The 1,091,083-nt window shown below is 46.2% G+C and overlaps 1 protein-coding gene and 1 long non-coding RNA gene across 2 annotated transcripts; one reads left to right on the top strand and one right to left on the bottom strand.

The window, feature by feature from the left end:
* The first annotated feature begins 272,863 nt into the window (after positions 1–272,863).
* Positions 272,864–273,554, top strand: LOC132581395 (uncharacterized). The gene is made up of 2 exons (XR_009556122.1): positions 272,864–273,176; positions 273,466–273,554. It is a non-coding gene; the product is annotated as an uncharacterized LOC132581395 (long non-coding RNA).
* Positions 273,555–284,496: 10,942 nt separating this feature from the next.
* On the bottom strand, positions 284,497–908,087 carry NTN1 (netrin 1). The gene is made up of 7 exons (XM_060252655.1): positions 907,079–908,087; positions 503,962–504,150; positions 425,170–425,319; positions 421,733–421,786; positions 362,191–362,265; positions 286,207–286,808; positions 284,497–284,605 (listed from the first exon to the last, which is right to left on the bottom strand). Exons 1-6 carry the CDS (start codon positions 908,085–908,087, stop codon positions 286,480–286,482), a joined length of 1,806 nt encoding a protein of 601 aa, XP_060108638.1. The 3' UTR covers positions 284,497–284,605; positions 286,207–286,479.
* Positions 908,088–1,091,083: the final 182,996 nt, after the last annotated feature.

The following is a 1,091,083-nucleotide window of genomic DNA, read 5'->3' as shown; positions in this document are numbered from 1 at the left end:
GCTCAGTTGATGAATGATTCTATGAAGAAATGTTTCATGTTTTCATGTTATAGTACACTTGAAGGCATTTGCTCAGTGTGCAAGTGGGAAGTGAACATTTGAGTTCAGTGCAAACAGGCTTCTAACAATGACAATATTTATTGTCATAACAACTGATGTTATGGGCTGATGTTAAAGCAGATCAGTGATGTTGTCTGAGGGTAGAAAGCATTTTAATGGAGAGAAATGTCCTTCCTCGATAGGGGCCAAGTAGGGAAAATGTGAACAATGTCTTGTTTTTGTGGTATTTATGCCACTGTGCACTTAGGTATTTGTGTGATGAGAAAAGTGGCTGATTTTCTTTCCTCTGGGATTTGGGACTGAGGGATTGAGTGTAATATGTTGAGCTCATTTTTTTTTTTAAATCCAATGTAGACATCTGTCTCATTTGTACTGTTGAGCAACAGGATACAGAATGGACACTGAGACAATTGGTTCAATAGGAATCATAGCCAGGGAAAGGTTTTACCCAGAGACTCTCAACTGAGCTGCCATGCTCCGATTCATGTATTTTCTCACAAGTATATACCTCCTTCACATATACTGCTACGCCTCTACCATTTCTCATTTGCCTGACCCTTTTAAATAAGTTGTACCCCTGAATCCTTGGTGTAATCCCACCAAGTTTCAGTAAGGCCTATTATGTCATAGTCTCCTTCCTTTATTAGAACTTCCAGTTCCTCCTGTTTGTTTCCCATACTCTGTGCATTAGTGTAGAGACATCGGAATCCACGTTTTATTCATCCCGAGGGTTTGGTTTCTGTACAAGCCTGCAAGTTAACATTACCTAGCATATGCACCACTCTTTGCAAATCTTTAATGTCCTTATCCTCAGTTTCTGGCATCATAGGAGGCTTTGAATTGTTTCGCTTCCCCATACAATTTAGTTTAAAGACCTCCTTATTAGGTTAGCAAAGCTGTTACCAAACACCCTTTTCCCTACCGCCGTAAGGTGCAAGCCATCTCCCAATAGAAGACCACCATCTCGAAAACGTAAACCATGATCCAGAAATCTGAATTTTTCCTGACGACACCATTGACATAGCCAGTCGTTTATTTGAAGTATTCTTCTTTCTCGTCCTAAGCCACGGCCTTAAATAGGAAGCACTGATGAGAACACAATCTGTGCTCCCAGCTCCTTCACCTTCTGACCAAGAGCCACATAGTCCTTTCTGATACGTTCAGGGCTGTGATGGGCAGTATCGTTCATTCCCACGTTGATCAGCACGAAAGGATAGTAATCCATGGGCTTGATAAATCTTCCAATCCTTTCTGTCACGTGCTGGCTGCACCCAGCAGACAGCAGACCTCTCGGGATGACAAGTCCGGTTGGCACACTTTGGGCTCCACCCCTCTGAGCAAGGAGTCTCCAATCACCACCACCTTCCTCTTCCTATATTGGGGAGCAGAAGCTCCAGGCTTCTTATCCAGAGGATCCTGAGAAACTTTCTTCAAGCTTCATGGAGGCTGAGGAAGTAGCCCTTGTTCCAGTGGCTCAGAATCAGTTACTGTGGGGAGATCCTGGAACCTATCGCTGAGTAGCAGGGGCTCAGAACATCTTCTGATTTTCTTTCTCCTTTGGGTTACATTTTTCCAGGAACCCTCCTCCGGTGTTGGATCCTCTTCTAATTGCTGAGATACCATTTCCTCTCCCTCCTCTTTGTCAGACGATGGAACCTCAAATCAACCAGACTTCATTGGATACAAAGTTTGAGGCTTTATTTGATAGTTCATAGTTTCTGAGCGTAGAAAGATTGGAACTGATACATTCTCCCCGGTGAGGAGTCACTTTAAGGAATTGCACATCAAAGGTTTTCTAAACAAAACTACATTCCCAAGCATTCTTAATATGAAGTGTTACTTTTCACACAGCGACTTTCTCTTATCTCTATGCGGTCCTTGATCTCACAGGAATGGCTAAGCTGAGGCATTTTATCTTCAAAGGGGAATTGCCTTTGTTAGTTCCCAGGACAGGAATTCACACCAGTGTTAGTAAATACTATGCTCCTACTTTGATATGCAAGGTCTCTTCCCAGGGTTAGTAACATAGGTTAGAAAATGGAGTCGGTTGAGCTAAGCATTTCATCACATTCATTTAAGCTAAGCATTTCAGTACAGTAATTTTCCAGTGTCTGACACTCTTGTCCTTTCAAGAGTGCCTCAAATGTTTTGTCAAGGAAATCCTCATCTTCCTTTATACACTGCAGTGTGGACAATCATGCCTCCAGTCCCTGTATCTTTTCCTTTAGCAGGGCCACTAACTTACACTTGCTGCAAGTGTAATTTGTGCTACTCTCAGGTAGAAATACAAACATCCCACAGTCTTTACACGTCACTGCCTCTGCTCCCTCACCAGCCATACTGCTGCAATCCATTTCAAAAATTTCTTTATCTTCACTTTTCTTTAAATCTCGCTACCAACTGCCACTTGAAACTACTTTTGAGTAACTACCCATCTTTTTACAGAACCCCTAGGCTAGACCCCCAGGCTAAGAGCCACAGGCCAAGAGCCCTTTGCCTCTTGCCCTTCAGCTCGTGCCTCTGGCAAAGATGAGCCTTGCAAATTAAAGGCTCAAGTCCTCACCCACCTCTGACTCAACAGCCAGAACAACAGCAGAGGGTGGGGCGAGCAATTACCACCAGGCAAACAAGCTCTCCTCACTAAGCAACAGGTACACAAATGAAACACAAAAGCAATCAGAAACCCCTCTCCAGCAGGCACCAAGCACTCCACAGCTACCTTCCACAGCAACCCTAGGTAATGCTCCCCAGCAGTTTTAGAAAAGCAAATCAGGTCTCACTCACCTTACCAGCAGCTCTGTTCTAGATCCAAACAGCTTCTTCTACTGCAGCTGAGCCACTTCTCAGAATCTGGACTCTGTTCAGACTGATACCAGACTGGCATCTATGCCAGGTCAGCCATGAGCACTTAGACCCCATGGACTGTCATAGCACTGAGCCAGGCCAGGCTTAAAACACCCCTTGCTTGGACTATTATGCTGTGGGTTGCCTCTGCCCACAACATCACAAAGACTTCAGATCAGACTTCACCCCTTAGCTGCCTAGCCCAGGGGTGTCAAACTCATTTGGTACAAGGGCCAGATCTAACATAAATGGGACCTTGTTGGGCTGGGCCATGTGGATCATAAAATGTAATGCCAGGTAGTGGAGGTACAATTCGTTATAAAGGACACAGACAAACACAACTAAGAATATTTTTTCTTAAAACACAAACATGCTTAAAACATGAACATTCCTGCAATATTAGTTTGATAACTGACACCTCTTGCTCTGAATTTCTGTATTAAAATTTGAAAACAATTTATGTGCTATAGCAATCTTGAGTGTGCTGTTTATATGTGTATCTATAAGCTGTGAATGTACTTTTGAATTATTAACATTCATTACAGAGACAAGCTGTTCATGAATATAACTTTTGAAGGCCTACAAAATGTAGCAGCAAATAAACCCAAATGTGCCTATTTAAAGAAAATGATAGGTAAATCTACAATTAGCTAAGAACACAAGAAAAGTCATGTTGGATCAGGCCAATGGCCCATTCTGCTGGGCAGTGAGCTCCCACTAAAATTCCCAAATTGCAATCAGGCAACATTCCAGGGAAAGTACCATCAAGGGTCACAGAAAGATACCACAAGCAAGCCTGGACTTAAATGGATCAATTGTAACACAAATGCTGTTTCCTAAGATAATTAAAAAGAAGAAGATATTGGATTTATATCCCGCCCTCCACTCTGAAGAGTCTCAGAGCGGCTCACAATCTCCTTTACCTTCCTCCCCCACAACAGACACCCTGTGAGGTGGGTGGGGCTGGAGAGGGCTCTCACAGCAGCTGCCCTTTCAAGGACAACCTCTGCCAGAGCTATGGCTGACCCAAGGCCATGCCAGCAGGTGCAAGTGGAGGAGTGGGGAATCAAACCCGGTTCTCCCAGATAAGAGTCCACACACTTAACCACTACACCAAACTTGCAATGTTAAATGCAGCTTCACATTATAAACAGAGTGTTTCTTTAGGGTTTGTAGAATCTTTCGGGGTCAATTGCCGTGTTCTACTGGAGAAAGTTTTTCTTCCCGATGTTTTGTTCTCAGCTGCAGAGAACATCCTCAGTGGCGTTGCAGCCGGAGCAGGCGCTCTGACCTTCTTGGCTGCTGTGCATTGAGTGAGGCCAGGGCTGCTGGAGAGCTGCTATTTCTAGGCTGGAGGGGGTGTGGTGAAAGGGCAATTGGTTTGTGGATGTGCCCATTGTTTGGTGGGGCTTCTTGGAAGGGTAGTGATAAGGAAACTGGCTGTTGAATGTCTAGGGTGGCCAGAACGTCCCGCCCTCCCGGGAAAGTCCCGCCCCTGCCTCCTGAATCCTGCGTCCCGATTGGCCAAGCTCAGAACTCATTCAGAGTCCCGGATTAGCCAGTGCCCCTGTCTGTCATTTTTTTTAAAAAAAATCGTCATTTTAAAATCATTTTTCTCCATTATTTTTTTTAATGAAGCCAATTACAAGGCAGCCTGCCTCCCCCAGCCAATCACAGGGGCACCTGGAAGGCGAGGGGGGGCATGCCAGGCACCAGGGCTCTCACCAGATTGGGCCCTGCTGCCTGCCCTGGAGGCTCCGCCTCCAGGCTTCCCGCCCGACTGCAGTTAACCAGAGAAAGAGAGGAGAGAGAAGAAGGTACAATGGGGAGGGGAGGGGGAGGGAAAACTGGGGTGTTTGGGGGCTCCTTTTTGGGGCAGAACCAGGAAAAGGTGCCAGGAGAAGGGGAGAAGGAGGGAAAACCGGGAGATGTGAATGAGGCTGGGGTGTTTGGGGGCTCCGTTTTGGGGCAGAACCAGGAAAAGGGCCCTTGTTCTGCCGCACTTTGGAGAGCAGAGGAGAAAGGGTGGGAGAGCAACAGGCCATTGGGCGAGCAAGGTGAGTTTGCGGGGGCTCTTGGTGTGTGTGGGAGAAAAGCCAGTCTGCCCCTCGGAGCCCTGTTCTGCCGCACTTTTGCTGTTGGTGGCCGGAGGAGAAAGGGCGGGAGAATGGGTGGCTTGTGGGGGTTCTGGATGTGTGGGGGAGAAGAGCCAGTCTCCCTCAGTGCCTGTTCTGCTGCACTTTTGCTGTTGGTGGCCAGAGCAGAAAGGGAGGGAGACTAGCACGCTGTTGGGCTGTGCATGGAATTGGCAGCTGCTAGGGAGAAGCAAAGCCTGCTACGGCTCTCTCACCCCAGCCCAACTACCTTTTCATTTGGCGCCTGACAGCCTCTGCTTGCCTCCTCTGCGAGCTGCTTGCTCTCCTCGCCTGTTTAGCAGCTGGACAACTTTTGCTTTTGTTGCGAAGTTCTCCTGTGGTGGTCCCTGAAGCAGCCACTGCTGCTGGAGGAGAAGGCTAAGGCAAGCAGAATCCCCCCCTTCCAAGGGTGGGGAAGGGGCATAGGAGCAAGGCATTTCTCCTCCCCCCATGCCCTCTCCTTTCTCAGCAGCTGCTAATGGGCAGGTAGGCACGCCCCTGTGGCTGCGGAGAAGAAGGGGCAGGTTCAGGTTTTGCAATCCAGCCTGGCAGCTTGCGTCGGAATTGGGGGTGAGTTGGGCCAAACTGGGGAGAAAGCGGCCACGGGTGTCTCCTTTACTTCCACCACCTTCCATGGCTGCGCTCGGAGGAGAGCCGCTTCTCTGGAGGCCAGCTGGTGGAAAGAGACGCTAATCTTCTGGGGAAGGGGGGGGGAAGGCATACTCCTGCAGGGTGCTTTTGCAACAGACCTCAGCACGCCCAGCTCCTCAAGAGTAAAAGTGGTTTGGTAGGCTTAGGTTCTACCCAGAGTCGCCAGAAACGGGGAGGGGGGCGGGGGGGGAGAGAACGTCTGCTGAGCACTTCATTATTCCCTATGTGAAGATCGATTCTCATAGGGTATAATGGGGAATTGATCTGGAGGTTTCGGGGGCTCCGGGGGAGCTGATTTTTGAGCTAGCAACACCAAATTTTCAGTATAGTATCTAGTGCCTCTCCTCAAAGTACCCCCCAAGTTTCAAAACGATTGGACCAGGGGGTCCAATTCTATAAGCCCCAAAAGGTGCCCCTATCATTCATTATTTCATATGGAAGGAAGACATTTAAAAAGGTGTTCTGTCCCTTTAAATGTGATGGCCAGAACTCCCTCGGAGTTCAGTTATGCTTGTTACACCCTTGTTCTTGGCTCCACCCCAATGTATCCTGGCTCCACCCCCAAAGTCTCCTGGCTCCACTCCCAAAGTCCCCAGATATTTCTTGAATTGGACTTGGCAACCCTAGGAGGGAAGGAGGAAGCTTGGAGATGGAGCGAGCCAGAGATGCAATGCTCCAAGCAACGGGGGAGGAGAGTCTCAGTTCTGTCAGGGCTGGAGCTCTTCAGGAACCTCCAGGGGAGGGAGGAAGAAGCGTGCCCACACACACTCACAAAACCAACAGCCTAGTTTGGCCACAATATCTCTGCTAGCCTTTCAGGGGTGTGTGTTTGTTGCTGGATCCTTTAGTCCATCTTCTTTGCCATAGTGCCTGAGATTGTTTGCCATCACTTCCTGTTTCCGGCGGTGGCATGACGTTGGGTAGAAGTTACGAATCGGGTTGGGGGGGGCAGGGTGGAAGCCACACGCTCTTGCTTCTGCCAAGTTCGGGGTTAAAATTTGCCTCCAAACCACCACCACCTTTTTTTAAAGAGCAAAACTAGAATTATATATATATATTTAAAAAAAATCCAGATTTCTTTCATGGTTCAGAGGATTCCTATGTGGGATGTAGACACAGCCTTGGAATCTTCTGATCCATGAATTCTTCTCCAGGGAAGAATCAGCCTATGTTTTGGCCAGCTGTGACTATTCAAATAATATTGGAAGAGAAAAATAACACTATTCCAGGAGTGTAGATTTCCTTACCATCTTGTGGTGACGCTGTTTTTAAATAATAGAGAACGTGTGATCATTGCTTAAAAGAGAAACACCTGCAGAGTTAAATAAAAAATCTAGCTATAGAGAAGTTGAAAACCTACAAAGGAGCAAGCCTAAAACCATTTTCCTGGGAGTAGGATTCTGAGTAGACCTCAGCTATGTTCCCTCTAAGCTGCAGAGTCTTGTGAGCAAAAATTCTATTTTGTGAGCTACTGACATTAAAGTTGTGAGCTACTGCATAAATCAGCGTGCTCTGGGGTCATTCTTCCTGAGCTGAGATAAAAATCTGTGAGCTGGAGGCTAAAAATATGTGAGCTAGTTTACGCTAACTCAGCTTAGAGGGAACACTGGACCTCAGTAGGGTTGTTCTTTTTTTTTTTTTTTTTTTAAACACCTTTAGATCAGATTGGATTCTCCCAGGGTACTTCAGTCCAAGATTTAATTTGAGCAACTTCACAGTCTTGATTTGCATGTCCAGACAATGAGTTACAAACCCTGGCCACCTCTGTATCTGGATCGGGGCGGCGCTGCGGTACTGATGTTATTAGACCTGTCGGCGGCATTTGATACAGTCGACCACCAGTTGCTAAAGCGCCGCCTCGCCGACATAGGGGTTGGGGGGTTGGCCCTACAATGGCTTTCCTCCTTCCTCTCTGATCGGGGACAAAGGGTGGCCATTGGGGGTGAGCGATCCCAGAGGTGCACACTTGATTGTGGGGTGCCTCAGGGAGCAGTTCTCTCCCCAATGTTGTTCAACATCTACATGCGCCCCCTTGCCCAGATTGTCCGGAGGTTTGGGCTGGGTTGCCATCAATATGCGGATGACACCCAGCTCTATCTGCTAATGGATGGCCGGCCTGGCTCCGCCCCGGGGAACCTGGATCGGGCCTTACAGGCTGTGGCGACGTGGCTCAGATTGAGTGGGTTGAAGTTGAATCCAGCGAAGACAGAGGTCCTTTGTGTGGGTCGTGGCGCTCGGGGAGGGGAAATAGCTCTCCCAACTTTCGATGGCGCATCATTGGAACCAGCGCGCCAGGTAAAAAGTCTGGGTGTTTTACTGGAGCCTTCATTATCAATGGAGGCCCAGATAGCAGCCACTGCCAAGTCAGCATTTTTCCATCTGAAGCGGGCAAGGCAGTTGGCCCCCTTCCTGGAGCGCCGGGACCTCGCAACAGTGATCCATGCAACGGTCACCTCAAGATTGGACTACTGTAATGCCCTCTACTTGGGGCTACCTCTGTGCCGGACTCGGAAGTTACAGCTGGTGCAGAACGCATCGGCCAGGCTATTGTTAGGGCTCTCGAAATGGGAGCACATACGGCCGGGGCTGCGCGGACTGCACTGGCTACCAATTATCTACCGAGTCCAGTACAAAGTGTTGGTTATCACCTTTAAAGCCCTATATGGCCGAGGACCAGCCTACCTAAGGGACCGTCTCTCCCCATATGAACCCCAGAGGGCACTGAGGTCAGTGGGTAAAAACAAAATGACCATCCCTGGGCCGAGAGAGGTCAAACTCCAACATATTAGAGTACGGGCCTTTTCAGCGGCTGCACCGGCATTGTGGAACCAGCTTCCGGAGGAGGTGCGGGCCCTGCGGGACCTCGGCCAGTTCCGCAGGGCCTGCAAGACCGCCCTTTTTAGACAAGCCTATAATGACACTGACTGCTGAGTTGCCTGGTGCAAGAACCGCCATCCATAAGACTACCTAAACTGGCAGAACCAGCGCCATAACAGCTCTATCGCTGCCAGATATACTCATATATATTTAGTCTAACGAAAATCATGTATTTTAACTTAACTGACTGGTTTTTATGTTTAATTTTAACTGTTAAATTTAAAGTTTTATTAATTATGTTAATGTGTAAGTTGTTGTTAGCCGCCCTGAGCCGCCTAGGCGGGGAGGGCGGGATAGAAATAAAAGTTATTATTATTATTATTATTATTATTATTATTATTATTATTGTAATGGTGCCATCAGTTCCTTTGGAAATTTAGCAGCTCTGTGCCTACAGCCAGTCTAGATCACTGCTAGCTGCAGCTCAGACAGGCAAGCCACGGATGAATCTTCGAAGTGGTGGCACAATTCTGAACAGAAAATAGCCAGAGGAGAAAGGGTTAATCACTCACACACACCCCCCCACACACACACCTTACACTGCACCTCTGCTCAAAACTGCAGTGCCCTAGAACTGGTTTTCTGGTTTTCAAAACAAAAAGTTGTGGTTTTGTTAAATCAGTTTGTATGTGATACATCCTTGTACCCTACTATTTTGAACCCCAGAGAAGTTTAGCCCTTTGTATACACGTTTTAGAGTCACAGGCAAAGAAAGTTTTTAAGCACTTCAGAGTCACACCTGTTGTTATGCTTGACAGGTCTCTTCCCCCCCCCCCCCCTTTCTAAATCTAAATGTATAGTCTGTAGGGTGTTTTGCAGAGCTGGATACCAAGATTGGTGGATGGAAATGCCTTCTTCCTTTCTGTTAAAATTGTGCTGGTGTTTGTAAATCTCAATAGCTTCTCTGTTCAGGCGGGTATGATAATGTGAGACCGTAGAAAGGACTTCAGTTCTTTCAAAGTGGATGACATGATCTCCTTCTTGAAGTGCATGTTCAGCTACAGCTGATTTTTCTGGCTGAAACAAGTGACAGTGTCTCTTGTGTTTGGTGAGGCGGGTGTTGATACTGCGTTGGGTAGTTCCAATGTAGACTGCACCACAGGAGCAGGGTATTTTGTAGACTCCAGGGGTTGCAAGTGGATCTCTCATATCTTTGGCCAAGCGCAGCATGTGGCCGATCTGTTGTGTGGGCTTGAAGACTGTGTCAACATTGTGGCATTTGAGAATTTTGCCAATGTGGTCAGTGACAGATTTTATGTAGGGCAGGAAGGCTGTACCTACATTTGTGTGTGGCTCAGGATTTGGTGTGGATGGAGGGCTCTTCTAATTTCTTGTTGGGAGTATCCATTGGCCTGCAGTGACTGGTTGAGGTGGTGTAGATCCTGCTGGAGTTGGCTTGGTTCACAGATGCGTGATGCTCGGTGGATGAGGGTTTTTACAACTGTACGTTTTTGGCGAGGATGATGATTGGAATTCTTATTTAGATAGCGGTCGGTGTGTATGGGTTTCCTGAATACAGTGTGGCCGAGTTTTCTGTCATCTTTCCTGGTAATGAGGACATCAAGAAAGGCAAGTTGACCATTGTTTTCTTTCTCCACGGTGAACTGGATACGAGGATGGACTGAATTCAGATGAAGGAGAAAGTTATTCAAAGCAGCCTCTCCATGACTCCAGATGGCAAAAACATCATCCACATATCGGAGCCAGCAACGTGGTTTTAGGAGGGCAGATCTTCGTGCTGTATCTTCGAAGGTTTCCATGTAAAAAGTTAGCGATGACAGGGCTAAGGGGGCTTCCCATGGCAACTGCATCGATCTGTTCATAAAAGTTATTGTTCCATTGGAAGTAGGTAGTGGTGAGCACGTGGTGGAATAGGGCAGTGATGTCATCAGGAAAGATGTGTTATAGTTGAACAAGGGTTTCTTTGACGGGAACCATGGTGAACAACGAGATGACATCGAAGCTTACTAAAAGATCGCTGGGTTGGAGTTTTAGGGGTTTGATTTTTTCCCAAAAATGTGATGAGTCCCTGATGTAAGAGGTAGTGTTGCCCACAAGGGGTTGAAGAAGGCCGGTCAAGTGTTTGGCTATGGCGTAGATAAGATAAGATAAGATAAGAAGATAAATTTATTTTTATATCCCGCCCTCCCCCGCCAATGGCAGGCTCAGGGCAGCTCACAGACACAGAACACTGTGATATAAATAAAATACAAAATAAAACAAACAATTTTAAAATACAATTCAGTTACAAATTCAATCACATAGTTAATTAGATGGATAAAACGGTGCTATAAAGTGCAATAGATCGCGATCATGTACAGGATGGCGGGATGGCTACAGATCCGTTTAACCAGGTTCTGTCCCAAAGGCAAGCTGAAACAGAGAGGTTTTGCAAGCCCTGCGGAACTGGTTCAGGTCCTGCAGGGCTCGCACCATCTCTGGAAGTTGATTCCACCATCGAGGGGCCATTGCTGAAAAGGCTTGCTCCCTGGTTGTCTTCAGTCTAGCCTCTCTTGGCCCAGGGATTTTTAAGAGGTTTTAGGAGCTAGATCTCAGTGCTCTCTGGGGAACATATGGGGAGAGGCGGTCCCTGAGGTAGGCAGGTCCTCGGCCATATAGGGCTTTAAAGGTGATAACCAGCACCTTATAGCGAACACGGTACACAACCGGCAGCCAGTGCAGATCCCGCAGCCCAGGCTGCACGTGTTCCCACCGAGGTAGTCCCAGCAGCAGCCTGGCCGCCGTGTTCTGCACTACCTGAAGTTTCCGTGTTCGGCATAAGGGCAGCCCCATGTAGAGGGCATTGCAGTAGTCTAGTCTCGAGGTGACCGTTGCGTGGATCACAGTTGCTAGGTCGCTGCGTTCCAAGAAGGGAGCCAACTGCCTCGCCCTCTTGAGATGGAAGAAGGCGGATCTGGCCGTGGCAGCTATCTGGGCCTCCATTGATAAAGAGGATTCCAGTAGCACTCCCAGGCTCTTGACCCTGCGCACTGGTATCAGTGGCGCACCGTCAAAAGCCGGTAGGGTGATCTCCCCTCCTGGTCCGCCCCGGCCCACGCAAAGGACCTCAGTCTTCGCCGGATTCAACTTCAGCCCACTCAGCCTGAGCCAGTAGGTAGGTGAGCCGATGGCGTTGACTATCGGGCGAAGAGGAACATTGGGTTTGTGGATCTTAGGGAGGCCATACAGTCTGGGGGGCAGAGCTTCAGACTTTCTGAGCAGGCGTTGATCCTCAATCGGTATTGAAGAGCCTTTGATGAACAGATTTCTTTTCTGGAGTATTCTTGTGGTGGGATCGCAGCGGAGTCTCCTGTATGTTTCTGGCTTGAGAAGGTCCTGAATTTTGTTATGGTAGTCTTCCGTATTGAGAATAACTGTGGCATTCCCCTTATCCGCTGCAAGAACCAGTATGTCCTTGTCAGTGTTGAGGGTTTTCAGAGCTGATCTTTCTGCATGAGGTTGCTTTTTGGAGGTTTAGCGTGTTTTAAGATTCTTGATGATTCTCTTCTTATTTCTTCTGCAATGTGTCGTGGGAGGTTGCAGATACTGGCTTCAATGTTGGCGACAATGTCTTCTGTAGGAATTCTGGAAGGGGTGATGGCGAAGTTCCCTCCTTTGGAGAGCACAGAGATTTCAGCTGTTGTCAGTTGTCATTTGGACAGGTTGACAACTGTGCTTTGTGCGTCCAGTGTAGGAGAGGGTTGCTTGTTATATGTTGTTATACTTTCGTTTTTGTTGCTCAGTAGCCAGACCCATGGTGGATATATGAGAGATCCACTTGCAACCCCTGGAGTCTACAAAATACCCTGCTCCTGTGGTGCAGTCTACATTGGAACTACCCAACGCAGTATCAACACCCGCCTCACCAAACACAAGAGACACTGTCGCTTGTTTCAGCCAGAAAAATCAGCTGTAGCTGAACATGCACTTCAAGAAGGAGATCACATCATCCACTTTGAAAGAACTGAAGTCCTTTCTACGGTCTCACATTATCATACTCGCCTGAACAGAGAAGCTATTGAGATTTACAAACACCAGCACAATTTTAACAGAAAGGAAGAAGGCATTTCCATCCACCAATTTTGGTATCCAGCTCTGCAAAACACCCTACAGACTATAAATTGCAGAAAGTCACAGAATAATCAGCACATTCCACAGAACCATCAGAACAGTCAACAACCATCTTCCTTATCTTCACACCCTTTCCAACCCTCCCAGCAATTAACACAGAACAATGGTCATATTCAACAGCCAGTTTCCTTATCACTACCCTTCCAGGAAGCCCCACCAAACAATGGGCACATCCACAAACCAATTGCCCTTTCACCACACCCTCGCCAGCCTAGAAATAGCAGCTCTCCAGCAGCCCTGGCCTCACTCAATGCACAGCAGCCAAGAAGGTCAGAGCGCCTGCTCCGGCTGCAACACCACTGAGGATGTTCTCCGCAGTTGAGAACGAAACGTCTGGAAGAAAAACTTTCTCCAGTAGAACACGGCATTTGAGCCCGAAAGATTCTACAAACCTTAATGATGTTACCAGCCGTGAAAACCTGAAATCTTTGAGAGTGTTACTTATTCAAACAGATCTTTTTTTGACTTGTTTTTCATAACCTCAAGTAAATAACCACACTTTCCATGCAACATACTTAAATGTAATTTAATGGCAAAAAAAAAAATACGATTCACTCCAACCTGCATGTCAGTGTATGTGCGGGCGACAGACCACTGCTGACAGCAAAGGATCTAATTGACATTAGATGATCTGGCTGACAGGGGCATCTGGAAGACAGCCATATTGCATCAGCCAGAGTGATGTGACCATGACTCAGCACAAAACCTGGGTCACTTACCTAGAGGATATCTATAAATGTACAGTAGTACTCTGCTACTTGTTGGAGGCTAGATGGTGAATTGTGTGCGGAGCATTTTGCTAGTCTGTATTATAGTTGGGGAGGTACGGTGGCTCAGTGGTAGAGCATCTGCTTGGGAAGCAGAAGGTCCCAGGTTCAATCCCTGGCATCTCCAAAAAAGGGTCCAGGCAAATAGTTGTGAAAAACCTCAGCTTGAGACCCTGGAGAGCCGCTGCCAGTCTGAGAAGACAATACTGACTTTGATGGACCAAAGGTCTGATTCAGTATAAGGCAGCTTTATATGTTCATATGTTGTAAATAAATGTATATAGCTAGTCTAATCGCAGCTGTGTACAAGACTGAATTCCTTTGCATCTTCAGGAACCTCTCTCACTAAACGCGGAAGACCAACAGGGTTATGGGCCCAGCATGCTTCCGCTGCGCCTGAGTGCCATGTGTAGAGGAGGTGTGTGTTGGAGAAAGACACAGAAGAGTTTCAGAAGTGAGGAGAAAGCTGCCTCAGTGGAGGAGAAAAGCAGTAGCTGAGAAGCAGGTGCTGAGCAGGATGGCTACAGCGAAGGCTATGGTGCTGATAGATAAGCTGACTCCTACTAACCACAACGTGTGGGCGTTGCGTATAAAACATTTTCTTAAGCGAGAGGGGTTGTGGAATTGTGTATCAGCTCCTCCTGCGGACCCCACACCTGAAGATGCCATCCAGGACCAGAAGGCTCTTGCAACCATAATACTAAGTATATCGGATGATCAGTTGGTGCACTTCGGAGGAAAACAGCAGGCGAAAGAAGCCTGGGATGCACTCAAGGCCGTCTACATGCAGACGACAGCTGGCTCGCAGATAGCACTGACGAGGAAGCTGTATTGGAAGAGAATGCTGGCCGGGGAGATGGTGAGAGACCATCTCAACAGCTTATCTGCATGCTTCCAAGAGCTAGAACAGCGAGGTAAAACAATCCCGGAAGAAGATAATGTCAAGTCTGTACCTAACATTGGCTCAGGGGGAAAGGCCTCCTGGGTAAAGCCAAACTGTATTCCATTGCTGCTTGCTTGAATTCTCCTTACCCCCCCTCCTTTTCTTTGTTATGTAGTAATGCTTTGAAATGGGACTATGTAAACGTTTTATCTGAGCCTTCTCAGGCCTAGCTCAGGGGGAGTCTGGAGCCGGCGACACTCAAGGCCAAAGCAGGCCTGAGAACGAAATGGTAACATCAATGTGTGAATGTGCCCTGCATAGTCCCCCTCCCTAAAGAATCCCTTTGAAGTGTACCTTATATGATTGCACTCTACTGTATGATCTTTAGTCTTTCAATACTAACCTAGCCAAGAACAACAGTATCAATAACCTAGTCATTTTGTATCAACAACGACTCGTTATTGAATCTGCCGGCTTGACAGATAAGGTGTATATAATCCTGAGCTCTCTGCACGAGAGATTTGATATGTTGTTGATGGCGTTCGAGGGCCAGGATGCTGATAAACTTACTTTAAGTTACATAACTGGGAAGCTCCTGGCAGAAGACCAAAGGCAGCAAGAGTGCAGAGAGCAGGCAGCCCACACTCGTCAAAGCCAGAAGAAGCCAGAGCCTGAGAGTGTGGGAGGTGTCTGCAGCTGGCAGCAGTCACCGAAGGAGAGAGTGTTGCAACTAAAGAAAAAATGTTTCTTTTGCAGCAGTGAAAAAGATCTGAGAAGGAGTTGTCCTGAGCTACGGAGAGGCAGGCAGAAGTCTTCGCAGAACCAGCAAGCAACACTGACTCGGGTCTGCAGAGACCACCGTGGATTATCGACTCCAGGGCCACCCAGATGTTCTGCAGCAAGGAGAGACTGCTAGAAGACACTGAGCCTGCAAGTCTTCGGTTCATGAGTCTAGCTGATGGCAGAAAGACTGAGGTCCTCTGACAAGGAACTGTGTACTTTCCTGAACTAAATCACAAATTTGTGAACGTGCTTTGTGTGCCTAGTCTAGAGACAAGCCTACTAAGTGTCTCAGCATTGGCAAAGGCAGACTTTACTGTATCCTTTGATGTAAGTAACTGTAAAAGATTTAAGGCATGTGAACTATTGGCCAGAGGTGTATTGAGAGACAATGTGTACATGCTGGATCAGAAAGGAGTGAAAGCACAAGCTGTATGTAACAAGCAGCCTCATCACAAATGTATTCATAGGTTGCATAGAAGGCTGGGGCATGCAAGTTACAACACTATTAATAAGACCCTGGCCATTCTACAAGGTGAAAAGGTCGAGTCCTGCAGTGCCTATCTTGATTGTAATGTGTGTAAACAGGCAAAATCTAAGGCCTACTCGGTGGCCAAAGTAAGCAACAGAGTCTCTAAGAGGCCCCTACAGCTAATTCATGCCGACGTGATTGGCCCTTATGCCCCCCAGTGTATCTAAAAACAAATATGCTTTAATCTTGTTTGACGACCACAGTCGTTTTCCTTGGGTGTATGCCATGAAACAAAAGTCAGAAGTGTGTTCAACATTCAGATACTGGGCTAATCGTGTGCAAAGGCAGTTAAATTTCAAGATAAGTTCTTTGCAGACGGATATGGGGGGAGAGTTTGTAGGAAAACAATTTGCCTCCTGGCTCAGAGACCAGGGAATACAACACAGGATTGCTAATGTTTCTGCCCAAGCAGAAAATTGGGTGGCAGGGAGAAAAGGGGGAGTACTTCAGACAATGCTTCATGCTATGTTGAAGGATAGCGAGCTAAAAATAACTTACTGGGGAGAAGCCCTGAAGACAGTGTGCTTTATAATAAACAGGTTATGGACTCAAGCAATAAATGACATTCCATATAGGGTGCTGTATGGGAAGAAACCATGCTTAGATTTCCTTAGAATCTTTGGCCCCAAGGCTTGGGTCAATGAACCATTAGATAAAAGACGAAAAGGGGGTGCCAGAGCAAGGAAATTGCTATTTTTGGGATACCAAAATGGAATGAAGGCGTACAGATTTGCAGATGAGTATAATATGCAGTGATTTAGCAGGTCTGCCTCATTCTGTGAAGACGAAAGTTGGAGCAGGGTACATGCAAATGAATTACCCAGTGGTGTAGAGTTACCGGTGTCTCAGCAGAGTGAGGAGGGGAATGTGAATATTAAACAAGAGACTTCCTCAACAGAGGAGCGGCAGAGAACTCAAAGCTCTGACAGTTCAGAGGATGTAAAACATGAAAGCTCTGATGATTCACAGAGCACTCAGCCTGAAATCAGTGTCAACCAGAATAAATAAGAAGAGGTATGGGTTTGACATAGCTATAAATTATGTGCCTGCCACGGAGCCTTGATGCTATCAGAGTGTACTTGATTTAGACTATGGGGGAAGCATAATGGCTGGTGGGCAGAACATTAAGCAAAAGAGATGTGACTCTCAAATAAACAATAAAGTGTTCATGCCTTTAGAGCTGCCAGCAAGAATGAATGTAATGGGCTATGAGAAGACAAATAAACTAAGTTGCCTAGTAGAAGATGGTGTTTAAAGAAAGGCAATGCTGGCTGCTACAGAACTAAACTGCTACACTACGCATTTGGGCTACCACAATGACAATGAGAACAGAAATGTAAAGGAATGACGTAGACGCATTGTAAATCTGAATGTAATACTAAAAATGTCACTGTGGAAAAGTTTGTAACACTAAGGAATATGCTGAAACTAGTGATCTGAACCTGAGGAGGGGTGTCAGTGTATGTGCAGGTGACAGACCACTGCTGACTGCCGCGGGATCCAGCCCACACACCGGTGATAAGAGTAAGATTTACACCAAAAAGGAAAACACACACACACTCAAGGATACACAGGGAGGCGCCTCGATCAGTTTCAAAGTTCATTGGAGTTGCTAGCAGCTTGTCATAATTCATGAATCTCTTTAACTCTCTCTCACTCCTGCGCAACTACCGATGGCTGTTTTTATTCATTTCATGACCTCATAACATTCCACTTGCTCCAGCCAATTAATTACCGTGTGTATTCTGCCCAGAGACAGCAGGCACATGCGTACAGTAAAAAAACAACAAGTTTCTTTGAGACCATAAATCAAGTTAGTCTGCAAAACATCCCGTCCACATTTTTATCTCACTTTGCTCCCAAGTTACTCCAACACATCTTCTCTGTACTTAAACTGAATCCCCACATCTCCTCTCTTTTTATTTATTTTTTCAACTATTAGGGCTAAAGGAAAACATTAACTACATAATCTAAATACATTGATTAATGAAGAAATACATTGAATATAAAATTAAGTTATTAATAATATGAATATCATAATCACTACTATTACAAAATTTCCCAACTACTTCAATTTTGAAACCAGGATCATATTTTAACCATGGCTTCCTCTATAACCTTTGATTCACTTATATAAAAACAACAAGATTGATTTAAGAAAGATATAAAACCTCATTCTATAAAAATAGAAAATCTAAACCAAGACAATTCTAAAAAACAGTATTCATTACAAAATTCATTTCAATTAGCAAAGCAGCAATAGCTATTTTTAAAGCATTAGTAAATAATTCTATATCTTTAGAAATGGTTAACAATATCAAATCATTACTATCAAAAATCATAATAAGAATAAAAACTTATAATATCCAATAATACTATCTGTAACTTATTCAGTGCTTGCTTATATATATATATGTGTGTGTGAGTGAGGATTATATGTACCATCATATCAGAATGTTTAACAGTATACATGTTTAACAGTATACATGTCATAAGGACCAAGAGCAATTAAAGTACATTTGCTTCTCTAATAAGCAAACAAAACCTTATAAGCAAAACCTTATAAGCACTATATTTACAAATAAAATACACCATCTTTCAAACCATAACTATAATTTTCAGTTGTTTCCACGTTTGTCTTTCATTTCAGAATTATATTTCCCACCCCAACTGTCACTCCTAGCATCAAGATTACAAAGTTGATTCAGATTCTCTATGCCATGGTCTGACACATTGAGCAGGAATCCATAGAGGTCCTTTCTCTAATGCTACTGCAACATATTCTCTTCCTCAGGTGATCAGGAGGACAGGACCTTTCCATTCAGGATAAGGAAGCTTCTGATAGGTGACAAGTGGTCTAGGCAGTTGTTCTTCTGACCTAAAATGAAGCTCAACAGGGCTATGAGACCTGTTATAGGGAGTAAACAAGAAATTTAAGGTATAAAGCACTTTAGCCACGACTGTGGGGACATCTGCTGTTGGAATCCCTTCCCCCTCCGTCTGACAATACAATAGCGATATAAAGGTCAAATAAGTTACTCCAACACATCTTCTCTGTACTTAAACTGAATCCCCACAGCTGACAGCAAAGGATGTAATTGACATTAGATGATCTGGCTGACAGGGGTATCTGGAAGACAGCCAGATTGCATCAGCCAGAGTGATGTGACCATGGCTCAGCACTAAACCTGATTGGTCACTTACCTAGAGGACATGTATAAATGTACAGTAGTACTCTGCTACTTGTTGGAGGTTGGATAGTGAATTGTGTGCGGAGCATTTTGCTAGTCTGTATTATAGTTGTAAATAAACGTATATACCTAGTCTAATTGCAGCTGTGTACAAGACTGGATTCCTTTGCGTCTTCAGGAACCTCTCTCACGAAATGCGGAAGACCAACACTGCAATGCTCAGAGAAACAACCACACATCTATAGCAGGCAATTGTGCTTCTTTGGGCTCTGCTGCTTTTGCAAACACAGCACATGAGGCAGCTTCCAGCCAGCTTGGTCTACTGACCTCCTGTCTTTGCAAACCTGTTTGATGGGGAGGGGAAGAGAGCAGCTGCTTCACCTGAACAGGCAGGTGATTCAAAAAGGCACCAGAACGATGCAAGACCAGCTGATGCCATGGATTGAGCTCCTGTCTTTGTCAAGCATTGGTATTTCAATCAAACTATTCAAAGTTGAAACTGGTTGTTCCGCAGTATCTCTTTCTTTCTCGTCATCGTGTTGGGGTTCTTCTCGCTCCTCTCCCCCCATGGCCCGGGCGCTTTCCCGAGCTTCGTCCTGCCCACTCTTTCCCATCAGAACTCTCACCCTCCAGGAATGACGAGTCAGGATAGCTTCCCTACGGGCTGGTGCTTCCTCCATCAGGGTAGTGGAGGTTCGTGGTTCCCAGCTCCACGGGGTGATGAGGAGTTGTTGGATGTGTAGAAGGGACCCTCTCCCCATTTGTATGGACCTAGGAATTTGTATGCTAGTTTCTTGCAAGTCTGTGGCAGAGGAACACACTCTCCCCTTCTTTGAAGTCCCATTCGGGGGAGCGCTTTTTGTCAAAATAGGCTTTATAGTCCCTTTTGGCCATTTCTAAATTTTCCTGAATGCTCGCCCAGCCTTTCTGTATTTTTACCCACCATTGTTGGCAAGTGCTAGGTGGCACTGTTCCCTCGAGACTGGGCAACAGCGGGAACGGCTTTCCATCATAGCTGTTTACCATCTGGAATGGCGAGGCTTTAGTTGAACTATGCAGGCTGTTGTTGTAGCCATATTCTGCGAATGGGAGTAGCTCTACCCAGTTGGACTGTTGGTACTGTTGGTAGTTTATATAGCATCTCAGGTACTGCTCTAAAAGACTGTTTACATGCTCCGTCTGTCCGTCCGTCTGGGGGTGCTAGGCGGAGCTCAGCCCCTGTTCTATACCGGCCATTTTGCAAAACTCTTGCCAGAAGTTGCAACGAACTGTGGCCCGCGGTCGCCAATGACCTTGTCGGGGAATGAGTGGAGCCTAACCACGTGGTTGAAAAACAAGTAGGCAAGTTTCTTAGCTGTTGGTAGTTGTTTACAGGGAATGAAATGCGCCTGCTTGGAGAAGGTGTCCACTACTACTAGCACTACCGTTTTTCCCTGGGAGGCTGGGAGTTCCACGATAAAATCCATCGATACTACGGACCAGGGCCAGTTTGCGGTGGGGATTGGATGTAGCAGCCCCAGGGTTGCCCCCCCTCTGCTTAGCCATCACACAGATGGGGCATGAACTCACAAACTTGGAAATGTCTTTCTTCATTTGGGGCCACCAGAATTGGCGGTTCACTAAATGCAGGGTTTTTACATAGCCAAAGTAACCGGCCAATTTGCTGCAGTGGCAATGCTGTAGGACCTCTGCTCGGAGGAGCAATGACTAATACCTGGGCAGTCACTACCTAAAGCTAAGCTGTACTCTATGGGGTGGGCCGAAAAAGTGGAACTATGCAAATTCCTAGATCGGAACTTGAAACGGGGTTTCATCAGACCGGCGACAGCCCCCCACGCCGCCCCAGTGTTGTTTAGGAAAAAGAAGGACGGCTCGCTTAGGCTTTGTACAGACTTTCCTGGGATTAATGGGATTTCAGCCTCCAATGCCTACCCCATCCCCCTCATCAAAGACTTGTTAAGCACAGTGTCCGAAGAAAAGATTTTCACCAAACTGGACTTAAGGGATGTGTACTTTAGAGTACGCATAAAGGAGGGGAATGAATGGAAGTCGGCTTTTAATACCTTCATGGGACAATTTGAGTATTTAGTGATGCCTTTTGGACTACAGGGAGCACCGGGGGTGTTCATGAGTTTTATCAATAATGTATTGTGGAATTTTTTATTCAAGGGGGTGGTGGTGTACCTGAATGACATCATTATTTATTCACAGGATGAAAAGTCTCATAAAATTGGTGAGGGAGGTGTTGAGCACCTTATTGGAGCATAAGTTATATGCAAAACTGTCCAAGTGTGAGTTCCACAAGACCGAGTTAGATTACCTAGGGTTTCAGGTGTCTGCACAGGGGTTGGCTATGGATCCAGCAAAGGTACAAGCCAAATTGGATTGGGCTCCCCCAAGGACACGTAGACAGCTACAATCTTTCCTCGGGTTCGCAAATTTCTACAGAAACTTCATTGCGGGGTTCACCCAAATTATGCTCCCTGTCACAGAGTTGTTTAAAATGAGGGGGAAGGGACCCGAGGCAAAGCAGCCGGGGGCGCATATATGTCAGAACTTGTAACTTTCGTGTATGTGGTTAGCCTAACTGACTCCATGTTTGAACCAAATACTAACCCAGCGTGCCTTATGCCAGGCCACTAACCAAAATAGTGTACATTCCAAGCACCCTGTGATCACTGGAGGATGGCAGATAGCCTCTGGTCAACATCTGCAGGTGGCCTTTGAAGCCAGCCGCTCAGGACAGCTCAGCAGGGCTCCATCCTCCCTAGCTGATAACAGACCCTGAGAAACAGACAGTTGTCTCTGACCGTGTGAAAGATCGTTTTATTGTTGCTGCTACAACCCCATAAAATGTAACCAATGCTAACTTCGTTATCAGTGTTATCCTGTACCTTCAGCACCGTAGTTCTCAATAAACGCCTATGCTTTTGCAACAAAGACTTGGGCCTCGCTTGAAGTTCTTCCAGTTCTGACATTATAACAATGATCCCTCTTTATTGGGACTTATCCGAACTGGCAACCTGGCTGGATGGCAGCAAAGGCTCCAGATAACGGAGAGCCCAGCACCCCGCCGGAGGAGAGACCGTTAGAGCCTGAGGTGACGGCCGTGAGGCGGAAAGTCAAAGACCCAGCTCACTTTTCCACGGCTGTCTTCCCTGCACGGAGCTGGAGCCCACGGAAGTCCACCACGCTCATGGACGCGGCGGACGAGAGGTACCAGACGCTGGCCGTGGGGACAGGTGGCGACGACTGGGACCTCAAGAGAGAAGGGGTTCAGGTCCCCGGGAGTGGGGATCCGGCCCAGACGCTGCACAACGAGCTGTTCCAGTGGGTGAGAGAAATACACGAGCAGGTTCACGAGACCCGCGTCCAGCTGGCCGAAGAGATGCAGCTGCAACTGGGCGCGATACAAGACCAGATCCGGGCTCTCCAGGGAGCTGGGCCCGGGGCGCCGGCTGGACCCCCTGGGGGGGGACCTGCTCTGCCGGCCGCACCAGTTGACGAGGCACCGGGCCAGCCCGCGGCCCCTCCCGCCGATGGGGGTGGGCCCGGCCGGGCCACCGATACCTGGCCCTGCCGCCCCCCAGGTCCCGCCGCCTATACCCGCCACCCCGTTGGGGGCGCCACCGGTACCAGGACCCACAGCCCTGGCCCCCCTCCTCCGGCTGGACCGCCGGCGGCGGCGCCCGCGGGGCCAGTCGCCCCGGGAGCAGGCGACGGAGGAAGGGTCCGCGAACTGCAGATCTCGTTTGATGGGGATGGAGACGAAGTGGAGTACTTCACCATCCAGTGCAACAGCTTCTTCACCCACTGGGGCGCGAGCTACCCGACAGAGGCGAGCCGAGTAGACCATATCACGTCTAAACTAAAGGGGGGCCGCGAGAAAATGGTACATGGGGCTGTACACTGGGCGGAAGCCAGAACTAGTGATGGTGGCAGATTTTCTCCAGGTGATGCTGCGACAGTATGGGGACCCCCTGAGGGAGGAAAAAGCAATCGAGGCCCTCCAGAGAATCGAACAGGGGAACTGCACCACCCGAGAGTACGCCACCGAGTTCATGACCCACTGTGCGGCGGTGCGAGGCTGGAGCGAGCTAATGAAGTACACGGCGTTCAAGAATGGCCTGAACGCGAACATCCTCGACAGATGCTACCACCAAGGAAGGCCCAACACTCTGGTGGGCTGGATCCAACTAGCCGGGGAAGTGGAGACGAACCTGCAGCATGTGGGGATGCGCCGCCAGCAACAACTGGGGAAAAGAGGAGGGAGGCCGAGCACCCCAGCGCCCAAGCCGGAGGGAAAGAAACCCCCCTCAACTTCCACCCCGGTGGGAACCAGCAGGAAATGCTTCAGATGTGGAGACCCGGGGCACCTGGCCGCCAACTGCCCAGCGAAACCGTCACTCACCTCCCCGGCCCCGAAGCCTATGGTGGCCACTCCAAAGAAAGGGGGGGTGAGCCAAGGAGCCCAGTCGGGGCGCCGTAGCCACATCCATGGCGATTGACGAGGAAATTATAACCATCGCCGGATCAAGCGAGGAATCCTGGGACCCAGAGTCGACGGGAAACGACAGCGACCTGCTTTAATCGGTGCCGCAAAGCAGGTCTGAGAAACGCCGTCACCAATGACGGTGAGAGTAACCGGGGAGCTGTTGTTTATGGCCGTGACTTTACTGAACCCCAGTTTAAAGCGCTTTATGCACACCCGGGCCCTAATAGACTCAGGGTCCACTAGGGACATCATCACCCCCGCCTGGTAGAGGCGCTCGGGCTAACCCGGTCCCTGCTGCCCCACCCCATCCAGTTCGAACAAATGGATGGGTCAGTAATGAGAGGGGAGCCCTGCACGCAAGAGACCCAAGCCGTGCCCGTAGGGACCGAGGACCACTGGGGGATCGAGACGTTTGTAATAGCCCCCTCGTCCTCGTTTGATGTAGTGGTGGGGGCAGGCTGGCTAGCGAGACACCAGCCAGATATACAATGGGAGGCGCAGATTGTGCGGTTCCCGGACTGGAGGTGTGAGCACCACCATTGGCGGAAAGAATGGGGCCCCAAAGCGCCGCCGCAGAATGAGCGGCTATGCTTAACCATAGAGGAAGTGAAATCGATCCCCAGGGAGTATTGGGACTTGAAAAGGGCGTTTAGCGAACAGGAGGCGGACGAACTACCCCCCCATCGCCCCACTAACTGGGCCATCGAGTTAATACCAGGGCAGGAGCTACCCAAAGCCAAGCTCTACTCGATGGGCTGGGCGGAAAAAGCGGAGCTGAAAAAATTCATAGACAAAAACCTGAGAAGGGGGTTCATCCGCCCTGCCACAGCCCCTCACGCCGCCCCCGTCCTGTTCCGCAAGAAAAAGGACGGTAGTTTGAGACTTTGCACAGATTTTCGCGGGATAAACGGGATTTCCATGTCCAATGCTTACCCGATCCCGTTGATAAAAGACTTGCTAAGCATAGTGGCAGAAGGCAAAATATTTACCAAGCTGGACCTCCGCGATGCGTACTTTAGAGTTCGGATCAAGGAGGGGGATGAATGGAAAACGGCGTTTAACACGCCGATGGGACAGTTCGAATATTTGGTGATGCCTTTTGGACTGCAGGGGGCGCCGGGAGTGTTCATGAACTTTATCAATGATGTGTTACGAGAATATTTGTATAAGGGGGTGGTGGTGTACCTGGATGACATCATTATTTACTCTAAAGACCTTGACTCACATGTGCCACTAGTCAGAAAAGTTTTAACCACCTTGTACCAGGACAAACTGTACGCCAAACTAACAAAGTGTGAGTTCCACAAGACGGAACTAGACTACCTGGGCTTCAGGGTCTCGGGGGAGGGACTAGCGATGGACCCCGCGAAAATCCAAGCAGTGCTAGATTGGGAGCCACCCCGAACCCGACGGCAGCTACAATCTTTACTCGGGTTCGCAAATTTTTACCGCGGGTTCATCAAAAGGTTTGCCCAAGTCATGCTACCCCTCACTGAGCTCCTCAAAACCAAGGGAAAGGGGGAGGAAGCAAAAAAGCCGGGGGCACGCCTCACTTGGTCGACGGAGCGCCAAAATGCATTTGACGAGCTGAAACGACTATTTACAAGCGAGCCAGTGTTAACCCACCCGAACGAACTAAAGCCGTTCGTGGTCCAATGTGACGCCTCCGACGTCGTGGTGGGGGCAATATTGATGCAGCGGGACGATGAGGGGGGGCTCAGGCCGTGCGCCTATATCTCCCACAAATTTTCAAATGAACAACGGAATTGGTCAGTGTGGGACAAGGAAGCCTTCGCAGTCACGTTTGCCCTAAAAACCTGGCGGTCGTGGCTAGAGGGAGCCCGGGTCCCCTTTGAAATTTGGACGGATCACAAAAATCTCGAGGCGCTAACCAGCCATCGTAAACTGGCCACCAAACAAATACGGTGGGCGGGGTTCTTTGCCAAATTCGATTTTGTGCTGAAGCACATCCCTGGGACGAAAAACTTCTTAGCCGACGCGCTCTCGCGCATGCCCCAACACGACAGCCAGAGGGAGGAAGTAATAGATTCCCTCATTCCCCCCACCCAAGTGGCGGGTGGGGTCACCACCCGATCGGGGAAAAAAACTGGGAGCCCAGAGCTCAAGGAAAAGGAACGCTTCGTGGCCGAAACGGAGGCGGAGGGAGGGGAGAGGCCTGAAGGCGTAGAAAAGGGAGAAGGAGGACTCTGGTATTACCACGGAAAAATATATGTGCCAAAAAGCCTACGTGGCGAAGTCTTAACCCAATGCAACTCCAGACGCCTCACGGGGCACTTTGGTTATGTAAAAACACTCAACCTAGTCACCCAGCAATTCTGGTGGCCCCACCTGAAAAGGGATGTGTCAGAATTCGTAAGCTCCTGCCCGACCTGCATCATGACAAAGAGGAGGGGGGGGGGAAACCACCCGGCCACTTGATCCCACTTCCAACAGCGGCCAGACCCTGGTCGGTGGTATCGATGGACTTCATAGTAGAACTTCCCCCTTCCCAAGGGAAGACAGTAATCCTGGTGGTGATAGACACGTTCTCGAAACAGGCCCACTTCATCCCGTGCAAGCAATTGCCCACGGCTAAGAAGTTGGCCTACCTATTCTTCACCCACGTGGTCCGCCTCCACTCGCTCCCAGATAAGGTAATTAGTGACCGCGGGCCACAGTTCGTTGCCAACTTCTGGCGGGAGTTCTGCAAATTGGCGGGGATAGAGCAGGGGCTCAGCTCCGCCTACCACCCACAAACAGACGGACAGACGGAGAGGGTGAACGGGCTTCTAGAGCAGTACCTCAGGTGCTACGTCAACTACCAACAATCAAACTGGGTGGAACTTCTAGCCTTCGCCGAGTATGGGTACAATAACAGCTTGCACAGTTCCACCCCTTTCCAAATCGTTAATGGGTATGAGGGCAAGCCATTCCCTCACCTCCCATTGCCAGCGGGAACTCTCGTGCAGACCTCATGTCAACAATGGTGGGAGGGGGTCCGCCAAGGGTGGGAGGTGATCCAGGAAAACCTGGAGAGGGCCAAAGAAGAGTACAAACGGCACTTTGACCGGAAACACGCCCCCCAGTGGGAGTTTAAGGAAGGGGAAAAGGTATTTCTGTCAACAAAAAACCTCCCCTTGCCACAGATCTGCCGAAAATTGGCCTACAAATACTTGGGTCCCTTTAAGATAAAACGAGTGATCAACAAAGTGACCGTGGAACTAGAATTACCCAAGCTATTGAGTAAGATCCACCCTGTTTTTCATTGTAGCCTTCTTCACAAAGATCCTGGAGCCACATCCTGGCACCCTCGCCCTCCAGAGCCACCTCCCACTTGAGTGAAGGGCCAGAGCCACCATGAACTGCAGGAGATTTTGGACTCCAGGGTCAAGCGGGGGGTATTGTACTATCTGATCCGATGGAAGTACTTTCCCCCGAGCTGTGACTAGTGGGTCAAAGCCAGTGATGTATCCGCCCCGCAGTTGCTTAAGAAATTCCTACCTACTGTACCCACACAAGCCCAAGGTGAAGAGCTTAGGGGGGGGCAGTATGTCAGAACTTGTAACTTTCGTGCATGTGGTTAGCCTAACTGACTCCATGTTTGAACCAAATACTAACCCAGCGTGCCTTATGCCAGGCCACTAACCAAAATAGTGTACATTCCAAGCACCCTGTGATCACTGGAGGATGGCAGATAGCCTCTGGTCAACATCTGCAGGTGGCCTTTGAAGCCAGCCGCTCAGGACAGCTCAGCAGGGCTCCATCCTCCCTAGCTGATAACAGACCCTGAGAAACAGACAGTTGTCTCTGACCGTGTGAAAGATCGTTTTATTGTTGCTGCTACAACCCCATAAAATGTAACCAATGCTAACTTCGTTATCAGTGTTATCCTGTACCTTCAGCACTGTAGTTCTCAATAAACGCCTATGCTTTTGCAACAAAGACTTGGGCCTCGCTTGAAGTTCTTCCAGTTCTGACAGTCTAAACTGGACACCGAAATGCCAAGAGGCGTTCGACAAACTCAAATGGTTATTTACTAGTGAACCGGTCTTGAGTCACCCTAACGAGTTGCAGCCCTTCATTGTGCAATGTGATGCCTCCGATGTGGCTGTAGGAGCCATTCTCATGCGGAAAGACAAGGAGGGGAGGCTGAGACCCTGCGCATATATTTCCAAAAAGTTCTCGGCAGAACAGAGGAACTGGTCAATGTGGGATAAAGAGGCGTTTGCTGTAACTTATGCTTTGAAAACTTGGCGATCATGGTTAGAGGGGGCCAAAATTCCTTTTGAGATCTGGATGGACCACAAGAACCTCGAGGCCCTCACGGGTTGGAGGAAACTGAGCGAAAAACAGATCAGGTGGGCAGGGTTTTTCTCCAAGTTTGACTTTGTGCTGAAGCATATTCCCGGCACCAGTTATCAGTTCGATAGCGCAGTCGGTGCTCCTGTGTGTGGGGGGGAGTTTGTCCGCTCCCTGCTCACTAAACTTCCCCATCAAGTCCCAATATGCCTTAGGAACTGCTGGGACTTCCTCCATTGTCAAACAGACCTTTTCCTTCGTAGGAGGGGCTGTGGGCCCCAGTCCAGATGCCAAAGATGGGACTTACACAATGGGTCAACAAACTTTATAGTTTGATCCCCCCACCAGATGCTTGGTTCGTGTTTAGCCAACCACCCCACTCCCAGGACCACATCATAGGAGCAAGAAGGGGCGATTACAAACGTTTCTTGGTCCCAATGCCCTTCGATCCCCATGGGCACCAACTGAGTCTCTAGCACACAGGGCTCTCCCCACATCACTGTCCCGTCCATTTGTTCGATTGTATGGGAGAGGGCAGGGCTGTGGTGGCCAACCCCAAGGCGTCCACCAACTTGGGGGTGATTAAGTCCCGATTGCACTCTGAATCAATCAGGGCTCTCACCTGCACAAATCTTTTGAGTTTACTGTTCAACAGTTTCACTGGTACAAAATACAGCGATCCCGTTACTCTCACCCTGAGTGGTGCCGGTTCCTCCACGACCTGCTGGTTGGCACCCTTTAGAGCAGGTCATCCTCATTTCCTGATGGCTCGTCCATCCACACCAGCTCACTCAGCTTGTCAGCGATGAGGGCGTCATCCTCCGGCTCCCCGGTGGTTGCCGTGCTGCCTTTCGCCACTTCCTTAGGGCGGCTTGGGGTTTTCTTCGGCACTGGGGTGCCTGGCTTGGGCACACTTGGAGGTGCCCGAGGCGGGTTAGGGCAATTGCTGGCCAGATGGTTGGGGTCCCCACATCAAAAACACTTGCTAGACCCCGCAGCCTTCCCGCTGCCGCCTCCTCCTTGGACTTTTTTCACCTCCGGTTTGGCCCCCGTCTTTGCATCTGGGCTCCCCTTGCCGCTCTGCTGCAGGCGCTGCACGGCCACCTGCTTCATATTGGTTTCGACCTCACCAGCCAACTGGATCCATCCCACCAGCATGGTAGGTCTTGGGTAAGGGCTCAATCCAGTATGCCAGCATTCAGCCCCCTGGTGAAATGCTCGATCTTCATCAGCTCACTCCACCCTCTCACTTTCGCAGTGTTGGCCTGGAACTCCGCAGCGTACTCTCGAATTGATTTCGATCCTTGCTGCTAACGCCCGGGTCTCTTGGAGGGGGTCTTCGTACTGGGCCATCAAAGCCTGGAGGAATGTATCAACATAGTCCAGTTCCGGGATCATGGCTTCGTACAGGCTCATGTACCATCTTTTGGCGGCCCCCTTCAGTTTCGATACCAGGTAATCCACTCGATTAAATTCATCGGGGAACATGTTTCCCCAGTAGTGCATATAGCTGTTGGCCTGGATCGTAAAGTGTCCCACCTCCTCTGGGTCCCCATTGAATGTGGCATCCAACTCCCGCCCACGGCCCCCTTCTCTGGGTGCTGGAGGTGCTGTCGGTCTAGGTGCCGGTTCCGCAGGTGGTGGAGCGGCCGGTGCCCCCGCGGCTGCCTGCCCGGAGAAGGTGGGTGAACCCTCTGGGGTCTGGGCAGTCCCAAGGATTGGTTGATCTGCCTGGTGATCTCCCCCGCCATCCGAGTGGTCATCGCCTGCATCTCGTCCCGCAGTTCCTTGGCCACGTCCTCCACCTTCTTGTGCACCTTAGCTCGGAACTCGTGGGCCACCTCATCTTCCTCCTCCTTCGGGGCCGGAGCCTCCGAATCCCTCTCCCCCGGATTGGGATCACCGTCTGGCAGGGGAACGACCACGATGGTATCAATCCCCTCCAGCTCCACCATTCCCGGATTATGACCCCCTTCGTTGGCTATCTTCACCCGGCGCATGTATCTGGTCAGGATGGCCTCTCTCCGCACCGGAAGGATAGGGAGGGAAGGGTTGGAGGTGGGGTGGCTCTGTATGTCAGAGTGGGCATACGGTCCAGTAAGACTGAGGTCAGAGAATTAGACTCCCTTATAGAAATGCTTTGGGTTGAAATAGAGGGCCCAAAAGGCAATTTAACTATGGGAGTTTGTTATCGCCCACCAAATCAAAAGACAGAGGATGACTATAATATGATGGAAGGCTTAAAGATGGTGGCTAGACGAAAAAACTGTGTTGTCATAGGTGATTTTAACTACCCGCAGATTGATTGGGTCAATATGTGTTCTGGTTGAGAGAAGGAGACTGAGTTTCTAGATGCTCTCAAAGCTGTGCTATGGAGCAGATGGTCACAGAACCTACCAGGGGTGGGGCGATCCTGGATTTGGTCCTAAGTAATGCCCAAGACCTGGTGAGAGATGTAAAAGTGATAACGTTATTGATTTCACTATTTGTATAAATAGGGAGTTGCCCCAAAAGACCAGCACAACCACATTTGCAGATCCCATTGTTTCCTTCTTCACTTTCTGGAAAAGGAAGTTGTCAGCAAGACAAGTCAGGAATCTATTTGACTTTTCATTTTTAGCAGAGTTGGACTTCCAACAGATGTCCAGGTAATTGAAATCTCCCATGATCACTGTATCCCTTCTCTTGGAAAACTTTGCAATCTGCTGTAGAAGTATCTCATCCAAGTCCTCTGCCTGACATGGTCTATAGCAGACCCCCACAATAATATCACTGTTATTTCTTACTCCTTCTGTTTTTACCAAGAGACTCTCAACTGAGCTGCCATGCTCAGATTCACATATTTCCTCACAAGTATATACCTCCTTCACATGTACTGCTATGCCTCCACCCTTTCTCATTTGCCTGTCCTTTTTAAATAAGTTGTACCCCTGAATCCTAATATTCCAGTTGTGAGTGTCATCCCACCAAGTTTCATTAAGGCTTATTATGTCATAGTCTTTCTGTATTAGGACTTCCAGTTCCTCCTGTTTGTTTCCCATACTCTGTGCATTAGTGTAGAGACATCAGAATCCACGTTTTATGTATCCCGAGGGTTTATTTTTCATACAAACCTGCAAGTTAACATTACCTAGCGTATGCACCACTCATTGCAAATCTTTAATGTTCTTATCCCCAGTTTCTGGCATCATATGAGGCTTTGAATTATTGTCTTGCTCCCCCCATACAATTTAGTTTAAACCCCTCCTTATTAGGTTAGCAAGGCTGTTACCAAACACCCTTTTTCCTACCGCCATAAGGTGTAAACCATCTCCCGATAGAAGAGCACCATCTCAAAAGCGTAAGCTATGGTCCAGAAATCCAAATCTTTCCTGATGACACCATCGACATAGCCAATCGTTTATTCTTTCTTCTTTTTCATCTTAAGCCACGGTCTTCAACAGGAAGCACTGATGAGAACACAACCTGTGCACCCAGCTACTTCACGCTCTGACCCAGAACCACATAGCCTTTTCTAATACGTTCAGGGCTATGACAGGCAGTATCGTTCGTTCCCACATGGATCAGCAAGAAAGGATAAATAATCCGTGGGCTTGATAAATCTTCTAATCTTTTCTGTCACATGCTGGATGCGTGCACCCGGCAGAAAGCAGACCTCTTGGAATGACAAGTCCAGTTGGCACGCTTTGGGCTCCACCCCTCTGAGCAAGGAGACTCCAATCACCACCATCTGCCTTTTCCTATATTGGGGAGCAGAAGCTCCAGGCTTCTTATCTACAGGATCCTGAAAAACTTTGTTCAAGCTTCATGGAGGCTGGGGAAGTAGCCCTCATTCCAGTGGTTCAGAATCAGTTACTGTGGGGAGATCCTGGAGCCTATTGCTGAGCAGCAGAGGCTCAGAATATCTCCTGATTTTCTTTCTCTTTCAGGTTACATTTTCCCAGGAACCCTCCCTCTGAGTGCTGCAACCACCAGTGTCGGGGGGGGGCAGCCAAAACGGCCCCCATAACCCCAACCTCAGCAACCATAGCAACCCCTGCCACCACTGCTGCAACAATGCAGCAACCACGTCCGCGGCCAATAGACTACAGCAGGGGCCAAGAGTTGGATGCCACCTTCAATGGGGACCCCGAAGAGGTGGAATACTTTTTGATACAGGCTAACAGCTTCATGTACTACTGGAGGCACACTTTCCCCAATGAGTTCAGCCAAGTGGATTACTTAGGATCCAAACTGAAAGGGGCCACCAATAGATGGTATGTGAGCCTCTATGGGACCCCAAGCTAGATAAGGTAGTGGTGTTCCTGCGGGCACTACTGACGCAGTATGAAGACCTGAGCACTAACGACTCTGCAATACCTACAACGGGGGGCCAAAGCAGTAAGAGAGTATATGGCTGAGTTTTGGGCCAACGCTGCCAATGTAAGGGGCTGGAATGAACAGATGAGCAATTCCAGAGAGGTCTGAATGCCAGCGTGCTGGATTCAACAAGCTCGCCCTACCTCGTTGGTAGGGTGGCTGCAACTTGCAGGGGAAATAGAAAGCAACATGAAGAGAGTGGTTCTCCAGCGCCAACAGCAGCAAGGGAGTAAGAGGGAAGTGAGTCTCGGCTGGGGGCAAAGACGAAAGGGCGGAAGACAGGCTAGTCCCAGGGGGCATCCAAACCACCCACTCCCTGGCACTGCTTTTGATGTGGAGACCCTAATCACATGGCTGCAAACTGCCCCGAGAGGCCTCGAGGCCCCCCTCACTCAGAAAGCCAGCGCACCCAAAGCAAAGGAGGCAGAGGGACGAGCGAAGGAGCCAGTGAAGGGCAGCTTGGCAGCTGCAACCCCCTGGGAAGAAGAGATCATCTTCATCATCTTCGATGAGTTGGGGGAAGAATCCTGGGAAGAAGAGCTGGCAGGAAACCGGAGCAACCTGCACTGAACGGTGCTGAGCAGCAGGTCATGGAACTAATGGTGCCATTGAGGGCAAGAATTATGGGGACTTTGTTTTTCATCCCACTGACTTTACTGAACCCTAAACTTAAACATTTTATACTTGTTCGAGCATTACTAGATTCTGGGTGCACCTGAGATGTAATCACCCCAAACTAGTTGAGGCTCTTGGACTCCCTACGAGTCCCTTGCAGCACCCCATCCAATTTGAGCAGATGGATGGAACAGTGAAGAAGGAGGAGCCCTGCACGGAACAAACACAAGGGGTGCCGGTAGGGATAGAAGACCACTGGGACACGGAGATTTTTTTGTGGCCCCCTCATCATCTTTTGGGGGTGGGGTGGCTGGCTAAACATGAGCCTACATCAGATGGGGAGACCAAATCTTAGACTTTACAGACTCGGTGTGCGAGCCCCACGCGTAGAATGAGGGGTGGGGCCCCAAACCTCCTCCCCTGAACAAGAAACTATGCCTCACCACAGAGGAAGTGAAATCGGTCCCGAAGGGATATCGTGACTTAAAACAAGTCTTTAGTGAAGAAGAAGCTAAAGAGCTCCCCCCCACCAGGACACTGACTGTGCCATAGAATTAATACCAAGGCAGAGCCTCCCCAGAGCAAAAATATATTCCATGGGGTGGGCTGAAAAGGCAGAGCTCCGCAAGTTTTTAGATAAGAACATAAAACGTGGTTTCATCCAGTCGGCCACTGCCCCTCATGCTGCCCCAGTGCTCTATACAAAGAAAAAAGATGGGGGCTGAGGCTATTTATGGGGATTATCATAATATCGGCGTCTAATGCATACCCCATGCCCCTCATAAAAGACCTATTAAGCACTGTTTCAGAGGGAAAGATTTTTACCAAGCTGGATCTGCTGGATGCCTACTTCCGGGTGTGCATAAAAGAGGGGGATGAATGAAAAACGGTGTTTAACATGCCGATGGGACAGTTTGAATACTTAGTCATGCCATTTGGCTCACTGGGGGCTCCTGGGGTCTTCATAAATTTCATAAATGAGGTGCTGCAGAAGTATTTGTACCATGGGGTAGTGGTGTACCTGGATGATATAATTATTTATTCAAAAGACCTCCCTTCGCACATGAGATTATTGAGGGAAGTATTGGCAACCCTCTACAAGTATTAGCTGTATGCAAAACTATCTAAGTGTGAGTTCCATAAGACAGAACTGGATTACCTGGGCTACAGAGTGTCGCGGAAGGGATTGGCAATGGACCCAGCGAAAATACAAGCTGTGCTGGATTGCGAACCCCCGAGGACATGTAGACAGTTCCAATCTTTCATCGGATTTGCAAATTTTTATCGTAATTTTATACAGGGGTTCGCCCACACAATGCTCCCCCTAACGGACCTCCTTACAATGAAAGGAAAAGGTCCCAAGGCCAAACGGCCGGGAGCCAAACTGAAATGGACAGTAAGTTGCCAAGAGGCGTTCACTAAATTAAAGAGATTGTTCACCAGTGAACGAATTCTGTTCCACCCCAATGAATTAAAACTCTTTGTGGGTCAATGCAATGCCAGCAATGTCGCTGTGGGAGCAATTCTAATGCAACCAGATGAGGGGGGTCCCTAAAACCCTGTGCTTACATCTCCAAAAAATTTTCCCAAGACCAAAGGAACTGGTCGGTGTGGGACAAGGAGGAATTTGCCATAACGTTCCTGTTAAAGACATGGAGATACTGGCTTGAAGGAGTGAGGGTCCTCTTTGAGATATGGACAAACCATAAAAATTTGGAGGCCCTAACAGGGTGTTGGAAACTAACTGAGAAACAAATCTGGTGGGCAGGGTTCTTTGCCAAATTCAATTTCAAGCTAAAACACATACCGAGGTCTAAGAACTTTTCAGCGGATGCTCTATCATGCCTTCCCCAGCACAACAGCCAAAGAGAGGAGGTGATTGGTTCATTAATCTCCCCCAGCCACTTGGGGGGAGCTGTGACCACCCGCTCACAATCAAAGCACGAAGCGACCAAAGAGCAGTGGGGGAGAAGCTGAGCAAAGAGGTAGAAAAGGAAGGAGATGCAAAACCGGAGGGGTGAAAAGAGGGGAGGGAGGCTTTTGGTACAAAGACAATAAACTATACGTACCAGAGAGCCTCAGAAAAGTACTGCAATCCTGCCATGACAACAAGATAGCTGGTCATTTCGGGTATGTCAAAACCCTGCACCTAGTAAATAGACAATTTTGGTGGCCATTTATGAATGGGACATATCTGAGTATGTGGCCTCCTGCCCAATTTGTCTAATGGCAAAACGGCAAGGAGGAAAACTGCTGGGATTATTACAACCACTAGAGAGAGCAGCCCAACCCTGGTCGGTGGTGTCACTGGACTTTATCGTGGAGCTCCCTCCTTCCCAGGGAAAAAATGTAATTCTTGTAGTAGTGAACATTTTTTCTAAACAAGCGCACTTTATCCCATGCTCTCAAATACCGATGGCTAAGAAACTAGCCCAATTATTCTTTCAACACATGGTGAAATTACACTCCTTCCCAGATAAATTGATTAGTGACAGAGGAGTACAGTTTGTTGCCAACGTCTGGTGGGAGTTCTGTAAATTAACCAGTATTGAGCAGGGACTGAGCGCCGCATATCACCTTCAGACAGACAGACAGACTGAGTGAACGCATTGCTGGAACAATATTTAAGGTGCTTTGTGAACTACCAGCAGTCGAATTGAGCAGAGTTGCTCCCCTTTGCAGAATTTGGTTATAATAACAGCATGCATAGCTCCACCAAATCTTCCCCCTTCCTAGTGGTGAATGGTTATGAAGGGAAGTCCTTCCCACAGTTACCGGGAGGACTGACAGCAGAAAGCCCATCCACCTTCGAGCATTGGGAGGGAAATTGGGGAAGGCCTGGAGCAACATCCAGGAAAACTTGGAACTAGCAAAAGAGACATACAAAAAGCATTATGATAAACATCACTCATCGCTTGGGACTTCAAAGTGGGAGATACAGTGTTTCTATCCACCAATTACTTGCTGTTACCACAAACGTCTAAAAAACTGGACTACAAATTCTTGGGACCATTTCGTATAAAACGTGTGATCATCGAAGTGACTATAGAACTAGAACTGCCAAAGTTGTTTAGTAAGATACACCCAATTTTTCATCGCAGCTTACTTCGAAAAGACCCTGGAGCGACACCCTGGCACCCTAGACCAAAAGTGCCGGATCCTATCCCGGTGGGAGATCAGAATCACCATGAAGTAAAAGAAATCTTAGATGCTAAGCTGAAGCGGGGTGTGTTATTCTTTCTGATTAGGTGGAAACATTTTTCAATGGCCCATGACGAATGGGTAATAAGTTCAAATGTGAAGGCCCCAGCATTAATTAACAATGCTATGCTAAATATCCATCAAAGCCCAAAGCAGGGGCTTAGGGGGGGCATTATGTCAAGCACGCTCATTTCTGGACCACATTTTACTATGTAGAGAGCACGTCACCAGCTCTCCAGTTCTCCCCCCATTATTTACAATCCAGAGGACATGTAGCAAAAACATCTGACCCTGGGATGTTTATGTTATAGGCTGGCAGTTGGTACCTCAAAGCGCCCTTCCCTGGTTTCACACAGACAACCCTTATCTGTTCACAAAGAAGTGTGAGAAGGTTTCTGCTGTTTTCAATAGCCTAAGACGTCTTAGTAATAAAATAGATAGTTGCTTAGTAACCTTTGAACCCATGACTCAAGTATGCATCTGTAATGTAACCTTTGATGATATCCTATATAGCAACTGTGTAACTGTTGGTACTCCATTACTCCCAAGGCTTATGTCCTTGGTAAAGCTCCTGAGTTTCTTGCAATAAACATATCTTTGATTCAAAACAAAAGGACTCTGTTATTGGGAAATATCGGCGCTTGACAGTGCCTCTGCAAACAGCGATGAGTTGAGGCCTCTTTTGTACTGTTTGACTCTCATCCCCTTGTCCTTGAACCTTACTGTTCTGGACTCAGAACTCGGATGTATAGTCCTGAACAGACCTCAGTCCCCGTTGGAGGTTCTGGAGCACTGATATGGTGCTAGTTTCTTGGAGAGGGTCTTCGAATTGAGCTCAGAGGGCAAGCAATAGACTTCTGGCTGAGGCTAGTGCAAGGGATCATGTCTCGTAGAGGGTTATGTACCAGTCTGCTGCAGCCCCCTCCAAACACCCCCCAAGGTAAATCACTTTGGCCTTTTCTGTCAGGAAGTTATCAGCCCATACCCGGAGGTGGCCTAGCACCTTTACCAGGAAATTCCAACTTGGAAAGGTTCCCCTTCGTGCACTTTTAGCCCCCCTCTGGGATGAATCGTGGCTCGGCCAGTGGCATGTGCCACTAACACCCCACCACCATCAGGAAGGGGTGGGGGTACTCCTCCATCTGGTGCCAGAGGGGGGGCTACTGGTTGTTGTACAGGAGGTGTCCCAGTAACCTGAACAGCTATGTCTTGCAGCTGATGGGTGAGTGTTATCACCTCCTCCATAAAGAAGTGGTTCATGGCCAGCATCTCATCCCTCAGATGTTGGCTATGTGTCTTCAGACCTTCCTGCAGCCAGTCCGGTGGCCCTTCTATGGAGCGGGTGGCTGTAGCCTCTGTAGAGCTTTCCGTTTCATCATTGAACCCCCATGTCTGGTACACTCCATGAAGCACTGAAGAACAGGAGCATCGTGTTGTGGCTTCCTGTTCACCCCATTCAACAAAGCCTCTTAAGTCCCTCTCATCTCATCTGGTTGTCACGAACCTGGGCACAAGCTTTGACCCCTCTGGGAGGGGGGTTTCCAGTTCGACCGGGTCAGTTTGAATGTCTTTGGTTTTGGTCTTCTCTTTGTCCAACATAGCCGGTGATGGTAAGATGTACCAAGGTGAAGAAGAGAGCTTTCACAATAAGTCAAGCCCCCTGCCGTTCAATGATCACAAACAGTCCACTTCATGAATGGCAGTTTATTGGTACATGATAGTCCAAGGCAGGACGGACTTTGCGAAAGCTGGCTTGGCAAGCTATTTGCCCCACTCTTATAACTTTAATCAAAACCGTTACATTTTGAAGGAACATCCCCCCAAGTTCTTCCCATGTCATTTGCAGGTGCACATAATCTACAGGAGTGGCCTTGGGAACTCTTGAGACCAGGCTGAAGAATTTAGTAATTAGTACCTAAAGGTAAGTGTGCTGTGAAGCAAGCAGTGAGAAGCAGGATGCTACAAACAGCAATTTAAAAAATGGCAAGACAACTTGACAGGGAATTCCAAAACAGACTTAAGTAAGAACTCCTGGTCATTTCCCCTCCCTCTCTTTCAGGGACTAATACCTGTAAATATTTCTTCCAGGAAATATTTACAGGAAAGAAATAAGCTCTGCTTTCATAAACTTCTTAACAGACACTTAGTAAGTGCAAGTCTGACTCTGGTGTTCCACAAGGTGGCAGCAGAGGACAGCTATCTTTCTGCCTGAACATCAGAAAGCCTGTCCTTACTTTCCCCCTCCCTCCTTCAGGAGTAAGGAGACTCCAGCAACTTCTCTTCCCCCTCCCACCTTGACTTGCTGTTGTTTTTTTTTAACCCTTTCCATTTTTCTTCCCCTAACTTTTCTCATTATGGGACTGATATCTCAGTGCCTTCCCCTTAGGGTTGTCTCAAGCCAAAATTTAACGTGAACTTAACTGTTTTGGATCAGCTTGGTGACATCCAATATGATCCCAAATGCTCCTAAAATTCTAGGAATAATAAAAACTTATGGGATTTTTGGAGGGTTTGGTGGAGGTACAGGAGTAGGGAGGGAGAGAGAGGAACGTGGCCTGCCAAACAGGATTTCTAAATGGTCTCTTAACAACTGATGCTGACTAACTGCTGATAGGTAATTGGGAGGCTAGGTTGAGTGCTATTACAAACAGTGGGGCTATGAGAGGTTAACTCAGAGCATAATGGTCCCAATAGTCTAATGGCATGTAGACTTGGTCTCTATCCACCTGACTATCATCCATTAGATGAGGCTTTTCTTGTTCTGTGTGTAAGTATCGTCAATCTGCTTCCAATTTATGATGACCCTATGAATTGTTAGAATCATAGAGTTGGAAGGGACCTCCAGGGTCATTTAGTCCAACCCCCTGTACAATGCAGGAAACTCACAAACACCTCCCCCTAAATTCACAGGATCTTCATTGCTGTCAGATGGCCATCTAGCCTCTGTTTAAAAACCTCCAAGGAAGGAGAGCCCACCACCTCCCAAGGAAGCCTGTTCACTGAGGAATCGCTCTGTCAGGAAGTTCTTCCAAATGTTGAGCCAGAAACTCTTGTGATTTAATTTCAACTCATTGGTTCTGGTCCTACCTTCCGGGGCCACAGAAAACAATTCCACACCATCCTCTATATGACAGCCCTTCAAGTACTTGAAACAGACTAAACATCCACAGTTCCTTCGAACTCTCCTCATAGGACTTGGTCTCCAGACCCCTCACCATCTTCATCACCCTCCTCTAGACCTGTTCCAGCTTGTCCATATCCTTCTTAAAATGTGGTGTCCAAAACTGAACACAATACTCCAGGTGAGGTTTTACCAGAGCAGAGTAAAGTGATACCATCACATCACGTGATCTGGACACTATACTTCTGTTGATATAGCTCAAAATTACATATGCCTTCTCTTGGAGAACTTTGCAATCTGTTGTAGGAGTATCTCATCCAAGTCCTCTGCCTGGCTTGGTGGTCTATAGCAGACCCCCACAATAATATCGTTGTTATTTCTTACTCCTTTTATTTTTACCCAAAGACTCTTAACTGAGCTGCCATACTCAGATTCACATATTTCCTCAAAAGTATATACCTCCTTCACATATACTGCTATGCATCCACCTTTTCTCATGTGCCTGTCCTTTTTAAGTAAGTTGTACCCCTGAATCCTAATATTCCAGTTGTGAGTGTCATCCCACCAAGTTTCATTAAGGCTTATTATGTCATATTCTTTCTGTATTAGGACTTCCAGTTCCTCCTGTTTGTTTCCCATACTCTGTGCATTAGTGTAGAGACATCAGAATCCACGTTTTATGTATCCCGAGGGTTTATTTTTCATACAAACCTGCAAGTTAACATTACCTAGCGTATGCACCACTCATTGCAAATCTTTAATGTTCTTATCCCCAGTTTCTGGCATCATATGAGGCTTTGAATTATTGTCTTGCTCCCCCCATACAATTTAGTTTAAACCCCTCCTTATTAGGTTAGCAAGGCTGTTACCAAACACCCTTTTTCCTACCGCCATAAGGTGTAAACCATCTCCCGATAGAAGAGCACCATCTCAAAAGCGTAAGCTATGGTCCAGAAATCCAAATCTTTCCTGATGACACCATCGACATAGCCAATCGTTTATTCTTTCTTCTTTTTCATCTTAAGCCACGGTCTTCAACAGGAAGCACTGATGAGAACACAACCTGTGCACACCATCGACATAGCCAGTCGTTTATTTTAAGTATTCTTCTTTCTCATCTTAAGCCATGGCCTTCAACAGGAAGAACTCAACCTGTCACCCAGCTCCTTCACCTTCTGACCCAGAACCACATAGTCTTTTCTAGTATGTTCAGGGCTATGACAGGCAGTATCGTTTGTTCCCACATGAATCAGCAAGAAAGGATAAGTAATCTGTGGGCTTGATAAGTCTTCCAATTCTTTCTGTCACATGCTGGATGTGTGCACCCGGCAGAAAGCAGACCTCTTGGAATGACAAGTCCGGTCAGCACACTTTGTGCTCCACCCCTCTGAGCAAGGAGACTCCAATCACCACCATCTGCCTCTTTCTATATTGGGGAGCAGAAGCTCCAGGCTTTTTATCCACAGTATCCTGAGAAACTTTGTTCAAGCTTCATGGAGGCTGGGGAAGTGGCCCTTGTTCCAATGGTTCAGAATCAGTTACTGTGGGGAGATCCTGGAGCCTATTGCTGAGCAGCAGAGGCTCAGAACATCTCCTGATTTTCTTCTCCTTTGGGTTACATTTTTCCAGGAACCCTCCTCCTGTGTTGGGTTCTCTTCTAATTGCTGAGATATCATTTCCTCTCCCTCTTCTTGTCCTTTCAAGAGTGCCTCATGCGTTTTGTCAAGAAAATCCTCACCTTCCTTTATACACTGCAGTGTGGACAATCATGCCTCCAGTCCTTGTATCTTCTCCTCCTGCAGGGCCACTAACTTACACTTGCTGCAAGTGTAATTCGTGTTACTCTCAGGTAGAAATACAAACATTCCACACTCTTTACATGTCACTGCTTTTGCTCCTTCACCAGCCATACTGCTGCAATTCATTTCAAAATTTTCTGTATCTTGACTTCTCTTTAAATCCCACTACAAACTGCCACTTGAAACTACTTGTAATTACCCACCTTTCTACAGAACCCCCAGGCTTAGAGCCACAGGCCAAAAGCCCTTTTGCAAGGATGAGCCTTGCAAATTAAAGGCTCAAGTCCCCACGCACCTCAGAGCAACAGCAGAGGGTGGTACTAGCAACTACTGCCAGTCAAACAAGCTCTCCTCACTCAGCAACAGCTACACAAAAGATACACAAAAGCAATCAGAAACCCCTGTCCAGCAGGCACCAAGCACTCACACAGTTCCCTCCCACAGCAACCCTAGGTAATGCTCCCCAGAAGTTTTAGAAAAGCAAATCAACTCTCACTCACCTTACCATTAGCTCTGTTCTAGCTCCAAGCACCTTCCTCTACTGCAGCTGAGCCACTTGTTGATCTCCAAAACATCCTATTGTTAACACTCTGGCTCAGGGCTCACAAACTGAGGGTGATGGGTTCCTTGATTGAGTCAATTCATCTCATGTTGGATTTCCCTCTTTTCCTAGTGCCTTCAACTTCTCCTGGAATTATAGTGTTTCCTGATGAGTCTTGTCTTCTCATAATGTGACCAAAGTATGAATAGTCTCAGGTTGGTCATTTTAGCTTCTAGGGGAGAGTTCAGGCATGATTTGATCTAATGCCCTACCCACATACTTGTCTTTCTGTTGGTCCATAGTATCTGTAATACTCTCCTCCAATACCACATTTCAATTCAATCAACTTTCTTCCTGTCAGCTTTCTTTATTGTCCAACTTTCATACCTGGGAGATAGTCATGGGGAATACTATAGTATGAATTATTTTAATCTTGATTGCCAGCAACAGGATCTTTTCTAGTTCCTTCTGGGCTGCCCTTCCTAGTTTTAATCTCCTTTTTATTTCTTGCACTCTCCCTTTTGGTTGGTGATGGAGCCAAGGAATAGAATATCTTGAACAATTTTCAATTTCTTTGTCATCAATCTTAAACTTGTCTAATTCCCTGGTAGTCATTACTTTTGTCTTCTTGATGTTCAGCTGTAATCCTGCTTTGGCACTTTGTGCTTTAACCTTCATCAGTAGTTGTGAGTTTTCTGGTCCCTTTAATGTCAAGAGTCTTGCCATGAGATTTTTTTATGCTTTGTGCTTTGTTTCTCTCGCACTTTCGCTTGCGTGCTATGATATTTGTGCAACAGTGTTATCTGAAGAAGATTCCACCGGGCAAGCAGTTGCCCCGGAAACTAAGAACAAGTGGCCATGCCAGAAACACCTTCAAGAGGCAGGGCCAAAAGAGCCATGCTAGTTAATGGTCTTTTCCTTATTTTTAACTTACTATAATTATAAGGGGTTTTTTTTAATGAAGATTCTTAAAATGTCAAATTACCTTTTATTTTTTTTTAATACTTTAAGTAGAATGCACTGGAGGAGGTCACGAAAAGGGGGGGGGAGGGAGGTAGAAAATATAATGCAATGTATTGGTATTAAACATTTAATAACAGTTGAATATTATAAAATGTTGCAGAATAATAAAAATTGTTTTAAAAAAAACTAGCTACATTTTACCAACTTGTCAACAAGAATAGTATATGAAACCTTATCAAAAGCCTTACTGAAATCAAGATAAACGACGTCTACAGCATTCCCCTGATCCAGCAAGGTAGTCACTTTCTCAAAAAAAAGAGATCAGGTTACTTTGACGTGACTTGTTCTTGAGAAACCCATGCTGGCTCTTAGTAATCATATTCATTCCTTCTAAATGTTCCAGGACCGACTGTTTGATGCTTTCCAGGTATAGCTTTCCAGGTATACCTTTCCAGGTATAGATACCTTTCCAGGTATAGATGTCAAGCTGACGGGTTGGTAGTTACCCGGATCATCTTTTATCCCCTTCTTGAAGATGGGGACAACATTCGCCCTCCTCCAATCTTCCAGCACCTCTCCTGTTCTCCAAGAATTCTCAAGAATAATAGCCAGAGGCTCAGAAATTACATCCGCAAGCTCTTTTAGAACCTTTGGATGCAATTCATCTGGCCCTGAGGACTTAGTTTCCTGCTTTGCTTTCCCGCTACCCTTTGAAAAGTTACTGAGTGTATATTTATCCAAATGGCAAACTAGAATGATGTATGTATTTATGTTACATGTTAAAGGGTAAATTAGTTGGACAGGAAGAACTTCTGGGAAAGATATGCCTTCTTTTTGACCAAGGTTTATTAGTGATAGAATAATTAACAGGCATTCTCACATTCTGACATGTTACTGTTTTATGGTTTCCCACGCTAATGCAACCCAGATCAAAGGTTTTCTGAATTTGTTAATTTTACTATTCTGCTGTTGGTTTTTAACTTTGTACCACTTGGCATTCCAAACCCCACCAGCTATATGTGTCTCTGCTTACTGTACCTCATTCCTCTTCTGAATGCACATGAAAGCTTACATGCATGCACATGAAAGCTTACGTTCTGAATAAAACTAAGTTGGTCTTAAAAGTGAAATTGACTCCTATTTTGTTCTACTACTTCAGACCAACATGGCTGCCTATTTGGATCTATCTACATGGAATGCACCATATTAACCTGCATCGAATGGAACTCCAGCAACCTTACAAAGAAACTTGCACAGGTACAGACTGATATTTCCTTTCTTACAAAATGCAAATACCTGGACATTATACCTAAGGACTGAGAATTAAGAATCCTCTTCAAACCACTTATCCTACAAACTATGCTGAAAAGTTATGCCTCACATTTTCTAGGAAACTACTGAAACATCTAATTAGTGTTCTGTGACAGAGTAGTAGTGGAAGCGTCCTTCAGGGCCACTCTGGTCAGACCAGTCTCAGTTGTTGCTCTAATGAAGACACTCACAAAGACAGCTGGTTCAACAAAGTTGTATTGGGGTTAGGCATATATCATAGTCAAGTCACAGTCCAAGAATTATTCACTTACAGTCAGTCCAGCCAGGCAAAGGTACAAATACACAGTCCAAATAGAATAGTCAAGTCACAGTCCTTTATCATCAATCCTTTATCAATCCAACAGCACGCCACGCTCTATCCGTCCGATCAACTCCACACCAGATAGACATTGGGCTACTGCTTTTATATCCCCCTTAACCAATCACATTGTTCGTTGGTTAATGGCATTCACATGATACTCACATGCTTACACTTAAACACCTATATGCAAGAGTTACATAATCCCTTTAGCAGTTCCAATAGGCCTTAAAGCTATAGGATACTGTCATCCTCCCCCATTGGGAAAATTCTTGCAACGTGCAGTTTATTTCATTCCCAGTAGTAGACAGTTTTCCCTGTGCTTGTTTGGAGTTTGCACTTTAGTAAGAATATCTGCCAGGTTAGTATTAGTTTCACAGTACTCAAGTTGTATCAGCCCTTCAGCTATACACTGCTTCACATTGTAGAAGCGCACATCTGTATGCTTAGATCGCCCCTTCACACCCATTGAAGAAGCCAGCTGAATAGCTGCCTGGTTATCCTCCCTCACTGTTATAGGTTGGATACTATGTACTCCTAGATCTCCCAAGAGTTGTTTATACCAGGTTAACTCCGTGCATACATTGCTGAGTGCTGCGAATTCTGCCTCACATGTTGACGGTGCTACATGCTTCTGCTTTACCGACCTCCAACCCACTAGGGTCCCACCCAGAAATATTGCAATGCCTGAAGTGGATTGCCTAGTGGCTGGATCATTTGCAAAGCTAGCATCAGCATAGGCTGTAAGATTGAGACTTCCCTTTGGAGTAATAAACAAACTCATATCAATGGTTTGCTTCAGGTATCTCAATATATGCTTTGCAGCTAGCCAATGCTTCTGCTGCGGTTGCACTGTAGCCCTGGCTAACAAGTTACTGGCCATGGCAATGTCAGGCCTGGACCAATTAGCCAAGTATATGAGGCTTCCCATGAGAGATTGGTATATCTCTGTGTCAAACATAGGACTTTCTGAACTGTCTTTCTCAAATTCTGGGGACATAGGGCTACGCACTCCCTTGCACTGTTACATATTGTATTGATTGAGAAGCTGGGTAATCTTAGCCCTCTGAGATACCTTGTAACCTTCGGGTACTTTTTGGATCTCCAGACCAACATACTGTCTTATATCCCCAAGATCACTCACAGTAAACTTACTGTTCAGTGTCTCTACAACATTATTCATAACATTTTCCGATTTACAAATCAAAGCTAAATCGTCAACAAAAATGAGAATAATACATTGTTGCTCCCCTTCCCTTTAATGAATATGCATGGATCAGCAATCCCTTGCTTATATCCAAGCTGTTTCAGGGTCGTTGTTAAATGCTTGCACCACTCGAAACCTGATTGTCTCAAACCGTACAAAGATTTTTTAAATAGCCAACATTTCCCATTATCACCAGAAACACCTGGTGGCTTCTTAAGGTAAATGTTATGCCTTAGGGGTGCTTGTAAGTAAGCAGTTTTTATGTCCAAGTGTCTTACACAGGGGTCCTCAACCTACGGCCCGCGGACCAGATGCGGCCCGCTGAGGACGTTTATGCGGCCCGCCGGGTTATGGCAAAATCAGACCGGAAGTGACGTTCGACCTAAACTTGCGGAGACAGAGTGTGAGGTGATACTGAGGTGAGGTGAGTTTCCAGGCCAGGGTGTGTGGTGTGGGGAAGGGAGAGAGATGCAGAAGACGGAGAACTGACGGCCCGCGGCCTTGTACAGTAACGGCAGTCCGGCCCTCCAACAGTCTGAGGGACAGTGAACTGGTCCCCTATTTAAAAAGGTTGAGGACCCCTGGTCTTACATGACAATCTTGCTTAGCTGCTATAGCCAAAGCACACAAGAGTGACCTTGCTTTTAAAGTAGGGGCAAATATTTCGTCATAATCACAGCTACATTGAGCAAAGCCCTGAGCTACCAGGCGGGCCTTGTACTGTATCTTCCCATCAGTACTGTTCTTTATTTTATAGACCAGCGGGATCCGATCAGTCTTTGCCCAGGTGGTAAAGTTGCCTCTTCAAAGACTTGTAGCTGTGCTAAAGAGTCTAACTCAGATTTCATCGCTACTTGCCACTCGGTTTGTTCCTCCTCAGACAGCTGCTGTATTCCCTCATAGCTCGAGGGCTCAACCAATACAGCACATGCAGTCCCTGGAATGAACCAGTCTGGCTGTCCCCGCTCACACGTTGATCTGCAGACAGTTGGCTCAGCGGTCTCCCCTGTTGCAGGCTGCTGTGGTGCATCATCTTGCTGCAGACGTGCAGCCGGAGACTCTGGGATTAACATTGTCTCCTGTTTCTCCTCCGTTACTCCCCCGTCACTAGGCAACGCACTCCCCCTTCCGACCTTGGGGGTTTGCTGCTCTGGACTGTCAGAAGTTGGTAAAAACAAAGACGTGGGGCTAGAAATCCGTTCCCATCCCACGGACTTTTCCAGGAAGCTTGCAGAACAGCTGGAAGTGATTTGCTTCTCTCCAGTCAGACCAAAACGATAGGCTTTGTGGTTACTTTGATAACCTAGAAATATCATTCTTTTAGCCTTGTCTCGCCTTTTTCTCCTCATCTGACCAGGTATATGTACGTAGGCAGGGATTCCAAAAATTTTGACATGGTTAAGTGATGGTTTTCTGCCATACCATACACTTGCTGGAATCTGTCCTGTAGCTGAGGACCAAATTAAGTTTAGATTGTGCGATGCACACATAAAACTCTCACCCCAGTAGTGCATGGGTAGATTACTGTCTTTTAACATGCAAAATGCCGTGTTTTCCAACGTTTGATTATGGCGTTCACAAAACGCGTTGTGCTGAGGACGATAAGGAGCTGTCAGCCTCTGTTCTATTCCATGCCTCCGGAATAAGGCTTACATTCTCGTGTTTACAAACTCCCCTCCTTTGTCAGATATCATGCACTTAGGCAATTTTCCTGTTTTCCTTTTCACAAACCGGAGCCAATAGGATACAGCCTGGTAGGTATCTGCCTTTGATCTGAGAAGAAAACAGAAACCGACCTGCTATGATGGTCCTCTATACATAAACAGTATTTAGCCCCTCCGAGGCTTTTGGGAAATGGCCCGATCAGATCCAGAAACACCACATCCGGTATTTCCTTGGTTTGGAAATTGCTAGGAGTTTTCACCGCGGTAGACTTAGACTTTACAGCCTTACAGACCTCACAGTCAATGTAGCATTTGCATGGCTTCAGCTTTATACCTGCTGACAGCAAAGTTTTCTTTACAGCCTGAAAATTTGCATGTCCAAGCTGTCTATGCCACATGTGGATGCATTCGTCATGGGGTGGTTTATTTGCACTCACTGTCTGTACACTTTTCTCCATTCCCAGGAGATACAGATCTCCTTGCCGTTTCGCCTTTACAGACAATCCTTTTGCACATATGCTGCATTCGGTCGCTGTAAAAGAAAACCTTGTTTAGTCAAAGATGATACAGAGAGTAGGTTGTAATTAAGGTTTGGTACATATAGCATGTTCAGTGCCTTTCCAAGGCTTGCCATATTTACAGTTCCTTTCCCGGCTACTTCTGCACAGACACCATCAGCCAGTGACACACACTGGTCCTTCTCAGGAGTAAATGTCTTAAACATTTTTCTGTCCTTGGCAATGTGAACAGTCACTCCACTATCTATCAGGAGCTGGTGAGCACTGTGGGAAGAATGTTCATTTATGATTACATTCGTATACCCACCTCCTGGGTTAGTGGTAGACTTCTTGCCTTTATTCATAGTGCACTGTCTCTTTAAGTGCTTAGTGCTGCCACACGAGTAGCACTTTCTCTCTGCATACGCCCTTGCAGCATTATGCTCATGCTTGGCCCTTTTAAGGCTCTCCAGGGTATTATTACTTGCAGAATGGGCGGGAGTCTCCCAGATTTGGGCATTTTCCCTCCTTCTCATGGCCTCATTAAGCAAACGGTGGATCACGTTAGGCACAGTTAATTCAGCCTTGGGCACAACATCCAAATTGGCAACAAACTGATCATAACTGGCATCTAACGAACACAAAATGATGTAGGCTTGCTGTAAGGGAGAAAATATTACCTCCTTCTCCTGGAGCTCAGCCATAGTTCATTTCATAAATTCCAAGTGAGTTTGGATATCTCCACTTGGTTCCAGATGGGCTCCTAAGAGCTTTTTCATCAGGTATATCTGGGAACCAACACTTTCCCGCACATAAATTGCTTTTAAAGCGTCCTAGCAACCTTTGGCACTGTTTGCACCTTTAATGTGGACAAGTTGGGAATCTTCCAAGGTAAGCCCTATTAGGGAAAAAGCTTTATCATCGTCTCTGCGGAGTTTGATAATCAGCTCAGCGTCATCCACAGCATGCAGAGCTGTTATATCGGGCGAGTTAGCCACCAACTCCCACAGGCCTTGGAATTTTAATAACATGGTGACTTTCTCAGACCACGTACCATAATTGCCTCCATTTAGCCTGGTTATAAGAAAACCAGAGGCTTGAACACTGGACTCCATCATATGGACCTAGACAAAGATAAACTGCCACACCCACAGCTGCTGCTGTCTTACTCACGATTAAGCTTCCTTCACAGAACACTGAAACACTGGAATAGCCAGATATTACACCCAGGTAGGACACTCTGGGCCCATAACCGATGACAGAGAAGTAGTGGAAGTGTCCTTCAGGGCCACTCTGGTCAGACCAGTCTCAGTTGTTGCTCTAATGAAGACACTCACAAAGACAGCCGGTTCAACAAAGTTGTATTGGGGTTAGGCATATATCATAGTCAAGTCACAATCCAAGAACCATTCACTTACAATCAGTCCAGCCAGGCAAAGGTACAAATACACAGTCCAAATAGAATAGTCAAGTCACAGTCCTTTATCATCAATCCTTTATCAATCCAACAGCACGCCACGCTCTATCCGTCTGATCAATTCCACACCAGATAGACATTGGGCTACTGCTTTTATATTCCCCTTAACCAATCACATTGTTCGTTGGTTAATGGCATTCACATGATACTCACATGCTTACACTTAAACATCTGTATGCAAGAGTTACACAATCCCTTTAGCAGTTCCAATATGCCTTAAAGCTATAGGATACTGTCATTCTGTACCACAAACAGAAGCTAATCAAGGACAAACTCTCTGAACTAGACATTTCAACAAGGAATCAACCTACCTGGCAAAATTTCCACAAAAAAAAGATAAGCCATCTACCACTCACAACTGGAACTACTGAAACAACGGAAAAATAGAAAACTCTCTATTCTGCAGACTGCTAAATGCAACTACAAGGACTCCTCCAAAAATATTGTTAACCTGTCACAACACAGACTCAGCCCTTCGGAAGAGTCAGTTCTTTCACGTGGACTTTCATTCTGTCCCACTAAATCCACACAGAAGATTCAGCTCTGTGGGGACCTGGAAATCTTTTCCCACCATCTTCGCCTAAAGGAATATTTCCAACATACACATGAACAGAACAAGGAAGAACATACCACATCTTCATAACATATCATCACACACTCCAGTGGGGAACATTCATCATCCCTACTGTCAGAACTTGTACTTTTCATGTATACTGAGCTGGTAATGTTAGCCTAACCGACTCCATATTGTAACCCTGTACTAACCCTTTGTCCTTGTAGCTAGATACACTAACTCAATGCTTTGCATTTCAAACAAACTGTAACCACTGAAGGGTGACAGATAGCCTCTGGGAAACATCTGCAGGTGTCCTTTGAAGCCAGCCTGCTAGGGCATCACAGCAGGACTCCTTCCTCCCTTTGCTGATAAGGGACCCTGGGAACAGACAATTGTCTCATAGAGTGTGAGAAATGGCTTTATTGTTTCTGTAACAACCGCATAAAGTTGTAACAATCGCTGAGCCTATTGTCAGAGTCAATCTGTACCTCCATGAACATAGTTCCCAATAAACGCCTCATACTTTTGCAACAAAGTAGTGGTTCTCGTTTGAAGTTCTTCAAGTTCTGACACCTACAACCCAACAATGAACAGAATACATGCCACAGCATACCAACAAAGCAACATTTCATGAAAAAAAAACTCCACATGGACTCCACCCAAAGGTCACAATGCCACACTGGATCACTACATTGAGTGCTTTTGCCAGAGGGTTCTAACTGATGTGATCAACAAACAACACCACACACAGCAGTATCTCAACCATGCTGAAAGGAAGGCCATAGACAGTCTCAGGAACAATATGGATATTGCAATTAAAAAGACAGAAAAAGGAGGAGCTGTTGTCATCATGAACACATCAGACTACATCAAGGAGGCTCAAAGACAACTCTCAAATACTTCATTTTACAAACCACTGGACTCAGACCCCACACAGGAATATAAAAAAGAACTAAACAAGATTACAAAGGAATTACCACTGAGTATTCAGGAACAGATCCTGTCAGACACATCACAGGAACCTCAACCAGGTATTTTTTATCTTCTACCCAAAATACACAAACCAGGCAACCTGGGATGTCCCATTGTGTCAGGGATAGGCACCATCACTGAGGGGGTATCTGGATATATGGACTCTATTCTAAGACCCTATGTCACCAGTACTCCCAGTTATGTTCGTGATATTACAGATATTTTGAGGAAAATACAATCTTTGAACAACCTTCCAGAGAACACTATCTTAGCCACCATGGATGTGGAATCTTTATATACCAACATCCCACACCAAGATGGATTACAAGCTGTAAGTAATATAATCTCTGATAAAACCCCCAAAGAGACAATAACAGAACACCAGTAGCGGTCACACACAACTCTCAACTCAAAAGTTCAACGTATCATCAACAACTTACAACCTCTATTGGACAGTGACAGCTCTCTTTCAAACGTACGGGGGGGTTAACCTTTTCTTGCACACAGACAGCCCCCCAATCTCAAACAACTCCTCACCCACAACAATACAACATCGCATCTGAGCATGAACAGATTACAATAAACCCAAGTACCACAGTTTGCAATAAACCCAAGCGCTAGCTTTGCTGCCACATACACCCAGACAACACAGTCACTGGACCCAACAACATTAACTACACCATTTCAGGCTCATTCACTTGTTCATCTTCCAACATTATATATGCCATTAAATGCCAACTATGCCCTGCAGTTCTCTACATAGGGCAATCGGGACAAACCCTACGGCAAAGGATAAATGGACACAAATCTGACATCAGGAATTACAGAACTGAGAAACCAGTCAGAGAACAATTTAACCTTCCTGAGCATTCAATGGGTGACCTCAAAGTAGCTGTTTTACTGCAAAGGAACTTCAAGAACAGAATGGGGAGAGAAATTGCTGAATTACAAATTATTATGGAACTTGGGATAAACACCTCCCCAGGACTTGTCATGTCGGTAGATTCAATAACGAGTCTTCGTTTAAACAAAGTATCTAGTTTATTGTTATCATTGTTCTCGACTACAGTAAGATTGAAAGACTAAAGATCATACAGTAGAATGCAATCATATAAGGTATACTTCAAAGGAATTCTTGAGGGAGGGGGCACTATGCAGGATATAGTGATTTCCTTGTTCTCCAAATAAGGTAAGTTCCCAATAAGGTAAGTTGAGGTAAGGTAAGTTGACCCTCCAGAAGGGGAGCCACTTAAACAAACAGCATTTAAAGAGGACTGTATATTTTAATATATATATATATCATGAAGATAGAATGCCAGCAGGGGGTTGGAGTAAAAGGACAGGTCCTCTTGTGGATCAAAAACTGGCTTAGTAATAGGAAGCAGAGAGTCAGTATAAATGGGCAGTCTTCGCAGTGGAGGATGGTAAACAGTGGGGTGCCGCAGGGCTCGGTACTGGGTCCCATGCTCTTTAACTTGTTCATAAATGATTTAGAGTTGGGAGTGAGCAGTGAAGTGGCCAAGTTTGCGGATGACACTAAATTGTTCAGGGTGGTGAGAACCAGAGAGGATTGTGAGGAACTCCAAAGGGATCTGTTGAGGCTGGGTGAGTGGGCGTCAACGTGGCAGATGCGGTTCAATGTGGCCAAGTGCAAAGTAATGCACATTGGGGCCAAGAATCCCAGCTACAAATACAAGTTGATGGGGTGTGAACTGGCAGAGACTGACCAAGAGAGAGATCTTGGGGTCGTGGTAGATAACTCACTGAAAATGTCAAGACAGTGTGCGTCTGCTATAAAAAAGGCCAACGCCATGCTGGGAATTATTAGGAAGGGAATTGAAAACAAATCAGCCAGTATCATAATGCCCCTGTATAAATCGATGGTGCGGTCTCATTTGGAGTACTGTGTGCAGTTCTGGTCGCCGCACCTCAAAAAGGATATTATAGCATTGGAGAAAGTCCAGAGAAGGGCAACTAGAATGATTAAAGGGCTGGAGCACTTTCCCTATGAAGAAAGGTTGAAACGCTTGGGACTCTTTAGCTTGGAGAAACGTCGACTGCGGGGTGACATGATAGAGGTTTACAAGATAATGCATGGGATGGAGAAAGTAGAGAAAGAAGTACTTTTCTCCCTTTCTCACAATACAAGAACTCATGGGCATTCAATGAAATTGCTGAGCAGAAAGGTTAAAACAGATAAAAGGAAGTACTTCTTCACCCAAAGGGTGATTAACATGTGGAATTCACTGCCACAGGAGGTGGTGGTGGCCACAAGTATAGCCACCTTCAAGAAGGGTTTAGATAAATATATGGAGCACAGGTCCATCAGTGGCTATTAGCCACAGTGTATGTGTGTATATAAAATTTTTTGCCACTGTGTGACACAGAGTGTTGGACTTGATGGGCCGTTGGCCTGATCCAACATGGCTTCTCTTATGTTCTTATGTTCTTATGACACATTCACACATTGATGTTACAATTTCTTTCTCAGGCCTGGTTTGGCCTTGAGCGTCTCTTGGCTCCAACCTCCCCCGATGCCCAGCCTGAGAAGGCACGATAAACTCTTTCACATATTCCCATTTCAAAGCAATGCTAAATAACAAAGGAAGGGAGGGGGTGAGGAGAGTTTAAGCTAGCAGCATTGGAATACAGTATGGCTTTACCCAGGATGCTTTTCTCCTGAACCAAAGATTGGGTGCAGGCCTGACCAAAGTTAAGAGCAGACTTGACAGGACTGAACAGGGATATTGTTGTTGTTTTTTAATCTCATTACATATGCTAAACCCACTCTCAGTGAGTATGGCTATACATCCACAGTATTCCAATGTATTTCTCTTTTAGAACAGTGTATTAGAATAATTTTTTTTCTTGTATTAATATACTCAAATAAGGAATATGGGGTTTTTTATCTCATTACATATACGAACCCACCTCCCACTATATTTTAAGGTAACTTTTTTTTAATGGCAAACTAGAATGTATTTCTCTTTTAGAACAGTGTATCAGAATATTTTGGTTTTTTGTATTGTTATACTCAAATAAGGGATATGGGCTGTTTATCTCATTACATATACTAACCCATGTCCCACTACATTTTAATGTACCCTTTTCTTCTAATGGCAAACTATAATGATGTTATAATCTCTTGAGATACTAATGCCCTCCATTTAAATCCGCAACTAAGAAGTCAGAATGACACCCAGATTTATGGTAATTCACACCCATGACATGTCTGCTTTTTATCACCCTCCACTTCTGTTACAGCCCAGTTAACAATACCAAACAAACACAGACTCCAATTTGTGATTCTTCTAATCTGCTAAAAACATTCCCAACTCCCAACTACATACCAACTCACTGCCCACTTTCTCTGTATTTAAAGATGGCTTCCCATTCCAGTTTTGTCTGATGAAGTCTCCTTAAGAGCATATGAAAGCTTACATTCTGAATAAAACTTAGTTGGTTTTAAAGGTGCAACTTGTCTACTGCTTTGTTCTACCAAAAACATATTCATTAAGGGGAACATAATTATTCCTCAACTGTTTATCTTGTAAAATACTCTATATAGCAACGATGGTCAATGACATTATCAAGAGATTTGTTTTTGGAAATGAAGGAAGGCTTTTGAATGGTTCATGTTTATAGTAATTAACAGCGGGAAAGGAAAGTTTGCTTGCAACAGGTACAGTCAGTCTGCTGCCCTGATGTTTCGTGGAATACATTTGCCAGAGCTAAAAGCTTAAGTTAGCATTGTTTAATTGACGTTTTTTAAATAAAGTTGTTTGTTTAGATTTTAATCAATAGTAAAAACATTTAGCATGGATTGTGTTGTGGTGAATAATCTCATCTGATTTTTGGCCATAAAGTTAAGCTGCCTTCTAGTAGTGAATGCATTTACTAAGGCAGGGAAATAACATTTGGTTTTAAAGTTCTTACTAATATCTTATAATCTATGTTGTAATAGTCTAATATTTTTTTTTAAATTACTATGCTTCTAGTAAATCAATTGGTGTGCCAAACACAAGTTTATGTGTTTGAGCAAGTGTGGCATAATTAATAGAGTTGGGAAATTTTATTTATTTATTTATTTGTACGGGCTCAGGGTGACTAACAATTAAAACAACATAGTGCTAGAATAAAATTGCAATAAAATCATTTAAAACGTTTCATACGAGGAGGGCGGGGCGACGCGGCAAATGGCGGACGCCTGAAGGAGCCGCTCTCTCTTAACTGTCCCTTCGCGCTCCCCTCGCTCCTTCCTAACACTCCGTTTTCGCCTGGGCATGGGCAAAAGAAACGCCGGAACTCACAGGGCAGCCAGGAAGACCTCCAAAACGAGACAACAGGTACTAACCTTTCCCCCTGCGACTCCTGAAGCTCCCGCCCCCTCGCCTGGGCCTCCTCTCTTGCCAGAGAAAATGGCGTCCGATGCTTCTCCCGTTACTGAGGAAGGCGCTTTGCTTACCTCCCAGACATTCCATTCAGCAATGGCCCGGTTGGAGGAGACCATTGGGGAAGCAATTTCTAAAGCAACTGCACCCATCTACTCCGAACTTAAAAAAATAAATGAAACTCTGGCAGCTGTTACTCAAACTGCTGATGCAGCCTTCGAAATAGCTACCAAGGCCCAAGAAGCAGTAGAGAGCCTTCAACACTCCGATCTGTGGGTGCAGGAAAAAGTTTTATATTTGGATAACAAACTAAGGGCGGCAAATTTGAAATTTCGAGGCCTGCCTGAACAGGCCGAAGAAAACCAAGAGATTAAAACCTTTATAGCGACTTGGCTAGCTTCTGCCCTCCACCTTCACGATGGCGTTGCCCCCCTTATTGATTCTGCCTACCGCCTTGGCGCCCTTCGATCTAATTCAAAGGATTTCCCACGAGACATTTTAGTCACTATCCCGGACTCCAGGACCAGGATTGCAATTTTCCAAAAAGCCCGATCCGATGAAGGCCTACTCTACGAAGAGAAGAAAATTCTTGTTTTGGCTGATCTTTCCCCTGAGACCCTGCAGCACAGAAAGGACATGAAACCTATTCTCAACCTGCTTGCTTCACACAAGGTCCGTTTTCGCTGGTCTTCTCCTACCCAAATCTCGGTGGTTCACCAGGGTCTCCGTTTAACTGCCTCTGACTTTGCCTCTGGATGTAATCTTCTCAATCACCTCCACATCGATCCGCCTCCAGCCCTGATCCAAACTTGGCCAATGATCTTCAATCATCCAACAAGCCATTCTTCTCCAGATCAAGAAGACGACGTTGAATATGCTTTATGTCACAAACCAGCCTGCTAGTGTGTTTCTATGCTTATGCTATGTTAGCTGCAAGTGCCATGCCCTGGCTCTACTTTTACGTCTTGGAAGGGAGCGGGGGGGGGGGGGTGGAATTTTCCCACTCTTAATTTTACCTAGAAGGGACAGTCGAGAGTTCTCTCCTTCTAGCCCTCCTATCCTGGTTAGTGCTCTACTATTATAAGCAAAATTTTTCATTGTTCTCTTTCAGAGCCAATGAATAGTCTAGATAGATTTGTGTTTTATATATTGTTTTTTGTTTATCTGTTTAGAAGGGAAAGCCTTTTGGTGGCATTGTCCACGAAACTGATTGTTCACTTTGTTAACTCTAACCACTTTTGGTCAACCTTGTTTGTTCGTAACCGTGACCCATATGCTAAATGGTCCTCTCCTATTGTGCAATGGTATCTGAATCTTTTGCTTGCTTTTCAGGAAAGTAATACGAAGTTTGGTTCGTTATATGCTGTACATTTTTATGACCTAGCCTTCTGGTTCATGTCTTTATTTCTAATAGTCGTTGACATAAGCATCCGTTTGTTCTCACCTAATCCTATCCTGAACTTAGTTAGTCCCATTTCTATGGACACTGTTTCCATTTTACTGAAGATATATGTTATTGTAATACAATGTTGGTTGTTTGTTACTGGTTTAAATTTCTCATACTTGATTTTGGAGGAATTTGCTCTTTGGCCATTAGGCCCTTTAGTGTTGGTTAAGCTTGAAAACTTTTCACTTTTTGACCGGTTTTTGTTATGTCAGATCTAAAATTAATCTCCCTTAACTGTAGAGGCCTTAATAATGTTATTAAGGCCAAAAGACTCTCTTCCGCACTTACAAAACTACAACCCGACCTTCTTTTTTTACAGGAAACCCACATCAAAAAGTCAAATTTTAATATTCTTCACTCAAAATGGTTTCAAACACAATTTCTAGCTCCCGGGTCTTCGAAGTCACGTGGAGTCGCTATCGTATTATCTAAGAGAACAAGATTTGCTCTTATGGCCCAGGAAGTAGATCCTCAGGGAAGATATATTTTCGTTAAAGGTATGCTTAACGACTCTTTATTCACTTTGGTCTCCCTATACGCTCCCAATGCTGCACAAATTACCTTTATAAAATCTACCCTGCAGAAGCTTGCTCTCTTCCAAGAGGGAGAGGTGGTTATAGGCGGTGATTTCAATCAGATAATTGACCCTATTTGGGACAGATCCTTTAAAACTCATACCCCCACAGTTGCCCCTTCCGCACCTCTTCAAACTATTTTCCAAAACCATAATTTATGTGACATTTGGAGGATTCGCAACCCAGGTGTTAAAGACTAGTCATACTTTTCTGCAGTTCATAATACTTTCACAAGAATAGACTATTTCCTTATTTCCCCTTCCCTACTGAACCAAATTTCTCACACTAATATAGGTCTCAGAACTCTTTCCGACCACGCTTGGTTGGAATGCACTCTATGTGTTGCCCCCCAGGATAAACCTTGCTATAACTGGTTGCTGAATAGATCACTTCTTCTAAATAAAGAATTCTGTACACAGATTGAAAAAGAGATTAATATTTATTTTGATAATAACTCCGACTGTGGGGTTTCTTCCAATATCGTCTGGGACGCAATGAAGGCAGTCTTACGGGGCAAATGCATCTCCCTGAACTCGGCCTACAAAAAAGGGAAATTAGGCTCAGTCAACATTTACTAGACAACATCAAACTGTTAGAACAGAAGCACAAACAGACTTGTTCAAAAAAGATTTATCATAAACTCTTACTCAAACGGAAAAAACTTGAGTTACTAGATACTATTACTATCAAGAAGAATCTTCTTTTTTTAAAGCAGAGATACTGGTACAACCACCCCCGTTCATTGAAACTTTTATCTTGGAAACTTAGAAAGGAACTAGGGGAGCGACAAATAAATGTCATTTCAGACTCCACAGGCAAAAGGCACTCCTCTAATAAGAAAATCATAGAAGTTTTTCACAACTATTTCCAAAAATTATATACCTCAACCAATCCTTCTCCTCTCTCAATAGATCGTCTTTTACAGGATCAACCCATTCTTAATCGCTTATCACAAGACCACCAACACTTTTTAGAGTCGCCCATTTCTCCTACAGAGGTGCTTGATGCCATCAAATCTTCTAAACCCAACAAAACACCTGGTAGAGATGGTTTGCCTTCAGAATTTTATAAGAAATTTGGTCCGTCCTTAACTCCTCATATTACCTCAATTTGTAATCTTGTGCTGGACACTGGCCTTATGCCCCCCTCTTGGTCCCAAGCGAAAATAATTCTTATACTCAAAAAAGAGAAAGACCCCTTAACTACCAAGTCTTATCACCCCATTTCTTTACTCAATAACGATTATAAATTATTTACGTCTATTTTAACAGCCAGACTGAACAAAATCATCGGTTCCTATATTCATATGAACCAATCGGGATTTATCCCAAATCGGGATATTACCGACAACACGAGACAAACTATTAACCTGATCCAGTACTGCAACTTTCAGAAATTTGAGTCCTGCATTTTGGCCCTGGACATTGAAAAAGCCTTCGATAGCGTGGAACCGCTTTTTCTTCATAAGGTTCTTCACCATATGGGTTTCGGTCCGAAATTCAGGAAGGTCATCAATTCTCTTTATTTAGATCCATCCGCTTTTTTGCAAATTAATGGCCAACAATCTCCTGTGTTTCGACTTGAGAGGGGGACACGTCAAGGTTGTCCCCTCTCCCCAATCTTATTTGCACTGGCTATTGAACCCCTTGCTAATCTAATTCGTCTCTCTCCTGAGTTCCCTGGAATCTCAGTTCAAGGCTCTTCATTCAAAATCAGTTTATTTGCTGATGATATAGTCCTATATATTTCCAATCCATTGCAATCCCTAAATGCTATTTCTACTATCCTGGACAGTTTTGGGACGCTTTCCGGACTCCGTGTTAACCACTCAAAATCTATTCTTTACCCAATCAAAGTTTCTTCTAATTCAAGGAATGAAATAACCACCAATTACCCCTTCCATTGGGTTACTGATAACTGGTCATATTTAGGACTTAAAATTCCTTTAAACCTTTCCAATTTATTAAAGACCAATTATACTGCCACTTTCTCAGATATTTCCACCAATTTGAAACAGTGGGACAAATTGCAACTGTCTTGGATAGAAAGAATTCATACCATTAAATCTTTTATTTTTCCACGTTTACTATACTTATTCCGGGCTCTTCCCATTGAGATACCTCAAGGAATGCTAAACTCCTGGCAACAGACTTTGTCCGCCTTTATTTGGAAATACAAAAAAGCCAGAATCAAACATTCAACTATCTGCCGCTCTAGAGCTAAAGGCGGCCTGGCGGTCCCTGATATTACTCGTTATTACAAAGCCGCCATCCTCTCTCAAATGATCAGGATTTTATACCAACATCCCCCCCCCCCACCTTGGTCTCTTCTTGAAGAGGCCCATTTTACTCCTCTCAAATATTATGAGCTTCTATGGCTCAAAAAGCCAGACCGCCCTCTATGGCATTTTGTGAACCCATTTCTTAGAGCACTTCTTTCGGTATGGGACTCAGAACGTTCCTTTCTTGCTCCAGGTTTTTCCATCATCTCCTCATTTATGGGCCAAAAATGGTTTCCCCCGGCCCAACTCCCTTCTTCCTTCAGAACTTGGCGCGACTCCTCGAAGGTTTTCCTTTTTAACCTTCTTTCTTCCTCCAAATTTTACCTAAAGACAAGCTTGATCAAAAACTATCAAATCCATCACCTTGGTTTCAATACTTCCAAATTAGACATTTATTTCAAGACTCCCAATTGAAATCGTCACTTTCCCACCCAACAACTGACTTTGAATACCTGATTCTCCACCTACAGGATTCTGAAAGATCAAAGGGTCTCATTTCACAAATATATCGTGTTCTCTTATCCAAACTAGAATCCTCACTTCCCTCATACACAAATTCATGGCATAAAGACTGTGGGTCCACGCTCTCTCCAGACCAATGGGAGGCCATATGGGAAAGTGAAATTCTGCACTCTAACATTATAAATATATCACAACTGAACTTCAAATTAATCGCCCGCTGGTATCTTACTCCCATCCAACTCTCACATATGATCATTTCGACTTCCCCAGATTGCTGGAGAGACTGTGGTCTTAAAGCTTCCTATATCCATTGTTGGTGGGAGTGCCCTAAGCTAAGACCCTTTTGGTCTTCAATTTGTTCTCATCTTTCAACCCTACTGGGAATTATAATTCCTGAAGACCCTAAGATAATATTTCTCAATCACTGGCCTGGTTCCAAACTGTCATCTTCCAAAAGATCCCTAATGGCTAAACTCCTAACGGCTGCAAAAGCAACGGTAGCACAATCCTGGAAAACCCCCAACAGCCCATCTCTCGACACCTGGCTCCTAAAAGTCTGGGACCACATTGCTATGGACAAGATCCAGGCATCGCTTGACACTACTGACCCTTATCAAGCCTATTCCAAATATATAGCGATATGGCTCCCTATCCTGGAAAAAATTGATAGCGACCCATTCTATATCAGTTCCCATAACAAAAGTAAACTTTACAAAGACTTCTTGTGGTTATAACTCATCCTATTATACCGTACTTTGCAATCCTAACACTGGTTTATCCCTCCTCTTCCTTCTTTTTATTTATTCTTAGGTATATGGTTTCTGTTGGTTAAGATGTATTGTTTATTGTCAGATGTTTTTCTCGCCCCCCCTTTTTTTTCTTTTTTTTCTTTTTGTATTTGATTGGTCAAATTCATTAAGTTACATGCATTCTTTGTATTACCTTATGTTATGGTTGTATAAAAATCTTTTCTAATAAACCATTTATTAATCTGAAAAAAAAAATAAAACGTTTCATACAATTATGTACAATATAAAAATAATCCTTTCCGTTTCAGTCTCATTCCCCAGAGTCCAAGATGGTGTGGTTAGTTCTTATTGAGCACTCTATGTAATTATGATGTTAGGTGTTTAGCACTCTGCATTTATATTGGGATGGGTTCAAATACCAATGCTGTGGAATGGTGGAATAGTGGTTGCCTCCCCATTAGACGTTAAATTCCAGCCTAAACAATTCTGTCTTGCAGGCCCTGTGGAATTGTGGCAAGCTCCGCAGGGCCCTGATGTTTTCGGGGAGGGCTTTTCACAAGGCAAGGGCAGCCACTGAAAAGGCTCCCACTGTAGTGGTGGTCAGCTGAGCTTCTTTTGGCCCAGGGATCATGAGGAGATTTTGTGAACTTGATTGGAGTACTCTCTGAGGCTCATATGGGGAAAGGTGGTCCCAGAGGTAGGCAGGTCCCAGGCCATATAGGGCTTTAAAGGTCATAACCAGCACCTTGAAGTGGACCCAGAAATCCCTGCTTCAGTTTTCATTTCATCCAGAATCTTACTAGGCGGCCTTGGATGAGCTGCTCTATTTTTCATCTTTAATGGGGATGATAATATTGGTCTGCCTTGCAAAACTGTTGTAGGGATTACTGAGCTAACATTTACATGCTTTGAGTGCTTAAGAAAAGTATGAAGTATTATTTATTATTTCTAAAAGTGCTGATGATCCACTCATTTTTTCTTTCAACTTGCTCTCTTGGAAGAATGGGAGAAAATCAAACTGTGGAAGTTTTGTTGTATCTTTGCCATCTTTTTAAGGCATAGGCAATGACTTTTATTGGGCTCTTGGTGGGTTTACCCTTCAGCATTTAGGTAAATGTTAAAATAGCTGCTGACATAGCCAGACTGAGGCTTCCCCAAACTGGGGAAGTGCCTATTGGAGAAGATCCATACTTTGCATTTTGAACCCACTCCCCTGTCTTTGTATTACTTTGATTTTTATACCAGTCTGCCATACAGTGGCAGACAGTGTACTTCGGCCATGGAGTTGAAATGAGCTGTCAGGTGCCATGCAGGGTCAAGCATTATATTTATACCTTACTATGACCATTGACATAGCGTTACTGATGTAACTAACATGGATTTGAGCAGACTGCAGAGGATGGTGGAAGACAAGAGGGCCTGGCATGACTTTGTCCATGGGGTCGCAAAGAGTTGGACTGGACTGTGTGACTGAACAACAACAAATGACCATTAACCACTTAAGCAATTGGGCACAATGGAGAAGGTGTGAAGCAGTTAGGTGCAAATATAATTCAAGAAATTTTCCCAGACATGTACTCCCCCCAGTTCAAACCCACTTTCTAAAGAATCGAAAGTTAAATTCTCTGGCTAACAGATAACAGATGACCTTTGCAGCTGCTCTGAGGAATCTCTCCACCTCAGAGAGGCCTTTCTTTAGCCAGGGCAGAAAAAAGTACTTTAAACATTGTTTCAAAGACATAACAGTGCAAAAGCAAAATAATACAGAAGCATTGGGTATAATGATGCATATAACATTGGCAAGAACCAGTTCTTGACATTTTGCTCCCCTGAAAAGAAGGGGAAGATGGATTACTCCACTGGTGTGTGTTTGTATCAAAAAAGTTTGATAGTACATGTCTTTGAAACAATGTTATAAGTATTCTTTCTGTAGAATACTTATAACATTGTTTCAAAGACATAACTGTGCAAAAGTAAAACAATACAGAAGCATTGAGTATAATGATGCATATAACCAGGGCCAGCACGAAACTGTCTGGTACTCTAGGCAAGGCTAACTTCTGGCATGCCCTCTCCCCCCACAAAACGCTGATAACCAATTTTCAAAAACTTGGAATTCCTCTGGCAAGTATTTGGATGGGAGGCCTCCTTGGAATAACAAAGATGGAAGGGCAGGGGGGAGGGGGGGGATGAAAATTAAGGCAAACTACCTTTTTACAGGAAGGTCACCCAAAGCAATGGAATGCAGAACTGCCTTTAGTCCTCTTATTCAATGGGTTTATTCCCAGGATTTAAGGATACCAACCTCCTGGTGGGTCCTGGGGATCACCCACAATCACAGCTGTTCTCTGGACTACAGGGATAATTTCCCCTGTACAGAATGGCTTCTTTGGGAAGTGGACTTCACATGCCACTGAGCTCCCTTCCCTTCCTGGGCTGTACCCAAAATATCCAGGAATTTACCAGTCAGAGTTGTCAACTCTATGAATTGAAGCCCATATATCACAGTTCTGCTACCCAAATACAAAGATAACTGTATTGAAAGCATATTGCCAGCCTTTCCCTCCCAACACACACACGTGCACACAAGTCCTGTACACAAGCTAGTGAACACACATACAGGGTGTCTTTATTTAAATATGCATTGGTAGGAAGTCGTGGAACCAGCATTGTGGAACTGCAGCTGAATAAACAGCTTGCTAGAGAGATCGAGGAAGGAATGGGGGGGGGGGGGCTTAAAAGAGGAAAGACTCTTTTCCTGTGTATATGTGGCGGGGGGGGGGGAGTGGGTTTTAGCTTGTGAATTACAAAAGAGAACAGGAAGAGATTCAGATACACAGCAGAAGGGGAAAGTTTTGCAGCTGGATGGAACATTTACTTACCAGTATGTATGTGTGCGTTGCGGGAAAGCTTTTAGATACTGAAATGCTGCTAAAATTTATAAAGGCTCCCAGTGGCCTCAAGAGAGTTACAGCTGGCCGATAACAGGCAACTGGCAAGGTCTGCTCCACAGGGTCCTAGTGCACCCCTGCTCTTAGTGCACCCAAGCCAGGAGTACCATGGTCAGCCAGACTTGCGGGAGCATGGTAGGCTGACAGGCCCCCAACCCTTTTTTTTTCTGTGCCAGGTACAAGTGGCCTGCCTGGAAGCTGGCCAGCTGATGGGGTGTGTCTGTGGCTGGCCAAGGCTTGACAGCATCTCCCTCCCTCTCCCAATAGCTACCAAGCAATAGAATCCGGTGCAGGCTCATGCACATTTTTAAAAATTGGTGAGGGCTGTGTCCCATTTGTGGTGCCACAGGGCAGCATGTAAGACTGGTGCCACAGGGCAGCATGTAAGTCCATGCCAACCATCGATTGCTCCATGACTCTTCTCAATGTGCGGCTACCTGAGTGCAGGGGTGCAGCAGTGCAAGTGAAGGCGGAAGCCTAGCTGGGAGTGAAGCATGCAGCCAGTGGTAACAAATGATGTTGCGGTCACACACATGCTCCTCCCATGATGCCCCACTAGTTATGTGGGGGTTGCCCAAATCAGTGACCCCTAGAAGCCAGCGCCCTAGACAGCTGCCTAAAATGCCAAGTGAAAGGCATTTTATTGCATATAACATTGGCAAGAACCAGTCCTTGACACTAACTAAGCAAGTACTACATATCTTTATTTGACAGCCTAGTGCAATACACATTTTTTCTGAATTAACCCATTTGGGGGCAAGTCAACCATGTCTTCAGATCAAACATATTGTGTTGTGCATATCACATGGTTATGTCAGTGTTGGAGGGTGTGATGAGCACATTTGCATCACTGAAGATATGATCAGTTTTGTACAAAGAATGAACTAGGCAAAAAAGTCTTAGTGTGTCAATAATAAGATGATAGATTCCTTATGTTTCTGAGATCCTGCTTCCACCCCACTGAGGTTATACAAAACATACTAGAGATGCTGTTCATATGTGTCTTGCTGTGTATGTGTCAAGGATTGTGAATTCTCTCTTTGTTATAATTGTCAGATCATAGAATTGTTACTAACCTTGAATTAAACCCAGGCACATCAAAGTAGCAAACCCCCTCCATTGCTTCCTTTGCTTTTACTAACAAATGCAGGAAGATAAGACCTCCTGGGACTAGTTCCCAGGCCCAGTGAGGCCTGGACCCAGGATGCGCCAACCGCAATAGAGATAAGGAATGTAGTGTGTGAATTTCACACGTGAATGTAGAATTGTTTATAGAACCTTTGAGGTGCCATTTTAAAGCATGTACTCTGTTGTTACTAAGTATGAGTTCCAATACCTAGCTCGGCTGAGCCACATGGATTATCAATAAACCACACTTTGTTTCAAAATCCAAGGACTGGTTATTTTGAAATCTCATGCTTGACATTATGATCCTTTCCCAACAACGAATTATACACAAGGTGTGTATCTGTCAGAAATGGTAATGGTGTGAATGAGACACAGGAGATGTAAAGAACCTCAGCAAGCACCATTAGGTTATTTATTGTCCACAGCATGTTCAGTGTAAATGTTGTTACTGACAATCAGTTAGTGACTAGATTGGTAAAATGATTTTTTTTAAAATTCCAGCTTTTATTAGGCCAGACTTCAGGGCTGATACTAGGGAACTAAACCCAATGAAGATTTGGTATGAAACCCTATTTAGGATCTTGCTGAATTTGTCTTTATCAAAAAAAAAAAAAATCAGTAAGCAGAAAAGCAATCCAGCCAAGAATTCTCTGTGACTTATACATTCAAGAGCCTTCAATTGTTAATAGAAATAGTTGGTTGAGTGAACAGCTGTTTCATTCAAACTTAATGTGTCACCTACCCCCCCCCCCCTTATAATCCTTCATCTTTTCCTTTAATTAGTGGAGGTTATTTGATATAAAATGCTTTGAGGAGAATGGCAAATATTTCAAAAACCTTTTATATTATTCTTGGGCTTTTTTATACTCTTAATAAAATATTTATCTTGTTTTATAGGCTCACTTTAGAACAGACGGTCATATTGACTAGAGCTGTGATTTGTCAAATCTATTATATGGTCATTTTCAGCTGTACAAAACTCCCTTAAAAGCCTATTGGTCAACTGTGCTTTAGAGATGATGGAGGAAGGGAATGTTACTTTTGAAAAATGTTTTAAAAGTCAGCCTTATTATATATGGGATGCACAGTTACCAGCTCATTTTGATGGTTGTTGCCATAAGTAGTAGCTTTGGCCACCAAGCGTTCCTTGAAAATAGTTGCCAGTAGAGATGGGCACAAACTGGGAACATGATGGTTCATTTGATTGCTCGAACTGCTTTGTGGTTCATTTTGTTCATTTGGTTTGGACAGTGTACAACAGCCCTCTTGTGAGTTAGAGACACCAAACTCACCAGAAATCTTAAACAGGCTCTCCTTCACCCACCCTCCAAGTTTGGCAAAGATTGGATTTGGAAGTTATTGCCCCCCAAAGCAGGTGCCCCCAGGAAAGCCCAGCTTCACCTTTTAGAATAACTAACTCTTCTCTCTTTGTGCTGCAAAGTGAAAGCAACTGAGTCAGGGTGCCTGCTCCCATAGAGAGCTCTCTGATTGGCTCTAGAGCTGCCAATCAAGCTATAGATAACTGCTACGGGTGTTTCTGGGACTCTCAGAAGTCCACCCCCAGCATTGCCTAGGAATTGATTGAATCTGAGCCAGGCTGTTTGGAAAAATGAACTGCAAACCAAACCAAATGAACCACCAAAGACTGAACCATTTTGAAGTGAACTACAAATCATGATTCATGCATCAGTTCATACCTATCCCTAGTTACCAGACTTCTTACCTACTAGTAGTAGTAGTACTTTATTCATGGTCATCCGACCAGCTTAATACAAACAAAAACAAAATCATAAAAACAAACCCATCACCTCTTACACAAAATTCCTGACGCCAACTATTGCACATATTGTTAAAACTCATAACCAAGATTTACACTCTCAATTTCCCTCCTTTCCAACTGAGCAACATAACAGAAACAGGCAACCTTAGATGAAACATCAGAATGAGCGTCAGACAGGAGGAAGGCAATCTGCTCATCCTCCGGCCTGCCCGCCAAGGACCCGAGAATTGGAGAGATTAATCTTGCCCTCAAGTCATTGTAATTAGGGCACCGCAAAACGATGTGGAGAGTTGTTTCGACCTCATTGCAATTACAGGGGCACAATCTTTCCAGATATGGGTACCCAGCGTAATGTCCCAAAAGCACCGAAGAGAAAAGTGCGTTGAGTCGTGCTTTTGAGAAAGCTATCCGATATTTTGGGATAGTGATGTTGAAAAGATACCTGGCTGGGGACAGCACTTCGGCTTGCTTCCCTAAGAAAATGTGCGCAGAAAGACTAGCTCTAGCAGATCTCAGTTCAAGCTCAACCAACCTCAGGCGCAAAAGTTCTTTCGCATCCCTCAGTTCCATCATTGCTAGGGACTCAGGGGAGAGATCACAGAGTCTAAAATGATCTAAACACCTTTTCTCCCAAGTTCCCACAAAAGAGTCGAAAAAAATCAGATGGGGAAGGCCACCTGGCTTTGAGAGAACCCTCAAAAAGTAACAAAGGGTGTTTAACCACATAGACGTCTCGATGCTTGGGACGCCAGATTCCAACCTGATGGCAGTGTTTGGCACACAACTGGGAACAGACAGAAGCTTGCACAAGAGTTTAGTTTGTACTATCTCCAACGGCTTGGTGGTTGAATAAGGGGCAATTTCAGCGCCATAGAGCAACTGGACCCTGGTCTTTGCAGTATGCAGCCTTAGTGCTGCAGGCAAGAATTTGGCCCCTTTGGAGATGTAAAAACGGTAGATGGCATCAGCTGTTCTTTGCGCAGATTGTGCAACATAGTTCTTATGTGCCAAACGCTTTCCCTGATAATGAAAAATCACCCCCAGGTATTTAATAATTTTTACTTGCTCAGTGGGTTTGCCATTTAGAAACCAGCAATGAGCCTTGAAACGTTGGTGAAAACTTAAACCTTGGTTTTATCTAGATTAATTTCCAGCTTTTCCTGCAGACTGGTCTGGGGGAGATGGCGAAGGGCCCTTTGCATACCAATCTGCGTCCTGGATAGTATAAGCACGTCGTCAGCATACGCTAGAACTGGAATATGCTGATCGGCGAGCTTGGGAGGATGTAAAGCCAAATCGTTAAAGGAGGTTAGAAGTGAATTTATGTAGAAATTGAAAAGCAAGGGAGCGAGCACACAACCCTGTCTGACACCCTTGTTCACTAAAATTGGTTGGGTTAGATGGCCTTGAGATGAGCATCTTATCCTGATGCCCGAGTTACTATAAAGGCTAACCATTAGCAACAACAGCCGTCTGTCAATAGACGAAGCTGCAAGCTTGTCCCATAACCTGGATCTGGGTATCAGATCAAAGGCAGCCTTAAAGTCGACAAAGGCTGCAAAGAGTCTGGAGCCCTTTGTGGCCAAATATTTATCAACCAGAAATTGCAGCACCAAAGTCTGATCAAGGTGGGATCTTCCAGGGCAGAAGGCAGCCTGAACATCGGCAATAATGCCTTGAGAATCCATCCAGGCCGTAAGTTTGTCCCTCAGATGTAAGGCATACAGTTTGCTAATAGCACTTAGCAAACTAATTGGCCTATAGTTCGAGGGGAGTTCATGACCCCCTCTTTTGTAAATGGGCACAATAATCGCCCAGCCCCAATTGGCTGGCATGTTTGCTGTCTCATCTATATATGAGAAAAGGGAAGCCAACGTTGGAGCCCACCAATCCCGATGCTCTTTAAGTAGGTCAGACCTAATGTAATCCCCCCCAGGGGCTTTCCCGCTTTTCACCCTCCCTAAAAGGGAGTTCACCTCCTCACAGGTGACAGGATCCCAGGACGGAATGTCCTCTGTTAGCAACTTCGCTCGTACCCATCCCTCATATACAGTGTGCAGAACAGAGCAATCAAATATAATGTATTCTCTAGAACCAGAGAAGTTGCATATATACAGTCTACTATTTACCTACTAGTAAATAGTAGACTGTATAGTCTACTGTATAGTCTACTGTATAGTCTACTATATAGTTTAATAGTAGACTATATATATGCAACTTCCTCTGGTTCTAGAGAATACATTATATTTGATTGCTCTGTTCTGCACACTGTATATGAGGGATGGGTAGAGAATGCAAAAATGGTGGTTTGGTTCAGGGTTCATTGGGTTGCCTGAATTGGTGGTTCAGTTCATTTTGTGTTTTTTTCAAATTTCCTGAACAATTCATGGTTGAAAAGGCATAGAATGGCCACTGAGTGGACTAGAGATGCCAAACTTGTGACAAACTCTCCAGTGGACTCTCCTCTAACAGTTCTCCAAGTTTGGTACAAATTGGATTTTGGGAGGCTGAGCCACAGCTCCCCAAAGCAGGTGCCACCAGTAAACTGCTCTATTAGGAGCTGGGGAAAGACACCGCAGCTCCACTCTTCTGGCCCCTGCACTTCTGTTCAGTTTCCAGTGAAACTGACTAGAAGCCACAGGGGGTTGGGGAGAGTGGCACTGTGATGTCTAGTCAGTTTCCAAGCTTCCTGGGAGTGAAACCAACTGGAAACTGACCAGAAGCTCAGGAGCTGGGGAATCATACTGGCACCAGGCTGTCTGGAAAAACAAAGCAAACACAAACCAAACAACATGGCAAGAAAAAAGGCCGGTTTGTTTTGTGTTCAGGTGCAGTGAAAACAATCAAACCAGTTTGGAATGAACCATGCATTTGGCTATTTTTACCACGAATCATGATTCGTGGTTCAGTTCATACCCATCCCCACTGCATACTTTCTCTCTTTTTAATTCTCCAGAATGTGCTGTACTGATGCTGAGAGCTTCTTGGGTTTTAGGAGCTGATATTGTCTAAGATGGAATGAAATTTGGGATGTTGGGATGAAATTTCAGAAAATGACTTTCTCATATTCTTGAACATTGGTATCTGTTTGCAAAGTTTTAATTTCCTAGTTTAGATGCCTTAGAGCAAGTGGACCTGTAGCTTCTTAGACCAGCATATTTCTAATCCAGTGCCTCATGGCGCACAGTGCCCAGTACTGCCATTGGAGCCCTCTGCTCACGACCCGAGTTCAATCCCAGCGGAAGCTGGTTCAGGTAGCCGGCTCCAGGTCGACTCAGCCTTCCATCCTTCCAAGGTTGGTAAAATGAGTCCCCAGCTTGCTGGGCGAAAAGTGTAGATGACTGGGGAAGGAAATGGCAAATCACCCCATAAAAAGTCTGCCGTGAAAACGTTGTGAAAGCAATGTCACCCCAGAATCGAAAACGACTGGTGCTTGCACAGGGACTACCTTTATCTTTTTAATCTTAAATTACTTTTGTGATTTATCTCTCTTTTATTTTACTACATTTTTGTGGGTTAGAGAAATTACTATCTCTGAGGGGCATATTTTGTCAAACTTCAGTTAGGCATTCTGGAAGAAGTACCAATTCTTTGACATGGACAATGTAATAAATGCAAATGGAAGAACAAATGGATGAAAATGGCCCCTAAGTAAATTCTTTCTCTAGTATACTCCATATGTGCAGGAAAGGGAGTCTCTTTGTGCATAGCAAAGAATAGCAAGGAAATGAGGCCAACACATTGCAAAGTGCTGCATTTTTCAGTTACTCCCAGTGGATGTTCCACAAGATGATTAATATTTTAATGTCTTTGTTCTCTCTGTTTTACTTTTAGCACTAGAGAACTTTAAATCATTTGGGGGAGGGAAAGGCCTCTCTCTTTCCCAGTTACATAAACAATTTGTGTTATTAGGGCTGAAATTAATTTGGAGTGTGGGTAGAAGGTGTTGGAGACTTCAAAAGTTCAAGTGTTGAGGGGTGAGTTAGACCTATTTCTGGGACAGGAATTAGAATTGAGAAGGTTTGGTGTGAAGATGGGAGGAATGTGCCATACCTTCAAACAGATGTTTCAGTTCTGTTTATCCATCCATGCTATGTGCATGGGGCTCATTTATTAGAAGATGAAAAACAAAGACAGACTTCATATTGTCCCCTTTTCTGAGTTTATATGTTCAAATTTAAGTCACACTGGAGTAAGAGATGCAAACTTTCTTGAAATGTTAGCAGAAAAAATATATGTGAACAATTGAAATTTACCTTAAATGCCCACTGTCTAGTAGATAATGTTTGTATTACCATTCAAGAAACATGGCTGCATGTGCAGGAAAAGCAGTAGAGAAGAATGAACTAATGTTATGTTTGTTCTTATCCAGCATTTCTAAACCATTTCATATTAATACTGTGTGCAGTACAAGCTTAAAGCTTGAGGAAGTGCTATGCTGAACTCCTTTGTAAATTTAGTGTCATCAGTTCTCCTTGACATCTTCACTGAAACTACCTTACAGCACCAAGATCACAGGGATCCTGTTTGTACTTGTAACCTGGGAAATGGAGCCATAAACAGCCTATTTTCCTTACCTCAACAAGGAGAGAATATAGAACTCTCTCTTTTTGGATTTGTATTAATGAAATACAGTGCCATTTCTACCAGACTGTAGCAATGTACAGTTAGGGTTGCACACAACTCAAACAAGTAAACAGGTCCAACACTCCCACTACACCATATCTCTTCCACAGAAATAAGTGCCTTCCAAAAAAGGTTAGCTAAAGTTATACAGCTTGTGTTCTACCTGAAGTAGCAATGTTCATACTGTAAAGCTATATAACAAGTGTTTATACTTATGGTTCAGAAAAGACAAGTGCAAATCAGCTTGAAGATTTACATTTAGACAAGGTAATTGAGAGGGTGGCGGCAGAACAACTCTAAACATTCCTGGATGACTCCTCTATCCTGGATCCATTTCAGTCCAGCTTCCATCCTGGCTATGAGACGGAGATGGCACTGGTTGCCTTTACAGATAACCTCCGAAGACACTTGGAATGAGGCAGGTCAACACTGCTGTTGTTACTAGACTTAACAGCATCAAATGACATGGCCAATTACAATCTTATGACCCACCACCTCACCAACTCAGGGATATGGGGGACTGCCTTGCAGTGGCTGACCTCCTTTCTTCATGGTCAGGGACAAAGGGTGGAATTTGAGGAGACTGTCTGCTTGAAAGAAACCTTCCCCCTTTTTCCTTCTATCAGTTCCAAACAGAAGCCTGGAAGTATGACATGTTGAAGGTCTGTTTTAGAGCTTAGCTATACCTGATTAACAGAACTTTTCCTGTCTGTCCTCATTTTCACGGTAACATCCATAGAGGCATGGGTTAACATAGCATTGCAATTCTCTGTGCCTCTTTGCGAATGGTATTATGTGTGAGAAGGATGTTGTGCTCTTTAGTTGGGGTTGTTTGGACCTCTTCAGCTACTGTAGTTTTGAAGAGTGGCTGAAGTGAGTGGAGTTTTCTCTTCTTGTTAGCCATGTTTTGTTTGCTAGCCAAGATTAGGATTTCGAGATGGTGGTCTTCTGTCAAGAGATGGTTTGTACCTTACGGCGGTAGGGAAAAGGGTGTTTGCTAGCCTAATAAGGAGGGCTTTAAACTAAGTTGTATGGGGGAGTGAGACAATAATTCAAAGCCTCATATGATGCCAGAAACTGGGGATAAGAACATTAAAGATTTGCAGGGAGTGGCGAATATGCTAGGTAATGTGAACTTGCAGGTTTGTATGGAAACTAAACCCTCAGGATGCATAAAACGTGGATTCTGATGTCTCTACACTAATGCACAGAGTATGGGAAACAAACAGGAGGAACTGGAAGTCCTAATACAGAAAGAAGACTATGACATAATAGGTCTTACTGAAACTTGGTGGGATGTCACTCACAACTGGAATATTAGGATTCAGGGGTACAACTTATTTAAAAGGGACAGGCAAATGAGAAAGGGTGGAGACATAGCAGTATATGTGAAGGAGGTATATACCTGTGAGGAAATATGTGAATTTGAGCATGGCAGCTCAGTTAAGAGTCTCTGGGTAAAAATAAAAGGAGTAAGAAATAACAGTGATATTATTGTGGGGGACTGCTTTAGACCACCAAGCCAGGCAGAGGACTTGGATGAGATACTCCTACAACAGATTGCAAAGTTTTCCAAGAGAAGAGATACGGTGATAATGGGAGATTTCAATTACCCGGACATCTGTTGGAAGTCCAACTCTGCTAAAAATGAAAAGTCAAATAGATTCCTGACTTGTCTTGCTGACAACTTCCTTTTCCAGAAAGTGAAGAAGGAAACAAGGGGATCTGCTAACTTGGGTTTGATTCTCACCAATAAGGAAGAATTTATTGAAGAAGTGGAAATAGTGGGCACCCTGGGCAGTAGTGACCATGTGATTTTGGAATTTACAGTCTTAGGGAAGGGAAAAGCTATACATAGTCAGAATTTTGAAAGAGAGCTGTCACTGTCCAATAGAGGTTGTAAGTTGTTGATGATATGTTGAATTGTTTTCAGTTGAGAGTTGTGTGTGACCACTAGTGGTGTTTTGTTATTGTCTCTTCCACTCCAGTGTTTTTTCAACAAACACAGATCCCTATTTGTGATTCTTTTAATCTGCTAAAAACATTCCCATGATTCCACACTGCCCACTTATATTAAGAATTTCTGCTTCCATTCCCACTTGTCTGATGAAGTCTGCTTAAGAGCATATGAAAGCTTACATTCTGAATAAAACTTAGTTGGTCTTAAAGGTGCACTTGTCTTCTACTGCTTTGTTCAACCAAAAACATGATTGTGACCAGGCACCTCCAGATGTTTATAGATTTAGCAAGAGGCAAAAATATTTACAGTAATCTGGATGAAGGGAGAGGAAATGTTAGAGAGTGTTTGTTGCAGAAGCAGTAGGGTTGAAACCCTGTTACTAAAAAATAAATTTAAAATTTAAAAAACCTCAAATTAAGCACCAGGAAAATGCAAAAATAAGACAAGATTTATAGCTCAACATGACCTCAGAAATAACTTGCTTAATTACAGGATTGCAAAGGGGAAAGAGCTTGTTTTGCAACCTGTATCACACTGTTTCCTTTTGGTATGTTAATCGGTAATTAATCTTGTTTTTTGTGAGGCTTCATAGTTTTACTCTTGGCACCTATGCAGACCCAGTTATATCGTAAATCACTTGCATTTCAGCAGAAGTCATTTGGATTGTTCCCCACTGCATGAGGCACTACTAGTAAAATAACTGGGGTCAGGAACTTGGATTCCTGAACTATTGTATTCAAGGAAACCTGTTTATTGTTCTGTTCTTGAAAGAAAATGTTCACTTCTCTTAGACTTATATTATGTTGGCAGCCCATCAAGGACTGTACAATAATTTGTGCAATTGGGAAGATGGGGTTGTTGGTGCATTTATCTGTTTTAATGAATTAAGACCACTTCCCTCTTTTCACACATACCCCCATATGAACATTGTGAATTTCTAAGCATACAGTATTTTACATTCATTTTCAAGTAAGAGTTATACCTTGGACACTGAAGTATTTGAAGTATGCCTTTTGCACTGTAAAATTGCTAAATGCATTCTTTGTACTTGCATCTGTTAAAGGATTTAATGAAATTTGCCATAGATCACATAAAACAATGTTCGTCTCAAATTATCCTGAGTTTTCTATGGGAAATTTTTGGTGCCTTTTCTGAGGGTGATTTGTGCTGTGAAATATGGATGATGATTAGAAATAAGATCATTTAATAGACTCCTTCATCCCAACCATCAGATTAGGTCTATATGGACTGGAATGAGAAACAATTGTAGCATGTTTTGTTCTGGAAACAAGTATTGGCAGTTTTCTTATTGTCATCCCTCCAGTTACTTCTGGAATGCATTGTGCAGACTTTATCTCCAGGTTGGTAAGAAAGCATGCCAATTAGACTGAATATGCAGAAGTACTTAAAACATCATCCAGCATTTGGGGAAATTGCTTTTACACTTGCCAGAATGAAAGGTTTGGGCTCTTTAATCTTGTCTGCTCATTTAGTTTATTGAAACCACACTGATGCATCTGTTGCCCCCACAGATGGAAGAAAGAGACAGACACAAGGGTTTGGGTAATTTAAGGGCCACTATCTTTATTAATACAACAAGGGCTATAAACATAACAAGGAGCAAGGCAAAGCCAGGGGACAAAAACACCCCTCCCCTGCTACATGATGGGCAAGCCACCCTGCCCCTAAGTATAGCCAAATGAATGGCTTGTACCCGGCAGGCATAGCAAAAGTCATGCCAACTGCACGGCTAAAGGGCAGATCAATCCAGGCAAACTCAAGGCAGTCCACTTCATCACTCAACCAGTCTGCACGGCCCAGGAATGATTTAGCTAGACCTCACGCCCCAAACTGGGGTGCTAATGGTGCTCACCAAGCTGCATAATGGAAGTTAGGCAAAAACCCAGCCATCGCGAGGCCAAGCCTCTGCTTAGGCCGTTGCGCCCATCTAAACACCCAGTACTTCCTTAAGCCCTTGTCTCAAATCATTCAAAAAGGTGTCATTCCCCTTATTGGAAAGATGGACGCCATCAATCCTGTATAAATCTGCAATCAGCACGGATCCCAGAGTGAGGGAAAAAATGGCCCAACCCACCCTCATGGGCTTTTTTAATCTCTAAATTCGCTTTGCAGCAAGCTCTCTCAATAGCCTGTGAGTCCCTCACCATACCTGGTGCGAGATCATGGCAGACCACACAATCAAAGCGTGTGGCTAATGGCTTTTAATGACTCTAAAGTCATTCTTGACCTTCAACACAAGGGCTTAGCAATCCTAAATCATTCCCCCCTAAGTGTATCACAACAACATTTGGTGGCTGAACATAATCATTTTCAAACAATAAGGGCAACAGGCCCAGTCAATGGAGTCTGCGCCGTCCACACCACTCTATGGTAGCCCACTTGCTGAGCCCCAGTTGTGAACTGTCTGAAGTCCTCCAGGCCCGAAGGACAGCCCAAAATACGAAACTGTGTTCACATATGAGGATGTGTCGTCTCTCTACACGGACCACAGCACCTAGAAGAAGGAAAAATAATGAATAACAAACCGCCCCATAACCAGATGCCAGCTAGCGAAGTGTAGGAGGGCACACATAGTCTTTGTGTTTTAACAATTTATTAATAACATATGGTTACAATACTGAATTGTCTCTTTTCTATACTAACCCATATGATATTTCAGCCCCCCCTCCAATATTTGACTTCCCAGAAGTTATAAATTTAAATTCAATTATAAAGGTACCGCTAACCAAAGTTCAATATTTTTCTTTTCTCATTAATACTAAAAAATTGTCCAATGTCTTTTAACATTCCACGCTTTCTCCATATATCCTTTAAATTTCTTCCACTCCTTTTTGAATATATCTAAATCATAGTCTCTTAAAGTTTTCGTTAATTTGTCCATCTCACTTCACGATAAAACTTTCACAATCCAATCCCATTTCTCTGGTATTTTTCCCTGTTTCCACAGCTGCTTATACAATGTCCTAGCAGCTGAGAGCAAATACCAAATTAAAGTCCTGTCTTCCTTTGGAAATTTTTCTAATTGTAATCCAAGCAAAAAAGTCTCTGCAGTTTTCTTAAAGTCATAACCCAACATTTTGGAGATTTCTTGTTGTATCATCTTCCAAAATTCTTTCGCTTTTGGTGTAGTGGTTAAGTGTGCGGACTCTTATCTGGGAGAACCGGGTTTGATTCCCTACTCCTCCACTTGCAGCTGCTGGAATGGCCTTGGGTCAGTCATAGCTCTGGCAGAGGTTGTCCTTGAAAGGGCAGGTGCTGTGAGAGCCCTCTCCAGCCCCACCCACCTCACAGGGTGTCTGTTGTGGGGGAGGAAGGTAAAGGAGATTGTGAGCCGCTCTGAGACTCTTCGGAGTGGAGGGCGGGATATAAATCCAATATCTTCTTCTTCTTCAAAATTCTTTCGCTTTTTCACAAGTCCACCACATGTGAAAGAAAGAACCTTCGTGTTTTCTACATTTCCAACATCTATCCGACATCTTCTTACTCATCCTAGTCAGCTTTTTCGGAGTCATATACCACCTATACATCATCTTAAAACAGTTCTCTTTAATACTCTGACAAGTTGAGATCTTCATCGAGTTCTTCCAAAGGTGCTCCCACGTATCCATTTGTATTTCTCTATTCACATTGATGGATTTGACCATTTGGGACTTTACTACTTCTTCTTCTGTAGACCATTTCAATAATAATTTATATACTTTCGATATTAATTTTTCATTATCTCCAAGCAGGACCCTTTCCAGTTCTGTTTGCTCACGTCTAATACCATCCGATTTAATATCATTTTCCATCAAGCTTTTAATTTGTTGCATTTGAAACCAGTCGTACCTATTATTTAACTCTTCTGCAGATTTTAATTCAATTTTGTCTCCTTGAATCTTGAGCAGTTGATTATATGACATTGCTCTTTCTTCATCACATTCAGCTGTTATTTTTATTACTTCTGCTGATACTATCCAGAGCGGTTTTCTCTCGTCACCATATTTCTTATATTTTATCCAAGTGTTTAATAGCCGCCCTGAGACACCTAGGTGAGAAGGGCGGGGTATAAATCTTAATATAAATAAATAAATAAATAAACTATTTCTGATATAATGGTGAGAGAAAAAACCGTCCATCTTATTCTTCCCATAACACAAATACGCGTGCCAGCTGAATTTATTCCCATGAGCTTCTAACCATAGAGGTTTTTTATCTAACAGCATTATCCAATCTTTGATCCATGTCAAACAAACCGCATCATGATACAATCTTAAATCCGGGAGCTGAAAACCACCTCTCTCTTTGGCATCTATTAAAATCTTCATCTTAATCCTTGGTTTCTTTCCGGCCCATACAAAATCAGACATCTTCCTTTGCCATTTATTAAATTGTTTGGTATCCTTCACAATCGGGATAGTTTGGAACAAATACATTATTCTTGGCAAAATATTCATCTTAATTGCAGCTATCCTGCCCAATAAGGACAAGTTAAGTCTATTCCATTTCATCAAATCTTTGTCCATCTTACACCATAATTTTTCATAATTATTTTTGAACAAATCAATATTCTTCATCGTTATCTCTAGTCCAAGATATTTAACTTTAGTAGTGACTTCACAGCCCGTGACAGTTTGCAATTCTTTAATTCTATTTGGTTGCATATTTTTGCATAAAAATTTCAATTTCTCTTTATTTATATATAGTCCTGCTAACTCTCCATATTCTTTTATCTTAGTTAACACTTGGATCGGATTCTCTATTATAAACACAATATCATCTGCAAAAGCTTTATATTTATAAGAGAATCCTCTGATTCTTAATCCTTCTATTTCTTTATCATTTTGTATTTGTTGTAATAAAATTTCAAGAGTCATTATAAATAACAATGGTGATAACGGACATCCTTTGCTTACCTTCAATTCTTTTGTAAGATCTGCATTTATACACAATTTTGCTTGTTGTTCCATATATATTGCCTTTGTCATTTTTATAAAATGTTCCCCTAAGTTTATTTTTTCCATTACTGCAAACATAAAGTCCCAACTCAAATTATCAAAGGCTTTTTCTGCGTCTACAAAAATAAGGCCACTTCCTTTTCTGGATGCTTCTCATAGTATTCCACAACATTAATAACAGCTCTTACATTGTCTCTTATTTGTCTTTTAGGAAGAAATCCGGCTTGGTCTTTTTTTTATAAAGTTAATCAAATATTGCTTCAATCGTTCTGCCATAGTCATTATTCAGCAGTGAAATTGGTCTATAATTCTTTACATTTGTGGCATCTTTGTCTTCTTTAGGAATCAAAGAAATTACAGCTTCCTTCCAAGTATTTGGAATTTTTCCTTTTTCTCTTATCGTGTTTAGCAATTTTATCAGTTTGGGTGTTATCTCATCTCTGAGGGTTTTGTAAAATTTAGGTGTAAATCCATCTGGCCCAGGAGCCTTACCTTCTTTCATTGCTTTTATTGCTGCTTCAATTTCAATTTTTTCTATTGGGTCATTTAAAATCTTTTTTCATATACTCAGTCAAAGGTGCCACTTGGATATTCCGTAGATACTCTTCCATTTTTTCTTTCCTAATTTTCACACCTTTAAATAAATTTGCATAATATTTTAAAAATTCTCTTTTGATTCCTTCTTGATCTACTATTGCTTTTCCATTTGCCATAATTTTATTAATGGTTTTATTTTCTTTCTTTTTCTTCAGTTGCCAGGCCAGATATTTTCCAGGTTTATTCGCACTTTCGAACGATTTCTGTTTCAGACTTTTTAAATTCCATTCTAGTTCTTTGTTCAGCAAATGTTTGACTTGAGATTGTAATATTGTAATTTCTTTTATTAACTTCTTTTTTCTGGCCTTTTTTTCCCAAATCCCTTTCTTTTTTATTTATTTAATTTTGTAATGCTAACAACCATTCTTCTTTGGCCCTCTTATCTTTATTGTTCAATGTGATTAATAGTCCTCTCATTACTGCTTTGAAATTCCATATCATCAGTTTCATTTATTTGGAAAAAAGCTGCCGTCTCCTTTTCTAAAAATGTCACAATGTCTTTATCTTGTAGCAAGTCTTCATTAATTCTCCATCTTCTTGTTTTCTTTTGCAATTTTGTATACCAGCATATTGGATTATGGTCTGCACAAACCTTTGTTAGAATCTCTATTTTTTTAGTTATGAGGCCCAAACTCTTGGAACCCCATAACATATCTATTCTAGAGAAAGAATTATGTCTCGCTGAGAAGTAGGTATAGTCTCTTACTTCAGGGTTGAATTTTCTCCAAATATCTTCCAAATTTTCTTGTTTGACCAACTCAAAGAAAGAATTTGGTAGTTTTCCTTCTTTGCCATTCATCTTTTGGCTTGATCTGTCAATATTATTTTGTACTGTCCCATTGAAATCGCCCATCATCAAAATCTGATCATAAGTCTTTTCATCTAATTGCCAATTAATATCTTTGAAAAACTTATCTTTCACTCCATTGGGCGCATATAATCCTAGTAACAACATTTTTTTCACCTCAATTGTCACTTCTACTGCAATATATCTTCTTTCTTTATCTTTAAATATTAGATTAGGTTCTAGTTGTTCTTTAATATAAAAGACTACCCCTCTTTTCTTTTGTTCTGCTAGTGAAAAAAATTCTAGCCCCAAATTTCTATTCCACAAAAATTTACGATCTTTTTGCTGTATATGAACTTCCTGTAGACAAATTATGTTACATTTTTGTTTTTTAATCCAATGAAATGTTGTTCTTCTTTTTTGTGGTGAATTTAGTCCATTTATATTCCAAGATAGTAGCTTATACTCCATTATGATGCAGACTCTTTATTCTCTTCAAAAAAGCTATGCATCTCTTGTTCACTCTTTATTGTAATCCTTTTTCCATGCTGTTCAAAGCCAAGACCTTCAGGTAATATCCATCTATATCTTGTGCCCTCTGCATGCAGCTTGTCTGATAACTTCTTGTATTTCTTCCTGTCATTGATCACTTGTCTTGGTAACTCTTTCATTTTTTTGACTTTGCTCCCTTCTATGATCCAGGCTTTTTGAAAACTTTTGTTTAAGATTTTTCCTGCCAGATCTTTAGATCTTAGTCTTATGACAATGTCTCTAGGCAGGCCTTTGTCCTTTGCATATGCTGAATTGACTATAAGCACCATCCAACATACTTCTAAATTTTTCAGGATCTTCTTCTAAGTATTCAGTGATAATATTCACCATGTAGTCCATTAAATCCACCTCCTCCCTTTCAGGTATTCCTCTCAAATGAACTTGTGTTTCCGTCAACTTGCAATCATGTATTGTAACCTTCTCTTGGAGTTTTAACAAAATAGAAGCATGTGTATCCACTTTTTCCTCTACCTCTTTAACTCTATTTTTGACTTCATTTTTAAAGCCCTCAATATCTTTTCTAAGATCTCCAACTTCCTTTTTAAATTCTTTTTTCATTGCCAATTGCATTTTGTCCATTGCTTTTAACATTTTCGATTCTAGAGCATCAAATTGGGATTGCATTTTGTCAAATGAGTGGGCGCTTGCACGGGTTACCCTCCCTTCTGACATAAAAAAGTCACCAAAACTTAAAATGTTTTCCAATTAAAATTCAACACCAAGTCCAATAGCTTAGAACATGCTGTTTCAAACAAGACTAATTTCATTTTTCTCCTAGCTTCCTAGGCTGAGATATTGATTTTTAACAAGTTTGACAGTTTTTCTTCCTTTTAAAATGGCAATCGTTCTTTCTCTATGGTTAAACACAGTTCCTAGAGAGATCCTTCTTGCTCTTGGTCTTAATTCCTTCCTAGTTCAGATGTCACAGCTTTTGTAATCCTTATAGACTTTGTTTGATTGGTCAGTCACTTTTACTTCCTGGTTCAGGTTGCTCCGTTCCCGTGTCTAGTATCACAGCCTTTGAAACTTGTGGGAATGTATAACTTCAACAGAAATAGCCTGTGTCACCAGCCACAAGCCACAAACATTCAAAACATCTTTCTCTTTTCTCTGAGTTTTTTTTGAAGCTATTAAATTAACAAAGTTCAGTTTTGGGAGGCTATATCTTCATTCAATTATGCTTCAGTTCAGTCTATTTATAAATTTCAGTCGCTTTTAAAACTTGTAGGAGAGTAGAACATCAACAAAGAGAAGCCTGTGTCACAAACCGCAAACAGTCAAAACATCTCTCTCATTTTCCAAATTCTGCTAAAGCCTTTAAATTTACAAAGTTCAAACCTGGCAGGCAATTATCTTCATTCAATTGTGCTTCAGCTCAGTCTGTTTATAAATCCCCACAGCGTTTAGATAAGCTTCAAGAGTCTCGGAGTAGAAATAAATCAAAGTACCTTAAACAGATATTCTTTAGCACGTCGGCTTTCCGTTATCTTGCAATTATAAATCAGTCCTTAAGTGTTCGGTTTCCGACAGGCTTAAGTCAAATTAATGACTTTTAATCCTCTGCAGATGAATATTTAGATGTTCCCTCTCTAGCATCGCCGGATCTCAAGGTTTGAAAAAGGCAGCTACCCACCTTTCTAAAACTGAAATCAACAACTCAAGGTGCTTGACGTCATCTTGGATTAATCTTTTACTAAGATTGATAGGTATAGACCCCCCCAGAAGGGTCTTTCATACCCTGAACAGAGGGAAAAAAATCCCCCTTATTAGAGGGCAGCAGCTCTGTCTTCCAGCCAAACAGGAAGTCCCAGGGCGCACATAGTCTTTGTAAGCTGAGGAATGCCACCTCCCCAGCTTCTGAATAGCCAATGGTGAGTACCCTAGAGCCGCAGTTGTAGAAGCTGCACCTGTGTGGAAGGAGTGAGTGCCAAATTTAACCACCACTAGGCCGAGCCTAGCCAGGGCTTTAACAGTCACTGACCAAAACTGATGCTTCATCAAGGGACTACCATCCTCATGGTGAAACAATAAACCTGCATCAGAACCATGGGCAGTTAGATAGTGAGCCAAGGCTGCTACAGGACAAAACTCCACCTTGGAACAGGAACCTAATCTAATAGTGTTCCCCCACTGTGATTGGTCATTTTTGGAGCGACAAACTGTAATATAAGCTGATCTGTTGACCATGCAAATGTCCTGGGCCAACAAGGCCCTTCCTGAAACATCCCCTTTGGATGGAGCCACCAGCTCACTCACCGAGAGAGCCCCAAAAAACACTACAAGGGAGGCAGTGTGGAAAAGCAGTGTTTCAAACTCAGACAAACACACCTGCCCCCAAACTGACCATAAGCCCTTGAGGATCACAGGGGAAATTGGTTGCCTAGAATCCGACCAAGGGCCAGCATCTCTAGCCCACCCCTCCAGCATCTTCTGCATGCAGAAGTCACTGGTATGCTCTTGGTACCCCATAGCCTTGCTGGCAAAGGCCAAAGCAGACAGCCGGCCCCTAATAGAGTGAACAGCCAAGCCCCTGCCTTTCAATGATATACTATAGTGGAGTAAATGCTCCACCGGAAGAGGCCATACACCACTGTAACCAACTCTGCTCATAAACTCTTACTTACTGACCTTTTGTATGTACTGCCCTTTGGTATGATTTTTTGGTGGTAGGAGTAATGGCAAGACCTATCGCTCTGCTGGCTTCGACCCGTCAATCAGCTATATCTCCGGGGGCATCCTTGCTGGAAGAAGATTTGCATCCGGGGCAAGTTGGCAAAATCTCTGCATCTGTTTGCAAGAGAGAGCGTCAGCCACCCCATTATCAACCCCAGGCACGTGCCGGGCAAAAAATAAAATAAGCCGCAGGCAGCAAAGAGTGAAAGCCCACACCAGCCTCATGACCCTGATGGATTTGGAAGTGAGGGAATTGATGACGTGCACCACAGCCAAGTTGTCACACCAAAAGTGGACCGTGTGATCAGCCAACTCATCCCCTCACAACCAAGTGGCCACCAGAACTAGAAAGAACTCCAAAAAAGTCAAGTCCCTGTTCCACTTGGCGTCTATCCATTCTGCAGGCCACTCCTCTGTGCAACAATGTCCGCGGAAGTAGACACCAAATCCTAGGGACCCAGCTGCATCAGATGTGATTTGAAGCTCAGCTTCAAGCTTCAAATCATCTCTCCAAAAAGAGACACCATTAAATGAGTTCAAAAACTCCTGCCATAGTAAGAGGTCCTCCTGCAGGCTTCTGGAAATCCTAATTCTGTGATGAGGCTGGTGTAGTCCAGCCATTGCATCACGCTGCTTCCTCATGAAAGGACGACCAGGAGCGACCACCTTACAAGCGAAGTTTAGGTGTCCCACTAACTGCTGCAGGTCTTTCAAGGTTGCCTTTCACCGAAACAAAAACTTGGCAACCATCTCCTGGAGACGCAATTTTTTTTCCCTTGGGAGGTGAGAGGTTTGCTGAAACGAAACTAGTTCAACGCCTAAGAATGTCAATTGATGGGTACGGCCCTCTGTCTTCTCATGGGCTAGGGGAACGCCCAGCTCCTCAGACTGCTCTGCAAAGGCTGCAAGCAAGGCTGTAAGCAAGCGGCCAAAGCCTAAGGAGCCAGCAAACAAAAAGTCCCCCCGCATGGGGGGCACTCGTGCTTGTATGGGCAATTTTTCTTGCCACACACCACCCAGGATCCAAATTCCCAGCAGAGCAAGCAGGGTTGAACTGCCTGCCCCGCATTGCTGCGGGAACCGGAAGTAGTGGCTGTGCGCTGCACCACATGACCACTGTCGGACCTATCTCTCAGGTCAGGTCTCACTGGAGACCTAACCTTCAGTCACAGCTGTGACTGAATTTGATCCCATTGGAGAGAAGGGTTCAAGGCGGCCCTCATCCTGAACTCTTCATCATACTGGAGCCAGGCAGGGTTGCTAAAGCTGGTGTAGCTCTTGTATATAATATCAAAATACTGGAAAAGGGAAGTAGCCCTCCATGGTTATGACCTGGAAATTAGTCCAGCGTAAATAATGAACCCGGGCACCCAATTGGCCCAGGTGCTATCAACTTTATGCCGTTTGATTTTCTCCTTTTCCCTATCATCTAGATCCTCTTTATCCGTTTTTCCAGCTCCCTGCAAAGCAGAGAAAACAGGTCCACAAATTTCCCTTTTAATATTTTATCCTTGGTGGCTGTCAGCAAAGCCCATAAAGGTAAAGCTTTAGCAGGCACTGGGGAGTATGACGGGCTCCATGGATAAGAGAAACCCCAGCCCCACAAGGGGCCGAGGACATTCCAGGAAACTGACTAGCAGGCCATCCCAAGCCGCCAGCGGGTTGGCCAGATTGAAACCTCAAGCTCAAGGCTGATGTTTGTTGAAAGCTGATGATGCTGCACAAGACTGGCTATTTGCTGGCGCCCCAAAGGTAACTGATTGCCCTCAAGGCCCCCAGGGCCAGGCTGCACTAGGGTGTTGTGTAAACTTGCCCTTGCAGGGCATTCACATAACGAACCTCCATTGGAAGAGGTGACACTCCATCCGTCTCGTCAGGGCAAGACCTGCTTTCAAGGGAAGACAAGCGATTAAGGATCTCTTCTTGAAAATGCTTCCTAGCAGTACGCTTGTCTGCCTTAGATGAAGCACCTGCCTTACCCACAACAGATATAACAGGGGGTCTGCCACTAGAACCCCCCAAAGCAGCCAACCTGCCCTTTGAATTACCTTGCCCCTTAGGCATGGATAACTATGTACAGTTGAAGCACTTTATAATGGCCGTCTAATAGCACTCCTAAAATGGTTGTCCCTCTGCCCTAGCAACAGTGGGCAGAAAAGCACTCCTAAAATGGCTGCCCCTCTGTCCTAGCAACAGTGGGCAGAAAAAGAACGAGCCCAACCAAATTAACTATGCAGCCACAATAACCAAAAGTAAAGATATAGCTAATCCGACAAGAATTGCCCCCACCACTGGCCAAGTAACAAATGAGCAGGGGTGGGGGGAGAGAGGGGGTCAAGACTTGCAGGACTTGGCCAGCTAATGGTGATCCTTAAAACCCCTAAAAACCCTGACTAAACGGAACAGGAACTGCAAGGTGTTTGGGAAAGCAAAAATAAGGAGGGGGCACCAGGCTAATGCCTAACAGAAAGAAAATGTCCCAGCCCGCCACAAAGCACAGCACTGCACCAAGATCCCCAACCCCGCAAAGCCACTGAGGCATCCAACAAGGGAGGAGGGAGGGAAGCAAAGAGAGGCAGCCTAAAGAATGCTGGCCGCCTTAAATGTCGCGGCCGGAAGCAAACTGCCATGACACTGCAGTCCCATGACATCCCGAACTGCCTGGCTTCTCCCTACCATCCCCCAATGGGCCTCCAAGCTGCAGCTTTGTAAGCCACCAACAGACAGCCACCAAGGCTTGCTTTAAGGCATCCGAGGCGAACGCGAAATTGACACGCCAAAAGGCCCCATGCTGGGAAGAATGAGAAGAGCCTGTTTAAGCTCTCCACTCCCTGAGCACAAGGCAAAGACTGGGGAGTAGGAGCAGAGCCAGCCGTTAGGGCAAATAACCTTCGCCCCATCTCCCATAATGCCCTGCCTGCTCTTCCTCCTCATGAGGAGGCAAAAACGGTCCCCTGTTCAGCCTGCTTTTGTTTGGGAGCCACATTCCAGTGCTGGATGAAACATGAAGGTAGAACCATCTGATATAGTGGCCTGAATCTTAGTTTAATTTAGTTGATTTGATATATATCCCGCCCTCCCCGCCAAAGCAGGCTGTCAGAACTTGTATCTTTGCTGCTGGTCCCCTATAATGTGACCAATGCTGTATGGTAGTTTTACTGTGCCTTAAAGCTGTATTGTAACTGAACCAAACTGACTCCATGTTGTAACCTCTGCTTAACCCAGAGTGCCTGAATAGTAATTAACCTTGCCCCACTGGTATCCAAAATATTTGGGGCTGTAGAGTGAATTATGTCTTGTCTCTGCACATTCTCACACTGGGACCCTTTGAAGCCGAACAGCATGGCCTTCGAAGTAGGGAGGCATCCTCTCTACTGATAGTGATGGTGAGAAGACAGCTGCGCCCTGAGATGTGAATTGTGGCTTTGTGAGATGTTTGCTTTACGTGTATAAAATCAAGCTGATGCTGGCTCTCGCCATTACTGTTATCTTGCCTTTTCCAGCACCTAGTTCTCTTCAATAAAATCCTAGCTTTGTAACTAAGTATGGGATCCGTTTGACGTTCTTGAGTTCTGACATTATAACAGTAATCCCATTGTTCGTGGCTTATCTGTACTGGAGGCTTGGCCCGATGGCGGCAAAAGTACCAGACGACGGAGAGCCCACCACCCCATCGGAGGACCCGCCGCTCGACCCAAACGTGACGGGGGTCCGACGCAAAATTAAGGTTCCAGCGCCCTTCTCGGTCGACGCCGCTTTCCCGGCTCCGCGAACCTGGAGCCCACGGAAGTCCACGGCAGCCATCGACGCCGCGGAGCAGCGGTACCGAAGCATGTTGGGCGAAGGAGGGGCAGGAGACGACGACGAGGGCCAGGCGGAGAGCGCGGAGCCCCGAGGGGGGGAGGACCCGATCCGGACCCTCCGCAACGAATTATTCGATTGGGTGCGGGAGATCCACGGCGACGTGCACCGCTCCCGCGTGACGATGGCCGAGGAGATGCAGCAGAACCTGGGCGCTATCCACGACCAGCTCCGCACCTTGCAAACCGCGGTCCTGGGGATACCGTATGGAGTGTTGCCACTGGGGCAGCCGCCCGTCGCCCCACCGGCCCCCGCCCCGCAAGCTCCGGCCGCCCCGGCGCCGCCGGCCCCGGTGGGCCCAGCAGCCCCGGCACCTCCGGCCCCGCCGGCTCCGGCACCGCCAGCGCCACCTGCACCAGGGGCCCCGGCCGCCCCGGCGCCGCCTGCGCCACCCGTCCCGATCCCGCCGGCCATACCGGGCCCAGCGCCGCCGCCTGGGGCGCCGCGAGCGCCAGGTGGGGCCGAGGGACGGGGAAGGGAGTTGAAGATTACGTTCGATGGGAATCCGGAGGACGTGGAATACTTTACTATCCAGTGCGACACGTTCTTCACCCACTGGGGTGCCGATTACCCGACCGAAGCCAGCCGAGTGTACCACATTGCGTCTCGACTGAGAGGGGCGGCCCGCAAGTGGTACGTGGGGCTCTTCATGGGAAGAAAGCCCGAATTAGCTACCGTGGCAGGGTTCCTGCACGCGATGCTCCGCCAGTATGGAGATCCCTTACGGGAGGAGAAGGCGGTCGCTGCCCTCCAACGCATCGAACAGGGCAACCGCTCCACCCGCGAGTACGCCACCGAATTCCTGGGGTACTGCGCGGCAGCAAGGGGATGGAACGAGGTCATGAAATACACCGCGTTCATCAACGGGTTGAATCCGAGCATCCTCGACCGCTGTTACAGTCAGGGAAGGCCCGATACGCTGGTCGGCTGGATCCAACTGGCCGGGGAGGTGGAGACCAACCTCCAACACGTGGGGATGAGGAGACAGCAACTAGCGAGAAAGGGAGCCAAACACACCCCAACTAAATCTGAAGGGAAGAAGGCCCCGACGACCTCCACCCCGTCTCCCGCCCGCAAATGCTTCCAATGCGGGGACCCAAATCATCTTGCTGCTAACTGCCCTGGGAAAGCGGGATCCACGCCACCCACGGCGCGGCCAACCACCCCGGGCCCGAAGAAGAAGAAGAGCAGCCGGTCGAAGGAGCCCAGTCGGGGCTCCGTCGCCACTTCCTTGGCGACTGACGAGGATTTTACCACCAGCCTGGCGGCAGTCGAGGAGTCGACCGAGGAGTCGGACGACACCGAGTCGGCGGGAAACGACAGCGACCTGCTTTAATGGGTGCCGCAAAGCAGGTCCAGCAACAGCCGGCACTCCTCACGGTGAGAGCAACTGGGGGTTTACTTTTTATGGCCGTTACCCTCCTAAACCCGAACCTAAAGAGATTCATGCACGCCCGAGCCCTAATCGACTCAGGGTGTAACAGGGACTTGATCACCCCCCGCCTAGTTGAGGCGCTGGGATTAGCCACTTCGCCCCTGCCACAACCGATGCAGTTTCAGCAAATGGACGGGGGGCCCATGAGGGGGGAACCATGTGTTTTAGAAACTCAGGCGGTCCCGGTAGGGACCGAGGAGCATTGGGGAATTGAAACTTTCGTAATTGCCCCCTCCTGCTCCTTCGACGTGGTAGTTGGCTCAGCCTGGCTCGCCCGCCACCAACCCGACATAAGGTGGGAGGAACAGATCGTCCGGTTCCCAGATTGGAGGTGCGAGCATCACCACTGGCGCCCCGAGTGGGGGCCGCACGCCCCCCCCAAAACATGCGGGCGTGCCTCACACTTGAGGAAGTCGCCTCCATCCCCAAGGAGTACCGAGACCTAAAACTGGCATTTAGCGAGAAGGAAGCGGATGAACTACCGCCCCACCGCCCTACAGACTGCGCCATTGAGCTAATCCCCGGGCAGCAGCTTCCCAAAGCGAAACTGTACTCCATGGGTTGGGCGGAGAAGGCGGAACTCCGAAAGTTTTTGGACAAAAATCTAAAGCGTGGTTTTATTCGACCGGCCACAGCCCCCCATGCCGCCCCCGTCCTATTCCGAAAGAAAAAGGACGGGTCGCTTAGACTTTGCACAGATTTTCGTGCGATAAACGGGATTTCCATGTCCAACGCCTACCCGATCCCGTTGATAAAGGACTTGTTAAACACTGTAGCAAAGGGGAAAATATTTACCAAACTCGACCTCCGGGACGCGTACTTCCGCGTCCGCATCAAAGAGGGGGACGAATGGAAAACAGCTTTCAACACCCCACTGGGACAATTTGAGTACCTTGTCATGCCGTTTGGGCTACAGGGAGCCCCGGGCGTTTTTATGAACTTTATCAATGAAGTGCTGCGGGACTTCCTGTTCAAGGGGGTGGTGGTGTACCTTGATGACATCATTATCTATTCACAAGATCTAAAGTCTCATGTGCCTTTGGTCAGAAAAGTGTTAAGCACCCTTTGTAAACACAAACTGTATGCCAAACTGTCGAAATGTGAATTCCACAAGACCGAACTTGATTATTTGGGCTTCCGGGTGTCGGGGGAGGGATTGTCCATGGACCCCGCAAAGGTCCAAGCGGTGTTAGACTGGGAACCCCCTCGAACCCGCAAGCAGTTACAAAGTTTTATCGGGTTCGCTAACTTTTACCGCGACTTCATAAAGGGGTTCGCCACGGTCATGCTCCCCCTTACAGAACTCCTCAAAACCAAAGGGAAAGGTGACGAGGCTAAAAAACCCAGCGCACGCCTAACGTGGACGCCGGACTGTCAAAAAGCTTTCACTGAACTAAAACGCCTCTTCACCTCCGAACCCGTGCTAGCGCACCCTGACGAACTAAAGCCCTTCGTGGTCCAATGCGACGCCTCCGACGCCGCTGTAGGAGCCATATTAATGCAGAGGGGGGAGGATGGGGCGCTCCGACCATGTGCCTATATTTCCAGGAAATTTTCCAATGAACAAAGAAACTGGTCAGTCTGGGACAAAGAAGCGTTTGCAGTCATGTTTGCCTTAAAGACCTGGCGCTCCTGGCTTGAAGGAGCAAGAGTCCCCTTCGAAATTTGGACCGATCACAAAAACCTGGAAGCCCTCACTGGGCGTCGCAAAATGACTGCAAAACAGATCCGGTGGGCAGGCTTCTTTGCAAAGTTTGACTTTGTGCTGAAACACATCCCAGGCTCAAAGAACTTTTTAGCGGACGCCCTTTCCCGCCTGCCCCAACATGACAGTCTTAGGGAGGAGGTGGTGGACTCGCTAATTTCCCCCTCAGCCATCGCGGGGGGGGTCACCACCCGCTCCGGCAAACAGACCGACCCTCCGGACTTAGAATTACTTTCTCGATTCCTCTCGGAGTACAAACAAGAGGCTGACCGCCCCCCCAACTTGGTCAAAGCCGAGAACGGGCTCTGGTTACATAATGAAAAAATCTATGTGCCCGATCCGCTCAGGAAAGAGGTTTTGGACCGCTGCCACTCAAGTCGCTTGGCCGGCCACTTTGGCTATGTTAAAACGCTCAACTTGCTCACCCGCCAATTTTGGTGGCCAAAAATGAAAAAAGATGTTTCAGAGTTTGTACTCTCATGTCCCACATGCCTCATGGCAAAACGGAGGGGGGGCAAACCTCCGGGCCACCTAGTCCCCCTCCCTACGGCCACCCGACCTTGGTCGGTAGTCTCCATGGACTTCATTGTGGAGCTCCCGCCTTCGCAGGGCAAAACAGTCATCTTGGTCGTAGTCGATACCTTTTCAAAGCAGGCTCACTTCATTCCTTGCAAACAATTACCTACCGCTAAAAAACTCGCCCAGCTCTTTTTCACTCACATTGTACGCCTACACTCATTCCCAGACAAGGTCATTAGTGACCGCGGAACACAGTTCGTTGCCAACTTCTGGCGGGAGTTCTGCAAACTGGCTGGTATTGAGCAGGGATTGAGTTCTGCCTACCACCCCCAGTCGGACGGACAGACGGAGAGGGTTAATGGCCTTCTTGAGCAATACCTCCGCTGCTTCATCAATTTCCAACAGTCCAACTGGGTAGACCTCCTCCCCTTTGCAGAATACGGCTACAACAATAGCCTCCATAGCTCAACCAAAACCTCCCCTTTTCAAATCATCAATGGTTACGAGGGCAAGCCGTGACACTCCATCCGTCTCGTCAGGGCAAGACCTGCTTTCAAGGGAAGACAAGCGATTAAGGATCTCTTCTTGAAAATGCTTCCTAGCAGTACGCTTGTCTGCCTTAGATGAAGCACCTGCCTTACCCACAACAGATATAACAGGGGGTCTGCCACTAGAACCCCCCAAAGCAGCCAACCTGCCCTTTGAATTACCTTGCCCCTTAGGCATGGATAACTATGTACAGTTGAAGCACTTTATAATGGCCGTCTAATAGCACTCCTAAAATGGTTGTCCCTCTGCCCTAGCAACAGTGGGCAGAAAAGCACTCCTAAAATGGCTGCCCCTCTGTCCTAGCAACAGTGGGCAGAAAAAGAACGAGCCCAACCAAATTAACTATGCAGCCACAATAACCAAAAGTAAAGATATAGCTAATCCGACAAGAATTGCCCCCACCACTGGCCAAGTAACAAATGAGCAGGGGTGGGGGGAGAGAGGGGGTCAAGACTTGCAGGACTTGGCCAGCTAATGGTGATCCTTAAAACCCCTAAAAACCCTGACTAAACGGAACAGGAACTGCAAGGTGTTTGGGAAAGCAAAAATAAGGAGGGGGCACCAGGCTAATGCCTAACAGAAAGAAAATGTCCCAGCCCGCCACAAAGCACAGCACTGCACCAAGATCCCCAACCCCGCAAAGCCACTGAGGCATCCAACAAGGGAGGAGGGAGGGAAGCAAAGAGAGGCAGCCTAAAGAATGCTGGCCGCCTTAAATGTCGCGGCCGGAAGCAAACTGCCATGACACTGCAGTCCCATGACATCCCGAACTGCCTGGCTTCTCCCTACCATCCCCCAATGGGCCTCCAAGCTGCAGCTTTGTAAGCCACCAACAGACAGCCACCAAGGCTTGCTTTAAGGCATCCGAGGCGAACGCGAAATTGACACGCCAAAAGGCCCCATGCTGGGAAGAATGAGAAGAGCCTGTTTAAGCTCTCCACTCCCTGAGCACAAGGCAAAGACTGGGGAGTAGGAGCAGAGCCAGCCGTTAGGGCAAATAACCTTCGCCCCATCTCCCATAATGCCCTGCCTGCTCTTCCTCCTCATGAGGAGGCAAAAACGGTCCCCTGTTCAGCCTGCTTTTGTTTGGGAGCCACATTCCAGTGCTGGATGAAACATGAAGGTAGAACCATCTGATATAGTGGCCTGAATCTTAGTTTAATTTAGTTGATTTGATATATATCCCGCCCTCCCCGCCAAAGCAGGCTGTCAGAACTTGTATCTTTGCTGCTGGTCCCCTATAATGTGACCAATGCTGTATGGTAGTTTTACTGTGCCTTAAAGCTGTATTGTAACTGAACCAAACTGACTCCATGTTGTAACCTCTGCTTAACCCAGAGTGCCTGAATAGTAATTAACCTTGCCCCACTGGTATCCAAAATATTTGGGGCTGTAGAGTGAATTATGTCTTGTCTCTGCACATTCTCACACTGGGACCCTTTGAAGCCGAACAGCATGGCCTTCGAAGTAGGGAGGCATCCTCTCTACTGATAGTGATGGTGAGAAGACAGCTGCGCCCTGAGATGTGAATTGTGGCTTTGTGAGATGTTTGCTTTACGTGTATAAAATCAAGCTGATGCTGGCTCTCGCCATTACTGTTATCTTGCCTTTTCCAGCACCTAGTTCTCTTCAATAAAATCCTAGCTTTGTAACTAAGTATGGGATCCGTTTGACGTTCTTGAGTTCTGACATTATAACAGTAATCCCATTGTTCGTGGCTTATCTGTACTGGAGGCTTGGCCCGATGGCGGCAAAAGTACCAGACGACGGAGAGCCCACCACCCCATCGGAGGACCCGCCGCTCGACCCAAACGTGACGGGGGTCCGACGCAAAATTAAGGTTCCAGCGCCCTTCTCGGTCGACGCCGCTTTCCCGGCTCCGCGAACCTGGAGCCCACGGAAGTCCACGGCAGCCATCGACGCCGCGGAGCAGCGGTACCGAAGCATGTTGGGCGAAGGAGGGGCAGGAGACGACGACGAGGGCCAGGCGGAGAGCGCGGAGCCCCGAGGGGGGGAGGACCCGATCCGGACCCTCCGCAACGAATTATTCGATTGGGTGCGGGAGATCCACGGCGACGTGCACCGCTCCCGCGTGACGATGGCCGAGGAGATGCAGCAGAACCTGGGCGCTATCCACGACCAGCTCCGCACCTTGCAAACCGCGGTCCTGGGGATACCGTATGGAGTGTTGCCACTGGGGCAGCCGCCCGTCGCCCCACCGGCCCCCGCCCCGCAAGCTCCGGCCGCCCCGGCGCCGCCGGCCCCGGTGGGCCCAGCAGCCCCGGCACCTCCGGCCCCGCCGGCTCCGGCACCGCCAGCGCCACCTGCACCAGGGGCCCCGGCCGCCCCGGCGCCGCCTGCGCCACCCGTCCCGATCCCGCCGGCCATACCGGGCCCAGCGCCGCCGCCTGGGGCGCCGCGAGCGCCAGGTGGGGCCGAGGGACGGGGAAGGGAGTTGAAGATTACGTTCGATGGGAATCCGGAGGACGTGGAATACTTTACTATCCAGTGCGACACGTTCTTCACCCACTGGGGTGCCGATTACCCGACCGAAGCCAGCCGAGTGTACCACATTGCGTCTCGACTGAGAGGGGCGGCCCGCAAGTGGTACGTGGGGCTCTTCATGGGAAGAAAGCCCGAATTAGCTACCGTGGCAGGGTTCCTGCACGCGATGCTCCGCCAGTATGGAGATCCCTTACGGGAGGAGAAGGCGGTCGCTGCCCTCCAACGCATCGAACAGGGCAACCGCTCCACCCGCGAGTACGCCACCGAATTCCTGGGGTACTGCGCGGCAGCAAGGGGATGGAACGAGGTCATGAAATACACCGCGTTCATCAACGGGTTGAATCCGAGCATCCTCGACCGCTGTTACAGTCAGGGAAGGCCCGATACGCTGGTCGGCTGGATCCAACTGGCCGGGGAGGTGGAGACCAACCTCCAACACGTGGGGATGAGGAGACAGCAACTAGCGAGAAAGGGAGCCAAACACACCCCAACTAAATCTGAAGGGAAGAAGGCCCCGACGACCTCCACCCCGTCTCCCGCCCGCAAATGCTTCCAATGCGGGGACCCAAATCATCTTGCTGCTAACTGCCCTGGGAAAGCGGGATCCACGCCACCCACGGCGCGGCCAACCACCCCGGGCCCGAAGAAGAAGAAGAGCAGCCGGTCGAAGGAGCCCAGTCGGGGCTCCGTCGCCACTTCCTTGGCGACTGACGAGGATTTTACCACCAGCCTGGCGGCAGTCGAGGAGTCGACCGAGGCATTTAGCGAGAAGGAAGCGGATGAACTACCGCCCCACCGCCCTACAGACTGCGCCATTGAGCTAATCCCCGGGCAGCAGCTTCCCAAAGCGAAACTGTACTCCATGGGTTGGGCGGAGAAGGCGGAACTCCGAAAGTTTTTGGACAAAAATCTAAAGCGTGGTTTTATTCGACCGGCCACAGCCCCCCATGCCGCCCCCGTCCTATTCCGAAAGAAAAAGGACGGGTCGCTTAGACTTTGCACAGATTTTCGTGCGATAAACGGGATTTCCATGTCCAACGCCTACCCGATCCCGTTGATAAAGGACTTGTTAAACACTGTAGCAAAGGGGAAAATATTTACCAAACTCGACCTCCGGGACGCGTACTTCCGCGTCCGCATCAAAGAGGGGGACGAATGGAAAACAGCTTTCAACACCCCACTGGGACAATTTGAGTACCTTGTCATGCCGTTTGGGCTACAGGGAGCCCCGGGCGTTTTTATGAACTTTATCAATGAAGTGCTGCGGGACTTCCTGTTCAAGGGGGTGGTGGTGTACCTTGATGACATCATTATCTATTCACAAGATCTAAAGTCTCATGTGCCTTTGGTCAGAAAAGTGTTAAGCACCCTTTGTAAACACAAACTGTATGCCAAACTGTCGAAATGTGAATTCCACAAGACCGAACTTGATTATTTGGGCTTCCGGGTGTCGGGGGAGGGATTGTCCATGGACCCCGCAAAGGTCCAAGCGGTGTTAGACTGGGAACCCCCTCGAACCCGCAAGCAGTTACAAAGTTTTATCGGGTTCGCTAACTTTTACCGCGACTTCATAAAGGGGTTCGCCACGGTCATGCTCCCCCTTACAGAACTCCTCAAAACCAAAGGGAAAGGTGACGAGGCTAAAAAACCCGGCGCACGCCTAACGTGGACGCCGGACTGTCAAAAAGCTTTCACTGAACTAAAACGCCTCTTCACCTCCGAACCCGTGCTAGCGCACCCTGACGAACTAAAGCCCTTCGTGGTCCAATGCGACGCCTCCGACGCCGCTGTAGGAGCCATATTAATGCAGAGGGGGGAGGATGGGGCGCTCCGACCATGTGCCTATATTTCCAGGAAATTTTCCAATGAACAAAGAAACTGGTCAGTCTGGGACAAAGAAGCGTTTGCAGTCATGTTTGCCTTAAAGACCTGGCGCTCCTGGCTTGAAGGAGCAAGAGTCCCCTTCGAAATTTGGACCGATCACAAAAACCTGGAAGCCCTCACTGGGCGTCGCAAAATGACTGCAAAACAGATCCGGTGGGCAGGCTTCTTTGCAAAGTTTGACTTTGTGCTGAAACACATCCCAGGCTCAAAGAACTTTTTAGCGGACGCCCTTTCCCGCCTGCCCCAACATGACAGTCTTAGGGAGGAGGTGGTGGACTCGCTAATTTCCCCCTCAGCCATCGCGGGGGGGGTCACCACCCGCTCCGGCAAACAGACCGACCCTCCGGACTTAGAATTACTTTCTCGATTCCTCTCGGAGTACAAACAAGAGGCTGACCGCCCCCCCAACTTGGTCAAAGCCGAGAACGGGCTCTGGTTACATAATGAAAAAATCTATGTGCCCGATCCGCTCAGGAAAGAGGTTTTGGACCGCTGCCACTCAAGTCGCTTGGCCGGCCACTTTGGCTATGTTAAAACGCTCAACTTGCTCACCCGCCAATTTTGGTGGCCAAAAATGAAAAAAGATGTTTCAGAGTTTGTACTCTCATGTCCCACATGCCTCATGGCAAAACGGAGGGGGGGCAAACCTCCGGGCCACCTAGTCCCCCTCCCTACGGCCACCCGACCTTGGTCGGTAGTCTCCATGGACTTCATTGTGGAGCTCCCGCCTTCGCAGGGCAAAACAGTCATCTTGGTCGTAGTCGATACCTTTTCAAAGCAGGCTCACTTCATTCCTTGCAAACAATTACCTACCGCTAAAAAACTCGCCCAGCTCTTTTTCACTCACATTGTACGCCTACACTCATTCCCAGACAAGGTCATTAGTGACCGCGGAACACAGTTCGTTGCCAACTTCTGGCGGGAGTTCTGCAAACTGGCTGGTATTGAGCAGGGATTGAGTTCTGCCTACCACCCCCAGTCGGACGGACAGACGGAGAGGGTTAATGGCCTTCTTGAGCAATACCTCCGCTGCTTCATCAATTTCCAACAGTCCAACTGGGTAGACCTCCTCCCCTTTGCAGAATACGGCTACAACAATAGCCTCCATAGCTCAACCAAAACCTCCCCTTTTCAAATCATCAATGGTTACGAGGGCAAGCCGTTCCCCACGCTCGCCCTCCCAGCTAGCCCATCCCAACCCACATCGTGCCAACAGTGGTGGGAGGGACTTCGTGAAGGCTGGAAGGGAATTCAGGAAAACCTGGAAGAAGCGAAAAAAGCATACAAAAAACAATTCGACAAAAAACACTCTCCGGAGTGGGACCTAAAGGTGGGGGATACAGTTTTCCTGTCAACAAAAAACCTCCCCCTTCCTCAGTCCTGTCGCAAACTGGCCCTGAAGTTCCTCGGACCTTTCAAAATCAAAAGGGTAATAAATAAAGTAACGGTAGAACTCGAACTACCCAAGTCTCTAAGTAAGATCCATCCTGTTTTTCATTGCAGCTTGCTTCGGAAAGACCCTGGTGCTACGTCCTTCCATCCCAGGGCCCCACCGCCCCCTCCGACGACAGTGAGGGGTCAGAGTCACCATGAAGTCCAGGAGATCCTGGACTCCAGAGTCAAACGGGGGAAACTGTATTACTTGATCAGGTGGAAACACTTCCCCCCGAGCTGTGACGAGTGGGTCGAATCTCAGAATGTAGTGGCTCCGCAACTGCTGAAAAAGTTTCACCTACTGTACCCGCACAAGCCCAAAGTCGGTCCCGCGGGAGGGGGCGCTTAGGGGGGGCAGTATGTCAGAACTTGTATCTTTGCTGCTGGTCCCCTATAATGTGACCAATGCTGTATGGTAGTTTTACTGTGCCTTAAAGCTGTATTGTAACTGAACCAAACTGACTCCATGTTGTAACCTCTGCTTAACCCAGAGTGCCTGAATAGTAATTAACCTTGCCCCACTGGTATCCAAAATATTTGGGGCTGTAGAGTGAATTATGTCTTGTCTCTGCACATTCTCACACTGGGACCCTTTGAAGCCGAACAGCATGGCCTTCGAAGTAGGGAGGCATCCTCTCTACTGATAGTGATGGTGAGAAGACAGCTGCGCCCTGAGATGTGAATTGTGGCTTTGTGAGATGTTTGCTTTACGTGTATAAAATCAAGCTGATGCTGGCTCTCGCCATTACTGTTATCTTGCCTTTTCCAGCACCTAGTTCTCTTCAATAAAATCCTAGCTTTGTAACTAAGTATGGGATCCGTTTGACGTTCTTGAGTTCTGACACAGGCTCAGGGTGGCTCACAAATACAATAGAATAACAATAAAAACAGTTAAACTAAACATTAAAATAAACAATTTAAAACTGTTTAAACAATTTGGTGCTAATTCCGTATGACTTAGGATGGCATTCAGTGTTCTTAGACATCCACATGGATCTGATATTATGGCGGTGGTCATCATTCAGTTAAAAGCTCATTGAAATAATATTGTCTTGCAAGCCTTGTGGAACTGGGCAAGGTCCCGCAAGGCTCTGATCTTCTCAGGCAGTTGGTTCCACCAGTGGGGAGCAGCGATGGAAAAGGCTCTTTCTCTAATTGTTTTCAGTCTTGCCTCTCTCGGCCTGGGGATCGATAATAGATTTTGTGTACCTGATCTAAGTACCCTCTGGAGAACATGTGGGGAGAGATGGTCCCTAAGGTAGGCAGGTCCTCAGCCATATAAGGCTTTAAATGTAATTAGCAGCACCTTGTAGCAAATCTGGTATACCACTGGCAGTTAATGCAGTGTCTGCAGTCCAGGACAAAAGGAGATTGAGGAAGAATCGCACTGCTACAGCACCAACCCTAAATCAGACTTTTCCCTGCAGCCACTGTGGCCGGACCTGCCTGTCCTGCGTTGGTCTTGTCAGCCACCAGCGAGCCTGCAGCAGACGTGGACTATTGCACCCTTCCTAAATCTTCGTTCGCGAAGCCAAGCCGAGAGAGAGAGAGCAGTCCAGGTTGTATGTGCTTCCGCATGAAGATCCCCAGTAGCAGCCTGGTTGCAGCATTCTGTACTAGCTGCAGTTTCTGGATTCAGGACAGGGGCAGCCCCATGAAGAGGGTATTACAGTAGTCCAATCTCGAGGTGGCCATAGTATGGATTGCAGTTGTCAGGTCACTGTGCTCAAGGAAGGGAACCAACTGCCGTACGGGCCTAAGATGGTAAAAGGTGGATTTGGCAGTAGCTGCTATCTGGGCCTCCATTGTCAGGGAAGACTCCAGTAGCACCCCCAAACTTCTGACCCTGGATGCCATTGTAAGTGGCTCACCATCAAAATTCAGTAGGGGGATTTCCCTGCCAGGACAACTGCGACTCAGGCAAAGCTTCAGATGACTCAGCCTGAGCCATCCTGCCATGGTGTCACGACTCAGAGGGGTCTTACCAAATTACTGCCACCACTCTGGGTTAGGGTTCCCCTTGAGAAGACCCATAGTACCCTCCCAAGCCCTTCAAGCCTCCCTTACCTAGGCCAAATAATGTCCGTGAGGACCAGGCAGAGTAAAAAACAACAAAAAGGTTTATTCCAGTGCAATATAAATTAACAAGGTGCATTAATCAGTAAAAGGGAGAAGGGAAAACAAACAAATGCCCGAACGTGTCTATCTCTACAGTCCCTATTCTAATACTACATTTACCCCCCCCCCCCCTTTGGGTAAGGGCCTTTTCCTTGCTTCCAGCTCTCCAGGCGACAGCCTGCCTCCAGCTAAGCCTTCCAGGGAAAGAACACCCACTTGGCCTTTATATATTCTCTTCCCAGGCGCCACCCCTCTCTGATAATAATTTCACTTTTACTCCCTTTCCCTTCCCATTCTGTAATCTGTTACCCCTCCATTTTTCAAAGTGGGAGCACATACAGCCGGGGCTGCGTGAACTGCACTGGCTGCCAGTTATATACCGGATTCGTTACAAAGTGCTGGTTATTACCTTTAAAGCCCTATATGGCCGAGGACCTGCCTACCTTAGGGACCGTCTTTCCCCATACGAACCCCAGAGAGCGCTGAGGTCAGCTGGGAAGAACGCTAACTATCCCCGGGCTGAGAGAGGTAAAGCTCCAGAGTGCCCATGATCGGGCTTTCTCTGTTATGGCTCCACGCCTATGGAACCAGCTTCCGGAGGATCTGCGGGCCCTGTGGGAATTTGAACAGTTCCGCAGGGCCTGCAAGACCACCCTTTTTCAATTGGCCTTCACCAATTAAGAGAAACTGCTAGTGAAATCTATATTATAGCACCAGTGTATTAATTTTAATGATTTTATTGATTTTAGAGTTTTAGTAGAATTTTAATTAATGTGTTAATTAGTTATGTTTAAATACCTTGTAAACGAATGTATTGATTATGTTGTTAGCCGCCTTGAGCCTGCTTTGGCTGGGAGGGCGGGATACAAATAAAAATTGATTGATTGATTGATTGATTGAATTTGTATCTACCTGCCCTATTTGCATAATGGTGAAAAGAAGGGGAGGGAAACCCCCTGGACTACTCAAACCACTGGAGACCGCCTCTAGACCCTGGTCGATAGTCTCCATGGACTTTATTGTAGAGCTACCGCCCTCTCATCGCAAAACCGTAATATTGGTGGTAGTAGATACTTTTTCCAAGGAAGCCCACTTTATTCCTTGCGCCCAACTCCCCACCGCAAAGAAGCTGGGTTATTTATTCTTCAACCATATAGCCAAGCTACACTCAATCCTCGACAAGGGCCTGAAGACGGAGATGCAGGCCATGACCAACTGCATGGCGGGAGAGATCACGAGAGAGATCGCTCGCTCTCTAGGGCTGCCTGGGCCCAGAAGGATTACTCCCCCCATCCGGCAGCCACCAGCACCATCGATTCCCGTGCCGACGGTACCGACCGTGGCCCCAGTGCCACCCGCAGCACCCCGGCCGGTGGGCCCCCCTCCTGCTCCTCGCAACAGAGGAAGGGAGCTCGACGCTACCTTCGACGGGGACCCGGACGAGGCTGAATACTTTACAATCCAGGCAAACAGCTTGTGATGGAACCGGCCCGATTCTGCCTTCAGACTCGGTCCCGTCAGCTCCCTATTGAGTCGCCAACTCCTGGAGGGAGCTATTTCTCCTCCTGCCCCTTGGGCTCACTGCCACCACCTGCTCAGTCTAGGGGTTCAGACTGAGAGGAACAGGACTCCCAATCCCCCTCTCCTTCTATGAGGCCGGGCCTCAAGGTCCTCTGCCACCCTGTACTTGGGTTTCACAGAGACCTCAGCACTTCTTTGGGGCACCCCTGGAGGACTGGCACCTTATCCAACTGCATGCCTTCCCCCTTCCCCAGGGCCCCCTTCTTAAAACAGCGTGGTCTAAGCGGTTTGGGGATCTATGTGGTACAGAGATGGACTGCCAGCATTTAAAACAGTAAAAATATTTAATTAAAAGAGAAAAAGAAAAGAACAGAAGAACAAAAAAAACCAGTTGCTTGTAAAAGGTTACACAGCACAGCACCCGCACAGCAAACAGCATGACAAAGGAAATGTGGTTATAAACGCATCCTACTGTCCCTGATCTAAACACGCCCTGCCTTTTGGATGACTTACTTTGTCTGGCTGCCTGGGGCCTCATTTTGCGTAAATAGACCTCTTCCCCAGGCAGGAGCTCCCAGGCTCACATCCTTCTCCGTTGAGTGCTAGCTGAGAACTGGTTTCTCTTCCTGCCTCTCTAGGAGGCTTTCCCCCTAGAGTTGTTGGTTTGGCTCTGGAAGGGAGGGGGGAGTGAGGGGAAGGCTAGGCCCAAGCCTGCTTAGGAGTTTCATGTTTTCCCTCCCAATGAAGCACCAACATGGACTAAAATGGCGTTTCTCCACACGTCCCCCTCCTTAAATTCTGAGCCGGAGGGGTTGCCTCCTACAGAGGTGACCCCGTAGCAGAATCCAACCAAACAAGGAGAAACCCATTAACCCAAACAGAACATTCACCAAGATTAGGAATTTTCCCAACAATACACAAAGTCCAACGCTCTAGGTGTCCATGTCCTTTCTGGACAAACAGTCGCATTGCTGCATTCGGAAGGAATGTCCAGCCTTTAAGATGTACTCCTCCATCTCCCAGGACCACCTCTGGAGTTTGGTGCTCTCCCTCCGTTGCTGCTGTTGCTGGGATGAGTGGTCCATCAAAGGAGGAAATTCCTGGCCTCACATATGAGGTTGGAAACTGCCCAGTTCCCATACAGTTGCTTCTTCTTTATCCCTCATTGGTGGAATGTTCCCTCTGTCCACTCTGACCTCCCAGAAAACCACCTCTGGGGCTCCAAACAATTGCTGTCCCAGCTTCTTTTTGTCTCCTTCCTTCCTACCTATATGCAACACCATGGACCTCGCAGAGAATGGCTGTGGTATATTCACCTGTACCACTTTAACTGCCTTTCCTGTCTTCTCCCTAGCCACCACATAAGTAGCATCGTCCAGGTCATCCACAATCATATGGGGTCCCTCCCATTCCACTTTCCGTTCACCAGTATGAAGTGGCAGGAAATCCATCACCCTATCCCCTGTCTCAGCTTCTGAGAACTCCACTTTCTGGTCCCTTGCCACCTCACACAGTGGATCCAGCCTAGGGTCACTTTGAACCTCAGACAGGAACATTTCAGGCTCCCCCAGACTTTCCATCGTCTGTTCCTTCAAGCCACCCCTAGTCCCACTGTTTCCAGGACACTCAGCCAAAGTTTGATCTGGGTGCTCCACCCCCTCAGTTGGTTTTTCAGTGTCAACTAACTGAGCTCCTTCCTGCCTGGAAGGCTCCACAGCATCCTGCTGCCCTTGCGGAAATTGGCACCCCTCTTCCCATTGGGCACACCCTCCTGCAGGGCTTGAGACAGGCTGGTCCTCCCCCTCCCTGGTTGGTGGTGAGGTGGCTTCCCTAAAGTTGCCTTCCTCTCCCCACCTTCCCCTGAGGGTTTGGCTTGGGTTCTCAGTCCCCTCGGTTGGTTTTTCAGCACTACCAAACTGACCCCCCTCTTGCCTGGAAGGTCCCACAGCTTCCCAGGACTCCTGTCTGCCCTGCTTCAAGACAACCTGCTCCGAGAGAGTCTCGGACGATCCCACTTCCTGATCCACAGCTACTTGGTGAACCGGTTCCAACCTAAGGCCGCTCAGGACCCCCTTCTGGAACCGCTCCCGTTCCCCCAAGCCTTCAGCTATGTGCTCCTCTGAGCCCACATTAGCCTTGCTGCTCTCAGAACCTCCTGTGAAATCTCCACTCCCCACCTCTGTCTCTTCATGATGCACATCCTTTATGCTAGACAGGTTCCTTTCCTCGCTAGGAACATCTACAGCCTCTTGCTGCACTTGGGGAAAGCTACACCCCTCTTCCCCTTGGGAACACCCTCCTCCAGGGCTTGAGACAGGCTGGTCCTCCCCCTCCTGGGTGACTGCCCTCTCTTCATCCTCAGTAACCTGGGCTATTTCCCCCTCCCTGGCTGGTGGTGAGGTGGCTTCCCTAAAGTTGCCTTCCTCCTCCCACTTTCCTCTGAGGGTTTGGCTGCGGGTTACAGCATTGATAGAGTACTGGCCAACCAACAAATCCCGGCCCAATAACACTGGAACTGTCTGTTCCTTCATTACCCCAACCTCCATAAGACCTGCTGATCCTTGCCATTCCACTGGCATCCGGGCCACAGGAATCGTGGCGGGTGGTCCCAGAACCCCCTTGATTCTGAATGCCCTATCAGGGACAATGTCAGCTTCTGACACCAGATCTGCCCTCACAAGGGTGACTGAAGAGCCAGTGTCAGCATATCCCAAAACCAACCGGTCCTTAAGCCTTATTGGTTCAACAAAATCACTCCAGGCCTCTGCAGGCTCCATTCTGGTGAAAAGACATTCATGGCTTACCACGGCCACTTCACCTTTGGAGTGACTAGTGCTTTTGTTGTGGGTTTGGGGGTTTCAGCTTGCAGCTCTGGGCAGGCCGACCTTAGGTGCCCAGGCCGGCCACAGCTGTAGCACGTTCGAATCTGGGGCCGATCCTGATTAGTCAAATCGGGGGATTTTCTACCCTTTTCCTGGGCAGGTTTCCCTTCCCTTTTTGGTGACGTCCCACCCCTTAGGGACCCCTTTTGTCCCCTTCCCAACTGGGAAGGGATCCAGGTCAACCCCTCTCTGTTCTGCACCAGCTCGTCCGCCAGCTCTGAGGCCTCTGTAATGGTTTTAGGTTTCCTATCCTTTACCAGGCATTTCAACTCTTTGGGAAGTTTGAAGTAAAACTGGTCTAAAATCAACAACTGAAACAAAGCCTTAAAATCCTGGGCTTTTTCTTCCTCTACCCATCTCTTCCCAAGATCACCTAGCTTTACCCCAAATTCAGAATAGGATTTACATTCTTGTGGTGCTAAACCCCTGAACTGCTTTCGGAAGTGGTCTGGCCCCAGTTTAAACCTTTTAAATACAGTGGCTTTATAGGCTGCAAAAGTTATCCCCCCATCTTCCATAGGCATGCTGTGATAGATGGCTGAAAGTTCTCCAGTCAGGATGCTACAGAGGTAAGACATATACTCTTCCTCTGCAATCCCCCACTGTTTGGCTGCCTTCTCAAAGTTGGAGAGGTATATGGAGGGATCTTCTCCCTCTTTGTACACTGCAAAGTCTTTGGGGGTGACTTTGACCTTTTTGCTTTGTTCAGCTTTCAGACGTAGCACCTCAAGCTCATGGCGACGTTGCTCTTCCTGCTCCCGTCTGCGGATCTCAACTTGTATTTCATCCCTCTCTCTTTCCTCCTGTCTGCGGATCTCAGCTCTCTCTCTTTCCTCCTGTCTGCGGATCTCAGCTTGTCTTTCATCCCTCTCTCTTTCCTCCTGTCTGCGGAGCTCAGCTTCCTCCCATCTGCGGTCTCGGTCCGCCTCGATATGCATTCTCTCCAGCTCCAACTGTAGCCGCAAAATTGTTTCTGACTGGGTAGGGGGCACTTTTGCAGGTGCCCCTGCATGCTTAAGATGCTCCAACAGGAGGTCTTTCATATCTACTTCAGTCATGTTGTCACACTCCAGCTTTTGCTTTGCGCACTCTTCCTGGAGCTGTGGCTTTGTCATCTTCAGGATGTCCCGTCTCTGGGCATGCTCCATCCTAACTAAACTGAACTTTCCCTACTCCAGTTGACCCGAAAAGAAAACAAAACCTCTGTTGCTTCCTCTGGGTGCTTGCACGTATCAAAACCCAAAAATGCCTGGCCAATCAAGTTCTCTGTTTCTTCACATCCCACCGCTGCCGCCAAATGTGACGGAACCGGCCCGATTCTGCCTTCAGACCCGGTCCCGTCAGCTCCCTATTGAGTCGCCAACTCCTGGAGGGAGCTATTTCTCCTCCTGCCCCTTGGGCTTGCTGCCACCACCTGCTCAGTCTAGGGGTTCAGATCGAGAGGAACAGGACTCCCAATCCCCCTCTCCTTCTATGAGGCCGGGCCTCAAGGTCCTCTGCCACCCTGTACTTGGGTATCACAGAGACCTCAGCACTTCTTTGGGGCACCCCTGGAGGATTGGCACCTTATCCAACTGCATGCCTTCCCCCTTCCCCGGGGCCCCCTTTATAACGCAGCCGTGGTCTAGAGCGGTTGGGGATCTATGTGGTACAAAGTTTGACTGCCAGCATTTCAAACAGTAAAAATATATTTATTTAAAAGAGAAAAAGAAAAGAAAAGAAGAACAAAACAAAAACAGTTGCATTTAAAAAGTTAGCACAGCATAGCACCTGTACAGCAAACAGCATGACAAACAAAATGTGGTTTTAAACGCGTCCTCCTGTCCCTGGTCTAAACACGCCCTGCCTTTTTGGATGACTTACTTGGTCTGACTGCCTGGGGGCCTTTTCTCTTGAATAGGCCGCATGCACAGGCAGGAGCCCCCACACTGGCAACCTCTTCCTTCGAGCTGCAGCTGAGAACTGCCAACTCTTCCTCCTAACTCACATGCAGAGAACAAAAGAACTTCCTGTCTCTCTAGGAGACTTTTCCCTAGAGTTGTTGGTTTGGCTCTGGAAGGGAGGAGGGAGTGAGGGGAAGGCTAGGCCCAAGCCTGCTTAGGAGTTTCATGTTTTCCCTCCCAATGAAGCACCAACATGGACTAAAATGGCATTTCTCCACACAGCTATATGCATTATTGGGGAAATACCTTCCTGGATGAGTTCAGCCAAGTGGATTACCTGGGGTCGAAACTGAAAGGGGCGGCCCAAAGGTGGTACGTAAGCCTGTACAAAGACATGAGCCCAGAACTGGACTATGTAGCAATGTTCCTACAGGCTTTGTTGGCCCAGTACGAAGACCCCCTCCAGGAGACCCGGGCGCTGGCGGCCCTGCGCGACATGCAACAAAGGCAGAAGTCGATCTGGGAGTATGCTGCGGACGTCCGAGCCAACGCAGCCAAGGTGCGGGGGTGGAGCGAGCTGATGAAGATCGAGCATTTCACCCGGAGGCTGAACACAGGTATATTGGATCAAGCCCTCACCCAAGCCTGACCTACCACGTTGTTCGGTTGGATCCAGCTAGCGGGTGAGGTTGAGACCAATATGAAACGTGTCGCCCTGCAATGCCAGCAACAGATCGGAAAAGGGGGATGGGACCCGAAAGCAACCCCAAAAGCAGAGGTGAAGAAGCCAGCTGGTGGGGGTAAACCAAATGTGACCCGGAAGTGCTTTCGGTGTGGAGACCCAGGGCACCTGGCAAGCAGCTGCATGAACCCGTCGCGAGCACCACCAAGTGCCCCGAAGCAGAGCACTCCCGTCCCAAAGAAGGCTCGCGGCCGCCCTAAGGAAGCGGCGAAAAGCAACGTGGTGGCCATTGAAGAGGGGGAAGAGGAACCGTTCCTGAGTGACGAGCTGAGCGAGTTGGTCTGGATGGAGGAGCCATTGGGAAACGAGAATGACCTGCTCTGAAGGGTTCCCACCAGCAGGTCACAGAGGAGCCGGCACCAGTGAGGGTGAGAGTGACTGGATCACTATGTTTGTACCTGTGAGACTGTTGAACCCCAAACTCAAGAGTTTCTTGCAAGTGAGGGTGTTAATTGACTCGGGGTGCAACAGGGAATTAATAACGCCTAAGATAGAAGAGGCCTTAGGCCTGCCTACCAACCCCCTCCCCTGCCCCATACAGTTCGAGCAGATGGATGGGTCAGTGATGCGGGGGGAGCCCTGTGCTTCAGAGACTCAATTTCTGCCTATGGGGATTGAGGAGCATTGGGAGCAGGAGTCTTTTGTAATCACCCTCTCCTGCTCTTACCCGGTAGTATTGGGGGTGGGGTGGCTGGCCAGGCACAAACCGGACATTCGGGGAGGCAAAACATAAGGTTCATAGACCTGCTGTGCCCCCCACACAGCCCTGGTCCTGTTCTGGAAAAAGAAGGACGGCTTGCTTAGACTTTGCACAGATTTTCGCGGGGTAAACGCGATTTCAACTTCCAACACCTACCCCATCCCCCTCATTAAAGACTTATGGAGTACCGTGTCGGAGGGGAAAATTTTTACAAAGTTGGACTGGAGAGATGCGTATTTCAGAGTGCGCATTAAGGAGGGGGATGAGTGGAAAACGGCGTTCAACACACCACTGGGGCAGTTCGAATACCTGGTGATGCTGTTTGGACTGCAAGGGGCCCCCGGGGTGTTCATGAGTTTTATAAACAATGTATTAAGAAAGTTTTTGTTTAAGGGGGTGGTGGTGTATCTGGATGACATCATTATTTACTCAAAAGACGAACGGTCTCATGTGAAATTGGTGCGGGAGGTGTTAAGCATCCTATTGAGTCACAAATTGTATGCTAAGCTGTCCAAATGTGAATTTCACAAAACAGAGCTGGACTACTTAGGGTTCGGAGTGTCCGCTAGGGGGCTGGCAATGGACCCAGTGAAAGTGCAAGCCGTACTAGATTGGGCTCCCCCGAGGATGCATAGACAACTGCAATCGTTCCTTGGATTCGCAGATTTCTATAGGACGTTCATACTGGGGTTTGCACAAATCATGCTCCGCTTAACTGAGTTGTTAAAGACGAAGGGGAAGGGCCCAGAAGCCAAGCGACCAGGAGCCCGGTTAAATTGGACATCAAACTGCCAGTCGACATTCGATAAATTGAAACGGCTGTTCACAAGTGAGCCGGTCTTGAGCCACCCCAACGAACTCAAACCCTTCATTGTACAATGCAACGCCTCCGATGTAGCCGTCGGGGCATTCTCATGCAGAAGGATGAGGAAGGGAAACTGAGGCCGTGTGCTTACATCTCAAAAAAGTTGGCGGCAGAGCAAAGGAATTGGTCAGTGTGGGATAAGGAGGCGTTTGCGGTAATGTTTGCCCTAAAACATGGCAGTCTTGGTTAGAAGGGGCAAAAGTGCCGTTCGAAATATGGACCGACCACAAAAACCTCGAGGCCCTCACAGGGAAGAGGAAATTGAGTGAAAAACAAATCAGGTGTGCCAGTTTCTTCTCGAAATTCGATTTTGTGCTGAAACACATCCCCGGCACGAAGAATTTTCTAGCAGACGCTTTGTCTCGCTTGCCCCAGCACAACAGTCAAAGGGAGGAGATAGTGGACTCTTTAGTTCCGCCCACCCAAGTGGCCGCCGTCGTAACTACACGGTTACAAAAGAAACGCCAACTGCAGGGGTGGGGAATGGAAAGAATGGCAGAAGAGATCAAAAAGGAGGGGGACGAATGGCCAGGGGAAATCCAGAAAAGAGAGGATGGGCTATGGTACAAGTTAGAAAAACTATACGTTCCTAAGGCCATGAGATTAGAAGTATTGCAGTTCTGTCACTCCAACAAACTGGCTGGGCATTTGGGGTACATCAAGACCTTGAATCTGGTCAACAGGCAGTTTTGGTGGCCCTCCATGAAAAGGGATATATCTGAATTTGTAACTACCTACCCTATTTGCATAATGGCGAAAAGAAGGGGAGGGAAACCCCCTGGACTACTCAAACCGCTGGAGACCGCCTCTAGAACCTCGTCGATAGTCTCCATGGACTTTATTGTCGATCTACCGCCCTCTCATGGCAAAACCGTAATATTGGTGCTAGTAGATACTTTTTCCAAGCAAGCCCATTTTATTCCTTGCGCCCAGCTCCCCACTGCAAAGAAGCTGGCTTATTTATTCTTCAACCATGTAGCCAAGCTACACTCAATCCCCGACAAGGTAATTAGTGACTGCGGCCCGCAATTCTTTGCAACTTCTGGCGGGCGTTCTGTAAACTGATGGGCATGGAGCAGGGGTTGAGTTCCGCCTACCACCCACAGACGGACGGACAGACTGAGCGTGTGAATGGGCTTCTAGAGCAGTACTTAAGGTGCTATATAAACCATCAACAATCCAACTGGGTGGATCTATTGCCCAGTCAGAAAGTTTTACAAGGGAGATATCAGCGAGTCCCTTTAGCCGACAGACTTTGCTCCTGTGGAGCGAATACCCCTGACTCAATCCAGCATATATTGCTTGATTGTTCTTTTTACCATAACCTCCGTAAAGATTTATTTGGCAAGCTTTCTTTTTCTCCAGATTTGTCTATTCTGCCACCCTGTTATTATTTATTGAGTGATACTGAGGGGGTGGTTAGTGAGGCTGTGGCAAAATTTCTGGCTGACATCCTTAAATTTAATTCTGACCATGTTTGAATGTATCTGTAAGCTCGGTTTTATTTTGATTTTATCTCCAATGTTTAAATTTTTATATTCTGTGTATTTTTATCTGAATCTATTATGCCATTAAAGGTTTGGTATGGTATTGCCCTTTGCAGAGTACTGCTATAACAACAGTGTCCACAGATCCATCAAAGCCTCCCCCTTTCAGACCGTGAGTGGGTATGAGGGAAAGCCCCTCCCGCTGCTACCAGGGGTTGAAGTGAAGAAAGTGGCGAGCCCTTTTGATCAGTGGTGGGGCATGCTGACTAAGAGTTGGAAGGAAATACAGGAGAACTTGGAAGTAGCCAAAGAAGCTTACAAAAAGCAATATGACAAAAGCCATGTCCCTGCCTGGGATTTCAAAGTAGGAGACTCAGTATTTGTGTCTACAAAAAACCTTCCACTCACTCAACCATCCAAAAAGTTGGCTTACAAATACCTGGGTCCTTTTAAAATCAAGAGGGTGATAAATAAAGTTACAGTAGAGCTGGAGTTGCCAAAGATGTTCAGTAAAGTGCACCCTGTCTTTTATTGCAGTCTTCTTCGGAAAGACCCTGGTTGTTCCCCTTGGCATCCTCGGCCAGAAGCACCCCAACCTATCCAGGTGGGGAGCCAGAGTCACCATGAGATCCAGGAAATCTTGGACTCAAAGCTTAAACATGGGAAGCTGTATTATCTAATTAGAGGAAATATTTCTCTCCTAGTGAAAACGAGTGGGTAGCAGAGAAAGATGTGTCAGCCCCTGACCTTATCAAGAAATTTCTATCTAAACACCCTCCGAGGCCAAGAGGGTCAGCTTGAGGGGGGCAGTATGTCAAGATCGACTAATAACGACTTAAGACTGGGGGATCATGGCCTAAGCAATAGGCCCTGTTAAAATCATAATGGATCCACTGCTGCTAATGTTCTACCTTAGTTGCTCCCCTTCCCCCCTTTTCTTATTTTGATTTGTAACTGGTGTAAAGGAACTAGCCGGCGCCTTCTCAGGGCCTGAGGTGGGAGGAGGCCTTGCATAACAATTCAAGAGCATTTGCTAGCTATCGTCTGAGAAAGTATCTAGTAGTTGTATGTGAATGTTTCCTCCTGTAAACCCCCCCCCCCCCCGTAGGAATGTTTTTGAAGTGTACCTTAAAACCCATGTATTGGTTTCATTCTTAGCAAGCTAGAGGCTTGCGCCAGAGTACCGGTAATCAATAAATGAAGATGTAGTATCAACTTTGACTCATTCTTGAATCCGTCGACTTGACAGTCAGAGGAATGGCACAAAGCAGAGCATTCTCTTAGATTACCTATTTTGTGCTATGTGTTCATACTGTTCAATTATTCAATGCCAATTAAGCAATATAAATATACAAGGGAAATTAAGTCTTTTTCCTTTGACCAGCAACAGGTTAGATGACTTGGAAATTAAATAGTGCCATATAAATGAAAAGAATCACGCAGCTATGTTGTGATTGTCATTTCATGTTTCAGAGCTAGACTTTCAGAAGTATACGTGCTAAATTTCATCCGGCTTTTGTATTTTAAAAAATCCTTATCCACAATCATTTATCAGTTTGTTTTGCACAGAATGTTGAAAACATTTATCAAACAATCTTGAATCTCTGTTTCTGTTCTAGAAAAAAACTTACAAGGATGGCTTTTCAATCTTAAAAGAGGGCATGGGAGAAAGGAAACAGTTATAATAGAAAATGTGTGTAATGATTTTATGCTAACATAAGTATGATCATCCTTCTGAGGAAAAATGTACAAGCATATTCCTTCTGACACTGTTATTAATGTCAAAAGTGAGGTCTACATTTTTGGTGGATTTCTGTCTATTTAAACTTTCGATCTGGAAGCAAATGTTTTCACTAATATATAGTAAATGGACTGAATGATACTGTAGGCAAGTTCCCTTTTCTCTCTCACCAAAAATTATAAACCAGGAAAAGTTGCTGTAGGATAGACTAATTTCACTATTATCCTGATTTTTCTTATCTGGTTGCAAGTGATACAAAATTAACCTTCATCCAGTATCTCCAAATATGATTTGAAGGCAACATTGCCTAGTCTACATGCTTATTTCCCCCTATATTCCACTATCATATTAATGTTATGGCACAGCTGTGGTTCATTACACCTCTATAAATTTTCCCATTTTTTCCTATTCCACATGGTGGTGCTACAATTCAGGAGGCTTCTCTTTAGAAAAACATTAATGTGAGGAATGAACCTGCTTTCTCTAATTTAGGGAGAGCCAAACTCATAGCTTTAACTTTTTTTCAGTTCAATATATGCTTTGCTCTGTCACATTAATTTTCATGTTTAAGGTACTCCCCAAATTTTCGGAGTCCTTTTTATGTTTGCTGGAGATTTATTAAATCCAGATGGTATCCCTTCAAAGTAATGCTGTATGCATGCTCCTTCTCTATTTATCATACCTGTGGGTTCCCCCCATCTTTTGTGGCTATTTTTGCCAGAAAGTTTCTTGGCTTTAAGAATCACAAGCCCTCAGGTTTCATCATTCCTTACAGATGTATGTGCTTTTTAAATAAGCAAATCTGAATTCACTTTATTTTTAATGCAGTGAAAAGCTTGGTCTACTGTGATATGAAGTCAATCTTTACTGTGATCTTTTAACCAGAAGACTCTGCCAGCGTTTCTTCCAAAAGCTGCATGGACAATTGCATTGACTCCAAAACAAAATATGATTCTCAAAATATGAGTCTCTCTGACTTTCAGATCAAGTTAGAGAAGGCTGCAGAGGTATAGTAAGTTTCCCTCTGAGGGATGAGATACTGTGTTTTTGTCACCTGAATGCAAGAGAAATTGGGGCAGGTCTTCTGGCTGAGCTGAGGCACTATATCTGCTGAGGAGCTTTCTACCAGCCTCCAGGAGTGCTGTACTGAGAGAACCAATATATAATCCCCTCATGCCTGTCATGTTGTTTGTGCTTTTTGAGGTCTTCAACTTCTTGGAAAAAAGCAAGTCATTTGTGGGGTTTGGCAGTCTGGGGCGAAGAGGCCCAGCAGTGGCTTATGTCACATTCATAGTTTAGGTAACTTAAATACTGGGTTTGATACAAAAGGTGATCAGCCTTCTTTTTTAGTGATTACAGCATAATAAGCATGCGATTAGACTGGAAAATTGGGCCGACCGGGCACTCTGATGGCTGCCTGGGAGGAGGTCGAGGAGACAGGAACTACCTCCAGCCATTTTGAGTAGGAGTCCACTATTATGAAGAACAGTTGACCCTGAAAGGGGCTGGCAAAGCCAAGGTGGAATCTCGACCATGGTGGGCGTGTGGACTCCCAAGGTTGCACTGGAGCATGGAATGGTGCCAGTTTGGTTTCCTGGCAGGGTTGGCACCTGCTGACCATGCTCTAATCTCATCGATCCCCGACAACCACACATAGCTGTAGGCAAGGGCCTTCATTCACACGATCCCTGGGTGGGTCTCGTGCAATGCAGTCAGAACTCATTGACACAAGGGCAGCGGAACAACCACCTGGCTTCCCCACAGCAAGCAGCCCTTGTGGGCCGAGAGTGCGTCTTGATGGGAAGCATAAACTGTAACATCTGGGCCCACCCAGCTGGTGGACCATCTCCTCTACACTCAGTTCAAAAAGCGGGAGAGGATACGGTCCTTTGCAGACAGGTGGACAATGTTCTTTGCATGAACGGGTTGGTCTGGGAGGTCCTCCACAAGGAGAATCTGGTGAGCAGGAGCTGGAGCTGGATCTCTCAACAGGAACAGTAGGCAGCTCAAGACATCAACATGGCCCATCACCTTCCCAGGCCGGTATTGTAAGGAGTGTTCATAACCTGCCAGGAATATGGACCAGCAAAGAACCTGGAATGAAAGCATTCGTGAGGTTTGGCAGACTGGGGCAAAGAGGCCCAGCAGCGGCTTATGGTCCATTAAGATAGTGAAGGGATGCCCATACAAGTAATCATGATTTTTTAAAAACCCTGCAACAATGGCCAGGCCCTCCTTATCAATTTGTGCATAGTTGCACTCAGAGGTTGCAAGGTCTGGGATTAATATGCTATCAGGACCTCACAGTCATCCAGTAACACATGGCCCAGGATGGCACTGACCCAGTACGGGAAGGCATCACAAGCCAGGATGACTGGTAAGTGCTCATCAAAATGGGCCAACAAACTGTTGGAAAAAAGCGAGTCTTTAACAGCCTTAAAGGTGGCCACCTGCTTGTGGCCCCAGACCCAGGGTGCCTTTTTGTCTAGTCGTCAGTGTAGGGGCTTGGCTACTGCCACCTTGTGGGGCAAAAAGGAATGATGGAAGTTAATGAGCCCCAAGAAGGCTTGTAGCTCCAACTTCAAGATGGCTGCCAGGGCATCACAGATGGCCCGGACCTTGTTTTGCGTGGGGTGAATTCCATTAGCACCCACGGTGTATCCCAGGAAGTTGAAGTGGAGAACTCCCAGGAGACATTTTTCTCACTTGACCTTGAGGCCAGCAGACTGGAATCATTGCAGCATGGTGTGGAGGTGGGTGGCAATCAGCACATTGTCAAATAAAGGCTGTATCCCAGGGGTCCCTTTTAGCAAAGAGTCTATTAGTGTCAGAACTTGTAATTATTGAACTCTATGATTGTAATGCCTGCTTAGCTTAGCTGAATCTATATGGTAACTGTTAGGAAATAGCTAGCCTTGTATCTAGTGGTGTGCACAAATGCTTCGCATTCCAAGCCAACTGGAGGGTGACGGGGAGTCCTTGGGAAACATCTGCCAGTAACCTTTGAAGCTGCCTCCCCCTCTCCTCTCTCATCGATAAGAAGCCTTGGAAACCAAGCAGGGCCTCTTGAGGGGTGGGAACCAGTTTGTTATTGCAACTAGAATAACTTAAAGAATGTAACTGCTGCTGAGCTCGTCATCAGAATCAACTTGCCTTCTACCTGTACTGTTCTCAATAAATGCTTAGACTTTAACCAGAGTCATGGGCCTCGTTTGAAGTTCTTCAAGTTCTGACATTTTGATTCTGATCCTATTTTTGAGCTTATCCGAACTGGGAACCTTGGCTAGATGGCTAAAAGGGCACCAGATAACGGAGAGCCCACCAACAAACCCATGGAGGCGGATCTCTGGGCCCTGATGGAAGAGATCCAGGCCAGCCATGTCCAGATCACCCGAGAAATCCGGGAACAGCTGGACACGATCCGGAGGCAGACCGGAGCCCGAGAGGGACCACGGGGCGCGCCGGCCCCGCTACCCCCGCCGGCGCCGCCACCACCCGCCGGCCCCACAGCACCGGGGCCCCCCGCGGTGCCGGTCGCCCCAGCAGCCCCAGCCCCTGCGGGACTGCCACCAGTAGTGCCGGTCGCCCCAGCTGGAGGGGACGGGGGAGGACACCGGGAGCTGAAGATTACCTTCAACGGAGACGGGGAAGCGGTGGAATACTTTACGATCCAGTGCAACACGTTTTTCACACACTGGGGAGCGGGCTACCCCACGGAAGCAAGCCGCGTAGCCCACATCGCCTCCCGACTGAGGGGACCGGCTCAGAAATGGTACGTGGGGCTTTACACGGGACGGAAGCCCGAACTGGCCACCGTGGCAGAGTTCCTGCAGGCGATGCTCCGACAGTACGGAGATCCCCTGCGGGAGGAGAAGGCCATCGCGGCTCTACAAAGAATAGAGCAAGGGAACCGTACAACGCGTGAGTACGCTACCGAGTTCATGGACCACTGTGCGGCGGCCAGGGGTTGGAATGAAGTGATGAAGTATACCGCGTTCAAGAACGGCCTGAACGCGGACATTCTAGATCGGTGCTACCACCAAGGGAGGCCCGATACCTTGGTGGGTTGGATTCAGCTGGCGGGGGAGGTGGAAACCGACCTCCAACATGTGGAGATGTGGCGTCGGCAGCAAGGCAAGAAGGGGGGGAAGCAGAGTCCCGCATCCGGCAAGCCCGAAGGGAAGCGGGCCCCCGCGACCTCGACCCCCACCACCGCGGCTCGCAAGTGCTTCAAGTGTGGGGACCCGAATCACCTAGCCGCCAACTGCCCGGCGAGGCAAACGCCGACCCCTACTCAGCCCAAGCCGGCACCCACCGTGCAGAAGAAGAATGGCAGCCGCTCCAAGGAGCCCAGCCGGGGCGCCGTCGCCACATCCTTGGCGATTGACGAGGATGTTACCACCATAGATGAGTCCTGGGACCAGGAGCCGGCGGGAAACGACAGCGACCTGCTTTAATCGGTGCCGCAAAGCAGGTCCAGAAAACGCCGGCACTACTGACGGTGAGAGTTACCGGGGGGTTATTGTTCATGGCGGTCACCCTCCTGAACCCCAACCTCAAGCGGTTTATGCACGCCCGTGCCCTAATCGATTCCGGGTGCACCCGAGACATTATCACCCCGCGCCTAGTGGAAGCGCTGGGACTAGCCACGTCCCCCCTCCCCCATCCCATCCAATTCGAACAGATGGACGGGTCAACCATGAGAGGGGAACCTTGCACCCTAGAAACCCAAGCTACCCCCGTGGGGACGGAGGAGCACTGGGGAATAGAGACTTTCGTCATAGCCCCGTCCTCCTCTTTTGATGTAGTGGTGGGAGCAGGGTGGCTGGCTAGACACCAACCGGACATTCGGTGGGCCGAACAAATCGTACGATTCCCAAACTGGCGGTGTGAGCACCACCATTGGAACACCGAGTGGGGTCCGAAGGCCCCTCCTCAGAACGAGAGACTCTGCCTCACCCTTGAGGAAATAGGGTCGATCCCCAAAGAATACAGGGACTTAAGGAAAGCCTTCAGTGAGCGGGAGGCTGACGAGCTCCCTCCCCACCGCCCTACGGACTGTGCTATCGAACTAATCCCAGGGCAGACATTACCGAAGGCGAAACTGTATTCCATGGGGTGGGCAGAAAAAGCGGAACTGAGAAAATTCATTGACAAAAATTTGAAGCGGGGTTTCATTCGGCCGGCCACGGCCCCCCATGCAGCCCCTGTTCTATTCTGCAAGAAAAAGGACGGGGGGCTTAGACTTTGCACAGATTTTCGCGGGATAAACGGGATCTCCATGTCCAATGCTTATCCGATCCCGCTGATAAGAGACTTATTGAACACTGTGGCCGAGGGAAAAATCTTCACCAAGCTCGATCTCCGAGACGCGTACTTCCGCGTGCGGATTAAAGAAGGAGACGAGTGGAAAACAGCGTTCAATACACCCATGGGACAATTTGAATATTTGGTGATGCCCTTCGGGCTTCAAGGGGCGCCAGGGGTTTTCATGAACTTTATAAATGAAGTGCTGAGGGAATTCTTGTATAAGGGGGTGGTGGTGTACCTTGATGACATCATTATCTATTCGAAAGATCTTGAATCGCATGTACCCCTGGTGAGAAAAGTGTTGTCTACCTTGTGCAAGAACAAACTGTATGCTAAACTGTCTAAATGTGAGTTCCACAAGACGGAACTAGACTACCTGGGATTCCGAGTGTCGGGGGAGGGACTAGCAATGGACCCCGCCAAAATTCAAGCGGTTCTAGATTGGGAACCACCCCGAACCCGACGGCAGCTACAATCATTTCTCGGGTTCGCAAATTTTTACCGCGGGTTCATTAAGGGGTTCGCCCGGGTAATGCTCCCCCTCACTGAACTCCTCAAAACTAAGGGAAAAGGGGATGAGGCAAAAAAACCCGGCGCGCGCCTAACGTGGACGCCCGAGTGCCACAGAGCTTTCAAAGAGCTCAAACAACTCTTCACCTCTGAACCAATATTGGCTCACCCCAATGAATTAAAGCCCTTCGTGGTGCAATGCGACGCCTCCGATGTCGCCGTAGGAGCCATATTGATGCAGAGGAACGAGGAAGGGGAACTTCGTCCCTGCGCCTACATCTCTCACAAATTTTCAAACGAACAAAGGAACTGGTCGGTCTGGGACAAGGAGGCTTTTGCAGTGATGTTTGCTCTGAAAACATGGAGATCCTGGTTGGAGGGAGCCCGAGTCCCTTTCGAAATTTGGACCGATCACAAAAACCTAGAGGCCCTCACCGGCCGTCGCAAGCTGACTGCAAAACAAATCCGGTGGGCGGGATTCTTTGCTAAATTCGACTTCGTGCTAAAGCATATCCCCGGCACCAAAAACTTTTTGGCCGACGCGCTCTCGCGTATGCCCCAGCACGACAGTCAAAGAGAGGAGGTGATAGATTCCCTGATCCCCCCAGACCAAGTAGCGGGAGGAGTCACCACTCGATCAGGGAAAACAACCGGAGTCCCGGAACTGAAGGGGAAAGACCGGTTCGTGGCCGAGACGGAAGCAGAGGGAGGGGATCGGCCCGAACGGGTAGAAAAGGGAGAAGGGGGGCTTTGGTATTACAATGGGAAGATCTATGTGCCAGAACCCTGCGAAAAGAAGTACTGGAAAACTGCCACTCAGGCAGGCTAGCAGGGCACTTTGGTTACGTGAAAACCCTGAACCTAGTCACGAGACAGTTCTGGTGGCCCAAATTGAAAAGAGATGTGTCCGAATTCGTGAGTTCATGCCCCACATGCATCATGGCGAAACGGAGGGGGGGGAAACCACCGGGCCACCTTATTCCCCTACCGACCGCCACGCGACCATGGGCGGTGGTCTCGATGGATTTCATAGTCGAGCTACCCCCCTCTCAAGGGAAAACGGTGATACTGGTGGTGGTAGATACTTTTTCCAAACAAGCCCATTTCATCCCATGCAAGCAGCTCCCCACTGCTAAGAAATTGGCGCACCTTTTCTTTAATCACGTGGTCCGCCTCCACTCATTTCCAGATAAGGTAATTAGCGACCGCGGGCCGCAGTTCGTTGCCAACTTCTGGCGGGAGTTTTGCAAACTCACAGGCATAGAGCAGGGGCTAAGCTCTGCCTACCACCCCCAGACAGACGGACAGACGGAGAGGGTGAACGGCCTGCTGGAACAGTACCTTAGGTGCTACATCAACTACCAGCAGACCAATTGGGTGGAGCTATTGCCTTTTGCAGAATACGGGTACAACAACAGCTTACACAGTTCCACCAAAACTTCCCCCTTCCAGGTCGTCAATGGCTACGAAGGAAAGCCCGTCCCTCTCCTTTCCCCGACCGAAAACGCCACTGAGCCCACCTCTTGTCAACAATGGTGGGAGGGGATCCAGAAGGGCTGGAAGGTGATACAGGAGAACCTGGAGAGAGCTAAAGAAGATTATAAAAAGCATTTTGACCGGAAGCACTCCCCCCAGTGGGAATTCAAGGAAGGGGACTCAGTATTTCTCTCCACCAAGAACCTTCCCCTTTCCCAAAAGTGTCGGAAACTGACTTACAAATACCTTGGTCCCTTCAAAATAAAACGCGTGATCAATAAGGTCACCGTGGAACTAGAGTTGCCCAAAATGTTTAGTAAGATCCACCCGGTGTTTCACTGTAGCCTTCTTCGTAAAGACCCGGGGGCCACGCCCTGGCACCCGCGCCCCCCCGAACCGCCCCCTACTCGCGTGAGGGGCCAGAGCCACCATGAGGTGCAGGAAATCCTAGACTCCAGGGTCCAACGTGGAGTGTTGCACTATCTGATACGGTGGAAACACTTCCCCCCGAGCTGCGATGAGTGGGTCAAAGCCGGTGACGTGTCTGCCCCACAACTGCTTAAGAGATTCCACCAACTGTACCCGCACAAGCCCCGGGCGGGGAGCCTAGGGGGGGCAGTATGTCAGAACTTGTAATTATTGAACTCTATGATTGTAATGCCTGCTTAGCTTAGCTGAATCTATATGGTAACTGTTAGGAAATAGCTAGCCTTGTATCTAGTGGTGTGCACAAATGCTTCGCATTCCAAGCCAACTGGAGGGTGACGGGGAGTCCTTGGGAAACATCTGCCAGTAACCTTTGAAGCTGCCTCCCCCTCTCCTCTCTCATCGATAAGAAGCCTTGGAAACCAAGCAGGGCCTCTTGAGGGGTGGGAACCAGTTTGTTATTGCAACTAGAATAACTTAAAGAATGTAACTGCTGCTGAGCTCGTCATCAGAATCAACTTGCCTTCTACCTGAACTGTTCTCAATAAATGCTTAGACTTTAACCAGAGTCATGGGCCTCGTTTGAAGTTCTTCAAGTTCTGACAATTAGATTCTGAAAATTCATGGTGCTATGCTAACCACAAACTGCATCCGTTTCACTCTATGGGTGATGATGGTCTGGGCTTTCACTGTGGCCTCATCAACGGGAAGCTGTTGGTAGGCCTGCACTAAGTCCAGCTTTCCAAAAAAATTTGCCCCCACCAGAGAAACCAGGACATGTCTGACTACAGGAGCAGGGTATGCATGGTCCTGCAATGCCTTATTAATTGTACATTTGTAGTCCGCATAGATGCGGACACTCCCATTCAGTTTCAAGGAGGTTACTATGGAGTCACCCACCGTGCATTAGACCCCTTGTCCAATGAGACCCCTTGTGTGACGAGATGGTCTAGCTCTTCATCAATCTTAGGCAGTGCAAACAGAATGTGGCATGCCTTTAGCCTTAAGGGCTACACAATGGGGTTGTGCTGTAGGGACACTAGGGGACCAATGTACGGGCCAAGATTCCCATCAGATACTGAGAGGAACTCATCAAAAATACTTTTGAAGTTTGGGCTGAGGGTGGCCCGATGAATGCTTGTGACATGGAACCCTAGTGGTTCGAACCATGCCTGCTCCAACAAACTAGCAAAAGGTCCCTCTACCAGTAATAAGTCCAGGGAGCCGTCAAAATGCCTGTACTTAACTTGGAAGGATCTAGTTCCCTTAACTGCCACTGTCTGTTTTTGGAAGTTCTGTCAACTAGGAAAGTTGATCTGAAATAAAAGCATGGGGCTAAAATTCCAGAGATAACAGGATTAATGATAGCTCTGCCTTGGGACTTCCGGTTTGAGTCACAGACAGAACTGCAGCCCTCTGAATAAGGGGGATTTTTAATCCTTTGTTCAGGGTAGTAAAGACCCCTCCGAGGGTCTCTGCCCACTAATCTCAGTTAGAGATTAGACCAGGATGGCATCAGAATACCTTTGTCGTTGACCTCGGCTGAAAATTGGCAACTGAAGCTGCATTTTGGAAGCCTGGAAGATCCGGCGGGAAGAGGGCACGTCTTCTATTCATCTACAAAGGATTAAAAGCCATAAATTTGGCTTAAGTCTGTCGGACCTCATTCTCTTGAAGGACTGATTTACGTTTTAAAGATCCGAAAGACCGAAAGTGCAAGAACGTAGCTGCCAAGGTACTTTGATTTATATCTCCGCTCTGGGACATTTCTAAGCTAATTTAAAAAAACAGTGGGATCTAAAAATAGTCTGAACTGAGGCGAAATAAGGGGAAGATAAGAGTCTGCTTAATTTGGATTCTGTTAATCTAAAGGCTTCAATAGAATTTGAAAAAGAAGGAAATTGTTTTGAATACCTGTGGTTAATGATGCAGGCTCCTCTGTCTGTCACTCTACACTGGTAATCAACATAACAAGCTCCAAATACTGCGATATCTGGTGGATGAGAACTAAGCAATATGACCCAGGAAGCAAAAGCTTGCTGGCCAATGAATTAAGACTACAAAGACTACAAATATTGTGACAGTTGAACCAGGAAGGAGAAAAGACCAAGACCAAGAAGGTCCTCACTAGGAACTCTTTTTAACCGTAGAGAAACAACGATCGCCATTTTGAAAGGTGGGAAAACTGCCAAATTTGTTAAAAATCAATATCTCAGCCTAGGAAGGTAAGAGAAAAACGAAACTGGTTTTGTTTTAAACAGCAGGTTCTAAACTACTGGACTAAGTGTTGAATTTGGACTTGGAGACTTTTTAAGTTTTGGTGAAGTTTTTATGTCAGAAGGAAGAGTAACTCGTGCAAGGGCTCACTCCTTTGACAAGATGCAAAGCCAATTTGATGCTTTGGAAGCCAGGATCTTGAAAGGTGTGGACAAAATGTTAATAGCCCTCAAAAAAGAACTTTAAAAGATATTGGAGATCTTAGAAAGGATCTTGAGGACTTTAAAGATGAATTGGGTATGGTCAAAGACAGAGTTAAAGGGGTTGAAGAGAAAGTGGATATACATGCTTCTACCCTGCTAAAACTCCAAGAGAAAGTTACAATTCATGACTGTAGATCAGGGGTCCTCAAACTTTTTAAATAGGGGGCCAGTTCACTGTCCCTCAGACTGTTGGAGGGCCGGACTGCCGTTACTGTACAAGGCCGCGGGCCGTCAGTTCTCCGTCTTCTGCATCTCTCTCCCTTCCCCACACCACACACCCCGGCCTGGGAACTCACCTCGGTATCACCTCACACTCTGTCTCCGCCGCCTCAGCCCAGTGCTGGAAGTGTGCGTTGCTAACGCGAGTTTAGGTCGAACGTCACTTTCGGTCTGATTTTGCCATAACCCGGCGGGCCGCATAAACGTCCTCAGCGGGCCGCATCTGGCCCGCGGGCCGTAGTTTGAGGACCCCTGCTGTAGATTAATGGAAACAAAAGTGCGTCTGAGAGGACTACCTGAAGGGGAGGAGACGGATTTAACGGAATATATGGTGAAAACCATCGCTGAATACATAGAAGAAGATCCTGAAAAATTCAGAAATATGTTGGATAGTGCCTACAGAGTTAACTCAGTGTATGCAAAAGATAAAGGCCTACCAAGAGACATTGTTATAAGACTAAGGTCCAAAGATATAGCAGGAAAAATTCTTAACAAAGGTTTCCAAAAAGCTTGGATAGTAGAAGGGAGCAAAGTCAAAATAATGAAAGAGTTACCAAGACAAGTGATCAATGACAGGAAGAAGTACAAGAGGTTAACAGAGAAGCTGCATGCGGAAGGTACAAGATACAGATGGATATTACCTGAAGGTCTTGGCTTTGAACAACGTGGAAGAAGGATTACAATAAAGAATGAACAAGAGATGTATAGTTTTTTTGAAGAGAATAAAGACGCTGCACCATAATGGAGTACAAATTACTATCTTGGAACATAAATGGACTAAATTCACCACAAAAAAGAAAAGCATCATTTCATTGGATTAAAAAGCCAAAATGTAATATAATTTGTCTACAGGAAGTTAATATACAACAAAAGGATTACAAATTTTTGTGGAATAAAAATTTGGGATTGGAATTTTTTTCATTGGCAGAACAGAAGAAAAGAGGGGTAGTCTTTTATATTAAAGAACATTTAGAACCAAAATTGATATTTAAAGACAAAGAAGGAAGATATATTGCAGTGGAAGTGATGATGGAAGCAAAAAAAAAGTTGTTATTAGGATTATATGTACCCAATGGAGCGAAAGACAAGTTCTTTAAATATATTAATCGGCAATTAGATGAAATGTCATATGATCAGATTTTGATGATGGGTGACTTCAATGGGACAATACAAAATAATAATCAAGCCAAAAGAAAAATGACAAAGAAGGAAAACTACTGTCAGAACTTGTGCCTTTTATACCTGCTAAGCTTAGTGATGTTAGCCTAACTGACTCCTTATTGTAAATTGATACTAACCCAGTGTGTTTGTAGCTAGGCCACTAATCAAAGCGCTTTGCATTTCAAACAAACTGTAACCACTGAAGGGTAGCCGATAGCCTCTGGGAAACATCTGCAGGTGTCCTTTTAAACTAGCCGGCCAGGACATCACAGCAGGATTCCTTCCTCCCTTCTACTGATAACGAACCCTGGGAACGGACAACTGTCTCAGGGAGTGTGAGAAATGGTTTTATTGTTTCTGTAACAATCACATAAAGTTGTAACCAATGCTGAGTCCGTTATCAGAGTTATTCTGTGCCTCCATGAACGTAGTTCTCAATAAACGCCTATACTTTGTAACAAAGTCTTGGGTCGCGTTTGAAGTTCTGCAAGTTCTGACATTATAACTCTGATCCTAATTTTGGAGCTTATCCGAACTGGCAACTTAGCTGGATGGCAGCAAAGGCTCCAGATAACGGAGAGCCCAGCACCCCACCGAAAGAGCGACCAGTGGAGCCGGGGGTGACGGTGGTGAGGCGCAAGGCAAAAGACCCAGCGCACTTCTCCACGATTGTCTTCACCCCGAGGAGCTGGAGCCCGCGGAAGTCGACCACGCTTATGGACGCCACGGACGAGAGATACAAGGCGCTGGTGACAGGCACCGGGGCAGAGGGCCTGGAGCTCGAGAGGGAAGAGGGCCCGATTCCCCGGGGGGACGACCAAGCCAAGACGCTGCGCAACGAACTGTTCCAGTGGGTGAGAGAAATCCACGATGAGGTCCACGAGACCCGCATACAACTTGCCGGAGAGATGCACCGGCAGATGGATGCGATCCAGGACCAGATCTGAGCATTGCAGGGCGCCGGACCGGGAGCGCCAGCCGGGCCACCTGCGGGCGTGCCGGTCCAACCGGCGGCACCAGGCGATGGAGGCGGGCCGGCGGCACCCGACGGCGAAGTGCCGGGTCAACTGGCGGCTCCCCCCGGGGACGGGGGCCCCCGCTGGACCACCGGTGCCAGTCCCCGCTGGACCACCAGTGGGACCCCCAGCGGGGCCACCGCCAGTACCACTGGTGGGGCTGCCGCCAGGCCCGGCGCCAGCGCGCCCCGCGGCGCTGGCCGCCCCGGGGGCCAGAGAGGGAGCGCGGAGTCGAGAACTCACTGCCACAGGAGGTGGTGAATTCACCGAGAATTCACTGCCACAGGAGGTGGTGGTGGCGGCCACAAGTATAGCCACCTTCAAGAGGAGTTTAGATAAAAATATGGAGCACAGGTCCATCAGTGGCTATTAGCCACAGTGTATGTGTGTATATAAAATTTTTTGCCACTGTGTGACACAGAGTGTTGGACTTGATGGGTCGTTGGCCTGATCCAACATGGCTTCTCTTATGTTCTTATGTTCTTATGAACTCCAGATCACGTTCGACGGGGATGCAGAGGAAGTGGAATACTTCACCATCCAATGCAACAATTTCATGACCCATTGGGGAGCAAGCTTCCTGTTGGAGGCCAGCCGAGTAGATCACATCGCGTCCAAGCTAAAAGGGGCTGCGAGAAAATGGTACGTGGGGCTGTACGCTGGAAGGAAACCCGAGTTGGCGACGGTGGCAGAGTTCCTCCAGGCGATGCTACGGCAGTACGGCGACCCCCTGAGAGAGGAGAAGGCCATAGAAGCACTCCAGCGGATCGTGCAGGGGAAGCGCTCCATCCGGGAGTACGCCACCGAGTTTATGGCGCACTGCGTGGTGGTTAGAGGCTGGAGCAAGCTGATGCGGTACTCGGCGTTCAAGAACGGCCTAAACGCCAACATCCTGGATCGGTGCTATCACCAGGGGAGGCCCGACACCCTAGTGGGCTGGATTCAGCTGGCCGGAGAAGTAGAGACGAACCTCCAGCATGTGGGGATTCGCCGCCAGCAACAGATGGGGAGAAAAGGGGGGAAACCCGCCCCCCCTTCACCAAGCCCGAGGGGAAGAAGCCGTCAACGGCCCCAACCCCTCCCGGGCCCCCGGGCGGGAGGAGATGTTTCAGGTGCGGGGACCCGGGGCACCTGGCCACCAACTGCCCCGAGAGACCTCGACTCGCAATGCCACCGCCCAAGCCGTTCGTGCCGACCCTGAAGAAAGGTGGGGGGGGTGAGCCAAAGAGCCCAGCCAGGGCGCCGTCGCCACGTCCATGGCGATTGATGAGGATGTTATAACTATAGAGGAGTCGAGTGAGGAGTCCTGGGACCCCGAGCCGGCGGGAAACGACAGCGACCTGCTTTAATGGGTGCTGCAAAGCAGGTCCACGAAGCGACGGCACCGATGACGGTGAGAATAACCGGGGAACTCTTGTTTATGGCAGTGACTCTATTGAACCCTAGCTTGAAGAGTTTTATGCATGCCCGGGCCCTAATAGACTCAGGGTGCACCCGGGACATCATTACCCCTCGCCTGGTAGAGGCGCTCGGGCTAGCCAGGTCCCCCCTGCCCCACCCAATCCAATTCGAGCAGATGGACGGGACAGTTATGAAAGGGGAACCCTGCACCGAGGAAACGCAGGCAGTGCCGGTGAGGACGGAAGAGCACTGGGGGATAGAAACTTTTGTGATAGCCCCCTCCTCTTCGTTTGATGTGGTGGTGGGTGCAGGGTGGTTAGCGAGGCACCAACCAGACATACAGTGGGAAGCGCAAATCATCAACTTCCCAGACTGGCGGTGCGAGCACCATCACTGGCGGAGGGAGTGGGGACCCAAACCTCCGCCGCAAAATGAGAGGCTGTGCCTAACCATAGAGGAGGTGAGGTCGATCCCCAGGGAATATCGGGACTTGAAGCGAGCATTCAGTGAGGAGGAGGCTAACGAGCTCCCCCCGCACCGCCCAACCGACTGTGCTATCAAACTGATCCCAGGGCAAGAGCTACCGAAAGCCGAACTCTACTTGATGGGGTGGGCGGAAAAGGCAGAATTGAAGAAATTTATAGAAATTTTTTTAAAAAGGGGGTCCATCCGCCCCGCCACGGCCCCCCACGCAGCCCCCGTCCTATTTCGGAAGAAGAAGGATGGAAGTTTGAGACTTTGCACTGATTTTCTCGGGATAAACGGGATCTCTATGTCCAACGCTTACCCGATCCCGCTGATAAAGTATTTGCTTAGCACAGTGGCGGAGGGCAGGGTGTTCACGAAACTCGACCTCCGGGACGCTTACTTTAGAGTGCGAATCAAAGAGGGGGATGAATGGAAAACGGCATTTAACATGCCGATAGGACAATTTGAGTACCTAGTGATGCCATTTGGACTCCAAGGGGCGCCGGGAGTGTTTATGAATTTTATAAATGAAGTGCTGAGGGAATACCTGTATAAGGGGGTGGTGGTGTACCTGGATGACATCATCATTTATTCTAAAGATCTAGAGTCACATGTGCCATTGGTCAGAAAAGTGTTGAATACCTTGTACCAAAATAAGCTGTATGCTAAATTGACCAAGTGTGAGTTCCACCAGACGGAACTAGATTACCTGGGTTTCTGCGTGTCGGGGGAAGGGCTAGTGATGAACCCAGCCAAAATCCAAGCAGTACTAGACTGGGAACCGCCCAGAACCCGACGGCAGCTACAATCTTTCCTGGGGTTCGCAAATTTTTACCGCGGGTTCATAAAGGGGTTCGCCCGGGTCATGCTACCCCTCACGGAGCTCCTCAAAACCAAGGGGAGGGGGGAGGAGGCCAAGAAGCCCGGGGCACGCCTGGATTGGTCGCCCGAGTGCCAAAAAGCGTTCGATGAGCTAAAGAGGCTGTTCACGAGCGAACCCATGCTAGCCTACCCCAACGAGCTTAAACAGTTCGTGGTACAACGCGACGCTTCCGACGTTGCCGTGGGAGCAATATTGATGCAAAGAGACGATGAGGGGGGATTGAGACCGTGCGTGTATATCTCTTGCAAATTCTCGAATGAGCAGCGGAACTGGTCGGTGTGGAACAAGGAGGCATTTGCGGTCACTTTCGCTCTAAAAACCTGGCGATCGTGGCTGGAGGGCGCACGAGTCCCCTTTGAAATCTGGACAGACCACAAAAACCTAGAGGCACTGACGGGTCGGCGCAAACTCACCGCCAAACAAATTCGGTGGGCGGGGTTTTTTGCCAAATTTGACTTTGTGCTGAGGCACATCCCCGGCACCAAGAATTTTTTGGCCGACGCACTCTCCCGCATGCCCCAGCATGACAGCCAGAGGGAAGAGGTAGTAGATTCCCTCATTCCCCCCTCCCAGGTAGCGGGCGGGGTCACCACCCGATCCGGAAAAAAAAACAGGGACCCCGGAACCGAGGGAGAAGGAGCGTTTCGTGGTGGAATCAGAAGCAGAGGGGGGGGAGAGACCCGAGGGCCTAGAAAAGGGGGAGGGCGGTCTCTGGTATCATAACGGGAAAATCTACGTACCGAAAAGCCTGAGGGGGGAAGTCCTGACGCAGTGCCACTCCAGCCGTCTGGCGGGGCATTTCGGCTACGTGAAAACACTGCACCTACTGACTAGGCAATTCTGGTGGCCACAGATGAAAAGAGATGTATTAGAATTTGTGAACTCATGCCCAACTTGTATCATGGCCAAGCGGAGGGGGGGGGGGGAAACCGCCCGGGCTCTTACTCCCGTTACCAACTGCAGCGAGACCTTGGGCGGTAGTGTCAATGGACTTTATTGTAGAACTACCACCCTCTCAAGGGAAAACAGTAATTCTAGTGGTGGTGGATACCTTTTCTAAGCAGGCCCACTTCATCCCGTGCAAAAAACTACCCACGGCTAAAAAATTAGCCCACTTATTTTTCCACCATGTGGTCCGCCTCCACTTGTTCCCCGATAAGGTAATTAGCGACCGCGGGCCACAGTTTGTTGCCAACTTCTGGCGGGAGTTCTGTAAAATTACTGGCATGGAGCAAGGGCTCAGCTCTGCCTACCACCTGCAGACGGACGGACAGACGGAGAGGGTGAACGGGCTTCTAGAGCAATACCTCAGGTGCTATGTCAACTACCAGCAATCGAACTGGGTGGAGCTCCTACCCTTTGCCGAGTATGGGTACAATAATAGTCTGCACAGCTCCACCAAATCCTCCCCTTTCCAGATAGTCAATGGGTATGAGGGCAAGCCCTTCCCACTCTTGTCAGTGCCGGCCGGGTCCCCCGAGCCAACTTCGTGCCAGCAATGGTGGGAGGGGATCCGCAAAGGGTGGAAGGTGATACAAGAAAATTTGGAGAGTGCAAAAGAGGAGTACAAAAAACATTTCGATCGGAAGCACTCTCCCCAATGGGAGTTCAAAGAAGGGGAGAAGGTGTTCCTCTCGACTAAAAACCTTCTCCTACCACAAGCTTGTCGGAAGCTGGCATACAAGTACGTAGGCCCTTTTAAGATAAAGCGAGTGATCAAAAAGGTAACAGTGGAACTGGAACTACCCAAACTGTTTAGTAAGATCCACCCTGTTTTTCATTGCAGCCTTCTTCGCAAAGATCCTGGAGCTACGTCCTGGCACCCTCGCCCTCCAGAGCCACCTCCTACTCAAGTGAAGGGCCAGAGCCACCATGAGGTGCAGGAAATCTTGGACTCCAGGGTCTAGCGAGGGGTATTGTACTGATAAGGTGGAAGTACTTTCCCCCAAGCTGTGATGAGTGGGTCAGGGCCAGTGATGTGTCAGCCTCGCAATTGCTCAAGAAATTCCACCTACTGTACCCACACAAGCCCCGAGCGAGAGCTTAGGGGGGGCAGTATGTCAGAACTTGTGCCTTTTTACCTGCTAAGCTTAGTGATGTTAGCCTAACTGACTCCATATTGTAAATTGATACTAACCCAGTGTGCTTGTAGCTAGGCCACTAATCAAAGCGCTTTGCATTTCAAACAAACCATAACCACTGAAGGGTAGCCGATAGCCTCTGGGAAACATCTACAGGTGTCCTTTTAAACTAGCCGGCCAGGGCATCACAGCAGGATTCCTTCCTCCCTTCTACTGATAACGAACCCTGGGAACGGACAACTGTCTCAGGGAGTGTGAGAAATGGTTTTATTGTTTCTGTAACAATCACATAAAGTTGTAACCAATGCTGAGTCCGTTATCAGAGTTATTCTGTGCCTCCATGAACGTAGTTCTCAATAAACGCCTATACTTTGTAACAAAGTCTTGGGTCTCGTTTGAAGTTCTGCAAGTTCTGACAACTACCAAACTCTTTCTTTGAGTTGGTTAAACAAGAAAATTTGGAAGATATTTGGAGAAAATTTAACCCTGAAGTAAAAGACTATACCTTCTTTTCAGCAAGACATAATTCTTTTTCCAGAATAGATATGTTATGGGGTTCCAAAAGCCTGGGCCTCATAACTTAAAAAGTGGGGATTCTACCAACGGTTTGTGCAGATCATAATCCAATATGTTGGACTACAAAATTGCAAAAGAAAACAAGAAGATGTAGAATTAATGAGGACCTACTACAAGACAAAGACACTGTGACATTTCTAGAAAAGGAAACTGCAGCATTTTTTCAAATAAATGAGACTGATGACGTGGAATTTCAGACAGTTTGGGACACTTATAAAGCAGTAATGAGAGGATTATTAATTACATAGAGTAACAAAGATAAGAGGGCCAAAGAAGAGCCGTTATTAGGCCTACAAAAAGAAATAAAGGAAAAGTGGAATTTAAAAAAAGGCCAGGAAAGAAGTTAATAAAGGAAATCACAATATTACAACCCCAAGTAAGACATTTGTTGAATAAAGAATTAGAATGGAATTTAAAAAGTTTGCAACAAAAATCGTTTGAAGGAGCAAATAAACCCGGGAAGTACCTAGCCTGGCAACTGAAGAAAAAAAAAGAAAATAAAATTATCAACAAAATTATGGTAAATCAAAAAGAGATAGTCTATCAAGAAGGAACTAAAAGAGAATTTTTAAATATTATGCAAATCTATTCAAATCTATTCAAAGGTGTGAAAATTAGAAAAGAAAAAATGGAAGAGTATCTACGAAACATCCAAATAGCACCCTTGACTGAGTATATGAAAAAGATTTTGAATGATCCAATAGAAAAAATTGAAATCGAAGCAGCAATAAAAGCAATGAAAGAAAATAAGGCTCCTGGGCCAGATGGGTTTACAACTAAATTTTATAAAAATTTTAAAGATGAGATAATACCAAAACTGCAGAAATTGTTGAATATGATAAGAGAAAAAAGTGAAAATTCCAAATACTTGGAAAGAAGCTGTAATTTCATTGATCCCTAAAGAAGATAAAGATGTCACAAATGTAAAGAACTATAGACCAATTTCACGCTAAATAATGACTATAAGATTTATACAAGAATCTTGGCAGAGCGACAAGCAATATCTGATTATAAAAGAAGATCAAGCTGGATTCCTCCCTAAAAGGCAAATAAGAGACAATGTAAGAGCCGTTGTTAATACTGTGGAATATTATGAGAAGCATCCAGAAAAAGAAGCGGCTTTATTTTTTGTGGATGCAGAAAAAGCCTTTGATAATTTGAACTGGGACTTCATGTTTGCAGTAATGGAAAAAATAAATTTGGGGGAACACTTTATAAGAATGACGAAAGCAATATATACGGAACAACATGCAAAATTGTGTGTAAATGCAGATCTTACAAAAGAGATGAAGGTGAGCAAAGGTACAAGACGAGGATGCCCGCTATCACCATTGTTGTTTATAATGACTCTTGAAATTCTATTGCAACAAGTACAAAAGGATAAAGAAATAGAAGGATTAAAAATTAGAGGATTTTCTTATAAATATAAAGCATTTGCAGATGATATTGTGTTTATAATTGAGAATCCGATTCAAGTGGCACTTTTGTTGTTAGCCAAGATAAAAGAATATGCAGAAATAGCAGGATTGTATATAAACAAAGAGAAGTCGAAATTTTTATGTAAAAATATGCAACCAAATAAACAGAAAGAACTGCAGATTTTGACGGGATGTGAAGTTACCTCTAAAGTTAAATATCTGGGCTTAGAAATAACTATGAAGAACATTGACTTGTTTAAAAATAACTATGAAAAGCTATGGTGCAAGATGGACAAAGATTTGATGAAATGGAACAGACTTAACTTGTCCTTGCTGGGCAGGATTGCTGCAATTAAGATGAATATTTTGCCAAGAATAATGTATTTGTTTCAAACTATTCCAATTGTGAAAGATAACAAACAATTTAATAAATGGCAAAAGAAGATTTCTGACTTTGTATGGGCCGGGAAGAAACCTAGGATTAAGATGAAAATCTTAACAGATGCTAAGGAGAAAGGAGGTTTTCAGCTTCCGGATTTAAGATTGTATCATGATGCAGTTTGCCTGACATGGATTAAAGATTGGATAATGCTGTTAGATAAAAAGCTTTTATGGTTAGTGTCAGGCTATGCTTCATTGAAGTTACTGATGCTTTATGATCATGTTTATTCCATGCTTACTAATACCATTGCTGAATAAAATACTATGCCACTAATACCTGTGCCCTGCAAAAGAAAGAGGAGGGGTGGGAATAGAAGCTGCCAAAACTCCAAAGGCCAGTAAAGCCTTTGAAGTGTAGAGCGCCAAGCTAGCCTCTCTGGCGCAAAGCAAGGACATCACCAGGGGGGAGAATGCAACCATCACCGGTAAAAGATAAGCAGGCATGTGAAAGTGTTACTTGCAGGGACTACTGTAGTTTTATTATGAGAAGTAGTTTAAAGCCCAAGCCTTTGAAGTGTATTCATAAATGCCAATGGTTCAAGCTATCTGTTATCAGTTTCAATGAATCCATGTAGAGAGTAACATTGTTGTAATCAATAAATGAAACTTAGTTTTTAACAAAGACAAGTCTGATCATTTTGAAACTTCAATGAACGCTTTGCTGACAGTTAGAAGCTCATGGGAATAAATTCGGCTGGCACGCTTATCTGTACTATGGGAAAAATAAGATGGACGGTCTTTTTTCTCACCACTATATTAGAAATAGTTTCCTAAACACTTGGATAAAATATAAGAAATATGGTGATGAGAGAAAGCCGCTCTGGATAGTGCCAGCAGAAGTAATAAAAATGACAGCTGAATCTGATGAATAAAGAGCGATGTCATATAATCAACTGCTAAAGATTCAAGGTGATAAAGTTGAATTAAAGTCTGCAGAAGAACTAAATAACAAGTATGACTGGTTTCAAATGCAACAAATAAAAAGCTTGATGGAAAATGATATTAAATCTGATAGAATTAGACGGGAGCAAACAGAACTGGAAAGGGTTCTGCTTGGAGACAACGAAAAATTAATATCGAAAGTATACAAACTACTATTGAAATGGTCTACAGAAGAAGAAGTAGTAAAATCTCAAATGATTAAATGGGCAATTAATGTGAATAGAGAAATACAAATGGATACATGGGAGTATCTTTGGAAGAACTCGATGAAAATATCAACATGTCAGAATATTAAAGAGAACTGTTTTAAGATGATGTATAGGTGGTATATGACGCCGAAAAAACTGGCTAAGATGACTAATAAGATGTCAAATAGATGCTGGAAATATAAGAAACACGAAGGTTCTTTTTACCGTATGTGGTAGACTTGTGAAAAAGCGAAAAAGTTTTGGCAGATGATACAACAAGAAATCTCTAAAATTTTGGGATATGATTTTAAGAAAGTTGCAGAGACTTTTCTGCTTGGATTACAAATGGAAAAATTTCCAAAAGAAGATAGGACGTTAATTTGGTATTTGCTTTCAGCTGCTAGGACATTGTATGCGCAGCTGTGGAAACAAGAAAAAATACCAGAGAAATGGGACTGGATTGTGAAAGTTTTATCGTGGAGTGAGATGGACAAACTAACAAGAACTTTAAGAGACTATGATTTGGACATTTTTAAAAAAGAGTGGAAGAAATTTAGAGGATATATAGAGCAAGAGAGGAATGTAAAAAGACATTGGACAATTTTTTAAAATGAATGTGAGAAAAGAAATACATTGAACTTTGATTGGTTAAAGGTACCTTTATAATTGAATTTAAGTATATAATCTTGGCGGGAGTCAAGTTATGGAGGGAGGGGGGATTGAAAATATCATATGGGTTAGAGATAGCAAGGATGTAATTAGATACTGTAACCATATGTTATTAATAAATTGTTTTAAAACACAATGATAGCTCTGCCTTGCTCTGTTTTGGTGACCTTAGCAAATCAAATAACTTTGCCCTTACTCTTTTCAGAGAGAAGAATTTGAGAAGGAGAGAACGCAACACATGATGTTTATAACTAGTGTTTGCAATGACCTTGACAGCGTATGCAAGAAAAAAAGAAATCGGGGTCATGCAAGTTTTCATTGCTTCTTAGGATCCTATGCGCCATGGATCATAATATCCCAACACAGAGTTATGTTACTGTTATGTCTGGGAAGTGGAGTTGTGTGTGAGATTATGCTAATTCCAGCTGGGCTCAATGGAGACTAGAGGACCAAGCTTAGAACACAGAGACAATGGGAAGCAGGGTCCAAATCCTTGTTTCTTGGATCAATCACAAGTCCCCTGCTGGTTCAAATGGTCCAATGGGACCAATAAGCATGAGAGACTGGAGATCTAGACCAACCGGGCCAACTATATACAGTTCACTTTCCCAAGCTAACACACCATTGGACCATTTGAACCAGCAGGGGACTTGTGATTGATCCAAGAAACAAGGATTTGGACCCTGCTTCCCATTGTCTCTGTGTCCTAAACTTGGTCCTCTAGTCTCCATTGAGGCCAGCTGGAATTAGCATAATCTCACACACAACTCCACTTCCCAGACATAACAGTAACATAACTCTGTGTTGGGATATTATGATCCATGGCGCATAGGATCCTAAGAAGCAATGAAAACTTGCATGACCCTGATTTCTTTCTTTCTTGCATACACTGTCAAGGTCATTGCAAACACTAGTTATAAACATCATGTGTTGCGTTCTCTCCTCAAATTCTTCTCTCTGAAAAGAGTAAGGGCAAAGTTATTTGATTTGCTAAGGTCACCAAAACAGAGCAAGGCAGAGCTATCATTTATCTTGTTATCTCTGGAATTTTAGCCCCTCTCCATGCTTTTATTTCAGATCAACTTTCTTAGTTGACACAGTCTCATGGTAAGAACATTCAAAACAAAATAACTCTGTCACTCCCCCCCCCTCCTCAGTACTATAAAACTTCTGTTTCAAATTGCTGAAAGTCAGCATGTGATAACCCCAGAATCTGGCTGTGTTGTAAGGGAGTCTGGGATTTGGTGGTTGCTATAGATCATGCCCTTTCTTTCTTTATGATCTAAGGATGCTTTGGCACATTGAGCAGGAGAGGAAAAAACCCTGCTTTTTCCTACTTAAGTGAGCGTCTAGGAGGGCTAGATGAGTGAAAAGGCCAGCAACATCTAGTTAATTACATTTCCATACACAGCTGTTCAAATAGATCCTCACGAATGCCTGATCTCACTTCATGGGGGGATTTGGAGCAGCTGTTGTCGGCCCCTGCAGTCTGGCTTTGCCACTGGAGGGCATGTTCAGTCCCAAAACACCCACTCCACCATCTATCATTTCAAAGGCTAAGTAATTAGTTACATTTGAATACAGAGAGGAAAAACCTAGCATTGTGCGAAACATCCAGAGGCAACCACTTATAGTGTGGTTTCCATGGATACATTTCACAGAGTTAATTCAACGCTTGATATTTCTGGGAACAATGCTGAAATGCAATAATTAGAATTTGATGCCTGCCTTTACTTCCTAGCATAGTCTATGTGTTGGTGGGAATTTCATTGTAGTTTTGGGTGATTGTTCAGATTTTTTCTTGAATGACATTTTCTTGAAGTTTTATTGAAATTGTAACTTAAATTAGGTTGAATTCGTGGCTGCTGCTCCAGAATGTCCTTCTCTATTGCCTTCTGCCTTCTCTACTGTATTATGAAATATGCATGAATTTCATAATACAGTAGAGGGGGCAGAAGGCAAGAACTCTTATAAGCCACTTAAATGTACACACAAGCTCAAAGCCTGTATGAAAGACTGCATAGCATTTCATTCCTACAGATGAGGATCAGGACAATTCTTTAGGATTTTTGAGCCATATATGTAAGAATTGGAGATATCCTATTCCACATGAAAGGCTCAACCTACTAATCTGTGCATTGAAACAACTATAATTTCAGATTCTCCCTCTCAGGCAGAAGACATCTCCATGGGTCCACCAGGGAGGCAGGAAAAACTTTTCCACTTCCTGTTGGCACCTCTTGAGTAGCCTGTCCCTTCGATTCTGGGACTCCAAAAGCAGTACTTTAGTTAACTTCAACTGATCTACTCTGAAAGTATCTAAACAAAAATTCACAGTAGAAAAAATTGCAACTGCAAAACAGTAAGAAGAAAGGGAGAATTCAAACAGCACAGCAGACAGAGATAAGATACTGATGATATAATGATGGGAGGTCTGAGATGTCTTCCTGACCTCAGAGGAGAAGGACCTCTCACGGTAAGTGTCAAGCAATGTGAATCTTTCTTTCAATAATATAATGCTAATAGTATGATGCTAACTGAATGTATCTGTAAAGCTCCATGAATGTTACTAACCATGAACCAAGCCAGGAAATATCTAGAGTGTAGTTCATGCCTCTTTTGCCTCTCTGGCTTTCACTAACAAATGCAGGAATTTGCTCTTTGAAGATAAGCGCCTCCAGGGACAGGTTCTCAGGCCTGATCCCAGGGAAGGAAACCACAGGGGAGATAAGGGGTTGCCATGTTTAGAAAACCTTTGATGTGCCACCTTTAAGTATGCCTTCCACTGTTACTATATATCAGTTCCAATACCTAGCTCAATAGAAGCATCTTGGATTATCAATAAATCATACTTTGTTTCAAATCAAGGACTCATTTCTTTGAGATCTAATTGCTTGACATTTTGGAACTGATCCATATTTGGAGTTTATCTGATCCGGCCACTTTTAAGCCGGATGGCTGAAAAAGTTCCGAATAACAGAGAACCCACTGAACCCTTTGGACTAGTAGTAATAGTAGACCTTTATTGGCATTGATATAAGAGTACAGTATACTTTAAAACTGACAGTAACACTATAAAATATAGTAAAACCTTAGAAAAACCAGCAAAAGTTAAATGACATAAAAATAGCTGAGGGCTATGCATGAGTAAAAGCCTCTCTGATTTGGATTGCAACCTGTAAAAAGCAAGCCACGTGGGTGGTGACAAAGTTGTGTTTCCCGTGGAGTAAAAAGCTAACTTTAGCATTGACAGAGAGACCTTGATGGTCAAAGAGCAGAGCATCTAAGTATCTTGCTCGTGGACTGCTATAGAAAGGGCAGTCCAAAAGAACATGAGAGACCGTTTCGATGACTCCTTGGCTACAAGAGCATCGTCTAAGATTGCGGGGGATTCTGTGGTATCTTCCGGAGAGGATGGCCGATGGTAGTGCATTAAATCTGGCCAGCATGAAAGCTCTTCTTTGGTGAGGGTCAGTTAAACAGAGGAAATAGGGAGCTAAAAACCCAGGAGTCAGGGATAAACCCAAATAGCTTGGGGAGCAGGTTTTCTGAGCTGCCTCAGTTAGGCGTTGCAACTGGATATCTAGTAATCTGTGTTTGATGGATTGGAATACCACAGGAGCAGAGGATAGATAAAATGCATCCAAGGAAATTCCTATGGATGTAATTTTCTTTTGGATCAGGGTCAACCATTTGGATGCATGATGGTCCATCAGCATCAAAAAGGTGAAAGAGTTCTGATCAGAGTTAAATAAAAGGCGCAGCCAAAACTTAAAGGTCAAAAGCCAGGCCTGAGTTTCCAGCAGCAACAGTCCAGTTTCCATGCACATTGCAGCATAAGGAACACAGTTGGGTAATCCCAGTATTTTCCTTAAAAAAAGGGATTGTAGGCCTTCGGTGGTGTGATCGAAGGCGCTGATCCATATGGGAGCACCATATAAGAGTTGGGGGCTAGATTTCGCATTGAAAGCTCTTAGGGCCATGGGGACATATCGGTTCCCTTTCAGATAAAAAAAAGGGCAATAGCCAAGGCACTAGTTCTTGCCACTGTTAGAGTGCACTTGCGATGGGTTGCCCAGCTCCCATTGTAGGAAAAATTAATCCCCAGATATTTGGTAGTTTTAACCTGTTCAATAGGGTTTCCCTGGACTGACCATAAATGTTGCTTCGAAGATCTAGAGAAGACCAAAATCTTTGTTTTCCCATAATTGAGGGACAACTCATTGTTATTGAGATAGGTCATAACTTGGCATAATTGATGCCTCAATCCAATTTGGGAACATGACAGTAAGACGGCATCATCCGCATATAAAAGGATGGGAACATGACGGTGAGCAATTTTAGGGGCATGCCCATTGATTGCATATAAAACAGGGGCAAGATCATTTAGAAAAAGATTAAAAAGTGCTGGGGCAAGGATACAGCCCTGTTTCACACCCTTGCAAGTTGGAATTTCGGAAGTTAGATTTCCCTGAAGGTTATACTTAACTTGACAGGTGGTACATGTATACAATTTTTTGATCAAGGTAAGCAATCTGGGACTAACTGGAGTAAAAACTCCCCCCTGGCACATTGTCGGGGCATGGAAAGTAGGGGGTCGTGGATCCCCGCTGCACATCCAGGAGCTGTTCATCACCCTGCGGAAGTGGGAGCCGTGATGGATGAGGCCCCGGCACGCCACGAAAACCTCCTGACGAGGCCGAGCCAGGGGGGAAGGAGCAGTAACCCTGGCGAGAGGGGGGATGACTGCCCAATTCGGGAAGATGATGAATGGGAAGAAATGAGGTCAGACGATGACCGCGGGCACGGATCAGAATCGGAGGAGGAGAACGGGAGCCCCCCCCCCCGAGAAAAAGGACATCCTAAAGAAAGTGAGGGGAGAAATGGCGACCATGGCTCGGGAGCTATGAGATGAGATCCAAGCGAATGCCGTGTTCGTAGCCCGGGAGGTGCAGAGGCAGATCGACTGAGTGCTGCTATGGGACTTCGGGAGAGGCCCACCGGCTCCTCCCGTGCCAGCAACACCTGCACCAGCCCCAGCCGCCCCACCAGCCCTGGCCGGCCCATCAGCTCCAGCCGGCCCGCCAGCAGTGCCAGCTCCCCTGGTGGCACCAGCAGCCCCAGTACCACTCGGAATTCCGGCGCCAGGGCCAGGGCAACCGGGGCCATGATACTTTGGGCGAAGTCGGGAGCTGGACACCACCTTCGATGGCGATCCAGAGGAGGTGGAATACTTCAGCATACAAGAAAATAGCTACATGCAGTACTGGGGGAACACTTTCCTCGACGACCCGAGCAGAGTGGACTACCTCGGTCCAAGCTAAAAGGGGCGGCCAGGCGCTGGTACGTGAGTCTGTATGAAACCAGGGGCCCCGAACTGGACAGTGTGGCTGGGTTCCTACAAGCCCTACTGCTCCAGTATGAAGACCCTCTCCAGGAGACCCGAGCCATCACAGCCCTACGAGACATGCAACAGGGTTCGAAATCGGTGAGGGAGTACACCACCGACTTCAGGGCACATTGCGCCAAAGTCCGGGGCTGGAGCGAGATGATGAAGATTGAGGCGTACCAACGCGGCCTCAATGCTAGCCTCCTGGATCGGGCCCTCCAGCAAGCCTGCCCCACAACGCTCATGGGATGGGTGCAACTGGCAGGAGAAGTAGAAACCAACATGAAACGCGTGGCCCTCCAATGCCAACTGCAGCAAGGGGGGACGTGAGGCTCGACCAGGGGGCAAAGCCGAAGGGAAAAAGGGAGCAACCCAAGGGGCGGCCCCCAAGCCCACCACGAGCCGCAAGTGCTTCCGCTGCGGCAACCCCGGCCATCTGGCCGCCAACTGCCCGGAGAAGCCTCGAGCCCCCCCCCAACCTGAAACCGACCGTGGCAGGAACAAAGAAGACACCAGCCAAGCCGAAGGAATCAAGTCGCAGCAGCACCGCAACCTCAATGGTGCTTGACGAGGATACTATAATTCTAGACAATCTGAGTAAGGAGTTGTGGGGAACCGAGCCAGCAGAAAATGAGAGCGACCTGCACTGAGAGGTGCCGGGAGGCAGGTCGTGGATCTAACGGCACCGTTATGGGTGAGAATAACTGGATCCTTATTCTTTGTCCCATTGACATTACTAAACCCGAAGCTTAAACGCTTTATGCACGCCCGGGCTTTGATTGACTCAGGGTACACGAGGGAAATTATCACACCAAAACTAGTGGACGCTCTCGGACTCTCCCGATCGCCCCTACCCCACCCGATCCAGTTTGAGCAAATGGACGGGTCGATAATGCAAGGGAAGCCTTGCATAGAGGAGACTCAGGGGCTACCAGTGGGGATAGACGAGCACTGGGACGTGGAGGTTTTCATGATCACCCCCTCCTCATCTTTTGATGTGGTGCTAGGGGTTGGTTGGCTGGCCAGGCACCAGCCGGACATACAGTGGGGGTGCAGACCATAGACTTCACCGACAACCGGTGCAAACACCACCACTGGTCGGGGAAGTGGGGACCCAATCCGTTCCCCAGAAATGAAAAGATGTGCATATCGGTGGAAGAGATCCAATTGATTCCCCAAGAATACAGAGATTTGTGCAGGGTGTTTAGCGAGGAGGCAGCGAACGAGTTGCCCCCGCATCGGAGCACTGACTGCACCATCGAATTCATCCCCGGTCAGGAGCTACCCAAAGCTAAGCTGTACTCCATGGGGTGGGCAGAGAAGGCTGAACTACGAAAGTTCATAGAAAAAATCTTAAAGAGGGGCTTCATTAGGCAGGCCACCGCACTGCATGCCGCGCCTGTCTTATTCTGGAAAAAGAAGGATGGTAGCCTTAGACTTTGTACAGATTTTCGCGGGATAAATGGGATTTCAATGTCCAACACCTACCCCATCCCCCTAATCAAGGACCTACTAAGCACCGTGTTGCAAGGGTCCATCTTCACCAAATTGGACCTGAGAGACGCTTACTTTAGGGTGCGGATCAAGGAGGGGGATGAGTGGAAGACTGCCTTTAACACTCCAATAGGGCAATTCGAGTACTTGGTGATGCCTTTCGGACTACAAGGGGCCCCGGGGGTGTTCATGAACTTTATCAACGAGGTCCTAATGGAGTACCTGTAAAGGGGGTGGTGGTGTATCTGGATGACATCATTATTTATTCAAAGGATCTGCCCTTCCACATCCAATTGGTGAGAAAAGTGCTCACCACCCTGTACGAGCACAAGCTGTACGCTAAATTGTCAAAGTGCGAGTTTCACCAAACGGAACTCGACTACCTTGGGTTTCGTGTCTCAGGGAAGGGATTGGCAATGGACCCTGTGAAAATACAAGCAGTGCTGGATTGGGAACCCCTGAGGACACGTAGACAACTACAAATTTCTCAGGTTCGCAAATTTCTACAGGGGGTTCATTCAGGGGGTTGCCCAGGTGATGCTGCCACTAACAGACTTATTAAAAACCAAAGGGAAGGTCCCCGAAGCAAAAAAAGCCGGGGGCCAAGCTGAAATGGCCAACTTGCCAAGAAGCATTTGACAAACTCAAGTGTTTGTTTACGAGTGAACCGGTCTTAGCCCACCCTGACGAGCTTAAGCCCTTTGTGGTTCAATGTGACACTTTCGACGTGGCCGTAGGAGCAATATTAATGCAGAAAGACTCAGAAGGGAGGTTGAGGCCATGCGCCTACATTTCCAAAAAGTTCTCGCACAAGCAACGCAACTGGTCGGTGTGGGACAAGGAAGTGTTTGCAGTAACCTTCGCATTGAAAACATGGCGGTCTTTGTCAAGTCTGCAGATTCAATGATGAGTCGGTGTGGATACAAAGACTCTATTTTATTGATACTGGTTACTGGTGGCCTAAGCCAGGTCTTGAAATGACTAAAGACCATACAGTAGATACATTGCATATAAGGTATATTTCAAAAGATTTCCTATGGGGTGGGGGGGAATGGTGCAGAGGACATTTACACATAGATGTTACAAATACATTCTCATGTTGATTAGAGGCCCGTATGGCCTTGATGCTCTCAGGCTCCTTCCTCTCCCACAAGCCTGGGCTGAGAAGGCACAGATAAGACTTTCACCCATTACCATTTCAAAGCAGGATGAGCTCTACAAAGGAGGGGGGAAGGAAGAGAGAGTAAACTAGCAGTATTTGGTTATACTTTGGTTCTACCCAGCATGCTCTGTGCTTGAGCCAGAGTTATAGACAGACTTGACGTACTGCCCCCCTAAGCCGCCTCCACCGCCCTGTGAGAACATTTTTGATTGAATTTTCGTATTAGATCGGGGGCTGCGATATCTTTCTCAGCCACCCACTCATTCTCAGAAGAGGGGAAATGTTTCCACTTGATTAAGGGGGTTGGACTAGATGACCCTAGAGGTCCCTTCCAACTCTATGATTCTATGATTCTAATATTACACGTTTTATACGAAATGGTCCCAAAAACTTGTAGACCAGTTTTTTAGATGTTTGTGGCAATGGCAAGTTCTTGGTGGACAGAAACACTGTATCTCCCACTTTGAAGTTCCAAGCAGGTGAGTTATGCTTATCGTAATGTTTTTTGTATGTCTCTTTGGCCAGTTCCAAGTTTTCCTGGATGTTGCTCCAGGCTTTCCCCAATTTCCCCCACCATTGCTCAAAGGTGGATGGGCTTTCTGCTGTCAGTCCTCCCGGCAATTGGGGAAAGTGCTTCCCTTCGTAGCCATTCACCACCAGGAAGGGGGAAGATTTGGTGGAGCTATGCATGCTGTTATTATAACTATATTCTGCAAAAGGGAGCAATTCTGCCCAATTCGACTGCTGATAGTTCACAAAGCACAAAGCACTGCAGATAATTCACAAAGCACCTAGCAATGCATTCACCCTCTCAGTCCCTGCTCAATACCGGTTAATTTACAGAACTCCCGCCAGAAGTTGGCAACAAATTCTACTCCTCTGTCACTAATCAATTTATCTGGGAAGGAATGTAATTTCACCACATGTTGAAAGAATAATTGGGCTAGTTTCTTAGCTGTCGGTATTTGAGAGCATGGGATAAAGTGCGCTTGTTTAGAAAAGGTGTCCACTACTACAAGAATTATGGTTTTTCCCTGGGAAGGAGGGAGCTCCACGATAAAGTCCAGCAACACCACCGACCAGAGTAGGGCTGCTGTTTCTAGTGGTTGTAATAATCCCGGCGGTTTTCCCCCTTGCCGTTTAGCCATTAGACAAATTGGGCAGGAGGCCACATACTCAGATATGTCCCTTTTCATAAAAGGCCACCAAAATTGTCTATTCACTAGGTGCAGGGTTTTGACATACCCAAAATGCCCAGCTATCTTGTTGTCATGGCAGGATTGCAGTACTTCTTTTCTGAGGCGTTCTGGTATGTAAAGTTTATTGTCCTTTTACCAAAAGCCTCCCTCCCCTCTTTTCGCCCCCTCTGGTTTTGCAGCTTCTTCCTTTTCTATCTCTTTAGTCCGCTTTTCCCTCCATTGCTCTTCGGTCTCTTTGCGCTTGGACTGTGAGCGAACAGTCTGTTAGGGGGAGCATTGTGTGGGCAATCTCCTGTATAAAATTACGATAAAAATTTGCAAATCTGATGAAGGATTGGAGCTGTATACATGTCCTCAGGGGTTCCCAGTCCAGCACAGCTTGTATTTTGGCTGGGTCCATTGCCAATCCCTTCCCCGACACTCTGTAGCCCAGGTAATCCAGTTCTGTCTTACGGAACTCACACTTGGATAGTTTCGCATACGGTGGGTTCTCATAGAGAGTTGCCAAAACTTCCCTCACTAATCTCATGTGCGAGGAGAGGTCTTTTGAATAAATAATTATATCATCCAGGTACACTACTACCCTGTGGTACAAATACCTCCGCTGCACTTTGTTTATGAAGTTCATTAAGACCCCGGGGGCCCCCTGTAAGCCAAATGGCATGATTAAGTATTCAAACTGTCCCATTGGTGTGTTAAACGCCGTTTTCCATTTGTCCCCCTTTTATGCGCACCTGGAAGTAGGCATCCCACAGATCCAGCTTGGTAAAATCTTTCCCTCTGAAACAGTGCTTAATAGATCTTTTATGAGGGATATGGGGTACGCATTGGACGCCACAATAGCATTAATCCGCCTAAAATCCATGCATAGCCTCAGCCCCCCGCCTTTTTTTCTTCCTAAAGAGCACCAGGGTGGATTGGGGGACAGTGGCCGAACAGTGGACAGATGAAACCATGTTTTAGGTTTTTATCTAAGAACTTGCAGAGCTCTGCCTTTTCAACCCACCCCATGGAGTATATTTTTGCTCTGGGAAGGCTTTGCCCTGGTATTAATTCTATGGCACAGTCAGTGTGCCGGTGGTGGTGGTGGGAACTCATTAGCTTCTTCTTCACTAAACACTTGTTTTAAGTCACGATACTCATTTGGGATCGATCTCACTTCCTTTATGGTGAGGCATAGTTTCTTGTTCAGGGGGGGAGCTTCGGGGCCCCACCCCTTGTTCCATTTGTGGGGCTCGCACACCGCATCTCTAAAGTCTATAATTTGGTTCCCCTATCTGATGTCAGGCTCTTTTTTAGCCAGCCACCCCACCCCCAAGACGATGTCAAAAGTTGATGACAGGGCCACAACAAAAATCTCCATGTCCCAGTGGTCTTCTATCCCTACTGGCACCCCTTGGGTTTGTTCCGTGGAGGGTTCCCCCTTCATCACCGTTCCATCCATCCGCTCAGATTAGATGGGATGCTGCAAAGAACTCGTAGGGAGTCTGAGAGCCTCTACTAGTTTGGGTGTGATTATGTCTCTGGTGTACCCCGAATCTTGTAACACTTGAGCATGTATAAAGCATTTAAGGTTAGGGTTCAGTAAAGTCAGTGGGATGAAAAACAAAGTCCCTGAAATTCTCACACTCAGTGGTGCCGTTAGTTCCACGACCTGCTGTTCAGCACCGCTAAGTGCAGGTTGCTCCTGTTTCCTGCTGGCTCTTCTTCCCAGGATTCTTCTTCCAGTTTGTCGATGATGAGGTGGCTTTGAGGTACCAGCGGCCATCCTATAGTATAAACATCCCAGGGCCAGATGTTTTTTTTATGTGCCCTCTGGGTTGTAAATAATGGGGGAGAGCTGATGACGTGCTCTCTACATAGTAAAATGCGATCCAGAAATGAGCGCGCTTGACACCGTCTCCTCCCATATATACACGGGAGGTTGTTACGTTCGGCCTCCCATCATCTGTTGGCCATTCCTGGCCCAAGAGATGCCCACCTTGCCTGAACTAGGGCGAGGGCTTTTTCAGTCCTGGCCCCAACCTGGCGAAATCAGCTCCCTACAGAGATCCAGGCCTTACCTGGCTTATTAGCCTTCCATAGGGCTTGTAAAATGGAGCTGTTCTGCCAGGCTTTTAGTTGAGGCTGTAGGCATCTATTCTTGATCTGGTTGGCCTCCCCTGTCAGCACTGTCACCTGTGCTATAAAATGGAATAGTATCTGCCACCCCTATGGGATAACATCGTATCATGATGTGACACAGCCAGGCTGGGCAATATGTGATGATATGGAAAATTTTCTGAGTGCTGTTGTCTGTTTATAAAATGTTTTTATTGTATTTTATTGTTTTATCATGTTGTACTCTGCCCTGAGCCTTATAGGGAATGGGCGAAATAGAAGTATACTAAAATAAATAAATAAATAAATTGATTGACAGACTCTGTTCTTTGGTGGACCAGCAGCCCTGTGCTGGTACCTGATTCACTATCGCTCCCCACCCCTAAAGACTGGTATGACTGGGGAAGCTGGGGAACAGCCTTGCAATGATTGGCTGGGATGCAGCCATGGAAATGAAATGTAGTGAATTGGAAGAAGCTTGCAGGGAATGCCTCAGGGTTTTCAGTTTCATTTGAGGTCTTCAGTGAAAGTCTGGAGTGCGATGACGGGGACTTAGGCTGGTCAGTTGTGGTGTGGAGCAACTGAACAAGGAGCTGAGAACAGCCAGGGGGGCTGAGTTCCCTGTGGAGACAGAGCTGGACTGAGCTTCTCTCTGAGAGTGAGTTTGAGCAAAACCAGGGGCCTGCTGTGAGGGAAACTCTCGGTGGGAGTTCTGCCAGCCCATCTAGGCAGACTCCTTGTATAAACTCAAACACTCTGGAGGGAGGATTGGATTCTGGTGACTAGAAGGGAATCACAAGACTCAGACAAGGAATCTAGCTGGGGCTGAGACACACAGGAGTGAGGGGCTGGTATTAGCACTCAGAGGTGTGAGTCCTGGAAGCTAGTGTGTATGTCTGTGTGGAAGAATTAATCAGGCACCAGTCAGGAGTTCTCAGTGTGTGTGAAAAAGAGTGACTGTCAGTTTATTACTTTTATGATTTGAGAAGCCAGAGCAGAGAGCTATATCATCTGAACTGTAAAACATTCCTAGTGCTCAGTAGGCACTGCCTGCCTGTCCTAGAATATTGTATAATTCTAAAACCTGCCAGTGTTATATTTATTTTTTATGTTATCTCAGCATCATAAACTTCTAGTAAATAGTAATTGATTATTCCAGTAACCATCTGCCTGCCAACTGATTTGTTGTATTTGGTCAGATCTAATCAATATTATTTTTATCCCTCTCCCTTGCCTTTTGTAATCCAATAAATATTTCTTTGGTTTCTGACTTTAAACTGTCTGGTGCCTAGTTTACTTTAGTCCTGACAGGATTTCTGTGTATGTGCCTGAGGGACGGAGGGAAGGTGACTGGGGAAAATTTATAGTGGTCATCCTTCCAAGCTGACCCTGACCGGTTCCTCACAACTGGCATCCGTGAAGGACCCCTCATGATAAGAACCAGGCCTCATTTTTGGCAGGAGCTCACAGGAGCGGAGCTCTGGAACCTCTAAATGTTATTGTGCTGTTTCTTTCAAAAACACCCCCCACTCAAAAAAAAAAACTTACTTCTGGGCTCCATTGTTCATATCCCCTGTGAGAATTTTGCTGAACTCTAAGATTCGACAAACTTTCTAATATTTCCCCCCACAAAAATGGGGGGGGGGGGAAACAAAATATATAAAGCAGACAGATGGAAATTCTCATCATGTCACTGTGGCCATATAGGAGAAACTAATTTATAAAATATGATGAAAATAAGGTTTTATTATGACAATTATATTTCAAGAATCATTTTAAGGTACATGCTGAGTTGATATAATTTAGTACATCTTCTGGTGATGTCATGGGTGTGTGGCATATGCAAATGAGTTGTACCAATGAGCTCTGGCACCTCTTTTTCTACAAAATGACCACTGGTGAAAACAAATGGTTGTTTTCAGTAGCTGAATATGCAGGATTTCTGAACCTTATAATAGCAATGTTTGAATCTAAGAAGAACTAAGAATCTAAGAAGAATCTAAGAAGAACTAAGGCAACTAAGAAGAACCAAAGAATATTGCTGAAAATGTTTTATCATGATTCAGCTTACTATGATTATGAAGCTGTCACATACCTAAGAAGGTGCAGTGGAGTTCTCTTCCAGTGTCTTCCTATGGTCCATCCCAATCTTGTTTCCTCTCTGTTACATATCTTGGTACCCCATCTTGGAAGATGACCTTGCACTTTATTGTTGTTCAGTCGCACAGTCGAGTCCGACTCTTTGCAACCCCATGGACAAAGTCACACCAGGAACTCCTGTCTTTTACCATCCTCTGAAGTCTGCTCAAATTTGTGTTTGTTACATCAGTAATGCTGTCCAGCCATCTCATATTTTGCCATCTCCTTCGTCTTTTGCCTTCTGTCTTTCCCAGCATCAGGATCTTCTCCAGGGAGTGCTCCCTTCTCATTTGGTGGCCAAAATATTTGAGCTTCAGCTTCAGCATCTGACCTTCCATGGAACAGTCTGGGTTGATTTCCCTTAGGACTGACTGATTTGATCTTCTTGCAGTCCAAGGGACTCTCAAGATTCTTCTCCAGCACCACAGCTCAAAAGCATCTGTTCTTCTGCGCTCTGCCTTCCTTATAATCCAGCTCTCACAGCCATACATTACTATTGGGAATACCATTGCTTTGACTATACGAACTTTTGTTGGTAGGCTGATGTCTCTACTTTTTATTATACTGCCCAGGTTTGCCATAGCTGTTCTCCCAGGGAGCAAACGTCTTTCAACTTCATGGCTACAGTCACCATCTGCAGTGATCTTGGATCCCAGAAATGTGAAGTCTGTCACTACTTCCATATCTTTGCCTTCTATTTGCCAAGGTGTGATGGGGCCGGTGTCAAGCATTGTATACCCATTTTATATTACAGAAGCCAGATCTTAGAATTATTAGTTTTATATTAGAGAATTCAGATTATAGTATTGTTACTAACCCAAAGTTAAAATGTGAGCACATCAAAGTAGCAACCCCCACCTTTCTGCTTTCGCTTTTACTAACAGATGCAGGAATGTCATCTTTGAAGATAAGACCTCCTGGGACTTGTTCCCAGGCCCAGCCAGGCCTGAATCCAGGATGTGCTAGCCGCAATATAGATAAGGAACCCAGCGTGTGAATTTTACATGTGGAGGGACGGTGGCTTTGGGGAGGGATGGTGGCTCAGTGGTAGAGCATCTGCTTGGGAAGCAGAAGGTCCCAGGTTCAATCCCTGGTATCTCCAAAAAAGGGTCCAGGCAAATAGTTGTGAAAAACCTCAGCTTGAGACCCTGGAGAGCCGCTGCCAGTCTGAGAAGACAATACTGACTTTGATGGATCAAAGGTCTGATTCAGTCTAAGGCAGCTTCATATGTTCATGTTCAATGTAGAATTGTTTATAGAACCTTTGATGCGCCATTTTAAAGCTTGTATTCTAGTACTACAAAGTATCAGTCCCAATCTTCAGCTCGAATGAGCCACATGGATTATCAATAAACCTAACTTTGTTTCAAAATCCAAGGACTGGTTATTTTGAAATCTCATGCTTGACAGCCAGATCCCATGATCTTAGTTTATTTGATGTTGAGTTTCAACCTACTTTTATGCTCTCCTCTTTCACCCTCAACAAGAGGTTCTTTAGGTCCTCCTCACTTTCTGCCATTAGAGAGGTGTCATCTGCATATCTGAGGTTGTTGATGTTTTAAATTAAATAAGCAGGGTGACAATATGCATCCTTGTCGAACTTCTTTTCCTATTCTAAACCAATTAATTATTCCATATCCTGTTCTGACAGTTGCTTCTTGACCCTTAGAGAGGTTTCTCAGGAGACATGTGAAGTGGTCTGGTACTCCAATCTCTTTAAGGACTTGCCACAGTTTGTTGTGATCCACACAATCAAAGGCTTTAGTGTAGTCAATGAAACAGAAATTGATGGTGCGATAGTTTGAACATTCCTTGGCATTACCCTTCTTTGGGATTAGGATATAAATTGATCTTTTCCAATCCCATGGCCACTGTTGTGTTTTCCAGATTTGTTGACATAATGTGTGCATCACTTTAACAGCATCGTCTTTTAGGACTTTGAAAAGCTCAATTGGGATACCGTTATCTTCGCTTGCTTTGTTGTTAGTAATGCTTTCTAAGGCCCATTTGACTTCACACTCCAGAATGTTTGGTTCAAGGTCAGAAATTTCACTATCATGGTTGTCAAGTACATTGAGATCCTTCTTGTATAAATCTTTTGTGTATTCTTGCCACATCTTCCTGATCTCTTCTGCTTCTGTTAAGTCCCTACCATTTTTGTCCTTTATCATGGCCATCTTTGCACAAAACGTTCCCTTGATTTCTCCAATTTTCTTGAATAGATCTCTTGTCCTTCCAATTCTATTATTTTCCTCTGTTGCTTTGCATTGTTCCTTCAGGAAGGCCTCCTTATCTCTCCTTGCTGTTCCCTGAAAATCTGAATTCAGTTGGGTGACCTTGCACTAGTGCAGTATAAATTCCTTAGCATCAGCATGGAAATGGTCATCAGTACTTTTCTTGTGAAAAGTACTTGTGAAGTCCAATGGGCCTTAGAAAGCATTACTAACAACAAAGCGAGCAGAGATGATGGTATCCTAGTTGAACTATTCAAAGTCCTAAAAGATGCTGCTGCTAAAGTGATGCACACATTATGGCAACAAATTTGGAAAATGCAACAGTGGCCACAGGATTGGAAAAGGTCAGTTTATATTCCAATCCCAAAGAAGGGTAATGTCAAAGAATGTACAAACTATCACACCATTGCACTCATTTCACATGCCAGCAAGGTCTTGTAAAAGATCTTACAAGCTAGGCTTCAGCAGTATGTTGATCAGGAACTACCAGAAGTTCAAGCTGGATTTTGGAGATGTAGTATAACATTGCCATCATTCACTGAATTATGGAGAAAGCACAGGAGTATCAGAAAAAATGCCTATTTCTGTTTCATTGACTACGCTAAAGCCTTTGATTGTGTGGATCACAGCAAACTGTGGCAAGTACTTAAAGAGATGGGAGTACCAGACCACCTCACATGTCTCCTGAGAAACCTCTATAAGGGTCAAGAAGCAATGGTCAGAACGGGATATGGAACAACTGATTGGTTTAGAATAGGAAAAGGAGTTTGACAAGGATGTATATTGTCACCCTGCTTATTTAATTTATATGCAGAGTACATCATGCGGAATGCTGGCTTGGATGAAGCACAAGCCGGAATTAGATTGCCGGGGAAAACATCAACAACCTCAGATATGCAGATGATACCAGTCTAATGGCAGAAAGCGAGGAGGACCTCTTGTTGAGGGTGAAAGAGGAGAGTACAAAAGTAGGCTTGAAACTGGACATCAAAAAAACAAAGACCATGGCATCCGACCCAATTACACCTTGGCAAATAGAAGGGGAAGACATGGAAGTGACAGACTTCACATTTCTGGGATCCAAGATCACTTAAAATGGTGACCGTAGCCATGAAATTAAAAGACGTTTGCTCCTTGGGAGGACAGCTATGGTGAACCTGGGTATTATGATAAAAAGTAGAGACATCACCCTGCCAACAAAAGTCCATATAGTCAAAGCAATGGTATTCCTAGTAGTAATGTATGACTGTGAGAGCTGGACCATAAGGAAGGCCGAGCGCAGAAGAACAGATGCTTTCAAGCTGTGGTGCAGGAGAAGAATCTTGAGAGTCAGATGCTGAAGATGGAAGGTCAGATGCTGAAGCTGAAGCTCAAATACTTTGGCCACCAAATGAGAAGGGAGTACTCACTGGAGAAGATCCTGATGCTGGGAAAGACAGAAGGCAAAAGAAGACGGGAATGGCAAAAGATGAGATGGCTGGACAGCGTTACTGAGGTAACTAACATGAATTTGAGCAGACTTCAGGGGATGGTGGAAGACAGGAGGGTCTGGTGTGACTTTGTCCATGGGATTGCAAAGCGTCGGACTTGACTGTGCGACTGAACAACAACAAAAACGTTTCTTCAAAAAAGTCATGTATAGCTGAAAAGAGCATTAATCTTTAACTTTTCTTGCAAAAAGAAATGAATTTTTATTTTCCCCCCTTCCTTTAAGACAATTTGAAAAAATCTAATATTTCCCAGAAGTTAGTTTTAAAACAAACTTTATATTATGCTTTAAAATTCTATGATTCCTCTGTTTTTTGTTCCACCCATGCATTATTTTTCTTTCATATCAAACAAAATTGGGATATATGAACTGTTTCTTTTCAAGCAAAAACCAGTGCTAAGATAGCATCTGGGGATGACCAGCACACAGTCTTCTCCACTACCTTGCAGATATACCCATGAAGGATCCACTTTCTGCATGTTTGTATCTGATGAAGGGAGCTTTGACTCTCACACTCATGCCCCCAAAATCTTGTATGCTTCTTAGGTACTACTGGACTTGAATCTAATTATTCTATTGCAGTCCAACATGGCTACCTCCTGAATCTGCTTTCTGTGTGAGTTCCACCAAGACTTGGATTGCACAGTTCCTGTCAATTAAAAAAAAACAAAACACCTGTGGAAAAATCTGTGCTGTAGTGGATTGCTCTGTTTTGTTACTCCTCTTGTTTTGTGTTATTCTTGTAACACTACTTGGGTCCTGAAAAGAAAAAGAAAATACATGGAAGAAAGAAAATGAAATAAATGTCACTCAGCCTCTACCAGACAAAGGTAACTACAAGTAAATTAATATTACAAACTCTGAATTTCAGATGTGGCAATTTCAATCTCTGTTCTGTAGACTTCCATGAGACAGCAGAGCATCCTTTTACATTTTTTTTTTTAAAATACACAATATATGGAAAGCTCAAATATGAGTCCTCATAATCAGTATTTCATTATGAACTCCATTCCACAATTGTTTCTGGATTACATGAAAATAACTCAAGAAAGAATTGAGTTACTGAAGATCCCTGTTGCAGTTTTCATGGTAGCTGTCTGATAACTATTACTTGGTATTTATCTTCTTGCTGACATCTTTAAAATATGCCTAAACACTGCTAACGTTTTCATTTTTGGGACTTTAAGGGTGAGATTTGCTTCTTGTCATAAAGGATTCTTGCCACAAAGCAGAAGAATCAGTTTTAGGATGAGTTTATTTACCTAATAAAATGGTTCTTGTACTGTCTAGAGAATGCTGACATTTTTGAAAGAGGAACTCTTAGTAACAGGAAACAAAAGTCTAGCAGTTAGGTCTGGTGAGACAACAAAATTAAGGTCAGCTAATATTGCCCTTGGTCTCTTTCCCGGTGGCCATGACAGCAGGGGAGGGTTTATTTGAAGATCCCAGACTTAAGAGTCATTTCTTGCATTGTCACCCATCTGAGCATTCGAGTCTGTGCCAACAGTTTAGGATATTAATGTATTCCACAAATCAGTGCAAAAGGAATTCCTCTGCATGTCTGCCTTTTTTTCTTGCTCTCCCTAATCCCCCCCCCCTCTCTTTTTCCATACACTTTGTTTGCAGTGGCTTTGTCTAGTGGATGTTGCTGGGCATTTCTAATGAGAAAGCAAAGAATTGCTGAGAGGAAAGGAAGGGGGAGGGTGTGTGTTAGAACTTTTTAAATATAAGGTGAATTTTTTTTTACAAGCTAGTCAGGTGCATAAAAATTTGTATTCTGGCTGGGGGTTGTGAATGCAAATCTACAGTAAAAAGCTCCCATTCTGACATGCAAATCTCATTGATTTGCTTCCTGGAGCAAGAAAGTACTCCAGTTTTTCTTAAACACTGCTGTTCCACAGGATGCCATGCCTCAGTGCTTCTTTAGTATTCATCCTTGCTTCATTACCACAGCCACCTCTTAGCCCACCCTGAGCAGCTGCTAAAAGGGGCAAAATTACAGCAATTCATACAAATGACTTACTGCTAGGGAATAATTGGTTTCTGTTTGCAAGGGTTGTTATCACAGCAAAGCTTGGAAAACAGAAATTATTTGCTGGTTTTGGAGAAGAGTGTGTGCATTGGAATGTATTATCAAGATTTTCACAGGACTTATAGGAAGGCAGTTCAATTGAAGTAAAAGCTGTTTTTTTTTTAAATGAAGAGACAATTATCTAATAAAGAAATGAGTCAGGGAAAGGAATTTGGTCAGGTTTAAATGTATCAATGTAGTCTGCATCCTGAGCAGGGCTTGTACTTAGATATTTTTAAAATATATTCTTTGATTCTTCATGGAAATGTTAATAAGATGAAATGGGTTAAAGAGCTCTCCAGACACTGCTTGGAGAGGGAGGAATGAAATGCAGACCCTCTGGAGGACTCTTAATATACAAGGAGACTCTTTGTTTCCTGTTTTACAAACCATAGACAAGTCTAAAATTGGCAACAAAATGAGAGCAGGCTGAAGAGGCTAGGTTTTCTATATTTTAAAAGAGGGGTTGTTTGTTCCTGGCTGTGAATACCGCAGTATGTTCGATGGGCAACGTTCTGTTTGTAGTCTAGAAAGAAGGTATGCTGAAGATGTAAGTGGGATGCAGTTAGTCTGTCTGTCACTTAGACTTAAAAAAGAACCTTGCAGACTTTGTCTCTTGGGGAACCTATTATGCAAATAGGGGCCTCAGCCCTAAAAGTGTATATATGTGTTCATTGCCTTTGTGTTGGGTTGCAAAGCTGAAGACAGTAGCAAGTTGCTGAAGGTCATTCCCTTGTTTAGAGAGGTGAGCCCAGATCCCTAAGAGAAAATCTTTCTTAAGAATGGGGAAATAGCCAACCTTTCTGTTCATGTGTATATATGTGTAAACAAAAAGCCAGTGGGAGGTAGAAGAGGTTTTGTTACACTTTACAGAGACTGACTACTGAGCCTTAATGAAGGGTCATAGGGTAAACCACAAAGGGCAAACAGTTTTCCACAATGAGGGAATACTTTGTGTCCATTTCTATGTCAGGAAATGAATGAAAATTCATACCCAGACTCATGGTATTGTTCTGTATAGGGAAAAGATCAATCTAAATTTTCTTGCTAGTTATATATTATTTACAGTGCGCAATTACTTTGGTAATTGCTTTGGTTTTTCAGATGAGGAACCATGGCTGAGGGAGAGCTGCCCAAATGAGTTGGAATTTGAATACCACATGGCAGGGCAGTATTCTTTAATTTGAAACAGAGGCTTAGATCCCCATCCATTTAATTGAGTTTGTGGCCACAAAAGTGGTCATGAAACAATTGTCTTGGCTAAACAGGACTCTGAAAAGTGAACCTAATTATATGAATTAATAGTAGGAGATTTGTAAAAGTAGTTTAAGAATGTGAACATGGCCAAAAGAGGTGGAGTTGAGGCCTATATTATAAAAAAAGAAAAACTTCTCTGAAAGATTTTAGGAATAGGGAACCGGAAAAATGTAGGTTCCTCCCGATTCATGGAGTGTTGTGAACCTTCCCATTTACCAATGAGGTTTGTGGCAAGGTAGAACAGCTCCCCCCCCCCCCATGGGCTAGAGATGCCAAACTCACAGTGAGTCTCCAGCTGACTCTCCTTTACCTGCATACCATGTTTGATTAAGACTGGATGTAGAAGAAGCACCCCAAAGCAGGTGCCCCCAGGAAAGTGCTCTCTGGGGAAATCACAGCTGGAGGTTCAGGAATGTAAGCTAGAGGCATCACACTCACATCACACCTCCCCAGGATGCCCTCCTACTTTCCCTCCAAATTTAGTGAGGATTGGCTGTGTGTGTGGGGGGGGGGAAGCTGAGTATTGCTCTTCTCATTGTAGTCATTGTTGCTACAGATGGGTAATCCTCCTCAGGCCCAGGGGGCAGTCACCTGCCTGTCTTTCCTTGGTGATAGAGTTTTGGGAGGTGGACTACCACACTCACACTTGTACCTGGAAGGTGGTCATTTGGTTGTGGACATTATCAAGCATGGCTAATTCTGATCAATAACTGATGAGTTTATGGTCTGACACCAGCAGGCCTGTGGAAGATTCCAGAGAACCAAATGCTGCTAGTTTGTTATTCTTTCTTTCCTGGCTCCCCTTTGCTTTATGACTGTTAATTAGAGGGAACAAAGCAATCAGCACCTTCCCATGAATCCTTCCAAGGGAGGATGGGCCATCTGGGCTATGCAAGGCCGAATGCCTGATAATGCCCTGGGAATGTATGTAGTTTTGATATTCTATGTGTGAACGCTCCCCTGCTTCCCCTCCCCGTAGGAATCTCTTTGAAGTGTATCTTAAAAGTTGTGTATCAATCTATTGGTTTCATTCTTCTCAAGTAGCGGCTTGAGCCCAAGTATTTGTCTGTCAATAAATGTAGTCTTTGTATCAATGCTGACTCGTCATTGAACCTGCCTGCTTGACAGACATGGATTCTGGGAGTGGTCAACCCTTCTCCTCAGGCCCAGGAGTGGTCACCTGCCTGCCTCCCCTTCATTACATGGCTAGGGGGGTGGCCCACCACACTCACCCTTGTGCCTGGGTCATGAAGATGGATTCTGGGGGTGGATAACCGTTCCCCTCTGGCCTGGGAGGTGGTACCTGCCTGCATCCCCCCTGATGACAGGATTTGGCGGGGGGGGGGTGGCCCACCACAATCCCCCTTGTGTCTGGGAGGCAGTCACCCAGTCATGAAGTTGGATTTTGGGGGTGACCAGCCCTTTCCCTTTAGCCCAGAAGGTGGTCACCTGTTTGACTCATCATATCAAGATTGTTGTTGTAGATGGGGAACCTTGTTTGCAGTCAAACAAGCTAACTTGTATGGGTGGATGTTTGACAAGGTAGAGGTTTACGGAGGTGGATGTTGGTCCGTGAAGTAGTTGTTGTGCTATGAGGTAGATCTTAGTTACTGAGGTAGTGATGTGTTATGCGGTAGATATTCGTTTTTGAGGTGGGTGTTGTGCTGTGAGGTAGATGTTGGTCCATTGGGGGAGCCTGGAAGCATCAATTATTGGGGGACAGAAATAATGAGGTGGTAGATGTGGGCATGGGGAGGGTGGAGGCACTGATGGGGGGGCAAAAATAGTGAAGAGGTGGATGTGCAGAAGGGGAGAAGACAGAGGCGCTTGATCTTTACTCCCTAAGGTCCAAAGAGGGGTAGGCCAGCAGGGGGAGGTCTTACGCTAAAGAGAAGATGGCGACGGCGGTAGAAGCCTAGGTGCTAGGGCTCCCACCAACTGATATCTGTAACAACTTTAGCTACAACAACAAGCTATCAACAGCAGACTAAACACTGGACACTAACTGGAGACTCAACTTACAAGACGATAGAGGTAGCGGCTACCCTTGGTGCCCGCTGTAGGAGCAGCACTGCTGCCGTCCAGCCAACGCCGAGGTGAAGCTGGGGCGCAGCCACGGGCTGGCGTGCGGGAGGGACCGAGCTAACGCTGGAGAGAGGAGTGCAGTGCGGGCCGGTGCGACGAAAGGTGCAAGCGGTGAGCGGAGTGTGCGTGCAGCCAGTGGCCACCGCAGATGGAGGTAGACGAAGGCAGATGGAGGCTGGGAGCCCTTCGGGGGGGCTGTGAGTGGGCGGAGTGGTGGATTGGTCCTGGGGCGTTGGCCTCGGTGAACATCCCAATCTCCGTCCCTCGCTCTCCCCCCCCATCCCCATCCTCATCTTTTCGTCCCTCACCCCCATGGATGCCAGCGAGGAGCGGCTCGGCCGGCAGCTGGGAGTTTTCCTGGTTGCAAAGCTTTGTACGGGGCTCGGATGTCAAGAAGCCCAGACTGTGCACAGGCGTTGTGGAACAGTCGGAGGTGGTGTCGACGGGGCTGTAGCCTCCTAACTGAGGTTGCAGGGATCCATCTAGGCAGCTGGGAGAAAATGGGGAAGGTTCTACCCCCCCTGCACCCTCCCTCCCCCCTGGGCCACCTAGGCTGTGAGTGCCATCCGCACTTTAAGAACTGCACCCGCACTTTAAGAACACCACGGACACCTGCAAGCACTGGCACTTTAATTTTAATTTTAATGATAGCACCTTAAGAACAACATCCTAATCTACCTCTCTAATTCAGTATCCTGTACTCTTATCTGTTGACCTTACTGACCACTAATCGGAAATATTATTAATTTAATTAGAGATTATGTAACGTGATTAGCAATCAGAGTTTACTATGTATTTATATATTTAAGTGCATATTGATTTATTGATTTATTTATATTAGCACATTAAGTTGGGACATAGGAATGGGGGGATTTTATTAATGTGCTAAGAAAGAAAGAATTAATTTGACTAATCAATTAGAGGGAGAAGGGTGGGTTTTGATATTAATTAAATTTGACTAAATTACAGTGAGTCAGATAACCAGGGGACTGAAGGTGGAGGGTGAGCTAGGGATTTAGGCTGTAGATTGAGACAACTCAGTTAAGTGGGTGTGGCCATCCCATTATTCTCAATAAGATCATACCAGGGCATAGGTGTGGATGCCCGGCCAGGGGATTCCAGTGCTCCTGGGGAGGGGAAGGTATGACGGTGGGAATAGACAGAAGTGCAAGGGAAGGAGGTGGAGACAAAACAGAGCTCGGCCCCCTTCCAGTCTACTTCCCATCCCAACGGTGACAGGTAGTGGGGCCAAGAGGAATTGCCCGCCTCTGTCATTGATGTTATGCAACGCCAGGTCCGTAAACAATAAGACCGAGATCCTTAGGGAATTCCTGCTTCGGCAGGATGTGGACCTAGCTTGCATGATCAAGACCTGGGTGCGAGAGGGGGAGATGGTGGCTCTCTCCCAGATGACCCCCCCTGAGTTACTCGGTATAGCAGCACCTGCCTCATGGCCTCACTGGATCTCTTTATTTCAGTCTCTTCGGGGTATTTTACTTGTTTATTTGATGGGACCACAGCAGCTTTGTTTGTTCTTCCCACAAAATATAGGCTCTTGAGAACTTTAACTTAAACCACAGATTTATTGTAACACAAAGTTCTTAACTTGGGGATATGGGAGATATTTACACAGGCTAATACGTTGTTCAGTTGTTTCAGGCTTTACATTCACTTTATCTTTTCTGTTGGGTTACTCAGTCACACAGTTCACAGTTTCCCTTTAACTTGCTCTCTCCACCTCTAGCAAAGGTCTGGCCTCTTGGGATTGATGTGTCTAGTCTCACCCCTCAACTGGAGTCTCTCTCTCAGCCCTTCTTGGTGTCTCAGACCCACATCCACTCCCTCAACCACCTCACTAGATCTTCAGAGTTGTCACTAGGTGTCTGTGACCGTTCAGGTCTTAACTGACTCACACACACAGCCCTCTTGGCCGGTTTTGTCGAGCTTGTAGTCTCTGGAAGACTTCCCCGTCTCCGCCTCAAGCTCCTTCACAGGATCAGCTGTCCTCTCAGCCTCTCTGGCAGGCACGAACTGACCCTCTCAGTCTCTGTCAGGCTTCACCACTGACAGACTTCTCTGACAGGCCTCCACTCTGTCAGACATCAACTGACTGACTGCCTCAGCAGTTTCTCTTTCTCAACTTCTTTTCCCTCCCTGAGAGCTCTGAGCACTTTGCCCCCACCCTCAGGTCACCTGAAGCAGCCCTGTGCATCTTCAGCTTATGGTTATCCCATTGCTTTCCGTCACATGTCCCTCCCCCTTCTGAGACATTGCGCAAGGCGAAAGGTCTCAGCCTTTTGCTGAGCAATGGGACATGGGCACACTTGCTTGGGTTACACTACGTTATAACTTTACAATTTTGTTATAACCCCAACTTCAAAATTATATACATTCTACATCAGTTATACAGTCTAATTTCTTCTATAACATTATACCATACATACAGACTATTACCATACATTATTACCATACATACAGACTTTTAAAATTTACATTCTTCTTGATAGTGCATCTGCTATCACATTTTGCTTCCCAGGGATATGCTGGATGTCAAAGTTGTAATCTTGGAGCTGTAAACTCCACCTTATGAGTTTGCTGTTCGTATCTTTAACCTGGGGAGAATGATCCGTACACAGTGTAAACTTCCTTCCCCATAGGTATGGTTTCAATTTACCTATTGCCCACACAATCGCTAAACACTCTTTTTCAATTACTGAGAGGTGTTCCTCTCGGTCCAATAACTTTCTACTCAAATACAGAACTGGATGATACAGTCCTTCCTCTCCTTGCTGACTTAGTGTTGCACCTACCCCAACATTAGATGCATCAGTAAAGAGGGTAAACTCCTTTGAAAACTCTGGAGTTTTCAACACTGGTTCAGTGGTCAGAACCACTTTCAGATGTTCATAAGCTTTTTGACACTCTGCATTCCAGTTTACTGGATCAGGGTTCTTCTTTTTGGTGCACTCACATAGCGGTGCTGCTATTGTGCTAAACTCAGGTATAAACCTCCTGTAGTATCCTACTACGCCCAAAAATGCTCGAATTTGTTTCTTGGTTTTGGGTCTGGGCCACTCATGTATGGCTTGCACCTTTCCCCAATCTGCTTTGATCTTACCTCCTCCTAGCACATGCCCTAAATACTTAACCTCGGCCATGGCTAGTTGACACTTAGATGCTTTGATGGTGAGACCCGCATCTTTCACTCGTTGTAACACAATGGCCACATGCTGCAAATGTTCCTTCCATGTAGCACTGTAAATAGCAATATCGTCAATATATGCAAGAGCAAATTCTTTCAGTCCCACTAACATCTTATCAATTACTCTTTGGAACGTGGAGGGAGCGTTCCTTAACCCAAATGGTAATACAGTAAACTCAAAGAGTCCCTCTTTGGTTACAAAAGCTGTTTTCTGCTGATCTTTAGGCTCCATAGCCACCTGCCAATAACCTTTTGTCAAATCTAAGGTGGTAATAAAATTGGCAGCTCCAATTGTCTCGACCAACTCATCTATGCGAGGCATTGGATACACATCCGGTACAGTGATCTTATTCAGTCTTCTGTAGTCCACACAAAACCTCATGGTTTTGTCCGGTTTGGGTACTAGGACTACAGGTGAGGCCCACGAACTTTCTGATGGTACAATCAAACCCAATTTCAACATTTCTTCTACCTCCTGCTGTACATACTTGGCATTCGGGCCAATCACTCTATACGGTTGGAGTGCTACAGGCCTCGAATCCCCTGTGTCAATCTTGTGACACGCTAGGTTTGTCTTACCTGGTACATCTGAAAAAATTGTTTTGTACCTTCCCAACATTGTTTGTAACTGGCCTCTTTGTTCTCCATTAAGAGAAGGGGCGAACTGAACCTCATTAATGGTATCTTCCTGGGATATTTTCCCCCAACCCGACAATTCAGTTCCCGCACTCACTCCCTTTTTAGCAATTAAAACCAAATTACCCCTATCAAAATAAGGTTTTAACATGTTTACATGGAACACTTTACATTGTTCCCCATCTTCACTTAAGTTCACTACATAGTTTACGTTGGAGACCTTATGGGCGATGGTATAAGGTCCCTCCCAGGCCACATCTAACTTGTTCTTCTTCCTGGGCTTCAAAATTAGTACTCTGTCTCCTGGCTTGAACTCTCTGTCTCTGGACTTGGAGTCATACCACTGCTTCTGCCGTCGTTGCGATCTTCTCATGTTGTCTGCAGCAGCCGTCCTCACCTCCTGCAGATGCTGTTGTAGTTCATGTAGGTGGGGGTGGGGGGTGGGCTCCCTCTGGGTATCCTACCCCCCCAGGGAAAGTGTATGCGCAATACATAGCCTCTCCTCTCCCGGTGTAGTGAATGCCGCGTGGTCACTGTCTGGCTATGCCTGGCAGATGGTCACTGCAATGGCCTCTCCTGCATTACTGCATCCGTAGCAACACCTTCTCGCTGGTCCCCCCCGTTTTTCACAGAGTTTGCTACGTCATGGTGCGACCGAATTGTCCGGCGGTATAACCGGATGGGCAGGCTGGGCCCACCAACCTTGCCAGCCTAAGAGAAGGAAAACTCTAACATCAAACCCGGGCAGATAGAGCTCGTTAATGTAACACCTACCACCTGGAGGACTCGCTGCCGGCGTCCCGGCTTACTGGGCCATGGCAGATGACCCCCAGGTGAAAGGGTGGAGCCAGTACCGCGCACACTGGGCTTCACCTAAAAAATTCCTCTGCGCAGGCCTGAAGGGCATATCCACATGCACAACCCACAACGCATCAAGTCCTGCAGAGATGGGCAAGGGGCGAAACGGCAGGTGGAAGGTGCCACTGGAAGCCGCAGTCCCGATCCTGCATGTAGGCGGTTCAGGGTATTGGTCGCCTGATGCTAACCCGGAGACTAAAGCATTTTTCGGCAGCACCCTGAACGACCAAGCAGCCTTATCTAGGAACAGCACTGCTTGCTCTACACGGAGAGGGGCCTAGAAAAGGTGGCCTAAACAAAGCTCGTCTCCTCCACCCCAGTTGGCTAGCCGCGGTCAACGGGCATCCTTACTTGTGGTCAAAAAATAACAACAAAGAAAAGGCATGCACCTGCCTCACAAAGTGTGCAAAGACTAAAGCTTGCGTGTTGGAACATCAGAACCATGCTTGACACAGTAGACAGTGGTCGCCCTGAACGACGCTCTGCTCTAGTTGCCCACGAACTTCTCAGGTTGAATATCGACATAGCAGCTCTCAGTGAGGTCCGTTTCCCTGAGGAAGGTAGTCTTCAAGAACACGGTGCTGGCTGTACCCTCTACTGGTCAGGTAAGTCAAAGGCTGAAAGCCGCCTTTCTGGTGTTGGCTTCATGGTCAGGAACTCCATTGCCTCCAAACTCGAAAACCTGCCAACAGGTCACTCAGATCGCATCATGTCCATGCGCCTCCCACTTCAAAACAAGCAGCATGCAACACTCTTCAGTGTGTATGCCCCAACCCTTCAAGCAGATCCTGCAGAAAAGAACAAGTTCTATGCTGATCTACACAACCTCGTATGGAAGACCCCTACAGAGGACAAGGTGATCATCCTTGGCGACTTCAATGCCAGAGTAGGTAAAGACTCGGAAGCCTGGAAAGGAGTACTTGGCAAACATGGCATTGGCAACTGCAATGACAACGGGCGCCTCCTGCTAGAATTCTGCATGGAGCACCAGCTCACCATCACCAACACTATCTTCCAGCAGAAGAACAGTCTGAAGACAACCTGGATGCACCCACGGTCCAAGCACTGGCACCTTATCGACTACATTCTGGTGCGCCAGAGAGACCTTCCAGATGTCTTACACACCTGAGTAATGCCCAGTGCAGAATGTCATACGGATCATCGTCTTGTACGCTGCAATCTCCGTCTTCACTTTAAACCCACACCCAGGAGAGGAGGTATCCCTCGGAGGAAGTTTCAGGTTGGCAGTCTCCAGTCAGCCGAAGTTAAAGCTGCCTTCCAGGCAAAACTCCAGTCAAGAATTGAGGACCCCAGTTGCCCCACAGACCCTTCTCCAGAAGCACTCTGGGAACACCTAAAAACTACCGTCCTGCAGATCTCTGAAGAAGTCCTCGGGTTCTCCACAAGGAAGAACAAGGACTGGTTTGATGAGAACAATCAAGAGATCCAAGATTTACTGGCGAAAAAGAGATCTGCCTACCAAGCACATCTTGCTCAGCCCTCCTGTCCTGGGAAAAAAGCAACCTTTCGCGCTGTATGTAGCAACCTCCAGTGCAAGCTTCGAGACATTCAGAACGAGTGGTGGACCAAGCTTGCTGAGAGAACCCAGCTGTGTGCAGACACTGGTGATTTAAGAGGGTTCTACGAAGCCCTGAAGGCAGTATATGGTCCATCATATCAGACTCAGAGTCCCTTGCGTAGTGCAGACGGCCAAGTGCTCCTCACAGACAAGGCATCCATATTGAACCGGTGGTCGGAGTATTTTCAGGTTCTCTTCAGTGCCAACCGCGTAGTTCAAGATTCAGCAATTCACCTCACCCCACTTCAACCAGTGAAAACAGAGTTGGATGAGATCCCCACTCTAGAAGAGACTGTTAAAGCCATCAAGCAACTGAAAAGTGGCAAGGCAGCAGGAGTTGATGGAATTCCACCAGAGATCTGGAAGCATGGGGGCACAGTACTACATAGCTCACTTCACAAAGTACTTGTCACCTGCTGGGAACAAGGCAAATTACCACAGGACTTTCGCGATGCAATCATCATCACTCTATACAAGAACAAAGGGGAAAAGTCAGACTGCTCCAACTACCGGGGGATAACCCTGCTCTCCATCGCAGGCAAAATCCTTGCCAGAATACTCCTGAACAGAACTGGTGCCCGCCATTGCAGAAGAACTCCTCCCAGAGAGCCAGTGCGGCTTCAGAGGTAACAGGAGCACCACCGACATGGTATTTGTTCTCAGGCAGCTCCAAGAGAAATGCAGGGAACAGAACAAGGCTCTGTATGTGACTTTTGTCGACCTTACCAAAGCTTTCGATACCGTTAGCAGGAAAGGCCTGTGGCAAATCTTGGAACGTTTAGGATGTCCCCCAAGGTTCCTCAGCATGATCATCCAGCTACACGAAGACAAGCGAGGCCAAGTCAGACACTGCAACAACCTCTCGGAGACCTTCCCAATAGGCACAGGTATAAAGCAAGGCTGCGTTCTCGCGCCAACTCTCTTTACGATCTTCTTTAGCATGATGCTTCAAAGAGCCGCAGTAGATCTAGATGATGACGATGGTGTCTACATCCGCTATCGCACCGATGGCAGCCTGTTCAACCTGAGGCGACTAAAGGCCCACTCCAAGACAATGGAAAAACTCATCCGAGAGCTACTGTTTGCTGATGATGCTGCACTCGTCTCCCACTCGGTATCAGCTCTGCAGCATATGACGTCCTGCTTTGCAGAGGCTGCCAAGCTATTCGGCCTAGAAGTTAGTCTGAAGAAGACAGAAGTTCTCCACCAGCCTGCACCCCAGGAAGATTATCACCCTCCCTGCATCACTGTGGGTGAATCAATTCTGAAGACAGTCCAGCAGTTCAGCTACCTGGGGTGCATCATCTCCTCAGATGCTAAGATCGACAAGGAGATTGACAACAGGCTGGCAAAGGCAAACCATGCCTTTGGCCGACTGCACAAAAGAGTGTGGAGCAACAAGCATCTGAAAAAAGGCACAAAGATCAATGTTTACAAAGCGGTTGTGATGACAGCCCTCATCTACGGCTCCGAATCGTGGGTTTTATACCATCATCACCTGCGACTCCTTGAGCGCTTTCATCAGCGCTGCCTTCGCACCATCCTCAACATCCACTGGAGTGACTTTGTGACCAACACTGAAGTTCTCAAGCGGGCGGAGGTTACCAGCATCGAGGCACTGCTGTTGAAGACGCAGCTGCGCTGGGCAGGGCATATTTCTAGGATGGAAAACCACCGCCTTCCCAAGATTGCCCTGTATGGCAAACTCTCCACCGGCCATCGAAATAGAGGGGCACCAAAGAAGAGGTACAAGGACTCCTTGAAGAAATCCCGTGGCACCTGTCACATCAACCATCACCAGTGGTCTGACCTAGCCTCAGATCGCAAAGCATGGAGGCACACCATCCACCAGGCTGTTTCTTCTTTTGAGAACGCATGCATAGCTGGTCTTGAGGACAAAAGGAGATTGAGGAAGAATCGCACTGCTACAGCACCAACCCTAAATCAGACTTTTCCCTGCAGCCACTGTGGCTGGACCTGCCTGTCCCGCATTGGTCTTGTCAGCCACCAGCGAGCCTGCAGCAGACGTGGACTATTGCACCCTTCTTAAATCTTCGTTCGCGAAGCCAAGCCGAGAGAGAGGTAAGAGATGACATCTGTCTCCAGGATGTCCTCGTTCCCGGACCACGCCTCTTTCAGAACATCAAGGGGTCCTCTGGCTTGCCTTCCATATAAAAGTTCAAATGGGCTGAACCCGTAACTTTCTTGGGGTACCTCCCTGTACCCGAAGAGCACGTGTTGGGATGCTTGTATGCGTAAGTCTTTAGCATATGGTTCAGGGTGCCATTAAACCTTCCATTGAGTCCATTTGCTTGTGGGTGGTATGCCGTTGTGGTCACATGCTGGATTCCACAAGCTCTTAATAATTCTTGCATCACATTTGACATAAATGTGGTGCCTAAATCAGTCACCATCTCTTTTGGAAAACCCAATCTTGAAAACACATTCAATAGGGCTTCCGCCACTGTCTTTGCCTCAATGTCCTTAAGTGGAACCGCTTCTGGAAACTTGGTGGCATAATCTACGATGGTAAGGATGTACTTGTTTCCCCTTCTGGTCACTCTGGAGATAGGACCAACAATATCTACTCCTTTCTTCCCAAAGGCTTCTGTGACTATAGGGACTGGCTGTAATAGACCCTTAGTTTTGTCTAGAGCTTTCCCCACCATTTGGCAGGCCTGACACAATTTACAAAAGGCCCTTATGTCCTTGCCCATATTTGGCCAAAAGAACCGTTCTTGCACTCGGTCCCTTGTCTTATTGATGCCAAGGTGAGAGGCCATGGGTGATGCATGAGCCAAATCCAACACTTGCATCCTATACTTTCTTGGCAGGACTAATCGCTTCTTTCTTTCCCATACTATGTTATGTTTTCTTTTTAAGGCCACCCGGTATAGTTTCTGGTCTATCACTTTAAATTGGCATGGGTGTTCAATTGTGATCTCAGTATCACTCCCCCCAGTTCTCTGCCATAGTTCCTTCAGGCTGTCATCTTGTTGCTGTTCTCTCAGGAATTCTGCAGCAGGGATGGTCTGCAACATTGTTTCCTCTTCTTCTGCTGGTTGCTGTACCAACACCTCAGGCACCGGCTGGGGTCTGCTTCTTGTAACAATGTTTACAGGATTAGCTTGCTGTCTCTTTAATTCAGAAGCTAAATCATTGCCCAATAAAAGCGATGTTCCTATGTCACTCAGGACTCCCACAATCCAATCACCTTGGAACTCTCTATACTTGATAGGAACTTCTGCTAGGGCCACTTCAAATGCAGGTCCTTTAATGCCTTTTATGGTGTAAGATTTCCCAGGCAAATACTGATGACTTTTTACTAATCCTGGCTGTATCAGGGAAACCTGCTCCCCTGTGTCCCTATAAGCCTTGACTTCCTTGTCATTTACTGTCACAGTCTCAGTATACTCCTCACTCAAGCTTTCCTGTACCTTCCACACTTTCAGAACACTAGTGGGTCTTTCTGGTGGTTTGTTCTCTGGAAGTGAGGGGTTTGTTTCTACTTCTTTCTGTTGACCTTGCACCATTTTAACTGTCTTGGCTGGTGGGGTCTTTTTTTCCTTTTTCTGGGCAAAATCTGGCATAGTGCCCTATTCCCCCACATTGGAAGCAAGCAGTCTGAGTCTTTCTGTATGGAGGTGGACTGTACCGCTTTGCAGGGTTGTTGTCACCCGCCCCAGACTTCTCTGGAGAGTTCCAGACTCGGGGGTTTTTAGTTGGAGCAGTCCACATTGATCTCCCTAGATCTGATTCAATCTCATCTAGAATCATAGCTGCTTCTTCTACTGTCTTCAATTTCTTGTCTCTCAGAACCCACCTATACTGAGAGGGGACTTGGTTATAAAACTGTTCCAAGCCCACTAAGTTTTTCAGGTCTTCTAATGTGGAAACTTTACTCCCTTCAACCCATCTGTTAAGGGCTCTGTCTAGCCGACAACCTAGTTGAGAGTATGTTTCTCCAGGCTTTCTTCTGATTTCTCTAAATTTTTTTCTGCTTTGCTCTGCTGTTAAGCCAAAACGGATCCTGACTCTTTCCTTGTACAATTGATAGTCAGAAGTTTCCTCATCCCTCAGTTCAGAGTATATTTCACTCAACTCTCCACAGATCTGAGGTCTCAAATAAATCATTCTGTCCTCATCAGCAACTCTTAAATCCTTACAGGTTCTTTCAAAATTAAACAAAAAAGCTTCTACATCATCCCCTTTTTGGTACTTGGGGAATTTCTTTTGTTCTACTGTGAGGCGCCTTTCATTTCTAGTATCACGTTGAAATTCTGGCTTTCCCTGAATCTCCTGGAGTTTCAAACTGTACATTTTTTCCTCATGTTCTCTCTCTCTATTTTCTGATTCCAGCCTAGCCATTTGCAATTCTTTCTCTCTTTCTGCTTCCCTTTCTCTGTGTTCTCTGTCCTCTCTTTCTCTTTCTCTTTCTACTTGAATCTTGGCCATCTGAATTTCTTTTTCTGCTTCTATTCTGGCCAATTCCAACTGTATTTTCATAGCCTCTATGCTCTGACTAGGATTCTCCTCAGGAATCTCTTCTTGTGTCTGCCCATCCCCCGTGGCTGTGGTAGTTCTCTTAGGAGGAGCCATTTCTGACAGGAATTTTCCACAAAACTGTCTTAATTCCCTTACTGCAGTGTCCCTCTACTTTCTGTGTGTCTTAATGACACTTATTTTGGGGGTTTTCTTTGAAATCCCGACGCTGGCAACCAATTATAGCAGCGCCTGCCTCACGGCCTCACCGGATCTCTTTATTTCAGTCTCTTCAGGGTATTTTACTTGTTTATTTGATGGGACCACAGCAGCTTTGTTTGTTCTTCCCACAAAATATAGGCTCTTGAGAACTTTAACTTAAACCACAGATTTATTGTAACACAAAGTTCTTAACTTGGGGATATGGGAGATATTTACACAGGCTAATACGTTGTTCAGTTGTTTCAGGCTTTACATTCACTTTATCTTTTCTGTTGGGTTACTCAGTCACACAGTTCACAGTTTCCCTTTAACTTGCTCTCTCCACCTCTAGCAAAGGTCTGGCCTCTTGGGATTGATGTGTCTAGTCTCACCCCTCAACTGGAGTCTCTCTCTCAGCCCTTCTTGGTGTCTCAGACCCACATCCACTCCCTCAACCACCTCACTAGATCTTCAGAGTTGTCACTAGGTGTCTGTGACCGTTCAGGTCTTAACTGACTCACACACACAGCCCTCTTGGCCGGTTTTGTCGAGCTTGTAGTCTCTGGAAGACTTCCCCGTCTCCGCCTCAAGCTCCTTCACAGGATCAGCTGTCCTCTCAGCCTCTCTGGCAGGCACGAACTGACCCTCTCAGTCTCTGTCAGGCTTCACCACTGACAGACTTCTCTGACAGGCCTCCACTCTGTCAGACATCAACTGACTGACTGCCTCAGCAGTTTCTCTTTCTCAACTTCTTTTCCCTCCCTGAGAGCTCTGAGCACTTTGCCCCCACCCTCAGGTCACCTGAAGCAGCCCTGTGCGTCTTCAGCTTATGGTTAACCCATTGCTTTCCGTCACACTCGGTCTTTCACCAATCACAGATTAGCGGGCGGGGGGAGGGGTGGTGTTATTCATATGGGAGGGTTACTCCTTCCGGGCTCTCCCAGCCCCAATGATCAATGGTATTGAATGTGCCGGTCTGGTGTGGGATGTCGGAGAGGGGTTGGCGATCTGGCTGGTGTACCGTCTGCCTAACGCATTAGCCAGTGCCTTACCATCCCTGATGGAGGCGGTGGCAGGCTGGGTGTTGGAGTACCCAGGGCTTATGGTCCTGGGTGACTTCAATGTCCATGCTGACGACGCTGCCTCCAATCGGGCAATGGATCTAGTGTCTTCCATGGTGACACTAGTACTCTCTCAATTTGTTACGACTCCTGCGCACCAGGCAGGGCACACAATAGGCTTGATCTTTGCGTCTGGGATTCAGGTGAATGATATCGTGATGGAGGCGGTGCCATGGTCAGATCACCTAGCCCTCAAGGCCCGTATGGAGACGCTGCCCCAACCCTGTAAGGGTGGAGAGCCTATTTTGGCTCGCCCATGGAGCCTGATGGACGTGGAACGGTTCCAAATGGCTCTACAGGATCCCTGGCCCCCTGGCGATTCCCTTGATGTCCTGGTTGATGCCTGGCCAGATCGGCTATCCAGGGCGATCAACGAGATCGCTCCCTGATGCCCTCTGCACCCTCGTGTTAGGCTGGCTCCTTGGTATACCTTGGAGTTATGCCAGCTGAAACAAGGGCTCAGATGACTATAGAGGCAGTGGCGGTGCACTCGTGACGAAGCGATGAGAACATCCTAAAGAACGTTTATGAGGTCTTATGAGATGGTAGTCAAGGCCGTGAAGAAAGATTACTTCGTGGCCAGGATTGCATCTGCAAATTCACGCCCGGCACAATTGTTTAGAATAATCGGATACTTAACTACACTGCATCAAGGCAGACCAAATGTTAGAGAATTAGAAATAGGCTGCGAGGCTTTTGTGAAATTTTTTGCAGATAAAAACACGTCGCTCCGCCAGGACTTGCCCATCACATTGGATATAGTACATGAACTGGAAGCTTCGTGCCTGTCTTCCGGTTTAGTTCTGGACCACTTTGACCCACTCAGCCTGGAGGAGGTTGATGGAATTCTCTCCTCTGAATGCCCAACAACCTGCGATCTAGACCCGTGCCCCTCTTGGCTAATTAAATCTTGCCAGAGGGAGCTTAGATGTCCTCTGCAGTGTCAGAACTGGAAGAACTTCAAGCGAGGCCCACGACTTCGTTACAAAAGTATAGGTGTTTATTGAGAACTACAGTACTGAAGGCACAGAATAACACTGATAACGGAGTTAGCATTGGTTACATTTTTATGTGCTTGTGGCAGCAACAATAAAACGATCTTTCACACGGCCAGAGACAACTGTCTGTTTCCCAGGGTCTGTTATCAGCAAGGGAGGATGGAGTCTTGCTGAGATGTCCTGGCCGGCCGGCTTCAAAGGGCACCTGCAGATGTTGGCCAGAGGCTATCTGCCACCCTTCAGTGATCACAGTTTGTTTGAAATGCATAGCGGTTTGGTTAGTGGCCTGGCTGAGAGCACATCGAGTTAGTATCTGGTTACAATATGGAGTCAGTTAGGCTAACAGCATATAGGAAAGTTACAAGTTCTGACATACAGGACATCATAAATAGATCCCTCCTGGAGGGGCATTTTCCAACACCCTTGAAAGAGGCTATTGTCCGCCCCCTCCTGAAAAAAAGTACAGCAGATCTGGCCAAATTGGCAAACTACCGACCGGTTTCTAACTTACCGTTTTTAGGTAAAATTATTGAGAGGGCAGTGGCGTTGTAGTTACAGGGTTTTCTGGATGACGCTTCCGTCCTAGACCCTTGCCAGTCCGGCTTTCGTCCAGGTCATGGGACGGAGACAGTGCTAGTCGCCTTGGCGGATGACCTCCAGCGGCATCTGGATCGAGGTGGTGTGGTGGTGCTGATGCTGTTAGATCTGTCGGCCGCGTTCGACACGGTCGACCATTGGCTACTGACCCGCCGCCTCACTGACCTAGGGGTTAGGGGGTTGGCTTTACAATGGCTCTCCTCCTTCCTCGAGGATCGGGGACAAAGGGTGGCAATCGGGGGTGAGCTGTCCCAGAGGCTCACACTAGATTGTGGGGTGCCTCAGGGAGCAGTTCTCTCACCGATGCTATTTAATATCTATATGCACCCCCTTGCCCAGATTGCCCGGAGGTATGGGCTTGGGTGTCACCAATATGCAGATGACACCCAGCTCTATCTGCTAATGGATGGCCGGCCTGGCTGCGTCCCAGGGAATTTAGACCTGGCATTGCCATGGCAACTTGGCTAAGGCTGAGTGGGTTGAAGTTGAATCCAGCGAAGACAGTCCCTTGCGTGGGTCGGGGCGCTCTGGGGAGGGAAATACCTCTCCCGGTTTTTGACGGGTCAGGAGCTTGGGAGTTCTATTGGAGCCTTCACTTTCAATGGAGGCCCAGATAGCAGCCACTGCTAAGTCAGCCTTCTTCCATCTAAAACGGGCAAGGCAGTTGGCCCCCTTCCTAGAGCGCCAGGACCTAGCAACAGTGATTCATGCAATGGTCACCTCGAGACTGGATTACTGTAATGCCCTCTACATGGGGCTGCCTCTGTGCCGAACCCGGAAGCTGCAGCTGGTGCAGAACGCGGCGGCTAGGTTGTTACTAGGGCTCCCAAAATGAACATAAGAGAAGCCATGTTGGATCAGGCCAACGGCCCATCCAGTCTGTGACGGAACCGGCCCGATTCTGCCTTCAGGCCCGGTCCCGTCAGCTCCCTATCGAGTCGCCAACTCCTGGAGGGAGCTATTTCTCCTCCTGCCCCTTGGGCTCGCTGCCACCACCTGCTCAGTCCCGGGGTTCAGATTGAGAGGAACAGGACTCCCAATCCCCCTCTCCAGCTGTGAGGCCAGGCCTCCAGGTCCTCTGCCACCCTGCACTTGGGTTTCACAGAGACCTCAGCGCTTCTTTGGGGCACCCCTGGAGGATTGGCACCTTATCCAACTGCATGCCTTCCCCCTTCCCCGGGGCCCCCTTCTTAACACAGCATGGTCTAAAGCGGTCTGGGGATCTAGGTGGTACAGAGATTGATTGCCAGCATTTAAACAGTAAAAATATATTTATTTAAAAAGAGGAAAAGATAGGAAAAGAAAAACAAACCAAAAACAGTTGCCTTTAAAAAGTTAGCACCGCACAGCAAAGCACAGCAAACAGCATAACAAAATAAAGGTGGTTTTTAAACGCATCGTATTGTCCCTGGTCTATACTTGATCTGCCTAAGAAAATGACTTACTTTGTCTGCCTGCCTGGGGGCCCCCAGGCAGGAGCCTCCATTGCTCACCACATGCTTGCTCGAGCGCTGGCTCAAATCTGAGACTCTCTTCCTGCCTAGCACATGGCCAGAACAACAGCACTTCCTGCTTCTCTAGGGGACTTTCCCCCTAGCGTTGTTGGTTTGGCTCTGGAAGGGAGGGGGGGGGAGTGAGGGGAAGGCTACACAGCCTGCTGAATGGATTTACTGATCCCTGCCTTTTTGGATGAAGCACCAACACTCTCAGATGGCGTTTCTCCACACAGTCCAACACTCTGTGTCACACAGTGGCAGAAAAAATTATATACACACATACACTGTGGCTAATAGCCACTGATGGACCTGTACAGCCAGGGCTGCGCGGACTGCACTGGTTGCCAGTTACATACCGGATTCGCTACAAAGTGCTGGTTATTACCTTTAAAGCCCTATATGGCCGAGGAACTGCCTACCTGAGGGACCGTCTTTCCCCATATGAACCCCAAAGAGCACTGAGGTCAGCAGGGAAGAACCTGCTGACTATCCCTGGGCCGAAGGAAACAAAACTACAGAGTACCTGCATGTGGGCTTTCTCCGTTGTAGCCCCACACCTATGGAACCAGCTCCCGGAAGAAGTGCGGGCCCTGCGGGACTTTGAACAGTTCGGCAGGGCCTGCAAGACCATCCTCTTCGGGATGGCCTTCACCGATTAAAAGATAGAGAGACTGCTTAAGTGATTTTTACCAACTGCTGAAATAGCACCACGATGTTAATTTTATCAATTTTAGAATTTTAATTAAATTGTTAATTAGTTATTGTTTTAAATATTATTGTATAACCTATTGTACTGATTTAATGCTGTTAGCCGCCCTGAGCCTGCTTCGGCGGGGAGGACGGGATATAAATAAAACGATTGATTGATTGATTGATTGATTGATTGATTGGAGGTTGACCTTGAGGAAGGCCAGCTCATCCACCAGGGCTGGGTCCAAGTGTGAGTAGTGGGAGAACACTTGCTCACTCTGGACACTGATGGGGTGGCAGGAGAAGGAGATTCATGGCTATGCTGTACAGGCTGGGCCAGATGGCAGCCTTGTGTGATGCTGCGAGAGAAATGGGTGCTGGTGTCTCCAGTGTAGCCACATCTCAGGTGGGCTTGACACTGTTTCCCAGCATTGTTAACAGATAAAGTATGCAGGGTTCTAACCCTATATAATAAAAGGGGATCTTTATTCAGATACTCTGGGAAGAACACTCCTCAGGGAGAAAAACACCAGACTTCAGGTTCTGAAATATATTGGAAATTTATTTAAATCTTAGTTACTGCAGCATCTTTGACAGAAATACATGATTACATGACTACATGAACTCATGGGTGTGAGGTCTTACATGACCCATGATTAAACAGCTTCTTAGTTACATGGCTATAGTCTTCCCTATGCTCAAACTTAGCCTATTACATTTAGTAAAAGCAAAGCCATTGTAAAGACAGCAAAGAGCATCCCATCCCCACCTCTCCTTTGGCTTCAGGTCTATGCAGAAGTATGTAGAGGGGTCTTGCTTCTCAGGAGGCTTCTCCTAAACTCACTGTTAACTAGCTAACTAACTAAGCCAACCACGCCCTCCTTAATGGGTCCAATTATACCTTTTCCACTATCCACCTTTTCCCTTTCTGTCCAACCAAAATTCAGGAAACCTCCCCCCTTCCTTGACCTATCCAATCAGAACCCAGAAGGTACCCCTTTCCTTCTATCCAATTAGAACCCAACAAGTCAAACTCGTCATCGTTTGACTAGAAGCCAAAAGCTTTGTTACATAAGAAAACCACTTGTTTTTGCCAACTAACAAGGGCAAAAGGTAAGACCCATTTGGAATAATTGTATTGTTCCCAAAGATAATTTGGGATAAATCCAAAAGAGCAAAAACCCACTTGGGACAAACTCTTCCCATGAAAACCTGAAAACCCTATCTCACCCATTCTTAATCAATACCTTGATACACCTATATCACAATAGAGCATAATGTCATACTATATTATAATAAAATCACACACATGTGAGACCAGGAATAGTACCCATATGTGAACAAATCACATGTGTAAGATCAGGAATACATATGAAATCAGGAATATATATATATGTGTGTGTGTGTGTGTGTGTGTGTGTGTGTGTAAGGAGGGGAGTCTAACAAATCCATTCACTAAAAATCTCCTTCTCTGTGTCCAGTCTGAATTTCTGACAGGCTTTGGCAATCTCTCTCTCTCACTCCCTCCTTCTCCAGTTCATTACAATTGGAATGATTATTATAGAAACCCCTGTACCTTACCCCTCTCATCTCCCTTCCAACAGGTATAGATAAACATCCATATACATTTTATAAGACCCAGGCCATTTTGACAATTCTTCACATTATAATGTATTAAAGCTCCATATAAGGACATTGTCAAAAACTCCCTTCTGACGAGGTCAATAGGTTTGTTGTCCACCAAACTCCAAATGCTCCAGAGCATCTTAGTTTCCTCAACAACTTACTTGTAAAATATTCCATTCCTGATGACCTTCTCGCTGTCTCAGTAGACAAGCGACATCTTAGAGATTGGGTATTTAAGTGCGATGCCTTGTTAGACAGACAAATAATTTTAAAATGTCAGTCAGCACTTTGGTTTAAACTATTTAAGAATTATCATTCTAGGTCTCCCTACTGGCTAGTATAGCTAACCATAATAACAAAGTTGCCTTCACATCCTTGCGCTTTGAAACAATGCTTACAGCAGTGCTTGCTGGCTGCTATAGTAAAATCCCTAAGGAACAGCGACTTTGCATCTGTGGCATTTCTGTGAGTGAGGATTTACCTCATTACATTCTTAACTGTCCACTGTATGCTCAACCCAGGGTAAAAATTCTCTCTGGGACATTAATTAATCTACATGCCTATTCAGATCCTGAGAAGATTGTGTTTCTGTTAGCTGACGTTGATGCCAATATATCTCACAGAATGGCATTGTATGCCCTAGCAGCGAAGAAACTATAGGCCAAAGCTGTTTGTACAGGTGCTAATTAACTACTGATCCTGTGGCTACATTTGATTGTAATTTCTGTTCTTATTTTGTAGTAATAATAATAATAATATTTTATTTATATCCCGCCCTCCCCGCCGAAGCAGGCTCAGGGCGGCTAACAACATCGATTCATACAATAAATTATACAACGGTTTTAAAATCACATTCACTTAAAAACATTCCAATTAAAATTAACATTACTAGTGCTACTCTGTAAGATGTAAATGTTATGGTGGAATCACTTAAGGCGAGTCATCAGTTGTTCAATCAGGTAAAGGCCATCCCAAAAAGGAAGGTCTTGCAGGCCCTGTGGAATTGTTCGAAGCTCCGCAGGGCCCGCACTTCTTCCAGGAGCTGGTTCCATAGGTGCGGAGCTGCAATGGAGAAGGCTCGTGTACGGGTGTTCTTTAATTTTGCCTCCTTCGGCCCGGGGATAGTCAGCTGGTTCTTCCCAGCTGACCTCAGTGCTCTTTGGGGTTCATATGGGGAGAGATGGTACTTCAGGTAGGCAGGTCCTCGGCCATATAGGGTTTTAAAGGTGATAACCAGCACTTTGTAACGAACCCGGTATATAACTGGCAGCCAGTGGTGTATTTTGTTCAGTTTGTTTTATCAGTGGTCTTCAGTACAATTTGTTCCATGGTTATATGATATTTCATTTATATTGTAGCCCATTTGCATATTTTATCTTTATGGATTTTTTGATATTTTTGTTTGTGATAGCCTATGGCTTAATACAAATAAATTTGAAGTATAATATACATTCTATAAGACCCAGGCCATTTTGACAATTCTTCACATTGTAATGTATTAAAGCTCCATATAAGGACATTGTCAAAAGCTCCCTTTCGACGAGGTCAATAGGTTTGTTGTCCACCAAACTCCAAATGCTCTGGGTCAAGATGCTCTTGAGAGAATGTTCTGAAATGTCCCTTTGGGAACATTAACTCTGTTTACTACGTATTTGTGCCACCACACGGCATTCTCGTACCGCCACAAGCCATCTTTGTACACCCACAGGCATTCCAGCTAGCTATTAATCAGTACCAGATGTATTCTTCCCCAGAAAGGTCATTCGGCCATCGGGCCTTCATGTATAGCAACACCATATATAAAAATCCAACAGCATCCCTCACTACCAAATGGAAGTGTGCCAGGCACATAATGGCCTTGAAGCACACAGCCTTCACTGCATATTGGCACTGGCATCTGTGACCATGTAGCCACAGATGATGTCACCCATGCCCACCAACTCCCACAGGCTAGAGTGGATCACAGCGGCGATGTTCTTCATCATGCAGTCTGCATCTATCTTTTGTGCATGGAGCAGAACCACTTTGTAGCATGGTGTCAGGACTGTCCCCTCTCCCGCTGCCCTGGTCTTGCCCTGGCAGTCCAGAGGACCTCCGTTTGTCACCAGTGGGCAATGAGGAAGAGATGGCCATGCTGCTGGCTGCTCCACAGGTCTGCTGTAAAGTGCATAGTCCACTTTCAGACTCTGGACAGCATGTTCTGGGTGTTTGCTCAAGAACCAAGAATTTGAAATCCTCTGGAGCATGCCCTTTAAACAGAAGGTGTTGCACAGGAAAGGCTTCTCTATCCTTAATCCTTTTATGTACTCTATTACACAGCTTCTCATCAACTATGTAGATGAACCCACGGAGATCTTGCTGTTAGGGATGTGCATTCGGTTCGGCCGAAGCGTATTTATAGCCGAATCACCACTGATTTGGCTGTATACGGAATAGGCTGCAGCCGATCCCCATAGGCGCCCATTATACGGCAGCCGAATACGGCTCGCCGTATACTTACGAATAACTATTCGTAAGTTGTCCCGCCCAGCCCGGAGGAGGAGGAGAGCCGCCTGACCCGTGGTCGCGAGAGACGCCACACCCCAGCACGCTGCAGAAGTCCGAGACGCCCGAGGCATGCCCAGGCAGCCCAGCCTCGGCCCGCCTCTCCCGGGCATCTGGGGCTTTGAAGGGGGGGAGGAGCCAGAGAGGGGCAGAACCCAGGAGGGGGGAGGACTGAGACGGGGGGATAAAGGGAGGGAAGGAGGAGGTCGGGGAGGAAGCTGGCCAGTGCTTATGGAGGCTGCCTCCCGAGAGAGAGCGACAGGAGCCGCAGCACAGCCAGAAGGGGAACGGGGGCCTGCGGTGAAGTAACCTGGCTCCCACCCCTGTTTCTGAGACCTCCGGGGAACGCCCCAGAGTGCCCGGGAGGGGCGACGGCGGTGCCGGGAGACCGGGGGAGATACCCAGAGCGCGACATAAGTATATGGCTGTCAATTCAAAAGGTGGGAAAGTAGCTTCTGCAGCCTCAAAGGAGCTGCTTGCCTACTTTCCCACCTTTAGTTGCCTTTTCCATAGCCTCCCTGGGATCAGGGAGGGGGGGAGGGGGAAAAGGAGCCCCAGCAGCCAATCCAAAGCATGCATTTGCAAAATGCATTGCAAATGCATGCTTTGCAGGGCTTTTTAAGGAGTCTTCCTGGCTGGATTCCTCCATTGCTGCTTTGTTGGTTGGTGTGAGAGATTGTGCTGCTGGCTGGCTGGCCCTTGGCTTCAGCTGCTGCCTGCTGCTCTCTCACTCAGCCTTACCAGACTTCCCTGGACTAGAGAAGACAAGGCAAGACAGTATTGGGGTTCTTGTTTTTATTTATTGTTGGTAAAAGGACTTTTTAAGACTCAGAGTCCCTTTACTTATCCAGATTTGGGTGGTGGTGGTTGTGGGGTAGCTTATTTGGGGTTAGGGTTGGCTTCCGGTCACTAGGGATGCTGTGAGCAGACTCGTGTAACTCGAGCTCCAAGCGACAGTTGCAACTTCTGGCTATATGAGCAGATAAGAGTGCTTTTTAAAATTTAATTTAATTTTTTTTTTCATCAGTGAAACAGTGCAGCTGCCTTCGGGGAAGCCTGTGAGGTCCTGCTTTACCCTGCCAGACTTTGCCGCTCTCACGTAGAGTTAAAGAAGGTGGAAGGTTTCTATCTTGCTTCCCTCCCCCCCTTAATTGCTTAGCTGAAGATTTATGTCTCCTAAACCTCAGCAGAAAAGAAAGAAAGATACGCGGGGGAGAAAGGGGGCGGAGGAGGAAGATTCCTTGAGTGGGGACGAGCCTTCGTCGGCAGAGGGGTCATCAGGAAGACCCCCCATGGAGAAACTAGAGGGAAAGATTGATGCCCTCGTGGGCAATTTGCATCAGCTGTCGACTCGCATGGACAAGCTGCAAGTTTTAGAGAGTCTCCCTACTCAACTCACTCGACAATTACAGCAATTGACTTTGCGGTTAGAACAAATGCAAAAGACCACAAAGGAAGCTTTAAATAAAATTCAGCTTTGTGAAGGCAAAATTGTCTCAGTTGAACTATCAGTGGCCCAGCAAGATGCTGTTCTTAAAGAGACAGTGGGAGAGGTGCAGGCATTGCGAGAGAAATTAGACACCTTAGAGGCTGAAACGCGTCGTCGTAATTTACGGCTGGTGGGCTTGACAGACTTGCCGGCTCAGTCCCCCTCTGAGCTGATTTCCTTTGTGGCTGGCCTTTTTCGGCAGACACTCCAACTCCCTGAGGATTTTGCTCTAGACATTGCTGATGTTCTTCGCATGGCCAGACCAGGACAGCAGGGGTTAACAAGAATCACTCTCTTGATTTCCTTTGCCCGTGCTACTACTCGAGACTTTGTTTTGAAACAGTTTCGGGACATTTCAATGAGGAGCGGAATAACTTGGCAAGGGAGTACAGTGCGTCTCGCCTTATATCCTGATTACCCTCTATCTTTAATTCAGAGGAGAAGGGCATATAAAACGCAAAAGACCTAGCTAAGCAGCTGAATTTAGAAGCTTTTGTCTTGTTCCCTGCAACTTTGGTCGTGATTCAGGAAGGGAAACGTAAAGCATTCTACTCCCCTCAGAGTGCGGAAGAATTCCTGAGAACTTTACATCTACCAACTGCTGTGAACTCATCAAGGCCACAGGGAGGGAATGCAAGGTCTATGGAGACTTAATCATGTTCGGGCCGTAGATGTTTGCTGCTGCAAAAGAAAGGAAAGGGAGGAAGAAAGAGAATACACTGGATGGTCGCTTTAATCTATTACTATTCGCTCAATCTTTTTTTTTTTTTCCTTTTTTGGTTGCAAGGGGGGTTCTGACGATCTGGTTCTCTCCTCTTAGACTGTTCCACCCCAATGCAATCTACTTTTTCTATGAAGCTGGGTTTGTTTGCCCTCTAATTCATTACTTATAGATAAATGCCTTCTTTTTTGGGAGACCTCCCCCCCGTGCCACCTTGACTCAATACCCAGATTCCCCCCCCCTTTGGAGAGAGTCTTTTTGTTTCTCTTTTATACCCCCTTGCCCAATAAACTTTGACTGCATTAAGACAACTGGCACGTAATGGATCACTGCAGCTACTCTGGAGAAGTTATTATTAGTGCATGTATTATTGTTTATACTGACCTACACAGTACTCACTCACCAATGCACTGTATATTGGTTATACTGAGGCTGAGCTGTATTCAGTGTGGTGTCAGATTTTCATTATTTTAACAAGCAGGCTGGGGGTGTGTGTGTGTGCTTTTGCTGGGTGGGCTGGGGAATAGGGTCTCGATTGATTGATTGTTTGATTAGGCATGTGCATGTAAGGGTGCGACATATGCGACATAGTGGTTTTGGTCATGGCCATAATTTATGCGTGTAGCTATATAGACTCCAGTGTGTTTTCCTTTATTTATTTATTTATTTTTTCTTTCCTCTGTGTTTGGAGTTAGCACCCAATGTAGCAATGTAGCAAGTGCAGGCTTATGCCGCTCGGGCTCTGCTAAGTACTCTGTGACCAATTGGAAGCCAGGAAGTTTGCGTGGGGGTTATATGCTCCTTGGGGTTTGGAGCGTATTTTGTGGTGGGTCTCACTGTAGGGTGTAACATGTCTGTTCTTATTTACTATTTGATGCCTGGCTGTCAACCCCCGGGCGGATCCCCCCGGATCAAGGTGCAGGATGCCATTTAAGGTTTTGACATTCAACGCCCGTGGCCTCCGTGACCCCAAAAAAAGAGCCATGATCCTTGGCGCACGCGAGATACGAGTCGCTGATATTGTCATGCTGCAAGAGACCCACATCCTCGAAGACGAAGCCGGTCGGTTGACAAAGTACCGTGGTGACCAGGTGTTTTTGGCAGGCTTTGAACGAAATGCTCGTGGCGTAGCCATAATTATCCGGGCCAAGTTGAGGTGGGCAAAGATCTCGGAGTTCCCCGACCCCCAAGGTCGCTACATTGTGCTGTTAGGGGAAGCCCAGGGGGTGAGGACGGCCCTGGTTAATATCTATGGCTCGAATAATGACAATCCTCATACCTTTAATAAAGTGGCTGCTATACTTGAGAACCTGAACTATGACAATATTATTTTAGGCAGTGATTTCAATACTACTCTGGAGGGCAAGATGGATTGCATGGGTGCGACTGAACGATCCTTGAGATCACGGTTGGCCGTATTAGCCCTGATGAAGGAATTTGGGATGGTGGATGTATGGAGGGAGCAACACAAAGACTTGAAAACCTATACCTTCTGCTCTCACATCCACCAGACCCTTGCAAGATTGGATTACTTATTGGTGTCTAAATCCATATTTCGATGTGTGCGTTCATCGGCAATCTGCCCCTCCACTCTTTCTGACCATCACATGGTGCTCATGGAAGTGGACAACTTGCTACACATAGATAAGTCCCCATTGTGGTATTTTAATAACTCTTTAGTAAACGATGAGGCTTTTTGTGTACAAATGGAAACAGAAATACAACACTTTTTCGCCACTAATGAGGGTTCTGTTCAACATTATTTAACTATATGGGAGGCTTTTAAAACAACAATAAGGGGAATAATTATCGCCTATTCTGCTGCAAAACAAAAGGAAAAACACCACACTGAGGCGAATCTTGAGTCCAGACTCCGGGCCCTATGGGATGTACAGTTCCAAAGTCCTTCAGAGGCGCAATTTAGGCAGATTCAACAAATAATTTTTCAACTCAACATGCTCAGATCAAACAAGGTTGAACTTGCTTATGCACGTGTCAAACAACAGCAATGGGAATCCGGAGAGAGACAAGGTAGGGTTTTGACATCCAAGCTTAAAGCCCTGCAAGAGCAGAGATGGATTGCTCAAATTGTGGATCAATATGATAAGCCTCACGTCTCTTCTGCCGGGGTTGCTGAATGCTTCCGTCAATTTTACCAGACCTTATATCAAGGACATACTCCAGTGGACCCGTCAGTTCAGGATTCTTTTTTGTGTTCCCTGGGTCTTCCGCAGTTGTGTGAGGAAGCAAAAGAACTATTGGGGGCTCCGTTGAGACTTGAGGAAGTGAATGAGGCGATCCACGGACTTAAAACGATTTCTTCGCCAGGCCTCGACAGGTTCTCTCCGATGTGGTATATCCGGTTTGCAGATAAACTTGCTCCGAAGTTGTTGGCTACATACCAAGCGATTTTTGATCAGGGTATGTCAACACGTTATTTTAATGAAGCCTGGATTACTTTAATTCCTAAGCCTGGGAAAGATCCACATCTCTGTGCCAGTTACCGCCCTATATCACTTTTAAATATTGACAACAAGATCTTGACGGCAATATTAGCTAAGCGTCTTCAAAAGGTCATTGCCTCGGGGGTGGACCCCTCCCAAACCGGTTTTATCCAAGGACATTCTGGTGCGGATAATATTCGGCTCATCACGGATTTGGCCGCGATCCACGCTCAGAAAGATGATGTCGCCCTCCTTATTTCCTTAGACGCAGAGAAGGCCTTCGATTGGGTTGACAGATCTTTCTTGCAGATGGTATTGAAACATATGGGTTTTCCAAAAGACTTCCTTTATTGGACGTGCCTGATCTACAAGTCTGCTACGTCAAGTGTGCGGGTGAATGGTCATCTTTCGGCATCAATTAATCTGCGGTGCGGCACCAGACAGGGGTGCCCGCTATCCCCTCTTCTCTTTGATCTTTGTTTGGAGCCATTTGCTAGGGCGGTTCGATTGAATGATAATATCCATGACATGTGTTACCAATCACAGACATTTAAGATTTTGCCATGCTCACCATTACGCAGCCAGAAATATCGATACCGGCGATTATTCAACTGGCAAATTACTTCTGCAGGTTGTCCAGTTATAAAATTAATTGGCAAAAGTCAGAAATTTTACAGATTGGGGGCGAAGTGGCACTGATGGGAGACATTGGGCAGTTCTCAGTTCAGGAGGCGTTTATCATGTATTTGGGCATTCTCATTCCTAAACAGCCTGAGACGCTAATATCGTTAAACTTAAATAAAGTAATAGGGAAAATACGGCCGGAGCTAGAGCGATGGTCCGCTATCCCCTTGTTGCTTTGGGGTAAAATAAATGCTTTGAAGATGATAATCTACCCCCGTTTTTTTACGTGTTGCATGGTATCCATCAATACATACCGCAGAAGTGGTTTCGAAAAATCAACTCAATATTAGCGAGTTTCCTGTGGGAGAGGAAACCCCCTCGGTTGTCATGGGCACGTTTACAGTTACCATTTTACCGAGGTGGATTTGGCTTGCCAAACTTATGCCTATACCATCGGGCATACTTGCTGGCTGGTATTCAGCGGTGGGCTCCACTTAATCATCTTGTTGAGTCTCCCGGGATGAATTTGGAAACTGCTGTTCTCACTCCTTTGTCGCTTGGGTCAATATATCATCAGGGAGAGTCGGTTCTTCCATCAATTCGGGCGACAAGACAAACATGGCAATATTTGGGTGATACTTATGGATTTGACAACTACATCCATAGTCGGATGACCCTTTGGGGCAACCCTGAAGTGAAGATAGGGGGACGGCCGGTGATTTGGAAGCCGTGGGCACAGAGGGGTCTCTTAACTCTCAATCAGCTTAAAGATAGCAACGAGGACGCGTTTCTCTCTTTTGAGGATCTACGAAGTGTCTTCGGGTTACCAGCTAACCAATGGCTGCAATTCCAGCAACTGAAGCATTCATTGTCTACTTCTTTCGGCATAGACGCCTTGGCAGTGCCGGATGCTCCACCTCTCCTGCAGACCCTAGAACATGCAATTGAACAAAGTAAGCCAGTCCGTGTTTTATATTTATGTCTGAAAAAAGACGCGCAATACTCTATGGAAGACTTGCGATGTCAATGGAGCGAGGAAATTAATTGCCCCATCTTCGTTTGATTTTAATTCAACAAAAGCTTTTGTTCAGGATTTATTGGACTCCTCTTCGCCTTTATAAGCACAATTGGGCTGAATCCTCAGCTTGTTGGCGGTGTCTACGTTCAGAGGCGGGTCTGGCTCACATGCTGTGGAAATGCCCGATGTTAAAAAATTTCTGGGATGGGATTGTTCGATGGATGCAACAGGTACTTAACTTTGACCAGTCTATTTCTGCCATGCAGATATTACTGAACTATTTCCCGAAGACCTGGTCACTGACTCGTTGGCAGCGAAGATGGGCGGCACGTGCGATAATGATTGCGAAGCGGCTTATCCTGCTGCAGTGGCGTGTAGACTTCACTGGCACGATTACTACTTGGCTTGAGGGAATGTTTGCTTTGGCTGTGCAAGAAAGGATAGCATATCGCCGGCAATGTCAACAACAACAATTTGAAGAGATTTGGTCGGCTTTTTTTAGAAGCATCTAATGCTTAAAGTTCCGCATCTTGAAGTCTGGGATTTGTTTGCCTGGGGGTGCTTGGGCTGGGGAATTGGCATGCCGGCATCTAATTAACTCGATTAAGTTCAGGCAGTTCAGATTAGGAGAATATATGGTGGCGGTGCACAAGGTGTAGGATGAGTGCCTCTGTTTGTTCGACGGAATGAATGTCTGTGATATGCTTTATGAAAAACTTAATAAAGTATAAATAACAAAAAAAGCTTATTTGGGGTTAGGGGGTTCTGCTTGGGGAGGGGGCCTGGGGTGTGTGGGGGGTTTTTTGCCAATTTGCCCATATCTTAATTTAGTGAGAGGACTTTTAAAAGTGCAGTGTCCTTTTACTTCTCCTGATTTGGGTGGCTTGGATTTCTTGGGGTTAGGGTGAAGGGGTTTTTTTTGGGGGGGAGGGGTTGGCAAAGTTCCTGTATTGTTAAAAGTTAATTTTTTTTTTACTGTTTTAAAAGTATTCAGTGTTTGATTTGTTGCTGCTGTGTTGTGCTGCTGCTGTTGTTACTAATTTCCATTGTTTAAAAGGCCACTTTTGTCCCCCTTTTCCTGGTTCTGGTTTTAGGGGGGGGGGTGTTGTTGACTGATTTGGCCTGAGCTTTCTTATTGGTGAAAAGGCCACTTTTTTAACACTTGGCCTTTTGTGATTCTGCTGGTTTTGTTTTGGTTTTTTTTTAATTACCTCAGGTTGGTGTGGGGGTTGGCGAGGGTGTGTGTGGGCTGGGTCACTTTCTTGTTTTTATAGAGTAGATTGTGTGTTCTGTGGCAGGGAAGCTGGCACCTGGGTGAGAACCAGCAGGCTTGTTGTGGTTGGCCAGCTCTCCCTGTGTTGTTTGGGGCAGGGCTGGAGAGCTGGCATCTGTAGATTGTGTGTTCTGTGGCAGGGAAGCTGGCACCTGGGTGAGAGACCCAGAACCAGCAGGCTTGTTGTGGTTGGCCAGCTCTCCCCGTGTTATTTGGGGCAGGGCTGGAGAGCTGGCATCTGGGTTTGCTGCAGACCTTGAGCAGATTGTGTTTTGTGTGGCAGTGACGTTGGCAACTGTGTTTATATTGGTTCCAGGCCTGCACTGCAGGGTTCATAGAGTAGATAGAGGGATGGCCCATAGGGTATAATGATGGAATAGGGGCACCCTCTTTGGGTGCCCCTGGAATGGGATCCCCTGGCCCAATCTTTTTGGGACTTGGGGGGGGTTGGAGGGGAGAGTCCCCTGCAGGTCCCCTGCAAATTTGGGGGGTCTCCCTCAAACCCCCTCCCCTCCAGGTGGCTTCAAATATACCCTATTTGCCATTGATTTCAATGGCCCATAGGGTATAATGATGGAATAGGGGCACCCTCTTTGGGTGCCCCTGCAATGGGATCCCCTGGCCCAATCTTTTTGGGACTTGGGGGGGTTGGAGGGGAGAATCCCCTGCAGGTCCCCTGCAAATTTGGGGGCTCTCCCTCAAACCCCCTCCAATCCAGGTGGCTTCAAATATACCCTATTTGCCATTGATTTCAATGGCCCATAGGGTATAATAGGGCCGTATATTCGGAAATAGCCGCACATCTACCGTATATGCGGCTATTCCGAATGCGGTATTCAGGAGTATACGGGGATTCTGAATCCCCCCCCGTATACTTCTGAATCCGTGTAAATCCGATTTTTTTTTTTTTTTTGCACATCCCTACTTGCTGTTCCATGTGGAAACAAATGATACTGCCCAGCACAGCCTGGAACATATTAAAAGAGATTATGTGGCTCTGGGTCAGAAGGTGAAACAGCTGGGAGCACAAGTTGTGTTTTCATCAATTCATTCTGTCTAAGGCTGAGGCTTAAGACAGGAAAGAATACTGCAAATAAATGACTGGCTATGTTGATGGTGTCATCAGGAAAGGTATGGATTTTTGGACCATAGCTAGCTTCCTTCCTTCCTTCCTTCCTTCCTTCCTTCCTTCCTTCCTTCCTTCCTTCCTTCCTTCCTTCCTTCCTTCCTTCCTTCCTTCCTTCCTTCCTTCCTTCCTTCCTTCCTTCCTTCCTTCCTTCCTTCTCATATTTACTGCAAACTTTTTTTACTATTACCAGTTTTATTGAAGAACTGAAATACAAATATGACATTTTACAATTTAGACAGCTCAAATTTCATTGTTATATATAATGAATATCCCAAATAGACTAATTACAGTTAAAATTAGTTTAATATAATACTAACATAACTGGGATCTTCTTGTTCTTCTCTTCAGTTCTTCTTAGTAAATATTAAAGTATATGCTTACAACTAAATACAACAAAATTTTCAAGTTTATTAGTTTATCTCAATAGGTTTTCAAATGGTAATGGTTAAACTTGAGTTTAGTCCAAGGGAGGCTTCAAAAGCCGAAAGGACTGTGCCTTTCCCCCAGAGGCTAATGCATAAGGGGGGGGCACTTATCTGAACTCAAGCTGCTACCTGGCTGCTCTCTACAAATATTTCAAAGGCAGATTAAAGAACTAAAAAGAAGCCTTATACCAGCTATGTAAAATGAGTCCATATTTTTTTCAAGATCTTTTTTCAGTCCTCGAACAAACAGATTCTAGATGTCTTAGCAGGAGTAGGACGTGATCTTTATTTTATTTTGTTGTTTGTCTTCTCGGATTGCTCTGGTGGCAATGATTTTAAAGCTAAAAGCAGCAGTTCACCAGATGAGCTATCAAATGCAGTATAAATCTCCTGTCTGTGCTCCACACAGAGTTCTCTCGAGTTGAGCGACTGATACTTAATACCTAGTTCACAAAGTTTGGCTGTAGTTGGTTTCAAGTCCCTTTTAATATTCAAAAATTCCAGGGGAAGGTTCGAGAAAATTCACTCACCTCGCCAACAGTTCTGTCCCAGCTTCAAGCACCTTCCTCTAACCCACTTCTGGGGTTACTAATATTACTGGAACATAGAACAAAGTTCCTTTAGTTTTCACCTGGACTGGTACACCAATTCCTGAGACCTGCTGTTTAGCGCCATTCACAGCAGGTCTTTCTTGTTTCCTTGTTTAAACCAATTTATTATACTGTAATATATTGTAATGACACATTATCATTTGTTATTAAAAATTAATACATATACATTGCATTTTCTCCATCCCTCCCCCCTTTTGGTGACCCCCGGCAGTGTATTTTATTTAATTTGTTAAAAAGGTAAAATTTTATCTACTAAAGAATCTTACTTCATGGAAGGAACATCAAAAAGAAAAAAAAACAGGTTATAATTATAATCCATCTTCATAGTAGTCCTTAAATCATTAACAAAGGAACGAAAAAGATATATTCCAATAATCTCACTTTTTAACTATAATCCATATAAAGTTTCTTTTTCCCTGGTCTTTTTCTCAGTTCCCCTTCTATTTTCTTTATCTCATTTTGAATGTCCACTCTCTGTTTTTCTTTCGCTCTTTTATCCTTATTGTTTAATGTAATCAATATTCCTCTCATTACAGCTTTGTAAGCGTCCCATACCATCTGGAACTCTATATCATCTTTGTCATTTATTTGGAAAAAAGCTTTAGTTTAATTTTCTAAAAATGTTACAATTTCTTTATCTTGTAGCAAATCTTCATTTATTCTCCATCTTCTTGTTTTTCTTTGCAATTTTGTAGCCCATAATATTGGATTATGGAAGAATCTCTACTTTTTTAGTTATGAGGCCCAAATCCTTAGTACCCCATAACACGTCAACTCTGGAAGAAGTATTATGTCTTGCTGAAAAAAAAGTGTAGTCTCAAAATATCTTCCAAATTTTCTTGTTTAACCAGTTCAAAAAACGATTTTGGCAATTTTCCTTCCTTATTATTACTTTTTTGGCCAGATCTATCTATTTTATTCTGTATTGTTCCATTAAAATCTCCCATCAAGATCTGGTCATAAGCCACTTCATCCAACTGTCTGATAATGTCTTTTAAAAAAGCATCTTTTGCACAATTTGGTGCATACAGTCCCAATAACAACTTTTTCCCCATTAATCATTATCTCTACTGCTATATATCTTCCATCTTTATCTTTAAATACCAATTTTGGCTCTAATTGCTGATTAATATAAAAAACCATGCCCCTTTTCTTTTGTTCAGCCAATGAAAAAAATTCCAGTCCTAATTGTTTATTCCATAAAAATTTGTAATCCTTTTATTGTATATGAACTTCCTGTAAACAAATTATGTTACAATTTTGTTTTTTAATCCAATGAAATGTTGCTTTTTGTGTGTGTGGTGAATTTAGTCCATTTACATTCCAAGATAATAATTTGTAATCCATCATGGTGCAAAGTCTTTATTTTGTTCGTAAAAACTAGACAACTCATGTGCGTTTGTGATTGTAATCCTCCTTCCATGTAGCTCAAAACTCAAGCCTTCAGGTATTATCCATCTATATCTTATTTCATTAGCACGCAATTTCTCTGTCAGTTTCTTGTACGTTTTCCTATCATTTATCACTTGTCTTGGCAACTCTTTCATTATTCTGACTCTGCTCCCTCCTACTATCAGAGTCTTTTGGAATTTTTTATTTAAATTTTTCCCTGCCATGTCTTTTGACATAAATTTTATAACTATATCTCTTGGCAAATTTTTGCTCTTGGCATATGATGAGTTAACTCTGTACATGTTATCATACATATTTCTAGTCCCTTCAGGATTTTCCTCCAAAAAGTCAGCAATTATTTTCACGATATATTCCTTTAAGTCAGTTCCCTCCCCTTCAGGTACTCCTCTCAGACGAACTTGAGTTTCCATCATTCTGCAGTCATGTATTGTCACCTTCTCTTGCAGCTTTAGCAAGGTGCAATCATGTACTTTAACCTTCTCCTCTACATCCTGGACTTTTTTTGTGACCACCATCACATCATTGTTAAAATCTTCCACTTCCTTTTTAAGATCTCCAGTATCTTTTTAAAGTTATTTTTTACAGGCTGTTAACATCTTGTCAACTCCTTTTATTATTCTAGCTTCCATCACTTCTAATTGGACTTGCATTTTTTCCAGAGAGCTCTTGCACGTGTTGTTTTTGACTCTGACATCAAAGAAAGCCTACGAAAATTTTAACATCTCAAAATCATAATCCAAAAAAGCAGATTCAATAATTTAGAACTTGCCCTTTTAAATAAACCTAATTTCGCCGTTCTACGACCTTCCTGGGCTTAGATATTAATTTTTAAAAGTTTTATTTTTTTCAAAATGGCGATCACAATTTCTCTATAGTAAAAATCCTAGAGTAGGCCTTCTTGTTCGTCTCTCTTATCTTGTTACTTCCTGCTTTGCTAGGCAGCAAATCCCATTCTCAATGGTATCTAAATCTCACAGTCTTTGTTAGTCTCAATTCCCTTGTTACTTCCCGCTTTGCTAGGTACCAAGTCTCATCCTCAATGTTATCCAAGTCTCACGATCTTTGATGTGCTTCCTGTGCTGATTGTAGAGAATGCAGAGCTGTGACGCTGATGCTTTCGTCGATGACCACAGGTATTTCAAACAAATACTTCTTTCCCAATTTTTAGCATTGTCCTTATTTTAAAAGTCCAAAGTTCAATCTTTCTTCTCTTTGTCTTCCCCTCTTTCTAGATCACTCCTTCCCACCTTCCAAAATTATTTAGTTTGCCTTAAAAAAGTCCCAGAGCGAAAGATTACAATCAGTTACCTCTGCACTGATATCCAGCTTAGCTTCGGTCTTTTCAAATATCAGATGTTCATCAGTCCCAAAAGAGCTTAGGACCTTGTCAAGCTTATGCCAATTGAATGGCTCTATAAGCCTCTGTAGATGATGAAAAACGCCACTCTTCTCCGGCGGTCCCTCAAAGCCTCTAAAGAGCCCCCAACGGAGCTCCCTATCAGCCAAGGTTAACCTCCTCTGAGTTTCTGTGCATATCCTGGACAAATCTCTAACTGAGAAATGTAGGCAGAAGGCCAAAGAAAGCCTTTTCCTACCCTGAACAGAGGCTTAAGGACCGGTCAGCTCAGCACAATTCCCAAGCCGGAAGCCGGGGTATATATACATTCTGTCCCCATAGAACAGAATGGGAGCTCTCTTGTTGGCAGTCAGAGTTGCCTATCAAGTTTTGGAGGGTGTTTCCAGGGCTGCAAAAGGCCATCCACCAGTTTCTTTGACAGTTAGTTGATTGGTACCAGCATGTCTGCCTCACAAACCACTGACATGAACCATACTAACCTCTGTTAAAAAAGTGGTGGTTCTTGAGAGACATGATTGCACAAACTGTGGCTCATGAACTATGAACTGGGCATTCATCATTGATTTTCTGCAAAGTCCTGCTGATTGGTAGGTATACAGCTCTAAGCCTCCAGAGGCCACTGAGCACTGGAGTCATAAGCTTGTCTCCGTGTACAGCTACATGCTTCCATGCACCAGTACCACTTCCCCTTGGTTGCCATTCTGCCACTGATGAAGTAGGTCGTGTCTTCACAGCCTCCTGCAATCATGTAGCTAGATTCAGAGCTACTGGCTGTCTTTTGTTTCTGAAATGCCACAGAAGGCTTTATTAAAGAACTGCACCTGCTGCAGTGTAAAGTGTAAAGATGTAAAGATGATACAAACAGATGATTATGATTTGTGTTTCTTCTGCCTTGGAGAGGGTCATTCGACTTTGTTGTGTAGGGAAGGAAAGGTCCCCTGTGCAAGCACCAGTCATTTCCAACTCTGGGGTGAAGCTGCTTTCACAACAGTTTCATGGCAGACCTTTTTACGAGGTAGTTTGCATTGCCTTCCCCGGTCATTACACTTTCCCCCCAGCAAGCTGGGTACTCATTTTACCAACCTTGGAAGGATGGAAGGCTGAGTCAACCTCGAGTCGGCTACCTGAACCAGCTTCCACTGGAATCGAACTCAGGCCTGTTTAAAATTCACCTCCAAGGCTCACAGAGAAAGAGCCCTTAAGCTATGGCGCCACATATAGGATTTTTAATGCTGCCATCCCGTTACTTTAATTACTTTAATTAATTATGTGATGTTTTAACTTGTAATTGACTGTATTTTGGACTGTAGGTTTTATATGTTGTCACCCACACTCAGCCCATTCATGGGAAGGATGGGTTATAGATAGAAAATAATAACTACTCTGTGGGAAAGGCTCTCAAATTTCCTGCTGCAAAGACCAAGAACAAATATTCTGAACAACCAGGTTTGGTCTTCTTGGCTCTGCAACCCAGTGGGCCTGGACTAGCTAAACTCCACAATCTTATAAAAGGGCTTCATCTGAGCCTCTGGCCAAGAAGGGGACGGACAAAGGCAAGCAAGCAGACTGGTGCTCTGAGAACTCATACTCCAGAATCAGGTCCTTCAAAACAGGCTCTGACTCGAACTATAACTCTCCCCACCAGCTTTATTTTCTGAAGGTGAGCTCTATCAGGAGCTACCTCCTGGCCAACTTGTGGCATCTACCGAGTTGGAATTATTTGTGTCCTAGCCTCCCTGTCCATGGGCACAATGACCTAAGGACCCCTACCCAATGTCCCCTCATCTAGTGGAGTTGGGACCATCATGTACACTCTGGAAATCAACCCTGATTGTTCCCTGGTAGGTCAGATGCTGACGCTGAAGCTCAAATACTCTGGCCATCAAATGAGAAGGGAGCACTCACTGGAGAAGATCCTGATGCTGGAAAAAACAGAAGGCAAAAGAAGGGGAAGGCAAAAGATGAGATGGCTGGACAGCATTACTGATGTAACTAACACGAATTTGAGCAGACTTCGGAGGATGGTGGAAGACAGGAGGGCCTGGTGTGACTTTGTCCATGGGATTGCAAAGAGTCAGACTCAACTGTGCAACTGAACAACAAAAATATTCCCTGAAACTTACATACAATTGGAAAGGGCTGCTGATTCTGATGCATTGGACCCAAACCCTGACAAACAAGTAGATGATATCTCAGCTCCTTTGCCATTTGAGAACTTTAAAATGTATAGGGAACAGATGGCACAATCCCTTGAGACAGAGATATCAACCACTGCACATAAACCCAATGATAAGATCCTCAGCAAACTATACCCAGACTCACCCAGAACCATCATTTACCCAGCTTTAGAGGGTCTAGACATCACCTAACAAGTTTGGTAATACCCAGCTTCAATACAACCCAGTGACTAATGTGTAGAGCAGCTTTATAGTGTTAAAAAAACAACCCTTTAATTTACCACACATCCCCCAGCATCCTCATTGGTCATGGAAGAGATGCAACCCAAGGGTAGGCACTCATTTCATGCCTCTCCTACAGACAAAATAAGGTAGTCTGCTGTGCAAGCACCAAGTCATTGCTGTTGCATATACTATCTGTGCCCAAAAGTTGAGTCCCCCCAGCCCAATTGAAGAGACTCAACAGCCAAAGTTCCAAGTAAGTTGACCCAGAGATTCCTTTATTACCACCGGTGGCAGGAGGAAAAACCATATCGTTCTATACCACCATCCTTCCTGCGTTTTTTCTCAAACCCATCTTTACAAACATGGCATATTTATACAATTTCTGATAACAAAGCAGGTCTTGATTGGTTACAAATCTTCACTCTTAGCCTTTTGTGGTATCTCATTGGCTTAAAGAAACCCGTCTCTACCAGGTGAGATTATTCCTTGGGGATTTCTTTGTTCTCTACTCCCAATCTCCCATCTTCCTGGCATCTAGCATCTGCCCAGTTTCTGGTTTTGTTCCAGAGAATGTGTCTGTAAATACAATCTCTACTGTGTGCGCATGAGGGCTCCTTCAGACTAGAAGGTCCTTCCTTGAGTCAGGGAGAAAAACTTTCCTTATCAAAGGATGCTAACAGAACTTTGATAACGTTCTCTTGCCAGAGAAATGTGCTTTGTGATATGCAATATGCTTCTTTTCATATATATTATGCTTAGCAAGGACTCTTAATAGAGGCCTATTGTCAGCGCAGGGTTCATCGAATCTTCAAATAATAGAACTCTTTCTTTTGAAATAAGTTTCTTTTTATTGAGTATACAATGTTACTACTGCAGAAGGTCTTTGAGAGTGATAACATACATTGAAAAGGCACAAGCATATATGGGGGCACATCAAAGACAGGGGCCTCTAAATCATTCTCAAAACAAAGTTATTTTCACTTTCTAAGGTGTTTGATTCACACGCTGGCTATCTCCCTTCCTGGGCCATCCATCCTCCCCCCTTCGGCCGACGTCCTTGCAGCGGCTGGGAAGCGTCGGCGCCTCCCTCTGGTCTTCCCGCCGTTTATGGCCTCTGGCGCCCTGCTCTTCCTCCCCCCCCCTTGGCATACCTAGCATTCTATCAAAGGGCCCTAGGGTTAGTTCTAAGCAAATAAACAGTATAGGCAATGTGGTTAGGATCAATAGGATGCAATTGAACACAAGCTGACATACTGCCCCCCCTAAGCTCTTGCTCAGGGTTTGTCTGGGTGTAGTAGGTAAAATTGCTTAAGCAGTTGAGGGGCATTGAGATCCGAAGCTTTCACCCACTCATCGCAGCTGGGCGGAAAGTAGCGCCAGCGCACCAAGTACTGCAAACCCCCCCGGTGCTCTCTAGAGTCGAGGATCTCCTTCACTTCGTGGTGTTTCTGGCCCGGCACCAGGATAGGCTCTGGCTCGGGGCCCCGGGGATGCCACCTCGACCCACCCGGATCTCAACGGATAAGACTGCAATGGAAAACAGGGTGTATTTTACTGAACAGTTTAGGCAGGTCCAACTCCACCGTCACCTTATTGATCACCCGCTTGATTTTGAACGGTCCCAAGAACCGATAGGCGAGCTTCCGGGAGGTCTGTGGGAGCGGGAGATTTTTGGTTGATAGAAATACAGTCTCTCCGACCTTGAAGTCCCAACCCCAGGCTGTGCTTTTTGTCGAATTGGGCTTTGTAGTCCCTTTTTGCCTCTTCCAAGTTCTCCTGGATGACTTTCCAGGAGCTCTCTAACGATTTCCACCACTGTTGGCACTCGGGTGAAATCGTAGGGCTGTCGCCCCCAGGGAGAGTTGGGAAGGGCTTCCCTTCATAACCATGCACAGCTTGGAAAGGGGAGACTTTGATGGACCCGTGCAGGCTGTTGTTGTAACTGTATTCCGCAAAAGGCAATAGTTCTACCCAGTTAGACTGTTGAAAATTCACATAGCACCTCAAATACTGCTCCAGGAGCCCGTTTACCCTCTCGCTTTGGCCATCCATTTGCATGTGGTAGGCGGAGCTCAGTCCCTGCTCCATACCGATCAACCGGCAGAACTCCCGCCAAAAGTAGGCAATGAACTGAGGCCCGCGGTCACTAATGACCTTATCTGGGAATGAGTGGATCCGGGCCACGTGAATGAAAAACAGACGAGCCAGCTCCTTGGCGTTGGGGAGTTTTCTGCAGGGGATGAAGTGGGCTTGTTTGGAGAACATATCTACCACTACCAGGATTACAGTTCTCCCCTGGGAGGGGGGTAGCTCCACTATAAAGTCCATGGACACCACCGACCAGGGTCGCTCGGCTGAGGGGAGGGGTTGGAGTAGTCCGGGTACCTTCCCCCCCTTCTCTTGGCCATTAGGCACGTGGGGCAGGTTTGCACAAACTCCGATATATCCTTCTTCATTTGGGGCCACCAAAATTGTCTATGCACCATGTGGAGGGTTTTCACGTAACCAAAATGCCCCGCCAGTTTGTTAGTGTGGCAATGCTGGAGCACCTTTACTCGAAGTGATTTTGGGACGTAAAGTTTCCCCTCGTGGAACCAGAAACCCCCCTCCCCTTTCTCCACTCCCTCCGGCCGGTCCTTCCCTTCTGCCTCCGCCTTGGAGATGAGTTTGCTTCCCCCCCAGGGGCTCTTAGGGGGGCCCCTCGCTTGCGAGCGTGTCTGCACGGCTCCCGCCACAGCTTCTGGGGGGATGAGGGAGTCTATGACCTCCTCTCGTTCGCTTTCGTGCTGCGGGAGCCTAGATAGGGCGTCTGCTAAAAAGTTCTTAGAGCCGGGAATGTGGCGGAGGGTGAAGTCGAATTTTGCAAAGAACCCCGCCCATCGGATCTGCTTGCCGGTCAGCTTCCTGCGTCCTGTAAGGGCCTCTAGGTTCTTATGGTCGGTCCAAATCTTGAAGGGGACCCTAGCCCCTTCTAGCCACGATCGCCATGTTTTTAAAGTGAAGGTGACAGCATAGGCTTCCTTGTCCCACACCGACCAATTTCTCTGCTCGCTCGAAATTTTTTTAGATATGTAAGCACACGGTCTTAAACAGCCCCCTTCATCTTTCTGCATGAGTATTGTTCCTACGGCCATGTCGGAGGCGTCACACTGGACCACGAAGTGCTTGAGCTCGTTTGGGTGCACTAGCACTGGCTCGCTTGTGAAGAGGCCCTTTAGAGTGTCGAACGCCTCTTGGCACTGGCTAGTCCAACTTAGCTTAGCCCCCGGTTTTTTCGCCTTACGCCCCCTCCCCTTTGTCTGTAACAAGTTGGTTAGGGGTAGGGCCACCTTGGCGAACCCCTGGATGAACGTTCAATAAAAGTTCGCGAACCCGAGGAAAGATTGGAGCTGTCTACGTGTCCTCGGGGGTTCCCACTCCAACACCGCTTGGATTTTTGCGGGGTCCATGGCTAAACCCTTCCCCGAGACCCGGAAGCCCAAGTAGTCTAGTTCCTCTTTGTGGAACTCGCATTTGGATAGCTTGGCATACAGTTTATTGTCATGTAGGGTGGTCAGTACCTCCCGGACCAATTTCATGTGAGATGGCATGTCTTTTGAATAAATAATGATGTCATCCAGGTACACCCCCCCCCCCCGTACAGGTACTTCCGGAGGACCTCGTTGATAAAGTTCATAAAAACCCTGAAGGCTCCTTGTAGCCTGAAAGGCATCACGAGGTACTCAAACTGCCCCATCGGCGTGTTGAACGCCATCTTCCATTCGTCCCCCTCTTTGATTCTGACCCTAAAGTAAGCGTCTCGTAAATCCAGTTTGGTGAAAATTGACCCCTCCGAGACGGTGCTCAGGACGTCCTTGATGAGGGGGGTGGGGTAGGCGTTGGACATCGAAATCCCGTTTATCCCATGAAAATCAGTGCAAAGTCTAAGACTTCCATCCTTTTTCTTTCGGAACAGGACGGGGGCGGCGTGAGGCGCCGTTGCCGGCTGGATGAATCCCCTGCGGAGGTTCTTGTCGAGGAACTTCCGCAGTTCCTCCTTCTCTGCCCACCCCATCGAGTACAATTTGGCTTTCGGGAGCGGTTGACCAGGGATGAGCTCTATGGCGCAGTCAGTGGCCCGGTGGGGCAGCAATTCATCCGCCTCTTTTTCACTGAAGGCTCCCTTCAAGTCTCTGTATTCCCTCGGAATAGACCTTATTTCCTCTATGGTCACACACATTTTCTCATTTTTGGGTGGGGGTTGGGGCCCCCAGGACTCCCGCCACAAGTGGGACGTGCACCTTCGATCCAAAAAGTTGATTGTGTGCTCCCCCCACTGAATGTCCGGTTGGTGCCGCGCCAGCCACCCCACCCCTAGCACAATGTCAAAAGAGCAGGAGGGTGCAATCACAAACACTTCTAGGTCCCAGTGATCTTCCACTCCCATGAGTATCTCTTGTGGCTGTTCGACGCAGGGCTCCCCTTTCATTCGAGTCCCATCCATCTGTTCAAATTCGAGGGGCCGGGATAAGCGCACGCGTCCTGTCCCCAACATGTCCACAAACCGCGGGGTTATTAGCTCCCGCGTGCACCCCGAGTCTATCAGCGCCCGAGCATGTACAAAGCGCTTGAGTTTCATGTTTAATAAAGTCAGTGGGATGAACATCAGTTCCCCCGAAATTCTCACCCGTAGTGGTGCCGCTTTCTCCAGGACCTGCCGCTGGGCACCCTCTAGTGCAGGTCGGTCTCGTTTCCCGCCGGCTCGGTGTCCCACACGTCGTCCCCCAGTTCTTCCAGCATTATAGAATCCTCGTCAAGCACCATCGATAGAGCGGTGCTGCTGCGGCCCGACTCCTTCGGCTTAGCTGGCCTTTTCACGTTGCTTGGGGGCCCCTTCACCGCGGGGGTGCTGGCCTGGGTTTTGTCAGGGCAGTTGGCGGGCAGGTGGTTCGGGTCCCCGCACTGGTAGCACTTGCGGGTCCCCGAGAACACTTTAGGGGTGGTTCCCCCCCTGTCTTCTTCGTCTCCGTCTTGGCCGCTGGCCAGGCGTCTCGGCTGGGACGTGGCTGCAGTCCCTGACGCTGGATCGCCACTTCTTTCATGTTGGTTTCGATTTCCCCCGCTAGCTGGATCCACCCGACCAAGGTGTCTGGGCGCATCTGCCCCAGTGCCCGATCCAGAATGCCGGGATTCAGCCCTTTCTTGTAGGCCCGGATCTTCATGTTCTCGCTCCACCCCCGGATCTTGCGGCTATGGTTCCGGAACTCCAGGGAGTACTCTCGGATCGACTTTCCCCCTTGGCGAAGCCCCTCGATGGCGGCGATTGCCAGGGTCTCCCTCAGCGGGTCTTCAAACTGGGACAGGAGGGCCTGCAGGAACCCCGCAACCGTGGCCAACTCCGGTCCGTTGGCTTCGAAGAGGGTCACGTACCATAGCTGGGCTTCTCCCTCCAGCTTCGACCCCAGGTAGGCCACGCGGCTGCGTTCATTGTGGAAGGACGACCCCCAATAGTGCATGTAGCTGTTGGCTTGGATTATGAAGTACTCCACCTTGTCCGCACTGCCGTCGAAGGTGACGAGTAGCTCCCTAGTCTTTACTTTGGCTTCCGGCGCCGGCGGGTTAGGGGGCACCGCCGGCGCCGCAGGAGCCGTGGGTTGCGTCGGGATCGGGGCCACCGCTCCGGTAGTCTTCCCCACTACGCCTGTGACCGCTCGATCCACCTGTCGCTGTATCTCATTTATCATTAGCTTCATGGTGATATTCATCTCCCGGCGGAGGTCGCACCCCAGGATTTCCATTTCCCTCCGGAGCTCGTCCATAGTGGCGGTTTTCGGGGGTGTGGAGGCTTGCGAGTACCCGTCGTCTTCATCTCCGGAGCCTCCTCCCCCGCCGCATTTGTGGTCGGACCCCGGGCTCCCGCCCGGTCCCACCAGGCCGGCTGGTTCGTCTAAGATGTCGGGCGAGCCGGTGGGCCCCTCCGGGTCCCCCAGGTTGCGAAGGAGGTTAGCGTGGCGCTGCACGGCTTCTTCCATCAGGGTGGTGGAGGTGCGGTGCTTCCACGCTTTTGGGGTGATGAAGAGCACCTGGCTGCTCACTTTCCGCGGTTTGCGTTTCTCAGTCATGTACCACGCCGGGGACCCCGGTAGTTCAGGAATGCAAGGCTCTCGGTCGTCCGGTGCCTCTGTAGCCATTCGCTAGAAGTAACTGGCGCCGATAAGCCCCTTTTTAGGCATCACTCTCAAAATGTCAGCGCAGGGTTCATCGAATCTTCAAATAATAGAACTCTTTCTTTTGAAATAAGTTTATTTTTATTGAGTATACAATGTTACTACTGCAGAAGGTCTTTGAGAGTGATAACATACATTGAAAAGGCACTAGCATATATGGGGGCACATCAAAGACAGGGGCCTCTAAATCATTCTCAAAACAAAGTTATTTTCACTTTCTAAGGTGTTTGATTCACACGCTGGCTATCTCCCTTCCTGGGCCATCCATCCTCCCCCCTTCGGCTGACGTCCTTGCAGCGGCTGGGAAGCGGCGGCGCCTCCCTCTGGTCTTCCCGTCGTTTATGGCCTCTGGCGCCCTGCTCTTCCTCCCCCCCGTTTGGCATACATAGCAAAGGGCCCTAGGGTTAGTTCTAAGCAAATAAACAGTATAGGCAATGTGGTTAGGATCAATAGGATGCAATTGAACACAAGCTGACACCTATTGTCCATTGTTCCCCAGACCACTTCAGGCCTGGGACAGAGAGAGAAAAGGCACTATATACTTTAAGGCAAGCCATGCAAATATAATACTTTAAATGTAATGGTTTTGTTACAACTGTTAAGGCAGATTAGTGCAAATGAGTTCTATGACCAGGATTAGTGCAATTCTATTTGGCACTCTGTCCATGCTCTAATGCAAATCTGAATCTGCGTCCTACATTATTGACTCATGGGATGATGTCACATCACAACGTTTTCTTCACAGACTTTTTGTTATGGGGTGGTTTGCCGTTGCCTTCTCCAGTCATCTACACTTTGCCTCCAGCTAGCTGGATACTCATTTTACTGACCTCGGAAGAATGGTAGGTTGAGTCAATCTTGAGCCTACAGACAAAGAATACCACAAATGGGATGCAGTGGGTCAAAAAGTTTATGCTTCTGCTTTGCTGGGATTTAAAGTACCCAATTATGAAGTGATCATAGCTGGGTACCAACTCTTTTTGTAGGAGCATATGTTACTTTTTAGTGAACCCGTACCTGAGGAGACACATACCTTAGCCAAGACCCTAAAGACCAAGGCTGTGTATCTTTCAAAACAGCAAATCCATGCTGGTCAATATTCTACAGATGCAACAGCTAGACCCATGAGGACTGCAATTGCTCTCCATTGCCATGCTCTACAACCCTCCCTAATGATTCAAGACTTAAAATAGGGGACTTACCATTCAATGGAGCCACACTGTTTTCAGCCAAGACCCATGAGATACTTTGTTGTTGTTCAGTTGCACAGTCAAGTTTGACTCTTTGCAATCCCATGGACAAAGTCACACCAGGCCCTCCTGTCTTTCACCATCCTCCGAAGTCTGCTCAAATTCATGTTAGTTACATCAGTAATGCTGTCCAGCCATCTCATCTTTTTCCCGTCTTCTTTTGCCTTCTGTCTTTCCCAGCATCAGAATCTTCTCCAGTGAGTGCTCCCTTCTCATTTGGTGGCCAAAGTATTTGAGCTTCAGCTTCATCATCTGACCTTCCAGGGAACAGTCTGGGTTGATTTTCCTTAGGACTGACTGATTGGATCTTCTTGCAGTCCAAGGGACTCTCAAGATTCTTCTCCAGCACCACATCTCAAAAGCATCTATTCTTCTGCGCTCGGCCTTCCTTATGGTCCAGCTCTCACACCATACATTACTACTGGGAATACTATCACTTTGACTATACAGACTTTTGTTGGCAGGGTAATGTCTCTACTTTTTTATACTGCCCAGGCTCGCCATAGCTGTCCTCCCAAGGAGCAAACGTCTTTTAATTTCATGGCTACAGTCACCATCTTCAGGGATCTTAGGTCCCAGAAAAGTGAAGTCTGTCACTACTTCCATGTCTTCCCCTTCTATTTGCCAAGGTGTGATGGGGCTGGATGCCATGTTCTTAGTTTTTTTGATGTTGAGTTTCAAGCCTACTTTTGCGGTCTCCTCATTCACCATCAACAAGAGATTCTTTAGGTCCTCCTCACTTTCTGCCATTAGAGTGGTATCATCTGCATATCTGAGGTTGTTGATGTTTTCCCCGGCCATCTCAATTCTGGCTTGTGCTTCATCCAGGCCAGCATTCCGCATGATGTACTCTGCATATAAATTAAATAAGCAGGGTGACAATATACATCCTTGTCAAACTCCTTTTCCTATTCTAAACCAATCAGTTGTTCCATATCCCATTCTGACAGTTGCTTCTTGACCCTTATACAGGTTTCTCAGGAGACATGTGAGGTGGTCTGGAACTCCCACCTCTTTAAGGACTTGCCACAGTTTGTTGTGATCCACACAATCAAAGGCTTTAGCGTAGTCAATGAAAAAAAATAGATGTTTTTCTGATACTCCCGTGCTTTCTCCATAATCTAGCGGATGTTGGCAATTTTATCTCTAGTTCCTCTACCTCTCTGAAACCCAGCTTGAAACTCTGTAGTTCCCGATCAACATACTGCTGAAGCCTAGCTTGTAGGATCTTTAACATGACCTTGCTGGCATGTGAAATGAGTGCAATGGTGCGATAGTTTGTACATTCTTTGGCATTACTCTTGTTTGGGATTGGAATATAAACTGACCTTTTCCAATCCTGTGGCCACTGTTGTGCTTTCCAAATCTGTTGACATAATGTGTGCATCACTTTAACAGCATCATCTTTTAGGACATTGAATAGCTCAACTGGGATACCGTCATCTCCGCTTACTTTGTTGTTAGTAATGCTTTCTAAAGCCCATTTGACTTCACATTCCAGGATGTCTGGCTCAAGGTCAGTGATTTCACTGTCATAGTTGTCAAGGACATTGAGATCCTTCTTGTATAATTCTTCTGTGTATTCTTGCTACCCCTTTCTGATCTCCTCTGCTTCTGTTAGGTCCCTACTATTTTTGTCCTTTATCGTGGCCATCTTTGCACAAAACGTTCCCTTGATTTCTCCAGTTTTCTTGAAGAGATCTCTTGTCCTTCCCATTCTATTATTTTCCTCTATTGCTTTACATTGTTCCTTCAGGAAGGCCTCCTTATCTCTCCTTGCTGTTCTCTGAAAATCTGCATTCAGTTGGGTGAATTTTTCCTTATCATATTAGCCACTATAAAAACGAACAAACAATCCACCAGGTCACTGGGGGATCCTCAGCAGTGTTCTTCCACATACTGCAGTGTCCTTAGAGGGTAGGCACTACTAGCACCCTTATCAGAGGGATTACAGATATTCTCCTTCAGAGACTCAGTATCCTCATTACAAACTACAGAATCTCCATCAGGGGTATAGCAAGTGCAAGTGGCCAAACTGGCCCCAGCCTCCAGGGCAATTAGTGCCTGCGAGGGAATCCATGAAGGAACCCACAAAGTACAATTACAGTCACTTTGGACGATAGATTGGTTTCCTTTGCAGAAGCCTGAACCAGGCTGACCTCTGATGCTTGGGTCCTGAGTATCACTCAGTTTGGTTACAGGTTGGAGTTCTCATTCCCTCTCCCTTGTTCTGTCCCCACTGGTGAAGCAAACCTATCTCCAGGTCTTAGACATCATCTTAGAGAAGGGAGCAATTGAATTGGTTACTGATTCCTTAGAACAGGGGTGGCCAAACTGTGGCTTGGGAGCCACACGTGGCTCTTTTACACATATTGTATGGCTCTCAAAGCCCCTCAACCACTCCATCAGCCACTTTGGAGAAGGCATTTGTCTCTTTAAATCACTTCTCCAAGCCAAGTCAGCCAGCAGCTTGGACAATGCATTTAAAGTTAAAATTGCTTTCTTTCTACCTTTATCTCTCTCCTCCCTCCCCCTCTTCCTTCCTTCCTTCCTTCCTTCCTTCCTTCCTTCCTTCCTTCCTTCCTTCCTTCCTTCCTTCCTTCCTTCCTTCCTTCCTTCCTTCCTTCCTTCCTTCCTTCCTTCCTCCCTCCCTCCCTCCCTCCCTCCCTCCCTCCCTCTGATGTTCATGTCTTGTGGCTCTCAAACATATGATGTTTATTCTGTGTGGCTCTTACAGTAAACAACTTTGGCCACCCCCATCTTAGAAGGTTTCCTATCGAGGATGTTTGTGGTCCAGAAAAGTGATGGGGGTATTCTACCTATTCAGGACTTAAGAATCTTAAACAAGTGTTGACGTTCCATATGGTTTCTATAGTTATTTTATTACAGTTATTAAAGTTGAATTCTTGTTTAATAGTTTTGGATCTTAAGAATGCATATTTCCATACACCCTGAAAGTCACAAGTTCCTCTGCTTTTACTGCAAAGGACAACTTCTCCAGTACACTGTTCTCTCCTTTGGGCTAGCCACATTGCTCAGGATGTTTTCCAAGTGTATGACCCCAGTTGTGGCAAATCCTCACCTTAAAAGCTGCAATATTCCCCCCTATTTAGTTTACTGGCTCCTGATAATGCAGAATGCGGCAGCACAGCTGATAACTGCATTGTCTTTACAGGCAAGCATTCAGCCAGTGCTGCGCTAGCTGCACTGGCTACATATTGAGTACTTGATCCGCTTCAAGGTTTTGGTACTGACATTTAAAGCCTTATGCGGTCTGGGACCAACATACCTGAGGGACTGCCTTTCCCCATATACGCCCCAGAGGTCACTGCGATCGGCTATGCAACACCTCTTGACCATCCATGTCCCTAAGGATGTTTGTCTTTCCTCAACCAGGGCAAGGGCCTTTTCGGCCCTGGCCTCTGCCTGGTGGAATCAGCTCCCTGTGGAGATCCGGGCTCTACCCGAATTACAGCCATTTTGTAGGGCCTGCAAGATGGAGCTGTTCTGCCAGGCCTATGGTTGAGGCAGCAGGTGTCCCATTATTCCATCATTTGACCTCCCTTGTGGTGACATTGTGCTATCCTATTGCTAATACCATTGTTTAATGTGAACCTAAAACTGGTTACTTGATATGCTGTGCCCTTTCCACCAGTGGTGCGTTTTATTTATTGCTTTTACTGTTTAATTTTAATATGGTGTTTTAATTTTGATCTGTAGGCTTTTTATTGTTATTTTATATGTTGTGATCTGTCTTGAGCCCGTCTATGGGATGGGGTAGAATATAAGTCCACAAAATAAATAAATAGCTGACTGTAGAGAAGCCGCAGTCTGCCAGAGGAACATGGTCCTGGAAACTTGGCCCCCTAGTTAACTGGGGAAAGTACAAGTTAGAGCACTTGAAAAAAAGTTCAGTTTACTGGGTCTGTTTTGGATTCTACCCTCGTTAAAGGCTTTCTTCCCCCCAGAAAGGTTCCATAATATTGTAAACTTGATTCAGGAATTTAAACATAAGCATTTTCAGTCCACCCATAATATCTTATGTTTGTTGGCTACATGGCAGCAACTACTGTAGTCCTACTGAATGCCTGCCTCCACATGAGGCCTCTGCAACTTTGTTTTTTGGGAGTTTACAGGCCATACCATCACTCCCTCTTACATAGGTATTTGGTCCCTCAGTCAGTGATCTGTGAGCTTACCTTGTGAACTTCCCAGATTGCCTAGTTCGAGGGATCCCATTTGGTTTACCACAGGTTTTTTAAATTTTATATTATTTTATTGAATCTAATCCAATACAAGGGGAATATGGGAAAAATAAATAACAGAAATATAAATCTAACATACAAGAATTCAATTTAGAGCATTGGATGCATATAGCAAACAATTTACAAAAACAATGCAAAACATGCTAGGTATTAAGAATTAAGAAAAAGCCTACAATTGATTCTATTAGGCAAAAAGGAAATATTCCCAATTCCAAAACCAGGGCCCACAGCAAATCATAATCTATAGCCAAATCAGTATCATTTTCAAAGAAAGAGTTATCAATTGTCTTACCCATTACATGCTTGTCCCATAACTTATCATACCACATTCCAACTGTGTGAGTATGTGGGGTTTCCAATTTATAGGAATCGTCATACAAGCTATTGCCAACATTTGGTTTACCACAAATTGATGTTATACTTACCAGAGATGCTGCCTTACAGGACTGGGAAGCCCATTGTGGGGATTCTTCAGTCTCAGGTACTTGGTCACCTGTGGAAAGAGAACATCACATAAATTGGTTAGAGTTGAGAGCTGTTAGAACTGTGCTTGCCATTTTCTCAGATCAGTTACACAATCGATTGATCCTTTGCATGTGGACAATACTATGGCTATGTTTGTCTCAACAAAGATGATGGCATGGGATTGCACAACCTTTGCCTACAGGCTAGACATGAACTCTACCATAAGGGCCATTCATATATCTGCTCTATTAAACATACATGAGAACAGTCTAAGTAGGATGAGGAGCTCATCTACAAATGGCCCCTCACTTTGAGCTATCTTGACACCAAAATTAAACTCCTCCTATAGATATTAAAAAGGATGAAAGTAGTTTACTGGCTAAGTATCTGCACAACAGGTTGCTTTTAAAGGTATGGGAAGCACAGCCAGTAAAAAGCTGCAAGCCCCTCATAAATATCCTTTTTGGGATAACTGCAGAAAAGCTTGTATGAACTTCATATAACTTGAAATTAATCCATTAATTGCAGTACAATTCTCTGCTACCTTCCACAGCAATTTCCCCATGTTTCAACCAATGAAAAGTATGAAAAATAGCTGTTGAAAGATTTTCTTGAACCCAAGCAAGCTTGGTTGTAGCTTGAGGCAGGGTTCCAGTAGTAGCAGCTGAAAGAAGGGCCTACTAAATGTGTCAGCATATTTTGAGGTAGAGCAGCTGCCAGGGCCCAGTGTGGCATTCCTGAGGGCAATGGAAACAGCACTCCCAACTGCATACACTGGCCAGTGCTGTTGACGAAGGGATGTGTAGGTGGTGCAGGCAATTGAAAATGGGCATTAGGAGTGCTTGCAAGCTGGAGAAGGATACACAAAAAGATAAGTGCATGCAGGTGTGGGGGTGAAAAGAGGACCGCCCACTTTCCACCCCCATTTTGACTCAGCATGAGTTTCAGAGAGATTTTTCTGAAAATGAATTTACTTCAGAAGAAGAGGCAGGTTTGGGGGAGTGCCCTGAAAGTAACATCACAGGAAAAGGTGGAGTTTTGGTTCAGTGTGCCCCAGAAGTGATATCACTTGGTCCTTGACACCACAGGAAATGACAAAATTCCTGTCTTCCGGCTCCACCCCCAAAGTCTCCTGGCTCCATTCCCAAATTTTAGTGGGCCACAAAGGAGAAGTAAGAGACTATACCTTCTTTTCAGCGAGACATAATTCTTTTTCCAGAATAGATATGTTATGGGGCTCCAAAAGTTTGGGCCTCATAACTAAAAAAGTAGGGATTCTACCAAAGGTGTTTGCAGATCATAATCCAATATGTTGGACTACAAGATGGATTTCTTCCTAAAAGGCAAATAAGAGACAATGTAAGAGCTGTTATTAATATTGTGGAATATTATGAGAAGCATCCAGAAAAAGAAGCGGCCTTATTTTTTGTAGATGCAGAAAAAGCCTTTGATAACTTGAACTGGGACTTTATGTTTGCAGTAATGGAAAAAATTAATTTAGGGGAACATTTTGTAAGAATGACGAAAGCAATATACACAGAACAACAAGCAAAATTGTGTGTAAATGCAGATCTCACAAAAGAATTGAAGGTAAGCAAAGGTACAAGACAAGGATGCCCGCTATCACCATTGTTGTTTATAATGACTCTTGAAATTTATTACAACAAGTACAAAACGACAAAGAAATAGAAGGATTAAAAATCAGAGGATTCTCTTATAAATATAAAGCATTTGCGGATGATATTGTGTTCATAATAGAGAATCTGATTCAAGTAACACCATTGCTATTAGCCAAGATAAAAGAATATGGAGAGATAGCAGGACTATATATAAACAAAGAGAAGTCGAAATTTTTGTGTAAAAATATGCAACCAAATAGACAGAAAGAATTGCAGACTTTGACGGGATGTGAAGTTACTTCTAAAGTTAAGTATCTTGGCTTAGAAATAACTATGAAGAATATCGACTTGTTTAAAAATAATTATGAAAAGCTATGGTGCAAGATGGACAAAGATTTGATGAAATGGAACAGACTTAATTTGGCTTTGCTGGGCAGGATTGCTGCAATTAAGATGAATATTTTGCCAAAAATAATGTATTCGTTCCAAACTATCCCGATTGTGAAAGATAGCAAACAATTCAATAAATGGCAAAGGAAGATCTCTGATTTTGCATGGGCCGGAAAGAAACCAAGGATCAAGATGAAGATTTTAACAGATGCTAAAGAGAGAGGAGGTTTTCAGCTCCCAGACTTAAGACTGTATCATGATGCAGTTTGCTTGACATGGATTAAAGATTGGATAATGCTGTTAGATAAAAAAACCTTTACGGTTAGAAGCTCATGGGAATAAATTCGGCTGGCACACGTATTTGTACTATGGGAAAAATAAGATGGATGGTCTTTTTTCTCACCACTATATTAGAAACAGTTTACTAAATACTTGGATAAAATATAAGAAATATGGTGATGAGAGGAAGCCGCTCTGGATAGTGCCAGCAGAAGTAATAAAAATAACAGCTGAATCTGAGGAAGAAAGAGCGATGCCATACAATCAATTGCTAAAGATTCAAGGTGAGAAAGTTGAATTAAAGTCTGCAGAAGAGCTAAGTAATAAATATGACTGGTTTCAAATGCAACAAATAAAAAGTCTGATGGAAAAAGATATTAAGTCTGATGGAATTAGATGTGAGCAAACAGAACTGGAAAGAGTTCTGCTTGGAGACAATGAAAAATTAATATCGAAAGTATATAAATTATTATTGAAGTGGTCTACAGAAGAGGAAGTAGTAAAATCTCAAATGGGCAATCAATGTGAACAGAGAAATTCAAATGGACACTTGGGAGTACCTTTGGAAGAACTCGATAAAGATATCAACATGTCAGAATATCAAGGAGAACTGTTTTAAAATGATGTATAAGTGGTATATGACTCCGAAGAAATTGGCAAAGATGAGTAAAAAGATGTCAGATGGATGTTGGAAATGTAAACATCATGAGGGTTCTTTTTTCATATGTGGTGGACTTGTGAAAAAGTGAAAATTTTTGGCAGATGATACAACAAGAAATCTCTAAAATTTTGGGCTATGACTTTAAGAAAGTTGCAGAGACTTTTCTGCTAGGATTACAAATAGAAAAATTTCCAAAAGAAGACAGGACTTTAATTTGGTATTTGCTCTCAGCTGCTTGGACATTGTATGTTCAGTTGTGGAAGCAAGAAGAAATACCAGAGAAATGGGATTGGATTGTGAAAGTTTTATCATGGAGTGAGATGGATAAACTAACAAGAACTTTAAGAGACTGTGATTTGGATGTGTTTAAAAATGAGTGGAAGAAATTTAAAAGATATATAGAGCAAGAGTGGAACGTTAAAAGACATTGGACAATTTTTTAACATGAATAATAAGAAAAAGACACTGAACTTTGATTGGTTAGGGGTACCTTTATAATTGAATTTAAATATATAACTTCGGGGGAAGTCTAGCAACGGAGGGAGGGGGGATAGAAAATATCATATGCGTTAGAGATAGTAAGGATATAATTAAACATTGTAACCATATGTTATCAATAAATTGTTAAAACACAAGAATATCTGTGTGAGCACCAAACATGTTTTAACAAGGAGGGCGAGTTTTACAGCCTGTTCTGGGTGAAGAGCTGAGGAAGATATTTCGCTGACATGTGATTGTTTTGCTGGGCTGCTGTTTGAGGCCTAATGGCATTTCTGAGCCAGCTAGCCACATTGTTGTAAGGTCAGCCCTGGGGCTGGGGGCAGTGCGAGGTAGGGTCATGATGAGGGTGCCATTTTGGGTCCACCTTGCATCTATTTAAAACTGCCTCTGCTGGGTGCCTTGGCCAATATCAGGATGGGCTTCTGACAGTGGTTGTGGTTTCCAAACTGTTTTGTGGTAAAGCTGTAACATTCTTTCTGATTATTCCAATGGTATTCTCATTGCTTAGGAATTACTCACTTGATAATTTTGTATTCTTTTATAATGATATATTCTTCATGTATCTTACGTGTAATCATTAACATATATATAACCTGTATTTAACCAAGTACCATATTTTGCATGTAATCAATCTCTCTCTCTCTCTCTTTCTCTCTCACACACATGTGCAGTTAACCAAATATATTTTATATATAGCACTTCAATAGTTAGTTTAGAACAGGGGTGGCCAAGCTGTGGCTCAGGGGCCACATGTAGCCCTTTCACACATAATGTGTGGCTCTCGAAGCTCCCACCATCCAATCAACAGGCTTGGAGAAGGCATTTGTCTCTTCAAATCACTTCTCTAGGCCAAGCCAGCCAGAGGCGTGGAGAATGCATTTAAAGTTAAAGTTGCTTTCTTTCCACCTTGCCCTTTCTCCTCCTTCCCCCCACATATCTGCCTGCCTTCCTGTCTTGTGGCTCTCAAACATCTGACGTTTATTCTATGCGGCTCTTACTTTAAGCAAGTTTGGCCACCACTGGTTTAGAAGTTACCAGGTATAGTAATGTATAGAGACCGTAAGGGGGATATGACCCTGAAAATAATTGCTAGCTCAAAAGTTATTTCATTTCCTAGGAAATATAAGATGATGGAAGGAGTGTTTAGTCTTGAATTAAGCAAAACATCAAAGGCCTGGGGAATCTTTTGAATCAATTAACACACATAGAGTGCCAAAAATTCTATCTAATTATTCTACCTGTCTATAAATAACTGTTAAGTTTCACTTTTATCAGTTCTGGCAAGAAGGCATTTTTGCCACAAGTGTTTGCAATGCTGATCTCTCAATAAAGCTTCTTCTGCATTTATATGAGAAGTCTATCTGATTAATAGCAAGCAAAACCTTACAACCAGTTAGTTGTTTTTTTGGCTGTCCCACCTTCCCATTCTTGCTGCTGTTTTATGGGATGTTTCTGTTGCTCTTCTGTGTTCCTGTATTTTGTCACAGCTTTGGTGGTTTGGGCATTGGGATGGATCCATTTTAGGGCATCTGTCCCTGCATGGCCACCTCCACCATTTGGAGACTCCCTTAAGAGGTCATAGAGATGAAGCCATTAAGTAGAATACCCAGCTTGGGGGCTATTGTCTGGCTCTCACCATCAGATGGCAAGGCAACTGGTGTCAAGCATGGCTAATTCTGATCAATAACTGATGGTTTTAGGGCCTTGCCAGAGACAGGTCTGGGAAAGATCCCCGAAGACCAAATGTTGTTCGTTTATTATTCCTTCCTGGCTTTCCTCCCGCTTTATGACTGTTTAATTAGTTGTAGTGTGAAGGGAACAAAGTTATCAGCACCTTCCCATGAAATTCTCCTCCGGGAGGATGAGCCATCTGGGCATAGCAAAGCCAAATGGTTGATAATGCCCTGGGAATGTATGTAGTTTTGATATTCTATGTGTGAATGCTCCCTTGCATCCCCCCACCTTTGGAATCCCTTTGAAGTATGCCTTAAAAGTTGTGTATCAATGTATCGGTTTCATTCTTCTCAGGCAATGGCTTTGGCCAAAGTATCGGTTTATCAATAAATGTAGTCTTTGTATCAACTTCGACTCGTCATTGAACCCGCATGCTTGACATTTTGAGAAGAATCCCTTCTTGAGGTTTAATCGCCCTGACAACTTTATAACCGAATAGCTGAAAAGATTCCAGGAGCTGGTGAACTTCATGAACCTGAAGACGGGGTGCCCGTACCATGACATGTACTGGACGCCCGGAGAGGGTCAGGCTCGCTGCTCCAGATCCAGCAACTCCTGGTCACACCCCAGCAGTGGCAACCACGGACCTCCACCACCACAATAGACGAGGCTCTGGTATAGGGAGAGGCCATCCTAACCAGAAACATGCATCAGGTGAAGATGGCCAACAAAGGGGGTGACAACCTGGGACTGGTGGAGCCGGAGGAGATTGACACCATCGTGGTCGTTCCCCTACCAGACTCTGATTTGGCCCTGGGAGACAGGGACCCAGATGCTCCGGCCCCAAAGAAGGAAGAAGATGAGATGGCCCGTGAGTTCCATGTGATGGTCTGAAAAGAGGAGGATGTCGCCAAGGGGCTGTGGGATGAAATGCAGGCGATGACCACCAGGATGGCCGGGGAGTTCAACAGGCAAATCAACCGAGTCCTGGGAATACCCGGGCCCCAGAGGACTCAACAACCCCCTCCAGTCAGATGGATGGGTTTTTTTTTCATCACTATATTAGAAACACTTTATTAAATACTTGGATAAAATATAAGAAATATGGTGATGAGAGGAAGCCGCTTTGGATAGTGCCAGCAGAAGTAATAAAAATAACAGCTGAATCTGAGGAAGAAAGAGCGATGTCATACAATCAATTGTTAAAGATTCAAGGTGGGAAAGTTGAATTAAAGTCAGCAGAAGAGCTAAATAATATATATGACTGGTTCCAAATGCAACAAATAAAAAGTCTGATGGAAAATGATATGAAATCTGATGGAATTAGACGTGAGCAAACAGAATTGGAAAAGGTTTTGCTTGGAGACAATGAAAAATTAATATCAAAAGTATATAAATTATTATTGAAATGGTCTACAGAAGAGGAAGTAGTAAAATCTCAAATGGTTAAATGGGCAATCAATATAAACAGAGAAATCCAAATGGATACTTGGGAGTACCTTTGGAAGAACTCGATGAAGATATCAACATGTCAGAATATCAAGGAGAACTGTTTTAAAATGATGTATAGGTGGTATATGACTCCGAAGAAACTGGCAAAGATGAGTAAAAAGATGTCAGACAGATGTTGGAAATGTAAGCACCATGAAGGTTCTTTTTTCATATGTGGTGGACCTGTGAAAAAGCAAAAAACTTTTGGCGGATGATACAACAAGAAATTTCTAAAATTTTGGGTTATGACTTCAAGAAAGTGGCAGAGACTTTTCTGCTAGGATTACAAATAGAAAAATTTCCAAAAGAAGATAGGACTTTAATTTGGTATCTGCTCTCAGCTGCTAGGACATTGTATGCGCAGCTGTGGAAACAAGAAAAAATACCAGAGAAATGGGACTGGATTGTGAAAGTTTTATCGTGGAGCAAGATGGATAAATTAACAAGAACTTTGAGAGACTATGATCTGGAAGTGTTTAAAAAGGAGTGGAAGAAATTTAAAAAATATATAGAGTTAGAATGGAACGTAAAAGACATTGGACAATTTTTTAATATGAATGAGAAGAAAAAGACAGTGTGTTTTGATGGGTTTGGGATACCTTTATATTTAGATTTAAATATATAACTTCGGGGTAAGTCTAATAACGGAGGGAGGGGGGATTGAAAATATCATATGGGTTAGGGATAGAAAAGATATAACTGAACATTGTAACCGTATGTTATTAATAATTTGTTAAAATACAACATTGGAGGGAGGGAGGATTGAAATGTCATACGGATTAATATTGAGATAATTAAGAAATAACTAAGTTGTGTAACCATATGATATCAATAAATTGTTAAAACTCAACAACCCCCTCCAGTCAGGCAACCAGCAGCGCCGGCGGCGCCCCTGATGCCATGAGAGGGAGGCTAAAGGCGAGAGCTGGACGCCACTTTCGACGGGGACCCGGAGGAGGTGGAGTACTTCACGATCCAGGCTAACAGCTACATGCATTACTGCGGGAACACTTTCCCTGACGAGTTTAGCAGGGTGGACTACCTGGGGTCGAAATTGAAGGGGGCCGCCAAAAGATAGTACGTGAGCCTGTATGAAGCCATGAGCCTAGAACTGGACTATGTCGCTACGTTCCTCCAGGCTTTGATGGCTGAGTACGAAGATCCCCTTCACGAGACCAGGGCACTGGCCACCTTATGTGACATGCAGCAAGGGTCCACATTGATTCAGGAGTATGCTGTGGAGTTCTGGGCCAATACCACAAAGGTGAGAGGGTGGAGTGAGCTGATAAAAACCAAGCATTTCACCAGAGGGTTGAATTCTGGCATTCTGGATCAGGCCCTCACCCAAGCCAGACCCACTACATTGGTGGGCTGGATCCAACTGGCGGGTGAGGTCGAGACCAACATGAAGCGGGTGGCCCTACAATGCTAGCATCAAAGCTGTGACCCGAAGTCGGGGTGTTAAGCCGGAGGCTAAGAAAACCCAATGGGGAGGTAGCAGTGGAAAGCCTGCAGGGTCCCGCAAGTGTTTCCAGTGCGGGAACCCCAACCACCTGGCAAGCAATTGACCAAACCCACCCCGGGCACCTCCGAGTGCATCCAAGCCGAGCACCCCTGGGCCGAAGAAGACACCCAGCCACCCTAAGGAAGCGGCAAAAGGCAGCACTGTGGCTGCAGCAGGGGAGGACGATGACACTATCATCACTGACGAGCTGAGTGAGCTGTCGTGGCTGGATGAGCCATCGGGAAACGAGGACGACCTGCTTTAAAGGGTGCCAACCAGCAGGTCGCAGAGGAACTGGCACCGCTCAGGGTGAGAGTAATGGGGTCACTGTATTTTGTGCCAGTGAAACTATTGAACAGTAGACTCAAAAGGTTCGTGCAGGTGAAAGCCCTAATCGATTCTGGGTGCAATCGGGACATAATCACCCCTAAGCTAGTGAACACCTTGGGGTTGGCTACCATGGCTCTACCCTCCCCCATCCAATTCGAGCAAATGGACGGGTCTGTTATGTGGGGGGAGCCCTGTGTACTAGAGACTCAGTTGTTACCCGTGGGGATCGAAGAGCATTGGGACCAAGAGATCTTTGTAATTGCCCCCTCGTGTTCCTATGATGTGGTCCTAGGGGTGGGGTGGCTGGCCAAGCACAAACCAAGTATTCGGTGGGGGGATCAAACAATAAAGTTTGTTGACCTGCTGTGCAAAACGCACCTATGGAACATGGACTGGGGCCCGCAACATCCTCCTATGAAGGAGAGAGTTTGTTTAACTGTGGAGGAGGTCCCGGCCATCCCAAAGGCCTACCAGGATTTAATGGGGGTGTTTAGTGAGCAGGGGGCAGACGAATTGCCTCCCCACCGGAGCACCGACTGCGCCATCGAACTGATACCGGGACAGTCGCTACCTAAGGCTAAACTATACTCCATGGGGTGGGCAGAGAAAATGGAACTGCGGAAGTTCCTAGATAGGAACCTAAAGCGGGGATTCATTAGACCGGCGACAGCCCCCCCCCCCACGCCGCTCCCGTCTGTCAGGCGGGGGTTCATTGAAGCTCACAAATAAGCAGACTTAGTATTTGAAACAAAGTTGCGTTTATTGGATACTTCAGAGTTACTCCAGCTATATAGGCATTGGAACTGATGGAGATCAGTTCAAATCTTTGGCTTTTAACATTCTACATCAAAGCAATTGTTTCTAACCCCATTCCCAAAACAAAAGATTGTTTTGCATGAGAGATTTTTCTCAACGTCTCCCCCCCCTTACAGTTGGTGGTTACATTTTCCCGGAGGCAAAGTCCTTGCCGCCTCTAGGGAGGAGGTGAGAATCTGGCACAAACTTCCTACTTCAAAGAGGACTTGGCAACCTTTGATATTCCTGGGAAGCTACGCTCTACTTTCCCCCCCTCCCCTCTCTATTACTCTTGCCCCTTGGTTAGTGAGCACATCTAGGCATTAATTGATATGGTTAGTAATCAGCATTTGGCAATAGTATTAATGAACAGAGCCTGACATCATCTTATTTAGGAAGAAGAAGGACGGCTCGCTCCGGCTTTGCACGGACTTTCAAGGGATTAATGGGATTTCTACCTCAAATGCCTTTCCTATCTCCCTCATTAAGGACTTACTGAGCACAGTGTCCGAAGGAAAGATTTTTACCAAACTGGACTTGAGGGATGCATACCTTATAGTGCGCATCAAAGAGGGGGATGAATGGAAGACAGCTTTCAATACCCCTTTGGGACAGTTTGAGTATTTGGTGATGCTGTTTGGGTTGCAGGGAGCGCCGGGGGTGTTCATGAATTTTATCAACGATGTATTACGGAAGTTTTTGTTTAAAGGGGTTGTGGTGTATCCGGATGACATCATTATCTATTCTCAGGATGAAAAGTCGCATATAAAACTGGTGAGGGAGGTGTTGAGTAACTTATTGAAGCATAAGTTATACACCAAACTGTCCAAGTGTGAGTTCCACAAGACTGAGTTAGACTATTTCAGGTTTTGGGTGTCCGCTCAGGGGTTGGCTATGGACCCGGTAAAGGTACAAGCAGTATTGGATTGGGCTCCCCCGAGGACACGTAGACGGCTACAATCTTTCCTCGGGTTCGCAAATTTCTACAGGAATTTCATAGCGGGGTTCGCCCAAATCATGCTCCCCCTCACGGAACTATTAAAAACAAGGGGGAAGGGCCTTGAGGTGAAAAGACCTGGGCCCGCCTAAATTGGACACCGAAATGCCAAGAGGCGTTCGATAGGCTCAAGCGGTTATTTACCAGCGAGCCGGTCCTAAGCCACCCAAATGAGTTACGATCCTTCATTGCGCAATGTGATGCCTCCGATGTGGCCATGGGGGCCATTCTCATGCAGAAAGACGAAGAGGGGAGGCTGAAACCTTGCGCATATATTTCCCAAAAATTCTCACCGGAGCAAAGGAACTGGTCAGTGTGGGATAAGGAGGCGTCTGTAACTTATGCTCTGAAAACCTGGCAGTCATGGTTGGAGGGGGCCAAAGTCCCATTCGAGATCTGGACAGATCGCAAGAATCTCGAAGCGCTCATGGGAAGGAGGAAGTTGAGCGAAAAGCAGATTAGGTGGGCGGGATTTTTCTCCAAATTTGACTTTGTGCTGAAGCACATCCCAGGAACCAAGAATTTCTTGGCTGACACCCTTTCTCGCTTGCCACAGCATAACAGCCAAAAGGAGGAAGTCATAGACTCCCTGGTTTCCCCCTCCCAGGTGGCCACCGTAGTGACAACATGGTCCAAATTCAAACGCAGCCAGGACGGGTGGGGGAAAGTCCGCATGGCTTTAGAAACAGAAAAAGAGGGAGACGACCATCCGGGGGAAATTCAGAAAAAGGAGGACGGACTGTGGTATTGGGGAGAGAAGTTGTACGTCCCCAAAACTATGAGGGCGGAGGTCCTACAATTTTGCCATTCAAACAAATTGGCTGGACATTTTAGGTACGTGAAAACACTCCATCTAATCAGTAGGCAGTTCTGGTGGCCATCCTTGAAAAAAGATGTGTCTGAATTTGTTGCCTCCTGCCCCATCTGCTTGATGGCGAAAAGGAAGGGGGGAAAGCCACCTTGACTGCTAAAACCCCTGGAAATGGCCACACGGCCCTGGTCAGTAGTGTCAATGGACTTTATTGCCGAACTACCGCTGTCACAAGGCAAGATAGTAATTCTAGTAGTGGTGGACACTTTTTCCAAACAAGCCCACTTCATCCCCTATGCACAATTACCAACAGCAAAAAAGCTGGCCATTATATTTTTCCATCATATTGTGAAAATTCTCTCATTTCCTGACAAGGTGATTAGTGACAAGGGGCCACAATTTGTTGCCAACATCTGGCGGGAGTTTTGAAAGTTGTTGGGGATAGAACAAGGGTTGAGTTCTGCTTACCACCCTCAGACAGACAGGCAGACGGAACGCGTGAACGCCTTGTTGGAACAATACTTACGATGTTATGTAAATCACTAGCAATCAAATTGGGTGGGCTTACTCCCCTTCGCCGAGTATGGTTACAACAATAGTGTGCATAGTTCCACCAAAGCTTCCTCATTTCAAATCGTCAATGCATATGAAGGGAAACCCGTCCCATTATTGCCAGGGGGGGGGGGGACCTATAAAGGAACCAAGCTCCTTCGAGCAATGGTGGGGAAAATTGAGTGAGGGTTGGAAGGATATCCAAGAAAACTTGGAGTCCACAAAGGAAACGTACAAAAAGCAGTACGATAAGTCCCATGTGCCCGTGTGGGACTTCAAGGTAGGAGACTCAGTATTTGTATCAACAAAAAATCTCCCCTTGAATCAACCTTCCAAAAAATTGGCCTATCGGTTCCTCGGCCTTTTCAAAATCATACGGGTAATAAACAAGGTGACTGTAGAATTGGAACTACCAAAGATGTTTAGTAAAGTGCATCCTGTCTTTCATTGCAGTCTGCTGCGAAGAGACCCCGGTGCCTTTCTTTGGCACCCTCGATCAACAGCTCTGCATCCTATCCAGATTGTGAATCAGAGTCACCATGAAGTACAGGAGATTCTAGACTGCAAAATGAAACATGGGACATTATATTATTTGATCAAATGGAAACACTTCCCTCCTAGCGAAAATTAATGGGTAGCTCAAAAAGATGTATTGGCTCCAGATCTGGTTAATAAATGTCATAGAAAATTTCCTCTGAGACCACGGGGTTGAGTTTGGGGGGGGCAGTATGTCAAGCATGGCTAATTCTGATCAATAACTGATGGTTTTAGGGCCTTGCCAGAGACAGGTCTGGGAAAGATCCCCGAAGACCAAATGTTGTTTGTTTATTATTCCTTCCTGGCTTTCCTCCCGCTTTATGACTGCTTAATTAGTGGTAGTGTGAAGGGAACAAAGTTATCAGCACCTTCCCATGAAATTCTCCTCCGGGAGGATGAGTCATCTGGGCATAGCAAGGCCAAATGGTTGATAATGCCCTGGGAATGTATGTAGTTTTGATATTCTATGTGTGAATGCTCCCTTGCATCCCCCCACCTTTGGAATCCCTTTGAAGTATGCCTTAAAAGTTGTGTATCAATGTATCGGTTTCATTCTTCTCAATCAACGGCTTCGGCCAAAGGATCAGTCTATCAATAAATGTAGTCTTTGTATCAACTTCGACTCGTCATTGAACCCGCATGCTTGACAACTGGTGCCTATATGATCCCCACTGGATCCCTACTCCATGGGCAGGCTGGGGGAGGATGTGTTTCATCAAGCAACAAGGAGGTTGCTGGAACCAGCCCAATGCTGCACCCAAATTGTACCCAAATTAACACCTGAACCAACAGTGTTTTACAGATTTAATGTAAATGAGAAAAGTTGTCTCCTTTAACAAAAGCCATTTAGCTGTGGGCTGTGGCCATTTTGTTTCATAAAATGCCTTGTATTTTTTTCCACATGGTCTCTCTTCAATAGGTCATGTCACTGCAATATTTTGCTTAGTCTTCTTCTATTAGCTATGTCTGTGAATTTTTGTTTATGTTGGTAAAAGTTGCAGGGAGTTTGTGTATGGTAATTCATGCACATGTGTGCTGTGCTACGCAAAGATTGCACCAGAATATTTACAAAGATAAAAATGAGACTTGAAAGTCTGTTTTTAAAAAAGAGAGACAAAGTACAAAAGGAATGTCTTTTATTGGCTCAGAGCATAGATGGAAATATTTCAAAATGTGCTCAAAACAAGCAGACTGGTAAGCCTTGCTCAGAAGTGGACTCTGCTGTAACATCTTTGCTTTCTGGAAAAAAGTGTGAAATGTCTTTGAAATTCCACTTGGAAATAACCAAGAAAATTATCTGGCATTTTTTAAGGGAAGATAGTGGACTGAACAAAGAGGGGAGGAAAAGAGCAGTAATTATTCATGAGAGCAATAAAGAAGATACATGCACTCAGGAACAGCTGTTTTTGTGCATCTTAGTCTTCACAATGTAACCTGAGAACTTTTGTGCCAGCTAATGGTATTACTCTGCAAAGAGCCTCCAGAATCCATCTCAAGATGGCTACATTTTGCAAGGGGGGGTTTTCCATGCCCTTTATAGGCATCACATGTTTGTCTCCTTTCTTGGTTCAGCATCAGAGAAACGTCGACTGTGGGGTGACACACTTCCTGTTTCCGGAATGGTGTGAGAAGACGCGGCTGGTGGAAGCTCCGGGCGTTTTTTTGCTAATTAGAGTGATTTATGGACAGATAAGTGAATTAAATCTTCTTGTTTGTTATTGCAAGACCTGATGAGCAGTGGGGTCAAGTCTCCTTCTGAACTTTGTGTGGGCTAAGCTGCCAGAAGCGAAGAATTTCCTACGCTTATACGGCAGGTTTCCTCCCCCTCCCTTCATCACAGCCGAAGCCTCCAAAACTACAGCAAAAGAGCTCGGGACGTTTTTGGCAATTAGAGTGGTTTTGGACAGATAAGTGAATTAAATTTTCCTGTTTGTTTTCGTAAGACCTGGTGAACAGTGGGGTTAAGTCTCCTCCTGAATTCTGTTTGGGCTAAGCTGCCAGGACTGGAGATTTCCCCACGCTTGCACGGCACGTTTCCTCCCTCCTCCCCCCTTCTTTACAGCTGATGCCTCCAAGACTACGGCCAAAAAGAAAGAAGGCTACACGGGGTAGAAGGGGGGTAGAAGACGACCCCGAGGGTGAAGAGGAGACTCTAATGGCTGAGGTAGCTTCTATATCAGAGGGCTCCTCATTGGAGAAGCTAGAGAGGAAAATAGATGCATTATCAGCACGAATGGAGTCTCTCCCGTTACAAATAACTCAGCAGCTGCAGCAGATACAGCAAATTACTGCCGAGGCTTTAAACAGAGTGCAGCAGTGCGAGGGGAAAGTAGTGGCTATAGAAAATACAGTGGCCGAACAAGCTATAGCAGCGGATGAAACAAGGAAGGAGGTCCTTGCCCTACGTGAGAAGGTAGACGTTCTAGAGGGGCAGACTCGACGCCGTAACTTGCGTTTAGTCGGACTCAAAGATTTGACAGCTCGGGCCCCAGCAGAGCTGGTTGAATTTGCAAACAATTTCTTCCACCATATCCTTAAGCTCCCAGTGGAGTTTCCTTTAGAAATTGCTGACGTGGTGCGACTTATCAGACCAGGTCCAGAAGGGTTAATAAGATCCACGCTGTTAATCTCCTTTGTGCGTGTGTCTACGCGTGATTTCGTCCTACGCAAGTTCCGGGAATTATCTATGGAGGAGGGCATTTCCTGGCAGGGCTATCCAGCCTCTTTTTCACTTTACCCAGATTTCCCAATCGCAATAATTCAAAAGCGTCGTGCATACAAGACAGCCAAGGAATTAGCTCGGAAATTAAAGGTGGAGAACTTTATCCTTTTCCCGTCTACACTGGTGCTGATTCGTAATGGCAGAAGAGTCCTATTTTACTCCCCACAAACTGCAGAAGACTATCTACGTGATATTGAAGGAGAGACTGTATCAGGAACAATGGACACTTGAGGCTTGTGCCGTGAAGCATGGACAGTCTTTGGATTCTTGCAATTAAAGCCGGGTGGTGGTTGTTCCTTTTTTTCTTCTCTTCTTTCTTTCCTTCTTGCTTACTATCCCCACTACTCAAAACCCTTTGGTCTTCTCTCAGCTTCCTCCATGTCCTTTTTCCTGTTGGACACCCTATACTGAATGCAGATAATAGTCCCCCTCCCCCCCCCTTCGCATGTGTCCTTATAATGGTTTTCCTTCACGCTGTTTCCAAGTTCCCTTTAAGTGCTAAGGTGGAGGACACTAAAATAAAGTTTTTCTTATTCTTTTTTTTTTTTTCCCCCTTGCATTAAGTTGACTTGATGATCTGGCTTTTTCTATATACAAGACCTGCTAGGACCCTGGACATATTCCGCCTGGGGTTCTCATGTTGGATCTGTATTAATACCAGGGGGACAATAATTAATGACGTAGTGACCTAAAACCCTATTTGCTTGGACTGGTTAAAGGAATGTAATTTATAGTTTCCTGGGCACCTGACTACCCTACCGTCTATGAAGTCCTGATTAACGGAATTGGGTGGCTGCATAATTTTAAAGGCTTATAGAGGATCTGTGTTTATGAACCCCACCATGGCAATTGTTTGCAATTATGCTTTTGAAGGTAATTCTGAATGCACTCTCCAGCTGGGTTGTTAATGCTGCGAAGTGTTTAACCCAGTAACTTACCAACACTGATTAATTAATGGATGGCATGTGGGGAATAATTTAGTTTGTGCTTATTGCTTATTAGGTCTGCGCTACAGATGAATTATTCCTATGAATTACTTATTTAGATTTGGTTATCAACCATGTGCTGGAGACTAGGCGGAAGAGACCCTCAATGATATATGCCTAATGGTTATTCTAGTAATACTAGTTAATTAATGATAATTAATTAATGATAATACAAGGTTATACACGTCTTGAAGAGAATGTAAAGGGAAAAGCAGGCTATTTAGGGTTGGTTAACTCATGTAAACGGAATACAAACCTTATATTAGCTTAATGCAAGAGCCAGGAGGGGTTGAGGGCAAGATGCGTGAAACAAGGGAATTTGCAGGATGTTAATTTTAGGGTAAACTTTGTATAGGCATGGCTGGACGTTGAAAGGAATGAGAAGATTCAATTTGTTTGTGTACTAGCCCGGGGTGATTGCCTTTCTTTCTTTCTTTTGTTTGTTTGTTTGTTTGTTTTCTGCTTTGTTCTGGATTTTAACATGGAAGTTCGAAGAACAGGTGGGGGAAACTACCCTCCAGGGCGTAGGTTCGCCATGGAGGGGATTTATACACGGGGTGCAGTAGCATTGCCAAGATGGATTGGGAGGAGGAGGATTGCTCTCTGGCCCCTGGCCGAACGACCAGAGGTTGAACTAAGATGTCAGTTAAAGTAGCATCGCTTAATGCACGCGGCCTTAGAGACCCTAAGAAGAGAGCGATGGTTTTAAGGACTCAGGTCCTTCGGAATGCGGACATAGTATTAATCCAAGAGTCTCATATTTTGGACAATGAAAGCTCCTTGCTGGCTAAATTCCAAGGTGACCAGGTCTATACTTCAGGATATGAGAGGAATGCCCGCGGTGTCGCAATAATTATTCGAGGACGCTTGGGCTGGAGTAACTTAATGAAGATTTCTGATCCTCAGGGACGCTACATTGTCCTAAGCGGCTTAATGTATGGACAAAAGGTTGCCTTGGTAAACTTTTATGGATCAAATAAGGATGATCCTGTCATTATTAAGGATGTGGTCTCTATTCTAATGAAAGTGGATTTCGATTGGATAATTATGGGTGGAGATTTTAACTTAGTCCTAGATAATGAAAAAGATCGAAGTATTAAGTCAGATCTAAGGTCCCCAAGGGCTTGGGCAGCGCTAACGGCAGCAATGAAGGAGCTAGGCTTGGTGGACGTGTGGAGAGAACAACATAAAGACCAAAAAGGGTTTACTCACTACTCGCACGTCCACCAGAGTATGGCAAGGATTGATTACTTTTTGATTTCGAGGTCAAGGTTTCACCTGGTCACGAATTCCCAAATCTGCCCATTTTCCCTCTCGGATCACCATGCTGTTACCATGGAACTGGATATGAGAAATCGGATTGAGAAGAAGTCTACATGGTACTTTAATAACTCACTAGTTAATGATCCAGTTTTTTGTGCGCAGATGGAAAAGGAGATTCCACAGTTTTTTCAGAGTAATGAAGGATCGGTGGATCACTACTTAACCGTTTGGGAAGCATTTAAAGCAGTAATGAGAGGTCGTATAATTGCGTATGCCACAGCAAAGAAACGAGAACGAGCCCAACGGGAGGAAGAGCTAGAGACGGTAATTAAAGACTTATGGGAAAAGTACTTTCAGAATCCGTCTCCAGCCCTCTACACGGAAATTCAACAGTCAACTTTTCAACTGAATTTGCTCAAGTCACGCAAGTCTGAACTTATATATGCCCAGATAAAACACCAGTATTGGGAGTTCGGCGAAAGGCAGGGGAAAATATTAGCCTCAAGGTTAAAGGGCCAACAGGAAGAGAGATGGGTAACTCAGATTACTGATGACAGGGGCAGTCTTCATGCTACACCTTCTGGAATAGCAGACCAGTTTCGCCTTTTCTACCAAGAGCTGTACAAGGGTCATGTTAAAGAGGTAGATGACAAACAGGACGCCTTTATACGTCAGCTTGACTTACCACAACTGTCAGAAGAGGCTCAAAGGATCCTCTCAGCGCCCCTAAGATTGGATGAGGTAACGGCTGCAATAGAATCACTTCGACATGGTTCAGCCCCGGGGCCAGATGGGTATTCTCCGGTCTGGTATTTCCGATTCAGGGATATCTTAGCTCCTAAGTTGCTGAAGACATATCAAGCAATTTTTGACAAAGGTATGCCTTCAAAAGAATTCAATGCGGCTTGGATTACACTGATTCTTAAACCGGGGAAGCCCGCATATCTCTGTTCAAGCTATCGCCCAATATCCTTGTTAAATGTTGACAACAAGATACTGACGGCTATATTAGCACAACGCCTTCAATCAGTAATAGCTTCGGTGGTGAACAGAGCTCAAGCAGGCTTTATCCGAGGTCGCTCGGGAGCTAATAATGTTCGGTTAATTACTGACTTAATAGCCACTTATAATGAGAAGCCGGAATCTGCGTTTCTAATCTCTATTGACGCTGAGAAGGCATTTGACCGTGTGGACAGAGGGTTCCTGAGGAAGACGATGACATACCTGGGCTTTCCGGTAGAATTCCTTCGGTGGACCCAGTTGATATATCAGAATGCGACCTCGAGAATTAGAGTCAATGGAGAGCAGTCCGGAGTAGTCGATCTGGCATGCGGCACAAGACAGGGGTGTCCGCTTTCCCCACTCCTGTTTAACATCTGCATTGAGCCTCTCGCCCAGGCGGTGCGCCAAAGGACGAACATATATGGTATGAAGCACGGTCTCAGCGAATTTAAAATTCTGTTATATGCAGACGATGCCCTTTTGATGGTGACTGAGCCAGAGTCCTCTTTTCCAGCAATTATTAAGCTTACTGAAGAATTTGGCCAACTTGCAGGCTACAAAGTGAATTGGGGGAAAACAGAGGTACTCCAAGTGGGCGGCAAGAAGACTCCTGAGGCAGTGGGAAGGCGGTTTAGACTTCAGGAGGACTCGATTCAATACTTAGGAATACAAATTCCCAATCGAAGTCAAAATTTAGTGGGGAAGAATTTTAGAAAGCTCCTGGAGAAAACACAAGCTGACTTTAACCGATGGAAACCCATCCCATTGTCATTGTGGGGTAAAGTGAATGCCCTCAAGATGGTTACTTTCCCCCGCTTCTTTTATGTTCTCCGAGGTCTCCATCAGTATATTCCACAGAAGTGGTTTAAAAGAGTCAATACTCTAATAACAAACTTCTTATGGGAAGGGAAAAGGCCGCGACTTTCCTTGGCTAGGCTCCAGCTCCCAATTGATCAAGGTGGCTTTGGTATGCCAGACTTAAGTGCATACCATAGGGCCTATATGTTGGCAAGTGTTAGTAAGTGGAGGCAAGATGTAGGGAAGGAATCTCCAGACTGGGTGGCCCTCAAGGCTTCAACAGTGGCCCCTCTTTCTACGCTAGAGGTTTTGGGTTCGAAGCACCACCAAGGGGAAGTATTGCTTCCAGCAGTTCAGACCACCAGGCGATTATGGCAGCTAATAGGTACCAAGCAAGGCTTTAACGCCTTCTTACATGGATCAATGACTCTTTGGGGAAACCCAGAATTGAGGATTGGAGGGTGCCAAGTGGTCTGGAAGGGTTGGATTGGAAAAGGGATAACATCTCTTGATCATCTACGAGACCCAAACAGAGAAGAATTCTGGACATTTAAGGAGCTTCAAGACAAGTATAATCTTGAATCTAACCAATGGCTACATTATTACCAAATAAAGACGGCGCTGACGCAGTTGCTGGGTCCGGATGCCTTGGCTGCCCCTGATCCACCATCCCTTTTAGCTGTATTAAGGCGGACATGGCAACAAGATAATCCAGTGCAAGCCCTGTACACGCACTTTCGATATGGGACGCAACAACAACAGCTAATTGAAGAATTACGGGTAAAATGGGCAGATGAACTGAACCTTAATATTTTACCATTCCAATGGTTCACAATTAACAGGGCGATCCGAAAAGTTTCTAAAGATCAACGCTTGATATTAATTCAGCAAAAAATTCATTTCCGTATTTACTGGACACCTGTTCGACTACATAAATTTAACCTCTTGACTTCACCAGCATGTTGGCGATGCCAGGGAAGTGAAGCGGGGCTAAGCCACATGATCTGGGCATGTCCGGTGCTGCTTGATTTCTGGGGCGATATACTCAGGTGGATAAACCGCGTATTGGGAGGTCAGCACAGATTTACAGCCATGCAAGTTCTTTTAAACCACTTCCCGTCAACATGGGTGTTGTCTCGCCCACAGCGATATTGGGGATTTCGGGCACTAATGACGGCAAAGAGGATAATCATGCAGACGTGGAGAACAGATTTTTCAGGAACCGTAGCGCAATGGTTAGAGGACATGCTGCGATTGGCGGTGGATGAAAGGCTGGTCTACCGACGAATGATGCAACAACAACAATTCGAGGACATTTGGGCACCATTTTTGGCGGCTGTCAATAATTTACAGGGTCCGGGATGTGATCTTGAACATAGTTCCCTCTAGGCTGTGGGGGCCAAGGTGGTCCAGAGAGCTATATCAAGTATTAGGCATACAATAGGCAGTGATAGATAAGTATGGGCAACAAGGGTGATGGGTCACAGGGTGTTGGATGAGTGGATAATTATGAACGATGCAATTTTTGTTTGTTTAATTGTTAAATACTTATTATTACTATGGATCTGTTATATATACTAATCTCAATAAATGATGAATATTGAAAAAAAAAAAAAAAGACTGTGGGGTGACATGATAGAGGTTTACAAGAATATGCATGGGATGGAGAAAGTAGAGAAAGAAGTACTTTTCTCCCTTTCTCACAATACAAGAACTTGTGGGCATTCAAGGAAATTGCTGAGCAGTAGGTTTAGAAAGGATAAAAGGAAGTACTTCTTCACCCAAAGGGTGATTATCATGTGGAATTCACTGCCACAGGAGGTGGTGGCGGCTACAAGCATAACCAGCTTCAAGAGCGGTTTGGATAAAAATATGGAGCAGAGGTCCATAACTGGCTATTAGCCACAGCATATTATTGGAACTGTCTGGGGCAGTGATGCTCTGTTTTCTTGGTGCTGGGGGGGGGAAGTGGAAGGGCTTCTAGCCCCACTTGTGAACCTCCTTTCTTTTTTGGCCACTGTGTGACACAGAGTGTTGGACTGGATGGGGCCATTGGCCTGATCCAACATGGCTTCTCTTATGTTCTTATGTTCTCTTTTAGAAAAAAAATAGGTTTTTTAAAAAGAAAATACAGAACCAGAAATTGAGGTCTAACCATGATAGATATATATTGTTATCGCTGTCAATTGACTGTAATAAAATTGGAAATTGGATAGATGAAGGGAAACACTTATCTCATTTCCTCTCATGCAGTCAGATTGAGTATGTGCTTTAGGACTGTAAACCCTAGGGATTATTTCATCGCAGATACAACAAACATTTTGGACTGAAACTTTCTGCATATTTCCCCCCTGACAATTTAACATACAGGAATTATTGTGGATTGTTTTGGTGTTGTTGGTCCCCACTGTCAGAACTTGTAAGTTTCCTGTATGCTGTTAGCTCAAGTGACTCCATATTGAAACCGAATACTAACACATGCAACTTTGCCAAGGTAACTAACAAGCATTTACTCTGTGTATTTCTGTGCATTTCAAACAAACTGTGATCACTGGAGGGTGACAGATAGCCCAGGGTCAACATCTGCAGATGGCCTTTGAAGCCAGGCCGGCCTGCGCTTTCTCAGTGGGATTCCATCCTCCCTGCCTGATAACAAACCCTGAGAAACAGACTGTTGTCTCTGCCCGTGTGAAAGATCGTTTTATTGTTGTCAACAGAACCACATAAAGTGTATCCAATGCTAGCTTTCGTTATCAGTGTTATCCTGTACCTTCAGCTCTGTAGTTCTCAATAAACGCCTATACTTTTGCAACTAAGTTTTGGGCCTTATTTGAAGTTCTGCCAGTTCTGACACCCACCCCTCCACATTTTTCATGCTTTACCAACCAGTCTTAGTGAATATGAAGTATCATAGAAACATAGTGTTGGAAGGGACCCCAGGGTCATCTAGTCCAACCCCCTGCACAATATAGGAAATTCACAAATACCTCTCCCTAAATTCATAGCATCAGCATTGCTGTCAGATGGTCATCTAGCCTCTTTTTAAAAACCTCCAAGGAAGCAGAGCCCATCACCTCCTGCGGAAGCCTGTTCCACTGAAGAACAGATTTGTCAGGAAGTTCTTCCTAATGTTGAGCCGGAAACTCTTTTGATTTAATTTCAACCCATTGGTTCTGGTCCTACCTTCTGGGGCCACAGAAAACAATTCCACACCATCCTCTATATGACAGCCCATCAAGTACTTGAAGATGGTGATCATATCACCTCTTCTCCTCTCCAGGCTAAACATCGCCAGCTCCTTCAACCTTTCCTCATAGGACTCAGTCTTGGTCTTTTGTTAAAGACGACAACTTTTCTCATTTACATTAAATCTGTAAAAGACTGTTGGTTCAGGTGTTGCTTAGTATCGTGGCACAGGCATTATGTGCAGGCTTGATGAGGACTGCAAATCCCTGTCATAGTTTCCCAAATGGGAAGCAGTTATTTTGCATATTTGTCATGACAGTAACACTTGATTAAGATGGAAAGTAAGAGCCCCCTGGCGCAGAGTGGTAAAGCTGCAGTGCTGCAATTGGAGCCCTCTGCTCATGACCTGAGTTCAATCCCAGCAGAAGTTGGCTCAGGTAGCTGGCTCCAGGTTGACTCAGCCTTCCATTCTTCCAAGGTCGGTAAAATGAGTACTCAGCTTGCTGGGGGGAAAGTGTAGATGACTGGGGAAGGCAATGGCAAACCACCCCGTAAAAAGTCTGCCATGAAAATGTAAAAGCAACATCACCCCAGAGTCAAAAACAACTGGTGCTTGCACAGGAGTTCCCTGAACCACCTCCCCACTCCCTGTAGGGAAGCCAGCCTAAGGTCTTATTGCCAGGGCACGTATGTTTAATTGCCTCCACCAGACCAGGTTGTTTATAGGGCCCAGTTTGTCCTAGTCTCCCCCACCCAAGGGCTCAACAGTTTCCAGCTACCCCAAAACTGGCTGTGGTTTTTGCCTACTCTAAAGTAGGGCCAGTAGGCACTCATGCCTTACAAGCCAGTTTAAACAAGTTTTGAAGAAAGTTATATTTAACAGGGCAGGTAATCCCCAACAGAGTGTAAAAAAGAAAATAATAAAATTTAGCTAGTTATTACCTCAACCCTTGGGTTGATGGCAAAAGACCCTACAAGCCAGAGTCCTTCAGGAACTCCCTCCTGGGATGGTCCAGCCACACTCCAGGGTTGCAACGTCATCAAACCGACCCTCAGGTCACTTCCACTCCTTGCCTCAGCAAGGAGATAATAGCACAGCTAAGAGAAAAAGTCTCCTTTTTCTAATCATCAGCCTCTAATTGGCCATCAGGGACTAATCCCCTGCAGCTGTGGCTCCACCTGTGGCTGCAGCAGAAGGGAGATATCCTGGAAGACTTCAAGTCCATTTTAAATCTCCCCCCCCCCAGCACTACAACAGGGGACGACCTTGGCCTTTAATGACGAGAAACAGCTGAGTAGCTGGGAGCTCCCTGCCAGTTAGTGTTTGGTTCCAATGTCTTAGAGTCACGAGGTCCTGCCATAACTCAGCTGTGATTTGATGGCATTTTTACCACCATAGTAGGGTTTTGAAGGCATCTCAAAGCCTTGTCATTTAAAGGAACTTTGATGTTTTGGGGAAATGTATATTGGGCAGATTGCATGTGATAGAATTTTTATTATTTTGTTTTGATTATTTTATACAGTGATTGGTTGGCAGTTTTGTAAGCTGCCATGAGCTTCCACAGATGGTGAGAAAGGTGGGAGTCTAAATATTATAATAATTATTTTCTCCCTCACATACTAATTCTTGATTTTCAGGAACTTTTAATATGCTGGAGTATACAAAAATATACCACACAAGCAATCTGAAGTGGTCCAATCTATTCTACCGCCTCACTGTGCTGCATGTTTAGGCCAAACTAGAGGCATTTTGGGTTTGATTCCCCACTCCTCCAATTGCACCTGCTGGAATGCCCTTGGGTTAGCCATTAGCTCTGGCAGAGGCTGTCCTTGATAGGGCAGCTGCTGTGAGAGCCCTCTCAGCTCCACCCACCTCACAGGGTGTCTGTTGTGGGGGGGGAGAAGATATAGGAGATTGTAAGCTGCTCTGAGTCTCTGATTCAGGGAGAAGAGCGGGGTATAAAACTGCAGTTCTTCTTCTTCTTCTTCTTCTTCTTCTTCTTCTTCTTCTTCTTCTTCTTCTTCTTCTTCTTCTTCTTCTTCTTCTTCTTCTTCTTCTTCTTCTTCTTCTTCTTCTTCTTCCAGAAGATCCTGGCAAGTGCTTCTGCTTTCTGTCTCTTTAACCTCTTTCTCTGGTACTCACACCTACCAATATTCTATTGTCCACCCATCCTTCCTGTATTTCCTGCTTCCTCAACTCCTGTGTTAGGCCCCCTACTGCCTCACTGGCCATACTACCCCCTCTTCTAACCTCTTTCTCCAAAATCTGGTCTTAAGAAAGAATACACCCCCCTACACACTCACCCACCCACACCATGGGACTGAAAAATACCTGCTTCAAAACAGTTCTCAGAACTGCTGGGGGTTTTTCCATAGCTTACGTGCTCTAAGTGTGTGATATATATTTATAGACTGCCTTTCTTAGTGAGTCTCAAGACAGATTACATGGGTTTGTAACTAGAATATTTTGATAAAAGAAAAATGGAACAGATTCTGAACCGAAAACATGATATTGGTTATGGGTAATGTCTAATATTCTTTTCCAGAATAAAAAGGACATATAGGTGGTTATTTAAATCCTTATTAAATTGCTGTGCAGTGCACTTGTAGGTGTTTATGAATAGCTCTGGCTGAGAAACACTCATCATCAGCCAGCCAAATTGAAGTCGTTCCTGTGCAACATGTGCACGATACATTCTGAGCAATCTCATGCTGTTCCTTCAGCTCTAAGCAAGGGGGTAGGTATAATTATTTAACATGATCTCCCACATCCCCAGTGGTTTCAATGGGGGGGGAGGGGGAATCTGAAACAGATCAGTGAAAAGTGCAGGAGATTGATTTGTGAGGCTCCAGCAGGTGTTCTATTCTGAATGGTTCAGGAAGGTTTATTGCCCAAGTTCCTGTGATGTGTTCTGTCTGCAAGATGCAAGTTTTTATTTCAGTGAAGCTGAGCCTGCTTTCTCCCTGAAGCTTTGATGGCCATAAGGCAGTTTTTATATTCATTCTGCAAGGGACAGCAAAATCTTTTGGTGAGTGCACTCTGCCTTTTCTTCATGTGTTTCTAATCATTCAGTGGCATGAGTTTGCTTGTTCCAGGCTCTTGTAGACTTCTATACAGCAACTTGCTGAAAGTAATTTTCTATGTTGAGGTTTCCTGCTCCTCCAATTTCAAACAAACACTTAAGTTACTTCCCATTTTGTCTGTGTTGTATGGAAAGGGCGGAGAAAAATTAATATTGGCACAGGTACTTGGTCTATTTGAGAACAGAGTTACGTTCTTCTATTCATTTTTGTAATTGCTGAGAATTGCATTTTTCATGTGCGAAGTCAGCTATAGCATCCTTGTTACAGGTGCACCCTTGTTTCCATTTCATGGATCAGGAAATACAGTTTCTGAGTGAGTGTTGCTTGGCAAGGTCCTTGGCTGAAAACAGTTGAATGCACATAGCTCCCTGTCTTATGTTACCGCAGAAACATGGGGAGGAGCCATGCTCCAGCATCTCCTATACCACTAGCACAGGGGTGGCCAAACTTGCTTAACTGAAGTGCCACATGGAATAAACATCAAATGTTTGAGAGCTGCAAGACATGAATGTCAAATGTTTGAGAGCCACAAAACAGGGAAGGAAGGAAGGAAGGAAGATGGATGGATAGATGGATGAGGAAAGGCAGAAAGAAAGCAACTTTAAATGCATTCTCTAAGTTGACCAATTGGGTAGTAGGGGCTTTGAGAGCCACATAATACGTGTGAAAGAGCCACATCCCTTTGGTCCTAGCAGTGGCATAGAGTCTTTGAAGGAAGTTATATCCATACATCCCCATTTATATTTAACTTGAACCAAAGAAGAAATCAAAGGTGATTTGATAATGTTCATTCATCTCCCCTCTCTTGCTCCTTAAAACAACTATGCTTGGGGGGTGGGGAGGGCGTTGCAACATTCAGTGGTGGATGCCTAGGGACTGTGCTCCCTTAACCCTGCAGGGATTTTTTACTCACCAGCCTCTTAAAATGACCATTTACCAATTTTAAAACAATGGGCAAATTGTCAACTATCAAAAACAAATTCAGTTGACTCCACAGGCACTCATGGGCTATTTCTCAAGGCATGATCTGAAAAATGGGAGACGGGGGACAACATGGCGGGGTGCAGTAGGCTACAGCGTTGGCTCTGACAAATTTGGCTTTTAAAGACATTTTAAGATATTCTTAGCAGACGTTGTGGCTTTTATCTGTAAGTTTTAAGACCTTAGTTGTCTGGTATTTGTTTTATTTGTATATTTTTTTTCAGAACAGTGCCAATTGCCATCCAACAGAACCCTCTTAATGGCATCGGGCAAGCGGCCAAGAGAAGTGGAGGAGGAATCCACTTCTTTGTCAGGACTTTTTTACCTTAAACAAGAAGCCCAAATCTGCTCTGCCATCATTTGCTATTAAAACATTGCTTTCCCCCTCTAGAAGACGAGTTAGAGCCAGCAGAAAAGGAGGAACTGACTAATGAGTCTGACCACGAAGATGTCGTAGACTCTCAACTCCAATCTGCAGTGGGGGCTTTAAAGGTGCAGCAGAGACAGCAAATATGCTGTGATAATGAAGAAAGATCCATGTCTTCTGACGAGCTCGCCCCAATTACCCTGATTGCAAGCACAGTGGAATGTATCTTTAAAAAGTTAAAGGGATCAGAAGATCAAATTCTTGACCTTTTTTTGGAAATAAAGAGACTATCCGTGTCAATGGATAACGTTCACTTAGCCCAGCTGGATAAGAACATAAGAACATAAGAGAAGCCATGTTAGATCAGGCCAATGGCCCATCCAGTCCAACATTCTGTGTCACACAGCGGCCAAATATATATATATATATATATATATATATATATATATATATATATATATATATATATATATATATATATATATATATATATATATATATATATATATACACACACACACACACACACACACACACACACACACACATACACACTGTGGCTAATAGCCACTGATGGACCTCTGCTCCATATTTTTATCTAACCCCCTCTTGAAGGTGGCCGTGGCCGCCACCACCTCCTGTGGCAGTGAATTCCACATGTTAATCCGTTTTAACCTGTCTGCTCAGCAATTTCATCGAATGCCCACGAGTTCTCGTATTGTGAGAAAGGGAGAAAAGTACTTCTTTCTCTACTTTCTCCATCCCATGCATTATCTTGTAAACCTCTATCATGTCACCCCTCAGTCGACGTTTCTCCAAGCTAAAGAGCCCTAAGCGTTTCAACCTTTCTTCATAAGGAAGGTGTTCCAGCCCTTTAATCATTCTAGTTGCCCTTTTCTGAACTTTCTCCAATGCTATTGGAGCTTTAGCCCCTTTAAAGCGGTGTCCGTCTGCAACACAGGATGTGGACCCCCGGAGCTCCTTTATGGAGTCTAAGGTCAGTGTGGGCCATGAAAGGAACGTGCAACAATTGGTTCTACAGCCCAGTAAGGTATGCATCACAGTTTGTTCTTATGGCAGGAAGACCCCATGCTGGAGAAGTAAACTTTTAGTTAAATCTCATCTCTGTGAACTTCTTCATCTGTTTATGCATTTTTCTTTTCTTTTCTTTTCTTTTTCATCTGAACTATCACAAAATTGACTTGATTACTATCGAATCTCTTAATGATAGGTCTCAAATGCAAAGGATTCTGCTTACCTTTCAATCCGCCAACATTCCTTCACTAATTTTGAGGCGAAAGAATTACTTGTGGTCAAAGGGGTTTTCCCTTATGTGGTCCTTTATTAACTCCCAAACTAACGCTCTGTTGCCTAACCTGTCCTCAAGGGACAGTACGTGAAGTAATCCTCATCTTTTGAAGAAGGCATCAACCAGCGGCAAAACATCAGGTTTCGATGTGTTTTAAGGAATCCAAAGCATGCTCTGGTCAGTCCCAATCAAACCTCGAGTTGGATAATGAGTCATCAGTGCAGTCCTCTATGGATGTGATGCATAGTCCCCTTAATGTTTCAATAGAAGATGACCTTCTGCAGTCATTTGGGAGCCTTCCCGCAAAAGAACAACAGGCGATCCTCGTAAAACTTGAATGTATTAAGCGGCAGCTGCAAAGGTCTTTAGAGCCGGGGAAATCAGTTCCTTCAATCAACCTGGATCCTGCAGGCAACCCCCTGTCCCCTTGTCCCCCATCGGCTGACTTAATTGATCTGACTATGGAACCCTCTCTAACTGGCTCAAGATCACCCCAACATAATGGCTGTATTTTCACTGATGATGCCAGGGTGCTAGAAGGATATCCATTATTGATTGACTACCAGCTAGGGAAGCCACAAGGAATATCCACATTGTCTCCTGGAACATAGCTGGGTGGAAGAGTAAAGTGAATGACTCAGATTTTTTGGACTTTTTGAAATCATTTGATTGTGTCTTCCTTCAGGAAACTTGGTGGAAGACAGTTTTAGACTGACGGATTTTAAAGTTTTTAATCTCCCTGCTTATAGAACTCATTCTAAAGGTTGCAGTAAAGCAGGCCTGACTGCTTTGGTGAAATCCAACTTACCATTTAAGGTGGTCCTCTTGGATCTTTGCCCGCCATTTGCCCAGGCTTTATTGCTGTCCTCTCCAGCACTGACTCTTATCATGATTAATGTTTTTTTAATGGAGAGCTGGAGTCTGATGCTGTCTGGAAGAAATTTTCTGATTATGTGATGTCTCTGACTAGAAAATTCCATACTGCTCAGTTCATGATTTTTGGTGATTTTAATGCTCGGATAGGCAGTAATAATCAGAAATGGATCTCTCATTTTGGCTTTGAAGCGGCTGAATCCCTTCCACTACAATTATGTTTGCCCCGTTGTTCTAAAGATACTTTAACCAATAAGGCGGGTCTTAGATTAATTGAATTCTGCATAGCACACAATGCTATAATATTTAATGGTCTCTCCAAATTTCCAGCTGCAACTGATTTTACTTTTTTTCCCACATGGGGTTGCAGTGTGATAGATTTTTGTTTGGGTTCACCCAACCTGCTATCATCTATCGATAAATTTTACATTGATTCGCGCATGGAAAGTGACCACTTGCCCCTAATTCTATCTTTAAGATTGGATCTGGAGGTTAATATGGTATCATCTTCCCAATCTGTGAAGGCCTCTGAGAATGTTCTAAAAAAAAAATCAAGTAGTCCCCAGCCCTAGAAAGGGAGTTTTTTCCCGCTCTTTGACTCTGAAGCACTATGCAGATTAAGGGATTCAATCATAAATTCCAATTCAGATGATACAGTCCTTTCAGAATTTTCATTATTAACTGATTACTGTAGTACTAAAGCTAAACCTGTGATTTTGTCTAGGTCCAGTTTCTCTAGCTGGTTCTATACAGACTGTTTAGCTCGGAAACAATAACTGAGAGCACTATTTAAAGAGTCCTGTCACTCCAAAGACCCAACAAAAATTAAGGCCTATATTGCTTGTAAGACAGCCTACCAGGAGCTTATTACATCCAAAAAGAAAGTTTTCTTTCAGAATAAATGGGATCAACTTTACCACTCGATAAAATCTAATGATAATAAGGCTTTCTGGAGAATCATTTCGAGTAATCTAAAAAACAATTCTGTTACTGACCCAAATATTTCTGCACAAACATGAGTTGATTACTTATATAACATTTTGCTGCTCCATGTGTATCCCCTCCTATCTTAGTAAATCCCACAGTTACTGATATGCCGGTCTGACTATAATATCTCTAGCTGCAATTTTTGGTAAAGGGACTGAGTTGGTATGCTAAGTCATTTAGAGAAGCAATATTCTCCTTCAAGTCTAAAGATTTTACCAGCCAAGTTGCAAAATAATAATAATAATAATAATTCAAGCTCACCTTCCACATTTTTTGGCAGCCCTCTATTTTTTTGCCATCCTTCAATTTGTTATTTGTACTTCTTCTATGTACTCATGCTAGCTTGCATCTTATCAAAATATGGACGATTGTGTTTTGGACTAATAGATCCATCATTATTGGTATTAGGGATGGGCACAGACCAGAAAATTCCGGTTCAGTTCATGAACCGAACCAGACTGGTCTCCGGACCAGTTTGCAAACTGAATCACAGCCTGGTTCACAAACCAGTCCAGTTCATTAAAAAGCCCCCCACTGAGCCTCAAGGCTCCAAAATGGCAGGGTGTCTCCAGATCACTCTCCTCAGTGTACCCACAAAGTTTGGTCCACATTGGACTTTGGAGGGGGGCTGAGTCACAGACTCCTAAAAGAGTCACTCAATGTAATGCTTTTCACCTCTTAATTAATTAAGGTGACATTAATTAATGTCACCTCTGCTGGTTCAGGAGTGACAAAAACTGACCAGGGTGAGCTAGAGGCCATCAACTCACATAGTTCCTCCCTGGGGTGACTCTCCACATGCCCCACATGTTACATGCATGTCAGATTTGGGGTGGGGGTCCAAGTAGCAGACCACCAAGCAAGGTGCTCCCAGGAAACTTGTTTTTTGATATTTCGCTATTTCGAAATAATCAAGCTTTTGTTGTAAATCAAAGAATTGCTTTATTGAAACTCTATGTCTTGATACAAGGACAGATTCCCAGTCAATTTACAAAACTCCCGCCAGAAGTTGGCAACGAACTGCCGGCCCTGGTCACTAACTACCTTGTCCGGGAATGAGTGTACTTTGACCACATGTTGGAAAAACAATTGAGCTAATTTCTTAGCTGTGGGGATTTGAGTATAAGGGATGAGATGAAATGAGCTTGTTTAGAGAATGTATCCACTATTACCAGAATTAGGGGTTTCCCTTGCAACGTGGGTAATTCTACAATAAAGTCCATTGAGATTACTGACCACAGTCAGGTAGCTATCTCTAAAGGTTGAAATAGTCCGGGGGGCTTCCCCCCTCTTTTCTTGGCCATTATACACACTGGGCACTATGCTACATAGTTGAAAATGTCTTTTTCATAAAGGGCTACCAAAACTGTCTGTTCACCAAGTGCAGCATTTTCACATACCCAAAGTGTCCTAAAAGTTTGTTATGGCGACAGAATTGCAGGACTTCCTTTCAGAAGCTTTCAGGCACATACAGTTTACCCTCTTTGTACCAGAAACCTCCTTCTTTGATGATCCCCTCTGGTTTGCGGTCTCCCTCTTTTTCAACTTTATTGATTATTCTTTCTCCATCCCATTTTTCTCCCAGAGCTTCACATTTGGCTTTGAAGCGGGTAGTCACCGCCCCTCCCAGCTGGCTCAGGGGAATGAGAGCGTCAACCACTTCTTCTCTTTGACTGTTGTGTTGAGGGAGTCTAAATAATGCATCAGCTAGAAAATTTCAGGAGCCCAGAATATGTTTTAAAGTAAAATCAAATTTGGCGAAAAATCCTGCCCACCAGATTTGTTTCTCCGTTAGCTTCCTCCGCCCTGTGAGAGCTTCTAAGTTTTTATGATCAGTCCAGATCTCAAACGGAACCCTCGCTCCCTCCAACCATGACCTCCATGTCTTTAGGGCGAATGTTACTGCAAATGCTTCTTTATCCCAAACTGACCAATTCCTCTGTTTGTGACTGAATTTTTTGGCTATGTAGGCACAAGGTTTTAATGCTCCCTCTTCATTGGGTTGCATCAGTATTGCCCCCATGGTGACGTTGCTAGCGTCACATTGCACCACGAAGGGTTTTAATTCATTTGGGTGAATCAAAATAGGTTCACTAGTGAACAGTCTTTTTAACTTATTGAATGCCTCTTGGCATTTGGCTGTCCATTCTAGTTTGGCTCCCGGCCGTTTGGCATCTGGGCCCTTCCCCTTTGCTTTCAAGAGATCTGTCAAGGGCAACATTGTTTGCGCTAATCCTTGTATAAAATTACGATAAAAATTCGCGAATCCGAGGAAAGATTGGAGCTGTCTACGTGTCCTCGGGGGTTCCCAGTCTTATACTGCTTGGATTTTAGCTGGGTCCATGGCCAGCCCTGTCCCTGGCACTCTATACCCTAAATAGTCAAGTTCCGTCTTATGGAATTTGCACTTAGATAGTTTTGCGTACAGTTGATTCTCATAAAGGGTACTTAGTACTTCTTGGACCAGTTTCACATGTGATTGAAAATCCTTGGAATACATAATGTTATCATCTAGGTACACTACGACCCCTTTGTACAAGTACTTGCGTATTACTTCATTTATAAAGTTCATAAAGACTCCTGGGGCTCCTTGTCATCCAAACAGCAGGACCAAGTATTCAAATTGTCCCATGGGTGTATTGAATGCGGTCTTCCACTCATCTCCCTCTTTTATGCGCACCCGAAAGTAAGTGTCTTGCAAGTCTAACTTGGTGAAAATCTTTCCCTCTGACACCGTGCTGAGTAAATCTTTTATTAGAGGTATGGGGGTACGCGTTCGAGGTGGAAATCCCATTAATCCCCCTAAAATCTGTGCAAAGCCGAAGCCCCCCGTCCTTCTTCCAGAAAAGCACCGGAGCAGCATGAGGAGCGGTCACAGGTCTTATGAAACCCCTCTTTAAATTCTTGTCTAAAAATTTCCGTAATTTGGCTTTTTATGCCCACCCCATGGAGTACATTTTAGCTTTCGGGAGCTCTTGCCCAGGGATTAGTTCTATGGTACAATCAGTATTTCTGTGGGGGGGGGGGGAGTTCGTTGGCTTCCTCTTCACTAAACACTCATTTTAAGTGTCTGTACTCCTTAGGAATTGACATTACTTTCTCAATGGTTAAGCACAGTTTCTCATTCCTAGGGGGTGGTTCTGGGCCCCATTCTTTGTTCCAGTGATGGTGCTCACACCTTTTATCGGTAAAGTCTATGGTTTGCTCTTCCCACTTTATATCGGGCTCGTGTTTGGCAAGCCACCCTACCCCTAGTACAATGTCAAAAGAGGAAGAAGGGGCTATCACAAACAATTCCGTGTCGCAATGGTTCTCTATTCCCACTGTAACTTCTTGGGTTTGCTTGGTGCATGGTTCCCCTTTCATTATAGTTCCATCCATCTGCTCAAATTGTATTGGGTGAGGTAAGGGGCTCTTATTGGATACAGTACATGAACTGGAGGCCGCGTGCCTGTCTTCTGGTTTAGTTCTGGATCATTTCGACCCACTCAGCCTGGAGGCAGTTGACGGAATTCTCTCCTCTGTGCGCCCAACAACTTGTGATTTGGACCCATGCCCCTCCTGGCTAATTAAATCTTGCCTGAGGGAGCTCAGATGTCCTTTATGGGACATCATAAATAGATCCCTCCTGGAGGGGCGCTTTCCAACGTCTTTAAAAGAAGCTTTGGTCCGTCCCCTCCTGAAAAAAAGTACAGCAGACCCGGCCGAATTGGCAAACTACCGGCCGGTCTCTAATTTACCGTTTTTAGGTAAAATCATAGAGAGGGCAGTGGCGTTGCAGTTGCAGGATTTTCTGGATGACACTTCCATCCTAGACCCTTGCCAGTCTGGCTTTCACCCAGGCCATGGAACGGAGACAGTACTGGTCGCCCTGGTAGATGATCTCCAGCGGCATCTGGATCGGGGTGGCGTGGCGGTGCTGATGCTGTTAGACCTGTCGGCCACGTTCGACATGGTTGACCATCGGCTACTGACCCGCCTCCTCGCCGATGTAGGAGTTAGGGGGTCAGCCCTACAATGTCTCTCCTCCTTCTTCAAGGATCGGGGACAAAGGGTGGCAATCGGGGGCGAGCTGTCCCAGAGGCGCACACTAAATTGTGGGGTGCCTCAGGGAGCAGTTCTCTCACTGATGCTATTTAATATCTATATGCGCCCCCTTGCCCAGATTGCCAGGAGATATGAGCTTGGGTGCCACCAGTATGCGGATGATACCCAGCTCTATCTGCTAATGGACAGCTGGCCTGACTGCATCCCAGAAAACTTAGACCTGGCTCTGCAGGCTATGGCAACCTGGTTAAGGCTGAGTGGGTTGAAACTGAATCCAGCGAAGACAGAAGTCCTTTGCCTAGGTCGGGGTGCTCGGGGAGGGGAAATACCTCTCCCGGTCTTCAACAGGGCGCCGCTGAAAGCGGCTTGCCGGGTCAGGAGCCTGGGAGTTTTACTGGAGCCTTCATTATCAATGGAGGCCCAGATAGCAGCCACTGCCAAGTCAGCCTTTTTCCATCTGAGGCGGACAAGGCAGCTGGCTCTTTTCCTAGAGCGTCAGGATCTAGCAACGGTGATTCATGCAACGGTCACCTTGAGATTGGACTACTGTAATGCCCTCTACATGGGGCTGCCTTTGTACCAAACCCGGAAACTGCAGCTGGTGCAGAACGCGGTGGCTAGATTGCTGTTGGGGCTCCCAAAGTGGGAGCACATACAGCCGGGGCTGTGTGAACTGCACTGGCTGCCAGTTGTATACCGGATTTGTTACAAAGTGCTGGTTATTACCTTTAAAGCCGTATATGCCCGAGGACCTGCCTACCTTAGGGACCGTCTCTCCCCATATGAACCCCAGAGAGCACTGAGGTCAGCTGGGAAAAACCTGCTGACTATTCCTGGGCCGAAAGAGGTGAAACTACAAAACACCCGTGACTGGGCTTTCTCTACTATGGCTCCACGCCTATGGAACCAATTTCCAGAGGAAATGTGGGCCCTGCGGGATCTTGAACAGTTCCGCAGGGCCTGCAAGACAATCCTCTTTCGATTGGCCTTCACTAACCAAGAGGGAAACTGCTAAGGAATTCGCCTTTGTAAAATAGCACCAGTATATTTTTATCAATTTTAAAATTTTAATAGAATTTTAATTAAACTGTTAATGTAGTTTTGTTAATCTTGTATAACTAATGTGTGGAATTGTGTTGTTAGCCGCCCTGAGCCTACTTTGGTGAGGAGGTCAGCAGGGCTTGGAGGAAAGTGGCCACTATGTCCTCCAAGCCCTGCTGACCCAATATGAAGACCCTTTGCAAGAGACCAGGGCCCTCACTACCCTGAGGGACCTGCAACAGGGATCCAAATTGGTGAGAGAATATGCGGCCGAGTTCCAAGCTAACACGGCCAAAGTTCATGGTTGGAATGAACTGATGAAGACTGGTCTTGTATAGGCTTATGTACCATCTTTTCGCAGCCCCCTTGAGTTTCAACCCCAAGTAATCAACTCTGCTGAACTCATTGGGGAAGGTGTTTTCCCAGTAGTGCATGAAGCTGTGGGCTTAAATGGAGAAGTATTCCACCTCTTCTGGATCCCCATCAAAAGTGGCGTCCAGGTCTCTCCCTCTACCACAGTCTCAAGGGATGAGGGGCAGGGGAGGTGGCAGTGCTGCCAGCTGTCTCACTGGAGGGGGTGTTTGCCCTCCTCTGGAATCCGCTGGCTGTAGCACCCTCTCTAATTGCTTTCTCATCTCTGGCACCATGAAGGTAGAATTGGCTTGCATCTCCTCTCTCAGGCATTTAGCCATCTCAGCCATCTTGTTTCTCACCATTTGGAAGAGCCCCTTGTCATCAGGATCGGGTTCCTCTTCCTCATTGTACGGACATGGTGGGTCTCGGTCACCCCCATCCTCCTCTTCCTCCTCTGGTCTCGGTTCATCTCAACCACCTCCTCCTCTGGCTCGTGTGCCATCCTGGCCACTTTCTTTTTCCGCTCTCACCCATTGGGATGGCTGTGCTAGGATCGCTTCCCGCCGAGCCGGTGCCTCATCCATCAGTGTAGTGCAGGTTTGATCTACCCACACTTTCAGAGTGATTAATAGTTGTTGGATATGTAGGGGGGACTCTCGCCCCGTGACTTGACGAGTGTCAATGATGTGCCATGGCGGTGTCCGCACCCCGGCACCTTCTCCTCTAGGCTCACCTTGCAGTTTATCCAGAGTTGTAGGGAGTCTGCTGTTATCTGGTGTTCTTTCTGCCATACGGTTAGAAAGTTGCCAGTTCGGTTAAATTCCCAAGGAATATTACTTCCAAAATGTCAAGCTTCGATATTTTGAAATAATCAAGCTTTTGTTGTAAATCAAAGACTTGTTTTATTGAAACTCTATGTCTTGATACAAGGACAGATTCATTGGATGTAATACTGAGTACAGAGTTGCATAGAGTCTTATAGATTAGCTCAAAGGGCAGGGTTACAGATAACTTCAAAAGAATAACATAAAGATGAAAATGGGGATGAAGGTTCAAAAGCTACTCATCACTATCTTTTAGGACTAAGGAATGTTCACATCTCCATTTCTCACACATTCCCTGCTAGCTGATAAGGCAGGCCTGTGTGAATCTGTGGGAGAGGCATTTTCACTGTTGTATACAAGGTTACGTTACACATCTTGAGAGGAGAAGGTTTTATTATGCACCCAGAGGGTGAAGGGGAGAGGAAGAAAGGTCTGAATAAACCAGCACTTAGAAATAGCATGCTTGACAGAGTTGTCCAGGGCCAGTTTGAGACACTACAGTGTGGACCTGGTTAAGCTACAGGCATCAAACTCCCAGAGTAGCTTCCCAGGGACAGATGGCTGTGTCTTCCTGGGACTAGCCACCCAGGCCTGGTGACATGATGACTGATTGGGGCCAAACCTCCCATCCCACCTGGGAAGATGACAGGGACAACCAATCCGGACAACCTGCACAGCTGTGGGAGGGGGCACTGGTGGACTAGCTGAGGGAGTGCGTAAGTTCCTCCACTGAGGGGACCCACATCAAATCAACCAGACTGCCTGTGTGGTGGAAAACTCCCAAGTCCTATGGTTGAAATGGAATACTGATCTACATTAACAGGGCCCTCAATGAGGCCAGACGTTCATGGATGTTGTCAGGCTGGAAGCCGGCAGTCTTTCAAGAAAAAACTGTGAGGTAACGGGAGGCATCTGTGGTTCAGACTCAGACTGGAAGAGGGGAAGGGTGAGCAGATGATAGCCTTGAGGTGCACAGGTGTCATGGCTTCCAGAAGGTTCTTTGACCCAGGGCCCACCGACCCAGTAGCATAGTCTGACATCCTGGTTGTGGTGGCCTTGCAGCTGAGGTGGAGGGTGTGTACTGCTTGAAGGGGGACCTGGGGTGACTGACTCATGCTGATTACAGTGCCTGGGATCATCAGAAGTCTTGTATATGGCCAGAACATGAATGATGTGAAGCAAAATGGTTCCCTGGTGTTTCCGTTTCATTTACCCTGGGGAGGGGTCAGAGATGGCATCCATCAACATTCATTTTTAGTTTTGGGGGTTTCCCATGGTGGAGAATGTGCAAAGACATAGAGGACAAGGGTTGCTTCCAACAAGGATGGCCACTGCATGAGGCATCCAGAGATGGAAAGGGCATCACTCACATCCTTCAATGTTTACTTTTCAGTTTTTTGGGGGTTTCCTGGGGTGGAAAATGTCTCTGTCAAGAATAAGCACTTCATGGAGCATCCAAAGATGGGGAGGGCATCACTCACATCCGTCAGTGTTTATTTTAAAGTTTTTTTTTGGGGGGGGGGTTCCTGGAATGTAGGGAGCATGCAGAGAAGTTGAGGACAGTGGTCACAGCAGACAAACATATGTTTTTGGGTTGCCTGGTTGAGGGAGCATGCCAAGAGGGGGAGGACAGTGGTCACATACAGCAGTCTGCTTTGAGGGATCCTGGGTGGGAAAAGCACTAAGAGGGAGAGGACAGTTGTTATGCATGACAGGTTACCTTTCAGGTTCCTTGTGGGAATTCAAAAGGAAGATTGTGGTTCCAGTGGTTCTTTTGGGCAATGTTGACATCATGGGTATTGGCTGTGGGGCAAGCCCAACACCTCCCAGCAGAGGTGGCTCTCCTCCCACCCAAGCGCCAAAGATGCACCCTGCAGGCAGCATGCTGGGATCACCCAGAGAGGAAGAGAAGGAAAGAGCGGGGGGACACAAGGAAGGAAGAATGAAGAACACAGGCTTATTCCACCCCATCTGGGGCAGGGTAGCCCAGCACTGAGAAGTTGACCTTCAACAAGAACAGCTCATCCACCCTGGCCGGGTCAAGGCGGACTTGATGTGGGCAGAGGATATCTCCCAGATGCGAAAATACCCGCTCGCTCTGGACACTAGTTGGAAGGCAGGAGAGCAGACTGATGGTCACACTGGCAAGATCAGACCATAGGGTGGCCTTGTGCACCCAGGACTCAAGTGGGTCCGAGTTGGAAGCTCAGGAGGCTTAGCCAGGAACCCACAGACCATCACATCAGCAGAATCCTCTGCCATTGCATCTCTGGCACCCACACCAGTGCTCTGTACCTCCCACCTCACAGTGGACAACCAGAACTCCTGATTATCGTTCCCACATCTCCTCACCGCCCCTGCCTCCCCTGCTGTGTCCCCCTCTTTGTCCTCCTCACCCTCCTCCTCCAGCTGCCTCCCTTCCTCCTCATCCTCTGGACCCTCCTCCCGCTCAGCATCTCCCACCTCCCTCTGTTGTCTCTGGCCCATGCAACAACTTTGGAACTGTCGCACCTGGTTGCACAGTTCACACTTCCACTGATGAAGCTGCATATTTTGGAGGGCAATGCTTCCTTTGATATGGGGTCACACATGGATACCAGCTTGAACTCTTGCACTTCAGATAGTGGATGCAAGCGCTCCTTAATGCCTTTCCATAACCTGTCGACCAGGGCCCTGACTCGGTGAAGAAACTCGGTTCCTTCAGGGTCTGGCTGCAGCACAGATTTCATTGCCTGATCTAACCCACAAATGAGGGGGATGACTTGCCCCAGGCTGGCTGTGTGAGCACAGAGCACATTGGTGGTATCCAGAAATGGTTTCAGGACACACACCATCTGAGAGAGGGTGAGTCAGTCATTGGAGCTGAAACTCAGCTCGCCCTCCCCCTGCTGGATGGACATGGAGGACAGGACATCCTGCACCACACTCTTTTGCTCCACCAAACGGGCAATCATGGCATAGGTGGAGTTCCACTGGGTCCCAATGTCCTGGAGGAGGACATGTTCTGTCTCATCCACATCATCCTGCCTTTCTCTCAGCAGCTGTGAAGCCCTGAGGCTTCTCGAGAAATGCCCTGCCAAGCACCAACAGTTTTCTAGTAGGGACTTGTTCTCAGAGGCTCCCACCCCAGCCCCAACATTTCTTCCCAGCCCCAGGGCATCCCTCACCGCTAGGTGAAGCTCGTGTGCCACTCAGAAAATGCTTTTGAGTTTGGCTTCTTTGGCGGCCTTACTCATGTTTGGGCCACCATCTGTGACCAGAAAACCATGGCTGATCCCTTTCCCTCCAAACCACTTCCTCAGGCTACTTCGAAGGGTTGCTGCGATATTCACTACTGTGTGCTCCACATCCATACCCTGAGCATGGTGGAGCACCACCTTGTAGACAGATGGAAGCATCGCTGCCCCTAGGGGCCAAATTCTTGCCTGCAGCACTAAGGCTGCATACTGCAAAGACCAGGGTCCAGTTGCTCTATGGCGCTGAAATTGGCCCTTATTCAACCACCAAGCCGTTGGAGATAGTACAAACCAAACTCTTGCGCAAGCTTCTGTCTGTTCCCAGTTGTGTGCCAAACACTGCTATCAGGTTGGAATCTGGCGTCCCAAGCATCGAGACGTCTATGTGGTTAAACACCCTTTGTTACTTTTTGAGGGTTCTCTCAAAGCCAGGTGGCCTTCCCCATCTGATTTTTTCCGACTCTTTTGTGGGAACTTGGGAGAAAAGGTGTTTAGATCATTTTAGACTCTGTGATCTCTCCCCTGAGTCCCTAGCAATGATGGAACTGAGGGATGCGAAAGAACTTTTGCGCCTGAGGTTGGTTGAGCTGGAACTGAGATCTGCTAGAGCTAGTCTTTCTGCGCACATTTTCTTAGGGAAGCAAGCTGAAGTACTGTCCCCAGCCAGGTATCTTTTCAACATCACTATCCCAAAATATCAGATAGCTTTCTCAAAAGCTCGACTCAACGCACTTTTCTCTTCGGTGCTTTTGGGACGTTACGCTGGGTACCCATATCTGGAAAGATTGTGCCCCTGTAATTGCAATGAGGTCGAAACAACTCTCCACATCGTTTTGCGGTGCCCAATTTACAATGACTTGAGGGCAAGATTAATCTCTCCAATTCTCGGGTCCTTGGCGGGCAGGCCGGAGGATGAGCAGATTGCCTTCCTCCTGTCTGACACTCACTCTGATGTTTCAACTAAGATTGCCCGTTTCTGTTATGTTGCTCAGTTGGAAAGGAGGGAAATTGAGAATGTAAATTTTGGCTATGAGTTTTAACAATATGTGTAATAGTTGGCGTGAGGAACTCTGTGTAAGAGGTGATGGGTTTGTTTTTATGATTTTGTTTCTGTTTGTATTAAGCTGGTCGGATGACCGTGAATAAAAGTACTACTATCGCTGCCCCTGCTTGGGGTGTGGCCCCCTGGCCATGCTGAAACTCCTCCGGTTGCCACCAGTGTGAGGTAAGGGATAGGTAGCCATGGTGCTGTTGCTCCAAAGGTCCGTTGTCAGGTGGACGGCTCACCCTTGTGCCTTGGCTAGCTCTGCTTTGACCAGATGCACTGTGGAGTGATACATGGAAGGCACCACCCGCAGGCTCATGGTCCTCCTGGAGGGTATGGTGTACCAAGGGGCCACGCACTGTAGAAGCCCCCAGAATCCCATATCCTCCACCAGAAAGACAGGCTGACCATCCGGCACAATCATCTGTCCAATGTGCTGAGTGATTGCTTCATGAGCCCTAGACCTCATCCTCCGCCCCAGTGATGGAGAGGATCCACGGAGCATGACCTCTTGAAGGGTGACTTGCCTGAGGGAACTCATGGCAGAGATTGGAGACCCTGTTGTACTGCCCCGCCCCTCCTGGCTGCCGTCTCCTCATTGACTGGGAGTGTGCAGCCCATGCCCAGTGTCAAGTCTGCTGTAATTTCTATAAAATGCATCTTTGGTTCAGGAAAAGGATCCTGGGTAAAAATCACACTGTATACTGATGCTGCTAGCTTGATCGCTCCTTTCCCCCCTCCCTTCCTTTGTTATGTAGTACTGCTTTGAAATGGGAATATGGGAACAAGATAGTGGTGCCTTCTCAGGAGAGCGTGGGGGGAACTGGTGCCAAGAAGGCGCCCAAGGCCAGCCAGGCCTGAGAACTAAGTTGTAACATCAATGTGTGAATGTGCCCTGCATAGAGTGCCCCTCCCTCAAGAATCCCTTTGATGTGTACCTTAAATGCTTGCCTTGATTGTATACTCGCCAATCTTTCAATTTTAACTCTATAGTCTAACAACATGTTACAATAAACTAGAAACTTTTATCAAAAAGGTCTCGTTATTGAAACATCAGACTTGACACTCAGCAGCAGACTCTGGAAGTCCACTCTCCAGTGGTGTCAAACTGGAGTGTGACCTATGCAAGTGCCTCTGTAGAATGCTAGTGGTTAAGTGATGCGGATCTCATCCCCTACGAATACATTCCTTGCATACCTGGCACTCTACCACTCAGGGATCATTTGGTGGGATGTGGAAGTACTTCCATGCAGGAGACTGGAACCATGTCTGAACTACCATCACTGGGGCATTTTGCAGGCACAAGTGCTTCCCAGACCCTTGAATGATTGGGCGGGGGGGTGTCCCAACAGAAGAGGAACAGGCAGGGGATCTTGGCCACGAATCTCTGGGCACAGAACAGGAAGACATTTTGTGGCCAGCATTACAACATTCAGCACTAGTGATGATAGCTTCCCCACTCCCACTCATACTTTGCCTCTGTAGCCCATCCAGAACTGGTGGGAGCTCTTGAGTGGCAACCTGGACCCATCCTGTGGATGCTGCAATGGATGCTGATGTGGAGGCTACTGACAAGGTATTAGGGGAGGAGGCCACTGTTGTGTGAGACAGTGGTCTTATCCCTATATCTGTGTTCACTTTTGCCAGTCTCCCCATCTGCCTGCATCCATGAGCATGACCCATTCTGCTCCCCTTCGTGACCCTGCACATCAGACACTGGTAGTAGGGACAGAGCAATTATATCACAATATGCAGGGGGAGACAACTATGGTGGATTGGTGCTTATATGGCAGAGGAGAAAGGATGTTTTTTTGGAGGAGCACAAAAGGAACCCACAGGCCGAGGAAGAGGCAGTTAGCCAAGTCCCCCAAAAGTCTGTAGGTAGCTTGTGAGTCTGAGTGGGAGAGGGTAGAGGGAACCCCCCAGGCAGAGACTGAAGCAATCCAGGAAGAAAAGGGGGTGGTTTTTGAAGGAGCAGAAAGCAGATCACACAGTAGAGGAAGAGGCAGTTAGCCAAGCCCCCCAGAAGCCTGTAGGTAGCTTGGGTGTCTGAGTGGGAGAGGAGAAAGGAAACCCCCCAGGCAGAGACTGAAGCAACCTAGGAAGAAAAGGGGGTGCTTGTTGGAGGAGCAGAAAGCAGAAATCTTTCCACATTTCCCACTCCTCACAGCAAAGAAAAAGAGGAGGGGGAGGGAAATGCAGAGAAAAGGGCAGTTTTCAGAACCCACAAAGTGAACAGTCCACCCCCAAATCAAATAAAAAACATGTTTTAAAAGAAAAAAAATCTATCCACATTTTCCACTCCTCATGGCAAAGAAAAAAAGGGGGATAAATGCAGAGAAAAGGGCAGTTTTCAGAACCCAAATCAAATCAAAAACATGTTTTAAAAGTTAAGAAATCTATCCACATTTCCCACTCCTCACAGCAAAGGGGAAAAAAAGGGGGGGGGTGTAGCTCTGAATGCAAGGAAAGGAGAAAAAAGAGAGAATTGATGCTTTTACTCTGGCAGTTTGTATAGAGACCAGGAGATTCAATAAGTTTCTCCACCCACCCCAGTAATTCTCTCCCTCTCGATCCACCAAAAGATATTCTTTCAATGTGCAAGGAAAACAAGACTTGCAAAATTCCAACACAAACAGAGGACAGGAACGCACCTTCAGTGGTTATAAACATCCCCCCCTCTCATCTGAGGAAGTCAGATCGATGCCTGTCATTGGAAATCAGACTTGCCTGTCAGCTTCAGACTGTCACTATTGGTCCCGACGGCTGGAAAAGTGGATAGTTTTCGGCATGAAACTCCAGGGGTGGAGTTGCTTTGCCGAGAGTGTATGAAAGCTTCCAAGCCGGGCAGAAAGCTCAGAGACTTCCTGGTTTGAACATGTGATTTCGAATCAAGGTGTCTGAGCCTAGAGCAAGGTAAAATCTGGACCGGATTTTATTTCGGTGTTCGGGTCTGTGCCCATCCCTAATTGGTATGTTTTTTCTTATAGCAATGTTCATCATGCATAGTTTAAAACTTCAAAATTTAACTTGAGAACAATTTGTAGTGCCTATAGTCCCCTTTCTGTGTACCCAGACTAGCTTGCATCTCATCAGAATATGGAAAATGGTGTTCTGACCTTAGCAGTTACATTTCTGTTGGTACACTACACCTTCAACATTTCACATTCTGTAACTTGGGGTTTTTTTGCACAATGTTATGTTCTAACTATAAAAATGACTACTTTGTTGGAAACCCTACACTTCATATGCAATAATGGGGGATAAAACTAAAGTTATTTCTCTAAATTGCAGAGGTTTACATAATCAGATAAAGGTTAAAAAACTTGCTACCTTTTAATCTAGATTAGAACCAAGATATGTTATTCTTACAAGAAACTCAAGTCAGAAAATAAAACCATTTAATTTTTAAATCAAAATGGTTTTCTGATCAATATCAGGCTATTGGTACGTCAAAATCCCAAGGTGTAGTGATCATTTTTTCGAAAAATGTCTGTTTCTAATGTCACGACTTGACCCTAGTGGTTGCTTTCTCCTCTTGAAAGGTTCACTAAATGGTACTAAATATATTTGGTCTCATTATATGCTTTGGTCTCATTATATGCAAATCAGGGACAGGAATAATTTCTGAAAGATACCTTTTAAAACTAGATACCTTCCGGGAGGGTAATGTCATAATCAAAGATTTTAATTGCATTATTGACCCTCTTAGAGACAGAACTTTCCCAATTCACAAATGTGGAACAAAATGTAAAACAAAGGCCTCCATTCTTCAAAACCTTTTTTCTCAACATAGCTTGATTGACATCTGGAGATTACACAACCTTGGAGTAACAGACTTCACATAATTTTACTCCCAAACACAATATTTTCTATTAATATACAATTACAAACTATAAAGTAATGACCAGATGGTACCTTACCCCAAGTAAACTTCACTTTATGACTAAAGAGAACTCATATTTATGCTGGAAGAAATGTGGTAACATTGGAACGTTCATACATGTTGGTGGGAATGTGAATCTATGCAAAGTTTTTGGAATGAAATTGTAACTTGAATACTTAACAGGATACCGAATTCCTTTTCAACCTGAGACAATATTACTGAACTATTGGCATGATATCCCAATTCCACAAATCAGAAAAGACCTTATGATTATTCTCCTTTCAGAGGCTAAGACAACTGTAGCATCTTGCTGGAGGACTTCAAAGTTTCCTACTGTCAATGACTGGTACCTTAAAATCTGGGGTCACTTGCTAATGGATAAAGTATCAGATTTTCTATTTAACAATGATCCCGCTTCTACTCATTTAGTTTATTTCGAACAGTGGTTCCCAATTTTAGAGAGACTAGATGACATATTTGACAATAGAACCTGTCCCAGGAATAACAAATATATTTTCTTAAAAACTAGCTGGTTACTTTAACTCTTGTAATAACTTGAATGTAAGACTATGTAATTATAATGCCTTTTTACTGTTATCTTGAGCACTTCTCATAATGTATGCTATAACATTCCAAAGTTTGAAGTTTTTTTGTGTTGTTATTTTGATTAGTTTTTATAGTTTGTAAATACAACAAAACGTTTGGAAAAAAATGAAAACAATTATGCTTGTTGAACTATGTCTGCAGTTGCTATGCAGAAGGGCAAAACTGAGTTGCCATTCCTGAGAAATGGAGACCACTCTCTTAGAAATGAAATTGTTCTTTTGCAACAGATGCTTCTGAAAACAAATTGTAGAAGATAATTAGATTTTGTTTTGGTTTCTTTGAGGGATGATGGTGGTGCTTGTGTTGCTGCTGATTGCGATTGTTGTTGTTGCTGTGTGACCTACCAAGTAGCCAGTGGAGATATCCCATGGCGGCAGCATATTAACAGCACTCCAAGACAAAGACTGCTCCATTTTGTTGTAGCTAATTTCTGTGAATTTGACTGCATCTGCTCCATTGTGGGTACTCTGACAGATGCACATGTCAGGTGGAAGATTTCCTTTTACACAAGTCTGTCTAGTTGAACTTTGTATTTTAACAAAAGTGACTGGAAGGAAATTGTGATTATGAAGATCAAAACATAAAGGCAATTAATTCAAAATAAGTTGTTTCTGAAATGCTTTTTGTCTAGCAATCCCTACTCTTGGAGCACAGACAGGACCCTGTTACTGTTGTCTACAGAGCCTAGTTAATTTTTTTCCCTGCATAACATGGTTCCTGGGAGTTAAGAATTAAATATTTTCATGCTAGATATCATGCCTGTAGATCTGGGAGTGACCGAGGGCAATTAGAAGCTCTCTAAACTAAGGAAAAGAGAATTTGCAGGCTCCTTTCAAATGCCCAGAAATCATCTTTGGCTAGAAATTAGGAGTAATTATTGCTGCTGCTCTACATAGATAGTAGCAGATGATATAGCTTGGGAAGCAAGGTAACATTCCTGTCAAAAAATTGAGTAACTTATATTATGTTATATGCTCTGGTCTTTCTCCTAATGTACTAAATGCAGTTCATGTGACATGGTTAATATTGTAGCTATAATAAAAGCTGAATGTGTTGGCTTGAGCCTCAATTTTTATTGTAAGTTGTGGCTACCACAGGAGTAGCCTTGCGCTCTGTCTGTCACCACTCCCCCTTGTCATTGGGTAGCATCGCTGTGACCCACCTACTGCCGGCTCTGTCAGGCCAGAAGGCCATCAGAAGGCCACTGACCTTTGATTGAGACAGTTCTCTGCTGAGAGGTTCTCTTGGAGCCTTACTGATTACTACTGCCTCTTCTTAGGGTCTGTTGTAAGAAGTCTGGGATAGTCTGTCTTCTCCCCACACCCACAAACAATGCTGCTGCAAAGCAAACAGTGAAGCAAACAGTAAACTGTGAGAGACATGTTTCTTGGCTCCCACCTACTCAGGCCCAGGAATGTTAACAGTCTTACCTCAGAGATAACCAACTCTTCTCTGTGTCCTCTCTGTTAACCAGTCTTAGAAAGGGTTGCAGAGCTGCTGTGGCCTCACAAAAGGCCCACTAGCACATGCAGAATCCAAAGGCCACACAAATAGCCAAGGAGGCAAGGTCCTGCTTATTTCCCCCTGGGAAGTGCTAGCCAGAGGCTGTCGCTAGGCAACTCCGGCTGCTTTTCTCAGTAAAGGGGGAAGCCTCAAGCGAATAGGATAGCATACAGTCCACAGTTATTTTCTCCAGGATGTGGAGAGAAATTTTTGTCTGGAATTCAGTTCTGATCCCAGGAGATCTTCAGGCACCACCTGGAGGTTCGTTACCCTAGCAATCAGCAATCCCTCTCCAGTAGGCGCCAAGCCTTCCCACAGTTTCCTCCCATAGCAACCCTAGGTAATGCTGAGGACTTGGATGAGATACTTCTACAACAGATTGCAAAGTTCTCCAAGAGAAGGGATACAGTGATCATGGGAAATTTCAATTACCGGGAAATCTGTAGGAAGTCCAAATCTGCTAAAAATGAAAGGTCAAATAGATTCCTGACTTGTCTTGCTGAAAGTGAGGAAGGAAACAAGGGAATCTGCTATTTTGGATTTGATTCTCGCCAACAAGGAAGAATTGATTGAAGAAGTGGAAATAGTGGGCACGCTGGGCACTAGTGACCATGTGATTTTGGAATTTACAGTCTTAGGGAAGGGAAAAGCTATACATAGTCAGAAATATAGGTTGGACTTCAGAAAGGCAAACTTCGATAAACTTAGAACTATGCTGGGTAAAATCCCATGGTCAAAATACTTAGGAAGAAGGGGGTTCAGGAGGGGTAGGAGTTTCTTAAAAGTGAAATACTGAAAGCACGATCACAATTGTTCCTATGAGAAGAAAAAATGGAAAAAGCCGAAAAAAGCCGAGTTGGCTCCATAAAGAGCTCTCTAAAGACTTGAGAAATAAAAAAGACTCCTTTAGGAATTGGAAGGAGGGCATTATAACCAAGGATGAATATAAACAAATCACCAGTGCTTGTAGAGAAAAAGTTAGGAAAGCTAAAGTTCAGTATGAGCTTAGGCTGGCCAAAGATGCTATAACAACATAAAAGGGTTTTTTTTTTCTTATATTCAGGGTAAGAACAAGAGCTAGGACATTGTAGGCCCATTGTGAGGGCAGGAAAGTGAAATTGTAACGGGTAATGAAGAGAGGGTGAAACTGCTCAATTCCTACTTTTCCTCAGTCTTCTCTTCTGAGGGAAATGGTGCTCAATATGACAAAAACAGAACATATAAGGAGTGTATGAAGTTCCAACCTAGGATCAGCATAGGGATAGTACATAAACACCTAGTTTCTTTAAATGAAACTAAGTCCTCAGGGCCAGATGAATTGCATCCAAGGGTTCTCAATGAGCCTCTGGCTATTATATTGAGAATTCTTGGAGAACAGGAGAGGTCCTGGAAGATTGGAGGCGGGTGAATGTTGTCCCCATCTTCAAGAAGGGGAAAAAAGAGGATCCGGGTAACTACTGACCCATCAGCTTGATGTCTATACCTGGAAAAGTTTTCGAACAAATAATCAAACAGTTGGTTTTGGAACATTTAGAAAGAATGGATGTGATTACTAAGAGCCAGCATGGGTTTCTCAATAACAAGTCATGTCAGACTAACCTGATCTCTTTTTTTGAGAAAGTGACTACCTTGCTGGATCGGGGGAATGTTGTAGACATCGTTTATCTTGATTTCAGTAAGGCTTTTGATAAGGTTCCCCATACTATCCTTGTTGACAAGTTGGTAAAATGTGGTTTGGATTCTGTTACCGTTAGGTGTATCTGTAACTGGTTGACAGATCACACCCAAAGAGTGCTTGTGAATGGTTCCTCATCCTCTTGGTGAGGAGTGACAAGTGGACTGCCTCAGGAATCTGTCCTGGGACCTGTTTTGTTCAACATCTTTATCAATTATTTGAACCCACTCATCACAGCTTGGGGGAAAGTATTTCCAGCGCACCAAATAATGTAACCCTCCCCTTTTTATTTTGGCATCTAGCACCTCCTGCACCTCATGGTGACTCTGACCCTTCACTTGAATAGGCTGAGGCTCTGGAGAGCGGGGGTGCCAGGATGTAACTCCAGGGTCTCATCGGAGCAGACTGCAATGAAAAACAGGGTGAATTTTACTGAACATTTTAGGTAGCTCCAATTCTGCAGTCACTTTGTTGATCACTCGTTTGATCTTGAATGGCCCCAAGTACTTATACACTAGTTTCCGGCAGGTTTGTGGTAAAGGTAAGTTCTTGGTGGATAGAAATACAGTCTCCCCCGCTTTAAAGTCCCATTCGAGGTCAAAGTGGGCTCTCTCTTTGCCACTTCTAGATTTTCTTGAATGGTTGCCCACCCTTTTCTTATTTCTTCCCACCATTGCCGGCAGGAGGTAGGTGGCACTGTTTCATTGTGGCTGGGCAGCAGTGGGAATGGCTTTCCTTCGCAGCCATGCACTATTTGAAATGGCGTCGCTTTGGTGGAACTGTACAAACTATTATTGTACCCATACTCGGCAAAAGGCAATAACTCAACCCAATTAGTTTGTTGATAGTTCACATAACACCTTAGGTATTGTTCCAGAAGAGCGTTCACGCGTTCCGTCTGTCCGTCCGTCTGCGGGTGGTACGCGGAACTCAGACCCTGCTCTATGCCTGCCAGCTTGCAAAACTCCTGCCAGAAGTTGGCAACGAACTGCGGCCCGCGGTCGCTAATGACCTTGTCTGGGAATGATGTAGTTTAACAACATGTTGAAAAAATAAGTAGGCTAGTTTTTCGGACGTAGGGAGCTGTTTGCAAGGAATAAAATGCGCTTGCTTAGAGAAAGTGTCCACCACTACTAATATCACAGTCTTGCCTTGCGACATTGGGAGCTCTACTATAAAGTCCATCGACACTACTGACCAAGGCCATGTAGCGGTTGGTGTTGGCTGAAGGAGGCCGGGTGTTTTGCCTCCTCTCTTCTTTGCCATGATACAAACTGGGCAGGAGCCCACAAACTCGGAAATGTCTTTTTTCATTTTAGGCCACTAAAACTGCCGGTTCACCAAGTGCAGCGTTTTTACGTACCCAAAATGCCCTGCTAGCTTGCTGCTGTGGCAGTGCTGCAGGACTTCTTGGCGGAGGGTTTTGGGCACATAATGCTTCCCCTCATAGTACCAACCCCCCCCCCTCTCCATAATGATACCATCTGGTCTTTGCTCACCCTCCCTCTCAGTCTCTTCGATTAGTTTGCTGCCCCCCCAGGGCTCTAGCAGTTTTGGATTTTTCCCCGAGCGAGTAGTCACCGCCCCGGCCACCGCTGACGGGGGGATCAGAGGGTCTATGACTTCGTCTCTCTGGCTTTCGTGCTGAGGGAGTCGGGACAGAGCATCGGCTAAAAAGTTCTTTGCCCCTGGGATGTGTCTCAGGGTAAAGTCAAATTTGGCAAAGAAGCCGGCCCATCGAATTTGTTTGGCGGTTAATTTTCACTGACCGGTGAGGGCCTCTAGGTTCTTATGGTCAGTCCATATATTGAACGGAACCCTCGCCCCCTCCAGCCACGACCGCCAGGTTTTTAGAGCAAACGTAACCGTGAATGCCTCTTTGTTCCAGACCGACCAGTTACGCTGCTCTTGGGAGAACTTCCGGGAGATGTAGGCGCATGGTCTGAACCTCCCCTCCTCATCTTTCTGCATTAATATTGCCCTGACGGCCATATCGGAGGCATCGCACTGGACCACGAAGGGCTTGAGCTCGTCTGGGTGGGCTAAGACAGGCTCACTCGTGAACAGTCTCTTAAGCTCATCAAACGCCCTTTGGCACTTCGGTGACCATTGTAATTTGGCACCAGGCTTTTTAGCTTCTGGCCCTCTTCCCTTAGTTTTAAGTAGGTCGGTCAGGGGCAACATCACCTGGGCAAACCCCTTGATGAACCCCCTGTAGAAATTTGCAAATCCGAGAAACTATTGTAACTGTCTACGTGTTCTCAGGGGTTCCCAGTCCAGCACCGCCTGTATCTTGGCCGGGTCCATGGCTAAACCCTTCCCCGACACACAGAACCCCAGATAATCCAGTTCCGTCTGGTGGAACTCGCATTTGGACAACTTTGCATACAGTTTGTGCTCATACAGGGTGGATAGCACTTTCCTGACCAGTTGCACGTGGGAGGGGAGATCTTGGGAGCAGATAATGATGTCATCCAGGTACACCATCCCCCTCCTTGTACAGGTATTCTCTGAGCACTTCGTTGATAAAGTTCATAAACACCCCAGGGGCCCCTTGAAGTCCAAACGGCATCACTAAGTATTCGAACTGCTCCATTGGCGTGTTAAATGCTGTTTTACATTCATCCCCATCTTTGATCCTCACTCTGAAGTAGGCATCTCTTAGGTCCAGCTTGGTGAAGATGGACCCCTTTGACACCGTGCTTAGTAAGTCCTTGTTCAGGGGGATGGGGTAGGCATTTGACATTGAAATCCCATTTATCCCACGAAAATCCATGCAAAGTCTAAGGCTCCCGTCCTTCTTCTTCCGGAAGATGACCGGGGCAGCATGAGGGGCCATGGCCAGTCTAATAAAGCCCCTTTTTAGGTTCTTGTCAATAAATGTTCGCAATTCCGCTTTCTCTGCCCACCCCATGGAGTACAGTTTTGCTTTTGGAAGCTCTTGCTCTGGAATCAGTTCAATCGCGCAGTCGGTGCTGTGGTGGGGTGGCAGCTCATTGGCTTCCTCCTCGCTAAACACCCTCCGCAAGTCCCGGTACTCTTTAGGTATGGAGCGGACCTCATCTACTGATACACACATAGTCTCGTTTTTAGGGGGTGGAGTTGGCCTCCACTTTCCTAGCCAGTGGTGGTCTATGTTAGGTTAGGTTAGATCCGTGCCCGTCTTGGCTTATAAAGGCTAGCCAAACGTGGCTACGTAAACCACTACAGGACATCATCAATAGGTCCCTGATTGAAGGGATCTTTCCCACACCTCTTAAAGAGGCAGTGGTCCGTCCCCTCTTAAAAAAACCATCAGCAGACCCGGCCACATTGGCGAACTATCGGCCGGTGTCAAACCTTCCCTTCCTGGGTAAGGTCATAGAGCGGGCGGTGGCGACTCAGCTGCAGGGATTCCTGGAGGACACTTCCGCACTGGATCCATTCCAGTCCGGCTTTCGGCCAGGTCACGGAACGGAGACAGTTCTGGTCGCCCTCATGGATGATCTTATGCGACATCTGGATCAGGGCGGTTCTGCAGTGCTGCTGTTATTAGATCTGTCAGCCGCTTTTGACACGGTTGACCACCAGCTACTGACTGACCGCCTCACCGATGTGGGGATACAGGGATCTGCCTTGCAGTGGCTGACTTCCTTTCTCCAAGATCGGGGACAAAGGGTGGTGATAGGGGAGGAAGCATCCCAGAGGCACTCCCTTAGTTGCGGGGTGCCGCAGGGAGCGGTCCTATCCCCGATGTTATTTAATATCTATATGCGCCCCCTTGCCCAGATTGTCAGGAGGTATGGACTGGGTTGCCATCAATATGCGGATGACACCCAGCTCTACCTAATGATGGGTGGCCAGTCTGACTGTACCCTGGAAAATCTAGACCTGGCATTACAAGCCGTGGCCTCTTGGCTCAGACTGAGTCGGCTGAAATTGAATCCGACAAAGACGGAGGTTCTCTACCTGGGTCGGGGCGGTCCGGGGAGAGAGATCCAGCTGCCGGCCCTTGATGGGGTGCCACTAATACCGGCCCCCAAGGTCAAGAGCTTAGGCGTGCTCCTTGAGTCCTCCCTTACAATGGAGGCTCAGGTGGCAGCCACTGTTAGATCTGCCTTTTTCCATCTTTGGCAAGCACGGCAGCTGGACCGCAGCGACCTAGCGACGGTAATCCATGCTACGGTCACCTCAAGAATAGATCACTGTAATGCTCTCTACATGGGGCTACCCCTGACGCTAACCCGGAGACTACAACTAGTGCAGAACGCTGCGGCACGGCTGTTAATGGGGCTACCACGACGGAGGCACATTCAGCCAGTGCTGAGAGAGCTGCACTGGTTGCCTGTTGTGTTCCGAGTTCGCTTCAAGGTGTTGGTATTAACCTTTAAAGCCCTTTATGGTCAGGGACCTGCCTATCTACGGGACCGCCTTTCCCCATATATCCCCCAGAGAGCACTGCGATCAGGGACAAAAAATCTGCTGTCTGCCCCTGGCCCAAAAGAAGCCAGGCTATGTGCAACAAGAGCTAGGGCCTTCTCGGTGGCAGCACCAGAACTCTGGAACACCCTCCCAGAAGCTATAAGGGCCCTGCGGGATCTGTCGGCGTTCCGCAGGGCCTGTAAGACCGAACTGTTTAGACAGGCATTTCTGGTTGACTGAAAATGAGCTGCCACCGGACATCCTACAGAAGCTGGTGGTCATAGTCAGAACCCAATACCGCCAGACTGGATCGAGATAGCGTAATAGTTTTAAACTGATAAATGTATTATGGTTTTATATGTTTTATGGAATGATTGTTTTTATGATACTGTAAGCCGCCCTGAGTCCGCTTGCGGAGAGGGCGGGATATAAATGCAAAGTAATAAATAAATAAATAAATAAATAAATAAAATAAATATGGTTTGCGCCCCCCCACTGTAGGTCCGGCTGGTGCCTAGCAAGCCAGCCCACCCCCAATACCACATCGAAGGAGGAGGATGGAGCAATGACGAATACTTCAACCTCCCAATGTTCTTCGATCCCCACCAACGGCCCCTGGGTTTCCTCCGTGCATGGCTCTCCCCTCATTGTGGACCCGTCCATTTGCTCAAATTGGATCGGGTGGGGGAGAGTCGTCCGTGCCAGCCCTAGGGCGTCCACCAGTCATGAGGTTATGATCTCTCGAGTGCACCCCAAATCGATCAAGGCCCGGGCGTGCATGAACCTCTTAAGTCTCGAGTTTAATAGAGTGAGGGGAACGAAAAGCAGGGACCCAGTTATTCTCACCTATAATGGTGCCATTATTTCCGTGACCTGCCATCCGGCACCTTTCAGTGCAGGTTGTCCTCGTTTTCCGCCGGCTTGGGCTCCCAAGCCTCATCGCTCAGGTCGTCAGCAATTATGGCATCCTTGTCAATTGCCACCGACATGGCAGTGTTGCCCTGATTGGGCTCCTTGGGCTTCCCTGGTGCCTTCTTTGGGCCTGCCGCCATCGGCTTCAGGTTCGGGGGGGGGTCGAGGTTTCTCCGGGCAATTCACCGCCAAGTGCCCTGGGTCGTCGCAGCGGTAGCACTTTCAGGCCCCTGATGGTTTAGGGGTTCCCCCCTGGGCATGTGCCTTTTTCACCTTGGGTTTTGCCCCTGACCGAGCCTCTTGTCCCCCCTTCGCCCCTTGCTGCTTTTGGCGTTGCAGGGCTATGCGCTTCATGCTAGTTTTGATCTCCCCGGCCAGCTGCACCCACCCCACCAGTGTGGTCGGGCGGGCCTGATAGAAGGCCCGGTCTAGGAGACTTGCGTTGAGGCCTCGTTGGTAGGCTTCAATTTTCAACACCTCGCTCCACCCTCAAATTTTCACGCAGTCTGCCCTGAAATTTGTGGTGTACTCTCTCACCGATCTTGACCCTTGCTGCATGTCACGTAGCGCGGTGAGGGCTCGTGCCTCCTGGAGGGGGTCCTCATACTGCCGTAGCATCGCTTACAGGAACCCCCTTCCCCCGTGAAGTGGCAATAATAATGAGATAAGAAGAAATGAACATGTGAAACCTTGCACCTCGAACCAGCTATGTTTAGAAATGTGGGTTTAGCATAGTAACTTTTGATGTAGAATTCTTTAAGACATGCTCTAGTATGCAACACTGGATCAGTACCAAAATGTCAGACTGTGGAACTTCAAATCAACCAGACCTTGAGTTGATACAAAGTTTAGGCTTTATTCGAGAGTCCATAGCATCTGAACAAGGAAAGATTGGAACTGATACAGTGTTGCATACTAGAGCATGTCTTAAGGAATTCTACATCAAAGGTTACTATGCAAAACCCACATTTCTAAACATTGCTGGTTCGAGGTGCAAGGTTTCACATGGTCATTTCTTCTTATCTCATTGTTATTGCCGCTTCACAGGGACAGCTGAACTGCCATCTCTGGAGGCGCTTATCTTTTGTTAGGTAGGTAGCTTTTGTTAGTTTTGTTAGGTAGGTAGCTTTTGTTAGTTTCAGGGAAAGGAATGTTCACACTAACTGTTAGTAATATTTCGGGCCTCTACTTTGATATGCAAGGTTGTTCCCATGGTTAGTAGCATAGGTTAGAAAATGGAGTCAGTCAGGCTAAGCATTTCATCACAGTCATATCATTTCTTCACAGTTATATTCCATTGTCTGACAGTGGGTAGCTTATTTGGGGTTAGGGTTAGGGGGTTCTGCTGGGGGAGGGGGCCTGGGGTGGGTTTTTTTTTTTTTTTTGCTAATTTGCCCATATCTTATTTTAGTTAGAGGACTTTTAAAGTGCAGTGTCCTTTTACTTTTCCTGATTTGGGTGGCTTGGATTTCTTGGGGTTAGGGTGAAGGGGGGGGGGGTTGGGGGGGAGGGGTTGGTAAAGTTCCTGTATTGTTAAAAGTTATGTTTTTTACTGTTTTAAAAGGATTTAAAAGTCAGTCATGTGGACAAAGGAGACCCGATAGATGTTGTTTATCTTGACTTCCAGAAAGCTTTTGATAAAGTTTCTCATCAAAGCTTGAAAGTCGTGGAGTAAAAGGACAGGTCCTCTTGTGGATCAAAAACTGGCTGAGTAATAGGAAGCAGAGAGTGAGTATAAACGGGCAGTCTTCGCAGTGGAGGACGGTAAGCAGTGGGGTGCTGCAGGGCTTGGTACTGGGTCCCATGCTCTTTAACTTGTTCATAAATGATGTAGAGTCCTGTCCTGTTGTCCCCCTTTTCTTGGTTCTGGTTTTAGGGGGGGGTGTTGTTGACTGAAGTAGGAAACCAGCCAGGGAGGCAGTGGGGCCCTTGGATGACCATGGGGTAAAAGGATTACTGAAGAAGGATAGGGAAATGGCTGAGAAGCTGAATGAATTTTTTGCCTCCGTATTCACTGTGGAAGACGAGAACTTTTTGCCCGCCCCAGAACCACTAATTTTGGAAGGGGTGTTGAAAGACCTGAGTCAGATTGAGGTGACAAAAGAGGAGGTCCTACAACTGATAGACAAATTAAAAACTAACAAGTCACCGGGTCCAGATGGCATACATCCAAGAGTTCTGAAAGAACTCAAAGTTGAACTTGTGGATCTTCTAACAAAAATCTGTAATCTTTCATTGAAATCTGCCTCCATTCCTGAGGACTGGATGGTAGCAAATGTCACCCCCATCTTTAAAAAGGGTTCCAGAGGAGATCCGGGAAATTACAGGCCAGTCAGTCTGACTTCAACACCGGGAAAGTTGGTAGAAAGCATTATCAAGGACAGAATGACTAGGCACATTGATGGACACAGATTATTGAGGAAGACTCAGCATGGGTTCTGTAAGGGAAGATCTTGCCTCACTAACCTGTTACATTTCTTTGAGGGGGTGAACAAACATGTGGACAAAGGAGACCCGATAGGTGTTGTTTACCTTGACTTCCAGAAAGCTTTTGATAAAGTTCCTCATCAAAGGCTCCTTAGGAAGCTTGAGAGTCATGGAGTAAAAGGACAGGTCCTGTTGTGGATCAAAAACTGGCTGAGTAATAGGAAGCAGAGAGTGAGTATAAATGGGCAGTCTTCGCAGTGGAGGACGGTAAGCAGTGGGGTGCCGCAGGGCTCGGTACTGGGTCCCATGCTCTTTAACTTGTTCATAAATGATTTAGAGTTGGGAGTGAGCAGTGAAGTGGCCAAGTTTGCGGATGACACTAAATTGTTCAGGGTGGTGAGAACCAGAGAGGATTGTGAGGAACTCCAAAGGGATCTGTTGAGGCTGGGTGAGTGGGCGTCAACGTGGCAGATGCGGTTCAATGTGGCCAAGTGCAAAGCAATGCACATTGGGGCCAAGAACCCCAGCTACAAATACAAGTTGATGGAGTGTGAACTGGCAGAGACTGACCAAGAGAAAGATCTTGGGGTCATGGTAGATAACTCACTGAAAATGTCAAGACAGTGTGCGTCTTGACAACACCATGCTGGGAATTATTAGGAAGGGAATTGAAAACAAATCAGCCAGTATCATAATTCTCCTGTATAAATCTATGGTGCGGTCTCATTTGGAGTACTGTGTGCAGTTCTGGTCACCACACCTCAAAAAAGATATTAAAGCATTGGAAAAAGTCCAGAAAAGGGCAACTAGAATGATTAAAGGGCTGGAACACTTTCCCTATGAAGAAAGGTTGAAACGCTTCGGACTCTTTAGCTTGGAGAAACGTCGACTGTGGGGTGACATGATAGAGGTTTACAAGATAATGCATGGGATGGAGAAAGTAGACAAAGAAGTACTTTTCTCCCTTTCTCACAATACAAGAACTCGTGGACATTCGATGAAATTGCTGAGCAGACAGGTTAAAATGGATAAAAGGAAGTATCTCTTCACCCAAAGGGTGATTAACATGTGGAATTCACTGCCACAGGAGGTAGTGGCGGCCACAAGCATTGTCAGCTTGTATACATTGAAGTCTTACTTTATGACCTAAACTGTTTATTTACTGTGAACTAACCCCATGCCTTTTGCTACACTAACCCTAGTATTGTAGAGAGATGGCCAGGAGGGGGGGGGGGAAGCCAGAATACCAGCAGGCCTTTGAAATGTAAAACATCTAGCCGTTCCCAGGCGCCTGGAAGAGACAAGCAAGGCCATTGCAGAGGAGGCGAGACTGCTATGTAGGTGGGAGATAACAGATAGGCGCCCTGGCTTTTCTCAGCCGAGAAGCCCCAGTTTTATGATGGGAAATGATTTAAACCCCCTGGCCTTTGATGTGTATTCTTATATGCTCATGCTTGCACCCCTTTCGTTATTAGTATCAATGAACCTGCGTTGTGGAATGCATTGCTGTAATCGATAAACAGAAACTTTGTTTTCAACAAAGCTAAGCCTGTTCCTTGTTGAAACTTCAATGTTCCTGCACTGACATTTTGATACTAATCCTGAGAGGGCTTATTGGAGGAGAGTTACTTTGAAGCGAATGGCTGAAGAAGCACTCGACGGCCAAGAGTCCTCCCCACTAAAAGAAAAAACGTGGCACGTTATCGAACCCCGGAAGATGAAGAAGGTGAGCAGCCAAGCGCTGTTCATCACCCTGAAAGCCTCCTGGAACCCCAGGACCTCTACCACGCTGATGGACGAGGTGGCGCAGAGACACGGAAACCTACTGCGCATCCCTGGGGAACCGGAGGTCCGTGGGAGCCCCGATCGGCGGAATGGCCTGGCTGGGGAAGGAGGGAGCCGAGAGCAGACCCCATGGGATGAGGGATGCCCCGACTCGGAGGCAGAGGATGGATGCAATTCCCGGGCTTCCTCCCTGAGACGAGACCCAACCGAGGACCTCCGGAGGGAGATGGAGATCCTGGGGTGCGACCTGCGGCAGGAAATGAAAGCCAACATGTCCCTGATGCTGTGGGAGGTGCAGAAGCAAGTCGACCGAGCGTTGGCCCAAGCATCAGGGGGTTCCGGCGGCCAGGCACCCCTGGTCCTCGCTCCACCAGCCCCGCTGGGGTGGGGGGAGCCGCAGCGGTGGTGGCCCCGGCTGGAGCCGCCGTGCCAATGGTGAAGATGCGGGAGCTGGATGTCACTTTCGACGGCACCCCCGACAAGGTGGAATATTTCATCCTCCAGGCCAACAGCTACATGCACTACTGGGGGAACACCTTCCCAGACGAGCACAGCCGAGTCGCCTACCTTGAGTCGAAAATGATGGGGGAGGCCCAGCTGTGGTACGTGAGCTTCCACGACGTCCGTGGCCCCGAGGTGGCCACCATGACTGGTTTCCTACAGGCCCTCCTATCCCAGTTCGAAGACCTGCTCCAAGAGACCCGGGCCATTGCAGCTATAGATGGGATCCGGCAGGGGAGCAAATCAATCAGGGAATATGCCCTCGAGTTCCACAACCACTGCCGGATGATCCGGGGCTGGAGTGAAGCCATGAAGGTCAGGGCCTTCAAGAAGGGGCTCCACGCCAGTATCCTGGATCGGGCCCTCCAGCAAGCGCGGCCCGCCACCCTCGTCGGCTGGATCCAACTGGCAGGCGAGGTAGAAATCAACATGAAAGAGGAGGCCCTCCAGCGCCAGGACCACCAAGTCAAGCCTGGCCGGGAAACCCGTGCGGGCCCCAAGGCAGAACCCAAGAAGACCCAAGTGCTATCAGTGCTATCAGTGCGGAGTGCTATCAGTGCGGAGATCCGAATCACCTGGCGGCCAACTGCCCCGAGCGCAGTCGGGCCACCACCCCGGCAGTCAAAGGCCCCCCGAGCGGGGCGAAGAAGTCGAACAAGCCAAAGGAGTCGGGCTGGGCCAGCACCGCCCTGTTGATGGTGCTTGACGAGGATTCTATAATGCTGGAGGAGCTGGGGGAAGACCCCTGGGAAATTGAGCCAGCGGGAAACGGGGCTGACCTGCACTAGAGGGTGCCCAGCGGCAGGTTTCGGAGAAAGCGGCACCACTACAGGTGAGCATATCGGGGGGACTCATGTTCATCCCGTTGACATTGTTAAATGTGAGACTGAAAAGATTCATCCATGCCCAAGCACTGATAGACTCGGGGTGCACACGGGAGATTATAACGCCCCGTTTAGTGGAGATGTTGGAACTGAGCAAAGAGCTATTGCCCAGACCCCTTGAATTCGAGCAGATGGATGGGACTAGAATGAGGGGGGAGCCCTGTACTGAACAAACTCAGGAAATCCCGATGGGGGTAATTGACCACTGGGACTTGGAAGTATTTGTGATCGCCCCGTCATGCTCTTTCGACATTGTCCTGGGGTTGGGGTGGCTGGCCAAGCACCAACCCAAAATCGAGTGGGGAGACCGCACCATCGACTTTATCGATAAACGGTGCACCCACCATTTGTGGAACGGACTGTGGGGGCCAACCCCCCCCCCAAAACGAGAGACTTTGTGTAACCATAGAGGAGATAAGAACCATCCCACCAGAATATAGGGACCTGAAAGGGGCGTTCAGTGAAACTGAAGCTGATGAGCTGCCGTCCCACAGGAGCATGGATTGTGCAATAGAACTCATCCCGGGCCAGTCATTGCCCAAGGCAAAGCTATACTCCATGGGGTGGGCAGAGAAGGAAGAGCTACGTAAATTCCTAGACAAAAACCTCCGGCAGGGATTCATCCACCCGGCCACGGCCCCACATGCGGCCCTGGTGCTCTTCCGGAAAAAGAAGGATGGGAGTTTGAGACTGCACAGATTTTCGCGGGATTAATGGGATTTCAATGACTAACGCCTATCCCCTCCCCCTGATCAAGGACTTATTAAGTGAGGTTCGAAAGGGTCGATATTCACCAAGCCCGACCTCAGAGACGCTTACTTTAGAGTAAGAATCAAAGAGGGGGACGAATGGAAAACTGCGTTCAACACCCCGCTGGGCCAGTTCGAGTACCTAGTCATGCCATTCGGGTTACAAGGGGCACCGGGGGTGTTCATGAACTTTATCAATGATGTGCTACGGAAATACCTGTACCAGGGGGCGATGGATAAGACTGCAATGGAAAACAGGGTGCATTTTACTGAATAGTTTAGGCAACTCCAGTTCCACAGTTACTTTGTTAATCACCTAACTTATTTTAAAAGGACCCAAGAACCGGTAGGCTAGTTTCCGGGAGGTTTCGGGGAAAGGGCAGATTCTTTGTAGACAGGAACATTTATTTATTTATTTATTTGTTATTTATATTTTGATTTATATCCCGCCCTTCCCACCAAAGTGGCTCAGTCTCTCCTACTCGGAAATCCCACCCCGGGCTATGTTTTTTGTCAAATTGGGCCTTGTAGTCTTTCTTTGCTTCCTCCAGGTTCTCCTGAATAATTTTCCAGGATTTCTGGAGGTTCCCCCACCACAGGTGGCATTCCGGTGATAGAGGTGGAGAGTCTCCTTCCTGGTTCTTGGGGGGGAGGGTGCTGTTTGGTCTAATTTTCATTGTTTAAAAGGCCACTTTTTTAACAGTTGAGTTTGCGTTGGCCTTCTGTTTGGATCTATTCTCTATTGCTGCAGGTTTTGCATCCTCCCGTCCTGTTGTCCCCCTTTTCTTGGTTCTGGTTTAGGAGGGGGGTGTTGTTGACTGATTTGGCCTGAGGTTTCTTATTGGTGAAAAGGCCACTTTTTTAAGCAGTTGAGTTTCTTGGCCTTCTCCTGTTGTCCCTTTTCCTGGTTCTGGGTTTTTTTTTTTGGGGGGGGGGAAGCTGGCACCTGGGTGAGAGACCCAGAACCAGCAGGCTTGTTGTGCTTGGCCAGCTCTCCCCGTGTTGTTTGGGGCAGGGCTGGAGAGCTGGCATCTGTAGATTGTGTGTTCTGTGGCAGGGAAGCTGGCACCTGGGTGAGAGACCCAGAGCCAGCATGCTTGTTGTGCTTGGCCAGCTCTCCCCGCATTGTTTGGGGCAGAGCTGGAGAGCTGGCATCTGGATTTGCTGCAGCCAGGTCTGCAGAGCAGACCTTGAGCAGATTGTGTTTTATGTGGCAGGGTTAATAGAGTAGATAGATGTATATGGTGCATTTGGGTCCTATAGAGATTCTCTGTTGTGAAGTTAGGTTTGGCTTTGGGTGCCCCAGGAATTGGACCCCCTGGCCCAATCTTTTTGGGACTTGGGGGGTTTGTAGGGGAGAGTCCCCTGCAAATTTGGGGGCTCTCCCTCAAACCCCCTCCCCTCCAGACAGCTTCAAATATACCCTATTTGCCATTGATTTCAATGGCCTATAGGGAATAATGGGGCCTTATATTTGGAAATAGCCGCGCATCTACCGTATATGCGGCTATTCCGACTACGGAATTCAGAAATATACGGGATTCCGTTTCCCCCTCCCCCCCCGGTATATTTCCAAATCCGTGTACTACTGATTTTTTTTTTTTTTACACATCCCTAGTTACAAACACAGAAGAAAACAGAAACAGGATGCAGGATGACCTTGACAGGCTGGAAAACTGGGCTAAAATCAATACAATGAATTTTAACAGGGATAAATGTAAAGTTCTGCATTTAGGTAGGAAAAATCCAATTCATGGTTATAGGATGGAGAAGATTTGTCTTAGCAGTAGTATGTGCAAAAAGGATCTGGGGGTCTTAGTGGATCATATGCAGAACATGAGTCAACAATATGATGTGGTGGCTAAAAAGGCAAATGCAATTTTGGGCTGTATCAACAGAAGTATAGTGTCCAGATCATGTGACGTGATGGTATCGCTTTACTCTGCTCTGGTAAGACCTCACCTGGAGTATTATGTTCAGTTTTGGGCACCACATTTTAAGAAGGATATAGACAAGCTGGAATGGGTCCAGAGGAGGGTGATGAAGATGGTGAGGGGTCTGGAGACCAAGTCCTATGAGGAAAGGTTGAAGGAGCTGGGCGTGTTTAGCCTGGAGAGGAGGCGGTTGAGAGGTGATATGATCACCATCTTCAAGTACTTGAAGGGCTGTCATCTAGAGGATGGTGTGGAATTGTTTTCTGTGGCCCCAGAAGGCAGGACCAGAAGCAGTGGGTTGAAATTAAATCGAAAGAGTTTCTGGCTCAACATTAGGAAGAACTTCCTGACCATTAGAGCAATTCTTCAGTGGAACAGGCTTCCTTGGAAGGTGGTGGGCTCTCCTTCCTTTTAGGTTTTTAAACAGAGGCTAGATGGCCATCTGACAGCGATGAAGATCCTGTGAATTTGGGGAAGGTATTTGTGGGTTTCCTGCACTGTGGACTTGACGACCCTGGAGGTCCCTTCCAATTCTGTTTTAAAAAACTGTTTTCCCTAGTGCCAATGATGACTTCTTTGTTTTGGCTATTCTGAGGGCTGCATAGTTGCCTCATCACATAACCAGTCAATAACTTCACAGACTTACTTGATGAACTCAGATATGTCAATATTGGGATGGGGGGCTATCTGCTCCAGTTGTCTAACAGCCAGCTAAGATGATTGATAGCTTCCTTTCCTCTGGGAAATTCCTCCGAAGATTATCACCCTCCTCAGATTTACACCCACTTGCTGGAGGACATGCTGAAACTATTTGAACCTGTGGATAATTAGCCTTTTTCCTTCAAGAGAAGTTGAGGAAACAGTATTTCCCTAGTATGTACTAGTGGTTGATAAAAATGTGCTCAGTCTTGGAAACCTTATGGTTTGTGATTGTTGATTATTGAGAAGACAGCTGGGGCAACCACTGGACTTGTTAATGAGATTCTGAATTTTCATCAGTTAAACAGGAATCTGAAAATATTCAATAGCTCCTAATTAAAACTTAGTATTAAACAGAGGTTTTGTTGGCTTTCCCATATAATTCCCATATATCTAAGAAATGCAGGTATGCTCACTGAAAAGATTTTCAGAGCCTCCAGTCTTGGCTGTGTTTTCATGGTACACTGAAAAGAATGAGTGAACTTTACTACTGAAGCATTTTGCAATTGGATGGCTAGATTAATCCTTTACAAATAAACCTTAGTATAGCACAATTCAAATTTTACTTTCATGATCTCAATATCCTTACGTTTGGTCAGTGGCTCTTACATACAAACTAGCTTGATACCTGTGCTTTGCTACAGTATGTAAGTACTATTTGTGAATTTCTTTGCTGCATCTCTTAAGCTGCTTCCTCCTTGTAGTGTTGGTGTATCTTACATGACGTCTGCCAGGAGTTTTCTTGAGGGCAGTAAGAGGTGATGACTGTGAGAGGTGTGTGGGGGAGTTGGCCTGAGGTAGCAGTGGTGTGGTGGACATGTTGGCATGTTCATGTGAGAGGTTCACTTCCAAACGGGCCCTCGAAAGGTCATTCACCATTTCCTCCTGATCATTTGAAAACTTAGTTTTTATACTGGCTTTTATGTAAAACCCTTAGTGAATTTTTAGAGGAAGCCTGGGAGGTGCATTTTACCTCAGGGCACATTCGATGACTCTCAGTAGGAAATGCATATTGTTTAGAATGCTGTGGATGAGGACCCATCAGGTCGCATCTGCAAATGACCTCTGTGTTCCAACTGTTTTGGGGGTGGGGGGATGAGGTTCTGGAATGTTGTCAGCAGTTTCCTGTAACTGTAACTCAGACCAACCAGGCTCCACAGGAAGATTGGCAAGCCTAGTGAGCTTGGGGGTGATGTCCAATTAGGCAGGTTATGCAAATGACCTTTTGCTCTAATTGTTTCTGTGAGCAGGGGAAGAGGCAGCAGCCTCCAAGCCACAGTGTATCCTTATGGGGAACACACATTTTCCTTCTTTTTACCCCTTTAGGGGCAAATTTCTTAAAATCCTTTCTTAGTGGCTGTCTACTACATCATGAAAGGAATGTTCTCCCCAAATTTCAAGTTTCTAGGTCCAGGGGTTTTGGATGGGGCTTGATTTGTGGATGAGGAGACTTGTCATTATACATATAGATTGCAAGTCTCTACCTGAAAGAATAGTGACTTGCCTAAGGCTGCCAAGGCACAATTTGAACTGGGGAGTTCCTTATTCTTGGCTTGTATTCTTGGCTATGATGCCACAGCTGTTCTCAAGTAACACAAAATAATGCACACTGATGAGCTGCAAGAGATGGACACAAAAGGGTTTTGATGTCATGGATGGAATTTTTATCTTCCTAAATTGAGTGGGGAGGAGGAGACAAGAGATTGAAGGAATGGAAAGGAAAAGGAAAAGTTAATTTTCTCAGGTTTTCTAAATGGGTGAAATGCATTCAGCCAGACTTCTGTATAAGCCCAAAAAGTTTAAACTGCAGCAGTGGTTAGGATTTAAACTTGCATAGGCACTGTACTTGGTTGTAAGAATCATGTGCAGGAGGGAGCAGTACCAGTGCAGAGATGGGATGTATTGACCCTGTACATAGACAAGCCATTTTTAGGAGACTAGTATTTATTATTGATTGGGAATAAATTGAGAACAGTTGAATCCCAGTGGAACTAGACACCTAAATGCTTCATATAGGGTTCCCAACTTCCAGGTAGTGGCTGTAGATCTCTGGGATTACAATTTATCTCCAGGTGATAGAGATCAGTACACCTGGAAAAAATGGTCACTTCCTCCTGAAACCCCACCCTCTTCAGGCTTTATCCCCCCAAATATCCAACTATTTCCCAATCCAGAAGTGTATTGCAATACAGAACTATATTAATACTGGAACTGTCAGTCATTGGAGCTCAAAGTAAACAGACCATCATTTGTTGCAAAAGTATGGCATTTATTTGATAACTCAAAGTTCTGGATAGGCAGTTATTGGAACTGATAGCAAGTATTGAAACATACATGGGTTTTAAGGCCTTACATCAAAGCATTTCTAAACAATCCTACATTCTCACACTTTAGCGCTTCTCTTCTTCTTATCGCTTGCGGCTCCCTTTCTCACGTAGGAGCCCTGCTGGCTCTCCTTGAGGCTTACTATCTTCAAAGAGCTGTTGCTTTGTTAGTGTTATGCAGAGGAATTCTCAGCATGGGTTAGTAACATTTCTAAGACTGTTTGATATGCAAGGTCTTTTGCTTCACAGTTAGTAACAAGAGTCCAATATGGAGTTAGTCATGTCAAGGTACAAGTTATAGGATACATTCAGCATAATAACACAGTAATGCTCTCCAATGTCTGACATACTGCCCCCCCTAAACTCTTGCTTGGGACTTGTCTGGGTGCAGTAGGTAAAATTTCTTTAACAGAGAGGGAGCTCTCAGATCAGTTGATTTAACCCATTCATCACAACTAGTAGGAAAGTACTTCCAATGAACCAGATAGTACAACACTCCCCTTTGGACCTTTGAGTCCAGCACCTCCTGCACCTCATGATGACTTGAATAGGTGGGGGCTCTGGAGGGCGGGGGTGCCAAGACGTAACTCCAGGATCCTTGAAAAGAAGACTGCAATGAAAAACAGGGTGAATCTTACTAAACATCTTAGGAAGGTCCAGTTCCACAGTTACCCTGTTTATCACCCTTTTGATTTTAAATGGACCTAGGAATTTATACGCTAATTTTTTGCAAGTCTGCAGTAATGGAAGGTTCTTAGTGGACAAGAACACACTCTCCCCTTCCTTGAAGTCCCATTCGGGGGAGCGCTTCTTGTCAAAATAGGTTTTATACTCTCTTTTTGTCATTTCTAAATTTTCTTGGATGATTGTCCAACCCTTCTTTACTCTTTCCCACCATTGCTGGCAAGAGCTAGGTGGCGCTGTTCCCTCGGGACTGGGTAGCAACGGGAATGGTTTGCCTTCATAGCCGTTTACTATCTGGAATGGCAAAGCTTTGGTGGAACTGTGCAAGCTATTGTTGTAGCCATACTCTGCAAATGGGAGCAGTTCCACCCAGTTGGACCGCTGGTAGCTTATATAACACCTTAGGTACTGCTCTAGAAGACTGTTTACGCGTTCCGTCTGTCCGTCCGTCAGGGGGTGGTAGGCGGAACTCAGTCCTTGTTCTATTCCTGCCATTTTGCAAAACTCGCGCCAGAAGTTGGCAACGAACTGCGGCCCGCGGTCGCTAATGACCTTGTCAGGGAATGAGTGGAGCCTAACCACGTGATGGAAAAACAAGTAGGCTAGTTTCTTAGCTGTTGGTAATTGTTTACAGGGAATAAAATGCGCCTGCTTGGAGAAGGTGTCCACCACTACTAGCACTACCGTTTTTCCCTGGGAGACGGGGAGTTCTACTACAAAGTCCATCGATACCACGGACCAGGGTCGGTTTGCGGTGGGGATAGGATGCAGCAGTCCCGGGGGTTTCCCCCCCTCCGCTTAGCCATGACACAGATGGGGCATGAACCCACAAACTCAGAAATGTCCTTTTTCATCTGAGGCCACCAGAATTGGCAATTTACTAAATGCAGTGTTTTTACATAGCCAAAGTGGCCGGCCAGCTTGCTGCAGTGGCAATGCTGCAGGACCTCTGAACGGAGGGACGTTGGCACGTAGAATTTTCCCTCGTAGTACCAAAATCCTCCCTCCCCCTTCAGAATACCTTCCAGCCTCCCCTCTCCCTCCTTTTCTGTCTCTTCAATGAGTCTGTTCCCCCCCCCCCATGGCTCTGGTGGCCCAGTCTTCTTTCCGGAGCAGGTGGTTACCCCCCCCCCCCCAGCCACTGTGGAAGGGGGAATGATCGAGTCTATGATTTCCTCCCTCTGGCTTTCGTGCTGGGGCAAGCATGAAAGAGCATCGGCCAAAAAGTTTTTGGAACCCGGGATGTGTTTGAGTACAAAGTCAAATTTAGCAAAGAACCCTGCCCACCGGATTTGTTTGGCGGTCAGTTTCCTCTGGCCCGTTAGGGCTTCCAGGTTCTTGTGGTCTGTCCAGATTTCAAACGGCACCCTGGCCCCCTCTAACCAGGATCTCCAGGTTTTCAGGGCATATGTTACAGCGAACACCTCTTTGTCCCAGACCGACCAGTTGCGTTGCTCATGAGAGAATTTGTGCGATATATAGGCACAGGGTCGGAGCCTCCCTTCCTCATCTCTCTGCATTAATATGGCTCCTATGGCCATGTCGGAGGCATTGCATTGAACCATGAAGGGCTTTAGCTTGTTCGGATGGGCTAACATGGGTTCACTGGTGAACAGTCTCTTAAGTTCATTAAACGCGGCTTGGCAACTGGGGTCCATGGTAGTTTTGCCCCCGGTTTTTTGGCTTCCAGCCCCTTCCCCTTGGTTTTCAGGAGATCAGTCAAGGGCAGCATCACCTGGGCGAACCCCTGTATGAACCCCCTATAAAAATTTGCGAACCCGAGGAAAGATTGGAGCTGTTTGCGTGTCATCAGGGGTTCCCAGTCTAAAACTGCTTGAATTTTGGCTGGGTCCATCGCTAATCCCTTTCTGGACACTTGAGACCCTAGGTAGTCAAGTTCCGTCTGGTGGAATTCACATTTCGATAATTTTGCGTACAGTTTGTGCTGATATAAGGTCGTTAGCACCTTTCGTACCAGGGGCACATGGGACTCTAGATCTTTCAAGTAGATAATGATGTCATCCAGGTACACCCCCCCCCCTTGTACAGATATTCCTGCAACACTTCATTTATAAAATTCATGAATACCCCGGGGGCTCCCTACAAGCTGAATGGCATTACTAGATATTCAAACTGTCCAATGGGTATATTGAACGCCGTTTTCCATTCGTTCCCCCTCCTTGATCCTGACACGAAAGTAAGCGTCCCTCAGGTCTAGTTCGGTAAATATAGACCCCTCCGACACTGTGTTTAACAAGTCTTTGATTAGGGGGATGGGGTAGGCGTTGGACATAGAGATCCCGTTTATTCTGCGAAAGTCTGTGCAAAGTCTCAGACTCCCATCCTTCTTCTTCCAGAAGAGGACTGGGGCGGCATGGGGCGCAGTCGCTGGCCTAATGAACCCCCGCTTCAGGTTTTTATCGATGAATTTCCGCAATTCGTCTTTCTCGGCCCATCCCATCGAGTACAGTTTGGCTTTGGGTAGTTCTTGCCCTGATGTCAGTTCAATCTCACAGTCTGTGTCTTGGTGGGGTGGGAGCTCATTGGCCTCTTCCTCGCTAAACACCTTGCGGGGGTCCCGGTACTCCTTTGGGATGGAGCGGACCTCCTCCACCGACACACATGTCTTTTCATTCACTGGGGGTGGTGTTGGCTCCCATTTCCCTTGCCAGTGGTGGTGGGTGCACTGCCGGTCGGTAAAGTCTATCGTCTGCGCTTCCCATTGTATGTCCGGCTGGTGACGAGCCAGCCATCCCACCCCCACCACCACATCAAACGACGAGGAGGGGGCAATGACGAAGACCTCCACTTCCCAGTGTTCCTGGATCCCTACTGGCAGCCCCTGAGTTTCCTCCATGCAAGGCTCCCCCCTCATGGCTGTCCCATCCATTTGCTCGAATTGGATCAAGTGGGGAAGTGGGACCTTGGTCAGTCCTAGGGCATCCACTAACCTCGGGGTGATGATTTCGCGGGTGCAGCCTGAGCCTACTAAGGCTCGGGCATGCATGAACCGCTTCAGTTTCGGGTTTAATAAAGTCACTGGTACAAAGAGTAGGGCCCCCGTTATTCTCACCCATAGCAGTGCCGTCAAATCCACGACCTGCCGTCCAGCACCTCTCAGTGCAGGTCGCTCTCATTTTCCGCCGGCTCTGGCTCCCATGACTCCTCTCCCAAGTCCTCGGTTATTATAGAATCCTCATCCAGTGCCATGGATGTGGCGACGCTGCCCCGACTGGTCTCTTTGGCCTTGTTCCCCGATTTCTTCTGCCCGGCCGCCGTCGGCTTTGGGGTCATGGGGGGTGCGCGGGGCTTATCTGGGCAGTTGGCTGCCAAGCGCCCGGGGTCATTGCAGCGGAAGCATCGGCACCCCGGGGTTGACTTGGGGGTACCCCCTTGGGGCGTGGCCTTTTTTGGTTTGGGTTTAGTCCCGGCTTTGGGCTCGCGTCCCCCTCTCACCCCTTGCTGTTGCTGCCATTGCAGAGCTACGTGTTTTAGGTTGGTCTCCACCTCTCCGGCCAGTTGTATCCAGCCCACCAGGGTGGTGGGGTGGGCCTGCTGGAAACATAGGTCGAGGATGCTTGCATTAAGGCCATGGTAGAAAGCCTCATACTTCATTCTCTCGTTCCAGCCGCGGACTTTGGAACAGTGTGCCCGGAAGTCGGCAGCTTACTCCCTTTCGGTTCTCGACCCTTGCTGTAACTCTCGCAAGGCGGTGAGGGCCCGCACCTCCTGCAGTGGGTCGCCATACTGCTGTAGCATGGCTTTCAGGAACCCCGCCACGGTGGTCAATTCAGGGCCTCGGGTTTCGTACAGGCTAACGAACCATCGCCTTGCTGCCCCTTTTAGCGTCAATCCCAAGTAATCCACTTGGCTGAGCTCTGTGGGGAAGATGCTCCCCCAATGGGTCATGAAGCTGTTGCACTGGATTGTGAAGTACTCTACTTCCTCCGGGTCACCGTCAAAGGTGATCTGCAACTCCTGACCCCTGCCCAGGGCATCATGGGCTGCGGGGCCGCGGGTCCCATCGGCCACCCGGGAGGGAGGATTGGCCCTGGAGGGACCAGTGGCGGACCTGCCGGGGCTGGCGGCATGGCTGGTGGCTCGGGAGGGCTCCTCGGCTGGTCTGGTTGTGGGGCAGGCCAGTCTGGAGGAGGCTCGGCCAGCTCCCCTGGTTGGTCAGCCGGCGGGTCTGCCGGCTGCTCCTCTGGCTCTGGGCACGGTGCTGGTTCTCCTGGCGGGGCCCGTATTTGCTTTCGCATTTGGTCCAGTTGCCTCTGCACTTTGTGGGCAATGTGCATATTGCTCATCTGGAGTTCGTTCCGGATCTCTCTCATCCAGATCCGCATCTCGTTCCTCAGTAGCTGGATATCCTCCGTCCCCTTCGGGATCCGGCCTTTGTCTTCCCCCGGGCTGCCGCCTCGGTCCTCCACGGCCAGTGCTTTCTCTCCTTCCGTCCCCATTCCGGTGAACAGGTTGCTGAAGCGTCTGGCTGCCTCATCCATGAGTGCGGTCGAGGTGTGGGGCTGCCACTTCTTCAGAGTGAAGAGCAGCGTCGAGAAGTGCAGCAGAGATCCCCCTTTTCTCCGGTCGACGGTAACACCCAGTGGCATCCCCTGCCCCTCTGTGAGTTCGGTGGGTTCTCCGTTATCCGTAACCTTGGCAGCCATCCAGCTAACAAGTTGCCGGTTCGGATAAAGCCGTATTGGATCAGTTCCAAAATGTCAGACGTTGGAGCTCAAAGTAAACGGACCATCATTTGTTGCAAAAGTATGGCGTTTATTTGATAACTCAAAGTTCTGAATAGGCAGTTATTGGAACTGATAGCAAGTATTGAAACATACATGCTTTTAAGGCCTTACATCAAAGCATTTCTAAACAATCCTACATTCTCACACTTTAACACTACAAGTAACACTTTCTCTTCTTCTTATCGCTTGCGGCTCCCTTTCTCACGTAGGAGCCCTGCTGGCTCACCTTGAGGCTTACTATCTTCAAAGAGCTGTTGCTTTGTTAGTTTTATGCAGAGGAATTCTCAGCATGGGTTAGTAACATTTCTAAGACTGTTTGATATGCAAGGTCTTTTGCTTCACAGTTAGTAACAAGAGTCCAATATGGAGTTAGTCATGTCAAGGTACAAGTTACAGGATACATTCAGCATAATAACATCGTAATGCTCTCCAATGTCTGACAGGAACTAGAACATCAGTACAAACTGGTTGATATTATATTTAATAGATGTCCTGTTTCTCATCTACTTATTCTTTTTATTTTGTTTTCAAACCACAGAGTTGCAAAAGAATGGTTGCACAATCCTTTTTTTCATCTTTATGTAACAAAAAAGGTTCCTTCCAAGATGGTGACGGAGTAGCAACACACTGGAGAGGCTGTGCTTTATTTTCTATTTTACACCTGCTCTGATATATGTCATCTGTCTTACAGACAGAAATAAATTTTGGATAAGGCTGTAAACAAAAAAGGCTGGTATGAGAAGAGTATGTATTTATAAGAGTTTATTCGATGGTTGGATTTAGTCCTATCAAGCAGATTCTGCAGTTACATACTCCAGGTTCAGTTATCAACCCATCTAACAAACAAAAGCAACCAGAGGGAAGGGGAATAAGAAAATCCACAACTTTTTTCACATAATTAAATATATTCATATGTATACCCATAATATATTAGTATGCATTGTAAAGAAACATTACCCCAAATCTATATGCTATGGTTATAACTAAACAACATTTACACTTCATGATATTAACAAGAAAAATCAAAAGCCTGGTATCTCCAACAGGTTTTTGTAACAGGAAAAAGCAAAGATCATTAGGGGACTGAACATAAAATGAACAAGCCAAAACAAATGAGGAAAGTGGAGGAGCTCTTATTCATTGTTGCTCATTAGTTGCAATTTTTTGGCCATTTCCGGTGTTTTCAAGAATTTCGGTATAGTCCTCTTACCTCATTACAAGTTTTGTGTTAGTTTTGCTTTAGAAGAGAACTTTAGCTTTTTGCTTTAATACTCCCAGTCTTGATTATCAATTGCTATGTGGCACACAGTTGCAAGGAACAGTTTTGATGTGACATTGATAAATATGGACTTTGGTAACTTTGCTTTCTATAGATTCCAAGTGTGTGATGTTCTTACTGAAAGGTTGGAAAACAGACAGTCATCCTGCTTCCTAACCCAACATCTTTGCTAGACATCTCATATCCCAGTTTGGATATGAGACCAACATGAAAGGCTTTATTGACCTTTCCTCTCTACCAAGTTGACTTACTACTCCAGGTCTTCAAATAATTAAAGAAACACAACCTAAATGTATGACATGGTCACTCACCCAATTCTAAGTACACTTCCTAATACACTAGATAAGGCTTTTCTAAGAAGTGACCCAAAATGAATAAGTCATGTTTTTGAACATTTCTCTTATTGAGAAAGAAAGAAGAGTTGTCAGATATAAGATAGCCTTGGAATGATGTGATTTTATTTTGTGTGATTCTGCTTTGCTGATAAAAGCTGAATTTTTTGTTTATGTATACCCACTGGAGAGCCAGTTTGGTGTAGTGGTTAAGTGTGCGGACTCTTATCTGGGAGAACCGGGTTTGATTCCCCACTCCTCCATTTGCACCTGCTAGCATGGCCTTGGGTCAGCCATAGCTCTGGCAGAGGTTGTCCTTGAAAGGGCAGCTGCTGTGAGAGCCCTCTCCAGCCCCACCCACCTCACAGGGTGTCTGTTGTGGGGGAGGAAGGTAAAGGAGATTGTGAGCAGCTCTGAGACTCTTCGGAGTGGAGGGCAGGATATAAATCCAATTTCTTCATCTTCTTCATCTTCTGCAGTGTACCTAAGGAGTTACATTTGTTAGATGTGGGAAGTGCAAAACAAGCCATTAAACCTGCTAAAATGGATGATACACAAATAAAAGGTATGTTTCTTTTGACTCTCCTATTTTTTCATTTTTGTATAATTTATTTTCCATTTCTTCTCTAGTGTCCTGCCCCTATACACAGATATTTAGAATATTAGTCCATTATGGAAGGATTGGGCAATTTCCAGCTGTCATAAAGGGAATCAGGCATTATGAAAATATCTTTTCTGTGAACTTTTTCAGCGGTTAAATAGTGGTTATTGATACTAATTCCAAAAACTAAGCATAGAAAATGCCTTCTAAATGTTCATACAGAACTGCAACTGTTTGTGGTACTCACAGGTAGGAAGTTGGATTTGAGAACAAAAGCACTGTCAACGGAAAGCAATATACGGTTTTAGATTGAGAAAAGGCTTTTTGTAACTAAAGCAATCCAGTTACTGGGAAACCCAAACAAAGGTTTATATCAAGGAGGGCTGAAATTCATGTATTTTAATTTTTGGATTAAATTTTCAGTTCAATAGTTGGAAAACCTTTAGTTCAGCAAATTACACAAAAGCCTGAAGTGTTTCTATTTGACATATAAGGCTTGGGGACCAGTGACAGTTCAGGCATTAATTCAACAAAAGTTTCCAAAGAATGATTTCCAAATCCAAAAAATGGTACAGCCTCTGAGCATAGACCATGATGCTAATTTTCGGCCTCCCAAGCATTTCCTCTCTGATCTAATCAATGTGCATTGTATTTCTGCATCCTGAGTTCCTTCTTTGCAACACCCCTGCCACCTTCTGATTCTCAGAAGGCCTCAGAGATGTTCATTCCAACTTGTATCTGGCAAAGGGAGAGTTGAGTCTCAAAAGTTTATACCCCCAAAATCTTGTTGGTCTCTGAAGTGCTAGTGGACTTGAAACTAACAGTTAAAGGAAGCTCCCAAGCCCTAGAAGCAAGCCAGCTGTCCAATCCTTGATCTTGTGAACATATGAACATACGAGGCTGCCTTAAACTGAATCAGACCCTCAGTCTATCAAAGTCAGTATTTACTCAGACTGGAAGTGGCTCTCCAGAGTCTCAAGCTGAGGTTTTTCACGCTTACTTGCCTGGACCCTTTTTAGTTGGAGATACCGGGGATTGAACCTGGAACCGTCTGCTTACTAAGCAGATGCTCTGCCACTGAGCCACCATCCCTCCCAATGCTTGTTTAAGAGTGCCACAGGTTAAGATTCTTTTGTACTCTTTATAGGCCCTTCCTGCAGCACATTTGACTGGTTAACAGTCTTGTGCCTTTTGGGCTTACTCAAGGGCTACAGAGCTAAGAAATTAGCCTTTAACAGCTTTTGTGTTGCTCTACTTTAAATCATCAGTATTTGAGACTTGAACAAATAAATGACATTTTGAACAGATACTTGACAAGACCCAACAAGAGTGTAAATGAAATTGAAGCATTGGTTATGGCTCAACTTTACAGCCGAGTAATTCAATGTGCAGCAATGTTCCATAGAGGTGTAGCTGCCTCACAACAGTTATTTATGTCAATGATCAGTCTAAATTCAGAATCAGGGTGGATGTTCCAATTCCATAGAAACATTCTACACATATATATTAACCCTGAATAAATTTCCTTTTCTACAGAAGGCTTTTACAAACTCTTAACACTAGAGTTTGCTAAGAATTTCCCAAGAGTGCTCAAAGAACTTTCTAGAGAGCTTGCAGAGTCTTTGTTCATAATCTTCCAGATGTCTTGGAGGACAGGAGACATACCACAAGACTGGAGGGGGACAGATGTTATCCCAATTTTCAAAAAAGGGAGGAGGGATGACCCAGGAAACTACAGACCAGTCAGTCTGCCTCTGTCCCAGGGAAGAGACTGGAGCAGATTTTAAAGGGATCAATCTGTGAGCATCTAAAGGACAACATGATGATACCGGGAAGTCAAAACGGATTTGTCCTCAATAGGTCCTGCCAGACAACCTCATTTCCTTCTTTAACTGAGTGGTGAGCTTACTGGATTGAGGGAATGCTGTTGATGTTGTTTACCTGGATTTCAGTAAAGCTTTTGGTTCCCCATGATGTTCTGATGGGTAAACTGGAGCAGCGGTCCCCAACCCTTTTGGCACACTTTTTGTGGAAGACAATTTTCCATGGACGGGGTGTGTGTGTGTGTGATGGTTTTGGGATGATACAATTGTGCACTATATTTCTATTAGTTTGGTGTGGTGGTTAAGTGTGCAGACTCTTATCTGGGAGAACTGGGGTTGATTTCCCATTCCTCCACTTGAAGCTGCTGGAATGGCCTTGGGTCAGCCGTACTTCTCACAGAGTTGTCCTCTCCAGACCAAGCTCAGAGAGCCCCACCCACCTCACAGGGTGTCTGCTATGGGGGAGAAAAGTAAAGTAGAATGTGACTGCTCTGAGACTCTGAAATGGAGTGGAGTGCAGGATATAAATCCAATGTTGTCGTCTTATTATTATTTCTCTCTCTCTCTCTCTCTCTCAGCTTGACTTCGTGAACGAAGATTTAAGAAGGGTGCAGTAGTCCACGTCTGCTGCAGGCTCGCTGGTGGCTGACAAGACCAATGCAGGACAGGCAGATCTGGCCACAGTGGCTGCAGGGAAAAGTCTGATTTGGGGTTGGTGCTATAGCAGTGTGATTCTTCCTCAATCTCCTTTTGTCCTCAAGACCAGCTATGCGTGCGTTCTCAAAGGAAGAGACAGCCTGGTGGATGGTGTGTCTCCATGCTTTGCGATCTGAGGCTAGGTCAGACCTAGGTCAGGTTGATGCGACAGGTGCCAAGGGATTTCTTCAAGGAGTCCTTGTACCTCTTCTTTGGTGCCCCTCTATTTCGATGGTCGGTGGAAAGTTCGCCATACAGAGCAATCTTGGGAAGGCGGTGGTTTTCCATCCTAGAAATATGCCCTGCCCAGTGCAGCTGCGTCTTCAACAGCAGTGCTTGTAACCTCCGTCCTCTTGAGGACTTCAGTGTTGGTCACAAAGTCACTCCAGTGGATGTTGAGGATGGTGTGAAGGCAGCGCTGAAGAAAGCGCTCAAGGAGTCGCAGGTGATGACGGTATAAAACCCACGATTCGGAGCCGTAGATGAGGGTTGTCATCACAACCGCTTTGTAAACATTGATCTTTGTGCCTTTTTTCAGATGCTTGTTGCTCCACACTCTTTTGTGCAATCGGCCAAATGCACGGTTTGCCTTTGCCAGCCTGTTGTCAATCTCCTTGTCGATCTTGGCATCTGAGGAGATGATGCACCCCAGGTAGCTGAACTGCTGGACTGTCTTCAGAACTGATTCACCCACAGTGATGCAGGGGGGGTGATAATCTTCCTGGGGTGCAGGCTGGTGGAGAACTTCTGTCTTCTTCAGACTAACTTCTAGGCCGAATAGCTTGGCAGCCTCTGCAAAGCAGGACATCATATGCTGCAGAGCTGATACCGAGTGGGAGACGAGTGCAGCATCATCAGCAAACAGTAGCTCTCGGATGAGTTTTTCCATTGTCTTGGAGTGAGCCTTTAGTCGCCTCAGGTTGAACAGGCTGCCATCGGTGCGATAGTGGATGTAGACACCTTCGTCATCATCTAGATCTACTGCGGCTCTTTGAAGCATCATGCTAAAGAAGATCGTAAAGAGAGTTGGCGCGAGAACGCAGCCTTGCTTTACACCTGTGCCTATTGGGAAGGGCTCCGAGAGGTCGTTGCAGTGTCTGACTTGGCCTCGCTGGTCTTCATGTAGCTGGATGATCATGCTGAGGAACCTTGGGGGACATCCTAAAAATTCCAAGATTTGCCACAGGCCTTTCCTGCTAACGGTATCGAAAGCTTTGGTAAGGTTGACAAAAGTCACATATAGACCCTTGTTTTGTTCCCTGCATTTCTCTTGGAGCTGCTTGAGAACAAATACCATGTCGGTGGTGCTCCTGTTAGCTCTGAAGCCCCACTGGCTCTCTGGGAGGAGTTCTTCTGCAATGGTGGGCACCAGTCTGTTCAGGAGTATTCTGGCAAGGATTTTGCCTGCGATGGAGAGCAGGGTTATCCCCCGGTAGTTGGAGCAGTCTGACTTTTCCCCTTTGTTCTTGTGTAGAGTGATGATGATTGCATCGCGAAAGTCCTGTGGTAGTTTGCCTTGTTCCCAGCAGGTGACAAGTACTTTGTGAAGTGTGCTATGTAGTACTGTGCCCCCATGCTTCCAGATCTCTGGTGGGATTCCATCAACTCCCGCTGCCTTGCCACTTTTCAGTTGCTTGATGGCTTTAACAGTCTCTTCTAGGGTGGGAATCTCATCCAACTCTGTTTTCACTGATTGAAGTGGGGTGAGGTGGATTGCTGAATCTTGAACTACGCGGTTGGCACTGAAGAGAACCTGAAAATACTCCGACCACCGGTTCAGTATGGATGCCTTGTCTGTGAGGAGCACTTGGCCGTCTGCATTACGCAAGGGACTCTGAGCCTGATATGATGGACCATATACTGCCTTCAGGGCTTCGTAGAACCCTCTTAAATCACCAGTGTCTGCACACAGCTGGGTTCTCTCTGCAAGCTTGGTCCACCACTTGTTCTGAATGCCTCGAAGCTTGCGCTGGAGGTTGCTACATGCAGCGCAAAAGATTGCTTTTTTCCTGGGACAGGAGGGCTGAGCAAGATGTGCTTGGTAGGCAGATCTCTTTTTCGCTAGTAATTCTTGGATCTCTTGATTGTTCTCGTCAAACCAGTCCTTGTTCTTCCTTGTGGAGAACCCGAGGACTTCTTCAGAGATCAACAGGATGGTAGTTTTTAGGTGTTCCCAGAGTGCTTCTGGAGAAGGGTCTGTGGGGCAACCGGGGTCCTCAATTCTTGACTGGAGTTTTGCCTGGAAGGCAGCTTTAACTTCGGCTGACTGAAGGCTGCCAACCTGAAGCTTCCTCCGAGGGATACCTCCTCTCCTGGTTGTGGGTTTAAAGTGAAGACAGAGATTGCAGCGTACAAGACGATGATCCGTATGACATTCTGCACTGGGCATTACTCAGGTGTGTAAGACATCTCGAAGGTCTCTCTGGCGCACCAGAATGTAGTCAATAAGGTGCCAGTGCTTGGATCGTGGGTGCATCCAGGTTGTCTTCTGCTGAAAGATAGTGTTGGTGGTGGTGAGCTGGTGCTCCGTGCAGAATTCTTGCAGGAGGCGCCCGTTATCATTGCAGTTGCCAATGCCGTGTTTGCCAAGTACTCCTTTCCAGGCTTCTGAGTCTTTACCTACTCTGGCATTGAACTCGCCAAGGACGATCACCTTGTCCTCTGTAGGGGTCTTCCGTACGAGGTTGCGTAGATCAGCATAGAACTTGTTCTTTTCTGCGGGATCTGCTTGAAGGGTTGGGGCATACACACTGAAGAGTGTTGCATGCTGCTTGTTTTGAAGTGGGAGGCGCATGGACATGATGCGATCTGAGTGACCTGTTGGCAGGTTTTCGAGTTTGGAGGCAATGGAGTTCCTGACCATGAAGCCAATGTCAGAAAGGCGGCTCTCAACCTTTGACTTACCCGACCAGTAGAGGGTATAGCCAGCACCATGTTCTTGAAGACTACCTTCCTCAGGGAAACGGACCTCACTGAGAGCTGCTATGTCAATATTCAACCTGAGAAGTTCGTGGGCAACTAGAGCAGAGCGTCGTTCAGGGCGACCACTGTCTACTGTGTCAAGCATGGTTCTGATGTTCCAACACGCAAGCTTTAGTCTTTGCACACTTTGTGAGGCAGGTGCATGCCTTTTCTTTGTTGTTATTTTTTGACCGCAAGTAAAGATGCCTATTATTATTACTACATTGTAATATATAATGAAATAACTATACAACTCATGGCCTGGTTGCTAACAGGTCATGGACCGGTCCCGGTCCACAGCCCAGGGACCCCTGAACTAGAAGACTGTGGACTGGAATCTAGGATAGTTAGGTGGATAGGGAACTGGTTGGAAAACCACACTCAAAGAGTTTTTGTTGAGTTCACTCTTTGAACTCAACAAAAAGCATGCTGCCCCAAAACCCTGGCTGCACTGCTTAAATTACCTTGGGCAGGCTCAACGTCATCAGGACACAGAGCCCGCCAGAATCCAAATGGACCAGTCCTGCTGCCCCCAGCTCTGCTGACGTGGAGCCAGCAAACGTGCTCACCTGAGGCTTTCACTTCTGCTGGCTGCCCAGACCACCGGGGAGGGGGAATGCCTCCTCCTTCAGACCTCTCCCACCCATGCAGCAATCCAGCCCTTTCAGGTTAGTCTCGGCTGTGTTTGTCAGTGGCATTATATCTGAATGGAGGGAGGTGTCCAGTGGGGTGCCACATGGCTTGGTTCTGGGCCTGCTACCTTTCAATATGTTTTATCAGTGATGCATTGCCCTCATCTAAAGGCACTGTTGCAAGAAAATATGGTACTAGCCAAGAAATTTTACCAGTTATCTGAAGAGTTCTTTTTAGACACATCTGTACAAGTCTTGTACAATTTTATGTTATTGATTTTAAATCAGTTGATTTGTTATTGTTTCACATACTCACATGCCTGCAGTTCTAAAACTTAGCCTATATGATGGCTGCCATTTTTATGTTTGTATAATTTTGGAGGGATGGAACATGTCAATGTATAATCCTTTGCTATAGATGCTACTTGATCTTCGTTTCCATATCTACTATAATAGTCCTGCTGTACACTGCATTGGTCAGGCCACACCTGGAGTATTGTGTGCAGTTCTGGAGGCCTCACTTCAAGAAGGATGTGGACAGAATGGAGTGGGCACTGAGGAGAGCAAAGAGGATGATCAGGAGCCTGAAGACCAAGCCCTATGAAGAAAGGTTGAGGGACTTTGGAATGTTCAGCCTGGATAAGAGGATGTGGGGGGGACGACATGATTTGAAGGGGGGCACTTTGGGGAGGACAGGGAGCTATTCCTGTTGGCAGCAGAGGAGAGGACTTAAAGTCATGCGTTTAAATTAAGGGTGGGAAAGATACTGACTGGATATTAGGAAAAGCGTTTTTACAATAAGAGTTGTTCCACAGTAGAATCAAGTACCAAGGGAGATGGTAAGCTCCCCCTCACTGGCAGTCTTTAAGGAGCAGCTGGATGAACACTTGTCAAGGACATGGTGAACCCATTGTGAGGGCAAGGAAGTGAAATTGTAATGGGTAATGAAGAGAGGGCGGAACTGCTCAGTTCCTACTTTTCCTCAGTCTTCTCTTCTGAGGGAACTGTGCTCAACAAGGCAAAAACAGAGCATATAAGGAGGGTATGAAGTTCCAACCTAGGATCAGCATAGGGATAGTACATAAACACCTCGTTTCTTTAAATGAAACTAAGTCCTCAGGGCCAGATGAATTGCATCCAAAGGTTCTATAAGAGCTTGTGGATGTAATTTCTGAGCCTCTGGCTATTATTTTTGAGAATTCTTGGAGAACAGGAGAGGTGCTGGAAGATTGGAGGCGGGCGAATGTTGTCCCCATCTTCAAGAAGGGGAAAAAAGAGGATCCGGGTAACTACCAACCCGTCAGCTTGATGTCTATACCTGGAAAAGTTTTCAAACAAATCATCAAACAGTCGGTCCTGGAACATTTAGAAAGAATGGATGTGATTACTAAGAGCCAGCATGGGTTTCTCAATAACAAGTCATGTCAGACTAACATGATCTCTTTTTTTGACAAAATGACTACCTTGCTGGATCGGGGGAATGCTGTAGACATCGTTTATCTTGATTTCAGTAAGGCTTTTGATAAGGTTCCCGATACTATCCTTGTTGACAAGTTGGTAAAATGTGGTTTGGATTCTGTTATCTGTGTATCTGTAACTGGTTGACAGATCACACCCAAAGAGTGCTTGTGAATGGTTCCTCATCCTCTTGGAGAGGAATGACAAGTGCAATGCCTCAAGGATCTGTCCTGGGACCTGTTTTGTTCAACATCTTTATCAATGATTTGGATGGAATAGAGGGAATGCTTATTAAATTTGCAGATGATACTAAATTGGGAGGGGTTGCAAACACAGAAGAAGACAGAAACAGGATGCAGGATGATATTGACAGGCTGGAAAACTCGGCTAAAACCAATAAAATGAATTTTAACAGGGATAAGTGTAAAGTTCTGCATTTAGGTAGGAAAAATCTAATGCATGGTTATAGTATGGGGAAGATTTGTCTTAGCAGTATTATGTTTGAAAAGGATCTAGGGGTCTTAGTGGATCATACGCTGAACATGAGTCAACAGTGTGATGTGGTGGCTAAAAAGGCAAATGCAATTTTGGGCTGTATCAACAGAGGTATAGTGTCCAGATCACGTGATGTGATGGTATTGCTTTACTCTGCTCTGGTAAGTCCTCTCCTGGAGTATTGTGTTCAGTTTTGGGCACCACATTTTAAGAAGGATATAGACAAGCTGGAATGGGTCCAGAGGAGGGTGTCAAAGATGGTGAGGGGTCTGGAGACCAAGTCCTATAAGGAAAGGTTGAAGGAGTTGGGGATGTTTAGGCTGGAGAGGAGGCGACTGAGAGGTGATATGATTACCATCTTCAAGTACTTGAAGGGCTGTCATCTAGAGGATGGTGTAGAATTATTTTCTGCGGCCCTGGATGGTAGGACCAGAACCAATGGGTTGAAATTATATCAAAAGAGTTTCCGACTCAATATCAGGAAGAACATCCTGACCGTTAGAGCGATTCCTCAGTGGAACAGGCTTCCTCGGGAGGTGGCGGGTTCTCCTTCCTTGGAGATTTTAAAACAGAGGTTAGATGGCCATCTGACAGCACTGAAGAGCCTATGAATTTAGGGGGAGGTGTTTGTGAGTTCCCTGCATTGTGCAGGGGGTTGGACTAGATGAGCCTAGAGGTCCCTTTCGACTCTATGATTCTATGATTCTATGTTCTAGGCTGATCCTGCATTGGGCAGGGGGTTGGATTCGATTGCCTGTATGGCCTCCTAACTCTATGATTCTATGTGAAAATTGTTCTACTGATTCTGATTAACACAATATCAGAATGATTATAATGAGGAAAGGAAAGTTCCCCTGTGCAAGCACCAGCCATTTCCGACTCTGGGGTGACGTTGCTATCACAACGTTTTCATGGCAGACTTTTTACGGGGTGGTTTGCCATTGCCTTCCCCAGTCATCTAGACTTTCCCCCCCAGCAAGCTGGGTACTCATTTTACCGACCTCGGAAGGATGGAAGGCTGAGTCAGCCTTGAGCCGGCTACCTAAAAACTCAGCTACTGCCAGGGATCGAACTCAGGTCATGAGCAGAGCTTAGGACTGCAGTACTGCAGATTTACACTCTGCGCCACGGGTTACACTCTTCGGATTATAATGAACTGGATGTCTATGTCTTAGCAAAACCTTAAAGAGAATGAGTTTTTCAGATCTTCTCACTCTCTTCACTTGTTTCTTTTTTGATCAAGATGTTGTGTTGAATGGTTCCCAGGTCAACCTGTGGATAGCCAACAGCTGTGGTGCACCTGAACAGATGTTTGACACAGCAAACATCTTCTGTCTCCATATTGGTTCTTACTGGCTTGGCTGCAGGGGCCACTGTTAGTGTGAGCAGTTTATGAACAAGTAATAAACTCTAGATGGCTAAATGGCCATCTGACAGCAATGAGGACATGTGAATTTACGGGGAGGTATTTGTGAGTTTCCTGCATTGTGCAAGGGGTTTGACTAGATGACCCTAGAGGTTCCTTTCTACTCTATGATTCTACTAGCTTCCCCCCTTAAGGTGCTCAAAAGTTACAGGATTAATTTCTTGACTAATTTCTCTGGGCAATGCCACTGAAGTGGAGGTGTTAGGTACTAGACTGGCCCTCTCACATTGGAAACAGTGTCTGAAATGCTGATAATGCTTCTTGCAAGCCAATTTTTTGGGGAGGGTTTGTAGAACGCTTAATATGTCACAAAACGCAGGGAGAAAACAGCTTTTAACTGGACCCCAGATTCCACCAAGGAACAACCACCAATGTTTGAAGTCAATATTGCTTTTGAAGAACTCAGTTCTGGTCTCTTTCTGCAAAAAAGTGGGCAACTTAGAGCATTTTGTCATCTCTTGTGGTGACTATAATGGTCTGGATCTGCATGGTTTAAATTGATCCTATTGAGTAACTTTTTAAGGTTTTGTTTGTTTTGTTTTTGCAAACATTGAATGTAGTGACATTGAAGCTCCTTTCATACATTGTTTCTCCTGTTGCTGGAGTAACAAGATTGTAGGACTATGAAGAAAAAACTTTCATTCATGTATAGTAATGGTTTTCAGATTCTCTTCCATAGTCCTTGATAGTCTCCTTGATAGTCTTCCCATATAGTACAATGAAGAATGTGGGTTATGTTCTAGTGGATCCAACATTCTTGGCTGATGTTAAGTCTATATACCTTGGGCTGTGCTCCAGAATGCCTTATTCTCACAGGGATTACTTAGTAGAAAAATCAATATAGAACTGATATTCTACACGTAAGATATGGATATGGAGAGAGACAACCCCTCAAAGTAAAGAATCTTCCCTGGACTATTCTGCTGTATGTGTAGTCCAGGGAAGATTATTTATTTTGAGCGGTTGTCTTTCTCCATATTCATATCTTCCATATATAGTCTGAAACAGTATGCAAGATATTTGCTACCTCACTTTGCTTCATTCTGTAGCACATGTGGATCAGCATGTTGTGTGGCTGATGCAGGAGGCCTCCAAAATAAAACAACTGTTGAGTGAAGGTCATATTTGCCATTTTGCTCCTTACCACTAGGCAAACTAGTTTCTTCTGGGCCACTAGGTCTCAAATGACCCCTCATATTGACTATGTAAATGCATCTCAGTCAGGACAATGCTGTCTATCTATCTAATCAGCAACTAAGCATGTAAAAAGAATTGAAAGCCTTGAAACTCTCTGCAGTATGCAGAGCTGTTGAATCAGAGCGTTTCCTGACCCTAGTCAGGATCCTGACTCCTCCCCGCCCTGCACTTTCCCAGCAATTGGCCACTTTACACCTATTTGTGCTGCAGTTTGTTTTATGATAGTTTATGCTGGACTTTGGAACTAGTCAATGTTAGCAAAATTAAGACAGTTGGTCACTCCTTTGATGGGGGGAGGGAGAAGGAAAATAAAAGGGGATGATGCAAACTAGTAACTGACCTATCACTTTCAATTGGTATAAAACCACTGGAAAATGGCATTAAAGAGATGTTTCCAAGTTTCCTAATAGGAAACATCTTTGGGAAGTTTGGATTTTAAAGGGCAGACATATCTGAGCTCATGCATGAACTGCCTGCCCAGTCAATCTTCCTGGTTTGCTAGTTTACAGGCAATTGGTTCAGGGGGAGATCTGCATGAACCTAAAATGGAAATAAGAGTCCACCCTTCAGCTTCAAGAAGATCAGATATTTACAAGAACTGCTACAAGGAAGGGGGGGGGGGGGCTGATTCCTTAGTGGAAGTAACCAATCAATTTCCATATTTATTAGCATGAAATCCAAAGCCACAGCCGGCTTTTGAGTTGAAAGTCTATCTGACTGGATCTAAATCTGTGTTCTGTGTAAGAACTGTTAAATTTTTGTTCTACTCCTCCCCCCCCCCCACACACCCCTGTCCTGCAGCAGGTAAGATATACATTGTAATCAATTCAATTTCTCCAGACAGAACCAACATGTAAACCGGTCTTCTTCCTGACATCTTCCCAGTGCAGGAGGAAGCACTGTGTGGTTCGTGCACTGAGATAATAATAGCAATTGTTATAGTATACAAAAATGCAGAAGGTGTAGCAAACCATTTCTCTGCTGTGAACTTTCCTTGCACTGTTTAGATTTTTTTCCCTAAAGTTCTTGCATGGCATCTTGGATGAAAAGTTTATATGGGATCTCATCAATGTCACATTTGCTTTCTATAGGTGGAAATTACTGGAGAATGACCACTCTGGTTGGGGTTCGAAAGGCAGCTATTAACATTACTTTTTTCAGGGCTTTTTTTGAGTAGAAACACACAGGAACGCAGTTCTGGCTGGCTTTGTGTCAGGGAGTGTGGTCTAATATGCAAATGAGTTTCTGCTGGGCTTTTTCTACCAAAAAAGCCCTGCCTTTTTTCATGTATTGGTCTTGGGGAGAGGTCATATTCACAAATCTAGGATTGATAGTGGGTTTCCCACAAAATGAGTAGTGGTGTTTCCAGACACTGGAAGTAAGTGAATATGCTGCACATATCCCATCTCCATGTCCTCCTTTTTTCAGATCTCATGTGTACTCAGCTGTCTTTCCTTAGCAGACTGCTGTGCTTGAAACAGGCAACAAGGCTAGAGCTAAGGGCTACATTTTAAGGAAAGGGCATTCTTCAGTTGCCTCTCAGCAACTGCCCTGCATTTTGGTAAGTGGAATAACTTTGCTTATGGTTGAGCAGTTATTCACAAGCATCTTTTTAAAAACCTGATCCAGTCCATAAGATGTGTGAGATGGGTAACGGAAAACTCAGACTGCCTTGATCAGCCAAGCTCCAGTGAACTGTTTCAAGTCAACCTCCTTATCCTCCATGCTTTCTAGCAATAACAATCAGATTTAATCTCTAGAAAAAAATGTATTTCCAACAAAATTGTTGTTTATAATTTTTGTTTATCGTAAACAATTTCAGTTGTTCTTGTGTCTGGACTTTGGAACTAGTCAATGTTAGCAAAATTAAGGCAGTGGCCCTCCTTTGATGGGGGGAGGGAGGAGGAAAATAAAAGGGGATGATGCAAACTAGTAACTGACCTAATGCTTTCTATTATGGTAAGGTCTCACATAGCCCTCCTTCTCTAAACTTGTTTTCTCTCTCCAGTATTTGGGGGGAGGGGACATTCTGTAGTATGAGGTACAAATCTGGCATGTCTCACAAAAGTTGTTAATCCCTCCTTCACCCTCCCACCCCAATCACTCATATACTGCAAAGTGAGTTTCTTGCCAATGTCCCTAACCCCATCCCACCCACTCCAAGTTCTACCCAAGTAGCATATGTAGTCTCACTTCATATCTCGATCTCACTTTTTAGGCTTTCTTGCACTTCCCCTTCTTTTCCCGTTGTTGGAACTTCCTCAACCGCCTAGCCCATGTGTCCCTCCACTGTATCACAAGGCTGCTTTTGTCTGCCACAATGCCATTCTGGTCAGGAGAGTCCTCATCATGTCCCAGCAGCAAGTATTTCTTCATGGGTTTGATTTTGGGACACTTGCAGGTAACATCCTTGGAGCGTATCCAGAGGATCTGGTCACCACGCCGTATCCGGTTTGTCCCTTGCTTGTACACAGAGATGATATTGACTGTGAACTTCCACCATTCTCCTGCCTTGTCTGCTTTCAAGGTGTGGATCTGGACAGCTGGGAATAGAAAGTCAAGATGGGAACAATCATTTTAATCCTTTTTCTTCTCAAGGTGGCATAGTACAAGTTGCACTCTTCCCGAATCAATAGCTGTAGTTAACTAAAGGCAGTTTAGCCAGCCCTGTTGTGAAGTTTTTAGGTTCCAATGTGTCAGGTCATGACAAAAGTCCATAGACTTGTGACAAAAATTACCTGTTTGTTATCATTAAGAAAAGATTTTTCTGAATGGGAAAATTGTTGATATACTATTCCAGTGGTTTACTTACTGAAACATCTCAAGGGGAGAGGGTCTAATTTTCAATACAGTGGTAAAATTGGGATAAAAGGGAATCTAATATGCAGATGTTAGATCTTGCTAATATATAGGAATGAGTTCCCAAACTGCAAGGTATTTTGGGTGGGGAAGCAGAATAGAAAGCAACTGCAATTGTCAAGCATTCAGGCTATTATTTTGCTCTTCATATATAAAGTCACATAAAGCTAATCTTTAAGAGAAAGGAGTAGGTCTGGATTCAGATTCAGAGTTCATTTTAACCAGGGCTGTTAGGAATAGTTCCTTGTCATATAAAAGGGAGTTTAAAAGGTGTGGTAGTATACAATGTTCCCTCTAAGCTGTAAAGTCTTGTGAGCAAAAATTCTACTTTGTGAGCAACTGGCATTAAAGTTGTGAGCTACTGCATAAATTAGATTGCTCCGGGGCCATTTTTCCTGAGCTAAGACAAAAATGTGTGAGCTGGAAGCTAAAAAACTGAGCTAGCTCACATTAACTCAGCTTAGAGAGAACACTGGTAGTGTCCATATCCCCTCATTAGGAGGTTTTGATCTACTCCCACTCACTTGCAGCCTAATTTACCTCACAGCATTGGTGTAAGAATAAAATGGGTGAAAGGAAACTATGTATGCTTTCTTGAGCTCCTTGAAGAGAGGGTAGGAAAATATTGTATTAGGAAAACTGTTTTGTTAAGGGCAGAAATCCAAATTGGGGCACCATATAATAGTTTAGCACATATTTTATAATGGAACACTTTAAGAACAGCAGGTATGTGCTGTATGTGAGAAAAGGATCTAGGGGTTTTAGTGGATCATCTGCTGAACATGCGTCAACAGTGTGATGCGGTGGCTAAAAAGGCAAATGCAATTTTGGGCTGTATCAACAGAAGTATAGTGTCCAGATCATGTGATGTGATGGTATCGCTTTACTCTGCTCTGGTAAGACCTCACCTGGAGTATTGTGTTCAGTTTTGAGCACCACATTTTAAGAAGGATATAGACAAGCTGGAACGGGTCCAGAGGAGGGTGACGAAGATGGTGAGGGGTCTGGAGACCAAGTTCTTTGAGAAAAGGTTGAAGGAGCTGGGGATGTTTAGGCTGGAGAGGAGGCGGCTGAGAGGTAATATGATCACCATCTTCAAGTACTTGAAGGGCTGTCATCTAGAGGATGGTGTGGAATTTTTTCTGTGGCCCCAGAAGCAATGGGTTGAAATTATATCAAAAGAGTTTTCGGCTCAACATTAGGAAGAATTTCCTGACAGAGCGATTTCTCAGTGGAACAGGCTTCCTTGGGAGGTGGTGGGCTCTCCCTCCTTGGAGGTTTTTAAACAGAGGCTAGATGGCCATCTGACAGCACTGAAGATCCTATGAATTTAGGGGGAAGTGTTTGTGAGTTTCCTGCATTGTGCAGGGGGTTGGACTAGATTACCCTGGAGGTCCCTTCCAACTCTATGATTCTATTATTCTAGGTATAAATTGGTTTCCCTTAGTATAGAAAAATCGGGGGATTGCAAGTTCACTGCTATTTACAGATCTTACAACTTTCTTAACATGAGTGGCCCATTTAGCATTATAGTGGAAGTGAATATCAAGATATCTGAAACTTTTCAACTTTTCAATGGGGTTTCTTTGTATAGTCCATTTGGAAGGCTTCCAACTCTGTCCAAACACAATAATTTTGGACATATCAAAATTCAGGGACAGCTTGTTCTTATCACAATAAACTAAAAAGCGCATTAGCATCTTTTTCATCCCAACTTTTGAAAGTGAAAAGAGAACAGTATCATTGGCATATAGCAACAGTGGGATGTGTCTCTTTTCTAATTTGGGGTAATGTCCATTAACACAGTCCAATCTAAATTTCTTAGGAAAATTTTAGGGCTTCCAGCTTGTGTACCTTATGCAGCAATATGCCTTGAGACAAACCAGAGACATTTAGCCACAAAGGCGTGGATCTCAACTTTCAAATTTTGGCTGCGCCTCCATTTCAGAAGTGGGCCTAATAGTCTCGTTGCACATATGCTGCATGAATCTTATTTATCTGACTGGCTGACCCACATTGAAAGGAAAATCACATCAATGGGGTTTAGCATCAATGATCTGACCCCTTTTTCAGAGAAGCCTGCTTTTGTCATGATTAAACAGAGAATACTTGATAAGGCGATTCAAGACCCTAGAAGTCTTGTTTCTGGGCATTGCTCTCCCATGCAGTGAGGGATTCCATTTTGTGGTTCATTTGCAGAGTATTTTTCTTGTTTGATTGAGCCCCATATTCGAAGGGTGTTTATGCTGGTCCATTTTAATGTGCTTCCTTCTGCCATATTATATTGGAGATTTTAAAAATACCACTCTCTGATAGACTATGTCCCTGTGGGCTGTAGGAAATTGAAGGAATGGACTATGTACTTTTATCCTGTAGATTATACTGTGATTTACATGCATCCTATCTGGATCCTATATTGCAACCCCTTGGGGGGGGGGTAAATCTGATGAAAACAAGATAGTGAGTTTACTAGCCTCAAATAAGGCTGAAATAATCAAAGAGGTGGCAAACTTCCTTTACTGTGCTTACAGGAGAAGAAATCTGTTTAGCATGTTCAATTAACTAACTTTTCTTTTCCTGCTTCCTTGATTTGATACTGTTGTTGTTATGCCAATAAAGGTTCTGTGATTGTGTGATTGTATTAGGAAAACATTGTACCATACTAAAATGTTATTAGATTGGTCAGGATCAATAACAAATTTCAGAACTGTAGACTCAGCCTTGCCAGGCCAAGTCGGACCTAGGCAATATTCTCTATAGGAAAAACAACCTGATCAAAGACTAACATCCCACATAACCAGTGCAAAATTGAAACTATTATGTTTCTGGTTACACAAAGAGCATTTGTGGAGATGCTGAAGAGACTGAGCTCAAAGCTGTATAGTTCTCATGTGGTTCCCTAGGCAAGCTTTATGTCCTCTATTGAAAAAGCTGATCTTGAGCCCTTGATGTGCTGGATACTCTGAACAACCATGCTCTGCTTCTACATCTTTGTTTCTCCTGGACTCTTTCCTGAGTCTCTGCCTTGGACTGTTACTTGGATTTGCTAGCTTAGATCTCCATGTGATCTTTCCTAGCACCCCTGGAACCCCAGCTAGAACCTGGTTTTGAAGGGGCAGCCCCTGAATAATTAATTAATACCCCCAATAATAATAATATTTGTCATATTGAGTAAAAATATGCTTTGTCTTCAAACTAAGGGTCTGTTGTAAAACTGCCGTTAGAAACTGACTACCACCCAGCGGATGTGAGCTCCAGCTGTAAGATCAGATAAGAGAGCAGCCTCCTACACAAAACTTGCTGTAAACAGATAGTGTAGAGGCATCGTGTCATGGAATTTTACCAGGGGGAACTTTGAGATCAGATAAGCTGTGTGCCTGCCTGCTTGTTTTCTGTGTGAATAAAACTGTCTTCTGTGTGAATAAAACTGTCTGTCTGTAGAATGATTGGAACTCAGTCATTTTGGGGCCCGTGCCCGACTGGGTCTTACCTTCTGGTACCAGAAAGTAAACCTTGCTTCATACCAGTAAGTCTGTGCGGACCTCATTATTTCTCTGTTTCATTTTGGTGCGATTGGCCGGGAAAATAACGGGGTAGGACATTTCCTCCCCCTTGGGGTGGCTGCATAACTGTCCGCCTTCCACCCTCGTGGCGGGAAGATCGGACTAGGCGCCACGGTCACATTTTTGATTGAGTCCAGCTCTCTCTGCCCCAGTGGGGGAAGGTGTCTGGTTCGCCAACGAAGATCCCACACCTGGTTGAACTGACGTATCCAGGGAATCAGAAGATCTTCAGGATTGTGAATATGAACTGTCTGGGAATTCTGACTACCTCTCCTTAGGAGAGATGAAGGGTCTGATCATCCCTTAAGCTCTGTCTATTAGGCTCCGCTTTGGAGCTGAAGCACAGAAGCTAGGAGGATTTCTGTGGTGTGTGTGTGTGTGTGAATGAGAGGAGGCGAAGCCTCTAAACGAGAGGGACTTTCTCTTGTGCAGTTCCCAGCAGGGCAACCTCATTGGGTTATGAGAGAGAGGAAGTGAAAACCCCCAGGGCTCCCTGGCTGCCATATCCCTTACTGGCAGCTGCTGTTTTCTGTTTTCCCTAGAAGTGTCTTGTCTAAGCGCCTGGTGCCATGGGTGGAAATCAGTCAAAACCCCCGCTAGAGTAGATGTGTAAAAAACTTCAAGGAACATTTCTGTGAAATCAAACAGCTTGCTAAGAAAAATCAGGAACTCCAGCAGAAGTTAGAAGCTAGTATTAAAGAAAAGGAAACTGCCAAATGTCCTAGAATCTTACAAATCCACAGAGAAGAGGCTAGAAATTCTAGAAGTACTGGGTAAGAGGAAATATAACAGAACAAATGTAGGAGTTCAGCCTCAGCCTTCCTCTCCTCTTCATGAAAATGAGAACACAGTCCCTGATTCAGTTTTCTCATCTCAAAATCATGGAGGAAATGTGGTCTCTGAGCCTACACAGAGTCCCACACTCATACCACAAGGTATTCCTTTTAGCAAAAACTTGCTCCAGGCACTTCTACACGACTAAATCTCACTCATTCTTGCAATAAGCTTCCTGCCCTTAATTCATCCCACTTGGGAAACTTAAAAGCAAGAATTCTGGGGAATGTCAGAGAATGGTAGTTCCACAAGGGCAGGCAAGGCTCCTTTGTCTCTAAACCTCCCCTGCAAGAAAAATCTAACTTTTAAATTTGAATGTCTCTTAGAATAGAGAAACCTGGCTTTGTAAGGTAACAAAGACTTCTCTCCTCTTAACAAAATAAAGAAACAAAAAAGCAATGATTTGGACTAAAATTAGATGAGGCCAGTTCTCAAGGGTGAGGCCTGGAGATCTCCTGGAATCACAGCACAAAGTTCCAAGCTGCAGACTCAGTTTTCTCTGCAGGGTAATAGAAGCTTGGTGTGAGTGAGAGCTCAGAGCCTGGTTCCCTTTGGATTTCATCTTTCTTTAGACTTCCATTCCAGATCTCTAGCAATCTGTCCTGCCTGGATATGGCAACCCCATTCAGGAAATAAAACTAACTGCAGAGAATGTGGCCTTGCCCAAAGGATCAGGCCTCTGTTAACCCAAAAGTACTTAGGTTCAGCCCTTTTAAAATACAGCTAGGATGCAAACTAAACAAATACAATTTATTGCCATGATTGATAGAGAGATCCAGAGAGTTGTACCATGATTTTCACTTTTAAAATGCCAGAACCAAATATCTCTGAAAAAGAGAGATTAAACTAGTTTTGTTAAATATTTACTGCTTCAGTTCTATAAATTTCAGGCTCAAGGAAAGGCCTCTGAGCATGTACAGAGATTGCCTAAGATCAGCCCAAATTGGAGCCTGGTCTACAAAAGATAAAGATTGCAAATTTGCAGTCCTCCTGCCCTTCACCCATTAGGAATGCTAATCCTCTCCTTCTTACTCAATCTGAAATCTTTAACAGAACCAGAAAAGGCAAAAGGAATATATATATATATTTTTGCGAATGCAATGCCCTGAGAACATAAGAACATAAGTGTCAAGCATTGTATACTCATTTTATACTATAGAAGCTGGATTTCAGAATTGTTATTTTTATATTATAGAATCCAGACTTCAGAGTTGTTACTAATCCAGAATTAAATATGGGCACATAAAAGTAGCAGCCCCCAACTTTCTTCTTTCGCTTTTACTAACAGATACAGGAATGTCCTCTTTGAAGATAAGACCTCCTGGGAATTGTTCTCAGGCTCAGCCAGGCCTGAACCCAGGATGTGCTAGATAAGGAACCCAGCGTGTGAATTTTACACGTGAATGTAGAATTGTTTATAGAACCTTTGATGTGCCATTTTAAAGCATGTATTCTAGTGTTACAAAGTATCAGTTCCAATCCTCAGCTCGAATGACCCACATGGATTATCAATAAACCTAACTTTGTTTCAAAATCCAAGGACTGGTTATTTTGAAATCTCATGCTTGACAATAAGAACATAAGAGAAGCCATGTTGGATCAGGCCATTGGCCCATCCAGTCCAACACTCTGTGTCACACAGTGGCCAAAATTTATACACACACACACACTGTGGCTAATAACCACTGATGGACCTCTGCTCCATATTTTTATCTAACCCCCTCTTGAAGCTGACTATGCTTGTAGCTGCTACCACCTTTTGTGGCAGTGAATTCCACATGTTAATCACCCTTTGGGTGAAGAAGCACACAGTATTTCAAAGACATTAAGAAGGAAAGAAAATTTTCACCTCAAGTCTCTCCTCTTAAAGCACAAGCAACCAGGTGTCTTTAGAGAAAGAGACCCGTCTTCTTTTATAAATCAGATCCATAACTAGCCAGGGGAGGAGAAATCTGGTCATTTGAAAATCTTAACTATGTGACTAAGTTGATGGAAAACTCCAGGTATCAACTTTTTCACATGCAAATAAGGAAACACCCAGAGCTTGAATTTTCTCCTCTCATAATGAGAAAGAAAACCTTGTCTCTGATACAAAGTTAATCCAGTCTCTTTAAGAGAAGTAAATTGCCAACATCTTTGCAAAGAGTGAAAGTTTTCTCTTTTGTGAAGAATGTTTGTCCTAGCATCTTTCACTGGATTTTGGCTAGGAAAACTTTTGCAGACCCTCTTTAGCTGTTTTAAGAAAGAAAAGACACTTAACCAAATTTAGTCTTAACTGTGGAAATAAGAAGTGTAAAATCTGAGCCCCCACCAGGCAGATATCTCATCACCTTCCCCATCTTGTGTTTAAAAGTTTCTTAACCTGTAAAACAACAACTGTATCCTGGAAAATTTATCAAGATCAGATAAGAGAATACTGGGATTAATTGCCCAGCAAGGTTTATCATCTTCTCTTTCTATCTTTTGTTAAACCAATTTTCTCTCTCCCAGCCTTATTGAGAAAAGGAGCTTTTATATATATGCTCCAAGGTATCTAAGGGGGGAGGCACAACTGAGATATTTTTTTCTGAATTCTCATCTTCTCCTGATTTTGGGTCTAAAGATGCAAATTCAAACTTTTGAAATTCTGCAAGAATGTCTCCACAAACAAAATGAGTAGTTCTAGAAGACCACTTCCAGCCAGAAAGATGCCTGGAGGAAAGATGTGCATATGTTGAAAGAAGCAAGCCAGTTTGAAAGCTCCTTGGCTTGCTCAAAACACTACTTTGTTTTGCAAGCATGCCAGTCTCCAGGTGGTGTCAGAACTTGAAGAACTTCAGACGATTCCCAAACTCGTTACAAAGCATAGGATCTTTATTGAGAACTATAGTGCTGGAGGTACGAGATAATAGTAATGCCAGTACTGGCATTTGGTTACATTTTATGCAGTCAGAAGAGATACCATAAAGTCATCTTTCACACAGATTGCAGACAAGTGTCTCCTTCCCAGGCCCTGTTATCAGAAGGGAGGATGTTCTCCTGCAGTCAGAAGAGATACCATAAAGTCATCTTTCACACGGATTGCAGACAAGTGTCTCCTTCCCAGGCCCTGTTATCAGAAGGGAGGATGTTCTCCTGCTGTGAAGGCCAAGCGGCCTGGCTTCAAAAGGCCACCTGCAGATGTGGACCCTAGGCTATCGGTTACCCTTCAGTGATCACAGAATATTGCCAGGCCCTGGGATCTGGTGTTAGTTGTGTATACAGCATAGCATGGGTTAGTATCAGGTTACAGCATGGAGTTGGTCTGGCTAACAGCACATAGGAAAGTTACAAGTTCTGACAGGTGGAACCTGGAGATCACTCCCAAAAATATAATGTAGTGCCCAGAACATTAAGGCCAGTGCCTCTGGGAAATAAAGTGTCCAAGAAAATGAACTGCACACCTTGCAATCTTTAAATTTAATCCAAATATTCAGAAATCTCCAGCCTGGAGCTGGCATCCCAAAGTTCCACTTATAGCTAATCCTTTTCTGTTAGAGAAAAGGCCCTGACTGTAAACTGCCCTGGGGCTAAGAGTTCTCCTAGATTAGAAGCTTTTCCTCTGATAATTTATTTATTTTTTGCTTTACCTTTTGAGTCTGAAAATATTTTTCTAGTGGCTGTTACCAGTTTCCCCTGTACTTAGATTTTGTAGCTTTAATTTTAAGGGGAATATTTTTAAGATATTCAGCTTGTGATCTCCTTTGTTTTAAAGAAATGGTGCCCCTAATAGAAGATCTTTTCTTAAGTTTTTTTTTTTTTAAACTGAGACAATGGGTTAAAATTTATATTTGCAATTTTGGAACATCTTTTTCTGCTAAAGCAGAACATGGAACATCTTTTTCTGCTAAAGCAATACAGTATCAAACCTTTTGGAAATTTTATTTCTCTTGTGATTTTTGTTAAGTACATCTCATACCAGGAGCATGTGGTCTTCAAGTGTTACATCTAACACAGTTTTCTATCTTACTTTGAACTGCTTCCCAATTTTTCATTCATTTAAATCTGAAAATTCCTTTTGTTGTTGGTACTGAATTTTTATTTTCTGAAAAGAACAGTGTTTTAAAATTCTACCTCACAATTTTTGGTTCCTACAAGACCTCTTTTCATTTGAAGTTATAGTATGTGTTATAGAAGAAAATCTGTACCCTTCCATGGCTAAAACTACCCTCTCACTGTGCAGCTTCTATCTTAAGTTTTGAGAAACTAATGCTTTGTTTTACCAATGACCCAGTTATTCTCAGTGTCATGTTTCCCATAGAAATACCTTTTCTAGATTTGTTGGTAATTCACTAGGCAGAATCCCTGAAAACTTTTGGTCTTCATTAGAAATCAGGACTTTAATAATGTTCTGCATTCCTCAAATGTATATCTTCATTTGCTCTCTTAATGTCATTTATAGTTATGTTCCATCTATGAACTGTGCATATCAATCTTCCTATTTAGCTATTTCGTGAACCTCTTACCTGTGGAAAGAGGCATCTACATCTTATTTTATGCCTCCATCTATAGTAGCTTGTTAGAGCTTGACCTTTTCTGAGTGTTTTGTTTAGAAAATCCTTTCTATGTTTCATGTTCTTACCATGGTAAGACCCCAATTCTGCTTGATTTTGTGTTTCAATCCAGTCCCCAGTCCTGGCCAAGCTTGCTACTGGATAACACATTTCCATTTGCTTGTTTTAAATTTCTGCCTCTCCATTATTTCAGCCTTCTTCGTCAAGGTGCATGTTTTAGCACTCTGCTTTATGCATCAGTTTTGAATTATATCTTTGCACTGCCCCACACATCTCCTTGGCTGTGCAAGCTCCTTACTAGGTTTTCTCCTCATATATATTGCATGCTTATTATAAGTAGATTTAAGAATTGTTTTGTGTGTTTGTCAAGGTGTATTAACCAGAATTTGCTTTCCAGGATTGTTTTGTTATATATGCAGGAAACCCGGACCTGCAAGTCAGGTTTAGTGCATGCTCATCATTATATAGTAGTTTTAAGAATTACTGGTATGTCTGCTAAGAATTATTTGTTTAAACATTAACTATTATTTACTTTTAGGATTTTGTTGTTAAAGTTCATTGAAACTCACTCTCACACCTATGTGAGACCCACAGAACAAATTTTGGGTGAGCTGGCACAGAGAAAAAATGGGGTTAAGTGGGACTTGATCGCCTCACTGATTTCCAATGGTGTAAATTCTCTGATCCAGTTCTCTAATCATTTTGAGTTTGATTCCTCGCATACGTGTATGTTAAAGCTGGCATTTTTCTATTGAGGCCTCAGTTTTGTTTTGTTTGTTTGTTTTTAAAGTTTTTCTTATTTTTGACAATTTCATATATTCCAAAGCTATAGCAAAAGTTTTCTTCTCTTTTTGTGACCATTTTCATAATCCAGGGGTAACCCCAACTCTGTAATATCTTCTTGGAGCTTCAATCTTGTGCACAATTTCATGTTTTTTTTTTTAAAATCCATATCTGTTGCAACAAAGCCTCTCATGAACCTCTAGGTGCACGCTTTCTATATGGATGTGCACTAGCCTGAATCATGAGAAGCGATGCATAGGTTTATATTGTGGATTTGTATTCTGCATAATGTATGATGTATGAAATCTGCCCTTTAACATTAAAATGGGAGAGACCTTGTCAAACAAACTCCATGTGAGTAGGAGGAAGTCTCCAGCCCAAAGCAAGTGTGATAATTTAGCTGATGTGTGCAACCATATCTCAACAGAGTTGGACTCAAGTTATGACAATCTGTGGACAGCCAAGGAAAGCTTTAAAGGGGAAAAGCGCCTACTATTGTTGTTTTGTTTGTTTGTTTCTCCAAGTATGTTTTCCAGGCTCTTCCATATCTACCCAGTTTGGTGTAGTGGTTAAATTTGCGGACTCTTATCTGGGAGAACCAGGTTTGATTCCCCACTCCTCCACTTGCACCTTGGAATCCTCGGCCGGAAGCACCTCAACCTATCCAGATTGGAAGCCAGAGTCACCATGAGATCCAGGAAATCTTGGACTCAAAGCTCAAACATGGGAAGCTGTATTATTTAATTAGATGGAAACATTTCCCTCCTAGTGAAAATGAGTGGGTAGCAGAAAAAGATGTGTCAGCCCCTGACCTTATCAAGAAATTTCTATCCAAACACCCTCAGAGGCTGAGAGGGTCAGCTTAAGGGAGGCAGTATGTCAAGATTGACTAATAACGACTTAAGACTGGGGGATCATGGTCTAAGCAATAGGCCCTGTTAAAATCATAATGGATCCACTGCTGCTAATGTTTTACCTTAGTTACTTCCCTTCCCTCTTTTCTTATTTTGATTTGCAACTGGTGTGAAGGAACTAGTCGGCACCTTCTCAGGGCCTGAGGTGAGAGGAAGCCTTGCATAACAATTCAAGGGCATTTGCTGGATATCGCCTGAGAAAGTATCTAGTAGGTCTGTGTGAATGTTCCTTCCTGTAACCCCCCCCCTGTAGGAATGTTTTTGAAGTGTATCTTAAAACCCATGTATCAATCTATTGGTTTCATTCTTAGCAAGCTAGAGGCTCGCGCCAGAGTACCGGTTATCAATAAATGGGAACTTAGTATCAACTTTGACTCATTCTTGAATCCGTCGACTTGACACTCCTGGGTCCCCAATGAGGCAGTAGGGGATGGTGGAGGAGGTGACGCTGCCCAGCACTCCCAACCAGCACAGCAAAGCCGGCGGTGCTCAGCAGCAATCAGGTGTGGCAGCACCAAGGGAGGGTCAGGCAGCCTGGACAACCCCAGTAGCAGCAGAGAGGAAGGAGGACATCCAGGCCTGGTTTCGTGAGGTGACCACGGCCCTTTGCATATTTGGCCACACACCCATAATGTAGCCAATCCTCCAAGAGCTTAGGGCTCTTAGTGCAGGGCCTACAGAGGACTGGCTGCATCAGAGGTGTGTGGCCTAATATACAAAGGAGTTCCTGCTACAAAAAAAGGCCTGGCTACAGGGCCTACATTTCCCAGGGTCCCTGTCATTGGGTGGGCAGCAGTTTTGGAGGGATAAGTTGTCCAGTGGAACCCACTTTCCTATTTCAGGCAAATCCTCCCTGGTACCCTGATCCAGGCTCAGGAACCCAACAGAACCCTCCTAGTGGTGCCTCTAACCCCAGTGGAACAGTCTTGAGTTTTGTCAGCCCCTCCCCTTTGTTAATAAACCTCCTTCCAGGTTAGGGTTGCCAAGTCCAATTCAAGAAATATCTGGGGACTTTGGGGGTGGAGCCAGGAGACTTTGGGGGTGGAGCCAGGAGACATTAGGGGTGGAACCAAGATCAAGTCTGTGACAAGTGTAATTGAACTCCAAAGGGAGTTCTGGCCATCACATTTAAAGGGACAGCACACCTTTTCAATTCCTTCCTTCCATAGGAAATAATGAAGGATAGGGGCACCTTCTTTTGGGGCTCATAGAATTGGACTCCCTGGTCCAATATTTTTGAAACTTGGGGGGTATTTTGGGGAGAGGCACTAGATGCTATACTGAAAATGTGGTGCCTCTATCCCAAACAACACCCCCCCCCAGAGCCCCAGATACCCGTGGATCAATTCTCCATGATTTTCTATGGGAATAAATCTCCCTAGGGAATAAAAGAGTTCCCAGCAGACATTTCCCTCCCCTCCTCCTGCTTTCTGATGACCCTGAATGAGTCAAATGAGACTGAGGTATAGAGTGACTTGAGCAGCAGGCAACAGGGCTCCCAGGTGATGCCAATCTCCCTGGGGCCACAATCTGAGATGAAGCATCCTGAAACTGAAATGCATCCTGGAGCTTCTGACATCTCTTTCCGCTAACCTGAACCCTCAGGACCTGACAAATTGGTGGCCTGTACAGGGAGGATGAAACCTCACCCACAACTCCTGATTCCACCAGGGTGGATGCTACGACACTTTGTGCTTGCTCCAGCTTGTTTTCTGATTCCTGAGGTTTGAAGTGTGATCCCTGCCATGACCAAGCACAAGCCCCCATTGTTGTCTCCCCAAGTGGACCTGGCCCAGTTCACTCAAGGAATGCCCAAGCAGCAAGACCAGTTGATGAGGGATTGGATGCAACAACAACAGGGATCACAGAAAGCCCTTGTGAGACACATGTGCCAGGCGTGGCAAGCGCTGCATACTGCTACCACCCCAGCTGCAATGCGGAGGCCACCTGCCCCACTACTCATGAAACTAACCCCCAAAGACAACATCGAGATGTATCTGGAGTGCCTCAAGGATCTGTCCTGGAGCCTGTTTTTTTCGACATCTTTATAAATGACTTGGATGAAGGAATAGAGGGGCTTATTAAATTTGCAGATGATACTAAATTGGGAGAGGTTGCAAACACAGTAGAAGACAGAAACAAGATGCAGGATGACCTTGACAGGCTGGAAAACTGGGCTTAAACCAATAAAAAGAATTTGGCTGGCCGTATAAATCCTCGTTGTAGGTTTATGTCTAGGAACTTCTTCAACTCCTCTCTCTCGGCCCTGGTCATTGAATACAGCTTTGATTTAGAGAAGGGTTCCCCCTCCACCAATTCTATAGCACAGTATGTGGGCCTTTGAGGGGGGAGTTCATCTGCTTCCTGCGTGTCAACCCCCCCTTGCAAGTCTCAGTACTCGGGGGGGATGGAGGAGACTTCAAGTACAGTCAAGCACAGTTTTTCAACCTGAAGGGGTGACTGGGGACCCCAATCCGCATTCCAGCGGTGTTTCTCGCACCCTTTCTCCTGGAAGTAAATAGCATTCCTGCTGCATTGCACAAAGGGGTCGTGGTCTGCTAGCCACTCCAGACTGAGGACGGCCTGGAATTTGGTGGAGGGTGCTATCACAAAAGTCCAGAGCTCCCAGTGTTCCCCCACTCCCCGGGCACATATCTCTGTCCCCTGCATACACAGCTCCCCCCTCATCAGTTCCCCGTCCATCTGTTCAAACAGCAAGGGGTTGGGGAGTGGTTTTTTCTTAAGCCCCAATGCTTCCACTAAACTCAGGGACAGTAGGTCCCTGGAACATCCTGAGCCCAGAAGGGCCTGAATGCATGAAAATGTCTTAGTCACTGGGTTCATTAGGGTGATGGGCACAAAATACAAAGGTCCTGAGATTCTCTCCCGTAGTGATGCAGCTGTCACATTGACCTTCTGCTGCTGCGCGCTTTTCACAGCAGGTTGTTGTCATTTCCCGACGTCTGCTCCACACTTCTCAGGGGTCAGATCCCGGCTTCTCAGGAAGTCTCAGGGGTTGGATCCCAGCAATGCAGTATGGCGGATTTCCCTAGCCAGATGGGATCCCAACAGGGCCCGATCTTTTCTTGGTCTCCCCCTTTGCTGGCATGGCCGACTTGTGTTCCTTCGGTTTGCTGGGACATTCACTTGCTATGTGGTTCTCTCCACCACACTTAAAACACAGCTTAGCCCTCACTTGGCGCTCCCGCTCCGCAGGGGTAAGTGCAAGCTCCTGGGGCCATCTGGCCAGGGCGGACTTCTGGACCTTCTCCCTTGAGTCTCAGGCCCCTCCTCCCCCCTGCTGCTTGCGGTGGAGGGCTATGATCTTGTAGCAGTCTTCAACCTCGCAAGCTAACTGGATCCAGTCCACTAGCGACTGGGGGTCCCCCATTTTTAGGACTTCCCCAAAGACGCTGGAGTTGAGGCCTCTCTTGAACTCCTCAATTCTGGCTCCATCGTCCCAGTGGTGCACCTTTGCATTTAAGAGGCAGAACTCACTAGTATTTTCCCTCACTGACTTCGAGCCCTGTTATAGGTCATGCAGAGCTGATATCACATTAGTTTCTTGCAGGGGATCTTCGAAATGGCATCGTAGGGCTCTGAGCAGCTCTTTAGCAGAATTCAGAGCGGGGGAGCGGGCTTCGAATAAACTCACAAACCAGTCCACCGCCACTCCCTCCAAACAGTCCCCAATGTAGATCACTTTCAACGCCTCCATCAGAAAGTTGCGTGCCCACATGCTAGGTGGCCCCTCGCCAATACCATGAAATATACCAGTTTCGCTGGATCCCCATCAAATTTCACTTCGTGGACTCGCGACCCTCCGGGCACTTGAACTAGTTCCTCCAGCACCTAGCTCTCCACCTGCTGGCACCTCTCCCTGTGGCACTCCTCCACCTGGGACGACCAGTGGTTCTTGTGCAGGATCCCCAGTGACCTGAACAGCTACTTCTTGTAGTTGATGGATGAGGCCTTTCATCTCCTGCATCATGAACTCATTCATCGCCAACATCTCATCTCACAGTTGCTGGTTTTGTGATGCTAGTGCTTTGTGAACCCAGTCACCAGAGCTTTCACTCACCCTGCTCCTATGGGGCAACCCTGTGAGCTCGTCATCGAACCCCAAGGAGTGGAAAGCTCTGTGGAGATCCGAGGGTCTTGAACTAGAGGGGAGGCTTCCCTCTATTTCTCCAATAATACTCTCTCAGAGACCCCTGGAGCCCCACTTCTTTTTCCGAACCGAAACGGAGGTGGGAACTAACTTTGGCCCCTCTGCCCTCAGTTCTTCGTTCACTGGTTTAGTAAGTTCTTCCTTAGCGTTGTCCTTCATTTCTCCCAACATCTTTGGGGAAGGATAGGTAGCTAAGGTTATAGGTAAGTCTTAGCAATATGTCAAGACCTCGAGTCAATATTTCAGACCTCGAGTTCAATATTTCAGCAGTTTATTCCAGGTATCATAAGGCAGTATACTATCTTTGCTAAGACTAACGTCTTAGCTCAGTGACTCTCTATTTAACCCCTTGCCCTAACCATTATAATTCAAATGCAAAGCGCGGCAAAAAAATTGCAACCTTTGGCGGGACCCCTCATGTCTTGGAATCCAGGTGGTTATCTGTGCTTCGTTAGCGACTGACCTCGGTCAGTGGAAACAGCTTCAATAATAAGTTCCTCAGATAAGCATGCAGAGAGCAAGACGAGCTAAGCAGGAATTTATTCAAGCAAAATGATAAAGTCACAGTAAAGAAACTATGCCTAAGCGCACCAGGTCTGCGGCACGCAGGCAGGAGCTGCAAGCCCTTTGTGCCAGGTTGGCACAGCTGGAAGATTCAGAAGATGAGAAAGACACAGAAGCTGCATCTAATAACCAGACACAGAGAGGTGAGTCAGCTGGCATGCAGGGAGGCAGTGGACCATCACCAGCTATGACTCTTGCCACACCCGTTCCTGTGGGCCACCACGGGGATGGGGTTATGGTTAGTCTGCCACAGAGCTAGCAGGAGCCTGGTCAAGGGCAGGGGGAGGTCGACTCAGAGGGACAAGTGTGGAGAGGCCCAGGAACTTCAAATGAGACAATGGAACACAGTGGGCCAGCCCACAATATGGCAGCAGACCGTCCATATGCCTATATTGAACAGTCGCTTCCCCTGGGGGGACATCTGCTGCCTGTCACAAAGGCTAAGATTTGGAAAGGGGAGTATGTAGAGATTTTTATGCTCCTATTCAGGGATGTGGAGCTTAAAGCAAGCATGAGGGATGACCCCAGGGAATTGGAAAAAATTAAACACATGCAGATAGACAAAAACTTTGACAATTGGCTGCCAGCCTATACCATTTACATGGGGGTGCTCTTGGAGATCCATCCCCACCTGGGGTCTGTGTTGGTGAAATACCGGGACCTCATCCACAGAGCATACAAAGAATATTCTGGGGCAGCCTGGCTGCGTTATGATGAACTGTTCTGCTCACATGCAGCATTGAATCCAGCCCTGCCTTGGGACAGGGAGCACCAACAGCTCTGGTCCCAATGCCTGGGCCCTGCAGCAGCGATGCAGGGCAGGTATGTGGATAGTGGGCACCTGGTTGCACAGTCACATACTGAGGTAGGGCGAGGAGCTGGCAACAAGTTGTGGGTTCAACCCCGCCTCATCTGTTGGGACTTCAATGCGGGGAAGTGCTCCAGGAAGCAGTGCAAATTTAAGCACAGTTGTAGCACATGCGGGGGCTATCACCTGGCAACTTCCTGCAGGAGAGGTGAAGAAGATATTGGATTTATATCCCGCCCTCCACTCTGAAGAGTCTCAGAGCGGCTCACAATCTCCTTTACCTTCCTCCCCCACAACAGACACCCTATGAGGCAGGTGGGGCTGGAGAGGGCTCTCACAGCAGCTGCCCTTTCAAGGACAACATCTGCCAGAGCTATGGCTGACCCAAGGCCATGCTAGCAGGTGCAAGTGGAGGAGTGGGGAATCAAACCTGGTTCTCCCAGATAACAGTCCACACATTTAACCACTACACCAAACTGGCTCTCCGGTGAGGGCCGGCAGACAGTGGGAGGGGACTAAGGGGGCCCCAAGAAGCCCAAGTGAGGTGCTCCCAGGAAGGGTGCACAGTCCAATCAAGCTTGACAGTTTTCAGGCATGGTTACAGGGTTATCCCTGTGGGAGGGATGCGGTTTACCTGGAAGAGGGGTTCTGGGTGGGGTTCCTAATCTCTTTTGAAGGGGAAAGGAAGCACTATATAGCTAATAATTTAAGGTCTGTTAAAGGGTTTCTGTTGCACATTGTGCAATAGAAAATTGATAAGGAACTGCAGGAAGGGAGGGTGGCCGGCCCCTTCAGGGAATTACCCATAGCCATGCTACGCATATCGCCCCTGGGGTTGGTGCTGAAGAAGTCCCCTGGGGAGTATCGGCTGATTCATCACTTATCCCACCCACACAGAAGTTCAGTGAATGATGGGATCCCAGATGCCCTGGCTACCATGCACTATGCTTCATTTGATAGTGCAGTGAAGATTGTGGCTCACTGTCGGAAGGGAGCGCTAAAGGGAAAGTGCGATATTAAATTAGCTTTCCGCTTATTGCCGATACACCCAAATGACTTTGAGCTGCTGGGTTTTGCATTTGGGGGACAGTTCTGTTATGACATGGCTCTACCCATGGGATGTGCTATTTCATGTTCAGCCTTTGAGAAGTTTAGCTCCTTCCTAGAATGGGCCTTCAAGAGCAGGGCAGGCACCGAGCGAGTCACTCACTACTTGAATGATTTTTTGTTTGCAGGGAGGGCGGGGTCTAATGAATGTCACATTTCTAATTTCTAATGTCTAATGAATGCCGACGCGGGGATTCAGGGGCTGGCCTTACAATGGCTTTCCTCTTTCCTTGACGGTCGGGGACTGTCAGAACTTGTAACTTTCCTGTGGGCTATTAGCTTAAGCGACTCCATATTGAAACCAAACACTAACCCAGGCAGCTTTGCCCAAGTAACTAACCAGCCTACATTTGGTGTATGCCTATGCATTTCAAACAAACTGTGATCACTGGAGGGTGACAGATAGCCCAGGGTCAACATCTGCAGATGGCCTTTGAAGCCAGGCCAGCCTGAGCTTTCTCAGCGGGATTCCATCCTCCCTGCCTGATAACAAACCCTGAGAAACAGACTGTTGTCTCCACCCGTGTGAAAGATCGTTTTATTGTTGTCAACAGAATCGCATAAAGTGTATCCAATGCTAGCTTTCATTATCAGTGTTATTCTGTACCTTCAGCTCTGTAGTTCTCAATAAACGCCTATACTTTTGCAACTAAGTCTTGGGCCTTATTTGAAGTTCTGCCAGTTCCGACATTATAACACTGATCCCTTTATTTGGGACTTATCCAAACTGGCAACCTGGCTGGATGGCAGAAAAGGCTCCAGACGATGGAGAGCCCACTACCCCAATAGAGGACAGACCCTTGGAGCCCGGGGTGACAGCGGTGAGGCGCAAGATCCGAGACCCGGCTCCTTTCTCCACGGACGTCTTCCCCTCGCGGAGCTGGAGCCCACAAAAGTCCACCAAGTTAATGGATGAGGCGGAAGAGAGGTACAAGGTGCTCGCCGGCGGAGCAGGGGGAGACAACTGGGACGGCGACGAAGACGAGTATCGAGACCCTGGGACAGGGGACTCTGCGCAAGCACTCCGCAACGAGCTGTCCCAGTGGGTGAGAGAGATCCACGATCAGGTCCACGAGACCCGCATCATGATGACCGCAGAGATGCAGCTGCAACTAGGCGCGCTCCGCGACCAGATCCGCGCCCTGCAGGCGGCTGTACCGGCAGGACCAGCCAGGCCTCCGGGTGGGGGCCCCGCACCCCCTGGGCTGCCCGCCCCGGGGGTCCCTGCAGCGCCAGTTGATGGGAGGCAACCGGGGGAACCCCCCGGCAGAGGAGGAGGGGGCCCCTTCGGACCGCCCGTTCCCGGGCCTCAGGCCCCAGCCGCCCCGGTACCCCCAGCAGCACCGGTGGCCCCGCTCGCCCCAGCGGCCCCGGCCTCACCGGCGGCACCGGTCGCACCCGCGGCCCCGCCCGCGCCAGTGGTCCCAGCCGCTCCAGCCGCGCCCGCAGTACCGGTCCCACCACAACCGCAACCAGTACCGCAGCCGGCGCTACCCCCGGCCGCCCCAGGGGGGGGGACGGCGGGAGACCGCACGAGCTCCAGATCACGTTCGATGGAGACGGGGACGAAGTAGAGTACTTCACCATCCAGTGCAACAGTTTTTTCACGCACTGGGGAGGCGGCTACCCAACGGAGGCCAGCCGGGTAGACCACATAGCATCCCGACTGAAAGGGGCTGCGAGGAAATGGTACATGGGGTTGTACACCGGGCGGAAGCCCGAGCTGGCCACGGTGGCGGAATTCCTCCAAGCGATGCTGCGGCAGTACGGGGACCCCCTGCGAGAAGAAAAAGCCACTGAGGCCCTGCAACGGATCGAACAAGGGAACCGTACAACCCGCGAATACGCCACCGAGTTCATGGCCCACTGCACCGCGGTGAGGGGCTGGAGCGAGCTAATGAAGTGCTCGGCGTTCAAAAATGGGCTGAACGCGAATATACTTGACCGGTGCTACCATCAAGGGAGACCCGACACCCTAGTGGGGTGGATCCAGCTGGCGGGCGAGGTGGAAACAAACCTGCAACATGTTGGAATGCGCCGGCAACAGCAGTTGGGGAAGAGAGGAGGAAAGGAGACCCCAACCGCGCCCAAAACTGAGGCAAAGAAGCCACTGCCGACCTCCACACCAACCGGGGGCGGCCGGAGATGCTTCAGGTGCGGGGACCCGGGGCACCTCGCCGCCAACTGCCCCGTGAGAGCGCCGGTGGCCACTCTGACACCCAAGCCGTCCACGGGCACACCGAAGAAGGGGGGGGGCCGCGCCAAGGAGCCCAGTCAGGGCGCCGTCGCCACATCCATGGCGATTGACGAGGAAACTATAACTATTGGCGAGTCGAGCGAGGAGTCATGGGAACCCGAGTCGACGGGAAACAACAGCGACCTGCTTTAATAGGTGCCGCAAAGCAGGTCCGAGAAACGCCGGCACCGATGACGGTGAGAATTACCAGGGAACTTTTATTTATGGCAGTAACCCTATTAAACCCCCACCTAAAACGCTTTATGCACACCCGTGCCCTAATCGACTCAGGGTGCACTAGAGACATCATGTCCCCCTGCCTGGTGGAAGCCCTTGGGTTAACCAAGTCCCCCCTGCCCCGCCCCATCCAATTTGAACAAATGGACGGGTCAGTGATGAAAGGCGAGCCTTGCACCGAGGAGACCCAAGCGGTGCCAATGGGGACCGAAGACCATTGGGGAATAGAGGTGTTTGTAGTCACCCCCTCGTCCTCATTCGACCTGGTAGTGGGAGCGGGTTGGCTAGCGAGACACCAACCAGACATACAATGGGAAGCCCAGATTGTACGCTTCCCGGACTGGCAGTGTGAGCACCACCACTGGCGGGGGGAGTGGGGGCCCAAAGCCCCACCACAAAATGAGCGGCTGTGCTTGACCATAGAAGAAGTGAGGTTGATCCCCAGAGAGTACCGGGACCTAAAAGGGGCTTTTAGTGAGCGGGAGGCGGACGAGCTCCCCCCCCCCCCCACCGATTGTGCCATCGAACTAATACCGGGGCAAAAACTGCCTAAGGCTAAGCTGTACTCGATGGGCTGGGCGGAGAAGGCAGAACTAAAAAAGTTCATAGACAAAAACTTAAAGCGGGGTTTCATCCGGCCCGCCACAGCCCCCCACGCAGCCCCCTATTGTTTCGCAAGAAGAAGGATGGAAGTTTGAGACTTTGCACAGATTTTCGCGGGATAAACGGGATTTCAATGTCCAATGCCTACCCGATCCCGCTGATAAAAGACCTGTTAAGCACTGTGGCAGAGGGCAGGGTGTTTACAAAGCTCGATCTGCGCGATGTGTACTTCCGTGTCCGAATAAAAGAGGGGGACGAGTGGAAAACGGCATTTAACACGCCGATGGGACAGTTCGAGTATTTGGTCATGCCGTTTGGGCTTCAAGGAGCACCGGGGGTGTTCATGAACTTTATCAATGAAGTCCTCCGAGAATATTTGTACAAGGGGGTGGTGGTGTACCTGGATGACATCTTTATTTACTCGAAGGACCTAGAGTCACATGTGCCACTAGTTAGGAGAGTGTTATCTACCTTGTATCAGAACAAATTGTATGCTAAACTGTCAAAATGTGAATTCCATAAAACAGAACTAGACTACCTGGGATTTAGAGTGTCGGGGGAGGGACTAGCGATGGACCCCGCGAAAATACAAGCGGTACTAGATTGGGAACCGCCCCGAACCCGACGGCAGCTACAATCATTCCTCGGGTTCGCAAATGTTTATCGCGGGTTCATCAAGGGGTTTGCACAGGTCATGTTACCCCTCACTGAACTCCTCAAAACCAAGGGGAAAGGGGAGGAAGCAAAAAAGCCCGGGGCGCGCCTTGCCTGGTCGCCTGAGTGTCAGCGCGCCTTTGACAAACTGAAAAGGTTATTCACGAGCGAACCAGTGCTGGCCCACCCCAACGAGTTAAAACCGTTCGTGGTGCAATGCGACGCCTCCGACGTCGCGGTGGGGGCAATATTAATGCAAAGGGTCGAGAGGGGGGCGCTCCGGCCATGCGCCTACATCTCCCACAAATTCTCGAACGAACAGAGGAACTGGTCGGTTTGGGACAAAGAGGCTTTTGCAGTCACGTTCGCCCTCAAAACCTGGCGGTCGTGGCTAGAGGGGGCCCGAGTCCCGTTCGAAATCTGGACGGATCACAAAAACTTGGAGGCGCTAACCGGCCGCCGCAAACTAACGGCCAAGCAAATCAGGTGGGCCGGGTTCTTTGCAAAATTTGACTTTGTGCTAAAGCACATTCCCAGCACCAAGAATTTTCTCGCCGACGCGCTCTCGCGCATGCCCCAACACAACAGCCAGAGAGAAGAGGTGATAGACTCCCTGATTCCACCCACCCAAGTAGCGGGGGGGGGGGGTCACCACCAGGTCTGGGAAAACTACCGGGGCCCCAGAACTGAAAGGAAAGGAACGCTTCATGGCCGAGACGGAAGCGGAGGGAGGGAATCGGCCCGAAGGGGTGGAAAAGGGGGAAGGGGGGCTCTGGTACCACAACGGAAAGATCTATGTGCCCAAAACCCTATGCAAAGAAGTGCTGGAAAACTGCCACTCGGGCCGTCTAGCGGGGCACTTTGGCTACATAAAGACACTGAACTTAATCACCAGACAATTCTGGTGGCCCCAAATGAAAAGGGATGAGTCGGAGTTTGTAAGCTCCTGCCCGACATGCATCGTGGCCAAACGGAGGGGGGGGAAGCCACCGGGTCACCTGGTCCCCTTGCCAACAGCGACCCGGCCATGGGCAGTAGTTTCGATGGATTTTATAGTCGAGCTACCTCCCTCGCAGGGGAAAACGGTGATACTGGTGGTGGTCGACACCTTTTCCAAGCAAGCCCACTTCATCCCATGCAAACAACTCCCCTCCACTAAAAAACTGGCCCACCTCTTCTTCAATCATGTGGTACGCCTGCACTCGTTCTCAGATAAGGTCATTAGTGACCGCAGGCCACAGTTCATTGCCAACTTCTGGCAGGAGTTTTGCAAAATCGCAGGGATAGAGCAGGGACTCAGCTCCGCCTACCACCCGCAGACGGACGGACAGACGGAGAGGGTGAACGGGCTTCTCGAACAATACCTTAGATGCTACATCAACTTCCAGCAATCAAACTGGGTGGAACTGTTAGCATTTGCCGAGTATGGCTATAACAACAGCCTGCACGGTTCCACAAAAACCTCCCCCTTCCAGATAGTAAACGGCTATGAAGGCAAGCCATTCCCCCACCTCCCTCTGCCGGCAGGGGTGCCAAAGCCGACCTCCTGTCAACAATGGTGGGAGGGAGTCCGACGGGGATGGGAAGTGATCCAGGAAAACCTGGAGAAGGCCAAGGAGGAATACAAACGACAGTTTGACAAAAAGCACTCCCCCCAGTGGGAATTTAAGGTGGGTGAGAGGGTCTTTCTATCAACCAAGAACCTCCCCCTACCGCAAGCTTGTCGCAAATTGGCCTACAAGTACTTGGGTCCCTTCGCAATAAAGAGAGTAATCAACAGCGTGACGGTGGAACTGGAACTGCCAAAACTGTTAAGTAAGATCCACCCTGTTTTTCATTGCAGCCTTCTTCGCAAAGATCCTGTATCCAATGCTAGCTTTCATTATCAGTGTTATTCTGTACCTTCAGCTCTGTAGTTCTCAATAAACGCCTATACTTTTGCAACTAAATCTTGGGCCTTATTTGAAGTTCTGCCAGTTCTGACAGGGACAAAGGGTGGCGGTTGGGGACGAACTGTCCCGGAGACACACGCTTGATTGTGGAGTGCCTCAAGGGGCGGTGCTTTCCGCGATGTTGTTTAACATCTATATGCGCCCCCTTGCCCAGATTGCCCGAAGGTATGGGTTGGGTTGTCATCAGTATGCTGATGACACCCAGCCCTATCTACTTATGGACGGCCGGCCTGCCTGCGCCCCAGAAAACTTGGACCGGGCGTTACAGGCGGTGGCTAGGTGGCTTAGGCTGAGTGGGCTGAAGCTGAATCCGGCGAAGACAGAGGTCCTTTGCTTGGGTCGTCGTGGTCTGGGAGGGGAGATCCCCCTGCCAGTCTTTGATGGGGCACCGTTGACAGCGGCGCACAGGGTCAAGAGTCTGGGGGTACTATTGGAGCCTTCACTGACAATGGAGGCTCAGATAGCAGCCACTGCCAAGTCTGCATTTTTTCATCTTAGGCGGGCGAGGCAGCTGGCTCCCTTCCTGGAGCACGACGACCTAGCAACAGTGATCCATGCTACAGTCACCTCGAGGTTGGACTACTGTAATGCCCTCTACATGGGGCTGCCCTTGTGCCGAACCCAGAAATTGCAGTTAGTGCAGAATGCCGCTGCCTGGTTGTTATTACGGCTCCCAAGATGGGAGCACATTCGGCCGAGGCTTCGGGATCTGCACTGGCTGCCAATAATATTCCGAGTCCGGTACAAGGTGCTAGTCATTACTTTTAAAGCCCTATATGGCCTAGGACCTGCCTACCTTAGGGACCGTCTCTCCCCACACGTTCCCCAGAGAGTACTGAGATCGGATTCGCAAAACCTGCTAGTAATCCCCGGGCCAAAGGAGGCCCGTCTCAAATCCACCAGGGATTGGGCCTTTTCAGTAATGGTGCCTTACTGGTGGAACCAGCTGCCGGAAGAGGTGAGGGCCCTGCGGGACCTAGGGCAGTTCCGCAGGGCCTGCAAGACAGTCCTCTTCCGGCTGGCCTATAACTAATTGACACTGAGAATTTTTGGATGGAGCTAGAGTGCATTCTGATAGACTGCTGGTTTTTATGTCCTATGTTTTACTAATTTATTGTTTTAACTGTTGTCATGTAATTGTTTTTAAGCCAAACCTATGTAAGTTTTATATGTTGTAAGCTGCCCTGAGCCACCTCGGTGGGAAGGGTGGGATATAAATCAAAATATAAATAAATAAATAAATTTGCATGGATATCTTTCAGACCATGGCCGCAGAGCTGGGGGTCCCCCTGGCACAGGAGAAGACGGAGGGACCTGACACTAGATTGTCCTACCTAGGCATTTTAATTGACTCCAAAAGGGAGCTTTGTGCCTTGCCAGCAGATAAGGTAGCAGGGCTGGTAAAGCTGCTCGAACGGGTTTGTTCACGGAGAAGCATGACCCTAAGGGAATGTCAGGTGCTCCTGGGCCATTTGAATTTTGCCTGCAGGGTGGTGGCTCCAGGGTGGGCGTTTATATGTAGGCTGTGTGAATCCCTAATCTAACCCTCAGCACCGGTTGCGAACCTCAGGAGGGATCAAGGCTGACCTGTACATGTGGCTTGAATTTCTTAGAGGGTACCATGGGGTGTCTTTTTGGCGCAGCACCACATTGCTGGAGGCTTCCTTACAGATATCCTCAGATGCTGCAGGTAGCCTGGGGTTCGGGGTCTTTTTCCAAGGAAGCTGGTGTGCACAGCATTGGCCACAGGAATGGGCAGTATCTGGCCTTACGAGGGATTTGACTTTCCTTGATTTTTTCCCCATGGTGGTTGCAGTACACTTGTGGCACAACCAGCTCCGGGACAAAGTGGTTAAGTTCTGGTGTGACAACCAGGCAGTAATGCAAGTGGTTAATAAGCTCACCTTAAAGTCACTTCTAGTTATGAGACTGGTAAGAGTATTTGTTTTATGCTGTCTGCAGTTTAATATTATGTTTGTGGCTGAGCATGTTGTCGTACCAGGTGTTCACCACAACATTGCAGATGCCTTTTCTCAATTTCAGGGGAAACGGTTCAGGCAATTGGCCCCAAACGCAAACCAGAACTCAGAGCAAATGCCAGAGGAATTGTGGAGGCTCGGGTGGGTGAAGTTGAAAAGGTAGTAGCGGCATCGCTTGCCCCAGGTACGAGGGTGACATAAAAGGGGTACCTGAAGGTCTTCTGTGGATTCAGGGATGGTCAGGGGCTTGGTCAGCGGTGGCTGGTGCCGGTTGAACATATGCTGCAGTTTGCAGTAGCCCTACGGACCAGGGGCCTGGCCATCCAAATCATTAAGGGACACATGGCAGCGATAGCCTTTCAATCAAAAGCCAGGGGCCTGGGAAAACACACAGGGGACTTCAGGTTGAGAAGGATGCTGGAGGGGTGGGCCAGGGAAGCACCTCCAGAACCCAACTCTAGGCAACTCTTTACCCCAGGGATTATACAGACACTCCTTGGTCTTTTTAAGGATGTCTGTAAATCTTGGTGGAAGGTGGAATTGTTTGGAGGCAGCAACGCTGGTGGCATTTTTGGGGGCACTTAAAATAAGTGAGCTGGTAGTTAGGTCACGCTGGGATGTCAGGGACAGGGCCTTACAGAAAGTAGATGTGAAGCTGGGGGCAGACACCATTATACTAAGGGTGCAGCAATCAAAAACAGACCAGAAGGGCATGGGGCAGACAGTAACCCTTCACAGAAACACAGAGGAGATGTTGTGCCCGGTGTGTGGGTTGGAGCACTGGTTACAGATGATGGGCCAGAGGTCAGGCTTACTGTTTCAGCATGAGAGTGGCCTGCTAAGTCTCTAGGTAGCCCTATTGCGGACCCCCCCCCATTGTGCTGTCTCGGGGTGCTTGCCAGTTCAAAACGCCCTTAAACCCATGCTTTTCCGCCACAGAGGGTGTTAGCCTCAGCTTAACTCCCCTCCCGCCAACCAGGGACTACCAGGTCAAGCAGACCACCCTGCAGATCAGCTAAAAAAATGTCCGTCCCAGCCTCTGAGAGATGCACTCCATCAGATCTGAAGAGATGTGGCAACAAGAACTGGATCCCGGGTGTGGAATGATGCTTCCACCCCCCGCGACCACTGATCCACCTATGACATTGGTCAGCCACCGTCATGCTTTGTCCACTCAAGCCGGGTGAGACACCCCCCTCCAAACCCTTCAGGGCAACATGTTGGACCACACTGTGTCAGGGAACCATTGTCACAGGGTCTCAAAATCCCTAAAGACCTCTGCCAACAAGGAGACTGCCATCCTAATGCCCAGATCTGATGGCTTCCCCAGTTTTCTTCAGTTTAAGCCTGAATTTTGCAATGAGTAGCTCATGATCTGAGCCGCAGTCAGCTCCGGGTCTTGTTTTTGCTGACTGCAGAGTATATAATCAATCTGATTTCTGTGTTGCCCGTCAGGTGATGTCCATGTGTAGAGTTGCCTTTTCGGTTGTTGGAAGAGGGTGTTCGCTATGACCAGTTTGTTCTCTTGACAAAACTCTACTAGCCTTTGCTCGGCTCACAATACCTCCCCCTAAATTTACAGGATTCTCATTGCTGTCAGATGGCCATCTAGCCTTTGTTTTAAAACCTCCAAGGAAGGAGAGCCTGTAAGGAGAGACGGTTATATGTAAAGGAAGTATATACTAGTGAGGAAATATGTTAACCTGAGTGTGGAAGTTCAGTTGAGAGTCCGGGTAAAAATAAAAAGAGTAAGAAATAATAGTGGTATTATGGTGGGGAACTATTATAGACTACAGAGGTCTTGGATGAGGCACTCCTAGAACAGATTGCAAAGTTCTCAAAAAGATGGGACATGGTGGTCATGAGTTCAATTACCCAGATATCTGTTGGAAGTCCAATTCTGCTAAAAATAAAGGTCAAATAAATTCCTGACTTGTTTTGCTGAAAACTTCATTTTCCAGAAAGTGAAGAGGGAAACAAGGGGATCTGCTGTCTTAGACTTGATTCTCACCAACAGGGAATAAGTGGTTGACAAGGTTAAGGTAGTGGGCACTCTGGGTAATAGATGTGACCATGTAATTTTGGAATTTACAGTCTTGGCAAAGGGAAAAACTCTACATAGACATATAGACTGGACTTCAGGAAAGCACATTTGACAAATTTAGAATTATGCTGGGTAGAATCTCAGGGCCATAAATACTTAAAGAGAAGAGAGTTGAAGAGGGGTGGGAGTTTCTTAAAAGTGAAATATTGAAGACACAATCACAAATGATTCCTATGAGAAGGGAAAATGGGAAGAGCCTAACGAACAACCTGACACTAGGCAATTATGAATAAAGATGCCTGGAAAAAATTTAGAACAAATAATCAGTCTGTCCAGTCTTGAGCTTTTAGAAAAGATGATGGTGATTACTATGAATAGAAAGCAGCAAGGCTCACAGTAACAAAAGCTATACTGGAAATAACCAATGCCAGGATTTGCATTAAGACGCTAGAAATGTGTCCTGAGAGCATGCATGTCTGAAGAAGCCTCCAGAAAATGGCATGGTAATGCTAGCAAATCCATCACATTAATTGTGTGTGGGGGACCATCAAGTGCATCTTCAGCTTACTGAAAGGAACAGCAGTTCCCTGGAAATGGACTAATTCTGTACATGCATCCTTTTCGAGTCTGCAGTGGATACAATGTATTAAGTTTGATTGCATACCTACTGATATTCTTGAAGAACCTGTGTTAAATATAGTATATATTGTTTTTTAATATTGTTCTCATTATTTAGTTCTAGTACAGCTTTTGTTTCCGTGAGCCTTGCTACTTTCTATTCGTGATTACACGATTTCCCTGTCTTGTTGGTTTGTGATTATTATGAACCCATCATATAGAGCAAGTCACTAATCTCTTTTTTTGAGAAAGTTACTACATTGCTGGATCAGGAGAATGCTGTAGACATAGTTTATCTTGATTTCAGTAAGACTTTTTATATGGTTCCACATAATATTCTTGTTCACAAATTGGTAAAATGTGGTTTGGATCTTTAACTGTTAGATGGATCTTTAACTGGCTGACATATTGGCCCCAAAGAGTGCTTGTGAATGGTTTCTCATCCTCTCGGAGAGGAGTGACAAGAGGAGTGCCTCAAGGATCTGTCCTGGGACCTGTTTTGTTCAACTTCTTTATAAATGATTTGGATGAAGGAATAGAGGGAATGCTTATTAAATTTGCAGATGATTCTAAATTGAAAGGAGTAACAAATACAGTAGAAGACAGAGTCAGGATACTGGGTGATCTTGACAGGCTAGAAAACTGGGCTAAAACAAATAAAATGAATTTTAACTGGGATAAATTTGAAAAATCCAATGTGTAATTATAGGATGAGGGAGTCTTGTCTTGGCAGCAGTTTGTGCAAAAAGGATCGAGGGGTCTTAGTCGATCATGCACTCAACATGAGTCAGCAGTGTAATGCAGCAGCTAAAAGTGCAAATGTGACTATCAGCAGAAGTATAGTGAACAGATCACATGGAATGATGGTATCGCTTTACTCTGTTCCATTTAGACCTCACCTAGAGTATAGTGTTCAGTTTGGGGCACCACAGTTTAAGAAGGATATAGACAAGCTGGAACATGTCCAGCAGAGGGCAATAAAGATGGTGAGAGTTCTGGAGACCAAGTCCTGTGAGGAAAGATTAAAGGAGCTTGGTATGATTAATTTGGAGATGAAACAACTGAGAGGTGATATGATCACCGTCTTCAAGTACATGAAAGGCTTCATATAGAGGATGGTGCAGAATTGTTTTCTGTTGCCCCAGAAGGTTGGACCAGAACCAATGGGTTGAAATTAGATGAAAATAGTGTTTGGCTAAATATTAGGAACAATTTCCTGACAGAGTGGTTCCTTAGTGGAATAAGCTTCCTCAGGAGGTGGTGAGTTCTTCTTTGGAGATTCTCAAACAGAGGCTAGATGGACATCTGATAGCAATGCTGATTCTATGAATTTAGGGGAAGGCATTTGTGAATTCCCTGCATTGTGCAGGGGGGTGGACTAGATGACCCTGGAGATCCCTTCCAACTCTATGTTTCTAAGATGCAAGAGGACTTTTATTTTATTTAGAAGCAGCTGTTGGGGCTTCCAGTTTGTATCACGATTCTGGTATTTTTAGGGCTTTTTTTGTAGCAGGAACTCCTTTGGGTATTAGGCCACACACCCCTGATGTAGCCAATCCTCCTGGAGCTTACAGTAGGGCCTGTACTAAGAGTCCTGCAAGTTCTTATAGGATTGGATACATCGGGGGTGTATGCAAAGGAGTTCCTGCTACAAAAAAAGTCCTGGATGTTTTAATCTTTTGCCCCCATGTATTTTGTTTCCCAAGTAGAAACTGCATTCCCCGCCCCCCCAAAACCCTCCTCTCATTAACACTGGTTGGCAAAAAGATGAGTTAACTGTACTTTACCCCCTTATTGGGACAAATAGGAAACTGGCGAGATAGGATTTTTATCTGATTAACATATTCTCCTGCCCCAAAGTTTTGGCTCCAGTTCTGTGGGGTGGGGTAGTTAGCTTCTGCTTTTAATAAAATTAAAGGCAACTGAGATCTGATCCTGATTATTCCATATAATGGACTGGAGCCAGTGTAGCATTTCCACATGTGGAATGATTTCTGCCCATAGAAGCTATGCACAGGATCCAACCACTTTTCTAGTACTGCTCTTAAGTAACTGAGAAGGCAAAAAGAAAACCATTAGGAAAGACCATCAAAGCATAAACAATATCAGTAAACCAAAATTAATTCAAAAAGACTCCTAAAGGGTTTTTGTCAGAACTTGTAACTTTCCTATATGCTGTTAGCTTATGTGACTCCATATTGTAACCAGACACTAACCCATGCAACCTTGCTTCGGCCACTAACCAGCATTCTTGTGAATTTCAAACAAACTGTGATCACTGAAGGGTGACAGATAGCCTCTGGTCAACATCTGCAGGTGCCCCTTTGAAGCCGGGCCGGTCAGGCTTTCTCAGCAGGACTCCATCCTCCCTTAATGATAACAGACCCTGAGAAACAGACAGTTGTCTCTAGCCGTGTGAAAGATCGTTTTATTGTTGTCACCATAACCGCATAAAATGTAACCAATGCTAACTTTCGGTATCAGTGTTATCCTGTACCTTCAGCTCTGTAGTTCTCAATAAACGCCTATACTTTTGTAACAAAGTCTTGGGCCTCGTTTGGAGTTCTGACAGTTCTGACAGTTTTTTTCAGCTAATTCCAAAATATAGTCCCTTTGCTCCTATCAGAAACTTTGTTCATATGTATTGAGAGCAACAGACAGCAATTCTGTAAAATTAGGGACTTTATTCTTCCACACAGAACATTGGATATTAGATATTGGACTTTGTCATGTATTACCCTATGATTGTTCCTCTTTGTAATCTGTAATATCTGCTGTGAATATATACTTTACATGGGGGCATCAGTACGGGTAAGGTAGTGCTCCCTGAACCCTGTTTTCACCCTTATTAATGCACATATGAAATATCGATCCTATATGTGTCTGAAAAGAAGACTCAGTTTCTCCTTTCCTGGGGCCTTACCAGTTAAGGGGGGAATTAACCACTTCTAATATTGGGGTTAAGGTTTAACATTAAAAATGCTTAACACTTTTAATACCTGAAGTCTATAGATGACATTTTTTCCAGAGATCTGCAGAGCTATTATTGTCATTATTGGTACATATGGTCATCTTTTCTGCCCTTCATTCAAATCAGCTTGCAGGTTTCTATGGTGCTCTCAAACATTTTGTAGAAAAGGATGGAACTGCTTCCAAGCAACACCACCAGCAGATACAACAGATGCATATGCACTGTCCCGAGATTCTATAGCACAATGACTGTGACATCCCTGTTGATTAATAACACGTTCCTCACTATGACTCCATAGCTGGAATAGTTTAATGCTTTTCTTATTCTCCTTGTATCCACTCCCTCACACACACATCCCATTGAATGTTTTACTGTTTGCTCCATTTTTCTTTTTAAAAGTGTGTGCTCCCCTTGCATCTAGTTAGAGAGAAAACACTACTTAAATGGGATAGTTTTTTCTCTGGAGTTAGGAATCCTGACTTTTAGGAAAGAAAGCAACTATTGTTTGTGGCTCAAACTTAATGGTAACCTTAGGCTTGCTGCCGAAATTTTTAATGGGATCACTGGTCAGAAGAGAAGAGGAAGGGAAGACTCTGGCATAAGGCAAACTAAGTATTAGAGAATGCTCAGGGACACAGCATTTACTGACCTCCACTTGATCCATTCCATTCACACAAATGGTTGGTTTCAAATTTTGGCTACATCAGGGGGTGTGGCCTAATATGCAAAGAAGTTCCTGCTCCAAAAAAAAGCGCCCTGGAGCCATGTAAGAGTCTTGTAAATGCTCTTACATGCTAGATCAACTTGCAAGTCTTTGGGCTGAAATTGTGCTATAGTCCGTATCAAGATGGATATGAATGGAAAAAAATGGGGTTTAAAGCAAGAGTCAAGCTGCACCTTTAAGACTTACAAAGTTTTATTCAGAATGTCAGATTTCATGTGCTCTAAGCACAGACAATAGAATGGAATGGTAAGCTGTCCTAAATATAGAGAAAGTAGGCAGTGAGTTAATATGCAGAGTCATGGAAATGTTTTTAGCAGATTAAAAGAATCACAAGTTGGGGTCTGCTCCTGTAGCTCAGCTGTTTAAAGGGGCTTTCTTGCACAGCTAGCCCTAGAGGTTGGTTGCCCAAGAAAGCCGGAACAGGTTCAGCTGCTTTGAGCCTGAAACAGCTGGGCCAGGCTGCCCCCTGCAGCTCAGCTGTTTCCAATCTTTTGGCAGTTTAAACCCCTGCTTTTTGCTCTCCACAAACCTCTATGAACTGCCTTTAAAGTTCATGGAGTTTCATAGTTGGGCTGTAGTTTGCATACTACAGCTCACAAACCAGGAACAAGCCAAAATTTGTCACAAAGAAGGATTCATGATCCAGTTCATTTCCCTCCACAGTCAGTAATTAATTGTCCCAGCCTGGTACAGTAGTATAGTAGTAAATTATATTCATATAGACTATATCTCAGTGTACTGCTAGGTACATGAAAAGTCTCTGTGCTGTATTGTATTGTGTAGTGTTGCAGCAATTACCTGGAACTCAACGTTTATGCTACTGTGACTCAGAACTATTCAGTCTTCCAACAAGGTCTTACAGCTGCTTGCTTAACAGCTTAGAAGTCTGCTTCTTCCCTCTTCCTGCACACACAAACCAATCAGACCCCAGCAAATATTTTGTACAAAATACAATAGGCCACACCCAACATGGATAGCAGCTCGATATTATCAAATCTCAGAAGCTAAGCAGGGTTGACTGGCAAGTACTTGGATGGGAGACCTCCTTGTAATACCAGCAGTTGGGGAGGACAGGGCAGGTTTTGTTCAGCCACTTCTCTGAATATCCTTCAGGCCCCCAGTAGAGGTCAGTCACAAGAGGTAGTCATGACTCTCAGGTGCACACACACACACAAATACAAAAAACCCAAACCAACCAAACCAACCAAACAACAACAACAAAAACCAGCAGACCAGTACAGCCATACTCAGGAGCACAGACTTTTTTGCTGCATTTTATCACACTGTGAGAGGGACAATTTGTCTCCTGCTAGAATTAATACAGCATCCTCTAAGCAAAGCTGTATTTTTTTGTTCCTGCCTTACTATTCTTCTGCTTGGGGAAGTAACAAAGACAACCCCACAATTGCTCCCACATCTTTCCATTGCTTTCCAAAGTAATAAGAGATCAAATCAGCATTTGGCTAGCAGAAAGAACTGACAAGCCAGCTGGTTAACAGAGTTGTTAACCTCTCACAGCAGGAAAGAAGGGAAAATTCCACCAGAGGCAGTATCTCTAGTCCATTCATGGCAAAGCTTGTGCTGTGCACCACAAAGCCCCCCTCCCAGTCAACTGAAAAAACATGATGGGCAATGTAGTTCAGATTGGTAACTGGGGCAAATAAACGAAGTAAGCAGCAGGTGCCCCATAAGCAGCAATACAAGCTTGCTGTGTTCTAGCAATGTACCCCCTGAGGGGGAGAACAAAGTAAAATGAGTCACAGCTTTCACATTAAGAATGTTACTGCCTGGGCCCCAGATGACACCAGTTTCTGACATAGTGAGGCACGTGTCCAGCTCCTGGCTAAAAATATCTTAACTATTCACAGCTTAGAGTCTGTTAACCAAAGTAGTGCAGAGGTCCCCACAGTGCCATCAGATTGTTGTTCTTACTGTGCAATTAAAATAATCAGCAGCCCTAAAGTTTGTTAACTTTTTCTCTTATAACCTTGTTAGAGAAGAGAAGGCTAAGTCAACTAGGATTCATCCTTCTTGGTAATGGGGGAGTTGTTTGTTTGTGGCCTCCCTAATTTCCTCATTGGCTCATTGACTTTAAGGAAATGGGTCACTGATTAGTTCAAGAAAGAACCAAGATAGAATAAAGTCCACTTTACAAAAGAATGTTTGTTATGCTAGAGGCAGGTCTCCACAAAAAGGTCTGTATCAACTGAAGACAGACAAAGCAAAACCTTGCAAAGTTTAGTTATGATCTCTGCTGTGGTTTTCTTTATAAAAACTGCTGAGTAAGGTTAACTACCTGTTCTTTGAAAACAAAATGGGAGCTGAGAGGCAATTCCAGGTACAAAGTGTTTGCACTATGTCTACTTGAATGAATATAGACTGGAGCTTCCTTACCCAACAGATATTCATGATTGTAATGGCTGCAGGTGAAGCCTAAAAGTTGAAGAAGGTGTCTTTACTGAAACCGGTCCTGAGCTTCAAGATTTGGCTGCAGCAACCATTCCTTTGTTATTCTTCAATGATCCACTTCAGGATAATTTTGGAATAGTACTTGGACTGTGCACTGATATTGTTTATGGACATTATTTGTTCAATCTTATGGACAGTGCCTATTTGTTAGCTACATTTATTTTCTTTAGTTCAAGAGCACGCCAAGATAGAATAAAGCTTATTTTACACAAGAATGTTTGTTATGCTAGAGGCAGGTCTCCACAAAATGTTCTATATCAATTAAAGACAGACAAAGCAAAACTTTGCAAAGTTTAGTTATCATGATCTCTGCTGTGGTTCTCTTTATAAAAACTGTTGAATAAAGTTAGCTACCTGTCCTTTGAAAACAAAATGGGAGCTGATGCCTGTGCTATTAACCAGCCACTGGATGGCAACATGGTACTTTAAGCAGCTGAGAAATTGTAGAAAGGCTCACCCTCTGAGGAGAGAAAATTTGTATTTAGAATAATTAAGAGATCTTAATTATACCCCATTTTTACATATACGTGAAAATTTCACCCATTATTATTTTTAACTTTTTTAGGGAAACAAGAGGATTACTAAGATAAAAAAAAGTTAGATTATCAGTTCTGAATTGATTAATAGAAATTTGGGCATTTGGCGCGTTGTATATGGCATCTATAGAATGCACAAAGTTGGGACCAAATTGCATAGAATTTAATACTTATTTCAAAAAAGGGGATTTCCAATTTGTCAAACCTTTTTCAGCGTCTAGTGAAAGAATTAGCGAGGGAATCTTAGATGTTCTGCAGTAGTTAATCAAATTAAGAGTTCTACAAACATTATCATTAATAGATCGACCCGGGATGAAGCCAGATAGATCATTATTAATGTAATGTGATATGATCTTATTTAATCTTTCAGCTAGAATGGTAGGAAAAACTTTAAAGTCGTGATTCAAAATAGACATTGGGCAGAATGAGGACGAACTCAGTTTATCTTTTCCTGCCTTATGAATTACAATAACCTTCAATTCAGACAAAGAAATTGTCTAAAAAAGAAGAGTGCTCCTGCATTAAAACTGAATTGAAATTAGTAGATTTTAAATAATCAGAAATTAAGTTCACATTTGGGTTAGATATGATATATAAGTTTTTATAGAAGTGAAAAAAGGAAGCAGCAATATCTTTTGAGTTTGTCACCACCTGACTAGCAGTTGATTTAATAGCGTGGATTAAAGAACTAGCTTTTTGGCGAGAGACTCTATGTTTCAGTAACTTAAGTGACTTTGATGACCTAGTAATGTATTTCTGATGCAAGTACATCATATCCTTTTGAACCTTGGAGACTTTCAAGAGCTCTAATTTTTTCCTCTCTTGGGTTAGTTTCCTGAGAGTTTTTTTCCCACCATTTTTCATATGTTGTTTCTCCAAAATGGATATATTTGTTTGTATGTCAAGTATGTTCTTCTGCCTTTCTTTTTTACATTTGGCAGCTATAGAAATTAGCTTACCTCTTATCACTGCTTTGAATGCATCCCAGACATAGTCTTGGGAAACTCCACAAGTGGCATTATGAGAAAAATAATCTTTAATGTGCTGCTCTATTTCTTCTGAAATGACAGAATTTGTTAGTAGCAATTTGTTTAATGTCCATCTAGGACATTTTTCATCAGAGTTATGCAAAAATAAATTGCAGGAGACCACAGCATGGTCAGAGATCTTTATAGAGCCAATAGAAAATTTGCCTACAAATTTTTTTGAAGTAATTAAAAAATCAATTCTGGAGTATTCTTCGTGTATAGGAGAAGAATAGGTGTACTCTCTGGAACCAGGGTTTAAGGTATGTCAAATATCTATCAAGTTGTAAGTGTCTAGAACATTTTGTAGCTGTTGGTTTCAAGATAGAACAATTTGTCTTCCCCTGTTTGTGTGTTTTGTCATAAACAGGGTCTAAAATGATATCAAAATCACCTCTGATAATGACTTCCCCTTTTTGAAAAGAGTTTAATTCTTCTAGAGTGGCTTTGATAAAATCAATTTGGGACTTGTTAGGCACATAAATTGATACAAGGGTAACTGGGGTTCCATTTAGCATACCTTGAACGAATATATAGCGTCCCAAAGGATCTACCTTTGCTGATTGGCATTGGAATGGTGTATTCTTTGAGATGAGAATGGCAACTCCCTTTGATTTAGAAGTGCCTAAGGCCTGGAATGTTTGGGTGAACCATGAGGTTTTCAAAAGTTGTTTGGCTCTGGACTTTTGGTGGGTTTCCTGCAGAAAAACAATGTTAGCTCTTTCTTGTGTTTTAACAATTTATTGATAGCATATGGTTACACAACTTAATTATTTCTTCACTATTTCAGTATTAACCCATATGACATTTCTATCCCCCCTCCCTCCAATGATGACTTCCCCGAGGTTATAAATTCAAGTTCAATACTAAAGGTACTACTAACTGATCAAAATTCAATATATATATTCTTACAACTAAACAATTGTCCAATATCTTTTTACTTTCCACTCTTCCTCCATATATCCTTTAAATTTCCTCCACTCCCTTTTGAATATCTCTAAATCATAGTCTCTTAGTGTTCTAGTTAGTTTGTCCATTTCACACCACGATAAAACTTTCATGGTCCAGTCCCATTTCTCCGGTATCTTTTCTTGCTTCCAAAGCTGCGCGTATAGTGTCCTAGCAGCTGATAGCAGGTACCAAATTAGAGTCCTATCTTCCTTTGGAAATTTTTCTAATTGTAATCCAAGCAAAAACGCCTCTGCAATTCTCTTAAAATCATAACCCAAAATTTTGGAGATTTCTTGTTGTATAATCTTCCAGTATTCTTTCACTTTTTCACATGTCCACCACATATGGAAGAAAGAACCTTCATGTTTTTTACATTTCCAACATCTATCCGACATTTTCTTGCTCATCTTAGCCAGTTTTTTCGGAGTCATATACCATCTATACATCATCTTAAAACAGTTCTCTTTTATACTCTGACAAGTTGATATCTTCATTGAGTTCTTCCAAAGATATTCCCATGCATTTATTTATTTATTTATTTATTTATTTATTCATTCATTCCGTAACTTATATCCCGCCCTTCCCACAAGTGGCTCAGGGCGGCTTACAACAAATAATAAAACAATAAAATCGGAACAAATTAATACATTTAAATTCAAACATTTAAAACCTAAAAACCTTAAAATTTTACATTTTACATTAAAACTGTGCAGTATAATCACAAAAATCTAAGATCTAGAAAGCTACATTTGTCTAGTCAGGCATAGGCTAACCGGAAGAGGGTCGTCTTACAGGCCCTGCGGAACTCAGTAAGATCCCGCAGGGCCCTCACCTCTTCCGGTAGCTGGTTCCACCACATAGGGGCCATTGTGGAAAAGGCCCTGTCTCTAGTTGTTTTGAGGCGCACTTCCTTGGGCCTGGGGATGGTGAGAAGATTTTGAGTCCCAGACCTCAGTACTCTCTGGGGAACGTGTGGGGAGAGACGGTCCCTCAGGTAGGCAGGTCCCAGGCCATATAGGGCTTTAAAGGTAATGACCAGCACCTTGTACCGGACTCGGTATATTATTGGAAGCCAGTGCAGAGCCCGAAGACCCGGCCGAATGTGCCCCCATCTTGGGAGGCCCAATAACAGCCGGGCCGCGGCATTCTGCACCAGCTGCAATTTCCGGCTCTGGCACAGGGGCAGCCCCATGTAGAGGGCATTGCAGTAATCCAACCTCGAGGTGACCGTAGCATGGATCACTGTTGCTAGGTCGTCGGGGTCCAGGAAGGGGGCCAACTGCCTTGCCCGTCTAAGATGAAAAAACGCGAACTTGGCAGTGGTCGCTATCTGGGCCTCCATATTTAGGGACGGCTCCAGCAGCACCCCCAAGCTTTTGACCCTGTCTGCCGGCCTCAGCGGGACACCGCCAAAAGCTGGCAGGGGGATTCCCCCCCCGGCCCCCGACGGCCCAAACAAAGGACCTCTGTCTTTGTAGGATTCAATGTCAGTCCACTCAGTCTGAGCCACTCGGCCACGGCCTGTAATACCCGATCTAAGTTATCTGGAGCGCAGACCGGTCGGCCGTCCATAAGCAGATAGAGCTGGGTGTCATCAGCATACTGGTGGCACCCCAGCCCATACCTTCGGGCAATCTGGGCAAGAGGTCGCATATAGATGTTAAATAACATCGGGGAGAGAACCGCTCCCTGGGGCACCCCACAGTCGAGTGAGCGCCACCAAGATAGTTCCCCCCCAATTGCGACCCTTTGTCCCCGACCTTCAAGGAAAGAGGAAAGCCACTACAAGGCCAACCCCTGAATCCCTGCGTCGGCGAGGCGGCAAGTCAGCAACCGATGGTCGACCGTATCGAACGCCGCCGATAGGTCCAACAGCATCAGCACTGCCGAGCCACCCCGATCCAGATGCCGTTGAAGGTCATCTACTAGGGCGACCAACACCGTCTCCGTCCCATGACCTGGGCGGAAGCCGGACTGAAGTGGGTCAAGGATGGAAGCGTCCTCCAGGAAAGTCTGTAGCTGCCTCGCCACTGCCCTCTCAATGAGTTTGCCCAAAAAGGGCAGGTTTGAGACCGGCCTATAGTGTGCCAATTGGGCCGGGTCTAGAGATGGTTTTTTTAGGAGGGGACGGACCACAGCCTCTTTGAGTGCCGCTGGAAAAAGCCCTTCCGTTAGGGATCTGTTTATGATATCCCGTATAGGATATCTGAGATCCCCCTGGCAAGATTTAATAAGCCAGGAAGGGCATGGGTCCAGTTTACAAGTTGTTGGGCGGGCAGATGAGAGGATCCTGTCGACTTCCTCCAGGCTGAGGGGGCTGAAACCGTCCAGGATATAATCCGAAGACATGCTCGGGGCCTCGGTTGCGTTAACTGCCTCAAAGTTGATGGGGAGGTCGAGGCGGAGTGATGCGATCTTGTCCGCAAAATAGTTTGCAAAAGCCTCACAGCCTATCTCCAATTCACTAGAATTTGGTCTGCCCTGGGGCAGAGTAGTCAGATCTCGAATTATCTCAAACAATTGTGCATCCATTTGTATTTCTCTGTTCACATTAATTGCCCATTTGACCATTTGGGACTTTACTACTTCTTCTTCTGTAGACCATTTCAATAATAACTTATATACTTTTGTTATCAGTTTTTCATTATCACCAAGCAGAACCCTTTCCAATTCTGTTTGTTCTCGTCTAATTCCCTCCGATTTAATATCATTTTCCATCAAGCTTTTAATTTGTTGCATTTGAAACCAGTCATACTTATTATTTAGCTCTTCCGAGGATTTTAATTCAATTTTGTCTCCTTGAATCTTGAGCAGTTGATTATATGACATTTTCCTTTCTTCATCGGATTCAGCTATTATTTTTATTACTTCTGCTGGCACTATCCACAGCGGTTTTCTCTTGTCTCCATATTTCTTGTATTTAATCCAAGTACTTAGTAAGATATTTCTAACATAATGGTGAGAGAAAAAACCGTCCATTTTATTCTTCCCATAGTACAAGTACGCATGCCAGCCGAATTTATTTCCGTGAGCTTCTAGCCATAAAGGTTTTTCGTCTAACAGCATTATCCAATCTTTTATCCATGTCAAACAAACTGCATCATGATACAATCTTAGATCAGGAAGTTGAAAACCTCCTCTCTCTTTGGCATCCGTTAAGATCTTCATCTTTATCCTTGGTTTCTTTCCGGCCCAAATAAAGTCAGAAATTTTCCTTTGCCATTTGTTAAATTGTTTTGCATCTTTTACAATCGGGATGGTTTGAAACAAATACATTATTCTTGGCAAAATATTCATTTTAATTGCAGCTATCCTGCCCAGTAAGGACAAATTAAGCCTATTCCATTTCATCAAATCTCTGTCCATCTTACACCACAGTTTTTCATAATTGTTTTTAAATAAATCAATATTCTTCATTGTTATCTCTATTCCAAGATACTTAACTTTAGTTGTGATTTCACAACCCGTCACCTTTTGTAGTTTTTTTATTTGGTTGCATATTTTTACATAAGAATTTCGATTTCTCCTTGTTTATAAATACTTCTGCTAATTCTCCGTACTCTTTTATCTTAGCTAGCAGCAATGGTGACACTTTAATCGGATTCTCCAATATGAACACTATATCATCTGCAAAAGCTTTGTATTTATAAGAGAATCTTCTAATTTTTAAGCCTTCTATTTCTTCATCTTTTTGAATTTGTTGTAGCAGAATTTCAAGGGTCATTATAAACAACAATGGTGATAGCGGACATCCTTGCCTTGTTCCTTTACTCACTTTCAGTTCTTTAGTAAGATCTGCATTTATACACAGTTTTGCATACTGATCCATATATATTGCTCTTGTCATTTTTATAAATTGTTCCCCTAGATTAATTTTTTCCATTACCGCAAACATAAAGTCCCAATTCAAGTTGTCAAAGGCTTTCTCTCCATCGACAAAAAATAAGGCCGCTTCCTTTTCTGGATGCTTCTCATAGTATTCCACGACGTTAACAACAGCTCTTACATTGTCTCTTATTTGTCTTTTTGGAAGAAATCCGGCTTGGTCTTTGTTTATAAAATTGATCAGATATTGTTTCAATTGCTCTGCTAAGATTCTCGTATAGATCTTATAGTAATTATTCAACAAAGAGATTGGTCTATAATTCTTTACGCTCGTGGTATCTTTATCTTCCTTAGGAATCAAAGAAATTACAGCTTCCCTCCAAGTCTTTGGAATTTTCCCTTCTTCTCTTATCGTATTTAACAACTTCAACAATTTGGGTATTAATTCATCCTTAAGAGATTTGTAAAATTTTGATGTGAATCCATCTGGCCCTGGGGCCCTACCCTCTTTCATTGCTTTAATTGCTGCTTCTACCTCGATTTTCTCTATTGGGTCATTTAATGTCTTTTTCATATACTCCGTCAAAGGTGCCACCTGTATGTTTCGCAGATGCTCTTCCACTTTTTCTTTGCTTATGTTCACACCCTTGAATAAATTTGCATAATATTTAAAGAATTCTCTTTCAATTCCTTCTTGATCTACTATTATTTTCCCATTTGCCATAATTTTATTTATAGTTTTATTTTCTTTCTTTTTTTTAATTGCCAAGCCAAATATTTACCAGGTTTATTCACACTTTCAAACGATTTCTGTTTCAAATTTTTAAAATTCCATTCTAGTTCTTTGTTCAGCAAATGCTTAATTTGGGATTGTAATATCGTAATTTCTTTTATTAATTTCTTTTTCCCTGGTCTTTTTTTCAAATCCCTTTCTTTTTTATTTATTTCATTTTGTAATGCTGACAATCTTTCTTTTTTTGCTCTTTTGTCTTTATTATTCAATGTAATTAATAGTCCCCTCATTACTGCTTTGTAGGTGTCCCATACTGTCTGAAATTCCATATCCTCCGTTTCGTTTATTTGGAAGAATGCTGCAGTCTCCTTTTCTAAGAATGACACAGTGTCTTTATTTTGTAGTAAATCCTCATTAATTCTCCATCTTCGTGTTTTCCTTTGCAATTTTGTCGACCAGCATATTGGGTTATGGTCCGCCCAAACCTTTGGTAGAATCTCAATTTTTTTCATTATGAGGCCCAAACTTTGGGAACCCCATAACATGTCTATTCTAGAGAAATAATTATGTCTTGCTGAGAAAAATGTATAGTCTCTTACTTCAGGGTTGAACTTTCTCCAAATATCTTCTAAATTTTCCTGTTTAATCAACTCAAAGAAAGAATTGGGTAGCTTCCCTTCTTTATCATTCTTCTTTTGACTTGATCTGTCAAGATTATTTTGTATTGTCCCATTAAAATCGCCCATCATCAATACCTGATCATATGTCTTTTCATCCATTTGTTGATTTATATCTTTAAAAAAATTGTCTTTCGCTCCATTGGGCGCATAAAGTCCTAATAGTAACGTTTTTTCCTCCTCCATCATTACCTCGACAGCAATATATCTTCCTTCTTTATCTTTAAAAATTAATTTTGGCTCGAGTTGTTCTTTGATGTAAAAAACCACCCCTCTTTTCTTTTGCTCTGCTAATGAAAAAAATTCCAACCCCAAATTTCTATTCCACAAAAATTTACTTTCTTTGCGTTGTATATGAACTTCCTGTAGACAAATTATATTACATTTTTGTTTTTTAATCCAATGAAATGTTCTTCTTTTCTGTGGTGAATTTAGTCCATTTATATTCCAAGATAGTAATTTGTACTCCATTATGATGTTGATTCTTTGTTTTTTTCAAAAAAGCTATGCATCTCTTGTTCACTCCTTATTGTAATCCTCTTGCCGTTTTGTTCAAATCCAAGACCCTCCGGTATTATCCATCTATATCTTGTGCCCTCGGCACGCAGCTGGTCAGTTAGCCTCTTGTATTTCTTTCTATCACTGATCACTTGTCTTGGTAGCTCTTTCATTATTTTAACTCTGCTCCCTTCTATAGCCCAGGCTTTTTGATAGCCTTTACTCAGAATCCTCTCTGCCTCCTCTTTTGACCTCAGTCTTATGACAATGTCTCTTGGCAGGCCTTTATTTTTCGCGTATACTGAGTTGACTCTATAGGCACCCTCCAGCATACTCTTAAAGATAATTAACTTTATCAGGGTCTTCTTCTAGGTATTCAGTGATGATGTTTGCCATATAGCCCTTTAAATCTGCCTCTTCCTTTTCAGGTACCCCTCTCAGACGAACTTGTGTTTCCATCAACTTACAGTCATGTATTGTGACCTTCTCTTGAAGTTTTAACAAAGCAGAGGCCTGTATATCCACTTTCACCTCTACCTCCTTCACTCTGTTTTGAGTCTCTACTTTAAAACCCTCTATCTCTTTCCTAAGATCTCCAACTTTTTTTTAAAGTCTTTTTTCATTGCCATTTGAGATTTGTCCATTGCTTTTAACATTTTTGCCTCCAGAGCATCAAATTGGGATTGCATCTTGTCAAATGAGTGGGCTCTTGCACGAGTTATTCTTTCTACTGACATATAAAAAATCACCAAACCTCAAAAAAGTCACCAAGCAAAATTTAGCACCCAGTCCAATAGCTTAGAACAAGTTCTTTCAAATGAGACTAATTTCGTTTTCCTCCCATCTTCCTAAGCAAAGATATTGAATTTTAACAATTTTAACAGTTTTTCTCCCTTTTAAAATGGCAATCGTTCTTTCTCTATGGTAAAGTTCAAGTCCAGAGAGGTCTTTCTTGGTCTTGATCTTGGTCTCAATTCCTTCCTGGTTCAAAGGTCAGATGTCACAGCATTTGTAATCCTTATAGGCTCTGTATTGTTAGCCCGTCCCTTTTATTTTCACTTCCTGGTACAGCTTACTCTGATCTCGTGTTTAAGTCTCGCAGTCTTTGAGCTTCATGAAGAAACCGCAACCACAGAAATCCAAAACAATGTGTCTTACTTCGAATATCTTTCAAGGCTATTATTTTACAGCGTCCAATTTTCACAGGCTGAACTCTCCTGCTACTATGCCCCCCCACAACTCAGTCCGTTCAACAGTTCAGCAGTTTGTGGGCATGTATACACAACAAGTCTCTATTCTTCCTTATGCGTCACTAATCACGAACTGCCAGCTCCTTTTCTTATCTTCAAATTCTTTTACTGCTGTTCACATCCAAAACCACAGAGCTCAGCTTAACAAGGTAATTTTTTTTCAATTATGCTTTGCCTTCATCTGTTTATAATCCACTCAATGTTTGAACTGTATTCAAAGTCTCTCAGAATCTCTCAGAGTGAAGATAAGAATAGATTAATGTACCTTTTAGATATTCAGAACTCCCCGGCTGTCGTTCTCTTGCAGTTAAAATTAGTCCACTTTAGAGTGCTTGGATTCCGACAGACTTGAGTCAAATTAATGACTTTAGAATCACTGCAGATAATGGTTGACAGGTTCCACGCCGGACATCAAGAAATGAAGGAGACAGCTCCCTGCCTCCCTCAGATCGATATCAACAGCTAAAGGAAGACAAACGTCGTCTTGGATTAACCCTTATCTAGGGTTAATGGGCATAGACCCCTCTTACAGAGGTCTTTTATACCCTGAACAGTGAAACGAAAATCCCCCTTTGTTAGGGAGCTGCAGCCTGTCTTCCAGCCAAACCGGAAGCCTATGTTAGCTCTTTCTTTATATAATAAGTTTGTTATACGCCTACGCTTAATTTGGTTACTAAGACCTCTGTAGTTCCAAGTTATAAACTTGTACTGCTGAGACATTGGCTTAGAATTCCTGAGAACAGGTTTTGACCAAAACAAATCAAATAAAACCAATAAATAAAATAAGTACAAAATACACTAAAAAGTGAACACAGAAGAAAGAGTAGAGACCAAACTCTACCACTCAAGCCCCAATGAGGGCTAAGGTTCCAAAAACTTTCCAACCTGCTAACTTAAAGGGAGATGCCAAGCTATTCTCCCTAATTTGAAACCTTCCTATACCTCAAGGGAGGCTCAATCCACCTATGTGACAACAATCTTAAATAAACACCCCTTTTCCCCCTCCCTTTCTGTAATATACAGCAGACCATGAAGATATAACCTCTTTTTCTACAAATGTAGAATGCTTGTCGTGAGGTAACAATTGAGATGACCATAGTAAAACTTACCTTGACATACATATAGAAGGTATAAATATATAAGGTATAAATTCGTATAAAAATTAAACACCTAATATTATGCAACTGTGTATATAAAAAAAACTTTCTGTAACTAGATTTATCTTATATGTAATATAAAAATTTAAATGTCCAATATTATTTCAGTGGTTATAAAAATTATCCAGTTTAACCTCATATACCAGTTCAGTGCTATAACAATTATAAAGTATCCTAAGAACTGCCCCCCCTTTAACAAGCATTAAAAATAAGCATATATTCCAGCACTAAATAACCAGATATTCCCAGCATTATGTAAAGAGTTTACAATTAAGATTGTAACAACCATATATTAATTGAGCCTATCTTAACAAGTCCTATAATAAATAACATTTGATTAAAGGTATTAAAATTTCATCCAAAACAACTTAATTAATTCAGTTAATATTGTTAGTATGAGATATCAAATGTAGCATAAATGCCTCAATGTAAAATTTTAGTAAAGTTAGTTAGAACTCTGTGCCTAAGAATTCATTAGATTTTATATAACCCTAATAAGTGCTATAACAAAATTCATAATAACAGTTTTAACCCTATTCCTAAACAACTATAAGTGCTATGTTCCATACTGACCTTAAGAAAAAAATTAATTAATAACCAACCAATTTTCAAGTAATAGGTATTGGTGCAAAAATATTAAACTACTAACTAGAATTCATTAAAAATATATAATCACTGTATTAACATAGTGTCAGAACTTGTAACTTTCTTGTATGCTGTTAGCCTAACTAACTCCATGTTGGAACCAGCTACTAACCCAGCGTGCTCTATGCCAGGCCACTAACTAAAATAGTCTGCATTCCAAGCAGCCTGTGATCACTGGAGGATGGTAGATAGCCTCTGGTCAACATCTGCAGGTGGCCTTTGAAGCCAGCCGCTCAGGACAGCTCAGCAGGGCTCCATCCTCCCTAGCTGATAACAGACCCTGAGAAACAGACAGTTGTCTCTGACCATGTGAAAGATCGTTTTATTGTTGCTGCTACAACCACATAAAATGTAACCAATGCTAGCTTCGTTATCAGTGTTATCCTGTACCTTCAGCACTATAGTTCTCAATAAACACCTATACTTTTGCAACAAAGTCTTGGGCCTCGCTTGAAGTTCTTCCAATTCTGACATTATAACACTGATTTAGGGTTCGGATCAAGGAGGGGGACGAATGGAAAATGGCGTTCAACATGCCCATGGGACAGTTCGAATACTTGGTGATGCCTTTCGGGTTGCAAGGGGCGCCGGGGGTGTTCATGAACTTTATCAATGATGTGTTACGAGAATATTTGTATAAGGGGGTGGTGGTGTACCTGGATGACATCATTATTTACTATAATGACCTTGACTCACATGTGCCACTAGTCAGAAAAGTGTTAACCACCTTGTACCAGAACAAACTGTATGCCAAACTAACAAAGTGTGAGTTCCACAAGACGGAACTAGACTACCTGGGCTTCAGGGTCTCGGGGGAGGGACTAGCGATGGACCCCGCGAAAATCCAGGCTGTGCTAGATTGGGAACCACCCCGAACCCAACGACAGCTACAATCTTTCCTCGGGTTCGCAAATTTTTACCGCGGGTTCATCAAAGGGTTCGCCCGAGTCATGCTACCCCTCACTGAGCTCCTCAAAACCAAGGGAAAGGGGGAGGAGGCAAAAAACCCGGGGCACGCCTCACTTGGTCGACGGAGTGCCAAAATGCATTCAATGAGCTGAAACGACTGCTTACGAGCGAGCTAGTGTTAACCCAACCAAACGAGCTAAAGCCATTCGTGGTCCAATGTGACGCTTCCGATGTCGCTGTGGGGGCAATATTGATGCAGCGAGACGATGAGGGGGGGCTCAGACAGTGCACCTATATCTCCCACAAATTTTCAAATGAACAACGGAATTGGTCAGTGTGGGACAAAGAGGCCTTCGCAGTCACATTCGCCCTAAAAACCTGGCGGTCGTGGCTAGAGGGAGCCTGGGTCCCCTTTGAAATTTGGACGGATCACAAAAATCTCGAGGCGCTAACCGGCCGTCGTAAACTGACCGCCAAACAAATATGGTGGGCGGGGTTTTTTGCCAAATTCGATTTTGTGCTGAAGCACATCCCGGGGACGAAAAACTTCTTAGCAGACGCGCTCTCGCGCATGCCCCAACATGACAGCCAGAAGGAGGAAGTAATAAATTCCCTCATTCCCCCCACCCAAGTGGCGGGCAGAGTCACCACCCAATCGTGGAAAAAAACTGGGAGCCCAGAGCTCAAGGAAAAGGAACGCTTTGTGACCGAAACGGAGGCGGAGGGAGGGGAAAGGCCCGAAGGCGTAGAAAAGGGGGAAGGAGGGCTCTGGTATTACCACGGGAAAATCTATGTACCAAAAAGCCTACGTGGTGAATGCCACTCCATCCACCTCGCAGGGCACTTTGGTTATGTAAAAACACTCAACCTGGTCACCCGGCAATTCTGGTGGCCCCACCTGAAAAGGGATGTGTCAGAATTCGTAAGCTCCTGCCCGACCTGTATCATGACAAAGCGGAGGGGGGGGGAAACCACCCGGCCACTTGATCCCACTTCCAACCGTGACCAGACCCTGGGCAGTGGTATCAATGGACTTCATAGTAGAACTCCCCCCTTCCCAAGGGAAGACAGTAATCCTGGTGGTGGTAGACACGTTCTTGAAACAGGCCCACTTCATCCCGTGCAAGCAATTGCCCACGGCTAAGAAATTGGCCTACCTATTCTTCACCCACGTGGTCCGCCTCCACTCGTTCCCAGATAAGGTAATTAGTGACCGCGGGCCACAGTTCGTTGCCAACTTCTGGCGGGAGTTCTGCAAATTGGCGGGAATAGAGCAGGGGCTCAGTTCCGCCTACCACCCACAAATGGACGACCAGACGGAGAGGGTGAATGGGCTTCTAGAACAGTACCTCAGGTGCTACGTCAACTACCAACAATCAAACTGGGTGGAACTTCTATCCTTTGCCGAGTATGGGTACAATAACAGCTTGCACAGTTCCACCAAGACCTCCCCCTTCCAAATCGTTAATGGGTATGAGGACAAGCCATTCCCTCATCTTCCATTGCCAACGGGAGCCCCCGTGCAGACCTCCTGTCAACAATGGTGGGAGGGAGTCCGCCAGGGGTGGGAGGTGATCCAGGAGAACCTGGAGAGGGCCAAAGAAGAATACAAACGGCACTTTGACCAGAAACACGCCCCTCAGTGGGAGTTTAAGGAAGGGGAAAAGGTATCTCTGTCAACAAGGAACCTCCCCTTGCCACAGGTCTGCCGGAAACTGGCCTACAAATACTTGGGTCCCTTTAAAATAAAACGAGTGATCAACAAAGTGACCGTGGAACTAGAACTACCCAAGCTATTGAGTAAGATCCACCCTGTTTTTCATTGTAGCCTTCTTCGCAAAGATCCTGGAGCCACATCCTGGCACCCTCGCCCTCCAGAGCCACCTCCTACTCGAGTGAAGGGCCAGAGCCACCATGCGGTGCAGGAGATCTTAGACTCCAAGGTCAAGCGGGGGGTATTGTACTATTTGATTCAATGGAAGTACTTTCCCCCGAGCTATGACGAGTGGGTCAAAGCCAGTGATGTATCCGCCCCGCAGTTGCTTAAGAAATTCCACCTACTGTACCCACACAAGCCCAAGGTGAAGAGCTTAGGGGGGGCAGTATGTCAGAACTTGTAACTTTCTTGTATGCTGTTAGCCTAACTAACTCCATGTTGGAACCAGCTACTAACCCAGCGTGCTCTATGCCAGGCCACTAACTAAAACAGTCTGCATTCCAAGCAGCCTGTGATCACTGGAGGATGGTAGATAGCCTCTGGTCAACATCTGCAGGTGGCCTTTGAAGCCAGCCGCTCAGGACAGCTCAGCAGGGCTCCATCCTCCCTAGCTGATAACAGACCCTGAGAAACAGACAGTTGTCTCTGACCGTGTGAAAGATCGTTTTATTGTTGCTGTTACAACCACATAAAATGTAACCAATGCTAGCTTCGTTATCAGTGTTATCCTGTACCTTCAGCACTATAGTTCTCAATAAACGCCTATACTTTTGCAACAAAGTCTTGGGCCTCGCTTGAAGTTCTTCCAGTTCTGACACATAGCTTAGTATAATAATTCGTATAACAACTAGTATCTGCATATAAGTATTAAAACCATAATAAAAAATCATTAATTAAGTATATTAATAGTATTAGTATTAACAAGGTAAACCATTTAGTTAAAATGATAAGAGTTAGCAAGGTTAGATATAACTCTGAGTAAGAAAATTCATAAATGTTTATAAATCCAGGATACGTGCTGCATCAGTCTTTAAGTATTATCACTTTATAATTTCTACTATTTTCCTTGTCTTATAAAAGTTCTTAAACAATGAATGCATAAACTCAGTTGTCAATGCTGTGGTAACTCAGCAGTCTCATATACAAGAGTTCAAACAGTAATACTGTCAGCCGATGTAGCTTTCCTGAAAAAAAAGTCTTAACTGAACTGTCGCCATCTTGAAATGCTGTTACTAACCATGAGAAAAGACCTTGCATATCAAAGTAGAAAGCTGTAGATTGTTGCCAATGCTTGGTGTGAACATTTTTTCCCCTTGATACTAACAAAGGCAAAAATTCCCCTTTGAAGATAAAGCACCTCCAGGGACAGCCTCCTGGCCATCCCCGGAGGACTAACAGTAACAATAAGATAAGAGAGGGAGACCGTGTGAATCTTTGCACCTCAACTCAGCAATGTTTAGAATTGTGGCTTTGTACCCCAATATAGCATGCCTTCTACTGCTACAATGTATCAGTCTCAATCTTCCTTCGTTTCGATGCTTATGGATTATCAAATAAAGCCTAACTTTGCAGCAATTCAAGGTCTGGTTAATTTGAGATCCCATTGTCTGACAAATACTAGACTATAGAATTATAAAGCTGAGAGTTCAAGTAGCTTCAGGCATGGGTGGTTCCTCTGAGATGGGGGTATAAGCACTCAGCTCTTCCTCTTCACTTCTTGACACTTACATTCAAATTTTTAAGAAGCAACTTCCCCGTAGTAATGTCCAAAGCTTTAAACAGTGTGCCTCCTTTGTACACCAAGATATCAGAGATGGAGCTCCAACAAAATTTTATGTTAGCATGGTATAGTTTTGAAGCAAAGAACTTTAGGCTTTTTCATTTTTCTACCGCCTCTGCTGGCAGGTCCAGCAGCACAATTACTTTCTGACCTTCAAACATAAAAGAACCTTGCAGGCGTGCAAGAACCTTGCAGGCGTGCTTCCCTCAGTATACTTTCTCTCATCTTGAGGTAGACAAACTGCGCCCGTGGTTTCCTTTGCGCGCCATCGCCAACAGTCCCAGTCTCATTGCTTTAGCAATGGCAGGAGACGCACCACCTTCATGCTTAAAGACCCGGGCTAGCCATTGTGATAGGAAAGTAGTAACATCCATATTCTCCTCCGCGATCCTCTTTGTTTTAAATAATGTTAATTTTAATATCTGTATACCTATTATATTGTATTGTATACCTATGTATGTTGTTAGCCGCCCTGAGCCTGCTTCGGCGGGGAGGGCGGGATATAAATAAAATTTTATTATTATTATTATTATTATTATTATTACTCTAAATTTTAAATTCAGGGCTCTCCAGCGATTTTCCAGGGTTATTACTCGAGTGATGAGCAGAGATTCTTTTGCCTTTAAATGTTTTAATTCTGCTTACAAAGATAAAGATATTTCAACAGAGCATCCCTCCATTTTAGATGTGATTTCTAGATCACTAGCCACTTCATCAATACATTTATTAACGGGCGCCAAAAGCCCTCCACAGTTTTTGTAAAATAAGCATGTATATCCTCACACAACATATTTAGATCTGTTCTACAAACTGGGGCATCCTCACCATCATCTTGTGAGCTATCGGTAACATTTTGCCCAGACGCCATTTTAGGATCTGCAGAGGGAGAATGGCCAGTTTGTATAGGGGAGATCCCGGCAAGAAAAAACCTCTTACCGACTGAGATGCTTCTGTGGCAGCTTTCCCTTTAGTTTTGGTTTTGGTTCTAGACTCGCTTTAAACTTAAGAGGTTTTCCCATCTGATGTTCCATTTTAAGTCCGCGATGTAGCCGAAGCATCCAGACTTAGAAGGGGAGCTTCACTGAAACGTGTCCGCCATTGTCCAGTGATCCCCCCCCCCTTTTACAGGGTTTAATTTATTCTTCCCTAATCAATTTTATGGCCACCCTGGCAGGGCGCCTTTCTTCAAAACTTCCTTTTGTCACATAACATACCCACCCATGACATATGGATCCAATCACAGCCAGGATCATGCAACAATTTACTGCCATCCCCTCAGTGTTCAGAAATATTTTGCCTTACTAATATGTTCAGAAGAATAGCTTTTAGAGAAAGAAACCTTTTCTATCCCTTGTCATATCTATCTTTAGACATTTTAGGCTTTTATAAGAAATACTTCTTAAAAAGTCTTTTAAAACATTTTAAAACAAAAAAGGATAACTACCCATAGTCTCTATAAAAGAATGATTTTTCCAATGAAGGCTGTAAGGTCCGGCCCTTACCCAGCCGAACCTGCTTGCAGGAATAGAGGCTGGGGGCCGTCTTTGCCCCTCCCGGAAGGAGGGAGGAGCAGCATCACCCGACATACGGGTGTTTGCTGGGGCGGGGAGTTGGGGCTTTATAAGCCCTGGCTCCCGCCCTCCTGCCACGCAGTTTGTTTTGGCTCTCTGCCCACCCACCCTCCCTCTGGCAGTACAGGCATTTGCCGGTCACCTTATTGGGGGCCAGGTAGGAATTTTTTCGCTTCCACACAATTGGCTTATGTGGGGGTGTTTTTCGCCTACCTTGCACTGCCTTGTAGGTTAGGAATTGTTAGCGGTACTTGTCTTGGTCGCAGGCTAGAGGAGGTTGGCCACAGGGTTTTCCAGGGGAGCACCTATGGCCTAGCACCGTTGGTGCGGTGGTCTGTATGAACCGTAGATGGGCTACACGGCTCAGTGCGGAGATTGCAGATCACAGGGAGCCTCACCTGGGCGGATCTTTCCACGGGGATTGATGCCGGCCCGGATGGTGGTGGCTCGAGGCCTGGCCGCTCAGCTACAACCCGAATGTAGTATTGTTTAGAAACCCTTTGAAGTAAATGGCTTAAAGCTTTGCCCTTCCCGCCAACTGGTATCAGTTCCAATGCTCCTTTGTCCAGAACCTTGAGATATCAAATAAACGCCTTAACATTTGCAACAAATGGAAGTCCGTTTACTTTGAACCTCCATTGTCTGACACTTGCTTCCAAAGTGGGGGGTAACCACAACCCTGCTACCCCAGAGAACGCACCCCTTGTGTATGGACAGTTCACCCCGGCAGGATGCAAATGGCCTGAAATCAGCGTCCAGTTTACCCCCTCCCCACCCAGTCCAAAACGCGTGTGAGGATGCAGTCTCTGCCCATGGCATGGGTTACCTCAGCAGCGTGGAGGTGCCTCTCTGGTAGAGTCTCCAGTCGCATCACATGGTGGGGAAGGGCCAGGTCGGGATCCATCAAGGGCAGTGGAAGGTGGCTGAGGGCATCTGCATGTCCCATTGCTTTGCCGGGGCGGTGGACTAGCTTATACATGTACCAATTGAGGAACTGGTTCCACTGCAGGATACGCTATGACAGTATTTGCGGCATCTGGTGGTCTGGGGCGAGGAGGTCCAGCAGCAGCTTATGGTTGTGGCAATCATGAAATGCCTGCCGTACAGGTAGGTGTTGAATTTGTACACGCCCACCACGATTGCCAATGCCTCTTTGTCCATTTGGGAATAGTTACACTCCATGGAGGTCAGGGTTCTAGAGTAATAGGCCATGGGGACTTCCCTCCTATCTGAAAGTTGGTGACCCAGGACAGAGCCCACTCCATACAGGGAAGCATTGCAGGCTAGAATCACTGAAAGGGACTCATCAAAATGGTGGAGCACAGCATTGGATACCAGGATGTCCTTGACGGCCTGAAAAGCGGCAGCCTGCTTTTTTCCCAAACCCACGGGGTGTGTTTATCGAGGAGTCTATGTAGGGATTCTGCGAGGGTGGCTTTGTGGGGCAAGAAGTAATGATAAAAGTTCAAGAATTCCAAAAAATTTTGCAACTCTGCCTTGAATGTGGTGGCTTGGCTGTGGAATATCGCCCTGGTCTTGTTGGCTGTTGGGTGGATTCCCACAGCGTCACTGCAAACCCCAAGAACTCCACCCTTGGCACCCCAAGAGAGCACTTCTCCCGCTTCACCTTAAGTCCCGCAGTCTGGAAGTGATGAGGTATCTCTCGCAGACGGCAGCTGAACTCCGTGGCATCCGGGGCGACGATCATAATGTCATTGAAAAAGGGTTGTACTCCAGGAATCCCTTTGAGGAGAGAGTCCATTATGCTCTGATAGATTCCTGGAGCCACACTAACCCCAAATTGTAACCACCGCACTTTGAAAGCTCTCCTGTGCGTCACTATTGTTTGGGCCTCAGCAGTCTCAACATCCACTGGGAGCTGCTGGTATGCTTGGGCCAGGTCCAGCTTCCCAAAAACCTTAGAGCCAGTCAAGGATGCGAGGACGTGGCTGACCACTGGGACAGGGTATGGGTTGTCCTGGAGCACTTAATTTACTGTGCATTTATAATCTGCACATATGCGCACATCCCCATTTGGCTTCAGTGGAGTGACTATGGAGGTCTCCCACGCAATGTAGGATACCGGCTCTAGTATTCCCTGGGCCTTGAGGTGGTCCAACTCCACTTCGATTTTTGGTTTTAAAGCGAATCAAACTCGCCTGGCCTTCAGCCTTATTGGTCTCATGTGGGGGTTGAGCTGTAAGGTGATGGGAGGCCCCTTGTAGCACCCCAGGGTCCTATCAAATATCTCCGGGAATTCCCGGCACACATTTTCAAAATTGTCCATTTGTATCTGCTGCACCCTGACCATTTGTATGCCCAGAGGTCTGAACCAGGACAGACCCAGTAATGTGGTGAGCTGGTGCTTGACCATGAGTATATCCAGTGCACCCTTAAAGTTTTTGAATTCTACCCTCACAGTGGCCCATCTCAAAATCCGTACGGGGTTTTTCTGGAAGTCCTGCAGTATGAAATCAGCAGGCCGCAACACGTGCCGGCCGTGGGGGCAGAGTTTTCTTCGGGACTCCTCTGAGATTATGAAGATGGAGGATCCCAAGTCCAGCTCCATTATGCAGAGAGCACCATCGATTTGGACTGACACCTTGACCTCAGGAGCATGTCTCACTTCCGGCTGTCATCCGTAATCACGTTTGCTCATAGGTAGATCGCCTTGTGGCTCGGGGGAACTGGAGCTGGTAGCAAATGCTAAACGGGAGACCCTGATAGTCATCCCCATTAAGCCAAATGGCAGCATCCGCATTTGTGAAGACTACAAATGCACAATTAACAAGGCGCTGCAAGGCCACGCATATCCAGTCCTCATGTTTAGTCATGTGCTTGCCTCACTCGTGGGGGCTAAAATTTTTGGTAAACTGGATTTGGCCCAGGCCTATCAGCAGCTCCCAGTCGACACCACCACTGCAGAGGCCCAAACATTATAATGCACAGGGGGGGTTTCCGGGTCATGCGCCTGCAGTTCAGCGTCAGTGTGGCCCCAGGGATCTTCCAGAACTTAATGGATTCTCTCCTTAAAGGTAACCCCGAGGTCCAGCCATTCTTCAATGATGTGCTGATAGCTGCAGCCATCAAAGAAGAATTTGCCTCCCGCTCCAAGCTGTCCTGCACGTTTTGATGGGGCTGGGTTAAAGGTGAAACATTAGAAATGAGAGCTGGGGTTTTCCACCATTGACTTTCTGGGTTACATGGTGGATGCGAGTGGAATCCACCCAGCTCAGGACAAAATTAGGGTTATATATAATGCGCTGGCCCCCACCAACAAGGTGGAGTTACAGTCGTTCCTCAGCCTCCTAAATTTCTACCACACATTCCTCCCCCACAAGGCAGTGGTAGTTGAGCCCTTACCTAGACTCTTGGACAAAAGGGCGCTCTGGGTTTGGGGTTGCCGGCAAGCCGCTACTTTCCAGGCAGTAAAAGACATTTTCACTTCTAAAAGCTTGCTGGCGCACTTCAATGAGCGGCTGCCAGTCATTTTGGCCTGCAATGCTTCCCCCTACGGCAGGGGTGGGGAACCTCTGTCCCGACGGCCATATGCGGCCCTCGAGGTCACTTGGTGTGGCCCTCGGGGATTGCTGGACTGAACCGAGTCATGTGGCAGCCTCTCTGGGGCCTGGCTGGCCAGAGAGGATCGTGGGGCCCAGCCGCACTGTGCAGCAGCCTCCCCAGGGCCCGGCAAGGATCACAGGGCCCAGATGTACTATGCAACAGCCTCCCTGGGGCCTGGCTGGCCGGCCAGAATTTCTGCAGAGCCCAGAAAAGTTACTGTCACAGTTCAGTTTGCACTTGATTATCCCGGATGGTGTGGCCTAATATGCTAATATTAGGGGATGTGGTCTAATATGCTATTGAGTTCCTATGCATTTGCCTAGGGCAGCCAGCTGTATGTATGTGTGCCAGATCAGGCTCTCCCCACATGACTTCCTAGAGAGCTTGCAGAGCATTTGCCAATCATCATCCAGACCTCTTGGAGGATAGGAGATGTGCCACAAGATTGGAGGAGAGCAAATGTCATCCCAATCTTCAAAAAAGGGAAGCCATATGATCCAGAAACTACAAACCAATCAGTCTAACTTCAGTCGTAGGGAAGATACTGGAGCAGATTTTAAGGGATCAGTCTGCAAACACCTAAAGGACAACTTGATGATATAGAGAAGTCAGCATGGATTTGTCTCCAACAGGTCCTGCCAGACCAACCTAATTTCCTTCTTTGATTGAGTGACAAGCTTACTGGATCAAGGGAATGCAGTTGATGATGTTTACCTAGATTTCAGTAAATCTTTTGACAGAGTTTCTCATGATGTTCTGATGAGTTAACTAGAGGACTGGGGACTGGACTCTAGGATAGTTAGGTGGTTAGGGAACTGATTGGAGAAACACTCTCAAAGAGTAGTTGTCAATGGTATTACACCTGAATGCAGGGAGTTGTCAAGTGGGGTGCCATAGTTTTGGGCACTGTACTTTTCAATATTTGTATCAATTATCTGGATGAGGGTGTGGAGGGGCTACTCATTAAATTTGCAGATGACACCAAATTGGGAGGAGCGGTGAATACACTAGAAGATAGAGTTAGAATTTAATGAATTAGAATTCAATGAATTCAATGGGGGGGAGTTTTTAAAAATTGTATTATATTGTTTTTTAATTGTAACTGTAGATGTCTGAATTGATTGTTAGCCACCCTGAGTCTCCTTGTGAAGAGGGTGGGATAAAAGTCTGAAGTAATAAATAATGAGATCTGAACATGTTGGAAAAGTGGGCAGAAGTGAATAATATGTAATTTAACAAGGATAAGTGCTGAGTTTTATATCTCGGTAACAAAAATGAGAAAAACCCATACTGGATGGGGGATATACTTCTGGGTAGCAGTGTGTGTGAACAAGATCTTGTGGTGCTGATGGACCATAAGTTAAATATGAGTAACCAGTGCAGCAACAAAAAAGTCAAATGCTATCTTGAGGTGTATCAACAGAGGCATAACTTCCAGATCGCAAGATGTCATAGTTCCACTGTACCCTGCATTGGTGAGGCCACACCTGGAGTATTGTGTGCAGTTCTGGAGGCCTCACTTCAAGAAAGATGTGGACAGAATGGAGAATGATGAGGATGATCAGGGGCCTGGAGACCAAGGTCTATGAGGAAAGGCTGAGGGACTTGGTGTCAAGCATGCTATTTCTAATTGTTGTTACATCTATACTCCTTCCTTCACCCTTCACCCCTCTCTTCCTCTTTTCTCTCTTTCAGTAGATGCATAATAAATCTACATGCCTCAGTAGATGTAAGTAACCTTGTATTAACAATGTAAAATGCCTCTCCCCAAGATTCTCACCAACATGTCTTATCAGCCAGTAGAGAATGTGTGAGAAACGGAGATGTCCACATTCCTTAGTAACCAAAGAGATAGTTGTTAGTAGCCTTTGAAACTTCAATGCAATTGGCATCTTTATGTTATTCTTTTGAAGTTATCTGTAACCCTGCCTTTGAAGTAACCTTTAAGATACTCTGCCCTGTGACGATCTGTATTACTTCCAAGGTTTCAGGCTTGGAACAAATCATTGAGTTTCAATAAAACAAGTCTTTGATTTAAAACAAAAGCTTGATTATTTCAAAATATCAATACTTGACATTTTGGAAGTAATCCTTCTTGGGAATTTAACCAGACTTGCAACTTTCTAACCGTATGGCGGAGAGAACTTCAGATAATGGCAGATTCCCTACAACTCCAGATAGGATACGAGGCGAACCCAGAGGGGAAGACACTGGGGTGCAGACACTGCTGTGGCACAGTATCGATGCCCGTCAAGTCACAGGGAGATGATTCCCCCTACATATCCAATGACTCTTCATCACTCCTAAAGTGTGGGTACCCAGAACCTCCACCACCCTGATGGACGAGGCACTGGCTCGGAGAGAAGCAATCCCGGCACAGCCATCCCGACAGGTGAGAGCGGGGGAAGAGAGCGGCCAGGATGGTGTGAGAACTGGAGGAGGAGGTGGTCGAGATGAACCGAGATCAGATGAGGAGGAGGAGGATGGAGGTGACCCAGACCATCTGTGCCCGGACGATGAGGAAGAGGAACCCGATCCTGACTAGAGAGAGCTCTTCCAAATGGTGAGGTATGAGATGGCGGTGATGGCCAAATGCCTGAGAGACGAGATGCAAGTCAATGCTATGTTCATGGTGCAAGAGATGAGAAGGCAACTGGAGAGAGTACTACAACCGACAGACCCAAGAGGAGGGCTGATACCCCCTCCGGTGAGGCAGCTGGCCACACCACCACCTCCGCTACCCCTCCTCCCTCGAAACTATGGGAGAGGGAGAGAACTGGATGCCACCTTCGATGGGGATCCTGAAACTTCAATGTAATTGGCATCTTTATGTTATTCTTTTGAAGTTATCTGTAACCCTGCCTTTGAAATAACCTTTAAGATACTCTGCCCTGTGACAATCTGTATTACTTCCAAGGTTTCAGGCTTGTAACAAGTCATTGAGTTTCAATAAAACAAGTCTTTGATTTAAAACAAAACCTTTATTATTTCAAAATATTGATGCTTGACACTTGAACATATGAAGCTGCCTTATACTGAATCAGAGCTTTGGTCCATCAAAGTCCGTTTTGTCTTCTCAGACTGGCAGCAGCTCTCCAGGGTCTCAAGCTGAGGTTTTTTCACACCTATTTGCCTGGACCCTTTTTTGGAGATGCCAGGGATTGAACCTGGGACCTTCTGCTTCCCAAGCAGATGCTCTACCACTGAGCCACTGTCCCTCCTCAGGCTCCACTTGGGAATGTTCAGTCTGGAGAAGAGGAGGTTGAGGGGGGACATGATTGTTCTTTATACAGTACAGTAAAAATGTATTGCATAAAACCATTGGCCATTGCAATTACAGCAACTTACAAGTTAAAAGCAGTCAAGGACTATAAGATTAACATATTAGACTATTCAAAATCTTAGTTACATACAGCAACCCCATGATTCCATAATCAAGCTCTAATAGTCCAGTTAATTTTACCGTGTACTGGATACTGCCTTTGTCCTGATTATACTAGCAGCCTAAGCAAAAAGTGCTACCTTATAGTATTCTACCTAACCATAGAATCAATTTGATAATAGAAATATTACCTTATCCATATCAGAGGCCAAATACAATTGATTTGTTATTTCAGTCAGAAACTTGTGTCTAGGTTCTGAGTACAGTGGGCAAACCATGGCATACTGGAAGAGGACTTCCACAGAAGTTTTGCATTTACAAATATGCTGTTCCTGAGGTGTTTTAGAGTATTGCCCCAGGAGATAGTCTGTTGGCATAGTCTGAAACTGCAGAACTGTAAATGCTGCTATAAGTTTATACACATTAATATTTGCCAGATACATGGATCTTAGGCGGTCCTTCTTTATATTTTTATACTATGGGGCAGATCTTGTCTGAACAATTAGCGAATACCCTATCATGGTGTCCCAGTTAAACACCCATTGATGCAAATACTTATTATTTCCTGAAGCTCGCTATAGATCGTTTGGAATTGTATAGCAAGAAATAATGTAGTTAACGAAATCAGAGCAGATTTTATCCTTATTTAATACTAGGTAACTAAGTTTGCCAAGTGATTCCATTTGTGCCAATTGATATTACTTCTGAGATTTTAATACAGCTAAATGTACATGTGCCCTGATTGATGGAAGGCCGAGTTTTGGAAGTGCCAAAATATGCCTTAAAAAGGAGTTCTGTATTACCTCCAGACTAGATAGTGTTTGATCTTTCCACCCCCAAAGTTCAGCACTATATAACATGTGTGAAATCACTTTGCTAACAGACAGACAGACATAACCTTTATTGACATCACAGAGAGAAAAACAAGGTCAAAAGGAATTTCAAAATGGGACATATAAACCACAGTAATTTACAAGCCCAACCAGCATGGGAATACAAGGTTACATGCAAAACTTAGCTAAGAAAAGTGGGTATTTCCCTACTTGACTCCATTTTTACTTTCTTTCTCATTCACTGCTAGGGCCAGAAATTCTGCAACCTGCTCAGTAATTGAGGCACATTTGTCAGCCAACAAAAACTCTATATTTTTGCTTGTGTCAAGATCAACTAATAATGACTTAAGACTGGGGGATCATGGCCTAAGCAATAGGCACTGTTAAAATCATAATGGACCCACTGCTTCTGATGCGTTACCTTAGTTACTTCCCTTCCCCCCTTTTCTTATTTTGATTTGCCACTGGTGTGAAGGAACTAGTCGGCGCCTTCTCATGGCCTGAGGTGGGAGGAAGCCTTGCATAACAATTCAAGGGCATTTGCTGGATATCGCCTGAGAAAGTATCTAGTAGTTATGTGTGAATGCTCCCTCCTGTAACCCCCCCCCCCATAGGAATGTTTTGAAGTGTATCTTAAAACCCATGTATCAATCTATTGGTTTCATTCTTAGCAAGCTAGAGGCTTGTGTCAGAGTACCGGTTATCAATAAATGAAGACTTAGTATCAACTTTGACTCATTCTTGAATCCGTCGACTGGACATTTTGCTAAGAATCAACTTTGAAGCTTAACCACCCTGGCCACTTTGTAGCAAATGGCTGAAAAGATACCAGAAGGCGGTGAGCTTCTCGATACTGAAGAAGGGCCATCCATTTCCCTGGCATGTCTTGGATGCCAGGAGAGTAGCAGCATCTCCTTCCCAGTTCCAGCAGCTGCTCATCACCCCGAGGCAGTGGCAGCCCCGGACCTCCACCAGTACAATGGATGAGGCCCCGGCGAGACGCGAAGCCATCCTAACCCGACACACGCGGAGGATGCAGATGGCAACCACCAAAGGCCCCAATCTGGGACCCATGGAGCAGGAGGAGATTGATTCCATTGTGGTAATCCCGCTACACGAAGAGGGCCCGAAGCCAGACGAGGGAGAGCTAGGCGCAGCGGCTCCCAAGGATAAGGAGGACAAAACAGCCAGGGAGTTTCGAGCCATGGTCCACAACGAAGTGGAGAGCGTGGTCAAGGGCCTGAAGGCGGAGATGCAGGCTATGACCAACCGCATGGCGGGAGAGATCACCCGGGAGATCTCTCGCTCTCTAGGGCTGCCCAGACCCAGACTCAACCCCCCTTGATCCAGCAGCAACCAGCACCAGCGATCCCTGTGCCAGCGGCCCCGGCCGTGGCATCAGTGCCGCCCGCAGCGCCCTCGCAGGTGGCTCCCCCTCCCGCACCTCGAGATGGAGGGAAGCGAACGGAGCTTGATGCTACCTTTGATGGGGACCCCGACAAAGTAGAATACCTCACCATCCAGGCAAACAGCTACATGCATTATTGGGGGAACACCTTTCTGGACGAGTTCAGCCGAGTGGATTACCTGGGGTCAAAACTGAAAGGGGCGGCTAAAAGATGGTACGTGAGTCTGTACGATGCTATGAGCCCGGAACTGGACTATGTGGCAACGTTCCTACAGGCTCTGTTGGCCCAGTACGAAGACCCCCTCCAGGAGCCCTGAGCTTTGGCGGCCCTGCGCGACATGCAATGGGGCAGAGGTCAGTCCGGGAGTACGCTGTGGACTTTCAAGCCAACGCAGCGAAGGTGCAAGGGTGGAGTGAGCTAATGAAGATCGAGCACTTCACCCAGGGGCTGAATGCGGGCATATTGGATTGGGCCCTCACCCAAGCCCGACCTACCACAATGGTAGATTGGATCCAGTTAGTGGGTGAGGTTGAAACCAATATGAAGCGCGTCACCATGCAATGCCAGCAACAGAGCGGGAAAGGAGGACGAGACCCGAAGGCAGCACCGAAAGCAGAGGCGAAGAAACCGGCAGGGAGTTTCATTGGGGGCAAGCCCGCAGGGGCCCGAAAGTGCTTTCGGTGCGGAGACCCTGGGCACTTAGCAAGTGGCTGCCCGAACCCGCCGCGAGCATCACCAATTGCCCCGAAGCAGAGCACCCCTGTGCCAAAGAAGGCCCCCAGACGCCCCAAGGATGTGGCAAAAGGCAGCGTGGCGACCATCGAGGAGGCAGAAGAAGACCCGTTCCTGAGCGATGATCTGAGCGAGTTGGGCTGGATGGAAGAGCCGTCGGGAAACGAGAACGACCTGCTCTGAAGGGTGCCCACCAGCAGGTCGCAGAGGAGCCGGCACCAGTGAGAGTGACTGGGTCACTATACTTTGTACCAGTGAGACTGTTGAACCCCAGACTCAAGAAATTCATGCAATGATTGACTCGGGGTGCAACCGGGAATTAATAATGCCCAAAATAGCAGAGGCCCTAGGCCTGGCTGCCACCCCCCTCCCCTGCCATATACAATTCGAGCAGATGGATGGGTCAGTGATGAGGGGGGAGCCTTGTGCTGCAGAGACTCAATTTCTGCTGATGGGAATTGAGGAACATTGGGAGGAGGAGTCTTTTGTAATCACCCCCTCCTGCTCTTACCCAGTAGTGTTGGGGGTGGGGTGGCTGGCCAGGCACGAACCGGACATTCGGTGGGGGAGGCAAACAATAAGGTTCATAGACTCGCTGTGCAAAGATCACCTACGGAACTCAGAGTGGGGGTCTAGCCCTCCGTCCTCCGCCGAGAGGGTGTGCCTGACACTGGAAGAAGTCCCGGAAATTCCCTGGGCATACCGGGACTTGATGGGGGTGTTCAGTGAGCAGGGCACCAGCGAGCTGCCACCCCATAGGGACTTGGACTGTGCTATCGAATTAATACCGGGGGAATCGCTCCCCAAAGCCAAACTGTACCCAATGAGATGGGCGGAGAAGGCGGAGCTGCGCAAATTTCTGGACAAGAACTTAAAATGGGGATTTATTAGGCCGGACACGGACCCCCATGCAGCCCCGGTCCTGTTCCGGAAAAAAAAAGACAGCTCGCTTAGACTTTGCACAGATTTTCGCGGGATAAATGCGATTTCAACCTCCAACGCCTACCCCATCCCCCTCATTAAAGACTTGTTGAGTACTGTATCGGAGGGGGAAATTTTCACAAAGTTGGATTTGAGAGATGCGTATTTCCGGGTGCGCATCAAGGAGGGGGATGAGTGGAAAATGGCGTTCAACACACCACTAGGGCAGTTCGAATACCTGGTGATGCCGTTTGGACTGCAAGTGGCCCCTGGGGTGTTCATGAGTTTCATAAACAATGTATTGAGAAAGTTTTTGTTTAAGGGGGTGGTGGTGTACCTGGATGACATCATTATTTACTCGCAAGACGAGCGGTCTCATGTGAAACTGGTGCGGGAGGTGTTGAGCACCCTGTTGAGTTATAAACTGTATGCTAAGCTGTCCAAATGTGAATTTCACAAAACAAAGCTGGACTATTTGGGCTTCCAAGTGTCCGCTAGGGGGCTGGCATTGGACCTGGCAAAAGTGCAGGCCGTGCTAGATTGGGCTCCCCCGAGGACACGTAGACAACTCCAATCATTCTTCGGGATCACAAATTTCTATAGGACGTTTATACCGGGGTTCGCACAAATCATGCTCCCCTTGACTGAGTTGTTAAAAACAAAGGGGAAGGGCCCGGAAGCCAAGCAACCGGGAGCCTGGTTAAATTGGACTTCAAACTGCCAGTCAGTATTTGATAAATTGAAATGGCTATTCACAAGTGAGCTGGTCCTGAGCCACCCCAACGAGCTCAAACCCTTCGTTGTGCAATGCGACGCCTCCGATGTAGCCGTCAGGGCCATTCTCATACGGAAGGATGAGGAAGGGAAACTGAGGCCGTGTGCCTACATATCAAAAAAGTTCGCGGCAGAGCAAAGAATTTGGTCAGTGTGGGACAAGGAGGCATTTGCAGTAATGTTTGCATTAAAAACATGGCGGTCCTGGTTGGAAGGGGCGAAAGTGCCATTTGAAATATGAACCAACCACAAAAACTTCGAGGCCCTCACAGGGAAAAGGAAGCTGAGTGAGAAACAAATCAGGTTGGCTGGGTTTTTCTCTAAATTCAACTTTGTGCTAAAGCACATTCCAGGCACAAAGAACTTTCTAGCAGACGCTTTGTCTCGCTTGCCCCAGCACAACAGCCAAAGGAAGGAGATAGTGGACTCGTTAGTTCCACCCACCCAAGTGGCCACCATTGTAACTACGCAGTTACAAAAGAAACGCCAACTACAGGGGTGGGGAATGGAAAGAATGGCCACAGAGACTGAAAAGGAGGGGGACGAGCGGCCAGGAGAAATACAGAAAAGAGAGGATGGGCTATGATACAGGGGAGAAAAACTATACATCCCGAAAACCATGAGATTAGAGGTATTACTGTTCTGACACCCCAACAAATTGGCTGGGCATTTTGGGTACATCAAGACCCTGCATCTGGTCAACAGGCAGTTTTGGTGGCCCTCCATGAAAAAGGACATATCTGAGTTCGTGTCTACATGCCTTATTTGCATAATAGCTAAAAGAAGGGGAGGGAAACCCCCTGGGCTACTCAAACCGCTGGAGACCGCCTCTAGACCTTGGTCTATAGTCTCCATGGACTTTATTGTGGAACTACCGCCCTCTCATGGTAAAACAGTAATATTGGTGGTAGTAGATACTTTTTCCAAGCAAGCCCACTTTATTCCTTGTGCCCAACTCCCCACCGCAAAGAAGCTGGCATATTTATTTTTCAACCATGTAGCCAAGCTAAACTCAATCCCCGATAAGGTGATCAGCGACCGTGGCCTGCAGTTCGTTGCCAACTTCTGGCTGGAGTTCTGTAAACTGATGGGCATGGAGCAGGGGTTGAGTTCTGCCTACCACCCACAGACGGACGGACAGACTGAGCGTGTGAACGGGCTTCTAGAACAGTACCTAAGGTGCTATATAAACCACCAACAATCCAACTGGGTGGACCTATTGCCCTTTGCAGAGTTCTGCTATAATAACAGTGTCCACAGCTCCACCAAAGCCTCCCCATTCCAAACCGTGAGTGGGTATGAGGGAAAACCCCTCCCCTTACTACCAGGAGGGGACGTAAAGAAAGAGGCGAGCCCCTTTGATCAGTGGTGCGGCACACTGACTAAGAGTTGGAAGGAGATACAGGAAAACCTAGAAATAGCTAAAGAAGCTTACAAAAAGCAATATGACAAAAGCCATGTCCCTGCCTGGGATTTCAAGGTGGGAGATTCAGTGTTTGTGTCTACAAAGAATCTTCCACTCACTCAACCATCCAAAAAGCTGGCTTACAAATACCTGGGTCCTTTTAAGATCAAGAGGGTGATAAATAAAGTGACAGTAGAGCTGGAGTTGCCAAAGATGTTTAGTAAAATACACCCTGTCTTTCATTGCAGTCTTCTTCGGAAAGACCCTGGCTGTTCCCCTTGGCATTCTCGGCCGGAAACACCTCAACCTATCCATGTGGAGAGCCAGAGTCACCATGAGATCCAGGAAATCTTGGGCTCAAAGCTCAAACATGGAAAGCTGTATTATTTAATTAGATGGAAACATTTCCCTCCTAGTGAAAATGAGTGGGTAGCAGGAAAAGATGTGTCAGCCCCTGACCTTATCAAGAAATTTCTATCTAAACACCCCCAGAGGCCGAGAGGGTCAGTTTAAGGGAGACAGTATGTTAAGATCGACTAATAATGACTTAAGACTGGGGGATCATGGCCTAAGCAATAGGCACTGTTAAAATCATAATGGACCCACTGCTTCTGATGCTTTACCTTAGTTACTTCCCTTCCCCCCTTTTCTTATTTTGATTTGCCACTGGTGTGAAGGAACTAGTTAGCGCCTTCTCAGGGCCTGAGGTGGGAGGAAGCCTTGCATAACAATTCAAGGGCATTTGCTGGATATCGGCTGAGAAAGTATCTAGTAGTTATGTGTGAATGCTCCCTCCTGTAACCCCTAAAATGTTTTGAAGTGTATCTTAAAACCCATGTATCAATCTATTGGTTTCATTCTTAGCAAGCTAGAGGTTTGCCCCAGAGTACCGGTTATCAATAAATGGGAACTTAGTATCAACTTTGACTCAATTTTGAATCCGTCGACTTGACACTTGTCACTGTCAAGTCTGTATAAAACTACGGTCAAGTCTGTGTCTAACTTTGGCTCAGGGGAAAAGCACCCTGGGTAAAGCTAAACTGTATTCCATTGCTGCTAGCTTGAACTCTCCTTACCCCCCTCCTTTTCTTTGTTATGTAGTCTTGCTTTGAAATGGGAATATGTGAACGTTTTATCTGAGCCTTCTCAGGCCTAGCTCAGGGGGAGTCTGGAGCCGGTGACATTCAAGGCCAGAGAAGGCCTGAGAACGAAATGGTAACATCAATGTGTGAATGTGCCCTGCATTTCCCCCCTCCCTAAAGAATCCCCTTGAAGTGTACCTTATATGCTTGCATTCTACTGTATGATCTTTAGTCTTTCAATACTAATCTAGCCGAGACCAACAGTATCAATAAACTAATCATTTTGTTTCAACAATGACTCGTTATTGAATCTGCCGACTTGACAGCCACCAAGTTCGAGGTTAAGAGGAGAGGTTTGATCAGGTGCCGTTGGTGCTGGGAAAGTAACGGGCAGTCTAGTAGAATGCGCCATATAGAGTCAGGTTCTCTACCACATCTGCGCTTTCTCTGTTCGTAAGGGATATCCTTATATCTACCAGAGATTACGGACAATGGAAATATGTTGAGTCTGGTCAATATAAAAGCTTGGTGTTGATGTGGGCTTATTAGATTTGAGAAGTACTGAGCCATGCAAATTTGGGAAGGGGGGAGGTCCAAGAAGCGGGTTGAGCATGTACTCCTTGCTTCAGCAATTGTTAATTGGGAGTCAATATCCAGTATTTTCCTGCAGATCAAGTGAAATATGTAAATTTCACTGCAGTTTGTCAATGAATCTAGATCAATGCCAATTGATTCAATTTTCCCAAGTACTGAACAGAAGCATTTAGGGGTAAAAGGGTCTGCAAGTAAAAGAGAAATTAGACTGTTGGGTAAGGGGTGGAAATGAAGGTGGAGTCATTATTTGATTGTGGTAATCCAGATTCTAGACCTACTGTGTGGGGACCCAATTCAGCACACAGGGTGGGATAACGCACAAAGTTGGGAATGCCCAGGATGTGGCAAAAAAAAGAAGCTGTGTTTTTTCTGTGTTTTTGCTGAAACATTGAAACCACACAGGGATCCCATAGAGTAGCTGACGGAGTAGTGTGGTGCAAAAAATTCGCAAAGCGGCTGGGACAAATTGATTGCCTTTTTGATAATGGAAACGAGTTAACGCCGATAGCTTGTTCTTGGCCATAAGAAGGGCTTGATCATGATGCATGCACCATTTCCAATTATAATGGAAAAGAACTCCCAAGTACCTAAAAGATTTAACTTGGTCAATGCATCTGCCATTAATTTTCCAGGTATGCTGTTTACATGATTTGGAAAACAGCAGGATTTTGGTCTTATCATAGTTGATGCATAAGGAGTTCTGGGTGAAGTATGAAATAAAAGATGACAAAGAACGCATTAATCCCACTTTGGTGAGAGATAAGACAGCAGCAGCAGCATGTAAGAGAATAGGGACAGGTTCGGAATTTAATTTAGGGGCATGTCCATCTAATTTAGCTAAATAAAGGGGGAGGTCTGCGAGAAACAAACTGAACAAAGAGGGGGCCAGGATGCAGCCCTGTTTTACCCCCTTGGAAACAGGATTTTTGTGTGTCAATGCACCCTTGTTAGTGACCTGGCAAGAATTAGAGATGGAGTTTGCGTATAAAAACAAAAGACGTTGATCGATGCCTAATTTAAATAGTTTGTCCCACAAAAGCTGTCTATCAATTGAGTTGAAAGCTTTGCAGCGATTGATAAATGCCACATATAGCTTACCTCTGGAGTGTTGAAGATATTTTTCAGGTAAAAAGGATAGTGTGATGCAATGATCCAACGTGGAGTGGTTAGCTGTGAAACCTATTTGTTCCTTCCCTGGCAAACTATGGTCCACCATCCAAGCATATAGCTTCGTTAATAAGTGTTTAGCGTAGAGTTTCCCTATGATAGATAAAAGGCTAATAGGTCTATAATTCTCAGTATTGTTGGAATCACCTTTTTTAAAGATTGGGGTTATTATTATAGAGCTTAGCCATGTTTCTGGAAGGGAAAGACAGGTTGCTTACCTGTAACTGTAGATCTTTGAGTGGTCATCTGTGCATTCACACTCATGGGGCTAGAACACCTGCGCCGATCCCCGAATCAGTATCTGAAAAGCCTGGGATTTTTCCATGCTCGGCGCCAATGGGCATGTGCAGGCGTCCTAGTATGCATGCTCACCTGCGCCAGCGCGGGGATCCTGCCAGTTCCTTCCTGACCGCTGGAAGCTCCTACTGGTGGGGAAGGAGGGCGGGTAGTGTGAATGCACAAATGACCACTCGAAGATCTACAGTTACAGGTAAGCAAACTGTCTATCTTCTTCGTGGTCTCTGTGCTTCACACTCATGGGAGATTAGCAAGCAAGACATACCTGGAGGCGGGAAGACGGTCAACCGGAAGAAACAGCTTGCAACACCGCAGTTCCCAATTGAGTCCTCTGCTGAGCATGCACGTCCAGCGCATAGTGCTTCATGAAGGCATGCGGAGAAGACCAGGTGGCAGCCTTGCAGACATCAGTCAGGGACACGCCTCTCAGGAATGCCACTGACGTAGCCATCGCTCTTGTGGAGTGTCCACAAACAGGCCCAGGTAACAGCTTCTTTGCCAACAAATAACAGAGTTTAATAGTCTCAGTGAGCCATTTTGAGAGCCTCTGAGATGAAATCCTGGAGCCTAACTTAGGGGCAGCATATGAAACAAAAAGCTGCTTGTCCTTACGAAAACTCTTTGAACGGATCAAATAAAACAACAAAGCACGTTTTACGTCCAAAGCATGCAACCTACGTTCTTCCTCCGAGGAGGGGTTAGGGTAAAAAGTGGGCAACCAAACTTCTAAATTGAGGTGGAACTGAGAGACCACCTTCGGAAGAAAAGTAATGTCAGGAGCCAAGGAAACTCCAGCCTCCCAAAAAACAAGATAGGGATAATCACAACGCATCGCCATGAGCTCCCCTACACAACGTGCTGATGTGATAGCAATCAAAAATGCAGTTTTCCATGACAGGAGCTGCAAAGAGCACATGGCCAACGGCTCAAAAGGGCGACGAGTTAGTTTGTCCAGCACTAAAGTCAAGTCCCACAACTGCGGGGGCGATCTTGGTGGTGGATGCAGCCTAAACAAACCCCTCAAAAACTTCTTGGAATGAGGGTCTGCAAAAACAGAATATCTCTCCACAGGATCATGAAAAGCAGAAACTGTCCCTCCCTGCCTGTTGATGTAGCAAAGGGCAGTAGTATTGTTGGTAAATAACGCTACAATCTTCCCTGCCACCAAGGGGCGGAAAGAGCATAGGGCAAAATGAACCGCCAGCAGTTCTAGGTAATTTATGTGTCATTGAGTCAGTTTTGGCGGCCACGGGCCCCGCCACACACAGACCTTCCATGTGGGCCCCCCAACCCCACAAGAAAGCATGTGTTGTGATAGTCACAGTGGGAGTCGGGAGATGAAAGGGAGCTCCCTGACATATGTTGTTCTCTGATTCCCACCACTGTAGCGTCTGAAGAGTCACGGATGGGATGACGAACCTCTTTCGAGGTGAGTCTCTGAGTGGGTAAAACCGGCGAAGAAACCACAACTGTAGGCCTCTCATCCTCAGTTTCGCGAAAAGTAGCACGCTTGTTGTCGCCACCATCAGCCCCAGCATCTGCTGCAGCTGCTGTGCTGTGCCCCACTTTCGTCTCTGTAGAAGTCGTACCAGACAGATAATGTCCCTCGCTCTCTGCGGAGGCAGGTATGCGCTTTGCAGGTTCGTATCCAGCAAAGCCCCTATGAACTGCACTGTCCTTGACGGAGTAAGGTGAGATTTCTCCAAATTGACCTGCAACCCCAAAGTGTTGAGAGGACATAGAGTGATGGCAATGTGCGTTGACAAACTTTCCCTCGACTTCGCCACAAGGAGCTAGTCGTCGATGTATGGAAAAACGACAACTCCCTGGAGATGGAGATGGGCAGCCACAATGCTCATCATCTTCGTAAACACCCGAGGTGCAATGGACAGGCCGAACGGAAGAGCTTTGAACTGGAAGTGTTGAGAACCAACTGCAAACCAAAGGAAACGCCTGAACGCTGGATGGATGCTGACGTGGAAGTAGGCATCCTTGAGGTCCAGGGTCGCCATCCAGTCCCCTTGATTGATGAGGGGCAGGATTGTTTGCAGAGTGGACATTCTGAACTTCTGGTACAGAATAAATTTGTTCAGATTCCGAAGATCCATAATTGGTCTTAAACCCCCGTCCCGCTTGGGGACCAGAAAGTAATGAGAGTAAAAACCTCCTGTCCTGGCCTCCATCGGAACCCTCTCTATGGCTTGTTTCTGTAGGAGGTTGTTCACCTCCGCCAGCAGAGGTGGGGAAGGGGGAGTGGTGATTACCACGGATTGGTTCGGAATCTGAACAAACTCTATTTTGTAGCCCTCTTCTATGATGGACAGCGCCCACCTGTCTGTAGAGATCAACTCCCAGGCAGGGAGGAAAGGGCAGAGGCGGATAGATGTAAAACCAGTGGGGACGATGACGCGTGCCACGAGAAAGTCAAAGGCCCTGCTTTTGAGGACGAGTGCCCTTGGATTTGCCAGTGGCCTGGGAGCCATAACAGTTTCTGTTGTTACCTGAATATGGTGGCCTGCTGTCAGGTTGGGCCGAATGGGGTCGCCATTGTTGTTCGGGCGAGAACTTTTGATATGTCTTCTTGGCCCAGGGTTTGTGCCACTGCTTCGCCTTGGGACCTCTGGAGGTGGCCTGCACACCCAAGTTCCTGGAGGTCTTCTTGTCTATCTCCTGCAGCTCACTGTCCGTGGTGGTGCTGAAAAGGCCGTCTTCCTCAAAGGGCAAGTCCTCAACAAAGGCCCTAGTGTCTTACTGCAGGGCTGTTGACCTTAGCCATAAGTGTCGACGAAGGCACACAGCGGACGTGATGGTCTTTGCGGACACAACCACCATGTGCTTTGCTGCACCCAATTGTTCCTTGGCCACAGCAAAGCCTTCTTTCTGCAACTTCCTTTTTGTCTTCACTCAGGGAAGAGAGGAGCGGGGTGAGTTGTTCCCATACGGAGTATTGGTATCTAGCCATGCAAGCAGCATAGTTAGATACCTTTACTCCTAGGGCCCCTGCGGAGTAGACCTTTCTTCCCATATTGTCCAGCTTCTTCCTTTCCTTGTCAGGTGGGGATGAGAGGACCTTACGCGCCTTGGAGAAGGAAGAGACGACCACTGAGTTCGGTTTCGGGTGGGCGAAAAGGAACTCGGCACCCGCCTTCTGGAACCTATACATGTGGTCCAGCCTTCTAAATGACACCGGCGTAGAAGATGGTTTCTTCCAGGGCTCCTTGACTGCCTGCAGAATCACTTTGGTGACCGGAAAAGCGATTGCTGTGGATGTGTCCCTTTGCATAATGTCAAAGACATTATCATCCACAACAGGTTGTGGTTGTGTCACAGGCAGGGAGAGAGAGGTTGCCATCCTCTTCACCAGTTCACCATATGACTTCAGATCTTCTGATGGCAAGATAGGAAGATCCTCGGCCATATGGGACACTGGCGAAGGTTCCAAGGCTCTTTCCTGGTTGTCGGTACCGCTCTCAGAGTCCGACGAGGAAGACTCCCTCTGCATGGGGTGCTTGGAGAGGATCGGTGTCGATTCCCAAATGGGTGAACGGGTCGATGCCGATGGACGCCAATGAGTCTTAGCTGTTGGGGCGGTATGCCTCTCCAGAGGGATTGATGCCGATGCCGAGGGCCTTCTGGAATGGTGCAAAAGCCTCGACATGTAGGATGCCTCTGATTGCTGATCCCACTCCGCAAACTCCTTCGGTGGAAACCACTGATATGGTGGATAAGGGTACGGATAGGTGGGTGGCCACTGACGCTGCTCCCATGGTGGTAGCGGTGGAAAACGGCGTGGTGCCATGGAAGGCTCCAGATCTCGTCTGCCTCTAGGTTCCATCGGGGTCGATGGGTCCATCGGCACTGATGCCTCTACTTCAGAGATCAAACCACTCCTACTGCGTCGCCTCAACCCAGAAGAAGAAGATCGCTGAGTGAGGTCGATCTCATGTTCGGACATCGAGAGACGGGATTGATGAGCGCTGCCTCTCGATGCCAATGGGCTGTGGCACGGGGACACCAGGATCTTCCTCGGCGGAGCAGAAGTTATCGGTGTCGAAACGTCGCGAGAAGGCGATGGAGTGCAGGACCTCTTCCACTTCTCTTTAGACTTTGCCTTCTTTGGTATGGATGCTCGGGTCCCCGAGTCATCCCGACGCTTCTTGGTGGGCGTATCCACTGATCCTTCTTGGGTTCGTTTTGTGGAGGGGCCTTGCTCGATCGGCTTTTCGGTCAAGACTGGTGCCACATCAGCCGATGTGACCATTGGGGCCGCAGTGTCTGCCATTGTCGATGCCAACAGGCCCGATGCCGATTTCGGAGGACAAAGTGCCGACTCAGTTAAAGCAGCCGAAAGCCGCACCGCCCGGTTCTTCCTCGTTTGCTTGGAGAAGAGGAGGCAGTGCGGGCAGGACTCCATGTGGTGCGCTTCACCCAAGCAGAGAAGACACAGGGAATGGCCGTCTGCGGGGGCAATCTTCTTCCCACAAGAGCGGCAGCATTTGAAAACCCCCCAACAAAGGATGCATCATGATAAATGAAACTATGATAAAAGGAAATCAAAATCACAAGGTGTTATAGTCCCGCTGTACACTGCATTGGTCAGGCCACACCTGGAGTATTGTGTGCAGTTCTGGAGGCCTCACTTCAAGAAGGATATGGACAAAATGGAGCAGGTGCAGAGGAGTGCAATAAGGATGTTCAGGGGCCTGGAGACCAAGCCCTGTGAGGAAAGGCTGAGGAACTTGGGAATGTTCAGTCTGGAGAAGAGGAGTTTAAGAGGGGACATAGTTGTTCTCTTCATGTATTTGAAGGACTGTCACTAAGAGGAGGGCAGGGAGCTGTTCCTGTTGGCAGCAGAGGATAAAACCCATAACAGTGGGTCTTAATCAAGAGTGGGAAGGTATTGATTGGATATTAGGAAAACCTTTTTTACAATGAGAGTTGTTTGACAATGGAAGGGAAATGTGAGCTTCCCCTCACTGGTGGTCTCTAAGCAGTGCCTGAAAAAACACTTATCAGGGATGCTCTAAGCTGATCCTGCTTTGAGCAGGAGGATGGACTAGGTGGCCTGTATGGCTCCTTCCAACTCTGTGATTCTATTATTCTATGTTAACAGCAGCTGTGTTCCTAGGGGAAGGATTCTAAGGGAGCAGCCCTCTGCCTCTTTCAGGGTGTGCTCAGATGTACTATTAGTGGTGACACAGCTCCGTCTCGCTGATGAATTAAATATGTTCATCCAGACATCCACATCTGGCAATCGAGCATCATCCAGGGTCATCCTGGCTTGCCCTGGATCAATGCCGCACTAATTTGATAGCGCAGAAAGTCCGGCCCTTTTAAGAACATAAGAGAAGCCATGTTGGATCAGGCCAACGGCCCATCAAGTCCAACACTCTGTGTCACACAGTGGCAAAAAAATTTATATACACACATACACTGTGGCTAATAGCCACTGATGGACCTGTGCTCCATATTTTTATCTAACCCCCTCTTGAAGGTGGCTATACTTGTGGCCGCCACCACCTCCTGTGGCAGTGAATTCCACATGTTAATCACCCTTTGGGTGAAGAAGTACTTCCTTTTATCCGTTTTAACCTGTCTGCTCAGCAATTTCATCGAATGCCCACGAGTTCTTGTATTGTGAGAAAGGGAGAAAAGTACTTCTTTCTCTACTTTCTCCATCCCATGCATTATCTTGTAAACCTCTATCATGTCACCCCGCAGTCGACGTTTCTCCAAGCTAAAGAGTCCCAAGCGTTTCAACCTTTCTTCATAGGGAAAGTGCTCCAGCCCTTTAATCATTCTAGTTGCCCTTCTCTGGACTTTCTCCAATGCTATAATATCCTTTTTGAGGTGCGGCGACCAGAACTGCACACAGTACTCCAAATGAGACCGCACCATCGATTTATACAGGGCATTATGATACTGGCTGATTTGTTTTCAATTCCCTTCCTAATAATTCCCAGCATGGCGTTGGCCTTTTTTATTGCAAACGCACACTGTCTTGACATTTTCAGTGAGTTATCTACCACGACTCCAAGATCTCTCTCTTGGTCAGTCTCTGCCAGTTCACACCCCATCAACTTGTATTTGTAGCTGGGATTCTTGGCCCCAATGTGCATTACTTTGCACTTGGCCACAGTGAACCGCATCTGCCACGTTGACGCCCACTCACCCAGCCTCAACAGATCCCTTTGGAGTTCCTCACAATCCTCTCTGGTTCTCACCACCCTGAACAATTTAGTGTCATCTGCAAACTTGGCCACTTCACTGCTCACTCCCAACTCTAAATCATTTATGAACAAGTTAAAGAGCATGGGACCCAGTACCGAGCCCTGCGGCACCCCACTGCTTACCGTCCTCCACTGCGAAGACTGCCCATTTATACTCACTCTCTGCTTCCTATTACTCAGCCAGTTTTTGATCCACAAGAGGACCTGTCCTTTTACTCCATGACTCTCAAGCTTTCTAAGGAGCCTTTGATGAGGAACTTTATCCAAAGCTTTCTGGAAGTCAAGGTAAACAACATCTATTGTGTCTCCTTTGTCCACATGTTTGTTCACCCCCTCAAAGAAATGTAACAGGTTAGTGAGGCAAGATCTTCCCTTGCAGAACCCATGCTGAGTCTTCCTCAATAGAATCAGCATACATTCGGGTTTTTCCTGTTTGGACAGCTCATATGAGATACTGCCCCTTGGAATGTTTAGCGCCTGCCATCCGCCCCTCCCACTTTTTTTTTTTTTAAAGCCCCAGCAGACATGTGCATGGCCAGATCATCCAGGAATCTGAGGTGACGCTTCTGCTTCTCTGATCAACACAGGATCATGGAAGGGGGGGGGGGGGAATTTATCCCACTATTCAGAACAGGAAAAAAATATTTTTTTTTCATTGTGGAGGATTTCCAAATATCATTGTCACTGCCAATTTCCAGGAAAGTAGTTCCTGGCAGTCTCCTGGTTTGAATCGGCAACATTAATCCCTGGAACTCCCCCCCCCCCCCGCCTCTGAAGCAACGTTAGATTTCCCACCTCCAAACGGTTGGGCGCATGTTCAATGAAACACACCTCCCCCCCAGAATGACCATCTGATCACACATGCTTCAAGAAAACTGTGTGATAGCATTGGACGTCTGATCACTCAACAACAGGATGAGTCTCATTCTTGGATGCTTGTCTGATTGGCCCCACATTGAATCAATATTCAGCTGTTCAAATATGAGCGCTACATGCCTGCTTTTAATGTGACATGTGACTGCACTCTCAGTCTACTCTTGACAATTCAGTAAAGCCTTTGTTATAAGCACAGCTGCTTGTAGATGTCCTTTCAGTATCATAACACATAAAACCTATGTACATACACAAAATAACTCCCAAATTATCTTCTTCATGGCTCTTGAGCTCTCTCTGGCATACCTGTTCTTCTCTAGTTAGTCTTTTCATGAATACTGAATTCTCTTTCACTCCCTTATCAAAAGGAGATCACTGGCATTCTCTGTTAGTCTCCCATACACACACACACACACACACACACACAGCTACACGCATATCCTACTCAAGCAAGACTGACGCTTGGAAAAATACCAAAGACTATCTAATATATTTCATCACTGAACAGACGTGTGAAACTGTTTCACAGAACAAAGCCTCACTTGCCAGTCTGACTCTCCTTGCCTACACTAGCTGTACAGCCTCTATGGCAGGTGCCTTCTCCCAGTCCAGACAACACAAGCATATCCTTTGGAAGTGGGGGCCCCCCTCAACACTTGAATATCATGTATAAACGAAACAAAATTGATTGTATTTCAGAAAACAAATGGGACATAACTTGTACCATACATGCATACTCTTTTGGGGGAAGGAGGGGATTGCTCACCGTAGTCTTTCTTGCAATACTTCTTCATGTTGATCTTCAGCTTCCCTTTGGATGCCTTGCAATACAAATCACAGTCTTCAGGGGGAGATGAGGAGGAGGTAGAAAAAGAAGAAAACATTAAAAAAACAAATTAGTCTTAAAATGAATGAAGGGTTGAGGGAACAGGGAGGGGTGAAGTAGGGTAGAGGTTGTGGGAGGGAGAGCAGTAAAAGCTGCATCTTGCTATGAATAAGCTGCATGCCTGTGATATTCATCTGCCAGGACCTGATTGGGTCATCTAATGGGGGTATTCAGCGAAAAACCTTCATTTCTAAAGAAACTTATTTTCACAAAAGAAGCCATCCTCCTCTCCTTTTCCCTCCTTTCTCCTCCTCCCTCTCCTCTCCCCGCCTGAGGAATTCCTTAAGCTGTCTTCAGCAGGCGGTGGGCTGCCTACATGGGAGACCCTGGGGCCTCCCTTATTGTGCCACCCAGATCTTTAGAGTGTCACAGCCTCCCATCTGTGTTCTTAGTGCAAACTGAAGCCTGATTAAAAGCCCACAGAGGCTTCTTTGTCACCCCTAACCCAGACCTGTGTCAGGCTTTGGCATTCATTGCAGAGGGATTCTGGCTGGGGTCACTCTTCAACAAAAAGGGTCAGAGAGGAAATTAGCAGCCCATGAAGCATTAGCAAAGCCTTTGCCATGCACTCTACTGAAGTGTGCAAATAAAATGCCCCAGTGGGACCTCTTCATTTCTAATGGGCCCTACTGCTGTGATATGATGGTTTTACTCCTTCTGAACATCATCCTGAGTTCTAGTATTACTGATGTGATGCAGCTAGCAATGTTGGCTTTGGCATTTTTTCTCACTTTGGCTGTGCTACAGCTATTTGATGTCACTTGGAAAAACACTGTTGGGCTTTCTTCATTAAAGGCTATTCTTTGCTGTCATTTTTACTCTCTCTCCAGTATTTGGGAGGTCTGGGATGAGTAGACCTGCACAAGCATGTTCCTTTGACATTTGTCACCTCAGGATATGGCAGAAGGGAATGTCTTATTGGTTAAACCAGCACAGCTGAGCAAGATGTTCTATTTTACCATATGGAAAACATTCTATGTTTTACCATATGGAAAACATTCTATGTTTTTCTAACACTATTAAGCACCAGCAGAAACGTTAAGAATCACAATGTTTCTCTAGAAAGCTCAGAGCAGTTTACATGGGGCTTCAAGTAGTTTTCTAGTAAGGCAATGATCCTATCTATGCCTAATGTATCTCCCTTCTCAAAGATTAATATGCTCCAGAGTGAGAGACATTGTGATCTAGTGTACAAAATGTGGGACTCTAAAACAGAAGTATAAGAGATACAAAGTAAAAGCTCATCAAGTTTGGTTGGCAGTAAAGAATGAAGAGAGATCCAGCCTTTCCCCCAATTTCATCTTCCTTCTACAACCCCCATTCCAAAACTTCCTAGGTCCTATTCCCCATCCTCCCAATTATTACACAGGCTATCCTTATGTCCTGAGCAAGGGATGGAACCACAGCTATTAGACACTGGCTTTGATAATTTGTGCAGAAGCTCATATTGTGTATCATGCATTCACACAGTATGTCTTCAAGATCAGATGTTAGTACCCCATGGATGTCCAGTGATTGCCCTGATGGAGAACATTTGACCACCAAGGACATTTTCCCCACTCATCCAGACTTAACTGTGATCTTTCCCAAAATTTTGCAACAAAGGAGGTTTGAGAAAGATCAGAGAAAAGCCAGCAAAACCCCAGAAGATGCACAAATGCACCATTGTGCTATGAGGAATCAGGGGGGAAATCTTTTCCAGCAGCACAGAAGTTGAGGCAGATGACCCATGTTGAAGTCATCAGAGGATGAATGGAGTAAGGCTGAGACAAAAACTTGCCTATCATGAGATGTTGCTAAGCCCATCAAACCAAGCCAGCAGTGGCACCAGCAGTCTCTTTCCACCCTTATTTTCAAGTTTGGTCTCATTTCTTTTGTCCTTTCCCTGGCTAGGAAGTTAAAACATACAAAACTCTGTTAAAATTGTGAACAGTCAAGTTCATAACATTCTACCAGAGTATTCTTTACATATATTTAATTTAATTTATTTTATTAGATCACATGTACAATAATCTGTATTAGTGGTTCTAAATGTGGAATAGTGAGTGTATTTATGGATTAAACAGCACAAACAAGCAATAATGTAGCTTAAGTAGCTTTAATTAGCATTTTTGTTTTTTAATAGATCTTGTTCTATTAAACAAGTTAAAGCGTATATGAAGCTGAGACTAGCCGTTAGAACTACTCACCCTATAATTGAAAGTGATTTATTTATTCATTGGATTTCTACTCATCCCAACCATCAAGGCAGGATCAGGCATTTTACTGACAGAATCAGCTTTGCTGGCTAGCAACAGCCACTCAGGTGGGAGAGAAGAGCAGACTCAACCAATGGCATGCAAGATTGATAGTTTGATGGGCCAAAGGCTGATACCCCCTGGTCCCACCAAGCCCCAACCAATCCGGATGGTCAGATTTGCCACAACAGGAGAATTTTTACTAAAAGATAACACCACTATCTGGGGATTCAGCTTACAGGCCTCCTTTCCCTGAAGGATATTACTGACTTTTCACATCTTCCCCAATTTTCCTACACCATTAGACACCTCTATGTTGTTGAGTGCTTACCTTTTTGTTTTGTTTTAGGTGAGCAGAAATATTTTAAAACTTTTTTTCAGTTGAGTACTTTTAAAAAGAGACTGATGAATCACTTCTTCAATTGGGATTTTCCCCTCATAATTTGTGTGTCATCAGGTTTTCCTGATGGTTTATGTCTTGTCTGTATTTAACTTATAGTGCACATCAGTATTTGGGCTAGGTCCCATGGTTGGGGTGTCTTTAGTTTAGTTTATTTGATTTATATCCTGCCCTCCCAACCGAAGCAGGCTCAGGGCAGCTCACAAAATATAATGGAATAATCAAAATCAAACATTAAAATAAACAATTTAAAACAGTTTAAACAATTTGGTGCTAATTCCGTATGATTTAGGATAGCATTCAGTGTGGAACTGGGCAAGGTCCCGCAAGGCTCTGTCCTCCTCAGGAAGCTGGTTCCACCAGTGGGGAGCAGCGATGGAAAAAGCTCTTTCTGTAGTTGTTTTCAGTCTTGCCTCCCTCGGCCTGGGATAGATAATTCGGCACCACCCAGCCGAGCGGCCGCCTTAGGCTGGGGGCCGCCCATTGCCTCCCCTGTAGGATGGGAGACTTTGGTCTGCCCTGGGCTGCTTGGGGGCGGGCAGCCTTAAAATAGGCTGGCCCGTCCCCCTGTGGTGCAGTTCGTCCAGGGCTTGTCGGCGAAGAAGGACTGCAGCATTGCCACGATCAGGCATGGCAGGGCAGGGCCTTTGGGCTTACCGTCGGGTGTGTCGGCGGCGAGTGGCAGACAGAGCAGTCTAGCGCTGTCAGGGCGGTCGACGGCACCAGGAGGGTGTTTCGGAGGCTTTTGTCCCCGGGCAGAGCGGCTGGGCTTCACAGGGAGTATTTTGCTGTGTGCTTCTGGGCCTCCTCCCTTTCTCCCGTTGCTAGTGGGGCCCAAGTGGGAGGGAAGGAGCGCAGCGTCCGGCTTCTTGAGGTCCCTGTCAGAGCGGCCGCGGCTGCGGTTGCACCGGCCCGCTCTTTTAATCCCCCCCCCACCGTTTTCGTTTGGCGGGCGGTTGTGTCGGGGTCTCTTTATTCATTCCTTGGGGTGGGCTTTTAGTGGGAGCAGGGGAGCCACAGAGTTAGGACCTCCGGGGGTCCTTGACCGAGCGGCCGCGGCTGCGGTTGCTTCTGCCCGCTCTTGTCAATTTCCCCTCTCCCAGCCGTTGGTTTTGGCGAGCTGGGTTACTTCGCCGGTTGGCCTATAGGGGGACGAAAGGAGACGTAGCGTGCGGACTGGTTAGAGGTCCTTGGTTTGCGCTGCGTTGGCGATAGCTCCGTCCCAATCATTCCTGGCTCTTATCAACCCCCCCCCCTGTCTTCCTCGAGCCGCTTTGATTTTGCGGCTGTGGGCCTTACGAGCTGGGCGGGAAGCCTTTGGCTGTGGGCCAGAGTTACCATCCTCCCCCCGCTTCTAAGTTTGACTGTGCAGTGTAGGGTGGTTTGGGCGGTGAGCACTGGCTTGTAGGTCCCGAGCGGTACAGGCTGCACACTGGTGGGACAGTGAAGCGACTTGACTGGCAGCCCAGTGTCTTGAGGCAGGCTTTGATAGCCTTCCCTCCCCCCCCACAAATTTTCCACTGGTTTTCCTCATTAGTACATTGGCGTTGCCCATTAGGTCAGGGGGTATAGGTAAAGTCAGGACACCTGCCGGGCTTGAGGTGAAACGCGGGCTTCCCTTCAGGCCACGAGGTTTGGATGGCGTTATTTGGAGGGGCGTTGGTAGTATTGGTTGCTATGGTGCCAAAAAAGGGGCAAGGCCCTTCAATGCGAAAGCAGCCTGCAAAAAAGCCGGCTAAGAGACCCCGTCCAGTGGAGCCCCCGGTTGAGGAGTGGGACGATGCCAGTACGCGGCAAGCGATTCTAGACAGCTTGGCGGCTTTGGAGGGGGAAAGAGGCGGCGCCGGTCCTTCACGGCGCATGTCAGGTCTTACGGGTAGCAGTAGGGCGGCAACCATCACCTTTCAGAGGGAGGTTCTCGCTCGTTTATCTGCCTTACAGGGTGGCAATGATGGTGATGCGCCGGACCAGGTCGCCCCGGAGGAGGATCACGGACGGGAGCCCGAGGAGGTGGCAGTGGTTCCGCTTGAGCAAGAAGGTACATGGCCGGCTCAGTTTCGGGGGATGGGTTGGCCATGGGGTCCTTGGGGACCGGTCATAGGACCCGGGGCTGGCACATCGGTGCCTTCGCACGGGTTGGGATTTCCGTATATAGCCGGAGGGCCCTCACCGAGTCAGCAGTCACTGTTGGGGTGGTCTCCTTTCTTGTCTCCCTCACCTGGACAAGTAAGCACGGGGTCTTCCTGGTTGTCTTCGCCGCTTGCGGCGGGACAGCCTGGCGGAGCTGGCGGTGTATCGAGCCCCATAGCTGGGGGCATCCTTCCTTGGGGAGGCCAGTTAGCTGCTCCGTCTACTTCATCTTGGGGGCTCAGGTTTCCACCACACCCTGCTGTTTCGTATGCTGCGGTTCCTTTTCACGCTATCCCTTTTGGCGACTCAGCTATGCCATTGGCCGACCACCTTACAGTGGCAACTAGAGAAAAGATATTGAGGGGCGAATACGTCGACTTATTCAGCTTGCTGTACCGGGAGCTAGAGAAGAAGCCAAAAGAGGAGATGGACGAGAAGGACAAAGAAAAGCTGAAGAGGAGGAAAGTCGACAGGTCTTGGTCGAACTGGTTGCCAGGGTTTTTAATTTACACGGGTGTGATTGCTAGGGCCCAGCCTTGGAGGGCCGCCCCGCTTTTTCAATATTGCGATATCATTTATTGCGCCTATAGTGATTTCGTGGGCAGAGCGTGGCTTCAATATGATGAGGCGTTCCGCATGAGGGCGGCGGTTAATCCTGGGTTGCCGTGGGATCAAATCAGCCAACAGCTCTGGTTGCAACTAATGGCTCCCACGAAGCCTAATATGGGCGACAGATCGGACAGTGGTCACATTGTCCAGAAAACTACTCATCCTGCCGGTACTCGTGCACCCGCGGGGCAGCCGGTTCAACCTCGGCTGCTTTGCTGGGAGTTTACCTCCCAAGGGGCGTGTGCCAGGAAGGCCTGTAGATACCGGCACGAATGTCCAGCGTGCGGGGGACCCCATGCTTTTACAGCATGTAACAGGTCAAAGCCAAAAGGGGGCTTCAAGAGGCTGGGAGGTCCCAATCAGCCACCTGGAAAAGAGCCCCAGCCCCATCAGAACGGCGGTTCTCAGTAGTCTGTTGCTAAATTATCCGCGTTTGGATGATAGGCGTTATTTGTTACATGGTTTTACGTTTGGGTTCCAGATTCCTTATCAGGGTCCGCGAACACCCTTTTTGTGTTCTAACTTGAAGTCGGTTAAAGTGGGGTGGTACCAAAAAAGGCTAAGGGTGAGTATCGGCTGATACATCATTTGTCATACCCAAGGGGCCAGTCAGTTAATGATGCCATTCCAGATGAGTTGTGTTCGGTTAGGTACACCTCTTTTGACCGGGCAGTGTGAATAGTTCGCCACTGTGGGGTAGGCGCGGAGCTCGCTAAATGTGACTTTAAGTCGGCCTTTAGGTTGCTGCCCGTGCATCCGGATGATTTTGAGTTGTTGGGTTTTTGTTTTGAAGGCAGTTTTTATATGGACCGGGCCCTCCCTATGGGGTGTTCGGTGTCCTGTTCGGCCTTTGAGCGGTTTAGTACGTTTTTGGAGTGGGCTTTGCAGTTCAGGACAGGGATGCAGGACACGGCGCATTACCTTGATGACTTTCTGTTCGCTGACCCCGTGGGTTCTGGCCAATGCGCCTATCTGCTCAGGTCTTTTGAGCGGTTGGCGGCTGAGCTGGGTGTGCCATTGGCAGTGGAGAAAACAGAGGGCCCCTCGACTGTTTTGACTTTTTTAGGTATAGAGCTTGATACCTTACAGCAGTCCTCACGGTTGCCACAGGATAAGCTGCGTAGCTTGCGCGGAAAGGTGGCGGTAATGAAGGGAAGAAAGAAAGTTTCACTGCTTGAGCTCCAACAGCTCATTGGCCACCTGAATTTTGCATGTAAGGTGGTGGCGCCCGGCAGGGCGTTTTTGAGGCAATTTTGCGACGGCATGACTGCGTTGCATTTTCCTCACCACGTTACTCGGGTAACTAGGCGCATGCGGGATGACTTAGAGGTTTGGGAGAACTTTTTTCAGCATTTCAATGGGACATCTTTTTGGCGGGAGATTATGCTGTTGGAAGCTGAATTGCAGATTGTCTCTGATGCTGCGGGCACCACCAGGTTTGGTGTGTATTTCCGGGGACAGTGGTGTGCCGAACCTTGGCCAGCCGAGTGGCGGAGCTCTGATTTGATTCGTAACTTAGCATTTTTGGAGTTCTTCCCTATTGTGGTTGCAGTTTTTATTTGGGGGAGCTCTTTGGCCAACCATACGGTGCACTTTTGGTGTGACAATATGGCAGTTGTCCATGTTGTCAATAATCTTACTTCCAGGTCCCCTGCAGTTATGAGTTTGGTTAGGCGTTTTACGTTACGCTGCTTAGAACTGAATTTGCTGTTTGCCACCCGGCATGTACCGGGCTCTAGTAACGGTGCGGCGGACGCTCTGTCTCGCCAACAGATGGAGCGGTTCCAGCAGCTCGCCCCAGAGGCCGACAGTTGTCCAGTGCCCATGCTGGCAGAGCTGTGGCGAATTGGAAGGAGGAAGTGAGCCGGGCCATCCAATTTGCAATTGCACCCAGTATGAGGAGGTCGTATGACCGGGCGGCAAGGCAATTTTCATTGTTTAGAGCAGGCACCGGGCTGGAGGAGACCTGGCCTGTCCTGGTCGAGCAGTTGCTCCATTTTTGCTCACTCCCAGGGCCCGTGGTTTGTCTGTGAAGTCCATCAAGGGTCAGCGCGCTGGGTTGGCTTTTACCAGCAGGTCGCGCAGGTACTCAGAGGGCACCAAGGACTTCCGGATTTCCAAAATGTTGGAAGGGTGGTGCCGGGAGGCAGGCCACCTGGTCGATAACAGGCTCCCAATTTCACCCTCTATTCTGTGGGGACTCCACTCCACCTGGGCTTCAGTTTGTGTATCGAGTTCTGAGCAGGTTCTTTTTCACGCCGCGGCTTTGATGGCGTTTTTGGGGGCGTTGCGGGTATCGGAGCTGGTTGTGGGTTCTCGCACCGATGTTTCAGATAGGGCCCTGCGGGTGGGTGATGTTATGCTTGAGAAGGGGCAGGCGGACATTTGAATCCGCCGTTCTAAAACCAACCAAAAACTGAGGGGTTGCGTGATTACGCTGGGTCCCTGTGTTGAGGAGGAGTTGTGCCCGGTGTGGGCCTTGGCGCTATATCTGGAAATGCGGGGAATGGCTCAGGGCCTGCTATTCCACCATGAGGACTCCTCCCCTCTTTCCAAGTTTTAGTTTGGGGCAGTTACCACCCGGGCCCTAGAAAAGTTGGGACTCGGGGGTGCGAAGTTTGGCACTCACTCTTTTCGAATAGGCGCAGTGTCTACAGCCCTATCAATTCAGGCCCGGGATGACATCACGCTGATTAAGCGAAGATGGCCAGGCGTCCTCGTCTTGTGGTCGGCCATGTTGCCGCGCCGGGTGTGGCGGGCAGCTTGGGACCCAGAGGGCTTGGAGCGGGCCAGAAGGAAGGCCAATAGGGCCTTATGTATTGTCATGGAGGCGGGGCTCAGAGTTTACATGCCCCACCCAGCCATCAGGGCCAAGTGTACGGATTTGTACAGGCCTGATGACATTCACTTGTCGATAAAGGGCAACGAGGCCTTTTTGGCTGATTTGAGGCATGGGCTGGAACATGTTCTGTTTAGTGGGGGGTCAGTGGCCTAAGCAGAGGCTTGGCACTGTCCTTGGCGGTTTTACCGTTGGGAACATGTTCTTTTGGGGGCATTTGGTGAGCTCGCATGGCAACGCACCTTTGGGGGTGTAAGGCGTACCTGGGGGACCTAAGCTGCACGGCTCAAGGTTGGCTCCAGGGAGCCTGGTGATCCAGTCACTAGGGAGTGGTCCACAGCCCAGGCTGCATGGCTCGGGTGAGGGTGGAGCTCTGTAAGCTGGATCTAGTGCCTGGTCAGCCGGGTTTGAGCCATTGGGTCAGCTCACTCCCAGGGCCCGCGGCTCGCCCTGTTTCAGGTTCGGGAGGTGGTTTGTGCTTTGCCCCTGGCTCAACCTGGCCCCAGGTTTTCCCATTGCCATTAATTTAAATAAAGTGGCCCTTTATCCCATAACGTTGTCTGTCTCTTTATTCCGAATTGGGGGGGGGGGGCAATAGATTTTGTGTTCTTGATCTAAGTCTCTCTCTCTCTCGGCTTGGCTTCGCGAACGAAGATTTAAGAAGGGTGCAATAGTCCACGTCTGCTGCAGGCTCGCTGGTGGCTGACAAGACCAATGCGGGACAGGCAGGTCCGGCCACAGTGGCTGCAGGAAAAAGTCTGATTTAGGGTTGGTGCTATAGCAGTGCGATTCTTCCTCAATCTCCTTTTGTCCTCAAGACCAGCTATGCGTGCGTTCTCAAAAGAAGAGACAGCATGGTGGATGGTGTGCCTCCATGCTTTGCGATCTGAGGCTAGGTCAGACCACTGGTGATGGTTGATGCGACAGGTGCCAAGGGATTTCTTCAAGGAGTCTTCTTTGGTGCCCCTCTATTTCGATGGCCGGTGGAGAGTTCGCCATACAGGGCAATCTTGGGAAGGCGGTGGTTTTCCATCCTAGAAATATGCCCTGCCCAGCGCAGCTGCGCCTTCAACAGCAGTGCCTCGATGCTGGTAACCTCCGCCCGCTTGAGAACTTCAGTGTTGGTCACAAAGTCACTCCAGTGGATGTTGAGGATGGTGCGAAGGCAGCGCTGATGAAAGCGCTCAAGGAGTCGCAGGTGATGACGGTATAAAACCCACGATTCGGAGCCGTAGATGAGGGTTGTCATCACAACCGCTTTGTAAACATTGATCTTTGTGCCTTTTTTCAGATGCTTGTTGCTCCACACTCTTTTGTGCAGTCGGCCAAAGGCACGGTTTGCCTTTGCCAGCCTGTTGTCAATCTCCTTGTTGATCTTAGCATCTGAGGAGATGATGCACCCCAGGTAGCTGAACTGCTGGACTATCTTCAGAATTGATTCACCCACAGTGATGCAGGGAGGGTGATAATCTTCCTGGGGTGCAGGCTGGTGGAGAACTTCTGTCTTCTTCAGACTAACTTCTAGGCCGAATAGCTTGGCAGCCTCTGCAAAGCAGGACGTCATATGCTGCAGAGCTGATACCGAGTGGGAGACGAGTGCAGCATCATCAGCAAACAGTAGCTCTCGGATGAGTTTTTCCATTGTCTTGGAGTGGGCCTTTAGTCGCCTCAGGTTGAACAGGCTGCCATCGGTGCGATAGCGGATGTAGACACCATCGTCATCATCTAGATCTACTGCGGCTCTTTGAAGCATCATGCTAAAGAAGATCGTAAAGAGAGTTGGCGCGAGAACGCAGCCTTGCTTTATACCTGTGCCTATTGGGAAGGTCTCCGAGAGGTTGTTGCAGTGTCTGACTTGGCCTCGCTTGTCTTCGTGTAGCTGGATGATCATGCTGAGGTACCTTGGGGGACATCCTAAACGTTCCAAGATTTGCCACAGGCCTTTCCTGCTAACGGTATCGAAAGCTTTGGTAAGGTCGACAAAAGTCACATACAGAGCCTTGTTCTGTTCCCTGCATTTCTCTTGGAGCTGCCTGAGAACAAATACCATGTCGGTGGTGCTCCTGTTACCTCTGAAGCCGCACTGGCTCTCTGGGAGGAGTTCTTCTGCAATGGCGGGCACCAGTTCTGTTCAGGAGTATTCTGGCAAGGATTTTGCCTGCGATGGAGAGCAGGGTTATCCCCCGGTAGTTGGAGCAGTCTGACTTTTCCCCTTTGTTCTTGTATAGAGTGATGATGATTGCATCGCGAAAGTCCTGTGGTAATTTGCCTTGTTCCCAGCAGGTGACAAGTACTTTGTGAAGTGAGCTATGTAGTACTGTGCCCCCATGCTTCCAGATCTCTGGTGGAATTCCATCAACTCCTGCTGCCTTGCCACTTTTCAGTTGCTTGATGGCTTTAACAGTCTCTTCTAGAGTGGGGATCTCATCCAACTCTGTTTTCACTGGTTGAAGTGGGGTGAGGTGAATTGCTGAATCTTGAACTACGCGGTTGGCACTGAAGAGAACCTGAAAATACTCCGACCACCGGTTCAATATGGATGCCTTATCTGTGAGGAGCACTTGGCCGTCTGCACTACGCAAGGGACTCTGAGTCTGATATGATGGACCATATACTGCCTTCAGGGCTTCGTAGAACCCTCTTAAATCACCAGTGTCTGCACACAGCTGGGTTCTCTCAGCAAGCTTGGTCCACCACTCGTTCTGAATGTCTCGAAGCTTGCACTGGAGGTTGCTACATACAGCGCGAAAGGTTGCTTTTTTCCCAGGACAGGAGGGCTGAGCAAGATGTGCTTGGTAGGCAGATCTCTTTTTCGCCAGTAAATCTTGGATCTCTTGATTGTTCTCATCAAACCAGTCCTTGTTCTTCCTTGTGGAGAACCCGAGGACTTCTTCAGAGATCTGCAGGACGGTAGTTTTTAGGTGTTCCCAGAGTGCTTCTGGAGAAGGGTCTGTGGGGCAACTGGGGTCCTCAATTCTTGACTGGAGTTTTGCCTGGAAGGCAGCTTTAACTTCGGCTGACTGGAGACTGCCAACCTGAAACTTCCTCCGAGGGATACCTCCTCTCCTGGGTGTGGGTTTAAAGTGAAGACGGAGATTGCAGCGTACAAGACGATGATCCGTATGACATTCTGCACTTGGCATTACTCGGGTGTGTAAGACATCTCGAAGGTCTCTCTGGCGCACCAGAATGTAGTCGATAAGGTGCCAGTGCTTGGACCGTGGGTGCATCCAGGTTGTCTTCAGACTGTTCTTCTGCTGGAAGATAGTGTTGGTGATGGTGAGCTGGTGCTCCATGCAGAATTCTAGCAGGAGGCGCCCGTTGTCATTGCAGTTGCCAATGCCGTGTTTGCCAAGTACTCCTTTCCAGGCGTCCGAGTCTTTACCTACTCTGGCATTGAAGTCGCCAAGGATGATCACCTTGTCCTCTGTAGGGGTCTTCCGTACGAGGTTGTGTAGATCAGCATAGAACTTGTTCTTTTCTGCAGGATCTGCTTGAAGGGTTGGGGCATACACACTGAAGAGTGTTGCATGCTGCTTGTTTTGAAGTGGGAGGCACATGGACATGATGCGATCTGAGTGACCTGTTGGCAGGTTTTCGAGTTTGGAGGCAATGGAGTTCCTGACCATGAAGCCAACGCCAGAAAGGCGGCTCTCAGCCTTTGACTTACCTGACCAGTAGAGGGTATAGCCAGCACTGTGTTCTTGAAGACTACCTTCCTCAGGGAAACGGACCTCACTGAGAGATGCTATGTCGATATTCAACCTGAGAAGTTCGTGGGCAACTAGAGCAGAGCGTCGTTCAGGGTGACCACTGTCTACTGTGTGAAGCATGGTTCTGATGTTCCAACATGCAAGCTTTAGTCTTTGCACACTTTGTGAGGCAGGTGCATGCCTTTTCTTTGTTGTTATTTTTTGACCGCAAGTAAGGATGCCCGTTGACCGCGGCTAGCCAAGTGGGGTGGAGGAGACGAGCTTTGTTTAGGCCACCTTTTCTAGGGCCCTCTCTGTGTGGAGCAAGCAGTGCTGTCCCTAGATAAGGCTGCTTGGTCGTTCAGGGTGCTGCCGAAAAATGCTTTCGTCTCCGTGTTAGCATCAGGCGACCAATACCCTGAACCGCCTACATGCAGGATCGGGACTGCGGCTTCCAGTGGCACCTTCCACCTGCCGTTTCGCCCCTTGCCCATCTCTGCAGGACTTGATGCGTTGTGGGTTGTGCATGTGGATATGCCCTTCAGGCCTGCGCAGAGGAATTTTTTAGGTGAAGCCCAGTGTGCGCGGTACTGGCTCCACCCTTTCACCTGGGGGTCATCTGCCATGGCCCAGTAAGCCGGGACGCCGGCAGCGAGTCCTCCAGGTGGTAGGTGTTACATTAACGAGCTCTATCTGCCTGGGTTTGATGTTAGAGTTTTCCTTCTCTTAGGCTGGCAAGGTTGGTGGGCCCAGCCTGCCCATCGGTTATACCGCCGGACAATTCGGTCGCACCATGACGTAGCAAACTCTGTGAAAAACGGGGGGGACCAGCGAGAAGGTGTTGCTACGGATGCAGTAATGCAGGAGAGGCCATTGCAGTGACCATCTGCCAGGCATAGCCGGACAGTGACCACGCGGCATTCACTACACCGGGAGAGGAGAGGCTATGTATTGCGCATACACTTTCCCTGGGGGGGTAGAATACCCAGAGGGAGCCCACCCCCCACCCCCCCTGATCTAAGTACCCTCTAGGGAACATGTGGGGAGAGACGGTCCCTAAGGTAGGCAGGTCCTTGGCCATACAGGGCTTTAAAGGTAATAATCAGCACCTTGCAGCTAATCTAGTATACCACCAGCAGCAGTGCAGTGTCCGCAGTCCAGGCTGTATGTGCTCCCGCATGGAGAGCCCCAATAGCAGCCTGGCTGCTGTGTTCTGCACCAGCTGCAATTTCCAGATTTGGGACAGGGGCAGCCCCATGTAGAGGGCATTATGGTAGTCCAGCCTTGGGGTGACTGTAGCATAGATCACAATTGCCAGGTTGCCATGCTCGAGGAAGGGAACCAGCTGCCATACCTGCCTAAAATGGTAAAAGGCGGATTTGACAGTGGCTGCTATCTGGGCCTCCTTTGTTAGGGCAGGCTCCAGTAGCACCCCCAAACTTCTGACCCTTGGCGCCGTTGTAAGTTGCACACCGTCAAAAGCCTGTAGGGGGATTTCCTTGCCAGGACAACCGCGACTCAAGCAAAGGATCTCTGTCTTCATTGGATTCTGCTTCAGACGACTCAGCTTCAGCCATCCTGCCATGGCTTGCAACGCCAAATTTTCTGGGATACAGTCAGACCGGCCATCCATCAGTAAATATACCTGGGTGATTCTGGTTTTTTATTTTGCACTGTACCTATTGCAATCTGCATAATGTAAATAATAAATTAAATAATAGTCCTGTCCTTTAATAGTCCTGTCTATTTTCCTTCACTTTTAAAAAGCATAATAAATAATTATTATTCTATTCATGGTATCAGAAAGCCAAGTGATTTGTTTTCTAAGGATTTTTGGTTTGGACCAGGGTCATGGGGGCAGATGGAATCTTTGGGGACTCATGGGGGCTCTTGGCAGCTGTATTAATAGGTATTTTAAATTTTTGTTACAACATTCTTGAAAACACAGAATACAATAGGTTAGGGTTTGTAATAGCATATATAACTATAATGAATGATTATTTACATGTGAATTCTTTTCCCTGTCATATGTTTCCAAGTGGGCAGCCATGTTGGTCTGAAGCAACAGAACAAAGTAGGAGTCCAGTGGCACCTTTATTCAGAATGTCAGCTTTCATATGCATGCAGACTTCATCATGCCACTATTTGAATCCTAATCTGTTAACTGAGACCCATTTCGCACTCACCCTAAAAACCAGTTTGTTTGCTGTGCTTAAACGCCAATCTTTGCTGCAGCCCCGGGCAGGTAGTGGGAAATCAGAAGGACATCGTGCTGAGAAGAGGAACGTGAGAGCTGCGTAGGGTGAGTGTGAAATCGGCCTGAGTGTTTTGTCACTGATTTCTATATACAGGACTGCACAGAGTACGGGAGTTTGTAATAAGGAACAGCACATCATATAGCAGTCATTAACCCAGATAGATCATAACAGCAGCAATTTAGAATAAAGCTATCTTATATAAGCTATCATAAAACCATGTGGTGTAGTGATTAGATTTCTATATAGCCAAGGAGCCATGTTCAGTCTAAGTTGAGTTGTTGTTGTTCAGTTGCACAGTCTATTCCAACTCTTTGCGACCCCATGGACCAAATCACACCAGGCCCTCCTGTCTTCCACCATCCTCTGAAGTCTGCTCTAATTTGGGCTAGTTACATCAGTAATGCTGTCCAGCCATCTCATCTGTTTCCGTCCCTTTCTTCTTTTGCTTTCTGTCTTTCCCAGCATCAGGATCTTCTCCAGTGAGTGCTCCCTTTTCATTTGGTGGCCAAAGTATTTGAGCTTCAGCTTCATCATCTGACTTTCCAAGGAACAGTCTGAGTTGATTTCCCTTAGGACTGACTGATTTGATCTTCTTGCAGTCCAAAAGACTCTCAAGATTCTTCTCCTACTTCCTACTTTCACTTTACTTCTTTCCTCCAGCAACACAGTTCAAAAGCATCTATTCTTCTGCACTCGGCCTTCCTTATGGTCCAGCTCTCACAAAGCCATTCATTACTACTGGGAATACCATCGCTTTGACTATACAGATTTTTGTTGGCAGGGTGATGTCTCTACCTTTTATTATACTGCCTAGGTTCACCATAGATGTCCTCCCAAGGAGCAAACATATTTTAATTTCATGGCTACAGTCACCATCTGCAGTGAAGTCTGTCACTACTTCCACATCTTCCCCTTCTATTTGCCAAGGAGTGATGGGGCCGGATGCCATGATCTCAGTTTTTTTGATGTTGCGTTTCAAGCCTACTTTTGTGCTCTCCTTTTTCACCCTCAACAAGAGATTCTTTAGGTCCTCCTCACTTTCTGCCATTAGAGTGGTGTCATCTGCATATCTGAGGCTGTTGATGTCTTAATTCTGGCTTGTACTTCATCCAGGCCAGCATTCTGCATGATGTTCTCTGCATATAAATTAAATAAGCAGGGTGACAATATACATCCTTGTCAAACTCTTTTTCGTTTTCTAAACTAATCAGTTGTTCCATATCCTGTTCTGACAGTTGCTTCTTGACCCTTATACAGGTTTCACAGGAGACATGTGAGGTGGTCTGGCACTCCCATCTCTTTAAGGACTTGCGACCGTTTGTTGTGATCCAAACAATCAAAGGCTTTAGCGTAGTCAATGAAGCAGAAATAAACATTTTTCTGGTATTCCCATGCTTTCTCCATAATCCAGCAAACGTTAGCTATTTGATCTCTAGTTCCTCTACCTCTTTCAAACCCAGCTTGAACTTCCAGTAGTTCCTGATCTACATATTGCTGAAGCCTAGCTTGTAGGATCTTTAACATGACCTTGCTGACATGTGAAATGAGTGCAATGGTGCGATAGTTTGAACATTCTTTGGCATTACCCTTCTTTGAGATTGGGATATAAACTGACCTTTTCTAATCCTGTGGCCCCTGTTGCGTTTTCCAAATTTGTTGACATAATGTGTGCATCACTTTAACAGCATCATCTTTTAGGACTTTGAATAGCTCAACTGGGATACCGTCATCTCCTCTTGCTTTGTTGTTAGTAATGCTTTCTAAGGCCCATTTGACTTCACATTCCAGGATGTCTGGCTCAAGATCAGCTATTTCACTGTCATGGTTCTCAAGTACATTGAGATCCTTCTTATATAATTCTGTGTATTCTTGCCACCTCTTCCTGATCTCTTCGGCTTCTGTTAGGTCCCTACCGTTTTTGTCCTTTATCATGGCCATCTTTGCACAAAACGTTCCCTTAATTTCTCCAATTTTCTTGAAGAGATCTCTTGTGCTTCCCATTCTGTTATTTTCCTCTATTGCTTTGCATTGTTCCTTCAGGAAGGCCTCCTTATCTCTCCTTGCTGTTCTCTGGAAATCTGCATTCAGTTGAGTGAATCTTTGCCTTTTACTTTACTTCTTTCCTCATGTATTCCTAAAGCCTCATCAGACAGCCACTTTGCTTTCTTGCATTGCTTTTTCTTTGGGATGGTGCTCATTGCTGCCTTCTGTACAATGTCATGAACCTCCATCCATAGTTCTTCATGCACTCTGTCTATCAGCTCTATTTCCTTAAGCTTATTTTTCACCTCCACTGTATATTCATAAGGGATGTGATCAAGGTTAAACCTAAATGGCCTGATGGCTTCCCCAGTTTTCTTCAGTTTAAGGCTGAATTTTGCAATGAGTAGCTCATGATGTGAGCTGCAGTCAGCTCCAGGTCTTGTTTTTGCTGACTGTAAGGAGCTTCTCCATCTTTGACTGCAGAGTATATAATCAATCTGATTTCTGTGTTGCCCATCAGGTAATGTCCATGTGTAGAATCGCCTTTTAGGTTGTTGGAAGAGGGTGTTCGCTATGACCAGCTTGTTCTCTTGACAAAACTCTATTAGCCTTTGCCCGGCTTCATTTTGTTCTCCAAGGCCAAAATTGTCAGTTGTTCTGGTTACCTTTTGACTTCCTACTTTGGCATTCCAGTCCCTATGATGAGGAGGACATCTTTTTTTGGTATTAGTTCTAGACGGTGTTTTCAAGCTTCATAGAATTGGACCACTTCAGCTTCTTCTGTGTCAGTGGTTGGGGCATAGATTTGGATATTGAATGGTTTGCCTTGGATATGGACTGAGATCATTCTGTCATTTAGTTGAGTTAGTATTAAATAACTCACAGGGTTTTAGCCTCCAGCTCACACATTTTCATCTTAGCTCAAGAAGGATGGCCCCAAAGCAAACTAATGTATTCAGTAGCTCACAACTTTAATGCCAGTAGCTCACAAAATAGAATTTTTGCTCACAAGACTCCACAGCTTAGAGGGAGTATTGCCAGGGAGTTCAGGATTCAGTTCCCCACTTTGCCATGAAGTTCACTGGGTAAGCCTGGGTCAAACATTCCCTCTCAGCTTACTTTACAGGGCTGCTAAGGGGATCAAAGAGGAGTAGATACTATTTATAGATATCTGAGCTCCTTGGAAAAAGCATGGATTAAACCACTTAACCATTAAGTAATATTTAGCATGTGCATGATTTCACTGTTCAAAATACATCATGCATTATCACAATTATTACACTATCGGGGGGGGAAGGGTGGGCTCCCTCTTGGGTATCCTGCCCCCCCAGGGAAAGTGTATGCGCAATACATAGCCTCTCCTTCCCGGTGTAGTGAACGCCGCGTGGTCACTGTCCGGCTATGCCTGGCAGATGGTCACTGCAATGGCCTCTCCTGCATTACTGCATCCGTGGCAACACCTTCTCGCTGGTCCCCCCCGTTTCTCACAGAGTTTGCCACGTCATGGTGCAACCGAATGTCCGGCGGTATAACCGGATGGGCAGGCTGGGCTCACCAACCTCGTCAGCCAAGAGAAGGAAAACTCTAACATCAAACCCGGGCAGATAGAGCTCGTTAATGTAACACCTACCACCTGGAGGACTCGCTGCCGGCGTCCCAGCTTACTGGGCCATGGCAGATGACCCCAAGGTGAAAGGGTGGAGCCAGTACTGTGCACACTGTGCCTCACCTAAAAATTCCTCTGCGCAGGCCTGAAGGGCATATCCACATCCACAACCCACAACACACCAAGTCCTGCAGCGATGGGCAAGGGGCGAAGATGCCACTGGAAGCCGCAGTCCCGATCCTGCATGTAGGCGGTTCAGGGTATTGGTCGCCTGATGCTGACCCGGAGACGAAAGAATCTTTCGGCAGCACCCTGAATGACCAAGCAGCCTTATCTAGGGACAGCACTGCTTGCTCCACACGGAGAGGGGTCTAGAAACGGTGGCCTAAACAAAGCTCGTCTCCTCCACCCCAGTTGGCTAGCCATGGTCAACGGGCATCCCTACTTGCGGTCAAAAAATAACAACAAAGAAAAGGCATACACCTGCCTCACAAAGTGTGCAAAGACTTAAGCTTGCGTGTTGGAACATCAGAACCATGCTTGACGCAGTAGACAGTGGTCGCCCTGAACGACGCTCTGCTCTAGTTGCCCACGAACTTCTCAGGTTGAATATTGACATAGCAGCTCTCAGTGAGGTCCGTTTCCCTGAGGAAGGTAGCCTTCAAGAACACGGTGCTGGCTATACCCTCTACTGGTCGGGTAAGTCAAAGGCTGAGAGCCGCCTTTCTGGCGTTGGCTTCATGGTCAGGAACTCCATTGCCTGCAAACTCAAAAACCTGCCAACAGGTCACTCAGATCGCATCATGTCCATGTGCCTCCCACTTCAAAACAAGCAGCATGCAACACTCTTCAGTGTGTATGCCCCAACTCTTCAAGCAGATCCTGCAGAAAAGAACAAGTTCTATGCTGATCTACGCAACCTCGTACGGAAGACCCCTACAGAGGACAAGGTGATCATCCTTGGCGACTTCAATGCCAGAGTAGGTAAAGACTCGGAAGCCTGGAAAGGAGTACTTGGCAAACACGGCATTGGCAACTGCAATGATAACGGGCGCCTCCTGCTGGAATTCTGCACGGAGCACCAGCTTACCATCACCAACACTATCTTTCAGCAGAAGAACAGCCTGAAGACAACCTGGATGCACCCACGGTCCAAGCACTGGCACCTTATCGACTACATTCTGGTGCGCCAGAGAGACCTTCGAGATGTCTTACACACCCGAGTAATGCCAAGTGCGGAATGTCATACGGATCATCGTCTTGTACGCTGCAATCTCCGTCTTCACTTTAAACCCACACCCAGGAGAGGAGGTATCCCTCGGAGGAAGCTTCAGGTTGGCAGCCTTCAGTCAGCTGAAGTTAAAGCTGCCTTCCAGGCAAAACTCCAGTCAAGAATTGAGGACCCCAGTTGCCCCAAAGACCCTTCTCCAGAAGCACTCTGGGAACACTTAAAAACTACCATCCTGTTGACCTCTGAAGAAGTCCTCGGGTTCTCCACAAGGAAAAACAAGGACTGGTTTGACGAGAACAATCAAGAGATCCAAGAATTACTAGCGAAAAAAAGATCTGCCTACCAAGCACATCTTGCTCAGCCCTCCTGTCCCGGGAAAAAAGCAATCTTTCACGCTGCATGTAGCAACCTCCAGCGCAAGCTTCGAGACATTCAGAACGAGTGGTGGACCAAGCTTGCAGAGAGAACCCAGCTGTGTGCAGACACTGGTGATTTAAGAGGGTTCTACGAAGCCCTGAAGGCAGTATATGGCCCATCATATCAGGCTCTGAGTCCTTTGCGTAGTGCAGACGGCCAAGTGCTCCTCACAGACAAGGCATCCATACTGAACCGGTGGTCGGAGTATTTTCAGGCTCTCTTCAGTGCCAACCGCGTAGTTCAAGATTCAGCAATCCACCTCACCCCACTTCAACCAGTGAAAACAGAGTTGGATGAGATCCCCACCCTAGAAGAGACTGTTAAAGCCATCAAGCAACTGAAAAGTGGCAAGGCAGCGGGAGTTGATGGAATCCCACCAGAGATCTGGAAGCATGGGGGCACAGTACTACATAGCACACTTCACAAAGTACTTGTCACCTGCTGGGAACAAGGCAAACTACCACAGGACTTTCGCGATGCAATCATCATCACTCTATACAAGAACAAAGGAGAAAAGTCAGACTGCTCCAACTACCGGGGGATAACCCTGCTCTCCATCGCAGGCAAAATCCTTGCCAGAATACTTCTGAACAGACTGGTGCCCACCATTGCAGAAGAACTCCTCCCAGAGAGTCAGTGCGGCTTCAGAGCTAACAGGAGCACCACCGACATGGTATTTGTTCTCAGGCAGCTCCAAGAGAAATGCAGGGAACAGAACAAGGGTCTATATGTGACTTTTGTCGACCTTACCAAAGCTTTCGATACCGTTAGCAGGAAAGGCCTGTGGCAAATCTTGGAACGTTTAGGATGTCCCCCGAGATTCCTCAGCATGATCATCCAGCTACATGAAGACCAGCGAGGCCAAGTCAGACACTGCAACGACCTCTCGGAGCCCTTCCCAATAGGCACAGGTGTAAAGCAAGGCTGCGTTCTCGCGCCAACTCTCTTTACGATCTTCTTTAGCATGATGCTTCAAAGAGCCGCAGTAGATCTAGATGATGACGATGGTGTCTACATCCGCTATCGCACTGATGGCAGCCTGTTCAACCTGAGGCGACTAAAGGCTCACTCCAAGACAATGGAAAAACTCATCCGAGAGCTACTGTTTGCTGATGATGCTGCACTCGTCTCCCACTCGGTATCAGCTCTGCAGCATATGACGTCCTGCTTTGCAGAGGCTGCCAAGCTATTCGGCCTAGAAGTTAGTCTGAAGAAGACAGAAGTTCTCCACCAGCCTGCACCCCAGGAAGATTATCACCCTCCCTGCATCACTGTGGGTGAATCAGTACTGAAGACAGTCCAGCAGTTCAGCTACCTGGGGTGCATCATCTCCTCAGATGCCAAGATTGACAAGGAGATCGACAACAGGCTGGCAAAGGCAAACCATGCCTTTGGCCGACTGCACAAAAGAGTGTGGAGCAACAAGCATCTGAAAAAAGGCACAAAGATCAATGTTTACAAAGCGGTTGTGTTGACAACCCTCATCTACGGCTCCGAATCGTGGGTTTTATACCGTCATCACCTGTGACTCCTTGAGCACTTTCATCAGCGCTGCCTTCGCACCATCCTCAACATCCACTGGAGTGACTTTGTGACCAACACTGAAGTCCTCAAGAGGGCGGAGGTTACAAGCATCGAAGCACTGCTGTTGAAGGCGCAGCTGCGCTGGGCAGGGCATATTTCTAGGATGGAAAACCACCGCCTTCCCAAGATTGCTCTGTATGGCGAACTTTCCACCGGCCATCGAAATAGAGGGGCACCAAAGAAGAGGTACAAGGACTCCCTGAAGAAATCCCTTGGCACCTGTCGCATCAACCATCACCAGTGGTCTGACCTAGCCTCAGATCGCAAAGCATGGAGGCACACCATCCACCAGGCTGTCTCTTCCTTTGAGAACGCACGCATAGCTGGTCTTGAGGACAAAAGGAGGTTGAGGAAGAATCGCACTGCTACAGCACCAACCCCAAATCAGAGTTTTCCCTGCAGCCACTGTGGCCGGATCTGCCTGTCCCGCATTGGTCTTGTCAGCCACCAGCGAGCCTGCAGCAGACGTGGACTACTGCACCCTTCTTAAATCTTCGTTCGTGAAGTCAAGCCGAGAGAGCGAGAGAGAGACACTATCAGAGCTGCAGATAACTTGCATTTAAGTAGGGGTGAGCATGAACCAGGAAAATGTGGTTTATGTAATGTCATGATTCATAACCAAACCATAAACTGACCAAAAAGTTTATTTATTAACCACAGTGGTTTCTAGCTCTGCAAACCCTGTTGAAAGGGACCATAGTCCTTTTAAATGGGGTTTGCAGAAAACAAAAAAATGGCTAAGTATAGAAATGAGAGAGACAAAATATGGATTCTGATGCCTCTATGCAATGGGAAACAAGCAAGAGGAATTTGAAGCCCTAATACAGGAAGGGGACTGTGACCAACAGGGATTACTGAAACTTGGTGGGATGACACTTACAATTGGAATATTAGGATTGAAGAATGCAACTTATTTAAAAGGGACAGACAAAAAAGGAAGGGTGGAGGAATCACATTATATGTAAAGGAGATGTACACTTGTGAGGAAATACGTGAATCTCAGCATGGAAGTTCAGTTGAGAGTCTCTCGGTAAAAATAAAAGGAGTAAGAAAGAATAGTGATATTTCTAAGGTTCTGCCAGTTATCGACTCAACAAACCCGTGCTCATGAAAACACGCTTAGAATTTATTGAAAGTCAGATAATGGCAGTGACTCTTCACTCAGAGAGCCATTGCAGGAATAATGCAATTAGCATAATTGATTACAGTTATAGGAAACAAAAGTGTAGGCAAATTCATGTCTCCACCCCTCTGTCAGATCTTTCCCAAAGAGATCATTTCCCAGAGGTGCAAGACACTACATCCCCATGGGCCTCAAACCTTCAAGGCCATTAGCTGCATTCCCAGGCAAGAATGTGCCCATTGCTATGGAAGCAAGATAAGCAATTTAACGGTAACATCAAAAAGGCGCAAAGTAAAAGGCATCTGTCACCCCCCACACACACACACACCTCCCGCACACTATTAGGCATTAGAATACATGGTTCACAGGTCAGCAATGAAGAAACAAACATAGTTAGCAGGAAAGGAAACATGGCAGGTCTAACCTGACAATATTATGGTGAGGGTCTAATATAGACCACCAGGCGAGGCAGAGGACTTGGATGAGGCACTCCTAGAAAAGATTACAAAGTTCTCAAAGAGATGGGACACAGTGATCATGGGAGATTTCAGTTATCCAGACATCTGTTGAAAGTCCAACTGTGCTAAAAATGAAAGGTCAAATAAAATCCTGGCTTGGCTTGCTGACAATTTTGTTTTCCAGAAAGTGGAGAAGGAAACAAGGGGATCTGCTATTTTGGACTTGTTTCTCATAAACAAGGAAGAATTGGTTGATGAGGTGGAAATTGTGGGCTCCCTGGGAGGTAGTGACCTTGTGATTTTGGAATTTTGGAAGGGAAAAGCTATACATAGTCAGACATAGAGGTTGGACTTCAGGAAAGCAAATTTTGACAAACATAAAGTTATACTGGGTAAAATCAGATGCTCAGAAATACTTAAGGAAAAGGGAGTTCCAGAGGAGTGAAATATTGAAGGCACAATCACAAATGATTCCTATGAGTCAGTCAAAAGCAAGCTGAGAGTCCAGGGTCCAGTCTAGTTTGCTCTCCCCATCCCTCGCTGAGCCTCAGGGCCTTTCCCCTTCAAGTTCAATAAATCAGTGAGGGACAGGGCCACGTAAGTGAAGTTCTTGATGAACGACCTGTAAAAGTTCGAAAAGCCTAAGAAGGCCTGGATTTGGTCACTGTCACATATATTTTTCTATGCAATCTCTGTAGATATTTGTTTTCTCTGCTAATTAACTTCCCTCAGCTATCAGAAGAAATGCTTGCATGGGTTTTATAGACAAAGTGGATTTTACTAGGATAAATAGATCACAGATTTAGATGCCTTAATCTTTTATTCTTTGCTTTCTGTGCCTTTAAACCCTTCTTGTTGTTGTTGTTGTAGGCATCCTTTGTGCTTTAGGTGGATAGCTGATTTATTTCATTTCAGATCTCATAACTCATCTATGCCATATCCATAAGCTGTGTACGAGTTAAAATTTTCACCCAGCACTCTGTTGCATTATGTATAACTCACCCCCTGCAATAGACAACATGCACCACTAGTTTAACCCTTAAGTCTTCTCCGTGGTACATCATGAACAGCCACCCATATTTTGCAAATGAAAACAGGGACATTCTTGTCCCTTCATAAGTTACCATGTATGTTTTCATGTGGAGACAAAACTGATGACCTCCAGGAACACCTTGTCCAACTCAACTGCTCAATTGGGTTGCTTGAAGGACCATCTTTACCAGCTATGAGCTGAGATCAAATCAACCCTACTGTGCATACCTTCAATGGGAGAGTTTATAGCCAGAAAAAAAATTAAAGCAGTTGTGTCCATGCAAATTATAAAGAAGGTGAACATTATGTGCACTGGAGTGTGCTAGGTATGCTCATGAGCAGGATACACTGGCAGTCACTTCAACAGGTGATATCTCAGACCCCAACACATCAAATAAACAAAGGCGTGCCTTGATTATATCTCAGAATCTATATATCCCATATCATGTTTTGTATTTGTGTGCACCTGTGTGTGTGCACCTGGAAGCCATGGCAACCTGTTTTACTTGGACCTGGAGAATATTCAGAGAGGTGGAGGATATTCAGAGAAATGGCTTTTGTTTTCCTGTTTTTACCATCTGGGAACGTTGGGGGTGACACTTTGGGATGTCATGTCCTGTGATGTCACTTCCAGGTCAAAAGTCTCCTGATGTCACCTCCTAGCCTCCACCCCTTCTGATGATGGTATATCCTGCACCAAACCCCAACCCTCCGAGTGATGTCACTTTCTGGACATTCCCCTGGACTTACCTCCAGAGTCACTTTGTGGCTCTCAAGCATCTGACAGTCTGTGTGGCTCTTACATGAAATGAGTTTGACCACCCCTGCCTTAGAGCTTCCAGAGTTGTGGAGTGTCGTTCTTATTCCATGTGGATGTGTTGCTCGCTCTGCTACACTCTCTCCCACCCTTTGCTATCTGTACAGAACGGGAACTTCCTGGGAAATCTCATGGCACTTGTGGTTGTCTTGTGGCATTTGAGATCGTGGCATTCTGATATTGCAAAAGGGGTAAAATACATTGGGACTTTGGAGAGGGATGTAAACAGACTTTCAAAAGGGGAATCTTGCTTGGACTGGGATCCTTTTCTGCCTGATTCCTTTGGCATGTCCACTTAGTGACAGAATGGCAGCCTGACTGATAAATGAGTTGCAATGGATATTTGAGAGAGCTTGGATCATTCAGGCAGTGATCAAGTCTTGCTAAAGCCTCAAAGAGTCAGAAAGGGGGTATTGTATGTGTGAACCAGCCCAATGTTGTATGTACACAAAGAAATTCCATTGAGCAGTGTGGAGAAACACCATTTTAGGCTATGGTTATCTGGGAATTGGCAGGAAGAGGCCATCAAACTGGAGTCAGGCTTTGGCCTAGTCTCTTCCTCCTCCCCCCCCCCCCCCGCTTCCAATTTGGAAGCAGCAATTCTGAGGAGGCCTCCTAGAGAGATAGGGAGTCTTTTAGGGTGGTCTCCCAGAAGGCTGCAGGAGGAAAAACCAGTTCTTGCGTGGGAACTGGGTTTTATATTGAAGATTTTGGTCAGGAAGCCAGGAGTTTTGATTTGAGTCTTGCTTGCAACAATCCAAGCGAAGTGTCTGCCCTGCAGGTCATCTAGTGAGGGAAAGTAGTGTAATAGGGAGAGAAGGAGCATTTTTCCTTCCTACTATGATTTGTTGCTTCTGTTAATTTTTTTTTTAAAAAGTCTGTAAATAGTCGTATGTTTTAAATAAATGTTTTGTCTGTTTAAAAGGTAGTCCCTCTGTACCACAGAGTTTCCCCAACTGCCTTAGACCAGGGGTGGCCAACGGTAACTCTCCAGATGTTTTTTGCATGCAACTCCCATCAGCCCCAGCCAGCATCGCCAATGGCTGGGGCTGATGGGAGTTGTAGGCAAAAAGCATCTGGAGAGCTATCGTTGGCCACCCCTGTCTTAGACCATGCTACTGTAAGACGGGAGTCCAGGGAAGGGGGAAGGCATGTAGTTGGCAAGGATGCCAATCCTTCGGGGTATCCCAAAGAACGACTTTGGTTTCTGTGATAACCAGGTGCTGGATTGGCAGAGGACCTTGAGGCCAGACCTCAGAATTGGCAAGTAAGGGGATTGGGAATCCTGTTCTTTTCAGTCAGGAACCTCTAAATTGAGCAGGTGGTGGCAGCGCACCCAAGTGGCAGAAGGAAGATTAGCTCCCTCCAGGAGTTGGTCACCCAAAAGGGAGTTGATGGGACTGGGTCTGAAGGCTGAATCGGATTGGTTCCGTCACAGGCAACAACACCCACTGTGGTTTGAAAACAATGGTCAGCTAGTGTGTATGGATTTTAAAAAGTTTAAGCCCTAGAGACAGGTTAATACAGCTGATAAGCCCTAACTCACTGGCACCAGCATTCTCTGAGCCATTATGGATATTCTAAAGAAGTGGAGAGAGAAATGCATTTCACTTCCAAAGTGAATTAGGGAAGCAAATATCCAGCCTTGTGTTCCCCATTGTGAGAAAACACATCTTTTCCACAGAGAGGGAATGTGTGTAGGAAGAGAAAGAGGAGCTTGTGCTTTCTGACATTTCACTTTTAGAGAATATCTAAAGTGGTTCTTCGTCTGTATAATAATAACAATAATACTTTTTATTTATATCCCGCCCTCCCCGCCAAAGCAGGCTCAGGGCGGCTATAGAGATGCCCCTGTCTGGTACCAGCTTTAGCAGCTGCATAGTGCTTCCTGCTATAGCGAATTCAGTGTCTTACTACAAAGGTGCTGTGGAGTCCAGGAACCTGCTGCTCAGACAAATTATTGGAATGTAAAGTTAGGGGAGAGAAAGATGTGCTGAAGCAAAGAGGAAGCTGAAGGGAACAAGTAAAGCCCTGCAAACTCCCTGCAGCAATAGCTGCTATTAACCTCACCCTTGGAACAAGACTGAACAAATGAGCCTCCAGCAATATCCTTTCTTCTTGCTGAGCAAGATTGATTGAAAAACAAATTGGTGCAAATAAAGCATGTAATTAGATTAAAGCTTCTCACTTGAGGCTGCCAGGATGGAAATCAACACTTGGGCAAGCTTCTGTGGCAGCTGAGGCAGTATTAATAAACCTGTCCATGGCCCTTCTTTGTCCATGCAATCTTACATCCCAAGAGAATGCACCCTCGGCCAGCACATCATTATAAACATTCATGTTTCCTTCCTGCTCACATACTGTCAAATCATACTTCATGAGGCTGTACTCATGAACAGCAGACTGCTGGGCATTCTGCTCAATTATTGGTTACAGCTGTCCTAAAAGATACAGACTTGTAAACAACTCCAGTCTGCTGATTAACTACATGAATAGGAAACCATCTGTCCTCAACAACTGCAACATAACTCACTATTAATTACCAGGATTTCTTTATCTGAACAAATAGAGAAGATTATCTATTATGTCTAATGTTCATGCTTTATCTGTCAGTGGGGGGGATTCTAGGAGCAAAATGAAAATGTCTAGTTGAATTTAAAACAAAAAGCTGTAGAACTGTAAAAGATCCATAAACCATGAAACCCTGCAGTCTGGATTCCCAGAATCATACCAAGATAACGACTGGCCAGGGGTTCAGATCACCCTAAGTGGGACTAGAATAAATGTGTAGCTTCCCCAAGAGAGGTGTTTCCCTGACAGCCTTACTTGTGCAAGAAGTTAACCTGTGAGAAGGAATAACAAAGCCCCTGTCTTGTCCAAGGATGGACACAAAGGTAACACATGGCCTGAGAGGTAAACTAGGTGATTTGGCTGAACACTCACACAGAACTAAAATTTCAATCCACTTCAGCAACCATTTGCAGGTGGATTTTGCCATTCTATACAGTAAAATCTAGTTGTAAAGTGCATTGGCACTGGATTGAAAGTGGTTTTTTTTTAATTGTATGTGGAAGTGTTGAGTCGGGGGAAGCAAACCAATCTTGGACTGTTCTAAGATTACTAGGGATCTCCAGGATCTATACAAATAGGCCAAAAAGTAACTGGCTGCATTTTAGAATGGCAATGGTCAAAATTTAATGAACAAAAACACACAGGAAAGTTTTTGTAGTCTGTCTATGAGCTGTATCCCCTTGCAATTACCTCTTCTCTATTGGCTGGATGTCAGGATGGTCTCTTGCCATGTGCTCCCAGTTTCCAGTATTATTGTTTTTGCTCATTAATCACATGTTATGTATTTTGGTATTATTATTATCTATATTATATTCATATATGATGATTGTTCACTATACTTATATAATATTCTAAAGACCACATTTTACCAACTTGTCAACAAGTTTCCTATGAGAAGAAAAAAATGGAAGAAGCCTAAAGAAGCCAAGGTGGCTCAATAAACAGCTCTCTAAAGACTTGAGAAATTTTTTTTAAAAGACTTCTTTAGGAATTGGAAGGAGAACCTTATAACCAAGGATGAATATAAATAAATCATCAGTGCTTGTAGAGAAAATTTTAGGAAAGCTAGAGCTCAGTATGAGCTTAGCCTAGCCAAAGATGCTAAAAGCAACAAAAAAGGGATTTTTTCTTATGTTTAGAGTAAGAAAAAGAGCAAGGACATGGTAGGCCCACTGTGAGGGCAGGAAAGTTAAATTTTATTTATTTATTTATTTATTTGATTTATATCCCGCCCTCCCCACCAAGGCAGGCTCAGGGTGGCTCACAGATTAGAGTTCACACAGTCACATTTGTATGATCAAATAAAATGAAACAACAATAAAAACATAAAAACAATTTCTAAAAACATCTACTTGTGCTGGTGCCATGGTTTCAGAGAGTGATCTGAATGGTGGTTAACCATTCTAAGAGGTCCTAGGATCACGATAGCATGGAGAGGTAGACTGTTGGTGATGTTTTTTTGAGCCAATTCTGCTGCTGCAGATGTCATTAGGAAAATACATGACAGAAGAGTGCCATTTTGCAGGCTCTGTGGAACTGTGGAAGCTCTCGCAGGGCCCTGATGTCTTCCAGCAGCTCATTCTACCAGCTAGGGGCAGCAACGGAAAAGGCCCTGGCTCTCATTGATTTGAGCCTCACTTCTCCGATGCTGGTTTTTGAGACCCAGACCAAAGTGCTTGCTGGGGCATATGCAGGGAAAGGTGGTCGCTAAGGTATGCAGGACCCTGGCCATGTAGGGCTTTAAAGGTAATAACCAGCACCTTGAAATGACTCCGGTACACTATAGGTAACCAGTGCAGCGCTTTCAGCACAGGCTGAATGTGCTCCTGTAAAGGAACTCCCATTAACAGCCTGGCTGCAGCATTCTGCACTAGCTGGAGTCACTGGATTTTGGACTAGGGCAGCCCCATGTAGAGGGTATTACAGTAATCCAGTCTTGAGGGGATCGTAGCATTGATCACTGTTGCCAAGTCATCGCGTTCGAGGAAGGGGACCAACTGGCTTGCCATCTGCAGATGGTAAAAAGCTGACTTGGCAGTGGCAGCTACTTGAGCTTCCATTGTTAAAGAGGAATCAAAAAGCATCCCTAAGCTTTTAACCTTGGGCGCCAGCATGAGCTGCGCTCCACTGAAGGTCAGTAAGTGGACCTCTGGTCCCGAACCATGACAGCTCAGGTACAGTACCTCTGTCTTCATCAGATTTAATTTCAGTCTACTCGGCCTGAGCCACCCCGCCACAGCTTGCAATGCTATGAACAGATCTTCCAGGGTAGAGTCAGACTGGCCACCCATCAGCAGATAGAGCTGGGTGTCATCAGCATACTGGTGACAACCCAGTCCATACCTCTGGGCAATCTGGACAAGGGGGTGCATGTAGATGTTGAATAACATCGGACAAAGAACTGCTCCTGTGGCACACCACAGATAAGTGGGTGTTGTCTGGACAGTTCATATCCTAGCGCTACCCTCTGTCCTCAACTCTGGAGAAAGGAGGAAAGCCACTTCAAGGCCAACCCCTGAATCCCAGCATCGGCGAGGAAACAGGTCAGTAGCTGATGGTCGACCACATTGAACGCCGCTGACAGGTCTAGCAACATCAGCACTGCTGAGTCACCTCTATTCAGTTGCCTCTGGAGGTCATCTGTGACCTCCAGAAATTGTAATGAAGAGAGGGCAAAACTGCTCAATCCCTACTTTTCCTCAGTCTTCTAGAGGGAAATAGGGCTCAACATGGCAAAAACAGAACATATAATGGCAAAAACAGAACATATGTATGAAGTTCCAACCTAGGATCAGCATAGGGATAGTACATAAACACCTAGTTTCTTTAAATAAAACTAAGTCCTCAGGGTCAGATGAACTGCATCCAAGGGTACTAAAAGAGCTTGCAGATGTAATTTCAGAGCCTCTGGCTATTATTTTTGGAGAACAGGAGAGGTGCCGGAAGATTGGAGGAGGGCGAATGTTGTCCCCATCTTTAAGAAGGGGGGAAAGGAGGATCCGGGTAACTACCGACCTGTAAACTTGATGTCTATACCTGGAAAAGTTTTAGAAGAAATCATCAGTCAGTGGGTTTCTCAAGAGCAAGTCATGTCAGACTAACCTGATCTCTCTTTTTTTTTTTTTAGAAAGTGACTACCTTGCTGAACATAAGAACATAAAAGAAGCCATTTTGGATCAGACCAATGCAACACTGTGTCACACAGTGGCCAATATATGTGTGTGTGTGTGTGTATATACTGTGGCTAATAGCCACTGATGGACCTCTGCTCCATATTTTTATCCAATCCCCTCTTAAAGTTAGCTATGCTTATAGCCCCCATGAGTTCTTCTATTGTTGGATCAGGGGTGTAACGGTCCGTCGCCTTGTGACCGAGATTTAGGCGGGCCGTTAAGATGGTGGCCAAAACAATAACAAAAAACCAGGCCCAAAACAGGGTCCTGGGGGTAGAACTGCCACCAGACTGAGTACTTTCACACACTGAGGCCCCCAGTCAAACCTCAGGATTTTTAAATCCTAAACCAGGGAAAGCCAAACCACAGCTATGTGGCCAGGAGTTCCCCAGAACAAAATACTTTTTTTTCTGGTAGTTTAGGCAAGTTCCGAGGCGGTTAGGTAAGCTTTTGGCATAGAGTTGTTACAACCCTCCAAACAAGGAAACAAAAATCTCTTTTTTTAAAATAAAAAGAGTTTATTTAAACATAAGCATAAGAATTTACATTAGGAGCTGTGAACCAAAATAAGAACATCATAAAATATACTTATCTAAACATACTAATTGGTTCCAAGGTAGTCAAAGCAACAAAGTCCATCAATAATCCATAAGTGAAGACCCCAGCGTGGAGTGGGTCTCAGAGTTTAGTCAAGTTGTCCCAAAATGAGGGCCAAGAGAATAAAGAAAGGGAATCCTTTATCTCTAGGAAACCCTCGTGGGTTAATTCGAATAACCCAATCAAAACCCAAACTCAGCAGAATAGCACTAATGAGATACTGATAAGGGAGGCAGCAACAGGTGACTCCCCTTTGTTTCCTAGGCAACAATCCACAGGTGCACTGAGCTCAAGGCCCACACTAATAGGCCTGACCTTTATGTTTCTATGGGCCTTGCAGAAAAAAAAAAAGTTTAAAAATTTACAAGCAGGCCTCAAGCCTGCCCAAATTAAAACTAAGAGGAACCATTTTAATTTGGTCTACAGCATTACAAGGGGAATGCTGTCAATATCATTTATCTTGATTTCAGGAAGGCTTTTGATAAGATTCCACATATTATCCTTGTTGACAAGCTGGTAAAATGTGTTTTGGATCCCATAACTGTTTGACAGATTGCACCCAAAGAGTGCTTGTGAATGGTTCTTCATCCTCTTGGAGAGGAATGACAAGTGGAGTGCCTCAAGGATCTGTCCTGGGACCTGTTTTGTTCAACATCTTTATAAATGATTTGGATGAAGGAATAGAGGGAATGCTTATTAAATTTGCCGATGATACTGAATTGAGAGGGGTTGCAAATAGAGTAGAAGACAGAAACAGGATATAGGATGATCTTGACAGGCTGGAAAACCGGGCTGAAACTAATAAAATGAATTTTAACAGGGATAAATGTAAAGTCCTGCATTTAGGTAGGAAAAATTCAATGCATGGCTATAGGATGGGGGAGACTTGTCTAAGCAGTAGTATGCGCGAAAAGGGGCTTAGTGGACCATACACTGAACATGAGTCAACAGTGTAATGTGGTTAAAAAGGCAAATGCAATTTTGGGTTGTATCAACAGAGGTATAGTGTCCGGATCATGTGAAAGTGATGGTATCACTTTACTCTGCTCTGGTGAGACCTCACCTGGAGTATTGTGTTCAGTTTTGGGCACCCCATTTTAGGAAGGAACAGGTAAAGAGGAGGGTGTTAAGGATAATGAGGGGTCTGAAGACCAAGTTCTATGAAAGTTAAAGGAGCTGGGCATGTTTAACCTGGAGAGGAGGCGGCTGAGAGGTGATATGATCACCAACTTCAAGTAGTCAAAGGGCTGTCATATAGAAGATGGTGTGGAATTGTTTTCTGTCGCCCCAGAAGGTAGGACCAGAACCAATGGGTTGAAATTAAACCAAAAGAATTTCTGGCTCAACATTAGGAAGAACTTCCTGACCGTTAAAGCAGTTCCTCAGTGGAACAGGCTTCCTCAAGAGATGGTGGGCTCTCCTTCCTTGGAGGTTTTTAAACAGAGGCTAGATGGCCATCTGACAACAATGATAATCCCGTGAATTTAGGGGGAGGTATTTGTGAGTTTCCTGCATTGTGCAGGGAGTTGGACTAATGACCCTGGAGGTTCCTTCCAACTCTATGATTCTATTTGTCTATGATTCTGTGATTCTAAAATGTAATCTTACTTCTAGTTCATGTAACCTGCTAATAATTAAAAATTAACTTTTATTTTATATTATAGTTTTAACAACTGCTATAAAAGGAGGAGCTTGGTGGGATGTTACTTCAATTGAGTGCTGTAATCTAGTCTCTTAGGAGGTGGAGTAAGGCAGTACCACCAGATGCTACTACCCACTCATAATTAACTTTGGAGTTGTTGTAAATAATGTAAGGCTTGGGAATTTTTTAAAAAGTGTTAAGCATGCAAAATACTGGGTGCACAAATGTAACTGTTCTAGGCATCTATAAATATTCATTTAGTTTTATTTGTGTCAGTTCTTGCAAGGAAGACCTTACAGAGTGTTTGCTACTGTTCTTTCAATAAAAGCTTTTTCTACATTGATCAGAGATGCATCCCCAACAGAAACTGAGCAAAACCTCACATATTTCCAGAACTCCCCAAAGGCTAATTGCAAGCAATCCTGATCCCTACAATCACCAAGTACTATAAGTGAACCTGGAGATACTGGGAGAGGGGCAGCTAGCACCCAAGAAGCCCAAATTGAAGAGTGTGAGATACCAAAGAACCCTGTTGGAGATGCTTTAGGCTGATCCTGCATGGAGCAGGGGGTTGGACTAGATGGCCCCTTCCAATTTGATTGTTCTATGATCCAAGTAAGCTGGAAGAAAGGGAGGTGGGGGCACAACTCCACTACTCTGGTACATAATGGAACAGAGGAAAGGGTCCCAAAATATTGACTGGGAATGAGACCCAGTGGGATGGCTGGGAAAAACCCAAAGAACACCAAAGCAATGGCAGCCCTGATTCTCCCTAGCCAGGTGAGAAGCTAAGGAGAGAGAAGGGGCTACGAGCTGTTTTGACCAGGGTGAGCTTTGCTTAGATGAGTACGACACTGACAAGTTTGACAAGTGAGGAGAAACTAGCATCCAAGACCCCTGGGGTCTGTGACAGTGAACCTCTCAGATTCAAGATGAATGCCATGGGGGCTGAACTCCAGCAAGAAATATGAGAACACCCTCCAAGCTATCCTAGCAGCGCAGCTGAGGGACCAACTGTTGCCAGTGGAGCAAGCCTCAGTACAGGCACCAACTGGGGGCAAACAACCTGATGGCCAGCAGGTGCCTGAGCAGGTTCCCCTGGGAGGAGGGGAAAAACCAGGCAGGCCATGAAGGCCCCTACCTCAATGGGCCCCAGGACCAGATGCCCCAATTCCAGCAGACAAAGGGCTGAGAGGCATGTACAAGCTGGAGGCAAAGTTTGACGGAGACCCCGAGAAGTTAGGCTATTTTTTGTTGCAAGCATGGGAGTTCTTGCGACAGTGGGGAAAGCTTTCCCTACAGAAGCTAGCCATGTTAGCCATCTGGGTTCAAGACTAGAAGTGACGGTGGCTAAATGGTACGTGACACTGTGGAGAGCCAGTTTGGTGTAGTGGTTAAGTGTGCGGACTCTTATCTGGGAGAAATGGATTTGATTCCCCACTTCTCCACTTGCAGATACTTGGGTCAGCCATAGCTGTCATAGGAGTTGTCCTTGAAAGGGCAGCTGCTGTAAGAGCTCTCTCAGCCTCACCTACCTCACAGGGTGTCTGATGTGTGTGGGGGGGTGGGGTGGGGAGGTAAAGGAGATTGTGACCACTCTGACACTCTCAGAGTATAGGGTGGGATATAAATCCAATATCTTCTTCTTCTACGAGGTCTGATCCCCAGAACTCCACACCATGGAGTTCACACACTACAAACACAGTTTGAGGATCTTCTCGAGGAAGAGCAGGCCTGGACCATGCATAACTCCTAAAAAATTGGCAAAGATGAATAATGAGATGCCAGGCAGATGTTGGAAATGTAAAAAGCATGAAGGTTCTTTCTACCATATGTTGTGGACTTGTGAAAGAGCTAAAATGTTTTGGCAGATGATTCAGCAAGAGATTTCTAAGATTTTGGGATATGAGTTTAACAAAGTTGCAGAGACTTTTCTGTTGGGACTACAAATGGAAAAATTTCCAAAAGAAGATAGAACTTTAATCTGGTACTTGCTCTCAGCCGCTAGGACATTGTATGCACAGTTGCGGAAGCAAGAAAATATACCAGAGAAATGGGATTGGATTATAAAAGTTATGACATGGAGTGAAATGGACAAATTAACAAGAATATTAAGAGACTATGATTTAGAAGTTTTTAAGACGGAATAGAAAAAGTTTAGAAGATTTGTAGAAAAAGAGTGGAAAATAAAAGGACATTGGACAATCTTTGATAATGATTAAGTTTTTAAAAGAAGAATATAAATTTTTGTTTTAATAGTTAAGGGTACCTTTAAATATTTGCATTTTAAGTAAATAACACCGGCGGGGGTCAAGTAACAGGGGGAGAGGTGGGTAGAAAGTAATATATGGGGTAGATAAAAGAACATCTTTTTTAAAGATGTAAGATATAGATTTATTACCATATGTTACCAATAAAATTGTTTTAAACAGACTTTAAGCAGATTTAAATCAGATTCTTACTCCAGAAGAAAAGACCTTAGTGATTGACAAGGCAAGAGCACTCTGTCAGATAGAAGAGAACTGAAGGATGTGGGGTGGGGGGAACTCGGAGAACTAGTCCCCCTGGCTAACCCTGCCTGGGACCATAAGACTACAGAAGGGCAAGAAAGGTATGCTCAATACTGCACCTGGATTAGGCAACGATTGTGGCAAAAACTAGCGGCTTCCAATATTGATAAAAGGCTCCTATTTCTTATTCGTGGCCTCCATGAAGAATCATTTCTTAGGGTGAGATGCAATACGCAAGGATTACTCACAAAACCAATAAAAATTAAGAAGGGTGTAAGACAGGGTTGTCTTTTGGCCCCCATCTTATTTCATTATTACATCAGTGATATGGTGGAACATATGACTGATATTAAATTACACCCCCCAAAGCTGGCTCTTCGCCACCTTTCAGTACTGCTATATGCAGATGATGTGGTACTGTTATCTAGAACAGCTATTGGGTTGCGGAGGGCATTAGACAGCTTTGTTAAGTATTGTGAAAACGAACGTTTGGTAATAAATTTTGAAAAAACAAAAGTGATGGCATTTGGTAAAAAAGCCAAGAAGAGGTATTGGACTATGAAAGGGGAGAAAATAGAACAAGTAACAAAATTTACTTATTTGGGAATGGTAATTCAGGATACAGGCGCCTATACTGAACATTGTAATATGAGGGTGGAGAAAGCTGAGAAAACAATGTACGCTATCCTGAGATTTTTTCGTTCCAAGGGGGGCTTTTATGTTCCTGCAGCACTGAAACTGTTCCAATATAAAGTTTTAACACAACTGCTCTATGGTATTAACCTGGGCATCTCGGCTAAAAAATTACAGGCTCTTGAGAAAGTGCAATCTAAATTTCTCCGTAACATCTTGCAGCTCTCGCCAGGTGTGCCAAATGCCCTTTTGCGACTAGAAACTGGGCAAATGAGAATTGAGGCCAGAATTATGTTGTCTTCGGCATACCAATGGCTAAGAATCTATACAAACAAAAAAGGCCTCTTTCCTCTAATAATTCAAGACCTCTATAGGCCAAGGTGGCTGCAATTGGTTGAAAGCAATTTGGAAAGTATAGGATTCTTACTTGAAAACCTCTTGACGCAGAGTAATGCCAAAGCAAAAAGTATTATCAAACAAAGAATCTGTGATATAGAGAGACAAAGGGATCTAGAACAGGCCCCTTCTTTCTTGGCATCTACCGAGACCAAATATGTTATGAGGATGGCCAAGTACTTTTCTTATTTGGAGGTACCAGCTCACAGAAGAGCCTTTACATTGGCTCGATGCGCAGCCATGCCCTCAAAAGTGTTAGAAGGGAAATATAGAAAAGTTCCGTATGAAGATCAACGCTGTTCTTGTGCTATGGGAGAGGTGGAGTCGATGATTCATATGTTTTTTCGATGCCTATTCCACCAAGCATATAAGGACAGGTTTGTTTCCCCGTTTGTAGTCAAACCAATAGCAGATGCTGACGGGGCGTGTTTGGAGAAACTTTTGGTGGATGCAAGTCCATCTATCTCTAGACAGATAGCTAAATTCTGCCATTACCTGGTGAAGTTCCATACTAAGAAACAAGAAATGGTAGGTTTTGTATGATGTTTGAATTTTAGGTTATAAACGATTTTATATATTCGGATTTAAAGGATTTTATATTAATGTGAACTGATTCTGGATTTTAAAATTGGTTAAATTATATTTTAGTTATCCCTGTATAGGTGCGGAAAAGTTTTAAGTATTGTAATGTATTTTATGTATTTTATGAGGGGTTTTATATGATGTGTTATAATTTTTATATTGGTCTATGACCGTAATAAAACGTTCATTCATTCACCTGGATTAGGGTTTTAAATTTGAACAGTTTGAGGAATCAAGCAAAAGAAAGATGAGAATCCCTCTGAATTTTGAGGCAGGCTAATGGATGGTTTTTGCAAATGGTGAAACATGGACCCAGAGGCTGAGGAGAACAGAAAGACACTAGTAGCCATGTATGTAGAAAACTCTTACAAGGATATTAGAAGGAAGTCGCAAAAATTAGAGGACTGGAATACTAAGACCACCACCCAATTGGTGGAAATAGCGTACAAGGTATATGTCAACTGGGAACAGGAAAGAGTTAAAACTAAAACCATTATGTAACCCCAAGCCATTCACAGAGATAGGAGACTTTGGGGGCAATAGAGACTTTGTGTGAAACCCGGGGAAGCAGAAGGGAAGCAGTCAACCAGCTTCTGGGCAGAAAGCACCTGACCAGAAGCCAAGGCCCCCATTATAGAATCATAGAGTTGGAAGGAACCTCCAGGGTCATCTGCACAATGCAGGAAACACATAATACCGCCCCCTAAATTCACAGGATCTTCACTACTGTCAGATGGCCATCTAGCCTCTGTTTAAAAACCTCCAACGAAGGAGAGCCCACCACCTCTTGAGGAAACCTGTTCCACTGAGGAACCACTCTAACTGTCAGGAGGTTCTTCCTAATGTTGAGCCGGAAACTCTTTTGAGTTAATTTCATTGGTTCTGGTCCTACCTTCTGGGGCCACAGAAAACAATTCCACACCATCCTCTAGATGACAGCCCTTCAAAGGTATAATGAGATCCAGGGCCTTTTCGGTGGCAGCACGAGAACTTTGGAACACCCTCCCAGAAGCTATAAGGGCCCTGCGGGATGTGTCTGCGTTCCGCAGGGCCTGTAAGACCGAATTGTTCAAACAGGCTTTTGCGGTTTGATTGAAAAAAGGCTGCCATCCTACAGAATGCTGGCGATCTTGGTCGAGAAGTCAATACCGCCTATACTGGACTGAAATAGCGCTATAGAATGGTTTTAAAGTTAATATATGTAAATTATGGTTTTATATGTTTTATTGGATTGATTGTTTTTATAATGTTGTAAGCTGCCCTGAGTCCGCTTGCGAAGAGGGCGGGATATAAATGGGAAGTAATAAATAAATAAATAAATAAAAGTACTTGATGGTGATCATATCACCTCTCAGCTGCCTTCTCTCCAGGCTAAACAGGCCCAGCTCCTTCAACCTTTCTTCTTCTTCTTTTTTTAAATCAAACGTTTTACTAAGTTTCAAATTAAGGAAAAGACAGGGGGATATAGGGAAATTAGAGTTGGAGGGGGAGAGCAAATATCTCTTTTGTTTACATTTTCTTTCTTATTACAAACTCTCTAATTCTATTAATTTATAATCTGAATATCATTTACAATTTATATCTTCCGTTTTGCCTCTTATATTCTTCTATTGCTTTATAACTCTTTCTTTTGGCTTGCAAATACACATTTCTTACAGTTGCACCTTATTTAGTACAGTATGTGGTACTAACTCCTTATCCTATATTCTTATATACAAATATGCTGCCACTTAATTTCCTCAAATTCCAAACTCATACTACATCCAACCAATCATACAGAGGCTGCCAGGTCTTCTTACTATCTTGTATATCTCCGTTTAATTTTACAGAAAGTAAGTTCAGTTCTGCCATCTCTAAGAGCTTCTGAACAAAGTGCTCTTGCTTAGGTATTTTTTTAATTTTCCACCACTTTGCATATAGTGGTGAATCAGAAATTTAATTATTGTCTTAGGGAGTGAATCTTGGTATATATTCAGTAAATACATCTCAGGTTTATGTTGTAGATTAATTTTTAAAATTTTCTGAAGACAATTGTGAATTTGTTTCCAATAAGCTTTCACTAAATCACAGTGCCACCACATATCATAAAATGATCTTTTCGATTTCTGACACTTCCCACATTTATTTGCGACATTTGAATGCATCTTCACCAGTTTGTCTGGTGTAATGTAACACCTATAAAACATCTTATAGAAATTTTCTTTAGATGTGTCTGATCTTGTGATCTTAATATTTTCTTTCCATAACCTTTCCCAGGTAGCTAAGTCAATATTTAGCCAATATTTTACACCCATTTCATCATATTGTCTTTTACTGTTTCATCTTGCATTTTCATAATCAGTAAATAGTTATGGATTTTTAATCCGTTTTTCTTCAGGTCCTGTTATAATTTGGTCGAATTCATTTTTCTGTTTTGCAAAACTGGTTTCTTTATCTTTCGTATATCTAGATTTTAATTGCATTTTCATCCACCAATCTAGCATTTTATTTTCATCCATCTTTAAAGTCAGTCTCATCCAATAAGTTCTCATAAGAATTTCTGCAAAATTTAATAGCTTTGGTTGACTCAATGCCTCTAAAGGTGATATCCATTTTGGGATATGCCTATACAGGGGACTTTGTAGAAAAATAGGTGGTGGAGCTCATCCAGGGATTGTTATTCAGCTGCACATACTATTCAATGGACAAGGAGGTGGAACTCTCAGAAGGAGGAGGTGGAACTTTCAAAAAGGTTCAGGAGCTGTGCTCCTGTGAGCTCCATTGAATCTGAAGCCTGTGCCTATATACTTGAGATTTTATCCTCTTCCATGTTAAATATATTGATCATGTATATTAAATACTTTCTTCATCAATACATTTTGATACCAAATATATGAGTGCCAACCACTCGTTAAATCAAAGCCTTCCAAAATTAGCAATCTTTTCTTCATTAAAGTGATCCATTCTCCTGCCCACAACAATGTACATGCTTTGTTATAAGTCTGCCAATCCAGCAAAGCAAAACCACCTCGTTGCTTGGTGTCCTGCAGTGCATTTAGTTTAATTCTAGGTTTCTTGTTCTGCCATATAAATAAAGAAATGCACATTGGGGCCAAAAATCCTAGCTATAAATATAAGTTGATGGGGTGTGAACTGGCAGAGACTGACCAAGAGAGAGATCTTGGGGTCGTGGTAGATAACTCACTGAAAATGTCAAGACAGTGGGCGATTGCAATAAAAAAGGCCAACGCCATGCTGGGTATTATTAGGAAGGGAACTGAAAACAAATCAGCCAGTATCATAATGCCCTTGTATAAATCGATGATGCGGTCTCATTTGGAGTACTGTGTACAATTCTGGTCACCGCACCTCAAAAAGGATATTATAGCATTGGAAAAAGTGCAGAAAAGGGCAACTAGAATGATTAAAGGTTAAAAGTGGGAGCACAACTGAACAACCATCGACGATGGCCTTGGCCCATAAGCTGATACGGTCAAATTCAGACCATTCTTTGGAGGATGATATACTAGAAAAAGAGGTGCTGGACTTATTTAGGGATTTAACATATGTTGAACAAATGAGGATTACAGATAATCTGGAAGCTGTCAGAGTAAACTTACTCAAAAACATCGCACACCCTCCTCAGTCAAATCCCTCTGTGCAAGTGGAGGAACTTACTCCTACATTTGATACTTCAGAAGAACTGGGATCACCAACGGAAATGAGGTCAATACAAGCTGTTCTCCATCAGCCCCTTCTATTAATGGATGAGTCTATTACAGCTCATGGTGAAAACCAAGAACTTCAAGATACTCTACCAGAACCTGGATTGCCAAAGGAGATGAGGACAACACAAGCTGTTATTCATCAGTCCCTTCTACTGACGGATGAGTTTACCTCCGCTTGGGGTGAAAACCAAGATTGGTCAATTCCATCACAAGAACTTAAGAATGACATGAGGGGTGCGGACAACTGCTGTGTCCATTATGATGTCAATAACTCTCTAGAACAATTTACTGTAGTTGATTGACTCCTAGACTCACCCACCCCAGCTGTAATCAAAATCATGTCTTGGAATATTGCAGGGTGGAGGAGTAGGTCTAGGGACGATGATTTTATAGAATACATCAAAGGTTTTGACATTGTACTTTTCCAGGAGACATGGCCCCAAACACAAATACATGTGGAGGGATTTAAATCCTATTCCCTCCCAGCTAGTAAAGCCAACCTTAGGGGCCGTTCCCAAGGTGGCCTATCCACTCTTGTTGCTGCCCATTTAAAATCAAAGCTGATTACTTCACTGGCTTGCAGCCCTATGTTGCAAGCTGTTAAGCTAGTATTGGATAAATTTACTTTAGTTATAATCAGTGTATATGTACCTTCTGGTTTAAGTGGCTTAGCCCTATCCTACCACTGGAACTGGTTAACAGCTCTTATGGAAGACATGGAAAAGAAATTCCCACTTGCTGAAATAATTTTAGTAGGTAATTTTAATGCAAGGGTGGGCAGTGATGATTCAGTTTTTTACAAAGCACTAGATTTCGATCCAAATGACTCCCTCCCTCCTCTTTTTTCTTCCTTGAGATACTCCAAGGATAATTATTTGAATTCTGCAGGAATTTGCCTTGCCAAATTTTGTATTCAATTTAACAGGATCTGGTTAAATGGCCTAAAAGAATTCTGCAATTCAGGAGAGTTTACATTTGCATCAGTTAGAGGATGCAGTGTAATCGATTATGTTTTAGTGCCTTCCTCCTTCCGAGACTTTGTGGCAGACTTCTCTGTAGGGGATTATATTAGTAGTGATCATTTTCCTTTAATCTTGACTATTAAAGTCGACTCCCCTTTAAACCTTTTGCCTTCTGTGCCAGTCCAGAGTGAGGAGTCAGCCTTTTTACTAAGAATTCATAGGGGTTCCGCATTAAATGAAAAAATCCAACTACTGTTTAACTCTAGTCCATCTCTAGAGTACAGGTCCCTAATACTTTGTGCTGATGATCCACTACAAACTCTTAAATCCTACAGTTTATTAATATCACATATGATTGATTCATTGAACCAAAATTCAGAACCTTGGAGGAATTCACAGAATAAATTAGGGAAAAGCCTCTCAAATCCCTGGTTTGATAGGGATTGTAGGAACCTGAAAAAACTATTACGTGTCACCTACAGCCATTATAGAGAATCTAAGGCTGTTGCCCTTCCTACTAGTTTTTTCAATCTTAAACTTCAGCTTCTGCAACTCATAAAAAAAGAGAGAAATTATTATATTAATGGCCAGTGGGAGCAACTGATACAAGCGGCAACTTTGAATAATTCAAAACAATTTTGGACCATAGTTTCTGGTGCATTCCATAGGGAAGCTCCCCTCACGTCCCTTATTCCCCCTCATGTTTGGTTTCAACATTTCCTAACAGTGTTCTATGAGGAGGGTAGAAGTGTTTTAGAACCATCTGATTTTTGTTTGAGTGATTTACCTGATTGGCCCCCTGTAGATTCTGATGAGATAAGGGAATTAATTGTCCAACTAAAGGCTGAGAAAGCCCCTGGTCCAGATGTGATAACCCCTGAAATCCTAAAATCAGACCCGGATTGGTGGGCTCCCTTACTTGCAGCCCTTTTTACAATGGTCGATAAAACTGGTTTAATGCCCGAGGCCTGGACAAATGCAGTAATAGTGCCAATCTACAAGAAGGGTGACTGTTCATCCCCCTCAAATTTTAGACCTATTAGCCTCCTCTCTATAATTGGCAAGTTGTACGCCAAGCACCTGTTAGCCAAACTTACTGCATGGATGTTACAACAACAAATCCTAGGGCCAGAACAAGCGGGTTTTCGCCATGGGAAATCCACACTGGATCACTGTATTATCTTCTCCCATCTAGTAAATAAATATACTAGGAAGGCCAAGCTTAAGTTATATACTGCCTTCCTCGATCTTAAAGGAGCGTTTGATTCCATAGATAGACACTTACTTTGGGACAAATTGAATAAAATGAATATTGACAAGCGATTACTTTTTCTTATCAGAAAATTGCATACCTCAACTACTTGCCAGGTTAAATGCTCTCTAGCCGGAAAGTTAACAGCAAAAATTCCATCTAATAAGGGTGTTAAGCAGGGCTGCATTCTAGCCCCCTCCTTATTTAACCTTTTCCTTAATGATCTAGCACTGACATTGTCTGGCACCGACGGTCATAGCCCTAAACTTGGTTCCACTCACGTGCCACTGTTACTGTATGCAGATGACGCTTTACTAATGTCCTGCACGCGAGTGGGTTTGAAGCATCTTTTTAGCCGCTGTCTTGAGTATTTTGAATCTAATAAGCTCCAACTTAACTCTGAAAAAACCAAAATTCTTGTCTTCTCAAGAACTTGGAAATTATTCAAATGGGAGTTTAATGGAAATAGAATAGAGCAGGTTAGACACTTTAAGTATCTAGGTATTCATTTCCAATACAATGCATCTTGGACTGTTCAGCGAAGGTCTGCAACTAATATGGCTAAGGCCAGTGCCCAGGCTCTCTGTCGTTTCTTCTACAATAAGGAAAATCAATTTGTGCCGGCTGCTCTGAAAGTTTTTAAGGCCAAAACATGTGCGCAACTACTATATGGTATGCCATTATGGATTGGTGCGTTTGATTATTCCTTGGAACGCATCCAAGCCAAATTTCTTCGTAAAATTTTGAGAATGCCATGTTGTGTGCCTTATGCAGCCCTATGCCTAGAATTGGGGCAGGTCCCACTTGAAACTAGGGCATGGCTCTTAACTGTTAAATATTGGTTGCGACTACACTATAACTTCGATCCTTCCAGTCTTATCTTTCAAATGCTCTCAGAATCTAGTTACTCTAATTGGCTAGACTCCATCGAGAAAAAGATTAGCACTGTTGGTTTATCTTTAGAGTCATTATCCATGCTCTCACAAACAGAGGCATTTCGTATGATTAAAGTCAGAATTCTGGATATTGAATTACAAAATCTCCACAGCACCGCTAATAAAACTTGTTCTCCCGTGAGTCTAGGGCTCTCGTTTGATGTTGGCCATATGGCTTCCTATCTCTATTCTTTGCAAAGTCCTCAACAGCGTAGGGCCTTTTCATTGGCAAGATTTGATGTTATGCCATCAGCAGTTTTATTTGGTAGATATCACAACATACCCTACCCGGCCAGACTATGTCCATGTAAGTCTGGATCTATTGAAACCATTTCACATATTCTCCTGTATTGTCCTTTTTATCTAAGTATTCGTGGTCGATTTTTGGATCCTATTCTTTTAAATAAGATGGGTCTGGCTGATCCAGATAAGGTCCAGTTTCTTTTGAAGGATGTTACTCCTGACATAACTGTAAACACTGCCTTATTTCTGTACTGGGCCAAAATGATTCATCAAGACAAGGAACAGTTTTGTTGTCCCATTTAACTGTGATCTTATGTAAATGTACTTTAATCCTGATGTCCAGTATTTTAACCTATTTTCTGTTTTTCAACCCATTGTTCTTTTAACCTGTTTTTACATGCCATTAAAGGTTGATTGATTGATTGATTAAAGGTTTGGAACACTTTCCCTATGAAGAAAGGTTAAAACACTTCGGGCTCTTTAGCTTGGAGAAACATCGACCGCAGGGTGACATGATATAGGTTTACAAGATTATGCATGGAATGGAGAAGGTGGAGAAAGAAGTCCTTTTCTCCCTTTCTCACAATACAAGAACTTGCGGGCATTCAATGAAATTGCTGAGCAGTTGGGTTAGAACAGATAAAAGGAGGTACTTCTTCACCCAAAGGGTGATTAACATGTGAAATTCACTGCCACAGGGGGTGGTGGTGGCTACAAGCATAGCCAGCTTCAAGAGGGGACTGGATAAACTTATGGAGCAGAGGTCCATCCGTGGCTATTAGCCACAGCGTATTGTTGGTACTCTCTGTCTGGGGCAGTGATGCTCTGTATTCTTGGTGCTTGAAGGGGGCACAGTGGAAGGGCTTCTAGCCCCACTTGTGGACCTCCTGATGACACTTGGGGGTTTTTTTTGTGGCCACTGTGTGACACAGACGGTTGGACTGGATGGGCCATTGACCTGATCCAACATGTCTTCTCTTATGTTCTTGTGTCTGGTATTTCCCCCCTCCCCCAGCCCACACCAGCCAGATGCCCATGGTAGGCCAAGAGGATGCCCTATAGTTGGGTCAGGGGCAATGACTGTCATATACCCCCATTCGCTGAGCCCTTGATAAAACTGAAAGTGAGAGACAAGACTTATACTGCATTAATTGATTCTGGAGCCACATATTCTTCCCTCCCAGTGGCCCCACCTGAGCTGCCCACCTCATCAAAAACAACATCAGTAACTGGATTCACTGGAAGCCCAGTGACTCAGAGGTCCCTCCAAGAATGCAATATGTCTGTTGAAGGGCACCATCTCTAACATTCCTTTTTATAAACACCTGACTGCCCAATCACCTTGCTTGGCCAGGACTTGCATAAACTTGGGGCTAGTCTGAACTTTAGCAAGTCAGGAGTCACATTACGCCTTCTGATGCAGGAGGCCCCAGATTATTTAGCAGCATTATGCACAGCTGATGGGCCTCAACAGGAACCGAAGAGAGAGACATTAAAAGAACTTTTGCCTGAACTGGACCCTAGCATCTTGGCTGAAGGAGGAATTCTGACCCTAGCCCTGGGGGGTCACTCCAATGAAAATAACAATAAAACCTGGAAAGTCCTCAGTCCACATCATGCAGTAGCCTCTTTACTGCATCAGAGAGGGGTCAAATGGCTCACCCATTCCTGTATGGCCAAATACAAAATTGATCAACAAAGACCAGATGGCATCACCTTCAAAGCCTGCAACCAACTAAACCCATCTCAGATGCTACCTATCCCAGATGCTGACTTGGAACATGCTGGCCTGGAAGTAACTGATGTGGCTACCATGAGTCAGGTGGACCTCCTGGATGTTCCTATCCCAAATGCAGAGCTTGAACTGTTCATCAACAGCAGCAGTTTCAGGATGGATGGAAAGAGACACCACGGAACACGAGACTTTAGAAGTGGGGCCTCTTCCTTCTTCCTACTCTGCTCAGGCTGCTGAACTTCACGCTCCTGATAGAGCTCTCTAATGAGCTGACAGAAAATGTGCCAACATTTTTATGGACTCTAAGTATGCTTTTGGAGTAGTACTTGCCTTCAGACCACTGTGGAAGGAAAGGGGCTTTCTCACCGCTGTCTGAAAATCAATCTCATATGAAGACCAGGTCATGGCCATCCTCAACAGTATCCTGTTATACAAGGAAGAAGCTGTTTTCCATGTGAAAGGACACCAGAGACTCACGACTCCCAAGACCCACGGAAACCACTGAGTGGATATAGCTAAAAGTCAACTGGGTAAGACGAGGCTGAAGGGCTCCTTCCATCCCAGCATATGAGTTGCCAGACAAGCTTGCATATACCTCCAAGAAATAAGAAAGTGTCAAAAAGGAAGGAGCGAAAGAAGATGACAAGGGCTGCCTCATTAACCTGCATGGAAGAATCTGGCTACAACAGTCTCTGCTGAGAAAAGTAATCTGCCACTATCATCTGTCTACTCATCATGGGGGGACTGTTATGGGAAAGGCCTTAACACAATTCTTTATAGTTTCAGGACTGTATCAGGAAGCTGAGCATGAGGCTAGGGCCTGCCTCACCTGCCAACAGGTTAATGTGAAAGGAGGGGGAACTGTTCCCCCTGGGGCCAGGCCTTGGACTAAAAGACCTTTTAAAGTTTTTCAGGTTGACTTTACTGAACTTCCCCAAGTGGGAAAGTACTGATACTTGATTGTCTTTGTTAATCAACTCACAGGTTGACCTGAGGCTTTTCCCTGCACTGCTCCAACAGCAAGGAACATTGCCAAATCTCCTAAACAAAATTCTGCCCAGGTTCAGTTTGCCAGTGGCCTTGAACTCCAACAGTGGAAATCACTTCACTAGCAAAATTATCCAGAAGGTGGAGCAAGCCCTGGGCATCCAATGGCATGTTCATTGGGCATGTTCACCCCAACTGAGTGATCAGATCAAATACTTAAATAGAACCTTAAAGACCATCCTAACTAAGCTTTCCATGTAAACATCCCTAAGATGGACCAATCTTCTCCCCATAGCACTCACACACATAAGGGTAGCAGCCTGGGGCAGGTTGGGATTGTCACTATTTGATGTCTTATACATACGCCTGTCAAGAGTCTTGCCATGAAATCCCTCTATGCTTTATGCTTTGTCTCTCTCACATTTTCGCTTGCCTGCTATAATATCTGTGTAACAGTGTTATCTGAAGAAGACTGCGCCAGCTAGGTGGTAGCCCCGGAAACCAAGGACAACTGGCCAGGCAAGAAACACCTGCAAGAGGCTGGGCCAAAAAAGCTGCGCTTATTCCCCACTTTGCTTTCCTGCTGCCCTTTGAAAAGTTAATGCTTTTAATGAAAGTATATATGTGAGGCAAAGAATGACTCTGTCAGCTGCCATGCCTGCATCATCTTAAGTTCCAATAAAACTAACATTACACCTATGGCCTGTTTATTGCGTCTGAGAGACTGAGGACTTGATAGCACCCATATCCCATAAAACAGCCAGGGTCAGGCATGGTGAATACTGTAATTGGGGATAAAATGTTTTCTGATTATGTGTTTGCCTTGCAGTTCTGTCCCTCTTCCCTCTACAGAGCTACTGCTTGAGTTCAGTCACTCCCATACAACAACCCTGTACATTTGTTTCAACTAGGTGACTGGGTACTGATAAAGGCTTGAAAGAAAGAACCATTGAAGCCACACTGGAAGGGGTTGTTCCAAATCATCCTGATATCTCACAGCACTGTAAAGACTACAGCTCCAAACAGCTGAGTTCACCACACCACGGTGAATTGGGTCCATGATACAAATGGCAACAGAGGCATCAACAGGATTGAGGTGATAAGGCTGTTACCACCAGACGAATCATAGAAAAATAGAATCATAGAGTTGGAAGGGACCTCTAGGGTCATCTAGTCCAACCCCCTGCACAATGCAGGAAACTCACAAATACCTCCCCCTAAATTCACAAGATCTTCATTGCTGTCAGATGGCCATCTAGCCTCTGTTTAAAAACCTCCAAGGAAGGAGAGTCCACCACCTCCTGAGGAAGCCTGTTCCACTGAGGAACTGCTTTAACGGTCAGGAATTTCATCCTAATGTTGAGCCGGAAACTCTTTTGATTTAATTTCAACCCATTGGTTCTGGTCCTACCTTCTGGGGCCAAAGAAAACAATTCCACAACATCCTCTATATGACAGTCCTTCAAGTACGTGAAGATGGTGATCCTATCACCTCTCAGCTGCCTCCTCTCCAGGCTAAACATGCCCAGCTCCATCAACCTTTCCTCATAGGACTTGGTCTCCAGACCCCTCACCATCTTCCTTGCCCTCCTCTGGATCTGTTCCAGCTTGTGTATCACTTCATCACTTCACTTGATCTGGACACTATACTTCTGTTAACACAGTCCAAAATTGTGAACTTCCGGAGTTGGAACATGGCGAGTTGAGACACTTCTCACAAAGAGGAGCAGACCGGAACCTCTGTTCTGGGTAGAGAAGGTGACCTCAATGCCTGCTGCCTACTTTTCTTAGTGAGGAAAAAGGCCAAGACATGCTCAGGAAATTTCTGAGGGGATTTACTTTGGCTTATGAGGAGTCCCAATGGGCTTCCTTATGGGCTTTGAAGGGTCCCTGGCGAAGAATTGCATTCCAGCCTCTACAGAGGACATCCGTGGTCATTAATTTGACTTATATTCATCATGTTTCAAGCTTTCTTTGGACTATTCTAACATCTAAACATTTATCACTGATAAGAACGGTTTTAACAAGAATATATTGGGCTGCAAGGTAAGAAGATCTTTATCTATCATTCCGGGACTAAAATCAATTTTATCTGAGATAAAGATAAAGATTTGGACTTACTAAGCTGTTAAGAAGAGAAGCAAAGTTAAAAGACGAAAAACAACTATTGTTTGGAATACTTGCAGTTTCTGAAAAAAAACCTCATCGTTACTGAGTTGCTGAACTGGAAGACGTTACAGGAAGTGGCGTCATACAAGTATCGCAAGATCTCTCAACCATCGAAATGTGACTTCATGGCAAGAAAAGCAGGAAGGAGCAATTAGAAGAAGGGAACTTTTAAACCTCCTGGCCATCACTAGGACTTGAAAACCATAGAAAAATTGCGGCGGCCATTAAAGGAAGGTAAAAAAATTTAAATATTCAAGAAAAGAGAATAAGACTTTGAAAATTAGTGGAGCCAGCAGATATCAAGATTACAAAGTGAAACATATTGGATTATAATATTGGAACTGATTTTGGTGAAAAAGAAAAAAAACTTCCAAAAGGGTCTGAAAAATTGCGACTCCATTTTGAGCATTTTTAAAACTTTAAAAAATTATGTCTTGAGTTAGGAAGCCCTGAGAACGGCGATTTTGGGCTTATTGAAAAAGGGCATCTCCTAATCTATAAGATCCTATGGTTTAATTTGATTTTGGTGGGATCAGTTTAAGAGCCTATTTTGGTAGTGGAGAAATAGTAATGCCTGACCACAAGCCAGCATCAAAACAGACATGCGCAAGGACTGGTTCACCTGAGGAAGGTATAATGCCTAAAATACATGATCAATTGGATGCTATGGAGGCAAGATTGGTCAAAGTGATGAAAGATCTAATAATGGACAATAAGAAGCAATTAATTAAAGAACTAAAAAAAGATACTGAAACAAATGCAGAGGTGGTGAAGACAGAAATTAAAAAAGAAATTGAAGATTTCAGAAAAGACTCACAAGCAACATTAAATAAAGTACATGTGGTTGAAAATAAGGTGAAGGATCACGATTCCATGATTAATAAATTGCAGTAGTTCTGCAAGATTGTAAGTTAATGGAAAACCAGATACGTCTGAGAGGAGTACCTGAGAATTTTTATTTTATGATTTGTATCCCGCCCTTCCCACAAAGATGGCTCAGGGCGGCTTACAACAGATAATAAAACAAAATTTAGATTAGCATTTACATGTATAAACAATTAAAATAGTCAAAACATTTAAAACCTTAAAACATCAAGTCTTATAACAGTATAAATAGCAAGAGTCTAGTAAGCTACAGTTGTTTCCCATCTCAGTTAGGTGTAAGCTAGCCAGAAGAGGGTTGTCTTACAGGCCCTGCGGAACTGAATAAGGTCCCGCAGGGCCCTCACCTCCTCCAGCAGCTGGTTCTACCATGAAGGGGCCATAACAGAAAAGGCCCTGTCTCTAGTTGATTTAAGGCGGACTTCTTTTGGCCCAGGGATAGCAAGAAGGTTTTGAGTTCCCGACCTCAGTACTCTCTGGGGAACATGTGGGGAGAGACGGTCCTTCAGGTAGGCAGGTCCCAGGCCATATAGGGCTTTAAAGGTAATAACCAGCACCTTGTACCGGACTCGGTATGTTATTGGGAGCCAGTGCAGAGCCCGAAGACCCGGCCGAATGTGCCCCCATCTTGGGAGGCCCAATAACAGCCGTGCCGCGTTCTGCACCAGCTGCAATTTCTGAGTTCGGCACAGGGGCAGCCCCATGTAGAGGGCATTGCAGTAGTCCAACCTCAAGGTGACTGTAGCATGGATCATCCAGGAAGGGAGCCAACTGCCTTGCCCGCCTAAGATGAAAAAACGCGGACTTGGCAGTGGCTGCTATCTGAGCCTCCATCTTTAGGGAAGGCTCCAATAGTACCCCCAAGCTCTTGACCCTATCTGCCGCCATCAGCGGCGCGCCGTCAAAAGCTGGCAAGGGGATTCCCCCTCCCCGGTCCCCGACGACCCAAACAAAGGACCTCTGTCTTCGCAGGGTTTAATCTCAGTCCACTCAGTCTGAGCCACTCAGCCACGGCCTGTAGTGCCCGATCCAGATTTTCTGGGGCGCAGACCGGTCGGCCGTCCATAAGCAGATAAAGCTGGGTGTCATCAGCATACTGGTGACACCCCAGCCCATACCTTCGGGCAATCTGGGCAAGGGGTCGCATATAGATATTAAATAACATCGAGGAGAGAACCGCTCCCTGGGGCACCCCACAGTCGAGTGTGCGCCTCTGGGATAGCTCCCCCCCAATCGCGACCCTTTGTCCCCGACCTTCAAGGAAAGAGGAAAGCCACTGCAAGGCCAACCCCTGAATCCCCGCGTCGGCGAGGCAGCAAGTCAGTAGCCTATGGTCGACTGTATCAAATGCCACTGATAGGTCCAACAACATCAGCACTGCCGAGCCACCCCGATCCAGATGCCATTGAAGGTCATCTACCAGGGCAACCAACACCGTCTCTGTCCCATGGCCTGGGCGAAAGCTGGACTGAAGTGGTTCAAGGAAGGAAGCGTCCTCCAGGAAAGTCTGTAGCTGCCTCGCCACTGCCCTCTCAATAAGTTTGCCCAAAAAGGGCAAATTTGAAACCGGCCGATAGTGTGCCAATTGGGCCGGATCTAAAGATGTTTTTTTTAAGAAGGGGGGCAGACCACTGCCTCTTTAAGCGGCGTTGGAAAATGCCCTTCTGTCAGGGATCTATTTATGATGTCCCGTACAGGATATCTAAGATCCCTCTGGCAAGATTTAATAAGCCAGGAAGGGCATGGGTCCAGTTTACAAGTTGTTGGGCGAGCAGATAAGAGAATCCTGTCAACTTCCTCCAGGCTGAGGGGGCTAAAACCATCCAGAATGTGATCCGAAGACATGCTCGGGGCCTCGGTTACGCTAACTGTCTCAAAACTGGCAGGGAGGTTGACGCGAAGTGACGCGATCTTATCCGCAAAATATTTCGCAAAAGCCTCACAGCCTATTTCCAATTCAATAGAATTTGGCCTGCCTTGTGGCAGTGTTGTAAGTTCTCAAATTATATCAAACAATTGTGCCGGGCGCGAAGTTGCGGACGCAAACTTGGCCGCAAAGTGTGCTTTCTTTGCGGATTTGATTGCCATCTCACAGGCCTTCAAACTCTCTCTATAAGATGTTCGGGTCACTTCGTCTTGAGTATGCCGCCATTGCTCTCCAGTCGTCTGAGTCCCCGCTTTAATTGCCGCAGCTCCTGGTTAAACCAGTGGGCCAGGTATCCTGCAGGGCCGTTAGGAACCGTTCTCAGTCCATCAAGCTCCGCGGGCGAGCTAAAATACGCTCTCCGCCTAAACAGGTTTGGGGTGACACATCCATACGAGCCTTGAGGGCAAAGTGATCCGACCATGGCACTGCTTCCATTGCAATGAAGGAGATGACTTAAAGACATATATAATAAGCACTATTGCTGAGTTTTTGGAAATTGAACCCGATTAATCTAGTTATCTTTAAGATTACATATATAGGGTCAATTCATTGTTTGCCAAGAAAAACAAACTACCAAGAGATGTGGTAATAAAATTTATTTCAAGAGACATGGTGGGAAAGATCTTAAGAAAACTATTTGAAAAAACATTGGAAATTGATGGAAGCAGAGTAAGAATCATGAAAGAGCTGCCAAGAAAGGTTATAAATGACAGAAGATTGTACAAAAAATTAACTGACAAGCTGCGGGAGAATGAAGTGCGATACAGATGGATACTGCCTGAAGGTCTAAGTTTTGAATATGGAGGAAAGAGGATTACAATTACAAATATACAGGAAATGAAATTTTCTGAAGTAAATGAGGGATTTGGGGATACAGAATAAAAGAAGAATTGATATGGATTAAAAATTAATATCTTGGTGTCAGGCTCTGTAACTCTATCATACTGAAATTATAAAATACTAACCAAATGGACTTTTCTATACTAACCCCTAGCCTTTGTGATATTGTAGTCACCATGCATATCAAAGGGGATGTTTGAAGTGTTAACTTTGTTTAGGTTGTAAAGGGAGCAAAGGAACATGACCGTTAATAGATACCGCCACTGGCCAGCATCTTCCCAGAGGCTAGGAGATAAGCAGGAGCTCTCGTGTGAAAGTTTGCACCTTCACTCCCTGTTGTTTTGAGAATAATGTCTTTGTTCAGATATTGCTTTGATGTAGATTCCATAAGACCCAGAAACACCCCTGCCAAGGTATTAGTCTCAACTTCTGTTTCAAGCTATGAGTTTCCAATAAAGTATTACATTGTCTCAAATGAATACAGTCTTGAGTCTCCATCGCCTGACACTTGAAACGTAAATGGACTAAAATTACCACAAAAAAGAAAGGTTACATTTCATTGGATCAAGAAACAAAAATGTAATATAATTTGCTTACAAGAAGTACATATTAAACAATTGGATTATAAAATTTTATGGAATAAACAATTGCGTATGGAATTTTTTTCCTTGGCTAAGGAGAAAAAAAGGGGAGTGATTTTTTATGTTAAACAGGAATTGGATCCAAAATTGATTTTTAAGGACAATAAAGGAAGATATTTAGCTGTGGAAGTGACAATGAATGATAAAAAGACATTGCTGTTGGGATTGTATGCCCCAAATGGGGCGAAAGACTCCTTTAAAGATATTGTGCAACATTTAGACCAAGTGACTTATGAACAAATAATGGTAATGGGAGATTTTAACGGAACAATCATTAATGAGCTGGACAGATCAGGGGGAAAAATAAGGAGGGGAAGTTACCAAAGCCATTTTTTGATTTAGTGAAACAAGAAAGTTTGGAAGATATATGGAAGAAATTTAATCCTAAAGTGTGGGATTATACCTTCTTTTCAGCTAGGCATAACTCTTTCTCAAGAATTGATATGTTATGGATGACAAAAGATCTTGTACTTATGATGAAAAAAATAGAGATTCTTCCTAAAGTTGGGACTGATCACAATCCATTGATGTGGTCAGCAAAGTGTGTGAAAAAGATTAGGAGATGGAGAATAAATGAAGATTTGCTTCAGAAAACTGAGACAGTGGTGTCTCTAGAAAAAGAAACTAAAGCCTTCTTCCAAATAAATGAAAAGGAGGACATTCAATTTCAAACTGTGTGGGATGCATACAAAGCAGTAATGAGAGGTATTTTAATTACAATGAATAATAAAGATAAAAGGGCTAAAGAGAAACAAATGTTGGACATTCAAAAAGAGATTGGGAAAAAAGAAAAGGAACTTAAAAAAAGACTGAAGAAAAAGAAAATAAGAAGGGAAATTACAATATTGCAGAACCAATTGAGACATCTGTTAAATAAAGAGGTAGAATGGAACCTTAAGAGACTTCAACACAAATCTTTTGAAGGAGCAAATAAGCTTGAAAAATACCTGGAAATGAAAAAAAAAAAGGGAAATAAATTTGTGAACAAAATTGTATTGGGAGGTAAAGAAATTGTTGACCAAGCAGGAATTAAAAGGGAATTTTATAAATATTATGCTAAGATTTCAAGCTCAAAAGGTGGAGAAAAGAAAAATAGATGCATATTTACAGAAAATTCAAGTAAATCCCTTAACAGAAAATATGGAAAAGGTATTAAATGAACCAATTGAAAAAATTGAAGTTGAAGCAGCTATAAATTCAATGAAAATGGGAAAGGCACCAGGTCCAGATGGTTTTACAGCAAAATTTTATAAAGTCCTTGCAGAGACAGTAGTACCAAAACTTCAGAAGTTGATGAATATTATAAGGATTGATGGGATAATACCAAATACATGGAAGGAAGCTATAATTTTGTTGATACCAAAAGAAGATAAGAGATACAACAAATGTAAAAAATTATAGACCAATTTCATTACTTAACAATGACTACAAAATATATGCTAGGATATTAGCAAAATGACTCAAACAGTATTTGAATAATTTTTATCAAAGAAGAACAAGCAGGATTTCTTCCCAGGAGACAAATTAGAGACAATATCAGAACTGTTATAGATATTGTTGAATATTATGAGAAGCATCCTGAAAAAGAAGTGGCACTATTTTTTGCAGATGCAGAGAAGGCCTTTAACAATCTGAATTGGGATTTTATGTTTGCGATGATGAAGAAATTGGGATTAGGAGAAGATTTTATAAGAATGGTTAAGGCGATATATACTGAACAACAAGCAAGACTCTGTATAAATGCAGATTTGATGGAGAAAATGATGGTTAGTAAAGGAACAAGGCAAGGTTGCCCTTTATCTCCATTGATATTTATAATGACATTAGAGGTTTTGCTTAGGCAAATACAAGACGACAAAGAGATAGAGGGGTTGAAATTGAAAGGTTTTTCCTATAAATACAGAGCGTTTGCTGATGATGTAATGTTTATCAATGAAAATCCCTTATCTGTGACACCATTGCTGCTTCGTAAAATACAGGAGTATGGAGAATTGGCAGGCTTTTATATAAATAAAGTAAAATCAAAACTTTTGTGCAAAAATATGACAAAGAGTCAACAGGAGGAACTGCAAAGTGCAACAGAGTGTGAGGTCACTTCAAAAGTAAAATATTTAGGTGTGGAAGTTACCATGAAAAATATAGATTTGTATAAAAATAATTATGAAAAGCTTTGGCGGAAAATTGATGAAGATTTGATAAAATGCAACAAATTGAACCTGTCTGTGCTGGGCAGAATCGCTACAATTAAAATGAATGTTCTACCAAGAATTATATTTTTATTTCAAACAATTCCAATTGTGAAGGACAATAAACAATTTACCAAATGGCAAAGAAAAGTTTCAGAATTTGTATGGCCTGGAAGAAAACCAAGGATCAAAATGAAAATTTTAACCAACGCAAAAGAAAGGGGAGGTTTTCAGTTACCAGATCTGAAATTGTATCATGATGCAGTGTGTTTGGTATGGATTAAAGAATGGATGACATAATTAAATAAGAAATTGTTGGTTTTAGAAGGCCATGGAAATATTTTTGGTTGGCATGCTTATATGTTGTATGGGAAAAATAAGGTGGATGGTTTTTTTTCACACCATTATATAAGAAGAAATTTGCTAAGTACTTGGTCAAAATATAAAAAAATATGGTGATGAGAGAAAGCTGCTATGGATAGTGCCAACTGAAGTAATAAAATTATCAGAAACAAGTGAAGGGATGTGGTTAAAGTATAATCAACTATTAAAAATACATGGTGGAAAGGTGGAACTAAAATCAGCTGAAGAATTACAATATAAATATAATTGGTTTCAATTACAACAAATTAAGAGCTTGGTGGAGCAGGACATTAGAAATGAAGGTATAACACAGGAGCAAACAGAATTGGAAAAAATGATGTTGGGTGATAATGAAAAGTTGATTTCAAGGATTTATAAATTACTATTGAAGTAGTCTACAGAAGATGAAGTAGTTAAATTTCAAATGATAAAATGGGCAATCAATTTCAACAAAGAAATACAAATGGAATCTTGGGAGTATTTATGGAAGACCTCTATGAAGATATCGACATGTTATAATATTAAAGAAAACTGTTTTAAAATGCTGTATAGATGGTACATGACACCTAAGAAACTGGCAAAAATGAATAATCAGGTGTCAGATAGATTTCGAAATGTAAAAAACATGAAGGATCTTTCTAGCATATGTGGTGGACTTGTGAAAAAGCAAAACAATTTTGGCAAATGATTCAGAAAGAAATGTCAAAAATTTTAGGTTATGACATCAAGAGGTCTCCAGACTCTTTTTTGTTGGGATTACAAATGGAAAGTTTTCCTAAACCAGATAGAATGATGGTGTGGTATCTGCTTTCAGCTGCAAGGACATTGTATGCGCCGTTATGGAAGCAAGATAAAATACCAGAAAAATGGGATTGGATTTTAAAAGTTATGTCATGGAGTGAAATGGACAAACTTACAAAAATCTTAAAAGACTATGATTTGGAGAAGTTCAGGAAGGAATGGGAGAAATTTCAAAATTATGTTGAAAAACAATGGAAAGTAAGGGGACATTTAGTGATTTTTGACAAAAGCTGAATGGTGTGGAATAATGGACTAAAGTTTATAAAGGGAAAATTTTTCTTTTGAAAAATGAAGATGAACTTATAGAGTTAACTTTTCTTATTTTTTGTTTTTACTTCTTCCATATTGTTATAAAGTTCTAAAATGGAGATTCTTGATTTGTTACCTTGTTTTCTTTTAATTTTAAGTAAACACCAGCGGGGGTCAAGAAAAGGGGATGTGAGGAGAAGGGGGGGGGAAAGCGATGTTTTTATTCTGTATTATTTTTTAATTTTTCTCAAAGATTACTATAATAATATATTGCAAAGTAATAAAATAGTTTTAACTGAACACAGTCCAAAATTGCATTTGCCTTTTTAGCCACCACATCACACTGTTGACTCATGTTCAGCATACGGTCCGCCAAGACCCCTAGATCCTTTTGCACATACTGCTGCCCAGACAAGTCTCCCCCATCCTATAGCCATGCATTCCTATAGCCATGCATTTTTCCTATCTTTATCCCTGTTAAAATTCATTTGATTGGTTTCAGCCAAGTTTTCCAGTCTGTCGAGGTCATCCTGTATCTTGTTTCTGTCTGATTTAGTATCATCAGCAAATTTAATAAGTGTTCCCTCTATTCTTTCATCCAAATCATTGATAAAGATGTTGAACAAAACTGGTCCCAGGACAGATCCTTGAGGCACTCCAAGAGGATGAGGAACCATTCACAAGCAATCTTTGGGTGCAATCTGTCAATCAGTTACAGATCCACCTAACAGGATCCAAACCACATTTTTACCAACTTGTCAACAAGGATAGTATGTGGAACCTTATCAAAAGCCTTACTATAATCAAGATAATGATGTCTACAGCATTCCCCTGATCCAGCAAGGTAGTCACTTTAAAAAAAAAAAAAGAGATCAGATTAGTCTGACATTACTTGTTCTTGAGAAACCCATGCTGGCTCTTAGTAATCACAGCCATCCTTTCTAAATGTTCCAGAAATGAGTGTTCATTGGTTTGTTCTAAAACTTTTCCAGGTATAAACATCAAGCTGATAGGTCGGTAGTTTCCCGGATCCTCCTTTTCTCCCTTCTTGAAGATGGGGACAACATTCACCCACCTCCAATCTTCTGGCACCTCATCTGTTCTCCTAGAATTCTCAAACATAATGGCCAGAGGCTCAGAAATTACATCTGCAAGCTCTTTTAGTACTCTTGGATGCAGTTCATCTGGCCCTGAGGACTTGGTTTCATTGAAAGAAACTAGGTGTTTATGTACTGCCCCTATGCTGATCCTAGATTGGAACTCCATACCCTCTTTATATGTTCTGTTTTTGCCATGTTGAGCCCTGTTTCCCTCAGAAGACTGAGGAAAAGTGTCAAGTCTGTCTGTAAACTCTGGCTCAGTCAGAGAGCATTCTGGGTAGAACCAAAGTATAACCAAATGCTGCTAGCTGAAACCTTTCCCATCCCCTCCTTCCTGTAGTGGATAGTTTTGCTTTTAAATGGAAAGATGTGAAAGCCTTATCTGTGCCTTCTCAGGCTTGGCTCTCAGGAGGGAGTCGAGAGCTCGGAATGATCAAGGCCATCAGCCTGGGAACAAATTGGTAACAACAATGTGTGAATGTGCCCTGCATAATCCCCCCCCCTTAGGAATTCCTCAGAAGTACCCCTTTAAATGCAATGTATCAAGGTATATTCTTTAGTCTTTCAATGCTGGCTTTGCCTCAAGTAACTGTAGCAATAAACTAGCTCTTTGTATCAACAAACGACTGGTTATTGACTCTGCCGACGTGACAAAAAGTAGGTATTGAGCAATTCTGCCCTCTCTTCAACAGCAGTTACAATTTCACTTTCCTGCCCTTGCAATGGGCATACCATGTCCTTGTCCTTTTTTTTACTCTTAGCATCTTTGGCTAAGCTAAGCTCATACTGAGTGTTAGCTTTCCTAACTCTTTATCTACAAGCACTGGTGATTTGTTTATATTCATCCTTAGTTATAAGGCCATCCTTCCATTTCCTAAATGGGTCTTTTTAATTTCTCAAGTCTTTAGAGAACTGTTTATGGAGCCACCTCGGCTTCCTTAGGCTTCTTCCATTTCTTCTTCTCATAGGAATCATCTGTGATTGTGCTTTCAATATTTTCCTTTTAAGAAACTCCCACCCCTCTTGAACCCCTGTCTACTTAAGTATTTTTGATCATGGGATTTTACCCAGCATAGTTCTAAGTTTGTTGAAGTTTACCTTTCTGAAATTCAAGCTATATATCCAGCTACATTTTCCCTTCCCTAAGACTGTAAATTCCAAAATCACATGGTTACGACTGCCCAGGGTGCCCACTATTTCTATCTCATCAACCAATTCTTCCTTGTTTGTGAGAATCAAGTCCAAAATAGCAGATCCCCTTGTTTCCTTCTCCACTTTCTGGAAAAGGAAATTGTCAGCAAGTGAAGTCAGAAACTTTGACCTTTTGTTTTTAGCAGAGTTGGACTCTCAACAGATGTCCGGGTAACTGAAAACTCCCATGATCACCGTATCCCTTCTCTTGGAGAACTTTGTAATCTGTTCTAGGAGTGCCTTATCCAAGTCTTCTGCCTGGCCTGGTGGTCTATATTAGACCCTCACCATAATATCGCTCTTATTTCTTACTCCTTTTATTTTTACCCAGAGACTCTCAACTGAGCTACCATGCTCAGATTTATGTATTTCCTCACAAGTATATACCTCCTTCACATATAATCCTATGCCTCCACCCTTTCTCATTTGTCAATCCTTTTTAAATAAGTTGTACCTCTGGATCCTAATATTGCAATACTATGGAAGTACCCAATTCTTTTGCTACGAAACTATAAACTCTTAACCTGTAATGCTGCTTATATTATTCTAAAATGAATTATACTATCAAGGATGTGTCAGTGCCCCCACTCATGATAAAAAGCTCTGAATGATTTTAAGCCTCATTTACTTCCACTTTATATTGGGTATAATTTTGGCTGTAAATCTTTCCTGCCACAGAAAAAATATTTTATGAAGAAAACTGAATAGGTTAAAACAAAAGAAACAACATACCTTCAGGTTCTTCTGTGCTGCTGGCCACAGTAGTCAGAGGAGCAACAGGAATTTCTGTGGGGAAGAAGAAAAAGCAAAAGAGAAAGAGAAAAATAACAGTGGCATAAAGGAAGTTATTTTCTCCAGTTAAGGAAACCTTACTGGGAACTCTCGTAGGACAAGGTAGATGATAGTAACTGAACTTTGAGACTGCGATCTGGATAGTATTGCAAACAGCAATGACTCCATTGATTTTGATGTATCAGAGTAGCATTAAAACAAGAGCCATGTATTTCTGGAACAATATCTGGTTCCAACAGTGATTACTTTTCATTTTCTGGTGGGGAATTCTAGAAACAGGTGCAATTATCTTAAAATATGTCAATGAAAACTCAGAAAATAAAATTCAATAGCTTTGTGGACAAAGTGTTCCTGAACAGGCATTAAAATTGTCAAAAATATCCAATGAATCACTGAATATGAGAGCTATATTTAGCATCCCCCCCAAAAAAATCCACCACTATTACTATCAGAATATACTATTATCAATTTAGCATAATTAATAAGCACAGGCTCCAGTCTATAGACTTTCTTTAAAAGGGTGGTTAAGCTGGTTAGTGGAGACCTATTTAGACATTCTAAAAACTGGGTACAATCATTATATGCCATCATAACTGTACACATTGGCTTTGCTCCAAATAGCCATGTGTTGATCATTTCATATGACAGAACCTATATGCATACAAATTAAATGAAAATCTATACCCAGCAGTTTATGGAGTGGAGTTTGCAGAAATCAGTCTTTACATATACATGCATGCATGGAAATAGGAGAAGGGGTAGGATTTGCCACTTCAGTTCTGATCCCACTCCATAATTGTACTGAGTTTTTGAACATGTGAATGAAGTCATTTACTGTTTACACAATCAAAATACTGAATTTGATGAAAAGTGGATTCTGTTTAAATCTGTGTATACAGAACATAAAATGATAATGAAACTAAATAACTAAATAACTCAATTGTGTCTGTCCTCCAGTTCTTGTGAACAAATTTATTTATTTATTTACCTTAAATTTCTATCCCACCCTCTCCACGAGCGGACTCAGGGCGGCTAACAACATTTACATTTGCAATTTAAAAACCAATAAAATACAGTTATAATTTAAAACTATTATGTGGTGCTGTACCACTTCAATATAAGCGAGTTCTTCTTTTCTGATGGTGATCACGTAGTATCATAGCTCTATAATGATGATGAAGAAAACACATTATGTATTAATTGACCCTCATATGTGATCCTAAAGGTTCAAAATAATAGATGTGGTGACTTATAGTTATATTATTTTTGTCTCTCACTTGTTCTATGTGGAACTCTCATCCAAGCACTAATGAGACTGTGGTTGCCAACTCTGGGGGGGGGGGGAGATTCCGGAACATTTTGGGGGTGGAACTTGGGGAGGACAACATTCAAGGAGGGGAGAAACCTCAGCAGTGTATAATGCTACATAGCCCACTCTTTAAAGCAGCAATTTTCCCAAAGGGGACTAATTTCTGTTATCATGGAGATCAGTTGTAATCCCAGAGGATAGGATCTTCAGGCTCCTTGTGGAGGATGGCAACCCAAGATAACAGCAACATAGCTTGAATAAGCTTGCTGCATTATGTGCCTTTAGACCACAAGTACTTTGTAAGTACTTCAGAATGTACTGATGTTTATTCAAGATTATCTGAAATGCATATTGGGAGCAGAATCTTGATATCCCATAAAGACTTTGTTATGTCAAGCATGATTTTTGACTTCTGCATTAAGCACCAAGAGAACTCAATGATGGGCATGATGTGGCTGTTCTTTGTTTCCAGGTGCAGCCCTCTGGCTTTCCAAGGTTAATAGGGATTTTGATTTGATATTTTTAAAGGCAAATGGAGATAGGGTCTTCTTCAACAAATGTAAAGATCTCCAGTAGCATAAAATAACCAGAAACAGCAGTGACAACAGGCAACAATAAAGGCAGGAAAAGTGAACAGGAAATTGCTTATGTTTTATGATCCTATAGCAATCAACAGCCATTTAACAAATTTAACAAACCCCTTAACAACATGCAACATGATTATTAAAAATATTTTTTCTACACCTCAAGGTTGGCCTTTGGAACTACCAAACATCATTGGCAATAACAACCAATATGTACCTATAAACATATGAAATCCATTCCCAGGGTTCCAGTGTGACCAAAACTGAACACAAGATGGATGTTTGCTGATGAATGGGTGTCCTATACCAGGGGTGGCCAACGGTAGCTCTCCAGATGTTTTTTGCCTACAACTCCCATCAGCCCCAGCCAGCATGGCCAGTGGCTGGGGCTGATGGGAGTTGTAGGCAAAAAACATCTGGAGAGATACCATTCGCCACCCCTGTCCTATACTATACAAGAGGGGGGGATCTTAGTGTTATCTTACCACTCCACTGAGCAAAGGTTGAAGCCATCTTCCAGCTTAAGGAGACTTCGATCAATTTTGCACTCACCCTTACTCCACCCTGAAGTCCATCTTCTCCGTGTGGCGTCCTCCGATTTCCCACTATTTGTGCCAGGGCTGCAGCAAATATTGCAGCTTTCGTGCAGCAAACAGAAACCGCTAAAAACCAGTTTCTGTTTGCTGCACAAAAAGTGATTGCTGCAGCCCTGACGCAAATAGTGGGAAATTGGGAGGATGCCGTGCGGAGAAGATGGACATGAGGGCAGAGTAAGGTGAGTGTGAAATCGGTCTTCCTCTAACTTAAGTGGTTTTTCTGTTTTCAGAAGAGTTTAATAAACTGAGCCCACTTGTTGGGAGGGAGGGTTAGAAATCGAAGATATAAATAAAAAATAAAAATAAACTGGAGGAAGGCTTCAAACTTTGCTCAGTAGATGGTAGGATATGGTAGGATCCTCACTAACAGACTTGATTCTCAGTGGATCATTCCAGATCTGCTCATGATATCAAGTAACTTCAAAGGTCAGACATGAATCAGACTGGAAAATCAGGTTGCCATTTGATTGTATTCATATAATCTGAGCAGAGGGCAATGAGATGTACAAAATTCATCCATAAACTCATGTACATAAATGCATCCAAAAATGCAATACAGACACAACATGCAGGCCCACTGCACAAATTATACTTTGAATGGTTATACATTACAGACTCACAGCATATATACCCACTCAAACTGTACTTTGCTATTAGACCCAGCCCGGCACTTTGTAAATGAGTTAGGGATTTAAAAGTGCATATGTTGAAAAAGAAATGCACCTATAGTGGTTAATAATATAGGATCATAACATGTATCCATTTAAACAGTAATGTGAGAAATAGCCAACAGTCTATCTAGATAAATGAGTTTATCCAATCAGTTGTTAGTAAACAAGCTAAACTCAGAATTAGTTCTGTTATGGTGTAGAAGGAAAATCCACCTACTTATGCAGGGGGCAATTGGAGATCTGCTTTGCTGGTAACCTTTGGCACATCGATTGCAAGTGATGCCCGTCACGCCATCTTTGCAGGGACATTGCCCTGTGGTTTGATTACAGGTTTTCCCAGCTGCACCCACGGGATGGCAATCACATGCTGTGGGGGGAACATACAACAAGAGGATCAGAGGTGAGAGGCAGGGAGGAGGAAGGGCTTTTTTCCCTTTAAAAAGATTTATTAACTGGCAACAGTATCTGAAGAAAGATGGAAGTTGGTTACTGGCTGGATATTAGGAAAAACTATTTTACAGTAAGAATTGTTCAACAGTGGGATCAGCTACCAAGGGATGTGGTGAGCTTCCCCTCACTGGCAGTTTTTAAACTGCAGCTGGATGAACACTTGTCAGGGATGCTCCAGGCTGATCCTGCATTGATCAGGGAGTTGAACAAGATGGCCTCTTCCAGCGCGTGATTCTAAGCAGGGATTGTTCCATCAGAGATTCAGGGAAGAAGAAGAGGAGGAGGAGATTGGATTTATACCCTGTCATTCACTTAGAGTCTTAGAGCAGTTTACAATCTTCTTCCTTTCCTTTTCCCACAACAGGCACTCTGTGAGGTGGGTGGGGCTGAGAGAGCTCTTTGAGAACTGCTCTTGAGAGAACAGCTCTGAGAGAACTTTGGACTGACCCAAGGTCACCCACAAGATGCATGTGGAGGAGTGGGGAATCAAAATTGGTCCTCCAGATTACAGTCCGCTGCTCTTAACCAACTACACCAAACTGGTTCTCTCTGGATGTGATAAGAACAGCCAGTGCAGGGGTGACAGGGTCTTCACCCTTGAGGGCAACTGATAGATCTTAATATCACTGCATAAGAAACACAATAACCTGTCCCAGAATACCTGAAAGGGAAATGATGGCTTATCTTAGTATGTTTGTCATTCCAATCACCATCTTAGCACCCTTGCCAAGTATTATCAACCATAAACTTCTGGCCAAAGATAAATTTTAAAACATTCAAGTCATCTTTATCATCTAACCTCTGGTTGATGATGTTCCTAAAAGGACAATCTATGTATCTGATGCACTGACTTGGATAGCCCCAGGCGAGTCAGATCTGGCTAGTATTTGGATGGAAGACTACCAAGAAATACCAGGGTTGTGACATAGAGGCAGGCAAGATATATATACCAACTTAAGTTATTTCTGAGTAAATCCAGTTGAAGACTGGAGTTAAATAAGTTGTAGTTCAGTTCAGTTCAGTAGCTAACTTGTTCCATAGATTTCAGTGGCATTTAGTCACAGCTAATCTTAATGCAATTGAGATCTATAGCTACAATATATATAAATTGTAGAATGTAGATTCAGATTTGCACTAGAACATGCACAGAGTGCCAGATACATTTACAGTTCTGATCATAGAATATATTGTACTAACTCTAATCATAGAAGCTGCCTTAATATGTATGAAGTTGCACTTCTCTATGGGACACAGGCCAATAGTAGTCTTAGCATTAAGCCTTTGAGAACAAAGAAAGATAATTTCTTATTCAACTCTCTACTAAGCACATTACATATTACAAAGCCCTTTTTCTCTAGCCGAAGATCATCACATTCTATCATGTTTTGTAAACACCCTTTGAAAAGGACTCTTTTCTCCCTCAGGAGACTCCCCAGCCTGAAAGAGTCATCATACCCCCACACAGTAGAGATTCTGCCTATTGACACATTTTCTGGAACTGAGCCAAATATCTAAAACAACGAACCTGAACTACACCCCTTGGTCATACTAGAGAACCACCATAAACACAGAGTTCCATCCAGATGCTAAATGCCAGGAAGGCAGGGATTGAGGGTACAGATCAAATAAATCCCAAAGCAATTACCTCATCCTGAAGTGATCCTCTATCTCCCAGAATAGAGATGGGCTTCTTTGATCCAATAAGGGAAGCCAAAGGTAAGAACTTTGTGACCAGTCAACTAGACCTGCTTTGTTATCAAAATTGTATAAATATGTTTTGTGAAGGAGAGCTGAGGAAAAACGCAGGATATTGGTACAGAGAGAGAGAGTTAGAGTTGTTTTCCCTCCTGTCATTGATGGCAATAAAAGAAACTCTGGATCAACTCACTTAGACCTCTGGCTGTTGAGTCTCTTAAACTGGGCTGGGGACTCAACTCTTGGCACTGATGGTATGTGCAACAAACCTTTAAAAGCTCTTAATAAAAACCCTTGTTCAGAATTTGGGACTAAAAATCTCTAAAAACAGCAATGCAAAAATCTCTAAAAAGAACAATGATTCTGCTTTCACTGTAGAATCATAGAGTTGGAAGGGACGTTCAGGGTCATCTAGTCCAACCCCCTGCACAATGCAGAATATTCACAAATACCCCCCCCCCCACCCGACACACAGTGATCTCTGTTCTATGCCCAGAAGATGGCAAAAAACAAAACAAAACACAACCCTCCAGGATGGCCAAACTGGAGACAAATTTCTGCCTGACCCCAAAGTGGTGATCAGCATTTCCCTGGCCATGTAAGAAAGGGCCATGAGAAATAAGCACTGATGCAACCCATCCTGCCATCCCTCTCATGATCTGCCTAAATTCATAGAATCAGCATTCTAAATTCATAGAATCAGCATGGCTATCTAGCCTTTGTTTAAAACTCCCCAAGGAAGGAGAGTCCACCACTTCCCAAGGAAGCTTGTTCCACTGAGGAACTGCTCTGTCACAAAATTCTTCCTAATGTTCAGTCAAAAACTCTTCTGGTTTAATTTCAACCCATTGGTTCTTATCCACCCTTCTGAGGCAACAGTGAACATGAACATATGAAGCTGCCTTATACTGAATCAGACCCTTGGTCCATCAAAGTCAGTATTGTCTTCTCAGACTGGCAGCAGCTCTCCAGGGTCTCAAGCTGAGGTTTTTCACATCTATTTGCCTGAACCCTTTTTTGGAGATGCCAGGGATTGAACCTGGGACCTTCTGCTTCCCAAGCAGATGCTCTACCACTGAGCCACCGTCCCTCCCCTATTATTTGTTTATAATAATAAACAAATCTGCACCATCCTCTATATGACAGCCCTTCAAATACTTGAAGATGGTAATCATATCACCTCTCAGCCGCCTCCTCTCCAGGCTAAACATCCACAGCTCCTTCAACCTTTCTTCATAGGACTTGGTCTCCAGACCCCTCACCATCTTCATCCTCCTCCTCTGGACACATTCCAGCTTGTCTATATCCTTCTTGTGGTGCTATGTTTCACTTTGTACTTGAAAAGAGGCTAGACATATTCAAGACGGATGGGTTCATCAATTACTATAAGATCCAACTGTCCTCAGCTAGGGCTTTTTTGGCCCTGACATCCACCTGGTAGAATTCTCTGTCAGAGAACATCTGTGCCCTGGGGAATCTATTATGTTTCTACAGGGCATGCAAAGCAAAGATTTTCTCCCAGGCATTTGGTTGAGGACAGTGATGGGCATTATAAAATCTGGCACTCTCATACCCCTCACTCTCTGCAACCCGTCCCCCAGGAGGCTTGTGGAAGCTGAATTTTCTACCACCATCTTGGAAATTGTACTATCTGCTGATATATGTTTTATGTAATTTAACACTGGAAGATGGCCTAATAAATGGTGACTAAGGGGAACCTCTTCAACCAGAGGCAGTAACCTCTTAATACCAGCGGCCACAGCACACCCTCTATCCCCTTTTTTTGGTTGATCCTTCAATGCAACTGATTGGCTACTCTTTGAAACAGAATGATGGACTAGATGGACCACAGGTTTGATCCAGCCAGGCTGTTCTTATATTTTTAGAAGGGCATCAATGAAATTCACTGACATCACTCACTGCAGAGAGAGTTCACCTACCCATTTTGCTCCAAACAACATTAGCCTACAGACCATTTGCAAAAATGACTTGAACTTTGTGCTATGTGAAATGAACTAGTTTCTTAATTTTCAATCTGTCGGTTATCCACATAAAAGGATCCACAGGCATAGTCACACCTCAGTTTTTAAAAATTCAATTTGTGTTCATTATCTCTGTGTGTGACATGTAAAAAACGTGAAGAGTGGTATCAATGCCATGCTTGGAAAATTCCAGAATTATTTCCCTACAATTGAATATCTGCACTACTCTCTTTGATCACTGGCAATAGAATCCCAGCCTCATTATTCACTTACAGTCATATTATAACTGGTAAGGGCACAAATGCTTCCTACACCACAAGTCTACAGAGGTTTCTGAAACACCAACCATTTTTTAGCATGCAGGTAAAACAAATACTCAGTGGTGTGAGTTTGCAGACTGTAATTAATTCAGTTGACTAAAAATTTCCTGTTGGGAAATTTATTTTCTATTTTATGAGAAGTCCTTATTACCAACCTAGCTACATGAATTTTGATGTACTTCTTGAGATGCCTTTCATTTCACTTTTTGTACCTGTCAAGTTCTATGCAGCATTCATCAATTTCACCTTGTTGATGTAAATCAAATTAGGCTTCATATGGTGATAAGCATGTTCACAGCAAAGACTGGCTTTGCTCAAACTGACCCCCACTGGTCAGTTTGAGCACTATATTTTATACTTTACTGTGACTGTTAATAATACAGGCATTTAGGAGCACAAATTCTGGTGGGCAATTACAAAAATTCAAAGAAAGACACTCTCCCTCTTCCCCCCACAGTTCTGAAAGTTTTCTTCAAAATTGAAACAAAATTAACAGACTCTAGCCATATAGATAACAGGTGACCTTCACTGTAAAGGAAAGGAATGTGTGTTGCTGGCTAGGGCAGAGAGATTATGAATACATTACAAAGAATGTGGGCATACAGGCAGCATCAAAGCAAAAGTATGAGAATAAAAAATACATTAAAATGCAGGTTATAGGATAACATGGCAAGAGCTAAATCTTGATAGTACCAAGCAGGTCTGTAGGGCCTGTGGGGGAAGGTAACTTTGTGCTATGACTTGGGGCCCCCAAGCAGCCCCCGGGGCTTCTGCTGTATCCTTCTGCATCCCCCCACCATTACAATCACACTGGAGAGGCGGCAGGAAGAGCCACCAGCCTCCATGCACTATTTAAAAGGCCCACTGATCAACAGGTTGGGGGCTGCACCTGCCACAACTCCAGCAGGACCGGCCAGGGCATAAGTTAGAAAAGCCCACCACAAGGCATGCCAGGCTCTCCCTTTGCCACTCTGCCTCCGCCACATGCTATCCGGGAGCTGAGCAGGACCTGCTGAGGTCACTCCCACTGGAGATCAGTTGTAAATGGGGAAGATCTCCAGGCCCCAGCTGGAGGCTGGCAATTCTACTTCCACCCTCCCAGTGGCGACTTCCTGATCCCACTGCTGCTCTGCCCTGCTCATGGTGGCCCCAATCAAGTCTTTCTCCAGCTTTCTGGCTTGGGAAAGCCAGCACCCTCCCCCATCCAAGGTGCCAGGAAGGAAGAGAGGAGTGGGCCCAGCTGCAGAGTGGAGAAGGCAGGAGGAGGAGGCTGCAGGACACATGAGAGTTCAGGCCCCAGATTTCCTTGCCTGGGGTTGGGGCAGTGTGGCCCTGTCTCTCTGCACATGCCCAGTGTGGCTCATCCTCTTCCTCAGCTCCCACTCAGTGGCCACAGCAGCAGCACTCGCACCAGAGCCAGGGATCAGCCAGACCAGCATGGGTGGTGAAGAGGGTATGGAAGGGAAGGGGGCAGGAGGAGGCTGTGAGTTGGCTGGCAGCAGTCATCAATTTGGGGCTTCTTGGAGAGGGGTGGGGTATGGCAGGGAGCTGGCAGCTTTTTCCCTCAACAGTGGCGGGAGGGAAGGCCACAGGGGTTTAGCCATTATGTGCCCTCTGAAAAAATAAATAAAAAACAAATTTAATGCCAGTAGTTCACAAAGTAGAATCTTTGCTCACAAGACTCTACAGCTTTGAGGGAACATTGGATGCAGAATTTGTTTTTACCTTTTCTCTTTCTTGGGTTTCCCCCCCATCCTTGGTATGCTCTTTCATCTATTTTCTTATAATTTTACAATTGAAATATTCAAAACAGATTTTGAGTATTCCAAACATACTCATTTTTAACATATGAGTTAAAAATTCAAATTACAATTATAGATGTCACAAATCTAATTTATTTTAAGTGAAAGCTCTTTATATACGGTCAGTAAGAATTCTTTTTTAAAATCCTGGGTGGAGTGGCCCTGTAGTGGTCCAGGTAAAGGTTTCTTGTCCAAAAGGTAACACTTAATAGTCTGTCATTCAGCAGGGGCCTAGGAGGGCCTGCTACTGGCTGCCCCACTCTGCTAAGGATCTACATGGGAGGGCCCAGAGCACCCAGCCATTCCTGTCTTCATTATTAGTAAATACCTCTTAAAATTAACCAAGGATATGTGATAACTCAGACAGTATAACAACAGTTTATTTACAGTGCTCAAATAATGTGAGTAAAAACAGTGAAATATATATACAGTAAAGGTGGGTGCAAATAAACAGAAGCCCTGATGTGTTTAGCTAGACATTCCCTTCCTTTAATACCAAAATTCACCACCTTGGTTAAGGGATCTTTCCTTCAGCCTTGTCTCGTGCAGCCCTTTCCAGAGAGAACACATCGTCTGTGCTTGGCCCTTTTATGCTTTCCTCCCTGGTCCCACCTCTCTCTGGGCCAGTTTCCCTCCAAAACCTTGCCGCCCAATCAGAGGGACAGAGGGGATCCTGGGAGATGTAGGCTTTCTGTAGTAACTCCTAGATAGGCTTCTCTGGAGCCTGAAGGCCTCACTAGGCCCAGGATCATGACAGTCTAGGTGAGTCATTTAGATAATCTCTGCACAGAGATCTTAGTGCCTAGCTTTGTGTGGGGGGCGGGGATAGGAAATAAAGAGGTTAGGGTCCTTTCTATAAGACTTGGTTCTTTTCAGGAAGAAAAGAAGAACCCTCTTTACATTCAAAGAGACGAGATGTTTCTCCTCATCAGACTGAGAACTGTTAACCTCTGTGGTTAAGAGTTTAGCCCAAATTTGCATTAACCAAGCCTCTGGGAACATCCCATAGAGACAAAGAAACAATAGACTCAGGAGTCCTTAAATACATGGCCATTTATTCAGTAGTACTTGCGTTACTGATGTAACAAACATGAATTTGAGCAGACTTCGGAGGATGGTGGAAGACAGGACGGCCTGGCATGACTTTGTCATGGGGTCGCAAAGAGTTGGACTTGACTGTGCGACTGAACAACAAACTTGCTAATTCATAGTTCTAAGATCAAAATCCAATTACAATTCAGGAAGTTCATGAAACAGTTACAAGGAATACATGACTATAAGTCAAAACTAGATGATAAATGTCATCCTGACTTTTGGGGCATTTTCCACAATCTTTCCCCATTCTCACTCTGGCATTTCTTCATATTGTCAGAGAACTCCTTTTCGTATCAAAGAATCCATCTTGAACATGACCACTCTGGTCCTTTTCTAAGCCTAGAACACATTGATCTACCAGGAATACAACTTTACATGAATGAGTGAGCTGCTCTTATACTACTGGAAGCTTAAGATGCCTTTTCTGACTTAAACAGACAAGGTGAGATAGAAAACATGATTAAGTACCAGAAAATAGTGAGCCAATGTTATATTTATACATGGATGTGTATACACTCTTCTTAAACTCAAGAATCTAGCATTGAAATGTATTAAATCTAAGAGTTACTCCTTAAAAATCCCATTCTTAATACTTGGCCTTATTCCCAGTCATTTTTAATTACTTCTGATCAATCCCCAGCTTCCTAGACCACTCAACCATGATCTTCCTTCAATAATGAACAATCTTGTATGATTAAAATAACTTTCATATTAATGTTATATACTTTTTTTACTTCTGTATTTAAACCCTAGATGCTATGTGTGTTTCAGCAGGAATCACGCTGTGAACTTTATAACCCAGATAGCTTCTGGCAAACAGGCTCTCTTCTCTCCTTCCATCCAGAAATGGAATTTTCAGCCCAAGCTAATGTGGCCTACTACCCTTCCTCTTGTTTCTTCTCAATATGTATATTCAGGTTAAAAGGTTTAAATGTCACTCATTGTCAAGTCTGCTATGAGTTACTCAATATCTGTATTAAGTTTGGTTCTGAAGTAAAGGAGTCTGGGTACTTTACAGTGTACACCGGGGGCTGCTAGCCCACTTTCCTGCCCCCTCACTAGAAAGGCCTTTGTTGTGTAACCTGCTTTGAAATGCTAACATGTGAACAAGATAGTGGCGCCTTCCCAGCCTTGTTCTCTGTGGGGAGTATGGGGTGTCAAGGCTTCGGCCTGGGAACGAAAGAAGTAGCATCCTAGTGTGAAGATGTGTTGCATAGATTGCCCCCCCCCCCCGTAGGAATCCTTTAGATTCATACCTTAAATACTGGATTAGTGCATATGTATTTCAGTCCTTCAATCTCTGCCATGGTCTCTAGTTCTGATTACAATAAACTTGTTACTCTATCAAGAGACTCGTTATTGAATTCAGCCGACTTGACATTTTGAAGGACTCCTCTATCTTGGAGTTCAACCTTTCCGGCAACTGAAAAGGCGATGTCCGAACAGTCTCCGGAGAATGGAGGATTCCCAACCAGAGTGGAGGGGGCCGAGACACCCTGGCACATCCATACTGCCAGAAGGACCGCGGCCTCCCCTCCACAGTTTCAGCTGGTGGTGACCCCACGGCAATACCAGCCAAGGACCTCCACTACGCTGATGGATCAAGCCCCGGTCCGACGGGAGACGATCATGACCCGCCACACCAAGCGGGTCCAACTGGATGAGGCCGCCGCCGCCCACCCGGGCGAGGCGAGCGAAGGCGCCGGAGCCGCGGGGGCGCAAGCCCCCGGGAGTGGAAGCGAAGGGGCCGAGTGCGGAGCGGATGACGGAGGGGCGAGCCCCAAGGACCAGACCGATGAGGAGTACGAGGCGTTTCGCGCGATGGTCCACAGGGAGATCGACGGGGCGGTGAGAGACCTCAAGGACCAGATGCAGACCCTGACCGCGCAGCTGGGCAGAGCGCTGGGGGTGACCGGGGCTCGCCAGCAACAGCCAGCCCCGACGGGTCCGCGGGGACCCCCGGTTCAACAGGGCCCCGCCGCCCCTCCACCCGGAGCGGCCCCGCAAGCCCCAGCGGCGCCCCCTCCTGCCCCGGTCAGACAAAGAGACCTGGGGGGAGGCCGGGAGCTGGACGCCACGTTCGACGGGGACCCGGAGGAAGTGAACTACTTCGCGATCCAGGCGAACAGCTACATGCACTACTGGGGGGACTCATTCCCCGATGAGATGAGCCGCGTGGACTACCTCGGGTCGAAGCTACGGGGCGCAGCGAAGAAGTGGTATGTGAGCCTATGCGAAACCAACAGCCCGGCCCTCCACTTCGTAAACACTTTCGTGCAAGCCCTGCTGACCCAGTACGAGGACCCCCTGCAAGAAACCCGAGTGCTGGCGGCGCTGCGGAACATGAAGCAAGGGACCCGATCCATCCGAGAGTACGCGGCCGACTTCCAGGCCAACGCCGCCCGGGCTCGGAACTGGAACGAGGTGATGAAGATTGAGCACTTCACCAATGGGCTGAACCCGAGCATCCTGGATAGAGCGCTCACACAAGCCCGCCCCGATACCCTGGTGGGGTGGATTCAGCTGACGGGGGAGGTGGAGACCAACCTGAAACGAGTGGCGATGCTGCGCCAAGCACTGGCCGCCGGCAGGGGAACGCCGAAAGCAAGCCCCGGGAAGGCTGAGCCACCTAAAGTCAAGAAGCAGGCGGTGGCTGCCCCGGGGGGGCCCCGACGTTGTTTCCGGTGTGGGGACCCCAACCATCTGGCCTCCGGCTGCCCCCAATCAGCCACCGGGGCCGCCCCACCGCAGGGAGCCACCCGCCCGGGCACCCCCGGCCCCAAGAAAACCACCGGCCGCCCTAAGGACACGGCGAAGAGCAGCGCGCTCCTGGTGCAAGACGACCTACAAGAGGAGGAGGTGCGTCTGTCAGAGGAGCTGGCCGAGCTGGCGTGGGAAGAGGAGCCGGCGGGAAACGACGCCGACCTGCTTTGAACGGTGCCAACCAGCAGGTCGACCGAGAGGAGGCACCGCTAACGGTGAGACCCACGGGAAGGTTGTACTTTATAGTGGTCAAATTGTTGAACCCAAAGCTAAAAAGGTTCCTACAGATCCGGGCCCTCATAGACTCGGGCTGTAATAGAGAGCTGATTTCCCCCAAGGTGGTGGAGGCTCTGGGGTTGAAACGCTTACAACTGCCCCACCCCATGCACTTTGAACAGATGGATGAGTCAGTAATGGGGGGGGGGGGAACCCTGCACGCAAGAGACTGAGCCGTGCCCCCTGGGGATTGAGGACCACTGGGACTCAGAGACGTTTGTGATCGCGCCCGCCTGTGGCTACCCCGTGGTCCTGGGAGTGGGGTGGTTGGAGAAGCATGAGCCCCTCATCCGCTGGAGAGCCCAGACCATCAGATTTCCCGACCCAAGTTGCAACCAGCACCTTTGGCAGGCAGCATGGGGGCCACGAGCGCCAGCCGCTCGGGAGAGGGCGTGCGTCCTGGTGGAAGAGGTGCACCATGTCCCGGACGCCTACCGCGACCTGATGGAAGTATTTAGTGAGCGGGAGGCCAACCAGCTACCCCCCCACAGGAGCACAGACTGCGCGATAGAACTAATCCCCGGGGAAAGCCTTCCCAGGGCCAAGCTCTACCAAATGGGGTGGGCTGAGAAGAAGGAGCTGCGAAAATTCCTAGACTTGAACTTGAAAAGGGGGTTCATCAGACCCGCGACGGCCCCCCACGCGGCCCCCGTGTTGTTTAGAAAGAAAAAGGACCACAGTCTTAGGCTTTGCACTGATTTTCGTGGGATTAACGCGATTTCCATGTCAAACGCCTACCCCATCCCCCTCATCAAAGATTTGCTAAGCACTGTGGCGGGGGGGGGGGAGATTTTCACAAAGCTTGACCTGCGGGACGCGTACTTCCGAGTGCGCATCAAGGAGGGGGATGAGTGGAAAACGGCGTTCAACACCCCGATGGGGCAAATTGAATATTTAGTCATGCCGTTTGGATTGCAAGGGGCACCTGGGGTGTTCATGAATTTCATAAATGATGTATTGCGGAAATTTCTGTACAAGGGGGTGGTGGTGTACCTTGATGACATCATTATTTATTCGCAAGACGAACAATCCCATGTGAAACTAGTGAGGGAAGTGTTGGCCACCCTGCTGAAGCACCAGCTCTACGCCAAGCTGTCTAAATGCGAGTTCCACCGCACGGAACTAGACTATTTGGGCTTCCGTGTGTCTGGGGACGGGCTGGCCATGGATCCAGCTAAAGTTCAGGCAGTTCTAGAGTGGGCCCCCCCGAGGACACGTAGACAGCTCCAAAGTTTCATCGGATTCTCCAATTTCTATAGGACATTCATTGAAGGGTTCGCCCAGATCGCTCTGCCCCTAACAGACCTCCTGAAGACGAAGGGGAGGGGGGAGGAGGCAAAGCGACCAGGGGCCAGGCTGAATTGGACACCGACTTGTCAGGCGGCTTTCGACCGGCTTAAACAACTGTTCACAAGCGAGCCGGTCTTAAGCCACCCAGATGAGCGGAAGGGGTTTGTGGTCCAATGCGACGCCTCCGATGTCGCCGTAGGAGCCATTCTCATGCAGAGGGATGAGGAGGGGAAGCTGAGACCCTGCGCTTACATTTCGCGAAAGTTCTCAGAGGAGCAGAGGAACTGGTCAGTGTGGGACAAAGAGGCTTTCGCTGTCATGTTTGCACTGAAAACTTGGAGGTCCTGGTTGGAGGGAGCCAGGGTGCCCTTTGAGATATGGACGGACCACAAAAATCTAGAGGCACTAACAGGGAAAAGAAAATTGAGTGAAAAGCAAATCAGGTGGGCGGGCTTCTTCTCCAGATTCGACTTCACCCTGAAGCACATCCCGGGGACCCGCAATTTTCTAGCAGACGCCCTGTCCAGGCTCCCACAGCATGAGAGCCAGAGAGAGGAAGTGGTAGATTCCCTGATCCCCCCCACACAAGTGGCGGCTATGGTCACTACCCGCTCGCAGAGGAAAAAGGAATTGAGTGGGCTAAGCAAAGAACGAATCACCCTAAAGGCCGAACGGGAGGGAGGTGGGCGGCCGGAGGGGTTGCAGAAAAGAAAAGACGCTCTTTGGTACAAGGGGGAGAAACTGTACATCCCGGAAACATTAAGGAAAGAAATTCTCCAACTATGTCACTGCTCCAAATTAGCTGGGCACTTCGGCTATGTAAAAACCTTGCACTTAGTGCACCGGCAGTTCTGGTGGCCGTCCCTAAAGAAGGATGTGTCGGACTTTGTAGCTGGTTGCCCGGTGTGTGTGATGGCAAAAAAGAGGGGGGGGAAACCCCCGGGACTCCTACAGCCTCTGGAAACAGCAAAACGGCCATGGGCCATAGTGTCCATGGACTTCATAGTCGAGCTACCATCCTCCCGGGGGAAAACAGTCATACTGGTGGTAGTGGACATGTTTTCAAAACAAGCCCACTTCATCCCCTGCAGCCAATTACCCACGGCCAAGAAGCTAGCGACTTTATTTTTCGACCACGTGGCCAAGCATCACTCCATCCCTGACAAGGTCATAAGTGACAGGGGGCCTCAGTTCGTTGCCACCTTCTGGCGGGAGTTTTGTAAATTATTAGGGATGGAACAGGGGCTAAGCTCTGCCTATCACCCCCAGACGGACGGACAGACTGAGAGAGTGAACGGGGTGCTAGAGCAGTACCTACGGTGCTTTGTGAGCCTACGCCAGTCAGACTGGGTGGACCTCCTCCCCTTCGCTGAATACGCTTACAACAACAGAGCTCACAGTTCCACAAAAGCATCTCCCTTTGCAACAGTGTTTGGGTATGAGGGAAAGCCGATCCCCATGCTGCCAGGGGGGGAGGGATTGACGGGCTCAAGTTTCGAGCAATGGTGGCAAGGTCCCAGCCAATGTTGGCCAGCCATTCAAGAAAACCTGAAGCTGGCTAAGGAGGCGTATAAAAAACAGTACGATAAAAGCCATGTGCCAGTCTGGGACTTGAAGGTGGGGGATTCCGTATTTCTGTCAACAAAAAACCTGCCTCTGGCACAACCGTCTAGGAAATTGGCTTTTAAGTTCTTAGGGCCATTCAAAATCAAGCGGGTGATCAACCCGGTGACAGTAGAGTTAGACCTCCCCCCTGCCCTTGGTAAAGTCCACCCTGTTTTTCATTGCAGCCTACTGCGCAGATCTCCGGGGCCGTCCAAATGGCATTTGCAAGATTCACCAACCCTCCCCTCGAAGGGGGAGTGCCGGAGCCTCTCGGGGCCCGAGTTCCGGAGCCATAAATGTGAATCGCCCTCCTTGCAAGGCCGCCCGGCAGGGGGGGGGGCCCTAGGGGGGGCAGTATGTCAAGTCTGCTATGAGTTACTCAATATCTGTATTAAGTTTGGTTCTGAAGTAAAGGAGTCTGGGTACTTTACAGTGTACACCGGGGGCTGCTAGCCCACTTTCCTGCCCCCTCACTAGAAAGGCCTTTGTTGTGTAACCTGCTTTGAAATGCTAACATGTGAACAAGATAGTGGCGCCTTCCCAGCCTTGTTCTCTGTGGGGAGTATGGGGTGTCAAGGCTTCGGCCTGGGAACGAAAGAAGTAGCATCCTAGTGTGAAGATGTGTTGCATAGATTGCCCCCCCCCCGTAGGAATCCTTTAGATTCATACCTTAAATACTGGATTAGTGCATATGTATTTCAGTCCTTCAATCTCTGCCATGGTCTCTAGTTCTGATTACAATAAACTTGTTACTCTATCAAGAGACTCGTTATTGAATTCAGCCGACTTGACACTCATTCCTTTTCCCAATCTTTCTCAATCAGCAGCACTCTCCGGGCATCTAATTAAGAGTCTTAAGACCCTTAAAAGAGATGTTAATTCCTTTTAACCTGCTAATTCCCATCATAAAAGCCATTCCCCCCCTTTCTCTCTTCACATAACGAGGTTAAAAAGGGTTTTGGCATCAAGTCCCATGACGATCAATACTTTTGCATATTTACTTTAGCCTCTGTGTACTGAAAGTCCAGGTTATATTATAACAGGGTTCATGATGACCCAATGGAAATTTCTGTCTCTTGTTGAAATTAGGTCTGAACTGAGACAAGCATGAAGACACACACATAGGCCCACCAGAATGAAGAATCAGAAATCCATATGTTTTTCACAGCCATATAGGCATGGCTAACAGATTGTCCCCCCTTCATACCTGGCGGTACTCCTCTCACCAGGTATGAAAAGGTTGAGGGGCTTGAGCCTTTAATTTGCAAGGCTCATCCTTGCCAGAGGTAGAAGTGACAGCTGCAGTAGGAGAAGGTGCTTGGATCTAGAACAGAGCTGCTGGTAAGGAGAGTGAGACTGGATTTAAACTGCTGGGGAGCATTACCTAGGGTTGCTGTGAGAGGTAACTGTGTGTGTGCTTGGTGCCTGCTGGAGAGGGGTTTCTGATTGCTTTTGTGTGTCTTTTGTATAGCTGTTGCTGAGTGAGGAGAGCTTGTTTGTCTAGGGGTAATTGCTGGCCCCACCCTCTGCTGTTGCTCTGGCTGTTGAGTCAGAGGTGGGTGGGGGCTTGAGCTTTTAATTTGCAAGGCTCATCCTTGCCAGAGGCACGAGCCGAAGGGCTCTTAGCCTGTGGCTCTTAGCCTGGGGGTCCAGCTTGGGGGTTCTGTAGATAGATGCATAGTTACCCACAAGTAGTTTCAAGTGGCAGTTGGTAGTGGGATTTTATATATAAGTGAAGATAAAAAATTTTTTTGAAATGGATTGTAGCAGTATGGCTGGTAAAGGAACAGAGGCAGTGATGTGTAAAGACTGTGGGATGTTTGTATTTCTACCTGAGAGTAGCACGAATTACACTTGCAGCAAGTGTAAGTTAGTGGCCTTGCTGGAGGAGAAGATACAGGGACTGGAGGCACGATTGTCCACACTGCAGTGTATAAAGGAAGGTGAGGATTTTCTTGACAAAACGCATGAGGCACTCTTGAAAGGACAAGAGGAGGGAGAGGAAGTGGTATCTCAGCAATCAAAAGAGAACCCAACACAAGAGGAGGGTTCCTCAAATCAGGAGATGTTCTGAGTCCCTGCTGCTCAGCAATAGGTTCCCGGATCTCCCCACAGTAAATGATTATGAACCATTGGAACAAAGCCTACTTCCCCAGTCTCCACAAAGCTTAAACAAAGTTTCTCAGGATCCGGTGGATAAGAAGCCTGGAGCTTCTGCCCCTTAATATAGGAAGAGGAAGGTGGTGGTGATTGGAGACTCCTTGCTCAGAGGGGTGGAGCCCAAAGTGTGCCCATCGAACTTGTCATCCCGAGAGGTCTGCTGTCTGCCGGGTACACATATCCAACATGTGACAGAAAGGATTGAAACATTATCAAGTTTACGGATTACTATCCTTTCTTACTGAGCCATGTGGGAATGAATGATACTGCCCATCATAGCCCTGAACGTATTAGAAAAGACTATGTGGCTCTGGGTCAGAAGGTGAAGGAGCTGGGCATACAGATTGTGTTCTCATCAGTGCTTCCTGTTGAAGGTCGTGGTTTAGGACAAGAAAGACAAATACTTGGCTTCCGGTTTTGGATTCATGGAAGATTGACGTGCTTCTCAGTGAGGAGCAGACCAGACCCTCTGTTCTGGGCAGAGAAGGTATTTTAATGCCTGCTGTCCACATCTTCTGGACAAGAAGGTGGCCAAGACATGCTTATAAAATTCTGAGGAGATTTACTTTGGCTGATGAGGAATCCCACTGGGGTTTCTTTTTGGCTTTGAAGAGTCTCCAAAGAAGAATTGTATTCCAATGTCTACAGAGGATATCTGGAGTTGTTAAATTGACTTAAATTCATCATGAGCCAAAGCTTCTTTGAGACTAATTAATATCTAATGGAATTTGACCAGTGTTTTTTGAAGGATCACGTCTTAAAAAGGTAAAGATCTTTATATATTGCTCCAGGACTAAATTAAGATTTATTTGGAAGAAAAATAAAGGTCTGGATACTAATATAAGACACTAAAACAAAAAAGGAGGAGGTGGGGGAAAATTGGAACTGAGAAAATTAAATCAACGGCTAAAAAAGGGGGAAATTGGAATTGTTGTACATACCTGTGGTCAGCTACCCCCTCTAATACTAGAAGAGAACTGCAGAACAACAAGACGTCACAGGAAGTGACATCATAGAAATATCACGAGACTTCTATATCATAGAGAACGAGACTTCGTGGCAAGAAAAGAAAGTGGTGGCCATTAAAAGAAGGGGGAAAAATAAGCCTCCTAAACCTCTCTAGGATTCTAACCATAGAAAAACATCGGTGGCCATTATAAGAAGGTAATTTTTTGTAAAAATTTTTTTAAAAGAACGGGACAGCTAAAAAGAGTGGAACCAAATATCAACATTTGAAGGTTAAATATACTGGACTGTGTGATTAAAAGCCATCTGGGACCAATTTACAAGAAAAAGATTTTTTTTTGAAAAATAAAGGAAAAATCGTGTGGCCGCCATCTTGGAAATTTTAAATCTTTAAAAAAATAATATCTTGGTTTCGGAGGACAGCAATTCTGGGCTTATCTGAAAGGGCATGCCCTAATCTATAAGACTGTATAGTTTCAAAAGTTTTGGTGACATCAACTTTAGTGCCTATATTTACAATGGGAAGGCAGTAATGTCAGCCCAAAAGCCAGGGAAACCAATACAGACAAGAGCCAAGACACTAGAAGAAGTTAAAAAATCTGAAAAAAAGAACAAATGGATGCCATGGAAGCAAGACTGGTGATAGATTGAAGAATCTATAAGTGAAAGCAAGAAGGAATTTTAAAAAGATGTAGAGGCACTCACTAAAGAAGTTAAAGCAATATCAAAAAGAATTCAAGATGTTGAAGATAAAGTGACATACCATGATGTAAAAATTAACACAGTGGATTCCACTATTTAAAAAAAAATGCAGGAAAAAGCAGTACTGCAAGATTGCAAATTAATGGAGAACCAGATACGTTTGAGAGGGGTGCCGGAATGGAATGGATTTAAGAACATACATAATAAGGATTATTGCTGAATTTGTTGGTGATGACCCTGAAGAGACTAACTATTTTTATGACTATATTTACAAGGTCAATTCAGAATATGCAAGGAAAAATAAACTACCAAGGGATGTGGTAGTAAGATGTGTAACAAGAGACTTGGCGGGTAGAATTTTAAGTAAACAATATGATGGTAATTTGGTGGTGGAGGGCAGTGAAGTCAAAATCATGAAAGAATTACTAAAAAAAGTTCTAAGTGACAGAAAACTATATAAAAAATTGACAGATCAGTTGAGAAAGAGTGAACTGAGATATAGGTGGATTCTTCCAGAAGGTGTGGGTGTCAGACGCTGTAACTTTTCCTGAAATAAAATGCTTAGCTGCACTACTGCCATATTGAAACGCTGTTACTAAACATGAGAAAGACCTTGCATATCAAAGTAGAGAGTTGTAGATTGTTGCTAGTGCTTGGTGTGAACATTTCTTTCCCTTGATACTAACAAAGGCAAAAATTCCCCTTTGAAGATAAAGCGCCTCCAGGGACAGCCGCTTGGCCATCCCCAGAAGATTAACTGTAACAATAAGATAAGAGAAAGAGACTGTGTGAATCTTAGCACCTCAGTTCAGCATTGTTTAGAATTGTGGCTTTGTGTAATACCCTTTGATGTATACCCCTTAACGTGTGCTCTATACTGCTACACAGTATCAGTCTCAATTTTCTTCGTTCTGATGCCTATGGATTATCAAATAAAGCCTAACTTTGCAACAATTCAAGGCCTGGTTAATTTGAGATCCCATCGTCTGACAGTGGGTTTTGAATACAAAGGGAAGAGATGGAGCATTACAAGTGTGCAAGATATGGAGAAATTAATGATGGAAAATAAAGAATTTGGGGTACAGATTAAAACCAGAAAATCATGATGGATTACAAATTACTATCTTGGAATGTAAATGGATTTAACTCACCACAAAAAAGAAGGGCAACTTTTCATTGGATTGGGAAGCAAAAGTGTAACATTATTTGTTTGCAAGAAGTACATATTAAACAATTGGATTACAAATTTTTATGGAATAAGCAATTAGGTTTGGAATTTTTTTCACTGGCCAAGGAGAAAAAAAGGGAAATGTGAAGCAGGACTTAGAACCAAAACTGATTTTTAAAGATGATGATGGTAGGTTTATTGCAGTGGAAGTGATGTTAAACCACAAAAGAACTTTGTTATTGGGATTGTATGCTCCTAATGGAGCTAAAGACTCTTTCTTTAAGGACATTATGTAATAACTTGACCAAGTTACATATGAGCAAATTATGATAATGGAAGACTTTCATTGAACGGTTATGAATATTTTGGACAGATCTGGAGCAAAAAATAAAGGGAAATTGCCAAAATCTTTTTTTGAATTAGTTAAACAAGAAAACTGTGTGGATATTTGAAGAGAAATGAACCTTACAGTGCGAGATTATACATTCTTTTCAGCAAGACATAACTCTTTCTCAAGGATTGATATGTTATGGATTACAAAAAAATTGGGGTTGATAACAAAAAAAATTAGAAATTCTTCCTAAAATAAGTGCAGATCACAATCCAATAATGTGGTTTGTGAAAGACACTAAAAAGACTTTGAGATGGCAGATAAATGATGACTTACTGCAGAAAAAAGAGGTAGTAGAGGCTCTGGAGAAAGAGACCAAAGCTTTCTTCCAAGTAAATGAAAATAATGATGTCCAATACCAAATGGTGTGGGATGCACACCAAGCACTAATGAGAGGTATTTTAATCACACTGAATAATAAGGACAAAAAAGCTAAAGAAAAACAAATGATGGATTTACAAAAAGAAATTGGAAAGAGAGAGAGAGAACTCAAAAAAAGGCCAGGAAAAAAGAAAATCTCAAAGGAAATTACAATTCTACAAGAACAACTAAGACATTTACTAAATAAAGAGGTGGAATGGAATTTTAAAAGGCTTCAACAAAAATCTTTTGAAAGTACTAACAAACTGGGAAAATACTTGGCCTGGCAAATGAAATGAAAAAGGGAAAATAAAACTATCAATAAAATAATTTCGGGAGATAAAGAAATTGTGGAACAGGAAGGAATTAAAAGAGAATTTTATAAATATTATGTGAAATTGTTTAAAAGCCACGTGGTGGATAAAGGAAAAAGAGAGACATTTTTACATAAAATAAATGTAAAACCTTTAACTGAAAATATGAAGAAAATGTTAAATGACCCGATTGAAAAAGAAGAAATAGAGGCAGCAATTAATTCAATTAAATTGGGGAAAGCTCCTGGTCCAGATGGATTTACAGCAAAGTATTATAAAGTTATGAAGGAGACTCTACTTCCTAAGTTTCCAAAATTGATGAATATTATAAGAGTTGAAGGGAAGCTACCTAATACCTGGAAAGAAGCAGTAATCTCATTAATTCCAAAAGAAGACAGAGATGCCACAAATGTAAAAAATTATAGACCAATTTCATTACTTAATAATGATTATAAAATATATGCTAATATATTAGCAGAATGCCTGAAGCAGCATTTGAATAACTTTATTAAAGAAGAGCAAGCAGGGTTTCTTCCCAGAAGGCAGATCAGTGACAATATCAGAACTGTAATTGATATAATTGAATACTATGATAAACATCCAGAAAAAGAAGTGGCTTTGTTCTTTGCAGATGCGGAGAAAGCTTTTGACAATGTACATTGGGAATTTTTGCAGTAATGGAGAAATTGAGATTCGGTGAAGACTTTGAGTGAATGGTAAAAGCGATATATACTGACCAACAAGCAGGACTTTGTATTAATGCAGATTTGACAGAGAAAATGGTAATTAGTAAAGGAACAAGACAAGGATGCCCTCTATCTCCATTGATATTTATAATGGCTTTAGAGATATTCCTTATGCAAGTCCAAGAAGATAAGGAGATAGAAGGTTTGAAATTGAAAGGTTGTTCTTACAAATACAGAGCTTTTGCAGATGATGTTATATTTATAAACGAAAATCCGACTCAAGTTACACCGTTACTGCTTCAAAAAATTAAAGAATATGGTGAATTGGCAGGCTTTTATGTGAACAAAGAAAAGTCAAAAATTCTGTGTAAAAATATGTCAAAGAGTAAACAGGCAGAATTACAAAACTTAACGAATTGTGAAGTGGTTTCTAAAGTAAAATATCTAGGAGTAGAAATTACAACAAAAATATTGATTTATACAAAAATAACTATGAAAAGCTCTGGCGGAAAATTGATGGAGATTTATTAAAATGGAATAGGTTGAACCTGTCCATACTGGGTAGAATATCGGCAATTAAGATGAATGGATTACCAAGGATCATGTTACCAAGGATCATGTTTCACAATTCCAATAGTGAAAAAAGATAAGCAATTTAATAAATGGCAGAGGAAACTTTCAGAATTCATATAGTCTGGCAAGAAACCAAGAATTAAAATGAAGATCTTGATGGATGCAAAAGAAAGGGGAGGTTTCCAAATGCTGGATTTAAAATTATATAATGGCGCAGTTTGTTTGGTGTGGGTAAATGGATAATGTTGTTAAATAAAAAAAAATTATTAACATTAGAAGGCCATGGAAATATTTTTGGTTGGCATGCATACTTATGCTATGGGAAAAGTAAGATGGATGGTTTTTTTCTCACATCATTATATCAGAAGTAATTTGTTAAAGACATGGTTGAAATACAAGAAGTATGGCGATGAGAGGAAACCGCTTTAGATTGCACCGACAGAAGTAATAAAGTTATATTCTGATACTGAGGAAGGAAAACAGATAACATGCAAACAATTGCTAAAAATACAAGGCGGCCAGGTGGAATTAAAATCAGTGGAAGAACTAGATTATAAATATAATTGGTTTCAACTGCAACAAATTAAAAGTCTGTTTGAACAGGATATTAGGAATGAAGGAATAAGACAAGATCAAACTGAACTGGAAAGAATGCTGTTTGGCGATAATGAAAAAATAATTTCAAAGTTATATAAATTATTATTGAAATGGTCTAGATGAAGTGATTCAAATGATAAAATGGGCAATTAACATAAATAAAGATATTCAGATGGAACAATGGGAATATTTATGGGAGAACTCTATGAAAATATACAGATGGTATATGACTCCTAAGAAACTTTCAAAAATAAATAACCAGATGTCTGATCGATGTTGGAAATGTAAAAACCATGAAGGATCTTTCTATCACATGTGGTGGACTTGTGAAAAGGCTATACAATTTTTGCAAATGATTCAGCAAGAAATTTCAAAGACTTTGTGTTAAGTCTGCTGTATTGTTATTAACATGTTGTCTAACTCTGGTTCAGAAGCAAGGGATTCTGGGCTCTTACTGAACACCGATGCTGCTAGCTACCTCTCCTCCCCCCCCCCTCTTCTTAGCTATGCCTTTGTTGTGTAGTCTGCTTTGAAAAGCTGATATGTGAACAAGATTGTGGAGCCTTCTCAAGCTGGGTGTCTGTGGGAGTGTTAAGCGCCAAGGCCTTGGCTTGGGAACGAGGGAGTAACATCCTTGTGCGAAAATATACTGCATAGAGTGCCCCGCCTGTAGGAATCCTTTGATCTATACCTTAAATGCTTGGTTACTGTCCATGTACCCCAGTCCTTCAATCTCTATCATGGTCTTCATTTCTGCTTTCAATAAACTAGTTACTTGGTTTCAACCAAAGACTCGTTATTGAATTCAGCTGACTTGACATTTTGAAGGACTCCTGTTTTGGAGTTCAACCTTTCCGGCAACTGAAAAAGCAATGTCCGATCAGCCTCCGGACAACGGAGAACTCCCAACAAGAGCGGAGGGGGCCGAGACACCCTGGCACATTCACACTGCCAGAAGCACCGCGGCTTCCCCTCCCCAGTTTCAGCTGGTAGTTACTCCCCGGCAGTACCAGCTGAGGACCTCGACCACGCTAATGGACCAGGCCCCGATCCGCCGGGAGGTGATCATGACCCGCCACACCAAGCGGGTGCAGCTGGCCGAAGCCGCGGCTACCAACCCGGGTGAGCCGGAGGAAGGAGCCAAGGCGACCGTGACACAAGCCCCGGGCAGCGGGAGCGAAGGTGCGGAGTGTGAAGAGGAGGACGGGGGGCCGAAACCCAAGGACCCGCCCGACGAGGACTACCAGATGTTCTGGTCAATGGTCCGCCGCGAGGTCGACGGGGCAGTGAAGGACCTCAAGGAACAACTGCAGACCCTAACCGCCCAGCTGGGGGTAACCGGGACCCGCCAGCAACAACCGGTGCCAGTGGGGCCGCGAGGACGGCTGAGCCAACCTCCACCCGTCGCTCCAGCGGGCCCCCAAGTGCCGGCGGCGCCCCCGCGCCGGTGGCGCCCCAAGCGCCGGCGGCCCCCGCCCCAGCCAGGCAGCGAGACCTAGGGGGGGGGGTCGAGAGCTGGATGCAACTTTCGACGGGGATCCGGAGGAAGTGAACTATTTTGCAATCCAAGCGAATAGCTACATGTACTACTGGGGAGATCTGTTCCCTGATGAGGTGAGCCGAGTGGACTATTTGGGGTCGAAGCTGCGGGGTCCTGCTAAGAAGTGGTATGTGAGCCTGTGTGAAACCAACAGCCCGCTCCTGCACTTCATGAACACGTTCGTGCAAGCTCTACTGACCCAGTACGAGGACCCCCTGCAAGAGGCCAGAGCGCTTTCAGCGCTGCGGAACATGAAGCAGGGGGCCCGATCCATCCGAGAATATGCGGCAGATTTCCAGGTGAACGCCGCCCGAGCCCAGAACTGGAACGAAGTGATGAAGATCGAGCACTTCACTAACGGGCTGAACCCCAGCATCCTGGATCGGGCTCTCACCCAAGCCCAACCAGACACGCTAGTGGGGTGGATCCAGCTCGCGGGAGAGGTGGAAACCAACCTGAAAAGAGTGGCCATGCTGCGCCAGGCGCTGGCGGCGGGCAAGGGGGGACCCAAGACCACCCCGGGGAAGGTCGACCCCCTAAAGCCAAGAAACCGCCGGCGGTCGTGCCGGCGGGGCCCCGCCGTTGCTTCCGGTGCGGCGACCCAAGTCACCTTGCCTCCAACTGCTCTCAGCCTCCCTCTGGGACCACCCCGGTGCCGGGGTCAATCAGGCAGAGCACCCCGGCCCCCAAGAAGGCCCCTGGCCGCCCTAAGGATGTGGCGAAAAGCAGCGCATTGATGGTGCAGGAGGAGCTGCAGGAAGAAGAGGTCCGCCTGTCCGCGGAACTGGCCGACCTCGCGTGGGAAGAGGAGCCGGCGGGAAACGACGCTGACCTGCTTTGAGCGGTGCCAACCAGCAGGTCGATCGGGAAAAGGCACCACTAACGGTAAAAACCACGGGAAGACTGTACTTTGTGATGGTAAAACTATTGAACCCAAAATTGAAAAGATTCCTGCAGATTCGAGCCCTCATAGACTCAGGGTGCAACTGGGAACTAATCTCCCCCAAGGTGGTGGAGACCCTGGGACTGGAGCACGCACAACTGCCCCACCCCATGTTGTTTGAGCAGATGGACGAGTCGGTGATGGGGGGGGAACCATGTACGCAGGAAACAGAGCCATGCCCCTTGGGGATTGAGGGCCATTGGGACCTGGAGACTTTTGTCATTGCCCAAGCGTGCGGCTATCCCGTGGTGTTGGGAGTGGGGTGGCTGGAAAAACATGAGCCCCTTATCCGCTGAAAGGCACAGACCATCAGGTTCCCCAACCCAGACTGTAGCGGGCACCTATGGAACCCGGCATGGGGGCCGCGAGCGCCTGCCGCCCGAGAGAGGGCGTGCGTCCTGGTAGAGGAGGTGCACCAGGTCCCGAGCGCCTATCGCGACCAATTGCCCTTTCACCACACCCCCTCCAGCCTAGAAATAGCAGCTCTCCAGCAGCCCGGGCCTCACTCAATGCACGGCAGCCAAGAAGGTCAGAGCGCCTGCTCCGGCTGCAACGCCACTGAGGATGTTCTCCGCAGCCGAGAACGAAACATCTGGTAGAAAAACTTTCTCCAGTAGAACACGGCACTTGAGCTTGAAAGATTCTATAAACCCTAATGAAGTTAACTTTTTTCTTTCTTTTTTTAGTGTAAAATGTCAACTATAGATAAAGTAAAATTATAGAAATATACAGTGTTTTTTGCATATGAGGATTGGGATTAATATATAATAATTAAGATAGATAACAAAATTAAGTATAGTAATATTATAAGACTATTAATTAAGATAGAAAATAATAGTAATAAGTAATTCTGTTCTTATTGCATTTTATTTTATTATAGTTATAAGTTTTTAGAAGGTTCTTAATAGGTTAATATTACCTTTTATTATTTTTGTATTTTAACTTGAATGCACCGGGGAAGTCATAAAAAGGGGTGAGGGAGATGGGAAATGTGATTCAATATGTTTGATGTTTATTTTTGGAGGATTATTGATTAATGTTGCTGAATAATAAAAAACTATTTTACTCAAAAAATAAAGACGAATACTTCAAATAAACAACTGGCTACATCGATGGTGTTGTCAGGAATGATTCAGATTTCTGGACGATGGCTTAAGCTTTCAAGATGGTAGTCTAATATCAGGAGATGGTTTGCACCTTATGGAGGTAGGGAAAAGGGTGTTTGGTAACAGCCTTGCTAACCGAATAAGGAGGGCTTTAAACTAAGTTGTATGGGGGAGCGAGACAATAATTCAAAGCTTTGTATGATGCCAGAAACTGGGGATAAGAACATTAAAGATTTGCAGAGAGTGGCACATACCCTAGGTAATGTTAAGTTGCAGGCTTGCAAGGAAACCAAAACCTCGGGGTGCATAAAATGTGGATTTCGATGTCTCTACGCTAATGCACAGAGTATGGGAAATGAACAGGAGGAACTGGAAGTCCTAATAAAGGAAGGAGACTATGACATAATAGACCTTACTGAAATGTGGTGGGTTGACACAACTGGAATATTATGATTCAGGGGTACAACTTATTTAAAAGGGACAGGCAAATGAGAAACGGCGGAGGCATAGCAGTATATGTGGAGGTATATGCTTGTGAGGAAATATCTGAATCTGAGCATGGCAGCTCAGTTGAGAGTCTCTGGGTAAAAACAGAAGGAGTAAAAAATAACAGTGATATCATTGTGGGGGTCTGCTATAGACCACCAAATCAGGCAGAAGACTTGGATGAGATACTTCTACAGCAGATTGCAAAGTTCTCCAAGAGAAGGGATACAGTGATCATGGGAGATTTCAATTACCTGGACATCTGTTGGAAGTCCAACTCTGCTAAAAATGAAAAATCAAACAGATTCCTGACTTGTCTTGCTGACAACTTCCTTTTCCAGAAAGTGAAGAAGGAAACAAGGGGATCTGCTATCTTGGATTTGATTCTCACCAACAAGGAAGAACTGATTGAAGAAGTGGAAATAGTGGGCACCCTGGGCAGTAGTGACCATGCGATTTTGGAATTTACAGTCTTAGGGAAAGGAAAAGCTATACGTACTCAGACTTATAGGTTGGACTTCAGAAAGGCAAACTTTGATAAACTTAGAACTATGCTGGGTAAAATCCCATGGTCAGAAATACTTAGGAAGAAGGGGGTTCAGGAGGGGTGGGAGTTTCTTAAAAGCAAAATACTGAAAGCGCAATCACAGATGATTCCTATGAGAAGAGAAAATGGAAAAAGCCTAAAGAAGCCAAAGTAGCTCCATAAACAGCTCTCTAAAGACTTGTGAAATAAAAAAAGACTCCTTTAGGAATTGGAAGGAGGGCCTTATAACCAAGGATGAATATAAACAAATCACCAGTGCTTGTAGAAAAAAAGTTAGGAAAGCTAAAGCTCCGTATGAGCTTAGGCTGGCCAAAGATGCTAAAAACAACAAAAGGGTTCTTTTCTTATGTTCAGAGTAAGAAAAAGTGCAAGGATATGGTAGGCCCATTGCGAGGGCAGGAAAGTGAAATTGTAACAGTCTCCCCTCCTCATCTTTCTGCATGAGGATGGCTCCGACGGCGACGGCGGAAGCGTCACATTGCACAATGAAGGGCTTCAGTTCATTAGGGTGGCTTAAGACCGGTTCACTGGTGAACAACCGTTTGAGCTTATTGAACGCCTCCTGGCACTTCTGTGTCCAATTTAGCTTTGCCCCCAGTTTTTTGGAATCTGGACCCTTCCCTTTGGTCTTCAGTAACTCCATAAGAGGTAACATGATTTGGGCAAACCCCGGTATGAAGGTTCGGTAAAAATTGGCAAAGCCGAGGTACGATTGGAGCTGTCTACGTGTCCTCGGGGGAGCCCAATCTAGTACCGCTTGAACCTTAGTCAGGCCCATGACTAGTCCCTGCGCTGATACCCTGAAGCCCAAATAGTCGATGGAACTCACATTTTGACAATTTAGCATACAGCTTATGCTTCAATAATGTGCTGAGAACCTCCCTCACCAACTTCACATGCGATTGGAGATCTTGCGAATAGATAATTATGTCATCCAGGTACACCACCACCCCCTTAAACAAATATTCTCTCAACACTTCATTGTTAAAGTTCATGAACACTCCCGGGGCTCCCTGTAACCCAAATGGCATTACTAGATACTCAAATCGACCCATGGGTGTATTGAACGCCGTTTTCCACTCATCCCCCTCTTTAGTGTGCACCCTAAAATACGCATCCCTCAAGTCCAACTTAGTGAAGACACCCTCCGACACCGTACTGAGTAAGTCCTTGATGAGGGGGATTGGATAGGCATTGGAGGTGGAAATCCCATTAATCCCCCGAAAATCAGTACAAAGTCTGAGTGAGCCATCCTTCTTCTTCCTAAAAAGGACGGTGGTTGCAGCGGGTCGGATGAAACCTCTTTTCAAGTTCTTATCTAAGAATTTCTGCAGTTCCACCTTTTCTGCCCACCCCATCAAATACAGCTTGGCCTTAGGTAAAGTCTGCCCCGGGATCAGTTCAATGGCGCAGTCCATGTCCCTGTGGGGCGGAAGTTCATTGGCCCCCTGCTCACTGAACACCCCTCTCAAGTCCCTATAAGCATTGGGGATCATCTGGACCTCCTCCATTGTCAAGCAGACCTTCTCATTTCGGGGCAGCGGACTGGGACCCCACTCCTTAGTCCAGTGATGGGCTTTACATCTCGGGTCATTAAATTCTATTGTCTGGTCACCCCACCGAATGTCCGGCTCATGCTTAGCCAGCACCCTACTCCCAAAACTACATCATAAGAGGAGAAGGGGGCGATCACAAATGCCTCCTGATCCCAGTGGTCTTTAATGCCCACCAGAACTAACTGAGTCTCTAGCACACATGGCTCTCCCCTCATCACTGACCCATCCATCTGTTCAAATTGGATGGGGTGCGGTAAAGCCATCGTGGGAAGCCCCAACGTGTCCACCAGTTTGGGGGTGATTATGTCCCTTGTGCAGCCTGAATCAATCAAGGCTTTCACCTGCACGAACCTCTTGAGTCAGCTGTTTAGTAAAATTACTGGCACAAAATATAGCGACCCCGTTACTCTCACCCTGAGTGGTACCGGTTTATCAGCGACCTGCTGGCTGGCACCGTTTAGAGCAGGTCATCCTCGTTTCCTGATGGCTCGTCTGCCCAGGACATCTCATTCAGCTCATTGGTGACGGTGGTGTCGTCGTCAAGCATCGAACTCGCGGCTGCGCTGCTCTTCGCCACTTCCTTAGGGCGGCCGGCATGCTTCTTTGGAGTCGGAGTGCTCATCTTGGAGGCGCTCGATTGTGGTCCAGGGGGGTTTGGACAGCTGCTGGCCAGATGGTTCGGGTCCCTGGACTGAAAGCATTTATGGGTACCCGCCGGTTCCCTCCTCCTTGAGATTTTTTCGCCTCCGTCTTCCCTCCAGTTTTCGAGGCACGACCCGACTTATTGCTTTGCTGTTGGCATTGCATGGCCACTCTCTTCATGTAGGTTTCCACTTCTCCCGCCAGCTGGTTCCATCCCACCAGGGTGGTTGGTCTGGCTTGCTGCAGGGCTCGATCCAGGCTGCTCGCTTTGGTATGGAATTCGGCAGCATACTCCCAGATCGTCTTGGAGCCTTGTTGCATATCTCTCAGGGTAGCCAGCACTCGGGTCTCCTGCAGAGGGTCCTCGTACTGGGCCCGTAAAGCTTGTAATAAAGTGGCCACAAAGTCCACCTCTGGGCTCATGGCCTCGTACAGGCTCACATACCACCTTTTGGTGGCTCCCTTCAATTTCAATCCCAGATAGTCCACACAACTGAATTCATCAGGGAAGGTGTTCCCCCAATAGTGCATGTAGCTATTAGCCTGGATAGTGAAATACTCCACTTCCTTGGGATCCCCGTCAAAGGTTGCTTCCAACTCCCTCCCGTGGCCCCCCTCTCGAGGGCCAGGGGGCACCATCGGTTGTGGTTGCAGCGGTGCTGCTGAAGGTCTGGCCACAGGCGGTTGTGGGGCTCTTCTCGGGTTGGTCTTTCCCAGGATTTGGTCGATTTGCCTGTTGAACTCCCTGGCCATCATGGTGGTCATCGCCTGCATCTCATCCTGCAACCCCTTGGTGACCTCTTCAACCTCCTTTCGGACCATCGTTCGAAATTCTTGAGCCATCTTGTCTTCCTTCTCTCTCGGGCCTGGTACCTCAGGGTTCCCAGCCCCTGCGCCCGGGAGGGGTCGGCTTCTGTGCTGGGTACTACTGCGGCCGCTGTGCCCTCTTCCTCTCCATGTCCAGGGCCCTCACCCCCTTCGTTGGCCATTTTCACGCAGCACATGTGCCTGGTTAAGATGGCCCCTCAACGCGCCAGGGCCTCATCCATCCTGGTGGTGGATGTACAAGGCTGCCACTGCCACGGGGTGACCAAGAGTTGTTGAATGTGGAGAGGGGAGCTCGGTCCAGCAACTCTCCGGGTGTCCAGCATGTGCCACGGTGGGGTTGGTGCTCTCGCCCCTTCTTCAGGTTCTGGAAGTTCACTGCTTACTGGAATCTTTTCAGCCATTCAGTTATAAAAGCCAGGGTGGTTAAACTTCTTGCAGGATTACTCTCAAAATGTCAAGCATGTGGGTTCAATGATGAGTCAAAGTTGATACAAAGACTATGTTTATTGAGATACTGATACTTTCTGTGTAACAGGTTCTTGAGAGTAATGCTGCCAATACATTGATACAATACTTTTAAGGCTTACTGTCAGACATTGGAGAGCATTACTGTGTTATTACGCTGAATGTATTCTATAACTTGTACCTTGACATGACTAACTCATTTTTGAACTCTTGTTACTAACTATGAAGCAAAAGACCTTGCATATCAAACAGTCTTAGAAATGTTACTAACGCATGCTGTGAATTCCTCTGCATAACACTAACAAAGCAACAGCTCTTTGAAGATAGCAAGCCTCAAGGAGAGCCAGCAGGGCTCCTCCGTGAGAAAGGGAGCCGCAAGCGATAAGAAGTAGGGAGAGTGTTACTTGTAGCACTAGAGTGTGAGAATGTAGGATTGTTTAGAAATGCTTTGATGTAAGGCCTTAAAACCCATGTATGTTTCAATACTTGCTATCAGTTCCAATAACTGCCTATTCAGAACTTTGAGATATCAAATAAACGCCACTACTTTTGCAAAAAATGATGGTCCGTTTACTTTGAGCTCCAACGTCTGACATTTTGGAACTGATCCAATACGGGTTTATCCGAACCGGCAACCTGTTAGCTGGATGGCCACCAAGGTTCCGGATAATGGAGAATCCACCGAACTCACAGAGGGGCAGGGGATCCGCCAGGTGTTACAGTGGACCGGAGAAAAGGGGGATCACCGCTGCACTTCTCGACACTACTCTTCACTCTGAAGAAGTGGCAGCCCCGCACCTTGACCACACGCATGGATGAGGCAGCCGGACGCTTCAACAACCTGTTCACTGGAATGGGGGCGGAAGGAGAAGAAGCACTGGCCGGGGAGAACCAAGGCGGTGGCCCGGGGGAAGACGAAGGCCGGGGCCCGAGGGGGACGGAGGACATCCAGCTACTGAGGAACGAGATGCGGATCTGGATGAGAAAGATCCGGAACAAACTCCAAATGAGCAATATGCACATTGCGCACGAAGTGCAGAAGCAACTGGACCAGATGCAAGAGCAAATAAGGGCCCCGCCGGGAGAACCAGCACAGCGCCCAGAGCCGGGAGAGCCGCCAGCGGACCCGCCAGTTGACCAGCCAGGGGAGCTGGCTGAGCCTCCTCCAGACTGACCACCCCCACAGCCAGACCAGCCGAGGGGCCCTCCCAGCGGACCAGCCATGCCACCAGCCCCGGCAGGTCCACCACTGATCCCTGGTCCCATGGTCAGACTCTGTTCATTGATACTCTCTTTAAATGCTGATCACTAACCATGCTGATTAATAAAAGATATATGCTTACTAACTTGCATTAGTATAGTAGTAGAAGAGGAGCCAAGTAGAGGCTAGCCCAAGAGTAGCTTCGCAGGAATATCAAAGGTTGTCAATTGGGCTTTGAAGTAAAAAGTGTCTGGGCCGATTCTCACCTCCTCCTAGAGACGGCAAGGACATTGCCGCCGGGAAATGTAACCACCAACTGTAGGAGATAAGGGGGAGCCATGTGAAATGTATTACATGCAAAGAAAGCCTTTGTTTTCGGAATTAGGAGTAGATGTGAACACTTTGATGTATAATGTTAAATACCAATGACTCGAACTACTAGCCATCAGTTCCAATGTCTTTCATGCTGAAGTAACTTTGGAGAATACAATAAATGCAACGTTGTTTCAAATAACTAAGTCTGCTTATTTTGGGAACTTCAATGAACCTTTGCTGACACCCATAGCGCCTCCAGGGCCTATCCTCCCTCCCGGGTGGCCGATGGGACCTGCGGGCCTGCAGCCCATGATACCCTGGGCAGGGGGCCGGGGTCGGGAATTGCAGATCACCTTCAACGGTGATCCGGAAGAAGAAGAGTACTTCACCATCCAGTGCAACAGCTTCATGACCCACTGGGGGAACACCTTCCCTACCGAGCTCAGCCGAGTGGATTACTTAGGATCGAAGCTAAAGGGGGCAGCGAGGCAGTGGTTCGTCAGCCTGTACGAAACCCGAGGCCCTGAATTGACCACTGTGGCGGGGTTCCTGCAAGCCATGCTACAGCAGTACAGCGACCTGCTGCAGGAGGTACGGGCCCTTACTGCCTTGCAAGAGCTACAGCAGGGGTCGAGAACCGTGAGGGAGTACGCGGCCGACTTCTGGGCACACTGCTCCAAGTCCACAGCTGGAATGAGAGAATGAAGTACGAGGCTTTCCACTGCGGCCTTAACGCAAGCATCCTTGACTGATGTTTCCAGCAGGCTCGCCCCACCACCCTAGTGGGCTGGATACAACTGGCTGGAGAAGCACGTAGCCCTGCAACAGCAGCAACAGCAAGGGGTGAAAGGGGGACATGAGCCCAAAGCCAGGACTAAACCTGAGCTGAAAAAGGCCGCGCCCCAAGGGGGTACCCCCAAATTGATTCCGGGGCGCCAGTGCTTCCACTGCAGCGACCCCGGGCACTTAGCAGCCAACTGCCCGGATAAGCCACACGCACGCCCCATGATCCCAAAGCCAGCGGCAGCCGGGCAGAAGAAATCGGGGAACAAGACCAAAGAGCCCAGTCGGGGCAGCGTCGCCACATCCATGGCGCTTGACGAGGATTCTATAATGACTGAGGACTCGGGAGAGGAGTCGTGGGAGCCAGAGCCAGCGGAAAATGAGAGCGACCTGCATTGAGAGGTGCCGGACGGCAGGTCGTGGATTTGATGGCACCACTACGGGTGAGAATAACGGGGGCCCTACTCTTTGTACCAGTGATTTTATTAGACCCGAAATTGAAGCGGTCCATGCATGCCCGAGCCTTAGTAAACTCAGGCTGCACCCGCGAAATCATCACCCCGAGGTTAGTGGACGCCCTAGGACTGACCTGCTAAGTTTCCAAATTAGCAGACTTGTTATTTGAAACAAAGTTGCATTTATTGTATTCTCCAAAGTTACTTCAGCATGAAAGACATTGGAACTGATGGCAAGCAGTTCGAGTCATTGGTATTTAACATTATACATCAAAGCAATGGTAACTAACCCCCCAATTCCCAAAACAAAGGCTGCTTTTACATGTGAGACTTTTCACACGACTCCTTTTATCTTCTAAAGTTGGTGGTTACATTTCCCGGCGGCAATGTCCTTGCTGCCTCTAGGGAGGAGGTGAGAATCTGCCAGGCATTATCTACTTCAAAATCTGCCTAACAACCTTTGATATTCTTGGGAAGCTACTCCTTGGCTATTCCCTACTTGGTCCCCCCTCCAGTATTTTACTATCACCGGTTAGAGAGCATCTATATTTATTAATCAATTTGGTTAGTAACCAGCATACAGAAATCAGCATTCAGAAATAGTATCAATGAACAGAATCTGACACCGGTCCCAGCTTGGGGGTCGAAGGGGGGCCCCGGGGATGTTCTGGGCAGTTGGCAGCCAGATTCGGGTCCCCACACCGGTAGCACTTGATTCTGCGGGTGGTAGGCGGAACTCAGCCCCTGTTCCATCCCAGCCAATTTGCAAAACTCCCGCCAGAAGTTGGCAATGAACTGCGGCCCGCGGTCGCTAATGACCTTGTCGGGGAAGGAGTGGACCCGGACCACGTGCAGGAAAAATAAATAAGATAGTTCTTTAGCTGTGGGCAGTATTTTGCACAGAACAAAGTGGGCTTGCTTGGAAAAGGTGTCCACTAGGACCAAAATTACTGTCCGCCCCAGGGATGGTGGCAGCTCTATGATAAAGTCCATTGATACTACCAACCATAGCCGTTCGGCCATAGGGAGGGGCTGCAACTGTCCCGGCACTTTGCCCCCTCTCCTTTTTGCCATGAGGCAAGTAGGGCATGTCTGCACGTAATCGGAAATGTCCTTTTTCATTTGGGGCCACCAAAATTGCCTGTTTACTAGGTGGAAAGTTTTTACATAGCCGAAGTGGCCCGATAGTTTATTAGTATGACAGTGCTGCAGTACTTCCAGCTGCAAAGTTTTTGGAATGTACAGTTTCCCCTCATGGTACCAGAACCCCCCCTCCTTTCAGCAATCCTTCTGGTCATTCCTCCCCCTCTTTTTCACCCTCAGTTATCAGTCTATTCCCCCCCCCCCAGGTGTCAGGCCGCTGGAGGGTTGCCTTCGACCGGGTTTGCACTGCCCCAGCCACTGCCCCGGGGGGGGGGGATTAGAGAGTATTATTTCCTCCCATTGGCTCTCGTGCTGAGGGAGCCTCGAGAGGGCATCCGCCAGAAAGTTCTTAGAGCCGGGGATGTGCCACAGGGTGAAGTCGAATTTGGCGAAGAAGCCCGCCCACCAGATTTGCTTCCCCATCAGCTTGCGGTGCCCCGTGAGTGCCTCCAAGTTTTTATGATCCGTCCAGATTTTGAACGGTACTCGGGCCCCCTCCAGCCAAGATCGCCAAGTCCTCAAGGCAAACGTAACAGCATACACCTCTTTGTCGCACACTGACCAGTTGCACTGTTCGTGTGAGAACTTTTTGGAGATGTAGGCGCACGGGCGTAATTGGCCCCCATCGTCTTTTTGTAATAATATGGCTCCTACGGCCACGTCGAAGGTGTTGCATTGAACCACGAAGGGTTTAAGCTCGTTTGGGTGCACTAGCACCGGTTCACTAGTGAACAGCTGTTTGAGAGTGTCAAACACTGTTTGGCGCTCTCGAGTCCATTTTAGTCTGGCAGCCAGTTTCTTTGCTTCCGGTCCCCTCCCCTTAGTCTTGAGGAGGTCCATGAGGGGCAAGGCCACCTTGGCGAACCCCTGTATGAATGACCTGTAGAAATTTGCGAACCCGAGAAATGATTGTAGCTGTCTACGTGTCCTTGGGGGTTCCCAGTCTGGTACTGCCTGAATTTTCGCAGGGTCCATGGCTAGACCTTTCCCCGACACTCTGAACCCTAGGTAGTCCAGTTCCTCTTTGTGGAACTCGCATTTGGATAATTTGGCATACAATTTATTCTGCTATAGGGTGGTCAAGACCTCCCGCACGAGCTTCACATGTGAGGGGAGGTCTTTGGAATAAATAATGATGCCACCCAGGTACACCATCACCCCTTTGTACAGGTACTCTCTCAGTACCTCGTTGATAAAGTTCATAAACACCCCTGGGGCTCCCTGTAGTCCAAAGGGCATCACTGGATACTCAAATTGGCCCATGGGGGTGTTGAACGCCGTCTTCCATTCATCCCCTCCTTGATTCTAACTCGGAAGTCAGCGTCTTGCAGGTCCAGCTTAGTGAAAATGGACCCTTCCAATACTGTACTTAGCAAGTCTTTAATCAGGGGGATCGGGTAGGCGTTAGACATAGAAATCCCATTTATCCCACGAAAGTCAGTACAAAGCCTAAGGCTCCCATCCTTCTTCTTACGAAAAAGCACCGGGGCGGCGTGAGGCAATGTGGCAGGGCGGATGAACCCTTGCTTGAGGTTTTTGTCTAGGAACTTTCTTAGTTCCGCCTTTTCCGCCCACCCCATGGAGTAGAGTTTCACTTTAGGGAGAGACTGCCCGGGGATTAGTTCGATGGCGCAGTTGGTGTCCCTGTGAGGGGGTAGCTCATCGGCCTCGGTATCACTGAACGCCCCCCGTAGGTCTCGGTACTCGCGGGGGATAATTTGGACCTCTTCGACCGACACACACAGTCTCTCATTCTTTGGCGGGGCTTTGGGGCCCCACTGCTCTCGCCAGAAGTGGGAGGTGCAGCGCCCATCGGTGAAATCTATGGTTTGGTCCCCCCACTGAATGTCTGGCTGGTGTTTGGCCAGCCACCCCACCCCCAGCACCAGGTTGAAGGAGGAGGAGGGGGTGATCACAAAAGTCTCCAAGTCCCAGTGATCGTTGATCCCCATGGGGATCCTCTGAGTCTCCTCTACACAGGGCTCGCCCTTCATCACCGTCCCATCCATTTGCTCGAACTGAGTCGAGCATGGGAGGGGCTCCCGGGACAGTTCTAACATGTCTACCAGTCTAGGGGTGATGATCTCTCTAGTGCACCCCAAGTCTATCAGTGCTCTGGCATGCACGAACCTTTTCAGTCTTACATTCAATAAAGTCAATGGAACAAACAAAAGCGATCCAGATATCCTCACCCTCAGTGGTGCCAATACATCCACGACCTGCCGCCCGGCACCAATCAGTGCAGGTCACTCCCGTTTCCCGCCAGCTCGGTCTCCCAAGGGTCTTCGCCCAGATCTTCCAGCATTATAGAATCCTCGTCAAGCACCATCGACAGGGCAGTGCTACCCCAGCTCGACTCCTTTGGCTTGGTTGGCTTCTCGGCCCTCACTGGTCCCAGCTTGGGGGTCGAAGGGGGGCCCCGGGGATGTTCTGGGCAGTTGGCAGCCAGGTGATTCGGGTCCCTGCACCGATAGCACTTGAGGGTTGGTGGGGGGGTTTCACGGCTCCCCCTCCTCCTGCCGGGGCCTTCTTGGCTTCGGGCTTCAGGCTCGGCTTGGTTTCTTGGCCGGCCCTACCCCGCTGTTGCTGCTGGCGTTGGAGGGCCACCATCTTCATGTTGGTCTCGACTTTGCCGGCCAGCTGTATCCACCCGATCAAGGTGGTGGGCCTCACCTGCCCCAGGACCCGATCTAGCAGGATGGTGTTTAGCCCCCGCCAGTACACTGTTATTTTCATCATCTCGCTCCAGCCTCAAATCTTGGCACAGTGGGTCCGGAATTCTGCAGTGTACTCCCGGATCGTCATCATCCCTTGCTGCAGGTTCTGGAGCGTGGTGATGGCCCTCATCTCTTGCAGAGAGTCTTCGTACTGGGAAAGTAGGGCTTGGAGGAAGCCCCCCACGGTGCCTAGTTTGGGCCCCCTGGTCTCGTACAGGCTTACGTACCATCTCTGGGCGGCCCCCTTCATCTTCGACCCCAAGTAGTCAACACGGCTGAACTCATCTGGGAAAGTGTCCCCCCAGTAGTGCATGTAGCTGTTCACCTGAATTATGAAATATTCTACTCCTTCGGGATCCCCGTCAAATGTGGCGTCCAGCTCCCGGGTCTTCACCCGCCTCCCCAGCTCTGCCAGGGCCACTGGTGCGGCCGGGGCAGCTGGGGCCGCCGGGATGGCGAGTGGTGCTGCCGGAACAACAGGTGGTGCTGGGGGGCAGTGGCTGAGGCCGTCATAATATCCCACCCCCCCCCGTCAGGGCACGGTCGATCTGTTTCTGGATTTCTTGCAGCATCAGCATCATGTTTTCTTTCATTTCGCGTCTCAGGTCCTGGGCTAGGGTGGATATCTCCCCCCGTAGTGCCTCGATGGGCTCCGGTCTTTCGAGGAGGGTCCTTTTTCCTCATCCTCCGACTCCAACCCTTGCTGCATGTCGTCGAGTTTGGGGGACCCTTTTCCCTTTCACTCGCTTGGTGACAAGTCGCTGCTGCTGCCCAAGTTCCCCTTCTGTCCCGGCCTGTTGAGGATGGCCTCGTGGCAGAGCGTGGCCTCGTCCATTAGGGTGGTTCAAGGTGCGGGAGTACCACACTCTCGAGGTGATGAAGAGCTCCTGTATGTGCGTCATTCCCCCTAGCCTGGCCAGTCTCCGCTGCTCGGTAACGTGCCACGCCAGGGACGTCGGGATGTCAATTGGGTCTGAAGGCTCTCGGTCGCTGGGTGCCTTTTCAGCCATCCGCTACAAAGTTACCAGCACTCATAAACCTTTGTGAGGATCAGTTCCAAAATGTCAGCGAAGGTTCATTGAAGTTTCCAAATGAGCAGACTTGTTATTTGAAACAAAGTTGCATTTATTGTATTCTCCAAAGTTACTTCAGCATGAAAGACATTGGAACTGATGGCAAGCAGTTCAAGTCATTGGTATTTAACATTATACATCAAAGCAATGGTAACTAACCCCCCAATTCCCAAAACAAAGGCTGTTTTTGCATGTGAGACTTTTCACACAGCTCCCCTTATCTTCTACTGTTGGTGGTTACATTTCCCGGCGGCAATGTCCTTGCTGCCTCTAGGGAGGAGGTGAGAATCTGCCAGGCATTCTCTACTTCAAAGACTGCCTAACAACGTTTGATATTTGGTTAGAGAAGGCCAGGGTGCCGTTTGAAATCTGGACCGACCACAAGAACTTAGAAGCCCTAATGGGCCAGAGGAAACTGACCGCCAAACAAATCCGGTGGGCGGGGTTCTTTGCTAAATTTGACTTTGTGCTCAAACACATCCCGGGCTCCAAAAACTTCTTGGCTGATGCTCTTTCACGCTTGCCCCAGCACGAGAGCCAGAGGGAGGAAATCATAGACTCGATCATCCCCCCTTCCGCAGTGGCTGGGGGAGGTAACTACCCGCGCCGGGAAGAAAACGGGGCAACCAGAGCCGGGGGGGGCGGGGAAACAAGCTCATTGAAGAGACAGAAAAGGAGGGAGAGGGGAGGCTGAAAGGTATTCTGAAGGGAGAGGGGAGATTTTGGTACTACGAGGGGAAATTCTATGTGCCAAAGTCCCTCCGATCAGAGGTCCTGCAGCATTGCCACTGCAGCAAATTGGCCGGCCACTTTGGCTATGTAAAAACACTGCATTTAGTAAACAGCCAATTCTGGTGGTCTCAGATGAAAAAGGACATTTCTGAATTTGTGAGTTCATGCCCCATCTGTGTCATGGATAAGTGGAGGGGGGGAAACCCCTGGGACTGCTGCATCTGATCCCCACCGCAAACCAGCCCTGGTCCGTGGTATCGATGGACTTTATAGTGGAACTCCCGGTCTCCCAGGGAAAAACAGTAGTGCTAGTAGTAGTGGACACCTTCTCCAAGCAGGCGCATTTTATTCCTTGTAAACAATTACCGACAGCTAAGAAACTAGCCTACTTATTTTTCCATCACGTGGTTAGGCTCCACTCATTCCCCAACAAGGTCATTAGCGACCACGGGCCGCAGTTCGTTGCCAACTTCTGGCGGGAGTTTTGCAAAATGGCAGGAATAGAACAAGGACTGAGTTCTGCCTACCAACCCCAGACGGACGAACAGATGGAACGCGTAAACAGTCTTCTAGAGCAGTACCTAAGGTGTTATATAAACTACCAGCAGTCCAACTGGGTGGAGCTGCTCCCATTCGCAGAGTACGGCTACAACAATAGCTTGCACAGTTCAACCAAAGCATCGCCATTCCAGATAGTAAATGGCTATGAAGGAAAACCGTTCCCGTTGCTACCCAGTTCCGAGGGAACAGCGCCACCTAGCTCTTGCCAACAATGGTGGGAAAAAGTAAAGAAGGGTTGGACAATCATCCAAGAAAATTTTGAAATGGCAAAAAGGGACTATAAAGCCTATTTTGACAAGAAGTGCTCCCACGAATGGGACTTCAAGGAAGGGGAGAGTGTGTTCTTGTCCACTAAAAACCTTCCGTTACCACAGACTTGCAAAAAAATAGCATATAAATTCCTAGGTCCATTTAAAATCAAAAGGGTGATAAACAGAGTGACAGTAGAACTGGACCTTCCTAAGATGTTTAGTAAGATTCACCCTGTTTTTAATTTCAGTCCTCTTCGCAAGGATCCTGGAGTTACGTCTTGGCACCCCCCCTCCAGAGCCCCACCTATTCAAGTGAAGGGTCAGAGTCATCATGAGGTGCAGGAGGTGCTGGCCTCTAGGGTCCAAAGGGGGGTGTTGTACTATTTGGTTCGTTGGAAGTACTTCCCTACCAGTTGTGATGAATGGGTTAAATCAACTGATCTGAGAGCTCCCTCTCTGTTAAAGAAATTTTACCTACTACACCCAGACAAATCCTGAGCAAGAGCTTAGGGGGGGCAGTATGTCAGACATTGGAGAGCATTACTGTGTTATTATGCTGAATGTATTCTGTAACTTGTACCTTGACATGACTAACTCCATTTTTGAACTCTTATTACTAACTATGAAGCAGAAGACTTTGCATATCAAACAGTCTTAGAAATGTTACTAACCCATGCTGTGAATTCCTCTGCATAACACTAACAAAGCAACAGCTCTTTGAAGATAGTAAGCCTCAAGGAGAGCTAGCAGGGCTCCTACGTGAGAAAGGGAGCCGCAAGCAATAAGAAGAAGAGAAAGTGTGACTTGTAGCGCTAAAGTGTGAGAATGTAGGATTGTTTAGAAATGCTTTGATGTAAGGCCTTAAAACCCATGTATGTTTCAATACTTGCTATCAGTTCCAATAACTGCCTATCCAGAACTTTGAGTTATCAAATAAATGCCATACTTTTGCAACAAATGATGGTCCATTTACTTTGAGCTCCAACGTCTGACACTTACTTCAAAAGGATTCCAAGGAAGGGGGTTGCGGGGTAGCACTCACACATAAACTATCATAAATGTCTACGTTCCCATAGTGTTATCAGGACTCCATCCTTGCTTTCCCCAGATGTCCTGTACTCCCTTACAGGAATGTATGGGAAGGTGCTGATTACTTCTTCTCATGTTAGTTTCAGTTCTCACTAATTCTACTTGTGAGCAATAAAGCAGGACGGGGGGGGGGGGGGGAGGGAAAGAATAACAAAGCTGACAAAGTAGGATCCTCCATGATACTTCACAGACCAGGTTTAGGCAGGACCCTATAACAATCAATTACCAATGGAATTTCACCATGCTTGACAGGAAGAACAGGAGGACTTCTAGCGTCCTGGCCCCACTTGTGGACCTCCTGATGGCACTTGGGTTTTTTGGCCACTGTGTGACACAGAGTATTGGACTGGATGGGCCGTTGGCCTGATCCAACATGGCTTCTCTTATGTTCTTATCTTGGGGTTCAAATTCCTCTTCATCTGTCTGATCTTATAAACTGCATTTTTTTGGATCTTATAGAAACTATTATAAGTACTCTCAAAAAATTGGCAGACGTGAAATTTTTCTGATGTGAAAAAATTCTTTTAATGAAATCATTTTTTCTTTCTAGATTCATCTATCTTTTTAGGATGTTACCAGTGCTCATCCCCCTTCCGTTGATTAAAAAGTGGCAAGGAATGCTTAATAGTTTCATCTGAAATTCTAATATATCAAGGATATGTTTTTCTACTATGAGGCATCCTGTTGACTCTGATGGGTTTTGCTACCCTGATCTCCTCCTTTAGTATAAGGCCGCATAACTGGCTAGTCTTTTCAAATTATTACATCAGGATTTTAAAATAGATTGAATGCTCTTCTATTCTTCCCCTTCAGTTTCCTGAAATTTTATGGAATGAATCATCCAGAATATCTTCTATGGATTCTGCAAGCAGATTTTTATACTTGACTCTTAGTTTCTGGGATCATAGGCATGCTAAACTAGCTCCTTCTATATCACCTTTGTCTACTTATTTTGACCAGTCCTGGTTCCCTCCTGGTTTTCTCCAGATTCCTTAGGCATTCATACCAGCGAAAAGCTTCTTTATCACCTGGTAAGGAGAGGGAGCTATGTCCAACTGTGTCATGGTGCCTGACCAAGGAGCATCATGAGTTAAGACTCAGGGAAAGATACAGGAAAGAACATCAAGATGGCTGCGGTCGAGGAGTCCTAGTGCTAGTGCTCCTCGAGTTTAACAACTTTTTATCGCCACACAAGCTACGCTACCTGTTTAGAGTTTTTCAGACTGAATGATTGGTGGCTGAGGGAGGTGAGGGTGAGTTTTCGAACGCTTCCACCCCGCCTTTTTCCCCGAAAACATCTTAAACGATAACTGCGGTGCCGGGCCAGAGCGGAGTAAAGAGCGGTGGCAGGCGGCGGCAGACGGCATGACTTGTAGTGGGCTACGCTTGAGCAGCGGGAGCTGCGAGTCGAGCCGGACGAGAATCGTGTGTTGCCGAGCCGGCCGAGAACCGTGTGTTGGGCATGGCCGAGGAGTGAGTCATGGGTCGGAGGATACCAGCAAGGGGTTGGGGTGAGCTGACACCAGTAACAACAACATCGGACGAGCTGTGTGGGCGACAACGGAGCTTAGGAGGAGAACGGGACGACTGTCTCGGATCTTCTACCCAGCCCCCCCCCCCGTGTGTGTGAGTGTCTGGAACAGCGAACCGGGGCTTGTCGGACTGGCCTGAAGGGACTGGTAGAACACCAGAAGGGGGCTGAACCGTTGTGCCGTTGATAGGCTGGTAAGGCGTCGGGGATCCTTAGGGTCCCTGAAGGCGACGGCTGTGTGACTAAAGGGGGGCAGGGATGCTCACCCCCCCCGGGCCCCCGAGGTTGTGCAGTGAGTCACCGAAGCCTGCCGGCTGGTTGGATAGTCCAGCATAAGAACACCTTCAATTACCCCCTGCCTATCTACCTACCTCTCTACTACCTCTTAACAACTACTTTCCAACTACTGCCCTGAAAGAGTGGGTACCATATGGATACCGGTACGCCCAAGGATAAAGACAAGGAGAGAGATAAGGACAAAACAAGAATAAGAACACTGTATTGTACTGGCACCAGCACTTTAAAACTAACGCACTTTATTCAGCCTGTTTACATTTACTTTCCCTGTTTACATCCCCTGTTCTAACCCTTACCCCAGCGGATCTAAAACTGCCAACTTAATAATAATGTGGATTGTGATTTGTTAGTTATTTAAATTAGATTGTTGATTGTTAGCTAAACTGAGGAAATTGAATTGTGGCTAATTAATTGGGGAAGAAGAATTATTGGGAGGGCTTTTCATAATTAAGGAGCTTTTAGAACTAAATTAATTAATTTTAGCTAATGATTTTATGGGAAGATTTTGGGTGGGGCTTTTACTTAAATAGCTATTAGAGTGATTGGCAGATTAGTTTTTATAGACAGATCAGCTGGGTGGAGGAGGGTGGAGGAGAGGGCAGTTTCAACCACTCCATCGGTTTAGGTGGACATTAACAGGAGATGACTGGCCTGGGGATTCCAGTATTCCTGGGGAGGGGAAGATATGACGGTGGGACTAGGCAGAATTTTAAGGGAAGGAGACCGAGACATGACAGTGCTCGGCCCCCTTCCAGCCTACGTCCCATCCCGACGATGGCAGGTAGTGGGACCAGATTAAATCACCCGCCTCCAACACTGGTGTTATGCAATGCCAGGTCCATTAATAATAAGACCTCTACCCTTCGGGAGTTCCTGTCCGAACAGGATATGGACCTGGCCTGCGTGACTGAGACCTGGGTGCACGAGGGGGAGACTGTAGCTCTCTCCCAGATGACCCCCCCAGGATACTCGGTCTTTCACCAGTCCCAGACTAGCGGGCGGGGGGCAGGAGTGGCACTATTTATACGGGAGGCTTACTCCTTTAGGGCTCTCCTGGCCCCAGAGATCCCGGGCATTGAATGTGCTGGCCTGATGTGGGATGTTGGGGAGGGGTTGGCGATCTGGCTGGTGTACCGACCGCCTAACGCACCGGCCGGCGCCTTACCATCCCTGGTGGAGGCCGCGGCGGGCTGGGCACTGGAGTGCCCAAGGCTATTGGTCTTGGGTGACTTCAACGTTCATGCTAATGACGCGGCCTCCACCCAGGCAATGGACCTGGTGTCATCCATGGTGACACTAGGACTCTCCCATGTTGTTACAACGCCCACTCATCAGGCGGGACACATGTTAGACCTGGTCTTTGCGGTGGGAATATCAGTGAATGATATTGCAATGGAAGCAGTGCCATGGTCGGATCACTTTGCTCTCAAGGCTCGTATGGATGTGTCACCCCAAACCTGTTTAGGCGGAGAGCGTATTTTAGCTCGCCAGCGGAGCTTGATGGACCCAGAACGGTTCCTAACGGCCCTGCGGGATACCTGGCCCATTGGCGATTCCCTCGATAATCTGGTAGAGTCATGGAATGACGGACTCTCCAGAGCCATCGAGGTGATCGCACCTAGGCACCCTCTGCGCCCCCGCCTGAAACCGTCACCCTGGTTTACCCGGGAGTTGCGACAATTAAAGTGGGGACTCAGACGACTGGAGAGGCAATGGCGGCGTACTTGAGATGAAGTGATACGAACATCTTATAGAGAGAGTTTGAAAGCCTACGAGACAGCAATCAAATCTGCAAAGAAAGTATACTTTGCGGCCAAGATTGCGTCCGCAACTTCGTGCCCAGCACAATCGTTTGATATAATTCGAGAACTTACAATGCTGCCACAAGGCAGACCAAATTCTATCAAATTGGAAATAGGCTGTGAGGCTTTTGCGAAATTTTTTGCGGATAAGATCGCATCACTCCGCCTCGACCTCCCCGCCAATTTTGAGACAGTTAGTAAAACCGAGGCTCCGAGTCTGTCTTCAGATTATATTCTGGATGGCTTCAGCCCCCTCAGCCTAGAGGAAGTTGACAGGATTCTCTTATCTGCTCGCCCAACAACTTGTAAATTGGACCCATGCCCTTCCTGGCTTATTAAATCTTGCCAGAGGGATCTTAGATATCCTGTACGGGATATCATAAATAGATCCCTGACAGAAAGGCATTTTCCAATGCCGCTTAAAGAGGCAGTGGTCCATCCCCTTCTTAAAAAAACATCTTTAGACCCAGCCCAATTGGCACACTATCGGCCGGTTTCAAATTTGCCCTTCTTGGGCAAACTTATTGAGAGGGCTGTGGCGATGCAGTTACAGACTTTCCTGGAGGACGCTTCCATCCTAGACCCACTTCAGTCTGGCTTTCGCCCAGGCCTCGAGATGGAGACGGTGTTGGTTGCCCTAGTAGATGACCTTCAACGGCATCTGGATTGGGGTGGCTCGGCAGTGCTGATGTTGTTGGACCTATCGGCTGTGTTCGATACGGTCGACCATCAGTTACTGACTTGCCGCCTTGCCAACGCGGGGATTCAGGGGTTGGCCTTACAGTGGCTTTCCTCTTTCCTTGAAAGTCGGGGACAAGGGGTCGCGATTGGGGGGGAGCTATCCCGGAGGTGCACACTTGAATGTGGTGTGCCCCAGGGGGCGGTTCTCTCCCCGATGTTATTTAACATCTACATGCGACCTCTTGCCCAGATTGCTCGAAGGTATGGGCTGGGGTGTCACCAGTATGCTGATGACACCCAGCTCTATCTGCTTATGGACAATCGACCGGTTTGCGCCCCGGAAAACCTGGATCGGGCACTACAAGCCGTGGCTGAGTGGCTCAGACTGAGTGGGCTGAGGCTAAATCCTGCGAAGACAGAGGTCCTTTGCTTGGGTCGTCGGGGACCGGGGAGGGAAATCCCCCTGCCAGCTTTTGACGGTGCATCGCTGATGGCGACGGACAGGGTCAAGAGCCTGGGGGTACTATTGGAGCCTTCCTTAAAGATGGAGGCTCAGATAGCAGCCACTGCCAAGTCCGCGTTTTTTCACCTTAGGCGGGCAAGGCAGTTGGCTCCCTTCCTGGATCGCGTTGACCTAGCAACAGTGATCCATGCTACGGTCACCTCGAGGTTGGACTACTGCAATGCCCTCTACATAGGGCTGCCCTTGTGTCGAACTCGGAAGTTGCAGCTGGTGCAGAACGCCGCGGCCCGGCTGTTATTGGGCCTCCCAAAGTGGGGGCACATTTGGTCGGGTCTTTGGGCTCTGCACTGGTTTCCAATAATATACTAAGTTCGGTACAAGGTACTGGTTATTACCTTTAAAGCCCTATATGGCCTGGGACCTGCCTATCTGAAGTACCGTCTCTCCCCACATGTTCCCCAGAGAGTACTGAGGTCGGGAACCCAAAATCTTCTCGCCATCCCCGGGCCAAAAGAAGCCCGCCTAAAATCAACTAGGGACAGGGCCTTCTCTGTTATGGCCCCTACATGGTGGAATCAGCTGCCGGAGGAGGTGAGGGCCCTGCGGGACCTTATTCAGTTCCGCAGGGCCTGTAAGACAACCCTCTTCCGGCTAGCTTTCACCTAGTCTACATCTAATCTGATACGGGAAATGTTTGGTAGCTTACCACGTAGCTCTGTTATACATATTGTTATACTGTTTAAAGTTTTAGGTTTTAATTTTTTGAATATTTTAAATCTTAATATTTTATATGCTTGTTTAAATTATGTCTAATTATTTGTTGTGAGCCACCCTGAGCCACTTGTGGGAAGGGCAGGATATAAATCATTAAATAAATAAATAAATAAATAATTCATCTAAGTTGACTAGATTTGTAGCTATCTCAAAAAATGGTAGGCTCTTAGATAAACTGTCATTGGAGTGCAAGATAAATGAGGCACTGCCTTGGTTTCAATATTTACAAATTAAGCATCTGCTTGAAACTCTCACAAAGGCTAACAAAATTAAGAAATCTTTTACTGACTTCAAACAGCTTTTACTGCAGGAACAAGTGGAATATTAGGATTCAGGGGTACAACGTTTTAAAAGGAACAGACAAATGAGAAAGTGTGGAGGTATAGCAGTATGTGAGGAAGGTTTATATTTGTAAAGAAATATGTGAATCTCAGCATCACAGCTCAGTTGAGAGTCTCTGGGTAAAAATAAAAGGAGTAAGAAATAACAGTGATATTATGGTGGGGGTCTGCTATAGACCACCAAGCCCCTTGAATAGGTTTGGGCTATGGAGGGCAGGGGTGCCAAGACGTAATTCCAGGATCTTTTCAAAGACGGCTGCAATAGAAAACAGGGTGAATTTTACTAAACAGTTTAGGCAGTTTGAGTTCCACTGTCACTTTGTTTGGATCTCACTTGGATGAGATACTCCTACAACAGATTACAAAGTTCTCCAAGAGAAGGGACACAGTGATCATGGGAGATTTTAATTACCCGGACACAGCACCGTATGGCTCAAGGGGCTGGAGAGGGCGGTGCCTCCTTGCATTTTTTACAGGCTCCCTCCCACAGCCTTGGCTTCCCTCCCCCTTGTCAGGCAATAAAGTTTCAAAGCAACCAGACCTTGAATTGATACAATGTTAGGCTTTATTTGATACTCCATATGCACTAGAATGAAGAAATTGGGACTGATACAGTGTAACAGTGCAAGGCATACTTAAGAAGGCTACATCAAAGATTTCTAAACAAAACCCACAATTCTAAACATTGCTGAGCTGAGGTGTGAAGGTTCACATGGTCCCTCTCTCTTATCTTATTCCTATGGTTTGTCTTCTGGAGATGGCCAAGAGGCTCGTCCCTGGAGGCACTTTATCTTCAAAGGGGAATTCTTGCTTTTGTTAGTATTAGGGGGGAGAGAGAGGTTCACATCAAGCACTGGCAACAATCTACAACATTCTACTTTGATATGCAAGGTCTTTCTCATGGTTAGTAACAGTGGTTCAATATGGCAGCGCTTAAGCTAAGCATTTTATTTGAGGAAGAGTTAGATTGCCTGACATACTGCCCCCCTAAGCTCCTGTTAGGGGTTTTTCTGGGTGCAGTAAGTAAAATCTTTTGAGAAGAAGGGGGGCTCATAGATCTGATGATTTCACCCATTCGTCACAGCTAGGTGGGAAGTATTTCCACCGCACTAAATAGTACAGAACCCCCCTCTTCAATTTGGCATCCAGCACCTCCTGCACCTCAAGATGACTCTGACCCTTCACTTGAATAGGTTTGGGCTATGGAGGGCAGGTGTGCCAAGATGTACTTCCAGGATCTTTTCAAAGACGGCTGCAATGGAAAACAGGGTGAATTTTACTAAACAGTTTAGGCAGTTCGAGTTCCACTGTCACTTTGTTTACTACTTGTTTTATTTTGAACGGCCCCAGATATTTGTAGGCCAGCTTCCTGCAAATTTGTGGCAGTGATAAGTTCTTAGTTGATAGAAAAAACTGTCTCTCCCACTTTGAAATCCCATTCGGGCGAGTGCTTTTTATCGAAATGGGCTTTATAGTCTCTTTTGGCCATTTCTAAGTTCTCCTGAATAACGACCCATCCCTTTTTTAGTGTCTCCCACCATTGCTGGCAAGAGGTGGGAGAAGAGGCTTCTTTGGTGCTGGGCAGCATAGGAAAAGGTTTCCCTTCATAAGCATTCACAATCTGAAAGGGGGTCGCTTTGGTGGAACTATGCAAGCTGTTATTGTATCCATACTCGGCAAACGGGAGTAGCTCCACCCAGTTCGATTGTTGGTAATTTACATAGCACCTAAGGTACTGCTCCAGAAGGGCGTTCATGCGTTCCGTCTGTCCGTCCGTCTGTGGGTGGTAGGCGAAACTCAGCCCCTGCTCTATGCCTGTCAGGCTGCAAAACTCCTGCCAGAAGTTGGCAACGAACTGTGGTCCGCGGTCACTAATGACCTTGTCAGGGAATGAGTGTAATTTAACAATATGCTGGAAAAATAAATACGCCAACTTCTTGGCTGTAGGGAGTTGTTTGCATGGAATGAAGTGGGCTTGCTTTGAAAAGGTGTCCACTAAAATCACTGTTATTCCCTGGAACACCGGTAATTCTATGATAAAGTCCATCGACACCACTGACCAGGACAGATCCGCCGTGGGGGTGGGCTGGAGGAGCCCCGGTGTCTCCCCCACCCCGTTTTTTTGCCATGATGCAAATAAGGCAGGTGGCCACAAACTCAGAGATGTCCTTTTTCATTTGGGGCCACCAAAACTGTCTATTGATCAGATGCAATGTTTTTACATAGCCAAAGTGGCCCACCAGTTTGTTGCAAAGGCAGTGCTGTAAAACTTCCTGGCGGAGGGTTTTGGGAACATATAGCCTCCCCTCATAGTACCAAAAAACCCCTTCTCCTTTCACAATCCCTTCCGGTCTCTCTGCTCCTTCTCCCTCGGTTTCCGCGATCAGCCTACTGCCCCCCTACCCATGGTTCTGGAGCTTTCTGTCAGAACTTGTAACTTTCCTATGTGCCTTTAGCCAAACTGACTCCATGCTGTAACCCGATACTAACACACTGTGCCCAGCTTCAGGCCACTAACACAAATTCCTCAGCATTTCAAACAAACTGTGATCAGTGAAGGATGGCAAATAACCCCTAGTCAACATCTGCAGGTGTCCTTTGAAGCTAGGTCGACCAGGCCTTCTTAGCAGGGTTCCATCCTCCCTACTGATAACAGACTCTGGAAAACGGACAGTTGTCTTCAGCCGTGTGAAAGATCGTTTTATTACGGTTGCTACAACCGCATAAAATGTAACTAATGGTAGTCCTTGGCATCAGTGTTATCCTGTACCTTCAGCTCTGTAGTTCTCAATAAACGCCTATACTTTTGAATCAAAGTCTTGGGCCTCGTTTGGAGTTCTTCCAGTTCTGACATTATAACACTGATCCCTTTATTCTGGGACTTATCCGAACTGGCAACCTGGCTGGATGGCAGCAAAGGCTCCAGACAATGGAAAGCCCAGCGCACCGCCGGAGGAGAGGCCGCTAGAGCCCGGGGTGACCGCGACGCAAAGTCAAAGACCCGGCACACTTCTCCACGGATGCTTTTCCCTCGCGAAGTTGGAGCCCGCAGAAATCCACCGCCCTCATGGACGCGGCGGACGAGAGATACCGGGTGCTTGCAACCGGCGCAGGAGGAGATGAGTGGGACCTCGACAGGGACGAGGGAGCGATCCCCGGGAGCAGGGACCCAACCAGAGTGCTCCACAACGAGCTGTTCGACTGGGTGAGAGATATCCATGACCAGGTCCACCAGTCGCGAGTGCAGATGGCAGAGGAAATGCAGCAGCAACTGGGCGCGATCCGAGACCAGATTCGCGCCCTACAGGGCGTCCTACCGGCAGCCCCGGTCGGACCCCCTGGGGGGGGCCCGTCCCGCCGGCGCCGCCGGCCCCGGCAGCCCTAGTTGACGGCAGAGGGGGCGGCCCTGTCGGACCCCCGGCGCCCGCCCCACCGGGCCCCGCAGCGCCAGCAGCCCCGGTGGCACTGGCGGCCCCGGCGGCCCCAGTCACCCTGGCAGTCCCGGCCGCCCCTGCACCAGGCCCTGCCGCTCCTCCACAGCCGGTCCCAGCAGGGCCACCACCCGCGCCTCCCGCGGCACCCGGAGGGGGCGATGGGGGGGGGCCGCGAGCTAAAGATCACGTTCAACGGGGATGGGGACGAGGTGGAGTACTTCACCATCCAGTGCAACAACTTTTTTACGTACTGGGGAGCGAGCTACCCCACGGAAGGGAGCCGAGTGGACCACATAGCCTCAAAGCTCAAAGGGGCCGCGAGGAAGTGGTATGTGGGGTTGTACACCGGGCGGAAGCCCGAACTAGCCACGGTGGCCAATTTCCTCCAGGCAATGCTCCGGCAGTACAGGAACCCCCTGAGGGAGGAAAAGGCGATCGAAGCCCTACAGAGAATCGAGCAGGGGAACCGCACCACGCGCGAATACGCCACCGAATTCATGACCCACTGTGCGGCGGTGAGGGGCTGGAGCGAGCTAATGAAATACTCGGCGTTCAAAAATGGCCTGAACGCGAACATCCTCGACAGGTGTTACCACCAGGGGAGACCCGACACCCTCGTGGGATGGATCCAGCTGGCGGGAGAGGTAGAGACGAACCTGCAACATGTTGGAATGCGCCGCCAGCAGCAACTGGGGAAGAAAGGGGGGAAGCCAGCCCCCTCCACCACCAAGGCTGAGGGGAAGAAGCCGCCAGCAACCTCCACGCCGGTCGGGGCCAGCAGGAAGTGTTTCAGGTGCGGAGACCCGGGGCACATCGCCGCCAACTGCCCGGTGAAGCCGGCGCCGGCCACCCCGCCGCCCAAGCCCTTCCCAGGCACCCCGAAGAAGGGAGGAGGACGCACCAAGGAGCCCAGTCGGGGCGCCGTCGCCGTATCCATGGCGATTGACGAGGATATTACCACCATTGTAGAGTCAAACGAGAAGTCATGGGACCCCGAGTCGGCGGAAAACAACAACGACCTGCTTTAATCGGTGCCGCAAAGCAGGTCTGGGAAACGCCAGCACCAATGACGGTGAGAGTTACCGGGGAACTTTTATTCATGGCCGTGACTTTATTAAACCTGAGCTTAAAGCGTTTCATGTACGCCTGAGCCTTAATAGACTCCGGGTGCACTAGGGACATCATCACCCCACGCCTAGTAGAGGCCCTGGGTCTAACCCGGCCCCCCCTACCTCACCCCATCCAATTCGAGCAGATGGACGGGTCTGTAATGAAAGGGGAGCCGTGCACTCAAGAGACCCAAGCCGTGCCGGTAGGAATGGAGGACCACTGGGGGATAGAGACATTTGTGATAGCCCCGTCCTCCTCTTTCGATATAGTGGTGGGGTCGGGATAGCTGGCGAGGCACCAACCCAATATACGGTGGGAGGAGCAGATTGTGCGATTCCCGGACTGGCGGTGCGAGCATCACCACTGGTGGTCCGAGTGGGGGCCCAAAGCGCCACCTCAAAACGAGAGACTGTGCTTAACGATAGAAGAGGTGAAGTCAATCCCGAAGGAATACCGGGATTTGCAAAGGGGCCTTTAGTGAACAGGAGGCAGACGAACTGCCCCTGCACCGCCCCACTGACTGCGCCATCAAGCTAATACCGGGACAGGAGCTGCCGAAAGCTAAACTCTACTCGATGGGCTGGGCGGAGAAAGCGGAACTGAAAAAATTCTTAGACAAAAACTTAAAGCAAGGGTTCATTCGACCAGCCACGGCCCCCCACGCGGCCCCTGTGCTGTTCCGCAAGAAAAAAGATGGCAGTTTGAGACTTTGCACAGATTTTCGCGGGATAAACGGGATTTCTATGTCCAACGCCTACCCGATTCCATTGATAAAAGACCTGTTGAGCACGGTGGCAGAAGGCAAGGTGTTCACAAAGCTCGACCTCCGCGATGCGTACTTCCGTGTGCGGATCAAAGAGGGAGACGAGTGGAAAACGGCGTTCAACACGCCGATGGGACAATTCAAATACTTAGTGATGCCTTTTGGGTTGCAGGGGGCGCCGGGGGTATTCATGAACTTTATCAATGAAGTGCTAAGAGAATACTTGTATAAGGGGGTGGTGGTGTACCTTGATGACATCATTATTTATTCAAATGACCTCGAATCGCATGTACCGTTGGTGAGAAAAGTATTAACCACCCTATACCAAAACAAGCCGTATGCCAAATTGACCAAATGCGAGTTCCACAAGTCGGAACTAGACTATCTGGGGTTTAGAGTGTCGGGGGAAGGGCTAGCGATGGACCTCGCCAAAATCCAAGCCGTCTTGGATTGGGAACCACCTCAAACCCGACGGCAGTTACAATCTTTCCTCGGGTTCGCAAATTTTTACCGCGGGTTCATCAAAGGGTTCGCCCAGGTCATGCTACCCCTCACCGAACTCCTCAAGACAAAAGGAAAGGGGGAGGAAGCGAAGAGACCCGGAGCATGCCTGGTTTGGTTGCCCGAATGCCAGCGTGCCTTTGACGAATTGAAAAGACTATTCACGAGCGAGCCGGTCCTAGCCCACCCCAATGAATTAAAACCCTTTGTGGTGCAATGCGACGCTTCCGATGTCGCGGTGGGGGCCATACTCATGCAAAAAGACGATGAGGGGGGGCTCAGACCATGTGCGTATATCTCCCATAAATTTTCAAACGAGCAGAGAAATTGGTCCGTGTGGGACAAGGAGGCGTTCGCGGTCACTTTCGCCCTAAAAACATGGCGGTCGTGGCTCGAGGGGCCCTGGGTCCCATTCAAAATCTGGACAGACCACAAGAATCTAGAAGCCCTGACCGGCCGGCGCAAACTGACCGCGAAACAAATACGGTGGGCAGGGTTTTTCGCCAAATTTGACTTTGTGCTGAAGCACATCCCGGGTACTAAGAACTTTCTAGCTGACGCGCTCTCACGCATGCTCCAACACGACAGCCAAAGGGAGGAGGTAGTAGACTCTCTCATACCCCCCTCGGCAGTAGTGGGGGGAGTCACCACCCGTTCTGGAAAGCAGACGGGGACCCCGGAACCGAAAGAGAGGAAACGCTTCGTGGCCGAGACAGAAGCAGAGGGAGGGGAACGGCCCGAAGGCATTGAGAAAGGAGAGGGAGGGCTCTGGTACTACAATGGTAAAATCTACGTGCCAAAGAGCCTACGGGGGGGCGTCCTAACGCAGTGCCACTCCAGCCGCCTGGCGGGGCACTTCAGATACGTAAAAACCCTGAACCTATTAACCAGGCAATTCTGGTGGCCACACCTGAAAAGGGAAGTGTCAGAGTTTGTAAGCTCTTGCCCAACATGCATCATGGCAAAACGAAGGGGGGGAAACCACCCGGCCACCTAATCCCCCTCCCTACGGCAAACAGACCCTGGGCGGTAGTTTCAATGGACTTTATAGTAGAACTACCTCCTTCCCAGGGGAAAACGGTGATCCTGGTAGTAGTAGACACCTTCTCTAAACAAGCCCACTTCATCCCCTGTAAGAAATTACCCACTGCGGGTAGGCTGCAAGATCGAGGGATAATTTACAGATGGATGATTCCGGAGGGGGTGCTGTTTACATACGGTGGTGTAAGATACAAGATTGACTCCCCAGAGAAGGCAGAGGATTTTATACTTAATCAAGCTAGAACGTGGGAGAAGAAAGTGGATAGAAGGATTTCTAAAGGAAATTGGAGCCCAGGAAGGCAATTAGACCCAGTTGAGGCTGTAGATGACCGTTCACAAGAAGAAAAGACCGAAACTGAAATTGAACAAGCGCAAGAGCGTGGGCAGAGAGAGACAAGAGCTCAAAAGAAAAAGAAGAATTTTTTTTAAGGAAGATTAAGATATTGTTTAGATTCCTAAATGGCGAATAGTTTAAAGATTTTGTCGCAGAATGTAAATGGCCTGAACTCGCCCCAAAAAAGGAAACGTGTTTTTCAGCAATTAAAGAAATTAAATTTGGACATTATATGCTTGCAGGAGACTCATTTAAGAAAACGGGATGAGGCATATTTGTTTAATAAGAAGCTAGGTAATATGTTTGTGACCTCACAACTGGAAAAAAAAAAAGGGGGTTTGGTGACCTATGTTAATGAGCGATTGCAAGCCAAACTGATTTTTCAAACAGAGGATGCAAGGATGCAAGGTATAGAAATAATTACGGAAACAGTAAAGTTTTTGTTAGTTAATATTTATGCACCTAATGTTGAACAGACCCAATTTTATAGAGATTTATATGCAAAGATCAGTGTATACAATTATGATGAGATTTGTCTATTAGGAGATTTTAATGCGGTTACTTGTCCCATTCAAGATAGAAATTCCATAAATCATAAAAAAGGAAGGAAAAAATTAGGTAGTAATACACTACCGGATATTTTTTTCAGAATGGTAGATGAGTTTATCCTGGTAGATCCCTGGCGAGTCATATATCCAAACAAAAGTGATTTTACATTTTTTTCTGGGAGACATAATTCCTGGTCGCGCATCGACATGTTCTGGGTGACAGCTGGACTAATTAAAATATTGGAAGATGCAGAAATATTACCGTGCACAATAGCGGACCATAATCCGATTATGATATCTATAAAAGATGTTAAGAAAAGACCAGGATGGAGGTTTAATATGAGGCTTTTAGATGATAAACAATTTGTGAAATTTATTAAGGAGGAGATGAAGGTATTCTTTCAGATTAATTCCCAGAGAGAGACTTCCCACAGATTACTGTGGGAGACTAGTAAAGCGTATATGAGAGGGTTAGCAATAAGTTTTAATAATTTCAAAAAACGAGAAGAGAATAAAATTTTAACAAATTTAACTGAATTGCTTAGGCAGAAAGAGAGTTACTTAAAAGAGAAACCTTCGGTTCAACAAATTAAAGCTGAAATGAAGTTAGTACAACACAAGATACATTTAATATTCTTAGATGAGATGAAAAAGAAGATTCAATATACCAGATCTCAATTTTTTGAAAATGCAAATAAGCCAGGTAAATGGTTGTCATACAAGATAAGAAAAGAGAAAGAAAAGAAAATAATAAGGGTCTTGAAAGATAAAGATGGTAGTCAGAAAGCAGCAACAGAAGAAAAGAAAAAAATAATATGGGATTTTTACTCTCAATTATATAGTAAAGATGAGGTAAATTCTGATAAGATAGAAGCTTATTTTAAAGACAAAAAAATGATACAGAACTTAACCGAAGAGCAAAGGATTAGTCTAGCAAGTCCAATTACAATTGATGAAATTGAAGAAGTATGGGCCAGACTAAAAAAGAACAAGGCAGCAGGACCAGATGGGCTGCCAGCCGAATATTACATATGCTTTAAAGAGGATATTATAATCCAATATAAAAACCTGATTGAGGAGATTTGGGAAACTCAGCTAATTCCGGAGTCTTGGAAAAGGGCAAATGTATCACTTATTCCCAAAACATCAAAAGACCTAGAGGATATTAAGAACTACCGCCCGATTTCTCTATTAAACATAGATTACAAGATTTATACCTCTATTTTAGCGAATAGACTTAAAAAAATTCTGGCAAATATAATCCATTCTGATCAGGCTGGATTCCTCCCGAAAAGATATATGCGAACAAACATCAGGATTATATCTAATATATTAGAATATTACGATTTACATAGAGAAAAACAGTTGATTCTTTTGTTTATTGATGCCGAGAAGGCTTTCGATAATGTTAATTGGGATTTTATGATCAGAGCATTAAGGGAGATGAGTTTTGGCGAGATTTTTATTAAGAACATACAAGCTCTGTATACAGAACAAGTTGCTAGATTTATTATTAATGGAGACTTAACAGAAGAGGTAAAGATACATAAAGGCACAAGACAAGGATGCCCACTCTCTCTGCTGCTCTTTATTTTATTACTGGAAATCTTAAATAACCTAATCAGGGCTAATAGCAAAATCAAAGGATTAGAAATTAAGAAAGAGTCGTATAAGATTTTAGCATATGCCGATGATTTGGTATTGATATCACAGAATAACAGAGAATCCGTGGAGGAGATTTTAAAAGAATTAGAAGACTATGGTCAGGTCGCGGGTCTAAGAATAAATAAGCAAAAATCTAAGATGCTCAATAAAAATATCTCCCCACAAGAGGTGAGAGAGCTTGAAAGATTAACCGGATTTAGTAATGAAACAAAAATAAAATATTTGGGGATAACTTTCTCCAATAAGTGTAGCAATCTATACGATAATAATTATGTACCTCTGTTAAAGGAAATTGACTCCTCTTTAAAAAAATGGGCGAATATGAAACTGTCTTTTATGGGAAGGATAGCGTTAATTAAGATGATGGTCCTTCCTAAAGTCATGTTCCTGTTTCAAATGATTAGTTTTGGGATAAGGAAACCCTTCTTTACTAAAATAGACCAACTAGTAAGAGCCTTTATTTGGCAAGGTAACCGATCTCGGATAAAATGGAAAACTTTAAAAGACAAAAAAGATATGGGCGGATTGGGACTCCCAGATTGGGAAACATATTATGTTGCGTGTGTCACACTTTGGCTAAAAGAATGGATCCGGCTGGAGAATACGCGTATATTAGCCTTAGAAGGCTCAGATCTACAATCAGGTTGGCATGCTAATCTATGGTATGTGCAGAAAGGGCAGAAATATTTTAAAAATCATTTGATCCGCAAAACCATTTATGAGGTCTGGTTAAAAATTAGAAGATTGATTTATGTTAAGACACCAAGATGGATATCTCCTGAAGAGGCGTCAATTTTGCCTCAACTGGTTAACTTTAAAAAGATAATTAGATATCAGGATATTTTGGATGATAAAGATAACTTAAGAGGAAAAGAAGATCTAGACTCTAGAGGGATAAGTATGGATTGGTGGACCAGAAATCAAGTAATAACCAAATATAACTCAGACAAGGCGAAAGGATTTACAAAAGTAAACTTCGATTTTGACAAATTGCTATTAAGGGAAGAGGAGAAAATAATTAAGAAAGTTTATAATTATATGTTGCAAATTAAATTAGAAGATGAAGTGGTTAAAAACTCTATGGTGAAATGGGCGCAGAATTTACAACGTAATATTAGTTTAGAACAATGGTCCAATTTCTGGAAAAAGAATTACAAAGTGATAAAGCCAATTAATTACAGGGAAAATTTTTTTAAACTATTTCACAGATGGTATCTTACCCCGGTACAGATAGCTAAATTTAACCGTGCAATGTCACCTGTATGTTGGAAGTGCAAAGTAGATATTGGTTCATTTTATCATATGTGGTGGAACTGTAAAGTGGCCAAAACTTTCTGGAAAAAGATACACTGTATGATAAAGGAAATATTAGCTAGAGATTTTGTCTTTGAACCAGAAGTGATGCTATTATCATTTATTAAGAATACAGTTCCACAAGCAGAAGAATACATGGTGATTTATATTATAACTGCGGCAAGGATAGTGTACGCTAAGTACTGGCGTCAGGAGAGGGGTCCGAACCTGAGTGAAGTTATCGAAAAAGTCTTGGATGCCGCCGAAATGGATGTACTTTCAAATATGTTAAGAGGAGAATCTAAAGATGACGCTGTTAGAAACTGGGGCAAGTTTTATGAATGGTACGAGAAAAAAGAAAATATTTTTATCACTGATAAAACCGAAAAAACTTAAAAATAATTATTATCTAAAAATTATCTAAAAATGATTTGTTGTATTTATAATTTGTTCTGAATTCTATAAAGCAGATAAAAAGTCGTGTAATTGTAATGTAACGATCTAAAGTTAAACACTGTTTGTATTTAAGTTAAGATAGATGCCGCGGACATTCTCCTCAAGGAAGTTTATTCAACTCTACTTATGTAAATAACGTGTATATATTATGTGACAGTAAGTTGATGAAGTGGGTGTATTAATGCCATTGACATTGATACAAAGAAAATAAAAATTATTATGGCAAAAAAAAAAAAAGAAAAAAAAAAGAAATTACCCACTGCAAAAAAGCTAGCCCAGCTATTTTTCAATCACATGGTCCACCTCCATTCATTCCCAGATAAGGTCATTAGCGACCGCGGGCCACAGTTCGTTGCCAACTTCTGGCTGGAGTTCTGCAAAATCGCTGGCATAGAGCAGGGGCTTAGCTCTGCCTACCACCCCCAAACAGACGGTCAGACGGAGAGGGTGAACGGGCTTTTAGAGCAATACCTCCGGTGCTATATCAATTACCAACAGTCAAACTGGGTGGAGTTGTTAGCCTTCGCCGAATACGGATACAATAACAGCCTCCACAGCTCCACCAAAACCTCCCCATTCCAAATCGTGAATGGGTATGAGGGGAAGCCTTTCCCACACCTCCCACTGCCCGCGGGAGCCCCCGAGCCAACCTCCTGTCAACAATGGTGGGAGGGGGTACGCCAGGGGTGGAAGGTGATCCAGGAAAACCTGGAAGAGGCCAAAGAGGAATACAAGCGGCACTTTGACAAAAAGCACTCCCCCCAGTGGGAGTTCAAGGAGGGGGAAAAGGTATTCCTGTCAACAAAGAACCTCCCCCTCCCCCAATCCTGCCGCAAACTGGCCTACAAGTACCCCCTCTCCCCCAATCCTGCCGCAAACTGGCCCCTTCAAGATAAAGAGGGTGATCAACAGGGTAACCGTGGAACTGGAACTGCCCAAATTGTTAAGTAAGATCCACCCTGTTTTTCATTGCAGCCTTCTTCGCAAAGATCCTGGGGCTACATCCTGGCACCCTCGACCTCCAGAGCCACCTCCTACTCGAGTGAAGGGCCAGAGCCACCATGAGGTGGAGAAAATCCTAGACTCCAGGATCCAGCGGGGGGGTGTTGCAGTATCTGATTCGATGGAAGTACTTTCCCCCGAGCTGTGACGAGTGGGTCAAGGCTAGTGATGTGTCAGCCCCTCAATTGCTTAAGAAATTCCACCTACTGTACCCACACAAGCCCAAGGCGAAGAGCTTAGGGGTGGCAGTATGTCAGAACTTGTAACTTTCCTATGTGCCTTTAGCCAAACTGACTCCATGCTGTAACCCGATACTAACACACTGTGCCCAGCTTCAGGCCACTAACACAAATTCCTCAGCATTTCAAACAAACTGTGATCAGTGAAGGATGGCAGATAACCCCTAGTCAACATCTGCAGGTGTCCTTTGAAGCTAGGTCGACCAGGCCTTCTTAGCAGGGTTCCATCCTCCCTACTGATAACAGACTCTGGAAAACGGACAGTTGTCTTCAGCCGTGTGAAAGATCGTTTTATTACGGTTGCTACAACCGCATAAAATGTAACTAATGGTAGTCCTTGGCATCAGTGTTATCCTGTACCTTCAGCTCTGTAGTTCTCAATAAACGCCTATACTTTTGAAACAAAGTCTTGGGCCTCGTTTGGAGTTCTTCCAGTTCTGACACTTTCGTTCTTTTCCCTAATCATGTTGTCACTGCTCCTGCCACTGCTGAGGGGGGAATAATGGAGTCTATCACCTCCTCCCTCTGGCTCTCATGCTGGGGCAATCGGGAGATAGCATCGGCTAAAAAGTCCTTCAACCCTGGGATGTGTTTAAGGGTGAAGTAGAATTTGGCAAAGAACCCGGCCCACCGGATTTGTTTTGCGGTTAGCTTTCGGCGGCCTGTGAGCGCTTCTATGTTTTTATGGTTGGTCCAGATCTTGAATGGGACTCTTGCTCCTTCTAACCAAGACCGCCATGTTTTGAGAGCGAAAGTTACTGCAAATGCCTCTTTGTCCCAGACCGACCAGTTACGCTGCTCTTGAGAAAATTTTTTAGAGATATAAGCACAGGGTCTCAACCTCCCCTGCTCATCCCTCCGCATTAATATGGCTCCTACGGCCATGTCGGAGGCGTCGCATTGGACTACAAAGGGCTTTAGTTCGTCTGGGTGGGCGAGGACCGGCTCGCTTGTGAACAAGCGCTTAAGTTTGTCGAAAGCCTCTTGGCACCTGGGCGACCAGGGTAATTTGGCCCCAGGTCTTTTAGCTTCCAGCCCCTTGCCCTTAGTATTAAGAAAGTCTGTTAGGGGCAGCATCACCTGGGCAAACCCCTGAATGAACCCCCTGTAAAAATTCGCGAATCTGAGGAAGGACTGTAACTGTCTACGTGTCCTCGGGGGTTCCCAGTCTAGCACTGCTTGTATTTTGGCTGGGTCCATCGCCAACCCTTTCCCGGAGACCTGGAATCCCAGGTAGTCAAGTTCCGTTTGGTGGAATTCGCATTTGGACATCTTCGTGTATAACTTGTGCTCATACAGGTTGGAGAGCACCTTCCTCACCAGTTGTACATGGGATGGTAGAATTTTCGAATAGATAATGATGTCATCCAGGTATACCACCACCCTCTTGTACAAGTACTCTCTTAGCACTTCATTGATAAAGTTCATGAACACCCCTGGGGCCCCCTGGAGTCCGAAGGGCATTACTAGATATTTGAACTGGCCCATCGGCGTGTTAAACGCCGTCTTCCACTCATCCCCCTCTTTGATTCTAACTTGAAAGTAGGCATCCCTTAGGTCCAGCTTGGTGAAGATGGACCCTTCCGACACCGTGCTTAGTAAGTCTCTGATTAGGGGGATGGGGTAGGCGTTGGACATGGAAATCCCATTTATCCCGCGAAAGTCAGTGCAAAGCCTAAGGCTTCCGTCCTTCTTTTTCCGAAAGAGGATGGGCCCGGAATGGGGTGCGGTTGCCGGCCTAATGAAACCCCTTTTTAAGTTCTTGTCAATGAACTTTCGCAATTCCGCCTTTTCCGCCCACCCCATGGAGTACAGTTTGGCCTTTGGTAGTTCTTGGCCTGGGATCAGTTCGATGGCACAGTTGGTACTGCGGTGGCGGGGGGCAGCTCATTGGCTTCCTCCTCGCTAAACACTTTGCGTAAGTCCCGGTACTCCCTTGGGATCGATCGGATCTCTTCTACTGACACACACATCTTTTCATTCTTTGGGGGTGGGTTTGGCCCCCATTTTCCTAGCCAGTGGTGGTGCTCGCACCGTTTGTCGGTGAAGTCTATGGTTTGTGCTCCCCACTGTATGTTCCGGCTGGTGTCTGGCTAGCCAGCCCACCCTTAGCACCACATCGAAGGAGGAGGAAGGGGCAATGACAAAAACTTCTACCTCCCAGTGTTCTTCTATCCCTACTGGCAGGCCCTGGGTCTCTTCCACGCATGGCTCCCCCCGCATTACAGACCTGTCCATCTGTTCGAATTGGATTGGGTGGGGTAGGGGGGTTTGAGATAGTCCAAGGGCATCCACCAGCCATGGGGTGATAATCTCCCATGTGCACCCGGAGTCAATTAGGCCTCGGGCGTGCATGAATTGCTTGAGTTTTGGGTTCAATAAAGTCAAGGGGACAAAGAACAGGGCCCCAGTTATTCTCACCCATAGTGGTGCCGTTAGATCCACAACCTGCCTCCCGGCACCGTTCAGGGCAGGTCACTCTCGTTTCCCGCCAGCTCTGGCTCCCACGATTCCTCGCTTAGGTCGTCTACAATTATAGTATCCTCGTCCAGCACCATCAAGGTTGCGGTGCTGCCCCAACTGGGCTCCTTGGACTTCCCCGGCATCTTTTTTGGTCCCACCGCTGTCGGCTTTGGGTTAAGGGGGGGGACTCGAGGTTTCTCAGGGCAGTTTGCCGCCAGGTGCCCCGGGTCGCCGCAATGGAAGCATTTTCGGCCCGTGGTGGGTTTTGGGGTCCCCCCTTGGGCTGGCACCTTCTTGGCTTCGGTCTTTGTGCCTGACCAAGCCTCACGTCCCCCCCTTTCCCTCTTGCTGCTGTTGCCATTGCAGGGGTATGTGCTTCATGTTCGTTTCAACTTCCCCTGCCAGCTGCATCCATCCCACTAGTGTGGTGGGGCGGGCCTGGTGGAAAGCCCGATCCAGGAGGCTAGCGTTGGGGCCTCGTTGGTACGCCTCGACTTTCATCATCTCGCTCCAACCCCGGATCTTCACGAAGTGAGCCCTGAAGTCCGCTGTGTACTCCCTTTCCGATTTCGACCCTTGTTGCATATCGTGTAGTGCGGTAAGGGCCCGAGTCTCTTGGAGGGGGTCTTCGTACTAGAGAAGCATGGCCTGTAGGAAACCCTTGATGCTGGTTAGCTTGGGGCCACGGCTATCATACAGGCTCACTTACCATCTCCTGGCTGACCCCTTCAGCTTCGAGCCCAGATAGTTCACCCGACTGGGCTCGTCAGGGAAAGTGTTCCCCCAATAGTGCATGTAGCTATTGGCTTGTATGGTGAAGTATTCCACTTCTTCTGGATCGTCATCGAAGGTAACATCCAATTCTCGGTTCTGCCCAAACTCCCGGGGCCCGGGGTATGGTAGTCCCGGCGGTCTCAGAACTGCAGGGGCCCCGGGCTGGTCGGGCACCACGGGCGGCGCCGGTGGGTCCTGAGGCACCGGTGGGGCATCCACTGTGGCCGGTCCCAGTGGGGCCGGTGGTGCAGGTGTTGTTGGCGGCCCTCATCCAAAGTCGCAAAGCAGCAGCCGGTCGATCTGCCTCTGCACCTCCCTGGCCATGAGAGCAGTGTTGGCCATGAGAGCGTGGATCTCGTCCCTGAGGTCTTTGGCCATGGTTCTCATTTCCTTCCTCATCTTTTCCATAATGTCTGTTTCTTTCGGGGGGCTTGCATTCTCTGCCTCTGTCGGTCCCTCGGCTGCGCTCCTCGTCCAACCCAACTCGATCTCATTCATCATCGTCCCGGCCCGGGTTGCCCTCGTCCAGAATTTTTTCCATTTCTGTTTGTTCTCATCTTATTCCTTCAGTTTTAACATCGCTTTCCACCAAACTTTTTATTTGTTGCATTTGAAACCAATCATACTTATTATTCAACTCTTCAGCAGTTTTCAATTCCATTTTACCACTTTGTATTTTTAATAATTGATTATATGACATCCCTTTTTCCTCTCCTGTCTCAGCTGTTATTCTTATTACTTTTGCTGGCACTATCCATAGTGGTTTTCTCACATCGCCATATTTCTTATACTTCATCCAGACATTTAGTAGATTATTTCTTATATAATGGTGAGAAAAAAAACCATCCGACTTTTTCTTTCCATAGTATATATAAGCGTGCCAGCCGAATTTATTTCCATGACCTTCCAAAGTTAAAAGTTTTTTATTCAACAGCATCACCAATCTTTTATCCACACTAGACAAACTGCTTCATGATATAATCTTAAATCTGGTAATTGAAATCCTCCTCTTTCTTTAGCATCCATTAAAACGTCTGCAGATGATGAATATGCAACAGCTATTCGGAGATCCCTCAAAGCCTCAAAGGAGCCCCCCACACCGGGACTCCCTTTCAGCCAAGGTAAATCTCCTCAAAGTATCTGTGCATATCTTGGACAATTCTCTAGCTGAGAAATGTAGGCAGAAGGCATTGATTTGCCTTTTAATACCCTGAACAGAAATGCCAGCCTGCCCCCGTTAGGGAAAGCAACGCAGCTCACCATTTTCCAACCCCGGAAGTCCACCACACCTTCATGGATATTAAATGACCATTTGCCAGATCAATTGCTTGTTTTGTTTTCAGGTCTCTCCTTGGCCTACATTCCTTCTATTGTAAATACTGCCTGGCGGTGGGGAAATGTAAATCTTGTCTCTTTTCTTTTTCAAGCCTCCTTGTGTAGGCCACACTGAAAAAGAAAAAAAGTCTTTTTAAAATGAGAAAATGGTATTAAAATGAGTTCTTATTGCCTACAGTACATCTTGTCAAGCATTGTAAACCCATTCTATATTGCTGAAGTCAAACCTTAGAATTTAGATGGTAGAAATGTTACTAACCCAAAGTTAAAATGTGAGCACATCAAAGTAGCAACCCCCACCTTTCTTCTTTCACTTTTACTAACAGATGCAGGAATGCCCTCTTTGAAGATGAGACCTCCTGGGACGTGTTCCCAGGCCTAGCAAGGCCTGAACCCAGGATGCGATAGCCGCAATAGAGATAAGGAATCCAGAGTGTGAATTTCACATGTGAATGTAGAATTGTTTATAGAACCTTTGATGTGCCATTTTAAAGCTTGTATTCTAGTGTTACAAAGTATCAGTCCCAATCTTCAGCTCGAATGAGCCACATGGATTATCAATAAACCTAACTTTGTTTCAAAATCCAAGGACTGGTTATTTTGAAATCTCATGCTTGACACATCTACAATCCCTAAATTCTGTTCAGACAGAAGTTGGATGGAAATTTTTGTTATATCCATATAAAAGCATACAAGGACTATTTAAAATAAAGAAGTCAAGATGCAAAGTTGCAGTGTGTTTTCAATAGGACTTGAGGATATTTTATTTGATTGTTTGTACCTGAGGAAGTGTGCTTGCACACAAAAGTTTCTACTTTGAATAGTGCTTTGTTGGTCTTAAAGGTGCCAGAGCGGAGTGATGTTCTGTTTCTGTCTGTGTAATTGCCCTGGGGGGAACTTGGTTTTTGAGCAACAGGCACAAGAACTGCTCTTTGAACCAGGACCCAGCACATGTCCCCTAGGAGAGAATCCCTTGAATGTAGGGGCATATGATATATTAGGGATGACCAAGAGACACATGCAATAAATGTCACATGTTTGAGAGCCATAAGACATGAATGTCAGATATTTGAGAGCCACAGGGAGGGAGGGCAAGAAGGGAGGAAGAAAGACAAATAGATTGGGGGGAGGTGGAGGTGGAAAGAAAGCAACTTTAAATACATCTGTCCAACTCTGCTAAAAACGAAAGGTCAAATAAATTCCTGACTTATCTTGGTGACAACTTCTTTTTCCAGAAAGTGATGAAGGGAGCAAGGGGGTCTGCTATCTTGGACTTGGTTCTCACCAAGAAGGAAGAATTGATTGAAGAAGTAGAAATAGTGGGCACCCTGGGCAGTAGTGACCATGTGATTTTGCAATTTACAGTCTTAAGGAAGGGAAATACTGTATGTAGTCAGATGTATAGGTTGGACTTCAGAAAGGCAAACTTCAACAAACTTAGAACTATGCTGAGTAAAATCCCATGGTCAGAAATACTTAGGAAGAAGGGGGTTCAAAAGTGGTGGGAGTTTCTTAAAAGTGAAATATTGAAAGTGCAATCATAGACTATTCCTATGAGAATCTCTCCACCTTTTCCACTATCAGGTGCTGATAAGTGTTGGTCCCTTTAAGGTGGAGGGGGGTGTTCCTGAAAATGAGGGGAACTCCTGTGGCCCACCTCTCTTTACCCCCTGCCTGAGATGGATGCTGGACTTCACCCCCTTGCCTCATGGCCCCTGATTACTTTTGGCAGTCCTGTTCATTGCTGTGATACAATGCCTCCACTGACTGCTGTGTTGCAATTGCTATAGATGCTAGCACACCAACTTTGCAAACATTGCAAACCCACCACTTCTGGCCACTGCACAACATATGCCCTTAGGGAATAGACTAGCACAGCCACTGTCATGTGGTGGCCAGATGCTGCGGCACAGGCGTCAGGATTGCTCTACTCATCACTCAAAACTCTTTATCAGGTGATTTGCACAGAGATAGCACATTCTCAGTGACATGTGGAACAGAACATTGAAAATATGCACCACTTCAAGTAGATTAAGTTAGGATAATGCTTCTTAGGTGATCCATTTTTCACACAAATGTCACAGGGCACCCATTCAATTCTTGTACCACCATATAACTACTGCATTACTTGAAAGGCATTTAAATCATTCTGTAAAAATGACTAGCCAGTAAATCTGTGGTTTTTAAGAAGACAAATTATGAGACAGAGCTGTAAAATCACTTTTCCTTGGCTCTCTAGTGTATATCTGATTCCAGGGGAGAGCTTTCTGCTACCGCCGTTACTTTGATCAGAATGCATTTATATGTGGATTACATATATTTTACTCTGTGTGTATGTGTTTGTATGTGTACACAGCAAATCTGTGTCTGACTGTATTTATGAAAGAAATGCCCTTTGTCCTCCCAAATACCAGCCCTATTTAATGAAGCCCACTGTTTAATGGTATGCACACCTGTGAGAAAGGGAGAGAAGGCAAGCTTTTGATGTCAGAGGCCCATTTGCTGATCTGAATAACCTCAACAATCCATTCACACCTTTGTCTTTCTTCTCTTGTGTCTGAGTTCGCTTTTCCATGTCTTTGTTTTTACTTGTCTAGTCACATGTGTCCTGAATAGCTGCTCAAAGCCATTCAACATTTTTGTATGTGTGCCTATGCTTATGCGTTTGAAGAGGGGGGACTGGAAAGAAGGCTGATAAGCTGTGACAAGTTGGACAAAACAGACTTCTGATCTTTTTCTTTTAAAAAAAAACCCAGAAAGCATTATAGTTTCCTGAACACAGCACATAGTCAAGACAAGAAGGGCTTTCAGAACTAAGAGGGCCAGGACTCTTTCCCCCCAGTGGCAGTTGCAAGACAACTTCCCCCAGCTTTACATACCTTCCAAAATTAGCTTCAAAAGGGGGAAATTGCTACAGGAGTCCCAGAAGCTCAAAAATAATTTCCATGGGCTTCTTCAGCTCTCCCACAGCTGAGTATGTTGTAGAAGAAAACTGGAGAAAACCAGGTATAATATATTTTCCTCAGGAGCAGAGTTCCAACACCAACCCCTGACAGCATTCTCACAGCAATAACTTTCCCCTCAAATCTGGGCTCCCAACTGTATCCTCCACTCTTCACTCATTTACTACAAATCCACCAACTACAAAACAGAAATTGGGGGAAACAGGGTGGAGGGAGATCACTGAAGGAAGAATGGAATAAAAGGGATTTTTCTGCTGCTCAAATAAATTAAGGATGGGATAATTTTCAAAAGATATGTATCAGTGGACAGCTCCCATGAGGAAAAAATAATACTATGGCCAGAGTTTCTGGCACGGAATCACTCAGTACCCAGGACAGTAACCATTTAACCCCCAAAGACTTTGAAGTTACTTGATAAGCAGCATAGCACTTCAGGTCTTTAAAGGGTGCTACACTACTCTTTCCTTTCCTCTTAAAAGAACACCACTTTGAAGGATAAAAAGCTTGTATACTGGGATAACAAGATCCAGGGTCAGATGTTAATAAAAAAAAGGTCTCTGCCTTTATATCCATCATTTTATTCTACCAGTCTCTATAACACTCTCTTAAATAGGCAAGTAGACCAAAAACGAAAAAAAAAAACAAGTTGGGAATCACTTAAAATTATGATTCTAAAAATGACTTCTTTCTTATGAACTTCTTCTCCATGGGAAATCTTTAGCATTGCTTTACACGCTGCTCCTGGAGAAAATGTTTGCACCTATATACAATACTGGTTTTTGTCTAGGAAAACTCCCAAATGGATAGTTGCTACTTGAGAGTTTTTACTGCATAGGTTGCAAGATTAACAACACAACCCTATGCAGATTTACTCCAGTCTAAAGTTCATTGAAACTCTGCACATTATTGCAGTGTAAATCATACAGATTTTGTCACATGTCCTGACAAATCCACATGCTATATTGTCTTTGACAGGGGGGAGAGTAAACATTCTATGTGCCTTCCTTCCTTTCATTTTTCTATTCTTCACTCCTCTCTCCAACCTCTCCCTCATTCTTTCTCTGTCTCTCTGTCTTTCTATCTTTTTCTTTCATTCTATCTTCTTTCTTTTTATTTTTCTTTCTTTCACTCCTTTCTCCCCTTTTTCTACCCCTCCCTTCCTTCCTTTCTCCCTTTGAGCTGGAGAACATCTTGGGTGTTTCCCACTATCATGTCAGGGAGGCAGAAAATAGAATCTTTATTCTTCCTGTGATACTGGAACACCCATCTCCTCAGTTTCTTTCCTGCCTCGAGAAGGAGAGCTGCTATTTCGTTTAGTTCTAAACCTTTTCCCTTCTAGGAGTGTATTTTTTCTGCTATTCTTTCCTCTTCCAACCTTACTCGCTTCCTTTCTATTTTATTTAATTTTCTTCTTGTGCCTTTAGCTCTTTGTAGACTCTTACTTTAAACTCCTTCCTCCTCTAGCCCCCCCTTTCGATCGGTGAGGGATTAGAGTTAGACCGGCTTGCCTAGAGACAATTTTGCCACGTAGCCACTTAGGTGCTAATGGAAGGCTTCCGGGACAACCTTTTAGAAGACACACCAGTCCCCAACACTTCAGACGGAGCTACAGGGAAGGAATCCAGTGCCTGCATGTCCTCTCAACTTGTTTCAGCTCCCGGCAACGTTTCCTGCTTGAGTGAAGTGCGTCAGTACAGTCAGAAGTGCCCAGGCTCCTCCTTATCCATGGCTGAATCCCCACATCCCCGGCAAGTTGCCAGAGACAGCAGCCATCTTGATGGGGGTGTGGTGGTGTGAAATGATGGCAATTGGCTCCAGGACTCTCAAGCTGCAGCTACAACCCCTGTTCCCAATCTCCAGTCGTAAGACTTCATTATCATCATCAGGGCAAGCCTCTTCTGTGAGCCTGGTCCAGGACATACAGTCTGGTAATGTACATCCCCTGCAGGGGCCTTTTCCTAGAGAGTTCATGAGTATGTTGCAGCAGACCATTAGAGCAGAGATTTTTAATGCCTGCTGCTCAGGGGCCATGGAAAATAGTTCAGTGGGATCGAGATCCCCCTCTTCTCCTCCCCCTAGTCCGCGACGCCCCAAGCAGCATAACCCTACGGAGGGAACTGGCTTACCAAAGCAGCCAGGATGCAGGTCCAAGATTATAGAGATTCAGGGGATGAATCAGAGGGAAACCCTTCTGATTCTGAATTGCAGGCTAGAGATGTGAAAGACTTTATCCCTAATGAAGAGGTGGAGGACATTAGCATCCCTGAACAGTCAGTTCATTTCTTTAAGTCGGATGATTACCAATTCTTGTTATCCAGAGTTATCGTGGCCCTAGCACTTCAGGATTCTTCCTCTGAAGAAGATGCTTCTACTTCTTCTACTAACCCTAGGAATAAAGCCACTGGAGATAGGGAGTATTTTCCCGGCTCACATACGTCAGCAAATGTTTTTCCTTTTCCACAATTCTTTGAAAGGCAACTAAAAGCTGAGCGGGCGAAACCTAATTCAAATAGACAGTTTCCCAGTTTTGTTAAAAAGCTGTATGATTTACCTGCTTTTGCAAATGAGATATTACAGGTCCTGGTAGTGGATGCACCTGTGGCAGCACTCCAGTCTTCTGGATTTGTTTCGGAAGATGGCCATGGTTCTCTCAGGAATAACTGGGACAGAAAAATAGACTCAAGAGATCTCATGAAGCAGTTGCCATGGCAATCAAAGCTTGTGCTGCATCTTCTATTGTTTCAGAGCTGCCATAGCTTGGGCTAGGAGATTAACTCAACTACTACCTGAGAATGATAAAAGACTACTTGATGGTACCAACAGGCTACTCAAAGCTACAGAATTCTCTGCTGATGCGTCACTTGATGCTCTCACATTCTGTTCCAGAGGCCTTTCTTCAGGAACCATGGCCAGAAGAGGGATTTGGCTCAGGGTATGGCAAGCAGACAGTCGCTCTAAACACATAGTGATTTCTTATTCTTACCTGGCAGGGGAGACACCTTGATCATTGTATTGTTTTCTATTATCCTGATTTTTAATTGTATATTTTAAATTTTCATTTTATTATAATGTTATCCACCCTGAGCCCATTCCTGGGAAAGGGCGGAATACAAATCGACTAAATAAATAAATAAATAAAGTGCAAATCATTCAGACACCATTGGCAACTATTTATTTTTATTTTTATTTATTTGTGATTTATATCCCGCCCTTCCTACTAGGTGGCTCAGTGCTGTGATCTATGCTGTGATCACCCCCTTTTCTACTAGCTCTCTGTAGCAGCTTCTAGGCACAGCTTACTACTCGATCTGTTGTTCCTACTCCTGCTACCTGTCTCCATAAGTGTTCCTGTTGCTGTGAATTATGCAGTGTTTGGGATCTATGTGTAAGAGAGGATTGATTGGAGCTTGGATACAAAAGGGGAGAGGGGAGGCTTTGACTTAAAGTGCCCCCTTTCTGAAGATTGGACTTTCTAGTGAGGTCTGTCAAGCATGATATTTCTGATATTGAATTAATATACATTTGGTGTTCATACTTCCCCCTCCACTCTCTCTCTTCACTATTCCCCGTTTCTGAATAAAGGATTCTCTTCAAAGCTTTCCCTACCTGTAGACTCTAAAGGATGCGGGATATGCAAGTAATCTCCATACTGTAAATTAGCAGTACCTCCCCCGAGTTCCCATACATATCTGCAAGCCAGGAATGTGTGGGAACCGAGAGATGTTGTAGTATCCAAATGGCTAGTTGATAGTATGCTTTGAACCTTCTGTCCAATTCACATCTGTATGTTATGTCTTGAAGCTATCTGAACTTTGTCTTTGAAGTAGCCTTTAAGATGCCATGCTATGTAGCTATGTAGCACTTCCAAGGTATCGTTCCTTGGGCAAGTATTGGATTATCAATAAAGCAAGTCTTTGATTTAAATGATAGCTTGATTATTCGAAATACCGGTGCTTGACAGGTCTGTGTTTTACTTACATAGACAAAGTACTAAGCTTTACTATGAAGAAGAAATCCGAGGTTATGTTTTAAGCTTTTTGGAAGATTTTAAAAGTTTCTGTGAATTCCAGAAGAGATTGAAACAAGGTTCCTGCTTTTCTAGCGCTCTCTATAATTGGTTGGATTTATTTTCTTTGGCTGACTGGTCGGAATTTGGAAATTTTGGTGGGATTATAAAATGCTTTAGAACCTTGTTGTTGTGGATTATTTGCTGTGACTCTTGAGAGCCTTTGAGGATTTAATGGATTTATAATAACTTTTTGGCACGCTTGGGTCAGAATATATTGAAAGGAGTTGGATGCAATTTGTGGACTGGCCTTTTTGGATTCTGGACTCTCTGCTGGGAAGTAACTCTGAGCATTGTGAACTGTGTTTGTTCTGTTTGGTCTACAAGCCGGGAAGAAGAAGATAAAGATTAAATATAGACACTAGCAGTAAGCTTTGTACACTGTAATTTTTATTGAATTGAATTATGCAGTGAACATTAACACTAATTATTAATGCTGCTGACTTCCGGGTTCCAGCATCTCAAGCTCGGTGGGGTGCATGCAGCTCGCTCTCTGCGACCCTCCCAACCAGGCGGTGGGGGGGTGCCACAGCTGTGGTATCTTGAGGAAGATCCTGGAGGGGTCTTCCAATGGCAAGGGGCTCTACAGAAGCCAGGGAAATGGCAGCAGTTGTCCCTGTTTCTCCTGTCTGCCCCAATACCCCATCGTCGCAGTTGCCATGATGGCAGTAAGAGATGAACACCTGACTGCTTTTCTTCCTTAACAAGCTTCTACTATACCATATTTCTACCTTAATCACCAAAATGCTATCGTGCAAGTAAGTTTTTCTTTTTACTACTACCAATTAATGGATCTTCTGTCAGAACACCAATTTGGACTGTTCAAAAAAAGGGAAAGAGGAGAATATCTCCCCCCCCCCTTTTCCCCCAAGGAAGGCTTTAAAAAGACAAAGAACAAACTTAAGAACTTCTTATAACTTAAATTGGACTGAACATGGACATTTGAATGGATTTGGCTTACAACTAACCAAACTATAATGAGAGCATTATTTTATTTTAATACAGTCCAAACAAAAATCTGCTATATTTTTTAAGAGAAATGCTTTTGACATCTGATTGGAATTGAAATAATTATAACCAAATTGTAAGAGGAAAGTTTATGGCTGGAGGAGATTGAGAAATATAGACTATCTGGGACTTTGAGTTGGTTCTTTAACTTTGATAATCAGACTGAGTTACATTGTGGAGAAAATGGCGATTCAACCTGAAGTGCTTTATTAAAAAGATATTATGATTGCCATATCATCCTTAAAGCAGGAAATCGGTCTGCTAGCAGAATTAATACAGGACAAGATGGAAATCTTTATTTTAAAATACAGCGAAACTGAAAATCTACACGAGCGGAATGATGAAGGGACCCCAGTGATGCCTACGGAGTAAAGAGAGGCTGAGAAAGATCCAGTGGGAAAGGAGTTGGAAGAAATTAAAATGGAGACATTGTGCGCAGTTACAAAAAGGAGGCGGAAATCAAGCTTGATTAAAATTTGTGCAGGAGGAAATGATGGTGTGGAGATCCTATTGCATTTAACAAAATGGATATATATGCTAAAGCAGGGTTTCCCAAAGTTTTCTTTCCGTGGCCCAGTTATTTTTACACTTCTCCTTCAGGAGAGACAGGAATTATGTCATTTCCTGTGGTGTCAAAGACCAAGTGATATCACTTCCGGGGCACACTGAACCAAAACTCCACCTTTTCCTGTGATGTCACTTCCAGGGCACTCCCTCAAACCTGCCTCTTCTTCTAAAGTAAATTCATTTTCAGAAAAATCTCTCTGAAACTCATGCTGAGCCAAAATGGGGGTGGAAAGTGGGTGATCCTCTTTTCACCCTCACACCTGCATGCACCTATCTGTTTGTGTATTCTTCTCCAGCTTGCAAGCACTCCTAATGCCCATCTTCAATTGCCTGCACCACCTACACTTCCCTTTCTCAACAGCACTGGCCAGTGTATGCAGTTGGGAGTTCTGTTGCCATTGCCATCAGGAATGCCAGCACTGTGTTCCACCCACACTGGGCCCTGGCAGTTGCTGATACATTTAGTAGGCCCTTCCTTTAGTTGCTACTACTGGAACCCTGCCTCAAGCTACAACCAGGCTTGTTTGGTTTCAAGAAAATCTTTCAACAGCTATTTTTCATACTTTTCTTTGGTTGAAATACTGGGAAATTGCTGTGAAAGGTAGCAGAGAATTGTACTGCAATTAATGAATTAATTTCAAGTTATATGAAGTTCATACAAGCTTTTCTGCAGTTATCCCCAAAAGGATATTTATGAAGGGCTTGCAGCTTTTTACTGGCTGTTTTACATGCCTTTAAAAGCAACCTGTTGTGCAGATACTTAGCCAATGAACTACTTTCATCCTTTTTAATATCTACAGAAGGAGTTTAATTTTGGTGTCAGACAGCTGTTAAAAGCAGGACCAGTAAAATGGTGCCAAGTTCATAGTACCATCTCTTTCAGTGCTGTTGAGATATACCACAGTAATCTCCAATAATCTCTTTCAGCCCCACACCTCTTACTCTCACTCACTCACACAGAAATCTCATAGAAAACCACCTGACTACAACTGGGGGTGCCAATTTTTCATTGGCAGAGCTCCTATGTCTGCAATAACAGTATGATGAACAGAAAAGTGTCATCCAGCAAAAATGGAAGGAAAGAAAGAAAGTGAAAGAATGAAATGGAAGGAAAGGAAAAGGAAGACATGGAAAGAAGGAACATAAACATAAGAGGAGCCATGCTGAATCAGGCCAGTGGACTATCCAGTCCAAAACTTCCTCATACAATGCCCAAAAAGCACCAGAATGTCGACCAGTGGGGCCAGGGCACTGGAAGCCCTCCCACTGTTGCTCCCCCCCCCCAGCTGGTGGCTGACAAGACCAATGCGGGACAGGCAGATCCGGCCACAGTGGCTGCAGGGAAAAGTATGATTTGGGGTTGGTGCTGTAGCAGTGCGATTCTTCCTCAATCTCCTTTTGTCCTCAAGACCAGCTATGCGTGCGTTCTCAAAGGAAGAGACAGCCTGGTGGATGGTGTGCCTCCATGCTTTGCGATCTGAGGCTAGGTCAGACCACTGGTGATGGTTGATGCGACAGGTGCCAAGGGATTTCTTCAGGGAGTCCTTGTACCTCTTCTTTGGTGCCCCTCTATTTCGATGACTGGTGGAAAGTTTGCCATACAGAGCAATCTTGGGAAGGCGGTGGTTTTCCATCCTAGAAATATGCCCTGCCCAGCGCAGCTGCATCTTCAACAGCAGTGCCTTGATGCTTGTAACCTCCACCCTCTTGAGGACTTCAGTGTTGGTCACAAAGTCACTCCAGTGGATGTTGAGGATGGTGCGAAGGCAGCGGTGATGAAAGCGCTCAAGGAGTTGCAGGTGATGACGGTATAAAACCCACGATTCGAAGCCATAGATGAGGGTTGTCATCACAACCGCTTTGTAAACATTGATCTTTGTGCCTTTTTTCAGATGCTTGTTGCTCCACACTCTTTTGTGCAGTCAGCCAAATGCACGGTTTGCCTTTGCCAGCCTATTGTCAATCTCCTTGTCGATCTTGGCATCTGAGGAGATGATGCACCCCAGGTAGCTGAACTTCTGGACTGTCTTCAGAACTGATTCACCCACAGTGATGCAGGGAGGGTGATAATCTACCTGGGGTGCAGGCTGGTGGAGAACTTCTGTCTTCTTCAGACTAACTTCTAGGCCGAATAGCTTGGCAGCCTCTGCAAAGCAGGACGTCATATGCTGCAGAACTGATACCGAGTGGGAGACGAGTGCAGTGTCATCAGCAAACTGTAGCTCTCAGATAAGTTTTTCCATTGTCTTGGAGTGAGCTGTCAAGTCTGATGTTTCAATAATGAGACCTTTTTGATAAAAGTTTCTAGTTTATTGTAACATGTTGTTGGACTATAGAATGAAGTTGAAAGACTGGCGAGTATACAAACAAAGCAATCATATAAGGTATACATCAAAGGGATTCTTAAGGGAGGGGCACTCTATGCAGGGCACATTCACACATTGATGTTACTATTTCGTTCTCAGGCCTGTGTCGGCCTTGAGCATCTTCTTGGCACCAGCTTCCCCCCACGCTCCTCTGAGAAGGCTCTACAATCTTGTTCCCATATTCCCATTTCAAAGCATTGCTACATAACAAAGGGTGGGAGGGAGGAGAGGAGAGTTCGAGCTAGCAGCATTGGCATACAGTGTGGTTTTACCCAGGATCCTTTTCCTGAACCAAAGAAGTAACTTAGCTACACATAGAAATCATAGCAGACTTGACATACTGCCCCCCCTAAGCCCCCTCCATGGCGCGTGGCTGCGGAGGAGGCTGCGTTGTTTTACAATCCCTGGCTTCTTGACTGATGAGGCAGCGGTCGACCGGCAGGGCAGTGAGGGCTCCTGATGGGGGAGGATGCCAACTCAACGGCCCGGGGTCCCGGCAGAGCAGGCTGCAATGAAACACAGGGTGGATTTTACCTAAAGCAGGAGGGAAGTCTAGTTCCACAGTTACTGGATTGATCACTCTTTTAATTCGGAAGGGCCCCAGGAATTTCTAAGTCAGTTTCCTGGATGGCTGGTTGAGAGGCAGATTTTTGATCGACAGGAACACAGAATCCCCTACTTTGAACTCCCCAGCTGGGGCGTGTGATTTGTCATACTGCTTTTTGTAAGATTCTTTTGCTGCCTCTAAGTTTTCCTTGATGGTTGGCCAACTGCTACTCGGCCCCTGCCACCATTGTTCAAAAGCCAAGGGGGTCCCCTGGCTGTTCCCCCCAGGCAGCAGAGGGATCGGCTTCCCCTCATAGCTGAACACTGTGGAGAAGGGGGAGGCTTTGGTGGAACTCTGCATACTGTTGTTATAGCAATACTCGGCAAAGGGGAGCACATCTACCCAGTCGGACTGGCGTTGGTTCACAAAACATCTTAGGTATTGCTCCAGCACCCCGTTCACCCTCTTTGTCTGTCCGTCCGTCTGGGGATGGTACGCTGAACTCAACCCTTGCTCCATTCCTACTAATTTGCAGAACTCCCGCCAGAAGGTGGCAACAAACTGCGGCCCGCGGTCGCTAATGACCTTGTCGGGAAATGAGTGTAATTTTATCACGTGATCGAAAAACAGGGCCGCTAGTTTCTTCGCCGTGGGCAGTTGGGGGCAGGGGATGAAATGCGCTTGCTTAGAAAAGGTGTCCACTACTACTAGGATGACTGTCTTCCCCCGGGAGGGGGGAAGTTCCACTATGAAATCCATGCCCCCCCTTTGCCCCGAAGATGGCGGCACCCAAGCCAAAGAAAGCATCGGGAAAATCGAGGGAGCCCAGTTGGGGCAACACACTATCGGCGGTGCTTGACGAGGATTTTACCAGAGGGAACAAGTCAGAGGAAGAGGCGGAGCCGGCAGGAAACGGGGACGACCTGCCCTGAGTGGTGCTGGAAGGCAGGTCAACGCCGCACCGGCACCACTGCGGGTGAGAATATCTGGAGAACTGTTTCTGGTCCCTTTGACTTTGTTAAACCCCAACTCCAAGAGGTTTATGCACACCCGGGCCCTAATTGACTCAGGGTGCACCCGGGAAATTATCACTCCAAGATTAGTTGAAGCATTAGGATTAGCATGCACCCCCCTGCCCCACCCACTCCAATTCGAGCAAATGGACAGGTCAGTAATGAAAGGGGAGCCATGTGTGGAAGAAACCCAATTTTTTTCCAGTGGAGATTAAGGAACACTGGGACATGGAAGTGCTGGTAATTGCCCCCTCCTCTTCGTTTGACATGGTGGTGGGGGTGGGTTAGCTGGCAAAACACCAACCAAACATCCAGTGGGCAGAGCAAACCATAGACTTTGATAGCAAAAAATGCACCCACCACCACTGGTCATTAAAATGGGGGCCCTCACCTCCACCTAAGAACGAGAGACTGTGTTTAATGATAGAAGTGCAGTTCATCCCTAAAGAGTACCGGGACTTACACAAAGCGTTTAGTGAGGAAGAAGCAAATGAACTTCCACCCCATAGAAGCACAGACTGTGCCATAGAACTCATACCAGGCCAGGAATTACCCAAAGCAAAACTCTACTCAATGGGATGGGCGGAGAAGGAGGAACTGAGAAAGTTCCTGGATAAAAACTTAAAGCAGGGATTCATTAGACCAGCAACCGCACCCCACGTGGCCCCGGTACTGTTCAGAAAGAAGAAGGACGGGGGGTGGGGCTTAGACTTTGTATGGCTTTTCGTGGGATAAACGCCATCTCCATGTCAAACGCCTACCCAATCCCCCTGATCAAAGACTTATTAAGCACGGTGTCAGAGGGATCCATTTTTACCAAACTAGATTTGAGAGATGCCTACTTCCGGGTCAGGATTAAGGAGGGAGATGAATGGAAAACGGCATTCAATACGCCCATGGGACAATTCGAGTATTTAGTAATGTCGTTTGGGCTGCAAGGCGCACCGGGAGTATTTATGAACTTCATCAATGAAGTACTGAGGGAATACCTGTACAAAGGGGTGGTGGTGTACCTGGTTGACATCATTATCTATTTGAAAGATGTACCCTCCCACATAAATTTGGTAAGGAAAGTACTCAACACGTTGCTGGAGCACAAACTATATGCCAAATTGTCAAAGTGCAAATTTCACCAAGAGGAACTCGATTATTTGGGATTTAGAGTCTCGGGGAAGGGACTAGCTATGGACCCGGTCAGAATACAAGCCGTGCTAGACTGAGAACCCCCGAGAACACGTAAACAACTCCAATCATTTCTCGGGTTTGCAAATTTCTACACGGGGTTCATAGAGAGCTATGCTAAAGTCATGCTACCCTTGACCGACCTATTGAAAACCAAGGGGAAGGGTCCGGAAGTGAGTAAACCAGGAGCCAAACTAGCATGGTCCCCCAAATGCCAACAAGCGTTTGACAAACTAAAACAACTGTTCATGAGCGAGCCCATTTTGGCGCACCCAAACGAACTCAAACCCTTTGTGGTGCAATGTGACGACTCCGATGTAGCCATCGGAGCAATATTGATGCAAAAAAGATAACGAAGGCAGATTAAAACCATGCGCGTACATTTCCAAAAAATTCTCTAACGAGCAGCGCAATTGGTCAGTTTGGTACAAGGAAGCATTTGCGGTGATGTTCGCATTGAAGACTTGGCGCTCATGGCTATAGGGGGCGCGAGTGCCGTTTGAAATTTGGATGGATCACAAAAACCTAGAGGCACTAACCGGGCACCGAAAATAAACTGCCAAACAGATCTGGTGGGCGGGGTTTTCTGCCAAGTTTGATTTCACACTAAAACACATACTGGGCTCCAAGAATTTTCTGGCAGATGAACTCTCCCGGCTACCGCAGCACGAGAGTCAGAGAGAAGAAACTATAGACTCCCTCATCCCCCCCTCGGCAATAGCAGGGGAAGTAACCACATGATCAGGAAAGAAAACAAGGTCCCCAGAACCATGGGGGGGGGCAGTAAACTGATCGCCGAAACAGAACAAGAGGGAGAGGATCACCCGGAAGGGCTCTCCAAAGGAGAAGGGGGGGTTGGTATCATGAGGGGAAACTGCACGTCCCGAAAACCCTCTGCCAAGAAGTACTGCAGCACTGCCACAACAGTAAACCAGAAGGGCATTTCAGCTACGTAAAGACGCTGCACTTAGTAAATAGACAATTCTGGTGGCCCCATATGAAAAAGGATGTTTCTGAATTTGTAACTTCATGCCCCATGTGCATTATGGCCAAAAAAGAGGGGAGGGAAAACACCGGGTTTACTCCGTCCCACTCCGACTGCAGAGAGACCATGGTCAGTAGTATCGATGGACTTTATAGTCGAATTACCGGTCTCTCAGGGGCACACAGTGATTTTGGTGGTGGTGGACACTTTCTCCAAAGAGGCTCACTTTATTCCGTGGAAACAAATACCCACCGCCAAGAAACTGGCCTGCTTATTTTTCCACCACGTGGTTAGACTACACTCATTCCCCGATAAGGTCATTAGTGACCGTGGCTCGCAGTTCGTTGCCAACTTCTGGCGGGAGTTCTGTAAGGTGGCGGGCATAGAACAAGGACTAAGTTCCGCCTACCATCCCCAAATGGACAGACAGACAGAGCGTGTGAACAGGCTTCTCGAACAATACTTACGGTGTTATGTAAATTATCAACAGACAAATTGGGTGGAGCTACTCCCCTTTGCAGAATACGGGTACAATAACAGCGTACATAGCTCTACCAAGACGTCGGCATTTCAAATTGTGAGTGGCTATGAAGGAAAGCCATTCCCATTGCTACCAGCTCCGGAAGGAACAGCGTCACCTGGCTCGAGCCAGCAATGGTGGGAAACTTTAGCCGAGGGGTGGAAAGTGATCCAGGAAAACAAGAAACTGCTAAACAAGACTATAAAAAACACTTTGATTAAAAACACTCGCCTGAATGGGATTTCAAAGTGGGGGACACCGTGTTTCTGTCAACCAAGAACTTACCATTGCCACAACCCTCCCGGAAATTAGCGTATAAATACTTGGGTCCCTTTAAGATCAAACGAGTTATAAATTCAGTAACTGTGGAATTAGAACTACCAAAGATGTTTAGTAAAATTCACCCTGTTTTCCATTGCAGCCTTCTGAAAAAAGACCCTGGATCTACATATTGGCATCCACGCCCCACGACGCCCACTCCTATTCAAGTGTAGGGTCAGAGTCATCATGAGGTGCAAGAGATATTAGATGCCAAAACAAAACGAGGAGTACTACACTATCTAGTCCATTGGAAATACTTTCCCCCTAGCTGTGATGAATGGGTCAAATCATCAGACCTCCGAGCACCCTCACTACTGAAAAAGTTTTACCTACTGCACCCAGACAAACCCCGAGCAGGAGCAGGATGTCAGGCTCTGTAATGCTTATAACTAATAAATGTAACATACTAACCATATGGACTCTTAGTACTCTAACCCAAGCTCTTTCCTGTAATGTAGTTACTGTGCATATCAAAAGAAACAGCAATTGATGTGTAAACATTGTTGATGCTCCCAGGGAACAAAAGAATGCAACCGTTAGTAGATAGCTCGGCTGCAAGGCAACTTCTCAGGGAAAGGAGATAAGCTGAAGCCCGTGTGAAAGTTTGTATCTCCAAACCCTTGATGTTGTGGGAATGGGAGCTTTGTTTAGAAAGTCTTTGATGTAGAATCTTTAAGAATAGTTACCGCCTAGTTCCAGGCATCAGTCTCAATCTCTGTATCCAGCTATGAGTTTCCAATAAAGTATCATTTTGTTTCAAATGAATATTGCCTTGAGATTCCATCACCTGACACCATCCCATAACAAAAAGTTAGCTCACTTCATGGGTCAGTGCTTGCCTTTTAAATCCCCATTCAAATCGGGTGAACTTACTTCTCAATAATTGTGCATATAGGATCTGGCTATTAGAAGAAAATAAATGCCAAGTACACACAGAGGACAAAACAAATGAGTACACTGGTGATTTCCTTGTAGTTGCTCCCTTAACACACATACCTTTGCATGCCTTCCTATGAGTGATTGGTTTGGTCACGTCCCGATAGTAGCCTTCCTTGCAGTAGTGACAGTGACGTCCTGCTGTGTTGTGCCTGCAATTAAGGCAAACACCTCCACTCTTGCGACCAGATAATTTGTAAAGTTCCATGTTAAAACGACACCTCCTGGCATGCAGGTTGCAGTTGCATGCTGAAATGAAAGAAGACAAAAGCAGAAATATCACTATTAGTGATGGCTTTTACAGAACAAGGGATAAGGCCCGTTGTGAAAGAAAATACAATGAGCTCTAGAAAGAGGCTCTGGGTGAGTGCCCCTCCAACCCTTAATATCTTCCTGCCCACTCAAGTGAAGGCAGAGGGAGCTGACCGCTGCCATCTGGAGAGCAGTTATAATTCTGAGTGATCTCCAGCTCTGGTCTAAACTGGGAAGTACTAACATTGACAAACACCTTTTACATCTAATAATGTAACTCCATAGTAATATACCATACAAAATCAGAGTAGGCATCTCAGGTTCCCTGACAGAAAGCATCTCAGTAGTCAGAGGTGTGGAACAGGTTGTGTTCTCGCCCCCCTCCTTTTCATCCTCTACATCACATCACTAAGGGCGTTTTCGCACTGACCTTCAAGTGGCGCGACCACCCTCTTCACACCGGAGGATCTGCCCGGATTTCGCACAAGAAGCGCCGGCGCACCCAAAAGAGCCGGCTACTTCCGTCGCGAAACCCGCTCAAACGTTTTCCTGCTTCTTGGTGGTTTCCGTTTGAGCGGGTTTCGCGACGGAAGTAGCCGGCTCTTTTGCGTGCGCCGGCGCTTCTTGTGCGAAATCCTGGCAGATCCTCCGGTGTGAAGAGGGTGGTCGCGCTACTTGAAGGTCAGTGCGAAAACGCCCTAAGAGGTTTTCAGGCTCTGATCTCTTCCCTCCTCATCTCAGCTCATGGAAGATTCCAGTCCTTCTTTATGCTGGCATGGTTCTGTTGTCTGTCTACATTTAATGTATGTACAACTGAACATGCAATTGATGCCTCATATCAATCCAGGTATTGGTTCCCAGTTTCATTTGTAAAGTGAATGTGAATTGGCTCTTACATACATGGAGGTGTTCATGTGTTTACTGTAATGTGAATAGGGCTTCTATCTCATGCAGATAACAAAGGCATGATAGTTATCAACTTCTAAGTTGTTATAACTCTAATGTGAATGGCCAGTCTCTACTATGCACTGCCTTGCCATTCTAAAGCAGCAAATCAGTCAATTGAAATAAAGGATAGTTTCCTTAGCAAAGGAAATGCTACATGAATCTGAGTGGCAGAGTTTTGACAAGAAAGGTAGCTCTTAATATTTCGGGGCGGGGGGGGGACACTTTCAAACTGAAAATATCTCTGTGACTTCTTGGTCCCAGATGTCAAGACCCCGGCAGTTCAGCAACTCACACCAATCATAGAAAGGTTAAGTTTATTACTGACAGTCCTTAGGGCACAACAGGCTTTTGTTTCCTTGCTCGCAAATACCCATGGCTAAAAGACTAGCTCAACTATTCTTCCAACATGTGGTGAAACTACACTCATTCCCAAATAAGCTAATTAGTGACCGAGGCATCCAGTTCGTTGCCAACTTCTGGTGGGAGTTTTGTAAATTAACCAAGATTGAGCAGGGCTTGAGTTCTGCGTACCATCCCCAAACGGATAGCCAGATGGAACGGATAAATGTGCTGCTGGAGCAATACTTAAGATGCTTTGTAAACTATCAGCAATCGAACTGGGCAGAATTGCTCCTATTTGACAAATATGAGTATAATAACAGTATACACAGGTCCACTAAGTCTTCCCCCTTTTTGGTAGTGAATGGGTATGAAGGGAAACCTTTTCCGCTACTCCTGGGGGGGACGATGCCTGCAATACCTTCAACTTTTCAGCAATGGTGGTGAAAGTTGGGGAAGGCTTGGAACAATCATCATCATCATCATCATCATCAACATCATCATTTTATTTACATCCCGCCCTCCCCGCTGAAGCAGGCTCAGGGCGGCTATCCAGGAATATCTGGAATTGGCTAAAGAGAACTATAAAAAACATTACAATAAGCACCATTCTCCCGCTTGGAATTTTAAAGTGGGAGATACAGTGTTCCTCTCTACCAAGAACTTGCCTTTACCACAAACTTCTAAAAAACTGGCATACAAGTTTTTGGGACCGTTCCATATTAAATGAGTAATTAATAAAGTGACTGTAGAACTTGAATTACCCAAACTGTTTAGTAAGATACATTCAATCTTTCATCCCAGTTTACTTTGGAGGGTCTTGGCACCCCAGCCCCAAGCTCCCAAAACTATACCAGTGGGGGATCAGAATCACCATGAAGTAAAAGAGATCTTAGAAGCTAAACTGAAGCGGGGTGTATTGTATTTTCTAATTAGACAGAAACATTTCTCAACAGCACACGGTGAGTGGGTAATTAGCTCCAATGTGAGAACGCCAACACAGATTAAACAATTCTATGCTAAATATCCTTCAAATCCCTGGAGAGGGGCTTAGGGGGGGCAGTATGTCAAGCGTGCTTATTTCTGTGACATAATGGGTTCTTATACACAGAGCAGATCTCCTGCTCTTTACTGCTCCCCCCTTTCTTTACAACCATGGGCAAGTAATAAATCCATCTAGCCTAAGGATGTTTATGCTACAGGCTGGCTGGTACCACTTTCAAGTTGCCTTTCCCACAGGTTCACACAGACAGTCCTCATCTTCTGCTAGAGAAATGTGAGAATGGGAGATGTTTTTAGTAGCCTAAATTCCTTAGTAAGAAAAGAGATAGTGTTTAGCAACCTTTGAACCCATGACTCAAGTATGCATCTGTAATGTAACCTTTGAAGATATCCTATATAGCAACTGTGTAACTCTGTATACGTCATTACTCTCAAGGCTTGTGTCCTTGGTACAGCTTCTGAGTTTCTTAAATAAAACAGCCTTGATTTAAAACAAAAGACTGCTTATTGAGAAATATCAACGCTTGACACTGGCCTCTGTGCCCTTGTTTGTTAGTCCTCCAGGACAACTCATTGTCTGCTGCATGAAACAGTATGTTGAACTATATGGACCCTAGATGAACCACTGGTCTAATCCAGCAGGCTCTACTTTTATTCTAGGTATTTTTTAAAAAATAAGCTCCCATGGGCATGCTATTATGCAAGGGACTTCCATGGTATGAATGTGGCTGCCTATTAAAGGACATTTGTTTATGAAACTAAATCTAAAGTACTGCCAGTGGAATCCTAAAACTGTTTCCCTGGGAGTAAGACACACTTACTAGACCTTTCTGGATTGTTCTCTATATCAGGATTTTGTTGCAAACTCAAAATTTGGGCATAATGTTCTTCTGGTTAGAATCCAGACCTTCTGGTTAGAATCACAGACTTTCCAGAAAACCTATTTAATATCTTCAACCTGACAACCACATGAAACATAGCTGTAATAGCACAGCTGTAATATGACAGTAGAAAAAGAACAAAAATGAAAGAGCTCAATATTAGGGATGTGCATTCGGTTCGGCCGAACCGTATTTACAGCCGAATCAGTGCTGATTCGGCTGCATACAGAATAGGCTGCAGCCAATTTCCACAGGTGCCCATTATACGGCAGCCGAATAGGCTCACCGTATACTTACGAATAGCTATTCGTAAGTATGCGGCTGTCAATTCAAAAGGCGGCAGATTAGCTTCTGCAGCTTCAAAGGAGCTGTTTGCCTCCTTTGGCGCCTTTAGTGGCCTCTTCCCGCCTCTCCCTGGGATCAGAGAGGGGGGGAGGGGGAAGAGGAGCCCCAGCAGCCAATCCAAAGTATGCATTTGCAAAATGCATTGCAAATGCATGCTTTGCACTTGCAGGGCTTTTGTGCAGCTGATGGCCCAGCCATCAGCTACATTGTTGTTATTTTGATCTCTTGCTTAAGGAGTCTTCCTGCTGGACTCCTCCATTGCTGTGTTGGTGTGTGGCTTGGTGTGTGTGAGAGAAATTGTGCTGCTGCTGGTGGCTGGCCCTTGGCTTCAGCCTGCTGCTGCCTGCTGCTCTCTCACTCAGCCTTACTTCCCTGGACTCAGAGATGACAAGGTAAGACAGTTTTGGGGTTCTTGTTTTAGTTTTTGTTGGTAGAGTCCCTTTACTTGTCCAGATTTGGGTGGGTGAGTACTGGGTGGGGTAGGGTAGCCTATTTGGGGTTGGGGTTAGGTTCTGCTGGGGGTGGGGGGGCTGGGGTGGGTGGGGGGGTTTGCTAATTTGCCCATATTTTAATTTAGTGAGAGGACTTTTAAAAGTGCAGTGTCCTTTTACTTCTCCTGATTTGGGTGGCTTGGATTTCTTGGGGTTAGGGTGAAGGGGTTTTTTTTTGGGGGGGGGGGAAGTTCCTGTATTGTTAAAAGTTGAGTTTTTTTACTGTTTCAGTGTTTGATTTGTTGCTGCTGTGTTATGTTGCTGCTGTGTTACTTTTCTCTTCAGGTTATTGGGGGGGGGGGGGTGTTGTTGACTGATTTGGCCTGAGCTTTCTTGTTGGTGAAAAGGCCACTTTTTAACACTTGGCCTTTTGTGATTCTGCTGGTTTTGTTTTGGTTTTTTTAAATTACCTCTGGTTGGTGTGGGGGTTGGCGAGGGTGTGTGTGGGCTGGGTCACTTTCTTGTTTTTATAGAGTACATTGTGTGTTCTGTGGCAGGGAAGCTGGCACCTGGGTGAGAGACCCAGAACCAGCAGGTTTGTTGTGGTTGGCCATCTCTCCCTGTGTTGTTTGGGGCAGGGCTGGAGAGCTGGCATCTGGGTTTGCTGCAGCCAGGTCTGCAGAGCAGACCTTGAGCAGATTGTGTTTTGTGTGGCAGTGACGTTGGCAACTGGGTTTATATTGCTTCCAGGCCTGCAGGGTTCATAGAGTAGATAGAGGGATATAGTGCATTTGGGTCCTATAGAGATTCTCTGATGTGGTTAGGTTTGGCTTTGGGTGCCCCAGGAATTGGACCCCTTGGTCCAATTTTTTTTGGCCTTGTGGGTTTTGTGTGGGACAGTGCCTTGAAGCTGCACAGCAGTTTGGGGGGCTCTCCTCAAAACCCCCTGCTCCCCAGAGCCACTTTCCCACGACAATTACAGTGAGGAAGTGGCTAATTGGGCTTTCCCCATCATTGTTAGCAATGGGCCTTTTGGGGAGCCCAAAGGCAGGGACCCCCTGGCCCAATCTTTTTGGGACTTGGGGGGGTTGGAGGGGAGAATCTCCTGCAGGTCCCCTGAAAATTTGGGGGCTCTCCCTCAAACCCCCTGCCCCCCAGTAGCCTCTAATTATGCCCTATGTTGCCATTGATTTCAATGGCCCATAGGGTATAATGATGGAATAGGGGCACCCTCTTTGGGTGCCACTGGAATGGGATCCCCTGGCCCAATCTTTTTGGGACTTGGGGGGGTTGGAGGGGAGAGTCCCCTGCAGGTCCCCTGCAAATTTGGGGGCTCTGCCTCAAACCCCCTCCCCTCCAGGTGGCTTCAATTATACCCTATTTGCCATTGATTTCAATGGCCCATAGGGTATAATAGGGCCGTATATTCGGAAATAGCCGCGCATTACCGTATATGCGGCTATTTCGAATACGGTATTCAGTAGTATATGGGGAATCCGAATTTTTTTCCCCGTATACTTCCGAATCCGTGTAATTCCGAATTTTTTTTTTTTGCACATCCCTACTCAATATTATTAAACTATTGTCATTGAGTGGCTATTGGTTTATCCCATGAATCACTTATATCCAAATTGACTTTGTAACATCTCACAGGAAAAGCTGTTAAAAAGATTGTCAAGAACTAAGGTCATTCAACACTTTGCAGAAATGAGAAGTCATTCAAGCTGGATGTTGCTGCTATTGAATAGTTGCAACAATGATGGTGGAAAGTACTATCAAAGCATTACCATCTTATGGTGACCCTGTAGGATGTTCAAGGCAAGAGACAAACAAAAGTGGTTTGCCATTGCTTTGTTCTGCATTCACAACAGTAGAAGAAAAGACAGTTTGCTTACCTGTAACTGTAGATCTTCGAGTGGTCATCTGTGCATTTACACTCATGGGATAGAGCGCCTGCACCGATCCCTGAATCAGTATCTGAAAAGTCCGGGATTTTTCTGCTCTTGGCACCAATGGGCATGCGCAGGCATCCCAGTACGCATGCTCACCAGCGCCAGTGCGGGGATCCCGCCAGTTCCTTTCTGACCGCTAAAAGCCCCTACTGGAGGGAGACCGTCAGCAGTGGGGAAGGAGGGCGGGTAGTGTGAATGCACAGATGACCACTCTAAGATCTACAGTTACAGGTAAGCAACCTGTTGTCAGGCTCTGTTCATTTACAATATTAATGAAAGCTGTTACTAACCTTGTTGATCAATGCATAGAAATGCCCACTAACATAGAAGCCGGGGTAGAAAGGAAGGAGGGGGGAAAAGTAGAGAGCAATTTCCCATGAATATCAAAGTTTGCCAAGGTCTCTTTGAAGTAGACAGTATGTGCCAGATTCTCACCTCCTCTTCGGCGGCACCAAGGACATTGCCTCTGAGAAATGTAACCACCAACTGAAGAGATAAGGGGGGGAGCGTTGAGAAAAATCTCACATGCAAAAGCAACCTTTTGTTTTGGGAATTAAGGGGTAGAAATGAATGCTTTGATGTAGGGGGTTAAATGTCAATGATTCGAACTGATCTCCATCAGTTCCAATGCCTGCCATGCTGGAGTAACTCTGAAGTATCCAATAAATGCAACTTTGTTTCAAAATACCAAGTCTGCTTACTTGTGAGCTTCAATGAACCCATGCCTGACATTTTGGAACTGATCCCTACGAAGGCTTATCAGCGCAGGTAACTTTGTAGTGGATGGCAGAAAAAGCACCCGGCGACCAAGAGCCTTCAGAACCGATTGACATCCCGAAGTCCCCGGTGAGGCACGTTACCGAGAAGAGACTGCACAAGCTAGGGGGGACAACACACATACAAGAACTCTTCATAACCCCGAAAGCGTGGTACCCCCGCACCTCGACTACCCTAATGGATGAGGCCACGATCCGGCACGAGGCCATCCTCAACTGACCGGGCCTGAAGGGGAACCCAGGAGGCGGCGGGGATTCGCCACCGAGCACGTATGGAGGGGAGCGGTCCCCCAACCCTGACGACCACTGACAGGGGTCGGAATCGGAAGATGAGGATGACGAGACCTCGCCGAAGGGCCCGGAACCAGTCGAGGCACTGAGGGGGGAAGTGTCCACTCTAGCCCGGGACCTGAGGCGCGAAATGAAGGAGAACATGGCCCTGATGCTGCAAGAGGTCCAAAAGCAGATCGACCGAGCCCTGATGGGGGGAGTCAGGAGACTGACTCGCCTACCACCCGCGGCACCCCCGACCGCTCCGGCAGCGCCAGCGGCCCCAGCCGGACCAGGGAGGCGAGTGAAGTCCCGAGAAGTAGATGCTACATTCGACGGGAACCTGGAGGGAGTGGAGTACTTCATAATCCAAGCAAACAGCTACATGCACTACTGGGGGGACACCGTCCCAGATGAGTTCAGCCGAGTGGACTACTTGGGGTCGAAGATGAAGGGGGCCACCCAAAGATGGTACGTGAGCCTGTATGAGACCAGGGGGCCCAAGCTAGACACCGTGGGGGGTTTCTCCAAAGCCCTGCTGTCTCAGTACGAAGACCCGCTGCAAAAGACGAGGGCCATCGCGACGCTCCAGAACCTACAGCAGGCGACGATGACCATCCGGGAATATACCGCCGAGTTCCGCACCCACTGCGCCAAGATCCGGGGCTGGAGCGAGATGATGAAAATAACGGCCTATTGACTGGGCCTGAACGCTAGTTTGCTGGATCGGGCCCTGGGGCAAGCGAGACCCACCACGTTGCTTGGGTGGATACAACTAGCAGGTGAGGTCGAAACCAACATGAAGATGGTGACTCTCCAACACCAGCAGCAGCAAGGGGGCAAGTCCGGGTGGGAAGCCAAGCCCGGCACGAAAGCGGAGGCCAAGAAGGGCCAGGGGGGAGGGTGAGCGGCAAACACCCCCCTTGACCCGCAAATGCTATCGGTACGGAGACCCGAACCACCTGGCGGCCAACTACCCGGAGCCCCCTCCCCGGGGGCCCCCGACCCCTAAACAGGGACCGGTGGGGGCCAAGAAGCCAACCAGACCTAAGGAACTGAGTCGAGGCAGCACCGCTCTATCGATGGTGCTAGGATACTATAATGCTGGAGGACCTAGGGGAGGACCCCTGGGGAACCGAGCCGGCGGGAAACGGGAGCGACCTGCACTGATGGGTGCCGGACGGCAGATCGTTGAAGTCACGGCACCGCTAAGGGTGAGCATATCTGGCTCCCTTTTGTTTGTCCAATTGACTTTATTGAGTGTGAAACTGAAAAGGTTCATGCATGCCAGAGCCCTCATAGACTCAGGGTGTATGAGAGAAATCATCACCCCCTGGCTAGTGGAAATTCTAGAACTGTCCCGAGAGCCCCTTCCCCGCCCGATCCAGTTTGAGAAAATGGACGGGACAGTGATGAAGGGTGAACCCTTTGTGGAAGAGACCCAAAGGATTCCGGTGGGGATCGCCGATCACTGGGACTTGGAAATTTTCGTGATCGCCCCCTCCTCTTCCTTTGACCTAGTGCTTGGAGTGGGGTAGCTAGCCAGGCACCAACCGGACATCCAGTGGGAGGAACAGACCATAGACTTCACCGACAGGCGCTGCAAGTCTCACCTCTGGTGGGAGCAATGGGGCCCCAAAGCCCCACCGAAGAACGAGAGGCTGTGCGTGTCGGTTGAAGAAGTACAAAGCATCCCTCATGAGTACCGGGACTTACGGGGGGCATTTAGCGAGATTGAGGCTGATGAGCTACCCCCCCCCCCCCACCGGGACACGGATTGCGCCATCAAACTAATCCCGGGCCAATCCCTCCCCAAAGCGAAGTTGTATTCCATGGGGTGGGCGGAGAAAGCGGAACTAAGGAAGTTCTTGGAGAAGAACCTCAAGCGGGGTTTCATCTGCCCCGCCATGGTGCCTCACGCTGCCCCAGTCCTCTTCAGAAAGAAGAAGGACGGGAGCCTTAGACTTTGTACTGACTTTCGTGGGATAAACAGGATTTCCATGTCTAACGCCTACCCGATCTCCCTAATTAAGGACTTGTTAAGCACCATCTCGGAGGGGTCCATCTTTACCAAGCTGGACCTACGGGACGCCTACTTCCGAGTAAGAATAAAGGAGGGGGGCGAGTGGAAGACAGCTTTCAATACCCCTATGGGCTAGTTCAAGTACCTAGTGATGCCTTTCGGATTGCAAGGAGCCCTGGGGATGTTTATGAACTTCATCAACGAAGTGCAGAGGGAATACCTGTACAAGGGGGTGGTGGTGTACCTGGATGACATCATTATTTATTCCAAGGACCTCCCCTCACATGTAAAACTGGTGCGGAAGGTCCTGACCACCCTGTATCAGAACAAACTGTACGCTAAGCTGTCTAAGTGCAAGTTACATAAAGAGGAACTGGATTACCTAGAGTTCAGGGTGTCCGGAAAGGGTTTAGCCATGGACCCGGCTAAAATACAAGCAGTGCTAGACTGGGACACGTAGACAGCTTCAATCATTTCTCGGGTTTGCAAATTTCTATAGGTCATTCATTTAGGGGTTCGCCAAGGTGGCCCTGCCCCTCACCAACCTCCTAAAGACGAAGGGGAAGGGACTGGACGCTAAAAAACCGGACGCCAAACTAACCTGGACCTGGGAATACCAGAAGGCGTTCGACACCCTTAAGAGACTGTTCATGAGCGAACCGGTGCTAGTGCACCCTGACGAACTTAAGCCTTTCGTGGTTCAATGTGACACTTCTGACGTGGCCATAGGAGCCATACTAATGCAGAAAGCCAAGGGGGGCCAACTACGGCCGTGCGCCTACATCTATAAAAAAATTTCCCAAGAGCAACGCAATTGGTCGGTGTGGGACAAGGAAGTGTTCGCAGTGACTTTCGCATTAAAGACTTGGAGGTCCTGGTTGGAGGGGGCACGAGTGCCTTTTGAAATTTGGACAGACCACAAAAATTTGGAGGCACTCACGGGGCGCTGGAAAGCAGATCTGGTGGGCGGGCTTCTTTGCCAAGTTCGACTTCACCCTGCAACACGTCCCCGAGGCAAAGAATTTTCTAGCTGACGCCCTCTTGAGGCTTCCGCAGCACGAAAGCCAGCGAGAGGAAGTAGTAGACTCTCTAATACCCCCAGAAGCGGTGGCTGGGGTGGTGCAAACCTGGTCAAAAGCGAAACCCAAAGAACCAGATCCTTGGGGGGGGGGGAATAGACTGATAGTGAAAAGTGAGAAGGAGGGGGAGAAATGACCAGACAGACTGCTGAAGGGCGAGAGGGGGTTCTGGTACTACGAAGGGAAACTGTACGTCCCCAAGACCTTATGGCTGGAGGTTTTACAACACTGCCACACTAACAAGCTCTCCAGTCACTTCAGTTACGTAAAAACCCTCCACCTAGTGAACTGGCAGTTCTGGTGGCCCCAGATGAAAAAGGACATTTCTGATTTTGTGCAGACCTGCCCAACCTGCCTCATGGCTAAAAGAAGGGGGGGCAAGGTACCGGGGCAACTGCAACCCCTCCCCACGGTGGAGAGGCCCTGGTCAATAATATCAATGGACTTTATTGTAGAGCCGCCCCCCTCCCAAGGGCGGGTGGTGATCCTTGCTCTGGTGGACACGTTCTCTAAGCAGGCTCACTTCGTCCCGTGCCGTAAACTACCCACGGCTAAGGAATTAGCGTACCTATTCTTCCTGCACATGGTCCAGGTCCACTCATTCCACGATAAGGTCATTAGTGACCGCGGGCCGCAGTTCGTTGCCAACTTCTGGCGGGAGTTTTGCAAATTGGCGAGAATGGAGCAAGGACTGAGCTCAGCCTACCACCCACAGACTGACAGACAAAGTGAGCAGGTGAATGGGCTTTTAGAGCAGTACCTAAGGTGCTACATAAACTTCCAACAGTCCAATTGGGTAGAGCTGCTACTGTTTGCCGAGTACGGATATAACAACAGCCTTCACAATTCCACTAAAATGACTCCATTTCAGGCGGTTAATGGCTATGAGGGAAAGCTGTTCCCTTTGCTGCCAGGAGGGGCAGACGACTCCAAGCCCACAGACTGTCAGCAGTGGTGGGGGCGCCTGGAAAAGACTTGGAAAGTAATCCAGGAAAACCTGGAAATGGCAAAGAGGGATTATAAAGCTCAGTTTGACATAAAGCACAGCCCAAACTGGGATTTCAAAGTGGGGGAGACCGTGTTTCTTTCAACTAAGAACTTGCCGTTGCCACAGACTTCCAGGAAACTGGCCTACAAGTTCCTGGGGCCTTTTAAAATAAAGAGGGTGATCAACTGGACTTGCCCAAACTGTTTAGTAAAGTGCACCCTGTTTTCCATTGCAGCCTTTTGCGTTGAGATCCGGGTGCGTCGAGGTGGCACCCTCGTGGTCCGGAGCCCAAGCCCATCACGGTGAAGGGGCAGAAGCACCACGAAGTCAAGGAGATCCTGGACTCTAAGATCCAAAGGGGGGTGCTTTACTACTTGGTGCGCTGGCGCTACTTTCCGCTCAGCTGCGATGAGTGGGTTAAAGCCACTGATCTAAACGCTCTGCAACTGCTTAAGCTATTTTACTTATTGCACCCAGACAAACCCCGAGCAAGAACTTAGGGGGCACAGTATGTCAGGCTCTGTTCATTTACAGTATTAATGAAAGCTGTTACTAACCATGTTGATCAATGCATAGTAATGCCCACTAACATAGAAGCCGGGGTAGCAAGGAGGGAGGGGGGAAAAGTAGAGAGCAATTTCCCAGGATTATCAAAGGTTGCCAAGGTTTCTTTGAAGTAGACAGTATGTGCCAGATTCTCACCTCCTCTAGGGCAGCTGAAGGAACCACATGCAGCAGCGATGGCTGAAGGGTGATGAGCATGGCTATGTTTTCATGGCAGACTTTTTTGTACAGGGTGGTTTGCCATTGCCTTCCCCAATCATCTACACTCCCCCCCCCCCAGCAAGCTGGGTACTCATTTTATCGACTTCAGAAGGATGGAAGGCTGAGTCAACCTCGAGCTGGCTGCCTGAACCAACTTCTGCTGGGATCGAACTCAGGTTGTGAACAGAGGATTCCAACTGCAGTACTGCAGCTTTACTACTCTGCACCACAGGGCTGTTAGTATAGAGCATCACAAATACGTACCAGTTTATACCAGTTTATCTTTATAGCACCAGTTGATACCAGTTCACCTTTATAGTGCGGTGGCAGCAGCAGCAGCATCTGTTTAAAATTGGTCACATCATGTTTCCACTCCTTCTGCATTGAAGCACAGATAATTGTGGGCTCCCATTCTAGCTGAAGCTGGCTGCCAGTCATGAGTAAAGCTCACTGTTGCAGGGAAGGCTCTCATTTTTACTGCTGTCTGTGAAACTGCTCAACTTATGCATTAGCAGGAACTCAGAAATTATTCAGGACAGTTTGCAGTCTCTCTGAAGCATAGAAGCAGCTCTTATTAATATCACACTGCCTTATTCCTGTCCTAAAGAAAACATCTTGACCCGGAGGGTAAATTCCATTACAAGAAATCATGCTCATTTAAAACCCACACTTCATTTGGAGTCACAGTGCAGTTTACAAAGACAACCTGTGAGTTAGGTGGGGCTGAGAGAGCTCTTTTGAAAACTGCTCTTGAGAAAACAGCTCTGAGAAAACTTGTGAAAGGAGTGAGCAAGTGAAAGAGTCAGCGAAGGAAAAGGTTGCCTCCACTTCTTCCTCAGCAACTCTAGGGCAGCTGAAGGAACCACATGCAGCAGTGATGGCTGCAGGGTGATGACCATGGCTTCATGCCCCCCAGGCCGGGGTGGGGAAAAGGTTTCATCAGCTGGTGCAATTGAGGGAAGGACTGCTATTTTAATATTATGCTTCTTCTGTACCTGGAAGAAGAAGATGATATTGGATATTCCGCCCTCCACTCAGTGTCTCAGAGCGGCGTTTCCTCCCCCACAACAAACACCCTGTGAGGTAGGTGGGGCTGAGAGGCTATCTCAGAAGCTGCCCTTTCAAGGACAAAAATGAGAAGGATGATGTCACTGTGATTTCTGCCCTCTCTTGTTTACAAGATCATTCTGCTGAGTTCAGCACTAGGAGCTTCTATTGCTCCTGCGCCCACGTGTAAGGGATCTCTACACTGTTTCCAAGACTAATGATGGCAAGGAGCAGTTCTTGCAAGCATATCCTTTACTGATCCCTTTACTTTCTCAGCTGAATGTGCGAATCAAGTACATTGAAGAGGTGGAGTGATGGAGGTATTCTCTGGTGATTATATAATATTATCTGATTTTTGTTTTATGTTGTTCTTATTGAGCAATGAAAGTGTGTTTGGACAGGCCCTTGTTCCACAGCAGCAAAATGTGAGCTCTCAATTGGTAGGTTGAGCCCTTCTCTCCATACAATGGGGGAAAACATTCAAACATGTAACTACCACCCCATCAGAACTGGTATAGTTGAGGTAAGATTCTCCCTCTTTTAATTCAGCAGATTGAGCCTAAGGATCTCTCTCTGGTGTCTTTTTTTTTAGGAGCTCAGTTCAATTTAGGGCTCAGTTTGTCTTAGTTGGCATTTCTCAGCTTTAGATGACTTACCTCATAAGTGTCAGACAATGGAACTTCAAATCAACCAGACTTTGATTTGATACAAAGTATAGGTTTTATTAGAGAACCCATGACATCTGAATGAAGAGAGGTTGGAACAGATACATTGTTGCACATGAGCACATAACTTAAAGAATTCTACATCAAAGCTTGCTATGCAAAAACCCACACATCTAAACATTGCTAGGTCGGGGTGCTAACTTTCACACAGGTACTTCCTCTTATCTCTTTGTCTAGCTGTTTCACAGGGATGGCTGAATTGCCAGCCCTGAGGCCCTTATCTTCAAAGGAAAGTATCTTTTGTTAGTTTGCAGGGAAAGGAATGTTCACAACAACTGTTAGTAACATTCTGTGACCTCTACTTTGATATGCAGCAAGCTTTCTCATGGTTAGTAGCAATGCTTAGAAAATGGAGTCAGTTATGCTAAACAGTACTGTAGTTGTATACCAGTGTCTGACATACTGCCCCCCCCCCCAAGCTCTTGCTCAGGGTTTGTCTGGGTGCAGTAGGTAAAATTTCTTAAGAAGCATAGGAGCCTGGAGGTCGGATGACTTGACCCACTCATCGCTGCTGGGAGGAAAATATTTCCAGCGCACCAAGTAGTGCAATACCCTCCTTTTTATTTTGGCGTCTAACAGCTCTTGCACCTCATGGTGACTCTGGCCCTTAACTGGAATAGGTGGAGGCTCTGAAGGGCGGGGGTGCCAAGACGAGCCGCCAGGGTCTCGGCGAAGAAGGCTACAATGAAACACAGGGTGAACTTTACTAAATATTAGGGAGTTCCAATTCAACAGTCACTTTATTGATCACCCGTTTGATCTTAAAGGGCCCCAGATACTTGTAGGCCAGTTTCCGACAGCTCTGCGGCAACGGCAGGTTCTTAGTCGATAGGAACACTGTTTCCCCTACTTTAAAGTCCCATTCTGGGGAGTGCTTCTTATCGAAATGAGTTTTATAGTCCCTTTTGGCTGTCTCTAGATTTTCTTGGATGACTGCCCACCCCTTTTTTATTTCTTCCCACCATTGTTGACAAGAGGTAGGTGGCCCTGTTGCTTTTTGGCTGGGCAGCAGCGGGAACAGTTTCCCTTCATGGCCATGAACTATCTGGAATGGTGTTGCTTTGGTTGACCTATGCAAGCTATAATTGTATCCATACTCGGCAAATGGTAGCAGCTCAACCCAGTTAGTTTGTTGATAGTTCACATAGCACCTTAGGTATTGTTCCAGAAGGGCGTTCATGCGTTCCGTCTGTCCGTCCGTCTGCAGGTGGTATGCGGAACTCAAACCTTGTTCTATGCCCACCAGCTTGCAAAACTCCCGCCAGAAGTTGGCAACGAACTGTGGCCCGCGGTCGCTAATGACCTTGTCTGGGAATGAGTGTAATCTAACAACATGTTGGAAAACAGGTAGGCCAGTTTTTTGGAAGTGAGGAGTTGTTTGCAGGGAATAAAATGCACCTGTTTAGAAAAAGTGTCCACCACTACCAGGATTACAGTTTTGCCCTGAGATGCTGGGAGCTCTACTATAAAGTCCATAGACCACAGTTTCGTTGCTGTGGGGGTCGGCTGGAGGAAGCCGGGTGTTTTGCCCCCTCTCTTTTTGGCCATAATACATGTCGGGCAGGAGTTCACGAACTCAGAGATGTCCTTTTTCATTTTTGGCCACCAGAACTGCCGATTTACCAAATGCAGCGACTTCACATACCCAAAATGCCCTGCTATTTTGTTGCAGTGGCAGTTTTGCAAGACCTCAGAGCAGAGGGCTTTGGGCACGTACAGTTTTTCTTTCTGGTACCACAACCCCCCTTCCCCATTTACAAGTCCCTCTGGTCTTTGCTCGCCCTCCTTCTCTGTCTCCTTGATTAGTCTACTGCCCCCCCTCGGCTCCAGAGACTTCGAGTTCTTCCTGGAGCGAGTAGTCACCGCCCCGACTACCACCGAAGGAGGAATTAGAGAGTCTACGACCTCCTCCTTCTGACTTTCGTGCTGGGGAAGCCGAGATAGTGCGCCGGCTAGAAAGTTCTTTGCCCACGGGATGTGTTTTAAGGTAAAGTCAAATTTGGCAAAGAAGCCGGCCCAACAGATCTGCTTAGCGGTTAACTTCCGTCGGCCAGTCAAGGCTTCCAGGTTTTATGGTCAGTCCATATCTCAAACGGGACTCTCGCCCCCTCCAACCACGACTGCCAAGTCTTTAAGGCAAATGTTAAGGTGAATGCCTCTTTGTCCCAGACCGACCAGTTCCTTTGCTCTGGGGAGAATTTCCGGGAGATGTAGGCGCATGGTCTTAACCGCCCCTCCTCGTCTTTCTGCATTAATATTGCTCCAACGGCTACATCGGAAGCATCGCACTGGACCACGAAGGGCTTGAGTTTGTTCAGGTGGGCCAGGATAGGCTCACTTGTGAATAATCGCTTAAGCTGCTCAAACGCCCCCTGGCACTCTGGCGACCATCGGAGTTTTGCCCTGGTTTCTTTGCCTCTGGCCCCCTCCCTTTAGTCTTACGTAGGGCGGTCAGGGGCAGCATCACTTGGGCGAACCCCTGGATGAACCCCCTATAGAAATTCGCGAATCTGAGGAAGGATTGTAGCTGTCTATGTGTTCTTGGGGGCTCCCTGTCAGAACTTGTAACTATTATGCCTGCCAAGCTTGGCAGAGGGAGTGGGGACCCAAACCCCCGCCACAAAACGAGAGGCTCTGCCTGACTATAGAGGAAGTTAAATCGATTCCCAGGGAGTACCGAGACTTAAAGCAGGCATTTAGTGAGGAGGAGGCCAACGAGCTGCCCCTTCACCGCCCTACGGACTGTGCTATCGAGCTAATCCCCGGGCAGGAGCTACCAAAAGCCAAGCTCTATTCAATGGGGTGGGCAGAGAAGGCAGAACTAAAGAAGTTCATAGACAAGAACTTGAAACGGGGTTTCATCCGCCCCGCCATCGCACCCCACGTGGCGCCGGTCCTATTCCGGAAGAAAAAGGATGGGAGCCTGAGACTTTGTACCGATTTTCGCGGGATAAACGGGATTTCTATGTCCAACGCTTACCCGATCCCGCTCATAAAAGACTTGCTTAGTACGGTGGCGGAGGGCAAGGTGTTTACAAAACTCAACCTCCGAGATGCATACTTCAGAGTGCGGATCAAGGAGGGGGACGAATGGAAAACGGCGTTTAACACCCCAATGGGACAATTCGAGTACCTGGTGATGCCGTTCGGTCTACAAGGGGCGCCGGGGGTGTTCATGACTTTATAAATGAAGTGTTAAGAGAGTACCTGTTCAAGGGGGTGGTGGTGTACCTGGATGACATCATTATTTATTCGAAAGACCTAGAGTCACATGTGCCCCTGGTTAGAAAAGTACTAACTACACTGTACCAGAATAAACTGTATACGAAGTTGACCAAATGCGAGTTCCATCGAACGGAACTAGATTACCTAGGGTTTCGAGTGTCGGGGGAAGGGCTAGCGATGGACCCAGCCAAAGTTCAAGCGGTACTAGACTGGGAAGCACCCCGAACTCGACGGCAGCTACAATCTTTCTTGGGGTTCGCAAATTTCTACCGCAGGTTCATAAAGGGGTTCGCCCGGGTCATGCTGCCCCTCACCGAACTCCTCAAAACCAAGGGGGAGGGGGAGGCTGCCGAAAAACCCGGGGCCCGCTTGGACTGGTTGCCCAAGTGCCAGGAAGCGTTCGATGAGCTAAAGAGGTTGTTTACGAGCGAACCCGTACTGGCCCACCCCAACGAACTGAAGCCGTTCATAGTTCAATGCGACGCCTCCGATGTCGCCATTGGGGCAATACTGATGCAAAGGGACGAAGGGGGGGAGTTGAGACCCTGTGCATACATCTCCCAAAATTCTCTCAGGAGCAACGGAACTGGTCGGTGTGGGACAAGGAAGCCTTTGCGGTCACTTTCGCCCCAAAAACATGGCGATCGTGGCTGGAAGGCGCGTGAGTCCCCTTCGAAATCTGGACCGATCACAAAAACCTTGAAGCGCTAACCGGCCGGCGCAAGCTCACAGCCAAACAAATTCGGTGGGCGGGGTTTTTCGCCAAATTCGACTTTGTGCTGAGACACATACCTGGAACCAGAAACTTTTTAGCTGACGCCCTCTCCCGCATGCCCCAGCACGACAGTCAGAGGGAGGAGGTGATAGACTCGCTCATTCCCCCATCACAAGTAGCGGGGGGGGGTCACCACCCGGTCCGGGAAGAAAACGGGGGTCCCGGAGCCGAAAGAGAGGGAGCGCCTCGCAGCCGAGTCAGAAGCCGAGGGAGGAGAGAGGCCCGAGAGGGTGGAAAAGGGAGAGGGCGGACTTTGGTATTACAACGGGAAAATATACGTGCCGAAATGCCTAAGGGGGGACGTCTTTCCACAATGCCACTCCAGCCGCTTGGCGGGGCATTTCGGCTACGTGAAGACATTGTACCTAGTAACGAGACAATTCTGGGGGCCGCAAATGAAAAGGGATGTCTCAGAATTCGTGAGCTCCTGCCCCACTTGTATCATGGCCAAACGAAGGGGAGGAAAACCACCCGGGCTCCTCCAGCCGCTACCAACAGCCACCAGGCCCTGGGCAGTGGTATCTATGGACTTTATAGTAGAACTGCCACCCTCCCAGGGAAAGACCGTGATCCTAGTGGTGGTAGACACCCTCTCGAAACAAGCCCACTTCATCCCATGTAAAAAGTTGCCCACTGCAAGGAAACTGGCCCACTTATTCTTCCACCACGTGGTCTGCCTCCACTCGTTCCCCGATAAGGTAATTAGTGACCATGGGCCTCAGTTCGTTGCCAATTTCTGGTGGGAGTTCTGTAAGATTGCAGGCATAGAGCAGGGGCTCAGCTCTGCCTACCACCCCCAGACCGACGGACAGACAGAGAGGGTGAACGGGCTGCTAGAACAGTACCTCAGGTGTTATATCAACTACCAACAAGCTAACTGGGTGGAGCTCCTGCCCTTTGCGGAGTATGGGTACAACAATAGCCTGCACAGCTCCACCAAAACTTCCCCTTTTCAAATAGTCAATGGCTATGAGGGGAAACCCTTCCCGCTCCTGCCGACGCCCTCGGGGGCCCCAGGGCCAACTTCATGCCAACAGTGGTGGGAAGGTATCCGGGAGGGATGGAAAGTGATACAGGACAATTTAGAGAGTGCGAAAGAAGACTACAAAAAGCATTTCGATCGGAAGCACTCCACCCAGTGGACCTTCAAGGAAGGGGAGAGCGTGTTCCTATCAACTAAGAACCTCCCCCTTCCCCAGACCTGTCGGAAATTGGCGTACAAGTACCTAGGCCCTTTCAAAATAAAACGGGTGATCAATAAAGTGACTGTAGAACTGGAACTACCCAAAATGTTTAATAAGATCCACCCTGTTTTTCATTGCAGCCTTCTTCGCAAAGATCCTGGAGCTACGTCCTGGTACCCTCGCCCTCCAGAGCCAGCAGCTACTCAAGTGAAGGGCCAGAGCCACCATGAGGTGCAGGAGATCTTAGACTCCAGGGTCCAAAGGGGGGTGTTGTACTATCTAATAAGGTGGAAGTACTTTCTCCCTAGTTGCGACGAGTGGGTCAAAGCCAGTGATGTGTCTGCCCCACAATTACTCAAGAAATTCCACCTACTGCACCCACACAAGCCCCGAGCAAAAGCTTAGGGGGGCAGTATGTCAGAATTTGTAACTATTATGCCTGCCAAGCTTGGTAATGTTAGCCTAACCAACTCCATATGGTAATTGTATACTAACCCTGTGTCTTTGTAACTAGAGCCACTAACTAAATGCTTTGCATTTCAAACAAACTGTAACCACTGAAGGGTGACAGATAGTCTCTGGAAAACATCTGCAGGTGTCCTTTGAAGCTGGCCTGCTAGAATCTCACAGCAGGACTCCTTCCTCCCTTTGGAGATAAGGGCCCCTGGGAACGGACAACTGTCTCCCAGAGTGTGAGAAATGGTTTTATTGTTTCTGTAACAACTGCATAAAGAAAGTATCAATCGCTGAGTCCGTTATCAGTATCAACTTGTGCCTTCTCTGAACACAGTTCTCAATAAACGTCCTATACTTTTGCAACAAAGTAATGGGTCTTGTTTGAAGTTCTTCAAGTTCTGACACTCCCAGTCCAGCACGGCTTGTATTTTGGCTGGTCCATTGCCAATCCCTTCCCTGACACCCGGAACCCCAGGTAATCTAGTTCCGCTTGATGAAATTCACATTTTGACAATTTTGCATACAGTTTGTGCTCATACAGTGTGGAGAGCACTTTTCTCACCAGTTGTTCGTGGGAGGGTAGATCTTTGGAATAGATAATGATGTCATCCAGGTACACCACCACCCCGTTGTACAGATATTCCCTGAGCACTTCGTTAATAAAGTTCATAAACACCCCGGGGGCTCCTTGAAAGCCAAATGGCATCACTAAGTATTCGAACTGCCCCATCGGTATGTTGAACGCCGTTTTCCACTCATCCCCCTTCTTAATCCTTACTCTGAAGTAGGCATCCCTTAGGTCCAGTTTAGTGAAAATGGCCCCCTCCGATACTGTACTTAGTAAGCCTTTAATTAACGGGATGGGGTAGGCATTTGACATCGAGATCCCGTTTATCCCGTGAAAGTCTGTGCAAAGTCTAAGGCTCCCATCCTTCTTCTTCCGGAAGAGGACTGGGGCCGTGTGAGGGGCCGTGGGGGTCTGATGAACCCTCTTTTGAGGTTTTTGTCAATGAACTTTCTCAGTTCTGCCTTTTCTGTCCACCCCATAGAGTACAGTTTTGCCTTTGGGAGTTCCTGCCCCGGGATCAGTTTGATTGTGCAGTCAGTGCTGCGGTGGGGTGGCAGCTCGTTGGCTTCCTCCTCGCTAAACACCCTCTGCAGGTCTCGATACTCTTTAGGTATCAACCTGATTTCTTCCACTGACACACACACAGTCTCGTTCTTAGGGGGTGGTGCTGGCCCCCATTTCCCCAGCCAGTGATGGTGCGCATACCGTTGATCCATAAAGTCTATAGTTTGTGCTCCCCACTGTATGTCAGGCTGGTGCCTCGCAAGCCAGCCCACCCCTAACACCATGTCAAAAGAGGACGACGGGGCGATAACGAACACTTCCACCTCCTAATGTTCCTCAATCCCCACTGGTAGCCCCTGGGTCTCCTCTGTGCATGGTTCCCCCCTCATGGCCGACCCATCCATCTGTTCAAATTGGATCGGGTGGGGACGGTGTTCCACGCCAGTCCCAGGGCATCCGCAAGCTGTGGGGTTATGATCTCTTGGGTGCACACCGAATCAACCAAGGCCTGGGCGTGCATGAATCTCTTAAGTCTCGGGTTTAGTAAAGTCAGGGGAACAAAAAGTAGGGACCCGGTTATTCTCACCCGTAATGCAGCCGATATTTCCACGACCTGCCGCCCGGCACCCTTTAGTGCAGGTCACTCTCGTTTTCCGCCGGCTTGGGTTCCCATGCTTCGTTGCTCAGCTCCTCAGTAATTATACTATCCTCGTCAATCGCCATCGACATGGCGGTGCTGCCCTGACTGGGCTCCTTGGGCTTTCCCGGGGTCTTCTTTGGGCCAGCCGCCGTCGGCTTTGGGTTCAGGGGGGACGCTCAAGGCTTTTCTGGGCAATTTACGGCAGGTGCCCCGGGTCTCCACAGCGGTAACATTTTTGGCCCCCTGTTGGTCTGGGGGTCCCTCCCGGGGTTTGGGCCTTCTTTATCTATGGCTTTGCCCCCAGCTGAGCTTCTCTTCCCCTCTTCGCACCTTGCTGCTGTTGGTGTTGAAGGGCGATATGCTTCATATTGTTCTCCACCTCCCCGGCTAGCTGCATCCACCCACCAGCGTGGTTGGGCGGGCTTGGTGGAAGGCTCGATCCAGCAGGCTCACATTGAGGCCTCTCTGGTAGGCTTCGATCTTCATTGATTTGCTCAAGCCCTTGACCCTTGCACAGTGGGCTCTGAAGTCTGCGGTGTACTCTCTCACCATTTTCGACCCCTGTTGCATCTCGCGCAGTACGGTCAGTGCTCGGGTTTCCTGGAGAGGGTCTTCGTACATCGCTTGCAGGAACCCTCCTACACTGGTCAGCTCTGGGGCCTGACTCTCGTACAGGCTCACATACCATCTCCGGGCTGCTCCTTTCTGCTTCGATGTGAGGTAGTCCACACGGCTGGGCTCATCAGGGAAAGTGTTCCCTCAGTAGTGCATGTAGCTATTGCCCTGAATTGTAAAGAATTCAACTTCTTCGGGGTCTCCGTCAAAAGTGATGTCCAGCCCTCTGCCTCTCCCCCCGTCCCAGGGCCCGGGCCCCACAGGTCGCGGAGCAGCTGGCCCCACTGGTTGCCCCACTGGTGGTGTGGACGGGGCTGGTGGTGTGGGGGGTGCTGCCAGTTCCCCAGGCGGTGCGTCCGGCGGTGGGCGAACACGTAGCTGGTCGAGCTGCCGTTGTACCTCTCTCGCAATGTGCACTGTGTTGGCCTGGATCTCGTTCCGGAGGTCTTTGGCCAACTTCTTCATCTCCTCTCGCATTCGCTTGAAGATTTCCTCTGCTTTTGGGGGGTTCCCATCCTCACCGTCTGAGTCAGCCCCCCGGCCTTGACCCTCCTCTGTTGTCCCCTGTTTTGGGTTACCGTCACCTCCCAGGTTCTCACCCTGGTCTGGTCTCGCGAGTAGCTTCTCATTTCGACCTGGTGCGTCCATCAAAGTGGTGGAGGTGAGGGGCTTCCACTGCTTTGGAGTGAGGAAGATCGTCTGGAAATGCAGCGGGGATCCTCCTGCGCCTCTCATTCCCGTAACGTGTTGGGGGGTCTTCGGCTCCGTTCTCTGGAAATTTTGCAGCCATCTGGCTTAAAAGTAGCCGGCACAGATAAACTCTTAAAACATGGATCAGTTCCAAAATTTCAGACAATGGAACTTCAAATCAACCAGACTTTGATTTGATACAAAGTATAGGTTTTATTAGAGAACCCATGACATCTGAACAAAGAGAGATTGGAACTGATACATTGTTGCACATGAGCACATAAAGAATTCTACATCAAAGCTTGCTATGCAAAAACCCACACATCTAAACATTGCTAGGTTGGGGTTCTAACTTTCACACGGGTACTTCCTCTTATCTCTTTGTTTAGCTGTTTCACAGGGATGGCTGAATTGCCAGCCCTGAGGCCCTTATCTTCAAAGGAAAGTATCTTTTGTTAGTTTGCAGGGAAAGGAATGTTCACAACTGTTAGTAACATTCTGTGACCTCTACTTTGATATGCAGCAAGCTTTCTCATGGTTAGTAGCAATGCTTAGAAAATGGAGTCAGTTATGCTAAGCAGTACTGTAGTTGTAGTCCAGTGTCTGACAATAAGATTGTTGTGGGATAACCAAAAGTCATCCAGTGAGCTTTATGGCTGAAAAGAAATTTGAACCTGAGTTTCCTCCATCCTATCTGACACTACATGGATGCTGTAAAGCAGCGGTGTCAAACTCATTTGTTATGAGGGCCGGATCTGACATAAATGAGACCTTGGAGGGCCGGGCCATGTTGGGCCAGGCTGTGCGTGCTCCCATTTAAGATTAGGCAGCAGAGATAGAAAATTTATAAAAGATGCAGACAATTAAAGATTTTTTTTAAAAAAAAAACCCTTAAAACATGCTTAAAACATTAGCACTTGTAGGTCTTAACGGTGTTTTCTTTGTATTTCTCCCATAGGATCCAAGGAACTGGGCAAAGGAAGCTCTGGCTCTTTCCTTCCTTTCCCTGGAGACCAGAAAGGGGAGGAGCCTCAGTCAATAGAAGGAAGAGAGGCTTGGCACAGTAGCTCCAGTGTGCAATTGAAAGAACCTGCCAAAGCAAGCTCTACCTCCCCCTCCTTCCTCCCCAAAGACGGAGCCTCAGCCAATGGAGAAAACAAAGGCTTTACTCTATAGCTCCTGTGTGATTGAAAAAGCCTGGCAAAGCAAACTGTGATGCAGAAAGAAACAAGAGAGAGGAAGAAGGAAGCAGATGACAGCCAATTGCTCGGGGGCCTGATAGGAACCCTCTGAGGGCCTGATTTGGCCCCCAGACCAGATGTTTGACACCCCTGCTGTAAAGCATATCACAAACAAAAGGCATTGTACATAAAGAAGAGCCATAGCATGGGAGCTTCCAGTTTGCAGCAGCAAGGTCGGATGCATCCCAGAGGACTTCCTTCAGGGATGCACCGAACTGGCCCATTGGGGGGAGGTCTAGAATTCTCTAGACCCAAGGAGGCTCCCAGAGGCAGTCTCTGAAGACTGTGGGGTATTGCTTTTGGATCACTCCTCCTGGTAAGTCCAGGAGCTGAGAGGTCTGAAAGCTGCTCCATCTGCCAGCAGGCACAAGAGGCATTTTGGCCATAAACTGCATGCTGTGGAATGACTGAAGCTGATAATAATGAAAGAGAATCTGCCTGCAATCTGCTCCTAAAGAAATTGTGAGTTATAATCAAAGGTTTCCTTCCTCTCTACCTGACTGAAGTATTGTTAAGCTGAAGAAAAGACTGAGAGCTGCACATTAAGTACTGTCTATCATAAGGGAAAATTCGGTGTGGGGGAGCAGAGTGGGATACTGTGTTTAAAGTCCATCCACATTCACTTTGTTTTTAGAATGGAATTTCCTGGAGTGGAACTTTATTTGGAAACCAATATAAATCTACTATCTGCTTCTCCTTACTTTTTTTTGAATTTAACAGAGGATTTTGTTGTGTGGATTTGCAGGATTTGTGGATTAGAATTTGACTGCAACACAGAATGGAATATCCTGGGTGGATTGTAAAACTTTTCTTTTGTTCTTTTCTATTTTTTTAAGAGAATATTAACTTGGTGGATTATAACTTTAAAGAAGATTGGCTTTTTCGCTTTTATTTGAAAGTCTTTTTCTCCTTGGCTGGAACTGTCTAACCAACAGATTAAACTGGAACTTTCTACTGGTTGTGATAACTGTAGTGAGCTGTTTTTGTTTATTAAGAAGAAGTTGGCCCTGTTCGGGTTACTGAGAAGAACAGAAGAAGAGAAGGAGAGGCTTGTAATAATATACACTAGAAGTTTTTGTTTATTGGCTAAATGAACAGATTTATTTAATTTTATGTACTTGAAGGGCTGTCATCTAGAGGATGGTGTGGAATTGTTTTCTGTGGCCCCGGAAGATAGGACCAGAAGCAATGGGTTCAAATTAAATCAAAAGAGTTTCTGGCTCAACATTAGGAAGAACTTCCTGACCGTTAGAGCGATTCCTCAGTGGAACAGGCTTCCTCTGGTGGTGGTGGGCTCTTCTTCCTTGGAGGTTTTTAAACAGAGGCTAGATAGCCATCTGACAGCGATGAAGATCCTGTGAATTTGGGGCAGGTATTTGTGGATTTCCTGCATTGTGCAGGGGGTTGGATTAGATGACCCTGGAGGTCCCTTCCAACTCTATGATTCTATGTTCTTGTTGATACTTTTTTGATGTAAAATAATAATTTAAGTGGTACTGTTTGGATTAATTGGGTTGGAGTGGGGAAGATAGATTGCGATTTGACATTTGCTGTTCATTACTATGCAATAGTAGTGTAACGAGTATAAAGGAAATGAGTTAAAAGTGTTAGGTGGTAAAACCTATACTAGAATAAAAATTAAAATTTTAAGGTTTTTGAAGATGAGCAAACACTTAAGATTACTACTAAAATCACTCTCCCATCATTTGCTGTATATTCACCTACAACACATGCTAAGCCACTGAGAACTATGCTGACACAAGATTCCTTGAGAGAGCTTAAAAATGACATACAAGTTATATTCCAAAGAAGTCTGAGTCATATGCAAAGTGATATGCAAAATAAAATTGACTCAAGCTTAAGTCAGGTGTAGAGGGAATTATAAAATAGACTTGATTCAGGACTAAACCAGGTACAGATGGTTCTAACACAAGCCACTGATCAGATGAAGAATCTGAATATAGAAATTGGGAATATAAAAGGCAATTTTTGGAAGCCGCCCTGAGCCACTTTTGGGAAGGGCGGGATATAAATCCTAAATAAATAAATAAATAAATAAATAAATAAATAAAATGACTGATTCCCATAAACAATTGGCAGAAAATAAAAGGGAAATTATGGTAGTGGCACAGCAAGTCATGAAGACTGATGAGAAAGCTGAAGCAATAGCACTGAGGGTGGACAGGTAAGATACACAACAGAACAAAACAGGAGTCAATTGCACCTTTAAGACCAACTTAGTTTTATTCAGAATGTAAGCTTTCATGTGCATGCACACTTCTTCAGACAAGGAATGAGGTACAGTAAGCAGAGCCACATATAGCTGGTGGGGTTTGGAATGCCAAGTGGTACAAAGTTAAAAACCAATAGCAGAATAGTAAAATTAACAAATTCCGAAAACTTGGGTTGAATTAACATGGGAAATCATAAAACAGTAACATGTCAGAATGTGAGAATGCCTGTTAATTATTCTATTGCTAATAAACTTTGTACCACTTGGCATTCCAAACCCCACCAGCTATATGTGGCTCTGCTTACTGTACCTCACTCCTTGTCTGAAGAAGTGTGCATGCACACGAAAGCTTACATTCTGAATAAAACTAAGTTGGTCTTAAAGGTGCAATTAACTCCTATTTTGTTCTACTACTTCAGACCAACACGGCTACCTATTTGGATCTATACACAACAGAAGACAGCCTTTGATTCTTTAATTGAGCTGGAGATGGAAAGAGCTGCTTATATGTTGAGATTTCAGAACATTCTGGAGGAAAAGGGAGAAGAGTTGATTAAAAGTGACAGAAGAAGCATGGACAAATGAGGGAAGGAGGGAAGATGGCAGCAGTTTGAATTTTACTCCCTCTCCCTGAACATAAGCAAATATACTATTGAGAATATGACTTTGGGTTCCAAGAACAGCTTAAAAGCAAAAAAGAAGAAACAGATAAGAAAATTTCAGGTCAGTGTGCTTTTATTTTCAACCAGGAGTGGAGTTGAAAGATAAGGGAGAGACAACGGAGGCAGCAGGGAGTAAAGGGAGTGAGACTCATTACACCAAGGACTGCTTGGAACAACGCCCAGTGTCTTAAAAAACTTTTCATGAAGCAATTAAGTGTCTCACTGACATTCTTGCTTCTGTTTGCCCCTGTAAGCAACCAACTACAATAAATTAAATCAAGAATGGAAACAATAGCCTCTAATGCTGAGATAGCAAAGGAGAGTGCAAAGTACAACTCAGAGGAAATTATTACTTTAAAAGAGAAAATCCAGCAGCATCAGGATAGATTAATTCAGGTTGAGTCCCAATCATGTTCTGAAAAACTGAAATTTTGTGAGGTGCCAGAAGAGGTTAGTATTCCTGAAAGTTTACTCACTTTTTTAAACAAATGGTTAACATCCCTACCTCAGCAGGAAAGTGAATGTTCTCAGCTAATTGATTCAGCCTTCCATGTTGGGATCAGCAGCAACCCCAAATGGAGGAGTCCAATGGATATAATTGCTCAGTTTAAAAACAAGAATATTAAATATAAAATTTTGCACTTGGCAAGAAAAAAGCAACATCTGAAACTGCAGAAATTGTAGATATTAGTCTTCCCAGATATTCCAGTTGAAGCATTACAAAGGAGAAGATCTCTTAAAGATATAGTGTCATCTCTTCATAGTTTGGACATTTACTGGAAGACTTACACTTTACCATCAATTCACCTTGCTCTCAGCATGGGATGAAGCATCAGGAGCAAAACTATTCCAGCTTATCGCTCTGGAGGCAGCTGAAGAGGCAAAGAAAGGAAGAGGCCGTTGGGGACTACAATAGGAAAAATGGTGAAAAGATGCTCTGAACTTTTTAATTAATAAGAAGTTTTTAATTAGTTTCAATAAAATTTTACCTTGGAGCCTATATGTTAAACAGTTCAAGTAATGATTAGGATTGCTACTATAGTTTTTATACTGGACTGATTAGTTGGTGGGAAGTATGTTAACATATTAATAGTGAAATAGATATCAGTGTTTGGGGGGTGAATGATGCAATCCTTGTTGTACTCCATTTTTAGCTCTTTCTGGCAGTGCAGCCAAGAGTCTGTGTTTGTCCCCCAAGGTACTCTGCTGGGGGGTCCATCTGGGGACGAGCACCCACTCATATATTTCTAGTTTTCTTCAGTTGAGAAAAAGGAATTTTTTTTGGGGGGGGGGGGTTGTCTTTTTTGTATATGATATACTCTCACTGAGATTGGAATTAGTCGGGGGAGGGGGAAAGGGGTGGAGGGCAAGTATAGAGGGAGGGGGAAGGGGGATGTAGTGCTAGGGCTTATGTTTTAGTTATTTGCCTAAGTCCATGCAGGAGCTCTGCTTACAAATCAAGGAGTGATAACAGCTGAACAGCATCAGACCTTGGTTGCTAATTAGTGGTTCTTCTGGATGGTAAAAGGAGAAGATTTTTCTTCCTTGTTGAGCTTGCTTGCTTAGGCAAGGGGCTGCTGTGACCTTAAGGACAATGAAGTGAATCTTTTGGAACCCTGAAAGACTCTGCCAGATAGTCCCTGAGAGAAGCTGCCCTGTGAAGCTCTGGACTTTTAAATTTCTACAGATGGCTTGTTGCCAAGGTAATCTAGTTAGCTTTAAAAGCTTTTTTAAAAAAAATTCCCTTTGCACTATGTGTTTTGGGATGCCTGTGTACCCAGAATACATTTTGTTTGAACTTTTGTTCTGGTGTTTGTGTCAATGGCTTTCAGAAGGGACCAGTTGACTTTCAACCTTATCCAAGAGTGCTTTTGAGGGAGTGCAAGAATGCCATAAGTATCTCCTTGTTCATTTGGGGATAACTGACCCTTCTAAAGGGAACATGTGGATTGGGCCCTGGAAGAATATCCAGTCTGGTGACAGTTTATGTGGGGGAAGGTAGCAGAGCTCTGCCTCCCTCTTTGGAATAAATTTTAATGGGTCCTGTTAGTAGGTTCCCAAGACTGGTCTCCTTGCAGGGAGCTGGGCTAGAGGGGCCCATTGGGCTCTACAGGGGGTTACAACTAAAGTTTAGAATCATAGAGTTGGAAGAAACATCCAGGGTAATCTAACGTTAGTAAATATACTATTAAGAATATGACTTTGCGTTCCAAGGATAGCTTGAAAGCAAACGAGAAGAAACAGATAAGCAAAAAGGGAAATTTCAGGTCATCTAACATCAGGAAGTTCTTCCTTCCTAATGTTGAGACAGAAACTCTTTTGATTTAATTTCAACCCATTGGTTCTGGAGGTAAATGGGCTAAAATCCTCCCAACAGATTTGTCCTTAGATGACTGGGATGAGATAACTCCAATCTTTAGTATCAAAACTCATTTTTTAAAAAATTAGAGCAAATTAGTATATGACCCCCAGCTGGCTTCATCGGATTGACACAAACCATTCTCCATATTGTTGGGGAAAATGTGGTCAGTTGGGAACATATTTTCATCTATGGTGGGAACGTCAGGAGGTGGTGTCTTTTTGGTCAAAAGTCAGGATTTGAATTGTAGAGTGGACAGGAGTGAATATCCATTTTACTCCTGAATTTCTGTTTTTAGATATCTTGATGCTGCCAGACATACCACTGCCTTCTGCTGGAAAGATTCATATATGCTTACACTAGAAACATGGCATTTTCCAGGACTAAAGCATATCTTTGCTGATGTGCTGTGTGTGCCAGCTTTGGAGACAAGCTTGTTAAGTGTCTCTGCATTAGCAGCAGCTGGTTTCACAGTATCCTTTGATGTTAATGGCTGTAAGATACTAAAAGAAGGTAAACTGTTGGCAAAGGGGGTATTGAAAGATAATGTTTATGTATTAGACCAGATGGTGGGGAGAGCACAGACAGTGTATAATAAGCAACCCCACAGTAGGTGCATTCATAGACTGCACAGACGTCTGGGTCATGCAAGCTATAATACTATCAATAAGACACTGGCCATATTGCAAGGGGAAAAGGCTGATGCATGTAATGTTTTCCTAGACTGTAATATATGTAAAGAGGCAAAGTCCAAGGCATTCCCAGTAGCTAAAAAGAGTGACCGGATGTGGGAGAGACCCCTCCAATTAGTTCATGCAGATGTGGTGGGGCCATATGCACCCAGTGTATCAAAGGATAGATACGGATTAATCATAGTAGATGACTATAGTCGTTTTGCGTGGGTGTATGTGTCAGAACTGGTAACTTTCCTATGTGCTGTTAGCCTATGTGACTCCATATTGTAACCAAACACTAACCCATGCAACCTTGCTCCAGCAACTAACAAACATTTCTGTGCATTTCAAACAAACTGTGATCACTGAAGGGTGACAGATAGCCTCTGGTCAACATCTGCAGGTGGCTCTTTGAAGCCGAGCCGGTCAGGCTCTCTCAGCAGGACTCCATCCTCCCTTACTGATAACAGACCCTGGGAAACAGACAGTTGTCTCCAGCAGTGTGAAAGATTGTTTTATTGTTGTCACCAGAACCGCATAAAGTGTATCCAATGCTAACTTTCGATATCAGTGTTATCCTGTACCTTCAGCTCTGTAGTTCCCAATAAACGCCTATACTTTGCAACAAGTCCTGGGCCTCGTTTGGAGTTCTTCCAGTTCTGACATTATAACACTGATCTCTTTGTTTTGGGACTTATCCGAACTGGCAACCTGGCTGGATGGCAGCAAAGGCTCCAGACAACGGAGAGCCCACTACCCCAATAGAAGACAGACCGTTGGAGCCCGGAGTGAATGCGGTGAGACGCAAGATCCGCGACCCGGCTCATTTCTCGACGGACGTCTTCCCCTCGCGGAGTTGGAGCCCGAGAAAGTCCACCAAGCTAATGGACGTGGCGGACGAGAGATACCGGGTGCTCACCGCCGGAGCGGGGGGAGACGACTGGGACGTCGACGGAGACGAGGGCCGAGACCCCGGGACCGGGGACCCCGCGCAAGCGCTCCGCAACGAACTATTCCAGTGGGTGAGAGAAATACACGACCAGGTCCACGAGACCCGCATCATGATGGCCGAAGAGATGCAGCTGCAGCTGGGTGCACTCCGAGACCAGATCTGCACCCTACAGGGAGCCGTGCCGGTAGGGCCAGCTGGGCCACCCGGCAGGGGTCCCGTACCGCCGGGGCTGCCCGTTGCGGGGGCCCCTGCAGTGCCAGTTGATGGGGCGCCAGGGCAACCCGCGGCACCCCCCGACGGAGGAGGGGGGGCCCGGTCAGGCCACCCGCACCCGTGCCCCAGGCCCCAGTCGCGCCGGTGGTTCCAGCCGCGCCGGTGGCTGCAGTCGTGCCCACGGCCTCGATCCCGCCCCAACTGCCACCGCCAGGGCTGCCACCAGCCCCTCCTGCCGCCCCAGGAGGAGGGGACGGCGGGAGACCGCACGAGTTGCAGATCACGTTCGACGGGGACGAAGTGGAATACTTCACCATCCAGTGCAACAGCTTCTTTACGCACTGGGGGGCCGGTTACCCGACAGAAGCCAGCCAGGTGGACCACATCGCGTCCCGACTAAAAGGGGCCGTGAGAAAATGGTACGTGGGGCTGTATACCGGGCGAAATCCCGAACTAGCCACGGTGGCGGAATTCCTCCAGGCGATGCTGCAGCAGTACGGGGATCCCCTACGGGAGGAGAAGGCCACCGAGGCCCTCCAGCGAATCGAGCAGGGGAACCACACAACCCGAGAGTACGCCATCGAGTTCATGGCCCACTGCACGGCAGTGAGGGGCTGGAGCGAGCTGATGAAGTGTTCGGCGTTCAAGAACGGGTTGAACGCGAACATACTAGACCGGTGCTACCACCAGGGGAGACCTGACACCCTAGTGGGGTGGATCCAGCTAGCGGGCGAGGTGGAGACGAACCTGCAACATGTTGGGATGCGTCGGCAGCAGCAACTGGGGAAGAGGGGTGGAAAAGCAACCCCCGCTGCACCCAAGTCTGAAGCAAAGAAGCCGCTGGTGACCTCCACACCAACCGGGGGCGGCCAGCGATGCTTCAGGTGTGGAGACCCGGGGCACCTCGCTGCCAATTGCCCCGCGAAGGCGCCGCCAGCCACCCCACCGCCAAAGCCATTCACGGGCACCCCGAAGAAAGGAGGGGCCCGCGCCAAAGAGCCCAGTCGAGGCGCCGTCGCCGCATCCATGGCGATTGACGAGGAAACTATAACCATCGGCGAGTCAAGTGAGGAGTCGTGGGACCCCGAGTCAACGGGAAACGACAGCGACCTGCTTTAATAGGTGCCGCAAAGCAGGTCCAGGAAGCGCCGGCACCGATGACAGTGAGAATTACCGAAGAACTTTTGTTTATGGCTGTGACTTTATTGAACCCCCGCCTAAAGCGCTTTATGCACACCCGGGCCGTAATTGACTCGGGGTGTACCAGAGACATCATGTCCCCCCGCCTAGAAGAAGCCCTCGGGCTGACCAAGTCCCCCCTGCCCCGCCCGATCCAGTTTGAGCAAATGGACGGGTCAGTAATGAAGGGGGAGCCGTGCACCGAGGAGACCCAGGTGGTGCCGGTTGGGACTGAGGACCACTGGGGGATAGAAGTGTTCGTAGTTGCCCCCTCCTCCTCATTCAACCTGGTAGTAGGGGCGGGCTGGTTAGCAAGGCACCAACCAGACATACAGTGGGAAGCACAGATCGTGCGCTTCCCGGACTGGCGGTGCGAACACCATCATTGGCGGGGGGAGTGGGGGCCCAAAGCCCCGCCGCAAAACGAGCGGCTGTGCCTAACCATAGAGGAAGTGAGATCGATCCCCAAGGAATACCGGGACCTAAAAAAGGCTTTTAGTGAGCAGGAAGCGGATGAACTACCCCCCCACCGCCCCACCGATTGCGCCATCGAGCTAATACCCGGGCAGGAACTACCAAAGGCCAAACTTTACTCGATGGGCTGGGCGGAGAAGGCGGAGCTAAAAAAGTTCATAGACAAAAACTTGAAGCGGGGTTTTATCTGGCTGTCCACGGCCCCCCATGCCGCCCCCGTGTTATTCCGCAAGAAGAAGGATGGAAGTTTGAGACTTTGCACAGATTTTCGTGGGATAAACGGGATTTCAATGTCAAATGCCTACCCGATCCCGCTGATAAAAGACTTACTAAGTACAGTAGCGGAGGGCAAGGTGTTCACAAAACTCGACCTCCGTGATGTGTATTTCCGCGTCCGGATTAAGGAGGGGGACAAGTGGAAAACGGTGTTTAATACGCCGATGGGACAATTCGAATACTTGGTGATGCCGTTCGGGCTGCAAGGTGCGCCGGGGGTGTTCATGAACTTTATCAATGAAGTGCTCCGAGAATACTTGTACAAGGGGGTGGTGGTTTACCTGGATGACATCATTATTTACTTGAAAGACATTGAATCACATGTACCACTGGTCAGAAAAGTGTTAACTACTCTGTATCAGAACAAATTGTATGCTAAGCTAACGAAATGTGAATTTCACAAGTCGGAACTAGACTACCTGGGGTTCAGAGTGTCGGGGGAGGGGTTAGCGATGGACCCCGTGAAAATACAAGCCGTTCTAGATTGGGAACCACCCCGAACCCGACGGCAGCTACAAGGAACGCTTCGTGGCTGAGACGGAGGCGGAGGGAGGGGAACGGCCCGAAGGAGTGGAGAAGGGAGAAGGGGGGCTCTGGTACCACAACGGGAAGATCTATGTGCCCAAGAGCCTACGAAAGGAGGTGCTAGAGCAATGCCACTCAGGCCGCCTAGCGGGGCACTTTGGCTACATAAAGACGCTAAACCTGATCACCAGACAATTTTGGTGGCCCCAGATGAAAAAAGATGTGTCAGAGTTTGTAAGCTCCTGCCCGACATGTGTCATGGCCAAACGACGGGGGGGGGGGGGGGAACCGCCGGGCCACTTAGTCCCCTTGCCAACTGCGACCCGACCATGGGCGGTGGTTTCAATGGACTTCATAGTCGAACTCCCCCCCTCTCAAGGGAAAACGGTGATACTAGTGGTGGTAGATACTTTTTCCAAACAAGCGCACCTCATTCCATGCAAACAACTCCCCACCGCCAAGAAATTAGCCCACCTATTCTTCAATCACGTGGTATGCCTCCACTCGTTCCCTGATAAGGTCATTAGCGACCGTGGGCCACAATTCGTTGCCAACTTCTGGCGGGAGTTTTGCAAGATCACGGGGATAGAGCAGGGACTCAGCTCAGCCTACCACCCACAGACGGACGGACAGACGGAGAGGGTGAACGGGCTTCTTGAACAATATCTCAGGTGCTACATCAACTTCCAGCAGTCGAACTGGGTGGAGCTACTAGCTTTCACTGAGTATGGGTATAACAACAGTCTACATAGTTCCACAAAAACTTCCCCATTTCAGATAGTAAATGGCTATGAAGGCAAGCCGTTCCCCCACCTTCCCCTACCTGCAGGGGAGCCCAAACAAACATCCTGTCAACAATGGTGGGAAGGGGTTCGGCAGGGGTGGGAAGTGATCCAAGAAAACCTGGAAAGGGCCAAAGAAGAATACAAACGGCAGTTTGACAAAAAGCACTCCCTCCAGTGGGAGTTTAAAGAGGGAGAGAAGGTCTTTCTGTCAACCAAGAACCTCCCCCTGCCGCAGGCTTGCCGCAAGCTGGCCTACAAATACTTGGGTCCCTTTACAATAAAACGAGTGATTAACAGCGTGACGGTGGAGCTAGAACTACCGAAATTGTTGAGTAAGATCCACCCTGTTTTTCATTGCAGCCTTCTTCGCAAAGATCCTGGGGTTACATCCTGGCACCCTCGCCCTCCCGAGCCACCTCCTACGCGAGTGAAGGGTCAGAGCCACCATGAGGTCCAGGAGATTCTGGACTCAAAGGTCCAACGGGGGGTCCTGTACTACTTAATCCGCTGGAAGTACTTCCCTCCGAGCTGTGACGAATGGGTCAAAGCTAGCAATGTGTCTGCACCACAATTGCTTAAGAAATTCTACCTGCTGTACCCACACAAACCCAGGGCGAGAGCTTAGGGGGGGCAGTATGTCAGAAATGGTAACTTTCCTATGTGCTGTTAGCCTATGTGACTCCATATTGTAACCAAACACTAACCCATGCAACCTTGCTCCAGCAACTAACAAACATTTCTGTGCATTTCAAACAAACTGTGATCACTGAAGGGTGACAGATAGCCTCTGGTCAACATCTGCAGGTGGCTCTTTGAAGCCGAGCCGGTCAGGCTCTCTCAGCAGGACTCCATCCTCCCTTACTGATAACAGACCCTGGGAAACAGACAGTTGTCTCCAGCTGTGTGAAAGATTGTTTTATTGTTGTCACCAGAACCGCATAAAGTGTATCCAATGCTAACTTTCGATATCAGTGTTATCCTGTACCTTCAGCTCTGTAGTTCCCAATAAACACCTATACTTTGCAACAAGTCCTGGGCCTCGTTTGGAGTTCTTCCGGTTCTGACAGTATGCAATTAAGCAAAAATGTGATGTGTTTCCAACTTTCCAGTACTGGGCAAAGAGAGTACAAAGGCAGTTAAACTGCAAAATAGCAGCTCCCCAAAGTGATATGGGAGGTGAATTTATTGGCAAGCAATTTGAGGCTTGGCTAAGAGAAGAAGGCATTAATCACCGAGTTGCCGTCTCCTCTCCAGCTGAGAATGGCATCGTGGAGCAAAAAGGAGGCACTCTACAGACCATGTGTCACGCCTTACTGGCAGACAGTGCACTCAAAATTGGCATATTGGGGAGAGGCATTGAAAACAGCATGTTCTAATACTAATAGATTATGGACTAAGGCTCTGGATGATATACCATACAGAGTTCTGTATGGAAAAAAGCCAAACCTTGACTACCTTAGAATCTTTGGGTCTAAGGCATGGGTGAATATTCCTCTAGACAAGAGGCGGAAAGCGGGAGCCAGAGCCAGAAAGCTATTAGGATATCAGATTGGCATGAAAACATATCGGTTTGTGGACTCAAATGATATGGTAAGACCGAGTAGAGCAGCTTCATTTTGTGAGGATGAAGGCTGGAATAGAATTCATGCCAATGAAATGCCTAAGAGTGTTGAGTTACAGCTATCTCTGCATAGTGAGGAGGGGCAGGGAGATGCAAACAGAGAAGCTCCCTCACTGAGACAGAGAGAGGAAATAGCTGGCAGTTCAGACAGTATAAAGCAGGAAAGCTCTGAAGATGTAAGGTGCAAAATGCTTGAGGTCAGAGTGTCTGCCAGAGAAAACAAAGGAATACCACCTAAACCACCTCTTAATCATGTGCTCAGTATAGAGTCCAGATGCTATAATAGTGTGTTAGATTTGGACTATGGAGAAGAGTAATGTCTTACTGAAAACTAAGGGAATGTAACTGCAATAAATAAACTCAGAGTGTCAAACTAATGTATAGGCACCAAAGAATGATGTGAGTGCTGGTAAGCTCAAAGCTGGAAAAAAGAGTGTGCTTCTATACTATAAACTATACGGTATGTGCTCCCATGGAGCGGCCAGAGGAGAAAAAAGGATGAGCCAGGGGAGGCTACATAAGTAAACTGCCAAACTGATAAGACTGCAACTACTGGAACAAAAATAAAGTGCAGAACTAAACGTGTGTGCTAACACAGAGTCACTGAGGCAGTATAATAAAAGGAAGTAATAATATGAATGGTAATGATTGTACATCTGAAAGCAATAAAAAATGTGAAAGCAATATGTAAATGTAAACTGTGTATTAATGTTACTGTGGAACATGTGTAATGTGCAATGATAAGATATGTTACAACTGTGTGCTATACGAACCTGAGGAGGGGTGTCAGTATTATGGAAAGACAATGCAGTTTCTAAGCACATGCTGGAAAAGTGAAAGTAACTGATCTGTCAGGTGGATCATCTAGGTGACAGGAGGTGGCTGCTTGCCAGATTGCATCAGCCTGGACAATGTCAGCATGACTCAGCAGCAAGCTGATTGGTCACCTGGGGAGATGAACTGTATAAATGTACAGAGACACTTTACTATGTGTGGGTTATGTATGGTGGTGTTGCAGCGGAGCATTCTGTCAGTTTGGAGAGTGGAGGTGTAAATAAATTGTATATAGTAGTTTTACCACTGCTGTGTGCAAGCCTTCATACTTTGCGTCACTAAAGACCACCCTCACTAAACACTGGCGCATCAACAAAGAGTTGGGAAAAGAAATCAATTTTCTTTACAGACTTAATTCTGCCTTTGCAAGGAAGAATAATTTACCAAGGGAATTGCATGTTAAATATATGAAAAAGGCAGTTAGAGACCATATTTGGAGAGAAACACAGAATAGTACATTTAGTACTATTCTAAATAGTACATTGTCTAAATGTACAATAGTACATTGTCTAAATAAAATCTTTCATTTTTCCCAGGGAATTGAGAGCAGATCGGAGTTATATAAGTGGCTCTAATGTTTTGGTACAGTTTACATTCAAACATCACATGTTCCCTGGTTTCTACCTTCCCATCTCCACGGACACACAGTCTTTCATTGTAAGGTCGCCTTTTATACTTACCTTCAATTACTGCAGATGGTAACATATCAACTCTAAGCAGTGTAAATGCTCTCCTGTAGTCTGATTTATCTAAATTTTGTAAATATGACATTGATGTTACCTTATTTAAACCTACACTTCCTGGCATATATCACCTTATCTGGTTCAAATCATGTTGCCTTTCAACATCCATGACTCTTAATTTAACAAAAGGTTTAACTTTATTTTATTCCATATTCAACAAAAAATGTTTGAAGAGCCCATAATAACCCAATTTGAGTTCTGTTTCTTTAATCCAGTGAGATACCATGGAATCTCTTATTATTAAACCTGTTATTCTGGTGAGATATGTAAATAATTTAAAGCAATATAAAATAGCAGCAACCCAAAGGCGTGCTTTAACAGTGACCATACCTGTTTCTATTCATATAACTGAATTGGGAACACTTGGAGGAACTTGCAGTATTCGTCTTAAGAATTTAGATTGTATTTTTTCTATAGACTGCAAGTGGAAATGTGATGCAGTAATACTTACAGGGGGGGGCATATAATAATTGGACAAGCTATTTGGCCTTAAAAATCTTAATTGCTGCTGTTACATTTCAGCCTCCCAAGGTCCAAAAAAACCTTCTCTATAGCCCCAGAAGATTTGGAAGTATTTGTTGTGACATGTTCCACATGTGCTTTCCTACTATCCCAAGGTATTTAAAACATCATACTTTCTCAATAGCTACTGTGTTGATCCTCCAGTGATGTAATCTGGGTCTGTTTGCAAAAAAACCCTTTTGATTTTTGGTAGTTAATCTTGATATAATTAACCTGGCAATACTGGGCGAGAATATTCAAGGCTCTCTTGAGGCCAATAGAGATTATCACCGCATCATCTGCGAATAAGAGTGGTATGTGTCTATTTGCAATCTTTGGCTCATGCACCTCAGGGCACGATAAATACTCCCCTAGATCATTTCTATAAAGATTGAATAAGGATGGTGCCTAAAAACAATTCTGCTTGACTCCTTTCTCTGCCTTTATGGCTTCTGTCAGGTGGCCTTGTGGGCTTGTTCTTATCTGGAGCTTAGTATCCCTGTGTAAGGCCTTCGTCAGAGTTAGCAGTCTTCTTTCAATTCCCAGCCCCATTAATTTTTCCCATAGAAGGTCTCGATGGACCATATCAAAAGCTGTTTTGAAATCTATAAAGACTGTATACAAGGAGGAGGTGTTATTAGAGATGCATTTAGCAATTAAAAAATCAATTACACAGTGGTCCAGAGTGGAGCATCCTGACCAAAATCCAGCCTGTTTTTCTTTCAGGATCTTACTCTACTCAATCCACTCACTCAATTTTCCTTTCAGATGACTGGCGTATAATTTACTTATCATGCTTAGAAGACTAATTGATCTATAGTTGTTTGGATCCTTCCTATTGCCTTTTTAATAAATAGGTACTATAATTCCACTCTCCCACCCTTTAGGAATTCTTGCTGTTCTGTCTGGTTGTTTAGGGGGAAGTGTTCATGAGTTTCCCGCATTGTGCAGGGGGTTGGACTAGATGATCCTAGAGGTTCCTTCCAACTCTATGATTCTATGATCTATTGCTGTAAATAGTTTGGCTAGTAGGGGGGCCCACCAATCTATATTTTCCAAAGACTTCACTTCAGAGGGTGGCCAATCTGGAACATCTCTCAGATCATCCAATGAGACCATTGTCTCCTGTGACTCCATATAATTCTTTATAATGTTTTACTCAGAGTCCTGATAAAACAGCATTAGAGAACTGTGATGAGGCTGTGTTAGGACTGTGTCACTAACTTCCAAAAAAGTGAGCGATTTTTTAAATCTTACTGCCTGACTAAATTGCAACCAAGGTCAGTTCTATATATCAAGAACATTTTTATTTATTTATTTATTTATTTTAGCCAGTTCACATTCCTTGTCAAACCATTCACTGTATTTTTTCCCTAGGTTTACCTTTAGAGGTGTCAGGGAGCTGATTTCCTAATGAGAACTGTAGTTGTTGAAATAAGCTCCTCATATGTTTTAACAATTTCATTTCCATCATCTAAATGCATGATATCTCTTTCTCTGTTAATGATATTCCTCTGACGTCTTTCATAAATTTTCCCGTTTTATCATCCCATCTTATTCTAATGTGTTTTTTTCCATATTCAATTCCTCCTTTGTATTTATCTTTGGTTCACGGATTAAAATTGGGGATTGAGATAACCATTGTAAGGGGGATATGATCACTACCATAATATGTAGCAACTCCAAATGATTTAATGAATTGTACTAAATTTTCTGAGATCAGTAAATAGTAAATACTTAATCTAGCTCCCAGCAAATAAGTAAACTCCCCAGGATGGTCATTTGCATAGGAACCATTTAAGGTGTTCAAGTTTAAAACACTGGCCATACATGCCATCCTAAACTCTGCATAGCTACTTTTCAAATCTTTGGATAATCTCGTATAAGGCGAGGATTTTGTGTCAGGTGGACAGAAATCATAGCCTTTGTACAAAGAGTCATCATCACGACCCAATCTAGCATTGAAGTCTCCTCCCACTATCACATACATAGTTGGGATTACTCTAGCCAGTTGGCGAATATAAGTTTTCAACCTTTGCCAGACCTGATCTATTTGATCTTTGGTTTTAAGAGGGGGAACGTACACATTCATTAATAAACAGTCTAATGATTTAAATTTTAAAATCATCATAGCTATGTGTTTGTATGAAGGGAGTTTGATAATTTTAACCTTCAAGGCTGTTGATATTAGCACTACTAATCGTCCCTTGGCCCTACCCCACAGGGATGGTTCAGCTTGTAAATCATATACATCATATCCCTCTAATACCGGGGGTTCTCACACGATGATTCCTGTATCATTATAACATCAAACTTCCTCAAGACATTTTTAACATCTTTGGATCTAGCCACCCAACCCATGGATCTAGCCACCTAACCCATGACATTCCATGATGTTATAGTAACCCGTTGAGGCAAAGATCCTTTCTCAGATTGGCTGCTTTTTAGTCAATCTTTGCCTATTACATCCGTATTTTGTCAGCATCATGAAAAATGCAACCATTATACTTCTGATTAATAAAATCCTTCTGGCTGACATTCTGACAAAAATCTAGGTTGGTATCAGGATTCTTGATGTAGGGGTTCTTTGGCATGGAATAATTGGATCCCATATCTCCCTCTAATTCTTTTGATTCTGTCCTTATAAAATCATACAATCATAGAGTTGGAAGGGAGCTTCAGGGTCATCTAGTCCAACCCCCTGCACAATGCAGGAAACTCACAAATACCTCCCCTAAATTCACAGAATCGTCATTGCTGTCAGGTGACCATCTAGCCTTTGTTTTAAAACCTCCAAGAAAGCAGAGCCCACCACCTCACAAGGAAGCCTGTTCCATTGAGGAATTGCTCTAACAATCAGGAAGTTCTTCCTAATGTTGAGCTGGAAAATCTTTTGATTTAATTGCAATCCATTGGTTTTGGTCCTACCTTCTGGGGCCACAGAAAACAATTCATAAGAACATAAGAGAAGCCATGTTGGATCAGGCCAATGGCCTATCCAGTCCGTGTCACACAGTGGCCAAAAAAAAAATTATATACACACACATATATATACACACACACTGTGGCTAATACCACTGATGGACGTCTGCTCCATATTTTTATCTAACCCCCTCTTGAAGCTGTCTATGCTTGTAGCCGCCACCACCTCCTGTGGCAGTGAATTCCACATGTTAATCACCCTTTGGGTGAAGAAGTACTTTCTTTTATCTGTTTTAACCTGACCGCTCAGCAATTTAATCGAATGCCCACGAGTTCTTGTATTGTGAGAAAGGGAGAAAAGTACTTCTTTCTCTACTTTCTCCATCCCATGCATGATCTTGTAAACCTCTATCATGTCACCCCACAGTCGACGTTTCTCCAAGCTAAAGAGCCCCAAGCGTTCCAACCCTTTAATCATTCTAGTTGCCCTTTTCTGGACTTTTTCCAAAGCTAGAATATCCTTTTTCCACACCATCCTCTAGATGACGGCCCTTTAACTACTTGAAGATGGTGATCGTATCACCTCTCAGCGGCCTCCTCTCCAAGCTAAGCATCCCAGGCTCCTTCAACCTTTCCTCATAGGACTTAGTCTCCAGACCTCTCACCATCTTTGTTGTCCTCCTCTGGACCCTTTCCAGCATGTCCTTCTTAAAATGTGGTGCCAAAACTGAACACAATACTCCAGGTAAGGTCTTACCAGAGCAGAGTAAAGCGAAACCATCACATTAAGTGATCTGGACACTATACTTCTGTTGATGCAACCCAAAATTGCATTTGTTTGTTTGTTTGTTTGTTTATTTATTTATTACTTTCAATTTATATCCCGCCCTCTCCGCAAGCGGACTCAGGGCGGCTTACAACATCATAAAATACAATCAATCCAATAAAACATATAAAACCATAATTTACTTATATCAATTTTAAAACCATTCTATAGCGCTGTTTCAGTACAGTATAGGCGGTATTGAATTCTCGACTGTGATCGCCAGCATTCTATAGGATGTCTGGTGGCAGCCCTTTTTCAGTCAAACAGCAAAGGCCTGTTTAAACAGTTTGGTCTTACAAGCCCTGCAGAACGCAGACAAATCCCGCAGGGCCCTTATGGCTTCTGGAAGGGTGTTCCAAAGTTCTGGTGCTGCCAACGAAAAAGCCCTGGATCTCGTCACACACAGCCTGGCTTCTTTTGGGCCAGGGGCAGACAACAGATTTTTTGTCCCTGATCGCAGTGCTCTCTGGGGAATATATGGGGAAAGGCGGTCCCGTAGATAGGCAGGTCCCTGACCATAAAGGGTTTTGAAGCTTAATACCAACACCTTGAAGCGAACTCAGAACACAACAGGCAACCAGTGCAGCTCCCTCAGCACTGGCTGAATGTGCTCCCATCGCGGCAGCCACATTAACAGCCGTGCCACAGCATTCTGCACTAGTTGTAGTCTCCGGGTTAGCATTGAGGGTAGCCCCATGTAGAGAGCATTACAGTGATCTATTCTTGAGGTAAGCGTAGCATGGATTACAGTTGCTAAGTCGTTGCGCTCCAGGTAAGGGGCCAGCTGCCGCGCCTGCCGAAGATGAAAAAAGGCAGATCTAACAGTGGCTGCTACCTGGGCCTCCATTGTAAGGGAGGACTCAAAAAGCACGCCTAAGCTCTTGACCTTAGGGGCTGGTATTAGTGGTACCCCGTCAAGGGCCGGCAGCTGGATCTCTCCCCCTGGACTGCCTCGACCCAGGTAGAGAACCTCCATCTTCGTCGGATTCAATTTCAGCCGACTCAATCTGAGCCAAGAATCCACGGCTTGTAGCGCCAGGTCTAGATTTTCCAGGGTACAGTCAGACTGGCCACCTATCAATAGATAGAGCTGGGTGTCATCCGCATATTGATGGCAACCCAGTCCGTACCTCCTGACAATCTGGGCAAGGGGGCGCATATAGATATTAAATAGCATCGGGGATAGGACCGCTCCCTGCAGCACCCCACAACTAAGTGAGTGCCTCTGGGATGCTTCCTCCCCTATCGCCACCCTTTGTCCCCGATCTTGGAGAAAGGAGGTCAGCCACTGTTGTCAAGTCTGCTTCAGCTCTGGTCAAGCCTGTGTGACATCTTTGGTTCAGGGGAAAGCATTCTGGGTAAAAGCCATACTGTATGCCAATGCTGCTAGCTCTCCTCTTCCTCCTCCCCCCTTCCTGTCTTTTGTTATGTAGTTTTGCTCTGCAATGGAAGCATGTGAAAGAGATAATAGTGCCTTCTCAGACTGGGCAATGGGGGGGAGGCGCCTTGCCCAAGGCCAGCCGGCCTGAGAACGATTTGTAACATCAATGTGTGAATGTGCCCTGCATAGTACCCCCTCCCTAAAGAATTCCTTTGAAGAATACCTTATATGATTATCTTTACTGTATGTTCCTCAGTCTCTCAATCTCTTAGCTGTTGGATACAATGATTTCAATAAACTAGAAACTTTTTATCGAAAGGTCTCGTTATTGAATCAGCTGACTTGACATTTTGAGAGACTCCCCTTCGAAGTTCAACCTTTCTGGCAACTTTAGAGCCTTATGGCTGAGCAAATTCCGGACAACGGAGAACTTCCCATCAACGTGGATCTGGAAGGGGCAAAGGCACCGTGGCACGTCCTAGACTCCAGGAGAGCCGCGGACTCACCCCCCCAGTTCCAGCTAGTGATCACGCCCCAGCAGTATCAACCGAGGACCTCTACCACCATCATGGAGCAGGCCCCGATCCGCTGGGAGGCTATTCTGACTTGCCACACCAAGCAAGTCCAGATTGCCACAGCCGAGGCCGCCGAACCGGGTCTCATCAAGTTGGGAGAGGCGGACAGCATCATTGTCGTCCAGGTCCCGGAGGACGACAATGTGGGTGCTGAGTGCAGAGGGGCTGAGAGCAGGGAACCGAGGCCCAAGGACATGCACGACGAGGACTACCAGATGTTCCGTTCGATGGTCCGGCGGGAGGTCGACAGAGCGATCCGGGGCCTGAAGGACGAGATGCACACCCTGACGGTGCCACTGGGAAGAGCCCTGGGGGTGACCGGGTCCCGACGCCAGCAACCAGCCCAACCGGTGACCCGAGGCCACCTGAGCCCCCCGGCCCAGGCGGCAGCCCCTGTGAGAGGCGCTTCTCCCCAGATACCGGCGGCTCCACCGGCACCCATGGCCCCCCGCGATGCGGGCCGGGGGCGCGAGTTGGACGCGACCTTCGATGGGGACCCAGAGGAGGTGAATTACTTTGCCATTCAAGCTAACACCTTTATGTATTACTGGGGGAACTCCTTCCCTGATGAGTTCAGCAGGGTAGACTACCTGGGCTCGAAGCTGAGAGGAGCGGCCAAGCGCTGGTATGTGAGCCTGTGCGAGACCATGAGCCCTGACCTGGACTATGTGCATACCTTCCTCCAAGCCCTGCTGACCCAGTATGAGGACCCCCTGCAGGAGACCCGCACGTTGGCAGCTCTCCGCAGCATGCAACAAGGGTCCTGCTCCATCCGCGAGTACGCTGCGGACTTCCAGGCGAACGCAGCCAGGGTGCGAGGGTGGAGTGAGCTGATGAAAATTGAGCACTTCTCCAACGGGCTGAACGCCAGTATTCTGGATCGGGCCTTTACCCAGGCGAGCCCGGACACCCTGGTGCGATGGATCCAACTGGCGGGCGAAGTGGAGACCAACTTGAAGTGGGTGGCGATGCTGCGCCAACACCAGTCCGGGAAGAGCCAGGCGAAGGGGACCCCGGGGAGACCCGAACCTCCGAAAGCCAGAAGACCACCTGCTGCGGTGCCTGCGGGGCCCCGCCGATGCTACAGGTGCGGGGACCTGAACCACCTCGCTGCCAGCTGCCCGCTGCCGGCCCCCACCTGGGCAACCCCGACCGCCGTGAAGCCCAGCACCCCAGGGCCGAAGAAGACGACCAGCCGCCCTAAGGACGCGGCGAAAAGCAGCGTGGTGGTGCCAGAGGAGCCGCTGGACGAGGAGGTGCTGCTCTCCGCGGAGCTGGCTGACCTGGCCTGGGTCGAAGAGCCGGCGGGAAATGAGGCCGGCCTGCTCTGAACGGTGCCAACCAGCAGGTCGAGCGGGAAGAGGCACCACTGACGGTGAGAGTAACGGGACGGTTGTACTTTGTCAACGTGAAACTCTTAAACCCCAAGCTAAGAAGGTTCTTGCAGATCCGGGCCTTAATAGACTCGGGGTGTAACCGAGAACTGATTTCCCCAAAGTAGTGGAGGCCCTGGGTTTGGAAAGCTCGCAGCTGCCCCATCCTATGCTGTTTGAGCAGATGGACGGGTCCGTGATGTGCGGAGAACCGTGCACGAAGGAAACGCAAGCCTGCCCCATGGGGATCGAGGAGCACTGGGACCATGAGATTTTTGTCATTGCCCCCTCGTGCTCCTACCCGCTAGTCCTGGGGGTGGGCTGGCTAGAAAAGCACGAACCCCTAATCCGATGGAGGGCCCAGACTATCAGGTTCCCGGACCCCTTGTGTAAAACGCACTTGTGGAACACAGCGTGGGGCCCCCGGGCTCCTGTAGCCAAAGAGTGGGCGTGTGTGTCAGTAGAGGAGGCACGCCCAGTCCCCAGCACTTACCACGACTTAATGGAGGTGTTTAGCGAACGGGAGGCCAATCAATTACCCCCCCACCGGAGCACAGACTGCGCCATAGAACTGATCCCAGGGGAGAGCTTGCCTAAAGCCAAACTGTACCAGATGGGGTGGGCGGAAAAGAAAGAACTGCACAAGTTCTTAGATCAGAACTTGGAGCGTGGGTTCATTAGGCCCGCCACGCCCCCCCCCACGCCGCCCCCGTGCTATTCCACAAGAAGAAGGATGGCTCGCTTAGACTCTGCACAGATTTTTGCGGAATAAACGCGATTTCGATGGCTAATGCCTACCCCATCCCCCTCATCCAGGCCCTGTTGAACACAGTGTCGGGGGGGGGGGGGGAATTTTCACTAAGTTGGACTTGAGGGACGCGTACTTCCGAGTGTGCATCAAGGAGGGGGATGAATGGAAGACGGCGTTTAATACCCCGATGGGACAGTTTGAATACCTGGTTATGCCGTTTGGGTTACAGGGGGCGCCGGGAGTGTTTATGAACTTTATAAATGATGTGCTCCGCAAGTTTTTGTACAAGGGGGTGGTAGTGTACCTTGATGACATCATTATTTACTCACAAGATGAGCAGTCCCATGTGAAATTAGTGAGAGAGGTGCTGAGCACATTGCTCGATCACCAACTGTATGCCAAACTATCCAAGTGCGAGTTTCACCGGACCGAGCTAGACTATCTAGGCTTCCGGGTGTCAGGGCAGGGGTTGGCCATGGACCCCGCTAAAGTGCAGGCGGTGCTGGAGTGGGCTCCCCCGAGGACACGTAGACAGCTCCAATCATTTCTCAGGATCGCAAATTTTTATAGGGCGTTCATAGAGGGGTTCGGGCGAATCGCTCTGCCCCTGACGGAGCTCCTAAAGACAAAGGGGAAGGGGCCGGAAGCCAAGCGGCCGGGAGCCAGGTTAAACTAGACTCCCGCGTGTCAGGCGGCATTCGACCAGCTAAAGCGCCTGTTCACCAGCGAGCCGGTCCTGAGCTACCCCGATGAGCAAAGGGCCTTTGTCGTTCAATGCGATGCCTCCGACGTGGCCGTAGGAGCCATTCTCATGCAGAGGGATGGGGAAGGGAAACTGCGGCCATGCGCTTACATCCCCCCGAAAATTTTCGGACGAGCAGAGAAATTGGTCAGTTTGGGATAAGGAGGCGTTCGCAGTCATGTTTGCCCTTAAAACCTGTAGATCTTGGCTGGAGGGGGCCAAAGTGCCATTTGAGGTCTGGACCGACCACAAAAACCTAGAGGCCCTCACTGGGAAGAGGAAACTCAGTGAAAAACAAATCCGGTGGGCGGGTTTCTTCTCCAAGTTTGCCTTTACCCTGAGGCACATCCCGGGAATGAAGAATTTCTTAGCGGACGCCCTCTTCCGCCTCCCGCAGCACGAGAGTCAACAGGAGGAGGTGGTAGACTCGCAAATCTCACCGTCCCAAGTGGCGGCCATGGTGACTACTCAGTCCCAAAAAAGGAGGGAGCTGGAGGGGATTAGCTGCGAGCGCATTGCCGCAGAGACCAAGCGGGAGGGAAAGGACCGCCCCGAAGGGGTGCTGAAAGGGAAAGATGGGCTATGGTACAGGGGGGAGAAATTGTACATCCCAGAGGGGCTCCGGAGGGAAATTCTACAACTCTCCTCCAAGTTAGCTGGGCATTTTGGCTATGTAAAAACCCTTCACTTGGTGAACTGGCAGTTCTGGTGGCCGTCCCTACGGCGGGACATGTCGGAATTTGTAACTAACTGCCCGGTGTGCATAATGGCCAAAAAGAGGGGGGGGGGAGCCGCCAGAACTTCTGCAACCGATCGAGACCGCTAAACGCCCGTGGTCAATAGTCTCAATGGATTTCATAGTGGAGCTTCCCCCCTCCCGAGGGAAAATGGTGATTCTAGTGGTGGTGGATACTTTCTCGAAGCAAGCCCATTTTATTCCCTGCACCCAATTGCCCACCACCAAGAAGCTTGCGGCCCTCTTTTTCGCTCACATGGTAAAACTACAGTCATTCCCAGACAAGGTCATTAGCGACTGTGGGCCGCAGTTCGTTGCCACCTTCTGGTGGGAGTTTTGCAAATTGGTGGGCATGGAGCAGGGACTGAGCTCTGCCTATCACCCACAGACAGACGGAGTGGGTGAACGGGGTTCTGGAACAATACCTAAGGTGTTTCATTGATCAGCGCCAGAATGACTGGGTGGACCTCCTCCCCTTTGCAGAGTATTGTTACAACAACAGTGCTCACAGTTCCACTAAAGCCTCCCCCTTTGCAATGGTCTTTGGGTATGAGGGTAAACCAATCCCTCTCCTCCCGGGGGGGGGGGGAAGCCCCGGAGACCCTCACTACTTTTCAACAGTGGTGGCAAGGGCCGAGCCAAAGCTGGCCAACCATTAGGGAAAACTTAGAGGTGGCCAAAGAGACTTACAAGAAACAATATGACAAGTCCCATGTCCCGGCATGGGACTTCAAAGTAGGGGACTCAGTGTACCTATCAACCAAGAACCTACCTCTCCCCCAACCTTCCCGAAAACTGGTGTACAAGTATATTGGACCTTTTAAAATCAAAAGAGTAATTAACCCAGTGACTGTGGAACTAGAGCTGCCTCCTGCCCTTGGTAAAATACACCCTGTATTTCATTGCAGCTTGCTGCATCGAGACCCTGGTTCTTCGGACTGGCACCCTTCATCTCCAACAGCCCCTCTCTCTCTGAAGGGGGGGCAGGGCCATTCAGGCCCCAAGATCCAGGACTTTAAAACCCAACCGCCTCTCCCGCAGCCACAAGCAGTGGCAGGGGCTTGGGGGGGGGCAGCATGTCAAGTCTGCTTCAGCTCTGGTCAAGCCTGTGTGACATCTTTGGTTCAGGGGAAAGCATTCTGGGTAAAAGCCATACTGTATGCCAATGCTGCTAGCTCTCCTCTTCCTCCTCCCCCCTTCCTGTCTTTTGTTATGTAGTTTTGCTCTGCAATGGAAGCATGTGAAAGAGATAATAGTGCCTTCTCAGACTGGGCAATGGGGGGGAGGCACCTTGCCCAAGGCCAGCCGGCCTGAGAACGATTTGTAACATCAATGTGTGAATGTGCCCTGCATAGTACCCCCTCCCTAAAGAATTCCTTTGAAGAATACCTTATATGATTATCCTTACTGTATGTTCCTCAGTCTCTCAATCTCTTAGCTGTTGGATACAATGATTTCAATAAACTAGAAGCTTTTTATCGAAAGGTCTCGTTATTGAATCAGCCGACTTGACAACTGTAAGGCAGATCCCTGAATCCCCACATCGGCAAGGCGGCTAGTCAGTAGCTGATGGTCAACCGTGTCAAAAGCGGCTGACAGATCTAATAACAACAGCACCGCAGAGCCGCCCTGATCCAGATGTCGCATGAGGTCATCTATGAGAGCGACCAGAACTGTCTCCATCCCGTGACCTGGCCGGAAGCCAGACTGGAATGGATCCAGTGCGGAAGTGTCCTCCAGGAATCCCTGCAGCTGAGTTGCCACCGCCCGCTCTATGACCTTACCTAAAAAGGGAAGGTTTGACACCGGCCGATAGTTCGCCAATATGGCCGGGTCTGCTGATGGTTTTTTTAAGAGGGGGCGGACCACTGCCTCTTTAAGAGGTGTGGAAAGATCCCTTCACTCAGGGACCTGTTGTTAATGCCCTGTAGTGGTACACGCAGCCACGTTTGGCTAGCCTTTATAAGCCAAGATGGGCACGGGTCCAACCTACAGGTCGTAGGGCGCACAGCTGCAAGGATCCTGTCAACTTCCTCCAGACATTTGCCTTTTTAGCCACCGCATCACCCTGTTGACTCATGTTCAGCGTATGATCCACTAAGACCCCTGGATCCTTTTCGCACATACTACTGCTGAGACAAGTCTCCCCCATTCTATAACCATGCATGGGATTTTTCCTACCGAAATGCAGAACTTTACATTAATCCTTGTTAAAATTAATTTTATTGGCTTTAGCCCAATTTTCCAGCCTGTCAAGGTTATTCTATATCCTGTTTCTGTCTTCTACTGTATATGTAACCCCACCCAATTTAGTGTCATTGGCAACTTCCTTAGATTCCTTGATCCAAAATATTTATAAAGATGTTGAACAAAACAGGTCCCAGGACAGATCCTTGAGGCACTCCACTTGTCACTTCTCTCCAAGAGGATGAGGAACCATTCACAAGCACTCTTTGGGTGAGATCTGTCAACCAGTTATAGATCCACCTAATGGTAATGGGATCCAAACCACATTTTACCAACTTGTCAACAAGGATAGTATGTGGAACCATATAAAAAGCCTTACTGAAATCAAGATAAACGATGTCTACAGCATTCCCTCGATCCAGCAAGGTAGTCACTTTCTTAGAAAAAGAGATAAGGTCAGTCTGACATGACTTGTTCTTGAGAAAACCAGGCTGGCTCTTAGTAATCACAGCCATTCTTTCTAAATGTTCCAGGACCGACTGTGTGATTATTTGTTCTAAAACATTTTGAGGTATAGATGTCAAGCTGACGGGTCGGTAGTTACCCAAATTGTCTTTTTTCCCCTTGAAGATGTGAACAACATTTGCCTGCCTCCAATCTTCCGGCACCTCTCCTGTTCTCCAAGAATTCTCAAAAATAATAGCCAGAGGCTCAGAAATTACATCTGCAAGCTCTTTTAGAACCCTTGGATGCAGTTCATCTAGCCCTGAGAACTTAGTTTCATTTAAAGAAACGAGGTGTTTATGTACTACCCCTATGCTGATCCTAGGTTGGAACTTCTGAATAAACAATTTTATTAGTAACATATGGTAGTAGAACTATAACTACAACTTATAAAAAGCTTAATATATATTAAGAAAAAGACCATCATTCTACCCCACATCTTACTTTCTCCCACCCCTCCCCCAATTACTTGACCCCCGCCAGTGTTATTTTCTTTAAAAAAACAGATATTAAAGGTACCCTTAACTATCAAGAAAAAAAAAACGAAACAAAAAAGAAACATAGGGAAGAAGAACCCCCTTCAAGAATTGTATTGTTATCTTAAAAATCTTAATCCTCAAAAATTGTCCAATGTCCTTTTATTTTCCACTCTTTCTCTACATATCTTCTGAATTTCTTCCACTCTTGGTTAAAAAGTTCTAAATCACAGTCTCTTAATTTTCTTGTTAATTTGTCCATTTCACTCCATGACATAACTTTCATAATCCAGTCCCATTTTTCTGGTATTTTTTCTTGCTTCCACAACTGCGCATACAATGTCCTAGCAGCTGAGAGCAAGTACCATATTAATGTTCTATCTTCTTTTGGAAATTTTTCCATTTGTAATCCCAGCAGAAAAGTCTCTGCCTCTTTATTGAATTCATATCCCAGGATCTTAGATATCTCTTGTTGAATCATTTGCCAAAACATTTTAGCTCTTTCACAAGTCCACCACATATGGTAGAAAGAACCTTCATGCTTTTTACATTTCCAGCACCTATCTGGCATCTTATTGTTCATCTTTGCTAATTTTTTTGGAGTCATATACCATCTATACATCATCTTAAAACAGTTCTCTTTAATACTATGACATGTTGCGAGTTTCATGGAATTTTTCCACAGATATTCCCAAGATTCCATCTTTATTTCTTTATTTACATTAATTGCCCATTTTATCATTTGAGATTTCACTACTTCATCTTCTGTAGCCCATTGTAAAAGTAATTTGTACACTTTTGAAATTAATTTCTCATTATCTCCAAGCAGAACTCTTTCCATTTCTGTTTGTTCTTTCCTTATTCCTTCAGCTTTGATATCATTCTCCATCAAACTTTTTATTTGTTGCATTTGAAACCAATCATATTTATAGTTTAGTTCTTCTGCAGTTTTCAATTCTATTTTCCCGCTTTGTATTTTTAGTAACTGGTTGTATGATAGTTGTTTTTCCTTGACTGTTTTGGCCGTTAACTTTATCACTTCAGCCGGCACTATCCATAAAGGTCTCCTCTCATCACCATATTTCTTGTACTTTATCCACACATTTAATAAGCTACTCCTTATATAATGGTGAGAGTGTCGGAGCGGGAGTAGCAGAGTGAGGGAGATGACTTGCCCGACACAGGGCTTCAGGAAAGAAAATCAGGCCGACACGTGCAACTAGTGCCAAAAGGTGTATTAACATATATACACGACAAGTGCTCTCTTGTGCAGTCTATACAATATCACCTCCACGGACAAAGTGCTTCGCCTAACCACCATCTCACAGGGAGAGACCTGTGTGATGCACACACAGATCATATATAGTCCAAGCAGCCAATCCTGGCCGTGCTGACTCAGCAGATTGCATCACTTGGCTTCTGCCGGCTCAAGCCGGTCTGCTGATCAGGTCACTGTGACCTAGCCTGGCAGCTAGATCACCAGCTGTCATACTGTGGCTGTCAGACTGGGTTTATGTAGATTCTTGCTCCAACACACCTCCTAATCTATTTAAACCCAGTGCACCAAAACACTTTACACAGTTTACATACATGTCCACCAGCAACATTACAGTTCATATTTACGTAGCTCGGAACCCTTTCCGGAATTGGTTCAGGAACTCATCATGATTGTAAAACACATCATCGTGTTCCTGTTCAGCCAGCTCTTTCAGACGCTTGGCTTCAGCCTCCTTCTCCCTTGCCTCGCACTCTGCCACCCAGGCTTTCCATTTCTTAGCCTTTTCTTTTAACATTTCCTCAAATCCGGGTGGGTCTGGATTGACAGTCAGAGTGACATAGGGACACTTGTACCTAGCGGGACGTTGGCCTTTGGTGGACCTGGCAGACACCCGTGGCCCTGTGCTTGGACCAGCTTTGTCTTCTTCGGGTTGCTCTGTTCCCACCTCCTGGTTGCTCTGCCCCTGTAATTGGGTGTTGAACCTCCTGACTCTCACACTTTACCTCCAGTTCCTGCATTTGAGGCTCTGCCTCCTGACTCTGCTCGTCAGGCTCTGTGCCAGCATTCGGCTCACCTTCTCCAGCCCCACTGGGTGCCACCTCCTGGGCTGGAGTTCTGGGCTGCGCTCCAACATCGTTATCGCTACTTGGCAGCAGGACAAATTGTTTCTGCAAGGAGTGCAACCTTGGCCAGCTGCTTTCTTCATTGAACTGGGCACTCTGACTAAGTGTTATCTTGCTTTTGCTATTGCAGAAACGATAACACCTGGCCCTTGGCTTGTAGCCCAGAAAAATTAGGCTCTCTGCCCGGACATCCCCCTCCCCGCTACTCGTGGAGTGGATGCCAACCCGAGCCCGTGACCCAAAGACTTTTAAAGAACTCAAATCTGGGGTCTTGTTCAGCAGTAACCTGTAAGGCACATTTTTCACAGTATTACACCAAACCCTGTTTTGCAAAAAAACAGCTGCATGTATGGTTTCTGCCCAATAGGTCATTGGCAGTTGTGCATCCTCTAACATGCAATACATCACATTCTGCAATACAGCCCCATGCCCATTTTCTCGGGGCGTTGCCGGGTTCGTCAGACGGTGGGCAATGCCCTTGTTCTCCAGCCAACGTTTCATCTGGTTAGATAAGAATTCCCCCCCTCTGTCGGTTTGTACAGCTAGGAGATTAACCCCTAATTGTCTCTCCGCTGCTTTGACCCACTTGGTGAATGTCTTATACACCTCAGACTTATGCACCATGGTGAAAACCCACGCGTACCTCGTGTGGTCGTCGGTGGCCACCAAGCAGTATCTCCTCCCCGACAGACTCTTTGGCAATGGGCCAATAACGTCTAAATGGACTAGTTCCAGGGCTCGTGTGCTTTCCCTTGAGCTTTCTTTAGCAACAGCACACGCCTTGCTTTTGGTCTTCTTGCAGACCTGGCAATCCAAGTAACATTTGCAAGGATTTACTTTCAAACTAGGCACAAGCTCCAGGGTTTTCTTTAACGCCCTAAATCCGCAGTGCCCAAGTCTCCTATGGAGCAAATGTATACAATTATTGTGCACAGGCTCATTCGACACCTGAGCCACCTGGGCACAATCACTCTGGACCACATACAGTTTACCTTCCCTCTTTCCTGTCACAAGCAACTTTCCCCCACCTCCCAGGATTTTGCAGCAGGTTTTCTCAAATCTCACCTGGTATCCCTGGTCAAACAGTGTGCTAACACTCAACAGGTTAGACTGCAGTGAGGGTACATACAACACATTTTGCAACATACATTTCAGTGCAGGAAATTCCACATTGCCTGAGCAAACAGAATTGGCAGTGGTCCCATCAGCCAATCTCACATACTTATGCTCAGGACTGTCAATGTTTTTCAACAACTCCTTCTCGCAGCAGAGATGGCTCGTTGCCCCGGAGTCTAAAATCCAAGCAGACCCTGTGCTCTCTACTGCAGACGTGACCAGCCGGGTTGCTTCCTCACACGGGCTGGCGGTCCTCCGCTCTCGCCGCACACGCCCCCGCCTCTTCTCCCTCTCAGGGCAAGCTCGGAGCAGGTGCTGCGACGACCCGCATCCATAGCAGCGACGGACTGCAAACGCAGTCGGCTCCACTTCCTCCACCTTCGGACGCCTGCCAGCAGCAAAAGCTGGCTCATTCTTGGCTGTCTTCCCGGACACACCGATAACAGCACGCTGCCCGGCCGACACCCCCGGACAGCTCACGGCCGCAATTCTCTCTTGGAAGTCAAGCAGGTGGGCACAGACGTATTCCATGGTCAGGGTCGCTACGTCCACCGTCTCCAGAGAAGTTATCAGGGGAGTGTACTCAGGTGGCAACGACGACAGCAAAATGTACACTCTGTCGTCTGGAGCTACAGTCTTGCCTCTTGCCTCCAGCTCAACGAAACAGTCCGTTAGCCGTTTGATGTGATCTTTCACACACCCTCCAGCCGGCATAACGGTGCGGAACATCCTCCTTGTCAAGGCCATGAGGGAACCAGCAGTGGTGCTAACATGCACCGCACTCAACGCGTCCCAGGCAGCCTTGGGAGTGTCCTTCCCTCGCACATAAACCAGCTGGTCATCTCCTATAGATAGCACTATGTTGGCCAGTGCCTTATCCGATAACACAGTCTCGGCAGGAGATAAGTCAGCAGGGGGGTTACTCACGAACAGCCATTGCCCTTCACGCTTGAGGTAGTGTTGCATTCTCAGGCTCCACACCGCGTAGTTGGCTGAGGTGAGCTTCTCAACGGCTACTCCAAGCTGTTGCTGAGCCATCGTGCCGACTCCTCCTCACAGCTGGCTGCCGACGTCCCTCTGGCTCTCAAACAGAGAACGGTGGTGCTTCTGTGTCCTTCACCGGCGTTCCTCGCCTCCGGCTCTTTCCAAACTCACAGTCAGCTCAACTCTCAACTCTCTCCTCCGCGCAGCGGAAGCGTGCTGGGCCCATAACCCTGTCGGAGCGGGAGTAGCAGAGTGAGGGAGATGACTTGCCCGACACAGGGCTTCAGGAAAGAAAATCAGGCCGACACGTGCAACTAGTGCCAAAAGGTGTATTAACATATATACACGACAAGTGCTCTCTTGTGCAGTCTATACAATATCACCTCCACGGACAAAGTGCTTCGCCTAACCACCATCTCACAGGGAGAGACCTGTGTGATGCACACACAGATCATATATAGTCCAAGCAGCCAATCCTGGCCGTGCTGACTCAGCAGATTGCATCACTTGGCTTCTGCCGGCTCAAGCCGGTCTGCTGATCAGGTCACTGTGACCTAGCCTGGCAGCTAGATCACCAGCTGTCATACTGTGGCTGTCAGACTGGGTTTATGTAGATTCTTGCTCCAACAGAGAGAAAAGACCGTCCATCTTCTTTTTTCCATAGTACAAATATGCATGCCAGCCGAATTTTTTTCCATGGCCTTCTAACATTAGAAGTTTTTTATTTAATAACGTTATCCATTCTTTTAACCATACTAAACAAATTGCTTCATGATACAGTTTCAAATCTGGTAATTGGAATCCACCTCTCTCTTTCGCATCTATCAGGACTTTCATTTTAATTCTAGGTTTCCTCCCGGCCCACACGAATTCCGAAATTTTTCTTCGCCATTTATCAAATTGCTTAGCATCTTTCACAATGGGGATGGTTTGAAACAGATACATAATCCTTGGTAAAATATTCATTTTTACTGCAGCTATTCTACCCAACAGTGACAAATTGAGCTTGTTCCACTTTAGCATATCTTCTTCTATTTTACGCCATAGCTTTTCATAATTGTTCTTAAACAAATCAATATTTTTCATTGTTATCTCTACCCCTAGGTATTTTACCTTAGAGGTAACTTCACAACCCGTTAGTCTTTGTAGTTCTTGTTGTCTATTTTTCTGCATATTCTTACATAAGATTTTTGATTTTTCTTTGTTTATATAAAGTCCCGCCAACTCCCCAAACTCTTGTATTCTCATTAACAACAAAGGTGTAACTTGTAAAGGATTTTCATTTATAAACATTATATCATCTGCAAATGCTCTGTATTTATAGGTAAATCCTTTTATTTGTAGTCCTTCTAAATCTTTTTCTTCTTGAATCTGCATTAGTAAAATTTCAAGAGTCATTATAAACAGCAATGGCGAAAGCGGGCAGCCTTGTCTGGTACCTTTACTAATTTTCATTTCATCTGTAAGATCTGCGTTGATGCACAGCCTTGCACTTTGTTCAGAATATATTGCCTTTATCATTCTTATAAAACTTTCTCCAAGCTCCATTTTTTCCATCACTGCAAACATAAAGTCCCAATTTAAATTGTCAAATGCTTTTTCTGCATCCGCAAAGAATAGCGCTACTTCCTTTTCTGGATGTCTTTCATAATATTCTACAATATTTACAACAGTTCTAATATTGTCTCTTATTTGTCTTTTGGGAAGAAAACCGGCTTGGTCCTCTTTTATAAAATTTATCAAATATTGCTTAAGACGTTCTGCCAGAATTCTTGTAAATATTTTATAATCATTGTTCAAAAGTGAAATTGGTCTGTAATTTTTCACATTTGTAACATCTCTTTCTTCTTTAGGTATCAAAGAAATAACAGCTTCTTTCCATGTATTTGGTACCTTCCCTTTGACTCTTATTGCATTCATCAGCTTCTGTAATTTTGGTATTAATTCATCTTTAAACATTTTAAAATACTTGGCTGTATAACCGTCTGGCCCGGGAGCTTTATCATTTTTCATCACGTTGATTGCTGCCTCAATTTCTATTTTTTCAATTGGGTCATTCAAAATTTTTCTCATATTCTCAGTTAATGGCTCAATTTTTATTTTCTGTAGATATTCATCTATCTTTTTTCTCTTTACTTCAGCACCTTTAAACAGCTTGGCATAATACTTAAAAAATTCTCTTTTTATTCCCTCTTGAGTAACTACGTCTCTTTCATCTATCACAATTCTATTAATTATTTTATTTTCCCTCTTTTTTTTCAGCTGCCACGCCAAGTATTTCCCCGTCTTATTTGCTCCTTCAAACGATTTTTGCTGGAGCCTTTTCAAGTTCCATTCTACTTCTTTGTTTAATAAATGTCTTAGTTGAGTTTGCAATATTGAAATTTCCCTTAGAATTTTCTTTTTCCCTGGTCTTTTCCTCAGCTCTCCTTCTTTTTTCTTTATTTCAGTTTGAATATCCAGTAGTTGTTTTTCTTTTTCCCTTTTATCTTTATTGTTCAAAGTAATCAGCAACCCTCTCATTACTGCTTTATAAGCATCCCAGACCGTCTGAAAATCGATATCTTCTTTATCATTCACTTGGAAAAATTCTTTAGTTTCTTTTCCTAGGAAAGTCACTGTTTCTTTGTTCTGTAGCAAGTCTTCATTCAATCTCCATCTTCTCAATCTTTTGGACAGTTTTGTAATCCACATTATTGGGTTATGGTCAGTGCCAATTTTAGGCAAAATCTCTATCTTTCTTGTTATGAGGCCTAAATCTCTGGTTCCCCATAGCATGTCAATTCTAGAAAATGTCTTATGTCTTGCAGAAAAAAAAGTATAGTCCCGCACTTCAGGGTTAAACTTTCTCCATATGTCCTCCAAATTTTCCTGTTTTACTAATTCAAAAAAAGACTTTGGCAATTTTCCTTCTTTTCCACTATTTTTTTTCCCTCCGGATCTATCCAATGAGTTCTCAACTGTTCCATTAAAATCTCCCATTAAGAGTATTTGATCGTAGGTCAACTCATCTAGTTGTTGTGTAATGTCTTTAAAAAAAACATCTTTTGCACCATTAGGTGCATATAGTCCCAATAACAGCGTTTTTTTCCCATTTGATGTTATTTCCACTGCTACAAATCTTCCATCCTTATCTTTAAATACCAATTTTGGCTCCAGGTCTTGTTTAATATAAAAAACTACTCCCCTTTTTTTCTGGTCAGCTAACGAAAAAAATTCCCTTCCCAATTGTTTGTTCCATAAAAATTTATAATCCTTTTGTTTAATGTGGACTTCTTGCAAACAAATTATATTACAATTTTGCTTTTTAATCCAATGAAAGGTTGCCCTTCTTTTTTGTGGTGAATTTAGTCCATTAACATTCCAAGACAATAGTTTGTAATCCATCATGGTGCAAATTCTTTATTTTCTTCAAAAAATCTCCTCAGTTCTCGGGCATTTGTGATCGTGACTCTCTTCCCCTGAAGTTCAAAGCTCACACCCTCGGGGATTATCCATCTATACCTTGTGCCATTGTCTTTCAATTTTTCTGTCAACTTTTTATATGTTCTCCTGTCATTTATCACTTCTTTCGGTAGCTCCTTCATAATTCTCACTCTGCTACCTCTTACTATCAATGATTGTTCAAAGTTTCTCTTCATAATCCTTCCCACCATTTCCTTTGTCATGAATCTTACAACCACATCTCTTGGTAAGTTATTTTTTTGGGCATATAGCGAGTTGACTCTATACATGTGATCATACATGCTTTTAGTCTTATCAGGGTCTTCTTCTAAGAATTCTGCGATTATGTTTGTTATATATCCTTTCAAATCATCATTCTCTTCCTCAGGTACTCCTCTCAAACGTAGCTGATTTTCCATTAATTTGCAGTCGTGAATCGCCACTTTTTCTTGTACTTTCAGCAAGGTGGTATCATGTATTTTAACTTTCTCCTCCACCTCCTGTACTTTCTTGTCTATTTTCCCAATTTGGTTTTTGAGGTCATCCACTTCTTTTTTAATCACTGTAGTAAGTTCTTCCTTCAACTCTTCCATCATTTTCTTAACTCCTTTCATAATCCTGGCTTCCATAGCCTCCATTTGGTCTTGCATTTTATCTAATGAAAGGGCTCTTGTTCGGGGCTGCCTGGGCTCTGACATTTAAGCAAAGAGCAAGGGGGATGCAATTAAAATACCAAAAATTTCCGTCGCACAATTTGCAAGTTTGACTACCAAGTTCAGAAGGTCTAAATTTTCTCTCTCAATTAAACTTTGTTCTGTTTTCTTCTGAGCTTCCCAGGCCCAGATATAAATTTTTGAAGAATTTTTCCCCTTTAAAAAAATGACGAAATTTTTGACCTCACCAATTTAAAATCTGACAGTCAGGTTCAATAGAGCAGGGCTTGCCCTTTCCAGCAAGCCCAATTTCGCTGGTTTCTGAGCCCCCAAAGCAAAGATATTTAACAAAAAAGTCTTTAAAAAATCCAAAATGGCGGCCGCGATTTTTTCTCCTTTTAAAGATTTTTTTCCCCTTTTAAAATCACCCCAGGAGCCCACCAATAATGTAGTCAATAGTTCTTATCTTCTTACCCTTTTCCCTGTCGTTTCTGTCACTTTTTAAAGTCCCAAATCTTTTTAAAATGATGTTTTAAATTGGACCTCCCAGCAATGGCTGCCGATGTTTCTCTATGATGTAGAGTAGGCTTTTTTCTTTACTGCTTCCTGTCTCTGTCACCTTCAACCTTATAGATTGCTTGACGCACTTCCTGTCTTGCTCAGTAGAGTTAAAGGACTGTTCCAGTATATTCCTGCGCAGTATGGTTGTTTACATTCCACAAATCGTAAGTAGACACAACAATGATTTCTCTTCAATTTTTAGCAGTTTTTAACACTGTCTTTTATGTCAAAATAGTCCAAACTTCACCCTTCCCTTCTTCTACTTGCAAGTTTTATATTTTCCCCTTATTTCCACCTTTAAAACGTCTCTTTAGTCTGTAAATAGCTCCGGAGTGAAAGAAGAGTTTCTGTACCTTTTTTCCTCTGTTTATCCAAGTTCCACTGGTCTTCCAAGACTTTAGTTGTTTAAAAATGTCCCAGAAGGTTAGGATCGTGACGAGCTTATGCCAAATCCATGGCTCTGAGAGATCTTGCAGACGATAATTTTGCAAACTTCTGAGACTCCTCAAAGCCTCAAAGGACCCTTCTCCAAAGCTCCTTTTCAGCCAAGGTAAATCTCTTCTAAAGTTTTTAGTGCAAGTCTTGGACCTTTCTCTCACTGAGAAAGGTAGGCAGTGGGCTTTGGTTTGCCCTCCACTACCCCGAACAAGACCTTCAGCTTGCTCCCGTTACGAGAGACAACTCAGCTCGCCATTTTCCTCCCCGGAAGATCCTAGGTTGGAACTTCATGCCCTCCTTATATTTTCTGTTTTTGCCATATTGAGCACCATTTCCCTCAGAACAGAAGACTGAGGGAAAGTAGGAATTGAGCAGTTCCACCATCTCTTCATTACCTGTTACAATATCACTTTCTTGTCCTCGCAATGGGCGTACCATGATTCTGCTCTTTTTCTTAATCTGAACATAAGAAAGGAACTCTTTTCTGTTGTTTTTATCATCTTTGGCCAGCCTAAGGTCATACTGAGCTTTAGCTTTCCTAACTTTTTCTCTACAAGCACTGGTGATTTGTTTATATTCATCCTTGGTTATAACACCCTCCTTCCAATTCCTAAAGGAGTCTTTTTTATTTTTCAAGTCTTTAGAGAGCTGTTATGGAGCCACCTCGGCTTCTTTAGACTTTTTCCATTTTTTCTTCTCACAGGAATCGTCTGTGATTGCGCTTTCAGTATTTCCCTTTTAAGAAACTCCCACCCTTCCTGAACCTCCTTCTTCCTGAGTATTTCTGACCGTGGGATTTTACCCAGCATAGTTCTAAGTTTATCGAAGTTTGCCTTTCTGAAGTCCAGCCTATAAGTCTGACTACAGATAGCTTTTCCCTTCTGTAAATTCCAAAATCACATGGTCACTAATGCCCAGGGTGCCCACTATTTCCACTTCTTCAATCAATTCTTCCTTGTTGGTGAGAATCAAATCCAAGATAGCAGGTCCCCTTGTTTCCTTCTTCACTTTCTGGAAAAGGAAGTTGTCAACAAGACAAGTCAGGAATCTATCTCTTCATTTTTAGCAGATTTGGACTTCCAACAGATGTCCGGGTAATTGAAATCTTCCATGATCACTGTATCCCTTCTCTTGGAGAAGTTTGCAATCTGTTGTAAGAGTATCTCATCCAAGTCCTCTGCCTGGCTTGGTGGTCTATAGCAACCCCCACCATAGTATCACTGTTATTTTTTACTCCTTTTATTTTTACCCAGAGACTCACAACTGAGCTGTGATGCTCAGATTCACATATTTCCTCACAAGTATTTACCTCCTTCACAAAAAGCTTCCCCTCTTGAAACACACAAGCACTTAGACAGAATGGTGCAAATGGAGAATTCTTCTTTGAAGACACGCCCAATGCCGGCTCACAATAAAGGGCCATGGGGGAGGAATCAAGTGCTGATATGCTACGCCTCTGCCCTTTCTCATTTGTGTGACCCTTTTAAATAAGTTGTACCCCTGAATCCTAATATTCCAGTTGTGAGTGTCATCCCAGCAAGTTTCAGTCAGGACTATTATGTTATAGTCTCCTTCCTGTATTAGGACTTCTTCCTGTTTGTTTCCCATACTCTGTGCATTACTGATAGAGGACCACCATCTTGAAAGTGTAAGCCATGGTCCAGAAATCCAAATCTTTCCTTATGACACCATTGCCGTAACCAGTTGTTTAAGTATTCTTCTTTCTTATCCTAAGCCACGGCCTTCAACAGGAAGAACTGACAAGAACACAACCTGTGCACCCAGCTCCTTCACCTTCTGACTCAGAGCCACATAGTCTTTTCTAAGACATTCAGGGCTATGACAGGCAGTATCATTCATTTCCACATGGATCAGCAAGAAAGGATAGTAATTTGTGGGCTTGATAAGTCTTCCAATCCTTTCTGTCACATGCTGGATGCGTGCATCCGGCAGGCAGCCAACCTCTCGGGATGACAAGTCTGATTGGCACACTTTGGGCTCCACCCCTCTGAGCAAGGAGTCTCCAATCACCACCACCTTCGTCTTCCTACATTGGGAAGCAGAAGCTCCAGATTTCTTATCCACAAGATCCTGAGAAACTTTGTTCAAGAATCGCGGAGGCTGGGGAAGTAGCCCTTGCTTACTTTTCATTATATTTCTTTTTTTTCTCCTTTTAAACAATTTTATTAATGACATATGGTAACAATGTCTGTTTATATCATTACTATCCCTAACCCATATGATATTTTCTAATCCCCCCTCCCTCCATTACTAGACTCCCGCCGAAGTTATATACTTGACCCTAACCCATATGATATTTTCTAATCCCCCCTCCCTCCATTACTAGACTCCCGCCGAAGTTATATACTTGAGTTCACTTATAAAAGTACCCTTAACCAATCAAACTTCAATTTCTCCCTTTTCTCATACTCATTATTAAAAAATTGTGCAATGTCTTTTTACATTCCACTCCTCCTCTATGTATCCTCTAAATTTCTTCCACTCCCTTTTAAACACTTCCAAATCATAGTCTCTTAAAGTTCTTGTTAGTTTGTCCATCTCACTCCACGATAAAACTTTCACGATCCAGTCCCATTTCTCTGGTATTTTTTCTTGCTTCCACAACTGCGCATACAGTGTCCTAGCAGCTGAGAACAAGTACCAAATTAGAGTTCTATCTTCTTTTGGAAATTTTTCCATTTGTAATCCCAAAAGAAAAGTCTTTGCAACTTTCTTAAAGTCATATCCAAAATTTTAGATATTTCTTGTTGTATCATCTGCCAAAACTTTCTCGCTTTTCCACAAGTCCACCACATATGATAAAAAGAACCTTCATGTTTCTTACATTTCCAGCATCTATCCAACATCTTTTTACTCATCTTTGCCAGTTTTTTTGGAGTCATATACCACCTATACATCATCTTGAAACAGTTCTCTTTAATGCTCTGACATGTTGATATTCTCACAGAGTTCTTCCAAAGATATTCCCATGTATCCATCTGCATTTCCTTATTTACATTAATTGCCCATTTAATCATTTGAGATTTTACTACTTCTTCTTCTGTAGACCATTTCAACAGTAATTTATATATTTTCGATATTAATTTTTCATTATCTCCAAACAGAACCTTTTCCAATTCCGTTTGCTCGCATCTAATTCCATCAGATTTAATATCATTCTCCATCAAACTTTTTATTTGTTGCATTTGAAACCAGTCACACTTGTTGTTTAGCTCTTTAAGCCTTTCCCCTTTCCCTCCCCCCTTTCACGAGTGACGAGGGAACAGCCTGCAAAAGGCTTTGCCACTCCAAACACACAGGTGCTTAGACAGAATGGAGTAAATGGAGAATTTCAGGGATGACTTCCTTGAAGATGCTCCCAATGCCAGCTCACAATATAGGGCCATAGGGGAGGAATCAAGTGCTGATATGTCCACTCAGCTTGTCTCACCTTTCGGCAACATTTCTCTCACGAATGACGGGCAGCAACACAGTCAGAAGCGCTCGAGCTCTTTGTTAGGTGTGGATAAATCTCCTCACCCCCAATGACTGGCTAGAAGCAGTGGCCATTTTGAAAGTGGCATTTTGGGCAAACCAACTCCAATCAGTGTCATGAATTCCAAGCCACAGCTACAGATTCAGTTTCTAATCTTCAGTTGGGAGAAATGATGATAGAGCAGCCTTCATTGGGGTAAGCCTCTACCTCGAGCCTGTTGTAGGAAAGTGGTCCAGTAATGTACATAATCTGCAGGGGTCCTTTTGTCAGAACTGGAGAAACTTCAATCGAGGCCCAAACTCGTTACAAAAGTATAGGCTTTATTGAGAACTACAGAGGTAGAGGTACAAGATAACACTGATGCCAAGCCTGGCATTTGTTACAGTTTTATGCGGTTGTTGTAGCAAGACTAGAAGCAATAATAAAACCATCTTTCACATGGTTTGGAGACAACTGTCTCCTTCCCAGGGAATGTTATCAGGGGGGAGGATAGCGTCCCGCTGTGAAGGCCTGTTCGGCTTGGCTTCAAAGGCCACCTGCAGATGTTGACCAGGGGTTATCTGCCACTCTTCAGTGATCACAGTTTGTTTGAAATGCACATGAGTCTGTGTTAGTGGCCTAGCGCAAAGCACATTGGGTTAGTCTCTGGTTACAGCATGGAGTCAGTTATGCTAACAGTGCTTAGTAAAGTTACAAGTTCTGACACCTTTCCCAGAGAGTTTATGGACATGCTACATCAAACCATAAGGACTGAAATCTTTAATGCCTGTCACACTGAAGCCATAGGGGCTAGTTCAATGGGGTCCAGATCTCCTTTCCCTCCCCTTGACGTCCACAACAGCAGCATACCAGAGGGGGCAGTTGGCTAACCAAAGCTGCCAGGAAACAAATCCCAGATGATAGGGATCCAGGGGATGACCTAGATGAGGCTCCCTCTAATTCTGAGTCTCAGGCCAAGGATAGAGAGGGCTTCCTCCTTTATGAGGAGGTGGAAGATATTAGCATTCCTGAAAAGTCAGTTTGCTTTTTTATGTCTGAAGATTTCCAATACTTTCTGACTAGAGATATGGTAGCATTAGCACTCCAAGACCTCGCTTCAGAAGAGGATGCTTCCAATCCTGGTAGTAACCCCAGGAACAAGACCACTGGGGATAGAGAGTTCTTCCCAGGGTCACAGGCCTCAGGAAAGGTTTTTTCCTTTCAGTGTTCCCTCTAAACTGCATTAGTGTGAGCTAGCTCACAGAGTTTTAGCCTCCAGCCCACACATTTTTGTCTTAGCTCAGGAAGGATGTCCCCAGAGTATACTAATTTATGCAGTAGCTCACAACTTTAATGCCAGCAGCTCACAAAGTAGAATTTTTGCTCACAAGACTCTGCAGCTTAGAGGGAACATTGTTCCCTGTCCTCAATTTTTTGAAAGGCAACTCAAGGCTGAGTGGGTGAAGCCTATTTCTAACCACCAGTTCCCTAGTTTTGTTTTAAAAACTGTATGATTTACCTACCTTTGTGAATGAGATGTTGCAGATTCCTGGGGTGGATGCATCAGTGACATTTCTACAATCTTCAGGGTTTCTGTCCAAAGATGCCCACGGTTCTCTCAGAGACTATTGGGACAGAAAAATTGACCTGGCACTCAAGAGATCACATGAGGCTATGGCCATAGCAATCAAAGCCTGTGCAGCATCCTCCATTTTTTCCAGAGCAGCCATTGTCTGGGCTAGAAGACTCACTCAACTATTGCCAGAGAACAATAAGAAGCTGCTTGGTGGAACTACTAGATTGCTTAAGGCTGCAGAATTCTCAGCAGATGCATCATTAGATGCACTCACCTTTTGTGCCAGAGACGTCTCTTCTGAGACTGTAGCTAGAAGAGGCGTTTGGCTTCAGACATGGCAAGCAGACAATCACTCTAAACACATAGTAGTATCTTATCCTTTCCAAGGAGAGAAACTCTTGGACAACTCTCTAGAAAAAAATTCTAGTCAAATCAAAGGATAAGAAGAAAGCCATGCCCAAGAACATCCGTAGACCTGATAACAGAGGCTTCCCGCCTCAGTCCTTTTGGTCCTCCCATTCTCTGGCCAGATCCAGACGGAACAACAGAAAAACTTCCTAGAATCAACCTTGGCAGTCTTTCAGAAAGGGCTTTACCAGCTCCAGATTTTCCAAACAACACACCAATTAGTCAGACAAACTGGACCAAAACCCCAAGTCCAACAAAGCCTAACTGGCATGCAATTCCAATGGCGGGGGTTGACTATTCCACTTTCAGAATGCGTGGCTAGATTCCAAGGCAGAATATTGGACATTAGAGATATTGGACATCACACAATTATTGGACATCACAGTTATGCCATTCAGTTCAAAAAGAAACCCCTGGAATTTTTTGTAATGTCTCCTAGTGAGGAGAGGTTGTTTGCCTGGAGGCAATTGCTGGCAACACCCTCTGTTGTTGCTCTGGCTGTTGAGTCAGAGGTGGGTGGGGGCTTGAGCCTTTAATTTGCAAGGCTCCTCCTTGACAGAGGTGTGAGCCTTTGGCGCGAGCCAAAGGGCTCTTGGACTGTGGCTCTTAGCCTGCGGGTCTCACTGGGGGTTCTGTAGAAAGGTGCGTACTTACAAGTAGTTTCAAGTGGCAGCTGGTAGTGGGATTTAAAGAGAAGTCAAGATACAGAAAATTTTGAAATGGATTGCAGCAGCATGGGAGCAGGGACGGTGATGTGTAATGACTGTGGGATGTTTGTATTTCTTCCTGAGAGTAGCAGCAATTACACTTGCAGCAAGTGTAAGTTAGTGTCCCTGCTGGAAGAGAAGATACGGGGACTGGAGGCACGATTGTCCACACTGCAGTGTATAAAAGAAGGTGAAGATTTTCTTGACAGAAAGCATGTGGCGCTCTTGAAAGGAGAAGGAAGAGAGAGAGGAAGTGGTATCTCAGCTATTAGAAGAGAACCCAACACAGGAGGAGGGTTGATGGAAAATGTAACCTGAAGGAGAAAGAAAACCAGGAGATATTCTGAGCCTCTGATGCTCAGCAATAGGTACCAGGATCTCCCCACAGTAACTGATTCTGAACCATTGGAAGAAGGACTACTTCCCCAGCCTCCAAAAAACTTGAAGAAAGTTTCTCAGGATCCTGTGGATAAGAAGCCTGGAGCTTCTGCTCCAATATAGGAAGAGGAAGGTGATGGTGATTGGAGATTCCTTGCTCAGAGGGGTGGAGCCCAAAGTGTGCTGACCGGACTTGTCATCCCGAGAGGTCTGCTGTCTTCCAGGTGCACACATCCAGCATGTGACAGAAAGGATTGAAACATTATCAAGTCTATGGATTACTATCCTTTCTTACTGAGCCATGTGGAAATGAATGATACTGCCCGTCATAGACCTGAATATATTAGAAAAGACTATGTGGCTCTGGGTCAGAAGGTGAAGGAGCTGGGCGCACAGGTTGCGTTTTTGTCAGTTCTTCCTGTTGCAGGCCGTGGCTTAGGATGAGAAAGAAGAATACTTCAAATAAACAACTGGCTACGTCAATGGTGTCGTCAGGAAAGATTCAGATTTCTGGACCATGGCTTACACTTTCGAGATTGTGGTCTTCTATCGAGTGATGGTTTGCACCTTATGGCGATAGGGGAAAGGGCGTTTGGTAAGAGCCTTGCTAACCTAATGAGGAGGACTTTAAACTAAATTGTATGGGGGAGCGAGACAATAATTCAAAGCCTCATATAATGCCAGAAACTGTGGACAAGAACATTAAAGATTTGCAAAGAGTGGTGCATACGCTAAGTAAAGTGGACTTGCAGACCATGTTGGTAGGTTGGATCCAGTTAGCGGGTGAGGTTGAGACCAATATGAAGCGCGTCACCATGCAACGCCAGCAACAGAGTGGGAAAGGGGGACGAGACCCAAAGGCAGCCCCAAAAGCAGAGGCGAAGAAACCGCCAGGGAGTTCCAGTGGGGGAAAGCCTGCCGGGCCCCAAAAGTGCTTTTGGTTTGGAGACCCTGGGCACATGGCAAGCGGCTGCCTGAACCCACCGCGAGCACCACCAAGTGCCCCGAAGCAGAGCACCCCTGTGCTGAAGAAGGCCCCCAGCCGCCCTAAGGATGCGATGAAAGGCAGCGTGACGACCATCAAGGAGGCAGAAGAGGACCCGTTCCTGAGCGATGAGCTGAGCGAGCTGGGCTGGATGGAAGAGTTGTCGGGAAACGAGAACGTTCTGCTCTGAAGGGTGCCCACCAGCAGGTCGCAGAGGAGCCAGCATCAGTGAGGGTGAGAGTGACTGGATCACTATACTTTGTACCAGTGAGACTGTTGAACCCCAAACTCAAGAGATTCATGCAAGTGAGGGCTTTGATTGACTCGGGGTGCAACTGGGAATTAATAACGCCCAAAACAGTAGAGGCCTTAGGCCTGGCTACCACCCCCCTCCCCTGCCCCATACAATTCGAGCAGATGGATGGGTCAGTGATGAGGGGGGAGCCTTGTGCTTCAGAGACTCAATTTCTGTCGATGGGGATCAAGGAACATTGGGAGCAGGAGTCTTTCGTAATCTCCCCCTCCTGCTCTTACCCAGTAGTGTTGGGGGTGGGGCGGCTGGCCAGGCATGAGCCAGACATTCGGTGGGGGAGGCAAACCATGAGGTTCATAGACGCGCTGTGAAAAGATCACCTATGAAACTCGGCCTAGCCCTCCGCCCTCCACTGAGAGGGTGTGCCTGACACTGGAAGAAGTCCTGGAAATCCCCTGGGCATACCGGGACTTGATGGGGGTGTTCAGCGAGCAGGGCACCAGCGAGCTGCCGCCCCATAGGGACACAGACTGTGCTATCGAATTAATACCGGGGGAATCGCTCCCCAAAGCCAAACTGTACCCAATGAGATGGGTGGAGAAAGCGGAGCTGCGCAAATTTCTGGACAAGAACTTAAAACGGGGGTTTAATAGGCCGGCCACAGCCCTCCACGCAGCCCTGGTTCTGTTCCGAAAAAAGAAAGACGGCTCGCTTAGACTTTGCACAGATTTTCGCGGGATAAATGCGATTTCAACCTCCAACGCCTACCCCATCCCCCTCATTAAAGACTTGTTGAGTACTGTATCGGAGGGTGAAATTTTCACAAAGTTGGATTTGAGAGATGCGTATTTCCGGGTGCGCATTAAGGAGGGGGATGAGTGGAAAACGGCGTTCAACACACCACTAGGGCAGTTCGAATACATGGTGATGCCGTTTGGACTGCAAGGGGCCCCCGGGGTGTTCATGAGTTTCATAAACAATGTATTGAGAAAGTTTTTGTTTAAGGGGGTGGTGGTGTACCTGGATGACATCATTATTTACTTGCAAGGCGAGTGGTCTCATGTGAAACTGGTGCAGGAGGTGTTGAGCATAAACTGTATGCTAAGCTGTCCAAATGTGAATTTCACAAAACAGAGCTGGACTACTTGGGCTTCCGAGTGTCTGCTAGGGGGCTGGCAATGGACCCGGCAAAAGTGCAGGCCGTGCTAGATTGGGCTTCCCTGAGGACACGTAGACAACTCCAATCGTTCTTCGGGTTCGCAAATTTCTATAGGACGTTTATACCGGGGTTCGCACAAATCATGCTCCCCTTGATTGAGTTGTTAAAAACGAAGGGGAAGGGTCTGGAAGCCAAGCAACCGGGAGCCCGGTTAAATTGGACTTCAAACTGCCAGTCAGCGTTTGATAAATTGAAACGGCTATTCACAAGTGAGCTGGTCCTGATCCACGCCAATGAGCTCAAACCCTTCATTTTGCAATGCGACGCCTCCGATGTAGCCGTCAGGGCCATTCTCATACAGAAGGAGGAGGAAGGGAAACTGAGGCTGTGTGCTTACATATCAAAAAAGTTCGCAGCAGAGCAAAGAAATTGGCCAGTGTGGGACAAGGAGGCGTTTGCAGTAATGTTTGCATTAAAAACATGGCGGTCCTGTTTAGAAGGGGCGAAAGTGCCGTTTGAAATATGGACCGACCACAAAAACCTCGAGGCCCTCACAGGGAAAAGGAAGCTGAGTGAGAAACAAATCAGGTGCGCCGGTTTTTTCTCTAAATTCGAGTATGTGCTAAAGCACATTCCCGGCACGAAGAACTTTCTAGCAGACACTTTGTCTCGCTTGCCCCTGCACAACAGCCAAAGGGAGGAGATAGTGGACTCGTTAGTTCCGCCCACCCAAGTGGCCGCGGTTGTAACTACACAGTCACAAAAGAAACGCCAACTACAGGGGTGGGGAATGGAAAGAATGGCCGCAGAGACTGAAAAGGAGGGGGACGAGCGGCCAGGAGAAATCCAGAATAGAGAGGATGGGCTATGGTACAGGGGAGAAAAACTATACATCCCAAAAACCATGACATTAGAGGTATTACAGTTCTGACACCCCAACAAATTGGCTGGGCATTTTGGGTACATCAAGACCCTACATCTGGTCAACAGGCAGTTTTGGTGGCCCTCCATGAAAAAGGACATATCTGAGTTCGTATCTACATGCCCTATTTGCATAATGGCTAAAAGAAGGGGAGGGAAACCCCCTGGGCTACTCAAACCGCTGGAGACCGCCTCTAAACCTTGGTCGATAGTCTCCATGGACTTTATTGTGGAACTACTGCCCTCTCATGGCAAAACAGTAATATTGGTGGTAGTAGATACTTTTCCCAAGCAAGCCCACTTTATTCCTTGTGCCCAACTCCACACCGCAAAGAAGCTGGCGTATTTATTTTTCAACGATGTAGCCAAGCTACACTCAATCCCCGATAAGGTGATCAGCAACCGCGGCCCGCAGTTCATTGCCAAGTTCTGGCGGAAGTTCTGTAAACTGATGGGCATGGAGCAGGGGTTGAGTTCTGCCTACCACCCACAGACGGACGGACAGACTGAGCGTGTGAACAGGCTTCCAGAGCAGTACCTAAGGTGCTATATAAACCACCAACAATCCAACTGGGTGGACCTATTGCCCTTTGCAGAGTACTGCTATAATAACAGTGTCCACAGCTCCACCAAAGCCTCCCCATTCCAAACCGTGAGTGGGTATGAGGGAAAACCCCTCCCCTTACTACCCGGGGGGGACGTAAAGAAAGAGGCGAGCCCCTATGATCAGTGGTGGGGCACACTGACTAAGAGTTGGAAGGAGATACAGGAAAACCTAGAAATAGCCAAAGAAGCTTACAAAAAGCAGTATGACAAAAGCCATGTCCCTGCCTGGGATTTCAAGGTGGGAGATTCAGTGTTTGTGTCTACAAAGAATCTTCCACTCACTCAACCATCCAAAAAGCTGGCTTACAAATACCTGGGTCCTTTTAAGATCAAGAGGGTGATAAATAAAGTGACAGTAGAGCTGGAGTTGCCAAAGATGTGTAGTAAAGTACACCCTGTCTTTCATTGCAGTCTTCTTTGGAAAGACCCTGGCTGTTCACCTTGGCATCCTCGGCCGGGAGCACCTCAACCTATCCCTCCTGTAACCCCCCCCCCCCCGTAGGAATGCTTTTGAAGTGTATCTTAAAACCCATGTATCAATCTATTGGTTTCTTTCTTAGGAAGCTAGAGGCTTGCGCCAGAGTACCGGTTATCAATAAATGGGAACTTAGTATCAACTTTGACTCATTCTTGAATCCGCCGACTTGACAGTTACATTTTTCCAGGAACCCTCCTCCTGTGTTGGGTCCTCTTCTAATTGCTGAGATACCGTTTCCTCTCCCTCCTTTTGTCCTTTCAAGAGAGCCTCATACATTTTGTCAAGAAAATCCTCATCTTCCTTTATACACTGCAGCGTCGACAATCATGCCTCCAGTCCTTGTATCTTTTCCTCCAGCAGGGTCACTAACTTACACTTGCTGAAAGTGTAATTCATGCTACTCTCAAGTAGAAATACAAACATCCCACAGGCTTTACATGTCACTGCCTCTTCTCCCTCTTCTCCCTCACCAGCCATACTGCTGCAATCCATTTCAAAATTTTCTTTATCTTCACTTCTCTTTAAATCTCACTACCAACTGCCACTTGAAACTACTTTTGAGTAACTACCCACCTTTCTACATAACCCCTTGGCTAGACCCCCAGGCTAAGAGCCACAGGCCAAGAGCTCTTTGGCTCACGCCTCTGGCAAGGATGGGCCTTGCAAATTAAAGGCTCAAGCCCCCATCCACCTCTGACTCAACAGCCAGAGCAACAGCAGAGGGTGGGACCAGCAATTACCCCCAGGCAAACAAGCTCTCCTCACTCAGCAACAGCTACATCCTGGATGTCTGCACCTGGCAGACCACAGACCTCTCAGGATGACAAGTCCGGTCGGCACACTTTGGGCTCCACACCTCTAAGCAAGGAGTTTCCAATTACTACCACCTTCCTCTTCCTATATTTGGGAGCAGAAGCTCCAGGTTCTTATCCACAGGATTTTGAGAAACTTTCTTCAAGCTTCATGGAGGCTGGGGAAATAGTCCTTGTTCCAATAGTTCAGTTACTGTGGGGAGATCCTGGAACCTATTGCTGAGCAGCAGAGCTCAGAACATCTCCTGATTTTCCTGCTCCTTTGGGTTACATTTTTCCACAAACCCTCCTGTGTTGGGTTCTCTTCCAATTGCTAAGATACCACTTCCTCTTCCTCCTGTTGTCCTTTCAAGAGCACCTCGTAGGTTCTGTCAAGAAAATCCTGACCTTCCTTTATACACTGCAGTGTGGACAACCATGCCTCCAGTACCTGTATCTTTTCCTGCAGCAGGGCTATTAACTTACAGTTGCTGCATGTGTAATTGCTGCTACTCTCAGGTAGAAATACAAACATCCCACAGTCTTTACACGTCACTGCCTCAGCTCCCTCACCAGCCGTACTGCTGCAATTGATTTCAAAATTCTCTTTATCTTGACTTCCCTGTAAATTCCACTACCAACTGCCCTTTGAGATTACTCATGAGGAACTACCCACTTTCCTACAGAACCCTCAGGCTAGAACCCCAGTCTAAGAGCCATAGGCCAAGAGTCCTTTAGTTCTCAACCTTTGGCTCACACCTCTGGCAAGGATGAACCTTGCATTTTAAAGGCTCAAGCCCCCACCCACCTCTGGCTCAACAGCCACAGCAACAGTAAAGGGTGGAGCCAGCAACCACTCCCAGGCAAACAAGCTCTTCTCTCTCAGCAACAACTACACAAAAGACACACAAAAGCAATCAGAAACCCCTCTCCAGCAGGCACCCATCACTCACACAGTTCCCTCCCACAGCAATCCTAAGTGATGCTCCCCAGCAGTTTTAGAAAAACAAATCAACACTCACCTTACCAGCAGTTCTGTCCCAGCTCCAAGCACCTTCCTATAATGCAGTTGAGCCACTTCAGCCTCTGGTAAGGATGAGCCTTGCAATTTAAAGGCTCAAGCCCCCACCCACCTCTGTCTCAACAGCCAGAGCAACAGTAGAGGGTGTGGCCAGTAACCACCCCCAGGCAAACAAGCTCTCTTCTCTCAGCTAAAGCTTACCAGCAGTTCTGTCTCTCCTCCAAGCACCTTCCTCTAATGCAGCTGAGCCACTTTGGGGTGTTTATTCAATATTCTTCACTGTCCCAAAAAAGAACAGAGATAGGAGAGCGATACTTGATCTCAAGTTCATGAACAGGTTCATATACTTTGTCATTTTCATATGGAAACTCTCAAGACAATAACAGAAGAACTTCAGCCAGGAGTTCCTTACGTCTCTGGACCTCATGGAAGCATACCTCCATATCCCGATTCTACCTGGTCATCCATGTTTTCTTCATTTCTGTTTTGGTCATGCTCATTACCAGTTCAGCGCTCTTCCCTTCGGCTTGGCTACAGCTCCAAGAGTATTTACGAAGGTGGTGATGAACCTCATCGCTCACCTCAGGCAACAGGGAGTCCATGTGCACACATATTTGGATGACCTGTTAATCAGATACCCATCCAAGGAGAGGTTTCTCTTAGATGTTCAGAAGGTGATTCTATGTCTCCAGAAGCACGGCTTTCTCATCAATACAAACAAAAGCTCGCTGGTGCCAACCCAGCACCTGGAACATCTGCAGATGATAATAGACACCAGGAAGAATTTGTTTTTCCTCACCAACAAAAGGATTCAGAAGACAAAACACCTTGCTGAGATGGTCATTCGAGACAGGTTCACTCCACAATAGACAAGTTGACGGGATTGCTCATTTCGAACATCGACACAATCCAATGGGACAGACTCTATACCAGACCCCTACAAACTCTGCTTTGTCCCTATCAATTGCAGATCACACAGAAACAGAACTTGTCAATCAAGGTCCTTCTATCGGTCAAACTAAGTTTGAAGTGGTGGACCAAAAGGAGCAATCTCGACAAGGGGAAGATTTATTACCTACTCAGGGAAATACAATTGTACACATAAGCCAGCTTGCCAGGGTGGGGAGCCACTCTCGACAATATGCCAACCCAGGGCTGGTGGTCCCAGGCAGAGACACAACTCCCAATCAGTGTCCTGGAACTGAGAGCCATATGGCTAGCCCTATGTCACTTTAGCAGCCAGGTGAGCGATCAGCACATCCTCGTCCGAATAGACAATGTAGCTGCCAAGCCCTACCTGAATTATCAGGGGGGCTCACTTTCTATCCAAGGAGGTGAAGATTTTGTTCAACTGGGTGGAGCATCACCTGCTATCCATAAGGGCAGAACATGTCAAAAGTGCGAACAATGTGCAAGCAGACTGGCTCAGGCAATCAGTCGTTCAACCCAGGGAATGGAGACTGAAGACATCTCTATTTCAGCAGATAGTCAGCCACTTTGGACAGCCGATCACGGACCTGTTCACCTCACATACCAACTATCATCTTCCCAGATTCTGCACCAGGTTCTTCCATCCCAAAGCCTCAGTTGTGGATGCGTTATCAGTTGCCTTGCCACAGTGACTATTCTATGCCTTCCCTCTGATAAGACTGGTCTTATCAAGAGTCCTCCATCATGTACAGTAACAAGGTGCCCAGATCCTTCTAGTAGCTCCATGGTGGCCTTGGTACCCATGGTTCTTCACCATTCAGAGACTGGCAACAGACTCACTTCTTCAACTAGAGGTGACATCTGACATGCTAACACAAGGCCTCTTCATCCAGAATGGCTGCAATTGATCACGTGGAGATTGAATGGTCTGCTTTCCTGAAGCTCAGCTACTCCTCAGAGGTGACAGACACACTACTGGCATTCAGGAAAAAATCAACAACCAGAATTTACAATACTACCTGGAAGGTCTTTCATAGGTGGTGTCGCAGAAAATCCAAGGATCCACTAAATCCATCAATTCACTCCATTCTAGAATTCTTACAAGACTGATTGAAGTCAGGTTTGAAGCCTGCAATGCTGTGAAGACAGGTATCAGCATTAACCTCAGTTTTTCACCTGGTGGACAGAGTTAATGCTTCTAACCATCCACACAAAGATTCCTGAGGAAGGCTATGCTGAAGTGCTGTCCACAAATTCACAGATTCCTCACATGGCAACTTCACATGGTTCTAGTAGTGCTTGCTAAACCTGCTTTTGAGCCAATTCAGGACATTTCATTGAAATGGTTATGCTTAACGACTATTTTCCTAATAGCCATTACCTTAGCAAGGTATGTTTCAGAAATTAATGCATTCTCAATTAAGAAGGACTTACGCATCTTTTATAAAGACAAAGTGGTCCTATGTACAGACCCTACCTTTCAACCAAAGGTCAATTCTAGATTTCACAGATCTCAGGAACTTTATCTGCCTCATTATGTCCAAATCCCAGACAACCTAGGGAAAGAACATGGCATATTTTGGATCAGGGCTTTTTTTGTAGCAGGAACTCCTTTGCATTTTTGACTACACTCTCCTGATGTAACCAATCCTCCAGGAGCTTACAAGGCTCTTTTTACAGGGTCTATTGCAAGCTCTTGGAGGATTGGCTACACCCCCCTGGTATGCAAAGGAGTTCCTACTACAAAAAAAGCCCTGCTTTGGATATTTAACGTTGTCTCCAGGTATACCTGATCAAAACTGATCCAATCTGGAAGACAGATGCCATGTTTATAAATATCTCGCCTCCGAAGGTGGGGCTGAAAATGTCAGTTTCAGCTGTCAGCTATGCTATTAGAGCCTTGAAGCTAGAGGTAGCCAGCTTCAAGAGGGGATTGGATAAACATATGGAGCAGAAGTCCATCAGTGGCTATTAGCCATAGCATATTGTTGGAACTCTCTGTCTGGGGCAAGTGATGCTCTGTATTCTTGGTGCTTGGGAGGGACAACAGTGAGAGGGCTTCTAGTGTCCTGGCCCCGCTGATGGACCTCCTGATGGCACCTGGAGGGGGTTTTTTGGCCACTGTGTGATACAGAGTTTTGGACTTCTTGAGCCACTGGCCTGATCCAACATGGCTTCTCTTATGTTCTTATGTTCCTATAGGTGTTACCACACATTCAGTCAGGAGTGCAGCAGCCAACACTGCATTTGATAGTCAGGCTTCAATAGAAGAAGTATGCAGAGCAGCGACTTGGTCCTTGATTTCAACCTTCTTGCATCACTACAAACTGGACACTTATAGTTCAGCAGACGCAGTGTTTGGCAGAAAAGTATTGCAGCACATGTTGGCAGAAGAGAGCGGTATCCCACCCAGCCACTGATCTATTGCTCTAGGAGTACCCAGGATTTCCTCTGACTCAGAGGGAGAACAACCATTGGTACTTACCAGGAGGGGTCATTCTCCTCTGAGTATAGGAGGACATCTTGCCCACCACTCTATATTGCTCTGACCTGCTTCCATCCTTTCCTGATCTGCCTCTTTCCTACGCTGCCTATAGAGTTCTCTGTTTACTCTTATCACAGCTCTTTTTCTTGTTGATGTTACTGTTTTCTTGTTTTTGAGTAAGGTTACTAGTTTAACTTCTTCTTGGAGTTACCTGAACTGAAGAGATGGGTGTTCCAGTATTACAGGAAGAGGAGGAAGAAAAAAACTTCTATTTCCTGCCTCCCTGACATGATGGTGGGAAACACCCAAGATGTCCTCCTATACTCCTCATGGTAAGTACCAATGGTTGTTTTCTAGACCCAGGAAAATCCTGGTAAACTTTCCAGTTCCTTTATTTGATCTGAAGGCATGTTCTTTGTCATAATTTTTGTCTTCTGATAATTAATTTTCATACCTACCACTTCACCAAAATCTTTCAATCTAGTTTCTAGGTCCTTAATAGAATTCAGAGGCTGTTCCAAAATAAATGCCAGGTCTTCTGCATAAGCCTGCAATTTGAATTCTTCTCCTTTGACTTTCACCCCTTTTATGTCTAATCAAATTGTTCAATAATTCAAGTGTTAGAATAAATAACAATGGAGATGGGGGCATCCTTGCCTTGTACCTTTATTAATATAAAGTCTGTTACCTCTCCGTTCATAATCACCCTAGCTTTCTGACTTGAATATATTGCCTGAATTATCCAGTAAAAATTCTCTCCACATTTCATTTCTTGCAATTGTTCTAAGGTGAAATGCCAATTGACATTGTCAAAAGTTTTTTCAGCATCTAAAAATATCAGGGCCATCTGTTTCTTTGGATGTTCTTCATAATATTCCAAAACATTTAATATAATCCTCACATTATTTCATAGATGTCTCCTTGGTAAAAAGCTCATCTGGTCCAGATGAATTACTTCCATTAGGACCTTTTTTACTATTGATGCTATTAAAGAGGCAAAGATTTTACAATTCACATTTAATAATAAATTGGCCTATAATTTTTAATCTCTTTTCCATCTGCATCTTCTTTTGGAATTAAGGAAATAGTTGCTTCCTTCCAGGACTCTGGAACCTTGCCTCCTCGGTCAATCAGTTGCTTATAATAGCAAGGTATCTTCATATTTCTTGTAGAATTCTGCTGGCAATCCATCTGGGCCTGATGCTTTCCCATTACATCGAACCTTGAGTGCATCTGTTATCTCTTGTATCGATATTGGGTCATCTAGCATTTTCCTGTGTTTGTCTGTGAAATGTGTTTCATTCCATGTTCTTATATACTGTTTTTGCTTCACTGGATCTACTTCAACGTTGTTATAATGTTTTATAAAATGATTCCACAATTCTTTTCAGGTCATCTTTGTGGTATTTTTCTATCTCTTTCTCATTTTGCAATGATTGAATAAGTTTTTTTCCCCTTTCTCTTATCAGTCTGTAAACCAACAATCTTCCCAGTTTATTGGCATTTTCAAAAAAAGTTCTGGCTTGCAAATTTAATTTTCTTTTCCATTTCTGCCATCATCAGTAAATTAATGGTGTTGTATATATTTTACCTTTTCTTTCAAATCTGTATCCTCCAGCTTTCTTTTAAACTCCGTTTTCTAAGATTTTAATGTTTCTATTAATTCTTTGTATTTCTGGAGTCTCCGTTTCTTTTATTGGACAGAGGATCTTATCACCAGGTCTCTAGAAAAAGGCTTTTCTTGCATTCCACATTGTTCTTGTTGGGACTTCAGAATTTAAGTTTTGTCTAAAGAACATATCCATTTCCTTCTTTATATAATCAAGGAACTTCTTGTCATTCAATATCTGTAAATTTAATCTCCAGTTAAAGGTCTTTTTAGATTCCTTCATCAGTAGTAAAGGCCTATGGTCAGCAAATGACATAGGATAAATCTCAATATCCTCTAAGTTGTTTAAAAGTGTTGTAGACATTCAGCACATGTCAGTTCTCGACCATGACTGATGCCTCTATGAAAAAAGGTATAATCGCTTGTAATTGGGTTTCTGACACACCAAACATCAATCAAGTTTAATCCCTCTACCAGTTTCAGATATTTTTGGGTAATTGAAGTCCTGTTTTTCTCCCTTTCCTTAGAAGATTTCCTATCAAGGTCTTTGTCAAACTGCATTGAAATCCCATCAAACAATTTGAATAATCATATTCTCGAATCTTTTGATACAATCTCTCAAAAAAATCTCTTGTTGATGGTTTGGAGCATATAAATTTGCCAATAAAATCTTCTTTCCCTTCTTCTGTATTTCCTCAAATAACTCTCCCATTTTCAGCCACATAAATTAATTTAGGATTAAGGTGATCTTTTACATATGTAGCCAAGCCTCTTTTTTATGTTTACTGTCTGATGTGAAGAAAGCCTGGTCAGACTTTTTATTGCCTATTAGATGCTGATCCTTCAGTTTAATATGGGTTTCTTGCTGTCAGGCGATGGAGACTCAAGGCTGTGTTCATTGATAAAATGGACACTTTATTGGAAACTCATTGCAAGATACAGAAGTTGAGACTAATGCCAGAGACTAGGGGTCCCTGGGTCTTATGGAATTCTACATCAAAGTATTGTCTAAACAAAGCGATTCTCATAACAAAAGAAACTGAAGGTGCAAACTTTCACATGAGAGCTCTCCCTTATCTCTTTGCCTAAGGGAGGATGCTGGCCGGACATGGTATCTATTAACGGCCACATTCTTCTACTCCTTTCACACTCTACACAAGGTTAACACTTCAAACAGCCTCTCTTTGATATGCATGCTAGCTACAATACAACAAAGGCTTTTGGTGTTAGTATGAAGAGTCCATTTGCTTAGTATTATATGGCTTTTACTATAGGAAAATTACAGAGCCTGACACTTGCAAACAAAGTACTTCCAATTTAATCTTTTTGAGCTGTGTAAATATCTTTTTTTCTCTTAAAGGAAGAATTTAAACCGTTGACATTGGCTGAGAAAACCTTTCTCTTATCACCAACAACTACATTCATTCCTTATTACTATCTTGATTATGCCTCTCGTAGCAACCCATGTAGGTGCTGTTTGTTCTGCAGCTAAGTCTCTCTCTTTTGTTCTCCCTTTCTGTTCTTGCCCTACATGTTCAGATGAATCAGCACTTTGATGCTGACTCCCCTCTCCCTTAGCCAGTCTGTCTCCATATCTTTCTACAAAAGCCTGTGCCTTAAAAATTGTATTGATATTGAATCTCTTACTATCAGAGTTGAAGAGAAGACCCTCAGATGCCAGCCATCAAAAAGAAATATCATTAGCATTCAGTAGGGTAGACAAAAAATTGTATTCCTTCCTCTTTTGCCTCATTGACTAAGGAATTTATCTAAGAATTCCTACTCATTCACCTTTAATCACCAAATCTTATGTTCTGGTTTGTTTCAGAATTGCATCTCTCACACCTCTTTTGGTAAATTTCACATGGACCTCCCTAGACAGTTTGTGCTTGCAGGCATAACTTGATGATACTTTGTAAACCAAATCTAAGTCTCTATGCATCTCTTTCACCTCTATATCCCTATATTCTGCCAATGCTTTGCTTAAAAACACCATTATATCCCCATTTTGCTCCTCTGGTATATTTTGAAATCTTAGCATATAAGCAGCCCTCTCCATCTCCATTTTAATTAACCATTCATCAGAACTTCTTTGCTTTTAGTCACATCATCCATTTTAGAAACTGTATCTTTCAGTTTATTTTCTAAAGTAGTCACCATTTGCATTACTTTCTGAGTTTGTTGAGTTTTATCTTGCAATTGTATTTGGAAATTATCCACTTAAACCAGCAACTTGATTGGTTAATTTTGTCAAGACCGATTGCATCTGAGTGAGAGTTACTGTCAAAGATGTTTCCAAACTTTCCAACCATGGCCCCAATAGGTTTGGTCTGCCCTGGAGAAGGAAGTGGCGATGTAGTTGAGGTCAGTCTCTTCTCCACTTTTTTACTCATTTAAAAAGGAAAATTACCAAAACTCCTATCTAGGGAAAGGTATAACTCAATAGTAAAAACTCAAAACATGAACTATATAACTTAGTCTCAGTTTTTAAATTGTCCCCTTAGTAGAAAAATAAACAAATGTGCAAAAACAGTATAAACAGTATGAGGAAAACCAGTACTGCTCAAAGTGAAACCAATATATCTTCACACACTCCCAAATACAGTACACTTTTTCTCTTTGAATAAAGTAAATAAAACAGCAAAGCAGCTAAACCACAAGGAAGCTTACTGTTAATGTCTATATTTAGTCTTTATTTTCTTCTTCCTGACACGCAGACTGAACAAGAAAAGACAAAAACAGTTCACAGTATAGGAAGTCAGTTTCCAAGCTTAGAATTCAGTCCATGAAATCCAACCTTTCAGGAAATATTCATTCAAAAGTGCATTTAGTCCATTAATCCCTTTAAAGTTCTCAAAAGTCACTACAAGTAATCCACAACTGAGTTTTGTAAAATTTTGTAATCCCACCATGATTTCAAAGTTTCATTCAGTCACCTGAGGGATTTAAATCCAGCCAGTTACCAGGTAAGTTACAAAACCAGAAACCTTCCAGCAAATCCTTCCAGAGCTCACAGAATCCTTTCGAATCTCCCACAAACATTTAAGCACATCATCTCGGGTTTCTTAAAGCTTAATGTTGCATCTGTGTAAAACACAGACTTTGCTAGAAAGCCAATCTTTAGAAGAGGGGGCCGTAAGAAGCCAAAACCACCACCTCCCCTTTATGTAAAGAAGCAACAATGTCCCTCCTCACACATAAATCCCAGACATGGCAGGTTTTTGCTGGAAAGAACAGCTTGAAGTTTTATTTTCAAAGAAAGATACTTAGTGACTGGGAGAGGGGAACTGAGTACACAATAATTCAAATGCTTTGTTGCTACTTTTGCGCACTTTAGGTTGCTGAAGTCATTAATTGCCATATCTAGAGTATGTTTCTGGTCCTACCCTATGAGGTCAGCTCTAACAAGAAATGTCTTGCTGTGAACATGTATCTTTTCAATAAAGTCCTTACTTGATTCAAATCAAAGAGCTGCACAGAAACTGACAACTGTGATACCAATGCTGTTGACTGTGGTGTGATGAAAAATGACTGTGAAACATGTCTGAAATCAAACAGAACAACTCCCAGCTACAAAGGTCAGTCTCCTGAACAAAATTCAAAATGTCTGGAGATTGTTTATTCAGACCTTGTGGGGCCAATACAAATTTCAGCTGATGGAAACAAGTATTTTGTGACCTTTTTGGAAGCAAAAAGAAAATATGTTTATGTATACCTACTCAAAAGCAAAAATCAAGTATTTGACAAGTTTAAGTGTTACATTGCTGTGGTTAAAAACAAATTTGGTAAAGCCCCTGAAGTATTGTTCACTGACAGTGGTACTGAATATAGCAGCAGGGAGTTCCAAAGGGTCATGGAACAAGAGGGAATTGAACATAAGACTACAGTCCCTCATTTACTCCAACAAAATGGCAGCACTGAATGCTTGAATAGGATCATTCAAGGAATGGCACATTCTATGTTTATGCAATCTGGACTTTCAGAACTCTTCTGGGCTGATGTGGTCAACACTGCTGTATGTCTCCACACTATAGCCTCATCTAAGGTGTCAGGAAAATGTCCTTTCCAATTATGGTTTAATAAAATGCCTAGATTAAAGTACATAAAGGCCATTGGATCTAAAGCTCTGCTTCAAATGTGGGGGGGGGGAGAATCACCTCGCCAATGAATGCCCCAGTAGACCCCGAGACCAGATGGCCCCAACAACCCCCAAGGGAAAGAAGGGGCAAACTTGAGCCAAGGGCAGAACTTGGTATCCTCATGGGATATGCTCCTGGAGGTAAAGGGTATAGAATCTTTAACCCTGAAGCTTGTTAAGTCAAAGAATCCAATGTGGTACACATTGATGAGATCAGCATGCTGCAAACATCTGAACAAGTCAAATCCACAGTGAAACCCACTCAGAAAACTACAGAGGCCTCCTTCAATGACCTGTTCACTTGGCAACCTGCAGAGACCACCTGTGACCAAGCAGGTCCATCTTAAAAAAAGAGTTCTTACTCAGAAGGGGAACCAGCATCAAGAGTCTTGCCATGAATTATATTATATATCTTTCTTGCCATGAACCGTATCATGCATTTGTCTGTTACTCATCCCTGCTGATTCTCCTCCCTGCGCTAGGCTTGCTTATCTGTGAAACTTGTTATTCAAGCTATTCCGCTGGTCAGAGCAAGGTCTCAAGGCCAGTTGCTAAATTAGAATGTGATTAGAAAGCACCTGTGCTCCCATGATTATGGGGCAGAGGGCCCGCCAAAAGTTCTCGCTTAATGTTCCCACTTTTGCTTGAAAGTATAATAGCCATGGTAACCTATATAAGGGGGGCTCTGATGTAAGATGCTAGTCTTAGAAAAACCACGTTTTGCCTCCAAGTTGCTTATGGAATAAAGCTGCCTTTATGAATGGACTGTGTGATTCCTTGAACTACCAGGGGGTCTTGACATATTGCTAAGACTCCCACTATCCTTAGCACCTCACCCATCTCCAAAGATGTCGGAAGAGGAGAAGGTTAAAACCAAGGACAGTCAAACTGACCCAATTGAAGAGGTGTCAAAGCCAGATGGGCCTCCAGTAGCACCAACATTCTGTCAGAACTTGTAACTATTGCTGATGCTTCACTGCAATGTAACCAGTACTTGTATTGTGATCTCAGTCTTGCTCAGGCAGGGATTGTAACTGAACCAAACTGACTCCATGTTGTAACCTCCCAATAACCCCAAGTTCCTATGTAGTAATTAACCTTGCCCTACTGGTATCCAAAATATTTAGGGCTGTAGACTGAGTTATGATGTGTCTCTGCACATTCTCACACTGGTGCCCTTTGAAGCCGAGCCGTGTGGCCTTCGGAGCGAGGAGGTAACCTCCTCGCTGATAGTGGATGGTGGGAAGACAGATGTGCTTGTAAATGTGTGAATTGTGGCTTTGTAATGTGTTTGCTTTAGTGTATAAAACTGCGCTGGTGCTGGCCCTCGCCATCACTGTTATCTCGTCTCTTCCAGTGCTTAGTTCTCTCTAATAAAATCCTAGCTTTGTAACCAAGTATGGGATCCGTTTGAAGTTCTTAAGTTCTGACACATTCATGATGGTCCGGAGAAAAGAGCGAGGGTCCAGAAGCCTCAGGGGGAGTGATATCGGAGAGTTCAGCTGGCACCAACCCCAAATCAGACTTTTCCCTGCAGCCACTGTGGCCGGATCTGCCTATCCCACATTGGTCTTGTCAGCCACCAGCGAGCCTGCAGCAGACGTGGACTACTGCACCCTTCTTAAATCTTCGTTCGCCAAGTCAAGCCGAGAGAGAGAGAGAGAATTTAGTGCAGGGGATGAAGTGGGCTTGCTTGGAAAAAGTGTCCACCACTACTAAGATTACGGTTTTCCCCTGTGACGGCGGTAGTTTGACAATGAAATCCATGGACACTACCGACCATGGTCTCCCAGTTGTCTCAATAGGTTGCAACAGCCCGGGGGGGGGGGGTCCCCCCTCTCTCTTTAGCCATGATACACACTGGGCAGGACACGTACTCAGATATGTCTTTTTTCATTTGGGGCCACCAAAATTGTCTATTGACTAAATGTAAAGTTTTCACATACCCAAAGTGGCCAGAAAGTTTACTGTTGTGACAGAATTGCAAAACCTCTTTCCGTAGGCTTTCCAGTATGTAGAGTTTCCCCTCCCAGTACCAAAAGCCCCCTTCTCCCCTTTTTACACCTTCTGATTTAGTTTCACCTTCTGCCTCCACTGCGTCTATCAAGCGTTGCCCTCCCCACCTTTAGTTTTCAAAAGGTCCATGAGGGGTAACATGATTTGGGCAAACCCCTGAATGAAGCTACGATAAAAGTTTGCGAATCCGATAAATGATTGGAGCTGTCTACGTGTCCTCGGGGTCCCCAATCTAGTACTGCCTGGATTTTGGCTGGGTCCATCACCAATCCTCTTCTGGACACCCGGAATCCTAAATAATCCAGTTCACTTTTGTGGAACTCACACTTAGATAATTTAGCGTACAGCTTATATTCATATAAAAGAGACATCACCTTCCTCACCAATTTCACATGGGAGTTCATGTCCTTTGAATAAATAATTATGTCATCAAGGTACTGTCGGTGCGGTAGTTAGCAGAGTGAGCTTCGTGATGTGCCCGACACTGAGCTCCAGGAAATAAATCAGCCAGACACCTGCAGCTAGTGCCAAATTAGTGTATTTACAGAGTATACGGTAAGTGCTCACTAGTGCAGTCCAATATGTTGATTACACAGACAAAATGCTCCGCCAGACAGCTAACTCTCGAAGAGAGACCCGTGTGTTGCACACACAGCTTACTTATAGTTCAGTCAGCCAATCCAGGCTGTGCAGTGTCATGCTGACTCAGCATGTTCCTTCACCTATTCTCAGCCGGCTCAAACCAGCCTGCTGATAAGGTCACTGTGACCTAGCATGCCTGCTAGATCACCATCTGTCAAAGCAGAGCTGTCATACTGGGTTAAGATAGATTCATACCTCAACACACCTCCTAATCTATCGAACCCAGTGCACCCAACCACAGTGAATTCCGACATTGGATACAGTTTACATTTACATCTGGTAACTGTACATCCCTCTCAATGTCCTGCATTGTTACACACACATGTCTTCACATTTGGTACACAGACAGCAATGTTACATGCTTTTCATATATACACATTTACAGTTTCCAATCCAGGAACTCGTTATCACTGTCCTGGTCAGCCAGTTCCTTCTGGCGTTTGGCTTCAGCCTCCCTGTTCCGTGCCTCACACTCTGCCACCCAGACCTTCCACGCCTCAGCCTTCTTCCTGAGCGTTTCCTGGAACCCTGGTGGGTCTGGTTTAACTGTCAGTGTGACATAAGGCACCTTGTACCTGGCAGGAGGGATGCCCTTTGTCGCTCTAGTAGATACTCTCGGCCCCGTGCTCGGGCCGGCCTTGTCACCTTCAGGCTGGTCTGTTGCCACCTTCTGGCCTGCCACCTCCTGACTTTCAGGTTCCACCTCCTGACTTTCAGGTTCCACCTCCTGACTCTCAAGTTCTACCTCTTGACTTTGCATCTGAGGCTCTGTGCCAGCTTGGAGCTCACGTTTCTCTGCCCCTCTGCTTGCCAGCCCCCGGTCGGGAGATTGTTGTTCCTGCTTAATTACCCTTGGCAGGACTCCAGCATCATTATCAGTAATTGGCAGCAGTACAAGGTCTTTGTTATTAGAGTGTAACTGCGGCCAGCTGGACTGCTCGTTAAACTCTGTCATCAGGAGCTACAGTCTTGCCTCTGGCTTCAAGCTCAACGAAACAGTCCGTTAGCTTCTTGATGTGGTATTTCACACACCCTCCAGCTGGCATTACAGTGCGAAACATCTTCCTAGTCAAGGCCATGAGGGAGCCAGCAGTGGTACTAACATGAACCCCACTGAGCGCGTCCCAGGCAGCCTTGGGAGTGTCCTTCCCTCGCACATATACCAACTGGTCATCTCCTACTGCTAGCACGATGTTTGCCAGTGCCTTATCGGCTAACACAGTCTCGGCACGAGTTAACACTGCAGGGGGATTACTTACAAACAGCCATTGCCCTTCACGCTTAAGGTAGTGTTCCATTCTCAGGCTCCACACCGCGTAGTTGGCTGAGTTAAGCTTCTCAACGGCCACTGCAAGCTGCTGCTGAGCCATGATGCCGACTCCTCCACACAGCTGGCTGCCGTCGTCCCTCTGGCTCTCAAAACGAGATAGCTGGTGCTTCTTTGTCCTTCAACCGGCGTTCCTCACCTCCGGCTCCTTCCGAACTCTCGGACAGCTCAACTCTCTCGGTGCTTCTCCGCGCAGCGGAACCGCCCTGGGCCCATAACCCTGTCGGTGCGGTAGTTAGCAGAGTGAGCTTCATGACGTGCCCGACACTGAGCTCCAGGAAATAAATCAGCCAGACACCTGCAGCTAGTGCCAAATTAGTGTATTTACAGAGTATACGGTAAGTGCTCACTAGTGCAGTCCAATATGTTGATTACACAGACAAAATGCTCCGCCAGACAGCTAACTCTCGAAGAGAGACCCGTGTGTTGCACACACAGCTTACTTATAGTTCAGTCAGCCAATCCAGGCTGTGCAGTGTCATGCTGACTCAGCATGTTCCTTCACTTATTCTCAGCCGGCTCAAACCAGCCTGCTGATAAGGTCACTGTGACCTAGCATGCCTGCTAGATCACCATCTGTCAAAGCAGAGCTGTCATACTGGGTTAAGATAGATTCATACCTCAACAGGTACACCACCGTCCCTTGGTACAGGTATTCCCTCAGCACTCCATTGATGAAATTCATGAATACCCCCGGGGCCCCTTGTAATCCAAAAGGCATGACCAGATACTCAAACTGGCCCTTGGGTGTATTGAAAGCGGTCTTCCATTCATCTCCCTCTTTTATCCGCACCCTAAAGTATGCGTCTCTCAAGTCCAGTTTGGTGAAGATTTTTCCCTCTGAGACGGTGCTCAGAAGGTCTCTGATTAGCAGGATGGGATAAGCATTGGAAGTCAAAATCCCGTTAATCCCCCGAAAGTCTGTCCTTCTTTTTCCTGAAAAGCACAGGCGTGGCGTGCGGGGCAGTTGCTGGTCTAATGAAGCCCCTTTTTAGATTTTTGTCTAGGAATTTTCTCAGCTCTGCTTTCTCAGCCCACCCCATGGAATACAATTTTGCCTTGGGAAGTTCCTGGCCGGGGATGAACTCAATCGCACAATCCGTGCTTCGGTGAGGGGGGGAGTTCATTTGCTTCCTCCTCACTGAACACCCTTTTCAAGTCCCGGTACTCTTTGGGGATGGACTGGACCTCCTCCACCGATAGGCATATCCTTTCATTTCGGGGAGGGGGTTCTGCTCCCCACGCCTTGATCCACATGTGGCGTTTACATTTACTGTCCGTAAAGTCTATGCTTTGGTCCCCCCACCTAATGTCCGGTTCATGCTTGGCTAACCAACCAACCCCTAGGACCACATCGAAGGATGCAGAAGGGGCGATCACAAAAAACTCTATGTCCCAATGGTCCTCTGTGCCCACAGGCACTGCCTGTGTTTGTTCTACGCATGGCTCCCCCCTCATTATTGAGCCGTCCATCTGTTCAAATTGAATGGGATGGGGCAAGGTGGTTCGTGAGAGGCCGAGAGCTTCTACCAATTTGGGAGTTGTTATCTCCTTCATACACCCAGAGTCAACTAGGGCTCTCATGTGCACGAACCTCTTATGCTTTGGGTTTAATAAAGTAAACGGGACAAAGAACAAAGATCCAGTTATCCTCACCCTCAGTGGTGCTGTTAGATCCACGACCTGCTGCTCGGCACCACTCAGTGCAGGCCGTTCTCGTTTTCCGCCGGTCCTTCTTCCCAGGACATCTTGCTCATCTCTTCCAAGATGATGGTTTCCACCTCCGTGATGGTCAGAGTGGCGGCACTCCCTCTCGCCGACTCTTTAGTGTGTGACGGAGCCTTCTTTGGTGCAGCAGTGATGGGTTTCAGGGCTGGGGGGGGGGGCCTTGAGGTTTCTCTGGGCAGTTGCGGCTAGGTGATTCGGATCCCTGCAGTGGTAGCACTTACAGGCCAGGGGGAGTTTAACAGCTCCCCCCCCGCCTGCGGGGCCTTCTTCACTTGGGGTTTTGCCCCAAACCGAGACTCATGTCCCCCCTTTCCCCCTTGCTGCTGTTGTCGCTGTAGGGCCACTCTCTTCATGTTGTTTTCTACTTCCCCTGCCAGCTGCACCCACCCCACCAGCGTGGTGGGGTGGGCTTGCTAGAGGGCCCGGTCCAACACACTCGCATTCAGGCCCCTCTGGAATTGCTCTATCTTTATTAGATCATTCCAACCCCAGACCTTGGTCGCGTTGGATCTAAATTCAGCTGCATACTCACACACCGATTTCAATCCTTGCTGCATGTCCCGCAAGGCGGTCAGGGCCCGAGTCTCTTGCAGCGGGTCCTCGTATTGGATGAGTAGGGCTTGCAGGAATGCCACAACTGTGTCCAGCTCCGGACTCCTGGTCTCGTACAGGCTCACGTACCATCTCTTTGCAGCTCCTTTAAGTTTGGAGTCTGCTGAACTCGTCTGGGAATGTGTTCCCCCAATAGTGCATGTAACTATTGGCTTGGATGGAGAAATACTCCACTTCCTCAGGATCTCTGTCAAATGTCGCATCAAGCTCTCTCCCCCTGCCGTAGTCTCGGGGGCCTGGGAGTGCCGGCGGTTGCACCAGTACTATGGGTGGTGCGGGAAGCTGTGGGGCCGGGACCAGTGGTATCACTGGTTGTGCTGGCAGCTGAGAGGATGGGGTGGTCTTCCCCCTGGGATCCCCGGTAATCCTCTTGGGTCCCCCGGTCTCAACAAGCGTTCGATCTGCCTCCGCATCTCTTGGGCCATGAAAGCAGTGTTGGCTTGGATCGCATCCCTCAAGCCCCTCACCATGGTGGCCATCTCCTCCCTCATCATCTCAAGGACGTCCGGCTTGCCTGGCCCCTTGCCTCCATCTTTGTCCTCGGAATCAGATCCTCTCTGTGCCTCACCAGCGTCATCCGGTCGGGGCTCCCTTTGGTCCTTGTCCTCCCCGGGTGGGTTGCTCTCTCACTCGCCTCTCAGGGCTCTGCCACCCCTACCTCTATGGGTATGCCTTGTTAGGATGGCTTCTTGTCGGGCTGGGGCTTCTTCCATCAGGGTGGTTGAAGTCCGCGGCTCCCACTTCCGTGGGGTGATGAAAAGTTGCTGTACGTGTAGAGGGGACCCGCACCCCGCGACTCTCCTCGCGTCCAAGACCTGCCACGGGGGGTCTGCACCTCGATTCTATCTTCCAGCCCTCTTTCCAACGGATTAAAAGGTTCTCTGTTATCTGGAACTCCCTCAGCCATTCGGTTCGAAAGTTGCCAAGTCAGTTGAACTTTAACGTAGATCACTTTCAAATTGTCAAGCATACAGACTTCAAGATAACCAAACGATAATTTTGAAACAAAGTATTGGTTTATTGTAAGTCCATTGTGCTCATGGTATGACCATATTGAAAGTGATACAGTTCTACACACAATAGTTGACTTTAAAGGATACATCAAAGAGATACTAACAGAACACAAGGAATTCTCACATATGCATGTGAAAAGCTACAATCACAGGTTCGGCTATCTTTTGTGGTTACAAACATCCTGGATCCCAGGCTCATGCCTGGGAAACTATCCCAGGGAGGCACTATCTTCAAAGCTGGCATTTCTACATTTGTTACATTAGATGAGAATTATAGAGTAGCTTACATAGCTTTGATATGCAATAGAACAGTAAGATAATAAACAATACTGCTTTCTACTGAGAATAGAATGTATGCATGACAGGTGGTCTGTTACCTAGATGATGTTTTAATATATTCGCCCGACCACCCCTCCCATGTGAAACTTGTGAGACAAGTTTTACAAACGCTATAAGAACACAAGTTATTTACCAAGCTCTCTAAATGTGAGTTCCAACAAGACCGAACTGGATTTCTTAGGGTACCGAGTGTCTGTGTGTGTGTGTGTGTGTGGGAGGGGGGTTGGGGATGGACCCAGCCAAAGTACAGGCAGTACTGGACTGGTCAGCCCCAAAGACCCGGAAACAGTTACAAAGCTTCCAAGGGTTTGCAAACTTTTATAGAGGATTTATAAACAACTTTGCTATGGTAGTCATGCCCCTCATCAACCTCCTGAAAACCAAGGGAAAGGAAGTAGACACCCACAAACCTGGGGCCCAACTCTAGTGGTCCCCGGAATGCCAAAAAGCATTCGAGGAACTAAAGCAATGATTCACCTCTGAGCCCTGTCTGATACACCCCGATGAAAATAAAAAATTTGTGATGCAGTGTGACGCAAGCAATGTGGCTCGATTCGCCATGTTGCTCCAAGAAGTGGGAGATGGGATGCTACATCCATGTGCATATTTGTCTCAGAAATTCTCTACCTTAGAGGATAATTGGTCGGTTTGGGACAAAGAGGCATCAGCCATCAAATTAGCTCTCGAAAAGTGGAGGCATTACTTAGAGGGGGTGAGGGAACCATTTGAACTCTGGACCGACCACAAAAAACTCACCTCCCTGATTGCCACTCGCAAATTTACAAACAAGCAAGTCTACTGGGCAGGGTTTTTCCACAAGTTTCGTTTCACCCTGGGGCACATCCTCTGGAAGTTGAACTTCCTAGCTGATGCGTTGTCTGGCCTACCGCAACATGAGAGCAGCAGGGAGGTAGTAATAGACTCGCTGTTCTTCCCGCTCAACTGAGTGCCCTCATCACCACCCATAACCAGATACATAACGCCGTAAGGGAAGGGCTGGGCGAATCCTTCCTTTCCTCTCTCCACGAGGCGCTGGCCACTCACCTGCCTGAATTGGAATTACAACTCTCTCCTTCCAATGATGGCTTTTGGTATAAAAATGATAGACTTTTTGTCCCAGAACTGCTATGAGCAGTGGTGTTACAGTGATCCCATGACTCCAAGCTGGGGGGGGCACTTTGGATTTGTAAAAACACTCCATTTAGTCCAGTGACAATTCTGGTGGCCAGGACTCAGATGAGATATTTCCCAATATGTCATGGGTTGCCCCACCTGCATCATGGCCAAGAAACGGAGGTAAACCTTCGAGATAACTGCAGCCACTAGGTATGGCTTCAAGACTCTGGGAATGCATTTCCATGGATTTTATAACAGACCTCCCTCCCTCGCAAGGGAAGATAGTTATTTGGGTAGTGGTGGACACCTTCTCCAAACAAGTTCACTTAATCCCCTGTAAACAATTGCCCACAGCCAAGAAATTGGCTCAGCTTTTCCTGAAGCACATCTTTAGAATACATAGCTTCCCTAATAAGGTCATTTCCAACCACGGACCTCAGTTCATTGCCAACTTTTGGGCTCAGCCATGTAAACTGGTGAGCATTGAGCAAGGACTTAGCTCGGCATACTACCCTCAGATTGACGGACAGATGGAACGCACCAACACGATGCTCAAGCAATTTCTCTATTGTTACAATTTGTTTCAACAGGACAATTGGGTTCCCCTCCTCCCTTTTGCAGACTATGCTTATAACAACAGTGTGCATAGTGCTACAAACTCCAGCCTATTCCTCCTAGTTAATGAATATGAAGGGAAGCCATTTCTGGAGCTTCTGTCCACCCAGGACACTTCCCCGGACTTTGCTTCTTGGTGGAACCACATTGCCTAGGGTTAGGGATTAATACAAACTGAGCTCATACAAGCTAAAGACTTATACAAAACCCAGTATGACAAAAAGAACTCTAAACTCTGAAATCTGAAAGTAGGGGAAACAGTATATATTACAACTAAGCACCTCCCCAACACACAAAGCTCCAAGAAACTGGGATTAAAGTATATGGGATTTTTTCCTATTAAGCACATAATAAACAAAGTTATAGTTGAACCGGAATTGCCAAAAAAATCTGAAACATATTCATCCTTGTTTTCATGCTAGCTTCTTGAAGAGTGACCCTGGTCCATTGCCGTGGCACCTGCAACAACCTCCTCCAGCTCTGATTATGGTTTGGGGTCAAATTCATCATGAAGTGCAATCTATCCTGGACTCTAAAATAAAACGTGGGGAACTGTACTATCTTGTCCAGTGGTTCCATTTCCCCATTGGACACGCAGAATGGGTATGTGCCACCGAGACTCGCTGCAGCAAACTGATCAAAGTCTTCCACTCCAAATATCCTGACAAACCAGAGGGAGGGGGCGCTTGGGGGGGGCAGAATGTAAAGAGCCTTGCCATTAATTATATTATGTATCTTTCTTGCCATGAATTGTATCATGCATTTGTCTGTTACTCATCCCTGCCATTTCTGCACCCTGCGCTAGGCTTCCTTATCTATGAAACTTGTTATTCAAGCTATTCCGCTGGTCAGAGAAAGGTCTCAAGGCCAGTTGCTACATTAGAATGTGATTAGAAAGCACCTGTGTCCCCAGGATTATGGGGCAGTGTCAGAACTTGTATCTTTACTGCTGCTTTCTTATAATGCAACCAATGCTGTATTGTACTCTCACTGTGATTCAGAACGGTTTTGTTACTGAACCAAACCGACTCCATGTTGTAACCCTTGTTTAACCCAAAGTGCTTGAATAGTAATTAACCTTGCCCCACTGGTATCCAAAATATTTGGGGCTGTAGAATGAGTTATGTTATGTCTCTGCACATTCTCACACTGGGACCCTTTGAAGCCGAACAGCATGGCCTTCGGAGTAGGGAGGCATCCTCTCTACTGATAGTGATGGTGAGAAGACAGATGTGCCTGTAACGGTGTGAATTGTGGCTTTGTGAGATGTTTGCTTTACGTGTATAAAATTGAGTTGGTGCTGGCTCTCGCCATCACTGTTATCTTGCCTCTTCCAGTGCTTAGTTCTTTCTAATAAAATCCTAGCTTTGTAACCAAGTATGGGATCCGTTTGAAGTTCTTAAGTTCTGACATTATAACAGTGATCCCATTGTTTCGTGGCTTATCTGTACTGGAGGCTTGGCCCGATGGCGGCAAAAGTTCCAGACGACGGAGAGCCCACCACCCCAACGGAGGACCCGCCGCTCGACCCAAAAGTGACGGGGGTTCGACGCAAAATTAAGGTCCCAGCACCTTTCTCGGTCGACGCGTTCCCCGCCCCGCGAACCTGGAGCCCGCGGAAGTCTACGGCAGCGATCGACGCCGCGGAGCAACGGTACAGAAGCATGTTGGGCGAAGGGGGAGCCGAAGGCGGTGACGACGACCAGGCAGAGGGCCCGGAGCCCCGAAGGGGAGACGACCAGCTCCGGACCCTCCGCAACGACTTATTCGACTGGGTGCGGGAGATCCACGACGACGTACATCGGTCCCGCGTGTCGATGGCCGAAGAGATGCAGCAGAACCTGGGCGCAATTTACGACCAGCTCCGCACCTTGCAAACTGCGGTCCTGGGGGTCCCGGTTGGAGGGCTGCCGCTGGGGCAACCGCTCGCGGCCCCGCTGGCTCCACCGGCCCCAGCCCCGCCGGCTCCGGCCGCCCCGGCGCCACCGGCACCGCCTGCCCCAGCCCCACCAGCTCCGCCGGCCCCGGCCCCGCCGGCTCTGGCCGCTCCGGCGCCACCCGCCCCGGTCCTGCCGGCCCTACCGGGCCCAGCGCCACCGCCGGCGGCACCTCGGGCCCCGGGGGGGGCCGAGGGTCGAGGAAGAGAGTTGAAGATTACTTTCGACGGGAATCCCGAGGACGTGGAGTACTTTACAATACAGTGCGACACGTTCTTCACCCACTGGGGTGCCGATTACCCGACTGAGGCCAGCCGAGTGTACCACATCACGTCCCGACTGAGAGGCCCGGCCCGCAAGTGGTACGTGGGGCTCTTCATGGGAAGAAAGCCCGAACTAGCCACCGTGGCGGGGTTCCTGCACGCGATGCTCCGCCAGTATGGCGACCCTCTGCGGGAGGAGAAGGCTGTCGCTGCCCTTCAGCGCATAGAACAGGGCAACCGCTCCACTCGCGAGTACGCCACCGAGTTCCTGGGCTACTGCGCCGCAGCGAGGGGATGGAACGAGGTCATGAAATACACTGCGTTTATCAATGGCTTGAACCCGAACATCCTCGACCGCTGCTACAGCCAAGGGAGACCCGACACGCTGGTCGGATGGATCCAACTGGCCGGAGAAGTGGAGACCAACCTCCAACACATAGGGATGCGGCGGCAGCAGCTGGCAAAGAAGGGGGCCAAACACACCCCGACTAAAACCGAAGGGCGGAAGACCCCAGCGACCTCGACTCCGTCCCCTGCCCGCAAATGCTTCAAATGCGGAGACCCAGATCACCTCGCCGCCAACTGCCCAGTGAAAGCGGGGACCACCCCACCCACGGCGAAGCCGACCACCCCGGGCCCGAAAAAGAAGAAGAGTAGCCGCTCGAAGGAGCCCAGTCGGGGCTCCGTCGCCACTTCCTTGGCGACTGACGAGGATTTTACCACCGACCTGGCGACCGTGGAAGAATCGACCGAGGAGTCGGACGACACCGAGTCGGCGGGAAACGACAGCGACCTGCTTTAATGGGTGCCGCAAAGCAGGTCCAACAACAGCCGGCACTCCTAACGGTGAGAGCCTCGGGGGGTTTGCTATTTATGGCCGTTACCCTCCTTAACCCCAACCTAAAGAGATTCATGCACGCCCGAGCGCTAATCGACTCAGGGTGCAACAGAGACCTGATCACCCCCCGCCTAGTCGAGGCGTTGGGATTAGCCACCTCGCCCCTGCCACAACCGATGCAATTCCAGCAGATGGACGGGGGACCCATGAGGGGGGAGCCCTGTACACTTGAGACTCAGGCGGTCCCGGTAGGAACCGAGGAACATTGGGGGATTGAGACTTTCGTAATTGCCCCCTCTTGCTCTTTCGACGTGGTGGTAGGCTCGGCTTGGCTCGCCCGCCACCAACCAGACATAAGGTGGGAGGAACAAATCGTCCGGTTCCCCGATTGGAGGTGCGAGCACCACCACTGGCGCCCCGAATGGGGGCCGCACGCTCCCCCCCAAAACATGCGGGCTTGCCTCACACTCGAGGAAGTCGCCACAATCCCCAAGGAGTATCGGGACCTAAGATTAGCATTTAGTGAGAAGGAAGCGGACGAGCTACCGCCCCACCGCCCTACGGACTGTGCCATTGAGCTGATCCCAGGGCACCAGCTTCCCAAAGCAAAACTATACTCCATGGGTTGGGCGGAGAAAGCAGAACTCCGAAAGTTCTTGGACAAAAATCTTAAACGCGGCTTTATACGACCGGCCACAGCCCCCCATGCCGCCCCCGTCCTATTCCGAAAGAAAAAGGACGGGTCTCTTAGACTTTGCACAGATTTTCGTGCGATAAACGGGATTTCCATGTCCAACGCCTACCCGATCCCGTTGATAAAAGACTTGTTGAACACCGTAGCAAAGGGAAAAGTATTTACCAAGCTTGACCTCCGAGACGCGTACTTCCGCGTCCGCATCAAGGAGGGAGACGAGTGGAAGACAGCCTTCAACACCCCTCTGGGACAGTTTGAGTACTTAGTTATGCCCTTTGGGCTGCAAGGGGCCCCTGGTGTATTCATGAACTTTATCAATGAAGTGCTACGGGACTTCCTCTTTAAGGGGGTGGTGGTGTACCTTGATGACATCATTATCTATTCACAAGATCTAAAATCTCATGTGCCACTGGTTAGAAAAGTGTTAAGCACCCTTTGTAAACACAAACTGTATGCCAAATTGTCGAAATGCGAGTTTCATAAAACAGAACTGGACTACTTGGGTTTCCGAGTGTCGGGGGAGGGATTGTCAATGGACCCCGCGAAGGTCCAAGCGGTGCTGGACTGGGAACCCCCTCGAACCCGCAAGCAATTACAAAGTTTTATCGGGTTCGCCAACTTTTACCGCGACTTCATTAAGGGGTTCGCTACAGTCATGCTCCCCCTCACGGAACTCCTCAAAACCAAAGGGAAGGGTGACGAGGCGAAAAAGCCAGGCGCGCGCCTAACGTGGACGCCTGAGTGCCAAAAAGCTTTCACTGAACTGAAGCGTCTCTTCACCTCCGAACCCGTGTTGGCTCATCCCGACGAACTAAAACCCTTCGTGGTCCAATGCGACGCCTCTGACGCCGCAGTGGGAGCCATATTAATGCAAAGAGGGGAGAATGGGGTGCTCCGGCCGTGTGCCTATATCTCAAGGAAATTTTCCAATGAACAAAGAAATTGGTCAGTCTGGGACAAGGAGGCGTTTGCAGTCATGTTTGCCCTTAAAACCTGGCGTTCCTGGCTGGAGGGAGCAAGGGTCCCCTTCGAGATCTGGACCGATCATAAAAACCTCGAAGCCCTCACTGGGCGCCGCAAAATGACTGCAAAACAAATCCGGTGGGCAGGCTTCTTTGCTAAATTCGACTTTGTGCTGAAACACATCCCTGGCTCTAAGAACTTTTTGGCGGATGCCCTCTCTCGCATGCCGCAACACGACAGTCTCCGGGAGGAGGTGGTAGACTCACTAATTTCCCCCTCAGCCATTTCGGGGGGAGTCACCACCCGCTCCGGCAGGCAGACCGGCTCTCCGGATTCAGACCTGCTGCCTAGATTCCTCTCAGAGTATGGCCAGGAGACTGACCGCCCACCCAATTTAGTAAAAGCCGAAAACGGTCTCTGGCTGCACAATGAAAAGATCTATGTGCCCACTCCCCTCAGAAAGGAAGTCTTGGACCGCTGCCATTCTAGTCGCCTGGCCGGCCACTTTGGCTATGTCAAAACTCTCAACTTGCTCACCCGCCAGTTTTGGTGGCCAAAAATTAAAAAAGATGTGTCGGAATTTGTTCTCTCATGTCCGACCTGCCTCATGGCAAAGCGGAGGGGCGGCAAACCCCCGGGCCACCTAGTCCCCCTCCCTACAGCCGCCCGGCCTTGGTCGGTAGTCTCCATGGACTTCATTGTCGAACTCCCACCTTCACAGGGCAAGACAGTCATCTTGGTCGTGGTGGACACATTTTCAAAGCAAGCCCACTTCATCCCATGCAAACAACTACCCACGGCAAAAAAACTCGCCCAGCTCTTTTTCACCCACATTGTACGCCTACACTCATTCCCAGACAAGGTCATTAGCGACCGCGGAACGCAGTTCGTTGCCAACTTCTGGCGGGAGTTCTGCAAACTAGCCGGCATTGAGCAAGGACTAAGCTCTGCCTACCACCCCCAGTCGGACGGACAGACGGAGAGGGTTAATAGTCTTCTAGAACAATACCTCCGCTGTTTCATTAATTTCCAACAGTCCAACTGGGTGGACCTCCTCCCTTTTGCGGAATATGGCTACAACAATAGCCTCCATAGCTCTACCAAAGCCTCTCCTTTTCAGATCATCAATGGTTACGAAGGCAAGCCGTTTCCCACACTTACCCTCCCTGCCAGCCCGTCCGAACCAACATCATGTCAACAATGGTGGGAGGGCCTTCGTGAAGGCTGGAAGGGTATTCAGGAAAACCTGGAGGAAGCGAAAAAAGCCTACAAAAAGCAGTTTGACAAAAAACACTCCCCAGAGTGGGATCTAAGGGTGGGGGATACAGTCTTCTTGTCAACAAAAAACCTTCCCCTTCCCCAATCCTGCCGTAAGCTTGCACTGAAGTTCTTGGGGCCTTTTAAAATCAAAAGGGTCATAAACAAAGTAACGGTGGAACTCGATCTACCCAAAGCTCTAAGTAAGATCCATCCTGTTTTTCATTGCAGCTTGCTTCGGAAAGACCCTGGTGCTACGTCCTTCCATCCCAGGGCCCCACCGCCCCCTCCGACGACAGTGAGGGGTCAGAGTCACCATGAAGTCCAGGAGATCCTGGACTCCAAAGTCAAAAGGGGGAAACTGTATTATTTGATCAGGTGGAAACACTTCCCCCCGAGCTGTGATGAGTGGGTCGAATCTCAGAACATAGCTGCTCCGCAACTGCTGAAAAAATTTCACCTACTGTACCCGCACAAGCCCAAGGCGGGCCCCGCGGGAGGGGGCGCTTAGGGGGGGCAGTATGTCAGAACTTGTATCTTTACTGCTGCTTTCTTATAATGCAACCAATGCTGTATTGTACTCTCACTGTGATTCAGAACGGTTTTGTTACTGAACCAAACCGACTCCATGTTGTAACCCTTGTTTAACCCAAAGTGCTTGAATAGTAATTAACCTTGCCCCACTGGTATCCAAAATATTTGGGGCTGTAGAATGAGTTATGTTATGTCTCTGCACATTCTCACACTGGGACCCTTTGAAGCCGAACAGCATGGCCTTCGGAGTAGGGAGGCATCCTCTCTACTGATAGTGATGGTGAGAAGACAGATGTGCCTGTAACGGTGTGAATTGTGGCTTTGTGAGATGTTTGCTTTACGTGTATAAAATTGAGTTGGTGCTGGCTCTCGCCATCACTGTTATCTTGCCTCTTCCAGTGCTTAGTTCTTTCTAATAAAATCCTAGCTTTGTAACCAAGTATGGGATCCGTTTGAAGTTCTTAAGTTCTGACAGGCAGGGGGCTCGCCAAAAGTTCTTGCTTAATGTTCCCGCTGTTGCTTGAAAGTATAATAGCCATGGTAACCTATGTAAGGGGGCCTCTGATGTATGACACTAGTCTTAGCAAAACCACATTTTGCCTCCAAGTTGCTTATGGAATAAACCTGCCTTTATGAATGGACTGTGTGATGCCTTGAGCTACCAGGGGGACTTGACAACCAGGAGAGCCTAGGACAAGTGAGGCAGAGACTACCACTGTAAGCAGGGCCGGCTCACCCACTAGGCAAACTAGGCAGTTGCCTAGGGTGTTGGGAGAGAGGGGGCGCCAAATTGGGCTTCCCCCTCTCCTGGTATCCAAGACAACTGCCTAATTTGCCTCCCTCCCCACTGCTGCCGCCGCTGCAGCCAGTGCCCACCCGCCCAAGCTCGTCCTGCCACAGCTGCTAGCTCCTACCTGCCCCCTGCTCCCACTTGCCCCCTCTGCTGCCACCAGATCCTGCTTGCCCTCCACCCCACTTGCCCTGCCACCGCAATCAGCTCCCACCTCCTGCTCGCCTTCCCCCTCCACTCGCCTTGCCGCCGCCATATCCTGCTTGCCCTACTGCCGCTGCTAGTTCCGGCCTACTGCTTGCCCTCCCCCCCATCCTGCTGCCACCAGCTCCCGCTCGCCCTGCCACCACTGCCAGATCCCACTTGCCCTTTCCCCCCCGCTCGCCCTGCTGCCACCACCACCAGATCCTGCTTGTCCTCCCTTTGGGCTGGCAGACACAGGCTTCTCAAGATAAATCCTTTCAGAGTCCTGGCCACCAAAATTGTCTTTGAATGAGATGGGTTTTTTTTACAAATCCAAAGTAACCCCCCCCCCCCCTAAATTGGCATTGTACGATTGTTCCAGTACTGCCTTGCGGAGGGGCTTGGGCACATAAAGTTTAGAGTCTTTGTACCATAGTCCATCATCTCCCCATTTCACTCCCCCCACTGACCCTTCATCTGGGGGGTTGTGGGTTAATTCTTCTCTGAGGGTGCAGTAAAACGAATCCATTGGGGCGGGCCGTCGGGCTAAGTCCCATGCTTGCTGAGACATCGCTCTCAATTGGTGAACAAGGAATCTATTACAACTTCCCTCTTGCTTTCATGTTGAGGGAGGCGGTACAATGGGAGGGACGGTGGCTCAGTGGTAGAGCATCTGCTTGGGAAGCAGAAGGTCCCAGGTTCAATCCCTGGCATCTCCAAAAAAGGGTCCAGGCAAATAGGTATGAAAAACCTCAGCTTGAGACCCTGGAGAGCCGCTGCCAGTCTGAGAAGACAATACTGACTTTGATGGACCAAGGGTCTGATTCAGTATAAGGCAGCTTCATATGTTCATATGTTCAATGCATCCACCAGGAAGTTTTGTTTCCTCTGGATGTGCCTGAGAGTAAACCAGAATTTAGAATACAACCCTACCCATCTGATTTGTTTAGTGCTCATTTTTTGAGTGGCTACCAAGGACTCAAGATTGTTATGGTCTGTCCATAGTTCAAAAGGCACTTTAGCCTCCTTGAGGAAACGGCGCCATGTTTCTAGCGCCAGTTTAGTGGTGGAAGCCTCCTTGTCCCATACCAACCAATTGCGCTCTGTAGTATTAAATTTTTTGGAGAGATAGGCACACGGGTGCACTTTCCCATCTTCTCCCCTCCTGTAGGAGGACCCCTGGTTGGGCAACATCGCTTGCATCACATTGGACCACAGATTTTTTATTTTTGTCCGGGTGCTCAAGGATAGGTTCCGAAGTGAACAGGCATTTTAACTCCTCAAATGCCTGTTGGCATTTGGTCGACCAGTCTATGTATGCTTCGGGCCTTTTGGCTTCAGGCCCTTTCCCTTTTGTTTTTAGTAAGTCTGTGAGGGGAACTGCCACCTCTGCAAAGTTATTGATGAAATTTCTGTAGAAATTTGTGAACTGAAGGAAGCTTTGTAGTTGTTTCCGGTTTGTGGGAAGGGGCAGTCCACTACCACTTGGACCTTGGCTGGGTCCATGCACAAACTCACCCCCCCATGAGTACTTGGTACCGCAGGAAGTCTAACTCAGATTTGTGGAACTTGCACTTTGACAATTTGGCAGTTTGTTTTCATAGAGAGTCTTTAACACTTCTCTCAGCAGTTCCACATGGGAGGGGTGGTTTTCTGAATAGAGTAACATGTCATCCAGGTAACAAACCACACCCTTAAACAAGTGTTTCTGTAATACCTCATTGATCAGGTTCATGAACACCCCCGGGGTGCCCAGCAGTCCAAAAGGCATTACTAAATGCTCGAATTGTCCAAGGGGGGATGTTGAAAGCTGTTTTCCACTCATCCCCCTCTTTAATGCATACTCTAAAGTAAGTGTCTCTCAAGTCTAGTTTTGTAAAGACTTTCCTCTTGGACACTTCACTAAGAAGGTCTTTTATAAATGGGAGGGGGTATGCCTTACTCATCGAAATTGCATTAAGCCCCTGGTAGTTAGTACATAGCCTTAGGCTCCCATCTTTCTTCTGGCAGAAAAGGACAGGGGCTGCATGTGGTGATTGCGCTGGCCTTATGAAACCCCTTCATAGATTGATTTCAATACATTTCTTCAACTCCTCCCATTTTTGGTGGCTCATGGAATACAATTTGCCCTTTGGGAGGACATCCCCCTCAATTAATTCAATGGCACAGTCTGTGGTCCAGTGAGGGGGAAGCTCATCTGCTTCTGAGGCCTCAAAACCTCTTTTTAAGTCTCTGTACTCGACTGGAATGGTGGCCACCTCTTCCCTCATCAGACACAATTTTTCCATCTGAGGCGAAGGTTCAGGGTCCCATTCCTCCCTCCATTTGTGGTTATTGCACTTCTCATCCTTAAAGAAAATAGCATGGTCGCTCCAGCAGACTATAGGGTCATGATCGGCCAGCCACTGGATCCCTAGAACTGCTTGGAAGCAGGCTGAAGGGGCAATGATGAATTGTCTCTCTTCCCAATGTGCTCCCACCCTCATTATGCAGATAACAGTCACATGTGTGCACCGGTCCCCTTTTATGGGTTCCCCATCCATTTGCTGAAATAGTAATGGGGTGGGCAACACTTCTGGATTTAATCCCAAGGCATCCACTAGGCCTGGGGAAAGTAAATCTCAGGAGCACCCAGAATCCAGCAACACCCTTACTTGTATGAATCTTTTAGCTAGGGGGTTTACTAGGGTGATCAGTATAAAATACAGAGTTCCAGAGACTCTCACCCTTTGTGGTGTGGTGGCATTTGCGACCTGCTGGGTTGCGGCCTTCACAGCAGGTCATTGGCGTTTCCTGCCGGCTGGTCTTTGGTGCTTTCATTCTTCAAGATGTCCCTTGTTGTCCCAGGAACCACAAGAATGTGGTGCTCCCCTTCTCTGGTTTGGGAGTGGGGCCCTTTTCCTTCACTTCCCCCTTCTTTTTAGCTGAGGGGGTCCCACTTTGAGGGGTGCTTGGGCTGTCACTCACCATGTGATCCTCCCCTCCACACTTGAAACAGAGGTGATTCTTGATCCGGCATTCCTTCTCTCCTTGTGTGATTACCTTCTTGGGGCCTCCCTTGCTCTCACTCTTCATCCCCTTGGTGCGGGGGGGGGGGGGGTTCCACCATCCTGCTGCCTCTGGTGCAGGATCACCATGCGTTGTTGGTTTTCAATCTCACAGGCCAGGTGGATCCACCTCACCAGAGTCAGGGGGTTGTCAGTGGCCACCGCTTGTGTGAACAAGGATGAGCTGAGTCCCTTTCTATATTGCTCAATCTTCATCCGTTTGTCCCAACCGTGTTCCTTGCTTGTACGCATTAGGAACTCAGTGGTGTATTCACACACTTATTTCTGCCCCTGTTTGAGCTCCTAGAGCACAGTAATGGCTTCTGTCTCTCGGAGGGGATCTTCAAACTGCTCTTGAAGGTCTGCAGAAGATCTCTTGCAGTTCTGAGCTCAGAGGCCCATGTTTCATAGAGAGTCACTTACCAAGTGGCTGTGGCCCCATCCAAGCACAAACTGATGTGGACCATTTTAGCATCTTCCATGGGGAAGTAGTCATCCCAGACCCATAGTGTCAGGCTCTGTTCATTTATGACATTAATAAAAGCTGTAACTAACCATATTCAGTAATGCATAGAAATGCCTACTAACATAGAAGCCGGGGTAGCAAGGAGGGAGGGGGGGAAGAGTAGAGAACAACTTCCCAGGAATATAAAAGGTTGCCAAGATCTCTTTGAAGTAAACAGTATGTGCCAGATTCTCACCTCCACTCTGGAGACACCAAGGACATTGCCTCCGGGAAATGTAACCACCAACTGAAGAGATAAGGGGGGGAGTGCTGGGAAAAATCTCACATGCAAAAGCAACCTTTTGTTTTGGGAGTTAAGGGGTAGAAATGATTGCTTTGATGTAGAAGGTTAAATGCCAATGGTTCGAGCTGATCTCCATCAGTTCCAATGCCTGCCATGCTGGAGTAACTCTGAAGTATCCAATAAATGCAATTTTGTTTCAAAATACCAAGTCTGCTTACTTGTGAGCTTCAATGAACCCACGCCTGACACATAGGTGGGTCAGAAGTACCCGAGCTGAGTGGGATCCTCATCAAACCGTGCTTCTCATACCTCGGGTCCCCTAGGGGTGGGACTGGGCTGCAGCTCACCTGCTGGTGCAGGCAGTTGGGATGATAAGCCACCGGGCCCCACACCGACCCTGGCTCCTGCACCTGCACCTCCATCAGGTGGTGCGGCAGGGGGGTCTGGCTGTGCAGGAAGTGCCCCAGCTATCCCCTGTAGCTGATTGGCAAAGTTTCTCTCCTCCTACATAAAGAAATCCTCCATATTCAGCATCTCATCTAGGAGCTGTTGGCTCTGGTTTCTCAGCTCCTCCTGCATCCGGAAGGTTACATCTTCTCCTGACCTGCTTGTGGTAGTTCCCATAGAACTTACATTTTCCTCGTCTGATCCCCATGGAGCCCCAACAGCCAGGAACGTCTGGTGGTGGAGGTTGCACATCGTTCCTCCCATTCAACAAAACCCCTCGAGCTGCTACCATCACGCCATGTGGTGATGAAGCATGGCACTAGTTTTGGGACCTCCTTGGGCCCTTCTGGCCTGATCGGGTCAGTTTGAGAGTCCTTGCTTTTAGCCTTCTCTTCATCCAACATGTTGGTGGTGATGAGAGACAGCAAGGTAATGGGGAGTTTTTGCAATATGTCAAGACCCAGTCAGTTCAATGATCAATGACAGTCCATTGCAAGAATAGCTGTTTATTGATACATGACAGGTCAGAGCAAGATGGTCCTTGTAAAAACTGGCTTTGGCCCTCTACTTATACCTTATGTTAAAACAGTTATACATTCAAACCAAAGGTGGAAAGCATGCAGCCCCTCCCCCTTAATTCTTTCCCAGTCCCTCTGCAGGTGCGGACATATCAGGCAGAGATCAGACAGAAGGAATGCTTCAATTGTTACACAAGAGATAGGATAGCTGGCTAAGCGAGAAGTGAAAGTAGCATTCTGGCTAAATGGCAAGAGGCACTCTTGACAGTATGAGAAACTGACTGGATTGTTGAAAAGGCAGGGCTTTCAACAAGGAATAGCAGAACCTTGCTTGTTTTCCACTCAAAAATGAACAATATCAGTATATATTCATTTACATTGATGATCTGACCTTTTGCTGCCAAGATTTAGAAGATGCACAAAGGATAGAAGATGAGCTAAACAAAGGAGTGGAAGTGAAACAATTAGGTCCTCTAAAATACTACCTTGGAATACAAATTGAAAGAACAGATGGAAGTTTTTTTCTAAGCCAGAAACAAAAAATCCTGGACTTTATTTAATCTGTTGGAATGAAAGATTCCAAACCAATTGAACCAGAGTACCTAAAGAGAACAGGTGGAGAACTACTTCCAAATAATCATGACTGCAAGTCAGCAACTGGAAAACTGTTATACCTGAGCAAGATTTGCAGACCTGATATAACTTCAGCAGTTGGACTCTTATGCAGAAAGACCAATTCACCAAATGTTTATGATTGGAAAGTTGTAAAGAGACTGGCTAGATATCTGAGAGGAATTTTGGATTACAAACTTGTAATCTCTACCTGAGATGAACGAAAATTGATCGAATTTATGGATTCTAGCTTGGATAAAAATGCACCTGATGGCAAATCTACAAGTGGATACTTGTTCTTCTATGGAAACAGCTTAATTGAATGGACTAGTCAGAAACAATCTGTTGTAGCTTTCTTTACAGCAGAAGCAGAATGTCTATCAGTAGCATTCAGGTGCCTCTCAGGAACACGAATGGACTATTCATCTACTGGAGGACTTTGGGCTAGGTGAACCTAAACATACAATACTGTATGAGAACAATCAAGCTAGCATCACTATCTACAAAGGTGAGAACACCAAGAATAAAGCTAAGAACACCACTTTCAAATGTCATTTCATAAGACATATGTTAGAAGAAAGACTGGTTGAAATTGAATTCTGTCCTACTGAGAAGATGATCACTGAGATACCCACCAAACCACTCGGCAAGGAGAAATTTGAGACTCTGTGTGAAAGACTGAACTTGCATTACTTTAGTGTTTTAACTTGAGAACGGGTGTTGGGTCTCAGCAAGTTAGCAACACGTCAGTAATTATAGAGTTAAGCATTAGTCAACAGGAAGTGGCATGCGTTGATTGTAACCAGTCTTTAGGGTTTGTAGAGTCTTTCGGGATCAAGTGCCGTGTTCTACTGGAGAAAGGTTTCCTTCCAGACGTTTCGTTCTCAGCTGCGGAGAACATCCTCAGTGGCGTTGCAGCCGGAGCAGGCGCTCAGACCTTCTTGGCTGCTGTGCATTGAGTGGGGCCAGGGCTGCTGGAGAGCTGCTATTTCTAGGCTGGAGGGGGTGTGATGAAAGGGCAATTGGTTTGTGGAAGTGCCCATTGTTTGGTGGGGCTTCCTGGAAGGGTAGTGATAAGGAAACTGGCTGTTGAATGTGACCATTTTGTCTGGAGTCTATTTTGTAGACTCCAGACAAAATACCCTGCTCCTGTGGTGCAGTCTACATTGGCACTACCCAACGCAGTATCAACACCCATCTCACCAAACACAAGAGACACTGTCGCTTGTTTCAGCCAGAAAAATCAGCTGTAGCTGAACATGCACTTCAAGAAGGAGACCACGTTATCCACTTTGAAAGAACTGAAGTCCTTTCTACTGTCTCACATTATCATACCCGCCTGAACAGAGAAGCTATTGAGATTTACAAACACCAGCACAATTTTAACAGAAAGGAAGAAGGCATTTTCATCCACCAATCTTGGTACCCAGCTCTGCAAAACACCCTACAGACTAAAAATTGCAGAAAGTCTCAGAACAACCAGCAAATTCCACAGAACAATCAGCACAGTCAACAACCATCTTCCTTATCTTCAAACCCCTTCCAACCCTCCCAGCAATTAACACAGAACAATGGTCACATTCAACAGCCAGTTTCCTTATCACTACCCTTCCAGGAAGCCCCACCAAACAATGGGCACATCCACAAACCAATTGCCCTTTCATCACACCCCCTCCAGCCTAGAAATAGCAGCTCTCCAGCAGCCCTGGCCCCACTCAATGCACAGCAGCCAAGAAGGTCTGAGCGCCTGCTCCGGCTGCAACGCCACTGAGGATGTTCTCCGCAGCTGAGAACGAAACGTCTGGAAGGAAAACCTTCTCCAGTAGAACACGACACTTGATCCCGAAAGACTCTACAAACCCTAATGATGTTACCAGCCATGAAAACCTGAAATCTTTTGTAACCAGTCTGTTCGCTAGAAAGAAAGCCCACAAATGTTTGTAGGAGATCTTAGTTAAATCAACTGGAATTGAGTGTTGATTGGAAATCAATGTATTGGCTATTCTGAATTTTATGGCTCTTTTTCCTTCTTTTGTCTAAGTTTGGAGAAGAGGCACCGTTCCTAGTACTGCTTTCTAACAGTAAAGATGTAGAAGTTAGTCTCTGTTATTTTCATCCCAGTTTTACCCTTCCCTTGTAATTTAAATAAAACAATCATATTCTTTTGAAACACACAAATGTTCTCTGTGTATTCTTTGCTGCACTGCTAATTTTAAACTCTGCTAAATAACATTTTTCTCTAAGAACATCTAACAGCCTGTCTCTCTGTCTTTGTTTAGGCAAGGGAACCAAACCTCCTTCAGGTTGTATTTCAAACCCCTACAGCAGTCCTGTGAAGAAGGTCAGTATTGCACCCCCCCCAGTGGGAAGAATGAGACAAACAAATATGTATGGGTGAAAAACAGGGCAACTTTATTGCATGAAACAAGGCACGGGGCAACCTAAACTGCCGGACAAGCCAAGGGAAACCCCTGACCCTTCCAAGTCCGGCGGGCGAGCCACCCAGCCCTCGGCATTAGCCAATCAGAACGGCTAATGCCGGGCCGGCAAAGGCCAGGTTTTCCCTCGACCAGCCAGGTGCCGATTCCAGATAACCTGCCAGAGGAGGGGACCCTATAGCGGGCATACCAGCAGAGAAACATGCAGCCCTTCTGCCGTACCATCCCGCCACATTCCCAGAAACAGGGAATAAACTGAGGGTGCTCACCGGTTACCTAACTAGCCAACAAAATCTTCAGCCACAAAGTTACCAAAACTTAAAAATGCAAACAGTACAAGGTATGCAAAACACATCCCAACCAGGCCAATTGGTTGAGATGAAAAAATTCCTACCTGTCCCCGTACAAACTGGCGGCCGGAGAAGCCTGTACTATTGCAGGGAGGGAGGGTGGGCCAACAAAAGCCCGGACGAAACTGCGCCACAGAAGGCATGTCCGGGCTTAAAAGCCCTTGGCCACGCCCCCCACGATCCCCGGATGGGTGAAGCATTTGCTTCGCTCCGTCCGGGGAGGCAAAGAACAGCCCCCGCCCTAATGCCGCTGAAGCAGCTCGGGCAGGAGGGGCCGCATTGCCCCCCCAGTAGGAAGAACGAGACAAACAAATATGTATGGGTGAAAAACAGGGCAACTTTATTGCACGAAACAAGGCATGGAGCAACCTAAACTGCCGGACAAGCCAAGGAAAACCCCTGACCTTTCCAAGTCCGGCGGGCAAGCCACCCAGCCCCCGGCATTAGGCAATCAGAAGGCTAATGCCAGGCCGGCAAAGGCCAGGTATGCCCTCGACCGGCCAGGCGCCGACTCCAGCTAACCTGCCAGAGGAGGGGACCCTATAATGGGCATACCAGCAGAGAACCTTGCAGCCCTTCTGCCGTACCATCCCGCCACATTCCCAGAAACAGGGAATAAACCGAGGGTGCTCACCGGTTACCTAACTAGCCAACAAAAACTTCAGCCATCACAATGCCAAGCCTCAGCTTAGGCAATTGGGCCCACCGGTTGGCCTAAAGCCAACCGCAGCCCCAGCCGTAGATCATGCAAAAATGCCACGTTACCCTTCACAGACAGGTGGACGCTGTCCTGCCGATACAGGTCCGTCATTCCAACTTTTATCGCAGGGTGCGGCAAGTAAATACCCAAGCCACCACAAAGCGCTTTCTTAATTGCCTTGTTGGCCTTATGCCTGGCTCTGTCAATCCCCATGGGATCCCAAGCTGCCCTCCAGACTCATCATGGCAAGATGGCGGACCACATTATCAGCACCTCGGGCCACCTGCTCCGTATCACCCGTAGGTCCTCCACAGCCTGCAGTGAAAGGGCCTTCCCTTTCAACAAACCAAGGTCGTTTCCACCAAGGTGGATCACCAAGATGTGAGGTGGAGGACCATTCCTCCCCTGAAACAAGAGGGGCAGGAGCCCAGCCCATCAAAGGCCCCACCGGCCCTGCCACTCGACTACGGCCCACTCGCTGAGCCCCAATTGCGACCCAATTGGTGAACGTTGAGCCTGGTGGGCCGCCCAGAACACCATGCTGTGGCCAGCGATCAGGATCCTCCGCCTCTCACGCCGCACCACAGCACCTAAAATTAGAAAAAAGATAACCAATTGAACCTCAAGTTGCAAACAAAAACCCATGCACACCCCAACTCACGCGTGCAATGGGCACACGTAACTCTTGTAAGCAGCAGACCGCCAACGGCTGACCCGCTGGATGACAGGGACAGGGTACCCCATGGCAGCAGCAGTAGAGGCGGCTCCGATATGAAAGGAGTGGGTACCAAACTTGACCTCTCCCAACCCAAGTTTCTCCAGGGCCCTGGAAGTGACCACCCAGAACTGAAACCTGGTAAACGGAGACCCATCCTCATGACAAAAAAGGGGGGGCTGTCTCGATCGCACCGCTTTGCCAAGTACCGCTTCAGAGCCCAAATTGGGCAAATGTCCTGCTCCCGGCACGCTCCCAGGGTAATGAGGACACCCTTCTGCTTCTGATCAATCTTGAACCTGCCCTTATGGATACCCGGTTGCCCTCAATTTTAACATCCCCAGACTGAAGGGCCCGACCAGAAAGATCATGACGTGAGCCAACTACGAGCTCGCTAACTCTGAACGCCCCAAAGAAGGTGGTCAAGGCGGCAGCATGGAACAATAAAACTTCAAACATAGAATTACAGACTGCCTTCCAAACCTTATAAATGCCCCTTAAAACAGAAGGAGAAACAGGTTGCCTGGATCCGGCCGGGGACCCTGCTCCCGGGCCCATCCCTCCAACATCTTGCGAAACCGAAAATTGCCCATGTTATCGGCGAAGCCCTTTGACTTGCTGTCGAATGCCAATGCGGCCAACTTTGCCCGTATGGATTTGACCACAAGCCGCTTACCTTTTAAATGCACGCAGTGTCAGCTTGTGTTCAATTGCATCCTATTGATCCTAACCACATTGCTTATATTGTTTATTTGCTTAGAACTAACCCTAGGGCCCTTTGATAGAATGCTAGGTATGCCAAATGGGGGGGGGAGGGAGTGCAGGGCGCCAGAGGCCATAAATGGCGGGAGGACCAGAGGAAGGCGCCGCCGCTTCCCAGCCGCCGCAAGGACATCGGCCGAAAGGGGGAGGATGGATGGCCCAGGAAGGGAGATAGCCAGCGTGTGAATCAAACACCTTAGAAAGTGAAAATAACTTTGTTTTGAGAATGATTTAGAGGCCCCTGTCTTTGATGTGCCCCCATATATGCTAGTGCCTTTTCAATGTATGTTATCACTCTCAAAGACCTTCTGCAGTAGTAACATTGTATACTCAATAAAAGAAACTTATTTCAAAAGAAAGAGTTCTATTGTTTTGAGGATCCGATGAACCCTGCGCTGACATTTTGAGAGTGATCCCTAAAAAGGGGCTTATCAGTGCCGGTTACTTCTAGCGAATGGCTACAGAGGCACCGGAGGACCGAGAGCCTTGCATTCCTTAACTACCGGGGTCCCCGGCGTGGTACGTGATTGAGAAACCGCGGAAAGTGAGCAGCCAGGTGCTCTTCATCACCCCGAAAGCGTGGAAGCACCACACCTCCACCACCCTGATGGGTGCAGCGCCACGCTAACCTCCTTTGCAACCCTGGGGACCCGGAGGGGCCCACAGGCTCTCCTGACATCTTAGACGAGCCAACCGGCCTGGCGGGACCAGGCGGGAGCCCGGGGTCCGACCACAAGTGCGGCGGGGGGAGAGACTCTGGAGACGAAGACAACGGAGACTCGCGAGCCTCCACACCCCAGAAAACCACCACCATGGACGAGCTCCGGAGAGAAATGGAAATCCTGGGGTGCGACCTACGCCAGGAGATGAATATCACTATGAAGCTAATGATGAATGAGATGCAGCGACAGGTGGATCGAGCGGTCGCAGGCGTAGTGGGGAAGGCTACCAGAGCGGCGGCCCCGATCTCGACGCAGCTCACGGCTCCCGTGGCGCCGGCAGCGCCCCCTGCCCCGCCGGCGCCAGGGGCCAAAGTAAAGACTAGGGAGCTACTCGTCACATTCGACGGCAGTGCGGACAAGGTGGAGTACTTCATAATCCAAGCCAACAGCTACATGCACTATTGGGGGTCGTCCTTCCACGATGAACGCAGCCGCGTGGCCTACCTGGGGTCGAAGCTGGAGGGAAAAGCCCAGCTATGGTACGTGACCCTCTTCGAAGCCAACGGACGAGAGGTGGCCACGGTTGCGGGGTTCCTGCAGGCCCTCCTGTCCCAGTTCGAAGACACGCTAAGGGAGGCCCTGGCAATCGCTGCAATCGAGGGGCTTCACCAAGGGGGAAAGTCGATCCGGGAGTACTCCCTGGAGTTCCGGAACCATAGCCACAAGATCCAGGGGTGGAGTGAGAACATGAAGATCTGGGCCTACAAGAAAGGGCTGAACCCCGACATTCTGGATCGGGCCCTGGGGCAAATCCGCCCAGACACCTTGGTCGGGTGGATCCAGCTGGCGGGGGAAATCGAAACCAACATGAAAGAAGTGGCGATCCAGCGCCAGAGACTGCAGCCGCGTCCCAGCCGAAACGCCCGGCCAGCAGCCAAGACGGAGGCGAAGAAGGCAGGGCGGGAACCACCCCTAAAATGTTCTCGGGGATCCACAAGTGCTACCAGTGTGGGGACCCGAACCACCTGGCCGCCAACTGCCCCGACAAAACCCGGGCCAGAACCCCCGCGGCGAAGGGGCCCCCAAGCAACATGAAGAGGCCAATTAAGCCAAAGGAGTCGGGCCGCAGCAGCACCGCTCTATCGATGGTGCTTGACGAGGATTCTATAATGCTGGAAGAACTGGGGGACGACGCGTGGGACACCGAGCCGGCGGGAAACGAGACCGACCTGCGCTAGAGGGTGCCCAGCGGCAGGTCCTGGAGAAAGCGGCACCACTACGGGTGAGAATTTCGGGGGAACTGATGTTCATCCCACTGACTTTATTAAACGTGAAACTCAAGCGCTTTGTACATGCTCGGGCGCTGATAGACTCGGGGTGCACGCGGGAGCTAATAACCCCGCGGTTTGTGGACATGTTGGGAACAGGGCACAAGTGCTTACCTCGGCCCCTCGAATTTCAGCAGATAGATGGGACTTGAATGAAAGGGGAACCCTGCGTCGAACAGACGCAAGAGATACTCATGGGGGTGGAAGATCACTGGGATCTAGAAGTGTTTGTGATCGCACCCTCCTGCTCTTTTGACATTGTGCTAGGGGTGGGGTGGTTGGCGCGGCACCAACCGGACATTCAGTGGGGGGAGCACACGATCAACTTTTTGGATCAAAGGTGCACGTCCCACTTGTGGCGGGAGTCCTGGGGGCCCCAACCCCCACCTAAAAATGAGAAATTGTGTGTGACCATAGAGGAAATAAGGACTATCCCGAGGGAATACAGAGACTTTAAGGGAGCCTTCAGTGAAACGGAGGTGGACAAAAATCCGCCCCACCAAGCCACTGACTGCGCCATAGAGCTCATCCCCGGTCAACCGCTCCCAAAAGCCAAACTGTACTTGATGGGGTGGGCAGAGAAGGAGGAACTGCGGAAGTTCCTCGACAAGATCCTCCGCAGGGGATTCATCCGGCCGGCAATGGCACCTCACGCCGCCCCCGTCCTGTTCCGAAAGAAAAAGGATGGAAGTCTTAGACTTTGCACAGATTTTCGCGGGATAAATGAGATTTCGATGTCCAACGCCTACCCTATCCCCCTCATCAAGGACCTCCTGAGCACTGTCTCGGAGGGGTCGATTTTTACCAAAATGGACTTGCGAGATGCTTACTTTAGGGTCAGAATCAAAGAGGGGGACGAATGGAAGACGGCGTTCAACATGCCGATGGGGCAGTTTGAGTACCTTCTGATGCCTTTTGGGCTACAGGGAGCCCCCGGGGTTTTTATGAACTTTATCAACGAGGTCCTTCGGAAGTACCTGTACGGGGGGGGCGGTGTACCTGGATGATATTATTATTTATTCAAAGGACATGCCATCTCACGTGAAGTTGGTCCGGGAGGTGCTGATCACCCTACATGAGAATAAACTGTATGCCAAGCTATCCAAATGCGAGTTCCACAAAGAGGAACTAGACTACTTGGGTTTTCGGGTCTCGGGGAAGGGTTTAGCCATGGACCCCGCAAAAATCCAAGCGGTGTTGGAGTGGGAACCCCCGAGGACATGTAGACAGCTCCAATCTTTCCTCGGATTCGCGAACTTTTATAGAACGTTCATCCAGGGGTTCGCCAAGGTGGCCCTGCCCCTGACCAACCTGTTACAGACAAAGGGGAGGGGGTCCGAGGTGAAAAAAACCGGGGGCTAAGCTAAATTGGACTAGCCAGTGCCAAGAGGCGTTCGACACTCTAAAGCGCCTCTTCACAAGCGAGCCAGTGCTAGTGCACCCAAACGAGCTCAAGCCCTTCGTGGTCCAGTGTGACGCCTCCGACACGGCCGTAGGAACAATACTCATGCAGAAAGATGAAGGGGGCTGCTTAAGACCATGTGCTTACATATCCAAAAAAATTTCGAGCGAGCAGAGAAATTGGTCGGTGTGGGACAAGGAAGCCTACGCTGTCACCTTCGCTTTAAAAACGTGGCGATCGTGGCTAGAAGGGGCTAGGGTCCCCTTCGAGATTTGGACCGACCATAAGAACCTAGAGGCCCTTACGGGACGCAGGAAGCTAACCGGCAAGCAGATTTGATGGGCGGGGTTCTTTGCAAAATTCGACTTCACCCTCCGCCACATTCCCGGCTCTAAGAACGTTTTAGCAGATGCCCTATCTAGGCTCCCGCAGCACGAAAGCGAATGGGAGGAGGTAATAGACTCCCTCATCCCCCCAGAAGCCGTGCCGGGAGCCGTGCAGACACGCTCGCAAGTGAAGGGCCCCCCTAAGAGCCCCTGGGGGGGGGAGCAAACTCATCTCCGAGGGGGAGGCAGAAGGGAAGGACCGGCCTGAGGGAGTGGAGAAAGGGGAGGGGGGTTTCTGGTTCCACGAGGGGAAACTTTACGTCCCAAAATCACTCCGAGTGGAGGTGCTCCAGCATTGCCACACTGGCAGGGCATTTTGGTTACGTGAAAACCCTCCACATAGTGCATAGACAATTTTGGTGGCCCCAAATGAAGAAGGATATATCGGAGTTTGTGCAAACCTGCCCCACTTGCCTAATGGCCAAGAGGAGGGGGGGGAAGGTGCCCGGACTACTCCAACCCCTCCCCTCAGCTGAACGACCCTGGTCGGTGGTGTCCATGGACTTTATAGTGGAGCTACCACCCTCCCAAGGGAGAACTGTGATCCTGGTAGTGGTAGATACATTCTCCAAACAAGCCCACTTCATCCCCTGAAGAAAACTCCCCAACGCCAAGGAGCTGGCTCGTTTATTTTTCATTCACGTGGCCCGGATCCACTCATTTCCAGATAAGGTCATTAGTGACCGCGGGCCTCAATTCGTTGCCAACTTTTGGCGGGAGTTCTGCCGGTTGATCGGTATGGAGCAGGGACTGAGCTCCGCCTACCACCCACAAACGGACGGTCAAAGCGAGAGGGTGAACGGGCTGCTAGAGCAGTATTTGAGATGCTATGTGAACTTTCAACAGTCTAACTGGGTAGAACTACTACCTTTTGCGGAATACAGTTACAACAACAGCCTTCACGGGTCCATCAAAGTCTCCCCTTTCCAAGCCGTGCATGGTTATGAAGGGTAGCCCTTCCCAACTCTCCCCAGGGGCAACAACCCTACGATTTCACCCGAGTGCCAACAGTGGTGGAAATCATTAGAGAGCTCCTGGAAAGTCATCCAGGAGAATTTGGAAGAGGCAAAGAGAGACTACAAAGCTCAATTCGACAAAAAGCACAGCCCAGGGTAGGACTTCAAAGTCGGAGAGACTGTATTTCTATCAACCAAAAATCTCCCGCTCCCACAGACCTCCCGGAAGCTCGCCTATCGGTTCTTGGGACCGTTTAAAATCAAGTAGGTGATCAATAAAGTGACAGTGGAGTTGGACCTGCCTAAACTGTTCAGTAAAATACACCCTGTTTTCCATTGCAGTCTTATCCGTCGAGATCCGGGTGGGTCGAGGTGGCATCCCCGGGGTCCCGAGCCGGAGCCTATTCTGGTGTGGGGCCAGAAACACCACGAAGTGAAGGAGATCCTCGACTCTAGAGTGCACCGGGGGGGGGGGGTTGCAGTACTTGGTGTGCTGGCGCTACTTTCCGCCCAGCTGCGATGAGTGGGTGAAAGCCTCGGATCTCAATGCCCCTCAACTGCTTAAGCAATTTTACCTACTGCACCCAGACAAACCCCGAGCAAGAGCTTAGGGGGGGCAGTATGTCAGCTTGTGTTCAGTTGCATCCTATTGATCCTAACCACATTGCCTATATTGTTTATTTGCTTAGAATTAACCCTAGGGCCCTTTGATAGAATGCTAGGTATGCCAAATGGGGGGGGGGGAGGGAGAGCAGGGCGCCAGAGGCCATAAACAGTGGGAAGACCAGAGGGAGGCGCCGCCGCTTCCCAGCCGCCGCAAGGACATCGGCCGAAAGGGGGAGGATGGATGGCCCAGGAAGGGAGATAGCCAGCGTGTGAATCAAACACCTTAGAAAGTGAAAATAACTTTGTTTTGAGAATGATTTAGAGGCCCCTGTCTTTGATGTGCCCCCATATATGCTAGTGCCTTTTCAATGTATGTTATCACTCTCAAAGACCTTCTGCAGTAGTAACACTGTATACTCAACAAAAGAAACTTATTTCAAAAGAAAGAGTTCTATTGTTTTGAGGATCCGATGAACCCTGCGCTGACAATAAGGAGGGCTTTAATCTAAATTGTATGGGGGAGCGAGACAATAATTTAAAGCCTTGTATGATGCCAGAAACTGGGGATAAGAACATTAAAGATTTGCAGAGAGTGGTGCATATGCTAGGTAATGTGAACTTGCAGGTTTGTACAGAAACGTAACCCTTGGGATGCATAAAACGTGGATTCGGATGTCTCTACACTAATGCACAGAGTATGGGAAACAAACAAGAGGAACTGGAAGTCCTAATACGGGAAGGAGACTATGACATAATAGACCTTACTGAAACTTGGTGGGATGACACTCACAACTGGAATATTAGGGTTCAGGGGTACAACTTATTTAAAAGGGACAGGCAAATGAAAAAGGGCGGAGGCGTAGCAGTATATGTGAACGAGGTATATACTTGTGAGGAAATATGTGAATCTGAACATGGCAGCTCAGTTGAGAGTCTCTGGGTAAAAATAAAAGGAGTAAGAAAAAACAGTGATATTATTGTGGGGGTCTGCTATAGACCACAAAGCCAGGCAGAGACTTGGATGAGATATTCCTACAACAGATTGCAAAGTTTTCCCAGAGAAGGGATACAGTGATCATTGGAGATTTCAATTATCCAGACATCTGTTAGAAGTCCAACTCTGCTAAAAATGAAAAGTCAAATAAATTCCTGACTTGTCTTGCTGACAACTTCCTTTTCCAGAAAGTGAAGAAGGGTGGCTTCAAGGGTTGGAAAATGCCGAGCTGAATTGCTTCTCATAAGGGGAGCAGGCTGGGGCTTCTGTTCAGGGTAGTGGAGGGCAATTTAATGCCTACTGCCTACTTTTCTCAGTCAGAGATCAGTCCAAGATATGCACAGGAAACTCTGAGGAGATTTACCTTGGCTAAAAGGGAGTCCGGGGGGGGGGTGTGGCTCCTTTGAGGCTTTGAGGGGTCTCTGGAGATGAGTTACATATTCATCATCTGCAGAAGTTTCCAGAGTCATTTATTTGACATAAGCTAGACAGGATCCTATCCTTCTTTGAGACGGCTAAACATCTAAAGCTATACAAGACTGGTGTTGGATCTGGATAACTGCAGAAAAAGGTACTGATGACTATCTTTATTCCGGAACTATTTAAAGTTAAACAAAATAAAATCAGAAGGTGGGAAATAGAGATTCAGAAAGCTTGGAAGAAGGGGAGAAGGGGCAAAATTTGAACTTTGTAAATTTAAAGGACAGTGCTAAAAAGTGGAAAGGAATGTTTTGTCTACTTGTGGTTTTGGTGAAAAAGCCCCATCGTCACAGATTTGCAGCTCTAACAGACAACACAGGAAATACGTCAAACATTGCGAGATCTTTTTACCAGTGAAAATGGGATTTGGTGGCAAGAAGAGCAGGAAGTGTTGGATATAAAAGGGAAATCATTGAAACAGCTAGCCTTTCTAGGACTATAATATCATAGAAAAACATCGGTGGCCATTGCTAGGAAGTCAAAATTTAAACAAAGTTTCTAAAGTGTTCAGGACATTAAAAATTGGTGAAGCTGACAGAGGTGACAATCTGAGGACGGTGAAATTAGGTTTATTGAAAAGGGCAAGTCTTACTCTATCAAACCTGATAGTTTAAATTTAATTTGGAGAGGTCAAAATTTTCGGTGTTTTTTTTAAATGTCAGAGCATAAGTTAACCCATGCAAGGACTGCCTCAGTGGAGAAAATGCAAGAGCAATAAGAAGCAATGGAAGCCAGGATGATGAAAGGAGTGAGAGACATGATAACTGCTTCTAAAAAAGAAATTAGAAAAGACATTGAAGAGCTAAGGAAAGATATAGAAGATCTCAGAAATGAAACTGTGGTAACATCAAAGAAAGTGCAAGAGGTGGAAGAGAGAGTGAAAGTAAAATGCTAAAAATGCAAGAAAAGGTGGCAATTCATGATTGCAAATTGATGGAAACCCAGATACATCTGAGAGGAGTTCCTGAGGATGAAGAGACTGATTTGAAAGGATATATAATAAGAATAATTGCAGAATTTTTCGAGGAAGATCCTGAAGGAACTAGAAGCATGTATGGCTATATGTATAGAGGGAACTCATTAAATGCCAAGAAAAATAATCTACCAAGAGATGTGGTTATACAATATATGACAAAAGAAATGGTGGGAAAAATCTTGAATAAAATTTTTGAAAAGACATTGATAGTGGGAGGCAGCAGAGTAAGAATTATGAAAGAATTGCCAAGACAAGTGATAAATGACAGAAAAGCATACAAAAAATTGACAGAAAATCTATGTGACAATGAAATGAGGTATAGATGGATAATACCTGAAGGTAAAAGGATTACAATTACAAGCACATAGGAACTGCGTAGGTTTTATGAAGAGAATAAAGAATTTGCACCATGATGGATTACAAATTATTATCTTGGAATGTAAATGGACTAAATTCACCACAAAAAAGAAAGGCAATGTTTCATTGGATTAAAAAGCAAAATTATAATATAATTTGTTCACAAGAAGTGCATATCAAACAAAAAGATTACAAATTGTTATGGAATAAACAACTGGGACTAGAATTTTATTCACTGGCTGAACAGAAGAAAAGGGGAATGATTTTCTATATTAAACAAGAATTGGAGGCAAAATCAGTGTTTAAAGATAAAGATGGAAGATTTGTAGCGGTAGAAATAATATTAAATGCAAAAAACCCCGTTGTTATTGGTGCAAAGGATGCTTTTTTAAAAGACATTATACAACAATTTGATGAACTGACTTATGACCAAGTTTTGATAATGGAGGACTTTAATGGAACAATTAAAAACACACTGGATAGGTCCGGGGGTAAAAGAAATAAGGAAGGAAAACTGCCAAAGTCTTTTTTTGAATTGGTCAAACAAGAAAATTTGGAGGATATATGGAGGAAATTTTAATCCTGAAGTGCGGGACTATACTTTTTTTAGCAAGACATAAAACGTTTTCCAGAATTGACATGTTGTGGGGCACTAAAGACTTAGGCCTTATAACAAAAAAAATAGAGATTTTACCTAAAATTGGGGCTGACCATAACCCAATAATGTGGATTACAAAATTCTCTAAGAAGTTGAGAAGATGGAGATTGAATGAAGAAGATGAAGAAGAAGATATTGGATTTATATCCCAAGCTCCACTCCAAAGAGTCTCAGAGCGGCTCACAATCTCCTTTACCTTCCTCCCCCACAACAGTCACCTTGTGAGGTGGGTGGGGCTGGAGAGGGCTCTCACAGCAGCTGCCCTTTCAAGGACAACCTCTGCCAGAGCTATGGCTGACCCAAGGCCATGCTAGCAGGTGCAAGTGGAGGAGTGGGGAATCAAACCCAGTTCTCCCAGATTAGAGTCCACACACTTAACCACTACACTACACCAAAGATTTACTACAGAATAAAGAAATAGTGACATACCTAGAAAATGAAACTTAAGCTTTCTTCCAAATAAACGATAAAGAGGATATAGAATTTTAGATGGTCTGGGATGCTTATAAAGCAGTAATGAGAGGAATATTTACATTGAATAACAAAGATAAGAGGGCAAAAGAAAAACAGATGTTGGACATTCAAAATGAAATAAAGAAAAAAGGGGAACTGAGAAAAAGGCCAGGGGAAAAAGAAAATGATAAGGGAGATTACAATATTACAAACACAAATGAGACATTTGTTAAATAAAGAACTGGAATGGGATTTGAAAAGATTGCAGCAGAAATCTTTCGAGGGAGCAAACAAAGCCGGAAAATATTTGACCTGGCAACTGAAGAAAAAGAAGAAAGTAAAATTATTAATAAAATTGTGGTGGATGGAAGAGAGGTGGTAGATCAAGAAGGAATAAAAAGAGAATTCTTTAAGTATTATGCCAAGTTATTTAAAGGTGTTAAAATAAGGAAAGGAAAGATGGATGAGTACTTACAAAAGATAAAAATAGCACCCTTAGCAGAAAATATGCGAAAAGTTTTGAACGATCCAATTGAAAAGAGAGAAATTGAAGCAGCAATTAATGCAATGAAAAATGGAAAAGCACCTGGGCCAGATGGATTTACAGCTAAATTTTTTAAAACCCTCAAAGAGGAGTTAATCCCGAAATTTCAGAAATTGATGAATATGATAAGAACAAAAGGGAAAATACCAAATATGTGGAAGGAAGCTGTTATTTCGTTGATTACAAAGGAAGATAGAGATGTTACGAACGTAAAAAATTATAGATCAATTTCATTATTAAATAATGACTATAAAATATATACAAGAATCTTGGCAGAATGGTTTAAACAATATTTGATAAATTTTATAAAGGAAGATCAAGCGGGATTTCTTCCCAAAAGACAAATAATATCAGAACTGTTATAAATATTGTAGAATATTATGGAAGACATCCAGAAAAGAAAGTAGCATTATTCTTTGCGGATGCAGATAAAGCATTTGACAATTTAAATTGGGATTTTATGTTTGCAGTAATGGAGAAAATGGAGCTGGGAGAAAGCTTTATAAGAATGATAAAAGCAATATATACTGAACAACGTGCAAGGCTATGTATAAATGCTGATCTTACAGAAGACATGATCATTAGTAAAGGTACAAGACAAGGCTGTCCACTTTCCTCACTGTTGTTTATAATGACCCTTGAAATATTACTGATGCAAATTCAAGAAGATAAAGAAATAGAAGGATTAAAAGTAAAAGGATTTACTTACAAATACAGAGCATTTGCAGATGATATAATGTTTATAAATGAAAACCCCATACAAGTCACACCTTTGTTGTTAGCCAAAATACAAGAATATGGGGAGTTGGCGGGACTTAGTATTAATAAAGAAAAATCAAAACTTCTGTGTAAAAATATGCAAATAATTAAGCAACAAGAATTGCAGAGACTAACAGGCTGTGAAGTTACCTCCAAGGCAAAATATTTGGGTGTGGAGATAACAATGAAGAATATTGATTTGTTCAAAAATAATTATGAGAAGCTATGGCGTAAAATGGATGAAGATATGTTAAAATGGAATAAACTTAATTTGTCACTGTTGGGTAGAATAGCCGCAATTAAAATGAATATTCTACCAAGAATAATGTATTTGTTTCAAACTATTCCGATTGTGAAAGACAGTAAACAATTTAATAGATGGCAAAGAATAATTTCAGAGTTTGTGTGGGCGGGGAAGAAACCAAGAATTAAAATGAAAATTTTAACAGATGCAAAAGAGAGAGGCAGATTTCAATTACCAGATTTAAAATTATATCATGAAGCAGTTTGCTTAGTATGGATAAAAGAATGGATAGTGTTGTTAAACAAAAAACTCTTAGCGTTGGAAAGTCATGGAAATAAATTTGGCTGGCACGCTTATATGTATTATGGGGGAAAAAAGATAGACGGCTTTTTCTCTCACCATTATATAAGAAACAGCTTGCTAAATACATGGATGAAATATAAGAAATATGGAGATGAGAGAAAACCGTTATGGATAGTGCCAGCCGAAGTGATAAAAATAACAGCTGAGACGGGTGAAGAAAAGTGGTTGTCATATAATCAACTATTAAAAATACAAAGTGGTAAAATAGAATTGAAAACTGCTGAAGAGCTGAATAATAAATATGATTGGTTTCAAATGCAACAAATAAAGAGTTTGGTGAAGAATGACATTAAAACTGAAGGAATAAGAAAAGAGCAAACAGTAATGGAAAAAGTTCTGCTTGGAGACAATGAAAAATTAATTTCAAAATTATATAAATTACTTTTAAAATGGTCTACGGAAGATGAAGTAGTGAAATCTCAAATGATTAAGTGGGCAATTAATGTAAATAAAGAAATATAGATGGAAACTTGGGAATATTTGTGGAAGAACTCTATTAAGCTTTCGACGTGTCATAGTATTAAAGAGAACTGTTTTAAAATGATGTATAGATGGTATATGACTCCTAAAAATTGGCAAAGATGAATAACAAGATGCCAGACAGATGCTGGAAATGTAAGAGGAGGATTCCAATTACCAGATTTAAGATTATATCATGAAGCATTTTGTTTAGTGTGGATAAAAGATTGGGTGACACTGTTGAATAAAAAACTTAGTGTTGGAAGGTCATGGAAATAAATTCGGCTGGCACGCTTATATGTATTATGGGAAGAAAAAGATGGATAGTTTTTTCTCTCACCATTATATAAGAAATAATTTGTTGAATACCTGGATGAAATATAAGAAATATGGTGATGAAAGAAAACTATTATGGATAGTGCCAGCAGAAGTGGTAAAAATAACAGCTGAGACAGGTGAGGAAAAATGGATGTCATACAATCAACTATTAAAAATACAAAGTGGCAAAATAGAATTGAAAACTGCTGTAGAGTTGAATAACAAATACGATTGGTTTCAAATGCAACAAATAAAGAGTTTGGTGGAAAATGATATTAAAACTGAAGGAATACGACGAGGGCAAACAGAAATGGAAAAAGTTCTGCTTGGAGATAATGAAAAATTAATTTCAAAAACTTATAAGTTACTTTTAAAATGGTCTACAGAAGATGAAGTAGTGAAATCTCAAATGATTAAATGGGCAATAAATGTAAATAAAGAAATACAGATGGAAACTTGGGGAATATTTGTGGAAGAACTCTATGAAACTTTCAACATGTCAGAGTATTAAAGAGAACTGTTTTAAAATGATGTATAGATGGTATATGACTCCTAAAAATTGGCAAAGATGAATAACAAGATGCCAGACAGATGTTGGAAATGCAAAAAACATGAAGGTTCTTTCTACCATATGTGGTGGACTTGTGAAAGAGCAAAAAAGTATTGGCAGATGATTCAACAAGAAATTTCTAGGATCTTGGGATATGAATTTAAGAAAGTTTGCAGAGATTTTTCTGTTGGGATTCCAAATGGAAACATTTCCAAAAGAAGATAGAACTATAATTTGGTACTTGCTTTCAGCTGCTAGGACATTATATGCGCAGTTATGGAAGCAAGAAAAAATACCAGAGAAATGGGATTGGATTGTAAAAGTTATGACATGGAGTGAAATGGACAAATTAACAAGAATTTTAAGAGACTATGATTTAGAAGTTTTTAAGATGGAGTGGAAAAAGTTCTGAAGATATGTAGAAAAAGAGTGGAAAATAAAAGGACATTGGACAATTTTTGATAATGATTAAGTCTTAGAAAAAAGAAGAATATTAATTTTTGTTTTTATTAGTTAAGGGTACCTTTAAACTTTAGTACTTTAGTACCGGTGGGGGTCAAGTAACGGGGGGAGGGGCGGGTAAAAAGTAATATATGGGATAGATAAAAGAACTTATTAATGATGCAAGAAATATAATTTGTTACCATATGTTACCAAATAAAATTGTTTTAACTCAGAAAGTGAAGAAGGGAACAAGAGGATCTGCTATCTTGGATTTGATTCTCACCAACAAGGAAGAATTGATTGAAGAAATGGAAATAGTGAGCAGCCTGGGCAGTAGTGACCATGTGATTTTGGAATTTACAGACTTAGGGAAGGGAAAAGCTATATGTAGTCAGACTTATAGATAGGACTTCAGAAAGGCAAACTTCGATAAACTTAGAACTATGCTGGGTAAAATCCCATGGTCAGAAATACTTAGAAAGAAGGGGGTTCAGGAGGGGTGTGAGTTTCTTAAAAGGGAAATACTGAAAGCGCAATCACAGACAATTCCTATAAGAAGGAAAAATGGAAAAAGCCTAAAGAAGTCGAGGTGGCTCCATAAAGAGCTCTCTAAAGACTTGAGAAATAAAAGACTCCTTTAGGAATTGGAAGGAGGGACTTATAACCAAGGATGAATCACCAGTGTTTGTAGAGACAAAGTTAGGAAAGCTAAAGCTCAGTATGAGCTTAGGCTGCCCAAAGATGCTAAAAACAACAAAAAAGGGTTCTGTTATTATGTTCAGAGTAAGAAAAAGAGCAAAGACATGGTAGGCCCATTGCGAGGGCAGGAAAGTGAAATTATAACAGGTAATGAAGAGAGGGCGGAACTTCTCAATTCCTACTTTTCCTCAGTCTTCTCTTCTGAGGAAAACGGTGCTCAATATGGCAAAAACCGAACCTATAAGGAGGGTATGAAGTTCCAACCTAGGATCAGCATAGGGTTAGTACATAAACATCTAGTTTCTTTAAATGAAACTAAGTCGTCACGGCCAGATGAACTGAATCCAAGGATTCTAAAAGAGCTTGCAGATATAATTTCTGAGCTTCTCTCTGTTATTTTTGAGAATTCTTGGAGAACAAAAGAGGTGCCGGAAGATTGGAGGTGGGCGAATGTTGTCCCCATCTTCAAGAAGGGGAAAAAAGAGTATCCGGGTAACTACTGACCCGTCAGCTTGACGTTTATACCTGGGAAAGTTTTAGAACAAATAATCAAACAGTCATCGAACACTCATTCCTGGAACATTTAGAAATAATGGATTTGATTACTAAGAGCCAGCATGGGTTTCTCAAGAACATGTAATGTCAGACTAACCTGATCTCTTTTTTTTTTGAGAAAGTGACTACCTTGCTGGATCAGGGGAATACTGTAGACATCGTTTATCTTGATTTCAGTAAGGCTTTTGGTAAGGTTCCACATACTTTCCTTGTTGACAAGTTGGTAAAATGTGGTTTGGATCCTGTTACCATTAGGTGAATCTGTCACTGGTTGACAGATCATGCCCAAAGAGTGCTTGTGAATGATTCCTCATCCTCTTGGAGAGAAGTGACAAGTGGAGTGCCTCAAGGATCTGTCCTGGGTCCTGTTTTGTTCATCATTATAAATGATTTGGATGGAGGAATAGAGGGAATGCTTATTCAATTTGCCGATGATACTAAATTTGGAGGGGCTGCAAATACAGTAGAAGACAGAAACAGGATCCTGGATGATGTGGACAGGCTGGAAAACTGGGCTAAAACCAATAAAATTAATTTTAACAAAGACAAATGTAAAGTTCTGCATTTTGGTAGGAAAAATCCAATGCATGGTTATAGGATGGGGGAGACTTAGCAGTAGTGTGTGTGAAAAGGATCTAGGGGCCTTAGTGGATCATACGCTGAACATGAGTCAACAGTGTGATGCGGTGGCTAAAAAGGCAAATGCAATTTTGGGCTGTATCAACAGAAGTATAGTGTCCAGATCACGTGAAGTGATAGACTGGTAAGACTTCACCTGGAGTGTTGTGTTCAGTTTTGGGCACCACATTTTAGTATCATATTCTAATTTAATAAGCATTCCCTCTATTCCTTCATCCAAATCCTTTCTGCAGCATTAGCAGATGAGATCGCATTTGCTTTGAAATTGGCATTGTAAGTGAACAAGACACCTAAATATTGAAATACTTTACTTGCTCCAAAATGTTACCATTTATTTCCCATTTGTTTTTCTTAAAACAACTACTAAAATGCATGATTTTGAATAATTTATTGTTAAAAGTTCAATGTCGCATTGATCACTGAATTTTTTGATACTTCATTTCAAGCCAATTTTGGTCTGAGACAAGAGAACTGCATCATCTGCACACATCAGAATTGGAACCTTCCTTCCTGCAAGGCTAGGAGCATGGAAGTCTGCTGTATGTAGGCATTGAATCATTGTATTTACATAAAAGTTTAATTAAAAAGGTGCTAAAAGGCAGCCTTGTCTGACGCCCTTCTGTACTGATTTTCTTTTTGCATAAATTACCCTTGTGCATATATCTTATCTGAAGTTCTTTATTTCATGGAGGCTGCATATCAAATGCAGCCGTCTCTTAACTATAGAGGAATCCCTCAATTTAGCCCATAATCTACCTCACAAAATGGTATCAAAGGTAGCCCTCAGATCTATGAATGCTGCGTATAAATTGTTCCTAGGGGTCAGTGCATACTTATGAATTAGATAATCCAGTTCCATGGTGGAACGACCTTGAGAAAAACCTGCTTGTTCTTTTGTTGGTACATTCTCTTGAACTAGCCACTTGCATAGTTTCAAGCATAGATGTCTAGTGTGTAATTTACAGATGGTGTTTAGGAGGTTATCCATCTATAATTCTTAGGATCATTTCTATTCCCTTTTTTATATATTGGGACTATAATAGCTAAGCCTCAGTCTTTTGGTATCTGGGCCATTTGATCATTATATGTAAACAGGTTGGCTAATATTAGGGCCCACCAGTCTATATTTGATTTGAGAAGTTCTGCAACAATAACATAAATAACAACATATATTGATGGGCACCACATTTTAAGAAGGATATAGATAAGCTGGATAGGGTCCAGAGGAGGGCAACAAAGATGGTGATGGGTCTGGAGACCAAGTCCTATAAGGAAAGGTTGAAGGAGCTGAGGAAGTTTAGCCTGGGAAGGAGACAGCTGAGAGGTGATATGATCACCATCTTCCAAGATTTGAAGGGCTGTCATATAGAGGATGATGTGGAATTGTTTTCTGTGGCCCCATAAGGTAGGACCAGAACCAATGGGTTGAAATTAAATCAGAAGAGTTTCCGGCTCAACATTAGGAAGAACTTCCTGACAGCTAGACAGGGAACAGGCTTCTTTGGGATGTGGTGGGCTCTCCTTTTTTGGAGGTTTTTAAACAGAGGCTAGAAGGCCATCTGACAGTGATGAAGATCCAGTGAATTTACAGGGAGGTGTTTGTGAGTTTCCTGCATTGTGCAGGGGGTTGGACTACATGACCCTGGAGGTCCCTTCCAACTCTATGATTCTATGAAAATCACTTCCTGAAGCGTTACCTTTTCTCAGTTGTAAAACTAATGAGGAACTGAGAGCAATGTGGTTCTGTCTGACCCCGCTCCCCTGCAGCTTTCCTGCTGAGATTTAAAGGCTCACAGACATTCAGAAACACAAACAATTGCAAGTTTCTTCCAAACCTGCTGAGGTTTGAAGGCACATGGTGGCTATTGAAGTGAGCTGGCTGGTGGCAAGGAGAAGCCTGAAAAACTAGGGGATCCCCCACCGAGACCTGGGACTGGTCAATAAAATATCTAAGGGGGCTTGTTTTCAGGTACAGAGAAATAGGGGTTAAAAACCTGATTCCCCAAAGACAGTTCACTTGTGCCAACTTTCTTGAAGCCCCACCAACTTTGTTTTACAGAAACCAAGACTTAGAAGGCTCAACATTGTTGTGGTTGCCTGGTGATGGTGGTGGTGGAGGAGGAGGAAACTACTGTCAAGACACAAGTCACTTATGGCAACCCCATGGGGGTTTCAAGACAAGAGAAATTCAGAAGTGATGTGTCATTGCCTGCCTGGTATTCTTCGGAGATCTCCAATCCAAATAGTAGCCAAAGCTGACCCTGCTTAGCTTTCAAGATCTGAAGAGATCCAAAATGGCAACTGAGAGTCGGGGGCATTATTTTCTTAAAGCTACAGGCATTGTTTTTATTATTGGAGGAATTTTAATCCTACAATTCATTGTTGTTATTGTTATTTAGATTTCAGATCCTTCTGCAAACTTTAGACTTTCAGCTTTGTAAAGATGTCCCCTATCTGTCTTTAGCTCCATTTGCAAATGTATTGATACATACTCTATGGCCCAGTTCAGAACTAGATGTATTATTTGATTACATTTTTTAGAAAAGTGATGCACTTATCTTACTATGACTTTACTCTCCCTTTGCCTCTACTTCCTCCCTCTTTTTTCCTTTTCTTTCTAAACTCACCTTTCTTTTCCGTTTTTCTCTGAGTTGTGGGATCAAGACTAGGACCACTAGGATGCAAGCTTGAACCTTATTACTTTTGTTACATTTATTTTTAAAACCATTTCCACCTTTAATGTAAAGAGACAGATTTCGTGGCATTTTACTTTTTAGCTTTTTTAGTTTTTTGTTTTGAGATTTGGTTGAGTTTAAATATGTCATCCAGTACTTATAAATCACTTTGCTTTCACTAAGGCCCTTAAACTGGCTCTGGTATCTGCTGCTTTCTTTGGACTTCAGCAAACTCTGTTTTTTTTTCCTTAGCTGTTGCTTTCTCAGACTAAACACTGCTTGATCAAGAGCAGCTCTATCTATTGAGAGCTGAGTATTTTGCAAATTGTCCAATTTATTTTGTTTTTGTTTTTGAAATCTCACTGCATGCCTGTCCATATTGAACTTGTGACTGCTAGATCGGACCAACAAATTTTGAGTTAAACTGTGCTCAACCAGGTTATCACAGAATAAATGTAGTATGAGCATTAGCATTTCCTTTGTATTGATTCTGATAAGGACTCTGGGACTGCCACTTCTCCCCAAAGGCAAATCATGGCAATTGCTGATTATTGTCTGCTGGTTTATTAACAAACACTAAAATGTGAAAATTACACATAGGCTATAACCGAGTCTTGCATTTTACAAACATGAAGGCAATCAAATCAAATTTCCAGTACTATACTGATTCAGCACAGGCCAGGTGTTTGTCTCTTTTGCTAACACATTGCTGGCTTAGGTGGCTGGAGTACCTGCCCTGACACCTCCTTGCAATGCTTTTAATGCTCTATGCAAGGTGATAACTCTGACTAAGGTGTTAGTCAAACAAGCTCTTGAGTCTCCTTCTCTCTCAGATCTCTCCTGAAAAAGCCCATGGACATAAACAGACTGTGTTTGCTGAAGGGTCATCCAGTCTCCTGTTCACAAAGAAATGCTCTGTCAACAGTCCTCAAGAGGCACTAGTGCAAAAGGTCCAAACAAGCTCTTCACACCTGTTTAATGTTTTGAAAATAAAGCTTCAGCTTGATAAGCTAGATCCAAGACTGATATTGTTTTTAAAGAAAACAAACAAAAGGAAAGGAAGGGAAGGGAAGGGGGGATACTGTATGTACACCCATATTCTACAATGGAATCTGGTGACACTAACTTTCTCCTTGCATCCATCCATCTTCACTTTTTGTGGTGCTATTCAGGGGTGTGACACTGTCCTGTGTCTTGTGGATCATTTGATGATTGATCTCTGGGTATGTTTTTCATTCCAAATTTTATCTGAAGAAAGGGGGCCACACCAAGGCAAATGAAGAAGAAAAAGATGAAATGGTGAAAAAGAAAAATCATCTTTAATAATTATAGAACCCCTACACATTTCATGTGCAGCTTTGGTAAGGGGAATCTATTGTGAGAATTCAAAATATAAAAGTAAGTTTAATACATCATTATTTAAAAATTAATAAGATACAGGACAATATTACAGAGCATGTACAGAGTATAATTGTTGGGAAATACATGTTAATTTGAGGCTTTGGAATGGTAATGATTGGAGTCGAGGCTTGAGCTTATCAAAAGAAATTGAGTTTACTAGAAAACATCAGGAGAGGGTACTTGGGATAAAACAGAAAAGCAATCTAGTTTACCAGCTAGTCTAACTATGTCTGACTACATGGCTACGTTCTTTGTTCTCCACTGTTCTTCTCCCCAAAAAGCATTTCTCCAGGAAGAAGAGCAATTCAGCTTGCATACAAGATCAAAGCGTTTCACACCTAACATCCTCTCTGACCAATGTTGTGATCACATCTTTCACAGGTAAAAGAAGAATCAGCCCACTATGGGGTTTGGGTCACAATACATCACTTCCTCTATCAGGTAAACAAACAGTTAACCCTATAATGCCTGGAATGTACATAGCTTGTATTCCAACAATAATTCATAAATAGATACTGCTACTTATATCAGGGTGTTGAACTCATTTATTATGAGGACCAGGTTTGACATAAATGAGACCTTGTCAGGCTGGGCCATGTGTGTCATAAAATATAATGCCAGGTAGCACAGATATAAACTTTACAAAGGGCACAGACAAACACAATTAAAGATTTTTTAAAACTTAAAAATAAGACATGCTTAAAACATTAGCATGCTTGCAATATTTTGTTTAACTTTTGTACAAAAACTGCTTCATGTGCTGGTCAAGAACATGTGAAGGCACCATGGCACAGACTGAAGGCTATGTGTTAATCTACAAAACTGGCTTGCTGTTATTCCTCTTTGCATGCTTTCCTATTGTGAAAGAGTAGTGCATGAATACAGAGGGAGGCAAACTCAGTTAAACCCATAACAAGCCCAACACACACACACTGTCTCACTGTAGCAAGACAAAAAGCTCATACCTTCAACAAAACATGGCTAGTCTTAAAAGTGCTTTCTTTGCAACTCTCCTGAAGGAGGGAACTGGGCAAAGGAAGCTCTGGCTCTTTCCTTCCTTTCCCAGGGGACTAGGAGGGGGAGGAACCTCAGCCACTAGAAGGAAGAGAGGCTTGACTCAGTAACTCTGCAGTGTGATTGATTGAGTCTGGCAAACTTGCAGAGCTACAGAGCCAAACTCCTCTATTGGCTGAGGTTCCTCCTCCCTCCTCCTCTCTTTGGGAAAGAAGAGGGGGGAGAGGAAAAGAGCAGGAGAGGCTGCTTTACTCTGAAGAAAGCAGGCAAGGGAGAAGGAAGCAGACTATATCCAGTTGCTGGCGGGACTGATTGAAGCCCTCGAGGGGCTGGATCTGACCCGTGGGCTATACGTTTGACACCCCTGACTTATACAATCAAACCAGCATTGACCTGTACTACATATTACAAAGGAATCTCTGTTTAAATTGTCTGTTAATTAGACATGAAAAAACTATACTGACCTTTCAGATTCTTTTTAGTATCATTCCCATACACTTGAACAGAATGAACTGTCTTGCCCTGGCTCTTATCTACATGAGTGACTGCCAGGAGATACTCTCATTTATCCCATAGTTTTTTCACAGGGCTTTTTTTGTAGCAGGAACTCCTTTGTATATTAGGCCACAACCCTCTGATGTAGCCAATCTTCTAAGAGCTTACAGGGCTCTTCTTACAGGGCCTGCTGTAAGCTCTTGGAGGACTGGCTACATTAGGGATGTGTGGCCCAATATGCAAAGGAGTTCCTGCTACAAACAAAGCCCTGTTTTTTTTCAGTTTCAAAATGCATGCAGCCTCTTTCCTCAGTAGAATTCTGTCATCCTGTCTGTTAGATTACATTCAAAATTCTGCTTTCTTGAATAATTTTGTTGCGTTGAGTGGGAAACCCTGGTAGGTGTTTCATTAACCTTGTTGCCTTTGATTCTGAACACAATTTCTCTGGATCCAGTGACCCCTCCCAGTGATCCTACCTCCTATATACAATGAAAGGGGAGGAGAAAGCTCTTAAAAATATATCATAAATAAACCAATATGTGCTTGACGTTTGAGTTTGGCCCCTGTGGAGATGGGCCCCAAAGTGTCCCCATGTTCTTCTCCCTAAAAAACGTAGTAATCAGTGTCCACTTCCCCAAATGGATTGATCTTTATATGAGTTGGCAGCCCACAATACAAAGTTGATGAGGTGCGTTTGATTTTACGGGTTATAAATTACACAGAAGTGGTCTATGCTGAATACTTCACATGGGAATTATGCCCAATACAGCCAGGGCCGGACCTAGACTGTTTGGCACCCTAGGCAAGGGTAACAATTTGCATTCCCCTCTCCCTGCACTGATAGCCAGTTTTTTTTAAAAAGATGAATTGTGGGGAAAATGAAAAACACAAAACTTGAAATTGCTCCCTGACTGGATAGCTCAGGCAAGCCTGATCTTGTCAGATCTCAGAAGCTGAGCAAGGTGAACTTTGACAATTTTTTTAAAAATTTCAGTTTACGAATATGCCAAACATAATTTCAGTTTACGAATATGCCAAACATACAAACATGAAATATAAACATAACCGTAATAAACATAATCTCAGAATGAGCATAGGGCAAGAGTAAAAGCAGCCTTCAGCTGCTGACACAACCTCTTTTTTATTTCCTGAAATTTTTCTTGAAAGTTGAATACCATATTTTTCGCTCCATAAGATGCACCTGAGCATAAGACGCACCTAGTTTTTAGAACTGTTTGTGTGAATTTAGAGGCATTTGTGTGATTTTTTTGCAGTATTCACTCCTTAAGACGCACACACTTTTCCCTCCACTTTTTTTTGGGGGGGGGAAGTGAGTCTTATGGTGCAAAAAATACATATTTTGGCAAGCAATATTCGCTAGCTCCCACACTAGATACCACTTGCAACGGGGAGAGCATATTAAAACCTATCTAGGGTACACACACCCTCTCCCAGGGATTCTTTTGTAGCAAGGGACTAGTTTGCATATTTGGCCACACACCCCTGATATAGCCAATCCTCCAAGAGCTTACAGTGCTCTTTGTACAGGACCTACTGTAAGCTCCAGGAGGATTGGCTATATCAGCGGCTATGGCCTAATATGCAAGAGTTCCTGCTACAAAAAAAGTCCTGCCTTCTCCCATCACAGGCATAAGTCAAACCACAAATCCACTGCCTGCTTTAAAATCTGGGGAGCTGAGAATGAGAAAGGGTTTTTTTAACCATTGGATTCTTAGACCCCAATAATCCTGTGAGTCTCTGAGGTGCTACTGGATTTGAATCTAGTTCTTTTATTTCAGACCAACACACAGACATACCCTCTGAAAGTTAGTAAAGTCACTTTTGTTGGCCTTAATGGTGCCACTGGACTCAAACTTTGTTCTTTTGGTTAATGCTGATATTGCAAATTAAAATTTAGTCTTCATACAGCTCATAAAGTCAATTTGTTTGTCTTAAAGGTGCTACTGGACTTAAACTATGTTCTTTTGTTAGGACTGATATTATAAATTAAAACTTAGCTTTTATACAGCTCATTTAAATCTTTCAAGCCCAGGTGCCATCAGAGCTCCACCAGTAGAACTACAAAAGCCACACACCCCTTTTGTTTTCCCCCTGGTTTAAAGACCAACAAGATTTTTAGGCTATGAGCTTTTGTGACACTTGTAAGTTTATACCCTGGAAATCTCGTCCAGGTATTAATGGATTTGTCCAGGTATTAATTACTGCAGAATAGCATGGCTACTCTCTGGAAATATTTTTTAAAAGTCAATCAGGCAATCCACACTGTGGAACAAAAATAATGCAGCCCCTTCCCGCCCGAGCCACTTCAGTGGCATTAGGGCGGGGGCCGCTCTTTGCCTCCCTGGACGGAGTGAGGCAAACGCTTCTCGCCCATCCGGGGATCGCGGGGGGCATGACCAAGGGCTTTTAAGCCTGGACGTGCCCTCTGTGGCGCAGTTTCGTCCGGGCTTTCGTCAGGAAGGGAGCGTCTTTTGGAGCTCCCTCCTGCACCATGCAGTAGCAGCCTGCCTGAGCCTCGTCGGCTGGATCCCTGGGCTGCCAGCTAGCATCTTGGCGCTCTCCACCCTCCCCTGCCTTTTCAGACGGGAGGGTTAGAGCCCTGTGGGATGGTCGTTTAGGGCTCATTTCTCTACTGGTCCTTGCATCTTCCGGAGGATCCCTGAGCTACCAGCTTGTATTTTAGGTGATTTTCTCTGTCCTTGGGGGGTGGTGAGTCGCTCTTTTCCTCCCCCCCACCTTTTCAGGCAGGAGGTTGGAGCCCCGTTGGATGGCCACTCTGGGCTTGGGGTGTGAGTTGATTCAGTGTAGGGCAGCTTCACATTTTCTTCTGCTCTTCGCTCCCCTCCTCCCCCTCCTCCTTGGGCCTTTGAATTTTAATTCAACAGCCTCTCCCCCCCTCTCCTTCCTGGGGAGCATGTTGTCTGGACTCAGAGGAGTTAAAGGAGGGACGTTATGGCTCCTAGAAAGGGCAAAGGGGGAGCTAAAGGTAAGCAGCCCCTCAAAAAGGGGGTTGACAAGAGGCGCCCACCAAATCCACGCCCGGGGGAGGAAGATTTATTTATTTATTTATTTATTTATTTATTTATTTATTTATTTATTTATTTATTTATTTATTTATTTATTTATATTAAGATTTATACCCCGCCCTTCTCACCTAAGTGTTTCAGGGCGGCTTACAACATAATAATTAAAACAACTTCAGTTTAAAACATTTAAAAATACAATTAAACCATAAATTAGTAAAAAACAAGATAGAATAAAACCGGCGGCCTATAGATACATTTTGTTCCATCCAAGATGTTTTACATTGTCAGCTAATGTCATAGGCCTGCCGGAAGAGGACTGTCTTGCAGGCCCTGCGGAATTGCCCTAGATCCCGCAGGGCCCGCACCTCTTCCGGCAGCTGGTTCCACCAATAAGGTGCCGTTATTGAGTAGGCCCGATCCCTGGTGGATTTTAGACGGGCCTCCTTTGGCCCGGGGACTACCAACAGGTTTTGTGAACCTGAGCGTAGTACTCTCTGGGGAACGTGTGGGGAGAGACGGTCCCTAAGGTAGGCAGGTCCTAGGCCATATAGGGCTTTAAAGGTAATAACCAACACCTTGTACCGGACTCGGAATATTACTGGCAGCCAGTGCAGACCCTGGAGCTGTCAAGTCTGCTATGAATTACTCAATACCTGTATTAAGTTTGGTTCTGAAGTGAAGGAGTCTGGGTACTTTACAGTGTACACCGATTGCTGCTAGCTCACTTTCCTGCCCCCTCACTAGAGAGGCCTTTGTTGTGTAGTCTGCTTTGAAATGCTAACATGTGAATAAGATAAGGGCGCCTTCCCAGCCTTGTTCTCTGTGGGAGAGGCTTCAGCCTGGGAATGAAGGGAGTAGCATCCTAGTGCGAAAATGTGTTGCATAGATTACCCCCACCGTAGGAATTCCTTTCATCTATACCTTAAATGCTGGTTTAGTGCCTATGTATTTTAGTCCTTCAATCTCTGCCATGGTCTCTAGTTCTGTTTACAATAAACTTGTTCCTCTGTTTCACCAAGAGACTCGTTATTGAATTCAGCCGACTTGACATTTTGAAGGACTACCCTATCTTGGAGTTCAACCCTTCCGGCAACTGAAAAGGCGATGTCCGAACAGTCTCCGGAGAACGGAGAACTCCCAACCAGAGTGGAGGGGGCCGAGACACCCTGGCACATCCATACTGCCAGAAGGACCGCGGCCTCCCCTCCCCAGTTTCAGCTGGTGGTGACCCCACGGCAATACCAGCCAAGGACCTCAACCACGCTGATGGATCAAGCCCCGATCCGACGGGAGACGATCATGACCCGCCACACCAAACGGGTCCAACTGGCCGAGGCCGCCGCCGCCAACCCGGGCGAGACGAGCGAAGGCGCCGGAGCTGTGGGGACTCAAGACCCCGGGAGTGGAGGCGAAGGGGCCGAGTGCGGAGCGGATGACGGAGGGGCAAGACCCAAGGACCAGGCCGATGAGGATTACGAAACGTTTCGGGCGATGGTCCGCAGGGAGATTGACGGGGCGGTGAGAGACCTCAAGACCCAGATGCAGACCCTAACCGCGCAGCTGGGCAGAGCGCTGGGGGTGACCGGGGCTCGCCAGCAGCAGCCAGCCCCGGCGGGTCCGCGGGGACCCCCGGCTCAACCGGGCCCTGCCGCCCCTCCACCCGGAGCGGCCCCGCAAGCCCCAGTGGCTCCCCCTTCTGCCCCGGCCAGACAAAGAGACCTGGGGGGAGGCCGGGAGCTGGACGCCACGTTTGACGGAGACCCGGAGGAAGTGAACTACTTCGTGATCCAGGCGAACAGCTACATGTACTACTGGGGGGACCTATTCCCCGATGAGATGAGCCGCGTGGACTACCTCGGGTCGAAGCTGCGGGGCGCAGCGAAGAAGTGGTATGTGAGCCTATGCGAAACTAACAGCCCGGTCCTCCACTTCGTAAACACCTTCGTGCAAGCTCTACTGACCCAGTACGAGGACCCCCTGCAAGAAGCCCGAGCGCTGGCGGCGCTGCGGAACATGAAGCAAGGGGCCCGATCCATCCGAGAGTACGCGGCCGACTTCCAGGCCAACGCCGCCCAGGCTCGGAATTGGAACGAGGTGATGAAAATCGAGCACTTCACCAATGGGCTGAACCCGAGCATCCTGGATAGGGCGCTCACGCAAGCCAGCCCCGATACCCTGGTGGGGTGGATTCAGCTGGCGGGGGAGGTGGAGACCAACCTGAAACGAGTGGCAATGCTGCACCAAGCACTAGCCGCCGGCAGGGGAACGCCGAAAGCAGCCCCCGGGAAGGCTGAGCCACCTAAAGTCAAGAAGCCGGCGGTGGCTGCTCCGGGGGGGCCCCGACGTTGTTTCCGGTGTGGGGACCCCAACCATCTGGCCTCCGGCTGCCCCCAACCAGCCACCGGGGCTGCCCCACCGCAGGGAGCCACCCGCCCGGGCACCCCCGGCCCCAAGAAGACCACCGGCCGCCCTAAGGATGCGGCGAAGGACAGCGTGCTCCTGGTGCAAGAGAACCTGCAAGAGGAGGAGGTGCGTCTGTCCGAGGAGCTGGCCGAGCTGGCGTGGGAAGAGGAGCCGGCGGGAAACGACGCCGACCTGCTTTGAACGGTGCCAACCAGCAGGTCGACCGGGAGGAGGCACCGCTAATGGTGAGACCCACGGGAAGGTTGTACTTTATAGTGGTCAAATTGTTGAACCCAAAGCTAAAAAGGTTCCTACAGATCCGGGCCCTCATAGACTCGGGCTGTAATAGAGAGCTGATTTCCCCCAAGGTGGTGGAGGCTCTGGGGTTGGAACGCTTTCAACTGCCCCACCCCATGCACTTTGAACAGATGGATGAGTCAGTAATGGGGGGGGGGGGAACCCTGCACGCAAGAGACTGAGCCGTGCCCCCTGGGGATTGAGGACCACTGGGACTCAGAGACGTTTGTGATCGCGCCCGCCTGCGGCTACCCCGTGGTCCTGGGAGTGGGGTGGTTGGAGAAGCACGAGCCCCTCATCCGCTGGAGAGCCCAGACCATCAGATTTCCCGACCCAAGTTGCAGCCAGCACCTTTGGCAAGCGGCATGGGGGCCACGAGCGCCAGCCGCTCGGGAGAGGGCGTGCGTCCTGGTGGAAGAGGTGCACCATGTCCCGGACGCCTACCGCGACCTAATGGAAGTGTTTAGTGAACGGGAGGCCAACCAGCTACCCCCCCACAGGAGCACAGACTGTGCGATAGAACTGATCCCCGGGGAAAGCCTTCCCAGGGCCAAACTCTACCAAATGGGGTGGGCTGAGAAGAAGGAGTTGCGTAAATTTCTAGACTTGAACTTGAAAAGGGGGTTCATCAGACCCGCGATGGCCCCCCACGCGGCCCCCGTGTTGTTTAGAAAGAAAAAGGACAACAGCCTTAGGCTTTGCACTGACTTTCGCGGGATTAACGCGATTTCCATGTCAAACGCCTACCCCATCCCCCTCATCAAAGACCTGCTAAGCACGGTGGCGGGGGGGGGGGGAAATTTTCACAAAGCTTGACCTGCGGGACGCGTACTTCCGAGTGCGCATCAAAGAGGGGGATGAGTGGAAGACGGCGTTCAACACACTGATGGGACAATTTGAATACTTGGTCATGCCGTTTGGATTGCAAGGGGCACCTGGGGTGTTCATGAATTTCATAAATGATGTATTGCGGAAATTTCTGTACAAGGGGGTGGTGGTGTACCTTGATGACATCATTATTTATTCTCAAGATGAACAGTCCCATGTGAAACTAGTGAGGGAAGTGTTGGCCACCCTGCTGAAGCACCAGCTCTACGCCAAGTTGTCCAAATGCGAGTTTCACCGCACGGAACTAGATTATTTGGGCTTCCGGGTGTCTGGGGACGGGCTGGCCATGGATCCAGCCAAAGTTCAGGCAGTTTTAGAGTGGGGCCCCCCGAGGACACGTAGACAGCTCCAAAGTTTCCTCGGATTCTCCAATTTCTATAGGGGATTCATTGAGGGGTTCGCCCAAATTGCTCTGCCCCTAACAGACCTCCTGAAGACGAAGGGGAGGGGGGAAGAGGCAAAGCGACCAGGGGCCAGGCTGAATTGGACACCGACTTGTCAGGCGGCTTTCGACCGGCTTAAACAACTGTTCACAAGCGAGCCGGTCTTAAGCCACCCAGATGAGCGGAAGGGGTTCGTGGTCCAATGCGACGCCTCCGATGTCGCCGTAGGAGCCATTCTCATGCAGAGGGATGAGGAGGGGAAGCTGAGACCCTGCGCTTACATTTCGCGAAAGTTCTCGGAGGAGCAGAGGAACTGGTCGGTGTGGGACAAAGAGGCTTTCGCTGTCATGTTTGCACTAAAAATGTGGAGGTCCTGGTTGGAGGGAGCCAGGGTGCCCTTTGAGATATGGACGGACCACAAAAATTTAGAGGCCCTAACAGGGAAAAGAAAATTGAGTGAAAAACAAATCAGGTGGGCGGGCTTCTTCTCCAAATTCGATTTCACCCTGAAGCACATCCCGGGGACCCGCAATTTTCTAGCGGACGCCCTGTCCAGGCTCCCACAGCATGAGAGCCAGAGGGAGGAGGTGGTAGACTCCCTGATCCCCCCCACGCAAGTGGCGGCTATGGTTACCACCCGCTCACAGAGAAAAAAGGAGTTGAGTGGGCTAAGCAAAGAACGAATCGCCCTAGAGGCCGAACGGGAGGGAGGTGGGCGGCCAGAGGGGTTGCAGAAAAGAAAAGACGGTCTTTGGTACAAGGGAGAGAAACTGTACATCCCGGAAACCTTAAGGAAAGAAATTCTCCAACTGTGTCACTGCTCCAAGCTAGCTGGGCACTTCGGCTATGTCAAAACCTTGCACTTAATGCACCGGCAGTTCTGGTGGCCGTCTCTAAAGAAAGATGTGTCGGACTTTGTGGCTGGTTGCCCGGTGTGTGTGATGGCAAAAAAAGGGGGGGGGAACCCCGGGGCTCCTACAGCCGTTAGAAACAGCGAAACGGCCATGGGCCGTAGTGTCCATGGACTTCATAGTCGAGCTGCCACCCTCCCGGGGGAAAACAGTCATACTGGTGGTAGTGGACACATTTTCAAAACAAGCCCACTTCATCCCCTGCAGCCAGTTACCCACAGCCAAGAAACTAGCAGCTTTATTTTTCGACCACGTGGCCAAACATCACTCCATCCCTGACAAGGTCATAAGTGACAGGGGCCCTCAGTTCGTTGCCACCTTCTGGCGGGAGTTTTGTAAATTATTAGGGATGGAACAGGGGCTAAGCTCTGCCTATCACCCCCAGACAGACGGACAGACGGAGAGAGTGAACGGGGTGCTAGAGCAGTACCTACGGTGCTTTGTAAGCCTACGCCAATCAGACTGGGTGGACCTCCTCCCCTTCGCAGAATACGCTTACAACAACAGCGCTCACAGTTCCACCAAAGCATCTCCCTTTGCAACAGTGTTTGGGTATGAGGGGAAGCCGATCCCCATGTTGCCAGGGGGGGAGGGATTGACGGGCTCAAGTTTCGAGCAATGGTGGCAAGGTCCCAGCCAATGTTGGCCAGCCATACAAGAAAACCTGAAGCTGGCCAAAGAGGCGTATAAAAGACAGTACGATAAAAGCCATGTGACAGTCTGGGACTTGAAGGTGGGGGACTCTGTATTTCTGTCAACAAAAAACCTGCCTCTGGCACAACCATCTAGGAAGTTGGCTTTTAAGTTCCTAGGGCCATTTAAGATCAAGCGGGTAATCAACCCGGTGACAGTAGAGCTAGACCTCCCCCCTGCTCTTGGTAAAGTCCACCCTGTTTTTCATTGCAGCCTACTGCGCCGATCTCCGGAGCCGTCCAAGTGGCACTCACAAGATTCACCAACCCTCCCCTCGAAGGGGGAGTGCCGGAGCCTCTCGGGGCCCGAGTTGCTGAGCCATAAATGTGAACCGCCCTCCTCGCAAGGCCGCCCGGCAGGGGAGGGAGCCTAGGGGGGGCAGTATGTCAAGTCTGCTATGAATTACTCAATACCTGTATTAAGTTTGGTTCTGAAGTGAAGGAGTCTGGGTACTTTACAGTGTACACCGATTGCTGCTAGCTCACTTTCCTGCCCCCTCACTAGAGAGGCCTTTGTTGTGTAGTCTGCTTTGAAATGCTAACATGTGAATAAGATAAGGGCGCCTTCCCAGCCTTGTTCTCTGTGGGAGAGGCTTCAGCCTGGGAATGAAGGGAGTAGCATCCTAGTGCGAAAATGTGTTGCATAGATTACCCCCACCGTAGGAATTCCTTTCATCTATACCTTAAATGCTGGTTTAGTGCCTATGTATTTTAGTCCTTCAATCTCTGCCATGGTCTCTAGTTCTGTTTACAATAAACTTGTTACTCTGTTTCACCAAGAGACTCGTTATTGAATTCAGCCGACTTGACAGGAGCCCCGGCCGAATGTGCTCCCATCTTGGGAGCCCTAATAACAGCCGGGCAGCAGCGTTCTGCACTAACTGCAGTTTCCGGGTCCGGCACAAGGGTAGCCCCATGTAGAGGGCATTACAGTAGTCCAGCCGCGAGGTGACCGTAGCATGAATCACTGTTGCCAGGTCGTCACGCTCCAGGAAGGGGGCCAACTGCCTCGCCCGCCTAAGATGAAAAAAAGCGGACTTGGCAGTGGCTGCTATCTGAGCCTCCATCGTCAATGAAGGCTCCAACAGCACCCCCAGGCTCTTAACCCTGCCCGACGCTGTTAATGGAGCGCCGTCAAAAACTGGCAGGGGGAGTTCCCTTCCCGGGCCGCAGCGACCCAAGCAAAGGACCTCTGTCTTCGCCGGGTTCAGCTTCAGCCCACTCAGTTTAAGCCACCTAGCCACTGCCTGTAACGCCCGGTCCAGATTTTCTGGGGCGCAGGCGGGCCGGCCGTCCATAAGCAGATAGAGCTGGGTGTCATCAGCATATTGATGGCAACCCAGCCCATACCCTTGGGCCATCTGGGCAAGGGGGCGCATATAGATGTTAATTTTTTTTTTATTTTGCAAAAGTTTTAATTGTACCTTTTTTCCACTTATGCATTTTTGAAAATGTTATTTATTTCTTATAAACATTAGATGATAGCCTTATGGTTGTGGGTGGGCCCCTTATGTCTCCTGGCAACCAATATTTTTCGTGAATAAACAATTTTATTAGTAACATATGGTAGTAGAACTATAACTACAACTTATAAAAAGCTTAATATATATTAAGAAAAAGACCATCATTCTACCCCACATCTTACTTTCTCCCACCCCTCCCCCAATTACTTGACCCCCGCCAGTGTTATTTTCTTTAAAAAAACAGATATTAAAGGTACCCTTAACTATCAAGAAAAAAAACGAAACAAAAAAGAAACATAGGGAAGAAGAACCCCCTTCAAGAGTTATATTGTTATCTTAAAAATCTTAATCCTCAAAAATTGTCCAATGTCCTTTTATTTTCCACTCTTTCTCTACATATCTTCTGAATTTCTTCCACTCTTGGTTAAAAAGTTCTAAATCACAGTCTCTTAATTTTCTTGTTAATTTGTCCATTTCACTCCATGACATAACTTTCATAATCCAGTCCCATTTTTCTGGTATTTTTTCTTGCTTCCACAACTGCGCATACAATGTCCTAGCAGCTGAGAGCAAGTACCATATTAATGTTCTATCTTCTTTTGGAAATTTTTCCATTTGTAATCCCAGCAGAAAAGTCTCTGCCTCTTTATTGAATTCATATCCCAGGATCTTAGATATCTCTTGTTGAATCATTTGCCAAAACATTTTAGCTCTTTCACAAGTCCACCACATATGGTAGAAAGAACCTTCATGCTTTTTACATTTCCAGCACCTATCTGGCATCTTATTGTCATATAGATGTTAAATAACATCGGGGAAAGCACCGCCCCTTGAGGCACCCCACAATCAAGCGTGTGTCTCCGGGACAGTTCCTCCCCAATCGCCACCCTTTGTCCCCGACCGTCAAGGAAAGAGGAAAGCCATTGCAAGGCCAACCCCTGAATCCCTGCGTCGGCAAGGCGGCACGCCAGAAGCCGATGGTCGACCATATCGAACGCTGCCGATAGGTCCAGCAACATCAGCACCGCCGAGCCGCCTTGATCCAGATGTCGCCGAAGGTCATCTACCAGGGCGACCAGCACCGTCTCCGTCCCGTGGCCCGGGCGGAAACCAGACTGGTAGGGGTCAAGGACAGAAGCATCCTCCAGGAAGCTCTGTAGCTGCAACGCCGCTGCCCTCTCTATAAGTTTGCCCAAAAAGGGCAAATTCGATACCAGCCGATAGTGTGCCAATTCGGTCGGATCTAACGTTGTTTTCTTCAAGAGGGGACGGACCACCGCCTCTTTAAGCGCTGATGGAAAATGTCCCTCCAATAGGGATCTATTTATGATATCCCGTATAGGATATCTTAGCTCCCTCTGGCAGGTCTTAATAAGCCAGGAGGGGCATGGGTCCAATTTACAAGTTGTTGGCCGTGCAGATAGGAGGATCCTGTCAACTTCTTCCAGGCTGAGCGCGCCGAAGCCGTCCAGAACACAATCCGAAGACAGGCACGGAGCCTCAGGTTCACTAGCTGTATCTAATGTGGCAGGGAAGTCGGAACGGAGCGATGCGATTTTATCCGCAAAAAAATCCGCAAAAGCCTCACAGCCAATTTCCAATTCATTAAAATTTGGTCTGCCCTGTGGCAGCGTTGTAAGGGTCCGAATTGTATTGAACAGTTGTGCCGGGCGCGAAATTGCGGACGCAATCTCTGCCGCAAAGTAAGTTTTCTTTGCGGCCTTGACTGCCATCTCATAGGACTTCATAACCTCTCTATAAGATGTTCGAGTCGCTTCATCTCGGGTACGCCGCCATTGCCTCTCTAGTCGTCTGAGTCCTCGTTTCAACCGCTGCAACCCCTGGTTATACCAGGGTGTCGGCCTTGAACGAGGGCGCAGAGGACGCCTAGGCGCGATCTCATCGATGGCCCCGGTGAGCCTATTATTCCAAGACTCCACCAGGTCATCGAGGGAATCGCCAGGGGGCCAGGGATCCCGCAGAGCCGTCAGGAACCGTTCCGGGTCCATCAGGCTCCGCGGGCGAGCTAAAATAAGCTCGCCGCCCAAACGGGGTTGGGGTGGGACGTCCACACGAGCCTTGAGGGCATAGTGATCCGATCATGGCACTGCTATGGAAGCAAGATCGTTCACTAAAACTCCCGACGCGAAGACCAAGTCTAACATGTGACCGGCCTGGTGAGTGGGTGTCGTAACTACATGGGAGAGTCCTAGTGTCGCCATGGAAGACACTAGGTCCATCGCCTGATTGGAGGTCACGTCATCGGCATGAACATTGAAGTCACCCAGAATCAAAAGCCTCGGGTGCTCCAATGCCCATCCTGCTGCGGCCTCCATCAGTGATAGTAAGGCGCTGGCCGGTGCGTTAGGCGGTCGGTACACCAGCCAGATCGCCAACCCCTCCCCAACATCCCACGCCAGGCCGGCACATTCAATGCCCTTGATCTCCGGAGCCGGGAGGGCCCGGAAGGAGTAAACCTCTCGAATGAACAGGGCCACCCCTCCCCCCCGCCCGCTAGTCCGTGACTGGTGAAAGACCGAGTATCCCGGGGGCGCCATCTGGGAGAGAGCTACGGTCTCCCCATCACGGACCCAGGTCTTGGTCACGCATGCCAGGTCCATATCCTGCTCAAGCAGGAATTCCCGGAGGATAGAGGTCTTATTATTAATGGACCTGGCATTACATAACACCAGTGACGGAGGCGAGTAATTTCGCCTTGCCCCACTACCTGTCACCATCGGGATGGGACGCAGGCTGGAAGGTGGTCGAGCACTATCTTGTCTTGATCTCCTTCCCTTCCATTTCTGCCTGTTCCCACTGTCATACCTTCCCCTCCCCAGGAGTACCGGAATCCCCAGGCCAATCATCTCTCACTGGTGCCACCAACCCTTCCACTGACAGGTGTTTGGATTTGTCTCTTCTCAGCCCTCCCACCTCCGATTGGCCTATCAATAAATACCCACTAATATTTGATAGTTACTTAATCTAATAGTTATTTGGAGGCGGAAGGGGCCGCACGAGAGGTCTGACCGGGCGAGAGCGGCGGTGGCGGTGGCGGCTGAATAGCTCTGGCTGAGCGGATCAGATATTTACTAGAGTCCGAGGCGTCGGCGGCCTGACGCAGGCGGAGACGGCGGAGCAGAATTTGGAGAAGGTGCCGGGGCGAGTGGACGGGAGGAGATACGAAAGCGGGCGGCGAAATGAGGAAGCGGTGAAGCGGAGGAACAGCAACAGCAACGGGTTTGTTGAACAGATGTGGTGAACGGAGAGTCGGGGAGTAACAGCCTGTATGGTGCGGAGCGAGGCGGCATGGTGGAAGATGGCGCAGAGTGGTGAGTGAAAGAGAGAGTGGTGACTGAGAGCGGGCTAAGAGTTAAAGACTAGTGATGAGAATATAGAAGGTGTCTGGAAAGTGAAGAACGACTAATAAGACCGAAAGAGAAAGAGAAGGAGAGAAAGAGAGAAAGAGAAGGAGAGATAGAATCAAGGATTAATCAAGTGAGGGAGAGACAGTTTTTAGCAGGGAACTCTGCGGCTGTCCCTCCCTGGAAGAAAGGGTGAGAAATAAAAGGATATAAGAACCGGAGGAACTGAGATAGAGGCTAAGACTAAGACTAAGACTATATATAATAACTCTCCCGAAGTAGACTGTAAGCGGTTGAATAAAAGGGGAGAAAGAAGACAGAAGAAAGGAAGAGGAAGATAAGAAGACAATAAGAAGAAAGAAGAAAGAAAATAAAGTAAAACCAATAAGACTGGACCTTAAATAAACAGTGGTTCTTAGCTGTAATGTTCATACTGCCTAGCTGCTGAATTGTGAGTTGTGTTTGATGAATTTTGAATACTATATTAATGCCAAATAATGAGTTGTTAAAGTGAAGAAAAGCTGGGGGAAGAGATACTGATTTACAATTTATTATTTGTTTAAGTATTGATGAAGGGTGGAATTGATTTACCAATGAAATTGATTTATTGATTTTGGGGGAGAAACAACAAAATGAAATGGTGGGGGTTTGATTTAAGTAATTATTAGTAGCAGTCAAAATGGCACATAATTCCTGAATGGCCAATATATGCTAATATCCTGAAGTAATTGCTTTGGGCTGTGATTAATAATTGTAATAGACGATTGGTGTTTTGTGCGGTGAATAATAACAATTGAACAGAAGCAATATAAAGACAGGAGAAAGTTACTCTACGTTGTTTAAGTGAGCAGAAAGACTAAGGATATGGGAGATAAAGAAAAAAAAGAAAGACAGATGGAGGCCAAAATTAAAAAAGTAGGCCAGGGTACCTCACCAGGAGGTCAAAGAACTTTACCATCAACAGATAATCAGGAAGCTATAGAGAAGCTGCAAGCAATAATGGTGGCAAGCTTTAAGCAAAGCCAAGAAGCTCTGGAAGCGATGAAAATGGATCTGATGGGGGAGATCAAAAAAACAAATGACAAAATGGATGATTTTCAAAAACAGCTATTAGCTAACACACAGCAAGTGCATAGCTTGGTTGCTAAAGTGGATAGACTGGAAGATCAAAATAAAGCCACTACAGTAACGGTGCGAGAGAATCAAAATGAATTAGTAGAGTTGGAAGATAAAGTAGCGAAATTAGAAATGGAGAAGGCGGCATATGTACTAAGATTCCAGAATATCCCAGAAGCTAGGGGAGAGAACTTGGAGGACAAAATTTTGGAGATATTAAATACAGAGGAAGAGAAATTATTGGAGGGAGGAAAGAGTGAGATTGACTGGGTAAGGAGAATATCTTCCTCCTATTCCAGAAGACATAACTTACCAAGAGAAGTTTTAGTAAGGTTTGTTCGAAGAGTGACTTGTGAAAAGATCCAAAAAAAGGCAAGAGACGAAGGTTTATCCTGGCAAAATATTAATATCAAAGCTTTGAAAGATGTTCCATGGACAATTCGCCAAAGAAGACAAGGATATAAGAAGTTGACCAGCTGGCTATTGAAGCAGGCAATTCAATTTAGATGGCTGGTGCCAGAAGGAATCTTTTTTACGTACCAGGCCAAGAGACATAACATTACTACCCTGGAAAAAATGGAAGACTTCTGGAGCAGTTTTGTAGCTTCAAGTAACCAGAGTTCTGATATAGGGGAAGATCAAGAAGAAGAAACAGATTTGTGTGGAAAGGAAGCAGAAGATAGCTGCAAGTTTAGAAGAGAAGGAGTCAGAACAAGACAATTTACTAAAAGAGACCAAAGAGCAACAGAAGGAAGTAAAACGATATTAGGATGAATAAAAAGGCGGGATTACAAATTGTATCGGTAAATGTGAACGGCTTAAATGAACCAAAGAAGAGAAGGAAAACCTTTTTACAACTTCAGAAAACTAAAGCTCAAATAATTTGCCTTCAGGAAACGCATATAAAAGAAAGTGATAAGAAGTTTCTACAAAATAAAAGATTGGGACAGTTATATTATTCGTGTGATGAAGGAAAGAGGAGAGGAGTAGCCATATATGTTCATCAAAATATAGATTCCAAACTGATTTATAAAGATGAAATGGGAAGGATCCTGATAATAGAAACAACAATTAATAAAAAAAAGATATTGCTTGTAAACATATATGCACCGAACGACAAGCAAGAAAACTTCTATAAAAATGTGCATGAGAAACTAGTGGAATTACAAACGGAAGCCTGTTGCATTATAGGAGATTTTAATGCTGTATTTGACGCTCATAAAGATAAAAAATTTGAAAAATTAAAGAAAAATTCATCACGTAGTGTCTTGCCAAAGGCTTTCTTCAAGATGGTTGAGGAGTTAAGTCTTATTGATATCTGGAGGGTTAAGAACCCACAAGCAGAAGATTTTACACACTTTTCACAAGCTCACAGGTGCTGGTCCAGAATCGACATGTGTTGGATGATGATAGGCCTGATTCCGCAAGTCACGCAAGCTAACATTCTCCCGAAAACATTTGCCGACCATAATCCATTGCAAGTGACGATACATTGCCCATCAAGGAATAGTCGCTGGACTTTGAACACCCAAATTTTAAAAGAGACAACTTTCTTGGAAAAGGCGAAAAAAGAAATAAAAGAATTTTTCCAGCGTAATGTGGAAGAAGATACCAGCATCCAAAATATTTGGGATACTTTCAAGGCCTTTTTTAGGGGGATGGCTATTAGCTTCACGGCAAAAAGAAATCGGGAACGGATGAAGTTATTTAATGAGTTAGTGAAAGACTTAAAAGAGCAAGAGAGACAACAGAAAATTAAGAATACGAAAGAGATAAAAGCAAAAATACAAGCTACGCAACACAGAATTAATTTATGGCTAACAGAAGAACTGGAAAGAAAAATGAAGTGGACTAAGCAAAACCTTTCTGAAAATGCAAATAAAACAAGCAGATGGCTAGCATACAAACTCAAAAAGGAAAAGGAAAAAAAAATCATAAGATCACTTATAAATCAAGAAGGTGAAGAAACTACAAAGGAAGATCAAATGGAACAAATAGTCAAAAGTTTTTACCAAAATCTATACAAAAAACAGGAGATTGAAGAACAACGGCAAGATGAATATATTCAAAGTATTAATGTGAAACAAATTACGAAAGAACAACAGAAGGCATTGGATAGCTCTATCACAATCCACGAGGTAATTGAAGCAATTAAGCAGCAGAAACCCAATAAAACGCCTGGTCCGGATGGTCTTCCGGTGGAAGTATACAAAACCTTTGAAGATATACTCTTAATTCCCTACAAAAAATTGCTGGAGAAAATTCAGGAGTCAGCAATAATTCCAACATCCTGGAGAGAGGCGTTGATTACATTAATTCATAAAGAAGGAACAGAGTCTAAGGAAATCAAGAATTATAGGCCAATTTCTCTCCTAAATGCTGACTATAAAATTTTCGCTACGATATTGACAAATAGATTCAAGAAAGCAGTAACCAACATAGTGCAAGAAGATCAAACGGGTTTTATACCCGGAAGAATGATGCGGCAGAACTTAAGATATTTTTTGAACATCTTAGAATACTATAAAGATCATCCGGACAAACAATTTGCAGGAATTTCATTGGATGCAGAAAAAGCGTTCGACAACGTGAACTGGAATTTCATGAGCAAAGTATTGCAAGCTGTTGGTTGTGGCAAAAATTTTAAGAAGATGATTGAGGCTATATATACTAAGCAAAATGCAAGAATTAACATAAACGGAAACAATTCTGGATTTGTGGAAATAGAACAGGGGACCAGACAAGGGTGTCCTCTCTCCCCTCTCCTTTTTGTAACTACAATAGAATTTTTGATTCAAAAAATAAGATAGGATACTGAAATTAGAGGCCTGAAGGTAAAGAACGAAGAATTTAAGATTCAAGCATTTGCAGACGACCTGCTGTTTTTTCTGGAGGATCCTATCTCTTCGATTGATAAACTAAAAATGAATTTGCAACACTTCGGAGAAGTTTCTGGATTCAAGGTGAATACACAGAAAACTAAATTTCTAACTAAAAACATGACTAAAGAACAAATTAAACAATTAGAAGATAAATCGGGCTTTAAAAAAGAAAAGAAAATCAGATATTTGGGAATTTATTTAACAAATGATGTGAAATCTCTCTACTGCGACAATTATGAAAAGATTTTAAAGGAAATTGAAACAGATCTGGAGAAATGGCGAGACTTGCAAATTTCCCTTTTGGGAAGAATAGCCACAATTAAAATGAACATTCTGCCCAGAATCCTATTCCTATTTCAGATGATCCCTGTCCAACTACCCAACTCGTTCTTTCAAAAACTTAATAAAATGATCTTGACTTTTATATGGCAAAACAAGAAGCCAAGGATTAAGTTAAAAATTCTCCAAGAGAGCAAATTAAGAGGGGGCATGGCCTTACCAAATTGGTATTTATATTACAAAGCCTCTTGTTTAGCCTGGGTCAGAGATTGGTGTCTGCTAGAAAACAAAAGGTTACTAGTTTTAGAGGGAGCAGGATTAACTAAAGGCTGGCATGCATACATTTGGTATCAGACCTCCCCAAAAAACACCAATTTCCAGGCACATGAAGTTCGAAAAGCAATTTACAAAACTTGGTTCGAGATTAAAAAGAAAATTTATACATATACTCCATTGTGGGTCTCACCAGTGGAAGCAACTACCCACCCTAATTTATATGACTGGGAAAATCCTCAAAACTATTCAATCCTATTAGACAGTAAAAACAATTTAAATCTGGAAACAAACATAATCTCGGACTGGTGGGTCAGATGCCAAATTAAGTCAAGATATCAATCTGACAAAAGCGTGGGCTTTCCTAAAGACGCCAAAGTAAATGAATTTGACACAATGATACAAGAACCCAAAAATCTTATTTCAAAAATCTATAGTTGGTTATTGGAGATGGAAATGCAGTCGGAAACGGTTAAAGAGAGCTGGATAAAGTGGTTACAGGACTTTGGCTATTCGATCGAATTAGAAGAATGGGAAAAGATCTGGAAATATAATATTAAATTGACCAAATCAGTAGTTTTCAAAGAAAACCTATATAAAATGATGTATAGGTGGTACTTGACTCCAGCGAGATTAGCCAGAATGAACCCAACCTATAACGACAAATGTTGGAAATGTAAAAAAGCTAGAGGGACACTTTACCACATTTGGTGGAACTGTGAGATTGCTAGAAAATTTTGGACACAAATAAGTATATGGATCCAAAAGATTTTAAAGAAAAGGTTGAAACACTCACCCGAACTGTATTTGTTAAGTGTATGTAGAGAAAACTTAACACAGGGTGAGAAAAAACTGGTAATATATATGATCACAACAGCCAGAATCCTCTTTGCAAAATATTGGAAATCCCCCCAAACCCCGTGTAAAGAAGAATTTTTGTTTAAATTACTGGAGTCTGCCGAAATGGATGTTTTAACTATAAGGTTGAGAGATGGAAACTGGCAAGAATGTATAAAAACTTGGGAACCAGTGTATACATGGGCGAAAAGTATGGGATATGATTTGAGACAGTAGATTTAATATCATTATATGCTCCTAAAGCTCCTTTCACAGGTGGTGGTGGAAGATGGGTGGGTATGGGATTTATGTTCTTCTGTTTCCCTTTTCTGTATTTTTTGTTGGTGTTTTTTGGTTTTCTTGTTTGTTTGTATTGTTTTTCTTTGAACTTTAATAAATGAAAATTTTCATCATAATCTAATAGTTATTTAATCTACCCCCACCCAACCGATCCAATTCACCAGCTAACAATAATACTTTATAATTCCAATTGGCTTCTTAATTACAAACTCTACCGTCATTATCCCTTTTTCTCCAGTTAATTTGCCATAAATAATTCCATTAAATTAGCTAGTCAATAACCAATTTTAAATAACCAACAATCAGTCCAGTCTTAACAATTTAAATAACCAATAAATTACACCAATCTTAATAATTTGGGAGATAGGATCCAGTGGGTAGGAGGGAACAGATGAGGCACGCACTAGGCTTGCCATAATACAGCATTTGGGGGTATTGGAGAAACAGTATGGTGTGGACCCGGTAGCATCTGGTTTACCTAAGGGACGAAAGGCGGCTAGGACATCCACCAGGGCCTTCGAACAAGAGGTTCTGGCTCGTCATTCTTCCTTACAGGATATGGCTGACAGGACCCCTGCTGATGATGATTCTGAGTCGGATGGGGAGGGCAGTGCCCCTGCAGGGGCGGGCTCTTCTGTGCCAGGTGGGGACCCAACTCCAGTGGCGCTTGCGGTCAATGTTGAGGACTCAGATGGTAAGCGGGGCACCCAGGGTGGTAATAGTGGGTGGCCCTGGGGCTGGGTTCATCCAGGCACGCCTGGACCTTCTGGATCAGCGGCTCTTTTAGGCCCGGGGGGGCGGGGCTGGGTCTCTCATTTTCCCGGCAGTACGGGCGCTTGGGCCACTCCCTCCCAGGGTCAAGTTTTCCCATGGGCCAATACTCAGGGGTCTGCATCAGCTGCTGTGCCTTCCACTTCACATGGGGCTGCAGCACAGATGGCAAGTGTGAGATCCTTACTGTGGGGTCAGCAGTCTTATAATACCTGGCCTGTGGGTTGGCCGGCTGCTCAATGGGTTGGTTGGAGCTTGCCCTCGACGCCCTATGGCTCTTTGCCATTTCACGCCCGGCCTTTTGGTGACACTGCCATGCCACTGGGTGACCATTTGATGGTAGCTACCCACGAAAGAATTTTGCGTGGCAAGTATGTTGATGTCTTTAGTCTTCTTTACAGGGAACTGGAGAAGAAGGGTAAAGATGAGTTGGATGAAAAGGATAAAGAGAAACTCAAGCGGAGGAAGGTTGACAGGAATTGGGCCAATTGGTTACCCGCCTTTTTGATATACGCAGGTGTCATAGCGCGGGCGCAGCCTTCACGGGCCGTCCTGCTGTTTCAATATTGCGATATCATATACAAGGCCTACACGGATTTCTTGGGTGCTGCGTGGCTGCAGTACGACGAGGAATTCCTCATGAGGGCAGCGCTAAATCCTGTGATGCTGTGGGATCAGATCAACCAGCAGCTTTGGCTGCAATTGATGTCTCCGGCTAAGCCTAACACTGGGGACAGATCAGACAGTGGGCATTTGGTGAGTAAGCAGGCAGCTTTGAGAGGTTCCCGCCCAGCGGCGGGGCAGCCGGTTCAGCCCCGGTTGCTGTGCTGGGAATATACATCACAGGGGGTCTGTAACCGCAAGAGTTACAAGCACGAGTGCCCGCTGTGTGGGGGGTCCCATGCTTTGTCTGCTTGCAGTAAATCCAAGCCCAAGTCAGGGGGTAAGTGGTCCGCCGGCGGTGGGGGCACCCATCCGGCTAACAAAGGGTCCCAGCCCCATCAGACTGAGGGTAAAGGAACTTCTAGCTCATTATCCCAAGGCTGTTGATAGGGATTATCTTGTTGAGGGTTTTTCCGTTGGGTTTCACATCCCATTTCAGGGACCTCAGGCCCCTTTTATGGCTAGGAATTTACGTTCTATCGTTGGGATGGAGCAGGTTGTCCGGCACAAAATACGGAAGGAATGTGCTGAAGGCTGAGTGTTGGGCCCTTTCTACAGTTCACCAGTGCCTAATTTAAGGGTATCTCCTTTGGGGGTGGTGCCAAAGAAGGCGCCGGGTGAATTCTGACTCATTCACCACTTGTCGTTTCCAAAGGGTGGGTCGGTTATTGATGCCATTCCTGAATATTTATGTTCCGTCCAATACACCTCCTTTGACCAAGCTGTCAAAGTGGTCTGAAGCTGTGGTGTTGGAGCTGAAATGGCAAAATGCAACATTTCACCTTCTTCCAGTACACCCTGATGACTTTGAGCTCCTGGGGTTTATGTTCGAGGGAAAGTATTATATGGATATGGCGCTACCTATGGGGTGCTCTATATCATGCTCCGCCTTGGGGCGCTTTAGCTCCTTTTTGGAGTGGGCTTTGCATAGGAGGGCGGGGTCCACCAATTCAGTTTACTATCTTGATGATTTTTTGTTTGTGGGACCTGGAGGGTCTGGGCAGTGCGCCCAGACGCTCCATTTCTTTCTGCAGCTGGTGGCGGAACTTGGGGTCCCCCTGGTGCATGAGAAGACAGAGGGTCCTGCACAGGTGCTAACATTTTTGGGGATAGAGTTGGATACCTTGCGGCAAGCTTCACGGCTTCCGTTTGAGAAGGTACAGGGTTTGTGGGAGAAGCTGGCTGCATTGAGGGCCAAACTTAAGGTTTCCTTGGTTGAACTCCAACAGATTGTGGGGCATCTCAACTTTGCGTGCAAAGTTGTTGCTCCAGGCAGAGCCTTTCTCCGGCGACTTTGTGACGCCATGGTAGGATTGCGAATGCCTCATCACAGGGTTAGGATCAATAGGGGCATGCACCAAGATTTGGAAGTTTGGGACCAGTTTTTATCCTCATTTAATGGCGTTTCCTTTTGGCGCGGGGATATGAGGATCAAGGCGGAGTTGCAGATTATGTCTGATGCCGCTGGTTCCATCGGGTTCGGGGTTTACTTTCGCAGACACTGGTGAGCAGAAAGTTAGCCTAGTGAGTGGCTGGATAGTGGACTTTGCCGTAATCTTACTTTCTTGGAGTTTTTTTCCAATAGTTGTTGCAGTGCGGCTTTGGGGTCCAGAGCTGGCAAACCAAGTTGTGCATTTTTGATGCGACAACATGGCAGTTGTCCACGTTATTAACAATTTGACTTCCAAATCTGTTCATGTTATGGGCCTAGTGAGGGCTTTTACACTTGATTGTCTGCGTCTGAACATTTTGTTTCTTGCCAAACATGTGCCTGGTGTGTGTAACAGAGTGGCAGACGCTCTGTCTCGCTGACAGATGGAGCGATTCAGACAACTGGCACCAGAAGCCGACATGCGGCCAGCGTGGATGCCTCTGGAAATGTGGCAGCTTGGCGAGTTGAGGACGACCGGGCAATGCAATTAGCCCTGGCACCCAGCACCAGAGTGGCCTATAGTCGATCTATCAAGCAGTTCCAAGTTTTTAGGGAGCAGGTAGGGTTGCATTCGAGATGGCATATTCCTGCTTTGCCTCTCATGCAGTTCTGCGTGTCAGCGCAGGGTTCATCGGATCCTCAAAACAATAGAACTCTTTCTTTTGAAATAAGTTTCTTTTATTGAGTATACAATGTTACTACTGCAGAAGGTCTTTGAGAGTGATAACATACATTGAAAAGGCACTAGCATATATGGGGGCACATCAAAGACAGGGGCCTCTAAATCATTCTCAAAACAAAGTTATTTTCACTTTCTAAGGTGTTTGATTCACACGCTGGCTATCTCCCTTCCTGGGCCATCCATCCTCCCCCTTTCGGCCGATGTCCTTGCGGCGGCTGGGAAGTGGCGGCGCCTCCCTCTGGTCTTCCCGCCGTTTATGGCCTCTGGCGCCCTGCTCTCCCTCCCCCCCCCCCCCATTTGGCATACCTAGCATTCTATCAAAGGGCCCTAGGGTTAGTTCTAAGCAAATAAACAATATAGGCAATGTGGTTAGGATCAATATGATGCAATTGAACACAAGCTGACACTTATTAGGTTAGCAAGGCTGTTACCAAACACACTTTTCCCTATCGCCGTAAGCTGCAAACCATCTCCTGATAGAAGACCACCATCTTGAAAGCGTAAGCCATGGTCCAGAAATCTGAATCTTTCCTGATGACATCATCGATGTAGCCAGTCTTTTGTTTAAGTATTCTTCTTTCCCATCCTCAACAGGAAGAACTGATGAGAACACAATCTGTGCACCCAGCTCCTTCACGTTCTAAGAGCCACAGTTCAAGAGCCCTTTGGCTCGTGCCTCTGGCAAGGAGGAGCCTTGCAAATTAAGCCCCCATTCACGCAATTGATAAATATAATATTTATAAAGGACACGGACAAATACAATTAAAGATTTAAAAAAACCAAAATAAAATATGCTTAGAAAATTAACACTCTTGTAATACTTTGTTTAACAGTTTTTAATAAGTGACCCCTCTTGCTCTGAATTACTGCATTAAAATCTAGAGACAATGTCTGTACTGAAGCAATCTTGAATTCAGGTGTTGTTCTGCATTAAAATCTAGAGACAATGTCTGTACTGAAGCAATCTTGAATTCAGGTGTTGTTCATTTGTGTGTCTGTAAGTTGCAAACTTACTTTGATTTATTGACATACATTTGGGGCAGCCCTAGGGTGCACGGTGCCCAAGGCAAGGCTCTGCTCTCCCCACCTACACCACTGCCCACTCCCTTCTGCCCCCTGTGGGCACACGTGGTGGAGGAGGGCAGGGATGGCATTCTCCTCTGCAGTACCCCTACCACCTCTATGCCCTGCTGCCTGCACCTTTCTGCCCCCCTGTGGACACAGGAAACGCTGGAGGAGGGTGGGGAGGGTGCATGCAGCCACCACATGACAGCTTAGCAAGCCTCTAAACACTGCAGAGGCTATGCGTCATCTGGAGGCTGTTGCTCTGGGAGTTCTGGAGGGGGGGCTGAGCAACAGTAGCCAGATGGCACAGGGCCTCTGCAGTGTTCAGAGGCTTGCTAAGCTGTCATGTGGTGGCCACATGCACCCTCCCCACCCTCCTCCAGCTTTTCCTGATTGCCACTTCAGGGTCAGTCAGCAATTTTTCTCCAGGCCAGTTTGGCAAGGAATTCTTTTTCTTTCTTTTTTTGCCATATTCTGGGCATGGAGCAGGGGTTAATAGGGATGTATGTATGTGTGGGGGGGGGTGCGGGGGGAGGTTTTGTGAAATTGCTGCATTGTGCAGGTGTTGGACTTGATGACCCTGGAGGTCCCTTCCAACTTTATGATTCTAAGTTATTATGATTTCATTAGGAGGACCAGTGACAACCCCCCCCCCCCGCAAAACTAGGTGTCAAGTAATGTGAATCTTTCTTTCAATAATATAATGCTAATAGTATGATGCTAACTGAATGTATCTGTAAAGCTCCATGAATGTTACTAACCATGAACCAAGCCAGGCACATCAAAGCAGGAAATATCTAGAGTGCAGTTCACGCCTCTTTGCCTCTCTCACTTTCACTAACAAATGCAGGAATTTGCTCTTTGAAGATAAGAGCCTCCAGGGATAGGTTCTCAGGCCTGATCCCAGGGAAGGAAACTACAGGGGAGATAAAGGATTGCCATGTGAAGATTCACACGTGAATACAGCATTGTTTAGAGAATGTAGCTTTGTTTAGAAAACCTTTGATGTGCCACCTTTAAGTATGCCTTCCACTGTTACTATGTATCAGTTCCAATACCTAGCTCAATAGAAGCATCTTGGATTATCAATAAATCATACTTTGTTTCAAATCAAGGACTGATTTCTTTGAGATCTAATTGCTTGACACTGGGACTGTTTGGGCTCTCACCTATTAGACCTAGCTTGCTGGTGAATGTACTTGTATGTTATACACATTCACAAACAGATGGTTATCATACTGACATTTTCCTTCATTTTTAGAAGATCTTACATTTTAAAAAACCCCAACCCTGTACGGGCGGCGAGCCTATTTTGGCTCGCCCGCGGAGTCTGATGGACCCAGAGCAGTTCCAAAGGGCTCTGCGGGATCCCTGGCCCCCTAGCAATTCCCTTGATGGCCTGGTAGAGACCTGGCATGACAGGCTATCCAGAGCCATCAATGAGATTGCACCCCGGCGTCCTCTGCACCCCCGAAGTAGGCTGGCTCTTTGGTACACCTTGGAGCTACGCCAGCTGAAACAGGGACTCAGACAACTAGAGAGGCGGTGGCGGCATACTCGTGACGAAGCGACAAGAACATCCTATAGAATGTTCTTGTCTTATGAGATGGCAGTCAAAGCCGCAAAGAAGGATTACTTTGCGACTAGGATTGCATCTGCAAATTCGCGCCCGGCACAATTATTTAAGATAGATAGATAGATAGATAGATAGATAGATAGATAGATAGATAGATAGATAGATAGATAGATAGATAGATAGATAGATAGATAGATAGATTTATTGTCATTGTTCTCAACAAAAAGAGAGCAACGAAATGAGGTTGCTCATTGAGAAATTGAGAATTTGACCACTCTGCCTCAAGGCAGACCAAATATGAGAGAATTGGAAATAGGCTGTGAGGCTTTTGCGAAATTTTTTGCAGATAAAATCTTGTTGCTCCGCCAGGACCTTCCTGCCACATTGGATGCAGTACAAGAACCCGGGGCTCCGTGCCTGTCTTCTGATGTTATCTTGGATCACTTCGACGCACTCAGTCTTGGGGAAGTCGACGAAATTCTCTCAACTGTACGCCCCACAACTTGTGATCTTGACCCATGCCCCTCCTGGCTAATTAAATCTTGCCAGAGGGAGCTTAGATATCCTGTACGGGATATCATAAATAGATCCCTCTTGGAAGGGCAATTTCCAACATCTCTGAAAGAGGCTATGGTCCGCCCTCTCCTAAAAAAGAGTACAGCAGATCCGGCCGAATTGGCAAATTACCGACCGGTCTTGAACCTACCATTTTTAGGTAAGGTTATAGAGAGAGCAGTGGCGTTACAGCTGCAGAGTTTTAATAATAATAATAATAATAATAATAATAATAATAATAATAATAATAATAATAATAATAATAATAATAATAATAATAATAATAAAATTTTTTATTTATATCCCGCCCTCCCCACCTCGGCAGGCTCAGGGCGGCTAACAACATTTTATAAAAACATACAATAGTAGATAGTAGATAAAAGCCTTAAATTTAACAATATAAAACATTAAAACATTAAACTTTTTTGGATGACACTTCCGCCTTAGACCCTTACCAGTCTGGCTTTCGTCTGGGTCATGGGATGGAGACAGTGCTGGCCGCCTTAGTGGATGACCTCCAGTGGCATCTGGATCGAGGCAGTGTGGCGGTGCTGATGTTGTTGGACCTGTCGGCCGCGTTCGACACGGTCGACCATCGGCTACTGGCCTGCCGGCTCGCCGACGCAGGGATAAGGGGGTTGGCCTTACAGTGGCTCTCCTCCTTCCTTGATGGACGGGGACAAAGGGTGGCAATTGGAGGGGAGCTGTCCCGGAGGCACCCACTAGTATGCGGAGTGCCACAAGGGGCAGTTCTCTCCCCAACGTTGTTTAACATCTACATGCGCCCCCTTGCCCAGATTGCCCGGAGGTTTGGGCTTGGGTGCCATCAATACGCAGATGACACCCAGCTCTATCTACTAATGGACGGCCGACCTGACTCCGTCCCAGAAAGCCTGGACCTAGCATTGCAAGCCGTGGCAGGTTGGCTCAGACTGAGCGGGCTGAAGTTGAATCCAACGAAGGCAGAGGTCCTTTGCTTGGGTCGCGGTGCCCTGGGAAGGGAAATCCCCTTGCCGACTTTTGACGGTGTGCTGCTGAAAGCAGCCCATAAGGTCAAGAGCTTGGGGGTTCTTCTGGAGCCTTCACTATCAATGGAGGCACAGATAGCGGCCGCTGCCAAGTCCGCGTTCTTTCATCTTCGACGGGCGAAGCAGTTGTCCCCCTTCCTGGAACGCCGTGACCTAGCAACGGTGATCCATGCTACGGTCACCTCGAGATTAGATTACTGCAACGCCCTCTACATGGGGCTGCCCTTGTGCCAAACTCGGCGGCTGCAGCTGGTGCAGAACGCGGCGGCTAGGCTACTGTTGGGGCTCCCAAGGTGGGAGCACATACAGCCGGGGCTACGCGGACTGCACTGGCTGCCAGTGGTATACCGAGTTCGTTACAAGGTGCTGGTTATCACCTTTAAAGCCTTATATGGCCGAGGACCTGCCTACCTGAGGGACCGTCTCTCCCCATATGAGCCCCAGAGAGCGCTGAGGTCAGCTGGAAAAAACCAGCTGAATATCCCTGGGCCAAGGGAGGCCAGATTGAAGGCCACCCGAGACCGGGCCTTCTCTATTGCTGCTCCACTGCTGTGGAATCAACTCCCAGAGGAGGTGCAGGCCCTACGATGTGTGAGGAAAAGCCCCCTACTTTTCATACATGTGGACATCGTGATCGCCAGTGTGGTTGCCAGGGTGCCTGGAGATTTGACTCTCACACATCTGCTCTAAGAAGTGGACTTTGCTTACAGTTTCTAAGGCTTATATGGCAGCTTTGCATTCTACATCTCTGAAGAGTGTTAGCCAGAACTACAGACATGCTCCAGCTGCTCCTTGTGTGCCCAGTCTTGGCCACTGCAGTGGAAGAAGCCAGGCCACCATGTTTCCAGCCTGGCTCCATGGACCTAAAGCTAACAACAGCAGAATCCATCTTGCTTTCCTGACCCAAGCATACCCCACCAGGCTGAACTCATTCCTTCTTAGTGGGAAAGTCACACGTACACACCCTGAGCCTGCAAGCAACTCATTTACCTCATGAATGGATTAATAGCTCCACTGTTGATCCTAATTGCTCAGCAATACCAAAACAATAAATCTTGCCCAGCAGAAGATGAGATAAGAGGAAGGACATCTCCTGTCTTCATCAAGTCTTTTGTCTAACCCGGGTGGTACCTAGGCCAGTATTTGATTCCCTATTGTCACCTTCCCAGCTAATCCCATTTAACCTTAAGTATCCAGCCATTCCCATTCTCACCCCAGTCTAATACCTTGGAGCCGCCCCAGGCAGCATTGCAGCTTGGAAATTTCCAGCTTCACCAGACTAAGGTGAAGTTCATTGGTCAAAACTGGCATCCAATTAGGTGTCAGCAAGGGATGTCCAGCCTTCTTGGTCATCGCAGAGCCTCCCCTTGCTCCTCCCCAAGACCTCCCAGCCCCTGAAGGGTCTGAGGGAGCCTATTTAACCTCTGACCCAACTCCACTCATGTGTGCATCTGACAGTATCCCAGTTCCACTGTCTAGATCCATCCCCAATTCTGGCCACAGTTTTGGGTCCATTTCCCCTGTCCTCTTATGTCGCCATTGGAAACCTTCCCTGAAGACGACGATGGTAAATATGACCCTGTTTGTCTACCCATATATGTTACCCCTATCAATCTATCTGTATTTCCTTAGACCTGTGTGAATGTGTGAGTGTTTTGTATTTTTACCTTGTATGAAAGAACTATTATTCTAAATAAATTACAATTGGTTTTATTAAATTAGAGTCCAGTTTATTGAGCATTACTATCTGAATGGTTGAGCCTGGTATACACAGATAACAAAGATTCCTATTGGGCCAGCTGTCTCTCAACCTAATTCCCCAAGTTCATTTTGAGAGCAGTTACCCTAACAGATCCTTAGATCAATTCCGTAGGGCCTGTAAGACCCACCTCTTCAAAATAGCCTTCAACCAATGATAAACCGGGAAGTGCCATTGAAAATGCTTTTAATTACTGAATTCTGCTGAAGATCTAATGCTTAGCACCATGTTGATACTGTTATTGTTAATTTTAATAATTTGTAAATTGTTTTAACTGTGATTTTATAAGTAAATTGATGTATAATGTATTTTATGTTGTGAGCCGCCCTGAGCCTGCCCCGGCAGGGAGGGCGGGATAGAAATAAAAAGTTATTATTATTATTATTATTATTATTATTATTATAAAATGTTTTAATGCTATTTTTTAATCTTTCTCCCAATTAGGGCTCTCAAGACAGTGAACAGTTAAAAAGCATTTTAAAAATTAAAAATGTTAACAGGAAAAATGGTCAGTAAGCAACACCAAACAAAACTAAAAGGTCTTCACCAACTCCAGTCAACATTGTTGCTACCATCTGTAGTTTCCAAATACTCTTCAAGGGCAGCCCCTTTTAGAGCACAGTGCAGTAATTCAGTCTTGATGTTACCAGTGCATATCCCAGAGTGGCAAGAGCTTTTTTACTTGGAAAAGGCCACAGCTGATTCATCACATTAGGCTGGTGAAAAGCGTTCCTGGTAACAGGAGTTCTGGGTCCACCTGAAGTAATCCCCATTCCCAGCTGTAATCCTGTTAATTTAGGAGGTGTAACCACCTTATTTATTTACTTATTATTTATTAAAACATTTGCACTCTATCTTTCCTTTTGGCTCAAGGTGGCTTGATAATCATCTAGAACAGGACACATCTTGTCATACAGCAAGGGGTCTGTCTGGGAGGGTCCAGAGCACCCACCCAATCCGTGTTCCTTATTAACAAAACCCTTTTATCTGTGACTGAAGACACATGAGGACCCAGGCAGTTTAACAATAACAACAGGTTTATTAGCAGTGTTCAAAACAATAAGTGGGTAGTAAAAATGTTCAGTGCACAGTGAATAAAGAACAGTGAAGGTTGGTGCAAAGAAATCAGCAGCCCTGATGCGACTAATTAGACCTTCTTCTAACCTCAATAGAGTCATTCACCCTTCTTGGACAAGGATTCCCTCCTGCTGCCTTCTCCAGCAGCCTTTTCCAGAGAGAACATTCTTCCCTGTCCAGCTAGCCCTTTTATGCTTTCCTCCCAGGTCCAACCTTCTCCTGGGCCAGTTTTCCCTCCAAAAACTCTGCTATGCAATCAGAGGGACAGAAGTGATCCTGGGAGATGTAGGCCCACTAGCAGCTCCAACACAGGCTTTCCTAGAGCCCATAGGCAGCACTAGGCCTAGGATCATGACACACCTCAATACTCTTCGAACCAATAGTAGTCTGTGTTCTTGGGATTATGCAACAGTTGATTAACTCTCATTGTTACATTTTCAGGGAGCATAGAGAGTCCCTAATAAATATGATGACAAAGGCTAGATGCAGCTGTCTTTATGTTGTAAGGTCTCCTTAGTCATCATTCTAGAACTACAGTGGTACAAACAACAGCACCTCCCCTCCCCCCCCGAGTCTGTATGACTGTGACTCATCCATCAGATTCATGCTCATTGATTTGAGGGACCTGTCTACCTATGCATCTATCATGCAAACACCTTTGACATTTCTTAGCTTTTGCTGTCTACCAGTGGCATCCTACAATCACAACAGAATGGATTCATCCATAAGATGTGTGCTTAATACATTTTTTATGCATGGATGATGAAAACATAGTGGTAGCAAGAGTGGACTTAATGATGCACAAATGCATTTAATCTATGAAAATCACTGAAGATAGTGTATGTCCTTTGGAAGTTCAATGTATCTTTGTTCCTTTTTCTTAGAATTAAACATGCATACTTCAGGCAGAAGAAAGCTGGAGATATCATAGCTCTAAAGGAATGGGAGATCTCTTGTCAAGATTGTGAAGTATACAAAATTGTTGTGAAACCAAAACTGAAATTTCTACTCTCGTGTGTAAATTTGTCAATGACAAACAAATGCCAAGAATAGAAACAAAGCATGACAAAGGCAGGCAGTAGAAAGAGAAGGTCTAGAGTCTTGTAATAATAATAAACTGGGGGAGGACTGGGGAGAAAAACATGCATTGGAGGGTGATCTTGTTTAATGATGTCATAGCCATTGAATTCCCTGGAGTGTGCCAGCAAGATTTATATCAGTCATTTAATTAGTTTATTGCTGGCAGTTAGTTCCATCACTTAGATTTCCCCCTCAGGGCAGATTAAGCAGTACAGAAAGATGTGGAGTGCATTTAGAAAAAGCTGTGTTTTTCCAAGCAAAAAAAGGACACCCTCAAATTAGGAAAATTCTAAGCTTTGCCCAATACAGAACAATGAGGTTATCTTTTGTAATATGTCTAGTGTAGTGACTCTGACCTTTGTAAGAATTAGCAACAGAATGATCATGTACCACTAAAAATGAGAGTCAATAACAGCAACAAATTTATTTTTTTTTAAATGCACTTTTGGGGGAAGAGCTATGGCTCAGCAGGAGACCATATGCTTTTGCAAAAGACAAGTTTCAGTCCTATTATCTCCAGTAAAAGAATCTTAGGACTTGATGTTGAGGAAGACCTGTGTCTGCCATCAAAATAGGCAAGGAAGAGCTTGATGGACCATCCAGGCATGCTTCATATATTTATATCCCAACCATACTTGCAGTATTATATAGTCTGTATCAATTTTCTTCTGGTTTCACAACTTCCACCTAGGCTCCTTGAAATAAAACACTTATTGGGGGAGCAAGAAGAGTAATGGGTTCCTAATCTTGTCCTCTCTGACCTCTCTTTAATGCTGGAAGAGAAGAACTGGGTACTGTTCTTTTTGTCTCAGCCTCCAGAGGGAGCTACAAAAGAATCAGATAGACAGACAAGCAAACTGTAGGGCATCCTTCTTGTTTACTCTACTGCAGTTGTCCCTTTGATTTGTAGACTGATACATTCTTAGGCAGCAGTTTCCTCTTTTCTGACGTCACACTTCCTCTCTTACACACACACACAAAAGGAACACATTGCTTTCTGAACAATGGATGCAGGGGCACTCTTCCCTGCATCCATACCCATCCTAAGTAGTTAAAATATATTCTCTCTAGGCAGTTAGAATAGATTCTGTTAGCCATCACTATCCCTTCAAACTATACTTTCTATGGTAACCGGAAAAAGGCCAACAGAAAAAAGCTCAGAGAAAAAAAAACACAGTCATAAATGCTCACAAGAAAAAAGCCCAGATGGGAAAATGCCCATGCAGAAAAATGCCCACATGGAAATAAGCCCACATGGGGGAAAGCCCACATGAAAAAAGCCCATACAGAATCTGTGTGGACTTTTTTCCTGTGAACATTTACGACTGTGGGTTTTTTTCTGTGGTCGTTTTCGCACTCACCTCCACCCGGCGCGACCCCCCTCTTCACCGCGCAGGATCTGCGCGGATTTCGCACTAAATGCCGCGGAGCAGCCTTTTGCGCCGAAAACTCCCGTCGCAAAAGCCGCGCAAACGCCAAACTGCTTTTTGGCGATTTACGTTTGAGCGACTTTTGCGCCGGGAGTTTCCGGCGCAAAAGGCTGCTCCGCGGCATTTAGTGCGAAATCCGTGCAGATCCTGCGCGGTGAAGAGGGGGGTCGCACCGGCTGGAGGTGAGTGTGAAAACGACCTGTGAGTCTTTTTCCTGTGGGTTTTTTTCATGGAGTCACTTTCTACTTGTGTTTTTCAGCGCAAACTGAAAAAGCAACTGAAAGATGAACTATGACCTAGTATAGACTGGCTTATGTTGCAGAATGTGTTTAAGAAAACATGTCTTCTGTTAAACATAAACTCAATCAGCAAACACTACATACACTGCCAGGAACTGGAATATTGATCTGTCAACCTGGAAAAGTCAAACTGACCTATGATGTCCAGATGTGAGGACTGAGTGAGCCAAGAGATGTCAGCAGCAATCTCTTTTATGGGGATGACTTGTGTTTTGTAGAATTTATATCAGGGGTGTAAAACATATGGCCCGTGGGCCTGATCTGGCCCCCCGAGAGCTCCCATCAGGCCCGCCAGCAACTGGCCATCATCTGCTTTCTTCTCCCGTGCTTGCTTTCTTTGATCAACATTTTATGTTTCTCTCCTGCACTAAGCCAGCCAACAAAGCAGCCTCAACTCACTCTTTTCCTCTTCCCCCTCCCTTTTCCCAAAGGGAGGAGGAGCTTCAGTCAATGAAGGAGTTTGGCTCTATGTTGGAACCATTCACCATCTGCTACCATTTGTTAGGAAATACATGTTAAATTCAGAGGTTTGGAGTGGCAGTAATTGGAGTCGAGGCTTAAGCTTAGCAAAAGAAATAAAGTTTACTAGAAAACATCAGGATAGGGTACTTGGGATAAAACAGAAAAACAATCTAGCTTACCAGCTAGTCTATCTATGTCTTACTACATGGCTACTTTCTTTGTCTCAACTGTTCTTCTCCCCAAAAAGCATTTCGCCAGGAAGAAGAGCAATAAAACTTGCATACAAGATCAAAGCATTTCACACTTAACATCCTCTCTGACCAATGTTGTGTTTACAACTTTCGCGGGCAAAGTAAGAACCATCCCACAATTGAGTTTAGGTCACAATACATTACTTCCTCTATCAGGTAAACAAACAGTTAACTATATAATGGCTGGAATGTACATAACTTGTATTCCAACACTCTATAGCTCTGCTATGTGATTAAGTTTGCCAGGCTCAATCAATCACATTGCAAAGCTACTGAGCCAAGCCTGTCTTGTAGTGGCTGAGGTTCCTCCCCCTCACCCCCTGGGGAAGGTGGGAAAGAACCAGAGCTTCCTTTGCCCAGTTCCCTCCATCAGAAGAGATGCAAAGAAAGCACTTTTAAGACTAACCATGTTTTGTTGAAGGTATGAGCTTTTTGCCTTGCTACAGAGAGAAAGAGAGAGAGAAAGAGGTGTTTGTTGGGCTGCTTATGGGTGCAACTGGGTTCCCCTCCTCTTTTTCACTGTATTCATGCCCTCCAGTCCTTCTCAGTAGGAAAGCATGTGAATTATTTAGAAGATTTAGAAGCCAGGATTAGGCGGAGAGTGTGTGTCCAGCCCAGGTTTACCAGCAAATTCCCCTTGATTTTTCTTTCACATTTTCCTTTTATTGAGAATCTTGAACTTAGACTTCCCAGATAGTAGACTGATCCTGACCACTGTACATGGCTGTCTCTCTGTAGGGAATATTGTAGCTATAGCAGACTGCAACCAGGTGAACCAGTAACCATGAATTCATTATAACCATTTGCATAAAATCCCTAACACATGGAATTTTAATGAACTCTGGTCAACATAACCATGTATTAGCAATACTAAAATAAATTGTCATGCATCTAAAGACTTGGAGTCTGATGTTCTCTTTTCTCTAAGGGTATTTTCCCAGAGTGTTGGGCTAACAATCCCCTCTTGTAAATTTGGTCAGTAGCCTACATAGCACATAGGTTAACATCTTTCTGTCATCTATTCTGTCTAGAATGAAGTTCCATATAATAAAAAAACACTTACTAGTTTTAAATCTGACCACTGGCTCTGTGTAACTTTGGCCATTTTCACATTGGGAAGATATCTCGGGTTTAACTCTGTTCCTGGAATCTACTTTACACTGAACCTTATTTTGCACCTTGATTTATCTCATGTCATATTTTGATTTTATACTAAATTGTGGCAGACCCAGGCTCAGCCCACCGTTATTCTCAGCTATCTTGATCCTGTTTTGTCCAGGGTTAAGTCACCCCTGTTCACTCTGTCTCTGGTTAAATGAGTGTAAAATCATGATGTGGGTTTAATTTTTCCAATCTTCCAATCAGCATCTGATTTTTGTGAGGTGAATTTTTAGTTGGCTGCTGCACCACAGGGACCTCAGAAGGTAACTGCCTTCCTCCATGAAGCTCTTCCGCCTTGTCTTTTCCTGTGTAGTGCTCTCCTATACGTTTCTCAGTTTTGTGATTCTTGATATCAGATTTATGTCAAGTTATCCTTTGGTGTAGGGTTAGACCTGCTTGCACTATGTAGAGAAATTGTTGGCATTTAATAGCATATACAATGTTAGAAGATGATCAAATGAATGAGTCTGAGATGGCATAGTTGATGCTGCTAGGTCTAGTCTGGGTGAATGTGGCAACAAAGTTGGTTTTATTATAAGCTCTTGTACATGTTCAAGTTAGAAGTCATCCAGGAGTCGTGGGATAGCTGGGCTTCCCTTGTGCTTCTGCTGTCAGGCTGCAGAAGAACAAGGAAGATCTTGCTCCCAACCCCTTGCTTCCTGGACTGTCCAGGAGATGCGCGATGGCTGGGCTTCCTTTGTGCATTTAAAGCCAGGCAGAAGCACAAGGAAGATTCCCTCCCCCCACTAAACCATCTTCTACAATATGATGGTGGTTTATTTCATTTCAATGTAGAAATCATATGAATTAATGAGGATCCCTGTAGATCTGACTTTTTTTCACCAAACCGCAAAGGGGGGGACCACTTACCACTGAGATATTGTCACCCAGGCAAATTGCCTGGGAAGCCATCTCCTCTAAGAGTGGGCCCAGTAGCAGCCACCAGGTGCTTAATTAAATTACCATTCCCTGGTGCCCCCTCCCAAAAATATTCCTGGTTATGGCCCTGCATCCATCATGCTATTTCAGTTCCCAGCTACCTCTGACATCTTAGATTATGCCTCAAAATTGCCTCTTGCAAAGTGGTAGCTGGCAGCATCCGCTTGAAAAGAATTGGCACTGTGCACTGCTGTTTTGCAAGATTTTGCAGCTTGCTATTTATATCTCACTATAATTCAATCCACAGTTAGAAAGGAGTTGTGCTTGTGGAAACATTGCATAGTGCAACCCACCATGTTTGAAAAACCTTCCAAATCTCCTATTTCCATCCCCATCCCCACCCTCCTTTTTCCATGTCCTCAGAGCAAAGTAGCTGGGCTTGAAAGCATGCTCCTTCCCCAATCAGGGAAACACCAGAGAGAGGGGAAAGTGTCCCTTTAAAAAAGAAGAAAGGACACACCAGGATGGAACTTTTGTTCTCCCTGCAGTGGGAAGAGAATAGAGGTGAGCAAACGCTGCAGCCAATCAGCACCTGAAAAATGGATGAACAATACAGGCTAGTTAACAGCACCACCACGCCATACTCAAAAAGAAGGCAAGTGACCTCAGTCGAAATGTGGACTAACAGCTCACAATGTAAATTTAGAACATGGGGAAGGCGACAAGTTAACCATGGGACAAGCTTAGTATAAAACAAATAAGGTAATCAGGGATTGATGCAAGATTATTGAAAGCAAGATAATATCCCAGAATATCTCCTCCATGTGAAATAGGCCTATGTAAGTGTCAAGTCTGCTTTAACTCTGGTCAAGCCTGCACTCAATCTTTGGTTCAGGAGAGAAGCATCCTGGGTAAAGCCATACTGCATGCCAATGCTGCTAGCTTGAACTCTCCTCACCCCCCTCCTTCCCTTTGTTATGTAGTTGTGCTTTGAAATGGGAATATGTGAAAGAGATTATCGTGCCTTCTCAGGCTGGGCATCGGGCGAGGTTGGAGCCGAAAAGACGCTCAAGGCCAAAGCAGGCCTGAGAACGAAATTGTAACATCAATGTGTGAATGTGCCCTGCACAATACCCCTCCCTCAAGAATCCCTTTGAAGTGTACCTTATATGATTGCATTCTACTGTATGATCTTTAGTCTTTCAATCTCCTTGTAGTCGAGAACTATGATATCAATAAACTAGCTACTTTGTTATTAACAAAGCCTCGTTATTGAATCAACCGACTTGACAGTAAGTCTGCTAGCACACTCAGTACCAAAGCTTTGCTGCATGGTTAGATTCCTGACTGTACAAAACCAGAGTCCTAATAAATTAATCTCACCAGATAGAGTTAATCTTGCCTCCTACGACCAGAACAAAGGTTTAACCACATAATTGAAAGGTATGTGCTTGCAAAAAAACAAAAGCAAAAACAAAATAGTCTTTTTTTTTTTTTAGAAAGAGACAGAATGGTGAGTCGGTGTATGTTGAGGGGGAAACAAAACTTGTTCTCCTTTCTCTGTATACTATTGCAGAATTGAAAGTCATCTACAATTTATTCTGCACTCAGAGGATCTGGACAATTGCCTAAAGCAGACTCCACTTGATGATTAAATGGACGAGAACATGAAAAAGGCATGGAGGAAGAAGGATCACAGAGCCCAGGTAATTTTGGCAATCTCTGTAAATTCAGATTATTTGTCTCAAATAATACACACAGTGAAAGAAATGTATGAGTCTTTAATATCTATGCAACAAAAGAAACTATGGATGTCCAGATATGCTATGCATCAAAAGTTAAATTATATGAGATGTAAAGAAGGAGAATCCTTCAGATCTCACAACAGAAAAAAATGACAGACCTATTTTCAGCATTACAGGACTGTGAGGAGATGCTAGACTAGGAAGGAAAGGTGGCCTCTCTCTTTCTGCTGCTGCAGTGAAACCTGAGCTGAGATGTTTTCAATGCCAGGGATCTGGTCACTAGGCAAACATTTCTCAGACTTCCGGGATTTGGAGAATGCTGAGCTGACCTGCCTCTCTAAGGGGGGCAGACTGGAGCGTCTGTTTGGGGTAGCAAAGGGCAATTTTTTGCCTTCTGCCTACTTTTCTCAGTGAGAGATTAGTCCAAGATATGCACAGGAAACTTTGAGGTGATTTACCTTGGCTAAAAGGGAGTCCCGGGGTGGGGGGGTTCCTTTGAGGGATCCCCGGAGAAGAGTTGCATATTCATCATCTGCAGAAGCTTACAGAGTCATTTATTTGACATAAGCTTGACAATCCTAATCTTCTTTGAGACTGCTAAACATATGATGCTGTACAAGACCAGTGCTGATCTGGATAACCTTAGAAAAGGTACTGATTGCTATCTACCATTTTGGGACTATTTTAAAGCAAACAAAATAATATTAGAAGGTGGGAAAGAGAAAGTTTGAAAGCTTGGGAAAAGAAGAGGAGAAGGGGTGAATTTTGGACTTTGTTAAATTAAGGACAGTGTTAAAAATTGGAAAGGAATTTATTGTTTTGTCTACCTGTGGTCGTGGAGTGAAAGCACCATCGTCAGAGATCTGCAGTTTCTACAGTCAACACAGGAAATACGTCAAGTATCGTGAGAATTTGTTACCAGTGAGAACATGACTTGGGGCAGCAAAGCAGGAAGTAACTATTGAAGAAGTGGACCTACATTAATATCTGGGGAGGTTGGAGGATGGCAAAATTAGGCTCATTTGAAAAGGCAAGTTCTAATCTACCAAACCTGATAGTTGAAATTTAATTTGGTGATATCAAATTTTTTGCTGGTTTTTTTAACACGTGCAAGGGCTGCCTCATTGGAGAAGATGCAAGATCAGTTGGAAGCAATGGAAGCTAGAATGATGAAAAGGGTGGAAAAGATGATAAATGCTTGCAAAAAAGAACTTAAAAAGATATTGAGGACTTTAAAAAAGAAATGGAAGAGCTTAGAAATGAAACAGTGGTGGTGTCAAAAAAACTGCAGGAGGTAGAAGGGAAAGTTAAACTCCAGGATTCCACCTTATTAAAAATGCAAGAAAAAATAACAATCCATGACTGTAAATTGATGGAGACACAAATACCTCTGAGAGGAGTACCTGAAGAAGAAGGGACAAAAGAACATGTAATAAAAATAATTGCTGATTTTTTGGAGGAAGATCCTGAAGGGACTAGAAATATGTATGATTATATGTATAGAGCGAATTCATCATATGCCAAGAAAAATAACTTACCAAGCCCAACAATGAATGATAAAGGCAATATATACTGAACAACGTGCAAGGTTATGTATAAATGCAGATCTTACAGATGAAATGATAATCAGCAAAGGTACAAAACAAGGTTGTCCGCTTTCACCTTTGTTGTTTATAATGACTCTTGAAATTTTATTGATGCAAATACAAGATGATAAAGAAATAGAAGGGTTGAGAGTTAAAGGATTTATTTACAAATATAGAGCATTTGCAGATGATATGTTTATAAATGAAAATCCTACACAAGTAAACACCTTTGTTGTTAGCTAAAATACAAGAATATGGAGAACTGGCGGGATTTTATGTTAATAAAGAAAAAGCAAACTTTTTATGTAAAAATATGCAAGTAAATAAACAAAAGGGGTTGCAGAGACTAACAGGATGTGACGTTACCTCTAAAGTAAAATATTTGGGTGTGGAAATAACAATGAAGAATATTGACCTGTTCAAAAATAACTATGAAAAGCTATGGCGTAAAATGGATGAAGATATGATAAAATGGAATAAGTTTAACTTGTCATTGCTTGGAAGAATAGCTGCAATTAAGATGAATATTTTGCGAGAATAATGTATTTGTTTCAAACTATTCCGATTGTGAAAGACAGTAAACAATTTAACAAATGGCAAAGGAAGATCTCGGAATTTGTATGGGCTGGGAAGAAACCAAGGATTAAAATGAAAGTTTTAATAGATGCTAAAGAAAGAGGAGGATTCCAATTACCAGATTTAAGATTATATCATGAAGCAGTTTGTTTAGTGTGGATAAAAGATTGGGTGACACTGTTGAATAAAAAACTTTTAGTGTTGGAAGGTCATGGAAATAAATTCGGCTGGCACGCTTATATGTATTATGGGAAGAAAAAGATGGATAGTTTTTTCTCTCACCATTATATAAGAAATAATTTGTTGAATACCTGGATGAAATATAAGAAATATGGTGATGAAAGAAAACCATTACGGATATTGCCAGCAGAAATGATAAAAATAACAGCTGAGACAGGTGAGGAAAAATGGATGTCATACAATCAACTATTAAAAATACAAAGTGGCAAAATAGAATTGAAAACTGCTGTGGAGTTGAATAACAAATACGATTGGTTTCAAATGCAACAAATAAAAGAGTTTGGTGGAAAATCATATTAAAACTGAAGGAATAAGACGAGAGCAAACTGAAGGAATAAGACGAGAGCAAACTGCTCTTTGTTTGGTTGACTGGCCTAAGGGTGAAAGAGATTAAGAGTGTCAAGTTTATTGTTACAGTCAGTGACCAGCTTGTACAATCGAATCACATAAAACTTTTTGCATCAAAAACAGAATAAAACCAACAGTAGCATTCATAAAATTGGGTACCTATGACTATTACAAAGAAATCGGATAAAAACATCCATAAAATTCATTTAAAATTTGGATGAAAGGTTAACAGTCAAATCAAGTTTAAAACAGTCATAGACCAGTCAAATTAGATACAAATAACTTAATAAAATACAATCAGGTAAAACAATAATCAGAATAAAACATACACAGTATGATATAATTTCCCTCCAGAAGAGTAGTTAGGTTCCATAGCCAAGGCATTCAGTTGGATATTTCCCTTAGGAATTGCTTCCGGAGACTCATAGCTCGCGAAGCAAATTTTGCCACACATAAAGTGGTTCTTTTATTCCTATCCGCCAATAATTTGTCTAGCTGATGTCTAACATTTCTCCCAGGGACACTGGAACAGATCGGGAGTATATAGTCGGCCCTAATACACAGATATAATTTACATTGGAATAATACATGTTCCCTGTCTTCCGGTTTCTTGTCCCCACAAATACACAATCTCTCCTCATATGGTTGTCCTGTGTATCTGCCTTCCATAATGGCTGACGGTAACATATCAAGTCTGAGAAGGGTAAATGCTCTCCTATACTCAACTTTGTCAAGATTAAGCAAGTATGGCATTAGTGTTATTTTATGTAGTTCCTCTATTCCTGGTAAATAACCTTTAAGCTGATTCAAATCATGCTGTCTTTCGACATCCAAGGTTCTCTGTTTAAGAAAAGGTTTAACCAGATTGTACTCCATGTTGAGCAAATATTGTTTAGATAGTCCATAATAACCCAACTTGGACTCCGTTTCTCTAATCCACGGTGGCACAAACGAGTCTCTTGCTATCAGCCCCGCCAAACTGGTGGGCTGAGTCATTAGTTTATACCAGTAAAGAATAGCAGCAATCCACAGTCTTGCTTTCACAGTGACCATACCTGTTTCTACTCTGATAAATGAGTTGGGAGCACATGGAGGGACTTGTAGTTTGTGCCTAAGGAACTTTGATTGCACTTTCTCCGCTAAATACCAGAGATGCTGATATGGTGTTATACTCAAGGGTGCCCCATATAGAATTTGAGCGAGGGCCTTGGCCTTAAAGACCTTAACTGCAGCCGCCACATTCTGCCCCCCGGAGGTCCAATAGAATTTCTCTATGGCTCCTGAACTTTTTGCTGATAGCTGGGGAACTGCTCTTTGTTTGGTTGCCTGCTCTTTGTTTGGTTGACTGGCCTAAGGGTGAAAGAGATTAAGAGTGATTGCTGCTGATTGCTGAGGAGTGCCTCTACTCCACCCTCTTTGCATTTTAAGCTGCGCCTTGCCAGGGCGAGAGCTAAAGGGCTCTTGGCCTGTGGCTCTTCGCCTAGGGGCTCTCTAAGGACCAGGAACCCAGATCCCTGATTTCCTTGTTCTCCAAATAAGGTAAGTTCCCAATAAGGTAAGTTGAGGTAAGGTAAGTTGACCCTCCAGAAGGGGAGCCACTTAAACAAACAGCATTTAAAGAGGACTGTATATTTTAATATATATATATATATCATGAAGATAGAATGCCAGCAGGGGGTTGGGGGCTTTCCAGTGTTTTGCACTGAGTGTCACATGTATGACTATCTGCCCAAAGGACAGAAGTCTTGGGTGTGTGCTCGATGCAAGGAGCTCCTGGTCCTCAGGGAACGAGTTCGTACCCTTGAGGCCGAGGTGACTGCCCTGGAGAAGCAGAGACGGTCAGTTAGGCACTTGGGGAAGACTCTCGGGGCGTATTAGATGAGCCCCGCTCTGAACGTAGCAGCCCCGTTGCTGCCAGAGAGCGAGAGGGTCGAGAGGGAACAGGGCACCGTGCTGAGGACAAGGGGAATGCACCCTCAGAAGGGACCTCTTCTTCGGTTGGTGAGCGGGAATCCTTTCGCGCCAAGGAACCATCCCTGAGCAGGGGGAGAGGGGGGGGTTTGGTAGTTGGTGATTCGATCCTTAGGCAAGTAGACAGCTGGGTGGCAAAACCGCGTACTGACCGTATGGTGACTTGCCTGCCTGGTGCGAAGGTAGCGGACATTACGCGTGTAGTAGATAGACTGATAGACAGTGCTGGGGAGGAGCCTGTGGTCGTGGTGCATGTTGGCACCAACGATGTGGGGAAATGCAGTCGTGAGGTCCTGGAGGAAAAATTTAGGCTGCTAGGCGGGAGACTTAAGGCCAGGACCTCCAAGGTAGCCTTCTCGGAAGTGCTACCTGTTCCACGTGCAGGGCAGGAGAGACAGGCACAAATTAGAAGTCTCAATGTGTGGATGAGACGATGGTGTAAGGAGGAAGGGTTTAAGTTTGTTAGGCACTGGGATGCTTTCTGGAACAAGCGGGAGCTGTACAAAAGAGACGGTCTCCACTTGTCCCCGGATGGAACCAGGCTGCTGGCGCTTAAAATCAAAAAGGTGGCAGAGCAGTTTTTAAACTAAATCTTGGGGGAAAGCCGACAGGAGATGAAATGTCTCTGGTTCGGGAGGACTCGTCTCAAAGAGATGAAGGGTTAGCTGCTATTTTTCTACCGGGTAACAGACCAGAGTTGTCCACTGTGAAGGCGACAAACAATATGGACTGTCTGCCAGAGTCTCAAGGTGGCAGGAGGAAGGTGGCGGGCCTAGCTCGCCTGGGAAATTATAGATGTTTGTATGCAAATGCTAGAAGTGTTCGAAGTAAAATTGGTGAATTGGAATGTTTAGTGTTGGGAGAAAATATAGACATTGTGGGAATTTCAGAAACTTGGTGGAATGAGGAGAATCAGTGGGACACGGTGATTCCTGGATATAAGCTATATCGGAAGGATAGGGAGGGAAGGATTGGAGGTGGGGTGGCTCTGTATGTCAGAGAGGATATACGGTCCAGTAAGACTGAGGTCAGAGAATTAGATTCACTTTTAGAAATGCTTTGGGTTGAAATAGAGGGCCCAAAAGGAAATTTAACTATGGGAGTTTGTTATCGCCCACCAAATCAAAAGAGAGAGGACGATTATAATATGATGGAAGGCTTAAAGATAGCGGCTAAACGTAAAAACTGTGTCGTAATAGGTGATTTTAACTACCCGCAGATTGATTGGGTCAATATGTGTTCTGGTCGAGAGAAAGAGATTGAGTTTCTTGATGCTCTCAATGACTGTGCTATGGAGCAGATGGTCTCAGAACCTACCAGGGGTGGGGTGATCCTGGATTTGGTCCTAAGTAATGCCCAAGACTTGGTGAGAGATGTAAAAGTGATTGCGCCACTTGGGAGTAGTGACCATAATGTTATTGATTTCACCGTTTGTATAAATAGGGAGTTGTCCAAAAAGACCGCCACAACCACGTTTAACTTTAAAAGGGGTAAATACACTGAGATGAGGAGGCATGTGAGGAGGAAACTGAAAGGTAAGGTACATACGGTCAAAACCCTTGGGGAAGCTTGGACGCTATTTAAAACTATAATCCTAGAAGCTCAGATAAAATACATACCACAAGTTAGGAAAGGAACAAACAGGCATAAGAAAAGGCCTGCATGGTTAACAAACAAAGTAATGGAAGCTGTAAAAGGTAAGAAGGACTCCTTTAAGCGGTGGAAAACCAGTCCAAGTGAGATTAGTAAAAGGGAACGCAGGCTGTGGCAAATCAAATGCAAGACTGTGATCAGGCAGGCAAAAAGGGACTATGAGGAGCATATTGCAAAAAACATAAAGACCAACAATAAAACTTTCTTCAAATATATTAGAAGTAGGAAACCAGCCAGGGAGGCAGTGGGGCCCTTGGATGAGGGGGTGAATAAACATGTGGACAAAGGCGACCCGATAGATGTTGTTTACCTTGACTTCCAGAAAGCTTTTGATAAAGTTCCTCATCAAAGGCTCCTTAGAAAACTTGAGAGTCATGGAGTAAAAGGACAGGTCCTCTTGTGGATCAAAAACTGGCTTAGTAATAGGAAGCAGAGAGTCAGTATAAATGGGCAGTCTTCGCAGTGGAGGACGGTAAGCAGTGGGGTGCCGCAGGGCTCGGTACTGGGTCCCATGCTCTTTATCTTGTTCATAAATGATTTAGAGTTGGGAGTGAGCAGTGAAGTGGCCAAGTTTGCGGATGACACTAAATTGTTCAGGGTGGTGAGAACCAGAAAGGATTGTGAGGAACTCCAAAGGGATCTGTTGAGGCTGGGTGAGTGGGCGTCAACGTGGCAGATGCGGTTCAATGTGGCCAAGTGCAAAGTAATGCACATTGGGGCCAAGAATCCCAGCTACAAATACAAGTTGATGGGGTGTGAACTGGCAGAGACTGACCAAGAGAGAGATCTTGGGGTCGTGGTAGATAACTCACTGAAAATGTCAAGACAGTGTGCGTCTGCAATAAAAAAGGCCAACACCATGCTGAGAATTATTAGGAAGGGAATTGAAAACAAATCAGCCAGTATCATAATGCCCCTGTATAAATCGATGGTGCGGTCTCATTTGGAGTACTGTGTGCAGTTCTGGTCGCCGCACCTCAAAAAGGATATTATAGCATTGGAGAAAGTCCAGAGAAGGGCATCTAGAATGATTAAAGGGCTGGAGCACTTTCCCTATGAAGAAAGGTTGAAACTCTTGGGACTCTTTAGCTTGGAGAAACGTCGACTGCGGGGTGACATGATATAGGTTTACAAGATAATGCATGGGATGGAGAAAGTAGAGAAAGAAGTACTTTTCTCCCTTTCTCACAATACAAGAACTCGTGGGCATTCGATGAAATTGCTGAGCAGAAAGGTTAAAACGGATAAAAGGAAGTACTTCTTCACCCAAAGGGTGATTAACATGTGGAATTCACTGCCACAGGAGGTGGTGGCGGCCACAAGTATAGCCACCTTCAAGAGGGGTTTAGATAAAAATATGGAGCACAGGTCCATTAGTGGCTATTAGCCACAGTGTATGTGTGTATATAAAATTTTTTGCCACTGTGTGACACAGAGTGTTGGACTTGATGGGCCGTTGGCCTGATCCAACATGGCTTCTCTTATGTTCTTATGTTCTTATGTTCAAACAGAAATGGAAAAAGTTCTGCTTGGAGATAATGAAAAATTAATTTCAAAAACTTATAAGTTACTTTTAAAATGGTCTACAGAAGATGAAGTAGTGAAATCTCAAATGATTAAATGGGCAATTAACGTAAACAAAGAAATACAGCTGGATACATGGGAATATTAATGGAAGAACTCTATGAAACTTTCAACATGTCAGAGTATTAAAGAGAACTGTTTTAAAATGATGTATAGATGGTATATGACTCCTAAAAAATTGGCAAAGATGAATAACAAGATGCCAGACAGATGTTGGAAATGCAAAAAACATGAAGGTTCTTTCTACCATATGTGGTGGACTTACGAAAGAGTGAAAAAGTATTGGCAGATGATCCAACAAGAAATTTCTAGGATCTTGGGATATGAATTCAAGAAAGCTGAAGAGACTTTTCTGTTGGGATTACAAATGGAAAAATTTCCAAAAGAGGATAGAACTATAGTTTGGTACTTGCTTTCAGCTGCTAGGACACTATATGCGCAGTTATGGAAGCAAGAAAAAATACCAGAAAAATGGGCTTGGATTGTAAAAGTTATGACATGGATTGAGATGGACAAATTAAGAAGAACTTTAAGAGACTATGATTTAGAAGATTTTAAAAGGGAGTGGAAAAAATTTAGAAGTTATGTAGAAGACGAGTGGAAAGTAAAAGGACTTTGGACAATTTTTGATAATGATTAAACTTTAAAAGAAAGAAGAATATTAATTTTAGTTCTTAGTAATTAAGGGTACCTTTTAATGTTAGTATTTTGAGTAAATAACACTGGGGGGGCAAGTAATGGTGGGAGGGGTGATTAGAAAGAAGCATATGGGATAGATGAAAAGAAGTTATTAATGGAAATTGTTACCATATGTTATCAATAAAAATGTTTAAACACAAGGCAAACATTTCAAACAGAAAAAGAAATAATGAAAGCAGCTTGAACTCCATAAAGCATGAGTTGGGACATCGGAATCTGACAGCATTTTTAGAACAAGTGCTGATTTTTATCTTAGTAGAGCCAGCTCACATTTGTGCAATAATAAGGAACTGTTCATTAAATTGCAAAAGTTGGAGAGCTCTGTAAGCAGGTATCTAGGGAACCAAACATCAGTGGTCATATTGTAAGGGTTTATATCCTGCTGTGACCATCAGATGATACCCAAGAGATGGAATTTCTGTTGAAGAATGTTTTGCTTGTTGAGAATTTTTCCACTTCTTTGATTTCCATTAGTACGCTACATACATATTCAAGCTATTAAGGATATGGAAAGTAGGGGTTTAACAAATGGAATTAATTTTGTTGATTACAAACAAATTAACTGTACCTGTTGCATTTAAGCCAAAGCTACAAGAAAATCCTTTCCAACGCAGAGTGACTCCTGATCCAAGGAACCACTGGACTTAATTCACTTTGATGTGTGCGGATTCCTGAAAACTCAAACTATTGGGAGAGTCATGTATTTTGTTTCCTTCATTGATAGCCATACAAGATATGCAGTAATATTTCTACCTAGTGATGGTTCACAGGTTCTAGACATGTTCAAGGACTATGTGGTTCTAGTCACCAACAAGTTTGGTAGAAAACCCAAAGTCCTGAAAACAGACAATGGAGGAGAATATACAGCAGGTGCAACTCAACAGTTTCTGAGAGAGCAAGGGACTGAACACCAAAATGGTGTTGCAGAAAGAAAAATAGGACCCTTTTTATAAATTGTAAAATGCATACTGAAGGATGCATGTCTTCCTGACAAATTTTGGGGAGAGGCTGGCATCACAGCTATATACATACAACACCAGGTTCTCACTAAGGCAACAGACGTTATACCATATGAACTGTGGTTTGGACACAACCCTTCTATGCAACTTAAGAGTATTTGGGTCAAGGCCAGTGTTCCCTCTAAACTGAGTTAGCTCACAGATTTTTAGCCTCCAGCTCACAGATTTTTGTCTTAACTCAGGAAGGATGGCCTCAGAGCACAATAATTTCTGCAGTAGCTCACAACTTTAATGCGAGTAGCTCACTATTTTAATACCAGTAGCTCACAAAGTAGAATTTTTGCTCACATGACTCTGCAACTTAAAGGGAACATTGGTCAAGGCCTACTCTCACATTTCAAAAGAGAAGAGGTCTAAGCTAGATGATAGGTCCTTTAAAGGCTTTCTACAAGAGGTACAGAAGTGGAAGCAAGCTGCGAGAGAGGAGCTTAAGGCTCTGCACCAAAACTATACATGGAAACTTACAAAGCTACCTCCAGAGAGAAAAGTAAAAGTCTATAAGCCCAGATTGTCAGGAGGTATGGACTGGGTTGCCATCAATATGCGGATGACACCCAGCTCTACCTAATGATGGGTGGCCAGTCTGACTGTACCCTGGAAAATCTAGACCTGGCATTACAAGCCGTGGCCTCTTGGCTCAGACTGAGTCGGCTGAAATTGAATCCGACGAAGACGGAGGTTCTCTACCTGGGTCGGGGCGGTCCGGGGAGAGAGATCCAGCTGCCGGCCCTTGACGGGGTGCCACTAATACCGGTCCCCAAGGTCAAGAGCTTAGGCGTGCTCCTTGAGTCCTCCCTTACAATGGAGGCTCAGGTGGCAGCCACTGTTAGATCTGCCTTTTTCCATCTTCGGCAAGCACGGCAGCTGGCCCCTTACCTGGACCGCAGCGACCTAGCGACGGTAATCCATGCTACGGTCACCTCAAGAATAGATCACTGTAATGCTCTCTACATGGGGCTACCCCTGACGCTAACCCGGAGACTACAACTAATGCAGAACGCTGCGGCACGGCTGTTAATGGGGCTACCACGACGGGGGCACATTCAGCCAGTGCTGAGAGAGCTGCACTGGTTGCCTGTTGTGTTCCGAGTTCGCTTCAAGGTGTTGGTATTAACCTTTAAAGCCCTTTATGGTCAGGGACCTGCCTACCTACGGGACCGCCTTTCCCCATATATCCCCCAGAGAGCACTGCGATCAGGGACAAAAAATCTGCTGTCTGCCCCTGGCCCAAAAGAAGCCAGGCTATGCGCAACAAGATCTAGGGCCTTCTCGGTGGCAGCACCAGAACTCTGGAACACCCTCCCAGAAGCTATAAGGGCCCTGCGGGATCTGTCGGCGTTCCGCAGGGCCTGTAAGACCGAACTGTTTAGACAGGCATTTCTGGTTGACTGAAAATGAGCTGCCACCGGACATCCTACAGAAGCTGGTGGTCATAGTCAGAACCCAATACCGCCAGACTGGATCGAGATAGCGTAATAGTTTTAAACTGATAAATGTATTATGGTTTTATATGTTTTATGGAATGATTGTTTTTATGATACTGTAAGCCGCCCTGAGTCCGCTTGCGGAGAGGGCGGGATATAAATGCAAAGTAATAAATAAATAAATAAATGAGTGGTCTTTAAACTGAAACATGATAAAAATGGTGAGACTCAGCACTACAAAGCTATACTAGTAGTTAAAGGTTTTTCACAGAAATTTGGTGAGGACTATGATGAGACTTTTGCAACAGTTGTCAAACATACAACCATACAAATGCTATTGAGTTGAAGCAGGAACCATGCAGGCTGATATCTTTGATATAAACACTGTGTTTTTACATGGTGAACTAAATGAAGAAATCTATATGAAGCAACTACGTGGATTCATAGAGAAAGGCAAAAAAGATCTTGTATGCAAATTTCAAAAGAGTATAAACTGCCTGACAGACTGCCAGAGCTTGGAACATGAAACTGAATGACATGTTACTCAAAGCAGACTTCAAGAAAAGCAAATCTGATCCTTGGCTGTACACCAAATGCAAAAATGGCAATGGATTTACATCTTGGCTTATGTTGACAACTTGCTGCTAGCATATGAGAATCCAGAGGACAGCAAAGAAACTGCAAATCATCTGGGTGAACAAATTGAATTTATTTATTTATTTAATTTGACTTCTAGCCCTCCCTCCCTTGTGACCAGGCTCAGAGCGGGTTGCAACAAGATAATAAATATATAATCTAATATCCATCATTCCAGTTAGTCACTAAAACGTAATGAATAAATAGTAAGCAACTATGGATTACTAATAGTAAGGCAATACTATGCATTATCTAGGCATCCATATTCAAATAGATGGTAGTTTCCTCATCAACCAGCAAAAGATCAAAGACCTGATAAAGACTTGAAAACTGAATAAGCCAAAGTTGTGCCAACTTCCATGGAAGGAAACTACATCAAACAGTGAGATAACACTGCAAAGCTACCTGACAACAACAGATATTGTGAAATACTGGGTAAGATTCTTTACATTAACCCATTATCCAGACCAAATATTAGTAATGCAGTGGGATTGCTATGTGGAAAGATTGATAATCCAGCTAATAAGGACTGGAATGCAATTAACACACTTGTGAAATATCTGAGGGATACTGCACATCTTAAGCTTAAACCGCCAGCCAATGATAGCCCTGAGCTAGTAGCATATGTAGATACTGGCTGGTGTAGAGACATGACAGAAAATGCATCAGTGGCAACATAATTTTATGTGGAGGAGAAACTGTAAATTGGTTGAGCAAGAGCAAGACATGGTTACTGCATCCACCACTGAAGCAGAAGGTTGCCAAGAAATACAGTGGCTGTATCAGCTGCTGCCAGACATGGGCATAGATATAGAATCATAGAGTTGGAAGGGACACCCAGGGTCATCTAGTCCAACCCCCTGCACAATGCAGGAAATTCACTAATACCTCCCCCTAAATTCACAGGATCAGCATTGCTGTCAGATGGTAATCTAGCCTCTGTTTAAAAACCTCCAAGGAAGGAGAGCCCACCACCTCCCATACTAATACATGAAGACAACCAGAGCTGCATTCACCTATTCAAGCAAGAAGATGGGTGTTTTCGCACTCACGTTTTACTGGCGCCACGACCCTCCTGACGCCGGCGAATCTGCATGGATTTCGCAACAGAAGCGCCGGCGCTCCCAGAAGCGCCGGCGCTTTCCGTCGCTAAGCCAGCGCAAACGTTTTCCTGCATCTTTGCGATTTCCGTTTGCGCTGGCTTAGCGACGGAAGTAGCCGGCGCTTCTGGGAGCGCCGGAGCTTCTGGTGCGAAATCCATGCAGATTCGCCGGCGTCAGGATGGTCGTGGCGCCAGTAAAACGTGAGTGCGAAAACGGCCGATGTGAACCTATGCTCCGAACGTATTGACATTAAGTACCACCTGGTGTGAGACCTGCAGAAAAGATTTATCAAGTTAACCTACTGTCAGCTCTGGGATTATCCTCAAATAAAGAAGATTTCCAGTGTGTTCAGAAAGCTGGCTTTATTGATAGATAGATCAGATGCATCACACGCAAGTGTTCAGAACTGGAGCACCTGGGAGGTGTCCAGGATTATACACCTTATCTCGGGCCGATAAATTGTCCACACAAAGTTGAAACTAGAAGCCTGCCAAAGCATCCACAAATTAATTCTCACAATACTCTTTCAGTTACAGACAGTGGGCAGCAAAGCTGTCTCCAGGAACAGATGACCTTGAGTGCCAGGCTTTATCTATTCATGCATACTTATGTGTTACACAGAAAAGGCCTACATGCAGCAAAGCAAGGCTAATACAGACAAAGTATAAAAGAATTATAATACGGCAAGGAATCCTCAACACATAATGATTGCAGATGCTCTCACTAAACCACTTAGAAAATGCTTTGAAGACTTAAAAAAGAAGATGAATCTTGTGGGCTGAGCCTGCAGACAACAAGACGGGGTGTTGGAAGAGAAGGACTTGATGCTGTTCTTTTGCTTCATCTTCCAGAAGGAGTTGCAAGAGAGTCAGAGAGATTCCTGACTGTACAAAAGAAGAGTTCTAATATTTAACACCAACCCAGTTTCTCCACCTACCAATACCTCCAGCAGGGCCAGCTTTGTTCACTCTGGTATAAGAAGAACCCTTCTCTAGAGAGATGGGCCTCACAAATCTTTCCCATCTCTTTTCAAAAGCTTTATATCAGGGATGTCAAAAATACAGCCTGGGGGCGGAATCAAGCCCCAGGTGGGTTCCTGTCAGACACCTGAGCAACTGGCTGTCATCTGCTTCCTTCTCCCTCTCTTTGTTTCCTTCTGCATCACAGCTTGCTTTGCCAGGTTTGCTCAATCACACAAGAATATAATAATAATAATAATAATAATAATAATAATAATAATAATAATAATAATAATAACTTTATTTTTATATCCCGCCCTCCCCCGCCGAGGCGGGCTCAGGGCGGCTAACAGACATGGAGATCCCATGATTCATGTAAAACAATGTAAACAATTTTAAATATATCAATTGCATAATAAATTATTTAGAATAGATAAAATGTATAAAATGGGTGCTAAAAACTGTAATCATAATATCCACAAGATGGCTAGATGTCCACACGTCAGATTAATCGGGTTCTATCTCGAAAGCAAGCTGGAAAAGAAATGTTTTGCAAGCCCTGCGGAATTGGTTCAGGTCCCGCAGGGCTCGCACCATCTCTGGAAGGTGGTTCCACCAACGTGGGGCCATCACTGAGAAGGCCTGCTCCCTAGTAGCCTTCAACCTAGCATCTCTTGGCCCAGGGATTGTTAGTAAGTTCTGAGAGCTAGATCTCAGTGCTCTCTGGGGCACATATGGGGAGAGGCGGTCCCTTAGGTAGGCAGGTCCTCGGCCATATATCAGAGCAAAACCTCTATTTTGTCCATTGGTTGAGGCTCCTCCTTTGGGAAGGAAGGGAGGAGGAATAGCTCGCTTTGCCAGGCTCTCTCAATTGCACACAGAGCTACTGAGCCAAGCCTCTCTTCCTTCTTTTAGCTGAGACTCCTCCCCTTCCTGGTCCCCTGGGGAAGGAAGGAAAGAACCAAAGCTTCCTTAGCCCAGTTTCCTGGATTGCATGGGAGAAATACAAAGAAAGCACCTTTAAGACCAACATGCTAATGTCTTCATCATGTTTTATTTTAAACTTTTAAAAATCTTTGTGTTTGTCTGTGTCTGTACATGGTGCAGCCCAACAAGATCTTATTTATGTTTATTTATATTTATGTTTATGTTTAGGTGGCGAGCACATATAAGCTCGACCACAGAGCCTGACGAACCCTAATGCATTCCAAAGGGCCCTGTGGGATCTAATTCCCCCTGGTGGTCTCTTAGATGGCCTAGTGGAAGACTGGGATGCCCATCTTTCAGAGGTCATTGATGTGGTCGCCCCCCCGGTGCCCTCTTCTCCCTTGCGATCACTAGGCTCTTGGTATTCCCTGGAAGTGAGACAAATGAAGGTAGAACTAAGACAGCTAGAGAGAGTGTGGTGAAGAGTTCGCAACGAGATTACAAGAGCATCTCATAGGTCTTTTGTTCAGACTTATGAGATGGCCATGAAGGCCACAAAGAAGGAATTCTATGCAGCCTCCATTGCATCTGCAAAATCGCTCCCAGCCCAATTATTTAGATTAATTCAGTCTTGGACTTCTTTGCCTCATAGAACCATAGAATCATAGAGTTGGAAGGGACCACCAGGGTCATCTAGTCCAACCCCCTGCACAATGCAGGAAACTCACAAATACCTCCCCCTAAATTCACAGGATCTTTATTGCTGTCAGATGGCCTTCCAGCCTCTGTTTAAAAACCTCTAAGGAAGGAGAGCCCATCACCTCCTAAGGAAGCCTGTTCCACTGAGGAACCACTCTAACGGTCAGGAAGTTTTTCCTAATGTTGAGACGGAAACTCTTTTGATTTAATTTCAACCCGTTGGTTTTGGTCCTACCTTCTGGGACCACAGAAAACAATTCTGCATCATCCTCTATATGACAGCCCTTCAAATACTTGAAGATGGTGATCATATCACCTCTCAACCATCTCCTCTCTAGGCTAAACATCCCCAACTCCTTCAACCTTTCCTCATAGGACTTGGTCTCCAGACCCCTCACCATCTTTGTCACCCTCCTCTGGACCCATTCCAGCTTGTCTATGTCAGAACTTGTAACTTTCCTGTATGCTGTTAGCCTAACTGACTCCATGTTGGAAACAAATACTAACCCAGTGTGCTTCATGCCAGGCCACTAACTAAAATAGTATGCATTCCAAGCAGCCTGTGATCACTGGAGGGTGGCAGATAGCCTCTGGTCAACATCTGCAGGTGGCCTTTGAAGCCAGCCGCTTAGGACAGCTCAGCAGGGCTCCATCCTCCCTAGCTGATAACAGACCCTGAGAAACAGACAGTTGTCTCTGACCGTGTGAAAGATCATTTTATTGTTGCTGCTACAACCGCATAAAATGTAACCAATGCTAGCTTCGTTATCAGTGTTATCCTGTACCTTCAGCACTATAGTTCTCAATAAACGCTTATACTTTTGCAACAAAGTCTTGGGCCTCGCTTGAAGTTCTTCCAGTTCTGACATTATAACACTGATCCCTCTTTATTGGGACTTATCCGAACTGGCAACCTGGCTGAATGGCAGCAAAGGCTACAGATAACGGAGAGCCCAGCACCCCACCGGAGGAGAGACCGTTAGAGCCCGGGGTGATGGCCGTGAGACGAAAAGTCAAAGACCCAGCTCACTTTTCCACGGCTGTTTTCCCAGCGCGGAGCTGGAGCCCGCGGAAGTCCACCACGCTCATGGACGCGGTGGACGAGAGGTACCGGACGCTGGCCACGGGGACCGGTGGCAACGACTGGGACCTCGAGAGAGAAGGAGTCCAGGTCCCCGGAAGCGGGGACCCGACCCAAACGTTACGCAACAAGCTGTTCCAGTGGGTGAGAGAAATACACGAGCAGGTCCACGAGACATCTCACAGAGGTCTGAGAGGAGCAGAGCAGCTCTGATAGCTGAGACAGCTGGAGAAATTGCTGAGAATTTCTGAGTTTTGAAGGACTTCATTCTAAGGTTTGTGGGGCTGCCTAAAATTCTAAGGCGTGATAGCTGGGGAACTGCTCTTTGTTTGGTTGCCTGCTCTTTGTTTGGTTGACTGGCCTAAGGGTGAAAGAGATTAAGAGTGATTGCTGCTGATTGCTGAGGAGTGCCTCTACTCCACCCTCTTTGCATTTTAAGCTGCGCCTTGCCAAAGGCGCGAGCCTTTGGCGCGAGCCGAAGGGCGAGAGCTAAAGGGCTCTTGGCCTGTGGCTCTTCGGCTAGGGGCTCTCTAAAGGCCAAGAACCCAGATCTCTGATTTCCTTGTTCTCCAAATAAGGTAAGTTCTCAATAAGGTAAGTTGAGGTAAGGTAAGTTGACCCTCCAGAAGGGGAGCCACTTAAACAAACAGCATTTAAAGAGGACTGTATATTTTAATATATATATATATCATGAAGATAGAATGCCAGCAGGGGGTTGGGGGCTTTCCAGTGTTTTGCACTGAGTGTCACATGTATGACTATCTGCCCAAAGGACAGAAGTCTTGGGTGTGTGCTCGATGCAAGGAGCTCCTGGTCCTCAGGGAACGAGTTCGTACCCTTGAGGCCGAGGTGACTGCCCTGGAGAAGCAGAGACGGTCAGTTAGGCACTTGGGGAAGACTCTCGGGGGCGTATTAGTTGAGCCCCGCTCTGAACGTAGCAGCCCAGTTGCTGCCAGGGAGCGAGATGGTCGAGAGGGAACAGGGCGCCGTGCTAAGGGCAAGGGGAATGCGCCCTCAGAAGGGACCTCTTCTTCGGTTGGTGAGCGGGAATCCTTTCGCGCCAAGGAACCATCCCTGAGCAGGGGAAGAGGGGGGTTTTTGGTAGTTGGTGATTCGATCCTTAGGCAAGTAGACAGCTGGGTGGCAAAACCGCGTACTGACCGTATGGTGACTTGCCTGCCTGGTGCGAAGGTAGCGGACATTACGCGTGTAGTAGATAGACTGATAGACAGTGCTGGGGAGGAGCCTGTGGTCGTGGTGCATGTTGGCACCAACGATGTGGGGAAATGCAGTCGTGAGGTCCTGGAGGAAAAATTTAGGCTGCTAGGCGGGAGACTTAAGGCCAGGACCTCCAAGGTAGCCTTCTCGGAAGTGCTACCTGTTCCACGTGCAGGGCAGGAGAGACAGGCACAAATTAGAAGTCTCAATGTGTGGATGAGACGATGGTGTAAGGAGGAAGGGTTTAAGTTTGTTAGGCACTGGGATGCTTTCTGGAACAAGCGGGAGCTGTACAAAAGAGACGGTCTCCACTTGTCCCCGGATGGAACCAGGCTGCTGGCGCTTAAAATCAAAAAGGTGGCAGAGCAGTTTTTAAACTAAATCTTGGGGGAAAGCCGACAGGAGATGAAATGTCTCTGGTTCGGGAGGACTCGTCTCAAAGAGATGAAGGGTTAGCTGCTATTTTTCTACCAGGTAAAAGACCAGAGTTGTCCACTGTGAAGGCGACAAACAATATGGACTGTCTGCCAGAGTCTCGAGGTGGCAGGAGGAAGGTGGCGGGCCTAGCTCGCCTGGGAAATTATAGATGTTTGTATGCAAATGCTAGAAGTGTTCGAAGTAAAATTGGTGAATTGGAATGTTTAGTGTTGGGAGAAAATATAGACATTGTGGGAATTTCAGAAACTTGGTGGAATGAGGAGAATCAGTGGGACACGGTGATTCCTGGATATAAGCTATATCGGAAGGATAGGGAGGGAAGGGTTGGAGGTGGGGTGGCTCTGTATGTCAGAGAGGATATACGGTCCAGTAAGACTGAGGTCAGAGAATTAGATTCACTTTTAGAAATGCTTTGGGTTGAAATAGAGGGCCCAAAAGGAAATTTAACTATGGGAGTTTGTTATCGCCCACCAAATCAAAAGAGAGAGGACGATTATAATATGATGGAAGGCTTAAAGATAGCGGCTAAACGTAAAAACTGTGTTGTAATAGGTGATTTTAACTACCCGCAGATTGATTGGGTCAATATGTGTTCTGGTCGAGAGAAAGAGATTGAGTTTCTTGATGCTCTCAATCACTGTGCTATGGAGCAGATGGTTTCAGAACCTACCAGGGGTGGGGTGATCCTGGATTTGGTCCTAAGTAATGCCCAAGACTTGGTGAGAGATGTAAAAGTGATTGCGCTGATTGGGAGCAGTGACCATAATGTTATTGATTTCACCATTTGTATAAATAGGGAGTTGTCCAAAAAGACCGCCACAACCACGTTTAACTTTAAAAGGGGTAAATACACTGAGATGAGGAGGCATGTGAGGAGGAAACTGAAAGGAAAGGTACATACAGTCAAAACCCTTGGGGAAGCTTGGACGCTATTTAAAACTATAATCCTAGAAGCTCAGATAAAATACATACCACAAGTTAGGAAAGGCACAAACAGGCATAAGAAAAGGCTTGCATGGTTAACAAACAAAGTAATGGAAGCTGTAAAAGGTAAGAAGGACTCCTTTAAGCTGTAGAAAACCACTCCAAGTGAGATTAGTAAAAGGGAACACAGGCTGTGGCAAATCAAATGCAAGACTGTGATCAGACAGGCAAAAAGGGACTATGAGGAGCATATTGCAAAAAACATAAAGACCAACAATAAAACTTTCTTCAAATATATTAGAAGTAGGAAACCAGCCAGGGAGGCAGTGGGGCCCTTGGATGACCATGGGGTAAAAGGATTACTGAAGGAGGATAGGGAAATGGCTGAGAAGCTAAATGAATTTTTTGCCTCCGTCTTCACTGTGGAAGACGAGAACTTTTTGCCCGCCCCAGAACCACTAATTTTGGAAGGGGTGTTGAAAGACCTGAGTCAGATTGAGGTGACAAAAGAGGAGGTCCTACAACTGATAGACAAATTAAAAACTAATAAGTCACCGGGTCCGGATGGCATACATCCGAGAGTTCTGAAAGAACTCAAAGTTGAACTTGTGGATCTTCTAACAAAAATCTGTAATCTTTCATTGAAATCTGCCTCCGTTCCTGAGGACTGGAAGGTAGCAAATGTCACCCCCATCTTTAAAAAGGGTTCCAGAGGAGATCCAGGAAATTACAGGCCAGTCAGTCTGACTTCAATACCGGGAAAGTTGGTAGAAACCATTATCAAGGACAGAATGAGTAGGCACATTGATGAACACGGGTTATTGAGGAAGACTCAGCATGGGTTCTGCAAGGGAAGATCTTGCCTCACTAACCTGTTACATTTCTTTGAGGGGGTGAACAAACATGTGGACAAAGGCGACCCGATAGATGTTGTTTACCTTGACTTCCAGAAAGCTTTTGATAAAGTTCCTCATCAAAGGCTCCTTAGAAAAATTGAGAGTCATGGAGTAAAAGGACAGGTCCTCTTGTGGATCAAAACTGGCTTAGTAATAGGAAGCAGAGAGTCAGTATAAATGGGCAGTCTTCGCAGTGGAGGACGGTAAGCAGTGGGGTGCCGCAGGGCTCGGTACTGGGTCCCATGCTCTTTATCTTGTTCATAAATGATTTAGAGTTGGGAGTGAGCAGTGAAGTGGCCAAGTTTGCGGATGACACTAAATTGTTCAGGGTGGTGAGAACCAGAGAGGATTGTGAGGAACTCCAAAGGGATCTGTTGAGGCTGGGTGTGTGGGCGTCAACGTGGCAGATGCAGTTCAATGTGGCCAAGTGCAAAGTAATGCACATTGGGGCCAAGAATCCCAGCTGCAAATACAAGTTGATGGGGTGTGAACTGGCAGAGACTGAACAAGAGAGAGATCTTGGGGTCGTGGTAGATAACTCACTGAAAATGTCAAGACAGTGTGCGTCTGCAATAAAAAAGGCCAACGCCATGCTGGGAATTATTAGGAAGGGAATTGAAAACAAAGCAGCCAGTATCATAATGCCACTGTATAAATCGATGGTGCGGTCTCATTTGGAGTACTGTGTGCAGTTCTGGTCGCCGCACCTCGAAAAGGATATTATAGCATTGGAGAAAGTCCAGAGAAGGGCAACTAGAATGATTAAAGGGCTGGAGCACTTTCCCTATGAAGAAAGGTTGAAACGCTTGGGACTCTTTAGCTTGGAGAAACGTCGACTGCGGGGTGACATGATAGAGGTTTACAAGATAATGCATGGGTTGGAGAAAGTAGAGAAAGAAGTACTTTTCTCCCTTTCTCACAATACAAGAACTCGTGGGCATTCGATGAAATTGCTGAGCAGAAAGGTTAAAACGGATAAAAGGAAGTACTTCTTCACCCAAAGGGTGATTAACATGTGGAATTCACTGCCACAGGAGGTGGTGGCGGCCACAAGTATAGCCACCTTCAAGAGGGGTTTAGATAAAAATATGGAGCACAGGTCCATCAGTGGCTATTAGCCACAGTGTATGTGTGTATATAAAATTTTTTGCCACTGTGTGACACAGAGTGTTGGACTTGATGGGCCGTTGGCCTGATCCAACATGGCTACTCTTATGTTCTTATGTTTTTACCCGCGTCCAGCTGGCCGAAGAGATGCAGCTACAACTGGGCGCGATACAAGACCAGATCCGGGCCCTCCAGGGAGCTGGGGCCGGGGCGCCGGCTGGGCCCCCGGGGGGGGCCGCACTGCCGGCCGCACCAGCTGACAGGGCGCCGGGCCAGCCCGCGGCTCCTCCCACCAATGGGGGGTGCCGGCCAGGCCACCGATACCCGGGCCCGCCGCCCCCCAGGTTCTGCCGCCAATACCCGCCGCCCCCCAAGTCCCGCCGCCCATACCCGCCACCCTGCTGGGGGTGCCGCCGCGGCCAGGGCCCGCAGCCCCGGCCCCTCCTCCTCCAGCCGGACCGCCGCCCCGGGGGCTGGCGATGGAGGAAGTGTCCGCGAGCTGCAGATCTCATTCGATGGGGATGGAGATGAAGTGGAGTACTTCACCATCCAGTGCAACAGTTTCTTCACCCACTGGGGCGCGAGCTACCTGACGGAGGCGAGCCGAGTAGACCATATAGCGTCTAAACTAAAGGGGGCCGCAAGAAAATGGTACGTGGGGCTGTACACCGGGCGGAAGCCAGAACTAGCGACGGTGGCGGATTTTCTCCAGGCAATGCTGCGACAGTACGGGAACCCCCTGAGGGGGGAAAAGGCTATCGAGGCCCTCCAGAGAATTGAACAGGGGAACCGCACCACCCGAGAGTACGCCACTGAGTTCATGACCCACTGCGCAGCGGTGCGAGGCTGGAGCGAACTGATGAAGTACACGGCATTCAAGAATGGCCTGAACGTGAACATCCTCGACAGATGCTACCACCAAGGAAGGCCCGACACTCTGGTGGGCTGGATCCAACTAGCAGGGGAAGTGGAGACGAACCTGCAGCATGTGGGGATGCGCCGCCAGCAACAACTGGGGAAAAGAGGAGGGAGGCCGAGCACCCCAGCGCCCAAGCCGGAGGGAAAGAAACCCCCCTCGACTTCCACCCCGGTGGGAACCGGCAGAAAATGCTTCAGATGCGGGGACCCGGGGCACCTGGCCGCCAACTGCCCGGAGAAATCGTCGCTCACCTCCTCGGCCCCGAAGCCCATGACGGCCGCTCCAAAGAAGGGGGGGGCGAGACAAGGAGCCAAGTTGGGGCGCCGTCGCCACATCCATGGCGATTGACGAGGAAATTATAACCATTGCCGCATCAAGTGAGGAGTCATGGGACCCAGAGTCGCCGGGAAACGACAGCGACCTGCTTTAATCGGTGCCGCAAAGCAGGTCCGAGAAGCGCCAGCACCAATGACGGTGAGAGTAACTGGGGAACTGTTGTTTATGGCCGTGACTTTATTGAACCCCAGTTTAAAACGTTTTATGCACACCCGAGCCCTAATAGACTCAGGGTGCACTAGAGACATTATCACGCCCCGCCTGGTAGAGGCGCTCGGGCAAAACCGGTCCCCGCTGCCCCACCCCATCCAGTTTGAGCAGATGGATGGGTCAGTAATGAGAGGGGAGCCCTGCACGGAAGAGACTCAAGTCGTGCCAGTAGGAACCGAGGACCACTGAGGGATCGAGACGTTTGTAATACCCCCCTTGTCCTCGTTTGATGTAGTGGTGGGGGCGGGCTGGCTAGCGAGGCACCAGCCAGATATACAATGGGAGGCACAAATTGTGCGGTTCCCAAACTGGCAGTGTGAGCACCACCATTGGCGGAAGGAATGGGGCCCCAGAGCACCGCCACAGAACGAGCGGCTCTGCTTAACCATAGAGGAAGTGAAATCGATCCCCAGAGAATATCGGGACTTGAAAAGGGCGTTTAGCGAACAGGAGGCGGACGAACTACCCCCCATCGCCCAACTGACTGCGCCATCGAGTTAATACCAGGGCAAGAGCTACCCAAGGCTAAGCTCTACTCGATGGGCTGGGCGGAGAAAGCGGAGTTGAAAAAATTCATAGACAAAAACCTGAAGAGGGGGTTCATCCGCCCTGCCACAGCCCCTCACGCCGCCCCCGTCCTGTTCCGCAAGATAAAGGACGGCAGTTTGAGACTTTGCACAGATTTTCGCGGGATAAACGGATTTCCATGTCCAATGCCTACCCGATCCCATTGATAAAGGACTTGCTAAGCACAGCGGCGGAGGGCAAAATATTTACCAAGCTCGACCTCCGCGATGCATACTTTAGGGTTCGGATCAAAGAAGGGGATGAATGGAAAACGGTGTTCAACACGCCGATGGAACAGTTTGAATACTTGGTGATGCCGTTTGGGTTGCAGGGGGCGCCGGGAGTGTTCATGAACTTTATCAATGATGTGTTACAAGAATATTTGTATAAGGGGGTGGTGGTGTACCTGGATGACATCATTATTTACTCGAAAGACCTCGATTCGCATGTGCCCCTAGTCAGAAAAGTTGTAACCACCTTGTACCAGAACAAACTGTATGCTAAGCTGACAAAGTGTGAGTTCCACAAGACGGAACTAAACTACCTGGGTTTCAGGGTCTCGGGGGAGGGACTAGCGATGGACCCCGTGAAAATCCAAGCTGTACTAGATTGGGAACCACCCTGAACCCGACGGCAGCTACAATCTTTCCTCGGGTTCGCAAATTTTTACCGTGGGTTCATCAAAGGGTTCGCCCAAGTCATGCTACCCCTCACTGAGCTCCTCAAAACCAAGGGAAAGGGGGAGGAAGCAAAAAATCCGGGGGCACGCCTCACTTGGTCGACAGAGTGCCAAAACGCATTCGACGAGCTGAAACAACTATTCACGAGCGAGCCAGTGCTAACCCACCCAAACGAGCTAAAGCTGTTCGTGGTCCAATGCGACGCCTCCGACGTCGCTGTGGGGGCAATATTGATGCAACGAGACGATGAGGCGGAGCTCAGACCGTGCGCCTATATCTCCCATAAATTTTCAAATGAACAAAGGAATTGGTCGGTGTGGGACAAGGAGGCCTTTGCAGTCACGTTCGCCTTAAAAACCTGGCGGTCGTGGCTAGAGGGAGCCTGGGTCCCCTTTGAAATTTGGACGGATCACAAAAATCTCGAGGGCCTAACCAGCCGTCGTAAACTGACCGCCAAACAAATACGGTGGGCGGGGTTTTTTGCCAAATTCGATTTTGTGTTGAAGCACATCCCTGGGACGAAAAACTTCTTAGCCGACGCGCTCTCGCGCATGCCCCAACACAATAGCCAGAGGGAGGAAGTAATAGATTCCCTCATTCCCCCCACCCAAGTGGCGGGCGGAATCACCACTCGATCGGGAAAGAAAACTGGGAGCCCAGAGCTCAAGGAAAAGGAACGCTTTGTGTCCGAAACGGAGGCGGAGGGAGGGGAAAGACCTGACGGCGTGGAAAAGGGGGAAGGAGGGCTCTGGTATTACCACGGGAAAATCTATGTGCCAAAAAGCCTACGTGGCGAAGTCTTAACCCAATGCCACTCCAGCCGCCTCGCGGGGCACTTTGGCTATGTAAAAACACTCAACCTGGTCACCCAACAATTCTGGTGGCCCCACCTGAAAAGAGATGTGTCAGAATTTGTGAGCTCCTGCCCGACCTGTATCATGACAAAGAGGAGGGGGGGAAAACCCCCCGGCCACTTGATCCCCCTTCCAACCGCGGCCAGACCCTGGTCAGTGGTATCGATGGACTTTATAGTAGAACTACCCCCTTCCCAAGGGAAGACAGCAATCTTGGTGGTGGTAGACACATTCTCGAAGCAAGCCCACTTCATCCCGTGCAAACAGCTGCCCACGGCCAAGAAATTGGCCTACTTGTTCTTCACCCACGTGGTCCGCCTCCACTCATTCCCAGATAAGGTAATTAGCGACCGCGGGCCACAGTTCATTGCCAACTTCTGGCGGGAGTTCTGCAAATTGGCGGGGATAGAGCAGGGGCTCAGTTCAGCCTACCACCCACAAACAGCCAGCCAGACGGAGAGGGTGAATGGGCTTCTAGAGCAGTACCTCAGGTGCTACGTCAACTACCAGCAATCAAACTGGGTGGAGCTCCTAGCCTTCGCTGAGTATGGATACAATAACAGTTTGCACAGTTCCACCAAGACCTCTCCCTTCCAAATCATTAATGGGTATGAGGGCAAACCCTTCCCTCACGTTCCATTGCCAGCGGGAGGCCCCGCGCAGACCTCATGTCAACAATGGTGGGAGGGGGTCCGCCAAGGGTGGGAGGTGGTCCAGGAGAATCTGGAAAGGGCCAAAGAAGAGTACAAATGGCACTTCGACCGGAAACATGCCCCCCAGTGGGAGTTTAAGGAAGGGGAAAAGGTATTTCTGTCAACAAAGAACCTCCCCTTGCCTCAGGTCTGCCAGAAACTGGCGTACAAATACTTGGGTCCTTTTAAGATAAAACGAGTGATCAACAAAGTGACCTTGGAACTAGAACTACCCAAGCTGTTGAGTAAGATCCACCCTGTTTTTCATTGCAGCCTTCTTCGCAAAGATCCTGGAGCCACATCCTGGCACCCTCGCCCTCCAGAGCCACCTCCTACTCGAGTGAAGGGCCAGAGCCACCATGAGGTGAAGGAGATCCTGGACTCCAGGGTCAAGCGGGGGGTATTGCACTATCTAATTCGATAGAAGTACTTTCCCCCGAGCTGTGACGAGTGGGTCAAAGCCAGTGATGTATCCGCCCCACAGTTGCATAAGAAATTCCACCTACTGTACCCACACAAGCCCAAGGCGAAGAGCTTAGGGGGGGCAGTATGTCAGAACTTGTAACTTTCCTGTATGCTGTTAGCCTAACTGACTCCATGTTGGAAACAAATACTAACTCAGTGTGCTTCATGCCAGGCCACTAACTAAAATAGTATGCATTCCAAGCAGCCTTTGATCACTGGAGGGTGGCAGATAGCCTCTGGTCAACATCTGCAGGTGGCCTTTGAAGCCAGCCGCTTAGGACAGCTCAGCAGGGCTCCATCCTCCCTAGCTGATAACAGACCCTGAGAAACAGACAGTTGTCTCTGACCGTGTGAAAGATCGTTTTATTATTGCTGCTACAACCGCATAAAATGTAACCAATGCTAGCTTCGTTATCAGTGTTATCCTGTACCTTCAGCACTATAGTTCTCAATAGACGCCTATACTTTTGCAACAAAGTCTTGGGCCTCGCTTGAAGTTCTTCCAGTTCTGACAGTCTATATCCTTCTTAAAATGTGGTGCCCAAAACTGAACACAATACTCCAGGTGAGGTCTTACCAGAGCAGAGTAAAGCGATACCATCACTTTACGTGATCTGGACACTATACTTCTGTTGATACAGACCAAAATTACATTTGCCATTTTAGCTACCACATCACACTGTTGACTCATGTTTAGCATATGGTCCACTAAGACCCCTTGATCCTTTTCACACATACTACTGCTAAGACAAGTCTCCCCTATCCTATAACCATGCATTGGATTTTTCCTACCTAAGTGCAGAACTTTACATTTATCCCTGTTAAAATTCATGTTATTGGTTTTAACCCAGTTTTCCAGCCTGTCAAGGTCATCCTTTATCCTGGTTCTGTCTTCTACTGTATTTGCAACCCCTCTCAATTTAGTATCATTGGCAAATTTAATAAGCATTTCCTCTATTCCTTCATCCAAATAATTTATAAAGATGTTAAATAATATAGAGCCCATGACAGATCCTTCAGGCACTCCATTTGTCCCTCCTCTCCAAGAGGATGAGAACCATTCACAAGCACTCTTTGGGTGCGATCTGTCAACTGGTTACAGATCCACCTAATGGTAATAGGATCCAAACCAGACTTTACCAACTTGTCAATAAGGATAGTTGACGGAACCTTAACAAAAGCCTTACTGAAATCAAGATAAACAATGTCTACAGCATTCCCCTGATCCAGCAAGGTAGTCACTTTCTCAAAAAAAGAGATCAGGTTAGTCTGACATGACTTGTTCTTGAGAAACCCATGCTGGCTCTTAGTAATCACAGACATCCTTTCTAAATGTTCCAGGACTGACTGTTCCGGAACATTTAGATACTATATAACTGGCTATTGGCTGTGAGTGTTAGGCAATTAGATCTCAAAGCAACCAGTCCTTGAAATGATACAAAGTTAGGCTTTATTTGATAATCCATATGCATTGAACGAACAGAAATTGGGACTGATACCAAATAATGTTGCAAAGCATACTTAAGGATACTACATCAAAGGTTCCCCAAACAAAAGCTACTATTCTAAACAATGTGGAGTCCAAGTGTGAAGATTCACACGGTACCCTTCTCCTATCTTTTTCCTGTGGTCTTTCTTCCCGGGTCTCGCTGGCACCTGGTCCCTGGAGGCATGTTATCTTCAAAGGAATACATTCCTACATTTGTTAGCAATTGCAAAGCAAGTTCAAGCGGTACACTGGCAACATTACACTTTGATGTGCATAGCATTCTATAGGGTTAGTAACATTGGCTTAACATGGCTACTAGGTTCTAATAAGCATTTTAAATTCAGATGATTTAACATTGCCTGACAGTGAGGCTTTTGCAACTCACTTTGCAGATAAAATTTTGTCACTCCACCATGACCTCCCAGCCACATGTGATACAATATGTGAACTAGAGGCCCCTTGTCTGTCTTTGGGTCTGATTTTGAACCACTTCAGCCCACTCTCTCAGGAGGAGGTTGACAAGGTCCTGGTGGCTGTGAAACCAACCACTTGCCCTCTTGATCCCTGCCCATCATGGCTGATTAAAGCCAATGGTGAGAAAGTCGGGTCTCCCTTGAGTGAGATTGTTAACACATCCCTGTTATCAGGGATATTTCCAGGGACACTGAAGGAGGCAGTGGTCTGCCCTCTCTTGCAAAAAATATCTTTGGATCCAACGGTCTTAACTAACTACCGCCCAGTGTTGAACTTACCATTCCTGGGTAAGGTAGTGGAGAATGAGGTGGCAACACAGCTCCAGGCTTTCTTGGACTCTGGACATCCTGGACTTTTTCCAGTCTGGCTTTCATCCTGCCCATGGGACAGAGATGGTGCTGGTCGCCTTTAGTGCATGATCTCCAGAGGCATCTGGATCATGGTGGATCAGCGCTGCTGATACTTTTAGATCTATCAGAAGTGTTTGATAAGTCAACCATGAAGTGTTGGCCCACCCCCTCACCAACGCGGAGATTCGAGGATTAGCTTTACAGTGGCTAACCTCCTTTCTCCATGGTTGGAGACAGAGGGTGGCTCTCAGGGGGGAAGTGTCTCAGTGACACCCACTTGAATGTGGTGTGCCGCAGATGTTATTTAACATCTATATGTGCCTCCTTGCCCAAATGGTCTGGAGATATGGGCTGGGTTGCCACCAGTATGCTGACAACACCCAGCTCTATCTGCTTATGGATGGCCGCCTGGACTCTGCCCCCAGATCAATTGGGTGAGGCATTGCAAGCTGTGGCTGGTTGGCTGCACCCTATCTTGCACCCCATGATCTAGCCACAGTGATTCATGCAATGATCACCTCCAGATAGACTATTGTAACTCTCTCTGCATGGGGCTGCCCTTGACTCTGCTCCAGAAACTCCAATGGGTGCAGAATGCAGCAGCCCGGTTATTAGCATTGAGGCCTATAGATGCGTGAATGTACTTGGTGCTGTGTGAACTGCACTGGCTTCCTATTGAGTACCGGATCTGTTTCAAGGTGTTGATCCTTATCTTCAAGGCTCTTTACGGCCTGGGGCCTGCATATCTTTGGGACCGCCTATCCGCATATGAGCCCCCCTGGGCTCTGAGATCATTCACAAAACATCTTCTCATGATCCCTAAGGATGCTCAATTGGCCTCAATGAGGGCCAGAGTCTTTTCAATCCAGGCCCCTACCTGGTGGAATGAGCTCCTACTGGCCCTGCAGGACTTATCTAAGTTTCACAGGGCCTGCAAGATGGAGCTCTTCCACCAGGCTTTTAATTGTGCTAACGTGCGTCCTCTGAAATCTTTGCTTCCCCCAGCACTTGTGCCAAGTATTTGAATTACAGTTCTAAGTGGTTCAAATAGGCAGCTGCGTTGGTCTGAAGTAGTAAACAAAACAGGAGTCAATTGCACTTTTAAGATCAACTTAGTTTATTCAGAACGTAAGCTTTCATGTGCATGCACACTTCTTCAAACGAGTTATCCGTAGGGCCTGCAAAACTGTCCTCTTCCAGCTAGCTTTTTAAGACGGAACCCCTGATAACATCAATAATCACCGTGCCATCTTATACACAATTTGTGTATATTATAATGTTATATTGTTTTATTGGTTTTACTGTTTAAATTATTAATTATATTATATATTGTTTTATTGTTTATTGTCTTGTTAGCCGCCCTGAGCCTGCCTTGGCGGGGAGGGTGGGATATAAATAAAAGATTATTATTATTATTATTATTATTATTATTATTATTATTATTATTATTATTATTATTATTATTATTATTATTATTATTATTATTATCTGAAGTTGTGCCTAAGCAGTGCCAATTAGCTGAAATTGTACCAATTGTATAATGGAGAGATGGTGCCCCTAGAATTGGAACCCCTGGTCCAATCTCTTTGGGACTTGGGGGTTCTATAGGTGAGAGGCCCCTGCAGCTGCCCTGAAATTTTGGGGCCTCTCCCCCAAACCCCCTCCCCTCCAGCCACCTTTCATTATACCCTATTTTGCCATTGACTTCAATAGCCCTTAGGGTAGAATGGGACCGTACATTCAGGAATGACCGAAAATCTCCCATATATTTGGCTATTGCTGAATACAGTATTCAGGGATATTTAGCGATGCTGAATAGCTTGTCCTTGGATATCCCCAAATCTGAATAATACCAAACTTTTTTGCACACCCCTAGTAACCAGCAGGTGGATGCAAACTAACCATGAGCCTGATTCTCTGTGACCTTGTATGTTGTTTAGGGACTAAGTAAAATAGACCAGGACTGGCACGAATGAGGAATTCTTACTGTGTAATATTTCATGTCTATTTCTTTAAGGATATAAGACCAATATGACTTTCTCCTCTCTCTTCTGTTTGCAAACATTTGTTTTTGCTCTTCTCCACCACAATTGCTTGAAAGGCGCACATGCAATAATTTATTTATTCATTTTATTATATTTATATCCCACCTTCCCCTGTTGGGCTCAGGGCGGCTCATAACAGATTAAGATACATACTATTAAAATACATCACAATAAAATCATTAAAATTCATTATATACATACAAACATTTACAGTTTCAGTCCTAAAATCCAAGATGGCATCAGTATTATTAATTCATATTTGACGCTGCACACGGTTGTGTTATTCAATGCTGTGGTATAGTGGTCACATTTCCCATTAGTTGTTAAAAGCTAATTTAAACAATTCTGTTTTGCAGGCCCTGCAGAGTTATACATAGAATTCAGTAAAAGTGATCGCATGATGAAGCTTAGCCAAGTGAAAGGAGCAGAAAAACTGCAGATAAAAATACTGTCAGGGAAGTCATGGGAGAGAATCTGTCTTGCTCACGCCTATATTTTTCTGATTATCTGTATTGATTGGAATTGTTCTACAAGCAGCCAGACAGAATCATCTTGATGGAGAAACAGCATAAGACAACCTACACAGCTTTCCTTGCAAGCATAAGCATAAGGATGGGATATAAATCAAATCAAATACATAAAATCAATAAAAGGAAAGAGATGCTTTATGAAGCATAGTGTAGCTAGCATTATGAACAGCAGCTCAAGAAGACTGATGGAGACCCTCAAAGGGGTCCTGCTTCAGCTTCCAATGCAGCCCAGAACCCAAAGAGCATCCACTCATTACCATAAGCAGCCCTTCTGTACAACTAAGTTGAAAACCCTCCCTGCAGCATTCGCATACCTCAAGAAAATATAATAATAATAATAATAAATTTTTATTTCTATCCCGCCCTCCCCACCTCAGCAGGCTCAGGGCGGCTAACAACATTTTATAAAAACATACAATAATAATAATAAACCTCTAAATTTAACAATATAAAACATCAACAATAAACTTAATAACATTAAAACCAGTTCAATAAATAGAGTTATTCTGCGGTATAGTTCTTCAACCGCGTTGGCGGCTCCTTAATTTCTGATCTTCCTAACAGTCCGGGTGTGCAAATTTGAAAAGGACGGTCTTGCAGGCCCTGTGGAACTGCTCAAGGTTCCGCAGGGCCCGCACCTCCTCGGGGAGTCGGTTCCACAGAGTAGGAGCCGCAATCGAGAATGCCCGTGCTCTGGTGCTCTGATATTTTATCTCCTTCGGCCCGGGGATGGTCATTAGATTTTTCCCGACTGACCTCAGTGCTCTCTGGGGTTCGTATGGGGAAAGACGGTCCCTCAGGTAGGCAGGTCCTCGGCCATATAAGGCTTTAAAGGTAACGACCAACACTTTGTACTGGACTCGGTATACAATCGGCAGCCAGTGCAGTTCACGCAGCCCCGGCTGTATATGCTCCCGTTTTGGGAGTCCCAGCAACAGCCTGGCTGCCGCGTTCTGCACTAGCTGCAGTCTCCGAGTCCGGCACAGAGGTAGCCCCAAGTAGAGGGCATTACAGTAGTCTAATCTTGAGGTGACCGTTGCGTGGATCACTGTTGCGAGGTCCCGACGCTCGAGGAAAGGGGCCAACTGCCTTGCCCGCTTCAGATGGAAGAATGCTGACTTGGCAGTGGCTGCTATCTGGGCCTCCATTGATAGTGAAGGCTCCAGTAAAACACCCAGGCTCTTTACCTGGCGCGCTGCTTTCAATAGCGCACCATCGAAGGCCGGGAGAGCTATTTCCCTTCCCAGAGCGCCGCGACCCACGCAAAGGACCTCTGTCTTCGCTGGGTTCAGTTTCAGCCCACTCAGCCTGAGCCATGTCGCAACAGCCTGTAAAGCCCGGTCGAGATTCCCTGGTGCGGAGTCGGGCCAGCCGTCCATTAGTAGATAGAGCTGGGTGTCATCTGCATATTGATGGCAACCCAGCCCAAACCGCCGGGCAATCTGGGCGAGGGGGCGCATATAGATGTTAAACAACATCGGGGAGAGAACTGCTCCCTGAGGCACCCCGCAATCCAGTGTGCGCCTCCGGGACCGTTCCCCCCCAATAGCCACCCTCTGTCCCCGACCTAGGAGAAAGGAGGAAAGCCATTGCAAGGCCGACCCCTCAACCCCAATGTCGGCGAGGCGGCGCGTCAGTAGCCGATGGTCGACTGTATCGAATGCAGCCGACAGATCTAACAACATCAGCACCGCAACGCCGCCTCGATCCAGTTGCCGTTGGAGGTCATCCACCAAGGCGACCAGCACCGTCTCCGTCCCATGGCCCGGCCGGAAGCCCGACTGACATGGGTCCAGGACAGAAGCGTCATCCAGAAACCTCTGAAGCTGCAACGCCACAGCCCTCTCAATAATTTTACCTAGAAACGGTAAATTAGACACCGGTCGATAGTTCGCCAATTCGGCCGGGTCTGCTGTAGCTTTTTTCAAGAGAGGGCGGACCAAGGCCTCTTTTAGGGGTGTTGGAAATTGCCCCTCTAAGAGGGACCTGTTTATGATGTCCCGTAAAGGACATCTAAGCTCCCCCTGGCAAGATTTAATCAGCCAGGAGGGGCAAGGGTCCAAAAGGCAAACTGTAAGATACAATCTGAGATTTCACCACTAAATTTCAGCATGCTTATATTATATTTAGTAGATGCAAATCACTACTCAGCTTCATGCAAAGTCTATCAAGTTTCTACAATAATACAAGTTTCTACAATTTGTTTTAACCATGTTTTTATAAGTATAACTGATATACTGTGCATTTTATGTTGTGAGCCGCCCTGAGCCTGCTCCGGCGGGGAGGGCGGGATAGAAATAAAAAAATATTATTATTATTATTATTATTATTATTATTATTATTATTATTATTATTATTATTATTATTATTATTATTATTAAGTAACACAGGCACCCCATCCCAAGAGGAAGCCTTTCCAATTGGAGACTGGAGCCTCTGGAGGGGAAAAAATCACATGGTGGCTTTGGGGGCGGGGCTTCCCCCCACCGGCCAACTGACTGGGGGTGGGAAGGAGACTGGGAAAGTGGAAGAACCCCCGCTGGGACCTAGGGATTGGCAAGCCTAAGAAGTACAGACTTTATAAAGGACAGCTGGTAAGCACTGAGATAATGTGTCCTCACTGCAATGCCCAATGGGCTGGGGAGGTGCAGAGGAAAACCCGCACGGGCGAACTGGAAGGTCAGCAATGCAATGCTGGGCAGATGATCCTATGCTGCCTGGACAGGGTAAAAATTCTAAGTGGCTCAGTGACATGTAGAGGCACTGTGTTGGATTTATTTAAATTTACCTTAAGGACTGAAATAATTGTAATTTTGGCAAAGATCTGTTGCAATTTTGTGAAAGATTTTGGGGGGGGGATTTGAGAGGAATATAACTAAATCATCAGCATATTAGATGACAGTATGAGTTCTTTCTCCTGTTTTGATTCCTGTTATTAAGGTGTCTGTAAAGAAAGCTGTTGCCAAAGGTTCTATAGTAAAAGGCAAACAAAAGTGGGGACAATGGGCACCTTGATGTGTTCCATGTTGCTAAGCAGAGACAACAACAACAACAACAACAAATTTTATTTGTATCCCGCCCTCCCCGCCGGAGCAGGCTCAGGGCGGCTAACAACACAGTTCAGAATTAAATTATACAAGTAAATAAAACTACATTAAACATTATCAGCATTTAATTAAAATCTGGTTAAGCTTTAAAATTAAGTTAATTTTTTAAAAGTGCTAGTGCTATGTTTACTTTTTCTGATGGCGGTTTCCTTCGCAATTTCCATTTCCATCAGGGAAAGCCAGTCTGAAGAGGAAGGTCTTGCAGGCCCTGCGGAACTGTTCTAGGTCCCGCAGGGCCCGCATTTCCTCTGGAAGTTGGTTCCATAGGCTCGGGGCTACAGAGGAGAAGGCCCGGTTACGGGTGCTTTGCAGCTTCACCTCTCTCGGTCCGGGGACAGTCAGCAGGTTTTTCCCGGCTGACCTCAGTGCTCTCTGGGGTTCATATGAGGAGAGACGGTCCCTAAGGTAGACAGGTCCTCGACCATATAGGGCTTTAAAGGTAATGACCAGCACTTTGTAACGAACCCGGTATGTAACTGGCAGCCAGTGCAGTTCGCGTAGCCCAGGCTGTATGTGCTCCCATTTAGGGAGTCCCAGCAACAGTCTGGCCGCTGCGTTCTGCACCAGCTGCAGCTTCCGGGTTCGGCACAGAGGCAGCCCCATGTAGAGGGCATTACAGTAATCCAGTCTCGAGGTGACCGTTGCATGAAGCACCATTGCCAGATCTTGGCGCTCTAGGAAGGGAGCCAACTGCTTTGCCCGCCTTAGATGGAAAAAGGCTGACTTGGCAGTGGCTGCAATCTGGGCCTCCATTGATAATGCAGGCTCCAGTAAAACTCCCAGGCTCTTAACTCGGTGCGCCGCTTTCAACGGCGCCCCATCGAAGACCGGGAGAAGTATTTCCCCTCCCCGAGCGCCCCGACCCAGACAAAGGACTTCTGTCTTCGCTGGATTCAGTTTCAGCCTGCTCTTCCTCAACCAGGTTGCCAAATCCCGCAGGGCCCGGTCTAAATTCTCTGGGACGCAGTCAGGCCGGCCGTCCATTAGCAGATAGAGTTGGGTGTCATCTGCATATTGATGGCACCCAAGTCCATGTCTCCTGGCAATCTGGGCAAGGGGGCGCATGTAGATATTAAATAACATTGGTGAGAGAACTGCCCCCTGAGGCACTCCGCAATCCAGTGTGCGCCTCTGGGACAGCTCGCCCCCAATTGCCACCCTTTGTCCCCGATCCTCGAGGAAGGAGGCAAGCCATTGTAAGGCAGACCCCCTCACCCCTACATCGGCGAGGCGGCGGGTCAGTAGCCGATGGTCGACCGTGTCGAACGCAGCCGACAGGTCCAACAGCATCAGCACCGCCACACCGCCCCGATCCAGGTGCCGTTGGAGATCATCTACCAGGGCGACCAGTACTGTCTCCGTCCCGTAACCCGGGCGAAAGCCGGACTGGCAAGGGTCTAGGATGGAAGCGTCATCCAGAAAGCTCTGCAACTGCGACGCCACTGCCCTCTCTATAATTTTACCTAAAAATGGTAAATTAGAGACCGGTCGGTAGTTTGCCAATTCGGCCGGATCCGCTGTACTTTTTTTCAAGAGGGGACGGACCAAAGCCTCTTTTAGAGGTGATGGAAAGCGCCCCTCCGAGAGGGATCTATTTATGATGTCCTGTAAAGGACATTCAAGCTCCCTCAGGCAGGATTTAATTAGCCAGGAGGGGCATGGGTCCAAATCGCAAGTTGTAGGGCATGCAGAGGAGAGAATTCCGTCAACTTCCTCCAGGCTGAGCGGGCTGAAGTGATCCAGGATTAAATCCGAAGACAGGCACGGGTCCTCGGGCTCACATACTGTATCCAAGGTGATGGGCAGGTCCTGGCGGAGCGACGTGATTTTGTCTGCAAAAAATTTCGCAAAAGCCTCACAGCCTATTTCCAATTCTCTAACGTTTGGTCTGCCTTGGGGCAGTGTGGTTAACTGTCCAATTATTTTAAACAATTGTGCTGGGCGCGAGTTTGCAGACGCAATCTTGGCCGCGAAGTACTTCTTCTTCGCGGCCTTGACTGCCACCTCATAAGACCTCATAAACGTTCTATAGGATGTTCTCGCCGCTTCGTCACGAGTGCGCCGCCACTGCCTCTCTAGTCGTCGGAGTCCTTGTTTCAGCCGGCGTAGCTCCAAGGTATACCAAGGAGCCAGCCTTGAACGAGGGCGCAGAGGACGTCGAGGTGCGATCTCGTTGATTGCCCCGGATAGCCGATCTTGCCAGGCATCAACCAGGGCATCAAGGGAATCGTCAGGGGGCCAAGGATCCCGAAGAGCCATTTGGAACCGTTCCGGGTCCATCAGGCTCCGCGGGCGAGCCAAAATAGGCTCTCCGCCCTTACAGGGTTGTGGTAGCATCTCCATACGAACCTTGAGGGCTAAGTGATCCGACCATGGTATCGTCTCCGTTGCGATTTCGTTCACTTGAATCCCGGTCGCAAAGATCAGATCTAATGTGTGCCCAGCCTGATGCGTGGGAGTCGTAACAAATTGGGAGAGTCCCAGTGTCGCCATGGAAGACACTAGGTCCATCGCCTGAGTGGAGGCCGCGTCATCGGCATGGACATTGAAGTCGCCCAGGACCAGAAGCCCTGGGTACTCCAGCGCCCAGCCGGACACCGCCTCCATCAGGGATGGTAAGGCGCTGGCCGGTGCGTTAGGCGGACGGTACACCAGCCAGATCGCCAACCTCTCCCCGACATCCCACGCAAGGCCAACACACTCAATACCGTCGATCTTTGGGGCCGGGAGAGCCCGGAAGGAGTAACCCTCCCGTATGAGTACCGCCCCCCCGCCCCCCCGCCCGCTAATCCGGGACTGGTGAAAGACCGAGTAACCTGGGGGGGTCATCTGGGAGAGTGCCGTCGTCTCCCCCTCTTGTACCCAGGTCTCGGTCACGCAAGCCAGGTCTGCGTCCTGTCGAAGCAGGAAGTCCCTAATGGTTTCGGTCTTATTATTTATAGACCTGGCGTTGCATAACACCAGTGTCGGGCGCGGGCAATTTCTCTTGGTCCCACTACTTGTCACCGTCGGGATGGGAAGTAGACTAGAAGGGGGCCGAGCACTGTTTTGTCTCAGCCTCCTTCTCTCACCTCTCCGTCTATTCCCACCGTCATATCTTCCCCTCCCCAGGAGCACTGGGATCCCCTGACCGGACATCCCGACCTATTCTCCCACTGATCGTATTCCACTGACTAGTTAGTATTGATACACAGCATAGATCTCCTGCCCACCTTCGTCCTCTGTTCCCAGTTATCTAGTTCACCATAATCTTCCAATTTGATTAGTAAATAATAATTCCTACTTAGCACTATAATAAAGTCCAATTCCTAACTAATCTAAAGTGCTAACGTGAATAAATAATCAATTGAGTTAATTAAATTCTATATGCATTTAAAAACATAAATACATAATAAATCCAGTTTCTAATCAATTTAGTAAATCCAGTTTCTAATCAATTTAAATCTAATTCATTCTTAATAATAATTCTAGTGGTGATCTATAGTCCGTGGGCAGTGGGGGTAAAAGTTGGAGGTGGGGTAGGGTTTAGTTCTTAAAGTGCTGGTGGTTGGTATAAGTATTCAAAATCGAATGTCCAGGTTTTAGGCGTCTTTGGTGCTTTGTGGCGGCTCTTAAAGTGCAGGTGCTGTTTTCTAGTATAGGGACCGTTTTAAGCACAGTTCTTAATATAGTTCTCAGAGGCATGGGTGAGAGAGCTTCTCGGTTGATGACCTTGTCGCGGGTGGGGGGGGCGGGGGGGGTGTGGGAGCGTGAAGGAGGCGAGGGGGGAAGCCAGAAGAAAAAGGGGAGAAGGGGGGCGAAGGCAGAGACCAGGGTGTCCACCGGGACCTACGTTCCGGGGCCAGTCCACTCCTCCGCTCACTCGCACCCCTCAACTCCGTCTCCCTCCGCAGCTGCCCCTCTCCCTCCTCGTTGTATCAGTCCGCGCCCCAGTCCTTTGCTAAAGACCTGCTCCTGCCGTTTGCCTATGGCCGCGCCCGATCCTTCTCAGTCTCGGCGTCGGCCGGCGATGTTTCTCGGCAGCAGCGCTCCCCCGCGGCTTGAATTCAGCCGAAGCCCTGCTGCGGCCCCGGTTGGCTCCACGCTCCGTTCTCCCCGCACCTCTGCGACCTCTTCCCCGGCACCGGCTCGATTTCTCCCGGCCTCTGCCTGACGCCAGCCCGCGGTTGCGTCTCGGCCCTATTTTGACTGCTCGATGGACCCCTGCCGCCCGACGCTCGCACCTCAGCTTTGCCGACAGCCGCCGCCTCCTTCTCAGTTTTGTTAATGGTTTGTTCTTATCTCCGATTGTTCTTCCAGTTCGCTCGCTGGTGCTACTAATTGCTGTAGTATCGTAGTTGTTATTGCTATTAATTGTTATCAGCCAGCGGGAGCCCTAGCACTGGGCTTCTACCGCCGCCGCCATCTTTTGGGAGATACAATGGACAGAGAGGAAACCATTAATTTGGATTCTTACAGCAGAGCCAGAATAAAGAAGTTTGATAGCATTTGTCATGACCCAGATGGGGGTGCCACCTGATGCTGCCACCACTCTGGAATTAGGGTCCCTTGGGAAGGCCCAGAGTTCCCTCCCAAGCCCTTCCAATCCTTTGCTTTGGCCAAGAAAATAGGCGTATAGACCAGGCAGAGTAACAAAAAAGGTTTATTTTAAACAGAAAAATCAATAAAGGGGAAGTGAAAGATAAGGTGCTTTAAAACTATAGTAACATGGGTGAAGGAAAATAAACATAAAGTCCCTAACGCGACTGAACTGAACTGTCTGTCAGACGTTGGAGGTTCAAAGTAAACGGACTTCCATTTGTTGCAAAAGTTAAGACGTTTATTTGATATCTCAAGGTTCTGAATGGGCAAGTATTGGAACTGATATCGTTTAGCTAAAAAGACACAGTTTTAAATACTCACATCAAAGGGTTTCTAAACAATACTACATTCTCACACTTCTGAGCTACAAGTAACACTTTCTCTACTTCTTATCGCTTGTGGTTCCTCTTCTCACGGAGGAGCCCTGCTGGCTCTCCTTGAGGCCTGCTATCTTCAAAGAGCTGTTGCTTTTGTTAGTACTATGCAGAGGAATTCACAGCGGGAATTAGTAACATCTCTAGCGCCGTTTGATATGCAAGGTCTCTGTCTCATGGTTAGTAGCTAGTGCTCAAAATGGGGTTAGTCATGTCAAGAGGCAAGTTACAGTTTACATTCAGCATAATATCACATTCAGCATAATATCATGGTAAGATTCTCCAATGTCTGACATACTGCCCCCCCTAAGCTCTTGCTCGGGGTTTGTCTGGGTGCAGCAGGTAAAATTTCTTTAAAAGAGAAGGAGCCCGTAGGTCGGTTGACTTGACCCATTCATCACAACTAGTAGGGAAGTACTTCCAGCGGACCAATACCCCCCTTTAGATTTTTGAATCCAGCACCTCCTGCACCTCATGGTGACTCTGACCCTTCACTTGAATAGGTGTGGGCTCTGGAGGGCGGGGGTGCCAAGACGTAACTCCAGGATCCTTGCGAAGAAGACTGCAATGAAAAACAGGGTGAATCTTATTAAACATCTTGGGAATGTCCAGTTCTACTGTCACTCTGTTTATCACCCGTTTGATTTTGAACGGACCCAAGAATTTATATGCCAATTTTTTACAAGTCTGCGGCAAAGGGAGGTTTTTAGTGGACAGGAACACACTTTCCCCTTCTTTAAAGTCCCACTCGGGGAAGTGCTTCTTGTCAAAGTGTGCTTTGTAGTCTTGTTTAGCCATCTCTAAGTTTTCTTGAATGACCGCCCAGCCGTTTTTCACTCCTTCCCGCCATTGCTGGCAAGAGCTAGGTGGCGCTGTCCCCTCAGGGTTGGGCAGCAAAGGTAATGGCTTGCCTTCATAGCCGTTCACTATCTGAAATGGCGAGGCTTTGGTAGAGCTGTGCAGGCTGTTGTTGTAGCCGTACTCTGCGAATGGGAGCAGCTCCACCCAGTTGGACTGCTGGTAGTTTATATACCACCTCAGGTACTGCTCGAGAAGACTGTTTACACGTTCTGTCTGTCCGTCTGTCTGAGGGTGGTAGTCGGAACTCAGGCCTTGCTCAATCCCCGCCATTTTGCAAAACTCCCACCAGAAGTTGGCAACGAACTGCGGCCCGCGGTCGCTAATGACCTTGTTGGGGAATGAGTGGAGTCTAACCATGTGATGGAAAAACAAGTAGGCTAGCTTCTTGGTTGTTGGTAATTGTTTGCAGTGATCTGTTCTGGGTTCGATACTCCCAACATACCAAACAATACAGAAACAATAAAAACAATGTTCTGTTACTAGCATAAATGTAATACATTGTCAGGTTACTTTTCACTGCAGGCCCTCTTGGACAAGGCATCAGCAACTTTGTTCCTGGACCCTGCAATGTGTTCCACCCTGAAATCAAAGTCTTGCATTTTTCTCTTTCCCAATAAGTGAGTAACAGGTTTCACAGAACCTTCCCTTGGAACTGCTCGCATGAGTCCCACCATCCGTCCATCCACCTTATGTGGTTGAGCTGCCAATGCAGCATTTGCCTCCTCCTGGCAAGAATAAGTCACAAAACCAAACCCATGAGAACATTTAGTCTGTGGATCTCTCACCACCACAAAGTCAGTGAGTATGCCCCAGGGTTCAAAATGTTCTGTCAAACTGTCATATGTAGTCTTAAAGCTCAGGCCACCAAAAATAGTTTCCTCAACTGCTTTGGTTCCTTAGAACACTGTCCCTGTGAAGAACTTCTTTCTTCCTCTTGTCATTACAGACCACATTGGGAGAGTGTTCACACTCAATTGCTCCTTTTGACAGCTTGCCTGCCTCTCTTTTCTGCCACTGGAGTACAAATTCAGCCAAATCTTCCCCTGGAAACATAGCTACAGGGGTGTGGCCATACACAGCAACCTTCCATTTTTCAGTCCACCCCCCATACTGGATGGGTATCCTGGTCACTGGGAGGGTAACTCCTTGGTCTTCATGGAGGCACAACACTTGCCTTCCTTCTCCTGGGATGAAATACTTAGGGTCAACAAGGAAATGATGGACAGAAGTCAAAAGGGAAGCAGTGTCTTGCCAGGCTGTAACACTATGCCCATCCACAGTTACTTCCTTACGGTGATGCTGAGGGATGCACCCAGGGTCTGGATCAAAAGAAGTGTGTTCAGGGCCCACTGGCATCATGTGGAATGCCACTGTAGTGGTAGACTCTGGGCACTGACTCCGGATATGCCCCAACTAGTTGCATGCAAAGCACCATGGTACTTTCTTCTCTACCTTGGGTGACTTCACATCAGCACCCAGGGGAACAAATTGTTGTTGTTTGGGAGGCTCCCCGTTTTCTTCAGGCTGCTTCCTGGACCAGAGAGGGGGCTTATGAGTCTCCTTCTTAGGCCAATCCCAATGGGAGTTGTACCTCTGCCCTCCGTAGGCTTTAGTCAGTTGTTCAGCCCACTGTGCTGCTTCCTGGAAAGTGGAAGGGCTTTTGTCCACCAGATGGTGCCTAATATGCTCTGGCAGAAGAGTCAGAAAGTGGTCGATACACATCAGGGCCTTGATGTCATCCATGGTCTTGGCCTCGGCAACACCTATCCATAAGTCATAGGCTCTTCCCAGTCTGTACATCAGCTGTGGGTAGGGCTCTTAACCCTCCAGCCTTATCTCCCTGAAGCGTTTTTAGGTCACTTCCTTGGTGAACCCCACTCTCTCTCTCACTCTTTGCTTGAACAGCTTATAGTTCGCTCTTCACCTTCCATCTGCCCAGACATGGAAGCTAGTACAACACTCAGCTGCAGTCTCAGCTTTTCCATGTACACTTCTGGTAGGAGTTTATAGTCCATAAAGACTTGTTCAAAGTTCTGCAGGAAGGTTTCAATGTCATCTCCTTCCTTATATAGAGGATACTTTCATCTATCCCCCTGCACAGCAGCATTTGGAGAAAACATCCCCTTTTCAATTTTTGCCAGTTCAAGCTCATGAGTCAGCCTCATTTTCTGTCTTTCCAGCTCCATCTTGGCTACATTCTCCTTTTCCTCTCTCAGCATCCTTTCTCTCAGTAACTCTACCTCGAGTCTGGCTCTCTCAAGGTCTGCCTGCTTAAGCTGCAGTTGGAGATGCAAGACCTCTTCACTGGGGAATGCCATCTCTCTGTCTGGTGTTTTCTCACCAGACATCAGATCAGCAGCCCCTGCTCGGGTCTTGGTTCTAGGGACAGGTGTGCCCTCTGGCTTCTCTCTCCCAGACTGGAGGAACGTATACTACCTAACTCTGGCCTCACTGTCCTGTCGACGCAACAACTAAAAATAAATAAAACCCTTCACCTTTTTCTTGGTCATACCAGCACCTTAAAAAATGTGGTTTTCTTAAGCCAGAAAAGGGAGAGATTTTGTTATAAAAATAAGCTAATAATGCTCTATCTTTCACCAGGTCAAAATTTGGCCCATCCCACCGCTAAAGCCACCATGTCATGACCCAGATGGGGGTGCCACCTGATGCTGCCACCACTCTGGAATTAGGGTCCCTTGGGAAGGCCCAGAGTACCTTCCCACGCCCTTTCAATTCCTTGCTTTGGCCAAGAAAATAGGCGTATAGACCAGGCAGAGTAACAAAAAGGTTTATTTTAAACAGAAAAATCAATAAAAAGGAAATTAAACATAAGGTGCTTTAAAATGTGGGTGAAGTAATATGGGTGAAGGAAAATAAACATAAAGTCCCTAATGCGACTGAACTTAACTGTCCCTTGTCTGGTAGGCCCAGGCCTCGGTCTGCTCACTCGCTCTCTCAGAATGAGGGTCTTCCTCCTAACAGCAGCCTTCCTGCCTACTTGACCTCTCAGGAAGAAAGAACAGCGTCTATCTCCTGAGACAGCTTTTAAACTATTCCCCTCAGAGCCTACTTGGACTCTGATTGGCTGAAACCAGCACCAAGCGTTTTGGGGATTGTATGCTGTCTCTTCCAACTGAGATACAGGCCTCACAGGCTCTTAGGCCCACGAGGCCTCTCTCTCACAGCACTGCACAGATCACGACAGCATTAATGAATTTAGGGCCAAATTTCATCACTGATAGGTGTAGAAACATGATCTCTGTGCTAATCAAATACTTTTTCAAGATTGATAGTCAATAACATGAAATCTTGTTTTTCAGATTTACCAAAATCCATGATATTAAGGACCTGTCAAATGCTGTTCATTATGGAGCATCCAGTTTGATCTGTTTCTATGTTGTGTGAAATTAATGTCTGTAAACTTGAAGTAAGAATTCTAGAAGAGCGTATCTTTTGATCACAGTTCAACATTGCTATGAGTCAATACGATGCGGGGTCTTCCAAATCTTTATTTTCTGTGGGAATTGTAATTATATTGGCCATGCTCCATGTGAGAACATTCTACCTTTAATCATGGCATTGTTGCATATTTGTGTAAGAGAATGTAATAACAAATTCTGAAAAAAAATTCTTAGAATTAGGTGTGAAAACTGGAGCTTTGTTTGGCTCTTGATTGCCTTACTTACATCTTCTTCTGCGATGTTAGTACCTACAGCATTTCTGTGTTCTTGTGTTAATTCTTTGATGATGTTACGGGAGCGGAAGAATTCTTGAATCATGTCCATATTAGGAGAAGTTGAAGTATATAATCTGCTGCAATATTACTTGAAACATTTATTGATCTCAGTTGTAGAAGTTTTCTTTTCCTTATGGTTATTCAACTACAAATATTTTCTTTTCTCATTTTTTTCCTTTTGTTTCCTCTCCAGGCCAAGATTTTTTTAAAATTTTAGATTCTTTTGCCAAACTTTCTGTTTCATAAATATAATATTTTCCCTGAATTTTATTGGTTTCTAAGGTTTCTAGTATTTTTTGTTCTGCAAGGAGGGATGGATATATATACATACATATACCGTGTTTCCCCCAAAATAAGACCTAACCCAAAAATAAGCCCTAGCAGGATTTCTATGCATTTGTTAAATATAAGCCCTACCCCGATAATAAGACCTAGCAATGGACATGGCTATGCAGCATATCTGCATAGCCACGCCATGCATTTCGGCATGGAGCAGTAAGGAAGACTGAAATACCTTTTATCTGCTACAACTCCTTTCTCTGAGCCGTTCACACTTGCACGGGTGCGCGAGTGGCAACCACATCACTCCTTTCTCCTAGCCATTCGTGCACGCGTGGGTGCGTGGGTAATAACCGCGGTCGCAGGCATCTTATTGCGCACGCATGAACGGCTACGGGAAAGGAGTTCACGCATAACTAGCACCAGCACCACTGCATTTGAATAAATGTAGATTGTTGTATTATACTTAATAAAATAAGACATCCCCTGAAAATAAGCCCTAGTGTGTCTTCTTGAGAAAAAATAAATATAAGACAGTGTCTTATTTTGGGGGAAACACAGTATATTGTGTTCAGTTTTGGGCACCACATTTTAAGAAGGATATAGACAAGCTGGAATGGTCCAGAGGAGAGTGATGAAGATGGTGAATGGTCTGGAGGCCAAGTCTATGAAGAAAGGTTGAAGGAGCTTGGGATGTATAGCTTGAAGAGGAGACGGCTGAGAGGTGATATGATCACCATCTTCAAGTACTTGAAGGGCTGTCATCTATAGGATGGTGTGGAATTGTTTTCTGTAGCCCCAGAAGGTAGTACTAGAACCAATGGGTTGAAATTAAATGAAAATGGCTTAACTTCCTGACTGCTAGAGCACAGTGGAACAGGCTTCCTCAGGAGGTGGTGGGTTCTCCTTCCTTGGAGGTTTTTAAACAGAGGATAGATGGGCATCTGATGGCAATGAAAATCCTGTGAATTTAGGGGGAGGTATTTGTGAGTTTCTTGCATTGTGCAGGGGCTGGACTAGAAACCCTGGAGGTCTGTTCCAGCTCTGTGATTCTATGATTATCTAGTATGCTCAAAATCACTGCAAAATGTATTCATAGAGGTATAAAAAGGCCTGGTGAAACCATACTTTTGTAGAAAGAAAACTAAAGAAATTTGATCATACACTAAGTGAACACAATACTCCAGGTGAGGTCTTACCAGAGCACAGTAAAGCAATACCATCACTTCACATGATCTGGACTAGGGATGTGCAAAAAAAAAAAAAAATTCGGTATTACACGGATTCGGAAGTATACGGGGAGAAAAAATTCGGAATCCCCACATAATCCTGAATACCGCATTCGGAATAGCCGCATATACGGTAGATGAACATAAGAACATAAGAGAAGCCATGTTAGATCAGGCCAATGGCCCATCCAGTCCAACATTCTGTGTCACACAGCGGCCAAATATATATATATATATATATATATATATATATACACACACACACACACACACACACACACACACTGTGGCTAATAGCCACTGATGGACCTCTGCTCCATATTTTTATCTAACCCCTTCTTGAAGGTGGCTATGCTTGTGGACGCCACCACCTCCTGTGGCAGTGAATTCCACATGTTAATCACCCTTTGGGTGAAGATGCGCGGCTATTTCCGAATATACGGCCCTATTATACCCTATGGCCCATTGAAATCAATGGCAAATAGGGTATATTTGAAGCCGCCTGGAGGGGAGGGGGTTTGAGGGAGAGCCCCCAAATTTGCAGGGGACCTGCAGGGGACTCTCCCCTCCAACCCCCCCAAGTCCCAAAAAGATTGGGCCAGGGGATCCCATTCCAGGGGCACCCAAAGAGGGTGCCCCTATTCCATCATTATACCCTATGGGCCATTGACATCAATGGCAACATAGGGCATAATTAGAGGCTACTGGGGGGCAGGGGGTTTGAGGGAGAGCCCCAAAAACTGCAGGGAACCCGCAGGGGACTCTCCCCTATAAAACCCCCAAGTCACAAAAAGATTGGGCCAGGGGGTCCCTGTCTTTGGGCTCCCCAAAAGGCCCATTGCCAACAATGATGGGGAAAGCCCAATTAGCCACTTTCTCGCTGTAATTGTCGTGGGAAAAGTGGCTCTGGGGAGCAGGGGGTTTTGAGGAGAGCCCCCCAAGCTGCTGTGCAGCTTCAGGGCACTGTCCCACACAAAACCCACAAGGCCAAAAAAAAAAAAATTGGACCAGGGGGTCCAATTCCTGGGGCACCCACAGCCAAACCTAACTTCACACCAGAGAATCTCTATAGGACCCAAATGCACTACATCCCTCTATCAACTCTATGAACCCTGCAGGCCTGGAACCAATATAAACTCAGTTGCCAACATCACTGCCACAGAAAACACAATCAGCTCAAGGACTGCTCTGCAGACCTGGCTGCAGCAAACCCAGATGCCAGCTCTCCAGCCCTGCCCCAAACAACACGGGGAGAGCTGGCCAAGCACAACAAGCCTGCTGGTTCTGGGTCTCTCACCCAGGTGCCAGTTTCCCTGCCACAGAATGCACAATCTACAGATGCCAGCTCTCCAGCCCTGCCCCAAACAACATGGGGAGAGCTGGCCAAGCACAACAAGCCTGCTGGTTCTGGGTCTCTCACCCAGGTGCCAGCTTCCCTGCCACATAACACACAATCTACAGATGCCATCTCTCCAGCCCTGCCCCAAACAACACGGGGAGAGCTGGCCAAGCACAACAAGCCTGCTGGTTCTGGGTCTCTCACCCAGGTGCCAGTTTCCCTGCCACAGAACACACAATCTACAGATGCCAGCTCTCCAGCCCTGCCCCAAACAACACGGGGAGAGCTGGCCAAGCACAACAAGCCTGCTGGTTCTGGGTCTCTCACCCAGGTGCCAGCTTTCCTGCCACAGAACACACAATCTACTCTATAAAAACAAGAAAGTGATCCAGCCCACACAGCCCACACACACTCTCGCCAACCCCCACACCAACCAGAGGTAATTTTAAAAAACCAAAACAAAACCAGCAGAATCACAAAAGGCCAAGTGTTAAAAAAGTGGCCTTTTCACCAACAAGAAAGCTCAGGCCAAATAAGTCAACAACACCCCCACCCCCAGTCCCCCCACCCCCAAACCAGGAAAAGGGACAACAGGAAAAAAGGCCAAGCAACTCAAGTGTTTAAAAAGTGGCCTTTCACCAATAAGAAAACTCAGGCCAAATCAGTCAACAACAATACCCCCACCCCTAAAACCAGAACCAGGAAAAGGGGGACAAAAGTGGCCTTTTAAACAATGAAAATTAGACCAAACAGCACCCCCCCCCCAATAACCTGAAGACAAAAGTAACAGCAGCAGCACAACACAGCAGCAACAAATCAAACACTGAATACTTTTAAAACAGTAAAAAAACTCAACTTTTAACAATACAGGAACTTTGCCAACCCCCCCCCCCAAAAAAAACCCCTTCACCCTAACCCCAAGAAATCCAAGCCACCCAAATCAGAAGTAAAAGGACACTGCACTTTTAAAAGTCCTCTCACTAAATTAAGATATGAGCAAATTAGCAACCCCCCACCCACCCCAGGCCCCCACCCCCAGCAGAACCTAACCCCAACCCCAAATAGGCTATCCACCCAGTACTCACCCACCCAAATCTGAACAAGTAAAGGGACTCTAGTCCTTTTACCAACAAAAACTAAAACAAGAACCCCAAAACTGTCTTACCTTGTCTTCTCTACTCCATGGAAGTCTGGTAAGGCTGAGTGAGAGAGCAGCAGGCAGAAGCTGAAGCCAAGGGCCAGCCAGCAGCAGCACAATCTCTCACACCAACCCACATACACCAACACAGCAGCAATGGAGGAATCCAGACAGGAAGACTCCTTAAAAAGGTTCTCTGGCCCTACAGAGAGCAATTTCAAAAAACAGCACTGCTCTCTGATTGGCCAGACAACAGTGCTTACTTGGATACCCAAGTAAGCAAAAGATGAAAATAACAACAATGTAGCTGATGTCTGGGCCATCAGCTACACAACAGCCCTGCAAAGCATGCATTTGCAATGCATTTTGCAAATGCATGCTTTGGATTGGCTGTTGGGGCTCCTCTTCCTCCTCCCCCCCTCCCTGATCCCAGGGAGGCTATGGGAGAGGCGGGAAGAGGCTACTAAAGGCGGGAAAGTAGGCAAGCAGCTCCCCTGAGGCTGCAAAAGCTACTTTCCCGCCTTTTCCATTGACATCCGTATACTTCCGAATAGCTATTCGGCAGTATATGGTGAGCCGTATTCGGCTGCCGCATAATTGGCCTCAATGGGAATCGGCTACAGCTGATTCCGTATACAGCCGAATCAGTGGTGATTCGGCTGTATATACGGTTCGGCCGAACCGAATGCACATCCCTAATCTGGACACTATACTTCTGTTGATACAGCCCAAAATTGCATTTGCCTTTTTAGCCACCACATCACACTGTTGACGCATGTTCAGCGTATGATCCACTAAGACCCCTTGATCCTTTTCACACACACGACTGCTAAGACAAGTCTCCCCATCCTATAACCATGCATTGGATTTTTCCTACTGAAATGCAGAACTTGACATTTATCCCTGTTAAAAATCATATTATTGGTTTTAGCCCAGTTTTCCAGTCTGTCAAGGTCATCCTGGATCCTGTTTCTGTATTCTTCTGTATTTGCAACCCTTCCCAATTTAATATCATCAACAAATTTAATAAGCATTCTCTCTATTCCTTCATCCAAATCATTTATAAAAATGTTGAATAAAACAGGACAGATCCTTGAGGCACTCAACTTGTCACTCCTCTCCAAGAGGATGAGGAACCATTCACAGGCACTCTTTGGGTGCCATCTGTCAACCAGTTACAGATCCACCTAATGGTAACAGGATCCAAACAATATTTTACCAACTTGTCAACAAGGACTGAATGTGGAATCTTATCAAAAGCCTTACTGAAATCAAGATAAACAATGTCTACAATATTCCCCTGATCCAACAAAGTAGTCACTTTCTCAAAAAAAGAGGTTAGATTGTTCTAAAGTCAAGAGATTGACTTGTTCTTGAGAAACCCATGCTGTAATCATAGCCATCCTTTCTACCTATTCAAGGACTGACTGTTTGATGATTTGTTCTAAAACTTTTCCAGGTATAGACATCAAGCTGACAGGTCGGTAGTTACCTGGATCATCTTTTTTCCCCTTCTTGAAGATGGGGACAACATTCCCCCACCTCCAATCTTCCAGCACCTCTCATGTTCTCCAAGAATTCTCAAAAATAATAGCCAGAGGCTCAGAAATTACATCCGCAAGCTCTTTTAGAACCCTTGGATGCAATTCATCTGGCCCTGAGGACTTAGTTTCATTTAAAGAAACTAGGTGTTTATGTACTATGCCTCGGCGGCGAGGGCGGGGTATAAATAAAAATTTATTATTATTATTACTACCCCTATGCTGATCCTAGGTTGGAACTTCATACCCTCCTTATATGTTCTGTTTTTGCTATGTTGAGCACCATTTCCTTCAAAAGAGAAGACTGAGGAAAAGTAGGAATTGAGCAGTTCTGCCTTCTCTTCATTACCCATTACAATTTCACTTTCCTGCCCTTGCAATGGGCTTACCATGTCCTTGCTCATTTTCTTACTCTGAACATAAGAAAGGAACCCTTCTTTATTGTTTTTAGCATATTTGGCCAGCCTAAGCTCATACTGAGCTTTAGCTTTTGAAATGTTTTCTCTACAAGCACTGGTGATTTGTTTATATTCATCCTTGGTTATAACGCCCTCCTTCCAATTCCTAAAGGAGTCTTTTTTATTTCTCAAGTTTTTAGAGAGCTGTTTATGGAGCCAACTCGGCTTCTTTAGGCTTTTTCCATTTTTTCTTCTCATAGGAATAATCTGTGATTGTGCTTTCAGTATTTTGCTTTTTAAAAAACTCCCACCCCTCTTGAACCCCCTTTTTCCTAAGTATTTCTGTCCATGGGATTTTACCCAGCATAGTTTTAAGTTTATCGAAGTTTGCCTTTCTGAAGTCCAACCTAAAAGTCTGACTATGCATAGCTTTTTCCCTTCCTAAGACTATAAATTCCAAAATCACATAGCCACTAGTGCCCAGGGTGCCCACAATTTCCACTTCTTCAATCTATTCTACCTTGTTGGTGAGAATCAAATCCAAGATAGCAGATCCTCTTGTTTCCTTCTCCACCTTCTGGAAAAGGAAGTTGTCAGCAAGCCAAGTCAGGAATTTATTTGACCTTTCATTTTTAGCAGAGTTGCACTTCCAACAGAGGTCCAGGTTATTGCAATCTCCCATGATCACTATGTCCCTTCTCTTGGAAAACTTTGCAATCTGTTGTAGGAATCTCAACCAAGTCCTCTGCCTGGCTTGATGGTCTATAGCACACCCCCCACAATAATATCGCTGTTATTTCTTAGTCCTTTTTTTTTTTTACCCAGAGACTCTCAACTGAGCTGCCATGCTCATATTCACATATTTCCTCACAAGTATATATCTCTTTCACATATACTGCTATGCCTCTGCCATTTCTCATTTCATGGAATCATAGCATTGGAATGGACCTCCAGGGTCATAAGTCTACCTCGTGTGCAATGCAGGAAACTCACAAATACCTCCCCCTAAATTCACAGAATCTTCATTGCTGTCAGATGGCCATCCAGCGTCTGTTTAAAAACCTCCAAGGAAGGAGGTTTAGTTTAAATTTAGTGTTGTGTCCTAGGCTTAAATGGGAGAACTGTTACTTTTGGAGGGAACTGTTACTTTTGGAGGGAAGCTGAACAAGCCAAAGCTTGTACTCCAAACCAGGGTTCCAGAGAAGGCCTAAGCGTGCCCAATCAGGGGAAGGATTGAAACATAAGTAGCCAATCAACATCTAGGCTCATACTGTACCCTGATAGGCCCTTAGGGTCCTGTAAATAGCCAATCCATGTAGATAGTTAAGGACCAATCAGAAGGGGGCAAGAATTGTATAAAAGAGCAGGAAGTTTGAATAGAGCTCAGTCTGTGTGTGTGTTCCTGAAGTAAAGCTTGGGGAAATCACTCTCCGACTCTGGTCTCTTACTGCGCCAACCCCAGTACTTTACACTGGCGACGAGGATGGGATGCCAGTAAGAACCAGCAACAGAACCAGGAACACCGAAAGGTGGCTAAATCCAAGCCATCTGGGTCCGCACCTCCGCTCTGCGCACACCCCAGCTCGCAAGCCGCCCAGACACGCTGCCAAGAATGGAGGCTCCAGCCAACCTCCTACAGCCCTTTAGCATTGATCGCCCCGAGCTGTGGGACTCGTGGGTCGAAGGCCTTCCGGAAGATTACAGAGACTACCATGCAGAGAGCTCTGCTTATCAGTATGTGTGGCACGGAGACCGTGGACTTAGCCAGGGCTCTTCTCCAACCCAGGAAGCTCTCAGAGACGCCGGTGGACATCATCAGTGCTCTGGAGAAGTATTTCCAGCCCCAGCCAACCAAGCTCTGGTCTCTTACTGCGCCAACCCCAGTACTTTACATTTAGTTTAAAGCTCTCCTTATTAGGTTAGCAAGGCTGTTACCAAACACCCCTTTTCCTATTGTCATAAGGTGCAAACCATCTCCCGATAGAAGACCACCATCTCGAAAGCGTAAGCCATGGTCCAGAAATACGAATGTTTCCTGATGACACCATCGACATAATCAATTCTCATATATGTAGGGGTCCAGTGTTCCTGAGATGAACTGGGACAGAGATTTGATCCTGCTCTATGACTGCACTTTTAATGGGGGGTTTTAGTAGTCAGTACTTACAGCACTTTAACACTTTAAGTTCTGCACTCTAGTGGATGCTCACCACCCGGTTTTCCTTCTATGCTGCTATACCGTAGTAAGAATTGTTTTCTGCCACTAATTAAAAATTTTGGGTTGTTTTAATTAATTAATGTTGTTAATTAATATTGATTTAGTTAGATAGGAATGGGATTTGTAATTAGTAGGTGTAATTAAGTTCTGAACTATTTATGTCTAAATTGAATTGAATTGTATATTTAAATTAAATATTGGCTGCTAAATTAATTATGGTGGATTGTATTAGTTAGCTAATTAATTGGGTAGTAGTGAGGGGGTAGAATTTATTGGAATTAATTGGCTATGTAGGATTTGATATTAGTTTAGTAATAGGGATAAATTTAGGTTATTATTATATTGGCTTTAAGACTGGAGAGGGTAATTAGTAAGGTTTAGTGAGCACAAACTATCTGTGAAAAACTGCAGAGCAGAATAAGGCTGAAGGTATTATATATCTTATTAATGGTCTGAAGCTGCAGCGGAGACCACCAATAGGGTGATCTCAGTACTCCTGGGGAGGGGAAAGTATAGCAGTGGGAAGAGGCATGGTTATAAAGGAAGGGGACCGAGATGTAGAAAGGCTCCTTCCAGCCTGTATCCCTTCCCAATGGGAACAGGCAGCAGGACCAGGTTGGATTACTCACCTCCATCATTGGTGCTGTGCAATGCCAGGTCCATAAATAATAAGACCTCAGTCCTATGGGACTTCTTGCTTGAACAGGGAATGGTCCTGGTCTGCATGACTGAGACCTGGGTGCGAGATGGGGAGATGGTTGCTCTCTCCTGGGTTCTCAGTCCTTCACTAACCAGAGACCTGCAGGTGGGGGGGGGGGAAGGGTTGGCTCTTTTCATATGGGAAGCTTACTCCTTCCAGGCACTCCCGTCCCCAGAGATCTCTGGCATTGAATGTGTTGGCTTGAGGTGGGATGTTGGGGAGGGGTTGACTATCTGGCTGGTGTGCCATCCACCTAATGCACCAGCCAGTGCCTTACCATCCCTGATGGAGGGCCATAGCAGGCTGGGTATTGGAACTCCCGAGGCTTTTGGTTCTGGGTGATTTCAACATCCACACTGATGACACAAATTCCATTCAGGCAGCAGATCTAGTGTCATCCATGGTGACACTAGGACTCTCCCAGTACATAACAATGCCCACTCACCAGGCTGGACACATATTGGACTTGATCTTTGAAGCTGCAGTTTCAGTGGACTGGATTACTGCTGAGGCAGTGCCATGGCCAGACCATGCTCCAAAGGTCCATATGGACATTCCACCTCGATCCTGTTTAGGTGACTAGCATATTTTACCTTGCCATCAGAGCCAAATGGACCCTATGCAGTTCCAGATGACCCTGTGGGATCCCTGACTCCCTGGCAGCTCATTAGATGGGTTAGTGGAGTCTTGGTACGACCGGCTTTCTGTAGCCATTGATTTGCTCCCCAGCGTCCTCCATGCCCCCATTCAAGGCTCACACCATGGTATAATTCAGAGTTGTGGGTGATGAAACAGAAACTTAGACGACTAGAGAGGCAGTGGTGGTGTACTTGCAATGAAATGACTTGAACTGGAGGTATGGGCTGGGGTGTCATCAATATGCAGATGACACCCAGCTCTATCTGTTGATGGATGCCCCCCCCCCACCGGATTTGGCCACAGAGGAATTGGGTAAGGCATTGGAAGTTGTGACTGATTGATTGCAACAGAGCCAGCTGAAACTGAATCCATTGAAGATGGAGGTGCTGTGCCTAGGTTATAGGGGACTGGGATCAGAGATCAGGCTCTCGTCCTTTGATGGGGATCCATTGACGCCTACATCAAGGGTGAAGAGCTTGGGGGTATTTCTAGATGCCTCCCTAACCATGGAGGCCCAGGTTACCCCCACTGCCAGATCAGTCTTTTTCCATCTGAGGCGGGTCAGACAGTTGGTCCCGTATCTCATCCCCCGCAACCTGGCCACAGTAACCCATGCAATGGTCACTTCCAGGCTAGATTATTGTAACTCTCTCTACATGGGGCTGCCCTTGACCCTCCTCCAGAAACTCCAACTGATGCAGAATGCTGCTGCATGGATGTTGACTTCGTCGCCTGTATGGGCACGGATCCATCCTGTGCTGCGTGAACTGCACTTGCTATCCTTTGAGTACTGGATCTGGTTCAAGGTGTTGGTACTTACCGCCTCTCCCTGTATGGACACCGTAGATCCTTACAATCAGCAAACCAACAACTTTTGGTAATACATGGCCCCAGAGACGTCCATCTGGCCTCGATGAGGGCCAGGGCCTTTTCAGCCCTGGCTCCTGCCTGGTGGAATGAGCTCTCCCTGAAGATCCTGGCCCTTCAATTCTGCAGGGCCTGTAAAACAGAGCTCTTTCACCAGGCTTTCAGCTGAGGCAGTGGGCGTTATCGGCCTCCCCTCCTCATTCCATCCCAGTGCTACAAGATCTGCTGGACCTGGACAACAGATCACATCTGTGAGGCCATCTTAGTCTGTCTAATTTTAGATTTTATATATTTTAAACTGGTCTTTTACTGTTTTACTGTTGACTGTTTTTATGATGTAACCTGCCCTAAGCCTGTTCTACAGGAAGGGTGGGCTAAAAATCAAATCAAATCAATAAAATAAAAATAAATAAACATCCTGTAGGTCATTTATGAGGACCTATGAGATGGCAGTCAAAACCGCAAAGAAGGCTTACTTTGCAGCTTGCTGTCTCTTGCCACAAGGCAGACAAAATGTTGGGGAACTGGACATAGGCTGTGAGGCTTTTGTGAACTTTTTTGCAGATAAAGTCTTATTGCTCCGTTGCGACCTTCCTGCCACAGTTGAAACAGTAGGTGAGCTTGAGGCTCTGTGCCCATCTTCTAGTCAGGTTTTGGATTTTGTTTCACTTCACTCAGCCTGGAGAAAGTTGATAAGATCCTCTCTACTGTATGCTCAACAACATGTGATCTGGTCCCATGCCCATTCAGGCTGATCAAAGCTTGCCAGATGGAGTTATGACATCCTTTGCGGGATATCATAAACAGATCCCTTTCTAAAGGGCTCTTCCCTATGCCTCTGAAAGAGGCAGTGGTCTCCCCCTCCTAAAAAAACTAACATTGGACCCAACCAAATTGGCGAACTACTGGCCAGTGCCAAACCTACCCTTTTTGGGTAAGGTCATCAAGAAGGCAGTAGCATTAGAGTTGCAGAGTTTCTTGGAGGATGCTTCCATTTTAGATCCCTATCAGTCTGGCTTCCACCCAGGCCATGGGACGGAGACAGTTCTGGTCACCCTCATGGATGACCTCCGGAGGCATCTGGATCAAGGCAGTTTGGCAGTGCTGTTGTTAGATTTGTCAGCTGCGTTCAACACAGTTGACCATCAGGTACTGACCCACTACCTTTCCAATGTGGGGATTCAGGGGTCTGCCTTGCAATGGCCTCTTTCCTCCAATGCTGGGGACAAAGCATGGCAATAGTGGAGCAGTTGTCCCAGAGACACCCGCTTGTATGCAGTGTGCCTCAGGGGGCAGTGCTTGTCCTGATGTTGTTTAACATCTACAACCCTTGCCTAGATTGCCCAGAGCTCTGGACTTGGTATCAGTATACATATGACACCCAGCTCTATCTATTGATGGGTGGCTGGGCTGACTGCACCCTGGAAAATCTGGACCTGGTATTGCAGGCTGTCGCAAGATGGCCCAGGCTGAGCCAAATGAAACTGAATCCAATGAAGACTGAGGTACTTTGCCTTAGTTGCAGTGGTCTTGGCGGGGAATTTCCCCTACTGGCATTTGACAGGGCACCATTAGTGAAAGCGCCAGAAGTCAAAAGCCTTGAGATACTACTGGAGTCTTTTTTGACTATGGAGGCCCAGATAGCAGCCACTGCCAAATCGACCTTTTATCATCTTCAGTGGATAAGGCAGTTGGTCCCCTTCCTCAAGCACAGCAACCTGACAACTATGATCCATACTACAGTCACCTCGAGATTGGACTACTGTAATGCCCTCAACATGGTACAGAATGCAGCAGCTCAATTGCTGCTGAGGTTATCCACATGGGAGCACATACAAACTGGATGGAAAGTGCTGCACTGGCTACCTATTGCATACCGGACTTGCTACAAGGTGTTGGTTATTACCTTTAAAGTCCTATATGGCCTGTGACCTGTTTATCTTAGGGACTGCCTTTCCCCATACGTTCCCCAGAGGGTACTACATTCAGGAATGCAAAATCTTTTGTTGATCTCCAGGCTGAAGGAGGCAAGGCTACCAACAACTAGAGCCGAGCTTTTTCAGTAGCCATACCCTATTGGTGGAACAAAATCCCAGATGAGTTTAGAGCCTTGTGGGACCTTCCCAGTTCCACAAGGCCTGCGAGATTGCACTTTCCCATCTCACATTTAACAGTTGAGTATGGAGCCAGAGGGAGCGATTGTACAAACAACCTGCAGGAAACATTGCCTAGGCCACCGGATGTAAATTGTGATCATGAAAATACCCCTGGATCCCGTCTGTCTGTCTGTCTGTCTGTCTTTATTTTGATTTTTCGCTCTCCCTTGGCATAGAACAGGCTCAGGGTGGGTTACATCATAAAAACAGTTAAAAACCAATTTAAAATATATAAAAAATAAAATTACATAGTAACAGTAGAGACTAAAATGGCAAATTCTGTCTCACAAACATGCTGATTGTTCATGTCCCACAGGTCCTACAGTACTGGGATGGAATGAAGGGGGGAGCCCGGTAACAAGTGACGTTCACTGCCTCAGCTGAAAGCCTGGCAAAAGAGCTTTGTTTTACAGGCCCTGTGGAATTGAAACAGATCTCACAGGGCCTGGATCTCCAGGGGGAGCTCATTCTATCAGGCAGGGGCCAGGGCTCTGAGGCCGGCTGTCACCAAAAGGAATTGAGTTACTGATTGTAAGGACCTATGGGGCTCATACAGGGAGGGGGTCCCGAAGGTTTGCTGGCCTCTGGCCATATAGGGCTTTAAAAGTAAGTACCAGCACCTTGAACCGAATCGGGTACTCAGTGGGTAGCCAGTGCAGTTCATGCAGCACAGAATGGATCCGTGCCTGTACAGGTGACGATGTCTACATCTGTGCAGCAGCATTCTGCACCAGCTGAAGTTTCCAGAGGAGGGTCAGCCCCACGTAGAGAGTGTTATAATAATCTAGCCTGGAAGTGACTATCACATGGGTCATTGTGGCCAGGTTGTGGGAGGAGAGATATGGGACCAACTGCCTGACCCACCTCAGATGGAAAAAGGCTGATCTGCCAATGGTGGTAACCTGGGCCTCCATAGTCAGAGAGGCATGCTGGAATACCCCCAAGCTGTTCACCCTCAACATGGGCATCTGTCAAGCATCGATATTTCTCAATAATCAGTCTTTTGTTGTGAAATCAAAAGTTGCTTTATTGTAGAAGAAGAAGATATTGGATTTATATCCTGCCCTCAACTCCAAAGAGTCTCAGAGCGGCTCACAATCTCCTTTACCTTCCTCCCCCACAACAGACCCCCTGTGAGGTGGGTGGGGCTGAGAGGGCTCTCACAGCAGCTGCCCTTTCAAGGACAACCTCTGCCAGAGCTATGGCTGACCCAAGGCCATGCTAGCAGGTGCAAGTGGAGGAGTGGGGAATCAAACCCAGTTCTCCCAGATAACAGTCCGCACACTTAACCACTACACCAAACTGGCTCTGAAGCTTTACCAAGGACAGAATCCTTGGAAGTAATGACGTATATATGATTATACTGTTACTATATAGGATTAGTTCAAAGGATAACATACAGATGCTTTTTGAGTCACGGGTTCAAAGGTTAGTACATAGTATCTAGTTTACTACTAAGGAATGTAGATTATAAACAACATCTCCGTTTCTCACACTTCTTCCAGACCTGATAAGAGTTGTCTGTGTGAATGTGGGGGAGAGGCACCTCACTGCCTGGATGCAGTGAGAACATTCTTGGGCTAGATGGAATTACTGTTTGCTCAATCTTTGGGAAAAAAAGAGGGAGGCGGTGGATACTAACGGCCTCCTTTCTGTTTAAGAACCCACAATTGTGCTTAGAAATATGCATGCTTGACAGCATCAAAGGAGTCCCATCAAAGGACGGGAGCCTGATCTCTGATCCCAGCCCCTTGTAACCTAGGCACAGGACCTCCATCTTTGATGGATTCAATGTCAGTCGGCTCTGTTGCAACCAACCAGCCACTGCTTGCAGTGCCCTACACCTGGGATGGCCAACGGTAGCTCTCCAGATGTTGTTTGCCAACAACTCCCATCAGCCCCAGCCAGCATGGCCAATGGCTGGGGCTGATGGGAGTTGTAGGCAAAAAACATCTGGAGAGCTACCGTTGGCCACCTCTGCTCTACACAGTTCCTCCAGGGCCAAATCTGGGGGGAGGGGGAGGGCATCCATCAGCAGATGCAGCTGAGTGTCATCTGCATATTGATGATACCCCAGCCCATACCTCTGGATAATCTGGGCAAGGGGGCACATGTAAATGTTGAATAACATTGGGAAATAATTGTTCCCTGTGGCACACCACACTTACATATAACTGTAAGATAGTACCAACTGTAATTTCTCTGTTTTATTGTTTTATTCTATTATATGCATCTGTTTTATTATTGAAGTTTTTATACTGCAGTCTGGCCTGTGAGCTGCCCTGAGCCTGCCTTGGCGCGAGGGCGGGATATAAATGTAAATAAATGAATGAATAAATAAATAAATAAAGCAAACGGACAGGATACTGTCAGCTTGTGTTCTATTGATACTAACCATATTGCCTATGTTGTTTATTTGCCTGCAACTAACCCCATGATCCCTAGTAAAATTTTAGGCATGCCTGAGAGGGAGAAGGAAAGGTGGGAGGGAATTGGGCCATAAACGGGTTTGATGTACAGAGAAGCGCGGCCGCTTCCCAGGCGCCGGCAAGGACACCAGCCGGGAGGGGGAGTGGAAATGGCCCAGCGGAAGAGATAACAGGCGTGTGAATCAAGCACCTCTGAAAGCAAAATGTAACCTTATTATGAGAATGATTTAAATCCCCCAGGCTTTGATGTACCCCCATAAATGCTAGTGCTTGTTCCCCATACGTTATCACTCTCAAAGACCTTCTGCAAGAGTAACATTGTTGTAATCAATAAATGAAACTTATTTTCAAAAGAAAAGAGTTATCTCATTGTTGAAGTCTCAATGAACCCTGCGCTGACATTTTGAGAGTGATCCCTTAAAAGGGGCTTATCGGCACGAGTCAATTCTAGCGAATGGCTCCAGAAGCACCTGACGACCGAGAGCCCTGCCTTCCAGAACTACCGGGGACCCCGGCGTGGTACGTTACCGAACAATGGAAACCCAGAAAAGTGAGCAGCCAGGTGCTCTTCATCACCCCTCTGATATGGAAGCATTGCACGTCCACCACACTGATGGACGAGGCAGTGCAGCGACACGCCGACATCCTCCGCAACCCCGGGGACCCGGAAGACCGAGAAGGCTCGCCCAGCACGGTCGAGGAGCCCACCGGAGCAGCAGGGCTCGGAGGGGGCAAGGAGCCGAAAAAGACGGGCGGCCAGCAGGGAGACTCCCTAGACGAGGACGAGGGCGATTCGTGAGCCTCCTCACCGAACCCCAACGTGATGGAGGAGCTCCGGAGGGAGATGGAAATATTGGGGGGGTGACCTCCGGCAGGAGATGAACATCACCATGAAACTGACCCTGAGTGAGGTGCAGAAGCAAGTTGACCGGGCAATCGCAGGCATCACGGGAGGAGCAACCGGGGCGGCGGCCCCGATCCTCGCCCCGCCGGCTGCCCCGCCGGCCCCGCCGGGATCCCCTAACCCTCCTGCGCCAGCGGCGAAGGTGAAAACCCGGGAATTACATGCGACCTTCGACAGGAGCGTGGACAAAGTAGAATACTTTATAATCCAAGCCAACAGCTACATGCATTACTGGGGGTCCACCTTCCACGATGAATACAGCTGAGTGGCGTATCTGGGGTCGAAGCTGGAGGGCGAGGCGCAGCTGTGGTATGTGACCCTCTTCGAGACCAAGGGCCCGGAGGTAGCCACGGTGGCCGGCTTCCTGCAGGCACTCCTGTCGCAGTTTGAAGACCCCCTGAGGGAGACCCTTGCCATCGCAGTCATAGACGGTCTCCGTCAAGAGAACAAATCTATCAGGGAGTATTCCCTGGAGTTCCGAAACCATAGCCGCAAGATAAAGGGCTGGAGCGAGGCCATGAAAATCCGAGCGTGCAAGAAGGGACTGAACCCAGGCTTACTGGATCAGGCCCTGGGCCAAGTGCAGCCCGACACCCTGGTCGGTTGGATCCAGCTCACTGGGGAGATCGAGACAAATATGAAAGAAGTGGCCATCCAGCGCCAAGGGCTCCAGAGCCGGCCCAGCCGCGAGGCGAGGCCCGCACCCAAACCGGAGATGAGAAAGACGGGGGGGGGGCAACCCCCAAGACCTTCCAGGGGACCCGTAAGTGCTACCAGGGCGGGGACCCCAACCATCTGGCTGCCAACTGCCCCGAGAAGACCCGGACCAGCACACCGGCTTCAAAGGAAGGGCTAAGCAACCTCAAGAAGCCCAACAAGCTGAAGGAGTCGAGTCGCAGCAGCACCGCTCTGTCGATGGTGCTTGACGAGGATTCTATAATGTTGGAGGAGATGGGGGAAGACCTGTGGGAAGCCGAACTGGCGGAAAACGAGACCGACCTGCACTAGAGGGTGCCCAGCGGCAGGTCCCGGAGAAAGCGGCACCACTACGGGTGAGAGTTTCGGGAGAACTGATGTTCATCCCATTGACTTTGCTAAATGTGAAACTTAAGCGATTTATTCATGCCCGAGCTCTTATAGACTCCGGGTGCATGCGGAAGCTTATCACCCCGTGACTAGTGGACATGTTAGAAATGGCCAAGGAGCGTCTTCCCCGCCTGCTCGAGTTCGAGCAGATGGACGGGACCCGGATGAGAGGGGAACCGTGTGTAGAAGAGATGCAAGAAATACTCATGGGGGTGGAGGATCACTGGGACTTAGAAGTGTTCGTGATTGCTCCCTCATGCTCCTTTGACATCGTACTGGGAGTCGGGTGGCTAGCCAGGCACCAGCCAGACATTCAATGGGGAGAGCACACAATAGACTTCTTGGATAGAAGGTGCACCTCCCACCTGTGGTGGGAATCCTGGGGCCCCCAACCCCCACCCAAAAATGAAAAGTTGTGTGTGACCGTAGAGGAGGTGAGGACTATCTCCAAAGAGTATCGAGATTTGAGGGGGGCGTTCACTGAGATCGAGGCTGATGAGCTCCCCCCCCACCGAGCCACCGACTGCGCCATAGAGCTCATCCCCGACCAACCTCTGCCCAAAGCCAAACTGTACTCCATGGGGTGGGCAGAGAAGGAGGAGCTGAGGGAGTTCCTCGACAAGAACCTCCGCCGGGGCTTCATCCGCCCGGTCCTTCTGCAAGAAGAAGGACGGGAGTCTTAGACTTTGCACAGATTTTCACGGGATTAATGGGATTTCAATGTCCAACGCCTACCCTATCCCCTTGATCAAGGATTTATTGAGTGTCAGAGGGGTCGATATTTACCAAGCTTGATTTGCGGGATGCCTACTTCAGGGTCAGAATAAAGGAAGGGGATGAGTGGAAGATGGCGTTCAACATGCCTATGGGACAGTTTAAGTACCTGGTGATGCTGTTCGGGCTGCAGGGCGCCCCCGGGGTCTTCATGAACTTTATCAACGAGGTCCTACGGAAGTACCTGTACCGGGGGGTGGTGGTGTACCTGGATGACATCATTATTTATTCAAAAGACTTACCCTCCCACGTGAAGTTGGTCCGGGAGGTTCTGACCACCTTGTATCAAAATAAACTGTACGCGAAACTGTCCAAATGAGAGTTCCACAAGGAAGAACTAGACTATTTGGGTTTCCGGGTCTTGGGGAAGGGGTTGGCCATGGACCCCGCCAAAATACAGGCAGTGCTGGATTGGGAACCCCCGAGGACACGTAGACAGCTCCAATCTTTCATCGATTTCGCAAATTTTTACAGAACGTTCATCCAGGGGTTTGTGAAGGTGGCCCTGCCCCTTACTGACCTATTGCAGACGAAAGGGAAGGGTCCCGAAGCAAAAAAGCTGGGCGCCAAGCTGAACTGGACTAGCCAGTGTCAGGAGGCGTTTGACACCCTGAAGCGCCTCTTCACGAGCGAGCCCGTGTTAGTGCACCCAAACCAACTTAAGCCTTTCGTGGTTCAATGTGATGCCTCCGACATGGCCGTGGGGGCAATATTAATGCAGAAAGACGAGGGGGGATGCTTGAGACCCTGCGCCTACATTTCCCAAAAGTTCTCAAGTGAGCAGAGAAACTGGTCGATGTGGGACAAAGAAGCCTACGCAGTCACTTTCGCTTTAAAAACCTGGCGGTCGTGGCTGGAGGGAGCCCGGGTCCCCTTTGAGATCTGGACTGACCACAAAAACCTAGAGGCGCTTACGGGGCACAGGAAACTGACAGGAAAACAGATATGATGGGCAGGGTTCTTTGCAAAATTCAACTTCACCCTCCGCCATATACCTGGGTCCAAAAACTTTTTGGCGGACGCTCTTTCTAGGTTTCCCCAGCACGAGAGCGAGTGAGAGGAGGTCATAGACTCTCTCATTCCCCCCAAAGCCGGAGCCGTGCAAACGCGTTCTAAAATGACAGCACAAAACAAGAGCCCGTGGGGGGGGGAGCAAACTGATCTCAGAGGCCGAAGCGGAAGGGAAGAACAGACCCGAGGGACTAGAAAGGGGGGAGGGAGGCTTCTGGTACCATGAAGGCAAACTCTACATCCCCAAATCTCTTAGAGTGGAGGTCCTCCAACATTGTCATACCAATAAACTGGCAGGCCACTTTGGCTATGTGAAAACCTTGCACATGGTACACCGGCAATTCTGGTGGCCACAAATGAAAAAGGACATTTCAGAATTTGTGCAGACCTGCCCTACCTGCATCATGGCCAAGAGGAGGGGAGGAAAGGTGCCAGGTCTCCTCCAACCCCTCCCTTCAGCAGAACGGCCATGGTCGGTAGTTTCGATGGACTTTATCGTAGAACTGCCACCCTCGAAGGGCCGGACAGTAATACTGGTGGTGGTAGATACATTCTAAGCAAGCCCACTTCATCCCCTGTAAAAAACTCCCAACAGCTAAAGAGTTGGCCCATTTGTTCTTCGTGCACGTGGCCCGGATCCACTCATTCCCCGACAAGGTCATTAGCGACCGTGGCCCACAATTCGTTGCCAACTTCTGGCGGGAGTTTTGTAGGCTAATTGGCATGGAGCAGGGGTTGAGCTCGGCTTACCACCCACAGATCAACGGTCAAAGCGAGAGGGTGAATGGGCTTCTCAAGCAGTACCTTAGATGCTATGTGAACTTCCAACAATCAAACTGGGTGGAACTGCTACCCTTTGCTGAGTATAGTTACAATAACAGCCTGCACGGCTCTATCAAGGTTTCCCCATTCAGGGCAGTGCATGGCTATGAAGGAAAACCCTTCCCGACCCTTCCAGGCGGCAGCACCCCACCAATTTCCACCGAATGCCAACAATGGTGGAAAACCCTGGAGAGTTCCTGGAAAGTCTATTCTAACCATGAATAGAGTCCAACAGTTGTAAAGCACAAAAGGAAACAGAAGGTCAGGTTCAGTGATTTTCTGCCAACAATAGAAGTACTTATCTGCCATTCCAGAACTTGCAGTAAGAACTGGAGGATCTCCTCATTCGTTGTGGATTTCCAGCAGGTGTCAAGGGGCCTTGCAATTAATACCTTCAATGCAATACCATTTCAACTCAACCTGTCCTCCATACAGTGTGAACAAATAGCCACTTATATACATTCTTCATAGTCCTGTCCTGTGATTCAACAGTATTGGTTACAAGTTATCGCAATAATCAGCTCAATACTACTTAAAGATACCTTTCAACCCTGAGGCAATTAGATACTAGATAACTGGAAACATTTAGAACTCCGATTAACTGACTGGATGCGCCTAGGCAACATCATAGGTCCTGAACAGATTGGCTTCTCCAAAGGCAAATCTGCTATGGATCACTGCTGCACTCTGGCCTTCCTTGCTGAAAAATATATGCATACCGGGTCAAAAAAATTATATGCTGCCTTCATCGATTTGAAGGGTGCTTTTGATTCAATAGATAGAGCCCAACTATGGATCAAGCTAGGTTACCTGGGAATGGACCCTCGTTTGCTGTTTCTCTTGAGGAAACTTCATTCTAATACCTTTTGCCAAGTGAAATTTTCTTCTAGCGGTGACTTGACTAGTAAAATCCCAGTGTTAAAGGGGGTAAAACAAGGTTGTGTGCTGGCCCCACATCTTTTTAATTTATTTTTAACTGACCTGGCACAATTTTTGACCCCTATCAATGGTCATCCGCCTAAACTTGCAGGCCGAGCGGTCCCCTTATTACTTTATGCCGATGACACTACCATCCTCTCTTGTACAAGAGTGGGCCTGCAAAGGTATTTGAACGCCTTTTATGACTACTGTAATTGTAATTCACTCTCTATCAATTATGCCAAATCTAAAGTAGTTGTCTTTTCAAATTGCTGGGGCCCACAGAGATGGTTTATTGGCAATTCAACAATCGAGCAAACAAAAAAATTTAAATACTTGGGGATCACTTTTAACCACAAGTTAAGCTGGGTTTCACATCGTAACAACACCATCAACTTGGCTAAGTGTTCAGCTGCTCAAATTAAACAGTTTTTCTTTGCAAGGGGCAACCAATTAGTTCCAGCAGCTATTAAAGTATTCAAAGCCAAAACGCTTGCCCAAATCCTCTATGGTATCCCTATATGGATCTCAGCTTTTACCAGGAAAGTGGAGGGCATTCAAGCCTCATTCTTTAGACAAATTCTTGGTTTGCCAAAATGTGTGTCCTACTTTGCTCTCTGCTCTGAAGTGGGTCAGTCTTTGGTGGAGACAAAAGCCTGGATTGCAGTGTTTAAATTCTGGCTCAAAATTCATTTTAGAACAGATCCCAACAGCCTTCTTGATTGTATGAAAAGAGACCCATATATTTCGTCCTGGACAGCACTGCTTCTGTCTAAACTCAATCAATTGGGGTTAGAGGTAGATGATTTTTCTACCTCTGAAGAGTCATATATCTTCAGATGTATTAAACTGAGACTGTGGGAATTGGAGGAAACGAAATTACGGCCAACTCTCCCTTATACTTGCTCTCCAGCTTCCTTAGGTCTTTATGCTTTTTGTGGCAAAATGCCCAATTATCTATCAGACCTAACCACTCCAAGTCATCGCAGGGCATTTATGTTGGCCAGACTAAACGCGTTTCCCTCCAAAGTTTTACAAGGGAGATATCAGCGAGTCCCTTTAGCCGACAGACTTTGCTCCTGTGGAGCGAATACCCCTGACTCAATCCAGCATATATTGCTTGATTGTTCTTTTTACCATAACCTCCGTAAAGATTTATTTGGCAAGCTTTCTTTTTCTCCAGATTTGTCTATTCTGCCACCCTGTTATTATTTATTGAGTGATACTGAGGGGGTGGTTAGTGAGGCTGTGGCAAAATTTCTGGCTGACATCCTTAAATTTAATTCTGACCATGTTTGAATGTATCTGTAAGCTCGGTTTTATTTTGATTTTATCTCCAATGTTTAAATTTTTATATTCTGTGTATTTTTATCTGAATCTATTATGCCATTAAAGGTTTGGTATGGTATGATAACTGGAAACCATCGGATTTAGTCTCTAACAAGATAGAAATGACATCTATTTTACTGTCCATAGCTAAGTCTATGTTAGCTAATAAATGGAAAGACAACAAGATGCCTTCAATTGAGAGTTGGAAAGCAAGGGTCTGGGACTATTTCATTCTTACAAAAATAACATACTGTAATCTAAATGTATCTCCACAAACCTTTGAAAAAAAATGTAATAGAGCAATGGTACCCTGTATTCTCTTACTAGACTCAAGAAGAAATCCTTCTAAGAAATGCCCTGTATGAAAGCTTGATCTACTTTTGATGATGCAATTGTAAGACTCTAGTCGATGGTAATTTATTGTAAACTTGTTGAAAACTGGGGGGGGGGGGTCTTGCCATGCATATTGCTGTTTACTGTAATCTCTGTAATTGTACTGGGGGAGTTATATTCTGCTGTACCTTGATTGCTTTGCTTTTGTCTGTACCTTACAAAGTAAATTGATCTACCCTGGTGGAGAGGCTGGTATGTCAGGTGCTGCAAACTCTCCATCAATAACGATATCTATGGTGAAATCAAAGTAGGTTTATTTATTAAATGAAGATGTTACAGGTCCAAGACATCATCTTGGTGAGACTGGGGCACTCAGGTCAGGATAACAATTATACCCTTTGGTCCAGATTGTTACAGGTTTGAAGCACTAGGTGCCTTTTTCTCTACCAATGAAGCATCCCCCTTAACCCCCCTGTATTGTTATCATACCCAGTTCAAGCAAGTTGCCTCAAAAGTGAAAGTCTCCAAGCTATGGCCTTCACTTCAAAGCTATACCATGCACAGTTGATAAGCTGTTGATAAGCTATTAATACAGTTGATAAGTGAGCAAGCAAGTTAAACATAGTAATTCCACACTACAGCAGTTCCCACTACAGCATTTGCTTGGCTCTCAAAATGGAGGTGCTTATAGCAAGAAGCATGTTTGACACTGTGTCTGGTTCTCAAGGACATGCTATCTCTTCCTCAGAGACTGTCTTGGCACTGTCAAGACCTCGAGTCAAGGAATAACACAGTCCGTTTCAGCAATTTATTCCATAAACATCTTAAGGCAGAACACCATCTTTGCTAAGACTGAAGTCTTAACCCAGTGATTTTCCTTTTAACCTCTCGCCCCAACCATTACATTTCAAGCACATAAGCACGGCAAAGCAAAGCGGGAATAGTTTTTGGTGGAACTCCCTTCCATCTCAGGTTTTAAAGTCCAGGTGTCTAATCTTTACTTCACTAGCATCTGACCTTGAGGCCGGTGGAAACAGCTTGAATAATAAGTTCCAAAGGTAAGCGTGTGAGGAGGAAAGCTAAGCAAGAATGCACCCAGGCAAAATTACATTACAGAGTGCATGGCAAGAGGAATACGGAGGGGGTGACTCTTGACATTCTGCCCCCTCCCCCCCACTGGCTTCTCCGGGGATTTCTGGTGAAAGTCCTTGATAAGTTTCCGACAATTAGTATAGTTCGTGTGGACCCATTCTGCTTGGCTGAGGGGAAAGTGGTCCATTTGATGAGATAGCACAGTTCCCCTCGTTTGGTCTTTGAGTCTAGAATTTCCTGCACTTCATGATGAATCTGACCATGAACCAGAGTTGGAGCTGGAGGCTGTTGTTGGGGGTGCCAGGCTGAGGGACCAGGATCGCGCTTCAGATAGCTAGCTTGAAAACAAGGATGGATATGTTTTAAGTTCTTTGGTAACTCAAGTTCAAAAGTCACATTGTTTATAATCTGTTTAATAGGGAAAGGCCCCAGATATTTCATTCCCAGTTTTTTACAGTTCTATGCGTTTGGGAGATGCTTTGTGAATGCGTATACAGTATCTCCCACCTTGAGGTGTTTTTTGTCAATATGTTTTTTATAAATTTCCTTAGCTCTAATTAGTTCCTTCTGTATAGTTCCCCAGCCCTGTGAGATTCGAGTCCACCATTCAGTAAAATCCACTGAAGCAGAGGGGGGCTCCGGGAGCTCGTGGAAGGGTTTTCCCTCATAGCCATTTACCACCAGGAATGGGCTAGCATTAGTAGCACTATGAATGCTGTTATTGTAAGCATATTCTGCGAAAGGCAGGAGGGGCACCCAATTGTCCTGTTGGAATGAAGTATAACATCTTAGAAACTGCTCAAGCACTGCATTTGTGCTTTCTGTCTGTTTGTGGGTGATAGGCTAAACTGAGCCCCTGTTTTATCCCTGCCAGGTGCACAGGTGCACCCAGAAGTTGGCAATAAACTGTGGCCCACGGTCAGAAATCACCTTACTCGGAAAAGCATGTTGACGAAAGACATGTTGTATAAACAATTGAGCCAACTTTTTTGCCATGGGCAGCTCTTTATGCGGGATGAAATGAGCCTGCTTTGAAAAAGTATCTACTGCCACCCACACCATTGTCTTCCCGTGGGAAGGGGGAAGGTCAGTTATAAAATCCATAGAGATACATTCCCTGGTCAGGAGGCCGCTGCTAACAGCTGTAATTGCCCAGGGGATAGTCCCCCTCCTTTTTTTGCCATGATGCAGGTTGGGCAACAGGTAATGCATTGTGCTATGTCTTTTCAGAGCCCCGGCCACCAAAATTGTCATTGTATTAGGTGGATGGTTTTTACAAATCCACAATATTCCTCCAGTTTGGAATCGTGTGCTCATAGCATGACTTCTGCTCATAGTGGATCAGGAATGAATAATTTATTGTCCTTGTACCATAGCCCCTCAGGGGAGAAGGTGAGCTGCAATCCACCATCAGACGGTTCGGTTGCCAACACTTCCTTAAGAGACACTAGAAAGGATTCGGGTTGCTTCGTCCCTTTGCATTCTTGCACGCTGGTGGTAACCAGAGCGCTGAGTTGGGCGGGGGTTAACAGTATCACCGCCTCCTGTTTACTTTCATGTTGAGATAGGCAGAACAAGGCATCAGCTGCTAGGAAGTTCAGCCTCCCCGGGACGTACCCCAATGTGAATTTGAACTTGTGAAAGAACCCTGCCCACTGCACTTGCTTGGTAGTGAGTTTTCGAGTGGCACTTAGTGTCAGAACTGGGACGAACTTCAGACGATTCCAAGACTTGTTACAAAGTTAGGATCTTTATTGAAGAACTACAGTACTAGAGCAACGAAATAAAAGTAATGCCAATTCTTGGCAGTTGGTTACATTTTATGCCATCAGTAAAGTACAATAAAGCTATCATTCACACGGTCACAGACAAGTGTCTCTTTTCCCAGCCTTCGTTATCAGAAGGGAGGATGCTCCCCTGTGGTGAAGGCCAAACGGCCTGTCTTCAAAGGGCACCTGTGGATGTTAAGCAGAGACTATCTACCGCCTGCTCTGCTGCCCTAAATATTTGGCATAGCAAAGGGGCCAGGGTTAATTGCTGCGGCCAGACACTCTATGTTAGAACTAAGTTACAGCATGGAGTCAGTTTGATCAAGGCAAATAGAGCAAGTTCTGACATACTGCCCCCCTTAGCTCTTCGCCTTGGGCTTGTGTGGGTACAGTAGGTGAAACCTTTTGAGCAGTTGCGGAGCGGATACATCACTAGCCTTTACCCATTCATCACAGCTCGGGGGGAAGTATTTCCACCTGATAAGGTAGTACAACACACCCCGTTGGACTTTGGAGTCTAAAATTTCCTGCACCTCATGGTGACTCTGACCCTTCACTAGGGTCGGAGGTGGCTCCGGAGGGCGAGGATGGAAGGACGTAGCTCCAGGATCTTTGCGAAGAAGGCTGCAATGAAAAACAGGGTGGATCTTACTCAGGGATTTGGGTAGCTCCAACTCTACAGTTACCTTGTTGATAACCTTTTTTATTTTGAAGGGACCCAGATATTTTAGAGCGAGTTTGCGGCACCCCTGCGGGAGGGGCAAGTTCTTTGTAGACAGGAACACTGTCTCTCCCTCTTTCAGTTCCCATTGGGGGGCGTGCTTTTTGTCAAAGTGCCGTTTGTACTCCTTTTTCGCCTCCTCCAGGTTTTCTTGAATCACTCTCCACCCCTCCCGCATCCTTTCCCACCATTGTTGACAGGAAGTGGGCTCCGGAGACCCAGATGGTAGGGGAAGGTTAGGGAAGGGCTTTCCCTCGTAGCCATTGACTATTTGGAAGGGGGAAGTTTTGGTGGAGCTATGGAGGCTGTTGTTGTACCCATATTCTGCGAAGGGGAGGAGTTCCACCCAATTTGTCTGCTGGTAATTGATATAGCACCGCAAGTACTGCTCGAGAAGCCCGTTCACCCTCTCCGTCTGTCCGTCCATCTGCGGATGGTACGCGGAGCTAAGCCCCTGCTCAATTCCTGCTAGTTTACAAAACTCCCGCCAGAAGTTGGCAACGAACTGTGGGCCGCGGTCGCTAATGACCTTATCTGGGAACGAGTGTAGGCGGACCACGTGATTAAAGAATAGCTGGGCCAATTTCTTGGCTGTGGGGAGTTTCTTGCAGGGGATGAAATGTGCTTGTTTGGAGAACGTGTCTACTACCACCAATATCACCGTCTTCCCCTGGGAAGGGGGGAGTTCTACGATGAAGTCCATTGACACCACGGCCCAGGGGCGGCTCGCTGTGGGGAGAGGAACTAAATGACCAGGTGGCTTCCCCCCCTCCATTTAGACATGATGCAGGTGGGGCAGGAGAGCACGAACTCGGAGACGTCCCTCTTTAACTTGGGCCACCAGAATTGTCGGGTGATTAAATTGAGGGTCTTTACATACCCGAAGTGGCCGGCCAGGCGGCTAGAGTGGCTTTGCTCAAGGACCTCTTTTCTTAAGGACTTGGGCACGTAAATTTTCCCTTTGTGAAACCAGAGTCCCCCTCCTCCTCTCTCGAGCCCATCGGGTCGCTCCGTCCCCTCTAATTCTGCCTCCGTCGCGAAGCGTTCCTTTTGCTGTGGGTCGGGGCCCCCGGTTTGCTTCCCTGAATGGGTAGTGAACACCCCTGCGACGGCGGAGGGGGGAATGAGAGAATCGATCACTTCCTCCCTCTGGCTCTCGTGTTGGGGCATGCGCGATATTGCGTCAGCCAAAAAGTTTTTAGTGCCGGGGATGTGTTTCAGCACGAAGTCGAATTTAGCGAAGAATCCCGCCCACCGGATTTGTTTTGCAGTCAGTTTGCGGCGGCCGGTGAGGGCCTCTAGGTTTTTATGATTGGTCCAAATTTCGAAAGGGACTCGTGCTCCCTCTAGCCAGGATCTCCATGTTTTTAGAGCAAACATTACTGCAAAAGCCTCTTTCTCCCACACCGACCAGTTCCTCTGTTCATTGGAGAATTTGTGTGAGATGTAGGCGCAGGGACGGAGTTCCCCCTCCTCGTTTCTCTGCATCAATATGGCTCCTACGGCGACGTCGGAGGCGTCGCATTGCACCACGAAGGGTTTTAGTTCATTGGGGTGAGCCAGTATTGGTTCAGAGGTGAAACGTTGTTTGAGCTCCTTAAAAGCTCGGTGGCACTCCGGCGTCCACGTTAGGCGCGCGCCGGGTTTTTTCGCCTCGTCCCCTTTTCCCTTCGTCTTGAGGAGTTCAGTGAGGGGGAGCATTACATGGGCGAACCCCTTAATGAATCCGCGGTAAAAATTTGCGAACCCGAGAAATGATTGTAACTGCCGTCGGGTTCGAGGGGGTTCCCAATCTAGAACCGCTTGAATTTTAGCGGGATCCATTGCTAGTCCCTCCCCGGACACCCGAAACCCCAAGTAGTCTAGTTCCGTCTTGTGGAACTCACATTTGGACAGTTTAGCATACAATTTGTTTTTGCACAAGGTTGTTAACACTTTTCTCACCAAGGGTACATGTGATTCAAGATCTTTAGAATAAATAATGATGTCATCAAGGTACACCACCACCCCCTTGTACAAAAATTCTCTCAACACTTCATTGATGAAATTCATGAATACCCCCGGCACCCCCTGAAGCCCAAAAGGCATCACCAAGTATTCAAATTGCCCCATGGGTGTGTTGAATGCTGTTTTCCACTCGTCTCCTTCTTTAATCCGCACGCGGAAGTACGCGTCGCGGAGATCGAGTTTGGTGAATATTTTACCCTCGGCCACAGTGTTCAGTAGGTCTCTTATCAGTGGGATCGGATAAGCATTGGACATGGAAATCCCGTTTATCCCACGAAAATCTGTGCAAAGCCTCAGCCCCCCGTCCTTTTTCTTGCGGAATAGGACCGGGGCCGCGTGGGGGGCCGTGGCGGGTCGGATGAAACCCCGTTTCAGATTTTTGTCAATGAATTTTCTCAGTTCGGCTTTCTCCGCCCACCCCATTGAATACAGTTTTGCCTTGGGTAGCGCCTGCCCTGGGATCAGTTCGATGGCACAGTCTGTAGGGCGGTGTGGAGGGAGCTCGTCTGCCTCCCGCTCACTAAAGGCTTTCCTCAAGTCTCTGTATTCCTTGGGGATCGACCCTATCTCCTCAAGGGTGAGGCAGAGTCTCTCGTTCTGGGGAGGTGCTTTCGGGCCCCACTCAGTCCTCCAGTGCGTCCGGTCGAGGATGCCAAGGGGAACAACCAGGGTCTTTCCGAAGAAGACTGCAATGAAAGACTGGGTGTACTTTACTACACATCTTTGGCAACTCCAGCTCTACTGTCACTTTATTTATCACCCTCTTGATCTTAAAAGGACCCAGGTATTTGTAAGCCAGCTTTTTGGATGGTTGAGTGAGTGGAAGATTCTTTGTAGACACAAACACTGAATCTCCCACCTTGAAATCCCAGGCAGGGACATGGCTTTTGTCATATTGCTTTTTGTAAGCTTCTTTAGCTATTTCTAGGTTTTCCTGTATCTCCTTCCAACTCTTAGTCAGTGTGCCGCACCACTGATCAAAGGGGCTCGCCTCTTTCTTTACGTCCCCTCCTGGTAGTAAGGGGAGGGGTTTTCCCTCATACCCACTCACGGTTTGGAATGGGGAGGCTTTGGTGGAGCTGTGGACACTGTTATTATAGCAGAACTCTGCAAAGGCCAATAGGTCCACCCAGTTGGATTGTTGGTGGTTTATATAGCACCTTAGGTACTGTTCTAGAAGCCCGTTCACATGCTCAGTCTGTCCGTCCATCTGTGGGTGGTAGGGAGAACTCAACCCCTGCTCCATGCCCATCAGTTTACAGAACTCCAGCCAGAAGTTGGCAACGAACTGCAGGCCACGGTCGCTGATCACCTTATCGGGGATTGAGTTTAGCTTGGCTACATGGTTGAAAAATAAATATGCCAGCTTCTTTGCGGTGGGGAGTTGGGCACAAGGAATAAAGTGGGCTTGCTTGGAAAAAGTATCTACTACCACCAATATTACTGTTTTACCATGAGAGGGCGGTAGTTCCACAATAAAGTCCATGGAGACTATAGACCAAGGTCTAGAGGCGGTCTCCAGCGGTTTGAGTAACCCAGGGGGTTTCCCTCCCCTTCTTTTAGCCATTATGCAAATAGGGCATGTAGACACGAACTCAGATATATCCTTTTTCATGGAGGGCCACCAAAACTGCCTGTTGACCAGATGTAAGGTTTTGATGTACCCAAAATGCCCAGCCAATTTGTTGGAGTGACAGAACTGTAATACCTCTAATCTCATGGTTTTCAGAAAGTATAATTTTTCTCCACTGTACCATAGCCCATCCTCTCTTTTCTGTATTTCTCCTGGCCGCTCATCCTCCTCCTTTAACGTCTCTGCGGCCATTATTTCCATTCCCCACCCCTGTAGTTGGCGTTTCTTTTGTGACCGTGTAGTTACAACGGCGGCCACTTGGGTGGGCGGAACTAACGAGTCCACTATCTCCTCCCTTTGGCTGTTGTGCAGGGACAAGCGAGACAAAGTGTCTGCTAGAAAGTTCTTCGTGCTGGGAATGTGCTTTAGCACAAAATCAAATTTAGAGAAGAAACTGGCTCACCTGATTTGTTTTTCACTCAGTTTCCTTTTCCCTGTGAGGGCCTCGAGGTTTTTGTGGTCGGTCCATATTTCAAACGGCACTTTCGCCCCTTCTAACCAGGACCGCCATGTTTTTAATGCAAACATTACTGCAAACGCCTCCTTGTCCCACACTGACCAATTTCTTTGCTCCGCTGCAAACTTTTTTGATATGTAAGCACACGGCTTCAGTTTCCCTTCCTCATCCTTCTGCATGAGAATGGGCCCGACGTCTACATCGGAGGCGTCGCATTGCACAACGAAGCGTTTGAGCTCGTTGGGGTGGCTCAGGACCGGCTCACTTGTGAATAGCCGCTTTAATTTATCAAATGCTGACTGGCAGTTTGAAGTACAATTTAACCGGGCTCCCAGTCGCTTGGCTTCCGGGCCCTTCCCCTTTGTTTTTAAAAACTCAGTTAAGGGGAGCATGATTTGTGTGAACCCCGGTATAAACGTCCTATAGAAATTTGCGAACCCAAGGAACGATTGGGGTTGTCTACGTGTCCTCGAGGGAGCCCAATCTAGCACGCCCTGCACTTTTGCCGGGTCCATCGCCAGCCCCCTAGCGGACACTCGGAAACCCAAGTAGTCCAGCTCTGTTTTGTGAAATTCACATTTGGATAGCTTAGCATACAGTTTATGACTCAACAGGGTGCTCAACACCTCCCGCACAAGTTTCACATGAGACTGCTCATCTTGCAAGTAAATAATGATGTCATCCAGGTACACCACCACCCCCTTAAACAAAAACTTTCTCAATACATTGTTTATGAAACTCATGAACACCCCAGGGGCCCCTTGCAGTCCAAACGGCATCACCATGTATTCGAACTGCCCTAGTGGTGTGTTGAATGCCGTTTTCCACTCATCCCCCTCCTTAAGGCGCAACCAGAAATACACATCTCTCAAATCCAACTTGGTAAAAAATTTTCCCTCTGCTACAGTACTCAATAAGTCTTTAATGAGAGGGATGGGGTAGGCGTTGGAGGTTGAAATCGCGTTTATCCCGCGAAAATCTGTGCAAAGTCTAAGCGAGCCACCTTTCTTTTTCCGGAATAGGACCGGGGCTGCGTAAGGGGTTGTGGCCAGCTTAATAAACCCCTGTTTAAAGTTCTTGTCCAGAAATTTGAGCAGCTCCGCCTTCTCCGCCCATCCCATCGGGTACAGTTTGGCTTTGGGGAGCGATTCCCCCGGTATTAATTTGGTAGCACAGTCTGTGTCCCTATGGGGCCGCAGCTCATTGGCACCCTGCTTGCTGAACACCCCTATCAAGTCCCGGTATGCCCGGGGGATTTCCGGAACTTCTTCCAGTGTCAGGCACACCCTCTTGTTGGAGGGCGGAGGGCTAGGCCCCCACTCTGAGTCCCATAGGTGATCTTTGCACAGCGGATCTATGAACCTTATGGTTTGCCTCCCCCACCAAATGTCCGGTTCGTGCCTGGCCAGCCACCTTACCCCCAACACTACTGGGTAAGAGCAGGAGGGTGTCAGAACTTTCCTAGATTGACTGTGTAGAGTTAGCATAACTGACTCCATGTTGGAAAAGCCTACTAACACATTGCCTTTGCATTCAGGCCTACTAACCAAGTGCTTTTGCATTTCAAACAAGCAATAACCACTGAAGGGTGACTGATAGCCCCTGGGAAACATCTGCAGGTGTCCTTTGAAGCCGGCATGCCAGGGAAAGGCAGCGGGGTTCCTTCCTCTGCATTTGAAGATAAGGGGTCTGGGAACAGACAACTGTCTCCCGAAGTGTGAGAAAGGGTTTTATTGTTTGTGTTATCCATGTATAAAGAATGTGCCGATAGCCACACAGGCTATCAGAGTCAACCTGCTTCTTTCCTGAACCTGAGTTCTCAATAAACGTTTTAACTTTTGAAACAAAGTCATGCGTTTCTTTTGAAGTTCCCAGTTCTGACACTTTGACTCTGATCCTTATTGGAGCTTATCCGAACTGGCAACTTAGCTGGATGGCAGCAAAGGCTCCAGATAACAGAGAGCCCAGCACCCCACCGCGAGAGCAACCAGTCGACCCCAGAGTGACGGTGGTGAGGCGCAAAGTGAAGGACCCGACACAGTTCTCCACGTTCCTCCATACTCCGAAGAGTTGGAGCCCGCGGAAGTCGACCACGCTCATGGACAAGGCCGCAGAGAGATACGTGGCGCTAATAAAGGGCACCGGAGCCGAGGCCGGGGCGGCCCCCACGGCACAAGACCGCGAGAGGGAGGAGGCCCCAATCCCCCGAGGGGAAGATGATGCCCACATTCTAAGGGACGAGATGTTCCTGTGGGTGAGGGAGATCCACGATGAGGTCCATGCGAGCCACGTGCAACTCACCGGGGAGATGTACCGGCAGATGGACGCACTCCGGGAGCAGATCCGGGCGCTGCAGGGAGCTGGGGGCCCCGGTGGGGGAGCGCCGACCGGACACCCCGGCAGAGTACTGAACCAGCCGGCAATCCCACCCGGTGGAGTACCAGACCAACTGGCGGCACCGGCTGGCAGGGTACCGGACCAGCCGGCAGTGCCGCCCGGGGGCGGGGAAGGGCCCATCGGACTGCCGGCGGGACCCATCGATGGGCAACCGGCAGGACCTCCGGCGGGGCCGCCGCAAGGGCCAGCCCCAATTCCAGCAGGGCCAGCGGCGCCGGCCACCCCCAGCGCTTGGGAGGAGGCCCGGGACCGAGAGCTGCAGATCACCTTCAACGGGGACCCGGAGGAGGTGGAATACTTCACCATTCAGTGCAACAGCTTCATGACCCACTGGGGCACGAGCTTCCCATCTGAGGCGAGCCGCGTAGACTATCTCACCTCCAAACTAAATGGAGCCGCGAGAAAATGGTTCGTGGGCCTGTACGCCGGGAGGAAACCGGAGCTGGCGACCATGGCGGGGTTCCTCCAGGCCATGCTACGGCAGTTCGGCGACCCCCTACAAGAGGTGAAGGCAATAGAGGCCCTCCAGCGCATCGAGCAAGGGACCCGCAACATCCGAGAATACGCCACCGAGTTCATGACGCACTGCTCCAGGGTGCGGGGCTGGAGTGAGCTGATGAAGTACACCGCGTTCAAGAACGGGCTGAACGCCAACATTCTCGACCGGTGCTACCATCAGGGGAGGCCCGACACCCAGGTGGGCTGGATCCAGTTAGCGGGTGAGGTGGAGACGAACCTACAGCATGTGGGGATCCGCCGCCAACAACAGCTGGCAAAGAAAGGGGGGAAGCCGAGCCCAGCCCCCACGAAAGCAGAAGGGAAAAGAGCCCCTGCGCCCGCGGCACCGCCAGGCCCGTCAGGGGGGAGAAGATGCTTCAGGTGCGGGGATTCAGGGCACTTGGTGGCCTACAGCCCCGAAAAGCCGCGACTCACCACACCGCCCCCTAAGCCCCTCGCCCCAGTCCCGAAGAAAGCTGGGGGGAGAGCAAAGGATCCCAGACGGGGCGCCGTCGCCACATCCATGGCGATTGATGAGGATGCTATAACTATTGAAGAGTCGAGCGAGGAGTCTTGGGATCCCGAGCTGGCAGGAAACGACAGCAACCTGCTCTAATGGGTGCCGCGAGGCAGGTCAAAGAAACGATGGCACCGATGACGGTGAGAATAACGGGGGAACTTTTGTTTATGACAGTGACCCTGCTAAACCCCAAGCTAAAGTGGTTTATGCACGCCAGGGCCCTAATAGACTCGGGGTGTACCAGAGAGATCATTACCCCCCGCCTAGTAGAGGCACTAGGACTGGCTAAGTCCCCACTACCCCTCCCGATCCAATTCGAGCAGATGGATGGGTCGGTGATTAAGGGGGAACCTTGCACAGAAGAGACACAGGCGGTGCCAGTGGGGACGAAAGAACACTGGGGGATAGAGACGTTTGTAGTGGCCCCCTCATCCTCGTTCGATGTGGTGGTGGGAGCGGGGTGGCTAGCCAGGCACCAGCCAGACGTACAGTGGGAAGCGCAGATTGTCAACTTCCCAGACTGGAGGTGCGAGCACCACCATTGGCAAGGGGAGTGGGGCCCCAACCCCCCGCCGCAGAATGAGAGACTGTGTCTGACGATAGAGGAGGTCAAATCAATCCCTAAAGAGTACCGGGATCTGAGGAGGGCGTTTAACGAGGAGGAGGCAAATGAGCTACCGCCCCACCGACCCACAGACTGTGCGATCAAACTCATACCCGGCCAAGAGTTGCCGAAGGCCAAACTTTACTCCATGGGGTGGGCAGAAAAAGAGGAACTGAGGAAATTTATAGACAAAAACCTGAAACGGGGCTTCATTCGCCCCACCACCGCACTCCATGCGGCCCCGGTCCTCTTCCGGAAGAAGAAGGATGGGAGCCTGAGACTTTGTACTGATTTTCGCGGGATAAATGGGATTTCTATGTCCAACGCCTACCCAATCCCGCTGATAAAAGATCTGTTGAACACCGTGGCGGAGGGCAAGGTGTTCACGAAACTCGACCTCCGCGATGCGTACTTCTGTGTGCGGATCAAGGAAGGGGACAAGTGGAAAACGGCTTTCAACACCCCCATGGGGCAATTCGAGTACTTGGTGATGCGGTTTGGGCTGCAGGGGGCCCCGGGAGTGTTTATGAATTTTAGAAATGAAGTGCTAAGAGAATACCTGTACAAGGGGGTGGTGGTGTACCTGGATGGCATCATTATTTACTCTAAGGACTTGAAATCACATGTGCCCCTGGTGAGGAAGGTGCTGACTGCCCTATACCAGAACAAATTGTATGCAAAACTGACCAAATGTGAGTTCCATCAAACGGAACTGGACTACCTCGGGTTTCGGGTGTCTGGGTAAGGGCTGGCGATGGACCCGGCCAAAATACAGGTGGTGCTAGACTGGGAGGCCCCCCGAACCCGACGGCAGCTACAATCTTTCTTGGGGTTCGCAAATTTTTACAGAGAATTCATAAAGGGGTTTGCACGTGTGATGCTGCCGCTCACGGAACTGCTAAAGACCAAGGGGAAAGGGGAGGAGGCGAAAAAGCCCGGGGCCCACCTAGACTGGACGCCTAAATGCCAAGAGGCGTTTGACGAGTTGAAAAGACTGTTTACCAGTGAGCCTGTGTTAGCCCACCCGAGCGAGCTGAAGCCATTCGTGGTGCAATGCGACGCCTCCAATGTCGCAGTGGGGGCAATATTAATGCAAAAGGACGAAAAGGGGGGGTTAAGACCCTGCGCGTACATTTCCCGCAAGTTCTCTAACGAGCAAAGAAACTGGTCGCTGTGGGACAAAGAGGCGTTCGCAGTGACGTACGCACTCAAAACGTGGCGCTCATGGTTAGAGGGGGCGCGAGTCTCATTCGAGATCTGGACGGATCATAAAAATCTAGAAGCGTTGACCGGCCGACGCAAACTAACGGCTAAGCAAATCCGGTGGGCGGGATTTTTCGCCAAATTTGACTTTGTACTAAAACACATACCCGGAACTAAGAACTTTTTATCCAACGCCCTCTCCCGCATGCCGCAGCACGAGAGTCAGAGGGAGGAGATAGTAAACTCACTTATCCCCCCTCACAGGTCGTGGGGGGAGTCACCACCCGATCAGGAAAAAAAACCGGCCTCCCCGACCCAGACGGGAAACGACGCTTAGAAACAGAGACAGAAAAGGAAGGGGGGGAAAGGCCGGAGGGCGTGGAACGGGGGGACAAAGGACTGTGGTACTACAATGGGAAAATATACGTGCCAAAATGTTTGAGGGGGGAGATATTAGAGCGGTGTCACTCGAGCCGATTGGCCGGGCACTTTGGGTACGTAAAGACGGTGCACCTGGTGGCGCGTCAGTTTTGGTGGCCCCAAATGAAAAAGGACATCTCAGAGTTTGTAAACTCCTGCCCAACATGCATAATGGCCAAACGGAGGGCGGGGAAGCCACCCGGACTGTTACAACCACTACCCACCGCCACGAGGCCATGGACAGTGGTCTCAATGGACTTTATAGTAGAGCTGCCTAATTCCCAAGGGAAGACCGTGATCCTGGTGGTGGTGGACACTTTTTCAAAGCAAGCCCACTTCATTCCGTGCAAAAAACTGCCCACCGCCAAGAAGCTGGCCTATTTGTTTTTCCATCACGTGGTACGCCTCCACTCATTCCCTGATAAGGTGATTAGTGACTGTGGGCCACAGTTCATTGCCAACTTCTGGCGGGAGTTCTGCAAGCTTACGGGCATGGAACAAGGCCTGAGTTCCGCCTACCACCCTCAAACCGACAGGCAGACGGAGAGGGTGAACGGGCTGCTGGAGCAGTACCTAAGGTGCTACATCAACTACCAGCAAACCAATTGGGTGGAGTTGTTGCCCTTTGCAAAGTACGGGTACAACAACAGCCTGCATAGCTCCACCAAGGCTTCCCCCTTCCAAATTGTTAATGGATACAAAGGGAAGCCTTTTCCCCTGCTGCCAAGGCAACCCGGAGAACCTCCACCGACCTCATGCCAAAAGTGGTGGGAGGGGATCAAGAAGGGGTGGAAGGTGATACAAGAGAACTTGGAGAGTGCCAAAGAGGACTATAAAAAACACTTCGATCGAAAGCACTCTCCCCAGTGGGCCTTCAAAGAAGGGGAGAGTGTGTTCCTTTCAACCAAGAACCTTCCCCTCCCTCAGACCTGTTGAAAACTATCCTACAAATACTTGAGCCCTTTCAAAATTAAGAGGGTAATCAATGAGGTCACAGTGGAGCTGGAGTTACCCAAGATGTTTAGTAAGATCCACCCTGCGTTTCATTGCAGCCTTCTTCACAAGGATCCTGGAGCTACATCCTGGCACCCTCGCCCTCCAGAACCACCACCTGTGCAAGTGAAGGGCCAGAGCCACCATGAGGTGCAGGAGATCCTGGACTCCAGGGTCCAGCAGGGGGTGCTGTACTACCTCATTTGATGGAAGTACTTTCCCCCTAGCTGTGATGAATGGGTCAAGGCCAGCGATGTGTCCGCCCCCCAGCTACTCAAGAAATTCCACCTACTGTACCCACACAAGCCCAGGGCGAAAGCTTAGGGGGGGCAGTATGTCAGAACTTGTAACTTTCCTAGATTGACTGTGTAGGGTTAGCATAACTGACTCCATGTTGGAAAAGCCTACTAACACATTGCCTTTGCATTCAGGCCTACTAACCAAGTGCTTTTGCATTTCAAACAAGCAATAACCACTGAAGGGTGACTGATAGCCCCTGGGAAACATCTGCAGGTGTCCTTTGAAGCCGGCATGCCAGGGAAAGGCAGCGGGGTTCCTTCCTCCGCGTTTGAAGATAAGGGGACTGGGAACAGACAACTGTCTCCCGAAGTGTGAGAAAGGGTTTTATTGTTTGTGTTATCCATGTATAAAGAATGCGCCGATAGCCACACAGGCTATCAGAGTCAACCTGCTTCTTTCCTGAACCTGAGTTCTCAATAAACGTTTTAACTTTTGAAACAAAGTCATGCGTTTCTTTTGAAGTTCCCAGTTCTGACAGAGGGGGCGATTACGAAAGACTCCTGCTCCCAATGTTCCTCGATCCCCATAGGCAGAAATTGAGTCTCTGAAGCACAAGGCTCCCCCCTCATCACTGACCCATCCATCTGCTCGAATTGTATGGGGCAGGGGAGGGGGGTGGTAGCCAGGCCTAAGGCCTCTACTATTTGGGGCATTATTAATTCCTGGTTGCACCCCGAGTCAATTAAAGCCCTCACTTGCATGAATCTCTTGCGTTTGGGGTTCAACAGTCTCACTGGTACAAAGTATAGTGATCCAGTCACTCTCACCCTCACTGGTGCTGGCTCCTCTGCGACCTGCTGGTGGCAGAGCAGGTCGTTCTTGTTTCCCGATGGCTCTTCCATCCAGCCCAGCTCACTCAGCTCATCACTCAGAAACCAGTCCTCTTCTGCCTCCTCGATGGTTGCCACGCTGCCTTTTGCCGCATCCTTAGGGCAGCTGGGGGCCTTCTTCGGCACAGGGGTGGTCTGCTTCGGGGCACTTGGTAGTGCTCGCGGCAGGTTTGGGCAGCCGCTTGCTAGGTGCCCAGGGTCTCCACACCGAAAGCACTTTTTGGGCCCGGCGGGCTTGCCCCCACTGAAACTCCCTGGCGGTTTCTTCGCCTCTGCTTTCGGAGCTGCCTTTGGGTCTCGTCCCCCTCTCCCACTCTTTTGCTGGTGTTGCATGGCAACGCACTTCATATTGGTCTCAACCTCACCCGCTAACTGGATCCAACCTATCAATGTGGTAGGTCGGGCTTGGGTGAGGGCCCAATCCAATATGCCTGCATTCAGCCCCCGGGTGAAGTGCTTGATCTTAATTAGCTCACTCCACCCTCACACTTTCGCTGCGTTGACGTGAAAGTCTACAGCGTACTCCTGGATTGACTTCTGCCCCTGTTGCATGTCACACAGGGCTGCCAAAGATCGGGTCTTCTGGAGGGGGTCTTCGTACTGGGCCAACAGACCCTGTAGGAATGTTGCCACATAGTCCAGTTCTGGGCTTATGGCTTCGTACAGACTCACGCACCATCTTTTAGCCGCCCCTTTCAGTTTCAACCCCAGGTAATCCACTTGGCTGAACTCATCCAGGAAGGTGTTCCCCCAATAATGCATGTAGCTGTTCGCTTGGATTGTGAAGTATTCTACTTCGTCAGGGTCCCCATCAAAGTTAGCATCGAGCTCCCTTCCTCTCCCTCCGTCTCGAGGTGCTGGAGGGGGAGCCGCCTGCCGGGGCGCTGCAGGCGGCGCTGGTGCCACGGCCAGGGCTGCTGGCACGGGGATTGCTGGTGCTGGTTGCTGCCGGATCAAGGAGGGTTGAGTCGCCCTTCTAGGCCCGGGCAGCTCTAGAGAGCGAGAAATCTCCCGGGTGATCTCTCCTGCCATGCGGTTGGTCATGGCCTGCATCTCCACCTACAGGCCCTTGACAACGCTCTCCACTTCGTTGCGGACCATGGCTCGAAACTCCCTGGCTGTTTTGTCCTCCTCATCCTTGGGAGCCGCTGCGCTCAGCTCTCCCTCGTCTGGCTCCGGGCTCTCTTCATGTAGCAGGACCACCACAATGGTGTCGATCTTCTCCAGATCCATGGGTTCCGGATTGGGCCCTTCGGTGTTCGCCATCCGCATCCTCTGCATGTGCTGGGTTAGGATGGCTTCACGTCTCGCCAGGGCCTCATCCATTGTACTGGTGGAGGTCCGGGGCTGCCACTGTCTCGGGGTGACGAGCAGCTGCTGGAACTGTGGAGGAGATGCTGCTACTCTCCGGGTGTCCAAGACGTGCCAGGGAATGGATGGCCCTTCTTCAGTATTGGGAAACTCACCGCCTTCTGGTATCTTTTCAGCCATTTGCTACAAAGTGGCCAGGGTGGCTAAGCTTCAAAGTTGAATTCTTAGCAAAATGTCAAGTCGACGGATTCAAGAATGAGTCAAAGTTGATACTAAGTTCCCATTTATTGATAACCGGTACTCTGGCTCAAGCCTCTAGCTTGCTAAGAATGAAACCAATAGATTGATACATGGGTTTTAAGATACATTTCAAAATTAAGGTGGAGAACATGGAAAAATTAGTAGATAAGGAAGGTAGATACCTCTTAGTTAAGTTTAAGCTGGAAGCCATAAAAATCACTATAGTAAATGTTTATGCACCAAATAAAAGACAAAGGAAATTCTTAAACTTGGTTTTTAAGAAGATACAACAGTTTTCAGAGGGCGAACTAATTGTAGTGGGTGATCTAAATATGGACATAACCAAGAACAATAGTATTAAGCTAAGAGATTGGGGCTTGAAGGACGCTCATGAGTTCATCAATACGAGACCCAGCCCGACACATATTTCTTGTAGACATAAAACAGCATCCCGCTTAGATTATATAATTTTGGAAAAAAATAATAATATGGTGGTTAAAGAGATCAAGACCCATCCAATTTTGATTTCTGACCATGCCCCTCTAAGTATTGAATTAGAATTAAATCTTCCCTCGAAAAATAGACCTTGGAGGTATAACAACTTGGTAATGACAAAAGAAGAGGATAGGGAATACTTAATGACACAGTTAAAATTATATTTTAAGGAAAATAGAGGAACTGTGTCAACTAATATATTGTGGGACGCTGCTAAAGCGGTAATAAGGGGCCATTTGGTTAGGAAGGAAAAAGACATAAAAAGTGAATGGTATAAAAAAAGGCAAACAAAACTTAAGGAATTGGAGGAGTTACAAAAAGAAATAGTGGGAAAGTGTAATCCTAGTTTACAGATTAGAATTAAAGAGATTCAAAAACAGTTGGAGGCCCTAGATATGGCAACAATGTGGAAAAAGGAAATAATGGTTAAGAACGACTTCCAGAGGAATAGCATTAATACAGCAAAAAGATTAGCTAATTATTTGAAAGTTAAAAAGGCAAAACAATCAATTAGAAATATTAAAATTAATAATAGTACAACTCAAAACTCTAAGGAAATCACTAAGGCATTTGAAGACTTCTATAAAAATTTATATATGAAAAAGAATATAACGGAGGTGTGGGACGCACCTAAGCTAATCATAGAGGAGGAAGCAAAAGCCTCACTGGGTGCTGAGATTACAAGCCAAGAGATAAAGGAAGTAATAAAAGCACTCAAAAAGGGTAAATCACCAGGGCTGGATGGCTTTACTTCTGACTTTTATAAAGAAATGGTAGAAATTATAGCACCTGAATTGCAGGTAGTTTTTAACGAAGTCTTGGAAGGAAAGAAAGCCCCGGACTCATGGAAGGAAACAGAAATAATTTTGATATTAAAGCCCCAGAAAGATCCGGAAGAAGTAGGTTCATATAGGCCCATTAGTTTACTAAATCAAGATTATAAGATTTTTGCTAAGGTTTTAGCAAATAGACTTAAGAGAGTTATCCCGTCAATCATAAAAGGGGACCAATACGGTTTTATTGAGGGTAGATCTATTGCCCATCCTATTAGAAATATCTTAAATGTATTGCACCATGGCCAAAAGAAAAAAATAGCTCTGTTAAAGTTGGATGTTTATAAAGCCTTTGATACTCTCTCACATGAATTCTTGTGGCAAATATTAAAGAAGATAGGTTTAGAGGAACGGTTCTTACACGCTATACAGGAAATATACAACGGAGGTAAGGCCAAAGTTAGAGTCAACACTGACCACTCACAAGCGTTCCCAATTCAAGGGGGGGTAAGACAAGGCTGTCCACTATCCCCGCTTATATTTATAATAGCTATAGAGCAACTAGCAGAGCAAATTAGGAATGCCGGGAGAATAGAGGGGTATAAGTCAGGTAATGAAGAAATGAAAATTAATTTATTTGCGGATGATATCATAGTAATTATGTCTAACCCAAAAGACGGAGTTAAAGAGATTAAGATAATTTTAGATGATTTTGAAAAGTGTTCAGGGCTCGGAGTGAATATGGCAAAATCAGAAATTCTATACCTTAATGTTAATAGAGAGGAAAAACAGGAAATAAATAGGATTACGAATATAGGAATGGGAGCCAAGAGATTAAAATATTTAGGGATAGTCCTGCAAAAAAATATGGACAAAATGATAAAGGAGAACTATGGTAAAATATGGAAGAAAATAGAGAGGGATATGAATAATTGGAATCATAAAATACTAGGGATATCATCTAGAATAAGATCTCTTAAAATGTTCATGATACCAAAGTTAATGTATTTATTCCAAACGTTACCCTTAGGTTTGAGGAAAAATCAAATTGAACAATGGAATAAAGCAATCAAAGTGTGGATTTTTAATAATAAAAACAGTAGGTTTCATAAGAGAATTCTATACAACCTTAAATCAGAATTAGGTTGGGGAATCCCAAATTTAAGTAAATATTATGAGGCCTTCCAACTAAGAGCGTTACTAGATTTGAGTGAGGATAAGGTACAGAAGTGGATTAATTTCGAGAATGCAGTCGACAGTGGCATTGGAAGATTTGGATTTTTTTCCACAGTGTCGACAAAAGATCTAAAATTAGCTATAGGGCCCAGAAGAGCAGCATTAGAAACCTGGATGAAATGGTACCCACAGTGGCTAGGGAAGGTTTCAAGGTGGAGCCCCCTAGAAGCTATTGTTAAGGAGGTGCATGCTATAAAATGGTGGGAAAGGCTGAAAAACAAAGGCTATTTTAGAGTGGACGATATGTTTAGGGGTGGTAAGCTAAAACCCTTACAGGAAATTATAGAAGATTTAGGTAATCAATACTGGTTAAACATAGCAGGCTTGCATAAGAGAGTTAAGATGATCAGTGAAAAGGGAGAGCTTTGGTTAGACACTCCAATGGAAGAGATATATAAGGTAATGGCCAAACAAAGGAAGGGTCTAGTGGGGTTACTATACAGAAAAATTATTTCAAATAAAGATAAAATAATAGTACATTTACAAAAGATTTGGAGTCATGAAGGTCAGTTAACAGAGGGGTTGGCTGGGAAAATCTTGGAGGGTCTAGAAAGGATTAAAGTAACCAAATTTAAAGAACTGGAATATAAATTTTGCACAAAATGGTACAAAACTCCCGCACAAATAGCCAATATATTCCCAGGAGTGAGCTCCAAGTGCTGGCATTGCAAACAATTTAAGGGTTGGTTTGCACATATGTGGTGGGAGTGTGAAGAGGTTAAACCCTTTTGGGGGGAAATTATTCAATTTATTAGAAAAGTCTGCAATGTACCATTAACCATTGGCTTTAATATGATGTTGTTAAGCACAATAGGAAGTCCGGCACTAAGTAGACCCATGCAAAACCTTGTCAAGGCAATGATACTAGCGGGGAAGGCGGTCATTGCTCTGGGGTGGAAAGATAAAAGTAAATGGTCAGTAGAAAGCTGGCACAGCTATTTGTTTGATTACATACAGTCTGACATCGTGGCAACAATCAACAAGGATTCCACGTGGGAAGATAAAGTCAAGGAAATCGAGACCAGATGGAACCCTTATTTAGAGTGGATCTCAGGAGAAGCAACATTCAGTGGAAGATCAGGACTCTGTGCCCTTGGCTGAGGGGAAAAGACTAAAAGAAGATGGGGAGGGTTGGGGGGGGGGAGGGTTATTTGTAATTTCAACATCCATATGCTGTAATGGCCAATTGTACTAAAGTCAATAAAACATAAAAATATATATATATATTTTTTAAAAGATACATTTCAAAAACATTTGTACGGGGGGGGGGTTTACAGGAGGGAACATTCACACATAACTACCACACATAACTTTCTCAGGCGATATCCAGCAAATGCCCTTGAATTGTTATCTAGCAAATGCCCTTGAATCCTCCCACCTCAGGCCCTGAGAAGGCGCTGACTAGTTCCTTCACACCAGTTGCAAATCAAAATAAGAAAAGGGGGAAGGAAAGTAACTAAGGTAAAACATCAGCAGCAGTGGATCCATTATGATTTTAACAGGGCCTATTATTAACTGGGGCCATGATATTAACTGGGGCCATGATCCCCCAGTCTTAAGTCATTATTAGTCGATCTTGACAACGGTTCTGAGATAAATTTTTGTTTAAGCGCCTTGGATGCTCGCTGGCATTCTGAGGACCACTCTAGCTTGGCGTTCACTTTAGAAGCGCGGGCACCTTTGCCTTTGGTTTCTAACAAATCAGTCAGGGGCCTGGTGATTTCTGCAAAATTGTTCATAAACCCCCTGTAAAACCAAGAAAACTTTGGAGTTGTTTCCGTGTTCTGGGTGCTTCTCACCCAACCACTGCCTACACCTTGGCGGGGTCCATTCCCAGTCCTCCCACTGAGACCCGGTACCCCAGAAAGTCAAGTTCTGTCTTCTTAAATTCGCAGTTTGAAAGCTTAGCGAACAGTTTATTGTCATAGAGGGTTTGTACCACTTGGCTTACTAGTTGAATGTGGGAGGGGAGGCCTTGTGAATAAACTAATACCTCATCCAGATAACAGACTATGCCCTTGTAGAGAAACTTATACAGAACTTCATTGATTGTTCATGAAGACCCCGGGAGCCCCCTTCAAACCAAAAGGCATCACTAGGTATTCAAAATGGCCCAGAGGGGTGTTGAGGTCGGTTTTCCATTCATCTCTCTTCCAGATGCAGACCCGGAAGTATGCATCTCTGAGATCCAATTTTGTAAAGATCTTCCCCTGTGAGACTTCATAAAGCAGGTCACTTATAAGAGGAATGTCAAAAGTTATCCTCTCTGCATCCCTTTTGCCATAGTTTCTTTGCTGTGACTTTATCATTTTGCTTGAATAAATTCCTGCTTAGCTCATCTTGCTCTCTGCATGCTTATCTGAGGAACTTATTATTGAAGCTGTTTCCATTGACCAAGGTCAGTCACTAACGAAGCACAGATAACCACCTGGACTCCAAGACTTGAGGGGTCCCGCCAAAGGTTGCAATTTCTTTGCCACGCTTTGCATTTGAATTATAATGGTTAGGGCAAGGGGTTAAATAGAGAGTCACTGAGCTAAGACGTTAGTCTTAGCAAAGATGGTGTACTGCCTTATGATACCTGGAATAAACTGCTGAAATATTGAACTCTGTTATTCCTTGACTCGAGGTCTTGACATATTGCTAAGACTCACCTATAACCTTAGCTACCTATTCCTCCCCAAAGATGTTGGGAGAAACGAAGGACAACGCTAAGGAAGAACTTACTAAACCAGTGAACGAAGAACTGAGGGCAGAGGGGCCAAAGTTAGTTCCCACCTCCGTTTCGGTTCAGAAAAAGAAGTGGGGCTCCAGGGGTCTCTGAGAGAGTATTATTGGAGACACAGAGGGAAGCCCCCCCTCTAGTTCAAGACCCTCGGATCTCCACAGAGCTTTCCACTCCTTGGGGTTCGATGACGAGCACACAGGGTTGCCCCATAGGAGCAGGGTGAGCGAAAGCTCTGGTGACTGGGTTCACAAAGCACTAGCATCGCAAAAGCAGCAACTGTGAGATTAGATGTTGGCGATGAATGAGTTCATGATGCAGGAGATGAAAGGCCTCATCCATCAACTACAAGAAGTAGCTGTTCAGGTCGCTGGGGATCCTGCACAAGAACCACTGGTCGTCCCAGGTGGAGGAGTGCCACAGGGAGAGGTGCCAGCAGATGGAGAGCTAGGTGTTGGAGGAACTAGTTCAAGTGCCCGGAGGGTCGCAAGCCCACAAAGTGAAATTTGATGGGGATCCAGAGAAACTGGTATATTTCATGGTATTGGCGAGGGGCCACCTAGCATGTGGGCATGCAACTTTCTGATGGAGGCGTTGAAAGTGATCTACATTGGGGACTGTTTGGAGGGAGTGGCGGTGGACTGGTTTGTGAGTTTATTCGAAGCCCGCTCCCCCACTCTGAATTCTGCTAGAGAGCTGCTCAGAGCCCTACGATGCCATTTCGAAGATCCCCTGCAAGAAACTAATGTGATATCGGCTCTGCAAGACCTATAACAGGACTCGAAGTCAGTGAGGGAATATACTAGTGAGTTCTGCCTCTTAAATGCAAAGGTGAACCACTGGGACAATGGAGCCAGAATTGTGGAGTTCAAGAGAGGCCTCAACTCCAGCGTCTTTGGGGAAGTCCTAAAAATGGGGGACCCCCAGTCGCTAGTGGACTGGATCCAGTTAGCTTGCGAGGTTGAAGACCGCTACAAGATCATAGCCCTCCGCCGCAAGCAGCAGGGGGGAGGAGGGGCCTGAGACTCAAGGGAGAAGGTCCAGAAGTCCGCCCTGGCCAGATGGCCCCAGGAGCTTGCACTCAGTGGGAGCTTGCACTCACAGTGGGAGTGCCAAGTGAGGGCTAAGCTGTGTTTCAAGTGTGGTGGAGAGAACCACATAGCAAGTGAATGTCCCAGCAAACTGAAGGAACACAAGTCAGCCATGCCAGCAAAGGGGGAGACCAAGAAAAGATTGGGCCCTGTTGGGATCCCCTCCGGCTAGGGAAAGCCACCATACTGCATTGCTGGGATCCGACCCCTGAGACTTCCTGAGAAGCCAGGATCTGACCCCTGAGAAGTGTGGAGCAGACGTCGGGAAATGACAACAACCTGCTGTGAAAAGCGCGCAGCAGCAGCAGGTCAATGTGACAGCCGTACTACTATGGGAAAGAATCTCAGGAACTTTGTATTTTGTGCCCATCACCCTAATGAACCCAGTGACTAAGACATTTTCATGCATCCAGGCCCTTCTGGGCTCAGGATGTTCCAGGGACCTACTGTCCCTGAGTTTAGTGGAAGCATTGGGGTTTAAGAAAAAACCACTCCCCAACCCCTTGCTATTTGAACAGATGGATGGGGAACTGATGAGGGGGGAGCTGTGTATGGAGGGGACAGAGATATGTGCCCGGGGAGTGGGGGAACACTGGGAGCTCCAGACTTTTGTGATAGCACCCTCCGCCAAATTCCAGGCCGTCCTCAGTCTGGAGTGGCTAGCAGACCACAACCCCTTTGTGCAATGCAGCAGGAATGCTATTTACTTCCAGGAGAAAGGGTGCGAGAAACACCGCTGGAATGCGGATTGGGGTCCCCAGTCACCCCTTCAGGTTGAAAAACTGTGCTTGATTGTACTTGAAGTCTCCTCCATCCCCCCCGAGTACTGAGACTTGCAAGGGGGGGGGGGGGTTGACACGCAGGAAGCAGATGAACTCCCCCCTCAAAGGCCCACACACTGTGCTATAGAATTGGTGGAGGGGGAACCCCTCTCTAAATCAAAGCTGTATTCAATGACCAGGGCCGAGAGAGAGGAGTTGAAGAAGTTCCTAGACATAAACCTACAACGAGGATTTATATGGCCAGCCAAATCACCACATGCGGCCCCCGTCCTCTGCCGCAAGAACAAGGACATCAGTCTGAGACTGTGCACAGATTTTAGAGGCTTGAATGCCATTTCTATGAGTAATGTTTACCCCCTCCCTCTGATAAGAGACCTACTCAGAGAAGTCTCACAGGGGAACATTTTCACAAAGCTGGACCTAAGGGATGCATACTTCCGGGTCCGCATCAGAGAGGGGGATGAATGGAAAACCGCATTTAACAGTCCCCTCAGCCAATTTGAGTACCTGGTGATGCCGTTAGGTTTGAAGGAAGCTCCAGGGGTTTTCATGAACTTAATCAATGAAGTGTTACACAAATTCCTTTACAAGGGCATGGTTTGTTACCTGGATGACGTTTTAATCTAGTCACAAGATCTCCCGTACCACACCCAATTGATGCGCCAAGTCTTGCGGGCTCTCTATGACAATAAACTGTTCACTAAACTGTCAAAATGTGAATTCCACAAGACAGAACTCGATTTCTTAGGGTATCGAGTCACGGCGGGGGTTTTGGGGATGGACCCTGCTAAGGTGCAAGCAGTGGTCAACTGGAAAGTCCCTAAGACATGTAAACAACTTCAAAACTTCCTCAGTTTTGCAAATTTCTATGGAGGATTCATAAACAATTTTGCAGAAGTCACCCTACCTGTAACTGACTTGATAAAAACCAAGGGCAGAGGTGCCCACATTGCAAAAGTGAGCACCAACCTAAACTGTTTCCCGGAGTGTCAAAGGGCATTTGAGGAATTGAAAAATAAATTCATTTCAGAACCCTGCCTCATCCACCCTGATGAAAACAAAACATTCGTTGTGCAATGTGACGCAAGCGATGTGGCCCGAGCAGCTGTGTTGCTCCAAGGGGGGGGGGATAGGAAACTCCACCTGTACGCTTACCTGTCAAAGAAATTCACCCCCATGGAGTGAAATTTGTCAGTGTGGGATAAAGAAGCCTCTGCCATTAAACTAGCTTTAGAAAAGTGGCGGCATTATCTCGAGGGAGCTCGAGAACCATTTGAACTATGGACAGATCATAAAAACCTCATGTCACTAATCACCACCCAGAAACTTACTGACAAGCAAGTAAGGTGGGTGGGGGTTTTCCACAGATTCAAATTCACATTGGAGCATATCCCAGGGAGGTTGAATTTCCTGGCTGACGCATTGTCCCGCTTAGTGCAACACGAAAGCAAACGGGAGGTGGCAATAGACTCTTTATTCACCCCTGCCCTCTCATGGGAAAATAATAATAATATAATAATAATAAATTTTATTTATATCCCGCCCTCCCCGCCTAGGCAGGCTCAGGGCGGCTAACAACAGTTCAATAAAATTATACAATATACAATATAAGGTGATTTAAAACAACATTTAAATTATACATTAATTTAAAACAACAATCTAAAACCAGTTCCAAATGTCCAAAATGGTGGTGTGGGTGGCTTTGGACATGTTTTCAAAGCAAGCCCACTTTGTTCCGAGTAAACAATTACTGACAGCGAAAAAGTTAGCCCAATTGTTTATACAGCATGTCTTTTGGCTACATGCTTTTCCACGTAAGGTAATTTCCAACCATGGCTCACAATTTATTGCCAACCTCTGGGTGCACCTATGCACCTTGACAGAAATGGAACAGGGTCTTAGTTCAGCCTGCCATCCCCAGACAGACGGACAGATGGAACGCACCAGCGCAGTCCTCAAACAGTTTCTAAGATGCTACACTTCATTTCAACAGGACAATTGGGTGTCCCTCCTGCCCTTCGCAAAGTATGCTTATAACAACAGCATTCACAGTACGACTAATGCTAGCCCCTTCCTTGTGGTAAACGGTTATGAGGGAAAACCCTTCCCAGAACTTCTGTCACCTCCCAGCACCCCAGTAGATTTTACAGGCTGGTGGGCATGAATCTCCAAGGGTTGGGAAGCGATACAAAAGCAGTTGCTCAGAGCCCAAGAAGCATACAAAAAATATTTTGATAAAAAACACTCTAAATTGTGGGATCTCAAGATGGGGGACACGATATACATCTCCACAAAACACCTCCCCAATGCACAAAACTGTAAAAAATTGGGCATGAAGTATTTGGGACCATTCCCTGTACAGCGGATTATAAACAATGTAACTGTTGAACTTGATTTACCTAAGAACTTAAAACATGTGCATCCTTGTTTCCATGCCAGCTATCTCAAGCACGACCCTGGACCCTCTGCCTGGCACCCCCAGCAACAACCTTCAGTTCTGACTCTGGTTCATGGTCAGATTCATCATGAAGTGCAAGAGATCCTTGATGCCAAGATCAAGCATGGGGAATTGTACTATCTCATCAAGTGGACTCATTTTCCAATCAGCCAAGCTGAATGAGTCCACACAGCTGATACTGTCAGAAGCTCATCAAAGACTTTTATCGAAAATATTCATGGAAGCCGGGGTGGGGGGGAGAGAGCTTGAGGGGGGCAGAATGTCAATAGTTATCCTCTCTGTATCCCTCTTTCCATAGTTTTTTGCTGTGACTTTATCATTTTGGTTGAATGCATTCCTACTTAGCTCATCTTGCTCTCTGCATGCTTATCTGAGGAACTTATTACTGAAGTTGTTTCCACCGGCCAAGGTCAGTCGCTAACAAAGCATAGATAACCACATAAACTCCAAGACTTGGGGGGGAGTGGGTCCCGCCAAAAGTTGCAGTTGCTTTGCTGCGCTTTGCACTTGAATTATAACGGTTAGGGCAAGGGGTTAAATGAGAGTCACTGAGCTAAGATGTTCGTCTTAGCAAAGATGGTGTTCTGCCTTATGATACCTGGAATAAACTGCTGAAATATTGAACTCTGTTATTCCTTGACTCGAGGTCTTGACATTATTCATGGAAATTGCATTCAGGCCCCTAAAATGCATGCACAGTCTCAAACTGCCATCTTTTTTCTTGCGAAAGAGAATGGGGGCCGCATGTGGGGATTTGGCTGGTCGGCTAAAACCTCATTGTAAATTTACATCCAACAATTTCTTTAGCTCCTCCCTCTCCACTCTACTCATCGAATACAGCTTTGCTTTGGGAAGGGGCTCCCCCTCCATCAGTTCAATTGCACAGTCTGTTGGTCTGTGAGGGGGGAGTTCGTCCACTTCCAGGGTGTCGAACACCCCTTGTAAATTTCGGTATTCGGGGGGGGGGATGGAGGAGACTGTCAGCACCGTTAGGCACAATTTCTCAACCTGTGTGTGTGTGTGTGTTTGGGAACCGCATTCTGAATTCCAATGATGTTTATCACACCCCCTATCCTGGAAATAGAGAGTGTTCCCGCTCCATTGCACAAAGGGGTCGTGGTCCACCAACCACTCCAGACTTAGGATGGCCTGGAACTTGGCGGAGGGTGCTATCATGAAAGTTCGGGGTTCCCAATGGTCCCCCACTCCCAAGGCACATATTTCTGTTCCCTCAGTACATGGCTCCCCCCTCATTGGCTCCCCGTCCATTTGTTCGAATAGTAGGGTGTTGGGGAGTGGTTCTCAGATCTTAGAGTCCAGGTGTCTAATCTTTACTTCACTAGCGTCTGACCTTGAGGCTGGTGGAAATAGCTTATAATAATAAGTTCCCCAGATAAGCATGCAGGGAGGAAAGCTAAGCAAGAATGCACCCAGGCAAAATTACATTACAGAATGCATGGCAAGAGGACTACAGAGGGGATGACTCTTGACAGGCACCTACTAACAAGCAATGGGGGATGGGTGAGAAACTCTGCTTTTCATTGGCTTTTTATTCTGAATTTTTGTGTGTATATAGATCTGTCCCCAATGTAAATGGCCAGATCTGAAGTGTCTATCAATAAAATGAACCTTTTCTGAACACCAGAGAGGCTTGATTATTGAGGATTGCTCAGGAACTGATAGCAGGTATGCAGGCTGAGCGAAGATTTTCTTCATCTGGGTAGATTTATGCTTTCCTTCTCTGTTTCTGATAATTCTCTTTTCTCTCTTTCTTCCTTTTTGACAAATCTTTAATTGCTTTGGCTATCTTGCCTTGAAGCAGCAAAGGAGAGCTCTCTATCTCTCTACCTTGCTATGGAGGACACTCCCATTCAGTGCTAGTTCCAAACATAAAACCAACTAAAAGTGAAAATTTCAGACACCTCAGTCAACTGTATCTGTAAGCGATCAGCTAAGCTGTAAACTAAAGAGAGTTCATTAAACAAGCTTTTCAAAAACTTTAAAAAAAATAAATTACAGAGCTCAGTGTTAAGTGTCTGCCTCTCCCTCACAGCAAACCCAGAAGTCCAACTTCCAGCTATCCTGGATGAAGAAAATCAACTTGGTTAAATTGTTTATCCTACATAAATATACATTTTATTTCGGAACCTTGCCAATTCCACTCCCCAAAACCTTCCTTTAAAAAGTTCAAAAAACACTCAAGAACAAGTCATGTCAGACTAACCTGATCTCCTTTTTTGAGAAAGTTACTACCTTGCTGGATCAGAGGAATGGTGTAGACATTGTTTATCTTGATTTCAGCGAGGCTTTTGATGCTTCCTCATACTATTCTTGTTGACAAATTGGTAAAATGTGGTTTGAATGCTGTTACTGTTAATTGGATCTGTAACTGGTTGACAGATTGCACCCAAAGAGTGCTTGTAAATGGTTTCTCATCTTCTTGCCTCAAGGATCTGGCTTGGGACCTGTTTTGTTCAACATCATAAATGATTTTATTAAGAAATAGAGGGAATGCTTCTTAAATTGTAGATGATACTAAATTGGGAAGGGTCGCAAATACAGTACACAACAGAGACAGGATACAGGATGATCTTGACAGGCTGGAAAACTGGGCTAAAACTAATACGATAAAGTTTAATAGGGATAAATGTAAAGTTCTGCATTTAGGTAGAAAAAAACAAATGCATAATCATAGAATGGGGGAGGACTTGTCTTGGCAGTAGTATGTGCAAAAAGGATCTAGGGATCTTAGCGGACCATACACCGAACATGAGTCAGCAGTGTGACGCAGTGGCTAAAAAGTTAAATGCAATTTTCAGCAAAAGTATAGTGTCCAGATCATGTGAAGTGATGGTATCACTTTACTCTGCTCTAGAAAGACTAGACTATAGTGTTCAGTTTGGGGCACTGCAATTTAAGGATATAGACAAGCTGGAACAGGTCCAGAGGAGGGCCACAAAGATGGTGAGGGGTCTGGAGACCAAGTCCTATGAGGAAAAGCTAAAGAAGTTGGGCATGGTTAGCCTGGAGAGGAGACAACTGAGAGAGGTGATATTATCACCATCTTCAGGTACTTAAAAGGCTATCATACAGAGGAAGGGTGTTTTTTTGCCTACAACTCCCATCAGCCCCAGCCATTGGCCATTCTGGCTAGGGCTGATGGGAGTTGTAGGCAAAAAAACATCTGGAGAGCTACTGTTGGCCACCTCTGATATAGAGGATGGTGCAGAATTTTTTCTATGGCCCCAGAAGGTCAGACCAGAATCAACAGGTTGAAATTAATTGATTTTTTAAATAAGAGTTTCTGGCTAAACATTAGGAAGAACTTCCTGACAGTTAGAGCAGTTCCTCAGTGGAACAGGCTTTCTTGGGAAGTAGTCAGAGCTCCTTCCATGGAGATTTTTAAGCAGAGGCTAGATAGCCATCTGACAGCAATGCTGATTCTGTGAATTAAGCAGATCATGAGAAGGAGGGTGGGAAGGATTGCATCAATGCTTAGTTCTTATGACCCTTTCCTACATGCCCAGGAAAATTGCCACTTTGGGGTCAGTCAGCAATTTTTCTCCAGGCCACTTTGACAAGGAGGTTTTACCATCTTCTGGGCATGGAGCAGTCATTGGGGATGTATGTCTGTGGAAGAGGTATTTGTGAATTTCCTGCATTTTGCAGGGGGTTGGACTAGATGACCCTGGAGGTCCCTTCCAACTCTATAATTCTGTGATTTAAATTTCAAAACAAAGCATAACATTTCTTATATATCATATTTCTTTTATTTTACTTACACCAAGATAATACATACAAACACCACAAAACACCCCATACCAATACCTACACCCACATATATACCATCAATACACATAATACACAAAATACATAAAAATGGGGTGGAGGTGGTGGAATCTTATTAATCAGATACATTTCTTTCATCTATATTCTGACCCAAAAACCTATTTGGCATATAAAATGGTTAACTTAATAATAATTAACATAATACTATTTCTTTCCTCTACCTTATCCCCTTTAACCATTGGCAAAATAAATTCCATTTACCCGCTGTTTGTTTATCAGGTTTCTCCCTTTACTTATTCGTCAGGGTATCTGCTGCCGCTATATCTACTGTCATTACTATAACTTCATCTATCGTTGGAACCTCTTTCCCCTTCCAATATTTTGCCAAAACAATTCTAGCAGTTGTTAACATATTTAAAACCAAATATTTGACTTGTTTTTCCATTTTATCTGGTATCAAATTTAGTAGGAACAACTCTGGCTTGAAGGAAATGGTCGTTTTAGTGATTTTTTGCAAGAGCTCGTGTACTTTACTCCACTATTCTCTAATTTTTTACAAAGCCACTAAACATGATAATATGAACCAAACTGTCACATTTCCAACATAAGTTAGAAAGCTCAGGAAACATTTTCTTCAGTTTTGCTGGGGTGATGTGCCAATGATAAAACATCTTATATACATTTTCCTTGAGAGCTATTGACTTTGTAATTTTCACATTCACTTTTCATAACTGGGACCACTTCTCAATGGCAATATTATGACCAAAGTTCTCTGCCCATTTTATCATTACCTCTTTCACTTCCTCATCAGCCATTTTATTTTGAAGTAAATACTTGTATAGTTTACTAATTAGTTTATCGTTTATCTCCAATAATAATTTGTCTAATACACATTTTTCTAATTCAAATCCTGTAGCTTTATCTGTAATGTACCTTGATTTGAGTTGTACTATCTTGCACTATTTTTTGCTCTACCAGTTCATTACTTGTCTTTAAGGTTTTATCTTGATTCAAAAGATTTTCATATTTTACTGGATTATTAGACTGTGGCTGTATAAAAGCTTCTAGAGGAAACACCCAATAGAGGATTTTTTTATATATACCCTCCTTTATTTTATTCCACACCCTTATTAGAGATTTTCTAACTAAATGATTAAAGAAATATTTATGTCCTTTTACACTGTACCAAAGGAAAGTATGCCATCCTACCTTCATGTCATGCCCCTCTCTACACAGTAATCTTCTATTTTTCAATGTTACCCACTCTTTAATAAACATCAAAATACTGGCTCTATAATACAATTCACATTTGGGTAAGGCCAAACCACCTCTTTCTTTAAAGTCCTGTAATAATTTACGCTTTATTCGAGGCCTTTTTCCCTTGCCACACCAAATTACTCATTAGCTCATTCATTTTTTTTTTAAAGATCTTTGTTGTATTAGAGGGGCTACCTGAAAAGAACAGCACTTTTGGCAATATGGTCATTTTTACCACAGCAATTCTTCCCATAAGCGAAAGGTGTAAATTATGCCATCTTTTACAATCATATTCTATTTCCTTCAATAGCTCTACATAATTTTCTTCAAATATTGCACTGCATTTATTGGTTAGCCAAACACCCAAATATTTTACTTTTTTAACTAACTGAAATAAAGATCTTTCTTCTTATTCTGTGCATTCTTATTTAGTCATGTCCTTTGTAATCATTTTTGTTTTCTCCATATTAATTTTCATTCCCACAACTTCTCCATATTTGTTCAGGTCATCTTTCAGAGCATCTATTGATGTTAATGGGTCGTCCAAAATAAAAATAAGATCGTCTGCAAAGACCTGCAACTTGAATTCCTCTCCTTTATCTTCAACCCTTTAATATTTCTGTTTCTTCTAATTGCAATATTTAAAACCTCTAACGACAAAATAAAAAGTAGTGGCGACAGAGGACAACCCTGTCAAGTCCCTTTCCACATCTGTATGTCCTCTGTTAAATCACCATTTATAATTATTCTGGCCCTTTGCTCCTTATATATTGCCCAAACCATTTGTATAAAATGCCTACCAAATTCCATCTCTTCCAGCTGTTCCAAAAGAAACCCCCAGTTGACATTGTCAAATGCCTTTTCAGCATTTAAACAAATCAAAGCCAGTTTTTGTTCATTATGTACTTCATAGTATTCTAACACATTTAATATTATTCTGACATTGTTCTTGGGTAAAAAGCCAGATTGGCCCTGGTGTATCAGATGCATTAAAACCTTTTTTAACCTTTTTGCTAACACAGCCGCAAATAACTTATAGTCTGCATTTAGCAGAGATACTGGTCTGTAATTTTTAACTTCATCCATATTCACTTCTCCTTTGGGCAAGAGTGCTGTTAGCCTCTTTCCGTGATTCTGGTAGTTCACCAGTATGTCAGAACTTGGATGAACTTCAGAAGAGTCCAATACTTGTTGCAAGTTAGGAATCTTTATTAGAAGAACTACAGTACTATAGTAACGAAATAACAGTAATGGCGATTCTGGGCAGTTGGTTACATTTTATGCCCACAGCAAAGCATAATAAAACAATAATTCACACGGGTCCCAAGCAGTTGTCTCTCCTTCCCAGCCTTCGTTATCAGCAAAGGAGGATGCCCCCCTATTGTGAAGGCCAAACGGCTCGGCTTCAAAGGGCACCTGTGGATGTTAAGCAGAGACTCTCTGTCACCTGTCTTACTGCCCTAAATATTTGGCATAGCAGAGAGGCCCGGGTCAATGACCGCTGTGGGATTTCTAAGTTACAACATGGAGGCAGTTTGGCTAAGCAAAGAAATCACAGTTACAAGTTCTGACATACTGCCCCCCCTAAGCTCTTCGGCTTGGGCTTGTGTGGGTACAGTAGGTGAAACTTTTTTAGCAATTGCGGTGCAGATACATCAGTGGCTTTCACCCACTCATCACAGCTAGGGGGAAAGTACTTCCACCTAATGAGATAGTACAGCACCCCCCTCCGGACCTTAGAGTCTAGAATATCTAACACCTCATGGTGACTCTGACCCTTCACTAATGTCAGCGGCGGTTCCGGGGGGCGGGGATGGAATGGCGTAGCTCCAGGATCCTTGCGAAGAAGGCTGCAATGAAAAACAGGGTGGATCTTACTAAGGGATTTGGGTAACTCCAGTTCGACAGTCACTTTATTGATAACTTTCTTTATTTTGAACGGACCCAGATACTTGAGGGCGAGTTTGCGGCACCCTTGCGGAAGGGGCAAGTTTTTTGTAGATAAGAACACTGTGTCCCCCTCCTTCATGTCCCACTGCGGGGCATGTTTCTTGTCAAAGTATCGTTTGTACTCCCTTTTTGCCTCTTCCAGGTTTTCTTGAATCACCTTCCATCCTTCCCTTATTCCCTCCCACCATTGGAGGCAAGACATGGGTTCTTTTGGTCCTGCCGGAAGGGGGAGGTTTGGGAAAGGTCTCCCTTCATAGCCGTTGACTATTTGGAAAGGGGAGGTTTTGGTGGAACTGTGGAGGCTGTTATTGTATCCATACTCTGCGAACGGCAACAGTTCCACCCAGTTTGTTTGTTGGTAGTTAATGTAACACCGTAAGTATTGTTCGAGAAGCCCATTTACTCTCTCCGTCTGTCCGTCCGTCTGCGGGTGGTAGGCTGAGCTAAGCCCTTGTTCGATGCCAGCTAGCTTGCAAAACTCCCGCCAGAAGTTGGCAACGAACTGTGGCCCGCGGTCGCTAATGACCTTCTCCGGGAACGAGTGTAGGCGGACCACGTGATTAAAGAACAGTTGGGCCAATTTTTTAGCGGTGGGTAATTTCTTACAAGGGATGAAGTGGGCTTGCTTTGAAAAAGTGTCAACCACTACCAATATCACCGTTTTCCCCTGGGACGGGGGCAGCTCCACTATAAAATCCATCGATACTACAGCCCAGGGTCGGCTAGCCGTGGGAAGAGGGACGAGGTGGCCGGGGGGCTTCCCTCCTCTGCGTTTGGACATAATACATGTAGGGCATGCTAATACAAATTCAGAAACGTCCCTTTTTAGTTTTGGCCACCAGAATTGCCGGGTGATGAGGTGGAGCGTCTTCACATACCCAAAGTGACCAGCAAGGCGGTTGGAGTGGCTCTGTTCTAACACCTCCTTCCTCATAGACTTTGGTACGTAAATTTTCCCTTTGTGGAGCCAAAGCCCCCCCTCCCCCTGCTCTAGTCCGTCGGGGCGCTCTGCTCCTTCTAAGTCCGCTTCTGACGCAAAGCGCTCTCTATGTGGCAGTTCCGGGGTTCCGGTCGTTTTCCCTGAACGTGTGGTGACCCCTCCCGCAACTGCCGATGGGGGAATGAGAGAGTCGATCACTTCCTCTCTCTGGCTTTCGTGCTGGGGCATGCGCGATAGCGCGTCGGCCAAGAAGTTTTTAGTGCCTGGGATGTGTTTCAGCACGAAATCAAATTTTGCAAAGAACCCCGCCCAGCGAATTTGTTTGGCTGTCAGTTTGCGGCGGCCCGTGAGGGCTTCTAGGTTTTTGTGATCGGTCCAGATTTCGAAGGGGACTCGGGCTCCCTCTAGCCAGGATCTCCAGGTTTTCAAGGCAAACATTACAGCAAAAGCTTCCTTGTCCCACACTGACCAGTTTCTTTGTTCGTTTGAAAATTTGTGGGAAATGTAAGCGCAGGGACGCAGTTCCCCCTCTTCGTTCCTCTGCATCAATATGGCTCCTACGGTGACGTCGGAGGCGTCGCATTGCACCACGAAGGGTTTTAATTCATTGGGGTGAGCCAGTATTGGTTCAGAGGTAAAGAGTTGCTTAAGTTCTTGGAACGCCCGGTGGCATTCTGGCGTCCAGGCCAGGCGCGCCCCGGGTTTTTTTGCCGCTTCCCCCTTCCCCTTTGTTTTCAGGAGCTCTGTGAGGGGGAGCATCACCCGGGCGAACCCCTTAATGAACCCGCGGTAGAAATTTGCGAACCCGATGAAAGATTGTAACTGCCGTCGGGTTCGGGGTGGCTCCCAATCCAGAACCGCTTGGATTTTTGTGGGGTCCATTGCTAGTCCCTCCCCCGACACTCGGAACCCTAGGTAGTCGAGTTCCGTCTTGTGGAACTCACATTTAGACAGCTTAGCATACAGTTTGTTCTTACAGAGTGTAGCTAGTACTTTTCGCACAAGGGGCACATGAGATTCAAGATCTTTCGAATAGATAATGATGTCATCAAGGTACACCACCACCCCCTTAAATAGGAATTCTCTTAACACTTCATTTATAAAGTTCATAAAAACTCCTGGTGCACCCTGAAGCCCGAATGGCATCACTAGATACTCAAACTGTCCCATAGGTGTGTTGAACGCAGTCTTCCACTCGTCTCCTTCCTTAATCCGCACGCGGAAGTACGCGTCTCTGAGATCGAGCTTAGTGAAAATCTTGCCCTCGGCTACTGTGTTCAAAAGGTCTCTTATCAACGGGATCGGGTAAGCATTGGACATAGAAATCCCGTTTATCCCGCGAAAATCTGTGCAAAGCCTAAGCCCCCCATCCTTTTTCTTGCGGAACAGTACGGGGGCCGCATGGGGGGCTGTAGCTGGTCGAATGAAGCCCCGTTTCAAATTTTTGTCAATGAACTTTCTCAACTCCTCTTTCTCTGCCCAGCACATGGAGTACAGTTTTGCTTTTGGTAGCGTCTGCCCGGGAATGAGTTTGATGGCACAGTCTGTAGGGCGGTGAGGGGGAAGTTCGTCCGCCTCCCTTTCGCTAAACGCTTTCCTCAAGTCCCTGTACTCTTTGGGGATCGATCCCACCTCCTCGAGGGTGAGGCAGAGTCTTTCGTTCTGCGGGGGTGCCTTCGGGCCCCACTCGGGTCTCCAGTGGTGGTGCTCGCACCGCCAGTCCGGGAACCGCACTATTTGCTCTGCCCAACGAATGTCCGGTTGGTGTCTTGCTAGCCATCCCGATCCCACCACCACATCGAAGGAGCAGGTAGGGGCTATGACAAAAGCTTCTACCCCCCAGTGTTCTTCAGTTCCCACGGGGATGGCCTGGGTCTCTAGGGTGCACGGTTCTCCCCTCATTGGTGTCCCGTCCATTTGCTCGAATTGGATGGGGTGGGGGAGGGGGGCCGTGGCTAACCCCAGCGCTTCCACTAAGCGGGGGGTGATGATGTCCCGCGTGCACCCAGAGTCAATTAGGGCCCGGGCGTGCATAAATCTTTTCAAGTTGGGGTTCAAAAGGGTAACTGCCATGAACAACAACCCCCCGGTAACTCTCACCGTCAGTAGTGCCGGCGTTTGGTCGACCTGCCTCGCGGCACTGGTTAAAGCAGGTCGCTGTCGTTTCCCGCAGACTCCTGATCCCAGGACTCCTCGCTGGATTCTTCTATGGTGGTAATATCCTCGTCAATCGCCAAGGAAGTGGCGACGGTGCCCCGACTGGGCTCCTTCGCTCGTCCGCCTTTCTTCTTCGGCGCGGTGGGCGTCGTTTTGGGTGGCGTCGGAGTAGGGGTCGGTTTCTCTGGGCAGTTTGCTGCCAGGTGATTCGGGTCCCCGCACCTGAAGCACTTCCGCGCTGCCGACCCCGGGGTTGAGGTTGCGGGGCCCCGCTTCCCTTCTGTCTTGCTCGGCGAGGGGCTCAGTCTCCCTCCTTTCTTACTCTGTTGCTGGCGTCGCATCCCGACGTGCTGGAGGTCGGTCTCTACCTCCCCGGCCAGTTGGATCCATCCCACCAGGGTATCTGGCCTTCCCTGGTGGTAGCACCGGTCTAAGATGTTAGCGTTCAGGCCGTTCTTGAACGCGGTGTATTTCATAACTTCATTCCACCCCCTGGCTGCCGCGCAGTAGCCCATGAACTTGGTGGCGTACTCTCGGGTGGTGCGGTTGCCTTGCTCGATCCTTTGTAGGGCCGCGACGGCTTTTTCCTCTCGCAGGGGGTCCCCGTATTGCCGGAGCATCGCCTGTAGAAAATCGGCCATGGTGGCTAGCTCGGGTTTCCGCCCCGTGTAGAGCCCCACGTACCACTTCTGGGCCGGTCCTCTCAGTCGGGAGGCAATGTGGGCCACGCGGCTCGCTTCCGTGGGGTACCCCGCTCCCCAGTGCGTAAAAAACGTGTTGCACTGGATCGTGAAGTATTCCACCGCTTCCCCATCTCCGTCGAAGGTAATCTTCAGTTCCCGGTGTCCTCCCCCGTCTCCCCCGGCCGGGGCGACGGGGGCGGGGGCCACCGGAGCCACCGGCCCACCGGGTGGCGGGGCCGGCGGTCCCACCGGAGGGCCCGCTGGCGGTCCTGCGGGCGGTCCAGCCGGGGGACCTGCTGGAGGACCGACCGGAGGTCCGGCTGGGGGTCCGGCTGGGGGTCCAGCCGGCGGCCCCGCTGGGGGTCCTGCTGGGGGGCCGGCCGGCGGTCCCGCTGGAGGGCCAGCCGGCGGCCCCGCTGGGGCCCCGGCCGGGGGTCCAGCCGGCGCGCCTGCCGGCGGACCCGCTGGTCCTCCTCCCGGGGCTTGTCCCGTTGCCACGACTCCTTGGAGCATGCGGATTTGGTCGCGGATCGCTCCCAGGTTCTGCTGCATCTCCTCTGCCATCAGGGTTCTGGAGGCATGAACCTCGTCGTGGATCTCTTTCACCCAATCGAACAGCTCGTTGCGCAATGTTCGGATCGGGTCCCCTCCTCCATAAGTTCCGAGCCCTTCGTCTCTGGGCTCGTCCTCGTCCCCTTCCCTCTCGCCCGTGGCGATGAGTCGGTAGCGTTGCTCCGCGGCCTCCATCGCGGCCGTAGATTTCCGCGGGCTCCAGGTTCGGGAGGGGAAGGCGTCGACGGAGAATGGTGCCGGGACTTTAATCTTCCTCCTCGCCCCGGTTACCTTCGGGTCGAGGGGTTCCTCGTCTGGTGGGATATTGGGCTCTCCGTTGTCTGGTGCCAGTGCCGCCATGGGGCCAGGCTGCCAGTTCCGATAAGTCCAAACAAAAGGATTACTGTTATAATGTCAGAACTTGGATGAACTTCAGAAGAGTCCAATACTTGTTGCAAGTTAGGAATCTTTATTAGAAGAACTACAGTACTATAGGAACGAAATAACAGTAATGGCGATTCTGGGCAGTTGGTTACATTTTATGCCCACAGCAAAGCATAATAAAACAATAATTCACACGGGTCCCAAGCAGTTGTCTCTCCTTCCCAGCCTTCGTTATCAGCAAAGGAGGATGCCCCCCTATTGTGAAGGCCAAACGGCTCGGCTTCAAAGGGCACCTGTGGATGTTAAGCAGAGACTCTCTGCCGCCTGTCTTACTGCCCTAAATATTTGGCATAGCAGAGAGGCCCGGGTCAATGACCGCTGTCGGATTTCTAAGTTACAACATGGAGGCAGTTTGGCTAAGCAAAGAAATCACAGTTACAAGTTCTGACACAGTAGACCAAATATTTTCTATTAGTTGCTTAAAATATTTTATTACTGAGTCTTCAAAAGTTTGATAAAACTCCACAGGCAGACCATCAGGACCAGGAGCCTTTCCTTTTTTGGCATTTTTCAATGCCTCATCTATCTCCTGCATAGTAATTGGGTCATTCAAGATCTTCTTTTGATCATCATTAAATTTTGGAAGATTCTGGTCTTTCAAATAGTCTTTCTGTGCTTCCTCCCCCCCCCCCTTTCCACTTTTTAATATAGTTCTTCATAATAGCCTTTCACTATATCTTTCATTTCTATCAATGAAAACCTTCTAGTTCCTAATTTATCTTTTAAAGCATGAATCTGATTTTCTTGTTTTTGTTTCCTAATTTTGTAAGCTAACCACCTCCCTGGTCTAAAATTAAAAAAAAAAAATGCCTAGTATATTTAATTTTCTTAGCCATCTCATCCAGTTATAATAGATTAATTTCATGTTGCAATAATTTCACTTCCATTTTTATTTCCTTTATTGATGGAGCTTTCTTTCATTTATGTTCTTTGTTTTTCAATGCCTGTAATAGTTCTTCATATTTTTGTGTTTTAATTTTATTGTGATATACTGTGTACTTTATTGCATGCCTCCTGAAATAAGCTTTACTCGTGTCCCATATTATGTCAAACAGCGTTTCCGCTTTTGTGTTTAGTGCAAAGAAACTTTGTAATTCCTTTTTAGCTTCTTTCACAAAATAATCATTTTTTTAAAAAAATTGTGTATTTAATCTCCATCTAAATTTTTTAGGATAAGAACATGTCATCAATATGGGGTTGTGGTCCACAAACGTTCTAGGTAAAATTTCTATATTCTCCACAATTCCCATTGTTGTCACTGAAAGCCAAACCTGTCAGACGTGTAACTTACTTGAACCAAACTGTAGCTTAGAAATGCTTGACATGACTAACGCCATGATGTATCCTATTGTGACCCCTGCTTTACTAACTCTGAGAAATGTAGCAAGCACCTTTCCTCAAAGCATTCTGTAACCGCAAGGAGAAAAATCTCACACCCGGCCTAGAAGCCATTTGTGGCCTTTGAAGTTAACATATCCAAGGTTCCTTTCCCTTGGGAAGGAGATAAGCACCATGGGAAGCACCGACTGTCTCTGGGTGTGTGAAAAGGCTGTATTGTTTCCTGCTTTGAAATGTAGAAAAGATTGGTTTCAGCCTTGAAGGGCATCAAACTCAATCTGCCTCCTAACTAGCATGTTTGTTCTCAAATAAATGGATTAATTTTGCAACATTATGATCCATCTTTATTTGAAGTTCCACGTCTTGACAAAACCATATCTATTTGTGACCATGATTCAGGTCTGTTTGAATAAAAGGTGTAATCTTTTGTTGTTAAGTTGCGCATTCTCCGTCCATCAATCAAGGTATATTCCTCCATTAACAAAAAAACCTTTTACGTAGCAATTGGTCTCCTTTTTTCACTTGTCTACTCGTTTTCCTGTCCTCCTTACCATCAAACACTGCATTAAAATTCCCCCAAATACAAATATCATATTCATACAGCCGAAGAGTTTGATGCGAGTTCCTGTAAAAAATATCATATTCATACAGCCGAAGAGTTTGATGCGAGTTCCTGTAAAAAGCTTAATGCTTTTCATTAGGGGCATATATATTTACTACAAGAATTTTTTTATTCCCTTTCTGTACTTCCACAAAGAGGGATCTTGCATCCTCCGATGCATATATACATTGGAACTTATACTTCGCACTTACATAAGTAACTACCCCTTTCTTCTTTTTTTGCATCCAGTGCCACATATATTTTGCCCAACCTTTTATTATCTTTTTTTTTTTTATTTTTTAACTTAGTATGTACTTCCTGCAGACAAATAATATCTAACTTTAATTGTTTCAACTGAAAAAAATGTTTTCCTCCTTTTTTATGGAGAATTCAGCCCATTTACATTAAGAGAGAATCTTCATCTTATTTTTCTCCATTATAATTATACTTCCTTATAGTCTTCTCTGTTCCTCCTCTTCCACTGTGCTCTTGTTTTTATTGCTCTACCTGTCACTGCTTCATCTTCTGGTTCTTGTTCTGCCTCTGTTGATTCATCTTCTGATTGTGGTCTCTGTTCTTTCTGCTTTCCATTCTTATTTTCTCTTTCTCCTTCCTCTTTTCTCCTTGTTCTTTTCTTTTTTAGCTTTCCCAAAAATTCCTCCATTTTAGGTATTGAACTAATATTATATCTTTACTCCTCAAATGAAAACAAAATACCTTCTGGTAGTAGCCAATGATATGGAACTGAATTTTCTTTTAAAAATCTGACGGTCTGTACTCTGCCCTTTTTTCCCTCACCTGCCGTGGTATTTTTTTCAACACATTCACATTTTGTTCCTTAATTTTTAACGGTATATCTTTCACTGCCTGCCATCCTAATTCTTTTGTTTGTCTCCTAGTAAACCTTATATGCACTTCTCTTGGCAGGGAGTGCTTTTTAGAATAGATAGAATTAACTTTATGGGCATAATCTAGGTCTTTCTCCATTTCCTTCTCCTCCATCTCAAGTATGGGTGTCAGAGCTTCTATTATCACTTCTTTTATGTCTTCATGTTTGTCTTCTGGGATGTTCTGCATTCTTAAAATATATGCTGCTTGGTCCATTTCAATTCTCACTAATCTATCCCCTTCCATTTTTTGAGTTGCCTCAATCTCTTCCAGTTTTTCATTCACTACTTCCATCTTTCCTTCAACAGATTTAGCAGATTGTGTCAAACCAAGAATCTCTTCCTTTGTTTCTGCCAACTGCTTCTGCAGGCCATCTAGTTTCTTATTTACTCCAGCAATTTGTTCTGTTAAATTTGCCTGCACCTGGCTCAATGCAGTCATAAAATATGATTGCATAGAATTTTGTAATTCTTTTATAGCTTCTTATGAGAGCATTGCCCCTATTGAATTTGAAGCTCCCGGTGATGGGACTAATTTATCTGGCTTTTCTGGCTTATTTGGTTTGCTCATTTTTATTTATTTATCTATTTCCCTTCTCATGAGATCTTATAGATTGTATTTATATTAACCTATGAACTTCTATCTCCAACCAATTTTTAAATTTGGGACAAATCACCCTGCTTCAATCCCAAAATGTTACCAATATAAGACCTAAAGTTACTCTACTATCCAAAATTTTACTAAGCTTCTATGCTTTAAATCTCCATTCACCATTCATGCCTAATTCAAATTCATAAACTAATCTATACCTACATCACACCAACACTCTACTTCACTCAAAGCCCAGTCACCACCTTCCTTCAGCAGACACACTCACTCACCAATTGATTACTAAACCGTTAAATTACTATCACTTGTCTTCAATCACCATCACCATTCTTACTCACCATTCACTAATCCCCATTCTCCTATTCAATCACAATTTTCCACAGTATCTAGAGAATCAATATAAACAATGATTAATTAATTATAGCCTGCAGTTATTTAGTTAAAATGTCTCTTTTCAATCCTTGATTTTTTTTCCCCAGCGGCTTTTCCTTCTATCTTCCTCTTCTTTTTTCTTCTTCCCTTCTTCCTCTTCTCCTAGGCTCTGTGCCTCTCTCTTCTTCTCCTTGTTTTCTTCTCCTCTTCTGTGTCTCTTCTCTCACTCTGCCCCCTCTCTGATTCTCCATCACTCTCATACTTTAGGTACTACACCTTTAACTCTCTTATTTCCAATCTCTCCTTAAAGAGTTCACTGTCTCTTTAACTTAAAGCAAAATAATCACCGAAAGCAAAAATCCTGTTTCAGGAAGTTCATCCACACCACCATCGACAAACCTCCAAAACTTTCCAAGCTCTCCACTACATTCCCACCACCTCCACAGTCCAAAAAGTTCAATACTTTACCTGAAATCCTCAGTCTTCAGTTCAAAAGTCCAGTATTTCTCTTTCCAATCTATAGGTCATGTCCGGACTAGATTACTTCTCATATTTCCACATATTCTTTATTTATCAAAGTCTCTATTATTTCCTTTTTGTCTTTTTACAAAACTCTTTCTTGTACCACATTGGCGGGCTGGGCATTGGAGTTCCCTGGGCTTATGGTCCTGGGTGACTTCAATGTCCATGCCGATGACATGGCCTCCACTCAGGCGATGGACCTAGTGTCTTCCATGGCGACACTGGGGCTCTCTCAATTTGTCACAACTCCCACGCATCAGGCCAGGCACACATTAGACCTGATCTTTGCATCCGGGATTCTGGTGAACGATATCGCGGCTGAAGCGGTTCCATGGTCGGATCACCTAGCCCTTAAGGCCCGTATGGAGACGTTGCCCCAACCCTGTATGGGCGGAGAGCCTATTTTGGCTCACCCTCGGGGCTTGATGGACCCGGAACAGTTCCAAAAAGCCCTGAGGGATCCCTGGCCCACTGGCAATTCCCTCGATGACCTGGTGGAAGTCTGGCAGGGCCAGCTATCCAGGGTTATCGATGAAATTGCACCTCGGCGCCCTCTGCACCCTCGTAAGAGGCTGGCTCCGTGGTATACCTCGGAGTTACGCCAGCTGAAGCAAGGGCTCAGATGACTAGAGAGACGGTGGAGGCATACTCGGGACGAAGCGACGAGAACATCCTACAGAACGCTTATGAGGTATTATGAGATGGCAGTCAAGGCTGCAAAGAAAGAATACTTCGCAGCCAAGATTGCATCTGCAAAATCGCGCCCAGCACAATTGTTTAGAGTAATTGGAGATCTCATAACAGTGCCACAAGGCAAACCAAATATTAGAGAATCAGAGATAGGCTGTGAGGCATTTGCGAAATATTTTGCAGATAAAATCTCGTCGCTCCGCCAAGACCTGCCTATCACATTAGATACAGTAAGTGAAACTGAGGCTCCGTGCCTGTCTTCAGATTCAGTACTGGACCACTTCGACCCACACAGCCTGCAGGAAGTTGATGGAATTCTCTCTGCTGCTCGCCCAACAACATGTGATTTGGACCCTTGCCCCTCTTGGCTGATTAAATCTTGCCAGAGGGAGCTTAGATGTCCTTTATGGGACATCATAAATAGATCCCTCCTAGAGGGGCATTTTCCAACGTCTCTAAAAGAGGCCTTGGTCCACCCTCTCTTGAAAAAATCTACAGCAGACCCAGCCGAATTGGCAAACTACCGACCGGTGTCCAATTTACCATTTTTAGGTAAAATTATCGAGAGGGCAGTGGCGTTGCAGCTACAGAGATTTCTAGATGACGCTTCTGTCTTAGACCCGTGCCAGTCTGGCTTCCGACCGGGCCACGGGACGGAGACGGTCCTGGTCGCCTTGGTGGATGACCTCCAGCAACAACTGGATCGAGGCGGTGCGGCAATACTGATGTTACTAGATCTGTCGGCTGCATTTGATACAGTCGACCATCGGTTGCTGATCCACCGCCTCGCCAACATAGGGGTTGAGGGGCTGGCCCTACAATGGCTTTCCTCCTTCCTCATGGGTCGGGGACAGAGGGTGGCGATTGGGGGTGAGTGATCCCAGAGGCGCACACTTGATTGTGGGGTGCCCCAGGGAGCAGTTCTCTCCCCGATGTTATTCAACATCTATATGCGCCCCCTCGCCCAGATTGCCCGGAGATTTGGGCTGGGTTGCCATCAATACGCAGATGACACCCAGCTCTATCTACTAATGGACGGATGGCCCGCCTCCGCCCCGGGGAACCTGGATCAGGCTTTGCGGGCTGTTGCAATGTGGCTTAGACTGAGTGGGCTGAAGTTAAACCCAGTGAAGACAGAGGTTCTCCATGTGGGTCGTGGCACTCTGGGGAAGGAAATATCCCTCCCGGCCTTTGACGGGGCACTGCTGAAGACGGCGCAGCGGGTAAAGAGCCTGGGTGTTTTACTGGAGCCTTCATTATCAATGGAGGCCCAGATAACAGCCACTGCCAAGTCAGCATTCTTCCACCTGAGGCGGGCGAGGCAGTTGGCCCCTTTCCTAGAGCGTCGGGACCTAGCAATGGTGATCCATGCGATGGTCACCTCAAGACTGGACTACTGTAACGCTCTCTACATGGGGCTGCCTCTGTACCGGACCCGGGAGCTGCAGCTAGTGCAGAATGCGGCAGCCAGGCTGTTACTTGGTCTCCCAAGATGGGAGCATATACGGCCAGGGCTGCGCGGACTGCACTGGCTGCTGATCGTATACTGGATCCAGTACAAAGTGCTGGTCATAACCTTTAAAGCCCTATATGGCCAAGGGCCGACCTACCTGAGGGACCGTCTCTCCCCATATGAGCCCCAGAGAGCACTGAGGTCAGTGGAAAAAAACAGACTGAATATCCCTGGGCCAAAAGAAGTTAAACTTCAAAGCACCCGCACTTGGGCCTTTTCCGCTGCGGCCCCACAACTCTGAAACCAGCTCCCAGAGGAGGTGCGGGCCCTGTGGAACTTAGACCAGTTCCGCAGGGCCTGCAAGACCGTCCTCTTTAAACAGGCGTTCACCAATGACTAAATTAATGTTTACTGCCAGATTAATAATGTTTACCGCCAGTATCAGATCTAGGAATGTTTTAATTATTGATTGGTTTTAATGTGAATTTAATATGAATTTATTGTTTTATTATTGTGTTGTTCACCTTAAATGTTGTTAGCCGCCCTGAGCCTGCTTCGGCGGGGGAGGGTGGGATACAAATAAAATTTTACATTACATTACGTTACATTGCACACTCGCTGTTCTCCACCCAGTCTTTAGTCTTCCCTCTGCTTCATTCCAAACCTCTTTCTCCCAGCTCTTTTCCTTTCTTTTCCCCTTTTCACCTAGATATTCCACCTCTTTACCAGTATGAAAACATTTATGAAAGCCCATTTGCTGCCTTCTCTTGGGGTCTGAAATCACTTATCTTTTGTTATTTATCCAATGCGTCTTCTCCTCCTCCTCCCCTTTCCAGCATTCGCAGCTAGCTAGTCTGATGACATCCGCTCAGATCAGGCTCAGGGAAAAAGAGCATCCAAACCCTAGCAGAAAAACCAAGACACGGACCTTCTTAAGTCCCTTCAGCTTAAGAGCCCCCACAATAGGAGTTCTGTTAGGTTCTCTATTGAAAGGAACCCCCAAAAGTGAGAGGTACAGATGCCTCCAAAAGCTGCAGCTCTGGAAACCATGCCCGTCCATCACCATGCTGAAACCAGAAGCTCAAAGCATGACATTTCTTAGGTACAGCAGATGTGTTAGCTTCTGGGAGGAATTCCTTTCCTTTATTCTGCTAAGCATTTTATCTGGGCTAGTAGTGTAGAGGCAAGCTTAAGAGCAAAGAAGGAAATTGCGGCAATAGCAAGAAATATATATATATATATATATATATATATATATATATATATATATATATATATATATATATTCATAGCAATATATATACATACACACACACATGCTACATGAAAGTAACATTTTCAACAGGCAAAGAAGGATAACTGGAACCAGAGGGAGCCCAACAAACTGATTTTCTTTATAACATCCCACAGGAATCAGAAGTTTCACAGCAACCTCTGCCATTAAAATGTATGTAAATAAGGTCTCATGGTTTATAATTTGTCTTGAATGTTGTTTCTGTTTAACTAAGCTGTTAAGTAGTGAGCAGTCAGCATAGTGATTCAGCATCTTTATTAAGTGATTACATCCTACATTCAAGCACTCAGAACGTGCAGCAATATATACAGTTGGGGCAGGGGAAACCCAGCCTCCATGAAGTAGAAAACACCCTTTGCACCATTTTTGGATCCTTTATTAGAATATGCATACTCATTGGCAGATCCTAGGATTCTCTGATACTACCTCCCAGTTGACCAGTTTGAATTATGCAGCCAATCGGGATGCAGATCTTTGGATCCTCTCAGTCTTTGGATCCTCTGAGCCTCAGGCTCAGGACACAATATCAACAATACAATATATTTTGTATAATAAGGCAAATTGCATATAATGTATTGCCAATCCAGACAATAAAGACTGTGTAGACCATGTTACTGCAGTAACATGGTCTACACAGTCCTTATGATTGGCTCTCAGCATTGAATTTGGAATTTTTTTGGGGGGGTGGGAGGATTCCTGCCATTTCTCTTAATGCTTCCCACATCCCTTACAGAACTTAATTGCAAGGACAGAAAGGAACCACGGTTTTCATCATTGAATACAGACAATTATTTTAAAAGGTAAAGTAAAAGGTAAAGGTAATCCCTTGTGCAAGCACCAGTCATTTCTGACGCTGGTGTGACATCGCATCACAACATTGTCATGGCAGACTTTTTACAGGGTGTTTTTATCGGGGGTGGGGAGGCTACCAAGCAGTAAAGGTAATTTACTAACTTGATAGAGAACTGGTCTGCTGTAGCATCATCTATTTGAATGAGATTCTCACATCCACTGGAGTAGCCCTGTTTCATTGGCTTTATTGTAGGAGCATCAATTTACTCTTTCATACATGCAAAAATTGCACATTAAAAGTTAACACTAAGGAGTCGTCTGCACTCATCTGTAAGGAATAAAACATCCTTCTCATTGGATGCATTCACAAAACACTAAATAATGTGTTTTGCAACTGGATTTTTACTGTGCAAGAACAGTAAAAATCCAGTTGAAAAATCTATTATTTAGTGTAGTGTGGCTCTCACATTACTGGTACTTTACTTCTTCAGCTGGCTACTGAATATTCTCATCCCCCAAGTCTTCCCTCAGTTTAACTATGGCTTCAGAGTCCTGTAAGGTAGCTAGCCTAACACAGTTTATTGTCTGCTTGGGTGTTCTTCTTGATACTCTGCTCCCCATTCCCAAAACCGTTGTAAGAATGTGTCAGGAGAAGTAGTGATATTTATCTCTTGCCAAAAATACACCCATTTTGAATGAAATAGTGATAAAGTTTACTGGGCTTTTTAATGACATTGCTTCATGAGCTGATGACATTTTTATACATTAATAAACCCCCCAGATAATTCTGCTTGTTGATGCATCAGAAAATACTGGAGCTTCATGGACTAATGAATTTCCTTTTGCCAAGCACTTGTTTAATGAGCTATAGCAGAGCATACAGGAAGGATTTCTTCACTTTGCATGGAGGTTCTCTAGTCCTCCTATCTAGTCCATGGAAAATCCAGTTACCACCCTGTTTTGTAAGCTGCTGAAATGGGATCATAGCCATAGTGTGCAGAACATGAACAGACATTTGCCTTCTGTTGGAAAGTTTGTATTTTTAGGGCAGGTCTTTCCAAATGATCTTGGTAGCATTTAGCCCAAAGACCTAAGAACACAGGCCGGGAGAGATATTTCCTTCCCCAGAGTGCCACGACCCACATGGAGAACCTCTGTCTTCACTGGATTTAACTTCAGCCCACTCAGTCTAAGCCACGTTGCAACAGCCTGCAAAGCCCGGTCCAGGTTCCCCGGGGCGGAGGCGGGCCGGCCGTCCATTAGTAGATAGAGCTGGGTGTCATCTGCGTATTGATGGCAACCCAGCCCAAATCTCCGGGCAATCTGGGCGAGGGGGCGCATATAGATGTTGAATAACATCGGGGAGAGAACTGCTCCCTGGGGCACCCCACAGTCTAGTGTGCGCCTCTGGGATCGCTCACCCCCAATCGCCACCCTCTGTCACCGACCCATGAGGAAGGAGGAAAGCCATTGTAAGGCCAGCCCCTCAACCCCTATGTCGGCGAGGCGGTGGATCAGCAACCGATGGTCGACTGTATCAAATGCAGCCGACAAATCTAATAACATCAGTATTGCCGCACCGCCTCGATCCAGTTGCCGCTGGAGGTCATCCACCAAGGCGACCAGGACCGTCTCCGTCCCGTGGCCCGGTCGGAAGCCAGACTGGCACGGGTCTAAGACAGAAGCGTCATCTAGAAATCTCTGTAGCTGCAACGCCACTGCCCTCTCGATAATTTTACCTAAAAATGGTAAGTTGGACACCGGTCGGTAGTTTGCCAATTCGGCCGGGTCTGCTGTAGGTTTTTTCAAGAGGGGGCGGACCAAAGCCTCTTTCAGAGGCATTGGAAAATGCCTCTCTAGGAGGGATCTATTTATGATGTCCCGTAAAGGACATCTAAGCTCCCTCTGGCAGGATTTAATCAGCCAAGAGGGGCAAGGGTCCAAATCACATGTTGTTGGGCGAGCAGCAGAGAGAATTCCATCAACTTCCTCCAGGCTGAGTGGGTCGAAGTGGTCCAGTACTAAATCTGAAGACCGGCGCGAAGCCTCAGTTTCACTTACTGTGTCTAATGTGATAGGCAGGTCTTGGCGGAGCGACGAGATTTTATCTGCAAAATATTTCGCAAATGCCTCACAGCCTATTTCTAATTCCCTAATATTTGGTTTGCCTTGTGGCAATGTTATAAGATCTCCAATTACTCTAAACAATTGTGCTGGGCGCAATTTTGCAGATGCAATCTTGGCTGCGAAGTATTCTTTCTTTGCAGCCTTGACTGCCATCTCATAAGACCTCATAAGCGTTCTATAGGATGTTCTCATTGCTTCGTCCCGGGTATGCCTCCACCGCCTCTCTAGTCTTCTGAGCCCTTGCTTCAGCTGGCGTAACTCCAAGGTATACCATGGTGCCAGCCTCTTGCGAGGGCGCAGAGGGCGCCGAGGTGCAATTTCATCAATAGCCCTGGATAGCTGGCCCTGCCAGACTTCCACGAGTTCATCATGTAATGTCATAAGCCACCTGACCTCTGTCATGGGTCACCTGATATCATGGCCTGGGGATATGATTTAGGCTATAAAAAGCCATGTGCTTGACCACTCAGGTGTGTCTCTACAGTATCCCCATTTTGCTGTTTGAGTCATCCACAGTTATCTAATTGGGCCTTATTATGACTAGTGATATTGGTCATCTCTGGCTCCCCCTCCCCTTATTGTTTTCACTACTGGACCATTCCTTTTGCATTCTTCAAGAAAGGTAAAGTATAAACCTGTATGTCCTTCCCTTATGTTTCACTATGTCATTTTCATCTCCTCCCTGTCAAGCATACAAGTTGTCTTTAATATAAAGCTGTATTATTTAGCCTGTTGCTCTACTGGTGCATATCAAAGCTATGTAAACTATTCCTTAGTTCTCACCTCTTGTAAAAAACGCAGGAATGCCTGCTTTGAAGATAGTGCCTCCCAGGACAGTTCCCAAGCTCAAGCCTGGGACTCAGGATGTTGCTAACCACAAAAGATAGCCAATGCATAATGGTAGTAATTCACACGCTTGCGATAGAATTCCTAGTTATCTCTACTGTCTTCTTTGATGTATCCCTTAAAGCCAGCTGCTATACACTGAAATGTATCACTTTCAAGTTGTTCCATCCATGAGCACAATGGATTATCAATAAACTAAGACTTTGTATCCAAATCATTGCTTGGTTCTTTTGAAACTTCCATGCTTGACATTTTGAAAGTGATCCACGTTAAAGTTTAGCTGACCTGGCAACTTTCAGACCGAATGGCTGAGAGCGCTCCAGATAACAGCAAACCTATTAATCCACTGGAAAGAGGGCTAGGAGACAGAATAGAGGTGCAGCACGTCTTGGACGGAAGGCAAGTCATGGGGCACGGGTCCCCTCTGCACATACAACAACTTTTCGTCACCCCGTGGAAGTGGGAGCCACCAACTTCAATCACCCTGATGGAAGAAGCCCCAGCCTGGCGAGATGCCATCCTAATGAGGCACACCTGTGGAGGAAAGGGTGGCGGAGCCCTGGGAGGGGAGCGGGAGTGCAACCCAACCAGGGAAGAAGATGAACGGAGGGAACCCCAACCTGATGATGGTGGCAGGGCATCAGGGGGCTCCGACTCTGAGGAGGAAGATGGAGGCAAAGGACTGGGCGAGCCAGACATCCTCGAGATGATGAGGGGTGAGATGGCTAACATGGCGAGGGGCTTGAGGGACAAAATTCAGGCCAATGCCGCCTTTATGGCCCAAGAGATGAGAAGGCAAATTGACCTCTTGCTGAGACCTGGGGACCCGAGAGGGATACCTGGGATCCCAGGGGGAAAGCCACCTTTAGCCCCGCAGCTCCCAGCATGATTCCACCACCCCCGATCCTGGCCCCGCAGCTTCCAGGGCCACCAGTAGTCCTGGCCCCACCGCCGGTGATTCCAGCCACCAGTGACTATGGAAGGAGGAGAGAGCTTGATGCAAGCTTTGATGGGGATCCCGAAGAAGTGGAATACTTTTCCATTCAGGCCAATAGTTACATGCACTATTGGGGGAATACTTTTCCAGACAAATTCAGCAGGGTGGACTACCTAGGTTCAAAGCTCAAAGGGGCTGCCAAGAGATGGTACGTAAGCCTGTACGAAACCAGAAGCCCACAGCTAGACATGGTAGCGGCATTCCTGCAAGCCCTGCTCACACAATACGAAGACCCGCTGCAAGAGACCCGAGCATTAACTGCCTTGCGGGACATGTAACAGGGATCAAAGTCGGTGTGTGAGTATGCAGCCGAATTTAGAGCCAACACCGCGAAAGTCCGGGGTTGGAATGAACTGATGAAAATAGAACAGTTCCAATGGGGCCTGAACGCAAGTGTGCTGGATCGGGCCCTGCAGCAGGTATGCCCCACCACACTGGTAGGGTGGGTGCAGCTAGCGGGGGAGGTAGAAACCAACATGAAGAGGGTGGCCCTGCAATGTCAACAGCAGCAAGGGGGAAAGGGGGGATGTGAGTCTCAGTCAGGAGCAAAAACCAAAGCGAGGAAGGCCCCACAGGCGGGAGGAACAGCTAAACTCCTGCCGGCCCGCAAGTGCTTTCAGTGTGGGGACCCGAACCACTTAGCCATAAACTGCCCAGAGAGACCTCGAGGCCCCCCCCCCGACTCTGAAGCCCATCGCGTCAGCACCCAAGAAAGCACCAGCTCATGCAAGGGAGTGGGTGAAAGGGAGCACCATCACCCCAACCATCACCGAGGAAGAAACCATCATCCTGGACGAGCTGAGCGAGATGTCGTGGGAGGAAGAGCTGGCGGAAAATGAGGACAACCTGCACTGAAAGGTGCCGAGCAGCAGGTTGCGGATCTAACGGCACCACTAAGGGTGAGAATAACTGGATATTTGTTCTTTTGAAACTTCCATGCTTGACACTCCCTCTCTTACTCAAAGAGACATGGCAAACAGAGAAACTCAACCTCTTTTAATAACAGGTCCTCACTTACACAAAGTATACACACACTCTTCATGGGTCATTTTGTAGAAAAAGAGGTGCTGGGGCTCATTATTACAACTCATTTGCATATGTCACACACCTCTGACATCACCAGAAGGTGTACAAAATTACATCAGCTCTGCATCTACCTTAAAATGCTTCTTGAATTATAATTGCCATAATAAAACCTTACTCCGATCATACTTTTAAAATTACTTTCTCCCATGTGGCCACAGTGGCATGATGAAGATTTCCATCTGTCTGCTTTATATGTTTCAGTTATTTCCCCTTTTTTTGGGGGGGGGATATCAGGATGTTTGGAGCTCTGCTCCTGTGAGCTTCTGCCCACAATGAGGCCTATATGTGTGTGTGCGCACGTGTGTGCATGTATGTGATTCTATCTATGATTCTATTCTGTGTGTGTGTGTATATACACACACAGAGAGAGATATTGACTTATGTGTGTATTTCTTCCCCATAGGGTTAAACAAAACAAGAAGTTAACTTGAAGAAACAAAAGTATGACTATAACTTGAAGAAAGGTAGATGTTATGTTTCATTTCCCATTGAACTTTTGAACTGCTTCCCTATTCCAGGGAAATTGGGATCCTTTGTTACAAACTGACTCTTTTCAACCAGCTCTAAGCAACTGTTCTCCACAGTTTCACTCAGTAAGACATACTCTCTTTCCTCTCAGCCCCCTAGCTACTAACTCCCAACTGCTGTTTTCTAACTGTCTCTCCCTAGCATTCTATCAGCTCTCATTGGTCACTCTTAGACAGAATTTAGCCAGTTTTTCACATCTTATTCTTGAACTAACTATGGCCATGTGATCTAAGAGAAAGTAGAATCGTGGAATCATAGAGCTGGAAGGGACATCCAGGGTCATCTAGTCCAACCCCCTGCACAATGCAGAAAAATCACAAGTACCTCCCCCTGTTCTCTTTCTCATGATCTGCCTAAATTCACAGAATCAGCATTTCTGCCAGATGGCCATCTAGCCTCTGCTCAAAAACCTCCAAAGAAGAGCTCACCGCCTCCATAAAAAGCCTTTTCCATGGAGGAACCGCTCTGTCAGAAAGTTCTTCCTAATGTTTAGCAGAAAAGCTTGATTTAATTTCAACCTGTTGAATCTGGTCCAACTTTCTGGGGCAATAGAAAACAACTCTGCACCATCATTTTTAAGGCAGCCCTTCAAGTAGTTGAAGATGGTTATCATATAACCTCTTAGTCATATCCTGAGTGTTCAAACTGTCAGTTCCCTAACATAAACATAACTCTCTAAGTTACACGTTCTCTCACTATTAGCATAGTAAATAGGGAAGCAAATTTCAGAGGAGGGCTGTTGCCTCCTCGTGGGATTCCTAGAAGCATCTAGCTGGAACAAGGAGCTAAACTAAATGGGCTATTGGTCTGATCCAGGAGTTTCCTTCTTGCGTTATTTTCTTTGGTGCAGTTATTTCATAGCTTGACATCTGTCGTGTTCTTGTATAGATTCAGAAAAATGTTGAAGTTATGTTTTCATCTGCGGAACTCCAAGTGAATTTTAGTGCTGGCCCCTCCCATATCCTTTAGTCTGGCTCTGGCTTTGACAAAATCCCATGCTATTGAATAACACATGGCAAATTTTAGGTCAAACTGGTGACAAGCATAGTTTTTGTCTTTGCATGTCCACAGGCCGTCACAACTTAAAAGAACAAAGAGGTATTGTTACAAAGGGTTTCAGTTACAAGACAGTAAATGTAGGCTAAGTATTAGGAAAACATGCTAGCTATCAGAACAGTTGAGCAGTGCAGCAAAGTGCCTATATCTTAAAGCCTGTTTTCATGAAGATGTTAATGACTTCTGGGCAGATACGTCTCAAGAAGTTTTAAGTTATAAGATACAACCTTGCAGGGTATCAAATAGGGATAGATAAATTTAATTTAAAATGCTAGCATTCTTTGACTGATTTCCATAGAGATGTCATTTTTAAAAAATGTCAGACAACATCATAGACTCATCCAAACCAAGTCTGAGATTTTCCAGATGTTGTGTAAAAGTTCTTACTTGGGATGGCTTTTAATGGCTACGGTTAAGTTAGGTTTGCTTACTATTTTTGTTTGAATCATTCTGTCTGCTTTTTTGTGCCTGGGCTGGTTGCTAGACCAGATAATGGGGGGAAAATGCTAACCTGAGCTAATGTAGGCGATTCATCATAGTTTTAAGCAGATCCTGCTTCGGCGGGGAGGGCGGAATAGAAATCAAATATAAATAAATAAATAAACAAATAAATAAATAAATAAATAAATAAGTAAATAAATAAAAAATCCTCGCTACATAAATGGTAGAACTCTCTGCCAGCTGGCACCAGGGCCCTGTGGAATCTTTTTCAATTCCGGAGGGCCTGTAAGGCAGAGATATTCTGCCAGGCTTTCAAGTAAGTGACAGTTTCCAAGCTGGCACTTCATCCTTCTGCCCCTCAGGGCTACTCCCCTCCTCCCTGTGATGGAAGAGAAGAAATTGATATGATGCCATCAGGGAGTTCATAAGATGCAAATGTTTTATTGTTTTAAACCCATGTATCTTGTTATTACTGTTGTACATTGCCCAGAGCCCAGCATTGGCCAGGATGGGGATGATGATGATGATGATAATAATAATAATAATAATAATAATAATAATAATAATAATAATAATAATATCTTTTTGTGAGGAGGAGGAGAGGGAGGAGGAGGAGCAGAAGAGTTGGTTTTATATTCCACCCTTCACTACCTGAAGGAGTCTCAGAGTGGCTTAATATCGCCTTCCCTTCCTCTCCCCAAAACAGGTACCCTGTGAGGCAGGTGGGGCTGAAAGAGTTCTGAGAGAACTGTGATTGACCCAAGGTCACCAAGTTGGCTTCATGTGGAGGAGTGGGGAATCAAACCCAGTTCTCTAGATTAGAGTCCTGGCTGAATTAAATTAATAGTGTTATGACTAGCTGTGAAAATTTGATGCTGCAGGGTTGCTAGGGGTTTTTTTTAAAGTGAGGGATGAGAGGAGAGAAAGAAATAACAAACTGGCAAGAATAACCAAGTCATCCTCTTCCACTTGCTGGAGACAATGCGGGTTAGTGGGAGATTATATGCATTGTTGGTTGTCTTGCCCAGTTATTAAAGACTTCTGGACTCTGGTTGTGACACAAATAAAAGCAATTACCCAAACACATATGACATTAACACCAGACCATCTTTTCTTGCATCAATGGGCATCTCATCAATATACTACCGCAACAATAGAAAGAGGCTCTGTATTACTTTATGCAGCAAAATTTATAATTGCTAAACATTGGAAGAATAAAACACCACTATCGCTAGCACAGCGCCATGGGAAATTGTGGGATATGTACATGTTAGCTAAAATTACTGATAACATCAAATATTTAGAAAACTGCAATGTTCAAACCAATTTCACTTCAGTGTGGTGACCTATCTTAGACTATCTAATTGAAGTTGGAGACATTCCTAAACAAGTAAATGATTTACGTTTATGGTAACAGTTTTGTTGAATGGTGCTTATTACATGGATATGATGCATCATTATTGCTGCAACTGTTCAGGTTGACTATCCTTAAAATAATAATAAAAAAAGTTTTTTAAAAAAGAGAGATAGAGAGGCCAGGACATTGATCATTCTTTCCTTTACCCTTCATGTCTTAGATTTTTAGCCTTGGGGAATCTTCCACCTTCCAGTGACACCTTCTCTTCACACTATGCTAGCTTTCTCCATCTTGATAGTGACAAAGTCATTTTTCAAAATGCAGAAGTTGGCATCCAGATATGGGTCTCAGCTTTCAGCTTGCAGACTACTGGTTCACTCCCCGCAGTTTCAGCATGTCAGCTTCAGAGCCTTCTGGAATTTATGGAATTTGTTTCAGTCTTCTACCAACTAATTAATCAATACATCAAAGTTCAGCATCATAATCTGGAGTTATTTTGGCATTATATGACTGTTTATTGTCAATGGATTAGTATAACTTTTGGGTAATTAGTATTGGAACACAGAATATTGAACTTGGGTTCATTTATTTTATTTTTTATTTACTTTATATTTATATCCCACCCTCTCTGCAAGCAGTTAACAGTCAGATATTATTTAAAAACAATACAGCCCTAAAACTACTAAAATCATTAAAATACAATCACAATGGTGCTACATAAATTAATGATGGATTTCAGTACATTCCTACAGGTATCAAGCAAAGAAAATCTTACTTTCATTTTCCTCTTCCAAAGTTCCTACACGGCTCCACAGGCAAAAATCAAGCCTAAGTTTAAGAGGTGTTTTTCCTGCACGTGTATTTAGAAATACTATTGTTCAAGACCTTTATTCCAAAAGGACCTATGTCAATGTACAAACAAAGAGGAATAGATGGGAGGCACAGAATACAACCATCTCTTTAAATACAGCTATTAAAATCTGGAAAGAACCAACAGTATGTACATATAATCCTTCAATAAGAATGCAAATTTTCTCATGCAGAACAGTGTTCTGGAGTCAGTGGAGAGAAACCCTCTAGCCTTGAATACCCACTTTGGGGAGGACTCCGATCCTGGCAGGAACAGCAAAGGTCTGTGTGTCTGTGTTGTTATGCTGGCAGCCAGGTTACCATGGCTCATCCACTGTGCATCCACACTCTAGGAGGTGCCTCTGTCCCTCATTCAATGGAACTCAGCTCTTCTAGCACTGAGAAGGAGAACTGATTTGCAGAAGAAAAGCAAACCCTTAGTAGGGCTGTCATATCACCCCAGGGTTCACAATAGAGTGTGGGTACAAAGAATAGATGTGGCTGCTTCTAGCTGCACAGCACTGCAGCAATCTCATGGCTTTCAGGTCCCCCTTCCCAACCACAAAATCTTCTTCTTTGGCCAAAGGAAAGAAATGCTGCTGACTGTATGTGGTTCACATAATGTATTGTATTGGGAAATATGTTTTCCTTCCTTGGTTCCACTCCTTATACAGATGATCCAATTTGGCTGTTCTTGATTCCTTAGCTCCTTCCACTCACTATTATGGTCAAAGTAAGTTTGACAAGGTCTTTAAAAAAGACAATGTGTGCATAGACGATTGGTTGCAAAAGTAAGTAAGTAAGTAAAGTAAGTAAATTTTATTCTTATATCCCGCCCTCCCCCGCCAAGAGGCGGGCTCAGTGTTCAGTTCTTGAATTTGGAGATGTAGTGTAGTATGGCAATTAGCATATCAGATTAGGAAGACTAAGGCACAGATCACCATTCTGCTATGAAGTTTATTTAAGGCAGTCACTCTCTCTCATCCTAACCTACCTCTCAGGGTTGTTCTGAGTATAAAATGCCCTGAGACCCTTGAAAAAAAGGGGAAAAAATGGATAGAAAGTTTACTTTCCAGCTAAGCCAGAGAAGTAATGAATGGTCTTACATGTGTCACAGCTCCTGAAGCTCAATTTTGCATCTATAAGATAGAAAGAGCTGAATACTTCATGTAGAGGAGTCATTCAGCATCTTGCCTAGTTGATAACACTAGAGTTTTCACCTCTTCCAAAAATTAGTAGGCATATAATAAACCTCTTTATATATGAAAGTTGAAACTGCTGATTGCCTACTAATAAAGGCAATATTTTGTCTGAGCTGCAAAAGAAAAAATGGGGGGGGGGGGGTAATAACTCCAACTATGTGTTGATTTTTTCACTGGTTGTTCTCTTAATTCCATAAATTTAGATGGAACATACAACTCTCTACAGGTAAGAATATATGAATGCTAATTCTAACAATAAATCAGTAGTTCAACTCAAGAAAGACAAAACAGATGATAAAAATGTGAAAAGAATTTTAAAATGTTCAATTATACTTCCCTTTTGCCTGTTTCTGCCTAACTCCATACTCTGCTGAGATGCTGGGTATCATGCTAAACAGTCCTGATAGGGTCTGTGTTTGAGATTCTGGTCTTGCTGCTGGTGGCAATGGGAAGATGATGGTTTGAACTCTTCTTTCCCTTTGTGCTTCCAGCTACCCATCCCCTTCTCTTTCCAGGGAAAATTTAAATAAAAGCTTAATTTCTTTAGAAAACTTATCTGGCTATGGAAGGGTCCCTGTATCCATGCAGCTTTCCTCATCCTCCTCATCTCTTCTGCATAATCTCACTTCTGGGACTGAATTCATTCAGATGTGAGGGATTAGCTGACCTTTCTTTCAGTGCTGGGTAAACTTGTGGTGTTAAAGCTTCCCCAAAATTAAACTCTCAGGAGAATGGCTCAGGCCCTGAGAAGCCTGGAAGTCTGTTCATTTTGTGCTGGCAGTTTTCTCTCCATTGTCATCTGCCAGGGCGCTAACAGCCATTCACTCATATGAGCTGCATTGTCCATTTGTGCTGGAAACCATACAGCACCACCTACAATCCCTCTGTACTAATGAGCAAAACTCCCAGTGACAGACACAGCATGCTAAGATTGTAAAACAAACATCTACACTGATTGCCAAGAGTTTTTTAAAGTCTGAAATTCTGAAGTATAGGAAATTAAATAAATCTGTCCAAGGGTTACCTCCAAGATCAAAAAGTGGTGTCGTTCATTAATCAGTGTAATTAGAAGGGGACATTCACATCATAGTTCAAGGAAGGCAATTTTAAACAAAGGTTTATGTCCTGTTGATTTTCAGGGCTTTTTTGTAGAAAAAGAGCAGCAGGAACTCACTAGCCACACCCCCTGATGTCACTATTGTTTAGTGCAGGACTTTTTGTAGAAAAAGCCCAATAGGAACTTATTTGCATATTAGGCCACACACCCCGATACCACCAGCTGAAACTGAGTTACTGTGCATTCCTGCTCAACCCCCCCCCCCCCCCCCCCGTTGATCATTTAAATAAAAAGAAGCAATGGTCGCTTCCACACAGGGATGAGATTTTGTGGTTTCAGATAAAACTCAGCAGCAACAGAAGAGGTGGAGTACTTCACGATCCAGGCGAACAGCTACATGCACTACTGGGGGAACACATTCCCTGATGAGTTCAGTCGGGTGGACTACCTGGGATCGAAACTGAAGGGGGCCACCAAAAGGTGGTACGTCAGCCTGTACGAAGCCATGAGCCAGGAACTGGACTATGTGGCTACGTTCCTCCAGGCTCTGTTGGCCCAGTACGAAGACCCCTCCAGGAGACTCAGGCATTGGCAGCACTGAGGGACTGTCAGGCGTAGGTTCATTGAAGCTCACAAGTAAGCAGACTTTGGCATTTTGAAACAAAGTTGTCTTTATTGGATACTTCAGAGTTACTCCAGCATGGCGGTTATTGGAACTGATGGAGATCAGCTCGAACTATTGGCATTTAACCTTCTACATCAAAGCAATGGTTTCTACCCCCTGATTCCCAAAACAAAAGGTTGCTTTGCATGTGAGACTTTTCCCAACGCTTCCCCCCCCCCATCTTGTCCGTTGGTGGTTACAATTCCCAGAGGCAATGTCCTTGGGCCTCCGGAGAGGAGGTGAGAATTTGGCACATACTGTATGCTTCAAAGGGATCTTGGCAACCTTTGATATTCATGGGAAGCGGCCTCTACTCCTCCTCCCTCCCTCCTGGTCATTCCCAGCTTCTATGTTAGTTAGCATTTCTATGCAGCATTGAATATGGTTAGTAACAGCATTTCTTAATATCATAAATGAACAGAGCCTGACAGGGACATGCAACAGGGATCAAAATTGATTCGGGAGTATGCCGTGGAATTTTGGGCCAACGCCACGAAAGTGAGAGGGTGGAGTGAACTGTTGAAAATCGAGCACTTCACCAAGGGCCTGAACACAGGCATACTGGATTGGGCCCTCACCCAAGCCAGACCCACTACGCTGGTGGGCTGGATCCAGCTAGCGGGTGAGGTGGAAACCAATATTAAGTGCATGGCTATGCAGCGCCAGCAGCAGACCGAAAAAGGGAGCTGGGACGCCCAAAGCGGAGGTGAAGAAACCTGTGGAAGGAGGCAGCGGGGGGAAAGTGGCGGGGCCCTGCAAGTGTTTTTGGTGTGGAGATCCTGGCTAGTAGCTGCCCCAACCCCCCCATGGGCGCCGCCGAGCACACCCAATCCAAGCACCTCTGCCCCGAAGAAAACACCAGGCCGCCCTAAGGATGCGGCGAAGAGCAGCGTAGTAGCCGTCGAGGAGCCAGCAGGTCGCAGAGAAACCGGCACCGCTTAGGGTGAGAGTAACAGGGTCCTTATATTTTGTGCCAGTGAAACTGTTGAACCCTAAACTTAAAAGATTTATGCAAATAAGGGCCCTAGTTATAATAGGTTTTTATTTATACTCCGCCTTCCCTGCCAAGGCAGGCTCAGTTGACTCAGGGTGCAATCAGGAATTGATCACCCCGAAACTGGTGGATGCCCTAGTTATAATAGGTTTTTTATTTATACTCCGCCCTCCCTGCCAAGGCAGGCTCAGTTGACTCAGGGTGCAATCAGGAATTGATCACCCCAAAACTGGTAGATGCCCTGGGACTGACCACCACGGCCCTCCCCGTCCTATACAATTTGAACAGATGGCTGGGTCAGTGATGCGGGGAGAGCCCTGCGTACTAGAAACCCAGTTCCTACCAGTGGGGATCGAAGGGCACTGGGACCAAGAGTCATTCATGATCGCCCCCTCCTGCTCCTATCTGGTGGTCCTGGGAGTAGGGTAGCTGGCCAGACACAAGCCTAGCATACGGTGGGGGGACCAAACCATAAAGTTTGTGGACCCACTATGCGAAAACCACATATGGAACCTAAACTGGGGTCAAAGGAGAAGGTCTGTTCGATGATGGAAGAGGTCCCTGCGGTCCTGAGAGCATATTGGAACCTGATGGGGGTGTTTAGTGAGCAGGGCGCAGACGAACTGCCCCCTCACAGGGACACTGACTGTTCGATAGAACTAATACCCAGGCAGTCCCTGCCGAAAGCGAAGCTGTACTCTATGGGGTGGGCCGAGAAAATGGAGCTACACAAATTCCTGGACCAGAACTTGAAATGGGGTTTCATTAGGCCAGCGACGGCCCCCCATGCCACTCCAGTGTTGTTTAGGAAAAAGAAGGACGGCTCGCTTAGGCTTTGCACAGGGGGGGGGATCAACCTTTCGCGGGATCAACGCGATTTCAACCTCTAATGCCTATCCCATCCCCCTCATCAAAGACTTGTTAAGCATGGTGTCTGAAGGGAAGATTTTCACCAAACTGGACTTGAGGGATGTGTACTTCAGAGTGCACATAAAAGAGGGGGATGAATGGAAGACTGCTTTTAACAACCCAATGGGACAATTTGAGTACTTGGTGATGCCTTTTGGACTACAGGGTGCACCGGGGGTGTTCACGAACTTTATTAATAATGTGTTGAGAAATTCTTGTTCCAGGGGGTGGTGGTGTACCTGGATGACATTATTTACTCGCAGGATGAAAAATCCCATGTGAAGTTGGTGCGGGAGGTACTAAGCACCCTGTTGAGACACAAGTTGTATGCTAAACTGTCAAAATGCAAGTTCCATAAGACTGAACTAGACTACCTGGGGTTTCGGGTGTCCACGAAGGGGTTGGCAATGGACCCGGCCAAAGTGCAGGCAGTATTGGATTGGGGTCCCCCGAGGACATGTAGACAGCTCCAATCTTTCCTCGGGTTCGCAAATTTCTATAGAAACTTCATAGCAGGGTTCGCCCAGATCATGCTCTCCCTTACAGAGTAGTTAAAAAACAAAGAGGAAGGGGCCGGAAGCCAAGCGGCCAGGGCCTGCCTAATCTGGACAGCAAAATGCCAGGAAGCATTTGACAAATTGAAATGGTTGTTTACGAGTGAGCCGGTCCTGAGCCACCCCAATGAGCTGTGGCCCTTCATTGTGCAATGTGACGCCTCCGATGTGGCCGTAGGAGCCATTCTCATGCAGAAAGACGAGGTTGGGAGGTTGAGACCATGTGCCTATATTTCTAAAAAGTTCTCCGCAGAACAAAGAAACTGGTCGGTGTGGGACAAGGAGGCCTTTGCCGTCACATTTGCTTGAAAAACCTGGCGGTCGTGGTTAGAGGGGGCTAAAGTCCCGTTTGAGATTTGGACAGACCACAAAAACCTTGAAGCCCTTACCGGCAAGAGGAAACTGAATGAGAAACAGATCAGATGGGCGGGGTTCTTCTCCAAGTTTGACTTTGTGCTGAAGCACATCCCCAGCACAAAAAATTTCTTGGCTGATGCACTATCTCGCCTGCCTCAGCACAATAGTCAACGGGAGGAAGTAATAGACTCCCTAGTCCCCCCCTCGCAGGTGGCTGCAGTCGTAACCACTCGGTCTCAAACAAAACGCAAGCTGGAAGGGTGGGGGACGGAAAAGATGTCGATGGAAACAGAAAAGCAAGGAGGCGATCGGCCAGGGGAGATTCAGAAAAAAAGAGGATGGGTTGTGGTATAAGGGGGAGAAGCTATATGTTCCCAAGAGCATGAGGGCGGAATTATTGCAGTTTTGCCATTCAAACAAACTGGCAGGGCACTTTGGGTATGTAAAGACGCTCCACTTAATTAGTCGGCAATTTTGGTGGCCTTCCCTAAAAAAGGATGTGTCAGAATTCGTTTCTTCATGCCCTATTTGTATCATGGCAAGGAGGAGAGGGGGAAAACCTCCTGGGCTGCTAAAACCGATAGAAACAGCAACTTGACCCTGGTCAGTAGTCTCTATGGACTTCATTGTGGAACTGCCGCCCTCTCATGGCAAGACAGTAATATTGGTGGTAGTGGACACATTCTCTAAGCAAGCCCACTTTATCCTATGCACTCAACTTCCCACGGCTAAGGAATTAGCCTATTTGTTTTTCAACCCCGTGGTCAAACTCCACTCGTTCCCAGACAAAGTAATCAGCGACTGGGGCCCGCAGTTCGTTGCCAACTTCTGGCAGGAGTTTTGTAAACTAGTGGGGATGGAGCAAGGGTTGAGTTCTGCCTATCACCCCCAGACTGACGGACAGACGGAACGCGTGCTGAGGTGCTACCTAAATCACCAACAATCGAACTGGGTCGACCTCCTCCCTTTTGCTGAGTATGGTTATAATAACAGTGTGCACAGCTCCACAAAAGCCTCCCCTTTTCAAACTGTAAGTGGGTATGAGGGTAAACCAATCCCCCTTCTACCAGGGGGAGATCCAGCCAAAGAACCCAGCTCCTTTGAGCAATGGTGGGGCACGCTGAGTAAGAGCTGGAAAGAGATCCAAGAGAATTTGGAAGCTGCCAAAGAGATGTACAAGAAACAGTATGATAAGTCCCACATAACAGCCTGGGACTTCAAGATGGGGGATTCGGTATTTGTTTCTACAAAAAATCCGCCTTTGAATCAACCCTCAAAGAAACCGATATCTGGGGCCCTTTAAGAACAAGCGGGTGATAAACAAGGTCACTGTAGACCTGGAACTGCCAAAAATGTTTAGTAAAGTACACCCTGTCTTTCATTGCAGTCTTCTCCAAAGGGACCCCGGTGCTTCCCCCTGCCACCCTCGACCGACAGCTCCTCAGCCTATCTAGATTGGGAATCAGAGTCATCATGAGGTCCAGGAGATCCTGGACTCAAAAGTCAAACATGGGACATTGTACTACTTAATCAAATGGAAACACTTTCCTTCTAGTGAAAATGAATGGGTAGCAGAAAAAGATGTATTAGCTCCTGATTTAATTAATAAATTTCACAGAAAGTTCCCTCAGAGATCAAGGGGGTCAGCTTGAGGGGGGCAGTATGTCAAGCTCAACTGATTCTGACCAAGGATTGATGGGTTCCTGGCCTGTCACAAGCAGGCCTGGGTAAAATCATAATGAACCAAATGCTGCTAGTTTATTACCCTTCCCTGGCCCCTCTCTGCTTTATGACTGGTAATTACTGAGAGCAAAGCAATCAGCACCTTCCCAGAGATCCTTGTGAGGGAGGAAGTACCATCTGGTGAATACAAGGCCAAAATGTCTGATAAACACCCTGAGAATGTATCTTTGTGGCTATGTGTGAATGCTCCCCTGTTTCCCCTCCCCGTAGGAATCCTTTTGAAGTGTACCTTAAAACTTATGTATCAATGTATTGGTTTCATTCTCCTCAAGCCAAGGTTTGAGCCAGAGTAACGGTCTATCAATAAACGTAGTCTTTGTAGCAACTTTGACTCGTCATTGAATCGGTCTACTTGACACTATGGGTATCACCCTTGCTTCTTCTCCGTTGTCCTGCCCCCCACAGCAGTCCCTGCTGCTGATGCGCACCTGCAGAAACTCCAGGTTCTCCATGACTTGCTCCAAGAGCAGTTCCTACAGGCTAAAGAGGCCTACAAGACAGCCGCCGACTGAAAGCTACAGGTGGGGCCCCCACTGAAGCCCGGGGACCACGTCTGGCTCTCCACCTGTTACCTGCATCGACCTGACTGGCCTTGCAAGCTGGCCCCTCGCTTCATGGGGCCATACCTGATCAACGCCGTTGCTTTCTGGCTACAGCTGCTGGCCACCTTCCACATCTACCCGCTCTTCCACCGGTCCCTCCTTGTTTCTGCCACACCACTGGATCCCATCTGACCACTGCCTCCAGCGCTGCCTCCTCCTATCCTGGTCGATGACGAGGAGGAATACGAGGTCCACAAGCTCCTGGACTTCCGAATACACTGCGGGGACCTCCAGTACCTCGTGGACTGGGAAGGCTATGACCCCGAGGACTGTTCATGGAAACCTGCGGACAACCTACACACCCCTGACCTCGTGCAGCAGTTCCACACAGCCTACCCTGAACAGCCTGGCCCATCTGTGGGGGAGAGAGGTCCTGTGAGGGGGATAGTGTCATGAGCCCTGCTGAGGAGGACCTGGAAGGGTTAACAGACCTGGAAGAGTTGCCAGCCAGTTCCTCAGCTGAACAAACAGTAGCTAGCCCATCAATCACTCTCCAGGCACCAGTGTCAGCTGTTGACGATCAATCTCCTCCAAGCTCTCCTCCTCCCATCTCAAGAGTTCGAAGCAGGCTCTGGAAAGAACTTTCAGAGCGAAGACATGAGGCACGCCGATACTTCAGATCTCTCAGCCCTGAGTTCTAGCAGAGTCACTGCCACCCCAGGGAGCAGACTGATTGAGACTCCCATAGACTCCCATAGCCACCTTCAAGAAGGGGTTAGATAAAAATATGGAGCAGAGGTCCATCAGTGGCTATTAGCCACAGTGTGTGTGTGTGTGTGTGTATATGTGTATATATATATATATATATATATATATATATATATATATATATATATATATATATATATATATATATATATATATATTTGGCCGCTGTGTGACACAGAATGTTGGACTGGATGGGCCATTGGCCTGATCTAACATGGCTTCTCTTATGTTCTTATGTTCTTATAGCTCCCACCCAGGACCTGGTAACCTTGTGGGAGCAACAAGTCTGTTCTCTGGCTTGCATCCATGCTCTTTCCTGATTCCTGATCCTGACCTGTTTGATTTCCTTGGCACCCTGACCTTTTGGCTTTTGGACTGACTTCTGATTCCAGTTTGTGATTCTGCATTGGTGACTTGGCTCCTGCGTGACTTCCTGGACTTTGACCTTGGACTGGCTTTGGACTCCTGCCTGCCTGTACCCTGAGAACGTGACAGTATACAGTGTTTTATACAGTGTTGAACACAGTAGTTGGCCCAGCAGGCCCCGTTCGCCAGTTGAGTTAGTGCAGCCACCTACCATGCTGTACCGAATAAAGAGCTTGTTATCACTATCACCTCACCTCTTCAATGCCTAAGAACTGACTATATTATAGTGGCAACGAAAGTGGGATTCTGGTAGGTGATCCAGCAACCAGCACCACCCCGTGCCCTGCAGTAGCCTGCTTCCAACTCCGCACATTACACTGCCATCGCTGAGGAAGGTCGCCAAGCCAGGACCTGAGATGAGCAAAGATCAAGCATCCAGCGCTTCCATGCCTCCAACCACTGCCCCTCCAATGCCTGGCCCCAGCTTGGCCAGTGCACCAGGACCGCAGGGGTACCTCCGAGAGTTCAACCCCGAGCAACCAGAGCAGTGGGATAGATGGGAGAGGAGGCTAAACTACTTCATCCTCTACCACAAAATCAGAGACGAGGAACAGCAGAAGCATCTCCTCCTCAGTGCCTATGGTGAGAACACACTAGAGCTACCAGAGAGTCTCCTCTCACCGACAACACTGAACAAGTCCACCTATGCTATCGTAGAGAAACTGACAGACCACTTCTCACTCTGGCCAACCTGCACATCCAGGCACATTGAGTTCCACAAGCAGAACCAGAAGGCCAGAGAAATTGTAGCAGCCTTCCTTGAGGAGCTCCACCGCCTTGCCCATGAGTGTGCCTTTGTCAGTCTCAAAGAGGCCCTGCTTGACCGCTTTGTCACAGGCCTCCGGGAAGAATGTATGCAGGCAAAGTTGGCAGTAAAAAAGACTCTCATCCTGGAAGATGCCTTGAGTGAAGCCACCACTTACAAGAAGTTGCACAAGGAGCTGCACTCAATAGGGGAACACCAGGTGGCCAGTGGCTCCAACCCAGAGGACTCTGAGGATGACGATGCCCTCAAAATGCATGAGACCAAACCGAAATGCCAGCCGCCACATGCAACCGAGATAGCGTCAACCTAAGGCTGCGCCAGCTGTGAAGACGCCCACGAACGACGCGCCAGCAAGTACTGCAATGCTGTTTGCCACACGTGCGGCAATACCAGCCATCCGGCATGAGTTTGCAATGTGAAGTCACCGCGCCAGGGCAGCACCATGCAGCAGAAAAATGGCTGCCACCACAAGGTCACTGTCATGGAGGACATTCATGCACTCACCACAATGGAGGACCAGGAATGCCAACTTCCCATGCCTTCCCCTGGTAAGTTAAATGCTTATAGAAGGCAAGCCCTGCAATATAGAGGTACGCTCCGGGGCAGGCCAGACAGTCATCTCCGCCCACACATTTACACAATTGTGCCCGGGGGGTGGTGGAATCCTGGCTACATCTGTCATCATTTACGGTCCGCGACTTCCAGAAAAAGAAGGTCTCGGTGCTGTGGGTGGGGGTGGTCCATGTAAAATATGGATGGTTCTCGGGCAAGCTACCCCTAATTGTTGTGGAGGGGGACCTCTGAAGTTTGCTGGGACAGTCTTGGTTCTAAGCCCTAGGGATCTGGGTCACGGGGATCCATCAAGTCTTATCGAGAAGGGACTTCCAGAGTGTGTGAGAGGAGTTCCCCAATGTTTTCAATGGCACGCTGGGGACATACTCCGGAGCCCCAGTAATCGTGGACCTGAATCCTAATGTGCAGCCCATTCAGCTGAAGGCCAGGTGAGTGCCTCTGACCTTGAAACCAAAAACTGAGGAGGAGCTAGACCGCCTAGTGACCCAAGGGGTTCTAGAACTGGTTGCAAATGCAAAATGGAAAATCCGTATTGTAACCTCAGTTAAACCCAATGGCAGTGTCTACATTTGTGCAGACTACAAATGAACATATATGAACATATGAAGCTGCCTTATACTGAATTAGACCCTTGGTCCATCAAAGTCAGTATTATCTACTCAGACTGGCAGCAGCTCTCTAGGGTCTCAAGCTGAGGTTTTCCATGCCTACTTGCTTGGACTCTTTTTAGTTGGAGATGTCAGGGACTGAATCTGGGACCTTTTGCTTACCAAGCAGATGGTCTACCACTGAGCCACCGTCCCTCCCCACTGTACTCATTAGAACATATGAAGCTGCCTTATACTGAATCAGACCCTGGGTCCATCAAAGTCAGAATTGTCTACTTAGACCAGCAGCGGCTCTCCAGGGTCTCAAGCTGAAGTTTTTCACGCCTTTTTTAGTTGGAGATGCCGGGGATTGAACCTGGGACCTTCTGCTTACCAAGTAGATGCTCTACCACTGAGCCACCATCCCCTCCCAATGCACGATTAACAAAGTGCTGCAAGGCCAAGCATATCTGGTTCCCATGGTCAGTCACATGCTGGCTTCTCTTGCAGAAGCAAAATTTTTTGGGAAGCTGGATTTGCAACAGGCTTACCAGCAGCTTCCCGTGGACACTGCCATTGTAATGCACCATTGTAATGCAAAGAGAGACCTTCCAGGTCAAGCCACTGCAGTTTGGGGTCAGCATGGCCCTGAGGATCTTCCAGAACTTAATGGACTCTCTCCTAAAAGGTATCCCCAGGGTCCAACCATTCTTCGATGATGTGCTGATCGCTGCACCCACCAAAGAATTTACCTCTCGGCCTTGCATTTTGATGGGACAGGTCTCAAGATCAAAAGGGAGAAGTGTGCGTTAGGGGTTTCCACTATTGATTTCTTGGTGGACATGGTGTACACAGACGGAATCCACCCAGCCAAGGACAAAATTATGGCCATTTGTGAGGCATCTGGCCCCACGAACAAGGCAGAACTAGAAGCATTCTTAGGCTTCCTTAGTTTCTACCATGCATTCCTCCCCCACAAGGTGGCGGTAGTGGAGCCCTTACACAGGATTCTAGACAAGTGGGTTTGGGGTCACAGCTTTTCAGGCAGTAAAAGACATATTGACTTTGAACAGCTTGTTGGCACATTTTGACAAGTGGCTGCCCATTGTTCTGGCCTGCGACGCTTCCCTGTACAGGGTGGGCGCTATCTTGTCCCATGTGCTACCTGACAGCCAAGAGGTTCCGGTAGCCTACGTTTCACAAACCTTGCAAAAACCTGTGCACAATTATGCACAGATTGATAAGGAGGGCTTGGCCATTGTGGCGGGGGTAAAAAAATTCTATGACTATCTTTATGGCTGGCCCTTCACCATCCAGATGAACCACAAGTCCCTCCTTGGTCTGTTTTCCCCCGACCGCCAAACTCTGCAAATACTATCTCCGCGGGTCTTGTGGTGGTCCCTTTTCCTCGCGGGGTATGATTACGACCTCCAGTACCACTTAGGGAAGGCCATGGGCCATGCCAACGCCCTGAGTCACCTGTTGCTGTCTTTGATGGACTTTGATCTGGCCTTGCACACCAGATCATGGCATTGGACTCCCTGCCGAACCGCCCAATGCATGCCAAGGACATTGCCCGCTGTTCCAGGAAGGACAAAATCCTCTCCCATGTTTTGGACTGGATGTTGTGGGGATGGCCCATGAGCTGGGCGGGGTCAGAATTTGCTGCTTTTGCATCCCACAGAGATGAATTGTCCGTTCATAATGGTTGTCTGTTGTGGGGGCACAGGGTGGTGTTGCTCCAGGTACTGCGGCAGCGAGTCCTCACAGAACTGCATGAAACCCATCTGGGGATCGTGCGCATGAAGCTGCTGGCCCGCAGCTATGTATGGTGGCTGGGAATTGATGCTATTGAGTCCTGCGTTGCCCAATGCCAACCATGCCAGGAGACCCATCTAGCTCTGCCCTGAGCCCCAGCCCAACAGTGGGAGTCCACATGCAACCCCTGGTCTTGCCTGCACCTCGACTTCGCAGGGCACTTTCTGGGGCAAATACTTTTCCTCATAGTGGATTCCTATGCGAAGTGGCTCGAGGTCATACCAATAGCATCCACATCCTCCAAGGTCATGTAAGGGACCCTCTGCAGGGTTTTCACCACCCATGGCCTGCCCAACATGCCTGTATCCGATAATGGAACGGCCTTCACCTCAGTCGAGTTTCAGGATTTCTGTGGCTGAAATCTAATTAAACACATGAGGTCAGACCCTTTCCACCCAGCCACCAATGGCCAAGCTGAACGGATGGTGCAGGCGACTAAGGAAACACTCCGCCTCATCATCTATGGGGACTGGGAAGCCTGCCTTGCAGAGTGCCTACTGGCACAGCATTCCATCCCCAGTACAGTCACCGGCCATAGCCTGGCTGAGCTCCTCATGGGCCAGTGGCTGACAACCTTGCTAGACTGCATGCACCGCACCCCTAAACCTACAAGAGGTTCCTGAGGTGGTTCAGGCTCAGGGGGTTTGACACAGGGGACGGTGTTCACTAAAAACTTCAGAGGGGGCCCAGCATGGATACCGGCCCAGGTTTCCAGGGTGCCACGGGTGGTCATGTACAAGGTCACCTCAGAGGATGGATTTACATGGAGGCAGCACATAAACCAATTGCAATCACGTTAGGGGCCAGGGGGTGGAAGCGATCCGCTGGCCACATCAGCCCTGAGCAGCCCAGAACCTACCAAAGCCAAAGCCCTGGTTCCTGCTTCCCCACCAGCACCTGAGACCTCCGGGGAATCGGAGTCGCCATATATGCTCGAGACCTCCGATATCCCAGAACTGCCAGCCGAAGTGCCTGCATCACTAGACCCGCAGCCAGCCATGCCGGAAGCTGCGACTGACCCACCGCCCACTCCAGTGCTCCAGAGGTCAACAGGAGAGCATAGCAAGCCTGCCTACCTACAGGACTATGATTGCTAAGGCTTGCGAACTGGGGGGAAGGGATGTTATGTATGTGAATCCATGTGTTACCAAATGGTGTTCCTGCCTGGTTCATTGGAGCCTGAAGGACTGAGCTTGGGGACTTAGGAACAATGAGCAGTAGGATCCAAATCCAAACTGCCCTGCTCCAATCACAGGCCCCCTGCTGGTCTGAATGACCCAATAATGTGCTAGCGAGGGAACCCAGTGTTATATATAGTTGGCCCAGCGGGTCCCGTTTGCCAGCTGAGTTACTGCAGCCACCTACCATGCTGTACTCAATAAAGTGCTTATCACTACCACCTCACCTCTTCAATGCCTAAGAACCCACTATATTATAGTCAGATACAAGAGTTAACCTGCTGCTAGAAATCCATTGCCAGAAAGAACAGGTAAAATTAGGGTTGCTAGATCCAGGAGCAAGGATGTGACATCACTTCCAGGTCACAGGTCAAGTGATGTCACTTCCCAAGTTCCAACCCTTCCAGCACACTGCACGAAAATCCCAAACTCTTCCTGTTGCAACAGAACAAATACGGTACCTTTCCCTCAGGAAATAACAATGACAAACTTCTAAAGTCGTGCATGACCACAAGTAAGCACCAAGAACATTGTAGAATCCTACTAGTAGGGAGAGTTATAGACCAAATAGCAAAATACATTTTCACTTGTAACCAAAATAAATTTAAAAAGACCCTGACCAAAACACTCTTGAACTAAGTTTAAGCAGAAAAGAATCCAGGCAAAAATAGAAGTTTGAATGAAAGCAGCAACAGAACACCAGCAGATTCATTCCACTCAGCTCACACACCAAACATAATTCATAACTTCAAAACAGGCCAAAGATACACTACCACAAAAATGCAGTGTTAACATGAAAAATCATACTGTTATCACATTATGCTTTAACAATAAAAATATAATTCCAATAGAATACACCGCAACTATTTATGAACATATATACAACACACAGACAGAGGCCATTTAATAAACAATGCATTAGGAACAGGGGTCATTTCGTAGAAAAATAGGTGGTGGAGCTCATTAGCATAACTCATTAGCATATGCCCCCAAACCAAAAACAACCTGACACAAGAAAGGAGAGCCCAGAGCAAGCGAGGCCTGCTTGGGCTGGCTAAAGATCCTGGGGCATTGCTGGGCTGCCCCCCCCCCCAATCAAAAGGTTAGCAAGCCACCCGCCACCCAAAATCACATAAGAAGTGGAGAAAGGGTGGCATGGGCTTCTCTGGGGGTTAGTGAGGGCTGCTGGGGGCATGGTAAAGCTTCTGATGGCTGGCTGGCTGCCCACTCTCCTAATCCAGGGATTGTTATGCAGCTGCACCTATTATTCAATGGACAAGGTAGGTGGGGAGGAGGAGGGGGGCATCAGAAAGGTTCAGGAGCTGTACTCCTGTGAGCTCCTGCTGAATTCAAGGCCTGATTAGGAATAGGATTACAGAACTGGAGAACAATGCAAACAAATGAGTAGGTAAGGTAGCAAAAAAAACCCCCCATCCGGTTTAAAGCATGGCATAAGAGTCCTGTGAAAAGTGAAGCCCTTTTCATTTATTTCAATAGGAAAGATAAGCCCACCCACTCTTCACTTGCTCTCCAAACTAAAAAGCAGGGTTCAGGAGTGAGGTAAAAGGCAATATCGGAAGAAGCATGCATGCACATGAAAGCTCATACCCAGAATCAAATCACATAAAAGGTCATACCCAGAATCAAATTTTGTTGTTTTTAAAGGTGCCACTGGACTAAAACTTTGTTCTGTTGATAGATCCTGGGTTTAAGAAAGCATTCTAAGAAGCAGAAAGGGCACCTGATCTAGTTCTTTTCCTACTCACTAACATTGTTTCTGAAGCATGTTTGTTTCTCTGGGAACAAAGACAAGCAAGGGCATATTCAGGGTTTGGTGGGGGTATAGTAATGCCATCTTCCAGATGAGACCTGGGGATCCACTGGAAATACAACTCATCTCCAGACTACAGAGAACAGTTCCTCTGGAGAAAAGGGATGCTTTGGAGAGTGGACTCCATGGCATTATACTAGGGCTGCCAATCCCTAGGTGGGCAAAGCAAGAAAAACACCGTGCACCAAATGTTGCAATATAAGTGCAAAACACTCTTTTACTCAACCACTTTATCACTGTAATTCTTAAATGTCCTTCAAAGCAAGTAAACAGTCCTTAGTAGAAACTCGAACTTTAAATGTTGCCAGGTATAAAAATCTGCTTAGATTTAGAAGGCACCTGCTTAGATTCCAGAAGGCACCTGTCATGTTTCTAGACTCCAATGATTTTAAAGAAACGATGGATAGCCATTGTTAACAAATGTTCAACTGACCTTATGTTACTGATTACACAGAAGTCTCAAGAGGAAATTGTTAAAATAGATGATGAGATAGAGGCTTTACAAAAAAAGATAGAGGGAATGCTAGCCAAAGATACACTACAACAGAAAATAGTAGACCAGAATATGTTAAAGGAGTTTGAGTCTAAAATTAGGGAGGTGAAAATTAAGAAATATAAATGTGATGCTAGGAATTATGAGAACTCAAAGGTTTACAGATGGTATTCAATGGGAAATCAGTTCAATAGGAAAAGAGTCTCGTGGGCAGATCTCACGACACCTAATTCTGAAAATGAAACAGGTGATGACACTACAGTAAGTTCAGGGGATGAGGGCATGTCCTACAGATTCAGGAGACCCATTTTGGACCATAGTTCTAAAAGGAAAATAGAGGAATCAAAAAACTCCAAGGCACAGGCCAGATTAATAACAAAGTTTTCTTCTTTGTCTTCCAAAATGCTTACACAAAAGGAGCACCAGGTTTTAAATTTAGGCTTGGGCTTTGCTCCAGTTGAGACTTATGATTCATTTCAAACCAGAATTGATGTTTACAAGTTCATGCGTTCTTTAAAACTGAAATTTATGTTTTGTACCAGTGGAACAGATTTGTGTAAGGATGAATTTAAACCCAAATCATCATTTATACCAAATATAAGTGAACCCCTCCTTGTAGCATTTGAAAAAATAATTCTTAAGGACTTAGAGAAGAAGGAGGCAATAATGCACAGGCACAGATGTAATTTTACTCATAGAATCATAGAGTTGGAAGGGTCAACCAGGGTCATCTAGTCCAACCCCCTGCACAATGCAGGAAACTCACAAATACCTCCCCCTAAATTCACAGGATCTTCATTGCTGTCAGATGGCCATATAGCCTCTGTTTAAAAACCTCCAAGGAAGGAGAGCCCACCACCTCCTGAGGAAGCCTGTTCCACTGAGGAATCGCTCTAACGGTCAGGAAGTTCTTCCTAATGTTGAACCGGAAACTTTTTTGATTTAATTTCAACCCATTGGTTCTGGTCCTACCTTCTGGGGTTACAGAAAACAATTCCACACCTTCCTCTATATGACAGCCCTTCAAGTACTTGAAGATGGTGATCGTATCATCTCTCAGCCACCTCCTCTCCAGGCTAAAGGAATTTTCCTGTATAAGAAGGCTAGCCACTGATTCTAACTTAATAAAAAAAACAGCTGATAAAGGTGGTGGGGTAGTTTTAATGAACAAAATCGATAGTAAAAATATTGTTAGAGGTTCCTGGACATTATAAAAAACTGGCAGGAGATCCAACAAAGTCAGTGATGAATATAGTTAAAACAATGGTGACAGAAGCAATGATGCTGGGTTATATAAATGAGCAGACAGCTAAGTTTCTATATAATGAGTTTCCATGATGCCCAGTTATATATGCACTTCCAAAAATCCATAAAAAGGGTCGCCCTATTATTTCGGGTCCAGTATCTATTCTAGAACCACTAGCACAGTATCTGAATTTTTTTGTGCACCCATTTGTGCCTTGTATTAATTCATTCATTAAAGACACTAAAGATTTTATCCAGAAAGGGGCATAGCAATTCACTCTGATGAAGTCTTAGTAACCATGGATGTGTCTGCGTTATATACTAACGTATCGCATGAAGAATCAAGAATAGCAGTGGAAGGGTGCTTGAATAAAAGGATAGACAAAATGCATCCCCCTAATCATTTTTTATTGGACATACTTGGGTTTAAACAATTTTATTAATAACATATGGTAACAGTGTCTGTGTCAGGATCTGTTCATTTACAACATTGATAAAAGCTGTTACTAACCATATTGATCAATGCCTAGAAACGCTCACTAACATAGAGGCCGGGGTAGCAAGGAGGGAGGGGGGGGAAGTAGAGAGTAGCTTCCCAGGAATATCAAAGGTTGCCAAGGTCTCTTTGAAGTAGACAGTATGTGCCAGATTCTCACCTCCTCTCCAGAGGCACCAAGGACATTGCCTCCGGGAAATGTAACCGCCAACTGAAGAGATAAGGGGCGGGGGGAAGCGTTGGGAAAAATCTCACATGCAAAAGCAACCTTTTGTTTTGGGAAATGAGGCGTAGAAAAGATTGCTTTGATGTAGAAGGTTGAATGCCAATGATTCGAACTGATCTCCATCAGTTCCAATGCCTGCCATGCTGGAGTAACTCTGAAGTATCCAATAAATGCAACTTTGTTCCAAAATACCAAGTCTGCTTGCTTGTGAGCTTCAATGAACCCACGCCTGACATTTTGGAACTGATCCCTATGAAGGTTTATCAGTGCGGGTAACTTTGTAGCGGATGGCTGAAAAAGCACCCGGCGACCGAGAGCCCTCAGAACCGATTGACATCCCAAAGCCCTCAGTGAGGCACGTTACCGAGAGGAGACCGGCCAAGCTAGGGGGGACGAGGCATATACAAGAACTCTTCATAACCCCGAGAGCGTGGTGCCCCTGCACCTCGACCACCCTGATGGACGAGGCCACGTTCCGGCACGAGGCCATCCTCAACCAACTGGGCCCGAGGGGGAAACCAGGAGGCGGTGGGGATTCGCCCGAGGGGGAACCCAGGAGGCGGTGGGGATTCGGAGGGGAGTGGTCCCTCAACCCCGTTGACCAGCGGCCGGGGTCGGAATTGGAGGATGAGGGTGACGAGACCTTGCCGAAGGGCCAGGAGCCAGTTGAGGCGCTGAAGGGAGAGATGTCCACTCTAGCCCGAGACCTGAGGCGCGAAATGAAGGAGAACATGGCCCTGATGCTGCAAGAGGTCCAAAAGCAGATCTACCAAGGCCTAACCAGGGGAGTCGGGAGACTGACTCGACTGCCACCCGCCGCATCCCCGGCCGCTCCAGCAGCGCCAGCGGCTCCGGCCGCTCCAGCAGCCCTGGCCATCCCAGCAGCCCCGGCCACCCTGGGCGTGCCAGCGGCCCCAGCTGGACCAGGGAGACAAGTGAAGTCCCGAGAACTAGACGCTACGTTTGACGGGAACCCGGAGGGAGTGGAGTACTTCATAATTCAAGCAAACAGCTATATGCATTACAGGGGGGACACCTTCCCAGACGAGTTCAGCCGAGTGGACTACTTGGGGTCGAAGATGAAGTGGGCCACCCAAAGATGGTACGTGAGCCTGTACGAGATCAGGGGGCCCGAGCTAGACACCGTGGGGGGCTTCATCCAGGCCCTGCTGTCCCAGTACGAGGACCCGCTACAAGAAACCAGGGCCATCGCAACGCTCCAGAACCTACAGCAAGTCTGTTTATATCATTACTATCCCTAACCCATATGATATTTTCTGATCCCTCCTCCCTCCGTTACTAGATTCCCGCCGAAGTTATATACTTGAGTTCACTTATAAAGGTACCCTTAACTAATCAAAGTTCAATTTCTCCCTTTTCTCATACTCATTATTAAAAAATTGTGCAATGTCTTTTTACATTCCACTCTTTCTCTATATATCCTCTAAATTTCTTCCACTCCCTTTTAAACACTTCCAAATCATAGTCTCTTAAAGTTCTTGTTAGTTTGTCCATTTCACTCCATGATAAAACTTTCATGATCCAATCCCATTTCTCTGGTATTTTTTCTTGCTTCCACAGCTGCGCATACGATGTCCTAGCAGCTGAGAGCAAGTACCAAATTAGAGTTCTATCTTCTTTTAGAAATTTTTCCATTTGTAATCCTAACAGAAAAGTCTCTGCAACTTTCTTAAAATCATATCCCAAAATTTTAGATATTTCTTGTATCATCTGCCAAAACTTTTTCGCTTTTTCACAAGTCCACCACATATGATAAAAAGAACCTTCATGTTTCTTAAATTTCCAACATCTATCCGACATCTTTTTACTCATCTTTGCCAGTTTTTTCAGAGTCATATACCACCTATACATCATCTTGAAACAGTTCTCTTTAATACTCTGACATGTTGATATTTTCACCGAGTTCTTCCAAAGATACTCCCATGTATCCATTTGTATTTCCTTATTTACATTAATTGCCCATTTAATCATTTGAGATTTTACTACTTCTTCTTCTGTAGACCATTTCAACAATAATTTATATATTTTCGATATTAATTTCTCATTATCTCCAAGCAGAACCCTTTCCAATTCTGTTTGCTCATGTCTAATTCCAACAGATTTAATATCATTTTCCATCAAGCTTTTTATTTGTTGCATTTGAAACCAGTCATACTTGTTATTTAACTCTTCTGCTGATTTTAATTCAGCTTTATCGCCTTGAATCTTTAACAGTTGGTTATATGACATCCCTCTCTCTTCATCAGATTCAGCTGTTATTTTTATTACTTCTGCTGGCACTATCCAAAGCGGCTTTCTTTCATCACCATATTTCTTATATTTTATCCATGTATTTAGTAGGTTATTTCTAATATAGTGGTGAGAAAAAAGACCGTCCAGCATGCCAGCCGAATTTGTTCCCATGAGCTTCTAACAATAAAAGTTTTTTATTTAACAGCATTATCTAATCCTTTATCCATGTCAAACAAACTGCATCATGGTACAATCTTAAGTCTGGAAGTTGAAAACCTCCCCTCTCCTTTGCATCTGTTAAAACTTTCATCTTAATCCTTGGTTTCTTCCCAGCCCATACAGAAATCTTCCTTTGCCATTTATTGAATTGTTTGCTATCTTTCACAATCGGAATAGTTTGGAACAAATACATTATTCTTGGCAAAATATTCATCTTGATTGCAGCAATCCTGCCCAGCAAAGACAAATTAAGTCTGTTCCATTTCATCATATCTTTGTCCATCTTGCACCATAACTTTTCATAATTATCTTTATACAAATTGATATTCTTCATAGTTATTTCTAGACCTAGATATTTAACTTCAGGAGTAACTTCACATCCCGTCAAAGTCTGCAATTCTTTCTGTCTGTTTGGTTGCATATTTTTACACAGAAATTTCGACTTCTCTTTATTTATATATAGTCCTGCCATTTCTTCGTATTCTTTTATCTTAGCTATCAACAAAGGTATCACTTGAATCGGATTCTCAGTTATAAACACGATAGCATCTGCAAATGGTGGTGACCATAGCCGCCACTTGGGACGGCGGGATCAGGGAGTCCACTATCTCCTCCTTTTGGCTCTCATGCTGCGGAAGCCGTGAGAGCGCATCTGCCAAAAAGTTTTTTGTCCCCGGGATGTGCCTCAGGGTGAAATCGAATTTGGAAAAGAACCCAGCCCATCTGATTTGCTTTTTGCTCAGTTTGCGTTTCCCTGTGAGAGCTTCCAGATTTTTGTGGTCTGTCCATATTTCAAATGGCTCTTTGGCCCCCTCTAGCCATGATCTCCAAGTTTTCAGAGAGAACATGACGGCGAACGCCTCTTTGTCCCAAACCAACCAATTGCGTTGTTCGTCTGAAAACTTCCGGGAGATGTAGGCGCAGGGTCGCAGCTTCCCCTCCCCATCCTGCTGCATGAGTATGGCTCCTACGGCCACGTCGGAGGCGTCGCATTGGACCATGAAGGCCCTTTGCTCATCGGGATGGCTTAGGACGGGTTCGCTAGTGAACAGGCGCTTAAGGTGATCGAACGCTTCCTGGCACTTAGGCGTCCAGTTCAGCCCGGCCCCCAGCCTTTTGGCCTCCGGACCCCTCCCTTTGGTCTTTAAGAGATCCGTCAGGGGCAGGGCAATCTGGGCGAACCCCTCTATGAATTGTCTGTAGAAATTTGCGAACCCGAGGAACGATTGGAGCTGTCTACGTGTCCTCGGGGGAGCCCATTCCAGCACTGCCTGGATTTTTGCCGGGTCCATAGCTAATCCCTGCCCGGACACTCGGAAGCCCAAGTAGTCGAGCTCCGTTCGGTGGAACTCGCACTTGGACAGTTTGGCGTACAACTGGTGCTTCAGTAGAGTGCTGAGCACCTCCCTCACCAGTTTTACGTGCGACTGCACGTCTTGTGAGTAAATAATGATGTCATCCAGGTACACCACCACCCCATTGTACAAATATTTCCTCAGTACATCATTGATAAAGTTCATGAACACCCCAGGTGCCCCCTGCAGCCCAAAAGGCATCACCAAGTACTCAAACTGTCCCATCGGGGTGTTGAACGCGGTCTTCCACTCATCCCCCTCCTTAATGCGTACTCGGAAGTAAGCATCTTGTAGGTCTAGCTTAGTGAAAATTTTCCCTACCGCCACTGTGCTCAACAAGTCTCGGATGAGGGGGATGGGGTAGGCATTCGACATGGAAATAGCGTTAATCCCACAAAAATCTGTGCAAAGTCTAAGTGAGCCGTCCTTCTTCTTCCTGAAGAGTACAGGGGCGGCGTGGGGGGCTGTGGCGGGTCGAATGAACCCCCTCGCCAAGTTCTGGTCTAGGAACTTGCGGAGTTCCTTCTTTCCGGCCCACCCCATCTGGTAGGGGTAGGGTTTCCCCGGGAATCAACTCTATGGCACAGTCCGTGTTCCGGTGGGGGGGTAACTGATCGGCTTCCTTCTTGCTAAACACCTCCATCAGGTCGCGGTAAGCTCTGGGGATTGGGTGCACTTCTTCCACGGACACACATGCCCTTTCCTTGGCGACGGGAGCCCGCGGCCCCCACTCCTCACGCCACAAATGTCCCTTGCAACCTGGGTCTAGGAACCTGATGGTTTGCGCCCTCCAACGGATTAAGGGCTCGTGTTTCTCCAGCCACCCCACCCCCAACACTACCGGGTAGGAGCACGAAGGGGCGATCACAAAAAATTCCTGATCCCAGTGCTCCTCAATCCCCATGGGGCAAGGCTGTGTCTCTCGTGTGCAGGGCTCTCTGCACAACACCGACCCACCCATTTGCTCAAACAGCATAGGGTGGGGAAGCTGCGAGCTCTCCAGTCCCAGGGCCTCCACCACTTTGGGGGAGATCAGTTCCCTGTTACACCCTGAGTCTATAAGGACCCGTATCTGCAGGAACCTCCATAATTTGGGGTTCAGCAGCTTCACAGTCACAAAGTACAGTCTCCCCGTCACTCACACCGTCAGCGGCACCTCGTCTCGATCGACCTGCTGGTGGGCACCCTTCAGAGCAGGTCGGACTCGTTTCCCGCTGGCTCCTCCACCCAGGCGAGGTCGGCCAGCTCTGCGGACAGGAGCACCTCTTCCTCCAGCAGCTCTTCCTGCACCGCCACCGTGCTGCTCTTCGCCGCATCCTTAGGGCGGCTGGGTGGTTTCTTGGGCCCGGGGGTGGCCGGCTTGGGGGGAGCCGGCAGGGCTCGCAGCGGCGGGGGGTGTGGGCAGTTGGAGGCCAGGTGGTTTGGGTCCCCGCATCTGAAGCAACGGTGGGGTCCTACCGGCACCGCTGCGGCGGGTTTCTTCCCCTTGGGGGGTTCAGTCTTCACCGGCCCAATCTTCCCTGGGGTCTTCCCGGATTGGTGCTGGCGTAACATGGCCACTCTTTTTAGGTTGTTCTCCACCTCTCCCGCCAACTGTATCCACCCCACCAGGGTAGTTGGACGGGCCTGGGTGAGGGCTCGATCCAGGATGCTTGCGTTCAGTCCATTAGTAAACTGCTCAATCTTCATCACTTCGTTCCATCCACGGACCCTGGCGACATTGGCTTGGAAGTCCGCCGCATACTCGCGTATGGGTCAGGCCCCTAGCTGCATGTCCCAAAGGGCCGCCGGAGCCCGGGATTCCTGCAGTGGGTCCTCGTACTGGGTCAGCAAGGCTTGCAAGAAGGTGTGCACATCATCCAGGATGGGGCTCCTGGTCTCACACAGGCTTACGTACCACCTCTTAGCGGCCCCTCTCAGTTTCGAGCCCAGGTAGTTGACTCAGCTGAATTCGTCTGGGAAGGAGTGGCCCCAGTAATGCATGTAGCTGTTTGCCTGGATCCCAAAGTAGTTCACTTCCTCTGGGTCCCCATCAAAGGTTGCATCCAGCTCTCTTCCCAAGTTCCTCGGGGCCACCTGTGAGGCAGGGGCTTGGGGCCCTGGTGCCGGCGTGGCGCCTGCCCTCAGTGGGGCTGCTGCCGGTGCTGGTGGTACTGGTTGGCTCGGGCAGCCCCGAGCCCCTGGTTGGGCGATCGCCGGCCTCCATGACACCGCTCCTCCCAGCGCGATCCCCAGTTGGGCTGTCAGGTGGTGGACCTCGGCTCGCAGACCCCGGATCACTCCGTCAATCTCTCCCCGGACCATCGAGCAGAACATCTGGTAGTCCTCCTCGAACGGGTCCTTGGGCTTCGGTTCCCCGCCATTGGTCCCCTTGCGCCCAGTTCCTTCACCCTCGTCCTCCCCAACTTGGACGACGACGATGCTGTCCGTCTCCCCCGTCTCCCCTGAGCCCGGGTTGGCGGCTTCTACTCCAGCCACCTGGATCGGCCTGATGTGGCGGTTCAAGATGGCGTCCCGGCAGAGTGGGGCCTGATCCATGATGGTGGTCGAGGTCCTCGGTTGGTACTGCCGGGGTGATAGCACCAGTTGGAACTCGGGAGGAGACTCTGCTGTGCATCTCGGGTCTAGTACGTGCCACAGCGTAGCAGCTCCCTCCAGTCCCGTCTCGAGTGGGAGTTCTCCGTTGTCCGGAATCTGGTCAGCCATCGGGCTTTCAAGTTGCCGGAAAGGTTGAGCTCCAAAAAGGGAGTCTTTCAAAATGTCAAGTCTGATGTTTCAATAACGATACCTTCTTGATAAAAGTTTCTAGTTTATTGTAACATGTTGTTAGACTATAGAGCCAGATTGAAAGACTGGCGAGTATACAATCAGGGCAAGCATTTAAGGTTTACATCATTTAAGGTTTACATCAAAGGGATTCTTGAGGGAGGGGTACTCTATGCAGGGTACATTCACACATTGCTCTTACTATTTCGTTCTCAGGCCTGGTTGGCCTTGGGCGCCTTCTTGGCACCAGTTCCCCCCACGCTCTCCTGAGAAGGCACTACTATCTTGTTCCCATATTCCCATTTCAAAGCATTGCTACATAACAAAGGAAAGGAGGGGGAAAGGAGAGATCAAGCTAGCAGCATTGGTATACAGTGTGGTTTTTACCCAGGATCCTTTTCCTGAACCAAAGATGCATTCTAGAGAAAGTACAGCAGACTTGACAAAGATGCATTCTAGAGAAAGTACAGCAGACATCTGTATCTTGTACCCTCTGCACGCAACTTCTCTGTTAATCTCTTATATTTCTTCCTGTCATTTATCACTTGTCTTGGCAGCTCTTTCATTATTTTGACTCTACTCCCTTCTACTGTCAGGGCTTTTTGAAAACCTTTGTTTAGAATCTTCCCTGCCATATGCTTGGACCTTAGTCTTATAACTATGTCTCTTGGTAGGCCTTTGTCTTTTGCATATGATGAATTAACTCTATAAACATTGTCCAGCATATTTCTAAATTTTTCAGGATCATCCTCCAAATAGTCAGCAATTATTTTCACCATATAGTCCATTAAATCAGTTTCCTCCCCTTCAGGTATTCCTCTCAGACGCACTTGAGTTTCCATTAATCTGAAGTCATGCCCTGCCCAGCGCAGCTGCGTCTTCAACAGCAGTGCCTCGATGCTGGTAACCTCCACCCGCTTGAGAACTTCAGTGTTGGTCACAAAGTCACTCCAGTGGATGTTGAGGATGGTGCAAAGGCAGCGCTGATGAAAGCGCTCAAGGAGTCGCAGGTGATGACGGTATAAAACCCACGATTCGGAGCCGTAGATGAGGGTTGTCATCACAACCGCTTTGTAAACATTGATCTTTGTGCCTTTTTTCAGATGCTTGTTGCTCCACACTCTTTTGTGCAGTCGGCCAAAGGCACGGTTTGCCTTTGCCAGCCTGTTGTCGATCTCCTTGTCGATCTTAGCATCTGAGGAGATGATGCACCCCAGGTAGCTGAACTGCTGGACTGTCTTCAGAACTGATTCACCCACAGTGATGCAGGGAGGGTGATAATCTTCCTGGGGTGCAGGCTGGTGGAGAACTTCTGTCTTCTTCAGACAAACTTCTAGGCCGAATAGCTTGGCAGCCTCTGCAAAGCAGGACGTCATATGCTGCAGAGATGATACCGAGTGGGAGATGAGTGCAGCATCATCAGCAAACAGTAGCTCTCGGATGAGTTTTTCCATTGTCTTGGAGTGGGCCTTTAGTTACCTCAGGTTGAACAGGCTGCCATCGGTGCGATAGTGGATGTAGACACCATCGTCATCATCTAGATCTACTGCGGCTCTTTGAAGCATCATGCTAAAGAAGATCGTAAAGAGAGTTGGCGCGAGAACGCAGCCTTGCTTTACACCTGTGCCTATTGGGAAGGTCTCCGAGAGGTCGTTGCAGTGTCTGACTTGGCCTCGTTGGTCTTCGTGTAGCTGGATGATCATGCTGAGGAACCTTGGGGGACATCCTAAACGTTCCAAGATTTGCCACAGGCCTTTCTTGCTAACGGTATCGAAAGCGATAGTGATAGATAAAGATCAAAGTACCTTAGCGGCTATGTTCTTTAAACTTCGGTCTTCCTGGTCTTTCAAATGTTTATCAGTCCCAAAAGAGAGTGAGATCCAAACATGCTTAAGCCAATTGAATGGCTCTTAATCCTTTGTAGATGCTGGACGAACCTCCTTTTCCTTGCCAGCTCTACAAAGCCTCAGAAAGACACCCTCTGGCATCAATCTTCAGCTGAGATCAATGGCTCAAAGATTTATGGCGACATCCTGGGCAAATCTCTAACTGAGATTTGCAGGCAGAGAACCCGATAAGGCTCTTTACTACCCTGAACAAAGGATTAAGTTTCCCCCTTATTCAGGAGATGAAAGCTCTGTTGGAAACTCACACCGGAAGCCTTTTATTGGACATACTTGATCTGGTCTTTGAACATATATTTTTTTAAGTTTTTGGATGATTTTTATTTGCAAACGTCAGGAGTGGCCATGGGTTCTCCTTGTGCGCCGGATGTGGCAAACCTGTTCATGGAATACTTTGAAACCAAGTTTTTTATGAATGCACAAGTTTTTAATGAGAATATAGTACAATATTATCGATACATTGATGACTTGTGTCTTGTGTACAGAGACCAAAGTACTATAGATGCATTCACAACTCGGTGTAATGATCTTCACCCAACCATCAAGTTTGAAGTTCATTGTAACCCGAATGAAATTAATTTCCTAGATACTGTATTTAGATACATAAATGACAGACTGGGCATGAGATTGCATTCCAAACCCACAGATAGAAATTCCCTCCTTCGATTTGACTCTTTCCATCCTTCTCATGTTAGGACCAATTTGCCTTAAGGGTAACTAATGAGAATTAAGCGTAATTGTACTAGAGAGTCAGAATATGTAGAGGCTAGCAGCAACCTCTGTAAATTATAACAACAACGCTATCCTAAAGAAGTTTTACAAAATGCCATGATCAGGGCTCAGTATAAAGATAGGAAAGAACTGTTGCAAGACAAAAAGCCTGTGCTTTTCAATATTCAACTAGATCCACACAAATAACTAAGATATTGAAAAAGCACTGGCATCTGATAGAGGATCTGCCAGGATGTTCTTCATTTCCAGTAATTGGCTTGAAGAAGTGTAGAACGTTAAGGGACATAATATGTTCAGATATTGCACAAGAGGCTTCCAATGTACAGGATATGCCCATAGGTCACTACAAATGTAAAAATTGTTCAATCTGTGCTAATACTTTGGAATTGAGTGAAAATACCATTAATTGGAAATTATACATTTTTCAACCTGCAGTACATCTAGACTAACTTATATTATAAGGTGTCCATGTCCAAGATTCTATGTCGGCTCTAGCATGCATAGCCTAAGGACACGTTTTCTTGAACATAAGTCTAGAATTCATCAGTCAAATATACATGCGCTGACCATGGAACACTGTGTTGATTTCCACTACTCCTGTGAGGAGATACCATGTACTTATTGATGCGCCTGTGTTTAGTGAGGGTGGTCTTAGGTGACGCAAAGAATGAAGGCTTGCACACAGCAGTGATAAAACCACTATATACAATTTATTTACACCTCCACTCTCCAAACTGACAGAATGCTCCGCTGCAACTCCACCACACACAGTAAAGTGTCTTTGTACATTTATACAATCCATCCACCCAGGTAACCAATCAGCTTGCTGCTGAGTCATGAGTCATGCTGGTGGCAACCAGCCACCTTCGGTCACTTAGATGATCTACCTGGCAGATCTGTTACTTTCACTTTCCCAGCATGTGCTTAGAAACTGCTTGGCTTTCATAATATTAACACCCCTCCTCAGTTTATATAGCAAATAGCTGCAACATATCTTAACATTACATATTCTATAGTAACATTGATACGCAGTTTACATTCACTTTTGCTTTCATATTTTTACATTGCTTTCAGATATACAATCATCATCATCCAGTATACTGCCTCTGTGACTCTGTGTTGGCACACACGTTTAGTTCTGTTACTTCAATTACTGTTCCAAGTACATTCTTATCAATTAGATAGTTCACTTAGGTAGCCTCCCCCGGCTCATCCCTTTTTCCCCTCTGGCCGCTCTGCCAGAGCACATACCATATCATCTGTATTACAGAGGCACACTATTTTTTACAGCTTTGAGCTTACCAGCACTCACCTCATTCTTTGGTGCTTACACATTGGTTTGACATTCTGAGTTTATTTATTGCAGTTACATTTTCAGTTTAGTTCTTTAATTAATACATTTGTAGCAGCCAGCATTGCCTTTGGAGTTACATTCAATGCATTAACACTACCAGTCTGCTGGCACATAGAGCCCGTTCTCGAGATATCTTATTGAAGCCTCTACCTTTTCAGAACTCTTAGCTTGTGCCTCTTCTTCCTTCGTGAAAAAGGTACCATAGTCTAGATCCAGTACACTCTGGTAACACCTAGGCTCCCCATTAGACAGATAACCTCCATTAGACAGATAATTTATGTCATTAATAATAATAATAATAATAATAAGTTTTTATTTATACCCCGCCATCCCCGCCGAGGCCGGCTCAGGGCGGCTTACAGAGCATGATACAGTATCATGGTATGACAATAACAGATAAAATCAATCAACGATATAAATACAAAATATAAATTAATTTTAAGAATAAGCTAAAACACTACAGTGGTGCTACAGTCTCTATTTATCCAGGCAGCGTAATATTCATTCTGGTTACATCTTAAAGGCTTCTTGGAAGAGGGCAGTTTTGCAGGCCCTACGGAACTGGTTGAGATCCCGTGGGGCCCGCACCTCCTCCGACATATCCATTGTCATATACATACCGTTTAGGTGGTACTCCCTTGTTTTCTCTAGCAGACACTCTGACCTCAGGCGTTTTGCACCTTACATCCTCAGAGCTTTCCTGCTTTATACTCTCTGAACTGCCAGCAATTTTCTCTCTCTGTCTCAGTGAGGGAGCTTCTCTGTTTACATCATTTTGCCCCTCCTCACTATACAGAGATAGCTGTAATTCAACACTCTTAGGCATTTCATTGGCATGTATTCTCATCCCATTTTCATCCTCACAGAACGAAGCTGCTCTACTCAGCCTTACCATATCATTTGAATCTACAAACCGATATGCTTTCATGCCATTCTGATAGCCTACAAATAATAGCTTTCTGGCTCCCCCTTTCCTCCTCTTGTCCAGAGGAATATTCACCCATGCCTTAGACCCAAAGATTCTAAGGTAGTCAAGGTTTGGCTTTTTTCCATACAGAACTCTATATGGTATATCATCTAGAGCCTGAGTCCATAATCTATTAGAGATAAAACAAGCTGTTTTTAATGCTTCTCCCCAATATGCCAATTTCAGTGCACTGTCTGCCAGTAAGGCGTGACACATGGTTTGTAAAGTGACTCTTCTTTTCTCCACCACCCCATTTTCTGCTGGAGAGGAGACGTTGGCAACTCTGTGATTAATGCCTTCCTCTTTTAACCAAGTTCCAAAGTTCTTACTCATGAATTCACCCCCCCATATCACTTTGGAGAGCTGCTATTTTGCAGTTTAACTGCCTTTGTACTCTTTTCGCCCAGTACCTGAAGGTTGGAAATACATCATATTTTTGCTTAAATTGCATACACCCACGCAAAGCGACTGTAGTCATCCACTATGATTAATCCATATCTATTCTTTGATACACTGGGTGCATACAGCTCCACCACATCTGCATGCACTAATTGGAGTGGTCTCTCTGACACCCGGTCACTCTTTTTTGCTACCGGGAATGCTTTAGACTTTGCCTCTTTGCATATATTGCAATCAAGGAACACATCACATTTATCAACCTTTCCCCCTTGCAATATAGCCAGTGTCTTATTGATAGTATTATAGCTTGCGTGTCCCAGACGTCTGTGCAATCGATGAATGCACCTACTGTGGGGTTGCTTATTACACACTGCCTGTGCCTTTTCCACCGTTTGGTCCAACACATAAACATTTTCCTTCAACACACCCTTTGCCAACAGTTTACCTTTCTTCAGTATCTTACAACCATTAGAAGAAGATGATGATGAAGAAGAAGATATTGGATTTATATCCCGCCCTCCACTCCGAAGAGTCTCAGAGCGGCTTACAATCTCCTTTACCTTCCTCCCCCACAACAGACACCCTGTGAGGTGGGTGGGGCTGGAGAGGGCTCTCACAGCAGCTGCCCTTTCAAGGACAACCTCTGCCAGGGCTATGGCTGACCCAAGGCCATTCCAGCAGGTGCAAGTGGAGGAGTGGGGAATCAAACCCGGGTCTCCCAGATAAGAGTCCGCTCACTTAACCACTACACCAAACTGGCTCTACATCAAAAGATACTGTGAAACCAGCTGTTGCTAACACTGAGACGCTTAGCAGGCTCGTCTCCAAAGCTGGCACACACAGCACATTAGTAAAGGTATACTTTAGTCCCAGAAAATGCACAGTGCCTTGGCAAAGCACGTCAGCCTCCCGCTGTCTGCTAAGCTTACAGTTTTTAGACTTGCCGGCTTGGTGTCCTGCAACAGCTCCTCCTTGCAGCAAAACATCTGCATTGCTCCAGAGTCTATAATCCATGGCACACTCGGAAGCCAGTTCTCACCAGAGTTGCTTACTGCACCCTTGAAGATGGCTGCCGGCCTCTCCTCTGCTGGGGACAACTCCTCCGCAGATGCCCGGCTTGGTTGCAGATGTAACATCTTTTCTTTTTCACTTGTAAAGCTCTCTCCTCCAGCTCTGCCTGCCAGCTGGAAACGACTCCCCCAGGCATCTGCTTACACTCCACCGGCTTCCACCGGCGGTCGCGGTCAGCCTGCTCTTTGCATTCCAGCTGCCTCTGGTCTTCAGCCAGGAGCTTTCCCGTTACGTATGGCAAAGTCAGCTTATCTGAATCCTGGCCCTCAAACGCCATTAAAAGCATGTTAAATCTCTCATGAAGAGAGCTGAGGATTAGGTAGACCTTGTCCTCATCAGGCATAGCTTTCCCCCGCTGCTCTAACTCCTGGAAACACACAGACATACCGTCGAGGTGGTCTCTCATCAACTCCCCGGCCAGCATTCGTTTCCTGTACAGCTTCCGAGTTAGAGATATCAGCGAGCCTGCTGATTTCTGGACATACATGGCCTTGAGGGCTTCCCAAGCCTCCTTCGCTTTCTGGTGCCCTCGCACATGCACCAACTGGTCGTCAGACACACTCAAGATGATTGTGGCAAGAGCCTTCTCATCCTGGACGGTCTCTGCTGGCGTGGGATCCTCAGGAGAAGCAGACACACAGTCCCATAGCCCCTCTTGCTATTGGAAATGCTCGAGCCTTAACGACCATGTATTATAGTTGGTGGTAGTAAGTTTATCCACCAGGACAGTAGCTGCTGCTGTAGCCATCCTGCTCAGCCTCCGACATTCAGCCACTGCTGGTCCTCTCCTCCAAGACAGCTTCTGGAGGAGCCCTCGGAGGAGGGCAGCTCTTGTCCTTGTTGCCCCAACATACCCAGGAAACCAGCAGTTAGAAGAGCCTACAGTCCCCTTCCTGCTATGACACTTTACAATCATAGAATCATAGAGTTGGAAGGGACATCCAGGGTCATTTAGTCCAACCCCCTGCACAATGCAGGAAACTCACAAATACCTCCCCCTAAATTCACAGGATCTTCATTGCTGTCAGATGACCATCTAGCCTCCAAGGAAGGTTTCTGCATTTGATTGGAGTTGGCTACAAAATAGGAAAGGTGAAACTAAACCATGAGGACCCTGAGAGCCTTAGAACTGCTAAATAACTGGGAATAAGAAGCAATAAATGAAGTAAAAGCAGCTGAAATGGGGGCGGGGGGGAAGGGCCTTATGACCAAGGGTGAATTTAACAAATCACCAGTGCTTGTAGAGAAAAAGTTAGGAAAGCTATGAGCTTAGGCTGGTCAAAGATGCTAATAACAACAAAAAACGGTTCTTTTCTTATGTTCAGAGTAAGAAAAAGAGCAAGGACATGGTAGGCCCATTACGAGGGCAGGAAAGTGAAATTGTAACAGGCAATGAAGAGAGGGCAGAACTGCTCAATTCCTACTTTTCCTTAGTCTTTTCTTCTGATGGAAACAGTGCTCAACATGGCAAAAACAGAACAAGTTAGAGGGTATGGAGTTCCAACCTAGGATCAGCATGGGGTAGTACATTAAACACCGAGGGCGTTTTCGCACTGACCTTAATCGGCAGCGACGTTCCTCTTCACCACACAGGATCTGCACGGATTTCGCACCAATTGCTGCGGAGCACCCAGAAGAGCCGCAAAGTCCCGCGGCTTTTGAGGTGCAAATGGAAACCGCCAAAACCCAGTTTCCATTTGCGCCGCAAAAGCCACGGGACTTTGCGGCTCTTCTGGGTGCTCCGCAGCAATTGGTGCGAAATCCGCGCAGATCCTGCGCGGTGAAGAGGGACGTCGCTGCCGATTAAGGTCAGTGCGAAAATGCCCCTAGTTTCTTTAAATGAAACTTAGTCCTCGGGGCCAGATGAACGGCATCCAAGAATACTAAGAGAGTTTGCAGATGTAATTTCTGAGACTCTGGTCATTATTTTTGAGAATTCTTGGAGAAGAGGTGAGGTGCCAGAAGACTGGAGGCAGGCAAATGTTGTCCCCATCTTCAAGAAGGGGGAAAGGAGGATCCAGGCAACTATCGATCCTTCAGCTTGACATCTATACCTGGAAAAGTTTTAGAATAAATAATCAAACAGTCATTCCTGGAACATTTATAAAGGATGGCTGTGATTACTAAGAGCCAGCATGGGTTTCTCAAGAACAAATCATGTCAGATTAACCTGATCTCTTTTTTTGAGAAAGTGACTACCTTGCTGGATCAGAGGAATGCTGTAGACATCATTTATCTTGATTTCAGTAAGGCTTTTGATAAGGTTCCACATACTGTCCTTGTTGACAAGTTGGAAAAATGTGGTTTGGATCCTGTTACCATTAGGTGGATCTGTAAATGGTTGACAGATCGCACCCAAAGAGTGCTTGTGAATGGTTCCTCATCCTCTTGGAGAGGAGTAACAAGTGGAGTGCCTCAAGGATCTGTTCTGGGGCCTGTTTTGTTCAAAATCTTTATAAATGATCTGGATGAAGGAATCGTGGGAATGCTTATTAAATTTGCATATGATACCACATTTGGAGGGGTTGCAAATACAGTAGAAGACAGAAACAGGATCCAGGATGATCTTGACAGGCTGGAAACCTGAGCTAAAACCAATAAAATGAATTTTAACAGAGATAAATGCAAAGTTCTGCATTTAGGTAGGAAAAATCCAGTGCATGGTTATAGGATGGGTTATAGCATGGGTTTCTCAAGGATAAGTCAAATCAGATTAACCTGATCTCTTTTTTGATAAAGTGACTACCTTGCTGGATCAGGGGAATGCTGTAGACTGACTTAGTGAAAAGGATTTTGGGGTCTTAAGGGACCATATGCTGAACATGAATCAGCAGTGTGATGTGGTGGCTAAAAAGGCAAAAGTAATTTTGGGCTGTTTCAACAGAAGTATAGTGTCCAGGTCACGTGAAGTGATGGTATCACTTTACTCTGCTCTGGTAAGCTCTCACCTGGAGTATTGTGTTCAGTTTTGGGCATCACATTTTAAGAAGGTATAGAGAAGCTGGAACGGGTCCAGAGGAGGGCAACAAAAATGTTGAGGGGTCTGGACACCAAGTCCTATGAAGAAAAGTTGAAGGAGCTGGACATGTTTAGCCTGGAGAGGGGACAGCTGGGAGGTGATATGATCACCATCTTCAAGTACTTGAAAGGCTGTCATATAGAGCAGGGGTGGCCAAGGGTAGCTCTTCAGATGTTTTTTGCCTAAAACTCCCATCAGCCCCAGCCAGCATGGCCAATGGCTGGGGCTGATGGGAGTTGTAGTTGGAGAGCCAGTTTGGTGTAGTGGTTAAGTGTGCGGACTCTTATCTGGGAGACCCGGGTTTGATTCCCCACTCCTCCACTTTCACCTGCTAGCATGGCCTTGGGCCAGCCATAGTTCTGGCAGAGGTTGTCCTTGAAAGGGCAGCTGCTGTGAGAGCCCTCTCCAGCCCCACCCACCTCACAGGGTGTCTGTTGTGGGGGAGGAAGGTAAAGGAGATTGTGAGCCGCTCTGAGACTCTTCGGAGTGGATATAAATTCAATATCTTCTTTAAAAAAAACACATCTGGAGAGCTACCCTTGGCCACCCCTTATACAGAGGATGGTGCAGAATTGTTTTCTGTGGCCCCAGAAGGCAGGACCAGAACCAATGGATTGAAATTAAATCAAAAGAGTTTCTGGCTGAACTTTAGGAAGAACTTCCTGACAGAGTGGTTCCTCAGTGGAACAGGCTTCCTTGGGAGGTGGTGGGCTCTCCTTCCTTGGAGGTTTTTAAACAGAAGCTAGATGGTCATCTGACAGCAATGAGGACCCTGTGAATTTAGGGGGAAGTATTTGTGAGTTTCCTGCATTGTGCAGGGGGTTGGACTAGATGACTCTGGATGTCCTTTCCAACTCTATGATTCTATGATTGTAAAGTGTCATAGCAGGAAGGGGACTGTAGGCTCTTCTAACTGTTGGTTTCTTGGGCAAGTTGGGGCAACAAGGACAAGAGCTGCCCTCCTCCGAGGGCTGTTCCTTCCCCTCCCACCTCCTCCATCTCTCAGGCCCACCCACATCTTCCCCCCCAAACAAAGCATGCCTCAGTCCAGGGCCCAACGAGAAGCATGGGCATTGGCAAACACTCCCTCCAGCAGTTGGCAGAGCTTGGTTGCAGGTCACCTCCCCAGTCTCCCAGCTAGCTGCACAGAGCGAGGAACCTGAGTCCGACTGCACCATCCCCCAATGGCAAAGTAAAATGCAGGCAAATTAAGCATTGGGAATTCCCCCAGTCCCTGCCCATGCTGCTCGCCCAGCTGGAGAGCATGCTTGGACATAGTAGATTGCAAAGCTGAGCAAAGCTCTCCTCTTCCTGTCTGGTGGTGATGGCATGGGTGCACCTGACAATCCACACTCATTCACCCATTCAAGCTGAGCACCAATGGCTCCCCGGGGCTGTGCCTCTGCCACATGGGCCTCTTCAGCTCGACATTGTGACAGCACTGGCATGACTGCTGCTAAGTTAGACTGGCTGCTGACTTGGTCAGTCTGGTAAGCTCAGTCAGGCTCAGGTTGGCTCAGGAGGATGCAGGTAGCCAGGAAGCTGATTGCCCATTGCCTCAGCACCAAACGAGGGTGAGTGGGTGGGATGCCCATAAGGCAGCAAGGCAGGGTGTGCACAGTGGATCCCAATCCTCGGATGCCATAGCTAGTCATAGACCTGAGCTCTAACTAAGGGTGACGCCCATACTAGCCCCCCACCCCCAGGCTTTGAGATCATCTACACAGGATCTTCTTGTGATTCCTGGTCCTAAGGACACCCAGTTCATCTCAACGAGGGCCAGGGCCTTTTCAAACTGGGCCCCTACCTGGTAGAATGAGCTCCCATTGGAGATCCAGGCCCTGCGGGACTTACCTAAGTTTTGCAGGGTCTGTAAGACAGGGCTCTTCTGCCAGGCTTTTAATCTACCAGGCATCCTCTGAAACCTTCCCCCAGCACTTTACTATCTATGTGCTTGAGTTGGGTCAAAGGTCTGAGTTACAACCTTAAGTGGTGTCAATGACCTAAAGCTGTGCTAAGTGGTGTTAATTAGTTGAAGTCGAACCAACTGCTGAACTATGCCTCTGGCTGTACTATTGTTGGAGTTATGGTTTTCTATTTTAATTTGTATATATTATGTTTATGAGATTTTAAATTTGTTGTGTTTAATTTGATGTTTTATGTATTGTTATTGCAATGTTTTAATGTTGTAATCCACCCTGAGCCCACTTTGGGGTATAAATCACAAATTAAATTAAATTAAAATAAGGGAAATCAAGAGGAACTTAGAAGGGAGCGTGAATCCTTGGAGGCTTCCAGCTGGTGCTTTAGACCAATGGCAGCCATGTTGTGATGCTCCAGCATTTGTCTCTATGAAGCCATAGAGACAAATGCTAGACAGCCACAACATGTCCACCATTTTGTCCCCCACTGGCCAATTCTTAAAAGCAGGGGAGGGAACTTCAAATTGGGAGATTCCCCACCCCCAGCAGGGGATTGACAAGCCTAGGTGAAATGGTTACAATTATAGGCATCAAAAAGTGCAGGCTAACATCACCCCCACCCCCATGGTCCATTGGTTCCCATAGAGTTTGGTACTCCAAGGTGCGAGGCATCTTCCAAGGCTCCACACCTCCAAGGTCACAGCTACACTTCCAGGACAAACAGGCCCATTGCTATAACAACTAGATAAGCAAGCTTGCTGCAACAAGGCTATATATAACATAAAACAAGTGGTTACATACAAGTATTAGAGAAATGAAACCTAGCATAATTCACAAGAAAAGAAAGCATGACAAACTAAACCTGCCACAAATTAACAAGATGTCCAAGTTCAAACTCCAATAACAAGATTATACTTTGAAGATGTCTATTTAAACAAAGCAGCTATCAGTATATGAAAGGGATAGCAAAGAATTGTCAATGGAAATAAAAATTGCATGGGGAGACAGCATTTTTCCCCTGATAGAGCTCCTTTCCCTTTAACAGTTGCATGACTAGCAGCTTGAGATTTTATCTTCTTGAAGACACAGTGAATGGAAAGTTTTTCTTGCTGAATTTCAGCCCATTATGCATCTGTTAAAAAATACAGAAGCGTTTGCAGATGATGTAATGTTTATAAATGAAAATCCCACTCATGTAACACTATTGCTGCTTCGTAAGATACAAGAGTATGGAGAACTGGCAGGTTTTTACATAAACAAAGAAAAAGCGAAAATATTGTGTAAAAATATGTCAAAGAGTAAACAGAAAGAACTACAAAATCTAACAGAATGTTAAGTTACTTCTAAAGTAAAATATTTAGGTGTGGAAGTCACAACAAAAAATATTGATTTGTACAAAAATAATTATGAGAAGCTTTGGCGTAAGATTGATGGAGATTTGATAAAAAGGAACAAGTTGAATTTGTCTTTACTAGGCAGAATTTCCACAATTAAAATGAATGTCTTATGAAGAATTATGTTCCTGTTTCAAACAATTCCAACAGTGAAAGATAATAAACAATTTAGCAGATGGCAAATCTCAGAGTTTGTATGGTCCAGGAAAAAACCAAGAATTAAAATGAAAATTTTGATTATCAAAGATTTCAGGTTTTCACAGCTGGCATCATCATTAGGGTTTGTAGAATCTTTCAGGCTCAAGTGTCATGTTCTACTGGAGAAAGTTTTTCTTCCAGACGTTTCATTCTCAGCTGCGGAGAACATCCTCAGTGGCGTTGCAGCCGGAGCAGGCGCTCTGACCTTCTTGGCTGCTGTGCATTGAGTGATGCACAGCAGCCAAGAAGGTCAGAGCGCCTGCTCCGGCTGCAACGCCACTGAGGATGTTCTCCGCAGCTGAGAACGAAACGTCTGGAAGAAAAACTTTCTCCAGTAGAACACGGCACTTGAGCCCGAAAGATTCTACAAACCCTAAAATTTTGATTGATGCAAAAGAAAGGGGAGGTTTCCAACTTCCTGATTTAAGGCTGTATCATGATGTAGTGTGCCTGGTGTGGATTAAGGAATGGATGACATTATTAAACAGAAAACTACTAGTACTAGAAGGTCATGGAAATGTTTTTGGTTGGCATGCATATATGTGTTATGCAAAAAGTAAGATGGATGGGTTTTTCACACATCACTATATAAGAACCAATTTGTTAAATACATGGCAAAAATATAAAAGATATGGAGATGAAAGGAAACCGCTTTGGATTGTGCCAACAGAAGTAATAAAATTATATTCTGATATTAATGAAGAGAAATGGCTATCATACAAACAATTGTTAAAAATACATGGAGGGAAGGCGGAATTAAAATCGGCTGAAGAATTACAACATAAATATAACTGGTTTCAATTGCAACAGATTAAGAGTTTGCTTGAACAGGACATTAAAAATGATGGAATAAGACAAGAAGAAACAGAACTGGAGAGAATGCTGTTTGGTGATAACAAAAAATTGATTTCAAGAATTTATAAACTATTGTTGAAATGGTCTACGGAAGATGAAGTAGTCAAATCTCAAATGATAAAATGGGTGATAAATATAAATAAGGAAATACAGATGGAGTCATGGGAGTACTTACGGAAGAACTCTATGAAGATATCGACATGTTATAACATTAAAGAAAACTGTTTTAAAATGTTATATAGGTGGTATATGACACCTAAGAAACTGGCAAAAATGAATAATCAGGTGTCGGACAGGTGTTGGAAATGTAAAAAACATGAAGGATCTTTCTACCATGTGTGGTGGACTTGTGAAGAGGCAAAACAATTTTGGCAAATGATTCCGCAAGAGATCTCAAAAATTTTGGGTTATAATATTAAGAAGGCACCAGACATCTTTTTGTTGGGATTACAAATGGAAAAATTTCCGAAACAAGATAGAACAATAAATTGGTACATGCTTTCAGCTGCAAGGACACTATATGCGCAGATGTGGAAGCAGGATAAAATACCAGAAAAGTGGGACTGGACTTTAAAAGTTATGTATTGGAGTGAAATGGACAGCAGAGGGATGGTGGCTCAGTGGTAGAGCATCTGCTTGGGAAGCAGAAGGTCCCAGGTTCAATCCCTGGCATCTCCAAAAAAGGGTCCAGGCAAATAGGTGTGAAAAACCTCGACTTGAGACCCTGGAGAGCCGCTGCCAGTCTGAGAAGACAATACTGACTTTGATGGACCAAAGGTCTGATTCAGTATAAGGCAGCTTCATATGTTCATAAGCTTATAAGAATCTTAAAAGAAAATGATCTAGAGAAGTTTAAAAATGAATGGGGAAAATTTCAAATATATGTTGAAAAACAATGGAAGATTAAAGGATGCATTTACCTTCAAGGACATTGCTGACCTAAGAGTTGCAATTCTCTTACAAAGGGAGATTAGAAAGAAAGATTGCTGAATTGAAAGTGATAGTGCTCAATGCATCCTCCAGGACTGAACTGAGACTAGGTTTCCTGTCTCATTGCCAGTGCCTGCTACTGTCATTTGGCATCTAAAATCACTCCATTGTCCAAGATATAAGGACCATCTGACTCACATTCTAGTTGTATCTGAAGAAGTGAGCAGTGAATCATGAAGCTCATGTCCTGCCACAACGTTTGTTAGGTGCTGCCGGACTTGGGATCATTTCCACTAATTAAGCTTGCAAACTGTACTATTAGATTTCTTCCCCCCCCCCCCATTGATCTTTATAAACTGGAGAGGGGGATCTCTCTCCAAGTGAAATAATATGTTGGTTTCAGACTGGGCAAAATCCACTCAGGTGTTACTGATGATAATAAATAGCTCAAAGGGAATGAAAAAAGGCAGCCAGTGAGGTGGCTGGAACCATAAATATATTTATGCCCTTTGAAAAGTTTTCACTGAGAGTATATATGTGAGGCAAAGGCTGACTCCGTCAGTCTTTGCAAGAGCTGCCATGCCTGCATCATCTTAAGTTCCAATAAAACTACCATTACACCTATGGCCTGTTTATTGTGTCTGAGCAATTGAGCACTTGACAAATGAAAGGAAAATGGTTATGATTATTTTAGATGCCAAAAAGGTGTTTGACAACGTAAATTGGGGGGTTATTTTAGAACAGTTGTGAGAGATGGAGTTTGGAGAGGATTTTGTTAAACAGGTTCAGGCAATCTATTTGGAAGAAAAAGCTATAATAATTGTAAATCGGGATGTAACAGATGAAATAAGGCTCTGGAAAGGGACAAGACAGGGATGTCCCCTGTCACCACTATTATTTATTTTATCGTTAGAAGCCTTAAACATTGCAATTTGAAAATATTCAAGGGTTGAGAATTAGGGAGGAGTAATACAAGTTACAGGCTTTTGCCAATGACCTTGTTCTTATCTTGGATTATCCGCTTATATCTATTGGAGCTTTTAAGGAGGAACTTAATAAATTTACGAACGTGGCTGGAATGAGAATAAATATGGAAAAACAAAGATCATTACTAAAATATTACAAAACAGGAAAGTAAAGAGTTAGAGGATAAATCTAAGTTTCAAGTAGTCAAAAATGTAAAATGCCTGGGTGTAAGGTTAGCAAACAGGAGTGGTACGATATATGACCAAGATTATTTAAGATTAATGAAGGAAATAGAAGACTGCAATAAGTGGCAAAGGTTGCAGTAATAATAATAATAATAATAAAAATAAAATAATTTTATTTATACCCCGCCCTCCCCGCCGAGGCAGGCTCAGGGCAGCTTACAAGGTGTGGCAAAAGCCATGTTGAACAATAAAACAATTATACATTTCAATACAATTTACAATAAAACAGTCTAAAATCAGTCTAAAATAGTCTCATCTCATTGCTATCTCAGTTATATTAATGTTAATGATGGCGTGATGTTTATTTCAGGCTCCATCTTGGAAGGCTAGCTGGAAGAGGGCGGTTTTGCACGCCCTACGGAATTGGCTAATGTCCCATAGGGCCCGCACCTCTTCCGGCAGCTGGTTCCACCATTGGGGTGCTTTTATAGAGAAGGCCTGTTCTCTAGTTATTTTTAGTTTGGCCTCCTTTGGCCCAGGTACTTCCAGAAGGTTTTGTGAGCTGGATCGCAGTGCTCTCTGAGGAACATATGGAGAGAGGCGGTCCCTAAGGTAAACAGGTCCTCAGCCATATAGGGCTTTAAAGGTAATAACCAGCACCTTGTAACGAACTCAGTAAACAACTGGCAGCTATTCTTTTGGGGAAGAATTGCTGTGGTGAAAATGAACATTCTGCCAAAGGTTATGTTTCTATTTCAAGCTTTGCTGGTAATTCAAGGGAAAATGTTTTCAAAAACTGAATGGTTTAATTAGCAGTTTTGTATGACATGGGAAAAGACCTCAAATTAGGCGTAAATCATTACAAGACTCCAAAGAAAGAGGAGGTTGTGCTTTGCCAAATTGGGAATTGTCCTATAGAGCCTGTGCTCTGGCATGGATGAAGGAGTGGATAAGCTTAGAGAATAGGATGCTGTTAAGTTCGGAGGGACACGAATTAAAAGTGGGATGGCATGCCTTTGTTTGGTATGGAATTGAAGGGCACAAATATTTCTCCAATCATTTAATTAGGAAATCTCTACTATATGTATGGAATAAAACAAAGAAAATGATGTATAGGAAAATGCCTTACTGAGTCTCACCATTAGAAGCCTTTGCAGAGCCCCATTTGCTTAAATGTAGAAACCCAATTAGGTATGAAGATCTTCTGAAGCAAGATATGACCCTAAAGTCAAGCAAGGAATTGACAGATCGGAATATGATATTTGACTGGTGGCCAATGAAACAACTGAAGTCAAGATACAATAAGGAGAAGGAGAAGGGATTTGAGTTGCAAAAATGTGTATTGGACAAGTTGTTGCTGGAAGTTGATGATAAGCTGATTAGTAAATTATATAGATATTTATTACAGATCGATATGATGGATGAGAAAGTAAAAGAAGTGATGGTAATATGGGCTAAGAATTTTGGCTATGCTATAGAGATGGAGAAGTGCTCAAAGTTGTGGAAAGTCAACATGAAAATCATAAGATCAACTGCTTTTAAAGAAAACATATATAAGATGTTCTCTCATTGGCATATAATGCCAGAAAAACGTGCAAAAATGTACCCTCAAATGTCTGCTGGAAATGTGATAAACATGTAGGTACATACTTTCACTTATGGTGGTCTTGTAAAAAAGTAAGAGAATTTTGGATCAAGGTACACAAAATACTCTAAAAGATATGTAATGTAGTAATTCCTTTCAAACCAGAGTTATTTCTATTAAATTTGACATCCAATAAGCTGGGAAAAGAAACAGAACATGTAATACTGAATGTAATAACTGCTGCAAGAATATTACTGGCAAAACATTGGGGAAAAAGAGAATTACCGACATTGGATGATTTGTTAGTAATGATTTTGGATATAGCAGAAATGGATACTTTGTCTGATAAATTAAAAGAAAAAAATAAGCAAATTGAAGGCAAATGGACTCTGTTTTATGAATGATTGTGCAGGAAGAACAAAAAGGTAGGAATTGTTTAAGATGCTGAATGTAGATGAAGGGTAATAAATAGATAGCAAGGAAAATAACAGGAATGATATTAATGTATAAATCGCTGCCTCCACTTCTAAATGTATGTTTTATACGTGTAAGTCAAGTTGAGTGTGGGGAAGGGTGGTAGGAATTTCTTGAATCTGTATGTTTGCGGTAGAGTTATGTATGTCTATTGGATGTTATAATAATAATAATAAAAAAACTTAATTTTTTTAAAAAATAGCAACACCGACAAATTAATAGAAGACCACTGATTTAAAAGTCTTTGCAGGAATGGTTCACTGTTCATTTTGCTATAGCTGCAGAGACATCTTAATTAACAGCTGGACTGGAGGAAGGGTGCAGCCAGGGAGTAAAGGCTTTTTCCTCTCAAGATAAAGCCAAGCAGAAAAAAGTTTTTTTTTAAAATTGCATGTGTTCTGCCAGGCTGGAAACCCTCCTGCCCTTGAAGTTTGAATTTATTTGATTGTAATTGTCTTGTTATTGTTTGTGGACCTCAGAGAGCATTCCAAATTGTCTTTGCCTGGTTAATGACGGGCATTAGAGGTCTTTTGGGCTCCTTTGCATCAGTAAAGTACCTTTTGCCTTACCTGTTGGAGTAGAGTGTGGACAGTCGAATGAACCTCCTAGCAAGTGATTTACAGCCTGAAATCCTACAGTTCCCCACCTTCAGTTTCCATTGCAGGGATTCTCAGGGACTCTGATTCTGTTCTGTGGGGCTTCTAGTGCCCTTGCACCTTTTTTGGGGGGCCGTAACTCAGACCCATAAATCCAATCCTAACAAACTTGAAGGGCAGGTAGAGGAGAATCAGTCAGAGATACCCTCTGAGTTTGGTGTCTCTAGTATGTTTGGGGGCTGTTCTATAGCATCATGAGCCTCACAAATAAATCAGTTTGTTTAGCCCTAAAAGTTTATGACAGTTTGTCATAAACCGGACACACCATGTCACAAACCAGACACACCATGAACCACAACTGCATTTTCCAGGTTTATGCCCATAATGAAGAAGCAGGCAATGGCAAACCACCTCTGAATGCCATAAGTTAGCTGTGACTTAACAACACTTTCCACCACGACCAGTTAATGAAGCTTGCATATTCCGCTTGCATATTCCGCTTTCAGCAGAAAAAATAGGCTTCTGCATTTCCTTCATGGGTTTGTTTGCTGTAAATCCCTCCCAGTCCATTCCTGTGAATATGTTCTAGAAAACATAATTCCAAATGCAAATGTTAAAACCTGAAGATAGATATCATTTGACATTCACACAATTACCCTTCTTGGTGCAAGTATCTCTTTTATGCTTTCCCACACTTTGGCAGAACAGCATGTATCTGACCTCTGTTATTATTCACTAAATATTTAAGCATTATGGCTTTGTGCTGGTTTTGGCATGATGCAATCAGGGGAAAATTGTGGAGAAACCCCCCACACACACCAAATTGCACTGACTGAGGGGGTCTGGACACCCAGATTCCAAAGGAGACCCCAAAAGAGGGGTTTCTGAAGCATGGCGCGCAACAAAATCCAGGGAATTGGGCGGTGGCTGAACCATGGGACCTTTTGTCTGCCCTGAAGCCTCGCCGCTGCAATTGCCATTTTGAAATGGCACAAGTCGTGACTACCAGGCACCTAAAATACTTGGATTTAAAGTATTTTTCTACTATAAACAGCGAATAAATACTTTGCAAGTAAGTCTACTTTCGTATGTTACCCATCAACTTAATTCCTATTATAACACCAAACTTGATTGTTTGGAAAGAGGGGGGAAGGTAACCCCATAGAAGATCAGCTTTCAAACTTAAAAGAAGCAACTTTTAATTATTGCTATTACTTTAAACAGAAGAAATTGGATTGACTATATATATATAGACTGATTTGGTTTAAAATTAAATAAGCAGAAACTGGACTTTCAATACAATGCAATACAATAAAAGGCTGAATGCGACTGTATATGTGAGAAACTGATTTTGGAATCTATTTGGACTGAAATAAATTTCACCAGAATACAAAAGAAAATAGATTTATAAGTAAAAATTTGGAAAGATTTGTCAATTGGGGAAATTTTGAGTGGACTCTCTGGTTTTTGCTATAAGACTGAGTTATACCATGAGGAAGATGGCATATCAAGCAGATGCTGAAATAACTCAAAAAGATTTTATGGATGCTATGCTCCTTATACAATGGGAAATTGGTCTCTTAGCAGATCTTTTAACAGACCAGATACAAAAGCTTCTCGATAAATGTAATAAATTAGAAAATGCACAGGACCAAACATCCCAAGGAGTACAAGATCTGTTTTATGAGTCGGGAAAGGTAGAAACATAGTTGTCTCAGAATGGGCTGCCCAAATCTAAAATTTGGGAAACATATTTCTGCAGGAGGGAAACATATTTCTATAGGAGGAAGGGAAACCACAAGCCATCAAGATAGAGGAGTGGAGGAGTGAACTCAACATGATTCCCATGCTTTTTGTGAAGCTAGTGAGAAATGGAAGGGAGAAGCTTGTCTATTCAATTAAAATCTGCAGGGTTATTGCAAGAATCAAGAAAAGAAGACTGCAGATTTATACCCCGCCCTTCGTTTTGAATCAGAGACTCAGAGTAGCTTACAATCTCCTTTATCTTCTCCCCCCACAACAGACACCCTGTGAGGTGGGTGGGGCTGAGAGGGCTCTCACAGCAGTTGCCCTTTCAAGGACAGCTCCTGCGATAGCTATGGCTAACCCAAGGCCATTCCAGCAACTGTATGTGGAGGAGTGGGGAATCAAACTCGGTTCTCCCAGATAAGAGTCCGCACACTTAACCACTACACCAAGCTGGCTCTCCACAGGATTAAAACCTGGAAGGTCTTCAAAAAGAAGAGACAGTAAGACTGCACCATCCAATCCATATGAGACTTTGGGATTAATATTTCTCAAACTAAATTGGAACTTTGATTCTTAATGGATATATGATTTTTAACATTAAAATTAAGTCTTAAAAATTATGTGGCATAAGGGAAATTAAATTTGATAAAGTAAAAATTTAAATACTAAAGGGTAAAAAGGGGGGTTGTTAAAGGGGTTATTGTCATTTGCTTATTAAAATGTTTTTCGTGGTGACATTCAAAATGGGAGATTATAAGGGTTTATTTGTAAAATATCATGGAATTCTTATTCTTATTTTTATCTGTATTTTTATTTTTAAATTGAACTGGAAGCTTGATTTCTTTTAGGGATTTATGAATTGTAAACTTAAAACGAAAGTTTAATAATTATGTGGCATAAGGGAATTTAAATTGATAAGGTGAAAAGTTGTTAGGATCTATCCTAAAGGTGAACCTTCATGGTGGTGTTAACGTTATATTAAGAATAATATTGTGAAGGTAAAATGGGTTTTGGATATAAGTACTAGGGGGATAAGATAACACATAACTACAAATGACCATGGGAACTTAATTTTTTTTTATATGGATACTCAATGAATCTAGAAGTTTTGAAAGTTAACCTTACAAACTGAAAATTAAATCTATAATTTAAAGTATTTGGGGGTATAAATTCTTAAATTGATAATGCTATATTAGGAAGCTTATTTGTACATGCATGAACAGTGTTGTAAGTTTTTAAGATATTGGTATTGTGAAGTATTGGTATACTTGCAGGTATTGTGAAGTAGTTTTCTTTCTGTTTTTCCTCTATGCTGCTTTTCTTTAGTATGTTATTTATTTATTTATTTGTTTGTTTTAGTACTAGGAGTAAGGCTCGTTGTGGAAAAAAAATTCAATGGGCTCTAGAAGGAGGCTCTGGGCAAGTGCCTGCCACCCTTGCTGTCTTCCCACCCAAGTGAAGGCATTAACCTCCCACCACTTCAAGGGGAGCTTATCTCTGCTATCTAGAGAGAAGTTGTAAATCTGAGTGATCTCCACTTGTTCCCTTTGAGAAAATGGGATTGTACCTGTCTGAGGTTCCACCCCTCCACAAACCCCACCCCTTAAATATCCAGAAATTCCCTAACGTGGAGTTGGCAACCTGTCTCCTTCCCTTTATCTGCCCCTCTGACTTCAGCTTTCCATCTCCTTCCCCCTCCCTGCAGCTTCTACATAGGCTGTCTTTCTCCACAATGGAGGGTGGGGAACCAAAGCAGTTTACATAATTCTCTTCTGCCTCCTTTGATCTGAACAACAACCCTGTGAGGCAGGTTAGCCTGGAAGTCTGTGACTGGTCTGAAATCAGTCAGTCAGCTTCCACAGCAAGGACCTGGGTCCAGCAAACCCCACTATGAAGCACTAACTCCTATGCCCTCCTCAAAGTCCACCACAGAATCTCCAGAAATTTCCCATCAACATGGAAAGGTACCACTGAAGGCCTCTGGGCAAGTGTCTGCCACCCTTACTGTCTTCCCACCCACCCAAGTGAAGGCATTCCCTCCCCCCCCCCTCAAAGGGAGCTGATCTCTGGCATCTGGAGAGCAGTTGTAATTCTGAGTGATCTCCAGCCCTCACTTGGAGATTAGTGAAACCTAGAGTCCCACAGAACAGAAACATAATATAAAGCCTCAAAAAACTGTGGAAAAATAATGAAAAAGACTCAGTTTGTTGTAGTGGTTAAGTGTGCGGACTCTTATCTGGGAGAACCAGGTTTGATTCCCCACTCCTCCACTTGCACCTGCTAGCATGGCCTTGGGTCAGCCATAGCTCTGGCAAAGGTTGTCCTTGAAAGGACAGCTGCTGTGAGAGCCCTCTCCAGCCCCACCCACCTCACAGGGTGTCTGTTGTGGGGGAGGAAGGTAAAGGAGATTGTGAGCCGCTCTGAGACTCTTTGGAGTGGAAGGCCGGATATAAATCCAATATCTTCTTCTTTTTCAAGGCAAGGCAGGAACAAATTGGCAACTGAGGGAGCCAGGCTACTTCCCATGGCTAATCCTCACAAAACCTAAAAAAGTTTTTTTCAAATATTATGTCTACCAGTTCCATTAGGAAGTATGTTGCAGGAGTTTGATCCTGTCTAGCCAACAAGTGCTCTTCCACTATTTATTTTATTTATTTTTACTTATTTATTTAAGATTTATATCCCGCCCTTCCCACGAGTGGCTCAGGGCAGCTTCCAGTAGTAGATCCAGCAAAATTACAATATTTAAACATATAAAGGGATCAGCATTTAAAACAGATAAAAACAGATAAAACCATAGTTATCAATAAACATTAATAAATATTTCAACTGTATATAAAAGAAATCCGGCAAGTTACGTTAAAATTCTCAAGCTAGGTATAGGCTAGCCGGAAGAGGGTCGTCTTACAGGCCCTGCGGAACTGAACAAGGTTCCGTAGGGCCCTCACCTCTTCCGGCAGCTGATTCCACCATGTAGGGGCCATAACAGAGAAAGCCCTTTCTCTGGTGGATTTCAAACGGGCTTCCTTCGGCCCAGGGATAGTAAGGAGATTTTGTGTTCCCGACCTCAGTACTCTCTGGGGAACGTGCGGGGAAAGACGGTCCTTCAGGTAGACAGGTCCCAAGCCATATAGGGCTTTAAAGGTGATGACCAGCACCTTGTACCGGACTCAGTATATTACTGGAAGCCAGTGCAGGGTCCGAAGACCCGGCTGAATGTGTTCCCGCTTTGGGAGACCCAATAACAGCCGGGCCGCGGCATTCTGCACCAGCTGCAATTTCCGAGTTCGGGACAGGGGCAGCCCCATGTAGAGGGCATTACAGTAGTCTAACCTCGAGGTGACCGTGGCATGGATCACTGTTGCTAGGTCGTCGCGCTCCAAAAAGGGGGCCAACTGCCTTGCCCGCCTAAGATGAAAAAACGCGGACTTGGCAGCGGCTGCTATCTGAGCCTCCATCTTTAAGGAAGGCTCCAACAGCACCCCCAAGCTCCTGACCCTGTCCGCCGCTATCAGCGGCGCACCGTCAAAGGCTGGTAGGGGGATTCCCCTTTCTGGACCGCGGCAACCCAAGCAAAGGACCTCTGTCTTCGCAGGGTTAAGCTTCAGCCCGCTCAGTCTGAGCCATTCAGCCACGGCATATAGTGCCCGATCGAGATTTTCCGGGACGCAGGTCGGCTGGCCGTCCATCAGTAGATAGAGCTGGGTGTCATCAGCATACTGATGACACCCTAGCCCGTACCTTCGGGCAATCTGGGCAAGAGGTCGCATATAGATGTTAAATAACATTGGGGAGAGAACCGCCCCTTGGGGCACACCACAGTCAAGTGTGCACCTCCGGGACAGCTCCCTCCCAACTGCGACCCTTTGTCCCCGACCTTCAAGGAAAGAGGAAAGCCACTGTAAAGCCAACCCCTGAATCCCTGCGTCGGCGAGGCGACCCTTCAGTAGCCGATGGTCGACCGTGTCGAACGCCGCCGACAGGTCTAACAACATCAGTACCACCGAGCCGCCCCGATCCAGATGCCGTTGAAGGTCATCTACTAGGGCGACCAGCACCGTCTCCGTCCCATGTCCCGGGCGAAAGCCGGACTGAAATGGGTCAAGGATGGAAGCATCCTCCAGGAAAGTCTGCAGCTGCATCGCCACTGCCCTCTCAATAAGTTTGCCCAGAAAGGGCAAATTTGAGACCGGCCGATAGTGTGCCAATTGGGCCGGATCTAAAGATGGTTTCTTTAAGAGGGGACGGACCACGGCCTCTTTAAGTGGCGTTGGAAAGTGCCCTTCCCTCAGGGATCTATTTATGATATCCCGTATAGGATATCTAAGGTCACCCTGGCAAGATTTAATAAGCCAGGAAGGGCATGGGTCCAATTTACAGGTAGTTGGGCGAGCAGCTAAGAGGATCCTGTCAACTTCCTCCAGGCTGAGGGGGTCGAAGTCATCCAGTATATAATCCGAAGACAGGCTCGGAGCCTCGGGTTCGCTAACTGTCTCAAAATTGGCAGAGGAGTCGGGGCAGAGTGACGCGATTTTATCCGCAAAAATTTTTGCAAAAGCCTCACAGCCTATTTCCAATTCAATAGAATTTGGTCTGCCTTGCGGCAGTGTTGTAAGTCCTCTAATTATGTCGAACAATTGGGCCGGGCGCGAAGTTGCGGACGCAATCTTAGCCGCAAAGAACGCTTTCTTTGCGGCTTTGATTGCCATCTCATAGGCCTTCAAACTCTCTCTATAAGATGTTCGGGTCGCTTCGTCTCGAGTACGCCGCCATTGCCTCTCTAGCCGTCTGAGTCCCCGCTTTTGTTGCCGCAGCCCCTGGTTAAACCAGGGCGACGGCTTCGGGCGGGAACGCAGAGGGCGCTTGGGTGCGACCTCCTCGATGGCCCTGGAGAGCCCATCGTTCCAGGACTCTACCAGATCATCCAGGGAGTCGCCAGCAGGCCAGGTGTCCCGAAGAGCCGTTAGGAACCGTTCCGGGTCCATCTGGCTCCGCGGGTGAGCTAAAATACGCTCTCCGCCTAAACAGGTTTTGGGTGACACTCCCATACGAGCCTTAAGGGCAAAGTGATCTGACCATGGCACTGCTTCCATTGCAATATCAGTCACTGGTATTCCGGCCGCAAAGACCAGGTCTAACATGTGTCCCGCCTGATGAGTGGGCGTTGTAATAACCTGGGAGAGTCCTAGTGTCGCCATGGATGACACCAGGTCCGTCGCCTGGCTGGAGGCCGCGTCGTCAGCATGGACATTGAAGTCACCCAAGACCAGAAGCCTTGGGTGCTCCAACGCCCAGCCCGCCGCGGCCTCCACCAGGGACGGTAAGGCGCTGGCCGGTGCGTTAGGCGGTCGGTACACCAGCCAGATCGCCAACCCCTCCCCAACATCCCACATCAGGCCAACACATTCTATGCCTGGGATCTCAGGGGCCGGAAGGGCCCTAAAGGAGTAAGCCTCTCGTATGAGAAGTGCCACCCCTCCCCCCCGCCCGCTAGTCCGTGACTGGTGGAAGACCGAGTATCCCGGGGGAACGGTCTGGGAGAGAGCTACCATCTCCCCTTCACGCACCCAGGTCTCGGTCACGCAAGCCAGGTCCATGTCCTGCTCGGTCAAAAACTCTCGCAGGGCCGAGGTCTTATTATTAATGGACCTGGCGTTGCATAACACCAGTGACGGAGGCGAGTAATTCAGCCTGGTCCTACTACTTGTCACCGTTGGGATGGGACGGAGGCTGGAAGGGACTATTACTCTTGTCTCATTCAAAGGGATGGACGTGTAAAGGAACGTGACATCCATGGTGACTATACATTCATCTTGTGGATCAATTTTAGATATAAAGTCTTTGCTGTCTCTGATATATGACGGGATTTGAAACACAAAAGGTTTAAGGTAGAAATCAACAAACTTAGCCAAAAGTTCCAATATCAAGTTGGAACCCAAAATAATAGGTCTCCCTGGTGGAAGGGTATAAATGACTGGAGTTCTTGGTGAGTCATTAAACAAAAACTTGGCAGTCTTATTATCAATGACACCTAATAGTTCTGCTTCCATCAGGACCACCCTAATAAAACTTGTGATGGTTTTTTCATGTATTCTGAACAAGATATGGAAAGGATTTTGGCTGGGAATCCTGGGTTTCTTAATGATGAGAGCAGTGAAAGCTACATGGACTGGAGACAACTCCAGGTCTTAAGAAAAAGAGGTACAAGGTGTCAGAACTGGTAACTTTCCTATCTGCTATTAGCCTAGGCGACTCCATATTGTAACCAAATACTAACCCATGCAACCTGGTTCCAGCAACTAACAAACATTTCTGTGCATTTCAAACAAACTGTGGTCACTGAAGGGTGACAGATAGCCTCTAGTCAACATCTGCAGGTGGCCCTTTGAAGCCTGCTCTCTCAGCAGGATTCCATCCTCCCTTACTGATAACAGACCCTGGGAAACAGACCGTTGTCTCCAGCCGTGTGAAAGACCATTTTATTGTTGTCCCTGGAACCGCATAAAGTGTATCCAATGCTAACTTTCGATATCAGTGTTATTCTGTAGCTTCAGCTCTGTAGTTCCCAATAAACGCCTATACTTTGCAACAAGTTCTGGGCCTCGTTTGGAGTTCTTCCAGTTCTGACACAAGGTTGCGACTACATGTTTCATCCTTGACAGAATATTACAAGAATAGTAGGATACCCCATGTTCTACGCATCAATAAACCCCCAGTAATGTTTGGGGATGATGATGCTTTTAAATCAAGATGGGCAGCAATTCTCAATAAATGTGCACTAGACCTCATGCTTCTAATTATTGAACACTCTAGAGAGGAGTGCATTAAGATTAAGCAAAGATTTTATATCTAAAATGGAAGGTTTGATTGTTCCACAAGATGTGTGTATAGTCACCATGGATGTCACATCCCTTTACATGTCCATCCCTTTGGATGAGGCAAGAGTAATAGTGGAAGAGCACTTGTTGGCTAGACAGGATCAAACCCCTGCAACATACTTCCTAATGGAACTGGTAGACATAGTATTTGAAAAGAACTTTTTTAGGTTTTGTGAGGATTTTTATTTACAAGTTCGAGGAGTAGCCATGAGAAGTAGCCTGGCTCCCTCAGTTGCCAATTTATTCATGGCTTGCCTTGAAAAACAACACATTTGTAATTCTAGTAATCCTTTTTTTGACAGCATATTAATATATTTTTGATTCATTGATGATTTATTCTTAATTGTGAGTAATCAACAAGTGGTGGCTCCACTGTTAGCTTGGATGAATGAGCTGCACACGACAATTAAGTTTACAGGCAAAAGTGATATCTCTGAATTGCCCTTTTTGGATGTTACTGTATTTAAAACGCCTAAAAATCAATTGGCAGTACAATTTTACAGGAAACCTTCTGATAGAAGTTCCTTTCTTCATTATCGTTTCTTTCACTCTTTACACTTATGGAGGAGTCTTCCTTACAGCCAGATGTTGAGAATTAAATGAAACTCAACAGAATCAGGAGATTATAGAAGGAATAGTAGAGATCGACCTCAGGATTTCATAAACTGAGGTTTTCCAGCCCTAGTAGTGAAGGAAGCGGACTCTATTGACAGAGCATGTCTCTTTCAAAACCATGAGGACAAATGGGGAGAACAATTAACATGTGCTTTTGATCACACTCTCCTTTGTAACAGAATTCGGTCTATCATTAATAAATGCTGGCAACTGTTAAGTGATGTGCCAGGGTGTAGGAATAGACCTTATATGGGACTTAGAAGAACTTACAGCATAAAGGACCTGGTTGTACATTCTGACATGAGAACTGAAGATTTAACAAATACAGAACCAGTGCTTGGGAATTTTCCTTGTGGCAGGTGTAAAGTCTGCCCCCTAGCGATACAGACTAAAGAGTTTGTGCATCCTGTTAATGATAGTAAGATAAAAATAAGGCATTTCAGTTCCTGTTTGTCAAAAAATGTGGTGTTCACAGTCCTGTGTAGCTGTCCAGGGATCTACATAGGCAACACAACTAGACAAGTGAGGGTCCGGATCCTGGAGCACCAATCTCACTTTCGTCATAAAAACATGGAGGCTCCTCTTACGGAACACTATGTGTCTAAAAATCATACAGAAAAGGACATGAGGTTTTGTGTTTTGTACAAATATCAAGGGACTAATAAAACTCAAAGTGAAATTCAAAAAATATTGCTTAGGGAGGAGGCTGCTCTTATTTTTAAAATGGATGCGTTAGAATCCATGGGTCTAAACTCTGCATTAGACTTGTCATGCTTTCTATAATGTTATACAATTTTGCGTTTGAAACGGTGCAGGGTTTCCAGTTCTTTTTCCTATTTCCATTTTGTTAAATGTTACTTTAAATCTGAAACGGACATGATGAACTGAAAGGACAGTGTAAACTTGTTCTCTTGCACATTTATCTTGTACTTTGAAATTTATAGAGATATATTAATGGTTTATATTGCGTAAGAGGTAGTTATTTTTGAACTAATTTTCAGTCTTTTTTGTTATTTTTCCACAGTTTTTTGCGGCTTTATATTACTCACCTGGAGATTGGCAACAGTGGTTCCCAGAAGGAAATTGTTGGTTTGGAGTCAACTTTGGAGTTGGTTTGAGAGCCAGTTTGGTGTAGTGGTTAAGTGCGTAGACTCTTATCTGGGAGAGCCGGGTTTGATTCCCCACTCCTCCTCTTGCACCTGCTGGAATGGCCTTGGATCAGCGATAGCTCTTGCAGGAGTTGTCCTTGAAAGGGCAGCTGCTGTGAGAGTCCTCTCAGCCCCACCCACCTCACAGGGTGTCTGTTGTGGGGGGAGAAGATATGGGAGACTGTAAGCCACTCTGAGTCTCTGATTCAGGGAGAAGGGTAGGGTATAAATCTGCAATAAATCTGATTCAGGGAGAAGGGTGGGGTATAAATCTGCAATTCTTCATCTTCTTCTTCTATGGCATTGTACTTCTCTAAGGTCTCACCCCTCCTCAAAGCCTGCCCTCTCCAGGCCCAACTCCTTAAATTTCCAGGAATTTCCTAAGCTGGAGTTGGCAACCCTATCTCCTTCCCTTTATCTGCCCCCTGACTTCAGCTTTCCATCACCTTTGCCCTCCCCGCAGCTTCTATAGAGGTAAATTAGTCATTCTTCACAGTGGAGGGGGGAACCAAAGCAGTTTACATCATTCTCTCCTCCCATGTGATCTGAACAACAACCCTGTGAGGCAGGTTAGGCTGGAAGTCTGTGACTGGTCTGAAATCAGTCAGTCAACTTCCACAGCAAGGACCTGGGTCTGGCAGACCCCACTGAAGCCCTAACTGCTATGCCCTCCTCAAACTCCACCACAGAATCTTCAGGAATTTCTCACCAACCAGGAACTGGCAGCTGTAGTCAGCACTGGGCCCAATGAGTTCTGCCTCAAAGGCCTGTAGTGAGACCTTTCAGACCAACAGTCTATCTCTGACAGACAGTTTAATAGGGAGGAGTCGTCAGCCATTACATCAGCTTGCAGCATTCTCCTCTCCTCTCCCCCCTTTGATCTGAACAACAACCACCCCATGAGGCAGGTTAGGCTGGTTCAAAATCACCCAGTCAGCTTCTAGAGCCCTCAGCTGGAGATTGGCAACAGTGGTTCCCCAGGAGGCAAGGCCTCTCCCTCGAAATCCATTCTGTCATGTGAGCCCACTGTAGCTTAATTGTAATAGAAAGAGTGAAGAGCATTGGCAGGCAGAAAGGGCCCCTCCCTGCTGTGAATGAACATTCCTTTTGCCTCAGTTGAAGAGAAGGAACCCTGGTGTTTTCTCATGAGCACAGGCCTGTAGTTGGGGGCAGTCTGGGGGGCCAGGCACCACAAATTTTCCCCCTGTTTTACACCCTCACACTTCCTTGCCTGCTCTCAGACTGACTGTCCTGGACTTCCTACAACCAGGCTCTGAGGAGAGGCTGTGCTGATCAGCAAGCCCCTTTTCAGCAGACAACCGTCTCCCTTGAAAGTCAGTGGACTTAATCTGGAGTTATTACCTGATGGGGCTGGTGGTGGGCTAGGAAAGCAGAATCAGCCAATGGCATGGCAGAGACAGTGTGACCCAATCCTGTGCAAGCCACATCTAACAAATGAAAATCCTCAGAATTGCCACCACGGTTGGGCTTTTATTTATATAACTGATATTTCTATTCTGCCCATTCCCCGTAGGGCTCAGGGTGGAGTACAACATACGATAAAACAATAAAATACAATAAAACATTCTATAAACAGACAACTCAACAGCACTCAGATTACCATGTCATCACATATTGCCCAGCCTAGCCGTCTCACATCATGATATCTCATAGAGATGGCAGTTTTTATTCCATTTCCTAGCGCAGATGACAGTGCTGGCTAGGGAGGCCAACCTGATCAAGAATAGACACCCGCAGCCTCGGATAAAAGCCTGGCGGAATAGCTCCATTTTACAGGCCCTATGGAAGGCTAGTAAGCCAGGTAGGGCCTGGATCTCAACAGGGAGCTGATTCCACCAGGTCAGGGCCAGGACTGAAAAAGCCCTGGACCTAGTTGAGGCGAGGCAGTCATCTCTTGGGCCGGGGACGAAGCTATTATGTTAAGTAGAAAAATTATTTTGCAAACAGTATTTCCCCCTTTTCCCCTTTCTACATGTCCTTCCTTTTCTTAGAAACTTAATAAAAATCTTTAAACACAAAAGCATTATGGTCAGGTCATGCACATACTTCTCATATTATAGTTGAAATATAAAATAAGTATAGACAAGGAATCTTTCCCCTCGTGGTGAACTTATCAACCACTGTAACAATTCATATCAGAGTCAAACAGCCTTGTAAAGCTATTAGCCTGTGACCCAAAATGAAGCTATTTAAGAGGTGGAAGGGTTGCACATTTCTGAGCTGTTTTTACAGTAGATCTCTATTGTCCATACCTTAATTAGACATGAAGAAAACTCTTAAGGCAGTAACAGGATATTAAAAGATTTTTTACATACATTTCTATCAGTTAAATTATTCAGTAGAGAGGCTCCTTGTTTTTCTGTGCAGTGGTAATGAAAACTTACTGATTCTCTTTCACATACAGAATTATGGAAACCTGACCAAATGTCAGGGAGCGCTGTGCTGTGGACCCTGCTGGAGGAGAGTGTGCTCCAGTACCTCCCCCAAAGTCTCTCACAAGTCTCAGAAATGAAGGAAGAGGAGTGTTTAAGGTTTATATCCTCCTCCAGAGAAGGAAGTTATGACTTCTGATTGGTAGATTGACTACAGCTTTAATCAATAAATTGGAATGGTCATTCTTAATTTACAAGGCTGACAGTTAAGATAACCGTTGTTTTATTTTTGACTTAGTTCTATGGTTTGACCTAGTTCTGAATGAAACAGAAATATTAAAGCTGGGTTTAACAATGAAAGTCAGTTTGGTTTATTAACTTGAAAGTTATGTAATATATCAGAGGAGTATTCAAATTCCTTTAATTTAATGAATAAATGTATTTTAAAGATACTGTTCAAATTGACAGTCCTACTTGTATTGCATGTTTTGATTCCATTTTCTGGACCTGCAAGTGGTAGATTACCCTTGGTTTATGACTAATTTAAATCCAGAAATTCAAAAGCACTGAACAAATACCTAAGCTCTGCACAATTTCACAGCCTAAAGGTTTAATGCATTCAAATTTGAGGCTGGAAGTTTGAATGAGAATAGGGGGTGGCTTTCAAACATAAGATTTTGAGCCTACTCATGTTTCACTCAGATTAATTCTAAAGCAAAACCCCCGCATTCCAGCCAGGACAATTGCTGAAATATTAGCTGAACTACAAAAACAAACAAACAAAATCCCATTCAGGTATGTTTTATTTGTCCTCTTTTGTTCCACTTGCTCCAGCCTGAAAGTTGCTATTTAAATTTCAGCAGTTGTGTTACAAGGGGGTGTGTGGGGGGTGAGTATCTGTTCCAAACTATCACCCTGAGAGCTTTTCAAAGGAATGTTTGCACAGTTCAATTTATTTCAAAATGCTGAGTAGAGCCAGCCACCACACATTCACCCCCACTCCAGTCAAACTCACACCAATAACTCCCACTCATATCCAAGGGTGTAAAGTATAGGGTCTGGGATACTGGTCCAAAAAAGCTTTTATATGCAAACATAAGCCACTGTTTGTATTTGCCTTCACACGGTCAGGACTCAATTGTGAAGAGTCCAAAGCATGTTCTCAGTATCCGCATATCCATTGTCAGCCTGCCAACAATCACTTCCAAACTCCTCCCCACCTCTCCTTTGAAGCAAGACTATTTTAATTTCATGATGCAATCTCAAACATTACCCAGAACTGACTCTACTGTCATAGATCAGGAAAGGGAGAGTAAACAACCTGATGGAGATAACCGGAAACACAAGAGGGAAGCCAAAACCAATGCAGCTGCTCTGCTGGTTTTAATGATGCTATTTGGGTTGGGACAGAAACCATTTTGCTCTTGCCAATAGTCTGGTGTTAGTCTTGACCAGCCCCAGGGATGATTCAGAGCAGGTTGATTAGCAATGCTCACAAGATGCAATGTTTTAAAGGCAGCTTCTTTGTACACACAGAGAGAAAATATCACAGCACTGCATAAGGAGAGCATTCATGAAGCTGTTACAAAAGCAGATTGCCAGATACAAAAATCACTGCCAGCCCAGTGAACTAGCACCATGCAGATTGGAGCTTCAATAAATTGCACTGTAGACAAGCACTTTGTAATGTCTGATGCATTTATCATATATATACAGCATATATATATATGAATTAGCTCAGTACTAGGGCTGTAAATTTACTCTATGTTCAAAGAGCTATGCAGATGTTCAGCAGTATAGACACGATAACTACAGTTAATATTCCCTTTCATCTCAAAATTTTGTTTTATAATATTTCCTGTCCTGATCATCTTCTCTGATTAAACAATTAATCCTTGGTGCAGAGTGTCCTGGCTTTGGCTTCTAGGAGAATGTTTTTGTTGGAGATCACTCACTGCTCCGAAGCATAAATAGAGCCCGTGTGGCAGTGCTTGCTTTACTGGATTTTTGAATGTCGTTTCTGGCATGATTTCATGCTTGTTTCTGCAACTTTCATGACACCATTCTGATGGGCTATGTTATCTAACCACTTTGGAGGGGAAGATTTTAAGTACCTCTGGAGGGAAAGGGTTAAACACCCTGTTCCTACTTTCCTTCCCCTCTCAATTCCTCCACTTATTCACAGCCTCCCATGGCTTCATTTAATTCTTAGAAAAAGGTTGCTATACATGTTTGCCACAGAGTGACTTTATAGAATTTTAAAGCATTTCAGGAGTCTTTGTTGCATTTATTGTGTTGTGTATATGAGCCAAAGCTGTGTATTGTTAATGGTGTTCCTGCCTGGCTCATTGGAACCTTGAGGACTGAGCTTGGGGACTCGGGAACAATGGGCAGTAGGATCCAAATCCCTGCTGTCCTGCTCCAATCACGGGCCCCCTGCTGGTTTGAATGGTCCAATGGCATCCTAGAACGGGAACCTTGAAGTGTATATAGTTGGCCCTGTTGGCCCAGTTCTCCAGTCTTCAGGTTCAGCCCTTGCCATGCTGTACTTAGTAAAAGCGCTATGATCACTACAACCTCCCTTCTTCCTTTTGTTGAACCCACTATATTATTTATTGATTTTCTCCCAATTTTTAACAAGCTTGTTTTCTCTGGCTGAAAAAAAGAACAAGAAAGTTGCAACAAAATCTTTTCTGCTCATGATTGAGCACAGAGAACATGCCAACTGTAGGATAGGACTAATAAACCTATAATCTGGAGAACCCCCAAAACCAAATTGGAAATGACTTCATTCTTCTGTTTCTCTTTTTGGGTTTTGGATTTTTTTGCTTAACCATCTGCAAATACAAACTTTCCTTGAAGCTAAACAGTCCAACTTGGAGAGTGAAAATGGAATGAGCAAGGTGGCACTCTTTGGCCCAGAGAAAGGAAAGCAAAGGACTAGCAGCAGATGATCTAAAAGGAAGGCAGACCTCCAATGGCTTGCCAAGAATGGGCTTTGTTTTAGCCTCACCACACTCTGCATTGTGACATTTTTATTCAAGATCAGTTGAATGTTAAGCTCCTGAGTGTCAGGCTCTGTTCATTTACAACATTGATAAAAGCTGTTACTAACCATATTGATCAATGCCTAGAAACGCTCACTAACATAGAGGCCGGGGTAGCAAGGAGGGAGGGGGGAAAAGTAGAGAGTAGCTTCCCAGGAATATCAAAGGTTGCCAAGGTCTCTTTGAAGTAGACAGTATGTGCCAGATTCTCACCTCCTCTCCAGAGGCACCAAGGACATTGCCTCCGGGAAATGTAACCGCCAACTGAAGAGATAAGGGGGGGGGGAGCGTTGGGAAAAATCTCACATGCAAAAGCAACCTTTTGCTTGCTTGTGAGCTTCAATGAACCCACACCTGACATTTTGGAACTGATCCCTACGAAGGTTTATCAGTGCGGGTAACTTTGTAGCGGATGGCTGAAAAAGCACCCGGCAACCGAGAGCCTTCAGAACCAATTGACATCCCGAAGTCCTCAGTGAGGCACGTTACCGAGAGGAGACTGGCCAAGCTAGGGGGGACGAGGCATATACAAGAACTCTTCATAACCCCGAGAGCGTGGTGCCCCTGCACCTCGACCACCAACTGAAGAGATAAGGGGGGGGGGGCTGTTGGGAAAAATCTCACATGCAAAAGCAACCTTTTGTTTTGGGGAATTAGGTGTAGAAAAGATTGTTTTGATGTAGAAGGTTAAATGCCAATGATTCGAACTGATCTCCATCAGTTCCAATGCCTGCCATGCTGGAGTAACTCTGAAGTATCCAATAAATGCAACTTTGTTTCAAAATACCAAGTCTGCTTGCTTGTAAGCTTCAATGAACCCACGCCTGACACTGAGAAGCCCAGCCTGTGATATAGCTTTCTCCGGAGAAGGCATGGCAGAATGCTAGTTCCTGTGTAACATTATCCATTTTTATATGTTGAGGTGAAAATTCAAACGTACATTCATTTGTAAATATGGAATACTTTTTGAACCATTGTTTAATATCATGTAACTAGTGATCTGGGTATCCCAACTGTAACTAAATATTTAACTGTAGACACACACCATCAGTTTTCTAATTATTATCATTATATATTTGTCATAGATAAGCAAATGTACATAACACAAAACTAACCCTAGAATTATCCTAGGTTCTGAATCATACTACTTTTTTTTCCCCCTAGGGTGTTCTACAACTGAATGGAGTGCAAAACCAAAACCAAACCTAAAATCCTATTTGGCATTATGAAGAAAATTTACTAACATTTGCAAACTGACAGTGCAGTCCTAAACAGAGTTATAGCCTTGTCAACTCATTGGTTTTGATGGATTCAGAAGAGTTAATTTGACATAAGATTGTACAGTGTCTGTTTTTAAAAATAGCTAACAATAACATAAAATCTAAGGATTCATCAGCATAGGAAAAACTCTCATCAAGTATATATTTAGAATTTGGAGATTAAGGCAGTGGTCCCCAACCTTTTTAGCCCCAGGGACTGGCCCCAGGGCCAGCCTGCTGACCATGGCCCAAGGGCTGGCAGGGTGGGGGCACCCAATTTGGCCTCCCCCCCGCAGCATTTCCTCCTCCCTCCTTTGCCCCCCATGCAGCCTCCCTCCCCCCCGTGCAGCCTTGCCTCCTCCTCCTGTTCCCCCCCCATTTTCTCCTCCTCCCTTCACCACCCCCCCCCCCAGCCTCACCACCTCCTCCTTCCCCATTTTTACCATTTTAAGGTCAGGGAAGAGGCCATGAAGCACCTCTCAGACCAACCACCCCCCGCTGATCAGCTGATGGGCAGGAAAACTGCCACAGCAGCAGCGAGCAATGCTGCCCTTGCCTCCTTCCCTTCCCCAGCCTTAAAATGGTGAAAACGGGGGGAGGAGGCGCCATGAGGGGGGGCGGCAAGGCTGCACAGCCCGTTTCAAACAGGCTGTGGCCCAGTACCGGTCCCCAGCCCTGGGGTTGGGGACCCCTGCATTACGGTAATGAAGATCCAGTGATGTAGGACCTTCAACATTTCAGCATCCAGTGTCATATAAATTACAGCAAAAGAGACCAAGATGTTCCTGTTCAGGAGTCCCTGTAGGATAGATAATTTGCTTTATAGAGTACACTCAAATTATTCACACAGTTGTGCCATGTATGAAATGCTCCTTCTTCCTTTTATCACCTGTTCCTGTGTCAAGCCATGAACCAACTACTTTATTCATTGAGTGACTTCTTGTGGGTTTTATAGCTACAAGATGCAATGGCCACTAATTTAGATGATTTTAAAAGGGAATAGTTCCAGCAAAGGCTGAACCCATGATAACTAAATGGAAGCTCCATCTTAGGAGGAATCTTCTTTCTGAATACTAGTGGCTAGGGTGCAACTGCTGGGGGAGTCCTTGACCACCCACTATGTCTTGCATGTAGGTCTTCTGAGGGACCTGACTGACCACAGTGAAATAGATAGTGCACTAGAAAGACCGGCCATCGAAATAGAGGGGCACCAAAGAAGAGGTACAAGGACTCCTTGAAGAAATCCCTTGGCACCTGTCGCATCAACCATCACCAGTGGTCTGACCTAGCCTCAGATCGCAAAGCATGGAGGCACACCATCCACCAGGCTGTCTCTTCCTTTGAGAACGCACGCATAGCTGGTCTTGAGGACAAAAGGAGATTGAGGAAGAATCGCACTGCTACAGCACTAACCCCAAATCAGACTTTTCCCTGCAGCCACTGTGGCCGGATCTGCCTGTCCCGCATTGGTCTTGTCAGCCACCAGCGAGCCTGCAGCAGACGTGGACTACTTCTTAAATCTTCGTTCGCGAAGTCAAGCCGAGAGAGAGAGAAAGACCATTGCTCTAGTCTAGCTGCCTGTTCTTGTATTATATTTTATGGTAATCTAGCACACAGGAAAGTAGAGTACAGCTTATTAAAATGGTAGTAAACATTTCTAAGAAAATGTCCTCAAAGCAAGTTAGTTATACAAGACTCCCAGGCAAGATGAGATAACATTGCCTTTTAGACACTTAGTGGCTTTAGTTATTTATACTCCCAAAAAAGAATTTTAACAGGCTCCAACCAAAACACTCAGACTTTTAGTTGACTCAGTTTGAGCTTATATTTATATCAATTACTGGCTGAATGCCCAACCTCTGATAACACAGCAGTCATAACCTTGGATGTGAGAATAATTTAATTAATAGTTTTTAGTGCTTTTTAGCAACAGTAGAGAAGACTTTCTGATTTTTATTCTCCTTCAAAATCAACCAACCAATTACCGTATTTTTCGGTCCATAAGACGCTCCGGACCATAGGACGCACCTTCCTCCTGGGGGGCGATCTGCTGCCTCCGCCTCCAATCCCAGCACTTCCCTCGCACCTGCCTGGCTCCAGCTCTGCTTCCAGCAAGCGCTGGGATCGCTCCACACTGCCCCCACCGCAAACCCAGCGCTTCGCGAGCACCGGCTGCGAAGGGGGCAGCGTGCTTCCTCCGTGCCTGTCTGCCTGGCTCTAGCTCTGACGCTTACAGCAAGCGCCAGGATCACTCCCTCCGATCCCGGCGCTTGCTTTAAGCATCAGAGCTGGAGCCAGACAGACAGGCACGGAGGAAGCACCCACCCCCTTCGCAAACCCAGCGCTTCGCGAGTGCTGGCTGCGGAGGGGGCGGCGTGCTTCCTCCATGCCTGTCTGCCTGGCTCCAGCTCTGATGCTTAAAGCAAGCGCCGGGATCGGAGGGCAGAGGGAGCGATCCTGGCGCTTGCTGTAAGCGTCAGAGCTGAAGCCAGGCAGACAGGCACGGAGGAAGCACGCTGCCCCCTCCGCAGCCCGCGCTCGCGAAGCGCTGGGTTTGCGGTGGAGGCAGCGTGGAGCGATCCCAGCACTTGCTGGAAGCAGAGCTGGAGCCAGGCAGGCAGGCGTGGGGGAAGCGCCAGAATCGGAGGTGGAGGCAGCGGATCGCCCCCCCCCACCGGAGGAAGGTATGTCCTATCGTCCCTTCGCTCCATAAGACGCACACACTTCCCCCCCCCCCCGCTTTTTTTTGGGGGGGGGGGAAGTGCGTCTTATGGTCCAAAAAAATACAGTATGTATATAAAATTTTCTGCCAAAAGAAAACAACAGGTAAATCTTCTCACTTATCCCCTAACCCACCTGATGCATTGAGTGTGGAGGAGGGAAACGCAGGAGGTGGAGCTGCTATTGCAGCCAGATTTGGACTCTCCTCTCTTGAATGGGATTGACAAAAGACAAATACCCAGGAAAACACAAGCTATTACCCTCACACAAGTGAAACTCCCAAAATTTCCAAGCCTTGCTCTCAGCCCATCAATTTAACCAATTTAAAGGATCATTCATTACTACTTTGCCAGCAAGAAGTAGATAAAACATAGGAGAAACCAAATGTAGACCTTTCCCTTCGCCTCCAAAGAAATCAGGTGGTGTTGCACATCTCCTACAATCACATAAATGGTGGCCGATGGGAAAGTAGATGTGGCATTCTTTACTCCCTGAGTTAGCTTCTAAGAACAGATTTACAACACATCTGTGAGGATTTGTCAGTTATTGATCCATATGACCTGTTCTGCTAATAAAATGGTAAAAGTTTTATTGGAATCAAATAGAGATTCCTTGTGCCAGCCAAAGCCAGGAATGATGAAAGCAATATGGTTACTTAGAATTATAGTTAAAAAAGCATGTGCAAAGAATCTCTACCCAACAAACTGCTGGTTCCCCTAGAGATATTTAGAGCATCAAGGTCAATGGCTATGTCTTACTGCCCCATTTCCAAAGCAACATGATAACTAAGCTAGTTAGGTCTGGAATACAATCAACTACAAAGTATTCTTTCTCCCCATCCCTCCTGCACATGTCTTAGCAGTTAGATATACATTTCTTCAAGCAGCTACAGGAAACAAAAGTTACAGAGTTCAGAGAAAGCAATACCACCAGTTCATGTCCATTGCAAAACAAGGCAGGCTCATCCTGGCAATATTAGTCTTACAAAAATTGACAGATTATGTAGCAACTTTCATGGGGATAGATTGCACCTAACATTTGCCTGCCCAACAATTCCCATGTTGTTGTTGAAAATGCAAAGATGCCTTGCCTCTTATGGAATTGCAGCTCACAGAGTATTTACAGATGAGAGAAGTCATCCTCTAATGCTAAAAAGCTCTTCAAAACTACTCCATTTTTCTGAGTTGGTGATTTCTCCAGGCAAGTTTGGTAGATCCTCAGGTGCTCAAAGAATGGTTGAAGTCATAGCACATCAGGAGGAAAAACTGGGTATGAAAGAGGACAAGCTGAGGGAGTGACCTGACGGGAGTTTGGTGGCCCCTAGAATATCTTCAGTGGTGCACAAACAGCAAGAGAACAACCTGGAAGTTAAGGAGTTGACACAGATCCCCGCAGAAATATTTGTGGTTCTTGAACAACAGCTTACTCCTTCACACTCACCTGCTGATATGACCTTGAGTCAGTCACAAGTTTTCACAGAGCTGTTTGTCTCAAGAGCAGTTTCTGTTAGAGCTGTCTCAGCTCTACCTACCTCACAGGATGTCTGTTGTGGGGAGGGGGAGGGAAAGGAGAGTGTAAGCCACTCTGAGACCCTCTGACATGAGCGGTATGTTGCCTGCCTGTATGTTTGCCAGGGCAAAAATTAAAGATATTATGGACAGGATCCCAAAACTTATCAAATCCACAGATGTCCATGTAGGAACCAATGACACAGCTGTGAACACCATCAAAAGCATTAAGGCTGACAATGAGTTTCTCAGGAGGAAGCTGAAAGGAATGAGGGCACAGAGAGTATTCTCTTCAATCCTTTCTGTTGCAAGCAGAGGAATACAACGTGAGCAGACAATAATGGAGGTGAACCACTGGTTGTGTTGGTGGTGCTAGCAGGAGCAATTTGGATTCTGGGACCACAGGCTACATTTTCTGGATGATAACCTAGTAGCATGGGATGGACTTCACCTGTCAAGGACTGGGAAGAAGGTGTTTGGCAGAAACCTGGAGAGATTCATCAAGAGGGCTTTAAACTGACAGCACAATTAATTGTATTTATTTATTTATTTAGAATTTATATCCCGCCCTTCCCACGGGTGGCTCAGGGCGGCTTCCAACAATAGATCCAGCATAAAATTAAGCAATATATAAACATATAAGGGAATAAACATTTAAAACAGATAAAACAGATAAAATCATAATATTAATAAATATTCGAAATATATATAAAAGAAATCTGGCAAGTTACATTAAGTTCTCAAGCTAGGTATAGGCTAGCCGGAAGAGGGTCGTCTTACAGGCCCTGCGGAACTGAACAAGGTCCCGCAGGGCCCTCACCTCTTCCGGCAACTGATTCCACCATGTAGGGGCCATAACAGAGAAAGCCCTTTCTCTGGTGGATTTCAAGTGGGCTTCTTTCGGCCCAGGGACAGTAAGGAGATTTTGTGTTCCCGACCTCAGTACTCTCTGGGGAACATGCGGGGAAAGACGGTCCTTCAGGTAGACAGGTCCCAAGCCATATAGGGCTTTAAAGGTGATAACCAGCACCTTGTACCGGACTCGGTATATCACTGGAAGCCAGTGCAGGGTCCGAAGACCCGGCTGAATGTGTCCCCACTCTGGGAGACCCAGTAACAGCCGGGCCACGGCATTCTGCACCAGCTGCAATTTCCGAGTTCGTGACAGGGGCAGCCCCATGTAGAGGGCATTACTGTAGTCCAACCTCGAGGTGACTGTAGCATGGATCACTGTTGCTAGGTCGTCGCGCTCCAGGAAGGGGGCCAACTGCCTTGCCCGCCTAAGGTGAAAAAACGCGGACTTGGCAGCGGCTGCTATCTGAGCCTCCATCTTTAAGGACGGCTCCAATAGCACCCCCAAGCTCCTGACCCTGTCCGCCGCTACCAGCGGCGCACCGTCAAAGGCTGGTAGGGGGATTCCCCCTCCCGGGCCACGGCGGCCCAAGCAAAGGACGTCTGTCTTCGCAGGATTAAGCTTCAGCCCGCTCAGCCTGAGCCACTCAGCCACGGCATGTAATGCCTGATCTAGATTTTCCGGGGTGCAGGTTGGCTGGCCGTCCATCAGTAGGTAGAGCTGGGTGTCATCAGCGTACTGGTGACACCCTAGCCCGTGCCTTCGGGCAATCTGGGCAAGAGGCTGCATATAGATGTTAAATAACATCGGGGAGAGGACCGCCCCTTGGAGTACACCACAGTCGAGTGTGTACCTCTGGGACAGCTCCCCCCCAACTGCAACCCTTTGTCCCCGACCTTCCAGGAAAGAGGAGAGCCACTGTAAGGCCAACCCCTGAATCCCTGCGTCGGCGAGGCGGCCCTTCAGTAGCCGATGGTCGACCATGTCGAACGCTGCCGACAGGTCTAACAGCATCAGCACCGCCGAGCCGCCCCGATCCAGATGCTGTTGAAGGTCATCTACTAGGGCGACCAGCACCGTCTCCGTCCCATGTCCCTGGTTGTAGTTAAATGTTATTTATTGTACAATGTATGTATTGAGTTTTTGCTGTTAGCCGCCCTGAGCCGCTTTGGTCGGGGACGGCGGGATACAAATAAAATGTGACTGACTGACTGACTGACAAGGGGAAGGAGACTATTAACATAGGAATTTAAATGAAAGAGAGCAAACAGTGGAGGACTGCCTGGGAGGACTGGGTCTAATGGAGCCAAAAGTGTGAGGCTTCAGGTGTCTTTGTACCAATGCCAAAAGCTTGGACAATAAGAAGGAAGAGCTTGAGCTTCTAATGCAGACTGAGGGATATCTTCAGATATATTAAGAGCAAAGGGAAGATTTAGTAGGCATTACAGAGACTTGGTGGGTGATTCCCATGACTGGAATATAGTAGTGGATGGACATGAATTGTTCCAGAAAAATTGAATGAGTCAAAGAGGAGGTGGAGTGGTGTTGTATGTGAGGAGAGGGTTGGTTTGTCAGGAAATACTTGAGGAGGAGGAGGATGACAGTCCAGTGAGGATAAGGAAAGGAAGGACAAAAAGTATAGCAGCAAGGGTCTGCTACAGACCTTCTGACCAGGATGAGAATGTGGATGTTGTCCTCCTTGAACAGCTTGACAGGGTATCCAAGCAACATGACCTGGTAGTTATGGGTGACTTCATCTTCCCTGATGTGTGTTGGGAGACAAATGCTGCAAAGCATCCACAGCCACGCACATTCCTGACCTGTCTGGACAACATATTCCTTCATGAAATGGTGGAGAAAGCTACAAAGGGCTTGGCCATACTTAATATTGACCAACAGGCAAGAGATGGTAAATGGGGTGAAGGTGGTGGGGAATTTAGGGGGAAGTGACCATGTCCTGCTAGAATTCCTTTTGCTGTGGGGGACCAAGAAAGTTCGTAGCCACACATATATATTAGATTTCGGTATGGCAGACTTCAATAACCCTAGAGTCCTGATGAAACTTATTCTATGGGCAAGCCTGCTGGGAGGGAAAGGAGAAAGTGAGGGGTGGGTTCTCCTAAAACCAGAGCTCTTGCAAGCTCAAGCCATCAGTATACCAACAAGAAGGAAATGTGAAAGGGGATCCAAAAAGCCATTGAGGATGAGCAGAGAACTCCAACATCCGCTAAGGGAGAAAAAAGAAATGTTCAAGAAATGGAGGCAGGAACATACCTCTAAAGAAGAACATCTGCAGGTTGCTAGGCACTGTAGGTCAGCCATCAGAGAGGCCAAAGCTCATGGTGAGCTAAAACTGGCCAGGGAAGCTCAATACAACAAGAAAATCTTCAGATATATGAAGAGCAAAGGGAAGATAAAAGAGGCATTGGGTCCACTGTTGGGCGCAAATGGAGAAACTCTAACAGAGGACAGAGAGAAAGCAGAAAGGCTTGATGCCTGTTTTGCCTCAGTTTTTTTCCTGAAGAAGAGTAAAGGCTCATCTAGAGATGGTATTAGGAAAGATGGGGCATCTGGACTGCTGGTTAACATGGAGAAGTCGAGAAGCACCTGGTTGCATTGAATAAGTACAAATCCCTGGATGGTATGCACCCAAGAGTGCTGGATGGTATGCACCCAAGAGTGCTCAATTAATTTTCCAGAGAGCTTGCAGAGCCTTTGTTAATCATCTTCCAAACCTCTTGGAGGACAGGAGACATGCCACAAGACTGGAGGAGGGAGAACGTAATTCCAGTCTTCAAAATAGAAAGAAGGAATGACCCAGGAAACTACAAGTCAGTCAGTCTGACCTCATTGAATTCCAGGGAAGATACTGGAGCAGATTTTAAAGGGATCAATCTGCAAACACCTAAAGGACAACTTGGTGATCTGGGGAAGTCAGCACAGATTTGTCCCTAACAGATCCTGCCAGATCAACCTCATTTCCTTCTTTGCTTGAATGACAAGCCTACTGGATCAAGGAAATGCTGTTGAGGTTGGTTACCTAGATTTCAGTAAAGCTTTTGACAGGATTCTCCATGATGTTCCTTGGGGAACCTTTGAATTCATAAATAAACCAGTCTATTTTGAAACAAAACTTTATTATTGGGACTTCACTACTGGGAATCTCGGGGCTTGACATTTTGGAAATACTCCCACCTGTGGACTTAACCGAATTTAGAGACTTTTTAACACCATGGCGGAGAAAGTTCCTGACAATGGAGAAGCTCCCAACAGGCCGGAGACACCAGTTGATGAGGATCCAAGAACCGGAGCAATCCTGAGGTCGCCCCCGTGGCACATAACTCAACGCACGGCGGCAAGCCAGGAGAGGCTCCCTGCTGCACATAAAGTGCCTATTCATCACCCTCAAAAGATTGGGGCCTGTGCCATTCAACAACTCTGATGGATGAAAGACCCAGGAGTAGAGAAGCGATCTTGGAACTCCCTCCCCTACATACCAGAATAGGGGGAGAAGACCTGGGGACCTCAGAAATGAGCAGTGTCAGCGAAGGGTTCATTGGAGTTTCAAAATGATCAGACTTGTCGTTGTTTAAAAACTAAGTTTCATTTTAATGATTACAGCAATGTTACTCTACACAGGTCCTTTGAAACTGATAACGAAATAGGGAAAGGTATTGGCATTTATCGACATACATCAAAGCAAGGGGGGTTTAAATCACTTCTCATAATAAAGTTGCCATTTGTCTTTTGGAGACACTGGGTTCACACGCCCTTATCTCTCACATATGTAAACTGTATCTTCCTCCCGGTGGTGTCCTTGCCTGGCGCCTGGGAAGCGGCTGAGCCTGTTGCACTTCAAAGACCTTGTTGGCCTTTGGCATCTCAATCACCTTCTTCTCCCCCCTCCCTGCATTCTACAATGTCTCTAGTATTAGTAGGCAAAGATTCATAGGGTTAGTTGACAGTAAATAAACATTTCAAATAGCAGAACTAACTTTAATGGAACACAAGCTGACAAGCGGAGGCGATGGCTGAGTGGACCGAGGCACTGACCCGGTGCCCAATGAGGAGGACAAGGATCAGGACCCTGACCCATGAGACTTCCTCCAGTTTATGAGAGTTCAAATGGTGGAGATGGCCCATAATCTCCACAAAGAAATGCGGGCAAACAACGCATTCATGGTTCAAGAGGTGAGGAGGCAAATCGACCAAGCTCTAAACCCTCCAGCACCCGCAGGGACGGCAACCACCCCTTCCACAGCCGCAACTACCACCGCCGCTGCCGCCAGCTGACTATGGATGGGGCCAAGAGTTGACTGCTACCTTTGACAGGGACCCCGAGGAGGTGAAGTACTTTACCATACAAGGAAATAACTTCATGTACTATTGGGGACACACATTCCCCGATGAGTTCAGTTGGGTGGACTACCTAGACTCCAAGCTGAAAGGGGTGGCCAAGTGGTGGTACGTGAGTCTGTACGAAACATGCAGTCCCGTACTAGACACAGTGGCAGCGTTCTCATAGAGGAGGTGAGGTCAATTCCATGGGAATACAGAGACCTAAAAAGGGTGTTCAGCAAAGAAGAAGTCAATGAACTCCCCCCCACACACAGAGAGAGACTGATTGTGTGATAGAATACCCAGACAAAGCCTACCCAAGGCGAAAATTTATTCAATGGGGTGGGCAGAAAAAACTGAGCTACACAAATTCTTAAACAAGAAAGAGTGTGGGTTTATCCACCCAGCTACTGTACCCCACGCCACACCAGTGCTGTTTCACAAGAAAAAGGATGGGGGGCTAAGGCTTTGCACCAGCTTCCGAGGGATAAATGCCATTTCAGTGTAAAACGCATATCCAATCCCCCTTATAAAAGACCTACTGAGCACAGTATCCAGGGGGGAAATATTTACGAAATTGGACTTGAGATATGCATACTTTTGAGTCTGCGTAAAAGAAGGGGATGAGTGGAAAATGGCATTCAACACACCCATGGGACAGTTTGAATACCTAGTAATGCCATTTGGATTACAAGGAGCACCGGGGGTGTTCATGAACTTAATAAAGCCAGTTTGGTACGGAGAGCCAGTTTGGTGTAGTGGTTAAGTGTGCGGACTCTTATCTGGGAGAACCGGGTTTGATTCCCCACTCCTCCACTTGCACCTGCTGGCATGGCCTTGGGTCAGCCATAGCTCTGGCAGAGGTTGTCATATGGACATATAAAGCTGCCTTATACTGAATCAGACCCTCGGTCCATCAAAGTCAGTATTGTCTACTCAGACGGGCAGCGGCTCTCCAGGGTCTCAAACTGAGGTTTTTCACACCTATTTGCCTGGACCCTTTTTTGGAGATGCCAGGGATTGAACCTGGGACCTTCTGCTTACCAGGGATTGAACCTGGGACCTTCAGCTGTCCTTGAAAGGGCAGCTGTTGTTAGAACCCTCTCCAGCCCCACCTACCTCACAGGGGGTCTGTTTCGGGGGAGGAAGGTAAAGGAGATTGTGAGCTGCTCTGAGACTCTTCAGAGTGGAGGGCGGGGATATAAGTCCAATAAACGAGGTGCTCAGGAAGTACCTGTACCAAGGGGGTGGTGCTGTACCTTGATGACATCATAATATATTTGTAGGACCTCCCCTAGCATGTCAAGTTAGTGAGAGAGGTATTAAAAACCCTGTATGAACACAAATTGTTTGCTAAACTGTCAAAATGCGAGTTTCACAAAATGGAAGTCGACTACCTGGGTTACAGAGTTTCGGGGAAGAGTTTAGCAATGGACCCAGCCAAAATATGAGCCATTCTTGACTGGGAACCTCCTAAAAGACGCAAACAGTTACAATCCTTCATCAATTTTTTGAACTTTTACCATAATTTTATCCAGGGGTTTGCCCACATCATGTTGCCTCTGACCAATCTACTGAAAACAAAAGGGAAGGGGCCGGAAGCAAAATGGCCCAGAGCAAAGTTAGTATGGACGGATAGATGCCAGGAGGCTTTCAACAACCTTAAAAGATTGTTCACTAGTGAACCAATATTAATCCACCCAAATGAACCAAAGCCATTTGTGATGCAATATGACACCAGTGACATCACTATGGGGGGAATTTTAATGCAACCTGACGAGGGGAGAGCCCTCAAGCCATGTGCTTACATCTCCAAAAAATTCTCCCTGGAACAAAGAAATTGGTCCGTGTGGGACAAGGAGGCATTTGCTGTCAAATTTGCCCTAGAGTCTTGGAGGTCCTGGTTAGAAGGGGCCCAGGTTCTGTTTAAAATCTGGACAGATCACAAAAACCTGGAAGCACTAATGGGTCGCCAAAAATTAACTGAGAAACAAATTAGATGGGCAGGATTCTTTGCAAAGTTTGATTTCAAATCAAAACACATCCCTGGGTCACAAAATTTCTTAGTGGACGCGCTATCCCAGCTCCCTCAGCACAACAGCCAAAAAGAGGAAGTAATAGACTCATTGATCTCCCCTTCACACTTGGGAGGGGGAGCATAGCCACACACTCTCAAAAGCTCCGCCAAGCAGTCGAAGATCAATGGGGAGAAGAAAGGCTGAAGTGGAGAAGGAGGGAAAAGCCAAACCGGAAGGGGTAAAAGAAAGAGAGAGGGGCTTTTGGTACAAGGATGGTAAACTGTATGTTTTAGAAAGCTGGCTAAAGGAAGTGTTACAAGGTTGCCAAAACAACAGGATGACTGGGCATTTTGACTATGTAAAAATATTGCATTTGGTAAACAGGCAATTCTGGCAGCCATTCATGAAAAGAGACATTTCCAAGTATGTAGCCTCTTGCCCCATCTGCCTCATGTCAAAACAGCGGGTGGGGGGGGGGGGAAAGCCACCCGGACTCCTACAACCATTGGAGTTAGCCACCCGACCCTGGGCGATAGTATTGCTAGACTTCATTGTGGAGTTACCTCCCTCCCAGGGAAAAAACGTAATTCTTGTAGTAGTTGATGCATTCTCAAAACAAGCACACTTCATCCCCTGCTCTAAGATACCAACGACCAAGAAACTAGTGCATTTGTTTTTCCAGCATGTTGTGAAACTATACTCTTTTCCCGATAAGTTAATTAGTGACAGAGGGTCTCTGTTCATTACCAATTTCTGGCGAGAGAGCTGCAAGTTAGCTCACAAAGAGCAGGGGCTTAGCTCCGCTTATCACCCACAAACCGAAAGGCAAACTGAATGAACCAGAGCGGTGCTAGAACAATATTTATGGTGTTTTGTGAATCACCAGCAATCAAACTGGTTAGAATTGCTCCCATTTGCGGAGTATGAATACAACAATAGTGTACACAGTTCCACAAAATCTACTCCATTCCTGGTGGTGAATGGGTACGAGGGAAAGCCGTTCCCTCTGTTTCCAGGAGGGAAGTTGCAGGAGGCACCATCCTCTTTTGAACAATGGTGGACTAATTTAGGGCAAGCATGGAATAGCATCCAGGAGAATTTGGATGCGGCCAAGGAGTCATATAAAACACACTATGACAAATCCCACTCCCCCACTTGGGACTTTAAAGTGGGAGACACTGTATTCTTGTCTACAAAAAATCTACCCCTTCCGCAGCAATCTAAGAAGCTGGCATACAAGTTCTTGGGACCTTTTTGCATAAAACGGATTATAAATAAAGTAACCATAGAATTAGATCTGCCTAAGATGTTTAGTAAAGTGCATCCTGTTTTCCATTCCAGTTTACTTCAAAAAGACCCTGGTGCAACACGTTGGCACCCCCGACCCCCAGCGCCGGACTCAATCCCAGTGGGGAGCTAAAATCATCAAGAGGTGGAAGAAATCTTAGATGCTAAAATAAAACGGGGGGGGGGGTGCGTATTTTCTGATTCGATGGAAAAATTTCCCAAAGTCACATGGGTGGCTAAACAGACATAGAAGCTCCGTTATTAGTCAAGCAGTTCTATGCCAAACATCCACACAAACCCTGGGGACGGGCCTAAGGGAGGGCAGTATGTCAAGCCCGGGTATTTTGATATAAGATTGCAGAACAAATGTCAGGTCAATACTCTGGTTCTTCTCTATTATTTACAACTTAGCAACCACATACACCTTGCCATATGGCAAAGAATGTTTATGTTACTGGGAAAGGCATGCTACGTCTGAAGACTGCACTCCCTAAATTTCACAGGCTCCTTATCAGTTCACAACGTAGTGTGAGAATGCTTTTGTAGCGTAAAATGTAGTTACTGCTGTACCCTTTGAACTTTAGATTTGAATGAAGCGCCTCTTTGTAATGGTTTATGATACCCTATATAGAACCATGTAACCTCTGGTATCTCAGTATTTTCAAGGACCATGTTCCTTGGGGCACCTTTGAATTCCTAAATAAGCCAGTCTATTTGAAACAAAACAAAGAACTTCATTACTGGGATTCTCGGGGCTTGACAGTGACAAGGACAATCGGAGCCTGGAGACCAAGCCCTATGAGGAAAGACTGAGGGGCTTGGGAATGTTCAGTCTGGAGAAGAGGAAGTTGAGGGGGGGGGGGGACATGATTGCTCTCTTGAAGTATTTGAAGGGCTGTCACTTAGAGGGCAGGGAGGTATTCCTGTTGGCAGCGGAGGAGAGGGCTCGTAATAATGGGTTTAAATTAAGGGTAGGAAAGTATTGACTGGATATTAGGGAAAACATTTTTACAGTAAGGTTCAGCTACCAAGGGAGGTGGTGAGCTCCCAATCACTGGCAATCTCTAAATAGCAGCTGGACAAACACTGGTCCTGCATTGAGCAGGGGCTTCTTTTTCTTCTTCTAACTAAACAAAGCAGAAATGAATTGGAGAATACAAAAACACAGAAGGATAGTACATAGTAACAGCTATTTAGGTGGAAATATTCAAGCTCTTTATTAAGATTTGAGGCTCTTAAAGGGAAAAAAATCAAAAGTTTAAAAGGTGGCAGTCACGAATATGGTCAGTTAATATAAATATTATTATATAGGTAGCAATAGAGTTGTTCCTAAATAATTGTCTTTTCCTCCGCCTGTAATGAGGGCACTGTGATTTGGAACGGCTAGGTAAGCTTTTCTTATAGTGTCATTACCTGCCGTTTTTATATGTGAACTATTTTTGGGAAGATGAGCCATTTGCCTTGGTCTTATCCTCCACCCCACCTCCCAGTCTGTATATGAATTGGGGATGTTTGCTCTTTGTGTATGCTTGCCAGTCTCTCAATCGTCTTCTACAGTCTAACAATATGTTACAATAAACTAGAAACTTTTTATCAAGAAGGTCTCGTTATTGAACATCAGACTTGACATTTGGAGGAGTTGTTTTTCTTGTTGACAGGTCCCCAATATTTCAGGGAAGGAGGATATGGAAGAGGGCCCTCTCCTGTGGTATGGGGTGGATTCCAAACTATTTTGTGAGGACCATTTTCTTATTAGATCTCAGATGCGTAGTTGGTCTTCCCTCCCCTGATTTTCTGTTGATGTTTCTTTTGATTGCATAAGTCCTGTTTGTACAATTTTTACTTTTAATGTTCACTCCACATCCCAATAAATTTCTGTTTTTCCTCCCATGGTGTGATATATTTAAAATGTATTAAACTTTTATTTTGTGGGAACCATTTTCTGATTAAACTTGAGATATATTTTTGGCCTTCCTTGCCCTGGTTTTCTGTTTATGTTTCTCTTGACTGTACAAGTTCCCGTTCTTACAAACCTTTTACTTGTAAGTGAGTTATATATAGATTGGACAAACCAGTTTGATCCATTATTTCATACACCAAGCTGGGATCTGTTCCTCTAAACATTAGTAAGGAAGACCCTGAGCACTATGAAGAAACAACCAATTGCTTTTCAGTGGTGTCTCCTTAATACGGTCATAACAAATAGGGAAGTAGGTATATAGCATATTCTCTGAATATGAGCCAAACTGCTTATCTACCCATCTATACAATGAGAGCATGAGCCATTCCAAGTCTGGTGTGACATCCTGAATTGTTTTTGTTTTGCTTTTAAAGAGCAGAGAGAAAGGTGAAAGGAAAATTCTTTCTGAAAGTCTCAAATTTCAGAGGAGTTCGTAGAACAATAAATTCCTACCTCAAAATGTTGCTTTGGAAGTTCAGGAATTGAATTTCAATATACACTTTCTGAAAGATTCCATTTTGGCTTTGGAGCCAAAGCTTTTAATTTGACAGAGTCAACTAGCTACCTATGAATATACTGTATGGGTTTTACATTTATTCAACTGCTGTTCAGCAGAAATTCTCTCACACACTCTATTGGAAATGGAATTAATCATTCAGTACTCAGTAACAGCCCTCTACTTCTCTACAGTGGGTCATCTCTATATCTCTGGACTGCAATCACACTCACACATACTTGGGAGCAAGCACCATTGAACACAGTGGACTTATCTTCACGTAAGATTAGACTATATTAATTTATGTGTGGTGGTTAAGAGCAGTGGACTCTGGAGAGCTGGGTTTGCTTCCCACTTCTCCACATAAAGACAGCTGGATGACCTTGTGTCAGTCACAGTTCCCTCAGAGCAGGTAAAACCCCTTTGATACTCCGATGGGAAGTGAAAAGCAAGGTATAAACAAACTCTTCTTCTTTATCCAGTTTCATATATAAATGAAATTACAATTTCTTAGGCACTGAAGAGGTGAGGTGGTAGTGTAGTAGTTGTAGTTCTTTATTCATGGTCATCCGACCAGCTTAATACAAACAAAAACAAAATCATAAAAACAAACCCATTACCTCTTACACAAAATTCCTGACTCCTAGTATTACACATATTGTTAAAACTCATAACCAAGATTTACACTCTCAATTTCCCTCCTTTCCAACTGAGCAGCATAACAGAAACGGGCAATCTTAGATTAAACATCAGAATGAGCATCAGACAGGAGGAAGGCAATTTGCTCATCCTCCTGCCTGCCCGCCAAGGATCCGAGAATCGGAGAGATTAATCTTGCCCTCAAGTCATTGTAATTAGGGCAGTGCAAAATGATGTGGAGAGTTGTTTCGACCTCATTGCAATTGCAGGGGCACAATCTTTCCAAATATGGGTACCCAGCGTAACGTCCCAAAAGCACCGAAGAGAAAAGTGCGTTGAGTCGTGCTTTTGAGAAAGCTATCCGATATTTTGGGATAGTGGTGTTGAAAAGATACCTGGCTGGGGACAGTACTTCAGCTTGCTTCCCTAAGAAAATGTGTGCAGAAAGATTAGCTCTAGCAGATCTCAGTTCAAACTCCACCAACCTCAGGCGCAGAAGTTCTTTCACATCCCTCAGTTCCATCACTGCTAGGGACTCAGGGGAGAGATCACAGAGTCTAAAATGATCTAAACACCTTTTCTCCCAAGTTCCCACAAAAGAGTCGAAAAAAATCAGATGGGGAAGGCCACCTGGCTTTGAGAGAACCTTCAAGAAGTAACAAAGGGTGTTTAACCACACAGACGTCTCGATGCTTGGGACGCCAGATTCCAACCTGATGGCAGTGTTTGGCACACTGGGAACAAACAGAAGCTTGCGCAGGAGTTTAGTTTGTACTATCTCCAACGGCTTGGTGGTTAAATAAGGGGCAATTTCAGCGCCATAGAGCAACTGGTCTTTGCAGTATGCAACCTTAATGCTGCAGGCAAGAATTTGGCCCCTTTGGAGGTATAAAAACGGTAGATGGCATCAGCTGTTCTTTGCGCAGATTGTGCAACATAGTTCTTATGTGCCAAACGCTTACTCTGATAATGAAAAATCACCCTCAGGTATTTAATAATTTTTACTTGCTCAATGGGTTTACCATTTAGAAACCAGCAATGAGCCTTGAAATGTTTGGCGAAAACTAAAACCTTGGTTTTATCTAAATTAATTTCCAACTTTTCCTGCAGACTGGTCTGGGTTAGATGGCGAAGGGCCCTTCGCATACCAATCTGCGTCCTGGATAGTATAAGCACATCGTCAGCATACGCAAGAACTGGAATATGCCAATCGGCGAGCTTGGGAGGAAGTAAAGCCAAATCATTAAAGGAGGTTAGAAGTGAATTTATGTAGAAATTGAAAAGCAAGGGGGCGAGCACACAACCCTGTCTGACACCCTTGTTCACTAAAATTGGTTGGGTTAGATGGCCTTGAGATGAGCATCTTATCCTGATGCCCAAGTTACTATAAAGGCTAACCATTAGCAACAACAGCCGTCTGTCAATAGATGAAGCTGCAAGCTTGTCCCATAACCTGGATCTGGGTATCAGATCAAAGGCAGCCTTAAAGTCGACAAAGGCTGCAAAGAGTCTGGAGCCCTTTGTGGCCAAATATTTATCAACCAGAAATTGCAGCACCAAACTCTGATCAAGGTGGGATCTTCCAGGGCAGAAGGCAGCCTGAACATCGGCAATAATGCCTTGAGAATCCATCCAGGCCGTAAGTTTGTCCCTCAGATGTAAGGCATACAGTTTGCTAATAGCACTTAGCAAACTAATTGGCCTATAGTTCGAGGGGAGATCATGACCCCCTCTTTTGTAAATGGGCGCAATAATCGCCCAGCCCCAATCGGCTGGCATGTTTGCTGTCTCATCGATATATGAGAAAAGGTAAGCCAACGTTGGAGCCCACCAATCCCGATGCTCTTTGAGTAGGTCAGACCTAATGTAATCCCCCCCAGGGGCTTTCCCGCTTTTCACCCTCCCTAAAAGGGAGTTCACTTCATCGCAGGTGACAGGATCCCAGGATGGAATGTCCTCTGTTAGCAATTTCGCTCGTAGGTTGGGGCAAGAGGGCTCTTCAGAGGCATATATCCTCTGAAAGTGTTCCACCCACTCTGCAGCAGTAATATGATTTGAAGCTCCTGAGGGGAAAACTTTCAATAGTGGGTTAATTGTATGCCAAAAAAGCAATGAATTGTTTGATTTTGCTGCATTAATCAGGGCCTCCCAGTTTCTCTTAATAAAAGTTTCTTTCTTATGTTGGATAAGTTCCTTGAATTGTTTTTTTAGGACTTTTAACTGCATATAGTGAGCCGTCAATTGAGATTCCCTTGCCAGAATCAGGCCAGCTGTAACCTGCCTCTTTAAGGACCTACATTCTGAATCGTACCACTCGTAAGATCGTCTTTTCAGAACTGTGTTATTATGCGTGTGATAGGAGAGAGTAGGTTTTAGGGCAGCAGTTATGTCATTATAATGCGAAACAATGTCACCCTCCTTCTCCATTATCATTTTCCTGAGGCCCATCACCTGTTCACACCCCAAGAGACTCCTGATCTTAGTACTGACTCTGCTGGACCATTTTACACAGCTAGTCACAGGGCTTAAGTAGTCAGAAGGGTGATGGATCTCACTAGACTTAAACGGCAAGGCAATTGAGACTTTGAGTGACAGCGGGAGGTGGTCACTCTCAGATCTACTAATAACCCTAAAATCCAGCACTTCTGTAAGCATAGCTCTGGAGGTAGCAACATAGTCTAGTAAAGAGGGCTTGATTCCCTTCCAGTAGGAGCAGACAGCAGGGTGATCCTCTGGCCAGGAGCCATTTAGAATTAACAAATCACACTTAATACAACATTTAGCCAATAAGAAGCCCTGCTGATTACACCTATGATCATTGGAAAGCCGCTTACACAGGGGGGAAGGATCAGAGAAGGGGGGGGGGAAACGAACCAAATTCGCTAAACAACTCTAAATCACTTTGACCGATTTTGGCATTAAAATCGCCCAAAATGACCATGTGTCCAACAGGATAAGCCTCTTGGATGTCCCCCAGATATTGCTCAAAGTCATTCCACAGTTGCCTAGAGGCAGCCAGCCCAACTGGCGGTGGAAAATATACGTTCACAATAATTAACGGAGTAGGCTTAAGATTTAATTTAATTGCCAGAGTGTACCGGTCCAGAGCAGGGAGCAGTTCCACCATGACGGACAGAGGTGGTAGTGAATAACAGCTCTTTATTGGGTACAGCATTGTAGGTGGCTGCACAGTAAAACTAAAGACTGGGCCAACAGGGCCAAACTTATATACAACTTCAGGTTTCCACGCAAGCACGTTATTGGATCATTCAAACCGGTGGGGGCTTGTGATTGGTGTGGGGCAGCAGAGATTTGGATCCTGCTGCCCATTGTTCCCAAGTCCCCAAGTTCAGTCTATATGGCTTCAATGAGCCAGGGAGGAACAGCCATTAGTCTTCAATTGAGTCTTGTAGATATGCAGGCTTGTGGAGCTCTCATGTTGACTGCCTGAGCATGGGACTGGACAGAGGAGCAGTAGCGGCTTCTGGTGCAGCTAACTGTGTGCTGAAACACATCTGGTGCAGCTAACTTCGTGCTGAAACACATTCCCGGCACCAAAAACTTTTTAGCCGACGCATTGTCCCGCATGCCCCAGCATGATAGTCAAAAGGAAGAAGTGATAGACTCCCTCGTTCCCCCCTCAGTAGTAGCCGGAGGAGTCACCACCCGCTCAGGGAAACAAACGGGAGCCCCCGAGCCCCCGCAAAAAGAGCGCTTCGCAGCGGAAGCAGAGGCGGAAGGGGATGAACGGCCCGAAGGGCTCGAGAAAGGGGAGGGGGGACTTTGGCTGCACAACGGCAAGATTTACGTACCCAAAAGCCTGAGGAAAAACGTGCTGGAACAGTGCCACTCCAGTCGCATAGCCCGGCATTTCGGTTACGTAAAAACACTGAACTTAGTGAGTAGACAATTCTGGTGACCCAAGCTAAAAAGAGACGTGTCAGAATTCGTCATCTCTTGCCCCACATGCATCATGGCCAAACGCAGGGGGGGGAAGCCGCCGGGTCACTTGGTCCCCCTCCCCACGGTGGCCAGACCCTGGGCGGTCGTCTCTATGGACTTTATAGTAGAGCTACCGCCCTCCTAAGGGAAAACCGTCATCTTAGTGGTCGTGGACACGTTCTCAAAACAAGCCCACTTCATCCCGTGCAAAAAACTCCCCACGGCTAAGAAGCTGGCTCAACTATTCTTTAACCACGTGGTCCGCCTTCACTCATTTCTGGACAAGGTCATTAGTGACCGCGGGCCGCAGTTCGTTGCCAACTTCTGGCGGGAGTTTTGTAAAATTGCAGGCATCGAGCAGGGGCTTAGCTCTGCCTACCACCCCCAGACAGACGGACAGACGGAGAGGGTGAATGGACTTCTAGAGCAGTATCTCCGCTGCTATGTCAACTACCAACAGACAAACTGGGTCGAGCTGCTAGCCTTCGCAGAATATGGGTACAACAACAGCCTACATAGCTCCACAAAAACTTCCCCCTTTCAAATAGTGAATGGTTACGAAGGGAAGCCCTTCCTGCATCTCCCTCTCCCAGCAGGGTCCCCCGAACCAACGTCCTGCCAACAGTGGTGGGAGGGGGTGCGCGAGGGTTGGAAGGTGATACAAGAAAACCTGGAGGAAGCGAAGGAGGAGTACAAACGCCATTTTGACAAAAAACACTCCCCCCAATGGGAGCTCAAGGAGGGGGAAATGGTGTTCTTATCGACCAAAAACCTCCCTCTGCCTCAAGGGTGTCGCAAGTTAACCTTTAAGTACCTTGGTCCCTTTAAGATCAAAAGAGTAATCAACAAGGTAACCCTAGAATTAGAGCTACCCAAGTTACTGAGTAAGATCCACCCTGTTTTTCATTGCAGCCTTCTTCGCAAAGATCCTGGAGCTACATCTTGTCACCCTCGCCCTCCAGAGCCACCTCCTACTCGAGTGAAGGGCCAGAGCCACCATGAGGTGCAGGAGATCCTGGACTCCATGGTCAGACGAGGGGTGTTGTACTACCTTATTAGGTGGAAATACTTCCCCCCGAGCTGTGACGAATGGGTCAAAGCCAAAGATGTTTCCGCCCCGCAATTGCTCAAGAAATTCCACCTACTGTACCCACACAAGCCCAAGGCGAAGAGCTTAGGGGGGGGCAGTATGTCAGAACTTGTAACTTTTCTATGTGCTGTTAGCCAGACCAACTCCATGCTGTAACCTGATACTAACCCATGCTATGCTGTATAAACAACTAACACAAGATTCCAGGGCCTGGCAATATTCTGTGATCACTGAAGGGTAACCGATAGCCTAGGGTCCACATCTGCAGGTGGCCTTTTGAAGCCAGGCCGCTTGGCCTTCACAGCAGGAGAGCATCCTCCCTTCTGATAACAGGGCCTGGGAAGGAGACACTTGTCTGCAATCCGTGTGAAAGATGACTTTATGGTATCTCTTCTGACTGCATAAAATGTAACCAAATGCCAGTACTGGCATTACTGTTATCTCGTACCTCCAGCACTATAGTTCTCAATAAAGATCCTATACTTTGTAATGAGTTTGGGAATCGTCTGAAGTTCTTCAAGTTCTGACACTGTGGGGCCGGCAATGCTGGGGCTTCGGCTGGAGGTTCCAAGTCCTCGGGGGTCTCAGACATACACAGCAGCTCCGGTTCCCCAGAGGCTTCTGGCGCTGATGGGGTGTGGAAACCAGGGCTTCTGCTTCAGTTGTTTCAGAGGCTCTTGGGGCTGGTGCGGCCATGCTTTCCCCCTCGCTCCCATCTCTGGGCACCTGACGTGACCGTAATTGGTCTATGTGCCACCTTATGGTGAACCTGCCTTCCGAGGTGACCTTGTACATGATGGCTCCTGGGACTCTGGAGACCCGGCCCAGTATCCAGGCTGGGCCCTCCCCAAAATTCTTCGCAAACACCATATCCCTCATATTGAACCCACAGGGAGCCTGGATCTACCTCTTGCAGGTCTGGGGCGCAGTCTGGGTACATGCAATCCAGGAGGGTTGTTAGTCGCCAGCCAATTAGGAGCTTGGCCAGGCTGCGGCCGGTGACTGTGCTCAGGGTGGTATGCTGAGCCAGTAGGCACTCTGTGAGGCAGGCTCCCCGGTCCCCTTGGATGATGCAGTGGAGCAATTCCTTAGTAGCTCACACCATCCTTTCCACTTGGCCATTGGTGGCTGGGTGAAAAGGGGCTGACCTAATGTGTTTTATTAGGTTGTGGCTGCAAAAATTCTGAAACTTGGCCAATGTGAAGGCCGTCCCATTTTCTGTGATCAGCGTGTTGGGCAGGCTGTGAGCAGCCAAAACCCTGTGGAGGGCCCCCAGTGTGGCCCAGGAGGAGGGTGATGCTATGGGGACCACCTCAAGCCACTTCGAGTAGGAGTCCACAATAATTTATTTATTTATTTGAACATACGAGCATACGAAGCTGCCTTATACTGAATCAGACCCTCCATCTATCAAAGTCAGTACTGTCTACTCAGACTGGCAGCGGCTCTCCAGGGTCTCAAGCGGAGGTTTTTCACGCATACTTGCCTGGACCCTTTTTAGTTGGAGATGCCGGGGATTGAACCTGGGACCTTTTGCTTACCAAACAGATGCTCTACCCCTGAGTTCCATTTATATCCCGCCCTTCCCACTGAAGCAGGCTCAGGGCGACTTACATGCTCATGCATATGCATTGGTATAAACATATAATAGGACATAAAAACCATAAAACAATTTAAAAACATAGAACATAAAACCAAATAAGGAAGAATATTTGTCCCTGGAAGGGCCCTGTGAAGTCTATGTGCAGGCGAGACCAGGGTTTCGTGTGGACTCCCACTGTCAGGCTGGGGCTCAAGGTGGGGCCGAACAGACAGCAGAATTCTATAAGAAAATGAAAGGAATATTGATCCCGGAACTGCAAACAGTGTTTAACACTATTCTCAAGGGAGGAAGGGCTCCTAATACTTGGAGGAGAGTGGAAATAACCTTAATAGTGAAACCTCAGAAGGACCCTCAAGAAGTGGGTTCATACAGACCAATAAATTTATTAAATCAAGATTATAAAAATTTTGCTAAAATAATGGCAAACAGATTGTGAAATGTAATACCTTATATAATAAAAGAAGATCAGTATGGGTTTGTAAAAGGTAGAAGTATAGCTCACCCCATAAGGAATATGTTAAATGTAATATGCCATAACCAGGGTAAGAAACTAGGATTACTTAAATTAGATGTATACAAAGCATTTGATACATTGTCCCATGAATTTTTGTGGTCCATAATGTCGAAATATGAAATAGGCCAGCCATTTATAAATACAATTCAGGAAATTTACAGAGAAGGTACAGAAGTTGTAAGAGTCAACAACGAACATACGGAACAATTTCCAATTTTAAGGGGAGTAAGGCAAGGTTGTCCACTTTCACCAGCCTTATTTATAATGGCGATGGAACAACTGGCTGAAAGAATTAGGAATTCAGGTAGGATAGAAGGATGCAGGATGGGCAAGGAGGAGATGAAAATTAATTTATTTGCAGATGATATAATAATGATTATAACAAATCCCCAAGAGGGAATTAAGGAAATGAAAATTATACTAGATGATTTTGAAGCGATATCAGGATTAAGAATTAATATGGGGAAATCAGAAATAATGTATTACAATGTGAACTCGAAGGAAAGGAAAGAAATTAATAGGTTAACCAAAATAGGATTGGGAGTCAAGAAATTTAAATATTTGGGAATAGAAATTTATAAAAATGTTAATAAGATAGTGGAAAAAAATTATAAAAAGGTATGGGAAAAGATAACAAGAGATATGAAGGGATGGAGGAGGAAGACCATGAGTATAACTGCTAAAGTAAATAGTGTTAAAATGTTTTGGATACCAAAATTATTATATTTATTTCAAACAATACCATTAGAAATGGACAAACAAAAAATGAGTATCTGGAACACAAAAATACAAGAATGGATTTTTGGTACCAAGAAATTTAGAACTGCAAAAAAGGTAGTATATAATCATAACTCCAAACTAGTATGGGGAGTACCAGATATAATAAATTATTATGAAGCTTTTCAACTTAAAGCATTATTAGAAATAGAAAGAGAGGGGAATCAGAAATGGGTTAGGTTTGAAAATGAAGCTAACAAAGGGGTAGGGAAATATGGTATTTTTACAAATATATGGGCTAGAGGTCTTAAATTGAATACAGGACCAAGGAAAAGTACATTAATGATCTGGAAAAAGGGGCAGCCAAAATGGTTAAAACGAATATCCAGATGGTTGCCTTTGGAAACCTTAGAAGAGGAAGGCATAGACTATAGATGGGGGGAACTACTTAAACAAAAAAGGATATAGTAGAATACAGGACTTGCTATCTGCAAATATTTTAAAACCATTTCAAGCTCTTGGGGAAGCAGTAGGTCCAAAATACTGGTTAAAAGCTGTAGGCTTATACACAAAAATTAAAAAAAAAATTGAAAATAGTGACATAAATACAGAAGAACCTATAGAAGAGATTTATAAATTAATGAAAAAAACTAAAAAAGGATTGGTTGGTGTAATTTATAAGAAAATGACCTCAGATAAAGAAGGAATAATAGCCCACCTTCAAAGGAAATGGAGTACAGAATTTCAAATAATAAAGCAAAAAGCAAAAAAATTAAGGGAAGGAATTAAGGGAATAAAAATACATAGGTTTAGGGAAATGGAACTAAAATTCTATACCAAATGGTACAGAACTCCTGCCACCTTAGCCAATATGTTTCCAGGATTAAGTCCAAACTGCTGGCATTATAGAATAGCAAAAGGATGGTACTCCCATATGTGGTGGGAATGCCATGAAGTTAAAAAAGTATGGGAAAATAGAGTAAGAACAATAAATAAGCTTTTTCATGTAAAGCTAAATATAGATTTTGAGTTGATGTTGATGAGCACTTTGGGCAATGCAATATTAGAAAAAAAAATCAAGATCTATTAAAAGCAATGATACTAGCCGGTAAAGCAGTAATGGCAATAGGGTGGAAAGATAAAAGCAAATGGACAGAAAGAACTTGGTATGATTATTTGTTTGAATTTGTTCAATCAGAGATAATGGACATAATAAACCAAGATTTGCCTTGGGAAGATAAAACATCAAGGATCAAAGAAAAGTGGTCCCTCTACCTGAACTGGATGAAAGAGGAACAGAGGGGAGACTTTCAGTGGAAGCTTCAAGCCCTATGCCCCTGGATGACAGAAGAAGATTAGACTGAGGGGGGAGGGATGGGGATGAAAAATGTATACTGGAACAATGAGACAATGAAAAATTGTATATTTTAATTAAGAAATAATAAAACTATGGGGGGGGGGGAAGGTGGGGCCGGACGGGTCTCCTGGCATGGCTGGTATCTGGCTACACAGGCTTTTATGGCCTCATCAATCCCCGGCCACCACACATAGCTGCGGGCCAGCACCTTCATGTGCACAATCCCCAGATGGGTTTCATGCAGCACAGTGAGGAGTCGCTGCCACAGCACTGGGAGAACCACCACCCTGCTCCCCCACAACAAATATCCCTTATTTGTTTGTTCCAGCGGGATGTGAAAACTACAAAGTCCGAACCCACCTAGCCCGTGAGCCATCCCCTCCACACCCAGTCCAAAACTCGAGAGAGGATCTTGTCCTTCAAGAAGCAATGGGAAATGATCTTGGTGTGGACCAGGCAGTCTGGAAGTGACTCCAATGACATGATGAAATATGTGTGGGCAGGTTCAGGGTCCATCTGTCAGACCTTGTAACTTACTGGTTTAAAATGCTATGTACTGTTCATGTCCCCTTGCCCTAACTAACTCCATCTTGAATGGCTTTACTAACCCTTACACTTAGAAGTTTGCATTTCAAACACCATTGCAACAATAAACAGCTCCCATGGGAAATTCTTCACATAGCCCTAACAAATGCAGACGGGCTTTGAAGATAGCTCGACGCCTAAAGGTAACCAGCAGGAGCCTTTCCTTGGGAAAGAGATAAGGGAGCATGAGAACTATCTATTGCCTCCCAAACGTGTGAGAATGACTTTATTGTTTACTTTTGATGTTAGAAGCTAAAATGGCATGTAACGCTTTGAAATGTAACAATTCCAATTCGTCCTTACTACAGACAACTAGTTCTCAAATAAAATGGATTAAGCTGCTACAAACTATGGTCCGTTTATTTTGAAGTTCCCGGTCTGACATTTTGGAATTGATCTCTTTTGGAGCTTATCCGAACCGGCAACTTCCAGCTGGATGGCTGCCAAAGTACCGGATAACGGAGAGCCCACCGAACCAATAGATGAGCGGTCAGTCCCACGTGGAGTCACCGTGACCCGGAGGAGGGCGAAATTCCCGGTGCACTTCTCCACACTGCTTTACACCCCAAAGCAGTGGCAGCCGCGCAAATCGACGGCCCTCATGGATGAGGCGGCCGGGCGATACACCACCCTGCTCACCGGCACGGGAGCAGAAGGGGAAGAAGGAGCGGCAGGAGGCGATGGCCCGGAAGACGGGAATGGCCAACCCTCGAGGGGAGGCAATGAAGCCCTCCTGATCAGAAACGAGATGCTGCTATGGGTGCGAGAGATCCAGAACGAGGTCCATGTGAGCCACGTGCAGATCATGCACGAGCTCCAGAGGCAATTGGACCTGATCCGGGAGCAACTACCGAGAGCCCCGGGCGATCAATGATGATGATATTGGATTTATATCCCGCCCTCCACTCCGAAGAGTCTCAGAGCGGCTCACAATCTCCTTTACCTTTCTCCCCCACAACAAACACCCTGTGAGGTGGGTGGGGCTGGAGAGGGCTCTCACAGCAGCTGCCCTTTCAAGGACAACTTCTGCCAGAGCTATGGCTGACCCAAGGCCATTCCAGCAGGTGGAGGAGTGGGGAATCAAACCCGGTTCTCCCAGATAAGAGTCCGCACACTTAACCACTACACCAAACTGGCAAACAGGGCTGCCGGCGGGAGGACCAGGAGAGCCAGGCGAACCGGCACCCGACCAACTGGCTGGCCCGGCCGCACCCATCCCCGAGCAATCAGCAGTCCCGGCACCGGCTCCCACGCCGGCGCCGGCACCCATGGGACCGCAGCCAGCACCCGCCCCCGTGCCAGCACTAACGCCGGGATGGCCAGCGGTCCCCCCGGCCCCAGGCCCACAAAGTTGAGTACTTGACCATCCAGTGCAACAGCTTTATGACGCACTGGGGAGTGACTTTCCTGACGGAGGTGAGCCGAGTAGACTACCTAGGCTCCAAGCTGAAGGGGGCAGCAAGGAGGTGGTTCGTGAGTCTGTACGCAACCTGGGCCCCCGAGTTGGCTACAGTGGCGGATTTCCTCCAAGCCATGCTGCACCAGTACGGGGACCCCCTGTAAGAAGTGAAGGCACTCGCGGCCCTATGAGGGATGGAACAGGGGTCGAGAACGATCAGAGAGTACGCCGCCGACTTCCAGGCCCACTGCACCAAAGTGAGGGGCTGGAGCAAGCTCATGAAGTACGAGGCCTTCCAGAACGGCCTCTGCTACCAACAAGGGCGCCCCGAGAAGCTGGTGGGGTGGATCCAACTGGTGGGAGAGGTTGAGACCAACCTGCAGCATGTGGTGATATGACGCCAACAGCAGGCAGGAAAGGGGGGCGCACCCCAAAGACCACCGCCAAGCCAGAGGCAAAGAAACCGGCGGGGACCGGGAGCAGCTCGGCCCAAACCTCCGGGAGGCGTTTCTTCCGTTGCGGCGACCCGGGGCACCTGGCCGCCAACTGCCCCGAGAAACCGCACACATCCACCCCAGTGGCCAAGGCTCCAGCGGGGGGGGGGCAAGAAAGGGGGGGCAAGCCAAAGGAGCTCAACAGGGGCAACGTCGCCACGTCTCTGGCGATTGACGAGGATATTATAATGGTCGACGACTCGGAAGAAGAATCGTGGGATCCAGAGTCGTCGGGAAATGACAGCGACCTGCACTGAAAGGTGCCAAGAGGCAGGTCGTGGAGCTGATGGCACCACTACAGGAGAGCATAACGGGGGAACTACTCTTTGTGCCAGTGACGCTGCTGAACCCCAAATTAAAGCAGTTCATGCACACCCGAGCCTTAATAGACTCTGGGTGCACCAGGGAGATCATCACCCCCCAGTTAGTCGAAGTGCTAGGGCTGGCGAAGACCCCACTCCCTCACCCCATCCAGTTCGAACAGATGGACGAGACAGCAATGAAAGGTGAGCCATGCACCCAAGAGACTCAGGGGGTGCCGGTGGGAACCCAGGATCACTGGGGGCTAGAGATTTTTGTGGTGGCCCCCTCCTCCACCTTCGACGTAGTAGTGGGGGTGGGGTGGCTAGCCCGACACCAGCCAGACATCCAGTGGGAGGCTCGAACAATAGACTTTACAGACTGGCGGTGCAAACACCACCACTGGAGGGAGGAATGGGGCCCCACACCCCCTCCGGCGAACGAAAAGATGTGTGTGACCGTAGAAGAGATTCGGTCAATACCTGTAGAGTACCAGGACCTCCAACGTGTGTTCAGTGAGGAGGAAGCCAACAAGCTACCGCCCCACTGGGACACCGATTGTGCAATCAAACTGATCCCAGGGCAAGAACTCCCCAGGGCTAAGCTATACTCAATGGGGTGGGCGGAAAAGGATGAACTACGAAAATTCTTAGACAAAAACTTGAAGCAGGGGTTCATAAGGCCTGCCACGGTCCCCCATGCCACCCCGGTCCTCTTCAGGAAGAAGAAGGATGGGAGCCTGAGACTTTGCATGGATTTTCGCGGGATTAATGGGATTTCCATGTCCAACGCTTACCCCATCCGCCTAATCAAGAACTTATTAAGTACTGTATCGGAGGGGCGAGTTTTCACCAAGCTTGACCTGAGGGACGCTTATTTCCGAGTCAGGATCAAGGAGGGGGATGAGTGGAAGATGGCTTTCAATACACCAATGGGACAGTTTGAGTATTTGGTGATGCCGTTTGGATTGCAGGGGGTGCCGTGAGTTTTCTTGAACTTATAAATGATGTATTGCGGGAATATCTGTACAAGGGGGTGGTGGTGTACCTGGTTGACAACATCATTTATTCAAAGGACCTCGAGTCACACGTGCCGCTGGTCCAAAAGGTTTTAACAACCCTCTACGAGCACAAACTATATGCTAAACTATCAAAGTGCGAGTTCCACCAAATGGAGCTAGACTACCTTGGGTTCTGGGTGTCCGGGGAGGGGTTAGCAATGGACCCGGCCAAAATACAGGCAGTGTTAGACTGGGAAGCCCCGAGAACCCGACGGCAGCTACAATCTTTTCTAGGGTTCGCAAATTTTTACAGGGGGTTCATTAAGGGGTTTGCCCGAGTAATGCTACCCCTCACAGACCTACTAAAAACTAAAGGGAAGGGGCTTGAGGCCAAAAAGCCGGGAGCGAGCCGACGAAAACTAACGGCCAAACAGATCCGGTGGGCAGGGTTCTTTGCCAAATTTGACTTCGTGCTTAAGCACATCCCCGGCTCGAAGAATTTCCTAGCAGACGCACTCTCCTGGCTACCTCAACATGAGAGCCAGAGGGAGGAGATCGTTGACTCAATCATTCCCCCCTCTACCATTGCGGGGGGGTGACGACGAGATCAGGGAAGAAAACAGGGCAACCAGACGCATGGGGGGCAGCAAACTAATAGAAGAGACGGAGAAAGGGGGGGGAGACCAGAAGGCATAGTAAAGGGAGAAGGGGGGGTTGGTACTACGAAGGGAAATTCTATGTGCCCAAGACCCTCCATGCCGAGATCTTGCAGCACTGCCACTGCAGTAAGCTAGCTGGGCATTTTGGGTATGTGAAAACGCTGCACTTGGTGAATCGCCAATTCTGGTGGCCCCAAATGAAAAAAGATATATCAGAATTCGTCGGGTCCTGCCCAACTTGCATAATGGCCAAAAAGCAAGGGGGAAAACTTCCCGGTCTACTGCAGCCCCTGCCCACCGTGTCCCGGCCCTGGTCAGTGGTGTCCATGGACTTCATTGTGGAGCTCCCAGCTTCACAGGGGAAAACAGTGATCTTGGTGGTGGTGGACACTTTCTCTAAGCAAGCGCACTTTATCCCCCGCAAGCAGCTCCCCACAGCCAAAAAGTTAGCCCACTTGTTCTTCCATCACGTGGTTAGACTCCACTCCTTCCCCAACAAGGTCATTAGCGACCGCGGCCCGCAATTCGTTGCCAACTTCTGGCGGGAGTTTTGCAAAATGGCGGGGATAGCGCAGGGCCTGAGTTCCACGTACCACCCTCAGACGGACAGACAGACGGAACGCGTGAATGGCCTACTAGAGCAGTACCTCCGCTGCTACATTAATTACCAGCAGTTGAAATGGGTGGAGCTATTGCCATTTGCTGAGTATGGATACAACAATAGTGTGCATAGCTCGACCAAAACCTCCCCCTTCCAAATCGTGAATGGCTATGAGGGCAAGCCGTTCCCAGCTCTACCAAGCGCCAAGGGAACAGCGCCCCCTGGCTCCTGCCAGCAATGGTGGGAGGGAGTGTGAAAGGGGTGGGTAGTGATTCAGGAAAACTAGGAAAAAGCCAAACAGGACTATAAGGCCCATTTTGACAAAAAAAAAAAACATTCACCACAATGGGAGTTTAAGGAAGGAGAGAGCGTGTTCTTGTCCACAAAAAACCTCTCTCTCCCACAGGCTTGCAAGAAACTGGTGTACAAGTTCCTCGGGCCTTTTAAGATCAAACGAGTGATTAACAAAGTAACGGTCGAACTGGACTTGCCCAAGATGTTTAGTAAGATCCACCCTGTGTTTCATTGCAGCCTTCTTCGCAAGGATCCTGGAGCCACATCTTGGCACCCCTGCCCTCCAGAGCCACAACCTATTCAGGTGAAGGGCCAAACCCACCATGAGGTGCAAGAGGTCCTGGACTCCAGGGTCCAAAGGGGGGTGTTGTACTACCTAATACGTTGGAAGTACTTTCCCAATAGTTGCGACGAGTGGGTGAAGTCAACAGACCTGAGAACCCCGCAACTACTGAAAAAGTTTTACCTACTGCACCCAGACAAACCCCGAGCAAGAGCTTAGGGGGGGCAGTATTTCAGACCTTGTAACTTACTGGTTTAAAATGCTATGTACTGTTCATGTCCCCTTGCCCTAACTAACTCCATCTTAAATGGCTTTACTAACCCTTATGCTTAGAAGTTTGCATTTCAAACACCGTTGCAACAATAAACAGCTCCCATGGGAAATTCCTCACATAGCCCTAACAAATGCAGATGGGCTTTGAAGATAGCTCGACGCCTCAAAGTAACCAGCAGGAGCCTTTCCTTGGGAAAGAGATAAGGGAGCATGAGAACTATCTATTGCCTCCCAAACATGTGAGAATGACTTTATTGTTTACTTTTGATGTTAGAAGCTAAAATGGCATGTAACGCTTTGAAATGTATCAATTCCAATTCGTCCTTACTACAGACAACCAGTTCTCAAATAAAATGGATTAAGCTGCTACAAACTATGGTCCATTTATTTTGAAGTTCCCGGTCTGACACCATCAAGGGAAGCGGCAGGCAACTCAGGGTGTTGGCATGGCCCATAGCCTTCCCCGGGTGGTACTGGAAGTTGTACTGGTACCCCGTGAGGAATATGGACCACCTCAGAACCCGTGGGAAGAGTATTTGTGGCATTTGATGGGTGGAGACAAACAGACCCAGTAAGGGTTTGTGGTCCATCAGGATGGTGAAGGGCCAACCATACAAATAGTCATGAAATTTTTTAACCCTCACCACGATGGCCCTTTGTCTATCTGTGCATAATTGCACTCTGGCTTTTGTAGCATCCGCAAATAATAAGCTATCGGAACCTTGTGGCCGTCCAGTAACATGTGGGCCAGCACATTGCCCACCCCATAAGGGGAAGCGTTGCAGGCCAAAACAATGGGCAGCCACTCGTCAAAGTGCGCCAGCAAGCTGTTGGAAGTCAAAATGTCTTTTACCACCTGAAAAGTGGCAGCTTGCCAGTGACCCCAGAGCCACATAGCCCGTTTGTCCAGATGCCTATGTAGAGGCTCCATTACCATCACATTGTGGGACAGGAAGGCATGGTAGAAATATAGGAGACCGAGAAATGCTTGTAGCTCTGCCTTGTTGGTGGAGGCAGGCACGTCACAAATAGCCCTAATTTTGTCCTGAGCTGGGTGGATTCCACTCACGTCTACCGTGTAACCCAGAAATCGTGGAAACCCCCAACACACACTTCTCCCATTTCACTTTCATACCTGCCTCATCAAAACTCTGCAACACAGCCCGGAGGCAAAAGACAAAGTCTTCTTTGGTGGCCACAATGATCAGCACATCAGCAAAGAATGGTTGGACGCCGGGGATACCTTTAAGGAGAGAGTCCATTAAGTTCTGAAAGATCCCCGGTGTCATGCTGACACCGAACTGTAGGCGCTTGATTCAGAGGGCCCCCCATCCTGGACGAAAACTGGACTGAAATAAGTCCAGTGCAGAAGTGTTATCCAGGAACCCTTGTAACTGAGTAGCCTTACCCAGAAAGGGTAAGTTTGACACTGGCCAATAGTTCGCCAATTCAGCCAGGTCTGCAGATGGCTTTTTTAAGACGGGGCGTACCACAGCCTCTTTAAGAGGTGTGGAAAAGATCCTTTCTAAGTGATATCTATTGATGATCGCCTGTAGTGGTTCACGTAGTGTCGCCTGGCTGGCTTTCACCAGCCAAGATGGGCATGGATCCAACCCACAGGTGGTAGGGTGCACAGTAAAAAGGATCCTGTCAACTTCTTCCTGATTAAGTGGAGTGAAGGAATCCAAAAATGGACCAGAAGACATGCTTGCTGCCTCAAGTTCGCTCACTATATCAAATGTGGTGGGCAGGCCATGTCGGAGTGACAAGACCTTATCTGTGAAAAAACTTGCAAAAGGCTCTCAGCCTATTTCCAATTCCCTAACATTTGGTTTACCTTGTGATAAGGTTGTTAATGACCAAATTATACTAAATAATTGTGCCTGGCGTGAGGTCACAGATGCAATCTGGGTCGCAAAGTAGGCCTTCTTTGTGGCCCGGACTGCCATCTCGTAGGTCCGCACAAATAATCTATAGGATGTTCTTGTCACTTCATCATGAATACATCACTACTGCCTCTCTAGTTGTCTTCATCGATCACAGCTTCGGGGTATACCACCGCACCAATTGTGAACAGGGATGAAGAGGATGCCGGGGAGCGATCTCATTTGAAGAGCAGGTTGCTCCAGGTCTCTGCAAGATCATCCAACAAGTCACCAGAGGGTCAGGGATCCTGCAAAGCCATCTGAAACTGGCATTTTCATCCACCAATCTTGGTACCCAGCTCTGCAAAACACCCTACAGACTATAAATTGCAGAAAGTCTCAGAACAACCAGCAAATTCCACAGAACAATCAGCATAGTCAACAACCATCTTCCTTATCTTCAAACCCCTTCCAACCTTCCCAGCAATTAACACAGAACAATGGTCACATTCAACAGCCAGTTTCCTTATCACTACCCTTCCAGGAAGCCCCACCAAACAATGGGCACATCCACAAATCAATTGCCCTTTCATCACACCCCCTCCAACCTACAAATAGCAGCTCTCCAGCAGCCCTGTGTCAGAACTCAAGAACTTCAAACGGATCCCATACTTAGTTACAAAGCTAGGATTTTATTGAAGAGAACTAGGTGCTGGAAAAGGCAAGATAACAGTAATGGCGAGAGCCAGCATCAGCTCGATTTTTATACACGTAAAGCAAACATCTCACAAAGCCACAATTCACATTGTAGGGCGCAGCTGTCTTCTCACCATCACTATCAGTAGAGAGGATGCCTCCCTACTCCGAAGGCCATGCTGTTCGGCTTCAAAGAGTCCCAGTGTGAGAATGTGCAGAGACAAGACATAATTCATTCTACAGCCCCAAATATTTTGGATACCAGTGGGGCAAGGTTAATTACTATTCAGGCACTCTGGGTTAAGCAAAGGTTACAACATGGAGTCAGTTTGGTTCAGTAACAATACAGCTCTAAGCCACAGTAAAACTACCATACAGCATTGGTCACATTATAGAGGACCAGCAGCAAAGATACAAGTTCTGACATACTGCCCCCCCTAAGCGCCCCCTCCCGCGGGGCCGCCCTTGGGCTTGTGCGGGTACAGTAGGTGAAACTTTTTCAGCAGTTGCGGAGCCACTACGTTCTGAGACTCGACCCACTCGTCACAGCTCGGGGGGAAGTGTTTCCACCTGATCAAATAATACAGTTTCCCCCGTTTGACTCTAGAGTCCAGGATCTCCTGGACTTCATGGTGACTCTGACCCCTCACTGTCGTCGGAGGGGGCGGTGGGGCCCTGGGATGGAAGGACGTAGCACCAGGGTCTTTCCGAAGCAAGCTGCAATGAAAAACAGGATGGATCTTACTTAGAGATTTGGGTAGTTCGAGTTCCACCGTTACTTTATTTATCACCCTTTTGATTTTGAAAGGTCCGAGGAACTTCAGTGCAAGTTTGCGGCAGGACTGGGGAAGGGGGAGGTTTTTTGTCGACAGGAAAACTGTATCCCCCACCTTTAGATCCCACTCTGGGGAGTGTTTTTTGTCAAACTGTTTTTTGTAGGCTTTTTTCGCTTCCTCCAGGTTTTCCTGAATTCCCTTCCAGCCTTCACGAAGTCCCTCCCACCATTGTTGGCAGGATGTTGGTTGGGATGGGCTGGCGGGGAGGGCGAGCGTGGGGAACGGCTTGCCCTCGTAGCCATTGATGATTTGAAAAGGGGAGGTTTTGGTTGAGCTATGGAGGCTATTGTTGTAGCCGTATTCTGCAAAAGGGAGGAGATCAACCCAGTTGGACTGTTGGAAATTAATGAAACAGCGGAGGTATTGTTCTAGAAGGCCATTAACCCTCTCCGTCTGTCCGTCCGACTGGGGGTGGTAGGCAGAACTCAGTCCTTGCTCAATGCCAGCTAGTTTGCAGAACTCCCGCCAGAAGTTGGCAACGAACTGCGTTCCGCGGTCACTAATGACCTTGTCTGGGAATGAGTGTAGGCGTACAATGTGAGTGAAAAAGAGCTGGGCAAGTTTTTTGGCTGTAGGTAACTGTTTGCAAGGAATGAAGTGAGCCTGCTTTGAAAAGGTGTCGACAACGACCAAGATGACTGTTTTGCCCTGTGAAGGCGGGAGCTCGACAATGAAATCCATGGAGACTACCGACCAAGGTCGGGTGGCTGTAGGGATGGGAACTAGGTGGCCCGGAGGTTTGCCCCCCCTTCGTTTTGCCATGAGGCAAGTGGGACATGACAGTACAAATTCTGAAACATCTTTTTTCATTTTCGGCCACCAAAATTGGCGGGTGAGCAAGTTGAGTGTTTTAACATAGCCAAAGTGGCCGGCCAAGCGACTTGAGTGGCAGCGGTCCAAAACCTCCTTCCTGAGGGGATCGGGCACATAGATTTTTTCATTGTGCAACCAGAGCCCGTTCTCGGCTTTGACCAAGTTGGGGGGGGCGGTCAGTTTCTTGTTTGTACTCTGAGAGGAACCGAGAAAGTAATTCTAAGTCCGGAGGGTTGGTTTGTTTACCGGAGCGGGTGGTGACCCCCCCCCGCGATGGCTGAGGGGGAAATTAGTGAGTCCACCACCTCCTCCCTGAGACTGTCGTGTTGGGGCATGCGGGAAAGGGCGTCCGCTAAAAAGTTCTTTGAGCCGGGGATGTGTTTCAACACAAAATCAAACTTAGCAAAGAAACCTGCCCACCGGATCTGTTTTGCGGTCATTTTGCGACGCCCAGTGAGGGCTTCCAGGTTTTTGTGATCGGTCCAGATCTCGAAGGGGACTCTCGCTCCTTCAAGCCAGGAGCGCCAGGTTTTTAAGGCAAACATGACTGCAAATGCCTCTTTGTCCCAGACCGACCAGTTCCTTTGTTCATTGGAAAATTTCCTGGAAATATAGGCACAGGGTCGGAGCACCCCATTTTCTCCCCTCTGCATTAATATGGCTCCTACAGCGGCGTCGGAGGCGTCGCATTGGACCACGAAGGGCTTTAGTTCGTCAGGATGAGCCAGCACGGGTTCGGAGGTGAAGAGGCGTTTTAGCTCAGTGAAAGCTTTTTGACAGTCAGGCGTCCACGTTAGGCGTGCGCCGGGTTTTTTAGCCTCGTCACCCTTCCCTTTAGTTTTGAGGAGTTCTGTAAGAGGGAGCATGACCGTGGCGAACCCCTTTATGAAGTCGCGGTAAAAGTTAGCGAACCCGATAAAACTTTGTAACTGCTTGCGGGTTCGAGGGGGTTCCCAGTCTAACACCGCTTGGACCTTTGCGGGGTCCATGGACAATCCCTCCCCCGACACCCGGAAGCCCAAGTAATCCAGTTCGGTCTTGTGGAATTCACATTTTGACAATTTGGCATACAGTTTGTGTTTACAAAGGGTGCTTAACACTTTTCTAACCAAAGGCACATGAGACTTTAGATCTTGTGAATAGATAATGATGTCATCAAGGTACACCACCACCCCCTTGAACAGGAAGTCCCGCAGCACTTCATTAATAAAGTTCATAAAAACACCCGGGGCTCCCTGTAGCCCAAACGGCATGACAAGGTACTCAAATTGTCCCAGTGGGGTGTTGAAGGCTGTCTTCCACTCGTCCCCCTCTTTGATGCGGACGCGGAAGTATGCGTCTCGGAGGTCGAGTTTGGTAAATATTTTCCCCTTTGCTACGGTGTTTAATAAGTCCTTTATCAACGGGATCGGGTAGGCGTTGGACATGGAAATCCCGTTTATCGCACGAAAATCTGTGCAAAGCCTAAGAGACCCGTCCTTTTTCTTTCGGAATAGGACGGGGGCGGCATGGGGAGCTGTGGCGGGTCGAATAAAGCCACGCTTTAGATTTTTGTCCAAAAACTTTCGGAGTTCAGCCTTCTCCGCCCAACCCATGGAGTACAGTTTCGCTTTGGGAAGCTGCTGCCCTGGGATTAGCTCAATGGCACAGTCTGTAGGGCGGTGGGGTGGTAGCTCATCCGCTTCCTTCTCGCTAAATGCCAGCTTTAAGTCTCGGTACTCCTTGGGGATGGAGGCGACTTCCTCGAGTGTGAGGCACGCCCGCATGTTTTGGGGGGGAGCGTGCGGCCCCCACTCGGGGCGCCAGTGGTGATGCTCACACCTCCAATCCGGGAACCGGACGATCTGTTCCTCCCACCTTATGTCGGGTTGGTGGCGGGCGAGCCAAGCTGAGCCTACTACCACGTCGAAAGAGCAGGAGGGGGCAATTACGAAAGTCTCAATTCCCCAATGCTCCTCGGTCCCTACCGGGACCGCCTGAGTTTCTAAAGTACATGGTTCCCCTCTCATGGGCCCCCCGTCCATTTGCTGGAACTGCATCGGTTGTGGCAGGGGCGAAGTGGCTAATCCCAGCGCCTCAACTAGGCGGGGGGTGATCAAGTCCCTGTTACACCCTGAGTCAATTAGCGCTCGGGCGTGCATAAATCTCTTTAGGTTCGGGTTAAGGAGGGTGACGGCCATAAAAAGTAAACCCCCAGTTGCTCTCACCGTGAGGAGTGCCGGCTGTTGTTGGACCTGCTTTGCGGCACCCATTAAAGCAGGTCGCTGTCGTTTCCCGCCGACTCGGTATCGTCCGACTCCTCGGTCGATTCTTCGACTGCCGCCAGGCTGGTGGTAAAATCCTCGTCAGTCGCCAAGGAAGTGGCGACGGAGCCCCGACTGGGCTCCTTCGATCGGCTGCTCTTCTTCTTCTTCGGGCCCGGGGTGGTTGGCCGCGCCGTGGGTGGTGTGGAACCCGCTTTCCCAGGGCAGTTAGCAGCAAGATGATTTGGGTCCCCGCATTGGAAGCATTTGCGGGCGGGAGACGGGGTGGAGGCCGTCGGAGCCTTCTTCCCTTCGGATTTAGTTGGGGTGTGTTTGGCTCCCTTCCTCGCTAGTTGCTGTCTCCTCATCCCCACGTGTTGGAGGTTGGTCTCCACCTCCCCGGCCAGTTGGATCCAGCCGACCAACGTGTCGGGCCTTCCCTGACTGTAGCAGCGGTCGAGGATGCTCGGATTCAACCCATTGATGAACGCGGTGTATTTCATGACCTCGTTCCATCCCCTCGCTGCCGCACAGTACCCCAGGAATTCGGTGGCGTACTCGCGGGTGGAGCGGTTGCCCTGTTCGATGCGCTGAAGGGCCGCGACCGCCTTCTCCTCCCGTAAGGGATCCCCATACTGGCGGAGCATCGCGTGCAGGAACCCTGCCACGGTAGCTAATTCGGGCTTTCTCCCCATGAAAAGCCCCACATACCACTTGCGGGCCGCCCCTCTCAGTCGAGACGCGATGTGGTACACTCGGCTGGCCTCGGTAGGGTAGTCGGCGCCCCAGTGGGTGAAAAACGTGTCGCACTGAATAGTAAAGTATTCCACGTCCTCCGGATTCCCATCGAACGTAATCTTCAACTCTCTTCCCCGTCCCTCGGCCCCTCCTGGCGCTCGCGGCGCCCCAGGCGGCGGTGCTGGGCCCGGTAGGGCCGGCGGGATCGGACCGGGTGGTGCCGGCGGCGCCGGGGCGGCCGGGGCCCCTGGTGCGGGTGGCGCCGGCGGTGCCGGGGCGGCCGGAGCCGGCGGAGCCGGAGGTGCCGGGGCCGCTGGGGCCGCCGGGGCCGGCGGCGCCGGGGCAGCTGGAGCCTGCGGGGCGGGGGCCGGCGGGGCGACAGGCGGTTGCCCCAGTGGCAACACTCCATACGGTATCCCCAGGACCGCTGTTTGCAAGGTGCGGAGCTGGTCGTGGATAGCGCCCAGGTTCTGCTGCATCTCCTCGGCCATCGTCACGCGGGAACGGTGCACGTCGCCGTGGATTTCCCGCACCCAATCGAATAACTCGTTGCGGAGGGTCCGGATCGGGTCTTCTCCCCCTCAAGGCTCCGTGCCCTCCGCCTGGCCCTCGTCGTCGTCTCCTGCTCCTCCTTCGCCCAACATGCTTCGGTACCGCTGCTCCGCGGCGTCGATTGCTGCCGTGGACTTCCGCGGGCTCCAGGTTCGCGGGGCCGGGAAGGCGGCGTCGACCGAGAAGGGCGCTGGAACCTTAATTTTGCGTCGGACCCCCGTCACGTTTGGGTCGAGCGGCGGGTCCTCTGATGGGGTGGTGGGCTCTCCGTCGTCTGGTACTTTTGCCGCCATCGAGCCAAGCCTCCAGTACAGATAAGCCACGAACAATGGGATTACTGTTATAATGTCAGAACTCAAGAACTTCAAACGGATCCCATACTTAGTTACAAAGCTAGGATTTTATTGAAGAGAACTAGGTGCTGGAAAAGGCAAGATAACAGTAATGGCGAGAGCCAGCATCAGCTCGATTTTTATACACGTAAAGCAAACATCTCACAAAGCCACAATTCACATTGTAGGGCGCAGCTGTCTTCTCACCATCACTATCAGTAGAGAGGATGCCTCCCTACTCCGAAGGCCATGCTGTTCGGCTTCAAAGAGTCCCAGTGTGAGAATGTGCAGAGACAAGACATAATTCATTCTACAGCCCCAAATATTTTGGATACCAGTGGGGCAAGGTTAATTACTATTCAGGCACTCTGGGTTAAGCAAAGGTTACAACATGGAGTCAGTTTGGTTCAGTAACAATACAGCTCTAAGCCACAGTAAAACTACCATACAGCATTGGTCACATTATAGAGGACCAGCAGCAAAGATACAAGTTCTGACACCCTGGCCCCACTCAATGCACAACAGCCAAGAAGGTCTGAGCGCCTGCTCCGGCTGCAATGCCACTGAGGATGTTCTCCGCAGCTGAGAACGAAACGTCTGGAAGGAAAACTTTCTCCAGTAGAACACGGCACTTGATCCCGAAAGTTTCTACAAACCCTAATGATGTTACCAGCCGTGAAAACCTGAAATCTTTGATAACATCTGAAACTGCATTGGATCCATCTGACTTTGAGAGCGAGCTAAAACCTACTCACCACCTAAACAGGACAAGAATGGGATATTCACTCGGGCCCTCAGGGCATAGTGGTCCGACCATGGCACTGCATCCATAAATATCCTGTCCACTACAGCTCCCGTTGCAAAGATCAAATCTAGCATGTGCCTGGCCTGGTGGGGGTGGGGTGTTATATATTTGGAGAGTCCTAGTGCCACCATGGAAGACACTAGGTCCGCCACTCGACTAGAGGCTACGTCCTCAGCATGGACATTGAAGTCACCCAAGATTATAAATTGAGGGTACTCCAAAGCCCAACCTGCTACAGCTTCCATCAGGAACGGTAAGGCACTGGCATTAGGCAGATGGTACACCAGCCAGATTGCCAAACTCTCTTCAATGTCCCACAGCAAGTCGATGCACTCTATGACAGGAACACCTGGAAGGAGTAAGGAAGGAGTACGAAAAAAGCCACCCCTCCCCGCCCCCCCCGCCCCCCCCCCCGCTAGTCCATGCTTGGTGAAAGACTATGATGCTTAGATCTTGATCAGTGAACACTATCAATTTACCAATGATCACAAGATACAGTAAATGCTGCTCGTTTCTGATTAATTCAAGTCAGTCTGAATCATTTGAATAAAAACACCTTGCCTGTGTTAAGGTTGCCAGATCCAACTCAAAAATATCTACGGACTTTGGGGGTGGAGCCAGGAGACTTTCCCATTCCCTAAAATAAATAAAAATAAAGCAGGGAAGTTCCTCTGAATAGAATCTTCATTTCCTCATTCCCCCCAACAGCTGGCTGCACTTCCTCTCTCTCTCTCTCACACACACACACACAGAGCAGCCAAAATAAAGATCTCACTAGGGCAATTTACTCACAGGAATTGATGAATGTAAGCCTTTGTTGCATTTCCACAACTTCTCCGGACTAACAGGAAAACAGCCTAGGGCAGTGGAATTTTACTCCAAACACACACTTTTCTTCCTTTTTTCACACGTGCTTCACAGAGCCACATTGCTCTGCCTGCTTGTCTGGCCCATACAGTGAGATTTAAGGGCACACACACAACTTCCAGAGACAATCTCCCTGGGTTTTTACTAGGCATGTCTTTCTTTCTCCCCACCCCCAAAGACAGACCAGTGGAGTCAAGGTGCATATGAGTCTTTTTCAACCCCCTGAGCTTTTGAAAGGAAACAGACTGTCAAATCTCCCTGGGCTTTTGCAAGGCAATGCAAATACACACTCTGATCTCCCTGGGCTTCTCCCCATGGCCCTGGAGAAGCAAACCAGACCAGGGCCCCTAAAGTCATGGGGCCACATAGGCCAGTGCCTACTCTGCCTAATTGTTAATCCAGCCCTGCAGTCAAAAGGAGATCTGAATTTTAACCTGATGATGCAGAGGTTTCAAGGTTTAGAGCTGTACTGGCTCAAAGAGGTAATCCATATGCTTATTTGGCTTTATTTCCATAGCGTGATATCATAGCTAGAGCTAACACAATATTGTACAAAGGCATTGGTTTTCCCAGCACTGACTGTGAAAAGATATATTTTGCAGATCTCTTGCTGTGGCTTCTGAATTAGTTTTCAACTTGAGCCCAGCCACAGACTTGGGAAGTATTGCATCTGTCTCACAATATATGTTAAGTGTTTTCAGCAGTAAAATGCCCAAGTTGAACATTCTTCATCAGCAAACTTTGCATCTCATTCTGCAAAACAAGTTCCCTAATCCCTGGAAATATTTTTTCAAGATCTCCCCAAGCTTGAACTCCTTATTAAGTACTTAGGACTGTACTTTCGAGGCACTTCCGGTTACAGCGAGACGAAGCAGTCGCGTTTCAAGCCATCAGGGCAGGAACGGATCGAACCGTGCGGCTTGGGGGGTTTTAGGACCCAGCAAGCTCCCGTCGGAGGAGCATTGCTAGCAGAAGGGGTCTTGGGGAGAGGCACGGGGGAACTTTTAGGTTCCTGGCTTTTCTACCCTCCCTTTGCCCCAACCGCATCGTGCGCCATTAGGTGAGAGAGTCTCAGCTACCGGAGACAGAGGTGAAGATGGAGGGCGTTTGGTGAAAGTAAATGAAACTAACCCAAAAACAGAAGACTAAGAGGAGACGAAAAGGAAAAAAAAAGGACAGTATATACCTGAAGTAAGGCGCTTTTTGTTATGGCTGCAAATTGGGCTTGCCTCGGTCGTGTATGTGGGTGTGGCTGAGAGAACTACTTTGAGACAACTACTTTGTGGCTGGCAAGAGGAGCAGAGGAACAAAGTCGGAGGAAGGAGGAAAGGAGGTGGGCGGTGGCAGCAGCAGCGGATTTGGCACCGAAGGAACAAACTGATTTTTTCTTTCCCTGTCTCACCTCCTCTCCGTGGCTAACAAACACCATAACTGTTGAAGGGCGTGGAAAAGAGAGGAGGCAGAAAGTGACAACCCTGTGCTACAAGAGTGGAAAGACCTCGAGTTAGAAAGTAAACTTCTTGAAACTTGCCTAAAACTAAAGACTCATTTAAAACACTGTGTGTAAAGATTGCTACGTGTTGTGGAGATCGGATGGGAGAAAATATACAATGTTATAGAAGATCTGATTTATATTAAGGATTAGGTGGACTATTTTTTTTGTCTAAGAGCTGTAGAATAGTGAATAGTTCATTAAAAGACTGAGTTTGATCAATATAATATAAGTAACTTGGAAGAAGAAATTTAAAGACTAGAAAGACCAGAAAGACAAAAAGGGGGAAAACGGACAAAGAAGAACAGGAAGAAAGGGGAAACAGAAGGACTGAAGGAAGAAAGAAGAAAGAGAGGGAAAGCAAGGAATTAAATGCTGTTAGTCTATCACTGTATAATTTACAAAAGTGTGTGAATGTGTGTGGGTCTAAGTAAAAGTGTATGGTTAATGAGAAAGGATTAGGATGGAGAATGAATGAAGAAGTGAGTGTATGTAGTCTGCAAGAGGTAGTGAGTGGAGTGTTTGAAAGGGTTAAGTGGTGCAAAAGGAAGGCAAATAATGAATAATTATTGAAATCAGTTGAACATGAACCATTATTGCTTGGGGAAGAAGTTGATTTAGACTAGTTGGTAAAGGGATACTAAATCTCTGTATTGGTGTCTTCATTCTATATTATTATATGATAATTTGAATTTCTCCTGCTTAACTCAATGATAGAGGGAATCATGTTGTCGCAGGATGCTCTCAAAATATTTCAGTCATCTTTTGAAGACTTTTTTATGGGGGCATTAAATCAGATGCAGAACAATTTAATGGAACAGATAGGGGGATTAAAATTTAAGCTTGATGGATTAGAAAATGGACTGAAGGACATAAAAACGGATATGACAAAGTTGACACAAACAAAAAATTCTATTGACACAAAACAAATACTAAAGGAGCAAGGTACAGGTGACTTGGAAATTAAACAGGAAGAATCAGAGAACAGGATTACTAGATCAGACATGTATAAGGTAAAATATACTTCAAGATTTTTAAGCATATCAGAAGAAATAAATGAGGATTTATTTTGTTCAGTAGTGGAAACATTGACCCCCACGCTGGAAAAAGAACAAAAAAAACCTGAGAGGGAAATTAAATATATATATAGGTTAAACTCTCTAAAGCTAAAAAAGAATGGCTCACTTAGAGAAATACATTCAAGAGACATAAGGAAACAGATCAAAGATGTAGTTTGGAGAAGGGAAAGGGAGAAACTTATTAGATCTAGAGGTCAGAAAAATAAAAAATGAAAGAGATATTATGGATAATTAGGCATTTAACTCAAAAACTAAGAGAGGTTTTAAATAACCAAGAGAGAAATTGGCGTAAACGGAAGAAATACCAAAAATGGAGGATTTAATAGGAAAGAAATACCAAAAATGGAGGATTCATAATTGGATGGTGCTGCTGAATGGAATGTCAAAGCAAATAGTTAGACTAGGGGGGCAGGTCATACAGATGGTTAAAGGTGTATGGAAGTAAAGTATTATGCAAGGTGTCAAGCGTCATCGATAAAATATCTTTAATGAGTTTTCCTTGAGTGCAAGTGAAAAGGATAAATGGGTTTAATTTGTAATGTAATAGTGAAGGTGAATGTAGTAAATGGTGAATAGAGATAATGGAATTTGAATGTATATATAATTAGTGAAAACACTGCCTTCGACTTCTGTTTTAATAATATTTTCTTTTGTATGGTAACAGGCTTGTACACAATATATTAATTTAATAAACTATAAAAATATTTTTTTTAAAAAAGGACTGTACTTTCACTCTACAATTACCATGACATGTTCATTAAATTTTATGGACTATCATGATAGTGGCACAGTTACCTCATTGCAGTTTAGTATTTTAGTGATGCTTTTCTGTCTTTCAGCTCTGATTTGAGCGGATTTTTAAAAATACAATTGCAATATCGGACAGTCCCGTATGGACTGTCAAGTGCAACTGAATCTTCTCAGAGCTATAGTATCTTTAAATCTTCAGTCCTTTTCTGTTTCTCTAGCATTCATGAATCCACTGTAAATGACCAGATCTTGCTGGAGGGAGGTTGTTAACTACCTGTTTTACCCTTTGTAGTTGTCAAAGTTCTGTGTGGTTTGCCCTTATTAAAATATTTATTTATTTATTTATGATTTGTATCCCGCCCTTCCCACAAGTGGCTCAGGGCGGCTCCCAACAATTAGTCAAACATAAAGTTAAACAAGTATTTGAATATATAAACAATTAAAACATTTAAAACTGTTAAAACCTTAAAACCATTAAACATTCCAAAAATGTGTAAAACAGGAGTCTAGCAAAGCTACATTTAGTTTCTCATCTCAGCTAGGTGTAAGCTAGCCAGAAGAGGGTCGTCTTAAAGGCCCTGCGGAACTGAACAAGGTCCCGCAGGGCCCTCACCTCCTCTGGCAGCTGATTCCACCATGTAGGGGCATTAACAGAGAAGGCCCTGTCTCTAGTGGATTTTAAGTGGGCTTCTTTTGGCCCAGGGATAGCGAGAAGATTTTGGGTTCCCGATCTCAGTACTCTCTGGGGAACATGTGGGGAGAGATGGTCTTTCAGGTAGGCATGTCCCAGGCCATATATGGCTTTAAAGGTAATGACCAGCACCTTGTACCGAACTCGGTACATCACTGGAAGCCAGTGCAGGGTCCGAAGACCTGGCCAAATGTGTCCCCATTTTGGGAGACCCAATAATAGCCGGGCCGCGGCATTCTGCACCAGCTGCAATTTCTGAGTTCGGCACAGGGGCAGCCCCATGTAGAGGGCATTGGAGTAGTCCAACCTCAAGGTGACCGTAGCATGGATCACTGTTGCTAGGTCGTTGCGCTCCAGGAAGGGGGCCAACTGCCTTGCCCGCCTAAGATGAAAAAACGCGGACTTGTCAGTGGCTGCTATCTGAGCCTCCATCTTTAAAGAAGGCTCCAATAGTACCCCCAGGCTCTTGACCCTGTCCGCCGCCATCAGCGGCGCACCATCAAAAACTGGCAGGGGGATTCCCCCCCCCCGGTCCCCGACGACCCAAGCAAAGGACCTCTGTCTTCGCAGGATTTAGTCTCAATCCACTCAGTCTGAGCCACTCAGCCATGGCCTGTAGTGCCCAATCCAGATTTTCTGGGGCGCAGACCGGTCGGCCGTCCATCAGCAGATAGAGCTGGATGTCATCAGCATACTGGTGACACCCCAGCCCATACCTTCAGGCAATCTGGGCAAGGGGTCGCATATAGATATTGAATAACATCGGGGAGAGAACCGCCCCTTGGGGCACACCACAATCGAGTGTGCACCTCCGGGATAGCTCCCCCTCGATCGCGACCCTTTGTCCCCGACCTTCAAGGAAAGAGGAAAGCCACTGTAAAGCCAACCCCTGAATCCCTGCATCGGCAAGGCGGCACGTCAGTAGCCGATGGTCAACCGTATCGAACGCAGCCGATAGGTCCAACAACATCAGCACTGCCGAGCCACCCCAATCCAGATGCCGTTGAAGGTCATCTACCAGGGCAACCAACACCGTCTCCGCCCCATGACCCGGGTGAAAGCCGGACTGAAATGGGTCAAGGACGGAAGCGTCCTCCAGGAAGGTCTGTAACTGTATCACCACTGCCCTCTCAATAAGTTTGCCCAAAAAGGGCAAATTTGAGACCGGCCGATAATGTGCCAAATGGGCCGGGTCTAAAGATTTTTTTTTAGGATGGGATGGACCACTGCCTCTTTGAGCGGCGTTGGAAAATGCCCTTCCGTCAGGGATCTATTTATGATATCCCGTACAGGATATCTAAGGTCCCTCTGGCAGGATTTAATAAGCCAGGAGGGGCATGGATCCAATTTACAAGTTGTTGGGCGAGCAGATAAGAGAATCCTGTCAACTTCCTCCAGGCTGAGGGGGCTAAAACCATCCAGAGTATAATCCGAAGACAGGCTCGGGGCCTCAGTTTCACTAACTGTCTCAAAACTGGCAGGGAGGTCGGGGCGGAGTGATGCGATTTTATCCGCAAAAAATTTCGCAAAAGCCTCGCAGCCTATTTCCAATTAAATAGAATTTGGTCTGCCTTGCGGCAGCGTTGTAAGTCCTTGAATTATATCGAATAGTTGTGCCGGGCGCAAAGTTGCGGACGCAATCTTAGCTGCAAAGAATGCTTTCTTTGTGGATTTGATTGCCATCTCATAGGCCTTCAAACTCTCTCTGTAAGATGTTCGGGTCACTTCATCACGAGTACGCTGCCATTGCCTCTCCAGTCGTCTGAGTCCCCGCTTTAATTGTCACAGCTCCCGGTTAAACCAGGGCAACGGCTTCGAGCGGGGGTGCAGAGGGCGCCTGGGTGCGATCACCTCAATGGCTCTGGAGAGTCCATCGTTCCAGGACTCTACCAGATCATCCAGGGAATCACCAGTGGGCCAGGTATCCCGTAGGGCCATTAGGAACCGTTCCGGGTCCATTAGGCTCCGCGGGTGAGCTAAAATACGCTCTCCGCCTAAACAGGTTTTGGGTGACACATCCATACGAGCCTTAAGGGCAAAGTGATCCGACCATGGCACTGCTTCCATTGCAATATCGTTCACTGATATTCCGGCCGTGAAGACCAGGTCTAACATGTGTCCTGCCTGATGAGTGGGCGTTGTAACAACCTGGGAGAGTCCTAGTGTCACCATGGATGACACCAGGTCCCTCGCCTGGCTGGAGGCCGCGTCATCGGCATGGACATTGAAGTCACCCAAGACCAGAAGCCTTGGGCACTCCAACGCCCAGCCCGCCGCAGCCTCCACCAAGGATGGTGAGGCGCCGGCCGGTGCGTTAGGCGGTCGGTACACCAGCCAGATCACCAACCCCTCCCCAACATCCCACATCAGGCCAGCACATTCAATGCCCGGAATCTCCGGGGCCGGAAGAGCCCTAAAGGAGTAAGCCTCTCATATGAGTAGTGCCACCCCTCCCCCCTGCCCGCTAGTCCGTGACTGGTGAAAGACCGAGTATCCTGGGGGGGGGGGTCATCTGGGAGAGAGCTACCGTCTCCCCCTCACGCACCCAGGTCTCGGTCACGCATGCCAGGTCCATATCCTGTTCGGACAGGAACTCCCGAAGGACAGAGGTCTTATTGTTAATGGACCTGGCATTGTATAACGCCAGTGACGGAGGCGAGTGATTCAGCCTGGCCCTACTACCTGTCACCGTCGGGATGGGACGAAGGCTGGAAGGGGGTCGAGCACTATTATGTCTCGATCTCCTTCCCTTATAATTCTGCCTAGTCCCACCGTCATACCTTCCCCTCCCCAGGAGTACTGGAATCCCCAGGCCAGTCATCTCCTGTTAATGTCCACCTAGTTCGATGGGATGGTTAAAGCTGCCCTCTCCTCCACCCTCCTCCTTCCAGCCAATCTATCTATAAAAAGCTAATCTGCCAATCAAACTAAATAGCTATTTAACTAAAACCCTACCCTAAATCTTCCCACAAATTATTAGCTAAAATTTAATTAGTTTAGTTCTAAAAGCTCATTAATTATAAAAAACCCTCCCAATAAATATCCTTCCCTAATTAATTTGCCACAAATCAGTTTTAGTTCTAAAAGCTCATTAATTATAAAAAACCCTCCCAATAAATATTCTTCCCTAATTAACTTGCCACAATTCAAACTTTCAATTTAGCCAATAATCAACAATCTAATTTAAATAACCAATAAAACCACAATCAGTATTATCATTAAATTGGCAGTTTAGATCTGCTGGAGTGAGGGATTAGGACAGGGGATGTAAACAGTTGAATAAAGTGCGATAGTTTTAAAGTGCTGATGCCTATGAGGTGCAGTGTTCTTATTTTTGCCTTGTCCTTGTCTTCGGGCGTACTGGTATCCATATGGAGCCTGTTCTTTCAGAGCGGTAAATGGGAGGTTGTTGAGAAGTAAGTAGATGGATAGGAGGTTGTTGGGGTGTTCTTATGCCGACTATCTGGCCGACTGGCAGACCTGAGCGACTTACTGCACAACCTCGGGGGCCCAGGGGGGTATGAGCCTCCCTGCGTCCCCTTCGTCACACAGCCGCCGCGCTAACCAGCCTGTCAACGACTCAACCCCCTTCCGATGTTCCCCCAGACCCTTCAAGCCACCCGTCAAGCCCCGGCTCGCCGTTCACGGTCGCTCCCCACACGGGGGGGGGGGGAGTGAGTGGAGGATCGAGGCAATGGTTCCGTTCCCCTCCCAAACTCCGTCGCCGCCCACAGCTCATCCGATGTTGTTACTGTCACTACCGTCGACACCGCCATCGGCCCCTCGCTGGTCTCCTCGTTCATCTCCTCCGGCCCACAACTCAGGCCCACGACTCAGCTCCTCAGCCTCAGTCACGCCCAGCACACGGCCCTCGGCCGGCTCGGCTCACGCCTCCCGCTGCTCGAGCACAGCCCGCTGCAACTCACGCCGCCTGCTGCCACTCTCCACTTGACTCCGCTCCGCTCCGGCGCGGCCCGGCCCGGCCCGGCACCGCTGGTAACACTTAAGATGTTTTCAAAGGGAAGGCGGGGTAATAACGTTCGAAAAGTTCCCCTCACCTCCCTCTACCGCGTATCATTCAGTCAAGAAACTGTAAAAACATGTAGCCTAGCTTGTGCGGCGGTAAAAGCTGTGCTATTACAGTCATAAACAGTTAAATAAGACTTATAAGCAATGGCTTAGACCATGGGTGACCAAACTGTGGCTTAGGAGCTGCATATGATTCTTTCACACATATTGTAGGGCTCTCAAAGCCCAGTCGCCCTGTCAGCCAGCTTGGATAATATATTTGTCTCTTTAAATCACGTCTCAAAGCCAAGCCAGCTGGCAGCTTGGAGAAAGCATTTAAAGTTAAAGTTGCTTTCCTTCCACCTCCCTCAAACATCTGATGTTCATGTCTCATGGCTCTCAAACATCTGACATTTATTTTGTGTGGCTCTAACATTAAACAAATTTGGCCACCCCTAACTTAGACTATCAAGAAAAAGTCACATTTATCCCCCCACCACAACCAATTGAGCAAATTCTGATCATTAACCTTAGATTAATCAGTGTCTAAGGAGTGGGGGGTATCAGTAAGACTTGGAAAGAACAGGAAATAATTAGTCTGAAAACAAAACAAAAAAGAAAAAAGGAGGATTGAAGAAAGAAGATTGCTAAGGAATATTTACTTTCAAAAATATGGACTATTTTGATTGTAGGGATGGCTTTTTGTGAGAAATATAGCACTCTTAAGTGCTGTGTAGAGCTCCCATTTCAATTCTGCTTGCAGTTGAATGCAGAGGAGGAATCAATAAGCAACTCAAGAAGTTGGACTGAGGAATTAGTCTAAAGTTATACTATATTATCTATAGGTTGCGAAATAACAATAACAAATTATACTGCTTAGCTTACTTAAAATATGCAAATAAAAATCTGCATATTTTAAGTAAGCTAAGCAGTATAAAAAACACACACAAAAAGAATATATTCATACAGGTAAGCTTACTGATTGTATAAAGTGGTACTATGTTTAGAGCAGGTGGGGGAATCTACCAAAGTGTGAGAACTAGTGTCTCAGTAGAACAAGAATCCAGCAGACATTTTGCAATCTCCATGCTTGTATTTGGAATAAATTACAGCATATGTAGCTGTATTCATTTTCTAAAGGAAGACAGTGACCCAAACAAACTAGTAAGTGCTGCCAATATTTGTTTTATTATTCTTGGTGTTCAAGAGCAAAGAAATTAGAAGTCTCTAAAGTCACATCTGATTATGATCTAATTGAATAAATAAAACTGTGAATGTGCTGCTGCTTTATCTTACAAATGAAAGCCAAAGCAACAGCACCCAGTCTATTAAACAATGTAATTCAATATGTGTAAATGAGCCTTATTCAGAATTTAGAAGAAGAAAAGTTGATTTTATAATCTGCTCTTCACTACCCGAAGGAGTCTCAGAGCAGCTTACAATTGCCTTTTTCTCGCCACAAGAGACATCCTGTGAGGGAGGCGGGGCTAAGAGAGTTCTGAGAGAACTGTGACTGACCCAAGACCCCCTCATGGCTTTATGTGGAGGAGTGGGGGATCTAACTGGTTCTCCAGAGTAGAGTCTTTCTCTCTCTGTGTGTAATTTTTGTGTGTGTGCATGCATGCACCTGGAAGTCATGGTGACCTCTGGTGACTGACCCCAACTGGGAGCCTGGAGGATATTCAGAGAGGTGGCTGAATAAAGCTTGCCCCTGTCTTCCAAACTGCTGGTATTTCAAGGAGGTCTCCAAACCAAATACTTGCTAGCAGGGATCGTTTTGTAGAAAAATAGGTGGTGGAGCTCATCCAGGGATTGTTATGCAGCTGCACATACTATTCAATGGACAAGGAGGTGGAACTCTCAGAAGGAGGTGGAGGAACTCTCAGAAAGGCCTGTGGCTGAGGCAGAAGGGCGTCCCCCCTGCACCGACTGCACTGTACTGATTCTTTGAAACCAACGCTGCTGGGATTTGAACACCTTGGTTGGGACAAGCAAGCCAAATCAATCTGTTAAATACCATCTTTGCCACCCCACCTAATGTGAGTTATGACTTCTGTCTTAATTTTAAACTATTTAACTGTTTTAATTGTTTTAAATTGATTTGATTGTTTTATTGTGTTGGAAGCCACCCTGAGCCCACTATGGGAAAGGCGGCCTGGAAATCGATGGAAATAAACAACCCAACAGTTCAGGAGCTCCCGCTGAATCTGAGGCCTGCTTGCTTCGCTGCCTAGAGCTGACAATATTGGGCTTGCCTGGGCGGAAAGCCGGTCTTCTGATGTCCTCAAAATAATGCATTTTTTCCAACTGAAGCTGTCTCTAAATCGATATGTTTAGGAGGACTGAGGTGCTAAAGAAATAAATAACGTTAGATTTTGAAAACAAGTAGCCACAAGAGCATCTCATTTCCCCCAAACGCTTCTGAATTATTTTACATTCAGTTTATGTTTAAAAAAAAAAAAAAAAAAAAGTTCGGCCATATTACAAACCTGTCACCGCACTTGAGATAATCCCGATCTAATTTGGCATTTTTGTTAATCTGGGATCCCTTGGAAGGCATCAAGCCTCCAGCGGTCTCCGTCTCTCTTGCTGTTCCCCGCCTCTCCCAAGTGCTCTTGTCTGGTTCTAGCCCTGCGCCGAGGAGCCGCGATTCTGTCTCAGCCTTTGGCCGGTCTGCCCGGCCACAAGAATGCACTGGAAGAGGCAGAAGGTGTCTTTTCTTTGGTTCAGCTGGGTCCAGTAAAAGTGTCTGGTCCAGATCTTGGCAAAATTGCGGGAGCGACTTGGTTTACTATTCTGAGCAGTTGAGGAGTTTAGCTTCAGGGGGCATACACTCTTTCAAGAGCCCGCTGCAAAGCAAGAGGAATTGGCCGTCGGAGAGGCTGTGGCCACGGGTGGAGAGAGAGCCCCAGCACGGCGGCTGCTCCAAAAACCCCCTCGCGGCTTCCGAGACATCCTCTGCAAGGTCATTCCCTCTGCTCTGGCAGAAGAGCTTCCTGCTGCCTCCTTCGCAGCTGGCCAATTCGCCCACCTGCCCTTCGGATTCTACCCTTGGGAAATGAGACATGAATAATAGCGAACTGGTAAAAGAGGGTTGGGTAGGCTCATTTCACCCCTCCAGAGACTCAGCCCATAATTTTACCTGTTTTCCCCTCCCCTCCCTCGAAATAAAAGGCTACAATGAATTGGGGGAAGGGGGGGTCTTAACTTGGGAGGGAAGCACGGGAAATTAATTTCCTGCTAGGCTTAATTTAAGTTGTCGAAATACTTGGACTGAAGCCTATTTGAGGTCAGCTGGGCTGAAAACGAGGGCATGAATGAACTGCGTGATACGAGGAACCCCGGACATCTTTCACCAAAATTGCCGCAGACATTCAGAAGTGCTTCACGCATGTGCAGGACATGTAAGTCTTTCGCTGGTCATCCCTCTGGAGTCAGCCCCGAAAGCCTAAAGGTGCAACCCCTTTTCTTTCTTTTAATGACAAGACTTCTGTGCCGCTCAGGATTGGGCGAGCCACGGAAAGGTAACATGGAGCCTTCATGCTACGAAAAATGACATCTAAGAAGGTCTATTTCTTAAGCGGCTCTTTTATGCACATGGACGAACAATGATAGTACTATTTTATGACTCGGTTTCAGCCAGGGTTCATACTGGAAATCTAGCACAAATCTAGCACTTTTGAATATGTGTTCCGTGTGTCAGCACAGTCCCCTCCTGTCTGGCTAGCATTTTTACCTTGTCCTTGCTTCAAGGGGCCCAAGGCAGCATATTCACCCTTACTGATTTAGGAACAAACGCCTCCGGGGGACTGAACAGGGATATTGGTTTCTTATCTCATTACATGTGCTAAACCCATTCTCTCCAAGTAGAGAGTACAATCCACAGTAATGTTTTTTTGTATTGGCAATGTTAAATAAGGGATATTGGCTGTTTATCTCATTACATATTCTAAACCCATCTTCCACTATATTCTATTGTATTTTTTTTTGTATTGGCAAACTGGAATGATGTTTATCATGTATGCTGCATGTTAAAAAGTAAACTAGGTGGACAGTTACACCTCTAAAAAAACACATGTTCACAGTTTAATCCAGCCTTGAGGAGCCATAGAGCAGTTAACAGATTCTGCATTTATTGCCTGTGACACTCTCACCAATCCTGACATGTTTAGTGACTTTGCTGTTGTCCAACACAACAAATGGTATCTAAACCAAACTGGTTGTTATTTCAATTACTATTTTGGCATAGATTCTGACTTGGTACTGTTTTGCATACTTAATCACTACCCACCAGCTATATGCAACTCTGCTCACTGTACCCCCTTTCATTGTCTCACTCTGCTCACTGTACCCCCTTTCATTGTCTGCATGCACACAAAAGCTTACATTCTGAATAAAATTTTGTTGGCCTTAAAGGTGCTAAAAGGTGAAGGTGAAGGTAGTCCCCAAGTCACCGGGATCGAACTCGGGTTGTGAGCTGAGCTTGGACTGCAATACTACTCTGTGCCACAGGGCTCCTTCTTAAAGAGGCTACTCGATTTTCTTCTGTTGTTTCAGGCCGTCACAGCTGCCTACCTGGATCTATTTAGTCTTACTGGCCCAAGATCACATCGTGAACTTCCTTGGTTGAATGGAGATTTGAATCCAGGTCCTAGTCCAACAGGCTAACTTGCATCACACTGAGACCTTTTCTATCTTAATTTAAGAAAGGATTATTCCAGCCAGGCCACAGAACATACCGTAACTAAAGCATGGCTTAATTTGCTTAATGATTCCAAAGAGCCCAAGTTAACTTTTAGGCTCAAACGAGGCCAATCCAGCACTTCAGGATAATTTTTTTTTTAATCAGGAAGGCAGGATAGAATGCTCTAATAAAAGAAACAGATTGATAGGCTGAGGCAGGACATGTTAACCTCTATGCCAAGAGTTTCTTCCCCACTGCATCTGCATAGCTAGGTCCCATCTGTCTAATGGTGCTAAATAAATTTTAATTTTGAAAACAACCAACTGCTGAAGTGTTTCATTTCCCCAAAACAGGTATGGGTATTTTAAGTGCAGGTCATGAGGACACTGGCAGACATTCAGGGCAGGACTCAAATGAGTTGGAGACTGTAAATACCAGAACCAGTTTTAGTGCTACAGTTCAGAGTCAGCTCCAGAAACAATTCAACTGAATACTACAAAAGAGGAAACCTCTGAGCATGTGCAAAGTACCCCATATCAGTACAAGTACCTCCCATCTATCTGTGGTTGAAGGTGGGAATCTTGCAGAAGGCTGCTCCATGTAGGTGCTTGGCTAGCCCCTCAAAGAATGAACTGACTCCATGGGAGAGCATTGCCCTTTAGGACTGATGGCCACTTGTTGGTCAATGCTAAGATGGTAGAATAGATCAGGGGTGGCCAGCTTTAGCTCTTCAGATGTTTTTTGCCTACAACTCCCATCAGCCCCAGCCATTGGCCATTGGAGAGCGACCGTTGGCCACCCCTGGAATAGATTGTTCTTTCAGACTGCAGATGGAGGATACATGACGAATGCTCTCCCATGTAGTAGAAAAGAAGCACCCTGGGAAGAGAAGTTCAAGACCACAGTACTCATTTTCTATTTCCTAAGAGATTTCAATAGAGAGGCGCCTTAAAAGTATCCAAAGATTCTTCCTCTCACTTCACCTCATTCTGTTGCGCACCTGAAGGAGACTTGGGCTAGGCGTGCAGGAGAATGAGATGCCAGCATGCGGAAGGCCCCATTGCAGACCTCAGGTAATAGATGTTCATTGCATTAAAAAAAGAAAACGAAACACACCTTCCATGCACAAAACGGGGGGGGGGGGTGTGGAAAGGCTCTCCCTCTTCGTTACTATGCTATGGTTGTTTGCTTGGAGACTTTAAGAAAAAGAATGTAGTGGAGCTTCGGAAAACCAGGATGGTCCACCTGAAGGAATGTGAGGCGGCGCGATCTATTGGACCTGCGCCTCCCTCTCCTGCAGGTGTGCCTCGCTCGGTCCAAGCCGCGGTTCCCCCTCCTCCCTCCTGGGCAGACTCACCGACGCACTCGTTGGCCTCGCGGGCGGTGGCCCTCTGCCAAGGCCGGTCGTAGTGGAAGGGCTTGCAGCGGTCGCACTCGGGGCCCGCCGTGTTGTGCTTGCAGTCGCAGACGAGGTTGTCGTCGCGGTCGCGGACGCAGCGGGAAGCGTGCCCGTTGCACTTGCAGCGGCCGCCCACCTGCAGGTCGGAGACGGCGTAGTAGTAGGAGTCTCGGGCCAGCTGGGAGTCGTCCTCGTTCTCGTCGCCGAAGGTGTGGAGGCGGCTGAAGACCACCTTGATGTCGGTGGCCGTGACCCAGTCCTGCAGGACGGGCGAGTTGTCGAAGTCGTGGGCCGAGGGCCGGCCGTCGAGGGTGCTGAAGGCGATGAGGCCGCCGGAGAGGGGCCGCATGTCGGTGTGCGAGTCGGTGCAGATGGCCTCCTGCTCGTTCTGCTTGGTGATGGGAGCGCGGCTGGGCTTGTTGTACATCTTGCGGCACTGCGTGGAGTAGAACTGGAAGGGCACCCAGGCCTTGCCGCCGTCCATCGACTTGTAGATGGCCATGGACTCCGGGCGCGGCGAGCAGAACTGCAGGCTGACGTAGGTCACCTCGAACTTCTTGCCCAGCGCCAGCGCCAGCGTCACGTTGAGCGGGTGCTGCACGAAGGCCTCCGACTGCCAGCACGTCAGGTTGTGCGGGTTGTTGAGGTCGGTCAGGTAGGCGGCGGGCCGGGCGCGCTTGGGGTCGGCGGCGTCGCACAGGTGGCACGAGCGGCTGCGCTCCTCGCCCTTCTCGGCCAGCACGCAGTAGCGGGCCTGCGGGCGGCCGCACGTGCTCGACACCTTCACCTCCTTGCCGAAGGCGGCGTTGACGAAGTCGGGGATGCAGCGGCGCGGCTGCCCGGTCTCGTCGTAGCAGGGGTCCGGCTGCGGCGCCGCCTGCCCGGCGAACAGGCTCAGGCCGTAGCCGCCGCGCACGCCCTCCGCCAGGCACGCCAGCGCCGCCAGCGCCACCAGCGACGACCACATCCCGCCTGGAAGCGACCTGCAGGGGGACAGAGACAGAGAGAGAGCGCGAGTCAACTTGGCGGTCGCGGGCTGGGCTGAGAGGAGAGGTCTGCGCGCCCGAGGCCGGGGAAGCACCTGCGGGCAGGACCTCCGCAGGTAGACAGAGCGCCTCCCAGACTCTCAGCAAGGGCGGCAGCCCCTCTGCTCTCTGGCCCAGGCTGCTCACCGGGCCTGGCGGGCCTCAAAGGTCTCTTTTCATAGGAGTTCGCTGGAGCAGGCAGGAAGGAGCTCTAGCCAGTTACTCTGAAGTCCCATGGAGTTCAACGGCATTTCTTAGGGAGTGCGCTTAATATTGCAGCCTGCCGGAAGAGAAGGCGGAAGGTACAGGGAGCGCGTCCGGGGACTGGCAGTGCCTGAAACCCACCCATTCTTGCTGGGGCTTAAACGCGCTGCAGACGTTTTAAACAGATGAACTGGAAATAAAAGCTTATTCTGATCTCATCCCTTGTGTGAGAGGAAATCCCGAAGAAATGTGTTTAGGATGAGGCGTTGATTTCCACGGGACTGAATCAGCCTAAATCCAGCGGCTCTGCCTCCGCGATCGAGCTGCCAAGTGGCTGAATGGGGAAGGAACCTCGCAAACTCCGGAGTGGGGGCCACAGCCCACCTTGGGCTTCAGTGCCGGGAATAAATGACATAGCAATCAGTGAAGCTTTTCTGCACGCTTAGTACAAAATTCACTTATACAGATTAGTGCCCAGACCCTCCGCGCAAATACATTTGCTAGCACTGGAGAGGTTTGCCATTACTGGGAAGCCAGATTATCTTGCTAAAGGGAGAGGCATGGCAGACACGAACTGATGCGAACTCGAAAGGGCTGGATCCACTTCCTTACCTTTCACACAGGCAGCCCCAAGCAGATTAGAATAGTCCCGCATGAGTAAAGTAGGCAGTCCATCCGGTTCAAACAAATCCCTGGAGTTTAAACCGTGTGGAATCCTGTAGCCTAGCGCGGGACAAACTATTCTGAAACTGGTCTCACTTAAAGTCTCTAAGCGACTTGCAGTCGGATCCCATTAGGATCCCACTGAATGCAATAGGATTTAATTCCATGGACGTGTTCAGAGGGTTCTGCAGATCGAGCCTGTGTGTTTCAGTGCTTTCGATTGGTTATTCTAGGGCAGACGTTCCAGGAGCACAGCCTTCACCTCTTTCACTTTCCCAAGAGGTATACCTGGCTTGTGCTCCTGGCTGCCAGTGAGAAATAAGCGACAGGTCCGAGTCTCAGTCCGGTTCCTCCGAGTTACCGGGATTAAAACCAAGTGAAATCCTCCTGGGACCAAATCTCAAAAGCTCCCTGCGCTCACCGGCCCGGGAACCCGAGGTGGGGCTCCTGCCCGGTTGTCTCTGTAAACAAGCCGACAAGCCCTCTTGGAGAGGACTCCAGGAGCGGGATCTGCAGCAAGAGATCTCCAAGCGGAGACAGGCAGTCGCCCGGCTCAGGAGGGGCCTCTCGAACTCCTCCTCCAGGAGGAGTGTGATCCACTAAGCATCCTCCTCCCAGCCACTAGGTCGCTTGCTCCCCGGAGGCTCCGGCCCAGGATCTCTCTCCCGTGCGCCAGGAGCAGAAGGGCCCAGGAACACCGAGGGTTCCCGCAGCTTGGCGCTTGCCTGGCCTGGAAACTTTCGCCTTCCCTCCCTTCCGAACTGCGGGCGGGCACTACCTTGCTTGGCTTGACTGGAGGGAGGCCGGTGGGCTGCTGGGCTGGCTTCTCCGCCGCGCCAAGGGCACCTCCAGGAGGCTGGAGTTGCTCAGGGGTCCCGGTGCAAGGCCATCCTCCGGCTCCAGCGATCAGCCAGGCTCCGCGGGTGCCCGAAGCGAGTGAGGCTGCAGGCTCGGGCCGAGGTTGAGGTCATCCCGGAGGAGTGACACTCGGTGGGCTCGCGCGGGGGAAGAAACGACGACGACATCCACTAGCGGGAAAGCAGGACACACGGCGGGGGCGGGGACGGGGTGGCAGCCAGGCAATGAAACACTTGCGCAGCCTCCTCGCGGGAGCGGGAGCGGGAGGAGCCACAGCCAGGAGGGAGGTGGAAGCGCAGGCAGGATCTGGACCCTCTCGAGATCTCCTTCTCCCAGCAGAGAAGGCAAAACCTGTGCAGCAACCAGGGTTGCCAGAACGAAGGCTGCCGATGTCTCTTTTCTGCCTGAATTCTCAGGGGAAGAGCGAACAGGGGGTGTCTGTCAGATCTTTCCTAGGTGATCTATAGAAAGGGGCAAAGTTCTCAGAACTCTTGAAGGGGAAACTGACTCGAGCTGTAGTGTGAGAGAAGTGCAACAGCCCCCGGAAAGGTTGGAGCAGTCCAGAATAGGAGGTTTGGGAGGGTAGGGAGAAACCCCCCCGCCCCCCGAAGTCCCTGCCGTGCGGTGTTCTCCCGCAGAACTGAGAAAGCTGGTGGGCCATCTGCACACCCCGTGCGTGGGGAACCTCAAGGGGAGAAACCCTTATGAGAAGAAGGGTGCGCCTCGGGAAGAGACTGAAACGGGGGGCGATCTTCTCCTCTCCTGGTAAATCAGACATGCTCCAGTGTCTCTAGGCCTGGCATGGTGGCTGGCACCTGCCGCTCCAGAAAAATGCCAGAATCAGTAAGATTCCTTCTTCTCAAATAGCCTTGAAAATGTCTAAAGCTCATAGGGTCATAGTCACTCGCATATAAGTTCAACACACAAGTGTCGCACAAGGACACCCTTGTAATCACACAGGATCTTCTGCCTGCAGTTGTCTGGGCCAAAAAGTACCAAGGTCCCTGCCCAGTTTAACATATTTCCTGCAATACCTAGTCGGACGAAAACCATTCACCAAGGCCGCAAGCGTCTATCCCCTTCGCTTCCTCCCAAAGGTAGCCAACATTAAAAGGGAGGGGGGAGTATTCATTTGCTTATCTCAATATTAGCGCTGCAAATTGGTGCAAGATGTTCAAATAATCAGGGGCTTGGGTGCCTCGAACGAATTATATGCTTTATCAGGGTAATCTCGGTGTTTGAAAGGCGAGCTTCGCTTTCTTTCTAGCGTCTTTTCCTTGTGTTTATTCTTTCTATGGTCAAAACAGATTTCTAGCCATTTTGGTGTGCTGCTGAGAGTGAAATCTTGACAACAGGGGTTACAGGTGCTCACAAAAACAGAAACAACAAAAACTCCCACACCCTGTCTGATTGCTGAGGTGGCCATCTGTTTTTAAGTAAGAAATTCAGCTATGCCCTGATGCATGCTGTTGAGGGTCCCATTTAAATTATTTGGAGAAAAACCTGTAGCAGAAGTCCCCTCCCCGTTTATTGGAGAGATTTCGTATTTTCACAGAAGAGGTTCAGTGCTTCTCATCCTCACACGCGCACTTCACAGGGCACACAAGAGACCTGGGGATGGCCACGGGAGACTGGGGGTCTTTTGCACTGGCTGCCTGAGAAACTGAGTATCAAACTTTGCCAGCTGGGTATCAAACTTCATACTACCAGCGCCTCGTTTGCAATGTTCCATCTAAGCTATGGAGTCTTGTGAGCAAAAATTATACTTTGTGAGCTACTGGCATTAAAGCTGAGCTCCTGCATCAATTAGTTTGCTCTGGGGCCATTTTTCCTGAGCGGAGACAAAAATGTGTGAGCTGGAGGCTAAAAAATTGTGAGCTAGCTCACGCTGACTCCGGTTAGAAGGAACACTGCTCGTTTGGGATCTCTCCCAAAAGGCACAAACTGGGGCTTAAGGCTCAGGCATGCAGCCCATGAACTTCCTACCGATCCCAGCTTCTCCAGAAAAAGCTGCGATGAAGTGATCTCCAACTCTTGCGGAGGGTGGGGAGGCTGCACTGCTACATTCCACAGTCTCCCTGTTTGCAAAGGAGACGCCAGCGGGCTTTTTGGAGAGTCCAAACATTAGATTCCAGGCGGGCAGCCATGTTGGTCTGAAGCCATAGACCAAAGATGGAGTCCAGGAGCACCTTTAAGACCAACAACGTTTTATTGAGAATGCAGGCTTTCGTGGGCTAAAAGTACACTTCATCAGACAATAGTATGGGATGGAATTAGCAGTTCTACATATAGAGAGAGTGGGCTGCCCAGTCAGCCCAAACCGACTATTACCAGACCTCAACTTCTCATTCTTTTAATCTGCTAAAAACATTTTAAAGATTTTGCGTACTAATTCACAGCCTACTCTATATGTAGGACTGCTAATTCCACAACTGTCTGATGAAGTGTGCTTTTAGCCCACGAAAGCTTACATTATCAATAAAACTTTATTCATCTTAAAGGTACAAAGCAGTAGACAAATTGCACCTTTAAGACCAACTAAGTTTTATTCAGAATGTAAGCTTTCCTATGCTCTAAGCAGACTTCATCAGACAAAATTGGAATGGCAAGCCATCTTTAAATATAGAGAAAGTGGGCAGTGAGTTGGTATGTAGAGTCATGGGAATGTTTTTAGAAAATTAAAAGAATCACAAATTGGGGTCTGTGTTTGTTTGTTAGTATTGTTACCTGGGCTGTAACAACAGTGGAGGGTGATAAAAAGCAGACATGTCATAGGTGTGAAGTGTCATAAATCTGGGTGTCATTCTGGCATCCAAATAGGCAACCGTGTTGGTCTGAAGTAGTAGAACAAAATAGGAGTCAATTGCATCTTTAAGACCAACGTCGTTTTATTCAGAACGTAAGCTTTTGTGTGCATGCAAACTTCTTCAGGTGAGGAATGATGTACAGTAAGCATAGCCACATAAAGCTGGTGGGGTTTGGAATGCCAAGTGGTACAAAGTTAAAAACCAATAGCAGAATAGTAAAATTAACAAATTCAGAAAACCTCTGATCTAGGTTGCATTAGCGTGGGAAACCATAAAACAGTAATGTCAGAATGTGAGAATACCTGTTAATTAGTCTATTGCTAATAAACCTAGGTCAAAAAGAAGACATATCTTTCCCAGAAGTTTTTCTTGTCCAACTAATTTATCTTTTAACATGTAACATAAATAAATACATCATTCTAGTTTGCCATTAGGAAAAAATATATTAAAATATAGTGGAAGATGGGTTAAGTATATGTAATGAGATAAACAGCCAATATCCCTTGTTTGAGTATGTCAGTACAAAAGCATTATTCTGATACACTATCCTAATAGTTTGCTATTAGAAAAAAAGAATACATTAAAATATAGTGGCAGATGGGTTAATATATGCAATAAGATAAACAGCCAATATCCCTATTTGAGTATGTCAGTACAACCCCCCCCACCCCACCCCAACTTGTTTTTTCAGGTTTACACTGCGGCGCAGCAAATTGGCAAAATGGCTGCGGGGAGCAACTGGTGCAAAATCGCCAGCTTGCTTCTGGAAACAGAAGCCTGCCCTGGACCAAGGTGAGGGCGGAATCAGCCCCAGAAAACAGTTGAGGGCAGCGTTTGAGCTCAGAAGAAAGAAGAAATTTTGCACTAGGCTTGTTCCGGGTGGAGAGCCCTTTTGCTCCCCGGGCTTCTCCGTTTTTGCACAAGTTGCAGGGAGCCGCCAGTTGGCCTGCAGCTATTCTGCAGCAAGCGAGATCCTCTGACAAGCGGTTTCTGCTTGCTGCTGAAAAGCAGCCCGCCAACTAGCAGCTTAAGCGAAAGCGGAGAGAAGCCCCGGGGGCAAAAGGGCTCTACCCGAATAAGCCCTAGTAGAAATCGTCCCGGTTTCTTCTGAGCTCGGAGGCCAGGGGTTTCTTAACTCTCAGCCTGTGGGGCTGGCTGTATACCCTTGGCGGTATTTTTCTTTCTTCATCTTTATGCCTGTTTCTTGAAAGAAGGGGACGTGCGGCTGTAACATGGGCAGGATTAAAGGGCAGGTGGGACCACGAAGCCATTTGCAAGTACAGGATGCTCCCCTGCCCGGTTGTTCCGCAACTTTGTTTTAAAATGATGGGTTCTCTGCCAGGGGGGATCCGAAGCTTCATCCAATCCGTTTTCCACCGACCATGTGCAGTTCGCCACAGTTACAGTCGCTATTGCCAACGGTGGGGCATATGGGGGCGTCGCATACCGAATTTGCTGCGCCGCAGCCTCCCAGGCTCCGTCCCCTCCCGGCAGCTCTGGGGCGGGACTGGGCCGAACTCCCGCTTCCCTCCCTTCTGGGCGGGGCTCCTCACCCGGGCTCTTTCCTGGGCCTGCACGGGCATCTCTGGAGCTCCCTGCTTGCGGCCTCCCCCCAGACTCGAGAGGCGAGGACCAGAGCGGGGCAAACTCCTGGGAGGAATCTGTCTGGCGCTCTCCCCTCCCCTCCCCTCCCCTCCCCTCCCCTCCCCTCCCCTCCCCAGACTCGGAGGTCCTCGCAGGTGTCCAAGAGGGCGAAGCGGAAGCTCCTTAATGTCCGGAGCGCACTTCTGCGATGCAAAATTACTTTCACTCAGATCATTTTTTTAGAGTGTAAAGACAGGATAACGTTTGCCGAGTAGCTACGCAAATTAATAGAAGAAAAGGTTTGATTGAATTCCGCCAGACTGATTTCTAAGCAAAGGCGTTTGAAACGGGACTGCACGGATTTTTCAGCGATGGTTCGAAGCTCTTGCTTTCACGGACTTGGACAAACTGCAGGGCAGACATGCGGCTGAAACGTTCTTAGGAGAAACCCGGATATTCCGGGAAGCCAACGAACAAACAAATCCCAGGAGGTGTTGGGCAGATGGGCTCGCAGTGGACTTTTCAAGGTCCCAGAAACCTACATAGTAGCATCACAGTACAGCCAGTCGGTTGTCTAGATGGTTTCCTAGATCCTGACTGGCATTCTTTCACTTCACCCAAGAAACCTCATAGCACAGTTTTGCCTTGCAGATTTTCCATTGTCTTAATGCTTAAGAGACTGAGATCCATTCTGTGTGTTGGAAATACTAAGAGAGCAATCCTAAACAGGTCTCAGAAACCTTCGGAGTCTATTTAATGGGTCTTAATCCCAGGAAAGTGTTTTTAGGATTGCAATGTAAACCATTCACCCATGTAGTTTATGAATCATTGATCTCAGATGCAAAAAGAGAGGCCTCGATCCAGCCACAGTTACTGCAGAGTCCTACAACACAGCCTAAACACATTGTTTACCAAGAAGGAACTGCACAATTTTATGTCTATTTATTTGGGAGCTCAAGGACTCCCTGTGGAGCACACAGCTTAACTGTACAAATTAACACCTGTTAATACAGAACAAAGTTAGAGTCCAATGACACCTTTAAGACCAACAAAGTTTTATGAGCTCTCATGTGCCCACTTACTTCTTCAGATATAATGAAATGTAAGAAAATCATTTAAATATATAGGCAGAGGTTGAATAGCAAATTAGCATGTAGCATGATGAAGATATTCTAAGGTATGTGGAGACAAAACAGAAATAACAAGTTAAGTGTATAGGGTCAACAGCTATATAGATTTAATTAAGGGGGAACAACTGTAAAAGCAATAAATAGGTCAAAATAGGATATAAATCCTTTCTAATTGTGAAAAGTTAACTGAGACTCCTTCGCAATGCTCCATTCATCTCCTCTCAAGCATGAATGTAACAAACAGCATTTTTCTTTTGTTGGGGTGGGGCGCAATGTTCTGTAGGGAAATATATTTCAATTTTCATTGCAATACAATCACTATATGTTGTTCTAAATGCTATACAAATGTATTGTTCTTCAGAGGTGTTATGTCAGAAAAATCTATTCCTGTATATTGCATTGCATTGCAAATACTATTCCAATATATTATTCAAGAAAAAATTAAATCCATAAAAATACAGAGGATGTATAGTCCTCCTTAGTGTGAATGAAATGAGATTAAAAAAACCCTGAAGTCCTGGGGGCATGTTTGTTCTGAGTGTTGTAATAACTTGTAATTACTGAGATGTTAGATCTAGTGGATGCTTAAGATCATTGAACACCATCTTAATCTGTACTGAAACTAGCACCAAATTGTTCTTAAACTGTTTTTAATGTAAATGTTGCATTGTATTCCAAGTGTTGTGAGTCGCCCTGAGCCTGCTTCAGTAAGGAGGGCGGGATACAACTAAAAAATAATAATAATAAAAGTATTATTATTAAATAAACAAATAAAATAATTCAGCAATTTCACTTTCCATTCTGCTCCTTTCCCATAAAACGGCTACTTTGAGGTCACCCGTTGAATGTTCTGGGAGGTTAAAGTGTTCTCCTACAGGTTTCTCAGCCTTTTGATTCCTGATGTTAGGCTTGTGTGTATTTAGAGTTTGTCCTGTTTGCCCTGTGTAGAGAAAGGCATTGCCAGGCTCTGAGCACACTTGCTTCACTGAGGCTTCCCAAGCCTCGAGATGCCTTGGCGTGGTGGGGAAGACCCAGCTCTGAGTGGACTCACTGCCACTCACCCTGACTTTGCTGAGGCTTCCCTCGGGAAGCCTTGGTGCCGTCAGGAAGGCAGTGGGTATGCTCAGAGCTGGGCTCTGAGTGGGCTCGCTGCCACACACCCCGACTTTGCCGAGGCTTTCGAAGGCTTGTTGAGTTCCGGATGGCAAGGCGAGGTCCCAAGGTTGGCGAGGTTCAGATGGCAGCAGGCACAGTCAGAGCTGGGCTCTGAGCACACTCGCTGCCATGCCCCCAACTTCGCTGAGGCTTCTTGAGCCTTGGGAAGACTGGGCGAGGTCGGGAAGGCAGTGGGCATGAGGGATGGGGCACCCCAGGCGGTTGTCTACTTGGCCTACGCCCACACGCCAGCCCTGAGTAGTATATTTATTATGGTCTTTAGACTAGCTTCAATCAGGCATAAAATATAATAGTAAAAAATCAAATGTAAGAACTTTTAATGTGGAGTTTAAATAATTTGATAATTAATGCACAAAACATAGCAACTTCACATGTGATCTTAACATTATTATCAGATTAAAAACAGCGATGCCTTGCTTTGTGTGTGTTTATGTAACCAGGAATCGTATCAAGTAGTTAGGTGATAATTCCATGACTAACTTCTCTGTAGAGTGGACAACTAAAAAAACATGTGCTCTACAGACTAAAAAAACATGTGCTCTACTCAACCTCTTCTAGGGGACAAGAACACAACCTTTCTGGGTAGGGGATTTTATTTTACCTTCCCTCAATATAATCGCAGAAGGGAGAGCAAAACACCTAGCTAGAGTAAGTGCCCTTCTAAAACTGTTTACTTCCGCAGTGGCCAGATAAGCTGCTGGTTTAGAATAGTCAACATATTTATAAGCATGTAGGCATGTTTGTCAGTAGGTGCATCCAGAAAAAGATCTTATTTGAGAATTATTCAGAGGTCCAGGCTAGCCCAAACTCATCAGATCTTGGAAACTAAGTAGGGTTGGCCTGGTTAGTGTTCGGAGCAAAGACCACCAAGGAATGCGAGGGTCATGACACTGTTGACTATTCTGAATGTCTATTGTTGCTTTTCAACAAAGCATATAAACTTCTTAATGTGCCATGCCCCACCCTCCCCAGTCCAAAGCTTGGGATGCTGCTTGTGTCTCTGAACCTCTACAAATTCTCATCCCCACCTTGTGTGCAATAAAATCTTGAACACAGAATTTCAACCACTCTACACATAGGAAAGAAGAATCCCGTTATTCTTGCCAGCATTATTCCTTCACATATATTAGCCTACGAAAGACCATATTCTTTGATGCCTGCCGTTGATATCTTTCTATAGCCAATTTTAGCACCAATGATGTACTGCAGTGCATGGGATGTCCAGGAGCCTATGAATAAAGAACTACCTGTGGGGCTGGGAATGTTGCAATTGCTCTCCACCCCACCCCATACTGACTGTCTATATTACATTATTTGTCCTGCTCTCCTACTAAGGAGCTCACCCTCACTGTAAATTTTGGCTGATGAGGTCCTTTTCAGGTTCACCATAGTCCCATTGGCCAATATCACCTGGACTCTGTAAGAACCAGCTCTACTCTTTTGTTAGTAATCTAAATTAAGTCTGCAGTCTTCTTGAATTGTATGATTAATTCCTAAATCATACTGTCCTAAAAGAAAAGGAAATCTGAAACATAGCTTATTATATGCAATTCTTGGCCAATTATGAATCAATTCCTCCTCCGTTGCTAAAACATTGTAGCAGCTCCAGTAACCTGAAAATTCCTTTCCTTGGACAACAACCCACCCTTCAGCATCTCCAATACTTCCCCTAGAATCATAGAACCATGGAGCTGGAAGGGACTTCCAGGGTCATCTAGTCCAACCCCTTGCACAATGCAGGAACTTTGCCTTTTATTGCTCAAAACTACTATGAATTCCTAGTTAGGACATGACCAGATGACTAGACTTGATAATTAAGGAGGAGTCCACTGAAGCATCTGCTCCATTTAAGTGGCTTTTTTGGAATATCTGCTTCCATTAGAACCAGAGGGGGGTTTTTTGTTTTGTTTTGAGCAGGAATGCACAGGACCACAGTTCCAGCTGGCTTGGTGTCACGGGTTGTGGCCTAATATGCAAACAAGTCCCTTCTAGGGTTCTTTTTTTAAACAAAATCTCTGATTAGAACAAAGTTATCTCCTCTAGGCCTGGCAATATGATGCTCTTGCTATTTCTCTCTCTCTCTCTCTCTCTCTCTCTCACACACACACAACCATCACTATAAACCACCCATCCAGGGCTGGTGCCAGGCTTTTTGGCACACTAGGCAAGGCTACCTACTTGCCCCTCCAACCAATCTGTTGGCAGCTCCCACATCTCTCCCTTGCTGGCTCTTCTCTGCTGTGCTGAATAAACCCTTGTCCTCTCTCTCTCTCTCTTTTTGTCCCAAGAGCCTGTTCCCTTGCCAGATCTCCCCAATGTGGTCTCCAAGAGGCTGTTTCAGGGGGAGGCAGGCAGCGCACACTCCTGCCTGCCCACCACTCCTGCCACTCATGGGGCCACAGACAGTCATGCTCTAACTGCTGGGCTCCCTCCTCCTTCTGCCAGCCAGCGCCAGGGGAACTGGTTTGGTCCCCCCACCATCCCTGTAGGAACAGATGCCTTGACAAATATATGTGCATATAACTTTTGGACTGGCTTGATATTTATTTGTTAAGAGCAACCTGCTATTGTAGTGATTACTGCACTGTGTTATACTGCTTCATGTACTACTTGTTAGTAGCATTTTCCTTGTTAGAGTGGACTTTGTTATTGTACATATTGTTCTCTGTTAGAGATGTCAAATACTTTAAAGTGTTGTTAAGTATTCAAGTCTTCTGTTACCCTGGGGCTTTTCTTGTATTTTATAGCCATGTAATTACCCCAGGTCTCCTTTGCTTGTTGATTCACAAATATATGGGCAGGGCCACTATTCCCCACCCTGGGAAAACCAAGAGGTCTTGTATAACCAGTGGTCCCAGACCAGAGGGTTTTACAACCTACGACCCCAGACATTGACATGCGAAGCTGTTTGCTTCTGTCAGCCACTACTTGGATTAAAGTGGGCTGTGCAAAGCACTTTATTCTGACCATAGCGATAGACTCCAGTTTGACAGATTGATCCAGCTGGTTCCCCATCTGCCAGAGAGATCTGCAGCCTTGTCCACAGCCTTCTATTTGGTGCCAGACCTGGGCAGAGGGCGCTGGATGGAGGACACACCATCCAGCCCAAGCAAAGCCCCTGTTGAAACCAGCCTTCTTAGGGAGGGAGAGGGCTTCAGCCCGGCCAGATCTGGCCCAGGCTTTCGCAGTGGCCCCAGGGGATCATCTCCTCTCCTCTTCAACCTTTCTGCTCCAGGATCCCAGCAGTGCTTATTCTCATCTAGGAAAAAAACATGCACACCCCCTTGAACCAAGCGTGGCTTCCTTCAAATGTTGCCACACCAGGATTGAACAGGGAGCCTGAGAGCAGCAGCAGCATTGCTCAGATGGGAGAGGCACAGCTCAGAAGACAGCAGGAGGCCCTCCCAGCTTGGACACCACTGCACAGGCCTCCCCTGCTAAGCTGGGGCCCTTCCACCTCACTTCCCCCCTGCTCGCCAGCCCAGAAGAAGTGGCCTTGCAGAGGCCAGCAGCCAGCAGCCCTTCCTGGGCAAAGGGCCTTTGGGGCTCCAGAAGGTCAGCTTGGATGCTCAGCAAGCAGCAGCCCAGTGAAGTCTCAGAGGCAGGGGAGAAGAGGAGGTGCTGAGCTCAACTCATGCTTGCTGGAGAACTGCCAGTGAGCCAAGTGGAGGAGGAGGGTACTGCAGTAGCAGCAGAGCCTGTCCTCAGATGCCCTCCCGCATCCAAAGAGGGGGGGAGGAGGAGGGGGCTGGGATGGCCACAGTTCCCATGGGGCTGAATTGGGTGCACACCAGCCAGCCAGAGAGAGAGGAGAGGAGAGGTGACCATGGGGCATACTCCAGTCAGAGTGGAGGGACAGGCAGGCAGGCTGCAGTGCTGAGGAGTCTGAGGACTGAGGTGCCCAAAGAGAGATATCTCTATCTACTTATGGACGTCCGACCAGTCTCCGCCCCAGAAAATCTAGACCGGGCATTACAGGAAGTGGCTGGGTGGCTCAGGCTGAGCGGGCTGAAGCTAAATCCGACGAAGACAGAGGTCCTTTGCTTGGGTCGTTGGGGCCCAGGGAGGGAAATCCCCCTACCAGCTTTTGAGGGTGCGCCGCTGATAGCGGCGGACAAGGTCAAGAGCCTGGGGGTACTATTGGAGTCCTCCTTAACGATGGAGGCTCAGATAGCAGCCACTGCCAAGTCCACATTCTTTCATCTTAGGCGGGCAAGGCAGTTGGCCCCCTTCCTGGAACGCGACGATCTAGCAACAGTGATCCATGCCACGGTCACCTCGAGGTTGGACTACTGTAATGCTCTCTACATGGGGCTGCCTTTGTGCCGAACCCGAAAGCTGCAGCTGGTGCAGAATGCCGTGGCCCGGCTGTTGCTAGGGCTCCCAAGAAGGGAGCACATCCGGCCGGGACTCCGGGGTCTGCACTGGCTGCCAATAGCTTACCGAGTCCGGTACAAGGTGCTGGTTATTACCTTTAAAGCCCTATATGGCCTAGGACCTGCCTACCTGAAGGACCGTCTCTCCCCACATGTTCCCCAGAGAGTACTGAGATCAGGAACTCAAATCTCCTGGTTATCCCCGGGCCAAAGGAAGCCCGCTTAAAATCTACAAGGGACTGGGCCTTTTCTATTACGGCCCCCTCCTGGTGGAACCAGCTGCCGGAAGAGGTGAGGGCCCTGCGGGACCTCGCCCAGTTCCGCAGGGCCTGTAAGACAACCCTCTTCCGGCTGGCCTATGACTAGCTGATACAAGATACTGAGCATAGTTACATTAGATGTCTGCTATCCCCAATGTTCTAAATGTTCTAAATGTTTTAAATGGTTTAATGTTTAAAATTTAAATGTTTTTATGCTTAAAATGTATTTATGTCAGATTCTTGTGTTGTGAGCCGCCCTGAGCCACTTGTTGGGAAGGGCGGGATATAAGTCATAAAATAAATAAATAAATAAATAAATAAATAAATAAATAAATAAATAAAAATAAGATAAAGGGAGATAAAGCCACAAGAGGGGCTGAGTTGAAGTGTGCAGGGAGGGGTCAGATGCCTCCTTAGGCAGCAGCCTACCTGGCCTACTCCCTGTCCTCATCATCAGCCCTTTTCAAACTTTTTAATTACAGATATTCTTCTGTCAGGTCAAATACCAAGTTTTGCTCTTCTCTTCTCTAGTATGCTGAATACTAACTGGCAAGGGAATCTAGACCTTAGAGTTGTCCTGCCTGAGGGAGCTGAACCATCAGCCAGGAATTTCCTGCTTCAAATCTCATCTCTGTTGAAGGAGGGGGGTGGTCTTAGGCCAGCCACTTTCTCTCTGCCTTACCCTGTTTTATAATATGGGGATGAGAACTATACTAACTCCCTTCTAATGTTCTAAGGACTTATGCTCTCATAAAGCATTTGTTTGTTCCAGCAGTAAAGTGGTTCAATTCCACATTGCCTCAACTGCCAAACTGCTCTCAGAAGTAACTTACTTCAGTGGGATGTCGGTACTTGCCATCATGTGGGAAGTGAACAGAGTGGCCAGCTGTGACAGTGTGAAAACCAAATACCTTACCGCTGAAGTGTATTCATGCAGTAGGTAGGAATCTATGGCTGCAATATGAAGAACACTTCAAAATCAACACCCCTGAATAAAATGGGACTTCACATCTGAGTAGCTCTAATCCAATCTACAGAATGATGACCAAGTTCAGGCTTGCTCTATGAGGGAAATGTTCTGATCACACAAGCTCTCTGATTCAAAGAGAAACTGGTTGCTGCAGGGTCAGATCTAGGGGGGGGGGGGCAGAGGGGGGTGCTTGCCCTGGGCGCCAATGGAGGGGGGTGCCAAATTGGGTATGGAGTCCATTGTGTTCTATGGGACCATAAGATAGAATGGCCCATAAGGGGGTGTCATTTTTTAATTTTGCCCCCCCCCCTCAAAAAACATGTTGATCCGGTCCTGGAATGCTGCCATGAGTACACTGAACTGGATAGAAGGCCATTATTATTTGGGGGGTGAGAGAGACATATGTGGAAAAGCTAGAAAAAACATATGACAGGGTGTTAAATCCCCATACTTCCCCAAATGCTGTTTAAAAAGCTAGGCCCATCAGCACACCACTCCATTTGGTCAACTTTTCTTCTGCTACTGATTCCATTATTCCTACCCATTGGAGCACCTGAATCTCTTTTAGGAAAGAAGAGAATTCATTTCTTGAAATTCCTGAGACAGGCTGTCATGAGTGAGACAATAGGGGAAGAGAGTCTCAGGACTGGGAGGCCTCTTCGCGCTTTCCCATCTGCCCGCCTGCCTGCTTCCTTGAGTGGGGGATGGTATCCCCCTTACAAGGCTTTGAACTTTTTTGGACACTTCTTGCTTTTGGACACTTTTTGTTTCTTGGGTGCAGGGCTAGGACCAACCAGGCTGACCTCAGGAGCAGTTTGTTTAGGGAGGAAACAATGTTTGTCTTGTCAAAATACCATGCATTTCCTTATGCCTCCCCAGCAACCTTGCAGTTAACAGATACAATGTAACAAATGCTCTGCCATATTTTACCCTTTCAAAAGAAGAGAGAGAGAGAGAGAGAGAGAGACGCAACCTCCTAAAAACCAGGCAAGGTGCACAGCAGTAAATGGGGGGGGGGGTGTGTAGAATGGTTTGGACCATCAGGCAAGGGCTGGGTGCTGAAAGGCCACCCACTAGACATATATGTGTCAGAATCTTTTTAAATGCTACCATTTGAATGATCCTGGTGCTAAACATAGAAATAGCTGTCACTGAAAACAATGGGGTCTGCTTTCAAGCAATGGCCATGCTTTAGAGGGGACACTTGCCTGAATGCAGAATATAGGACTCAGGGGACTAAAATTCAGAATGACTTGGGCTATGTGCAATATGATGCAAACCGAATAAAGACAAATATATTACACACAGACTAGAAAGAGAATTCAAATGCCATAAAGAGTGCAAATTCGAGCCCCCACCAAATGTGTGCCCTTGCTTTATGATATCATCTTCTGAATCTACATGTTTTTAATTATACCATGTGATGCTGTGCAGTCCATGTATATTATATCCAGTGCACACACAGGAATAAGAAACTTTCTTCTAGGAGATGCAAGTGAGCTATATCTGAGTAGGCATGGGCTTCTCCAGTGATTTTTGCATCCAAGAAGCAGGGGCACTTTATGAAGCATGCTCCTGTGTGGGGTTGTCCTCTGCTTTAGGAATGGACTGAATACTGCAGTCATGTTCAACAACCAGTGTCAAATCTCTGCAAAGCTATGAAACTCAATAGGTGGCATTTGACAAATTACTTTCCCTTACCATAAACTGACTTTTGTGATTATTGCACAGTTTAAACTGCTGCTCTGAGAACCTCAGCTTAGAGGAAAGGTGAGCCACAAAGATAACCAAAAGTAAATTTCCATTCATACCAACTCAGTTGTCAAGGAAAGAAGGAGAAAGAAAGAAAGAAAGAAAGAAAGAAAGAAAGAAAGAAAGAAAGAAAGAAAGAAAGAAAGAAAGAAAGAAAGAAAGAAAGAAAAGCTGGTTGAAAATATTTGTTCAACCTAGTTTTCAGTTTTCATCTTTATATTTACAAGGAGCAGCTGATAAAACAATTATTTAATTCAAAATCACACCAAGGCCATAAAATATAGTATTAGATAGATCCAGGTGAGTAGCCATGTTGGCCTGAAGCAATAGAACACAGAGTCCAGTGGCACTTTTAAGACCGACAAAGTTGTATTCAAAGTAATGGAAGCTGTAAAAGGTAAAATGGATTCCTTTAAGTGGTGAAAAGCTAGTCCAAGTGAAATTAATAAAAGGGAACAGTGGCAAATAACATGCAAGTCTGTAATCAGGCAGGCAAAAAGGGACTATGAGAAGCATATTACAAAAAACATAAAAACCAACAATAAACATTTTTTCAAATACATTAGAAGCTGGAAACCAGTCAGGGAGGCAGTGGGGCCATTGGATGACCAAGGTGTCATGGGTGCTGGGGACCCTGCAGAGGAAGTTGAGCTTGCAGAAGAAACTGTGCCCCTGCCACCTGCACCAGTGCCCCTGCCTCCTGCTGGAGAAGATCCCAGCCCCCCTGCCTCGCCCTCTCGGGTGGCGCGTGTGCGTGACCGCCTCCGTCAGGACCTCAGGGATCGGAGGAGGGCGGCACGCTCACAAGCAAGACGCTCCCTGAGCCCTGAGTTTTGAGAGGATTGTGGCCCTTCTAAGAGCAAGGATGCTTGAGTTGTAACAGGATCCTGGCTGCCTCTCTGAGCCAGCAATTAGCCCAAATGGGCAACAGCCAGCAGAGGGCTATATAGCTGTAGGCTTTGAGAGGAGGCTTTGCGGAAGCAACTAGTCATCTCCCTGACGTTCTAGCATCCACTCAGGCTTGACTTTGGTTTCTGGACTCTCTGACTTTGGCTTGTGACTTCTGGACTCCCGGACCTCGGCTTCTGGACCTTGGACCCGCGATACTTGTACAGTGATTTGGATTTGGCGCCTCGGACCCTCCTGCTTACTGGCTACAGACCTCGGACTGCCCCTGGACTTTGCCTGACCCAGCCCCAGCCATGACAGATTGCTTCCACCCGACAAACACCCACTCCATAGAATGGATGCTGAAGCAAGTGAAACCACAGGACTACTGGCTGCGCTCCAAGCCCAGGTACAGCAGCTAACACAGGCAGTGGTGCACTTGCAGCAACAACCTGCGGCCAGTGCTCCAGCCAAGTGCCCAGTTCCCCCACCTGACAGATTTGGGGGGTGCCGTGGAAGAATTTCCTTCTTTCCTAGCACAGTGTCGGCTGTACTTCGAACTGAGAGCATGGGACTTCCTCGATGGCAAAACAAAGGTGTGTTTCATCATCAGTCTGTTAAAGGGACAGGCGGCCAAATGGGCCACACCCTTGCTGGTTGCGTCCTCTCCCCTACTGACTAATTACCAGGGGTTTGAGGCCCACCTGTCTGCTGCCTTCTCAAACCCAGTCCAAGCAGCCACAGCCAACCGGAAGATCAGGGCGCTGAAACAAGGCAACTCCTCAGTGGCTCAATATGCCACTGAATTCAAGCTCCTGGCCCAAGACTTGGCGTGGAATGAGGCTGCCCAGATGGACCAGTTTACCGAGGGGTTGGCAGAGGAAGTCCTGGATGAACTGGCCAGGGTAGAGCAACCACCCACGCTCCAACAACTTATCACCCTCTGCCTCCGCATCGATGGCCGCCTGGAAAGTCGCCGCCAAGCCAGGACCAGAGGGCGCCAGCTCCCTGCGCCATGCCCCTTGGCTCCTCGCCCATCCCCAGCTAGTACCAGCACCGCGGATGAGCCTATGTGGCTTGGAGCTGCTCGACCCCGCCTGACCCCAGAGGAAAAGACCAGACGCCGCACGCAGAATCTGTACCTCTACTGTGGCATGGCAGGCCACTATGCCTCTGGCTGCCCTGCTAAGCATCGGATACCCGGACCATCGCTGCCACCGCCGCCAAAAGGGCAGCCCCAGGCGTAAGTGGACCCCCCAGCCTGGGGCGACTAGCTGGGTCCTCCGAACAGCGGGCTGATACCCCGGGGCCGTTCCTGCTACCAGTCAAACTCCGTCTGCCTGACGAACGCTGGCTGTTCGTGTATGCCATGCTGGACTCAGGAGCGGCCCACTGTTTCATAGATGCCACCTTCGTAAAGCAGCACCAGATCCCGGTGCAGACAAAAGAGATTCCGATGCTGGTGGAGGCTATTGACGGGCGCCTCCTCCGTTCTGGGCCCATCACCCAGGAGACCTGTCCCATCACCTTCCACATCCAGCAGCACCAAGAACAGCTGCAGTTTAATGTCACCCGCATGCCTTGCTTCCCGCTGATTCTGGGCCTTTCCTGGCTGCAGCTGCACAACCCCATCGTGGACTGGGCCCAGCAGGAACTATGTTTCCGAGACCCATGTCCTCATCTGACTCCTCCCACCACTCTAGCAGCCGGCATCCCGAGTGGTGGTCCTCAGCTCCCTCAGAAGTATGCGGATTTCGTTGATGTCTTCGAAGAGACAGGAGCGGATCAACTTCCCCCTCACCGGCCCTATGACTGTGCCATTGACTTGGTACCTGGGGCACCACTCCCGGTGGGGCATCTGTACCCTATGTCAGAGCCTTAGTTGGCAGCTCTGCGAGACTTCCTGGACAAGAACCTGAAACGCGGCTTCATCCGACCCTCGACCTCTCCCCTGTCTGCTCCAGTCCTCTTCGTGAAGAAGAAAAGTGGGGAGCTCCGGCTGTGCAATGATTACCAGGCCCTGAACAAGATCACCATCCGCGACCGGTACCCTCTACCACTGATCCCTGAACTCTTGGATCGCTTAAAGGGGGCCCAAATCTACACCAAGCTGGACCTCCGTGGAGCGTACAATTTGGTGCACATACGGCCCGGAGACGAGTGGAAGACCGCGTTCGGGACCCGATACGGGCAGTACGAGCACATGGTGATGCCCTTCGGATTGACCAACGCCCCCGCTGTCTTCCAGAGGTTCATGAATGACATCTTCCGGGACCTGTTCGACCGCTTCGCAATCATATACCTAGATGACATCCTAATTTACTCCCACAATCCTGCCCAGCACGCCGAGCACATCCGCCCGGTCCTGCAGCGCCTACGAACCCATGGCCTCTACGCCAAGCTGGAGAAGTGTGACTTCGAACTGCGCTCTGTCGAGTTCCTTGGTCACATTGTGTCACCGCAGGGGATCCTCATAGACCCGAAAAAAGTGGAAGCGGTCCTGACCTGGCAGGCTCCTCAGAATCGCAAAGACCTGCAGCGATTCCTTGGTTTTGCCAACTACTATCGGCAATTCATCCCGGCCTATGCATCCCTGACAACACCCCTGACTCAACTACTCCGCCCCAAAGAACCCTTCCGCTGGTCCCCAGAGGCCAATAATGCCTTCTCCACCCTGAAGACCTGCTTTGCCACCGGGCCACTCCTGAGATACCCCGACCCCCAGCTTCCCTTTACGGTGGAAGCTGATGCCTCCAACGTGGCCCTGGGAGCAGTGCTGTCCCAGCGCAAGGAGCCGTCTCAGCCACTCCAGCCCTGTGCCTATTACTTGCGCCAGCTTACTGCTGCGGAGAAGAACTGTACCATCTGGGAAAGGGAGTTGCTCGTGATTAAGGCGGCTTTTGAGGTTTGGAGGCATTACCTCGAAGGGGCTCGCCACCCTGTTCAAGTGCTCACTGACCATCGGAACTTAGAGCACCTCCAGACCACCCGCCGTCTCAACCAGCACCAGATCCGATGGTCCCTCTTCTTCTCCCGCTTTGACTTCCGGATCTCCTACATCCCCCATACCCAGAACCGGAAAGCAGACGCGCTCTCCCGGAAACCGGAATACGACCCTGCTTCAACCGCGCCCGCTGCTCCCATCCTGCTGCCCTCAGTGTTTGCAGCCACCTCCACTTCACCCACACTCGTGGAGGACATTCGTGCTAGCCAGGCCAACGATCCCTGGGTCCAGCAGCACCTCCAGGCACTCCAAGATGACTCGGCAGGCGAGTTCACGACTCGAGGCGGCCTCTTGCTACACCGCGAACGCCTCTATGTGCCGCCCGGGCCCTTGCGGGCAGAAGTGCTACGCCTGACCCACGACTCATTACCCGCCGGGCACTTTGGACAGCATAAGACCACCCACTTGCTGTCGCAAGAATTCTGGTGGCCACGAGTTCGCTCTGATGTTGCCCGTTATGTCAGCTCCTGTGACGTCTGCCGACGGGCCAAAGACGTCCCGGCCAAACCCTCGGGGTTGTTACAGCCCTTGCCCACACCCTCAGGACCCTGGGATACCATCTCGATGGACTTCATCACAGAACTTCCACGATCCAAGGGTCAGACTTGCATCTTGGTGGTCGTCGACCTATTTACCAAGATGGCCCACTTCATTCCGTGCCCGAAACTTCCCACAGCTCAGGAGACAGCCCAGCTCTACCTGCAACACATCTTTCATCTGCACGGACTCCCAGCCCACCTGATCTCAGACCGGGGCCCCCAGTTCTCCTCTTGGTTCTGGCAAGCCCTCCATTCCAGCCTGAGGACTCGAGTGCACCTGTCCTCAGCCTACCACCCGCAGACAGATGGTCAGACAGAGCGCACCAATGCCACGCTAGAGCAATATCTCTGCTGTTACACCTGCTACCAGCAGGATGACTGGACCACTCTGTTGCCTCTAGCGGAGTTTGCATACAACAACACGGTCCATTCCTCCACCCAAATGACCCCATTTGCTGCAACCTACGGGTATCACCCTCGGTTCTTCCCGGCAATCCTGCCACCCATGAATGTCCCCGCCATCGAGGCCTACCTGCAAGAACTCCGCGCCAGCCAAGACTTGCTCCGAGAGCAGCTACAGCAGGCCAAGGAAGCCTATAAACTGGCTGCGGACCGGAAGAGGCAGGAAGGCCCCCCAATCCAGCCGGGGGATCAGGTGTGGCTCTCAACTCGCTACCTGCGCCGGCCTGGTCGGTCTCACAAGCTGGATGCATGGTTCATTGGACCCTACCCCGTCATAGAACAAATAAACCCCGTCGCCTTCAGGCTCCAGTTGCCACCCCACCTCTGCATTCACCCCGTGTTCCATCGCTCCCTCCTTGTTCCAGCTGCACCCCCTGACCCAGCTCGGCCTCCTTGCCCACCGCTGCCACCACCGGTGTTGGTGGATGATGAAGAGGAATACGAGGTGCACCAGATCCTGGACTCCCGGTACCATCGTGGAGGCCTCCAGTACCTTGTGGACTGGGAGGGATACGGCCCAAAAGACTGGTCTTGGGAGCCCGTGGACAATCTTCATGCCCCGGACTTGGTGTAATGGTTCCACAACGACCACCCCAACCTCCCAGACCCCTCGATGGAGGGGGGCTTTGGGGGGGGGATAGTGTCATGGGTGCTGGGGACCCTGCAGAGGAAGTTGAGCCTGCAGAAGAAACTGTGCCCCTGCCACCTGTACCAGTGCCCCTGCCTCCTGCTGGAGAAGATCCCAGCCCCCCTGCCTCGCCCTCTCGGGTGGCGCGTGTGCGTGACCACCTCCGTCAGGACCTTAGGGATCGGAGGAGGGCGGCACGCTCACAAGCAAGATGCTCCCTGAGCCCTGAGTTTTGAGAGGATTCTGGCACTTCTAAGAGCAAGGATGCTTGAGTTGTAACAGGATCCTGGCTGCCTCTCTGAGCCAGCAATTAGCCCAAATGGGCAACAGCCAGCAGAGGGCTATATAGCTGTAGGCTTTGGGAGGAGGCTTTATGGAAGCAACTAGTCATCTCCCTGACGTTCTAGCATCCACTCTGGCTTGACTTTGGTTTCTGGACTCCCTGACTTTGGCTTGTGACTTCTGGACTCCTGGACCTTGGCTTCTGGACCTCGGACCCGCGATACTTGTACAGTGACTCAGATTTGGCGCCTCGGACCCTCCTGCTTACTGGCTACAGACCTCGGACTGCCCCTGGACTTTGCCTGACCTGGCCCCAGCCGTGACACAAGGGGTAAAAGAATTACTGAAGGATGATAGGGAAATGGCTGAGAAGCTGAATGCATTTTTGCCTCCATCTTCATTATGGAAGATGAGAAGTGTTTGCTCACTCCAGGAGCCCTGATTTTGGGAGGAGGGTTAAAAGACCTGAGTCAGATTGAGGTGATGAAAGAGGAGGTCTTACGAATGATTGACAATTTAAAAACTGATAAGTCACCAGGCCCAGATGGCATATATCCAAGAGTTCTGAAAGAACTCAAAGGTGAATTTGTGGATCTCCTGACAAAAATATGCAATCTTTCATTGAAATCTGCCTCTGTTCCTGAGGACTGGAAGGTAGTTAATGTCACCCCCATCTTTAAAAAGGGTTCTGGGAAATTACAGGCCAGTCAGTCTGACTTCAATACTGGGAAAGTTGGTGGAAACCATTATTAAAGAGAGAATTGGTAGGCACATTGATGAACAAAAGTTATTGAGGAAGACTCACCATGGGTTCTGTAAGGGAAGATCTTTTCTCACTAACCTGTTAGAGTTCTTTGAGGGAGTGAACAAACATAAGGACAAAGGAGACCCAATAGATGTTTACCTTGACTTCAAGAAAACTTTTGATAAAGTCTCTCATCAAAGGCTCCTTAGTAAGCTTGAAAGTTATGGGGTAAAAGGACAAGTCCTCTTGTGGATAAAAAACTGGTTAATTAATAGGAAAGAGATTGAGTATAAATGGGCAATTTTCACAGTAGAGGGTGGTAAGCAGTGGGGTATTGCAAGGCGCAGTACTGGGTCCAATGCTTTTTAACTTAGAATCATAGAATCATAGAGTTGGAAGGGACCTCTAGGGTCATCTAGTCCAACCCCCTCCACAATGCAGGAAACTCACAAACACCTTCCCCCTAAATTCGTTAATGATTTGGAGTTGGGAGTAAGCAGTGAAGTGACTAAGTTTTCGGATGACACTAAATTGTTCAGGGTGGTGAGAACCAGAGAGGATTGTGAGGCACTCCAAAGGGATCTGTCAAGGCTGGGCAAGTGGGCGTCAAATGAGGTTCAACGTGACCAAGTGCAAAGTAATGCATATTGGGGCCAAAAATCCTAACTATAAATACAAGTTGATGGGGTGTGAACTGGTGGAGACTGACCAAAAGAGAGATCTTGGAGTTGTGGTAGATAACTCACTGAAAATGTCAGTGTGCAACTGCAATAAAAAAAGGTGAACGCCATGCTGGGAATTATTAGGAAGGGAATTGAAAATGAATCAGCCAATATCATAATGCACCTGTAGAAATCAATGGTGCAGCCTCATTTGGAATACTGTGTACAATTCTGGTCACCGCACCTCAAAAAAGATATTGTAGCATTGGAAAAAATGCAGAAAAGGGCAACTAGAATGATTAAAGGGTTGGAACATTTTCCCTGTGAAGAAATGTTAAAACACTTGGGGCTCTTTAGCTTGGAGAAACGTCGACTGAGGGGTGACATGATAGAGGTTTGAAAGATTATGCATGGGATAGAGAAGGTAGAGAAAGAAGTACTTTTCTCCCTTTCTCACAATACGAGAATTCATGGACTTTCAATGAAATTGCTGAGCAGTCAGTTTAAACCAGATAAAAAAAGGTACTTCTTCATCCAAAGGGTGGTTAACACATGGAATTCACTGCCAATGGAGAGGTGGCGGCTGCAATCATAGACAGCTTCAACAGGGGAATGGATAAGCATATGGAGCAGAGGTCCATCAGTGGCTATTAGCCATAGTACATCGTTGGAACTCTCTGTCTGGGGCAGTGATGCTCTGTATTCTTGGTGCTGAGGGGGGAGGGCACAGTGGGAGGGCTTATAGTGCCCTGGCCCCACTGATGGACCTCCTGATGGCGCCTGCGTTTTTTTGGCCACTGTATGACACAGAGTGTTGGCCTGATCCAGCATGGTTTCTCTGATGTCCTTATATATGATCTTTATCATCATGCTATATGCTAATATGCTGACAAGACCACATTGGTCTTGTCAGCCACCAGTGAGCCTGCAGCAGACTACTGCACCCTTCTTAAATCTTCGTTCGCGAAGTCAAGCAGAGAGAGAGAGAGAGAGAGAGATATGCTAATTGAGTGTTCAGTCTCTGTCTATAAGTCTGAATGGCTATCTTTCATATCTACATATCTGAAGAAATGTGCATGCACATCAAATAATAAAACTTTGTTGGTCTTAAAGGTGCAACTAGACTTTAACTTTGTTCTATATTAACAGGTATTAATTTTCAAGATTCTTCTTTCGCAGACTGTAGGAGAAAAGCATGATAACTTAGAATCATAGAGTTGGAAGAGATCTCTAGGGTCATTTAATCCAAACCCCTGCACAATGTAGGAACTCACAAACACCTCCCCCTAAATTCACAGGATCTTCATTGCTGTCAGATGGCCATCTTTCCTCTGTTTAAACACCTCCAAGGAAGGAGAGCCCACCACCTCCCGAGGAAGCCTGTTCCACTGAGGAATTGCTCTAACGGTCAGGAAACATTTCCCAATGTTGAGCCAAAAAATCTTTTGATTTAATTTCCTCCCATTGCTTCTGGTCCTGCCTTCTGGGGCCACAGAAAACAATTCCACCCCATCCTCTAGATGACAGCCCCTCAAGTACTTGAAGATAGTGATCCTATCACCTCTCAGCCACCTCCTCTCCAGGCTCCATTCTGTTCAAGGCTAATTCTGTTCAAATGAACTTTTACTGTTTGCCGTGTCATTTTAAACATTGTCAATAATAAATCACTAAATTCTAGTTCTTTTTTCTGCCAATACTTTATCCATATAGGCTGTGGTAGAACGGGCACATGCCCTCAGTCCTTGCAACTGTGCAGCTGTCTGTGGCTTGCAAGTCCACTTCTGCCCCTCCCCCACCCCTGGTGGGTGTAACCTTTCTGTCAAGCCATCAGATCTCAAAGTAACCAGTCCTTGAGTTGAAACAAAGTATGGTTTTATTGATAATCCATGTGCTTCTATTGAGCCAAGAATTGGAACTGATACAGAGTAAAAGCAGAATGAATACTTAAATGTGGCACATCAAAGGTTCTCTAAACATTGCTACAATTACTAAACATTTCTCTATCCACGTGTGAAAGTTCACATGGCTCCCTTCTTTATCTTTCCTGCGGTTACTCTTCCTTGGTCCAGGCGCTGCCTGGGAAATTGACCCTGTAGGCTTTATCTTCAAAGGCACATTCTTGCATTTGTTAGTAAAGCAAAGGAGGTGAGGAAAGGGGCGCCAGCTAATTCTCTACTTTGATGTGCCTCACTTTTGTTTTAGGGTTAGTAGCAGTTACAGTATGGCAGTTATATTCTGATAAACATAGACAGTTATGGTAAGATAAAACATTGCTTGACAGACTGCCCCCCCTAAGCTCCTGCTCGGGGTTTGTCTGGGTGCAGTAGGTAAAAATCTTTAGAGAAGAAGCGGGGCCCTAAGTTCAGAGGATTTCACCCATTCATCACAGCTAGGGGGGAAATATTTCCAATGGACTAAGGAATATAGTACCCCCCCTCTTCTTCTTGGCATCCAACACCTCTTGGACCTCATAGTGATTTTGACCCTTCACTTGAATAGGTTTGTGTCCTGGTGGGCGGGGGTGCCAGCTCGTAGCCCCCGGATCTTTTCGAAGAAGACTGCAATGGAAAACAGGGTGAATTTTACTAAACAGTTTAGGCAGCTCTAACTCCACTGTTACTTTATTGATCACCTGTTTGATTTTGAATGGCCGCAAGTACTCGTAGCCTAGTTTTTTGGATGTTTGTGGCAACGGTAAGTTCTTGGTGGATAAAAATACTGTCTCTCCCACTTTGAATTCCCACTCCGGGGAGTGCTTTTTGTCAAAGTGTGCTTTGTAATCCCTTTTTGCCATTTCCAGATTGTCTTGGATTACAGCCCATCCTTTTCTCAACGTCTCCCACCACTGCTGGCATGAGGTGGGGGGTTAGGCTCCACTGTTGCTGGGTAACAGTGGGAAGGGTTTCCCTTCATAGCCATTTACAATTTTAAATGGTGTTGTTTTGGTGGAGCTGTGGAGGCTATTATTGTACCCATATTCAGCAAATGGCAATAACTCCACCCAGTTGGACTGCTGGTAGTTAACATAGCACCGTAAATATTGTTCTAGAAGGGCATTCACTCATTCCGTCTGTCCTTCCGTCAGGGGGTGATATGCAGAGCTTAGCCCTTGCTCCATGCCTGTTAGCTTGCAAAACTCCCGCCAGAAGTTGGCAACGAAATGTGGCTCGCAGTCGCTAATGACCTTGTCCGGGAATGAATGTACTTTAACAATGTGTTGAAAGAACAAATAGGCCAGCTTCTTTGCGGTGGGCAGCTTTTTGCAGGGGATAAAGTGGGCTTGCTTTGAAAAGGTGTCCACCACTACTAGTATCACAGTTCGTCCCTGGGACACCAGTAATTCCACTATGAAGTCCATAGAGACTACCGACCAAGGGCATTCGGCCGTTGGGGTTGGCTGGAGGAGACCTGGTGTTTTCCCTCCCCTTTTCTTTGCCATTATGCACATCGGGCAGGTAGCTACAAATTCTGAAATGTCCTTTTTCATGTGTGGCCACCAGAACTGCCTGTTGACTAAGTGCAGGGTTTTTACGTACCCAAAGTGGCCGGACAGTTTGCTACAGTGGCAGTGCTGTAAAACCTCCCTGCGTAGAGTTTTGGGGACATACAGTTTTTCATCATAATACCAAAACCCTCCTGCCCCTTTTGTAAATCCTTCTGGCCTCCCTTCGCCCTCGCGCTCCATTTCCTTGATCAGTCTATTGCCCCCCCAAGGCTCGGGGGCTTTAGGCTTTTTCCCCGATCTCGTGGTCACTGCACTGCTATGGCACTAGGGGGAACGATAGAGTCCACCACCTCTTTTTTTTGACTCTCATGCTGGGGCAGCCTCGATAGCACATCAGCTAAAAAGTTTTTCGACCCGGGAATATGCTTGAGAGTAAAGTCAAACTTTGCAAAGAACCCGGCCCACCGAATCTGTTTTTCGGTCAGTTTTCTACGCCCGGTAAGCACTTCTAGGTTTTTGTGGTCAGCCCAGATTTCAAACAGCACCCTTGCTCCTTTGAGCCAAGACCGCCATGTTTTCAATGCAAAAGTCACTGCGAACGCTTCCTTGTCCCACACTGACCAGTTGCGCTGTTCCTGCAAAAACTTTTTAGAGATATAAGCGCACAGTCTTAACCTCCCCTCCGAGTCTTTTTGCATTAATATGGCTCTTACGGCCACGTCGGAAGCGTCACATTGGACCATGAAGGGCTTAAGCTCGTCGGGATGAGCTAGCACTGGTTCACTGGTAAATAAGCATTTGAGTCGTTCGAAGGCTTTTTGGCAAGTAGGGGTCCAAACCAGTTTCACCCCCGGTTTTTTCGCTTCGGGCCCCTTTCCTTTAGTCTTTAGCAAGTCTGTTAGGGGCAACATCACCTGGGCAAACCCCTGAATGAAGCCCCTATAAAAACTGGCGAACCTGATGAAAGATTGTAGCTGTCTACGTGTCCTCAGGGGTTCCCAATCTAGCACTGCTTGTATCTTGGCAGGGTCCATCGCCAACCCCTTCCCAGAGACCCGAAACCCCAAATAGTCGAGTTCTGATTGGTGGAACTCATACTTCGACAGTTTGGCATACAGTTTATGTTCATACAAGGTAGTGAGCACTTTCCTCACCAGTTGTACATGGGAGTCTAGGTCTTTTGAATAAATAATGATGTCATCCAGGTACACGACCACCCCCTTGTACAAGTATTCTCTCAAGACCTCATTTATAAAGTTCATGAATACTTCCGGGGCCCCTTGTAGTCCAAAAGGCATCACTAAGTACTCAAACTGTCCCATAGGAGTGTTAAACGCCATCTTCCACTCGTCCCGGATGGGGCATTCATCCCCGTGTTCTCTGAGGTTCCCGCTCTTCCTTCCTTTCACGGGCCTCATTAGGAAGGTCTTGTGGCATGCTGGAGCCTCATCCATCAGGGTGGTAGAGGTGCGGGGCTCCCACTTCCGAGGGGTGATGAACAGCTCCTGGATGTTTAGTGGGGATCCATGGCCCCCGACTCTCTGAGAGCCGACGATGTGCCAGGGGGGAATCTTTACTTCTACTCCTCTGAAGGGATCAGTAGGTTCTCTGTTATCCGGAACTTTTTCAGCCATCTGGCTTAAAAGTTTCCAGTGCAGATAAACTCTATTAATGGGATCAGTTCCAAAATGTCAAGCAAGCGGATCTCAAAGTAACCAGTCCTTGAGTTGAAACAAAGCATGGTTTATTGATAATCCATGTGCTTCTATTGAGCCAAGAATTAGAACTGATACAGAGTAACAGCAGAATGCATACTTAAATGTGGCACATCAAAGGTTCTCTAAACATTGCTACAATTACTAAAGATTCTCTATACACGGCTCCCTTCTTTATCTTTCCTGTGCTTACTCTTCCTGGGTCCAGGCGCTGCCTGGGAAATTGTCCCTGGAGGCTTTATCTTTAAAGGCACATTCTTGCATTTGTTAGTAAAGCAAAGGAGGTGAGGAAAGGGGCACCAGCTAATTCTCTACTTTGATGTGCCTCAGTTTTGTTTTAGGGTTAGTAGCAGTTACAGTATGGCAGTTATATTCTGATAAACATAGACAGTCATAGTAAGATAAAACATTGCTTGACACTTTCCTTAGTTCACTGACACCACTCACTGAATTTGTCATTGCCATCTTAGAGGGACAATGAGACCCCTCTGGCCAAATCTCCTTTTTTGGAGGTGAAATCCCCAATCTTTGGGGTGGCCCTGGAAAGTTGGTAACCCCAAAACTGTCTCTTCTTTTCCCTTCCCAAGGCTCCCTTTTCTTCCTTGATAATGTGCAGAGTGGGGAAGACTAAGTGGTTAGAGCACAACTCCACTATTTATGCTATTAACAGAGAACACATTTATTGCTAGGATAAGGCACACTACAAGGGAAAGCCCACACTGCGAACCAGCAGGGCACAAATCAAAAAGAAGAAAAATGCAATCCTCTATCCCTACACACTTCCCTAACTTCTCTACATGGGAGGCTGCAGTGCAGGATAGGGTCTCTTCTCCAGCAGGTCTTCTCTCTCTCTCCTCTCTCTCCAGTAATAATAATAAATTTAATAATAAATTAAATTAAATTAACAAAGACTACCTGCTTCCTATTTGGATAGGAGTATAAACAGAGGTTGCCCTGCCCCTTGGGGAAGTTCTCCTTTCCCCACATTTTTTAGGCCCAAGGGCTGATGAGCCTTGTAGGTTAGAGGACATTTTGAACTCTAAAACTACAAATGGCAGTCATTTTTAAACTAGGCAACTGCCTGCAATTTAACAATTTTGTCACACAGGCTATAGTACCTTTCCTTCCCATTTTAATGTCAAACTGCACTAGGCTATTAAACTAGCATCTTTGATATCTTCATGTCCACACCTGAACAATATGAGTTCTCTCCAAAGAAGATTCAAAGCTGTCTTTCCAAGGGACAGCCATGCTCCTTTGTGGTGCTTCAAAGATCAGATATCATACCATGACTGATCTCATTCTGTGGTAATCAATAGTATACAAATTTGAATCCAGTGGCATCTTTAAGACCAACAAAATTGTATTCAAGGTATAAGCTTTTGTGTGCAAGCACACTTCTTTAGATGAAGTGTGCTTGCACATGAAAGCTTATACCCTGAATAAAATTTTGTTGGTCTTAAAGGTGTCGCTGGGCTCAAATTTTGTTCTGCTGTTTCAGATCAACATGGCTACCCACCTGAACCAATAGGATCCAGTCCAGCAAAGAAGAAATAAGTTTTACAGATCCTGACGGTGAACATTTTCATAAAGACGTTTGCTGAGTTTCCTTCTTCTTCCATCATGTGTAATGTACATTAAATTCAAAATTCACTGTTAAATTTGTACAGAAATTAATGTTCAAAGTATATATCATTAACCAACCCACAAGATGTTGCTGGTTTTGCTCTAGGGCTGTGCCTGAATCCAGAGCACATCCCAATACCTAGTCCTGTCTCCAAATACCTCAACAAGATGACATAGCCTATTGTATCAAAGGCTGCAGATTAATCCAGTAGAAGCAACTAAGAAACATGATCTCTGTTTGTGTTCAGAGTTATGTAATAAACTGCCAGTGGGACTTTGGATCACTCCATCTCTTTCTGTCTTTTGAAAGATATGTAAAGTGTTTAAGAGTTTTTAAATTTAAATTGATCAGTTGACTCAGTTTCACAGTCAGCAACCAGATCCAACTGACAAGAACATTATTAGGTACATACAGCACCGGCCCAGGAAGGCACCTCCCTGCAGCACTGCACCCCCTCCCAGGGCACCATGCTCTCACCCATCCCCTTCTTCCCTTCCTGTCCCGTCACCTCCCCCCCACATGATCACAGAGTGCTGAGGGATGGAAGAGGTGAAGGGACAGGATAAGAAGGGAAGGAGGGGGTGGCAGTGGGTGGGCGCATGAGCGGAGGAAGAGGCAGGCACGCTGCAGCCAGCAGGTCCCAGACGCGGGTGGGGGAGGCGAAGGGACGGGAAGGGAAAGGAGTGGTGAGTGCACGGTGGAGGGGGAGGCAGGCACACCGCGGCTGGGACAGGAGAGGAAGGGAAGGAGGGGGCGGGCGACAGGCAGGCGGGCAGAGGAGGATGCAGGTGCATTGCAGCCAGCAGAGCCCAGGTGCAGGGGGGGAGGTGAAGGGACAAAAAGGGAAAGGAGGGGAGGGCAGTGGTGGTGGCTGGCAAACTAGGCACTTGCCTGTGGCACCAGGAGTGGGGGGAGCCCAATTCAGTGCCCTAGGTGAGCAGACCCTGGGTACATAACAAGTTAAGCTCCAATTAAAACAGAAATAGAAAATTTAACAAAAATCTAGATAAAATGACATAGTAGAAAGAGACTAAAATATATAATACATAACATATCATAGATAGCCATATTTAAAATTTGAACCTGGAATCTAAAGATCATGAACTATATAACAGACCTTGTGATGAAATCGAAGTCAAAGCTCAAAGGGGCAGGACTGAAATTTATTGTGCACTTTAATCACCTGTGCACATAACCTAGTAGTTACCTTGGTAATAACTGAGATTTCATCTGTCAAAATTGTATCTAAACATATCTGGTCCACCCCTACCACAGGACTGTCTCATCTTGAATAGAGGGGGCAGCGGGGGGTGGGAATGTCTTGTTGTTTCCACTTCTGTTAGACGGCAGGAGCAAATCCTCTCAGAGTATACAATTTTCCTATATCTCCCTTCCAAAATCATGGATACCATGACATCATATCTGGTGAGTGTAAAATCCCTCCTGTAAGGGGGTGGGGGAGCTAAGGCTTTAAGATATTGGGCCATCTTCTCAGAGGCCCTGAAGCCAGGAGACTTCATTAAGTCTTGCTGGCATTCTGTGTTGCAAATCCTTTGCCTAATTGTGAATTTAGCCTGCTTAACGATCTGTGACAAAAGGGCACCAGGTGAAAGGCCCATTCTTTCAAGGCTTCCCTCAACCCTATGAAGTCAGCTCGGTTGATAAGAATCTTATGTTACAAGGGGAAGAAGTCCTTTTGAATTAATATGTATCTTAAGCCTTTGGGAAACGGATGCTAACAGAATCATCACAGATCTCATTTGACTTGTTTCTAGATGGAGAAGAGAATTAGGAGCAGCTGGAGGGACCAGAAAATGGCACAAAGGAATTTAGATTATATCTTTTCAAGTAAATTCAAGCTTGTGGCCAGTGATAGTGCCATACAAAAGTTGGGCTATTACTTTAGCTTGAAAAAACTTCAATGCAGAACGAACATAAAGACCCCCCTTAGAATAAAAAAATCTTGACACTTCCGGGGAGGAAAATGGCGAGCTGAGTTGTCTCTCGTAACGGGAGCAAGCTGAAGGTCTTGTTCGGGGTAGTGGAGGGCAAACCAAAGCCCACTGCCTACCTTTCTCAGTGAGAGAAAGGTCCAAGACTTGCACTAAAAACTTTAGAAGAGATTTACCTTGGCTGAAAAGGAGCTTTGGAGAAGGGTCCTTTGAGGCTTTGAGGAGTCTCAGAAGTTTGCAAAATTATCGTCTGCAAGATCTCTCAGAGCCATGGATTTGGCATAAGCTCGTCACGATCCTAACCTTCTGGGACATTTTTAAACAACTAAAGTCTTGGAAGACCAGTGGAACTTGGATAAATAGAGGAAAAAAGGTACAGAAACTCTTCTTTCACTCCGGAGCTATTTACAGATTAAAGAGACGTTTTAAAGGTGGAAATAAGGGGAAAATATAAAACTTGCAAGTAGAAGAAGGGAAGGGTGAAGTTTGGACCATTTTGACATAAAAGACAGTGTTAAAAACTGCTAAAAATTGAAGAGAAATCATTGTTGTGTCTACTTACGATTTGTGGAATGTAAACAACCATACTGCGCAGGAATATACTGGAACAGTCCTCTAACTCTACTGAGCAAGACAGGAAGTGCGTCAAGCAATCTATAAGGTTGAAGGTGACAGAGACAGGAAGCAGTAAAGAAAAAAGCCTACTCTACATCATAGAGAAACATCGGCAGCCATTGCTGGGAGGTCCAATTTAAAACATCGTTTTAAAAAGATTTGGGACTTTAAAAAGTGACAGAAACGACAGGGAAAAGGGTAAGAAGATAAGAACTATTGACTACATTATTGGTGGGCTCCTGGGGTGATTTTAAAAGGGGAAAAAAAAATCTTTAAAAGGAGAAAAAATCGCGGCCGCCATTTTGGATTTTTTAAAGACTTTTTTGTTAAATATCTTTGCTTTGGGGGCTCAGAAACCAGCGAAATTGGGCTTGCTGGAAAGGGCAAGCCCTGCTCTATTGAACCTGACTGTCAGATTTTAAATTGGTGAGGTCAAAAATTTCGTCATTTTTTTAAAGGGGAAAAATTCTTCAAAAATTTATATCTGGGCCTGGGAAGCTCAGAAGAAAACAGAACAAAGTTTAATTGAGAGAGAAAATTTAGACCTTCTGAACTTGGTAGTCAAACTTGCAAATTGTGCGACGGAAATTTTTGGTATTTTAATTGCATCCCCCTTGCTCTTTGCTTAAATGTCAGAGCCCAGGCAGCCCCGAACAAGAGCCCTTTCATTAGATAAAATGCAAGACCAAATGGAGGCTATGGAAGCCAGGATTATGAAAGGAGTTAAGAAAATGATGGAAGAGTTGAAGGAAGAACTTACTACAGTGATTAAAAAAGAAGTGGATGACCTCAAAAACCAAATTGGGAAAATAGACAAGAAAGTACAGGAGGTGGAGGAGAAAGTTAAAATACATGATACCACCTTGCTGAAAGTACAAGAAAAAGTGACGATTCACGACTGCAAATTAATGGAAAATCAGCTACGTTTGAGAGGAGTACCTGAGGAAGAGAATGATGATTTGAAAGGATATATAACAAACATAATCGCAGAATTCTTAGAAGAAGACCCTGATAAGACTAAAAGCATGTATGATCACATGTATAGAGTCAACTCGCTATATGCCAAAAAAAATAACTTACCAAGAGATGTGGTTGTAAGATTCATGACAAAGGAAATGGTGGGAAGGATTATGAAGAGAAACTTTGAACAATCATTGATAGTAAGAGGTAGCAGAGTGAGAATTATGAAGGAGCTACCGAAAGAAGTGATAAATGACAGGAGAACATATAAAAAGTTGACAGAAAAATTGAAAGACAATGGCACAAGGTATAGATGGATAATCCCCGAGGGTGTGAGCTTTGAACTTCAGGGGAAGAGAGTCACGATCACAAATGCCCGAGAACTGAGGAGATTTTTTGAAGAAAATAAAGAATTTGCACCATGATGGATTACAAACTATTGTCTTGGAATGTTAATGGACTAAATTCACCACAAAAAAGAAGGGCAACCTTTCATTGGATTAAAAAGCAAAATTGTAATATAATTTGTTTGCAAGAAGTCCACATTAAACAAAAGGATTATAAATTTTTATGGAACAAACAATTGGGAAGGGAATTTTTTTCGTTAGCTGACCAGAAAAAAAGGGGAGTAGTTTTTTATATTAAACAAGACCTGGAGCCAAAATTGGTATTTAAAGATAAGGATGGAAGATTTGTAGCAGTGGAAATAACATTAAATGGGAAAAAAACGCTGTTATTGGGACTATATGCACCTAATGGTGCAAAAGATGTTTTTTTTAAAGACATTACACAACAACTAGATGAGTTGACCTACGATCAAATACTCTTAATGGGAGATTTTAATGGAACAGTTGAGAACTCATTGGATAGATCCGGAGGGAAAAAAAATAGTGGAAAAGAAGGAAAATTGCCAAAGTCTTTTTTTGAATTAGTAAAACAGGAAAATTTGGAGGACATATGGAGAAAGTTTAACCCTGAAGTGCGGGACTATACTTTTTTTTCTGCAAGACATAAGACATTTTCTAGAATTGACATGCTATGGGGAACCAGAGATTTAGGCCTCATAACAAGAAAGAATAAAAAAATCTTAATATTGCATGCATAGTTATCTCGGCTAACTCTGCTTACAGCTTACAGTGTGCAGCAGTACATTGGAATACTACCCCAAGATGAATGAATTTATTGACCTGCTAGATTTTATTTCCCTTCATTGTCCATACTCTTTTTGGGGGGTACCTACCAAATACCATAACTTTGGTCTTATTGTAACTGACGGTAAGATGTTCTTTGTCGCAATATGTGGCAAAGCTGTCAAGTGCCCTACAGAGTCAAAGAGGTGTTTTTGATAAAAGTAGTGCATCATCTGTATATCGTAAAATCGACATGAGCCAAGTTTTGGACAATGAGAAAATTTGTCATATCAATCAGATAAAGATTAAACAAAATAGGGGCTAGGAGGCAGCCGAGTCTTACTCCCTTGAAAGTATTTATAGGTTCTGTAAGAAGTCCCAATAAGCTGTATCTCACTTTTAGGGTGGAATCATTTTGTAGAGTATGAATAAGGAAAAATAGCATTTTATCTATATTAGCACTCCCTAGTTTTTCCCAAAATCTTTGTCTTGATATAGAGCTAAAAGCCTCCTTTAAATCTATGAAGGCCACATATAAAGAGATAGGACCTCTGGCAGAGTATTTAAAAAATCAAACAATGCTCTTTCTGCGCTAAAGCTAGCTTCTTCTTTTGATATAATCTCTTCTTGCACCAGCCATATTTCCAATTTATCTAAAAAATGCCTTGTCTCTTTATTGTGTCTTTATTAGTGTGCCTGTATTGCTGACTGTTATTCTAATGTATTGCACATCAAAGCCATGTAACCTTTCTTAATATCCGACTTGGAACTTCAAAGTAAAACGGACCATTGTTTGTAGCAGCTTAATCCATTTATTTGAGAACTAGTTGTCTAGGACAGGGACGAGTTGAGATTGATACAATTCAAAGCAGAACATGCCATTTTAACCTCTAACATCAAAAGCTAAACAATAAAACCATTCTCACACTTTCGGGAGGCAATAGCCGGTTCCCAGGCCTCCTTATCTCTTTCTCAAGGAAGGAACCTTGCTGGTTACCTTGAGGCTCACTATCTTCAAAGCTCTCTTACATTTGTTAGTGCTATGCTAGGAATTCCCATGGGAGATAGTAACTGTTGCAAAAGTGTTTGAAATGCAAGCTTTTATTCACAGGGTTAGCAGAATCATTCAAAATGGAGTTAGTTAGAGCAAGGGGACATGAACAGTTTAAAGCACATTAAACAGGTAAGTTACAATGTCTGACACTTAGTTCTCACTAGTGGCAAATGCAGGAATGCTCCCTTTGAAGATAAGGCCTCCGGGAATACTTTCTCAGGCTCAGGTTTGAACCCAGGATGTTACTAAACCGCAAGAGTAGATAAAATAGCAAGCGTGTGAATTTCACACACCGGGTAGAAATTCCTAAGGTATCTTTGATGTGCCCCCTTAAAGCTAGTACTCTTGAGTTACATTGTATCACTTCCACTCTTGTGCCTATACAAACACCATGGATTATCAATAAACCAATACTTTCAAAATCAAGGACTGGTTATTTTGAGATCTAGTGCTTGACATTGTCTGTAATTCACTCAGGGCTGTACTCATGGCTGGACCCTTAGGCTTTCAGGTATTTGGGGGCCCCTCCAACACTTCAGTTTTTCACCCCATTACAGCTGACAGCCTGACCATGGTATAGTAGGTACTAGACTGCAGTACATAGCTCTGTATCCATTTTGAGGGTCCCTTGAAGAGTTCTATTCACAATTTTTATCTATATTTTTATCGTGTGAGTAGAACTCTTTAGGAAAGCACATTTGGGGGGATAATTGTTCAATATTGTAATATTTTGAATAAATTTTTATTTTGTTTTAACATAAGATTTGATTTGTTTCACTGCAATAAGGAAGCAATTAATCTTATTCATAAAAGTAATATAAGATAATCAATTAATTGTAATTTATGTGGGAGTGTTAATACAAATAAAAGAAAATAATAGGTGAAAAAATTATATATTTGTTCTGTTAAGACATGTAGAAGTTCTGCATCAATTATACAAAATGAAATTTATGAAGCAGTGTATATTGAACTACAAGATTTAATATTATTATTTTTCTTTATACAATTTATTTATTTTCAAGGGTAAAAGGAAAGGGTTAGGGAAATGGAGGATAGATAGTGGTAACAAATCAATATAATGCAACAAATTTATGGTTTCATATCAACAGTCTCCTCAAACTATATTTCCTCCACTATTACAGTTTAGTTTTCAATTGTAGTTCTCTTATAGTATAGTCTTTCATATTTGGTTATCAGTCTACTGTTCATGTCTTCTTTATCCATTCATAAAAAAAGAGTCAATTTTTCTTTAGCTTGTTGTTCTTTCAATAAAGTTGATAAAATGTCCATTTCTGCAGTATCCAAGGTCTTCTTTATAAGTTCTTCCATAGTAGGCAAATCTTTTTTCTTCCAATATTTTGCAAATAATATTCTGGCTGCAGTAACTGTATGTATTATCAAATGTCTACTTTTTCTATCAAATGTTTGATATTACATTTAACAAAAAGAGCTCTGGTTTAAATGGTATAACAATTTTAATTTTTTTTTGCAACAATGCATGTACTTTTACCCAGGGTTGGCCCTGCCACTAGACAAACTAGGCAATTGCCTAGATTGCCGGCCTTCTTGAGGCACCAAATTGGATACCCCCATGTGACTCAGTAATGTACAGAGGGGGCACCAGAATTTAGCCTTGCCTAGGGTGCTAGACAGTCTAGGGCCATCGTTGTGGGACCCAGGGGGCCGGCGCAGCGGCACGCCGAAGCAGCGTGTCACTAATAACACAGGTCGAGATGCAGGACAGGAACCCGGAAGTGACCGACAGGCTGCTTCAGCAGGCCACTGCGCCGGCCCCCTGGGCCCCACAACGATGGGACTGATGCCACAGGGATAGGCTCGAAACACTCTATAACCCCTCAAAAGAACAGCAGTCTAGCTCACTTCCCCCGAGCCCTGCAGCCATAAGCCTCAAGGGGGCTCATTTTGCGGCATCTCCCGGAGAGAGGGTGGCACCCGCACGGGACACATATCAAATGAAAGAGGGGGTGCAGGGCTATCAGAAACAGCCGGCGGAGGGAGTCGGGAGACCACCCCACTGGGGGATCCACACCCTGAAAGTGATGAAGGTGGTGCAGATAGAGCCAACAGAGCAAACAGGACAAAATAAATAGGCTGCATTATGCAGCACAGTTGAGAAAGTGCCTTATCCCATATACTGATGAAGTAAATACAGGATTTGAGAACAAAATTGCACCAGAAGACACAAAATCAGTGCTTGGGTTCACCAAAGTCAGTATTGTCTACTCCAGGGGTGGCCAGAGTTGCTTAACAAAAGAGCAACACAGAATAAAGGTCAGATGTTTGAGAACCGCAAGACATGAACATCGGATATTTGAGAGCCACAGAAGGAAGGAAGGAAGGAAGGAAGGAAGGAAGGAAGGAAGGAAGGAAGGAAGGAAGGAAGGAGGGAGGGAGGAGGGAAGGAAGGAAGGAAGGGAGGAGGGAGGGAGGGAAGGGAGGAGGGAAGGAAGGAAGAAAGGAAGGAAGGAGACAGGGAGGGAAGGGAGGGAGGAGGGAGGGAAGGGAGGAGGGAGGGAAGGGAGGAGGGAGGGAGGGAGGGAGGAAGGGAGGGAGGAGGGAGGGAAGGAAAGGAGGAGAGAGGGAGGGAAGGAGGGAAGGAAGGAAGGAAGGAGGAAGGAAGGAGGGAGGGAGGGAGGAAAGGAGGGAAGGAAGGAGGGAGGGAGGGTAGCAAGGGAGGGAAGGAGGGAAGGAAGAAAGGAGGGAGGGAAGGAAGGAAGGAAGGAAGGAAGGAAGGAAGGAAGGAAGGAAGGAAGGAAGGAAGGCTGCCCCCTCCCGCCAGCCGCCCCCCGCTTTCGGCCCCCTTCCTTCCTGCCTGCCCTGCTTACCTGCTTCCAGGGCGGGTAGAGGCCCGCGCGCGGGGCCCGGCGGCGGAGAGGCCGGGGAGGCGGCGGAGAGGCCGGGGAGGCGGCGGAGAGGCCGGGGAGGCGGCGGAGAGGCCGGGGAGGCGGCGGAGAGGCCGGGGAGGCGGCGGAGAGGCCGGCGCTGGTCGCTGGAGGCCCTCCAGCGACCAGCGCCGGCCTCTCTGCCGCCTCCCCGGCCTCCATCTGCAATGGAGGCCCGCGCGCGGGGCGCGGTGGCGGAGGCCGGGGAGGCGGCGGAGAGGCCGGCGCTGGTCGCTGGAGAGCCTCCAGCGACCACCGCCGGCCTCTCTGCCGCCTCCCCGGCCTCCGCCACCGCCGCCGGGCCCCGCGCGCGGGCGGGGAAGGCAGCGAGGGAGGGAGCGTCCCCGCGCATGCGCAGAGCCCGCCACAATCACCCTGCGCATGTGCAGGGATGCTCCCTCCCTCGCCGCCTTCCCCACCCGCGCGCGTGGCCCACCGGCTATCTGGCTGGCTAAACCGGGACCTCTAATGGTCCTGGTATAGCCAGCCCGGGAGCCGGGAATTGGGGGCCAGAACCGGGACTTTCCCGGGTGCCCAAGATGGTCTGGCCACCCTAAGCCGCTGCATCCTCCCGCAGGCCTCCCACACCGGCCTCTCCGCCGCGGCGCCGCCTCCCCCTCCACCACCGCCGCCGGGGCCCTACGCCGCCCACTCTCCTGGCCCCGCGCATGCCCACTCTCCTGGCCCCACCGCCAATCGCCATGCGCACGCGCAGGGATGCTCACTCGCCGCCTTCCCCGCCCGCGTGGCCCGCCGGCTCCTCTCGCTGGCTAAACCGGGACTTCTAATGGTCCCGGGATAGCCAGCCTGGGCGGTGGGAATTTGGAGGCAGGAGCAGGACTTTCCCGGGTGGTCAGGACGATCTGGCCACCCTAGTGGGGAGTGACCTTCCCAACCGAAGCGAGCCAGGTGGACTACCTGGCATCCAAACTGAAGGGCACCGCGAGAAAGTGGTTTATAAGCATCTATGCGACCCGAGGGCCGGCGCTCGCAATGGTGGCCGATTTCCTCCAAGCGATGCTGTGGCGGTATGGGGACCCGCTCCAAGAGGTGAAAGCGCTCGCCGCCCTACAAGGAATGGAACCAGGGTCGAGAACAATCCGCGAGTATGCGGCCGACTTCCAGAGCCACTGCGCCAAGGTTAGAGGATGGAGCGAGCGCATGAAGTACGAGGCCTTCCAGAACGGTCTCAATGCGAGTATCCTTGATCGATGCTACCAACAAGGGCGCCCCAAGACATTAGTGGGGTGGATCCAACTGGCCAGAGAGGTCGAGACCAACCTGCAGCACGTCGTGCTACACCGCCAGCAGCAACAAGCGGGGAAAGGGGGAAGAGCACCAAAATCCGTCGCCAAACCAGAAGGGAAGAAAGCCGCAACCCCGGGGGCCAGCCCGGTGCCGACCCCAGGGAGGCAATGCTTCTGATGTGGCGACCCAGGGCACTTAGCGGCCAACTGCCCCAAGAAGCCACGAGCGCCCCCGCAAACACCAAAAGCCACTCTCGGGGCCCCGAAGAAAGGCAGAAGCAAGGGGAAAGAGCCCAGTTGGGGCAACGTCGCCACATCCCTGGCGATTGACGAGGATATTATAACCGTCGAGGACTCGGGAGAAGAGTCGTGGGACCCGGAGTTGCCGGAAAATGACAGCGACCTGCACTGACAGGTGCCGAGCGGCAAGTCGTGGTGCTGACTGCACCACTGAGAGTGAGAATAATGAGGGAACTACTTTTTATGTCCGTGACACTAATGAACCCCAAATTGAAGAGGTTCATGCACACCCGAGCTCTAATTGACTCGGGTTGCACTCAAGAGATCATCACCCCCTGCTTAGTGGAAGCTCTGGGGTTTGCTAAGGTCCCACTCCCCCTGTCAAGTCGGCTGAATTCAATAACGAGTCTCTTGATGAAACAGAGTAACAAGTTTATTGTAATCAGAACTAGAGACCATGGCAGAGATTGAAGGACTGAAATACATAGGCTCTAAACCAGCATTTAAGGTATGGATCAAAAGGATTCCTACGGTGGGGGTAATCTATGCAACACATTTTCGCACTAGGATGCTACTCCCTTCATTCCCAGGCCGAAGCCTTGACGCCCCATCCTCCCACAGAGAACAAGGCTGGGAAGGCGCCCTTATCTTATTCACATGTTAGCATTTCAAAGCAGACTACACAACAAAGGCCTCTCTAGTGAGGGGGCAGGAAAGTGAGCTAGCAGCAATCGGTGTACACTGTAAAGTACCCAGACTCCTTCACTTCAGAACCAAACTTAATACAGGTATTGAGTAACTCATAGCAGACTTGACATACTGCCCCCCCTAGCCCCCCCCCTGCCGGGCGGGCTTGCGAGGAGGGCGGTTCACATTTATGGCTCAGCAACTCGGGCCCCGAGAGGCTCCGGCACTCCCCCGTCGAGGGGAGGGTTGGTGAATCTTGTGAGTGCCACTTGGACGGCTCCAGAGATCGGCGCAGTAGGCTGCAATGAAAAACAGGGTGGACTTTACCAAGAGCAGGGGGGAGGTCTAGCTCTACTGTCACCGGGTTGATTGCCCGCTTGATCTTAAATGGCCCTAGGAACTTAAAAGCCAACTTCCTAGACGGTTGTGCCAGAGGCAGGTTTTTTGTTGACAGAAATACAGAATCCCCCACCTTCAAGTCCCAGACTGGCACATGGCTTTTATCGTACTGTCTTTTATACGCCTCTTTGGCCAGCTTCAGGTTTTCTTGTATGGCTGGCCAACATTGGCTGGGACCTTGCCACCATTGCTCGAAACTTGAGCCCATCAATCCCTCCCCCCCCCTGGCAACATGGGGATCGGCTTTCCCTCATACCCAAACACTGTTGCAAAGGGAGATGCTTTGGTGGAACTGTGAGCGCTGTTGTTGTAAGCGTATTCCGCGAAGGGGAGGAGGTCCACCTAGTCTGATTGGCGTAGGCTTACAAAGCACCGTAGGTACTGCTCTAGCACCCCGTTCACTCTCTCCGTCTGTCCGTCCGTCTGGGGGTGATAGGCAGAGCTTAGCCCCTGTTCCATCCCTAATAATTTACAAAACTCCCACCAGAAGGTGGCAACGAACTGAGGCCCCCTGTCACTTATGACCTTGTCAGGGATGGAGTGATGTTTGGCCACGTGGTCGAAAAATAAAGCTGCTAGTTTCTTGGCTGTGGGTAACTGGCTGCAGGGGATGAAGTGGGCTTGTTTTGAAAACGTGTCCACTACCACCAGTATGACTGTTTTCCCCCGGGAAGATGGCAGCTCGACTATGAAGTCCATGGACACTACGGCCCATGGCCGTTTCGCTGTTTCTAGCGGCTGTAGGAGCCCTGGGGTTCCCCCCCCCCTCTTTTTTGCCATCACACACACCGGGCAACCAGCCACAAAGTCCGACACATCCTTCTTTAGAGACAGCCACCAGAACTGCCGGTGCACTAAGTGCAAGGTTTTGACATAGCCGAAGTGCCCAGCTAGTTTGGAGCAGTGACACAGTTGGAGGATTTCTTTCCTTAATGTTTCCGGGATGTACAGTTTCTCTCCCTTGTACCAAAGACCGTCTTTTCTTTTCTGCAACCCCTCTGGCCACCCACCTCCCTCCCATTCGGCCTCTAGGGCGATTCGTTCTTTGCTTAGCCCACTCAATTCCTTTTTCCTCTGCGAGCGGGTAGTGACCATAGCCGCCACTTGCGTGGGGGGGATCAGGGAGTCTACCACCTCCTCCCTCTGGCTCTCATGCTGTGGGAGCCTGGACAGGGCGTCCGCTAGAAAACTGTGGGTCCCCGGGATGTGCTTCAGGGTGAAGTCGAATTTGGAGAAGAAGCCCACCCACCTGATTTGTTTTTCACTCAATTTTCTTTTCCCTGTTAGGGCCTCTAAATTTTTGTGGTCCGTCCATATCTCAAAGGGCACCCTGGCTCCCTCCAACCAGGACCTCCAAGTTTTTAGTGCAAACATGACAGCGAAAGCCTCTTTGTCCCACACCGACCAGTTCCTCTGCTCCTCCGAGAACTTTCGCGAAATGTAAGCGCAGGGTCTCAGCTTCCCCTCCTCATCCCTCTGCATGAGAATGGCTCCTACGGCGACATCGGAGGCGTCGCATTGGACCACGAACCCCTTCCGCTCATCTGGGTGGCTTAAGACCGGCTCGCTTGTGAACAGTTGTTTAAGCCGGTCGAAAGCCGCCTGACAAGTCGGTGTCCAATTCAGCCTGGCCCCTGGTCGCTTTGCCTCTTCCCCCCTCCCCTTCGTCTTCAGGAGGTCTGTTAGGGGCAGAGCGATTTGGGCGAACCCCTCAATGAATCCCCTATAGAAATTGGAGAATCCGAGGAAACTTTGGAGCTGTCTACGTGTCCTCGGGGGGGCCCACTCTAAAACTGCCTGAACTTTGGCTGGATCCATGGCCAGCCCGTCCCCAGACACCCGGAAGCCCAAATAGTCTAGTTCCGTGCGGTGGAACTCGCATTTGGACAACTTGGCGTAGAGCTGGTGCTTCAGCAGGGTGGCCAACACTTCCCTCACTAGTTTCACATGGGACTGTTCATCTTGAGAATAAATAATGATGTCATCAAGGTACACCACCACCCCCTTGTACAGAAATTTCCGCAATACATCATTTATGAAATTCATGAACACCCCAGGTGCCCCTTGCAGTCGAAACGGCATGACCAAGTATTCAAATTGTCCCATCGGTGTGTTGAACGCCGTCTTCCACTCATCCCCCTCTTTGATGCGCACTCGGAAGTACGCGTCCCGCAGGTCAAGCTTTGTGAAAATTTCCCCCCCCCCCCCGCCACCGTGCTTAGCAAGTCTTTGATGAAGGGAATGGGGTAGGCGTTTGACATGGAAATCGCGTTAATCCCACGAAAGTCAGTGCAAAGCCTAAGACTGTTGTCCTTTTTCTTTCTAAACAACACGGGGGCCGCGTGGGGGGCCGTCGCGGGTCTGATGAACCCCCTTTTCAAGTTCAAGTCTAGAAATTTACGCAACTCCTTCTTCTCAGCCCACCCCATTTGGTAGAGTTTGGCCCTGGGAAGGCTTTCCCCGGGGATCAGTTCTATCGCACAGTCTGTGCTCCTGTGGGGGGGTAGCTGGTTGGCCTCCTGTTCACTAAATACTTCCATCAGGTCGCGGTAGGCGTCCGGGACATGGTGCACCTCTTCCACCAGGACGCACGCCCTCTCCCGAGCGGCTGGCGCTCGTGGCCCCCATACCGCTTGCCAAAGGTGCTGGCTGCAACTTGGGTCGGGAAATCTGATGGTCTGGGCTCTCCAGCGGATGAGGGGCTCGTGCTTCTCCAACCACCCCACTCCCAGGACCACGGGGTAGCCGCAGGCGGGCGCGATCACAAACGTCTCTGAGTCCCAGTGGTCCTCAATCCCCAGGGGGCACGGCTCAGTCTCTTGCGTGCAGGGTTCCCCCCCCATTACTGACTCATCCATCTGTTCAAAGTGCATGGGGTGGGGCAGTTGTAAGCGTTCCAACCCCAGAGCCTCCACCACCTTGGGGGAAATCAGCTCTCTATTACAGCCCGAGTCTATGAGGGCCCGGATCTGTAGGAACCTTTTTAGCTTTGGGTTCAACAATTTGACCACTATAAAGTACAACCTTCCCGTGGGTTTCACCGTTAGCGGTGCCTCCTCCCGGTCGACCTGCTGGTTGGCACCGTTCAAAGCAGGTCGGCGTCGTTTCCCGCCGGCTCCTCTTCCCACGCCAGCTCGGCCAGCTCCTCGGACAGACGCACCTCCTCCTCTTGCAGGTCCTCTTGCACCAGAAGCGCGCTGCCCTTCGCCGCATCCTTAGGGCGGCCGGTGGTCTTCTTGGGGCCGGGGGTGCCCGGGCGGGTGGCTCCCTGCGGTGGGGCAGCCCCGGTGGCTGGTTGGGGGCAGCCGGAGGCCAGATGGTTGGGGTCCCCACACCAGAAACAACGTCGGGGCCCCCCCGGAGCAGCCGCCGCCGGCTTCTTGCCTTTAGGTGGCTCAGCCTTCCCGGGGGCTGCTTTCGGCGTTCCCCTGCCGGCGGCTAGTGCTTGGCGCAGCGTTGCCACTCGTTTCAGGTTGGTCTCCACCTCCCCCGCCAGCTGAATCCACCCCACCAGGGTATCGGGGCTGGCTTGCGTGAGCGCCCTATCCAGGATGCTCGGGTTCAGCCCATTGGTGAAGTGCTCGATCTTCATCACCTCGTTCCAGTTCCGAGCCCGGGCGGTGTTGGCCTGGAAGTTGGCCGCGTACTCTCGGATGGATCGGGCCCCTTGCTTCATGTTCCGCAGCGCTGCCAGCGCTCGGGTTTCTTGCAGGGGGTCCTCGTACTGGGTCAGTAGAGCTTGCACGAAGGTGTTTACGAAGTGGAGGACCGGGCTGTTAGTTTCGCATAGGCTCACATACCACTTCTTTGCTGCGCCCCGCAGCTTTGACCCGAGGTAGTCCACGCGGCTCATCTCATCGGGGAATAGGTCCCCCCAGTAGTACATGTAGCTGTTCGCCTGGATCGCGAAGTAGTTCACTTCCTCCGGGTCTCCGTCAAACATGGCGTCCAGCTCCCGGCCTCCCCCCAGGTCTCTTTGTCTGACCGGGGCAGGAGGGGCCGCCGCTGGGGCTTGCGGGGCCGCTCCGGGTGGAGGGGCGGCAGGGCCCGGTTGAGCCGGGGTTCCCCGCGGACCCGCCGGGGCTGGCTGCTGCTGGCGAGCCCCGGTCACCCCCAGCGCTCTGCCCAGCTGCGCGGTCAGGGTCTGCATCTGGTCCTTGAGGTCTCTCACCGCCCCGTCGATCTCCCTGCGGACCATCGCCCGAAACGTTTCGTAATCCTCATCGGCCTGGTCCTTGGGTCTCGCCCCTCCGTCATCCGCTCCACACTCGGCCCCTTCGCCTCCACTCCCGGGGGCTTGAGTCCCCGCAGCTCCGGCGCCTTCGCTCGTCTCGCCCGGGTTGGCGGCGGCGGCCTCGGCCAGTTGGACCCGCTTGGTGTGGCGGGTCATGATCGCCTCCCGTCGGACCGGGGCTTGATCCATCAGCGTGGTGGAGGTCCTTGGCTGGTATTGCCGTGGGGTCACCACCAGCTGAAACTGGGGAGGGGAGGCCGCGGTCCTTCTGGCAGTATGGATGTGCCAGGGTGTCTCGGCCCCCTCCACTCTGGTTGGGAGTTCTCCGTTCTCCGGAGACTGTTCGGACATCGCCTTTTCAGTTGCCGGAAAGGTTGAACTCCAAGATAGGAGAGTCCTTCAAAATGTCAAGTCGGCTGAATTCAATAACAAGTCTCTTGATGAAACAGAGTAACAAGTTTATTGTAATCAGAACTAGAGACCATGGCAGAGATTGAAGGACTGAAATACATAGGCACTAAACCAGCATTTAAGGTATGGATCAAAAGGATTCCTACGGTGGGGGTAATCTATGCAACACATTTTCGCACTAGGATGCTACTCCCTCCATTCCCAGGCCGAAGCCTTGACGCCCCATCCTCCCACAGAGAACAAGGCTGGGAAGGCGTTCGGGTTGCAAGGGGCGCCGGGGGTGTTTATGAACTTTATCAATGAAGTACTGCGAGAGTACCTGTACAAGGGGGTGGTGGTGTATCTGGATGACATCATTATTTATTCCAAGGACCTAGAGTCCCACGTGCCACTAGTACAAAAGGTGCTAACAACCCTCTACCAGAACAAACTGTATGCCAAACTATCCAAATGCGAGTTCCACCAGACGGAACTAGACTACCTGGGGTTTCAGGTCTCGGGAGAAGGCTTAGCGATGGACCCAGCGAAAATCCAGGCAGTGTTAGACTGGGAGACCCCTAAAACCAGATGGCAGCTACAATCTTTCCTCGGATTCGCAAATTTCTATAGGGGGTTCATTAAGGGGTTCGCCCAGATAATGCTACCCCTAACCAACCTACTAAGACCAAGGGGAGGGGTTTAGAAGCAAAAAAGGCCGGGGCACGCCTTCCCTGGACCCCACAATGCCAAGCGGCATTCGAGAAACTGAAAAGGGCGTTCACAAGCAAACCCGTGCTCGCCCACCCCAATGAGCTAAAGCCCTTCGTGGTGCAATGCGATGCCTCCGATGTAGCCATTGGAGCAATATTAATGCAAAAGGACCCAGAAGGGAGGCTCAGACTCTGCGCCTATATGTCCCGCAAGTTCTCTAACGAGCAGAGAAACTGGTCAGTGTGGGACAAAGAGGCTTTCACCGTGACCTACGCTCTAAAAACATGGAGGTCATGGTTAGAAGGAGCCCGGGTCCCATTCGAAATCTGGACAGATCATAAAAACCTAGAAGCCCTGACTGGGTGGCAGAAACTAACAGCCAAACAAATCCACTGGGCAGGGTTCTTTGCCAGATTCGATTTTGTGCTGAAGCACATACCCGGTTCGAGAAATTTTCTGGCTGACGCCCTATCCCGCCTCTCGCAGCACGAAAGCCAGAAGGAGGAGGTCGTAGACTCCCTCATTCCCCCCTCAGCTGTAGCGGGAGGGGTGACCACCAGGTCAGGGAAGAAAACGGGACCACTCGAACCGTGGGGGGGGCAACCGGCTCCAGGAAGAAGCAGAAAAGGAGGGGGAGGGAAGACCGGAGAGTGTAGAGAAAGGAGAAGGGGGGTTCTGGTACCACGACGGAAAATTTTACGTTCCCAAAAGCCTTAGGCAAGAGATACTGCAGCACTGCCATTGCAGCAAAATAGCCGGGCACTTTGGGTACGTGAAAACCCTCCACTTGGTAAATCGACAATTCTGGTGGCCTCAAATGAAAAAAGACATCTCAGAATTCGTTGGGTCCTGCCCCACATGCATTATGGCAAAGAAGAGGGGGGGAAAACCACCGGGTTTGCTACAGCCACTACCCACCGCATCCCAACCCTGGGCGGTCGTGTCCATGGACTTTATAGTCGAATTACCCCCCTCGCAAGGGAAAACGATGATATTGGTGGTAGTGGACACCTTTTCCAAGCAAGCACATTTCATCCCGTGCAAACAACTCCCTACGGCCAAAAAACTAGCTTATCTGTTCTTCCATCACATGGTCAGGCTACACGCGTTCCCTGAGAAGGTCATTAGTGACCACGGCCCGCAGTTCATTGCCAACTTCTGGCAGGAGTTTTGCAAATTGGCAGGGATAGAGCAAGGGCTGAGCTCAGCCTACCACCCCCAGACAGACGGACAGACAGAGAGGGTAAACGGGCTTCTAGAGCAGTACCTGCGCTGCTACATTAATTTCCAACAGTCCAACTGGGTGGAGTTGCTGCCCTTCGCTGAGTATGGCTATAACGACAGCCTGCACAGCTCAACCAAAGCCTCGCCCTTTCAAATTGTGAACGGCTACGGGGGCAGCCCTTCCCAACCCTGCCAGCGAGAGAGGGAACAGCGCCACCTAGCTCGTGCCGGCAGTGGTGGGAAGGAGTTAGGAAAGGGTGGAAAGTGATCCAGGAGAACCTCGAAGCTGCAAAGAAAGACTACAAGGCCCAGTTTGACAAAAAGCACTCACCACAATGGGAATTCAAAGAAGGAGAGAGTGTATTTTTGTCAACCAAAAACGTGCCTCTACCGCAAACTTGCAGGAAGCTAGCATACAAGTTCTTGGGGCCTTTCAAGATCAAACGGGTGATCAATAAGGTGACAGTGGAACTGGAACTACCCAAGTTATTTAGTAAGATCCACCCTGTTTTTCATTGCAGCCTTCTTCGCAAAGATCCTGGGCCCACGTGTTTGCACCACCGCCCTCCAGAGCCACCTCCTATTCAAGTGAAGGGCCAGAGCCATCATGAGGTGCAAGAGATCCTGGATTCCAGGATCCAGAGGGGGGTGCTGTACTACCTGGTCCGCTGGAAATACTTCCCCAACAGCTGTGATGAATGGGTCAAGTCATCCAACCTACGGGCCCCTCAGCTTCTCAAGAAATTTTACCTACTGCACCCAGACAAACCCCGAGCACGAGCTTAGGGGGGGCAGTATGTCAGACATTGTACCTGCTCTAACTCACTTTTAGACTATTGACCTGACTAACGCCATCTTGTTTGCTATTACTAACCATGAGCCTGCGACTGTGCATTTCAAATGGGGAGGGAAGGTTGTAAATCCCATGGGAGGAATTTCTCACTTGGCATCCATGGGCTATCCAGGCCTTTGAAGATGGCAAGCTTCAAGGTAACCAGCGGGGAGCCTTCCTGGGAATGAGATAAAGGAATGTGGGAACAGACAACTGTCTCTCAGGGTGTGAGAATGAATTCTTTGTTATGTTATCCTCTTCTACAAAAGTCCAAGAGTAACCTTGGAATGTATCAAACTCAATCTGCTTGTATCCCAAACCACTAGTTCTTGAATAAACGAATTAATTTTGCAACAGAATGATTCAGGCTTATTTCAACGTTCAATGTCTGACACCGATCTCCCAAAACTCTAGGTAGGGTAGGGTGCACAGCACGGGACTCTGCCAGGAAGGAGGATGGGAGCACTTTGGTGGACGTAGCTGCATAGAGAAGGCATGCAGGCAGTACAGTGTGAGCTATTTGACTTGCGAGGAGGAGAGCAAAATCTCTATTCCATGGCTAACCACTCCTGTTTCCAAGGCCCAACAGGTATTCGCCCTCCGGAGTGTTGGCACATGGACAGGTAAGTGGGACTGCGTACTCTCGGATTACCCCCCTCCCCTTGCTCAAGGCTGGGCAGATTGCCAGCATCTCCGGCCCTGATGCTCTCAGGCATGTCGCAGTCACCCCAGCCCCTGCTTGCCACTGGAAGGGCCCCCCTGGTCTGCCCTTTGCCTCATTCCCACTTTTGGCGGGGCAAGGGGGGGGTCTGGCAGCTGCTCCACTGCCTATGGGGAGGCAGGTCAGCAACAGTCGCTTTAAGTGAGTCCATGACTAAGACATAGCCCCATGCTGCAGCTGCCGTTGCTGAGGAATTACAAGCAAACCAGGAGTGCTTTAACTCAGGACAGGTGGCTGTGCGTTGGCTGGTCCCATCATGTGCTGCGGATTGCTTTTTCCATCCACCTCCCTGGCACCTCTTCTGTTAGGATGGGACCTCTCTGGCTGCAAGTGGTATGGCACTGCTTCTCGAGTGCAAAGGGTCTCTTTCTCTGTTTTGCAGGTTGGAATTCAACACAGAGGCTTCCGTTTGTGGCGACTCAAACCTGTCCCCCCTGCTCTACTCAGCCAGCTGTTCCTGCCCCCCTCTCCGACTGAAGCCTTTCCAACTGCCACTTGAGATGCTCTTCTACTTAGTTCCAGCACAATAAAACCTTAGATGTGCACCAACTTTGTCTCTCCTGTTTGGCTTCTGCTTTGCTCCTCTTTGGCCCTCTGTCAGTGGGCTCCCTGAGGGAATGCCTTGGAGGGCAAGCTCACTTGTTTCTTGAGGAGGGAGTGGGGGAAAACTATGAGCAGCTTCACTACCCCTGTATGATTAGACAGGGGAGGGGGGACTTTGCCCCACACATCCCATGCAGTCACTGGAGTCAATGTCATGTTTTTCCAAAAAGCAAAAGATGCTTTCTGAAAGCTCTGCAGCACCATGACACTTTATCTTGATGAACAAACCATTCAATTGGCTCATTTCCAAGAACATAACAGAGGATACAGCAGAATTTGTCCACATGACATGTCTGGGGTAGAGTCAACAGAAATGGAGAAATATTTGGCTTCTTTGATTTTCTCAATAATAGTATTTAATACCTTATTTTGCATAATACCTATGAGTTGGTCACATGTGGAGGAAGACAGGTAGGAAACTGAACCTTTCCTTTTATTAGTATACTTTCCAATGTGAGTGGCTAGGAAGGGGTCAAACTTAGACACCACCAATGTGCCCAAAAAGTTACAGTTGGTTGGTGACCCAATCACCTGGTCATTTCTTCTAAAAGCTAATCCATGTTCAGCTAGAAACTTGATGGTAGAAAAAAACTCACTTATGGACATCTTGTAAGGTTCTGCCAGTTATTGACCCAAGTCACCAATTCTCATAATAAAAGAGTAAATGGCTTGATTAGATTCATCTACAGAACATTGCATTGTGCTATGAATAGCCAAAGCCAGGAATAACAAAAGCAATAACAAGACTTACAGTTATGTCAGAAAAAGTGCATGCAAAAAATCTCTTGCCAATCTAACGCTTGTTCCCACTGACAGTGGTACCTAAAGTTATTTAGGGGATCAAAGCCAATGGCTGAATCCTCCTGCTCCATTGCCAGAGCAACGAAATAACCTGAGAGTTCTGTCTAGAGCACAGTCTACTATCTAGCAGTGTGTCGCCATCACATTTCTTAGTAGTTACATAGATACGTCTTCAAGCAGCTGCAAGAAACAGAGTCTATGGTTCAGGATTATCACAGAGGTCATGCATTTTTTAAATCATGGCAAAATCATCCTGACACAGCTCTTGCATCAGCTTTGCATTGCTTAACCAGAAGCATATTTACACAGCATTGCATGTTGGAGCATCAGAACCATGCTTGACACAGTAGACAGTGGTCGCCCTGAACGACGCTCTGCTCTAGTTGCCCACGAACTTCTCAGGTTGAATATCGACATAGCAGCACTCAGTGAGGTCCGTTTCCCTGAGGAAGGTAGTCTTCAAGAACACGGTGCTTGCTATACCCTTTACTGGTCAGGTAAGTCAAAGGCTGAGAGCTGCCTTTCTGGCGTTGGCTTCATGGTCAGGAATTCCATTGCCTCTAAACTCAAAAACCTGCCAACAGGTCACTCAGATCGCATCACGTCTATGCGCCTCCCTCTTCAAAACAAGCAGCATGCAGCACTCTTCAGTGTGTATGCCCCAACCCTTCAAGCAGATTCTGCAGAAAAGAATATGTTCTATGCTGATCTACGCAACCTCGTACGGAAGACCCCTACGGAGGACAAGGTGATCATCCTTGGCGACTTCAATGCCAGAGTAGGTAAAGACTTGGAAGCCTGGAAAGGAGTACTTGGCAAACACAGCATTGGCAACTGCAATGATAACGGGCTCCTCCTGCTAAAATTCTGCATGGAGCATCAGCTCACCATTACCAACACTATCTTCCAGCAGAAGAACAGTCTGAAGACAACCTGGATGCACCCACGGACCAAGCATTGGCACCTTATTGACTACATTCTGGTGTGCCAGAGAGACTTTCGAGATGTCTTACACACCCGAGTAATGCCCACTGCAGAATGTCATATGGATCATCGTCTTGTACGCTGCAATCTCCGTCTTCACTTTAAATCTACACCCAGGAAAGGTGGTATCCCCCGGAGGAAGTTTCAGGTTGGCAGCCTTCAGTCAGCCGAAGTTAGAGCTGCCTTCTAGGCAAAACTCCAGACAAGAATTGAGGGCCCCAGTTGCCTCACAGATCCTTCTCCAGAAGCACTCTGGGAACACCTAAAAACTACCATCCTGTTGACCTCTGAAGAAGTCCTTGGGTTCTCCACAAGGAAGAACAAGGACTGGTTTGACGAGAACAATCAAGAGATCCAAGAATTACTGGCGAAAAAGAGATCTGCCTACCAAGCACATCTTGCTCAGCCCTCCTGTCCCGGGAAAAAAGCACCCAAAGCTTTTGATACCATTAGCAGGAACGGCCTGTGGCAAATCTTGGAATGTTTAGGATGTCCCCCAAGGTTCCTCAGTATGATCATCCAGCTACATGAAGACCAGCGAGGCCAAGTCAGACACTGCAACGATCTCTCGGAGCCCTTCCCAATAGGCACAGGTGTAAAGCAAGGCTGTGTTCTCATGCCAACTCTCTTTACGATCTTCTTTAGCATGATGCTTCAAAGAGCCACAGTAGATTTAGATGATGACGATGGTGTCTACATCCGCTATCGCACCGATGGCAGCCTGTTCAACCTGAGGCGACTAAAGGCCCACTCCAAGACAATGGAAAAACTTATCCTAGAGCTACTGTTTGCTGATGATGCTGCACTCATCTCCCACTCGGTATCAGTTCTGCAGCATATGATGTCCTGCTTTGCAGAGGCTGCCAAGCTATTCGGCCTAGAAGTTAGTCTGAAGAAGACAGAAGTTCTCCACCAGCCTGCACCCCAGGAAGATTATCACCCTCCTTGCATCACTGTGGGTGAATCAGTTTTGAAGACAGTCCAGCAGTTCAGCTACCTGGGGTGCATCATCTCCTCAGACGCCAAGATCGACAAGGAGATTGATAATAGACTGGCAGACAAACCGTGCATTTGGCCGACTGCATAAAAGAGTGTGGAGCAACAAGCCTCTGAAAAAGGGCGCAAAGATCAATGTTTACAAAGCGGTTGTGATGGCAGCCCTCATCTACAGCTCCGAATCATAGGTATTATACCGTCATCATCTGCGACTCCTTGAGCGCTTTCATCAGCGCTGCCTTTGCACCATCTTCAACATCCACTGGAGTGACTTTGTGACCAACACTGAAGTCCTCAAGCGGGCGGAGGTTACAAGCATCGAGGCATTGCTGTTGAAGACACAGCTGCGCTGGGCAGGGCATATCTCCAGGATGGAAAACCACCGCCTTCCCAAGATTGCCCTGTATGGCGAACTTTCCACCGGCCATCGAAATAGAGGGGCACCAAAGAAGAGGTTCAAGGACTCCTTGAAGAAATCCCTTGGTACCTGTTGCATTAACCATCACCAGTGGTCTGACCTAGCCTCAGATCGCAAAGCATGGAGGCACACCATCCACCAGGCTGTTTCTTCCTTTGAGAACGCACGCATAGCTGGTCTTGAGGACAAAAGGAGATTGAGGAAGAATCGTACTGCTACAGCACCAACCCCAAATCAGACTTTTCCCTGCAGCCACTGTGGCCGGACCTGCCTGTCCCGCATTGGTCTTGTCAGCCACCAGCGAGCCTGCAGCAAGACGTGGACTACTGCACCTTTCTTAAATCTTCGTTCGCGAAGTCAAGCCGAGAGAGAGAGAGAGAGAGACTTTGCTCTGTGGCAAAAAGTGATAATAGTTTCTCTGTGGGCCTTGCTGGTTTCATGTGCTGACATTCATTGTGCTGTATTTTTCCAATCGGAAACCATTTGCTGCAAAATTTGAAAACAAAATGCCTTACCTTTGCTTGGTGAATAGCAAACCAGTTTCTCTTTTTCATCTCTCCATTTGGCAAGCAACAGTAAAACATGGAATTGCAAAAGTATCATTTTTGCTTTCCATCCACTTGAATTGAATTTATGATGGTACCATTTTCATTGTGGCCCTCATCACTCCATTTCCTAGACCAGTAATCCTGCATTCCTCCGTTACAGTTGGCCATAACCCAAGATCACATTCCATGGCATAGTCACAAGGAGGATCTACCAGTGGGCATGTGTCAGGTGGATTGAGTACATAAGAACATAAGAGAAGCCATGTTGGATCAGGCCAATGGCCCATCCTGTCCAACATTCTCTGTCACACAGTGGCCAAAAAAACCAACTGCCATCAAGAGGTCCACCAATAGGGCTAGAAGTCCTTCCACTGTGCCCCCCCCAAAGCACAAGAATACAGAGCATCACTGCCCCAGACAGAGAGTTCCAACAATAAGCTGTGGCTAATAGTCACTGATGGACCTCTGCTCCATATTCTTATCCATTCCCCTCTTGAAGCTGTCTGTGCTTATAGCTGCCACCACCTCCTGTGGCAGTGAATTCCACATGTTAATCACTCTTTAGGTGAAGAAGTACTTCCTTTTATCAGTTCTAACCCGACTGCTCAGCAATTTCATTGAATGCCCATGAGTTTTCGTATTGTGAGAAAGGTAGAAAAGTACTTCTTTCTCTGCCTTCTCTATCCCATGCATAATCTTGTAAACCTCTATCATGTCACCCCACAGTCGACATTTCTCCAAGATAAAGAGCCCCAAGTGTTTTAACCTTTCTTCATAGGGAAAGTGTTCCAAACCTTTAATCATTCTAGTTGCCCTTTTCTGCACTTTTTCCATTCCCTTTTTTTTTTTAAACTTTAAATTTTTTATTAATTTTTCAACTATAACCAACAACCTTAATACACTCTAAACAACAAAACAATTACAATAAAGTACATAGCTTATCTTCATGGCATAAGTACTATTGAATCTAAGCAGAGCACCACTACCGTTTTCTATCCTTTCACGGTGTTGCATATGTCATCCATATTTCTAATACATTATCATTCATTATATAACATAGGATTTGGGAAAAAATTCTTCAATAGTATGAGAAAGTAATATATTTCTTTGGAATATGCTTTTCAAAGTCTTCATCTGAGTTTATATATTTAAAAAAGGGGAACCATTTCTCAACAAAATTATTGTTCTTCTGTTGTATATCAAATACCCTTATTTGTATGGCTAATTTGTCTAAAGCTGCTACTTCCCATACTTTGGACATCCATTGCAGTTTGTTGGGAGACACATCTCGTTTCCAATATTGGGCAATCAAAAGTTTGGCCGCCATCAAAAGAAGAGTTGCCAGTTCTTTTTTCAATGGAGAAAGTTTTATATTGGGCCAATAGTTTAAAAGAAAGGATTCTGGAGTAAAAGGAATAGCACCCTCAATAATGTTATCTATTATGGGTTTAATTTCTTTCCAGAATTTGTTGACTTCTGGGCATAGCCACCAACAATGTAAAAATGACCCTTCCTGCTTACATTTCTTCCAGCACTCAGGGGTAGGCTTTATACGTGATAAAAAGAGTTTTTTAGGTGTCAAATACCACCTGGAAAAAAGTTTATAGTTTTGGAGTTTCAAATTTAATGAATATGTGTTATAAAGTGGAGATTCCCAAATGGTCTGCCATTGTTCTAAAGTAAATGATATGCCACAATCTTTCTCCCATGCTTTCTGCTGGCTTGTGGTTTCAGACCAATCTTTGGTATTAAGGAGGTTATAAATAGTGGATGTTAAAGCTTTAGCTTGTGTTGGATTCCTTCTTAACAGCTTTTCAAATGTTGTTAATGGCCTATCAATTACATCTGTAATTCTAGGATTATGTAAGATATAATGCAGTTGTTGGTATTGGAACCATGGGATCAATATTTTGTACTGAGTTTCCAATTGTGTTTTAGTTAACATTTGTTTATTTTTAATAATGTTTTGAAATTGGTATATGCCAGCATCTCTCCAGACTTTAAAGTCCTTAGTTTCACGACCTGGTTTAAAGCATGCTTGTCCCAAGAAACTTGCCATCGGTGAGATGGATGGTATTAGAGTTTTTTTATATTTATCCCAGATTTTTAAAGTTAAGGATAAATAAGGATTGTTGTCTTCAATAAAGTGTCTATCATTCGGTATATTCCAAATAGCCTCCCATAGGTGGTCCCTTACTAAATAAGATGCTTCAATTTTTACCCAGGCTTTGTCACAGTCTTTCACTGCGTACCATAGGATATTTTTTAAGTTAGCAGCTAAGTAGCAAGCCTCTAAGTTAGGCAAGCTCAATCCCCCCTGTTTTGTTGGTCTAGTCATTAATTTAAACTGAAATCTTGGTCTTTTATGTGACCATAAAAATTTGGAGAAGAGGTGTTGTCTGTCTCTGAATTCTTTGGGCGAAATGTAGCACGGTAAATTATAAAATAAAAACAAATATCTAGGCATAACAAAGGTTTTAATCATGTCAATTTTTTCTAACAAGGTTAGATTGAGTTTATTCCATTGTTCTAAATGTGTTTTAATAGAGTCATCTAGTAGTTTATAGTTAACTGTGTGAAGATCCTGCAGGTTCAATGGTATTTGGATACCCAAGTGTCGAATAGATTTTTGAACCCATTTGAAAGGAAAAGCATTTAATAATTCTAATTTGGAAGTTGAGGATAAATAAATAGGGTACAGTTCAGATTTTGTATAATTAATAGTAAAGCCAGATACCATGCTAAATTTTTTGATATGATGAAGTAATGAGGTAACCGACTGGGAGGGATTAGTGAAGTAAAATACAGCATCATCTGCGAACAGGCTTAATTCGTATTCTTCTTTTCCTATTGGAATACCACTTATTGATTTCTCATTTCGTACAGCAAAGGCCAATGGTTCTATGGAAAGTGCAAATAAAATGGGTGACAAGGGACACCCTTGCCTTGTACCCCTATGTAAGTTAAAGTCATTTGATCTATAGTTATTTACGTAAATTTGTGCTTTTGGCTTGGCATATAACGATTCAATGGAGGTTAAGAATTTTGGACCAAAGCCCATATGCTGTAATTAAGTAAATAAGGGACCTCCACCCTATCAAAGGCCTTCTCCGCATCAATGGCCAAAAGAATTGATTCCACTTTTTTTTGTTTTCCCCAAAAGATTAAATCCAAAGTTTTACGGATGTTATCTGTAAGAGTTCTTGTGGGAATAAACCCCGACTGGTCGCTATGTACATAGTTTGCAATGATTTTGTTCAGTCTGTTGGCCATTAAAGCTGAGAAGATTTTAAAATCATTATTTAAAACTGATATCGGTCTATAAGATGCAGGGCATTGTTTGTCTTTTCCGGGTTTGGGTATTACTGTGATTCTGGCTTCTGACCACGTAGTAGGCATTACTCCCTTGACCATAACTGAGTTACATGTTTGTACCAAGGGGGTTATTAACACAGATTCAAATTTCTTATAAAATTCGATGGGGATACCATCCCTACCTGGGGCTTTAGATATGTTTTAGGGTTTCAGATATTTCAACTTGTGTTATGTCTTGTTCTAGGTAAGAGATGTGTTCAGGAGATATTTTTATATTATAGTTTATAGAGGTGAGATATTCTTTAATTTTATTTCGGTCCGGATTCTCTGACTTATAAAGTTGTTGGTAAAAATTATGGAATATATGGGTTATCTCACTAGATTTAGTAACCAGGGATCCCTGATGGTTCCGCATGTTATGGATAAGGTGCGATACCTTTCTTTGTATGGTCCTTTGCTTGAGTAACTTTATCGATTTTGGAGTTTTAGTAAAGTATTTTTGATTAAGTATCATTAAGTTTTTTTGTATTTGGGAGTTTCTAACAAATCTAATTTTTTACGTTCCTGTTCTAATGTCCTTAATAGTTTTTTCCCACCTTTTTTAGCATATTGCAGTTCTAGGTGTTTAATTCTACTTGTGAGTTCTAGTAATAATAATTGCCTTTCCTTTTTATAGGTGGACACCATTGCTATTAGCTGCCCTCTTATGACCGCTTTAAATGCGTCCCACAACGTTTCCTGTGATACATCTTAAATAGAGTTAAATTTAAAGTACTCCTGTATTGCTGCTGTTATTTTCTTACATATCAATTCATCCTGTAGCAATAGTTTGTTTAATTTCCAATGGTATCCCTGGTTGTCATCATTTTGAGTAGAAAGTGTCCCTGTAACCCATGAATGATCAGATGTTATACGTGGCCCTATATCTGCTTCTTGTATTTGATTAGCTATCTTTTTACTTACTAGGAGATAATCAATTCTTGTATGAATTTGGTGTACATTAGAGTAGTAAGTGTATTGTTTTACTGCAGGGTTTAGTGAATGCCAAATGTCTACTAAATTAAATGAATCTATTATTTTTAATAAATCTGTAGATTTTGCTACCTTTTTTCCTGGTTTCTGTGTTCTGTCTAATTTGGGGTCCATTATATAATTTAGATCTGCACCAATCATGGTCTCCCCCACCTGAAAATCTGCTAATAATTGCAGCGTTGTCCTAATAAAGTCTTTCTGATTTACATTTGGGGCATATAAAGATGCCATTGTCAGTGGCTGGCCGTCTAACTCTCCTCTAACGAAAATGTAATGACCCCTAGGGTCAGCTTTTATTTTTTGGCAATGAAAGGGTACTGATTTTGAAATTAAAATTGCAACACCCCTGGATTTTGATGTCCCTGCCGCCAAATAACTTTGGGTAAACCAATTTGAAGATAACAATTTTCCATTCATATTCTTTAGATGTGTCTCCTGAAGACATACTATATTCGCTCTATCTCTCTGCATAGTGTTGAGAAGCCGTTTGCGTTTTACAATGTTGTTAAGGCCTCTACAGTTCCAGCTAAGAAGCTTATATGAATGTGCCATCTTTTAAGGTAGTTAAAAAATATCGATGGTGTCAAAACACAACACCACTTAACAAACTAAAAACAACAACAATGAACCCTAAACACAATTCCCTTAACTAAGGAAGCTTTTCAGAGTCCCCTCCCCTTATAAAGGAAAGAGAGAAAAAAAAGCTATTGCAGTGCCTTCTTGTCTGAAAAGATTAGATTACTCTCTTACTAAACAGCCTCTGGGGGGCGTTGTTCATATGGTCACTTATCTGGAGTCACAAAGCTGTTTTCCTACCCAAAAAGAGACGTTTTCCTGTTAAATCAAGAAAATTAGATATCTTTCAATTAATACTAAAACACGAAATAAACCATCCCCTCCTCCCCACTCTGAGAAGTTTAAGCAGGCTAGTTTATATACTACCTTAAAAATAAAATAAATTTTAACTTTCAGGTACCTAGGTTTTCCAACATATTCAATCCTGTCCCATATGTATATGCAGGTTATATCCATGGTTGATTAAGGAAAATAGTCTTAATAGTAATACATTATCATATAACAAATTCCTTAACAATTTAGAGCTAAGGCATTAATACCTAGCATAATAAACATTACAACAAATAAAAAGGGATTTCCCTTAATCACAAGGTAAGTTCCTTAGACATGCAGTCTTAAAGTCTTGAGTCAGAAAATATTCCTGAGTGCTCAACCAAATTTCACTATAAAATGCTTAACATAACATAGGAGCACTTAATTGTTATATTATAAGTTTATAAAGAACTGGGAACAAATATTCATTAGCTATAATTCTTAATTATCCAACTCTAATTCAAAATACTAATAGCAATCAAATTAATAACACACTCAAAAAAAAACCTTAAACAGCTTATAATGTATTAAGGCATACAAGGGCTTCTGTAGTTCTATCTATGTTAAAGTCATTCAAACCATTCAGGATGCTATTGCCCTCTTGTGGTCTTGTATGTCATTACATTGGTTCATTTCAAATTGCAGCCTGGGTTTGCTGGTCTTCTAACGCCGGTAAAAAAAAGGCGGGAAAGTCTTCTTCTTCCGTTTTGGCAGCTTATATCACTCTAGATCTCTTTTAAAATTATAAAATAAAATATAAGTTATAAGGAACATGAATTCGTTGTCTATACTCTAGAAATCTTAAAGAACTTATAGTACATCAAGACATATAAGAATTTCAGTAGTTCTGTTTGTGTTAAACCAGGCAGAAAGTCGTTGTTACATTCTTGCTTTCCAGTACATCATTAGTTCACGGCGCAGCAGGGGCTTGTTGTTCCTCTAACACAGGGCAAAAGGCTTGCAGATCTTCTTCTTCCCTTTTTGAGAGCTTAACATTTAGGTTGTCTAAAAGCAGCTTTCCTGTTTCTATATCCGATGCTTTAAAAAGTGCGCCTCCTTTGTATACTAGAATGTCCGAAACAGGGCTCCATCGGAATCTTATGTTTTCATTATATAGTTTGGTGGAGAAAAATTTTAGCTTTTTCCTTTTTTCTAATGCCTCAGCCGGGAGATCTAACAGCACCAGCACTTTTTGTCCATCACAGTTTAAAGCACCTTTTTTTCTGGCTTCTTGAAGTATCTTAGCTCTGGTTGTAGGGTACACAAATTGAACCAGGATGTCTCTTGGCTTCCCATTTCGCGCCGATACCAACGGTCCCAAACGCATGGCTTTTGTAATAGCAGGGGCCGCGCCATTTTCTAGAGCTAATGCTCTAGCCAGCCATTTAGCAATAAAAGTTACAATACCCATATTCTCTTCCGCCCCTTCCTTAATCCCTCTAAATTTCAGGCCGAGGGCCCTCCAACGATTTTCCAACGTAATAAGTCTCGTATTAAGCAGCGACTCTCTAGCTTTCATCTGCTTTATTTCAGCTTGCATAGCCAGCGAGGCTTCTGCTGTGCGCTCTGCCATTTTGGCAGTTAGTTCCAAATCATTTGCCATTTCTTCTACTTTTTTATTAACTGGGGCCAGAAGACTCTCTACAGTCTCTTTAAAATAAATATGAATGTCCTCTTTTAGCTGTAGGAGGTCTTTTCTACATAGAGGGGCTTCCTCATTACTCAGTTGTTCAGTTATGGGTGAGTTTTGCCCGGGCGCCATGCTAAGCTCTGTTGACTCAGAGTGAGTTTCCCGGACCGGGGAGGAATTGGGAGAAAAAAAACTTCTTACCGACGGCGATGCCTCTGAAGCTGCCTTCGCTTTTGTTTTTGGAGTATCTTTAGCCTTCACTTTTGTTTTTAGAGATTTTCCCATCTGGGACTGAATTCAAAGCCTGCGACTTGGCTGTAGGGCCCAGATTTAGTTGGGAAGGTGGAGGAGCTGCTCTAAAATGCGTCCACCATTGTTCAGCGACGCTCCGCCCCCCCTTCCATTCCCTTTTGAGGTGCAGTGACCGGAATTGTACACAGTACTCCAAATGAGGCCACACCATCAATACAGGGGCATTATGATACTGGCTGATTTGTTTTCAATTCCCTTCCTAATAATTCCCAGCATGGCGTTCGCCTTTTTTTATTGCAATCACACACTGTCTTGACATTTTCAGTGACTTACCTACCATGACTCCAAGATCTCTCTCTTGGTCAGTCTCCACCAGTTCACACCCCATCAACTTGTATTTATAGTTAAGATTTTTGGCCCCAATGTGCATTGCTTTGCACTTGGCCACATTTGTCAGCTTGTGTTCATATTGATCCTAATCAGATTGATACTAACCAGATTGCCTATACTGTTTTGCTAACCACTAACCCAGTTGACCTGTGGCAGTATTTTAGTTGTGCTAGGGAGGAAAAGCAGGGGAGGGGGGAGCTCGGCGCCAAGGGTTGTTTGAAGTGCAGAAGCTATGCGGCTTGCTCCCAGCCGCTACAAGGCCAGCAGCAGGAAGGAGGGACAGTGATGGCTAGCTAACTGAGATAACGGCGTGTGAACCTCGCACCCTTTAGAAGTAGAAAGTAACTGTATTGTGAGAATGATTTAAATCCCCAGGCTTTGATCCTCGTCCATAAATGCCAATGCTTTCCTTTGCATGTTATCACTTTCAAAGACTTCTCGTAGCAGTAACATAGATGTAACCAATAAAGGATACTTATTTTCAAATGAAAAGAGACTCTTCATTGTTGGAATGTCCATGAACCCTACACTGACAACATTGAACCTCATTTGCCACGTTGACACCCACTCACCCAGCCTCGACAGATCCCATTGGAGTGCTTCACAATCCTCTCTGGTTTTCATCACCCTGAACAATTTAGTGTCATCCACAAATGTAGCCACTTCACTGCTTACTCCCAACTCCAAATCATTAATGAACAAGTTAAAGAGCATGGGACCCAGTATTGAGCTCTGTGGCACCCCACTGCTTACCATCTTCCACTGTGAAAATTGCCCATTTATACTCACTCTCTGCTTCCTATTAATGAGCCAGTTTTTGATCCACAAGTGGACTTGTCGTTTTACTCCATGACTCGCAAGCTTACTAAGGAGCCTTTGATGAGGAACTTTATCAAAATTTCTGGAAGTCAAGGTAAACAGCATCTATTGGGTCCCCGTTGTCCACACGTTTGTTCACCCCCTCAAAGAACTGTAACAGGTTAGTGAGGCAAGATCTTCCCTTACAGAACCCATGCTGAGTCTTCCTCAATAACTTGTGTTCATCAATGTGCCTACTCATTCTGTCCTTGATAATGCTTTCTACCAACTTTCCCAGTATTGAAGTCAGACTGACTGGCCTGTAATTTCCCAGATCTCCTCTGGAACCCTTTTTAAAGATGGGGGTGACATTTGCTACCTTCCAGTCCTCAGGAATGGAGGTAGATGTCAATGAAAGATTACATATTTTTGTCAGGAGATCCACAAGTTCACCTTTGAGTTCTTTCAGAACTCTTGGATGTATGCCATCTGGACCTGGTGACTTATTAGTTTTTAATTCGTCTATCAGTTGTAAGACCTCCTCTCTTGTCACCTCAATCTGACTCAGATCCTTCAACACCCCTTTCAAAATTAGCGATTCTGGAGTGGGCAAACACTTCTCATCTTCCATAGTGAATACTGAGGCAAAAAATGCATTCAGCTTCTCAGCCATTTCCCCATCCTACTTCAGTAATCCTTTTACGCCTTGATCATCCAAGGACCCCACTGCCTCCCTGGCTGGTTTCCTGCTTCTAATATATTTGAAGAAATTTTTATTGTTGGTCTTTATGTTTTTTGCAATATGCTCCTCATAGTCCCTTTTTGCCTGTGTGATCCCAGTCTTGCATTTGATTTGCCATAGCCTGTGTTCCTTGGACTAGCTTTCCATCGCTTAAAGGAATCTTTCTTAATTTTACAGCTTCCATTACTTTGTTAAATATGCAGGCTTTTTCTTATACCTATTTGTGCCTTTCCTAACTTGTGGTATATATTTTATCTGAGCTTCTAGGATTGTGGTTTTAAATAGCCTCCAAGCTTCCCCAAGGGTTTTGACTCTATTTACCTTTCTTTTCAGTTTCATCTTCACTTTCCTCCTCATTTCAGAGAATTTACTCCTTTTAAAGTTAAAAGTTGGGTGTGTTGGTCTTTTTGGACAACTCCCTATTTATACAAATGGTGAAATCAATAACATTATGATCACTGCTCCCAAGCGGTGCAATCACTTTTACATCTCTCACCAGGTCTTGGGCATTACTTAGGACCAAATCCAGGATTGCCCCACCCCTGGTAGGTTCTGTGACCATCTGTTCCATAGCACAGTCAGTGAGAGTGTCTAGAAATTCAGTCTCTTTCTCCCAACCAGAACACATACTGACCCAATCAATGTGTGAGTAGTTAAAATCACCTATTGTGACACGGTTTTTACATTTAGCCGCTATCTTTAATGCTTTCATAATATTATATTTTGATCCGGTGGGTGATAAAAAACTCCTATAGTTAAATTTCCTTTTGGGCCCACTAATTCGACCCAAAGCATTTCTAGAAGGGAATCTAATTCTCTGACCTTCTCAATCTTATTGGACTGTATACCCTCTCTGATATTCAGAGCCACCCCACCTCCAACCCTTTGCTCCCTATCCTTCCGATATAATTTATATCCAGGAATCACCGTGTCCCATTGATTCTTCTCATTCCACCAAGTTTCTGAAATACCCTCAATGTATATGTTTTCCCCCAACACTAAGCATTCCAACTCCCCGATTTTATTTTTTTTATTTATTTACGTTATATTTATATCTCGCCCATTCCATACAGACTCAAGGCGGCTAACAGCATAAAATAGACAGTAAACAAAACAATATTAAAGCAATAAAACAATCAGATAAATAACAATGGTGCTACTTCAGGCAGATCATATAATGTTTTCTTTCTCACACGCATAGATCCTGGGCAGTTAGTAATAAAAGCACTATGGATCCAGATGTGGTGGCAGCCCTCTCCTATTAGATGTTATATGCCATCCGAAACAGTTCAGTCTTGCAGGCCCTGCGGAACTGCGATAAATCCCGCAGGGCCCTGATGGCTTCTGGAAGGGTGTTCCAAAGTATTGGGGCTGCAACTGAGAAGGCTCTTGCTCTGGTGGAGTTGAGCCTAGCCTCCTTTAGCCCAAGGACAGCCAAAAGATTTTGAGAACGATCACAGTGCTCTTTGTGGAACATGACGGCTAGACAACAGCTGGTGGTCGACTGTATTGAATGCAGCCAACAAGTCTAATAGGAGCAGTACTGCCAAGCCACCCTGATCCAGATGTCTCAGGAGGTCATCCATGAGGGCAACCAGCACCGTCTCCATCCTGTGACCTGGGCAGAAACTGGACTGGAACAGGTCCAGTATGGAAGTGTCCTCCAGGAAACCCTGTAACTGTGTTGCCACCACCCTCTGTATAATCTTACCCAAAAAGGGCAGATTTGACACTGGCCGATAGTTGGCCAGAAAGGGTCTAAAGGTGGTTCCTTCAAGAGAGGGCGGATCACAGCTTCTTTTACCTCGGACACTTCTAGCATTGTATACAAACATCTATAATTTCCCAGGCAAGTTAGGCCCACAACCTTCCTCCTGCTGCCTTAAGACTTTGGCAGACAGTCCATACTGTTTGTCAGCATCTCAGTGGACAACTCTAATCCATTGCATGGTAGAAAAGTAACAGCTAACCATCTCTTTGAGATGAGTGCTCTCAAACCAGAGACATGTCATCTCCTGTCGACTTTCCCCCAAGATTCAGTTTAAAAACTGCTCTGCCATCTTTTTTAAGTGCCAGCAGCCTGGTTCTTTCTGGGGACAAGTGGAGACTGTCTCTTTTGTACAGCTCCCGCTTGTTCCAGTGCCTAACAAACTTAAACCCTTCCTCCCTACACCACTGTCTCATCCACACATTGAGACTTCTAATTTGTGCCTGTCTCTCCAGCCCTATGCGTGGAACAGTTCTGAGAAGGCTACCTTGGAGGTCCTGGCCTTGAGTCTGCTGCCTAGCAGCCTAAATTTTTCATCCAGGACCTCACAACTGCATTTCCCCACATCATTGGTGCCAACATGCACCATGACCACTGGCTCCTCCCCAGCACTATCAGCCTATCTACAACACGCATAATTATTTTATTTATTTGTTCGATTTATATCCTGCCCTACCCCACCAAGGCGGGCTCAGGGTGGTTTACAATACAAAATGCTAACAATAAATTAGTTTAAAATACATTAATGATTATACAATAAAATACATAAAAATACAATGTCTGCTACCTTTGCACCAGGCAGGCAAGTCACCACACCATCAGTACGTGGTTTTGCCACCCAGCTGTCTACTTGCCTAAGGATCGAATCAGCAACTACCAAGACCCCCCCTCCCTCCCTGCCCAGGGATGGTTTCTTGGCACGAAAGGATACCTGCTCACCAACTGAAGAAGAGGTCCCTTTTGAGGGTGCATTCCCTTTAATCTCAGCATGATGCTCTGTTCCCTCTCGACCCTCATGCTCCCTGGCAGCAGTGGGGCAGCCATGTTCAGAGTGGGGCAGCCATCTAACCAAGTCCCTGAGAGTCTTCTCCAAGTGTCTGACTGTCTCTGCTTCTCCAGGTCAACCACCTTGGCCTCAAAGGTTCGAATCTGTTCCTTGAGGACCAGGAGCTCCTTGCATCGAGCACACACCCAAGACTTCTGTCCAGTGGGCAGATAATCACACATGTGACACTCAGTGCAAAACACTGGAAAGCTCCCATCCCCCTGCTGGCATTCTACCTTCACAATAGCTTTTTAAATATACAGTCCCCCTTTTAAATCCTTTTGCGTTTATGTGGCTCTGCTTCTGGAAAGTCTACTTACCTTATTGGGAACACAAGGAAAATAGGGATCCAGGTTCCTGGTCCTTCCTGGGCTTTTTACAGAGCCCCCCCAGACCAAGAGCCCTTTAGCTCTTGCCCTTCGGCTCATGTCAAAGGCTGTCAATCTTGACCACTGGTTCTGGTTCATGAACAACTTTGTCTTTGTGCAAAGAGCATTTGTCAGATCAGCGTCCATCTCCATGTCAGATTCACAGGCAGTTTGGGAAGTGGAGCTTATGCTATCATTTTCAGTATTCACAGGGACACTAATACCCAGTTGAAATAAAGTCTGCTGACCTCTTTTCTCACAGACTAATTGTTCTTCCTTTTCTTTTCTCTTTTGAAATCCTGACTTCTGCTTGTACATGTTTGCTGCTGTGACAAAGGTGTTTTTATTTAAAAAACCAGGGAAATGGGAAGCCAGGTTAACTTTCCCTAGAATGCAGGCAGAAGGCTGTTGCATTCAGATTGGTCAGCACCACCTGGGTGTTGTCAGGAGTTTGACACTTGAAGAGTCAGTTTGGACAGTTGAGAGCGGGCTGTGATGGACAGAAGGAGGGAATTGGAGTGATGTGGTGCTCTGAGTGAAATTTATACTGAAATGAGGGATGATGTAATCTCAGACTATCAGTTATTTAAAGAGAGAGAAAATTCATTTTGACCTGACAGCAGAGCAAAGCAGAAAAGCCTTCAGAGAGATTCAGAGAAAACCAAGAAAGACATATTCTCAACTAGGCTGTCATTTGGACAGAGTCTTAAATAGGGAAATAACTAAAGTTTGAAGAACAAAAACTGTCAATACTATTAGAATAGTCCTACCAACAAGTCCCCTCACAATTCAGATGGTTCCTGAGGGATAAAAAGCTTAAAACAGTTGATGAAGTTGCCACATTACTTGATGACATTGAGGGAGACCTGGAGAATCACTATTTCATCAATTTCCAGCAAGGAAAAAAAACAACCTCATTTTGTGAGAAAAGATCATACAGAATTAAAGGAATATGTGACACAAAATTTGAAGTGGCTTTGGCGAATCTCCCAATAATATACAAAGGCTACCAAGGAAAATGGAAAATGGGAGCGTGGAAAGGCTTAGATGTTCCACTTTTGTTTGGAAATTATTTAGCCACATGATTAAAAACTGTAAATACAATCAGTTCTCGGTGTCAGGCTTCAGAGCTGCAGACATCACAAGCTGAACAACAGACAGAACCAGAAGAGCACAGTGCTAGTGATTCTGATACCTTGTTGCAAGGGGAACAGACTGAAGAATTCCTTGCAGAACAGAGAGAAGCTGGATTTTTAAAGGATTTGTGGTTAAAAGCAGAAACTACAACCCAGGAGAGAGAACCCTTGCTTATTTAAAGTTACAGACCAGTGATTTTACAGGCTGTCTATGAAAAGAAAACACAAAATCTCAACATCACCACACATAAATATAATAGAAACGATGTAGCAAAACATTTATAATCAATAGTCAATGTAGCAAAGGCATTTATAGTCAACAGTAAAAAATCTTCCAAGGCGTCCACTCCAACCATTAGTGGCAAGTCTTCATAGATAAAGTCCTAGGTACTAACAACAGTCTTCTAACAGTATTTAGGTAACCCAAGACTTCAATAGACCAGGAGACACGCATCCAAAAAAGCCATAAGCCTGACATTAAGTTTGATTCAGATTATTTCTTTTTCAAGAGCTCTGATCCAATATATATAGTCCTGGTAGAGAAATTCCCAATGGAACAATAAAGTCTTCTCACAGTATTTATACAGCAACTGCTAATTTCCAATAGGCTCCAATAGTTGGAGTGGATGCCTTGGAAGATTTCTGACTATATATATTTTAAAAACTCTTAAAATAAGAGCACATTCTTTATCATACCATGTTTTGGAGTTTCTATCAATTGGTTTAGGTTCATCTACCTGAGATACCGTCAACATAGAAGTGATCTCCTGAATTAAGTTCTGCTAAACATCCAATGGGTTCTTATTGGTACTTGTATTGGTGACCATCATATAATCAATGGTAGGACTATTTCCTACAAAAAAGTATATTCACCTGGGTAGTCTCCATAGAATGCACCATTAAGGATGTGAAACTCCCATCTGCGTGCCAATTTAGCTAGACACAGTCCAGCAAAGTTGGCTTTACAGCCCTTGGCAGTTCAAATAAAGGGCAATCCTACGGTCTCCTGTTCTGATTCATACAGTAAAGAGTTGTATTTTGTTGCTAGATAGTTAAAATCAGGGCCCATTCTGGCATTTATATTGCCTGCTAAAAGAATTTTGTCTTCAGGATGTTCACTTACCAATTTTGTTATATAGCTATTCAGCTCAGACCAGTTTTCCTTGATATATGATTTTTTGGTTACAGAAAGTGTCAAGCTCTGATAGTCCCAATAATGATATGCTTTGTTTATTTCAAATAGATTCATTTTTTAAGACCTAAAGATGCGTACAGGACAGGTAACTGAAAGAACTGAAGAACCAAAGTGCATACATAGATATATAATGAGGGTTTCCACAGTCGTTACTATTTGGCGGGCACTTCTACCTTAAGGGTCAAATGTTACTATAACAAACAACAAAAGAGGAAGAACTGCATATCAAAGAGATAAGGACGTTTGAAGCTACTAGAGCATTCCTTCTCACACTTGTGAGACACAACTGTGGTTCATGAGAATCTAAACATCCCCTAGCTGGATGGCCCTGGCTATTAAGTAGTAAATACCACCATTCAGCTTCTAAGGGAAAGATAAATGCAGGAGCTTGACAGAAGGAAGGTAAACAGTTGACTTGTAGGATTCCTTGTTGGGTTGTTGGCTAAAGTTTAAAGCTGAAGCTTTAAAACTAACTGTATGTATTAATGTAAGCCACCTCAGGTTTTCTGGATGTGAAGACAGGCAACGTACAAAATGGATGAATAAAAGATGCCAGATTATTTCATCAGTTGTGAGCATATAACTCACTAGCCTCTCTCTCTCTCCTCCCCCCTCCATCTCTGTGCATGTGTACACGTGTGTGTGCATGTGTGTGCATGCACACCTGCCTAGGTATATCTGTGAGAAAGAGAAAATTTATCCTACAATAGTTTCTTGTCACAATGGGCCAGACTTGCAGCTCTCTGGAAGAGTATATATTTTCCAGATCAGTCTGAAAAACTATTGTTTGGAGATGGTGAAGGGCCGGAAGAAGAACGAACTGAAACTTAATCCAGATAACATGGAAGTTTTGTGGACTTGAAATTCTTGCCATCTGCCAGCCAAAATGTAACCAGCATACTAGGAAGCAAAGCAGTAAAAGTCTCATTTTCCTAGAGTTTTGTTACTTCAACAGAATGGGCTGCACTAACTTTTCAAAGCAAAGTAAGAATATGCTCAAGTGATACCAGTGGGAAAATTATCTTTTTGATGCCCCAACATTGCTTTTTTTATCCTGCTTTAGCTTGGCATAGACTTCCTTGAAGATTTATAGTTTTTGTGGAAGATTCTATGCTATGGTCCTCCATCGTTTGAGGTTTCTATTTTAAAGGCTTCTCAACAACACTCTCTTGCTATTGGAAGAGAACACATAAATTATGAAAGTATGTATTTGCTAGTGGAAAGTTTTTTTTTTTTAAAAAAAGTGTTCAGAACAAAGCATATGATTCCTCTTGCAGGTATCATCCAGTACAATTGTAGATTAAAACACAGTTTGGAATGTTTAGCATACTTTAGGAAGAAAAGTTATTTTCCTTCCTTCCTCCCCTCACTCCCTATAGGCCAAGGGTGGCCAAACTGTGGCTCAGGAGCCACATGTGGCTTTTTCACACATACTCAGTGGCTCTTGAAGCCCCCACTGCCCCACTAGCCAGCTTGGAGAACGCATTTAAAGTCACTTCGAATCACTTCTCCAAGCCAAGCCAACCAGCATTTGCATTAAAGTTGCTTGGAGAATGCATTTAAAATTGCTTTTTCTCCACTTCTCCCTACTCCATCTATCTCCTCCCTCCCTTCCTTTCTTGCAGCTCTCAAACATCTGATTTTCATGTCTTTGGCTCTCAAACATCTGATATTTATTCCATGTGACTCTTTCATTAAGCAAGTTTGGCCACCCCTGCTATAGGCTGTATCTACCTCCCTTCAAGTGGTTTCATTTTGGGCAGGAGCTCACAGGAGTGGAGCTCCAGAACCACTAAATTTTATTGTGCTCTTTCTCCACCCCCCCCCCCCCAATAATTGCTTCTCGTCTCCATTGTTCAAACCCCCTGTGAGAATTTTGTTGAACTCTTAAGATTTGACAAACTTTCTATGATTTTTCCCCACAAAAAAGGGAAAATAACCAAAACATATAAAGCAGACAGATAGAAATCTTTCTTTAAACAGTTTTATTAATTTGCAATATAGTTATAGAGATCTATCAGAAATTTTAAAAATAATAAAAAATAAAAACAATACATCACTTTCCCCCCCTTCTCCTCCCTCCCTTTTTCTCCCTTCTCCTCCCTCCCCGCCGGTGTTTGTTTAAAATTATAAAAAATGAAACAAGATAACTTAACACATCAAGAATCTCCATTTTAGAACCTTATATCAATATGGAAGAAATAAAAACATAAAATAAGAAAAGTTAACTCTATAAGTTCATCTTCATTTTTCAAAGGAAAAATTTTCCCTTTGTAAACATTAGTCCATTATTCCACTCCATTCATCTATTATCAAAAATCACTAAATGTCCCTTTACTTTCCATTGTTTTTCAACATATTTTTGAAATTTCTCCCATTCCTTCCTAAACTTCTCCAAATCATAGTCTTTTAAGATTCTTGTAACTCCATGACATAACTTTTAAAATCCAGTCCCATTTTTTTGGTATTTTATCTTGCTTCCATAACTGCGCATACAATGTCCTTGCAGCTGAAAGCAGATACCACACCATAGTTCTGTCTTGCTTTGGAAAACTTTCCATTTGTAATCCCAACAAAAAAGAGTCTGGAGACCTCTTGATGTCATAACCTTAAATTTTTGACATTTCTTTCTGAATCATTTGCCAAAATTGTTTTGCTTTTTCACAAGTCCACCACATATGGTAGAAAGATCCTTCATGTTTTTTACATTCCCAACATCTGTCTGACACCTGATTGTTCATTTTTGCCTGTTTCTTAGGTGTCATGTACCATCTATACAGCATTTTAAAACAGTTTTCTTTAATGTTATAGCATGTTGATATCTTCATAGAATTCTTCCATAAATACTCCCAAGATTCCATTTGTATTTCTTTGCTGAATTGATTGCCCATTTTATCATTTGAGATTTAACTACTTCATCTTCTGTAGACCACTTCAATAGTAGTTTATAAATCCTTGAAATCAACTTTTCATTATCGCCCAACAGCATTTTTTCCAATTCTGTTTGCTCCTGTCTTATACCTTCATTTTTAATGTCCTGCTCCACCAAGCTCTTAATTTGTTGTAGTTAAAACTAATTATATTTATATTGTAATTCTTCGGCTGATTTTAGTTCCACCTTTCCTCCATGTATTTTTAATAGTTGATTATATGTTAACCACATCCTTTCACTTGTTTCTGGTTTTAAACAATTTATTGATAACATATGGTTACAGTGTCTAATTATATCCTTGCTATCTCTAACCCATATGATATTTTCAATCCCCCCTCCCTCCATAACTAGACTCCCGCCGAGGTTATATACTTAAGTTCAATTATAAAGGTTATATACTTAAGTTCAATTATAAAGGTTATATACTTAAGTTCAATTATAAAGGTACCCTTAACCAATCAAAGTTCAACGTCTTTCTTTTCTCACATTAATTTTAAAAAATTGTCCAATGTTTTTTTACATTCCGCTCTTGCTCTATATATCCTCTAAATTTCTTCCACTCTTTTTAAAAAATGTCTAAATCATAGTCTCTTAAAGTTCTTGTTAGTTTGTCCATCTCACTCCACAATAAAACTTTCACAATCCAGTCCCATTTCTCTGATATTTTTTCTTGTTTCCACAGCTGCTCATACAATGTCCTGTGGGCACATCTCACAGAGGTCTGAGAGGAGCAGAGCAGCTCTGATAGCTGAGACAGCTGGAGAAATTGCTGAGAATTTCTGAGTTTTGAAGGACTTCATTCTAAGGACTTCATTCTAAGGTTTGTGGGGCTGCCTAAAATTCTAAGGTGTGATAGCTGGGGAACTGCTCTTTGTTTGGTTGACTGGCCTAAGGGTGAAAGAGATTAAGAGTGATTGCTGCTGATTGCTGAGGAGTGCCTCTACTCCACCCTTTTTGCATTTTAAGCTGCGCCTTGCCAAAGGCGTGAGCCTTTGGCGCGAGCCGAAGGGCAAGAGCTAAAGGGCTCTTCGCCTAGGGGCTCTCTAAGGGCCAGGAACCCAGATCCCTGATTTCCTTGTTCTTCAAATAAGGTAAGTTCCCAATAAGGTAAGTGAGGTAAGGTAAGTTGACCCTCCAGAAGGGGAGCCACTTAAACAAACAGCATTTAAAGAGGACTGTATATTTTAATATATATATATCATGAAGATAGAATGCCAGCAGGGGGTTGGGGGCTTTCCAGTGTTTTGCACTGAGTGTCACATGTATGACTATCTGCCCAAAGGACAGAAGTCTTGGGTGTGTGCTCGATGCAAGGAGCTCCTGGTCCTCAGGGAACGAGTTCGTACCCTTGAGGCCGAGGTGACTGCCCTGGAGAAGCAGAGACGGTCAGTTAGGCACTTGGGGAAGACTCTCGGGGGCGTATTAGATGAGCCCCGCTCTGAACGTAGCAGCCCCGTTGCTGCCAGAGAGCGAGAGGGTCGAGAGGGAACAGGGCACTGTGCTGAGGACAAGGGGAATGCGCCCTCAGAAGGGACCTCTTCTTCGGTTGGTGAGCGGAAATCCTTTCGCGCCAAGGAACCATCCCTGAGCAGGGGGAGAGGGGGGGGTTGGTAGTTGGTGATTCGATCCTTAGGCAAGTAGACAGCTGGGTGGCAAAACCGCGTACTGACTGTATGGTGACTTGCCTGCCTGGTGCGAAGGTAGCGGATATTACGCGTGTAGTAGATAGACTGATAGACAGTGCTGGGGAGGAGCCTGTGGTCGTGGTGCATGTTGGCACCAACGATGTGGGGAAATGCAGTCGTGAGGTCCTGGAGGAAAAATTTAGGCTGCTAGGCGGGAGACTTAAGGCCAGGACCTCCAAGGTAGCCTTCTCAGAAGTGGTACCTGTTCCACGTGCAGGGCAGGAGAGACAGGCACAAATTAGAAGTCTCAATGTGTGGATGAGACGATGGTGTAAGGAGGAAGGGTTTAAGTTTGTTAGGCACTGGGATGCTTTCTGGAACAAGCGGGAGCTGTACAAAAGAGACGGTCTCCACTTGTCCCCGGATGGAACCAGGCTGCTGGCACTTAAAATCAAAAAGGTGGCAGAGCAGTTTTTAAACTAAATCTTGGAGGAAAGCCGACAGGAGATGAAATGTCTCTGGTTTGGGAGGACTCGTCTCAAAGAGATGAACGGTTAGCTGCTATTTTTCTACCGGGTAACGGACCAGAGTTGTCCACTGTGAAGGCGACAAACAATATGGACAGTCTGCCAGAGTCTCGAGGTGGCAGGAGGAAGGTGGCGGGCCTAGCTCACCTGGGAAATTATAGATGTTTGTATGCAAATGCTAGAAGTGTTCGAAGTAAAATTGGTGAATTTGAATGTTTAGTGTTGGGAGAAAACATAGACATTGTGGGAATTTCAGAAACTTGGTGGAATGAGGAGAATCAGTGGGACACGGTGATTCCTGGATATAAGCTATATCGGAAGGATAGGGAGGGAAGGGTTGGAGGTGGGGTGGCTCTGTATGTCAGAAAGGATATACGGTCCAGTAAGACTGAGGTCAGAGAATTAGATTCACTTTTAGAAATGCTTTGGGTTAAAATAGAGGGCCCAAAAGGAAATTTAACTATGGGAGTTTGTTATCGCCCACCAAATCAAAAGAGAGAGGACGATTATAATATGATGGAAGGCTTAAAGATAGCGGCTAAACGTAAAAACTGTGTCGTAATAGGTGATTTTAACTACCCGCAGATTGATTGGGTCAATATGTGTTCTGGTCGAGAGAAAGAGATTGAGTTTCTTGATGCTCTCAATGACTGTGCTATGGAGCAGATGGTCTCAGAACCTAACAGGGGTGGGGTGATCCTGGATTTGGTCCTAAGTAATGCCCAAGACTTGGTGAGAGATGTAAAAGTGATTGCGCCGCTTGGGAGCAGTGACCATAATGTTATTGATTTCACTCTTTGTATAAATAGGGAGTTGTCCAAAAAGACCGCCACAACCACGTTTAACTTTAAAAGGGGTAAATACACTGAGATGAGGAGGCATGTGAGGAGGAAACTGAAAGGAAAGGTACATATGGTAAAAACCCTTGGGGAAGCTTGGACGCTATTTAAAACTATAATCCTAGAAGCTCAGATAAAATACATACCACAAGTTAGGAAAGGCACAAACAGGCATAAGAAAAGGCCTGCGTGGTTAACAAACAAAGTAATGAAAGCTGTAAAAGGTAAGAAGGACTCCTTTAAGCGGTGGAAAACCAGTCCAAGTGAGATTAGTAAAAGGGAACACAGGCTGTGGCAAATCAAATGCAAGACTGTGATCAGGCAGGCAAAAAGGGACTATGAGGAGCATATTGCAAAAAACATAAAGACCAACAATAAAAATTTCTTCAAATATATTAGAAGTAGGAAACCAGCCAGGGAGGCAGTGGGGCCCTTGGATGACCATGGGGTAAAAGGATTACTGAAGGAGGATAGGGAAATGGCTGAGAAGCTAAATGAATTTTTTGCCTCCGTCTTCACTGTGGAAGACGAGAACTTTTTGCCCGCCCCAGAACCACTAATTTTGGAAGGGGTGTTGAAAGACCTGAGTCAGATTGAGGTGACAAAAGAGGAGGTCCTACAACTGATAGACAAATTAAAAACTAATAAGTCACCAGGTCCGGATGGCATACATCCGAGAGTTCTGAAAGAACTCAAAATTGAACTTGTGGATCTTCTAACAAAAATCTGTAATCTTTCATTGAAATCTGCCTCCGTTCCTGAGGACTGGAAGGTAGCAAATGTCACCCCCATCTTTAAAAAGGGGTTCCAGAGGAGATCCGGGAAATTACAGGCCAGTCAGTCTGACTTCAATACCGGGAAAGTTGGTAGAAACCATTATCAAGGACAGAATGAGTAGGCACATTGATGAATACGGGTTATTGAGGAAAACTCAGCATGGGTTCTGCAAGGGAAGATCTTGCCTCACTAACCTGTTACATTTCTTTGAGGGGGTGAACAAACATGTGGACAAAGGCGACCCGATTGATGTTGTTTACCTTGACTTCCAGAAAGCTTTTGATAAAGTTCCTCATCAAAGGCTCCTTAGAAAACTTGAGAGTCATGGAGTAAAAGGACAGGTCCTCTTGTGGATCAAAAACTGGCTTAGTAATAGGAAGCAGAGAGTCAGTATAAATGGGCAGTCTTCGCAGTGGAGGATGGTAAGCAGTGGGGTGCCGCAGGGCTCGGTACTGGGTCCCATGCTCTTTAACTTATTCATAAATGATTTAGAGTTGGGAGTGAGCAGTGAAGTGGCCAAGTTTGCGGATGACACTAAATTGTTCAGGGTGGTGAGAACCAGAGAGGATTGTGAGGAACTCCAAAGGGATCTGTTGAGGCTGGGTGAGTGGGCGTCAACGTGGCAGATGTGGTTCAATGTGGCCAAGTGCAAAGTAATGCACATTGGGGCCAAGAATCCCAGCTACAAATACAAGTTGATGGGATGTGAACTGGCAGAGACTGACCAAGAGAGAGATCTTGGGGTCGTGGTAGATAACTCACTGAAAATGTCAAGACAGTGTGCGTGTACAATAAAAAAGGCCAACGCCATGCTGGGAATTATTAGGAAGGGAATTGAAAACAAATCAGCCAGTATCATAATGCCCCTGTATAAATCAATGGTGCGGTCTCATTTGGAGTACTGTGTGCAGTTCTGGTCACCGCACCTCAAAAAGGATATTATAGCATTGGAGAAAGTCCAGAGAAGGGCAACTAGAATGATTAAAGGGCTGGAGCACTTTCCCTATGAAGAAAGGTTGAAACGCTTGGGACTCTTTATCTTGGAGAAACGTCGACTGCGGGGTGACATGATAGAGGTTGAATGAATGAATGAACTTTATTACAGTCATAGACCAATATAAAAACTACAACACATCATATAAAACCCTCCTAAAATACCTAAGATAGTATAAAATACCCTCCTAAAAAAAACATAAAATACTTGAACATTTCCCCACCTATACAATCCAAGATAACTAAAATATAATTTAACCGATTTTAAAATTCAAGTCAGTTCCAATTTATATAAATCCTTTAAATCAAAGTATATAAAAACATTTATAAACTAAAATTCTAAGAGGTCATACAAGACATGCAGTTTCTTGTTTCTTAGTATGGAACTTCACAAGATAATGGCAAAATTTGGCTATCTGTCTAGAGATAGTTGGACTTGCATCCACCAAAAGTTTCTCCAAACATGCCTCATCCGCGTCTGCCATTGGTTTAACTACAAACGGGGAAACAAACCTATTCCTCTGTACTTGGTGGAAAGGGCATCGAAAAAACATATGGGTCATCGACTCCACCTCTCCCATAGCTCAAGGACAGCGTCGGTCTTCATACGGGACTTTTCTATATTTCCCTTCTAGCACCTTTGAGGGCATGGCTGCGCATCGAGCCAACGTAAAGGCTCTTCTGTGGGCTGGTACCTCCAAATAAAAAAAGTACTTGGCCGTCCTCATAACATATTTGGTCTCAGTAGATGCTAAAAAAGAGGGGGCCTGTTCTAGATCCCTTTGTCTCTCTATATCGCAGATTCTTTGTTTGATAATACTTTTTGCTTTGGCATAGCTCTGCGCCAAGAGGTTTTCAAGTGAGAATCCTATACTTTCTAAGTTGCTTCTAACCAATTGCAGCCACCTTGGCCTATAGGGGTCTTGAGTTATTAAAGGGAAGAGGCCTTTTTTGTTTTTATGGATCCTTAGCCATTGATATGCCGAAGATAACATAATTCTGGCCTCAATTCTCATTTGCCCAGTTTCTAAACGCAAAAGGGCATTTGACACACCTGGCGGAAGCTGCAAAATGTTACGAAGAAATTTAGATTGCACTTTCTCGAGAGCCTTCAGTTTTTTAGCCGAAATGCCCAGGTTAATACCATAGAGCAATTGTGTTAACACTTTGTATTGGAACAGTTTCAGTGCTGCCGGAACATAGAAGGCCCCCTTAGAGCGAAAAAAATCTCAGGATAGCGTACATTGTTTTCTCCGCTTTCTCCACCCTCATATTACAATGTTCAGTATAGGCACCTGTATTCTGAATTACCATTCCCAAATAAGTAAATTTTGTTACTTGTTCTATTTTTTTCCCTTTCATAGTCCAATACCTCTTCTTGGCTTTTTTGCCAAATGCCATCACTTTTGTTTTTTCAAAGTTTATTACCAACCGTTCATTTTCGCAGTACTTAACAAAGCTGTCTAAGGCTCTCCGCAACCCAATAGGTGTTCTAGATAACAGTACCACATCGTCTGCATATAGCAGTACTGAAAGATGGCGAAGAGCCAGCTTTGGGGGGTGAAATTTAGTATCAGTCATATGTTCCACCATATCACTGATATAGTAGTTAAATAGGATGGGGGCCAAAAGGCAACCCTGTCTTACACCCTTCTGAGTTTTTATTGGTTCTGTAAGTAATCCCTGCATATTACATCTCACTCTAAGAAATGATTCTTCATGGAGTCCATGAATAAGAAATAGCAGCCTTTTATCAATATTAGAAGCCGCTAGTTTTTGCCACAATCGTTGCCTTGAAATGGAATCAAATGCTGCCTTTAAATCAATAAAAGCAGTATATAGAGCAGTTGTACCTTTGGCAGAGTACTTCCCAATTAACTGTTGCAATATCAGGCAGTGCTCGATTGTCGACCTTTCTTTCCTAAATCCAGCCTGTTCCAGGGGAATAATTTCTTCTTGTTCCATCCATATTTCTAGTTTTTCTAAAAGATGTCTTGTATAGATCTTACTTATTATATTTAAAAGACTTATGGGCCTATAATTGGCGGGATTATTTCGATTGCCTTTTTTAAAAATAGGGACAACTATAGCTGTCCCCCACTGCTTTGGGATTCGGCCTGTTTGATCAACATAAGTGAAAAAAGATGCCAGAAATTGTGCCCACCAATTTACATTCTCTTTAAGCATCTCAGCTGGTATGCCATCTATACCTGGAGCCTTCCTATTTTCCAGTTGCATTATATGGGCTTTTATTTCTTGCGTACTAACTGGTGGCCACTGAGGGAAGTTCTCTATGTTACCTGGAAAAGAGGGTTGGACATTGTCATCATATAAATTCTGGAAGAAAACAGTCCATGTTTCCGCCGGAATAGACATGTCCAGGGGAGAGGCTATCTTAAACCCCCCAATCTTTGTTAATTTCCAAAAAAGCGCAGAATTTTTTAGTTTTACAGCCTGTATAAGTTCCTCCCATAGTTTCCGAGTATACTCTTTCTTCTTCCTTTGAATAATGCCTTTATAGGTTTTTTTATGGCTCACTAGGGCACTTTGTGTCTCTACCCTTTTTTCTATGCTACTCCTCATAGCAAGATAATACAAACGATTTAGTTCTTTTTTTGCTTGGACACATTCAGAATCAAACCAACGTTTTGTTTTCCTATAATGCTGATGTAATCTATTCCCTGCTGGCACAGTCATAATAGAGTAAATCTCCTGGATTATATCTTGGTAAACTATTAACGGGTCTTGGTTTTCCTCTAAAGCTGTGAACACTAACACATGCTTCTGCAAATTTTCTGGAGTTAAGATTTCTTTCACTTTTTTATCCAATTCCCCACCCCACCTTACTCTTTTCCCCATAATTCCTATCCTTTTCTCCCTTTCTCACAATACAAGAACTCGTGGGCATTCGATGAAATTGCTGAGCAGAAAGGTTAAAACGGATAAAAGGATATACTTCTTCACCCAAAGGGTGATTAACATGTGGAATTCACTGCCACAGGAGGTGGTGGCGGCCACAAGTATAGCTACCTTCAAGAGGGGTTTAGATAAAAATATGGAGCACAGGTCCATCAGTGGCTATTAGCCACAGTGTATGTGTGTATATAAAATTTTTTGCCACTGTGTGACACAGAGTGTTGGACTTGATGGGCCGTTGGCCTGATCCAACATGGCTTCTCTTATGTTCTTATGTTCTTATGTCCTAGCAGCTGAAAGCAAATACCAAATTAAAGTCCTATCTTCTTTTGGAAATTTTTCCATTTGTAATCCAAGCAGAAAAATCTCTGCAACTTTCTTAAAATCATATCCCAAAATTTTAGAAATTTCTTGTTGTATCATCTGCCAAAACTTTTTTGCTTTTTCACAAGTCCACCACATATGTTAAAAAGAACCTTCGTGTTTTTTACATTTCCAGCATCTATTCGACATCTTATTACTCATCTTAGCCAGTTTTTTCAGAGTCATATACCACCTATACATCATCTTAAAACAGTTCTCTTTAATATTCTGACATGTTGATATTTTCATCGAGTTCTTCCAAAGATACTCCCATGTATCCATTTGTATTTCTCTATTCACATTAATTGCCCATTTAATCATTTGAAATTTTACTATTTCTTCTTCTGTAGACCATTTCAATAGTAGTTTGTATACTTTCGATATTAATTTTTCGTTGTCTCCAAGCAGAACCCTTTCCAATTCTGTTTGCTCCCGTCTAATTCCATCAGATTTAATATCATTTTCCATCAAGCTTTTTATTTGTTGCATTTGAAACCAGTCATACTTATTGTTTAATTCTTCTGCAGACTTTAATTCAAAGTTATCACTTTGAATCTTTAGCAGTTGATTATATGACATCGCTCTTTCTTCATCCGATTCAGCTGTCATTTTTATTACTTCTGCTGGCACTATCCATAGCGGCTTTCTCTCATCACCAGAGCCCCGCCCTGAGCCTGCTTCGGCGGGGAGGGCGGGATACAAATAAAAATTATTATTATTATATATTTTTATATTTTGACCAAGTACTTAGCAAATTTCTTCTTATATAATGGTGTGAGAAAAAACCATCCATCTTGTTTTTCCCATAAAACATATATTCATGCCAACCAAAAATATTCCCATGACCTTCTAACGCCAGCAGTTTCTTATTAGAGGTTAGACTACTGCAATGCCCTCTACATGGGGCTGCCCCTGTCCCGAACTCAGAAATTGCAGCTGGTGCAGAACGCCGCGGCCCGGCTGTTATTGGGTCTCCCAAAGTGGGGACACATTCACATTCTTCGGACCCTGCACTGGCTTCCAGTGATATACCGAGTCCGGTACAAGGTGCTGGTTATCACCTTTAAAGCCCTATATGGCTTGGGACCTGTCTACCTGAAGGACCGTCTTTCCCCGCATGTTCCCCAGAGAGTACTGAGGTCGGGAACACAAAATCTCCTTGCTGTCCCTGGGCCGAAAGAAGCCCGCTTGAAATCCACCAGAGAAAGGGCTTTCTCTGTTATGGCCCCTACATGGTGGAATCAGCTGCCGGAGGAGGTGAGGGCCCTGCGGGACCTTGTTCAGTTCCACAGGGCCTGTAAGACGACCCTCTTCCGGCTAGCCCATACCTAGCTTGAGAACCTAATGCAACTTGCCAGATTTCCTTTATATATACTTGAATATTTATTAATTTTTAGAGTTTTATCTGTTTTATCTGTTTTAATTGTCTATTCCCTCACATGTTTAAATATTGCTTATTGTTATGTGGGATCTATTGTTGGAAGCCGCCCTGAGCCATTCGTGGGAAGGGCAGGATATAAATTCTAAATAAATAAATAAAAAATTAGTAACATCATCCATTCTTTAATCCATACCAAACATACTGCATCATGATACAATTTTAAGTCCGGCAGTTGGAAGCCTCCTCTTTCTTTTGCATAAGTTAAAATTTTCATTTTGATTCTTGGTTTCTTTCCCACCCATACAAATTTTGAGACTTTTCGTTGCCATTTACTAAATTGTTTAATGTCTTTCACAATTGGAATTGTTTGAAATAAAAACATAATTCTTGGTAAAACATTCATTTTGATTGCAGCAATTCTGCCCAACATAGACAAGTTCAGTTTATTCCATTTTATCAGATCTTCGTCAATTTTCCGCCAAAACTTTTCATAGTTATTTTTATACAAATCTATATTTTTCATAGTAATTTCCACACCTAGATATCTTACTTTTGAAGCAATTTCACACTGTTACTCTTTGCAGTTCTTCCTGTAGACTCTTTGTCATATTTTTACACATTTTTTATTTTTCTTTGTTTATATAGAAGCCTGCCAACTCTCCATAATCTTGAATTTTATTAAGCAGCAATGGTGTCACAGATAGAGGATTTTCATTAATAAACATTACATCATCAACAAACGCTCTGTATGTATAAGAAAAACCCTTCAGTTTCAGCCCCTCTATTCCTTTATCTTCTTGTATTTGTATAAGCAATATCTCTAGCATCATTATGAATATTAGTGGAGATAGAGGGCAACCTTGCCTTGTACCTTTGCTGATTATTATTTTCTCCGTCAAATCTGCATTTATAGTCTTGCTTGTTGCTCAGTATATATCGCCTTAACCATTCTTATAAAAGCTTCTCCAAGTCTTAATTTCTCCATCACTGCAAACATAAAGTCCCAGTTCATATTGTCAAAGGCCTTCTCTGCATCTGCAAAGAATAATGCCACTTCTTTTTCAGGATGCTTTTCATAATATTCAACAATGTCTGTAACAGTTCTAATATTATCTCTAATTTGTCTCCTGGGGAGAAATCCTGCTTGTTCCTCTTTGACAAAATTGTTCAAATGCTGTTTGAGTCGTTCTGCTAGTATCTTAGCATATATTTTGTAATCGTTATTAAGTAATGAAATTGGTCTATAATTTTTTACATTTGTAGTGTCTCTATCTTCTTTTGGTATCAACGCAATTATTGCTTCCTTCCATGTATTTGGTATTTTCCCATCAATCCTTATACTATTCATCAATTTTTGAAGTTTTGGTACTAATACTTCTACTAGGATTTTATAAAATTTTGCTGTAAAACCGTCTGGGCCTGGTGCCTTTCCCAATTTCATTGAATTTATTGCTGCTTCAACTTCAACTTTTTCAATTGGTTCATTTAAGACCTTTTCCATATTTTCTGTTAAGGGGCTTACTTGAATTTTCTGTAAATATGCATCTATTTTATTTTTGTCCACCTTCTGACCTTGAAATAACTTAGCATAGTATTTAAAAAATTCCCTTTTAATTCCTGCTTGGTCAACTATTTCTTTACCTTCCAATACAATTTTAGTAATAAATTTACTTTCCCTTTTTTTTTTCATTTGCCACGCCAGGTATTTTCCAGGTTTGTTTGCTCCTACAAAGGATTTCTGTTGTAGTCTCTTAAGGTTCCATTCTACTTCTTTGTTTAACAAATGTCTCAGTTGAGCTTAAACCAGTTCCGCAGGCCCTGCAAGACCGCCCTCTTCAAACAGGCGTTCACCAATGACTGAGCTAATGTTTACTGCTAAATTAATAATGTTTACCGCCAATGTTAGTTTTAGGAATGTTTTGATTACTGATTGATTGGTTTTAATGTGAACTTAATGTTTTATTATTGTACTGTTTCACTTTTAAATGTTGTTAGCTGCCCTGAGCCTGCTCCGGCGGGGGAGGGCGGGATATAAATAAAATTTTACATTACATTACAATATTGTAATTTCCCTTATTATTGTCTTTTTCCCCAGTCTTTTTCCCCAGTCTTTTTTTTAGTTCCTTTTCTTTTTTTCCAATCTCTTTTTGAATATCCAACAATTGTTTTTCTTTAACTCTTTTGTCTTTATTATTCATTGTAATTAAAAAATCTCTAATTACAGCTTTATACGCATCCCACACAGTTTGGAAATGAATGTCCTCATTTTCATTTATTTGAAAGAAAGCTTTAGTTTCTTTTTTCTAGTGACACCACTGTCTCTGTTTTCTGTAGCAAATCTTCATTTATTCTCCATCTTCTAGTCTTTTTCACACTTTTTGCCGACCACCTCAGTGGGTTGTGATCAGCCCCAACTTTAGGAAGAATCTCTATTTTTTTTGTCATAAGTCCAAGATCTTTTGTAGTCCATAACATATCAATTCTTGAGAAAGAGTTATGCCTTGCTGAAAAAAAAGTATAGTCACACACCTTGGGATTAAATTTCCTCCATGTATCTTCCCGTTTTTCTTGCTTCACTAAATCAAAAAATGACTTTGGTAATTTTTCCTTCTTACTTCTTTTTCCTGATCTATCCAAATCATTTATAATTGTTCCATTGAAGTCTCCCATTATCATTATTTGATCAAAGATCACTTGGTCTAATTTTTGCGTGATATCTTTAAAAAAAGAATCTTTTGCCCCATAGGGGGCATACAATCCCAACAACAACGTCTTTTTATCGTCACTTCCACAGCTAGATATCTGTCATCACTGTCCTTAAAAATCAATTTTGGACCTAATTCTTGTTTAACATAAAAAAATCACACCCCTTTTTTCTCCTTGGCCAAGGAAAAAAATTCTTTTCCCAATTGTTTATTCCATAAAAATTTGTAATCCAATTGTTTAATATGTACTTCTTGTAGACAAATTATATTACATTTTTGGTTTTTTTACCCCATTGAAATGTAGCCCTTCTTTTTTGCGGTGAATTTAGTCCATTTACGTTCCACGACATTAATTTGTAATCCATAATGGTTCTTCTTTTTATTCTGTATCCCCAAATCCCCTATTTTCTTCAAAAAACTTCCGCAGTTCCAGTACATTTGTAATTGTAATCTTTTTAAATTGTAATTGTAATGTTCAAAACTTAGACCTTCTGGCAGTATCCATCTGTATCTCACGTCCCTATCCCGCAACTTATCTGTTAGCTTTTTATACTATCTTCTGTCATTATAACTTTTCTTGGCAACTCTTTCATGGTTCTTACTCTGCTTCCCTCAATTTCCAGTGTTCTTTCAAATTGCTTTTTAAAGATCTTTCCCTCCATATCTCTTGTAATGAATTTGACTACCACATCTCTTGGTAATTTATTTTTCTTGGCATACAGGGAATTAACCCTAAATATATAGTCATACAAATAACTGGATTCATCAGAGTCTATTTCTAAAAACTCAGCAATGATTCTTATTATATAGGTCCTTAAATCAGATCCTTCCTCTTCAGGCACTCCTCTCAAACGAATCTGCTTTTCCATTAACTTGCAATCTTGCAGTGCTGCTTTCTCCTGCAATTTATTAATCATGGAATCTTGATCTTTCACCTTATTTTCAACCACATGTACTTTGTTTAACGTTGTTTGTGAGTCCTTTCTAAGATCTTCAATCTCTTTCTATATTTCTGACTTCACCACCTCTAGTTCTTTAACTACTTGCTTTTTATTTTCTGTTATTAGCTTCTTCATCACTTTGATCAGTCTTGCCTCCATGGCATCTAGTTGTTCTTGTATTTTTGGCATTTTTCCCTCCTCAGGTGAAGCAGTCCTTGCGCATGTCTGTTTTGGCAACCTCTGCTCCGACATTCCACTCCCCCCACTGCCAAAATGAACTTTCGGGCTGATCTCTCCAAATTAAAAATAAACCACTGGATCTTAAAGATTGGGAGAAGATGCCCTTTTCAATGCACCCAAAATCGCCGTCCTCAAGGCTTCCTAGACTGAGATATTAATTTTTAAAGTTTTTGAAATAAACAAAATGGTGGCCGTGATTTTTCTAGCCCTTTTAAAATTTTCTTTTTCCCCAAAAGGCCACTAAAATTAATATCTCTTATATATTCCAATATGTTTCACTCTGTGGTGATGAAATCTGCTGGCTCCAATAATTTTTAAAGTCCCGTTTTTTTTTCTTTAGAGTTTTAAATTATTTTAACTTTCTTTTAATGGCCGCCACAATTTTTCTATGATTTTCAAGTCCTAGAGAAGGCCAGGAGGTCTTTAAATTCCCTTCTTTCAATGGCCTCTTCCTGCTTTTCTTACCATGAAGTCCCATTTTCAATGGTTGAAAGATCCCATGATACAATTTATGCATCACTTCCTGTGCAGTCTTCCAGCTCAGCAACTCAGTGATGATGGGTTTTTTTTACAGAAACCGCAAGTATTCCAAACATAAGTTGTTTTTTTGCCTTTAACTTTGCTTCTAAGTCTCCAAGAAGTCTCAAAATTGCCCCCTTCTCTTGTTTATAACTTTAGAGTATTGTAGCTAAATCCAAATTTCAATCTTTATCTCAAATAAAGTTGGTTTTAGTCCCGGAATGAAAGATAAAGATCTCCTTACCTTGCAGCCAAATTTAACCTTCTTAACACTATCCTCTTCAAAGATTAATATTTAGAAATTTAGATAGTCCAAAGAAAGCTTGAATCTTGATGAATTTAAGTCAATTTAATGACCACGGAGACCCTCTGTAGACGCTGAAATGCAATTCCTCGATGGGGACTCTTCAAAGCCTAAAAGGAACCCTGCTGGGACTCCTCGTCAACGTAAATTCCCTCAGAATATTGCATGTATGTCTTGGCCTTTTCCCTCACTGAGAAAAGTAGGCAGCAGGCATTGGATTCGCCTTCTCTACCCAGAACAAAGGCTCTGGTCTGCTCCCCTTTTGAGAAGCGGCTCAATTCTCCATGATCCAACCCCGGAAGTCCCCAGACGGATAGAAATCTTCATCATGCCGCCGTGGCCACATGGGAGAAAATAATTTTAAAAGTATGATGGGAGTAAGGTTTTATTATGACAATTATAATTCAAGAAGCATTTTAAGGTAGATGCTGAACTGATATAGTTTAGTACACCTTCTGGTGATGTCAGGAGTGTGTGACATATGCAAATGAGTTATGCAAATTAGTTGTGCTAATGAGCTCCAGCACCTCTTTTTCTATTAAATGATCCCTGGTTTCATGGATATGAGTTGATAGGGGAACTTGTCTAGCACAAGGTGATGGCAATTAATCAGGAGGCTCTAAAGGAATTACGCATTAATGGAGATTTCACCTTTTGAGTAGCTGTTAGATAGATAGTGAGATGGAAATCACATAAATTATTTTATGATATTATTTTATTTATTTTAGATAATGTACAGAGATCTCTTCCTTTTTTGGTTTTGTGTGTGTGTAATATTTCTGAGCGTCAGATGCTGGGAGGAAAGCACCAATGGATTTCCACTTTTGAATAGCCATTAGCTATGTAGCAAGATGGAATCTCCATATACAGAAAAAGACCTCTCTCTCTCTTTGTATTTTTGTGTGTGCACTATTTCTGAGTATATACAAAAAAGCACAGACAGCTTCAAGAGGGGATTGGATAAACATCTGGAGCAGATGTCCATCAGTGGCTAATAGCCACAGCATATTGATGTAACTCTGTCAGGGACAGTGATGCTCTGTATTCTTGGTGCTGGGGGGGGCAACAGTGGGAGGACTTCTAGTGTCCTGGTCCCACTAATGGACCTCCTGATGGCACTTCTTTTTTTTGTTGCCACTGTGTGACAAAAAGTGTTGGACTGGATGGGTCATTGGCCTGATCTAACATGGTTTCTCTTGTGTTCTTATGAGTGTCCGATGCTGGAGGGAAAGCACCAATGGATGGCCATTACTGCCATACCTTGCTTGTTAATACATAAAGGCATTTGACTGGCCAGAAATGGAATACTGGACTAGATGGCAGTGCTTACATCTATATGAATAATTGTTTATATTTATATGTTTTGTTCAGCTGTTGCTGTTAAATTAATACTTTACTGATTTCTTAGATTGCTCTTGATTGATTTTAGCATTGCCTTGGGCATCCCCATGTGAGGAGAGGGGTGCTTGCCCCAGGCACCACTGGAGGAGGGTGGCACCAAATTGAGTATGAAGTCCATTCTATTCTATGGGCCCATAGGGTAGAATGGGCCATAAGGGGGAGTCATTTTTTAATTTTGTCCCCCTCAAAAAACATGTAGATCCGGTCCTGCAATCAAGGAAGGATATTCAAACAAGCAACAGCAAGAAAGCAATTAAAATTCAACATCCAGACAATTCCTATAAGCCTAAAACTTTTTTAAAGTACGCCAACAAATCCAGTGGAAGGGGCAACCACACCTGGGGCAGGAGAATTCTTAGACTGAGCTGAGAAATGCCTGCTTTTACCACTGGAAGCCCCACAAAGGTTATGCACCACAGACAATTCAACTGTCATCTAATACGTACAAAAACAGCACCAGTCTTGTGGCTCCTTAAAGAATAATAAAATGTTTATTCTACCACAATTTTTTGTGGATTGGAGACCCTGCTTCAGAGGCAATGTGTGGAGCCTCACTAAACTGTAGGCTAGAGATAGGAGGATGCATTTTGAAAGCCACATGCAAAAGACCATGAAATCCAGGAAGCACAGGATTAAAACTTGTTTGAAGAATTAAAATCAAGAAAAATGCACTAGTTGTGTCACGTTAGGATACCTGTAAGGGATAGGGAGTCCCAGCTTTTGCTAAGCTATTGAGATAAAAATCCCAAGCCCAAAATGCAAGGCAGCGGGCAAGGAGGTGGAGAGTCTCACACTTGTTGCTCCAATTTGTGAAGGCTCAGCAGCCTCCCCTCCAAGGGACAGGCAACGCAAAGCTCTAGCTGGATCGTGATGACTCTGGAGAATATTTTTATACAGTGTAGTTCGTTAAGGTTAATTCATATTCACTGATCCCAGTCCCAGCTTGATTAGCGACTTCTCTAGCACTTTGCAACCACCCCTTCCCCTTCATATCGCTTGACATCTCCTCCCACTCCAGATCCTCTCTTTGTCAACCGCAGGTTTCCCTTCGCGGAGAACCGCTAACATGTCGGTCGTCCCGCCCTGGCTAAGGCCTGCGCTGCCCAAACTCTTCGGAAGAAGAAACAGGTTTTGCCGGAGAATTTTGAGCGCTCTCAACGCGGGGAGCTGATTCCAGTCGTACAAACGGCCTTGAGGTCGCTGGAGTGAGGACTGGGTGTTTTTCTGGAAGCTTTTTGGGGTTTGTTTTTTGCCTTTTGGGGTCTGGTTTTTGTTTCGATCTCTCTCTCTCTCTCTGCCAGGGCGGGAACATATCCCTAAAGTCCAACGGACCGGCTTTTTTCGTGCTCTTCTCTTTAGGGACAGGAGAAGGGATCGCTGGCGGCAGAGAGAGAAACGTACACTTAATTCCTCCAGGTTTTGGCTCAGACGTGTTCCACGCCGCTCCCATCGGTTGGCGGGTCGCACGCAGGCACCCAGCCCGACCTCTTGCGATGTGTCCTGTACTTCTCTGGCCCATTTTGGGGTAGGCCTCCGGCGGGACCCCCCTAATTTTGTTTCAGGGGATGGTGGAGAGGGGAAACCAGATCTCCCCAGGATGCCGGAGGTTCAAAGAGGTAAACTTTTCCACCGGCCCTTCAGTGCAATCCTAAACAGCGTTATACTAAATCTTAAATCAATTGAAGTGAATGGTGTAACGCAGTTTAGGATTGCAACTTTTGGTTTTCTGGCACCAGTCATTTGGATAGGCCGAGCTCCCCTCTGCCTGCGGGATTCTTAGCCGAATAAGAATCCCGCATCTGGCAAAAGGCTGGATATTTCAAATCCAAGAAGATGAGAAAAATCCAAGAAGACGAAGAAAATCCAAGAAGATGAGAAACACCGCGCCCCCCCCCCCCCCAAGCCAGCTACATTTAAATCAATTGATGTCATTGAGAAAAGTCCTTAATTGCAGCTGGATCATGACCCCCGTGTGGCGCTGGACTCTTCTTTAGGCTCCCCCCCTTCGTTATGGAACAGAAACCAGGATCTCCTTTTGCAGAAATTACCACCATGCAGAATATTTGCAACCAAAAGAAATGACGAGAGATTGAGTGTGTCGGTATGTTTAACCCCACCAATTCTGTTATTGCTTTAAAACAATTCCCAGAAAGAAATTACATTGACTACTGCAGAACCACAACTTCATTTGTTTTAAAAGCCCCCCCCCCCCACTATTTTAAAGCCTAGTGATGTATGTTGGAATGGGAGATTTCTTCTTCTCGCCCTGTGACCTTCTTTTCCTTTTTCGTCTCTTTCTTTCTGAAACAATACACTTATTTTCATATCTATCTGCAAACGACGATTGCTTTTGGTACTCTTTTTCGTTCAGACGCGGCGCAAAAACAAGACATCTCCCCCCCTCGTTTTCCTCCACAATGTAATGGTCTCATAAAATATGATTTGAAACTTTCCTTTAAAGAGGGGAAGAGTGGAGGAGAGAGAGAAAGCAACAGAACGAGAAAAGAGCCACCTCTTGCAAAAGAAGGGGGGCGGGGGGGGGGGAGATCGTGGCGCAACGGGAGGCAGGAGCCCCGGTTCGAAATAATCAGAAGCGATTTATTCCGAAAGAGTGACAGCTCTTTTGAACGGGAAGCGAAAGGCGTTTTCTGTCTCTCTAAAAGCTTTTCTTCCAGATTGTGTTCAGATTAGGCTGGGGGGATGAATGGCGGCTTTATCCAGACCGGGAGCTTTTCTAAAATGCCAAATTAATTACCAAGGCCTGAATCAAGCAACGGGGACTGGGAGACAGGAGAAGGGCAGGCGAGGCAGAGCTGAAGGGGCGGCAGGACGGACCTGGGGAGGGGGGGGGAGGGAAGAGACAAGCTGAGCGCTTCCTAGACGTTAAACTGTCCCTCGGGAGATCGATCCAAGTCGTCAGCCGTGTTGGTCTGAAGTAGTAGAACAGAATAGGAGTCACGGTGCACCTTTAAGTTGGTCTTAAAGGAGCACTTGACTCCTATTTTGTCCTTTGGGAGAGTTCCGGCTGGCTGGAGGAGCCGCCGCGCCCAGCGTCGCTTTGATCTCCTTTCGTTTAAACAGGTCGCAAGGACGGGCGAATTCGCTGCAGCATTTCGGAAGTGAATCCTAACTGCAGAACTAGCCTGTGGCAGAGCAAAGGGAGATTTTGTACCAAGCAATAAATGCCCGAGTATGCATATGGTGCCTCTCTCTCGGGTCTGTGCGTGGGAGCTCGGCTGCTTCTTGGCCCGTCAGCGGGACTCTCCCACCTCCTGCGTGCCGCCGCCGCCCCTCCCCGCCCCGCTCCAATAGCCCCCCCCCCCCGGGGTCAGGTAAGCGGGGTAAACCCGACCAACGTCCGCCCACCGTCCCCTAGAGGGGGATTTCAGCTGCCTCCCCTGGTTTCCCGCTGCCGCCGGTGGTCTAGCGGGGTCGGCACTTACTTGCCCCCGAAAGGGTGTGCGGGGACGTCCCCTGGGCGCTGCTCTTCCTCAGCCGGGACACCACGTGGCGCCGATCCAGTCGAATCCCCTCCGGGGCCGCAGATCCAGCTCCGGGTGGCCTCTACCTGGCTGCCGCTGGAGGGGCGTGTGGGGTGTGATCCTTCTCAGCCGGCTCTCGGGATCTAGCGCTGGCTATGCTGGAAAAGGAGGCCCTTCTGGGGTGCATCGACCCAGATGCGCCCCTTCCCTTGGACAAGGGGGGGGAGGGTTAGAGGAGGAGAAGGGCTTGCAGCGCACTGGCAGGCCTTTCAACTGTTACTTCGAAGCAGCATGAATTGCCCTGGGCTGGAGCCAGTGGAAGGCCAAGAGAATCAAAGAAGGGCTCTTGGGGGCATCGCTCTTAGCAATGTGCGGCAACTTGCGAATCCGGGGTTCAAATCCTGACCCAGCCTCGTGGTTCAGTGGGTGGTCTGGCCACCTCACTCGCCGCCCCCGCCCCCCACCTGCACAGCGGGGCCTAACTCGCCAAGCTGAGAGGTGCAGGTGGAGCAGCGGCGGGCCACCTGGGGCTCGGTCACTTCCGGGTTAGAGGAGCTGAAACCAGCGGCCGAAATTTACAGTTTTCCTGAAGGGGACTTCTAAATTAGTCTGCAACTAGAGCACAGAAACAGAGCTCGGCTTGAGGTAGCATGGATGGTGTCTTGATCATCTGTTGACAATGACACCCCCCCCCCCCCCTTATCAGATGCATCAATAAAGTACCTGGAATTCTCCAGAACAGCTAGATTACTCGTTTTGCCTATCAGTTATTTTATACACCTGCTAAAGCTGCAATCCTAAACTCACAGAGGTGGTAATAGATAACCTCTGCTGGACTGGTTTCAATTAAACAGGTCAGCTCTGTAGAATCTGGAAAATGCGAACTTTCAGGATAAAAGCCCCCATAATTTCAATGGCCATTATGCATTTCCAGGACAAGTAGAAGACAGAAAAATAAAAATAAGTGCTTAGGTGTGTTACACTTACCAGTCTCACGGGCTTCAGCAGTCTGGTCCCAAATGGATGTAAGTCCTTCTAATTTTAATTTAATTTACTTACAGATTTATGATGCTATCTGGAGACTATGAGGGCTTATATGATTCAATACAGGGTAAGACCCTGAGGTTTTTAATATCTGCTCAAACTAAAGTAGGCAGGTTCCACAGTCATATTGCCCTAATCCTAGGGAAAGTTCCCACTATGGAGATGTTTTCTTCTTTGGGGAACTTGACCCACACTGAATCCCTCAGTTATGAACAGCAATTTCTGAAGTTTGATCACCACATTTGGGCTGAAGATCCAGCAGATGAGGGGGAAAGTGCAGCTGGAATTAGAACAATGCCAAATAAGAATGTTTGCTGGTTTCCTGGTAAAAGGAGCATAATAAACTTCCTATGATCAAAATGCTTTTATATTGAAGCTTACATCCAGATAAAAAGACACGGTTAAACTGAATTTGGGGACACTTGCTTATTTAATGGAAATTGAATTCTTCTGGCACTCATTAAAAAAAAACAGCCTTGTAGGTCTTGTTTTCAAAAGGAAGGATATAAATATTTTAATAAATTAAAAGCTTCCCACTCTCCTACTAATCTGCACATTTCTCATGCAGAGCAGGCCATTATTGTTTTAAAAGCCCTCACAATTAGAGAAATGGTTACTGAAGAAACACTTCTTTCTGATTTGGGGGAGAATTATAAGGATTTATGATTGTCACAAAAGTATTTTTGCATCTGATTGCATGTTTAGACTATGGCCGTTTTCGCACTCACGTTTTACTGGCGCCACGACCCTCCTCACGCCGGCGAATCTGCATGGATTTCGCACCAGAAGCGCTGGCGCACCCAGAAGCGCCGGCTACTTCCGTCGCTAAGCCAGCGCAAACGGAAATCGCAAAGATGCAGGAAAACGTTTGCGCTGGCTTAGCGACGGAAGTAGCCGGCGCTTCTGGGTGCGCCGGCGCTTCTGGTGCGAAATCCATGCAGATTCGCCAGCGTGAGGAGGGTCGTGGTGCCAGTAAAACGTGAGTGCGAAAACACCCTATGTAAACAGTGCCATCTGAAGCAGCGTTACAACCTTCTATGTCCATTACAGTAAAATTGTCAATGGAATTAGAAGGGCTTAACTCCACTTTGGGTATTTCAGTAGTCAAGCATTGTATATTCCTTCTATATTACAGAAGTCAGACCTTAGAGTTATTAATTTTATAGTAGAGAATTTAGCTTATAGAAATGCTACTAACCCAAAGTTAAAGTGTGAGCACATCAAAGCAGCAACTCCCACCTTTCTTTTTTTGCTTTACTAACAAATGCAGGAATGTCCTCTTTGAAGATAAGACCTCCTGGGACTTGTTCCCAGACCTAGCAAGGCCTGAACCCAGGATGTGCTAGCTGCAATATAGATAAGGAATCCAGAGTGTGAATTTCACATGTGAATGCAGAATTGTTTATAAAACCTTTGATGTGCCATTTTAAAGCTTGTATTCTAGTGTTACAAAATATCAGTCCCAATCTTCAGCTTGACTGAGCCACATGGATTATCAATAAACCAAACTTTGTTTCAAAATCCAAGGACTGGTTATTTTGAAACCTCATGCCTGACATCAGTTTATTTAGAACCCTACAGCATATTTAGCACAATGGTTACCCCAAACCTGTTTACTCACCAGGAAATGTCAAAAGGGAATCACAAAAATTACTTTATCCTTGGCCTGTGATCTGCGCAGTCCAGCAAACACAAGGTGCAATTGGCAAAGCAAAGCAAAGCAAATTTTATTCTTATATCCCGCCCTCTCCTGCCAAAAGGCGGGCTCAGGGCAGCTCACAGACATGGCAAGCCATGATTTGGTTAAAACAGATACTCTCTCTCTCTCGGCTTGGCTTCGCGAACGAAGATTTAAGAAGGGTGCAATAGTCCACGTCTGCTGCAGGCTCGCTGGTGGCTGACAAGACCAATGCGAGACAGGCAGGTCCGGCCACAGTGGCTGCAGGGAAAAGTCTGATTTAGGGTTGGTGCTGTAGCAGTGCGATTCTTCCTCAATCTCCTTTTGTCCTCAAGACCAGCTATGCGTGCGTTCTCAAAAGAAGAGACAGCCTGGTGGACGGTGTGCCTCGTCGTTCAGGGCGACCACTGTCTACTGTGTCAAGCATGGTTCTGATGTTCCAACACGCAAGCTTTAGTCTTTGCACACTTTGTGAGGCAGGTGCATGCCTTTTCTTTGTTGTTATTTTTTGACCGCAAGTAAGGATGCCCATTGACCGCGGCTAGCCAACTGGGGTGGAGGAGACGAGCTTTGTTTAGGCCACCTTTTCTAGGCCCCTCTCCGTGTGGAGCAAGCAGTGCTGTCCCTAGATAAGGCTGCTTGGTCGTTCAGGGTGCTGCTGAAAAATGCTTTCGTCTCCGGGTTAGCATCAGGCGACCAATACCCTGAACCGCCTACATGCAGGATCGGGACTGCGGCTTCCAGTGGCACCTTCCACCTGCCGTTTCGCCCCTTGCCCATCGCTGCAGGACTTGATGCGTTATGGGTTGTGTATGTGGATATGCCCTTCAGGCCTGCGCAGAGGAATTTTTTAGGTGAAGCCCAGTGTGCGCGGTACTGGCTCCACCCTTTCACCTGGGGGTCATCTGCCATGGCCCAGTAAGCCGGGACGCCGGCAGCGAGTCCTCCAGGTGGTAGGTGTTACATTAACGAGCTCTATCTGCCCGGGTTTGATGTTAGAGTTTTCCTTCTCTTAGGCTGGCAAGGTTGGTGGGCCCAGCCTGCCCATCCAGTTATACCGCCGGACAATTCGGTCGCACCATGACATAGCAAACTCTGTGAAAAACGGGGGGGACCAGCAAGAAGGTGTTGCTACGGATGCAGTAATGCAGGAGAGGCCATTGCAGTGACCATCTGCCAGGCATAGCCAGACAGTGACCACGCGGCATTCACTACACCGGGAGAGGAGAGGCTATGTATTGCGCATACACTTTCCCTGGGGGGGTAGGATACCCAGAGGGAGCCCACCCCCCCACCCTCCCTAAAACAGATACACAATGATTTAAATGGTACAGTTATAAATTAATTAAAGTTTAAAATAGAAAATAGAAAAATAGATAGAAATAGGTGCTATACTTCTATCGGTCACAATTTACGCATTATCATACATCAGTTCCAATTACACATGAGGTGGCTAAAATTACAATAATTAATCAGTTTGGTCTGGTCCTGTTTTAAATGCGAGCTGAAAAAGAGAGGTTTTGCAAGCCCTGCGGAACTGGTTCAAGTCTCGCAGGGCTCGCACCATCTCTGGAAGTTGGTTCCACCAACGAGGGGCCATTAGTGAAAAGGCTTGCTCCCGGGTTATCTTCAGTCTGGCCTCTCTTGGCCCAGGGATTTGTAGGAGGTTTTGGGAGCTGGATCTTAGTGCTCTCTGGGGAATATATGGGGAGAGGCGGTCCCTTAGGTAGGCAGGTCCTCGGCCATATAGGGCTTTAAAGGTGATAACCAGCACCTTATAGCGAACACGGTAGACGATCGGCAGCCAATGCAGATCCCGCAGCACAGGCCACACGTGTTCCCATCTAGGTAGTCCCACCAGCAGCCTGGCCGCCGCATTCTGCACTACCTGAAGTCTCCGTGTTCGACAGAAGGGCAGCCCCATGTAGAGGGCATTGCAGTAGTCTAATCTTGAGGTGACCGTTGCGTGGATCACAGTTGCTAGGTTGTCGCATTCCAAGAAGGGAGCCAACTGCCTCGCCCTCTTAAGATGAAAGAAGGCGGAACTTGCGGTGGCAGCTATCTGGGCCTCCACTGATAGCGAGGATTCCAGTAGCACCCCCAAGCTCTTGACCCTGCGCACTGGTATCAGTGGCGCACCGTCAAAAGCCGGCAGAATGATTTCCCCTCCCGGTCCGTCTCGGCCCACGCAAAGGACCTCAGTCTTCGTTGGATTCAATTTCAGCCCACTCAGCCTGAGCCAGCCAGCCACGGCTTGTAGCGCCCGGTCCAAATTTATAGGGACATCGCCAGTCCGGCCTTCCATCAATAGATAGAGCTGGGTATCATCAGCGTACTGATGACAACCGAGCCCATACCTCCGCGCAATCTGGGCAAGGGGGCGCATAAAGATATTAAACAATATCGGGGAGAGAACTGCCCCCTGAGGCACCCCACAATGAAGAGGGTGTCACTGAGACAGCTTCCCCCCAACTGCCACCCTTTGTTCCCGATTTTCAAGGAAGGAGGAGAGCCACTGTAAGGCTAGCCCCCGAATTCCTGCGTCGGCGAGGCGGCGGGTCAGCAGCCGATGGTCGACGGTGTCGAACGCCGCTGACAGGTCGAGCAGCAGCAATACTGCCGAGCCGCCCCGGTCCAGTTGCTGTCGGAGGTCATCTATGAGGGCGACCAAGACTGTTTCCGTCCCATGGCCCGGGCGAAAGCCGGACTGGCATGGGTCCAAGGTGGAAGCGTCCTCCAGAAAGCCCTGCAACTGCAATGCCACAGCCCTCTCAATAATTTTGCCCCAAAAAGGCAAGTTTGAGACCGGCCGATAGTGTGCCAATACGGACGGGTCTGATGTAACTTTTTTCAAGAGAGGGCGGACCACTGCCTCCTTCAGGGATGTTGGGAAAACACCCTCCGAAAGAGATCGATTTATGATGTCCTGTATAGGACATTTCAGTTCCTCCTGGCAGGCCTTAATTAGCCAGGAGGGGCAAGGGTCCAGGTCACAAGTTGTGGATCGTGCAGTGCCAAGAATTCTGTCAACTTCCTCCAAGCTGAGTGGGTCGAAACAGTCCAAGGTTAAATCTGAAGACACGCATTGGGCCTCAAGTTCACTTACTGCATCTAAATTGGCGGGGCAGTCGTGGCAGAGCGATTGGACCTTCTCTGCAAAGAATTTCGCAAAAGCCTCACAGCCTATCTCCAATTCCTTAGCTTTTGGGTTGCCCTGTGGCAATGAAGTAAGATTCCGAATTATTCTAAATAATTGAGCTGGGCGTGAATTTGCAGATGCAATCTTGGTCGCAAAGTATGTTTTCTTTGCGGCCTTGATTGCCATCTCATAGGATTTCATAAACTTCCTATAAGATGTTCTAGTCGCTTCGTCGCGGGTACGTCGCCATTGCCTCTCTAGCCATCTAAGGCGTTGTTTCAGCCGGCGCAATTCCGGGGTATACCACGGAGCCGGCCTAATCCGAGGTTGCAGAGGACGTCGAGGTGCAATCTCCTCGATGGCCCTAGAGAGCCGGCTATTCCAGGACTCAACCAGGCCATCGAGAGGGATGCCAGAGGGCCAGGGATCCCGCAGAGCCATTTGGAACCGTTCCGGGTCCATCTGGCTCCGCGGGCGAGCCATAATAGGCTCCTCGCCTAAACAGGTTTGGGGAGGCATATCTACACGGGCCTTGAGGGCGAAGTGATCCGACCATGGCACCGCCGTGGCGGTTATATCGCTCACTACAACCCCGGCCTAAGGGCATAATACATGCTAAACTTTATTAGGTAAGGTAGTGGTGGCTTCCATTTCAGGAGGCTGCCTTCCACCCTTTCCTGTTTTGAAGAATTAAATGGACAAGTGAGGTGAGGTGCTGGAAGGTTGGAAGTAGCCAATGTCATCTTCAAGAAGGGGAAAAAGGAGGATCTGGGCAACTACCAACCTGTCATTTTGATGTCTATACCTGGAAAAGTTTTAGAACAAATAAACAAACAGTCCTGGAACATTTAGAAAGGATGGCCGTAATTACTAACAGCCAGCATGGGTTTCTCAAGAACAAGTAATGTCAGACTAACCTTATATCTCGTTTTTGAGAAAGTTACTACCTTGCTGGATCAGGGGAATGCTGTAGAAATAGTTTATCTTGATTTCAGTAAGATTTTTGATAAGGTTCTATATACTATCCTTGTTGACAAGTTGGATCCTGTTACTGTTAGGTGGATCTGTAACTGGTTGACAGATTGCACCCAAAGAATGCTTGTGAATGGTTCCTCATCCTCTTGAAGAAGAGTGACAAGTGGAGTGCCTCAAGGATCTGTCCTGGGGCCTGTTTTATTCAACATCTTTATAAATTATTTGGATGAAGGAATAGAGGGAATGCTTATTAAATTTGCAGATGATACTAAATTGTGAGGGGCTGCAAATACAGTAGAAGACAGAAACAGGAAACAGGATGATCTTAACAGACTGGAAAACAGGGCTAAAACCAATAAAATGAATTTCTGCATTTAGGTAGGAAAAATCCAATGCATAGTTTTAGGATGGGGGAGACTTGCCTTGGAAGTAGTCTGTGTGAAAAGGGTCTTAGTGGAGCATATGCTGAACATGAGTCAGCAGTGTGATGTGGTGGCTAAAAAGGCAAATGCAATTTTAGGCTGTTTCAACAGAAGTATAGTGTCCAGATCACGTGAGGTGATGGTATCGCTTTCTTCTGCTCTCGTAAGATCTCACCTGGAGTACTGTGTTCAGTTTTGGGCACCACATTTTAAGAAGGATGTAATAATAATAATAATAATAATAATAATACTTTTATTTGTATCCCGCCCTCCCTGCCAGGGCAGGCTCAGGGCGGCTCACAGCATACAAATATAAAATACAATAAAACCATACATAGTAATTACAATTATAAAATCATCATTAAATCATTAACAACTTACATTAAAATTAACATTGTGGTGCTATAACTTAGGTCTTTAATAAAATTCAGTGGCTAAAACATGTCCAGCGAGACTTTCTTGACTCGGTATTAGGTGAAGGCTATTTTGAAGAGGTAGGTCTTACAGGCCCTGCGGAATTGGTCTAAACATCGCAGGGCCCGTACCTCCTCCGGGAGTTGATTCCACAGCAGTGGGGCTGCAATGGAGAAGGCCCGATCCCGGGTGGTCTTCAATCTGGCCTCCCTTGGCCCAGGGATATTCAGCTGGTTCTTTCCAGCTGACCTCAGCGCTCTCTGGGGTTCATATGGGGAGAGACGGTCCCTCAAGTAGGCAGGTCCTCGGCCATATAGGGCTTTAAAGGTGATAACCAGCACTTTGTAATGGACTCTGTACACCACTGGCAGCCAGTGCAGTCCGCGTAGACCCGGCTGTATGTGCTCCCATCTTGGGAGCCCCAACAGCAGCCTAGCCGCCGCGTTCTGCACCAGCTGCAGCCGCCGCGTTCGGCACAAGGGCAGCCCTATGTAGAGGGCGTTACAGTAGTCCAGTCTCGAGGTGACCGTAGCATGGATCACCATTGCTAGGTCCCGGCGCTCCATGGGGGGGCCAACTGCTTCGCCCATCGAAGGTGAAAGGATGCGGACTTGGCAGTGGCCGCTATCTGTGCCTCCATTGGTAATGAAGGCTCCAGAAGAACCCCCAAGCTCTTGACCCTGTGGGCCACTTTCAGCAGCAAACCGTCAAAAACCGGAAGGGGGATTTCCCTTCCTGGGGCACTGCGGCCCAAGCAAAGGACCTCTGTCTTCATTGGATTCAACTTCAGCCCACTTAGCCTGAGCCAACCTGCTATGGCCTGCAATGCTAGGTCCAGGTTTTCTGGGACCCAGTCAGGTTGGCCGTCCATTAGTAGATAGAGCTGGGTGTCATCTGCATATTGGTGGCACCCAAGCCCAAACCTCCGAGCAATCTGGGCAAGGGGGCACATGTAGATGTTAAATAACATCAGAGAGAGGACTGCACCTTGTGGCACCCCACACACTAGTGGGTGCCTCCGGGACAGCTCTCCCCTAATTGCCACCCTTTGTCCCCGTCCATCAAGGAAGGAGGAAAGCCACTGTAAGGCCGACCCCCTAATCCCTGTGTCGGCGAGGCGGCGGGCCAGTAACCGATGGTCGACCGTGTCGAACGCAGCCGACATGTCTAACAGCATCAGTACCGCCACGCCGCCTCGATCCAGATGCCGCTGGAGGTCATCCACGAAGGTGACCAGCACTGTCTCCATCCCATGGCCCGGACGAAAGCCGGACTGGTGGGAGTCTAAGGCGGAAGTGTCATCCAAAAAACTCTGTAACTGTAGCACCACTGCCCTCTCAATAACTTTACCTAAGAATGGTAAGTTCGAGACCGGTCGGTAATTCGCCAATTCGGCCGGGTCTGCTGTACTTTTTTTAAAGAGAGGGCAGACCATAGCCTCTTTCAAGGATGTTGGAAATTGCCCTTCCAAGAGTGATATATTTATGATATCCTGTACAGGATATCTAAGCTCCCTCTGGCAAGATTTAATTAGCCAGGAGGGGCATGGGTCAAGATCACAAGTTGTAGGGCGCACAGTAGAGAGAATTCTGTCGACTTCCCCTAAGCTAAGTGCGTCGAAGTGGTCCAAGATAAAATCGGAAGACAGGCACGGAGCCTCGGGTTCTTGTACTGTATCCAATGTGGCGGGAAGGTCCTGGCGGAGCGATGAGATTTTATCTGCAAAAAATTTCACAAAAGCCTCACAGCCTATTTCCAATTCTCTCATGTTTGGTCTGCCTTGAGGCAGGGTAGTCAGATTCTCAATTATTTTAAATAATTGTGCCGGGCGTGCTGGAACAGAGGAGGGCATGTAGGCAAGCTGGAACAGAGGAGGGCAACAAAGATGGTGAGGGGTCTGGAGACCAAGTCCTGTGAAGAAAGGTTGAAAGATCTGGGCATGTTTAGCCTGGAGAGGAGACGGCTGGGAGGTGATATGAAGTACTTGAAGGGCTGTCATCTAGAGGATGGTGCAGAATTGTTTTCTGTGGCCCCAGAATGTAGGACCAGAACCAATGGGTTGAAATTAAATCAGAAGAGTTTCTGGCTCAATATTAGGAAGAATTTTCTGACAGTTAGAGTGGTTCCTCAGTGGAACAGGCTTCCTCAGGAGGTGGCGAACTCTCCTTCCACGGAAGTTTTTAAACAGAGGTTAGATGGTCATCTGATCCTGTGAATTTAGGGGGAGTTTTTTGTGATTTTCCTGCACTGTGCAGGGGATTGGACTAATGACCCTGGAGTGCCCCTTCCAGCTCTATGATTCTATTATTCCAAGTGCAGCTGAGCTTCCCATAAGAACCTGATAGTATATTTGGGTTGTTAAGACCCATCTGCCATTGATCCTAATAACACTTTTGAATCAATGAAACCTTATCTAGAGATGATTTCCTCTGTATATCAGCTTTATTAATTCTCCATTGCAAGCATAATAATTGGTGCAAGCATTGCTAATAATTACTATTAAGAGGTTGGATAACAGAAAATAGACCACTTTGTGAAAGTAGACTGAACAAAAATCTCATATTTGTTCTGGAAATGTGCTGAGTGTGAGCTCTATACTGGCCAGCTCCATTCTTGACTTCTTTTGATAACCTTTATTCCCCTCCCTACTGCCTAAACACAAATATTTGACACCTTTTCCATCCTTATTACATGTTAGCAGACACCACCACATCCTATCTGATTCATTTTTCTAGCATCAACAAAGTCATCTGAAAAAGGCCCTGTAAGTAAGATCCCAAGAAAGTTGTCACTTCTTTTGGCACTCTCAGCCTTTCTTCCTTGTTGACCATGTCAATTAGGTAAGTAGTCATGTCATGTGAAGCAAATTTGGTTCAGCGCAAGTTATCTGAAATGCTGAGGGAAACAATTTGCAGAAAATCAGTATGTTCTAACAGGCAGGCCAAATTGGACTGGAATGACGGAGGAGGCATCCTGTTTTCTAGTTCTAGCTAAGCATCTTCTCCATGTATTTCTGGATTCCAAGAGAGCACATGCAAAGAATCCTTAATTACCCTTTTCAATCAGGCCTCCTACTTGGGTATTGGAACTAAGACTGACATGGTGGATGACTGATGTCTGGGTACTGACTGGAGAAATATCTCCTTGTCATTCTTGTTAGAGTGATGTTTGACACTATGGGCTATGCTGTCCTCTTGAAACAATTGTTTTATGAGTGATTATACTGAAACAGCTGTTTTGTTAGTGGCTATACTGAGTTTAGTCATTGGTGCTGCTAGCTAAATTCCTAAGAAAGGACATTGAGAGGTTTGGGGTCACAAGTTGCTGATATTTAGCTGTTGATTTCATTCAACTGGTGCCTGATCTTGTCAGCTCTTGGAAGCTAAGGAGGACCAGCCCTAGTTAGTATTTGGATAGGAGACTGCCCAAAATCAAGGTCTCTGCCTCTCCTCCTGGACATCCAGGCTGGGAGACCGGAGCCAAAAGCATCCCCTGGCAAGGAAGATGCCACCGACACCAGCTGTCACAACTGTCAAGCATCGATATTTCCCAATAATCAGTCTCTTGTTATTGAATCAAAAGTTGTTTTATTGTAGAAACTCCATAGCTTTGCCAAGGACAGAATCCTTGGAAGTAATGACGTATACAGACTTACGTAGTTACTTTATAGGATAGCTTCTAATGATAACATACAGATGCAATTTGAGTTACGGGTTCAAAGGTTACTACGAAGTATCTCTTTTATGACTAAGGAATGTAGATTAATAAAAACATCTCACTTTCTCTGCGAATAGATAAGACCTTTCTGTGTGAATCTGGGGGAGAGGCACATCGCACTGTTACCAGCAAGGCTAGCTTAAACATCCTTGGGCCAGATGGATTTATTATTGCCCATAGGTTGTAAAAGAGGGGAGAGTAGGAGAGCTTGGTTTTCTGCTCCTCGTCTGGTGGACTATAATGGCATTCAGAAATATGCATGCTTGACACACTGTCCCCCTTAAGACTCTCATCAGGGTTTAGTAGGATGTTTGGCATATAATTTTTTAATCAATTCTGGTGCTTTTACATTTGAGCGCTCAACCCACTCATCGTGTGCTACAAAAAATGTTTCCATCTAATCAGAAAATACAATACACTCTGCTTCAATTTTGCATCTAAAATCTCTTTTACTTCATGATGATTCTGATCCCCGATTGGAATAGGTTCTGGAACTTGGGGTCGAGGGTGCCAAGGCATAGCTCCAGGGTCCCTCCAGAGTAAACTGCAATGAAAGGTGGGGTGTATCTTACTAAACAGCTTAGGTAAATCAAGTTCTACTTTCACTTCATTGGTTACACATTTAATACGGAACGGTCCCAAAAACTTGTAGGCCAGTTTTTTAGAAGGTTGCGGTAATGGTCTAGCCTCTCCTTCTTTCTCTGCTTCAGTGATCAGTTTGTCTCCCCCCCCCCCCTATTTCTCTTCTAACTTCTCACACTTCACTTTCAAGAGTGTAGTCACAGCTCCCCCCAACTGACTGGCAGATATGATAGAGTCGATCACTTCCTCCCTTTGGCTGCTGTGCTGAGTGAGTCTCGACAAGCCATCAGCTAGGAAATTCTTCAATCCAGGGATCCAGCCTCTTTGTCCCACATCGACCAGTTCCTCTGTCCATGAGAGAATTTCTTGGAAATGTAAGCACAGGGTTGAAGAGCCCTTTGTACAAGTACTTTCGCAATACTTCATTTATGAAGTTCATGAAAACTCCAGGAGCCCCTTGTAATCCAAAAGGCATGACTAAATATTCAAACTGTCTCATCGGCATGATAAACGCCATCTTCCATTCATTTGCTCGAACTGTATGGGGTGCGGCAGTGGACTCTTAGTGAGTCCCAGTGCTTCCACTAACTTGGGTGTGATTGGAATTACGATAAAAATTCATGAATCCAATGAAGGATTGGAGCTGTCTCATCTGGTTGCATCAGAATTGCCCCCACAGTGACGTCGCTGGCATCACATTGGACCACGAAGGGTTTTAGCTTATTGGGATGGATCAGGATGGGTTCACTAGTAAACAACCTTTTCAGTTTATTGAACGCTTCTTGGCACTGGGTGGTCCATTCTAGTTTTGCCCTCGGTAATTTGGCCTCTGGACCTTTCCCTTTTGTTTTCAGGAGGTCTGTTAAAGGAAGCATGGTGTGGGCAAACCCCTGTATAAAATTACGATAAAAATTCATGAATCCAATGAAGGATTGGAGCTGTCTACGTGTCCTTGGGGGTTCCCACTCTATTACTGCTTGTATTTTGGCTGGGTCCATGGCTAGCCTTTTCCCGGATACTCGGTAGCCTAGGTAATCCAATTCCGTCTTGTGGAATTCACATTTGGATAATTTGGCATACAGTTGGTTGTCATAGAACGTCTTTAAGACTTCTCTGACCAATCTCACGTGAGATGGTAGATTTTTAGAATAGATAATTATATAATCCAAGTACACTACTACCCCTTTGTACAAGTACTTTCGCAATACTTCATTTATGAAGTTCATGAAAACTCCAGGAGCCCCTTGTAATCCAAAAGGCATGACTAAATATTCAAACTGTCTCATCAGCATGATAAACGCCATCTTCCATTCATTTGCTCGAACTGTATGGGGTGCGGCAGTGGACTCTTAGTGAGTCTCAGTGCTTCCACTAACTTGGATGTGATTATGTCTCTAGTGCACTCTGAATTGAGCAAGGCTCGAGCATGTATAAACCGTTTTAGACTGGGGTTTAACAAAGTCAATGGGATGAAAAACAGTTCCCGTTATTCTCACCCTCAATGGTGCCATTAATTCCGTGACCTGCTGCTCGGCACCTCTCAGGGCAGGTTGTCCTCGTTTCCCGCTGTTTCATCTTCCCAGGCATTTTCTCTCAGCTCATCCACCACAATAATCTCCTCCTCTCATGATGTTGCCAATGCATAGCTCCCTTTCGTGGACTCTTTCGCTTGTCCTTCCGCTTTCTTCACCTTGGGTGCACTGGCCTTTGGAGTGAGGGGGGGCCTCAAGGTCGCTCCGGGCAATCGGCCGCCAGGTGGTTTTGATCGCCACATCGAAAGCAACGTCTGGGGGTACCTGGTTTGGTAGCTCCCCCAGTCTGGCTTGCCTTCTTCCCTTCAGGTTTTGCTCCCAACCAAGACTCATATCCCCCCTTACTCCCTTGCTGCTGTTGACACTGGAGAGTCACTCGCTTCATGTTAGTTTCGAATTCACCTGCTAGTTGCACCCACCCTACCAGCATGATAGGGCGGACTTGCTGAAGGGCTCGATCCAGTACACTCGCGTTTAGGCCTCGCTGGAATTGCTCTATCTTCATCTGCTCACTCCACCCTCGTACTTTTGCCGCATTAGCTCTGAATTTGGCCTCATATTCTCTTACTGCTTTTGACCCTTGTTGTAGGTCTCTTAGTGGGTAAGGGCTCTTGTTTCTTGTAGGGGGTCCTCATACTGGGTCAGTAGGGCTTGCAGGAATGCCACGACATTGTCTAACTCGGGGCTCCTTGTTTCTTACAGGCTCATGTACCACCATTTGGCCGCATCCTTCAGCTTTGACCCCAAATAATCCACTCTGCTGAACTTGTCGGGGAAAGTGTACTTCCAATAATGCATGAAGCTATTCGCTTGTATCAAGAAATATTCCACCTCTTTGGGGTCCCCGTCAAAGGCGACATCTAGGTCTCGGCCTCTTCCGTAGTCGTGCGGCAGCAGCAACAGTGGCGGGGGTCGAGGTTGTTACACGACTGGGGGCGGCAGTGGAGGTAGCGGTCCTCCTCTAGGATCTGGTGGTTGCAGTGCTCTTTCCAACTGCCTTCTCACCTCTTGGACCATGAAGGTAGCATTGGTTTGCATTTTATCTCACAGCCCCTTGGCCATTTCTGCCATCTCAAATCTCATTGTTTGGAGGAAATCCCAGGCGTCGAGGTTTTGCTCTTCCTCCTCCTCTTCATCTGGGTCCAGGTCAAGGCACGGCCGTTCTCTGTCCTCCTGGCCATCTCCCCCACTCGCCTCCAAAGTGCCCTGATTGCTATCCTCTCCCATTCTCGAACGCGAGGAGGGTAGTACCAGGATCGCTTCTTTCTGAGCTTGTGCTTCGTCCATTAAGGTGGTGGACTTTCTAGGGACCCACATAACTGCTGAATGTGCAGCGGAGATCCTCTCTCTGCCGCTCTCCTAGCGTCGAGGATGTGCCACAGAGGAGTTTGTGGGCTGGCACCGTCTCCACGCTCTTCGTCCAGCAGCCGCTTTGGAATGTTGGGAATTTCTCCGTTGTCTGGAGCTCTCTCCGCCATATGGTCAGAAAGTTGCCAGTTTGGTTACGTCCCTAAGTGAGATTACTTTCAAAATGTCAAGCATCGATATTTCCCAATAATCAGTCTTTTGTTATTGAATCAAAAGTTGCTTTATTGTAGAAACTCCACAGCTTTGCCAATGACAGAATCCTTAGAACATAAGAACATAAGAGAAGCCATGTTAGATCAGGCCAATGGCCCATCCAGTCCAACATTCTGTGTCACACAGCGGCCAAATATATATATATATATATATATATATATATATATATATATATATATACACACACACACACACACACACACACACTGTGGCTAATAGCCACTGATGGACCTCTGCTCCATATTTTTATCTAACCCCCTCTTGAAGGTGGCCATGCTTGTGGCCGCCACCACCTCCTGTGGCAGTGAATTCCACATGTTAATCACCCTTTGGGTGAAGAAGTACTTCCTTTTATCCGTTTTAACCTGTCTGCTCAGCAATTTCATCGAATGCCCACGAGTTCTCGTATTGTGAGAAAGGGAGAAAAGTACTTCTTTCTCTACTTTCTCCATCCCATGCATTATCTTGTAAACCTCTATCATGTCACCCCTCAGTCGACGTTTCTCCAAGCTAAAGAGCCCTAAGCGTTTCAACCTTTCTTCATAGGGAAGGTGTTCCAGCCCTTTAATCATTCTAGTTGCCCTTTTCTGAACTTTCTCCAATGCTATAATATCCTTTTTGAGGTGCGGCGACCAGAACTGCACACAGTACTCCAAATGAGACCGCACCATCGATTTATACAGGGGCATTATGATACTGGCTGATTTGTTTTCAATTCCCTTCCTAATAATTCCCAGCATGGCATTGGCCTTTTTTATTGCAAACGCACACTGTCTTGACATTTTCAGTGAATTATCTACCACGACCCCAAGATCTCTCTCTTGGTCAGTCTCTGCCAGTTCACACCCCATCAACTTGTATTTGTAGCTGGGATTCTTGGCCCCAATGTGCATTACTTTGCACTTGGCCACATTGAACCGCATCTGCCACGGAAGTAATGACGTATACAGACTTACAAATAATCCACTTTATAGGATAGCTTCAAAGGATAACATACAGATGCAATTTGAGTCACGGGTTCAAAGGTTTCTCTTTTATTACTAACTAATGTAGGTTAATAAAAACATCTCCCTTTCTCTGCAAATAGATAAGACCTGGCTATGTGAATCTGGGGGAGAGGCACATCGCACTGTTACCAGCAAGGCTAACCTAATCATCCTTGGGCTAGATGGATTTATTATTGCCTTTAGGTTGTAAAAGAGGGGGGAGCAGGAGAGCTTGGTATTCTGCTCTTTGTCTGGTGGACTATAATGGCACTCAGAAATATGCATGCTTGACAACAAGACATCAAGTGCCTCAGCCCCACCCTGTGGGTTCTTTGTGAGTAATTCCCCCCTCCCGCATCTGTTACAAGGGGAAACCCCCCCACTCTGCTGGGATTGGTTGGTGGCAAGGGCGGAGGGAGCAGGGTTGGGGCTTTAGTCGGGGGAATCTCTGCCTGCCAGGGAGGATGAGCCCAAGGCCTACCACGTGATTGTTACCCAGAGATAGGGAAGAGTAATGGTGGTAAGACCTGGGAGGAGGAGAAGGATCACGGGTGCAGAGAACCCCCTTCCCAACCTCCATTCTGAGGCAGTGCAAGCCCCTGCGACAAATCTCCTGCCCTGGAGCCTTCATCCTCGTTGCCAACTGACGCAGATCCTTGAACCCCGGACAGAGACTACCAAGAAAGGTTGCTAAGCAGAGGCAGGCAAAACCATTTTTGTTAGACTCTTGCCTTGAAAACCCTATGGGGGCTGCCATAAGTCAGCTGAAATTTGACAGCGCTTCACACACACAGAGGAAGGATTACTGTAAAACTCTTTATCTGGTGCTGCCCCTGAGGCCAACTCAGATGCAAAATAGTGCAAAATGCTGCTATTAAACTGCTTGTAGATATTGGGAGAAGGAAACATGTTTAATTGGTATTGGAATAACTGCTCTGGCCACTACTGGTTTGATTGTGGGCTGAGTTCAAAGATTACCATGAAACCCCTTCACAGCCTGGAACCCACCAACATCAGGAATAGTTTCTTTCTTGCACAAACTCCCATGGCAGTTGTGGCCAGCAGATCAGACTGTACTCCAGTTGTTTTCCATACGGGAAATAAGAACACTGGTAATGAATAGTAGGATCTATGCTGTTGCCGTGGAATGCATTTCCAAAGTAGGAAGCAGAACCAGTTGTTCTTTCTAGAAAGGAGGATATGACACTTATGTTAGTGGGCATTTGGCTGATAGGATCTGCTGGAAATCTGAGATTTTGCTTTCTGCTTGGTTAGTTTTTGTTAATATGCCTTAGTTGCTTTCCTACTAAAATATATTCTCAAAGCAGTTTGCAATATGGCAATAAAATCCTTCTAACGTTGTAGAATACAAATGTAAAACTACAAAAATAAACAAATATTGCTACAGAAAAATAAATGGCAACAACACTGATCACTTAATAGTCATGAAAATCATGTGTGTGTGTGTGTGTGTGTGAGAGAGAGAGAGAGAGAGAGTGACATTAATCTGGATGAGCCTCAAAATATATATTTTTAATTGCTGCTTTTTCTTGTTTTGCTTATATTATTTTGTGGTTTTATGGCTTAATTGGAATTTTTATTTTATGTTATTGATTTATCTTTTATTTTGTAAGCCACTCTGAATACTCTTTTTAAAATACAAGATCAAGATACAAATCTAATAAATAAATCTTATAAATCAATACATTAATCAATAAATTAGCATGAATGAAGGGACTGCTATCAGATATAAAGTACATTCTGACAGAGGGACATAGCCTACATGTATAAGAATTGGGCAAATATATTTGAAAGCAGAAAATACAAAATCTGGGAGACTATTGTATAGTTGGTTCTATGCATTGATGAGTTGAAGGAAAAGTGGTAACAAGCTCTTTATTAAGTACAGCATAGTGGGTGGCTGCACTACAAGCATGAGAACTAGGCCAACTGGGCCAAACTTATATACATCCCTGGGTTCCCATGCAAGTACGTTATTGGGTCATTCAAACCGGTGGGGGCTTGTGATTGGTCCAGGGCTGCAGAGATTTGGATCCTGCAGCCCATTGTTCCCAAGTCCCCAAGCTCCAAAGAGCCAGGCAGAAACACCCAAAGTCTTCACTTGAGTCCACATACATAACAGAGACCTTTCCAGTTCTTTCAGTATGTGTCAAGTCGATGGATTCAAGAATGAGTCAAAGTTGATACTAAGACTACATTTATTGATAACCGGTACTCTGGCGCAGTATAAAAGACATGTATTGCAAAATCCTATCCAGATGGTACATGAGTCTGACCATCTAATATTTAGATCAAGATCAGAGGCAGGTTTATACTGGAGAGGGAATAAAAAGCAAATGGGTACTATTTCTCATATCTGCTGGGAATGAGGAATAATATAGCACAGGGGTGTTGAACTCATTTGCTATGAGGGCCGAATCTGACATAAATGAGACCTTGTTGGGCCGGGCTATGTTGAGTTGGCCCACGTGTGTACCTATTTAAGATTTGGTAGCAGAGATATAAATTTTATAATGAACACAAACACACATATATATATTTTTAAAAACTTAAAACGTTAGCACTCATTGGTCTTAAAGATGCTTTCTTTGTATTTCTCCCATGGGATTCAGGGAATTGGGCAAAGGAAGCTCTGGCTCTTTCCTTCTTTATCCAGGGCGCTACAAGGGGAGGAGCCTCAGCCAATAGAAGGGAGGCTTGGCTCAGTAGCTCTGCTGTGCAACTGAGAGAGCCTGTCAAAGCAAGCTATTCTTCTCCCCTTCCTCCCCAAGGGAAGAGCCTCAGCCAATGGAGAATATAGAGCTTTTGCTCTGTAGCTCCTGTGCAAAACCAACTGTTATGCAGAAGAAAGCAAGATACAGGGAGAAGGAAGCAGATGACAGCCAGTTGCTCGGCAGCCTGATAGGAGCCCTCTGGGGGCCTGATTCAGCCCCCGAACTGCATATTTGACACCTCTGATATAGCACATTGGATATCATCCCTTTTTCAGATTCTTTGTACATTTTGAAGGTAGTAGTAGGATACCCAAGGTTCAGACTGCTTTTGTTGGCAGCTAAGTTAGAGTTGACTAAAAAGTGGAATTCCTCCCAATCCTCCTTCCATTCTTCAATGTATGGGCTCCCCCCACATTGCTGCAGAGTTTACACTCCACACTGTGGGCAGAATAAAACCAGAGATCTTTTTATTTACCTGGTGCCCTTCACTGAGCATGCCAGGAATCTTTATAAATCTGTTGAAGCCCAATAAATACAAAACCATGTGTGTATATATTGCTTGTGAGATCTAAAATAAATCTGTGGTTTGTTTTTACAGTTCAAAGTGCTTACTGTGCTGACTTATGTATCAATGACTCATAATTGAGGATGGGCATGGAATGGGAAAATGGTGGCTCATGTTGGTTTGTGGTACATTTGATTGCCCGAAACAAAGGTCTGTTTTGTTCCATTATTCATATGGTTCCCTGAACCAGTTTGTGGTTTATTGGTTCATTTGGTTTGGGAGATGTAAAACTCACTGGGAATCAAATCAACCCTGGTGATCAATGGGGTGACAGATGTCGCAGCTAGATGGCCCTCACATCCACTCACCAGGAGTCTTCAGCAGGCTCACCTTGACCTGTCTCCAAGTTTGGGGAAGATTGGATTTGGAATGTTGATGTTATAGCCCCCCAAAGCAGGTGGCCCCAGAAAAGCTCTGCATCGGCTCTCAGGACAACCAACTGCAAAGTGGAAGCAGCAGATTCAGGGTGTCTGGTCCCACAGAGCAGATTGGGAGCTCCATGATTGGCTACCAGAGCTGCCAATTAAGCTATGAATAACTGCTAAGGGTGTTTCTAGGACTCTGAGAAGTCCACACCCAGCATTGTCTAGGAATTGATTGAATCAGTGCCAGGCTGTCTGGGAAAACAAACTTCAAAATTGAATCAAATGACCCACCAAGGCAAAATGAACCAAATGACCCACACACGTCTGCTCCTGGAAGTTAAGGTGACTTCTGGTGACTGACCCCTACTGGGGACCTGGAGGATATTCAGAGAGGTGGCTGAATAAAGCAAGCTCCTACCTCCCAAGTCCTAACTACTGGCCTTCCAAGGAGGTCTCCCATCCAAGTACTTGCCAGAGCTGACCCTGCTTAGCTTCTGAGATCTGAAGTGATCAGACTTGCCTGGGCTATCCAGGTCAGGGTGACACTAATAATGTTTTGCTGCAGAAAGAAAGCAAGGAAGGGGATTTACAATTTACATGTTCCTCCAATATCCCAGGTCTAGATGGTCCAGTTGAAAAAAACAATATGAGTGAGCTACCACTTGCCCTCTCTCCTGGGCATCAGTTTCTCTGAACTGCAAGCAAGCCCCAGTCAGACCAAATTGTTATGCCCTGGAGAACTCCAGAAATGCTTTTAAATATGCTTCAGCTGTCCTATTTCCCCAGAGACATTCCCTATTTCCTGGTCTCTGTCCCTGCAGAATCATTGATGCTATTAAGCCCTTTTTAACCTTTTGGGGTGCTTGTTACATATTGTCAGGTTGAGTTGTCATTCTTCAGGCACTCTGTTCCTGGGGAAATAAATGCATCTTGTGTCTAACATATGCCCATGAACACAGAAATGCTTTGGAATGCCATTGGCTGTCAGTTTGCACACCACAGCTGCTGTTTAAACAACTAACATGTTGTAAGACATTTATATTTTTCTTTATCCAAAAGAATAACCACAGTCTTAACTCTGAAAGCCATTCAGGGCAGACTGTGGCAGAATAAACAATGCAATATAAGCAAGCAGAGCCTTTAGTGATGTGGATTTGGGAAAGAAGCCGATTTCACCTTTGATGGTGCCTGCACAGGAGATCTCCTGGGAATCCTGTGTATGGTGTCTTGCATCCCATGGAGGTCAAAAGGTAGGGTATTAAGGTAATATGCAAAGCTTTTACCCATAGAAAGATGTAGCACTTTGCTTCCATTGTAACACCTGGTGGAGACTGTCTCCCTTTCACAAGCAGAGGAAAGGTTAAAGCAGCAGGCACCATATCTTAGGTCAAGGACAGATAACTTGCAGTGACAGAGCTGTACAAAGGTATGAATCTGTCACTGTAGTCTCCGTTGTCATTCTAGGATAGGTTATAGGATTCTGATCATGCATATTAATTAGTTATATCAGAGATGTTGAACTCATTTGTTATTTCAAGATGTACTTCTCTCAGAACAAAGTGAAATTCATTTGTTATGAGTGCCAGATCTGACATAAATGTCACTTGGTGGGCCCAGCAACATGTGCCATGTGACATGAGGTACCAGAAATATAAGTTTTACAAATATGATTTCAGATGTTGAATGGCAATAGCAGGTGAATGACAATATCAAGTTTGATTGGATTAGGTGTGATATGCAGAGGGGTAGTGTCAAGTCCAGTTGTTTCTCTATAAAATGGGTGAACAAAAATCAAACTCATGATCTGGTTTTCCTCCATTATTTACAGCCCCCTCTCCACATACACTCTGCCATCTGGCCAAGGATGTTTATGTAACGGGACCTGGCCTGCTCTGTCTAAAGCACAACCTCCTCTGCATTCACAGGCCCTTATTAGTTCTCGAGTTGGCGATAGAATGTTTTGTAGAATAAAGGAAATTTACTGCTGTACCCTTTGAACCTTAGATTTGAATAGATCACTTTTTTGTAACGGTTTATGATACCCTATATAGCATCTTGTAACCCCTGGTATCTCATTCTTTCCAAGGACCATGTTCCTTGGGCACCTTGGAGTTTTCAAATATTTGAAACAAAACAAAGGACTTCATTATTGAAAATATCAGGGCTTGACAGGTAGTAGGCATGGAGATACCAGCATTGGTAATGAGACAGGTAACCTAGGTCTCAATCCAATCCAGGAGGATTCAGTCCAGAAAGATGCAAAGAATAAATGGATCTGAGTCTGACATTAGTAACCACAACATTCAGTTGCTGACCTAAGAGTAGCAGTGGTCTTAGAAAGGCATTTCAAAGGAAAATTAGAGAGACTGTTGAATTTCACTTGTTAATGAAGTTGAAGACAATGCATCCTCCTGGACTGAATTGAGACCTAGTTTTCCTGTCTCATTATCAATTAATCCTATTATCTTTTGGCATCTAAAATCACTCCACTCTCCAAGATATAAGGACCAATCCAGATGTTCTAATTCAAAATCAGGATATTTTTGAAATAAAATAAATCCAGGTAGGAACAGATAAATCCATTTTTTGTTTTAACCCCCCCCCAATAACTTTAGATCCACCCGGCTCTCCTCCTTTCTCCAGGGTTGGGGACAGAGGGTGACAATAGGGGAAAGACTATCCCAATGGCTCCCACTCACATGTGGTGTGCCACAGGGGGCAGTTCTCTCCCCGATGTTACTTAACATCTACATGCATCCCCATGCCCAGATTGCCCAGAGGTTTGCCCAGCTCTATCTGTTGATGGGTGGCCAGACCAACTCCATTCCGGAAGATCTGTCTATGGACTTACAAGATGTGGCAGTTGAAATTGAATCCAACAAAGATGGAGGTCCTGTATCTAAGTCATTGTGGTCCGGGACTGGAGGTCTCTTAACCTCTACTTGGCAGTAGTATGCGTGAAAATGATCTAGGGGTCTTAGTGGACCATATGCTGAACATGAGTCATGATATGGTGGGACTTCCTGGGTTTCAGCACCTCGAGCTCGGCTCCAATGACCCCCCCCCCCCGAATCAAGGGGTAGGAGGGGTACTACAGCCATAGCATCCCAAGGGGGGCATTGGGGGGGGGGGGCTGTCAGCAAGGAACTCTACAGGATCCAGAGAAACAACGGCGGTTGTTCCCTGTTCTTCCTGTCTGCTCCAGTGCTCCTGCTGCCAAGATCACCATGATGGCAGCAAGAGGTGATTGCCTGACTGCTTTTCTCTTTCAATAAGCTTCTGATGCATCATTCTTCTACCTTAATCACTGGAATTCTACCATGAAAGTAAGTCAGCTTTCTAACAATACCTGTTAATGGATCTTTTAACATAACAACAATTGGAACTGTTCCAAAAGAAAGAGGAAGAGGAGGGAAATCCCCCCCCCCTCTCCACAAGGAAGGCTTCAGAAAGCAAAGAACAAATTGGAAAACTTCTAACAGTTTAAATTGGACTGAGCAAAGATATTTGAACTGATTTGGTTTATAAATAAATAAGCATCAATGAGATCACCTTCTGGTTACAACACGATCTGAACAAAAATGGGATATGCCTACAAGAGAAATGTATGTAATGCTTAATAAGGACTGAAATGGTTACAATTGAAATGCAGGAGGAAAATCTGAAGCTGAAGGAAACAGGTTAACTGGGTCTCTGAACTATTCTCTAACTTTGATTAACAGACTGAGTCTTTTCTGTGGAGGAAATGGCAGTTCAAACAAAAGCATGTGGAAAAAAGATATTATGATTAGTATAACCTCCTTAAAGCAGGAACTTGCTGGTTTAGACTTTTATTTGGAAATACAGTGAAAATGAAAATCTACATGAGTAGAGCAATAAAGAGACCCCAGTGATGTCTGTCAAGCTGAGAAAAAAAGTTAAAGATTCGTTGGGAAAGGTCTGGAAGAAAATCAAAATGGAGACAGCTGAAAATCAAAATGGAGACAGGTGAAACGGAAATGAACATCGACTATAGCTTTCATGGGAGGAAGTGATGAAGTGGTGATCATACCACTTTCAGCAAAACAGATGGAGATATCAAAGGGAGAAAAGGCAAATTTCAGCAAGATTATCAAATTTTGGAAAGCTTTTAAAAAGAAGAGATTATAAACTTTTTTTTGCTCTGCTCTTTTTTTTATATCTAGCTGATTAATATTGAATTAATAAAAGGGGCTAATAAGTGATTCCATAATGGCAAATGAGGCTTTAAGAATTGGGATGCCTTTTTCAGTTTGTTATACTTATCTATGGAAGTTAAATAGAATAATGTAATTAAGAGTGGGCTAAGGAGATTGAATGGGTTTTTATTTACCTAAAAATAAACAAGTGTGGGAGATGAGGTAACTATTGTATATTAATTTGTGTTTTTCAGAGCACTATGAAAACAGGATTTACAGTCTCCAAAATTTTTACAGAATTCTATATGTTAAAAGTAGATAAAAAGTCAATTTGGGTAAATTTGTATAAGACAGGCAACACAAATATTTTGTAATCTTAAGGATCTGCTCCTGAGATTTCTGACAAGATAAACTGTCTATAACGAAATAAACTACTGTGTTTTCTGTTTTTGCTTTCTCTCTCTGCTAAAAATAAGTAAATTAACATTAAGGATAAAGGAACTATATCTACCTTTTATGCTTATGTTAACTGCTAATATTGTCAAATCAATTAGTTAGCTTTTATTTTTAATATTGCTAAATTTAACCAGTCAGCTCTGTTTCATGGTTGGTTTCTCTGCCTTTTTCATTTGTATGTACTGAAGATGAATAGTTAAATTTTTATTATAAGCTACAGAATAGTTAAAAGTATATAACAAAATAAGAAGACTGTAGAATTAAAGGGCTGTAATGGGAAAAATTTTAAGGCTTTCAAGTAGAAAGAATTTGGTATTTTGTCTTGAGGTAGAAATGTAACAGGTATATATACTGCTTCTCTTTATTTCTCTTGGTATTTTGATGTTTTTCAGTTTAAACCAATTTTTATTATTCTGCAATATATTGTAATAATATTCATCATCTATTATTAAAAAGTTAGTACAAATACATTACATTTTTTTCTCCACCCTCCCCTGCTTTTCATGACCCCTGACAGTATATTTTACTTAAATTGCTAAAAATAAAAGGTGATTTTATCAATTAAAGAATCTTCATAAAAAAACTTTAAAACAAGAAGAAAGAAAAGAAAAAACATATAATATAGTTATAATCCATCTTCATTCTTATCTTTTAGTCTTTGTCAAAAGAAAAAGTTGAAGAAAAAATAAAAAAATGTTCACTCAATCTCGTTTTATGACTTTAGTCCATTTATTATTCCACAAAAAATCAACTATTGTCAAAAATCACCAAGTGTCTTTTTACCTTCCATTGCTTTTCAACATATTTTTGAAATTTCCCCCACTCAATTTTAAAGTTCTCTAAGTCATATTTTTTTAAGATTCTTGTAAGCTTGTCCATTTCACCCCAATGCATAACTTTTAGAATCCAGTCCCACTTTTCTGGTATTTTATCTTGCTTCCACATCTGTGCATATAATGTCTGTGCAGCTGAAAGCATGTATCACATAATCGTTCTATCTTGTTTCGGAAAATTTTCCATTTGTAATCCCAACAAAAAGATGTCATAACCCAAAATCTTTGCGATCTCTTGCTGAATCATTTGCCAAAATTGTTTTGCCTTTTCACAAGTCCACTATATATGGTCCTTCATGCTTTTTACATTTCCAACATCCATCCGACACCTGACTATTCATTTTTGCCAATTTCTTAGGTGTTATGTACCACCTATATAACATTTTGAAACAATTTTCTTTAATGTTATAACATGTCGATATCTTCATAGAGTTCTTCCATAAATACTCCCATGACTCAATTTGTATTTCTTTATTTATATTTATCGCCCATTTTATCATTTGAGATTTGACTACTTCATCTTCCGTAGACCATTTCAATAATAATTTATAAATCCTTGAAATCAACTTTTCTTTATCACCAAACAGCATTCTCTCCAGTTCTGTTTGTTCTTGTCTTATTCCATCATTTTTAATGTCCTGTTCAAGCAAACTCTTAATTTGTTGCAATTGAAACCAGTTATATTTATACTGTAATTCTTCAGCCGATTTTAATTCCACCTTTTCTCCATTTATTTTTACAATTGTTTATATGATAACCACTTCTCTTCATTAGTATCTGAATATAACTTTATTACTTCCATTGGCACAATCCAAAGCGGTTTCCTCTCATCCCCATATCTTTTATATTTTGACCAGGTATTTAACAAGTTGCTTCTTAGATAGTGATGGCAGAAAAAACATCCATCTTACTTTTCCCATAACACATATAAGCATGCAACCAAAAACATTTCCATGACCTTCTAGTACTAGTAGTTTTCTATTTAATAACATCATCCATTCCTTGATCCACACCAAACATACTGCATCATGGCACAACTTTAAATCAGGCAGTTGGAAACCTTCCCTTTCTTTTGCATCAGTCAAAATTTTCATTTTAATTCTTGTTTTTTTCCCGGACCATACAAATTCTGAAATTTTCCTTTGCCATTTATTAAATTTTTTATTATCCTTCACTATTGGAATAGTTTGAAACAGGAACATAATTCTTGATAAAACATTCATTTTAATTGAATAAATTCTACCCAGTATAGACAAGTTCAATTTATTCCATTTTATCAGATCATCAATCTTATGCCAAAGCTTCTCATAGTTATTTTTATACAAGTCAATATTTTTCATTGTGATTTCCACACCTAAATATTTTACTTTTGAAGTAACTTCACACTCTGTTAAGCTTTGTAGTACTTTCTGTTTACTCTTTGTCATATTTTTGCACAAAATTTTTGATTTTTCTTTGTTTATATAAAAACCTGCCAATTCTCCATATTCTTGTATCTTACAAAGCAACAATGGTGTTACATGAGTGGGATTTTCATTTATAAACATTTTCTCTCTCGGCTTGACTTCGCGAACGAAGATTTAAGAAAGGTGCAGTAGTCCACGTCTGCTGCAGGCTCGCTGGTGGCTGACAAGACCAATGCGGGACAGGCAGGTCCGGCCACAGTGGCTGCAGGGAAAAGTCTGATTTGGGGTTGGTGCTGTAGCAGTACAATTCTTCCTCAATCTCCTTTTGTCCTCAAGACCAGCTATGCGTGCGTTCTCAAAGGAAGAGACAGCCTGGTGGACGGTGTGCCTCCATGCTTTGCGATCTGAGGCTAGGTCAGACCACTGGTGATGGTTAATGCAACAGGTACCAAGGGATTTCTTCAAGGAGTCCTTGTACCTCTTCTTTGGTGCCCCTCTATTTCGATGGCCGGTGGAAAGTTCGCCATACAGGGCAATCTTGGGAAGGCGGTGGTTTTCCATCCTGGAGATATGCCCTGCCCAGCGCAGCTGTGTCTTCAACAGCAATGCCTCGATGCTTGTAACCTCCGCCCGCTTGAGGACTTCAGTGTTGGTCACAAAGTCACTCCAGTGGATGTTGAGGATGGTGTGAAGGCAGCGCTGATGAAAGCGCTCAAGGAGTCGCAGGTGATGACGGTATAAAACCCACGATTCAGAGCCGTAGATGAGGGTTGTCATCACAACCGCTTTGTAAACATTGATCTTTGTGCCTTTTTTCAGATGTTTGTTGCTCCACACCCTTTTATACAGTCGGCCAAATGCACGGTTTGCCTTTGCCAGTCTATTGTCAATCTCCTTGTCGATCTTGGCATCTGAGGAGATGATGCACCCCAGGTAGCTGAACTGCTGGACTGTCTTCAAAACTGATTCACCCACAGTGATGCAAGGAGGGTGATAATCTTTCTGGGGTGCAGGCTGGTGGAGAACTTCTGTCTTCTTCAGACTAACTTCTAGGCCGAATAGCTTGGCAGCCTCTGCAAAGCAGGACGTCATATGCTGCAGAGCTGATACTGAGTGGGAGACAAGTGCAGCATCATCAGCAAACAGTAGCTCTCAGATAAGTTTTTCTATTGTCTTGGAGTGGGCCTTTATACCCTTCAGGCCTGCGCAGAGGAATTTTTAGGTGAAGCGCAGTGTGCGCAGTACTGGCTCCACCCTTTCACCATGGGGTCATCTGCCATGGCCCAGTAAGCTGGGACGCTGGCAGCGATTCCTCCAGGTGGTAGATGTTACATTAACGAGCTCTATCTGCCCAGGCTTGATGTTAGAGTTTTCCTTCTCTTGGCTGGCGGGGTTGGTGAGCCCAGCCTGCCCATCTGGTTATACCGCCGGACATTCGGTCGCACCATGACATGGCAAACTCTGTGAAAATGGGGGGGGGGGGGACCAGCGAGAAGGTGTTGCCACAGATGCAGTAATGTAGGAGAGGCCATTGCAGTGACCATCTGCCAGGCATAGCCAGACAGTGACCACGCAGCGTTCACTACACCGGGAAAGGAGAGGCGATGTATTGCGTGTGCACTTTCCCAGGGGGGGCAGGACACCCAGAGGGTGCCCACCCCCTACCCCCCCTATAAACATTACATCATCTGCAAACACTGTATTTATAAGAAAAACCTCTCAATTTCAGTCCCTCTATCTCTTTCTCTTCTTGAATTTGCATAAGCAAAACCTCTAAGGTCATTATAAATATCAATGGAGATAGAGGGCAACCTTGTCTTGTTCCTTTACTAATTATCATTTTTTTCCATCAAATCTGCATTTATACAAAGTCTTGCTTGTTGTTCAGTATATACATTGCCTTCACCATTCTTATAAAATCTTCTCCCAATCTCAATTTCTGCATCACTGCAAACAACCCCCCCCCATGCAGATTATCAAAAGCTTTCTCTGCGTCTGCAAAGAATAATGCTACTTCTTTTTCAGGATGATTCTCATAATAGTCAACAATGTCTATAACTGTTCTGATATTATCTCTAATTTGTCTCCTGGGAAGAAACCCTGCTCGTTCATCTTTAATAAAATTGTTCAAATGCTGTTTAAGACATTCTGCTAATATTCTAGCAAATTTTATAGTCAATGTTAAGTAATGAAATTGGTCTATAGTTTTTTACATTTGTGGCATCTCTGTCTTCTTTCGGTATCAATGAAATTACTGCTTCCTTCCATGTATTAGGTATTTCCCCATCTGTTCTTATAAGATTCATCAATTTCTGATGCTTTGGTAATAACACCTCCGTGAGGACTTTGTAAAATTTTGCTGTTAAAACCATCTGGACTGGGTGCCTTCCCCAATTTAATTGAATTTATTGCCACTTCTATTTCTACTTTTTCAATTGGTTCATTTAAAACCTTCTCCATATTTCCTGTTAAGGGATTTACTTTGATTTTCTGTAAATCTGCCTCAATTTTTCCCTTATCCACCTTTTGGCCTTTAAACAACTTGGCATAATATTTATAAAATTCTCTTTTAATTCCTTCCTGGTCAACAATATCCTTACCTCCCGATACAATTTTGTTGATGACTTTATTCTCCCCCCCCCTTTTTTTTATTTGCCAAGCCAAGTATTTTCCAGGCTTATTTGCTCCTTCAAAGGATTTCTGTTGAAGTCTTTTTAAATTCCATTCCACTTCTTTATTTAACAAATGTCTCAGTTGGCTATGTAATATTGTAATCACCCTTATAATTTTCTTTTTCCCAGGTCTTTTTTTAAGTTCCCTCTCCTTTTTTCCAATCTCTTTCTGAATGTCCAGCATTTGTTTGTCTTTGGCTCTTTTATCTTTATTGTTCAGTGTAATTAAGATACCCCTCATTACTGCTTTGTATGCATCCCACACAGTTTGAAATTGAATGTCCTCTTTTTCATTTATTTGAAAGAATTTTTCCAGAGACACCACTATGTCCTTTTCCTGTAGCAAATCTTCATTTATCCGCCATCTTAGGGTCTTTTTCACAGGTTTTGCAGACCACACTAATGGATTATGGTCTGCCCCTATTTTAGGAAGAATCGCTATTTTTTTCATTATAAATCCAAGATCTTTTGGAATCCACAACATATCAATTCTTGAGAAAGAATTATGCCTTGCTGAAAAGAAAGTATAGTCACGTTCTTTGGGGTTAAGTTCCCTCCATATATCTTCCAGCCTTTCTTGTTTCACTAAATCAAAAAATGACTTTGGTAATTTCCCTTCATTATTTTTTTCCCAGATCTATCCAAAATATTTTTAACTGTTCCATTAAAATGTCCCATTATCATGATTTGCTCATACGTCACTTGATCTAATTGTTGCATAATGTCTTTAAAGAAAAAGTCTTTTGCTCCATTTGGGGCGTACAATCCCAATAACAAAGTTTTTTTGTTAAAACTTCCACAGCAATGTATCTACCATCATCATCCTTAAAAATCAATTTTGGGTCTAATTCTTATTTAACATAAAAAACAACACCCTTTTTTTCTGCTTGGCCAGCAAATAAAATTCCACACCCAGTTGTTTGTTCCATAAAAATTTGTAATCCATTTGTTTGATGTGTACTTCTTGTAGGCAAATTATATTACATTTTTGTTTCTTAATCCAATGAAATGTTGCCCTTCTTTTTTGTGGTGAATTTAGTCCATTTACATTCCAAGATATTAATTTGTAATCCATCATGATTTTTTATTTTTATTCTGTACCCCCAAATTCCTTATGTTCATCAAAAAACTTTGTCATTTCTTGAGTGCTTGTGATTGTAACTCTCTTTCCTTTATATTCAAAACTTAAACCCTCTAGAAGTATCCATCTGTATCTCATTTCATTTTCTCTCAGCTTTTCAGTCAATTTTTTATACAGTCTCATGTTGTTTATGACTTTTCTTGGCAATTCTTTCATAATTCTTATCCTACTGCCATTCACCTCCAATGTATTTTCAAATTGTTTACTTAAAATCTTTCCCACCATATCTCTTGTCACAAATCTTACTAACACATCTCTTGGTAGTTTATTTTTTCTGGCATAGACTGAGTTGACCCTGTAGATATAATCATAGAAGTAACTGGTTTCATCAGGGTCATCCCCCAAAAACTCAGCAATGATTCTTAATATATATGTCCTTAAATCAGTCTCCTCAGATTTAGGCACCCCCTCAGACGTATCTGATTTTCCATTAATTTACAATCTCGTAGTACTGCTTTCTCCTGCATTTTTTTTATAGTGGAATCCACTGTGTCAATTCTTGAGTCTTGGTCTTTCACCTTTTCTTCTACCTCCTGCACTTTCTTTAACGCTGCTTGGGAGTCTTTCCTGAAATCCTTAATTTCTTTTTTGATTTCATTCTTAACTGCCTCTGCACTGGATTCAATATATTTTTAAATTCCTTCTTACTCTCCGTTATTGAATCTTTTATTACTTTTGCCAGTCTTGTCTCCATGGCATCTATTGCTTCCTGCCATTTAGACATTTTTGCTTCTTCAAGTGACCTAGCCCTCGTACGAATCTGTTTTGCTCCTGATTTATGCACAGACATCACTGCCTGCCCATTGCTAAAATAGGCTCTGAAGTTGACCTCACCAAATCAAATTTCAATTACAGTCTTGTAGATTAAAGCATGCCCTTTTAGATGAGCCCAAAATCGTTGTTCCCAGAGGCTCCTAAGTCAAGATATTAATTTTTTAGTTTTATTTCCTTTAAAATGGCATCCGTGGCTTTTCTGCCCCTTTAAAAAAAAAATTCTTTTTTCTCCTAGAGTGCTCCAAAATTAATTCTAATCATATAGTCCAATAAATTTCACCTTTTAATGATGATATCTGCTGGCTCCACTTTTTTTTAAAGTCCCGTTTTCTTTTAAAAAATCTTTAAACTTTTGACCTTCTCTTAATGGCCGCCGGCACTTCTCTATGATTTATGATCCTAGAGGGGGTTAGGAGGCTTGCAGTTTTCCCTTCTCCTAATGGCTACTTCCTTCCTTTCTTGCCACAAAGTCTCATTTTCAATGGTTGAGAAGTCTCACGATACTTCTATGATGCCATTCCCTGTGATGTCTTTTGTTTATGTTTTTCTATTTTGTATCGCCTTTCCTATTTTTGCTTCTGTAACCCCGCATTTCCTACTCTCTTTATATTCAAACTTAATAAAAATTTTAAAATTGTAAACAGTGTGATACGGTCACCTCAAGACTGGATTATTGTAATGCCCTGTACATGGGGCTGCCCTTGTCTCAAACCCGGAAGCTTCAACTAGTTGTCAGAACTTGTATCTTTACTGCTGGTTCCCTATAATGTCACCAATGCTGTATTGTACTCTTACTGTGGCTTAGAGCTACTTTGTTACTGAACCAAACTGGCTCCATGTTGTAACCCTTGCTTGACCCAAAGTGCTTGAATAGTAATTAACCTTGCCCCACTGGTATCCAAAATATTTGGGGCTGTAGAATGAGTTATGTTATGTCTCTGCACATTCTCACACTGGGACCCTTTGAAGCCGAGCAGCATGGCCTTCGGAGTAGGGAGGCATCCTCTCTACTGATAGTGATGGTGAGAAGACAGATGTGCCTGTAACGGTGTGAATTGTGGCTTTGTGAGATGTTTGCTTTACGTGTATAAAATTGTGCTGGTGCTGGCTCTCGCCATCACTGTTATCTTGCCTTTTCCAGTGCTTAGTTCTCTTCAATAAAATCCTAACTTTGTAACCAAGTATGGGATCCGTTTGAAGTTCTTAAGTTCTGACATTATAACAGTGATCCCATTGTTCGTGGCTTATCTGTACTGGAGGCTTGGCCTGATGGCGGCAAAAGTGCCAGACGACGGAGAGCCCACCACCCCAACAGAGGACCCGCCGCTCGACCCAAAAGTGACGGGGGTTCGGCGCAAAATTAAGGTCCCAGCGCCTTTCTCGGTCGACGCCGCGTTCCCCGCCCCGCGAACCTGGAGCCCGCGGAAGTCCACAGCAGCAATCGACGCCGCGGAGCAACGGTACCGAAGGATGTTGGGCGAAGGGGGAGCCGGAGACGGCGACGACGACCAGGCGGAGGGCCCAGAGCCCCGAGGGGGAGACGACCAGATCCGGACCCTCCGCAACGACTTATTCGACTGGGTGCGGGAGATCCACGACGACGTGCATCGATCCCGCGTGACGATGGCCGAGGAGTTGCAGCAGAACCTGGGCGCGATTTACGACCAGCTCCGCACTTTGCAAACTGCGGTCCTGGGAGTCCCGATTGGGGGGCTACCACTGGGGCAACCGCCCGTAGCCCCGCCGGCTCCGCCGGCCCCAGCCCCTCAGGCTCCGGCCGCCCCGGCCGCGCCGGCTCCGCCTGCCCCGGCACCACCAGCTCCGCTGGCCCCGGCTGCCCCGGCGCCACCGGCTCTGCCCGTTCCGGGGCCCCCAGCGCCACCCGCCCCGATCCTGCCGGCTCTACCGGGCCCAGCGCCGCCGCCGGGGGCGCCGCGAGCCCCGGGGGGGGCCGAGGGTCGAGGAAGGGAGTTGAAGATTACTTTCGATGGGAATCCGGAGGACGTGGAGTATTTTACCATACAGTGCGACACGTTCTTCACCCACTGGGGTGCAGATTACCCGACCGAAGCCAGCCGAGTGTACCACATCGCGTCCCGACTGAGAGGTGCGGCCCGCAAGTGGTACGTGGGGCTTTTCATGGGGAGAAAGCCCGAACTAGCTACCGTGGCGGGGTTCCTGCACGCGATGCTCCGCCAGTATGGCGATCCTCTACGGGAGGAGAAGGCTGTCGCCGCCCTTCAGCGCATAGAGCAAGGCAACCGCTCCACCCGCGAGTATGCCACCGAATTCCTGGGGTACTGCGCAGCAGCGAGGGGATGGAACGAGGTCATGAAATATACCGCGTTCATCAATGGTCTGAACCCGAACATCCTCGACCGCTGCTACAGTCAAGGGAGGCCCGACACGTTGGTCGGATGGATCCAACTGGCCGGAGAAGTGGAGACCAACCTCCAACATGTGGGGATGCGACGACAGCAGCTGGCGAAGAAGGGGGCCAAACACACCCCGACTAAATCCGAAGGGAGGAAGACCCCGGCGACCTCCACCCCGTCTCCCGCCCGCAAGTGCTTCCAATGCGGAGACCCAAATCATCTCGCTGCCAACTGCCCAGTGAAAGCGGGTTCCACCCCACCCCCAGCGAAGCAAACCACCCCGGGGCCGAAAAAGAAAAAGAGCAGCCGCTCGAAGGAGCCTAGCCGGGGCTCCGTTGCCACTTCCTTGGCGACTGACGAGGATTTTACCACCGACTTGGCGACAGTGGAAGAATCGACCGAGGAGTCGGACGACACCGAGTCGGCGGGAAACGACAGCGACCTGCTTTAATGGGTGCCGCAAAGCAGGTCCAACAACAGCCGGCACTCCTCACGGTGAGAGCAACAGGGGGTTTACTATTTATGGCCGTTACCCTCCTTAACCCGAACCTAAAGAGATTCATGCACGCCCGAGCGCTGATCGACTCAGGGTGTAACAGGGACCTGATCACCCCCCGCCTAGTTGAGGCGTTGGGATTAGCCACCTCACCCCTGCCACAACCGATGCAGTTCCAGCAGATGGACGGGGGGCCCATGAGGGGGGAACCATGTACTTTAGAGACTCAGGCGGTCCCGGTGGGAACCGAGGAGCATTGGGGGATTGAGACTTTCGTAATTGCCCCCTCTTGCTCTTTCGATGTGGTGGTAGGCTCGGCTTGGCTCGCCCGCCACCAACCAGACATAAGGTGGGAGGAACAAATCGTCCGGTTCCCGGATTGGAGGTGTGAGCACCACCACTGGCGCCCCGAATGGGGGCCGCATGCCCCCCCCAAAACATGCGGGCTTGCCTCACACTCGAGGAAGTCGCCTCAATCCCCAAGGAGTACCGGGACCTAAGACTAGCGTTTAGTGAGAAGGAAGCGGACGAGCTACCGCCCCACCGCCCTACGGACTGTGCCATTGAGCTGATCCCAGGGCAACAGCTTCCCAAGGCGAAACTGTACTCCATGGGTTGGGCGGAGAAAGCTGAACTCCGAAAGTTTTTGGACAAGAATCTTAAGCGCGGCTTCATACGACCGGCCACTGCCCCCCATGCCGCCCCCGTCCTCTTCCGAAAGAAAAAGGACGGGTCTCTTAGGCTTTGCACAGATTTTCGTGCGATAAACGGGATTTCCATGTCCAACGCCTACCCGATCCCGTTGATAAAGGATTTGTTGAACACCGTAGCAAAGGGAAAAGTATTTACAAAGCTTGATCTTCGAGACGCGTACTTCCGCGTCCGCATCAAAGAGGGGGACGAGTGGAAGACAGCGTTCAACACCCCCCTGGGACAGTTTGAGTACCTAGTCATGCCCTTCGGACTGCAAGGAGCCCCTGGTGTATTCATGAACTTTATCAATGAAGTGCTACGGGACTTCCTGTTTAAGGGGGTGGTGGTGTACCTTGATGACATCATTATCTATTCACAAGATCTAAAGTCTCATGTGCCCCTAGTCCGAAAAGTGTTGAGCACCCTTTGCAAACACAAACTGTATGCCAAATTGTCGAAATGCGAGTTTCACAAGACCGAACTGGACTATTTGGGTTTCCGGGTGTCGGGGGAGGGATTGGCTATGGACCCCGCAAAGGTCCAAGCGGTACTAGACTGGGAGCCCCCTCGAACCCGCAAACAATTACAAAGTTTTATCGGGTTCGCTAACTTTTACCGCGACTTCATTAAGGGGTTCGCTACAGTCATGCTCCCCCTCACGGAACTCCTCAAAACCAAAGGGAAGGGTGACGAGGCGAAAAAGCCAGGCGCGCGCCTAACGTGGACGCCTGACTGCCAAAAAGCTTTCACTGAACTGAAACGCCTCTTCACCTCCGAACCCGTGTTGGCTCATCCCGATGAACGGAAACCCTTCGTGGTCCAATGCGACGCCTCCGACGCCGCAGTGGGAGCCATATTAATGCAGAGAGGGGAAAATGGGGTGCTCCGACCATGTGCCTATATCTCAAGGAAATTTTCCAACGAACAAAGAAATTGGTCGGTCTGGGACAAGGAGGCAGAATGTTGCAGCCAGGTTGTTAATGGGGCTTCCTTTATGGCAGCGGTGGGGAACCTTTTTTCTGCCAACGGCCATATAGATATTTATAACATTATTCATGGGCCATAAAAAATTATCAACTTAAAAAACAGTGCTCCACTGAGGAAGAATGATTCAGGCCAGCAAAATCAATGCAAATAATTGCTTTTCTATTTAAAGTCATGTGGGGAGAGCCTAATCTGGCATGCACACACACACGGCCTGCTGTCCTAGGCAAATGCATAGGTCTAGGGCTTTTTTGTAGAAAAAGCCCAGAAGGACTCAGTAGCATATTAGACCACATCCCCTAATATTGTCATATCAGGTCACACACTCATTAGCATATTAGGCCACACCATCTGGGATAATCAAGTGCAAACTGAACTGTGACAGTAACTTTTCCAGGTCCTGCAGCAATTCTGGCCAGCCAGCCAGGCCCCAGGGAGGCTGCCGCACAGTACATCTGGGCCCTGTGATCCCTGCCTGGCCCTGGGGAGGCTGCTGCACAGTGTGGTTGGGCTCCACAATTCTCGCTGGCCAGCCAAGCCCCAGGGAGGCTGCCACATGGCAATCTATGTAACTGTCCAGCAATCCCCGAGGGTCACACCAAATGACCTCGAGGGCCATATACAGCCCTCAGGATGGAGGTTCTTCACCCCTGCTTTACGGGAACACATTCAACCTGTGCTGAAAGTGCTGCACTGGTTCCCTATTGCTTACTGGGTCCATTTCAAGGTGCTGGTTATTACCTTTAAAGCCCTATATGGCCAAGGATTTGCATACCTTAGTGACCGTCTTAGATTTATGACAACAGTCAATAACAGATACTGAACCATCTGGCCCATAACAGCAGACACTATCTGGCCCAGCTCAAATGCACAATCATGACCTTAGGACCTTTCTATCAAAGGATATTCAGTAGTAACAGCCAATTAACAACACTTAACATGGACTTAACATTGGCAGCTAGCCAGCATTACCAACACATTAATATATTCTATTTTAAGATTGTAATAGCACCTGATATTGTTTTATATTTTTATTCATTATGTATTTTTATATTTTTATGTCTATGGTTTATATAGATACTGGTTTTTTATGACTCTGTGAATGTAAGCTGCCCTGAGCCTGCTTCGGCGGGCAGGGTGGGATATAATCCAAATAAATAAATAAATAAATAAATAAATAAATAAGCCAAAATAATCTCCTCAATGTACGTTGTGCTTGTCAGAAGAATCCATCCATCTATCTATCCAACCAATCCTACCCATTCACCCACCCTCCCTCCTTCTGAAGAAGTGTGCTTGTACACAAAAGCTTATATCTGGAATAAAACATTGTTGATCTTGAAGCTGTCATCATAGAACTCCAATTTTGCTTTCTCTCTCCCTTTCAGTCACTCCCTTCTTCCCCAAAAGTGCCCCAGAGAAGGAAGCAGAACCTCTCTCTTTCTCTCTCTCTCCTGCACGGAGCTCTCTGTGTGCCTCTGTGTGTGTGAGAAAGAGAGACAATGAGAGAAGGGGGAGGGAGGCAAGAGGCAGGAATGGGGCTGTACACAGGATTTTTGGGGAGGGGGCACTGAGGTGCCAGGTGGCATTAAGTTAATTTAAATTAAGTTGGTGCTGTCGAAGGGATCGGTGCCATTGGAGCCAAAGGAACACACACATCCTTCCCCAAAAGAGTTGTGCTTAGATTAGAAAGATAACAGAGCAAGAGAGTACAGAGTGAGAGAGAGTGAGGGAAAGAGGTGGCAGTGGTGGAGTTCAGGGTCATGGGAAGCTCTCACTGCAATTACTGCACTGCAACTGGACAGGCCATTCACACTCTCCAATGGCCTTAGGCGGTTGCGGCTGCTGATTCTGCACTTCTCCCTTTTGCCTCCCATCACACCTGGCACCAAGAATAAGACGGAGCACAATGGGGTGAGGCAAAGAGACCAGCAGGCACTGGCAGGTGCTGCAGCTGCCCTCTGAAGCAACTTGCCAGTCCTGTCCCCCCAAGCCACCAGCTCCCTGGGAAGTCATGGAGGAGGAGGTGGGTGGGCACATTGATTTGGTAGCCTGTTTCTTGGAGCTTCATGGTTATCAAACCCGTAAAGTACGCTGATTTTGTTTCTGTTGGTGTTCCACAATCCTTTGGGGGCCAGATTTGAGCCCTGTGCAGGCCAGATCTAACCAACAGGCTGCATGTTTGACTCCTCTGAGTTATATAATATTTATTAGCATCACATGGTTACAGGAAACAAGAGGTATAACATATCAAGAAGATAGGCTACTGTGGCCAAAAATGTGATCATTTAAAATTAGTTAAAAGAGATTCAAGTAAGGAAGGAGGAAAGGGATTCAATACCAAAAATTTCAGCAATTCCTGCTTCAAGGCAGCACAGGAGATTTTGTTCTCCCATGCCCATTTAACCTCACCCAGCCCCACACAAACAGTAGTCAATGAGACTGTTTGATTCCTTGTTTGCTGGGTAGCTGGGAACTGGTCATTAAGTTCCAGTTAGATTTTAATTCCGAAGGTTACATTGACATCTAGTGGAAGTTTGTGAAACAGAAATTGCAACACGTTTTCTGGGCACCAGAGGCAGCGATCTCTCATGTGGGGTATAGAATGAGATGCTCATAATATTATTGTTAGCAAGCATACCTGTAACCTTACTGTTTTAAAAAAACTCTTCTGCAGAAAAACCTCTCTTACTTTGTACCTTGTATGTCCACTCCTTACTGATGTCACAGCATTCTCCTTTGATAAAGTCCTTGCATCTGTTTACTAAATAGACCTGTATTTTTCTTTGCTTTGGTCTTGCAGTGAAACATACACATAAACAATGAGATGTTGTTCACAAAGGATTGTGGAAAACCAACAGAAACAAAATCAGTGTACTTTACGGGTTTGATAACCATGACGCTCCAAGAAACAGGCTACCAAATCAATGTGCAAAATTCATACAGGCACAAGTCCATAAATGTGTGTGTGCTTTTCCCACCCTGAGGTATGTGGTATGTCTAGGCACTGAAGGCCAACCATGGCTCAGAGACTTTTGCTTTTGAAGTAACTTGCTTTAGCTGGAAATTATAACAAGGGGGGGACAGGGGATGCATAACTGGTAGGGGGGAAAGGCATTAATTGCTTCAAACCTGTAATGGTCTGGACCTTAAGGTATAATTGCCTGTCTAAACCTGAGGGACTCAGTTTTGCTAAGACATCATCTTGGCACTGCCACATCTTCATTAATTGAATAAACCTTATATGATTCATCATAGAGGTCATCATTGATGGGGATTGTGCAGCACTTGACATATTGGTAAAACTGCACTTTTCCCTGGCTGTGTCCCAGTCATCCAGTAGCATGAGTGATGATGAGGGGAATGCTACTGGCAAGGGCATTCAAACTGATTCGCCAGAGGAACCCTTGGAAAAACTGAAGGGGCCGCCTCAATTTCTGCCCTGGCACATGATGGTACAGAGAGATGCCAGATCTGTCAGGCAATGGGATGACTGGCTGTCCCAGACCCCGTAAGCATGGAAGCCTCAGCTGTCGGGAGTGAGGGACAACCAAAGGAGCACAGATGGTGACATGGAGAGCAATCAGGGAGCAATAGGAGGATCCCCCATTCATCCTCATAATGAACATCAGATGTTGGAGCGTCAGATGCAATTGCTGAAAACTGAAATGCATCATGAGTCCACCCAGCTATGAGGTGAGATGATGGGAATGGGCAAATACCTTCTGGAAGAGATCCGCACCATCAGTCACCAACTCCAAGCCTTACCAGCCCAAGCACCCCCCCTCCCTGTGCAGCAGCCTCTACAGCAACCTCCTCCCAGACAGCTAGCAGGCCCTGCAGATGGCGGAGGTATTCCAGCAGCCCCACTCAGGGGACTCCCAATGCCATCGGTGCCAGGGGATCCAGTGGTGCCAATCCCCCAGCCAGGTCCGGGGGAGGGGCTGAGTCCGGGATCTTGTAATCTGGAGTCTGAGTTCAACAGAGACCCCGATAACCTGGGGTATTTTCTTGTACAGGCTTGCAGGAGTGGGAGCACCTTTACCCTTCTGAACTATTTGGGTTTGAGGCTGGCCAGAGCTGCTGCTATTTCACCATATATGAAAGGGATTCAGAGCTGTGCACCATCTGGGAATTCCTGCATGTCCTATGCTTGCAATTTGAAGACCCCCTTCAGGAGATGAGGGCAAGAACCACTCTGCAACACTAAAAAACAAGGAAGCAAGTCAGTGAGAGAGTAGTCAGCCGTACGCCACCAAGGTGTAAGGATGGGATGAGGAAATGAAGATTGACCACTATTGCAGAGGGCTGAACACCAGTTTGCTGGATCAGACCCTCATGCAAGATGACCCAGACACTCTACTGGGATGGATACAGCTAGCTTACAAGGTGGAGAACTGGCAACAGATGGTGGCTCTCCAATGTCAGCAGCAGTCAAGTCTAAATGGGAGAGAGTGTCAAGCGCGCTCATTTCTGGACCACATTTTACTATGTAGAGAGCACGTAGCCAGATCTCCAGCTCCCCCATTATTTACAACCCAGAGGACACGTAGCAAAAACATCTGGCCCTGGGATGTTTATGGTATAGGCTGGCAGTTGATACCTCAAAGTGGCCTCCCCCAGTTTCACACAGACAACCCTTATCTGTTCACAAAGAAGTGTGAGAAGGTTTCTGATGTTTTCAATAGCCTAAGATGCCTTAGTAGTAAATAGTTGCTTAGTAACCTTTGAACCCGTGACCCAAGTATTCATTTGTAATGTAACCTTTGATGATAGCCTATGTAGTAACTGTTGTAACTCCATTACTCCCAAGGCTTATGTCCTTGGTAAAGCTCCTGAGTTTCTTGCAATAAACATATCTTTTGATTCAAAACAAAAGGACTCTGTTATTAGGAAATATCGACGCTTGACAGAGAGTCTCGGTCCTGGGAAAGAGGAGGCAGTAAGAAAATCACACACCCCGACAGCTGAATGTGAAAGATGTCTAAAGCAGAAGCTCTGTTTTAAATATTGGGGGGGGGGGGGGAGAACCACATTGCCTCTGAATGCCTGAGTGGACCTCGAGCCCCTGCGATGGCCCTGAAGAAAAAAGACCCTAAGAAGAAGTTGGGGAATAAAAAAGGGAAGGATGGTGCGGTGACCTTGGTTGACATCATCTTGAGAGGACACCTTCCCACCAGTGCCTCATCATCAAGCGAGGATAGTGGAGCCAAGCAGCCGGTGGGAAACTTCAATGACCTGCTATGAGGGGCACATCTCAGCAGGTCTGTACTCTGGAAGTCACCATGCCACTATGGGTGAGAACCACAGAAACTTCTTCACTAATTGAATAAACCTTATATGATTCATCATAGAAGTCGTCATTGATGGGGATTGTGCAGCACTTGACACCCTAAGGCGCTGACCCACATGCCCTTGCCTCCATCCTGCTTTCTCCCAGGTGCAGCCAGGCATCTGGAAGACACAGAGGGTGAGTCCCAGACCTTGGAAGACTTGCCTTGTTGCTGTATGGGGCTAAGGCAGCAGGTCTAGTAGCAGCAGCTGTGGGCCTTGCCATGTGCCATGTGCCCCTGCTCCCTGCCTATCTGCCCCCGGCCACATATGTCTGCACCACCACCAGTAGTGGTGGTGGCAGCAATGGCAGCAACAGCCCAGCCCGGGTGTGTATCTCCGTGATGTCCCTCAAGGCAATTGGCAATTACTTGCAAGCCGGGACAGTGACCCCCAGCCACTGGGCAAATGCAGGCACCAACCTGGCAACCTCCTGCCATCTCGAGAAGGAGGAAATGGAGACTCCAGGGAGCTGATGGCTGTGGTGGCCATGTCTGGGCTGGACTGGGTGGCATGTGGTGAGCAGGGCCAGTTCACCCACTATGCATACTAGGTGGTTGCCTAGGGCACCAGCAGGGTGGGGATGCCAAATTCAGTGTTCCCCCTTCCCCCCTAGGCAAATGCCTAGTTTGCCTGCTTCCCAGTCTCCTCCTCCCTCCTTCCCCACCACCAGGTCTACTTCAACTCCCAGAACCGGCAGTGGAGTGCTGCACTCCGTGCTATACAAAGGTGCCCCCCCACCAATCAGCTGATCAGCGGGTAAAACCATGGGGGGCTGTCAATGCCCAGACAGGCCAGAAGCAGCCTGCAGGTGTGCATCGCTCATGAAGCAAAAAGGAGGAGGGAGTGGGCAGAGACACCCATCAAGAGCTAGTGGAAGTTTGCAGCTGGCAGCAGGCGGGCTGGCCAGTTGCCCTGGAGACAATGATGCAGAGTGGGAGTTGTGCCGCCTCAGCTTGACCCAGCCCAAGCCTGAGCCTCTCCGCACTATTTGCATACAAATTGTAGGGGAGTCAGGAAGTACGGTCTGTGTGGGGTCCCAGCTGCAGCTCATTGGCAGCCCTTGGACTTTGTGCTCATTGCCCTTTTGAATGAGGCTAAAAATTGTATTGAAAGTGTAATGTACTGAGTGATGAGACATGTTGAAGGCAAAATACTTTATTGGTGAGTACATCACAAGAGAGATTAACGCGGGCCAGGTCCCAATTATATACATGCCCCGGAACAACCCTCCGTCTAGCTAGGTCCAATCCTGGCCAGTTAAACTTCCCGCCACAGATCTTGATTGGCGGAGCATATTAGCGGGCTACATCCGGGGACCAATGGGCTTCCACTGGTCACCTCTGTAGCATTCGCTGTGTTGTACATCAAGACTTAAAAGCAAGGAATAACACTCCTCTCCCCCTAGTTCAAGATACAAAGTCTTTCAAGTAGGCTGGTGCCCTGCGTTCCCAGGTCGACCTCCTCGGAGTTATTTGGGGAGTTGGAGCGGCTGCCGTGGCTGGTGGGGTGGCGGGTTCCCCGTGTTGGGGTGACGCTGGAAGAGGACTGTCCGCCGCTTGTGTCATGGGTGCTGGGGGCCCTGCAGAAGAAGCTGAGCCTGCAGAAGAAACTGTGCCCCTGCCACCTGCACCAGTGCCCCTGCCTCCTGCTGGAGAAGATCCAAGCCCCCCTGCCTCGCCCTCTCGGGTGGCTCGTGTGCGTGACCGCCTTCGTCAGGACCTCAGGGATCGGAGGAGGGTGGCACACTCACGAGCAAGACGCTCCCTGAGCCCTGAGTTTTGAAAGGATTCTGGCCCTTCTAGGAGTGAGGGTGCTTGAGTCTCAGCAGGATCTTGGCTGCCCTCTGAGTCAGCAATTAGCCCAAATGGGCAACAGACAGCAGAGGGCTATATAGCTGTGAGCTTTGGGAGGAGGCTTTGTGGAAGCAACTAGTCACTTACCAGATGTTCTAGCATCCACTTCAGCTTCTTACTTCAGCTTCTGGACCCCCTGACTCTGGCATTGACCTCTGGACCCCCTGACTTTGGCTTCTGAACCTCTGACCTGCGATACCTGGACGGTGATTCGATTTTGGCGCTTTGGACCCTCCTTGCTACCCAGCTACAGACCTTGGACTGACCCTGGACTTCGCCTGGCCTGGCCCCAGCCCATGACAGCTTGTTGCTCTTCCGGAATCTCCTCTCTGGGGGGGGGGGGGGGTCGCTCCCGCCGCTGTGGTGCTCTTCTGCCCGTACAGTCAGTGCGGCCGGCATGGGCGGGGTAGCTTCCGGGGTTGCTGTCAGTTCTCCCCCGCTCCCCCCACCCCCGATTGCTGTCGGTTCCTCTGGCAAACTGCGGCGGCGCAGCTGGTCGATATGCCTCCTAAGGATCTGGCCCCCCTCCGTCGAGACCTCGTAGGAGCGGGACCTGGTCACCCACAGCACCTGGGCTAACCACTCTGGACTGCTTGCAAAGTTCTGAGCATACACCGGATCCCCTGGAAAGAACCCCCTAAAGACTTCCCTGGTTTCGGGGAAACTGCCAAGGTTCATGGCCCGGTCGGGATGCACCAGTCTAGCCTCGTGATCAGTTTCCTCCCCATTAGTAACTTGGCAGGGCTTAACCCGGTGACGGGGTTGGGGATGATTCTGTTATCAAATAGGAAGGCTGCCAGGTGGTGGCCCCAATCTCCCTGTACAATGCGCCCTAGGGCCTCTTTCGTGGTGTGCACCATGCGCTCTGCTTGGCCGTTGGTGGCCGGATGGAAGGGGGCGGACTGGATGTGCTGTATTAGGTATCTACTCAAGAACTCCCAGAATTCCTGGGAGGTGAAAGCGGTCCCATTGTCTGTGACGAGGGTATCAGGAGTCCCATGCATGCAAAAGACCCTACGCAAGGCTCTAACTGCCGCCACCGTGGAGGTTGAAGCTACGAGAATTACTTCCAACCACTTGGTGTATGCATCTACAAGAATAAAGAATATTTGGCCCTGGTATGGCCCCCAAAGTCTAGGTGTAACTGGGACCACAGCCTCCTATTGGACTCCCAGTGGTGGACAGGGGCACTGGGCGGATCAGGCCGGGACTCTTGGCAGGGTTGGTACCTTCGAACCCATCCCTCAATCTCTTCGTCCATTCCTGGCCACCATACATAGCTGCACGCCAGAGCCTTCATCTGCACTATTCCCGGATGTGTTTCATGTAGGGCTTCCAGCACTTGTTTCTGTAATGGGGGGGAACCACCACCCTGCTTCCCCTTGTGCATGGATAGTTCTTCCCTGCATGATGCGAAGGCCCTGAATTCTGCGGCTTGTTTGCCCTCAGGCCATCCCCTTCCCACCCAGTCTAAAACATGGGCAAGGATGCGGTCTCTACCCAGCGGCGTGGAGGGGCCTCTCCGGTAGAGTTTCTATAAGCATCATATGGTGGGCCAGGGCTGGGTCCATAGAGGGCAGCGGCAGGCGGCTGAGGGCATCAGCGTGTTCCATAGCTTTGCCCGGGTGGTGGACCAGGGCATACGTGTATTAATTGAGGAACTGATTCCACCGCAGGATGCGCTGTGACAGAATTTGCGGTGTCTGGCAGTCTGGGGCGAGGAGGCCCAGTAGCGGCTTATGGTCCGTGGCGATGGTGAAATGCCTACCGTACAGATAGTCATTGAATTTATGCACCCCCGCTACTATTGCCAAGGCCTCCTTGTCTATCTGGGCATAGTTGCGCTCCATGGGGGTCAGAGTCCTCGAATAATAGGCCACGGGAACCTCCATCCCGTCTGGGAGTTGGTGCCCCAGGACAGCGCCCACCCCGTACGGGGAAGCATCGCAAGCCAGAATCACTGGTAAGGATTCATCAACATGGTGGAGCAACTCGTTGGAAACTAGTAGGTCCTTGACTGCCTGAAAGGGGGTGGCCTGCTTCTTTCCCCAGACCCACGGGGCATTTTTATCTAGGAGCCTATGGAGGGGTTCTGCTATATGTCAAGTTCGACTGATTCTGATCAATAACTGATGGGTTCCTTGTCAAGTCTGCTATGGGTTACTCAATATCTGTATTAAGGTTGGTTCTGAAGTGAAGGAGTCTGGGTACTTTACAGTGTACACCGGGGGCTGCTAGCTCACTCTCCTGCCCCCTCTCTAGAAATGCCTTTGTTGTGTAACCTGCTTTGAAATGCTAACCTGTGAACAAGATAGTGGCGCCTTCCCAGCCTTGTTCTCTGTGGGGAGTATGGGGTGTCAAGACTTCGGTCTGGGAACGAAAGAAGTAGCATCCTAGTGTGAAGATGTGTTGCATAGATTGCCCCCCGTAGGAATCCTTTAGATTCATACTTTAAATACTGGATTAGTGCATATGTGTTTCAGTCCTTCAATCTCTGCCATGGTCCACAGTTCTGATTACAATAAACTTGCTACTTTATCAAGAGACTCGTTATTGAATTCAGCCGACTTGACATTTTGAAGGACTCCCTATCTTGGAGTTCAACCTTTCCGGCAACTGAAAAGGCGATGTCCGAACAGTCTCCGGAGAATGGAGGATTCCCAACCAGAGTGGAGGGGGCCGAGACACCCTGGCACATCCATACTGCCAGAAGGACCGCGGCCTCCCCTCCACAGTTTCAGCTGGTGGCGACCCCACGGCAATACCAGCCAAGAACCTCCACTACGCTGATGGATCAAGCCCCGGTCCGTCGGGAGGCGATCATGACCCGCCACACCAAGCGGGTCCAACTGGCCGAGGCCGCCGCCGTCCACCCGGGCGAGGCGAGCGAAGGCGCCAGCGCCGCGGGGGCGCAGGACCTCGAGAGTGGAAGCGAAGGGGCCGAGTGCGGAGCGGAGGACGGAGGGGCGAGCCCCAAGGACCAGACCGATGAGGAGTACGAGACGTTTCGCGCGATGGTCCGCAGGGAGATCGACGGGGCGGTGAGAGACCTAAAGGACCAGATGCAGACCCTGACCGCGCAGCTGGGCAGAGCGCTGGGGGTGACCGGGGCTCGCCAGCAACAGCCAGCCCCGGCGGGTCCGCGGGGACCCCCGGCTCGACAGGGCCCCGCCGCTCCTCCACCCGGAGCGGCCCCACAAGCCCCAGCGGCGCCCCCCCTGCCCCGGTCAGACAAAGAGACCTGGGGGGGGCCGGGAGCTGGACGCCACGTTCGACGGGGACCCGGAGGAAGTGAACTACTTCGCGATCCAAGCAAACAGCTACATGCACTACTGGGGGGACTCATTCCCCGATGAGATGAGCCGCGTGGACTACCTCGGGTCGAAGCTACGGGGCGCAGCGAAGAAGTGGTATGTGAGCCTATGCGAAACCAACAGCCCGGTCCTCCATTTCGTAAACACTTTCGTGCAGGCCCTGCTGACCCAGTACGAGGACCCCCTGCAAGAAACCCGAGCGCTGGCGGCGCTGCGGAACATGAAGCAAGGGGCCCGATCCATCCGGGAGTACGCGGCCGACTTCCAGGCCAACGCCGCCCGGGCTCGGAACTGGAACGAGGTGATGAAGATCGAGCACTTCACCAATGGGCTGAACCCGAGCATCCTGGATAGAGCGCTCACGCAAGCCCGCCCCGATACCCTGGTGGGGTGGATTCAGCTGGCGGGGGAGGTGGAGACCAACCTGAAACGAGTGGCGATGCTGCGCCAAGCACTGGCCGCCGGCAGGGGAACGCCGAAAGCAAGCCCCGGGAAGGCTGAGCCACCTAAAGTCAAGAAGCAGGCGGTGGCTGCCCCGGGGGGGCCCCGACGTTGTTTTCGGTGTGGGGACCCCAACCATCTAGCCTCCGGCTGCCCCCAATCAGCCACCGGGGCCGCCCCACCGCAGGGAGCCACCCGCCCGGGCACCCCCGGCCCCAAGAAAACCACCGGCCGCCCTAAGGACGCGGCGAAGAGCAGCGCGCTCCTGGTGCAAGACGACCTACAAGAGGAGGAGGTGCGTCTGTCAGAGGAGCTGGCCGAGCTGGCGTGGGAAGAGGAGCCGGCGGGAAACGACGCCGACCTGCTTTGAACGGTGCCAACCAGCAGGTCGACCGAGAGGAGGCACCGCTCACGGTGAGACCCACGGGAAGGTTGTACTTTATAGTGGTCAAATTGTTGAACCCAAAGCTAAAAAGGTTCCTACAGATCCGGGCCCTCATAGACTCGGGCTGTAATAGAGAGCTGATTTCCCCCAAGGTGGTGGAGGCTCTGGGATTGAAACGCTTACAACTGCCCCACCCCATGCAATTTGAGCAGATGGATGAGTCAGTAATGGGGGGGAACCCTGCACGCAAGAGACTGAGCCGTGCCCCCTGGGGATTGAGGATCACTGGGACTCAGAGACGTTTGTGATCGCGCCCGCCTGCGGCTACCCCGTGGTCCTGGGAGTGGGGTGGTTGGAAAAGCACGAGCCCCTCATCCGCTGGAGAGCCCAGACCATCAGATTTCCCGACCCAAGTTGCAACCAGCACCTTTGGCAGGCAGCATGGGGGCCACGAGCGCCAGCCGCTCGGGAGAGGGCGTGCGTCCTGGTGGAAGAGGTGCACCATGTCCCGGACGCCTACCGCGACCTGATGGAGGTATTTAGTGAGCAGGAGGCCAACCAGCTACCCCCCCACAGGAGCACAGACTGTGCGATAGAACTAATCCCCGGGGAAAGCCTTCCCAGGGCCAAGCTCTACCAAATGGGGTGGGCTGAGAAGAAGGAGCTGCGAAAATTCCTAGACTTGAACTTGAAAAGGGGGTTCATCAGACCCGCGACGGCCCCCCACGCGGCCCCCGTGTTGTTTAGAAAGAAAAAGGACCACAGTCTTAGGCTTTGCACGGATTTTCGTGGGATTAACGCGATTTCCATGTCAAACGCCTACCCCATCCCCCTCATCAAAGATTTGCTAAGCACGGTGGCGGGGGGGAAGATTTTCACAAAGCTTGACCTGCGGGACGCATACTTCCGAGTGCGCATCAAGGAGGGGGATGAGTGGAAAACGGCGTTCAACACCCCGATGGGGCAATTTGAATATTTAGTCATGCCGTTTGGATTGCAAGGGGCACCGGGGGTGTTCATGAATTTCATAAATGATGTATTGCGGGAATTTCTGTACGAGGGGGTGGTGGTGTACCTTGATGACATCATTATTTATTCGCAAGACGAACAATCCCATGTGAAACTAGTGAGGGAAGTGCTGGCCACCCTGCTGAAGCACCAGCTCTACGCCAAGCTGTCTAAATGCGAGTTCCACCGCACGGAACTAGACTATTTGGGCTTCCGGGTGTCTGGGGACGGGCTGGCCATGGATCCAGCCAAAGTTCAGGCAGTTCTAGAGTGGGCCCCCCCGAGGACACGTAGACAGCTCCAAAGTTTCCTCGGATTCTCCAATTTCTATAGGACATTCATTGAGGGGTTCGCCCAGATCGCTCTGCCCCTAACAGACCTCCTGAAGACGAAGGGGAAGGGGGAGGAGGCAAAGCGACCAGGGGCCAGGCTGAATTGGACACCGACTTGTCAGGCGGCTTTCGACCGGCTTAAACAACTGTTCACAAGCGAGCCGGTCTTAAGCCACCCAGATGAGCGGAAGGGGTTTGTGGTCCAATGCGACGCCTCCGACGTCGCCGTAGGAGCCATACTCATGCAGAGGGATGAGGAGGGGAAGCTGAGACCCTGCGCTTACATTTCGCGAAAGTTCTCGGAGGAGCAGAGGAACTGGTCAGTGTGGGACAAAGAGGCTTTCGCTGTCATGTTTGCACTGAAAACTTGGAGGTCCTGGTTGGAGGGAGCCAGGGTGCCCTTTGAGATATGGACGGACCACAAAAATCTAGAGGCACTAACAGGGAAAAGAAAATTGAGTGAAAAGCAAATCAGGTGGGCGGGCTTCTTCTCCAGATTCGACTTCACCCTGAAACACATCCCGGGGACCCGCAATTTCCTAGCAGACGCCCTGTCCAGGCTCCCACAGCATGAGAGCCAGAGAGAGGAAGTGGTAGATTCCCTGATCCCCCCCACACAAGTGGCGGCTATGGTCACTACCCGCTCGCAGAGGAAAAAGGAATTGAGCGGGCTAAGCAAAGAACGAATCACCCTAGAGGCCGAACGGGAGGGAGGTGGGCGGCCGGAGGGGTTGCAGAAAAGAAAAGACGCTCTTTGGTACAAGGGGGAGAAACTGTACATCCCGGAAATATTAAGGAAAGAAATTCTCCAACTATGTCACTGCTCCAAATTAGCTGGGCACTTCGGCTATGTAAAAACCTTGCACTTGGTGCACCGGCAGTTCTGGTGGCCGTCCCTAAAGAAGGATGTGTCGGACTTTGTAGCTGGTTGCCCGGTGTGTGTGATGGCAAAAAGGAGGGGGGGGGAAACCCCCGGGACTCCTACAGCCTCTGGAAACAGCAAAACGGCCATGGGCCATGGTGTCCATGGACTTCATAGTCGAGCTACCCCCCTCCCGGGGGAAAACAGTCATACTGGTGGTGGTGGACACGTTTTCAAAACAAGCCCACTTCATCCCCTGCAGCCAATTACCCACGGCCAAGAAACTAGCGACTTTATTTTTCGACCACGTGGCCAAACATCACTCCATCCCTGACAAGGTCATAAGTGACAGGGGGCCTCAGTTCGTTGCCACCTTCTGGCGGGAGTTTTGTAAGTTACTAGGGATGGAACAGGGGCTAAGTTCTGCCTATCACCCCCAGACGGACGGACAGACTGAGAGAGTGAACGGGGTGCTAGAGCAGTACCTACGGTGCTTTGTGAGCCTACGCCAGTCGGACTGGGTGGACCTCCTCCCCTTCGCTGAATACGCTTACAACAACAGCGCTCACAGTTCCACAAAAGCATCTCCCTTTGCAACAGTGTTCGGGTATGAGGGAAAGCCGATTCCCATGCTGCCAGGGGGGGAGGGATTGACGGGCTCAAGTTTCGAGCAATGGTGGCAAGGTCCCAGCCAATGTTGGCCAGCCATTCAAGAAAACCTGAAGCTGGCCAAGGAGGCGTATAAGAAACAGTACGATAAAAGCCATGTGCCAGTCTGGGACTTGAAGGTGGGGGACTCCGTGTACCTGTCAACAAAAAACCTGCCTCTGGCACAACCGTCTAGGAAATTGGCTTTTAAGTTCTTAGGGCCATTCAAAATCAAGCGGGTAATCAACCCGGTGACAGTAGAGTTAGACCTCCCCCCTGCTCTTGGTAAAGTCCACCCTGTTTTTCATTGCAGCCTACTGCGCAGATCTCCGGGGCCGTCCAAATGGCATTCACAAGATTCACCAACCCTCCCCTCGAAGGGGGAGTGCCGGAGCCTCTCGGGGCCCGAGTTCCGGAGCCATAAATGTGACTCGCCCTCCTTGCAAGGCCGCCCGGCAGGAGGGGGATCCTAGGGGGGGCAGTATGTCAAGTCTGCTATGGGTTACTCAATATCTGTATTAAGGTTGGTTCTGAAGTGAAGGAGTCTGGGTACTTTACAGTGTACACCGGGGGCTGCTAGCTCACTCTCCTGCCCCCTCTCTAGAAATGCCTTTGTTGTGTAACCTGCTTTGAAATGCTAACCTGTGAACAAGATAGTGGCGCCTTCCCAGCCTTGTTCTCTGTGGGGAGTATGGGGTGTCAAGACTTCGGTCTGGGAACGAAAGAAGTAGCATCCTAGTGTGAAGATGTGTTGCATAGATTGCCCCCCGTAGGAATCCTTTAGATTCATACTTTAAATACTGGATTAGTGCATATGTGTTTCAGTCCTTCAATCTCTGCCATGGTCCACAGTTCTGATTACAATAAACTTGCTACTTTATCAAGAGACTCGTTATTGAATTCAGCCGACTTGACATTCCTGACCTGCCATAAGCAGGCCTGGGTAAGATTATACTGAACCAAATGCTAGTTTATTATCCTTTCCTGGCCCCTCTTTGTTTTATGACTGGTAATTACTGAGAGCAAAGCAATCAGCACCTTCCCATGAATCCTCTTGCGGGAGGAAGCGCCATCTGGGTGATACAAGGCTGAATCCCTGATAACGCCCTGGGAATGTATGTAGTTTATGGCTATGTGTGAATGCTCCCCTGCTTCCCCTCCCCGTAGGAATTTCTTTGAAGTGTACCTTAAAACTTATGTATCAATGTATTGATTTCATTCTTCTCAAGCCAAGTCTTGAGCCAAAGTAACGGTCTATCAATAAACGTAGTCTTTGTAGAAACTTCGACTCATCATTCAATCCATCTGCTTGACATTTTGAGAAGAATTCTTTTGAAGCTTAACCACCCTGGCTACTTTGTAACCGAATGGCTGAAAAGGCTCCTGGAGGTGGTGAGCTTTCCAATTTCGAGGAAGGGCTGTCCATGCCGGGGCACATACTGGATGCTCGTACAGCAGCAGGCTCTCCTCCCCAGATCCAGCAGCTCCTGGTCACCCCTTGGCAGTGGCAGCCGTGGACTTCCACCGCCACGATGGATGAGGCGCCGGCTCGAAGGGAAGCCATCCTAACATGGCACATGTGCAGGGTGAGGATGGCCAATGCGGAGGTCGCCAACCAGGGACCGATGGAGCCGGAGGAGATCGACACCATCGTGGTTGTCCCCCTGCCGGACGAATGCCCCGACCCGGAGGAGAGGGATCCAGAGGCACTGGCCCCAAAGGAGGAGGAGGACAAGGTGGCCCGCAAGTTCCGAGTGATGGTCCGCAAGGAAGTGGAGACTGTGGTCAAGGGTCTGAGAGATGAAATGCAGATGATGACCACCAGGATGGTGGGAGAGATCACTCGGGAGATCTCTTGGTCATTGGGACTACCAAGACCCTGGAGGGTCCAACTGAACCCACCGGCTCAGCCGGCAACGGCACTGGGAGCCCCAGCCACACCACCCCCGGCAGGACCAGCACCCAGACCGGCGGCTCCCCCAGTGCCAAGAGATGGGGGCCGTGGCCGGGAGCTGGACGCCACATTTGATGGGGACCCAGAAGAAGTGGAGTACTTCACGATCCACGAACAGCTACATGCACTACTGGGGGAACACGTTCCCCAACGAGTTCAGTCGAGTGGATTACCTGGGATCAAAACTGAATGGGGCCACCAAGAGGTGGTACGTAAGCTTGTACGAAGCAATGAGCCCGGAACTGGACTATGTGGCTATATTCCTCCAGGCTCTGTTGGCCCAGTACGAAGACCCCCTTCAGGAGACTTGGGTGTTGGTGGCCCTGAGGGACATGCAACAGGGATCGAAGTCGATTCGGGAGTACACCGCTGAATTTCGGGCCAACGCCGCAAAGGTGAGAGGGTGGAGTGAACTGATGAAGATCGAGCACTTCACCAGGGGCCTGAACACGGGCATATTGGATCGGGCCCCCACCCAGGCCAGACCCACCACGCTGGTGGGCTGGATCCAGCTCGCGGGTGAGGTGGAGACCAATATGAAGCGTGTGGCCATGCAATGCCAGCAGCAGACCGGGAAAGGGAGCCGAGACCCAAAGGCGATGCCTAAGTCGTAGGTGAAGAAACCCGCGGGAGGAACCGGCAGCAGGAAGGCTGGGGGGCCCCGAAAGTGTTTTCAGTGCGGAGATCCGAACCACCTGGCCAGCAGCTGCCCCAACCCCCCGCGGGCACCACCGAGCGCACCCAAGCCGGGCACCCCTGCCCTAAAGAAGACACCGGGCCGCCCTAAGGATGCGGCGAAGAGCAGCGTAGCAGCCATCGGGGAGTCGGAGGAAGATGCCTTCCTAGTGGACAAGCTGAGCGAACTGGTGTGGATGGACGAGCCGGTGGGAAATAGGGAAGACCTGCTCTGAAGGGTGCCAACCAGCAGGTCGCAGAGGAACCGGCACCGCTTAGGGTGAGAGTAACGGGGTCATTATACTTTGTGCCAGTGAAACTGTTGAACCCTAAAGTTAAAAGATTCATGCAGGTGAGGGCCCTAGTTGACTCGGGATGTAATCGGGAGCTGATCACCCCGAAATTGGTGGACGCCCTGGGGCTGACCACCACGGCCCTCCTTGCCCCATACAATTTCAACAGATGGACGGGTCGGTGATGCGGGGAGAGCCCTGTGTACTGGAAACCCAGCTATTACCGGTGGGGATTGAAGGGCATTGGGACCAAGAGTCATTCGTGATTGCCCCTCTGTCAAGTCTGCTGTATTTTGGTCAAACTGCATTATCCTGGTGGGATGGATCCAGCTGGCGGGCGAGGTGGAGACCAACCTAAAACGAGTGGCGATGCTGCGCCAAGCGTTGGCCGGGAAAGGGGCGCCAAAACCTACTCCCGCGAAGACCGAGCCCACCAAAGTCAAAAAGCCGGCGGCAGCTGCCCCGGCGGGGCCCCGCCGTTGCTTCCAGTGCGGCGACCCAAACCACCTCGCCACAAACTGCCCTCAGCCCCCAGCAGGGAGCAATCCGCCACAAGGGCCGCCGAGACAGAGCACCCCGGTTCCCAAGAAACCCCCCAGCCGCCCTAAGGATGCGGCGAAGAGCAGTGCGCTGATGGTGCAGGAGGAGCTCCAGGAGGAAGAAGTTCGGCTCTCCGCGGAGTTGGCTGATCTTGCGTGGGAAGAGGAGCTTGCGGGAAACGGGCCCGACCTGCTCTGAACGGTGCCAGCCAGCAGGTCGACCGGAAGAAGGCACCACTGACGGTGAGAACTACGGGAAGACTGTATTTTGTAATGGTGAAGCTCGCAGAAGAAAAGGGAGCTGGACGGGATCAGTCGGGATCGCATCTCCTTAGAGACCGAAAGGGAGGGAGGAGGGCGGCCTGAGGGAGTGCAAAAGGGGAAGGATGGGTTGTGGTACAAAGGCGAGAAGCTTTACATCCCGGAGACCCTAAGGAGGGAAATCTTGCAACTCTGTCATTCATCCAAATTGGCGGGGCATTTTGGTTATGTGAAAACTTTGCACTTAGTAAACCAGCAGTTCTGGTGGCCGTCCCTTAAAAGGGACGTGTCAGAATTTGTGACAGGCTGTCCGGTGTGCATAATGGCGAAGAAAAGGGGGGGGAAGCCTCCCGGGCTATTACAACCGCTGGAGACGGCCAAACGCTCTTGGGCGATCGTGTCCATGGATTTCATAGTAGAACTCCCCTCTTCAAGGGGGAAAACAGTGATCTTGGTGGTGGTGGTGGACACTTTCTCAAAGCAAGCCCATTTCATCCCTTGCACCCAGCTACCCACCACAAAGAAACTGGCCGCTTTGTTCTTTGATCACGTGGCAAAACACCACTCAATCCCCGACAAAGTCATTAGCGACCGGGGGCCTCAGTTCATTGCCACCTTCTGGCGGGAGTTCTGTAAATTACTAGGGATGGAGCAGGGGTTAAGTTCAGCTTACCACCCCCAGACTGACGGACAGACAGAGAGGGTGAACGGGGTGCTGGAACAATATTTACGATGCTTCGTGAGCCAACGCCAGTCCAACTGGGTAGACCTACTCCCGTTTGCAGAATACGCTTACAACAACAGCACTCATAGCTCCACCAAAGCCTCCCCCTTCTCAACGGTCTTTGGGTATGAGGGCAAACCGATCCCTATGCTACCTGGAGGGGGGGACCCAGGGACATCCTCAGCTTTTGAGCAATGGTGGCAGGGACCCAGCCAGTGCTGGCCGGCCATCCAAGAGAACTTAAAAGCAGCCAAGGAGGCTTACAAGAAGCAGTACGACAAATCCCATGTGCCAGTTTGGGATTTAAAGATGGGAGACTCAGTGTTTCTGTCAACAAAAAATCTGCCCCTCTCCCAGCCCTCCAAGAAGCTGTCTTTTAAATTCCTGGGTCCATTTAAGATCAAATGAGTAATTAACCCAGTGACGGTAGAGTTGGATTTGCCTCCTGCACTTGGTAAAGTCCACCCTGTGTTTCATTGCAGCCTGCTCCGCCGGAGTCCAGAACCGTCCAGTTGGCACCCTCAAGCACCAGCAGCCCTCCCCCTCCAAGGGGGATGCCAGGGCGTACCGGCCCGAGAAGCCCCGGACTGTAAACGGGAACAGCTCCTTCCTCGGGCCCGTGCCGTGGAGGGGGCTTAGGGGGGGCAGTATGTCAAGTCTGCTGTATTTTGGTCAAACTGCATTATCCTAACTTTGGTTCAGAAGTAAAGGGTTCTGGGTAAACCACACTGAACACCGAATGCTGCTAGCTAACTTTCCTCACCGTCCCTTTGTTGTGTAGCCTGCTTTGAAATGGTGATATGGGAACAAGATAGTGGAGCCTTCTCAGGCAAGGTGTCTGTGGGAGTGTGAAAGCGCCAAGGCCTCAGCTTGGGAACGAAGTAGTAACACCCTGATGTGAATGTACACTGCATAGAATGCCCCTCCCTCAGGAATCCTTTTGATCTATACCTTAAATGCTTGGTTAATGTCTATGTACCCCAGTCCTTCAATCTCTATCATGGTCTGTAGTACTGTCTTCAATAAACTAGTAACTTTGTTTCAACCAAAGACTCATTGAATCCAGCCGACTTGACACCCTCGTGCTCCTATCCTATGGTCCTGGGAGTGGGATGGCTGGCCAGACATGAACCAAGCATACGGTGGGGGGACCTGACCATAAAGTTTCTGGACCCACTATGCGAAACCCACTTATGGAACCTAGACTGGGGGCCCCAACGTCCGCCTTCAAAGAAGAAGGTCTGTTTGACAATGGAGGAGGTCCCCGTGGTCCCGAAAGCCTATAGGGACTTGGCGGTTGGACCCTTTGGGGTCCTGGTAGTCCCAATGACCGAGAGATCTCCTGGGTGATCTCTCCCGCCATCCTGGTGGTCATCGTCTGCATTTCGTCTCTCAGACCCTTGACCAAGGTCTCCACTTCCTTGCGGACCATCGCTCGGAACTCACAGGCTACCTCGTCCTCTTACATGGGGGCTGGGGTGTGGACAATAGCCCTGGTCTTGTCGGCTGTCAGATGGATGCCTGCAGTGTCTACTGCAAACCCCAAGAACTCTACCCTTGACACCCCGAGGGAACACTTCTCCCGCTTTACTTTAAGTCCTGCCGCCTGGAAATGGCGGAGTACCTCTCGCAGACGGCTGCTGAACTCCTCAGCGTCTGGGCGGCGATCAAAACATTGTCGAAAAATGGTTGCACCCCGGGGATCCCTTTGAGAAGAGAATCCATTATGCTCTGAAAAATCCCTGGAGCCACACTCACCCCGAATTGCAACCGCCACACCCGAAAAGCTCCCCTGTGGGTCACAATGGTCTGGGCTTCTGCTGTCTCGGTGTCCACTGGGAGTTGCTGGTACGCCTGGGCCAAGTCCAATTTCCCAAAAACCTTAGAGCCCGCTAGTGCTGCCAGTACCTGGGTTGTTAGACTTAGTAATGAACAGGAAGTGTATATAATCACGTTTTGCATCTTGTGATCTGACATGCTGCCTCTGAGGTTGTAAAGTTTTGTTTTGTTCTCTGTGTGTGTGTGTGTGTGTGAGAGAGAGAGAGAGAGAGAGAATTTTGAATTTTGTAGCAGAAGGACTATCTGTGGACTGGGGAATAGAACTTTTGTCAGATTTTCACCCCTGCCCTGTTCAGAAGAGCAGATGGGCCTGATTTTAAAACTGTGGCCTGGAAGCAAAACCTCCACCACTACAACAGCTGACATCCATTGCTGAGGTTGCTCAGCAACAACTTCTAGGAAAGGGGCTTTATCTCACAGGTGCAATGCATCTTCGAAACAGGCCACCTACAGAAGACAAGCCAGTGGAGGGCTGGGGTGAAGGTGCTGGCCAGCTTTGTACCCCAAGCTCCTCTAGTGATACTGCAAAGGCTTCCAATTCATACTTGGACTGAGTGCACATTAAAGAACAGGAAGAACTCTAAAAAGGTTTTACTTCTGTTTTTCTTTAAACCCATCTTCCGAGGTTCAGCTCAGATTTCTGCCTAGCTCTGCTTCTTGTTACTACAGAATTGCTCTTCTGCATTTTGCAGGTCTTTTATCAGTGCAAGTTCTGGGTTTATCAAAGGCTCAGTTGCATCTGTCTACCTGTGTTAGTAGCCTATGCTTTGGAACCTTGGTACTTTCCCAAGCAGCTCAGCAGTTAATTTCTTCCTCCTTGGGTTTCCCCCTTATTTATGTAACCTAGGCAAAACAATCTTCCTCATGGTCCTTTTAATCTCATCCTGGTAAAAGCCTTATATTATTATTCAAAGAAGGAACTTCTCTTCCTGCCCAGTGGCTGTCTCAGGTTTATCTATCTGCAACTGGCAACCTGATCCACAGAGCTAAGAATATCAAACTAGCTCAGATGCCATCTTGCGACTTCTTGTGTTTTGTAGCCAGAGTTGCTAACTTTTCTTGGCAGAGAAGATGCAATTACCGTGTCAGCTGTGCAGCAAGAAAGGGTCCCGCACGCAGGGGAAGAACATCACCTTAGTTTCCTTCTGTCATGAAATGATTAAATGCACAAGAGCCCTACTAAGAAAAAAAAAATTGTCAAGCCTTATTGCCATCTGACTGTCCTTAATTGCAAGAACTGAGATAGATCTCTTGACAGATGTCTGCTGACACTATTTATTCTTTATTATCCCAAAACGCAACCCATTAATAGAACATGGAACTTTTCAGTGCCACAAACTGTAGTAAATGTGTGTGCATTTTTTTTGTTGGGGTGTGTATTGATTTAAAATGTTGCTTTTATCATATATGTATTAAATTGCTAGTTGCATTTGTGGCCCTTGTGGGGGGGCCAGAAAGGCCTGATATAAATCTTGAAAATAAATAAATAGTAAATGAAGGTATGACAACCTTATCCACTTCCCTCCCTCAAAGGCAAGATTTTTCCCTCTATTTTTCTTTCCCTTTCTAACTGAGCAGCACTATTTATGTTTTCTTCTTCTCTGAAGAAGTATGGCTGTTCCCCCCTGTCATAATATGATATTTTGCTGTTGACTCAGCTCAAGAATCTGAGGATGGGGTCAAGATTTCCCTTTAATTTAGATCACTGAAATGGCACTCAAGGATTTTTGAAAGTTCAGAAGTAACAGAAAATATTTTATTCAACATAGAGGGGTAAGGTCAGGTGAAATTAGGGGTACAATTTCTGAGGTTAATCAGTATAGAACTCTGAAAAACAAGTTTACACTGTGATGCAGCAAATTGCAGGTTTTCCCCATGCAAAATGGCAGCACAGGGCAACTGGTGCAAAATCTCCAGCTTGCTCTGGAGAGAAACGGGAGCAAGGTTAGTGCGGAATGAGCCTCAGCGTAACCTGAAACTTAGCTTGACCTGAAACGCAGTTTCTAGTACACTGTATTTGAACTTCTCTATTTTTACCCATGTAACTGGTCAGATGCAGTTTTTAACTGTACAGATGCAGTTTAAAATTACAGTTCCAAAACTGAAGGATGACGGGAAAGATGGTGGCAGCATAAAGCTTGAGCTCCACTCCCTTTCCCTGAATATAAGCAATTACACCATTTAGAATATGACTCTGGATGCCAAGGACAGTTTGAAAGCAAAGAAGAATAAACAATTAAGTGAAAAGGAAAACTTCAGGTCAGTGTGCTCTTATTTCCAACCAAAAGAGGAGTTGAAAGATGGGAGAGATAATGGAGGCAGCAGGGAGTAAGGAGAGTGAGAAAGTGGCTCACTACACCAAGGAATGCTTGGAACACCACCTGGTGCCTGGAAAAAACCTTTTGTGAAACAATTAAGCATCTCACTGATACTGTTGCCTGTATGTTTTCTCCTGTAAATAACCAACTACAAGAAATTAAATCAAGAATGGAAACAATAGCCTCTAATGCTGAGACAGTGAAGGAGGCTGCAAAGCAGAATACAGAGGAAATTATAACTCTTAAAGAGAAAATCCAGCAGCATCAGGATAGATTAATTCAAGTTGAGTCCCAAATACATTCTGAAAATCTGAAATTTCGTGGGGTGCCGGAAGAGGTTGATATGCCTGAACATTTACACACTTTTTAAAACAAATACTTAATGCCCCTACTCCAGGTGGAAAGTAAATGCTCTCTGCTAATTGAATCAGCCTTCTGCACTGGGATCAAAAACAACCCAAAACAGAGGAGCCCAACAGATATAATTGCTCAGTTTAGCAAGAATATTAGGGATAAAATACTGGACTTGGCAAAAGAAAAGGGACACATGAAGCTGCAGGAATTGAAAATATTAGTTTCCCCAGATATTTCAGCTGAAGGTTACAAAAGAGAAAATATCTTAAAGAGACAGTGTCATCTCTTTGTAGCCTGGACATTCACTACAGATGGTCTTCAACTGGACCATCAACAAGGCACTTTGCTCTCAGCATGGGATGAAGTGTTGAGAGCAAAACTACTAGTTTATCTCCCAGAGGAAGATGAAGAGTCAGAATCAGCTGGGCACTCAAAGAAAAGGGAGAGGCCATTGGGAACCACACCAGAAAACATGACTTGAAATTGTGATAAGGTGCTTTGAACTTTCTAATTAATTAGGATTCTCTAATTAGTTAGTTTTGATTAAAACTTGCCTTGGAATCTATATGTTAAACAGTCTGAGTAAAGTAATGATTTTGATTGCTATTACAGTTAATTTTTTTTAACTGGGCTGATTAGGTGGTGGAAAGTACATTAATACATTGATTGTGAAATTGATACGTATTTGGGGGGAGGAATGATATATTCCCTGTCCTTTACTCTTGGCTTTTTCTGGCTGTACAACCAATAATCTGTGCAAGTTCCCTAGGTCAGCCTGTAGGGGGCTTTTATGGGCGAGCACCCGCTTATTATAACATCTGGCTTTCTTCAGCTGAGAAAAGGGATTTTTACAAAACTTTTCAGGTTTTTGACATGTATTACTGTATTTTTCGGTCCATAAGACACTCTGGACCATAGGACGCACCTTCCTCCTGGTGTCAAGTCAGCTGGATTCAATAACGAGCCCTTGGTTGAAAACAAGCTTCTAGTTTATTGAAAGCCGAAAAGTAGACCATGATAACAATTGAAGGACTAAGGTACCAAACATGAACCAAGCATTTTTAAGGTGTAGATCAAAGGATTCCTACGGGCGGGGTACACTAAACAACAGGTTTTCACACTAGGATGTTAATCTCTCATTCTCACACCAAAGCCGCGGCGCTCTGTACTCCCACAGCCCTTTTGGTCTGAGAAGGCTCCAACATCTCATTCCCATATCAGCATTTCAAAGTAAACTACCCAACAAAGGCATAGCTAGGAGGAGGGGGGGGGGGAAGGAGAGTTAGCTAGCAGCATTCGGTGTTCAGTATGGACCCAGAATCCCTTGCTTCTGAACCAGAGTTAGAAAATATATTCCCAAAAATACAGCAGACTTGACATACTGCCCCCCCTAAGCCCCCCCTACGGTGCGGGCTCGAGGTTGTTCTTGATCATGCTTTCGTGCTTTGAAGCCTGGGGGGGGGGCTCTGCACTCCCCCGACCCGAGAGGGGCGTTGATTCCGTTTGATGCCAATTGGTCGAGGTTGGGCTTCGACGCAGCAGGCTGCAATGAAACACAGGGTGAACTTTACCAAGGGCCGGAGGCAAATCTAACTCCACAGTTACTGGGTTAATCACTCGTTTGATCTTGAAAGGCCCTATGAACTTAAAGGCCAACTTTCTGGATGGTTGGGAGAGAGGTAGATTTTTCGTTGACAGGTACACTGAGTCCCCAACCTTTAGTTCCCAGACTGGCACATGAGACTTATCATATTGCTTCTTGTAAGCCTCTTTTGCTGCTTTCAAGTTCTCCTGGATGGAGGGCCAGTATTGGCTAGGTCCTTGCCACCATTGCTCAAACGCAGAACCCGTTTCTGGGCTCTCCCCCCCCGGCAGCAGCGGGATTGGCTTTCCCTCATATCCCAACACCGTGGCGAAGGGGGAGGCTTTGGTGGAACTGTGGGCGCTGTTGTTGTAGGCGTACTCTGCAAACGGGAGGAGGTCTACCCAGTCTGACTGGCGTTGGCCCACAAAGCATCGTAAATACTGTTCTAGCACCCCGTTCACTCTCTCCGTCTGTCCATCTGTCTGGGGGTGGTATGCTGAACTTAACCCCTGCTCCATCCCTAATAGTTTGCAGAACTCCCGCCAGAAGGTGGCAACGAACTGAGGCCCCCTGTCACTAATTACTTTGTCTGGGATTGTATGGTGTTTGGCCACGTGATCGAAGAATAGGATGGCCAGCTTCCTGGCTGTGGGTAGTTGGGCACAGGGAATGAAATGGGCTTGCTTGGAAAACGTGTCCACTACCACCAAAATGACCGTCTTCCCCCGTGAAGAGGGGAGCTCTACTATAAAATCCATCGACACAATGGCCCAGGGGCGTTTGGCTGTTTCTAGCGGCTGCAGGAGACCGGGGGGCTTCCCCCCTCTCTTCTTCGCCATTATGCACACTGGGCAGCTGGTCGCGAATTCCGACACGTCCCTTCGGAGGGACGGCCACCAGAACTGCCGGTTTACTAGGTGCAGCGTCTTTACATAGCCAAAGTGGCCCGCCAATTTAGATGAGTGGCAAAGCTGCAAGATTTCTTTTCTCAGATTCATCGGGATGTACAGTTTCTCCCCTTTATACCACAGTCCATCCTTCCCCTTCTGCACCCCCTCAGGCCGCCCGCCTCCCTCCCTCTCGGCCTCTAGAGCGATGCGTTCCCGACTGATTCCGTCCAGCTCCCTCCTCTTTTGCGAGCGGGTGGTGACCATGGCCGCCACTTGTGTGGGGGAAATTAAGGAGTCGACCACCTCTTCCCTCTGGCTTTCGTGCTGCGGGAGCCTGGACAGGGCATCAGCCAAGAAGTTACGTGTCCCCGGGATGTGTTTCAGAATGAAATCGAACTTGGAAAAGAACCCCGCCCATCTGATCTGTTTCTCACTGAGCTTTCTTTTCCCCGTGAGTGCCTCCAGGTTTTTGTGATCCGTCCATATTTCAAATGGCACTCTAGCCCCCTCCAGCCACGATCTCCATGTCTTTAGCGCAAACATGACTGCGAAGGCTTCCTTGTCCCACACTGACCAGTTCCTCTGCTCATCTGAGAATTTCCTTGAGATGTAGGCACAGGGTCGCAATTTCCCCTCCCCATCCCTCTGCATGAGAATGGCTCCTACGGCGACATCGGAGGCGTCGCACTGGACCACGAAGCCCTTGAGCTCGTCTGGGTGACTCAGGACTGGCTCGCTAGTGAACAGTTGCTTGAGCCGGTCGAAAGCCGCCTGGCAAGCGGGTGTCCAGTTAAGCTTCGACCCCGGTCGCTTTGCGTCTTCCCCCTTCCCCTTTGTTTTGAGGAGGTCCGTCAGGGGCAGGGCGATTTGAGCGAACCCCTCAATGAACCCTCTGTAAAAATTGGAGAATCCGATGAAAGATTGGAGCTGTCTACGTGTCCTCGGGGGGGCCCATTCTACGACTGCCTGCACCTTCGCGGGATCCATGGCTAGTCCATCTTTGGACACCCGGAACCCGAGGTAGTCTAATTCGGTGCGGTGAAACTCGCATTTAGACAGCTTGGCATACAGTTGGTGCTCCAGCAGGGTGGTTAGCACCTCCCTCACTAGTTTTACATGGGACTGTTCGTCCTGGGAATAAATAATGATGTCATCCAGGTACACCACCACCCCTTTGTACAGAAATTTTCTCAGTACATCATTTATAAAATTCATGAATACCCCAGGCGCCCCCTGCAGCCCGAATGGCATGACTAGGTACTCAAATTGTCCCATCGGGGTGTTGAACGCCGTTTTCCACTCATCCCCCTCTTTGATGCGCACTCGGAAGTACGCGTCTCTCAGATCAAGCTTTGTAAAGATCTTCCCCCCCGCTACCGTGCTCAGCAAGTCTTTAATGAGGGGGATGGGGTAAGCGTTGGACATGGAAATCGCGTTTATCCCGCGAAAATCAGTGCAAAGTCTGAGCGTATTGTCCTTCTTCTTTCTAAACAGCACCGGGGCCGCGTGGGGCGCCGTGGCGGGCCTGATGAAACCCCTCTCCAGGTTCAGGTCTAGGAACTTGCGCAGCTCCTTCTTCTCAGCCCACCCCATTTGGTAAAGTTTGGCCCGGGGGAGGGTTTCCCCGGGGATCAGTTCTATGGCACAGTCCGTGTTCCGGTGGGGGGGTAGTTGGTTGGCTTCCCGCTCACTAAACACTTCCATGAGGTCCTGATATACACTCGGGACCTGGTGCACCTCCTCTACCAGGACGCACGCCCTCTCTCGGGCGGCGGGCGCCCGCGGTCCCCACGCCGTGTCCCACGAGTGCCCGCTGCAATCAGGGTCGGGGAACCGGATGGTTTGTGCTTTCCAGCGGATAAGGGGCTCGTGTTTCTCCAACCATCCCACTCCCAACACCACGGGGTAGCCACAAGCCGGGGCGATGACAAACGTTTCCCTGTCCCAATGGCTCTCAATCCCCAGGGGGCATGGTTCTGTTTCCTGCGTGCAGGGCTCCCCCCCCATCACTGACTCGTCCATTTGTGCAAACCGCATGGGGTGGGGAAGTTGCAACCGCTCTAGTCCCAGGGCCTCCACCACCTTGGGGGAAATTAGTTCCCGGTTGCACCCCGAGTCTATGAGGGCGCGGATCTGCAGGAACCTTTTCAGTTTTGGGTTTAGCAGCTTCACCATTACAAAGTACAGTCTTCCCGTGGTTTTTACCGTTAATGGTGCCTCCTCCCGATCGACCTGCTGGCTGGCACCATTCAAAGCAGGTCGGCGCCGTTTCCCGCCGGCTCCTCCTCCCACGCGAGGTCAGCTAACTCTGCGGAGAGACGGACTTCTTCCTCCTGCAACTCCTCTTGCACCATCAGAGTGCTGCTTTTCGCCGCGTCCTTAGGGCGGCCCGTGGTTTTCTTCGGACCTGGGGTGCCTTGCCTGTTCAGCCCCGGCGTCGGGGTGGCTCCTGCGGGCGGCTGGGGGCAGTTGGAGGCGAGGTGTTTGGGGTCGCCGCAACGGAAGCAGCGGCGGGGCCCTGCCGGGGCGGCCGCTGGCGGCTTCTTGGTTTTGGGAGGCTCGACCTTTCCGGGTGGGGTTTTGGGTGCGCCTCTTCCGGCAGTCAGTGCCTGCCGCAGCATTGCCACCCGCTTCAGGTTGGTCTCCACCTCTCCCGCGAGCTGGATCCACCCCACTAGCGTGTCTGGGTGGGCCTGGGTTAGTGCCCGGTCCAGGATGCTGGGGTTCAGCCCGTTGGTGAAGTGTTCAATCTTCATTACTTCGTTCCAATTCCGGGCCCGGGCGGCGTTAGCCTGGAAATCCGCCGCATACTCCCGGATGGATCGGGCCCCTTGCTTCATATTTCGTAGCGCCGAAAGCGCCCTGGCCTCTTGCAGGGGGTCCTCGTATTGGGTCAGTAGAGCTTGCACGAACGTGTTCACGAAGTGCAGGATCGGACTGTTGGTCTCACACAGGCTCACATACCACTTCTTGGCGGCCCCCCGCAACTTCGAGCCCAAATAGTCCACTCGGCTCACTTCATCGGGGAACAGATCTCCCCAATAGTACATGTAACTATTCGCTTGGATTGCAAAATAGTTCACCTCCTCCGGATCCCCGTCGAATGTTGCATCCAGCTCCCGGCTCCCCCCAAGGTCTCGCTGTCTGACCGGGGCGGGGCCCGCCGGCGCTTGGGGTGCCGCCGGCGCCTGGGTGGCTGCCACAGCGGCGGGTGGGGGTTGGCTCGGTCGGCCGCGTGGCCCCCCTGGCCCCGGCTGCTGTTGGCGAGTCCCGGTTACTCCCAACGCTCTTCCCAGTTGGGCGGTCAGGGTCTGTAGTTGGTCCTTGAGGTCCCTCACTGCCCCGTCGACCTCACGGCGCACCATTGACCGGAACATCTGGAAGTCCTCGTCGTGCGGGTCCTTGGGTTTCAGCCCCCCTTCGTCCTCCTCCCCGCACTCTACGCTTTCGCTCCCGCCGCCCGGGGCTTGGGTCGCGGTCGCCTCGGCTCCTTCCTCCGGCTCTCCCGGGTTGGTAGCCGTGGCTTCGGCCAGTTGAACCCGCTTGGTGTGGCGGGTCATGATCGCCTCTCGGCGGATCGGTGCCTGGTCCATCAACGTGGTCTGGGGAGGGGAAGCCGCGGTCCTTCTGGCAGTGTGGATGTGCCAGGGTGTCTCGGCCCCCTCCGCTCTGGCTGGGAGTTCCCCGTTGTCCGGAGGCTGATCGGACATCGCCTTTTCAGTTGCCGGAAAGGTTGAACTCCAATAAAGGGAGTCCTTCAAAATGTCAAGTCAGCTGGATTCAATAACGAGCCCTTGGTTGAAAACAAGCTTCTAGTTTATTGAAAGCCGAAAAGTAGACCATGATAACAATTGAAGGACTAAGGTACCAAACATGAACCAAGCATTTTTAAGGTGTAGATCAAAGGATTCCTACGGGCGGGGTACACTAAACAACAGGTTTTCACACTAGGATGTTAATCTCTCATTCTCACACCAAAGCCGCGGCGCTCTGTACTCCCACAGCCCTTTTGGTCTGAGAAGGCTCCAACATCTCATTCCCATATCAGCATTTCAAAGTAAACTACCCAACAAAGGCATAGCTAGGAGGAGGGGGGGGGGAAGGAGAGTTAGCTAGCAGCATTCGGTGTTCAGTATGGACCCAGAATCCCTTGCTTCTGAACCAGAGTTAGAAAATATATTCCCAAAAATACAGCAGACTTGACACCTGGGGGGCGAACCGCTGCCTCTGCCTCTGATCCCGGCACTTCCCCCGTGCCTGCCTGCCTGGCTCTGATGCTTAAAGCAAGCGCCAGGATCGGAGGGCGGAGGGAGCGATCCTGGCGCTTGCTGTAAGTGGTTCTTTGAAGCATCATGCTAAAAAAGATCGTAAAGAGAGTTGGTGCGAGAACACAGCCTTGCTTTACACCTGTGCGAATTGGGAAGGGCTCCAAGAGATCATTGCAGTGTCTGACTTGGCCTCGCTGGTCTTCATGTAGCTGGATGACCATACTGAGGAACCTTGGTGTCAAGTCGGTTGATTCAATAACGAGACCTTTTTGATACAAAGTTTCTAGTTTATTGATATCATTGTTCTCGACTACTAGGAGATTGAAAGACTGAAGACCATACAGTAAAGTGTAATCATATAAGGTATACTTCAAAGGGATTCTTTAGGGAGGGGATACTATAATAATAATAATAAATTTATTCTTATATCCCGCCCTCCCCCGCCAAAGGCGGGCTCAGGGCGGCTCACAAGCATGGAAATCCATGGTTCAATAAAACAATATAATACAACAGCAATTTTAAATCAATAACATAATAAATAAGTTAGTTAAAATAGATAAAAGGTGCTACATTACTATGGGTCATAATATCCACAAGATGCAGGGCACATTCACACATTGATGTTACAAATTCGTTCTCAGGCCTGTTGTGGCCTTGGGCGAAACCTCCCCCGGTGCCCAGCCTGAGAAGGCACCATAATCTCTTTCACATATTCCCATTTCAAAGCAAAACTACATAACAAAGGAAGGGAGGGGGGAAAGGAGAGCTCGAGCTAGCAGCATTGGCATACAGTGTGGTTTTTACCCAGAATGCTTCCCCCTGAACCAAAGATGGAATACAGACTTGACCAGAGTTAAAGCAGACTTGACACTTGGGGGACATCCTAAACATTCCAAGATTTGCCACAGGCCGTTCCTGCTAACGGTACCAAAAGCTTTGGTAAGATCGACAAAAGTCACATAAAGACCCTTGTTCTGTTCCCTGCATTTCTCTTGGAGCTGCCTGAGAACAAATACCATGTCAGTGGTGCTCCTGTTAGCTCTGAAGCCACACTGGCTCTCTGGGAGGAGTTCTTCTGCAATGATGGGCACCAGTCTGTTCAGGAGTATTCTAGCAAGGATTTTGCCTGCGATGGAGAGCAGGGTTATCCCCCGGTAGTTGGAGCAGTCTGACTTTTCCCCTTTGTTCTTATGTAGAGTAATGATGATTGCATCGCAAAAGTCCCGTGGTAGTTTGCCTTGTTCCCAGCAGGTGACAAGTACTTTGTGAAGTGTACTATGTAGTACTATGCCCCCATGCTTCCAGTTCTCTGGTGGAATTCCATCAACTCCCGCTGCCTTGCCACTTTTCAGTTGCTTGATGGCTTTAACAGTCTCTTCTAGGGTGGGGATCACATCCAACTCTGTTTTCACTGGTTGAAGTGGGGTGAGGTGGATTGCTGAATCTTGAACTACGCGATTGGCACTGAAGAGATCCTGAAAATACTCTGACCACCGGTTCAGTATGGATGCCTTGTCTGTGAGGAGCACTTGGCCGTCTGCACTACGCAAGGGACTCTGAGCCTGATATAATGGACCATATACTGCCTTCAGGGCTTAAATCACCAGTGTCTGCACACAGCTGGGTTCTCTCTGCAAGCTTGGTCCACCACTCGTTCTGAATGTCTCGAAGCTTGCGCTGGAGTTTGCTACATACAGCGCGCAAGGTTGCTTTTTTCCCGGGACAGGAGGGCTGAGCAAGATGTGCTTGGTAGGCAGATCTCTTTTTTGTCAGTAATTCTTGGATCTCTTGATTGTTCTCGTCAAACCAGTCCTTGTTCTTCCTTGTGGAGAACCCGAGGACTTCTTCAGAGGTCAACAGGATGGTAGTTTTTAGGTGTTCCCAGAGTGCTCCTGGAGAAGGATCTGTGAGGCAACTGGGGTCCTCAATTCTTGTCTGGAGTTTTGCCTGGAAGGCAGCTTTAACTTCGGCTGACTGAAGGCTGCCAACCTGAAACTTCCTCCGGAGGATACCGCCTCTCCTAAGTGTAGATTTAAAGTGAAGACGGAAATTGCAGCGTACTAGACAATGATCCGTATGACATTCTGCACTGGGCATTACTCGGGTGTGTAAGACATCTTGAAGGTCTCTCTGGCGCACCAGAATGTAGTCAATAAGGTGCCAACGTTTGGACCGTGGGTGCATCCAGGTTGTCTTCAGACTGTTCTTCTGCTGGAAGATAGTGTTGGTAATGGTGAGCTGATGCTCCATGCAGAATTCTAGCAGGAGGCGCCCGTTATCATTGCAGTTGCCAATGCCGTGTTTGCCAACTACTCCTTTCCAGGCTTCCGAGCCTTTACCTACTCTGGCATTAAAGTCACCAAGGATGATCACCTTGTCCTCTGTAGGGGTCTTCCGTACGAGGTTGCGTAGATCAGCATAGAACTTGTTCTTTTCTGCAGGATCTGCTTGAAGGGTTGGAGCATACACACTAAAGAGTGTTGCATGCTGCTTGTTTTGAAGTGGGAGGCGCATAGACATGATGCGATCTGTGTGACCTGTTGGCAGGTTTTTGAGATTAGAGGCAATGGAGTTCCTGACCATGAAGCCAACGCCAGAAAGGCGGCTTTCAGCCTTTGACTTACCCGACCAGTAGAGGGTATAGCCAGCACCATGTTCTTGAAGACTACCTTCCTCAGGGAAACGGACCTCACTAAAAGCTGCTATTTCGATGTTCAACCTGAGAAGTTCGTGGGCAACTAGAGCAGAACGTCATTCAGGGTGACCACTGTCTACTGTGTCAAGCATGGTTCTGATGTTCCAACACGCAAGCTTTAGTCTTTGCACACTTTGTGAGGCAGGTGCATGCCTTTTCTTTGTTGTTATTTTTCGACCGCAAGTAAGGATGCCCGTTGACCATTGCTAGCCAACTGGGGGGGGGGGGGGAACGAGCTTTGTTTAGGCCACCTTTTCTAGGCCCCTCTCCATATGGAGCAAGCAGTGCTGTCCCTGAATAAGGCTGCTTGGTCGTTCAGGGTGCTGCCGAAAAATGCTTTCGTCTCCGGATCAGCATCAGGCGACCAATACCCTGAACCGCCTACATGCAGGATCGGGACTGCGGCTTCCAGTGGCATCTTCCACCTGCTGTTTCGCCCCTTGCCCATCGCTGCAGGACTTGGTATGTTGTGGGTTGTGGATGTAGATACCCTTCAGGCCTGTGCAGAGGAATTTTTAGGTGAAGCGCAGTGTGCGCAGTACTGGCTCCACCCTTTCACCATGGGGTGATCTGCCATGGCCCTGTAAGCCGGGACGCTGGCAGCGAGTCCTCCAGGTGGTAGATGTTACATTAACGAGCTCTGTCTGCCCGGGCTTGATGTTAGAGTTTTCCTTCTCTTGGCTGGCGAGGTTGGTGAGCCCAGCCTGCCCATCTGGTTATACCGCCGGACATTCGGTCGCACCATGACATGGCAAACTCTGTGAAAATGGGGGGAACCAGCGAGAAGGTGTTTCCACGGATGCAGTAATGTAGGAGAGGCCATTGCAATGACCATCTGCCAGGCATAGCCAGACAGTGACCACGCAGCATTCACTACACCGGGAAAAAAGAGGCGATGTATTGCGCATGCACTTTCCCTGGGGGGGCAGGACACCCAGAGGGAGCCCCCCCCACCGGATCAGTATAGGGGTAGTACATAAACACCTAGTTTCTTTAAATGAAACTAAGTCCTCAGGGCCAGATGAACTGCATCCATGGGTTCTAAAAGAGCTTGAGGATGTTAATTCTGAGCCTCTGGCTATTATTTTTGAGAATTCTTGGAGAACAGGAGAGGTGCCGGAAGATTGGAAGTGGGCGAATATTGTCCCCATCTTCAAGAAGGGGAAAAAGGAGTATCCAGGTAACTACTGACACATCAGCTTGATGTCTATACCTGTAAAAGTTTTAGAACAAATCATCAAACAGTCAGTCCTGGAACATTTAGAAAGGATAGCTGTGATTACTAAGAGCCAATATGGGTTTCTCAAGAACAAGTCATGTCAGACTAACCCGATCTCTTTTTTTGAGAAAGTGACTACCTTGCTGGATAGGGGAATACTGTAGACATCGTTTATCTTGATTTCAGGAAGGCTTTTGATAAGGTTCCACATACTATCCTTGTTGACAAGTTGGTAAAATGTGGTTTGGATCCTGTTACCGTTAGGTGGATCTGTAACTGGTTGACAGATCTCACCCAAAGAGCGCTTGTGAATGGTTCCTCATCCTCTTGGAGAGGAGTGAAAAGTGGAATGCCTCAAGGATCTGTCCTGGGGCCTGTTTTGTTCAACATCTGTTTTGTTCAACATCTTTGGATGAAGGAATAGAGGGAATGCTTATTAAATTTGCCGATGATACTAAATTGGGAGGGGTTGCAAATACAGTAGAAGACAGAAACAGGATACAAGATGACCTCGACAGGCTGGAAAACTGGGCTAAAACCAATAAAATGAATTTCAACAGGGAGAAATGTAAAGTTCTGCATTTAGGTAGGAAAAATCCAATGCATGGTTAGAGGATGGGGGAGACTTGTCTTAGCAGAAGTATGTGCGAAAAGGATCTAGAAGTCTTAGTGGAGCATACACTGAATATGAGTCAACAGTGTGATGTGGTGGCTAAAAAGGCAAATGCAGTTTTGGGCTGTATCAACAGAAGTATAGTGTCCAGATCATGTGATGTGATGGTATCGCTTTACTCGGCTCTGGTAAGACCTCACCTGGAGTATTGTGTTCAGTTTTGGGCACCACATTTTAAAAGGATATAGAAAAGTTGGAACGGGTCCAGAGAAGGGCGACAAAGTTGGTGAGGGGTCTGGAGACCAAATCCTATGAAGAATGGTTGAAGGAGCTGGGCATGTTTAGCCTGGAGAGGAGATGGCTGAGAGGTGATATGAGCATCATCTTCAAGTACTTGAAGGGCTGTCATATAGAGGATGGTGTGGAATTGTTTTCTGTGGCCCCGGGAGGTAGGACAAGAACCAATGGGTTGAAATTAAATCACAAGAGTTTCCGGCTCAACATTAGGAGGAACTTCCTCACCGTTAGAGTGGTTCCTCAGTGGAACAAGCTTCCTCGGGAGGTGGTGGGCTCTCCTTCCTTGGAGGTTTTTAAACAGAGGCTAGATGGCCGTCTGACAGCAATGAAGATCCTGTGAATTTAGGGGGAGATATTTGTGAGTTTCCTGCATTGTGCAGGAGATTGGTCTAGATGACCCTGGAGGTTACTTCCAACTCTATGATTCTATGTAAGTAAATGGGCAAAATCCCCCCTATAGATTTGTCTTTAGATGACAAGATATTTAATTTAATTTAATTTTTCAATTTATACCCCGCCCTATCCTGCAAGCGATCTCTGGGCAGCTTACAGCATTAAAAAACTTTACAAAAATATTAAACAAACTACAACAAATTACATTAAAGAAACTACATTAAACAAACTAAATAATATCATAATTATAGAATTAACAGAAACCATGACCCACATCATTGGAACAAGTCATAAACCACATATAGGCTGGTAGTGTTCAGCATAACATAAACACCTAGATGGTAAGGTGCTGGGGGGAGCAATGACTTCAGGGGACACCCACTGGATTAATTAAAAGCCTGGTGGAAGAGCTCCATCTTGCAGGCCCTGCAAAACTTAGATAAGGCCCGCATGGTCCGGATCTCCAGTGGGAGCTCATTCCACCAGGTGGAGGCCTGCACCAAAAAGGCCCTGGCCCTTGTTGAAGCCAGTTGGGCGTCCTTAGGACCAAGAAGATGTTGTGCAGCTAACCTCAGAACCTGGAGGGGGGGGCTCATATGGGGAGAGGTGGTCCCGAAGATATGTAGGTCCCAAGCTGTAAAGGGCCTTAAAGATAACGACCAATACCTTGAAACAGATCCAATACTCAAGGGGTAGGCAGTGCAGTTCGCGCAGCATCAGATGCATCTGTGCCTGTAAAGGCCTTGATGCTAATAACCAGGCTGCTGCGTTCTGCACCCACTGGAGTTTCCAGAGCAGAATCAAGGATAGCCCCATGTAGAGAGAGTTACAATAGTCCAGTCTGGCAGTGACCATTGCATGAATTACTATGGCTAGATCACAGGGGGGTAAGGTAGGGGGCCAACTGTTGGGCCCGCCTCAGATGGAAAAAGGCAGCCCTCACTGTGGTAGCAACGTGGGCATCCATAGATAAAGAGGTATCTAGGAATATCCCCAAGCTCTTCACCTGTGTTGACAGCACTAGTAGAGTACCATCAAGGAACAGGAGCCTAATCCCATTTCCTGCTCCCCCCCCCACCCTGATCCAGACACAGGACTTTCAGTTTAGATGGATTTCACTTCAGTTGGCTCTGGCACAACCAACCAGCCACAGCTTGCAGTGCCCCACCCAATTCATCAAGGGTGGAGTCCAGATGGCCATCTATAAGTAGATAGAACTGGGTGTCATCAGCATTCTGGTGACAACCCAGCCCATATCTCCAGACCATCTGGGCAAGGGTTAATATAGATATTAAATAGCATCGGGGAAAGGATTGCCCCCTGCGGCACACCACATTCAAGTGAGTGTCACTGGGACAAAACCCCCCCTGAGAGCCACCCTCCGTCCCCAACCATGGAGAAAGGAGGTTAGCCACTGTAAGGCTAATCCCCGAATCCCCGTGTCAGCAAGGTGGTGGGTCAACAACTCATGGTCGACCATATCAAACTCTGCCAATAGATCTAAAAGTATACGCAGCGCCGATCCTCCATGATCCAGATGTCTCCAGAGATTATCCACCAGGTTGACCAGCACTGTCTTCATCCCATTGGCAGGGCAGAAGCCGGACTGGAAAGGGTCCAGGATGTCAATTTCCTCCAAGAAGGTCTGGAGCTGCATTGCCACCGCCTTCTCCACTACCTTGCCCAGGAACGGTAAATTCGATACTGAGCGGTAGTTAGTAAGGACCATTGGGTCCGAAGATTTTTTTTCAGAAGAAGGCAAACCACTACCTACTTCAAAGCCCCTGGGAACATCCCTGATAACAGGGATATGTTAACAATCTTACAAAGGCGAGTCCCAACTTCATCACAACTGGCTTTTACCAGCCATGATGGGCAGCAATCAAGGGGGCAAGTGGTTGGTTTCACAGCCACCAGGATCTTGTCAACCTCCTCCTGAGAGAGCAGGCTGAAGTGATCCAAGACCGGACCCATGGACAGACAAGAGGCCTCCAGTTCACGTATTGTATCAAACATAGCTGGGAGGTCGTGGTGGAGCAACAAGATTTTATCTGCAAAATGGTTTGCAAAAACCTTACAGCCTATTGCCAATTCACTAACATTTGAGCTGCCTTGAGGCAAAGAAGTCAAAGACCAAATTAATTTAAATAATTGAGCTGAGTGCGATTTTGCAGACACAATGGAGGCCACATAGAACTCCTTCTTAGCAGCCTTCATGGCCATCTCATAAGTCTGAACAAAAGACCTATAAGATGCTCTCGTAGTCTCGTCAAGAACTCTTCACAACACTCTCTCTAGCCGTCATAGTTCTTGCTTCATTTCTCTCAGCTCCACAGAGTACCAAGGGGCTGAGTGATCTGGAGGGCGAAGAGGGTGCCGGGGGGCGACTTTGTCGATAGTCTCGGAAAAACGGGCATCCCAGTCTTCCACAAGGCCATCTAATTGGCAGCCAGGGGGAGTTGGATCCCGCAGAGCCCTCTGCAATGCAGTGGGGTCCATCAGGCTCCACAGGCGAGCATAAATACACTTGCTGCCTAAACAGGGAGGGCCAGTAGTGCATAACCGGACCTTCAAGGCAAAGTGGTCTGACCATGGCACCACATCCATGGTGATACGGTCCACCATAATTCCTGATGCAAAGATCAGATCCAGTGTGTCCTGCTTGATGTGTCAGAACCAAAACAAATTGGGACAGCCCTAACGTCGCCATGGATGACATTGGCAGATAGCGGCCGCTGCCAAGTCCGTGTTCTTTCATCTTCGATGGGCGAAGCAGTTGGCCCCCTTCCTGGAGCGCCGTGACCTAGCAATGGTGATCCATGCTACGGTCACCTCGAGACTGGACTACTGCAACGCCCTCTACATGGGGCTGCCCTTGTGCCGAACTCGGCGGCTGCAGCTGGTGCAGAATGCGGCGGCTAGGCTGTTGCTGGGGCTCCCAAGGTGGGAGCACATACAGCCAGGGCTACGCGGACTGCACTGGCTGCCAGTGGCATACCGAGTTCGCTACAAAGTGCTGGTCATCACCTTTAAAGCCCTATATGGCCGAGGACCTACCTACCTGAGGGACCGTCTCTCCCCTTATGAGCCCCAGAGAGCGCTGAGGTCAGCTGGAAAAAACCAGCTGAATGTCCCTGGGCCAAGGGAGGCCAGATTGAAAGCCACCCGGGATCGGGCCTTCTCTGTCGCAGCTCCACTGCTGTGGAATCAACTCCCTGAGGAGGTGCGGGCCCTACGATGCTTAGATCAATTCCGTAGGGCCTGTAAGACCCACCTTTTCAAGATGGCCTTCAACTAGTGACAAAGCTAGGAAATGCTGCTGAAAATGCTTTTAGTCACTGAATTCCACTGAAGATCTAATGTTTATAACGCCACATTGTTAAATGTTAATTTTAATAATCTATAATTTGTTTTAACCATGTTTTTATAAGTATAACTGATGTACAGTACATTTTATGTTGTGAGCCGCCCTGAGCCTGCTTCGGCGGGGAGGGCGGGATAGAAATAAAAAATTATTATTATTATTATTATTATTATTATTATTATTATTAGGTCCTTGGCCTGCAAGGAGGTTGTGTCCTCAGCATGGACAGTGAAGTCCCCCAGGACTAAAAGTCTGTAATACTCCAATGCCAGGAAGACACCGCTTCCATCAGGCCAGGCAGGACATTGGCTGGGGTGTTAGGTGGACGGTACACCAGCCAAATGGCCAAGTCCTCCTTGGCTTCCCACACTAGGCCCGCACATTCAGTGCCGGCAATCTTTGTATCAGGGAGTGCTCTGAAGGGATAAGAATCCCAGATCAGCAATGCCACACACACCCCGCCCATCTGTCCGGGACTGGTGAAGGACTGAAAAACCAGGGGGGGGGGGGATCAGCTTTTGCAAGGCAACTGTTTCACCATCCCGCACCCAGGTCTCAGTTATGCAAGCCAGAGAACTGAGATCTTATTATTTATAGACCTGACATTGCACAGCGTCAGTGTCGGAGAGGGGTAATGATTCCTATCCCCACAGCCTGCATCTTTCAGGATGGGACAAAAGCAGGAATGGGGCCGAGCATATCTATATCTCTGCCCTCTTCCCACATTACACCTTCTCCCACCGCCATATCTCCCAAGCCCCTCCAGGACTGGGATCCCTGGGCCTAATGGTGCTTCCCCCATTTAGCCTATCGGCTCACAGGCCCCCTAATCCAATTAAGGTTAACAAACCCTAAGAAACCTATAGGAATGGATGCAGCTAAATCCAAACACTAGGGTAAAGGAAAACCCACCCTCCCACCTTTACCATCTGACTATTATCCACCAGTTCCTGAAAATGAAATAGTCCACTCCAAACAATATCCGAAGGAACAGACTAGATTAATTAATCCTATTCTACCCTAATTAATTCTTCAAAGTAATTAATCCCACTCTACCTTAATTAATTCGTCAATTAAAAACATATACTATAGTCAACAAAAATAATAAAATATTAAGATATAAACCCACCCTATAAATTAATTGAAAATCCCACTCCTAATTCCATCCCTACACTAATAAACCTAATACTGCTATAAAAATGCTAGAACTGACTCACAAATTAAACCACTAATCAATATGTAACAACAGGAACCAACAAGAAACGCACATTGCCAATCCAAGAGGACATATCACAATCAATAATTCCAAAAGGGGGGGGGGGTAACTACATAGTAACTACTAAGATCCAATAACAACTCAATCCTCTAGTGGCAATACAATCAGTTATAAATAAAAGCCCAGCCATGGTGGTCATTCTGAGGATTTTAATTTGTTGGATGTAGCCTGCACAGGATTGGCTCATACTGTCTCTGCCGTGCCATTGGCTGATTCTGCTCTCTCCTGCCCACCGCCAGCCCCATCAGGCAAGAACCCCAGCAGAAGACCACTGACCTTTCTTTTTTTATCTTCACACCCTTAAATAAATTAGCATAATACTTAAAAATTGTATTTTTATTCCTTCTTGATCTACTATCTCTCTTCCATCAGCCACAATTTTATTAATAATTTTACTTTCTCTCTTTTTCTTCAATTGCCAGGCTAAGTACTTTCCAGGTTTATTCGGACCCTCAAAAGATTTCTGTTGCAGTTTTTTCAAATTTCATTCTACTTCTTTATTCAACAAATGTCTCAATTGGGTTTGTAATATAATAATTTCCCTTATAATTTTCTTTTTCCCTGGACTTTTTCTCATTTCCCCTTCTTTTTTCTTTATCTCATTTTGAATGTCCAATCTCTGTTTTTCTTTAGCTCTTTTATCCTTATTGTTTAATGTAATCAATATGCCTCTCATTACAGCTTTGTAAGCGCCCCATACCATCTGGAAATCTATATTATCTTTGTCATTTATTTGGAAAAAAGCTTTAGTTTCATTTTCTAAAAATGTTACAATTTCTTTATCTTGTAGCAAATCTTCATTTATTCTACATCTTCTTGTTTTTCTTTGCAATTTTGTAGCCCATAATATTGGATTATGATCTGCACTTATCTTCGGAAGAATCTCTACTTTTTTAGTTATGAGGCCCAAATCCTTAGTACCTCATAACATGTCAATTCTGGAAGAAGTATTATGTCTTGGTGAAAAAAAAGTATAGTCTCTTACTTCAGAGTTAAATTTTCTCCAAATATCTTCCAAATTTTCTTGTTTAACCAGTTCAAAAAACGATTTTGGCAATTTTCCTTCCTTATTATTACTTTTTTGGCCAGATCTATCTATTTTATTCTGTATTGTTCCATTAAAATTTCCCATTATCAAGATCTGGTCATAAGCCACTTCATCCAGCTGTCTGATAATGTCTTTTAAAAAAGCATCTTTTGCTGCATTTGGTGCACACAGTCCTAATAACAACGGTTTTTTCCCATTAATCACTATCTCTACTTCTTTATATCTTCCATCTTTATCTTTAAATACCAATTTTGGCTCTAATTGCTGATTAATATAAAAACCACGCCCCTTTTCTTTTGTTCAGCCAATGAAAAAAATTCCAGTCCTAATTGTTTATTCCATAAAAATTTGTTGTATATGAACTCCTGTAAACAAATTATGTTACAATTTTGTTTTTTAATCCAATGAAATGTTGCTTTTCTTTTTTGTGGTGAATTTAGTCCATTTACATTCCAAGATAATAATTTGTAATTCATCATGGTGCAAAGTCTTTATTTTGTTCGTAAAAACTAGACAACTCATGTGCGTTTGTGATTGTAATCCTCCTTCCATGTAGCTCAAAACTCAAGCCTTTAGGTATTATCCATCTATATCTTATTTCATTAGCACGCAATTTCTCTGCCAGTTTCTTATATGTTTTCCTATCATTTATCACTTGCCTTGGCAACTCTTTCATTATTCTGATTCTGCTCCCTCCTACTATCAGAGTCTTTTGGAAATTTTTATTCAGAATTTTCCCTGCCATGTCTTTTGACATAAATTTTATAACTATATCTCTTGGCAAATTTTTGCTCTTGGCATATGATGAGTTAACTCTGTACATGTTATCATACATATTTCTAGTCCCTTCACGATCTTCCTCCAAAAAGTCAGCAATTATTTTCACGATATATTCCTTTAAGTCAGTTCCCTCCCCTTCAGGTACTCCTCTCAGACGAACTTGAGTTTCCATCATTCTGCAGTCATGTATTGTCACCTTCTCTTGAAGCTTTAGCAAGGTGCAATCATGTACTTTAACCTTTTCCTCTACATCCTGGACTTTTTTTTTGACCACTACCACGTCATTTTTAAAATCTTCCATTTCCTTTTTAAAATCTCCAATATCTTTTTAAAGTTTTTTTTTACAGGCTGTTAGCATCTTGTCAACTCCTTTCATTATTCTAGCTTCCATCGCTTCTAATTGGTCTTGCATTTTTTCCAAAGAGAGAGCTCTTGCACGTGTTGTTTTTGACTCTGACATCAAAGAAAGCCTACGAAAATTTTAACATCTCAAAATCAAAATCCAAACAGCAGATTCAATAACTTAGAACTTGCCCTTTTAAATAAGCCTAATTTCGCCGTTCTACGACCTTCCTGGGCTTAGATATTAATTTTTAAAAGTTTTATTTTTTTCAAAATGGCGATTGCAATTTTTCTGTAGTAAAAAATCCTAGAGTAGGCCTTCTTGTTCGTCTCTCTTATCTTGTTACTTCCTGCTTTGCTAGGCAGCAAATTCCGTTCTCAGTGGTATCCAAATCTCACAGTCTTTGTTAGTCTCACTTCCCTTGTTACTTTCTGCTTTGCTAGGCACCAAGTCTCGTCCTCAATGTTATCCAAGTTTCACGATCTTTGACATACTTCCTGTGTTGGTTGTAGAGAATGCAGAGCTGTGACGCTGATGCTTTCGTCGATGACCACAGGTATTTCAAACAAATACTTCTTTCCCATTTTTTAGCATTGTCCTTATTTTAACAAAGTCCGAAGTTCAATCTTTCTTCTCTTTGTCTTCCCCTCTTTCTAGATCACTCCTTCCCACCTTCCAAAATTATTTAGTTTGCCTTAAAAAAGTCCCAGAGCGAAAGATTACAATCAGTTACCTCTGCACTGATATCCAGCTTAGCTTCGGTCTTTTCAAATATCAGATGTTCATCAGTCCCAAAAGAGCTTAGGACCTTGCCAAGCTTATGCCAATTGAATGGCTCTATAAGCCTCTGTAGATGATGAAAAACGCCACTCTTCTCCGGCGGTCCCTCAAAGCCTCTAAAGAGCCCCCAACGGAGCTCCCTATCAGCCAAGGTTAACCTCCTCTAAGTTTCTGTGGGTATCCTGGACAAATCTCTAACTGAGAAATGTAGGCAGAAGGCCAAAGAAAGCCTTTTTCTACCCTGAGCAGAGGCTTAGGACTGTCCCCGTTCAGAAGACCGGTCAGCTCAGTACGATTCCCAAGCTGGAAGCCTCATTCATGGATATTTAAGGGGTGGGGCCTGTGGAGGAGTGGGGCCTAGGCAGGAAAAATGCTATTCCCTTGTAGGGAACCACTGGAGGTCACTCAGATTTACAACTGCTCTCTAGATTTCAGAGATGCTCTCCTTGAGGTGGAGGGAAGTTAATGCCTTCACATGGGTGGGTGGGAAAATAGCAAGGGTGGTGAGCACTTGCCCAGAGCCTTCTTCTAGAGCTTGCTGTATTTCTTCTTCACAACGGGCCTTACTCCTAGTTATCCAATAAAATGCAAGTGGCACCAACTAATATGGCAGTCCCCATCTAACTTGTCTCCAATTGTTAGAATCAAAACTCAATTTTTTAAACGTATAGCAAATTGGTATATGACATCGAACTATCCCTATAGGATTAATACTAACCATACTCCATATTGTTGGAAAAAATGTGTCCAAGTTGGGAAGATACCTTCATCTATGGTAGGAGTGTCAGCAGGTGGCACCTTTTTGGTTAAAAGTCAAGAATCAAATTGCAGAGTGGTCAGGAGTAATCCCTTTTAGTCCTGAATTTTTGCTCTTAGATCGCTGGCCAAATATCTCTGTGGAAAAATGCAAGAGTGTTTTTATTTCTCAGCTGGTAGCCACAGCCAGACACCATTGCCTCTTACTAGCAGGGTTCAGCTAAACTCACATTTGAAGCATGGCATGATAGAATTTCAAAAATTCAGTCTCAAATTACTCAAAATGTTTTGTTTTTAGGAGATTTTCTATTAACTACAACTAATTGTATGCATAGCTATTGGGACCCAGTTTTTGCTTATTCTAAGTCCAACCATGTTAGACCAAATTGATCTGACTATAATATATGGATGTTTACATAAATGTGTCTACTCTATTCCTTATCAGTATTGACTGGGCATCTCAAAAACTGGTACTAAAGAATCACTAGTTTTCATAAATTTATTTAGAAAACCTAAATTTTTAAATTGTAAAATATTGAAGTTACCAATGTATTATTGTTCAACTTCCTTTGTAAACTCAGTTTGAATGCTGGTTTATTGATGTAAAAGTTTCTCTCACACTCTGTTTGTAACTGACATTTTCTTTGTCATATTTGTTAAAGTTCTAAATTAAATTAAATTAAATGGGGGGGGGGGGGAGATTACAGTTCCAGAAGAAAGAAAACTGTGATCACAGGAAGCACACCGACTGGGACAGTGATGGCCCCGGAGAGCTCTTTTGCTGCCAGGTACTGCTGGCAAAGCAGCTACAGAGGGCAAGCACCTGCCTGTTTCCTCATAGCAACCTTGTGCATGTTTGTCTCTGTTTAGCAGAGCTGGTTTCCCGCCAGGGTGATGTCATGCCCAAGGTGCCCAGCAGCAAAACCTTCTTGCGTGAAGCTCTAAGTGCCCGGCCGGCTGGTGGGCTATTCCTGCCTCCATTCTTGGCAGCGGCTCCCTCTCTGGCAGCGCCCGACTGCCTCCCTTCGCGCGTGGCGCTGTCGAAGAGCAACCAAGGACAGGCGTCCGCGCCGACAGAAGACGCCAACCCAGGAGATCCGCGCAGCCTTCTAGGCGCTGGACGACAACGGAAGCCCTTTTTTGTCCTGCTGGAGGCGAGGCGACTCTGGCTGACTGCGGGCGCGCCAGATGACTTCCTGAACAGTCAGAGGCCCTCCGCTGGGACAGGTAGTAATGAGACCCCTGCTAGACCGATACGGGGAGCTGCAGAGGACAACCCTCTGCTTGCACTTTCTCCTCCTTGGGTCGAGGGTGCGCGCGCGCGAGACATTCCGTCTGAGCAACTGCCCGGGAGAGTCTACTGTTTTAGAAGCTGGCTCCTCTAAAGAAGAATAAAAAAATTAAAATGATCCAATAAATTCTACTCTAGTGCAGAACTGGAGGGGGGGGGGGGGCGGGGAACGGAGAGAGCTGAGGATCTCTCGAGTTTAGCAAAGGATCCGTCCTGCTGTTTTCTGATTGCAGGGCGATAATCAGGTCAGATTGAAAACAAGCAATGTGATTATTGGAAGGGGGATTCGTAGCGTGATTGGGGGGGGGGGTGCTGTTTTGCTAGGGAATGGCTTGGAAAGAAGCCATCCTAATAGGGTATTTCTGTTTCCTTTTTCCTAAGTCAACTTCATGCTCAGGGAAGGGGGGAGCACGGGCGGACGTCTGACATCTGCGCAGAACCGTCCAGGTCCAAACAACTACAGAGGTAGGAGCATCAGAGGCTGCGCCCAGGTGCTTTGCAAGCGGACTCAGGGCTGGAACAAACTCGGAAGATGTGCCTGTTCTATTTGGTGCAAAGGCGCTTCTGGCTTGTTTTGATGCAGACAGGAGAGAGGTGTGAGAAAGGCTGTGGCTGCTTTTGGCAGTCTGCTCAGGAGAATACTTGTTCCTCAGAGTTGTGTATCAACCAATTTGTGTTACAGGATTTATAATCCCAAAGCACATTTATTTGGAAGGATACCCTCTTTGCAGACACTCCCCCCAGGGCAGCTGCAGAGCTTCCTCTCCAGCTCTATATAATACACCAAAGTCCTGTTCATAAATGCATGTATATCCTTGTGGGACAGGGTAAAAGCCAGAATCGGCTGGAACAGGCATGAAAAACCTAGTCTGCCATTAAAAACACTGGGATTCATCACAGACACTTGAGAACAATATTTTAGAAATGAAAAAGTGGAACTCACACATCCTTATTAGCCCATTCCAGGCCAAAATGCCTCCAGAACAGGCTGGAACAGGCATTAGACAAATAATAGTACTGTCAAAAACAGTGAGGTGTGTTAAAGGCACTCCAGAACAATATTTTGGAAATCCAAACAGAAAAATGTTGTGCTCTTATTAACCTGTTGCAGGCCAAAATGCTTCTGGAGCACCCCAGTTCAGGCAGAAGGGTCATTCAACAAATAACAATACAAAAAAACCCCACCCAAACCCAGTGGGGATGCATGAAAGGCACTCTAGAGGAATATTTTAAAAATCCAAAATGCAGAAATGTCATGCACTTCGTAATCTGTTCTGGGCCAAAATGCCTCCAGAACACCACAGAATGGGCATTCATCAAAGAATAGCAGCACTGAAAATGGTGGGATGCATTACAGGCACTCCAGAAAAATTTTTTGGAAATCAAAACACAGAAAGAGTATGCTTTTATTAACCCTTCCCCTCTTCAGGTACCAGTGCTTCATTTAACTTTCCAACCAATCAAAGCCAGTCTGTACATCACTGGTGTTGTTCACATTAATCCACAGTGCACTAGGGGCATCCCCCCATTGCTTTACTATTGTACTCACCTTCATTTTGACCCACTGTGTGGATTATGGTGGATTAAGGTGGCCTACAGAAGTGCTATAGTACAGTAGTTGAAAATACTAAAGAAAGTTCACTTTTTGTCATGTTCAGTTAAAGAAGAATCTCTGCAAGCCAGCCTAGAAAACATGTTATGTTAGAAAACCTGGGACAACCACCACCATTCTGAATAGATGTGACCGGCTATGTGGAGTAGTGCTTAAGCAGTTCTAGTTATTCAATTGTTCATACAATTTAATATGACATCTCTGTTTTACTATTAGTTGGCTAAATACCAGGTCTTATTGAACTCAAGCTGACTGCTGTGTGAGTGGGGGACCTGCAAAAACCCTTAGGGAGCCCCTCCACTGCCAGCCCCTGGTCCTGTGCTGTGTAGCCTCCAGCCACTTGATCCACATTAGTTTGAGGCCATGATTTAAGCCCCAAGCCACAACTGGACAGGACAGCTCTGTCTTATGCCCAGTGCATTTTTAGCCCTGACCCTGTTGCCTGCCACTCTCACCCAGTCCTCTGTTGTTCTCTCCTCCTGTAATCTGGACAACTGTCCTTTCCACAGCACTCCCTTATGTCATCCCTACCTTTTCATGGGAATCTCCAGGTGCTAGGCGACACAACCTTTCACACAATCTTGTGTGATGTCTGAGCAAGTGAAAACACTGATGGCTAATTTGGATGGGATAGAAAGTGCCATAGTATAGCAATGGTAAACCAACTTTGCTTCTCACTTGTTTGAAATCCCCTTGCTGGCATCTATAAGTTGGCTGTGCAATAGAGAAATACTTAGCACCGACACACTGCGCTTAATTGTGACTGTTTCAAAACCCCTGAGGGGCGGTGCTCAACGTAAAATCAAGTCTATCCCTTATCAGAACACAACACAACATGAATGTTCACTTTTAAATGTTCCTCAACTGTTGATATGTCACAGAGACCCACCTTTTTCTTATCAGGCTATCCTAATTTGCTGTGTAATTTTCTAGCTGCCTCTAACAGAATTGTGTCAGAAGGATCCCCCGCTCTTTTCATTACACCCATGAGCCCAGCCACGAAGCATAGGTTGTTGTTGTAATCTGAAAAATCTACCAAAAAACGCCAGTTTTTTTCCAATTATTTAACTGTAAGGGATAGACTTGATTTTACGTTGAGCACTGCCCCTCAGGGGTTTTGAAACAGTCACAATTAAGTGCAGTGTGTTGGTGCTAAGTATTTCTCTATTGCTTTGCAGCATATTTACCACAAACTCCAGAAACTCATCCGCGTTGAGATGGTCTTTCTTTTTCTTAAATGAAAATAATGGGTTTTGTAGACCTTCCCGCTGTAGGCGAATTTGAACAAAATCTCCCTCATCTATGCCACCGTTAATCTCGTCCAGAACATCCTGGATCCCCCTCGTTAGCACCTCCAAGGCATGTACAAAGGAGTGCACATGTTCTAAATTTACAAAGCGAAATTCCTCGCTGGTTACCAAAGACCTAAATCTTTCATAGGGCCTTTGCCACCCCTTCACACATTCCACATAGACTTCAGGAGGCTGTGGGGAGGCATTTGGAACCCCCAGCACTGCCTTTACCTCCTCCACACCATTGGTGCTGTCGGAGACTTCAAGAGGTGATGGAGAGGCTGCACAACTCTCTGCTGCTCCCTCCCCAACCCCATCCTCCTCTCCCCCCACCTCATCAGCTTGAACAGACATCAGGTCTGAAGAGCCCCTTACCCCTTCAGAGACATTGTTGGGCAGAGCCCCCCATACTGTATAGCGCGATCAGCACAAGCTGGGTACTTTGCATAATTTATCAGTTCGGTCTCATAGTTGTCAAACAGCTTGGAGATCTTGTTGGAGACAACATTACGAGCCTCCTTAGCTTTCTTAATAAGATTATCTTTCTCTTTCAATTGTTGAGTGAGTTTGAAAAGAGATTCAGTGAATTCCATCCGCTTTTTAGGTTGATCGCCGTCGCTTATTACGCCCCCTTCGTTGGTTCTTGCACTGTCGATTTTTCTCTTTTTAGGCTTAGGCCCCTTCTTGCTGTTGGTAGACACAGAACGTTTCTTTTGAGGTGCACCATCACCGTGTAACGGCGTTGCAGCTTGTGATGTTCCAGGTACAGCTTCTAGAAAATAAACATACATAGATGTAGATCAAAAAAACGTGTTGTGATCGTGTAAAACTGCAATTGTATTGGACAAAAGTACATTAAACTTGTACAGAAAGTTTTAAAAGATGACTATACCATTTAAAACTAAATTATTTTTTGTTGAATATGACTCCACAAAAAAACAACAAGAATTGTAACCAGTTGATAATACATATGGTAACTAATGCTGGGATAGTTTTGCCAAAGAGTGGGAAAAGTTGGAAGCCCCAACTATAGAAAATACCTGAAATAGACATCGTGACATTGGTTCTCAATGTTGAACCTATGCAGGAAGTGTTGGAGAGTTGGGCTCCTTTCTATGAATGGACCTTTTTCACAGAGTATTAAGGTGTGTCAAAATGTTATTCAAAAAACCCCTAAAATCTGTTGATAAAACCTTCTACAAATCTCATGCCAGCATTACAATGTTGTAAAAATTAAGCAGCTTTAAGTGCTAAAATCTTTTATATACAAACCTTTACTGTAATGTCCAAATTCTAGTAATCCCCTAAAAAAGCCTATGAAGCTCTCATTAGTTTCATATAAAATGCAAAAGCTGCCGCATTACAGAGTTGTGCAATATTGATTTTGAAACCCATACACTGTTAAATGTAACTCTCTCTCACTCTCTGACTCTCTCTCTCTCTCTCACACACACACACACACAGAGTGAGATCTGTTTGGCAAACAAGGCATTTCTAAAAAAACCAACCATTAAAATAACATAGAGCTGATTAATGAATATTCTTACCAGGCTCCTTAAACACAGTGGCTGCCTAGGGGTGCGGTTGTGTTGTTTGATCTTCCTCATCCGAAATAACCTCTGTAAAAAAAAACCCTGATCGAATTAATTCAGAAAACTTTACATCTTTACAGCTTGTTTGTCTCATAAAAAACCCATTGTGATTGGTAGATGGGTGAAGGTGATGGACACCTTAGGGGGAACTGACTGTGTCCTCCTAGAATTCCTTTTGCTGGGGTGAAGGGAGGAAATTTATAGCCAGACATATATATTAGATTTTAGTAGGGCAGATTTTAATGAACTCAGAGGCATTACGAGAGTCATTCCATGGGCAAGAATGATGGAAGGAAAAGGAGCAAGCGGAGGGTGAGCAGTCCTAAAACAAGAAGTCTTGCAAGCTCAAGCCATCACTATTCCAACAAGATGGAAACATGGGAGGGGTTCCAAGAAGCCAATGTGGATGGACAGAGAATTCTGTGATGAGTTAAGGAAGAAAAAGGAAATGTTCAAGGAATGGAGGGAAGCACATGCCTCTAAAAAGAGTATCTGAGAGTTGATAGGCACTGAAAGTAAGCCATCAGATAGGCCAAAGCTTAAAGTGAACAGAGGTTGGCCAGGGCAGCTTGCTACAACAAGGAAAGCCTTTTCAGCTATGTTGGGGGCAAATGTAAGGTTTAAAAAGGTAATAGGCCCACTTTTTTTTGTAAAAATGGATAAATTCTGACAAAGAGAAAGTAGAAAGTTTCAATACCTATTTTGCGTCAGGTTTTTTTCACTTGAAAAAAGAGTATCAAGTCCTGCAGGGTCCTCAGCTAACAACACACTCCTTGGTTGAAAAGAGCTTTATTGAAATACTGAGACACTTCAGGCAAGAGGTTCCTTGGAAAAACTGATATTGGTAGGCAATGCCCCTCTACATATACCTTATGATAACCATTACACATTTCAGAGCTAAAGGTGCCAAAGCTAGTGGTTCCTCTCCCCAAAGTTCATCTCCAACAACCTCTGTAGCCATATCACTGAAAACCAGACTGTTGACCTTGGTCAACAGAAGATACTTATACATGTTATACAGAAAGATAGCAGGTGAAAGCAAGGTGTTAGGTTACTTCCAGTCAAACAGAAAGAGCAATACATAATGGCAAAAGCCACTCTTGACAAAGAATAGTCAAGATATGGCATCATGACTGCTGGTTGATAGGGAAAGAGAGGTGGTGTCAGGCTCTGTTCATTAATACTATTGCCAAATGCTGTTTACTAACCATTGATCAATGCTTAGATGTGCTCACTAACACAGGGGCCAGGGCAGTGAAGAGGGAGGGGGGAAGTAGAGAGTAGCTTCCCAGGAATATCAAAGGTTGCCAAGGTCTCTTTGTAGTAGACAGTATGTGCCAGATTCTCACCTCCTCCCTAGAGGCAGCAAGGACATTGCCTCTGAGAAAATGTAACCACCAACCGAAAAGATAAGGGGGAATGTTGAGAAAACTCTCACATGCAAAAGCAGCCTTTTGTTTTGGGAATTGAGGGGTAGAAGCAATTGCTTTGATGTAGAATGTTAAATACCAATTATTCGAACTGATCTCCATCAGTTCCAATGCCTACCAAGCTGGAGTAACTCTGAAGTATCCAATAAATGCAACTTTGTTTCAAATACAAAGTCTGCTTACTTGTGAGCTTCAATGAACCCACGCCTGACATTTTGGAACTGATCCTTACAAAGGTTTATCAGTGTGGGTAACTTTGTAGTGGATGGCTGAAAAGGCACCCGGCAACCGAGAGCCTTCAGAACCGATCGACATCCCGAAGTCCCCGGTGTGGCACATTACCGAGAGGAGACCGGCCAAGCTAGGGGGGATGACACATATACAGGAACTCTTCATCACCCCGAGAGCGTGGTACCTCCGCACCTCAACCACCCTAATGGATGATGCCGCGATCTGGCACAAGGCCATCCTCAACCGACCAGGACCGAAGGGGAACCCGGGGGATGGCAGTGATTCACCACCGGGCACGTACAAAGGGGAGCAATCCCCCAACCCCGACGACTGGCAGCAGGGATCGGAGTTGGAGGACGAGGACAACAAGCCCTCCCCGAAGGGCCCGAAACCCGTTGAGACACTAAAGGGAGAGGTGTCCACCCTAGCCCAAGACCTGAGACGTGAGATGAAGGAGAACATGGCCCTGATGCTGCAGGAAGTCCAGAAGCAGATCAACCGGGCCCTGATGGGGGGAGTCGTGAGACTGGCTCGGCTGCCACCTGCAGCACCCCCGACCGCCCCGGCGGCACCGGCAGCTCCGGCCGCCCCAGTGGCCCTGGCTGCCCCGGGCGTACTGGCGGCCTCAGCCTGGCCAGGGAGGCGAGCGAAGTCCTGAGAACTAGACACCACGTTCGAAGGGAACCCTGAAGGAGTGGAGTACTTCATAATTCAAGCGAACAGCTACATGCACTACTGGGGGGACACCTTCCCAGATAAGTTCAGCCGTGTGGACTACTTGGGGTCAAAGATGAAGGGGGCTGCCCAAAGATGGTATGTGAGCCTGTACGAGAACCTCTCCCCCACCCAATTCAGTTTGAGCAAATGGACGGGACAGTAATGAAGGGTGAGCCCTACGTGGAAGAGACCCAAAGGATCCCCGTGGGGATTGACGATCACTGGGACTTGGAAATTTTCGTGATCGCCCCCTCCTCTTCCTTTGACCTAGTGCTCGGGGTGGGGTGGCTAGCCAGGCACCAACTGGACATTCAGTGGGGGGAGCAGACCATAGACTTCACCGACAGGCGCTGCAAATTTCACCTCTGGCGGGAGCAGTGGGGCCCCAAAGCCCCGCCGAAGAACGAGAGGCTGTGCGTGTTGGTCGAAGAAGTCCCCACCATCCCTCATGAGTACCGGGACCTGCGGGGGGCGTTTAGCGAGGTTGAGGCCGATGAACTGCCCCCCCCCCCACCGGGACATGGACTGTGCCATCGAACTAATTCCAGGCCAGTCTCTCCCCAAGGTGAAGCTGTACTCCATGGGGTGGGCGGAGAAAGTGGAACTAAGGAAGTTCCTGGAGAAAAACCTCAAGCGGGGCTTCATCCACACCACCACAGCACCTCACGCCGCCCTGGTTCTCTTCCGAAAGAAGAAGGATGGGAGCCTTAGGCTTTGTACTGACTTTCGTGGGATAAACGGGATCTCTATGTCAAACGCTTACCCGATCCCCCTAATTAAGGACTTGTTAAGCACAGTCTCAGAAGGGTCCATCTTTACCAAACTGGACCTACGAGACGCCTACTTCCGAGTAAGCAAATAAAGAGACTGCACTCTCACTCTCTCTCACACACACATGGCTCTACTGCTGGCCCCTACTGATGCAGCTTTCACTTTCTGCTCAAAATTAAAGTTGCATACGCACATTTAAAACACAAGGTGTTTGCAGGTTTCTAAACCTGCAGAGATCTGAAGATACATGGTGGCTGCGGGGATGGGGCTTCCCCACCAGCCAGCTGGCTGGGGGTAGGATGAGGCCTGGAAAACTGGGGATTCCTCCACTGGGACTGGGGGATTGGGAAGCCTAGGTTGCATTGAATGAGTACAAATCCCCTGGGCCAGATGGTGTGCAACCAAGAGTTGGTCTAGGGGGCCCGCCCCTTGAGCTGCCATCACCTTATGGCCCCCGGAGCCCCACTCTGGGGCAACTGGGAGATCTCAGAAGAAGGTGGAAGGCTGGGTTGCACCCTGTCGCCTCTCTGGCTGGTTTGTCCTGGTTGGGCCTCTGTCTTTCTCTCTTTCTCTCTGGCTGTGAAAGGCTCCCTGGCTCCAGCTCCACCTTTGGATCCTCACTGACCCTCCTCCTGGCTGCCCTCTCCCTCCTTTATACCCCTTCCCCCACCCCTGTCCTTTCCCATTGGCTCCAGACCAGACTCTTCCCCCTTACTTAAGGTGCAATGCCCAGTGAGTTCCGGGTCATTGGACCCACCAGGCTCACCCTTCCCATCCCCGGAGATGCTAGACCTTGCAGCAGGCCTGCCATGGCTTGGGAGGTCCCGTTCCCTGCCTTGCGGCTCAAGGTGTGGCTCCTCTGCCTACCCTGCCACGCCCTCTGGTCTGTCTGCAGATCTCTGGGCAGGCAGTGTCTGCGGATCTCAGGCAGGCAGTGGATGACATTCTGCTCATGCCCAGGGCTGGGTTCAGTGGACCAGCAAGCCGCCCCCAGCGTCAGCTTTGTGGTGGGGGCTTGCATCTGCCTCGTGTGGTGGCAGTGGCTGCTGGTTCTTCGACGTTCCCAGTGAGTGTGGGCATTGGGTGGTCATGGTCCTCAGGGTCAGGGAGGCTGTGCAGGGGCAGGAGGGGCATCAGCACCACCAAAGGCAGTCCCAGCCAGGAGCTGGCAGGACACGAATATGGGTTATATCAACAGAAACATAATGTCAAAACTGCAAGATGTCATAGTCCCACTGCACACTACATTGGTCAGACCACACCTGGAGTAGTGTGTGCAGTTCTGGAGGTCTTACTTCAAAACAGATGTGGACAGAATGGAGCAGGTGCAGAGGTGGGCAATTAAGGTCACCAAGTACTTGAAAGACTGTCACATAGAGGATGGCACAAAGTTGTTTTCTGTTTTCCTAGAAGTTCAGACCAGAACCAACAAGTTGAAATTAAAACAGTTTTCAGCTAAACATTAGGAGGCACTTTCTGAAAGAGTGGTTCCTTGGTGGAACAGATTTCTTCAGGAGTTGGTGGGCTCTTCTTCTTTGGAGGTTTTTAAACAGAGGCTAGATGGCAATCTGACAACAATGCTGATTCTGTGAACTTAGGTAGATAATGAGAAGGAGGGCAGGGGAGGTACTTTTAATTTTCCTATATTGTGCAGGGTGTTAAACTAGATGACCCTGGAGATCCCTTCCAACTTTATGATTCTAAGATAATCAGGGGCCTGGAGACCAAACCTTACTTGGGAAGGTTCAGTCTGCAGAACAGAAGGTTGAGGAGGGACATGATGGCTCTCTTTAAGTATTTGAAAGGCTGTCACTTAAAAGAGGGCAGGGAGTCGTTCCTGTTGACAGAAGAAGATAGGACTCACAATAATGGGTTTAAATTATAGGCAGAAAGGTATCAGCTGGATATATCTACTGCTGGGAACGTGAGCAGTAGAATTGGCTGCCTAGGGAGGTGGTGAGCTTCCCCTCACTGGCAGTCTTCAAGCAGTGGATGGGTGAACAATTGTCAGGGGTGTGTTAGGCTGAGTCTACATTGAGCCAGAGGTTGCACTAGATGGCCTGTATGGCCCCTTGCAACTCTATGATCCTATGAAATTATGCTTTCTGGTAAATCATTAGGTATAGCAGAGGTGTGTATGTAATAGATCAGTGGTAGTATGACTTCTTCCTTATCCTTCTATGAAACAAGTTCTTGGCAAAGGATGGGATCTATGAAAGCTTCCCTCAGAACACAATGCACTGTATATTAGGGAAATATTATCTTTGCCATTTCATAGATTGTGGTTTTCCTGCAATGTTTCTCACATGATGGAAAAAATGAAAATGCCCAAATCTGTGTATGTGTGTGTATGTGCAGGGGTTATTCGTAGCCTCAGTGGTCAGACTATAATGTAGGTGTGAAGAGGAAGCCAGGTTGTCTGTATTCATTTCCTGCTAAATGGAACCTAAAAAATAGAATTATGGAAATTTTAAGCGCCAGCAGCCTGATCTCCACTTGTCCCCAGATGGAACCAGGCTGCTGGTGCTTAAAATCAAAAAGGTGGCAGAGCAGTTTTTAAACTAAATTTTGGGGGGAAACCGACAGGCGATGAAATGTCTCTGGTTCGGGAGGACTCATCTCAAAGAGATGAAGGATTAGCTGTTTCTTTTCTACCGGATAATGGATCAGAGTTGTTCACTGAGATGGTGACAAACAGCATGGACTGTCTGCCAAAGTCTCAAGGTGGCAGGAGGAAGGTTATGGGTCTAGCTTGCCTGGGAAATTATAGATGATTGTATGCAAATGCTAGAAGTGTTCGAAGTAAAATTGGTGAGTTGGAATTTTTAGTGTTGGCAGAAAACATAGACATTGTGGGAATTTCAGAAACTTGGTGGAATGAGGAGAATCAGTGGGACATGGTGATTCCGGGATATAAGTTATATCGGAAGGATAGGGAGGGACGGGTTGGAGGTGGGGTGGCTCTGTATGTCAGAGAGGGTATACGGTCCAGTAAGACTGAGGTCAGAGAATTAGATTCCCGTCCAGAAATGCTTTGGGTTGAAATAGAGGGCCCAAAAGGAAATTTAACTATGGGAGTTTATCGCCTACCAAATCAAAAGAGAGAAGACGATTATAATATGATGGAAGGCTTAAAGATAGCGGCTAAACGTAAAAACTATGTCGTAATAGGTGATTTTAACTACCCGCAGATTGATTGGGTCAATATATGTTCTGGTCGAGAGAAACAGATTGAGTTTTTTTATGTTCTCAATGACTGTGCTATGGAGCAGATGGTCTCAGAACCTACCAGGGGAGGGGTGATCCTGGATTTGGTCCTAAGTAATGCCCAAGACTTGGTGAGAGATGTAAAAGTGATCGCACCGCTTGGGAGCAGTGACCATAACGTTATTGATTTCACCATTTGTATAAATAGGGAGTTGCCCCAAAAGACTGGCACCACCACGTTTAACTTTAAAAGGGGTCAATTCTCTGAGATGGGGCATGTGAAGAGGAAACTGAAAGGAAAGGTAAATACAGTCCAAACCCTTGGGGAAGCTTGGAGGCTATTTAAAACTACAATCCTAGCAGCTCAGATAAAATATATACCACAAGTTAGGAAAGGCAAAAAATGGTATAAGAAAAGGCCTGCATGGTTAACAAAGTAATGGAAGCTGTAAAAGGTAAGAAGGACTCCTTTAAGCAGTGGAAAGCTAGTCCAAGTGAGCTTAATAAAAGGGAACACAGGCTGTGGCAAATCAAATGAGAGACTGTGATCAGGCAGGCAAAAAGGGACTATGAGGAGCATATTGCAAAAAACATAAAGACCAACAATAAAAATTTCTTCAAATATATTAGAAGCAGGAAACCAGGCATGGAGGCAGTGGGGCCCTTGGATGACCAAGGGGTGAAAGGATTACTGAAGGAGGATGGGGAAATGGCTAAGAAGCTGAACGCATTTTTTGCCTCTGCCTTCACTGTGGAAGACGAGAAGTGTTTGCCCGCCCCAGAACCACTAATTTTGGAAGGGGTGTTGAAAGACCTGAGTCAGATTGAAGTGACAAGAGAGGAGGTCCTACAACTGATAGACGAATTAAAAACTAACAAGTCACCAGGTCCGGATGGCATATGTCCAAGAGTTCTAAAAGAACTCAAAGTTGAACTTGTGGAGCTTCTGACAAAAATATGTAATCTTTCATTGAAATCTGCCTTCCTGAGGACTGGAAGGTAGCAAATGTCACCCCCATCTTTAAAAAGGGTTCCAGAGGAGATCCAGGAAATTACAGGCCAGTCAGTCTGACTTCAAAACCGGGAAAGTTGGTAGAAACCATTATCAAGGACAGAATGAGTAAGCACATTGATGAACATGGGTTATTGAGGAAGACTCAGCATGGGTTCTGTAAGGGAAGATCTTGCCTCACTAACCTATTACATTTCTTTGAGGGGGTGAACAAACATGTGGACAAAGGGGACCCAATAGATGTTGTTTACCTTGACTTCGAGAAAGCTTTTGATAAAATTCCTCATCAAAGGCTCCTTAGAAAGCTCGAGAGTCATGAAGTAAAAGGACAGGTCCTCTTGTGGATCAAAAACTGGCTAATTAATAGAAAACAAAGAGTGAGTATAAATGGGGAGCCTTCACAGTGGAGGACAGTAAGTAGTGGCGTGCCGCAGGGCTCAGTACTGAGTCCCATGCTCTTGTTCATAAATGATTTGGAGTTGGGAGTAAGCAGTGAAGTGGCCAAGTTTGCAGATGACACTAAATTGTTCAGAGGTAGATAACTCACTGAAAATGTCAAGACAGTGCGATTGCAATAAAAAAGGCCAATGCCATGCTGGGAATTATTAGGAAGGGAATTGAAAACAAATCAGCCAGTATCATAATGCCCCTGTATAAATCGATGGTGCGGTCTCATTTGGAATACTGTGT

Source organism: Heteronotia binoei, chromosome 13, assembly GCF_032191835.1.
Source record: "Heteronotia binoei isolate CCM8104 ecotype False Entrance Well chromosome 13, APGP_CSIRO_Hbin_v1, whole genome shotgun sequence".
NCBI classification, from domain to species: domain Eukaryota; kingdom Metazoa; phylum Chordata; class Lepidosauria; order Squamata; family Gekkonidae; genus Heteronotia; species Heteronotia binoei.
Note: the sequence above shows the minus strand (reverse complement) of the source record. Positions and strands in the feature narration are given on the sequence as shown.

Coding starts and splice junctions, on each gene's coding strand:
- NTN1 (XM_060252655.1), bottom strand. CDS start 908,087: ATGTGGTCGTCGCTGGTGGCGCTGGCGGCGCTGGCGTGCCTGGCGGAG. Junction 421,787..425,169: donor TCCAATTGCCCCCTGCATAA/GTAGGTGGATTT, acceptor TCTTCCCCACAG/AAATTCCTGTTGCTCCTCTG. Junction 362,266..421,732: donor CAGCACAGAAGAACCTGAAG/GTATGTTGTTTC, acceptor CTCCCCCTGAAG/ACTGTGATTTGTATTGCAAG.